Raw genomic sequence first — 1153433 nt, forward strand, 5'->3', positions numbered from 1 at the left:
GAGTCTATGGGTAGTGTTGAATCTATGGGTAGTGTTGGGTCTATGTGACGTGTTAAGTCTATGGGCAGTGTTGAATCTATGGGTAGTGTTGGGTCTATGGGCAGTGTTGGGTCTATGGGCAGTTAAGTCTATGGGCAGTGTTGAGTCTATGGGCAGTGTTGAGTCTATGGGCAGTGCTGAGTCTATGGGCAGTGCTGAGTCTATGGGTATTGTTGAGTCTATGGGCAGTGTTGAGTCTATGGGCAGTGCTGCTTCGTCTCCAAGGGAATTTGATTCGAGTGGAGGGATGCCAGGAGGGAGGACGGAAAACGAATTGGTCACAGGGACAGAGAGAGATAAGATTGGGAACGAAGAGGACGAGAGGAGGGGGCAGGGAAGGAGAATAGAGACAATATCAGGTGGGACAAGGCAACGAAGAGATGCATAGAATCAGAATATGTATTTATTTTGGAGGATTTCGATAAGCTATAAAGCTCTTTTCCACAGATGTCCAGTAGGGGCAGCTCAGAGGTAACTTGCTAACTTGAATTACACCCTGCTTTTCCCTCGCTAGATATTGCCAAAAGCATATTGTTGTATTTCCCAATTTGTTAAAAAAAATGTCATGTTTAACCCAGAAGTATTGAGCTCACTATCTCAAAAAGCCATCATTGACGACTACTGGAGTAGCACGTGGGCATCGACTTGGGCAATCGATTACTCCGTACAGACAACGCACGACTCGAATCGAATTGCGGTGCATGGGAGGGAGGAGGAATCGATCCAGCGCGTGACGTCACGGAGCGTACCACCGGCCGAGCTGGCGGTAGGGGTGCATGCGTGGGAGCCGATGTCCATGAAGAGCTCTCCCCCTTTACACATTGCGTTGTAAGTGCAGGCAACTGCAATGCCTGTGGGTGTGCGACGGCTGCGTTAATTACGCAGGCGAGACAAGCACAACAACAACAACAATGAAACTAACAATCCGCGCGTTGCACAAACGGAACTTTACGTCGCCACACGCAATAAGCGGCCACTCTCGTGAAACACACGCACGCACGCAAAACCCAAAGTACGTTGAGAATAGGCGAGCGGCGTAACAACGTAACGGTGAATAACGTTACAAGGGAGTGAAAAACAAAACATTAACGCGCGCCTACTGAGACAGCTGTGTAAAAGTGTCGCTCTGTGCGGTGTGTGTGTGTGTGTGGGGTGGGGGGGGGTGTTCGTGCACGAATGGTCGCGCCCGGTGACCCGGGGTCAGAGTTGAGCCGCGCCATGTTGGTTGGGTGCGTAATGGTGGCAACCATCTCCTCCTGCCCGCCGCCTCCGCCGCCGTTGTTGTTGTTGTTGTCGTCTCCCTCCCCGCGCCCTCCGCTCTCTCCGCCCTCGCCTTTGTCCGCCGCCTTCCCGGCCGTCAGCAGCAGCAGCAGCAGGAGGAGGAGGGGGGCGAACGACGAGCGGAGAGAGCCATGGAGGCGGAGCCGCGGAGCCGGTACTTGTACCGCGTCCACCGGCACAGCGCCGACATCCTGGAGCGGCTCAACGCTCAGCGCAAGGCGGGCCGCTTCTGCGACGTGGTGGTCAAGGTGGGCGACGAGCGCTTCCCGGCGCACAGGGCGGTGCTCGCGGCCTGCAGCGGGTACTTCGAGGCGAGTCTCAGCGGTTGCGGCCTTGGGGTCGGGGTTGGGATTGGGGTAGCGAACGCGGCCGCGGCCGGGACAGGGGGCGGGATCGCCACTGGCACCGGAGTTGAGACTGAGCCGGTGTCGGAGACGGCGATTGCGGACGCGCCCCCTGACCCTCAGGAGAACGAGCAGCAGAACGAGCAGCCGAACGAGCAGCCGCAGTCTCAACAGAGCCAACAGCCTCAATTGGATCAGCAGGCTCAGAGCCAGCACAAGACGCAGGGTCAGCAGTATCATCAACAACAACAACAGCAGCAGCAGCAGCACTACCAGGCCTCGCCGACAGAAGAGCCTCCGCCGTCCGAGGTTGAGATGCACACGATCAGCTCCGTGGTGTTCCGCGACATCCTCGACTTCGCCTACACGTCGCAGCTCACCGTGCGCCTCGAGATCTTCCCCGAGCTCATGACGGCCGCGCGCTTCCTCGTCATGGGCTCGGTGATTGACATCTGCCAGGAGATGATCCGCCAGGCCAACGTGCAGATTCGAGTGCCGCGCGCTCGCGAAAGCTACTTCAGGGCGCTGGGCTTCCTGCCGGACATGGTGCTGCGCCAGGCGCTGGATGGGGCCCGCGCGACGGCGTCAGCCAAGGATAAGGATGACGATGACAGCGTCGAGCTAGCCAAGCGAGACGGTGAGATTCAAGGATCTGGGGCCACTGCTGCTCCCTCCTCCTTGCAAAGCCAAGATGGAAGTGGGGATCAACCCGGCAGCCGGCAGGACGTGCTCTCGTCGTCGCCCCCTTCCAAGGACGCGGCCACGGTGCTAAATTCGTGCGCACGCGATCAGACCGACGCGCTCGATCTGAGGGGAGATGGGGATGTTTCGACGCCGCAGACTGCCGCGGCAACGTGGCCGGGCAACGGCGAGGGGGGTGACCGGGCCGACGAGCGTGCGGCTGGCGTCCCGTCGCCGTACGAACAGAGCCCCGAGGACGCGGCATCTTCGCAGGCCCGGGAACAGCAGGGTGTGGTGGCCACGCGCGGCAAGGGCAAGGGGAAGGGAAAAGTGAGGTGCAGAACTCGTGGAAGGAGTCTGCTGCCGTCCATGGTACCGCTGACGCAACCAATGCCCAACGAGATGATCAAAAGGGGCCGTGGCCGCCCGCGCAAGCGCGCCTTCTTAGAGGTGCATGGCCAGCCCGTGGTGAGCACGCACGGCAGGGAGACCTCGGAGGAGATTCTGACAGAGAACCCCGAGCTGAGCCTCTCGCTTATCCGCATCAAGAGCAAGAGCCAGTTTGTGTGCTCGCACTGTGGCAAGGAGTTCCGCGACGGCTACCACCTGCGGCGGCACGAGATGCGCCACACGAGGAGCAACGCTCCGCTGCCGCCCTCTTCGCCGCGCCACGTCTACGGTGTGCCCACCATGGTGGACATGGTGAGCCCGCTCGGCGTGCTCTACTCCTCTTTCGCCATGAGCGGGGCCGACCCGCCCGATGCGCCGCCCTACTCGGACGACCCCATGGACCTGTCGTCGTTCCACGCGAGCGGCACGCTTCGCTCGGCAAAGGGCGCAGATGGCGGCGAGGACCCCGAGGAGGGCGAGGTGGAGCGGCGGCGAAGCCTTGGCGAGGCCGCCCTGGCCGCGTTGGGCGGTCGGGCGCAGGCGTTCGCCACCTCGGCCGCCCTTACTGCTGCAGCCGCGTCAGCGGCCGGCGGGACTATGTTGGACGGAGACCAGGGCCTGCAGTCTCCGGGGAACGAGAGGAAAGACAAGAAGGCGATCATCAACAACCGAGGCCTCAAAAAGAAGCCGGGCAGTCCAGTGGCCGAGGGAGGCACGTCCCAGCAGGGGCCCGTGTTTGGGTTGTTCCACGAGACTTGGCCGCCGGCCAGGTATGGAAATGCCTCTGTTTGGCTCAGTGGTGCCGCAGTGTCTTAGCACCTGCGTCAAGTTTGAATCACTGCGCCTGAGGAATGGTCAGACACCAGGCACCCAGTTGTTGACCATGCCTGGGCGGCTGACCATCGTTAAGGATTGCCAGTGGCTACGTTCCCCATTGACTTCCAGTGGGCCTTATTTTGGGGCTAATAATATTTTACAGCCCTTGGTTAAGCCACTGCTGGAAAAGGGCCTTTCCACGTGTCAGTCACGAGGGTTGTATTTGGTCTAAGTATCATAAAAGCATGCTTTTTGGTGGTATGCACTGTTATTTTGCGTTGGCTGAATTCCAGAATTCACCTACATTCAATAAATTGACTATCTATGTTTAAACACTCCAGACATCATCTTGAAGAGATTCATCTGGAGTAAAACAAAAACTGCTTATCATATGATAATTACAATAACTAACGATGTTAGTTTCTGGGCTTTATAACAAATGTGGGTTCTGCAGTCAAATATATTTTGCTCACTTAATAAGTATCACATAATGGAGATTAAAATACTTAGTATTTTTCCTTTATAGGTCTTTCGATATAAGTTTACACTGAACAGATTTTTTTTTCGTTTTAATTTTGGACCACCAGCAAAGCACACTAGGATCTGAAATTCACAGTAGCATGCAACTGCATATGTTTTTTGTATTCAATAATTTTAGGTCCAAGGTGTGCTTTCTCATTCTATGATGTACACAAGTGAAATATTGTTTCACGATTGATTTGGCATGGCGTTATTCTCTACACACCAACTGAAAGGTACATTTCAAGGAATTACGTTGCCATCGTTGGCAACAAATCAAAATAAATAATTCTTCTAATCTCAGATTAATTTGTAAACGCAGTAAATCACACGACACTTTACTTATCTATTTATGTCTCTGTTTCTGTGTGTCTTTGTCTATCTGCCTGTCGTTTTATGTCATTCCCAGGATGCATAATTGAGATAGTGTCTTGTATGATCCCGTGTGTGATGGTCCACATTCATAGTTTGGGTAGAGCTTCAGACTGAAAAGATGCAGCAGCTTAATCACTCCGTGCAGTATGAGACACTTTGAGAGATATATTCTTGGTTCTTTCTGTAAAGTCACGTAGAAGGGAAACAATAAAATAATAAAAAGATATATTGTTTCCCTTCTACGTGACTTTACCGAAAGAACCAAGAATATGAATCCCTGCAGTCACGCAAGCTTTAAATCAAAATGTACACTTTGAGATGTTCAGCGTTTTAAATGGACGACCTGGCAATCTGTTTCTCACTCAATATCTTGAATGTTAACTCCCATCTATGCCATACAGCTGTTGAGATGCATAAATTATGGGGGGGGGGCGGTGGTTCTGGGAAATGCTACACCATTTGGTACACCATTTTCCATCTGTCAGAAACAAAGGCTTATCCAAGTGCAGACTTTGTTTGGCCTTGGCATGGAATCACATCATCACATTTTCTTTGAAAAAACTTGCGCATTCTGGTGACAAAATGGAGCCTTGACGTGTGTTCACGTCTGATGGCGTTTTGGTTAATTAGACAAATGCGGGTGGTTAATTAGACAAATGCGGGTTATGCCATTGGCACTGATTCCATAGACGTTATGAATTTACCTCCAATGATTAGCAGAATGAGAGAGCACAGTGTTTCTAGACAACTCGGCAAACAGAGGCAGGGAGTCGAATCGGCCACCTTAAAAAGGCATGCGCTGGACTTGAGGTTCACAGGGGAATTTAAAGTGTGCATTTAAAACTGTCGCTGGAGGTGGGAAATTTTAATGTGTCAAGTAACCATGATGTACCACAAACCATGCATAATTGCTGCTTTGAAAAGCTGTTGTAAATATATAAGGCTAAAGTTATTGCTGAATATAGGAATACCAGATCTAGAGAAGTTTGGGTACCTGGTGGTGTTGAACATGGTCATGGGTGGTGCGTCGCGACTCACAGACCTTAAAAAATATTTTAACCTGCCAGCATGTGGAGTTTATACAGCTCTTTTTTGTCCCTATTAAGTTAGCGCTAGAAATGTGCAATGTTCCCTTTTTCCATGGGAAAGTCTAAGACCTGGGCCTCAGAAGAATACTTACGTATAAACCGAGTTGCACTTGCCATGGCAGTAACAAGTCTTGACTGTAAATAAGCGGACAAGCACAGTGGGGACGACGTTATTGTGTGACTCTCACCTCGCCATAAGCAAGTTCATCGACTGGGCACAATTGTTACGCGAGGCATCAACGGACGCTGAAGGCTCAGTGAACACTTGTGTCGGAATCAGAGACATTTATGGCTCTTATTTCCTGAATGCAGATACGGGGTCAACCAGCCTGGCCTTGGATCAGCTTTACGCTGTTGCTATGGCTAAGTTGACAAGTGCGTTGTACGTCTTGGGATTGATCCATACACAGTTGCTCTGAGCTTGCCGAGAAAAGCCACAGGGCACGGAATGTACTTGCAATGATGTGTGTGGTTCATCGAGCAAGTTGGGTCCTCTGCTAGGTTAGGTTTCATCGTTGTACGTGTTGTTTTTGTGTGCATTCATTGTATTTGTCTTTGGGCTTTCGTCATAGCTCTTTGTAAACTATCTTTTCTTCACACTTTTGACCAGGTATCTCACTTGGTTTTACTTTCATAATTTAAACTGCTTTTTTTTAATTGTAGATACTTAATAATTGAAAAAAAACAATCTTCAATTAACACGCATTGTATTTTTATCTTATTTTTCTGTGTTTTTACGTGAATCGCGCACATTTTTTGGATGCGTAGTGTTTTTAATACAGCAGAACCCTTTTGCCAACCAGAGACGGTAGTAGTTGGGTAACAATATATGACACTTTGTATAGATAATCTTCAAGCTGGCAGTAGAAGCAAGCATATCTACAAAAAAAACTTAAATGTGGGGGGGCTACTGGTTATGGTACAAGATTCCATTTTGCACATACATTTTTGCTTCAGTAAGCAATAGGGAAAACACATTCGAATGGGGAGGAAAGGTTTGCACTAATAGGTCATCGTTAAAGGGCCCTCAGCATGCTGGGTTATATCATGAACCTTGTGGCAGTGTTTATGGTGCACGGCCATTCTTAATGAATGCAACCTTACCAGGTGACCTGCTAGGCCTCTCTTGACAGTGCTGCGATTCCGAAAAGAATGCAGGCATCCTGGCCTTCTGATCAGAACGTTTGCCAGTGGCCTGTTGAACTTAAGTTGGACTTGCCACTGCCTAATGCAATCTGTGGAGTGCACCAATGAACTCATATCTGTTAAGCATCATCTCTCTGTTCTGAAGAAGGGCCAATGCCCAACATTTTTTGCCAACCATCTATTTTCTTTACGTAGTAAGGCAGTGTTAATGAAAACTGTTGACAGTTTTCGTTTGTACACCTTTGCACTGGTCAGGACTCATTTCCATTGATATTTCTGTTGTAAAATTGTATGGTGGCGGGGGCGGTGTCGGCATAAGATGATCATTGTTATCTTACTCATTGTTCCTCATTTTGATCAACCTCGGAGAAATTATTGGTTTAGTTGACCCCCAACCACGATTTGAACTAATGAGCTTCGGACAGTGAGTGTTGTGCTTTAAGCATGGTGCCACCTGTGGCGTACACGATAACTGGTGACAGCTGATCAACCAAGTTAAATAATGGTGCCTTGCACAATTGCAGTGGTGCATAACTAAGGCTAAAATTGTATCACGGAGGTCATGGAAATCGTGAATATGAACAAAGTCCATGAAATATTGAAAATGGCTGTATAAACACAATTGGTTCGGCGCTTTATTTCATTTCAAAGATACCGTATGCTCGTGATGTTTCCGTACATTTTTTTATCCTGCGTATCAGCTGTGAAATGTACTAAAAGTTCGCATGTAAAAATCTCAGGATTATTCATATTGGGGAGGGGGGGGGGGGTCCTTGCCTCACCTCTGTGTGCGGCCGTGAGCACTGTAACGCAGGGGTAATAGAACGGGAGCGGTGGATGACAGCCTCCCTCCCTTCCTCGTCTTTCTGCTGCCGCCCGATAACCGCGCGCTGTGTGCTGTGTGTGCAGGACGACGCGCAGGGAGGGGAGGATGACGCACGCGTGCGACGTGTGCGGCAAGGTCTTCCGTGACTTCTACCACCTGAAGCGGCATAAGCTATCGCACTCGGATGAACGGCCGTACGAGTGCCCTGTGTGCAAGCAACGCTTCAAACGCAAGGACCGCATGAGCTACCACCTGCGTACGCACGAGGATGGCGACGGCAAGGTCTGCTCCTGCCTGTGGTGTGGGAAGGGCTTCTCCAGGTGTGACCACGCACGCACGTACGCACCCACACCCAGCCACACAGCCACTCATCCATACAGCCACCCAGCCACCCACACAGCCACTCATCCATACTGCCACTCACCCAGCCACCCTCAGCTACCCACTCACACCCAAATTATTTTAAACTATTTTTTATTTCACCAAGTAAGGCCCACTGAGCTATATAGTTATTTTTCAGGAGCGACCTGGCCCCAAATAATAACTTAAAAAAGTTGCTATCATGTGGACATTTATAGCAGCCAAATACTCTAAACGCATGTTTCTAAATGTGGAGGAAAAAACCGAAGGACCCGGAGAAAAATCCACATGACCACACGGAGAACGTGCAAACTTCAAATATACAGGCGTCGGGGTCAGGATCGAACCCACAACCTCTTGTATACCACCCAGCCACCCACTCACCCACATCCAGCCACCCACCCACCCACATCCAGCCACCTACCCACACCCAGCCACCCACCCACCCACACCCACCCACCCACACCCAGCCACCCACCCACACCCAGCCACCCACCCACACCCAGCCACCCAGCCACACTCAGCCACCCATCCATACAGCCACACAGCCACCTACCCACACCCAGCCACCTACCCACACCCACCCACAACCAGCTACCCACCCACACTATCAAACCTCCATTGCCAAAATCGTGATCACTGCATGCTTGTATAACCCCTTGTGTCCCTTGTGTCCCATACGTGACCACGAAGTCGTATAATAGTTCTCCGACGTGTTTTCGGGTTGCGCCGCGTGACGTTCGGCGTGCTCCCCGACGTTTCTCTGCACGTACTGGGAGCTTTTTGAATCTTCTCGAAGCAAGTTCTCTGGCACGCGGGGCGGGACGTTGGACATCGTAGCGAACAACATGAAAAGACATGGGAAATCTATACGGCTCAACCGCGAAAGCCTCCATTACAGTAGGAGTCGTGCAATGAATCGCATTGCCTCTTTAGCAGGACTTCGTGTTGTGATGTAAGGGAACAGCCTTGGAAGATGATACCACAGAAGCAGTTCTGATGTCGCTTTGACAGGCATCACTTACGCAGCTCTAGATAGTGCTTCTTCATGACCTGTAAAGAATGATTTGCTTCACAACGAGGTTTTCAACATGATTATGATTTTAGGCTGTAGATTGAAAGCACCGCACCAACATCTCCAATAACACTATCTTGAAGATAGTTGTAATTACTGGCAAAACGTCGTACTCAGACTGTAAATGTTGTGGCTTGGCTCTCCAACACACCGGTGTTGCTGTACTAGTGACGAATTGGCCACGTTCTGTTTACGTGACAACCCTTACTAGTTGGCTGTGTTGGGTGGTGGCGGGTTTTAACGACACATTTATATATTTGCGCGATCTAACCCAAAAACCTCTATTATGGATGATATTGGTCACGAAAGCCTACGTGTTAAACATTATCTTACTTTAAATAAATGTCTACTAGGGCAATACATAGGGCAATGGCTCTTCATCCAAAGGCACAAGATAGTTTTGTTAAAGGCTTTATTGTAGTGTTATTGTCTCTGACTATACTGTATTGCCTCTGCAGTCGCTAATATATATCGCAGTTGCCCTGAATCAAAAAAAATTTGTACATTTTTTTTGTACACCTGGTGTCTATGTTGTGACCATGTATTGAGATCACATATAGGCTCTCGGCACTGTTGGCTCAGACCCTTGACATGAGCTTCACATCATCATGCTCCTGGGTAGCTGAACCCTCTGAGTTTATAGTCAACATCCTAATATTTTGTCGTGTAGTGAGGCCCTTAGGCACACTCTCTCTGTTGCCTTGTTGATGAAGTAGTCTTGGTGTCGTGCATTGTTTGGGTAATTGTCATGTTGTCAAAAAAGTTTAAAACGTTTGAGTCCTTTCGTCAAATTTGATAAAAAGTGCAGTACATGGAGTAGCCATGAATACTCTTGACATTCAAAGTGTGAATTTGAACAGTGAAGTTGCAAATTTAGGTTTTAATTAAGCTTTGTAAAAGCACTTAATTTTAACATGCTATTACAATCAACACATACGTTTATAAATATATAACTGCACCAATAGGTCTTCGAGCAATCAGTGGGTGTGTATTTTAATTATATAATTTTTCAGTTAGGCACTCGTGTTAATTGTAGCGGTGCAGTATTTAAATGTATTGTAAAATTTATTATTGAAGTCCCATCAATATGTTCCCAATATCAAAATGATTACTAGGCTGTGCTCATTTACAATGGCATTCAGTGGAAACTCTACCAGTTTATATGACGGGAAAAAAAACAACTGTTTACTTCTCACGAAGTGCTAATTTATTAATGAACCCCAGAGGGATGATGGGTTTCTAGTTGACTGTGGGCCGAGATTTATATTTACGGCTTCCCAATGGAGTTGATAGCTGCCCACAGTGCCACCCAGTAGGACAGAGTGACAATAGATAAACGTTTTAAGCTCATATGAAAACTTTACTCTTATACAAAATGTAAAACAACAGTATGTATTCTATACCTTAAATAACACCTCCAAGTTACCTGGCAAGTCAACAGATATTGTGCCTTTTTCTCGGTAGGTCAACATCGAGTTTTTCGGAAAAGGTGCAGCCCTGTAATTACTTGCTCATGCCATTGATATTGGAAGGGCCTCCACTCGAGAGAGCTATAGGGTGGCTTTTAAATGGTCATTGGCCTACTCTTTCACACTAGGCAGACGTCTAGGAGGAGGTGAAAGTACTCGCACGTTGCCTCGGCACACGCGCGACCTGCTGATCGACAAACTGCGTTTGCACAAAAGGGAAAACTGATCGCAAGTGTACCATCAGATAATCCAGGATGTTGGCATTGTTTCAAGGCTACTTTAACACATCATGTTCAACCAGTGGAATGGTACTGTAAGTGAAAGAAAAAAATTGGTCAAAAACAAACTTTGAATGCACCCAGTTTTATTTGCACTCAAAAGTTGAAAATACATTATTTTGACCCCGGAATTAATCAAAATTGATGTGCTCAATGAAAGTGAGTGGCTTGCATTAAGAAAATTAAACATATCGAAAGGAAGCCACCCACTTTTATTGAGCACATCAAATTGGATAAATTCCAGGGTCAAAATAATGTATTTTCTACTTTTGAATGCAAATAAAAGTGTGTGCATTGATAAACTTGTGTTTTTTTTTTGTTACCAACAATTTTGTGTACTTGTTGGTTGGTCTCGCGTTAAGGAAGAAGGAAGCACAGCGGCCGCTCCGACGCCATGACGAGCGGCGATAGAAGCGCTCCCTTCATTGGTTATTGGCTGGCCAGCAACAGCCGCTGTCATTGGACCATATGTTTCCCGTCGTAGGTGGGCGTGACCATTCGTGATTTAAAAAGGGGGAGTAAAAAGTACGATGATTAAATATTCCCATTTTAGTTAAAAATACGAATAGGACTACGATGAGCAGGACCTGGACCGTTTTTTTTTTATGAAATCTTGAATTATCACGTGAGGCGAGTCTGTAGAAAATTTCAGCTCGTTGGGCTTCGTAGATCCGAAGATATTAAGCGTCAAAGATTCCAAAGAGTATAAACAGACAACACGGCGAGTTCAATGAAAGTGTGCAAAAATAAACTCTTATAATAGCAAAAAAAGTGTGTTGGGTTGGAAGTGGTACACAAACTCAAACAATTGTCAATCACATTGCCCTGAAGAGGAAACAACATATATAAATCTTGATTTGAAGCTTTCGTGACTGCAGGAATCCATACTACGTGACTTTACCGAAAGAACCAAATAGTAATATATATATAAAATAAGTGACGTTTCGGGTAATTATTCTGCTTCATTTAGCGATATCATACCCGAGAGATAATAGCTCTGCTATAAACAAAGGGCCATCACCTATTACTGTATATGTTTATTTAAATATATGTTGTACTCGGGGCAGTGTTTATTGATGATTGTGGATTCAAAGCTCATCACACGTGAGCATTGCTGACAATGTCGCTGCTCGTGTTTCCATTGTCTTTCTTCTGTTCATCTATATTGCAGGTGACGCAAATGTATATAACTCTGTTGCATGTGGACATTTCTTTGTAGCTTTCCACCCTTTGGAAACAGACTTTCAATTAATGGTTCTAATGACAGTAGAGCAATTAAAATTATTATAGTCTGTGGAAGAGCACAGCTTAATTAAAATGCACCTTTAAATGAGATGTGCGGGTGACTCAGAGGTCAGAGGTCACAGCGCTGTGCTGGCACTGCTAACATCCCGGGTTCTAATCCAGGTTTCAGCCGCCTGTCATTACACCGGGTTTTCAAGTGGACTGAGTTAATGGTTTATCGTGTATTCCCGTCGACCAGTGACTACAAATAGTCATCACGTTACATTTGGTTTCTCCATTTAATTTTGCAGAATTACAGCTCTGAGAATGAAATATCGATTTGACTGTTACACAACAAACATTACTATAACATACAAAAAGATTGGTGGAAAAGGTTTGCCCCCATACTGTGTGGACAGTTCACTTAAAGGGAGCTCAGTTGCTCTGCGATGTCTGCCTCTTAACACAAATAATTGCAATTGGAAAAACAGCAGAATGTGTCCCTAGAATAGCGATTGAAGGCAGATCATGAAATGAATAATGATGAAATAAAAAAGGCAAAAAAGAGAGGAGCTGTGAAGTGCTTTTGGAAAACCGAACTTGACGTTGAAAAGCGGCATACCAATTTATAGAGCCATTCCCTCATGCAAAGGGTTGCACTGCATTGCGAGCGATCCAAATGGGATGCTTCGTCTTGTGACGCTAAGCCGATATCACGGTCGGGATAAAACTGTGAGTGAAAAAATATACACCTCTAAAAGCACGCTTGGGAGCTGCGTCATTATGACCGCTCTTGGTTCCTCGCGTTCTTGTGTGGGAGTGCGAATGGGCGCGCACTCCGGTTGCTGCATGCTTTGGTCATGTGGGTGTGGGGGCAGGTGTGGCAGTGTCGCGGTTAGCGTGCGCTGCGCTTGGAACCTGGAAACCCTTGTACCGTTCTGGCCTTCATAGGTGCTCGCTAACAGCACTTGCCCCAACAGTGTGTCAGGCTATATGGGGGATCTTTGTCTTTGTGGCATGGGTGTGTGGTGTTATTGCACAAATTGTTCCAGTTCATTGCTTACCCAATGCATCCCATTGCCTGTCCATCCTCCAACTCTGTTCCGGGGATCCTGCTACTAAATTGTGAAAGCGGGATATTGAAAGTATGTAACGACAGGCACTCATTCTTGTTATGTAGTTATTGACGTTTTGTTGTGCCATCTTATTTAATTGATATTTTATAATTTGACATAATTACATCCAAGTTGGTTTGAATTTAATTTGTATGTCTCATTCTGAAACCTTTTGACATCACATGCACATCCTGCATATGCCACCTGCAAATATTCTGCGCAGTTTATTTTAGGTAAGGCTCATTGAGCGAAGAAGCTCTTTTTTTTATGGCGACCCAGCCAAAGTGGCAAGCATGTTACATGGGATGGGACGATTTAAAGGGATTGCATAGAACATGATATATGGTGATTGTTGGATATTTGTGAGACATTTTTTCGTATTTGAAAACACATTTATATGGTATTTTGAGCACTAAGTGCTGAGCACTCTATTTTATGAAATCACACTACTGGGATATGATTTACATGCTGTCATAATTATGGCATGCAAATGTGCTGTGGGGCTGTGGGGCTGCGTGGCTGAGTGTGTTTTGTGTCAGTAAATCATTCACGTCTTTTATTGATAACTAGGTGAGAGCACAGGGAGATCTAGTGCCATCTTCACACGGGAAAACTTGACTAACTAAATTTGCAGCTGTGCATTTGTGTAAGTCCACGTTGATAGCAAATGTTGGTACAGTGAGGGAAAAAAGTATTTGATCTCCTGCTGATTTTGTACGTTTGCCCACTGACAAAGAAATGATCAGTCTATAATTTTAATGGTAGGTTTATTTGAACAGTGAGAGACAGAATAACAACAAAAACATCCAGAAAAACGCATGTCAAAAATGTTATAAATTGATTTGCATTTTAATGAGGGAAATAAGTATTTGACCCCTCTGCAAAACATGACTTAGTACTTGGTGGCAAAACCCTTGTTGGCAATCACAGAGGTCAGACGTTTCTTGTAGTTGGCCACCAGGTTTGCACACATCTCAGGAGAGATTTTGTCCCACTCCTCTTTGCAGATCTTCTCCAAGTCATTAAGGTTTCGAGGCTGACGTTTGGCAACTCGAACCTTCAGCTCCCTCCACAGATTTTTTTTATGGGATTAAGGTCTGGAGACTGGCTAGGCCACTCCAGGACCTTAATGTGCTTATTCTTGAGCCACTCCTTTGTTGCCTTGGCCGTGTGTTTTGGGTCATTGTCATGCTGGAATACCCATCCACGACCCATTTTCAATGCCCTGGCTGAGGGAAGGAGGTTCTCACCCATGATTTGATGGTACATGGCCCCGTCCATCGTCCCTTTGATGCGGTGAAGTTGTCCCGTCCCCTTAGCAGAAAAACACCCCCACAGCATAATGTTTCCACCTCCATGTTTGACGGTGGGGATGGTGTTCTTGGGGTCATAGGCAGCATTCCTCCTACTCCAAACACGGCGAGTTGATTTGAGGCCAAAGAGCCCCATTTTGGTCTCATCTGACCACAACACTTTCACCCAGTTGTCCTCTGAATCATTCAGATGTTCATTGGCAAACTTCAGACGGGCATGTATATGTGCTTTCTTGAGCAGGGGGACCTTGCGGGCGCTGCAGGATTTCAGTCCTTCACGGCGTAGTGTGTAACCAATTGTTTTCTTGGTGACTATGGTCCCAGCTACCTTGAGATCTTTGACAAGATCCTCCCGTGTAGTTCTGGGCTGATTCCTCACCGTTCTCATGAATCATTGCAACTCCACGAGGTGAGATCTTGCATGGAGCCCCAGGCCGAGGGAGATTGGCAGTTCTTTTGTGTTTCTTCCATTTGCGAATAATCGCACCAACTGTTGTCACCTTCTCACCAAGCTGCTTGGCAATGGTCTTGTAGCCCATTCCAGCCTTGTGTAGGTCTACAATCTTGTCCCTGACATCCTTGGAGAGCTCTTTGGTTTTGGCCATGGTGGAGAGTTTGGAATCTGATTGATTGATTGCTTCTGTGGACAGGTGTCTTTTATACAGGTAACAAGCTGAGATTAGGAGCACTCCCTTTAAGAGTGTGCTCCTAATCTCAGCTTGTTACCTGTATAAAAGACACCTGGGAGCCAGAAATCTTTCTGATTGTGAGGGGGTCAAATACTTATTTCCCTCATAAAAATGCCAATCAATTTATAACATTTTTGACATGCGTTTTTCTGGCTTTTGTTGTTATTCTGTCTCTCACTGTTCAAATAAACCTACCATTAAAATTATAGACTGATCATTTCTTTGTCAGTGGGCAAACGTACAAAATCAGCAGGGGATCAAATACTTTTTTCCCTCACTGTGTGCGTAGTTAAAAAAAAATTGTCGTTTATCGTGTAGTGATGTATCTTAACGCATGACTTTTTCTTCTGACCCCTGACCTCCCACACCTCCTAGGCCTGACCACTTGACAAGCCATGTGCGGCAGGTTCACCTGCGAGAGAGGCCCTTTATTTGCCAGGTGAGTGAATTTTAATGCTCTGGAATCGTGATGACTTGCCACTACCATCTGCTTTCGTCCATACAGTAGTCCCTCGGTTAACATTTTTAATCCGTTCCACGAAAACTACTGTTAACCGAAATAACTGTTAATCAAAATCACTTATAAGTTAAAAAATAAGTAAAAATCACTGAGTCTATAAGAGAGCTGTTTCCACTGCCAAAACAGAAAACAATGTAAACGAATCCAGGCGAGGTCTAAACGTGCATACATGGGTGTCGCTGATTGGTTGAGGACATGCATCAGCCCACTTTCGAGTGCTCGGATTGGCCGAAATTGGCACCCGCGTGCATAACATAAACATACCGTTGATTGAAATTTGAACGTTCATCTAAACCATGGGGTCCTATGGGAGGCGAAAACGTTCACCGAAAAACCATTAACCGATGCCACTGTTAACCGAGGGACTACTGTATTTATGTATGAATGTATGTTGAATGCACCGTGCGTAGCCAGCCGTGCTCATCGGGGGTGTCTGTGGCCACCAGCGATTCTCGTCATCTTTTGTGTAGCCAGTCCTCTTTGTCACCCTCGGAAGATGTCAACATCGTTATCATCTATTTTACCAGACATCTGTCATATCTTATCACGGGCGTCTAGCACCATCATCGTCGGTGTTAAATATTGCACATTGTCATCAGGCTTCATAATCGTCGTCAACTATGTCGTCTTCTGAAACTTGTCAGGCTCCTTTTAACCAAGGCATTGCTTCTGTAGCTTCTATGGTATAATTTTTATGGGCGAACGGAACAAAATAACGCAGTTTCCAAATAAGCCCCGAAGCATTTAATTTCAAGGGATGGCAAGGAAAGGTACTTAGTTAAAAAATGTCTGCCTAAATATTAGTCGGCGGTTATCTCGTAGAAAAGGGAAATAAATAAATAAAGGGAGGGGCATGCCAATTAAATAATGAGTACACAAAATCAACTCCGTTACCTACCTGAACCCCCATTCTGTTACCCAGGTAAAACAATGCATCTTTAAGATAGCTATCTTATGAGGTGGTGGTGGTGGTACTGTCCCAAGTGGTATACAAAAAAGAATCGGCTATCAGCTTTTTTGTGTGAGTGGCAAATAAATCGTGAGCGGCTAATGGTGCTTCCAGAACCATGAATTGTGACGTATGGCTGGGTTAAAATCGCACTCACATGGCTTGCGGGCGATTCAGAATGAACAATTTGACCAAGTGCTTGTGTGTGTGTGTGTGCGAGTGATATCTGAAGTGGTTGCTGAGCTTCGGCTAGTTCGACTCAGCCTTAAACGAGTACCTGGTGTGGTGTGTGAAACATCAGCACTGGGGGAGACAAAAGTGGATGGGCGTGGTGCTGGCCTCACCGCCCCCTCTTGACACCGTACCGGCCTTAAGAGGCGCTCACCTAGAGCACCTGCCCCTACAGTCTATGTAGGCTATACTGGGGGGGGGAATCTTTTACTTCTTTTCCACTGCACAACTGAGCTGTGCCCAGGGCCAAGGTGGCACCAGATTGTTTTCCAACTGCAGAAGCCGAGCCGTGGCATGGACTTCGTGCGCATTGAACGGAGTCTAGACGCACCTAGATGATGCAGCGACGCTGTGCCTCGCGGTGTTACCGACTGACGTCACGGGCAATGGATTCTGTCATTAGCCCTGGTCATGCTGCTTGGCCCAGGGTCGGATGCAGGCAAAGTGTTACACGGTTTGATTCCGGCTCGGCACAGGAAAATAAGCCAGTGGGAGACCACCTTGTTAGCGCGAGGGCCCCAGGCTGGCTCGGCTCGGATGTGCCAGTGGAAAAGGGGTATTTGTGACTGTGTGTGTGTGTACGTAGACGTGCGGGATGAGCTTTGCCACACACGAGCGGCTGCGTGCACATGTGACGCGCCACCAGCAGAAGGTGCCCTGCGGAGTGTGCGGGAAGCAGCTGACGGCGGGGTACGTCGCCAGCCACATGAAGCTGCACGCCAAGGCCGGCAAGACGTCGCCCAAAGGTGAGGCAGCCAGTCAGTGGCCCAGGACCGCAGACACCGATTGGTGAAGCCGTTTGAATTGCTTATGACTCCCCTAATGCGCATCCTCTGCTGCAGCGACCAAGCCTTTGCCATGGAACCCCGCGGTTAACCATTGATCAGTGGGAGGCCACTCATTCTCTTCTGCTGCCCCCATCGTCTGCCACTCACTGTCCCCCAGCCGTTATTGCTGCCGAATCTGCCTCTGTTCAAGTCCACGATCAAGACCTTTACGTTGTTGCATTTAAGACACTATATAAGTCCAAATTGTGTTGTATTACTCTGTTGTAATGAATATCCTCCCTGCAAACTGATGTTGACAGCATACCAGGTACTAAATTGAGTCTAAATCTTTCCAGGCAAGACCAAGAACAGGTTTGTGTATAGCTAACAGTGAAGGGCACGAGAATAGGTTTTCCCCTTTTTCCTGGCAACAAAACAGGTGTTAAATTGTTAAAACACCAAACTGAAACCTTTTACAAGGAATCATGTCTGCATTAACCACAATACTTGTGTTCAGAATGCAAACAAAAAACATACTCTGACTGATAATATATGCATTGTCTTTGAAATTGATTGGTCCACACCAGAGGCACTTTTCTTTTGAGCCTAGTCTCAAACGGTGTTAGACCTGAGGACGCCAAAAGGCGTACACAGCACAAAGCCAATGCCACTATCAGAGCAATGAGAGCTCGGGGTGAGCAGCTACATCACCTGCCAGTACCAAAATATGAGAATAGGTTTTGCACTTTTTTCTGGCAACAAAACAGGTGTTAAGATGTTAAAACACCAAACTGAAAACTTTTACAAGTTACGTGAAGGGCATTTTATATATATATATTATTATTTTATTGTTTCCCTTCAACGTGACTTTACCGAAAGAGCTAAGAATATGAATTACTGCAGTCACGAAAGCTTTAAATCAAAATTTGAACATTATGCCGTGTGTTGCTCTAACCCGCACAACACGATTCCTTCTTTCAGCAGAGACAGCCAATGGAGGCCCCCCACCGGGCACGGGACACAAGCACGCGTGCAAGCTCTGCGGTGCCAGGTTCAAGTTCAAGTCGCAGATGAAGCGGCACGTGCGTGCCGAACACCGCGATAGGCCGCCTGGCAAAGACCCGGCCGCTATCAACGCAGGCACCTCCTTTCAGGACACCGCCTCCATCAACGCCCCCGCCACCACCGCCGCAGCCATGGCCACGTCCACCGCCGATACCGGCAAGCGCCACAAATCGTCAACCAAGTCGGAGGCGTCGTCCAAGCACAGCAAGCACAAATCACCGTTGGAAAAACGCTCCTCGCATTCGTCGAGTTCGTCGTCGTCTTCTTCGTCGTCGTCGTCGTCGTCGTCGTCATCGTCTTCATCGTCATCGTCGTCATCGTCTTCATCGTCGTCCTCCTCATCCCCACCCTCGTCTTCTCCGGTCTGCGTGGCCGCCAGCGCCAGGCCCGCGGCGCCTGCCAGGCCAGCGCTTGGCAGCCCCGCCAGGGCGTCCATGTCCGTGCTGGAGTCTTTCGGATTCCAGGTGGTGCAGTCGGCGTACCTCAACTCGGAGGCGGAGCTCAACTCGGACGCGTCCTCCGGGTGACTCCGCCGCCAGCCCCCCCCACCCCCCCGACACCCCCCCGACACCCCACCTCCGCTCACTCCTGCCCCGTAGTGCGCGCGCCACACAGAGGAAACCTTAAACGGCAGCGACGTCGCCTCCAGTTGTCGCCACCGTCGTCGCTACCGTCGTCTCGAACAGCGCAACGTTTTTAACACATCCATCGTCAACCATCGTTGTCGATGACACCGCCGCCGCTGCTGCTGCTGCTGCATTCATCGCTGGGCACCAACGTCTGCCGCCGTCGTCACCACTCGTAGCATTCACCACATTGCTATAAGCGTCGTGATAATAAACCGCGTTGCAATCGTCATCCCGGGCGTCGTCTAGTCCACTGCTAGTCATTGTCACCAGCGCTATGTTGCTGATGGTAGGCAGTCGCACCCATTGAAAAAATATCTTCTGAAGATAGTCACCCGATCCGCACTTCTCTACGAGGAGGGTTTGAACACCATGAGCTGCGTGGACCATTTTTTTTTCCCCCCCTAACGTGCTCCTTTCCGACCGCAGCTAATGTGTGGTGAAGGCATGGGCCGCTGCTCACCTGGCCTACACGATCTGTGCAAGTGCACTTTGGCCGTGAGCACATGACCGTCACGTGCTCTGGCCGCACCGCACGCCACACTTTGGAAAAAAACTTGAAACCATTGGACAAGTTTGCTATCGCTGGGACGCGATTAGTACCTAGTGAAAATGTTATCATTGCCAGCTGATATCTTACGTGCATTTCATTTATAATGAAAGTTATTACGAGACTAAATATTGAGGAAATTGCTGGGATTTTTTGGTGACGTTTATGGAAAATGTTTTTTGGACTTGGTAAAAAATTTGCATCGCTTTAACCTGTGATTCAAGACACAGCAACGGCTCTGAAACTCGCAGCAGGACAGAGTAGGTTTCCCAGTATCATTGTTTCTATTATGCACTCCTCGATAGTTATCTTTAAAAAATAAGGACCGTATTTTTTGCCAAGTTGAACTGCAAGCAGTTGTGAACACTGGACCGTATCCAATGTTGGGACAGTGTGGAGTCTGAGCGATCTCTTTTTTGATAGGGGTAAGAAAGAGGAGAACTTCATTCCTGGACAACAAATCCACCATGGTACCGTAGCTCAGGAAAGCAACAGTATATGGCGAAAATGTTGTCAGTACACTCCAGCCTGGATCTAACGCGACACCTTGGTCTAATGGGAGGGCTGCATTACAGGTTTTTTTTTTCCCCTGGCTAACTGTGCAAAGGTAATTTGGCTGATTGAGAAATAAAGTTAGTTTGGTCATTTCCATAGTTTTGATTTACAAATTAGATAACGGCGTTTAAGTAGCCTGCACTGCCGCTGCAGGTATACAATCTCGGGTGATATGGCTTGTTTCAAGTTTCATTTATTAGGCATGGCCCTGCGAGCCATGCGGCTCTTGAGTCGGGTGCAACCGCAACAAACATAATATGAACAGAGAACACTGTTACGTGTGAAACCATTGCAGTGATACCTAATAGCCAATCGTTATGCATCGCAAGTCTTCAGCATTACGAGGTCGGCTGATGAAAGTGAAGAATATAATCGTGAGACGACATTTAGTTGTAAATTATTACATTTCATGTGTTGGGGGGGTGGTGGTGGGCGGGGGCGGCATTTGTGAGTGTGCAACACTGTGAACCATGTCACCCGGGTTTGACTCCTGAGTCGGCCGCCACAGATTAGACCGGCAAGTGATCCAGTCCTGTCCCCCCCCTCGTTATTAATTCAGCAGTAGATTGACAAAGGGCTGTGAAATGTACTTTGAATGTATGATTGTTGCCATGTACTCTTTAACGGTCATGCAAAAGTAGTTTGTTACGCACAGGTCTGGATCTTAAAATTAAGTGCAGCTTCCATTAGCCCAAGGTCTTGGTATGTTTGGCAAAAACACGTGGACGTTATTTTTTTTATTTGTGTTGAGATAAATTCCCTACAACATTGACATTTTCAGGTTAAGTCTCTTTGACCAAAACTGAATGTACAGTACAATTAAAATGTGGATAATTTGGCAAAAAAACCCTACAAACTTGGATATCTGTACGTGAATTCCATTTCCAAGAATTTTGGGAATGTTCTCGAGCCCGTTTCTTTTAAAGTTTCCCACGCAAGCCGGTCCTAATGAGAGGTATAAGTGCTCTCGTTGTGGGCTATGCTGTGTAGGAGTTGGGGATCTTGTTCCTATTGGTGGTGGAAGGAGTGACACAAGTGAAACACCATTTTCAGTTTTAGATGACACGATGTGAGCTGCCTTTACTGTATTTTAGCGCACAATGGAAAGAATTATTGAGTTGAGGTTTAGCTACTCCCGCGTAATTCTAAGGATAATTTATCTCTTTTTATCTGACGTGACTTTGGGTATTAGTCTCCCCATCTCCTATACTTCACTGTGCCCCTGAAATGCAAATCCAACCACGGTTGCATGAGCACCGGAGTGTGCAGAACTGGCATATAAAAAAAACACAAACTCTAAATAAATGTGCAAATTGTCAAGGTGACACATGAGAAGCAAGATTGTGAACGCTGATCCTCCTCTGGATTATTTCGAGGTAGGACTTTGTGATGTCAGCTCGCGTTACGATTGCCTGTAGTCGAGGAAATCTGCTCGCTTAAGTTCCAAGGTTTTAATGTCTGTGCAGCACGCAAGTGGATATTCGGTCTGGGTTTTGCTGTTACACTAATGAAAATCTACACTATGAATTGCTGTTACCGTGCCAGCCTTTAAACGTGAAACAATGCGGATGTTGAAACGTGGTTAAATTTAGTAAGAGGACCGGCTAAGGTATGTAAATATTATTATGCTCCTTGTTTTCTTTTGTAAAAATAAATAAAAAGTGAGAAAAAAATAATCCAACAAGTTCTGTAAATATTGTTTGTGTTAAATTGAACATTCTGGGGCAGCTGTGTGTTTTTTTTATTTCATTTTGTATTTAAAATAAGCAAGGGTGAACTAGAATGCTTAGGGTAAATTACAGTGACAAGTAATTAATTACAATGAACATTCACTGGAATGTAATACAATTTAATATTTTTCACGTATTTTATTCAATACATGATCACTTGTACATAATGTCCTATCCATACGTTATGCTATAATAACTTAGGTGGTATCTTTTATTAAACCAGTTGAGCGCCCAATGATACGTAAATTCATCTGGAAATATTTGTCAGGAAAATTATTATTCTGCTTGTTTACCCAGGAAAGCCTGCCTTGAGTTTCATGACATTTATTGAGGAGGGGGTTGGTCCTGCTAAGTTTTCGCAGGAGGGGGAAAAGAATACTGTGTGTTTCAGTATAGTTAATTGCGAGTAATTTTTCAAATTTGGACCTTGATGCCGGCACACAAATCTTGTCATTGTAAGTGACGTTACAGGATCATTAATTCCCACTGTTTAGCAGACAGCGAGTATTGTTTTATGGTTAACACATCCGCAGTGATGACTCGGGCGGACGCTGGATTAGATCCCTGAACCCCTGCAACATTATAAACGATTCCCAACGTGTACCAACCCTGTAAATCAGTCATTAAAGACTCCTTGATATCAATCGCAAGTGATCATTTTTGTGCCAGTGTCGATACCAATTATTAGTTTATTGTTCATTGTGAAATGTCAAGAGATAACTTATCTTGGTGAGCTCTAACATGGTTTAAATAAAAAAAGATACTGGAATAATTTTAATTTCATTTCACGTTTTCATTGTTTTAGTCTTGTCTGCTAACAAGTCCAATGAGTATTACATTGTCGATTGTTTCAATTCTCTTAATACTGATCAGAAGTAAATATGCACTGCACAGATATGTCGTTTTTGATATAATTGGTTAGAGACTAATTCTGAGTTGGAAACATCCTTTTAACTGCGAGTTCGCATACACCGCTTGATACACCGACTTCCAACTTTTATGCAGAAAAGGGAACATTCTTTCCAATTGTGATTCTAATACATATGAAAGGAATTATCATCGATTTGTTTTAAAGATGTAATTTTTTTACACAACGTGGGTGTTGGGTTCCCCTGTTGTGGACACTACATAGAAAAGCTTTTATCATTACCATGTTATATTTTGCAGTTTCTGTCGTGGGCGGGGGGGGTGGTTGTGAAGCTGGTGCTGCTGCTGCTGTGTACATTTCCAGCCTTATCATTTTGTAGATAACGGCGAAGCTAAAGCATGCGTGTCTGCCCGCACGTGTACGCGTGCCGCCTATGCGTGCGACAACACCATAAGAAACGCACGACTATTCTCCACTATGTACTCGTACAAAGGCAGCAATATGTGTTGCTGTGGTCTCCATAAAACAAAAATCTTGCTACCGAACAGCTACTTACAAAAAGAGTAAAGGTCTTCAAAACAAATGTGACGATGAGCAGCCAGCCTCGCCCTGTATTCACGGAGCAAACATGAGCATATTATAAGCGTTACCAAGTTACAGCAGTGATTTCGTTTAGGCATTGTTTCCTCTGCTAATGATGTTGATTACATAGTCAATCGTACCGTGCTGGGGCCTTGCCAAGCCAAGCTTGGCTCGGGAGGCACGATTTTCTTTTCCACTGCAAAACCCAAGCCGTGTCGCTGATATCCCACACAATAAATGTCATAGATTGCATCCGTATCACGGTATTAATCAGTATTGGCTGATGCAAGGTATGCTGAAAATTATTAATCCTGCTCCCTGGCTCTGCTTGGGTCCCTGAGGCAGATTTTGCTTTTCTTGAGGATTTCAGCTTGGTTCTGGCTCGGCTCGCTGGCGCAGCTTGGATGTGCAAGTTGAAAAGATCTGTGTTGATGTGCGGGAACCTACCAAGGGGTTGTACTGTTTATTGTCCAGTGACCTTATCTTACATGGTCTCACTGTCCGTTTTCTGTTCCTGCGATCATTAAGAATTAATTGAAGGCACGTAGCTGGAGACCTGAACTTATGACGAGTTACATTTTTTTTAATAACACGAAACATCTAGAGCTAAAAGGAATACTGTATGTATATATCTGCTGCAACAATGCACTGATACTCATAATTTTTTTTTAAAGTTCAAATTACTGATGAAAAGTAAGTCTCCAGTATGTGCTATCCCTGTGATTGATGACCTTAGGATTGGCATTTAGCGACATTACAAAAGCTGTTTAAAAAAATTCTTCTCAGAGGTCACATTGGCAGTGAGAGCTAGATGCGTTTAATTTGGGCATTTATCATCCAATAATAATGGCAAGTGCTTGTTCGTTTACAAGACTGAAAACATTTGACATTTATTCCGAAATTGAAATGACGTCTTCTTGCTATAACCATTACCGGAAGCCAGTTGAATAGTGTGGGGTTCCGGATTTTGTTTATTTTTAAGCTTTCTTATTTGTACTTTTACTCTTGGTGTTTTGATACGACACTGATGTATCCCGTTACACACGTACGTGCTTGCACATTTTCCCCGATACTCTTCTTCAGGGGGAAATCCTAGCAAAACATTTTAGCTTGGACTGTGCATGGATAATTTGAAGAGACTTCAACTCGTTGCAGGGTTTGCTGGACATTCGAAGGATTTGAAAAAAAAAAGGACAGTAATTAATGCGCAACATTTTATGGTCACGAGTGTTGCTAAACTGCGATTTTTTTAAAAAAGTGTTTAAGCATTTTTGAACCCCTTTTTTAAAGTTATTAAAATCTACGTTGTGTGCAAAAAAAAACCGATTAGCATGTGTGTAAACATTTTGTGCACCCTTATTGCATATGGCTTTGCATTGCAACTCGGTACATCGACGTTTGGGTCTGACCACCAAAGCACAGCCTCGGGGGAAAAGCTGCATCGATGTTTTCAATGCCTCCGCCGAATTTAACCGAGGTTTATAATTGTGGTCCATGGACTGGTCACGATAACCAGCCGCACAGCCTGGTGCTTCCGTATTTCCCAATTGAATAACTGGGGTGCCCGTATCTGCCATGGATACTGATTCAGTATTTATATTGCATACGTGGATTTATTGGAGTAAAGGTGTTGACTTGCAGTGGGCTGTTTCCTGCCCCCCCCCCCCCCCTCCATGGCAAATACATGTCAATGTGTACAAGGAGTGTGTGTTGCATTGCTAGTGTTTAGTATGGTTGGTTACGTACGGTGTGAAAGAAGATGAACATACATCGTGTGGTGCTATACGGTCATTGTACTGACAAACCAGCAAGTCTGGGTTATGTTTCAGGCCGCATCACCGTCACCAGGAGGTACAACTCGAAATGTAATTGGTATGGAATAGTACGTGGGGAATTGTAAGACACCAGTGGGAATCAGAACGCGAACATACCAGATAGGTGTCATTAAAAAAAAAACTGATGTTCCATGTTGATTTCTAAACATGCATTAAGTTGTCTATAATAGTTTGACCCAAAATGTATTTAAATGTGTTTTTTTAACCTACAAGTGAATACAGTATATGCTTTCCGGGCAAAAAATTACTCATCCAACAGTGGATTGACCATGGGCTGGCTCTTATTTGTACATCCTGTGAAATCTGGCAATGGGTGACTAACGTGCGCACGTTTGAGGAAGACAGGTTACCAAGATCTTGTCGTAGGCACCCATTGTTGACCAAGTCAGCTGGTGGGATGCCACATCAAGCAAAGACTTTTCAGTGATGGTAGAGGAATGGTGGGCTGTGATTACCTTTGCCATCTAATAAACAATGTTCAATGTATATAAAACAATAAATTAGGTTAGATATTTATTATATGTACTGTACACTCTTTTACACGACTGCATGCAACCCTATGTTGCAGAGTTTAACATACATACACACACCTTAAACAGTGCATAGTTCCACTGAAAACAGGTGCTGCATGTACTCTCGGCTTTACAGAATACAGAATCGCGTAACGTTTGTATTCAACATTGGTCCTCTTAGCACCTGCTCCGTAACCTGCCTATGCTCAAATCATGAGTTCATCCAATTAGTATTTTAAACAAAGGTTATGGAAAACCACGAAGTTGCAGTTGAATTACTCGGTGTCCACACAGCCATTTTAGCTGGATAAAGCGAATGCATCAAAAGCAGCAGAGGCCGGAGGGTTATTGGCCAATGTTGTGAAGAAGCGTTAACTTGACGCCAATAGTTTGAATAACTACCAGTGGATGGCAGTGTCAACGACAAAAAAATCCCTGGCATTGGCCGGTAACCACCATGATTATAACCCGTCTCTATGGAGGGGGCTTGTCAACAATGTCACTGGGCAGATGGTAAAAGCCTGCCCACAACAACTGGGGTCCAAGTACGAACATTTTAAAAAAAACACTGCGCAGAGCTGGCCAAGTACGGCCAGTGCTTGGTGAAGGCAATGTCCAGCCTGGAATCTCACAGCACGGCAGTCTCTTCACGTAACCCATAGGTACATGGCCACATTTCAGACAATTTTTGACATTGGAGCGACAGAATGAATGAACCAAGTCTGACACAGGCTGCAGTAAAGTAGAAAATGTGTCGTCCACTAATGATACATTGGATTCGTAATTACAGCATTGTGGTTCAGAACACCAGCACACTCTGGAGTCCTGTAAAGCCCAGAGTGAGAGCACCACCTGCGTGGAATTCAACCAAGTTTGACAGCTGTAATGTACTGTCCTGTGCAGTTAACAGTAATCCAACACTTGCAAGGCACCAAAGCTCAGCTCACCAATACACGGCTCGGTTATTTGCCGAACTCCGCTCAAAAGTCGTATACATCCTTTTCTAAAATATGAAAAAAGGCATGAGAATCTACTGCATTACATTTTGGTCAGGCAGATGACAGTCGCGTGAGACGGCCTCCTGCCCCAATTTTGACAACACCAGAAGGGGGTCACAGAACGCATGGCACCATTCAGTCCATCCGGACGTTCCAGCTCCACTTTCAAATGAATCGACCAACTGTTCAAATGCGATCCTCCTCGCGTATCGGCTTGGATTAACCGCATTGCAGCACACGCACGCGGGCCAGGGTTGCCTGGAACACCCGGACTGGAGGGATGATAGACTGATGCGGCCAGGTTCAGTTATTAGGTTTGAACGGACGCAAAGTAGCGCATTCAGCCGTGCTTTTACATAAACAAATTTTACAACATCGAACAAGCAACAATAAAGTAGATTGTACGGTGGAGTTTTACCGAACCAAAGCCCGAAATTGCCGTTGAGCGATTGGAGGCGTACACGTATAAAAAAAAAATCAAAATTCTTCAACTTATGAAAGCTGTATTATAACAAGGGAAACAAAGCATTATACATGTGCAGGAATCAGTTTGTGTTTTGTGGAAATAGTGTATCGGACATCAACCACCTCCGATGACGAGTGAAGACAACATTCAAATCCTCTGCAGTTACGTCAGCAACATAATGGCTTTACGTTCTTCCACAGGATCGCCTGTATAACGTGGGTCTATGGCATACACGATCCCTTTTGTTTTGGGAAATTAGTCTATTGGTCTTTTGTTCTCATTCTCAATTGCGCTATCGGAATGGCACGTGAATGCATTTGCATATCTCGCAGAACAGTACTCGGACGCGTTAGAGAATCGCTGCTGAAGATAGTTGTCGCAGAACTCCAGTGACCCTTTTTGCATATTTTGCACAGTATTTTCCCCATACACTACGCAATGAGATAGTTGCATGACGCCGAAACCCATATTTACATTATCAGACCATGAATTCAGCCAAATTAAGTGAAAACCAATATATACATTATGTATATTTTATCTCCACTCACTGGTGGCCAGGTTGAGACCATGAACTGGCCTGTCCTTGAGAAATCTGTTTTAATCACAAGTGGCTGGCCCAAATTTTAACCCAATATCTCTGCAATGACCTGAGCCAACCCGACCATGTGGCATAATGATCTTAGCGCAATCCACCAACTGCCTTTCTTATGCTGCTTGCGTTCAGGCGTGTGCTACCACACAGGCAAAGGAAAGGTGCATGCACTGCCTGGGCATCTGTGACATTGCAAGTCAAACCTGCTGAGAATGACTCCATCCAGCCAACAGGGAGAGGGCTGAACTGATGGGCGACTGCCCTGTTGATCACCTTCTTACGTCTTCACTGTGTAACATTGAGACAATTGCAAAAACCTGTGACAATGCGCCTTAGCCTCGTTGCAGATTGGTGCTGGCCGTTACAGCGAGCGGCATGCCTACACTGACTTGGATACGCGGTGCACAATAAACACGATTTACAAAGATTTAACTTGAAACGGTAGACACAACATGTTCCGGCTTTTCCTACCTGGTTCGGTGCAGTGGTGCTCAGGGTATGTCAACACGTGCACCTCTGCATGCTTTTAAAAGAGAAGTGAATCTCAGTAATCTGTCATTACAGTGAATATCCCTTGACTGGTAGTAGCTGTGTGTAATGTTAATCCCTCGCCAAATGCAATGCTTATGGTCAATGCCGAAGACACGTGAAATATATCATCCCAAAGGTGGCTAAATGTGTTCGTTTTAGGGTGTTTCCATGTGCCCTAATGGTGGCGTTGGATGGCCAAACGAGGGACAGGTAGTAGTTACATCACAGCTAACGAAAGAAAAATAAACAGAAATGGTCAATCAAAATGCTTTACATCACCCTGGTTCATCATGATTCTGATCAAAACAGTCTTTTAACAATTGTTTACATTTGCACACATCACCTGCAGTGCACACCTTAAAGCTTATGTTAATCCCTGCTTAGGAGTAGCATTTAAACTATCACAAACATAACCTGTTAACACTACGTAATTAAACAGATGCCGTGATGCTGCGTTGGCAGTGGTGCAAAAACGCAATTAACGAACTCAACACATTTGTCAATAAGTGCCCTTATAAATATACAATAGGCTATGTTTCGGGTAATGGCCCTTCCGCATAGCACTTAGGGAGGCCAGACACAGAGTGGGTCATAAGAGCTGGAGACTGCCCTTTACACCATGGAGCGTTTATGAGAATGATACGTTAAAAATATTTTCCGATTAAGTTACATTTTTTTTGCATATGACACGTAATTGTAGCTATTGAGTAAAAAACAAAATGCCTCATTTAATCTAAAAGTGTTAGTAAATTTACTAATTTACATTGAAAGTGGCACGGTGCCGGCCTTCGTGGGCACGGAATCGGAATAAAAAATAAAGTAATTTTGTTGATGTCTTCAGGCTGGAAGACGTACCGAGGCTACCCACAAGGCTATGCGGGAAGGGTGTGTGGCGCAGTTTGACACCCGGCTATGAAGACTGCAATCGTGTCGCTAAGGTTCTCTGCGGTGAATACAATGTCTTTACAAACGAACAGCGCTATGCCTCTCTAGATACAAATTAACGTCGTGCCGCTTGCACGTTCAGAGGTTCAGTGGTGAAGGGGACACCCACACTCTGCAACTTGCAGACGTCTCAGAAAAACAGGAAAACGTTAACTAGCCCATTTGGGGAGAAAAGGACCACCCAGAGGGACGCGCAAACCTCGCTCGTACGACTTTCATGTGTCCTCTATTGTCATGACCGTTGATTCGGGTTCAATACAAAGTTATATTTAACCGGTAATACTTTCTGATTACTGAAGGGTTTGTCTGATATTCAATAGCTACTATTAGGTAACTATTCATTTTCTATTCTTGGGTCTTTAGGTAAAGTCACGTAGATAGGTGACTTTACCAAAGACCCAAGAATATTAATTCCTGCAGTCACGAAAGCTTTAAGTCAAGATTTATTCATATTCTAATTTTAAAACTGGTCATCAGCAAAGTGCAGTCTCCAACTCTTATTATCCACTGTCTCTCTGGCGTCTCTAATTGGGCAAGGGGCACCATTGCCCAATACGTCACCTATATATATTTTATTTTAAGGCCACTTATTTTTTCTTAACGCTACATAGGTGTTTGTGATCTTTTAAGCATGGGGCCCACTCATTTTATGTATGCTGCTGCAAGACAACATATTACATTGTCAGGGTTTTTTCAGCAAGACCAAATGATCAAAACCATGGAAAATCACGTGTCTATTTAGAGAGTTCACTGTAATGAGTCTCTACAAAGCCTGTGGTCAACTTTACAAAACAAATTACATTAATTGCAAACATCCAGCGCAAATATCAATCAATCCGGTAGGTTTGCATGTGTCTGCATACAACACTGATTTGCAACGAACACTGAAAGTGGTTACATGAAAATAACCACACTCAGGAAATGCATTTCTGATAATGTACTCAAAAGAATGTAACTTTATAGGATTACAGGACTTCATAGAATTTGGGAGATTGTTTCAGCAAGAGGCATTGTGGTATCCAAATGTGAATTAATATGGCAAGAGGTGATTATACAATAGTGGAGAGGATTCTGCATCAGAGCCAAAAATCAGCATGTGACAAATATTTAATGCCACCTTATCCCTGTTTATATGGAATATCTACAACGGATTGACATCGTTCCCATTTTCTGACTGTCTAATAAATCAATCTCTTTAAATTACTTGCGTAAAAAAAGTACAACATGTACCAACCCATGCCCCATTTCCTTGTGCTCACAAAAAACTGCAACAATGATGGATGACCATCAGTGAAGCTTTTTGAGAACACGTTTAAAATTTGAAGATCGGACGGATGACGTTCTTTTCTTTAAATTACACGCAACACATTGTAACGTAATAATTATTTTGTAGTGACCACTGGGGTATCTAGGATGTTCCGAGGGCCTCGCCAAAACGAATTTTTTGTCCAGCGTTGAGGTTGAAGCTGAAGTCCGCTGGAGCTTCAAAGATGAGTACGACGGTAGAGCCCAGATTGAATTCACCCAGGTGCTCTCCTTTCCGGAGTGGGATGCCGCTACGGCTGGGCTCCATAACATAGCTGAAGTCATGGTAGCTGCCCTTCATGTAGCGGGGGCTGTTCGTGTGCAGCTCCTGGATTGGAACACACAAGCCAAGAACGCACACGAGTATATTAGCCGCAGAGTGAAGCCAACAAATAGTGAACTATTAATGTTGTGCATTCGTGCTTACGCATGTGGCGAGTTGTTGGGTTGTACCTTGGGCAGTTTATTAGGCCGGTTTGTTGTATTTTTTTCCGGTCATTGCTATTATGATGGTTTCCATTTTGTCCTAATTTTATACTGAAATATTGTTCAGATCCGTTTCACCGTTATTACTTTTTATTTAATTTGTCAAGTCTCTTGGGATACGATTGCATTTAGGAAAACAATTGCACTATGTTTTCTTGATACGTCAATGGGGGTAAACAACGACAATAATAACGATGGATAACAGGTCAAAAAAACGTAATGCGAGACTTACATTTATAATGCACACAGAGCGTAACAAACATCTCAGAGCAGAGAAATAAAATAGAGGAACATGGCAGGGTCTATTGTAACTTTCTCAGCTGCCCCACTACTGGACATCTGTGAAAAAGCGATTCATAGCTCATTGGATTTCTCGGGGATAAATAAAGATTGTGATTTTGAAGGAATGCAGAGATGCAATTAAGGGGGTGCGAAGGAACTGGACTGAAAAGGCAAGATTGGGGCAGATTTGAAAGCAAGAGAGGAGGGAGCAGGCTGGGACGTGGAGGAGGTTGCAGAGGTAGAGAGGGGCCTTGCAATGGATATATTTGAACTTGAGGGACACATTACAGTCCACGCGCTCATGAATGTGAAAGTGGTGACGTGCGGGCCAGGTTTGTGACAATTGGAGAGTGGGATTTGGTCCTGGAAAAGGACTTGGGGCCGTGACATTTTGGATCAGCTGTAGTTTAAGTATCAAGGGGTTCTGGAGTCAGAAATAAGTTTGTGACCTTCCGAGGCCACCAAGACACCCAGTACTGGGGCAGCACTATGTGTATGCACACACCTTGTCGAAGTAGATTTTGATGGAGCCCACATTTGTGGCGCCGACCGCAGTGAAAGAGAAGAAGCCGTGCTGCCATTCCCCAGTGAGCACCACACGCTCATTGTGGCAGAACAGCTCCTTGATCCAGCGTGCCACTCCAGGACTCACGGACATGAGTGTCCCTGTGCGATACCCAGGAAGACGACCAATGCGCAAGTATTCACACGTGTAGTTGGAATATACGCACAAGTTCATGCGGTACATATACGAGCGTGTGCACGCAAGTGCAAGCCAGGCGATGGCACCTCGACACCTATGGGAAGGGAGTTTCACAACATTTGTGATAGACCAACCCTCACCTCTACAGTGAGGGGTTACAGGCGTGCACCACGACCGCCTAGCATCACAGTCTGTACCTGTCTGCATTACACTTTGGGTTTTCCTAAATGCCACACCTGGCCTCGACCTGCTCAATGACCTTGTCAATTGCAAAAACGGTTCAGTAGAGCCTAGGCGGGAACCTGGTTTTGACCTACAGACAAAGGTAATAAAGAGTCTCCCAATTAAATTTTGATTTAAAGCTTTCGTGAGTGCAGGGATTCATATTCTTGGTTCTTTAGGTACGTAGAAGGGAAACAAAATAAAAAAAAATGTAAAACAATAAAATTCTCACGACGTTTCGACTGCAACACAAGCAATCGTCACTTTTTTCAAATTTTCTTGCTGTGGTTTTCACACCTGATGATGATTGCTTGTGTTGCAGTCGAAACGTCGTGAGAATTTTATTGTTTTATATTTTCATTATTTTATTGTTTCCCTTCTACGTGACTTTACCGAAAGAACCAAGAATATAGATGACAAACCGTTATAAGTTTTTTTCTAAGGCATGCTTTAGACTTGATCCAAGTGGGGAAAGAAAGCTCAACTCTCTTTTGCTAAACAAAAGCCAAAATATTCTTGGTTCTTTCGGTAAAGTCACGTAGAAGGGAAACAAAATAATACAAATGTAAAACAATAAAATTATCACGACGTTTCGACTGCAACACAAGCAATCATCATCAGGTGTGAAAACCACAGCAAGAAAATTTGATTGCTTGTGTTGCAGTCGAAACGTCGTGAGAATTTTATCGTCTTATATTTTTATTATTTTATTATTTCCCTTCTACGTGGTGACTTTACCGAAAGCACCAAGATTAAGTCTCCCAATTACTTAAGGCACAGGAGAATGCTCAGAGTGGCCCAGGGCACCACTGAGATCCTGGGACAGAATCCAGGTTCAGTTCAGTTTCAGTTACTTTTGAAGTACCCTGTGACCTAAGAAGCTCTTGAATCAGGTTACAGTCACCTGTGATTAAAATAAGATTAGCAAGTGTGGTGAAGTGGTCTCCAATCACTGACCAACGATTAGACAAAAACACCATTTTCTTTTCACATAACATGGCAAAATTCCGGCTCTTAAGTATACAAAATATTGTTCTGACAAAAAAATATCTCACAGCATAGTGCTGTGATGTGGTGCAGTAACTACTCAAAAGTGTGGGCAGGTTTTGAACCATGATGATGAACTGAGATGACTGCAAGAGTTGAGCATTGTGTCAAGGCCGTAACACCCATTGGTTTGAGATGCCTGCGCGCGGCAGTCAATTAAGCTCGACTCACACCACACGCACATAGAGCCACACACACATGGATTGACACACACACATGGACTCACACACACACACATCGACTGACACACAGCGACTCACACACACACACATCGACTCGCACACACACAGCGACTCGCACACACACAGCGACTCGCACACACACACAGACAGACACACACAGACACATGGACTAACACACACACACACATCGACCCCCACACACACATCGACGTGCGCGCACACACGCACACACACACATCGACTTGCACACACACATCGACTTGCACACACACACATGGACTTACACACACATGGAATAACACACACACGTGGACTCACACACACACACATATACTTACATACACACATCGACCCACACTCGCACACAGACTCACACACACGTGGATTTACACACACACACGTGGATTTACACACACATGGACTAACACACACACATATTGACTCACACACACATCGACCCACACACACACACATCGACCCACACACACACACACACAGACTGACACACACATGGACTAACACACACACAGACTGACACACACAGACACATGGACTAACACACACACAGACTGACACACACAGACACATGGACTAACACACACACACAGACTGACACACACAGACACATGGACTAACACACACACAGACTGACACACACAGACACATGGACTGACACACACACACACAGACTGACACACACAGACACATGGACTAACACACACACACACAGACTGACACACACAGACACATGGACTAACACACATACACAGACTGACACACACAGACACATGGACTAACACACACACACAGACTGACACACACAGACACATGGACTAACACACACACACAGACTGACACACACAGACACATGGACTGACACACACACACAGACTGACACACACAGACACATGGACTAACACACACACACACACACAGACTGACACACACAGACACATGGACTAACACACACACACAGACTGACACACACAGACACATGGACTAACACACACACACAGACTGACACACACAGACACATGAACTAACACACACACACAGACTAACACACACACACAGACTGACACACACAGACACATGGACTAACACACACAGACTGACACACACAGACACATGGACTAACACACACACAGACTGACACACACAGACACATGGACTAACACACACACACAGACTGACACACACAGACACATAGACTAACACACACACAGACTGACACACACAGACACATGGACTAACACACACACAGACTGACACACACAGACACATGGACTAACACACACACAGACTGACACACACAGACACATGGACTAACACACACACACAGACTGACACACACACACAGACTGACACACACACAGACTGACACACACACACATGGACTTACACACATCGACTCGCACATGGACTTAGACCCATTATTATTTTTCAATGAACTAATATAATTTATAAATATTAGTTGTCTACACACACCACACATTGACGAACACACACACATCGACTGACAGACGCGCAAACACATTGACTTGCCCACACATACATATGGACTTATGCACACACACACGGACGTACCCACACTAAGATCGTCGCAGACATGCACATGGGCACACACAAGGACTTAGACACAATAATAATTATATGAATATGTACCAAGTAAATTTAGAAATATTAGTTGTCAGCACACAAACAAAAATATTTTAATACTTCCAAGGTGATAGTTAAAATAATAGGTTTCTATGTACGTGAGTTTAGCGAAAGAAGCAAGAAAATAGTACTTAACATTGCCGTGGTGAGGCCTAGTCCCGTGCAGAGCCCCCGGCCTCGCCTAGATTGGCCAGCCAGCCAGCCGAGGTGGCACCTTGGCAGGCTGGGCCACTACCCCCCCCCCCCCCACCAGCCACGATCCCCCCGCCCGCTCTACAGTAATATCTACGGCCCATAGTGGTAGCATCTACCGACTGTATAGTAGTAACTGCACGCATCAGCGTTTTGTGTATTTTTATTCAATTTTTTACGCGAAAGTAAATGTCCCCCTCACCCCCACCGAACGCGTGTGCCATGGTAGGGGCCGTCCCCCCCACCGAAGGCGTGTGAGTTGGTATGGCCGAGCGCGAGCAAGTAAATAAATAAAGAAAAATAGCACTAAATCGCTAATTTAACTACTTTAAAGTTGAGGGATGGGAAAAAGGAATAGCGCTTGCTCACCACGGGGCTTAGGGCGTGGTACCTGGCTATTTTTTTAAAAACGTAAACCCCACCGTTTGACAGCCCAATCCTTCTCAAGTGTGCGAACACACACACAGATAGACAAAAAATTACATTTATAAATAAGACACACCAGTCATTGAAGTGATAAAGGACTCCCTGTGTAGACCTATTATGGTCAAGCTCAACGGCAGTTTGTTGTCCTTCCCCCGCACCTCTGATTAGCACAGTTGGCGACGTGCGGTGCGAAAGAAGTTCAACATACATATTGGAACAGGATCGGGCCAGGTGCAAGGAGCAGAAGGCTTCCCCCCTCTATTGCCACCCTGTGGCGAGGAGGAAGCAGGGAAACCGTACATGACCGAACTTACGAAGAGGGACCCTCGTAGGGACCTTGAGTGGACGTAAGGGTGCAGCATGTCAATGATGTAGGCTGGGGCAATATGGTTTACTGCTTTGTAATACAACAATAGGATTTAAAACTGTATTCTATATGAAGCTGCAAGCCAGTGCAGGGAGACTAACACGGGTGAAGTATAATGCGAAGAACGTGTTCTGGTTAACACCCTAGCAGCCACATTTTGAACATGCTGTAAATTGATTAGCACATTCTTAGCCACGCCAGGGAGTACGGCTTTGCAATAGTCTATGCGAGACGAGATGAAGGCATTGACCAGCTTTTCTGCATATGAGGCAAAGAGAAGGGATCTGATATGGGATTTATTCCCAAAGATGGAAAAAGGAAGTCTTTGCGATCTTTTTATTATGAGCCTTGAAGGACAATGTGGGATCACAGATGACCCCTAGATTTGTGACTTCCTGTGCCGAACTGATTACATGACCATCCACCATAATGTTGAAGGACGCAGCTTCATGAAGTTGGTGGTGTGACCCAATGAGCATCACCTCCGTTTTAACACCATTAAATTGGAGGGAGTTTTGTTATATATATTTTATTATTTTATTGTTTCCCTTCAACGTGACTTTACTGAAAGAGCTAAGAATATCCTCCCGTGTAGTTCTGGGCTGATTCCTCACCGTTCTCATGATCATTGCAACTCCATGAGGTGAGATCTTGCATGGAGCCCCATGCCGAGGGAGATTGACAGTTCTTTTGTGTTTCTTCCATTTGCGAATAATCGCACCAACTGTTGTCACCTTCTCACCAAGCTGCTTGGAAATGGTCTTGTAGCCCATTCCAGCCTTGTGTAGGTCTACAATCTTGTCCCTGACATCTTTGGAGAGATCTTTGGTCTTGGCCATGGTAAAGTTTGGAATGTGATTGATTGATTGCTTCTGTGGACAGGTGTCTTTTATACAGGTAACAAGCTGATATTAGGAGCACTCCCTTTAAGAGTGTGCTCCTAATCTCAGCTCGTTACCTGTATAAAAGACACCTGGGAGCCAGAAATCTTTCTGATTGAGAGGGGGTCAAATACTTATTTCCCTCATTAAAATGAAAATCAATTTATAACATTTCTGACATGTGTTTTTCTGGATTTTGTTGTTGTTATTCTGTCTCTCACTGTTCAAATAAACCTACCATTAAAATTATAGACTGATCATTTCTTTGTCAGTGGGCAAACGTACAAAATCAGCAGGGGATCAAATACTTTTTTTCCCTCACTGTATGCAACAAAATATAAACGGCCAACAAGTCGTTATAACGATGCAGAAAGAAAGGATAATTTTTTTTTCTGGCGAGGACAAAATAACGTTCCCCATCACAATAAGCACACTGTGCAATTAATGTTGGGCTTGTAAGTCTGCTTTGCTGCTACAAATGCCATCCCAGTGACACCACCCTGCTCAGGGTAATAATTTCACGCTTCAATGGTAATATCTTATGCAATAAAGGTTGCATGGGATATCACCATCAACCGTACAAGCAGTTAGATGTCACAAAGACATTTTAATGAATGTGATGTTTGGCTGTTCCCTTGCACACACATTATCCAGTGTTCCATCATCAGCTTTTAATGTTAGTGTCGACCTGTTTAACTACACTCGTATAGGAGGAAGTAATGTACAAAACAACTAATGGGTGGTGACCAGGCATAGCTTGTTGCAGAGGTCTACGGTTCTAATTGAGCATCTGTCCCGATGAAATCTGTGGGTGTATTAACCTTGAAAAATATACATGAGCCGCCTGCTTCACGGTGGCCGTTAAGAGATCCTGCGATGTCATTCACAAAATTAGGCCATTGTGTGACGTAGCGTCATGGTCCAAATTTGGGAAATACCCGAATATGACTGGATTAGAATATACATAGAAATAATTATCCCCTGCTGCAAAAAACTTGGCAGGACCCTCCTGAAACAGTCCCCAGAGACTCAGTAAGGCTTTCCTAGATAAACAAATCACATGCAGTTGGCCCGACATATACAGTAAGGGGTTAAGAAGGTTGCATTGTGCTCGCACAGCTTAGTGAGCAGCACATTTAATTCAACAATTTGTTCCACTCATTGTTTTGTTTCTACATTGATATCTAGGGTAATCCGGTTATTGATATATTTATGGCAGCGATTACTGCATTGTAAGAAGGCCTGATGAATGTATATATGGATACAATGAAAAACAATTTCTTTCCCTCTTATACACACACACTTTTAGAGGTGCTTATTATTCTAGGTATACTTGTTTATTCAGAAAGTCTTACCCGAGAATCAAGACTTTTTCAATAAGTTCCTGCTAAGTTTTTGAAGTAGGGGGCAGATGACTGATGTTTCCCGATCAAGCAATTTGTCAGTAATCTTTCCAATTTGGCAAATTTCGACCAAGACGCCAGCATACAGTGACCTACTCTTCTTCGATTGATGTCACAGAATCTTTAACGTCCACCATAAAGCAGACGGCACGTATTTTATGGTTAGTACACTTGCAGTAATAACCAAGGGAGCTCCACAACAAGCGGTAAACACATTAACACTGGACCATTTGACCAAACACCAACTGTAGTTGTGCTGTTGATTGCATAGGTCCTTTAAAAATGTACGACCAACCTCACGAACCGGGGAAACCCCCTACAAGATTTTTTGGGTTGGATCGTAATAATAAACAAAAACCTTTATTATGAATGTATAGGCCAGCTCTACATACCTTTGAGCTGCACTCAATAATAGACTAAAAGCAGGTAGACATGTGAAATGACGAGGAATGTAGGGGTGAATCCAGATTTTACGTAAAATGCACTAACGGAAAGCAAGCATTACACTTGCATGCCATTTTAGTTTTCACCTGGCCAGCAGCTCTAGCTGCGATTGTGGATGTTGAACAGTGGGGGGCAGCAGTTGCCCGCATTCGCGGTGGTAACGCCCCAAACAACTCGTGCCAATGTCTAATCCAGACATGGGCAAAGTACGGCCTGTTGGGCTTTTTAATCCGGCCAGCCAAACTTGTCCAAATATTATTATTATTAAATTAAATTTTACCTTTCTCCTGTAATGCCCCCATTTCCCCATTAGATGGCGGACTTTGACCGTGAGTTACGACATGTTTTTTGTATTTTGATTTAAAGCTTTCGTGACTGCAGTAATTCATATTCTTAGCTCTTTTGGTAAAGTCACGTTGAAGGGAAACAATAAAATAATAAAGAGCTGAGAATATGTTTTTTGTATTGTTCATGTTCGTGCAATTTGTTAAATTGCCTTGCAAATAAATGCTTTGCTACCTGTTAAAGGCCAAATCCTTTCATGTAATGATTTTTACATGTCATTTATATTAGTTCACACAAACACTCCATCCATCTGTTCCTGGCCCGGCCCCTCTGTCAAATTTTAGAACCCACTGTGGCCCGCGAGTCAAAAAAATTGCCCACCCCTGGCTCTAATCCTTGCCACCTTATGTTCTGCGACGGCATTCACTAAGCGCACCTGGGAAGTGCCTCCGGTGGTGCACGGTCCAGTCAGTAGGCGAGTGGAAACGGTGATAGTCCCCGGGCGCCAGGTAGATCACGCAGTGGTACAGGGCATTGCCTGGTCGGCTTACCAGCTGATCCTGGAGCACAGTGCTTTGCACGGGCTCTGTGTGGCACGCAACGCATACACACACTTGTGGAGTCACGAACACTGCTGTGGCAAGTGCTGTTACAGATCACCTATTAAGGCCTGCAAGGCACACAATGCTCAGCTATCTCCGACGTTAACACAGTACACCAGGTATTGAATTAAGGCCAAGTTGATCCACGTGAGGCCTAAAAGCAGGTTTGGATACTACTCCTTGCCACACATGTAATCCATGGCCAGGAAGATAATCCAGAGAATCGAGTTCGCAGTGCAGTGAGCTAACTCCTCGACCATCACACCCCACACAGACACATGCAAGCACTTCACTTAACATGCATGTTGTTATGCTAATGCAGTCAGTATATTTCTAAAACTGTGTCAATTAAATTAACATAACAAGGAGCAGGTTACATTTTACTCCAGAGTATTACAAAGGTGGCTTCAATAAATAACATGGCTTGCTTCTGTGCACGCAAAAACCAGCTGGCCATTTAACATTTAATTTTGTTATTGAATCAATAAAGAGACTATTTATAGAAATGCCCAAAATAATTTACATCTGCCTGTCCTATCCATCCAAGGTCACGTGTTGTATCAATAACTACAAAACCTCTAGACCTATCATTACAACACTTTCTGCACAGCTTACCAATAGAGAGATCTACGATGTTTGGGTAAAATTAGCAACACAATAATCCATACAAAGCATCATGAAGAAGTAATGTTATACTGTGTCCTTAATGAGGGTGCATGAGAAGCCACGTGCATGCGTATCAGTGCGCGTGCCAAACACGAGTGCTTGTTTATGCTGTCAGCTTGTTGCTACGGCTAAGATAGGGGCTATTTTTAGAGTAAAACAACCGATAAGGTCGTATTAGTTAGGATCCCAGCCTACTAGCCACAACCAAATACTGGGCATCTTGGCTATAGAGTTCTGCCACTCGCTGCAATAACTGCTGCATTAATAAAAAAAAACTTTTTTCATTGCAAAGAGTCAAAATAAATCCAGATGAAAGGTAGCCTGCCTATAACGAGCTTTGAAGCTTATTATGGCTTGCATGTTGTCTAGGTCCATGTTGTGATAAATGGCTTGGAAAGAAGCGTGAATGCGCATGGTCAAGAGCGTGCGAATGTGTGAGTCCCGCAAGCAACGTCACTCACCCTTGCTGGGCGTCCTGCCCTGCGGTCCCAGGAAACTCTCCAGTGAGTAGGTGACTCCCTTCACCTGCTCCACCTCATTGTTCCTCACCCGGCCAAAGTGCAGGATTTTGCCATCTGCAGGGCTCACCTGTCGACAAAGAAATTACAATTTATTTCTCACAGTGAGCGGCTCAACTGGCCACTACCCCCATCGTTGCCCCCCCCCCCTCTCCGCCAACTGCAACCCTGTCCAGGCTTCGTCCGTGAAGAACCTAACCACAGCCAAGCCTCATTAATGTCAAACAAGCAAACCACGTGGGAAACATCAGCTGATGCAAACTATCCCCATTGCCAAGTGTTGCTTGAGATTCCCAATGGAGATTCGCCCGCGATTCGTAACCACAGGTTGGCGAGAAATGGCGGCAGCTTGCGATGGCCAATGATGGTTAAAAGTAGTTGGGGAAATCGAATATAAAGCAGTATGAGGAAAGGAACAAGAAGAGTGGTCTTTTGACTTATAATGTGGTGGTTGAACTTAGTGCAGATGAGATGAAACAGACAGTCTGGTAGACCTGAGTCCTCAACATGAGTGGAAGAATCAATAAGCGAAGTTCAGGCGGACGTTATTCACGGTAGTGGCGATTGAACGGCAATAAGGAGATGGATTATCCTGTCGTGGACTGGCAGGACTTGAGCCACTTTAAAGAAATGTTTGGTTCAGTGTCGGTACTAGAAGCGAGATTGGAGAACCTACAATTTGTGATTAACGCAAAATTTGTAACTATTAATTTCGCCAAGAGGCCACGCCGGATCAAGATGAAACATGATTCAGTCTGCTGTGAAGGCATGCAACTGCTGCGAGTGACCGGCTGGGGTGGATGGCACCATGACCCTTAGTTGGTCAAGCGCAATATTAGTATCAGAATTTTTATTTAGACTTGAGGAATCCGATGAGTTATGAAGCTCTTTTTCACAGATGTCCAGTAGTATGTATGTAGAAATTATTTCCCACCATACAAAGCCAACTGTGCTAATTGGAAGTGCAGGACAACAACCCAAACACAAAAAAACAGTTCTAGAGAAATTAGTTTTCAATATAGATTTAAAAGTGAAGAAGTCAGCCTTGCATAATCAATAACGATTAAGTCAGTCAGCATCTAACAATCAATTGGGAGCATTCCAGACGGCCGCAGAAGCGCATTTGAAAGCGTGCGATGCAGTGACCATCTTTGTTGGATGGCCATCAAAAGCTGCCACTGCAAGGGTGACAAAAAGTTCACGTGACAGTTTAGTAGCAGACGCTGCACACACGCATGCTTGCTGGTGTCGTGTGTCTGTGGCCGGGTACCACCGGCAGCCTCACCATGCATTTGGTGCACACGGGTCGGACGCTGGGCTTGAGCTGTCGCCGGAAGAACTCTCCCAGGTTGCGGTAGTGCTGCAGGTCCTCGACGGCCGCCTCCGTCATGTCAACGCTGAAGGCGCGGATGTAAAGCGTGTAGATAGGCCGGCGGAGCCAGCCTGGCAGCTCCAGCTGATTGAGGCGCCCCCAGGCGCGCGACAGCATGCGCGTCGGCACGGACTTGTACACGGCCACCTGCAAGGAGACGAATGCAGGTGGCTTGAGTGAGCACGTGCAGCAGCAGCGGTAGCAACAGCAGCGGCAGCAGCAGCAGCAGCAACAGTCCACGTTGGTTGGCAGCTGGTGGCGGCAGCGCTGGGAAATCAATGTGAAAACTGCAATTGATTGTTAGATGCTAACTGACTAAATCGTTATCGATTATGCAAGGCTGACTTATTCAGGCGTAACCGACAAAGGAACAAAGGAGGCGACTGAAAAGTTGGGTTAAGGAAACAAAACTAATGTGAGCAAAACAGCAAGGTGAGTAAACAAAATAAAACAGCTGTTTGGAGGGACAGAGCTGGAAAGAATGAGAAAGTGTGTAAATGAGGACAATTACTGAAAGTGGACTGAAATCAAATTGAGGCAAGTGAGAGCACTGTGGAGGGTTTTTCGGAAATTTAATTTGACTGGAAAGCCAAAAGCCAAGAAGCACAGTATCTCATATGATGCAGCTTACACACACAAATACTCAGCAACAAAATGCGAACAACAGCTGAAGAGTATGTAAAGAAGGATTAAGGGACGAATCTTCAAAATTACTTTTGTGAGACACAAAGAGGAGCTCACTAATCAGAGAACAAAGGACGAGACTGGATGAGACTGGTGACGGAACGCAAGCGAAAAGGAGGGTACACCCCGGGGAGGAAGTCCGCCGCAGAGACGGAGCGATGAGATCAACACATGAAACTAAAATAATAACAATTTTTTTTTATATTATTCGGTAAGGCCCACTGCTCTTTTTCAGAAGTGACCTGGCCACCAATGATAGATTAACAAAGTGGCTTAACATGTGGACATTTATAGCAACCAAATATTCGATAAAGGCACGTTTCTCAATGTCGAAGCGAAAAACCGGAGGTCCCGGAGAAAAATCTACCTGACCACCAAATATACAGCAGGCGTCAGGGTCGGGATCGAACCCATGACCTCCTGTATAACAGGCGAGGTAGTTAAAATCACATGTGCAGGATCAAGAAGGCATTGTTGAATCACGGAGGCAAAATAATGGGGGGGGGGAGATACAGATCAGACAATGATTAACAAAGTAATTTAATGGTTTTTATGATTGATTTATACAGACCAGCGATAAGGGCAGGGGGTGGACTGACATATCATTGTCATCATCACTACAGCCACAAATATTTTGTGCCTAATCAATCAATGTCAACTAAAGAACTGTGGTAAACTCAAGAATCACTGAAAATATGAGCATCATCGTCATCATTGAGTATTCAGGTTTGGCAGTTCTGATGCGGTTAGCCTACTGTGTTCATTCATAACTTGTCGGACACACTTTAGCACGGGTCTTAGATTGTGAAGCCAACGCATGTAGAAATGTTCATTCCTGCCGCAGGTTGTTGAGTGAATGTATGATTAGATCGTGCATAATACATGGTAAAATAATGAGGATTGTTTTTAGCGTTATACACTCAATGACTTATGGTGGCATGGTGATGCCTCCTCCTCCTCTTTCAATCATGTAAAGGTTACTAAAAATAGACAATGGAACAACATTAATTATGTACCAAGATTCGCATGAAATGGCATGCGCCCACAGGTTGAACCAGTCGCACATCAAGAGCCCGAATTAAACTCACGGACATCAAATTTCAAGTTACCTTAGGTTTAAAAAAGGGCCGTTAACGCGTTTCTGTCCAAATCACTGTGTGAAAAGGCTTGCGATCCAACAGTGCCACTACTATGTAGCTGTTGGCGGTCGTGTTGCACAACTATCTTACGTCTTTTTGGATACAACCTGAAAACACATGAGAGAAACCAACAGTATTGGCCAGGCCTACGCATGTGGCTTCTGTTATTTACACAAACAACATTACGAGGATTTGTATTTCAAAGATGTATACAAGTGACTGTCGTCTATTCGAGAGCTAATAACCACGCTGAACCTTTGCAACGCTGCGTAGGGGTTTGGCATAGAGCCCTGCAGTTTGGGAGAGGCACGCAGGGGATAAAGGAATGGCAAATGAGCCTGCAGGCTAATTGAAACTGTTACGTGACGCAGCCTAGATAGGCCGTTGCAAATCAATTCAATTTAAAAGATAATTTACAGCAAGAGAATGTGAGTGTTAGGTTGATTAGTGGGCTGAGGAGGGAGAGTGTTGGGTGGTGGAAGGATAGATAAAGCAGTGCACACCATGTGTGTGTGTGTATAAACACATCTCAGCTGTTCTTGATAAGGGAAGGGACTGGTGCATAAAGCATCTCAGGACAGCGCATGACCCTGCACCTTCTGGTCAAGACTATAATCTCATCTACATAAGCCATTTGGAGTCAATGAGACAATTAAACATTCACAATGCATGGACACGTAAGCCGAGTTTACATGAGCTGCTAGTATCCGGACCAATCAAACTATAAAAGTAAAGCGCACTGACTCATCCAGCACCTCCTGCCTACATTGGTCATCATCGTCTCCACGAGGCCGTGCACAGGAAGAAATATATGACGTCACTGTCATTATCTGAGTAACAAGATTGTTACTGTTTAATGCTTGTGTTACATTGTGTTGTATTTGCTTTTATTGTATTCAATGTTCTTATTTTATTACATTGGCGTGTGTTTGTACGTGCATTTTCTTGTGTACTGTCTAATTAGTTGAGTTAATTATATATTGGATGATTCCCACACCGCCAACAGCAGCCATAAAATGATCTCCAGCCAGCATATTATTGTGCTTCATCAATAACAGTAAAAAACAATAATCATAAAATAACTGCTATGTGCGATATGCACCATTCTGATAGCGCAAAGCTATCCCGATGTTCCACAGACAGTGTGCAGGGGCGATGTTCATTCGTGCAATCCCAATTGAGTGAGATCTTCGGAAACTTTGGACCATGACACCAGCCTATTACATGGGGGGATCTTTACTGTCCCCCCTGTGATGCAAAGGGGATGCATTTTATGACAATATTTAGCAAAACGGACGATACCATTATCTTGCCGGTTATATTGTGCTAACCACTGCTCTATTGATAATCTAGCGCTGGTCATGGAAACACAGCTCCAGAGACCAGCAAGTCTTTCGCTTATTGGATGTATGAGCCTCATCCAATTAGCCCTGGCCAATGTAAAAAGAGCAATTATTTAGCCACTCGGCTTCGTGGAAGGACTGAGCCACTCCAAGTCAGTATGCTGAGAATTATCACCTGATGCTCCACGCAAATGAATAAGTGGATTCGTTGAATGCGTGTAGGCAAGTCTGCTGTAAAAGACCTGTCTTTAAAGCACTTTGAATGAACGGGTGGCAGCTAAGCTGGGGCAAGCAGGGAGCAAAGGCTTGAGTCTGGAAACGCAATCCTCATTGAGAGAACGGGACATTGTGCGAGACTTTGGCAGGAAGGTATAACTGTCAAAGTCAAAGTGAGTGGCAATTTTGAAACTAAATAAATTGTAAATGTATAAACAACAGCCTATTTGTGCCAAGCCTGACAGCATTTGAAATAAAACACATTTACAATGAAGATTACAGCAAAGATTGATTTCGTCTTGTGTGCTCCAAGGGTTCAATCAGTTTCACATGCAGCATCAATCAGACCTTCTGGGAAGGCAAGCGCAGTCATAGACTTGGCTCTTACGTTCTTTAAATAAAGCCATTCATGGTCAGCCTTAGCCGACTACACTGAAAGCTCACTGTACACAGGTAAAGAGTGGCTGCACTGGGCCTTTCCATGGATGAAAAAGCAATAGGACTTAACAATGACAGCCTGGCTCTTGCTTTCTGATCAAGCACCTTTTATGTGGCATGTTACTTAAATAACCAAAAGTACCCCCACTAACAAAAATCGTCAATAACAATGCCCTATAGAGGAAGAAATACATTTTAGGTGATGGCCCTCCTTCATATCTCTACTATCACCTAAAACATATCTCTGCTATGAAGCAGGGCCATCACAAACATCGTCGCCTATTAGGGCAATGGTATTGACAAATATCTAATTTCCCAGTGTAACACACTGTGGAAACATACTTATACCCTGCCGATTAATGAACAGACCAGTTGTACCTGGAATATAACCAGCTACAACTGGAGGAAGCATGCCCCATTTACTGTTTTAGGCGGTGAGGCATTTATTAAAAAATGTTGGAATGTTTTGCATAGGAGGGTGGGTGACTGTAAAGGAATGGGATGTGGGTATGCAACGATGGGAGGGGAGGTATCGTGGGTTGGCACACCACTCTATGCTTGATTATTGTCAAAGGACAGTTAGGCGTGTACACATGCACAGACACGAACAAATACGTGACCACTGCATGTAGGTTGGATATTTACATCAGGTTAATGTTTGGACATTTTTCATTTATAGCAAACGCTTTATACTTATCTCTCAAGAGCAGAGGTGTAATGTGCATGGCCCAACAAACACACTTTAAATTTTCTAATGTTCCCAGTGTGAAAGATTACCGTCGCTGGGAATGGACAGCAGAGCCTGCCAAGATGCTGCCACCGGAACACTAGCACCGGCACGCACGCACAAGACGTGCCCGACCGACTGACGCTCGACAGACTAACGACAGACTAACACAAGGGGGTGAAAGTTGGGGTGGTGGGGGGGGAGTTCTTACCCTGCTGGACAGGCGCCAAGCGGGCCTGCCAACGCCCGGCAACAGCAGGCGCCACGGCTGCAGCGCCAACCAGGGCAGCCTGCCCAGCCTACGCAAGGGGCCTTTCACAGAGAGCGACGGCAAGCCGAACCTACAAGGGGGCAGAGAGCAGACACCGCAGGCGGGCAGCCGCGGGTATTCGCCCGTCAGCTGCGGGGCCGAACGCGCGCGAGAGCGACCTTTCAACTCCGAACTGCGGCCGTTGCACGAGGGCGGCCGCCTACCGCAGCGCAACACGACTGCTGCCGCTACTGCTGCCTGTGAGTTTGTGCCGTTCTTTTCACAGGGATGCGTCTCCAACAGAGGGTTCTCCTTTGACTGTGCTGCCGCAGGGGGAAGCAGTATTGCAGGTGCACTAAGATAGGTGCCAAAATAATGACCGTGGCAGATAAAACAATGGGCGAGTTTCTTAAAATTCCCCTGCTTGTTCACCGAGCAGGATAAGCGGTACACCAGAGGTAATCAATCGGGAGATCGTATGCGGTGAGATAAGGTACGGGTAACTCCCACCTGTCAATGAGTCTGGCCAGTGTGGAAGAAAAAGCCAAAATACCCTCGAGGCTTTACAGCACCCTCTGGTAGAGGTTCTTCTGCCACAGAGCATAGGCAAGGAATTGCACTACTGCACCGTTACCTCTTAAGGATGGCTTTTAGCGAAACACTCGAGGTTTTGGCACAGCCAAATAAACTATGTGTGGTGAAATAAAAAAGAATTGAAGACAATGACATCACAACATTAACATCCTATGTACATGCTAAATATGTGGTACTTCCACCTGTGATAATGGTTGGCAGTAGAGTACAGATTATTTCTGGATTTTGACGAAAGGGATGCATTCTTCAAAACAAACTTTTGTAAATCGGAATGGCTTTTCCCATTAATTGATATGAAAAATCAGGGATGTGTTTTAGACAGTCATTCCAACTCTACTGTTAACCTAAACATATACACCTGTATCACTATTTCACAATAGAAAAATAATAAGAACATGAATATAAAAACGATTGAATAATAATTAATATAAAAAAACTAAACCAATTAATCTTTTCAGGAAACTCAACAAAAGATCTGCATGTTGGAATGACTGGAAAGGTGATGTGGAGGAGTTACTGTTGCGCCGTATGGATGGATGATGCAGCCTTCCGGGTGCTTTTTGTTTGATCTCAAGGCGCGTGCCATTTGAAATTCTCTGAACGTGGAAATTCTATTTTGTTAATGGAAAATGTCCATAATGTGTCAATTGCGTGAACGCAAAATGGAATAAACCTGACGTTCGTAAATCGAGGAATACCTGTACTAATTTGGCAATTCAAATAATCCGCGGAATACATCACAGCAGATGGCTTTGATTATGATGAAGCTTCGTTTGAAATGCTATTTCTGTGAGGCTTGCTAGAGCCTGGAATATATTTGAACAGGAAATATATTTTTTTTGCCAGAGCATGTTTCCTATTAATTAAATGTAAAATGTTGATACAAATGTAAAAAATAAAAAAACGCAAATGATGTTACTCAATTAGCCTGCATTTCGCATCAATATATCTAGCAAACAAATACTGCATATCTACAATATTGTTGTAATCCAAGCCAAGATGACACAACCACTTACAAATCAACTACACCTAATTATTGTCCAGAATAAACCTTCTAGAGGTGCAAATTCTCATGGGTATTTGGAAGTTCTGTACCCCTCCTTGCCCCCCCCCCCTCTTCCAAGCCCCTCCCCCCTTACAAACCACCCACCACCCCCTCTTGTCTAAAAAGCCTCAAATCTGATCTGAGACCACCAATGAATAGCATGTACCACTTGACGCTGTGAAAGACCAGGCCATTCTTAAAGGACTGTCAACAAACAAAACCTTCAAGGGAAAAGAGTAATCTCTTTTATCCTGTTTGAAAAAAAATATATACCATCACTTGCAATAGAAAGAATTACATCTCACCAAAACCATGTTCATCCATGCACTATTGTATAACATACAGAACCTTATGGAAATACTGCAGCTGGGAGCATGCTTATATATATTATTTCTTGTCAACAAGATCTATGCTCAGTTGCTCAAAGATGGGGGTGGAAATAGAACAGTTTAATGATGTAAAATTTTACAATGACATAAAAGGAAGACTCACTCATGTGATCAATGAACGGGAATATTGTGGGTTCACACATGTATATTATTGACCCTTGACCGAGTTGAAAGTACATTGATCTATTAAAGACCACATACATTATATCACATGGGCTTAATCGATCTGTAAGGGAAAAACTGCAAACCAACACCGTGACCTAAAAATAAGACATCCTGCTTTGCGCCTCTAATCCGTACTTACTGGCACCTTGCCTTGCTGCATGCTCAGTTTCCGTGGTTAATTTTAGCCTACAATGTTTAATTTCTATACCCACTGTGAAGAGAAGTATGCCCTCTTCTGCACACACTATTACAATTAATTATATGCAGAAGGCTCATTGTGAGGTTGCTAAGAGGACCTCGTGTTGATGGAATGTCTCGATGCACTGTTCAGACTTTACATCCCATGACTGGCAAGTCCATGAACTGTGAATGTGGGTGACCAAGAACGATCCTTTCTTGAGGTCGCGGCCAATTATAAAGTTTGGGAATATTTTACTCATGAGTGAATTAATGTGCCGAATAAATGTGCGCATTAAAATAATGTATCGACTAGTGCACTAACTCTAATGGTCAAATTTAGGCCATTTGAGTGGTGGCGAGAAAGTAAACCCTCGAAAAACAAATCATATGCCGCTTCTTTAAGACGTGCCCTCCTGTTGTCCCTGCTGGGACAATGTACTGGCAAGAAAGCAGTTCCATCAACGATAACGGGATGCCAAATTCACACTAAATTTTTGAGGTCACATTGTGTGAACACGGATAGATGGTGTGGATGGGATAGAGCCGAGATGGGCACGGGCAGCTACTCCGTGCGCCAGGCCGCTACTCCGTGCGCCAGGCCTTCTTAGCGGCAGTAAACGTGCCGACTCGTTTTTCATTTTCTCTACCCTCGGCAGGTGGCAGCGCACAATGAGGCCCTTTGTTAACCCCCATAGCGCTAGCGACACTCAGCTCTGCATTAAATCAAATACATTGGTACACATTTACACAATAAAGGGCAGCCACACATCGAGAATTGTTACTGCTGTTGTCACTAACACAATAAATAAAGCCATGTTCCTCAGCCTAGCAGTCACCTTGTCTTGTTCACATGAATCCTTGCTGGCATGCGCAATACATCCCGAGCAAAGCAGTGTCAATTTAATTAAAACAACATAGACATCCCCAGTCACACACACACACGCATACACACACAGATATAACATTCAGTACTGGCTTTCTGATCAATTAAAATACCCATTCGCTGTAATGAAATTGGCTAGAAACATTATCTTTGCAAGAGCAGGCCTTTGCATGGTACTTATATTGTTTAGATTCAGAAACCACTTACTAAAATGATGCCTTTCCTGATCTATGTAGATGGTAATAACCTTCCCACCCCTTCTTCGCAGGCCTCTGGGTGCCACGCTGGGTTATCATGCGAGAAAGTTGACATTCAAATTAAATCCTGCTTGCAGCAAGCAAGCAGGCAGTTTCAATCCGGCTCAACATCGTCGGCAAGCTCGTTTTGCCGTGTATAACCGTAATGGGTTTTGATAACGCGCATTTCATTCAGATACGACCGTTATGCAGTAAATCTTTCTTCTCCCAAACCCTTTCACATCGAAATCTCGGTGATAATGTAACCGACTTATAATTTAAGGCTCACGCGCAAAGTGAAAAATGGCCTTATATGCCCGTGACACTAATGAGTAATGTGTGGAAACCCACTCTCGTTATGTTCTTTGATATTTTCAACTCGGAGGTTACAGTGAAGCTAAAAACAAATCCGTAGTTTGTAGAGTTTAAATGTGAATATTCTAATCTAGAAGGCAAAACAGAGTTGTTGCAATTAAATAGAATAATAAAATGATAACAAAAATTCCTCGACCATACATAACAAAGTCTTACACAAATATGCCGAGCGATTGGCTGATTTCCTATCTACAAGCAAAAGAGGATTTAAGACAACAGCCCCAAAGCGAAAATATTTTTAAAATTCTATTAGTAACTAAGCATCACACAAAATTCATACCTCACTCACACAACCACATGTAGGCATGCATATATAAATAAGCACAGTGAATGGGCCAAGACTCCAACCAGGCACGTTTTCAACTGACAATGCTAAAAAGAAACGCAATCAACATAGACACATTACTTATTTACGACGCATTAGCTCAGCAAAGAATGCTACGGTCCTGTAGTCAGCTGTGGCCTACGGCTGTTTCATTTCATTCAGCGGTCCTGTCTGCCTGTCTGGAGCAGACCCCCTCCCCTTTACCGACCCTTGGTCACGGCGCATTTACCTGAACTTGCGCTGCTTGCGTTTGGACGGACAGCTGGGCGGTGCACAGGCACCGTCGTCGGCATCCGACCTGCCCAAATTACCATGCGCTGTCGGCGAGCGGGCCAAGCCCAGGGGTTTGAAGGCCGCAGGCGGCCGCTGCACCCGGTGAAGGTCGTAGCAGCGAGACTCGTGGATGCACCGCCGGCATTTCATCACCTCCTACCCCCCCGCGAGACGCCGCCTAGGAGGCACCTTCGCGAGGTGGGCGTCGCTGAGGCAACGCGTGATCCGACGGGTCGACTGATGGCCTCAGGCGGAGGGCCTCGCTCGCTCGTGGGGGGCGGAGCGCCTCGCTCGAGAGCTCGAGCTTACGCCTAAACGAGCGTCTCCGCGCGGCTTAACTAATCGACGATCGGGGGGGAGGGAAAAAAAAAAAAAAGCCCCTTTTTTTCAGCATAGACCAGGGAAGGCCCCCTGTCGGCCAGCCGTCCGTCGCGTGACGGGACCGAACAGACGAACGACGCCAGTCTCCGGCAATGAGGCGGTGGGCGAAGCACTCGATTCCCCGCGAGAAATCGGCGAGCGCCGCCGCCGCCGCCTAAAGGCTCGCAGCGTTGCCGCGCCCCTGCCCGAGAGAGAGAGAGCGCGCGTGTGTGTGTGTGTGTGTGCACGGACGGGCGGGGTTTGCCGCTCGTTGCGCTCGTGTGCCCGGGACGGCTCGGCTCGTCCTGCTGTTTATAATCCAGCCAAAAAGGGCCGGCTCGTTTTCGGTGACGCAATTTCCGCTAGCCCGCAGCCAACTCTCCCTTAACCCTTTGCCCTGCTCACAATTCCCCCATGCGTGCTGACAAATTATATCGGATAGGGTGTGACCCAGTTTTGAGCACAGAATAGGGCACTCAATACGGTGTTCACAAATCATTCTGTTGCAAGGAGGGCAGGGGGGGGGGAAACAGGAACTTTCTGTCTAGCACGGAATTAAAAGAGGACAGAAGCAATCGTGGTTCACAAAGCCATTAGATGTCAGGTTCTGCTTACTTTGGGGCTTTCTGCCATAGCCTTTGTAAAAACAGGTACACATTTCAAATACCTACACACAGGATCTGGATGTAACATAATTAACCGTGATTCCATGTGACAATAACTTTACTTGTCTTATCAGAACGTATTAATTTACAGATATTTTGTAACGACGTTATTACAGAGCTTGAAATGTCCACCCGAAAGCAAAGGACGGAGCATGGTTATGCCGCCATCAGAGGCTTCGGGAGAAATGGATCACGAGCGGATTTCCCATAACAATCATTTTTTATGGCCCTTGGCCAATGTGTCCTGTGGGCTCGGTTAGCGTGACCATTCCACTGCATAGTTCAATCAACATGTCTTCAATGCACAAAAGACAAACAAACAGCTCTAAAATGTTCCACACCAGGAGGCCCCTTTGTCCAATTATTGACCAGGCAACTGCCCCCCCCCCCAATTCTCTAACTGCAACACATGACTGACTATTATACATTGATCTGCACAGAACTCTGGAGGCGATGCATGTGTCAAATGTAAGTTTCCGATTTAAATTGCTTTCAAAAGTGCAACTAAATAGCTGGATGTGTTGTAAAGTACACATCTGTAGAGAGATGTGACCACCCCCCCCTAAATCTCTGAAAACTATGTAACTGAATGCAAAAAGAATGTTTAAAATTGTCAAGGTTTTAACAAGCAGGAACATTTAAAATATATCTGTGATGGTTGACCAAACTGAACACAACATTCTAGATGTAAAGCTTTCGTGACTGCAAGGATCCATACTCTTTGGTTCTATTCGGTAAAGTCACGTAGGTAAAAAATAAAACAACAAAAATCACGACGTTTCGGCCACAACACACCTGATGAAGGCCGCTTGTGTTGTGGCCGAAACGTCGTGATTTTTGTTGTTTTATTCTTTACCTACGTGACTTTACCGAATAGAACCAAAGAGTATGAACACAACATATGCGCTACATTTCTTTCAAATTTATTTTTTTAAATACAATAAAAATCACTGATGCCACCAAATACATATAATTCACAAATTTACAGCCCTTTGTCAATCCACTGTTGGATGAACTGCTGTGCACGCAGTGTCGGTAATGGGGTTTATAGACCATACTTCACCACACTGGTCAGTATGGTTTAATGAGATAGTGCCTAGGAGCGATTTGGATATTACTCGCCACTGACATAATTGTGGCCAAGAATCGTACTCGGGTAACAGTGCTCAGAGCTCAGTGTTTACTAATGCTTCACTGTTCTACTTCACGACCATGATAAAGACAGAATGTCCATTTTTGCCGAAAAACACGCGGTACAATCAGAAAACATATCGGAGAGCCATACAGTACAACTGCAAAAAAAACCAACGCAGTACTTTGCAGTCTGCTTCAACAGGATGTTTAGGAATGCAATGTACGAGAATAACAAACATTCCTGGCACATGCATCCACTGCGGTCTATATTGAACAGATGGGAATATAAAAAAATTAAAGAGCTGATGGTTCCAATAGGCTTTTGTCCGTAAAAAGGAAAATATTAATCGTTTCCCAAAAATGAGATTGCTCTTTCCTAAATGTACCTCCGAGTGGAATTATATTATCCAATGCAACATCTCCAAAAGCATCAAGATTTTAGGTATGTCAATAAATAATATTAATCTAATTGCTTAGGGATTTCAATTTTACAGGATTTATCCATTACAGCACGCAGATTTAGTTGAAGCCATACTGTGATTATCCTTCCATTAAATGGCAGTGAACCTGTATTTTTTGTTATAGCTTAAAAAGACTAAAGATAGGTATTTTCAATGCAATACTGTAACGTTGCTTAAAGTAATAATCGTGTTTTTAGCACTCCCCAACATAAAAAAACATTATATCCAGTAATATTTCACCGAACGTGAGGCTTAGGTTCCTGGACAATGCCGTGTTGGGCAAAACAGAGTTCGACAAATAATATACCTTATGAGAATTATTATCCTGTACCTCTTTAATAAACAAATGATTTTACGTGATTTCCACCTTTGTTTTTAAACGAAAAAAGCACACGTAACATACATGGTGAATAAAATACGATGATAGTGACGAAGGTGAGGATGATGTTGGTGGGTGGTGTGAGACGACATGAGAGTGTTGGGGAGGGAATATGGCGATGAGTTATTCATCGGCAGTGTCTACAAGCAGACCGCACATTCCTTGTCAATGCAGAGATGAGAATCTAAGCAGCGTCAAACCGCGTAATGCCCAAACATCACCCCCGTGTTCCGACCTCAATTAGTAAACAGTGTATAGCCAAAGCACGCGTTCGATAAACCAGAAAACACGTACACCATGATGAAATGGGGAAGAGGATGATTTTATGTTTTCAAGGCAATGCAGCAAGTTGGTGAGAGGAGTATGAGAAGAGGTGGACTTCTGTATTGAATAAAACATTTGGATGGACAAAAAGTTCAGTCATGGGCAGAGAATAGGAAAGCATAACACGTAGGCTTTCGCGACCAATATCATCCATAAGAGGTTTTTGGGTTCGAGCGCGTAAATGTGTCGTTAAAACCCGCCTACATAAGCTGTTGGTGTAATTGTCGATAGCAAACACCAATGATAAAGACACACAGAACACTTGCACAAACCCATCCATGCGAGTCTTGTGCTGTGGGGGCTTCTCGTTGGGGCGACTCTATTGAGAGGTGGGGGGAGCGAGTGGGTGCCGTGTGGGAGTCACGCACGAGACAAGCCCACGGAAAGAGCGAAAGGAGCTCGAGTGTGGAGACGGCCTATACCCTGTTTCACGTCCGTTTAAGAAGCCTGATTGCTGAATTTTCAAGTCTGCCGGCTCAGCACCCTGACACGGTACATTAGCACTGCAAGCAATCTCCATCACTAATAAAATAGAACGCGAGTCAGAAATTGCATAGAGGCACGAATACAAATTCATATATTTAATCCCTCTGAATTAGAGCTTTTAAAATATGGATGTGGTACAAAGGCACCGGCTTCAACTTAAACACGGCAACAGCAGTACGCTACGGTTGTTGAATGGCAAATTAATGAGTAATACGAAGAGCAAGTTCGTCAAAATGTTTAAGGTTACAGCAAGAAGGAATGCAGCATCGTTTGAGTATGCAGTGAGACAAAAGGGAATGGCAAAGTTGTACATTACTGATGGCCCGTGGGCTAGATATCAACAAGTTACATAAGGAGGCGAGTATCTGAACAATGCATTTTGGCACGTTACAAGAACAAAGGACAGCAAGAGATGGGGATGACGGGTAGGCGCTTGCATTCTCTACCAGACTGTTCGCCTATGTATATGTAGGAACATTAAAAAGATATATGCCAGTCATATATTAGGAACATGTGAAGGTACAATACACACACTGATCATTGAATTCAATAGAAACACTTGAAGACCGATATGACTGAAATTCATGCTGGTGGAGGATGCAATGATGGGAGAAGAGTTTACCGAGTTTTTAATCAGCAACACTGAGGTCCATGCTGCCTTATTAAATGCCGCATTCATTTCATTTAGTAGCTGTTCAGATACTAGCATTAGCACTAAGATTAGAATAAGTTATACATTTCATTTAACGGTGCGTGTTAATACTGTAATGGCGCAAGCATGACAGTAATGTTTTGATTTAAATCTTTCGTGACTGCAGTAATTCATATTCTTAGCTCTTTCGGTAAAGTCACGTTGAAGGGAAACAATGAAATAATTATATATATTTTATTATTTTATTGTTTCCCTTCAACGTGACTTTACCGAAAGGGTTAAGAATATGATAGTAATGCTTTTGGGTATTGTTGCATTTGGGTTAACATTGAGGTTGGATGGTATTTACATTTGTGGATGAGTTCACATCACATTCCATTCTAGTGTAAGGGTTAGTGTTCATGCCATTCTGTGAACAATGCCATCACATGCAACGATGGAACAGTGATTCTACAAGAGAAACCATGAAGTTGGTATGTCATGATAAACAATGCTTGCTATGCTTAAGATGCATGCATCACATTTTGTGGAAAGTAATATTTATGGCTTATGCAGAAAAATAGGTAAATATTACATTTAAGCTATTTGAACCAATAAGACAGTTCAGCCAAGACAAAAATGTTATTGTGAACCAAGTAAAAACATTATACTAAATTATGAAAATGTATTAATTTGTGGGGGCAGGAGGGATAGAATAATTGCATGCCTAGAATGGATTATGATGACTGCGATAAATGCCAAATTAAGTTTATTAAAGACAACATTAAGTAAACGCTTACCATTTTAATACAGCTACAAGCGATACCAAAAATATATTGTATGCTGGTGATTCCTTTTATTGTAACATGTATTGATTCGTGACAAAGTGCACACGATTGTGCCACTAGGTTATTTATAACATGTATGCCACGATGTGTGGTCCCACTGGCTGAAGAAACACAAGGCCTTGTCACTGCCTCGACAGAAGCAGCACTTCCAAATATGAGCCAAGGGCAGGTGTTTTATATTCAGGAAAATAACCATGTTATTAACTTGACTTGTCTGCCCTTAGGTTGAGATCAAAGGAAAGGTTTTACATGTTCGAAGATTGTTAAATTCAAAACGTCAGTTGGGTCGTGGATTGCGCCTATCTCAACATACTATGTGGAAGCAATGCCCCCTTGTGTCAAGCAATAAGCATGTCATATTCTTGGTTCTTTCGGTGAAGTCACGAAGAAGGGAAACAATAAAACAATATCACGTGTCCCTCAAGCTCACGTAGAAGGGAAAGAATAAAATAATATTATTTTATTCTTTCCCTTCTACATGACTTTACTGAAAGAACCAATAATATGAATTCCTGCAGTCACGAAAGCTTTAAATAAAAAAATAAGCATGTTTTTACATCTGTAGAGGCGTGATTGGAGTCGCCATGGCATTGGCTTCATCTACTGACACAAGCCTGTAACTGCGCGTTTTGTGCCTCTCTCTGGCACCGGCGTAGGCATGGCAGGGAAACGGGCCCTAGAGGGCATAGTCCCATTGACGAGCAGAGAGGGCACGTGAGGGCGTGAGAGTCTGCGTGAACCCGAGAGGGCATGTGACCGGCACGGGGTAGTAAGGGGGCCCAAGAAAGTGCTTAAGGGACACGTGACGCGTGCTCCAGATCCTTCTGAAGAGATCCAGAAGGGGGTGCGGCCGGAGGCAGAGCGAGGCCACGTTCGGCAGCATATAAGGGATGTCCCGAGAGCAATCGAGGCTGTCTTTTGGAATCAACTCGCCGTGCTACGTCTCCTCGTTGTTGGACGTCACGTCAGTCTTCGGTCGTCCAGTCAGTCATCGGTCGTTACGTTCGGCATCGTGGATCAGGCAGACGTTCCTGACCTGACCCAGTTATGTAGTTACCCTGCAAGGGTCCAGTTAACAGTATTGAGTGTTACCCTGTTGAGGGTCTAGCTAACCACGTGTATGTTAGGAAGTCACCCTGTTGGGATTGTTAATAAACGTTGTGCCTCCAAACTCTAGTGTGTGCCTCCGTGGAACCACTAAACATCTGTGTAAAGGACACATTTTAAAAACAGTATTGCACTTTTATAATTCTTTGAAGCTTACTCTTTTAGCAAACACAAAGTAAATGTATTACATTTTGCTGCCTTGGTGTCTTCTGTGCATCTCCAAATTGGTTCCCATCTGAAGTGCTGTAAACCTCAAACATCAGCTTACAATTCAACGTGCATCCGCTATTAAAACAACCGTCTCATGGTCATTACTTACCTGTAACATATTTTTATACTCTCTCTCTGCTCAAGAGAACACTGCAATCTTTGTAAAACTATGATCTTGAAGGGAAGTCTTTGACTTGTACATGTTGTGAAAATGCCTGCTTATTTTTTTCCCCCTATTCTTATGTTAATATATTGGTGACTGGACAGCCATTTAAACAAAGTTGGAAATATGAAGAATTGAAAATGTTTTCTCAGGAAAGCCTCAGTGAGTCAAGACGTTTTGGCAAGCGTCCTGCATTGAACTGTTCGACCAATTTCTTCTCTTCAGTATTTTTACATGGAGGACAAAACTGGAAATTACCAAAGTAAACCGACACAAACGAGCAGTCACTCAAATGCCATTAAGACCAGAATCTACCTAACTGGCCCATTCTGTAGTTGAGTGTTTCGCACACATCATAACTCCATCTTCGTATGATCCACTAACCTTGCCTCCTAGTTGCTGAGCTTCAGGTGTGGGTCCCATCACATCCGGTAAACTTGAAACGTAAACTTGGTGGGCGTTGAAACAAGGCCCAGTGAGAAAAAAAAAACGCGCGGGGGGTGCCTACCTCCCAATCTTCTGCCAACCGAGGCAAAGCCTCCTCTCCAGCACTGATGAGTTGGCGGTCCCTGTAGCCTTGGTACTGGCCGTATCCGGCGTACGCCCCTCCGGCACCGATGGGTACGTAAAGCCAACGCAAGCGGGTGAGTGCCCGGCCCGCCGCCCAGTGCAAGCCACGCCGACCTGATCAAACAATGTCACAAGCAATTCCACTCGCTTAAATCAAACTGGCAAAGTGCTCAATGAGACATAAGGGTATTATTTTTAATCAGCACGTTAATATATAAAAAAGCCATTGTTTTTTTATGACCGATCTGCCTGCATTAAAGAAAACTTCACCCTTTAAAAAGAACGTTTCATGAAATGTATTTGAGTGCAAGATATGCTCTTGTAATGAATTACTGTACAACAATTAAACACGTGCCGTTTTAACTTTCCAAATAATGACTGGATACTTGCCATTAACTCTTTATAAAAACACTCAAAATAAAAATGTAACAGCAGCCTGAAGTGAACATTAATAACATATGAAATTGGTCTAAGCCTGTATGCGTTGTAATGAAAAGCTGGCAAGATGGAATGTGTTATACAATGACATAATTGAGCACAATTTCATTTCATGTGAAGGGTAATATGAACATGAAATGAATTGAATTTAAGACGGGTTGACCCACTGTACAGCAACATTAACTATCAATGATGATAACTAATGGCACAGATTGCCTCTGCTGGAGATGAACTTACTTGGGGGTGTGATGGGAAGTGGCCTCAAGCCCCTGGTGAGTGACCCAAGACAAGGTCTACTTCTTTCCAAGATTCTGAAAACAAGCAACAGGGGGACAATTAAAATGGGCTTTAGCCTCCTTAGCACTAAAACCACCACAAAGTGAGGGCATTAGGTGGCTCTATCCCAACAATACTTAATAAGGCTCTCTTAGATCAATTAACCAATGCTAATGGAGCCAAGACTGTTACCAAGGAATATTGCTTTCACAGTAGCATTACACTGCATGAACCATAAAATGACCACTCTTGCCTCTGTCATTCATATAGCAAGTACTGCCATTATGCAGTTTTGACCCAGAATAAAATTTTTCATACACTTCACTCCGTGATAGATTGAAGTGAGGTCATGTCGCAGGCCACATTCAAAGTGTGATTGGCGCTCCCATAATTATCAATATGTAATGCAGTGACTGTTGTTTTGTGGGGATTTGGCTTGAGCCTCCATTTCCAGGAAATATTCCCCATGGTGTTTAGGTTTCAGTTCAGAGCAGATTCAATGTTGTTGAAAGTGGCTGCTTGCGTTGCCAGGGCAAGGTCATCCGCCAATACAAATTTGCGTGACCCGGTTGGTGGCACGTCGCTTGCATAGACATTGAAGAGCGTTAGTGAGAATAATGAACCTCGCGGCAAGCCATTGCTGAGGAACTGGGATGAGCTGGATTTGTTGCCCATACGGACACGCAGTCGCCTATTGCTCAGCATCGTCCATTCCAGAATTATTTTTTTTCAGGCAGCGAATGGTCCTTGCGATCAGACTGTGTCGTAGATAATATAGGTGACCCCCGACCTACGACGGCTCGGATTACGTCCCCCCCCCCAGCATTTACGATCTTTCTTATCGTGATTAAAACCCCCACAGTAACGCCCGAAACTCTATCTACAACCGGCCAACGACTGCTACCGACGCCGAGTCGGTAGCAGTCTGCAGACTCGTCACCTGATGGCGCTGGCTTTGCTCTTCCTGCCATATGCGTATGTACAATACACCCCGACAGTCTGCAGCTGCGCCGAGAGCGAACGTAGCGTCTCTTTCTCGACGCTCTTTGTACGTGTTCTTCAAATTTTTTAAATGTTTTTCCTTTCGCTACGTCTGAAAAGAGGAAATGTGATGCGCATGCAGAAAGTACTTAGGATTTTCAAATGTGCTTGTTTTTACTTAATACATGTTTGTAAAGGTTATGTTAAGTTACAATGAATGTTTGTTGGGGTCATTTTCACATTTTCGTGGTAAATTTGGGCATTTTTATGGTATGCAATGGGTTTCCAGGAACGGAACCCCCACGTATAACATTGCGCCTATGGTAAATAAGGGTTCGACTTGCGACAGGTCGTCCAGGAACCAATTATGGTAGGTCGTAGGTGCGGGGGTAGCCTGTATACACTTACTAAAGACTCTCCTCTGAACACACATCGGTATGTTGCCAACCTGCTTCTTTATTGCATCATTTTAATCTCGGCCTGCCGACATTAACTCTCCTGAGTACACACATTCTTCTGTTTTCCAGTTTGTCCCTCCGACAGATGCATCTTATTGCGGCGCCGGCCCATGACGCAATCACCCGTAATGCACGCAAAACTATTCACATCTCGGAAGCTGTGCAGAGTTCAACCTGGATTCTGCTATAATAAGTAATATTAAACAATACTTTTTTTTTAAACACGCTTTAATGAAATGTACCGTACTAGTAATGGAAGAACTCCACGACTCCAGGAAGTGGCCCCGAAGCTTGCCACAACGTAAGGGGGCCTTGGTGATTGACAGCCAACGTCAGTTTACCGTGGACAATTAGACCCAAGCCGAAACAAAAGATATAAAAAAAGATTGTTCAAAATATATATTTTATTTTTAATCATAGAATATAGTATTGTCATCAGCATGACATAAGTATACCAAGTTTACAGTCGATACCACATTGGGAAGTGGGTTAAAATTGAGTTACAAGATTTGAGGACACGACAACAGACAGAGCTGAGGATACGACAGGCAGAGCGAGTTAAATAAAAGCGTGTAAATAGCAAGTGTTAGAGGCCGCTGCGGGAATATTGTGGGGAGCACTGGCCAGTTTAGAAAAACATGTTATACGGTACTATGCTTCCCAATAGACGTTATGCTCAGCGCCTTCACAAACCGGCACTGGCCAACGTAACTTCCACGACGCGAGGAGGCACTCGTGTTTAGCAGTAGCTTGAAAAAGACGACTGTACATATGTACACGTTTGCAGGAGCTAGCAGTCCATCGTCTCCTGCCACGTCCAACTTGGCAGGCCAGACACAGACACTAAAGTGACGTTATATTTGGGTCTTTCGGTAAAGGCAGGTAGATAATAAAAATAATAACAATATCACGACGTTTCGATCGCAAAAAGTGACGGTCTAGCTGGTGGGATCTCAACGCAACACAATTACCATTTACTCCCATCACGGCGTATAAAACCAGGTCGCATTTAATGAAATACAGTACAACGTCGCGCATCTGACTCGCTTAGGACTAAGGTATAAACGGGGGTGCGTAGACAAAGACGTGTACGTGAACATCTATATAAAACACAAGTTATACCATTCATTGAGAAAGATCACCGTACAGATATTAAGCGCAAATTGCTTTAAACAGGGGTGAGGGGATGCTTTATACAGTACTAGCTTTACTACCCGGCTTCGTCCGGGACTTGGATTCATCACGCCCGGCCGCCTTTGTCTCCCCAGTGGCGATGTTCACACACCGCACCAGTTACTCGTTTGAGGCTGAGTCGACCTAAACTAATCGTCACCGGCGGTGGCCGTGAGCCGGGTTCGTAGCGTAGCGCGCTAACCACTACACTACCGCTCCCCCCCCCTACACACACGCAGACACACACACAAACACACACAGACAGCGCGCTAACCACTACACTACCGCTCCCCCTACACACACACGCAGACACAACAACAACCGCCATTCACCACTAAGTGGCGGTGACGTCACCATGACGCTTGTGCCAGGCTATGTGCACCCTGATGCCACGTGAAGTGTCGAACGCCCGCTGGCAGGAGGTCACGGGGTAGACCCAGGTGCCACAGGTCGACTGACTGAGATGACTGACTGATGCACCACCTGTGCCCCCTACTGTGCCAACCTGCTGTGCTTTAGCCACCCGGTGCTCCGCTCGTTGTTGTGAGCGTCGCTCTTCCACCCTCCGTTGTTGTTGCAGAGCGACTACCTCCAACTGCCCAGTAGCGTTCTTCACGAGCCTCCTCCACGGAGGCCAATCTTGACACCGCTGGTACCAGTCATCGGCAAGTCCACTCAGCTCCACGTACTCCTGTACCACATCACTCCATCTCTTCTCTAGCCCGTGCCGCGCCCGTTTAGCCCCCTCAATCCGGCCTAACAAAAGCTGTTTCGGCATGCGGTCGCTGGGCATGCGGGCTACATGACCCAGCCATCGCAGCCTTGCCCGCCGGAGGATGGGACCTTGCCCAGATCTTTAAAGGATTTGTGAGCTCCTCACACAATCCAGTCTGGTTAAACCCAGGATGGATCGTAGGCAGGCCAGCCTAAATGTTTCTAACCGGGGAAGATGTTCCATTAGGGGGGTCCACGTTTCGCAAGCGTAGAGAAGGGAGGGAATGACCGTGGCCGAGAAGACCTGAAGCTTAGTGCGGAGCGACAGACCAGGTAGCGTCCACACAGCGTTACGCAACCGATGAAAAGATATTGCCGCTCGATTGATTCGGAGTGAGACCTCTGCTGTTAAACTGGAGCCGGTCATAAGCACACTGCCCAGGTATGGGAAACTCTCCACTCGCTCCACAACTGCCCCATCACCGATTGGGAGTTGTGGGGGTGGAGTGTCCGATGGTACAAAATACCCAGGCAGGTGCTTAGTTTTGGTGGGGCTGATGGTAAGGCCCGACCTCTTAGTGGCACGCTCCAGTCTCAGCAGCAGCGTCTCCAACTCCTCCTCTGACTGAGCAGCTATTACCAAATCATCAGCATACATAATGTGGTTGAGCAATAGGGAGCCATCCCTTGACCGCACCCGGGGGTCGATCAGCCTCCCATTATATCTGTACCATATGGAGATTCCCTCGGTACAGCTATTGAAGGCTTCACGAACTACGTGGTCAAAATAGATGTTAAATAACACACACAGACACACACACAGACACACACAGACAGCGTGCTAACCACTACACTACCGCTCCCCCTACACACACACGCAGACACACACACAGACACACACACACAGACAGCGCGCTAACCACTACACTACCGCTCCCCCTACACACACACGCAGACACACACACAGACACACACAGACAGCGTGCTAACCACTACACTACCGCTCCCCCTACACACACACGCAGACACACACACACAGACACACACACAGACAGCACGCTAACCACTACACTACCGCTCCCCCTACACACACACACAGACAGCACGCTAACCACTACACTACCGCTCCCCCTACACACACACACGCGCGTCCATAGGTACACATAGACGCGTTTGCTGCAGACACACCACGCAACTTTCAGGGTGCGTACGGCAGGAAACGACTGAAATAATAAAGCAATGCTGCGCGAAGAACGCCTTAGACCTGCAACACATTTGTATGGCACTGTACCAGCAGCAGGCACAATGCGTTACGCTTCCGCACGCGGGTCACGTGACAGATGTGACGTCACAGCTCACTTGCCGTGCAAAATACAAAAGTCTATTTTTTTTAAAAATAATAATTTTTGCATGGTGTACAGTCTGGAAAGTACCCACATGGCAAATTGTTGCATGTCGGGAAGCGCGCTAAACATTTTCGAACAGACACACATATCGCACAACTCTGCCTTTTAAATACACGGGAGATAAAAGCTATTCATGCACAGTAGTTTACAAGCAAGCGAAGGTTAATAATGAATTCGTTTTCGGTCACCGGGTCAGATTACTGAACATCTTCAGCAACAAGTAAGAACGGTTACAACCACTGTTCTTTCTGTACAAATGCCGCCACTGGGAGAGAGAGTGTGTGTGTGTGAGAGAGGTTTTTTAGCTGGCGCGGCTCGGGAGACGCGATCAGTGACACTGCCAATTCTCTCTCTCTCTCTCTCCCCCTCGACCTGTGTCGAGATCCACGAAACAAAACGATGATGACCTTCTTCGACGCCCTCGCAAATCGTCCACGCCGGCAATCGGCAGTCGCTGAACCAGGCGACGAGCCTCAAACTCACCTCGCCGCGCCGAACGCCGCCATGGTTCCTCGTGGTGATAGGTATCGATTCCTATTGGGAATCGACGCCGTTGCGGTCGGATAGATTCCCCGCGTCTCCGGCCGGCCGCGGTACAAACGCGGCATCGCTCGCCGATTCCAACGAATTATTCCTGCGGCTTTTCTTTTTCCCCCGGCGGGAATCGATTCCTCTCGAGGAACGCGTTGATGTGATGCTTGTGAGCTTAGAGGTTTCACCACCAGCTTGGGATGGGTGGATGGTTGGGAGGTCAGAGTTTAATATCTTATTATAAACTCTACGCTGTAACCACAATGACAGCTGCGGTGGCATGATTGCGAGTTGGGCCCACCGCGTGGGGTTTTTTATACATCTGTGACGACACACAGGCGTAATGTTTCATTGATTATAATAGTGGGCTATTCCCTACCCCGCTGCTGGATAAATATAATTACAGTGTAATCCGTTAATCGGCGAGCACCGCTGACCGTGACTTGGTTCAGAAACGTGGACATTCGCGAAAACAAAAAAATAATAATACTGAAAAAAGTAACGAAGAAACGAGGAGAGATTCGTGCTTGGAATTATGTTAAGAGACAGAAATACGCGCACATGGTGGCAGGACGATGGTTAACTCCCTCGCCTGGTATACAAGGAGGTCGTGAGTTCGATCCCGACCCTGACGCCTGCTGTGTATTTGGGGTTTGAGTGTTCTCCCAGTGGTCGCGTGGATTTTTCTCCGGGGTCCTCCGGGTTTTCCCTCCACATTCATGAACATGCGTTAACAGAATATTTGGCTGCTGCTGCAAATGTCCACATGATAAGCCACTTCGTTAAGCTATCATTTGTGGCCAGGTCACTTTAAAAAAGGGCTGTAGAGCTCAGTGGGCCTTACATGGTAACAAAAAAAAAAGATTTAGTTTATTTTGGTCAAGAATCATGACGGAGTGACAGAGTCAACAATTGAAAAGCGTCTTTGCCGTTTAGATGGGGCGGTTTCATTCGCTCACATGTAGGTCCTATAGTTGGATTGTTACAGCGCAGATGCATGGGAGATGGCCACGGATTGGAAAAGCCTTTAGCTAATTGTGGATTGATCATATCAATGATGATGATGTCTAATCCATTACTTATCCAGCAACTTGGTCTCCTAACTTTCTTTCAGAGATTCCTGAATTTGGATGTTTGGCCCTTTGACCACTTATCTTCGCGTAAACTTCACTTTGTAGAGAAAACCCACAGCTGTGATGCAGGGGAACTCTCAGACATACACACAAACTTGATAACGAACCCACGTAATCCATGAAATGTGGCTGTCACATTATTGGAAAGACAAAATGGTATTTGTGTGGTTCAAAAGGTCTCCAAAAATGCTATGCCTCCAACTGTTTCTGGTCGTAAAAGCAACAAAACCAGAGAAACAATAAAAAAAAACACTTGGAAGTCTTAGGGCAGGTAACACAACCATTACCATGGCGTGAGTCACGACTCAGTCATGTCACTCAATTTGGACAATTATGACTAATTTGCAGCTGATAATTACAAGAGCCAAAAAGGGATAGTAATGTTCCGATGACATTTTAAACAACAACAATAAAATGCATGAACATTGCCAAAAGCTAGAATGTTTACTGAAGCCAATTACGACTCTTATATGGTCACATTGCGAAAATGTATTTTGTATATATGTAAATAATGTTGATCTTTCATAGATAAAAAAAACATACACTGCAGAATAAGAGTCGGGCAAATAAATATATACGCTCAATGGGGCTATTCACAAAGACATTGTTGCGATTCGATGATGACATACTTTAATGGGGGGGGGGGGTGTGATATGGCCCAGTTCACTCCTTGTTGCAGAGGTTCGCACTTCGAACCGGTAGGCCGCCTTGGTTAGTACTGCAGGGGCATCGACCGTAAAATTAATGCCGTATGCTGCACAGTGGACGTTAAAGATCCCGTAACGTCGTTCGAAAAGAGTAGACCTTTGTTTGTCGGTGTCATGGTCTTAATTTGCCAGATTTGAAAATTGTCTGCAAATTACTCAATTATGATCACTGTACATATAGCAACATCGCCCTCCTGCTGTTAAACTACTGCAAATGATGACTGGAAAAGCGCGCCTCGATAGAATTGCGCTATAAGAATGGCACGAATACGAAATGAACGACATTATTACTTACCGTGTTATTAAATCCATTATGACAACCAATGCAAATGAACCACGTGAAATGATAGAAGTATGGCACACTACTTAATAAAGAAGACTGCAAAGTAAGGGTCAGTTTAAATAAAAACATTCTAAGCAAAGGAAAGTTATAATTGGAGTCACTACTGGAAGATGTAGCAGAATATGTATACCGAGGTCAATAATTTAATGACAGCCAGGATCAAGGGAATGTAAGAAGAAAATGGATGAGCCAAAGCAGAACGGACTTTTAGGAAACTCGATATGTTAATGAAAGGCAACAAACCCATGTGCTTGAAGAGGACATATTTCAATCATTACATATTTTCCTGCTATGAGGTATTGATGGGAAATACGTGTATTGACAAAGAGAATGGAACACAAGACAGAGAATACGCCAATAAGTATGGGGGAGATGCATGCTTGGGATTACAGAGAGAATAAGGAGCACCTGGATCAGATAACTACTGTAATTAGTGGCAGTATATTATCAATATCTAAATGAAAGCAAGTAGATCTGGGAAATATAAATCGTTCGAAGGAAATGTGACCGATGGACGGGACTGGTGATCGGAATGGCAGCGAACTTGATGAACAAGTGTGAGGATGACCATCACAGAGATGGGTCGAGGTGGTTTGTGGGATCACGGGATTGTGAGGGAAGGGGATGTCGTGGGGAGGGAGGCTTCGATGTAGCAGTGGATAGATTACGTGGCCATTAATGTTACCTCTCCTGAAATAAGTAATTGTTATAAATATTACAATTTTAAAGATTTAAGTAGGTGCATATCTGCATTCCCTTTTAAAAAAAAAGCTTATCTTACAACTTGTGCTGTTGCCCTTCTCTCATATGTGTGTGTTTATGTACAGTATCTCCTTATATTTCTGGCACTGTGCCGTGACTTTGTGTTTTGTCCAAAGTGAACTCTTGCGACAGTGGCACCAAGCCAAGCTTATCGCCTCCCGTATCCATCTTCTCGGTTGAAGTTATGTCTGTGTTTATATATCTGGATGGCTTCATGAACAAACCTTTGATAGTTGCCCGAAGGTTTGCAGAGCACCTTGGTCTCGGAAAAAAAAACAATGTCATGCGAGCCCACAGCGTTATAACAATGGTTAGCTACGGCAGAGGTATTGGTTCTGCCGTGTTTCAGATGTGCCTTGTGTTCGCGAACAACGTCCGAGACATGTCGTTTCGTTTCCCCAATGTAACAGCCACCGCAGGTACAACTCGGTTTGTAGACTCCAGGTTATTGCATGTCAGGAATGACCTCCTTCACAGATGGGATGAGATCACGGATTTTGTGTACTGTATTGAATCAGACCTGGATCTTGTATTTGTTTAAGATTTTGGAAATATTTTTGGTAACACCTGCTATGTATGGTAAAGTGATGGTTTTGATTGGCTTCTCAGGGGGTTGTTTCTCGATGGTTGGAGAAACAGATTTGCGAATAATGTGGTCTGAGTACCCATTAATCTTGAGGGCCTGGTGTACGTGTTCCAGTTCACTGACTAGGTGGTGTTGGTCAGAAATGCAGTGGGCCCTATGGTGTAGTGTTTTGATGAGGGAATTCTTCTGTGCCGGATGGTGGTGGGAATCAGTATGTCTGTCTGAGACCTTGTTTCCATTTGCGGGCAAGACTACCTCAGCAGCACGTAACTCAGCTGACTTGGTCTCTCTAATCAAGGGCATCTCACTGTCTCCAGATGATTTGCTTGTCAGCTTTGTAGTCTCTCTGTTCACCAAGGTTCCTGTACCTGACACCTTAGCAATAACTGAAGACTTGGTTCAACATGGACTGAATCCTGATGTGCCAACTTTGGTTGGGCACTGCCTTACCAACACTTACTTTACCTGGAATGGTACTTTTGTACAAACAAAATGACAATCATTGGAAGGATGTTATTAACCAGGCAATGCCTTAACTGGTTGTGGTCGTTTCCATCGTACCTGCCGTTTACACACACAGCCCCCCCCCCTTACCCTACCCCCCCTTCTCTCTCTCTCCCCCCTTGCCTCCCCCCTCTCTTACCTATATAACCTCTTGCCACAGCAGCTCTCTCGCCTACTTCAGCATTTCCTTGCTGTGGTTGTTCCATCTGATGAAGATTGCTTGTGTTGCGATCGAAACGTCGTGATTTGTTTTATTTTATTTTAATTTCTACCCACGTGACTTTACCGAAAGAACCAAAGAGTATGGATTCCTGCAGTCACGGAGGCTTCAAATCAAGAGTGATCATTATCAGTTAAGTATTCGATTACTCTACTGATTATAATTCTCTACTGATTATAATCAGATAATTATCATCAGTAGAGTAATCGAATTGATTATAATCCGTAGAGTAATCGAATACTTAACTAATCGGGTACCTCAGCTAATTGATGCTCAGCTTACTTGCACATGTACCTAACTTATATTCTTACCTCTTATTGTTTCCCTTCAACGTGACTTTACCGAAAGAGCTAAGAATATGAATTGCTGCAGTCACGAAAGCTTTAAATCATGTACCTAACTTGTTGTTTTTTTCTTCTAGCGCCTCTTGCCGTCACGTATGTTTCGCGTGCGTTTCGCTTATGACCGTCAAACACATCGTGTCGTTGAACGCAAAAAGCAGCTCGACAGCAATGGGTTTTCAATCTAGGTTTTAAGCGTGCAAAGCTCCAGTGGCTTCTTGATATCGGAAGGAAAAAGCCGCGCCAGACGTCCCGAGAAGCGCATCTGAAAACACGCGACCCCAGCGCACGCCTTTGCTCGATGGCCAGCCAAAAGCCGCTGCGAGTATTCTTAAATTGACCCAGCACTCGTTGTCTGCAGTTTTGATATTTTTTGTTGTTGCTGAGCCGGAAAACCGTCTAGACGTGATCATCCGTGTAAAAAATGAAATAAAGTAAAAAAAAAAAACAACTAATTGATGTACAGGCTGGTCTAGATGTCTTGTGACCCACAATTAATTGACCCCGAACGTTTTTTTTGTCTTGTTATGTTATTACTTTTGTAACTTTTGTGATCCGGGTCACTCTTATAAATGAGACTCATCCTGGTGTCTTGCGTTCCCTCAAAATAAAGCTGAAACTACACGCGTGCCGTAAATACGTTTGGGAGCCACCCGCCTGAAGGACAACCGCAAAGCACCACATTTAACTGGGATCAGCTCTGCAATGTGCAAAATGTACACTAGATGGGGACACAACACCTGACTTTGTACCCTCAGCAGCCCGCAAATGGGAGACGCGTCTCGCATTGAGAGGCAGTCGTCGCCACCCGGTATTTAATTTGTCAGAGTTGGTGTAATTCCTACGTAAAAAAAACAACATATCCTGTTATGACGAGTCTCTTCCAATGGCCGTTATATCTAGCAGCATGATGTAACTTATCACCAGCTCAACATTGGTGCAATAGTTTAGGGATCGGACAAATATAAAATGTTTACGCTCCAAATTCAGTCGATTGGGGTGAATTGCAGCTACTTCCTCCTCTTCGAAGACATCTGGCCAGTGTGGAAAAAGTTGGCCAAATACCTTCTAAAGTGGATTTCGAGAGCTCCCTCTTTTGGAAGCCCTTCCGCCAGAATTGGTGTGAGCAAGCAATTGTAGAGTTGTACATTTACCATAAACCCGACATATATTGGATACTATGGCTTTCCAAAATACCCATTCGTTCGTTAGTAGGACGAGAGAGTAGTAACAGTAGAGATAACTGAATACATTTGTTTCATTAAACTATTCGAGAGACCATTGAGATAGATGCCATTCTTATAATGTTTTGTACCGATGTCTCAGGTATAGATTCCCCTTCAGGTTACACGTTTCTCCAGTGTCACACGTTTGATGATCTCTGCCCATTCAAAGCTGTCTTCTGAGTAGAGCGGATGCATGCAGTCCGGTACCAAAGTAAGTCACAGTCTCTGGAAGAGTGTTTAAGAGAGACAATGTGTCCTCCAGTCTAAATAAAGATTCTGATTCTGAGTTAGAGTGCAATACATTGTCTTTATTAATAATATATTCCCTGATTTCTTATCTACAGCCCATTTTATATTCTTGGTTCTTTCGGTAAAGTCACGTAGAAGGGAAACATTATTATTTTATTGTTTCCTTTCTACGTGACTTTACCGAAATAACCAAGAATATGAATTCCTGCAGTCACGAAAGCTTTAAATAAAAAAAGCCACTTTATGTTATGACGCTGAGATATCTGGTAAAAGTCTGAACCACACATGGCATGTGTTTCTATTTCAGAAGATGCTTCAGAGGTTCAAATGTGATCAATACCTTTGGTACCAGCGTTTACATTGTAAGCCATACATACTTTCATTATGACGTGCTTCCTACCGCTCTGCTTTTTTGACCACCTATCATACTTAATCCAGCTTTCAAGGACAGTTCTGGAGACTGCTCTTTGTTCTTTTCTTTCATTTGGAATGAAATACATCGTTTTATTAGTCATGCATTTCCAGATGTGGCTTTTTCATGGCTATGGCCGCTCTGCTCCTTCATAATAAGAAATTATTAATTGCACTTATTCCATCAGTACCTAGCTCGGTGAGTGCAAAAAAGTCAGGGAGAGAACAGAACGTATGCTCGGTTCAAAGGTACCCAGTCTTGTGCTGGATGATAAAAGAGGCCAATTAAATAATATATTGGCAGAAGTCACGTGATGTTGCTTTCCATGCCTGTGGGTTGTTAAAGATTAGTCACTGCCAGCTGTAGAACATTCTATGAGGAATTGAGCTTTGCTGCGTAAATGATGGCCAAAACACAAATAAGATATTAAGTGTACAAATTAGAAAACTGTCATTTTATTTCCACAAATTATATTATCTGAGCCTACAAATATAAATAAATCGATCTCTGTTCTGCATTTCTGCATTAAAAAAAATAGTGCCTCTGCCTATTTGCCATCTATACTTATTTTTTACAGCGATGGATAACCACAAACTCTGGAGCATTTTTGACCATCTGGGCTTCAACAGCAGTTAAGCGATACTGATGCTTTCATTTTGATCAGCAATGGTCTTCATTGTATTTGACCATTGATCATTATCCCATTGAACACCGTGTCCTGCCCAGGCCCACTTATTTCTCGTAAGAATTTGAATTGTCATTAATCTGCACATTTTTTCTCATCGATGTTTCAGGTTCCGTTATTCAATGTAAAATTCCAAGCGTGCGACTGCTGCTTTACCGGATGTTATGTATAAGAGTACTCCTTCTCAACAGCACAAAGTACAATATTGTAAAAAACAAAAACAAATTGCTGTTGTGCATCATTCTGAGTCTAATCTGTGTCTGACGATAAAAAAACCCAGTATAACAGAAAATATTTAGGGTCACAAAAACGACATGTTTATGCTTTGTATAGCACCAATTTGGGTCGAGGCTCAAAAGAAAGCCGTCCCTTGGTGTGGACCAATCAGTTTCAAGGACAATGCATATATTATCATAGTATGTTTTTTTGTTTGCATTTCGACTGCAGGTATTGTGGTTAATGCAGACATGAATCCTTGCAAAAAAAGGTTTCAGTTTTGTTGCCAGAAAAAAAAGGGGAAAACCCCTATTATTATGCTAATTGTTATTATCATAAACATTGCATCCAGTATGCAGTTGCATTACCAACCAAGCCAATACAACAGAGCACTCTGCCGCATCAAGTTATATTTAATTTATATTTATTTCCTTTTTGAGATTTGTGTTTGAGCTAAAGGTAAGACATTTTTTTGTCAGCAAGCCTAATTACATATCCTGCAACGATCACACGGGGAAAGGCGGTGGGATCAAAGGGACAGTGAGCCCCATGCTTCAGAAGCTTCCCTTGCCTAAAAGGCAGCCCAAGGGACGGTAGGAAGGACAGAGGGTCCGCTTTAACTGTTTCATTGTATGTTTTTAAGCTATTTAAACCAGATGTGTAACGGTGGCCCTGATTAAGGTTATATTTTTTTTTTACAGCAGCTTCGTGAGCAAGGTATCAGAGCTGCCCCCGTGGTTAGCACACATGCCGCATGCAGCTTACACATTATGGCATCTGTTGTTAAGAGGATGTTAAATATCCTTGAACATTTGTTCACGGGATGGGGCATTCGTGTGCCCAGTTTTTACTACGTTTTGAAAAAAAGACTCGGGCAGTCCTTGTACAAACGTGAACAGGTAATAAGTCAGTTCTCTGCATGCTTAATATGGAAAGCTAAGCTCAGAGGTGTGTACCATTTTCATACTTAAGCAGACATTCAACTAACTCCTGAATTTTGACATTAACTTTCGTGACTGCAGGAATTTATATTCTATGGTTCTTTCGGTAAAGTCACTTAGATAGAAAAAATATAATAACAATAAAATAATAATACAAATAAAGTGGATAAAAAAAATCACGACGTTTCGATCGCAACACAAGCGGTCGTCATCAGGAACAGGGAGGTTAGCCTCTGAGGGCAGGCTGTTTATAAAGGTTTAGAGATGGGCGAGGCAGCTAATGTTAATGTAGGAGAGGGCTCCATCACTGGCAGTCGGTCTACACCAATCAAAGCATTTCACCTCGCTCCACGCACCCACACTGCTGACGGTGAGGTTGACAAGAAAACACAAATCAAGTCATGACCCAAAGTGGTTGATGACATCTTTCCAATGATTGCTGAGTTTAAAACCGTCGTCTCGGTTGAAATTGTGCCATCTGAAGATCCAATCAAAACCATCACCTTACGTTACATAGCAGGGATAACCAAAAAGATTTCCAAAATCTTGAACAAACACAAGATCCAGGTCCGATTTAACACAGTGCATAAAATTCGTGACTGATCCCATCTGTGAAGGACAAGATTCCTGACATGCAATATCCCAGCGTCTACAAACTAAGCTGTATCTGCAGCAGCAGTTACATTGGGGAAACCAAACGAAATGTCTCGGACCGTGTTCGTGAACATAGGGCAGATCTGAAACACGGCAGGACCAATACTTCTGCCATGGCTGATCATTACTTTAATGCGGCTGGTTCACATGAAATTGATTTGTCTAAGACGATGGTACTTTGCAAGCCGACTGGCTATCAACAAAGATTCGTTCATGAAGCCATCCATATATACAGACATAGACACAATTTCAACCGAGACGACGGTTTTAAACTCAGCAATCAAACTCAAATGTATCGTGTCATTGTTAATTTTAATATAAAAAAACTCAGGTCCATAGGCTCTCGATGTAGTGTGTGAACCCCCTGCACTATAGCTATACTATGACTTAGTTGAAACATAAAACAAAAATAAAGAATGGTTTGAGGTCTACAACCAGCAACGCTGATTGGTATTAAAAGAGTACATTTTTGTGCACGGTATGCCAGTGTTATTTTGGACAGGAGTCGACTGAAATACCCAAGAAGCATAATCAGGGAATTTCTTAAAGCTTTCATACTGGCAATGGAACACCACTGCCTGCAGTTGACAGTTGATTTATCTTAAATTTGGGATGTGGGTGCAACTTTCTGGCCAAGGGCATCACCAGTATTCCATTCTAAGCACTGAAATCCCTTCCCAGAGTTCCAAGTCACACGCCGACCATTTCATGAAAAAAGACGCGTTGTGCATATGTGTTCTGTATTAAAATATGATTTACGGTGCAACGGTGCAAAAACACGTCGCTCAACTCGTGGGAGCATATGGCAACAACGCCGTTCCCAGTAGGCTCTGTTCTTACAATTTTACATTTCTGTGTCTTAAAAAAAGATACTAGGAATGTATTGGGATTCATGGTTTGTTTTAACATTCCAGTAACAATCTAGGTGGACATTTTGCACTGACAAACCCCTTTTTAAACAAACTGCAGGTGACAAAACTCCCCATTGTCGTACCCCATTATATGTTTCGGCATACGCATTGAGGCAGTAGTTTGTACACAGAGGTGCGTGTTATGCTCACAGAAAAAAAACCCCATTAGGCTGCACACAACGTTAGTCATGCAGTTGTTCCATATTCTCATTATACCCTATTATTAATATTATGAACGCTTTTCATGACAATTCATTTAAACAACAAATGATAAACCTAATGAATGGATTAAAATCGTTTTTTCTTTGTACTGATGGAGTTGACCGAGTGGTAGCGCATGCGCACCTTGTTTGCAGAGGTTCACGGTTAACGGAGTCCCGCGGCCACCCTGGTTAATACTGCGCGTGCGTCAACCATAAACGATGCCACCGTCTGCTTCACGAGAATCGATGTTAATCTGTGAATCACACCTCACTACAAATGAGATCCACTGAAGACTGTGCAGCAACCCAGCGCTTCCTCCACTTTGCCTCTCATGGGAATTAGCCACTGAGCCAGCTGGTCACGAAGAGACGCGGTGATTTTAGACTTGCGTTAATCGGCAGGTAAGATGCTGTGTCAAAGCAGCAACATCGCCTTTGTGATATGACCTAATCCTTTGATAATGAAAAGGACATTGTTATTTTCGTGTATATGTTTTACAAAGTTTCAGTGACATAATACCCTTGGGCTGCCATACCAACGCATATCAACAGGGTGCTTATACATGTGCTGAACACAAACATTGTGCTTGGCATGAGAATACTACGTTCGAAGTCAAAATGACTGCATAGGTGTTTTATTTCCTCTGCTGAAAGTGTGATTTTTGCACTTGTAAAACCGTTCAACAGCAGGTGGTGTGACTGCATAAGCATATACATGAGTCCTCGTCTTGGAACTTAACTGGGTCATCTGCCTGCGTTATGCGTTGCTATAAGCAGTTCCTTAGTTCTTTTGGTCTTTAACCTGAAAGATGGGCAACATGGTGGAAAGTAGGATGTTGCTTAACTCTAAGCCAATGGCAGCGATATATACCCATTTATTGTTAACATTATTTGCATCTTTATGTCCTACAGTTGACCAGGGCCTTGTGGTTTGGACTGAGAGCTCTTGCCAATAACCATCTGGTATCCCAGCAGTATTTGTTTAACAAGCCGGGCTCTGCTGATGAAACTCAGAAGGTCAAAACGGTCCAGTGTCTGCTTGCTTAAACACATTATGTTGGATAATATTAGTCTGGAGAGCCCATAGGCTGACGGTATATAATGTTTAACTTTTCACGGTAGTATGGTACGGAGATCTTTATTTCATTGCTTTACATGGAATAATGGACTGGTAGATAATGAGGGTTGGGACTCCAATGGTCTCATATGACTGGAGGTTCAAAAGCTGCGGTTTAAAAGAGACTTAGAACAGAGCGTGTTCTCTGTATGGGAGTTGGCCAGAGAGCTCCATCGCAGCAAGTGAAGGGATGCTGCAGGTGATGAAATCAAATGAAAAAGGAAGGCTCTGATTCATGACTGGAAAATGCCTGCACATTTATATTTAAAACTCACTGCAGCCTGACAAATTGGCAGAGATGATGCCAGAGGTGACCAGGCTAAACAGAACACCATGCACCCTCCGAACATTTGATTGTGTACGTAGGTTTTCCAGGCTGTGCTGTTTGATGTACAGTAACGCGTGTTGAATGGCATATTTGGTTATTCGATTCACGTGCTCGGAGCTTCTTTAGCTCTCAGTATATTGAGTGAAACGTCAGACATCGTGCCGGACAACACATAGTACAACCCGAAAACACAGCCGAGCGCCATATGAACGTTTGCCTTGAAGTTCACATGGCAAGACTCGGACGTGCATTTAGATCTAGAGAAATAAGCAAGGGCCTTTAATGATCGCATTGCGAAATTTGTAAAAAAAAATAATAATCCTCATTCACCATACAACAAATGTAGCCAGCGCACATCTTTCTCAAACTATGCAGCTGCCAATCATGTAAACTTATTCCAGTGATAAATTCAAGCCACTGACTGACATGCTCAGTCTCCTTATGAATACTGCCTGAATTGAAAATTTATTGCTGATGTATGATAGAAGGGTGCCAAGCGATGAAGTATGGACATGATTATAGGAATACAGCTGTGTAATGAGATGTGCAAATCTCAGGCTGAAAGCATTCTCTTGGATGGACTGACACATCGCTCTTTTATAAAAGCACAAGCCAACAACCACAACTGTAACGTGTGCATGGTTGTACAAAAAGGTGAATTGTTAGAATAAAGATCAAGTGCCAAGCTAATACAATTGAGAACCTATCTGCCTCTGCCCGGTGGCATTTAGCTCATCCTGGCATGCCAGACAGACACATTTAAATGGGTGGCAGTTAATTCACATTCTGTCCCATTATACAATGACAAACTGCATTGTATCCATACTCTTTGGTTCTATTCGGTAAAGAGTATGGATCCTTGCAGTCACGAAAGCTTCAAATCTAGAATTGCATTGTATCCATTTTAAAACTCTGTGCAAGGAGGTATTTGTTGGGGGGAATTAATGGAATAAAATACTTGGGAGCTGTTAAATAAGTGGAGTAAGGACAGCAGTAATGCACGCGTGATTAATAAGAATAGCACGTAGAGTGGAGCGGTGGCAGAGTAGTTATTTCATTTTGCTATCAACTTGACAGCCTGACTTCGATTCTTGACCATGGTTAACATAGTGCCGAGTGATATTTGAACTGGGTCCCTTCACCATGCTGAAGTGAGGGCAAACAATGACTGACCACAAGGTGTGGATATATGAAGGGTTCTCAGCTAGCAATGTTATAAATAAGGATGCTGCTTTCACGCAATGATAGCGCATTGAACTTGCAATCCAGTGTCCGCCGGTTCGGTTTCCCAACGTGGCTAGGCCCTTTCGCCAGCAGTGGCATGAGCAAGACAGTGCACAGGGATGCACCTTTACCAATGATAATATTGATAATCGAGGAGAAAAAGCTTTTTATTAAGGGGGGGGGGGGGGTGGACAGCTGATACCCGTGGGGTACCCTCCGCACTGGATATGCCAATACATGACAGCAGGCATGTCTACACATCAAACGCAGAGCATAAGGACGTACGGTCGTTGAGGTGAAGAGTGTTTAATACTCGATCTGGCGAAATGCAGCCTTAACACCAGGTGATAAAGCCAAGGTAATCCTGCAAACTCAAAACATCTGGTGGCGTCAGACAGTTGGATGATGTCTTCATACCGCTATGATCCCTTGTTTTAGCTCAGAGATTTTTGGTACCTTTAATTGACATTTTTTTTTATATATCGGAAAATATTTGTACTCTCTGGGTGTTGTTAAGTATTCTTTTACATTCTTAAGATTCTACATATTTCTTTGGAATGTTTAAGGCTTATGTGTGAGACGAATAACTGAGCTATGACTTGATGCTAGCATATACTATGGCCATGTAACATTTCTAGAATTTGTGCTCTTTATAACCTCGTAAAATAAAACAACTACCAGGGGATGCTGCTGTAGTGTAATGGATAGCACACTGGACTTGTGATCCGGAGGTTTACGGTTCATTGCAAGGCTCAAGTTTCTTAAATCTTCCCAGCTCTATCCAACCAGCAGTATTAATGGGTGCACAACAGCTCGTTCATTGGTAGGTGGCGTGTGGTGTCGCAAAGTACCACTTCTAAGACGTCTGGCAAGCTTGAAAAAGTATGCCCAAATACCCTCGAGAGAGGTTCTCTAGAGGTTTCTTCAGTGGCAGCCCTTCCACCAGCAGTCGTATGAACAGGACATTGCAGGGCTGCAGTTTTACATTTCGCGGTTAGGACCACAAAAGCTAAAGAGGTTTGTGATTTGAATCCAGCAGGACACCCTGGTTACTACTGCAGGTGTATTATTAAATACGTCAGCTTCACAGTGGGCACTAGCGATCCTTCGACAGCATTCGAAGAAGAGCAGGCCATTCTCTGCTATGGTCCAAATTTGTAAAATCACTTGCCATTTACTTGACTCGAAAACACATAACAATAGTCACTCTAGATTTGAAGCTTTCGTGACTGCAAGGATCCATACTCTTTGGTTCTATTCGGTAAAGTCACGTAGGTAAAAAATTAAAACAACAAAAATCACGACGTTTCGGCCACAACACAAGCGGCCTTCATCAAGTGAAAGAACCAACCTGTCCAGCGGACAGCGTTGGACATCTTCACCTGATGAAGGCCGCTTGTGTTGTGGCCGAAACGTCGTGATTTTTGTTGTTTTAATTTTTTACCTACGTGACTTTACCGAATAGAACCAAAGAGTAATAGTCGCTCCCCTGACCCTTACTTAGCAAGACCCTCTTGACAAAATAGTCTTGAGACTCGGTGAGGCTTCTTGGGTACACAAGCGTAATACATAATTACTTTTACCTCTGCTGCCATTGGAAAGTAACAGAATCAATGCTTTTCTTTTACACTGGTTATACATGTTGCGGTTGCGCGGGAGAAGTGTGGATTCTCAACTCTTCTTTTTTGATAGATAAAATATTAACAAAAACTTTTTTTAAAAAAAACCTTGGCTCCTTGCCTGCTGGTGGTCTTGGTGGGAAACAAACAGTCAACGGGATAAATGCAATTACCCCATTTCTAAATGATGCGCGACCTACGGTTTTACTCGTCACAGTCAAAGCACAGATAAGGATGGACTCAACTCAGCCACACAAACCCACAAAGGCTCTTCTTGGGCCAGGAGATCAAACGACAAGCAAACAAAGGGGGCTCGAGGAAAGGGTGGAATAACAATGACGCTGGTATTTCCTGCGAATGAGCAAGAAAGGACATGCAGATGCAGCAATGTAATTTATAGCCCATTCAATGGCACTGGCCTCTGTCCGACCGCAGAAAAAAATATATTCCGTCACGTGCACAGATACCCAGGTCCAATTCAGACTGTGGACACAATCAAATGAATAAAGCTCAATAAAAAAAGAGAGTCTACATTTAATTATTTTGCACATTTTATGGATTAAGAAATAAGACAACGTACAGTATACATGTTTTACTGTTCAATTAAAACACTCATAATTTAAATTGTAAGTATATTTATGTTTTATTTATGCATTATGTAACCGTGCGTATACATTTTGCCCATGCAAATACAGCACACATTATGTAAGAGAAACTTGGTGAACAAAAAAAATATGAAGATTAAATGGAAGAATTGCCAAAAAACCAAAATAGCTGCCCTTCAAGATCAAACAAATTATTTGGTGTAACCGCATGATTGACAGTGGTGCATAAGCACAAATAACAAAATAACTCAACATATTCATCTATATCACCGTCGCCTTAAAAGGAAAATAAAATATATATCTGCACAATGTGCTGTGAAGAAGGGTCATTGCCCTAAACGTTGCCTATGACAATTTTTTTCAAGGCCACAGTGTTACTGCTGAACGTGTTGACGTTTTTTTTGCTGTTATTTATCCTTTTAGGATGAAAGGCTTCACAACTCAAATGTATCGTGTCATTGTTAATTTTAATACATTAAGGTCTTTACAATTAAATGTCATTTATACCCAACAAATAAACCACCTCGAGCGCACATATATGCAGACTGGCATTTCAATATCAAAAACCATGATTAATCTACTGCTGGATGAACACCTCCCTCTCATGGTTTTGCGATGTAACAATCCACCTAACATTTTCGCACACCAGCTGATTTCGCCACTCTACATCTCCACGGTGGATATTCTTACAGACGCATTTCATTCTTTGGCTGCCGCTCTGCCATTCTCCTTGACCATCGTCCATCAATCCTCCTAGCAACGTGTCCTGCCGAAGCCCACTTACTTTCCTCAACAGTTTCAAAGTGCGTCACTGCATCACGCACTTTCAGATGCGATTCTGCGGCCGTCTGGAACGCTCTTTCTTCCGATATTGGGAAGGCACTGGAGCTATGCACTTTTAAACCTGGATTAAAAATGCATTTCTTTAGAACTTATTTTTGTGTTTAGTTTGTTGTTCTTCCCCCCGCACCTCCGATTATAATGGTTGGCTATGTACGGTGTCTCTTTCTGCCTCACCATGTAACTGTGCACTTTTCAATTTTTTGTTCCGTTATTTTCGTCAATGACCACGTTCTTTAACGAAATGTTCTAACAAATATCTAAAAACTGCCCTCATCCAGCTAATACATTTTTTTATTTAAAAAAATGTACGTATTGTACGTATTGATCTAGAGCCCATTACAAAGCACGAGCGATAGGGAAAAGGGGTATCATTTTTGCATGGTGCACAGTCTGGAAAGTACAGACACATATTCACAACTTTGCCTTTTATATATATGGAGATATACGAACTGCAATTTACAATTCTTTATAAAAATGATTTGGACAATGTGGATACTGTATTGTAAATACCCTGTAGGTACTTTATTATCACTTGATGTTATTTTGCTGAGAAAAAAACTATATATCTAAAAACACAGAGCACCAACTGCATAATTTGCATGCCAGCTCGTATGCTTATATAATCATCCAATGACGTCACCTTGCAAGTCGAGGAGAAGTGCTCTCTTTGAAAATCTAACAAATTTTGAGGGAGGGACTGCATTGACAGGGGTGCACATGAACCAATGTACAAATAATTTCACGAAATCGCCTTCTTTAGGAAAGACTACGAGTCTGAAGAAGGACCAATGCAAGAATTGTCCGCAATTTATACAGCAAAAGAATTCGTTTCATCGGGCATTGTTAATGACGAATGTGGCGGGGTTTCAATGTTTTTTTTTTAACCGCACGTGAAGCCATGAATTAGGTTCGTAATCGTTACGGTATTTATTGAGAATAATTTTCAAAGGGTGTTACCTGTAGCAGAGGTCAACTCAATTCATCACCTTTCATTTTAACCAAATTACAGTCGCTTGAAATTAATTGTCTTTTTTTTTAAAAGGAAGTATGTTGCGCTGACCTGAGCGTGTAGAGTAACTTGATCTTGATCAGCATTGCATTGCAGGATTGGTTCAGATGACACCCACATTGGCCACAGCAAAAAAAAAAAATCCTCGTATTACCACAATTGTTTAGCATTTGGCATTGATAAAAAAAAATGTAGTTTAGATCTCTCAAGATTACTTACATATATAATTATTTACAGTATTTTTGTAAACATTTCAGCGTGCTGATTATATATTTTTTTACTCCACATTTCAATTGCGATGTCAGGAACACGTCAGGAGATGACGAAATGTCCATTCAGAAATCTGCTTGTCACAAGTCAAACAAAACATTGTAGGTTACAAAGCTGGAATGATTGTAATTCAGTGAAAAATCATGCGTAATGTCTCGGGTATCTTTTTTGCACTCATTAGTGACCATACTGGGACCATCTACTTACTTACCCTTAAGAACCTGGTTCAATCAGATGGCCGCCCAGATTCACACGCAGGATCACTAAAAGGTGCTGGCTCAGTTCACTGCCGTCTGAGCCACCTGGCCACCTTCCACATGTATTGTGTTGGATCTGCAAGCACTGCCGTAGCGATAGGGTGCATACAATATGTGCTGCACGGCAATCCCAGAGGCCTCCTCCTGCCGTATCGGGCTGTCCAAGCGGGTTGTGTGACCATAATTCAGCACACTGGCCAGTGCTGGGTGATGAAGGGGGTGTCCAGGACCAATTCCAACATCACTCGTCCGTAATATGAGCCGTGGTCAATAATCCGACTTATATCACCGAGTTCATAGCACAGCGCAACCCGTCAACTGCACCCCTGCTCCACCCACTGTATGGTGTACAGACATGTAACTAAACTATGCATTCAGCTAGAACATGGCAAATATTGACACTGCACAGCAATATGGGAGCACCAATAGGATACAGGCCAACAGAAGGCACTTGCAATGCAATGCACTACAGCACAATAGGGGCAGAATGTTGCCGTGGTGTAATGGTTAGCACACTTGACTTTGTAATCCAAAGGTCGATGGGTCAACCTTCCAACAGATACGTTGAAACAATCCGCAAATGTCTTGATTCTCCCTGCCTCTGTCCACCAAGCAGTATGATTTGGTATGCCACAGTTAGTCAATTGGCAGATTGTGTGTGGTAGGGTAAAGTGGGGGTACTTCCATTTATATATTCTTGGTTCTTTCGGTAAAGTCACGTAGAAGGGAAACAATAAAATAATAAAAACATAAAACAATAAAATTATCACGACGTTTCGACTGCAACACAAGCAATCATCATCAGGTGTGAAAACCACAGCAAGAAAATTAGAAAAAAAGTGGCGGTTTTTAAAATATATTTTTTATTAACGTTCGCACCACGGATAGAGATTTGACAGTTTGTTCAGATGGACGAGTCCATCTATGTTCGGAAAAGAGGAGGGGGGAGACGAAAAATAATGGATGCGGTCTGAAAGCCACCGTAAGCGTGTTCAATCAATTAAGACCCGAAATGGTTTATCAACTCCTTCCAATGTTTGCTCAGCCAGAATCCATCTTCTCGGTTGAAATTGTCTCTGTGTTTGTATATGTATATGTGGATAGCCTCATGAACGAATCTCTCGTGGTAGCCATTATTTTTCGTCTCCCCCCTCCTCTTTTCCGAACATAGATGGACTCGTCCATCTGAATAACTGTCAAATCGCTATCTGTGGTGCTAACGTAAAAAAAACGCCACTTTTTTTCAAATTTTCTTGTTGTGGTTTTCACACCTGATTATGATTGCTTGTGTTGCAGTCGAAACGTCGTGAGAATTTTATTGTTTTATATTTTTATTATTTTATTGTTTCCCTTCTACGTGACTTTACCGAAAGAACCAAGAATATGAATCCCTGCAGTCACGAAAGCTTTAAATAAAAATTTGTACTTCCATATCTTTAAATATGTCTGGCTAGTATGGAAGAGTAGACCAAATACCCTCCATAGGGGCTCTTTAGAGCTTTCACTAGTGGGGGCCCTTCTCACAGCAGTGTGAGGAGCAAGTAATGCCAGGGTTGCACCTTTGCCTTTTATAATAGGGGTGAAATGATTCATACGCATACCTAAGCTTACAATGCATGCATTGGGAAGCTTTTGAAGGAAGCAATATGTTTTTTTAAAATTATGTGCTCTTTGTAATAGTTATACAGTAATAGTTGCTAATTACTCCTGCAGGGTATAGACTCACTACCATTTATCACAGCATTTAAAAAGAATAGATAATTTTTTTTTTATCAAATCGTGACTCACAATTAATCAAATAACAAATTAATCAAGGTGAATTGTCCCTCTCCTACAGCATATGCAAAGCTACATGTATCCGCCAATGTATGTGACAATTACATTGAAGAACCCATTTGTCATTTCATAGCTGGATGAAGGGCTCTGCATACTTCATGCGGATCAGTGACGGTTGGTGAGGGAGGGGCCGAGGACCGGTTCAGATCTCACTCATCACTGATGTTTAGCCGTGGTCGGGAATCAAACTCAGGTTGCCGGGCGCATAGCGCAGTGCGCTAACCATCGCGCCGCCGCTCAACCCCCCGACGATTGAGCCATCAGCATTACATGAGCTGACGATGTTACCTGTTAAAACATTGTCAGCAACAAAGCAACCTTTCAGGGGTGCACAGGTTTTACCGTGAGGGATTCAACGTGTATTGTGTAAAATATACGGGTGCAAAACAAGACTAAAGTGCGTCTCATTGTTCATAGTTTATATAACTACTTAAAAAGAAATCTGCACGGTGGGGTTTCTTTTTTTGTTTAAAGATGAGCATACCATTGATCCCACAGAGGCAGCAAAAGAATCGGTCTCTTAAAACCGGACGGTAAGTCATGCTAATTCCAGGCAGCTGGGAAAGTGGCGTCAGCCAGACAGTTTCCAAAAAGCCCTCAAGCGGCCTCATGACCCAATGCCACACCTACAACACCAACCTCCTGCTGGCCAGCGGGAGGTTCTGGCGGGAGTCGTGGGTGTTGTGCAGAAGCTGCGTGAGATGTATTGTACGCACGCGCCGTGGCGTTGTAAAGGCTCTTCCGCATGGGGGAAGGTTTCCTGGAGGGAAACGTGGGAGCAAAGGGCTCGTCTCAGCAGTAAGAGGTAAAGGTGCAGCCCTGCAATGTATTGCTTATGCCACTGCTGGCAGATGCGCCTTCACTAGAAGGAGCTCTAGAAATGTTTGGCCTACTCTTCCACATTGAGGTGGAAGTTCCCACCCTTTACTGATATACAGAGTGATAGAGATTTCGAAACTCACGTGTTATTTCTGAATTGTACCCAACCAGGTCTTGCTTCAATGCCCCTTCATCGAGTCTGCCTATGTGTACTGTTGGTCCCTTCTTGATAAACACTTCAGTACAGGGCTGATGCAAACAAAGAAATGTGCACACACACACATCCCTACGCGCATGGTGCATAATTTATGCCATCAAACGAGTTACACCGGATAAAGGGCAATTGAGCTGCTGGTCAAAAGAACAAACCGTGATTGGCCAGGGTTGTGGTTGTTGCCAGTGGACAGGGCCATAAAGTGCCTGCAGCCTAAAACTCTGGAATCAGATTAAGTGACCCCACGTGCAGGTTTGTATGCAATTGGATCATCGCGATACGGCGAAACTTCGATATATCGTACGATGTAAGATCCACGATTATCGTCTCGTCTGTTTTGCAAAATATTGTCATATCATAATTATCCTTGCTCATTAAAATGTATGTAATAAATATATATTAAAACATAGCCTTTGTTCAACGAATGCTTTGACGAAACTGACTGTACTTTCACTGCATGTCGATTAAGTGACGTCATATTTTATTTTACTGTCAGCAAGTGCGTCATAAGCATTACAGATTGTAAAGCTGAAACATTTGACCACGTTTCACCAGGCTGGTCAGTGCGGCTTGGTGAAGGTGGCAGGAGAAAAGAACAACAATTCCCTCTACTGCCCACAATGCCGACTGCATCTGTGCTGTACATTGGCGGTGGCCCAGTCAAGCAATGTCCAGGCTGTGTAATTTTGTCATCTGACCATCAGCCATGTATAATTCGCAATCCAAAATGTCACGTGCATTTATATTAATGTCGCGTGTGAAGAAAATATATATGAGTGCACCTTTTATCTTCATGTACAAACATACTGCACCGATTCCCCCTAATTACAGTGCATACCGAATCCACATGCTGCTTTAGCGGCTGACATGCAGACGTGCACCCTCACATGCAGACACGCACATACCGCAACATGAAAAGATGCTCTTAAATCAGCCTCGGAATCTAAGATCGCATTACCCGAGCAAAAAAAAAGGGGACACGGGCCCGCATTTGATGTGGAGCGCTGCGAGATTTTATTTCAACCTCAAAAGTTTACTGCAGGTGTGCGTAACACGAACGTTTCGGTGCTTTTGAAAGTAAAGTCAAAAGGGTAGAAGGGGGTGCAGCCCTGCAATTGAATCGATTGGCGGTAGCCCGGGTCACCGCAAAATATTGGTAGGCCGGGCATAGTTTAAGTTTTTATTTTTTCTGGGAGCATCGCTGGTACCACCGCCCTGTCCTGCCGGAGGGCGACGCTGGGAGCGATGATGAGGACGACGATGTCGATCCCGCCAGCACGACCGTGACCGCCGGCCGTACCGAGAGAGTGCCTGGTGCGCCCTTGCCTCCAAGTGGTCTCGCTCCCAAAGACAAGGAGGGTGGCCACCCCCTTAAGAAGCAGAACGTGCTGGGGAATGACCAGACCAGCAGCATCCTAATGTACTTTCAAAACAAGCAATAAACAGCCGTTGCCACGCACAAATCCCCAGCAGCCCCCCTTTTTTACGGGTGTTTTGCGTGTGTTTTTTATTTTCATATTTGGCGTGCGTATCGGGCTCAGTGACATCTCCCGTCTTCATAGGCCTTCTGGTTTCGGAGTTATGGAGGTTTTGGCACTCCCCGGGTCACCGCCAATGGATTAAATTGCTCGCTCGTGCCACCGCTGGCGGGGAAGGGCCTCCACTGGAAGGTAACTCTGTGATTTCAGTTTCAGTTTTCAGTTTATGTATTTTGGTATATCCCTGTGAGCCATTCGGCTCTTGAATACATCCCCTCGGGCGGATATTTTGGCCTCGACTTCCACGCTGGCCAAACGACTTAAAAGACATGGGGAGTACCCAGCACTGTAGCCGACCTGCCATACGTCTTACCGTGGTGTAGCAACATTGGATTCTCAGTCCAGTGTGCCAATCGTTATAAGACAGCAGCAGCAGCAACAGCAGCATCCCTGGTGGCTACGGTTTGGCCTCAAAATAGCGAAGGTGGTGTTCTTTGGAGAGGCTGACCCTTGCGATAGGAATGTGGAATTTCCATCACCAACGAGGATAGTGGGAGCCGCGGTTTACAAACTGTGTTGAGAGCCTGGCGACCTGAATGTTATTCCTGGCCACGGCTAACCTTGGGTGTATAATATCATAATTTATATACATTATAAAAAAAAATTCCGGGAGGGTCATGCATTGGGATGTTTGGGTCCTGCAGCAATCACATTGCACTGTGTCCTTAGCTATGGGAGACTAGACAACCCGAAGGAAACCCATGCAGAAACAGGGGAGCATATATAAACTCCACACAGAATGAGCCACATTAAACAGTCACCTTCGCTCACTAGTTTACGCTCCTCACTCAAAACTCACTTATTTTTCCTAGCTCACTCCACGATCCCTTAATCCCCCCCTCATAACCACCACCCTTACAGTTCCCTCTCAGTGCCTGATTAAGCTTGTGCAAGGCGACTATAGCATATGTTATAAAGGGGCCCTAAATCAAACAAAACACATACATATTAAAACACAGATTTTTTTTTTACTTGCATCGTGACGTAATTGTATTTTTTCATTTGCTATACAGCCAGATAATACGACAAATCGCTAGCCTTAAACACCCAGTCGTTCATAAAAGTTGAAGGCGGTATAGTACTATAGTAATAGAGCAAGTGCAGAATCACTGAAGCGGAATTGATAGCTTGAAAACATTTAGCGCGGGGCCCTTGAAAGTGCGGGGCCCGCAGCACGTGTAGCTACTTTTGCTACGAGGATCATCCGGCACTATTCCCTCTTTAAATTCTCATTATATGGCTATCACTAATTCCACATTCCTTCAATCCATTCATCATCATCATCATTTATGTCATACATTTCACTTTCACCGAATTCACGCATCACAGATTCGCCCATTGCTTCCTCTCATCTATTTCTTTCACCTCATCTCCACCATTACATTCATATGTAGCATTCTTAATTCTGTGTAAAACGCCTTCGTTAAGGCGGCATATAAATTACGTTAAGATCGGATAAGGTATTTTCATGCTATGAGGCATGGTGTTACCACTGCCCCACCCTGCATCAGTGGCAAGTAATATTTGAACATATCCGACGTATACATGTATATCCGTACACACAAAGTATATATATAGAGTACAGTAATTGTTTATATAAAATTGTGTCATTGTGGAATCTCTGATTCTCATTTTTAGTGCCCGTGGATCAAAGAGGCATTCTTACCCATTGCCAAACTCCTCCGGGTCATGCAGAATTCCCCCCCCCCCAATGTATTTGTTGGATGTTCTTTAGTTTATAAACATTTACATGCTACGGGATATATCGCACCGTGCATAGCACCGCATACAGAGGAGTGAAGCAGTGGTGTAGTGTATGCACGGTATGTATGTTGAACTTCTTCTGTTTCGTGATTCGTGCTGAGCACACTGCAGCATGAACCCGCTGGTGATCTGCGTCATATTCTATTCTATCCTGACACCCCGTTCATGAACCCCAGTGTGGTGAAGTACGATCAAGCAAACCTCATGACCGACGCGGCATGGGGAGGCCTACGCTCAGCAGTGGATTGAGAAGAACTGTACATTATTCAATTCGTTCATATTTCTAACGGATATCTGCACTGTCCTGGCCTCTTCTGTGCAGGGAGGCAGTTTGTTTGTGTGTCTCTCTCTGCTTCCAGTGTGAAATCCAATTAGATTGTTGTTGTTTTTGTTGCAAAAGAGGTTGCCAGGTCTGAATTTTGAACCGAACGATGCCTCCTCCATCATCAGGGGAGCTGCGAGAAGCTTCACTCGGGTGGGGCACATAAACATTCCAGGGTGGAGGCATTTGAGAGGCTCGCATAGCAAGATCAAGGCCATAAGCAGAGGGAGCGGTAGAGGGGGCAAGCAGGCATAGGCTACTCCAAATATTTTAATAGTAGGGGGTGCACCACCTGATGGCTATAATTTATGGGACTTCAGAGAATACCATATAAAGGGGGCGTATTGAAGGAGCGGGTTGCCAATCATACGCAAGTGATTGCAGTCACGTGGCTTTCTCAAATGAATCTTGCCCTGCCGAAGTGCAAATGCTCAAGTGTTGCGCCGACAACTTTCCGTCGAAATGAAATCGATTGGTTTATTAAGCAGCATTGTGTCTGTAAGCGCATTGCGTTGTTGGCTGGGTGATCTTCGAAAAAAAGTTTAGGCTGCATAGCTTCCATTGCCACTGTTTTAAATCAAAAACAGACGCTCCTGTTGAAGAAAAAAAAAAGCCTCCCTCCACAAAAACTACTGATTTACTGCCAAACGATCAGGATTCCAGCATGGACGCAGCCATGGTGTAAAATCGCACGTGTGGCTGCCCCGAATGCAGCTTTGGAATATCTTACTTTTGTCTAAAATATGTGTGATTTATACGGCACCTGGTCGTGCTTTGTGCCCACACACAAGGGGAGTGCTCCCATATGTCGGCATTCTATGACAGCTCTATGTACAATGCTAAATGGTCCCGTGCTCTGTATGGTCCGCAATACTATACGATGTGGATTTACATATGTAGCGTCTAAATGTGACCGCATATCTCTCTCGCGTTGTGTCTGCACCGAATGCAGTCTATGCAGAGCCGACGTTTTGGCTCCTGCAGCCGTGCGGCACATTTTTTTATGGAATTGCCAAACTGCCATCTGCGAAATGATGCAAAAAGTAGGCCATTTTGTGCCTGCATCATTGCCTAAATCCCAAGCGGTGCAGCTTGAAGTGTGACGAAATTAAGTGCCCCCATAAATGGCCGTGCACTCTTTCAAGTCATTCTCGAATAACAGGTTGTTATATCATCATAATAACAACCAAGGAAAATGTATAACATTATTACTTCCCTTTATTTACCCATTAAATCCTCATTGGTTCTTAAGCTTCTCTTTCAAGAGTGTAATGCAATGGAATGTTTTTCAGATTCCATTAATGGATATTTCACATAAAAAGCTGACAAACTTTCGGTTGGTAAAATAAAGGCTGCTGAATTTGAATTGGTATCGGAATTCCTGCTTCAAAGAGGGAACAGTTTTTGTGGTACATATATCTCTTTGCAGGAAGATCCTGTGCTCTGTCTATGCGACACATTTGGTAAATGGTCCATTTGTCAGTTTCTTAACAATATCATTTAGATTCATGAGGCAGGTAGAGAGCTGCTTCCATAGAGTCTCCACGATCCCATAGCACTTCACCATGGGGGAGGCCAACACAGCACCTGCAAATAGGTCACTGACGATCATAATTCTTGGACAGACATTTTAGCAGAGCGTGCCAAAACTATAATCGTTCCAGCCAACCTGTGATATATTCGCAGTCAATTTTCCACTGTATTAGCATACAGTTTATGTAATAAAACTCCATAGGAGCCAGATTTTTGTTGGCAGGCAGGTTAAAAAAAAAGGCAAATCGTAACAGAGGTTCTCTTTAAGTTCCGCGAGTGGTGTTCACGCCTCCAAAACCCACTTCAAACGAGCAGAATAAATGCAAATTTTAAAAAATCAGTTCTGCGGTGTGAACATCAGGCGAGGCGACACCATGAGTCGGTGACCACACGTCTTTTCTGGAGCCCCTGCCAGCTGGTCTCAGGCAGGGGTGTTTGGGAGCATCCTTTTAAATCCCAGTTGGAGTGTTCACATTGACACTCGAGTAGAGTGATAGTCTGGGTTTAAGTGAGAAGGACAACACCTGCGTGGCTTTGCTGCCCTGCCAACATGGCCAGATTCCACACGGTTAACAAACCGATTGTTGTTTTGTTTTTAAGGGAGGGATGGATTTTTTTCTGCTGCTGCTGCTGCTGCGTATGTTGAAAACACCATAGGGTGGAAGCAACAGCGTTCAGGCTCTGATTTTCCTTGAAAAATAGATGAGGCCGAGCTTTTAAGGTTCCGCGATTAGGCAAAAGGCAGAGAGAGAGAGGGAATAGAAGGTCAAGCTGGGGTCACGGATTAAATGGATAAGTACCTTTTTTTCTCCCTTTTTGTGGAGCTTATGGGAATGAAAACTCCCTCTAAGCCATGGGGAATCCTTTAGATTCCTAGGGCCCGTGGAAAGACAGACCGGAGATTAACTATTGCAAATTATAGCACACACCCTTTATTGTAAAACACTAGGCACATGGCTGTCTGTGCTCGTAGGAAACATACTAAGTTGGGAGTTCAGTAGTTCTCATAACGTTTTCATTATTTTGCCATTTCATGTAGACTGTTGAAATGAAGTTGGCTGGATAGGCCTGTGGTTAGACCACTTAACTTCAAATTGGAAGGTTGTGATTTTAAATCCCGAGCAGAGATTGACTTGGCCCATCAAACTGCGACGGCTGGTAGAACGAGCACTACTTTGTTCTTTCGGTAAAGTGACTTTACCGAAAGTACCACGAATATGAATCCCTGCAGTCACGAAAGCATTAAATCAAAAATTGAGTACTACTTTGTAATAGGTCAACAGCAGTCATCTATCCCACGGATCATCTGGCCCCTGTCATAGAAATGTGGATTTCTTTTAAAGACTGGATTAAGGAGGGCAGCCAAAAGAGATGAGCAATGCAAACCATAAGAGTATTTCTTAAAAGAAGCATCCGACACCAAACTCTTGCCTAATAAATGAAACAAAAAATTTAAGGTAACCGTTGACCACTAAGCACCCTGCCTTATCATTGCCTATGCCACGTAGAATAATAAAAATACAAATCTAGCAAAGCAGGCCATTAAAGAAACCTACACTGCAACTTGTAGACACACACAAACCTGGCAACACGCATGCATGAAGCTCTTAATGCACGCGCAGCCTCCATCTGTTGCTCACCTTCACGCCTGCTGCCAATGATGCAAGGCTGTAGCGTGATTTTGTTAAAAGAAGTGGGGGGGAGGCGTATTAGATGTTAAACAAACATTAAACACATATTGTTGAACAATATGACTTGGTTTCGCCTATTGTGCACTGCGTCCTAACTACTCAGCTCATAACTTTCTGACGGCGCCCCTTCTGAACATCTGTGAAAAAGAGCTTGATAGCTTATCCGATTCCTCCAGTGTAAATTAAAGATTCTGATTCAGAAAAAAAGGATGCGCCAACATTTTCTTAGATGGGGGGCGGGGTGAGAGTTCTGCGGTGAAGGGGGGGGGGGGTCTTAGCCCATCCAGAGCCCCCCTGCTCTCTACACGCATGACCAAGGCTGTTTCCCATGTTGAGATACACGTTTATCATTTATATTTGAACGAGCAGCATCCTCGTACCAGCGGCTTTTGGCTAAACGTCGAACAAACACGGTCGCCGCATTGCGCGCACTTTCAGATGCGCTTCTGCGGCCGTCTGGAACCCTCTTTCTTTTGTTATTAGGAAGCCACTGGATATGAGCACTTTTAAATCCAGTTTGAAAAGAATTTCTTCACAACTGCTTTTTGTGTTTAGTTTGCTGTCTTTCTCTCCCTCACCTCCGATGAGCACGGTTGGTTACGTACGGTTGCGAAATTAGTTCAACATACAATTTCGCGCAAAAATCTCAACCAAGCGCCGCCCCCCATCCCCCCCCAATAAATTTCAAGGCGTCAAAACTGGAGGCGCCATCGCGAGTTTTGGCATTGTCGAGTTTGAAGGCTTTTGTTTAGTTTCCGTGGAATGCCTGCAAAAAAAAAGTGTTTACGGACACAGGAACGCGCATCAGGCTAATGTCAACAACGCCGTCTCCCTTTACGAGCAAGATCCGTTCAAACGTCGCGTTGGCAGGACCAGTGGCTTCGACACCTGTGTGAAACACCAGGCGTAGATAGGTGGTGACACACTAAGACAAAGATCCCAGCCGTGTGGCGTTAACAGACTGTTGGGGCAAAGTGCTGTTCGCGAGTAGCACCTAATGAAGGCCCGTGTGTGGCCAGCACCACGCCCGGCCGACTTTGTCTCCCCAGTGGCGATGTTTCCACACCACACCAGGTTACTCATTTGTGGACGGGATGCCCGGGACCGGTTCAGAGAATCGTCACCGACGTTGGCCGTGAGCGCGAACCGAACTCGGGTCGCCGAGCACGATGCGCAGTGCGCTAACCCACTTGCGCTACGACTCCCCCCCACGAGCTAGGTGACACACAGACGCAGTAGCAACCGCTCAAAGTAATGCTGCCCATTTGGCTCGCAGAGACTCCAGCTGTCATTCAGAGTCCCTTCAGTCCCCCTCCCCCTCCCTCGCCTTTCATCGTCACGAGGACCACTCAGATCTGCCCCGGCGTGCATCGCCACTCCGCTGCGCGCCGAGGCACTTTGCTCAGCTGGGAGAGCCACGGAGAGGCGCATTATTATTTTTGTTAGTTTTTTTTATTTGGTAGAGCCCTGTGAGCCATTCGGCTCTTGAATTTACGGGCTGATTGTGCGCCGCACATACGCGCAGCATTCAGTCGTGCGGGCAGGACCACCTCGGTGTTTGCATACGCCTCTCCCAGCCACCGCCACCCTCCCCACCGCCTGTTCACTCACTATCCTTCAGCCAGCGTTCTCCACCACAGTTGCTGCATTCCATGCACTTGTTTGGGGGTCGGCTGTGCTACCGACGAAGTGATTTATTGGGCCCCCGTTGCTGTAAAAAAAAAGTGAGAATTGTTTGGATACCGTGTGCGTAAATGTTTACTAGAGCATTGTTACAGCCTTTACACGTGTACACAGTTGAATATACGATCTTCTTCTGTCTGTCTGTCCGATGATAAATAATAAATGCCATTGTTTATGCAGGAAAGTCTCAACTGAGTCTCAAGACTCCTTTTCAGGAGGATCCCGTATTGCGATGACTGGCTTCATGTGGGAGGGAAACCAGAGTGCCTGGAGAATAACCCGCTTGTAAAAGTGGGAAACACTCAAAGCTCCACACAGATGGGTCTAATAATCCATCACGGTGCTGCCATTTTTGAGCCACCAACCAGTGCAGGCCTACACCAACGAGTGTGGATTTCGCAGGCAGTCTCTCATTCAAGTACTGGACTGACCAGGCTCACACCTGCTTGGCTTCCAATATCTGACGACATCAGGGACAGTCAAATATGTTGCATTCTGAGGCAATATGGAAATTTTAAACATGTCTATTGCATGCATTGAAGCGGATTTTGCCTCAAGCATATGGACTATTTTTGAACGAACTTGATCAAAGACAGGTGCCATCTAGTAAGAAATAATAATAGTGCCTACACAGCAATGGTCTAATACAGTAATAGAGTGTGGGGCTCTCATCCAACAGTGGATTGGCCAGAGTTGTAAATGCACATCACAGAATAATATCTCTATCTCATGCGAGAGACAGTGTAATCGTTCACCTATATACAGTACACTGCCCGTGCATTGCAGTTATGGAGAGCCTCATTCTCATCAAGAAGCATTTTGTCAACTCTTCTGCAATGTGCATGTGTATCTGGGCAAGTGCTCTTTTCCCACATTTTACTCTTTCTGCACAAGTAGTCAATCAATTGGTAGGGTATCGCGTACATCCAGTTTAGAGCGCGATCTCGTGAGATCACCAATGCTAAGCTAAGCAGGTTTGAGTCTGGCTAGCGATTGTTTGGATGATCACTATGTACAAAGCAGGTGCTGTAGACTGTTTTTTTTTGGGGGGGGGTGATTATGTTATCAGCAGAGGGCAGCTCCAACGTCCATATTCCCTGCCTTTTACCAACCTGCACTGATCAGTGTGGTAAAGCATTATTTAATAACCTCCACAAACTACATGGCTTGCGGAGGCCCTTATCCAGCAGTGAACAAAAGGAATCTACACGTACACCTGCTTTACTGCTCGATGACAGAGGCAACAGTGGCCAATTTATATTAAAGTGGCAAGTACCCCCTATCTTCTGGTTATTCGTAAAAGGGCATTACCAATAACATCTTATAAGACGTCAGTATTTTTGTAGCATGCTTGACGACTCCCAACAAGGTGAAACCAGCCCAGGCCTTTCTCACTCTTTGGTTCTTTCGGTAAAGTCACGTAGGTATACAATAAAATAAAGATCAGACCTTTCTTGTTTAAACGAATTCTGCTGGTTAATGTAAGTCGGAAAGGTCAATAGGCTGATAGACTAACTATATATAGTGTATGATTCCTTGGAGATACAGAACAGATGATTTACTTTAGTGGTTCAATTAATGTGTTTAGGTTCTCAACCATCTTGACTTAGAATCAAACCCAGGTATCTGTGGGTGCTGAGTGTAATCATAGAGCATCAGAGTCAGTACCCTACTAGATGACACGAGTTTAACTCCTCCTGCACAACACCGTCCAGGCTACGTGGATTTGTGCCAAACCTGGTGGCTCTAAACATACAACATTTTTTGGGGACCACCTACTCAATGATTTTCAAACGACGTGCAAATGTGTGTAAATAGCACACATCATATGTGCATGTGAAAAACACTTCAGAATTTCCTGAAGAAGGACATTGTGGTCTTCTTGTCATAGATCACCATCGAACATTAACATTTGAGCGAATGTGACATTTCAATGGATAAACTCCTGGTGAGAAATACGTTGAGAATAAAGACACAGTATAACGATATGGCAGAATATACGTAGGCAACAGAGGCGCAGTGAGAATAGATGCAGAAAAGAGATATAGATGTATAGACGAAACGTGCTTACAATATATATAAATGCCAGTGAGATTGCGAGAGATGCAAACGGGAGATGCATACAGATGGGAGAAGAGCAATGTGGAGAGCATCGATATACGTCGTGAGATCTATTTATAAAATGGAGATGTAGTGGTCGTAGACAATGAGATAACACGAACGTCGAAGATGTACTCAGCGAATGCAAGCATGTGTTGCTCATCGGTTTCTTTTTCATCTTCTCTCCCCAAAAAATATGAGGCCATTGAGCCTTTGCCGACTCGACTTACACCTTGCACCCACCACTGCAATAACGCCACCGTTGATCAGAGTCCGTGAGGTAACGCGGGGCTGCCGGTCTCTCTAATCGTCATATAAACAGGTGTAGATGTGTGCATTCGCAGTGCTGGTTCCACTGTGAACTCGCGAGATACTTCAAATATGCGTAAAACTAAACACGGCGACGCGTGACTTCAAAGCGCTGTATTGGAATGCTGTTTTACCAAGCGGCGGGGCACCAATTGCGTTTAAAACAAAACACGGTTCTACATGGCTTAGCAGTGCTGCTTTTTGAGCAAAAATAAGCAAACGAAGGTACAGATCTAAACATAGCGCGACCATCGATGTTTCAAACAGCACCGGATTGGAACGACGTTCGGCGCTTCAGAACAGTTTACTTCAAAATATGATTTTATTATAAATATAGCAATTTATCCAACAAGGCATTTGAAGCAATGTACAATACAGTATTTTAATACCAACATACATTTTTTTTTTTTAGTTTGAAGGTTTTTTAAAGGAGCAAAAACATGTTAAATGAGCTATTATACAAGGCCCTATAATAACACCAGCTTAGGGAGAGAACTCGGGACTGAGTCAGCTCAACCTCGAGCTCTTTATGCACTTCCTAAGCAGAGCGGTTAAACAAAAAAAAAACACCCCACCAACAAGAAATGTTGGGATAATATATCCATAACATTTCCCAAAAGGGGAAAATATTCATAATAGATGAAGTTTCTGTCGATTGCCCTTCTTTATAGCAGAGAGAGGGCCATTGCGTGAAATGTCACTTAAAATGTTGTTTCCTCTTCGGTGCAGTGTGATTGACGGCTGCATTGGAGTTTGCATCGTTTGTTGCTTCGTGCACGGTTGTCGAAGCGATAACACCATTTGGTGTTTAATATTTTAAAAAAAAAAATGTACACACTTGTCATTGGTGAATGGAGCAAGCTCGGCGTTGGCTACTAATCTGCCAAGTGTTCACTGCAAGGCAGCACTGTTGCAGACCCTTAATGTCCTAAATAAATACGAAGTGGCTCAAAACAAAGCCCATGGCATCATATGGCCGCAGGGCCATCTATTCTATAGGCATCATACTCAATTTGCCAGTTTCTCCAGGCAAAAAAAATGCCCGTGAGCACAAAGGCTACCTTTTACAGACCAGCCGTCATCGGATGATGCACTTAAGCAAAATATCCAAGTAAAATTTAAACATGTGAGAACTGAATTAAAAGCATATGCGTTTCATATGCAAAGGCTGTGTGTTTGAACTGTGATCTGAATGCGACTCACATTTGACGCTTCTGCTTAATGAAAATCGTATACATCAGCTCACCTTTAATGAATGTGGACGCACACACTGTCAAGCAGCGGACAGGCCAAGCTTGTGACCACATTTTCTGAGACCAAAGAGTTTTGGGGCATGAACGGTTTTTCAGTCTCACGCGATGTGCGCAAGTGATACCACTGACTGTAATGTGACGTCAATGTGCAATCTACTTATTCAGCAGTCCATTCTGCAATCTTCCTCTGAACCTTACAAATAAAACACTATCCCTGTTCTGATGAAATCAAGATACTTTGGCCATTTCTTGGCGTAACAAAAAACAGATCTCTTTATCGATATTTGTAGCTCTTTAAGGACCCCCCCCCCCCCCCCCCACACAACATTTGTATACTAAGTTAAAGTTAGTGTTGAGATGAGCGTAATGTATGAGAACATCAAAAGCAGCTACCAGCAGTTGCCTTTTGAGAGATGCCATGTTTAACATGTTATGAGTGTCGATCCTTCAAGTGGTGTGTGTGTGCGTGTGTGCCCTTCGATCTCCTGGATAGAAAGTAATTTAATGTGCACCTATATCCACAGGCAGTACCTGTCTTCTTGTATCCACTCGCATAGAGGGAAACGCAACATAACCTTGTATTGTAAAAATATTACATGTCATTTGCTTATGAAATTTCCACAGGAACAAACAATCGTTACTGGAAGGCCATGCTGAATTACACGAAATTCACATGATGTGTTATCGTGCAATGCGATCTCTTTTTACGGAGTTTTTGCAAATATATTTAAATACTATGTGTGTACTGGAAATAGTAATGGATGTCAATAACCCATTTTTAAACCAAATAAGAGGTAACAGTGCAGCTCTGCAATGACATGCCCACGCCACTGTTAGTGGAAGCACCTCAATGAGAGATATTAATTGACCTACTCTTCCACGCTCCCTAGACGTCTTGGAAGCAGTGCGAGAACCCACACATCATCCCAATACACATGACCTGCCATCGACTCACTGTGGTGTAATCATGTATACTGCTGGGTGGACAGAGGCAAGGGCCGGATTCAAGAAACTTGACCATTGTTTCAACAAGGTATTTCCCCTGCAAGGTATCATATGACCGAATGGGAAATGTTTTCATATTCAATGCCATAGCAATGTCACTGTTTCATATCAAAACAAGCATATGCGCCGTCAATTACATTTCTGAATATCTTAGATCATGTGGCACTTTTTTTTTTACGAATGACAAGGCTACAACAGAGTACTAATAGCAGTGCTCCAGCTGTAGACTTTCTCCACTCTAGGTCTTCAAGTGGTGCCGACTGCAGCAATCCTGATCATATAATTGCATGTTTTCAAAGCGTACATCAAACATCAAAGCATCATGTTCCCAAATCTCAACGTATAGAAGATCAAGGTGTATTTGGTCAAACCACTAGGGTTACAAATTTCAGTTATAAAAACCTTAAAAATGGTCCGAATGTGCGCACACCCTATCGTAAGTGGTGTTGAGTGACTTAATAAGTGGGAGCATTAAAATGTTGCCTGCGGAGACGATACTCGTCGTCGTCCGTGGTATGTGGTGCCGCACCACTTAGTACCCTTGACATGGCATGTCACAATCGTACAACGAACTGAGGCCACAATTTGACATGCAAATAGAGAGCGAGGAACTGAACAAATCTCGATGTACGGCCAACAGTTTTTTCTGTGGCCTAATTTTTGGAGCCTCAGCGATATGAGATGAATGGATGCTTTGCATAAAAAAAACTTGGCATTTAGTGAGGCACTTTTTCTGGCGTAAGTTTCAAGCTGTACATTCAGAGTGGGCTACATTTTTTGACAACCGTGACTTGCTATGCGCCAAAAGTGCAGGGTGTGCCATCAGTCTGGACTTCGAAGGTGACTTTAAAAAAAAAGAGCAATCTCATGTGAAATAAAACATGCGAAATAAGGATGTGATACCAGTAATTTGTTTAAAAATATAATTTAAAAAGTGTTTTGCTTCTTTTTTGAACAAGAGTAATCACTCGTTGGCAAAGACAGTAATAATTGTTTGAAACTGATGATTTTCCAGCTTGCACCGATTCTTCAGCTACAGATCGGTTTTTGATTTAACATATGGATCAGAAACATGGTCATGAATAACAAGAGATCAGGATCAAGATACAAATGTCATCACGTCCAGGGCTGTTTATGCTAGCAACAAAAATGAAATAAAACCTCAATAGTTTTGATGATGACGATGATGGCGACGACGATTCGTTACCACGAGCACACATTCTACTGCCAATAAGCCGTGAGTCAAAGCTGAAAGACTCACAGTATTGCACAACAGAAGACGTCATTTGGTGTAACATGAGTTGAGTCAAGGGAACAATTTCTAAAGGCATCCGCTGTGTGAGTGCACGAGAGAACTGTGACTAGTACTGTGACTGTGACTGTCGACAGACGGGCAAAATGCACACCAGCACATACAGGACATTACTTGCGCACCACCCACGCATTCTGTAATGTCTGTGGAAACACCACCTGTGATCTCGACGCAGCTTTAACCAGTTGCAGTCAGCGTGTGGGGTTTTAAATGAGAGATGAGTGAGACGTAAAAAGAGCTGCTTGTTGATTCGGTGGTCTTGACATGCCGAGCGTTAAACGAAAGAGAGGAAGCCAAGGCAAAGGAGCTGCCTCATCCACGTATATCCCAATGCCACGTTTGCAGTCAATTAAAATCAAATTTTCCAACTTCCGTGACATGAGTCGTGAGGAGTAATTTCCTGCGGATAATTGGTATAAGTAACAACAAAATGGCAAATTATCACTATTTTCTGTCAGTTTTGCCAATTTTCATCCGATAATTCGACAGAAAATCAGTTTATGCTAACACCTCAATCGGCTCCTATACCCTGAGCACATTGCTGCTTAATCACTGTACTGTACTTGCACACATGATTGGCAAACTCAAACTTGGATAGCTGGAGTGATTAACGCCGTGTTAGATTTCACAGATGATCAGCGTCTCATGCATCACCTCTATCCAGCGACAGCACGTTCATGTAAACTTAATCAGTCACAACTTGTAGAACCACTCACAAAGGGGAGGACGTTGATCACTAAATTGTGATTACGTTTCTTCCAATTCAAAGTGGAGTACTTACACATCTGTTATCGACATCTGGCCAGCATAGAAGAGGAGCCTACCCCAGAGGAGCTATCTCTCGTGTGACACCTTCCATAAGCAGTGGTATGCATAAGAAATTGCAAGAATGCACCTTGATCTATTTTACACTGCCATTGTTTTGTTTACGATCCGATTTAGCAGTGAGAAGTAATGTTCTAAATGATCGTTTTACATCACAGTACTCCAGGGGACATTAGCAATCCCATTGATGTGCAGCTGTGTTGGAGCTGAACTGCCTTTCAGCGTCAAGAGACGAAAGGTCTTTGGGTTCACAACACCTTGATCATCATCATCATCACCACCACCACCACGGGCCGTGTACATTTGTACACAAGCTGAGTTGCACGATCTCCATCAAATAACACATAGTTTACATACCGAACAGTTATGCATGACAAGGCACGATGATACTTGGCAAGATGCACGTGAACATCCCCTTGTCAATACACTGCTTAGTGAGGGCCTCCCCAGGCTATGAGGCAGACATGACAGAACTTTACCACTCTCGTAAGTGTGGGTTAGGGAAGTCGGGGAGCATAGACGTGGTAGTACAGTACAGTATAGAGTACAGTACGATACTGCACACCCCTGTGCCGCCCACCACAGCCTATGACACCTGTTTTGCATGTTCGTCCACGCAAACACTATCCAGGCCAAACTCTGAAGAGTTTGGGCACCATTTCTCTGGTGATTAGGTTCATAGGCGCACGGTAATATGTATTAAGTTATATATTTCGTTTTAGCCTGCATATATTCGTTGATGGGTTATTCACTTTTACTTGTTAGAATATTAGTTTGTCTGACCTTGATGCACGTTCAGAGCCTTCGTTTAATATTAAATTACTTCCTTATACGAGTGTTAGTTGCGCATGCGCTCATTGCCAGTGAGACATTCTGAGTGGTAGGTGGCCAAACGAGAAAAACATAATGATATTGTTTTATCTTTTTACGACAAAAGTTCGGCTGTGGTTTGCAAAGAATGGTCACGTTGGGTTATTTGCAATGACTCGGCGCATTTAAAACGGCATTGGTGATGTTTGTGTGGTCTCGTAACCGTCCCGCAAAGCAAGATTTCCGATTCACCCACTGCCGCAATTCTGTTGCTACGGCAAATGTCAGCGAACGCACCTCCATTTAGCACGGTTGGCTACGCACGGTGCGAAAGAAGTTCAAAATACATACAAAAGTTTCAGGCTAATACCACATCGCTGCCTTGTATTATGGCGCACTTCATGACAACTGTTAAGAAAACACTGTGTCTGTAAAAAAACGTCGTCCGCAATCCTAAACTTGTAACCTTTTTTTGCGAATGTAATGGGTTTGTCCAACCCACTCATCGTAAATGTAAAAACTTACGAAACAAAGTATCTTAAATCTTGTCCAAATTGTTTGGACAAAAGCAATACAAAATGTCTGGTCTCTAAAAGGCACAATCTGGAATATATAATTTACCTCCAAGTTCCTGATGATAAATTGTACCTTTAAGCCTTGAGGTCACGTCCAAACTGTAAATATGGTACACATTTTAAATGCCCCTGGAAGATACACTGTGTGTAGTTTCCAAAACAGGAGATTATTTACTCATTCACTAAATGTCTACCAGATTCTGGAGTTCAGTACAAACCAGATGTGTCTTTTACCTTAGGGTTGTGGTATTGCATTACTTTTAAATACACGCATGAATACAATTTAGGCTGGTTTTCTTTGTAAAAGGTTCAGCATATTATACAGACGCACTATATAAATGTGGTACAGGCCAAACATTTTCAGAATTGTATTGCCTATACCACATTTATCATCCGATGTTTAAGCTACACATGGGCTCGCACTTTTAATAATATTTTCCAATATAACGATCTCTACCATAAATTCTATTACTCTGTATCGTTTGTACATACATATGGGGGCATCACAATACGCATCATGTTAATTGTTGTGTCGTTCCTCTCCCACCCCCCCCACACATTTCTCATTCTGGATACCTTACAAAAACAATCGTAACACATAACACTTGTTTGTATAAATTTGTAAAAAAAAAATGATGCGGCATTCGGTGGATACACCATTTAGAGCCCTGTTTTCATCGAGACGCCTGTGCTGGTGCTAAAGAGAAGAGCCCGACCGAGCGGGGCATCTTGAGCACACGACATCCCCAAGACAATCGGACCAAAGGAAAACAAAATCTCAATTTGCACAATCAATATGCACAACTGTGCGTTGTTTTTTTTGCACCCATCGCACGCAGTGCACGGCTGCAAATTGCTGTGTCAGTCTTCCAGAAATGCATGTACACATGCTTGTCACTTCAAAGCGTTTGCACGTATAAGCTACACGTATGGTCCGCTGGTACGTTTATATGCCCTGTAGTGTAGTGGTTTCAGTTTCAATTTTACATGCAGTAGGGCACACGCATATATATTTACGTATATTGTATAGCAATCTACAGAAGTGGCAGACACGAGACGACACGAGCTTGTTAGACAAATGCCGGCTGTTCGGCTATGGTCTCTGGGTGACCGGGAGGCGCATGTACGGCAAGCGAGGGAGACTTGTAATGCACTCCCCCCTTGCGCCCGGTCTGCCGAGACAACTTCTTGTTCCAGAGCATCTGCCACGACTGCAGCGTCTTAGAGCTCCAGATCCACATGCCGCTGGTGATGCCCACCACCAGCGACATGAACACCTTGAGCAGGTAGACCTCGATGGAGGGGATGGACTGGACAGCCGTGCAGTCGGGCGTCTGGTTGCCCTGCGCAGCCCTGCACTTGGAGGCCACTGCGAGGGTCCTCCAGCTATCAGCGTTGTACCACTCGTAGAAGTAGCAGGCGATGACGCAGGTCGCCGGCACGGAATAGAGAACGGAGAAGACGCCGATCTTCACCATGAGTTTCTCGAGTTTCTCCGTGTCCGTGCCGCCCGTGCGCATCACGCGGCGGATGTCGAAGAGTGCGACGAGCCCGGCCAGGATGAACGACGTGCCCAGGATGAGGTAGCAGGTGAGGGGGACGATCACGAACCCCGCCAGCGCGTTGGGGCTCATGAGTCCGCCCACGTAGCACAGGCCCGTGAGCTCCTCGCCTGCAACCTTGATGCGACACGGTGGCAACATTGGTTGGGTGTTACACATGTCGACGAGTTGTAGACACGTATCACCAGACACGTGTGTGTGTGTGTGTGTGGTAAAGATGAGAGCACAGCAGATGCGTGACGTCTCTAATCTGCAGATTTTAGGCATGTATGGAAAATGAAAGTGACATTCTGAAACCAAAACGTTGTACATGATCTTCAAGCTTCTATACATGTCACAAAAATAAATTGTCCTCCATAACTATTTTAACTCCATTATAAAGTGACAACCCTATAACCAGATGACGGCCCAGTGAGAACAAATATCTTGTTCAAGGAAGAGCTGGGACAAACAAACAAATACTGTACAAGTATTAATACACAGCATATATACACGTAGAGTGCACCCCCAAGTAATGAATATCATCAGATAGATAATGCACACTACCGCAATGGGCAAGACATTTACTGTACAGTACTTGGATTTGATACTTCATAGGCCAATCATCACATGTATATAAAGAAAAACCTTATTTTTCACCACTGATCTTGACACCCAGTGCAGGACAGCATACAACATTTGACAAGAAGCAAACTGCCAGGGCAGGGGAGGGACATATAACATCAGCAATTCCCACGAAACATCACGCGGAATACACCTTCACTAAAACCAGAGGATGGAATTGGGGAGAGCGCGGACCTTGCGTAGGCCCAGGATCACGATGGTCTGCACGGCTGGAAGCGCCCAGGCGGCCAGGTGGAAGTAGCTGCTCTTGGCCTCGATCGCCTCGTGCCCCCACTTGATGCCGGCAGCCAGGAACCACGTGAAAGTGAGCACGACCCACCAAACGGACGCAGCCATGCCGAAGTAGTAGAGCAGCAGGAAGACGAGCGTGCAGCCCGTGCTCTCGAGGCCCGCCTGGATGATGTAGGCACTGCCGCTGTCATGGTCGCACGCGATGCTGGACGCGCCGGCGAACAGGCGCACGAGGAACGCCACCGAGTGCAGGCAGTAGCACATGGAGAGGAAGATGATGGGCCTCTCCGGGTACTGGAAACGCGACGAGTCGATGGCGAAGGTGAGCACGGTGAAGGCGCTGGAGGCGAAGCAGAGCGCGGACCATACGGCGAGCCACACTGACGCGAACCGCTTGTCGGCGCCGCTCCAGTACACGTCCATGTCGGGCCCGCAGCGCGGCGCGCACGACTTGCTGCGCTCCACGTAGTGGAACTTGCTCGGGTTCTCGCACGACGTCGGGGAGCCGCTCCTGGGGGGAGGCGGATGAGGCTGCACGCCCTTGCTGTCGTCGCCGCGACCCAGGTTCATGGTGGGCTTGTACGAAGACGGCACGGACGCCCTGCCGCCGGGCGGCTGCGCGCCCTGGTTCGGAGACCCCGTGTGCTGCGGGTGGCTGCTGCTGCTGCTACCGCCGCCGCCGCCGCCGTGGAGCGGAGGTGCCAGCGGCGCCAGTGGGAGTCGGTCGTGAGGTTCACCTCCACCTGCCGCACCGGTTCCTCCTCCTCCTCCACCTCCTCCTCCGCCACCGGTCCCTCCTCCTCCACCTCCTTCATCGTCGTCCGCCGCCGGCGCCTCCATGCACAAGGCGCTGGGGTCGTGGCGCGTTGGCAGGCGGGCGCAGTCGAGCGCGTCGGGCCAAGCGAAGTTGAACTGCTCGAGGACGGGCGCGCATCGCTGACGCACGGCGCGGCACATGGGCCGGCACGCCGGGATGGGCTGCGACACCTGCTCGCTGCACATGGGCGCGTACACGGAGCACAGGAAGAATCGCAGGTGCACGTGGCAGCCGTATTCGACGAGCGGCGCGAACTCGTGCAGCTTGATGGCGGCCTCCTGCTGCTCCTCGTGTCCCAGCGAGTTGGGCAGCCGCGTGGTGTTGTAGCCGATGCCCAGGCACATGGGGATCACGATTGGCTGACACCTGCCCTGTTGGAATTGCTGCTGCTGTTGCTGCTGCAGGTGTGCGTGCTGTGGGAGCTGTTGTTGTTGTTGCTGCTGCTGCTCTTGCTCTCGGCCCAAAGAGGTCCGCTCGGTGTCTGACAACGCCGCGTTGAGTCGCGCGCAGTGGATGAGGAGCAGAGCCAGAGGCACGGGCGCCCAGGGGCCACGGAGATTTCGCAGCATTTTCCGTGCCGTGTGCCGTCCTCTCTGGGCGTGAACGCGCGCGCACGCGCGCGCCTCTCTCAACTGTTGTAGCCTCGTGCACCCCCGCGTGTGTGTGGCAGTGTCTGACCAACGCTCTCAACTAGTTGGGGTTCAGCACTGAGTACACAAAGTGCGCGCAGGCAGTGCGTAAAAGTTAGCGCGCATGGTGGGTTCGAGTGCGCGACTCCCTCCCCCTCCTCCAAGCCGCGGCTGTCCCCAACCCTGCCTTTCTGCCTCCTCCTCCTCCCCCCAGCAACAATAAATAGTGCTTCTTCTATGGCCACAACGTTAGCGGTGGAAGCGGAGGGCGCTTTAAAAGGTCGGGCTGCATTCACACCCGACAAATGGTGCGCAAAGCGTCTCGGTCGCTAATAGCCGGCGATCAATGCGCGCACAAAGCCGTCTCGGCGTGACCAATTTCAATTTCAGTCCCTTTTTCTATTCCCTCTCGCAGTCCCCAGCCCAGTGGAGTTCTCCTCCCCGTGCTCCGCCTGCACCACCACCACTACCCTCCCCACTCCCCCTGGGCGCACACCAAGCCAGCTAACCAACCCCCGTCATCACCATCACCCACCCAACCCCACTCACCCTCACTCACTTCCATCTCTTCCTTGTCTTCTCTTTTGCTGATACTTTACGCTCTTCTGAAAATGCCCCACCCACCCCCTCCACCACCAAAAACGTCTCCGCCTAGACCCCCCCACCGCCCTCGTCACCTCCTCCTCCTCCCCCATCGCGGACAAAGAAAAACACACAAGTTTCACAGCGCGGCGTAGGTGTGCGTGTTGCGTGCGATTTCCAACCACTCCATCATCGTTCCTCTCCGCGCGAACGTCGAACATGTCATGCGAAGTTCTCGCGCGTGTCCACCGCCTAGGTAGACTCGGCCTGACATGGGGTGAATCCTACCTGGTGAAAACGGCGTTGCGAACGACAGCAACCGTGCGGATCTACAAAGACATGCGGAGGGCGTTGCGCGCGAGCGCGAGTTTGGAAGTTGTTGGCTTCGGATCAGCCGCAGCCTTTTTAAACGTGGGTGGCTCGCTAACAGTAACGGAACTTGTCTCTGCGCGTAAGTGCGTGCGGAGCAGTGACTGCGAAACCGGCGACCCGAATTCGTTTCCATCTCACGGCCAACACCGGAGACGATCATCTGAATCGCGCCCTGGACTTACCCCGAGGTCGACTCAGCCTCAAAGGAGTACCTGGCGTGTTAACGTCGCCACTAGGGAGACAAAGGAGTACCTGGCGTGTTAACGTCGCCACTAGGGAGACAAAGGAGTACCTGGCGTGTTAACGTCGCCACTAGGGAGACAAAGGAGTACCTGGCGTGTTAACGTCGCCACTAGGGAGACAAAGGAGTACCTGGCGTGTTAACGTCGCCACTAGGGAGACAAAGGAGTACCTGGCGTGTTAACGTCGCCACTAGGGAGACAAAGGAGTACCTGGCGTGTTAACGTCGCCACTAGGGAGACAAAGGAGTACCTGGCGTGTTAACGTCGCCACTAGGGAGACAAAGGAGTACCTGGCGTGTTAACGTCGCCACTAGGGAGACAAAGGAGTACCTGGCGTGTTAACGTCGCCACTAGGGAGACAAAGGAGACCGGGCGTGGTGCTGGCCACCCACCCACCCCCTCGTGTACCGTGGCGGGATTCGTAGGGTGCTCGCTGACAGCACTTGCCCCAACAGTCTGTTAAGCCTTTGCGGGGGATCTTTGTATTTGTGTGCAGACGGGCCCGAGAGGCGATCTCGACGGGGTATGTCTTTTGGAAGGGGGGGGGGGGTGTGGAGTCTAGTGATCTAAAGGGGCGCACAATGAGCCTTTATGCGCTTATAAAGGCGGCGAACAGTCACTGTTCCACCCAGCTCTGGCTGTTTAACAGAAGACTTTACTTTTCATCCTTATTATTTTAAGTTTTATACTTTTACTTTTTTTCGATAACTCTTCAATAGTTCGTTGTGACCGTCAGTTGTTCCGCTTCATTGATAAGGCCACTTTTAAAGAATGCACGTGCTCCATATGTTGATCCACCGTTTGGTGAATCACGTGGACGGCATTCGTCGTATGTTTTGTATAAATATCATGGAACTGCGGCAGATACAGATGCGCCCTTCTCACAATATTTACACAAGTTTGTTTATGCAATAACTTTGCGCGCGCGTGTGCGCATAATTACTGCCGACACGGATTTGTAATTTATGGATTAATAGTCAAGCAAACGTTGACCACACGTCACGCGGAATAACTTCCAAACACCGTGTATTTACAAAACCACTGTATGTGTTTAGATTTGGACCCCCGAAAGCGATACGCATTTTTTTTCAACCATTGTATGGCAGAACAATAGGGTGTCCATGTACAGCAGTGTACAGACCTTGCCTACACAGCCTGGTGTGAGTTCCCAGCTGCCCGTGTCTATTGACACTGGGATTACCTAAAGGTCCATTGTCCTGCTGTTGCCATTTGGGCTCCCATCGGCTACTCTGGGCTGGCTTTTGATGAGCGTTTTCTTGGCATTTACGTGCATTGTACTGGCGTTAAAAAGCAGCCCGTTCTCGTACCCCCATGTCGTCATACAACCCCATAGCTGCACCTTCCCACAGTATTGTCATGAACATGCTGAATTCTAGCCTTTAATTGTGTGACGCACATTCATCTTAGACGCGCTGGCCAGATGCCAGAAGAGACGAAGCAGTGTGAGCCTCCAGTTTATGACTACGCCAACGTTGTGGTAGTTACTCGTAATAGGCAGCAAGGAATTCCTATTGTTGATATTCGTTTCAAAGTCTGAGCAATGGAACATAAACGATAGTCGGAGGTATCGTGGTTATAATAATGGAGGTATATGTCTACTTTTCGTAGCCCATTGTTCGAAGATCTCTTTTCTGTACGTATGTAACCGTCATCACCCATCTTCTATCCACTGCTGGATAAAAGCCTCCCCCCATGCCGCTCATGGCCATGCGATGTTACGATCCAGCTCACTTCTGAACATTCACTTAATAACGCGGTTGCTCCATCTCCACGGTATGCAAATCTTCTTTTTGGCTTCCACTCTGTCAACACTCTCATCCGTTGTCATCCACGCCATACCTGGCGATATGCGCTATGTGTCGAATTAAACAAAAAAAGTCATTCCGTACGCACAATGGTATTGAAGGACGACAAACTGAACGCAAAAAAGCAGTTCTCGAGAAAATCGTTTTCAATCTCAATTTAAAAGCGCATCGCTCCAATGGCTTTTTAAATCGGAAGGAAACGCGTTCAAGACGCATTCGAAAGTTCACGCTGCAGTGACCGTCTTTGTCTGATGGTGAGCCGAGGTTAGCGCACTGCACTATGGACCCAGAGACCCGAGTTCGAATACGGGACATTTGAACTGCTCCTGGAACTGCTCCTCCCTCCACGGCACCAACCCGCATTGACGAGCATTGGTGAAGCGCGGTCAAGCAATCCTCACGACCGACACGGTGTGTGGGCGGGGGCGGGGAGACCTTCATCCAGCAGTGGATACATCTCTCCCCAAGGAGCATAATCCATCGTGTGAGCTCTGCTCATCCTCGCGGCGGCTTTTGGCGTCCCATCAAAGACGGCCACTGCACTATGCATTGTGCAGTGGCCGTCTTTGATGGGACGCTCTTCCTTCCGGTATTAGGAAGCTACTGGAGCTATGCACTTTTAATTCCAGGTTGAGGCTGATTCCTATAGAAGTGCTTTTTGTGTTTAGTTTGTTGTCCTTCCCCCGCACCTCCGACGAGCACGCTTGGGGATTGTACAGTGCGAAAGAAGTTCAACATGCATAAATCTTGTCAGATTGTAAAAAAAAACATGCATTCTAAAATAGGAAACATTTTATGATACTTTACGAACATCATATTGTGCTCGTATACAACATTTGCCAAAAATGTCCCTAGTGAGCCTCAAGGTTTTGTCAGGGAGGGGGTCCTGCATTGTGGTGTTTATTCAATTCCAATTTTGAGCATTGCCACAAGAAATCCCACCACGTTTACGCACAGACAGATTCAATAATCCACCACTGTCATGCCATCTCCTCGCCGCCTCGCAATGATGCACTTCACAACAATCGTCCTGTTTCTGAGTCTCTCAAGCGCCTTCCACGCAGAATGGTGAAAGGTGAACGTTATCAGGAAGTCACGACTGAACCCGCAGATTTGTATCCAAGCAGAGAACACGTTTCATTCAATAACAAACTTTTCTTTGGTTTCAGTTCATGAAACATTTGGGGGCGAGCAAGGGGTGCCACTTCTTTAGTTGTGTATGGTTATGAGTTAGACGGTTAGGGTCACTGTTAATAGTTTAGGTGTTAGGGTTAAGGGGTTAGCGTTTTGGGGTTATGGGCAGGGTTAGGGTTTGTGGTTAAGGCGGTAGGGTTTAAGGTTCGGGTGTGTAGGTGATAAGGCCAGCAGCAGCTAAGACCGCTGCTACGACTGCCTTTCCTGCTGCACATCCTCCACGGCACAGCCTTCTTCTCCTCAGCCTCACTATTCCTATTATTCTTATTGATGCACGCGTGTGGCGGCTTGCTTAGAGGCACGAGATCGCCCGTGCGTCTTCACTGCCTCGCGCACACGCTGTTGTTGCGTTTGCGGGACCCCAGGTGCATGGGGTGAGGTGTTAGCGGTGCCATGCGGAGCGTTATTGGCGACAAACAACAAACGGGGTCCCCATGCCCCCCGCCCCTCATCAATTGCGCCTCTGTGCACTCCAAACTTGTCCGCTCTCTCTCTCTCTCTTACTCTCCCCTCCCTTCCTCTCGCTTGCCGCTTCCCAGCCCGGGTTCACTGAAGCCAGCGGGGAGCCGGCACTCACGCACAGCAGCACCTCTCTACGGATGGCTGCTCCTTTTGGAAAGACACAGAGAGCCACGGAAGCAGAGAGAAGGGGAGAGAGAGAGCAATCTCGCTCAACTCCAAAAAACACACACTCTCTCTCTCTCTCTACCTACCTACCATCAATCTCTGCACGATGAGAGGTCACTCTTTTTATTTTGCTGCTCCTCACATTCCACAGCGGTCTCACGTGCGATTGCCGTAGGTCTGTAGGAGACACAACTCTCGATTGAACCGATCCATTCTTTTTGTTTGATAAAATGTAACTGTTGTATTGGGCATGTTTTTTTTTTCTCTTTGCTTATTTATCCAAAGTAAGTTTGGCACGCTTAATGTACACGTGTAATATGTGTGTGTGTGTGTCTGAGCGGCGACTCTGTCAGTGTAAGTGTTCGATTAAAACTTTTGAAGTTCGGTGAAAAATACACACCCCATGTGTCAGACGGTTTGCCCTCTAGCATGTGGAAATGTGTGCTCGCAGGCACTTATTCTCTAACCAAACCGCCGTAATGCTTTACAAAGTAGCGCACACTTTTCCACGAAGAAACTTTAATTGAACTTCGGAGCCACCCTGCCAGCGTGACGCCTATGAAGTTTGCACATAATCGCCAATGCGTAGGTGTTTGTAGAAAGTTATCGGCGTTCCGGTATCCGTGCACGACCGTTCAAACCCGTGTATTTTTTGGACATGCCGGCATTTTTGCACAAGGAAGAAGGCGTTCCGCGAAACTTGAGCATGGTTTGCGAGTGCTGTTGGTTCGTCCCCAGGCCACTCGTTAAGCTTGTATCTCTGCGCTAGACGACTCCATAACCTGAAAAACATTTTGCACCCTCCCACACCCCCCCCCCCCCCTCTAAAACCTCGCTCACTTTGTATTCAGGCCATGGCCTCGCATTCGTGTGGCGCTTCCTCCGTGGAAATTGTGATAAATGCGCTCGGTGGGGGGCTCTGACACTTGAAATGCAGTCCCCTAGTGGGAATTGTGATGGAGCATATGAGAATGTTCAAGCTGGCCTTTAGCCACATTTATCCCACGCGCTAAAAAGAGAGACTCACACACAGACACACACACACACACGCGTAAACACACACACACACGAGAACTTGCACAAAGAGTACAAAACACGTATATGTGCACACACACACACACGCGCGTGTATATTCATGCGATAGAGCACACACAGGGGAATATGTGTAAGAGCACACAGCAGAGATCTCCCTTCGGCCATTTCGACTCTGCTGAGGAGTCCTAAGAACAATAAAGCTGGTACACAATTGCGTTGTTGTCTTTCTGCTGTCCAAATTTAAAATGTTAATCTTTGTTCTTTTTATCTGTTTTGGCCAATCGCAGGGGCAGTGTGTGGGGGGGGGGGGGGGGAAATCTGCGCAAAATGGCGATGTCATCTCGAAATGCACATCATGCTGAGATTCCTGTTATGTTTCGCTCGTTTTTTTTTTAGGGTGGTGGGGGGAAGTTTTGGGTGTACAGCTTTATGTCCTTTTGCAGAAAAATGTTGCTAGCGAGCACCTATTCATGCCGGCGCGGCGTACGAGGAGGGGGGTTGGTGTCGCTAGTACCCCACGTCTGGCCGCCTTTGTTTCCCACAGTACTGATATAATTTCCCATCGCATCAGGTATTCATTTAAGGCGCGAGTTAACCCAGGAGAGGCCCAGACCCAGGATGAAATATCCGCCATTGACACAAACGCACACAGCCAACACAGAAGCCGCTCAGAGGCACAGGAGAGACCACACAACAAAAGCTCGTGGTTGAAGCACAGCCCCAGGCAAAAAGGACAAATTCGGCTCCACAAACAGAGCCGGGGTGTCTTCTTGTTGGCGTTTGTTTACAATATTTACATTGTAAATAAACACTTGTAAAAAAAAAAAGAACCCGTTCTCGCATTTGTTTAACTCGGGTGCTCACAGCGTGCTGCATCTGTTACCAGTTCTTTGAGAATACTTGAGCAACTTTGTGTGTGTGTGTGCACGTGTGCCAGTGAGTGGCCTCCACATTGGAGCCTACCCTCGGTGCACCGCAGTGACAGTGCAGCGATTAAACAGCCAGTGCTGTGCACGGACAGGTTTCATGGAACAGATTAAAGAGGGATCTGAGATTTTAATGGGTTTTTATTGTTGTTGTTGTTGTTGTTGTTTTGTTTTACCACTACTATTGTGAGGGGCATGTGAAGAACGCGCTGCTTCGGAGGGCATTTATGTCTTGTGGGACTTGGGAAGTGGGAATACTTGCTGTGTAAAATCATTTATGAGCAGAGCTCCATTCTGTCTCCACATACAAGTATATACAGTGAGGGAAAAACGTATTTGATCCCTTGCTGATTTTGTACGTTTGCCCACTGACAAAGAAATGATCAGTCTATAATTTTGATTGCAGGTTTATTTGAACAGTGAGAGACAGAATAAGAACAAAAACATCCAAAAACGCATGTCAAAAATGTTATAAATTGATTGGCATTTTAAAGAGGTAAATGAGTATTTGACCCCTCTGCAAAACATGACTTAGAACTTGGTGGCAAAACCCTTGTTGGCAATCACAGAGGTCAGACGTTTCTTGTAGTTGGCCACCAGGTTTGCACACATCTCAGGAGGGATTTTGTCCCACTCCTCTTTGCAGATCTTCTCCAAGTCATTAAAGTTTCGAGGCTGACGTTTGGCAACTCGAACCTTCAGCTCCCTCCACAGATTTTCTATGGGATTAAGGTCTGGAGACTGGCTAGGCCACTCCAGGACCTTAATGTGCTTCTTCTTGAGCCACTCCTTTGTTGCATTGGCCGTGTGTTTTGGGTCATTGTCATGCTGGAATACCCATCCACGACCCATTTTCAATGCCCTGGCTGAGGGAAGGAGGTTCTCACCCAAGATTTGACGGTACATGGCCCCGTCCATCGTCCCTTTGTCCTGTCACCTTAGCAGAAAAAACACCCCCAAAGCATAATGTTTCCACCTCCATGTTTGACGGTGGGGATGGTGTTCTTGGGGTCATAGGCAGCATTCCTCCTCCTCCAAACACGGCGAGTAGAGTTGATGCCAAAGAGTTCCATTTTGGTCTCATCTGACCACAACACTTTCACCCAGTTGTCCTCTGAATCATTAAGATGTTCATTGGCAAACTTCAGACGGGCATGTGTATGTGCTTTCTTGAGCAGGGGGACCTTGCGGGCGCTGTAGGATTTCAGTCCTTCACGGCGTTGTGTGTTACCAATTGTTTTCTTTGTGACTATGATCCCAGCTGCCTTGAGATCATTGACAAGATCCTCCCGTGTAGTTCTGGGCTGATTCCTCACCGTTCTCATGATCATTGCAACTCCACGAGGTGAGATCTTGCATGGAGCCCCAGGCCGAGGGAGATTGACAGTTCTTTTGTGTTTCTTCCATTTGCGAATAATCGCACCAACTGTTGTCACCTTCTCACCAAGCTGCTTGGCAATGGTCTTGTAGCCCATTCCAGCCTTGTGTAGGTCTACAATCTTGTCCCTGACATCCTTGGGGAGCTCTTTGGTCTTGGCCATGGTGGAGAGTTTGGAATCTGATTGATTGATTGCTTCTGTGGACAGGTGCCTTTTATACAGGTAACAAGCTGATATTAGGAGCACTCCCTTTAAGAGTGTGCTCCTAATCTCAGCTCGTTACCTGTATAAAAGACACCTAGTAGCCAGAAATCTTTCTGATTGAGAGGGGGTCAAATACTTATTTCCCTCACTAAAATGCAAATCAATTTATAACATTTTTGACATGCGTTTTTCTGGATTTTTGTTGTTGTTATTCTGTTTCTCACTGTTCAAATAAACCTACCATTAAAATTATAGACTGATAATTTCTTTGTCCGTGGGCAAACGTACAAAATCAGCAGGGGATCAAATACTTTTTTCCCTCACTGTATATAAATAAATGTTTAGTCCACACCTCTTGGGCTTTTGAAACCAATATTATCCAGCAGCGTTTGTTTAAGCACGAAAACTCGGTTCGGAGTTTGACTTTCTGGGTACAATGAGTTTGTACACAATATCAAAACCGGCATGTGTATAGCCCATTAGTCAATCCATTGCTGGATGACAGCAACCTCACCATACAAGCAGTGAGGGCTATTTGACCATACTTCACCATGCTGGTCAGTGTGGGTTGAAGGTGGGAACACAAAAAAAGTGGATTTGGCAGCACTGCCCTCTGCTGCCCACAACGCCGACGAGGCTACTACACCTGCTTGTTGTTATTGGTGGTAGTCCTTTTAAACGCTACGCAGGCTCAAAGCTGCTTAGCTTCTGAGCTCTGACTCGAGAGATCGGGTGCATTCTGGGTGGTTTTGGTTATAGGTGGCTCTGGGCCTCACACGTTCACAAACCCGCCACTGTTCAGTACGGACCATGGATAACAAAGCATTGAACTCATTCGTCAATAACAGCCTGGCCTTGAAAGGAAGACTATAGAGTAGGCGACCTTTTTGGCGGTGTCCATTGTTTCAAAACGTTGCCTATCTTATATATATGTGCAACGGTGAAGCCAGCGTAATTAGCCAATGTGTTTGTGCTTGTGCACCACTGTCAAGGCAGGATAAACAAAATGACGTGTTCAATGGAGCTAGATACATAGTGGGGAGGCCTTCATCCAGCAATATATTATCAAAGGGCTTTACATTATCATTATTGTCATTTTTACTCTGTGCTAGCTTCGTTTTCGTATGCATGCTATAAACAGTAATTGTTGTACACTGTCGACTGTGAAGATAACCTTAAATTAAAAGCGTTAGGCTAAAATTGAAATCTACTTCGGGTTAGGGGCGTTGCATAAATGACGTCACGCGATTTTGGACGATTTTTGACCCCCCCCTCCCTTCGTCACACGGCGTCACAAAAAGTCAGGCCCCCCCTCAAATATGACGTCACAAAGCTCTGCCCCACCCCCCCCAAATAAAACATGCTTCAAATCTCTTTAAACTATTGTCATTGTAGTGCGTGTTTAATGTGGTGCTGCACTCTGATGTTGTAGGAGAAAACATTTATTAAAAAGTCTATTTAATTAAGTAGAACGTGTTGTGTATATTTATTTAAACTGGCGCATTTTGATGTGACGTCACATTTCTCAACCCCCCTCCTCGTCCCACATCGTCACAAATGCCTGACCACCCCCCCCCCCCAGGTGCGTGACGTCATTTATGGACGGCCCCTTACTGCCCTGGTGTAGGATCGTGGTATCCAATTCATTCAATTGATACTGTGCCATTTTATCATTACACCTTTTTAAATATGAATGCGCTACTATGATAGTGGAATATTACTGCAGTCTACTTTGAACTAAGAAAGGAATTGCAAGTGGACTAGTGCTCCATGACAATGCCGCTTCTTAGTTTTTGCGGTTGTGGATTGTGAGAGGTTGAGGGCACTGTTCAACGCTCTGCCTTGTGTGACGAGGTGTGAAACTTTTACCACTCAGTAGCCTCACAGTGAGGCGAGGTGGTGGTATGTATGTTGAACTTCCTTTGCACCGTACGTGCGGTGGTTAACAATAGCACAGTGTGCTACGATCCCAACTCCTTTGCTATTCTGCGTTGATCCACAGCAGTGAAGTATGGCCAAACAACCCCCGTGATTGCCACGGCATGGAGCGGCCTTCAAAAAAGTAAGCATCCCCTTTTATAAAACTTTGCATGAGGCAGGGCTCATCGCCTTTGCTGGAATTGAGCCAGTGGTGGAAATTCCACATTTCTAGGGTGTCCATCTGGAATTCACTCCCAACCTCTCGCCGATGAATTATTACTCATCACGCAAATTTTTTTTTCCGGTTTTGATTTGGCCTTTGCAATATAGGATTTATTGTAAAACATGAAACTATTTTGTGGATATATATAAAAATGAAAAAATGTGCATATTTTTTCTACTTTGTAATGCATTTGGTTGGATATTATGCAGCACAATGAGCTATTTACCCCATAGACCTGACTTCAATAGTGGCCTCTGAAGCCAACATTTTTAACAATTTATGATCATGTCACCCGCACACAATGCTCCCCTCCCGCCTCAGTGTCGTGGGATCTCTGTAGCGGGCAAAGCCAGGAGACGGAAGACAGGATGCTTTATGTGCCTGTGAAGGACAGCTCACTTTTTTTGATAAAAGAAGATAAAAGACCGCCGTATTGAAAGTCGCAAAGAACCGTGGAGGCAAGTGCTGCTAGGGTGCACTTGTGTCTTGGCCTGGCATGTGAGTGAGTGGGAGGGTGGGTGGCCAGCCACCACGCATGGCCGCCTTCAATTCGAGCGCAGGACCTCACAACACACAGCGCAACCCCTCGCACGCAATTATAATGGAGTCGATCCACAATCGGAAGGTTGCAAGTTCAAATCCCCCATTGGGGGGTCGGCTGGGCCCATCGCCGTGACGCAATCGACAAACCGAGCAACGCAGCTTCCGTGGGAAATTAACAGCGGTTGTCTTATGGAGAGAATGGCCACGTGGGAAGAATGCCAAACGTTTCCACCTCTGCGGCGGGACCACCGCAGTGCTTATTTACGCCGGGGAGAGTGTGAACACCGGCGACTTATTGGAGACGAGTGGGGGGAGATGGCATGGGGAGACGGAGGGGGTGATGGCAGGGGGCAGGGAGGAACACAGCACAAGGATGAAGTTTGGTGTGTGTGGCACGCCGAGTTTGAGTCAATAGTTCAGGTCAAGTACGAGTGGGAATTTAGAAGCGCAGCATAGGCAAGGCCGTTCTCCAAACAGGTCCTTCTCAAGAGCAAGAACCAACACTTTTTAGCTCTGGAACGATTCATGGTGGAAAATGGACAGGAATTCCATTGGTGTCAAACGGCAATGTGGAATACAGGTGATTGATAGACAAAATTCATGCAGTTTCTTGCTTTAAAAGGAAGCCTAAATATTATCTGCACTTGAACTCTTGGCTCAACGTTAGCGCACCCCGCGCCGTACTTGAGAAGCACTGCATGCACAGATGAAGAGGGCTGAACCTCTGTTTGGGGAGACAGTGAAGGCATGTCTTTGTTATTTTATGTTTATGTTGGGGTTCTGAAAGGGTAAAGTTTGCAGTCGTATTCACAAAGCTGTCACAACTGCAGTGACGTTGCAGCTAATTAACTAGCCTTTGCGTGTGGGTGCATGTCAAGATAAAATCGGCACTCGCCAAAGCCACCCGCAACACAACAAACACTCCATGGAATGATTGAGAGTCTCAATTACCTCAACTACAGGATAATTGTGTGACAAATTTGTGATGAAATGAAGAAGCGATTAAAACAATATGAAACATTTTTAATATCATAAGGCGCAGAATCGCCGATACGTTGCCACACAACGATGCACACCGCAGCGAGGAGCAGTGATGAAGACGGAGATCACGAAGGCGCATTCTGTAAAACTAAACTTTGAAACTAAACTATTTTTTTAATATTACCAGGTAAGGCCCACTGAGCTAGATAGATATTTTTAAGAAGCGATCTGGCCACAAATGATAGCTTCACGCAGTGGCTTATGGTGTTAAAATGTATAGCAGCCAGACACTCTAAACCCACGTTGATTCTAAATGTGGATGGAAAAACCGGAGGAGCGGGAGAAAAAAACACGAGGAGAACACGCAAACTCCAAATATACAGCAGCAGGCATCAGGGTTAGTATTGAACCCACGACCTCCTCCTGTATACTTGGCGAGGTAGTTAACATCTCGCCACAGGGAGAGAGAGAGAGACACGCAAACTCCAAATATACAGCAGCAGGCATCAGGGTTAGGATTGAACCCACGACCTCCTCCTGTATACCTGGCGAGGTAGTTAACATCTCGCCACAGGGAGAGAGAGAGAGAGAGACACGCAAACTCCAAATATACAGCAGCAGGCATCAGGGTTAGGATTGAACCCACGATCTCCTCATGTATACTTGGCGAGGTAGTTAACATCTCGCCACAGGGAGAGAGAGAGAGACACGCAAACTTCAAATATACAGCAGCAGGCATCAGGGTCGGGATTAAACCCACGACCTCCTGTATACCTGGCGAGGTAGTTAACATCTCGCCACAGGGAGAGAGAGAGAGACACGCAAACTCCAAATATACAGCAGCAGGCATCAGGGTCGGGATTGAACCCACGACCTCCTGCATACCTAGCGAGGTAGTTAACATCTCGCCACCGTGACGCCACTATAGCGACAGCAGTCTTGCTCTTTTTCCCGCCTCGTCGTCTACTTTCGTGCTGTCAGCAAAGCAAACCGCTCGTTGAAAAGGTGTCAGCCAGGAAAAAAAAAGAGAGAGGAGAGAAGATTCGGATTTCCATAGCCAGGTGCGAATGTTGTTTTGTTCCACTATTTAGCGGGTGTGGCAAAGCCACCCCTTTTATGTGGAAGCCCAAAGACCTGTCCCAGCCTGTAACATATCATTACCATTCAAGGGTATCACCCACAGGTTTGCTGGTTAGTACAAATGCAGCACGTATACACCTCTGGCATTTGCGTGAGCAATGCCTGTATTGTTAGACACAGCAGCGATGTTCATTGGTCATCGTGCACACACACGGAGTTATTTTTTTGCGGAGTGGCTGGAAGAGCACGATTTCAAAAGGCCAGTGCTGACCTATAACCCGGCTTTTGTAGGCAGGAGGTAAGTATTTTGTAAATAGCTTTTTAGCTTTATGTACTTTTTTTCTTCGAAGAAATGTTTACCAATGGTAGTGGGGGATTAAATATGTTTTGTTCTGAGCATGTTTTTTTTGTTATTGTCCTTTAGTTTCTCACATTCATTTAGCAAGCGTGGCTTACGTTTGCTGGAGAGATCCGTCTTTTGTGAATGGGTGAAAGAGTTCCGGATTTTCTTTAAAGGTGGGGAGACGAGGAAAGAAGTGAACGATGCTTTGCCCCATTTACTCTTTTTTTCTCAGTTAAGGCCATAATGTTTTCCATCTCTTTTTACAGTTTTAATATGAAATGAGATCAATTGTAAACAAGTCTCCAAGTGAAGCTGTGGCTATTGTAGTTCCTGTCATAAGAGGAACAATGTACGGCTTGTTTGTAAATTCTCTTTCCGTACAAAGGGCTCGCCGCATTATGTTGGTTACGTTGGTTATGGGGTTGTTTGGAGGCACAGCTACTCTTCTACTTACGAACGAGCTAGGTTCCAGCGGTCTGTGCACAAGTCGATATGTTCGTAAGTTCAAATTTACTCCTCTCGATTCCAAACATAATGTAAGGCATGTACAGTAAACACGGGGAATGGCTTTAAAAAGTTGTATAATTTCCTGTAGATGTAGATGCCACTGGTTCTTCATGTTCTGCAGATGCAGATGGCACGGTTGAACTTACGACTCTCGGTCCAAACAAGAAAATGGACATACTGACTGTTTTCTCTGTATCTCTGAAAGTTCGTAAGTAGAGGAGCCCCTGTACTTAGTCACATTGGGTCAGTGCGGGTTTGTGAAGCGGAGGGGAAGGAAGGCAGGAGGCAGGTGTGGATAGAACCGGCTCAACCATCACTTGCCACTGATGTTAGCCGTGGTCAGGAATCGAACTTAGGTAACAAAGGTTACAAAGTACAGAGTGCAGTGCACTGTCCACTGTTCCACCACCCCACTTCCCTCCCAAGTGTTCTTGTACTTTAGAGAAATAGTTGTTTGCCATGGTGAAACTACGATGTTACGATTATCATATTTGAAAATTACATGTTTAGATTACTGTATATACACGAATGCTGTACAATAATTACATTTCCTCAATGTAGACTATGTATTGGACTGTAAACATCTACAGATGGTGGTTGTTGCTGATATATAAGTGAATTAGTTAATCAATATCCACATTCAAATTCAGCCTTGTTGACAATGTGCTTGTGTCCCCCCCCTCCCCCATTAAACAGTAATGACTTACAGTAAGTACACTAGTTTCTTTAAATGCTCATTCGCATTATTAAAAAGCACCCACTTCCTATACATGTACATATGTTGAAACTTCTTTCGCGCTGTACACAGCCAACCGTGCTTATTGGAGATGCGGGGGGAAGGACAACAAACCGAATTCAAAAAGCAGTTCCAGTTCTAAAGAAATGAGTTTTCAAATTCGACTTCAAAGCGTATAGCTCCAGCGGTTTCCTAACATCGGAAGGAAGGGCGTTCCAGACGGCCGCAGAAGCGCACACAAAAGCGTGGCGATGCAGCGACTGTCTTTGTTCGATGATGGCGAGCCAAAACTTTTTCTTGAGCACATGCTCTGGTAACTATGACAAGGCTGGGAGGGCGCCCAACTTGGCAGCCTCTTGAGAATAAGTGTCTGCTACTCACCAAGAATATCACGGATTCAATATTCATCCATTTACAAACACACGGAGGAAACTGGCAATTTTAAACAACGAATGCGTTCTTTCAACTCGACAATGAAGCCTTCACTCAGCGTCTTGCACCGTGAGTGATGCTGGGCGTCGTCGCTGTTAGAAAATTCCTCTTTGGGGAGGTGGGGGTTGCAGCACCCTCATGTCAAGTGTGTGCGCGACCTCCCTACTAGAGGTGCACTGATTCATCGATTAACATTGAGGCTCACGCTAGAACACATTGAAGCATGTGTGTGATGGGCAAGAATCACTAACCTTTCCACTTATGCAAATGATAAGCCAATATCCTTAATTGAGGGTTTTTTGGGTGAGATCACGTAAATATAAATGTGTCGCTAAATATGCCACCACCCGACACAGCCAATTCGTAAGGTGTGTCACGTAAACAAAACATGCCAATTTCTTTACTAGTGTTGGAGAGCAAATCCACAACAATTACAATAGCTCCAACACACAACCGGTGCGCTGTACTAGGAACGAATTGGCACGTTCTGCTTACGTGACAGACCTTACTCGTTGGCTCCGTCGGGTGGTGGCGGGTTTAACGACACATTTTGTGTTTACGCGATCTATCCCAACAAACAGCCTCTATCATGGACAATATTGATCGCGAAAGCCGAATGCTATGTGTTAAACTGATAAGCCAATAGCTCTCGGGTGTGTTTGCGGGCTGCACTGTCTTGTTCGGCACGATGTCCGACAATTTGCTCCATGTGCTGGACATCGCGCCTAAATCAGACTGCGGAGCTATGCAGGATGAGACGCCAACGAAGTGACCAAGAATTGTAGAAAAAGCGAGAGCAAAAAAAAAATTGGGAACACTGCAAACGAGATGGTGACATTTTTTTAAAAGTAACTGATTGGTGGAAAGTGCAGCCCTGATTCACGACAATTCACTGTCATTATTGGGGGTAGGAGGGCGAACGGCCAAACGGGGTTGTTGTTTTTTAGTTTCCCCGCACCTCCGATTATCACGGTTGACTACGTATGGTGCAAAAGAAGTTCAACTAGCACGCATACGTTACTGTCTGCGGTAGCAAACGCCTCCAGACGGAGAGTGTGTGAAGGAAACAAGCCTTCTCCAACAAGGGGTACCTGTCCCCATATCCATCGCTACGATCGTGTCTGCTGCTGGTCATGGTTTATGCAATGAGGCCAAATGGCAGGCAGTGATATAGGTCAGTTAGAGCAACAGTTGTGTTGTGATTTTTACGGGGGTTAGGGTTCCACAAATCGTGCCTCAATTGTACCGCCTGTGTCTGAGACACAAAGCACACCGGTTGTCCATCATGAAGTCCCCTGTGGATAGCGGAGGATTGCATTACAGCGCATTGGGCATGCCCTGTGAAAGGCACCACACAGATCTACCTCCAGTGCGCGCATCTCTCCAATGGGAACTCTACTGCAGCAATCACAAGTTGAAATACCTTCAGCTGTGTCGATGGGTGGTTAATGAAACAAACTCGATTGGACGCTTTCGTGACTGCAGGAATTACTCTTTGTTTTTTTTCGGTAAAGTCACGTAGAAATAAGAAAAAAATAAAATTACATAATAGCATACGACGTTTCGATTGCAACACAAGCAATCATCATCAGGTAGAGGAAACACATAACCGCAGATATATATACAGACCCTAAGTAGAGGGAATTAACACAGATACACCAGGGGATACAGAGAGAGACGGAGGAGCACACTAATGCTCATCCCTCTACTTAGGGTCTGTATATATCTCCTCTATTTCCTCTACCTGATGATGATTGCTTGTGTTGCAATCGAAACGTCGTATGCTATTATGTAATTTTATTTTTTTCTTATTTCTACGTGACTTTACCGAAAAAAACACAAAGAGTGGTTAATGATGCGTCGATTTTTACGGCGCATAAGTCAAATACGCTGCTGGATGAACGGCCTAATATTGCCATACATGCCGTGCTAGTCGTGGGGAATTGACCACACTTCACCTATTTGGTTTCTGTGCATGTTGGTGAAAGGGGTCCCCAGGTGGTGGTTTCAGAATTCAGATATCACTCGCCACTGATGCTGTCGGCACGGCTGGGAATCGAATCGAACTCAGATGACAGTGGCCAGAGCACGGAGTGCTAAATAAGTGTGTGACCTAAATTAATATCTCGGGCAGGGTCAACTACATTCGGTACCAAATCAACTTCATTCGGTAGGCTTTTAAAATGGAAATGTTTAGTGGGACGATGCACACGAAGACCTCTTAGTTATCTTGGCTGTTCAGCCAATGCTCAAACCCAGGATCTTAGCTCTGGAGCATGAACTTGTTTAAAAGTCGGGCGTACAATAGCCCAGGGAAGGCAGGATACAGTCAGTGGGAAACAAACTTTAAGCCTAATGAATTAAAAGGAGGACTCAGCCCCCTCCAGCACACTGCCGCCCCTCCCCCACCATGCTACTGGGTTGTTACTGGTTGAGCGCTGTGATATGACATAAGCAATAATCTTCTGTGCCACTCAGCCCACGTATATATATATTTTTTCTTTCAGACGTATTCCAAACTTTAGTATGCTTGTTTAAAAAAACCAAACAATTAGGCACGTTTAAAACAACGCTCGGGCACCGCATTCCATCGCAGCCTTCCCTCAAGTGGAGGAGGAAAATGAGAAGTGACCTTGGAACGTCACCTTCAAAATATTGCCCGAAACGAGAGAGGGTGCGATAAAAAAAAGTATTGGGGAAGTTATTTGCACGTGTTTGAAGGGTGGCGTGCAAGAATGATAACTCATAAGCGAGGCCCACACAACGAGTGCGTGGGGTGAAGGTTTTGTTTTGAAAAGGCTGTCACGGCCGTAAGGCGCCCGATGCCCCCCCCCCTGTATTCAATGAAGCAGAAGGGGTCTGGACTGCCGCTTGAAATAGCACTCCCTCCTTGGGAGAACGCTCAGCCCAGGAGAGTTCTTCACTTCTCTAGTGTTTAAAACGGTCCTCCCCACGGGCAGAGGCCCGCCTTAGATTTCAATGGCTTTTTTTACAGGATGAGAGTGGGGTGGGGGGGGGGTGGTGTGTTTGTGTGCGTGTACATGTATGAGAATTACGTGACCCTCATCAGACTATGAGATTTTATTTTTTTCTTGGCCCGTCTTGCGAATGATCAGAACGCATTCAGGCAACAAAAAAAACAATAAGGCTAGGAAAAAAAATAGAACATGGTGCGCGCATTTCACTGAACATGATTTACTTGTGCACAGGTGAACCTGTAGTCTTACTGCGCTGTTTGGCGACCAAATGCGCACACTCTTTTATTCTGCTCTCCGTACGTACGCCCTGGATTCCCCACAGGGGAGGTGGGTGGTGGTGGGGGGGGTGGAGGTTGAGAGGTTGAAGAGTGTTGGGAGTTAAATACGGGGCACGCGAGGCCACGCTGTGAGTGGTAACTGAGGTGTGAACAAGCCGGTTTGGGGAGGCAGTGTGTTCTACCCCGTGATTTGTTTTTTACCTGTGCCAGGCGCGTACATTGGGGCTCAACTTGGACACTGTTGTGAGTTATAGGTGGTGACTCTATTACCTGTTTTCCCACCTGCACATCTAGGCTGTGTGAGCCAGGGGTCAGAATCAAAAGATTTATACTGGAGGAATCCGATGAGGTATAAAGCTCATTTTTTACAGATGTCCACGGTATGGGTGGTTTCCCACTGGCTATATGTCGAGCCGAGCCAGAAAGAAATCGTGAAAGTCTGGTCTCACAAGACATCTGAATCTTGCTCAGGGTCAAGCAGGGCCAAGAGTGGAATTCATTATTATTTTGGTCACAAGTTCATTGCGTGTGACGTCAGCGCCACGGGTCAGGTTCTGCAGTGGAAAAAAAAACAACCGGCCGGCTCCTGATGTGTGCCGGGCTGGCTCGGCAAGGTCTCAGCATGGTTCAGTTGTGCATTGGGATTTGTTTTTATATCATACCACAGCACACCTAACAAAGGTGGTTAATAAAGCAATGAGCAAGCAGCAGCTGAATTTGAGTCTCACCATGTAGGACTGGTGTAGTGTTTCTACCCTTATAATTATACGTTCTGCATACGAGGTTCAACATACATACAACATACATATATAACATGAAGCTTGGGTCAGAGAGGTAAAGGAAATCAATCAAACTGAATGACATATCTTTTATTATTTAAACTTTGAAAGTGCAGTATACACATTACTTCAAACACCTACTCCTGTAATTAAATCAAGTAATCAATATACAGTATCTATAACGGTATAAAATATGTATGAGGGTATATTACATTCTATGACATGTACATCACAACGTGAAAATTACAAAGAACATGGAACAACAGAGCTGAAAATGTGAAAATAAGCACGGAGGCAGACGCATTCTGGGAATTACTTTTAGAGGCGGAAAGATGAACACACGGATCAGACAACAACCATAAATTACAAATGTAACAATGACTCTTATGGAAAGTAAGGGAGGGCTTTAATGAACGGATGATGACCAATAGGATGGCAGTCGAGGTAGGGGTTGTGCTCACGAGGATGACCACTGTAGAGAGAGAGAGAGTGATGAGATCAGTGGCTATGTACGGTGCGAAATAAATCCAAAATAGATACATAACCACTCCGACACGACCCCAAAATCGGTATGGATAAGCAACAATTAATTGCAGAATGAGGTTTGTTGCACATATAAACACCCGATGGTAATATTATATTTGTTATGAAAAGCGTGGTATTTTAATAATGTTATATGTAACCCATCTGTCAATGATGAGTGCATGTAAGCTTCATCAAAATGGGAAAATCGATAGGTAGCAATATGTTTCAGTTTATTGTTCAAGACATATCTTAAATGAAACGTTCCGATCGTACTACTACTTTGTTCTTTTCATGCATTTATATACTCGCATGAGAACTTTTTCAGTGCGCCTGTTGTCCTGACAGAGAGCAGGACGGCAATGCAACTTGCAAATGCGACGCGACCGCATTGTATCGCAAGACCCACTGATAATGACCTGTGTCATCTGAGAGACGGCAGTGGGATATCATCACAAGAGCTGTGTGAACCGGACCTGTGACGAGGGATCCTTACCCGCTTGGATTGCTAACTTCCCACGTCTGTGCTCAATCTGTCACGTAAAACAATGAGCATAGAAATGCAGGCAGCACCAAAATGCCACAATGCAATGGTACTTCTTTTCCTGGCCATTCCTACTAGTTTTCATCGCCTATTGTATTTATATGTGACCCTCCTTCCATCGGTATTTGCGATTAAAAGCTAAATAAATAAATACAAGTGCCACTCTGCTCTGTTTAATCTGTGTGCACATTTGCACCGTTCAAAGGGAATGCTATACACGTGTATAGCATAAGGGAGTTTACAGTAAATTCGTAACAATAATAATGCTCATGGTCGATCTGAAAAAAACCTCAGTGATGGTTTTATGGCCTTTTTTTTCTCACAAAGGTCATTCGTGAGGAAGTTTGGCCAGTGTCATTAATGTTGGCTTTATGTGGGAGAACATTCGAAAATCAACACCTATGAGAGGATAACCCTCTGAGCACTGCACATCAATATTCAATCCATTCTCATGCTGCAAAGTATATATGTACGTGCGTTGAACTTCTTTCGCACCGTACTATCCAACCGTGCTAATCAGAGGTGCGGGCGAAGGACAACAAACTAACACGCAAAAAGTCTGGACAACTTGCCACAGCTCGTGCCGACAACTAATGGTATCCTCAGGCAGTCGACCATCTGAGTACTGATGCGTCTCACATCGCTTAACTTTTTAGGTATGATGAGGTAAGGCACATTCAGGACGATTTGGTTTCAGGCAAATGCTTAACTCTATTGTCACTAATCTCAACAAATTGTTTGTAAATTTTTTTTTTAATATTCATGTTCTTTCTTGTAGCTTGTCTGAAATGAAAATAATTTTCCAATAAACTTACCCGCCAACTTTCCAACATATTAACCAATGAACTTAGACATATTCGGTGCCTAGCACATATGAGGAATGCAGGCGCACAGGGACTTCCAGTAGCGCTGTCTATTGCCATGTTTAGAGACGTGTTATATCTGCACGTGTTTTTTTTATTTCTTATACCATAATTTTTTAATTTAATATGCACAAATGTACACCCAAACTGCAGGCCCGCACGTGATACCAATCAGGTGTGAACCGTGCCTGAATATGAATATCCTTCCTTACAAAAAAACATGAGTGAAAGTATGGAAGAGTTAAATGCTTCCTGTTAATTTAACAAGCCCAAGAAGGAGGGTTAGAGATTCAGTGTTCAATCCAGTGGACAGGCTTCATCTGTGTTTCCATGAGATTGCCACGGCAAGTCACCACTCTCCATATGCATGCTTACCTACACATTTCATAGCCTGCGTGACCGCTTTGTCATCTTGCAGCACGTTGCTTTTTACGTTTGGTTGTGATGCATCTGAAAACACTTCTGTTTTGTTCGCGAAGAAGGAATCCTTGCACCGACATGAAATTCAGCTCGTGCGGTGCAATTTGTTTTTTTATTTTATTGAAAATGTAATGGTTGTTGAGTTTAAAGTGACTCACTCTTCTCTGCTCTGCTGATAAGTGTGGCAACTTCGTAAAGTAACTGCCTCGGGACATAAACTATACACCGCTGATCAGAATCACTCACGACACCGCTACGCGGTTATTTCGGCCAACTCTTGTACGGTGACCAGATGTTTTGGAAGAGGTCGGAGTACCCGCACTTTACCACATCACCAATAGACTGTGGGGAAGCCATTTACACTGCTACATGAAAAGAGGCGGAGGGGGTGGGTGGGGGGGGACTTAAGAAACTTGTGCATTATTTCAACTTAATTATAATTGGATATCAAAATTGGAAATATCTGGATTGCAAGTCCAGAGCACTAAAAATGACACCATAATCAGAATATGTATTTATACTGGAGGAATCCAATGAGCTGTAAAGCTCTCTTTCACAGATGTCCAATAGTGGCGGGCTAGAACGTTGCAACAACGAACAATACAAACACATGACAGGAGTGCAAAGTGTAGGAAATGCAAGTAAATCACTAATATAAATATACAAATGAAACGAAACTATTTTTTTATTTCAGCAGGAAAAGCCCACTGAGCTATTAGCTTCTTTTTCAGAAGCCACTTGGCCACAAATGATAGCTCAATGAAGTGACTTATCACGTGGGCATTTCTATTCGCCAAATAATCTAAATAATCTACCCCTATGTGGCATATCTTTCCACAGTCATTGTTTAGCGTGTCCTGTTACTAAACCAGAATTTCTATGAGTTCCTTGTAAACATGTTTTATTTGAAAAGAGGCTTCATGCAAACTAATTTTAGCACCCAGTCTAAAATTACATAGACACACATAACACAACATGCACAGGTGTAGATTATTGTATGCACATAGTACATATGCCCTAAACATTCACGTAGTTAAATGTGCAATGCTTACATAGATGTCCGGCATCGACGATGGAAAAAGTGTAATTTAAAATTTGCCCCTGGTTACATTTTCAAATTTGGCAAGTATGTGTCATGACACATTGTCCTACACTAGCAACGTTTAATAAAACATGATCTAATGCTGGCACCAGGATTCTTGGCTGCAGAACAGAGCACACGGGTTCCGCTAACGCGAGCTGGGCTATCTGATATGCTGAAGTAATCGATGATTAGTTAGATAACTCGACTAACCAGACAACACAAAAATAGTTGTGAAAAAAAAGCCTAATCTCCGTTGCCACTTGTGCCGCTGGACGGGAGGTGATGGGTGGGGTGTGTTGTGGAAAAAAAAAGCCAAATCTCCGTTGCCACTTGTGCCGCTGGACGGGAGGTGATGGGTGGGGTGTGTTGTGGAAAAAAAAGCCTAATCTCCGTTGCCACTTGTGCCGCTGGACGGAAGGTGATGGGTGGGGTGTGTTTTGAAAAAAAAAAGCCTAATCTCCGTTGCCACTTGTGCCGCTGGACGGGAGGTGATGGGTGGTTTGTGTTGTGGAAAAAAAGCCTAATCTCCGTTGCCACTTGTGCCGCTGGACGGGAGGTGTCGGATGGGGTGTGTTGACATCATCGGCGCCGTCAGCCGTGTCACACTGGGCCATGGCCTGTCGGGAGGTTTCTGCCTTCGGGATGTCGGCACCGTCGCTGTTGGGCTCGAGCAATCGATCACAAAAAAGCAGTGGCTCATGATTTTTCTGGCGACTAATGAATTTTATTGAGGCATCGTTATAGCTTTATTAAAAGCCCAATAGATAAAGATTTTACACGAACATATGCCCTTTAAATAATCGGTCTTGGTGAGTATATGTTAGAATTCTATTTTTTTTTATATAGCACTTGTGGATTCCAGTGTGGTGTCTGTTAGCTAATGTGCTGCAGACACGTGGTGTAGTTACGCAAGAGTTAATGTCGCGTATTAAACTCATGATACATGCACGGAACTGTGTGTAAGAAGTTATTTATATTTATATAGTTGGTGAATAGTACTGAATACTGTTGTGGTGTAATGGTGAAAATACTGAGCTTGCAAATCCAGAGGTGACCGGTTCAATCTCTCGGCTCGGCAGTTGAAACCATGTGGGACGTTTCATAAAGCCTCTCCACCTCTGTCCGGCTAGCAGTGTGGGTGGGATACATCAAAGTGAGTCTATCGGTAGGTCGAGTGTGGTGGGGTAAAGTGTGGCTTACTCCCACCACTTTGAGGATGTTTGGCCAATGTGGAAGAGTAGGCCAAAACACATTCTCAAGTGGAGGCTCTTCCGCCAGCGGTGGCGTGAGCTTTCCATTGCAATGATTCACACGACCTGGGAACTGTTGAATGGCTGCATTCATCATCATCATCATCACGATCCATGAGAAGATGGCCCATACGTGTCCACTGCACATTTCCTAATTTGTTTAAACTTTTCTCTGTCTTGTGCCAATATACTCAAGTAGTGCCACATCTTCATGGAACAATCTCTTATGTCGTCGCAAAAGCCATTCCCTGTTAGGTCTTCCTCTATTTTCGGCTCCTTCAAATTTTCTGAACAACACACATTACGTTTTCCTGTTGTCTATCCTACAAACGTGTCCAAATAGTGTCAGTTTCCTTCCTATCACTGACTGTTTGAGGTGTTCTTCTATGTGCAACCTTTTTCTTACTTCTTCGTTGGTGACTCTTTGGGTCCAGTTTAGATGCAGTATCCTTTTGTAGCAGTACATTTCGAATGCCAATATCTTATCTCTGTCAGTCTTTTTCAGTGGATAAGTCTCGCAGACATGCATGTTCTTAAGATGTTCAGTTCACCAAAATGTAAAAAAACGAATCTGGAATGCTGAATTTAATCGTAACGATTAATCGACGACTGTCGAGCCTGTAATGGATACACCTCCTGCAAGGGGAGAGGAGCCATGCTGATGGTATGTATGTCAGTTACTATATCACCAATTAATTTACGATTCACAGCTTAGAGCTCAGCATGTAAATGTCTCGTAGTTCATTACGGCTCTCGTTTAATGAGTACTTTTCAAAGTGAAGTGGGAATGGGCAAAATCAAAAGGACATTGGTGTTTTTTTGTCGTGCATAATGCAACACGTGACGATAGCTGCCTTGTGAACAGCCTGGCCTTGTGGTGTTTGTGTAAGATTACAGCAGGAAACCGAAGGGTGAAGCTTAACATCCCCAGCGGAGGAAGGCACACCTAGCGTCTCTTTATTCGTAAAATAGTTCTTGGTAGAGATGATTTGAACAAGTGATCTTTGGACTTAGAGGCAAGCCACCTTAACACCCAATACATCAACACTGTCAATGAGAGTTTATAACGTGGTGCAATATTAGACTTGTAAAAAAAAACACCATTTCCTTTTTTCGCACTCTGTGAAGGTCAGCGCTTACCCCTTCAACTGTGATGTATGTGTGTGTGACATCTGGAACGTCCTCCTCTTCATCAGAGAAAATAGTCTGAGCCGTGGTGCATATGAACATTCTATTTGTTTTAGAGAACTGCAAGAAATCCGTCTGCTAATTTAAACAAAAGGGAAACCAGATAGTATAACTGTGGATACAATAAAACAGAAGCAAAGATTACTTTTTTGTTACACATTTAGTGGACCCTAATGACCAAATTCATAATTTACAGAATCATTCCTCAATTTGTCTTCTTTTTAACAAAAGGACGGAAAAAAACTGACTTGAACAATTACAAATGCGTCTTATCACACATATATATGTATATAGGTCAATAAGATCACTGGGAACCGGATAAGGAAAATTGTAGAGGGAAACCAAGCATAGTCGATGCAAGTCATGTTTTCGGAAAGGTTTTCTACCATCGATAACGTACACACATGCTATCGATCAGATCCTGTAAAAGACAAATGAACATCAACTGATCCAAATGATCCCCAGGCTCTGTGGTCTTTGGAAATGCACTGGTCTCAGTTGAATATGTGCATTCATCTCACAAAACCGAGGCCAAAATAAATCTCCTGGACTTCCTCTGCTCACCTGTTTGACTTTCAGACCCGTGCCCCTTATCTCTTGCCACGAGATCTCCGGACATTCTTTCCTTTCTTCCATCTCATGAGTTACCCAAAACCTGCGTTCCTCCATCCCATGAGTCACTGCACCATCCTGCTTTGCCTCCGCCTAATAGATCGTTTCCCCGTGTACTTAAATTGCAAAATGGGAGCTTTGATATGTGTTTCAAACCACTCTAGAGCAGGTGCAGCTAATGGGGGTAATTGGCCTTATTGTGAACATGATACAGTACTCGGATCAGTGCCGCTTTGCCCCAGTTGGTGGTGTTTGAAGACCTGTAAGATACAGAACATCTCTCTTCCTTGCTGCGAATGGCACAAAGGGCCAGCACTGTTTCCATAATTAGTGGGCGAAATGTAGCCACGTAACCTCTGTGTGAACATGCCGAAGGTGGCCAGGTGTGACGTTGGTCGCGCTGCGCTACGAACCCTGCTCGCCACTCACGGCCAACGCCAGTGACGATTATCTGAACTGGTCGTGCTCCTCCCCTAGGTCGACTCAGCCTTAAAATGAGTGCCTGGCGCAGTGTGTAAACATCGCCACGAGGGAGACAAAGGCCGGCCGGGCGTGGTGCTGGCCACCCACCCCGTCGTGTGCTGTGCCGGCCTTCATAGGTGCTCGCTTCTAGCACTTGCCCCAAAAATATGTTAAGGCTTTACGGGTGATCTTTGTCTTTATTGGTCCTGCTATTCCCCTCCCTGTTTCCAAATCAAATGAAATATCTCTCGTGTTTTTGGGTTCTACTGGGTTCATAGTACGGTGTCCTGAGCGATAATACACTGCACCACTGTCCACCTCCCTATATAGATGGGCACTATATGTACCTTATATTGTATGGTAAGATATATATTTACAAACGAAATAACCTCTTACAGTGAGGGAAAAAGTATTTGATCCCCTGCTGATTTTGTACGTTTGCCCACTGACAAAGAAATTATCAGTCTATAATTTTAATCGTAGGTTTATTTGAACAGTGAGAGACAGAATAACAACAAGAAAATCCAGAAAAACGCATGTCAAAAATGTTATAAATTGATTTGCATTTTAATGAGGGAAATAAGTATTTGACCCCCCCTCAATCAGAAAGATTTCTGGTTCCCAGGCATCTTTTATACAGGTAACGAGCTGAGATTAGGAGCACACTCTTTAAAGACACCTGTCCACAGAAGCAATCAATCAATCAGATTCCAAACTCTCCACCATGGCCAAGACCAAAGAGCTCTCCAAGGATGTCAGGGACAAGATTGTAGACCTACACAAGGCTGGAATGGGCTACAAGACCATTGACAAGTAGCTTGGTGAGAAGGTGACAACAGTTGGTGCAATTATTCGCAAATGGAAGCAACACAAAAGAACTGTCAATCTCCCTCGGCCTGGGGCTCCATGCAAGATCTCAACTCGTGGAGTTGCAATGATCATGAGAACGGTGAGGAATCAGCCCAGAACTACACGGGAGGATCTTGGGTATTCCATCATGACAATGACCCAAAACACACGGCCAAGGCAACAAAGGAGTGGCTCAAGAAGAAGCACATTAAGGTCCTGGAGTGGCATAGCCAGTCTTCAGACCTTAATCCCATAGAAAATCTGTGGAGGGAGTTGAAGGTTCGAGTTGCCAAACGTCAGCCTCGAAACCTTAATGACTTGGAGAAGATCTGCAAAGAGGAGTGGGACAAAATCCCCCCTGAGATGTGTGCAAACCTGGTGGCCAACTACAAGAAACGTTTGACCTCTGTGATTGCCAACAAGGGTTTTGCCACCAAGTATTAAGTCATGTTTTGCAGAGGGGTCAAATACTTATTTCCCTCATTAAAATGCAAATCAATTTATAAGATTTTTGACATGCGTTTTTCTGGATTTTGTTGTTGTTATTCTGTCTCTCACTGTTCAAATAAACCTACCATTAAAATTATAGACTGATCATTTCTCTGTCAGTGGGCAAACGTACAAAATCAGCAGGGGATCAAATACTTTTTTCCCTCACTGTAGTTAATTGGAGGAGTTCCCCACCATACTGAGCAGATAGCAATTAGTCAGACTGCTTATTTGAACCACAGGCACTAAAAAGCTAATTCCAAGCTTCCACAATTAATATGAAGGCTTACATTGGGATTTAGGAATCATGCTTGCTCCTGAGGCCGAGCTGTTTCAACAGTGCACAATAATTACCTGGTTTCAAAGTACTACACGCAGCATGCGGGAGATTGAGAGGGGGCAATACAATAGATTCCATTCTTTTTTTGTATATTTTGGGATTTGTAATGGCATCGTTACATTGGAAGTATTTAATTATGCAGTACTGCACGAATAAGTCCACGTTTGCCAAGCCAGTTAAGAAAAAGGGGGCAAGAGAGGTGCTCAGAGGCAATTCTTTTTCGTGCCAAAGATCATTAGAGTGGTCTGCCAACAACTGCTGCATACACGGTATACACCGAGTCATTTAATAAACTATGCAAACCAATTCGATATAGAGGTTATGCAAGCCAATTCGGTAAGCGTCTCTGTGCTTTCTTTGGAACGAGGTTTGTACGTAAATGCTGCAAACGCCCGACATTTACAAAAATAAGTGGGGATTTAATTCACAGTTTCATGACCTTGAAAAATGCGGGCTATTTAATGGAAGCCATTTGGACTGAGTCAACCTGAAGGACTATATCACATTAAAATGGCACTTCGCACCAGTGTTAATTCAGTAGGAATGTTAGTCTTCGGCCGAGTTGATGACAACTTGCAAAATATTGGCAGAATATTTGACTAAAATTCCATAGGCTCCTGTCAACTCGACGAAGGATAAAATTCCGACGAAATTAACATTGCTTGGAAACTTTCCTTACCATCGTGCAATTATCAAACAAACTCTGAGCAATTGGAAGTGGTGTGCACATCAGCAATTAATCCCAATATCCGCCATTCGCTACTAAGTGACGGTGACGTCACTACGACGCATGTGCCAGGCCAGGTGCACGTTGAGGCCACGTAAAATGTCGAAGGCTCACGGGACAGACCCAGGTGCCACAGGATGGCTTACTGGGATGACTGGCAAATACATCAGCTGTAGCCCCTACTGTGCTAATTTTCTTCATTTTATCCACCTGGCACTCTACTCGTTGTTGAGAGCGTAAATCTTCTGCCCTCCGTTGTTTCAGGAGGGCGACTGCCTCCAACTGCCCAGTAGCGTTCTGCACGAGCCTCTTACATAGAGGCTGATATTGATCCCGCCGGTCCCAGTCTTCAGCAAGTCCACTCAGCTCCACATCCTCCCGTACCGCATTAGTCCATTTCTTCTCCAGCCCGTGTCACACAGACAAGAAAAATAATTGGATAACGATCCCGTGTAAGGCCTTATACACCGTTAGGGAAAGTGATGTTAGTAAGCGCCTATTAAGGCCAGCATGGCACATGAGGGGGTGGTGTAGCTATCAGCCGTGGCTGGTCATATTTTTTATGGCCAGTGCTGATGTTTTGCTTACCGCACCAAGTACTCATTTTATTAGACCTAGTAGGAGACCCCGGACTGGACTGCTTCAGATATTCTCCACTGGTGTTCACCCGTGGCTGGGAATATTAACTCATGGCACAGTGTCCTAACCACTCCTACATAACAACTCCCCACAAAAATACAAACACACACACACACATCAAAGCCCCTCGAGATTTCAAATTCTCTGCAGAGATTTGCATTAAAGGAACACTCCAACTGTTTAAAGGGTATGGCGCAGACATTTAACCTGCTCTGCTCAAAACCCCTAAAATAAAAAGAACTGCAGGTGCCGCTAAGAGATGATCCAGAATGTTTTTTTTCTTTCCCGTAAGTGAAAGAAAAAAACAAACCCCTTTTTGCAATCTCATTATTTTTGTGCCATTGGCTCGGGAGTCGAGGGCTTGGCTTCTCGCTGCCCCTGCACTGCCACTTCTAGTAGAAGTACAATCTTCCCTGGAGCCATGCACACTCCCTTTCTTTCCCAGGGCTTGCTCGTGCATACTTTGGCACGTGGGGGCCACATGTCAAAGGCAGGCATTTGATTTAGGGGCAGATAGTTTTTTTTTAATAGATGAAAGTTCCTCCTACCTGTTTACCCCCCCCCCCGCCCCCCTCCCCCAATTCATTGTAAATTTAAAAGCCATTCAGACTCCTGCGCCATTTTCCCTATCGTTCAACAAATCTTGCCAAGAAAGCCGTCGTACGCGATGCTATGTGTTTCACGGAACAATGTAGCCTCCCCCCCCCAAGATAGGGCTCACCCAAACTGTTATTCGTATTTAAATTCGGGCCTCTCATTCACCTTCTCCTATTCCACGGAAGATTTCTACAATTTACCCTTCTGCTGAAATAGGTTCCCTGTGATCAGTCTATGGCCCAACATTAAATTTCAGTGTTGTGTGCATTATTACTCTATTTTTCGACGGCAGGCATATTTCCTTACGGCGATGCTCTTATTTTTCAGGTGTTTGGAGAAGTGATAATAATTCCACGTATCAATCTTGATTTGAAGCCTTCGTGACTGCAGGAATTGCTCTTTGTTTTTTTTCGGTAAAGTCACGTAGAAATAAATCAATAAAATACTGCGACGTTTCGATTGCAACACAAGCAACCGCCATCAGGTGAGAGCTGTATGTAAATGCAAGCTCGGAGAGAGAGACACATGCACAGAGAGAAAGAGAGACAAACACAGACAGGGCCACATACACAGAGAACGACACATAGAGAGAGAGAGACACATACACAGATCCCCCGTATAGCCTTAACAGACTGTAGGGGCAGGTGCTGTTAGCGAGCACCTATGAAGGCCGGTAACGGTACACGAAGGGGTGGGTGGCCAGCACCACGCCCGACCGCCTTTGTCTCCCTAGTGGCAATGTTTACACACCGCACCAGGTACTCATTTGAGGCTGAGTCGACCTAGGGGATGCCCGGGACCGGTTCAGATAATCGTCACTGGTGTTGGTCGTGAGCGGGAATCGAACCCGTGTCGCCGGGTTCATAGCGCAGCGCGCTAACCGCTACACTATCGCTCCCCACGCAGAGAGAGACACACATAGAGGAGAGAGACACACATAGAGAGACACACATAGAGGAGAGAGACACACAGAGGAGATACACATAGAGAGACACACACGCAGAGAGAGACACACATAGAGGAGAGAGACACACATAGAGAGACACACACGCAGAGAGAGAGACGTACACAGAGGAGAGACACATAGAGAGACACACACGCAGAGAGAGACACACATAGAGGAGCGAGACACACATAGAGAGACACACACGTAGAGAGAGACACACATAGAGGAGAGACACATAGAGAGACACACACGCAGAGAGAGACGCACATGTATGTATCCTCTGAGTTTCGAGACTCGTTTTTATGAGGGCCGCCATGAAATTGGAATGTTTGGCCAATTGGTGTGAATAAGTGTTACTGATGAAGTCATTATTATTACTAAATAAAAAAAAGTAATTTACATTCCATTGTCAATCCACTGCTGATTAAAACATCCCATGTTGTGTCAAAAATGAGGGTGGGGGGTCGACCATACTTCATTATGCTTGTTAGAGCAGCAAATTACCAATAATATGCTTAATTATTTACAAACTAGTGACGAAACTTAGAGTGCACAAACGTGTTTTTTCACATTCAAATACAGTTCTCCACTGCACACTCATTTTGCAGTTCGTAGATTTCCTTTGAACAAAAACAGAGACATCGCATTTGAAATGGTGGGTCCGCGGTACCTTTAAATAACGCGATTTGATTGATTTATTAGCAATTCTCCAGCCAGTCATGTCTGTCCTGCAGCACTCACACGAGCCCAGAGGCAGCCACTTGCTCGGCCTAATCGACTGCTTAGCAATGCGACCTCAACACGAGTAAAAAAGGGCAATGGAAGGTCACACAGACAATCACAACAACAGAGCACTGGTGACTGCTGTATATCTGACTGTAGTAACTACAGTATAATACTCTCTGCAGTGCTTTGCGCATTTTCACTCCATTGCTTCGACAGCGTTGACATTCCCTCATGCTGATGCTCGTTTTTCTTCGCGTGCTTTTATTTTTCTTGAAGCAATTATAATTTCAGTGATGTACCCACTGAGTGTCAAGGGATCTTTATTGTCACGAGGGTCTTGCATCATGATGTTTGGCTAATTGCATTGCTGCATATCACTGATGAAAGTCACTTTGAATAATACATTGCAAATTTTACAGCTGCAAACCTAGTATTGATGCAGCCTTGAACAGTGTTGGGTGGATCACAAAGTAACAATGCTTGCTATTGGAAAGGTAAATTTTGATTTAAAGCTTTCGTGACTGCAGTAATTCATATTTTTAGTTTTTTCGGTAAAGTCACGTTGAAGAGAAACAACAAAATAATAAAATATATATAACAATAAAAAAAATTCTCACGACGTTTGTTGTTTCTCTTCAACGTGACTTTACCAAAAAAACTAAGAATATTGGAAAGGTACTTGTGACGTTGGAGTAAACGGGAGTTTGAGTGGCGTTGATTCCGGTGGTTGGAATCCAGGCGATGGCTAACATGAGTGGTGAGTTATCTGAACAGGTGTTGAGATGCGAATTCAACCCCGATGAATCTTGGAAAGCTGAATGGAGTTGAAACGAACTTACAAACAAACACATTGTGAAAGACCAAACGCAGAATATCCCCTGGTTTTTGATCTTCCACGAAGCTCATGGTCCACCCTAAAACCACATCTGCACACACCCTGGCAGATGCGGATACCTGATGCACAAATGGAACATTAAAAAAAAACCCTCCAGTGTGCTTGCGACTGTGGTCATCCGGAAAAGACCTTACAATGTATGACGGTGCAATTCCCGATCCACAAATACGAAGGAGACATCACGGCGATACACTACTCCGCTGATCCTGATGCAGTTGCCTTGCTTGTCCACCAGAATGTGAAATTGTGGTTATTGCTCTGCATCTACATCAGCAGCCATACGCAAGAAGAAGATATTAAGACTTCCACCTGACCCCAAATCCACTAACCCTCACTGATCAGTGCGAGGAAGTATGGCGTTCCCTTGTTATTCGCGAGCTTGCTATTTGCGATTTTGGCTATCCGTGAATCGCATCCGGAACTCCACACGACTGCGTCGAGAGAGAAAGAAAGTGACAAGATAAAATAGATAAAGGTACATTCATTTATAAACTATTATTTATACTTTAATATGTATGTGTATTTACTTTATGTTTATTATAACCAATGTTTTTTTGTGTCATGACAATGTTCACGTATTTGATAGCTTATTCGCGTGTTTATTTAAGGTAAGTCATCAAAAATATTTTCATATGATAAAATTATTATCTGCGAAATTTGCTATTCACGAGCATCTGCGGAACGTATCTCTCGCGAATAACAAGGGCATCATGTACTGTATGGTCAAACGACCGACGTGATAAGGGGAGGCCTTCATCCAACATCATCGCTGATTATTTAGACCACGTCTCCCACGCAGTACATTTCTAAGTGCCAGAATGAAGTGCTATTCGGAATAATTGCTCAGTAAGGAAATAAGCACAGACCAAATACGATGTTCAAAACCAATAAAGTAGACACAAAAAACTCCATAAGTGAGAATGGACAAAATTGGATTGATAACGGTCTGAATTTCATTTCACTTACAAATCAAAGTATAAACTGTGCCAGTGTTGGTAAGCTGCACAATTGCTGCCCAAACATTTAAGGACTCAACATAAGTTGTCCAACATTGGTCGCCTACTCATTTGTAACCAACACAGGATCACCTGCGTAAATAAAGCAGAGTTTTATTGACTTACAGGTGAGTCTGCAAAGTGAACGTTGCATAAACTTAGGAAAGCACTACCGCGCATAGTGTGGCGATACCTGTTTATTTAAATGCATTCCATCCCAGAGTTTGTTGAACGTTAATGAATGGGTGACAGACAAAAATCCTGCGGTTGTCCGGGTAACTGGGATACCTTAAGCCCAGCCGATATTCCAGCTTGACTTATCTATACGCTCGATCCCCTAAAAACACTGCCTCCCCCCTGTGCCAGGGTTGTTTGGAATTCTGGAAACTGGGTGAGGGGAGCCCGCTAAATTGTCACGATATAAGCAAATATAAGCAGAACTCGATTCTGGATATTGACGCATAAATAAAACACGTTAGTCCATCAACCTATTGGCTTTTGCAGACCGATATAATGAAGCAGAATTTGTTTAAGCAAGCAAGCAAGCCTTTGGGGTCTCATATGCGGAGTCAGACTTGTTAAACAAGCTTGTGTATTATCAATAAGGGTTGAATCTGAACACAAGGCCAGGTGTTGCGAGATGGTGTGCTTTTTGCACACTGCCTTGCTGTGCGCATGTATTCTCGGACGATAATTGCTGCAAGCTGGCCTGTCTTACAATCGTAAGGCAGATCTACATTGGCACGCGTGAATTCTACACCACCGTGTGCAATACCTTAATCTGTCTCACAGGATTCCTCCTCAATACCGATGCTCGCAAGGCACGCATTCACTCACTCACTCTGAATACGCCATGTGCCCACAGAGAATATGAACAAACATTAAACTCAAGTAAATGTAATTAATCATGAAGACTGCGTGCAAATATTATAGTGTTCCATTGTTGAGCAAAGCTTGGGGAAGCTGATAGAATATGAAAACAATTGAAGTTTTAACGTGAACTACAGATACCGCACATGTATATGTTTTAACATTGAGACATTGTGTTTATCGGTTTGTCTTCATCGTATGGGATAATTGTACACCGGACAATTATTTTTTTGTGAGTTAAAACCTCTTTCGTGCAATTGCGTTGCATTTACACACACGTGAAGCAGACAACACACGACTGTATTCGCTAGAGATTTCACTTTTAGTCGCAGTACTCTTTAAGGTACAGTCACGCGCAGTGGTTAGCGCACTGCCCTTTGAACCTGGCGACCTGAGTCCAATTCCCAGCCACGGCCAACATCAATAGGTGAGGGACTTTCAAACCAGTCCTGGGGGACCACTTACACCCACCCCGCCAACACATACCAGCACGGCGAAGGGTATACAGTCAAACAAGCATCTTTGAATGACACGGCAAAGGAGCGGGCCTTTATGCAGCAGCGGATTTACAAAAGGGCCCGGAAACACATTTAAAGTTAAGAGTGCAAAAAACAAAGCGATGGCACTGCGGAAGGGCATTAGTCCCTGGAAGAGGGCGACGTAGCAACGTGTACACAGCGGAGCGCACATAAAAGCCACAACAAAGGCAAGCGCTGCCATTTGGACTGTGAACATTTTCCCATGGGATCTCCCGAGACGTGTCGGATTTCGCACAAAAGTGGGGACAAATGTTACCCCGAACACCCCTCCTTCTCTCTATCTCTCTCTCATGTTCTCTCTCTCTCTCGTACTTTTTAAAGTCATTTATTACGAGGAGAAGATAAAAAAAACCGATTGCCAATTGTCATGTCCTTGAGCATAGAGTTAGCGAGCACCTATTAAGGCCAAGGGTGGTGCTGCAAAGCACCAGGTCCCCGGCCGCATTTACGTCTCCCCGAGTGGCGATGTTTATACTACACCGCGCCAATGATCTCATTTAAGGTTGAGCCGACCTGGAGGAGGAGGAGGAGGAGGAGGCCAAAGGACCGGTTAGGATAATCGTCACGGATGTTGGCCCCCTGAGTGGGAATCCAACTCGGGTGGCCGGATTCGTAGCGCAGCGCGCGCTAACCGCCACGCCCTGCGCATTCGCACGCCCGTTGCGAAAATTTTCACAATCGACGGCGGCGGCGGCGGTCGGGAGGAAAGGCGCCGTTTATCGGTGGCATTCCATTGCACATTGTGTCTCAAATTCAGACGCAACTTTCCTTCCACCCGCAATTATGGGGGGGGGGGGGGGGGTGGTCTCTTTCGCCGCGCTCGGCGAAACGCTCAGAAAGAAATTACCTTTGCCCATTGACCTTTTTTTTAAATCCCCGATCGTCCTGACTTGACAGTGCCCGGCAACAAAGAAGAATGAGTATGGCATGCACCCCAGCAGGTGTGTGTGGGGGGGGGTGGGGGAGACGTACACACCCATAATTACAGGGCGCATTACATAACCTGTTTGTGTGACCGCATGTTTAGTGGTGGACACCCACACAGATCGTATTTCACTTGTCTTGTCGGAAGGAGTTGGGGGGGGGGGGGAAAAATTAGATTTCAAGCGAGCAGATACAACAGAAAAAAAATGTATGCATTGGCAGTGACGCGACAGTGTATATTACGTTAATGACGTATTGTATTATATTATATTGTTGGTTCGTCTCACTTGTGCAGGATAATTGACATTGTAAACGGTCCCAAAGCTAAAGGTATATAAAAAAAAAGATGCAGCCCTGCGTTTGGTTCTGAACCTTTTTCTGCAGCCTTGCACCTCTTTGATTCTCAATCGTAAGTAAATAAATAAATGCGATGTTAATACATACACAGAGGGTTTTATGAAACAAAAGTAGTTGTTCTAGAATTGAAGCTTTCGTGACTGCAAGGATTCATACTCTTTGTGTTTTTTTCGGTAAAGTCACTTAGGTAGAATAAAATAAAATAAAACAATTAAATTAAATCACGACGTTTTGGAGGCAACACAAGCTTCCGTCTTCAGGTGGGACAGTCACAGCATATACAGCTATTCTGTATTCAGGTGGGACAGTCAGAGCAAATACAGCTATTCTGTATTCAGGTGGGACAGTCACAGCAGATATAGTTATTCTGCTGTGACTGTTCCACCTGAAGACGGAAGCTTGTGTTGCCTCCGAAACGTCGTGATTTAATTCAGTTGTTTTATTTTATTTTAATTCTACCTACGTGACTTTACCGAAAAAAAACAAAGAGTATAAAAGTAGTTGTACTCACGTGCCCGTGCTTAATTTGTGTTTCCATGATTCACCTTACAAAATAAATCTGGCCACGTCTCGCACCCCCATAAAGGGCATCTCGCACCTCCAGGGGATGTGTGCACCCCAGGTTAAGAACTTCCGCGATAGAGGTATCCCTGGACATCAACACGAAAGGGTCTTTAGCCGACCCTTCTTTTGACTTTGCATATTGGAGAGGGTGGAGTGGTGCTGCGATGGATAGCCCACCGCATTCTGTTCCGGGCAATCTGAGTTCCATTCCTGGCCATGGTTCGCGAGTGATGATTCAGTAGTGAGTGATGTCTGAACCGGTCCTGTTCCCCCCAGCTTCATTAGTCTACACTGACCAGCACGGTGAAGTATGGTCAAACAACGCATTTGACCGGCATGGTGTGGAGGAGGATTTCATCCGGCAGTGGCTGAAATGAAGAAAAAATTCGTATCGGATCTCATGTCCAATATTCTAAAGGGGTTTCCATTAATGGTGGTTTCATCATGACCATTAGCCATGATCTGTCTACTGCTGGATGAAGGCCTCGCCTAGATGTTCTCAACGCTCACGGTATTGCAACAAAACAATCCATCCATCTCGTGCATGTGCTAATTTAATCGCTGCATCTCAATGTTGGATCGACTCTCGCGCATGTTGCCACCTTTGGCTGCCACTCATTCCATTGTTAGTCTTGACCAACGACCATTGTGTCCTGTCCAAGCCAAGAAACTTGTCTTAACAGTCCATATGATTGCTAACTGGCATATGTACTCTTTTGTTCCTCTGTCTGCATCTCAGTGTAATACCCAGCATGCATACATCGCCATGCCTTTTTGCGTACGGTTTGTCTTGTGCTGCATTTTATTCATTTATGTCCGTGGTTCTGATCTATGCCTCAGCTGACAATATGTACTGATTGAGAATGTTCTTCTAATAGGCACATGCTGATTTTATCAAGAAAAGCTTTCCAAAATAACTGTATTCAGCTATTCTTCACTATACACCAATGAAAACGAAGGACAGCAAGTTATTGAGGTGACAGACTTGGACTGTAGCCGATCAGAAGACATTCAAACGATAATGTGTAACTGTCATACATCATTAAAACCGTTAAAAGAAGTAAGTGGCCTTGGGCAGGACACATTTCCAGAAGGGTTGATGGCTGTCGATAAAGAATAGTGATGAAGTGGTAGCCAATGATTAGATTTATAACGATTCGATTGAGAAGAGGATGTTCCACGAGGAGATGGAGCGATGAAATTAGTTCGTGTGCAGGCGTTAGGCGGCCTTCATCAAGAAGCGGATTGAGCACACCTTAAATGTTGATGGTAATCCGTTATTGTAAATGCGTTGAAAACTAAATGTGCATGCCAACAGGCTTCCACTTTGTCGAGAGGTCCCCAGATTTGCGAACAAGGCAAATGGAGGTGTGTGCAGAGACGCAGACAAGCAGCTTGGCTAATTTGTCAAATCCCCTGTGAAGTCAAGCTGGGGCCGAGCAGCATCACCACGTGGGACGAGGGTGTAAATTATTTGTTGAGTGTAGCTCAGCGTTTATGTGTGCGTGTGAAGCTCTTCATCAAAGGATGCGTATTACATCATTTTCGTGATTCACAGTGTGGTCCGTACGTCCCGTGACCTCCAATTAATTGACCCATACGTTTTCCCCTTTGCTTATTCATTTTTGTTTTCGCACCCATTGGTATACAGCGGTGTTAGGTTTCTCGAAAATTAAATGGAGATCACAAGACATCTACACCGACCCCGTAGAACAGCTTACATGCCGTAGTGCATCTTGCACATCTATCTGCATACACACACTCTGTGCTGTTGCTTAAAACTACATATGATGTCTGAAAATCGTTTTGCAGTGGATTAACTAATATTGCAAAATATCAGAATATGTAGAAAGGCACAAGAAATATGTTTGGTTATTCAAGATGAAAACATATAGGAAATACAATTTCAGGTGAATGTATATACAGTACCATATTACTTATGTATCGGACAATTAAATAAATAAACACACCACTGATTGTCTATCTACATATAAATACAATGTTTTGAAGTCATCACCCGCTTGGCTTTTCAAACCAACATTGTGGAGACGCATGCTATGAAATAGACAAACTCTGGACTAGTTTCAAGCTTTTGGATCTCATCAGCAGAGTCAAGCTTCTTAAGCAAATGCTGGGTTGCCAGAAGCGAGGCTGCGATGTGGGGATACCACGCTACATCGTATGATATAAGGTCCACAACAATTGTATTGTACAATATGTAAATATCATAAAAAAATGTTTTACTCCATTATTTCCTGACAGATTCTATGTTTGATCACACGCCCAAAAATAAAGTCCTATTCTGCATTATGCTTGTTGTCTTGCATGACAACTTATTGGAAGTCTAGACTGTTGTATCTACTCATTTGATTTTTTACGTAGTGTGTAACTTGACAGCATATATGTTACAAATTCTAAACTTGCAATAGCTATAGAAGACGTATGGCAGGCCCATGTTGTGCGAACTGCATTTGAAGAACTTTGAATTAATTTATATCTGTACTGGAATAATTGTACAGCATAAAAGCAAGAGAATAAAAATGGATATTAAGAAAGTTATTGGAAACTACTATCACGATAATCTTCATATAGTGAAAATGGATATCTTTTCAAATGGTGTCATGAAAACATCTGAAATAGTCTTGGACATTCCCCCTTCACCAACCCTTCCTAACCAGCATGGTGAAGTATGGGGCACCACCGTAGAAAAAATGTTAACTACCTAACCTGGTATACAGGAGGTCGTGGATTTGATCTCGACCCTGACGCCTGCTGTACATTTGGAGTTAGCATGTTCTCCGCCGTGGTCGTGTAGATTTTCTCCGGGTTCTCCGGTTTTTCCCTCCAACATGTGTTTACATTATTTGGCCGCTCTAAATTTCCACGTGATATGCCACTTTGTTGAGCTATCATTTGTGGCCAGGTGGCTTCTGAATAATAACTATATATCTCACCTGATAAAATAAAAAAATATATTTTAGTTTCATGGGAAAAGAACCCACATGAATAACATAGCATGGGGAGGCATCCATTCAGTAATGGATTTAGTATCAGAATCTTTATTTATCCTGGAGAAATCCGATGAGCTATGAAGCTCTTTTTCGCAGATGTAGGTTCACAGATGTCCAGAAGGATTGACAACGGGCTCCACAATTCATGAATTATGATAACATTACTTACATGCAAACTATCGTTACTAAAATAAATTAATAAACATTCATGTGTAAGCTGTCATGTCATGGCCATGGTTATCCATCCAGGCCACAACCCCACAACTAAGGTTGCCAACTCTGAGAGGCAACAAACTGGGGAAAATCACGGGGATATTAGAAGAGATCAGAACTACATGTAAATACTTTGTGGTGTCACATCATCGTTATTCTTATGCAACTGACAAAAAAACCGGGCCTGTTAACCTCCCAGCAGGAATGACAACTTTACCACTAGAAAAAGAGGAGGATCCTAGGGAGGGGGGGGGAAATACGACAGGTCTGCAACCCCACACACGACCCCACGTAAATAACGAATATTTCTCACTATCAGGTGGACTATGCGTGAGGATGGACACGCAGAGATGTACGTGAACGACTGGGACATGCTGGCGGTGGAGCGGGAGGATGACTCGGACTGTGCGGAGCGTCGTACATCCGAGGGAGTAAAAAGAAGTTCGTCTCGTCCCCCAAATGATGAAAGTGTCGACTCTCGTGGAGCAGTGCATCGCCCGCAAAATTAGATACCACAGAACTGCTTCTGAGAGCCCTCCAAAGTCGCGCTACGCTCCTCCAAATCAAGTGGCGAATACGCATCACAAGCAGAGCCACACGCCGCCCTTCGACGCCTCCTCCCCACAGCAGACACCACCCCTCGTACTCGTGAGCCCCCCTACTGTTTCACGGTCTCCGGATACACCACTCGGTCTGGCACCTCAGATAGAGGGGGCCCACAAGCAGCTGCCGCGAGGCAGAAGCCGTGCGGAATTTTCATCGAGCGCACGCAGCTGTTAAAACAGTTTATGTTTCCTTGATCGTCAAACACCACGGAGCAGATTGCGCTCGGAGGTGAAATTGAATAATTGTCATTAGCGGCGCGCCGGGCTGAATTAAAACAAAAGTGACTATTCGCGTGCGTGTCGCGGTCCCCCCCCCCCCCTGAGGCCCATGCGTAACAAGAAATCCGCACTGCCTAGCGACGTGGCTGCGTGTCATCTTCGTCCCGTCCAAGCTACTCGACTCGCGGCTTCGGTGCTTTAAGCAAACGAGGTGGGCTCGTGACGCCTCGATTAGAAATCCGCGGCTCGTTCCGCGAAGATCGTTAATCTCCAAGATGCCCCCAGTACCAGCAGTTACAATGGCTGTCGTGAGCAGACAAAACATTTCAAATGCCGCGGTGCGCTCCGATGAGAGCGATAGGGCGACGCACGTTGCCACATTCACATGAAAGAAACTTTTTTTTACGTGCGTTGGAGCCGTCCACCGCAGCAGCGGCAGCGATGTTATCGTTTGTGCGCGCCGAGGTGTGGTCATTTGCTCACGCAAGTGCGTGGTCATTGCCCGTTTCTTATTTATGTGTAAACAACACAAAAAATCGCGTGGAAAGTGAGCCTTCATCCAGCGGTGGATGTAGGCTACTCGTTTCGTTCGAACTGCTTTTTTTTGTGTGTGTGTTTAGTTTGTTGTCGATCCGGCGCACCTCCGATTAACGAGGTTTGGTTACGTACGGTGTGAAAGAAGTTCAATATGCGTACGGCGTGGTCCAGATTGTCCTGTGACCTCCATATAATTATCAGAAATTTTATATATTTTTGAGTAAGGTTTATTTAAAACGAAAATGAATATGCAAAGGGTCAATTAATTGGGGGGGGGGGGGGTCACAAGACATCTGGACCACGCTGAACAGTGTATTGATTATGCTGCTTTTGCTGATGATGATGAAAGTGAATACTCTTGCTGTATACACAAACAATGTGTAGATTGGAATTCGCCCAGCAGTGGATTGTCCATGCCTGACGACGATAAAAGTGAATACTGTGCCGAATACATACACCATCACCGCACTTCTGCGTCAGCATCGTGATTTATTCCGCTCTTGGATTCGTATTGGCTGATATCAATGGACGCATTGTGTTTTTGTTGCGTTTGGACTGGGGCTGCAGTGGTTGAGCGGTGGTGAGCGTACTGCGCTATGAACCCGGCGACCTGAGTTTGGTATTCCGCCAACGGCTGAGCGACACCGATCAGCATGGTGAAGTATAGTCAAACAACCTCCACGACCAACACGCAGGCTTATGTCTCCCAAGTGGATTCACTGTACACTTATTTTTGGACTGGCTATGCTTTTGCAAACTTGCACATTTCCATTGCTGTGTTATGGTCGTGTACACATGAACACACAGTGGGGCGAGGAACCAATGTGCCATGTAGAAGATGTATTACCGATAAACGATTACAATAACTGATATGGGCATGGTGATGATAATGGTTCTTTTTTTGTTTTTAGCATTCAACTGAAAAGAAATAAGTGAATTGGGATGATACGCATGAAAGACGCCGGCACACGCGTAACTTGCCCGCGTGCAAACAAGAGCAGCCGTGTTCGTCTCAATATAATCACAAGGCCGCGTTCACGACGTTGCCTGCGTTTTGTAGCACGGTAGTGTTGCATCTGATAACCTGGATTTTCACTGCAGCCCTCAGCCCCCAGCCGCTGAGCCTCTCTGATCCGAGCATGCGCTCTGCAACCAATGATTATGTGCACCTGCAGACACACGCACTGCACGCACACGCTGTTATTATGAAGCCGAGCAGCTGTTTTCCAATGAGCATGGGTGCTTTGCCATCTCAGCGGGGGGGGGGATGCTTTAAATTGATTCTGTCCCCGTAGTTACTTCTGCCGCTAATTACCCGCAGCCCTGAGACGCTGGATCGTTTTCCGTGCTGCCTTTCAGGGAAGTAAATCAATATAAATCCTGATAATTTTTGGTTCTATTGGGTAAAGTCACGTAGGTGAAAATAAAATAACAAAAAATCACGACGTTTCGGCCACAACACAAGCGGCCTTCATCAGGTGAAGGGACGAGACTGTCTGGAGGACAGCGCTGTCCTACGCGACTTTACCCAATAGAACCAAAGAGTATGGATCCTAGCAGTCACGAAAGCTTTAAATCTAGAATAAATCCTGATGTTTCATATCCAGGAGAACTAACCCCTTATCCGCAACCCTAACACCCGTGACTCCTTTTATCTGCCAGAACTGTAGTGGTCCGCTGGATAATCTTACGACCCATGACCCTATTATTGCTATCATCTACGATTTTTTTTACCGTTAATAAGTTGAGTAAATTCGAGGATAACATCGCGGAGAACAGGATCTGAGATATTTGTCCCACACATCACCGCAGATAAGAGGGCGTTTCCTGTGTATGATGCTTATATTGTACAGACACACACAGAGACAGTTGGTCTGATCCGCTAAAGTGCAATGATGCATGTCAAAAAAACACAAGCCTCTTAGTGTAACAAAAGCAGAAATTGCCAGTTTCAGACCACAGTTGTTTCATCTGCTGGGTGCTTTACACTACCTCAATGCAGCTTTCGATGCGGGAAGATTCATGCACATGCGTGGAGGTTGATACTCGGGAAAAGTTTTCGATTTGTTTTAAGATATCAGATATGCAGTCCCAATTTCTGATTTATTTTGTCTAAAAATGCATCAAAGTAGGCTCGACTATCATTGTTTATCAAGTAAATAAAATAGTTTAAAAATGTATTTAAATATTCATATATATTTCCCAGAGATCCATCAATGAAAAAATAATTTTAATGCAAAATACGTTTATAAATTACACACTCTTCGGTAAATTTACGTCACTATTCGTGGGAAAACATGTAAGTGAAGCAAGGGAATCACTTTCTGTGATGTCACATTTTCGGATCATGGAAATTTTTGTTAACGGATCATTCCAAATTTCGTAAATCTAGGCCAGATTTTCACATTTTTCATTTCATTCCGAAAATTGGGAACATCTCCAGTAGATGCCTTTCCTTTGCACCACATACGAGTTTTACTGAGTCAATGACTGAATTTTGTAAGGGTGTGACCTGGAAGATTTAAAGTTTATTTCATTTGTTACATGGATGATCCTGTTTAGCCAATTCCCTGGCTATTTTACACGAGAGATCTGTTGTTCGTGAGTAAAGCAATAACAAAGCGAAGACAAAAAAAACAGAACTAATGCAGAGAACGAGCACAGGGTCCTTAAGGAATATTGCACAACTAACAAACGAGGTAGTTAATGGTCGTAAACGTAACACACGCAAATCAAAAGAGCGCAAATGTAATATGGAAACATTAGGTACAGGTGCAAGTAAGCCGCATATTTTAGTCTAAGAGCGACATAAACACATGCCAATCGAGAAAGACAGTGCAAACATGTGCGAGCAAGAAGCGCCAGAAAAAAGTTAGGTACAGGTGCTAGTAAACTCTGTATTCTAACCGAACAGAGACATGTTTCAGCAGTGACGGCAGCTGCCCAGGGCGCAAAGCTGTGAGGGGCACTGCAAACGAGTTTTTTTTAATCAAATGTAATGCATTTACATATATGTGGTGGTTAACACTTCGAGTCACGTGACGGGTAACAAATGACACTAAATGACATGGTTATTACCAGATAATTATTTTCAAGGGGCGTTAAATTCCTCCTTTGACCAGGGTGCCATTTATGTTAAAGCTGGCTCTGAGTACCGGTGCCAATTGTGAATAATTGAGTCCGGGCGATAACTGTAGTTTTATATCCAACCTCTTGGTAACGAAATCTTCGCATTATGCGGCGGGGTATTAGACATGAAGCGGATAATTGAGATGACATCATCCATTTCAATGAGTTCTCAAGCCTCACAACAGTTTCGCTGCATGGACATCAGCGGCGTCTGTTTATGAACATCGCCAGGATCATATATTCTGATCGAGCCAGCAATTGGCGGGTTCTGATCTCCATTGGTGGCTCTGAGTCAGTAGTTGAATTCCAACATGCAACTGGCAGGGCACAGTCTCTGCATAGGTTGACTTTACGCAAAGTGGTACTTGTTTTTTTAATCGAGCCCAGAGGGATGATAGGTTGAGTTGACTTGAGAGTCGTGCCCTCTAGTGACAAGTGCCCCAATCGGTTCAGATCAATTCCGAGTCTCAGTCTGCTTCGCAAATCACCAAATGTAGAGCATCAATCTCCAACACAACTGCTGCACGAGGCATTTCTTTACCCTCTAACACTTCCGTTCGGTTATAAAGAAGGATTTAGAAAGTCAATAGCGCGATTGTTTCTTTTAATTATTTCCCAAACCCCCCACCCTCCAGATCGTACGATTTGAAAAATTTGTCTTGACTTGTTGCCCCATGACTTCACTCAATTCACGTTAAGCAAACATTTAATATGCTCAACTGGGCTCCGTGTAACGAGAGACACACTCATAAGTGTGAGCACTCGAGCACCCGATCTCCTTCGCCCCGTTCAGCTTACGCACCCACAACCCAATCGCCCTCTCCATCACCTCTCCACTCCGGCCCTCCTCTCTATAATCTACATTTAGTTCCACCACCTCTGATTATTTTCTCTGCTCTCCATTACATCTTGATTACAATTTATCAGGATCAGTGTAGCGTTACTGGACAAAATCGGAGCACATGGCGGTATTGCTGTTGCGTCTCATGGTGCTGCCTTTAGAATAGCGGCCGCCAAACGTTGGTGTCCTTGACAAGAGCTGCTTTATTCGTGCAGGGCACACTACGGAGTAAGTGACAGCTTCGTGTAAGCGAGCGGGTGGGAATACACCAGCCCCATAGCGTGACGGAGGGCGAGCCCCCCTGTACCGAAGACTGAAACCACCCCCCCGCCCCGATTCTGAATTCGTATAGTGCGGCCAAGCGATGGTGCGTCGCAGCCTCCACTCAGCTCGAGCAGAACGCACGATCGACACAGGTCGCATCGTTACCGATTCCGTGTAGTGTTGAACATTCGTTCAAACTTTTTTGTTGTGTATATATTCTCGAATTTAATTTTAACAAGAGCCCGGTACAGAGCGCGGACGATGGAAAGGGGGGCTGGTTGGCACAGAAATTCCGTGGCCAAAATCCCATGAGCACCACGCTTATGGGGGCAAGGGGCAGGGAGAAAGGTGGGGCTTGCTACCTTACTAGCCTAGGGACAACGGACAGGAGCATGGATTTATTATTTTAAATGGAATGGAAGGGAACAAGATAAGGAGAAGAGTGGTTTTAAAGTATGTTTCACATTCTGTCATGCCCCCCCCCAGCCACCCCTATTTACCCCCCACCCCTCTTCCCGAGTATTTAATACTCCCCTTTTTAAAACAAAGGTCACACTTCAGAATGAGATGACAATAGGTCAACTTAGTTCAAATTGAGTACCCCGTGCTTGTGTCAATGTCAGCCCTGGAGAGTCAAAGATACACATCTGCGCGTGTGTGTGTGTGTGGTGTAGCCGGTTCTGGGCCTCCCCGAGGTTGACTCAGTCTCAAATGAGTACCTGGTGCGGTGTGTAGTAAACATCGCTACTCGGGAGAAAAATCCGGCCGGGCGTGGTGCTGGCCACCCACCCACAGCACTTGCCTCAACAGTCTGCTGAAGCTAAGCGGGGGGGATCTTTATCCTAGTAGCCACAACAATCGCTTCATATGCTGAGCGGAACCCAATTAGGTGCTTGCTTAGAGTCTGCATAAGTGAATATGGAGGGGGCGAATATTTGTTTCTTGAGCGTGCATCCTGAACATGTGCAACGGTTGTTTCCGCGCGTGGATTCGGAACATCGCGCTTGAACAACGCGAGACGCAACCCCGGAAAGCCCATCACGAAAACCGTACGGCAGGTTGATGGTGTCAGTTCGTTGGGGTTGGTATATCTGTTGCAGCAGCAGCAGCAACAGCAGCAGCATTCCGAGTTGACACCTAGAAGTGGCGGGCGACCGATATTCAAGGATGGATTTTCATCGAGGCACTGCGGTCCCGCTCCGCACTTTTAGGAAACGTCCTAATTTGTTTTCGCCATGCCTCATTGGGAATTGCGCATCAAAGGCAGCGGACTGTACAGTGTAAAGGATAAGGTTACGCTGCGCTAACAAAAACAAAATATATATGTTTTCACGTGACATTTTGGCAGCCGCCTTGTTTTTCTCGTTTCGCTTGAGCACTGACGTTCCCATACGCCTGGCTGCCCGGCCATACGGCATGAATCACACGTTTTTTTTTGTTGTTGTTGAGAATCTATAAACAAGCAAATATATTAATAGTTTGCGACTGCGTTCGTTGCGGTGCAGGGCCGAGACGAAAAAAAAAACAATTGGCATCTTCGCGCTCAAACGAGCGGTAGGGCAGTTCCCATTTTCGCTGGCAGCCCAGAGGCAGTGCCGCAGCAAATTGAACGCTCCTACGGCAAGGGTGCCACAGGATTCTATCGATGGCCAAGATGAATGATTGTAGCCGATGGATCTAACGTGTCCGAGAGGGCGTCCCACCAAGGAGATGGAGTGGCGAAATCAACTCGCGTTCAGGTGCTTTGGTGGAGTATTACCACCACAGGATCATGCGAAATGGCGGTGGTTTTGGGGAGGTCCCTTCATCTAGCAGTGGATCGATCACGGTTGATGATGGTGGCAGGTTCAAGTCTCTCTATGGGACAAAGAGTGGTTGACATCCTGAACATTGGTATTGATTTTATTAACCGTGGAAAAATGATGGGCTGAGTTGACTTACTGACCAGAATTTGAACTCACACTCTTCCATTTGTGAGTCAGGTGCTCTGCGAGTGCCCACCTGGTTAGATATTACAAAGTACGATTTGTTAACGAATAGGAGTTTAAAAAACACCAACGCACAATACTGTACTCGTTGCCAAGTTGTACTTAAATATTATTATGCTTTACACTTTGCATAACAGACTAAGTGTTTGGATTTCATGTGGAAAATGTACATATTCAGGAATACTAGACTAGAAAAATTCAGTATCATTTAGCATTACAATAAGATGCAATGTCACACAGTATTAACTTTCGTACAAAATCATACAGAATTTGCAATTGCAATTCCTCAATGTACGGGAATCACTCACACCAGGCTTGTGCATGACAGTGGAGGACACCACATTGATGCGATTAAATAATAAAATAATCAACCTCGATTCATTTCTCTCATGTGTGTAATGAAATAAACTTCAGTCCATCAGCAGAATGGGGCTTCCAGAGAAATATTATTCAGCAGTATTCGTCTAAGCAAGCAAACTCTGGATCGGTTCCAATATTAAGGGTCTCATCGGCAGAGTACAGCTTGCAAAACAAATACTGCTGGGTTGCCAGATGTTACAAACGACCATAATGATTCACAAATGATTATGCATTATTGCGTAGCATTGTAGGTAATGAAATAATAAACTAACGTCAATTTGCCTCTCCGCATGAACATAAGTGGCTGGTCAAGCAAACATATTTCACGTGGAGAGACAAATGGAGGTTTGCGTGTTTATTTATGTATTTACCCACAACACTCCATAAACAATGCATGAGTTTGCATATCTTCATATAACAGGTGAGTTTTTTTTTAAAGTCTGACGAAGATATCATGTAGAAATACTTTCTTCAAATTCAGACCAAACTTGCATAACTTCCCAAATGTCATGTATGCGAATGCACTGCCATGCGTTGGTATTTTCAAAAACACACCTCCCCGGATTATGGTATGTGCTATGCTGCTCTGTGCATTTGCTGTCAACATATATATGTAGGATCGAAGAAAAGGTGCAGCCCTGCAATTGCTTGCTCACGCCACTGCTGTCATAATGGCCTCCACTAAAGAGAGCTTTAGAGAGCCTCTCAGTGATTACTTGGGCTACTCTACCACACGGGCCAGACTTCTTGTACAAGGCGGCCCGTGTGGTAGAGCTGTGCCCCACCAAACGCAACCAACCTGCCGATCGACTGACTATGGTGTACCCATGTATCTTGTTGGGTGGACAAAGGTTGGAAGGATTGAAGAAACTTGCCCCCTATTTTGTCAACCGCTGCATGGCGAAACTGAACCAGTGGCCTGTGAATTGCAACATGTGCACAGTGTTCGAGTAATATTGTGGAAAATCCGTACTTTCAACCATTACAGCAATTGGCTGTTATCCGTTAGGACCATTTTTATGAAATTAGATCAGGACCTGTCTCCAGATTAAGTGGCTGCTGTACATTTCTACGTGATAATCCACTTCGTTGAGCTATCATTTTGTGGCCAGGTCGCTTCTGAAAAAGAGCTAATAACTCAGTGGGCTTCACCTGGTAAAATAAAAATATGTTTGTGAGTGGCTTTCCTTTCCTATACTTTGCACTTCTATCTTGTTTTGTATTGTTTTCTGTTGCATATTTCTGACCTGCCCCTACTGGACATTTCTGAAAAAAAGAGCGTTATAGCTCATCGGATTCCTCCAGTCTAAATAAATATTTGCATAGGATATGCTCAAAACGTCCCCCCAAAAAACACATACATGTATTATTTGAGAAGGGTGTTTGTCACCATGCCAATTATATACGGCATCATCGAACTGTAGCGAACAGTAGTATGTTGCTTTGTGTTTTTAGACAAACACGTGGTCCTGGGCAGGACACTTCGCTTGAAGGGTGATGGCCGAATGAATGTCAAGAATAATGACGGGGCCGGCACGAAGAGATGACGTCCACCGACGAGATGGAGCGATGAAATCAGCTCATGTGCAGGTATTCGGTGGATCACTGCATCTCAAAACCATGAGAGGTGGCGCAGGCTTGGAGAGGCCTTCATCCAGCAGTGGATTGATTATAATAGCTGAGAGTGATGATACTAGATTTGAAGCTTTCGTGACTGCAATGATTCATACTCTTTGGGTTTTTTCGGTAAAGTCACGTAGGTAAAATAAAATAAATATTTTACCTACGTGACTTTACCGATAGTGATGATAACCTAGACATATGGTGTTAGGCTTCTTTCACAGGAACAATTCGTCTATTGTTGCTTTGCCCTTTCTCTCCAGTGAATGTTGTTCCTACTTTGTTAATGGAGCATGTTTAAAGATGTAATATGTTCACCTAATTCAGTATCTGTAAGCCACATTTTTTTTCTGACTGTTTGGCAATAATAGCCAACGGAACGTCATTCCTTTCCACCTGATCTCACTAAATGGGTCATTTTCATCCTGTTTGGAGGACTTTGTTTGGTAAACAATGCGTTTCCTAATTTACTATCAACGTAATCATTTTAAAAGAAAAAAAAACCTGTTGGGAATAGGAGCAACGCTGCAATTTCTTGCTCTCGCCACTGCTGGTGAAAGGACTTCCAAAATACATGGAGCTCGAGAGGTCCCGTCTTCCAGACTGGCCAGACCTCTCGGAAGACGTGCGAGTGCCTCCCACACTTTACCCCGCCACATGGACGAACCGTGGGTATACCCAACCAGACATAGCTGGACAGAGGCGTGGGGATATGGGCAACGTGCACCATTGTTTCAACTGTCACGCAGGGTGAAGAGTGTCTTATCACGTTATTATACTTTTTGGGAATTCGCTCTGTACGTAGCCCAGCCGTGCTAATCGGAGGTGCGGAATAAGGGACCGTCCATAAGTGATGTCACGCAGCTAGGGGGGTGGGAAGGGGATCAGACATTTGTGACGATGTGTGACGAGGGGAGGGGGGGGTTGAGAAATGTGACGTCACATCAAAATGCGCAACTTTAAATAAATATAGACAACACGTTCTACTTAATTAAATAGACTTTTTAATAAATGTTTTCTCCTACAACATCAGAGTGCAGCGCCACATTAAATACGCACTACAATGACAATATTTTAAAGCGATTTGAAGCATGTTTAACTTTTTTTGTGGGGGGGGGGGGGGCAGAGCTTTGTGACGTCATAATTTAGGGGGGGGGGGTCTGACTTTTTGTGACGCCGTGTGACGAGGAGGGGGGGTAAAAAAATCGTCCAAAACCGCGTGACGTCATTTATGGACGGCCCGTAAGGTTGTTGTATCAATGTTTTTTTTTATTTAAAGCTTTCGTGACTGCAGTAATTCATATTCTTAGCTCTTTCGGTAAAGTCACGTTGAAGGGAAACAATAAAATAATGAAATATATATAAAACAATAAAAATTATCACGACGTTTCGACCATAACATTGCATTTCTATGGCAATCCTGTCACACCTGATGACGACCGTTTGTGTTATGGTCGAAACGTCGTGAGAATTTTCTTATTGTTTTATATTTATTTTATTATTTTATTGTTTCCCTTCAACGTGACTTTACCGAAAGAGCTAAGAATAATGTTTATTTTGTTGTCTTTCTTTTCTCCCCGTGATCGCCGTGAAGTAGCCGCCGGGCCGGAGCGTTCGGGGCACGCGAGCGGGCTTGAAAGCGACAGCCACGTGGACGTCCCTTCGGCCCGCTCGCACGGCAACGGCCGGACAGCAGCCGCAGCGTGAGCCGCGGAGATCGAAAGGCCCACAGACGGTGGCCGCGAGAAAGCACCGCGGTCCCGTGTGTTGCCGCCCGCTGAGCAGGGAACAAGCGGCGTGTTCTGCATCGATGTGTGCGTGTACGTTGAACTTCTTTCGCACCGCACGTGAGCCAACTGCGCTAATCGGAGGTGAAGGAGAAGAAACTAAACGCAGAAAAAAAAAACCCAGCTCTGGCACGTAAACCGCACACTCTCGTGGAGTGTCGAGAATGGCGCTCTGTGCATGACCGGGGCAGATGATGACATCAGACGCCAATAAGTTGTAATTTTTTTTCGAGAAAACAAAACCAAAACTTTAGACTGCCCCCTCTGCAGAAAAAAAATCTCATAAGCTGTTAATCTTCAACATCTGTGACTTCCTCCCCAACTGATAGCCAATCGTATGGCTGTGGAATTCGGGTGTAATTACAGGCAATGGCTGTGCCGGGTACATCCCACGCCCATATCCACGCCATGGGCAAGAGGTCATGGTTGTATTGCCTGGAATTTGCTGCTCACAAGAGTGAATTTTCTTGGTAAAACCACAAATAACTTTTCTGGAAGCCGTTATACTTTGTGAAAGACAACGAGAGCTTTGTACAAACTTGGAGGTCACGTGTTGTATTGATCTTTTTACTGCGTACAATTTTTTGACAAAACACACTAAAAATAAAACTTTGATCACTTCCTCAGATCAAGTGCTCTCTGCAACTGCAATTGCCAAGTGCACTGATGACAGTCTTGGTGACACCATAACATAACACAGAGCGTTTCAGGCATCGTATTCTTCAGACTGTTATTTTTAAGAGTCCACAGTTTACATTCTCACTTGAGTTATCAAAACTATAATTCTATGTTTGTGAACGATGGATTTTATGTTCTAGATTTGAAGCTTTCGTGACTGCAAGGATTCATACTCTTTGGGTTTTTTCCACTTGATGCAGCGATCTTGCTGTGACTGTTCCACCTGAAGACGGAAGCTTGTGTTGCCTCCGAAACGTCGTGATTTAATTGTTTTATTTTATTTTTATTTTACCTACGTGACTTTACAAAAATAAACCAAAGAGTATAGAGGATTTTATGTTGTTATTAGCAGCCAATGTGGTTATATTTCTCATTTGAGTTATCAAAAACAAATTGTTTTGGGATTTTGTGGAATTAAATTCTTCTGTTTTTTGTTTTGTTTTAAACTAAACCTGCTTACTTACTTAGATTAGAAAATAAATCACTTGTCCACTTTTACTTTGCAGGTTTAAAACAATATTAGCATCTTATATAGATTATAAGGCACTCCGAAAAGTAAGATGCATGCAAAACGTGTGCCTGGTGTCAATAAGGCTATACAAATCTGGCCACAGTCCTGAGATAGTCGTGGGAATTCCACATTCCTATGGCGGGGGTTAGTCTATCCATAAGAAAATTACCGTTGACTTACCCACAAAATGGCACCAATTTGATCTATCTGGGAAGGATGATCGGCTAAGTCGACTTCCAATCACGTTTGAACTTGCAACCTTGCGATTGCGAGCCATTTACTCCACCACTAAGCCACCTGACATTGTCTCGGCCTCGCTGTGCGCTGCGTTGCACCATTCTCCCGAGTAGTTAACCTCGCATTCAATAAACCTTCAGAGCCAGGGTGAACACCTGACTCCAACGTATTTAATGAATAGAACGAGGAAAAAATGATGGAAAAACAAAACAAATACAGCATCTGTTAATACTTGCAATATCCATACAATGAATGAACACAAGGAGCATCATAACATTGTCTTAGATAACATGAATCTCAACAATAGGTCCTGGATGGATCAGGCACCTACATTAGCACTGAATAGCCATACAACAAGAGAATAAGCTACTGTGTTAAATAAGGTCACTTTGTGTAATCACCATACTGCAGCCTAAATGTACAGTGCTGCATATAACACTGAACTGTGGATGAGATACTTTTTCATCCTTGCTCTCAAGATCGCATTAAAGTTACATGGACACAAGTCTGGCTCGACTTATCCAACTACAATAACATTATATTCTTAGTTTTTTCGGTAAAGTCACGTTGAAGAGAAACAACAAAATAACAAAATATATATAAAACAATAAAAAATTATCACGACGTTTCGACCATAACTCAAACGGTCATCATCAGGTGTGTCGGTTTGCATAAATTTATTTTTAAAACGGCACATTTATTTATTTATAAAAAAACGTTGGCGTCACGCGCAGCGATTGGCAGTTTGCCCAGGACTAGTCCATCTATTTTTTTTTAAAAGAGGAGGGGGGAGACGAAATTTTTTATAATGTATGCTGTCTGAAAGCCACTGTAAGCGTGAACAATCAATCAAGAACTGAAATGATTTATCAAATCTTTCCAATGATTGCTAAGATAGAATCCATCTTCTCGGTTGAAATTGTCTCTGTGCTTGTATATGTGGATAGCCTCATGAACGAATCTCTCATGGAAGCCAGATGGCTTACAAAGAACCTCCGTCTTGGAAAAGTCAATGGCATGTGAGCCTACTGAATTAGAACAATGATCTGCTACGGCCGAGGTGTTGGTCCTACCGTGTTTAAGGTCTGCTTTATGTTCACGAATGCGGTCCGAGATATGGCGTTTGGTTTCTCCAATGTAACTACTACCACAGAGGCAACTTAGTTTGTAGACACCAGGGTATTGTATGTCCGGAATCACATCTTTTACAGACGGAACCAGATCACGGATTTTATGTAATGTGTTGAAACGGACCTGGATCTTGTGTTTATTCAAGATTTTGGAGATCTTTTTTGTGATCCCAGCAATGTAGGGTAAAGTGATGGTTTTGAAAGGCTCCTCAAGAGGGTTCTTCTTCATGGTTTGAGTGATAGCTTTGCGGATTGTATAGTCGGAGTAACCATTAGCCCTAAGAGCTTGGTGTACGTGCTTGAGTTCACTGCTTATGTGTTCCTGGTCGGATATGCATTGGGCTCTATGATACAGAGTCTTGATGAGAGAATTCTTCTGTGATGGATGGTGGTGGGAATCCGGTTTCAGATAAGCATCCGTATGGGTAGCTTTCCTGTAGACAAGAAACCGGATTCCCACCACCATCCATCACAGAAGAATTATCTCATCAAGACTCTGTATCATAGAGCCCAATGCATATCCGACCAGGAACACATAAGCAGTGAACTCAAGCACGTACACCAAGCTCTTAGGGCTAATGGTTACTCCGACTATACAATCCGCAAAGCTATCACTCAAACCATGAAGAAGAACCCTCTTGAGGAGCCTTTCAAAACCATCACTTTACCCTACATTGCTGGGATCACAAAAAAGATCTCCAAAATCTTGAATAAACACAAGATCCAGGTCCGTTTCAACACATTACATAAAATCCGTGATCTGGTTCCGTCTGTAAAAGATGTGATTCCGGACATACAATACCCTGGTGTCTACAAACTAAGTTGCCTCTGTGGTAGTAGTTACATTGGAGAAACCAAACGCCATGTCTCGGACCGCATTCGTGAACATAAAGCAGACCTTAAACACGGTAGGACCAACACCTCGGCCGTAGCAGATCATTGTTCTAATTCAGTAGGCTCACATGCCATTGACTTTTCCAAGACGGAGGTTCTTTGTAAGCCATCTGGCTTCCATGAGAGATTCGTTCATGAGGCTATCCACATATACAAGCACAGAGACAATTTCAACCGAGAAGATGGATTCTATCTTAGCAATCATTGGAAAGATTTGATAAATCATTTCAGTTCTTGATTGATTGTTCACGCTTACAGTGGCTTTCAGACAGCATACATTATAAAAAATTTCGTCTCCCCCCTCCTCTTTTAAAAAAAAATAGATGGACTAGTCCTGGGCAAACTGCCAATTGCTGCGCGTGACGCCAACGTTTTTTTATAAATAAATAAATGTGCCGTTTTAAAAATAAATTTATGCAAACCGACACACCTGATGATGACCGTTTGAGTTATGGTCGAAACGTCGTGAGAATTTTTTATTGTTTTATATATATTTTGTTATTTTGTTGTTTCTCTTCAACGTGACTTTACCGAAAAAACTAAGAATATGAATTACTGCAGTCACGAAAGCTTTAAATCAAAATTTAAATACAATAACATTCACAATAATGCAAGTGGCAGGATTCGTTGTTAACTAGGCCTCATATTCATCATAACAATTTAACAGCATCATAAAGGCATTTACAGCATTATAACGGCAATCCTAACATTCTAACAGCATTCCCAGTAGTATAAGAACATAAACCCTATTATTATATTTTGGTACTGGCAAAGGAGGTCTAATGATGTAGATGCTCACCCCGAGCCCTCATTACTTTGAGAGTGCATTGTCTTTGAGCTGTATGCCTTTTGGCGTCGTCTGGTCGAGCACCAATTGGGTCGAGGCTCAAAAGAAAGCCGTCCCTTGGTGTGGACCAATCCGTTTCAAGGACAATGCATATATTATCATAGTGTGTTTTTTGTTTGCATTTGACTGCAGGTATTGTGGTTAATTCAGACATGAATCCTCGTAAAAAGGTTTCAGTTTTGTTGCCAGAAAAAAGGGGAAAGACCCTATTATAACATAAACGAACTTACAGACAATGCGTCTTAAAGTCCCACAATGAACAGATCCACCTGTTTTGATTTAAAGCTTTCGTGACTGCAGGGATTCTTATTCTTGGTTCTTTTGGTAAAGTCACGTCGAAGGAAAACAATAAAATGATAAAAATATTGTTTTATATTTTTATTATTTTATTGTTTCCCTTCTACGTGACTTTATCGAAAGAACCAAGAATATATATAGGTGCACCTGTCTTCACTGAGACGCTATTTGTGCCTCCATTTTGTACTCTGTGTAATGGCTGACACCCTGCCTCATGGCTTAGAGAACCTTCAATCGTAACTTTCTGGTCATGTGACCAAACTCAACACCATATCAGGAAATTCCTGTGTACGCACACCCCCATATCTGCCGTGAGGCAGAACAGGCACACACCAACTGCATTTTAAGAAGCACGCTGAACGTTCTTGAACTTTTTTTCTTCAGGCCTTCTGATGGCTCTCATAATTGTGTCAACGAACAAACGGAGCGCCGGCTTTTATCATAGATATGGTAATCCTGTCTTGTTGCATGCAAGCACCAACTGAATAAGCCTCACCACAAATTTCCTTTTCACTCTGCCCTGAAGAAGGACCATTGCCCAACACCTTGCATTTCTAGACCGAACAACGTCCCGTATTTGACCGTCACATGTCCACCGTGACCAGCTGCCCGCAGCCAGTGCACCCAGTGCGGGCGGCTGTGATGCAACCATCGTTTTCTATAGCCGTTCACAAATCCGACCTTTCACACACAGATTATGTATTCCCAATATTGTGTAGAGTTTTATTATTGTTCTCAAAATACAGTGAAGAAGGTTGCACTGTATTTTTGTCCAGTAACCTATTTGGACGCAGTGCAACTGTGATTTCCTAAATAGGCGTTCAAATATATCTGACCATTTCACATACCCGCCTATAACTCAGTTCCCAGCAAGTTGGATATGCAAATTGCACTGTACATTTTACTATTAAGGTGAAGTCAGTGGTGATGTTTGCAAAGGGGTTTTAGAGTTCCATATCAATTTTACCTATTTTGTTTACAAAGGTGCTCGCTTTTCAGAGCGTTAGGCACATTCTGGCTCCATTCAACAAATTGACTGATTCTGCACGGCAATAGTTCTTGAGAAATATTTTTGGTTAAATTAGAGACGCCTTGACACTTTTTCAAATCCACAAAATACATCACAGAATACATCACAAGCACGCGCAGTGCCTTGAGCTGGACTTTAATTATCCCCAGGACCCTTATACAATTTTCCCTTCATATGCCAGTTAAAGCATGTACAAGCAGCAATTTGATAATTATATGTATATGAACCAGCAACCAGGCTGATACTGTAAGACGTATGACATCTGAAAACAGACATCCTTTCACCTTTATAATCTCGTGCATATTTTTGTCCTGTCCCACCCAAGGTTGAAACCCAAGATCTCAGCGGTGCTGACGCAGTAGTACCCTGGCACCAACGTTTCTTACCTTTATAATGAATGTACACCGGGTGTTACTGTGTCCATGCCAAGTGAGTGCAGCCACACACACAAAAAAAATAGAAAACATTTTCTCGAGCACGGCCACTCATCCTTGACCTTCAACGCTTTCAAACTTTTTGACACCCGAAAAGACACCGTCACAGCGCAATGTTGATGCAAACTATGCAGCCGTGGCATCTGTCATGCACCTTAAAGAAGGCATTCACACCGAAATTTCACCACGTGAGACAATTCTATAAAATAAAAAAATGACTTCATTTCACGTTACTGCTTTTATGTATTGTCAGTACACCTAAATCCTCATATTGTAAGATATATCGTAGTGTCGCCATATCGCGGTGACATGAGTACAGTACTTGCTCATAGGCAGCGTGCACAGGAAGGTGAGGGGTGATATTGCCCTCTTTGCCAGGCAGACTTGGGGTGGCATTCAATAAAATGTAGACCCCTCGAACTAAAAATCCATTTGGGTGATAACCAGTGCCGGATTATCCTAGTAGCAGCTATATATGTAGTATATGTAGTATATGTAGTAGCTACTACATATGTAGTAGCTACATATGTAGTAGCTACTATATATGTAGTAGCTACTACATATGTAGTAGCTGCTACATATGTAGTAGCTACATATGTAGCTACTACATATGTAGCAGCTATATATGTAGTAGTAGCTACTATATATGTAGTAGCTACATATGTAGTAGCTACTACATATACTACATATGTAGTAGCTACATATGTAGTAGCTACTACATATACTACATATGTAGTAGCTACATATGTAGTAGCTACATATGTAGTAGCTACATATGCTATGGGCCAGCACTTCCAAGGGCCCCGCGCTAAATGCTTTCAAGCTATCAATTCCGGCTCAGTGATTCTGCACTTGCTCTATTACTATAGTACTATACTGTCTTCAACTTTTATGAACGACTGGATGTTTAAGGTTAGCGATTTGTCATATTATCTGGTTCATATTCTTAGCTCTTTCGGTAAAGTCACGTTGAAGGGAAACAATAAAATTATAAAATATAAAACAAAATGTTTTATATATATTTTATTATTTTATTGTTTCCCTTCAACGTGACTTTACCGAAAGAGCTAAGAATATGAATTACTGCAGTCACGAAAGCTTTAAATCAAAATATTATCTGGTTGTATAGCAAATGAAACAATACAATTACTTTACTATGCTTATGAAAAATGTATGTGTTTGAATATTTACGTGTTTTTTATTTTAATGTATTTTTTTTATTTAGGGCTCCTTTATAATATACTAGCGGGAAGTACCCGGCGTTGCCCGGGCGAAAAAGACACACACACACACATCGACCCACACACACAAACACATCGACTTACACACACACACATATGGACTCACACACACAGACATCGACTTTAGATACACACACATGGAGTTACACACACATATCGACATACACACATACAACGACTCGCTCACACACACATCGACCTACACACACATATGGACTTACACGCACACATGGGACAAAGTGGGGAAGACCCTGCTGAGGCTGCGGTGCCTCAAATATTGGAAGAGGAAGTCACCCCCTGTGAGTGGCTGTCTGAGGTGCCATCTGTTGAGGAAGTACTGAAGGATATCCAGAGTCTGAAACCAGGAAAGGCACCGGGCAGAGATGATTTCCCAAGTGAAATGCTGAGGGAGGGTGGCGTTTGTGCACAGGTTGCCCTACATGACATCATATCAACAGTCTGGACCACTGGACGGGTTCCGCAGGATTGGAAGGATGCCCTCGTGGTCCCTATTCTTAAGAAGGGAGACCGCACAGACTGTAACAACTACAGGGGCATCTCACTCATCAGTGTGTCGGGAAAGGTCCTGGCAAGGATTATTCAACACCGCCTTGCCAGGCACGCTGAGGAGAGGCTTGCAGAGCCCCAGTGTGGTTCAGGAAAGGGCGGTTCTGCACAAATGCCATATTTTCTGTCCGTTTGCAACAGCAGAGATGTAGGGAATTCCAACAAGACCTACATCTCTGCTTTATTGACCCAGTAAAGGCCTATGATACCATCAGTAGGCCTGGGCTCTGGGTTGTTCTTCGTGCTTTCGGAGTCCCTGACCCGCTGCTCATGATCATTAAGGACCTGCATGATGGTGAGCGGGCCCGGGTAAAACTACGTGGCCGGGAGTCAGAGCCATTCCCTGTTCACCTTGGGGTGCGACAGGGATGTCCTCTGGCTCCAACATTATTTAACATCTATTTGACCACGTAGTTCGTGAAGCCTTCAGTAGCTGTACCGGAGGAATTTACATCTGGTACAGATACAATGGGAGGCTGTTCGATGCCCGGGTTGCGTCAAGGGATGGCTCCCTAATGGTCAACCACGTTATGTATGCGGCTCACTCAGAGGAGGAGTTGGAGGCGCTGCTGCTGAAACTGAAGTGTGCCACTAAGAGGTGGAGCCTTACCATCAGCCCCATCAAAACGAAGCACCTGCCTGGGTATTTTGTACCATCGGGCACTCCACTCCCACAACTCCCAATCAGTGGGGCAGTTGTGGAGAGAGTTGAGAGTTTTCCATACCCGGGCAGTGTGCTCATGACCGGCTCCGGTTTAACAGCAGAGGTCTCACTCCGAATCAGTCGAGTGGCATTATATTTTCATCGGTTGCGTAATGCTGTGTGGAAGCTACCTGGTCTGTCGCTCCGCACTAAGCTTTGGGTCTTCTCGGCCACAGTCATTTCCCTCCTTTCTCTACGCTTGCGAAACGTGGACCCCCTAATGGAACATCTTCGCCGGTTAGAAACATTTAGGTTGGCCTGCCTGCGATCCATCCTGGGTTTAAGCAGGCTGGATTGTGTGAGGAGCTCACAAATCCTTGAAAGATCTGGGCACGGTCCCATCGGTGAGCTCCTCCGGCAGGCAAGGCTGCATTGGCTGGGCCATGTAGCCCGCATGCCCAATCACCGCATGCCCAAACAGCTTTTTTTCGGCCGGATTGAGGGGGCTAAACGGGCATGGCACGGGCTAGAGAAGAGATGGAGTGATGTGGTACAGGAGGACGTGGAGCTGAGTGGAATTGCCGATGACTGGTACCAGCAGTGTCAAGATCGGCCTCTGTGGAGGAGGCTCGTGAAGGACGCTACTGGGCAGTTGAAGGCAGTCGCCCTCCAACAAAAACGGAGGGCGGAGGAGCGACGCTCACAACAACGAGCGGAGCGCCGGGTGGCTAAAGCACAGCAAGTTGGCACAGTAGGGGGCACAGGTGGTGCATCAGCCTGTCATCTCAGTCAGTCGACCCGTGGCACCTGCTGGGTCTGCCCCGTGACCTCTTGCCAGCGGGCGTTCGACACTTCACGTGGCCTCAGGGTGCACATCGCCTGGCACATGCGTCGTGGTGACGTCACCGCCACTTCGTGGCGAATGGCGGTTGTTGTGTGCAAGTGCATGTACATGTTTGGTTAGTCCACGTGTGTGCAAGTGTGTGTGTGTGCGCAATACCTTCCAATACAGCTGGTGGATGCATGAGAATGTTGTGCCTGAGCCAGCATTGGCAGATTTACTTTGGAATATTTCCCTATATTAAGAATAAAAAATAAATGAAACTCCCTTTGCCCGTAAAAATCCCTAGGCTGAGGGTAAAAATTGCTCGTCTTTAAAGTTCTGCCAGGCACCAATTCTGTGCAGGGATTTGCATGCATTTCATAAATGCTGCCAGTCCTTACAATTGGAAAAGCTCGCATGGCACATCATTGGTGTAACGCGAACAAATGTGTTATTTTTTTCCCTGTAAATAGAATCTACGTATCCTAAACGTGTTTTGACGTACGATCAAAAGTTACATCGCTTTTTACCAATTTTGTTTAAATCACTATTTCAAACGTATAAGACTATGATTATGATCGCTCCATTTAGACAGACACAAAAACATTGCGAATCATTTAAAATGCTCCTGCCTACTCGCAGAAAAATAATGAATCGTAGAACATTTGAGTGAATTGGCATTTTGTGTGCTCACCTCAAGCAACTGTTGACCAAAGCATATTCACTTACTCGGTAAACTTAAAAATGCCCCTAAAACAATATTGGGAAAACTAAATCATGAAATCAATGTCAAGTTTCGGTTCACCCAACCAACATTTTTTTTCTCTCTCCCACCCACAGCACAGTACTCATGGGAAGAGAGTTGAATGCAAGCGGCTGTTATGCAATTATTGGTATTGGCATTTCCTTCAAAGTTTATCAAAACCGTGCCATCTACTTTCTTCACAATGTCACCATTTTAACGTCTTGGATATTGCCAGAGGAATAAAAAAAATAAAACATTTGGTCACAATGTGTGCTGCATTTTCTAGGCGAGGCGCACGCCACGCCACGCAAGCACGCGTGCAGACATTCAAGAACACGCGTGCACACATTGAAGAACATGCACAGGCCAATGTAGATCCACACACACGCTGCACACGCTTAGTGGCCATCAACACGTCTTTTTTTATTTATGCACAGTAATTACGGTTATACATATATAAAGCCATGCTAACTTCTCTTTTTTCTTGGGTTCTCTGCCCAAGGGGTAGATTATCGGATCAAGTTTCTCGCATCTTGTCTGATCTTGCAATTTCCTCCCCGTTATAACGGCTGGCTGTCCCTTCAGGTGGATCAAGCATCTCCTTCCTTTTTATACCTCGTGGCCTTTCCCCCAGCATCCTTCAAGAGCAACTCGGCCTGCAGTTGGGGGTAACTGGTGGGTGGCGGGGGAAGGTGGGCTGAGGGGGTCACCCAGGGACGCCAGGTAGGGATGCTAGGGGAATGGGGGTTGGGTACCGTTGTCCTAAAAGAGATCCTTCCTCTATTAACACAGCTCGCTAATTGATATGCTCTCGACTTGTACCGGCGTATTGTTCTGGCACGATGTCCGACATTTCGTTCCACGTGCTGGGAGCTTATTCAGTTGGAACGTGAAAATTTTACTTCAAAAGCAGAGAGATTCTTTCAGAAAGAAGCTCCCAGCGCTCTGGAACAAAACGTCGGACATCGTTCCGAAAAACACGCGGCCCACAGCCCCCAAAACACAGCCACACGTCTCAACCGTTAAAACCTACGTAGGTGCTCATACTAATGTACGAATGATTTTTTTTCTTTTTCAGGAACATACATAATTATACAGTACGCATTATATGCAAAAGGCAAATTTTTATTTGAATTGCTTCGTGAAGGGTAACATGATAATACACTTGATCTTTCGAAATTGCAGCGTATGAAATTACGCCACAACATTTAGAATGCGCGTATGCAATTCAACAACACAATCGCTCCTTATCAGAGGATTCATCTTCGTGACATAATAACATGGAGATGCTGCCATAGTGAAATGGTTCGCACACTGGAATTGCAACCCAGAGGTCGTCGGTTTAATCTCCAAGCGTGGCAGCTGAAACAATGGGGGCAAGTTTCTTAAATCCTCCCACTCCTGTCCACTCAGCAGTATGGACATAGTTACTCGATTGGCAGGTTCCCGTGTGGTGGGGTAGAGTGTAGGTAACCCCACTTCTTCCAAGACGTTTGACAAACTATCCTTCCGAGGGACTCTATCTCGATCTTCCTTCAGTGGAGGCCCTTCTGCCAGCAGTTGCATGAGAAAATAATTTGCAGAACCTGCACCTTAACGAAATAACGTGAGTGACGTCATTTATCGTGGAATAATTTCTAAAAGCAATGCATTCTTTGTTGACGACCTATAAAAGCTTAAACTCCAAATACGATCGTGAAAGATAAGAAAAAATGTCAAACAAAACGCATGAATGTACTAGGTGTTGCTAGTTGCTAGGCGTTTCTGTTGTCAAATGTTATTTGACAAGTGCCTTTTGTCAATTTATCAGTATTATCTTTAAACAACAGAAAAGTTGGCATAATGTTGCTTTCTCATGGATATTGTGAGTAATTATGTCTTTAAAACGTTTCCATTTTTTTATACAACAAAGCCCTCTTTGATAGAACATCACTTTTCATAGCATCTTGTATGAAGGAGATGTATTGATACCATGTCATTTGTGGGCTGGATTATGTGCAGCAAGAGCCAAGAGTGATCTCACACAAGTGGCACTAAATACTCATTTAAGCATTTTAACACCCAGTGAGTCATGAGCCTGTATGTGATGATTAAATCAGGATCACACTTGACCGTGTAGTTTCAAAATATTCGTAGATGTATAACTTTTGAACGGGTGATGTCGTGGTGAAATGGTTTACATGCTGGACTTGAAATCCAGAGGATGCCGGTTTGATCTCCCAATAGTAGTCACTGTTTAAATTCCTGGATTTTTATATGGGGAGTTAAATAAACATATCCCGTACATCTGTAGAGGTGTTAACTACGTGCTGTTGCGTAACCTGCATTTCCACCAGGGCAGTGCAGCATTACCCCTGGGTACAACGGTTGGGGTCAGTCGAGGTGAAACGGATCGTAGCCAGGGTTTGGTACGAACCAATCAGACGGTTCCGCGTGGGAATGTATGATAGGTTCTACCTGGCCACGAAGGAGTATAAGACGGGTGACCCAACGGACCTCGGGGAGTTCTCTCCCTGCACGAAGACAGAAGACTGGGCTGAAGCCTAGCTAGGACCCTGGACCAGCCTTTCAGCCCTTCTAAGGGCTAAGGCTCGGCATTCCCAGTGGTCAGGACCCACCGGGCCAGCGGTGGGTCAGATAGCCTCCCCTAGGTCCTAGCTGGAGAACTAGGTTAGCGGTAGACGTGTGAGTCCCGCCAAGTCCGGAGGTTGTACCTCCTTAGGTATCAAGGAGGTTAGCGGTAGACGTGCGAGTCCCGCCAAGTCCGGAGGCTGTACCTCCCTAGGGTATCAGGCGAGGGGACCGAATATCCCTCTGTGTGTGCTAAGCATTGTATAAGGAAATAATACAATAAACAGAGTGTGCCTCCTAAAGAAGTCTGCTCGTCCTTACAACACTACACATCTACTTTAAACCAATGCGGATATTGCTAATCAACTGCGTGCAGGACCTTGTCACATCACAGCTCACACGATGATACCAATAATTTACTCCGGAAAGCCTCGGTCAGCCTGAGGATTCTTTTCAGGAGAATCCTGCATAAGGATGCTTGACCAAAACCATTCATCAGTGTTTGGCACGTGGGAGGGAACCAGAGTAGCCAGAGAAGACATCGGCACGTGAGGAGGTTAACACTCAAATCACTTAACAGGGAGACTCCATCCAGTGAGTGGACATACAGTGAGTGGACATACAGTGAGTGGACATAATCTATCTCTGAACCTCACCTCAGCCCTCGATGTGACTTCACGACAAATCGGCAGATATTATTCGAATGTTTCACTTTTATGACTTTCACATTTTTTATTCATAGGCACTGTGCCATTGCTCATAGCACCCTGTGCATTAAATCTGCCCCCACGTGAATTTGCCTCCCGGCAACGGCTTACACCAGTGGCGGGCGATATCTCAACAAATCCTGAACTCACTTTCTTCACCAAACAAGCGCTGGACTAGCTTGTTGACGTAAGCTCAAACAACCCCTCTCTGACCAAAATGGCGTGGGGAGGGCCTTAATTCAGCAGCTGATTGATTGAGCGCTATAAATGTATTTTTATTACGTTTATGTAGATTCTATCTATAAATGAGTAAGTGGACATGGGCAGTCAACTTCAGATATATAAATACTGTGTATATGAACATCAAATGATGTAAAAGTGCATATAGAGCCAGACTAAAACACTTTATGATCCAATGCTGAGAAGGTGATTGCCTGCAATCTACCAACCCTCGAGGACCTGCTCACCACGAGGACCATGAGGTGAGCGAGGAAGATTGTGGCCGATTACTCCCACCCTGGACACTCTCTGTTCCAGCTACTCCCCTCCGGCAGAAGGCTGCGGTCCATCAGGACCAAAACCTCACGCCACAAAAACAGTTTCTTCCCGTCCGCTGCTGGCCTCTTAAATAAGGCTAAGGGCTTACACTGATCTTCTTTGGTTCTTTCGGTAAAGTCACGTAGAATGAGAATAAAATAATAAATTGATAAAATAAAATAACACAATAATATTCTCACGACGTTTCGGCCACAACACAAGCAGCCTTCATCAGGTGAAGGGGACGAGACTGTCTGGAGGACAGCGCTGGAGTGAGAGAGCCACGCTGAGATCACGACCTTTAAGCCTCAACTTTAGCACCACGGATAGCTACGGGTCCCGTTCAGACGGACGAGTTCATCCATGGTCGGAACAGAGGAGGGGGAGAGAGACAGCTGCGAGGCGCTGTTATACTCCATGTTGTAAACCATACCTTTAACCGTGGTGTGAGAGGCTTAAAGTTCGTGATCTCAGCGTGGCTCTCTCACTCCAACGCTGTCCTCCAGACAGTCTCGTCCCCTTCACCTGATGAAGGCCGCTTGTGTTGTGGCCGAAACGTCGTGAGAATATGATTGTGTTATTTTATTTTATCAATTTATTATTTTATTCTCATTCTACGTGACTTTACCGAAAGAACCAAAGAAGATGAATCCTTGCAGTCACGAAAGCTTTAAATCGAGGCTTACACTGACTTTAACATTTTATCTACAAAATGACACCTTGCCAATATTAACTATGTTACCCTATTGGTATATTTTTTAATTTTTAGATTGTATCTTATAGCTATTTTATATTCGATATTTATTCAATTTTATATACTTTAGCCCCTTGGTGTTAGTTAGACTTTGAACCCTTATTATAGTAAGACTTAAATTTTGATTTAAAGCTTTCGTGACTGCAGTAATTCATATTCTTAGTGTTTTTCGGTAAAGTCACGTTGAAGGGAAACAACAAAATAATAATATATATAAAACAATAAAAAAATTCTCACGACGTTTCAACCATAACTCAAACGGTCGTCTTCAGGTGTGTGAAGACGACCGTTTGAGTTATGGTCGAAACGTCGTGAGAATTTTTTATTGTTTTATATATATATTTTATTATTTTGTTGTTTCCCTTCAACGTGACTGTACCGAAAAAAACACTAAGATTATAGTAAGACTTGTTTACCACTTATTTAAGATTTTAGATTCCTATATGTTGAATGTATGCACCATCCTGCCAAAGTAAATTCCGTATCTGTGTGAACTTTCATGGTGAATAAAACCCTTTCTGATGTTAATGCCCTAGGCGCAGGAAGCAGGATAATGCACCTTTAAGTGTTTTTTTCTGGTTCAATGTTAATGCCTGAGGCTCACAGAGCCAGACTAAGGCATCTTTTGGATTCTTATGGTTTAATGTTAATGCCTGCGGGTTTAAGAAGGCCAGTTTCAGAAACCACAGTATCATACAATATACTCTTTGGTTCTTTCGGTAAAGTCACGTAGGTAGAAAAATAATAGATCACGACATTTCGATCTTAACATAAGCAATCGTCATCAGGTGGGATAACCACAGCAAGAACTGCTGAAGTAGGCGAGAAATCTGCCGTGGCACGAGGTTATATAGTAGGCCTCGGCGGTAGGGAGGGGAGGAGAAGAGGGGGGGGGGGGCGTGGCACGATGTTATATAGTAGGCCTCGGCAGTAGGGGGGGGGGAGAGAAGGGGAGGAGGCGGGGCAGAAAGTGGACCCCACGGCAGCCCCCAGGTCACTGGAGTGAAGTGGACCCCACGGCAGACCCCAGGTCACTGGAGTGAAGTGGACCCCACGGCAGACCCCAGGTCACTGGAGTGAAGTGGACCACCACGGCAGCACTGGCAGATCTCTCACCTACATCAGCAGTTTCTTCTTGCTGTGGCTTTCCCACCTGATGACGATTGCTTGTGTTGCGATCGAAACGTTGTGATCTATTATTTTGTCTACCCACGTGACTTTACCGAAAGAACCAAAGAGTGTGGATTCCTGCAGTCACGAAAGCTTCAAATCAATATCATATCGTATTGTACGCAGTTCTTCATGCGCTGTCCTTTCAAAGAGCATATAAACAATACTTAGAGTTTCGAGCATACAAAACAACTACTCGAAACATCCGAACTTTATTTAAATATGGAACGCGAAGTAGTGAAATGAACGTTTGTACTCAACACTCGTTCAGAAAATGCGGTGTTAATACTGTATTGGAGCACAGTGTGCTCACGAGCAATATAAAGGATTCGTTTTTACTTTGACAAAATAATTTTCAAATGTGTTTCCTTGTTTGCACATGCTGTTTGGCATTGATATCCGATGTTTTTCGAAATGTTGAGACTTTAGTTTAAACAAATAAGGAATGGCAAAAAAACATTCCCACCATAAGGCACAATGTGCATGAACATTCATCAGAAAATCTAAGATTGTTTCCCTCTCGTCGAGTGTGTGATATTCAAAATTACGCCCAGTCACCCATATTGCTCCATTGTAATTTGCAAAGTAGCAATATAGGTTTGCCTCACTTTAAGCGGGTTCATTTTGTGCGATTCCGCGAATATACGGCTAACCTATTTCTACCCCAAAAAAACCGCTATATTGGGTTTAAATTCACTCATATGCTGCTATGCGGTCAGACGTGGCACACCATTGTATGTGTTTCTGTATACGCTACTCGTGAGGCAGCTGTCTCGTGCAGTGCATTGTGCGTTGGGTGACTGTGTGGTCCAAAATTTAGCATTGTGCACCTTTTTTTTTGGAACGCATCAACCTCATAAAGCGAGGGAAACATGTACTCAGCATTCAGGCTATGCGAGTGTATTAATGCAAGGGTTAAAAAAAACCGGGCTCAGTAGGTCGGTTTAACGTTCCATTGTGTGTGCATGTCTTGTTCTCACAAATGTTCACCTCTCCTTCCACAACAAACAAGAATCTGCTCCACGTAAAACTCTGCACATCCTGGAAGCAGTGATGCATTCTCTTGTTCTTTTTAAATTTGTTTTGCACGGCCTTATGCTGTGGGCATTACAGCTACTAAAACTAAATGCATGTCAATACGAGAATGGATCCATTCTTTCAAACTTTCAACAGTTGTGTACCGCTCTCTTTTGTGGTGCTTTCTACTAAGAAAGCTGAAAGTGTGGATTTTTTGTGTGTTCTCAAAGTGAAAGGAGTAAATAGCAGAGCGTAATCTTGAGATATTCTTGTTTCAACAACCACAAAACTTAGCCCATATCTGGACTCCCACAAATTATTTGGTAAGTATGTCTAATAGGCGCCTGCCTCCAAATAACCGCCCATTAATCCTCATGTCGCTTGGCACTTTAAGAAACATTGAGATAAGTGGAGGCTTATTTGAGGGCAAATGGCATGTGTTTCAGTGAGGCTCACTGCAGAAAAAGAAGAAAAACCAAACCAAATTGAAAGTTCCAACTTCATTTTAACACGCATTACTTCCGGCACATTGGAGGCACTAAAAGCAAGTGTGATGGATCCACGAGGTCACTTGCATGAGTACCCGTCTGGAATTTGAATAGTAATAAAAAGTTATAATTACAACCGATGAATGAATGAATAAAGAAATACATGCACACAATGAATGATGGAAAAGCAAACAAGACTTATAGCTTATATGCAAAGAAAATTGCGGATTTTTCCATCGTATAATATTGTGTATGAACTGCATATATATGGTAATTGAGACGATTAATGGAGTGGCAGACACAGGAGAAACAGGCCTCAGAGAATCGCCCACCACGGAGATAGAGCGATGAAATTACCAAGCTGTAGCGTGTAACAAAGCTTTTGGCACGTGTCGTGACGGGCACTGCAAAAATCCGAGAATGTCCGTGCAGTGCTCGCTGAGCTACGTTGGCTTCCGGATGCCGAACGAATCCGTTCTAAGGTGACACTCATTGCGCACAAAGTTCTTGCCACAAATGAATCACAATACCTTGCTGATCTCGTCAAAGAGCATAAGCCATCAGGCAAACTCCGGTCATCCTGGAAGCGGTTTTTGGCTAACCGTCGAAAAAAGATGGTCACTGCATTGTGCGCTTTCAGATGCGCTTCTGTGGCCGTTTGGAACGCTCTTCCTTCTGATATTAAGAAGTCACCGGAGCGATGCACTTTCAAATTTAGATTGAAAACTAATTTCTTTAGAACTGCTTTTTTGTGTTGAGTTTGTTGTCCTTCCTTAGCATGCTTGGCTATGTGCGAAAGAAGTTCAACATACACACAAATTAGCTTGTGTTCAGGAGCAAGATGGTCCATGCATCGCGGAGGCCTTTGTGGAGGCCTTCATCCAGCAGTGGATAGATCAGGGCTTTGATTATAATGTATTATTCAAACATACATGACTGTCTAACAGGAACACTGGGAATAATACAGCAGGAATAGGCTGTGGAAGTTTAATTAAACACTTATGCTGTCACCAAAAACCTACACATTAACTAGTTCTTCCAGTTCAGGAAAGACGGATGATCCATTGTTATTTTAATGCATCAAGTGAAGGTGAATGAGGGTACATAGGCACAATATCTGAGTACTCTATTCAGTAATGAAAACACTCGCAATATGACCGAGAATCCATGTCCCACGACAGTTCCTCGTACAACAGCTCTCAGCTGAAGGACAGAATAAAAACAAAATCTGCACCAGCCATCCAGAGCTGGATAAAGACACTTTGTTGGTTTAGCAGGCTAAGGACATGTGGCCCATGTGCATAACAGATTTGGTTCATATGGACTCCATTTACATCGGGAAGATGGCTGTGGACAGCGTTAAATTAACTTTTCCATGATGCAAGGCTGTGGTCAGAAGGAAAATGAACCCCTCGGGCACATTCTATGAAGGATGTAGTCATACTGCTCTCATTCTGCGGCTGTTTTTGTTTGTCTGTCACTCTCTTTCAACCTCTGTCACACAATTCACAAGTTCAATATCCATATTCTTTTTACATGTAAATTCTATTCATGCGAATGGCAATATGTTCAGGAGCTAAATGCCAATGTCTAGGTCTGCTAGCCACGACAAAGAGGGCTTCAGGAGAGATTTTGTGTGGTTTTTGCTATTCCTCCCTTGAAGGAGCACAGACTGCAGTGCTTTACAATATGGTACTTTACATGCATACATCTCTTCCCTTCCTCATTTTCTTCATTACATAACTTAAACACAAGACCGAAACATATTTTATTCCTTGACATAGTTTGAACCAAAGTAAGGCCACGAACATGTATCGAAGCTCCCTTACTTAATTCTTAAATGGTCTAGTTGTCATTTAGCATGTTATGGCTGCGCTGCATTTAAATACCATTAATCACATCCTTTGTTCAACCCGTGCTATTGTGTGTCATATCCATGCGAAGAAAAAAAGCAGATTAGGCATAGCATTGAAGCAGCACTTCATTTGTTTTGGGTGTACAATAATATGATAATAGTATTATTATTAGATTGGACAATCCATTGCTGCGTTCGTGTGGGTTGTTTGAGTTTGGAGTCATGGTGGCGAGATGTTAACCACCTCACCTGGTATACAGGAGGTCGTGGCTTCGATCCAGACGTTCACCGCCTCTATATTTGAGGTTTGCATGTTTTTCCCGTGGTCGTGTGGCTTTTTCTCCAGGTCCTCCGGTTCTTCCCTCCACATTTAGAAACACGTCTTTAGTGTATTCGGCTGCTATAAATTCCCACGTAATGAACCACTTAGTTAAGCTACCATTTGTGGCTGTCGCTTTTGAAAAAGAGCTAGATAGCTAAGTGGGCCTTACCTGGTGAAATTTAAATAGTTTAGTTTGAATAGTTTAGTTTATATTGGCATGCTTCATGATGTTGGCCAGTGTAGGATGGTGAAGGAAAAGTAATTCGAGACCACTTCAGATATTACTCACGACTAATGCTTGTCATGGCTTGTAACTATTGAACGCGGGGCCACGGGGTTAATAATGCAATGCCAAAACCACTGTGCCACCACTCCCCTTGGTTCGATATGATTGATCATTTTTATCCCGACCCCACCTTCAATAATTGCCCGTGGTGTACAGTGCATATTCTGCTGTGTCTTCCAGTTGTCTCCTCCCCAACAACTTCCATTTAATGCACTCAACGGAGGTGGCTGGGAATATGAACGCTCGCGACAGCTGAACTGGCCCTGGGCTGGTGAGCACAAAGTTGACGTGGATATTTCCTCTTGTTCCATTTATTTGGCTGCCGCTCCTTCATCAGTCTCAACCATCTGCAATGTGCCCCGCTCAAGTCCACCTTCTTTTCTCAACATCGACCCTCGATTGCTATCCGATTTGTGGTCATCCTCGCGCCAGACAGCGTTTGGCTGGCCATCTAACAAAGACAGTCACTGTATCGTCGCGCGCTTTCAGATGCGCTTCTGCGGCCATCTGGAATGCTTTCCTTCCGCTATTAGGACGCCACTGGAGTTATGCATTTTTAGATGAAAATTTAAAACGAATTTCTTTAGAATGGCTTTTAATTGTTTAGTTTGTTGTCCTTCCCCGCGCCTCCGATTAGCACGGTTGGCTACGTACGGTGCAAAAGAAGTTCAACATACACGCAAAGATGGTCCGTGCAGCGGATAGCTCATGGTTTGGATTATAATATATTTCGATTTAAAGCTTTCGTGACTGCAAGGATTCATCTTCTTTGGTTCTTTCGGTAAAGTCACGTAGAATGAGAATAAAATAATAAATTGATAAAATAAAATAACACAATAATATTCTCACGACGTTTCGGCCACAACACAAGCGGCCTTCATCAGGTGAAGGGACGAGACTGTCTGGTAGGACAGTGCTGTCTGGTAGGACTGTCTGGTAGGACAGCGCTGTCCTACTAGACAGTCTCGTCCCTTCACCTGATGAAGGCCGCTTGTGTTGTGGCCGAAACGTCGTGAGAATATTATTGTGTTATTTTATTTTATAAATTTATTATTTTATTCTCAGTCTACGTGACTTATAATATATTATTCAAATATACACGACTGTTGAACAGGAACACTGGGAATTACACAGCAGGAATAGGCTCTGGAAGTTAATTAAACACTTATACAATGACTTGAGACGGTGTGCGTATGATATGTACAGTATCCAATAGTACATGTGTAATAAAAGACTTCCACGAAAATGCTTGTCAGAGTGCTTCTTTTATTAAAAGGTAACATGGCACAGCTCCGCTGCCTCCCCCTCCGGGTGACCTCCCTCTTCTCAACACCGTAGACGAGGCGTCCCTCTCCGAGCACCCCCGTGGCTCACTCCACTCTCCCGGCCTCGCCGCTGACTGACGGCAAGCCGGAAGGAGGAGCGAGCTCCGTTGGAGGATCCGCTACGTTGCCCGTGGCGAGGAGGGGATGAGCAGCAATACGGTCCGGAACCCAGGCTTCCCACACTGACCCCGAGTCGTCCCTCCCTCTCCTTATATTCACCCCGGCGGAGCTAGGCTCCGCCTCTAGCCACGCCCCCTCGTGGAACCTTCCCGATGGTTCCAGAACCTCTCTGTGCGACTCTGCCCGTCCTCCCTGGCCCAGATATTATCCCCCCCCCCCTCCGGATTGGATGCTGATTACATAATGATGCCTGTCCCCGTTACCCTCTGGCACCCCCCGGATGGCGCTCTGTCATTACACATGTGTTAAGGGAAGTGTGCTAGTTGAGTTAGTGCACTTGCCTCTCAGCATCCCTTACAAATGGATTAATCGATCCATCATTGTCTTCTCGCAGACACAACAAATGGAAACTCATTTCTTTAGAATAGTTTTTTGTGTTAAGTTTGTTGTCTTTCCCCTGCACCTCCGATTTGTATGGTTGGCTACGTACGGTGGAAAAGAAGTTCAACATACATGTATTTTTCAGTGGAATTCCAAGCATGCGCTTCTCAATACGTATATATGGTGCACTTGAACCTTATGCCGGTACCCCGGGGTACCACAGTACCCCGGCTCTTGCATAATGTCCATGATGCAGTCATTTTTAGTCTGTGTTGATGGTCGGCGATGCGGCAATCGACTCATCTCGACGAGCTGTACACGATGCACCACCACGGTGCGTGCCGCGGGCGTTCAGGGTTTCAGCCCAATCGTCCTCGCTGCGTTTCGACATCGCGGAGTAGCACTGATTTCGGATTGATTGGTACCCCCAGTCGCGGAGTTAAGTAAACCCCTGGAAAAAAAATAGCGTCCCAGAAATACAATATCTAATTGCCTCGGCCAGTTTGTGTTAATTGGTAGCCCGGGGTACCACCATGAGGATCACTTTTCAGAATTTATTAAATTTTAGGCAGGCACATGTTTCCAACCTATGACATCGTGTAACCGTTGCGCACGATGTATTCTCCGAACATAATTGCACCTGTTACACGAGCAGAGTTTCAAAACGCTCTTCTTCAAGCAAACTGGTTTCCCCAGTCTGCCATCGATAATTGCCCGACATATATTTACTCTGAAAGATTTTCAGTTGCGCCCCTCCAAATTTATCATCAGGGACTTTGTTTTGCTGATAATTTATCGCTAACTGAACTTTTACGGCCCTCTTTTCTTTTAGAAAACTGAATATGAACATTGATCAGCAGAGTAGCAATGTGCCTGCAGAGGGAAATTACAATCAATGAATATTGCTCGCTATATCATATGGATCAGAAACATGCACACTGACAAATACAGTGGAATAAATGCTGAAAAGCACACGAAGAAATATGACGAGAAACACACACTTGGGATTACTCTTTGGTTCTTTCGGTAAAGTCGTGTAGAAAGAAAATACATTAAATAATAATATAATACGACGTTTCAATTGCAACACAAGCAACCATCATCAGGTAAGAATGAATGAGAAAACAAACATGGTAAACTTATAAATATAATCTTCTTTGGTTCTTTCGGTAAAGTCACGTAGAATGAGAATAAAATAATAAATTGATAAAATAAAATAACACAATAATATTCTCACGACGTTTCGGCCACAACACAAGCGGCCTTCATCAGGTGAAGGGACGAGACTGTCTGGTAGGACAGCGCTGGAGTGAAAGAGCCACGTTCAGATCACGGCCTTTAAGCTGTGTGAGAGGAACAAAGCGCCTTAGAGTCGCCGAAACGTCGTGAGAATATTATTGTGTTATTTTATTTTATCAATTTATTATTTTATTCTCATTCTACGTGACTTTACCGAAAGCACCAAAGAAGATGAATCATTGCAGTCACGAAAGCTTTAAATCGAAATTATAAATATAATGCAATACAACACAACACAGAGAGGCGGCTAACACAACAGTCAATGTATTTTCTCTCTACGTGACTTTACCCAAAGAACCAAAGAGTAATTCCTGCAGTCACGAAAGCTTCAAATCTAGTTTGAACCACCTCTACGGGGGAGGATTTCCTCACAACTCACACTTAACTTCTAATTTAGCCATCTTTGGGAGAACGTAATCAACCAGGCTATGCGTTAACTGTGTGTTAACCGACTCTCTGTGTTGCATTGCATTACACTTCCTAATTTTACTAAATTTGTCTTCTCAAACTTCCTATTTCTCTCTCTAAATGTTGCCGTGCTTGTTAGTTTATAAGTCCATTGTCTCTCATAAGTCCAGTGTCTCTTATAAGTCCATTGTCTCTCCTCCGGCCGCTATGGGCAGGAATTCCACGCGACTCTCTCATTATTCTCTACCCCAATCGCACCCCCCTCCCTCTCTCTCTCTCTGCCCCCCCTCTCTATTTAAGGCCTCGACACAGAGGCGTTATCTTTATGTTTGTCTATGTGTGTGTCTCTCTCTGTGTGTCTCTGTGTGTGTCTCTCTCTGCTTGTGTGTCTGTCTATGTGTCCCCGTGTCTGTGTTTTGTCTCTCTCTCTCAAATTTAGCAATCTTTGTAAGAACGTAATCAACCAGGTAGGGTGTTGACTGTTGCGTTAGCCGACTCTCTGTGCTGTATTGTATTGTATTTCTAAGTTTACCAGGTTTGTTTTCTCATTCATTCTTACCTGATGATGGTTGCTTGTGTTGCAATCGAAACGTCGTAGTCTATTATTATTATTATTTACTTAATTTCCTTTCTACGTGACTTTACCGAAAGAACCTGCAGTCACGAAAGCTTCGAATCTGCACTTGGGATTATTACACTGACTGACAGAAATAAAAACACGTGCATCCGGGGAAGAACCACAGATGAGTACCATCATATTGACAGTTGTTGAAAGTGGGCTTAGGCGGCACACATCGCGAGAAGGAATGACGGCCGATGATGAGACTGACGATGACATGGCAGACGAAGCAGAGAATGCGCACGAGAGTTTCGACCGCCATAGAGGTGGAGCAATGGGATCAGTTCATGTGCAGGAACGAGATGGATGATGACAATGGGGAAAGAACACGATGCAACAGTGGGTAAAACATGGATGAGGATGATGATCATGAACACATTATATCGTGACTGAAGGGGGTGTTTAAAATCACAATTAGACACGGGGGGGGGGGGGGGTATCATCATTGTTACACAACGCAGTGTGTGAGCAAAGGGTGAGAGAAGTGAATGAGTATTATTATTATTGCAATTTGTATTTCATACACACCCATGTGCTCATAAGTCCTCATGTGAGCCACATAAGTGTAGGGGGCTATACGTGAGAAATAGGGACATCCCAGCCAGCATTCCATATTGATATCACGAGCCAGAAAGTCAACGCTAATTCCTAAATAAAATCTCACATTAGCGTTAGATTTAAAGTCGCTAGAATTGAAGTATGGCGCTAGTATGGTGACGACATACGTCCAAGTGTTTATCCATTCAAAAGAGTGCGGGGAGGTGCTCATCGCCATTTACAGCCCTGATACAATAGTGGGAATTCCACATTCCTATGGTGAGGCCCAATCAATCCATAGAACAACCACTATTGACTTCTCAAAACGTGGTACTTATTTTCCAAACCGCAGAGGCATGAAAGGTTGAGTCTACCCAAAACTGGGATTTCAACTTAAGACCTTATGAATTATATTATATTTTTGGGTATGGCAATATGTTTAGGAGCTAAATGCTAATCATAGCTGGATTCGAATGAACGGCGTAAATTTCAGCAAGATGACGGTACTAGTTGTGTTCAAGGTAACACAAAAAATACCCTCCTTCCGAATGCAACATGTTTCAGCACAGTGCCATCCAATCATTGAGTGCTGATTTAAAAATAAGATAAGGATTAGCTAGTTTGGGTCGCCTTTGATTAACCAGTCAAGAACATTTTAATTAAGGTCCGATGCAGGTTCCATGGCACACTTCAGCTCAAACTGAGGAAACTTGGACTTGAGAAGCTTGTTACATACATGTCCCCCAGCCACCACAGACAAGCGCAATGCTGTGTATGTAATTCAATATGTCAAGTGTCAGCAGCAGCGCTGGAGGACAGAGTGTTTCCCCTGAAACGCGGTGCCGAATTTCACAGCGTGCCGACGCCGCTCGTAATTGGTGTGTGTACGTGCCTGAAAAATGACTTTCTCTCTGTCAAGAGCGGTATTAATTATTAAGCTCCAGAGTCATGCTTTTCACACACGAAAAAATGTTCTTCCAGTTGTGCCACTGGCATGTGTCACAGAAGAGAGCTGCATATCATCAGCAGATCCCCCCCTCCACCAAACACCGTCACAGAAACTCATCTTGGCAGCGGAGCCGCACAGGAATGAGATGAGACGGGATGCCACTGCACAGTCCCTATTGTCTATTCCCAGGGCGTTTCTCTCTCTCACACACACACACCGCTTGTAGGTGTACTCTTGCTGCACAAGTAAATTGCGTGCCCTACTCCGTCCTTGATCGCATTTTCATACCCTTTGATATAACTGTGACCGAATAAAATGGACAATTTTTTTTAAGTCTCAGTATCTCAAATAGATTTTGGGTGATTCTAACGACCCCCTATCCTCGAATCCCAATTCTACCTTTAGAATTTCTAGCGAGATTGGCAGAATTGCCGGAATCATGATGATGCCAAGTTGTGTGAAAATCGGCACGGCCCAGACGGCCTCGTAGCCTCGCCATTCAAATGTATTGACCATGCCTATGTCATATCTATCAGTCGTGATGTTACATAGACATCGGCCATACATTTAAATGGCGAATCTTGTCAGGGTTTTGATTGAGCCGGCTGATATTCTGGTCAATGCTGGCTGGTATCGAGGTCAACCACTGGGACTGCCATCTGGATCACCGGATGCTTAACTCAGCTAAGCATTTTCAAAGTTTGTCTAAGTTAGATTCACAGAAGGGTCGCAAAAGAATCCCATTCGAGTGACTCTTGCACGGCAGAATTCCTGTTAAAATTACACTTCAATTCAGTTGAGATTTGAAACATGACATCCGTCCGTAGAAGTGTCGAAATCCCAATGGGAATCCTCCAGAATGGAATCGCGAGTGTTGGGTGGTGCTTATTGGCATTGGTGCTCGACCAGATGACGCCAAAATTGGGTCGTGGACCAATCAGTCTCAAGGACAATGCATATATTATCATAGTATGTTTTTTGTTTACATTTTGACTGCAGGTATTGTGGTTAATGCAGACATGAATCCTTGGAAAAAAATGATTCAGTTTTGTTGCCAGAAAAAAAGGGGAAAACCCCTATTATTATATGTAAATAACTGTTCTATTATTCTGCCTTTTACGATCATTCAGATTGCATTAGTAACAATCGGAATCCCTGGTCTATGAATTACAATCGCTTCCAAAGTGCCACCTTGGCCTCCCACCTCTCATTTATTTTGAAGGGAGCCACAAAATTGCTTTGGGTCCGCCCTGTCTGGTTACAACTCACCCAGCCGGGGCCAACCATCTTTGTTACCCCGCAATGCAGAGACATTCCCAGCCATTACTCTTTTAAAAGCTCCAGGGCCAGGGGCAACGTTGCGTGGGAAGTTATCATTATGTGCCCGAGCAGATATAATTTGACGTTGCAGAGAGCGTACGAGAAGCTCTGTGGTAGCGCGCGTGGGCTGAGTTGCAGAAGTGCTCTGACTTAGTGGTCCGACGTGGAGGTTTGGAGGCTTAAGAATGACAGTGCCAAGTGATGTGACAGAGATAGAATCCCACACGCTACAGCAGAAGCTTGACAAAAGCAAACCCCTTGGAAGCAAGGCCAATTGCGCTTACAAACTTACACATTTATAACGCGCTGCACTGTTTCCATGAGATTCAAAAGGTGCGGGATAGCACAAACAAGCTTTGAAAGCAGCCAGAATTGATGGCAACAGTTTGCCAAGGTTTGTGATCCTATAATCAAATGTTTGGCCAAATCCCAATGTTTGAAGTGTTCGTGTATCCGAAGCGGCTCTTTGCATTACCCCCGACAGTCGAATGCAAGCATGTGTTGCATATTAAAGAACTGTGTGTTATACACAGTATATGCTTATACTCATATTATACCCTACAGTGAATACGTCATGATCCATCGATTAACATTTGTCGTTAAGCTAAACTATACACACGTCAATTGTGTACATAGTAATCAATGTGTTTTGATTTGTAATCAATTTGTGACCTGTTGCAGTTACCAGTGGCCTCTGCATTCACTACAAATAGTAATTTATCAGTTAAACTACTTAAATCTCGATTGAATTTAGATAGTTCTCGCACAGTGGTTTCACTCTGCTATGCTTTAAATTTGACGAGTTAAGTGTGATTCCCAACCAGGGTTATCATCGGTGGCAATTGAGATCTGAGCCAGTCCAAAGTACCTACCCGTCAAACAACCTGCTCTTATAAGTGCGTTGCAGTATAGCCAAACAACAACCACAATCCACAAAGCGTCAACTGTCATCCGGTAGATTAAATATATATATAAAATCTGTATATACAGATTGAAGTGACTTGGCAACAAATGACAACCCAATGAAGTGGCTTGTCGCGTGGAAATGTATAGCAGTCAAGTCTCTAGACGCGTGACGTTGATTCTCAATGCGGAGGGAAACAGCGAAGGACCCGGAGAAAAATCCACGCAACCACGGGGAGAACATGTAAACTCTAAATACACAGGGTTGGGATCAAAGTCACGACCTCCTGCATGCCAGGCAAAAGTAGTTAACATCTCGCTACCGTGGTGCCCTGAAAATAAAGGGCTGTAAATGAATACTATTATAAAATGCACATACGCATTTTTTATATATGTACAGCATTGTATATGAGTACTGTAAAGAAAAGCTTTATACATAATTACAGTAGTTTATCTGTAAAAGACACATTCCTTTTCGACATAACAAACCATCTATGGGTGTGCACTGCCGGTGCGAATAGCTTTAAAGAAAAAAAAACAAACATTCGAAAAAAAAGATCCTTTTTGGTATTTATGGGTATGACTTCTAATACTGACCGGGCCATGAGACTTTCAATGTCTGCTGCGTCTGTGAGTGATGAACGCACTGAAGCGCAGCGAGCGTGGCTCAGCACGCGACCTGCAGCTGTCGATGAGCGCCGATGACTGCCAGGGGGGGGGGGGGGGGGGTGAGGGAGGGAGATGATTCACCAGGGAGACGTGGGGACTCCTGGGTCTTCTTCATCCATTGCTTTGATTACCTCTGTAACATGTACAGCTCTCTACGATGTGTTTTCGGCTTGTAACCGCGTGTTGTTCTGCATGTCCGACGTTTTGCCGCACCTGCTGTGAGATTGTATGTATGCATGTTGAACTTCTTTCGCACCGGACGTAGCCAACCGTGCTAATCAAACGTGCGGAGGAAGGACAATACACTAAAAACAAAAATGCAGCTCTAAAGAAATTAGTTTTAAATCTAGATTTAAAAGTACATAGCTCCAGCGGTCTCCTCATAGCACTCTCCCGACGTTTCGCTCCATGTGCTAGCAACTTCTTCTGCAACTGTTTAGGTGTTACCACCTTTTCCACAGACCCAGATGCAATTTCTTAGTCGGCCTTGGTGTATCAGAACAGTTGAGTATATTGTCATGAAGTTTAACACAACGATACCGGTACCAAATCTCGGTACGAATCAATTCCTGCCAGACGGACACAGATGCCAATTCCCGAACTACCGGGGTAAAACCCAGGCAGGTGGCAAGCCTAACACAGAGTGAAACATTATAGTTTTTGTAATTTCCCACATTTTGGAGTGGCTGCGAATTTCAAACGGGCCTATGTCATTGACCACAAAAAAGTTGATTAATCGACTAATTCTCCCAGCTTTACTTCAAATTGAAACTCAGACTTTATTTATTTACACAGGAATGCCTCCAGACTATATCAATAGGGTCCTGATTGTGATTATAATTTTAACCAATTTCTTGAGTAACCATTGCCTCTGGCTGACCACTCCGGCTGTCTTGTGCAACTCGCATTCTATGAGCGTGCACTGTATCCTTATCACCATAAACCCAGGGCTTAGCTAGTTTTGAGTTCTCTTTCTTGTCCCTCTTTCCTCCCTTTAGAATGTCGCGCGCACACTCCGATGCTACGCTGCAATCTGATTCCAAGATGCAATCTGACCCGGAGACTTCAGTGCGGAGCTGGTTTCTTGCTGTGGGCCGGACTCACGGGAGCGCTGGCAGAGGATGTTATCTTGAAGCCGTCACCTGCAAGGTAACCTGCACGGAGGAGTGTTGATTTACGATAAGATTTGGGGACTGCGCATTGTTGGAAACAATCGTATTTGCTATCATATCCTTGGATCCCGCTCTAAGTCACACAATATCTTTGGGAATTCTCAGAAGCAGAGAAAACACAAACAGAAAACATAGCATGACACCACTTTCATCACCACACTTTTTTTTGGTTAGGTCTTAGATACTTTCATTTTGTTTGTTTTTTTAAAGGAAGGAAATGATTTTATCCATCTGTGTGGCATACTTGAGCTTTTATTTATAAGCCCTGTCTATTCCTGTGCTTTGTACAGAGATATCAGATTGATGAGCATCATCGTCGTCATGTTCGTGCGCTGCACATCCCACTTCTTAAATGAGTCTCAAATCTCAGTACCAACGCAAGATTCGTTTACGCAATACTGTATTAGTATGGAGATGTATAATATTTATATGTAACATTTATTTTCGGGTAATGCGCCCAATGTAGTCATAAGCTGAAGCGATTGTGAGCCTGGTTAACATTCAGTTTGAAAAACCACTAAGCGCCTGTGGAAGATGTTTAGCGCTGGGCAAGGTTCTGGCGGAGAGAGCATTACTGACACAAGCAGCCTCGCTGACCCATGCCACCTTGTCCATAATATCTTCCTTATATTATTAGCTTTAATTCTGCGTTTGACTTGTTAACAATGACTAAACAAAACAAAAAGCTACGTGCAAAAAGCAAACAACATTCGCTATTTCAAATTACCGCGTTGCCCTCCCTATTTCCTCCACAGTACACGTAGATTTGCTGGTTTCATTGCAGGCTTCTGTAGGCGAGTGAAAGTAGCCATGCCCGGGGCTACGGTCGGGTAAATTACCGAGCACGGATTGGCAGACAGACCCTGATTACAGCTGTTCTACAGACAGGAAGAGATTAAAAAAAACTAAAAAATGCTTAAAATTAGTTTAAGATGTTTTGAGGTTATTTTATGTTTGACTGACCCGATTAAGAAGGAAATTGGTTATATAAAGTTTTGCTGTGCACTGTCATCATCATCAGCAGCCATGGTCAATCCACTGTTGGATGGAGACCTCTCCAAGATGTCGCCATTTCTCATGGAACTGTGATGCAGAATCAGAATATTTCATTACACTGGAGGAATACGATGAGCCACAGAACTCTTTTTCACAGATGTCCAGTCGGGGCCGGTCGTGAAGTTACAACAACAAACAATACCCAAAAAAAAACCCGACAGGAGTGCAACGTATAGGAAAGGTAAAGCCCTCTGAGCTGTGAGCTTCTATTTTGAGAAGCGACCTGGCCACAAATGACAGCTCAATGAAGTGGCTCCGTCGCCCCGCGGATGTTTCACCTCCCTAGGTTTCCACTCCGTCGGTGATGTCGCCCACTGGCCATCATTTCTACGAGTGACACGTCCTGCTCGAGCAACCTTACTTTTCTTCACAGTCAAAGTGATATACGCATTTGGCCTGCGTGTTGGCCTTTAATACACGTGGTCCTCTTGTACCGCCGAGCGTAATCCAAACGACGCACCTCTCTATGTTTTCTTTGTTGACCTTTGTTCATTCCTCCATGTGGAAATTTCTGATCTCTGCTGCAGCAGTACGTGTGTTGAACTGTTGTCGCACCATACGTAGCCAACCCTGCTAATCGGAGCTGTGGGGGCAGGACAAGCTAAACACAAGCATCCCACCTCCTCACAAGGAACTCACTTCATCACCAGGATCCCACCTCCTCACCAAGAACCTACCTCCTCACCAGGAACACACCTCCTCACCAGGATCCCACCTCATCACCAGGAACCCACCTCCTCAAAAGGATCCCACCTCATCACCAGAAACCCACCTCATCACCAGGAATCCACCTCCTCACAAGGATCCCACCTCATCACCGGGATCCCACCTCATCACCAGAAACCCACCTCCTCACCAGGATCCCACCTTCTCACCAGGAACCCACCTCCTCACCGGGAACCCACCTCCTCACCAAAAACCCACCTCCTCACCAGGATCCCACCTCATCACCAGAAACCCACCTCATCACCAGGATCACACCTCATCACCAGGAACCCACCTCCTCACCAGGATCCCACCTCCTCACCAGGAACCCACCTCCTCACCAGGAACCCACCTCCTCACCAGCATCCCACCTCCTCACCAGGAATCCACCTCCTCACCAGGAACGCACCTCATCATCAGGAACCCACCATCTCACCAGGATCCCACCTCCTCACCAGGAACCCACCTCATCACCAGGATCCCACCTCCTCACCAGGAACCCACCTCCTCACCAAGAACCCACCTCCTCACCAGGAACCCACCTCCTCACCAGGAACCCACCTCCTCACCAGCATCCCACCTCCTCACCAGCATCCCACCTCCTCACCAGGAACCCACCTCCTCACCAGGAACCCACCTCCTCACCAAGAACCCACCTCATCACCAGGAACCCACCTCATCACCAGGAACCCACCTCCTCACCAACAACCCACCTCCTCACCAGGAACCCACCTCATCACCAGGATCCCACCTCATCACCAGAAACTCACCTCATCACCAGGATCCCACCTCATCACCAGAAACCCACCTCATCACCAGGATCCCACCTAATCACCAGAAACCCATCTCCTCACCAGAATCCCACCTCATCACCAGGAACCCACCTCCTCACCAGGATCCCACCTCATCACCAGTAACCCACCTCATCACCAGGATCCCACCTCATCACCAGGAACCCACCTCCTCACCAGGATCCCACCTCATCACCAGGAACCCACCTCATCACCAGGAACCCACCACCTCACCAAGAACCCACCTCCTCACCAGCATCCCACCTCCTCACCAGGAACCCACCTCCTCACCAGGAACCCACTTCTTCACCAAGAACCCACCTCCTCACCAGGAACCCACCTCCTCACCAAGAACCCACCTCCTCACCAGGATCCCACCTCATCACCAGGAACCCACCTCCTCACCAGGAACCCACCTCCTCACCAAAAACCCACCTCCTCACCAGGAACCCACCTCCTCACCAGGAACCCACCTCCTCACCAGGAACCCACCTCCTCACTAGCATCCCACCTCCTCACTATAGCAGATAACAATCCTTGATTAAGCATGTCCTCCTATGGCCGTTATTGCAGACGGACCGAGATCAAAATGATGAAATAAATAGGCGGAAGTGAGTGGAATTAAGGGCTTTTAGAAAGCTGAACTGTATGTTTAAAAAATGCACGTGTTCTTGCCAATTGGGATTATTTTATATAATATTTTTAATTAACATCAATAAACGTGCAGTGTGCAAAGCCTCTTACATATGTTCATTGTATTCGGCTTTGTTTAATATTCAACAAGTCATTAAGCATGTTCCGTGTGCCTAATATATCACAATGAGAGACTGAACACAGCAACGCACTTCAAGTGAAGAGGGAGGGTCATTAATACATTTTTACATGAAAGTAGACTCTTTCATATATATTGTAACTATAATGATTATATAATGCCTTGTATTACCATATTCTACAACTGCCTGAATAATTAACTTGAATGATTCTTACTCCTGGATGTTTCATTAAAACAAATAACACTGTATATTCCAACACCTATAAGTTGGCACTAAAGTCAAACATCCGATTGTAAATGAAGTCGATTAGTCCACGATATGGTAATCAAGAAAGTTAAATTACCGTACGGGATTAATCGTGATTCGCCCCGCTGGCAATTGGATGAGTTATCACGATTCAGGGGCCACGACTGCATGTAACAACGGATTTTTTTTCTTCTATTTATTTCGCCCTCTCGTTTGCATTTTTGCCGCAACGCCTGTAATCCAGCACGACGGAGGGGCAGCGGCAGGGGTGGGGGGGATCACACAAATGTCGTGAAACTCCCTTCCCGTTGTTGTCAAGGAGGCACCGTACTCTGGCTTAACCAGGAGACGGCGGTAGAGCAAAAAATGTGGACCCCACCCATTATGTCTGTTTGGGATTGAGTGTTTCCCCCTTGCACGCGTGTAATTTACCCACGTGCCCCGGTTTCCTCTCGCATGCACGCACTCACAAAAATTGGCCGATAACACCTTCATATTCAGAGTGCCACAGAGCTTGGGCGATTGTCTAACGCCGGCTCATAGTGTGGCTGCCTTCCCGTCTTTCGCCTCTGAGTCGTTCTCTCTCTCGACGAGGGTGAGCGAATACTGTGTGCATTGCAAGTTTAAATTCTTATTTTGTGTTTTCCGTCTCTTTAGAACAATGTTGTGCTCCTCATTAGTCTACATTTATTATGAGCGTATCACGTGTTATTTTCATGAATTTAAAACAGAATTACAATTCAAGGAATGTTACGTGAGTTTTAAAAATCGATTTTATAATTCCATACTTCACGACACCCTTATTATATACCCACCCGCACAACAGCGGTAAGAATCACTTTCCAGAGTTGCCTGCTTAAACAAACGCTGCTGGATAGCAATACTCTGTAGAGGCCCATAAACAATGTAAAGCATTTTTTTTTATGTAGAGATACGAATGGAAGGCTGTTTGTTTATTCTGATCACAGAATAAATAAATGAGGGGTGGTTCAGAGGTCACAGTGCTGATCTGGCACCAACTGGTATCCTGGGTTAAAATTCCGGCAGCCATCTGTGATTAACCCAGGTTCGCAAGTGTAGCGAGTTAACAGTGTCAGCCTCATCACCAATGGTTGCGGGAAAGCCTCTCCGCACTTCATTTTGTGAACAAATTCAGGCTTTTAAAGAATTGAAACATCGGTTAGACTAACGTGAGACGAGTATCACTCTCATGGGCAGAGTGCGTGAAGAAAGTGCTGCCCTCTACTGGGAAGACCAAGGGTCACTTTAAATGAAATGTGATATCCGCTTCCGTAGGGCCGTTCTCCAACATGACGGATTGCATTGCTCTTTGAGATATATGAATGGATGCTTTGGCTCATCGCATGATGCCGATAGCAATCTCATGATAACATCAGGTAAAAAATAATTTTAAAAACCCGAGAATAAATGAATACTCTGAGAGAGTGGATTCATCATAAATTAGGAGATGGATGTCTATTTTCAGTTCTCTGCAACTGCATTGCTGCTGTGCTATGAACGTGCAATGCAGTTATACGTGTGTAGTGAGTCATTCAGAGACACTATTTAGGAGGCAACAACGTTTATTCAACACTTTATGCAACACCTTTACACGCGGGACTAAATACACCTATTCTCACTCGTGTTACGCATAGGACCACAATACACCTATTTCTCTTGCATACGGGATAACTATAATCGCGTCAGAGCAGCTACATACTGCCTGACCCACGATGTCGAAGACGGGGACGAAGACGCGGCACTTGGGTTCCACTTCACCTGCAGACAGCCCGAATCTGTGCTCAGGGCTTCCCTTTAATCTCTCTCGGCGCGGCGGCCTGGCTCCACCCTCGGCCGTGCCCTACGTCCAGAATATTCCCGACGGCTCCAGGCTACACCGCACCTGTTCCCTCTCTGGCTCCGCCCTTAACCACGCCTCTTTCGGGAACTCTCCAGGCATTCCCAGCTGCTCCCCCCGTGCCCCCTCGTTCGCCTTTGGCCCACATTACTCACCCCGGCCCATCACGTGCTTAACCCTGTGCCGGGGTGACTCGCCCTCACATGGCCCCTACCATCAGCCGCCCCCCCCACCGCACTCTCCCAGTGGCCCGCTCTGTGGTGATTCCCTACGGCGTTGGTGGAGGCTGCAGTCCCCCACTCTGTCGGTACGACTCATCAGGCTTCCTCCTGCTCGCACCCAGTACCATGCCCCTAGTGGCCCACTGGGTGGTACTGCGCTGTGTGTTAGCCCCCTGCGCCTGTTTCAACGGCACTTGGCGCTACGCGCCGTAGTGATCCATTTAACATCACTACACACGTATACCTGATCAAGATGTTTAGCTTTGGGGGCATTTCTTCACCAAACGTTAATTCCAAGGTTCTGTCTGATCGTGGAAATAAAGTTTCGGCTAAGTCAACCTATGGGAGTCATAGGGAAGGTTCATATATCGACGATCAATGATGTGCACATTCAGCCATTTTGTCAATCAACTTCTGGATGAGGACCTCCTCATGCACTCAGGTTATGGGGGTTTTTTTTGGAGGAGCATCGAGCATTGAAGTACAATACAACAATGGCTTTTGGCATAAAATCATCGACCCTGTATCACTGAAATTGGAACGCAGTGTGCTAACCACAGAAACATAACACCCCGCATAAAGGTACACTGACACTGCAATGAAACGATGATTAATTGCCTTTTCATCAATCCACACCTCTGGCTCACTCACCCAGTGACAGGACTTGCTGTGGCTACATGTTTATTATTGTTGTTGAGCTAAACAGCCTTTCAAGTCCACAAGAAACCACCCAGGCAGCCTTCCGTATTGCCACATTAGAATTGTGTCATGTTTGTGATGGCAATGGTTAAAGCCTCATTGACAGAAGACTTTCCGGGCCAATGTTCATGTGAAGCATTGTCTTATTTATGGAAGAGAAAGTCCTTATCTGACATTTTAAGTGCCGCTAAGGTATGCGTTTGTACGTCATGCGACGTTCTGTTGAAACATAATTGGCAACGGGAAATAATCTACAGCCCAAAAATATTAACAAGCACAGAGGGCTGTTGTGCGTGGTTCACAGCTGGGTTTTCATCATTTGGCAATTTCATGCACTTGCCTGATATTTCTTACCAATTCTGAAGACACTTTGTTTCAACACAATTCAAAGTATGTTCAGAATGTCCTAACACTAATACAGATGCCGTGTGTCAGGGATGCTGCTGTCATGCTGTAACGGTCAGCACACTGTGGACTTGCACTCCAGAGGTTGCCGGATTGATTCGATTTCCTGGCACGGCAGGTAGGGCGATTTAAGTGTCCTTAAATCGCCCTACCCATGTCCACCCTGCAGTATAAACGGGTACACCCACCACACTTAGTCGACCAGCAGATTGCGTGTGATAGGGTAGAAGGTGTGGGTATCCCCCACCTCTTCCAAAAGACAATCTGGGCAGCGTGGAAGAGTAGGCCAAAACAGCCTAGAGCTCCCTCGAATGGAGGCACATGAAGTGTTTGTGTTGCCAATATGCAAAATGTACCTTGTGAAGGATATACCGAGGGGTGTGGCTAAAAGTGACATGGGCAAGAAATTGCAGGGCTGCACCTTTACCTTCAGATTTATTTACGTGTTTTATCCCTAAAATCCAACGTTTAGAAATCACTCTATAATTACGCAGGGGAAATTTTAGCAATGCTGTCGACATCACGAATTAAAAAAATATATAGCTAACCATAATTGTTATCAAGAACCGCCTCATAGTGACCAGAAGCATTGTGTTTTTTTAAAGCATTAAGTATTTTTGTTTTATGAAAGCAGCGTGCACGCACGATGATTGTGGTATGGTATTCTGTTTTGCTTAAAAAGTGACGGTGCTTGGAGTAAATAATGAACAACAATATTTTAAATATAAAAATGTCTATGGTGTTTTGCAGTGATTTTGTTTGTGAATGTGCAAAAGAAGCCAAATGCATATAATAAAGATTCGAGACGAGACAAAGTGGTCATGCGCGGTGTTGGAAAGCACTTCTATTTGTGTGGGCTCAAGAAGCTGGGACTCAATAACAAACACATGCCCCTTATTATTTTGCGAACACATTTGAGTGTATTGCCCCCCTGGTCTTCTTTGTGAGAGAACTGCTGTACCCAGAAGGGCCCCTTTATGAGAAGTGGTGGAAGCTTGGGGAGGCTTTCATCTAACAGTTGATTAACCATGGTTGATGATGGATAAGGGCTATTATTTGTTTTAAAGGCAACTTATTTGAATTAGAACAAAGTACATCTTCTTTGGTTCTTTCGGTAAAGTCACGTAGAATGAGAATAAAATAATAAAATAAAATAAGACAATACAATTCTCACGACGTTTCGGCCACAACACAAGCAGCAATCATCAGGTGAAAGAACAGAACTGTCGGGACGACAGTGCTCCAATGAGCAGTCACGAAAGCTTTAAATCGAAAAAAATAGAACAGAGTACTATTTGGTTTTTTCGGTAAAGTCACGTAGGTAAAATAAAATTTAAAATGAAAGAAAACAACTAAATTAAATCATGACGTTTCGGAGGCAACACAAGCTTCCATCACAGCAAGATAGCTGCAGATAGCTGCAGCTATCTTGCTGTGACTGTTCCACCTGAAGACGGAAGCTTGTGTTACCTCCGAAACGTCGTGATTTAATTTAGTTGTTTTCTTTCATTTTAAATTTTATTTTACCTACGTGACTTTACCGAAAAAACCAAAGAGCATGAATCCTTGCAGTCACGAAAGCTTCAAATCTAGAATTAGAACAGAGTATTCTTGGTTCTTTCGGTAAAGTCACGTAGAAGGGAAACAATAAAATATTTTTTTTATTTTTATTTTAAATAAAAGATTTTTTTATTTTATTGTTTCCCTTCTACCGTATTCTCTTGGATTAGGAGATGCTGCATGAAGATGAACCCGGAATTTGTGCCCGGTGTCAATAAAGTTATACACACATGCACACCTATGGGAATACACTACGCACCCACAACTTTTGCTTTAAAATACAGGGGGAGGGAGTGCATGTTATAATCTTGAGAATACGGTATTAGTGGCGTAATCATTCGTGCCCCCGTGGGATGTGATGAACTGTCACTATTCGGGGTCGTGATTTTTGTCTTAACACTCCTGGTGAACGTAGCAGCCTCGAGTAGTTGCATGGGACACATGAACGCATACAGTATAACATAATTAATTGCAGGCCTTTGTCAATCCGCTGCTGGATAAAGGCCTCCTCACCGAGTGTCGGTCATGCCAGTTGTTTGACCATACTTCACCATGCTGGTCGGTACAGCTTTATTAAACGGTGGGCAACTCTGGACCAGTTCAGATATCAACACTGATATTTTTCGAGGTCAGGAATCAAAGTCAGGTCGCTGGGTTCAGAGCGCGCGCATCACTGCACCACAAAAAGAAAATCATACCAAAGAGTATGGATTCGTGCAGTCACGAGAGCTTCAAATCTAGAATTAGAACAGAGTATTCTTGGTTCTTTCAGTAAAGTCACGTAGAAGGGAAACAATAAAATATTTTTTTTATTTTTATTTTAAATAAAATATTTTATTTTATTTTATTGTTTCCCTTCTACGTGGTGACTTTACCTAAAGAACCAAGACTATGAATCCCTGCAGTCACGAAAGCTTTAAATAAAAACATAGAACAGAGTAATTAAGAACAGCAATATATATGTGTAGGGGTGCTATGGGGAATAAACACATGACACGGGAAGGTGTGGTTCACCCACACCTTGGTGGCTACAACAACGTCCGCTAAGGCTCCAGTGGGTATAAAGTGCGGGGAGCCAGGGAGCTGGGGGCAGAGTGTGGGGCCCGAGGCTGAAGCAACCAGTGAAGAAAGAAGGCCAGCTAGGTGAGACCCTGGAACTCCTGTGACCGCTGCCCTTTTCAGGGCCGGCACAGCAAGCCAGTGGTGCGGCCCCAGAGCCCCAGAGTCAGAGTCCTTCTAAGGGCCGGTCTGGTCGGCGGGGTGCCGAGATCTGTGCCTAACCAGGGCCGGATCTGATAGCCTCCCTTAGAGCCCTACCAGGAGGAACTGGGAGCCTAGAGCTTAGGCTAGAGAGCCTGGGGTGTGTTCCTGAGTTATACGGGTGGAGGGGCCGCTACCCCTTCTAGTGTAACCCTTGTTAAGGTTTAAATAAATAGTGCTGCTTCTATTCTGCCGTCTCCGTGTCCTGGAACCCACTACATATGTTTTACACAACAAATGTATGCAGCGTTTAAGGTGTTTTAATTGTTGATATGTAAAGTATGCCAAACACTAAAAAAAACAGATTGCAGAGTAGAAAATGTAGTCATGTGTGGTGTTGGTAGGCACTTCTATGTGTGCTCACCCAAGAAGCAAGGGTCCACTATGAACACTTGCCTCTTTTAGAGACGCGAGTCCCTTCTACTTATAATATTCTCATGTTCTTTGAAAAAATATTCGAACATCTGAAAGAAGGATGCAAAGAAAACTCCACTCAAACAAAACAAACCAAATTAAAGCGTGCTACTGTATTGTACGTGCATTTATGTCGGCAACCCCCCCCCCCCCCCCCCAAAACAAAACGATTTTGGTTAGGCACACACTAAATGAGCACAGAAGAGGCGGATAAGGTTTAAGGCATGACTTTTAAGAGGAGTTGGGAAGAAACACAGGGAAACAAAACCCACAAAAGAGAATCACTGATGCAAAACAATCTTGTTTAAACACCAGCCAATCCTGGGCTTAAGGGGAGGCTTTCCTTTTAGCAGCGAGACCGAGATCGTGAGTGAAGCCTCTCTCAGTGAGGCATTCATCTGCAGCGCCTCTTGCCATCTTGCTATTCTTGTTGGCTTTAGTGATCCTTCACTTCTCAAAGCACACTTTTAATCTCCCTGAGATTCCTCCCTGCCAGGTATTTCCAATAGCAGATCCTGTTCGTAAGAGTGTGCGTGCATGTTGAACTTCTTTCGCACCGTACATAGCCAACCCTGCTAATCGGAGAGTGCGGGGGAAGGACAACAAACTAAACACAAAAAGCGGCGCTCAAGAGATTCGTTTTCAATCTAGATTTAAAAGTGCATATCGCCAGTGGCTTCCTCAATATAGCGGCCATCTTTGTTCAATGGCCAGCCGAAAGCCGCTGATGCGAGGATGACCGGAGTTTCTGTGATGGTTCATGCTTCTTGACGAGAACGGCAAGGTATTGCGGTTCATTTGTGGCAAGCGCTTTGAGTGCAATGAGTGCGACTTTGTAATGTAGGAGTGTTCCATATGCCAACTGCCCACGGCTCTCTCATCTCGCTCTGTCATTTCCACCAATTTAACATGGCATAAAGAAGTATGGGCAGATGGAATTACATTGAGAGACAGAAAGAGGACCGCATGCATGGCAGAACATGCGCAAGTTAAGAACATCATTGGGAACTGTCATGCAAATTAAAGTTGGCTTTGGAGGGACACGTTGCTGGAAGGGTTGATGGCCGATGGTCGACAAGAGTGATGAAACTGCAGCTAAGGGGTGAAATAGAATCAGATTCTGTATATATACTGGATGAATCCGGTGAGCTATAAAGTTATTTTATACATACGTCCAGTAGAGGCGGGTCAGAAAGTTACAACAACAACAATACAACACACAATATGAGTGCAAGTATAGGAAAGGTAAGTAAGTCATATATTTTTTACTAGGTAAAATTGTGTATTTAGTGACCAGACATATGGTGTAAAAGAAGCTCAACATACATACATTTTTCTAAAAGAGGTTAAAGTCCACGGAGTTATTAGCTTCTTTTTCAGAAGCGACACGGTAACAAATGCTATCTCAAGCAAGTGGCTTATCATGTGAACATTTATAGCAGCCAAATAATCTAAACGCATATTTCTTAATGTGGAGAGAAAAAATCCACGCGACCACGGGGAGAACAAGCAAACTCCAAATATATAGGCGTCAGGGTCGGGATCGAACCCCCAACCTCCTGCATAGCAGGCAAGGATATTAACATCTCGCCACCGTGGAAAGGACGTCCAGTAGAACGTCTGCCGGATAGTGGGACGTGGGGGGGGGGGGGATGACGTCTTGAGGAGACCTTCATCCAGCGGTGGATTCATCGTGGCTAATGGTGACGATGAAACATGATACAGCCCATGTCTATCTATTGGCCTTCTTGGAAAGTCAATGCGTTGTGGGAGAGGACGCGAATCTGAAGATTTTGGAGTAAATTGTTCAAAAGTATTTTTGTTCAAAGGTGGGGTTAAATTTACGAGTTTGGCAATTCAAATCCCTCTTCATAATTTATAACAAAGTTATTATTTGTTTATAACATTGTTATAATGTTTCAACACGAGAAATGTGACAGTGCACATGGTAAGCATGCAATGATTCATCAGTTGATTTAACATCGATTTTTTTACACTTACAATACAAGTGTTGGCTTTAGCAAATAAAATTAGCTATTAATAAAAATGGTATGCAAATGAAATGAAAATGTGTATCATCCGCAGCCATGATCAATCCACTGTTAGATTAAAGCCTCCCCGAGCCTTTGCCATCTCCCACAATCGAGAGGCGTTAATAATCCACAAAAGCCTGCACATGAGCTGGTTTCATCATCCCTCTCCTCGGCGGATGTCATATTTTAGGAGATGGCTCGTTACTTTCTAAAATGTTAGGGACGATATGAAACATTGAGACACACATAACAACATAAACGAGGTAGACGGGGCAGACAAGACAGTACAAATGAGGTAGTGCCAAAACAGAGAGTGTAAATGAAACTATCAATGAGAGAGACATAAAAAACACAACACACTCGAGACAAACAAAATTATTCTTGATTCAAATGGGAAACTCGATTTAGGATAATTCATTGAATCGTGGTGGTGGAATCATTAAATGCCCGTATACTTCTAAAAGGCTCCATTTGTAATCCTGTCTGTATAAAAGCAAATTTATTTATATATTCACGTGCATTGTGGTGAATACATAAAGCGTCACTGCAGCCAAAATTCCCCATGAATTGACAATTTAAATTCTAGATTTGAAGCTTTCGTGACTGCAAGGATCCATACTCTTTGGTTCTATTCGGTAAAGTCACGTAGGTAAAAATAAAATAACAAAATATCACGACGTTTCGGCCACAACACAAGTGGCCTACATCAGGTGAAGGGACTGGACTGTCCAGAGGACAGCGTTGGAGTGAAGACAGGAAGCCCAGGTCGCGTCCTTTAAGCTTGCTGTCGCGGCATCTTTTGAGGAAGGTCAGCGTCTCGATGAGCTTTGACTTCTGTTTTTTTAATTTTTACCTACGTGACTTTACCGAATAAAACCAAAGAGTATGACAATTTAAAGTTCTTGATGCATCCTAAAGGGGCAGAATGATTGTCAGGCAGACACAGGGAAGACCAACGTTGAGCCAAAAGAAATATGAACCAGCACCATAAACGTCTATTCTGTTTAAAAGAAGAATCTCACCTCTCTGTGCTGGTTTCAACTTAAGATAAACTTCCCTTAAATCTTATTTGTGCCCATCTCTGTCAAACACCCAAACATTAAACGATGTTTGAGTCGAACCCTTTCGTGAAAATATTCATATCAGCGCTGTATTTCTCCGGATTTTAGTCCAGTGTGAATCTGAATTAAAAATTCAGCTCTGCACCGTTACCAAAGAACAGAGTTTAATGTAACAGCAATGCATTTAGTATCTGCATTTAAATACACGGATACACACGCAGAATAAGCGTTCATGCAAATAAGTATTCGCAAACACGTGTGGTTTCAATCTGCAATACTGTATATACAAATGTTACGAGACATGCAGAGTGTCTTGTCATCTTTCAAAATGTTTTAGAGACAACCATCCTCCATGAACTGTAAACAACAAAATGGAATGTTTCCACCCATTCATTATTGTGTGGCCAAGATGGTTTTTGGTGGAAGAGAATATTTTAAGGTTTGCTCACGAGAAATATGCCCGTTTGAAATTGCTGTGCTGAAAGAAAAAACAATAAGGCATCCACGTAATAATGAGAGGAAAAACTTGAATCAGACACCACCGCAGCATCGTCATAATAAAACAAAATGTGGTCATGAATTCTCAACTAATAACAACAGCGAGAGAATGGTAACCAAAGGGATAAAAAAAGAGCAAATGACTAACGTGAAGATGGAATTGACTCAGTTAACTCAGCCGGGTATCGATGGCTACGCACGCCTGTAATCCAGCATTGTGGAGACAGCGAGGGTTGGTGGACCGCACGAATGTTGTGCGACTCTCGTGGGCGTCGAGGTGCCATACACTGGCTCGCCAGGAGAAGGCAGTACAGCAAGTGGACTAATCACCATCAATGTTCACATGTACCAGGGATAGAGTGTCGCCCCTTCGCATGTGCGGGTTTTCTTCGGGTACTCTGGTTTCCTCCCACATCTATAGACGCTCATTAATTGACAGAAAAAAATCTTAAAGTAAAAAGCCAATGCAGGACCGTCTGTAAAATAGTCATGTGACTCAGTGTGATCCTCTTGGATAAAAAAAAGTAAAGTAACTAACTCGTGAGCATCGATTGTAGTTGTCATGAGAATATTAACATGTGCATATCGCAAACTTTAAGTCAGGCAACGCATTTTTTTCCTTCCCTTTCAAGTTCCATCTCTGTCCAATCTCCGTTCACAGTGACGAGATGTGAAAACATGTGGGTTTTGTCTTGGCTGCTCTGCATGTGATGCCGTGGGATATTTTTGTTCATGCCATCATCAGAGTTTGGGGCGCGTTGCGTAGAAGATGTTGCATCTCAGCCCTAGATGTTGTCTGTGTATCTGGAAAAAAAGAAATATATGTGAAAAATAATCAAATCTGTCGGTTACGTCCTTAAAGAACTCCTATTTTTTATGCATCGTGTGTATGCTTATACACAGGGGCGGAGCCAGGATTTTTACTTTGGGGGGTCTGACTTCAATATTCTGAGATATCCAGTGTTTATGTTTTCCAATGGGCGTCACAAATGTATAAAACAAATTTTATTGGATTTAAACGTGGAGTTTATTAATAGGTCGGAGCCGCTGATGTGGCTAATAAGTTCGATAAGTTTGAAAGGCTGCCGCTCAAGCAGCCTGCAGGGCAGCACGAGGTGGCAGCACAAGGTGGCAGCCTACAGGGCAGCACAAGGTGGCAGCCTGCAGGGCAGTACACAAGGTGGCAGCCTACAGGGCAGCACAAGGGGACAGCCTGCAGGGCAGCACAAGGTGGCAGCCTGCAGGGCAGCACAAGGTGGCAGCCTGCAGGGCAGCACAAGGTGGCAGCCTGCAGGGCAGCACAAGGTGGCAGCCTGCAGGGCAGCACGAGGGGACAGCCTGCAGGGCAGCACGAGGGGACAGCCTGCAGGGCAGCACACAAGGTGGCAGCCTGCAGGGCAGCACAAGGTGGCAGCCTGCAGGGCAGCACGAGGGGACGGCCTGCAGGGCAGCACACAAGGTGGCAGCCTGCAGGGCAGCACACAAGGTGGCAGCCTGCAGGGCAGCACACGAGGTGGCAGCCTGCAGAGCAGCACACAAGGTGGCAGCCTGCAGGGCAGCACACGAGGTGGCAGCACAAGGTGGCAGCCTGCAGGGCAGCACAAGGTGGCAGCACAAGGTGGCAGCCTGCAGGGCAGCTCACAAGGTGGCAGCCTGCAGGGCAGCACAAGGTGGCAGCCTGCAGGGCAGCACAAGGTGGCAGCCTGCAGGGCAGCACACGAGGTGGCAGCCTGCAGGGCAACACACAAGGTGGCAGCCTGCAGGGCAGCACACAAGGTGGCAGCCTGCAGGGCAGCACAAGGTGGCAGCCTGCAGGGCAGCACAAGGTGGCAGCCTGCAGGGCAGCACACGAGGTGGCAGCCTGCAGGGCAACACACAAGGTGGCAGCCTGCAGGGCAGCACAAGGTGGCAGCCTGCAGGGCAGCACAAGGTGGCAGCACAAGGTGGCAGCCTGCAGGGCAGCTCACAAGGTGGCAGCCTGCAGGGCAGCACAAGGTGGCAGCCTGCAGGGCAGCACAAGGTGGCAGCCTGCAGGGCAACACACAAGGTGGCAGCCTGCAGGGCAGCACACAAGGTGGCAGCCTGCAGGGCAGCACAAGGTGGCAGCCTGCAGGGCAGCACAAGGTGGCAGCCTGCAGGGCAGCACACGAGGTGGCAGCCTGCAGGGCAACACACAAGGTGGCAGCCTGCAGGGCAGCACACGAGGTGGCAGCCTGCAGGGCAACACACAAGGTGGCAGCCTACAGGGCAACACACAAGGTGGCAGCCTGCAGGGCAGCACACAAGGTGGCAGCCTGCAGGGCAGCACAAGGTGGCAGCCTGCAGGGCAGCACACAAGGTGGCAGCCTGCAGGGCAGCACAAGGTGGCAGCCTGCAGGGCAGCACACGAGGTGGCAGCCTGCAGGGCAGCACACAAGGTGGCAGCACAAGGTAGCAGCACAAGGTGGCAGCCTGCAGGGCAGCACACAAGGTGGCAGCCTGCAGGGCAGCACACGAGGTGGCAGCCTGCAGGGCAGCACACAAGGTGGCAGCCTGCAGGGCAGCACAAGGTGGCAGCCTGCAGGGCAGTACAAGGTGACAGCACGAGGTGGCAGCCTGCAGGGCAGCACAAGGTGGCAGCCTGCAGGGCAGCACAAGGTGGCAGCCTACAGGGCAGCACACAAGGTGGCAGCCTACAGGGCAGCACACAAGGTGGCAGCCTGCAGGGCAGCACACAAGGTGGCAGCCTGCAGGGCAGCACAAGGTGGCAGCCTACAGGGCAGCACAAGGTGGCAGCCTGCAGGGCAGCACAAGGTGGCAGCCTGCAGGGCAGCACACAAGGTGGCAGCCTGCATCATTTTGCAGCAGGCAGATATCCGGTTATCCCGATTACCGACTTTCCCAAATTTTTAGGAGGGGCTGAGCCCCCCCAGCCCCCCCCCCCCCCCCCTGTGGCTTCGCCTCTGCTTGTACCGTATACACGTGTAGCATGTATGTAAAAAAAACATAATAGCGAATAGATAAGTGCACTCTTTTACATATATTGCATACAAATGATAGGTAAGTTAATAAAATGTGCACCTGCCTGTTTTGTCCATGTGTCCATTTGCTACGCAGATGACTGAATGTGAACAAATGCGCTTCTATTGTGAAAATAATGGCAAACTTGAAGGCCAAGGCCTTTTCACACCCTCTCTTCCTCTCATCATGGACCCTTTTCACTCCCCAGTCCTCCAGACCTGACCCCTTCCCTCTACACCATTGACCATTACAGCCAACTTGAACGCCTCCACAATGGTGTAGGTGTCTATTGCACGTATCTCTTCTGGTTCTGCTCTGAACCATCAAAGGCAATTGTTTCGCTCAACCACCCAGAACCTTCTCCCTTCCTCCACCTTAATCATCCCTCGCACCACTGCCTTCCTCTATCTGCTGCCGAGACGCTCGCCCGTGCGTTCATCACCACTTTCCAGTTATTCCTGCAACTCTCTCCTCCTCTGCAGCCTCCCCACATCTCCTACCTCCAACCTCTGAATAATTCAAAATACTGCTTGCAAAACCTCCTGCATGTACCCGTCAACCCGACCCACATCACCCCTATCCGCAGATTTCTCAAGCCGGCTCTCAGTGCGCTGCTGAATCAAGGACAATATTGACCTCACCGTCTTCAGCATCCTGCTCTTACATCTCGGCTCGCCTCCATGCACCCCAGGTTACAGCAAACAACGTCTCTACTCTTTGGTTCTATTGGGTAAAGTCACGTAGGTGAAAATAAAATAACAAAAAAAATCACGACGTTTCGGCCACAACACAAGCGGCCTTCATCAGGTGAAGGGACGAGACTGTCTGGAGGACAGCGCTGGAGTGGAAGAAGCCACGCTTAGATCACGACCTTTAAGCTGTGTGAGAAGAAAAAGACCACGCGCCTTGACAAAGGAATTAGCATATAATTTAGCATTGAAAAGGCTTATTGAAATAGCTAAGTTAAAGTATACACATCCGCAGAGGTACCCCTTGACAAAGGAATTAGCATCGAATTTAGCATTGAAATAGCTGAGTGATTAGCTTGTAACTGGTCACAGAAATAGCTATGTTAAAGTTAGAGCATATACATTCACCGAGGCACCTAGTACTCATCAAACAGGAGAATTTAGCGAAACACAACCACGCTCAGACATCGGACCTGTGTGCGAGCAAACAAGGTGTGTTGTGGCCGAAACGTCGTGATTTTTTTTGTTATTTTATTTTCACCTACGTGACTTTACCCAATAGAACCAAAGAGTATGGATCCTAGCAGTCACGAAAGCTTTAAATCTAGAATAAACAACGTCTCACCTGCTCAAAATCTCAACCTCCTCTTCAATGCGAGGTCTGTTGATGAGGACTAAAAACCATCAACCAATTTACAATATCAGTGACTTGAATCTAGTGGATTAACAAGACTTGGTTACACTGTTAACTCTTATTATGATTTTAATCACAGCTCTATAACGGAATTTACAATTTGCAGCATTTTGTCAATACACTGCTGGATGATGAGAGGGCCTTTCCCCACGCCATGTAAGCTAGCCACAACATTAGCACGCTGGTCAGTGGTGGAGCGGGAGGGCCAGGACAAGTCGAGCTTTCACTCGCCACTGATGTTCGCCGTGGCTGAGGAATAAAATTCAGACCACTGGGTGGTTCACACGGCAGCGCTCCCTTACAGACAAGTACATAGAACAATGCATAACTTTGTCCTGTAAATGTGTCGGCTTCTAAACAAGACACACACGCATTGCTAACGCTCTACAGCGTTGCTGAAGCGCTGCAATTATCTTTCGTGGAAATTGCCCCTCAAATATAATTTATTTGATTGCTCTCATTTATTCCCGCTAAGTCGTGTAACACCAAACGAACGCGCTGCAAGAATGCCCGGATTAGCCGCATGCTGCCAACCACACACACACTGACACCTGCTGGCGATATTGGGCAAACTGATGCCTTGACAATGATGCTTTGTGACAGGGTAATTTACAGCACGTTGCCAATCCGTTGCTGAATAAAGGCCTCTCTCCACGCCAGCCACTGGTGTTGATTGGCCATACTTCACCACGGGTTTGTGAAGGTTGGTGGTGGTGGTGGGGTCACAGGACGTCGGTCGAGGCATCACTCGCCCACTGATGTTGTAGACATGGAAGCTGCTGCGAAACAAGAAAAATGTGGCTTTGAAGCTGTGGCACATGGGAAATTAACAAACAATGGGTTTTATTGCTTTTTTTCAGTCTAATTGGCGTTAGACTACATTATGGGAAAGGGGCCTTGCAGTTTGGAATGCTTGCTTAACAGCATGACTTAATTACTGCAAATGGGGTATTGTTATTTTAATCCGCACAATGTGTGAATCATTTATGTCCTCTGAAATAAAACATCTGAAGTGCTTTTGTAAAATAATAGTCGCTTTAATGGTCAATACTGCACGTAAAAATCTCATTCATGTTGATTGCATAACCCAAAGCACAGTGATAATTTTTTTGGTGTCAGAAGAGACTTAGTGTAAACATCGATGTCTGTTGATAGCTTGTGTATTGCAAGGTCGGATGAGGGCACATTTTCTGCAATGGGAAGCACAATAGACGACTTTCTTGCAGATATTTTCCTTGGATGTCTCACGTCTGAAAACAATCACAGTGGGAAGGCCAGTGTGTGTCTGTTTTGTGTTTTGTTAGACACATTGGCATGAATGAGACAACAGTTTCAACTGACCTTCATTACAGAGCCAAGGATACTAAACTCGTTTAAAAAAAAAAAAACTGCTCAACTCATATACTATTATTACTTTAAAAAAATCACACGTTCTGCATATAAAATCCACTTTCAAATTCCCTCAAAGCAGTAGCCACGTTATTGGCAAGAGAGGGAAGTGCTGAATTGATCCCTGGTTGAGATTTGGATTTGACAATCTCTGAACGAAAATCAAGTTTGTTAACAGCATCACCAAGGTCAATAATAAATTGAGACAAGGAAATAATTGTGGCTGACTATAGCATAATAACTGACAGAAAATGCAGTCCTAGGCAACGAATAAATTAATCGGTTGCATGCCTTCATATGCCATTCGTCATCATCATCAGTCATGGTCAATCCACTGCTTATAGAAGGCCTCACCAAAGCAGCTACTCTCAGAGAGAATAAGATTGCTCATATTTGAACTTGATAATTTAGACACGACTCTCTTACAATCACACTTAAAATTAACAGATAAAATGTCCACTTCGGATTGGGACCATGTTGATAACATGACAGTCTCTTCTGCTACTTCAATGTCAACCAAGTGTAAAGTTAACTTGATCGCTACATTCAACCTCCTGTCAAAAAAGAAGCCAGAGCCACACGTTAAAAAGTTAGATGTTAACAAGATTGTCATCAATCAGAGTAACATCCCGATTTCCGACAGCCTAAAATCGGTACTAGCTAAAGGGTTGAATTTTGCAGTCACCCCTAAACATATCCCAGTGGATGATATAATTGCCCAGGTCGACGTAGCCCTCAAAGGCTTGGGACACATCCCGCCAGACGTTGCTAGATCTGAAATCGCTGCTAGCCTCAAAAACGCTAAGAACCCCATTAGCATCATCAGCAAGGACGAGCGTTTTGAACTCTCTAATTTAAAAAAAAACAGAGATGACATTATCATCCTCTCAGTCGACAAGGGCACTGCCACTGTCATCATGGATACAACCACTTACAACAACAAAAATTCAGGACCTTCTTAATGATGGCAGCTATACCAAAATCAACAGAGATCCCACTAACCACCTAAACACATAAACCAACAGTATCGTCACTAATTCGACTTCTCTAATCGATCAGTCCAAGTAACACTCCCTAAAACCTTCGGCTGCTAGACCACCCAGATTGTATGGCCTTCCAAAAATCCATAAAATAGGTACCCCGCTCCGTCCTATCGTCTCCACCATTAACTCACCCACCTACAAACTGGCACGATTTCTGTCTGAGACCCTGCTTCCTTTCACGGGCAAGTCCACCTCAGCTGTATTTAACTCAGCTCACTTGGTTGCTCTAATCAAGGACATCTCACTGTCTCCAGATTATTTGCTTGTCAGTTTCGATGTATTCTCTCTGTTCACCAATGTACCTGTACTTGACACCATTGCAATAATTGAAGACTTGGTCCAACAAGGACTGAATCCAGATGTACCAACTTTGGTAAGACACTGTTTTACCAACACATACTTCACCTGGAATTGTACATTCTACAAACAAAATGAAGGGTACCCCAATGGGTTCTCACTTATCGCCAGTGGTAGCGAATGTTTTCATGGGGAAATTTGAGACAGATGCCATCCAGACATCCACCCTACGTCCTTCCTTGTGGAAGAGATACGTACTGTAGATGACACGTTCATCATCTGGCTACATGGCCTGCCAGCACTGAAACAATTTCTCAACCACATCAATTCATTCCTGAATGTTTTGATCGAGAAGAGACCTGATGGCTCGTTGGGACATTCGGTCTACAGGAAAGCCACCCACACGGATGCCTATCTAAAGCCTGACTCCCACCACCGTCCAGCCCAGGAGAATTCCCTCATCAAAACACTACACCATAGGGCCCGTTGCATCTCCGACCTTGCACCACCTAGCTAGTAAGTTGGAGCACGTACACCAAGCCCTCAGGATGAACGGATACTCGGACCGTACAATCCGCAAAGCTGCCTCCCCAGCCATGGGGAGACAACCTTCTGAGGATCCAACCAAAACCATCATTTTACCATACATAGCAAGGGTTACCAAAAAGATTTCCAAAATCTTCAACAAACACAAGATCCAGGTTCGTTTCAACACAGTACACAAAATCCGTGATTTAATCCCATCTGTAAAGGATGTGATTCCTGACATGCAATACCCTGGTGTCTACAAACTGAGTTGTGGTTGTGGCAGCAGTTACATTGGGGAAACGAAACGACATGTCTCGGACCGCGGTCGTGAACACAAGGCAGATCTGAAACACGGTAGGACCAATACCTCTCCCGTTGGTGATCATTGTTTTAACGCTGTGGGCTCACACGAAATAGATTTTTCCAAGACGGAGGTACTCTGCAAAGCTACCGGCTACCTTCAGAGATTTGTTCATGAATCCATCCATATATATATAAACACAGACACAACTTCAACCGAGAAGATAGGTACAAACTAGCAATCATTGGAAGGACGTTATTAACCAGGTTATAGTCTTAACTGACTGTGATGTTTCCATCCTACCTGCCTATGTCAGCTGTTATTTCCAACTCTCTGTGTGTGTCTCTCTCTCTATGCCTCTCTCTTAGATCTCTCATGCTCACATGTCCTTTGGATTGCACTCTCATGCTCACATATCCTTTGGATTGCACTTTCATGGTGCTTAATCTCTCATTAACACTGCTGCTGTGTTCATATTCGGACATGACACTCTTATGCGCCGACGGAAGCTCATTCATGCTAATCTCTCTCCCTAATTCCTCTCCCCCTAATCTCCCCCATTAACACAACTGACGTGCTTGCGTCCGTGGATGGAATTCCTTTCCAGCTCAGACCCCGCTTGCTTGCCCATCGCCACATCTATAACCTCTTGTTGTAACAGCTCTCTCGCTGATTCAGCAGTTCCACTGCTGGATTATATTTTCTCCGCCTGAGGACGACCGCTTGTGTTGCTGATAGAAACGTCGTGATTTATTTTATTTTATACCTACGTGACTTTATCGAAAGAACCAAAGAGTATGGATTCCTGCAGTCACGAAAGCTTCAAATTAAGATCAAAATCACACAAGCTGATTTCGTTGCGCCAAAACCATTATCTTGCTGGCAGTAAGTGCAGTGATATACCATCGTTGTGTATTTATTGTGATAGTTCGTGCTTATGTTTTGTTTTTACTCGGGGCAAGACTGGTGGTGTTGCTTTCTTTACACAAATCCTGATAATCTGACATTCCGTTTAGTGATTTCTTCGTCTACTGTATACATCCTCTTAACAGTTACAGCAACTCGCAAATGGGGTTTCTAGCAGTTAGACTATCATTGGTGTGTATGAAATATGTATACAATATGTCCATTTACATAAGATCGTTGGGTGATTTATTTAGCTGTTTTTCAACAAAGTCTGCCAAACCATCATTGAAAATGGTAAAAAAAACCCCACAAAAATACACCACTTGGCTTCCTCACGCTGTGTCGCTTGAGATGGTTTGTGTGACCATACATAACTATGATAGTAGTCACGACATTGTCATATACCTCTCATTACCGATGTGATGCTAGCCGTGGTTAAGAATCGAAGTCAGGTAACTGAGTGAATAGCTCAGTGTGTGAACCGCTGAACCACCACTTCCCCAATTAAAGACAAAATATGCAAATCTCCAATTAAAAAATAAAAACATGTTTTTAAGGTCTTAAATTATATATGTAAAACAAATACGTGACTCTTGTGATCTACCGGGTGCCTAATTGGGCTCACTTCATTGGCATGCAACAGCAGTTACTGTATATCTAATTTCCATTGAAACTCCACGTCACAATTCTATATTACGATTGTAATATTGCACTTTTTGTGGTAGCAGTGGTGTTGCCGTACTGGTATTGGTTATAATGTAATTGTTGTAGATTATGTGGATGCGATAGCACATCATCAATCTCAAAATGAATGTTTCTCCGCATCCTGAAGGTTCTGTTTGTGCAAAAAATGTGAATCCTCAGCAGTCACAGATTATAGTGTTGCATAAAATAATGCTGTTTTGTTCATCAGATAGACAGATATATCCTTTATTGTCATCGTCACCAGTACAACGAAATTTAAAGTGCTCACCAGTCAGTGCATCATTCATAAATTTTAATAAATAAAACAAGAAATACAAATAAAATAAAATAAAAAATGATAAATAAATTATACATATATAAAAACTGCCCAAGTATACCCACATAAAGGTACATTTTGTCATTGCACATCCCTATTTTACAGTCAATTGTAAACTGTATTACTTAATAATTAATTAGCAGTATTGAGTGTGGTAATTGACGTAGGATAAAAGCTGTGTTTGAATCTGTTTGTCCTTGTTTTGACTGATCTGAATCGTCTGCCTGATGGCAACAGCTCAAACAGAGAGTGTTCAGGGTGAGAAGAGTCCTTTATAATGTTCTGCGCTTTTTTGATGCATCGGGAGCTGTGTAGTTCTTCCAGTGTGGGGAGCGGGCAGCCGTCGATTTTTTGGGCCGTGTTGATGACCCTCTGCAACGCTTTCTTCTGAGCCACTGTGCAGCTGGTGTACCATACACAGATGCAGTATGTAAGAATGCTCTCCATGGAGGCTCGGTAGAAGGACACCAGTAGTTTCTGTGTGATGTTATTCTTTCTGAGTATTCTCAGGAAGTAAAGTCTCCGCTGGGCCTTTTTCAGTAGCTCAGAGGAGTTGGCGCTCCAGGTCAGGCCCTCCCCAATGTGGACTCCCAGGAAGTGGAAGTCTGCCACCCTTTCCACACAGTCCCCGCTGATGATTAGTGGTTGAGTGTCCGTTTTCTTTCTCCTGTAGTCTATTATGAGCTCCTTGGTCTTTGCGGTTAAGGAGTCCTGAGAGGTAGAAAGACTGACAGCAAGTGGAGTGGAAACTGCTTGTTATTTCAATACGGGCTGCCCTCTGGAGAGACATACTATGGGTCACTATATCTGGCATTGCAAATACTGCATTACTGTGTTTTGAGCTCGTGCATTTTCTGTTGATGATAATTCCATATTATTACATTTATTGGAAGTTCTAAGCAAGATGTCACATCACCATCATTATCATAATCATCATCAGCATGAATGGTAGCCCTTCGGGAGAAAGATGGAACCATAACTGATGATAGAGATCAATGTTAACATGAGCAGAGGAAGTTTATGCAGATCTTTACAGCAAAAGAAAATGTCTATTTCCCAGGAATCAGACCCGTCTCTACGATAAAGAGGAGACCGTTCCAGATGTCACACCACCATCATCACCATCATATAAACAGTACTCTATGACAGTATTGTACAACCGATGTTACTTTAATCACGAAATTACATTTTGTATTTTGTGTTCATAACAATTCCAAAAACATGAAGGGAATGCAAACACGATAACAGTTCCAAATAATGAGCAAAAATTAATTAATTAATTGATAAAATATAGCAAGGTATCAAAAAACAATGTTTTGTTCTCCAACTGTCACTGCATGCCTACACTGATTTGTGTTCACACTACTACATATTACAACAAGAAATAATTAAATATGAAAAATAAGAATAGATTTTACCATTTCTGGCAATTAAACAGGTGTTAAAATATTCTTGGTTCTTTCAGTAAAGTCACGTAGAAGGGAAACAATAAAATAAGAAAAATATAAAACAATAAAATTCTCACGACGTTTCTACTGCAACACAAGCAATAAAAAAAATTGAAAAAAGTGGCGGTTTTTATTTTCAGACGAAAATAAAAATCGCCACTTTTTTCAAATTTTCTTGCTGTGGTTTTCACACCTGATGATGATTGCTTGTGTTGCAGTCGAAACGTCGTGAGAATTTTATTGTTTTATATTTTTATTATTTTATTGCTTCCCTTCTACGTGACTTTACCGAAAGAACCAAGAATATGAATCCCTGCAGTCACGAAAGCTTTAAATCAGGTGTTAAAATGTTCAAACACCAATTATATAACTTTGGCAAGGAATCAAGTCTGCAAAGAGCACACGTACGTGTGCTGAAAATGCAAACAAAACATGCCCTGATAATGAATGCATTGTCTTTGAAACTGATTGGCCTACACTAGAGACAGTCTTCTCTATGGACTAGTCTCACCAGTGCCAGACCAGAGAACGCCAAAAGGCGAACAGACAGACACAATTCACTAACACGAAACACGACACCTAAATTGCGACATTGGAATGAAAAATAGAGCTTTGAAAAAAGAATTGCAATTATGATTAAATGTAAAAATCAGACATGTTTGAAGGAGAAACATTCAATGGCGCTGTAGAAATTAAACTCAACAATAAAAAAAACTCTGTAATCAAGCAACTGTTTGATATAAAAAAAAATAGAACTGTGATGCCTGTTTCGACTTCAAACAATGTTGACAGATGATAATACAAAATATCCTGGTGTGTTATTAACCAGAACACCCCCAGATGTTTTCCATTTCCAAAAGTGATTTTCATGAACCTATAATTATCACACAAAGCCACTTGATGTGGATGTGTGGGGAATTGGCTTTAATTGCGCGCTGAACAGGATGGAGGACAGAATGCACACATGTATGCTTTGTCATGTTTTTCGGCAGCCTTGAACTTTCAGCCCTTTTTAAAAAAAATCCACTGATGAATGAAGAACTCCTCTCAAAACTCTCTCACTGTGGGGAAGAGGCTCTGCGCTAAATCCACCTGGTCAGACAGATGGGCACAGTATTCACCCTGAACATTTGCAAGCCACCCATACAGTGAGGGAAAAAAAGTATTTGATCCCCTGTTGATTTTGTACGTTTGGCCACTGACAAAGAAATGATCAGTCTATAATTTTAATGGTAGATTTATTTGAACAGTGAGAGACAGAATAACAACCAAAAAAATCCAGAAAAACGCATGTCAAAAATGTTATAAATTGATTTGCATTTTAATGAAGGAAATACGTATTTGACCCCTCTGCAAAACATGACTTAGTACTTGGTGGCAAAACCCTTGTTGGCAATCACATAGGTCAGACGTTTCTTGTAGTTGGCCACCAGGTTTGCACACATTTCAGGAGGGATTTTGTCCCACTCCTCTTTGCAGATCTCCAAGTCATTAAGGTTTCGAGGCTGACGTTTGGCAACTCGAACCTTCAGCTCCCTCCACAGATTTTCTATGGGATTAAGGTCTGGAGACTGGCTAGGCCACTCTAGGACCTTAATGTGCTTTTTCTTGAGCCACTCCTTTGTTGTCTTGGCCGTGTGTTTTGGGTCATTGTCATGCTGGAATACCCATCCACGACCCATTTTCAATGCCCTGGCTGAGGGAAGGAGGTTCTCACCCAAGATTTGACGATACATTGCCCCGTCCATCGTCCCTTTGATGCGGTGAAGTTGTCCTGTCCCCTTAACAGAAAAACACCCCCAAAGCATAATGTTTCCACCTCCATGTTTGACGGCGGGGATGGTGTTCTTGGGGTCATAGGCAGCATTCCTCCTCCTCCAAACATGGCGAGTTAAGTTGATGCCAAAGAGCTCCATTTTGGTCTCAACTGACCACAACACTTTCACCCAGTTTTCCCTGAATCATTCAGATGTTCATTGGCAAACTTCAGACGGGCATGTATATGTGCTTTCTTGAGCAGGGGGACCTTGCGGGCGCTGCAGGATTTCAGTCCTTCACGGCGTAGTGTGTTACCAATTGTTTTATTGGTGACTATGGTCCCAGCTGCCTTGAGATCATTGACAAGATCCTCCCGTGTAGTTCTGGGCTGATTCCTCACCGTTCTCATGATCCCTGCAACTCCACGAGGTGAGCCCCAGGCCGAGGGAGATTGACAGTTCTTTTGTGTTTTTTTCCATTTGCGAATAATCGCACCAACTGTTGTCACCTTCTCACCAAGCTGCTTGGCAATGGTCTTATAGCCCATTCAAGCCTTGTGTAGGTCTACAATCTTGTCCCTGACATCCTTGGAGAGCTCTTTGGTCTTGGCCATGGTGGAGAGTTTGGAATATGATTGATTGATTGCTTCTGTGGACAGGTGTCTTTTATACAGGTAACAAGCTGAGATTAGGTGCACTCCCTTTAAGAGTGTGCTCCTAATCTCAGCTCGTTACCTATATAAAAGACACCTGGGAGCCAGAAATCTTTCTGATTGAGAGGGGGTCAAATACTTATTTCTCTCATTAAAATTAAAATCAATTTATAACATTTTTGATATCTGTTTTTCCGGATTTTGTTGTTGTTATTCTGTCTCTCACTTTTCAAATAAACCTACCATTAAAATTATAGACTGTTCATTTCTTTGTCAGTGGGCAAACGTACAAAATCAGCAGGGGATCAAATACTTGTTTCCCTCACTGTATACTTAGCCACAATAACCAATACATGCTTTTCATCCCTTTTTCAATCTTGTGGTGGATGAAGGCCTCGCCATGTGGTGTCAGTCATGGCCATTGTTTGCTGGTTGGTGTCGGCGAGTAATTTGGATTTAGGAGGGGAGGGGAGCGATGAGCCAATTAAATATCACTTGAAATTGATGTTAGCCGTGACCAGTGATTGAATTCGGTTGATGCAACTCGCTGACCCGTCCCTACTGGACATCTGTGATAAATAGCTTCATAACTCACCGGATTATTTCAGGACGAATAAAGATTCTTCTTCTGACCTTGGGTCGAGCGCTAACCACTTGCACCACTGATCCACCCCTTCTAATACAGTAATAGAGTTCCAATGAATGTGTAGTTCAGTTCAGGGCCACAATGATAAAATTGTGCAGACACTTTCACTGGTCATCTCACAAAAGGCATCATTAATAGAAGTGTATAAAGGTGTATGAATGTATTCATGTTTTCCTGCTCCTGCTTGGCGAAGCACGTGATACAAACACACATCATTGTAATCTCGTATCAGACGTACGGTGGCTTGCGCTATAGTACCCTCGAGACTGGAAGATCGTTGTTTGATGTTCTGCCATCGGGTTGATGGCATTCGTCGTGGCTTCTCACTCAACCGAGCAGACCACATGAAGACTGCCATCTTCCGCTCCAAAACAAGGGTAACAACGTTGTGCTCACTTTAACAAAGCACAACATTTGTCCGAAGTTGAAATACTGCCGTGACGTCTGCGGGTGGAGCATCCAGTGAGTACCTCGCTGCATGACAGATATTCAACACGAATCAGTCAGGTCGATGGGTGTTCAAGCACTCGATGATTCAATCCAGCCCCATGCCGGCAAAGTCAGTCGCCTCATTATCACTCTTCCAATCGCTCTCACCATAGTTACTATTCCTGTGAACTTCACTCATTTATTCCCTCACGCATGTGGTGACTGTCTATCAAGAATGACTGTTTTGTCCATAATGCCATGTAGGCAGGCATTATGGGCAATGAAGGGCAGTGCAGCAAAATCCAATGTTGCCTTACACTCCCTCACCTTCAACCCACTCTAACCAACGTGGCGATTGATGTATGGCCAATTATTATGAACTGCCTGCAGAGTAGGGAAGGTCCGAGTGAATTGACAAACTGGCTGTACAATGCACGTCTACAAAATTCACCACCATTCTTTGGATAGTGGTGAACATGGAAATCTAACCAATGAAAGACAGGTAGGTTTCTTCTCTCCTTTTCAAGAATGAATAGGGTTAACAATGAGTTCATGTTTAAGGAAGCATCATAAATTAAATATGAAAGGCATGTGGCGTTTACAACAACAGCTCAGTGTTCAGTATTGTGTCAATGTTTCTTTTAACCACTCCACCTCCTTCCCCCCCCCCCCCCCCCCCCGTCACTGTTGGAGTACCCCAAGGGTTATGCTATTCTCCCTCTATATCTCACCTCTGGAAGCTGTTTTTTTATTAATTGAACTTTCCCCGTCACTTCTTCGCCGACGACACCCATATTTCCCTTTCTCTCCTATACCCCTGACCTCGCCCCCCCCGCATTCTCGACTGCTTGGTCACATCTTATCTCTCACTCCCCTGTCCCATTCCATCTTCTACGCTCCCAGTCTCTGCCGTCCCTCTCTGTGCCTCTCTCGCCCTGCACCCATTCTAGCTTTGGGGCCGTCCATAAATGACGTCACGCACGGGGGGGGGTGGGTGGTCAGACATTTGTGACGATGTGTGACGAGGGGGGTGGGGGGGGTTGAGAAATGTGACGTCACATCAAAATGCGCAACTTTAAATAAATATAGGCAACACGTTCTACTTAATTAAATATACTTTTTTTTATAAATGTTTTCTCCTACAACATCAGAGTGCAGCGCCACATTAAATACGCACTACAATGACAAGAGTTTAAAGCGATTTGAAGCATATTCTTGGTTCTTTCGGTAAAGTCACGTGACCTTACCGAAAGAACCAAAAATATGACTCCCTGCAGTCACGAAAGCTTTAAATCAAAGATTTGAAGCATGTTTTATATATTTTTTTTTTTTGGGGGGGGGGGGGTGGGCGGGGGCAGAGCTTTGTGACGTCATATTTGAGGGGGATCTGACTTTTTGTGACGCCGTGTGACGAGGGGGGGTTAACAATCGTCTAAAATCGCGTGACGTCATTTATGGACAGCCATTTTCACCCTTTCCCTTCTCGCTCCCCTCCACTGAAACAAACTCCCACTGCACGTAAAACAATCATCTTCGCCATAACCTCCTTCCATCCCTCCCTTAAAACCCATCTCATATCCCTGGCCTATCCGATAACTACTCCCTGCCCCGCCTAAGACCATGCGTGCCTCAACCCCTATCACTACCCTAACCCCTAAACCTACCCCAACCCGTCCTTAACCACTCCCACCTGTTCTCCTGGCGGTCACCATAACTACACCACCACTTTTAATAACCGCACTCTTCATCTCAACCACTCTCATTTTATGCACAATTTTATAATTGCCGTAATGCGCCTCGGAATAAGGAGCTAAAAACATCTAAACAAGATTAAGCGACTGGTAAACGTAAAACTTCACGTCAAATTTTACAAGGCTGTTGATCGAAAGGCAGCAAAGGCAGGAAAACACAACCAAGAGGATGACATCGGCAGAGATGGAGTGACGTGATGAGCTCATATGCAGCAGGAGCTGGATGAATTGGTGCATCACGAGATGATGAGGGATGGGATGGGCACCTTGGGGAGGGTCTTCATGCAGGGAGTGAATAGATCATGGCCAAACAATGATGATTAAGCTGGAAGTTTTTGACAATTAATACTGTTGAGGCGTTATAAAATTTTTAGAATAGGTACCGCGGTTCCGTATTTACTTGCTCACGCCACTTCTGGCGATCAGCACGGTTGGTTACACACGGTGCGAAAGAAGTTCAACATACAAACATACATGCGTACCGAAAGGCCTCTAAGAGAGAGCCCCTCGAGAGGGTTGTTTTTGATCTATTTTTTGCACACTGACCAGACGTCTTGGAAGAGATGAGAGCACTCCCCACACTTTACCCTGCAACACGCGAGCTGCCCGTCTACTTGCTGCCTCTAGTGTACCCATGTATACTGCTGAGTGAATGGAGGCGGGATTATTAATTTAAACTTACCCCATTGTTTCAACTGCCATGCCGGGGTGGGGGGGGGGGGGGAGATTGAACCTGCGAACCTCCGGATTGTAAGTCCAGTGCGTTCGGATTCAGAATGAGAATATTTGTTTGGACTGGAGGAATCCGATTAACGGTGAAGCTCTTTTTCACAGATGTCCAGTAGTTGTGGGTCAGAAAGTTACAATGCAAAAAAAAAACCGATAGGAGTGCAAAGGTAAGCAAGTAAAAGCAAATATACAAATTGTGAAAGTATTTTAATTCCTGCCGAATTTTCAATAATAAATACAAGCTTGAGGAAGGCAGCAAAACAACAACAATGGTCCCAGACCACAGCAAGACAACACAAAGTTTCTCAATAAAAATGCACATTAAAACCAGTACATCGCTGCAGCATGAAGGTCCTATAGTAGGGAAAAATAGGTACTTACATTTCATATTGGCGACGGCATTGTCACATATGAAGGGCAGTCTGCATACATTGGAGCTCTTGCATCTTATTCATCATTGTCATCGGTTATATCACGAGTGTACCTACCATTTGGATAACTCTTTGCACACAAAGGAGAGATTGGGTCAGGTTATGTCGAGACTTTATCGGACAATAGTGCTTTTTTTTGCTGCAACACCAAGGTTAACATCCACTTGGTTTGTTTTTCTACAATCTCTTTTTTATTTTCCACAGTTTGGAAAAGGACCTTGGCTTTAAATTGTCTTGCTCAAAAGATGAACAATTCCATTCGTCACATTATAATATAGAATATACAAAGTGCCATGTATGTTGGAAAATTCATATATACCGGTCTTGTCAGAAATGATCATTTAAATGCGTTCTGATGCATAAAAGCACAATTTAGAACGTGATGATATCATGACAGCCATTCACTGCACAATGCATCAGTAAAAAATATTTTCTGTTTAAACCCTTTTTTATCTAAAAGATTAACCAAAGCCCAAAAATACAACTCAATTTAAATAATTCCAACGCCTCATAAGAAAGTCGGGAAATTTTGTATCAGATTCCCTCAATACCGCCGGTAATGCCATTAAGGAGGCGAGTCTGGGTTTCGTGAAATAAAAAGACCCGCAATAAAAATCAAGTCAGTGTCCGATTAACAGTTCAGTTCCATTTATTTTGGTATAGCCCTGTGAGCCATTCGGCTCTTGAATCGGGTGCAACCACAACAAACTTAAAAAAAAACAAAAACACGAACAGGAAAAGAAGGCGAACAAAGCAGGGATACAAGGTTTCCTGCTTTTAAAATAAATCGTATGTCAGATTCAAAGAAGACCACAAAAATAACTTATATTGTTGTTTGTAGTGCTATTTTTTTCTTCCTCTACCAATGCTACATGCAGTTTCAAGTACAACGGCCTTTAATCCCACAAAACATCCCGCTGACAGCGGAGCGACAATGCATAGCAGGGTGTTGTGCCAGAAGGACATTACAAGGCTCCGTTCATTGTTTGATTGAATATATTTATTTTGTGAAACACAGTGGGGGCTATATAACTCTAGGCATGGCTCTGTGTCTTTGTACCTCGAAGTTGGGTAGGGGTTTATAAGTTTAGTGCGGCGATGTTTGTCGTGAGCGACTAAGCTCGTGGCATCAAGGCCATCGCATGTGAAAGCGTGCTCCCTTTTTCACTCTATGTGGTAGCCTGTGTCTTGAACTCATGATCTGAGGGGAACTAGTTCAGTGCCCCAGTATAGATATGAACACAGAGACTGCCAGTTGCCTCGGGCTGCTTTCATTTCAAATCTATCAGAGATTTGCGCCAAACCACTGGTTTTCAAACCCAAGTGAAAGAACTGTACAGTATTATGACCTGGGTGGCCATCTTGTAGCCTAGACGTTATTATGTGTGTGTTATAAATGTGTTACTGACAATTCTCAGTAGAGAACACGTCCAAGAGAATGTGCATAAAGGATAGAGAATGATGCGATCAGATCGTGTGCTCGGTTGCTAGGTGGATGATTAAATCATGGGACCATGAGAGGCGGTTGCTGCTTGGGGAGGCCTTCATTCAGCAGTTGCTTGACCATGGCTGAAGATTATGTATTTCTGACATCTGAACTTCAACTTTTTACTAACAGACACACATTGGCTTATGTAGGGATTGGCTATATAGGGAACATTTAGCATTTATTAAAAGTTTTTTTTTATGTGATTGGTATTCTTACATAAGTATTTAAAAGGGCAGTTATACATTTGAAATGTAACACGGAAGTGCATTGTTATAATTGTGACATTAAAGAGTAGAACACATACAATGAACAAGTCCTCAAATTAATCGTTTAGAATTTGCATAGTTTTTATAATTTTGCAAATAATTATGTAACGGAATGATCTCCAAATGTGAGTGACCTGCGTTGTATTTATTCATTTAGGATGTACTGTATTGTTTCAACTCAACTATTTTATGTAGCAGGTAAAGCCCACTGAGTTACTGGCTCTTTTTCAGGAGTGACCTGTATGTTTAACTTTTTTTCACAACGTACGTAGCCAACCGTGATTATCGGAGGTGCGGGGGAAGGTCAACAAAGTAAACACAAACAGCAGATGATGACCGTTTGAGTTATGGTCGAAACGTCGTGAGAATTTTTTTTTATTGTTTTATATATATTTTGTTATTTTGTTGTTTCTCTTCAACGTGACTTTACGGAAAAAAATAAGAATACAAACAGCAGAGTTAATAAAAAGGTCAGACCTAGCCACACATGATAGCTCATTGAAGTGGCTCATTATATGTGGGACTTTATAGTAAAAGCCAAATAATCTAAACGCATGTTTCTAAATGTCGAAGGCAAAACCGGAGAACCTGGAGAAAAATCCATGCAATCACGGGGAAAGAGAACAAGTGGAACTCTAAAGATACAGGCGTCAGGTTCGGGATTTAATCCAGGTAAGGGAGATAACATCTCGCTGAGATAACATCTCAGGGAGGCCTCCCTGAATAAGCGCTATTGGATCTCTTCTGTAACAGGGACCTGTGAATTGTATTTTACAGACATTTTATGGAATGTATTGTATTTGAGTATGCCATTACACACATCTGATGCTGCCGTGTTGCAATGATTAGGCCTTGAACTTGCAATTCAGATGTTGCTGGTTTTAATGTTCTGGCGCGGCAGCATAAATGTGCAGAGATCAGTTCATTGTCAGGCAAGTAATATGTTACGGGGTAAAATGTGGGCACTCCCATATCTTTTGAATCGTTTAAAATATTACATCAAAATACCCACTAGATGAGCTGTCTAGAGCGTCCTCTAGTGGAGACCCTTTTGCCAGCAGTGGCAAGGGGGACTTGCACCGGTATCCTTTAAAAATACCAACAACTGGCCCCAGATAGGGCATTTCACAGAAGGACAAAAGACAAGGCTGTACTACGACAGCCAAGGCAAAGAATACATACAATGAAGATATAAAATCAGGATGTGTGTGAATGACAAGGGTTTGCATTGCATTTTATGGCAGGAAGTGGCATGAGACTATGGTGTCGGCTTTGAATGCAACTCCTGAACCCTGCCAAGTAATCCATCTCGGCAGTGCCTTACGCACCTCTATTCGATGCGGTGTGCAGATCCGGTGGAGAATTAGCCTGACGTCCTTTTTGCTGCACCTTTATCAACACCTGGCGCCGAGGCAGACTCGGCCTCTAAACAAAACTACACATCTACAAATACTTGCATCCTACCAATTGCGCTCTAATTCTACAGAGACCTGGACACTGTTCGCATCCGACACTGGGCATCTCAACGCCTTTTCGTATGCGCTGTCAATGGCGTATCTCTGAGATCAAGTGGTCTGTCTTCGTGACACACGTCAGCGTGACATTCTGCACTTGCCTCAACCGCCACAGGGGATCTCAACCGACACCACCCATCTGGGCCTGTTCGGGTATGTGGCTTGTCTTCAAGAAGATGTTCCGGCTGGTACGTGGTGCGCTATCCCAAGGAGACGCCAACGCTCAACCATGCCATCGCAGATGGCACTCGATGATGCGGACCGTGCCTATCCAGGAGACCATTGGCTGACGGGTGATGAATCGCGACACCTGGGGGAATATTAAAAAAATGTCCCATTACTCGGTGGTGCTGTAAACAGCCAATTGGACAGGGGGGGGGGGACATTTTTTTAAAAATTAAACAAGGGCAGAAGTGGGTGCCAGAGGGTGGCAAAAAAACGTTATTGCTGATGCTGCAGGGAAGATAGAGTTTGGGGTTTTTCTCTCTTAGGGCAATACAGTATTGAGTTGAATTGGATAAAAAAAAAGAGTTTGCACTGAACTCAAGTCACTCCTGTCATTCCTGGTAATATACGCAGCTACTGTATATAGTACTCAGATTTGAATGTCCTTGGGTGAATGTTCAGTCCATGTAAAGAGTAGCTGGCATGTTGCTGTGCTTAGAGTTATGTGGGCAGAGGATTCAGGTGTTGAAAGGCAAAGCAAACAGTGCAGTCACATTCTTGTATTTCTCTGTATTCTAGCCAGGTTTTGCGTTGTTTTTGGTAAAATATTTGTATGTAGGTATGTTGCACTTCTTTCATACCGTATGTCGCCAACCGTGCTTTCGTACCATAAACTAAAAATAGTGCCATAAAATCTAGAAGTGCCATCGTGTTCTAGGTGTTCTTGCATACTAATTCCCTTAGCGGGAACAGCTTCTCATGGTACATTTTCCCGCCAGCTTTGCCGCTCGAGAGGGAACCTATCGGTGACTAACGCTGGTCAGTCCTCGAACCACCAAGAACAGGGCCCATTTTGTGGCAGACCCACGGCACCTAGACCCCACCTCTGAGCAGGAGCCTCTTGGACCCATCTTGTGTCATCCCCTTTAGGCACATTTCATCTCAGTCCCACACCTCGGATTATCACGGTTGGCTACGTACAGTGCAAAAGAAGTTCAACATACGTACAGTTCCTCTATCTTGAGCAGAGCTCCCTCCTTCAGATCAGCTGGTAGCTTGGCCAACCTTACAGGAATTTCATCCCAAATTGTTTTGAGGATGCAAAATGGTTAATGGTAATAATTATAACAATATGTATGAAATTGATGAGATAATTTCCGTAAGCGCTTGGTCATGAAGGGTCGTTAATTGTTTCATGAGATATAGGATGTGCTATCGATTTTTCCGCAAAAAACGCACTTATATAAGCAATGCGGATTTTACACTTAAGGGCACGCCACACTGGTAACACAGATCTTGTCATTCATAGTTTGGGCCTTAGAGAAATGTATATCTATAGCTGAGCAAAAATAATAATCAGCGATTAAAAACACACTTCACATATGGACTTTTAGTTTAAAAAATTTAGTCCATGCTCCATACAAATTTGGTCTTTTACAGCACTTTTGTTAATTATGTAAAAAAAAATTGAGTCAACATCTGTATATATTAATGAATGGTAAAGGTGCAGCCCTGAAATTACTTGTTCATGCCTTTGCTGGCAGAAGGGCCTCCAGTAGAGGGAACTCAAGAGAGCGCCTTTAGATGGTGGTTGGCTTACTCTTCCATCATTGGCCAGATATCTTTGAGGTGTGAGTACCGACATTTTACCCCCACCACACGTGGCCTGCCGATCTGCTGGATGAACAGAGGTGGGCGACAATTGAGAGGGTGGGGGATTTAAGAGACGTGCCCACTGTTTGAACTGCCAAACTGTGAGATTGATTCGAAGTGGCGATCTCTGGATTGAAAGTCAATTGTGCTAACAATTCCACCACAGCAGAGCAGCAGCATCTCAGAGCACAGCATAAATACATGGGCAGTTGATAAATGAGAAGAAAAGAGTGGAAGAGTGGAATTTGTATCAAACCACAGCTGAGTGAAAAATATAAAAAAAACTAATGTGGCTGGGTGAGCTGCTGATGAGAAGTCTAATGGTATGGGTGTAACGATGCATCAAATAACCGATTATTTAGGCATATGATTATTAAATAACCGATTATTTAATAATCATATGCATAAGAATGAATGTGTTAATTTACATAACATGTATGCAAACGACCCATTAATAACACCACAACAACACACTACAAATGAGACTGACACGTGATGTTCACTTAAACAGAATAATGCCCCAACGTGACAATGTATCGACTCACCAGAGGGTGGTTGAGACGACCATCGTGACAACCCTATACCAAGGTATTACACTGAGCCACACCGTGCTGAAATTCTTGTCGTACTCAGATTGTAAATGTTGTAGATTTGCTCTCCAACACACCGGTGTCCTGTACTAGTAACGAATTGGCATGTTCTGTTTACGTGACAAACGTTTAGAGCAGTGGTTCTTAACCTGGGTTCGATCGAACACCAGGGGTTCGGTGAGTCGATCTCAGGGGTTCGGCAGAGCCCCCGCCACGGAGGTCCGGACACACTTAAATTATTGTGTAAATTTGTGATGACACACACGGCCCGCTTGGCCATCACTGGCTGCAGATGATCATGCTACACTGCTTGGCCAATCAGCGCTGCGGGGAATTTAGTGCGTACTCAGTAGTCAACGTGTGACTGTTGTTGTCGTACGTCGTGTGATTTCTTTAATATTTTATCCATACTAACTATGTCGGGCAAAAGAAGAAAGTGGTCGGACGAATATGTACAACATGGATTCTCATGTATCACGGAACGTGATGGGAGTGAGCGTCCTATCTGCATGATTTGCAACGCCAAGTTGAGCAACTCTAGTCTTGCACCGGCAAAACTAAAGGAACACTTCTTGAAGCTGCATGGAGACGGGGAATACAAGAACACAACACTTGCTGAATTCAGAGTGAAGAGAGCCAGATTCGATGAAAGGGCCACTCTGCCTGCTCTTGGATTTGTACCTGTTAACAAACCGATCCTGACAGCATCGTACGAAGTTGCTTACCTGATCGCAAAGCAGGGCAAGCCACACACCATTGGTGAAACACTTGTGAAACCAGCTGCATTAAAGATGGCGAATCTGATACTCGGAACAGCGGCCGAAGGTAAATTATCCCAAATTCCCCTTTCAAATGACACCGTCAGTGACAGAATAGAAGACATGAGTAAAGACATCTTGGCTCAAGTAGTCGCGGATCTGATTTCAAGCCCGGCAAAATTCAGCCTTCAACTCGACGAAACCACAGACGTTTCTGATCTAAGCCAGCTTGCTGTTTTTGTACGCTATGTGAAAGACGACATGATAAAAGAAGAGTTTTTATTTTGTAAGCCTCTTACAACAACAACGAAGGCAGCCGATGTGAAGAAGCTTGTGGATGACTTCTTCAGAGACAACAATCTTTCATGGGATATGGTTTCTGCAGTTTGTACGGACGGAGCTCCAGTCATGCTGGGAAGAAAGTCTGGTTTTGGTGCGCTAGTAAAGGCCGATGCACCACACATCATTGTGACGCATTGTATTCTGCACAGGCATGCGTTGGCAACAAAAACCTTACCTCCAAAAATGGCAGAAGTATTAAAAACTGTGGTGGAATGTGTGAACTATGTGCGAAAAAGTGCTCTGAGGCACCGCATCTTCAGTGAGCTGTGTAAAGAAATGGGCTCTGAATTTGAGGTACTTCTGCTCCATTCTAATATTCGGTGGTTATCCCGGGGACAGGTGCTGAATCGTGTTTTTGCCATGCGTGTGGAATTAGCCCTGTTTTTGCAAGAGCACCAACACTGCCATGCAGATTGCTTCAAAAATCCTGAGTTCATTCTCATTTTAGCGTACATGGCTGATATATTCGCAGCTCTCAATCATCTCAATCAGCAGATGCAGGGTGGTGGAGTCAATATCATGGAAGCGGAAGAACACCTGAAGGCTTTTCAAAAAAAGCTACCGTTATGGAAACGACGAACAGAGAACAATAACTTCGCAAACTTCCCGCTTCTGGACGACTGTGCAAGTAAGATCGAAGATGTGTCTGGAATCGGAGATATTTCTGTATCCACGGAACTGAAGCAAACAATTGCCACGCACTTAGATGAGCTTGCAAAGTCTCTCGACGGATATTTCCCTACAAGAGAGTCATATCCAGCATGGGTGAGACAGCCGTTCACGTTTGCTGTTGAAACAGCAGATGTCAATGATGAATTCCTCGACGAAATCATTGAAATTCAGCAGAGCCAGGTTCAACAGCAACTCTTCAGAACAACAACGCTCTCAATGTTTTGGTGTCGACAAATGAACAAGTATCCAGTTATTGCTAAGAAAGCCCTGGATTTTTTTATACCATTTGTTACAACATATCTTTGTGAGCAATCCTTTTCGAGGATGCTGGACATAAAAACGAAGAAAAGGAACAGACTTTGCTGTGAAAATGACATGAGAGTGGCACTTGCCAAGGTGAAGCCACGCATATCTGAACTGATCTCTCAAAGGCAACAGCAGAAGTCACATTGATTTCCAGGTATGTAATTTGTTGTGAGTTTATGCATTGTGTTGGTTTTATTCTTTGAACAAGGTAATGTTCATGCACGGCTCATTTTGTGTACCAGTAAAAAACATATCTATGTCTTGAATTTGAAAAAAATCACATTTTATTTTTCACTAAAGAGGGGTTCGGTGAATGCGCATATGAAACTGGTGGGGTTCGGTACCTCCAACAAGGTTAAGAACCACTGGTTTAGAGTTTCTATTTATTTATTTATATATGCTTGTGCGACTGCCAATTCAGCAGTATGACCCAATAATTTGATTAAACTAAGCGCTTAAGTTAAGGCGGTTGATGGTTTCAGCCGAGTCTCTATTTCTTGAACAAAATAACCCATCCTTTGGCACATTCGAACTCTTAGGACCATCAGGCATCCGATAATTGGATTAAAAAAAGGTTTGCATGAGTGGGTGATAATACACTCTTGCCTCTCCAGAACATAATATGTGTTTCGACGCATGGTGGCACTGGTTGCCTGCTGAGTGATCCTGCTGTGAGCAAGGCCCTTGGCTGGACTTGGTTCCTGAGTACGACACGTTTTTTTTAAGGTTCATAACTAAACTAAAGCAACGTTTTGACTTCGCAAGAGATTAAATACAGAATCACTCAAAATCGAGAGCTCTCATGGAAGGGCTTTGCGCACGGACACGTGTAATTTCAAGCGGGAGATACGAAAGGCATTGTGCTGCCACACTCATTTGTATGCCGTACCCCACTTTCTCCATATCCTTATCCAATCCCTCCTGCTAAGGCCAGATAATTTCAAGCCAATAAAACACTTTTTGTGAGGAAAATTAGCGATTTGTTGCCAAACCACCAGCATTCTCACACAAATGCATCCCTCGTGCAATTATATGTATGCAAGTCTGGTTCTTTACTTTGTGAGAAGGATGGGTCATGGGGGCGGGTTGGGCACTATGCGTGATAGGGTAGGTGGAAGGTAATGGTTATGCTTTCTGTGTGTTGGGATGCCTCTATGATATAAAAGTGCATGTCACTGCCCCGAGAGGGCCATCCTAGTTATATATTACGAACGTTCTCAATGAATGGTTGGTGGAAACGAAATTAAAGATCATGTCACAATAGTTTTTTTTTATTGAGCAAGAGAGAAATTGTGGGAAAAAAATGGCTCCAACGTGAAATTTCATATAAGCCTCCCATTGCGTGAACATCAAGTTTAAAGTGTATCCCTGTTAAAACAAGCATAGGGTTATGCCCATTCCATTTTTGACCCTGATCCAGGAGTGTAAATTCCACATTCGTGTGGCGGAGATGATTCTCTTTATACAACAACCACTCTTGACCTAGCACAAAAAATATTTTATGAACCTTAGCCTATTTTAAAGTTATTTCAGCAAGTAGCCATAGGGAACCATATTTAGTAGTGAAGGTGACTTATGAAGGATATTGAAGGGGCCTCATGGTGTAAACGTGAGCTCACCAGACTTGCAATCCAGAGGTCGCCAGTTCTATCTCCTGATGCGGCAGTTAATGCAATGGTCAATTGTCTTAAGTCATTCCGCCTCTGTTCACACAACCATCCAAATGTGTCCATCACAGTGAGTCACTTGGCAGGTCGTGAGTAAGTTTTGTGGGGAAAGTGTGGGTATTCGGTAAAGTCACGTAGGTAAAAAAATAAAACAACAAAAATCAAGACGTTTCGGCCACAACTCAAGTGGCCTTCTTCACCTGAAGAATGAACTTGGGACCTAAAATATGAATACACTAATCCACCCAATAAACGTTAAAGCGAGAATCATTGTATTATACTGATCGATAATACGAGGGGAGACAACGAAGCCGAGGTGACACTAGCATAACTGCACACGATTGATTGCATTATCCCGATTGATAACCCCACCTCGTCTACGAGGCAGGGCCTGATTATCATAAAGGCTATCATTAACAGAACCACACCCACTCGTATAATTAATACGATTACCTATCGAATTAGCATAATTTATACGCATAATTACACGAATTAACATAATTTAGGATAAATTATGCAAACTTCATATTTCATTAAATTTTCATTATTTTCATCAATTTTCACACACCCAGATATACAACAAATTGTATATGTGAAGAAGGCCACTTGTGTTGTGGCCGAAACGTCGTGATTTTTGTTGTTTTATTTTTTACCTACGTGACTTTACCGAATAGAACCAAAGAGTATGGATCCTTGCAGTCACGAAAGCTTAAAATCTAGAAAAGTGTGGGTACTTCCAATATGTCTGGTCGGCATGGAAGAGTAAGCCAAAACACCATGTAGAGGGGCTTTCTAGAGCTCCATCTAGTGGAAGCCCTTCCACCAGCAATGATGTAAGCAAGACATTGCAGGGCTGCCCCTTTACCATTATATCGGATTAAATCCGGGCTACTACCTCAACCCATGCCTGAAGGATTTGAAAATGCTCCTGGTATTGGAAGTTGTGGTGTGATATTGGTGCAGGTGGTGGTTGTATAAGTGATGCTGTTGGTAAAAGGTGTTGGCGGTTTTATTCCGCGGATATTGTGGTAGAGGAGTTGGTGGCTGTGATAGTTGTATTGTGGAGGTGCTATTGGTAGAAAAGTGGTGGTGCTGCTGTGTGGTATTGGTGGGTTTTTTGGAAATAGTTATGTGGTGGTAGTGGTGGCAGTGGTTCTGAAGTTGCTAATGGTTGTGTTGTTGACAAAGCTGGAATTATTTAAAAGTTGGAGGTAAGTAACCATGGGGAGACCCATTGAACGATAGTCTTAGGCGGTACAGGTTATTGCTTTTTCCCCATCCCGTACAACATTTGGGGGGACGTCTGCCCCTAACGCCCCCCCTAAGTCAAAACTACCATCTATAATCCCACACCCCTAGTCACTAGCCACACAGAAATAGTGGTTTGCGTTGACCCTTGAGTGGGATTTTAACTCGTAATGTTCAGCCTTTGAATTGAGTGGCAATGTCACAGCGCCACTTGGGTTGATATTTAAACACTGCTGCTTTATAGATTCTGTGGATCTGTAAAGCTCAAAAAGCCAACTCACACACATATGATGTTTAAGCTGGGAGATAAAAACTAAAGGCCTTGTTTTTTCTGGTGGCAGAGTATCTGCTCAGTAGCCATGGCATGAGGAAATGTGCGTTAAAACATGAAACATTAAGTCGCTTATCCACGCAATGTGATTCTTGCAATACATTCACAGCATGCGCTTAACATCAGTCAATTAAACCCGATAAAATGTAGAATAAAAAGACTATGTCATGTAACAGCGTTGTTAAGTGATAACTGATTAACTTTCAGAATCGTGAAAAGCGACTGGTGTCATCTCGTGAAACATGGGTATTAGGCATTGAAGAGAAAGGCGATTATAAAATAATATTTCATTTACCCAAAATAAATGGGGTACAAACCATTCTCTCTTCAAATGAGAGAATGAGGTTGGGCGAAACTGAATGGGAGGAGCAGCATCTGAGATGTGGGAGATAATTGGACAGTTTTATTATATTTTTGTTTGTTTACAATGTGCACTCTATTTTAGGTGTTTGAAGACGTTTTATACCACAATGAAATCGAAACTAAATAGTGTTCTCAGATAAATGTTGTCTGTGAAGTCGTGACAAAACTATAACAATTCTGGAATAGGACAAATGAGAGCTCCCTTTTTCCAATGCTGTGGGTGCTTGGGCGCCCGTCTTGGATTTGACAACTGGTACATTTGCACGTATTTCATACTCCCCACCGGTATACAGATGCACGCGAAAACTTTGGGGAAAATAAACACTCAGTTCGTGCCCACATTTGCTTTGAGTAAGTTTGGACGGTGCAGGGCCTTTACAAAAAAGAGAAAAAAAACCGGAGGATAAATTAGGGTTTCAACAAAGTTAGCAATACATGTTTGTAGGTCACAAGTTCATATTCCTTGATGTTCAGACGTATTTCCTGAAATGAGAAGGTATTGTGAATACAGTAGTTAATTCACTCCCTATACAGGCAGAAATTGCTCAGCGCTCAAGATGCGTTCCTGGAGAAGGGAGCGCGAATCGAATTAGCGCTCAAAGGGGTAATTATTCCATTGCATATATGGGGATGCGTTCCAGACGGTGCTATTTCTTCTGTATGAGGAATATACGAAAGCTTCATTTGCGTATTTGTAATAGCAGTAGTAATAATACAGATTGTAAAGATTATTTCATAAATAAAGAATAAGAATTGATCATAACATCATTCAGTTTACTTTCACTATGCTCATGAGTGCATTCGACTGTACAGGCAGAGGTGGGGGAGCAGCTGCACTCCCAATCCGGATCATTCTCAAAGAACAGATGCAGGACCTCTGGTGATCTTCGTGATACCCTCAGTCTAAATGTCTGTGGTGAGGTTTATTTCAGCTAGTCTTATGTGTTCTCACCTGGGTAAACAAATCGATAAAAAAAATGTAATCGTTGCCATGAATTCTGATCATTGAATCGGGGGTGGGGGGAAGGGGGGGTCTGCTTGGCTCGGCATCCGCCGCTCTCATTATCCGAGCAAATGATGGGGACGGGTACGGTTCGTCGCACAGCACTGCTGTGCGTTCCCACTCTCTTCAGTGCTTTGCAGATATTTTGATAGATTTTTGTTTGTAAAGCATTTCTTCAGGGACATAGAGCGCGATAATGAATCAGCGTTCTCCCAGAGTTGCGCTAAGTGAGGTCTGCCTGTATTGTGCTTCATAGGAGCAAAACATGTATTGTCATAGATGGCTGTTAAAGTGATTAACCGAACACGTTATTATGTACATGTGCGGCCCTTTAGTCAGTCCACTGCTGGATAAGGACCTCCCCACACCATGCTGGTCATGGGGGGTTATTTATTCGGCTATATTACACCATACTAGTTCGTCCGGGTTGGTGAAGGCAGGGAGTATGTACAGGGTTTCGGAGCATAGCCCAGTACAGTAAATCCTCCACGAGAGTATTTTTTCGCTATGAAGTGGTTCCTCCACGAGGGAACACTCTTCGCAAAAAAAAAAACGCGGAACGCACACGTCAGAACGCGCGAACAAAACTGATTTCTTGAGCTGTGCGGCTGGGTGGCATGATGTAGTACACGGAAAGGTATCGTGCGTGCGCGTACATCGTACCTGGCCGAACATTACCGTTGCATTATGTATTTGTGGCGAAATTGTTTTCACTTAACGCAGCCTTCGAGGACTTTCCGTATAGCGATGGAATTTGCTCAACCGCTCTCTGTTGGCAGCCGCAAAAGCCCTGCAGCCTCGGGATGCAAATATTTTTTCATGCACGGCGACCACCCATCCGAGCGGTGTCCAGGCACAAAATCTGCTTAGCTTCTGAGATTTGATTAGATTTGGGCGCTTTCCACATGATTTGGTAACATGGTTTGTTCCGTAAAGTTTATTCAAATGTTTTCGTAAAATTGTGTTGAATGTGTGATATTCTTCTTATGCTGGTATTTTAGAAGCATTTTAGAAAGGGAATTCAAAATTCCTCGTTGTTATTGCAATTGTATGCTTGTTATTTAAAGTGTATAAATGAATCATCCTCAGTTCCTCCGTTGTTATCGTCTGGAATACCCTTTGAATAATTTGTAACTTCCCTCAGGAAAAGAACAATAAGTAGTGTCTCCAAGTACCTAAAGAATATAGGTTCAATGTGTAAGATAATTATCGTCCACTTTAGCTGCACTAACTAGGATGCAGTATAGAAGGCAAAAGTTAAAGGTGCAGCCTGAAATGACACTCATGGTACTGCTGGCAGACGGACCTTATTTAGAGGAAGCTAAAGAGAGCCCCCTTCTAGAGTCGATTTGGCCGACAATCATTTTACACTTCGGACCGCCTGAAAGAGGTGAGCGTATCCACACTTTATACAACTACACACGGGTGAGTAGAGAGAAGACGAAACCTGCCAATCGACTAACTGTGGTGTGCCCATTTTTACTGCTGCACGGACAGAGTTGGGGGCATTGAATAAACTTGCCCACATAATTTCAACTCCTTTTTTTGACAGATCAAATTGAATGGGCGACCTCTGGATCGCAAGTCTCGTGCGCTAACCGTTACGCCATGAACATGTCGTACATATATATTTAAAAAAAACCCATTGTGGCTCTCAATGAGAATTGATTAAAAGTAAGTGGTTGTATGTCTATGCGTGAATATATATCACGCCTTTATATGTTTCCATGCCAATGCTAAGTCCGTTTGCTGTCTTCTTCAACTACACAACGCCAGAGACACATACGAGCTCAAAGTGCACCTGAATGGTCAGTTATTTAAACATGACCCAAACTCGGTGTTCCTTGGAGTGACGATGTCAAAGGGATTCTGACGTCCCGTGCACACCTCGTGAAGACAGCCGGCAAGTTGCGCTCGCGCTAAATGTCTGCTGGCCCGGCCAGCTACCTCAACGTGATGCGTTGGCGCCTGGTCACGACGTGCGGCGGGCCTCTCTCCCTGTGCCACTTTGTTATCAGAATACTGCGCACCCATGAGGACTCAATCGCCCCACACCAAATTGGGTGGACACGTAGCTAAATGTCACCACGAGAACCATCTCCCGTGCAATCGGGACCGCCCCCGCTAGCACGGCTACCGGTACTCTGCTGCCAAGCTGCGGTGGCCAAGATGCTGGGCAAAGTCCATGCGGCACCGGAGTCGCCCGTTCACCTCGACATCTTCAAGCCTCCACCCATGCGTTTGAAGCCCCGACACCACAGTTGTGGTCATTACCCTAGCCCCGAAGCCTCGAGAACTGCCTGGGGCGAGGAATGGAGATGCGTGTTTGTTTCTAACAAGGACCTCATCAGAGATCCGCCTGTCCAGATGCCTGTATTCGACCTCCCAAGGCGCCAGTGGGTTCAGTTGAACCGCTGCCGGTGTGACCAGGGGCTGTGTGCGTGCGCTTCTGAACATCGACGGGGCGTACTGCGTGACAGCCCCGATGTGTGAATGAGGGGAGCAGGAGACCAATGGCGTGCATCGTCTCCGGCTGTGAAGTCCGTCAGAGCGTGCCTGGCGGACTGGTTTTCCTGCACGTGTTGGAGGAGGAGGCTGTCACATGGCTCTGTGGCTACGTGGTCTGATGTCCACTCGTATGCAATATTGACAAACATTTATTTATTTGTGTTACATATTTGGCGCTCTAACTGCATGATAGTCACGTGTTAAAAGCGTTCACGAAATAAAAAAAAATGCCAATGATGAGAAGTTTGACTTTGAACTTTTTTTTCGATTTTCACAAGTATAAACAATAATAATAAGATGATTAATGCGTAGGATGAGTAATTGTAATAGTGACTGATGTTTTTGGCAAGATAATGTTTTTATTTATTTATTATGGATGGTGACATGACCGATTCGTAGCATATTCACCGCTTCAGGTGCAGTGGGTAATACTTCAGGTGCAGTCGGTAATACTTCAGGTGCAGTGGGTAATACTTCAGGTGCATCAACTGCAAACTTCGCGCCATCTGCTTCATGGTGGATGTTAAACATCGCATGACATTACTCAAAAAAGAGTATGCCATTTTGTGCTCGCATCTTTGTCCAAAATGTTCCAATTTACTAAAGTTTGCCAATTGGCAAAAAAACATCGTGACATTGTCCCCGACTGCAAAACTTAGTGGGAGCCACTTGAACATGAGTCTTGAGACCCACAGAGGTATTACTTCCCGAAACAATATTTTATAAGATCCCTGTTTCTCTCCGAATTGTGCCACTCATTCACGTTAGGCACTGAGTGGACAATGTTGGTTGTTCCAATTCCCCATTTCCCAACATTATGTTGGGTATTGACCTAGAGATGACATCATAGGCGTTTTGCGTGACATCATTCCAGGATTTATTGACCTGGAGATGACATCATAGGCTTTTTGCGTGACATCATTCCAGGATTTATCTAAATACACATTTCCAGATGATGGCCGTGCAGATTAAGGTGTGGTTTACTATGTTCCCATTTTAAAAATTGGCAAAGGCTATATAAAGTGAAAAACCAACTTAAAGCATTTGTTGTTTTTTGCGTGGTCATTCAGAAATAGGACCTCAAAGATGATTGTGCAGTACTCTGACATGCCTATCAGCCCCATGCCACTACTGATGCATTTCGTAAACTATTACTAGTAAACACATCTGTGCCACTTGAAAGTGTGCCACTTTCAAAATATCACAGCGCAGTGAAATTACAAATTGTGAATATAATTACAACGATGTCTAGGTCCTGCACTCAGTCTGGAGACTCCATCAACTCAAAGCCTATCCTTGTGTGCATGTGAATTCCATATTTTTTTGCATATATATAAGCTGACCTGAAACTGTCATCGTGCAGTTTCGGTAACCAAAAACATTTCATCACGTGAAACCTGCCAACATTTAACGCATGATAAATATTCGTTCAAGTTTTTGCCTGTGTGACAAAATTGTTCGGCATGCACACATGTGCATACGCCTATACATTTGAAACTTTTTTTTTGTCGCGACATGGGATGACTGTAGAGCAGTGGGAACGGCTGCCTTGTTAAATATTTGACGTTCAGTAGTGGTAGCAAATGTACATCGCTGTATGGAACGATTACTACTGAAAAATAATGGTAATGACAAAGAGTGAAATACTAATTGGTAATTAGTATTGATGTGTGCGCATGTCAGAAAAGTCATACCACGTGAAAAATATATAAGTTAATTTAATATTCATGAACATGTTAAGAGAAACGATGACCAAAGTTTGTGATGCTCTCGCGAGATTGCTGCACAGCAAGTGAGTTTCTGACATGTCTGCACACTTTTGAGTAGTATCCCCTTCATATATTGTGATTTCTCCATGCAAAACACTCATGAAAGAGGATTTGGCCAAACATCTCATTGTAGGAAACAAACCAAAAACATATTGAGGCTCAGAGAGATTTTCATAGATCAATAAATGACATTACAAGTACTGGTTCATAATTAGTTTATTTTGGCTGAGATGCTCGTGTGGGTATAATGTCAGTGCTTTAACTATAACTCCACCATCCAACATAGCAACGTTTTTACAACTTTATATGTTTCTCTGGAGATTACACCCAGCATCATCGGGTGTTAACGAAAGATCAGCTCTTGCAAGAACTGAACTTCTGGATGTAATCTCCAGAGAAGGTTTGTGTAAAACTGTCAAAGTTTCGCTTGCTTTTCAACGTTCCGGTTTTTTGCTGAAAAAACTAAGTCAATTGGCACGTTTTCTCACGTGGCAACTTGTTTTGTCTCCATCTGCTCCTGGAGGGTTTCAGTTACCTACGTGATCTCTCCCAAAATAAACTAATAATGACTCATAACACTGGTCCTGAAAGCCTTTGCATATATAAACTATTATTATGCAATCTAACATACAAATGCCTATGCGGCTACCACTAAAGTGGGCACTTTACCAAAGCTCATATTTTAAACTGTGAACCTAGTCATTGCCAGAGCAGGATTTGTTGCTCAGTGAAGGATATAAGATTGATAAGAGGGCTAATCAATCAAAAGTGGAAATAACTTAATAAAAGCAGTACAATGACCAGCTTGTATATTGTTTGTCAAGTTTTCCTATTTAATGTATATTCTGACCAACTACACTGAAAAAAATGGCCGAAGACATCCAAAATTAACTCGTGATTTTCTCAAGTGTGCAATAAAAAAAACCCCCAAATCATAGCGGAGGGCTCTAAATTGGGGTTCTTGAGCAAAAAAGGTCCCAATTGCAGTACCCACAGCAGGCAATCTTCGTGACAATGAGTAAATATGAATGCATCTCTGAAGCCATCTCTCACTCGGCTCAGATGAAAACATGAGCCCACGACCTCACTCTGACATGGTGAAAGAGTGAGGCACCACATTCCCTTGGCATCAGATGAATGGCTCAGAACAATAGATTTTTACACTCTCGCTTTTCCACATTGCTCCGTTTCACACGCACGTTTGGGAAGCATCTTCTCCAGGCTTTGGGATGTGCAGGAGTATGATAACACGGTCATGCAAACACGAATAAAGATTCAAGGTGATTTAGCTTAGCCATCTGAGATTGTATTTCTAAAATAAATTTTGGGAGCTTTCTTGCATCCCAGACGCAGACGACTGCCCAAAAATAACCATTGCATTTACAGTAGTTTGGCGTTACACTTTGTTTGGCCTTTGCCAATTCTACGAGCTATTTTATTTAAATGGGAATACAGTTAACCATTCATACTCTTTGGGTCTTTCGGTAAAGTCACGTAGAAAGAAAAATAATCAATTATTTATTATTATAAGGTCCCGAAAGACCCAAAGAGTATGAATTCCTGCAGTCACGAAAGCTTTAAGTCAAGAGTTAACCATTCTTTAATTTGCACAGCAATCATCCATAGAGTTGGGATGTTAAAAAAATGGTGGCTGCATCGACATCCTGCCACCCAAAGGTGGGAAACCTCCAATAAGCAACACTTAATTCAGCGCGACTGATGATGTGATGACCATTACTTCTCCCAATCTATATTAGCACGGTTGGCTTTGTACGGTGCGAAAGAAGTTCAAATACGTATGCATGTCATCTGGTTATTTTAGTGAACAGAGGTTCCAGCATACGGAGAGAAGTATTGAACAGGCCTTTTTTTTTTCAAAGCCTTGAACCACCCTGGGGAGTTAAAGTCAATGGCCAAAGGTCCCAAGTTACTCTACACATCCCCACATAGACTTCGACACTAACCGTCGCTCTTGTTGACCAAGTTGTAAAACCCCATTTAAAATGTGCCACTCTAAAAAAATAGGCAATTCTGAGTTGTTTTATCACAACGGCCACGTGCTCTACGTTAAACTGATAGGAGGCCTGATGGCAAAGCCATTTTGATTCATGTGTCTGGCTCTCGACCAACAGGAGGCTTGCACCGCTGCAACACAGAGACGCTGCATAACCACGTGAGTGGGTTTAGGCAATGGAGGCCTCCCGTGTCGACACTTTAGAGTTGCTACGCTTGTCTTGTTTTTAGGCAACCCAAAAACATTGTTTCATAATGATCGCCTTTAGCGTCTTTACACGGGTAAACAACAACTGGTAATTGGTGGAGAAATGGATTACTTACATAATCGAACGACACAGCTCTAATTTCATGTTCTATTAATAATAGCCATGGATTTTAAAGTGCAAAAAAATGCAACTGTCACGAATACACCTGCACATGGCAGTCTGCTGCAGTATAATGGCGCTTTACGAGTCTTCAGTAGCGCTGGTGGTTTTTAGGTGATAGGTAAGCAATCTCCAAGTAAATCGTCCAATTTTCTTGTTCAATTAGCAAAGCACACACTGCTTTAGTGCGGGCTGTTACATAAGTGTCACTTAACACCCACTGTGTGTGCCATTTTGTTTGCTGTAAAGTTCACTGCTGCTGGGAAAAAAACCCTAAGGTATAACTGCTTATGAACAAGTCCAATTAAGGCACTTGTAATACATTCTGTGGAACTTTGCATGCAAAGTGAACTATAGAGTTTGTTTAGTTCCAGTGTTTTTCAGAACGCCTTCTTTAGCACGTTGCAGTAAAGGTGCAGACCCTGTAATTACCTACTCATGCCACTGCTTCCACCACAGCGAGCACTCGGGAGCCCCTCTTGAGGATATTTTGGCCTCCTCTTCTACACTGGCCAGTCATCTTGGAAGAGGTGGGAGCTATCATCAGCCAAGCTAAATACACTGCACATCACACACATTTCATGTCCACAGAAAAGCTTACTGAATATAAACACCCATTGCTTTACTTAGGTTCTGCATGAGAGTTGTGGCCAATTTCACATTTGTATGTGGAATAAAACTGGAATGCTTAAACAAACTCCCCACACATTTTGGGGATAACACTCTAAACACAGTGCATACATAGGTCAGCGATCTACTTGCTCTACTGCATCTACAGACAACCTTACAGCTCTGCAGGTGGGTAGCTCTCACACATGATCTTTACACAATTCACCAACCCTTCGTGTGCCTCCAGGAATCAGAAAATAATACCGGTAGTAATTAGATATTTTAATTAATTCAGCAAAAAAGTAGAATTCGGCAGTGTGATAATACTGTAATTAAACACCGATACTAATGAATTTTCTTCCGGTCCAATTAAATGTTTGCCCTCCAGTAGGTGTGACATTATTTTACTGAAATGTTACGATTCTCAATCAGTTCACATCTCCCTGAAATCTACTCATTGCCCTTGGCTGATGCCGACATTTTCGACCACGTTATTTGGGATAGAATTAGGCTATTTGTGCCAGTGTCTGACACGAGCTTTTTTTCAATAGTTTAGAAAAATGATTAAATCACCTGGAATGTGCCAGATCTCATGAGAATCTGGATAACTATCAGGGTTTGAGCCTAGATAAGGCTGGCATGGGCTACCACAATGCACACACGGGTGTTGCAGGCTGTGGAGCTACATCGTGGGCAGCTGTGTATTGCAGAAAAAAAATTTGAACTGAACTTCTATGCTCCCATGTCTGTTACCACCTCCAACCCCCATTGATTAGCATGGTTAAGTATGGGCAGCCAACCCCCATGACCTGCAGGGCATGGGAAGGCCCTCATCCAGAAGTGGATTGCGAAGGCTGTATATGTACAATCTTACAGATATTAGTTGAGCTTGTAATTCAAATAATACAATTATGGCGTTTGATGTGCAGACGCAATTTGTGGAGGTAAGGACACCTAGATGTATAATGCACACCTCAAACGTTAAGAGGTCACAGTTCAAGAGGCCATCTCAGCCTCATATCACTTGCTTGCTTCTATAAATGTCATCTCTTGCATAACTGATACCCAACTTCCAATGTATTCCGCAATATGGCTTTGACTCAGGTCGCCCCTGCAAAAGAGGCTTTGCTATTTCAGGTGTCTCAATGGGCGTATTTAATCTGGTTAAATAAAGGTTGCTGCTCTTTGGGTGCCACTCAAATAGCTGTCTGAATAAATTGCCCTCCATCCTGCACACGTACGTATCCCATCCATTGCCACCTAATTGACTAGATCGTTTATGTTCCATGTTCTGTTGTCAAATCAGCAAGGAGCTAATTTATACGTGAGAATGGTTTTGGTTATGTAAAATAATACAGCATACATCTGTAAAGTGGCTGAAGGTAGATTTTACAGGATTCACACAGCCAACAGTCTGCACCATCCCTTATATAACTCTATCTGCCTTCCGTTCTCCAGAACTTTCTCCCAGTCTCTTACAATCCCTTTAGAACATTCCCTTTCAAACTCCCCAGCCAATCCTATGCTTTCTGATCAAACGAACGATTGTGAGTGGCTGCCCCACTTGACCAATTCAGCATCATCCCGGCACAGGGAACAGCCATTGGGCGACTTGCTTTGCCGAATTCAAACTGTCAAGCCTGTACCCTTGCCTCGCGTGACGACTTGAATTCATAATCAATAAGGATCGCCCCCTGACGTCATATACAAATCCTGTGGATTACACGTACTCCAAAATGCCTTGCAAAATTCGGCGTAAATAAATAAACTATTATAAACTTATTGGCTTAAAATTCGGCTCGAGTGAATAGACTTTGTGAAATTTGTGTGGATTTAGTGGCACATGATGTGGTGGGTGAAGGGATATGCTAAGCTCCACCAGTTTGAAAGCCATTTAAATTGTTGCTGAAACGATTTAAAATGGCACGGCGAAAACTACCCTCATCTATATAAGTACAAATAAATATGCTCTATGCATTACTCTCCGATTTGCATTTGTTCCCTGGTTCGTGTGCTGTTTCCGATGTGGTGTTCAAAGCATGTATCTATTTTCCTTTGCTTTTTCACACTTTACAGAAATTATTTCATTTTTCTTGTCAACATCCATATTTCTGATACATTTTTCACAGCTGACAGCATATGCACAGATTGAAATTTATTTTTTTACAGGCACATCAGTATACCGCTTTCATTATCAAGTTCAACTTTGCAAAAGTTCCCTTTCCTGCTCTTTGTTCGTCTTATTATTGAATCAGGTTGATGCTGTTCTGACTTCAGTATGTTTTCCTAAATATCCAGACGGTATTCTGATGCTGTATTTTCAATGTTGTCCCTCCCACAATTATTTTAAGTAAATTTGTGCTCAAGACGTTTGTTTTTGTTCATGTTAATCTTGAGTCTAACTTTCTTTGTCAGTTGAATCTATTTTAACTGGCATAGTAGTTATAATGATTTCAACTCCTTGAGGTGGTTTTTGTTTTTGATCAAGAAAGCTGAATACTTGCCTTTATTTCTCCAAACCATTTCAGAACTAAAACTTCTAATATTGCTGTGAATAATGTTCCTCACAGCATATCTGCATGGCTGTCTTCCATCTGATTTGGTTTTTACCGCTATCTTTATGCAAACCTGGATGTGATCATTAATATTGATAAGAAAAGTAAGTGGGCTTGGGCAGGATGCATATCCAATAGGGAAGATGGACAATGGAATCAACTGGTGACAATGGCAGCCAACGTACAGAATATTCCTGAGAGGACGACCACCACAGAGGTGGAGCGATGAGATCAGTGCATGTGCATACATTTGATGTATTGCAAAATCATAGGGTCGTGAGTAATGCTGATGATGTGGGGAAGTCTTTATCCAGTACTAGATAGACCATGGCTGATGATGAGCCTGTTATCAGTTGATGGAATATTGAAACTAATGGTTCTCAACGCTTTTATGACAAATACTCACTTAACATTGCTCATTTAATTGTGCAGACTTTGTTGTACTGTAGGGAGCGGTGTATTTTAAATGATAATTGTGAATGCAGGCGGGTGCGGATGGGTGATGGATGGTAAGCGGGCAATGGTTGTAAGTGGTTTACAGAGGTCTATATCTCAATGGGATTTAAATGAAGCCGAACATGAAGTGAATGGTAATGATAATGCTGATTAAGTATGTTTTTTAAGAAACACTGTCTACTATTTTACTTGCATAGACGTACAGCCAAACAAAAAGCACTCTCTATAAAAAAGAATAACTTGTTTATTTTACCATTGTACAAACAATTGCCCATTGCTAGTGAATATACATCTCATATTTCTAATGAGGACAAAAACAAGAACATCATGAAATTATATGCGAGAGGCAGGAAAAACGTGATGGTAGCTGTTTATAAGATGGTATACATGTGTAGTGACTCACTCCGAGACGGGGTTCTCAAGACACCTTCTTTATTCCTATATGTCAGGGGACTACAGACGCCCTACGTGCTTACACGCCAGTCACACACCCGCCTATTGACGGCACTGCCTAGCTAGTACAGTTGACAGGCTGGTTAGCTAGCGGTGTCTTCAGGTGGTCGAGACGGCGGTGACGAAGGTGACGAACAGCGAGACGGCGAGGGGGGTTCACTCCCAACAACAGCCCCGAGCTCCCATCCCGGGCACCGTCTTATTCTCTTGGCGTGGCCTCACCCCGCCCGAGCCACGCCCCCCTTCTGGAACCTACTAGCGACTTCTTGGCTTCCAGATGGACCCCTGTCCTGGGCTTCCCTTTTGATCTCCTCCCGCTGACGTGTGTACTGCCCCCTGCTGTCAGAACCCCTTCCTGTCAGCAGCCCGCGCTATTACACTACACATGTAATAACATTATTTATATTATACTCCATAGAGTAGTTTTTGTCCTTCATTATGGTTGGGGTAGAGTAGTGGTATAGGGATTCACACGATGCCCTCTTTGCTCGGCAAGCTATGTTAGATTCCTGGCCACGGCTGCTTAACAGATTCTTCGCTTCCTCATTTCACCAACCTGCACTGACCAGGGTGATCCATTCATGGTTAAAGGACTACAATAATTTCTATTACATCAGCGTTAAGGCTTCAAAACGTTGTGCGGAATGACGAGTCGCTTAAATGAGTCATACACGGTGTGGTACATGCTGCCCCTCCAACTCCTGTCCACCGTATATTCCGGCAATGATGTGTGCCCCAGTGACGTGCGGTGAGGTCAATGGCTGGGGAGGCACTGGCTAGTGTCAGAGGAGCCAGACTCACACACTGAGGGGGGCGTGGCTTCACGGAGGGGGGCGTGGCCTCATGGAGGGCTTTCATCAGAGATTTGTTCACGAGGCAATTCAGATCTACAAACACAGACACAATTTCAACCGAGAAGATGGTTTCAAATTAAGCAACCATTGGAAAGATGTTCTAAATCGAACCAAACATTAAACTAATTTTTCAATGGTACAGTATATTTTTCAAGTAGTGGTACCCCAAACTTCTTAAAATCCCCTTTTCACACCACCGGCATGTGGACGCTGCCGTGCCCCCTCGCCAGCCTGCACAGGTCGACCCCCTCCCTATCTTTCATCATGCTAAGTCCGCCTATTAAAATGCAAATTTACATGCTAATTCCTTTGTCAAGGCACCTTAATTACTCTCACACAGCTTAAAGGTCGCGGTCTGAGCTTGACTGTGTTTCACTCCAGCGCAGTCTTCGAGACAGGCTGGTCCCTTCACCTGATGAAGGCCGCTTGTGTTGTGGCCGAAACGTCGTGATATTTGTTGTTTTATTTTTTACCTACGTCACTTTACCGAGTAGAACCAAAGAGTATGGATCCTTGCAGTCACGAAAGCTTTAAATCTAGAATAGCTGCCTCCCCTGGTGCTTTTTCATTGCAGTGTCATGACGAGACCAGCGAGCCTAAATATCTTTATACACATACGCGAAATAAGTTACCTGGAGTATGGAAGGCGAGGACATGAAATGAAGGGGTCTACAAACATTACATTGGTGACACACTGAGATAGTAACAGGCACGTGCTTATTGCCCGCGCTCCATCCAGTTACTGAGGGGTTGCGCAATCAGAGGGGAGGCTGAGCTCGTCGCTGCCTCACCTCTCGTCTCTCCCTGTATTTGTAGCGGAGCTCCGCAAATTTGGAGATTTTGACGAAAAAATAAATGGAATCGTACAGAAATGACATTTATAACACAGATCAGTGGAAAAATCTTAATATTAATTTCATTTGATTATTCTTTTATTTTCGTAACAGCTATTTTCATAGGAGTATGACAGGCGAGGCTCTGCATCCCCTGCCTCCCCTGACCGCACGTCCCTGGTGTGCGCATTAGCGCCACCTAAGATTTAGCCGGAAATTGACGAGGTTTGCAGAACGCACATTTCACTTGCAGCGATTAACACCAAAATTAGTTTTGCGCTGTGGATCAATGTCAGACTTCCAAAAAAAGCCACGGGGCCTCAGGATCCATGCTCACTCACCCTAATACCATCCACAACTTCTCAGTCCACTGAATGGTTGTTTTCTTTTGTTAAAAGTCCATCAACCCGGCGGGAACATAACTGGTATAAATCTGTTGTTTAGGTGCTAAATTATTTGAAACTGGTGCCAATATATTGTACAGTTCCAGAAGTAATGGAGCAAAACAGGAGATGGCAAAGAAGTGCAATATGGTAAATAACATCTCCCAGCATTCAAACTAATTGAAGGATTATTCTGTTTTTGTTGATGTTATACATTAAAAGATTACTACAGCACCATAAATTCTGATATGGTTTTTTTTTCATGGCTGGCTTGATTTCCTAGTTTTGGAAAAAAAATTTATGTTGCTGTGATTAACATTGGCAAAAGTGTATCTCCTTGCCTGACTCCTGCTGATATGTAATCTGCTACTCTATACCCATCTAGACATAACACTGGAACTCATTATTGAAGGTGAAACTATGAATGAAAATGATGCCACAAAGGCATGAGCGAGATCAGATTGGAGTTATTTTGGAAAAATGAACTTGATGGGAAATAATATACCGTATCTGAAGAATAAAAAAAATAATTCCTATGACATGCATTAGATGCGTGGACACTGAGAAATTCAATGTAACAAAAGTTGAAAAGTAGAGAAATGCATGCTTTCAGTGACATACATCACATTGTCTGTTTATAAAAGTAAGTGGGTTGACTCGTTACTAAAAGGTATACTAGCCGATGGTTAAGACTGATAATGGAGTGGCAGCCAAAGGAGGGGAATACACAATGAGATCAGATTATGTCGAGAAGATAGATACATTTTTGCATCACAAGGCCTAACGTCTTTGTGATGCAACAGCAGGCCTCGTGGTGATGAATTTAGGAGTTCTTCATTCAGCAGTGGATGAATCAAATCTAACAATGGAGATGATGTGTACAGTCATTGAGTAATAATGGACTGAGAGAATGTTATTTTGGTTTGCCTACTTTGGGCATGGGCTATTCTTCGCCGAGTAATGAGTAAGAGTATACGATGCAGTGAAAATGTGACTTTGTCATAGGTACAGGCCATCAGTGCTAAAGGTAGCTTTAGAGTAATTGCCATGGCATAACTTTGAAATACACAGCAACAGGCACACATCCTTGCAGGCACGACCTCATCATGCTTTGCCAATGCAGACCTGTCCGGTTAGAAATGTAAAACACTCACATCTTAAAACAAACCATTCTCACACTTCTACCATAACCTACGAAATTAGGTAAAAACAAGTGAATGTGAACCGCTCTTAAAGAACAACAACAGATCTGTCTTCATTTAACCTTTGTTTATAGGTGGGAATCGAATCAAACATTCACATTGACTGATGTCTCGAGATATATGCTCCTGGTGCTGCTTAAAATTGATTCCAGCTCACAAGTGCACAGGGAATATAAGTTGTGATTGTTGCCTAAAGTGCAATGATCCAAGACAATGTTTTTAGAACTTTTTCCACTTGTCACAGCACCATCACGACAATAACCTTGCTGAAACGTTGTGATGTGCATGTATGCATGTTTACCCAAAGTATTTGCATACGTACACGTACTATAAGTTCCCAACAGTAATTTTAAATGCAGAGTAGGATAAAACTACACAATGTACGTGATATATTATTTCAGACGTATTGTTATTTATAGCCCTTTGTCAATCCCATGCTGGATGGAGGCTTCCCCCTTTTGACCATGGGGGCTATTCGACCACACTTCATCGTGCTTGTCAGTGCGAGTTGGTGAAGGATCCAGGGCCAAAGCAGATATCACTCGTCACTGATGTGAGACATGACCAGCAATCCAACAGGTAACTCAGTTCAAAGTCACTGCGCATCTGCTCCTCTGCTCCCTGACAACATAGTGAATGTCTTTTAATTTTAACTACCAAACTATAGCCAACTTGTGTAAACTTTTTTGTACACAATGTTAAGAAGAAAATGTATTGCTTTCAATTAAAAAAAAAGTTATATTTAAATTGGCAAATAAATAATTCACAACGTAGATATTGTGCGATAGATGGCTACAGCATTGTTTATTTTTCATCCTTATTTTGTTAAACGTAAAACATGTATTGGTTATGTCTCTTACTTAGGGCGCGATCATAACGATCTAATATATTCACCCATTAATTCAGTGCGCATTTAGGGTAAAGGAAATGGAATTGGAAAAAAAATAAGCATTTAATTTAAATATACACACGTTAACGAACTTATTTAATCTCCCTTCAACACGAATACCATTTTTGCATTGGTATGCACATACAAGTTGCAATGTGTGCAGGATTCAGGTTGCGTGCGCTGACTGATAATACTACAATTATTCCATGAGCAGGGTGATATATAGCAGCATCACACAACTAATACACACTTTTAAAAAAAATTGCTGTACTTTTTTTGTACGGGCATCAATCAAAAGCATAAAATGAAGAGGCAGGTCACCTCTGCAAAGGTAAGGAGACCGATGTGTAAGATTTTTAGATGGAACTTTTTTTTTACTAGTTTTACAGTGTATGCCAGGTACACAAAAAATATATTTAATTTCATGCTCTTGCGGGAATAAACAAAATGGTATGAACATTTTGCCACGTTATGCATTATATTTCGTGCGTCTGAATATTATGGTTCATCTGAGTATCTCTGCTTAGTGTGTACATGGTACGATGAAACATTCATTGACGTGAAGGCTTTTTGGTTAAGAAGCACGGTGTAAAACCAACATCAATCTACAAGGTAAGGGTGTACCTATGCAATTGCTTGTTCAAGCCACTGCTGGAGGAAGGGCTTCCATTGAAGTGAACTGTTGAGGGTATTTGGCCTACTCTTCCCCGTTGACCATACATCTTGGAAGAGGTCGGCGTGCCCCCACCTGACCCCACTATACACGTGACCTGCCGATCCATTAACTGCGGTGAACCCATTTACCAAATCAACCAATCCAAGAATTTTAACACACCACCTTCAGAAAATAGCTGAGAAAGAAGTGCAGATGGCACTGATAAAAATTTGAAACGAAACAAGATAGAAACAAATGTTTTTAGTCCGGCATTAAAAGCACCGGACTTCAATTGGCACACTGTTTTTTTTGTTAAATGCTTTTTGGATGGGCAAATGCGGAGGAATTTGAAAATCTGGCGTGATTTTTTCGACTGCTGTGTCACAAAGGCATAAACCGGTCACCACTGGATTGCAAGTTCCGTGTGCTAACCATTATACCACAAAGCCCCCAACATTTTCTGAGTGGCATGAATCATATGTTTTTTTTTCCTATATTGATGAAACCAAACGTACAAATAGCATAACAAATAATCCAAAGAGGTTTGTTAAATTCTCTGGGCAATGAAGCTTTTTCAATAGTGTTTATTTAATGTATAGTCCGATTGCCATGTTTGTCTGGTAGTATTGTGGGGCATTACCAGAGGACATCATGAATAATCTTCGAAATCTGTTTCACTCGCAAGTCATATTGCAGTATTATCAAAGCCCAAGAGCCATATTTGAAAAATGCTCCTACCATCAAATTACAATAGTTACACAAAGCACTGTGAATATCGTTATCCATGTTATCCTAAAGACACCTTTTGATGTACTTTAAAGGGCTCTGACCGGACTAATACAATGATCAGTATCTGTTTTTAGATTGGAAGGATCCGATGAGCCTTGAAGCTCTTTTCATATAAGTCTGCTATTCTGAAACAAACCGTGCAACAGAAGAAGACAAACGCGAATAATCAAATTAAATTAAGCTCAATGTAATTCATGTGATATAACTCTTAAGTGCAGATCTAACATTTATTGTGATGGTACCAGGCTGAGACCATCCACCCGCTACATTTGAGAAACAGGTTTAATCACAAGCGCCTACCTGAATTCGAACTCGGGATCTCAGCACTGACAGCTCAGCGGTCTGACCTCTGAGCCATCACGTGCCAATTATGCTCTTGGTATCATGTTGCGAGATGAAGACATTTTCATTCAAATTTCTCGCAGCCAGCAGTGCATCATCTTGTGTCAGAGAATGGTCCTGGAAGATGATGTTGCAAATATATATTTTGAAGTCACTTATACAGCAGGGGTTTTACTTTATATACATCAGGGACACACAATGCCCATCACATGTTCTTCAAACTGGCATTGTATTAATCCTAGAGCTGTAATAATCTGAATTCGTTGAAAAAAATAAAACGTGATAAAAAGATATAATTCTGTAGGCATTGATGTCTGGGCTGAGAATAGTTACGAATTACACTTTGGAACCCAATTCAGTTGGATATTGTGTTCTGGATTTGAACCCAGGATCTCTGTGGTGTAGTCTCAGTGTAAAATCTCCGAGACACGTGGCCATCTCTGAGATTAAACACGTAAGTGCTCCCACAATGGACTAGGGGCGTAGTTGTCATAAACACCCCCTGCGTTTTCGCAGGACATTTGATGGACATCTGAGAAACCAAATTGGGTCTGACAAATGTTTTTAACAATTTACACAAGCTTTTGCCTCTCAGAATACCGCAACCATTACACGTTATTTTCAGCACCTCAAAACGCGGATGACAAGTCTGCGTCACTTTTATCCCAGCAGGTCCATTTGAAGTAACAATTTATTTGACTACAATTGAAGGGCCAATCTTCAGAAACTATCTGGGAAATGCGCAGTACTCAAATGTGCACAGGAATATGCACTAGGGCGCCCAGGAACCTTAAGAACAAGAACCATTATCGCAGGTGCCATTTCGAAGGCTGTGTATTAAGGTTATTATCTACTGTATATAAATACCATAATCTGTATGTCTCAAAAACCCTAGGGTACTTCCCGACAAGATAGAAAGCTCAAATGTGGTACACATGTAGCTTTTAGTACACAAACAACAGGGAAATCATAAAATCCAAGATTTTTCATTTTAAGGCCCCCCCCCAAATTTCGATTTTAATTGCCCCATAAATATGTTTGTGCGTGTCATTCATAAACCTTTTATAGAGCATTAAACATCAAATAAAAGTAAAGTAAGAACCATTGTTCTATCTTTTATTGTTTTTGAGATATTTCCGATTCAAGTGGTTTTGAACAAAAAAATATGCATTTTATGATATTTAAATCTGAATCATTCTAAAACAGTAAAATATAGGAGCTTCCTCTCATAGAGTATTAAGTTAATTAATTTGAATTATTTCTTTAAAAAAAAGAATGGAATCTTTACAATGGGCGGTTTTCGATGGGTACGTCTTTACACATTTTTGGAGAAGTTGTTAAGTGTCTGATCGTAGATATATAAAAAATGTAACAAATCGTATCAAGTTAATTCTTTAATTCATTGAAAACTTTTGCCCAGCAAAGACAAGCTTCATGAACTAGTAAGGAAATATGGTAGCAATGCAAATAATACAGGGGCTACGTGGTAATCATTAGACTACGGTAGCATCCATCTAGTGTAATGGTTTGCACACTGTCCTTGCAATACAGACATTTGCCGGTTGCTCAATTTATTTGATTTTCTCGCTGCTGGAGTTGAAATAATGGGATCGTTTCTTGAGCATTCGCCCGTTACCCCACCCACCCAATGGGTAAATCACAGTTGATCGGCATGTTGTTTTCCCGTCCGACCATCAGTTTGAAGCCATTTACCTAAGTGTAGAGACTAACTCGGAGACGATAAGACTTGGAGGCACTTATCTATTAACAAGCACTATCGGGATTAACACACCTAATATTTAGTCCGTTCATTATCGGCGACGCTACTCAGCCAGGAAAGTTGGCAGGCCGTCTGGCTAGCGGCGACCCGAGGCGTAGAGACGGAGACGGAAACGACGGGAAGAATGGTGAAGATGACGAGAAGAATGGCGACGATGGACTTCAACAGCACGATGGGGATCCCACTCCAACAACAGCCCGGAGGTCTCTCACAGGGGCCCTTCTTATACTGTCCGCGTGGCCTCGCTCTGCCCCGGCCAAGCCCCCTTTCTGGAACCTACTAGCAGGTTCCTGGTGGGCCCCTTTCTGTGACCTTTCCCCTAGATCCCCCTCTCTTGTATATCCTGGCCTGCTGACGTCAGGACCGCCGTATCCCATTTTCTGCCAGCAGCCAACGCTATGCCACTACACTAGTATGGAACAGTAGGCCAAAGACCCTCGAGAGGGGTCCTATCGAGCTCTCTCGTGGAGGCCCTACTACCAACTTGGAATGAGGAAACAATTTCAGGGCTGCACCTTTGCCTTTTTTTAACAGGGGGTTGAAGGGTAAATATTGAGAGAGGGGGAGTATCTGTATCAGTGTATGGGTCTGAGTGCTGAACTAATCAGAGAAGAAGCCTCTGACCCTTGTATAAAAGGTACTTGCAGAAGATGATAGCTTTATTCGAAGCATGGTAGCAGTGTAGGCAACATGTATGTTTTGGAATAAGATGTGGCAGGAAAATCGTATAGATGTAATTGGGGGGGGGGGGGGGGGAAGGAGGTTGTGATGGGTGGGGCACGTGTGCAAGATCGAGAAGGGGCAGCGCTCCGCAGAAAGGAATTGGGAGTGATGCCTAGTGGTTGACGACCAAGGGGAATTTCTGAAGCCAGATAGTGGGGTACTGAAAAAGTGGAAGTTTGAGTTTGAGTGTTTAGCCATAAACCCACTACTACATCAAGCAAAAGGAAGGAAGTTGAAGGGAGGTGTGGTGGCATCAACCGCATTGACTGTAACGAACTTATGACTTTAACATGTGTTCATATCTTGCCACCATCTACTCTGGAAGGGAATTCTTAGAAATGCAGCTTAGGACATTATAGTCTTATGCAATTGTATTGCAGGCCATTATATTTTCCGAGTCCGTGACATATAATGGTTTACTTTTCATAAAAGCTATGCGAGTGCTCATTGGTTTTTTTCGGTAAAGTCACGTATGTAGAAATACAATAAAATTATATTAAAACAAAACAATCACGACGTTTCGATCACAACACAAGCGATCTTCATCAGGTGTCAAGAACAAATCATGGAGGTAAATACAACAAAAAAAGATGAGAGACGAGAATTTAACAAACCTAAAAAAACATTATGTGAAGCACAACTAGTCAGGCCAACAACACAGTTAGACACTTCCTGGCGGACCACGAGTTTCAGAAGCGTGTTAAATTTCGTGTTCAACATCTGGATTGCACATACCAGTATAGACAGAATAAAAAAATACGAGGTACAAGGTCAGTAGAAACACATATACAAGTCCACCAAGAGGTAAGGAGGGAGGAAAGACGGACAGAGAGGCAAGAAGAGAGAGGGGGGCCGGAGAGATGAACAGAAGCTTAAATAGGAAATAAGGTTGGGGGGGGTGAGGGACCAGAGAGAGAGAGCGGCAGCTCACAAAAGCACAACTTACACATACACAGAAGCGGGGGGGGGGGGGGGGGTGGGAACAGGCTTGGGGTGCACATTTAGGACGGAATTGCAACGGTAACTTCCCCGTAGAAGTGCTATAATAAAGTATTAAAGCTTTCGTGACTGCTTAAAATTACTCATTGTTTTTTTTTCGGTAAAGTCACGTATGTAGAAATACAATAAAATTATATTAAAACATAACAATCACGACGTTTTGATCAGAACACAAACGATCTTCATCAGGTGTCAAGAACAAATCATGGAGGTAAATACAACAAAAAAGATGAGAGACGAGAATTAAACAAACCTAAAAAACATTATGTGAAGCACAACCAGTCAGGCCAACAACACAGTTGTTAGGCCCCCCTCTCTCTCTCTCCTTGCCTCTCTGTCCGTCTTTCCTCCCTCCTTACCTCTTGGTGGACTTGTATATGTATTTCTACTGACCTTGTACCTCGTATTTTTTTTATTCTGTCTATACTGGTATGTGCAATCCAGAGGTTGAACACGAAATTTAACACTCTTCTGAAACTCGTGGTCCGCCAGGAAGTGTCTAACTGTGTTGTTGGCCTGACTGGTTGTGCTTCACATAATGTTTCTTAGGTTTGTTGAATTCTCATCTCTCATCTTCTTTGTTGTATTTACCTCCATGATTTGTTCTTGACACCTGATGAAGATCGCTTGTGTTGTGATCAAAACGTCGTGATTGTTTTGTTTTGATATAATTTTATTGTATTTCTACATACGTGACTTTACCGAAAAAAAAAACAAAGAGTAATTTTATGCAGTCACGAAAGCTTAATGCTATGCGAGTGCTTTAACAGTCAAGAAAACAACAAGACCGCTGACTTAATATTCCCTTTGAAGCACACTGCACTCTTTCACATTACGCTCACTTCCAGGTCTAAAAGTCTTGGAATGGGCCAATTAAGGAAGGACTTGATGTCTCAAATATATAAAAACAACATTTCACATTGAAAAGGTGTCACTTATATTGCGCAACGTGTCATCAGTCACACACTCAAAATTGTTACCATCTGCATAATGGTAAGCCCTTTTTAATCCGCTATACGATGAAGGCCTCATTAGACGCATGCCATTGCCCTGGTTTCTTTGCATGATAAATTAATCGCGTTTTCACATGTGCTCGAATGTCATTACTTCACTGTCTATCGTTAAACGTTTCCTCACAATGGAGGCTAAGAATGTTCTTTGTCTCCGGTTTAGCTTTATTTCACACCAGTTTACATCATAGCGTTGCACTCGGCAGAAAGCAAATAAGTAACTATACTACATTGTATAATCACTGTGATGAAAATAACTTCAACATGATTTTATCATAGCCCACCACAATGACAGCGTTCACTATTTCTCTGTACAAAAACTTGGACTGACATTATTTTACCACTATTGTCATCAACAAACACTGGGTTATAATTGAAATCATATAAACTAAGAAGCCTACAATTATGGGCAATGGTCATGATTTTAAATCACATTTGTACAAAAAATAGTATTCTCGACTGCTCATCCTTCATCTCATTCAGGTTTTGCAGCTTATCAAGGTCAGGCATGAACAACATTCTTATCGTATTTAAATGATTGATAGTTTGGCAATGGGTGTACATTAATTACACTGGACAGAATTGACCTTGGCACTCTGCAAAACCTGGCTGGGATGGAGGATGGGTGGAGCTGCTAGCATTTCTCAATCCCTGCTACAGTGACTTTTAAATCAAGGTCCGCTGCACAAGACAGACCCCGAATTGTAGTGTAATATAGAATATTCCAGCCTCAGACATTTAATAATGGGAAAGGAGATGAGATTAACTCTGGTATATTTCATGGAGAGAACCCTGTTGAAACCTGAGTCAGAAAATATGATGGGCAGTCAAACAGATCTGAGAGTGTGGTGTGTGTGAGAATTTTTTGACACCACTACCATTTGTGAAAAAAAAAAAACAATTCACAAGTAACTGTACAGTTTGGAAATGCTACAAAAATATTACGCAGAATATTAAACGTGCATCGCTTTTTAAATAAAATGTTTTTTTTTAATATCTTTTGAATATTTCATACTTTAGCGCATCATTTTTTTAGGAAACTATTTTACGACTAAACAAAAACATTGATTTTGTTGAAAGACAAAAAAATAACTTCAGCAATTCACATTTGCCATGCAAGCTTAAATATATATATTTTTAACGAATATAAAAATGGTCAATAAGCCTGATTTGTTGAATTTAAACTATAATTTTAACGCTTGATTATTAAAATGAAACAAAACATAATTACAAAGTATGATACATGCATTATGCACGCATTAACATTACCGTATTCTCCCGCATATAGCCCGCATACGCATATAACCCGCAAATGCATATACCCCGCAAAAATAGCGTTTTGTGTAAAACAAATTTCAGATAGCCCGCACCTCCACATACCCCGTATGCATTCATGTATCTAACGTTGTTACCGCAGCTGAATTCCATCATATTAATACGAAGTTTACATTTGTAATACATTCCACTATCAATTGTTAACATTAAAATCATAACGTGCACAAAGAAACAATCTAACCGGAAACGAGTGAACTTTAAACAGTGAATAAGTAACAAAAGTAAATATCCAATAAATAAATAACACATAACTTGTAGATAAGTAGTTTTAGCACTGGTAGAGTGCGCACTGCCAGATAATAGCGGCACTAATAGCGGCACTACGGTAACGCCATTGCCTCCCCCCCAACCCCCCCACCTCTCTCCTTTCCAGCTGCCCCACCCCCCAACCCCCACCTCTCTCTCCCCCCAGCTGCCCCAACCCCCACCTCCCACCTCTCTCTCCCTCCAGCTGCCCCACCCCCCAACCCCCACCTCTCTCTCCCCCCAGCTCTCCCGTCGCTGGTAAACAGTGCGCACACTTAAAACATTGTCGTTTAATTGTACAAACAATTAATTTAAAACGTGATAACGCGTGCAATGTGAATGTGAGTGGTTTATTCAGCAGTGCTTTAGTCAACGCTAAGTGTTGCATAGTGGATAGTCCCACCATGAAAACATTAAACAAGTTATGACATGTCACACGTGTAAAGTATTTTTGGGACAGTCTGCACCTCCATATACCCCGCAGGGTCTTGTTTTGCTCGTAAAAAGTGGTATACCCAGCGGGGAAAATACGGTAATGTGAAAATAGACGTACAACTTTGCTCATTTGTATTTGCTGTTCTGTAAATGACAGAAAAACCTGCTTGCGTAAACGAACAACATTTGCTGCTTCAAGTTTAATCCCAGGTGTGCGGTAACCACAGCGAATACGGCAAGTGAAATGCGTGCAACATTGTAAAAACTGTTTTCTCATTTGCATGCGTTGCAGATGGACGTTTACAGGAGGCATAACAATCATCAATGTATTTAAAACTCCCCAAACAAAAAAAACTTAATAAGCCATTCGACATTTCCACGTGGCCTGTTATGTTTACACAGGGATTCCGTTATCGACACGCCATCGTGAAAGTATATCCGGCATGGTTACAAACTTGATTAACTTGGAGCACAATGGTGCTTTGTAGTAGGACATTATATTTTATAGTGTATTGCAGCAGAAGCACCACGATTGTTACCCTGTGCTATAATAAACTTGCGCTCGGGAACCTATAACAAATACATTGTGAATGCATGTGCGCTGTTCACCAAACATTGCCAAATTGCGTTTCAATTGTATAACTGGGCTGGTAAGCAGCACGCTGCCTGAATTGTTAATGTACTCAACTTCTGATGGAGCTGTCGGGGCTGGGAACACTGTGTTGCCTGTTAAGAACCTTCAAGGCACGCCTCGAAAACAATGATGTACAGAGGTGAACGTGAGAGCCGGTTGGGGTGCTCTTGGAAAGTTGAAGTTGATTATGAAAATAAAAATACCGATGTGAATAGGGAAGGAAGTTTACTATCGGTGCCATATGGATCAGAAACAAGGACATTGTAATTATAATGGAACAAAAGGTGAAGCATGTGCAAAGAAGCAAGAAGAGAGACATCCTTTAAATACAAAAAAAACTCATTTTATTTCAGTGTGTTTAATGATTAAAAAACACTACTATGGTCAAAACATCATTTGATACAGGCATAGGTATGGCTGTGACAAAAACAATATTTTTTTAAAAATAAAATTTTTATTTTATGTATCATCGGAGTAATCAACTGACATCTCAAAACACGTAAAAATGGCATAAAACGTTTATTTGACATGAATATTAAGATTCGGAGGATGTTTTTCATAATATTTGACACAGCAGGGCTTGGATAGCGTGAGCACACCTTGGTCATGATTGAAAACTCATTTCTTTATAACTGGTCTGCGTGTTTAGTTTGCTGTCCTTCCCTCCCACCTCCGATTAGCACGGTTGCACATCGACTTTCTACATTTGAGAACCCAGTCGTATGTCTCGTATGTATGTTGAACGTCTTTCACACCGTACGTAGCCAACCGTGCTAATCGGAGGTACGGGGGAAGGACAAGATAAACACAAAGAGCAGTTCTAAAGAAATTCGTTTTTAATCTAGATTTAAAATTATATATCTCCATTGGCGTTCTAATATTGGAAGGAAGAGCGTTACAGACGGCCGCAGATGCGCAAAAATCCGTGATACAACTTCAACTGCCACCCAGCTGAATCATGGGCGGCAGTTTTGCCATTCAAGTCTCAGGTGTACTGATCAATGAGTCACCCGGCCACCTCACCCACCCAGAGTATTGTTTAAAACACATTGAAAGTTTAATCACTCAGTGACCATTCCACCTCCTCTTAAGATTATTTCTAATCTTAACGCTGTTTACCAACGTCCACTCGTTCACACCAACACGTGTAATTAATCACATACAATAGAGCCATTGTTTTGTTACACGCAGGCACAGCGGTTAGTGCATTTGGCTATGAATCCAGTAGAAATAAGTTCGATTCCCAGCCACGGCTAAAATCATTGGCTAGTGATATCAGAACTATTCCTGCGGTGTGTTGAGAAGCAATGTTGACAATTTTTATATGACGTTTCGCTTGAGATTACATCCACCAGCGGGTTGACAAAGAGCTGTCATATGAAGTACATGATATGAAGACAAACTATTAGTTGAGCAAATGCAGACCACATGTAAAATCGTAGCAAGTGATTATTTTTCACATTGGAAATGCTCAGCATGTTTGCGAAGTACTTTTGTTTGGGAAAATGTGATTGCACTTGGAGTCAGTATCTGTCTAATGCATTATCTGATAAATCCAGAAGATGCTTGACAATGTAAATCACACAAAATATTTAGATGTCATAAAGATTGTAAAATCATCATCGGATATAATGAAAATGCAAAGCAAGACATTTATTGGAGAATGCAACTCGCAATCTGAAGGTTTGCGGGTTCAAGTCTAGATTGGGGGGGGTCGACTCAGCCCATTACCCCTTCTGAGTCAATAAAATTAGTACCAATTTGTGTGGCAAGTCAACGGTAGCTGTCCTATGGATAGACTGGCGTCCACCATAGAAATGTGGAATTTATTTCGGTAGCTTGAGCAGCAGATATAAGCTCATCATTGCAAAAAATTGCTCAAAATATAGCGTTTATGCCAGCATAAGTTTGGCAAAAAAAATGCACCATATAATCTCTATGCGCTCGTGTTTTGCTTTATGCATCATGCACGGGTGAGTCTTGTTTTATTGCCTCATTCTTTAAAGTAAAACTTGCAGATCTTTGATAAATGCCACACATTCTTGTTTAATTATTTTGAATTCTTGTTTATTTACAATGTAAACTTATGGCAGAGTATATATCTTCCAAGTACTGTATATGGCAACATTTTATTTTTAATAATACACGCCCGACAATAAATCACATGATAGAAAAGCAGAGAAAGCGTGAACTGATAAACAACTATATTATTGTTGCTATAAATCTAATGCGCCAGCATATTACTTCACTGCAAGCATTTCCCGTGTTAATGCGAAAAGCAAAGGTACTTGCATATTCAATTTGACGTGGGAATTTGTGGCCATATAAAATATAAAGAATCATCTGTGGCTTGCACATCACCACAAAACTATATCTTTACCATCAATACTACTGGTGCTCCTTATTTTACAATTATGTTAGCTCATGGATAGCTATTTTTATTATTCAGTTCATAATTAAACTCTGCGGCAGTAGTGTGTAAGAATGCATGGCTACTTTAATGTACTTTCTTCCATAATTATACCATGCAAAGTTATTTCACGGGTTCAATGGCAAAATCTATCAGTGATGGAAATATATGCAGTATTAACAATTTCTGAAAGTAATATTAATTTAAGTGTCCTACATTTCTTTGGTTCTTTCGGTAAAGTCACGTAGAATGAGAATAAATTAATAAATTAATAAAATAAAATAACGCAATAAAATTCTCACAACGTTTCGGCCACAACACAAGCGGCCTTCATCAGGTGAAGGGATGAGACTGTCTGGAGGACAGCGCTGTGAGAAGAAACAGAGCGCCTTGACAAAGGAATTAGCATAAAAAAATTAGCATTTAATTGGCGGACTTAGCATGATGAACGGTGTAGACGGGGTGAACATGTGCAGACAGGCGAGGGGGGGAGGGGGAGTTTACATATTGATGGTGTGAAAAGGGAATTTAAGCTGCTGCAAAAGTTTGGGATACCACTACTTGAAAAAATATACTGTAACATTGAAAATTAGTTTAATGTTTGGTTCGGAAAATTTAGCATTGAAATAGCTGCGTGATTAGCTTGTAGATGTGTAGGCTTTGACTTTAACATATCTATTTCTATGACCAGTCACAAGCTAATCCCTCAGTTATTTCAATGCTAAATTCTCCTGTTTGATTTGTACTAGGTGCCTCTGTGGATGTGTAGGCGTTGACTTTAACATAGCTATTTCTATGACCAGTCACAAGCTAATCACTCAGCTATTTCAATGCTAAATTCTCCTGTTTGATTTGTACTAGGTGCCTCTGTGGATGTGTAGGCTTTGACTTTAACATAGCTATTTCTGACCAGTCACAAGCTAATCACTCAGTTATTTCAATGCTAAATTCTCCTGTTTGATTTGTACTAGGTGCCTCTGTGGATGTGTAGGCTTTGACTTTAACATAGCCATTTCTGTGACCAGTCACAAGCTAATCACGCAGCTATTTCAATGCTAAATTTTCCGAACCAAACATTAAACTAATTTTCAATGTTACAGTATATTTTTTCAAGTAGTGGTATCCCAAACTTTCGCAGCAGCTTAAATTCCCTTTTCACACCATCAATATGTAAACTCCCCCTCCCCCCCTCGCCAGTCTGCACATGTTCACCCCCTCTAGACCGTTCATCATGCTAAGTCCGCCAATTAAATGCTAATTTTTAATGCTAATTCCTTTGTCAAGGCGCTCTGTTTCTTCTCACACAGCTTAAAGGTCGCGGTCTGAGCTTGGCTGTGTTCGCTCTAGCGCTGTCCTCCAGACAGTCTGGTCCCTTCACCTGATGAAGGCCACTTGTGTTGAGGCCGAAACGTTGTGAGAATTTTATTGCGTTATTTTATTTGTATTAATTTATTATTTTATTCTCATTCTACGTGGTGACTTTACCAAAAGAACCAAAGAAGATGAATCCTTCCAGTCACGAAAGCTTTATAGTGTCCTACATTTGTTTTGCACTATGAAAACATCTTGACTGCAATATTTGTATTGTCAATCGTGCCTTGCCTCTCCGCTTGCTTGGCCTTTAACACTCGGTTGCCTTCAAATAAGCCAAGCCATAGCTCAGCCATGGCTTGGCTCAGATTCAACTCATGGAAATCTTGAGCATGTGTTTGGGACCATGCTCAGAGCTGGCTCAAGTTGAGCATGACTTTGAGGCAGCTGACTTGAGTCAGGGCCAAGTCTGAGTTAAGCAGGGACAAAGAATACAGGAAATAAGAGGCAGGCAAGAGTCAGTCTAATAATACTGAGCCTTTCCAAATAGAATACTGCTTACTTGACCTGTAACATTCATCCAATCATGATTAGATAATTTTCCATAATTTGGGGGTTGCAATGTGATTCAAGAAATGTTGTTAACCTTAGTGGCACATTCTAATCCCACGAATGGCTGCAGAGGTCATGTGAACTAATAACATACAACAGATGTGAATAAAAAATAATCAGTTCTTATACACACAGTTCAATGCATACATCATGACTGTAAGAATGTATTTCAATCGTTGGATTGCTGCATTTATACACCCCTGACTGCTTGCCAAGTTTATAGGAGTGTAACAATCTTCCATAATTTTTCCCCACAACATCGGCATTCCCTACTCTCGACACTCTGCTGTCAATCCCTGCACCTAGTTAACTGGGAGTAACCGCGAGGTATGAAGAGAGGGGATTGGTGGATGGAGATGAGGAGACAGGTATGAGTAGGGAATGGGAGATGGGGCTATGGGGATAAGAGTGGACCGTTGGCAGGAGTGAAGGGAGGAGAGAGCTGTGGATGAAGAGGGGAGAGCTGTGTATGAAGGAGGGAGCTGTGTGTGTGATGGAGATAGAAATAGACTGGAACCCTGATCTGTCTCCACATTTTGGTGAGGAGTGTCTGCTACAGGAGTATGATAGAAGGTGCTGTAAATATATTACATTAATGAAAGGTACATGTGGAGCCCTGCAATTACTTCCTCACACTGATGGCAGATGGGGTTTCCACTTGGGAAAGCTCTCGATCCCCTCAACCATATTTTGGGCTACTCTTCAAGCCAGACATCTTTTCAGAAGTGGGAGAATCCACACTTTACCCCACTACACAGGACCTACTGATAGACTGTGGTGAACCAAGTTACACCGTTGGGTGGACAGTGTAGGAATTAAAGAAACTTGCACCATCGTTTAAACTGCTGAAAATCGAACCGCCAACCTCAAGTCCCATGTGGTAACCATTAGCACTGCTGCAGTCCCCGGATATATAATGAAAGCATACATTGTGTGTGCAACCAAACTGGATAAAAAACTGTTCAACCAATTACAATGAGCAAATTTCTAATGATGTATTTCACATGTAACTATATTTTGGAAGACATTCAAATGACAGTGCAGTGGAATGGCGGGAACAAGCTCATATATATACACATAGACGTGAAAACATCTAAATCCGATTGCAATAATAGAAACACCAGCTATTACAAGGGAAGTTAATGGAGGAGGTACGACCATTTGAAGGGCATGACCACAAATCACTCAAGACGGCAGGCGTAGGCTGGAGGCCAGAGGAAGGATCAGAATGGCGAAGGTGGCCTTTCTTTTTTAAAATTGTTTTTTTTATTGCAACTCAATGCGAACCCGGTACAAATCACCGATCACGGATTGGGGGGGGGGGGGACAAAAAATCCGCAAACAAAAACAACTTAATGAAGGTGGGGGGGGGGGGGGAGAATTGGGCTCACTGCCCCATCTAGGTGGGGGCCACTGGCGAGAGGCAGGAACGTTTTTTTTACGGGGAGGGGAAAGGGGGTAAGATGACTTAACACAAGTGAAGGTGGCTTTTAAAATGATAAATGGCACAATAACAAGTTGAACAATACACCGCAATTTGAGAAAGATGTAATTGAAAGCCCAGTTTGGAGTGGAGTGGGATATGCTTGTGAAACGGGGACATATGAAAATATTGCACGGGCGTTATAGAAGAAAGGAAATAGTGAGTCTGAGCTACTGTGATGGTTTAACAACAATGTACAAATGTTGCAAAAGAACAGATACTTGGAAGTATTTCTGGGAATTCCGATGTGAAGGAAGGTGGCATATGCAAGACATATCACGAGAGCGTCGTATCAAGTAAGTATTACAATGATTCTGCAGGGTGAAAATGAAAGGATCAAAAACAAGGTGGATGAAATGATAAATCGATGTGACAACGTGAGCCGTTGAATGGGGTTTTCTATGAGAAACGATATCACAAGCAGTGCAAAGCATCTGTCATGGGCATCTACCCTCCATTATGAGTATGATCTAGATATAATAATAGGTCCCAAATATGAAAGGCGTGTCAAAAATGATTAAAATTTGTCTTCAAGATGAAGGTGGCTAGATTTGAAGCTTTCGTGACTGCAAGGATTCATACTCTTTGTTTTTTTCGGTAAAGTCACGTAGGTAAAATAAAATTTAAAATAAAAGAAAACAACTAAATTCAATCACCTGAAGACGGAAGCTTGTGTTGCCTCCGAAACGTCTTGCTGTGACTCTTCCACCTGAAGACGGAAGCTTGTGTTGCCTCCGAAACGTCGTGATTTAATTTAGTTGTTTTCTTTTATTTCAAATTTTATTTTACCTACGTGACTTTACCGAAAAAACCAAAGAGTATGAAGGTGGCTGAATAGCTCAGGCGATTGAATACAATGTTTTATCACTGAACTGGCACTGCCGAGATCATAGATTTACATCAAGATAGCCGCTCATGATTAAAAATGTTATGTTGGTGTGGCGAGTTGATGGTTTCAGCCAATTCACCAATGACTCGACGCTGCGGTGGCGAGATGTCAAAACCTTCACCTGGTATGGAGGAAGTTGTGAGTTCGATCCCGACCCTGACGCCTGCTGTATATTTGGAGTTTGCATGTTCTCCCTGTGGTCGCATGGATTTTCTCCGGGTCCTCTGGTTTTCCCCTCCACATTAAAAAAAAATGTGTTTCGAGTATTTGGCTGTGATATATTTCCACATGATAAGCCACTTTGTTGAGCTCTCATTTGTGGCCAGGTCGCTTCTGAAAAAGAGCTAATAACTCAGTGGGCCTTACCTGGTAAAATACTAAGTTTAGTTTAGACTCCCCAACATTGCTATCGTTGGTTTTTAACTATAATCAGTGTATTCTAACTCTGAGGATTAAACATTGGCAACAGTAATCGGGCCAATTCGAAGTGTGCCACTTAGTTTGGAAAAAGGGACTTATTGAAGATTCTGCAAAATAAGTTTAATGATGTTATCTTCTGGAAACCATTCTCCGACACAATATGTTGATGCATTGTTAATTGAAAAGTGGTGAATACAAATGTCTCATAACATGATGCCAATAGCACAAATGCAATATAATAGGAAAATATTCGGATATTGGTCTTGAACATATTAACACTCACGAACCTTAGTAAATATTTTCAAGACAAACATCAAATGTAAGGTAAGCACAAACTGTTCTGAATAAAATCCATCAATTTACTTTCCAATATGTTAAACCCCGTGTTTTAATTATCTCCTGAAATACTAAAGCCACAGCAAGCTCAAGAATAGACTCATACATTAATATAACGATCAACATTAATGTTTCTATTGGTACCTTTTAAACAGAATGTGTCGTCATCTACAGATCAAACAGATGGAGTAAGGTGCCCAGCTAAGAACATTTGATGCTCAAAATGTTGCTTGTGACATGCTCAAATGGCGAGTAGTATTTTTAGAAGCAGCATTTTCTAGGACTGCACTTAGGGGCAATTTTAAAACTGTGAACTGTGCATACAATGGTCTACTGTTGTAATGGAGGTTACCAGGGCATTTTTACTTTTTAGTTAATTTCGTAGTGGCGTGCTTTGTTAATGTTCACCATCATTGATGGCAGAAAGCAGCAGATTTACCAGTACTCCATGAGAGACTTAATGAGCAGGGTGTAATGTTTTCAACCCATCACGTAAACAAATTAAAACATGTTTTTACATCCCTTTATCAATCCAGTGCTTGGTATTGATTTTTTTTATGTTTCTGCATTGCCAGTGGTGCACAAGCACAATAAACAATAAACAAAACCCATTTGTCAACACCGTCTTACATTAAAAAAATAAATGTGATCTTTTAAGGAATAAGCCTTCTTCATGGCACATAAATAAATGTGAATTCATGTACAAACACGTACATACATGTCAATGCACATACATGTGTAGTAACGGTGCATGTCACTGTATGGTGCCGGGGCTTGCGAAGCCAAGGCCGGTAATGTGTTGTTATTACGGGCAGCCCGGGTTACGGGATGTAGTACCAGCCCTAGCGGGGCTTGGGTGAGCGCTGGTTAGCGCGGAGGCATCGCGAGCAGTGTGCGGTGCGGGCTTCCAGTGAGGGAGAGAGAGGGAGCGTCATCCAGCCAGGGTTACCTTGGAGCATGATAATCTGGTTGACCTGCTGTCACGTGACTGGGTGATATTGGAGGGAGGCCACTTGTGGACGGGGGCCGTGGGGTGGTCCCGTGGTCCAAAGGAGCTCTTGGGAACCTTCAAGAAGGAGCTCGAAAGACCTGGAAGGTGGGCGGGGCGAAGGGCAGAACCAGCCCCGACTTGCATATATTCTGCTAACGCTACGGTACAGGCACTTGCATGCCGCACAGTGCGGATTCTGCCCGGCACGCAAATGCTGGTGCCTCTTCGATTGCGTAAACTGCTCAAAGCCTGCACTGTGGGGGACGGTATTGTACTGGGTCCCTCGAATAAGCTTAGTCAGGGGATGTCGCTCATTGTGGCGCAGACGCTGGTCTCCTGGGACCAGCCACCATTTATTCAAGTCCTTAATGCCGGGTTCGACACTATGGTTATTCATGCGTGTCCAAAAGCGGATGCCGTGGGCAATGTCGGGGTCGGCGTTGGGTCTCACGGACCTCCGGTTGTTGATGAGGCATGGATAGATAAACTGTGCTCGGAATACGACGATTTGTCCGTGGGGCAAATGGGGAAGCTGAGAGCGCTTCTACGGGAGTTTTCTGACATTTTTAGTAAATCTAAATTTGATATTGGTCGGACGTCTTTGTTGAGCCACCATGTTGACACGGGAAATGCCGCCCCCATTCAGCAGAATCCTTACCGCCTGAGTCCGGCCGATTAAATGTTGGCCGCAGATATCATTTCACCGTCCACCAGTCCATGGGGTGCTCCAATCGTCCTTGTTAAGAAGCATAATGGCAGTCTGCGTTTCTGTGTCGATTTCCAAAGTTTAGGTAGTGGATGCCTATCCCCTGCCTCGCATGGACGATTCGTTGGACGCTCTGGCAGGCGAGCGCTTTTTTTAAACCCTGCACCTTTTGTTGGGGTTGTGGCAGTTGCCGCTAGACGAGGCCTCAAGGCCCAAGACGGCTTTTCGGACATCTCAAGGGTTGTTCGAGTTTAACCGGCTTCCGATGGGGCTCCATTCCGCGACAGCCACTTTTCAGAGGCTAATGGAATTGGTTTTGGCGGGCCTCCAGTGGGATTCGTGCATAATCTACTTGGATGACGTCATCGTTTTTGGCAGCACATTTGATGAGCATTTGGATCGCCTGCGGGCTGTTTTCGTTAAGATCCGTGCGCCGACTTGAAATTCAAGCCCTAAAAATGTCATCTGCTCTAAAAATCTGTTTGATACTTGGGCCACATAGCGAATCGGGTATCGTGACAGACCCTGAGAAAACTGCTTGCGTTCGGACGTGACCGACCCACACCTCGGCCAGCGAGGTGCGCAGTTTTATCAGCTTCGCCTCTTATTATCACCAATTAGTTGCGGGGTTTCCATCCATTGCTAAACCTCTCCATGCCCTGACAGCAAAGGGCCAACATTTTTATTGGGGGGAGGTGGAGAAGGCTTAGTTCGGCTCTATTTGCGATGAGCTTGTTAACGCCCCTCCCGACTTTTCGTTGCCATTCATTTTGGACACGAACGCCAGTAATACCGGCATTGGTGCCATGTTATCCCAAGTCGTAAATGGCGTGGAGCACGTGGTTGCGTATGGCAGCAGGCTGCTGTCTCCGGCGGAGCAGCGGTACTGCGTTACACGCCGGGAACTGTTGGCCATTGTGGTTTTTGTGCAGCAATATTGGCCATACTTGTACGGGCGACACTTTGAAGTGTGTTCCGATCACGCAGCACTCCAATACGCGCTGCGTGTGGACCAGCCCTCCGGTCAATTGTCACGCTGGCTCGAAATCCGGCGTGATTTTTTATTCAATGTGACGTATCGTAAGGGTTCTCGGCATACGAACGCCGATGCCCTATCGCGATTGCCAGCGCCCGGAGAGTGTGCGTGTTTTTCTGGTTTGGGTCGTTGTCAAGTGAACGGCTCGACCTCCCCCTCCCCTCTCGTTGCGTCTGCCGCGAACGCGGTGGGGGGGGGGGGGGGGGGGGGACGGGCGACGTCCTCGTTGCGCAGGATGCAACATTGGGTCTGGACTATGAGGTATGGGGACACCGGCAGGCAGAGGACGCGTCCCTCCTTAAGTTGCGCCGGTGTTTCAAGGAGACCGCCGATGGTATGGCTCCGCGGGTTGTTAACTCGTTTTGTGCTGCAAGGAGGATTACTCATTTATTGGGATGGAGGATTGCGCCATTATGCTATTGTTGTCCCTACTACCCTGTGGGGCGAGGTTGTGTGGGCTGTGCATGAACGGCTGTTGCACCTCGGAGTGCAGAAGATGCTGGCCACGCTTAAATTGGATTTTTAATGGCCGGCCATGGCCTCTGACGTTGAGGATCTGCTGAAAGGCTGCGTGCAATGTGCCCGGCAGAAGCCGCCGGCGAGATCCTGTTGTGCTCCACTGCAATCCATCCAGGTGTCACGGGCAAATGAAATTGTTGCCCTCAATATTCTCAGGCCGTTTCCCGCTTCTGCGTGTGGCATCACATATTTACTTGTGGGCGTTGAGTATTTCTCATGCTGGCCTTTGGCTTGGTCACTCCCTAATCAATCGGCTGTGGCTATCACCGAGGCGTTCCTTAATGGCTATGTTCCGGATAAGGGGGCTCCTGAGCTCCTCTTGACGGATCAGTGCAAAGATTTTTCCTCCAAGCTGCTGCGTGAGGTTTGCGACCTGCTGGGGGCAACGCGGTCTGGGACCACGTTTGTGGTCCGGACCGGGATAGCGAACCGTGTCTAGTTCTGCCGTAGCGTGGTTAGATGGCATTCCAGACTCGAGTGTAAATCGTGTTGTGTTACATGTTAATGTGTAAGTGTTGCTCCCAAGATAACGTCTGCGACTCAGTTGGACTCACTACACATGTTAACATATGTGTAGTGACGAAGGACTATTGCCTGAAATATAGGGCTTCATATTTTTATTTTGTATTATATGAAGTACTAGATGAAGCTCCCCACGCAAAAATGTCGGTTGTGTAGTGTGGAACTCACTCTGAGGCAAGGCAACGTAACACCTGCTCATTCTTTATTAATCTCCATACACGCCAGTAGTGAGCACACACTACACTTCACGCATAACACTACGCGTGGTACACCTTAATCCCTAATAACTACCCCTACTCTGTCCTACACCACCCACACCTGCTCAGGGCAAAGAATAAGAAACCATGTGCGTTCCCGCACGTCGGCTTTTATTCCCCTAGCTAGACTCCGCCCACCTTCCAGGATCTGCCCAACAGCCAACCCGCAGCCCACACACAGATGCTTCTCCTCAGCTATGCATGCGCCACTCCATTACACGTGCCTCTCTGTGCATTACTACACTACAGTTGTTTGACCATACTTCACCACGTTGATCAGTGCGGGTTCGTGAAGGGCGTCCACCAGGACAATTTCAGCTATCACTAACCCCTGATGTTAGCCATGGCGGGGAGTCAAATTCAGGTCACCGGGTTCATAACGCAGCCTGTTGTACTGAACATGTAATTTACCGTTTACTTATTAGATTGCATTGGAGAATTCACATGTTGGCCTTACAAATATCATGTGTAATGAGTTAAGTGGTGAATAGTTAATTTTGTTCCAATAAGAGTTCAGCATTATGCATACACATTCATCGTAATCTCCAAAATAAACATGGCTTTAAAGGAAATATGAAATGTAATTCACAGGCCTTTGTCAATTTCTTGCCGGATGATGGCCACTGCACTCTGTGTGGTCGTATGAGGAAGTCTAGCTCACGTGCAAGTTCATCTGACTTTGTCTACCTCTACATCTACATTGATGCTGTGTACACTCTCAGTTCAGGCTGAGTCACTCTGTGAGAGGCCTATAGCATGTTTAGAAACCAAATGTCAATCAATGGTGTACATTTTCAGCAATTTTGTAAATCCACTGCTGGATGAGGGCCTCCTTGCTATGCATGTCATGGGAGTCGTTTGATTTATTGGGGCGTCACGGTGGCGAGATGTGAACTACCTCACCTGGTATACAGGAGGGCATGGTTTCGATCCCGACTGTGACGCCAGTATATTTGGAGTTTGCATGTTCTCCTTGTGGTCTCTGGGTCCTCCGGTTTTTCCCTCTACATTTAGAATCAACGTACATTTAGAGTATTTGGCTGCTGTAAATTTCCACATGATAAGCCAGTTCATCGGGCTATCATTTGTGGCCAGGTCGCTTATGAAAAATAACTATATAGCTCAGTGGACGTTTCATGCTAAAATTAAACATAGTTTAGTTTTGGTTTAGCTTATTATACTTCACCACACTGGTCAGTGTGGATTGATGAAGGGGGTACCCACGACTAATTCGGACGTCGCTCACTGCTGACGTTAGCCATGGCTAGGAATCAAACCAAAGCGTTGTCATGTTTATTGCATAGTTCATTAACAGCTGCACCACTGCTCCCCCCTTTGTTGGCTTAAAGCTTCAAGTAATTATTCTAATTACCCTTTTCACCCAATAATCACATACAACCACTGTTAAATAGAATTATGGCTGCAGAGTTTATTGGTTTTGTTAACAATAGGTGCATTACCACTTTTAAGTAGGCTGTAAAATACCTTCTAATCTACCCCTTGGCTAATATACAGCTTCAGCAACTTGAAAATGCCACACTTTAATAGCCCAACTGTCTGATGAAGTAATTAGATCAACTCCAAGAAGGCAATGATATTATTTAACTTGAGGCATAATATAAATAATATTTTTTATTATTCCAAAGATAATAGTCAATTAACTGATTAGATGGTTTCCCTACACCATGTCAATTCATGGGAGGTTGTTTAGCCATACTTCACCACGATGGTGAGTGTTGTGTTTTTTTTCCCTCCACATTTAAAATCAACATGAGCATTAGGCTGCAATAAATTTTCCCTTGATAATCCGCTCTGTTGAGCTATCATTTGTGGTCAGGTCGCTTCTGAAAAAGAGCTACACAGTCCAGTGGGCTTTACCTGGTAAAATAAAACAGAGTTTAGTCTTGTGAAGGTCTGAATGGGGTAATGGGATAGGGGGGGGAGTGAGGGAGGGGGGCGGTTGGGACCCAGGACCAGTTGTGATATTACTCACCACTGATCTAAGACACAAAGGGGAATGAAACTCAGGTGGCCGGGTTTCATTGCACAGCATGCTAACTACCGCATCATTGCTGCACCCGGTACAATATAAGGCAACGTATAACACTTTTATAAAGCTTTTCATGGACCCTATTTGAAAAATAATGAACATTTCATAAGCGTTGTCTCAGGATGTTATGAAAAAAAAGCATACTCAGGTAATCTTAAATTAAGATTGGGGAAAACTGCATCAAGCATGATTGTATGAATACTTTCTTGTTTATCTTATATTTAATTGCGATGTCTAGCCACCAACGATGAATACTTTATTTTAAATTAGCCAGAGAGAAAGCAATTTTAATTATTACACATGGACTCATGTTTACAGCAGTGATTTTTCATGACGCTTTGATTATTCACTGTGGCGTTACTGGTGAATCCCTGCAATACACGACTACAGTGGGAAAAAGTATAATCCCAAATGGTACCGACAAATAGTTAGTTGTCATATGAATCGATTGGCGGTAGCCCAGGTCACCGCAAAATATTGGTGGGCCAGGCATAGTTTAAGGTTTTTTCTGGGAGCATTGCTGGTACTACCACCCTGTCCTGCCGGAGGGCGATGCTGGGAGCGATGATGAGGACGACGATGTCGATCCCGCCGGCACGACCGTCACCGCCGGCCGTACCGAGAGAGCGCCTGGTGCGCCATTGCCTCCAAGTGGTCTCGCTCCCAAAGACAAGGAGGTGGCCGCCCCCGTAAGAAGCAGAACGTGCCGGGGAACGACCAGACCAGCATCCTGATGTACTTTCAAAACAAGCAATAAACAGCCGTTGCCACGCACAAATCCCCAGCAGCCCCACTTTTTTACGGGTGTTTTCCGTGTGTTTTTTATTTACATATTTGGCGTGCGTATCGGGCTCAGTGACATCTCCCGTCTTCATAGGACTTCTGGTTTCGGAGTTATGGCGGTTTTGGCACCCCCGGGTCACAATGGTGACCCGGTTCACCGCAAATCGATTCAGTTGTATCGACATAATTAATAATTAGCTGATATATATTTTAGGCATAGAAACAATACTTTGTTGGTCATATCTATGATATACTCTACATTTCATATATTTTAGGAAGCCACTGGAGCAATGCACTCTTAAATCTAGATTGAAAACTGATTTCTTTTAAATTTCGATTTAAAGCATTAGTGACTGCAATGATTCATCTTCTTTGGTTCTTTCGGTAAAGTCACGTAGAATGAGAATAAAATAATAAATTGATAAAATAAAATAACACAATAATATTCTCACGACGTTTCGGCCACAACACAAGCGGCCTTCATCAGGTGAAGGGAGCGAGACTGTCTGGTAGGACAGCGCTGGAGTGAGAGAGCCACGTTCAGATCACGGCTTTTAAGCTGTGTGAGAGGAACAAAGAGCCTTAGAGTCGCGGCATCTCTTCAGAAAGGTGAGAGACTCGATTAGTTGAGCCTTCTTATCCCGAAGTCTGTTGAATGATCTTAAGTATGTGTGGAATCCCTCCCCGTAGAGGCGGTTAAATTTCGATTTAAAGCTTTCGTGACTGCAATGATTCATCTTCTTTGGTTCTTTCGGTAAAGTCACGTAGAATGAGAATAAAATAATAAATTGATAAAATAAAATAACACAATAATATTCTCACGACGTTTCGGCCACAACACAAGCGGCCTTCATCAGGTGAAGGGAGCGAGACTGTCTGGTAGGACAGGCTCTTTGTTCCTCTCACACAGCTTAAAAGCCGTGATCTGAACGTGGCTCTCTCACTCCAGCGCTGTCCTACCAGACAGTCTCGCTCCCTTCACCTGATGAAGGCCGCTTGTGTTGTGGCCGAAACGTCGTGAGAATATTATTGTGTTATTTTATTTTATCAATTTATTATTTTATTCTCATTCTACGTGACTTTACCGAAATAACCAAAGAAGATGATTTCTTTTAGTTTGTTCACATTCCTCTGCACCTCTGATAAGCATGGTTGGCTATGTACGGTGCGAAAAAAGTTAAACATACACAAATACACGCTGTCATATAGATTTTAGATAGGCCGGAGCAGTTTGTGCAATCGTTCACACGCTGTGCCATGAACCTGACGACTTGAATTCAATTCCCGGTCACCACTAATATAAATGGGCAGAGTGATGTCATCAGGAACTCCCTTTCCCTTTACCACCCCACACTGACCGTTGTGGTGAGGTATGATCAAAGAACGCCCACAACCAAAATGACGTGTGGAGGGTCATAATCCAGCAGTGGATTGACGAAGGGAATCGAGAAGCTATTATTTTTACGACACTCATTTGATGCCTGTGAACATGTCCACGTCTACGTGCTTATTTAGTTTGTTCGATGTTTACAGATAAAAATGTATTTTATAGTGTATATCCAAAAATGCAGCCTAGATATCCATATCATATTTTGGATGATCAAACGTTTTGGGGGGGTTTTATCCAAAAATGTGATTTCACAGGAAGAAATGTCACTCACGTATAGTGTCACATCCTTGCTTTTCAAACCAACAGTGCCCCATCACATAAATTCACTTGATTCACTTATGAGTACAGTATTTAGTTTTACGTTAAAAAAAAAACAATTTTACTACGTAAAATCCGTGACATGGTTCCGTCTGTAAAAGATGTGATTCCGGACATACAGTACCCTGGCGTCTACAAACTAAGTTGCCTCTGTGGTAGTAGTTACATTGGAGAAACCAAACGACATGTCTCGGACCGCATTCGTGAACACAAAGCAGACCTAAAACACGGTAGGACCAACACCTCGGCCGTGGCAGATCACTATTATAATTCAGTAGGCTCACAAGACATTGACTTCTCCAAGACAGAGGTTCTTTGCAAGCCATCTGGCTACCATGAGAGATCCGTTCATGAGGCTATCCACATATACAAACACAGAGACAATTTCAACCGAGAAGATGGATTCTGGCTTAGCAATCATTGGAAGGATTTGATCAACCATTTCGGGTCTTAATTGATTGTTTATGCTTACGGTGGCTTTCAGACAGCATCCATTATTTTCGTCTCCCCCCTCCTCTTTTCCGAACATAGATGGACTCGTCCATCTGAATAACTGCCAAATCGCTCTCCGTGGTGCTAACGTTTAAAAAAAAAGCCACTTTTTAAAAAAATTCTTGCTGTGGTTTTTCACACCTGATGATGATTGCTTGTGTTGCAGTCGAAACGTCGTGATAATTGTATTGTTTTATATATTTTTATTATTTTATTGTTTCCCTTCTACGTGACTTTACCGAAAGAACCAAGAATATGAAACTGTTCATGTTTACAATTATGAAAATGGCTACATTTAGCGAATGAAAAACGAAAGTTGTTAAAATGTAATGCGTTTTAATCTGAAAGTACTAAATACGAAATTGAGTCTAAACTTTCGAAATCTGAAAATCTAATGTGAAACGCATCCTTATTACATAGAGTGCTCAGAATGTCCTGCATTTGGGTCACGGTGACACCTTTAAGAAGCTTGTAATGATTTTTTCACAATGAGATCTTTCTACGGCCACAATAATATTATTTAGGGCAAGCACAGGCAATGCTCCTCGTAGACAGCTAATGTCTGGTTCTGCACAATGACCTTGTCCGATCACTGTTAGATAAATTGATCAATTATATAGACACGACAGTCGAAGTTGTCAAGTATATAATATGCGTAGCATGGGCTACATATATATTTTTATTAGAACACTTGCAGGATGTGAAAATCTAAAAGGCACACTTGCATTGGGCTGCCGAGACCTGACAGGAAACCTCGCGAGACACGATAATTGGTGGTAATTGAGTCATTAAGCACCTTCATGTTTTGGAGCGCATCGTCAACGCGGGCGAGTTTATTTACTTCATCATAAGACAGGTAAAGTTACGGCCCTGCAACTGCAAAAGGGCGTCCACCAGAGGGAGCTCTAGAGAGCCCCCTACAAATGGTTGTTTTGGTCTCTTGATGCACACTGGCAAAGCGTCTTGGAAGAGCAGGGAGTGCCCACACTTTGTCTCCTTTGCTAATTCATGTATTGACCTTTCATTTGAATTTATTGATCTGAAAAAAACAACTGTTGATTCTCGGTTGCCGGAGATAAATGTGAACTATCTCACAGAACACGCTACATTGTCAAAACAATCCTGACGATGATAAAACGTTAAATGCCACCCCAGATGTTGTTTATTGTGAAAATGTCTGCCTGCACTGTCTTAAGGGGCTGTCCATAAATTACGTCACGCGATTTTAGCCGATTTTTGACCCCCCTGTCCATACATGACATGTAACGTCATGTATGGACGGTCCCTAACTGCATGTCAACTTTTGTTAGATGTGTAGGCTTTGACTTTAACATAGCTATTTCTGCGACCAGTCACAAGCTAATCACTCAGCTATTTCAATGCTAAATTCTCCTGTTTGATATGTAAACCCCCTTTGTCAAGGTGCCTCACTTCTCTCAACCAGCTTAAAAGACGCTACGATTCTTAGCAGCGTTCATTGTAGCTCTGTCGTCCCGACAGGTTTGTTCCTTTCACCTGAAGAAGGCCACTTGTGTTGTGGCCGAAACGTCGTGAGAATTTTATTGTTTTATTTTATTATTTTATTCTCGTTCTACGTGACTTTACCGAAAGAACCAAAGAAGATGAAAACTTTTGTTAGCTTTGGTACCTCAACACTTGGGCGTGCCGTTCAGACTGCAACACTTTAAGTTTGCCTTTTAACAGAAATAACTTTTGTCTGAGTGGTCACATAGGAGCTGTGGCCAACACTTTACCCGTGTAATCACTTTCTTTAGTTCCAGGAAGTAAATGACCAATGTTTCCAACTGCTCCAAAAGTGTAAAATTGCATCAATTTTACCCCTTTGTTCCTACCATCACCTTCCATGTGTAGAGATGTAAATAGCGTCTCTATGGCATATAAGCCGACTACAACTGGTAAATAAGTGTGCGCGTACCTCTCGATGGGGCCGACGGAGACGTGGAGGGGAAGCAGGCCCTCCAGAGCAGGGTCCCGTTGCAGGGAGAGAGAGAGGGGACGTGCTGACACGAAGTAGTGAAGGGGGCCCGGAAACGGGGGCCCGGAGGACATGTGACGCTGGCTCCAGTTTTGTCGCGAGAGACAGAGGGAGGGGCGTGGCCAGAAGCGGAGCGAGAACACCTTCGAGAGAAAAAGAGGGACGGAGGCGGAGTGATCGTGGTTTGTCTGGTGGGAAGAGCTTCCCGTGCAGCGTTGCTTCGGGGGTCTTGGAGCGTCGGTTTATATCGAGACCCCTTTGGGGATCTAGAATAACCCCGAGTATTGTTAACCCCTAGCCCTGTTCAGTTGTTAATGAATAGTGGTGCCTTCAGACTTCGGTGTGTGCCTCGTGAGACCCACACTACATCTGGTGCCAGAAGTTAAAATACTTCATAGCTAGGTGATAGTGTAGGCTTAAAATGTACATGAGAAGAAGACAACTTACCAGGGCTTCTTCGGAGGAAGAAGACGAAGAGGGGGTGATCCCCCAGACACCCCTGGGAGAGTCGGCCCCGGAGATGGACCGCGAGGGGTTTTGGTCTGCGGAGCAGCGCCAGGAATGCGACCGCGCCACACCGCCAGCAGTGGGGAGAGACAGGCGGGCAAATGGCCAGCGCTTGGCCGACCTACTCTCTGCTGCGGCAGTACTCATCGAGGAGATGGACCTGGGCGAGCCGGCTGAGCGAGTCGGAGGACCGGAGCCGCGAGGTGAAGACTCCGCTGCTGCTACGTCCCACGCAAAGGGAAACACGGGAAGTGCGGGAAACGTAGCCCATGCAAGCGGATGCCATTTTGAGAGGTGCGCGGGACGGGGTTCCGCCATCACGAGCGCCCCGCAAAAAATGCAAATGGAACCTTCCCTTTGTAAAGGAATTTGTCGTGGCAGGCGGAGATTGGGTGGCCTTCAGCCGCCGCTTCACTGCTACTTGCGAACTGGTGGGATGGACAGAGGGGAAAGCGCTGCATGCACTCCCAACGGTGTTAGATGAAGCCACCTTGGGAGCATTCTACTCCATTTCAGCTGAGAATCAGGTGACGTTGGCACAAGCTCTTCAACAGATGGTGGGTATTTTCGACCCGCCATCTAACATGCGCCATAAGTTGGCTGCGCGGAGACGATTGGAGGCCGAGACGCCTCTTGTCTTCCACAGCATGCTTATCTCACTGGCCCAGGCGGCGTACCCAAAAATGGACAGGGATGGCCTTGACGCACTGGTCTTGGATCGCATGCTGGGGCTGGCCCAGGAGCTCAACGTTGTGCTGCCTGCCTCCAACAACGACGACTTAACGTCGCTGAGAGGCGCGAGGTGCCTCCAGGCCCACCTCAACATCAAGCGCCACTCGAAGGTGGTGGTGTGAGCGGGTCCTGCTGAATATGCAGCAGCTTCTGACAGAGTCGAGTCTTCCCAGGCCTTCTTGTCACTCAACAATAGCGGGTGGAGGAAGGCCCAGATGGGGTGGAGGGATGACCGTGATTGATGGACAAGGGCCTCCTACAGCCCGGGATCATCGCCCATGGTGTGTTTCAAGTGTGGCCTTCTGGGCCACATCTCTAAATGGTGCCGCACTGACCGTGGAAAAACCTCCAGGATGCCGTCATCCTTCGGCTGACCCCCTTCCACTCTGCAGGGTCCCCAGGCGAGTCATGCTGCACCACACACCCGGCCCTCACACTCACCTTATTCATCTGGTTCGTGCGTCGGCCTTGATTTGCGTGTGGGGCTGTCCGCTCGGGGTGCGGGGCAGGTAGTTCGGAAATTGGTGGTTAACGGATGGCCACGGCGACCTGGTCAGTGGTCAGCATTGGGCCGACGCATCGTAGCTGCGGCCGCGACATCTTCGGCCGTCATTGGCACTGTGCAAGTGATAGAGGTGTGGATCTTAATTAACACGGGAGCATCTGCTACCATCATATTTGAAATGATTTTTGACTGCTTACCTGCTAAATCGGCTACCCTCCGTCCGATTTACGTCCCGTTTTTTGCGGCAATGGCGATTCTTTGGGCATTATGGGGCAAATGTCGGCTACCATGGCCATTGGCGATATTCAAATAACCGGCCCGGTATTAGTTTCAAAATCGTTGGCCGTGCCTTGCCTGCTCGGAATGGATTTTCTAGGTAAAATGCCCCTCAAGATCCTCATTGACCAGGAATTGCCGTCCGGCCGTAGAATGGCCTTTTTACCCTCCCCCACTCGACTGTGTAAAGTAAACGCCGCAATCCCAGCACTCGTGCGGGAAACGGTTAAAATTCCCCCTGGAGCGCAAATGCTGGTGCCTTTTCGCCTCAGGAGGCAACTCGATGGGGATTCCACCAAGGGAGGTGTTCTTCTAACACCATCCAACAAAGTGAGCCATGGCCTTACGTTGGTAGGGGCCCAAACTATCATCAGAAATGACCAGCAGCCTTTCATTCAAATTTTAAATGCTGGTCTTGGGCCCACTGTCATATAGGCGGGCACGGTCCTAGCTCACGCATCGCCAGCAGATGGTGATGTAGTAATGACGGACCCCATCAAGATGGTCGCAGATGCGGAGCGGGGGGAGAGTTGCAACAACGCGAGGGTGTACGCACTCTGTGCCGAAAGCCCCGACTTGACGAAGGTGCAGAGATCCCCATTGCATGCGCTCATTAAAATAATTTTCGAACATCTTCAGCAAATCCAAATATAACATTGGCCGCACGTCGTTGGTACACCATCATATCGACACAGGCATTGCGGCCCCCATTCGCCAGAACCTGCGCAGGCTGAGCCCGACTGAGAAGGAGCATGTTTTCGCCATGCAGGCGGGGAGATGCTAGCCGCATATATTACCGCCCCTTCCAACAGTCCGTGGGGGGCTCCAATTGTCCTTGTCAAAAGCAGGATGGCACCTTGAGGTTTTTTGTGGATTTCCGAAAGTTAAACAAGGTATCTGTTGCCGACGCATACCCACTTCCGCAAATGGATCATTCCCTGGATGCCCTAACAGGGGCGTGGTTCTTTTCTACCCTTGACTTGCTTTCTGGCTTTTGGCAGTTGCCCTTAGACGATATTTCCAAGCCTAAAACGGCATTTTGAACTCCCCAGGGCTTGTTTGAGTTTAATCGCCTTCCCATGGGACTTCATTCCAGCCCAGCCACATTCCAATGGATTATGGAATTGGTTTTGGCAGGGGTTCAGTGGAACTCGTGCCTCATCTATCTCGATGACGTCATCGTCTCTGCACGTACATTCTAGGAGCACCTACAATGGTTGTGATCCGTCTTTCTCAAAATGCGTGCAGCCAATTTAAAATTCAAGCTGCAAAACTGCCATTTTCTGCAGAGGTCGGTCCGATATCTGGGCCACATTGTGAGTGAATCCGGAATAGCGACGGACCCCGACAAAACGGCGTGTGTGCGTATGTGGCCGATCCCCAAGACGGTGGGAAAAGTTAAAAGTTTTGTCGGGTTCGCCTCCTATTACCATTGATTTGTGCCTGGTTTGTGACTATCGCAAAACCCCTACATGTCCTTACTGCCAAAGGCCAGAAATTTCGTTGGGGGATGGAGGAGGAGGTGGCGTTTGTCGCGCTGCGGGAGGGTTTGGTAAAAGCACCTCTCCGCTATCCTGACTTCTCTCGACCTTTTCTCCTTGACACGGATGCCAGCGACACTGGGATTGGCGCATAGCTGTCCCAGGTTGTTAACAGGGTTGAAAAGGTCGTGGCTTATGGGAGTCAGGTGTTATTTCCTGTGGAACAGCGGTATTGCATAACACGGCTAGAATTGTTGGCCATTGTCTCTTTTATCTTAGTGTATTGCCCGTACCTCTATGGGAGGGCGTTTGAGGTATGGTCGGATCACGCGGCCCTTCAGTATCCGCTGCTGGTTGAACAAACGTTCTGGCAGCTCTCGCAGTGGCTAGAGGTCCTTCTGCACTATACTTTTAAAGTATTATACAGAAAGGGCATTAGCCATAGTAATGAGAACGCTCTCTCGAGACTGCCACCTCGAGACTCATGTGTGTGCCTCATGGGTGGGGGACGCTGGAAATCCCTGCTGGGGAGTTGCCTCAGGTTATGGCAGCATCTGTGGACGTTCTGCCTCCGGACAGTCCAGATGCATGATAGAACGCTCGGCCTCATGCATAACGAATGGGGACGACTCCAGATGGAGGATGCCTCCCTGCTCAAACTGCGGTGCCGTGTCGGTAAGACAGAGGGTCAGGGTAACAGACGAGGAGTATCACCGGTGATCCTTGACGGGGGCTTACTGATGAGATGAGGAATCCCATCGATATGCCATTGTGGTGCCATTTGTTCTGCAGGGGAAGGTTATACGTGTGGAGCACGAGCTGTAAATGGACCTTGGTGTCTAAAAAACATTGGTTACTTTAAAAATTCAATTTTATGGCTGGGCATGGCCGATGACGTTTATAACGTGCTGCAGGGTTGCACAGAATTCGCTCGCCACAAACCTCCGACAAGAGCGGATCGCCCACCGCTGAAATCCATCTGCGTTTCCCGGGTGACCGAGAACATCGCGCTCGATGTTCTCGGTCCGTTCCCCACCACTTCGCGGGGGAATAAATATATATTGGTGGGGGTGGAGTATTTGTCGCGTTGGCCAATGGCCTGGCCGCTACCAAACCAGTCAGCTGAAACCATCACGGACGTATTCCTTCATGGCTATGTATTGGATAAAGGCGCCCCTGAACGTCTCTTGACGGACCAGGGCAAAACATTTTCGTCCAAGCTGTTGAAAGAGATTTGCGAGCAATTGGGTACCAAAAAGGTGCGCACGTCGCCTTATCACCCCCAGACGGATGGTATGGTGGAGAGTTTACACAGAACCCTGACTTTGATGTTGTGCCAACGTGTCAATGAAGCCCAGTCAGACTGGGACTTACATGTTCTGGGCATGCTCACCGCATATAGTTCCGCCCCGCACACTTCTACTAGGTTTTCTCCGTTCTTTTTAATGTATGGAAGGGAGCGTGACCCACCGATTGATGTGCAGCTTAAACCACTGAAAAATTGTACGAAGATTTAGAAACCCATGCGCCTTACCCTACAGAGATTGACAGACGCTAGGGAGGCGTCTCAGGTCAACTCGGCATTGCAGCAGGCGGCCAACGAATACCTCGTCAAGCTTCGCCAGTCCACAACTCTATGGAAGCCAGGGGACAAGGCGTGGCTCCACTGCCCCCATGTCGCGATGGGTTACTCCCCGAAATTACACAAACCATGGCAGGGTCCGGTCGAAATGGTGGAGGTGAGGAGTCGAATTTGCATGCGGATTCAGTGTGGTCGCCGCCGCTGGTTTGTGTACCCGTCGTGGCTAAAAGTTTTTTCCACCTACTGTTAGTCTTTCATCTCTACTTTCCGAGGGATGGGTGTCTGGTCAGTCCGATGAGCTGGGGCGCGCGTCGGCTGACGTCCTTCCTCAGGACAGTTCTATTGTTCCGCCCACAGGGTCCAAGCGCCTAACGCCACCAACGCGTTAGGCGGTAGTGCCGGCCCGTTCTGGATTGGGGAGTCCGGAGCCGCCATTGCCCGACCCCCCACAGCTTGGCGGTTCTTCGCTTCGGGAGGTGCCGTGCTCATCGAGTCATCTTCCGGCTGTTCCCGAAACCTCCAGTGGGCCCGCACCCTCCTAGCTTGGTGGCCCTGCATCAAGGACTCGGGCAAAGACTGCTCAATTTAAATGACTATCCTCCGGCGTCAAAGTGCACCTACACCCGTGGTCCACGGGCACCGCTCGAGCCAGATGGGTCAATGGCTGACCCGGGCTCATCTTGTACTCGTGTGTGGTGTTACATATGCGGGGTGTAGTTGTGGGCTGTCCGGGGGCTGGGTCGGCCATTGTAAATAGTTGCAACTTTTCTTTTTTTCTTCCCTTCCCTCCCACTCTTCTTCTCCCTGGTCCTGTAAATAGTGTAAATATCATATTCTTGGTTCTTTCAGTACAGTCACATAGAATGGAAATAATAAAATAATACAAATAAAACTATAAAATTCTTACAACGTTTTGATTGCAACACAAGCAATCATCATCAGGTGTAAAAACGACAGCAAGAAAATTTTCTTGCTGTGGTTTGCTGTGGTTTTGACACCTGATGATGATTGCTTGTGTTGCAATCGAAACGTCGTGAGACATAAATAGCGTCTCGACGGCGTATAAGCGACTACAACCACAACTGGTAAATAAGTGTGCACGTACCTCTCAATGGGGCCGACGGAGACGTGGAGGGGAAGCAGGCCCTCCAGAGCAGGATCCCGTCCCAAAGAGAGAGAGAAAGGGGACGTGCTGACATGGAGTAGTGAATGGGGCCCCGGAAACAGGGGCCAGGAGGACATGTGACGCTGGCTCTGGTTCCGTCGCGAGAGACAGAGGGAGGATATCAGATCACTGGCCTAATGCACCATCAAAAAAGTAAGTCGCTTGATATAACCCTGTAACATCAGTGAGATGTTTTTCATTGAAATTTTAAATGTAGGCCTTGGTCAATTCTGTTTAAACGTGGGATTTTTTTACATTTTCATAATTTATCATTATTGTCATCCATCACCAGTATCATCCCATAATTACTCAAAAACATGTGGATCCTTTTCATCATCATCATCATCATCATGCCAACATCCCCCACGACACATATAACTACCAATCGATTTCAGATGGACGCTTATACGAGGGTTGATAAAAAAAATACAGGGACTACTTTAATTTAGACGAAGATAAAGGATGACCTAACTAATAAAATGCATTTCCGTCTAAGTAGTATCCTCCTGATTGAACACTGTGATTTCAGCGGTCTTTCCATTTGTCAAGGCATCTCTGGTACTCTTCTTTCGGGATAGCCAGTTCACCAATGACATGTAATTAAATGGACTAATCACGTACAATGTACAGGCTTTATATGAGGAATAACATCTTGATGAATTGGAAACAAACACGATAGAAACAAATTGGGACATAGGTGGCATCAGTGAGGCGAGAAGGAAAGGAGATAACTCTAAACCTCTGAAGAGTGTCAGCCATTTTCTTTCATAGAGAGATCAATCAAATCTCTAATTGACCATACGCTTCACAACAGAAACAAACCAATCGTCATTTACAGATGTTAATTATTTTTTCACGAGACAAGCTAATGGGTCCTCTTCTTGTAGAAGTTGGGTCTTTACACATAGGAGGTTCCCAGAGGCAGACTTGGCAGTGAACATTGGTGACTGTACTTCACTGACAAAACCGGTCTACAATTGTCCCTTTGTGACTGAAGACAATCTGACCACATTTTTGTTCTTCAGGAAGTGGTGGTTTTTAGTCATGCTTAAGGCTGAGAGTATACATTTTACATAAAGTGAACATTTTTGCATTTTTTTAAATACTTTTTATACGTGGAAAGTTGAAAGTAATTGAAGAGGTGTGGGATTCTTAATCTCCCTGGGAATCAGACAGAGTTTCAGGGTTCAAGAGTTCATCAAATAGATCTGCTCAGCTCACACTAAGGTTCTAGAAACATGACATGTTAAAGATCATTCAAGAATATGTAGACCGCTGTGTTACCACTCCCAACACGCATACACACATGAAACACAAAATAAAAGTCATGCAAGATAAAGATCCCCTTTATAGCATTAAAATACTTTTGGGCAAGTGGTGTTAGTCAGCACATTTGAACGCCGGCATGGAACATGAGGGAGTTGGGAGGCTAGCACCACATTTGGTCGTCTTTGTCCGCCTAGTAGCAATGTTTACACACCGCACCAGGTACTTATTTTACACACACAATACAAAGTCAAAGATCCTCCGTATAGCCTTAACACACTGTTGGGGAAAGTGCTGTTAGTGAGAATTTATTATATCCAGCAAGGCCTATGAGAGAGGGTTGTTTCCCCAGCGATGATGTATATGAACTGAATCAGGTACTCATTTAAGGCTGGGTCAACCTACGGGAGGCCCAGGACCAATTATGATAATGCTTGCCACTGATACCAGTCATGGTTAGAAGTTTAACTCAGATCCAATCACTAGATTCGTAGTGCAGTGTGCTCATCACTACTTCACTACCCCCCACAAACAAATATCCCACGTATAGCCTTAACAGAATGTTGGGGCAAGTGCTGTTAGTGAGCGTGTAATATTGATGCTTTAAATGACATCTTCTGCAGGGAGAATGTAATGTTTAATTGAGTGTTTACAGTATAAATCTCACATTATGTAACTGCACATCTCTCAGGCGAGGGGAATGCCATTCATCAGGGATAACTAGACTTTCGTCAAATCCTTTAATGATTGATGCGTTCATATTGATTCCACGTTCAGCGAAATTTACGATTTCCAACCTACCAAACTGTAATTACTTCGCCTAAAGTTGGTGAATTTAAATAGTGAGCCCCCCCCCACCCCCCGCTCGATACTACACAACAAACTAAAAGTAATTTCAGCATAGGAATGGAAACACACTATTAACAGTATCCTGAAAATGTAAGCAGGTGGTGAGAAAGTAATACTGAGATTCCAAACATAAATCAAAATAATTGTTTTCGTGAAAAGCAATGTTCTGAAAAGTTTAAATAGTTTTTCGCAATATGTAAAGTAAATGTCGGAAACACATTTAATTTATATAATTTCAGTCCATAGCAGATCCTAATACTGCAGAATAGATTCGTTGTAACCCTTTAACTATTACTGCATCAATTGATGCCAAGTTCAGTTAGGTGCGGGATGGCAACAATTGATAATTGACGATTTGATACGTACTGATTCTGAATGCATCGACTGACGCACATACACACACACATCTAATTTCAGAGATGCCCTGCCCCAGCAGAGTAACAATTAAGTTTATGAATTAGCCATTTGGGGGTTACTGCAATTATTTTTCTCCAAAAATTACATCTTATTGAATTGCAGTGGGACCTTATCCAAGATGCCTGAGTTAATTACCCTGCTTTCACTTAAGAGCTCCATGGGATTAATTTTCACTGTCTTAATGGAGTCACAGTTTAAATGTGTGTCATCCTCAAGATGCAATGTCTCATAATATGGTGGTCCCTAAGACTCTGTGCATCTTTGAGTTCAACCCTGTTCCAGAAGAGATAGTGCTCCTGCCTAGCAGTTTATGCCACTCAATAAGAAGATGGAGACTAACAATATCCTTGTGGTCAACTTTCCAAGCACGACATCGTCTTTTGAAACAATTACTATAAACAACTATTTATTTTATTTTACCAGTAGGGCCCACTGAGCTAAATAGCTATTTTTCAGAAGCGACCTGGCCATAAATGATAGCTCAACGCAATGGCTTATCATGTGGACATTTATAGCACCAAAACACTCTAAAACGAATGTTTGTAAATGTGGAGGGAAAAACATGCAACAACGGGAAGAACATGCAAACTCCAAATGTACAGGCGTCAGGGTCGGGATCGAACCCATGACCTCTTGTATACCAGGTGAAGTAGTTGACAAATCGCCACCAAGGCACCCTTAACCGTGCCTAGCTTCTGAAACCTAATGAGATGAGGCTGCATGGTGGTCTTGCAAGACAATACACAAGTGTGGTTAGATTGTTAAAACCTTATCAGGGAATCCATGTGTAGTGTAATAATTCAGATACACTAGTAGGAGGCACTCTCTTGTTTATTCCGGCCTTCACAGCCATAGAGGATAACATCGGTTCAGGACAGCCAACATGCTTCCAGACCCACAGCTGGAAGAGGCGAAGACCACGACGACGTCAGCACGACGAGTTTCACTCCAGATGGCAGCAGCCCCGACTGTGAGTCGGAGCTCGCCTTTCATCCTCCCCAGCGTGGCCAGGCTCCGCCCTCGGCCTGCACCCCTCTGGATCCCCCAAAAGGCTCCGTGCTTCGCCCACAGGTCTAACTGGGAGAACGGACTGCTACCCCCAATCCCATTGTCTACTAATCTCCCAGCACCACGCGCTGCAGTGACTTATTCAATGTCACTACACATTTAATGGACAGCCTTTTGTCAATTCACTGCTGAATGAAGGCCTGCTCCAGCTGTCTTGGTCATGAGGTTGTTTGACCATTCTTCACCATGTTGGTCAGTGCAGGTTGGTGAAGAGAGGCCCAGGACTGTTTTTTTTATTTATTTTATTCGCCATTGATGTTAGCCATGGCCAGGAATTAAATTTTAATGGACAGCTTCCTAGTGCAATGCACTAACCACTGTGACACTGTTTATCAGGACATGTTTGTCTGCGTACTATTGGATGGATTGGTTCTATCATATTCATTGTCATCATTAATAACTTCTGCGCATTTGGAAAAGTTTTCACACCTTTGTGTAATATAATGAAATCACACCAGCTCCCGTTTCACAATCCCTTCTTTTCCTTTCATCTCTTCCATGCCCGGGTAGCATGGAAGAGATGCCCGGGTGGCTCAGAGGTCAGATCGCTAAACTGGCACTGCTGAGATTCTGTAGTCAGTTTACCATCTCAGCCCGATCACCAACAAACGCATCACATTAAGTTTAGTTCTGCGCTCAATTTGTCTAAATTCCAGCTCTGAGAATTGAAAATATTAGTTTGAGTCCACTTGAAGGGATCTCAGCGGTAGCTCTGCACTATCCACTTCTGTGGGGCATTCTCTAACATGGGATGTTGCATTGCTGTGGAAGAGATCCAAATCGACAGTTTGTCTCGTGACATGGTAGCACCATCAGGATAACATTGGGGGAATTTTTTTCTCTAAATCCCACATTTGTTCTTCCTCAGATGGCAAACGTGTCAAGCTAAACATGTTAATAATAGTAAATATGAAAACAAATATGACATAAAAATATATAATAATCATAGTACTTTATATTAATTTCTGTAATGTAGTAAATATTGGGGTGGAATGATGCATTAATTAGTCGATTCATAAAATCACAGAATACAACAACGAACCTCATGTACGTATACGTACCATACATTATGTATTTTTAATCGATTACTGTATTGAACCGTAAATCAATGGGATGAGGGAGGGTAGATCATTACACCCCCTCCATAGTAAAGATTCTGACCATTTGGTGGTACTGCTTTGGTAGTGATGCAAAAGCACAAGGCCTCTTAATCATAAATAAAATAAGGTCCATTACCTGAAAAGTTTATTATTTAAGTTTCCTTTTAAGGCGGTGTTACTGATTTGATTATGTTTTGTAAATCTGCTGGATGTTACAACAGTCTATTGCCCCACTTTTTCCAATGGCACATCGGAGCCGAGACTGCACGGGCCCTCAATTGAGGCATTTTTTTCTATCCCTCTTTAATATGGTTTTACTTAACACACACCCTTCTTTCGCGCCATACGTAGCCAACCGTGCTTATCAGATGTGTGGGGGAAGGACAACAAAGCTCTATTCACCTCACCACAAACAATACTCTGCATAATTCACTCCTCGACATCTCAGTCGTTGACTCTGTGACCCTTCAGTTGTTGGCATTGACTCTGCCTCAGAGGACGACTGAATATTTTCAAACAAATCGACGAAGGATTTCTCTCTCCAGCTGTGTCCTTGCCTACGACTGCACGTCACAGTGGTCAACTTATGCATGGCACATGGTCTACAAAGCAATGCATTGTTGGTAATCAGTATTTTTTTGGTACTGTAATAAGCATATATGTTTTATTAGCATCATTATTTACACTGGAGGAATCCGATGAGTTATGACGCTGCTGTGATGCATTGTTTATCACACTGCAATCTAGAGATTACTGGTTTGATCTCTTGCCGTGGCAGCTGAAACAAAACCTCCCTGACTCTGTCCACCAAGCAGTACGAATGTGTACACCACAGTCGAGCAACACACAACATAAATGGAGGAGTAAAATGCGGGTGGTCAAACTTTGTTCAGCATGGAAGAGTAGGCCCTTGTGCCAGCAAGTTTGGGTGAAAGTAATTTGAGGTCCTCCACCCTTTACCTTTTACCATCATTCGCAAACCTTCAGGGGTGGACCATTAAACGACACGAAAATGCAAGGAACAAGAGAGAGAGAGAGGCAGACAGACGATGTAAATGCAGCCTCACCAATTTGGGAAGGATATGTAGCTCGAAGTGTCAAGACTAACGATGGAGCCACGGTCAAAGTTGGCAACGCACCCGAGTCTATGCTTGTTGCAAGACATTGATCCATGAAAACAGTTTGCGAGCAAGAGTTAGATGGATCGTTGCATCACAGGACCTGGAGCGATTGCATCAGCAGTGGATAGATCATGGTTGTTGATGATGGTGATGATTAGAATTGTGAGTACTTCTCTTGATATGGATTTTTTTACGTTTATTTTTTGACAGGTTCTGAAAAGTTAACAATTTGCTGATAAAGAAACCAAATAGATGGTGATTAAATGCACAGTTAGGACTTTGTGTGTTCCAGGACTGAGTAACCTTAGAATATTAGTCTATAATGGCCTCACAAATCGTTAAGTGAGTTTTCTTAACAACTACAACAAATGAGCACTTCGTTAAGCACATAAGTCATACCCTAAATTATGTTTATTGCTTTTTGTTCGAGTATATTTTGGGATATATATTTTCCACTGGAGATAAACTTGAAGTAATTACTTTATTTTTTATTTGCAGACATTAACCAAGTACCAAAATTGACCCATAAGCGATTATGATTTATTCCACTGTGGCCAACGTGGAAATGGGATTTTAATGTGTGGTTACATGGAAGAATTGCATACTCCAAAGAGCAGCACATAACTCTCCATCAGATCTTAAAACATATGCACGCCGGATGATAGCCAATTCAAATCGGCCAAACAATGTTTAATAATAATAATAAAGGGCAAATCACTAATGCCCCTACTGGCAAAAGGACATTCACTAGAGGGAGCTCTGGAGAGGCCCTCTAGTGGGTGTGTTGGCCTACTCTTCCAGCTCGACAGACTTCTTGGAAGAGGTGGGTATACCCACACTCTTTCCCACCACATGCAGACTACCTATCAACAAACTGTGGCGGATCCATTTGTAGTGTTGGGTCAAGAGAGGCAGTGAGGGGGATTTAACATCTTTCTAGCGTAGATGTTGGCAGTAATAATTACCATGTCCATCTAGTGCAGTGTTAACTATCCTATACCGGTAAAAAACTCACTCAGTATAGAGCATTTATATAATTTGCATCTTCTGAGGAAAAAGTTTGTTATTCTCAATTACATTCCTTTATTTTTTACATTCACCCCGAAATTCTGTCAATAAAGATGTAACACAAAACATGCCTTGAGAATATGTTGGATGAGGGGCACTATCCCATCGAGGTTTTATTGGCCACCATCCTATCTTATGTCCGAAGAAATCGGAAAGGTTTGAACTTCAAATCCTGCTCAGAGGTTGACTCATCGTTTCCACTGGGGATAAATACATTGTGAAAATTCATCAGTTGTGGGTCCGCTATGGATAGACTCATGTCCGTCATAGGAATGTAAATGTTTTACCGCTGGCTCAGGGCTGTAAACAGGACGTACAACAACTTGCTCGTTTGAGCAAGTGGTGATACTCACGTCGTTTGAGCGAGTGCTAGTTTGAGCAAGTAACAGTTATGATTTGGCTTTTTGGGTTCCCATGATACTTGTGGATAATATTTCAGTTATATCGTAAAAAAGTAATATATTTAGTGTTGGCTATAAAACACTCTTTGGAAAATCATTTTTAAAACGTTAGTTGAGCCAGAAAAATATAATCAAGTCGCTTTTAGGGAGATTGCTAAATTCATAGGTATATGACATTATATCAAGCATTTATAAAAGCGGTACACTGTTAAGTAGGTCAACTGAAAACATAATTTACTGTGACATTACCTGACGGAAATACTATTCAAACAACATTGAATAGCTTAGAAAGTAAATCATAATACTAGCGAGATATAAAGAAGACATTATTAAAGGTTATAAGTTATATTATAAAAGTTCCATTTATATGTATGAAAAATGATACTTTACTTTTAATTGACCTTTCATTTCAAATATATTCCATGATTAGAGGTATTAAAATAGCATGTGACCCAAGTGGCAGATTGTAGATTACAGACGATACTCGATAGTTCATATAATATTCATATTCTTAGCTCTTTCGGTAAAGTCACGTTACCGAAAGAGCTAAGAATATGAATTACTGCAGTCATGAAAGCTTTAAATACAAATTTAGTTCATATGTTCCAGTAAGAGACATCTAATTAAAATGGACATTCCACACAACTCACATATTCCAGGTACGAGAGGCACAAAATCACATCTTGCAAAGCATACCCAGAAATATATGAGTTTGTAGATGACAAGAGTGCAACAACGATGGATTTCAGAAAGCTTGACTTAAAATGATGTGACCTTCAGGGAGACTCGGTAAATAATAACAACCGGTAAAAGTTTAACTGGAATCTGTTGGTGGTGTGTGCAGTATACAATTCATGGTGAAGCTGCTGATGATGGTGTTCATTGTGATGAAAGCGTTTAAATAGTACTGTAGTCAAATAAATTACGTTAACAGTAATGCTAACTCTAAATGAAAAACGTTCTAAAAAGTAACCTATGGGGGATTACACCGAGAGGCAGAAAGAGGAACACATGGACCAAAGAAAATCCGATACTGCATTCACCATGAAGAAAAGTAATTGGTCTTGGGCAGGGCAATAACAAGAAACACACACAACTCAATTTGTTAGGAGAATTAAAAAATACTACGAAAGCTTACAAACTCGTAGAATGAATACCAAATATTATTCATATGTATTATATATATATTTTCGGATATATTATATCCTGAGGACCAGTTTTGTCGAGGCCTCGAGGGGATGTTCTTTTCCCTCTTCAAATTACAACATAATTAGCTACAAGCTGCCTCCAAAGACTGCATCTATCAACTACACTTGGGCACATACAAGTTAATTAGAAAATGAACTTTAGTCAGTTTCACATTAATTAATGCCCCAGAATGCTGCAATGGGTCTACTGAGATTGTGATTGATATGTATGCTTGGCCCCATTGTGCTAACACTACTTGTAATTGGCTACTTAACAGAAGAAGCTGGGTAGTCCGTTTCAAACTTTTCATTCTGCAGGAGCACTGCTAAAAGTCCGTTGTTTTTTCCTCTAAAATAACCCCATGAATTATTTCTAGACGGTAACGCAATGCAACAGACTAGATTCCTAATTTTTTTTACGTGTGCATTTCAAAATATTTGTTTGCTTTGGAACTGAAAAGGCAGGCAAAAAAACGCAAAAATGTACACTTGGACAATGTAGAGTTATAATGTTTCGATAGTTTGCATTCGAAATATGTTGTCTTTGCGTTGATTACCACTTTGTGGGGAAGTCAATGGTGGTTGTCTGATGGATACACCTGACTTCTGCCATAGGAACTAAATATTGTTTCATGATATATATTCATTGCATTATTTAATAACAGACACAGTACTGTATTAAATAAATATAAAAGTATGCTTTCTACCTAATAAGAACCTACATTTGCTAAGACACTTTGCATCTTTGCCTGTATGCTGGTGCTAACATCATCCACCAGCGGTTAATTGTACTGTAGTGCAGGTGGTTAAGTGCCCCAGTTTAAGTACAACGGTTCCAGGTTAATTGTTATAGCATTTTGTAAGTTAGTTTCAGGGTAATTTGGAATTTGTCCCAAGGAACTGGCACAGCAATGGCCCACTGCTGTGGATACCCCAAAAGGGTGTAATTTCAACGAAATGTGGTTTGTAATTCCTATTCTTTTGGTCTTTCGGTCAAGTCACGTACATAGGTTGAAACAAAATAACAAAAAACTACGACGTTTCGATCACAACACAAGCGATCGTCATCAGGAGGAAAAAAAGAGTATAGCTCAAGGGTAATAAACAAAGTGGGCGAGGCTAGTGATGTTAATGTGAGAGATTAGCATGTTCATGTAAGATCGGAGGACGACGTCCATGACCGGAGGAGCAGAGGTGGTTATGTTAATGTGAGAGATTAGCATGTTAATGTGAGTAGATTTTGTTATTTTATTTCAATCTACCTACGTGACTTGCCCGAAAGACCCAAAGAATATGAATTCCTGCAGTCACGAAAGCTTAAAGTCATGATTTAACCGCCTCTACAAGGAGGGTTTCCACACACCTATTAGATCTTTACACTGACATCTGCTGCTGTCACTTCTCCAAATGCTAAACAGATCTTGTTCTGATCTCAGAGAGAATAATATTCATCCGATTTGAACTAGACAATTTAGACAAGACTCTCCTTGTCTAAACTGAGCAATCATTGAAAGGACGTTATTAATCAGTTTAAGTCAAAACTGGCTGTGATGTTTCCACCCTACCTTCCGATGTTAGTTGTTATTTTCGGCTCTTATTCTACATTAACAGGTTAAATTTATGACACTAACACAGCCATCTTGCGCGCCGAAGCAGCTGGGCTCTGCGAACTTACAATAACATGCTAATTTCTCACATTAACATAGCCACCTCCACGTCTTCCGTCGTGGACGTCGTCCTCCAATCCACATTAACATGCTAATTTCTTACATTAGCATAACTAGCCCTGCCCACTTTGTTTATGACCCTTGGGCTACACTCATTCCAAACCTTTAAAACAGTCTGCCTCAGCATCTTTACTCTTTTTTCCTCCTGATGACGATCACTTGTGTTGTGATCGAAACGTCGTAGTTTTTTTTGTTAGTTTCTTTCAACCTATCTAGGTGACTTGACCAAAAGACCCAAAGAATAGGAATTATCTCACTCAAAGGCGGCTTATCGCCAACGCAGACCGATAATGTGATACAATTCAATTATATTTAGATTCGTAATTATTAAAGGTAAAATAAATCGAAAAGAAACAAAAAACATGTTTTAATATTGAGGTTTGTAAAATTAATACATATACATCTCAAATATATACATTTTCAATCCTGTGTGTTATTTCAAGATTGTAACTATTAAAACATACACATACACAATAATTTAACATGATTCCGATGTATATATACGGATAATGAAATATTCACAATGTATTTGATTAAATATCTATATTCTTATATTTATTGACGAAATATGATTCTTTTCCCAATGTGATTCAAATATAGCCTTCGCATTTGAGGTACAGGAAATTTATTTATTCCGAAATGTGATTAAGACTTATGCAATGAATTGAAAAATATATATTTTTTCAATTAATGCAATGAATTCGGGATGAGTATTCATTATATTCATGAATAATTATCTACGCTTACCAATCGCATGCGTCATTGGCAGCTTTATTAAATGCAAGAAGACAGAGCATTATAAAAAAAAACAATTTAAAACTTATTTTGAAACTAGAAGAGCAACCTTCTTTAGGATTATAAGTTATTTCCGCTAATGTGGATTTGTATTCATTATTTTGAGTGGGGTTCTTTCTTGCTCAGTTTTACTCTTAAGTGTTGTAAACATTTTTTTTGTAATCTGCGACACCAATATTTGTTAATTTGCACTGCCTTAAGGTCCTTATAGATCTGAGTAGCAATCCTGGACAGAGGCACTCAATATCAGTCAAGTACTCAAGAAGAGGTGAGACACCACCCTGCACTGATCAATGTGGTGATGTATGGCCAAACAAACTCGCCCAGGTATGGTCAGACAACTATCTCAGGCGTACGTGAGAATGAGGCAACAATATGCCACCTTTATGGCAAACAACAAATTGTTTTGCTATAAACTCCGCACCTCTTTTGTCCATACCTCCATGTCCTTTATATACAACGCTGAGTGAATACATTGGAGAAGTGGTACAAATCGTAGAGGCTGTAGGGTTGACGTAGCCTACGTATCATCAGGTGTAAAGGATTCATACTGAACTTGCTTAATTGAGTTATCTGATAGCATTTACATTGCTATGGCAATGATGAAACGATGAAAACAAATGGGTGCTGGGCAATGATCACAATGCTCATTCTTGCTGGGTAAGGTTACTTACGACATTCCAAAGAGCATGGTCACGCGCTGAGCAATGCCATCACACCAATGACAGGAAGCCCAATTATATTTTACATAAAAAGAAAACAAAAACAATGGGGCAATTCCTTTACGCTTAGTATAAGAACAATAAAATGTTTGTCTCATGATAAATAAATGCACATTAATGCGATCAATACAATAATAAGAAAAATATAGTTCATTGTAATATTTCCGACTATCCCGCGTCTGTTTTCATTTATGCACCACCTCGCCTGGGCCCTTTATTTGTTCGTAAACACTATTTTTCTGCATATATATATTCTCAATGACAAGGACACGAAGCAAGAGAGACGGAAGCATTCATTTACAATGACACTACTCGAATGCCCACTAGCATAGACTACACCCCCTCCCTCCCCTTTTTCGCATTTACAGAAAAGCCTGCATAGCAAGATGCCTCTGTGAACATCAACACTCTCGAACAAGCAGCAATGCCTATGGTGAAAATAACAGGTCGATGGACTATTGTACGCTTCGCCAATGGACGTGGTTCCTTATTCCAAGCGCAACTCAGCACTTTCAGCAACCACGCTGGCACTTGATAAATGGAAACTTTAGCCCCGTGGCAGGTCATAACAGACAGATTGAATAAACTAAATGGACCCGGTGTTGTATGGGCAATTATCAGCTGCCATGTGCAATTCGGAAGTGAACAAAGTCAGTCAAAAAACATTATTTTAATGTATTACCGTTTTTTATTATTATCGTTGCTTTAAATGTGCGGGTTTCCACTGCTTCCACTCCTGGTTGTCACTGTTAGGGACAGTTTCGAGCAATAAAGTGCCATAGTATTAAACACAATGGGTTAGAGAAATGCTGACGAGAGTGAATATGCAAAGAAGTGCTATTTGTTCTGCTTGGAAAATCCGGGATAACATCATGAGTTATCTGTAGTTTAAACTTGCAAAAGGTTCACGGTATTATCATAAGTTTGGTCAGCATTCACTTTACCTATTTAATGGGGCCTTTATCTATTTATTTATTTAATAAGCTGGCATTTTTTTTGTTCAGCAAATAAATGTTCAAATGAATCTTATACTTCATAAGTTGTGTCATCTAAATTTGTTGTGCTCATTGTATATTCAAATCATATGTACACACACGTACAAAAATACATATTGTGTATAAAAGTGTAATGTAGCTCTCAGAGACACTGTTTTGTTCAGTTATATGGATATTTATTATGAATAAAGTCCGCTGACTCACTGGTAACTTAACAAGTAACCGCGAGCGACTATATACACTTGGGTAACTTAGATAACTCTATTCTGAGACAACATAACTCTAGCCTTCCAAGACTACAAGGTGCCCACTCCAGGATGATGAAGATGACCTGCTCCAAGGTGACGACCGCGACGGCAGTTCCCCCACAACAGCAGCCCAGAGCCCCGGTTAGCACCGGCTCTTATCCCCCTCACGACCCGGCCAATAATATATTCCCGAACCCTCTCTCACCGCACCTGGCCCTGTCTGTCTCTGCCCTTATTACAAATTACGACCATTAGGTCCTGCGCTTCCCCTCACGCGACCCTGTCAAAGCTTGTTGCATCAACCATTTTTAGCAACCACTTAGGTCCCACATTACCCTAACGTGACCTTGTCTGTTCCTGTTACGTTAATTAGTAACCATGGCCAGAGGGAGCCGTACTGTCCCTACATCACCCCGTACTTTCCTTACATCAACCCCCCCTCTTTTAAAAACATAGCCGTCCCGGCTAACACAATTTAAAAAATAACCTATTTTAAGCCGAACCGTACGCTTAACGCAATGCAACGCATGAACAATATTTTAAGACCGAAGAGCAGGAAAATAAATAAATCTTACTCATCAGAAGAACAATGAAAAGAACAACAACGCCAAAAATCCGTACAACTAATGCGATGCGAACACGCGCGATCGTCACAACAAGCAATGGACATTTCCAACATGCGATCACCATTCAACACACAACCAAAAACACAATTTCACAGGCGATCCGTCATCGAAATGTCAAACCCCTCGACCCAGTTCTTGATGTCGGTCCTTCTCCCCGGGCAGATATGTGGCCTTCTCTGGCAAAGAGGGCTTGCACTCAAGCTCGGGGGTGGATTTGAGGTCATCGGAGGCCTTCACGGGAGAGGGTGACAGGTCCTCTTCCGGTGGCCCCTCGTATGTAGTGGGCCTTTGGGGCACCCCTGACGTCAGGGATTCGGAACTGCGGGTGGTACAACACATTTCCCTCAGCGTCCGATTACTCCAGCCAACCGTCTTGGCCCGTCCAACACCCCAGACCCCGACCGCACATACACTAGGGATGAATAACCCATTTCGGGGAAGAACATACGGTCCTACTTTTGGACAACCCAGTGGCAACATCTCACTCGCTCTCACATACACCACGGCCATTGAATTTCTAATACCTCCACTGGCCATCTCCCTGGCCGGTGCAATTTCGGGGACGTATGCAATGGCATCCATAAAAAGTTTAGCCATGCTCTATCCCTTACTACCCCATCGGACATCAATAGGGGTGTACTTCCATGGCCATACTTCACTCAACAGGGATTGCACTCAACCCATTGCGCCTTGGACAACTTAGGTTTCACCTCACACAACTCATCCTTCCATGCTTTGTCAGCTTTCACAGCATGCATCACCTCTCCCATACCCATCTCCGCGGTGGAGCCGACCGTGTTGCTCCCCGCTACCATCGCATAGGCTAACACCATTCTCGCCTGAACCACCGGCAATTCCATATCCCTAATAGAGATGTGCAGGAACGGTTCCTAATCTCCCCTTAACAGTGTCAGCACGCCGAGCGGTGTGAGCTCACGGCCCTTCCGCTCCAGACGGGTCTAGGAGGACCTCAAACTCCGGGCCGTCAGGTAAAACCATGTGCGGAAATGCAACAGGACCACTACCCCCCCAGTTGTATGGGCCCACAGCCCACCGCTCTAGACGGGCCAAGGAGGATCTTTGTTTCCAGGCCCGCCAGGTCAAACCGTCTGCTGCAACATGACAGGACCACTAGCTGTGTGTCAGGCGGGATCTCCAAAGATTCCTTGAACATAACCTGAACCGAAGTACTCTACTCGCTGATGCGGGGAGTCCACATAACATTCGTGGCCCTGACGGCATCTGACCACAACCCTGGTCGACAACAATTTGCAGGGGCATCCTGCTCAGAAATCCATGCTCCAAGAGATAGGCCACAGCCAGCGTCTTAAACCCAACACTGGCTCCATATCTCAATCTCCCCTTAAGCTGGAACGGGCTACAATTCCCAACTCCCCGCATTCGCCACTACGCATGCAATCCCCATAGGCGAACTCCAACGATTCCTTATTTTAAAAGCAAAGTAAAAAAAAGCTTCAGAATCAAACGTAGCCAAGGAACCCGTGTCCCCTAACACACAAAATTCCACACCTCACACAAAACCCGACTATTCCCGATGAACCAGCCACCGCTGCTACTACTCGGCTTGTCAGCTTTCGCTACTGTGTGCCCAAGTTTGGCCTCTATGACACCCTATGACCCTGATGCGTGAGGTGGTTTTTAGCGGTTGCGTGTCTGGTGTATCGCGACTCGCCTGGGCCGTGGCTGTCGACGAGGCGGTAGATGTGAGGGGCTCCACGATGTAACCACGAATCTTGGCATCCCGGCGCGAATTGTCGAAGCTGGCCACAGCGGAAGCAGGCGAGCTTGGGTGCCCGTGGTGAAGGTGCTGATTCTGGCTGGGATCGCTACTCCTGGTGCCATCCCGGCATCCCTCCTCGCCACCGGTCCCCTCCGTGATCCGTTTCTGTCTACTCCCCCGTAGACTCCGTTTCTTCCTCCGACGGCTCCAAGACAATCTTTGATGGTCGGCTGGTCCACCCGTCCCCAGTCCAAGACTTTCCGGTCCATGCAGCCACCCAAGTACGATTTTGCAAGGTTTCGTATGCTTGCAGGCACCACGTGGGGCCGACGGTGGGTTATATACTGCAGACATCTCCCTGTAGGAATCCTGAAGCATAGCCCTCTTCTCCTCAGGGATGGCCCAGAATGCTGCGAAGCTATCATTGTCAAGAGCCTTAGGTCGACGGATCGGTATGCTATCCAAACCGGGGGGGGGGGGCGGGGGAAGGCATTCCAATCCCCCACCGCCATGAATTATTTAATCAAAGGCAATCTTCGTGGTGGATTGGTGGCACCTCGCCTCGCCGAGGGAGTTTACACCGCCTCTGCTGCTTCACGCGCAGGACCCCAAATGGCGGCCGTCTAAATGGTGGCCCCCGACCGTGTGGTCCCCAACGCGGGAACCCCGACCGCAGGCGGCCGCTCCACCATCCCTGCGCGACTTTGCGGCTTGTCCCCGGCCATGCCAGCCCTCGGAGCAGATCCGCCTCCGCCACAAGTTCTTGCCATTCCTCCGTCACCGGCGCCGTTTTCACTGTGCCCGCGGGGTTCGTCACTGGGACCCTGGCTCCCGGGGCTGCTGAGAGGACCCCTTGGTCGTGTTCCTTCTCCTCTTCTGAAGATGCTACAGATGGGTTCTTACTCTTTCCTTTCATCAGAATTTTACAAGCCACTTCTGACACCACTGTAATGTAGCTCTCAGAGACACCGTCTTGTTCAATTAGATGTACATTTATTGTGAATGAAGTCCACTGACTCACTGATAACTTAACGAGTAACCGCGGGTGAATATATACACTTGGGTAACTTAGATAACTCCATTCTGAGACAATATAACTCTAGCCTTCCAAGACTACAAGGTGCCCACTCCAGGATGATGAAGACGACCCGCTCCATAGTGATGACCGCGACGGCAGTTCCCGCGCAATAGCAGCCCAGAGCCCCGGTTCCCGACGGCTCTTATCCCCCTCACGACCCGGCCACGCCCCTATTCCCGAACCCTCCCTCACCGCACCTGGCCCTGTCCGTCTCTGTCCTTATTACAATTTACGACCGTTAGGTCCCATGCTTCCCCTCACGCGACCCTGTCAAGCTTGTTGCACTAATCATTATTAGCAACCACTTAGGTCCCACATTACCCTAACGTGACCCTGTCTGTTCCCGTTATGTTAATTAGTAACCATGGCCACGGGGAGCCGTACTGTCCCTGTATCACCCTGTACTGTCCTTGCAAAAGTGCTGTGTTCAGTGTAAGCTACAATGTCTGCCTTTCCATTTATCTGTGGTTCCTTCCACCTCTAAGTCGTTTTTGGTCTGTGAGAGTGAGTGAATATTGTGTGGTGTGTTACAAATTGAAATGATCATATCAGACTCGACATGCTGGGAGCTTCTTCAGGAGTGTAATTGTTGAGAGCTGTGTTTTTGAGAGCTGTGTTTTTTTAACCTGCGTTTCAACATCACTGCCACCAACGTTCATTCATATTTCCTTGAGTATAGACATTTTGGTGAAATTTAATATGAAATGTATTAATTATTTTTGACAGCATATGATACTTTCAAACATAAGTATACATATATTTAAAAATTAACAGAATGAAAAAAGGTACCGAAGGATTATTTTTTATCCTTCACAAATGCTATTTATTTTAAAGTACATGTGTTCCTTTAAAATAAAAAGACAATCCTTTAAATCTATGTTAGCTTCGCTGATGAGTTGTCTCCTTGTGTTGTGAGTATTGAACAGTGCCCTCATTTACTCTGAGATGGGAAAATATAGATTTTGCTATCATTGATTTTGGCTGTTCTTCTTACTCCTTCATCTGCCTTTCTTTTGCTTTCAGATCCAGCCCTTTCTCCTCTCCAGCCTTTTTGAGAACAACAATTCTGCAGTAGTTGTTTTGAATGCCAACCCTATCATTTTGAGAAATTCCATACTTTCCAGATGCTTGCATGTGCTTCTTTTAAAGTTGCAAACTCACTATTTTTTGTTGTTTTCAGGAACAATTGCAGCATCAATATCCACTGAGTAAAATTACATTTAAAAACTCTCAAGATGATAGTCATATTGTTTGATTTTCTTTTTACTCCAGAATCTAAATGATAGTGTATGTGCTCTCACAAACCAAGGCCTAATTAAACAAAACAAACATTAATCAATAATGAAAACAAATTCATTAAGAAAGTAACAAAACACATATTTGAAGTGAAATCAGACAAAGAAACATGCTTTCGCCAAAGATATAGGATTGGATAAAGGTAACATTGGAGTGGAAAAATACAGTGATAAATATATTTAGGGAACATATACATTATTTCATATATGCTTTTGACATCGTCATTATAACAACGAATTAAAATGAACTGCAGGAATTTATATATATAAAAAAACTGAATAATAAAGATGGTTATAAAATGGGGCTCGAGATTAATGAGCAAAACAAACGCCCTGTACAACAAGTTTACTCAATAAATATCTGTCAAGAGGGTCACAACTAGAAAACACACACAGAGTATGTGTGCCTTGCACACATACTCTGTGTGTGTGCATAGTCGTTCAAGACAGACCGGGATCGAACATTTAAAAAATAAAGAGGTGGATGAGAGCAGCTCGGAGTACTTTTGAAACTTGACATGATAATAAAAAGTAACATACTGTATATATATATGTGTTTCATGAAAAAAAGTATTACTGTACACAGTACATATCACCTATCATGGCATATGGTACAGAAACATGGACATTGACAAAAATCTAATCTGAAAAATGCGCACAAAAGCATGGAGAGGTGCATGTTTGGTATATTGGAATAGACAATAACATGGATCTCACTGTGGTGTTGGCTATGCACGCCTGTAATCCAGTACTGTGGAAGGTTGATAGATCAAACAAAAAATGTTAAACTCCTTTCCCGTGGGCATTGAGGTGCTCGCTGGAATAATACAGTACAGCAGTAAGGTGGACTTCACCTGTTTCGTCTGTACGGGATTGAGTGTTGCCTTCTCACATGTGTGGGTTTCATCCGGGTGCTCCAGTTTCCTCTCACATGTAAACATATTAATTTGCCTTTAACACATTAACATATAGAGGACCACAGAGCTTGGGCATTTGTTGTTGCCGAATGACCGGGTGACTGCCTTCCTGCTTGCCTTTGGTTCCTCACGCGTCCGAGTCGTTCTTTCCCTTCGAGAGTGAGCCAATACTGTGTGCATTAGACTTTGAAATTATCGTGAAAGCAATAATTATAATTGGGGAAAATATGTAAGTTTATAGACGTAACTTTGAGTGTCAAGAAACTTAAGTTGGCTTGGGGCAACACACGGCTGGAAGGATTTATGGCTGGTGGTCGGGTTGCAGGCGAAGGAGAGAGAACGCCGATAATATTTTCACTTCAGAAATCGATTATTTAAATCAGCCGGTGCAGAAGAGTTAGATGATCGTTGCATCGCAAGACGACGAGGGATGGCAACGGCTTGGGGAATGCCTTCATTCAGCAGTAGATGGATCATGGCTGATGATGACAGGAGAAGATGTGGCTGCCCGTAAATGTGTAGAAGACCGCATTGCACAACCATATCGTAAATTCAATATAAAATATATTTCGACGAGACTAATTTTTTTCATATTTGTTCGACTATACATATTTTGACACGTAAGCAAATTTATGATTTCAATAAAAGTGACTCTTAAGGGTGTATTTTATTGTATCTAAATGTAATAACTCCTGAATGGTGTTTTTTTTAAGCTTTGGAATGTCTCAACCCTTAAGGGTACGTTTCATTGCATTTGTATTATTACTATTACTATGTGCTTCCAAATACTGCCTTCTGTTTTGTTCATGAAACACAGCATTAAATTATAAATGTTCTGTGGTGCACTGCAAAGACTGCATAATATGCACTTCTAGACAGAACTGAATTATCTTGGCAGAAATGCAATGTTATTCAATAATAAAATATAAGCATTCTCTTCGTGAGCACTCGTGCCTGTGATAAACATAGTATATTATATTATTTAAAAAAAAATGGATACTACATTGGTGTATTGTTCAGCACGCGTGACTTGCAACCCTGAGGTTACCGTTCAGTAGAAAACAATGACCAGGTTTCTTGAACCTACCACCCCTCCCCCCTGGCCTCTGTCCCCCCGGCAGTATAAATGGGTTACACCAGAGTTGGTCAATTGGTGGGTCGCTTGAGGTGGGATAAAGTGTGGATATTTCTACGGTTTTGTCAAACGTCTGGCCAATGCAGAAGAGTAGGCCAACATAGCGGGAGACTCATCCACCAGAAGTGGCGTGAGGACAACTTTGCAGGGCTGCGCCTTTGCCTATATGAGAAAAAAAGGAAGAAAAAAATAGACCATTTTTAAGTTAATATTTGGAATTATAAAATGCTTTTTATTTCACCTCCTGCATATTAAAACATCGCCATCAGTCACGATCTGTCCACTGCTGAGGGAAGGCCTCCCCACAACGTCACAATCCCTCAGAACTATGTGATGCCACAAACCATCTCCTGCACACAAGCTGATCTCGTCACTCCATCTCCACAGTGCTCTTCCTGTCCGATGTGTTCCCTTTTGAAGCTGCAATTCCATCACCATTGCTGTCCATCGGCCATCTCCTCCTCTAATCTCTAACCTCATCCACATGGTCCTCGTTCTGCTTCTCTGTGTAATTCCAAGCATACATCTTTCCTGGCTCTTTGGGATACTTTTCAGATTTTGTTATAATGTCTTTGTCAGTGTCCATACTCCTGATCCATGTGTCATAGCAGGCTATATGCAATCATTGAAACTTTTCCTCATTAGGCACATGTTATACGGACGAGTAGGAAAATAAATAATGGCGTTTATGTGCAAGTGATATGCATAACACACATCACTCACTCAATTTGCGTCATTGGAAAAATAAAACAATTTACTTGAGAATATTTCATATGTAATACTTAAAAAACATCATCCCATGCATAATACACATCCCGTTTTTTTTATTGGATGAAATGGGACAATGGACACCAGCACTGTGACACCAACGACACATTTACTCATATGCAAGGAATAACGTTTTAAAATTGTGCTTTATGAATTCGATACTGCATCACCCAAATTATTGTAAAAGGCATTGGAATGGATCTCATTGCATTTTTACTGTCGTCTATACAGCAATTAACCTTTGCTTATTTATATTTGTATTGGGGGAAAATACCAATACTGCATCAGGTTCACAATCCATAAATCGTAAAAGTTCTCTGTGCAGTATTTCAACGGCTTGTAAAAGTGTTCTTCTCTTGCTGTGAAGATAAAAATACACCATTCAGTGACAGCCTAAATTTTTTTCACGGGTATCCCCAAGAGCTTTAATTAAAACATTTAGCATTATAATCACACACTTGCTATGCGTTAGTGTCATGTGCTCAACCTAAATGTGTCTCCATTCCAAATAGCTGAGCCGCGGCAGCTAGAAGACAGTCAAGAAAGACAAGAGAGGATGGAGCAGTTGTGCTAATGAGATCCATGCTCCGTGATCCATTATTAGCTGTCACCAAGGATTTGCAGAACCCAAACGCCCACCAGGCATATCCGCTGCCTATGGAAGGGGCTGTCTGTATTCAGATTAATTATGTTTTAATTCTAGGGCATATTGCAAGTCTGCTCGGCCATTGAACTGTATTCTTTAGTATTGTAGAAAGTAAGTTTTGCTTTAATAATAATTATCAACAATTTTCAATCCATCACTAGAGGAAAGTATCTCAATGCTGTGTCCGTCATGGGAGTCGTTTGACCATACTTGCCTGCACTGGTTAGTGCGAGTTCGTGAAGGAGGGAGGCAAACTGGATCATAATACAAACTCAGCAACCTCGGTTAATAACTACTGTGTCACTGCTCCACCTCAAGCTTTTGCTGATGAGATGATTTTTCTTAAAGTACTACACATTAAATATTCTCAAGTAAATGGTTTTATTCTTCTAATGACGAAAATTGAGTGAGTGACGAATCAAATACTAAAAGGGGCAAAGAATGTATCCATGAATTTACTAAATTATGTCATATGGTCAGCCAGTGTATTTTTCAGACTACACCTTCGGCTGGGCAAGACATTCATTTGATTTTTGCTTTTTCAATGAATGAGGAAAGTTGACCGTCAATAGCATACATTTGTAGGGGCTGTATTGTTCACAGTGGCTAGATTGACGGATGGTGGGCTGAACCGTATTTGAAAATAGGAACTGTTAAAGATAATCCTGATATGGATATTTAAATGGGCGAGCTAAACCACCGCTTAATATTTATGATTTTCATAATATTAAATTAGGAGCATTTATTACAATCTCGGGGCAGAGCGATGGAAACAGTGGTTGGTGCACTGCGCTATCAAAAACAGGCAACCTGAGTTCGATTCCCAGACAAGGCAAACATTTGCAGCAAGTGATGTCTGAAACAGTTATAACCCTTTACCTCTTCACCAATCCGCATTGACCAGTGGGGTTTACAGTAGTAACTCTCCCTCATGATGAATGCCGCATGGGGATGCCTCCATCCAGCAGAGGGGTTGTAAATATAATTTATATAATACAAAAAGTACATTGAATAATTGCCCAGTGAGCATAATGAACGTTAAAGTGGCATCAAATAGGGCATTGCTTTCCTTCCCATTGCACATTTATACAGGCAATCGTAATTTTGCCATTGTTTAGTTTTATGGAAATAAAGCGCGTAAATGCAAAACCCTTAATTTGTCTAAGATTATCACGTTTGTAATTGGAGCCACATTGAAGAAATTGTTCTGACATTTTTTTTTTGTCAGAAAAGGAGTTCTTAAAAACGTCAATCTGACAAAATGTTACATTCACCACAAGTGAACCCATGGACACCTATGGCAGGATTATGCACTAAAGTTCAGGCTCCCTTAATTTTAAAAGGGCACCAACGTTGAAAGGCAGGTTCCAACTTCCAAAACTTATATATATATTAATAAGCAATGGGCATGATTGAGTATTTGATTGAGATTTATAAACCAGACCAAATGTCATTGCTGCTATATTTGAACAAAACACAACATATTTTTTTTCCATGAAAAACAGTGTTATATGAATATATTTTTTAATCAAATTGTTTCCACCATGAACCAGTATTTTTTATAATTCAAAAAAGTTGCGGTAGCATGCAGGTGTATATGGTACTTGAGACATTCATGGCATTTCTATAGCATAAATCATCAGCAAAACAAGCATTTAAACACAACAAATGAGGATTGTTTCTGTTAATTAAGTGAATAGGATGGACGTGGGTAGGATGTCCTGGCATACTGGACTATGAACCCTGTTATCTGGACACAGCTAGCACCAGTGATGTGTGATATCTTAACCAGTCCTGAGCCCCATTCCTGCTTGCATAGAATGTATATAGTATTATATGACAGACTGGAATGTTTTATGTAAATGGCATAGGATGGAATGGTGTCGCAGTGAATATTGCACTGTGCTATTAGCCTGAAAAAGCAAGTTTTATTATCAGTCATGGCTAACATCTGTGGCGATGTGACATCTGAGCCAGAACTAGGTCCCCTCCATCACCAACCCACACTCACCAGCATGGTAAAGTATGGCCTAACAACCCCCAACGACATGGCTCGTGGAGGACTAAGTCCAGCAGTGAATTGACCCAGGGCTGTAAATTATTATTCAATTTAAAGTTAAAGCTCTATCAAATTTACAAATTCCTATTATCATTAAACATAGTAATTTTTTTTTTTTTACAAAAAAACAAGTAATCACTGTATTTCAATTAAATATGAGTGTACCTAGAATATTATCTGTATGGAAGGCAATCTGAGCATCTACTTTTTCAGATGGAGTATAGTTTTTTCCTTTCTTTCCTAAAACTATTGCTATGCAACGTGATTTGTCTCTGGTATTAAAGCATATGGTCATTACAGTAAAAATGAATTATGCTGCAGATATGATTATCTTTCTATAAATATTTGACTTCATTTCGAGTCCCTCAATTTTGTTTTTACTCAGGAATATGGGGAATTTAAAACAGTAATTTTAGATGTAGTATTAATCTAAAACACTAAATGAGAATTCATATCTTGAAATTGTATGGCCACATTTTCTTTTTTTTAAAGAATATGTTGGGTTAGATTCCCAGTTGCCTCATTTTAGACTAAACCATTGGCAATGCCTAATCCATGATTTTTTTTATGCGTTCACATTTTATTCTTTTGGGATTCAAGAATTCATATTTCTCGGATCACATATGTTTTACTCTATACCTCGTTGTGCAGAGGAATTCCAATATTATATGTACACAGCTGTAGCATTGGTTAAATATGAAAATAATATTTGAGCCAAAATATGATGATTAAACAATTGCCCTAATGCTTTTCTAGATTTAAAGCTTTCGTGACTGCAAGGATCCATACTCTTTGGTTCTATTCGGTAAAGTCACGTAGGTAAAAAATGAAACAACAAAAATCACGACGTTTTGGCCACAACACAAGTGGCCTTCATCAGGTGAAGGGACCGTGCTGTCATGAAGACAGCGTAGGAATTAAGAAAGTCAAGCCAGGTCGCGTCCTTTAAGCTGTGTGGGAGGAAACCAAACGCTTTGAACAAAGGAATTAGCATAAAGTTCTGATAGAGCACCTAACACGGGGGGGAGGGGGAGGGGAGTTCACAGGCTGCTGTGAAAGTTTGGTATGTCACCACTTGGATAAATATACTGTACCATTGAAAATTCGTTTAATGTTTGGTATGATTTAGAACATCTTTCCAATGATTGCTTAATTTGAAACCATCTTCTCGGTTGAAATTGTGTCTGTGTTTGTAAATCTGAATTGCCTCGTGGACAAATCTCTCATGATAACCTAAAGGTTTGCAAAGGACCTTGGTATCGGAGAACACTATATCATGATCACTCACAGCGTTGTAACAGGTTTTTGGTGCCCTGGGTTTACTCTGTTACCATTGACTTCAACAATCATGGGCTTTATCTACTGAGCAGGGTTTGTCACATCATCTGCTTTTCAAGGCCCCCTTCGCTATCTTGGAACTCATCTGTCCCAGCTGCCCTGAACCTAGGGTTGGCGCTGTCTTGGTTTGCCCAGGATTTTCTTTTCGTTTGGACAGCTGTCCTATAAAACCCATAAGTTTCCCTAGGACGTTAAAAGCCCCGTTTTTTGTTAATTGCATACAATCCACCACTTGAGACAATGTATCTCCACATAGTTCTCCCCTATTCTGGTTTTGTGAGATATTCTTCTTTCCATAATATGTCCTGCTTGTTTTTATATACCTCAGAGATGATAACTCTGCCCTGGGTCTTGTCTTTTCTGGCTGCCCCTGAACCTGGGGCGAGTAGGTGCTGGTGCTGGACCACGGCCACCCCCAGGTTATGTTGTAGCGTCATGTCACCCTATGTCTCAGCTACCATGTATCCCCTCCTCTCTGTTCCCGCGAGGTAAAGCCCATACCTGTCAACCCCTTATCAGTGCCTACCGTATCATCCTACAAAGTCCCATCGTAAGGGAGAAACACAAACAAATAGACACAACTTTTTTTGCCCATACTGAAACAGCTGTATGCTGTATGGACCTGATAACTCAATTTCCCTGTACAAGAATACGGGTAAACTGTATGGGTTGACAGCTATGAAAGTCTCCCCATCCTCCCTACTCTTTCTGGCACCGTGAACTCACCGGCCCAGGACTTGATTGTGGTGGCCCCGGTCCGTGGTGGTGCAAGGCATAAACCAGCTACGGCTGCTCAGCAAATGTTTAAAGCTCCAAGCATTTTCGAGGGGCTCTGAATTCTTGAAAACATATGGATGCACCAAAAATTAGCTTGAAACTCAGACGTTTATTAAAATCAAAAGCTCAGTAGCCGAATAACATTATTAAACTTACTTCTAATTAGTCTCGTAATGTGTTTTGTTCATATAACGGTGTGTATAATTACGTTATGAAGCTTGTTTATTACGTTCAAGATGTTTCAAGTTACAATTCGTTTAACCAAATGAGCACTCTAGAGATCAGAATTAGTCTAATTTGCAAGAACGACCTGGGTTTCCAAAATTACAAAGGCAAAACAAAGAAAATAGTCACGTTACACTGCTCGAATTCTCCGATGAGACTAACACTACCACGTGACCCAACCTCCCTGGGACTGTCACGAGCCTCGTTGGGCCCTGGTTACTTCGTCTTCCTGTGTCGCTGACCCTCACTCCCACCTTCTCATTGCACATTCTTCTTCCCTCATGCTCTCTCTCACATAAAGTGTCTTGAGAGTTGACTGACTGTGTTCGGACGTTACATACGTTTAAATTGTTTTTGTTATTCACCCTTAACTCCATTCTTTAAGATGTTTTTGTTTTTCATTGGGATGTAGTCTATATCCTCTATTTAATTTGATTTTTGTTCGTTGCTTTTTTTAAAATCATGTCTCCCTTGAAAAAAAAAGACTTCTAGTCTCAGCACACGCTCACCTCGTTATAAATAATGACAAGTGCGCTGACACTACTGCTCCACAGCTACTGGGCCTGCCACACATGCAAGACTGTCACTTAGGAGAAAATAATTGCATTTTATATATATAAAAAAATAATCATGAAATTCCGTTATGCCAATATGGTGGCATTTCTGAACGTCTCAACATAAAAAGTACCTGAAGTTTTAAAAATTCCCCCACCTCAATCTACTTAGCAGTTTACACACTTACATCACAATTTTTTTTTATATATATTGGCAGTTCCCAGTTGCAGGGTTGGCTTCGTCTGGTGCGAAAAAAGTTCAACATTCCTTACGAGGTAGAAGGTGAATACTCTCTGTTCTTCAAAGATGACTGTGGTCAGCGTGGAAGAGTCAAAATGCCCACTGTAGAGAGAGCTCTCTAGAGCTCTCTCTATTGGTAGCCCTTCCATCAACAGTGGCACGAGAAGGGCATTGCAGCGCTGCACCTTTACCTTTTTATTTCAAGCCTCATGGATAACATTTACTAGGATTCATTTTTGTATTTTTCTATCGGATGAAAATCTCGCCATTTTCACAGAGTTTGCATCACACTTACATCTCTTGAGAACTGCCAATATAAATGACTGCATGGCACAGTGGCAACAACAGTACTACACCATGAATCCGGGGACCTGAGTTTTTATTCTCGTGCAAGATGGCTAACGTCAACGGAGAGTGATGTTTCAACTGGTATTGCCCTCCCCTCCCAATTCACAAACTTGCACTGACTAGCGTGATGAATCAGCCCCCGTGACTGACACTGCACGGAGAACCTTCATCCAGCACTGAATTGGTAAACGGCTGTATATTATGACACATTTAAATGAATCACAATTGTTATTAATTGAAGAGCACATCTACAGGCAGGAACGATTTTAAATCTGAAAATTACACGATGTACTTTATTTATGTACGAACAGTTAAAATAACTATTCCATCATTGAGGGTGCCAGCTTTATATGGCTGAATTGTGCGAACACCTTAAAAAATATAATAAATCAATAATTGCCCATAAATGTGGTTTAATTTACATTCATTGAATTACAAGGTACTTTTGAGTGGCGTAATTTCTCGAGCAATTTCTCATGTTAACACACCGGCAGTACATACGTGTACATCAATTCCATCCCCTGTTTGTTCTCGAATGTAATGAGTGTTAAACCAAGGGGTCATTACCTTGACCAGGTGCGCAGGATTTAGGCTAAAGCTGACTCAATAAGGCATTATACATTGCCTTTAACATCAACCACGAGGCCTGATAAATCACCTAATTCCCTTGCTTTCTTCCTACCCCTGAAATAGGAATGACCGTTTGCTCGAAGGACATAGCAGACCTTTGTCATTCTTTCCCAAAGCTTACAGGAGTTGACAGCCTATGTACAGAATACACAGCCACCTCAACATAGCTCTGCAGATAAAGCACAATTCTAATCACGGCTAAGCGGTTTTGGAATCCCACCATTCTCATTGATGTGATTCGTTGATGCCTACTGTGTTGTTTGAGCTATCGTTGCAGTTTTCCGAAATGTTTGGTTTGAGTTTAATCTACCAAAACAATAAATAATGAAAATAAAACCCACACACACCGTTGACAATATACCGGGGGGGGGGGGGTGCGGATTGTGATGTGACATGCTTTGCAGCAGAAAGGCCTAGGTTTAAAGGGGTTAGACAAAAGGCATGGGGAGAAATACATTGACAGTAAATAAACCTTTCAATTCATCTTCTTGGTTCTTTCGGTAAAGTCACGTAGGATGGGAATAAAATAATAAAATAAAATAAGACAAGAAAATTATCACTTGTGTTGTGGCGGAAACGTCGTGAGAATTGTATTGTCTTATTTTATTTTATTATGTTATTCCCATTCTACGTGACTTTACCGAAAGAACCAAGAAGATGAATCCTTGCAGTCACGAAAGCTTTAAATCGAAAATTAAACCTAGCAAATGCCAATGCAGAACAGACACTGCTATAAATGGGAGAAGGGGTTTGCAATGTTTTACAGAGTTGCCTGAATACGTTTTATCATTTTGCAAAAACAACACATTTTTAGGTGCTTCCTTAAGATATATGTCACCATCTTGACTTCAAGCTTTCGTGACTGCAGGAATTAATTTTCTTTGGGTCTTTCGGTAAAGTCCCAAATAATTTGTGTCACCATTTTAAGACATTTCGGTCATGAAATCAATATATCTGATTGTGGGTGCCTATTTCTATTTATTCAAATCTTGTTGAGAACTGTGTTTGGCTGTAGGTTAATTTAATAATATATTAAATATTATATTAAGTTATACTTTAACGTGTTTCGTGTTATGAAATATAAGACTGTGAGGTAAAAGAATAATAATTCAGATACATATCAAATAAAAATAATAATTATCGTGGCGATGCTGGATCCAATTTATGGTATATCTCACACACACATATATACATATACACACAATATAGGGGCAATACCTACACACCCTGTGGCCACTAATGGAAACACTATTTAACACAAAGGTAGAAATAAAATAAAACAAATCACCACGTTTCTGTCGCAACACAAGCAATCTACATCAGGTGGAACAACTACAGCAAGAAAATGCTGAAGTAGGGGAGAGAGCTGCCGTGGCAAGAGGTTATATAGGTAAGAGAGGGGGGAGGCAAAGGGGGAAAGAGAGAGGCGGGGAAGGGCTGCGTGAGGCGCGAGAAGAAGTGAGGCTGGGGGGGGAAGTGGGCGGATCTAGAAGTGGGAAGCTGAGTGTGGGACACGGGGGAAAAAAAATCTACTAGTAAACGGCAGGTACGATGGAAACAACCACAACCAGTTAAGGCATTACCTGATTAATAACATCCTTCCAATGATTGTTCAATTTGTATCCATCTTCTCAGTTGAAGCTATGTCTATGTTTATATATCTGGATGGTTTCATGAACATACCTTTGATAGTTGCCCGAAGGTTTGCAGAGTACCTTGGTCTCGGAAAAAAAACAATATAATGCGAGCCCCCTCTTTGAGGTGCACCGAGTGAGCCAGGGGAAGAGACGGGTACTTATTACCATTATTGAGCAGCACGGCTTTGAGGCCCCTGGATGAGCTGTCAATGAAGAGGCGCCACTTATTCTGGTTACAGGCGATTCCAATTGCCTCGAACAGACTGGTCACATTGTGGCAGAAGCAGAGCCCATCTTGACGGGTGAAGAAGCTGCAAAAGGTTGTTGATGCTTCCTCTGATCTGCAACTTGCACACTTTTATCCAACAAGTTCCACTGCGTGAGCATAGACATCAACAGCTCGGCATTGGACTTGGTGAGACCAAGATCTCTGATCAAGTCGTTGAGGTCTTTTTGGTTGGGGTAGTATGGGTTTGTCTCCTCAGCTCCACCTCTGAAATTGTCATCTGGAATTACGTCTTCCTTGCTCTTTGACTTGCTGCTCTGTTCTAAAGACGGCTGCTCTCTCTCCGGAGGAGTGGGTACGGAGACTCATGGCAGTGTGGCACCGCGGCGATGGATGAAGGAAGGTCCGGATACGTGATAGCAGGTGCATTCTTGCCAGTCCGTCGTTTGGAAGGGTCCACCAATGCAGAAGCAGTAGTTGCTTGAGTGGTCAGTGGGTTCTCGACAAATTCTTGGGATAGCGAACTTCATGGCTCGCTTTTCCCCTCTGTACCATCCTACAAAATATATGTATTTCACCCATGACTAATGCGTAAGAGATTATCACAACATTTTTAATATATGATATATTGTTTCAATAACATAAAAAATTGTGAAACATTTTTAAATTTAAAGCTTTTACAATAAAACATTTTTAAACAAATTTTATAACATAAAATTCCGAGCAACAATTGTCCATCTTACCTTCCAGAGGTTTTTTGCATTCCTTGCAGGTGAAATGAGGTGCCCAGGGTTTGTCTTTTGATCCCCGACAGACATGCTGGAATATGCCTTGTAGCTGTAGGCCTCACGCATCTTAGCAGATGCTTCCACAGAGTACTGTTTCGCTCTTGTCTTGATAAATTGGCCGCAGACAGAGCAAAATGCGTCTGCCGGATACTTGCAGCCTCTCGATGCCATCTCAGAAAAATGCAGATATGTATCCACTTAGGCAGCTGGAACTAAACTGAACTGGTGGGCTTAAGGCCCCGTGTTTATACTACTATTTATATTACTGGGAAGTTTTAGAATGTTCTAGAAGTTACTCCAAGTTTACTGAGCACTGAATCTATCTGGAATGTTCTGGAAAATAGGGAAATTACAAAATATCACTGTCCTGGTCACAAAATCAAAGTTTGTGGGGAATAATAGCCATTTTCCGTACCTTTGACGCATAAGCAATTAGGAAATAACACTTACTTCTCAGGAACATAAAAAAATGTTACACAGTAAAATCAAATGCATTTTTGTCACCGACATCCGTGTTATCTAATCCAAATGGGTGTATGCTTCATTGGAAACATTTGAGAGCCTGAATTTTCACATACGTGCTGTGTTCATTTTTTTCTGTAAAAGGTAAAGTTGTAGCCCTGCTATTGTTGATAGTAGGACCCCCACTATAAGGAACTTTATAGAGTCCGTCGACGGCAGGGGTTGACAACATGTGGCTCCGGAGCCGCATGCAGCTCTTTAAGGACTGCTGCTTCGTCGCGCTATTTATTAAGGACCACTGTCTCGTATGAACATGCGATATTGGGTTCCTTGAGATAGAGTTTTCCACCGAATTCGAAAAATATGACACCTCTTGTTATTTTGGTTTGCTGACCCGTGTTTTAGAGGGTATTATATCGCCTACTCTTCCACACTGGCCAGACAATTTGAGAAGAGATGGAAGTACCCACACTTAACCCCATCACACACAATCTACCTTTCGACAAAGTGTGGTGTTCTCATGTATACTACCGCGCCACGAGATCCAACCTGGGTTTGTGTGTGTGTGAGAATACAGCCTTTGCATATTTTATGCACTGCAGATTTTGCACCTCAGATTCGCACGGTTGACTACGTACGGTGCGAAAGAAGTTCAACATACATACATACAGTGTGTTAACCATAACACCGCTGATTTAAAGCTTTCGTGACTACAGGGATTCATATTCTTGGTTCTTTCGGTAAAGTCACTGTGGTTTTGACACCTGATGATGATTGCTTGTGTTGCAGTCGAAACGTCGTGAGAATTTTATTGTTTTATATTTTTATTATTTCATTGTTTCCCTTCGACGTGACTTTACCGAGAGAACCAAGAATACATAACACCACTGTTGTGGCAGCATTCCCCATTGTATCTTTATGCAATTTAAATATTTCAAATCATGTCCATAAAAAGTCGTAGTGCAATTAGATTACAAACCTTCACAGTTCACACCTATTAATTTGTTTCTGAGCTGCATCTTTGCTTGCCAGTTAATGAATGTATGCCACATAATCTGTCTCCACCCTCTGGATTGTTTTTTATTGAAACCGTCTCTCTTTCCAGGCTTTTCATCATCGCTCTGCCTGGGAGTATCACGCAATAGGGATGTACAGCCACCCTGAACATGAGTTATCTCGGGATGCAGCCCACACATTTTACAAAACATAGCGTGTGTGTATGTGGGGATGCATAGTGATTTTTGCATTGTGATGATCTTGGCATTGTTTTGCTTCTCTTTTGTTTTTCCACATCAAAGCGCTGCAATATATGGTAATACTTCTTCAATGTGTGTACAGTTTATGCATTCATAATACCATTAATCAATTACAGCGCTTTGTTACATGTCGGTTATAGAGGTTTCTTTGATCATTATTTTCCAAACCGATTAGTTTGGGCCTGTGATATAATGGGAACCAATGATCAGTTTTGGTAATGACGTAAGCTGTGGCCAGGAATCAATTTCAAGAAGCTGGTTTGACAACAAATGTACAGCCCTTTGTCATTTCATTGATGGATTGAGGCTTCTCCCATGCCTTGCGGTTCATTTGTGATTGTTTGACCATACTTTACCATGCTGGTCAACGAAAGGGGTTTCCTCGCACCGTCTCAGATGTAACCCACCACTCACTTTGGCTACGTGGCTGGGAATTAATTTCAGGCTGCTGTGTTCGAAGTGAAGTGCGCCAACCACCGTGGAAAGCAGAGCCACGTGGACGCATAAACTGAAGCGTCTTATCCCTGACTTTGTCATTGCAACACGTGGCAGTACTTGGACAGGTAGCACCGACACTATTTGCATAACATGGAATGATTACAAGAAAGCTTTTTTCACATTATTTAACATCACATTGCCCATTACGAGTTGCTTACATTGTATATAGTAAGGTATGACAGACTGTAAATGGAATGGCATGAAGTGGTGACGCGGTGATTAGAGCACTGTGCTATGAGCCTGGGAGACCGCGTTTGATTCCTGGCCACAGCTAAAATCAGTGGCAATGTGAGATCTGAACTGGATCCCCTCTATCACCAACCCTCACTGACCAGTTTGGTCAAGCAATCCACATGGCTGACGTGACATGGCAAGGCCTTCATCCAACAGTAGATTCAATTATGTTATCCCTTATGTAGCATGAAACATACATTTATTTTGAGGCCAATGAAGGCATTCAAGTGCAAAACGTATTTGCATGCTATATTGTTGAGCCTTTCGCTTTGAATCGCAGATACCAACGCAGTATGCATTTCAGTATAGACATATTAGGTGCCGCGTAAGGCAGTGTGTGTGAGGAATGGAACTATCGTAATTATTTATTCGTTTTCACTGTCAGCCAAGTCTCCTAGACATGTTTCAACGGAGGCTTGCATCATCATTAGTAAAACCCCTGACTGAGCTGCCCACGATCCAGAAATGCCCCTAATGAGCACACGGATAATTTATTTATTTTGCAACGCTCTGACTTTGGATGTGTTGCTGCCGGGTTCACTAAAGAGCAAACCTTGTCCGGTGGGTGTTAGCCTTTAAATTTTGTTCGTTTGGCAAGCTGCCTTAGGTCTTCGACACTGGGCGGCACTGCGTGCATGCGCAGAGCACCATTGTGGTTCAGCTTACGTGCACTGGTTGTCTCAATAGATTATAGCGAGACCCCAACTAATACACGCTAAAGGTTTTGACTACACCGCTGCGTGTATGTGCGCGTTCGAGAGCCTTTTTTTTCCATTGCACACTGTACGCACGGCACACGAAAAAAAAACATAATGGAGAAAATGATATTCTATGAAAAAGAAATATTGTATGAAAAGTAAAATAGATTTAAACAATTATTGCAATTCTCAATTCACCAATGGGTGAAGGCATCCTTACAATCATGTCGATGATGGGTTATTGTTTTAGCATACCTGATTAAACTGGTCTGTGCAGGTTGATTATACGGAGAGAGGACCGGACTTGGTTTTGACATCGCCACTGATGTTCGCCGTTACCAGACATTAATCTGGGTTCGCCAAGTCCATAGAGCACACTGCGCTAACCACTGTGCAGCACATGATACAGACAATGTGGCTCTGGGGCGTTCTTGTATGTATGACAGATCAGTGACACAGTGGTTCGTACCGTATATTGTAAATAAACTGTTAATAAACCACATACGTACAAGACCAGGGGTCGGCAACCCGAGGCTACTGAGAGCCACATGCGCGGCTCTTTGGCTTCATCCTTGCTGGCGGCAGTTTAAAAATAAAACGCTTTAAATGTTAAAACATAATTTAAAGTAAAAATAATTAATTAAATATGGCAGGGAAGGGGTCATTATTTGTGACGACAAAATATACAACAGTCCAAATGTATTGTTAAAAAAATAATTTAAAGGGGGGGGGGAACTAAATATACTCAATGTATTCCATCACCTCTTTTTTATAAGTCAGAATGTGTTTCATCTTCTTTGGTTCTTTCGGTAAAGTCACGTAGAATGAGAATAAAATAATAAAATGAAACAATAAAATTCTCACGACGTTTCGGCCACAACACAAGTGGCCTTCTTCAGGTGAAAGGAACAAACCTGTCGGGACGACAGAGCTACAATGAACGCTGCTAAGATTCGCAGCGTCTTTTAAGCTGGTTGAGAGAAGTGAGGCACCTTGACAAAGGGGGTTTACATATCAAACAGGAGAATTTAGCATTGAAACAGTTGAGGGATTAGCTTGTGACTGGTCACAGAAATGGCTATGTTAAAGTCAAAGCCTACACATCCACAGAGGCACCTAGTACAAATCAAACAGGAGAATTTAGCATTGAAATAACTGAGGGATTAGCTTGTGACTGGTCACAGAAATAGCTATGTTAAAGTCAAAGCCTACACATCCACAGAGGCACCTAGTGCATGGACGCCAAAGGGGCTGCAACAACTCAACTATCATACAGTAAATCGATGTGAAAAAAACCCAAGTCTAAATTACATCGAAACAGAATGTGTTTGTCAACTGCTGTATGGCCACTGCTGTGTTTGTGTACATGTACACAAGGTGGTCTGCGCGTGATGCAGCTCTCGAACTATTTTGGTAAAAGAAAAAAAACAGTCTTCTTTTTACATTATGAGACCTCCTTTGCCAGTAACAAGATATAGGAATAGGTTTTACCCTTTTAACTGGCACAAAAACTGACACCTTTATTCAAGGCATCATGTTTGCAATAACCACAACACAAGCAGTCAAAATGCAAACAAAAAGAAACAACTCTGATAATGAAATGCACTGTCCTTGAAATTGATTGGTCCACACCAGAGACGACTTTTCTTAGAGCCTAGTCTCCACTGGTGTTGGACCAGAAGATGCCAAAAGGCGTACAACTCAAAAACAGCGCACTATCAGAGTATTGAGGGCTCGGGGTGAGCATTTACATTATGAGACCTCCTTTGCCAGTAACAAGATATAGGAATAGGTTTTACCTTTTTAACTGGCACAAAAACTGACACCTTTATTTAAGGCATCATGTTTGCAATAACCACAACACAAGCAGTCAAAATGCAAACAAAAAAGACAAGTCTGATAATAATATGCACTGTCCTTGAATTTGATTGGTCCACACCCGAGACAGCTTTTCTTAGAGCCTAGTCTCCACTGGTGTTGGACCAGAAGACGCCAAAAGGCGTACAACTCAAAAACAGCGCACTACCAGAGTATTGAGGGCTCGGGGTGAGCATTTACATTATGAGACCTCCTTTGCCAGTAACAAGATATAGGAATAGGTTTTACCCTTTTAACTGGCACAAAAACTGACACCCTGAGCCCTCAATACTCTGATAGTGCGCTGTTTTTGAGTTTTACGCCTTTTGGCGTCTTCTGGTCCAACACCAATGGAGACTAGGCTCTAAGAAAAGCTGTCTCGGGTGTGGACCAATCAAATTCAAGGACAGTGCATATTATTATCAGAGTTGTCTTTTTTGTTTGCATTTTGACTGCTTGTGTTGTGGTTATTGCAAACATGATGCCTTGAATAAAGGTGTCAGTTTTTGTGCCAGTTAAAAGGGTAAAACCTATTCCTAAACACTCTTCTTCTTAGAAAGGTTGATGACGCCTGTACCAGACAAACAACCGACATTACCAAATCACGTGCGTGAGGCTCTTATCAAGAATGGCGTTGACGAAGGGCTGTACTTTATGTTGTATTGAGATCAAATCTGTAATGAAAATGTAATTTAGACACGTACAAAAAAAATTCAGGATGAAAATAAATTCCCTTCACCTAATTGTATTGCTAATGTTTAAGGCTCGGAATTTGCAATACCACAGCAACATTTTCTGGTTGGAAAACAGCTCCATCATAATCCAGGGCTTAAATCATTGGCCAGACAGAAAGAAGTGAGCGGTGCCTCTTAAGTTTGTTATTAATGCAATATGTAATTGTATATGTACTGTATGTATATGTGTGCAATGTACCGTATATATAGCACAGTACACACACAAAGACAAAGATCGCCCACAACTGCTGTTAGCGTGCACATATTAAGACTGGTAAGACATCGGAGAGGGTAGTGTGGTCAGCACCATGTCTTGTTATCCACAGTGCCGATGTTTACACACCATGCCTAGAACTCACTGAAGGCTGAATTGACCAAGGGTAGGCTCAGAATGGGTTCAGACACCACTTTCCCACACCCTTCCGCTTACCATGGTTGGCTACATACGGCACAAAAAAGTTCAACATACATACTTGGCACTCTAGCCAGAGTTCAAACTGGAGATCACAGCACCACCGAGTTTAAAGATTAGTGCACACACCACTTGCATACACACCAAGACAAACAAAGACAATCATTCCCCGTATAGCCTTATGAGACTTTTGGGGCAAGGGTTGTTAGTGAGCACCTATGAAGGTCGGCATGGTACTTGGGTGGCCATAACCACGCCTGACTGGCTTTGTATCCCCAGTGGCGATGATTTCACATCGCACCAGGTACTCATTTGAGGCTGAGTCGACCTAGCAGAGGCCCAGGACCGGTTGAGATCATTGTCATTGGCGTTGGACTTGAGCGGGAATCGAACTCGGATCGCCAGGTGCATAGCGGAGCGCACTAACTGCTACACTGCCGCTTTCCAAACCAGACAGCAACTTTCCATACATCATGTCTCGTTTAAACTCACTATGTTTAAACTACAGCAGCAATATTCTTGGTTCTTTCTGTGAAGTCACGTAGAAGGGAAACAATAAAATAATAAGTCTGCTGACTTTATTGTTTCCCTTCTACGTGACTTTACCGAAAGAACCAAGAATATGAATCCCTGCAGATCACAATTATTATTTGTTTGGTTCTCTTTCGAAATGTACATCTGAATGAGGGATTGCAACTGAATGTAATGCTCATTCGAGAATAAGCAAAGACACTGTTAAAATGCATACAAATTCAGCTTTCAATTTTCAGGGGGCCTATAGTTTTGTTTTACTTTTTTTTATTTTATATCTAGGTCAACAGAAGTTTTAATCAGGAGATTTTGAAGGTAGCTGAATCAAAACATTGTATGGCACGTTTTTGAAAACTCTTATTTTGGGTACCGTTTGAAATGGTGTGACGTAAACGCCAAAAGAAAGCAGGGAAAGTCTGCTGACAATTACTGGTAAATCAATGTGTTTGATACTACTGCTGCAAGAAAATTTACAAAAGCTATGCATAGTACGTTTGTACAATTTTTTAAACCATGCTGTCAAAATTTTCACTTAAATGAGAACAACAAAATAAAAGTATGTGTAGTTGATACCACAAGTATGTGTGGTTAATGCAGACTTAATGCCTTGTAATAAGTGTCTATTTAGTGTTTGAAAATCTTAACACCTCCTGTAGTATTCTTACCGGAAAGAGGAAAGGCTTTTTTTTTCATCATCTTGAAGAAATTATTAAATAAGACAAATGTGGTTGGTTACAGGTGTGGCACAATAGAAATGGGCACACCCCCAATGATTAATTTTAGAAGCAATCGTGTAAGTGGGATTTGTTCATGAAGTCCGTATGTAGAACTTCTTTCGCACCGTATGTAGCCAACTGTGCTAATCGGAGGTGCGGAAATAGGGACCTGTATCATAGGGGTCTATATCAAAAAAGGACTTATATTAAATAGGTCCCGAGGTCCCTATTTGATGTAGGTTTCGACAACACGTGTATGTAGATGGACGATCAATGTTTAGTCTGGTAAGTAGGTGGCTGGTGGGGCTCTTGAGTAGTAACCTTTAATGTACATCAGCCACTTGGATCAATGAAGCCTGATGCAGACCTGTCCAGTGTCGTACATATTTTGTTGCATTTTACAGGTAATGGGCATAATTTCGTTTAGGATAAACTCAGACAGCTTTATAAACTTCAATAATAAAACGCATGGGGGATTAGTTTCAACGCAGATTTGCATTGGCATGAACTCAGTATGTGTATTTAGCAGTGAAAATTTCACCTATTAGTGTCTATTTTTTACTTTTAGGGCAGTGGTATTCACAAATGTGTTCTAGCATCTATTTATAATGAACGACTGAACTTCTCTAGTATACACGGTCATTAATGGCGTTGGCCAAACATCCCCATTTAAATCGAACCTTTTAGCGTGTGCTATCGTTTGCATCTTTTATGGCTGCCGTCTTACTCGTCTGGTTTCCTGTGGCCTCTGAATCATCCGCTCTCTTTCTTTAGTAGTTGATGCAAACTGTACGCGTTCTAATTATAGATAATTATTATCGCTCTTATCACTGACGTTGGGGTCAAGACTGCAGTGTGTTGTCACATTTTATCCCAGGTAACCCCTGCGATAGAGACATAACATCTTATTTACATTTTACCTGGTGAAATAAAGCCAACGTAATTCTATTTCGGAGCAGTGGGTGTGAAAAATACAGTTTCAACGTTTTGCTGCCCTTCTTTTTAGATATCTTTGGAAAACATGGCACCAAGTGTTCCCAAGTTTGGTGCGTAAATGTCCTCTGAGTTAAGCAAAAAGCATCTTCCCATTTAATTGCAAATCAATAGCGAGGTGGCCATGCAGGCTCAAGAGCCAGACATAATCCATATTTCCATTTCCAGCCATATTCACGGGTTCACGTGTTTTTACGAATCTGGCAATTGGTAAGTTCGAACCGATTCTTAACCTAAATTATATATGTAATAAATTATACCACACACTTATCAAATTTCGTCGCACACGCACAACGTGGGGTTGAGCAATATCAAAATGCGATGCAAAAAATCTGAATGCCATGCTTAAGTTATTAAATCCTCATTTTGATGTTGGAAGGATCTGTATTGGAAAATAAATAAATGTTGATTGGTACAAATGCCTACACCAATGTAATGCATACCGTGTCACATTGACCATTGTGGAGAGTTTCAGAATAGGTTTTCCCCTTTTTTCTAGCAACAAAACAGGTGTTGAGATATTAAAACACCAAACTGAAACCTTTTACAAGGAATCATGTCTGCATTAACCACAATACTTGTGGTCAGAATGCAAACCAAAAAATACTCTGATAATATATGCATAGTCTTTGAAACTGATTGGTACGCCTTTTGGCATCCTCTGGTCTAACACCGTTTTGAGACTAGGCTCAAAAGAAAGCTGTCTCTGGTGTGGACCAATCAGTTTCAAAGACAATCCATATATTATCAGAGTATGTTTTAGTTTACATTCTGACCACAAGTATTGTGGTTAATGCAGATGTGATTCCTTGTAAAAGGTTTCAGTTTGGTGTTTTAACATCTCAACACATGTTTTGTTGCCAAAAAAAGGGGAAAACCTATTCTCATATTTTGGTACTGGCAAAGGAGGTCCCATGACATTGTGGAGACTGCCACATTTTACGTCTGTCGTAAAATATACCCGCAGAATGATTTGCAGAGCCTACTTCCTTAACATCCAGAACTGAACTGTTACCCATGGGGGACTTACCGAGTAGCGCACATCCCATTTGTTAATAACCATAATCTTGTTTCCCACTGCTCACAAAAGTCGTATCAAATTTTGTAAACCAATCACATGCTTGATCGAGTGTTAAATAAGAAGCAATGAAATTGTACTTAGCTGACATTTTTTGTGTTCATTGGCTTCATCCAGTCCAGCTTGTACCTCTTCATCTGCATTAAGGGCACCCTTACTCATGACTGGCCAGGACATAATCACATAACAGCAATGGGTAAAATGTAGAGTAGATGGTGCACATTGTAGTTAATGTTTAAAATGTATTATTTTAAGAATAAGGCAATGCCCCATGAAATATAAGCATCAATGATAGGGCTATTCAGATAAGCGTTTAAGCTGCAACATAATCACACTTTGATTATATATATTTCCCATGACCGATTTTTTAAGTTGCATAGCAAAACTATTAAGCTTGCATTAAAATGTACACATTTTTATCATTAGACCTCCTTTGCCAGTACCAAAATATAATAATATGGGTTTTCCCCCTTTTTTTGGCAACAATACTAAAACCTCTTTACAAGGAATCATGTGTGCATTAACCACAATACTTGTGGTCAATATGCTAACAAAAACACACTGAGTGTGTTGCCAGAAAAAAGGGGAAAAACCCTATTATTATATGTTGGTACTGGCAAAGGAGGTCTAATGATGTAGATGCTTACCCCGAGCCCTCATTACTTTGAGCTGTACGCCTTTTGGCACCCTCTGGTCTACCACCAATTGAGACGAGGCTAAAAAGAAAGCCGTCTCTGGTGTGGACCAATAAGTTTCAAAGGATAATGCATATATTATCAGAATGTGTTTTTTGTTTGCATTTTGATCACAAGTATTGTGGTTAATGCAGACATTATTCCTTGTAAAAAGGTTTCAGTATTGTTGCCAGAAAAAAGGGGGAAAACCCCTATTAGTACACATTTCAATTCTTTATATCCCCCGTAGTGTTTTCCAGTTGTATCTCTTCAACATATATCTTTAATGAAGTTGTGAATGTCCTGTACATGATATTTGCTTTGCTATTATTTATCTTGAGCCCTCATTTCCTGTAGATCATTATCCATTGTTCATAATGATATCTATGTCATCGTCAAGTTTGAGATGGTCAGAATTTAAACAATTCATTTCCAATCCAATATCAGGAAGACATTATATGTTGCTCGAAATGGCTTTGGCGAAAGTATGTCTCGATTTATTACTCTTTTATTCAAATACGCATTTAGTCCTTTCTGAATGTAATCTCTGGAGCTGTTTCATTGCTGTAAATGGCTTTTGTAATGCGTACATAATATATTTTTTATTTTGGCCTTGATTTGTAAGTTCGAGGATGACTGCATCAATTTACACTCAGTGAAATGCGTTTTCATAGTCTATAATTGATTGGAATTAACCGTGGGACAGAAAGATGAACACGTGGATTGGAGAACATATGCAAGTTTGAGACGTCATATTGGCTGTCAAAGAAGGGTAAGTGTGCTTGGGTAGGATAGCATCGTTTTAAAGGACGATGGTAGGTGGTCAAGACTAATGCCGCCGGTATGGCAGCCAAAGGAGCGAAAACACCCGTGAAGATGCGCGGAGGCGGAGTTGTGAAATTAGCTAGCCGGAGATGAATAATGGTTGTCATGGCAGGACCCTGAAAGATGGTGACAGCTTGGAGAGGCCTTTATCTAGCAGTGGATTGATCAAGGTTAATTTTGGTAATAGTTATAACCCTTGGGTTAGGTGAGCGATATTCTATTTGACCTTTTGAATCTTGTATTCAGGCAACTGAACAATAGCAGCAGGGTATATATATAGGCCTGTGATTCTGATCCAGCCAATCAGAAATGTGGGATTGTATCTTTTTACTAAGGTTTCACGTAAAAAAAAACATTTCTCATGGCTTACCAATTTGAGTCCCTTCTACATTACACGAAATCCCGTCTGAGGCTGCAATTACTATCTAAATTGAACTGTCGGTGGGGGTAAAAGGGGCCAGGGGAAGTGGCATGGCTATCGAGTGTGCAGGCAGTGCAACTGCATCCCAATGATCAGACAGTGCATTTATTTCCTTGCTCCCAGGGCCTACGCAGACCATGCTACGCTAATTACTGTACAGAGTATTTAGAGGCAGTGCAACGTATGTACCAGAAGGGTTAAGGGGGAAAAAAAGTTGTATCTCATGAAGGGTACATGCTGTGGTTGATGGGGCGTAACACTAGGCAGCCTGTCAGAAAGCAAAGGCCATGGGTTTGAGCCCCTCACCCCTGTTTAGGTTCTTTACTTGAACAGTTAAAAACTAAATTTACTTCTTCAATGAATGCGGAGTAGTGAATGCAAAAGTATTATTCATATATTTTTCTTACGATTAGCACGGTTGGCAACTTATGGTGCGAAAGAAGTTTAACATACATACGTAAATAAACTGACATTGCTTACCCTAACCACATACCAAACACACACCCTCCGTATTTTCTGAGGCCATACAGCATTAATTGAATGATTGACGCTGGTTATAATTTCATCTTTGTTACGAATTGCAATCAACTATACAATTGTAGTGGGTACAGATGGAGACAGATACTTCTTCTTGGAGGCAACACGTTTATTTAATAACAGCCCTAGCACACAGGGGTAACTGCCCCTTCCACCAGATAACCTGTGGAGGTATATTCTCCGGGCTAGCTGCTCTGAACACACGGGGTGGCTATCGCGGACCGGACCCCAGCTCGGGTCCGGGTCCCGCAGTTGGAGCTCCTCTCGCAGGCGACGGACGTGGAGATCTTCACTCGGACAACAGCATCCGGTGGCGCTCAGGGCCCAGGCTTATATCTCCTGTCCCGGGGCTCGCCCCGCCCATTGCCACGCCCACCTTCTCGAAGCCTCGAGAAGGACCTGTCCCGGGACACGTGGTCCCCCCAGCCCCCATCTTTGGGGGTCCCCGTGTCGGTACCTCCGGTCACAAGACCTCCAGGTTCAACCAGAGTGTCATGGCCCCCTCTGAACCGCGTACCGTACCTGGTGAGATGTGCGTGGTGGAGTAAAGTGGGGGGTGGTGGAGTAAAGTGGGGGGGGGGGGGCCCTCCCACCTCTGCTCAGACATCTCTGGCCAGCGTGTAAGAGCAAGCCGGAAGAGTAGGCCGAAAACACCCTCTAGAGTCTAGAGGGTGTTTAAAACACCCTCTAGAGTCTAGAGGGTCTCTCTAGAGGGGGGGGGGGGGTATTTAAATCACCTTCTAGAGGGTCTCTGTAGAGGGAGGGGGGGTATTTAAAACTCCCTCTAGAGGGTCTCTGTAGGGGGGGGTATTTAAAACTCCCTCTAGAGGGTCTCTGTAGGGGGGGGGGGGTATTTAAAACTCCCTCTAGAGGGTCTCTGTAGAGGGAGGGGGGGTATTTAAAACACCCCCCCTACAGGGTCTCTGTAGGGGGGATATTTAAAACTCCCTCTAGAGGGTCTCTGTAGAGGGGGGGGGGTATTTAAAACTCCCCCTACAGGGTCTCTGTAGGGGGGGTATTTAAAACTCCCTCTAGAGGGTCTCTGTAGAGGGAGGGGGGGTATTTAAAACACCCCCCCTACAGGGTCTCTGTAGGGGGGGTATTTAAAACTCCCTCTAGAGGGTCTCTGTAGGGGGGGGGGTATTTAAAACTCCCTCTAGGGGGTCTCTGTAGGGGGGGTATTTAAAACTCCCTCTAGAGGGTCTCTGTAAGGGGGGGGGTATTTAAAACTCCCTCTAGGGGGTCTCTGTAGAGGGGGGGTATTTAAATCACCCTCTAGAGGGTCTCTGTAGGGGGGGGTATTTAAAACTCCCTCTAGGGGGTCTCTGTAGGGGGGGGGTATTTAAAACTCCCTCTAGGGGGTCTCTGTAGGGGGGGGGTATTTAAAACTCCCTCTAGGGGGTCTCTGTAGGGGGGGGGTATTTAAAACTCCCTCTAGAGGGTCTCTGTAGAGGGGGGGTATTTAAAACTCCCTCTAGGGGGTCTCTGTAGGGTGGGGGTATTTAAAACTCCCTCTAGGGGGTCTCTGTAGAGGGGGGGTATTTAAAACTCCCTCTAGAGGGTCTCTGTAGAGGGGGGGGTATTTAAAACTCCCTCTAGAGGGTCTCTGTAGAGGGGGGGTATTTAAAACTCCCTCTAGGGGGTCTCTGTAGAGGGGGGGTATTTAAAACTCCCTCTAGAGGGTCTCTTTAGGGGGGGTATTTAAAACTCCCTCTAGGGGGTCTCTGTAGGGGGGGGTATTTAAAACGCCCTGTAGAGTCTAGAGAGGGGGGGGGTATTTAGAGCTCGCTTTAGTGGAGGCCCTTCTGCCAGCAGCGGAGCGAGCAGGGAATTTCACGGCTGCACCTTTGCCTCTTCACCTTCATCTTTGCTCACCAACACCATCATCACCAGAAACACATGTATTTATTGTGGCAGCGAGGTGGGGATCTAAGTTCCTTTGTTCGCCCCCTCCCAACCCGTGAAATGGGTGATTGCGTGAGAGTCCCCCCCCCACCCCGAGTGCTGTCTTTGGCTGTGAGTTTGCTGCCCACAATTTTCGACAGAGGGGACAAGCCATATGCTGCCCCCCCCCCCCCCTCGATTAGTATCGTTCACTGCCCCCCTAGGCTACTTGCCATAGGGCTCTATGGCTACTTGTTCTCCCAACTTCAAAATGATTCCCATGCACCTGCTGTGAGTGCACTACAGATGCCGCAAATTATTTTTAAGCAGCATGACAAGCTAGACGTGATTCATTCCCAGGACATTATGCAGCCTCTCGGTTACAGTAAAAGATGTAGCCTTGTTTTCTCATAAGAGGCACTATAGATTCCTCAATTGTGAGCTCTACTGGTTTGCACCTGAATGGTCATTATTGCATTATATGTATCAATACCATACCATTTACGGCATATGCATACTGCACGGTTACTTTTTTCCAAATGCATTTTGCACTTAATATGAAATAAATGTCCGTCTGTCACATCATCAACTATGATCAAGCCACTTCTGGATAAACGCCTCCCAACGCTGTCACCTTCATTTGCAAATAGCATCACGTGAAATGTTTCACCTTTTGTAAGAGTAAGGAATCAGTGTTATAACTGTATTTAGGTAATGTTGCATACACGTTAATTATGTGGTGAATATGTTCAGTTAAACGAAACTGCTATGTCACAATTGCCTATTTAATGCGATGCAAAATAGGTTACGGCTTCAACCGATGGTCTCTCTTCGAAGGCAAGTGAGTTGGGAGAAAGTGTGTGCTTTGAGTGACTGCACAAACAGAAGATAGAAAAATCCAAGAAATTGATGGAATAATAAAATTGAGAAATACACAATAAGGGTCTTTCAGGTTACGGTTCACTTCACTAATTAACTGCTTGTAACTTCCACTTCCATGCACACACTCCTTGTTTTTTTAATATCAAAAGTACCCATTGGAAAGTAATTCTGAATTTTGGGTTAGGTAGGGCGAATTTTGTCTCAGAACAAGGAGTTTATTGACCTTATCGAGCCAATGGCATAACACACACCTGCTGTTTATCAAGGAATGCTGCGATTGTTAATATCCAAATTGTAGGTATCTACTTCATGCTTCATTCAAGAGATATCAGATCCCTGAGAATAGCCCAACTACTGAGAATATTACGATTAAAATATAACCTAGCATAAACACGACGGTGTTACTGACCTCAAAATTTCTATTCATTATATATATAAATATAATTCAATTATAATGGGAAATTTTTCATAATAATTCATAAGAATTTTTTTGTTAGATCGCGTCAATGTAAATGAGTCGTTAACCCACCACCACCCGACACAGCCAATTAGTAAAGTTTGTCACGTGCACAAAACCTGCTAATTAGGTATTACTTCAGCACATCGGTGTGATAAGCAAGTAAACCCACAAGATTTACAGCTGAGTATGACGTTTCGCTGGTGAATACAACACTCTTTTGTATAACATAACCTATAAAAACATGTATATAACACATTGTTCTAAATGTCCTTGCAAATTAAAGAATATTCAAGCATCATTGATATACAGACTGGCAAATACATGTATACTGTTCATCTATTGCTTTCAAGTGTTCTTCAGATATTCAAAGGCAAAGACAATTAGTATTTATCTGTGTACTTCTGCCTGTGTCCATAAACATCTATCCATATGTCTACTCGTTATTCTCCCTTACGCTCCCTGTCTTACATTTGCTTAATTGTCTACGATGTGTTGGTTGGTTTGTGTCCGTCTGTCTTTGCTTGCCTTGCTTGTCAGTTTGATTGTCGGAATCTACAATAGCTCCCCGCATTGCGCAACGTTTCTTGAAATGGTGCAAGATCATATTTCCTGAGATTGGTTTTCAGGGGGGAAAATAAATAAATAAATCACAGGTCAAGGTCACTGTTTTCCCAAGTCTGTTCATCCTATCCAGTCATCTGCACCCAACGCATCACTTGTTCCATTTCAACAATTTTGACAAAGTAATGATTGACGGCTCCTGGCCAATGACTAACATCCGATTTCAATAAGCTTAAAATGTTAAAGCTAAATCCCGGACATTGTTACCAAATACATTCTTATGGCATGCAGCATGTGCAGCGTTTTAAAGTGAGCATCAATGCACATGTGTCATATATTTTAATAAGCAATCAAGACACATTGAGAGTTTTTTTTAAATACTTTTTATTAAGTCTTTCAAAGAAAGAAGAAAATGACCAAAGTGGACATTACTAAGATCCAGATTGTATATGACAATTTTTTTTAAATATATATTTGTAGCATAAAGGACATGAAAAGGTAGAGCCCAGTAGCGCCAACTATGTTGTACTGTATACCGAACCGCTACGCAGGTTTCCTTAATTATGTCAAAATAACTGACAGATATTAATTGTATTATGCAGTTATTTCTTTCCTTTTTTAAGACATTGCATGTTTTTTGGTACTTTGGTATAGCACTGAAAGGCTATTTTTGCAAAATATAATCCAAAACCATCACAAAAAACATTATGACTATTTGCTCCATTTGTGCTGCATTCCATATAAGTATTGGTGTTAGCTACTCCGCGGGCTTCGCTCAATCCACAGCGTTATATTATTAAAGCACATCACGTGGAAAGTATAATTTGTTGAATTGATAACTGTAAGAAAATCTGATATTTTGTTCCACGAGTATAATTGTGTTAGGTATGCTAACCTATCGATCAGCTTCTAGATATTCAGTTTGAGCTGTACAGCTCGGCCAGCGGAACAAGTGACAAAATTATATCCATATTTTGAAAATCTAATTTTGGCACTAGAACTAATTCAACTGAGGTCCAGAGTCAAAGACTTAGTTGCAATTGTCAAAACATCTCCAACAACAGACCAAGCAATTCACTCGTTGGAACATGGCTAAATAAATTATGCGATTGCTACAATTATAATTATGAAAAAAATATAAGCAAAAGCTTGTATTTAAAATATTTTATATCATTGCGATAAGCAGCTGATAAAAGACCCTGTTATATATGTAAAAATGCCCAAGAGACAAACTTAGGTTTATTTTGTAAAGTGACACTTTTGTAAAGTGACATTTCCACATTAATGGTAAAATGCATATGTGCTATTGATAAAGGGCATCAAATTGGACATGCTTGCAGATTGATGCAGTATTTTGCTGATGTCATCATTGCATAAGCAATTTGTTTAATCCTTCCAATAAGTTAGATTTAATTTCATAGCATTTTTTTTATTCGGAAAGAGATGTGTAAGCCAAACTGGATGAGAGACGCAGGGTATAGGTTTTGAACACCTGAATACGTCTGCATCCTGTCCTTCCATGCGTTGGAATACGTAAGTTTCAAAGTCCTAATTAAAAAAAAAATCAGTAATGGGATGTGGCCGAGTAGCTTAGTTTATTGAACTAGTGTTTCTGAGATCTTGGGTTCAAGCCCTGAGTGACAAATAAATACATAATTTGGCACTGCACCTTGAGGGTAAAAATGTGTTCCAATTATGTCATGCAATCAAGTTCAGACCCCTCACCTCCAATGCCTGCTCAGAAACGCTGTTCCAAATCGTTATGTGTACAGGATTGCACTATAGCCACCACCGAAGCCACGAAAACTGACAAAAAGAGAAATACTTTCTTCTGTCGTCTGGGAGCACCTGGTATTGGGTCGACAAAAACATAAATTGGTAGTCATTTGGAGTAGTCTAACAATACTCCTTTGGCAAAGTGTTCCTAGCACTGTGAATTCATTTTTGTTATATAAAGACGGAAAAGACCACCGACTAGCAGCAAAATGGCAAATATGAAATTATATATAAAGACATTTTACAATTTATCACTTTCAAACATTCCCAGAAGGCCTACAAACCTTCAAGTTGGCTAAAGTGTACAAAAAGAAACGTGTTTGTTAGGTTTGGAATTAATGTCCCCAGTGAGTACAGAAGCCCAAACTTTAGTTATAACACTGACAAAATTCTGCACAAGTGCAGGCCTTTTATCCTGGCTTTATACTGCAACAGTGTTCACCATTTTAAAAATAAAATCAATTGGACAATTTTCCATAAACCCTTTCAAATATTCCCTCACCAAGTTTCCTCTTGAAACCAATGAGTACCAAAAACACATGCATACGCCGTGCCACGCAGTGACGCCACCGAGCAACAACTCTGCGAAGCGCCAATGGGAATATTACGAGCAGTGGTTACCCCTTGTTGGTTCTTTGCAAGAATCACCGGGAACGTTACACCTATTTACAGTTTGTAAAATAAATAATGAACTTTACATTTGTATTTAATAATCAACTTTTTTTTGTAAAACACAATTAATCAATTATGTACACTCCTATATACAGTCGTATACACAGCATCGTAATAAATTACAGATGTATATTCACAATGCAAAGTCACTTAGTAGCACGCGCACACGAACAACTGCAAACATCTATTTTGAAAAATATTTTTTTTATGCAAGAACATGCGTCACATTAACTCCAGACTACAAAATTATTGAAGCTTAGATGTACAAATGTAGGTATTCGTTTGTGTGTGTTACCAATGTGAAAGGCATGGCTTGTCGTGCATGAATTGGCAACAAAGCCAATTGCTATTAACAACCTGGACCCCATTTTCCACAGCACAGACTGGAAACACTCGTGTGTCAGTTTCCTTACTGCAATCCAATGCTCTGTATATCCCGAATATTGTTATATATAAATAAAACGTTGCCACTATGTTTTTCTGCCGTCAATAAATAGAGGAATTTTTACATGTGGACAAAAACCGGCGTCGAGCATCTTGTGGTATGAACTATAGAATGCAATGATCATTTTCCACAACAGCTAGAAGACGAAACTCAGTTGCAATAGAAATGAAATACATTTCAGCAACAGAGAATACACATTTTATTTGGCCACTATACAGTTGCGATGCATGTTGACCAGACAGTGGACACAAATATGTATTATTATAATTGTATAGATATAAAACATTTAAAACATTTCAAAAATTCTGTAGGTAGCCACTTTAAAGCACGGTCAGTGTGCAGGTATTACCAGCTTTCATTAAGCAGCAATTAGCATTAGGTGCTCTGTTGGTCAGGCATGAGTAGAATAACAATTTGATGCGTAATTGGAATAGACATCTCCATTACTTCTGGACCTCATTCTCGTTAGTGTCCCCATCAAAAGAGACTAATCTAAGCCATGCTTGCCTTCGTACGTATTTGTGTAAAAGCAAATAAAACACATTTGCATCGGCTGCGGACATAAGCACTTTCAAAGTTCTAACAATCACAATCATTTCAACTTGTAACGTGCAGCACCACGACACTGTTTGTTCAGATGTATGCCACCTTTTTAGAGCAATGTGGAAAATTGGGCCATGTGTAGTTAAATAAACCACAACGGTTTCCAGGAAACGTTTTTTAGCATACAGGTTCAAAACCTCGACTGATTTTTTCTCCAATGAGAAAACTATTACATTTTTATTCCACTAAAACTAACGATAGAGGTCAAATACATTTTGCACGATATAAAGAATGTAAATTAATGCAAGGATGACTGGTTAAACTGTAAATAGTGTCCTTTTATCACGAGTCATTGAATTGTACTCCTATTCTTGGTTCTTTCGGTAAAGTCACGTAGAAGGGAAACAATCAAATAATAAAAAGAAAACAAGAAAACAATTTATTTTATTTTTTATTTTATTGTTTCCCTTCTACGTGACTTTACCGAAAGAACCAAGAATATGAATCCCTGCAGTCACGAAAGCTTTAAATCAAAATAGTTACTCCTGCCAAGTTGTAGGGCTTTTTTTAATTGATCAGTGACTTAAAACACTGTCAACGAATGGTTTGCGGGTGACTTTTACCGCTGTGAGGTTGGTTTGCAACTTTTAGCAACCTTGACATTGACTGCAACATCTACTTCTTGCATCCATTGAAAACCTTTCATCTAAATTCTGTTTTTTATGAATAAAATGTTCGTAATTAGTTGGCCAGGTTGCTATTTTGGTGTAATTAACATTTCACATCGTATGCCTATTCAATAATGGAAAATAGATGCAAAGTTAAATTTTAAGGTCAATATTTTCTTGGAAATACATTCGTATGATATATCTTAAGGAACATAAATTGCTGTGAAAGGTCAAACTTTTTCTGCTCACCCTTGAGTATTATTTTTTGCTCGTTGAAGGAGTACCATTTTGCCACAGTATGAAAATGTTGACCAATACATTAGAAAAACACATGATTGATTCAAGGTACTACATCTGAATGTAGAATTGTGTCAAGGCAGCTTGACCTGGGAATTGCTATGTCAACTACAACCTGACAAGCATATGCACTTCCTCCATTTAAAACGTAGAATGTGTTAGTATGCCATAATATTCTTAATACAGTGGCTGATTTTTTTGTAAAAGAGCAATAAACACTGATACAAAGACAAAGATCCACCGTGTAGCCTTTAACAGACTGTTAGGGCAAGTGCTGTTAGCTAGCATCTTTTTATGCCAACATATGAGCGGGTTGTTGGTCAGCACGACGCCTGGCCACCTTTGTCTCCCCAATGCTGATGTTCAAAAAATGCACCAGGTACTCATTTGAGACTGAGTTGACCTAGGTGAGACCCAGGACCGGTTCAGATATTCGCCACTGTTATTGGTCGTGAGCAGGAATTGAACCCAGATCACTGGATTTATAGCACAGCACACTGACCACTGCACCGCCATTCACTTTTACATTCACTAGGTCACATACAGGACAGAGATAGCACTACTGTGTCTAGTTATCCAAACAAATATATGGATTTATTCACGGAACATGTTAGAAGCTGAAATAAACGTGAGGTATTTTTAAAATTATGCAATCGAAATAATCTAGAAATTATATCCCTAAAGTCATTGTTTTAACATGTCGTTTGAAGGTGACGAATAAATCACAAGTAACAGTGTAATATATTTCTAGATTTGAAGCTTTCGTGACTGCAAGGATTCATACTTTTAGTTTTTTTCGGTAAAGTCACGTAGGTAAAATAAAATAATAGAGAACAATTAAATCACGACGTTTCGGAGGCAACACAAGCTTCCGTCTTCAGGTGGAACAGTCACAGCAGAATATGTGTCAAGCGCTTGACACATATTTGTGTCAAGTGCTTGTCAAGCACTTGACACAGATATTCTGCTGTGACTGTTCCACCTGAAGACGGAAGCTTGTGTTGCCTCCGAAACGTCGTGATTTAATTGTCAAGCACTTGACACAGATATTCTGCTGTGACTGTTCCACCTGAAGACGGAAGCTTGTGTTGCCTCCGAAACGTCGTGATTTAATTGTCAAGCACTTGACACAGATATTCTGCTGTGACTGTTCCACCTGAAGACGGAAGCTTGTGTTGCCTCCGAAATGTCGTGATTTAATTGTCAAGCACTTGACACAGATATTCTGCTGTGACTGTTCCACCTGAAGACGGAAGCTTGTGTTGCCTCCGAAACGTCGTTATTTAATTGTTCTCTATTATTTTATTTTACCTACGTGACTTTACCGAAAGAAAACAAAAAGTATGTAATATATTTGTTTTGTTTCTGGATAGTAAGTGTTATTTCCTAATTGGTTATGCCTCAAAAGTACAGAAAATGGCTATTATTCCCCACAAACTTTGCTTTTGTGACCAGAACAGGGATATTTTAAAATTTACCTTTTTTCCAGAACATTCCAGATATATTCAGTGCTAGGAAACTTGGGAGTAACTTCTACAACATTATAGAATTTTACAGTAATATAAATAGTAGTATAAATACGGGGGCCTTAAGCCCACCCGTTCAGTTTAGTTACAGCTGCCTAAGTGGATACATATCTGAATTTTTCTGAGATGGCATCGAGAGGCTTCAAGCATCCGGCAGACGCATGTTGCTATGTCTGCGGCCAATTTATCAAGACAAGAACGAAACAGTACTCTGTGGAAGCATCTGCTAAGATGTGTGAGGCGTACATGGCATATTTCGGCATGCCTGTCGGGGATGGAGACAAACCCTAGGCACCTCATTTCACCTGCGAGCAATGCAAAAATACTCTGGAAGGTAAGATGGACAATTGTTGCACAGAATTTTAAGTTTTAAAATTTGTTACAATTTTTTAAATTGTAATTTTTTTTAAAACTGTTTTACAATTTTCAATGTTATTGAAAACATATATATGAATGAAAAATGTTGCGAAAATCTCTTACACATTAGTCATGGGTGAAATTAATATATTTTTGTAGGATGGTACAGAGGGGAAAAGAGAGCCATGAAGTTCGCTATCCTAAGAATTTGGCAGGAACCCACTGACCACTCAAGCAACTGCTACTTCTGCATGGTGGACCCTTCCAAACGACGGACTGGCAAGAATACACCTGCTATCACGTATCCGGACCTTCCTTCATCCCAGGTGCCACGCTGCCATGACCTCCCCGTACCCACTCCTCCTCAGAGAGAGCAGCCGTCTTTAGAAGAGAGCAGCAAGTCAAAGAGCGAGGAAGACGTTGTAGATCCAGATACCAATTTCAGAGGGGGAGCTGAGTAGAGAAACCCATTCTACCCCAACCAAAAAGACCTCAACGATTTGATCAGAGATATTCGTTTTATCAAGTCCAATTGCGAGCTTTTGACGTCTAGGCTTAAGCAGTGGAACTTGTTGGATGAAAGTGCAAGTTGCAGATTAGAGGAAGCGTCACCAACCTTTTTACAGCTTCTTCACCCGTCAAGATGGGCTCTGCTTCTGCCACAATGTGACCAAGTCTGTTCGAGGCAATCGGAATCGCCTGTAACCAGAATGAGTGGCGCCTCTTCATTGACAGCTCTTCCAGGAACCTCAAATCCGTTCTGCTGCATAATGGTAACAAGTACCCGTCTCTTCCCCTGGCTCACTTGGTGCACCTCAAAGAGGATTACAACAGCATCAAGACCTTGCTGGACACCTTGCAGTATGATGCATATGGCTAGGAAGTCATCGGGGACTTCATAATGGTGGCATTCCTAATGGGTCTCCAAGGCAGTTTTACCAAGTTTCCCTGCTATATTTGCCTTTGGGACAGCAGGGACACCAAGGCACACTACCACAGGCGGCACTGGACACAGCGGGCCGAGTTCTCTGTGGGGAGGAACAACGTCAAGTGGGAGCCACTGGTGGACCACCGGAAGGTGCTGATGCCACCACTGCACATCAAATTGGGCCTTATGAAACAATTTGTTCGAGCTGTAGATAAGGAGTCGGCAGCCTTCAAGTACCTTCAAGACTTCTTCCCTAAGCTGTCGGAGGCAAAGGTCAAAGCCAGTGTCTTCGTCGGACCACAGATGAAGAAGATCCTGGAGTGCAATTACTTCCTCAAGAAGCACTCGTAAGGAGATAGCGGCTTGGAACAGCTTTGTCGCAGTGGTTCGTGGCTTCCTGGGCAATCACAAGGTTTAAAACTATGTGCAGCTGGTTGAGACTTTGGTGAAGAACTACGGCACAATGGGCTGTTTGATGTACCTCAAACTCCATATCCTGGATGCTCATCTTGATAAATTAAAGGAGAACATGGGAGCATACTCGGAGGAGGAAGGCAAGCGCTTCCACCAGGATATACTGGACTTTGAACGCCGCTACCAAGGACATGATGGGAGACTATATTTGGGGGCTGATTCGTGAAAGTGATTTACAGTTTATTCGTAAATCTCGAAAAACTACTCACTTCTAAATCTTTTGTAGTAATTTTTGTATTACTTAAGTATAACTGAATGTGCATTTGTATTCATGTTGTTTTTTTCTGACTTTATGTGAACGAAAAGACACAAATTCGCCCGTTTTCTCATTGAAAATAGGTACATTTCAAAATATCACTGTCCTGGTCACAAAAGCAAAGTTTGTGGGGCATAATAGCCATTTTCTATACTTTTCAGGCATAAGCAATTACGAAATAACCTACTACACAGGAACAAAAATTGCATTACATAGTGTTATTTTTCACTTAGTCATTGTAGACTATGGCAACAGGGCTGGCCCTGCCATTGGATATTGATAATATTACATTGATTACATGCACCTTGTGACATCATATAATATGATCAAAAGTGCCCATGAATGGCTCTATTATTATTATTATTACTTTTTTGATCGATGCTCATAATTGGATACAGAACACCTTGTGGAGCAGCATTCTTGTGTTGCAATGTTCTGACATGTTAAATTATACAGCACTCACGTGACCCATGGATGAAGGCCCAAATGTATGACTGCAAGCCTTAATAGTTGAAAAGCCAAGAATGTAACATATTTACATTTAATTATATAATATACTTTTAGCAATAAAACTAAATGTATTAATTATATTTACATAACAGATATTTTTTAATATAAATAACCAGTCAATAATTTCGTGTTAATTGGTTTGTGTATGTGCAATATGGTTTTTACTTTGACCAGTGAGGCTTGCGGAAAAGACATCCTATATATTTTTTCTAGAGGATCAACATTATTTATTAACAATTATATCACACGCATATGTTGGAATATTGCTCTGTGAAGAAGGAGGTACTGGGGATAAGCCCACTCTCTGAAGAGAGGACATATTTGTCAATTGCAGGTACATTATGTAAAACATTTTTTTTTTATTAAACCTTTCACTTTATATTTTGTTCGAATAACTGACACAAGTTAAATCTGATAATTTTCCTCTGTGTTTAAAAAAAAGAAAACCAAATACACAACAATCTTAGTTATGGACTCCACCTAGATGTGACCACAAACACAAGCACATCCACACAGTGTTTATGTACGTACGCACACTCAATCACATTTAAACATGCATCCCTTCAAACTATATCTGCCTATCTTAACAAGGTTCTCTGTAAGTGTTTGACACCTTTGTACATGAAGCCTAAATTAGATATTTTATTTTGATCTCATTTTTATTTCGTGTTTTTTTAATAATATCTTGTAATGTTCAGAACGCAACACTGGCAAAAAAAGAATTGCTTTTGCTGTTCTATAAATTGTTATTGACTCGGCTACATATTCCAGAGCAACTTACATGGCTGAAGCACATTGAATAAGTGCTACAATGTATTTTTGAACAAAAAAATTATAAATGTTTTCCCTCAGACATGCCTACATCACATGAACTACTTGCAAGGTTAACAAATCCATGCCTAGGACAATTCACAATGTCGATAATTGCAATGCTCATGTAACACTAACTTGTAAATTTCTCCTCTGTATTTTAACGTGAGACTTTGCAGGGACACAAGATTACACATGTAATATTATCTGCTACAAAACACCTCACTCAGTGCTTGGCCAAGCCTTGCATTTTGCCTTGTCGAGGTAAAATTAATTATCACGCATTTTTAAAGCTGCTATGAAAATTAATGTACACTTGTAAACGTGCCTCTGTTAAAATAAAGGCAATTAATAAAACATAGTAATTACAATGCTCATTTGCATATTTCCTTCCATGCACAAAATAACAACAACACAACATACATACTTGTTAAAGTGTTTATTTTACCAACTATTTATGCTTTCATTTCTAATTTTTTAATTATGTAGCATGCACTTTTTTCACAGTAAACATGCTGTAACCATTTAAATAAAGGGTGTTTTAGAGTTAAAATTAAAAGTCAGCAAATGGTTCTGGCCTGGAAAAGTAATGATCCATTATTGCCTAGGGCTGAATGAACACGTCCCGTTTTGTGCTGAATGCTCATTACCGGTAATAAGTGTCAGCAGATTAGAATTGGCAGCCTTCTCACTGCACTCAGATTGCAGTCTTTGGCACTTATCCACTTTCTTTGATTCTGTGGATATCAGTGTGTGGTTCTTCAGAGTCCCTTAAGCCTGGGTCAAGGCACAGCCATTCAATGTCTTGTTCCTTCCCAACAGGGATTGTCTGGCTTATTTCGGCCATTTTGTCCGGACTGTGCACGGTGGTGAAGGCCGAAAACGTCACCCTCTTTTTCTGCAGTGAGGGGGGATGAACAGAGGAGTCACTCGCTTTGGACTTGGGGCTCCCTTCTCGGATGGCATCATCGATCCCCTGCAGCGTGATCACGAGCTCGTTCTTCGGATGGCTTCGGCTGATGTGATTGCACGCCGTCTTCCTGTCGGCAGCTGCCTCACCCGATTGCTTTGACGTGGAAGCAAAGGCCCCCTGGCTCCCGCGCTCGTCGCCAACGTTCCGCAACTGGATCCAGTCGTGTGAGTGCGTGCCAATCTCGTCCTGCGCCTGCGGCACGAGCTGCTTCCGCTTGTAGCGAATGACGAACGCCGTGCAATTGATGAGGAAAACGAGGATAGCCAGGCAGAAGACGCTGAGCAACGTGTACATCCCAATTTGAAGGTCGCTCAAGCCGGAAGGTCTCTGGGCTTGGTCACCAGCACTTCTGACACCGGTGCCCTTATGCGGAAATTTGGGGTCCACGGGTGGGCTGTCGGAGCTCCCCCGCTTCTGAAGGACCTCCTGCAGAGACTCACCTTGGTCGCCCACGCCATGATTCCGCCACTCGCCTGGCTGGGGCCCAGACGTCGTGCCACCCCGCTTAATGCCCACTTCCTCTCGCTCTGTGTAGATGTGGCCCCGGAGCGAGCCATTGTGCAGGTGTCTCTGATCCCACTGAACATTGGGAGTTGTGCCCATGAAAGCATTTCCAAAGCTGACGCTCACGTTGAGGTTAACCGTCGCCAGCGAGCCCCTGCGCTTGGACTTCTGGCAGCCATTGCAGACGAGCAGCTCCACCTTGAGGAGGCCCCCCGGCTCGTTGCCCTCGCCCTCGGCCAGGATGGAGGGCCATCCGTCTGCCGAGGAGAAGCGCACGGATAGTGCGCTCTCGTCCAGAGAGCTCACGGAGAGGACGTAGTCCCGAGGGTTGTAGGCGTCCATCGGTGTCACCGTGCCATCGCTAAACTGCAGCCAGAGGACAAGCGTGGCCTCCTGTGAAATCAGAAGAAAGTATAATTTTTCAAAAGCTTTACACCGTTTTTCAATTTAATGGAGCTGGAACGCGGTGAGAAGGAATCAATTGTGTTTTCTCGTCGCACATTGACATTATCACGAGCAAATTTGTGTGAGCGTATTATTTTGGCGATTTTTTTTTAAAACATTAGAATCACCTCTGAAATACATTTTGTGGGAATGTAAAAAAAAAGTTTAACAAATACTTTGTAGAATATGCGTGTTTTATGAAACAGGTGTTTAAATTTCAATAATACATCCATCTTAAACAACTATTTACATCTGTGACAAACACAAAAGCATAACATTTTAGTAATACCCTTGTTTTTTTATATACCGTATGTTGTTGTCAATAAAATTCCCACTGCTACCCAAATGAAATATATTGACCAACAAATGTAATCAAAACAGTTGAACAACTTTACCCCAAGTGCAATCCCTTTACTACCAGAGCTTTATACGTTGCTGTTGTTTACATAAGACCGAGGTAATCTGCACAGAGTTACACTATAAGTGCACAAGCCTTCATCGACAGAATTAAAATAACTTAACAGATATTTCAGAGTGAATGATGTTTAACGAGGTTTACTTACACTGTTGGATTTTGGATATTTTGCCTTTCAAATTTGTCGCAAACGTCACGTGTCTGTTTTTAAATTTGTAATGTATTTTGAATAGAAATAAAGCGCTTAAAAGATTGTTCCATTTATTACACTGGTCTACATACAAAATGCTTCCGAAATAAATGTAGTCCAACTTTACTCATTCTGGGTCACTGAGAATAAAAATGCTTGCAATTGTTGATTGGTTCTAATTTTGAAGATATGCTACTGGTCAGGATATACGACCCTTGACTTGGGAATGGGGGAGGATAAGTGATCTAAATTTAAACCAGAAATTACTAAAATACATATTTGACTGGATATATTAATAAATCTATGACTGGCTTTGGACAGTACTTGCTATTTGTACAAAACAATGAATGATGATGCAATATGAATCTGATATGAATTGCATCGTGTTATTCCTAGAAGTCATAGATGATGCAATAATAACTAGACTTACATCCCTCTGCTGAACAAATTGCCCTATATCAGCTCTAGAATAATGCGGTGTTGTGCTCTCTTATTTGTTAGTGTTTGATTTTGCAAAGGGACGACTTTTTGGTTTTGCCCAAGTGAGCAAAGATGCCTCGTACATGTGAACAAAGTAGATAACTTCTGGTATGTTTGTGGTGATGTGACTTTTGCATCACAAAAGCGCAGTATAACCACTATGATTAATAAAGCCTATAACCGTTATTTTGGCTGCAAAATTGGAGATCAGGACAAGATCTAGGCCCCACACATATGCTGCAACACTTGTGCAACAAATCTTCGCCAGTAGTTGAACAGGAAATCTATGCTTTTTGCAGTGGCAATGAGTTGGAGAGAGCCAACAGATCATATCAGCAATTATTACTTCTGCATGACGCCTCCAATTGGTAAAGGTGTGTCAAAGAATAAATAGTGGACTGTGCATTATTCAATGGAGAAGGACTCCCGGTTCCTGATGCACCATAATTATTCTCACTTGAGTCAGACGAGGAAGAGGATTAAATTTCTGGTCCTGCACCATCAAGGTTCCAGATTTTCTCCCATCCTCCTACTCTGAACCACACTTCATAACACAAGGTGAACTAAAGACCTTGTCAGGGATTTGGAACTACCCAATAGTAAGGCAGAGCTGTTGGGCTCCAGAATGCAGCAGTGGAATCTCCTGGCAGGTGATGTTAGGGTTTCCATGTTCCGTGGCCGTCAAAAGGATCTTGTCCTATTCTTCTTCATGAAAGGTGATCTTGTAGCCTGCAACAATATCGATGATGTGATGGCAGCCCTCAACAGCGTTCATGATTCAGATGAGTGGAGACTGTTCATCGATTAATCGAAGATGAGTCTTAAAACTGTTTTGCTGCATAATGGCAATGTTTTGCCATCAATTCCAGTTCGTCGTACAGTCCATATGAAGGAAACCTATGACAACAAGAAACAACTTTTGAGGTGCATAAACTATGACCAACATCAGTGGCAGCTTTGTGGCGATTTGAAGATTGTAGCTCTCTTGCTTGGTCTGCAGACTGGATACACAAAGTACTGCTGTTTTCTCTGCGAATGGGATAGTCGTGTGAGAGATAGATTGGCATCTCCGACAGTTATTGGAGCTTGGGAGGAAAAGTGTTCAGCATCCACCACTTGTTGAATCAAGGAAGACTTTGTTACCACCCTTACACTGAAAAGCTGGGTCTGATGAAGAACAAAACACAAACAACTTTCAAGTACCTCCGTGAAAAATTTTCCAAGTGAAGCTAAGATAAAGGAAGGTGTTTTTGTTGGTCCTCAGATGCGTGAACTTCTTCGAGATGATGCATTTGAAAGTGCACTGCGTGGCAAGGAAGAGAAGGCATGGAAAGCCTTCCAGTTAGTGGCAACACATTTTCTCGTAAACAACAAGGCAGACAACTATTGGGAGTTGGTGGAAAACCTCCTCAAGGCATACAAAAGCCTTGGTTGCAACATGTCACTAGAGATACATTTTTTTTTCACTCTCATCTAGATTTTTCCCACCGAACTGCGCAGCAGTGAGCGACGAGCATGGCGAGCGATTTCACCAGGACATTGCAACAATGGAAAAACGCTGTCACGGCAAACGGAGCCCATCAAAGCTTGCAGGCTATTGCTGGAGAGTGACAACAGAAGCTCAATTTAATGAATACAAGAGACAAGCCAAGAGGCGCCGAGTAGACACTGAGTAAGGACTACACCATGTACTTATATATACATAAGTTTTTATACTTTTGTTTCATAATATAAATATTATTTATATAACCCATTTTACATGAACAGGACAGGTGACACGTTATCATGTAAAGCGACCGACCATAAACATATGAAAATACCTAGGTTTACAATTTATGAGTAAAACTCTACTATCTACACAATATACATAGACGTAAATTGTAACTCAATCAGTTGTTTCTATTGTCATATTTGAATTCAGCACATCAAAATCCATTATAAACAGCACATTTCATCTCTGAAGCAGACGTCTAAAAAATTGTAGACCAGTGTTATCTGTGGCTATAGAAGTTAATGCGAATGCTGTCGCAAAAGGTCACACGTTTGGTACAACGGTCCTTCACTGATGATGCGTGATGAATGAATTAATATAGCTAAACACCAATACATTTTTAATCTAATGGGCAGACAAATATAGTACATGAATGCACAAATAAACATATAAATGTTTGGAATTTCATTCATCCTTTCCACAATTAAAAACAATGACATGCACGACAACCTACATTCATTGCACAATACTCATTATTCAACTTAAAACACTCATAACCAGCATTCAGAAATGTAAGCAATTTGAAGTTCCAAATTTATTTTTTTGTCTTTGACATCTCTCCTCTTGAGACGCATATTTCTGTCACCTTGCAAGCTGTAACAAACTTTGTTGCATGGAACTTGTATTCTGCATTACATCAGGTGTACAGTGATGGATTGCAATAGAGGTACATTTGCATGAGTCTGGCTACTTTTGCTATGGAAAGTTGTTATGGATAAAACATACGAATAAGATATGGTATACATACACACACTCTATATGGTGTATATACACACGATAACCTTGACTAAAATAACATGGTAAATAAGCGTGAATTTGAAAAAAGTAATAATGGTGTAAACATAAATTGCACATTAATGATAAAAAAAACATTCACACGAATGCCTATCTTAGAACGCACATGTAAACAGTCTTGAGTAATATTACAAACCCCGAACAAAGTTTATGAGATCAAAGTCATTGGGGGGAAGTGGTGGTGCAATGGTAGGAATGCTACACTATGAATCTGGCGACCTGATAATTATATACAAGTATATATATAGACGTATATAATTAGTTTCGTTCCCAGCGATGGCATGGATTAGTGGTGAATGATATATAATATCTGAACCGAAACTGGACTTCCTTGTCTCCACCAAAATGCACTCGCCGGTGGTGAAGTATGGTAAAAATAAACCCCAATATCTGACACATCGTGTGGAGGCCTTTATTGAGGAGTGGGTTGACAATGGGCTGTACATTCTATTTTTTACTTGCTGAATACACACAAAAACTATACATTTCCACAAACAATATAATTGTTTTGTGATACGTAATTATGCATTCGACATAGCAGTGTTTTTTTTCCATATGCCTTCCCAATTATTTTAATGTACACTTTTATTCTCCCCTGGAGTAGAAAGGTGAAAGGGTTGATGCCCACATTGAAGAATTGCTTCCAAAATTCCTTATTTTGATATATGGAGTTTTGAGAATGGAAGAGTTATAGGTTCCCACATGTTATTTTCCACAGCATACACTGTCATACTCTGGTACTTAGCAACATCTATGAGAATCACTGATACCCCTGTGGAATTACTTTGGATTGTAAAGCGACCAAATATACATGCACTCTAAAGAAAGTTATTTTCTCTCTGTGTGACTTGATATGAACTATAAAAGGTAATGGTGCAGCCCCGCATTTACTTTCTCATGCCAATGCCCTTGTCGAGGAAATGTAGCTGAACTTTCAAACGCTAAACCACACACTTCTGAAGAGGTGGGAGTACCCACTGCAACTCAATCCCATCACATACGACCTTGCCGAGTAGACAGGCGGCAGGGAGAAACACCGTTGTTTCAACTCCCGCATAGTATCTAGTTAAACAATAAGACAGCCCTTTCAACCCACTGGTGGATGAAGGCCTCCATACTCCATACCATGGCCAAACCAAAAAACTTTTCGAAATCACCAAAATAACGCCATAAATGCAATGTAACAGTGATCATAGGGACTGTGACCGAATTTTTAATAATAAACTACATAAATAACATGTAACACCAAACCCTAGAGCCATAGCTGGCTGAATGAGTCACTCCACAACAACAGGAGCATCAGTCGGAGTATCACATTTTTCAATGCACCTTTAAGATCAGCACACTAAATCAAAATACAGAATAATACTTTGCAGTGGTCATGCCACGCAAGTAGCGATGACACGAAGACAGCGACGGCCCCAAGACAGCTATGGTGTGAAGACAGTCGACCTCGAACCCACGGCAGTTCCGAACCTTGCCTCTCACCTCCTTTTATTTCTGGTGTGGCCCTCAATATTCCCCCGGCCATGCCCCCTTTCTCGAATTCTCTAGCCCGTTCCCGAACTTCACAGATGGTTCCCCTTCCGTAATTACCCCTCGTGACCACTGGGCCACGTACTTTTCCTGCACTCGCACTGTCGCCACCCACGCACTGTCTCTACACCCGCACTGTCTCGACATCACCCCCCACACCTTCTAAAAAAAAAAGCCGTCTCAGCTCATAATTTAATGACAGTGTACCGCGTCAGGGCCGAAGAAGCGCATATGTAAATAAGAAATGTTTTAACCCGACGTCCGATGAACATTAGGGCAGGTGAACTGCATAAATAAAATAACCCGACGCCTGACTCTCATTAGGGCGGAAAAAAAACCCGTATCTAAAAAAACAACCCGCTATGACCATGGGAGATCTGCTTAGTGGAATCATAAACACTTTGACCGGGTCCTTGATGCCGGTCTATCGCTCTGGGCGGATTTCTGTGCCTCTCCGGGCAATGGCGGCTTGCACAAAAGCCTTGAAGGGGTTGGCTCATCCCTGGACTCTGAGAAATTTGACTGAGCTCCAGGCGGTGGTCCTTTGCACTTGGCGGCTTCTTAATGTTCCCCGGACTTGAGGGATTTGGAAACTGTTGGGGCTGGGAAGCGGTCGTCGGTGGGGCAGGGGATGTCGGTGAGGTCGTCGATGGCCGGGCGCCGTCCCGGCATCCCCACGCGATGTGTCCCGGTCATCCACACCAGAAGCAGGAGATGGAGGGTCTGTCTGGTGGAGGGATCGCCACTCCCCTCGGACCACAACCTCGAGGCCATCGCGAGATGTCCACTCACCATCGAGGCCACCCCTGTGCCGCCACTGCCATCTCCCTCCCCAGCTCCCAATCCTCCTCCGTCGGCCGTGCGGCGCTTCTTGTTGCTCGGGCGGTCAACGTGTAGCCCGACTCAGGCTCACCTGACCACGCCACCACCCGGGTCCACCTGTTTATGTTCTCGTGGGCCTGCCGGCATCTGGCCACCCACATGGACGTCCGTGTCTCCTCCTCGATAACGGGCAGCATGATCCCCATCTCCTGTGCTAGCACCAACAACTTTTCCATCATCAGGGAGTCTATCGCCGCTTGATCCATGCGCAGGTACACCGCCTGCCCAAGCGCCATCAGTGCGCTGCGGTAAGCAAGGGGCACCTCTGCGCGTTGGATGGAGGATCAAAGATGGCTGCCATCTCTTCGTACACCTGTCGAAAAGTGGCCTGCTTTTCTGGCTGGATGGCTCAAAATGCTGCAAGAGAATCGTCATCGAGGACCATTGGCAAGGCCCGCAGAGCCTTGTCTTCCGTCCACGCGACGGACGAGTATGCAACCTCGAAACGGCAGATGAAGGCAACCCAATCGCCTCCCGCTGGCATGAACTATCTGACGGGAGGCAGCCGCCTTGGCCGGCCCTCTGCTCCTTCGTGCGCCGTCGGGGATGGAGTCGACTCCGGAGCCACCTGCGTCGGTGGCAAAATGGCGGCCGTCGATCTCGCCCCCTCCCCCGTGGGGGAAATGGCAACCATCGATCGCGCGGGCTCCACCGCGTGGAAGGTGGTGGGCGGCGATCGCGCGGGCTCTGCTGCATGGGAAATGGCGGCCATCGATCGCGTGGGCTCTGCCACGCAAACGATTGGGCGCTGCTGCGTGTTCTACGTGGCCCCTCCACTCGCCGCCGCTGCGCCCAGCAGCAGGGAGAGCTGTGCGATGGCCACGAGGAGCAGGTCGAGCCATCCTGCCATCTCACGCCACCCTTCCGCGGCCCGTGGCTGCTATCCAGCAGCCCCTTCTCCCTCGACCTCCGCCGCTGCTCCTGCTGCACCCAGGGGGTTCGGTCACCGGGACGCCTACTTCCGGGACTGCCGGGAGGGGGGTCTCCTAATCGTCTTCACCCTTGTCCGAGCTCGATGCAGGTGGGTTTTTCCTTTCTTGAATATCTTGACATGCTTCTGACACCAGTTGTAGTGACTATCGGACAACTTGAACTGTAGAGGTTTCTTTATTTACTTTTTAGGGCGCTTCGCGCAAATAACTTAGTCAGGGATGACACGCTGATAACTTGGACAGGGATAACGTACAGATAACTTGGGCCAGGGATGATGCACAGATAACTTGGGCCAGGGATGGCACGCAAATAGCGACGACATGAAGACAGCAGCGGTAGCGACACACACTGTCTCTACACCCGCACTGTCTCTACACATGGATACACCCAATTTTAAAGGCAATAAAAGTTTAATTTGTTTTCTACCAAATTCAGGTTTGCTTTGCCTTATAGGTTTTCTATTCTGACACCAGATTTTATTCTGACCTAAAAATAACTTATTAAATCAGTCCAGGTGTCGCTTTCAGTGTGTACCACTTAACCAACACAATGCAATTACACTCTCACTATGATTCTCAATTGAGAAACGGAAATATTACAATGAGAATATGTGCAAAAGTTATTGTCTTTGTTCAAGGCTATCTCTGCTGCGTGCATTTCACAGGTTGTCACATTTCACACATTTCTCAAATGTGCTGCATAGGACGTAACAGTAACTGGTACCCTCACTGAAGTTATTAGTGATATACAGTGAGGGAAAAAAAGTATTTGATCCCCTGCTGATTTTTTACGTTTGCCCACTGACAAATAAATTATCAGTAGGTTTATTTGAACAGTGAGAGACAGAATAACTACAACAAAATCCATAAAAACGCATGTCAAAAATGTTATAAATTGATTTGCATTTTAATGAGGGAAGTAAGTATTTGACCCCTCTGCAAAACATGACTTAGTACTTGGTGGCAAAACCCTTGTTGGCAATCACAGAGGTCAGACGTTTCTTGTAGTTGGCCACCAGGTTTGCACACATCTCAGGAGGGATTTTGTCCCACTCCTCTTTGCAGATCTTCTCCAAGTCATTAAGGTTTCGAGGCTGACGTTTGGCAACTCGAACCTTCAGCACCCTCCACAGATTTTCTATGGGATTAAGGTCTGGAGGCTGGCTAGGCCACTCCAGGACCTTAATGTGCTTCTTCTTGAGCCACTCCTTTGTTACCTTGGCCGTGTGTTTTGGGTCATTGTCATGCTGGAATACCCATCCACGACCCATTTTCAATGCCCTGGCTGAGGGAAGGAGGTCCTCACCAAAGATTTGATGGTACTAGGCCTCGTCCATCGTCCCTTTGATGCGGTGAAGTTGTCCTGTCCCCTTAACAGAAAAACACCCCTAAAGCATAATGTTTCCACCTCCATGTTTGACGGTGGGGATGGTGTTCTTGGGGTCAGAGGCAGCATTCCTCCTCCTCCAAACACGGCGAGTTGAGTTGATGCCAAAGAGCTCCATTTTGGTCTCATCTGACCACAACACTTTCACCCAGTTGTCCTCTGAATCATTGAGCTGTTCATTGGCAAACTTCAGACGGGCATGTATATGTGCTTTCTTGAGCAGGGGGACCTTGTGGGCGCTGCAGGATTTCAGTCCTTCACGGCGTAGTGTGTTACCAATTGTTTTCTTGCTATGGTCCCAACTGCCTTAAGATCATTTACAAGATCTTCCCGTGTAGTTCTGGGCTGATTCCTCACCGTTCTCATGATCATTGCAACTCCACGAGGCGAGATCTTGCATGGAGCCCCAGGCCGAGGGAGATTGACAGTTCTTTTGTGTTTCTTCCATTTGCGAATAATCACACCAACTGTTGTCACCTTTTCACCAAGCTGCTTGGCAATGGTCTTGTAGCCCATTCCAGCCTTGTGTAGGTCTACACTCTTATCCCTGACGTCCTTGGAGAGCTCTTTTGTCTTGGCCATGGTGCAGAATTTGGAATGTGATTGATTGATTGCTTCTGTGGACAGGTGTCTTTTATACAGGTAACAAGCTGAGATTAGGAGCACTCCCTTTAAGAGTGTGCTCCTAATCTCAGCTCGTTACCTGTATAAAAGGCACCTGGGAGCCAGAAATCTTTCAGATTGAGAGGGGGTCAAATACTTATTTCCCTCATTAAAAGGCAAATCAATTTATAACATTTTTGACATGCGTTTTTCTGGATTTTGTTGCTGTTATTCTGTCTCTCAATGTTCAAATAAACCTACCATTAAAATTATAGACTGATCATATCTTTGTCAGTGGGCAAACGTACAAAATCAGCAGGGGATCAAACGTTTTTTCCCTCACTGTAAATCCTATATATTCATGAGAGTGGTGTTGGGTGCGACTCGTTAAAGTGTAATGGATATTGCTATTAGCCTGGATGGCTGCTATGAACTAGTACGATTGCTGGCTGGTATAGCACATAGTAGAGTGGTATAAACTACTCCAAAGATACCTTAAATAATTATAATTTAACGTCATTCTTAAAGCACAAGGCTGTCATAAGGTGCCATGTTTTGAAGGCTTGTATAGTCTGCCAGTCAAAGAAATTTCACTTGATGATTTTACCCAATTGAGGAATGTGCGAGTCATATTTCAAGTTTGGACTGAGACGCTGTGCAAACATGGCCTAAACTGTATATTTATAACGTCAGAAGATCTTTGATGTACATCATGAAGCAGACAGTGCACAATCTTTCGATTAATACACTCACAGTATTATTCCGGGGAGCTCCAACTGTGAACCTCTGCAATAATAATAATAATCAAATATTACCATTAGCAATGCATATTCAGCACTGTCTTTTTTAACAGACTACAATGGACAGCCATTTTAGCACATGTGCAAATAACAAGTTACACTGATTCACACAGAAATATGCCAATTATTGCTAGTGTTAAGTGTACTAAGCACCTCCGAATACATATCACGTGTATGATACACTCACCTATATGCCTAATAGAAGGCCAGCGCATAACAACACAGCAACTGCGTTGCTGTCCTGCGTACATGTACAGTCCATTTCTGTCAATCTACTGCTGAACGACAGCCTTCTCATGGCCTGTGGGCTGTAATATTTGACCATACTTCAGTGTGGGTTGAAGGCAGTAGGATTGGAGAACATCGAAACACGTTTCTGTACTCCCCTCTTCTACCCACAATGCATACCACACATGTCTTTTTATAGCCAGTATTAGTCAGAATCGCTATTTCATATATTCATACCATGTGATGTGATGAAAACTGTAGGATGTTCAAGGGGGGAAATAATAAATGAATTTCAAAAGTGAATTTGGCCTGCAGGTGACTGGGCACCACTGAGATCCAGAGTTCAAATCCATGTTTCAGCTGTCTGTAGTGATGGTCTTAGCACCGTCACCAATATATTAATACAAATAATTATGTTGAATCTTGATTTTCCACTTGATTTGGCCTAATCCAGCACTGAAAATTTAAATATATACATCAGTTTGACTGTCATGCATGCTGTATGGGAAAGCACATTCCCAATTGTGCAAAAAATATAAAAGGATCACTTGAAGGATTTTTCAGAAATCTTGTGAAAAAGCTCTTCTTCCACAGCCGTTTTCTGACACAGGATCACACTGCTCTGATAGGTTTCAGAATAGATTTTTATCTCATGACATGATTCCAAAAGCACAATTGGAATAAATTGGGGAAACAGAGACACAAAAGTTTACTTGGTCTGAAGCTGCACGGAGAACTTCCGTTTCAGTGGGGAGTGTGAGGGCATGTAGATTATTTTCTTCTCCAGACATGAGCATCTGAGATAATGAGGTGAGGGGGTGAACTGAAAAGACACTCTCATTACAGCCCCAAAGCTTGAGATGCAGTGTTTTGTCAAGAATTTTTTTTTGGGATTTGTGTAGATGGAAGTATTTTTAGAACATTAATGACATGCTGAGGGATGTCAAGGTGAGAATTAATGGCATATATGAAAGTGAATATACAGAAAAGTAACAAGTTGAGCTTGCAACGTAGGCAGTTTAAATTTCTGATAATCTTGATATTTAGTAAATTCACACTTTAGAAGCTTTTCACCTACATCAATTGCAATTACAGAAAACAATCTAAAGATAAAGTTGAAAGAAAAATAAAAACCAAACACGTATATTACGTAGGACATGAAAATAATAATGACCATATATTAGAACATATATAGTGTGATAAAATATGTCAAATGTTTTCATACAACATGTAATTACATAATGATAAATATTTAAATCAAAATTTCAGAACATTAATGGAACGTATCCATAACTCGCAAAATGAAATTCACATACAAGATAATATATTGATTATTTTATATTTAAAGCTTTCGTGACTGCAGGGATTCATATTCTTGGTTCTTTCAGTAAAGTCACGTAGAAGGGAAACAATAAAATAATAAAAATATAAAACAATAAAATTCTCACGACGTTTCGACTGCAACACAAGCAATCATCATCAGGTGTGAAAACCACAGCAATTTTCTTGCGAGAGAATGTTATTGTTTTATATTTTTATTATTCTGTTTCCCTTCTACATGACTTTACCGAAAGAACCAATAATATATTGATTATTAATACAGATTATATAACTAATTTACAATGATTATACTATTCTTTGGGTCTTTCGGTAAAGTTACGTAAATAGGTTAAAATAAAAACAAATAAACAAAAAACTACGACGTTTCGATCACAACACAAGTGATGACGATCGCTTGTGTTGTGATCGAAACGTCGCAGTTTTTATCTTATTTATTTTTTATAATTTGAACCGATCTACGTGACTTTACCGAAAGATCCAAATAATATGAATTCCTGCAGTCACGAAAGCTTTAAGTCAATTTTTAATGATTATACTCTTTCAAAGTTTATATATTCCACGTTATTTTTAATATAATAAACAAATATCATCAGCCATGATCAGTCCACTTTCAGGATGAAGGCTTCCCCAATAAAATATAATAACTGTATATCTTTTACATTTGTGTTCACCTTGAAATGATTACATTTAGCATTGGTAGCCCATTTGTTATGTACGTAAAGCTCCAATAATGATATAGTTTGGAGGAAAAGTTTTATGAACAATTTGATTGAACGGTGTTTCATTAAGTAACTCCATTTCGTGATTTAAATTGTTTTAATTGTGCAAAGTGAAATCACTTTGAAATCAAATGCAAAATGGTCTTGTTATGAATTACAATTATCAATTATATCACATTTGCAATATGAAGCTGGCAGCAACATCAATTATCCCCAATTATCATATGCAGACTAATTCAACGCATACTGCCAAGTCACTTAAACACGTTGTTTGCTGCTGAAAAATGAATAATTGCATTACCTTCAAAACATCACGTACATATTGAGATAAAAAATCAGTCAGAGAAATAAAATCGTGTATTCTTGACTTTCAAAAAATTATGCATATGGTGAAAACAAGCTTAGAAATATACAACAACCTCATCACCGTCATGTCGACACACATTCTCACAGCAACAATTTCATTTGTATGAATTGTGTTCACCTTGTTCAGGAAGACAAATACATATTTTGGCTCAATTAAAACAAGCTAATGTCTGCAACCCCCATTTACTATGCATTGCAGATATAATTTTGCAGAATGTGTTTTCTGAAACTGTGCCCATATATAATGTATATAGTAAAGTCCTATGACATCAACCATGGGGCCGTCCATAAATGACGTTACGCGATTTTGGACGATTTTGGACCCCCCCCCCTCGTCACACGGCGTCACAAAAAGTCAGACCCCCCCCTCAAATATGACGTCATAAGGCTCTGCCCCCCCCCAAACCATATTTCCATTTTGAAAATAAAACATGCTTCAAATCGCTTTAAACTATTGTCATTGTAGTGCATATTTAATGTGGCGCTGCATTCTGATGTTGTAGGAGAAAATTAAATATACCTTTTAATAAATGTTAAGTAGAACGTGTTGTCTATATTTATTTAAAGTTGCGCATTTTGATGTGACGTCACATTTCTCAACCCCCCCCCCCCCCACCTCGTCACACATCGTCACAAATGTCTGACCCCCCCCCCCCCCCCCGCTAGGTGCGTGACGTCACTTATGAACGGCCCCTATGTGTAGTGGGTACAGATGGAGACCGAGACTTCTTCTTGGAGGCAACACGTTTATTTAACAACAGCCTTAACACGAGGGGTAGCTGCCCCTTCCACCAGGTAACGTGTGGAGGTATATTCTCCAGGTTAGCGACTCTGAACAAACGGGGCGGCGATCGCGGACCGGACCCTAGCTCAGGTCCGGGTCCCGTAGTTGGAGTTCTTCTCTCGGGCGACGACGTGGAGATCTTCATTCGGAGAACAGCAGCCGGTGCCGCTCAGGGCCCAGGCTTATATTCCTGGTCCCGGGCTCGCACCGCCCCGGGACACGCCCACCTTCTCGAAGACTCGAGAAGGACCTGTCCCTGGACACGTGGTCCCCCCAGCCCCCCTCTTTGGGGGCACCGGGGTCTGTACCTCTGGTCACGAGACCTCCGTGTTCAACCGGAGTGCCATGGCCCCTCTCAACCACGTACCGCCCCTGGCACTCTTCCGCCTCCTATCCTCCCGGGGCTGGCACTACACTCAGAGTGCAGTGCCATTCGTTCAGCCACTCGCAGGGATGTCTGCCACGTCAACATTGCGCCACCCACTTCAACAAGTGTCGTGTAGTGACATCCAGCAATGTCACTACATCTGCACTAAAATATATAATAAAATCCACACGAATGTGATGGTGCAATGATTTTCCAAATTGTTTACCAGTCAAAGTCTGAATGTCAAGACTTTCTTAAGGAGAGTCCTGCATTGGATTATTTTACCAATACCATAAATGAGTGGTTGGCATATAGGAAGAAGCTAGAGTACCCAGAATAAACCAATTCATACGAGTAGTGCTGTAACACTCAGCACTGCCATCTCCCGGCCATCTTGCAGACCTAAGCTTCGCAATCCCGAGTGGTCACTCATTCAAGCACTAATCATACAGCTGGAAATTGTGAAACTTAAAACTCAAAGTTGATGGATCATGCAAGCGACATTAGTGTGGTCTCCCCCCGACTCCGCATCACGAATTTCCACCGCGCGTTGGACGGCGGGTAAAAAAAAAAAATCGCCGCCAATTGGGCATATGCTTGCTGCAGCGTCGTCCTGTCTGCCTGGGGAATGGCAAAAAATGCCACCAAGGTGGGAAGAGCACGTAGCATCTCCGCGTCGGACCACCCCGCGAGCTCGCAAGTGGCAGCGAAATGCCGCCGGAAGGCCGCCCAATCACCCCCCACAGCCGGAAACTCCTTAATAAATGGCAGTCGTTGCGCGAGGGAAGGCACCCCCAGATGAGCTGTCGGCGGTAGGTTACATTCGGCGGGACTCGATTCCCACCCTTGGTTGGCAGTGACGGTGGAGTCGCCCGCTTACTGCCTCCGAGTCGTAGCCCCCTCCTCCGGCTCTTCCTTATCTAGCTGCCCCACCAGCGCCGTCACCACGGAGAGCAGCTCCACAATGCACGCACTGAGTGCCCGCAGCCTTTCATCAGCCGGCGGCGGTGTGGGATCATCGTCTTTCGCCCGCTGCCCCGCCGGGACCGCCTCTCCGGGACCCCCCACCAGGGTTCCGGCTGCCGGAGCTGCCCGGGAACCCTCCTCGCCATCGTCCTCTTTGCTCGAGGACGTGCCAATGAGAACCATCCTCTTCGCGGATTTCGACATAGCTTATTTCCGCCCACAAGGATTCTAAAGGAATTTTGTTTCTTAACCCCACAATATATATATAAAAAAAAATTCGTTAACACTCCTGGCACCAAATGTAGTGTAATAATTCAGAGACACTAGTAGGAAGCATTCTCTCTTGTTTATTCGGCCTTCACAGCCAAAGAGGATAACTATATACCGGGTCAGGACAGCCAACATGCTCCCTGACCCACAGCTTCAAGAGGTGAAGGCGAAGACCACAACGACTATTTAAAAGTTTTATTATCTCAACTTTGAACAGTCCACTGTCCCGGACAGTCGAAAAACTCCGTGACAGCAACCACAACCCGTACAAGGGACCTTTCCGCGATACCACACACCCACACATCGAGTGCACCGATAACTAAAAATGGAGAAAACTTCGCCGGCCCATCCACTACATACTGAAACAAGTGCCCGTGATTGTCGAAGAAACAAAACACTCGTTCCCCTATTCCCAGCGCCGTGGCAGAGAACTTTCCCGAGCACCGCTTACTTCATCCCATGCCACTTGGAGGTGGAGGCCACCACCACTTCTCTTTTGCAGCTTTGCTGCCTATTTTTACTCTGTAAACCTCCACCACCCTGTCGAACAGCCTCCAGACTAGGTGGTACACCTTGGAGGGTGTCATATAGGCACCCTTGATCAACCGTCCATGTGCCTTCCACAGGGCTTCTTTTATGGCCCCTACGACGACCCATGTCTGAGCCCAAGCCCCTCCTGCCTTCTGTCAGAAGACTCCAAATAATATTTGGCTTTGTAGCCTTGACCGGATAAAAACGGTGCAGGAGAGGCTGGCATAGCGCCCACACTTCCTGCGCAATGGGGCATTGCACAAGGACGCGAGTCGTACACTCATCCGAATCGCAGCCTCTCGGGCATTTAGGGGTGCGGGCCATACGGCGGGAATACATGAACTTCCTGCATGCGAACCTGTCCCAGGCTGCCAGCCAGGATAGATCTCTTTGCCTTTTTGTTAAGGCTTCAGATGCCACGTTCTCCCATATCTGTTGGTGCATGGCACTTTGTGCACCTGGCACCTTTGCACAGGCTCCCTCTTGCCCATCTCGGCAAGCACACCTCGTGGGCACCACGGCTCTCTTACCCGGGCCGGCAATGGAGCCATCCCTAGTCTCCGCAGGAGCCATGCCAGTCTGTACCATGACTAATATGGGGCTTTCACCTGGGACTCATCGGAAAAACCAAGCGCAAGGTATTACAGACAAAGATCGTGGCGAGGGCACGCACGACATTAGGGGCGCCCCTCCCACCCTTCGCAGAGTTTTTGTACATAGTCTCCCTTTTCACCAGGTCCATCCCACTTCCCCAGATGAACTTGAAGAAGTGTCTATTTTTTGCGCCATTTGCGCGCCTGGCGGGAAAATGCATGCCAAATAATTGAGTGCGGGTATTATTTTCACCTTCAAAACCAGGATCCTTCCTTCCATGGTAAAGCTCCTGTTCGTCCACCTGGCCAGTCTGCCCTTCACCACCTTTATCTTTTCTCTCCAATCCCTCTTTCCTGAGTCCTCCCAGTAGAAGGTGACCCCCAGGCCCGTAATCCCTTTTGCCTGCACTCTTATTTCTGGTGGGCGGCCCTCAAATAGCCTGGGGTCGCCAAATATCATCATCTCGCTCTTGTCCCCATTAATCTTGGATCCTGAGGCCAAAAGAAAACGTTTTGCGAGCTCTAGTACCTCCCACACTGAGGACACGTCCCTGCAGAAAACCACGACTTTTTCCTGTTCTCTGCACCCCGGGATGTGCACCCCTCTGATCCTCTAGTTATTTCTGACCGCTTGGGCAAAGGACTCCATGCACATGACGAATAAAACCGGCGACATGGGGCATCACTGTCTCACTCCCAACCCAACTGGTATCACCTCCGAAAGGACACCATTTATCAATAGTCTGCGAGAGAGTTTATAATATAGTTTTCGTACCCAACCTACCAATAGCTCCCCTAACCCCATGTGTACCAGCACTGAAAACAAAAAAATAATGCGAAATGCGATCAAAGGCTTTCTCCTGGTCTAAGCTAAGGAGCCCCAGGGCCCCTCCCACCTCTAGCATGGATTCCAGGACCTCCCTTAGGAGGACAAGCATGTCTGAAATTCGCCTGCCCGGGACTGCACGTCTGGTCTGTTCTTACTACCTCCCCTACCACTCGGACTACAAGCTAAGATCTTGTAGAGTTTAACAGGGTGATCGGGCGCCAGCTCCCGAGGTCACTGCGGGCCCCCTTCCCCTTATATAAAAGGGTTATCACCCCTCCCCTCATGGGTTCTGGCACTGAGCCCTCCTCCAAGATTTATCTATACAAACGTAGCATGTCGTGTTTGATGGTGTCCCAGAATGTAATATAGAATTCAGCCGGTATTCCGTCCTGCCCTGGAGATTAGTGCCAATGTAGTCATCTTACTGCCTCGTCCAGCTCCTCCATCTGAACTTGCCTATCCGTTTCCTCTGGAGCCTTGATCTTCTGCTTAACCTCCATCAGTAAGAAGTCTCGGGCTTCCACCTCTGACGTCTTACTTCCATATAGTTCAGCATAGTATTCCCATGCTGCTTCTACAATTCCCTCTGTCTGTGTCAGTCTGCCCAGGCTTGAGCTGACTGGCTCTTGGATTGTGTTTTCTGTCTTCCTGCACTATAAAAAAAAGAATCGTGTGCACTTTCACCATCTTCCACTGCCCTAACCCGTGCCCTAAATACCAGCTGCACAGCTCGTTTCTCCAGCATCAAGGAGTTTTTATTATTTTCCTGCCTCACCTCGTTCATCACTGGGAACCCTAATTCCAGCAATCTATGCGCTTCTTTCAACTGATCATTCAGACCCCTCAACTAATTCCTGACACTCTTTCTCTTACAGTGTGCCTGAAAAAAAACCTTCGAATCCAGCTCTTAACCATTTCCAACCACTCTGTCATAGTGCCAAAGCAGCACTGCAGGTTTTACCATTCCTCATACCGTTTGATAAAAACCCTCGTCACCTTCGCATCTGCTAAGAGACTCGTGTTCATCCGCCAAATCCCTTTCCCCAACCTCAGTCCACCTGGAATTCGAAACCTCGTGGCAATCAGCTTGTGGTCCAAAAAAGAAAACGGTTCCATCTCCACACATTCTGCTTTAACTTTAGTGGGGACAAAAAGCAAATCTATTCTTGAATGCAATGATCCCAAACTACTTGTCCAAGTAAAACCCGGGCACGTTGGGTGCAACAACCAAAAAGTGTAAATTAATTGGAAGTCCTTAACCAGTCTACCTAGTTTCCTTGAAGAGGGGTCTATCTTCTAACTCCCGAAGGCAAGCAGCACATCAAATAGGCATAGCGGGCAATTGAAATCCACCCTTAGATAACGTGCTTCCGTGTAACCAGCAGGTACGCCACATTATCCCATAGTTCTTCTCGCACAGTATACCGTGTGGGGGCGTAAATCTTGATTAGATGAAACGCTGTTCCATCATATGTGGAGTCTACATATGGAAGTCGACCAGGGACTACTTCTTAGGTCTCCTGTACCTCGATGCTTCTACTGCTTAGAAGAATGACTACCCCTGTGTTCTTATTGGCATTGCTCCCCAACCAGGAGCAGTGCCCGTCCCAGGACTCGATCAGCTTTGCCCGACCGAGTGAGTATGGTAGGTGGCACTCCTGCAAGAAGTATATGTCTTTTTGCAAGGTTTGCAAATAATGTACCATTACTCCTCGTCTGGCCTTACCCCGGATTCCCCTCACATTTACTGATACTACGGAGAGTTCCATGCTCAAAAGTGTCTAGTCTGGCTCAGAAATGTCCTCCAGCAGTAGGTAACAGCTTTTGTCGACGAGGTCCAGTAGGCGTTCCGCACTCCTGGGTTTTGGGGTTAACCCCCTCTCTTGGCCCATCTTTGCTGATATTTCTTCTTCAGACGTCACCGGGTCTGTCGAAGAGCCTGACGGCTGAGGACCACGCAAGGGGGCAGATCTCGATGGGGCACTCAGTGTCCTCCGTTTTCTCTTTGTTTGCCTCTCGAATGTCCCCCTCCTGTCGCCATTCTTCTGATGTTCCTCTTCGTCCTCTCTCGCCTCCACCTCCTCCGCCCAGTTGGCCACGGTTGGCTCAGGGGCCGTCTCCTCCGTCTCATTGGCTTTGGGGTTTTCCTCCCGCCGGCTCACAGATGTTTCCCCTTCCTCTGACGACGCTTCCCCCTCCTCCCTCTCATCCAGCAGTGGTATTCCCTGTCCGGCCATCTCTCCACTCACGTCATCCATAGCCCGGCTGTTCGGTGCGTGCTGTGACTTGGCCTCGGTCGTCCCTCTATCGCCTCCCTCAGTCGTCCGACTCTTGTGTGCCCCGACCATATTCGCGAATGATTCCAGGCAATTCCAAATACAAATGATCCCCGCTTTTGCAAATATTACACTGTGCTGAGACTTTACACTCTTCCACTACGTGGTACAGTGCTTTGCAATGGTAGCACATCCGCGCCTTGCACGCTGCTGCCAGATGGGCTCTTCCCCCACATCTCCTGCAGAGTTTGGATTGCCCCGCGTACACTACGTAGCCCCTACTACCGCCAATATTAAGGGCGTTCGGGAAATGCTGCAGGGCCCCGTCCGCCACTCTCTCACCCACCACTGTTTGGCACCCATCCAGATGCCTAACGAGTCTTGTATCCGCTTGCAACTCGACAACAGCAGGCAGTGCTGTCGCGACCATACTTCTACATCATGATCCGTCAGTGCCTCGTTATACAGGAAAACAGCCACTATTTTGGTGTCCAGTTCTGACAATAGCTGCAGTGTAAGCAGCGACAGAGACCTCTCTGCTGCCTTTTCCTCAAAACGAGTCAGGAAACGCTGCAATAGGTTACTAATCCTAAAGCTTACGTTGAATGCCCTGCTCGGCAAGGCTTTCAAACAAATCAGGTCCATTGGTTCGACTTGTAGCATCCCCACCACTACTGTGTCGCCCCCACAGGTCCAGCATATACCTTAAGTGGCCTCACTCAGATCGCCTTGCACCCGCTGACCAGCAGAGGCCTCAGTTTCCGCAGCATTCTCGCTCAGCCTGTCAGAGCCCACCCTCCTCCGCACCAGTGCCTCTGTTCTCTCTGGCCGCTGCCTCCAGGTCCCACACCACCCCCCCCCCCTCCCCCCCCCCCCCCCGGTCTGTCACCTCCTGGTCAGGGTTGCCACCTGGGCTGCATCGCCCTCCTCCACTGACCTCCGTCCTCCAGGTAGTCATGTCGCAGCCGTTTCCGCCTCGGCTGCAGTCGACCCGGCCCGGTCATCTTGGCTCATGCCGACAGCACGGTCGGTCTCCATACCCCCCGGAATTGGCGAGGCAACCTCTGGCCCGACGCCAGGGTCCCTCGCAGGTACTCAGGCAGGTACGCAGAAAGGCTCGGCTGGCAAGATGAGATCACGACGACGACGGCACGGCGAGTTCCACTCCAGCTCGCAGCAGCCCCAACTGTGAGTCGGAGCTCGCTTTTTATCCTGCCCAGCGTGGCCAGGCCTCCGCCCTCAGCCCCGCACCCCTCTGGATCCCCCAGAAGGCTCCGTGCTTCGCCCACAGGTCCAACTGGTAGAACGGGCTGCTACCCCCAATCCTATTGTCTATCAATCTCCCAGCACCACACGCTAAAGTGACTCCAGTGCTTTGCAATGGTAGCACATCCGCAACATACAGGCATATAGTGAGCAACTTCACTATTACCTGTATGCTGCATTTCATGCCCTCTCAAATTGAGATGCCGTTTTAACAAATTTAGTACAAAATGAGCACGAACATTATTACTAGTGCAACTTCCGTGTCGGATCACTGCTGACTGAGTAGAAGTCATTGCACTCATTGCACATTGAATGCTAATTTGGCCAAGGAAGCAATGTTTAATTTTTTACTTGTCTGTCTTAGGGCATGAACCGAAGTGAAATCAGCAATGCTGGCTCGGTATCTTGACAGAACAGTGGACTGTCTCCTCCACCTGAATACCTCGTAAGAATAATTTTATTTATTTTACTCTCATTTAAACAAAATAACCATGCAGAATTTTTGTGGGCCATTTGTTTCATTTAAATAATGTCAATGATTAAGGTGCCATTAATCATAATGCTTAAAATATAAAAATGCACTTGTTTTGCATTATTATTCGTGTTACAATTAAAATAAATTCTGAGCGGTTGCCACAATACTAATAATTATGGGGTAAAAATCTCCCAGCTCACACTGTTATTCAATTATTTTTTTTTAAAGATGTGTTCGTTTAAATAAAAATAGAGACGCAAACAATGCACGTGTTTAACGAGGAACTTGTAGCATTGGGTTATAACGTTTCCACACGTAAGCACTGCCTTTGCTTCCATTACATTAATTAATAAAGCACACGTGTTTTTTGTTGTTGTTGTTGCAGAAAACCCTGGTAAAGCTCAAATGTGAACTATACATGTAACGACGGTAATTACAGCCACAAAACGTGACATAATGCACGAAAAATTGCACAGCATTTCACAAGTGTGCTGTGCGGCACTGCTCTCTGTCCTCGGGCTGTGTCGCGTGTTGGGACATTGCCGAACAACCCGAAAACAAACCTGAGAGCTGTTATGCGTCGCCTATTATATATATATATTTCTTACTTTTAAGGGCCACAATTCTGGCACATCGCCTAATAAAGTTGGTCGTAATCACCAGTGAAATGTCAAACTCAAATTGTAAATGGTGTGTGGGTTTACTCTCCATCACCGGTGTGCTATAGTAGTAACTGATTGGCACGTCTTGTTTACGTGACAAAACTTACTAATTGGCTGTGTCGGGTGGTGGTGGGATAACGACACATTTATATTTATGCGATCTAACCCAAACATGTTCTTATTATCAATAATATTAGTTAAAAAAACCGTTGAGTTAACTGAATGTAAACGTGGTGCACCACTGCCAAAGCAGCATGACCAAATGCCTTGTTTACATGCAGGTGCTTTAAAAGCTTGTTCGTTATATGCTAGCATGCCACTAATTCATTGAGGCAAAACCTGTGACAGTATCCACAACATGAAATTTTATTTTTAATTACTCCTTCACAGGGACTAGACGTCCATATAAAAATTTTCTGGAAATTTAATTTGCATCTTCCTGATATAGATATAATATATGGATTAATGAGTTTGGCGACTATGTCGTAACAAAAATATATTATTTTCTAAGCACATATGCCGAAGAATCTTCATTGATTATTTTAAAGATACTACCTCTACAAAAATAACAATGTATACTGTTTTAACCAAAGAAAGCCTCGAGGGATGTTATTAAAAACTTGTACTCTTTAAGTTTGTTTTTCTCTCCTTGAGTCCGTATGCATTTTTACAGTTTTTTTTATATATTATAAAGTTTCCAACTATGCCAAGGGTAGAGTGCCTTCAGCATGGAGCAGGTGGCCACTACGAGCTATGCGGTGATGGAGCACATGCGTGTTCACCAACAGAGTCTGATGGTTATATGACAGCATGCCACTAATTCGTGTTTACCAACACACGCATGTTCACCAACACACGCATGCTCATCAACACACGCAACACAAATATTCGTAAACCAAAAAAAGTGTTAAGTAGCAAAAAAAAAACATCATTGTAGCACATTTGCAATGAGCAATCAATTCATTTTTGAAAACTAAATAAGGTGGAAAAAAGACTACTGTAACCAAAAATATAGGAATTTAATTATCCGAGGCCAAGCGCATACAGGCAATGTTATATATTATGTATTTAAATTACATTCTCTTGAAAGTGGCTTTGGTGGGGAAAAAAGACGCAAGACAATTTTTGGCAAATTATACTAATGCCCATTAGAAAAATGTTACTTCGATGATTGCAAGTGTTACAAATTCACTTTTAAACATTATAATAATTTCGTTTCCTGCCATTCCTTTAACTATAAATTTATTCCAATCATTTAAAAATATTTGCATTCCTTTGCCTTCTGCGTAGATGGTTCCATTTGTAGAACATTATATCTCCAACAATGTCAGAGTGAAAATGGAATTTGTTTTTTGACTTTGGCAAAATAAAAATCTAATCAAATTAAAATGTATGAATTTTAATCGTGGAATGCTGTTCGGGCAGATCTTGAAGGTCGCATGTCTTCTGCACAGCATTTGCAGTATCTGGCAGTCGGTAGAAAACGCCAGCTAAGTTTGGTGACATCAACGGTTTTGGCCATGATGATGTTCAAGAGTGACAAGCCTCCACTCTCGCTCTTAGGGCAAGTCCGCTGAGATGGAGGATCTGCCACCGACATACAGTGAGGGAAAAAAGTATTTGATCCCCTGCTGATTTTGTACGTTTGCCCACTGACAAAGAAATGGTCAGTCTATAATTTTAATGGTAGGTTTATTTGAACAGTGAGAGACAGAAGAACAACAAAAAAATCCAGAAAAACGCATGTCAAAAATGTTATAAATTGATTTGCATTTTAATGAGGGAAATAAGTATTTGAGCCCCTCTCAATCAGAAAGATTTCTGGCTCCCAGGTGTCTTTTATACAGGTAACGAGCTGAGATTAGGAGCGCACTCTTAAAGGGAGTGCTCCTAATCTCAGCTTGCTACCTGTATAAAAGACACCTGTCCACAGAAGCAATCAATCAATCAGATTCCAAACTCTTCACCATGGCCAAAACCAAAGATCTCTCCAAGGATGTCAGGAACAAGATTGTAGACCTACACAAGGCTGGAATGGGCTACCAGACCATTGCCAAGCAGCTTGGTGAAAAGGTGACAACAGTTGGTGCGATTATTCGCAAATGGAAGAAAAAACTAAATAACTGTCAATCTCCCTGGCCTGGGGATCCATGCAAGATCTCACCTCGTGGAGTTGCAATGATCATGAAAACGGTGAGGAATCAGCCCAGAACTACACGGGAAGATATTGTCAATGATCTCAAGGCAGCTGGGACCATAGTCACCAAGAAAACAATTGGTAACACACTACGCCGTTAAGGACTGAAATCCTGCAGCGCCTACAAGGTCCCCCTGCTCAAGAAAGCACATATACATGCCCGTCTGAGGTTTGCCAATGAACATCTGAATGATTCAGAGGACAACTGGGTGAAAGTGTTGTGGTCAGATGAGACCAAAATGGAGCTCTTTGGCATCAACTCAACTCGCCGTGTTTGGAGAAGGAGGAATGCTGCCTCTGACCCCAAGAACACCATCCCCACCGTCAAACATGGAAGTGGAAACATTATGCTTTGGGGGTGTTTTTCTGCTAAGGGGACAGGACAACTTCACCGCATCAAAGGGACGGTGGACGGGGCCATGTACCGTCAAATCTTGGGTGAGAACCTCCTTCCCTCAGCCAGGGCAATGAAAATGGGTCGTGGATGGGTATTCCAGCATGACAATGACACAAAACACACGGCCAAGGCAACAAAGGAGTGGCTCAAGAAGAAGCACATTAAGGTCCTGGAGTGGCTTAGCCAGTCTCCAGACCTTAATCCCATAAAAAATCTGTGGAGGGAGCTGAAGGTTCGAGTTGCCATACGTCAGCCTCGAAACCTTAATGACTTGGAGAAGATCTGCAAAGAGGAGTGGGACAAAATCCCTCCTGAGATGTGTGCAAACCTGGTGGCCAACTACAAGAAACGTCTGACCTCTGTGATTGCCAATAAGGGTTTTGCCACCAAATACTAAGTTATGTTTTGCAGAGGGGTCAAATACGTATTTCCCTCATTAAAATGCAAATCAATTTATATCATTTTTGACATGCGTTTTTTCTGGATTTTTGTTGTTGTTATTCTGTCTCTCACTGTTCAAATAAACCTACCATTAAAATTATAGACTGATAATTTATTTGTCAGTGGGCAAACGTACAAAATCAGCAGGGGCTCAAATACCTTTTTCCCTCACTGTACCAGGTCTCTCCGCTTTCAATACGAATTGATGAAAACGCTGCCCTTCTGTGAGATATCAACAGGGGCTGAAGCTGAGTAGTAGTACACGCTGTTAGACAGAAGACATAAGTTAATTTACTCATCATTATTAAATTATCTGTTATTACGTATGCATGTATGTTGAACTTCTTTCGCACCGTACATAGCCAACCATGCTAATCAGAGGTACGGAGGAAGGACAAAATAATAAACACAAAAAGCAGTTCCAAAGAAATGTTTTAATTTAGATTTAAATGTGCATAGCTCCAATGGCCTCCTTGTATCGGAAGGAAGAGCGTTCCAGATGGCCGCAGAAGTCCATTCTGAGTATAATCACCTTAAAGTACTTAATTAGTATGGTGCTGAGGAATATTAAAAATAGACAACAAAATAAGGCTGCAAGAAACTTGGAAGAAACCGCACAGTTATCTGAGGTGCACACCTGGTTTTAATTAGTTCTGGGCTGACCTGGACCTTGAACTCCAAGTCACATAGAACACTATCTGTGATCGATTATTGTGTGGAGGTCGTAATAGCTCAAGACAATTGCTCAAAAGATCAAATTCTTACTCAATTGTCGCTTGAAGAGACCCTAGATTTACTCATCAGCTTGTTCAGACACCTGTGTACTCTGGTAATATTGATACACTCCGCTGCTCCGAACATGGTTACCTGGCTTGACCACCTGAATGTGAAATTGTAGTTGTTGCTCTGCATCTACATCAGCCACATTAAAGAAGATTTCTGACATGTAAATAATGTAGCATAAGGCTCATGCAGTCACACGTGGCCTTATGGATATAATGCTATCGGAAGCCTGCACCTTATGTGTGTCAGGCTCATCTCTCTCTACCTGTTCACTTTTGGCACAGTGGCACATACTACAATGGTAGCATTTCAGAAGAAAGTGTTGGTGGAACATGTAAATTCGTGAAACATATGCACATGCTAGACAGAGAAGTGGCCAGGGAAAGCAGCAAATGGGATCACGAACCTGTCCTTGTAGACTATTGTTGTCTATCGTTCCCTGGAAGCCTGGTTTTCCTCGAGACACTCTGGTTTCCTCCATGAGCAAAAACACTCAATAAATCAACCAAATTTCTCAATGAAGAACCCTCGTAAAAAAGAGTTGTGAAACTTAATGAACCTTGGCGAAATAATGGCAATATTATTACCTTTGTCTCTATGCAATTTTTACAGTTATCTAGCCTCATAGCATCTGAGGGAGTGCTCAAGGTTCAGCCCCCCTTTCTAAAGTCCTTTCCTTAATTCAAAATATTTTGATACAAGATTAAATACTCGTGGTGGGTGTTTTTTTTTTTATTTGACCAGCAAACACTCATGATAATAAAAACAAGGTTTATCATTTAACTTTTTTTTTATTAACTCACTGCTGTGCAACAGTGGGGAGATGTTAACTCTCTCGCCTGGTATACAGGAGGTCATGGGTTCAATCCAGACCTTGACACTTGTATATTTGGAGTTTGCATGTTTTCCCTGTGGTCGCGGGTGTTTCTCCGGGTCCTCCGGGTTTTCCCTCTAAATTTAGAAACATGACCGATATACATTTCCACGTGATAAGCCACTTCGTTGAGATATGATTTGTGGCAAAGTCACCTCTGAAAATTAGCTATATAGCTCTGTGGGCCTTACCTGGTAAGACAAAAATACATATGCCTCGCTTATAGGCAAGGTCACATGACAGGGTTGCGGTTATCTCGATATGTTGGTACAGTACATGAGAATACACTGAATATTGTGCAAAATTAAAAGTGTGTAAAAGCTTCGATTAACATTTAGTGACGCTCATATCAATTACTGAGTGATGGGAGTGTTTGCGACAACCCCTATCAACATTCAGGCCATTTACATTTTTACATACAGAAAATAAAACCTTACACCGAATACTCTATTATTTCCTATGTTCGAGAGCTAAATGCCAATGGCGAGGTCTGCCGGCCACGATGAAAGGGCTTCAGGAAATAGTATGTGCCGTTTTGATATTTCTCCATTGATGGAGCGACGACTACAGTGTTTTACAATGTTCCATACTTTCAGTTGCATGACCACAGTTGCACTCCTGTGTCCTGCAATACATTTTCCATTTTATGCAGGAGATGTGCGCATCGGCCTTACTCTTATTCCACACATGACGTCATATTCAACTCTGCAACGCTCACATGGGACACACACTCTTGGAGTCGCGATGACCATTTCATTAATATCAGCCATAGTCACCTCACCGGGGCAATTCTCACATTTTCCAAAGGCTCGTGTTGCTTTGAGGTCCCAATTATCACCTGTTTGAGCACCTGCAGAGTGTGCTGTGCCGTGGTGGTGGAGATGACCACGTTTGACTCCGAGGGACTGGGTCGCAGCGTAAGGGACAGCTCTGAGACCAGCGTCACGTGCAGCCGGCTGATGGACACCTTCTCCTTGCTCACCGTGACCGCGCGTTCCCCCAGAATCAGATCCGACACCGGCGATAGAACCTAGTGTGAGAAATTAGAAAAATAAAATTAACGGTTTCCCCCCATCGGTTAAATTCAGGGCTCGAAATAAAATTGGGGATGCATTGTGGTGTTTATATTTTGGGGAAGGTGAATTTGATTCTGATTGAATGCTTAATCTTGGTTTTCACTTGAACAATTAAATGCATTACACTGCACCACTTTCACAGTGTTAACATTCTCATCATCACCATAAGCCACTCCAGGATGAAGGCCTCTCCATGTTGTCACCATTCCTCACAATCCTATTCTGCCACAATACATCTCACTCCCACATGTGAGCTAAACTTATTGTTCCTTATCTGTGGTGTTTATTCTCGTGGGCACTTTATTTCCTTGGCCTGCAACCTCCATCACAAGTCTGGACCATCGGCCATAATTTCTTCAGACAATGTATCCTGTCTAAACAAGCTTACTCTCTCAAGAGTCAAGATTATTTCTCTGCTTTGCATTTATTCTCCAATCCACGTGCTCCTATTTAATTCCCAGCATGTATCTCTCCATGCTTCTTCGCATATGTTTAATCTTTTGTTAAACATGTTTAGGATGCATAGTTAAACACGTTTTGCAGGCACAAATGCACACACCTATGAAAGGATATGCTCACAGAGACAATCTGCGAGAGGCTCCACAGGTCGAATTTCTCTGTCACCCAGCAACACTGTTATAAATTCATGATATCTAAGTACATCGAGTGCTATAAAGTAAAAGGAAAAAAGGCAGACATCATTCATGAAAGGTTAAAAGGTAAGCCATTGTTGTGTGCTGAGGTCATTCCTCAAATCCCAGGTGTCTATCGATCGGCATGAAAATGTGGCCTATTGGTTGGATTAACCCATGGTGCCATCCAATTGAAGGCCTTAAGCCAAAACACTTTTTTGTGTATAACAAAAAACATGCTGTACAAGCCACATAATTTAGTTTATATCACAGTCATGTGAAATTTATTGAGCAAATAGATCCCATCTGTGAAGGATGTGATCCCTGAAATGCAATACCTCGGTGTCTACAAACTAAGCTGTGTCTGCGGCAGTAGTTACATTGGGGAAAATACGAGACATGTCTTGAACCGTGTTCGTGAACATACGACAGATCTGAAACATGGTAGGACCAATACCTCGGCTGTGGCTGATCATTGTTTTAATGCGGTGGGCTCACACGAAATTCATTTCTCTAAGACGAAGGCACTATGCAAACCCACAGGCTATCAACAACGATTCGTTCATGAAGCATATATAGACACAGACACAATTTCAACCGAGAAGATGGGTACAAACTCAGTAATCATTGGAAAGACGTGATTAACCAGTTTAAGTCATAACTGACTGTGATGTTCCCATCCGACCACCTTCCGATATTAGTTGTTATTTTCGGCTCTCTGATTTTTACATTAACAGATTACATTTCTCACACTAACACAGCCACCTCGCACGCCATCCTCGAGGTTGCTGCTCGGTGATCTCCCATTAACATCTCTCACATTAACATGATAATCTCTTACATTAACATTATAATCTCTCACATTAACATAGCCACCTTGGCGCGTTCGCCGTGGAGGATGCTGGGTGATCTGCCATTAACATGCCAATCTCTCACATTAACCTATCCACCTTGGCCCGCTCGCCATGGAGGATGCTCGGCGATCTTACATTAACATGCTAATTTTTACCTGGCAGCCCTTTGATTGGAGGAAAACCCACCACCGCCGCAAGTCACTGCCCACCACTTACATTAACACTGGCTGCTGACATTTGGGCTATGCCCATTTCAAACCCTTATAAACAGTTGTCTTTAGAAGCTCAACCCCCTTTTCCTGATGACGACTGCTTGTGTTGCGATCGAAATGTCGTAGTTTTTTGCTATTTATTTGAACCTATCTACGTGACTTTACTGAAATGTTTTGTAGTAATGGTATTCAAATGATGTGCCTTTGTTTTATCATGATGATCTAAATTCGAGTTCACTTGTGGTGCACCTCTATTTTCCCATTAATCTGGAAACCCCTTGATCAGCTTGCAGCGCTACACTCTTGCTGATGTTGTTTATTGCTTGTGCCACCACTAGTAGGATGCGAGTCTTACACTTTAAAACGTTTGTTCATGTCGGCATCCCGAGCTGGCCATGCAACCACAATGCAATGCTTGCCACGTGATGCTGAACATGAGTGCCACTAGTTATTGGATGCCAACATATATCTTTACTCGATTAGACCATGCACACACTCAGTAGCTGTATTTACTTGCCAATAGGTAATGTAAAGAGGTTTAAGACACGCAGGGGAAAAAAACTTGTTTAACCATTAATAAAGGACATGTTAATTATACAGACACCCTTCGCAGACAAGTCAAATCAACAATGACCCCGACAAGTGTGTGTAAATGATGTGACCCACAAGAGATAAAGCATCCAATTCGCATAACTTGCGCACCTCTTGCATAGTGGGACCTCTTTATGATGTTTCACTTGAATAGTTGGACACAAGACATTGCCATAATTTCTATTGGTGAAATATATTTTTTAAAAAAGGTAAAGGTGCAGCCCTATGATTGGCTGCTCATGCCATTGCAGGCAGAAGGGCCTACGCTCGAGGCAGCACTGATAAATCCCTCTGGAGGGTGTTTTGCCTTACGCTTCCAGGTGGAAGTACCCACACTTTACCCCATCAAACACAACCTCCTGATCGACTCACCGTGGCGTATCCATTTGCATTGCTCGGTGGACAGAGACGGAGGGATTTTAGAAACACCCCCATTGTTTCAACTGCCGTGCCAGCAGAATGAACCGGCCGACCCTCTGGATTACAATTCCAAGTGTGCTCACAATTGTACACCACGGCGCGCATTGTAATGATGTCTTACTTAAACATAACCTACAGGTCAGCCTGCATTGTTGCTATCTAATATTCTTTCCCCTTCACCTGGATAGCCGTCATCCCTGGCACAAGCCCCACAACGACCTTGCCCCCCACCAACTGGGCGGTCCTGGTGTCTTCCACCACCATGTAGTCCAGCACCAGCTCCGTGACGTCCACCAGCCACTCGGGACTCAGCATTGGCGACTCGTGAGGACCTCTGCCCTCTGCCGGCTCATCGCTGGAGGTGCAGAACATGGTCCAGATGCTCACCAGCGCATGCTGGGACTGCAACATGCAGCCACGGCCCTTGGGCTCATCCTCTTCGTCGCTGCTCTCCTCGGTGCTGAGAGCACATCAGCAAGCGATACATTGTATGCAACTCAAGCGCACATAATGCATTGCCATGAAACTCCAAAGTGGTCTTTAGCGAGTAATGCAATGTTGCAAAATTGTTAGTCGTCTGCCACGTCTCCCTCAAGCTTGATTTTTTTTTTTATATAAATGAGAGCTAAGCAAATGCCATCACGATGTTGCCAACACTTAAGGGGTCTGTTCTGCCCCGCGGCAGATATGGGGGTGTGCTTACACAGGAACGTCCTGATATGATGGTGTTGAGTTTGGTCACGTGACCAGGAAGTTACGCGTTAAGGGTCTCGAAGCCACGAGGCCAGGCAGGGGTGTCAGCCATGACATAGATTACACGATGGAGGCGCAATTAGCGTCTCGGTGAAGACGGGTGCATCTGTTCATTGCGGGACTTTAATCAGCATTGTCCGTAAATTCGTTTGTGTTAAATCTTTACTTACAGCTTTCGTGACTGCAATAATTCATATTCTTTGGGTCTTTTGGTAAAGTCACGTAGATAGGTTGAAAGAAAATAACAAAAAAAACGACGACGTTTCGATCACAACACAAGCGATTGTCATCTCCTGAAGATCGAAACGTCATAGTTTTTTTGTTATTTTCTTTCAACCTATCTATGTGACTTTTCCGAAAGACCTAAAGAATATTCGTTTATGTTCTTATAATACTGGGAATGCTGTCATAATGTTAGGATTGCCGTTATAATGCTGTAAATGCCTTTATAATGCTGTTAAATTGTTACGATGAATATGAGGCTTAGTTCACAACGAAGCTTGCCACTTGCAGTAGTTGGATAAGTCGAGCCAGACTTGTGCCCATGTAACTTTAATGCAATTTTGTGCAGCACTGCACATTTAGGCTGCAGTATGGCGATTACAGTGACCTTATTTAACACAGCTTATTCTCTTGTATGGCTATTCAGTGCTAATGTAGGTGCCTGGTCCATCCAGGACCTATTGTTGAGATTCATGTTATCTAAGACAATCCTATGATGCTCCAGTGTTCATTGTATTGATATTGCAAGTAATAACAGATGTATTTTGTTATGTATTTTTCCATCAATTTTACCTCGTTTCATTCATTAAATACGTTGGAGTCAGATGTTCACCCTGGCTCTGAAGGTTTATTGAATGTGAGGTTAACTACACGGATAGTGGTGCAACGCAGCGCACAGAGAGGCCGAGACGGTCAGCATGAAAATGCAATTCTGCACGTGGTGCTTTCGGTACTGTGATAAATCCTGCTTCACTGTTCAACCTTTAAAGCAAGATGGATACATATCTAAGTTTGTAAATAAATTCCACACGTATTTTGCCTATTCAGAGGACGGATAAAATACATAAAAAATATACGTAAATATACCAATTGATTTACCTTTTCTCGTGAAAAATAGGCACCCTCCAGCCTTTAATAACACTGAGATGAGAGTCAGATAGTTGAATCTGCAGGGGCAGCTGAGGCATCCAGACCGTCATATCCAGGGAGACACGCAGGTGTTCATTGGTGATGATGAGACGTGCCCTGGCTGAGCCTCTGCTCTCCTTGCCATTGACAAATGCCCAGCCACAGTTTTCTGACACCTGCACAGAGAAGATAAGGACCAGGTAAAACAGGTGTGTATATAGGCAGGGTCAGTCAGTAACATGTCTTTCATATTAGAAGGTACCGGTTGCAGGCCCTGTAATTTCTTGTTCACACCACTGTTGGTTAAAACGTGTTTCCGTCAGAGGGTGCTCCCCTCTAAACAGTATCTGGGCTTCCTCTTCCACACTGGCTATATATCTTGAAAGAGTTGGAAGTACTTACACTTTACCCCACCACATGCAACCTGCAGATCAATGAACCGTGGTGTACCAATTTATACTAAAACTGATCAGGCACACTGTGCTATATAGCTCTTTTGCAGATGACCACACATAAATAATTGCAGCGGCTTATATGTGGAAATGTATAGCAGCCAAATACGAGTAACGATGTTCATTCTAAATGTGAAGAAAAAAAACAGGACCCAGAGAAAAATCACGCGACCACGGGGAGAGAGACACGCAAACTCCAAATATACAGGCATCAGGGTCGGGATTGAACTGACAACCTCCCTGTATACCAGGCGAGGTAGTTAACATATCGCCACCATGGCACTCCCACGGTGGGTGGACATACTGGTGGGTGGACAGAGGAGGGAGGAATTAAGAATTGGCGAAATCTGCTGACAATGACACCGCCGCAGCATTGACCTGAATATATATAAAAGAGTAATTTGTGAATGTGTCTGTTCAAAATGTTTAGTATACTTCCCCAACATGCAACAAACTTGAAATTTGGCATGTGGGTAGCTTCCAGACTGTACACAATGTAAAAAGTCTAAAAATAGACTTTTGTATTTTTGGGGGGGGGGGGGGGGCGGCGCAATAATGGATATATTTTGCACGGCAAGTGAGCGGTGACGTCACATCTGTGATGTCACCCGCATGCGGCAGCGTCACGCAGTGTACCTGTTGACGTCACGCACCCCCCCCCCAACCCTCCGCGTAGGCCGTGTATTAATCCAAGACAAGAATCCAAGTCCCGGGCGAAGCCGGGTAGGAAAGCTCGTATATAATAAACTCTAGCTAATATGCTTATAGGCTGACTGTTTATCATTACACACGCTGCCTATAGGCTTATACGCTCTGGTCGAGGAAGAGGTATTATGCACATTTCCTACGTCTCAATATTTTGTGGAAAATGTTGCCAAAGGGACTGCTAAAAACCTGAGCAATGGAAATAAACTTAATGCATGTCTCAATATTGATGGAAAAAAAATGTCAAAGGTACTTGGCTTAAAACCTGAGGAATGGAACGTTACATCATCCGATTTTTGTACGTGATATATTTTTTTCAGTTATAAGCAAGCCTTTGTCAATGAGTATGGTAATAGTCACTGCCAACATAGAAATTAAGCAGTTGTGTTACTGCTTTTGAAACCATTATGTAAGGAGATACGCAACTATTTCAATAAAACTGGAATTAGTTTAATTCCAAGGATGCATTTGTTTTGATAGAGTGATCATGAAGTGAACATGGAAGGTTTGGATTTGATTGCCTTCCCCTCACATTTGACTTTTGCTTTCTCCCATCACTTTCCTCTCTTAAACCCACATTTTTACTTTGTTCTCTCGATCACTCTACAGTCATCATACAATGAACTCTAAGTTATCTGTAGATATATTATTTCGGTTTCTGGATAAACCATGCTTGAGAGAAAAAAAAGGATAGAAGCAGAAAATATGGTGTTCCACGCAAATTAGCGAAGTGCAAATATTAGTTGCGTTTAACTTGTGACTTAAGTGACCAATTACTCCAAAAAACAATAAATACAGATGAGACGCTATCTCTTTCCAGCCCCATTATTCTATGTATGTGAAAAATAACTACGTTTTAATCACTGAACCTATGTGTTTTGCATTGTCGATGTCAGGGTTTCTGAAACTCAGGGTTTCTGAAACTCCAGTCATCGCGACTCAGCAAGCTACGTCTTTCCGCGTCCACCAATTAATTTTTTATTCAAATGCAAATTAACTAATTCCACGCAGCACGTGCCCGATGATTACTAAACACGTGCCGCATGCCTAAGCAATTAATGCAGTTTTGGAAGTGGAAATTCAACATTAATCACTCCAGAGGCGTTTTTACCTAAGTGTTGTCGATGGAAGACACCTTTCTTGTTATATAAAAAAAACTAAAAATTCCCCCTAAATATTGAATTTACAAGTTTTTTTCCAAGACGCCAAAAAGCAATGACTTAATTATATATAGGCATGAGGAATCGTTGTGTCTTTACCATCAATTTTAAATCAGCTGGTGAATTTTAATAATGGCCTGCAGCTTCAGTGGTCTGCTATAAGGTTCTTTGATGTCTAAAACTACTCTAATATGTAGCACGCTTTCTGCAACTATAGCAATCTGCGCGGATATTGCATGTGAAAAGATGCCCACAGTATTTACGCGTATACAGTATGTATAGACAACATCAGAGCTATGTTTTCTGAACTTGCTATTTATATTACTGCAATTATTCAAACGTCTTATGTAAAATGAAAAAAAAAACATTAATTGTCCTTTCCAAATATACGCATCGGTCGGATAACCACTTTGAGCAATGTTTTCTCCGTAACTTATCGATGCCTGTTGGGGGTTAGCAGCTAGAGATACATTTCACCCGAAACCTGAAAGAATTGACTGGCAACAACGCTACGCCACGCAGGGCTGTTCCCCATCACGAGTGGAACGGACGCAGGGACACGACGGGAAGATCACCAGTGACGCGTGCCGACTGTCCTGCGGGTTAACGCGCCGACTGGGCGTGCAATACGGTAGGTAGAAGGCATCACAGCAGGTACATCAAACACGAGTAAAGCACACGAAGTGGCAACGTGTGCAGAAACAGTGAACACTGCTTAGCGAAACATTGAATTATGGTTGGAGAGATAGAGGCACCTTGAGGGTGTAGTGTCAGTTAAATAAACAGAGGTCAAGAGGGATGCATGCAGGTGGATCTGAGACCAACACGCGTCAAGGCACGTGGGAGCAGGGAGCGTCACGAAGTGTTGGTGCAGAGGAGGGGAGAACGGTACAATGGGCAGTGGGGCGGTTGGTAGGCGTGTAACGATGCGTTGTTGCATCTGCAACAATCAATTCTTATGCTCACCGATACGGAACGTGCATAGAATCGCGCTTGTGAATTATATTCTATCTTTACACATGGCAATATGGTCAGGTGCTAAAAGCCATTGCCGAGGTATGGGGGAGGGTAACCTCGCGATGACCCATCTATTTCACGTCTTTTGTGTTACCTTAAACACAATTAATACTGTCATCGAGGTGAAATGGACGTCGTTAATTTGAATCGTGTTTGTGAAGATTAATTAAGATGTATGTATGTTGAACTTCTTTCGCACCGTACGTAGCCAATCATGCTAATCGGAGGTGCGGGATGTGTAGGCAAAGGATATGCTCACGTGAAAATTAAGTGAACAAAACCGCACAAAGTGAAAAGCCAGAAATGTAATTCTTGAATGATATTACAACCTTCAATTGTAACAATTTATCACGGTCCTTCCAGCATAATATCCTTCCATATTCTCTCAGGTCACATCCCATCTAATTATTAATTCCAATTGGCTTGTCCAATATAATCACACAAATACATGCGGAACATTTTTTGAAATAAAAAAGCACTTTAATCAATCCCTTGATAAGTACAAACTTTATCATGACCTGTGGGTGTAAATTGTCTACTAATATACGTTTCTATTGTAATTCATTTTCAAATAAGATTAGAAAATTACGTGCATTTTAATTGACAAAGGAGCATTCAACATTTCAACAAAATGTGACGTGCGTTTATTATAAAGAATGTTCATATTAATTTTGTATGTTTAATATCCAATGTTTACTAAGGGGGCGGAGGAGCATTGGTGCAGTCGATAGTGCATGGGACCATGAACCTTGGCAACTTCCGTTTGATTCCAGGTTACAGATAAACACAAGTGGCAATTGCTATCTGAAGCAGTCCTGTCCCTCCCAACTGACCAGTGTGTTCAAGTATTGTATAACAACTTTCATGCCTGACACGGCACAGGGAGACCTTCATCCACCAGTGGATTGACACAACGATGGTAATTATTCACAGTAAAAAGGTTTATGCCTGCGTAACAATTATGTTGTGGTCATGTGAGTAGCAAATATGACGCATAACCACGTCTCTTGGGAAAGACTGGCTGAGGTAAATGGGGTAGAGGATAATATATCATTCTCGCAGTGCCATTCCGTTAAACCGTTATTGTGCAATTTCTCGACACCATGTTTATTTGTAGTCGTTTATTATGTTTATTTTTTGTTTCAGTTGATGTAATTAATTTTGTATGTTTAATATCCAAAAGACAGTGACTTTACCGAAAGAGCTAAGAATATAAGTTGATGTATGTTTAACATTTCGCCCATTTTGTGCTGAAAATATACCAATACTAGATACCTCTCAAGGATGTTGAACTGATTATATATGAAAGAAAACAAATACACAAATATAATTAGTTTAGAAAATTTCCCAAAAAGTAATTTTAATGCCCTCTTTAAAAAGTGTGTTGTTTGGTTGAGAAAGTATGAAAAGAGTTATATTTTCACAAAACAATGTACTTCATCTCACATTCTTCTGTTCAAATGTCCATAAAATATTTAAAGAAAAAAATCCGCACCCACATTTGCTACTGTTTTACTCTCTGAGCCTAGGGCATTTATAACTGAATTCCACACTTTCTTTGTGTTGAACAAAAAAAAAACCCAACTGCCAGCTGGAATTCAATATTATCATGGTCAAAGGGTCACAGTTTTGTAAGAAGATGGGGCTTCAAAGACAGTGACACAAACTGGCAGGGACTTCACATACATCCTCTAAACTTCCCATTCAAATTTTCTAAGCCAAACTGCATGCCAAATGTGTGCAAGACGCATTTAAACACATTTCTACAATCACAACTACACACTTTAAAAAGCAGACATTCATTCTGGCAGGGACTTCACATACATCCTCTAAACTTCCCATTCAAATTTTCTTAGCCAAACTGCATGCCAAATGTGTGCAAGACGTATGTAAACACATTTCTACAATCACAACTACACACTTTAAAAAGCAGACATTCATTCTAACGCGGAGATTGAATGACTTGCATCACAACAACAATAATCGCCATTCGCCACTTTGTGGCGAATGGCGATTATTGTTGTGGCGAATGGTGATTGTGCCAGGCCATGTGCAATTTAAGTATAATCACATACAGTGACACACCCTAACGCCAAACAAGGGCCTCACTGAGTCCCGAGACACTTTCTCAAAGAGAATTCTGCTTTGAGATATTGAGCAAATTATTGTTTTCCCCATTCAAGAACCCAGAACACGGACATCACAGAGCTAGATACACATTGCAAACATGAAGTCGAACCCGGAACAATGCATCCTAAAATCAGGGGGGTGGGAGGGGGGCATCTGGAGGCCCTTGGGCTCATTGCCCTACCACAGTAGGGGGCAACGATCGGGAGTATCAGATTAACGGTGAAGGGGGAGAAGAGGGGAAGGAAGGTGATTATTGTAACCAAACAAAACAGGACGTAAAGTAACATAAGCGCGACGTCTGGGTGTATCCTTATTGTTTTCTACCAGGAGCAGCAGTCGTCAGGTGCTCACTACCATGCTTTAGTGTCAGGAGTCCATCCCCTTGCCCCGGCCCCCACTGTTCTGGTTATTCACGCTGGGTTCAGTCGAAGCAGGGACCACATGGCCTCATATTTTCCATTCAGCTTATCGCTGAGGTGCTCTATGCCCGCCAAGGCAAGGCGAGTTCTGTGCCAGAGTCCCCAAGAGGGGAGTTCATGATCTTTCCAATTCGCCAGTATAGTGTTTCTTGCTACAATATAGAAGGTATTGAGTAAGACCCTTTTGGTGTATCGATATCCCTCTAGGTTTCAAGACCCACAAGGTTGATTCCCCTGAGGGCCTCAGCTGTGTGCCACATCTGATCAAAGTAATCTGTCATATCCTGGTAAAATGTTTAAATATCTGGGCACGTCCAGAAGCCATGTAGGTATGTCTGTACCATGCCGTGCGGGCATCTTGGGCAATTCGAGGAGGAATTGGTGAATGTGGCTCTCCTGTCATTGGTCAGGGAGGTCCCACGCATGAATTTGAATTGGGTCGTTGGGGCAGTTATTTTAATGATGAGTGTTTTGGCATTTTACAGAAAAATAAGTACTTTACTTTGTGAAACACCCACTCATGAGAAGGTTGACATGCGATACTGCTATCTCCTGGACAGACCGCTGCCTACAACACCTGGCAAGCCCTGGTGGTTACCCATCCAAATATCAACCAAGCTCAAGCTACATAGTTGAGCTATTATTGGTCACCAGGTCGTTTCTGAAAAATATCTATGAAGCTCAGTGGGGCTTACCTGGTAAATTTTAAATAGTTTAATGTATAGTGTTTTAGTTTCAAGCTTGTGTAGCTTCTCAGATCTGACAATATTTGGGTGCATTTAGTGTGGCTTGGACTGTAGATAAAGTATGTGCAGTTAGATTTCAATACAGGGATGCAACTCTAATAAATACACGAATTATAATTAATTTAATAACACGTTTAACATTTTGTACAAACACTTCAGTGGCAAGCCAAGTCGTTTGTTGATACCAGGGGGGATAAAATAATATTTACTCTTCAAACTATTTTATTTTTAGCAGGTAAGGCCCACTGAGCTCCATCGGTGTCTTTCAGAAGCAACCTGGCCATACATGGGTTACAGTGAGGGAAAAAAGTATTTGATCCCCTGCTGATTTTGTACGTTTGCCCACTGACAAAGAAATGATCAGTCTATAATTTTAATGTTAGGTTTATTTGAATAGTGAGAGACAGAATAACAACAACAAAATCCAGAAAAACGCATGTAAAAAATGTTATAAATTGATTTGTATTTTAATGAGGGAAATAAGTATTTGACCCCTCTGCAAAACATGACTTAGTACTTGGTGGCAAAACCCTTGTTGGCAATCACAGAGGTCAGACGTTTCTTGTAGTTGGCTACCAGGTTTGCAAGCATCTCAGGAGGGATTTTGTCCCACTTCTCTTTGCAGATCTTCTCCAAGTCATTAAGGTTTCGAGGCTGACGTTTGGCAACTCGAACTTTCAGCTCCCTCCACAGATTTTCTATGAGATTAAGGTCTGGAGACTGGCTAGGCCACTCCAGGACCTTAATGTGCTTCTTCTTGAGCCACTCCTTTGTTGCCTTGGCCGTGTGTTTTGGGTCATTGTCATGCTGGAATACCCATCCACGACCTATTTTCAATGCCCTGGCTGAGGGAAGGAGGTTCTCACCCAAGATTTGGCGGTACATGGCCCCGTCCATTGTCCCTTTGATGCGGTGAAGTTGTCCTGTCCCCTTAGCAGAAAAACACCCCCAAAGCATAATGTTTCCACCTCCATGTTTGACGGTGGGATGGTGTTATTGGGGTCATAGGCAGCATTCCTCCTCCTCCAAACATGGCGAGTTGAGTTGATGCCAAAGAACTCCATTTTGATCTCATCTGACCACAACACTTTCACCCGGTTGTCCTCTGAATCATTCAGATGTTCATTGGCAAACTTCAGACGAGCATGTATTTGTGCTTCCTTGAGCAGGGGGACCTTGCGGGCGCTGCAGGATTTCAGTCCTTCACGGCATAGTGTGTTACCAATTGTTTTCTTGGTGACTATGATCCCAGCTGCCTTGAGATCATTGACAAGATCCTCCCGTGTAGTTCTGGGCTGATTCCTCACCGTTCTCATGATCATTGCAACTCCACGAGGTGAGATCTTGCATGGAGCCCCAGGCCGAGAGAGATTGACAGTTCTTTTGTGTTTCTTCCATTTGCGAAAAATCGCACCAACTGTTGTCACCTTTTCACCAAGCTGCTTGGCAATGGTCTTGTAGCCCATTCCAGCCTTGTGTAGGTCTACAATCTTGTCCCTGACATCCTTGGAGAGCTCTTTGGTCTTGGCCATGGTGGAGAGTTTGGAATCTGATTGATTGCTTCTGTGGACAGGTGCCTTTTATACTCCCTTTAAGAGTGTGCTCCTAATCTCAGCTCATTACCCGTATAAAAGACACCTGGGAGCCAGAAATCTTTCTGATTGAGAGGGGGTCAAATACTTATTTCCCTCATTAAAATGCAAATCAATATATAACATTTTTGACATGCGTTTTTCAGGATTTTTTGTTGTTGTTATTCTGTCTCTCACTGTTCAAATAAACCTACCATTAAAATTATAGACTGATCATTTCTTTGTCAGTGGGCAAACGTACAAAATCAGCAGGGGATCAAAGACTTTTTCCCTCACTGTATGTGGAAAGTTATATCAGCCAAATACTCTCTAAACACATGTTTATAAATTTGGAGGGATAAACTGGAGGACCCGAAGAAAAATCCATGCGACCACAGGGAGAACATGCGAACTCCAAATATACAGACATCAGTTGGGATTGAACCCACGACCCTCCTGTATACCAGGCGAGGTAGTCATCATCTCTCCACAAGACACCACAAAATAAGACACAAATCTACCGAGAGCATGTGCTCTCTGCTATCACCACACATAAGCCATATAGCATTGGTAGCTCCTAACCCAGGGGTTCTAATACTCTCTCACACTTGAGACCCTCTATGTATTCCGATTATAAGCTCGACCTTGCTGTCAATCCCATTCTCCATGACCTCATGAATTTTACTTCCAATATTGAGCTGTAATCTAATAAAAATTGTGTTTGCTTTCTCAGATGTAGGAATCTCAATTTACTTTTTTATAAGTTGGTGAAATTAAAACCATTAATATATATTTTCTTCCATGCAAAAAATACGTGACAATGGCAATCTACAGCCGTCTGGTGCCCTCCTCAATCCCCAAATGATGCATGTTTTGCATCCCCTGGTGGCCCTATGCCTCCCACCACAGTCAGTCAAAACTGGCATGACTCATCATTTGTTTTCTGCAAGCTGGTGTTATTGATCCCAGGTCGCTTTGCATTAAAGATTTTTTTTTTTTTGCACAAAATGGGCCTTATTCATTTCTTGGCAGAAAGGTAGTTGTTGCCACCAGTATTTGGTAAACGAAATTGAGGCAAAAAAGTGGACTGGTATTTTCTCCACATCTTGACTTTTTCCCCACTATAAATTACATTTTCTACGTTTACATGCAGCAGACAGTCTAAATACAGCAAACTGAACATTCCCTGCAGTACATATAATGCGGTTGTTTTTAGGACTTTGAACCTAAAATTTTAGGAGCTAAAACAATATATTATAATTCTTGGTTCTTTCGGTAAAGTCACGTAGAAGGGAAACAATAAAAGAATATTTTGTATTATTATATGAATATGAATCCCTGCAGTCACGAAAGCTTTAAATCCAAATATATTATAATAGAAGGTGCGATAATCATACGATACTTTAGCTTGAAAAATAATCATTTCATTGACTTATCTGCACGGATGTATATACAGTACTGTCTCGCTATGAAAGCAGACAGCAAACTAAGCTACCAAACTGCAAGAATAATGTTTTTAACTACATATGATTACACTTGTAGACTGCAGTAAATTCTGAACCACATATATACAGTACATATAAGTTATGTACGACATGGCTGATACTATATCATACAGGCAAGAACTTGTGGGATACATTTCTACATTGTGTCACTATAAAATCATTCAGAAAATGTAACCTACCAAAATAGTATGATGTTATACTTAAAAAAAACATATGATTATGAATTCACTTTTAGATTGCTGTAAATTTGTATATTGCCTCTTTACATCTTTGCTCATACAAGTTATGTATCGTTGACAGTGTACCATACATAGGCTGGAGCCTGTGGATGAATGCATCAGCTGCAACATGGTAATACATGTGTGCAGAATACCAAAGGTTTACGGAATTACACGGCATAGCTCAATCCCCCCTCCCCTTAGACGTACGATGTACAATGTCACCATCAAACTGAGTACCAAGCCGCCCACTGCAGGTCACGTGCAAAATAAATGTTTCCCTTTGAGCAGAAGAAGCCGATGAGATACACAGCGGGCGTGTACACGACACACAATACGTAAAAAATACCAATGACCTGGGCCACCAGCAATGATGTTCAATACCGTACAGACAGGGGTTCAAGTCTCATCATAAGAGATCCGAGAATGTGAGCATGGCACAAGCCTGCCGGTGCTTCTGAGGACACATTTTGAGAGACATTTTGTAAGTTAATGTGCACTTTAATTGATGGCGATGTTGCAATAGCACTAAGGAGCGTGCACCTTTTATTTTACAGATCTCGAGCGCTAACGTGCTGTTGCGTTATGAACTCGAGGAACTACTTTAAAGCTATACAACACCCAAGGAGCAACTGAGGTAAAAAAAAACATTATAACCAAAATCTTTCACCAACAATAACGGACACGTGTTAATGGTGTATAGATACTACATCACCAATTCATGTTGACAGTTTCATGTTTGAATAAATTTAAATTAAGTGTTAACTGAGGAGCACTTTCCAAACGCTTTGACAAATTAGTTTTTTTAAGTCTATAAATCAATGCCTTTATAATGGGCCATGCACCATAGGCTCCCTGCTGAATATTTTACTGAAACAAATGAGGTATATTTGGCTGACTGCCCCGGTGGGGACTGTCTGTGTGTTTACATTTCAATGGTGCGGGCTAACCTCCGTACATTTTTGCTAAGTGATAGAGCAAGAGCTAGGATACAAATGCAGCAGTTGTTGCACTCATGAACCAAAACGAGCTTTTGCCCAATATAAATGCCACCTCTGTGGCCTGGTTACATCCAACGATGTCCATTGCACTCCACTCATACCCTGTGAAGACATGCGCACAATTACCACCAATTCTATCACCATTTTGCCTGCCCCATTTATAATTCAAAAATGCAATGCTGTATTTCGGGTAAACCTCAGTATGATAAAATAATGCTGCAAATAAAATGACACATTTTCACAATAATTATTATTGTATTATTAAAAATAATGATGGCTTAAAATTTTTAAACCAGGTTTGTAGAATTTTGACTTAAAACTTTCGTGACTGCAGGAATTCATATTATTTGGTTCTTCTGGTAAAGTCACATAGATAGAAAATAATAATAATAATATATACAAATAATAAATAAAACTAACGTGGTTTATTTTTTTCTACGTGACTTTACCGAAAGAACCCAAGGAAACAGATTTGTAGAATTTCTCATTGAAAGTTGCGTAAAGTCAGTGCCGCTTATTTATTATATTTGGATGAACAAGACACGATGTTGACAAGCACAGGAATCGTATAAACATCATTAAAAATCTAACATGATGGAAATTAAAATTAATTTATAAAGAAAATGCACTCAGAGTGTTTTGGAAGTTAACACGACAAAGCAATCTGTATATGTAAAATAATAAACTACTTCAATTCAACTTCAGCTGTGCGATTGGATTAAATGTACACACAGTTCCAACAGCAGAAGCCAAGTAATGATGAATGAAAGTGAGCTGTTCAACCCTGATGGTCACTGATTTCATGAAAATAATGCCTTTAAAATGTGAAACACGCACCTGACTTTATTCTTAACAGTCTATGTCCGACCCGATCCTAAAGTAACAATAATGGAGCATTGTTTTTACGTAACCCAGAAAATGTTTTCTCTGTAAATACGTTTCACTTGCTCTCCAACGTTCTCGGGTTATACCACGCAATGTACAGGCCTGGTGTCTGAAGTTTCGCTTCACGTGCGTTGGGGCTTCTTCAGAAAATTCATTCCTGAAGGAGCTCTCTCAGCACGTGGAGTATAAACTCACTCCACGTGGATTCTCCATTTTCTAAAGAAGCTCTCGGCAAGTGGAGCAAATTTTGGGAGCAAACATGCGCTAATACTCAAATACACGCCGGAGAGCTGTACAGCACAGCGCAAAAATCTATGCGCTCGGAATGATATATTTATCGGTTAATTTTCAGCAAAAACAATTCACAAGCTCTGCGGTCTTCTAAGTATTGAGACGTGGGTGGTGGCACAGGCTTATAACCTAGCACCGTGGAGGTACAGGTAGGTGATGGATCAGATAAATGTTGTGAAATTCGCCTCCTGTGGGCATCGAGGTGCAATACCCTGACTTTCGAGCAGAATGCAGTGTAGCGAAGTGTGGGATAGAGTGTTGCCCCCTCACATGCGTGGGTTTTCTCCGGGTGCTACAGTTGCCTCCCACACATATAAACACTCACTAATTGGCTGAAAACATCTGAATATATAGAGAACTATAAAGCACTTGTTAGTACCGGTTCACCACCTGGCAAGCATTCCAGCTTTTCTGTGGTTCCTCAGAAATTTGCATGACTGACACCATATACAACTAATCTCATGATTTAGTTTGTTAGATTACGTTTACAGCTGATTAATGTGTTTATATACGTGTGTACACACAATTGTTCTTTGCGATTTGAGTTTAATAACATATGTGGCAGCCTTCATCTAGTAGTGGATTAATCATGGCTGATGACAATGATGATGACTCATTTCAACACCATAACATAACAATGGGAAATGTAAGTATATGTCCCAATTTTAAATCTTGACTCTATTCAAATACCACCCAATCACTGGCAAACAGTGGAACCCGTGTGTAGATTGTTGAAATTATGGTTGTGTAGCTAGGTGGTGACAACCTACCAGTCGCGTGTTCGCTGCTTGTTGCGTTGCAGAGGTTCACGGTTGAAATTTAGAGGCCACCCCAATAAATACTGCGAGTGTATTAACTGTTCAAAATATTGTGACGTCATTCGCCAGAATATGCCATTGTGTGCTGGCGTCATGGTCCAAATTTGTCTTATTTGGAAGAATTCCCGCAAATGATTGAATTGGAATTAAACAGCAATAACTACCTCCTATATTGTCAAAAAATTGGCAAGAGCCTTCTGAAACAGTCGCGAGACTACGTAATAATTTCATGGTTAAACAAGTGTAATAATTAACAAAACTATAGAATAAGTCTCTGATGTGTTTCTGGGATGTACCAGTTCGCGAAGAAGCTCGCAGAGCATGCGGGGTCAACCTGAAGAGCTGTTTACCCAATGTCACCATTTCTGTTGCAAATGACATCGTACGGAATCATGGTCGAAAAGTCTTAAACGATAATAGAAAAGTAACTGAGACTATATAACGCATTGCAATATTTTGACAGTTTTTAGCCAAAAACTAGTGGCGGCTTATTCAAGCAAAAATAATGTTTCATTTACTTGCTCTTGAGCATAATCTGTGACTGGCATTAATGAGCACTTTTTCTCGTGTTTTTTAACCAAGTAAGATAGACTTATTTAATAAAAAAAATCTTCATAGGGTATATTGGTTTGAGCAATATCATGGGACTTTATATGCAGGTAGCAGCTCATTAAACATGCTGTCTGGAGTGAGGTGGATTTGACAGCATTGCAGGTCGTCCATTGTGAAGGCTGTTGGGATAAAACCTGGTATAATATTAGAGGGTCATGTGTGATAGATGCACTCAATTTGCAGGCCTCCACCAAATACTTGCTGCTGTATCAATATAGTGAAGTATATGATTGATATATAAGATGTTGTGTTTGTAGAAACAGGGGAGACTATTATGGCAAAAAAGGGTGAGGAAAATATTGCTTTCGCCGTAGGTTTTTTATGAACGCGTTCTTGGAAGAAATTGCATATGCTGGCCTTTGGAATGGAAGGAATTCTTCAGCTATGTGAGATTTAAAAGGGTTACTATTTACTTATCCCAGCCCCAACGAGGCAATTTCAAAATATGATGAATGTACCCCCCCCCCCTCCTTAGTTAAATGAAAGATGCGGAAACATTGTCAAAGGGAAGTTTCCAGAAGCATTATTTATTCATTAAACCTTATGATTTGAGTATATAAATCATTACACCACCATATTCCTCGGACAAGATATTACTCTTTGCAGCAGTAGCAGAAGTATAATTAAGATCCTGTGTGACAAACAGGGAGTTCAAAAGCACACATCACAAACGGAGTGACCACAGATATACCGATTAATCAAGTTTCTCTTTTACACAACCATATCGTGAATTCCCCCACTTAAATATAGAGGTTATATTGTAAATACTCGATACTTAACAGTGTCACTGCATTCATAGATAGGTATAAGGTAACGGTGCAGCTCTGCAATTATTTCCTCACACTACTGCTGGTGGGAGGACCTCCATTACAGGGCACTCCACATGAGGGAGTTTGGCCAACTCTTCCATAATAGCCAGACAACTTGGAATGGCTGGAAGTACCCACACTTTACCCCACCACATGCCTCCTGCCAATACACTAACTGTGGTGTACTAATTTATACTTCTTGGTGGACATAGATGGGGCAATTTAAACAAAAAACGTGCTAATTGCCAGAAAGATTGAACCGATGACTTCAGGTTTGCAAGTCCAGAGGCTAATCTTAAACCACGGCTGTCTCCAAGCTGGTGGTAATTGTTGTTTGTAAGGCGAGGTTTTTAACAAACGTGCACCATTGTTTCAACAGCCTTCTTTTGGGCGATCTAATTGAATCAGTGACCTCTGGATTGCAAGTTCCGAACTAAGAAATTACACAATGAGAGCATAGGACGTTTGGAGATATTTCTACAAATGTGTCCGTTTATACCAAGTATTGATGGCATTATTTTTACAAATTACAAAAGACAAAAAATACTACCTCCCACACTTAATGTGTCTCATTTGGTTGAAATATTTTTTAAAAGAATCACATTAAATTGCACCACAATGTGAACCTTAAGATGGACAGACAGAAATCTATTCATTATTAGGTGAAGTACGGATTAAGAATGTCTCTCTTTCAAGTCAAAGTCAGGTAACAGTGATTTTTGTGCTCTAATGAGCATTGAGACGTTGTTGATCTCCTTTCACAGACCAGTGGTGGAAATTCCACGATTCTATGGTGTGGGCAGGTTTCTAAACAAGATAACCACTGTTGACTTCCCCACAAAGTGTTCTATAGTTTGTTGACCTTGGTGGGCTTAGTGAAGTAAAAAACAGAATTTGAACTCAGAACTTTACGATTGCATTGCTGGTTGCTTTACCACTGAGGCACTTTGCCAGTTTTTTTTCAAGGGACAGCTGGATTATGAAAGCAAATAAGATGCAATTAAGTTGTAAACGGGTTTCAGATTAAAAATTTTGACGATAGAAACCATTATCACTCGTCAATGATATAAACAAGACTGAGACTACATGAGGTAGAATCATTAGCATTATTTATATTCAGACTGTACAAGCAATGAATCTTGTTGATTGTAGAAATTCAGTTTGGAGGAAGCAGTCATTAAATGTAAAGGAGATGCAATATATAGTTCAAGCCTCACAAAGCATAGTGGATGAAGAAACATTCTCTAAATATAGTATTAACTCTTAGCATGAAAGGACATATTAAGGAACGATCTTTGGTATAAGAGAGGTGAGGCAGTGGCACAGTGGATAGCGCACTGCACTCTGAATCCAACAATCCGAGTTGGATTCCTGGGTGCGGCTTACATTGGTGAAGATTGATATCTAAACTGATCTCTGATCTTGAGCACTCCCCCCCCCCCATCCTTCACCATCCCGCACTGACCAGCATGGTGAAGTACGGTCAATCAAGCCCACATGAATGACATGCCATGGGGACACCTTCATCCAGCAGTGAATTGACAAAGGGTTATATATTTGTTTTTGTTATAAGTAAACCAGATAAACGTGAACTTAAATGTCTTTTTAAATTGCTTTAAAGAACAACATAGATCGATGAATGCCCCTCTATATTGATAGTGGAAGGCAGACAGTTTTAATATAGAGGTCACAATGATGAACACATCGGCTCTTCTAAGGCTGACTGAAAAACTGGGTTTCGAATCAGTGTAACAAAACAAAAATAATGTTTTTATTCCCGGGTAGTACGTGTTATTTTCCAATTGCTTATTCCTCAAAAGTACAGAAAATGGCTATTATTCCCCACAAACTTTGCTTTTGTGAGCAGGACATTGATATTCTGAAATTTACCTATTTTCAATGAGAAAATGTGTGCATTTGTGTCATTCCTTCACGTAAAGTCCTGGTAACAAAAGCAATGTTTGTGAGGAATAATAGCCATTTTTTATATTTTGAGGCATAAGAAATTAGAAAATAACACTTACTACCCAGGAACAAAAATCGTGTTGCATAGTTATTATTTAAAGCTGTGACTTGTGTGCATTGAAAACTCGTGCCTAAATTGAAAACTAGTTTATTTTAGAACTGCTTTTTGTGTTTAGCTTGTTGTCCTTCCCAAGCACCTCTGATTACAACGGTTGGTTACGTACTGTGCAAACAAAGTTAAGCATATATACATTTACAAATCGCATCACTTTGTATGGCAGCTGATGTTGATGTAGAGCAACAACTATAATTTATATTGCCGTGGTTGATCCAGAGAGTTGCGTTAGGAGTAGCAGAGTGCAGCGCTGTGATGGTGCCTTCATATTTGTGAAACGGGCAGAGTCGTTATATATTCCACGGTTTGTTGTGGGGATGGCCATAGTTGCATACCAGAGATTTTTAAAATAGTATTTTCCATAATATAGGTTTTTGAGGTTTTTCCATTTGTGCATCAAGTGTCCACATCAGCTGCTGCTGTGATTTGTGTGTGGATGAGGTTTAGGGGTTGTGGCCTATAAGCTTTGTGGAAGATTGAAGCCAGGGATCTTCTATGCCCGTATTTGTTTGTGACTTCTCCTGAACCCCATTTGGCTTTCCAAGCATCACCACAATCAGCGACCAGGCATGAAATTGGATGAAACAAGCTGTGGGCAAGTGGATAATAAGGAACATGATTTGTTTTTAAAAATAAATCTTAACTTAATTTTGAATGTTTTTGTGTGTGATAGAAATTCAGGCAATAAGCCAATTCTCACATGAAATGAGGAAGCTCTAAATAACTGTCACACATAATGTTCTAAATGCACAAGAAAGATAAACGAAATGTTATACACATGTAGTTAAAGGTGCAGCACTGCAATTTCTTTCTCACGTCACTGCTGCTGGTAGCAGGGCCTCCACTCATCTCATCTAGCAGAGGGTATTTTGTCTGACTCTACTATGCTGGCTGGATATAGTCTCAGGCTGTAGTCTCTGGCTATAGTATCTGGCTATAGTATCTGGCTATAGTATCTAGCTATATTGAGTAAGGTAAGTGTACCCATACTTTACCACACAACATGCGACCTACTGATCGACTCTGGCAAAGCATTATACTGATAGGAGGACACAGAGGTGGGGGGATAAAAAAAAAACTCACATTGCTTCAACTGCCACGCTGGGGGATTAAATCATCGACCTCTGGATTGCAATTCTAGTGTTGCTAATCAGTACACACTGGCATACGCAAGTGTATATCCCATTTAGTATACAATACAACGCAAAGTCAAAGTGACCCGATGCTCATACAAGCACGAGTGTCCTCATATTGCTTCCGGCATACATTAAGTATGAGTGCACTGTTCAAAGTAAACAATTATAGGAATACAGAGGAGTATTTAAAATAAATTAAAGACCGTCTGAAAAATGAATAACTGCTGAACATTAACTTTACTGCACTCCTTTTCACACAAGGTTTGGTTCTGTTGATACTGCTGATGTGAGAGTTTTGGAAGCTATTCGGAGCATTTTCATTCGCGTAAACATTTGTTTGAATAAGCGTGTTGTTACACATTTTGAAACCTAACAACGTGTCTCTCTTCCCGTATCTTCTGTTCAAGGAGGTGACGAAAGCCATAAGATGCCATGCCATGTGTGCAGACTATAAAACAGGGGGGGGGGGGGGGGGGGGCATTGAACAATCAGGCAGGAACAATCATCGAGGCAGGGGAGCAATAAGGCAGGTTAGCAATTGAAGAGGAGTGATTGGATAAACGGGCATCGTTGCGTGGACGTGTCACGCAGGTGGTGTGGAGGATGGAGCGTTCACGTGGGACAGGCACTACACACGTTCCATCTACACAGGTCCTCCCACTCTAATCGGGATTAGCGCAGTCACTCCTTATGAAATGTAGCAGTATTCTCGCGGGATTTGTAATAAGGTTAGACATCGCGTGTTGCATTCTCACATTCCCACATCATGATTATCATCGTGAACTATGGGCAATCCCCTGTTGGATGGAGGCCTCCCAAATCCACCACCGTCTCTCATGATCAAAGGGAGCATAAGCCATCACGCGAACTCTTGGTCATCCTCGCAGCGGTGGCTTTTTGCTAGCCATCGAACAAAGGCGGTCACTACATCGCGCGCATTCAGATGTGCTTCTGCGGCCGTCTGGATTGCTCTTCTTTCCTGTATTACTGGAGCTTTTTCTTTTTCCACGCGTTTGTCCCACTCATGTGGGATCCGCTGTCCTTGCCAACCTTCTCCACACTGCTCTGTCCTGCGCCATCTGTCTTTCCACTCCTCGGGTCGGTCACCATATCCGATCGCACCACATCGCCCACCTCTTTTTCTGCCTTCCTCTTGATCTCTTTCCTTCCACTTGCATGACTTGCACCTTCTGACCCCGCATAATTTTCCTGCTGTATATCCACATGACCAAACCACACCAGCCCTTTCTACCTCATCTTCTCTGTGATTTCTATCACCTTGAGTCTTCCTCTCACTTCTTCATTTCTCACCCTGTCGTTCCTTGTTAAACCCAACATCCACCGCAACATCATCATCATCTCTGTGACTGACGTAGCTTGGTCCTCCCTCTTTCTTGTGCCCCAGCACTCGGCCCCATACAACAGCTCCGGCCTCACCACTGTCTTGTACACTTTTCCCTTCAACCAAACTGGGACCCTCTTATCGCACACCACACCGGCCATTTCTCGTCATTTCAGCCAACCAGCCCTTGTTACTGTTCTCATCTCTCCTCCTAGTGATCCATCAGCACCACATCGTTGCACCCAGGCACTTAAACTCGTTCGTCTTCTGTTAACTGGTCACTTCCAATTTGCAATCCTCCCTCTGCATTATTTCCACTGAAAATTTTCCACCATATACTTAGTCTCTGTCCAACTGATCCTCAACCCATTCCCTTCAATCAGTTTGCACCCAAATCTTCAAATCATCTTCCACTACCCCTCTGCTTTCACCGCATGTGACAATGTCATCTGCAAACAGCATACATGCTCTGAATATCTCTCGTAAGTGTGTCTAGCACCAGGATGAAAAGGAAGGGTCTCGGGATGGAACTTTTCTTCACTTCCGCTTTGACTTGAAAGCTCGCTGACACTCCACATCTGCTTCACACGTACATTTTCCCTCCTTCATACATATCCTGGATCAGCTGGACATATACAATGGCGGAGCCAGGATTTTCAGACAAGGGGGGCAACCCCTCCAGCAATTAAAAATGATAGTTGTTAGTAAGTAAGGACTTGTCCCTTGCTTTTTATTCGACGCGTGTGCAGCGATGGCGCAGCCATTGATCGAGGGTCGAATTCGAACCGTGTGTGATTGGCATCGCGATCGCTGAAGGTGAATGCCTTCAGGGAAGTCGTGTACTGCATACACGACTGCGCACAATTCTGTGAATCACTTATAACTGCTGTGCCATTACTTATTGCCAATTATTGACTAAAAAAATTGTCCTATCATCTCATAGAATCCCTGGCACGTAATAATATGCTACACAGTGGCAGTGGGGGTAGCAAAATGCCCATTTATTACTAATAAACCCCAATGATCCGATAGAAATTAGGGATTTCGATCGGATCATTGGGGGAGCACGTGCCAACCCCCCCCTCACTGGCTCCGCCAGTGGACATATACCTCAGGAATAGCTCTTATTCTCATACACCACCAGATGAGCTCTCTTTTGGCACCCTGTCATACACTTTCTCTAGATCAATAAACACCATTTGCATCCATTGTTGACCTTCCCTGTCTGAATCCAAACTGACTCCCGCCAATATCCACCAGCTTCCTCGGTCTCTTTTCTATTATCCTTTCCCAGAGTTTCATGGTGTGATTCATCAACGCTATTCCTCTATAGTTCCCGCATTCCTGCACATCACCTTTAAAGATGGGAACCAATGTACTCTCTCCCCACGCATCCGGCATTTACTTCTCAATCTAGATTTTCCCAAACAGCCCCATCAGTATTCCAACACCCTTTTCTCCCATTAATTGAAAGACAAAAATTGGAATCTCATTTGGCCCCACTGCCTTTTGATGTTTCATGCTCCCCAGAGCCTCCGCCACCTCTTCTCTGGTTATAGTATCTGGATATAGTCTCTGGCTATAGTCTCTGGTTATAGTATCTGGTAATAGTATCTGGCTATAGTATCTGGTTATAGTATCTGGTAATAGTATCTGGTTATAGTATCTGGTAATAGTGTCTGGATATAGTCTCTGGCTATAGTCTCTGGTTATAGTATCTGGTTATAGTATCTGGTAATAGTATCTGGCTATAGTATCTGGTTATAGTATCTGGCTAAAATCTCTTGTTATAGTCTCTGGCTATCGTATCTGGTTATAGTCTCTGGTTACAGTATCTGGCTATAGTATCTGGTTATAGTATCTGGCTAAAATCTCTTGTTATAGTCTCTGGCTATCGTATCTGGTTATAGTCTCTGGTTACAGTATCTGGCTATAGTATCTGGTTATAGTATCTGGTTATAGTATTTGGCTATAGTATCTGGCTATAGTATCTGGCTATAGTATCTGGCTATGGTATCCGACTATAGTCTCTGGCTATAGTCTCTGGCTATAGTCTCTGGCTATAGTCTCTGGCTATAGTATCTGGTTATAGTATCTGGTTATAGTATCTGGATATAGTCTCTGGCTATAGTATCTGGTAATAGTATCTGGCTAAAGTCTCTGGTTATAGTATCTGGTAATAGTATCTGGTTATAGTCTCTAGATATAGTATCTGGTTATAGTATCTGGTTATAGTATCTGGCTATAGTATCTGGTTATAGTATCTGGTTATAGTATTTGGCTATTGTATCTTGCTATAGTATCTGGTTATAGTATCTGGTTATAGTCTCTGGCTATAGTATCTGGCTATAGTATCTGGCTATAGTCTCTGGCTATAATCTCTGGCTATAGTATCTGGCTATAGTCTCTGGCTATAGTCTCTGGCTATAGTCTCTGGTTATAGTATCTGGTTATAGTATCTGGTTATAGTATCTGGCTGTAGTATCTGGTTATAGTCTCTGGCTATAGTATCTGGTTATAGTCTCTGGTTATAGTATCTGGCTATAGTATCTGGTTATAGTATCTGGCTATAGTCTCTAGCTATAGTCTCTGGCTATAGTATCATCTGGTTATAGTCTCTGGTTATAGTATTTGGTTATAGTATCTGGTTATAGTCTCTGGTTATAGTATCTGGATATAGTATCTGGTTATAGTATCTGGTTATAGTATCTGGTTATAGTTTCTGGCTATAGTCTCTGGTTATAGTCTCTGGTTATAGTATCTGGTTATAGTCTCTGGCTATAGTCTCTGGTTATAGTATCTGGTAATAGTATCTGGCTATAGTATCTGGTTATAGTATCTGGTAATAGTATCTGGTTATAGTATCTGGTAATAGTGTCTGGATATAGTCTCTGGCTATAGTCTCTGGTTATAGTATCTGGTTATAGTATCTGGTAATAGTATCTGGCTATAATATCTGGTTATAGTATCTGGTAATAGTATCTGGCTAAAATCTCTTGTTATAGTCTCTGGCTATCGTATCTGGTTATAGTCTCTGGTTACAGTATCTGGCTATAGTATCTGGTTATAGTATCTGGTTATAGTATTTGGCTATAGTATCTGGCTATAGTATCTGGCTATAGTATCTGGCTATGGTATCCGACTATAGCATCTGGTTATAGTCTCTGGCTATAGTCTCTGGCTATAGTCTCTGGCTATAGTCTCTGGCTATAGTATCTGGTTATAGTATCTGGTTATAGTATCTGGATATATTCTCTGGCTATAGTATCTGGTAATAGTATCTGGTAATAGTATCTGGCTAAAGTCTCTGTTTATAGTATCTGGTAATAGTATCTGGTTATAGTCTCTAGATATAGTATCTGGTTATAGTATCTGGTTATAGTATCTGGCTATAGTCTCTGGCTATAGTATCTGGCTATGGTATCCGACTATAGTATCTGGTTATAGTATCTGGTTATAGTATTTGGCTATAGTATCTTGCTATAGTATCTGGCTATAGTATCTGGCTATAGTCTCTGGCTATAATCTCTGGCTATAGTATCTGGCTATAGTCTCTGGCTATAGTCTCTGGCTATAGTCTCTGGTTATAGTATATTGTTATAGTATCTGGTTATAGTATCTGGCTATAGTATCTGGTTATAGTCTCTGGCTATAGTATCTGGTTATAGTCTCTGGTTATAGTATCTGGCTATAGTATCTGGTTATAGTATCTGGCTATAGTCTCTGGCTATAGCCTCTGGCTATAGTATCATCTGGTTATAGTCTCTGGTTATAGTATTTGGTTATAGTATCTGGTTATAGTCTCTGGTTATAGTATCTGGATATAGTATCTGGTTATAGTATCTGGTTATAGTATCTGGTTATAGTTTCTGGCTATAGTCTCTGGTTATAGTATCTGGTTATAGTATCTGGTTATAGTTTCTGGATATAGTCTCTGGTTATAGTATCTGGTTATAGTATCTGGTTATAGTCTCTGGATATAGTCTCTGGTTATAGTATCTGGTTATAATCTCTCGCTATAGTATCTGGTTATAGTATCTGGCTATAGTCTCTGGTTATAGTCTCTGGTTATAGTATCTGGATATAGTATCTGGCTATAGTCTCTGGTTATAGTATCTGGATATAGTATCGGGCTATAGTATCTGGTTATAGTCTCTGGCTATAGTCTCTGGTTATAGTATCTGGTTATAGTATCTGGTCATAGTATCTGGTTATAGTATCTGGCTATAGTCTCTGGCTATAGTATCTGGCTGTAGTCTCTGCAACTACTTCAATTATTTGATGTTCCTCAATCATTTCACGTGTTGGCTTTTCCACATTCAGCAACTTTTCAAAGTACTCTTTCCATCTCTCTCTAACCTTTATCTCATCCAAGATTGTCTGTCCTTCACTGTTCTTAATGAGATTCACATGATCGATGTCCCTGGTCATTCTCTCTCTGGCTCTCGGCAAATGGTATACCATCTTCTCACCTTCTTTGCTGTCAAGCTTCTTGTAGAGTTGTGCAAGTGCTTTTGCTTTTGCCATTGCCACCACTCGCTTTGCCTCTCTTCTTGCTGCCAGGTATTCATCCAGATGGTCCTTCTCTATCGTGTTCTGCCAGTTCTTAAACGTGGCCTTTTTCTCTCTTGTTGCCTTTTGCACTTCATCACTCCACCACCATGTTTCCTTCTCTGCATCTGTCTTCCTTTGATAACTCCCACTTTACTACCTGCTGCTTTCAGTATTCCACTCGCCAGTTGTTCCCACATTTCATTCATGCTCCTCCTAGGCCTTACGCGTTTTATGTTCTTCATAGCTTGCCTGCAGAAGTTTTTTTTTTATTCGCCACCACTTCACCCTACTACAGTTATTTTGTCTCACCTTCCTCTTCCTAACTCCTTTCACTATACAATCTGCCACAAGTAGGCTATATTGTCAAGTCACACACTCTCCAGGGATTACTTTGCAGTTCTTCACTCCCTTCAGGTGCTTCCTCCTCACCAAAATAAAATATATCTGGGTTTTCACCTCTCCACTCTGGTAGGTCATCAGATGTCCCTCCTGCTTCTGGAAGGAGGTAGTCACCACTGCAAGATCATTTGCCTGGGCCATTCGAAGAATGTCCTCTCAATGCCCTCTCCTCCTGCATTCCTACTGCCATATCCGCATCCTCCATGGTTCATTTAATATCCGTCCTTACCTCTTCCCACTCTTCCATTTAAGTCTGTGCTCATCACTACTGCTTCATCTACCGGTAAGCTCTAAAACTCCTCGTCTAATCTCTCCCAAAATGCGTCCTTCTCTTGCCCACTGCAGCCCATCTGCGGGGCATACGCACACATCACGTTTACAACCCCACTGTCCAGTATTTGTCTGACTATGATCAGTCTGTCATTCATTCTTCTGACTTGTCTTAATCTCCACACTCAGCACAACTCCAACCCCATTTCGCCTTGCTGTGGTTCCATGGTATAACAATTTACAACCACAGCCAATCTCTTTTGCTTTGCTGCCTTTCCATTATGCATGTGATGTCGACTTTCCTTCTTCTCAAGCAGCCCGCTTATTCCTGACCGTTTCCCTGTCATTATTCCAATATTCCATGTGGCCAATCTTATCTTCCTCTCGAACAACCATCTGCTCTTTCTGTTTTGTTTTTCCATCTTGATATGTGCAGACAACATACACCATCCTGTCAAAGTAAATTCCGTGTCGGTGTGAACTTACATGGCGAATAAAACCCTTTCTGATTCTGATTCTGATACTACCACCGCCCGGGTCTGCACTCTCTGCAGCGGCAGAGTCATTAGGAAGCCACTGGAGCTGTGCACTTTTCAATCTAGATTTAGAACTAATTTCCTTACAACTGCTTTTTGTGTTTAGTTTGTTGTTCTTTCCTCGCACCTCCGATTAGCATGGTTGACTATGTACGGTGCAAAAGAAGTCCAACATACATACATACAATCTACCAAACACCTGCACATGGGCAGATTTCATCGCTCCGCCTCTTCAGTGGATGGTACCCCTTGGACATGTTTTTTCATTCCTTGGCCATCATTCCTCCAAATGTGAATCTTATTTTAGAAGTTGGTATAGACAAGACTCCCGAGTTGCTTCTATAACATGCATTAGAAATGTGGTTATCTCAGATTCGGCAAACTATTTGCACACTATGCTGTGCTGATGATTCTTAACAAGGCAAAAAAAACGCTCCTCTGGGAATTACCTTGTACCAGTGTGGTGAAGTATGGATAATTCTCTTAACTAACATGTCATTGAGAGGCCTTCATCCTGTGAATTGGTATTTTATTTTACACCAGTAATTTGTAGTTTTAATCCTTTGAAAGAGGAGTAATGCAGAGCTGATAATTTAAGTTCCATGACTGACCCATGTGTGAGTCTGTGCCCCACAAATATATTTAAGTTGGTATGATGGATACGAAATTAATGAATTCATGGCATGATTGGATTGCAACGTAGCATTCTAACTGTGTACTCTCGCTCAACACTCTTTAACCTCTCACTTTAGTCATCGCAAATACTGGGAACTGTTTATGCACCATGGCATGGGAAATAAATCTTCTTCTACAAGTAGATTGACAAAGAGCATAATGTTATTAAAAAAAAGCATTATTGAAAAACCAACGGTTGGCCAAAGGGCAAAATTCCAAATTACCATATTTGACAAACGTTAGCAAACAATTCGCAAAAGTCTATACAGCCAAATTCAATATATCAACGTAATACAAAATAACAAAAATCTGACCATGTGGGTGTTAAAAAAAATGATAGAATTAAATATTCATTCATTTTTCATTTGCAAACAAAAAAGCCTTTTGGCAGCATGGCATATGTACTGAGCCTTACACTTACCCCATTTCCTTATCACTTCATTGAAGGTGTTTCACTCATGTTGACAACTTAAATTACTGAACGCTGAAATTTAATTCGCCCGTGCTTGTTTTTCCCCCAAAGAGGCAAACTGGCAGCATCTTCCACGTTAATGTCTACACTATTGAGGTTATTTTTCATGGAAACAAGCTATCCAAATCTATGTCCACCTCTGCCTATTTACTTCCCTCCATGTGAGAAAAAAAAAAAACCTCTCTCCTGAAGAATATTAGTAAATGTAATAATATGGTCATTGCACCTTGGTCCAGTTTGTATGACAAATGCCTCAATTATATTTCTAGCATGTCTCTTATGTTACCACCAGTATAAACTGTCACAGAATCTCCCCGCTGTGACCCTAATAATTGCTAATCCTTTCATATATAACAAATATACTCGGCACACTGATAACTTATGATCTGTTCACCTTTCAGAGCCATATATTAATACTGACCTGTGCATGCCTTTGTGCCAAATGCCAATATCTAGAGTAACATTTGATTTGTTCCTTCGGGATTCACACATTTTATCAAATTGTATATTTCCCTCATTTTGAACAGTTTTTTTTCTACCAATTATTGGTATAGCCTTACTTGTAGATTAGCACTGATTCATGTACATTTGAGCTATTGCTATTCATTTTGTGTGTTAGTTTGTTAATTTCCACTTTTTAAAAGTGTAAAAATACATACACGTTTGGCTGCGCTCTTCAATTAAGACCATACAACACTGCACATAAATGTGATGAGTGTTATTTGTTATTAATTTCCTCTCAAACAATCTTTGCTAATTCATGTGAACATTGTGGCATATTCTCAAATGCAGATGCCTTTCATTTTGTTTTCATTATCAACATGAAGGACAAAAGACAAGTATTTTGTGCATGCGACTTAAGTGAAAAAAATGTATTTTACAGCTTTTCAAAAACTCTCACCAACGTACGCAGATTTTTGCTATTGTGGCTCAATCTACATTGATGCAGATTTAATGCATATCAAGGAATCAACAAAGCAATTGCCAAGAATTGAATTTTGATTTAAAGCTTTCGTGACTGCAGGGATTCATATTATTGGTTCTTTCGGTAAAGTCACGTAGAAGGGAAAAAATAAAATAATAAAAATATAAAACAATTAAATTATCACGACGTTTCGACTGCAACACAAGCAATCATCATCAGGTGTGAAAACCACAGCAAGAAATTTTGAAAAAAGTGGCGGTTATTTTGAACGTTAGCACCACCGAGAGAGATTTGACAGTTTGTTCAGATGGACGAGTCCATCTATGTTCGTAAAAGAGGAGGGGGGAGACGAAAAATAATGGATGCGGTCTGAAAGCCACCTTAAGCGTGGTCAATCAATTAAGACCCGAAATGGTTTATCAAATCCTTCCAATGATTGCTGAGCCAGAATCCATCTTCTCAGTTGAAATTGTCTCTGTGTTTGTATATGTGGATAGCCTCATGAACGAATCTCTCATGGTAGCCAGATGGCTTGCAAAGAACTTCTGTCTTGGAGAAGTCAATGTCATGTGAACCTACTGAATTATAACAGTGATCTGCCATGGCCGAGGTGTTGGTCCTACTGTGTTTCAGGTCTGCTTTGTGTTCACGAATGCGGTCCGAGACATGTCGTTTGGTTTCTCCAATGTAACTACTACCACAGAGGCAACTTAGTTTGTAGACGCCAGGGTACTGTATGTCCGGAATCACATCTTTTACAGACGGAACCAGATCACGGATTTTATGTAATGTGTTGAATCGGACCTGGATCTTGTGTTTATTCAAGAATTTGGAGATATTTTTTGTGATCCCCGCAATGTAGGGTAAAGTGATGGTTTTGAAAGGCTCCTCAAGAGGGTCTTTCTTCATGGTTGTAGTGATAGCTTTGTGGATTGTGTAGTCGGAATAACCATTAGCCTTAAGAGCTTGGTGTACGTGCTTAAGTTCACTGGCTATACGTTCCTGGTCGGATATGCATTGGGCTCTATGGTGCAGAGTCTTGATGAGGGAATTCTTCTGGGATGGATGGTGGTGGGAATCCGGTTTCAGGTAAACAACCGTATGGGTAGCTTTCCTGTAGACAGGTCCGATTCAACACATTACATAAAATCCGTGATCTGGTTCCGTCTGTAAAAGATGTGATTCCGGACATACAGTACCCTGGCATTTTCAAACGAATTGCCTCTGTGGTAGTAGTTACATTGGAGAAACCAAACGACATGTCTCGGACCGCATTCGTGAACACAAAGCAGACCTGAAACACGGTAGGACCAACACCTCGGCCGTGGCAGCTCACTGTTATAATTCAGTAGGTTCACATGACATTGACTTCTCTAAGACAGAAGTTCTTTGCAAGCCATCTGGCTACCATGAGAGATTCGTTCATGAGGCTATCCACATATACAAACACAGAGACAATTTCAACTGAGAAGATGGATTCTGGCTTAGCAATCATTGCAAGTATTTGATAAACCATTTCGGGTCTTAATTGATTGATCACGCTTAAGGTGGTTTCAGACCGCAACCATTATTTTTCGTTTCCCCCCTCCTCTTTTCCGAACATAGATGGACTCGTCCATCTGAATAAACTGTCAAATCTCTCTCGGTGGTGCTAACGTTAAAAATAACCGCCACTTTTTTCAAATTTTCTTGCTGTGGTTTTCACACCTGATGATGATCGCTTGTGTTGCAGTCGAAACGTTGTGAGAATTTTATTGTTTTATATTTTTATTATTTTATTGTTTCCCTTCTACGTGACTTTACCGAAAGAACCAAGAATGCCAAGAATTGATTTCTGTGGAAACTGGAATTGGTTGCTTTTGGTTTAAAGATAATTAATCTGGACATTACTGACATTCAGATTAGTTTTTATATTAAAATTAGAGTTACATGAAACACTGTACACGTGTGTGTGTTTGTTATCGGTACGTATATACTTATATGACAGAGACGATCGAACCATTTTTGGAAAACACAAATAAAATGTAATCTTAATTTGAAACCTGATATTTATGTACTGCTTCCATTATAATCGAACACAATGACCATTTTATCTGACAACATTGTAACAAATGAATACCTGCTTCAATGCACATATTTGATATCCTATTCCCATAGCCTTTTACATTACTCACGAACACGTGTACAGTTTTTAGATATTAATTGTTTGGTGACCTTGTTAATTAAACTTATTATTCATTTCGAATAGATTGCGCACAGAGGTTAAACATAACACTAAGCCTAGATTAGTGAGTTGATTCGACGTAACATTTATATTGTGCAAAACCAACGAGAAATTTATTTGGCAATTACCTCATTAAAATTCATTGGGCAATTACTCTATTTAATAAAAAAAAACTGTCTTGTAGTAAAATGCAGAATATTAACACCAGATAATTCTGTGCCCACGTTTAATTTAATGTTCCCTTCACGAAAAATGTTGTGGATACAGTGCGTCTGACGATAAATTATTAAAAAATACTATTTAGTACTAAATAAATATAAACATTAGTCACATTGAATTCAAATATGAAATCCATTATGGATCACACGGTAAATGGGATTCAATCTCAGAGGAATTTACATTCAGTAATGCAATATTAGACAAGGTCATCTGTCACCCCTTAGTCAAGACATGTTTTTGTAACAGAAGGCAAAGGAATACGGTCGGAAATACGCTCTCAGTACATAAGCAGCCTACATTACATTACACTCTGTGCACCTTGGAAAGTGTACCCCTGCTGGCGTGTTATATTTATTTTAACTCTTTAATTTTAGACTCATACTCTTGGTTTTAAACCAAGACATTTTCTCGCATTATATCTCGCGTAAAATACCACACATTTTACAAGCAACACTGCATTCAAACGTTATGTTATAAGCACCTCAAACAATGCATGTGCACGTTGCGATGAATATACAACAGAGAAGCAATACCCAGAGCATGCGCTACGTCCATTTTGATAATAGACATGCACCTAGAGAAACGTACACGTACTAATATTAATGTATGAAAGTTACTGGGAAAAAAACTGCAGAGTTCTACTGCATTATTGAGCATAAAGGCCGACATGCAATATTTCTTGCAATGTCGACCAGATTTGAAAAAGAATAATACTGCACAAAATGAGATGCCCGTAAGCATCCAAAAATGCTGGGAACTGCATCAAAGCGTTTTGTTATTTATATTTCAGATAAGAGTTGATTGAGATATTTGAACCAAAATTGGGTGTATACTTCACAATTGAAAGTTTCACGATATTTTCACGGAAGCCCTTTACGTCTGCTACATATTATACTAAATACAGAATGTTACATTTTAGGCAATCATAACTTTTGTTATTTTAGAAATTGTCATCCGTGTAAAATTGGTTGGGATCGGGTTTAGATTCATTACAATTTTCGTGTGAAAACTTTGAATTGGATTGTATTGTTTGGATTGACCCTTCATGGATCAGGATGTAACCTAATCAACCTTCGGGATTACACCCTGATCAGCTGATTGAACCGTGTCTGATCAGCTGATCTGTTCAGCTAACCGTGTCTAAATGATCTTGTCAATGGGACGTAAAATTATTCTTCTTTTATTTGTAACGTTTTAATCAAATCAACAATGCACAAAAAAAACAGTGACATTAAATAGGCATGTGCCAATGCATTGATTGCACCTCCGATTAGCACGGTGGTCTACCCATGGTGCGAAATAAGTTCAACATGCATACAAAAGATATACGTACAATAAATTGAAATTGTGCGCACAATTTTTCATTTTTTCTCGTAGGCACTATAATTACCATGTGCAGCATGCAAAAGATGTGATTCTTAAATATATGTGTGGCTACAAATCGCGACCATTCTTCTAATCACCTTAACATGTAACATATATTGTAAGAATCGTGTATATAAAGGGTTAGACGCTCCTTTGTGGAGGAATACAAATCCCAGGTCACAATCCAGTATAGGAAAATGTCATGCAACTGTCATTCTGTAGTAAAATAATTATTGTATTGTAAATACATATATATATTTTACGTATTCAAATGTCTTGCAGTAAGTATAATCGTAAACACTCATATACTTAGAAGAACCCCAGTCAACCACTTGTTTCATGATTATGTAGACCTTCAATTATCCTAGAAAGAGACATGTAATATAAACACATTGCGTGTCTAATTTTTGACTTAAAACTTTCGTGACTGCAGAAATTCATATTCTCGGTTCTTTCGGTAAAGTCACTGACTTTTCCGAAAGAACCAATAATACATTGCGTGTCTATTTCTGCTAATTTTGTATGGAGGAATGGCACCGTGTTACAGTGCGATGTTGAGTTTTGGTATCCAGTCAGGAGCTCTGGGAGGTGCAGAGTGCATCTCAGAGATGTTTCAGGAGAATGAGTACAGTTGACAATTGTTCATTCGACTTCTATGTTTGTTTTAAAGGCACCTTTTATTACCATTTAATATACGCGAGTAACTACATGTTTCATTAAATGGTGTTTCATTAAGTAGTGTCAAAAATAACACTCCTCCTTCAATTAACCATTTAGTGTGGCTCTTACGAGGCAATGCGGGATTCAAAATGTGAACTCTACATTGTCTCCGGTCTAGTTCAATTTTTTTTTGCTGCTGCTAGACTCAAGCCCAGATTTTATTTGGTGCTGTCTTCCTCTCAAACCTCTCCCCATGGCACTTCCCTTGCGTCATTATCTTTTCTAGGCTATTGCTACTCCTCCCCATAACATCCACAATGTATTTCAGATATTTTTCTTGCTGTATTTCAAATCTATAATACATCACTACTTCCACTGACAAAACTGGCACATGTTTCCTGGGACACTTCTTCACGTATCAGAGTTTGGAACTGAATGGACCCATTCACGTGCATATAATCAGACCTGAATCATATTGTGAGTTCATCATATCCAATCAATGTTTTTAATCTATTTATCTCTCTCCCTTTACTATTTTATAATCAATGTACTTTTAGTTTGTCATGAGATTAAGAAATAGCAATATACTCCATGTGTCAGAAAACAGCTGTGGAAGACTTGTCCCAAAAAAACATCCTTTAAGTGCCATTTTTTGCCGTTACACAGTGGGGGTCGCATTTTCCCATGCACACTGCTTTGAGATTATTAACGTGTACGACGAAAAATTTTCTTCCGATTCCATTCCAATTGTGTACATTTACGTCATCGGAAAGGACTCGATTCTGATTGGATTTTAACCGATTCCAAACAGAATCGGAAGTAAAATACTGTGCAGGAGGGCGTGTGGCACAGTTTGGTGTCAGCTATCATAGAGTGTGGTCGTGTCGCTAGAGTTCTCCTGTGGTGAGTACAGTAGAATGTCTTTAAAAACAGCAGCGCTGCGCCTCTCTAAATACAATTTCCGCTGAACCGCTTGTGCAATCCAGGGAGTTTCAATGGTAAACGGGACCTACCCTGCAACTTGCAGACTTCTCGCAATGGGAAAGGGTTAAAAATAAACCTAATACATATATTAGTTTTCAGAGTGGGAATTTAGCCAAATGAAGTGTAAAACCGAATTCATTATGGTAGGGGTTTTTTTCGTGTGTGCAGTCATTGGTGATTGGGCTGGGAGAAACAGACGACACTTGAGAACCTAGTTTAATCACGAGTGACTGACTTGATTCCAAACCAGCATCTCGACAGCACCTGTCCATTGCTTATAACCCTGAGCCACCCGGCCACCTCAACATTTTTTGGATATGACTGCTTATGAGCAAACCAATTCCAAATAGCTTATCGGGGTTAGTTTTAAATTACTGACATGGCAAGTAACATTGCAATTACTTAAACATTTTGTTCGAAAATGTATGCATCGATGTATTCGGTCCAACTTTGAAACGTTTTCGTGGTCGTTATATAATTACTATTTTCTCAGGACAATCTGAACTGAATATTACTTTCTTAATTCATATCTATGCCTTTATGAATTCTTATCGATGCTTTTATTTTTTTACATTTATTATTTTATATGTTTTAAAATATATCACATAATGTATTCTTTGTGAGTAGAACATGCAGTAAACTCCATTGTTGTAGTGTATTTCTACACTCCTCACCTTTACCAACCTGCACTGGCCAGCAAGGTAAAGTATTGTCAAATGACCCCAACAACTGGCAGGGTTGGTCCTCGTGTGACTTATTTTCCGATTTTTATTTTGCTGCTCTCTTCATACAACCTCGATGTTACCATTCCCTCTTTCCAATTTATTTAGATAATTCATCATTTTGAATTGAGGCTTTGGTATGTGTGTGTGTGTTTGGATGACTGCATCAGTTTACATTGAATCAAATATCCTTTTGTATATTGATTAAAGCCAGGCATAAGGGTATTTGATTCTCATTTGTCTTTCAGAATATCGTTGATAGGTTGTATCAAAAGCTTTTATGAATTTAAATTTGCTTTCATGTTTGGATGGCTTTCAAATTGACCATCTATCAGTTCTCTGTGATCTTCCTGGCCAGCTTATATACGTGTGATAATATACTAATGGGCCTATAATTCTTCAAATCAGCTTTTGTCTCTCTTTTGAAATAGAAATATGTTTGAGGAAATCATTGAGCAATTTAGGCATTTCCTTTGCATGTAAGCATTTTATAAGTAGGTCTGCTAAATTTGTTTCAAATATTGTTTCAATGGACTATAATGATGTCATCATTGTTCTATCTTGGTCAGGAGCTTTCCTTCTTTCATACTGCAAAAAAGGTGTGATTATGTCTTCAGAAGTGACATCAGAAACATAACCCTCCTTATCTGATAAACATTTTTTTCTCCAGTGGTCTATCAATCTCTTGGTATAAAGACGTGTGTTAAATGGCTCCAGCAGTTTTATGATTCGTCTGCATCATGCATCGTGGCTTAATTTTCCACCTTAAGGTTTACCAACCATCGACTTTCTTTTTACCGCTTTCCTGCTCTTATTGTTCATTATAACATTTGACCTACTTTGGTGTTGTGTTCTCATGTGCACACTTTTATCCGTATATGTTTACCGAGGTCTGTTATATTGTATTGTTTGTTTGCCATTTTCAGCCCTTCCATATCTCTTTTTTTGTACTTTCATATAGCGCTGTTAGTTTATCTTTTAATTATTTACCAATGACCAAATAACCCGGGATGCACTCGATCTCGTCATATCTCAGAGGCTAAGCAGCGTTGGAGCCTGGCTAGTGCTTGAATGGCCAACCAACAAATGCTGTAGGTTGCTGCTGTGGGGCTAAGTTGTCAGCAAAGGGCAGTGCAGCAAAATCCATCGTTGTTTTTAACTATGGTCCAATGCCTATGCACTCCACCTTCACCAGTCGGCACTGACCAGCACGGTGAAATATGGTCTAATAACCCCCACCACAAATATGGCATTGGGAGATCCTAATTCCAGCAGTGGATTGATGAGGGTTGTAGATGCACAGGTTTTGATGTTGCCCTGACTTTTAGAACACAGTTAAATGTTACGCTAAACCCTTAATTATTTAAAGTACTGGCCTCTTATTCATGATGTGATTTCTCGAGAGAATATACTCTATCCAGCTAGTCTACATTCTCCAATCATTTTCTTAACTGTTATAATTGGTGTGTCCTCTCTTGGACGATGCTGAAGTGTCACCGGCATAGTCCCAGCCTATCATCGCTTCCTGTGTGAAACTTGTTTTTAACGGGCAGTGGCATCCTTGACTTACGCTAACTGACCTGACTTTGGGGCTCTTATCCTGGATAGTTTCCCCAGGTCTGCAAGACAGTGTGGTCCCCTTGAAGAAGAATAGTCGAAGGTTAAACGGCGAAGGTGCGGCCCTGCAACTCCTTGCTCATGCTACGCCACCTACCGATTGACGCACTACAGTGACCCCATTTATATTGCTGGGTGGACGGAGGCAGAGGAATTCAAGAAACTTGTCCTCCCCCTCCTTACCCTCTCCCTCATCTTTCTCCCCACTCCCTCTATTCCCTTACTTAAGTCCTTTCTCCCTCATCTTCCCCTTCCCACGTAAAAGTACAATACATGCCCCACTCGCGGTCCGCACTTGGGTGGGGCAGTGAGCCCAATCTCCTCCCTCCTCGAAACAATGCAAATAAAATACACTTGTACCAAGATTTCAACTGCCGCAATTAACCATAATAATGGTTACCTAATGTCACATATTAAACCCATAGCCTCCGCACGTTAAACAAGAGGCTGTAGTGTTCTACCCACCCACTCACATGATCTTTCACAAGACAGGCGCTGTTCTTCAACCACGACAGCACTCACTTTATTGGACACAGCGTTTACGAGTATTTTAATGTCGAAAGACAATTGGAGGTGACCAATCAGCTGATCTGTGTCCGATGCACCGTTCTGCCAATCAGCATTTCACTCGAATCACACGGTTCGCTTTGTAAGAATGGGACCGGATCCGAACTTAACCAAGCACGCACTGCTAAGCCATCACCTTATACTCTTTTTAAGTAATAATGCCCTTTGTTTTTATATATTAAAAAGCTCCCTAAAGCTAAATACACTTTTTAAGTAGCTTCCTGCATTGGGATGTGTGCCCAATTCCATTATAAGGAATGTTTTATATTGGGGGAGAAAACTAGAAACCTTGAGAAAATCCACATGTGTGAGGAGCTAATGCAGACGGTGTTTTCATAAAGCTCACCTCCTTGTGCCATCATCTACGAGCCACCTCGCAGCCCCAGTGCGATTGGGATTTGTTTTTACAAATCCTGCACAACCAATGCTTGAATATGAAGAGCTGAGTCAGTGTATGACGCCATACCCATGCCCAAACTAAACCAATCATACACTCATCCACCTGTCAGTTCACTCTTACCATGTCTATATATGCATACGAACAATTTGATATGAATCTTTACATTTAATTTTCCACGTCATTTAATTATATTTAGCGTTCTTGCCCTCCCGTTTCTGGACATTGTTTTATAACATCAATGACAATAATAAATAATATTATATTTGTAGATGCTATACAAATAAAATAAAAAACATTACATTTTCTTGTAAAATATTTAAAATAGAATAATAAATATACCAACATGAAATATCATTTTAAGTTTAAAATAGGACAAAGTAAGATAAAGTAGTAGGATGGTTAAAAAAAAGACAACTTGACAATAATATACATTGAGCTATGATTGCTTGTTCGTATTATATCAGAAAAGTCACTCTGACAGTGAGGCTAAATGGTTGCTTTCTATTTTGAAATGTCAAGGTGGATGGTGGTGTTCGCACTTCAAGGCTGGTTTGACGTGGCCACCACGGACTTTAATTAAACCTGAACCGTTTTCTCGTGGGTGGTGTAGACGGTGAGCCGAGACGTAGGCATGTTCAGCAAATGCAAATTTACGATAGCCACTGGGATAGCAAGAAGATGATTCCATCACCCATGTGCCCAAGCCAAAAGTCATTTCGACACGTGGTGCTGTTAGCACAGCTTTATGATGTTGGGAAATCGCATTGGGAAACTGAAAGTTTTACAAATCTACAACTTTTTTATACTATATATAAGAGCCCAATGTGGGATCCTTCGTTGAAATTCACAACAGCACCGAGAGTTATTCAAGCATTTTGAAAAAATTGTTATAAAGGGATCAACATAATTATTTATTTTTAAAAAATGACCATGTCCTCCATGCAGATCAAAATCTAAGTAATATTTAAATGTCGCACTAGCAAAATAAAATGAGCAGCTTTGAAATGTGACATATTCCATGAAGATTTTTTAAAAAAATTAATCCCACAAATTGTGTGAAATTTCCCATCAAAGGTTTTGGCATTTAGATTTCATCAGATTCTACATCCACAGCAAAAAAATATAAGAAGCCAAAAGATGATGTTCATTGGCTGAGGGAACTTGGGCTGCTTGTGAGAAAACAAACAAACTTGACATTTATTATTTTTCTTCCTTTCATATGGTACAGTGCCCTTCGCATTGTTTTTAAACAGATAGAAATAAAATAGACTATATGGAACACAACCTTCATTAACCTTGCCAGGATTTTGTTTTGTAGCTTGCACATACTAATAATAATCAAATTAAAATAAATGTTCCATGGGAACAATACATATGAAATACAAATAGTAGGTAATGCTCATTATATGACCAATGTCATATACTATATACTTTCAAAATAAAATGTATATATTTAAACAAAAAATCCAATATTATGAAGCCAGTCGATGTAACTGTAGTAAAACCAACTGAAATGTGGACATTTTCCGGATCTTGTGATATCTAACTATATCTATTTATAAGCAGAACTGAACCCGGTTAGTACAAAGATGGGAGAATGTTTGAGAATATCAGGTGTTGTGGTCTTGTGCTGTGAGGGTGACTCGGATATTACAGTGCAGCAATGGATTATTGAATCTAACTGTGCAAAGCTTTGAGTTTTACCGATCGTATGTGTACATTTTTTCTGAGTACTGCGGTATTCTTATGGAAATATTATAGGAGACTGATAAAGGTTTTCCGGGGTAATTCAATGCCATTGTTATTATTCTTATTATTATCTCACTTCATACCTGATTGGTATGATTGAAGTGCATGGCAACATGAATCAATTGCATAGAAAATATACAAAATCTACGCGTGCATCATGAGGCCAAAAATCAATTTCAAACAATTCATGGATTAATTGCAAAATGCCTATTTGTAACCATGCTAAATCAAAACAGATTAGATGTTAAAAAAAAACATAGGAAACAATACACAGGTCGTTACAATTAACCATCAATTCAACATTCATGCCAGACGCTCACAAAACTTGTGCTCAATGAGACTTTTCAAAGTCAGTGTGATGTATATTGCTCGTTAAGCGCAATTACGTTTAACCCAAGCCTTGGGTTGCATGTGTACATGTACACAACCATTCTAAAGACACTACTAGACGAGGGCTTCATAACACCACACCGGTCATAGGAGGTTATTTCACCATACCTTACGATGCTGATCAGTGGCACGTTGATGACGGTAAGGAACATTCACTCGGAAACATAGAAGCACAGTACAGCAATGGCTGCACTACCCATAGCTGTCCACCACACAGGAGCCTTTGGGGTCAAATCATAAAGTGTGCATCCGTCGCTGGATATAACCGTCAAGTGTACTGGACAGGACAAATCCGTGGGTAGGACAACCATTATTGTCAGGCCCAAGGGACCAAGAGGGCATAATGACTCACGAGTGAAACGTAAGGAAGTTTTTTTTTGCTAGGATTCGTGCAGCGTCTCATGTCAGCTTTCAACAGGTGACATATACAGTACATGAAATGCGATCTCAGATTACAATTAAATTATAAATGTCATGCTATCGTGTGTCTATATGGTTTAAATTGAGATAATTCACACTAAACAACATTCCTGTGTAATATATTGAGATGAATAGAACATGTATGCTGGCATTAATCCATATGCTATTCCGAGGAATACATTCACATACACAAACACAAGCATTCCTTCTGTCATGCTACATGTTGTACAGCATTTATACTAAACACGGGGAATAGCTTTCAAAGTTGTATAATCTGGTTCTTCATGTTCTGCAGATGTAGATGCCACCACCATCTATTGCGCGGCGGTTTAACTTACGGCTCTCGGTCCGAACAGGCAACTTTGTTTGTTGTGGTTGCACCCGATTCAAGAGCCGAATGGCTCACAGGGCTATACCAAAATAAATAAACTGAAAAACTGAAAAAAACTGAACTGGACATACGGACAGGTTCGTATCTCTGAAAGTTCGTAAGTCGAGTGTTCGTAAGTAGAGGAGTCCCTGTGCGATGAATAATAATCGATGCTGGCTGGCTGCTGGCTGGGCTTCTCTCCATCCCAACACTAACTCTCTTGTTCGTGGCTGTGGGCCCTTGTCATCGGAAGTAGCCGGATGACTGGCGAAACTGGATTTTTCATGTAACAAATAAACACTGCATTGAAACGGCTGAAGAAGTAACATCTTGACTTAAAACTTTCGTGCAGGAATTCATATTATTTGGGTCTTTCGGTAAAGTCACGTAGACAGGTTGAAGAAGTTTGGAGGTAATAATAATAGATAGCAACACCGAGGAGGTGGGAGTAACGAATACAGAAGACTGACCACACGGTTAATTTAAAATTGCTCTCATTTTTCATCAATTTGTTCTCCTGTTAATGTAATTATTTCGACTGAATATTCTTTAAATTTGGAAGAACATAAAAAATTACGTATCACAATACATATTTTTTTGCATTTTATCACGTAAAAAGCAGATTACTTTTAGTGCTCCGATCGCTGGATTATGATAATATTTTCTCATCTTATGGTCATTTATATAGCGCATTGACCAAGGCGTTTTACAGAGAATTAAGAATGCTACATATGAATGTAATGGTGAAGATGAGGTCAATAAAATAGATGAGAGGAAGTAATGGGCGAACCTGTGATGCGTGAATTAGGTAAAATCTAAATTGACGAGAGCAAATGATGATGAATGGATTGGATGGATGGATTGGGAATGAGTGGTAGCCACAGAGAGACATTATGAAGAAGGGACAGAGATGGTCGTGGTTAGAAGGGGAATATTAAAGGGAACGTGGGATAAGCTAAAGAAAAAAAGTGTTTTTTGAGGGAAGAGCATAAACTAGTTAGCGAAGATGCCTGCTTAATGTTCCAGTGAAGATGACAGCTGTCTCTTATTATGTAAATGACAGCTGTCTCTGATTATGTAAATTACAGCTGTCTCTTATTTTACATTTTAATAAAATGTATATGTGAAAACACAAAAATACTCGCTGTATAGCCTTTAACAGAATGTTGGGGCAAGTGCTGTTAGCGGGCAGCTATGAAGACCGGCATGGCACACGAGGGAGTCGGTGGCCAGCACTACGCCGGGCCACCTTTGTTTCCTCAATGACGATGTTTACACACCGCACCAAGTACACAATTGAGGCTGAGTCGACCTAGGGGAATCACTCGCACTCCTGCCCCCCACACCCCACCCACCCACCTTATATACACAACATGCAAAACTACGGATTATACTCTTCAGAATTATTTCCATAAAATAAGACAGCTAAGATAAATATTTTACAATTCATTGCACAAAAATTGTCAGTCTGCTTGCCTGATTAAGTTTTCATTTTCCGAATCTTTTTTTTATTCATTCTTCAAAATTTATTTTACAATTCAAAAAAAATTCACAGCCCTTTTCCAATGTACTACTGGCCTCCCCGACACAACGTTAGTAGTTATTTTATTATTATACTTCACTGTGCTGGTCAATGTGAGTTGGTGAAGTTGCGTCAGGACTGGTGAAAATATCACTCGCTACTGATGTTATTCGTGGCTGGCAATTGGACTCAGGTTGCGAGGTTCACAGTTCAGCACACTGAACCACGACACCAATTTCCCTATTTACTACAAAGTGTTGAATCCCCTAAGAGCCTCAGACTTATGTTATTGACTCGATGCGTGAATCTTGTGCGTGTTATAAATTGGAATCATTTTTATTCTTAAGGTCTTGGGCCCAATTTATGCAGAATATATTATCACACTTTTCTTGAATTCTAATGTGATCTGACAATTCTGCAAAAAAGTGACTTCACCAAATTAATGTGAAAGTTTTTCGCCCAGTTTGCCATATGTAATAGCTGTATGGGTCCCCATTCTTCAAAAACCCTTATCATCAACAGCATCATCATACTCAACACTATCGCCATTATCGTCATCAGCATGATCGCTATCCGCATTAGCGCTATCAGTCTTCCATTTTTGGAACATATTATTCTCATGCTTGGTACTTTTGGCCGTGTTTAGAGCAACAAACGCTCACTATAAATTTTGCGTGAACATTCCGCGATAATACCTTTAGAATGGAGGCAATAAGCACGCACATGAATCATGGCGGAATGGGTCACCATGCCATCTCAGCCCTCTCTGTACTCGCTGTGCCCCAAGCATGATATCGCACATTGCGGAAGGTTTCCACAAATTGGTCAAAAAACCTTTCGCCGTTCAATGCGCAGGTCAAACCCTAACCCCCCCCCCCCCCCCCACACACACTGTGCATAAATGTAGAATGTGAAGCAGCGGAATGGGTGCATTTTTGCGTGGAATTGGCCACACATGAAGAGCAAAATTTTTTAAACAGGGATGATTTTACGTGAAAAGGCCATCATTCCACCAATGTGTGCTGGAATGAAGGTCACGTTTAATAAACGGATAGCGCTTCAATTCAACAAGGCATGTTTTTTTTTAAATCCAAGAATTGTTTACCATACAGTGTGTGTTATTTTGGCAATATTTGATTTTAACAAGTATGAGTATGAAAGTTGGGCTGTCATGAATGAGTAATTGTCCTACTTATCTCAATGAACCTCTCTATGATAAGAATTCAAAATGGTGTTATTTGTTGTGTTGCAGGAATCATTATTGACCACGGGCTCCCAAATGAGTCAAGTAACTTGAGAGCCTCTTACTCATTGATAACACCCCCCCCCCCCCCCCCCTAATATCCAATCTCCATCAAGCAAAAGTACAGGAACATTTAGTTTTCGGTTTTTATTGAACCAAGGTATCCGGGGATGCTCGGAATTTAACTGTGATAGAATGGATTTAACAGCATGAGATCAGAAAGTTGCCTGTGCAATTGTAAGGCCATGAGCATGTTTTCTCAATGGTATTCTCCAAAACAAAGGTTGAGCGATATATACTCATTTAGCGAAAGGAAACCATCACATGGAATCGGACAATTACCTATACTACTGGGTGGACAGAGGTGGGAGCATTTAAGAACAGTACCCATTGTTTCAACTACCACGCTGGTTGATTCAATCGAACTGGCAACCTCTATATTGCCAAGTGGGCCTCTGGTAACTCAGTATACTCACCATCACACCACAGCAGTATCCCTCATGCATACTACATATATGTAGGGAAAAACCAACGTGTGAATGGACTCACTTTGTGTCTGCAAAACAGATTAAGTGCCAAAAATCGAATGTGAGCTTTAAATGGCAAACCACACCCACCTACAATGTTCTTCCAGTAAAATAAAAAAGATGGTTAGTTCTCCTAAATACAGCTAACTGAATGTGATATGTTTTAGTTATCATACATATTGGCCGTTAATTATTTACCAATTGAAATGCAAGGATTTTTCATTACCGAGAGCAGGTTTAGTGAGTTCAACAGAGCACGCTTGCGTTTGACTAAAACCCAACTATACGCACATGATGCAGCAGTACATGTAAGCGATATCGACATCAGCAGTGGTCACCTGTAATGCTCATCATTACCATTAGTCACGATCTATTCAATGGAGGGTAGAGGCTCTCACTGCAGACAGACCCCAGTCACATTTAAATTGGCTCTTGCATTGCTTTATTGATAGCAAATACGACTGTGGTTTAATGATGAGCACACTGTGCTTACAATCCAGAGGCTGTCGGCTCAATTTGACGTCCCAGCAAGGAGGTTGATACTATTAATATTATGAATCATATTGCATTATTTTACCTGTCTAATCTTCATTTGCAAGAGTGCCTGGTGATTCAAGGCATCATCTCTTGACACTGTTGGACACAATGAGGGAGTTGATTAAATTCCTCCACCTCTGTCTACCCAACTATATAATTAATGTATATCCCACAGTTAGTGGATCGGCAGGCTGTGTGCGGTGGGATAAAGTGTGGGTATTCTCATTCCTTTCACAGACATCTGTCCAGTGTGGACGTGTAGGTTAAATACCCCCAAGAGGCTCTATAGAGCTCCTTCGACTGGAGACCCTTTTGCCAGCAGTGACATGAATGCAGGGTTGCACCTCTATCTTCAGCTAAGTAAAAAAAACAACATAAGATGTTTTCTTTTATTTTGTTTTATTTTATCTACGTGACTTTACCGAATAAAACCAAAGAGTATAACATAAGATGCGTAGAATAATCCTCCAGTTCCATGTAGGCAGGCCGAGAACAAATATAAATCAACACATGACCAAATAAATATGGATGTGCCATCATCTCTCCCAGCCTGATGCTGACAAATGACCGCATCCTCATGCAATGTTTAAAATCGTCCTCCACGTAACATTTACAGTGTGTTTTTGTAACTGCAGTATGCATCATCCCACCACCTTTTAAGATATTGTTGATGCATGCCCATACACGGTGGATAAATGTGTACAAAAGCAACTGCACAAAGGCAGCATCTTCAGAGCAGAGGGAAACGAGCAAAAAAAAATGCCAGCCAATTTCACGACCTTACAACATTTGGAGGATTTTTATTCTCTAAAATTATAACCGTTATTATTTGGTGCTTGCATAACAAACAATTACTATAACTAGCTGAAGTGTCCATAAAAGAGTTTTTTTTGGGGTTAGATTACATAAATGTGTCGTTAAATCCGCCACCACCCGACACAGCTAATAAAAAAAAAATTCACGTAAACAAAACATGCCAATTCTGAACGAGTAACAAATGATTAACTAGTAACGAATTGGCGTGTTTTGGTTACGTGACAAAACCTTAATAATTGGCTGTGTCGGGAGCTGGCGGGTTTAACGACACACTTATATTTACACCATCTAATTCAAAAACCTCTATAATGGATACTATTGGTGGAGAAAACACGTGTTAAACGAGCCAAAGTGTGTGAAATATAGCAGTTTCATATCATATAGCCAGAAGGTAGTTGAGTAAAAAATAAAAATCTATTTTGATTCAAGAAATCGAAAACGATTGTATGTTATACCGTTATTATCACCATAAATATACGGATTGCGGTAGTATATTTGCGACGCTTTATTTTTCCATTCAAGAGAAGTACACAAAACATACATTGGGTGACTTTAAACGTGTGTAAACGCATCAACGCAGTTGTGCATCTATAGTAGGAAGGAGGTCAAGGAGGGCAGGCTTTTATTTCAAGGTGAATTTGTTCAAAGCACAGTGGCCTCCACTGACCCCTAAAGCCTGGGACATGATTAATCAAACACACCCTCTAATGTAGATAACCCACTCTTATCATGTTTTGGGGGTTAACTGGAAGATTTATGCTAACCACTGTGTGACATGTTGATATTAATCACCGATGTCGTTTTAAGAACGTATTTATAACGGACGCTTCACATGTTTGTAATCAGATAGAGAAAGAGAGAGCAGAATTTACATTCAAATTACTAATTGAAGATTAATATTGGGTTCATACTTGAGGAGGTTAGGTTAATAATGGCCTTTAATGTTTCATGATGAGGATCATTATTTTGACATGAATCGATGAAGCGTTCACATTCAGTTGCAACATTTGGAAGTGACTGCAGATGCACCTTTGTTGCACAGAGATATTGAGAGAACGACAAATGAGAATGTTTACTCATGGTTTAGATGAGGATCCAATCATCATCAAGAGTAAGCTTATTTTTTGTTTTCTAACAATGCAAATGTCACGTCCCTCAATATCTAGAACATTTTAAACATATAGCATTAACAAAGTATATACTATTGCATCTGAAGCCCCGTATTATGGTACTTGCAATGAGGTGACAACATGAATACATTTTGATTTAAAGCTTTCGTGACTGCAGTAATTAATATTCTTAGCTCTTTCGGTAAAGTCACGTTGAAGGGAAACAATAAAATAATAATATATATAAAACAATAAAAAATTCTCACGACGTTTCGACCATAATACAAACGGTCGTCATGTTTTATTGTTTATATATATTTTATTATTTTATTGTTTCCCTTCAACGTGACTTTACCGAAAGAGCTAAGAATATAACATGAATACAATTATCGGTATTTGATAACCTAGAGCTTTATCATTATAAAAAAACTGTAGGAATTGCTAACATCTGTCCAACTGTTCTGCTAAATATGGCAGAGGCTTGTGAAGGACATGAAATGGCCTTACATGCTCATTTTCCATTAGACATGCACTTTGACAATGCAATGTTACTGGGTGAAGGCAATATTTGATAACAAAAAGTCTTGCAATCTGCCAAATCAATGCAATGTGGTTGAGCTACATAACTGAACGCTACAAACAATCATTGATTCATCATGGCACGTATGATTTGTTTAGACATCCATTGTGGGGTTTTTTTCCATGACATACTATTGCGACTGGGGGTTCTATAAAAACGAAATAAGATCGAACAAGGTAATACAAAACAGCCTGCAAAACACAGCGTGTCAAAATTAATCATGAACAATGAGCATATGTTTTGGCCTTCCTCAAAAGGCCCACCGTAATTTTTGCAGATCAGCTCTCCTCACTTCATTGCGCTTCAATTTTGCCACAACGTTGATGGAACTGCAGGCGACCTCCTCAGCTCGTGAAATATGAACGGAGATTTCATATTTCTCTTTTGCAATGATTTTTTTGCCAAAACACAATTTAAAAAAAAGGTATCTACTGCTAAACTTTTCAGCAATTCGCATATGCAAAATGGTTGTCCACTGGCAAACACTGTACCTGCGTATTGTGCCTAAATGTATTTTTTTATGCACACGACACACATACAGTACATATTCTACCCAATGACTGGGCGGACAAATTGTTGTATCATGCTTGTACGTTCAAGGTTTACCGATATGATGTCATGTCAGTAGACTTGTGATATTTTGCGGGGACGCGATCAAACAATTACATCTGCCAAAATATGTGGATGTTAATACATCAGTTAAGTAGTTCACAAGAGCAGGTCATCGCGTTCTAATACCATAGATTAAATAAAAAATGCTGCACTATTCTTCTCTGAATAATTGGCAGGGTAGCACTGAAATGGATTCATCCCTCTGGACCAAAATTGCTGCGAGGCACGAGGCAATGCCTGGCATATGAATGACTATGATGATGATAATTGTTGCTGCTGCTTCAGTCGCTGTATATTGGTTAATTGCATTTGTAAATAAAAATGCACTCATGACAACGCTTACAGGGGCACGTGAGGTTACATTTGTTTAATTTCAAGGAATGTTTTGACCACAACAGCGATCACAGACATCGATCTGAGAGACCTATATATATTTTTTTTGGAAAGCTTAGTATTTGAGCAGCAAATGTTGGTTGGTTAACCAAGTCGGCGTGGTGGATCAGGAAACACATTCTGTTGAGAAGGATCCATGCTAATGGTAAATCTGCTACTTCTGTACCACCTTCATTTTACACATTTGTGGAAAATGACTGCGAGCGAAACTCTTGTGACTGTTCCACACAAATTGTCACACGTATAGATGTGGCGTGTAATGGTGTAGATGGCAGTTTGCAATCCTAAAAACAAAAACCCTTAACCTATGAATTGACTGCAGCCCCTTCAATCGTTTAGAGGAATTAAGATGGCACTGTTGGTGTATGGAGGTAAAGAAGAGGGCTCAGCGATTAAAATGTTTTGCCGCTGGGCCAGGTGACCCATCTATACACCATTACCATCTCGTTCTTCAGCTTTAGTTTAACTGAGTCCTATTGGGAGGAATGTGTGCTCCGGTATCATGAACATATACAATATATGGCAAGTGACGAATGGAGTATGGCCTTCCCTGTGCTGTGCTTGACGTGGCAGTCACAGTGAAGTAAAAAAAAAACCGTAGTATTCTGAATATGTATCATCACATGCATAAATAAATGACAGAGAAAATGATTGCGAATATATGCCTGCAACAGACTTGGGGAAAGTGCTGTTAGTAAGCACCTATTGTATGTATGTACTGTATGTTGAACTTCTTTCACACAGGACGTAACCGAACGTGGTGATCGCCCAACATGGTGCATAAGGAGGGTGGTGAGGCCAGCATTATGCCCAGCTGGTCATGCTCTACACCAGCTATTAATGTAATGCTACCACTTGCAAATGATGCTAGCCGTGGCCAGGAATTTAACTCCGGTCCCTAGGTTTGTCGTGCTATTCACGCTTCTCATAAATAACACACACGTCATGCAGATACAACATGCATTTCTAATTGAGTTTTAAATGTGTTGTTGGGTGGCGATTGTCAGCAATGTATTTACGTAACACATGAAGGCTCTCAATGTGCATTGGTACTGTATACGGATAAAACTAATCACCTAGGAACTAGATACAGCCGTGTAGGTGTTTCGTTTACTTTTAAAGAGTGCTATCACCCTCGTATGAATGGTGGTGATCTTTCTTATGTTACTTCAGCCTCCGCCATCCTATGCATGAGTGGACAGCTTTCTCAGGGGACAAAATAAGTAGGCAGTCAATATGTCTGCTTCATATATCTGTCAATCCACGTAAAAAAAGTATTTCTTACACAACCCATCAGCCGCACGGTCTTCTAGGAGTGCATCATTTCAGCAGTGTTGATTCAAATTCAAACAAACTCTGGACCGGTATTTCAGTCTTTGCCCTCATATGGAAAGCTTTCTCTGCATATGACTGGTTTTCTCGCAGACAAAGAAACACATGAATAAGACTGAACTAAACTATAAAAACATTTTTAAGGCCCACTGAGCTATATAGCTTTTTTTCAGAAGCGAACTGGCCACAAATGATAGCTCAACAAAGTGGTTTATCACGTGTAAATGTATATCAGCCAAATACTCTTAAACGCATCTTTCTAAATATGGAGGGAACCGGAGGACCCGGAGAAAAATCAACGTGACCACAGGGATAACACGCAAACTCCAAATTTCCAGACATCAGGGTCGGGATCGACCCCACGACCTCCTGTATACCAGGCAAGGTAGTTAACATCTCGCCAACCGTGGCACCCTGACCACATTGGCCAGCCAATGTCAGGAAGTCGAGCCTATCGGCATCAAGAATTGGAAAGACCAACAGCAGCTGGCAACACTATATAATTGAGGGAGAAAGTGAGTTGCTTAAACCATCAGGATGCGGTGCGATACGTTGGACATCATGTCAAACAACACGCAGTATGAACTGAATAAATGCGTGGCTAGGTTACGTAACAGTTCCGGCAAACGCTACAGCAGTTTTTTTTTACTGTTCTGAAAACAGGCCAAAGAGCTATATTCTTAATTCTTTCGGTAAAGTCACGTTGAAGGGAAACAATAAAATAATAAAATATATATAAAACAATGAAAATTCTCACGACGTTTCGACCATAACACAAACGGTCGTCATCAGGTGTGTCGGTTTGCATAAATTTATTTATTTTTAAACGTTTGCATAAATTTATTTATTTGTAAACGTTGTTTCATATATATTTTATTATTTTATTGTTTCCCTTCAACGTGACTTTACCGAAAGAACTAAGAATATGAATTACTGCAGTCACGAAAGCTTTAAATCAAAATTTAGGCCAAAGAGCTGTATGAGTGGTAACATATTCTTTGGTTCTTTCGGTAAAGTCACGTGGGTATAAAATATTTAATACGTCTAATCACGACGTTTCGGGCGCAACACAACCGTCCGTCATCAAGTGGGACAACCACACCGAGAAATAATTGCTGAAGTGGGTTTATCAGGTGCTTATCCCACCTGATGACGGACGCTTATGTTGCGCCCGAAACGTCGTGATTACATTTTTTTTTATACCTACGTGACTTTACCGAAATAACCAAAGAGTATGGATCCCTGCAGTCACGAAAACTTCAAATCTAGAATGGGTGGGAACATCTGTTAAATTGGTGCCACATTCTGAATGTAATATTAATTACATCAATTTCAACTGAATGGGCCACAGAGATTCAAAACAAGGCAAATGGGATGTGACTTTATAATGCTGTATCACTGCATCAAAGTAATTTGCTAAAAATAATTATACAATTCGTTTCCCAAAACAATAAAAATATGTACTTACTAAAAATGCAATAAAGGATAACAATGGGTGTGTGTATATATCAATCAGAACAGGATTGTATTCAGATCAGATCTAATTTTTGGAAGAAAATAAATAAAATGAAAATTGGATCAGGCGATTGATGGGCTGTGCATAAATCGGAAGTGATCCATGCACGGCTGGGTCGCATTCTGATTAGCTATTGGACAGTGTACAATCAGCCCAATGGATTTAGAAAGCATTTTTGTTACATTGAATGAAATCCATAGTGTATTGTCGATCTGAGCAACAATGTTTCTTATTACGTCCAAGTTAGCTTCCAACAGTCACTGATGATGTAGCATTGGGGATTGGATGGCTCTTTGTTGAATTACAAAGGCACGATGTTTGATTAGCCTTAGGAGTGTCGTATATTTTTTTGTTTCATCAGTAATAAGTTTGCTTTTAAAAACATCATTAATACATATTAATATCCAGGGGCGGAGTGGTGGTGCAGTGGTTAGCACACTACACTCGCTATGGCTAGCGTCACGGGCGAACGATATCTGAATCGGGGCTGGGCCTCCACTAACTAGCACTGACAACCGTGGTGAAGAATGATCAATCAAAGCTGACTTAGCATGCGGAGGCTTTCTTCCAGCAGTGGATAGAACATTGCTGACAATGATGGACATAGGTATAAACACTGTAAATGAGCATAATTTAATTGTTGTAGTTAACACATTTTTTTTTCTCATTGGAGGTGGGAATTTTTTGTAGTCTATTCAACAAGGGTGTACACATGAAGAAAATTACAATACTGTATTACTTATATAAATGTTTTGATTTAAAGCTTTCGTGACTGCAGGGATTTATATTTTTGGGTATTTCGGTAATTTAAAAAAAGTTTTATATTTTATTGTTTCCCTTCTACGTGACTTTACCGAAAGAGCCAATAATATATATAAATGTTCTTCTTGAATACTGAAATTATCTGTAAATATAGGCACCGACATTCAAACAAAAAGTTAAATGTGCATTAAAGAGGCTTTCAAAACAAATAATTGAGCCTACGCCATATTGTCCTTTTATATAACATCGATGATAAAATGAAAATTACGTAAAAAAATTGAAACGCAACTATTAATACAAAAATTTAACGACCAAAAATACCAAAGCAAATTAAAAAATATATATACATTTTCCTGCGTTCTTTAATCATGTTTTTTTTTTATTAAATGTGGGTTTCGTGTCCTTGATGACTGATGTTGCTGTGGTGTGAAATGTGAAAAATGTCACCCTGCTATTGATTATGTGTTTAGCATAACTCCGGCGTCAACGTGAAGAATTATGCAGTCTGATAGGAAGGTGAGAGAAAATTACAAATGCTTCAACTCTTTCTGATTACCAGAGCCTGTCCTAGATAAACGTCCACACAACTTTATACGTGTAGCTTTTTTGCCCGTCCAAGGACGGGTGTATATTGCAGTAAATCTGCAATATTCAATAGAAAAATTGTTCAGCTCATGATTATTAATGAGGGGGGGTTGGGGGGATGGGGTGCCCCATGTGGAGTGACGTCACCCGCTAATGGTTATTGTGGAGGGGTGCGGCATGTGGAGTGACGTCACCCGCTCATGATTATTGAGGGAAGGGGTGCGGCATGTGGGGTGCGTGCCCTTGTGCGTTAGTGGAAATTTCCACACGGGCATGAATATTAATGAAGGGGGGGGGTTCTTTTGCAGTGGCGTCACGCACGGATGTAGCACTGTGCTGCGTATATTTATTATTTACCGTCACTTTCTGTATAGAAACGGCATATTTGAAGCTACTTTGCGTTATACATTCTTTAATTCAGCTCGACCTGCGTTCGTGTAAAAATCCACCCACTCATGAATATGAATTAGGGGGGTGGGCCTCATGGGAGTGACGTCACGCGCGGGACACACACATTCTTGGCTCATAGTAGTAATTTGATTAACTTTTAAAATAAAGAAACGTCAAATTTCAAGCGAAATACCAAAGGGTCTTCTCGTATCATTGTTTTGTGTATTGTGGTAAATCGTGCTTCTGCAGGTGATTAAACAGCTGAAGCCAACATTCTGTGTATGACTGTCATTCGTTATATAATATATCAATATATTCTGGGCACTGCAGGTGAAAATGGGTTCATGGATACACGGCTAATTCGATATGCATCAATCCTCAGAGACACAAACACATTCTCATAACAAACATTATCAGATCACATTTTCAATTCTGCTGCCTACAAAGAGGGGATTAGTGAAGGAAAAAAACATTCAACGCATGTCAAAGCCACGTCCAAGAACATTAATTGAGGACAATCAATAATGAGTAAGTTTACATTGGTTTCTGAGCAAGGATATAGCCTACCCACCAACCCCCCCACCACCACCCCTTTTTACGTGGACAAATTGGATATTTGAACGATGGGAGAGGGGTGTACAATATGTACACATGATAAATATGAGGTATACCCTAAGGCCCATCCATCTTGCAATGGCACCACATCGGACCGATTGCACAACAATTAGCACCAAACACGGATGCGGCCGTGGTGTAATGGTTAGCACGCCGGTTTGATCTCCCAGCAGTGGTGCAAGTTTATTACACCTCCCCGCCCCACCTCTATCCACCCAGCAGTATAGATAGGTACACCACCGTCGATCAGCCGGTCGCGTATGGTGGAGTAAAGTGTAGGTACCTCCTCTCTTCAAAGACGCCTGACCAGTGTGAAATAGAGTAGGCCAATTAGACACTGAAGTGAGGTTTTAAAGCTCTCTCTCGTTGATGCCCTTCCACCAGCAGTGGTATGGGCAAGCAATTGCAGGGCTGCAACGTTACGTTTAAACCATCACGCATTATACAAATGGCTCTCTTAGGAAGCAGACATAACATGACATGTCTCATGGCTTGAGATAGATAAATTATTTATATACTTGCCTTTCACTTACACCTAGATAAAATATTTATTTAATACATACGTTATCTCTTTGTATCTATTTTATGTATTTATTTTTAGTGATTTGCTTGCCTTTCCTATACTTTGTGCTCCAATCATGTATTGTATTGTTTGTTCTTGTAACTTTCTGACCCACCGCTACTAGACATATGTGAAAAAGAGCTTCATAACTCATCGGATTTCTCCAGCAAAAATAAGGATTCTGATTTTGATGAAGATAGGAAAACATTTGGCCTAGAAGGAGCACATTGACTCGAAACACGTTTTAAAATGGCAGCCTCAGATATATATACATTTTTAAAAAATAACTTTTTACATATTCATCTTCTTTGGTTCTTTCGGTAAAGTCACGTAGAATGATAAAATAATAAATTGATAAAATAAAATAACACAATAATATTCTCACGACGTTTCGGCCACAACACAAGCGGCCTTCATCAGGTGAAGGGGGCGAGACTGTCTGGTAGGACAGAGCTGGAGTGAAAGAGCCACGTTCAGATACGGCCTTTAAGCTGTGTGAGAGGAACAAAGCGCCTTGACAAAAGAATTAGCATAGAATTTAGCATTGAAATGGCTGATTGATTAGCTTGTGACTGGTCACAGAAATAGCTATGTTAAAAGTTAAAGCATACACACCCGCAGAGGCACCCATTGTTAAAGGCATTAGCATAGAATTTAGCATTGAAATAGCTAAGTTAAGGCATACACATCCGCAGAGGCACCCCTTGACAATGGAATTAGCATAGAATTTAGCATTGAGATAGCTGAGTGGTTAGCTTGTACCTGCTGCAGAAATAGAGCTTGTACCTGCTGCAGAAATAGCTACGTTAAAGTCAGAGCATACACATTCACCGAGGCCCTTAGTACAAATCAAACAGGAGAATTTAGCATTGAAATAACTAGGCGAATCCAGCATTGAAACAACTGAGTGATTAGCTAGTGACTGGTCACAGAAATGACTACACATCTGAGCTATTCACAGTACTATATAGTGAACCAATAAAAACTAATATAAATTACCTTCATGTTATCAATAAACTCTATATTCTCCAATCAGCTAAGCTACCAACAATAAGTCGTTATATATCACAATGCTATATGGCGAAAAAATGGGTGGATTCTTACCCTCAAATTTAGCACCACGGATAGCTACGAGCACCATTCAGACGGACGAGTTCGTCCATGGTCGGAACAGAGGAGGGGGAGAGAGACAGCTGCGAGGCCCTAGTATGCTCCATGTTATAAAACTATACCATTAACCGTGGTGTGAGAGGTATTAAGAGGCAATGCTGGCGAAAGAGCTGCGGTCTGAAGGTCATCGTAAAGATACAATTAATTAAGAACAGAAATGATTTAAAACATCTTTCCAGTGGTTACTAAGCCTGAATCCATCTTCTCGGTTGAAATTGTCTCTGTGCTTGTATATGTGAATGGCCTCATGAACGAATCTCTCATGGTAGCCGGTTGGTTTGCAAAGAACCTCCGTCTTGGAGAAGTCAATGTCATGTGAGCCCACTGAATTATAACAGTGATCTGCCACGGCAGAGGAGTTCGTCCTACCGTGTTTCAAGTCTGCTTTGTGTTCGCGGATGCGGTCCGAGTTATGTCTTTTGGTTTCTCCAATGTAGCTACTACCACAGAGGCACTTTAGTTTGTAAACGCCTGGGTACTGTATGTCTGGAACAGCATCTTTTACAGATGGAACTAAATCACGGATTTAACTAAATCATGGATTTTATGTACTGTGTTGGTGTCCTTGTTCACCAAAGTCCCGGTACCTGACACCATCGCTATCATTGAAGACCTGGTTCATCAAGGACTGCATACTGATGTACCCCCCCTGGTGAGACATTGCTTAACCAACACTTACTTCACCTGGAATGGAACTTTCTACAAACAAACTGAGGGCACCCCAATGGGCTCCCCCCTATCTCCGGTTGTAGCCAACGTATTCATGGAAAAATTTGAAACTGACGCCATCCAGACTGCCACTCTACGCCCGACCTTATGGAAGAGGTACGTTGATGACACCTCTGTCATCTGGCCACATGGCCAGCCTGCTCTAGACCAATTCCGCGACCACATCAATTCCATACACCCAGCCATCAGATTTACCATGGAGGTCGAAAAAGATGCTGTTCCAGACATACAGTACCCGGGCGTTTACAAACTAAAGTGCCTCTGTGGTAGTAGCTACATTGGAGAAACCAAAAGACATATCTCGGACCGCATCCGCGAACACAAAGCAGACTTGAAACACGGTAGGACGAACTCCTCTGCCGTGGCAGATCACTGTTATAATTCAGTGGGCTCACATGACATTGACTTCTCCAAGACGGAGGTTCTTTGCAAACCAACTGGCTACCATGAGAGATTCGTTCATGAGGCCATTCACATATACAAGCACAGAGACAATTTCAACCGAGAAGATGGATTCAGGCTTAGTAACCACTGGAAAGATGTTTTAAATCATTTCTGTTCTTAATTAATTGTATTTTTACAATGACCTTCAGACCGCAGCTCTTTCGCCAGCATTGCCTCTTAATACCTCTCACACCACGGTTAATGGTATAGTTTTATAAAATGGAGCATACTAGGGCCTCGCAGCTGTCTCTCTCCCCCTCCTCTGTTCCGACCATGGACGAACTCGTCCGTCTGAACGGGGCCCGTAGCTATCCGTGGTGCTAAATTTGAGGGTAAGAATCCACCCATTTTTTCGCCATATAGCATTGTGATATATAACGACTTATTGTTGGTAGCTTAGCTGATTGGAGAATATAGAGTTTATTGATAACATGAAGGTAATTTATATTTTAGTTTTTATTGGTTCACTATATAGTACTGTGAATAGCTCAGATGTGTAGTCATTTCTGTGACCAGTCACTAGCTAATCACTCAGTTGTTTCAATGCTGGATTCGCCTAGTTATTTCAATGCTAAATTCTCCTGTTTGATTTGTACTAAGGGCCTCGGTGAATGTGTATGCTCTGACTTTAACGTAGCTATTTCTGCAGCAGGTACAAGCTCTATTTCTGCAGCAGGTACAAGCTAACCACTCAGCTATCTCAATGCTAAATTCTATGCTAATTCCATTGTCAAGGGGTGCCTCTGCGGATGTGTATGCCTTAACTTAGCTATTTCAATGCTAAATTCTATGCTAATGCCTTTAACAATGGGTGCCTCTGCGGGTGTGTATGCTTTAACTTTTAACATAGCTATTTCTGTGACCAGTCACAAGCTAATCATTCAGCCATTTCAATGCTAAATTCTATGCTAATTCCTTTGTCAAGGCGCTTTGTTCCTCTCACACAGCTTAAAGGCCGTATCTGAACGTGGCTTTTTCACTCCAGCTCTGTCCTACCAGACAGTCTCGCCCCCTTCACCTGATGAAGGCCGCTTGTGTTGTGGCCGAAACGTCGTGAGAATATTATTGTGTTATTTTATTTTATCAATTTATTATTTTATTATCATTCTACGTGACTTTACCGAAAGAACCAAAGAAGATGAATCATTGCAGTCACGAAAGCTTTAAATCGAAATTTTTACATATTCTTGGTTCTTTCGGTAAAGTCACGTAGAAGGGAAATAATAAAATAATACAATACATTTTTCTTGTTTTATTTGTATTATTTTATTATTTCCCTTCTACGTGACTTTACCGAAATAACCAAGAATATGAATTCCTGCAGTCACGAAAGCTTTAAATCGAAATTTAACTTTTTACATTGAACTGTTTTCGTCAATTACTGCATACCCTCAATTCATGTATAGCATTAACCAAATCTGTAAAATGCATCTTGATCAGTCAAAATCAACTTATAATCAAACATACAAATTTTAGCCAGATGCCAATGAATGAGAAAAATAAAACAGCTCTCTTCCTTGCGAGTGTTAAAAGAGGGCTTGAACCCGGCTTCTCAGAGGTGCTACATCGGTCTTTGGGGAATGAACCCAAGAGCCACCTTTGCAAGCTCTCACCTCGCATGTCTTTTAGAGTATCCTGGACACAAGTTCAACAACAAATAGCACCAAGGATGGTACGACGATAACAGATACAGAGAGAGAGAGAGGATAACTGTGCTGGCAAGTTCAAGGTCAACAGCAAGGCTGCTATTTCCACGGGACCCCAATACCAAAACCACAAACACACAGCCATCCCGAGAGGCAACACGCTCCGCTCACCTGAGCAAACAGCAGACGAGTGATAACCATACTTTTTAGGTGTAAGTGTAAGGCATAACTTTTATGTTTCTGTTTGCTGTATTGTATTCTCAATAATTTGTTTTTTTTACATTTTCCAAGTCTAAATTACCGAGGTCAGACAGGGCCTTATTATCCAATAGGTACAGTGCCGACTGTGCCGTGGGCCAACAATAACAAAATGTGTCCAATATACCTTCATGAATAAATATATTTATATGGCTGCGCGTTGCCATTTCTTTGCAGTGGTAACAAGTCGTTGACTCGTTTAAAGTGAGGCATGTTACAACTAACATTACAGTGAAACAAATCTTAAGCGAAAATAATATGGCGCTTGCCATGCCGTTGTCCTGTCAGAACATTGAATTTGTCATCAATGAAAATGGACGGCATACTTTTAAATCTGCTCCATCCGATATGATAATCATAGTAAAAAATAGTTGAAGACATTTTCGCCTATAATATATTTAGGTTTGCCTTTTTTTTATAATTTCAAATTAAATGTGCTTATCTACAATAAATACATGCAATTCTTTTGCTGTATTTTGTCTCCAAAAAAGCGATCTCCTTTCAAGATAAAGTATTGGGTGCATATTTAAAACAAATTGTACGAGGTTGCACTTAATCTACGCAAGCCATCAATTACAACGTTATTTATTTGCATACTTTTTAGGGACGCAAATTTTTGTTCAGTTGCCCAAGAAGTTTGTTACAATGTTCATGAATTATTCTGATAGTGATGTGATTGTAGGTTCCAACGTCTGCAGGATTGGAGCACAATGGCCACCGGCACACCTATTTAAAACTATTTTTCTTCCAGAGGGCCATTAACTTGCATAAAGCATTATTTGAAATCTATACTTTCTTGCCAAATAATTTGTGCTAATAACTTGGATTTATGGAAGGCAGTTTTGTAAATTATGCATAAGGAGCCGTCCATAAATGACGTCACGCACCTGGGGGGGGGGGGGGTCAGACATTTGTGACGATGTGTGACGGGGGGGGGGTTTGAGAAATGTGACGTCACATCAAAATGCGCAACTTTAAATTAATATAGACAACACGTTCTACTTAATTAATAAGACGTTTTAATAAATGTTTTCTCCTACAATATCAGAGTGCAATGACAATTGTTTAAAGCGATTTGAAGCGTGTTAAACAAATTTGGGGGGGGGGGGCAGAGCTTTGTGACGTCATATTTGAGGGGGGGGGGGTCTGACTTTTTGTGACGCTGTGTGACGAGAGGGGGGGGGGTCAAAAATCGTCCAAAATCGCGTGACGTAATTTATTGAAGGCCCCTTAGCTGTGCTTATCATTCATAACGTTGGGTTTTTGAAGCCAACGTTATAAACCAAGGAACAGAACTCATCTGAGAGTACACCAACCAAGCACATGAAGCGATTCAATAATTGAATTCGCAGGTGCGACTCTTTGGATTGTTACACCACAGGATTGTGGGAGGTGGCGGCTTGGATAGGCTTGCATCCACACATTGGATTAAATTCGTGGCTCATGGTGGTGATGATGATGATGATAATAGCTCAGTATAATATTCATGACTGATTAGATACAAATTGATTGGGACGTAAAAACCTGAACACTGCCACCGATTAGCACTATTGGCTACATAACGCGCGAGAGAACTTCAACATACATACAGTACATGCGTATTTCGATATATTTGTCACAAACGTGGCTCTTTGGAGAGTGAAACGCAAAAAAACATTTTGGGTAAACGTGGAAATAACAACCTAAAAGGTATATAATGTTACATCTTATACCATGTCTCTTTATCCGTCTATCTGCCCATGCATTCATCCATCCAAAACAGCATATGCAAGGATACAAATGAGGTCACACAAGTTTCAAAAACTTATGTCATTGTGAAGGGAAAGTGTGATCCAGAAGGATTTTATGTGTAAAAAAACATCCGAACATTGAATACTCAATACGTTAAATCAAAGATGAGTGATTAATATATTAATTACAGAACTCCATTCATCCACAATCATGTGGAAACTATCACTGACAATTGTTTTTTGTTTGTTAATAAAGAGTGTTTTACTTCTAATACCTGCAGAAAACGTACCTCATCCATGATCATAATCTGCAAAAAATACTGCTAATTATATGCATGCTATGTAGGATAGTGAAATGTTACATAGCATACTCTATTTAATGAGTGCAAAGCTGACATCATTTTTATTCTAATGAAAATAATCACATTCTTGGTTCTTTCGGTAAAGCCACGTAGAAGGGAAACAATAAAATAAAAATTATTGTTTAATATTTTTATTATTTTATTATTTCCCTTCTACGTGACTTTACCGAAAGAACCAAGAATATGAATCCCTGCAGTCACGAAAATCAAAAATAAAATAATCACCTTTGTAATTGTTTTCATTATCATGATTATCATCCAGCATTATCACCTGAATACATCATCATCATCGTTATCCCACAGCTATCGGGATTCGCATGAATGTGTTTGCTCTAATTACTATTGTCTTCATTGCTGTACTTTAATTAATTCTGCTATTGTCATTTTAATGATCTAGGTCACTCTTGACAATGAGACTTATTATCTTGGTATCTTAATTTATCGCCTGGTCAAATAGAATAAACCTAACTTGTTGCAAAGGCACCAGTCCTCCGAGACGTTCTCACACTGTATCACACCCAAATGGACAATGTATTGTTGAACTCTTGCACGTGTGTTAACCTTTACGAGTGTCCGCTCCAGTGTCTGACCCATTGCCAATCTCGGCGACAGTGATTGCGAATGGCGATGACAACAATTTAACACCATTATCTTCATCTTCATCAAACAATGGCAGCTGAAATGGTAGTGGCGATGGAAGTGGCGATGGAAGTGCCTCCGGTCGTGAGGAAGGAAGCAATGGCTTTCACCCGTAACAAATTCGTAATCTTTATCATCTTATATTCTTGGTTCTTTCGGTAAAGTCACGTAGAAGGGAAACAATAAAATAATAAAAATATAAAACAATAATCAAAACTTTATCATCTTGTTCTTCTTCATCGCCATCATCATCATCAGCTCTCTTAAGATGATGGTGCAGCTCTGTAAATACTTGCTCATCAGAATCAGAATCTTTATTTAGACTGGAGGAATCAAATGAGCTATTAAGCTCTTTTTTCGCAGATGTCAGGTATGGGCAGGTCAGCAAGAGCATGCTATTGCGGGCAGAAGGGCATCAACTGGAGAGACGATAAAACTAGTCTAGAGAGTACGATAGCCAGACATTGTGGAAGAGGTTGAGTGCCAACACTATCCCACCACATGCGATCTGTTTCTGCATTTTTGGATAAAGTCATGTTTTATACTATTACATAAGAAGGATGTTACATGACATTGTGGTAACACTCGATGAATATGTTTATTGAGCATCCCAGGAAAGGTCAGAATCATCGTCTTTATTTCGACTGGAGGAATCCGATGGAGAAATCCGAATGAGCTATGAAGCTCTTTTTCCCAGTTGTTCGGAAGGACATCTGCTCGCGTTTATCAGAAGCGTGTTTCAGGCAGAGCAGGTGTCCGTTTGGATATATTACAAGAAGCGGTTCTAGCGATAACATTTTTACAATCAGGCAGAAAATAGATAACAGCTGAGAATTCACCAAGGATATATGGATTTTTCTAGAGACTTTAGATAAGCATGTACAGTATTCTCTCATTATTCACAAACTTGCTATCCGCGATTTGGATATCCGCGAATCGCTTCTGGAACTGTAAACGACTGCATTGAGAGAGATAAAAAGAAAGTGATGAGATAAAGTGATACAAGAAAATGTGATGCGAGAAAGTGATGAGATAAAGTGCTGAGATAAGGCGATGATAGATAAAGTGATGAGACAAGGCGATGATAGATAAAGTGATGAGATAAGGCGATGACAGATAAAGTGATGAGATAAGGCGATGATAGATAAAGTGATGAGATAAGGTGATGACAGATAAAGTGATGAGATAAGGCGATGATAGATAAAGTGATGAGATAAGGCGATGACAGATAAAGTGATGAGATAAGGCGATGACAGATAAAGTGATGAGATAAGGCGATGACAGATAAAGTGATGAGATAAGGCGATGATAGATAAAGTGATGAGATAAGGTGATGACAGATAAAGTGATGAGATAAGGCGATGACAGATAAAGTGATGAGATAAGGCGATGACAGATACAATGATGAGATAAGGCGATGATAGATAAAGTGATGAGATAAGGCGATGACAGATAAAGTGATGAGATAAGGCGATGACAGATAAAGTGATGAGATAAGGCGATGACAGATAAAGTGATGAAATAAGGCGATGAAAGATAAAGTGATGAGATAAGGCGATGACAGATAAAGTGATGAGACAAGGCGATGACAGATAAAGTGATGAGATAAGGCGATGACAGATAAAGTTACGAGATAAGGTGATGACAGATAAAGTGATGAGATAAGGCGATGACAGATAAAATGATGAGATAAGGTTATGACAGATAAAATGATGAGATGAAGTGATAAGAGAGAATGTGATGCGAGAAAGTGATGAGATGAAGTGATGAGATGTATTATTATAATTTCCGTATATTAGCTTATTTACATGGTTATTTAATGTAAATTCATTCCAAAGATAGGTTTTCGTTGGCCAATATCATTATCCACGAAATTAGCTTTTCACGAGCATCTCCGGAACGGATCACTCACGAATACCGAGGGAATACTGTAATCTAACTTAATTTGAAGCTTTCGTGACTGCAGGAATTACTCTTTGGTTCTTTCGGGTAAAGTCACGTAGAAAGAAAATAAATTAAATAATAGAATACGACGTTTCGATTGCAACACAAGCAACCGTCATCAGGTAGAACTGAATTTGAGAGAGAGACAAAACACAGGCACGGAGACACACAAGCAGAGAGAGAGAGAGACAACACAGAGACACACAGAGAGAGACACACACTGTGCTGTCTCTCTCTCTCTGCCTGTGTGTCTGTCTGTGTTGTCTCCGTGTCTGTGTTTTGTCTCTCTCTCAAATGTAGTTCTACCTGATGACGGTTGCTTGTGTTTCAATCGTAACGTCGTCTTCTATAGTTTAATTTATTTTCTTTATACGTGACTCTACCGAAAGAACCAAAGAGTAATACTGTAATCTGTTTGGAGAGTCGAGCTATGCACATTTTCAAATGGCATGTGCTGGTCGCAACGTGTGGATCCTCCCAGTCCTTCCACTGTCACCTCTCCTCCCACCTTGTGAACGCCACTGGCAAGGCAGTATCGCCAAATAATTAGTTTGAATTTATCCACAAATTGTAGGTGGTTACAGTATCCCAGGTGAGCTAAGCACACCTGAATGAAGGCTTGCATGATGAAACGCACACCTTTGTTTGGTGAGAAGGATAAGGTAAGAGTGCTTTGAGGTGGGGACCGTCAATATTGCTTTCATGCGTTTCCCACTTTGTTCAGTGCTGCGCTCTTACAATGTGTTTGCTAAAACTTTTGATGGGGGTGAAGACAGAAAAAACACGGCGAGATCCGCTCAGATGCTGAGGATTCAGGCTTGTTAGTTATGACCTTGGCATGGGGAACTGCGGCAGATGGAAGTTTTTGGCATCGCGGCAGAAAACTTCGTGGTCTTATCGTGAACTTTCCAAACATGAAATTGATGGCAGTGGTCAAGGGTGGAACTTATGTCCCTTTATCGCGGAAGTTAGTAGGATATAAAAATCTGGAGGTAGTAGAGAACGTTCTTTATTGAGGAATTAATTTGCATAATACAGGGGGTGGTGGAAGCGGGTAGATTCTGAGAAGGCTGTCAAAGATTTTCGATGGACTACATAAATCACTTTGGAAGAGAAGAGAGGAGAACTTTTGTATTAAAACTCTGACGTTTGAGGCAGGAATGGTGGTTGTGTTACTGAATGAATAACAGAAATAGAATTTCAATCAGCAACTACAAAAACATATGCTTCTGACCTTTGTATACGCCGTGCACGTGGCAGATGCTCGTGATTTCACGAAAGAATAGGGTAAGCAACCTAAAAGTTTGGAATAGAACATGGAAATAATGTGTTGTAGATGCAATCAGAGAAAAAGTGGTTGCGATGGGTGGGACACGTGCACAGATTAAAGAAGGGAAGGCACATGAGACAGGCATTGCAGTGGTACCCAGAGGTCAGTAACCAAAGGGGAAGACTCAAAGCCAGACCACGGCTATACGGTACGAGCAACCTTTGGAGATTGGTAATTATCAACTAAGAAAGCGATGGTGAGGTGTGGTGACACTTTAGGGAATAGTTATGATATAAATAATTGGGCTGCAAATAGGGGAAGTCCTATCATATATTCACAGGATTTGTGTTAATCCACTGATGAATGAGAGTCTCCCAAAGCTGAACGGGTTGTGGGTGAGATTTGACTTTATTTTACAGTACTGGTCAGTGTGGGTAGGTGCAGATAGAGCATATATGTGAAGGCAAAGTACTGTACTACAATGGCTTTTGCTGCAGTGCCCTATATTACCCACCACATATTGTAGTTTAAACCAATTCTTCCCCAATTTTTTTTAATCCAATCAATTTATCTCGTATTTTTCAATGCCTTCCCAGCACCACAAATCAAAACTCCTTTCCCACGCACATCCAAATTGCACCATTGGGTAAGTACGGTGCGAAAGAAGTTAAACATATATACAAACATACGAAGCCAAAATTTGCCCAAACGGGGTAGAAATCCTCACTTTAGTTTTCTTATTTTGTTTGCATAAGCTTCTCTACGTTTGGGTACGCAGAGCAAGAGGGGTTGCGGCAGAGAAAGTGAACACCGCGCTGAATGATTAAAGCTTTTTTTTTATTCATCCTTTATCCACCTCTAGAGGGAGAGACTAAAACCAGCGGACATCGTTTATGTTCACAATATTGGGTGTGATTCACATGTTGGAGGGCCATTTAAGTCCAGCAGAGCGCACTAGGTGTTTTTCCATTAGTTCCGCCAAGCCGGACGGACCCCTTCCGCCAGGCTTAAACGGTTTCTCAGCCAGTATGTGAATCGCACACATGGAGTCTAAGATTTAGTGCCTCGAGTCCTGGGAATCATGCTGCTGGCACTGACAAAGAAAGATTCTTGTCCCTCACCGAAAATGTGCACAAATGTACTCATTCAAAACGATATCAACACTGACATGCACGCTGCATATTGAAAACTCATCAACTGTATGCAACACGTTCATAGGAGTAATTAAAATTGCTAAATAGATGGCACAAAGAAGGGTAGCAACTTTCCATAAAGTGCATTGAGGCATTAGTAAAATAAATTACATTTAGTTTGAAAAAGCGCAATTCATTTATTCATATCCCAATTCGGTGAATCCTAACCAATTATTAACAAAAAAAATCTTAGTAAAAAAAATATATTATTTTAATGTTCCAAAAAATGCATAATTTCTGTTCCTGCTAATTCAGAAATATGAAAGTATATGCATGCTCATTACATTCGGGTCACGGGTAGGTGTCTTAGAATTACGATTCTTATACATGTTGTGCTTTCGTACATTGTGGTATTCATGTGAGTAGAATATGAAGAGGAGTCTATTATTTCATGGTGGAAGAACAATTTGCACTTGAAAAGTTGCAAAATTCCACCTTCCGAGTTTAGACCACCAGTTTTCACTCACAATCTTCACAGCCAACAGCCACGACGTACCGATGACCAGATTTCACATTGTGTCATGTTGTTACCTAAGTTGAACATCTGTTGGCAAATTACAGTCTACCAATTGGTACATTGACAGTGCACATATATAAAACACATACACAAGGTCAATATTATGGGGCAAGTTGTTGATGCCAACACACTCTTTGGTTCTATTCGGTAAAGTCACGTAGGTAAAAAATAAAACAACAAAAATCACGACGTTTCGGCCACAACACAAGCGGCCTTCATCAGGTGAAGGGATCAGGCTGTATCGAGGACAGCGCTGGAGTGAAACACAGCCACGCTCAGACCGCGGACCTTTAAGCTGTGTGCGAGGAAACAAGGTGCCTTGACAAAATAATTAGCATAAAAAATAGCATTTGATTGGCCGACTTAGCATAGAGGTGGTGTACGTGCGGGTGGACTTGCCGTTTGGCGCGGGGGGGGGGGGAGTTTACCTATTGATGGTGTGAAAAGGGAATTTTTAAGAGCTGCGAAAGTTTGGGGTACCACTACTTGAAAAATATACTGTACCATTGAAAATTAGTTTAATGTTTAGTTCGATTTAGAACATCTTTCCAATGGTTGCTTAATTTGAAACCATCTTCTCGGTTGAAATTGTGTCTGTGTTTGTAGATCTGAATTGCCTCGTGAACAAATCTCTAATAAAAACCCGTGGGTTTGCAAAGAACCTTGGTATCGGAGAAAATTATATCGTGGTCACCCACAGCGTTGTAACAGTGATCAGCCGCGGCAGAAGAATTCGTTTTGCCGTGTTTCAAATCTGATTTGTGCTCTCGAATTCGGTCAGAGACATGTCGCTTTGTCTCCACGATATAGCAATCACCGCAGGTACAACTCAATTTGTAAACCCCGGGGTACTGTAAGTCAGGAATGACATCCTTCACGGATGGGATCAGATCACGAATTTTATGTACTGTATTGAACCGGACCTGGATCTTGTGTTTGTTTAGAATTTTGGAAATCTTTTTAGTAATGCCTGCTATATATTGTAGTGTTATGGTTTTGACCGGAGTATCAAGTGGTTGTTTCTGTATGGAGGAAGAAACAGCTTGGCGGATGGTACGGTCAGAGTATCCATTCCTTTTGAGGGCCAGGTGTACATGTTTTAATTCACTGGTCAGGTGGTGTTGGTCCGAAATGCAATGAGTCCTATGGTATAAAGTTTTGATGAGAGAATTATTTTGGGCTGGGTGGTGGGAATCAGGTTTCAAGTAGGAATCTGTGTGGGTAGACAGAATGCCCCAATGAGCCATCAGGTCTCCTCTCAAACAGAACATCTAAGAATGGTAGCTTGCCATCTCTCTCTACTTCCATGGTGAATTTGATGGCGGGATGTCTGGAATTGATGTGGTGTAGGAAAAGGTTCAGAGCTGGGAGGCCATGTGGCCAAATGACGAAAGTGTCATCCACATATCTCTTCCACAGGGAACGTCTGAGGGTGGAAGTCTGGATGGCGTCTGATTCAAATTTCTCCATGAAAATATTGGCTATCACTGGTGACAAGGGGGATCCCATGGGGGTACCCTCATTTTGTTTGTAGAAGGAGCCATTCCAAGTAAAGTAGGTATTGTTGAGGCAGTGCCTAACCAGTGCAGGTGTGTCGGGGTCTAGTCCATGTTGGACCAAATTTTCAATTATTTCAATGGTATCAGGTACTGGGACCTTGGTGAACAAAGAGACCACATCGAAGCTGACAAGGATATCGTCAGGGGACAGTACAACGTCTTTGACCATAGAGACCAATTGGGCTGAGTTAAGTACTGCTGAGGCGGTCTTGCCAGTGAAAGGCAGCAAGGTATCTGACAGAAAACGGGCTAGTCTATAGGTAGGGAAGTTGATCGTGGATATGATGGGTCGTAGTGGGGTGCCTTCTTTATGAATCTTGGGAAGACCATAGAATCTAGGGGGTCTTGCAGCAGAAGGTTTTAGGGAGGGCCGTTAAGTTGGGTCGATTAGGGAGGTCGAACTTGTGATGATCTTGTTGGTTTTTATCGCTAGGCTATTGGAAGGGTCATTTTTAATTTTTGAGTAACTTCCATCGTTGAGTAACTTCCATCGTTGATGCCAACACAACCTGTAACTGCCGCACAGTAGACACCTAACCTTCAAGATCTGCACTAACAGTAGTCCACTATCTGCTATTACATCTTCACATATTTTATTCCACTAGTGCATGACTTAATTGCGGAATAATAACGCATTTGACAAAACTGTTCTCGTAGCTTTGAGAAGAAACTGAAAAGCCATCTTTAATCTTTTTGTTTTACATTCAAATCAGAAGTTATTTGAAGTCCATAGCAAAGTGGAGTAAAAATAACTTCAAATTTATGAGTTTCACAACTTTGATGCTCTTAGAAATTGTGATTGTAATTTTTACTGCCTCAAGTATGTGCACAGTTATGTCTGGCTTGACTTATTTAAAAAGGTGTACATAACTGTGAATTTACATAATCATATTTATTGGTGTGAAATCCATTGTAAATGTGAATCCCACTTCATGAACATGCATAATTCCCACCCTCTGCAAAAAGCACAATGTAGTTAAGCTTATTAGTTATTTTTTCACGTTAATGGTACAGCTTAGGGGCTTGAAATATCATCCGTAACAAGTGTAAAACAAATAGTGATATCAATCTTGATTTGAAGCTTTCGTGACTGCAGAAATCCATACTCTTTGGTTCTTTCGGTAAAGTCACGTAGGTAGAAAAAATATAATAGATCACAACGTTTCGATCGCAACACAAGCCACCGTCATCAAATAGTGATATGTTTGACTTTCTATGTGCGGCATAGTGCTTTGTGCTAAATACTGTAGATCAAATTACATATTCTTGATTCTTTCGGTAAAGTCACATAGAAGGGAAACAATAAAATAAAACAAATATAAAACAATACAATTCTCACGTTTCGACTGCAACACAAGCAATGATCATCAGGTGTGAAAACCACAGCAAGAAAATTTGAAAAAAGTGGCGGGTTTTTTTTACGTTAGCACCACGGAGAGCGATTTGGCAGTTATTCAGATGGACGAGTCCATCTATGTTCGGAAAAGAGGAGGGGGGGAGACTAAAATAATGGATGCGGTCTGAAAGCCACCGTAAGCGTGAACAATCAATTAAGACCCGAAATGGTTGATCAAATCCTTCCAATGATTGCTAAGCCAGAATCCATCTTCTCGGTTGAAATTGTCTCTGTGTTTGTATATGTGGATAGCCTCATGAACGAATCTCTCATGGTAGCCAGATGGCTTGCAAAGAACCTCTGTCTTGGAGAAGTCAATGTCATGTGAACCTACTGAATTATAACAGTGATCTGCCACGGCCGAGGTGTTGGTCCTACCGTGTTTTAGGTCTGCTTTGTGTTCACGAATGCGGTCCGAGACAATCAGGTACAAATCAACTTGTTCCACGCTGTACACTCCTGATGATTGTTAAACACGTCCCACAATCAACGCCCTCTGCATTTACAGAGGGAATTCGAATGGAGATTGAGATCTGTGCGCGCGTGCTCCACGTGACACAGACAGCGGGACGTTGTTTACCAATCAGCGTGGGGACCAGTCAACTTGTGTTTGAACAGGGAGTAAATAGATACAGGCGGAAAGATGTAGCGTCATGTACGTGTGTATGTAGAACTTCATTCGCACTGTACATTGGCAACCGTGCCAGTTGGAGGTGCGTGAGGACTTGAGTTTGTCTCTGTATGTATCTCCTGAGAACACCTCCTAGACCACTCTGCTAATTTAAATGAACGAGGTGTACTTTGAAAGTTCATGACACGCCCTCTATGTAAATGAGTTATAAATTATGAAGAAGAAGAAAAACAATCTTTCAACCCAACATATCTGTTAACTCTGCTAAACGTCCCTGGTACTGCTTATCCAATCTGCCATTTACAATCGTCAGGTGCGTGACGCGGCAGCAGTCACACCAACATGCAAATCAACGAACTGCCCACTCGAACATCCGCACATTGTGTAGCAGGTGATGCAACTATAAACCCAGCGAAACGAGTATGTATTGTGAACATATTAATTGAATGTATCGATACAATAATGAAACGTTACATGCCTGATAAAAATAAATAAATCCCACCACAGCGTCGTTTCTCGGAACATTTTTGGTTTAGCAAAATTCACGAAAATTGTGAAATGTATAAAATATGTATGTCCATGTCAGTGTTGGCAATCCCTGCAGATGTACATTTTCTGCATTCCACTGGGTGGTAGACAGCACAACTATGCTCCACCCAAAGGAGTTTCCACTCACTCCTTTCACTAACCCTCATACGTCAAGTGATGACGTTCGTAAAGCAATATCAATAACCTTCATTCGATACATAAGGTTTCAGCCTGTATTTATTGGGATGAGAAAGGAATCATACGTCAATCTAGACTAAATCTGTCAGCCAAAGCCTTGACCACTGAACACCCACTCACACAATCGCTCACCCACTCATCACCCACCCACCCACTCACCCACTCTCAATCCTACTGTTTTGGAACCCAAGTGCACAAGAGATGTGGTGAAATGAATGGGCAGCCACCAAGGTGATGAACGAGTGACTAGCTGAGCAAACGGTCAAGCCTCCTGGCTTCTTCGCACTCTCTTGGCGACAGATGATAGCGGTCATGAACAAACCGCACGAGGACATGACAGAGATGCGGTGGACAGCTTAAGGACACATGGGGAGACTCAAGGACACTCCACAGTGCGAATGTGGTGAACAACTTCAAACAATGGAACATATTGTGAATGACTGTTCACTGTTATTAATCGGAACACATCTGAGATTCACTCAGCATCTCCTGAAGATCTTTACCGGAAAACAAATCTTTACAATATAGCCTACAATTTTGCCATTCCTCCATAAGATACAATCATCAGTTAATGTCATCAGTTTAAATTATTTCAAGCCATAACTTGTGACAATAAACCTGCATAAATTAAAAAAAGAAAATCCAACTTTTTTTTACATTCCTTTATCCCTAAAATAAATTTTAACGATTTTTCTATTTCGATGAACACGTGACATTTAGTTTTTGTTATATACATTTTTTTTAATCTCAGAAGTGAATAAAGCTGCCTGAAGGAACTGTGTTTGCTTGACGGATTCCTGGCAGTCTCCAACGTGCCAGGCTTATGAAAACCTTTGTAAAATTTGCTGCACTTCTTAGCACAGAGATAAGGCTTAAACTAATCAATAAAGAATTGATGTAGGAAGGTGGGCTGAGTCAGCGAGACTTCAAACTCACTTCCACTCATCTTCTGGATACTTCCACCCAGCACAAAATAACTGTGCCAACACTCCTGGGCTCTTGGGTTTAAATAACATTTTGGGAGGAAACAATGTTCACGCTTTCTAAACTATTGGCTCTTGAAAGACTCGATAGGGAGGGAACTTTGACAGCCTTGGACGAGACCCACGTGGACGTTAGTTTATAGAACCACCCGTCCAGAATTTGTGCTATAACCGTTTGATTTTCCTTATTCTCAGAGGCTTTGGAAGCAACACAGTGAGGTTTTGGATTCGCCACTGGCGCAACTGATCAAAATTCTCAAACGCCAGTCATGTTGATGGCGCAGCAGAAAAGACGACGTGTCATGCTTATATAATACCTCGATTCTGATAGAAGCATGCTCTGTTCAGTGCTTTCACAATTGCTGGCATGTGGAGGTTTTCGTAGAAGAAGTTTGAAAGGCTGCTTTTTTGTTTACATAATAGGCTTACAGTGTCAGATAGGGTGGGAGGGGGTAGCTTTCTCACCACCAATCTGTTACGCGTGTTCATGTTATCTTAAACGCCACGGTGGTGAGATGTTAACTACCTCGCCTTGTATGCAGGAGGTCGTGTTTTCGATCCCGATCCTGACACCTGTATGTTTGTAATTTGCATATCCTTCCTGTGGTCGCGTGGATTTTTCTCCGGGTCCTCTGTTTTTTCCCTCCACATTTAGAATTATTGCGTTTAGAGTATTTGGCTGCTATACATGTCCACATGATAATAAACTTCGTTATATCGTTTAGTTTAGTTTGAACTAAGACTACCATTTAGGTGAAGTGGAGATCGTTAATTCAAAACCATAAATGAATTATCAGTTCAGCTAAATTCCGACAAAAAGGCCATTTTAAGGGCCGAGACTGATTGGACAAAGTCTTGGGAGTGTACCAATGAAGTACTAAAGGACTCTCAAGACTTAAACGTCACTACCTAGCCAGAAATCTAAGGGGAAATAACATTGACACAATCGCCTCACAGGAGTTACACTTTGAGGACAGTCCACGGATGCCAAGTTGCTGCCTGTCTACCACCCTAAACATAGCCTCGCCACCTTCCTCACTCAACGTCAAAAGGGCAACGTTTTCAAGTCCACCACCGCCAGAGATGGCATTTGCTGGTAATGTGACGGGTTACCACTGTATATAAGCCCCCAAATAAGGAATGGCCATCCCCACCTCTGCCAGAAGCCACTCACTTGGTGATATACGTGGGTGATTTCAGCCATCACATACGATATAGCTACTCAGAAAATCATGAAGCCAGAGCGAAACTCCAGGAATGGTCGTTGGCATAAGACACATTCCTTATATACGACAATAATCTAAGGCATATTTCATTCAGCCTGATGGAAAATAGTGAGAGTGTAGAAAAATAAAGCGCATGGTGGTTACCCATCCAAGTACTATACAGGGTCAAGTTTGCTTACCTTCTAATATTTGATAGGATTGGTCACATTCTTGATTGACAGAATATATGCGGTGGATGAAAGACTACGTTGTTATGATAAAAAAAGGAAAATGCACAGCAACCTAAGTTTGTTTGTATTTGAAAAGGGCAGATCTTAACACAATTAGTGTTTATTACTTGTTTGATGCTGAAAGTTACTTGATTTATCTTGTGATAAAAATATTCAAATCGTATGAAGGCTAATTAATGTCTATTTTGAAACCATCTACAAACAGAACGTAATATTGCACTTAAATAAATAAATACATATTACATTTGTGGTTTGGAATACAATTATATTGGTATTTCTATGTATACCATCATCATTGTGACAAGAAATATCTACATATTTGTTTTGTTAGAAGTAATGTACCATGAGCACAGACACATTGAAGCTGCCACTCGCTTCTTCGTGAATCCCAGAATAAACCCAACAACAGTCGAAGCAAACAAGGACAATGAGCCGTTGGCAGTGTTCATTTTGTTTATGAAAGTTGTTCAGAAACTAAGTGTTTATTTTATTCTAGGCAAGAATGATTGTGCGTGAACACAAATGATCTAGGCTTAGTGCGGCCTGGAAGCGTATTATTAAATAATACACATTACAATTCCTTATAGGGGAAACACATACTAATTAACGGATTATTAACATAGCATATAATCACTAACACACATTACAACTAATTACTAATCTACAACTCATTACTAATCATAACCATTGACTGATTACTAATCGATTATATAATTACAATACCCCCCTCCGCCTCAAATCACTGCATCTGAAATGAGTTAAATGATGACGTCACCCTGCTGCTTTATTTAAGACCGGGAGCAAGTGAGGGCTTTACCATTCTGGCAAATTGCCCGATGATGCTGGATGTAATTACCAGCGAAACGTCGTACTCAAACTGTAAATGTTGTGGATTCACTCTTCAACACACCGGTGGGCTAAAGTAGTGAATTATTTGTCTTTTGTCAACGTGACACTTTTTTTGCTGATTGGCCGTGTCGGGTAGTGGAAGGTTACGACACATTTATAAATAACGCGATCTAACCCAAAAACCTTTATTATGAATATTGGTCGCGAAAGCCTACGTGTTAAACTGACAAATGATCAATTAAGCATGAAAATGAATACCCATCAAAGAACAAAGCATGTCCTAAGGTATGGCAAATTCAACTAGTCTGAATGAAGACGCACACTCAGCGAATGTAACAATGTTTTTAGAGGCTGCAGTGCACTGAGGATTTGATGAGTTCACTTGTTGGCTAATATGCTAATATCGATAAGTGATTGGCGAATTGCATGCCCCTCACAGCAACATTTAAAACTTACTTTGGTCCACATTTTTGACTGCTTCGTTAAAATAGACGATAAGATATCCACAGACTGACTCAACTAGAATTCCCCAGGTTGTCATCGACGACGCTGAGATGTTAACTGAAATAAATAAATAAATAAAACATGCTGAATGAATTATTGTGCACCAATGGGTGTCCTGAAAAACATCTGGGTCTCTAATTATTTTAAAGTAGACACACTTGCACACAAGACGTTCCACCTCAAGGGTTCTTTCAAGGCACATTATATTCTTTCCAGCATTTAGGGTGAATTCCATCTTAAAGTGTCCTCTCTTGTCTTAATTTGCCCTCAGGAAAAATAGTTAATAGGTGCATGCCCTGTAAAAAAAACATCTTTGTTGTCCGATAAGGGAAGTTACATATCTCATCTCATCCCATGAGACATGCTAACAATCATATTCACCCACTTGTGAATCGTCTTTCAGCAACGTCTTAAATATCCACCTGAGAATGCATTCACTACTTAAGTGGCAAGATGACTCAGATGTTGAACATGTTGTTGTCAAGAAGATCACCCAACCCATTCACGCTTGTGGGGCGAGTGGAAAATAGGAAATACTCCAATTTTGCCACTGTTTGGAAGGGTTATTGTGTGTGGTGAACTTAATGACCTGAGCCCATTCACACATAATTGGAAAATACAAAAAAAACAGGAGCAAGAATTAAGATTTAACACATTTCCATGGTGCTTGCCTTCAGATTTGTGATTACCAACATATGAGTGAAAGCTACAAATGATTTGCAAAATGAGGAAAACTGATTGTGTGATCATATTATGACTATGCACTGCCCAACAACAATGCTTAGGACACGTTTACGATGCATTTTTTTTAGTTAGAGGGGTTTTGTATAAAATTAATAAGGTAGTTTAAAAATATGTTGGGGATTGGATGCATATTTGAAATAAGTTATTTTGCCATTTTAGTTTGAGTAGTAGTAATTTTCATACTTTGCAAAATCAGTTACATTGTTCATATAAACCTGATTCGTAGTTGCAATCCAGAGGTCGCTGGTTTAATCTCCCGGTGTGGAAATAGAAACAATGAGCGCATTTATAAAATCCCAACTCTACCTCTGTCCACCTGGCAGCATAAATGTGCATACCAAAGTTAGTCTATCAGCAGGTCCAATGTGGTGGGGTAAACTGCGGGTGTTCCTACCTCTTCCAAGATGTCTGACCAGCCCCGAAGAGTAGGCCAACACATCCTCCAGAAAGGCTATCTAGATGTCTCTAAAATGGAAGGCCCTTCTGCCGGTAATGGCATAAGCAAGTAATTGCAGGGTTGCACCTTTAACATTACCGAGTCAAAGACAAAGAGACAGATCCACCATATAGCCTGAACAGACTGTTGGGGCAAGTGCTGATAGCGAGCACCTATGAAGGCCAGTACGGCACACGAGAGGGTAGGTGGCCAATACCATGCCCAGCTACCTTTGTCTCCCGAGTAGCGATGTTTTACACACCACACCAGGTACTCATTTGAGGCTGAGTCGATCTAAGGGAGGCCCATGGCTAGTCCAAGTAGTCAGGGTGACAAAAGCATGTCCTCCTGGCAGTTGACAGAAATACTTCTTTTCTCAGAGAACAATATTTAGGATCAATATCCCAGACTCTTCCTCCACACAGCCAACCTTTTACGAAAAAAATAACACTCATCACTGTGACCCATAGGTTCTTATAGCCAGCAGTATAGAAGTCTCTTGAGTCCTCCTTAAGCTGTGACTACTGAAGGCAAATGAGCCCCAAGTAGACACATGCTAGAGGGCTGGTTAAAGCCAGGTATCTTGCTGAGACCACCAGCCACCAGATGGCATCAACAGCTTTGGTCACGATGACATCTTGATCTTGAGGATTTCCAACAATTTCACTGGAGCAGACGCAGACTGTGGGTATGCATGATCGTGCTGCAACAGCGCTACTATAGCAACAGCCCATGGCATTTCTAACAAATGTCAGGCTTCAATTTGGTTTTCAACAAGTGACAATATGACATACTGGTGACAGTCTGTCAATTTTCCTGGATGACAACTGTTATCGGAACCTGCATGCCCCAAAAACCTGTCATCACTACCTTTTCAACAAAAGGTTGAGACTTAATTATTATTTTCTTTAAGGGAGAACCTGGGCATTTCCGTTCAGTGCTCAGATGCTTACTCTCTGGCTCTTAATGCTACTTGCACGTTTATGCAGTAACGATGCATCACTTTCACATAGGAATCTGACCGATGTGGCACAACAAATATGAATCCGGTTTGCTTCATACCGTTATGTTTTGAGCACTCAAAAGGCATGCACTTTTCGTAAATTCAACTTGTCATGGATTAGTGAATGAACTATTTCCACACTTATCCGCAATAATGGTGATATATTCTTATTGCCTACTCACTTGTCATCCAAACGCAACCTCTCAGCATAAGCAGAAGTTCAAGCTTACACTGGCTACTAGATCTGTCATCATCGTGCCTGTGTCCTGATTGCATCTCATCCACGAATTTTCGAAACTTGTCACAATACTTATAGTTGTCACAATATCGTAGGTTTATTCCTCAATCAATTTAATTTGTTTCTACGCCATCAGAGGACAAAACAATAACAGCTCACTGCTCTTTTAACTTGCAGTTGTGCAAGGGCATTTTAGGTCACGCGATATGTTTAACATCTTACAGAATAAATTTTGGTGAAAAATATTTATTTTGAGTACCAGGGTCATGCACCATCATTACAGAAGCAGGAAAATGTGTATATATATATATAAAAAAGGGATGCAATACCGATTTCATACATTAAACACTCATTAGTCGCTTATCATACACATATTCCAGCTTTATAACGATTATTAGAAGTGGATAATGGTCAATTTAGAGGCCAACCACGAGATCAATCTTGTTTTAGAAACCATTAACCACATAACACTATCAATCTGATTATATACAATATACTCTTTGGTTCTTTCGGTAAAGTCACGTAGGTAAAAAAATATAACAAAATAAAAAATAAAGTGATATATTATGATTTTTTATTTAATTTATTTTTTATACCTACGTGACTTTACCGAAAGAACCAAAGAGTATGGATTCCTGCAGTCACGAAAGCTTCAAATAAAGATTACAGTATATAAAAGATAAATAAAATCTAAATACCATCGTGTCAGGGTTTTAGACCATGAAAAGGAAATTTTCACTGGAAACTCATTTAGCCTATTCACAATGATTTATATAAGACGTGGGTACTTTGCAAGCCCACTGGCTATCAACAAATATTATTTCATGAAGCCATCCATATATATAGACACAGACACAATTCCAACCGCGAATATGGGTACAAACTGAGCAATCATTGGAAGGACGTTATCAACCAGTTTAAGTCATAACTGGCTGTGATTTTTCCATCCTACCTTCCGATGTTAGTAGTTATTTTCGACTCTGGTTTTACAATAACAGGTTAAACGTCTTTACACTAACAGGTTAAATGTCTCACTAACACAGCCACCGTTGCTCATTTTCCTTGATGTGGTGGCTCTCCGATCTTACATTGACATGCTCATCTCTCACAATACAATTGCCACCTCCGCAGCATCATCGTCGTCGTAGAGGTAGCTCTCCGATCTTACATTGACATGCAAATTTCTCACTTTAACATCACTAGCCCTGCCCACTTCGCTAATGATCCTTGGGCTACACCCATTTCAAACCTTTAAAACAGCCTGCCTCAGCAGCTTTCCCGATATTTCTCTCCTGATGACGATTGCTTGTCTTGCGATCGAAACGTCGTAGTTTTTGTTATTTTTTGTTATTTTCTTTGAACCTATCTACGCGACTTTACCGACAGACCCAAGAATATTCACACTAACACAAGATACATGGTGAGAGTATTAACCATCTCCAACTTCCTAACGTAAGTCATAAAAAAACAATATGAATTAACTACATGAAATGAATGTAGAACTTAACATGAGTGCAAGTGCGGATAGAGATTAATATTAGGAAAACTAAATTAATATTTCACAAAACAAATAGGCAGATAATGCATATGTCTCTCCGCATACAAAATAAAAGCATTTCTTACACAACCTACCGGCTCCACAGCCTTCTGGGAGTGCATAATTCCGGTAGAATTGATTTTGTAAAAGCACACCCCGGACCAGTTTCAACATACAGTGTCTCACCAGCACGGGCAAGGCTTGCTTGAATCAATGCTGGTGAAAGCCACATTTCATGAGATATGGGTGCTAGTTCGACACGAAGTTATATAATACGTAACGCAAAATAATTTTGAGCGTTGTTGTGGAGAAGTAATCAAAAACACTTCTCCACAATAACGCTAATGATTATTTAGTGTAATGTATAATACTAGCTTGACTACCCGGCTTCACCCGGGACTTCGATTCACCACGCCAGGCCGCCTTTATCCCCCCAGTGGCGATGTTCACACACCGCACCAGTTACTGGTTTGAGGCTGAGTCGACCTAGGGGAGGCCAAGGACCGGTTCAAATAATCGTCACCGGTGGTGGCCGTGAGCAGGAATCAAACTCGGGGTGCCGGGTTCGTAGCGCAGCGCGCTAACCACTACACTACCGCTCCCCCCACACACAGACGCGTGCATCCATAGGTACACATACACACGCTTGATGCAGACACACACAACTTTCAGGGTGCGTACGGCAGTAAACGACTGAAATAATAAAGCAATGCTGCGCGAAGAACGCCTTAGACCTGCAACACATTTGTATGGCACTGTACCCGCGGAGGGTTGGGGGGGGTGGGTGCGTGACATCAGCAGGCACACTGCGCGACGCTTCCGCATGCGGGTGACATCACAGATGTGACGTCACAGCTCGCTTGCGGTGCAAAATATATGCATAATTGCGCCACCACCCCCCCACACACACAAAAAGTATAATTTTAAAATGTTTGCATGGTGTACAGTCTGTAAAGTACCCACATGGCAAATTTCAAGTTTGTTGCATGTCGGGAAATATGCTAAACATTTTTAACAGACGCACATATTCACAAATTTCCTTATATATAGATAATTGGATTCCACAACAGCACATACAGTGAGGGAAAAAAAACGTATTTGATCCCCTGCTGATTTTGTACGTTTGCCCACTGACAAAAAAATGATCAGTCCATAATTTTAATCTGACCACAACACTTTCACCCAGTTGTCCTCTGAATCATTCAGATGTTCATTGGCAAACTTCAGACGGGCATGTATATGTGCTTTCTTGAGCAGGGGGACCTTGCGGGCACTGCAGGATTTCAGTCCTTCACGGCATAGTGTGTTACCAATTGTTTTCTTGGTCACTATGGTCCCAGCTGCCTTGAGATCATTGACAAGATCCTCCCGTGTAGTTCTGGATTGATTCCTTACCGTTCTCATGATCATTGCAACTCCATGAGGTGAGATCTTGCATGGAGCCCCAGGCCGAGGGAGATTGACAGTTATTTTGTGTTTCTTTCATTTGCGAGTAATCGCACCAACTGTTGTCACCTTCTCACCAAGCTGCTTGGCAATGGTCTTGTAGCCCATTCCAGCCTTATGTAGGTCTACAATCTTGTCCCTGACATCCTTGGAGAGCTCTTTGGTCTTGGCCATGGTGGAGAGTTTGGAATCTGATTGATTGATTGCTTCTGTGGACAGGTGTCTTTTATACAGGTAACAAGCTGAGATTAGGAGCACTCCCTTTAAGAGTGTGCTCCTAATCTCAACTCGTTACCTGTATAAAAGACACCTGGGAGCCAGAAATCTATGTGATTGAGAGGGGGTCAAATACTTATTTCTCTCATTAAAATGCAAATCAATTTATAATATTTTTGACATGTGTTTTTCTGGATTTTGTTGTTGTTATTCTGTCTCTCACTGTTCAAATAAACCTACCATTAAAATTATAGACTAATCATTTCTTTGTCAGTGGGCAAACGTACAAAAGCAGCAGGGGATCAAATACTTTTTTTTCCCTCACTGTAGATAAATGGAAATTATTTGGAGGCAAATCGTTATCAATCTTAAGAATAGAGGTGAGTGAGAGCACAATTAAGTTATGTTTAACTTTAAATACGATCATAAAAAGCAACATACAAATGTTATGGCATATAGATTACATTGATCAATAATAAATAAATATCAAAGCTGAAAGTATGCCAAGGGTAATTAAGTAAGGATGTTGGGAATTATATTGAGAGACAAAAAGGAACAGACTGATCAGAGACTAAGCACAAATTTGGGACAAATTTATTTGTAAGAAAAATAAGGCAGGACACATAGGAGATGAATGAAACTGGTAACAGAATGGGAGTCAAATTAGAGAACATGACTGAGAGGATGACCCCCACAGAGATTGAGCGGTGAGATTAGCTCTTCTTCAACAGCAAAATGGATTGTGGAATTACAGGACTGTGAGGGATGGCAATGGTGCAAGGGGGTCTTCATCCAGCAGCGGACAGAATAAGGCCAGATGATTACCAACAAATATACATTGTATAAATGGCGCAATATTTTCATGAAAAACGTTAAATTGTTGTATGATTTAGTTTATTCAGTATTTCCTGATATCACGATGTCAAATTATGTAGGTAATTATTGTTGTCCTAGTGTCATAGGAAATAGAAAAGCATTTAAATTTTATGACTAGCACTGATACTTGCACAAACATAATCCTACCCTTAACGAAATCCTATATCAAGGCATATGATGATATGCATTGAAGATAAATTGGCTACCGAACCACGGTTTTCAGGATTCATTCAGAGTTTGTGATAGATTTTAAAGTATTTTTGATAAGCATATGTGTGGCAAAAGTAAAACTTTATAAGGCCACAACAATAACAAAAGCATTAATAAAACCAATATTAATAAAACCAATATTCAAGTGAAAGGTTTTCAGATTCTAATCCACATTTCTCATTTTGTTCCACCAACAGTTCTTGAACACAACTGGCTGTGCCCTGTGGTGTCTTGTTGAGACGATTATAGAAAGGTCCAGTAGGTTTAACATTGATCTTGTCTGCAGCGCATGTTCGAAAGTGTGGCCACTTTACCGTGCTGAGAAATGCGTTTGCGACAAGTTCACTCATGCTGCAGCGACCACAACATGTTTTACCAGTGCTAAGGATTTACAATCTGGAACGTTTACCACCGCCACCACAAAAAAAAACAAGACAGGATCACTCCACTATGCTTTTAAAGTGGCCTTGGGACTACTTAAATTGTGGAGAACGCCATTATTTTGCGCAGGGGGAGTTATAACAATGGTACATGCTCTTCAATCATTTTCGAAGAGGGAAACAAAACCATTCTGACTGCAAATGGTAGCGTTGTTTCGGGTCTACTTATGGAGGTGGAGCACAAGGCTTTTATTTCCCCCCCCCCCAAAATAGACAGTGTCATCGAAGAGTAGGAGACATAGTACCGAGTCAATAGTGAACTCCAAGTAAGGTTGGTTTAACACGTAGGCTTTCGAAAACCAATATTATCCATGAAATAGTTTTTTTTTGGGTTAGATCGCATAAATATAAATGTGTAATTAAACCTGCTGCCACCTGACACAGTCAATTAGTAAGGGCTTGTCACTTAAACAAACATGCCAATTAGTTACTAGTTCAGCACACCGGTGAGTTGGAGAGTAAACCCACAACATTTACAATGACTACGGCGTTTTGCCGGAAATTACAACCAGCCTCATCAGGCGATAGCCAGAATTGTGGAGAAATCCTCCTGTTTCGGTCTTAAATCGAGGGATAAATGTGATGTCATCACTTGTGAGCCAATTAGGTGCGAAGACTAGATTGGGTGGGGGGAGGGTTAATGTATTCATTTGAATTACATTGCCATCGTGATAATCAGCATTGCTGAGATTGCTAAAAAAATAATACAGTAATTTTAGCTATGGTTTAGAAAAAAAAACTGAACGGGCACTCCATTAAAAGTTTTCCAAATGCACTCCAAGGACAAACATCTCATCCGATCGTAGAGTTAAATATTAATTCACAGAAGTGTATTTTTTTTGCAAGGCAATATCTTGTTGAAAATGTTTAATTCATGTACATATGTGACATAATTTATTTCCTTCAGTAACCATATTCTCCGGCAATATTTTAAACTACTTCATTATATTATTAAAAGCAACTTTTTTCCAAGGAGTAGTGTCCTCATTTTAATAACCTGTAAAGAAGGTCCAAAACAATCAACTCAGACTATCTAATTGGCAATTTTTTCAACATGTGCATCAACCTAAATTAGGTATCACAGAGCTACCACTGTGGTAGACTTTTAAGTACGTTGCATAAAGCGCAGATAAATATCCTGGAACTAAATAGTATTTTATTCTCTCTGGGCACTATGGCACTTTGAGATCAACACTAAGTGCTCAAAACATGCAGATGAATGCTACCTTTCCACAACTATTAGAAGACAATTCGTGCTGTGGCTTTCGTGGACCTTTCTTGGATGGCACAGCGTGACTCGATTCTTGTGGGACCAATTCAAGAGTGGTGCAGCGCTGTGCATGTCGCCATTTCTGCTCCACTCCCCCTGCCCTCCCTCCAAGGTGAAGAAAAGTTCTAGAAATTGTATTTATTTTTACATGGCCCCAAAGCTAATTTGACCTAAGTGGAGAGCAGCCATTGACTTCGCGTCTCTCTCTTCCTACGTTGACCCTGTGACGGTGACGACTGTTTCCAACAGCGGGACAGATGAAAGTGGGGCAACTTCTTGCAAGAGAAACCATGCGGCTCAATTAAAACACATCTCCTTGTCTTGGCCAGATAAGACGAATGTGGCATCTTGACTTAAAGCTTTCGTGACTGCAGGAATTCATATTTCTTTGGGTCTTTCGGTAAAGTCACGTAGATAGGTATGCAAACTGTAACGCACACGAAGTGCTGCCCATTATTATTATTATGTTGTTAGAAAACACGCAATGTTCCTTTCTTTAAAGCATGTAACGCAGTGTCATCTATGTGACTTTACCGAAAGACCCAAAGAAATACGACTGTGGCAATCCAGATGGAGCACACTTGCCTGATAAATGAACTGGGAAAGCTGACTTCACACTGACCATGGGAACTTGGCATAAAGTAACCCCAATTATATAATGCTGCCATCCAGTTTCGTAGTGATATGGTCAGAGCACATGTTACACATTCATAAGCTCGCGAGTTCAAATTTCAGACAGGGATCTATTCAGCTCAACATCCTTCTGCCAGTTATTCGAATGAGTGTACCACTTTCTGGGAAGTCAACAGTGGCTGTCTTATTGAGTGCTTGGTTACTTCTCAGGAATATGTAATTTCCACCACTCTCTCAAGGCCTTCAATAGATATGAGTACCATCTCCCATATGTTTTTGAGTATGGAAATACTTGGACTTGAACATATTAACACGGAGGCTTTCGTGACCAATATTCTCCATTATAGTTGTTTTGGGGTTAAATTGCACAAATATACATGTATCGTTAAAACCCGCCACCACCACCTGACACAGCCAATTAGTAAGGTTTGTCACGTAAACATAACATTCAAATTAGTTACTAGTTCTGCACATTGATATGTTGGAGAGTAAAAATTCATTTACAACATTTACAAGCACTCGAATTATAAATGTAGTGGATTACTCTCCAACACATCGTGTGCTGAAATAGTAACTAATTGCCATGTTTTGTTTACGTGGCAAACCTTATCAATTGGCTGTGTTGGGTGGTGATGGGTTTAACGACACATTTTTATTGGACTTGAATGTAATCCAATGAAATGCTTTATCAATTGGCTGTGTTGGGTGGTGATGGGTTTAATGACACATTTATATTGGACTTGAATGTAATCCAATTAAATGCTTTAACTTTATTAGGCCACAAAGTGGAAGTGCTATATCGCGTCTATATTTGCAAACCACAATATAAAATAAGAAAAACTGTATGCAAACAGTAATGCACACGAAGTGCTGCCCATTATTATTATGTTGTTAGAAAACACGCATTGTTCCTTTCTTTAACGCATGTAATGCGATATATGGCCGCAAAAGAACTGTAAAAAAAATCTGTTCGAGGATTTGTGAAAGATGAAATGAATGTAGTTATGGCTGAGTTTATGTGTAGAGTGTGAGTAAAAGCTAATCGCATGTGGTAAAAATTGTACACCAGCTGCTATGTGCTGATGACTTTATTTACAAGATTGCACATTCTCATGCGATGGATAACATTCAATTCTAAATCCCCACTCAGCTGTTTGTACGTATGTAAATTCAACCGCTATATTACAATATGGTACAACAAACAAACTACATAGAATATTGAAGTAGTCTTTACTTGATCCGCACCCGTTCTGTTATTGCAGAGTATCATTCATAATCACGTCAGAAGTCACATTTCCCTACCTAAAAATAACATCTCATAATACTACGGATTAAGACAGTTTAACAGTTTTTTCCACAAAAAGTTTTGAGAGGGGTAACACATTTTTAATTCACATATTTTCATCCAGATTCGTAGTTTGTATAACAGTTTAATGTATTTTACATTTTTTTATTTGATTGTAGATTCAGAATGTTGTGACTTGGTCCAGAAAAGCTCTGAGAACATTTGAAACTTCAAATTTGTTCTGGCCCAAAATATTTGTTTTGCTCTTCAAGGAACCGAATTCAGAGATCTATAGTGAAATTTCATCTTAACGGTTGTTATAACTTCACTGGCTCATCCGTAATCTTAAAAAGACAAAAGCAAATATATATAACAAAAAAGATTCCCCACAACTTACAGACTTTCAATTATAATAAAACAGAGACTGTATATGGCTTGGTCAATATTTTTTTGTGTGGAATATTTGCCATCATGCCCAAGTGCTAAAAAAAGAAAGACACTTTCAGATGATTGGATGGACATTATCTCAGCTGAGTCAGCAATAATCATCAGAGTCAGTCAGCGAGTCAACCCGAGAAGCGAGAGCTCAAATATCAGGGGTTATCACCCTGTGCAGTCTCAGTGACCTCAATGATTCATCAGCGAGAGGGAGTGTGTGCACCTCAATTACTCAACACCACCGCAGTCCAGCACGGTTACTGACTGGCTCCTACCCCAAGCAATGGTATACTTGTATTTGTGAATTACACCCCAAGACTGCAATTGGCACAATGTACACACAGTGAAGTGATTTCAACTGTGGCACTCTCTATTAATGGCAGAGCAGCAATGTCACACGGGGGGGGGGGGGAGGGGGGGCAGCACAAAATTTGGCCTGCTTTTTGAAAGGGCTGCTGTGATATGACAATACTACGACATAGTGAATGATACAACATTCACGACAGCTGTCCAGTCAGTTTTGATAAATGATTAAATATTGTGATCATTGGTTTTTTTTGTCTAAAGGATTGAATTATTTCCTGATGGAATATTTCAGATGCGGTAATAATGAAGTTTATATTCACAATTTAAATATTTTTTTGTATTCTAATTACCCATTAAATTGGTGCTCTTTTAAAAACGTTTCCGGAGTAAGTTGTGGTGTGGAGTTTATATCACAGCATTCATTTCTGACCGCAGAAGCCTTGTGAGATAAGGTGTAAAGTTGCAATGATTGGAAGACTTACGGCAGGCTTATGTTGAGTGAACTGAAGTTGAATAATACTTAAACAATCTTTATTAGTACTGGAAATACGGCAAGGCACAACAAAGTTGTGAGAAACTGTTATCGTATAATTGTTACATTGTGAAATTGAATATCATATTGCGTCAAATCCTAGCTCTTTCCATGTAAACTTACTGTGCTCGCTCAAATAATTCCGATTAAGCACATAACAAATTATATGATGGCTTTGCAGTCAGAATGTAGCGATTCGCCACTTCAAGATGTCATGAATTGTCACAACATAGGGTCATGATTTCATTCAATATAATCATTTGTTTTCTTTCATTGTGAATACAGGTGAACTGATGGAGTTGAAGGGTCAATAGAGCAGGGGAATGGCATGGAAACATGAGCAAGAGATGAGCTATGATGATCGTAACAGAAATCCATGGACCCAACGGCCTCTGTAAAGGGCCTCGATGGAAATAATTATTGAATGTCCACCACTTCCAGTGACTGTAGGATTTAGGTAGACCCAATGCAACATATACATGTTGATGCATGTACCATGAGCGTGAGAAGCAGTTTCAAGTGAATCTAAACCACGTGCCTCTTGAGCATACATTGCCCTTGCAGACATCAAGTTGAGACGATCAAATTTGCTACACTTAAGGTTCTTATTTTATCTTGATCCTTAAACCCAGGCTGTAATAAATGCTGGCTCAGCCCTCTTAACAATGGCATTAGTTTCCCGAATCACCAATCAACATTGGCATTATAGTATAGACGTGTGTTAACGCAGCAAAAATACAATTCGGATTTATTTGGGAACTAAATGCTACGGGATCTCAAAATGTCGTACAGAAACAAGTGAGCATATTTATTTTATGTAACTGAAGAGGCAGTCGGTGATAGGCAGAGGGGAAAAATAGGAAGACCTTGAGCCGGTAGCAGAAAATCGACATTACTGCAGAGTAAATCCTCGATATTAGCGGGCTTTCTAATTGCGGTGTTGTGTATTCACTTCGAATTTGTCGTGCTATTTCAAATTCTGCAGGGGTTTGTGTTTTAAATATTCGCAGCTGTAGCAAACTCCTACCATATCCTACAATAAGTACTTACAGGGTGGTCGAGATATCTTGTGACCCCCACTTAATTCTCTAAATCTATACATATTTCAAAGTAAGGTTTAATTAAAACAGAAGTTAATGTTTCAAAGAAAATCCAAATATGTTACGGGGTCAATTAATTTGGCAGGTCACAAGACATCTGGACCCTATCCTGTCTTGCAGTGAAGCGTGGTAGCGGCGTAGACGGTAAAAGGGCAAAAGTAGCCCCCGGGTGACGCCGCACTCCATCTCACTCCGCCTTTGTCTGCGGAACTTCTTTTTTTTACATGCGAATGCTTTCCTTTATAATTTTTGTGGAATGATGTACTGCATACTATTTATGGATTTACTGATTTATTCGCTGATATTTTTCACCTTTAAATATGTGCTCGTTCATCATTATTAAAAGTGAAATAATACAATACGATAGAATGTATGTATTCATTTATACATACTTGAAGTTTATGTTTTATGTTGAAACATAACATACATTTTTGCCCGCTAACCCTATTTTCACTTATTGAGCTTTAAGTATTAATATTTGCTGATGTAATATTCGCGCCATTCTCAAGTGTTTACCGTACATATTCTACGTACAGGCAGACCTCGCATAGCGCGACCCCCATAGAACGCTGATTCGTTTTGCGCTACTTTGTCCTGGAGACAATGAGAAAAACATGGGTAAATCAAAATATCTACAAAGCGCTCGGGAGAGTGAGAACGCGCAGCAGTGCTGGTCGAGGAACGGTACCGCCCCCATCATTCGCTCAGCCAATGGGAACGCCGAGCCAATCAGTACCCCACTACTCGATTTGATTGTCATGAATTGTGGTAACGATTACAAAAACAACAACAACAAAAACTTACATATTTTTTTCTCTCTCTCTCAATGGTAGACAAGTGAGAATTCACCAGACCAGGATAGGGTCTTAGGCTCCACCTAAATGTTCAAAACAACCTCACCACAGAAATGTTGACTGATGGGCATCACTAAGACCCCGGGTTGAGAGCTCAGACGCTCCAACCTCGTTTCCCACCACTGCTTTGGATTCACTCGTGAATACAGTACATACAACTAATCGATGTTATTTATTATTATTGCCATCTATGAAATGATATTTACCATATTTATAATCTGTAATATTATTTGCGCTCTTGCTGATATCCTAACGAAGCCCTCATATATTGCCCATACGTAATAAATAATGCTGTGCGGAATGCATCTCCTTTCAGCGACCCCTTCCAGTGATTTATTCAATTAGCGCTCACTTCTCCAGGAACGCATCTTGAGCGCTCAGCGAGGTGTGCCTGTACTGCAACGTGTACAGAAATAGTGCTGCCCCCTCCCCCATCCTTATGATCTCGGAGTGCTGCAGCGACGAGAATGGACTCATAAACAGTGACGATGTGCATTGGCGAGAGCTGCTTTACACCACAACGTTGTACACCATTGTTAATGCCAATAAAATGCAGTTAAAGTGTTACCTCTGTTACAGGATTCGTTGTTTTCGCAGGGTTTGCCGAGGCTTGAAATGCTAAAGTGGAGCGCTGATGCCAAATAATAAAATTGGTTTTCATAATGTGATATAAATCCCACATTTTTGCAGTAATTCCTGTAAGGCAGACTATCGTAAAAAGTAACACCTAGTTGTTGAAATATGGCATCCACAACCAGAAAAATAAAGACATTGCCACTGCATTAGATACTAAAATGCAATACAAATGCCATCTCAAGGCATTGGAGGTTTATTATCCATAAACGGCATTATAAAAGTCAATGAATGTGCATAAACTAAAATGCACACAGACCAAAAAAGCAAGTTTTGCCATTTCCTGCTGGCACAATGCAGGAATGTGCAATGGCTTCAGTTCTGAAGGATGCAAATATCACGTCGAATGCCACCTCGGGTTTTCGAGCCAAATCCCTGCAGCTTCCCAGGAGAACATGCCTGGGCAAGACCCCACATCACCTTCTGTCTGGTGCATTGAGCATTGCCTTCCCCTTATGATCTATTCCAATTAATTAATTGCTTCATCACTCCTTCGTGTCACCTGCAACTATTCAAACCCAAAGGCAGAGCTTTTGCCGGATCTGAACTGCAGCCAACGCCCAGTTGATGGTACAATATCAATGCACTCTAGTGATGTTATAACGATACACTTAGCAATATCCACACCAGTTACAGCTGTAATCGCCGCTCGTATATAAGCAGATTGCACACACACACACAAAAGGTCCATCGTGCAATTTTAGAATTTATGGCAATACATGTACGAGGCGTAACATGCACTTCTAGGTATTTCGTGAGGCTGACATTAGTGCCCTCTTGTTTTTTTTCTTCTTCAAGTACTGAGAGTATACCTGACAGTGGTTTGGCTGATTAGCCTATTCTACTAACAGCTCTTGGTGCAAGCCACGACTGTTGCCGTGCAGTGCCGCATGCCGGTCGCATTATGCCGAGTGCATTATCTTGCCAGGACATTCTTGGTGCCCTGGCCCCTTTTGTGCACTCCAGTGACACCACCTTTAATGCGTGTACGTTTTTTTTTTGGCAGCACCATTTGTTCTTGGCATTTATCCGAGTGACATTGTCCTGGCCATCTCCGATGGCCTGACCTAGATCGGTTTTTACAATGTTATCCTTTGGATGCAGTATTTCCCTTACATGTTGGTGATAGGACAGCGTCTCTCCACACAAATGTGCCAATCGAACAAAAGTGCCTTCATTTCTAATGTTAATGGAGTGCTCCTCTTTATAGCTGTGACACATCGCTGCATTTGGAAGATGCGCGTGGAATGGCAAAAACATCAAATAATTCCCCTGAATATTGTGCATAACGCATCATGCTTGAGCTACCTTGCATGACATAGCATCTTTTCATATTCGGTAGTAGTGACAATAAGAGTTTGTGAGCAATACTAACAGTTGTAATTCATCCAGTAATCAAAATAATTGTTTTTATTCATGCCTCAGTGAATACAGGTGCTACATATTTGTCAATACCTCAGCCGTTGATTCACAATACCATAAATGCATTTCAATTTGCTTTGTACCTCCATGAAGTCACTTGACATCAGTCTATAATGTATATTTTTCAATTCTAGCTTTCAAATATCTGATTTTATGAAAGGACATGTAAATGAGTGAACAGTAATACCCCGATTAACGTCTCACCATTTTACGTCGTTTCGCAAATACGTCATCACTTTATTGATGTCGCTGACAGCATCATCTGTCATTTCTCTTATCCATCACCTCGGCCTTCTCCTCCACCTACCCTGTACACGAACTACTTTGTATTGTGTACAATGTATTATTTATGTACAGTATTTGGTGTACAGTGTACTTTATCTTATGGTACCCTGTATAATTTGTGTTAAATTGAAGTTGCTGGATGTAATTTCCAGCGATTTGCCAAATCGCCCGAAGATGCTGGATGTAATTTCCAGGGAAACGTCGTACTCAAACTGTAAATGTTGTGGATTCACTCTTCAACACACCGGTGGGCTAAAGTAGTGAACTATTTGTCTTTTACATTATAAGACCTCCTTTGCCAGTAGCAAGATATAGTAATAGGTTTTTACCCTTTTATCTGGCACCAAAACTGACACCTTTATACAAGGGATCATGTTTGCAATAACCACAACACAAGCAGTCAAAATACAAACAAAAAGAGACAACTCTGATAATGATATTGTCACTGTCCTTGAAATTGATTGGTCCACACCCGAGACGGCTTTTCTTAGAGCCTTTTGGCGTCATCTGGTCCAACACCAGTCGAGACTAGGCTCTAAGAAAAGCCGTCTGGGGTGTGGACCAAACAATTTCAAGGACAGTGCCAATATCATTATCAGAGTTGTCTCTTTTTGTTTGCATTTGACTGCTTGTGTTGTGGTTATTGCAAACATGACCCCTTGTATAAAGGTGTCAGTTTTGGTGCCAGATAAAAGGGTAAAACCCTATTACTATATTTGTCTTTTGTCAACGTGACGCATTTTTCACTGATTGACCGTGTCGGGTGGTGGAGGGTTGCGACACATTTATAAATAATGCGATCTAACCAAACAACCTTTATTATGAATACGTTTGTTTTGATTGACGACGTTTCGATATCCGTTGTCACAGCTTTAAGGAACGCATCCCCTACGTAAACCAATCAATTAAATGTGCTTAATAATTTAGCAAATCAAGGCAATTTTATTTTGCTAATAACAATGTAGTAAGTGGGGCATTCTACTTGTATTCATATCAAAAAGATGACATCCACCCTTGCATGACTGCAATTAGAACAGCAGTGAGCCGTTATTTGTGTGATGTGAGGCTATAAAGATAAGTGAATCGTATTGAAGGATGAAGGTTTCAATATGGTGACAGATGTATGAATCATGAAAATAGTTTAAAACTATTGGAATACCTACAATCAGGATGCGAACATGTTAGTGATAAGACAATTTAAACTTCAACACCACAGATTGATTTCAAATGACACCTGAGTAGAGGAATCACACATATCAGCGGTCATAAGGATAGTGTGGGAAATGTTCATTTAATAACCCATGGCGATTTGAAATGACAAAAAGTGTGTATCCATTGGGTGTCAACATTTTAACAGAAGACCATGAAGAAAACATAACTCACATTTGTCTTTACCTATCATCCAGAGTCCTCCATGGTAACAATTCATTCTTTTTCAATAGTCATTTTCTCATGTGAAATATTGTTCATAGTTCATACATTTGTCACCATATTGCAGCTTCATTTTCCAATACATTTCACTTGTCGTTACACACTCAGAAGACCAAAAGAATCCACCCAAATATCAGCTCACTGCTCTTCTAATCTACAGTTGTGCAAGAAGGTAAGCATCTTTTTTTATCACTCGATTAGGTGTACAATCTAAGTAGCAAAGTCTGGGAAAAATCCTGTTGCAAATAAGTAGTCATGCCCCTTTTCAATATACAGATTTCATTCGTTTTATGCAGTGGATGCATTCCATAAAAAGTGTGCACAACGTGAAACTGCACAGGACAGCTGACTGCCGATTAGTGCATACTACACACAAATATTGTCCAACGTCCGACCACATAGCCTCACATGAGTGAATTCAACCGCATATAGCGAATTTTGCTTAAAAATAGGTTAGCTGCATTCATACAAAATTGCAAAAACCGAAACCGTATAAAGAAAAGAAAACCTGTATATATTTATTTATGCAAATCACACTGAAATACGTTAGCGAATTATCCATACTAAAGTATTTATACTTACTGAAATATCCTCCATACATGTGTTTATATACAACTCTACTGCTGGATGAGGGCCACCTTACACCTTGCGGGGCATAAAATATGTTTAACCATACTTCACCACACTGGTAAATGCGGGTTGAAAGGTTGGGGGAGTACAGACGATGGGTTTTGCTGCACAGCTCTCTCCTGCTCGCAACTCTAATTTAGTTTATGCACATACCTATACTGAACAGTTCCATAAATGTTAATGTGTATACTTTCAGTATACTATTTTTAAGCTCATTGAATCCGAATTGCACGCATATATTATCGTATACTGATATACTAATTATCACATGATAGAATAATTGCCAAGGTAAAACCCTCTTGGCTTAGAAGAGGGAATTCCTATCGCAGCAGGAGCGTAAATAATGGACCATTATTACCAATTTTGCTCAATTAGGAAGAGCTAACAGCAACAGGATGGGCTTTAATTCCAAGTTATTTAAACTCTATAATTATAACGGATGTTCATTTAGAGTCCAGAACACAGGAGAAGATATGTTTGATAATGGCTGGAAGCTTATAAAAAGTCCCACAGAATTATATGGGCAGATGTGAGATTCAAATAACTGAATCCATGCAATCTGCCACAAAAAAGTGTCTCCTTTACTGTGGGATTTTCGCAAAAACGGAAGAAATTTAGTACTCACCTATGACTAATGCATTTTAGTTGAAGTAACTTAGGACAGAACCATTCAGTACACTTTTTGAGCACAATATGATATTGGCAAAGATATACTTCGGAGTTGATTAAGAGTAGTTACAATTCGTTTCTTAAAATGTATGATTCCAATATAAATACGTAATTTTATGTAAATATGACTATCACAAGTATATATTACTTGCTAATCATAGGATGACTAAGCATCACATTTTGCTGGATAAAGTGTCTCGTAAAAATGTTGTTTACTTTTAAATTCTCAAAGGTCCTATTAAAATTAAATATGAATATGAAGGGGGATTTAATATTCTTGTAAACTCATAAAGGTACTCATGAGTTATACTTTTTTCTATCTTTGTAGCTTAAAAAGGCCCCCAAATACTTATGTAGATTTTAAATGAGCTCATAATTAAAATTTAAAATACTGAAACCAGAGTGGGGCACATGAAGGACAAAACATTAAATTAAATCGAAAAAAAATTACCAAACGTTTACTTTTAAAATAATTTGGATAAAAAATATGAATGAATAATGTTAGTATATCATGCACCACATCTTGTGTACACAATCAAAATCACTGCTCTATTATAACAATCATAGTTAAACTAAGAAGCAAAATATTATTGCATTCAACACGCATGCACATATATAACATGGGTGCAGACAGACACGTCGTATACAAATGTACTTTGTTGTTTTCATACTTTATAGATTATCAACACGTTTAATTTTTTTCCACAAGGACTCTACTCTTGCTCTTGCCTGTTTATTTACATTTTAATTCTGGTCTCCCCAAATTGTACCCCTCCAATCTCTTATTATACCGCTGCTCTGGGGGGGATTTTGACCATTGCCGTGAAATCGCCCCACCTCTACCCCCCCCACAACCCCCATCACTACCCCAATTCAACTCAACCTCGTGTGCAGAGGAAGAGATGGGGCATATACAGAAAGATGCTGGGTCTAAAGAAGATGGGACGGGGTCCTAAAAAAGGAAAGGCGCTGCTGGGGGTGGTGGAGGGGGGAGTCTAAAAAGGAATGGACAATGGAGCTTAATCACGAAAAGGATGAGGCCTAAGATATAAGGAGGCAGGGCATAATGAGAAAGAATCGGCTCCTAAAGAGGAAGAGGTTGGAGTCTACCAAGCAGAAGGAAGCATATATTTATTTAGTTTCGCGGATGCAGCCACAGGCCAACTAAGTTATTATTATATTTGTTCATTGGACTTGTTGTGCATGATTATAGCATTCTTTGTTAAGTTCTTAAACCATATCTGACAGTTTGCTCGTTTTGGCGACTATTAGCAAATTTGAGAATGTTGTTACTTTCACCATTGAAATTAATGTGACATTGTTATTATGTTTATTATTTTTATTTGTTCTAGCTACGTGGCTTTACCGAAACACCCAAATAATATTTAAATTCATGTTTTTATTTCTCCAATCCAATTTTCATAAAATATCTGCTAGTGTCGGTGTGAATAGCCTTGGAGAGAACATATCTCCTTGCCTGACTTCTTCTGATTGTTACTCTATGCAATCTTGATGGAGCCGTTTCATCAATATTAATGGTTTTGATAATGTCTATATATAATGTCTTGATTTGTGAGAATTTCTCCTGTGTCAAATGCATTTTTTATCGTCAATAAAATATCGGCAGAATGGCATGTCATAATTCATTTGCCTTTCATAGAGTATTATTAATAGTATGTATGTTGTCAATTCTATGAACTCCTTGTGGCTGCTTGGCCTGTAATTAACCATTACAATAATTAACCATTACAGGTTTATCTCACTTTATACGGTTCGGTTTGTGCCATTTCTAAGCACATTTTGCTTTGTGCGGTTTGAATTCACTCATATGCTGCAATGCGGTCAGATGTGAGAAAGCATTGTGTGTACTGCATACGTTACTTGGCAGGCAGCTGTCTCGTGTGGATTCACTTTGTGTGCCCTTCTTTTGAAAAGCATCTACCACGTAAAGTGAGGGAAAACTGTCTTCAAATCTCCGTGATCTTGGTGAACAGATTACCTTATTCAGGAAAACCTCGCCGAACATGGGGGTTACATTTCTGGAAAATGCAATGATTGGCAAAATTGGGTTTGACAAATTATAGACCTTATGGAAAAAAAAGTGTGTTTACGTAATTTCTCCCCACTTGTAATCACGTAAAAATTTAAACAGACACATAATACATCTATTATGTACCTCCGATTAGCACGGTTGGCTTCGTATGGTGCGACAGATGTTCAACATACATACATGTAAATAGAATAAAAAAATAAAACATATTAAGACAGAATACATTTAAAATGTAAACCGATGTTTTACTTGCGATGAATGATGGTGAAAATGTAACCCGATGCGCTCACGCACAATGCAAACGTTCACGCACATCGCCGCATGCATCTAGCCGTTCAAATCGTTGTGAGATTCAGCATATGAGGCGTCGGGCTGGCAATTCGGTGTCAAGGGCAAGCGTTGAGCGCGAGTGCGTTGGCAGGAAAAGTGATGGAGACAGGGATTTTTCTGTTGAGGTGAAATTGAAAAATAAAGAGTGTATACATACAATAAATTGAGAGAAACTCAGCATCCCTTCATTACCCAGGTGGGGGATGTTGGAGGAGGCTCATAGGGTCGAGGGGCCCTCTCCTGGGTCAGTTGGAGACCCCCATGCGAGCATTCAGGAGAGGACTGAAAAGGCGCTTGAAAAGGGGGGGAGTGGGCCAGAGAGCTAAACAGGAGTCGTATGTGAGACTGAGGGTTGCAGCGATGGTGTTGGCGGTGGGGACTGACTAGCGTACCGGTGCTGGGGTCTGCCTTGGAAAAATACCTGATTGGACCTTTGGCTGCAGCATATACAGCACTGAACAGTACAAACGGGTCACGCACGGCTTTTCCACATGGAGATGAGAATCTAAGCAGTGTCAAACCGTGTATAGCCTAAACATCACCCCTATGTTCCGGAAAGCAGACCACGTTAGGTAAACTGCGTGTGGTCAAAACACCACATCCAGCAAGGCTTTCTGTGTATATACACATAGGTTACGAGTCTGAAATTATTTAAATAATTTAGTCTTTGTTTTTTAACTATAGAATGATTGAGGCATCTTTTCACAATTGTCTTTTTGTTTCCATTGAAACATTTAGTAAATAGGTCCGCTGATTTTGATACAACTGCTGGTCCTGCTTGTGTGATGATTTCCAAAGTTTTTCCATTTGGTCCAGAAGGTTTTGCCTGTTTCATACTGCGAATGGCAGTTGTTACCTCTGCACATTTTACATCTGGAACATCCCTCGCCTCAGCTGAAATATTACTTCATAATAAAGGTTTTTGGGTTAGATCGCGATCTAACCCAAAAACCTTTATTATGAATAATATTGGTCGCGAAGGCCTACGTGTTAAACTGAAATATTACTTGTTTCCTGAGAAATTTGCATGTTTTGCTGGAACGATGCATATAAGAATTCCTCCACTAGTTGTATGATTATGTTTCCGCAATGCATTAAGTGTTTCCTCTATTCAAGTCCAGGCTCAAGATCTTCTTCCTCTCCACTTCTGCCTATGGTTCTCTCTATGTATGAATTGTCTGCATTTGCATTTTTACCATAATGGTAATTTATTTCCTTCTTTGCCCTGTAGATTTCTACTCACTATTTCTTTATTATGAAAAAAACCCTTTTCTTCAAAACATCTTGACATGCCTGCTTGTCCTATGCTGTACTTCATTATTCTCTTGAAATGTTGTATTTCCACAAATAAATCAAGACAATCATTGCACATACCCGATAATTATGAGAAAATATTTATGAACGTTAATTTAACACAACAAAAATGCCTTATCCTTTGGTTGTTATTCTAATGAAAAATAACATTAATTTTGAGCACCTGCCAAACAAACATTTGGGGCAGTACTCATCCCTAATGGTAGCCCTGAGCTAGTTGTGGTAATGACTCATTCCCACGATAGGAGCAGTATTTCCAGATAATCACTGTTGACTTTCCACAATGTGCTGTTTATTTAATTATTAATTTACTTGTTTTATGTTGACTGTGCTTGCTTTATTAAATTACATTATCTTCCCTTCTTTTATATTTTAAAAATAATAATTTATTAATGCTTTGTCTGTTTTTTTACATTTCCAACCAGTTCCCTCTTCCTGTTATATATAAAGCACATGTATCATTACTTGCTGTTTGTATCACAACTTATATAACCATGATTCTAACTAAGATCTGTGCTCTATAACATCTATACTGTCGCAGGGCTTTCATAAAATAGAACCTAACAGCTTATTGGAACCTTCCTGCTGAAATAAATAAGTAAATAACCGGTTTCCTGACCGAGATGACTCATGAGTCGAACCGACCACCAACGTGGATATGAACGCGTACCCTTCTGATCTCGTGCAAACACCACAGTGGACACATTTGCAGGTGTGCATCTCAGATTATCTAAACATGACACTATATTTATTATTGCTCTTTTATGATCATTTGCAGTTGTTTTTCTTTTGTGTGTTTTCGTGTGCCTTTTTCTGAGATATTGGAATTGCAGGGTCGCTGCATGAGTCGTTATCTAAAGTGTAGCACTCCCTCCCACCTCTTCCAATGAGGTCAAATCATCCTGAAGAGGTACTCGATAGAGCTCCCTCTAGAGGAGGCCATTCTTCCAGCTGTATAGGCAATTGCCAGGCTCCACTTTTATCAGGCCAAAGTGTTCAGACTTGGTGCGGTTCACATTTGGAATCCCCTAACATGGTCCTTTTTATTTATATACAATTGTCCTATACTATTTGGTTCTTTCGGTAAAGTCACGAAGGTGGAAAGATAATGAATCACGACGTTTCGATCGCAACACAAGCAACCGTCATCAGGTGAGACCAACACAGCAGTGGAATTGCTTACGAACGAGAAAGGGCTGCAACAAGAGGTGATATAAGGTAGGAGGAAAGCTGCTGATGCAGGCTGCTTCTAAAGGGTAGAAATGGGCGTACCCTAAGAGTAAGAAAGGGTTTGCGAGTGGGACAAGGGGGAGATCGAAGGAAGGAGGAGAGAGAGGGGGGGGGGCATAGATAATCGGTGGCAGGGGGGAGAGAGAAGCTGTGTTAGTGAATGTGACTCAGAGAGTCAAGAATAGCTGCTAACATTGGCAGGAAGGAAGGGGGGCTTCATAGCCAGTTATGACCTAAACCGGTTAATGACGTCCTTCCAATGCTTGCTCAGTTTGTACCCATCTTCTCGGTTGAAATTGAGTCTGTGTTTATATACCTGGATGGCTTCATGGACACATCTTTGATGGTAGCCCGAAGATTTGCAGAGGTACCTTGGTCTCGGAAAAAAACAATATCGTGTGAACCCACCGCGTTAAAACAGTGATCTGCCACAATTGTCCTCTCTATCCAGTGTCTGTCCATCATCACTGGTCAATCACAACGTTCTCTGGTGTCGTTCCATCATCACTGAAGGTCCCGTGACTCGCACCACGCTCACCCAAATAGTCAGATTATAATTTGCTGCCAAACACTGGAACAATCGACATGCTCAGCTCAGGAGTGCAGGGTGGGAGGCAGGAAGGACACTTAGGCAAAGTGTGAAACGTAATGTTTCGAATAAGCAGATACTTACAGGCAGTAGATAATACGAGTTGATCTGACATTCCCTGATGTCAATTAGGGTTGCCACATGTGCAGGTTTGACCTGGGGTTGACTAGGACAATCTGGGAATTGGCATCCATGTTTGGATGGCAGGAGTTGATTTGTACTGAGATCTGATGGCATTGCGTTTACCTTTATTGCAATAAAATGCACACTTTTAATAGACCTAGGCTGACTGAGAAATCGGTCATGGTTTGGTCGATGGAGAATGTGGAAACGCTGGTGTCAATATATCATTGTGTGGTGCATAGTGAATGGTAAGTGTCTTGTGGGTGGTGAGTATTAGGAAAGTGGTAAATGGAAGAAGTTAAGTGTCCCGTTTGGAGCGTTACAAAGACGGTCACTGCATTATGTGCTTTCAGATGCGCTTCTGTGGCCGTCTGGAATGCTCTTCTCATATTAGAAAACCACTGGAGCTATGTACTTTTAAATCTAGGTTGAAAACTCATTTCTTAACAGCTGCATTTTGTATTTAATTTGCTGTCCTTCCCCCGCACCTCCAACATGGTGAGTGCCTGATGAGTAGTGAGTGTAATACGGAGTAGCGGCGGTAGTTAATGAGTGTGCAGCCAATGCAACCGCACTGGGGCCCACAGGGTGGAGAGAATGTGACACCGGGCTACGAAGAGGAGACACATTAGACAGGCCCCCCCAGTTCATTCCCTGCACCAGTGAGCCAGATCGACCACACTGCAACCGAGACCGAAGCGTGTAGCGATGCAAGCAAAGCTGACGATTTATGACATCCATAATATAGGTTTTTTTTCAGGTTAGGTCGCGATCTAACCCAAAAAAAACTATTATGGATATTGGTCGCGAAAGTCGACGTGTTAAACTGATTTATGACATCTTACAACGTTTGTTAACAATCCATTGCTGGATGAAGGCCTCCCAATGCCGCATCATTAATGGGGATTGGTTGATCATATTCACCATGCTGGGCAGAATAGGTTTAGTGAAAGGTGATCGGTGGGGTTGGACTGGATCAGATATCACCAAGTCACTGGTGCTAGCCATGGCCGGAATCAAACTCAGGCCATGGGCTCTCATTGTGCAGTGCACTAACTGCTACGGTCGCCACTCCACCCCAGAAAGATTGATTTAACCTTGATTCAAATCTCCTATCGTGACAGATGTCTTTGTAAGATGGTTATCTTTGGAGTTCAAGTTTTACGATGTGAGATTTATGGTGTGGATAGTAGCATTTCTACTTTCTGCCTTTTACTATTTGTATGTTGAAGCTATTTATAAGCTATGTATTTATAAGTATTTATAAGCTATGTATTTATAAGCTATGTATTTATAAGCTATGTTTTTATAAGGTATTTATAAGCTATGTATTTATTAGTATTTATAAGCTATGTATTTATTAGTATTTATTAGCTATGTATTTATAAGCTATGTATTTATAAGCTATGTATTTATAAGCTATGTATTTATAAGAGTGCGTAATATTTATCGGAGCAATTTGGAACAATGGTATAATTTCGATCTTTCACTAATCATTGTGGCATTCTCCACATTTTATTTCAAATGGAAGAATACACTTTCCTGCTAAGGGTGTCATGGATAAAGAAGTGCAACTTTTATGTTTCAGGAGGAAGGAAATACTGTATGGATTGAGTATTAAATTATGCATTCTGCTAGGATTGTTAGTATATATGCTTTTTGCTGCTAGAGAGTTATTTTTCTATAATTAATTTGGAATCTCAGTCTCAGGGCTTAACCAAATCGTTCTACTTTAATGCATATCGTTATTTAGTCATAAATTGAGTTTTGTAACTACGTTTATGCAGATATGCTCATTATTTTGAAATACTCCGTATTCATGAACAACTTTTTAGCAAAGTGATGAATTTATAAAAAAAAGTGCATGGTTCAGGAATGTACGGGTTTAACAATTAATTGCACAAGGAAAGGAATGTAGAATAGAAATATAAAAAAGAGGGGAATGATGGCAAAGTGTTTTGTGCACAGCATCTGGAACCGGCGACATTCCTGACCACAGACTTAAAATGATCCACCACAGCCGATTTAAACTACAGGGAATGTATGATTTAACAGTGATTTGATGCGTTTGCAATTTTTTCGATTTCTCATGTAACTTCGGTGTTTTCATGTTCTGAATACTATCTGCATATTAGAGGGGTTTTTTTGGGTCAGATCACGTAAATATAAATGTGTCGTTAAACCCACTACCACCCGACACAGAAAAATTAGTAAGGTTTGTTACGTAAACAAAACATGCCAATTCATTACTAGTTCAGCCCACTGGTGTGTTGGAGAGTAAAACCCACAACATTTACAATTATAGTACGACGTTTTGCCAGTAATTACAACTACCATCATCAGGCGGACAGCTAGAGTTGTGAAATCCTACGTGTTAAACTGACTACATGCATCGATGCTGTACTCATTTATTTATTTTGGTAACCCAGATCACGTTGGCAAATGAGACTAATAATCCTGGTCTTTTGAGTTCTCACCTGGCTAAACAAAATAATATTTAAACTTGAACTTCAGGGGAAAGTGATATCACAACCCATCCAGGGCACACACCCTTTTACCAACCCACACTGACCAGCGTGGTGAAGTATGGCCAAACGACCCCACCACCAACTGCGCAAGGGGAGGCCTTCAACGAGCAGTTGCACTGACACATAGTTATGAATAACTATAATTATTATTATTTACAAATATATGTAAATGTGGATTTTGAACATAACAATAAGAATTTGAATTGAGCTATAATTGTTTGAAATTACATTTGGTCAAACCCAGCTCTTAGCGTGATACCCATAGCAAAGTGTTGCAATCACTGTAAAAGGAGGCATTATACATTAAAAATAACAAACACCTCCTGAAAGTTTCCAATTTAGAAAACACGACCAAATTGTACTTAATTGCTTTTCATGTCTTCAAAACCAAGGGATTTTAATTGGTAGCATACCTTTTGCATCTGCATTGCCAAAAAGAACAATAAATGCATGAACAGTTTTTTGCTATGCTGAATAATCTGTCTCATCTAGCATTTACAGGAAAAACTAGAAAAAAAGTATACATCAGAGGAGTAATAACAATAACATGTCCCTGATAATTTCCATAGAAAACACAATTTATATAACGATCCCGCAACTTTCCGCACACTATGCCTAGAGAAAATATTATATTTAACCCATAGACATGCAGTCATCTCATACCTTGCCAGGGTATGGTGCAATGACTGTGAAACCACGGTATTCCTCCAACTGGTTTGTAAATGGCTCAACCACTTCAGTGGGCATGAATCCCAAATTATGCAGCTGAATCGTTTATCGATACCCGCTGACAAATGTATAAGGACTGAAAAAGGATCAACTGACAGTCATTATAATAAGTCCACCAGTTATAAGGGCACCAGATATGCGCGGGCACACCTGTCCTCGTGGATCACGAAAAGCTGATAAAAGCTGATTCAAGCTGGTGTTCCCAATGCTGGCTTTCAGATGATTGTGATGATGGAGTGAACTCACATGAGGACTGATGCAATCACACATACACCCCGCAGCATTCGTATGTTGCTGCCATTTTTAGTTTCTTTTTAATATTATTATTGCTTTCTCGCTCTCTTTAACAACTATTGCATGTTTATGTCACCTTTGAATGAAAAGACAAAATGGAAAGTGGAACGTAACCTCAGTTTCTCGTCAATAACACTGCCTTAAAATAAAATATACAATTGGCAACGTTTCAGGCAATTAACCTTTTGCATAGCACACAGGCCATGAAGAAGGGTCCTTACTCGAAACGTCGCTGATTAAATGTGGTTTATTTTTATTTTAAGGTGGTGTTGTCGATGAGTGTGTTGAGATTTTCCAATAACTATCAGGTCTTCAAATCACTATTCCGTGTTAACCAGGCTCAGTGCATTCATCAGTATTGACAAAAGCGCCAAATACTTCAAAAATATTTTTATTCTTCTAATTTGAAAACTGAATAAATCTACATTTACCACTATAATGAGCAAATAATGTCTGTATGTCCCGCGCGTGACGTCACTCCACGTCGGCCAGCCCCCCTTATTAATACTCATGAACAGGTGACATCCTCCACATGGACCCCCCCCCCACCTCATTAATAATCATGAGCGGGTGATGTTACTCCACATGTATCAATTTATTATTTTATTCTCATTCTACGTGACTTTACCGAAAGAACCAAAGAAGAAAAATGGCAGAACCCTCACGTCACGTGATCTCCGTGACGCTGTTGAGACATAGAAGTAAAAAGGACGTCATGATGAACAAGGGATTATAACCTTTAAATTAAATAGGTCTGTGTCACCGCGCCCTTACAAATTGCACACGAATTGATGCAATGAATATCACGTCGCGGTCTGCTTTTCGCTTGCAAGTTTCAGATTTACTGAAATACACCCGTCCTTGCACGGGCAAAAGGCTAGTATAAAATAATTGTCCTCATTATCTCTGCCAAATGTGTTTAGATTTTCCATTTGGTAGAGTTTAATGCTTGCTAAAAAAAAATACGATAGAAAACCTGACAACAGTAGAGGCGGGAGTCAATATAACAATTCCACTCGAAAGATCGATACCTACTCCATTCTTTTCAAAGCCTGACATGGACCACTGCTAATGAAACTCAGCGGCTAGATACAGGGAAACGACTCGTAGGTGTAATGAAGTGTGGGGGGCTGTGGACCCAATTGCTAACAAGACTATTCTCAGATCAAATGATTTTTCTGTTAACCATGAACTTTACTCCTCTTATCTACAATGCAAACTAGGTATCATCATGGATAATAGGATGCACGTAGTACAGTACAACCACTTGTTTGCGATAACAGTGGCAGTGTAAGCCATTAGCAAACCAAGATAAAGCGCATGGCTCCCAAGCAAGTGAAGGGGGAAATTATTCATATAAATCGGGGTGCATGAAATGTCATCTCAAATTCAAATCCTCATATGGCAGGAGTCCTAATTCTCAAATAGAAAACATCACAGGTCGGTCAAACTCCTCAGATATGAACATCATAGCTAAGTGGTGTATGAGAAAAAATATAAAAATAGGTTTTACCGTTTCTGGCAAAAAAAATAGGAACTGTGGTAAGATGTGCAAACACCAAATATAAACCTTTTGCAAGGAATCAAGTTCGCATTAACCACACGTACTTGTGGTGAACATGCAAATAAACATGCTCTGACAATATATGCATTGTCTTTGAAAATTATTGGCCTACGCCAGAGACAGATTTCTCTGGGGCCTAATCTCACCAGTGTCAGACCAGGGAACGCCAAAAGGCGAACTGTATGGTGTTTAAAACCGCTTAAAGCTATCCGATATATTACATTCACCACCAAGACATTGACGTGGATGTTCATTTTTATGACCATTATGATTAGGAAATTGAAAGCACATGCAAGGTATCGTATGCTTTTATTTTTCAGCAACAAGGCTGTTAAATATTGTAAAAGATATATGGCATTTATCAAAGCTTTTGACAGCAGAAACACACCTGACAAAGAATAATTAGACCATGGTACCGTCACTCCTCTGTGTAACCTCTAGCAAGCTTGACGTATTACTCCCACCACAGAATCATCTTGATAACACAATACAGCACCATCACGGTAGAACTGTTCTCCTGCACCACCATCTACGAATGTATTTGGTGATTACACTGCATTGGCAGTGGTGCACAAAGAACAAAAACAACCCCCAATGCATTCGTATATAACAGTTTAGCCTTAAAAAGGAAACGTATATAATAGGTGACGTTTGGGGAAATATTCACAGCACGTAGAGAGATAGTGTATTAAGAGTTGGAAACTGCACTCCACCACAATGGCACCTGATGAGAATTTTAAAAAAATGCTTCCCGATGAACAGTTATTAATTTGGCATTTGAACAGGTATCTACAGTGTAAGTGAATGAGTTAACAGACACCACTCATAATTAATCAAGCAAGTATAGCTAAATATATGAATTTGTAATAAAAGTAAAATAATATGATGTTGCTGGCACATTGCATTATGGGTTGAACTAATGTAGGGACTTCAATGAAACCATAATAAGCATAATCCACACAGCGATGCATTCCTGGGCCTGATTCTCATTTCAAGACAGGTTAGGGAAGCTATCAGGATTATCATAAACCACTTAGTGATGCATCTACAGACGGGTGAGCTTGTGAATACATGTCATCATCTCGGGGACCTGTCATGCACATACGTCAAGCTTTTACAATTCAGACATTTTCTGCACACCATGTTCTCCAATCTGCAATGCACCAACAATGTCCCCAGCCCTAACCCGTCAGTCGCCTTTAATCATTTGCTCCCTTCTCCGCTCATTTGTTGGGGGTCGCTGCCATATTTGGTCCGTTGCTCATAGGATTATCAGCAATGTCTGTTTCTCTGTCCTTGAATCGCTTGACCCACTTTCTGACAGGTGTCCCCGCACACAGTCGACGATCCGTCAAATCTCGGTCGCCTTAACGCTTTCTTTCACCAAAAAAAAAAACATTCGATCACGGTTCCCAGCCCCGCATGGCGTTTTTACACCAGCCAGCTTTGTTTACACCGACTGTGTCACCTCTGCGTGACCACAGAAACACTCCGTGGTTTGGTCCTCCAACAAACAATTGAGTGACGTGCTGCTACAAGGCCAGTTGCACTTCACGCACCCACGTGTCCATTAACGCACAGTACTTTGATTTAAAAAATATACCACTTGTGATATGCGCCTTTTGCCTTAGCAATGGTATTCACATTTTAAAAGAACGCTGTGAGGCAAATGTGTTTTGACAGTTTGTTGCAACTAACTCAGAACATTTGACTCAAGCTATTGTTCATTGATTGATCGATGCTCTAAAAAAAACACTCAACTGAAACAAAGTTAGAGGATCAAAGTGACAATGTCCATGATAATAAAGCGAAAATGTACGTTGTATAATTGACATAATGTGTCGAAAGTTTTATTATACGGTATCCATAGGCTGACAATCCGGGTTGGAGCCAAATACATGGAGAAGTCAACATTTAAAGAATGACAGTCTATAGTTTTTGACGGAGTCATATTAAGCGGACTGTACGTGAGGCTTTGTTCTTGAACAATGCAGCCACATCCTTCTCATCGTGTCCTCCCACGAGTAATCTGGCTTCAGTCTGAAAAAAAAAACTGGAAGCCTAATTCTGATCTCGACAAACATATGACTTGACCTACAGTCCCGTACAGTGCTGGTATTTGCTCAGACATCAAGCTCGCGAGCCGTGGGGAATGTGCTGTGTGTTCCAACTCAATGTTGCAAGGGACATCGGCAGCGAAGCGTGACGTCAAGCACTAGTTGGCTACTTAGACACAGCATCGACATCATCGGGCCTACAGAATCCCCATGTGGTGGCTGGCATATGCTTTCAGATACAGGATAAACTTTTCTTACGTGTCACCTAATAACCCAGAACTCCCTTTACCCACGGGAGCTGTCTGGTGATTGATAGCTTATATTGTCTGCGGTCCCATTCTTACAATTTCACGCAATGATTTCCGAATTTTCCCATCCTGATTTGCTGAATGGATTCCTATTCGCAATCGTTTTGGTGTGTAAGTGCAGTTAATCTGCAGACAACCTCGCCGATAATAGGATCCACAAATTTAAACCCCATATCACCACGGACAAGAGGAGTGCTGTAGTTGGATACAACCTTGTCTGCTACGCTCCCCACCAACAAACATAGCTGTGACCGGAATGTGAAATGTGAGCTGGTGGATGTCGTCCCATTGTGATCCTCTGAGGTTTGTTATGCCGTGCTGTATGCATCTGAGCATATACTGTTGCCAGTGTGTATAAATCACCAAACGAGGCCTGGGGCCAGCCAGTCAACCTTCCAATGTTTCAACATCGAGAAAAAAATACAACTGCTTCGGTTTTTCCAATGTGACTTCAGGTTGTACCAATTATTGTTTAATATTTCACTCCATGTACTAATAGCTTCTTCAATTCAGCTCCTGAAGAAGCTGCCAGCACGTGGAGCAAAACGTTGGACATCATGCCGAACAACGATGGAGAGGTATTCAGCACAGTGCAGAAAACGGTCGCAGTAATAACCCTTTCCCGCTCCGATCACATACTTGTACATCATACGTTTTCTTCTGATACCGTTCCAATAACGTAAACGCGTGTACACGCACGTCATCGGAATGGAACCGGAATAAAAACTAAACACAAGGCCGTGCGGGAGGGTGTGTGGCACAGTTTAACACCAGCTATAATAGAATGCGGTCCTGTCACTACAGTTCTCTGCGGCGAGTACAATGTCTTTAAAAACAAAGGCGCATGCCTCTCTAAATGAAATAAACGCCGAACCACTTGCGTGTTCCGAGATTCAGCAGTGAACGGGACCCACCCTGCAACTTGCAGTCGTCTCGGAATGGGAAAGGGATAATATGATGTATTTATAACCAGGTGAAGCCCATTGAGACTAACGGTTTCCTTTTCAAAAAAGACCAAGTGCAAATATAGGAAGTGTACTTTATATCAATTAATTCAAAAACACCGTGGGGATATGTAAATCCTGATGAAAATTGCGAGTTGCTTGTGGAGTGGATATCCCAGTGTTACTTTGATTTGCTGCATGACACCAAACAGGAAGGGACTCTGTTGAACTGCGCGGTAATCGTAATACCAACCATACCTATGCAGGGTCAGTCTGGTATATGGCCATTAAATACAAGTGTCAAGTGCTGTCCTAAACAACGCTCCTCGGAGCCAATACGGCCCAACACTAACCCACATTGTTCTACAGCCATCCATCATTGTGAGTGCTCTGAAACAACACTGGAACTTCTCCAAGGGACATCAGTCACACTACACAACAGCGGTCAAGCATAGCATTGTTTGCATCCTGGACACAATCCCAGTGGATGAGGCACTCTCAGAGATCCAGGACGAATTATTCAAAACAGCAACAAAGACCATTCCACATAGATGACAATGCCAACTCATGACAGGTGCGACGTTGCTTGAACTCACAGCGGTATACGACTCATTCTAGCACGCACGCCTATGCTTGGAAGCAGATGCATATACCTTCTCGAAGATAATTGTTGTCCGAGTATACATGTATGATAATGCCATCTCTACACAGATGGAAAATAATGGATTGCGTCGGGGTTCAGTGACATGAACTGAAGCGTGACCCTTCACCCTGTCCTATTGGAGTGGTTCCTGTATGTATGTTGAACTTCTTTCGCACCGTACGTAGCCAACTGTGGTAATTGGAGCTGCGGATTTAAAGCGACCACCATCCAGAGCACGGCTAGTAACGTGTACTCATAGAACTGAACTACTTGCTTGGCTAGCTCGATGCGGAGTGCCGGTACCCAAACACCACTCCGAGTTTTTTTTTTTGCTGACAACTGTAGCGGTAGACGTGCATGCAAGACTGTCTCATACACTGCTGTGAGGTCAAAGAACACAGCAGAGGACTGTGCGCCTGTGTGGGCACATTCAGGCAGGACTCGACGGGTGCACGGAAGCCAACGCCACTGTGGTGGCATCCTGAAGATTTGCTCCTTCTTGAAGTTTCAAAGCACAAGACATAGCATGGAAATAAGACTGCAACATGGGGAAAATACATGTAAATGCGTTGTCTTGAGTGCTGCATGTTTAGTCAACTGACCAAAAACATTGTATTGTTTAATGTCCTGGGAAGACTTACAGATTTTCCCATGCCTGACATTCCGAGAACCCGTGTGGGTGCCGCTGTCGTCTCTAGACCTTGATGCTGCGGGACATCTGCAAAACTAATACCTCATCAGCAACTCGTCCACACAAATACCAGCTTTGATCTCCCTCATGCGTCAGTAGATGAAAATCAACCGTTTATGCTCTGGCTAGGTGGTCCGATTCATCATTATGATGATGGTCATTATTATTTTCACCAGACCTTGTTTACCCAGTAGAGCCTCACTGAGTCTTCAGACTATATTGCAGGAGGATGATGCTAAGTTTTCACAGCAGGGAGTGATGATTGCTATATGTTTCCTAATTAAGCATTTTGAGTAAGTTTGGGACCATGACCCCAGCACTCGGCTGGCTTGCCACGGGATCTCCTCACGTCCGTTCAACGTGACGTGCACGGCCGCAGATTTTAAGGGCAACACCAACAAGCGATGTCGCCACCCTTGGATGGCAGGGCAGCGATGCTGGGGCCTGAGTGGCGACTCGCCGTGCGACCGCGTGCGAGGAGGAATCCATGACCCTACATCGTCTCCGCCTGCGCAGTGCTACCGGGCATACTTGGGAGGCTTTAATCGGTACATGTACCAGATGTCGAAACACTGCCACGTGCCAATTTAATGATGATAAAAAAAACAATGATAATAATAAAAATAATAATAATAAAAAACATTCACGTATTAATGCGTTTTTTTTTTACATTTCCACTCGTGTGTTGATTTACGCATTATTTAATGGTTTCATTATGCGTTTGCATTTGAGCTTTCACCTTCATGTCACATCTAAAGCATTCACTCAAGAGAAATTAAATGAATCAAATGTTAAGCATATGCTATCAGAGAATGGCTACACCTTTACATGTCATTTTTTCTGTGAAGCTAATGAGTATGTGGAGGCTAAAGTGAAGAGAGATGGATATTTGTGCCTTAGTATGGCTTCTGGTGACGGTATATTGTTGCTGAAAAATTGCTAACATAGACCAGTAAGTAGCCTTTCTACGTGTTCTTCATCATTTGAAAGAAAGCGAAATAAAAAAATAAAAATGGGAAAAATAGCAAAATTTCCGGAACTGCATTATGCATGAAACACATGTCCCTGTGTTTGCATGCATGTGTACATACTGAATATTTTATGGTAAATTTGTAAAAAAAAAATTGTGTGTGTGTTTGAGTATTGCGCCAAACAAAGCTCCGTGTTTTCTCAACCACTGTTGTGGTCCTCCCTTTTCGATGCTTGCGAAACATGGAAACATCTGTGCTGGTTTGAAACATTCAGGCTGGCCTGCCAGCCTGCCTGCAATCCATCCTGAATTTAACCAGCCTGAATTTTGTGAGGAGCTCACAGATCCTTGAAATATCTGGTCACAGTCCCATAAGTGAACTCCTCTGGCAGACAAGGCTGCGTTGGCTGGGTCTTATAGCCCACATACCCAGCTACTGCATGCCCAAGCAGCTTCTGCTCAGCCGGATAGAGAGGGCTAAATGCGCATGGCACAGACTGATGTGGTCTAGAAGGATGTGGAGCCAGTCAGACTAGCTGATGACATATAGGCTTTTGCGACCAATATTATTCATAATATAGCACATAAATATAAATGTGTCGTTAACCCACCACCACCCAACACAGCCAAAAACCTTCATTATGAATAGCCGATGACTCGTACTAACGATGTCAAGATCGGCCTCTGTGGAGGAGGTTCGTTAAGGACGCTACTGAGTAGTTAGAGGCAGTTTCCCTTCAACAACAATGGACAGCAAAGGAGCAACGCTTAAAACAACGGGCGGAGCGCCGGTCAGCTAAAACGAAGCAAGTTGGACAATGGGGACTACAGGTGGTGTATCTGCCAATCATCTCAGTCAGCCATCCTTCACACCTGGGTCTGTTCTGTCACCCCCTGCCAGCGAGCGTTCGACACTTCACGTGGCCTCAAGTTGCACCTAGCCTGATGCAAGCTACATGGTGATGTCACCGCCACTTATTGGCAAATGTCTCTTGTATCCACGAACATGGCTGGGGTGGAGCAATTTTGTAGGGGTCAGCGTGCTGCACTATGAACCCAGGAAACCGAGTTCGATTACCGCTCACAGCCAACATTCGGTGACATATCTGAACCAGTCCTGGGCCTCCCCAAGGTAGACTCAGGTTTAAATGAGTACATGATGTGGCGTGTAAACAGCATTGGGGATACAAAGGCACCCGGGCTTGGTCCTGGCCAACCACCCACGTATGTGTTGTTCTGCCATTAATCAGTGCTTGCTAACAGTACATGATCCTAGAGTATTTTAAAGCCTATACCGGGGATCTCTGCCTTTCTATACACACACTACCAAAACCTTGGATAAAACCGGGGAACCTTAAATGTCTGAGACGCTCCCTACTGAGGGGAGCGTTAATGCAGCGGTTAGTTCACTGCATGACAAACCTGGCGACCGGTATTAAATTCCCGGCCATGGCTAACATCAGTGGTGATTAACATGACCGGACCTGGGCCTCCCCTTGGTTGAATCAGCCTTAAAATGGTACTTGGTGCAGTGTGTAAACCACACGTGCTGGGGACACAAGGGTGGCTTTGTGTCCTGGGGGCGACCGCCGTGCATGCCGTGCTGCTACCTTACGAGGTGCTATCTAATAGGACTAGCCACGACAGAGCAAAAATAAACTCACTTTTCATCTCCAGCAAGTGTGGAAAAGGTTTTTCGATGGCCTGTTCTGCACCATGCCCAAGGTGATCTAATCTATCAGTGTCCAACAAGAGTGCGCTGCAAGATTAGCATCGTCTTAACAACCACTGTGGACAGTTAAACCAGCAGTCACGGGTCTGCACAGATCCTTCCAACTGAAACACCGCAACGAATGAAGAATCAAGTTAAGGCAATTCAGCTAGAAATTGGATTACACATTGTATTGATTAGCGCATTTTTCCTATTGAGTAGGTGGGTCCTCCCTATATTTTTGTGCTGGCTATTTCACGGGGAAAATCAGTTTCAGGCCCTGGATTACTTTGAAATTGGTTCTTACTGTGATTGTCAGAGAAACATTGCAAACATTACCATGTGAGTGTATTTTCTATAGCAAAGCCTAAAGACCAGTATTTGTTGATAAATGATGCGGAGCCAAGACATAAATAGAAATACATTAAAGGCAATAGTTCAAAATAGCCCATTGCAATGTAGGAATTTGGTCTGCAGATACATAGCTCAGAGGTGCCAGAATAGAATTGTATTGTGGGATACTTCCTTACCAATAATATGCGTATTATGATATGTCCAATATTTATCACACAAAACAATGTTGTTGCCTGGGATATTTAATAAAATAATATTACTTGCTGTACCAAGATGCAATGATGAATCACCAGAAATGTATCACAAAACCGATGTGTTGTATTTGTCATATGCTCCACTCCAAAATAATCATATCCAATCCTGGTATGTACATGTAGGTTCAACTTCTTCCTCACCATACGTATCCAACCATGCTAATCGCATTTGTGACGTGAAAACACCAACCATTTGAGAATTATAGTAAAATGTTTTATCCATAGCCTTCTCATCCACAACTATTTACAGTGTATAGCTGAGCCACAATTCCTCCAAATTACTCGCAGATTGACCTTCCTCTTGTCTGAAATTTCCCAGATCGGAAGATCAGGTCATTTTGTTACCGATGATTGTTTATTATTGTTATTATGCTTGTTTATCCAGGAATGCCTCATTGAGTTTCACGACATTTTCTTGAGTATCTCAGCAAGTTTTTTTTTCAGTACAGGGAAATGTTTCCATGTGTAATCCTTGTAATTTGCAACACATTTTCAGCATTGGAATGTTTGTACGATACCAGTAAATGCGTACGTTTTTCTGCTACAACCAGAAAACCCAAAGGAAACCTATGCATAAAAAAGGGAATAAAGTACAGCCTCTACACAGCAAGGGACCCGTGTCGCGAATTAACCCCAGCCCCTTCTTGCTTTGAGGCACAAGTGTTACCATTGCACCACCCTGTGCCACCCTACCGATACCTCAAAGATCAGAAATGGTGAATGTGATGATGGACGACTATGCTTAAAATGATGGTTGATTGCAGCCCACCGTAAATAATGGATAATTAAGATGGTAATTATTTCCTGCTTCTGCCATCGGCAGTCCTTGCCAGTGAGATGGCTGGCTCGCTAGCATAGACAGTGGCGTGACACTCAAGAGAGGTTGGAAACCACGTGTGAGGTGAACAACGTTTAGCACACACGAGAATGTATGTATGTTGAACTTTTTTTCACATCGTACATACTGTAGCCAACCATGCTAATCCGAGGTGCGAGAAGAACTGGAAGGAAGGTCATGGATATGCCAATAACTGATGATGGACGCTGAAGATAATGCAACAATGGCTCAATATAGTTTTCCGATACGTTTGTGGGTTGTACCATGTGTTGTTCGGCATTATTTTACTTGTTTACCCAGGGCATTCTTACTGAGTGTCAACCATTTTTCAAGAGGGTCCTAAGTATTATCAGTCGGGGGAGATGATTGCTGATGTTTAGTGTGTTGTCCTTCCTCCACACTTAATTAGCATGCTCGGCTACGTACGGTGCGAAATAAGTTTTCATAATGTGTTACCCAAATAAGCGATCTGTGAGTAAATCTTCAAATCGATCATATTTTGACCATGATGTCGTCACACGATGGCCTACTCTTTTGGAATAACGTCACGGGATCTTTATTGTCCGCTGTGAAGCAGACGGAAAGATGTGAAACTTTTAACTGCCAGATGGCGGATGATGATGACGAAGTCATGGCATTTAGGATGTAACTTTTCAAAGCATTCACCAGTCGTTCAACAATGGGACTGCGAGGTACAGCCTACTGCACTACACTGCGCTAAACCACAGGGGCCGTCCATAAATGACGTCACGCGATTTTGGACGATTGTTTGAAAAGTCAGACCCCCCTAAAATATGACGTCACAAAGCTATGTCCCCCCCCCAAAAAAAAATAAAACATGCTTCAAATCGTTTTAAACTATTGTCATTGTAGTGCGTATTTAATGTGCCGCTGCACTCTGATGTTGTAGGAGAAAACATTGATACAAAAGTCTATTTAAGAAATAGACTAAGTAGAACGTGTTGTCTATTTTTATTTAAAGTTACGCATTTTTTAAGGGACGTCACATTTCTCAACCCCCCCCCCCCCCTCGTCACACATCGTCACAAATGTCTGACCTCCCCCCCACCCCCTAGGTGCGTGACGTAATTTATGGACGGCCCCACACTGCATCGCATGCTACATTCATCCTGTTATCCACACATATAATGCTAAGTTGGCACAGAGAGGAGAAGAATTGTATATATATAATAGTATAACCATGTCCATCCGGTACTCGATGAGTTGGATTGGCTTCCCGTTTCTGAATTCATACATTTTAAGGTCGCACTAATTACTAACAAAGTGCTCGCCACAAATGAACCACAATACCTTGCTGAGCATAAACCATCAAGCAAACTCTGGTCATCCTCGGTCACTGCATCGCGCACTTTCAGATGCGCTTCTGGGGCCGTCTGGAATGCTCTTCCTTCTGATATTAGGATGCCACTGGAGCTATGCACTTTTAAATCTAGACTTAAAACTAATTTCTTTAGACCTGCTTTTTTGTATTTACTTTGTTCTCCTTCCCGCGCACCTATGATTAGCACGGTTGGCTTACATACGGTGCAAAAGAAGTTCAACATGCATACATACGAGTGAAACTTCGAAGGTTAAGAACAATGATGGAGTGGCAGCCAAGAAACTAAACATGTCCAAGAGTGCTTCCACCAGGGGGATGGAGCGATGAAATCAGCCTGTGTGCCGGTGCTAGGTGGGTTGTTACATTACAGTATCGTGAGAGACGATGGTTGATTAGAGAGACCTTCATCCAGCAGTGGATTGACCACAGCTGGTGATGATGTTGAAAGTAATTTTAAGTAATAACCAATACTGGATTAGCACAATGCATAAAATGAATAGGTCCATTTTCATAATTCATTTTAAAAGGTACATAAACTTGATTCGTTTTTAGAGTGGCATTATTTTTTACATTTGTCAAGATGTGATATTGTGTGCAAAAGAAATAACCATGGTAATTTAGGATACAATAAATTATTTCCCTAATGTGAACAATAATTTTAATTACTTCTAAAAACATATGTATTCTCATTGTAAAGTGGACAAAAGTATATATTAAACTAACAAACATGCATAATTTCCATATCAATATGACCACCACATGACATTGAAGCATTATCATACCTTAATAATGTCCTCATCCTCCGACTGGCAGTGGGCATGCTGGGATACATCTGACAAATGGCCGTCTGTTCCCATGGTGACAACTCTCAAAGGCACAATCACAGGCCTGCCTGTCAGCACTGCTGTGTTCACCAACTCTGGTTTCTGCAAAGAACAGAGGCCAGGGTGAATGGTTGCATACATTATAATATAAACAAAACACACGTTAATTTTCACACGGTTGCGCCATAGAAACGTAATAAATTCGAAATACGCAAACACGATTCGACTATTAAAACACCTTCGTGATTAATAATTTAAAACAGCAATGTCAACATCGACCTTATTTGGTTGACTAATTCGATTTCTGTAAATGCACTGATCAATTGGTATTGAACATGATGCTGCCGTGGCATCATGGTTAACACACTGGACTTGCAATCCAGAGGTCCTTGATTCATGTGTGGTGCCACCGCGGCGGAGTAGCTCCGTCGAGGACCGTACCCACCGCCGCGTCGCCCCCCCTTCCCCCCCCCCGCACGAACGCACACACCCCCCACGTAGAGCCGGAAGGGGAGATCACCTGGCCGATAGGTTTTTTTTCCAGAAGCCCCTAATGGGATTAAGTTTCATGGTTTCCTGCAGCCGGGAAATTGGGCGATCTCCCCCCCGTAGCTGACGTGCACCGCAGCGCCATGACCTGATATCAAAGTTACATGGCCACGGTGGAGGCCGCATAGCCGGGCGGATGCAATCACACACACACGGCACGGAGTGTGAGAACGGCGGTACGCCTTTGTCATAGGTAGCATCAGAAACCCCAATAACAATGCGACAGGAGCATTCCGACATCTGAATGGACAGGGCCACCTGGGGTGTGAGAACCGCGGTGCACCTTTATTACAGATGGGATTAGGGACCCGCATAACAACGAGACCAGAGCATTCCGAAATCTGAATGGACAAGGCAACACGAGGCGTGGAACCGGCGGAACGCTTTTGTTGCAGGTAAAGGTCACGGATCAGCATGCGAAAGAGACGAAAATAACTCAGCCTCTGAATGGACAGGGCAGGCACGGGTGCGGAAGCATCTGAATGCCTATTGTTCCAGGTAAGGTCACGGACCTGAAAATGAAGGAGCACGGGTAGGCAGGCGCGAAAACAACGGAATGCCTTTAGGGTGGATAAAAACGCGGAGGCTTAGGGTAGCAGGAGATCTTCTTCTTCAAAATCATCACGGTCCACGGAGCAGGGGAGTCAGCCGTTCGGGACGTCCGCGTGACGAGCCCCAGCGCAGCCAAGCTCAACCCTCTACGGAGACGACCCACAGCCTCGTCCTTCTACAGCGTTCAGCGCAGTAGAGTGGAAGTAAGCGTGAGTAAGAGAGAGAGGTAAGTCTGGGCTAGTTAAGCGAGGGTAGAGAGCGCAGCGGTAGGCAGGATAAATCGAAGCTGGGATCCTCGAAGGATTAGCGTTAGCGTTTACTGACTCACACAATCACGCGTAGTTTAACGGGTTGCTCACGGTTAATAAAATCACTAGTAAGGGGGATAAAACTGTGTCGCGTGGTCTCTGGGAGTGTGCAGAGGAGGGTAGAGAGTGTTTTTGTGTTCGCGCGCATACGCGGCTGTTTGCGGCGAATAAGGGAGTAGCGCTTTGCCCTCGCGTGCGTGCGTGCGAGGTTGTTTACAACGAGGCGGAGCGCTTAGCGTGCGTGTGCCTATGCGGCTGTGTACGGTGGTGGTTAGTGCTGGCGTAACCGTGCGACTGTTCACGACGGTGCTTAGCGCGCTGGGTGTTCGCGTGCAGATGCGGTTGCCTTCCACGAAGCGGAGTGTTCAGTGTGCGCGTGCCTACGCGTCTGGTTTCAGTGGCGTTTAGCGCTCACGTGCCTGTACGATTGTTTACAGTAGTGCTTAACGCTCGCGCGCCGGTGAGACGGTGTTGCGGTCGCGTGCCTGCGCGGTTGTCTCTAGCGAAGTAGCGAACTAAGCGCCTGGCGTGCGCGTTTTCGCCCGGCTGTGTAAACGGCCCCTTAAAATCGGCGCGAAGTGATCGCGGCGTGTTTGTTTTTGCTTGCGCACGTGGAGCATGGGTGGGAGGGAATAATGGGTGAGTATTTTAAATCCCTCCACCTCTGTCCACCCAGCAGTATATATGGGTTCACCACAGTTCGTCCATCAGAAGGTCACGGTTTGCGAGATGTTAACTACCTCGGCTGGTATACAGGAGGTGATGCGTTCAATCCTGACCCTGTCACCTGTATATTTGGAGTTTGCATATCCTCCCCGTGGTCGCATGGATTGTTCTTCAGGTTCTCTGGTTTTTCCCTCCACATTTAGAAATATGCATCTAGAGTATTTGGCTGCTGTACATTTCGACGTAGTAACCCACTCCGTTGAGCTATCATTTGTGGCCAGTTGACTTCTGAAAAATAACTATATAGTTCAGTGGACCTTACCTGGTAAAATACAAATAGTTTAGTTTTAGTTTAGTTTTTAGACATGTAGTGCAATAAAGTATGGGTGCTCCCACCACCTCCAAAACGTCTGGCAAGCATGGAAGATTAGGCCAAAGTCTATTCTCGAGGCGTTCTCTTGAGCTTGTCTAGTGTAGGCCCTTTTACCAGAAGTGGTGTGAAGAAGACAATGTAGAGCTCCACCTTTACCATTTACTTACTCTTCAATTCACATCTAAAGTTTCAAACCATATTGTAATTCTGTAAATACCTGTTTTTAAGCTACTTCGCAAGATGTGAAAGGCTGCCTTTTTTGGAATAATCCACACACGTGATGTGATGTGCACATAGAATGCAGCTGGAAAATGAAACGTTGTCCTAGCTGCGAGGGAAGGTTATAATGTGTATAGGACAGACACACCGGTTTCTTATCCGACATTTGGAACAGTATTTTGGGAAAGAGGCGTTTTGCATTCCTTTCCACACTGTTTATCTGACAATACAACGAAGTCCAATATCCAAGTCATCATAAAACAGTCATGAGTATGAGTAAATGGTGCACAGGAACGTCCTCCAACATTAACGCTGTTAAATTATTAATCTAAGTTTACATGAATCCAACGTCTTTCAGGCATTCTTATTTACAGCTGATGTGACTGCAATTAAGAATAAAAATTAAATTACCTATGAATTTATCATTTTATATTAAATAAAAATGCTAAAACCTTTTCGCGGAGTTATTGTTCCCCTCCAATGTCGATCGGCGGGCGTGTTGTACCGGACTCAGTTTTTGTCACAATTTTTTTAAATGCTACAACGTTGCTAGGTTCGCAATTCCATTCATATATATGGCAATATGCTCAGGAGTTGAATGCCAATGTCAAGGTCTGCTAGCCACGAGAAGGTTGCTGGAGAGAGTGTGTGTAGTTTCGCTATTCCTCCATTGATGGACCACAGACTACAGTGGTTTACTATATGGTCCATAGGTTGAGTTGCATGGTCACAATAACACCGTGGCTGTCTTTAATTTTTCATTGAAGTCAATGCATTTGAGCTGCTTACAGTCAGAAGCAGGGGTGTATAAAACAGAGCACCTGAAATGAATACAATGAAAAGCCTCTCTGGATTCACGAAATGCATAAACATTTTTTGGTGATTTTTGTTTATCAAATTTTGGGAATGTTTTGTCACTAAATATTCAACATTTTCAGATGTTAGTAATTGATAGAATTATGTATTTTTGCATGCGTGGATGTGTATTTTCCGTTTCTGAAGAAGCTAAAGGCACGTGGGGCAAAACGTCGGACATCACTCCAAACAGCACGTGGTACAACTCGATAACACATTGGAGTACTAATACGTACGATTCACTCTTGAAAGTCCTTGGTGTGTGTATATATGTGTACTTAAAGTGCAATAGATTTCTTAACTGTAATTAACTTCAGAAAAGTGCAAGTGTAGTATTTGTTGTATAATAAAATCAATACAATATTTGTTATTAAGTAGTGATTAAAGCGTCTCGATTACCGTTCTACCTCCCCCCCATTTAAACATTCACTTTTCCTGCTAACCCCAACCTGAGTGGTGCAGTGAGCCCAATCCACCCTCTCTTCACCAAGCCCTGCCCCGGTGTCGATCTCGGGACTTTTTATGTCCACCACCAACGCCCCTTTCTTGTCTTGTTCTATGATCAGTGCTCTGTACCGGGCTTGTGTTGAGTTGAAATAAAAAAACATAAAAAAACTATAATAAATATTAATAATGATTAACATCCAATTATAATTACCTGATGATGGATTGGGTTTTCTATCTGAGTGATTGGATCAAACAAAATGTGTAATTAATCCAATCAGCTCCAATATGGATTCAGGGTCCGATCATACCCGATGTGATCATGGCCCATTTGATCAAAAGTGTTATTTCTTAAATGCTTATGCCTAAAAAGTATAGAAAATGGCTATTATTCCCCACAAACTTTGATTTTGTGACCAGGACAGTGATATTTTGAAATGTACCTATTTTAAATAAGAAAACGGGCGAATGTGTGTCTTTTCGTTCATGTAAAGTCAGAAAAAACAACATATGAATCAAAATGAACTTGTATTTATACTAAAGAAATGCAAAAATTACTACAAAAGATGTAGAAGTTAGTAGTTTTTCGAGATTTACGATTATACTGTAAATCACTTTCACAAATCAGCCCCCAAATGTAGCCTCCATTAATTTTCTCGTTATATTGTCCTTGGTAGCAGCATTCAAAGTCCAGTGTATCCTAGTGGAAGCGCTCGCCTTGCTCCACCGAGTCCGCTCCCATGTTCTCCTTGAATGTATCAAGATGAGCATCAAGGATATGGACTTTGAGGGACATCCTACAGCCCATTGTGCCGTAGTTCTTCACGAGTCTCAACCAGCTCCACATAGTTTTCGACCTTGTGATTGCCCAGGAAGCCACGAACCACTGCGACAAAGCTGTTTCAAGCCGCTTTCTCCTTACTAGTGAGCTTCTTGGGGAATTCATTGCACTCCAGGATTTTCTTTATCTGTGGTCCGACGAAGACACTGACTTTGACTTTTGCCTCAGACAGCTTAGGGAAGAATTATTGAAGGTACTTGAAGGCTGCCAACTCCTTATCTACAGCTCTGACAAATTGTTTCATGAGGCCCAATTTGATGTGCAATGGTGGCATAAGCACCTTCCGGGGGTCCACCAGTGGCTCCTACTTGACGTTTTTCCTCCCCACAGAGAACTTGGTCCGCTGTGGCCAGTCCCGCCTGTGGTATTGCGCCTTGTTGTCCCTGCTGTCCCAAAGGCAAAGATAGCAGGGTAACTTGTTAGAACCGCCTTGGAGACCAATCAGGAATGCCACCATTTTGAAGTTTCCGATGACCTCCCAGCTGTACTCATCATACTTCAAGGCGTCCAGCAAGGTCTTGATGCTCTTGTAATCCTCTTTGAGATACACCGAGTGAGCCAGGGGAAGAGATGGGTACTTGCTAACATTATGGAGCAGCATGGCTTTGAGGCTCCTGGATGAGCTATGAATGAAAAGGCGCCACTCATTCTGGTTACAGGCAAATCCGATTGTCTCGAACACTGGTCACATTGTGGCAGAAGCAGAGCCCATCTTGACGGGTGAAGAAGCTGCAAAATGGTTGGTGACGCTTCCTCTGATCTGCAACTTGCACACTTTCATCCAACAAGTTCCACTTCTTGAGCCTAGACGTCAAAAGCTCGGCATTGGACTTGGTGGGACCAAGATCTCTGATGAAGTCGTTGAGGTCTTTGTGGTTGGGGTAGTATGGGTTTCTCTCCTCAGCTCCACCTCTGAAATTGTCATCTGGATCTACAACGTCTTCCTCGCTCTCTGACTTGCTGCTCTCTTCTAAAGACGGCTGCTCTCTCTCCAGAGGAGTGGGTACGGGGAGGTCATGGCAGTGTGGCACCAGGGCGATGGATGAAGGAAGGTCCGGATACGTGATAGCAGGTGCATTCATCTTCTTTGGTTCTTTCGGTAAAGTCACGTAGAATGATAATAAAATAATAAATTGATAAAATAACATAACACAATAATATTCTCACGACGTTTCAGCCACAACACAAGCGGCCTTCATCAGGTGAAGGCCGCTTGTGTTGTGGCCGAAACGTCGTGAGAATATTATTTTATCAATTTATTATTTTATTATCATTCTACATGACTTTACCGAAAGAACCAAAGAAGATGAATCATTGAGGTGCATTCATGCCAGTCCGACGTTTGGAAGGGTCCACCAATGCAGAAGTAGCAGTTGCTTGAGTGGTCAGTGGGATCCAAATTCTTGGAATAGCGAACTTCATGCATTCTTTTCTCCTCTGTACCATCCTACAAAAATACATTTATTTAACTCATGACTAATGTGATATATTTTTTTATTAACATTGAAAATTGTAAAACATTTTTAAATTAAAAACTTTTACAATTTTTTTAATTATAACAAATTTCATAACATAAAATTCCGAGCAAGGTTTATCCATCTTACCTTCCAGAGTTTTTTTTGCATTGCTCACAGGTGAAATTAGGTGCCCAGGGTTTGTCTTGATCCCCGACAGGCATGCCGAAAATATGCCTTGTAGGCCTCACACATCTTAGCAGATGCTTCCACAGAGTACTGTTTCGCTCTTGTCTTGATAAATTTGCAGCAGACATAGCAAAATGCGTCTGCCGGATGCTTATAGCCTCTTGATGCCATCTCAGAAAAATGCAGGTATGTATCCACTTAGGCTGCTGGAATTAAACTGAACTGATGGGCTTACTATAAGGCCCCTGTATTTATACTACTATTTATATTACTGGAAAGTTCTAGAATGTTCTAGAAGTTACTCCAAGTTTATTCAGCACTGAATCTATCTGTAATGTTCTGGAAAATAGGTCAATTTCAAAATATCAATGTCCTGGTTACAAAAGCACAGTTTGTGGGGAATAATAGCCATTTATGTTCTTTTGACGCATAAGCAATTAGGAAATAACACTTACTACCCAGGACAAAAAAAAAACGTGTGACACAGTGTTATCCCTGATATTCTAATTTTAAAGGTGAGCGTTTATAGGAGATCCAGTATTTTTAGAAATCAATTTCATAACCTGTGAATTTGATGGATTTTTTTATATATATACAACTGAGACTATGAGCGTGTTTCAACGGTGTTGTCATTATGCAACTCATGTTTGTGCAAGTTTGGTAATAATTACACAGTGGATGGGGCACGACTGGTAAGTCAAGTCAAGGAAGTTTTATTTTAGCCTACACACGCGGCCACCTTCTTGCACAATTTTGCCACTCAAAGCGCCATCGTCGCGTGAATACTCAAACATCAAAATAGAAAATTATATACACTGAGAAAAATAAGTAATAGGTCAAGATAATATATAGTAGGTAATAGGTAAGGATGCGGCCGTGCAAAGTGCATTTGTGCAAGGGCACCAGCAACTTTGATCAAATGATACATCTGCCATATAGCAGAAAAAAAATCTGGGAAAATGTGTTGTAAATGAGTATCAGGAGGATCATGCCTCAATCAATGAGAAAGGATACCAATGATTCAAATTCGTTTTACTTATTGAAATAAGATTCACATATGAACAATAGTCAACACGTATTATGGACAATGTATTTTTTTAAAACTGGATAAATTAATCGAAACAAATAATTAGCTTTATTTTCAAATAAAATACATAATTGACTTTTCAGCTACAATGTTAGATAAGCATTTCATAAAGTGTGATGACAATTCACTTAAGATTATATATTTTTGTATCGTTCAAATGTATTGTATTTGGTAAAAACGAAAAAAAAAACTACTACCAGTCTCTTGTACAATAAGATGTGGTCAACGAGGATGATTTTGCCGTTTTTTAAATTAAAGTAAAACATACATTTTGGAAATGCATTGGCAAGATGAAAGCTATCCACTCGTGAACATCTTCTTAGATCTGTAAAATATATTTCGTTTAATTAGTAAGTAAATCTTGCTCGGGTGCATGAGCTCCAGCAACGGTCATAATGCCGGGGTGACCACTGAGCCTGAGACGACTGCGCCCGAGTGGCTCCCTTTGATTTCTGTTATTAACAACTGACTGATCTGACCTATATATAAATTATAAGTGTTCAACAAAGTTGATATTGCAAGGATTATCAATGTGATGCATGTCTACATTTCGTGGTGGCTCACTAAATCTCACAGGTTAAGGATCCACTTGGTCCCAATAAATATTTTTTTTTACAACCATGAGATTATATAATGTGTGTGGCTCCATAACTCTAAATGGCAATTTTTCACCGAGTGTAAAAAAGGGCAGTTTGCAAAAATTCAAAGGTCATCCTCACCATCGAATTATCATTAAACATTTGTGTTTTAAAATAAAAAAAACTTTTTTTAAATGTTTCATTTAAAATGATAGCACACTAAACAAACATGAACTTATTTTTTTTTAAATTACCCACTGTTTTATCCTTTGAAAGGCGACAGTTTTACTCTTGCAATGTTAACTATTTAACCATTCATTCATTCTGAATGTAATCCACACATTAATTATATATTTATAATGGAAAATATTGTACTTTGAAGGTTGATATATCTACACATATCTTACGGACAGCACGTCCATGATGGAATTCGGCTTTTTTTTTACTCCATTAATTAAACACATGCACTAAGCAAACACAATTATAGAATATAAAATGAGTTAACCGCTCACTAGGAACAGGTTAAGAATGTTAATTAGAGACCCTGAGTTTTTTTAAAAAATGTCATCAAATTCTAGAGGGAGGAGGCAAGGAGCTGGTGATTGGGATGGTGCAGGGGCAATACATTGCAAAAGTGCTGACTGGTCTGCACGTTGTTATGGTGCTGCAGATAATGTGACTCTAAAGTCCCATCAATGATCATCAGTCATAATCAATCAACTTCTGGATCAAAGCTTCTCCAAGTCATCGCCATCATCTGCTTTTGGCTGCTACTCCGTTTGCATTGGCATCCACCAAGCCATAATCCCTGACAGCGACATGTCCTACACAAGACCATATCCTGTTCTTAACAGTCAAAGTTACGTATTTAATGCTGTATATGTTCTCTGATCCATGTGTTCCCCTTATTGTTTCTCAGTATAATCCCAAGTGAGCATCACTCTATGCTTCTGTTGCGCAGAATCGATGTAACGTGTTTAAACGTGAGCATACACACGACATTTAAATGTGGACAGACAGCCAATGTGAAGCACGTGGAAGTGAGTTGTGCTACACAGTGTAACAAGCGCAGAACCGAGATGATCCTTGACATAAGATCCGATGTTGCATATGCACCTCAGCTGCACAGCCTCAAGCTCTCCCCACTGACTAATATGACGAGTTCAGGGCCAGACCAAGACCCTGGTGTACCGAGTCCACGAGGGCACACTTAACCAAGACAGAGCAGCCAGTCGCCTCTGGCTCTGAGGGAAGAAGGTGTCTCGTAAAATTCAAGCCGACAGGCATAGATAGTGAAACAACGTGTTGTTCTGGGTTCGCTCATCACATTATTACTACAGGGACCTTTAATTTTAATCGATCAATAGCAATGGTTTGAGAAGTATGTTTACAAATATCCAGATGGGTGAGGATGCGAAATCACATGTTTGACAGAGAGTTAATATTCTGGAACAAACATCATTGTGCAGTAAGCTATAGTATGCTACAGTGAATAATTGCATTACTTTATTTGTAAATGAAATATACACTTAATGAAATATTGAGTGTAGAGAGTTATTGAATAAAATGACTGCTAACTTAGAAATGCAAATAAACCATACTAATGAAAGGTGCGGAAGTTTAAACGTAACATTTACATTTGAACTTCAAATACAAATGCACTTAGTTAAAAGTAATTGATGCCACTGAACAAAACACGCAGTCCTACTTATGAGTAGTATTTAGGTAACACGCAGATATTTTTTGGAAGACCAATGGCCTTTTTTTACCCGAGAGTAGTGTCTTTTCAAGTGATTTGTTTTTATCCATTAGAGGCATACATGCGACTTCGTAATTGCATTGCCCCATCCATACATTGGAGGAATTAGCCACAGTTGGTGGAGCCAGAGATCAAGTCAAGATTGGGCCAGAATACTGAAATGTATCGCACAATTAGAGAGCGGAATTACTTAATTAAAGTGCAAAAATGTGTCAATTGGAAGTGAGGTGTGAAACGTAATGTAGGAGAGAGGAGGGGCATGGTAGCTCAATTCATGGTGTTCTTCAGGTGGTCTGGCTCATGAATTTTTGTAAATAAAAATATCCAGGAAATGTGTCTAAAAATTATCGCTTGCCTGACCCTTCGAGAAAGTGGTCTGCCATCGCAGATTAACTCAATTTAATCCCTTTGTCAGAAACATTCCTGCAACATGATAATGTATCAGACTCATTTTAACAAATATATACAGGTGCTGAACACTTGTATGGAGCGGGTAAGCTTTGGAAACACTCTGGTTATGACAGTGGTTTTGGATGTGGCGCTTACACCTTAACACAGGTCTCACTAGGACACAATGACATGGACGTAGCAATAAGCTTTGTGTTGGAGAATGATCCAAACAAACCACTCTCGAAGTGAAGATAAACCAAATTGTATTTATTTTTAAAATAAGTGAGCCTGCAGTCATGTTTGTTTTACTGAAAGGATCAGAGGACTGCAATTTAAGAATGCGGATTAAATATAATCTTTATGCCTCTGGACTATAGTGGCATGTGGCAGATGGGGAGGAATTTCATGGCAGCTTAAATGCTGTAAAACCTTGTAAGTTTGGAATAATATGTGACAAGAAAACATTTTTACATCATTTAGGAAGAGGAGGCGATTGATGTGTATGTATGCAGCATGGTTGACTATGTACGCTGAGAAAAAAAGTTGAACATACATACAGAACATATATGCAGGCTGGAGGTCAGGTTACCAACAATTCCATTTAATTAGGCACCCAGAGCTCAGTGACCAAGGGGAAGACCTAGATGACCAATCGGGTCATACTAGAGCTACCTATAGTATCTAGAGATAGTATCTAGAGCTACCTATAGTATCTCCCCATATCTTACCTCCAACAGACTGGAGGAAACACGTTGACTGTGCAAGACTTTCAGGGCCTTGTAGAAGGATGGGAGTGATAAGCGAGTTTATCTGGAGTGCAAAGGCTTTGCTCGCATCACTCGCTCACTTTGGTTGATCGAGTTCCCTCCAGCATTTGTAGGAGAGCTTCAGCACTGTGTCAGGTCATCCTACAGGTCAGTTTGTACTTTCTGAATTCATCTTGCACTTCGAGAAATAACGCCACAATTTGACGAATGGCTCTGCACTTCTCATAACGAGTTCACCTTTTTTTTTTAAATGGTTCCACGAACCGCAAGCGTACAAATGCACCCACACGCGTGCGCGCGAGCACAAGCGTTTTCCATTGCCCCTCCACAAAGTGTGGGATTCGTCGATGCTTACAGCACATACGTTGCTTTTTATCCAGGGTTTGAAATCCTCAATCGGTATTTTTCGTTGTGCTTCTACGCCGGCTTGGAGTAGGGATTTTTAGCGCAAAGCACTGCCAACTATATTACGAGGTACCCCTAACCGTAACCATCATACGTGTGATTGCACCTTTCTGTCTTTAAGGACACCTGGTAACCCTTATTCACGGGCGTGTTTTGCACATCACGCGAACTCCGGCCACCCTGGCAGTGGCTTTGGGCAGCTGCGAACAAAGATGGTCACTGCATAGTGCGCTTTTCTTTAAAACTGCCTTTTGTGTTCAGTTTGTTTTCCTTCCCCCGTACCTCCGATTAGCGTGGTTGGCTATATACCGTGCGAAAGAAGTTCAACATGCATACGGACCATGCATCATCACACACACCACCGCATAATCATGGGGAAAAAAATATGGCGAGATGGATGTCGTGTGTGCCGAAACAATTCCCGGAGCAGTTTGTTAGACTGCTCTGGCTGAGATTAAATACTGGCTCTGCTCATTCCATAGAAAGAAATGAAGCTTTAAACTGACCTCGCATTACACCTTCTGTCCTATTCATAAATCAGACCCTTGATGTTAAATTAATTGATCGTTTAAAAGCATTGCACATACATACCAAAATATCTTTACGTGAATAGCTCCACAACAAACGATTGTACTCGCAGTAATTAAAGCAATAAACATATAGAATACTCACAGCCATTTATTTAGAATTTCTGTGAAAGCCTCACAACGTTATTAGAAAAATGTGATAATTATCTCATTGCCATTTGGCCTTGCTATCTAAGGGAAATTGAACATGACAATTCCTCTTCCATTAAAATGCTGCAGTTTTCAAGGTCATCATTCGAGCATAGAAGTTGTAATTTTCCATTTCCACACCCTACTTTTTAAATCAGTGGAGTAATTAGCGTAGCGACGAGGCTGTAACAATAATAGAGCTGCAGCCGACAATGACAATTTGAGATGATGTTGCTCATCACCTCAGAGGTGTCGTGCCTCCTCCAACTGTTTCCTATCAGGGGTAAAATAACACATTAGTGACTGCAGGGGGTCCCTGTGCATAGGTGACGATTTACATCACGGTCAGGTTATCTTCATGATAAAGGTTATTGGGTTAGATCGCGTTATTTATAAATGTGTCGCAACCCTCCACCACCCGACACGGCCAATCAGCAAAAAAGTGTCACGTTGACAAAAGACAAATAGTTCACTACTTTAGCCCACCGGTGTGTTGAAGAGTGAATCCACAACATTTACAGTTTGAGTACGACGTTTTGCTGGTAATTACATCCAGCATCATCGGGCAATTCGCCAGAATGGTAAAGCCCTCACTTGCTCCCGGTCTTAAATAAAGCAGCAGGGTGACGTCATCATTTAACTCATTTCAGATGCAGTGATTTGAGGCGGAGGGGGGGGGTATTGTAATTATATAATCGATTGGTAATCAGTCAATGGTTATGATTAGTAATGAGTTGTAGATTAGTAATTAGTTGTAATGTGTGTTATTGCGATTATATGCTACGTTAGTAATCCGTTAATTAGTATGTGTTTCCCCTATAAGGAATTGTAATATGTATTATTTAATAATACGCTTCCAAGCCGCACCAAGCCTGTAGCTGCTAGAGCGATTAAAGTTATTTCTATTCCTCTCAATTTCAATGGATTCTCTAATTAGTCTTTGCCAGTAATAATTAGTTTTACACAACACTTCAACGTTATCAAAACCAATTGAGTGTCCTTGTTGACAAGCATGTTCTGCCAATGCCGACAGTTGTGTTTGAGATAATTTAATATTTCTTTGATGTTCTTTTAGTCTTATGCTGATGTTACGTCCCGTCTGTCTAATATAGCATCTGCCACATAAACAATTAATCCGATATACACCTTCCGTTGATAATTTAGCTAATGCATCTTTAGTGCAAGATACTAGTTTTTGAATTTTGTGTACTGTACCAAATCTTACTGTAATGTTTTGATTTTGCAAAACACGGGCTAATTTGTCAGTTACTCCTGAGATATATGGAATTTGTATTGTTTTAACAATCTGATCGCTTTCAGCAGTATTGCTTTGCGATCGTGATTTGGCATTCAGTGCTCTGTTAATTTGAGCATTATTGTAGCCATTCTGTCATAGTGCTTCTTTAACGTGTTTGATCTCTCTCACTAGACTTTCACCATTTGACACTGTTTTAGCCCGATGTATGAGCGTCTTGATAAGAGAGGATTTCTGTGCTGGTTGATGATGCGAATCTGCATTCAGATAGGCATCAGTGTGCGTTTGCTTTCTGTAAACGCTGTGTGTTATTTTACCGTTTAGGCCATGCGCAAGCAAAATATCTAGGAATGGGAGTGTGTTATTCACCTCCATTTCCATGGTGAACTGGATGGCCGGGTTTTGTGCATTGACATGAATTAGAAAATCATTGTGTATCTTTACCATGTGGCCAGACAACCAAAGTGTCATCCACATATCTAAACCAAAAAGATGGTTTTAATGTGCTCGAGGCAAGTGCTCTTATTTCAAAGTTTTCCACATACAAATTTGCTATAGCAGGGGATAAAGGAGAGCCCATTGCTGCTCCTTCCTTTTGTTTAAAGAAAATCCCCTCTCCATAAGAAGTAAGTGTTATTTAAACAATGGTCAGCAAGTTTCGGAATATCTTTTGGTAAACCTGTATTCTTTACTAGTGTATCCAGTAATTTAAGCGATTCGTTCACTGGAACCTTAGCATGTATTTTATGTATTGACATTTGTGTATGAAGCAGAGCCTATTTCATATCTGGGGAGACAACGATCATATGATGTTTTATTTTCCAACGAATGCAATTTGGTCCCCTTTTATTACTCAACGTGTTGAGTCCTGTACTAGAATAAAGGAGTGTATTTTCCTTTTGTGAAGTGGTCAAATAATTGTATTTGTGCACTTCAGATTTGCACAGATGGCTACGTATAGTGTGAAAGAAGTTCAACACGCAGATATACATTCACTAAAGGTTGTGCTGCAACTATATTTATGTGCACCAAATCGTTGCATGTGTAGTGACATAGAATGCGTTACTGGAGCGCATAGCGCTGGGGACTGGTAGAGGATGCGAGTGGGAGTAGCAGCCTGTTCTACCAGCTGGACCCATGGGCAAAGCCTGGAGCCTTCTGGGGGATCCAGAAGGATGCGTGGCCAAGGGTGGAGCCTAGCCACACTGGGGAGGATAAAATGCAAGCGCCGACACACAGTCAGGGCTGCTGCCATCTGTAGTGGAACTTGTCATGCTGCCATCGTCGTGGTCTTCGCTCCTTCAAGCTGTGGGTCTGGAAGCATGCTGTCTGTCCTGACCCGGTATGTAGTTATCCCCTATTGCTGTAAAGACCAGAATAAACGAAAGAGAGAGAGTGTCTCTGAATTAGTACACTACATTTGGTGTCAGGAGTGTTAACGTGAACTATCTTTTTGTATAGAGAAATTGTAGGGTTTTTAGGAATTTTATTTTTTCCTTTAAAATCCTTGTGGGGGGAATTAGGCTATGTTGAAATCCGCGAAGAGGAAGGGTCTCATCCGCATATCCTCAAGTGATGAGGGTTCCTGGGCAGCCCCGGCAGTCGGGACCCCGGTGAGGGGTCCCGAAGAGGCGGTTCCGGCAGGGCAGTGGGCAAATGACGACGATCCCACGCCACCCGCCGGCTGAAGCAAGGCTGTGGGCACTCAGCGCATGCATCGTGGAGCTGAGCTCCGCGGTGATGGCGCTGGTGCGGCAGCTGGATAAGGAAGAGCCGAAGGAGGGGGCTGCGACTCGGGGGCAGCAAGCGGGCGACTCTGCCGTGACTGCCGACCAGGGGCGGGAATCGAGTCCCGCCGAATTTAACCTGCAGCCGACAGCTCATCCAGGGGCGCCTTCCCTCACACAGTGGCTGCCTTCCGGTAGCGTTTTACCGCGACTTGCGGGCTCACTGCGTGGTCCGATGCAGAGGCACAACGTGCTCTTCCCACAGCGCTGGACGATGATGCCTTGGCGGCGTTTTGTTCCATTCCCCAGGCGGACAGGGTGATGCTGCGGCAAGCATATGCTGTCCAACGCGGGGCAGAAATTTGTGATGAGGAGTCGGGGAGAGTCTGAGATGCCCCTCGTCTTCCGCAGCGCACTAATGTCGCTGGCCCAGGCGGCGTACCCCAAGATGGAGCAGGCGGGACTGGATTCTCTGGTGCTGGAGAAATTGGTGGCGCTGGCTCAGGAAATGAGCATTTTTTTGCCGGCCACGGAGGAAGACGACCTGTCCTCAATTCAGGAAGCCTGATGCATCTAGGCCCACTGTAACCTGCGACGGCATGCCAGGGTGTCAGCCTGGGCTGGATTCCCGGGAGAAGACGACAACCAGGAGCATCAAGGGTCTTCTTGGGTCTGCACATCCGGGAGTTGGAGCCTGCGAGGGAGAGTCGGCGCGGGATGACAACAAGACCAGCGGGGGGGACCTTCCCTCCGCCATTACCACTCCAATGGGCCCAAAGGCAGGTCACGATACATTACACAACTGACCGATGCAGCCACCTCATGTATCTCCATTGCAGTTGGTGTCAGGTGCACACGCCATCGCCCCTCAGATCAGGGTGCGAAGATGGTACTTCGGTGCGTGATAATTGGTCATGGGGACCCGGGCAATGGACCGCATTGGTCACGGCGGGAGCAGGATCCTCCATGGCAAGTGGATTTTTGCAGGGTATTGAGGTGCGGGTGCTCATTGTACTTTTCCATCGACGGTGGGTTGCCTTAGTCCTGTGGGAAGTTCGTTTGTTGCCGTTAATGGTGGGAATTTAGGTATTGTGGGCCAAATTGTGGCATTGATACGGGTTGGTGAAATTGAAAGGACAGGCCCGATGTTGGTTTCAAGTTCATTGGTGGTGGCGTGTTTGTAGGGGACTGATTTTTTTGAAGAGGATGCCCCTCTGGATTTTGATTGACCAGGGTTGTGTTGAGTTACCGTCGGGGCATCGGTTGAGATTTTTGGATTCCCCTACTGGGTTGTGTATGGCTAACTCTGTGATTCAGGCCCTGGTGCGTGAAACTGGTAGGGTTCCCCTGTGTGCATAGATGCTCATACCCATGAGGCTGCGGAAGTGGCTCGAACGGAAAACCACTGGGGGTCGGGTTCTTTTAACCCCTGCCTCCTCCCCCCCCCCTTCTCTTTCCCCCCCTGCAGCTGACCTCTCCAGTGCTGCCGCGGTGGACTACTTTACTCCAGTGACCCAGGTGTTGCTGCGGGGTCCACTTTCTGCCCCGCTTACCCCCCCCCCCTTCCTCCTACTGCCGAGGCCTATATAACCTCGTGCCATGGCAGATCTCTCACTTACTTCAGCAGTTTTTCTTGCTGTGGTTGTCCCACCTCATGACGATTGCTTGTGTTGCGATTGAAACGTCGTGATCTATTATTTTTCTACCTCCGTGACTTTACCGAAAGAAACAAAGAGTATGGATTCCTGCAGTCACGAAAGATTCAAATCAAGATTATTTTAACCGCTTTGAATAGAGCGGTTCGTGGTCTCACTTTGATAGGGGTCCAGACGATAGTGAGGGGAGATCAGTAGCCCTTCCTGCAAGTATTAAATGCTGGGCTAGGTACCGCAGTCATACAGGTGGGTACGGTGTTGGCCCACACGACAGCTGCGTGTTGATGAAACCACTCGGGTCGTGGCCGCGGTTGAATGGGAAGCGGTGTCGGATGACTCGTGGATGGATCCGTTGTGTGGGGGTACACCAGATTTGTCGTGGGAGCAGAGAGGCAAGTTGCGGGCATTGCTTCGGGAATTCTCTGATGTATTTAGTAAAGGTAAATTCTATGTTGGCCGCACGTCCATGATGCATCACCATATTGATACAGGTGGCGTGACTCCCATTTGTCAGAACTCATTTCGGTTTAGTCCGAAGGAGACGGACCATGTTCGGTCGATGAGATGTTGGCCGCCAATATAATCTCCGTGTTAACCAGTCCGTGGGGTGCTCCCATTGTTCTGGTTAAAAATAATTGATTTGAATTTGCATTTTTGTGCGGATTTTCGGAAGTTAAATAAAGTCTCCGTGGAAGGTGCGTATCCGCTCCCACGGATGGAGGATTCGTCAGATGCCCTGTCGGGACGGCGGTTTTTCTCCACCTTAGATCTTTTGTCAGAGTTTTCCCAGTTGGCCCTGGATTAAAGTTCCAAACCTAAAACTGCGTTCCGGACACCGTAAGGGCTATTTTAATTTAACTACCTTCCGATGGGGCTTCACTCAGCTCTGGCCACCTTCCAGCGACTTATGGAGTTGATACTGTCGGGGCCCCAATGCGAGTCATGTCTGATTTATTTGCATGACGTGATTGTCTTTGGATGCACATTCCAGGAACATCTGCAGCGGTTGCGTATGGTATTTGTTAAAATGCGGGCGGCTAATTTGAAATTCAAGCCACATATATGTTACCTTTAGCAAAGTCGGTTAACTTCCGGGGTCACATTGTTAGCGAGTCCGGGGTTGCCATGGACCCTGACAAAACTGCGTGCGTGCTTGAGTGGCCGACCCCCACGTCAGTGGGTGAGGTTCGCAGTTTTGTTGGGGTCGTGTTGTATTACCGCCGCTTCGTGCCTGGGTTTGCGACGATCGTAAAGTCGCTCAATGCTCTCACGGTGAAAGGCCAGAGGTTTCGGTGGGGGAAGGAGGAGGCCGCAGCTGTAACACTGCGCGATAGCCTTGTGAACGCACCGCCACCCCCCCCCCCCCCCCGCCTTCGGTACCCCAATTTCTCCTTGTCTCAGGTGGAGAACGGGGTGGAGAGTGTGGTCACTTACGGTAGCTGATTACTGTCCCCCGCAGAGCAGCGTTATTGTGTTACACACCACGAGTTGTTGGGTATCGTGCACTTTGTACAGCATTACCGCCCGTACCTCTACGGTAGGCAATTCGTGGTACGTGCAGATCACGTGGCTTTGCAATACGCGGTATGCATTTACCAGCCATCCGCGCAACTCTCGTGATGGTTATAAATTCTGCAAGATTATTCGTTCATAGTCACCTATCGGAAAGGGTTGCGCCACTATAATGCGGATGCTCTGTCAAGGATATTGCTGAAGAGCCAGTACGCGTGTTTGGTGGGTGCCGGCCATTGTAGCATTGGTGGATGCTCCGACACCCATACCGTAGGATGCACCTTCACTGAAAATATGGCGCCAAGCGATAGGAATGGTCCAGGGGGTATGTCCCCCATGGTCCTCCGAGATGTGCTAGGATATGGAGTTACGGCTGTACTATATTGTGGTGCCAACTGCTCTGTGGGGTAGAATAATGAGAGCTGCCCATGTGTGATTGATGCACCTAGGGGTGCAGAAAACGTTATCTATGTTGAAGCGTGACTTCCTTTAGCCCGGGATGTTGGAAAACGTTCACAACGTGCTTAAGGGTTGTGTGGAATGTGCTCGCCGGAAGCCCCGCCGAGACTGACCCGACCACCGCTGCTGTCTATTGGGGTGTCCCGTGTAAATGAGCTTTTTGCCCTCGACATCCTTGGGCCATTTCCCACCACTCCGAGGGGAAATTAATTATTGCTGGTAGGGGTAGAGTACCAGTCGCGGTGGCCGGTGGCATGGCCCCTGCCGGATCAGTCGGCGGCGTCCATTACGGAAGCGTTCCTGCATGGTTGTGTATTAGATAAAGGGGCCCCAGAACGTCCCCTTATGGATCAGGGTCGAAATTTTTCTTCGAAATTGTTGCAAGAGGTATGTGATATGTTGGGTACAAAGAAAATTCGAACTTCGCCCTATCATCCCCAGACTGACGGAATGGTAGAGCGTTTATATAGGACTCATGTCCATGTTGTGCCAACAAGTCAACGAGGCACAGTTCGATTGGGACCTACACATTTTGGGTGTTCTTGCGGCCTATAGGATGGCCCCTCATGCCTCTACCGGATTCTGCCCGTTTATTTTATGTACAGGAGAGAATGTGACCCCCCCCCCATTGAAGTCCAGTTAAATATTCAGCCAAGCAAGAAGAGAGTCACTTTGCTGTGAGTTATGAGCCTCACCCTTCAGCGGTTGACAGAGGCATGGGAGGCATCCCGTGGCAATTCAGCCAAGCGGCAGGCTGCGAATGAAAAACTGGCTGGGCTTAATGAACCCGAAAAACCGTCGAAACCTGGGGAGAGGGCATGGCTGCATTAGCCCCCAGGTGCCTATGGGCACGTCTCTTAAATTACATTGGCCATGGCAGGGCCCGGTGGAGGTAATTGAGATGAGGAGGCCCCGATGTATGTAGATCCAGGTTGGTCGCAGGCATTGGTATGTTCACCCGTCATGACTGAAACCATATTTTCCACCTTATGAGGTCGTTTCATCTCCACCATCTGATGGCCGAGTGTTTGATGTGTCCGACGGAGCTGGATGTACGATTATGGAGGTTGCGCCTCAGAGAGACTCTGTTCCTTCCTCTGCAGGATCCCAGGGCCGAGTGCCCATGGAACTGCGATGGTGCCGCCCACACGTGGACCGGGGTGGATGGTACGACCGCCGCCTGCTTCTTATTTCCCTTAATCTTCCTCTCGGGAGGGACCGCACTCGTTGGGCCATCTTCAAGTCACCCCCGGGTTCCCCGGGGGACCCGTTCTGGGGCCATGTGAGGGGCCGGCGACAAGAACCTATTCCAAGATGGTTCGGTTCAGATGACCGCCCCTGCTCATCGTTCGGTTGCTGTATATTTGGGGGCTGGATTGTTGCCATGCGTTTCGAATGTTACGTGGCTATTGTTGCGTTTGTCGTCCCACTGCGCGACTTATGAAAGTCAGCCGGGATGGCTGATTTTTTCACGGGGGGGGGGGGGTAATTGTTGATGTGCTAACAATTACATACACCATTCCATGGCAGCATCCAACATCACATCATTCAGTCGTAAAATGTATTGAAAAACTAAAGTAATGAACATAAAATTCTAATCTGTTTTTCTCCAAACCCTTTGAGAACGCTTAAGCCTGTTAACAGTCAATATCTTTTCTTTTCACGAACCTTAAAATATTCAAGTTGTTTATGTGCAACTTCACACGTACTAAAGAGTTTTGAGTGCCGGTTAGAGATACTCGCACAGCGGTTATTTATTCTAGGATTTCTGTGCACAGATGAACATGAGCTACCACACAACTTCAACGAATGACAAAACTTTAAAATATGCTTCAGCAATAGTGTCAACACCGCAGGCTACTGACACAACTCCAACAAATAATGAGACACATTACACACTACAACTTGAGATCTGAATGTGCATAGTTCCATTCCTGACTGTGTATGTCCACGACTGTGCTATATGCATGAAAGGTTTGTCAATATTCCACTGACATCATATGTTGCTATTGCCACTTTGAAATCCCTTCCATCCACTGATGTAAGAGAGCATTAGTCCACATCATTGGTGAAAAATTATCTGGTAAAATTCACGATAGATAAAACAATCCCAGCAATGCACATAAGCCAAGCAGGAGCCGAGCTTTCTTATGTGCTTTTTTGGTTTACCGCGTGTTGTTCGACATGATTTATAACATTTCCCTACATTTGCTGGGATATTCTTCAATAACTAAACTAAATTCCTCAAGAAGCTTCAAGTGAAGTCAGTTCTTCTTTCTGTCGTATGGCTGACGTAGATGCAGACCAACAACGACAATATCACATTCGGGTGGTCAAGTCAGATAACCGTGTCTTGAGGAGCGGAGTGTTTCGCTGAAATGTCTCCTTTATATTTGTGAAAACCGAGAATTGTATTGTTATATTGTTATATTTCATGGTCTGTTCTGGATTACCACAGTGACACATTGGATAGTATTTTTTTAAATTTCCCATTTGTGCATCAGGTATCCGCATTTGCAATGGTTTGTGCAGATGTGATTAGAGTAAACCATGAGCTTCGTGGAAGATCACACGCAGATATATTCTGCGTTGAGTTCTTCACAAGGTGTTCATTATGAGTTATTCTGAACTCCATTCAGCTCTCTAAGCTTCATCCGGGTTGAATTCGCATTGTTTAAGGTTTAGGGCATAGGTTCAAAAGGGCTTGTGTGACTTCAAGCGATGACGAGAGACGTTATTGAGGTCCTGATAAATGCGAAGGCGACTGTTTTCCTCGATTTGCGGACTTCCCAGAGTGTTACAGCGTTACAGCGGATGGGGGGGTTGGGGAGATTTGTGACAGCGCAGGCAGCCAGGGTGTTGGGGTCGACTCGAGGGCTCCAGTGATACACCGCATTGCAGTGTTCAGTGGGACATCAACAAGTCGAGTGTGACTACTTCTAGTCCATACTGGTGCACAGTACTCGACTACAGAGTACACAAGGACTATCGCTGATGTCCGTAGCACAGGTGCTGATGTTCCCCAGTGTGAAGTCAGTTTATCAGGAGTTACTGAATTGGTGTTGCTAATATCTATACAGCATCTACTGCCTCCTTGGAATGGTTGAAAAAAACGTATTGTTCCAACTCTAGCATGTTTCAAAACTGATTTTACATCCTGACAAATGAAAGAAGAAAGGAGAAGGAGACTAGACTTGATTTGACTGAGATCCTTACGCATGGGATCATCTAATTTAAAGGTGGGAAGCAGAGCACTGAGGCATCCCAGTGATACTGGACATCTGTGAAAAAAGAGCTTAATAGCTCATCGGATTTCTCCAGGATAAATAAAGATTCCGATTCTCACAGTGTTAAAGCACGTTACAGTACACATTACAAAAACACGTATACATTTGTATTAACTGGGCTGGGTGACAGTGGTAAAGTGCCCAGTTTATAATGAAAAGATCACGAGTTCAAATCCAGGTCCGGGGTCGACTGACCCCTTTCCCCCTCTAGAGTTGATAAAAATGAGCACCGCCTTGTGGGAAATCAGTAGACATTGTCTTATGGATGGAGCCCCCTTACCATATGAATATGGAATATTCTTCACTGGCTTAGGGCTGTAATTTGAAAGATGAATGCCATCCATTGCTTAAACAATTGAGCAGGAAACAAGTGTAGTTGTATTAAGTAATTGCTGTTGCAATGGATTTGTATGGCCGAATACAGTATATTAGTATAGGTATAGGTATACGCTAAGTCTCTACCATAACATTTATTCAAGTGCACTGATTTAAAAACACATAGACATTAATGTGTTCACGTCCACAATATTCTTACCCAATTTTCGTTTCCAAACACATATTATGTGATAGAAAAAACAACAACAAATGAAATATATTTTCGGGTAAAATAATTCAAGCTAATGTTTCGAACTGTATTTAACATACTTGCTTGAAAATCATAGTTCCATGGCATGGCACAGATGAGCCTAAGAGCAATGAATAAAATACAACGCAGAGTAAATGATTTACTGTATGCTAATAGTCAAAAGTTGTAATCTATGGGGCAATAAATAAAGTTGTAACTCACACGAAAATAATACGCTTGAACATGCTTGTAATTTGTTAATTAAATTAGCATATTTAATTACGTATAATCTCATGAAAGGAATGGTTAAATTAAGTTGAGCAAGAATATAATGTAACTTGAAGTATTGGGTTCGATTGAAATAATTAATTGCTACGTTTCATTGTAACATCACATGGTATGTACGTATTAATCTGTTACTCGTCACTTGTCATTTTTTTTTTAAATCTCTGAATTCGACACTATCACAAGTCCATTTGTTTGCCCTGATGGGTTTCTTTACATCGGCTCCGTCAAGCTAGATATGGCTCTCCGAAAAAAATGTCCATGTCAAAGAAACAACTGGCTTGTTGAGGTTATTCCGTTATTCTTTATCCCTCATGTTGGCACAAACAACCCCGTCTGAATAAAATACTTCTGGGGGTTAAAACAAGATGTCAGTTGCTTAGTGACAGTCTACGCCTCAAAATGCAACTTGAAGATGTAAGATTTTAGCCCATTTAGGAATGCACACATATTTATTTATTAAAATTCACTTTTATTAATTTCACCATCATTTCATGAACAGCCCTGGTTTTAGCAATGTAATCCAACAAATTTGCAATGCACAACAACAATTGGCTGATTCTTTCAGAGGAGGCTCCCATCTACGTTGGTAATGTTTACCACGCACAAGAGATTTTGACTTGATTGCAGTCTGCATGATTTTTTATTGCCAAATCGGGAACATAAATTGTTCGACAGACTGAGTATTCAGTCTTATAGTGCATGTTTGTGTGCACTATAAGTGGGGACCGATAGTGCAACGAGCGGTGAGTGTGCTGCGCCACGAACCCGACTGTTCGAGTTTATCGCTCATGGCCAACAACAGTGACGATTATCTTAGCCGGTCCTGGATCTCCCCTAGGTCGACTCAGCCTCAAATGAGTACCTGGTGTGATGTGTAAACATCGTCACGACGGAGACAAAGGCGGCCAGGCGTGGTGCTGGCCAACCCCCCCCCCCCCCTCGTCATGCTGCATTAAGTGCAACAAATATTGTTTGTAATATATTTTACACAAACCAAAGTAATTTGAAACTAATGAAATGCAATGCGATCTGTTTTATTAGCACAACACGTATTAAAATGGAATTTAACCAGCAACGCTATGCACTGATATATGGCTTGCTATATTATTTAGACTTAATAAAAAAAAACAGTACCTTTACTTTATGAAAGTAAAACTTCATGTGAAAAAGAACAGACTAGAAATTGAACTGCCTACATAGATCAGTGCTAACTAATAACTGCTTTGTTGGAAAATCAATACCTTGTTTTGTATGTGTGCAGCACAGCTAATGTTAAACTCAAATGTTTGTATTTTATAAAGTCCTGTAGCTCCAAAGTCTATCAGCAACATGCTAGATTTGCAATAGTTGTTTGCAATAGCTGATTAATTAGTATGATACCTAAACACTTCCATATTTGGAAATTCATATAGCCAATAAATGTTTAATGAAACTATGTTTGTACATGTGATATTATATAATTACAAAAAACCTCAAATGTTGGATTTAAATTGATTGCTCCCTCATATTATTAGTATTTCTGACATTGGCAAACGACAAAATAATCTTGCAGATAAGGTTAATGATCTATACACTGTACAGATGTGACACGTGTTAATAATGTATCACAGCAATATTTAGAAGATGCAGGGATCAATACTAATCATCGTTCATAATGATAAGGAAGCATCTATATCCTTCCATGTATTTACTTGCATCTATACAGTCTGTCCACAGCGAATTGTGGTAAAATAATTTTGGACTTTTATGAACATCTGATGTCAACATAAATAAAACAACTACAATTTCAACATAAACCTGACCAACTGTTATCAACAGCCGAGGGCTGTATACAATAACAACACACACACACATAACTCAGCCAACATGCACCACCATTATATGTACTTTTTGTTCATATAAAAAACGAGGTTAATATAGGCCATTAAAATTTTTCATTTTTTATAAAAGTTAAAGTGATTTTGGAGACTTATAAAATAGAATCACTTGCATAAATCAGTTGAAACTTCTTTCATAAACACCCATTATTGTTACCCCAAAAATAAAAAATAAACGTATGGAAAACTAAAATAATATGCTGGAGATTATAGAAGCTGTGCTGGCATGACGATTCTTTGTTTTTAAAATGTATTTACCTTAACATTGATTTTGGTGAATATAGTAATAGGTTTTTACCCTTTTAGCTGGCACAAAAACTGACACCTTTATACAAGGGGTCATGTTTGCAATAACCACAACACAAGCAGTCAAAAATGCAAACACAAAGAAACAACTCTGATAATGATATGCACTGTCCTTGAATTTGATTGGTCCACACCCGAGACAGCTTTTCTTAGAGCCTAGTCTCCACTGGTGTTGGACCAGATGACACCATAAGGCGCACAACTCAAAAAAGCGCACTATCAGAGTATTGAGAGCTCAGGGTAAGCCTTTACATTATAAGACCTCCTTTGCGAGTAACAAGATATAGTAATAGGTTTTTACCCTTTTAGCTGGCACAGCTAAAAGGGTAAAAAGGGTAGAGTTGTTTCTTTTTGTTTGCATTTTTGACTGCTTGTGTTGTGGTTATTGCAAACATGATCCTATGTATAAAGGTGTCAGTTTTTGTGCCAGTTAAAAGGGTAAAACCTATTGCTATATCTTGTTACTGGCAAAGGAGGTCTCATAATGTAAAGGCTTACCCCGAGCTCTCAATACTCTGATAGTGCGCTTTTTTGAGTTGTGCACCTTATGGTGTCATCTGGTCCAACACCAGTGGAGACTAGGCTCTAAGAAAAGCTGTCTCGGGTGTGGACCAATCAAATTCAAGGACAGTGCATATCATTATCAGAGTTGTTTCTTTTTGTTTGCATTTTTGACTGCTTGTGTTGTGGTTATTGCAAACATGATCCCTTGTATAAAGGTGTCAGTTTTTGTGCCAGCTAAAAGGGTAAAAACCTATTACTATATCTTGTTACTGGCAAAGGAAGTCTCATAATGTTTTGGGAATATGTTTCTAATAAACTTTACAAATCATCACAATGTATATTCACATAACAACCCCGATTTACTGACCACTAAAACTAAATGTTAAAACATTAAATAAATGCAACTATGTAAAAAATACTTTCCATGAAATCCTATCAAAATATGTTTCTTAGTAGATTATAGCCTTAGTAGATTATAGCCTCTTGGCACTGAGGCTGGACTGACCAATATATTAAGAGTTGTGGGCCACTAATGTGTCATAAATAGAGCTATAGGAGTGAGATGCATTCATAAGAGATATACGAGACAGGACCCAGAGGTTGTCATCAAGGTGATGCTCCTCCGTATGCATCACCTAGAGAGCCTTACTGGACATCTGTTAAAAAGAGTTTCATAGGTCATTCCAGTATAAAGGAATTTCTGATATTCTTGTTCTGTGCTAATTCCTGCACGGACCTCCATTGAAAACTAGCTAGGTAACTGGCTTAACGGGATTTTCCTGACTTAGTTTTATTAAATACTAGCTTTACTACCCGGCTTCACCCGAGACTTGGATTCTTGTCTTGGATTAATAGACGGTCTACGCTGAGGGTGGGGGGGGTGGATGCGTGACGTCAGCAGGCACACTGCGTGACGCTGCCGCATGCGGGTGACATCACAGATGGGACGTCACCGCTCACTTGCCGTGCAAAGTATATCCATTAATGCGCACCCCCCCCCCCCCCCCCAAAATACTAAATTAAATTTGTATACTTTTTGCAATGTGTACAGTCTGGAAGCTACCCACATGCCAAATTTCAAGTTTGTTGCATGTCGGGAAGTATGCTGAACAGGGTGTTTTAAAAACACGGACCCAATTTCAAAGCAGTATATTTCACGATGGCAACATGTTACAATTACGCAAAAAGTTACAAACGGTTTAATGAGTTATCAAATTTTACTAACGATTTTATAAATGCTCTATGTGCCCTCCACCTGCTGTATGGACAACATCGAGTCTATAGTTGAATTCGTCCCAAACGCCTCTCTTCTCACGTTTTCCTCTGAGGTGCGTGGTCGCCCCGTGCTCTTCCCCTTACATAAACAGCAGCCCGTTTCCTCAAACTGTCGGTACCAACGACGAATGCTCTTTGACATTGGCGGATCAATGCCAAAACGCCGTTGAAACGCACGCTGCACCGCAATTACGGATTCAGTCTTGCTGAACTGCAGAACGCAAAACGCCCCTTGTGTTGCGTTGTCACCATCTTGCGAATGACTGAGGCTAGGGGCTGTTTGTGCGCTGGGAGAGGCATATAGCGGTAATAATTTGAAACTCTATGCCCCGCCCTCTCTATGCCCCGCCCTCTCTATGCTCCGCCCTCACTATGCCCCGCCCTCTCTTTGCCCCGCCCTCTCTATGCCCCGCCCTTTCAAGTGGTAAGAGTTTCATTCATGGGCGGTTCGTGGTTGCAGAGCTTTTGCTATTTCAAATCGGGTCCATCTGTTTCATATACCCTGTATATACAGTAGATACTATACATTTATTTATGATTTTAAATATAATTTAACCTTTATTACTTTTCCTTTGTTCACATTTTCCTGTATTAATGCATTTTGTTAAGTTGACTTCCACATTTATAAAATTTTAAGGTTTAAATAAAATTGGGTTCGTAAATTGTTCCTGATGTAATCCAGGTCACCCCTTCCAAAATAGGCCATGTTTTTTTTCTGCATTTCAATCTCCAGGTTCAATAAAGGAGACAACAAACAACAACATCCCCGGCCTCTGGCCACCTATGAGTATAAATGAGCATCCTACAATGAGTCGATCAGAAGGTCGGTGTGGTCGGATAAAGTGTGGGTACACAAACCTCTTCCAACACTCTTGGTCAACGTTGAGGAGTAGACCAAATGACCTGTATAGTTTGTTATGTAGGCCTTTCTGCCAGAGCAAATGCACAGCCGCACCTCTTTCATATGAGACAGGAGATGTGTTCAGAAGACAGCTTTGAAAGGAGTTATATTTTGAATAGAGACATGCGAGTTAGATGCATGTGTAAGTGAGCAATCAAGAGAGAGTGACAGGAGATTAATTCAGAATAGATATATAAGAGAAATAGGAGAAAGATGCAAACTAAATACACGAGAGATCTGTATCTTGTATCTCTTATATCGCCCTTCTGGATTCATAAAGAAAATATGCCAAAATGCACTCTTCACTTCCCAGTCCCCTACTCCCCCTGACCACCAGCTGCACGCATCACGTACCTACAGAGCCTTACATGCTTATCTAAATAATTTTACGCACTGGTGTAAAACAATTAATTTCATGAGTTTTATTTCAAACGTGAGTTTGAGTGACGTTGCTGGCTGGATAAATTGAGTTTGCAGGCTGGATGTGACCTTCCCGCCAGAATTTGGACAGCTTCATGATAATATAAAGAGTTAAGTAATATTTTGTTTCTTTACCATTTCTATTAAGTATTTTTAAGTTTTCTATATAAGGAACACTCAAACATTGGTTCACAAAACCATTAATAATGATCATTCTGAATGTCATTTTGGGGTAATTAAGGATTTTAACTTTTCCCAAGTGTTATCATTGTGATTTTTATATTCCAGAAGTTACCGTAGCAAGATGACTTATGAGCTATATCTGAGCAGGGATAATGTTCCAAGACTTAAGTTTTTTGTTGATGGAATGTAAACATTTATTTGTAAAACATTCCGCAGAACTGTTACTGTTGATATGAAATAAATGTATTAAAAAATCACATTGCCTTGTTATCTCTTGCAGCCTTTGCCTTATTAATTTGTGCTCCAGCACAATGGAAGCAAATGTTAAAATTTGTGTTAAAGTAACTGCAATGATGCTCTTGACCATTTTGTCAGTTTCTACTACATTCACCCAAGTAAAACTAAACAACCTGTGCGTGTTAAAAAAAGTTGTATATTTCGGTCGTAATTGGCTAGGTTTATTGAATACTTTTGGAGTATTTTACTCAACTTATTATATTTGAAAAAAAATAGGAGTGCTTGGTACAGGTCTGATGGAACCGTCCATGCCAGGTCCCATTCCAATATGAAAACGATTCTGAGCTGATCAATTTGATCCAAGTTTTCTCACATCCAGTCACTTGACATTTAGGTTAATACATAAAAATTGCACCCTAATTATTAGTATTATACTTATATACCCAGGAAAGCGTGAGTCTCAAGGCTCTTTTTCAGGAAGGTTCTGCCAAGCTCTCACAGTTGGAGGTGGTGTATACTATGTGTAATCCCAAATTTAGCAATTTGCAAATATATATATATTTTTGGCATTCAGATGTTTGACCAACAAACGTTGTTTTTGCATGGGATTTTTTGGTAGCTCAGATCAATGGGCAGCACCACTCTAGTGTAGGCACACCACCCCCCCCCCCCCCTTTTTAGGTACAAGGTCCTGGGTTCGATTGCCAGTGACATGATCAGGCAATCAAGATGAAATCTGGTGAAGACCATTTTGATCTATACACAGTAAGTTCAATCATTTTATCAGATTCAAATATTTTCCAAAATAAAGACTGGTTCTAATTCTGCTTTGCACCAAAAGTGCTTCTTGATGACATTCTATAAATAGATACAATGTAACAACATAGGGGCAATTAAACTATACATTAAGGGAATTACAAGAGCAATGCAGACATATGAGACATGCTGTTTAAACGGGTTAATGCACTGCACCCAACCTGCTGTGGAAATAACCTCATGGTTAGTGAGGCTTGACTTGTGGATTGTTATAAAGTTAATGTTTTTATTTTACAGTTATTTTCATGGTGGTTAAGACTTGGCTAACATTTATTTTAATTACATGTAGTTAGGTATCGGTTTATACGAAGAATGTAATTATAAAAATAGTTTACAATTACTTTCAAGATACTTTACAATGAATCTCAAGGTGACAGTTACGACCTCACTGTTATGAATACACCTACCATTGGATCTCAGAAACTAAGGACGGCTAAGCTTGATTCGTGCTTGGATGGGTGACCTCTGGTGCATAACAGGTGTTATAGGCATATGACTACTAGGACTATGAGGAGCTAGGGGATGGCAGTACAGCAAAGGGTGTGATCCACAAATGGGTTTTGGTCCATTCACTTGAAACAGTCTGCGGATAGAACGATCAGTGTGAGGCTTTGAGCGCTATCCCCTCAGGTACATGGGCTTTCTCCGGGTACGTCATTACCCTCCCACATATTAAACAATCATTGATGGTACCGGTGAACATCCAAATAAAAAAAAACCTCTTGAAAACGTCTATATACTCAATAAAGCTCACGTGGATTTTAATCAAACAATAATAAATTACTGAAATGCATTGGGTAACTGATTTGAGCATTAAAAAAAATAGCTTGTGTACTGTACGTTGACCTTATTTCGCACCTATGTAGTCAACCGTGCTAATTGAATGTGCATCTTAGATGCTGAATATATCTAATCATGGGGAACTCAAGACATGAAACTAAACATGAGTAAATGCATTTTACACTTAAATGTGGAAAATAGCTATCGTTTGCGTTATATATGTGTGGACATAATATACCTACAAATTGTATGTAGTGATACAATGTAATTTTCGTCGAATGTATGCACGATTAGGCATTTGAGCGTTGTCACACTGGTTCACACACTGCACTATTAACTCAGGGACCTGAGTTCCTGGCCATGGCTAACATCAGTGGTGAGTGGTTCTAGTTCCCCCCCCCCCACTCTTCACCAACCCGCACTAACCGGCATGGTGACGTAGGAAAAACACAGCCAGCATTGTAATGACAAAGGGCTGTAAGTAACTAGTGTATGCAGGATATCTGTAAATGCAACATCACGTAGGAGGATTGTGCAGTAAAATGCTTAGATATTCAAATCTGAGTTTCAACATCGTAATACCGAGGCGTTATACAATAACGTGTCGCAGACACAAATACGAAACCGTGCTCGACTGTGGCATTTCAAAGATCTAATTAAACACTTTCCAATCCTCAAGCCATTGTATACATGCTTTTGCCAAGGCCAAATTAATTACCTGCAGCAAATGGATAACATTACGTGGCAAAGGGCTTATTGAAGAAATAAAAAAGACAAACAGCAACATATTATAAAATGTTTGCCTGCTGTAAATTACAACACTGCTATTAGTAGTACGAATATTCAATTTAATAGCAGCAACCAAGGAGCCACTGTAAGGTGCAGCTGGCTTCTTTGGTTATTTAAAACATTGAGAATGTATATTATCTACACAATATCTTTTGCTGGTTTACATCATCACAACACAAAACTATACATTGTAAATAATAAACGTGCTTTACAGTTAACACTATTATACGATCGTTGATAAGTAATTAACTCGATTTAACTAATATAGAAAAATGACTCAGTAAATCAATAAACAATTATGATGTGTTTATAAAAAAAAGTCTATATATATTTTTTACTCTCAAGAGATGCCTATCTGAGTAATGAGTTTATTTTTGAAATGCCATTCTGGTTGTAAGGCACTCCTCCCAAGTGTTCGCTCCAAGGAACACAAGAGGTCATGGAAAGTCTCCACTTTCCGAGTGCTGCATCTACACAGCTCTGTATTATTAAACCAACTTATAACTTGGCAATCTACTCCTCGACCACTCACGTAGAATGGGTGCCCCAAAAACATGATTGTTTCAATTTAGACCAAAATCCATGCCCTCTTCTATATCTGATTAATCTCCGCTGGGCATCACAAAGTGCTGGCTTAGCACTGGACCTCAGTGCCCTTGACACCCCCAAATAAGTAGGCTATGCTGTCAGCACTGGCGGTGCCAGTGGGAGGTGGGGTGGCACGTGCTCCCCCAATGATCCGATCGAAATCCCTAATTTCGATCGGATCATCGGGGTTTATTAGTAATAAATCGGCATTTTGCGACCCCCACTGCCACTGTGTAGCATATTATTACGTGCCAGGGACTCTATGAGATGATAGGACAATAGTCTGAGTCCATAATTGGCAATAAGTAACGGCAAAGCAGTTATAAGTGACTCACAGAATTGTGCGCAGTTGCGTATACAGGACACGACTTCCCTGAAGGCATCAACACCTTCAGCGAGCGCGACGCCGATCACACAACGCGGTTCGAATTCGACCCTCGATCGATGGCTGTGCCATCGCCGCACATACGTCGAATAAAAAGCAAGGGACAAGTCCTCACTAACAACTCCTCTATCATTGTTCATTGCTGGAGGGGTTGCCCCCCCTACCTGAAAATCCTGGCTCCGCCATTGGCTGTCAGTAAAGGATATTTCCATTCCTCTAGGCACCTCCGGGCAATAGCTGGAAACTGTAAGACGGGCAGTCTGGGGTAGTAATATCGGCCAGAGGGTGGCACTCGGCACTGATGTCTATTTTGAAGGAAAGCTTCCGCTTTCTGAGCAATTTCCTAAATTCAAGCGTTGCACAGTCTATCACATAGCACGCAATGTTCCTCGATATGAAATAGGCCCATTTATGCAGATTATTAATAAGCATGTATGTAAATAGTTTTAGTTTAGGTTATATCGCTCATCTATCAAAGTGGAAACTGTAGTGATGACGCGAAATTACATAAATACACAATTCAAAGCCATTGGCGATGATGCTGTGACTAAAACAAGTTGTTACTAGGATCGCAATGCACAGAGAAAATCCTCAGTTCTGTATGTATCGAAATATGTAAAACAAAAAAGTGATCTGCAATTAATTCAAAATAATTGCATGTGCTGGTTAACCGTGTAATATGCCGGTATAATCACTGTTTTGCATTACGTGTAAATCATGTCCAGTGGGTTTACATGACCCCTGAAACAAATAGGGGCTGCAGTATTCACCATAATTTAAACATTTATTTTTATTCCTGACTAAAGACATTTGCTGAATCGCAATTATTCATCACAGGGATGGATGGGTTAATCGTTAATACAATGCACTGCTCAAGGAAGTCACCTCGAATGATGATGGGCTATAAATTAATAGTTTAATGCCGTTGACATCTTTGGCAGTAGTGGCATCATCATTATTATTATAGCACAATCGTGATCAATCATCACGTCACTAAAAGTAATCAAATATATAGAGAGCAGCCTCACAGTGTCAGGGGGTGACAGAAGGGGCCCCCTTCCCCTACTCCCCCACCCCCCTCCACCCAGAGTTTGTATGAACCCTCCTTGCAAGCAAAGTGAGTCACGCTCTCAGGGTTAACACAGAGCAATGTGCAGCGAGCCCCGACGTTGAGTCCAGTTTGAGACCACAGAGTAGGAGCACCGCTGCCCACTTCGACCATTCACTGGCAGCATTTCAGATATTCACCATGCGGCTTCCCCTGAAGCCATCCCTACTGGCTCACTTACCAACCACAGCATGAACATCTTTACGTTGTGTATTTGAAATTGGCATTACGTATCTCCCATGAATGTGTCGCTTGGCACTTGGTTGCATATAAGATGATCCACGCAAGTGGATTATCCAGATAATATATTTTGACAAGTAAATATATATTTATTTTAACAGGTAAGGACCACTGAGCTAAATAGTTATTTTTCAGAATGGACCTTGCCCAAAATTATAGCTCAATTAAGTGGATTATGTGGAAATGTATAGCAGCTCTAAATACTCTAAATGCATGTTTCTATATGTGCAAGGAAACACCTGAGGAACCGGAGAAAAATCCACGTGACCACGGGGAGAACATGCAAACTCCAAATATACATACGTCAGGGTTGGAATCGAACCCATGACCTCCTGTATACCAGGCAAGGAAGTTAACATCTCTCCAAAACACATGAACATTGCTGAACCACTTACACCGTACAAAAGAAGGTCACTCTGCCAACAATTCCTGCAACCAATGCTCACCATTGCGAGGGGGATGAGTGCCTGTGCATCGCTCTGCTTGACGACAATTTCCGTGTTGATGCGGTCCAAGGAAGGGGCAGGTCCTCCCTGCGGGTACTCGAGATGCCAGAGTAAACGACGAAACGCAGGGGCGAGGCTGAAGCTCTCCACCACCATCTCAATACGAGCCATTTCCAGCGAGCCGGAGTTGTCACTGAAGGATGAATAAAAGAAAGCATTCAAAGAATTAGAACAAAACTGCTTTTCAGAAGCCTGGTCCATGCTCGTATCTCTCATAAGGAGAGTAGTAAAAAAACACGATTAATTAATTCAATGACAAATGGCTAAGAGGACACTCAAAATGCTATTTTAATTTAAAGTCTAAATGGATAATATATCCAGGTGGTAATAAGCCCAGGTTGGTAATGATATCTGTCTGTAGCCTTGAGCCAATAACAACGATTCAACATTCCTACAGGCAAATGAACATTGAGTTTCCACAATGTAGTCGACATTTTCATCAACATCCATGACCAATCCACTGCAGGATGAAGGCCTTCCCATTTCATAGCAATCTCTAATGCTGCTGCACATGAGCTAAATTCACCACTACATCTACGTCGAGGGTGTCCACTTGGGTATTCTCTCCTTTGACTTATTTAACTGACCTACAAATTGTAACGGACTGAGTCAATCCCAAAGCAGTATTTAAACCCCAAACATCCACCTGTGAGATGAGCTCTCTTGCCATGTAACTCATTGTAAGCCACGCTACACTTGTGCACTGATGTCCTCATTACATTTTGGAAATATTTGCAGTTTTAAATATGTTCAAGTCATACGCATCAATTCAACATTGAATATATTGCATGGCGAACAGTATTTCCTGGGGTCTTGCGAATACTTTATGATGCTGGTGGTAATCTAAAGTGAAACGTCGTACAATATTGTCAAACCAAAATCAATTGGCACATTTGTCCACGTGGCAACTTGATTTGTTTGGCTGTGTAGGGCGGTGGCCGGGTATAGTTCTAATTGAAATTACAACCACACAGCCTAACCCAAACAATTAATTATTAATCGTGTTCTGTTCAATATATGTGAGTTACACACTAACACACACACTACAGCGACAAATGTATTCAAGCAAAAGCTGTACTCCGAGAGCACATCAGACTAATAGCATGCACACGGCATTGCACACTTTGTATTTAAATGTATTTATGAATGCCAATATACATTATTTAACAATTAATGTCATCAGTTTCACAAATTTTGTGAATTTGCATCAAATGTTTGAACTTCAGTTGAACACTCCGAGATTGATACCGTTAATGAATACTAATAATTATTATATTAAAGTGTGAATGTTATGTTGTTTTATATGCATGTTATAAACTTATATAACCATAATGATTCAATCGTATAATTTAATTAGTGTCCAGGTAGTACTTTAATATGGGCACTCTCACTGTGTGCCTGATGTGATCATATTTCATTATCTTTTATTATGCTCATTGGGGATGGTGAACAGGTAACTATATTTTAATTTTAATACACTCAACAAAGCAATGACAATAACAAGCATGAATTATACATAACCTAACGCTCCATCAGAGCGCAAATACTTTTCGCGTCTGTGAAAGTGGCAACTTATTCACGTGTAACTTTCGTGACGAGTATCATAAAACACATTTATATCAGCATTAATTGATGTATAGATAAGTACGTATATTTAGATGTGCTTTTGCACCACTGCCAACCCGGGTGTCACCAAATAATTTGTTAATTTTGAAGACCACAACTGCGAAACCTCCTATTTTTAAGACGAATTCGCTATTTCCTGTCTCTTTTCTCTGCTAAGTTCTCTTGTATGAAGGAGGACTATTTTCCTAAACGTAACCCATTATATATTTTTCTCCTTTCAAGGCCACAGTGTTATTGATGGACGTGTTTAGGCTTTTTGATGGAGAGCTAAAGGCAGCTGCACAGTGTATTTCATAAGGAGTGCATTATAAAGTTTTTTTTTATCAATCACTGACATAATTTTAATAACCATATGAATATTTGAACTCCTAACAAATATTATTCATATCAGTGTTTTCATACAGAGATAAGTACCAACCTCAATTATTAATGTTTTTTTTATGCACGGACACTTGCAGTATTTAAACGGAAATTATCTAAAACCCATACAGTATTGCCTCACCTTACTCCAGCCCTAACGAAAAGCTTAATTAATAAACTGAGATGTTATGTAATGCAGCGTGCAATATAACTAGGGGGCAGGGGGGGGGGTAATGTAATCATTGACATAATACAATACTCTAGAGGATTTACTTGTAACTGTTAGGCAGATGTTCATTTCCCTGGTTAAGGCTACAAACATTATATCAATCGTAACTTCGCCATCAAAAAGAAACTGATGTATACACGCCCCTGGGATGGTGTACAAAGTAATAATTCAATGTTTCAAGTTTTATTCTGCTCTGAAAACGACACAGAATGATGAACATGTTTCACAATCAAAATATGCAATGCATATAACACTTTCTCTAGACATTTTTTTAACTGAGTAAAATGTAAAAAAAAAATTGCCATGGCGAATATTAATAACTAGATCAAGAAATGTTCCGCCCTTCCCAGATGATGACTGCAGTTATTCGTGAAAAATTAGCATAAATTCAATAAAAGTGTGATTAAGTCACATATTGATGTATTTCCCTTTCAAAAGGTTGTCAAACCTCCCAACCAATAACTTAATTTTGGAACCCCCAGGAGCTTTGGCAGTGTGCTATATAAATATATAGCTCTTTGGTTTAAATCGTTGTGTCACGTGTGTGACTCTACTATTACATAGATGACTAATTGGTGCGTGATTCATTCAAAACTTTGTGATATGGATTATTGCTAAATCTGGGGCGAAGTCATTCCAGTGAAATTTGTTAAATCATTCAACAAGTAAAATCACGATATTTTACTCAGTTTTACCTTTTGAAATTGTTTATGTCAATAGAATACGTGTGCTGCAGTTAATTATTCCAAGCATATGAAGTGTATGATACAATATTGTGAAAAATAATATGAGAACTTTGCAAAAGAAGCATAAAGACGCATGTTTGGAATCAGATTGAGAAAAAAAACGTGAATTAATTACACCATATGAGACTATCAACAAGAGTTGGCTTGGGCAAGCCACATCGCTAGAAGGCAACAATTGACTGATGAATAAACATGTTAACAGAACGTCAGCCAAAGGAGGCAACATGCCTGAGAGAGGAAGACAACCACGGGGCAAGGAGATTGTCTCAACTGGTGTAACAAGATGGACTTGTGGCACCGTGGGATCATGAAGCAAAGTAAAGTCATGAGGAGACCATAGTCCGGTCATGGTTAGATCATGGCAAATGATGATTAAAATTTGAATACCCCCCCAAAAAAAAAAGTATTTCATTATTTCAAACATATGAAGTGCATCTTGCAAAAATATACACAAATGTCATACTCCGGAAAATGAACTAAATGCATGTAACGCTTATAGTGGTTACAGAAATGCACCATGACCCTGGCAATGCGAGTTTGATTGCAGTCCATGGTTGCATTACACCTAATGCCAGTGCATTGTGAAATTAGAACTTTCATGAAAATACAAAGGCTATTTATCGTCCGGTCCATTCCATCGTATACTTTTACCCTTCAACCAAGCCCATTTTTTTTGTTGCTCTCCATTTTGTTTAGTCAGTGGACTGAAAACATATAACAAATTGCAAATGCTGCAACCTTCACGTAAACTTTGACCTAATTGGTGTTATTATCAGGTAATACGATTTTAAATACAATTGCACCACAAGTCGTGCTCATATTCAAGGTCGTTTTCTATCAGACATAATATATCTTGTCTGCTTTCTCAGCAGAAAATAGTACATTCCAATTCCCATGTATGTCTAGAGGTAGCCCAAGCTGATTGGTGGAAGTTCGGAACAAAAAAAATGCCGATTCGCTATCCTTGGGCAATAAATAAAAATGCATGCAAGATACTCGGCATTACCTAAAACAATATCTTCATTCGTATTCCCATTCAAGGCTAGCAACTGTGGCGAGATGTTAGCTACCTCGCCAGGTTTGCAGGAGGTCATAGGTGCGATCCTGACCCTCACACTTGTATATTTGGAGTTTGCACGGTCTAGTTTATTTTCGTTTTTATATATATATACATATTTAAATTTCATATGTCATCAACAGCAGCCTTGGTCAATTCACTGCTGGATGAAGGCCTCCCTAAGCTGTTGCCATCTCTACCAATCCTGCAATGTAATAATCCACACAAGCACCTACACACGAGCTGACTTTATCACTCTACCTCCTCCTCCTCGGTGTGCATCCTCTTGGGAATGTGCTCCGTTCCTCGGCTGCTACTCCGTCATCATTGTTGACCATCTGCTAGTATCCCTTCTAGCAACGCGTGCTGCCCAGTTGCGTGTGCTTTGCATCCCAAAGGCCAGCACGCATTGCAGGATTTTTTTTTTTACACTCGCTTTCGGCTCTTGCTTGGTTTATTTGCACAAGGCAATATAAATAAATTAGTGAAAAGGTTATAGAGTACTTTTGTGCAATCGAGCACTTTGTGCTGACGAAAATTGTATCTTAGCATTACAACTAATGGCATGCTTTTCCACATAATTGCATTCTGAGAATGCAACTTTCCCAAAAAAGCACCAAGGCCATGTATAGTTTGATCGATTCCAATGTACAATGTAATCTGTGTAAAAAAAAGCATACCACACTTGATGTACACTAAAAGGTAAAGCTGCAGCACTACAAATGTCTTGCTCACACTGCTGCTGGTGGAAAGGCCTCCACCAGAGGGAACACTCTAGTGGGTATTTGGCCTACTCTTCCACACTTTACTCCACCACACGCAACTTGCCGAGCAACTAAATAAGGTGTATCCAATGACAATTGCTGGGTGTACAGGGGAGGGGAGTTTTAAGAAACTTAACCCTTCGTTCCAATGGCGATGCTGGGAGATCGAACCGCTCAATTTCAGCGCCAGCGTGCAAGCCATCTCCTACAGAGTATTACTAAATATACATGATATGCAGTACAGAACATGTTTCAAACCCCTCCATGAAATACATTCTTTGTTATCTCTAGCTTTGAAGTTTAAAGTGTTTACTATTGTAAACTAAATGTTGCCATATCATATTTTTTTGTATAGTTTATATGAACAAAAACTGTCCTGTCCTTTTGCAGAAGAGGGATAAAAGAAAGAAACGGAATCAGACTTATTTAATATGCAATGCATGCCCGTGACATTTAGCGGGCCCTTTTGGGCAATTTGAAAATAAAGCCAATCAGCCAACTTTATCAATTTTAACACTGCCTCATTGCTGCTGCGCCCAGGACTGCCTGAGCTGTTCTTGCTCTACCCTCTGACAAAAGTCAAATCACTTGAAAGTTCTCTTTGAAGGTTATCGTTATATATTTTTGAAATAACACAGATGACTGTGAGGCCCCGGCCTACTAATTCCTCAAGACTGAGCAAGCAGTTCATATCTCTATGCGCAAGACATCGTGTACTGTAGATGTACATGCGCGTGCATATGTACGGTACTTACATTGGAGTAAAATGCAATTTCTAGCTAACACAAAAGGTCTACACTAGAGAGCGCTCTAGAATTCACCTCTAGAAGGTAGGTTTTTGGCCAACCTTTTCACATGCCGGCCAGACATCTTGGAAAGAGAGGTACTTTACCGCACCACACAAGACTTGCTGATCGACATTGTTGTGGACTGATTTATACCCGCTGGGTGGACACTGGCCATTGGGGATTTATGAAACTTAACCGTGGGTTCAATTGTCGTGCCAAGACATTGACTGCAAGTCCAGTGTACCACCCATTATACCACAACAGCATCCCTTTGTATCTATGTATTTGTATGCAAATGCAGTTGCAGATATACCAGAACGCTGAGATGCTGAATACATACATCATGTAAACTGCGAAATTTGTATTGCATTCCAATTCAACTAAACACATTATGTAGCTGAGAAGCTATGCAGTAAAATATAACATTTTGTAGAACATAACTTCCAAAATGTTGTTTATACCTGCAGTTTACATTTATATATACAGTGATACTTACTGCTTACTATACACGCACTGATGACACATGGTCATGGAGTATGTGCTGCAGAAAATTACAAATAAGACGTTGTTTTCAACCATTTGATTCGCAGCATGAACCGTAATTAAGGAGTTAGCTAACCACGCTCATCAAAACAGTAACAAAGTCACGACCTTTAGATAAATGCACTTATAACACTACGGTGAAAGCTGGTTGCGTGAGAGCAATGGCACAGAGTTACCCGTTTGAAGAATAGTCCCCGTGGAAGAATTAAGCTTACCGCTGAAGAACCGAGCATGCTAATAAACTACAACCAACCGTGACAGTTTAGCTCGCCAAGCGGCTGCACAGATCCATTACGTATACGGTGAATGACATCAACCATTGTGGAAAGTTATATGCAATTTGCCCCAGCATAGAAGAGGTGTGCACTCGCAAAGATACATTTTTATTCATGTAGAGAGGACTGTCACTTGTGTAATCACATTTTTGCAAGCTTTATTGATAAGAGTAAAACATTGATTGTATCAGATGATGGTGTGTCCAAATGGGTAAAGACACTGCATGGTACTGTGATGTAAACAGACAGGTGCATTTGCTCGATTATTACATGACAGGGCAGTGAATATCACTGGAAAATGTCAGATAGTGGTGTTTTGTTGCTATGCTTAAATCGCAATCGTGAGGCGGTTGCGAGTACAAAGCCTGGTTGGGGCCGACAGTGAGGGAAAAAAAAAGTATTTGATCCCCTGCTGATTTTGTACGTTTGCCCACTGACAAAGAAATGATCAGTCTATAATTTTAATGGTAGGTTTATTTGAACAGTGAGAGACAGAATAACAACAAAAAAATCCAGAAAAACGCATGTCAAAAATGTTATAAATTGGTTTATAAATTGATTTGTATTTTAATGAGGGAAATAAGTATTTGACCCCCTATCAATCAGAAAGATTTCTGGCTCCCAGGTGTCTTTTATACAGGTAACGAGCTGAGATTAGGAGCACACTCTTAAAGGGAGTGCTCCTAATCTCAGCTTGTTACCGTATAAAAGACACCTGTCCACAGAAGCAATCAATCAATCAGATTCCAAACTCTCCACCATGGCCAAAACCAAAGAGCTCTCCAAGGATGTGAGGGACAAGATTGTAGACCTACACAAGGCTGGAATGGGCTACAAGACCATTGCCAAGCAGCTTGGTGAGAAGGTGACAACAGTTGGTGCAATTATTCGCAAATGGAAGAAACACAAAAGAACTGTCAATCTCCCTCGGCCTGGGGCTCCATGCAAGATCTCACCTCGTGGAGTTGCAATGATCATGAGAACGGTGAGGAATCAGCCGAGAACTACACGGGAGGATCTTGTCAATGATCTCAAGGCAGCTGGGACCATAGTCACCAAGAAAACAATTGGTAACACACTACGCCGGGAAAGACTGAAATCCTGCAGCGCTCGCAAGGTCCCCCTGCTCAAGAAAGCACATATCCATGTCCGTCTGAAGTTTGCCAATGAACATCTGAATGATTCAGAGGACAACTGGGTGAAAGTGTTGTGGTCAGATGAGACCAAAATGGAGCTCTTTGGCATCAACTCAACTCGCCGTGTTTGGAGGAGGAGGAATGCTGCCTATGACCCCAAGAATACCATCCCCACCGTCAAACATGGAGGTGGAAACATTATGCTTTGGGGGTGTTTTTCTGCTAAGGGGACAGGACAACTTCACCGCATCAAAGGACGATGGACGGGACCATATTCCGTCAAATATTGGGTGAGAACCTCCTTCCCTCAGCCAGGGCATTGAAAATGGGTCGTGGATGGGTATTCCAGCATGACAATGACCCAAAACACACGGCCAAGGCAACAAAGGAGTGGCACAAGAAGAAGCACATTAAAGTTCTGGAGTGGCCTAGCCAGTCTCCAGACCTTAATCCCATAGAAAATCTGTGGAGGGAGCTGAAGGTTCGAGTTGCCAAACGTCAGCCTCGAAACCTTAATGACTTGGAGAAGATCTGCAAAGAGGAGTGGGACAAAATCCCTCCTGAGATGTGTGCAAACCTGGTGGCCAACTACAAGAAACGTCTGACCTCTGTGATTGCCAACAAGGGTTTTGCCACCAAGTACTAAGTCATGTTTTGCAGCGGGTTCAAATACTTATTTCCCTCATTCAAATGCAAATCAATTTATAAAATTTTTGATATGCGTTTTTCTGGATTTTTTTGTTGTTATTCTGTCTCTCACTGTTCAAATAAACCTACCATTAAAATAATAGACTAATCATTTCTTTGTCAGTGGGCAAACGTACAAAATCAGCAGGGGATCAAATACTTTTTTCCCTCACTGTACCTTACCTTTCAGGGCCAATAAAATTAATACCGCTTCGTGAGACGTCAACAGCAGTCAATCTATGGCTAGAGAGGAGGGGCACTGGCATGGGAGTGTTGAATGTTTTGCCAATTGTTCAAGGGCTGCTGGCATTATGTTTTGAGATGGAAGATGTCGAGAAAGTTTGAGTGATTACTGTAAACCTCACAGGGAGCAACAGCTATTTCCCTCTTGCACAAGTTGCACGAGCGATTTTGAGTAGCGCATCCTCCTTTTCACAAGCAAGTCCTCAAATTTGCAACACTGCGCACTTCAAATAATCGGTCGCTTTACAAAGATAACACGATTTCGGATTTGTTTTGCGTGTGCATCTCTTCAATAGGAAAGGTTGAACGGGACATCAAAGCTCGAACGACATGCTAATTCAGCTGTGGAATATAAAAAAAAATCGGGGATAAACTTGAGATATGTTTTTTTTTTTTAAAAGAGCATGTGATTTACCACAAAGCCAATACAAATAAGTGAATTTTCTGATGGTGTTCATTGAAATGTTTATGCCTGACAACACTACCTCCAGCAGCCAACGTTCAATTTGTGCGGATTGATATGCAGAGCGAGGTTCGTTACTGACTAAACATTTGGAAGCATATAATATACTACAAGGTAGGGAATTGACCATGGAGGTGGCACATGAAATGAAACAAAAACCGCAATACAATCTGATTCGTTCATTTCCACGAGCTGTTCTTTATGACGACAATAGTCGAGGGCAAAACTATATGTAAAACACATTTCCTACAAACAGCTTGGACTTGTGAAATAATATCACGCCACCCACTTGGCGACATTAAATGTGGATCGCAGCGATCTGCTTGCGTGCTGAAATGATTCGTTGTACTTGTGCTCCCCTCCATTAAATGTCAGTGTCAAGCATAGCGAGGTTATTGATTGATGGATCGGTCTTGCAAGTTACACATTGTTTGTACGCGCACCGGTGGTTTTGTATTGCAGGCCTATTGCGAATACGAATTGTCTTGCTCCTGCGAGGCATTCTCTGGCAGATACCGTGGCTATGTTTAAGATGACGTTGAAATACTGAGCCCAGAAATGCTGTCCTTGAATCAAGAAATACAATAAATTGCACACATATTGTGCGAAAATGACAGAATCATTACGTTGTTATTTTCACGAAGTAGAAGGGAAAAAAAATTACTTTTAACAACATCTTTAATTAATTCTCTTTTTATAGCCCTTTAACAATCCACTGCTATATTAAGGACTCCCCACACGGTATGTTAGTCATGAGGAATACTGACCATACTTTACCACGTGATTCGGTACAGGTTGATAAAGGGAGGACCAAGGTCCGGTTCAGATATCACTCGCCCCGAATGTTAGCCGCAGCTGGGAATTGAAATCAGGTGGCTGGGTTCACAACTGATTGCCCTAAACGAGGCACCACCATTCCACCCCAATACAGACGCAAGATTTACAATCGTCCAAACACATTTGTGAGGACGCATCATTTGATATCAACTCCTGCGAATAAAACATTTGCCAATGCATGCCTCTAATCCCAGTTCGCCGCTGCGGAATGGTGCACTGCCACGACCGCTGTAAAATTCCCCTCCGCGCAAAAATGAAGCGTGGATTTCGCCATGTACGCACGTAATGACGTGGGTGGGCATCAGTGCCCCGCCTCGCCTCGTGAATACGAACACAGGGGAAAGGACTCCAGCATGGCCACGGCACGAGTCGAGGATGCCATGTCAATGAGCCTAAACCTACGTGGCTGCCACTTTAGCTTTTTTTTTTGTAGTTCCATAACACACAGCCTCGACATTAGGCTGTGTATTACGTAAACCATCAGTCATCATTATCGTCAGCTACTTTCTATCCACTGCTGGATGAAAGCCTCTCCATGCTATCAACATTCCTCATGGTCCTGCAATGCCAAAATCTGTCTTACTCCTGCAAATTAACAATGCCATCAGTTTCTCCATGGTAGTCTGCTGGGCAGTCGTGGGGGTGCACGCCTGTAATCCACCACTGTGGAGGGAGCATGCGTTGGTGGATCGCACAGTGATTTAAAAACACCTTTCTTATAGGTGTGGAGGTGCCATACTCTGGCTTAGCAGGAGACGGCTGTACAGCAGAGTGTGGACTATTCTCCTTATCTTCCAGCTGTATTGGATAGACTGTTACCCCCTCGCATGCAGCGGATTTCTCTGGGAGCTTGTTTCCTCACACATGTATAAACATCTTAATAGACGGAAGGCTGCAGAGCTTGTGGCAATTGTTGTAATTTGTTCACCACTTGGCTGCCTTCCTGCTCGTATGTGGTTCATCGTACCTCTGCGTAATCCCTCCTCTTCGAGAGTGACCCAATACTGTGCAGTGCATTACAAGTATTTTTTTTCCCTTTGCTTGGCATTCCATAAGATTGGTATGTTGTGCTTCATTATTCAATAGCATTTTTCAAAAAGTACCCCATCCTACATTTATTGCCTTTAATTATTTTTGCTCCGAATCTGGCCTCAGTAATTAATTAAGTATCTAACATTACGACGGATGTTGAATTAACAAGAAAAATAGGTTACGAACAAAATGCGTAAGGATTTCAATATTTTAGACTGATTATTTTAATTTCCCACAAACATTTTTGTAATAATGTGGTCGCAAGGTGGTTAGTGTTCAATAACTGGAAAAATGCAGAAGCGATAAATTACATCCCTATACCTGTTATAGATTTTGACCAGGTGCTGAGCGCAATTGGTCAACACTGATGCTGAGCAGACACATGTCCTCATCACTTCGCATTCCATGTTGTCCATAATGAGCAGTTTGCAATATTCAAAGAGAGCTTAATGAAAAAAAAAACAAGATATATTGGGGTTTCATTCGATAACCATTGAAATCCCATTAGCAGTCACCCCATATCTGAGAGGCGGCCTCATTTATTCCACAAAACAATCACCACTCTGAACCTATAGCTGTTCATACTCCCTAAGACCCAACTACAGCCAAATCAAATGTGAACACCAATTTTCAGACAGTTTTTATTTGTGTGGTCATCCGTGAATTGGGCTGAGGCCGTCAAACTCGGTGCACATGAGAACCCTTCCACAGCAAAGAGCCAAAGCTCATTTTTCGCTTGTTTACTTTGAGGCTTGAACCCAGAATCTCAAGGGGCCCAGCTTAGTACATTGACATGGGCATTATCCACCTGGAGCCACCTAGCCACTGCCATAATGTATATCCTGATAAAAAAGAGATACATATTTTTCTCAACAATATAAAATTGCTACCCTAATAAACATCTAATGTTTATTAGGGTAGCACCGCCATCGATTCACTGCTGGATGAAGGCCTCCTCAAGACAATGCTATATCTCAGTCATAAGATGTAAAAATGCAATTGACACGAGCACACGAGGTAATTTTATCGTTCCATTTCCAAGGTGGATGTCCTCTCAGGTACGTCCCCTGCTTTGGCTACCATTCCATGATTAGTTTATGGGCCTCTTCCATTCAAGCAACGTGTCCTTCCCAAACAACTTCCTTTTCCCAATGGTCAATCCAATGTCTGGAAAGTGCATCATTTTTTCTAAATCCACATGTTTTGCTTTCTGTCTCTGAGTGTAATTCTAAACATGTTTCATTCCAAGTTTTGTTATAATGACCATATTGTCGAAAAGCTATGCAATGGTTGCTAACTTTCTCCATTTGCATTTACATCTCTCTCTAATCAAATGATCGGAATATGACTTCTAATGTCACTGTGAATCATTCTGCTGTGAGCGCATCACCTTGTTCGACCCCCCTTGTAAGATGTATTTGAAAAAAAATTCACGTAATTTTAGCATAGGTGTTCCATCTTCACAACTTCATTAGTTTTAATATTTATTTACGGCTTACTTTGTGAGGGGTTTGAACGACTCTATAATTTTTAACCCAGTATAATGCCTTCAAATTCTGTCTACACAGTGGCTAGGCACATTGGTAATTGAAATTCACCAGTACTTTCCAGAATGTGAATGACAGTTCTTACGTGGACAATGGTAGAGAAATCTTTCTTAAACCTTGCTTGCTCATGTGGTCAGTTGGTCTCTACATTTTCCATTATTGTGTACACATTGGGATTCGTGAACAATTGATATATGTGTGATAGCAGGTCTGTACTTTTTCAAGACAGTTTTTTTATACCCTTTTTAAACAGTGACTGAGGCAAAATTTCATGATTGATAATTTTGTTATCCCAATTTTTTTCATGATGTCCAGTTATTCCATCAGAGTTTATATCATCAGTGCGACATCTGGAACTTCATTTGATTAATGGTTTGACTCCTGGTATACATACATATGTCTACACAAATCCGTATAAACTTTATCTACTAATTTTAATTTAAAGCTTTCGTGACTGCAGGGATTCATATTGTTGGTTCTTTCGGTAAAGTCACGTAGAAGGGAAACAATAAAATAATAAAAATATAAAACAATACAATTATCACGACGTTTCGACTGCAACACAAGCAATCATCATCAGGTGTGAAAACCACAGCGAGAAAATTTGAAAAAAGTGGTGGTTTTTTATATCACATGACATTGACTTCTCCAAGACAGAGGTTCGTTGCAAGCCATCTGGCTACCATGAGAGATTCGTTCATGAGGCTATCCACATATACAAACACAGAGACAATTTCAACCGAGAAGATGGATTCTGGCTTAGCAATCATTGGAAGTATTTGATAAACCATTTCGGGTCTTAATTGATTGTTCACGCTTACGGTGGCTTTCAGACTGCATCCATTATTTTCGTCTCCCCCCTCCTCTTTTCCGAACATAGATGGACTCGTCCAACTGAATAACTGTCAAATCGCTCTCCGTGGTGCTAACGTTAAAAAACCGCCACTTTTTTCAAATCTTCTTGCTGTGGTTGTCACACCTGATGATGATTGCTTGTGTTTCAGTCGAAAAGTCGTGAGAATTTTATTGTTTTATATTTTCTTCTACGTGACTTTACCGAAAGAACCAATAATATGTATCTACTAATGCTAGGATGTTATCTCTATCCTGAGTTAAGGTTGTATCCTTATCCTTAAGGACAACCGTTTGTGAAATTCACATTCATCAGCCCTCTTTTGATGCTGAAACAGCATCTGTCGCTCGCAACTTTGGCTTCATTGGACATGACAGTGACAGGGTATCTGTAGGAGGAAGCTATGTTAAGAATCACTGGGAAATAACAGGGTGTCTCCTTGTATCGATCATTGCTACATAACATGTGTGGACTCTGTTTGAAGCATCATACCTTGCCAAACTTGAGGGAAGGACAACAAACCAAACACAAAAAGCAGTTGTCAGGTAATGAGTTTTCAATCTATATTTTAACTTGTATAGCTCTAGTGGCTTCCCAACATTTGAAGGAAGAACGTTCCAGACGTCCACAGAAGCACATTTGAAAGCACACGATGCAGTGACCATCTGTGTTCGAAGGTTAGCCAAAAGCCGCTGCGAGGATGATTGGAGTTTGACTGATGATGTATGCTCCTTGACGAGATCAGCAAGGTATTGTGGTTCATTTGTGGCAATCACTTTGTGCGTAATTACCATGCAGGTCAGTGTGGCTTGGTGAAGTGGGGGGCGCAGAACCAGTTTCAAACCTCCATTTCGCTTTGTAGCTCATTGGATTCCTCCAGCATAAATAAAGATTATGATTCTGCTTCTAATATTATTCGCCACTGACATGAGCCAAGGTAAGAACTCTAGGTTCACACAATTTAGATTTTTTGATTTATATAGCATTTAAATGTGACCCGGTCTCAATAAGCTGCATATAAACATTTGGCATATCCATTCTAGAGAGATAGAGTCAGTCAGGGGCAGAGTTAAAAGAATGGTCTTGAGCCTAGGCCTAATCAACATGGTAGAGAGTAATTGGCATGGATTGGTGGGGTAAGGAAATTCCAGACTGAGAGAAGCATAGCATAACAAGCGACCTTCCACTGAGTGAAAATTGACTGGAGGGCTTGAATAAAACGCCTTAGTTGCATGGGCAGACAGTCCGTGGAGGAGAGTAGGGTGAGATGAGTGAGGAATGTTATTTAGTGGTGAGTTCATGAAGGATCTTGAAAACAGCAAGTGCATTCTGAAATGAATTCAGGATTGCATTGAGAGGGAGGGAAGTATTTGGGTCATGTCATCTTATTTTTGAGTTCTGTCCTGCAGAGTTGAGATATGTTGGAAGAGAGAGAGGGGTATGAATTAATAGCAACGGATCTAATAGCTACACTACCACTCTTCAAAAGTTCATTAAAACAGTGTTTTGAATAGTGTGCTTTACCAGCAAAGTGCACATTGACCCAAAGAGAGAATTAAACATGCAATATATGTTTCCTCATATCTGCTGGATGTAAAAACATGCATATTTGTCTAAGTCAATCTTATGCTATGAGTACAGAAGACACATTTACCAAGGATGTTTACATAACAAACAGGTCCCTGCAGGGTGGGCTGGTAGGAACATTGGAATTTTGCGCAATTTTATTTTTAGACCCCAACAGCACGAGATTTCACTTCGTTAAAGTATTGAAAGGGGACGGACGGACGGACACATTAATCTATTGCAGGCTGGTACACTCAGTTTACAACTTCGTTCCTACCAGTAAAATGTTTCCTATAATTTTTTTGGCAATGCAACAATCATATTATTTCTATAACTTCATGAAATTTTATTATATTGTATTTAATCCTGTAAGGTCTAACTTTTGATTCTGCCCAGCTATGTGTAACCTGCAATATCTCAGAATGCTCATTTTAACAACATGTTGAAGGGTTGATGCTCAACCACAATATTTTCACCGATATTGGTTTTCAGATCGACAGGTCAAAGCTCGTGGTGACACTGCTCCAAAAATCTTTTATGCTCATATTTTTATCTGAACCACTTCAGTTCTTGACCGCCAACACAGAACTGTTTGAACAAGCCTGAAATTGTATTGCAAGAACGGTTCATGACCATACCTCCATGCCAAGGATTACTGGAAATTCAGGTCGAAAGATCAAAGTTCAAGACTTCTCTTCTCCTCTGAATCGTCAGAGGAAAGTAGGTATTATGGGCCAGATAATTATTCTGCAGTGAACACCAGCTTTATTATTGCATCAGATTTTACTACAATATGCAAAAACACAGGTCCCCATGTCTCTCTAAATGTTGGACTAAAATAAGAAGTTAATGAATACCCAATTTCATTAATTTACAGTCGTGTTTAAGTGTAGTGACACCCAAACCAGCGGTAATAATAATGTGACTAACACCAAACAGACCACATTCGTTGAAATGTGTGAATTAAATTCACATTTAACGCAATATTGACCACTCATAAAAGTGTTATATAATCTCACAGGGAAATAATACAAAGCATTGTACTATTATTTACCAATAAGGCATTTTAATCGATAAGTAACATCACACTGCATAAATAACACACTTCCTTAGTGTTTCAAGTTATTCTGAATCGGAATCTGTGCATAGTTAAAACCTCCAGATAATTCCTTCCGAGAGGGCCAGATATTAAAGGCAGGATTGTAGGATCATTTAAATGGTATTTTCCTTTTACTTCTTATGAAAGATATGTAAAGCAAAACTAACTCACATTTTAGAATAAACCGGTTTCTAATGCAGCTCCCTAAAGCATATAATGTAAAATAATAAGCTAATTAGTGTTTTTTAACAAGAAAAAATATTAAAAATGTTTTTTTATGGATGTATCACGAAGTATATGTGAGTGTGTTCAACTGTGAGCCGTACAGCTTTTAGTACTCATGTGTGTGCTAAATTACTGTAAAATACCAATTGCCACTGAAATTAACTTTATCTTTCTGCCACCCTTAAAGTTAACTTATGAGAATAAAAAGAAATCCGTTTTAGCTAAAGGTCTAAACTTTGCTGCCACACCGAGACACATACTGGTTAATGATATCATTGCCCATGTCGACATTGCGCTCAAGGGCTTGAGTCACATCTCTGCAGACGTAGCAAGATCTGAAATCGCTGCAACCCTCAAAAGCGCTAAGTTGCCACCTAGCAACATCAGCAAAGATGAACGCTTTTAATTATCTCAATTGAAAAAGAGAGATGATATTGTCGTCCTCTCAGCAGACAAGGGCAATGCCACTGTCATCATGGACAAAACAGAATATAACAACAAAATTCAAGAACTACTCAACGATGGCAGCTATACAAAAATAAAAAGAGATCTCACCAACAGCCTGGTTACCAAATCGAACAAAATCATCTCTGATTCAACAGCATTAATTGATCAGACCAAACAGTTCTCGTTGAAACCCTCTGCTGCCAGACCACCAAGATTATATGGCCTATACTGTTTGGTTCTATTCGGTAAAGTCACGTAGGTAAAAAACAAAACAACAAAAATCACGACGTTTCGGCCACAACACAAGCGGCCTTCATCAGGTGAAGGGATCAGGCTGTCTCGAGGACAGCGCTGGAGTGAAACACAGCCACGCTCAGACCGCGACCTTTAAGCTGTGTGCGAGGAAACAAAGTGCCTTGACAAAGGAATGAGCATAAAAATTAGCATTTGATTGGCCGACTTAGCATAGAGGTGTTGTACATGCGGGTGCACATGCCGGTTGGCGCGTGGGGGGGGGGGAGGGGGAGTTTACCTATTGATGGTATGAAAAGGGAATTTAAGAGCTGCCAAAGTTTGGGGTACCACTACTTGAAAAATATACTGTACCATTGAAAATTAGTTTAATGTTTGGTTCGATTTAGAACATATTTCCAATGGTTGCTTAATTTGAAACCATCTTCTCGGTTGAAATTGTGTCTGTGTTTGTAGATCTGAATTGCCTCGTGAACAAATCTCTGATAAAAACCCGTGGGTTTGCAAAGAACCTTGGTATCGGAGAAAATTATATCGTGATCACCCACAGCGTTGTAACAATGATCAGCTACGGCAGAAGAATTCGTTTTGCCGTGTTTCAAATCTGATTTGTGCTCGCGAATTCGGTCAGAGACATGTCGCTTTGTCTCTCCGATATAGCAATCACCGCAGGTACAACGCAATTTGTAAACCCCGGGGTACTGTAAGTCAGGAATGACATCCTTCACGGATGGGATTAGATCACGAATTTTGTGTACTGTATTGAACCGGACCTGGATCTTGTGTTTGTTTAGAATTTTGGAAATATTTTTAGTAACGCCTGCTATATATGGTAGTGTGATGGTTTTGACCGGAGTATCAAGTGGTTGTTTCTGTATGGAGGGAGAAACAGCTTGGCGGATGGTACGGTCAGAGTATCCATTCCTTTTGAGGGCCAGGTGTACATGTTTTAATTCACTGGTCAGGTGGTGTTGGTCCGAAATGCAATGAGCCCTATGGTATAAAGTTTTGATGAGAGCATTCTTTTGGGCTGAGTGGTGGTGGGAATCAGGTTTCAAGTAGGAATCTGTGTGGGTTGGTTTCCTGTAGACAGAATGCCCCAATGAGCCATCAGGTCTCCTCTCAAACAGAACATCTAAGAATGGTAGCTTGCCATCTTTCTCCACTTCCATGGTGAATTTGATGGCGGGATGTCTGGAATTGATGTGGTGTAGGAAAAGGTTCAGAGCTGGGAGGCCATGTGGCCAAATGATGAAAGTGTCATCCACATATCTCTTCCACAGGGAAAGTCTGAGGGTGGAAGTCCGGATGGCGTCTGATTCAAATTTCTCCATGGAAATATTGGCTATCACTGGTGACAAGGGGGATTCCATGGGGGTACCCTCATTTTGTTTGTAGAAGGAGCCATTCCAAGTAAAGTAGGTATTGTTGAGGCAGTGCCTAACCAGTGCAGGTGTATCGGGGTCTAGTCCATGTTGGACCAAATTTTAAATTATTTCAATGGTATCAGGTACTGGGACCTTGGTGAACAAAGAGACCACATCGAAGCTGACAAGGATATCGTCAGGGGACAGTACAACATCTTTGACCATAGAGACCAATTGGGCTGAGTTAAGTACTGCTGAGGAGGTCTTGCCAGTGAAAGGCAGCAAGGTATCTGACAGAAAACGGGCTAGTCTATAGGTAGGGGAGTTGATCGTGGATACGATGGGTCGTAGTGGGGTGCCTTCTTTATGAATCTTGGGAAGACCATAGAATCTAAGGGATCTTGCAGCAGAAGGTTTTAGGGAGGGACGTTTATTTGGGTCGATTAGGGAGGTCGAACTTGTGATGATCTTGTTAGAATTATATGGCCTTCCAAAGATACACAAAGAAGATACACCCCTTCGTCCCATCGTCTCTACTATCAACTCCCCCACCTATAAACTGGCACGTTTTCTTGCTGATATACTGCGACCTTTCACTGGAAAAACCACCTCTGCGGTACTAAATTCTACTCACCTAGTATCGACAATCAAAGGCATTTCCCTGTCCCCAGACGACCTGCTTGTCAGTTTTGATGTGGTGTCCTTGTTCACAAAAGTCCCGGTACCTGACACCATCGCTATCATTGAAGACCTGGTTCATCAAGGACTGCATACTGATGTACCCCCGCTGGTGAGACATTGCTTAATAAATACATACTTCACCTGGAATGGAACTTTCTACAAACAAACTGAGGGCACCCCAATGGGCTCCCCCCCTATCTCCGGTTGTAGCCAACGTATTCATGGAAAAATTTGAAACTGACGCCATCCAGACTGCCACTCTACGCCCGACCTTATGGAAGAGGTACGTGGATGACACTTTTGTCATCTGGCCACATGGCCAGCCTGCTCTAGACCAATTCCGCGACCACATCAATTCCATACACCCAGCCATCAGATTTACCATGGAGGTCGAATAAGATGGCAAACTACCCTTTTTGGATGTCTTAATTAAAAGGAGACATGATGGTTTAATGAGAGACAATTTCAACCGAGAAGATGGATTCTGGCTTAATAACCATTGGAAAGATTTTGATTTAAAGCTTTCGTGACTGCAGTAATTCATATTCTTAGCTCTTTCGGTAAAGTCACGTTGTTTTACATATATTTTATTGTGTTATTGTTTCCCTTCAACCTGACTTTACCGAAAGAGCTAAGAACATTGGAAAGATGTTTTAAACCATTTCGGTTCTTAATTAATTGTATTTTACGATGACCTTCAGACCGCAGCTCTTTCGCTGGCATTGACTCTTAATACCTCTCACACCACGGTTAATGGTATGGTTTACACCATGGAGTATAACAGCGCCTCGCAGCTGTCTCTCTCCCCCTCCTCCGTTCCGACCATGGATGAACTCGTCCGTCTGAACGGGGCTCGTAGCTATCCGTAGTGCTAAAGTTGAGGGTAAGAATCCACCCATTTTTTCGCCATATAGCATTGTGATATATAACGACTTATTGTTGGTAGCTTAGCTGATTGGAGAATATAATGAGTTTATTGATAACATGGAGGTAGTTTATATTTTAGTTTGTATTGGTTTACTATATGGTATTCATTATATAGTGTAGTGTATACCAAGTTACTGTTAATAGCTTAGCTTATTGAAGAATATATTGAGTACATGTATTATATTGATGTAATTTAGACTTAGGTTTTTTTCACATCGGTTTAATATATGATAGTCGAGTTGTTGCAGCCCATTTGGCGTCCATGTACTAGGTGCCTCTGTAGATGTGTAGGCTTTGACTTTAACATAGCTATTTCTATGACCAGTCATAAGCTAATCCCTCAGTTATTTAAATGCTAAATTCTCCTGTTTGATTTATACTAAGTGCCTCTGTGGATGTGTAGGCTTTGACTTTAACATAGCCATTTCTGTGACCAGTCACAAGCTAATCACTCAGCTATTTCAATGCTAAATTCTCCTGTTTGATTTGTACTAGGTGCCTCTGTGGATGTGTAGGCTTTGACTTTAACAAAGCCATTTCTGTGACCAGTCACAAGCTAATCACTCAGCTATTTCAATGCTAAATTATCCTGTTTGATATGTAAACCCCTTTGTCAAGGTGCCTCACTTCTCTAAACCAGCTTAAAAGACGCTACGATTCTTAACAACGTTCATTGAAGCTCTGTCGTCCCGACAGGTCTGTTCCTTTCACCTGAAGAAGGCCACTTGTGTTGTGGCCGAAACGTCGTGAGAATTTTATCGTGTTATTTTATTATATTAATTTATAATTTTATTCTCATTCTACGTGACTTTACCGAAAGAACCAAAGAAGAGGTGTGCAAATATTTAACGTGACAATTATTTTTTGTTTCAGCTCATCGTTAAGCTGAAGCATTGTTCGTGCGGATTCCCACGACCAGAAAATCGGAATAACTACTTGTTTTTTATTCGGACTCCCTGAATCTAATCCTGAAGATGCTTGGTGTAGTTTCAAGACAAATTTAATTTACAAATTTGGTTGTGAGAATAGTTCAACTTCCTGGTGAGCTTAATAATTTATGCATCAGACACGTGACAACAAATATGTCTGGTAGTGAGGATCTTTTATGAAAATTTGGCCAAATCATTACGTGCCTTAACCCAAAGTTTTATATTGAGCCAAGCCAACAAGGGGTAATCATGGCCCCATTGGTTTTCCACTGGAAATTAGCTCGGCCGAGCTGGAACCAAACAGTCCTATGGTGGCCTGACAGACATCCAAATCTAGCTGAGGGACAAGCTAGAACAAGCGTGGGGATAATGACATTCAATACACCTGAAATCATCCCATCTGAAGAAGATCAATAAAGTAGCATCTGAAGCTTGAGGCACTGAAGAAGCATGTGTGTGTGTGTGAGAGTGTGTATATCAGTTTGTGTGCCAGTGTGTGCATCACCACATCATAGACATGTGTCTTGACTCATTCATTACACGTGATGTCAGTGGCATGGCTCAGCTTCTGCAGTAGAAAAACAAGCCCTGTTTCTTGAGCCATGCAAGGCTGGCTTGGCATGGCCTCGGCACAGCTCTGTTGTGCCAATGGAAACAAAGTCGAATTATGATGAGTGCAGTCGTCTATGTACGGTGCTAAACAAGTTCAACATACATACATACATGATGTCCTGTAAAGTATGTCACAGATGTGCCCTAAATTTCCGTACCTTTCAAAACAGTGTTTCAGATTAAATGTATGTGTCTAATAGAGGTGACAGAACAAATTGTTGTGTGAATGGAAGGCATGGCATGAGGGCTGGAGAGAGTGGGAGATATTGCCACGGCGGTGTCACTCTGCAGATTGCGAGTTGCTGTATTGGTATTCCACTGCACACCACATCTCTGTCGTCCACATGCTGTCATCTCATAGTTTATATGCTGGCATTTCTCTCCAGGCTGCAAGACCCGTGCTGAAGATAACACGGCTTTGTAACATGCACGCTGGTTAGTGATTAATAATGTACTGTGAATAAAACAATATATGGTAGTTATGTCATAGCCGGCAACATAAACTCATTAAAACTTTCTTCTTTAGGCACATTGGTGTATTGTTTTCATTATTAAGTTCAGTTTTCTGAAAGCAATCCAATATGCTCCTATCTACCTCGTGATTTCAGCATTTCTATCATCTGCCTTAAATAAATGCCCTAGGTACAGACACTCTGATGTTTTTCCATTGTGTCCCTCCAAAAGACTTGCGTAACTTTAGTTTTTCTCATATTTATCTTGAGCCCAACTTTACAGCTTTCTTTATTAATGTGATCTATCAATTCCTGTTGTTATTTTGACCATGAGTTGTTATAATGTCTATTTCATCAGCATTTTCGAGATGATTAAAAAATATATATCTATAAGTGCGGCTTTATTTCTCCAATGAAATGCTTGGGAAACTTTTGATCATGTATTGGTGAGTAACTTTAGTGAAAACATATCACCTTGGCTGACTCTAATATGTATTTGGTTACATTCGCAACCGTGTAATGTGAGTGTAGGTGCTCTGCCATATGGTTCAGAAAGAGGAGCACTGAGAAATAAAATTGAACAATAGCTATACTCTTTGGTTCTTTCAGTAAAGTCGCGTAGGTAGAAAATATAAAATAAATTAAATCACAAATCTATTTTATATTTTATACCTACGTGACTTTACCGAAAGAACCAAAGAATATGGATCCCAGCAGTCACGAAAACTTCAAATCTAGAATGAACAATAGCTGATAATTGCAAAAAAAAAACTATCATGGAAAAATGTATGCTTGGAATGAAATTACAAAGAGAGGAGAGGACAAAATAGATGAGTGAACACAATGACTTCAAATTGACTATTAATAAAGGTGAGCTTAGGCCATACACTTTGCTGAAAGGGATAATGGCCGATGGTCGAGACTAGGTTGGAATGGCGCCTAAAGGAGGGAATACTACTGAAAGTGACAAAGTCAGCCAATCTGCAGCAGCTGGACGACTTCTTGTATTGCAAGAACGTGAGAGATAGCGACGCCTGTGGAAGGCCTTCAGCCAGTAGTGTATCGATAATGACGATGATAATTACTCGGCTATTCTATCGGATTTACTCGAATATGACGGAGAGTGCAGTGCCTTGACTGAATACAATTCATGGAAGGTATCAGCCAGGAATAAAGTTCAGGCCCTGCTACCCTGGTATGGCACATACTGTGTGTCAAAAGGTCAGTAGGCCTTTGCCATATGTTAGTCCGGAAAATATGTACTATCTTCTATATATATAAAAGTCAAAATTTCTCTGTGGGTTTGTGGCAGGGTTTGTGTGCGAGTTTGTATGTGTTCACGCGCTTGCCAAAGATTTTGCTCTCCAACCGTGGGGCTTACGTTAAATAAAAATAGCCAGGTAGCATGCCGTAAGCCCTGCCGTGAGAAAGTGATATTCCTTTTTCACATCCGTCAAATTTTAAATTGGTTTAATTGGCGATTTAGTGTGATTTTTTGTGCGCTTCCTTTTTCTTTCTGTACTTATTTATGACGCGTGCAAGACTATACCAACTCACGCGCCTTTGGTGGGGGAGACGGCCCGTGCCAATTTGCACGCCTTCAGTGGGAGTGAGGGGGACATTTTCTTTCACGTTAAAAATGCTATAAAAATACACAAAAAGCTCAGGTAAATTCTTCAATTTCATTTCCCCCCACCCCGATGCATGCAGTTATTACTGCTTTACAGTCGGTAGATGCTACCACTATAGACCATAGATATTACTGCAGAGCGGTCAGGGAGATCGTGCCTTGGGAGGGGGGGGGGTCAGGGGTAGCAGCCCAGCCCCAGCCTGCCAAAGTGCCACCTCGGCCGTCTGGACAATCTAGGCGAGGACGGAGACTCTGCATGGGACTAGGCCTCACCACGCCACTCTGTCAGGTGAGTACTTTGTGCTATAGAGTACTTTGTGCTATAGAGTCGATAAATACTGCTATAGAGTCAGCATGTACTACTGTAGTGATAGCAGGTACCACCAGAGTATGCACTGCTGTAATCATAGCAGGTATCACCACAGTCAGTACGCACTGCTGTTAGATTTTTAAGAGTAGTTTTGAATATTTTTTTGGCCCGGGCAATGCCAGGTATATAAGCGAGTATATTATAAAGCTTACATAATGCATACTAACATAAGTGCACATAACACATTTATGGATAATGATATACTGAGACATATATGCATACTGGTGCTGTCACTAAACATTTTAAAACCCCACATGTTGCAAAGCAGAAATCATGCAGCACTGCATTATCACAATATCTGAATTGTTAAACAAATGAATAATGACGAACGACCGAGATGTACAACATATACAATTTGTAATTTTACTGTGACCTGCTGAGTCATATACACCTGTTCACCTCTTTGTAGCATGCAACAATACGCAATGTGCTTCAATGTTGTTATAAACGCAGCCTCTCCTTTACGAGCAGTGATTTATAAGGTATGAGGCAATGATTCTAGTCTCCATGCATTTTTTTCCATACATACCTCATTTAATGCACATGCTAATCAACAATTGCATAATTTCCGAGAAAAAATAAAGTTGATAACTATAAAATGGCAAACTATATCTCTCCGGTGTGTTTTTGGATTGTGCCGCATGCTGTTCAGCACGATGTCCCAACGTTTCACTCCACTGAAGAAACTCCAAGCACACGGAGTAAAACGCCGGACATCGCACCAAACAATACACGGTGCAATCCAGAAGCGCATTGAAGAGCTGCACAGGACAAGTGCGGACACCTACACAATGTGGCAAATGGCTATTCTGTGCTCACGAGCACAAAACGACAGAATATTTTTTTCAGCGATGACTGGTGTGCCAGACAAATAGAAATGTTGCAATTAAAAAAAAAGTATTTGGCAATCTAAGTGACCTTTCACAACGGGTAGGTTTTTCGTTGTTGTTTACGATCAGGGGATATAAGAATGGCACTTGTCTGCAAATGTCATCATGTCATCATCCGAATGGACCCACATAAAAGGTCCTTGTCAATAGCATACGCACACTTGCTCACAGTCTGAAAAAGCCTGCAGAATAATCCTATTTGGAGACTGCCTTTTGTACATTTGTCATACTATATCCCCTTGCTAGCCTGCCTTACCCAGCAGGAGTGGCCTAATGGCTTAGGGAGCCGCAAATGGGACTGCTAATGGGGAATTATTGCATCATCTATGAATTGTGTTAATGGAAGCTCCTATTATAAAGTGTGGGCCTGCCACAAATAGAAGAACCTTTTTGGCTGTAGGTTTCGAAGATCATTCAGACTGCATGTGCGTACCGGGTCCTCGTGCGAGTTAGCTTGCTTGTGAAGGCCACAGCTGGCCTATTAATGGTGCAATCCCTGGCACGGTCATCTCGTTGCTGCTTGGTGCCCAGCTGTCCACTTCTATACCAGCTCATGCACAGCTGCAGTCGCTACTTGTGATTAGTACACACAACTGCACACGTCTCAGCTTGAGCTCATTGCACAAATGTCTTCGTGCATTTAATGCACAAATCACCGCATGTGGTCAATGCCACCGCATCCATCTACCGGTGATCAATGTGAATATCTCCACTCCCGCTCAATGTTTGCATTCCTCCTTGGTTCAGAGTGCCCATCTCTTGCTGTGACTCATTGTGGGTACCTATCAGTGTATTGAATGCACCATTTTCACCTTATGCCAAGCTCATGAATTCAACAGAAGGCTCAGCAGGTATTGAGTACATTTATTTTTTTATAAATATACAACACAGCCAAAGAAACACTCTCAAAGTATCACTGGCAATTTAGTTTTGCCATGTGCCACATATGTTTTTTACGTCTTTAAATATACATATTGGTCCAAATTATTATAGAGTATATCTTCACTTGCTTTGGTGCTATCTAAAAACAATGATTTGGAGGAGTGGATCCAGAATGGCACTCAATGCAGACTAATTACATGACTATCCGTAACACTGACTCTGGGCTTTATATGTTTGTGTAGCTGAGTAAAATAGAATACTTTGGACTAGATATTATGTTTGCTATTAAACAAATGGTGGTGTTGGGAACTACCAGTATAGTACGGTATATTGTCATATAACCAAATGTCACATATTTGCCCTGATCAATTAACCTCCCAAACCCAGTGCATAATCTGCAGTGTTACTTTCATTTTCTAAATATTATCACAAATTTGACCTTTTCACACAAGAGTATATTGTTAATCTCCCGTGGATTAACGTACTTCTACGACACAGTAAAGTATCCCCCCCTCCCCCATTTTTTTTGCAATTTGTGTTAAAAAAAATTCCAACAACCTACGGTGTGTCAATTGCTATATATGTTCACAAATCCGACCTTTTACACATATGTCCATATCTCAGTTCCCAGTGAGCCAGATATGTACCATTCTATTATACTTGGCTCGAGGACCACAGAAGAAAAAGTTATTTCACATATGGAGTTTAACTGCTCGCAAAAATACATTAAATACATAAATTACCTGCTATGCTGAACCAAAAACAAAACATCTTAATGAATTGACCTGGCACAGAGATATATGCTTCCCAATCGTTGATGCAGTTAATTTAGTCAAAGTGATTTTCTCATTAAATGAGCATTGATGTCGTGCTCATCTACTTTTTACAGCCCAGTTGTGGAAATTCCACATTCATATGACAGGGACAAGTATACCGCAAGAAAATTATCGTGGGCTTCCCTGAAAAGTGGTAACTATTTTATCGACTGCAGAGGGATGATGATAAATTTCTCACCTCCCCATACTGGACATCTGTGAAAAAAGAGCTTCATAGCTCATTGGATTCCTCCAGTCGAAAAAAAGATTCTGATTCTGATAACTTTCATAGAATAGGTCAATAATGAAAGAATAATACCAAAGGCAATTAAGAGCCCTTGTACTTACGAAATGCACTGCATTTAACAATTAGAAGTGAACGGAAATGTTTATACCTCTAAATACTGTAAATAGGATGAATAGCCATGGCTTATAAAGCATGATTGTAAGATCTATTGCGCACATATGTGCACAACTGCTCCCAAGGGATTCGTATCATGCGTCTTATTTATACGCATTTGAAGTCAAATAATTTACATTTCTTAAGATGTGCGTTATATGTCCAATATTATCTCCAATTAGAAATTATATTTTACTATGAAGTGTACTGTCGTTGTTAAATTAATTGTAGTTTAACAAAATTCAAATAACTATGGAGTGCCCATTGGTTTTTCGGTAAAGTCACGTATGTAGAAATACCATAAAATTATATTAAAATAAATCAATCACGACGTTTCGACCGCAACACAAGCGATCTTCATCAGGTGTAAAAAAACAAATCACGGAGGTAAATGCAACAAGAAGATGAGAGACGAGAATTCAACAAACTTAAGAAAAAATGTGTGATGCACAACCAGTCAGGCCAACAACACAGTTAAACACTTACCTGGTGGACCACGAATTTCAGAAGAGTGTTTTTTTTTCATTGCTTCTCTGTCCATCTTTCCTCTCCTTGCCTCTTGGTGTCTCTGTATACGTATTTCTGCTGACTTGTACCTCGTATTTGTTCACTCTGTCTATGCTGGTATGTTCAATCCAGAGGTTGAACACGAAATTTAACACTCTTCTGAAATTCGTGGTCCACCAGGTAAGTGTCTAACTGTGTTGTTGGCCTGACTGGTTGTGCATCACATATTTTTTCTAAGGTTTGTTGAATTCTCGTCTCTCATCTTCTTGTTGTATTTACCTCCGTGATTTGTTTTTTACACCTGATGAAGATCGCTTGCGTTGCAGTCGAAACGTCGTGATTGATTTATTTTAATATAATTTTACGGTATTTCTACATACGTGACTTTACTAAAAAAACCAATGAGTAATTTATGCAGTCACGAAAGCTTTAATTCTTTATTAACTATGGAGTGCTCAGAGGTTTTGATGTTCCCAGAATTTACAAGCATTAGCATATTTTCTAGATAATTCTTCTGTTCTTACAATTCTATAATATATTTGTTAAGGGTTTTTAAAATCCAATATTGTGTGTGAATGCATTTCACATTTGACAGTTTATGGAAAAACTAAAACAAGGTGATAACGACCGCATATTAAGATTTTCAAATGTTCGTTCGTTTGTTTCTCAATCCGCTTGTCCTGGTGAGGGTCGCGGCGGCATCATGTTGAGTAGGGTCAGAGCTCCCTTTCCCTGGCGACTGACTCTAGCTCTTCCTGGGGAATTCCCAGGCGTTCCCAGTCTAGCCAAGCGACAGTCCCACCAGCGTGTCCTGGGCCGGCCCCGAGGTCTTCGCCCAATGGGACGTGCTCGGTAGAGTTCCAGGGGGAGTCTACCAGGGGGCATCCTTACCTGGTGCCCGAACCACCTCAACTAGCTCCTCTAGATGTGGAGGAGCAGCAGATTGAGCAAGGCTGGCAACATCGGGTTTTTTTCTATCGGGTTTTCATGGTATTAATAAATAACCCGATCATCTCAGATGGTGAAAAATCCGGTTTTATTCGGTTTATTGCCAGTTAATCTCTATAATTATAGCCCCCACCAAAGAGAGACAAACAACACGTCCCGCTACAAGATTATGGTCAAAGGTCACAAGACGCCGATGGCTGTCCAATGTCAGTGAGTGGCCTGAGCTGCAAAAAATCGCCGTCAAGCTGTACAGCATTGTCACGTCCAGTGCCGCATCCGAGAGGAGCTTCTCCACCACGGCCTTTGTTCACTCTGAGCTGAGGAACAACCTGAGTGTGAAGTCGGTGGAGAAGCTCGTCTTCATTAAAGAGCAACATTCCCGCCTTCTTGGACGGTGCGGTTGAGATGATCGAAGAGGACAGCGAATCCGATGACTCTGGCGCCAATTGACGACAACTTGACTTGCCAGATTAAAACCATGCTTTTTTTTTACAAAATCGTTTTTTTTCAATAAAACGAATAACCCAATAAAATTTGCAAAAAAATAGTCGGGCTTTTTCCACCCTTGAGATTGACTCTGATGCTCTCCCGGATTACCGAGTTCCTCACCCAATCACGGAGAGTGAGCACAGCAACCCTGTGGAGAATCCTTATTTCGGCCCCTTGTACCCAGGATCTCATCCTTTCGGTCATTGCCCAAAGCTCATGATCATAGGTGAGGGTGGGAACCTAGATCGACCTGTAAACTGAGAGCTTTGTTCGAGAGCTCATCTCCCGCTTCACTACCAAGGAATGATACGGTGCCCGCAAGACTGCGGACACTTTACTGATCCGCCGGCCGATCTCCCACTCCAACATACCATCACTGGCGAAAGAGATCCCGAGGTACTTAAACTCCTCCACTAAGGGCAGCTGTTCCTCCCTCACCAGGAGAGCATAATCCTACAGAAGTGAACCATGACCTTTATGAAAATGTTGTGTGTGTCATGAAGGAAATATGAATACGAATGCAAGAAATGTAAATATAATTATTATACAATATTAAAAACAATGTATTGCTATTAAAATATAATGAAAGAATACGTGTTTTTAAATAGTAAAATGGGTTTTTATCATTGAATGTTTCTTTGTTGTGTATTAGTCACTGTATATGTAAAATAAATGTATGCGCTAAATTTGCTTCACTTTGGAATGTGCAGTTTTGTTTAACAAATCCAGGGCTTCCTTTAAAGTAACAGTCTGTAGGTAGGCTCTTAATTAGTTACACAAAATTCACGACTACACTACAACAGTAATTGTAGTGAAGGAAAGCAAAGGTAAAGGTACAGCATTGAATTAACTTTTTCAAGCCACTGCTGGTATATCAAATAGAGGGAGCTCTAGAGACCTTATCTACAAGGTATTCTCGCCCACTTCTCCAGGCTGACGAGTTGAAGAGGTGGGAGTACCCGCCCTTTATCCCCAACACACGTTGCCTGCCGATCGACTAAGTGTCGTCTACCTCCTATGTGCTCTGCTGGGTGGATAAACGCGGGGAAATAAATAAAAAAAACTCACCCATTGTTTCAACTGCTGCACCAGTAGATTGAACCGGAGTGACAGTGTGCTAACCATTACAGCAGTGGTTCTCAAACTTTTTGGGCTATTTCACCCCCGTGTTGAATTTTATTTCAACCGAGTGCCCCCTTGCCTGACCTGACAAGGTTCTGAGAAATAAACGTTATGACTAATGAATATCAATATTTTAACCAATTGTCCATTTTGTGAGGAATCATAACTAGCAAGAAACTGCAAGCGAAAACAAAACACAATCAACGGACGCTCTGCATGCATGCACGAAGTAATTTGTTTGTGCTCGCTGGTTACTATTATCCATACGTATGTAAAATAGTATCAATTGACATGATAATTTCATCGAGTAGTTATCTAAGGAGGCCTAGTATTCAGGGTTTAATGTATCTGTGACTTTGAGGTTGTTTTCAATCCATCCAGATAATATATGGTGTGGATGTTGTCATAGAAATGCATTACCTTTATTAGATGGCAGTTGCATGCAGCAACCAGAAATTAGAGGATTTCTCTTTAAACTCTGACAAAACTTGCCTCAATATTATTTGATCGTAAAATAAATTCCTTATTATGTTAACTAAATACTTCTGTGATCTAAAAAAAACCCGACGAATACCCTGCTGGAGATGCAGCCTCAATTGGCGTGACAATGTTTCGCTCGCTCAGCAAAAAAAAAAGGATTTAACCAGGGATTGACTCCACTCTGATTAAACAAATGTGCAAACCGAGCTCTTTTGACTTGTCATATCATTCATGGCAACACACATTAAGTGGGATATTTATTAATAATACAGTCAACTGTATTTATGGTTTCAATGTTACAATTCTTTACTCGTTGGTTAAAAATAAACACTGCAGTAATATTTAGAGAAAATATACAATAATTCAGATTACTGGGTGCTTTCATGTGCTCAATTACTCTACAAAATAGCAATGGGAACAGGTATAATTTGAACAATAGCAATATTCAGCTTGGACTTGATTTGAAGCTTTCGTGACTGCAGGGATTACTCTTTGGTTTTTTCGGTAAAGTCGCGTATAAATAAGAAATAATAAAATAACATAATAGCGAACGACGTTTCGGTTGCAACACAAGCAGCCATCATCAGGTACAGAAGAGCTAAATTATGAGAGAGGGGAGACACATAACCTCAGATGTATATACAGACACCCAAGTAGGGGGAACTGACACAGATACAACAGGGGACACAGAGAGAGAAGCATACCAGACAAACAGGGTTTAGCAAAGCGAGTCAAAAAGCCAAATCGAACTGTTGTGTGCTCAAACGAACTTTGGGGCGGTGCTAGTTTTTGTAGGTGGAAATTCCACAACCCCAAGAGCTAACTAAGTTTCTTCACAGCGTAACCACCATTGACTTTCCCTACAGAAAAATATGTAATTTTATTCATAGGATATTAACATTCCTCCTTGGGATTGCGTGTCATGTGCTTCATCTACAGCACTAAATGGTAAAATGTTAAGTCCCAAGCAAGTAAATGTGTGTGTATATAATTGTACAAAATGTTCACTTAAGTCAATTATAGAAGTTTCTTAAAGGCAGATAATGTAAAGCACTCCACCTTGTGTGGTATTGAGGAAACATTTAAGATTGCGAAATTAATAAAGGGAAGTTTCAAATGAATTGGAAAGGCATAACGGCAAATTGTGCATGGAAAAAGTAACCACTTTACTAATGCCCGAGTTATTGTTCTTGAGTAAAAAGAAGAATCATCAAGAAGAGACCATTACAATTGATTTTTGTAGTTTCCTTCAGTTACAATAATTTACTCGAATAAAGGGCACGCATCTTAACACAAAAACATCATTATAAATGTTTTAATGTCCCGCATACAATATGAATAATGGATAACAATTGCAATAATATTAGTGGGATGAAAGGGATACAATAATTGTTAATATTAGAAGAGATAGTGTTTTTCATTTCATTGTCATTCATGGTAATGAACTCATAACCACCCAGAAGCGTAAATCATGAAAGAACCTGCTTGATAAATGGGATATTAATAAACTGCATTTCTTATAGCCGAAATACAGAGTTGTCCATACGGTTTACATTCATTCACGTGGTTGATTAATTCCGATTGGAAACACTCACCCGTCTCGTGTAGCTCCACTTTTCAGGGTGATCTGCAGTGTGGCAGTCGAAAACTTCTCTCCATTGTTGATTTCAGTGTTAATGTCAAAAACATTGGTTTCGCTGGGCAGGACACCAATGAACGATATGCCTCTCTTGCATTTTACCCTGCGACAAAAATATTTAAAGCGTTACGCTTATAGAATCACAAAGACGCAAAAAGATGGCAAGCATAACAACATCTGCAATTTGCCAAGAAGATGCGGTGATATCACCACAGATCTTACATCAAGGAAGGTCCACCTTGACTCATGACTGTATGTAACAACAACAGTCACCATTTGCCACTAAGCGGTGATGACGTGCAAGGCTATGTGCAATTTGAGGCCACGTGAAACATCAAAGGCTCGCTGACAGGAGATCACGGGACATATCCAGGTGTTATGGGTTGACTGACTCAGATCACTAACATGCACCACCTGTTTTCCCCACTGTGCCACTTCCATGTGTTTTAGCTGCTCGGCGCTCTGCTCGTTGTGTGAGCGTTACTCCTCTGCTCTCCATTGTTGTTGGAGGGCAACTGACTCCAACTGTCCAGTAGCCTCCTCCACAGAAATCGATGTTGACACCGCTGGTATCAGTTATCGGCAAGTCAATTCAATTTCACACCCTCATGTACTACATCAGCCCATTCCTTCTCTAACCTATGCAATTCCCATTTATCCCCCTCTATCCAGCCAACAAAAAACTGCTTGGTATTGTGGTGGCTGGGCATGTGGGCTACGTGACCCAGACAAAATAGCCTCGCCTGCTGGAGGAGCTCTGGAACTCACAGCTTCCCAGACCTCACCACCACGCTCCCACACTCCTTTAATTATTTTGCTCAGATTGGAGCCACTCTCTGTTGGTTGGCAGTGTCCTACCCTTAGTGGAGAACCGTCCATTCCTCAGCGTAACTGTAGCCAAAACCAGCCCAATTGACCTCCTGTATTCTACAGAGGTTGAGGCGGTACTGGTCAAGCCGCTAACATAGGAGCATAGGAGGAATGGCAGCCTCTCCTCTGCAGTGAGCGTTCAAACATTCCACGTGGACCATCTGCAGTGGTTTCCTGCTGTTTCTGGATTAACCCTGGGTGGGGTTGGGGGTGGTCATTTTGAAGGTGTGAGGTGTTAGCAGCCCCCTCACACCCGTCCATGGCCCCCATTGACCGCTGTCGTGGCTGCGTGCACGCCACGAGGGGAACAGCTGATTAATATAGGCCTCCCTCGAATGGCATTGCCTACAGCACACCACATTGGTACTGACTGGTAACCAGCAAGGAAACTGTGGTTGTTTGTCCAGCCACACAAATACATGCACAGATACATGCACATACATGCTGAATAAATAAATTCCATTAAAAACGATAAGGATATGCCATTATGTGGCTAAATGTACAATAATGGCAGCTACAATCTAAATGACGATGGGTTATTTGCAATCAAGCTATTCATTTACAAGCATAGCTTTTCTAAACTTTTGAAAAATAAAAAAGTTACAGTTAGGGAAAAAAGTATTTGATCCCCTGCTGATTTTGAACGTTTGCCCACTGATAAAGAAATGATCAGTCTATAATTTTAATGGTAGGTCTATTTGAACAGTGAGAGACAGAATAACAACAAAAGAAATCCAGAAAAACGCATGTCAAAAATGTTATAAATTGATTTGCATTTTAATGAGGGAAATAAGTATTTGACCCCCTCTCAATCAAAAATATTTCTGGCTCCCAGGTGTCTTTTATACAGGCAACGAGCTGAGATTAGGAGCACACTCTTAATGGGAGTGCTCCGAATCTCAGCTTGTTACCTGTATAAAAGACACCTGTTCACAGAAGCAATCAATCAATCAGATTCCAAACTCTCCACCATGGCCAAGACCAAAGAGCTCTCCAAGGATGTCAGGGACAAGATTGTAGACCTACACAAGGCTGGAATGGGCTACAAGACCATTGCCAAGCAGCTTGGTGAGAAGGTGACAACAGTTCGTGCGATTATTCGCAAATGGAAGAAACACAAAAGAACTGTCACTCTCCCTCGGCCTGGGGCTCCATGCAAGATCTCACCTCGTGGAATTGCAATGATCATGAGAAGGGTGAGGAATCAGCCCAGAACTACACGGCAGGATCTTGTCAATGATCTCAAGGCAGCTGGAACCATAGTCACCAAAAAAACAATTGGTAACACACTACGCCGTGAAAGACTGAAACCCTGCAGCGCCCGCAAGGTCCCCCTGCTCAAGAAAGCACATATACATGCCCGTCTGAAGTTTGCCAATGCACATCTGAATGATTCAGAGGACAACTGGGTGAAAGTGTTGTGGTCAGATGAGACCAAAATGGAGCTCTTTGGCATCAGCTCAACTCGCCGTGTTTGGAGGAGGAGGAATGCTGCCTATGACCCCAAGAACACCATCCCCACTGTCAAACATGGAGGTGGAAACATTATGCTTTGGAAGTGTTTTTCTGCTAAGGGGACAGAACAACTTCACCGCATCAAAGGGACGATGGACGGGGCCATGTACCGTCAAATCTTGGGTGAGAACCTCCTTCCCTCAGCCAGGGCATTGAAAATGGGTCGTGGATGGGTATTCCAGCATGACAATGACCCAAAACACACGGCCAAGGCAACAAAGGAGTGGCTCAAGAAGAAGCACATTAAGGTCCTGGAGTGGCCTAGCCAGTCTCCAGACCTTAATCCCATAGAAAATCTGTGGAGGGAGCTGAAGGTTCGAGTTGCCAAACGTCAGCCTCGAAACCTTAATGACTTGGAGAAGATCTGCAAAGAGGAGTGGGACAATATCCCTCCTGAGATGTGTGCAAACCTGGTGGCCAACTACAAGAAACGTCTGACCTCTGTGATTGCCAACAAGGGTTTTGCCACCAAGTACTAAGTCATGTTTTGCAGAGGGGTCAAATACTTATTTCCCTCATTAAAATGCAAATCAATTTATAACATTTTTGACATGCATTTATCTGGATTTTTTTGTTGTTATTCTGTCTCTCACTGTTCAAATAAACCTACCATCAAAATTATAAACTGATCATTTCTTTGTCAGTGGGCAAACGTACAAAATCAGCAGGGGATCAAATACTTTTTTTCCCTCACTGTACATCATAGAGCACTCAATTTGTTTTAAAAATGCTTGTGCAACATGGAAATAAGATTATGTCTGGGGTATTGATCTGATGGAGTACGCTTAAGAGGCACAAAACTGCTGCGACATTTAGCACAGGACCCTTGAGTGCTCTTGTGAGACAAGGGTTGAGCTCTGGACTCACTAATTCTGCCACAGTTAATAAAAGGGAACATATTTGTTTATTTTCCAAGATTACACAAAGAGTGGGTTCCTGGCAGAGCAAATTTGCACAATGCTTTGTTTAGGTGTCATATCCTTGACCTCAATCCAGTTGAAGGGTTTAAAAAATCTAGCCAGGGTTGCAGTGATCATTTATTTATGATTATATATACAAATATGATTAAATGGCAAAGTACAGGAAAACCTTGCCCAACACGGCTTTATTGAACGCGTGTTTCGGATCCGCAAAGTTTACCTAATCAGGTCTGTTTTCCAGAACATGGGGGTGATGTTTTGGCCATACGCGGTTTTACGCTGCTATGATTCTCATATCCGCGTGGAAAAGTAGTGCCGTGGGAGTGCTGCATCCGTTGCAAGGTGTGAATGAATCGACTGTGAGAACGATTTATCTACCATGCATGTTTTTGATGTTTGTTGCTTTTAGTGTGTTATTTTTGTGTGATAATGTTACATACTCAACACTCAGAATGGCACAGCATAAATGTTCACACATTGCTGCATGCATCTAGCCAGGACTTTAAGTCATACTGATGCCGCCTAGTTGGCGAACCATGAAGGTTCAAGTGACAGTGTTAGGGGAGAGCATGGGGCTAGCAATTCAGAGTCAGGGGCGAGCGTTGGCCATGAGTACAGAAGTGCGGGAAGGGTAATGGAGATGTGGGTTTTGAATTCAGATTAAATTGAAACATAGAGAGTGTGTGTATACACACACAAGTAATGGAGAGTGACTTAGCCTCCTACATTATAGACTGCCAGTACACTCACCAAACTTAATAACTAGGCTACAGTCTACATTATAGACTGTCAGTACACTCACTCTGATCAAAAACAAGGCTACAGTCTACAATAATGGTTATTTGTTTTATTATTTCTATTTTTTTTATATTTTTTATCACTTTATTTTTCTTATTATTTTTCAATCTACGTGACTATCGAAAGAACCAAAGATTACTATTGTAGTGACATCGCGGATGTCACTGTATGGTGCCTGCCCTAGAGGGGCACGGCGTGCGATGTACTCACATCGCGGACATCACGTATGCAGCAGCATCGTGCATGTCACCGAGTAATGCCGGCTCTAGCAATGCATGGCGTGCGATGAACCGTCATCGTTGACACCCCGTAGGTGGGTGTACTACCAGCCCTAGTGAGGGCTTGGTGAGTGGCACCACGCATGGCATGCAGTGCTGTCTCCTAACGGAGGGAGTGGGAAAGTGTCAACACAGGGACAGGGTTACCCTGGGCCATGGCACTTTGGTTGACCCCGAAGGCACGTGACTGGTAAAGTCTACAGGGGGCCCCCAGATGGGGGCTCAGGGGTGGTCACGTGTCCAGGGGAAAGTTGTCTCAAGAATAGTCGAGAGCCAGAGCTCTCTCAAAGGTGGGCGGGGCCAAGGGCGGAGCCGGCTCCGACCTGGGAGCATATAAGCCGGGTCTCTGCAGTTCCGGGGTCGGCGTTGCTACCGCCATCTGAAGATCTACGGTCTACGTCAAGAAGAGTCTCCAACACGTCGGTCTGGAATCCGAGGCGGGGTCTGGTCCATTGTAGCTAACTCCCAGTGTGTTAGTATAGTTAGCCGTGTGATCCACCACCCTTGGCTGTTAACTGGTAAAGGGGCAGCTACCCCTTTGTGTATTCGTGTTGGTGTAATAAATGTGTTGCCTCTAACAAGTACGTTTGCGACTCAGTTGGGCCCACTACACTATTATAGAGTTAGTATAGCTATGACTACAGCCAATACACACTGCTATAGAGTTAATATAGCTACTACTACAGCCAGTACAAACTGCTATAGAGTTAGTATAGCTACTACTACAGCCAGTACAAACTGCTATAGAGTTAGTATAGCTACTACTACAGCCAGTATGTCCTGCTATAGAGTTAGTATAGCTACTACTACAGCCAGTACAAACTGCTATAGAGTTAGTATAGCTACTACTACAGCCAGTATGTCCTGCTATAGAGTTAGTATAGCTACTACTACAGCCAGTATGCACTGCTATAGAGTTAGTATAGCGACTACAGCCAGTACACACTGCTATAGAGTTAGCATAGCTACTACTACAGCCAGTACGTCCTGCTATAGAGTTAGTATAGCTACTACTACAGCCAGTATGTATTGCTATAGAGTTCGTATAGCTACTACTACAGCCAGTACGTCCTGCTATAGAGTTAGGATAGCTATTAGTACAGCCAGTTCAGTTCAGTTCATTTAATAGGTATTGCCCTGTGAGCCATGCGGCTGTTGACTCAGGTGCAACCGTAACAAACAAAAACATGAACAAAAAACATCTTAAAGTGACTACACGCAACAGAAAAATCCATGAAAAAACAGCAAAGTCTTCCAGAAAAAACACCGTATATTAACGTTGTGTGCAAAAATCCCAGTGGGATGCGAGTCAAACAATAACAACCATAAGACAATTTAGATTAAAGTTATCAGGTTAACTCTGTACTTCAACGAACAAACATGGCTAAACCATATGTTTTCGAAATCACCAAAATAAAGATATAAAAAACAATGTAACAGTGATCATAGGAACTGTGATTCAAATTTAACAACAAACGATATACATAACATGTACGACCAAACGTTGCAGCCATAGTTGGCAGCATGAGTCACTCCATAACAGCAGGAGTATCCGCAGGAGTATCAAAAATTTTCAATACAGATTTAAAGGTCAGCACACTATAATCAAAACTCAAGATCATACTTTGGAGTGGTCATCCTGAGCGATACATTTGGTTTAAGGCCACTGCATAGCAGTGGCAGCTAGGGGTGTACAGCTGCTCAAGAGCAGTTTTGAGTGAAGATCTCACAGGTAATGATCCAAGTTGCAGTTTATTGGCGATAGAATTCTAGACCCTGGGGGCATCAACAGCAAAGGCCCTTCCTCTGGTATTTGTATGGAAATAAGGAATGTGAAGCTGGTAAATGAGCGAGGACCTTAGGTCACATTTGTTCTTCGAAACAGTGAGGAGATCCAGCAGGTAGTCTGCTGATTTTTTGTAAGTACATCATGAATAAATGAGATCTGATGCACAAGCCGTCGATCATTAAGATATTTTAAGTTTGACCCAATGGAGAGATTGCAGTGGTGGGTCCTATATAGGCAGTTCAATGCAAATCTTCAGGTCGAGTGATAAATTGAGTCAAGCTTCTTCAGTACAGTACTGTGGGCTGATTTATATACGATGTCACAGTAATCAAGTAGAGGAAGTATGGTAGCTTTTCGATTTTAAGCTTTCGTGACTGCAAGGATTCATCTTCTTGGTTCTTTCGGTAAAATCACGTAGAATGATAATAAAACAATTTTGTTTTATTGTTTTATTCTCATTCTACGTGATATTACCGAAAGAACCAAGAAGATATGGTAGCTTTGATCAATTCCAAACGGAACATAGGGGGGAAGAAGTGCTTGTGTCGATACAGAAAACCAATTTTTAATTTTGTCTTTTTACCAATTTAATCAATGTGATCTTGAAAATTCAGTTTTGAATCAAAAATTACCCCAAGATACTTATAGATCTTGACTCACTCTATTTGATAATTTTTTAAGGAATTTAATTGGAGAAAAATAACGTCCTGCTTTAGGCCTGGTGAGAAGCATAGCATCTTGGTTTTGGAAGTATTCAGGACTAGTTTAAGAGCAACTAGCTGATGTTGTAGTTTGTTGAAATCACCCTGGAGCTTAGTACTCATGTCATCCGGAGAGCGGCCAGCAGTAATCAGTATCGTGTCATCTGCAAACAGATTTACCCTGAAATAATGCAGGTCAGTGCCCAAGTCATTTACATAAAGAAAGAACAAGAGGCGGCCAAGGATGGAACCCTGTGGAACCCCTTTTGTTATCTTAACACTGTTTGACCTCCAACCATCTATGAATACACTTTGGGTGCGAGAAGAGAGGTATTTTTTAACCATTCACTGCGTGTTTGGAGGAACGGAGGCAACTTAAGCTAAGCAGGGTGTTGTGGTCGACTGTATCAAAGGCTTTGGACAAGTCAAGAAAAAGACTGGCACAGTAATGCTTATCAATGCTACTGTATATGTGATTCAGAGAGTCTAATGCAGCAGATGTGGTGCTGTATTTTTTTGGAAACCCAGATTGGTTTCGATGTAAAAGATTGTTGTCGGACAGGAAACTGCTAATTTGGTAGTTCAATAATTTTTCAAACATTTTCATCAACGGGGACAAAATTGAGATAGGTCAGTAGTTATTTGGATCATCTTTAGGGCCCCCTTCGTGAAGTGGACGAACATAGGAATGTTTCCATTCTAGAGGTACTGATGCTTCTTTGATGGACAGGTTGAAAATATGGGCTATAGGTTTGTATTTTAGGTGACCAACAGTTATCAGAGCAAAGACGGGAATACTATGTGCTCCAGTACAGGAGGACCCTTTGAGGTAGGACAGTTGTTTCAGAACATTACTTTCGTGGATAGGCTTGAAACTAAATTCGTTAAATATTTAGACAAGGGTGTAGGAAATTGCATGAGCAGGGATGACTCCCAATATATTAACAAAAAGGTTCAGAAATATGAAGGTTAAAATTGTCGACAATTTTTTGGGGATCTGAAAAAGTCCCCATTTCCGTTAAGCACAACGGGAAGATTATCTGTGTTAGATGCCTTTTCGATACATTTTACTGTTTTCCAGAAGATCCTGGCGTTGCCATGTGATTCCAGGAGAGTGGAGGAAAAATAAGCATTTTTTGCATGCCGTATTTTTTTGATACATCTATTCCTTAAAATCCTGTACTCTAGCCAGTCATTGACCAAATTACTTTCCTGAGCACATGCCCAAGCCTTGTCCCTAGTTTTCATGAGGTTAGTAATCAAAGGATCAAACCATGGTGGGCGGTTGCCTTTAATTTTAAATCTAACCAATGGAGCATGTTTGTCAAAAATTTGGAGATACGTGTAACTGAAGGTCTCCCAAGCCGTAGTCAGGTTGGGGATATCACAAACCTTGTCAATATCAGAGTGAAGCACATCATTTGTAAATGCCTGTATGCTGAAGTGATTCATGGAGTGCTTATCAACCAATTTAGGGGGGTCTTTGGGTCTGGCTGACGATCTCATCCCAAATATGAAGGAGTGATCACTAAGGTTATTACCCAGAACACCAGTAAGTGAGAAATTGTGAGGGGCATTAGCCAACAGGACGTCAAGCAGAGATGACTGTCCCAGATTTTTTAGGTTGGGAGTTGTGGGGACATTTATTAATTGAAATAGGTTAAATTCATTTGCAAAATGTGTGGCCACGGCCGGCGGATTTAACTAATTCCAATTCAGATCACCCACTAAAACTTTCACCTTTAGGGAGGGCCCCAAGAAGCTCCCTCAGTGCAGTCCCAGCTTCAACATCCTTAACACTAGGCGGTCTCAGCACACTCCCAATATCTGTTGATTTTTAGGGAGAGTGATTCTGAGAGCCAGACCTTCAAAGCAACATGTTTTTAACAAGGAATGAGCTGGTGAACATGAAATAGTACTACGAACATAGATGGCAATTCCACCTTCTTTAGACCCTTGGTCAAACCGAAAAAGGTTGTCGTTGTCAATTGTAATCTGCAAGTCATTGGCGGCCAGAGTGAGAAATGTTTCTGTTAGGCAAAAAATGTCCAGGTCCAGGTTTGCCACTTCTAGTTTTAGTTGACTTAATTTAATCACGAGCCCTCTGATGTTGACGTGTAGAACACCAACACCTTTTCTGCCAGAAAAATCTACAGAATTACATGAGTTATTTACATTTGGACCAGGGTGAAGCTCAATATCTCCCAGAAATAAGAAAAGTAGAATTAATAGTTTGCATAGGTATTTTCTGTGAAAGGATGATGAAGTAATGGGACAGAAAAGATGGAGTATAGAAGAAGCTGTTTCATTAGCAGGTGTAGTGGCAAATGTAGCATCAAGTATGGATGAGAAATAACAAGGTTCGCTGGTGGTAGAGTTGAGTTTGACATTAGATATGGCTGGGAGGGACAGCAGTAGGATACACAGCAGAACTGCCATCTTGGGCATGATGAAGAAGGACTGGCCGGTGTGCGTGCTGCAAGCTGCATCCACCATGCTGTCAAACACTCGCCGCTCGTTTTGTGGGGTCTATGCCACCCGCTCTGGTGGTGAGCCGTGAGCTTGTGGAGAGACGACTCAGAGCGGAACTTGATCCTGACTGTCAAGCCGTGTGTGTGAGTCGATGTGTGTGTGAGTCGATGTGTGTGTGTGAGTCGATGTGTATGTGTAAATCCATTTGTGTGTGTGTAAGTCCATGTGTGTGTGAGTCGATGTATGTAGGTGTGTAAGTCGATGTATGTGTGTGAGTCGATACGTGTGTAAGTTGATGTGTCTGTGTGTGTAAGTCGATGTATGTGTGTGAGTCGAAGTGTATATGTAAGTCGATGTGTGTGCGAGTCGACAAGTCGATGTGTGTGTGCGTAAGTCGATGTTTGTGTGTGAGTCGATATGTGTGTGTGAGTCGATGTGTGTGTGTAAATCGATGTGTGTGTGTGGGTCCGTGTGTGTGTGTGTAAATCCATTTGTGTGTGTAAGTCCATGTGTGTGTGTGTGAGTCGATGTGTGTGTTTAAGTAAAAATATTTTTTATGTGTGTGCATGTAAGTCGATGTGTGTATGTGTAGGTCGATACGTGTGTAAGTTGATGTGCCTGTGTGTGTAAGTCGATGTATGTGTGTGAGTCGATGTGTATATGTAAGTCGATGTATGTGTGAGTCGATAAGTTGATGTGTGTGTGCGTAAGTCGATGTGTGTGTGAGTCGATATGTGTGTGTAAGTCGATGTGTGTGTGTAAGTCGATGTGTGTGTGTGTGGGTCCATGTGTGTGTGTACGTCCATTTGTTTGTGTGTGTAAGTCCATGTGTGTGTGAGAGTCAATGTGTGTGTGTGAGTCGATCTGTGTGTTAGTAAAAAGAAAACAAATCTTGTGTGTGCATGTAAGTCGATGTGTGTGTGTGTTCGTTGATGTGTGTAAGTCGATGTCTATGTGTGTGAGTCGATGTGTGTTTGTAAGTCGATGTGTGTGTGTCGGTCGATGTGTGTGTGTATGTCCATGTGCGTGTGTGTAAGTCGATGTGTGTGACTCGATGTGTGTCAGTCGATGTGTGTGTGTGTGCGTCGATCTGTGTGTTTCGAGTCGATGTGTGTGTAAGTCGATGTGTGTGTAAGTCCATGTGTGTGTATGTGGGTCCATGTGTGTGTGTGAGTCAATGTGTGTGTGTGGCTCTATGTGCGTGTGTGAGTCGATAAGTGTGTGCGTGAGTCCATGTGTGTGTTAGTCGATATGTGTGTGTAAGTCCATATGTGTGTGTGTGTAGTTCGATGTGTGTGTTTGAGTCCATATGTGTGTGTGTAAGTCAATGTGTATGTGTGTGTGAGTCGATGTGTCTTTTTTGCCCAGGCTATGCCGGGTACTTCCCGCAAGTATGTAATAATTACGTTTCATCCAGAATAAACACACAAAAACACAAACATCATGCATGGTATAACACATTCAAAGCATAGCTCAAGTGTTTCTTAATTTTTGGTGACTGTTACTTTTAAATGTGTATCCTATTATTTGCACAGTCCCGTTTTGTCAAATGAAATGTCGTGTTGAATTGTCCTTATTAAAATTTTAGATTTCTGTCTATGAAGACACATGGTTTCAATGTGTTCAGTTTGATAAATGTATTCAGCTTTGAAATTGAAAAGTAAAATGTAATGTTCAAATACAGGTGTCTATTTTCCTCCATAGATAAAATCGTGTTAATTGAGCTGTTTGACAGAATATATTGATGCGACGGCACTGACAGGGTCGCGTAAGGGTAGCGCGTGACCTAAGTGGTCGTAAATAATAATTAAGACAGGGACAGACAGGCCCAGATGAGGTGAGAGAGTGTTCGGGAAAAGGGGCGTGGCCGGGTCGAGGAGTGGATAAAAGCCGGCGTGGAACAGGGCTCTGGGCTGTTGCTGTGGTGGGAACCAAGGGAGAGTCGTCGTCGTCTTGGAGTGGGTCGTCTTCATCATCTTGGATCGGGCACCTTGTGGTCTTGCAAGGCTAGAGTTACATATTGTCTCCGTGACTACTACGCGTCCGCTCCTGTGCAGTCAGCCAACTACATGGGGGGCGTTGCATAAGTCAGAGCAGTTACCCAGCTGTATATAGTCCAATCGTGCTTACTCGTTAAATTATCAATGAGTCGGCGAACTTTATTCACAATAAATATACATATAACTGAACAAGATGGTGTCTCTGAGAGCCAAATTACACCTGCAATTATACACATTTTGGTAGCAAACTCATTAGACCTATGCAATATGTACAACGGATATAATGATGCCACAAAGTCTCTAGTATCAACGTTACAGTTGTCAACCTGCTTTGCCTAGCTTGTAACTGTAACTCTCACAGAATTAGGTAATGCTCGTACCAAACGCCTGATTCCGTAAAGAGCAATGAACTCCCAGACATTTGGTCGCGAGTTTCATGTTCAAGTCAGACGTCCACGGGGATATAAATAAACTGGCACCTACCATAGTCATGTGGAGTTACCACCACAGATTCAGACCTGTGCGAATGAGCACTGTTTGAGTAGCAAGACATCTTGACATTTGACTCGACTGTACAGCTGTCACGTGTCAATTTTGACACATGATAAAAGCAGTCAATCACATGACTGAACCAAAATAATAATCAGAGCTCTGAGATAACTGTAATGTTTCATAATTTTAGCTTGAGGTGGCATTGGATGCCTGCCATATAAACACATACTCCTACGTTTGGATTATTAAACGCGAGATTGATCAAATGTGTGCATCCTCACAATATTTAAATGCGTTCACAACTCTCCTTGTGTTAATGCTACCCTTCTAACTGCTGATTTAATTTATGCCACCGAAAAGCTGTTGTCTTAGGCAGAGTTGGTCTCGGGAGAAATTGTGCAAGAAAACAGCAGAGTTGGACGAGGTGGAGTGAGGAAAATAATTGTTTTGGAGGAGTAGTTGGCTAAGGTACTTGGTTGATATCTAATGTGTACATACTTTTGAAGATATTTTGGAAACGTGAAAACCGTTCTAGGATCAAGGTTAAATGACTGCATCATAGGTAACAGCTCTTGTGTATTGTCATTACACATTTGTATATTGTATATTTACACAAATAAAGGTAGTTAACTCATCAGATGCTATTGTATGTATGTAAGTTGAACCTATTTCGTACATAACCAACCATGCTAATCGGAGGTTCGGGGGAAGGAGAACAAACAAAACACACAAAAAAACTGTTCTAAAGAACGAAGCTTTCAATCTAGATTAAAAAGTCCATAGCTCCAGCACCTTTTTAATATCGGAAGGAAGAGCGTTCCAGATGGCTTCAGAAGTGCATATGAAAGCACGCGATGTAGTGACAGTTATTTGTTCGATGGCCAGCCAAAAGCCTAGGATGACCAGAGTTTGCGTGATAGTTTTTGCTCCTTGACGAGATGAGCAAGGTGTTGTGATTCATTTGTGGCAAGCACTTTGTGTGTAATGAGTGCGACCATATAATGCATGCGTTTGGCAACTGGAAAACCATTGCATTGCTGTATTTATTTAGCTTGGTAAACCATTTACATTTAAGCGAGCATGCACATAACTGTGCTTGCTTGCATAGTTTTACTAAATTGTATCATCTTTTAAAACTATGCCCTTTCTCTGCTTGCTCAACCCAGCACTTCCTTGCAAAGCTAACGCGATCCAATGGAATGTTACCTTCTCTAAGTACTGCAATGGATCTACGGCTAACATTCATTGCAAACACATAACACATACCACTGCATCCATAATAACGGCACCATATAATTTTAGCTATAAAGCCGTTAAACTGCTTGCTCACGGAACTGCTGCTGGAAGAGCCTCCATTTGAGGGAGCTTTGCAGACGGTATTTTGGCCTATTCTTCGATGCTGGCCAAGTTTATTGGAAGAGGTGGGAGTATCCACACTTTACCAACCACACAACGAACTGGAGTGTACCCATTTATGTCCAATGGATTGAACATAGTTTAGGGTAATCCCCCCATGGTCTTGTCACACCCTATCTTGCTTCTCTCGTATCTTACTCCTCTGTCCCATCTCATCCTCTACGCTCCCAGTCTCTACCATCCCTCTCTGTTCCTCTCTCGCCCTGCCCCCAGTCGCGTTTTTGTTAATTTTCCCTTCTTGCTCCCCTTCACTGAAACAAACTCCCACTGCACGAAGACAATCATCTTCGCCATAACCTGCTTCTGATTCTTCCTTAAAACAACCCCCGTCTCTTCTCCCTTGCCCATCCTGCTACTGCTACTCCCTGCCCCCCGCCCAACTACGACCAGGCCTTCCCCAACCCCTTTACCCCTATCACTATCACGAAACCTATCACTACCCCTAACCCTACACCAACCCCTAACCTACGCCAACCCCTATCATCACCCCTACTCCTATCATTAACCCTATCACTACGCCTAACCATATCACTACCCCTAACCTACCCCAACCCCTATAATCACCCATACTCCTATCACTAACCCTGTCACTACCCCTAACCCTACCTCAACCCCGAACCTACCCCTACCCCTTTCATCACCCCTACCCCTGTCACTACACCTAACAATATCCCTACCCCTAACCCAACCCCTATTATCACCCCTACTCCTATCACTACCCCTATCACTACCCCAAACCCTCCTTAACCACTCCCACCATTATCTTACGTACAATTTTATAATTGGTGCAAAGCACATTGGATTAAGGTACTACATACATCTATTTGAGATAAAGTGATTAAGAAACGTACTCATTATTTAAACTCCAGTGCCTCGATATTGTGACCTCTGGATTGCAATTCCAGTGTGCTTAACAATTTACACCACAACATACCCCGAATTAGTTATATACTGTATTTAAAGAGTTTTGTAAAAATAGAAGCGAATGATACTAATCAATACAATTGGGAAAGTAACGTAGCCTAGATATTTTCCCCTGAATGAGAAAAGAAAGACATGCGATAAGCACTCACAAGTAAGATGAGTGAGTATATTGCCAAGCAACTTCTCTATTGACCAACATCGAAGTACAACTTTCGTAAGTACGCCTGTCCTTCTGTTCTATAGAACGGCAATTCCTCACTCAAGGATTAGGTACAGTCCATGGATGATGGATGTGGGAGTTAGTGACATTTCAAGCAGTGTTTTCTCTGCCTAGAGCTAAATAAAAATGCAGATACAGTCCTCTGTTTATCTTGCCACTCGCCTGTGAATTCCTCCTTGATTCTATTACCTGCACATTATGCTGCTGATTTGAGCATTGCCCATTCAGACGGCTCTTTATTTCTCCAACCGAGTTAATGAGATATGCTGACTTTTTTTTTCTCCCAAGCTGCAGTGTGTTTAAATGAATATCACTACTACTACGATACCATTTTTTTCTCACGTCAGGGCATTTAAACGCAGCCTGGATCTAGCAAAGGGCTCACCACTATCACCCCATGTGAATGGTAACAACTTAATATCGCCTACTAAGTGTTGTTTAACATATGGAAATACTGTACTCAACAAGAAACTTTCAGAAAAGCCAGGACCTGTAGATGCACTAGGCCTACAACTGTTTGAGTAGCAATTAACATAGGATGCTAATTGATATATCATAAATACGTTGCCTGCATCAATTTTCATCATTAGACCTCCTTTGCCAGTACCAAAATGTAATAATAGGGTTTTTCCCCTTTTTTCTGGCAACAAAACTGAAACCTTTTTACGAGGATTCATTTTGGTACTGGCAAAGGTCTAATGATGTAGATGCTCACCCCGAGCCCTCATTACTTTGATAGTGCATTGTCTTTGAGCTGTATGCCTTCTCGCGTCATCTGGTCGAGCACCAATTGGGTCGAGGCTCAAAAAAAAAAAAGCCGTCCCTTGGTGTGGACCAATCATTTTCAAGGACAATGCATATATTATCATAGTATGTTTTTGTTTGCATTTTGACTGCAGGTATTGTGGTTAATGCAGACATGAATCCTCGTAAAAAGGTTTCAGTTTTGTTGCCAGAAAAAGGGCAAAAACCCTATTATTACATTTTGGTACTGGCAAAGGAGGTCTAATGATGTAGATGCTCATCCCGAGCCCTCATTACTTTGATAGTGCATTGTCTTTGAGCTATACGCCTTCTGGCGTTATCTGGTCGAGCACCAATTGGGTCGAGGCTCAAAAGAAAGCCGTACCTTGGTGTGGACCAATTAGTTTCAAGGACAATGCATATATTATCATAGTATATTTTTTGTTTGCATTTTGACTGCAGGTATTGTGGTTAATGCATGGTGCTGGTAGACTGTCCAGGCTTCGCACCCATACAGAAGAGTTGGTAAGACAAGAGCCTGGTAGACCTTCAGGTTTGTCTCCCGCTTAATGCCAGTCCTTTCCCATACCGAGTTATGTAGACGTACAAAGGCTGCACTGGCCTTGACAATCCTGATGTTAACTTCATCATCTATGTGTACAGCGTGAGACAGAGTCCTACCAAGGTAAGTAAACTTGTCAACGGCTGAAAGCTTTTGCCCATTCACAAAGATGGTGGGCTCAGTTTCGGGTTTCCCAGGAGCAGGTTGGTACAGGACTTCAGTCTTCTTTGTGCTGATTGTTAGGCCGAAGTTGTTGCAAGCTGAGGAGAAGTGGTCCATATTGTCCTGTGGATCTTTATATGAGCCAGCAGCCAGAGCACAGTCATCAGCAAACAAAAGTTCTCGAACAGTGACTTCCTCCACTCTAGTTTTGGCTTGCATCCTCCGCAGATTGAATAGCCCACCGTCAAAACGGTAGATGAAGCTAATCCCAGTGTTGTGGTTCTGAAATGAGTCTTGCAGCATGGCAGAAAAGACCATGCTGAAGAGCACTAGAACACAGCCTTGCTTCACCCCATTTGTGATTGGGAACGGATCAGATAGTGCTTGCTGGTCTCTGATGCTGGCCATCATGCCATCATGGAGTTTGCGCACGATGCCAATGAACTTGTCTGGACACCCATACTTGGCCATGATCTTCCATAGGCCCTGCCGGCTGACTGTGTCGAATGATTTTGTTAGATCAACGAAAGCCATATATAGATCAGCATTTTGTTCTTGGCATTTCTCCTGTAACTGCCGGGCAGTAAATACCATGTCAGTGGTTCCACGGTCTTTTCTGAAATCATACTGACTCTCAGGTAGCAGACCCTGGTCTAGGTGGACAATTAGGCAGTTCAGAAGGATTTTTGCCAAGATTTTGCCAGCGATTGATAGTATGGATTGCCTCTATGTTTGTCGCAGGCCTGCCGATTGCCTTTCCTCTTATAGAGATGGATTATAGATACATTCTTGAACTCCTGGGGAACAGCTTCTAATTTCCACAGAGACTGGAAGAGGTCAGTCAGTTTCTCAACTAAGTGAGGCCCTCCAGCCTTGTAGATTTCCGCTGGAAAGGCATTGGACCCTGGAGCTTTCCCTGATGAGAGGAGGCTTATGGCTTTGCTGGCTTCAATGGATGGTAGAACAGCAAGGGACTGGTTTTATTTCAACTTGAGGCAGTCTCGCAATTGCCTCCTCATTTATGTATGTTGGCTGGTTGAGTACTGCGCTGAAGTGTTCAGCCCACCTTACAAGTCTTTTGTCCTTCTCTGTGAGGAGTGTTGTTCCATCTGCATTTAGGAGAGGTGAAGTTCCTGAGTGTTGCATTACCACCAGGGTAAGAATGTTACAACAACAAACAGTACAAAAACATGATAGTTGTGCAAAGTATAAGTAAGGTAAACAAATCATCCAAACACATTAAATTGAAAGTAGATCATCCCCATCCTACCAAGCAATCCCACTGAGGTATTAACTCATTTTTCAGAAGTGACCTGGCCACAAGTGACAGCTCAACACAGTGGCCCATCAATTGAAAATTGATAGCACAAAAATAAGATGAAGGCCCACAGAAAACCTGACGATGACAACTCATGCGAACGAGGTTTATTTTAATTAATTTATTATTACTCCATAAAGGTGTAACCATGCAATTACTTGGTCACGCCACTGCTGGTAGAGCAGCCTGCAGAAGAGGGAGCTCAAGCACAGCCCTCGAAAAAGTATTTGGCCTCTTGTTCCATGCTGGCCAGACATTGGGAGAAGTGGGAGTAGGCACGCTTTTCCCCACCACACGCGACCTGCCATTCGAATGACTGTGGTGAACCTAATGGATGCTGTTTGGTGGGCAGAAGCCAGGGGGGAGGATTAAAAAATCTTGCCCATTGTTTCAACGGCCGCGTGAAGCATCGAATCGAACCCGGTGACCTCTGGCTCGTAAGTCCAGTGTGTTAACTCTTATTACATCACTGCAGCAAAAAAGTCACGAATGGGATGCGAACTAAAAATGTGTAGGCACCCAACCTCCACAACACACAAAGACAAAGATCTCCTCCATAGCCTTAACATACTGTTGGGGCCAGTGCTGTTAGCGAGTACCTATGAAGGCCGGAATGGTACACGATGGGATGGGTGGCCAGCACCACGCCCGACCACCTTTGTCTCCCCAGTGGCGATGTTTACACACTGCACCAGGTACACATTTGAGACTAAGTCAACCTCGGGGAGGCCCAGGACCGAATCAAATATTCGCCACCGTGAGCATAAATCGAACACACACCACACCCTCACACCCTCATTCGCCTCCCGCACAACACTCCTCAAAGTATCGCCCCTCCATGATGTATCTTCCATTGATAACGTTTACTCCCTGTATGGGAACCTAACTCGCTTGTTGATGTTACCCCATTAAGCTTTACCTCTGGCGTCACCCCCACCGAACCCCACCTAACCATACGCTGTACCCAGGGCCGGATTCAGGCATGGGCTTTAGGGCCTGCAGCCCAGGGGCATCCGCCAGCTAGAGGGCCTCCAGAGATTAAGTGAAAACTTATTTCATTTGTGAATGCTGAATTTTATTTGTTGTTCGCCTTGTAAAAAAAATATTTTTCTTTAACTTTGCTTTCCTTTTGCAAATATTACTGGGGGCCTCACAGTACCTGAAGCCCAGGGGCCTACATAATATTAATCCGGCCCTGGCTGTACCTGCCCATGTTTTCTTTTTCATCAATGAAATACTTGTGGTAATAATTGTTCAGGCACAACCGCAGAATACTAAGCGATTTTTTTTGTTTTTTTGCAATGTTTTTAAACACAGGATGCCTTGCCTTCTTCGATACGTTTAATAACCGACACCACCACCTCAATCAATCATAATATAAGGGAAGCGTGCATTGATTACTTACTACGTGATCACTTGATTGTGTGTTGATTTATTACGGGTGTTGCTTGACTGATGTGGTGAAAAGGAAATTTAGAAAATAAAAAAAATAAACTGCATTGAATGATTTTCTTAGCTTCCCAGTTAAAATATTGGCTCATTTATGGTAATAAATCCACACAAAGATCCCCCATATAGCCTTAACAGACTGTAGGGACAAGTGCTGTTAGCTAGCACCTTTAAAAGCTGGCACGGCACACGGGGGGGTGGGTGGCCAACACCACGCCCGGCCGCCTTTGTCTCCCTAGCGGCGATGTTTAACATCGCACCAGGTACTCATTTGAGGCTGAGTCGACCTAGGCGAGGCCCAGGACCGGTTCAGAAAATCGTCACTGGTGTTGGCCGTGAGCGGAAATCGAACCCGGAGCGCCAGGCTCGTAGTGCAGCGCGCTAACTGCTATACCATCGCTCCCCACACACGCACATGTGCACACACACTCACGCGCACAGGTATTACATAAAATGTGTTCATTGGACACAACACTATGTCCTCTGACCTGTTTCAGACTTGAAAATTAGTTCATTAAGTTCAGGAAGACAAACTCTCTTACAGCTCACAAAACAATGGCCAGATGTATTTGCGAATTATATATTGGGGTATCCTGAAGCAAAAACTAACTGAAATTGAGAGACACTGAATGTAAAATGTAAAACTAAATTATTAATCTAAACTAAAAGAAAACAAGTACAAATTAAGATGAATATAATAATCAAACTACCATTATAAATTATCTATGGCTCGAATGTCCTGGCTGGCTGCTGATTGGGCTCCTCTCATTGCCCAGAAACTAGCTCTGTGTCTTGCTCAACGGGATTTTCTGTGCAACAAATAAACATTTAATTGAAATGGCGCAAATAAGTTGGGAAGATATAGAATCGATACCAACACTGTTGATGTGGGAATAACGTATACAGAGGACTGGCACGGTCCGTTCATAATTGCCCCAATGTGTCAATTTGTGCTCCCCTCAAAGCAATTACTTTGCTAGAATATTCTTTAAATCCTAGAGAATGCATTAAAATAAGAACCTCGCAATACCTATTATCTAAGAATTGTATTATTGTTATTGCATGTATAATAATGCAGATTATTATTTGGTGCTCTTGTTAAAGTTTGTGAGAGGAGTATGCAAATCCAAGTTGTCTCTGTTTTTTCCACTGCACGGCAACGACTTTTCGACACGTAATAGTCGTAATTTAAAAGTCGACACACACGTGTGTGTGTGTGAACATTTTGGTTGTGTTACATAAGGTGGAAGTGATTGTAACCATTATTCTTCTTAGAATAAATCTTTCTTGGACATATCTTGCCAATGGGAAACAGAATATCTAGGTCAGCCAACTTTGTCATTCTATCCTCTAAAATAAAACAGAAATTTGAAAATAAAAGTGGATATTTTAGCACAATTCTATTTTTTTGACAAGTGTTTGAAAGGAAAGATTAGCATAAAAGGAGTGATTAATTATAATGTAATAAAAAAAAATTTGATGGAATAAATGAAACATGATTTAGTTTAGCAAAACACTCTCTCCCCATGTACAAGTGCAAAGAAAATGCCAGCAATATATATTTGAAAAATCTAATTACAGACTGAACGCACCGAATTTTAACAACAAATGCATACAGTCATGCTGCATCTTTTTTCTATAAAAATATACATTAAAACATAATAAAGTCGTCGTAAAAATCATGAACAAAAAAAACTGCGCAAAAATAACACAATTAGTCCCAAAATATATGCAACGTATTGGAGTGTCATATAGGACAAACACAAAGCAAATAATGTTGAAATATACTCAATACTCTTTGGTTCTTTCCGTAAAATCACGTAGAAAGAAAATAAAATAAATAATAGAATACGCCGTTTCGATTGCGACACAAGCAATCGTCATCAGGTAGAAAACAAACCTAGTGAACTTCTAAACTTGAGAGAGAGAACAAAACACAGACATGGAGACACACAGACAGACACACAAAGCAGAGAGAGACACACAGAGAGAGACACACAACATAGAGACACAGAGACCCAATGCCTCTGTGTCGAGGCCTTAAATAGAGAGAGGGGGGGGGGATGTGGGGCAGAGAGAGAGAGAGGTGGGTCTGCTGGAGCAGAGAAATTAGCATGCCAATGAGAGAGCTGAATTGAAATCCATCCAGCGGCGGCCGGGGGAAGAGAGAAAGACCCAGCAAGACTGGTAAATTTTCGAGAGAGTTGTGTGGAAATCCATCCAGCGGCGGCCGGGGGAAGAGAGAAAGACCCAGCAAGACTGGTACATTTTAGAGAGAGTTGTGTGGAAATCCATCCAGCGGCGCCAGGGGAAGAGAGAAAGACCCAGCAAGACTGGTAAATTTTAGAGAGAGTTGTGTGGAAATCCACCCCGAAGCGTCCGGGGGAGAGAAAGAGCGAATGGACCTATGAGAGCCTGGTACATTTTAAAAAGAGAAATTGGCACTTTGAGAAAACAAACTTAGCAATTTTTTTTAAATGTAATGCAATGCAACACAGAGAGTCGGCTAACACGCAGTTAACGCATAGCCTGGTTGATTACATTCTCCAAAGATTGCTAAACGTCGTATTCTATTATTTAATTTATTTTCTTTCTCCGTGACTTTACCGAAAGAACCAAAGAGTAATTCCTGCAGTCACGAAAGCTTCAAATCAAATATACTCAATAGGTATATATTGAATAAAAGATACATTTAGCTGCCATTACATGTATAATGCCTTTGCATATTTGGTGTTCATGAGCTAGTATTTTCATGGACTGCAAAACAGTAGCAGTAGACCATGTTCTAGTAGAGTCTAACACAGCCAACAGATGCCGCAATCAGTTATCCTCTTCCACCTTGGGCTTCTCGATTTACCAAAACCAGATGTTACCAACAAAAGTAGAATAACAAGAAACGTAAAACATTACATGGTACATATCACGATACAAAAAATAATTAACCCTTGTACTTGCTATTCCCTGCATCACGGAGATGAAATTTAATTCACGTTTAGTATGATGATGCCGGATTGCGTTTCGTATCCCAATGCAGCACTTCTGTATTCTGCAGTTGCAAGAGGGCAGACTGCTTCTGAACTTGCAGAGATAATTACAGCGATGATTATGTAAACACTAACTGAAAATTCATGTTCAAAGTCCTTTGGTATGCACAGATGGCAGTTGACAAAATAAGGATGGGCGAGAGGTTAAAAAGGTGGCCATTGCCAGCATGGGGATTTGGGGAGCTGTAGTGTGATAATTAATCTGAGCTGCAATTCACTCTTCTGGCAGGTGGTATGGCCACATTATTGTTTAACGTAGGAGTGCAATGATAATTCAAGTGTTGTAATTTGAATAATTGTGAATGCATTTTATGATTGGAATAGCTTGTGTCTTGGCAGGAGCACATACAGGTGTGTAAGGCCGTGTTTGCAATTAGTTTAAGGAGTGGCGTACCAAGCGAAACATATAATAGTAAAATACAAACTTTATGGGGAAGAAACACCCCCCCCCCCCCCTTTGCCCACCACCCCCTACTCCAGTGTTTAAGAGTGGTTCTGCTTCAGCGTCATAATTAACTCGAGGAATGCTTGCTAAAACGTTTAAATGGTTTTACTCATTCGCATAACAACACAAAACAAAATTGGCCACATAATCCCAGTGCATTTGTATCTTGCTTTTTTGTTATTACCAACGTACGAATCCTCACGCAGATATTACACATCGGTGATATTTATGTTACACATATTGCAATTGCTATGTTGTACATAATTAAAACATTAATTGCACTTACATTACATTCGTACAAAAAAAATAAGACGCTACTTTATCTTTCGTGATGCTGCACGATGATTTGCAAACAAGAGTGGCACAGGTATGGGGTTCAAAATGCCTGCTTCGCAGTAACAAAAGAATCTCGCTTCATTTCATAAAATATTCATGAGCTTCCATCCTTCACTGCTCCCCGTACATCTTGTAAATTACACCAGCGTTTCAAGGCTATAATCGAGGCCCCATAATGAACCACCAGACGAGTATGTAACTGCCTGTTTTGCTAACTCCCTTGGAGCAAATAGAGCGGCTATTCAGTTTTCTGAGCGACAAGGTGCATGTACCTTGCTTAATTACGAGAATGCTGTCGTTTTGAATGGTAACATATTATTATTTTGTGTATTAAATAGCCATTGCCAATAATGTGACTTAAAAGATGTTAAATATATGGTAGGGCAATTGTTGCTCGTTGGCTTCACGCCTGTATACATTTGCTAAGTGCAAAGTCAAAGATGTGAAGGAAAATCGCTTGTCTCAATATGTAAATGGACAGTGATTACAAATGTTCATGAATGCAGCGATGCATGTTTTCAGAAAGCACATGCAATGTAATATTGAACTACAATACATTGTCGCATAAATAATATTAATTATTAATATTAACATGCGTATTCATACATACACACCCGGGACGAATACCCCTACTGTCCTGATGAGGGTATGCAATTGTATTTATTAAGTAAAACATTTGGATGTGAACATGCACCAACCCAAGCTCATATCTATCTCGAACACACTGCATATACCATTCAGTGTCAAACATTGTACTTCGTGAGGTAGTTATAGTTTTATATTCTTTTCTTTTAAATGATACCTCGTGCAATGTTTGTTTGTTATTATTTATTTCATAATTAGATTAACTTCTATCGAGTGGTATTCTCAATTCCTAACAGTACATGCCTCAGCACTGCACCACTTTTATATACCTCGTTTTATTCGTGAAAATATGTTTTTTTTTTACTTTTAGTCCATGGCCTAAATAAGCCTACCACTCACCTCCCAATAGGACTCTATCTCTTCAGATGCTATATCTGCTGGCCGAATATCTAAGGGAATCCAAGGCAGCCTGTTTTGGGTAATCAATGAAAAGCTTCAGATCTAGAATAAGACAGTTGTGGGATGTGGTGACATTGCCTTCATTGGGATCCTTTTTTGTTGAAGCCAGTGGCAGGTCGTCTGTCCATAACAAAGAGTATCCAAATATATCAACCCATTTGGCCAGAGGAATGTTTTAAAAATAGACAGTAAATGTTATTTTACCCAAAAATCTATTTTGTTTTCAAATTCACACCCTTTATGGATTGTGTTTGCGATGTATTGCATTAAACTCCGAGAGAGAAGTCTCTTGGAATTTTTGTAAGTCTCTGGGGCTGTTGGTGATGCAAACTGCAATGGAGTTTACACTTTTCTGACTCATCTATCCCACATACTATTTCATTCACATATAGTACCTCTATTTTAAAAATCTAAAATTAACATTCACAATTGAGAAAAAAAAATCCACGCCCAGCCATTAGACTAGCAACGGGGTGACTTCAGCATCAGGCATTCACTCCAGGAATCCCAGATTATTTGCAGTTCCAATGCAATATATTCTGCATTCAGCTGTAAAATTATTTAGTTTATAAGGTCATACAACCCGATTGGGTCCTCGTGCCATAGAATGCGAGTATTCCTTCGCTTAAAAATCAATTGTTTTCAGGAGGATGATAAGAGTGAAATATAGAAACATTTCTCTCATTTACATTGGCGCAGAGAGTGGAACGCATCATTCACATTTATTCATGAAATAATGCCTTTTGCCAGTGTACTCGTTCGTGTATATATGAATACTGTACTGTGATACTTGCTTGCATTATGTGTCTTTCCTGCGAATAAACACAGATACTAGGATGCATATGCTGAATGACTCCTCTTATCTGTGAAAAAAGCAGCCGCGAGAATAAATGTAGTGCTTCCAGGAGAAGACTTTTAGATTCGCCTCTTAACAGCAAAAAGAGAGCAATAGAATGCATCTGTAGTGGAATAAATAGGCGCATGGGGGTAATTGGTGAGATTGCGCGTGAGCAGGATAGTAGGGGTCATATTGGGACGATGAGGTAACGATTGGGCCAATTAAGCTGGTGGAGCCAATGACGGCTGTGATTGGCTGGTGTTGTTGTCAGGGCTGGAGTGTGATTGGCTGGTGTTGTTTTCAGGGCTGGGGTGGCGTCTAGAAGTCTGGCGAGTTGACAGGCGCACGGGCACGCGGAGCGTCGTTGGGACTGCGGGTTAATTAATTGGGGTGTAATGAGAGCGGGGATAAATTGGGGAGACGTGAGGAGAAACGGGGAGTTGGAGTCGGGGGCTGGACGAGGCAAGACGTGGAGCAGCTGAAGAGAGAAGTAGCCAGCAGTGGAGAGTGGAGAGAGCACAGTGATAGCGGAGAGCGGCGAGCAGAGACGAAGCAGTTAGCAGTGGAGAGAGCATGGTAATAGTGGAGAGCGGAGAGCAGAGACGAAGCAGTTAGCAGTGGAGAGAGCACAGTGATGGCGGAGAGCAGACACGAAGCAGTTAGCAATGGAGAGAGAACAGTGATAGCGGAGAGCGGAGAGCAGAGACGAAGCAGTTAGCAGTAGAGAGAGCACGGTGATAGCGGAGAGCAGACACGAAGCAGTTAGCAATGGAGAGAGAACGGTGATAGCGGGGAGCGGAGAGCAGAGATGAAGCAGTTAGCAGTAGAGAGAGCACGGTGATAGCGGAGAGCAGAGACGAAGCAGTTAGCAGTAGAGAGAGCACGGTGATAGCGGGGAGCGGAGAGCAGAGATGAAGCAGTTAGCAGTGGAGAGAGCATGGTAATAGTGGAGAGCGGAGAGCAGAGACGAAGCAGCTAGCAGTGGAGAGAGCACAGTGATAGCGGGGAGCGGAGACGAAGCAGCCAGCAGTGGGGGAAGCACAGAGACAACATCGGAGCTGACGGAGAAGCGGAGATTGGAGAGACAAAGACGGCGAGCGAGTCGAGTGGAGCAAGGCGAGCGAGCTGTGGCAACAAGGGAAGTTGTGGAGCATTGAGGACACGTGGAGAACTGTAAATAAAGTGGTGTTGGAAGAAAGACGAAAGTTGTCCGAGGGAAGTCAACCACTACACATCTGTTGCGTGCCGCCTCTTTATCTGTGAAAAACCACGGATGACAGGATTGTATGCAGGTCGATTAGGGGCCACGAGCAAGAGGATTCGCAAATAATTAAATCGCAGCCAAGAGTATAATTATACCATACACAGTGCACTTATGAGCACATAGTCAACATGAATGAGCAAATATCCACACTCCGAATAATGCATTGTCCTCATGTTTTACCATTGGTTCTAGCTGACATTTTTTTTTCTTTTCCGCTGTATTGAGCAAGCAATTTATTTGACATAAAGTATATAGGTCGAGTACATTTACCCAGCCAACTGTAACTTGGTTACCGTGAGGAAACAAAGGAATACCATTCCAACCGGTCCTAGTGCATCTATACTGAAGTACAGTATAGATGCACTGTATAGTAAAGGTCTCATGACCTAAAGAGATCTATGAAACAAGGTACACAAATAAATCATTAAAATACCAATTGCCTCCAGAGAGCATGATCTTGAATCAAACCCAGGCTATCAGCATCATCGGCACCATTGCACACACATACTTTGTGTTTTAAAAGACAAAAATTAAAACTGCAGGTTTTGTTTTAGGTGGCCGTATTATTTTGTGCCTACGCAAAAGTGACGTTATGCAAGCTGACACACACTAAATAAAATAATACCTTGAGAAGGGAAAAGATACATTTTTATTCAAAGCTTTCCTGACTGCAGGGATTCATATTCTTGGTTATTTCGGTAAAGTCACGTAGAAGGGAAACAATTATTGTTTTATTTTGGTTATTATTTTATTGCTTCCCTTCTACGTGACTTTACCGAAAGAACCAAGAATAAGGGAAAAGATAATTTTGCAAACCCTGATAAATACGGACACTGACAAATGAAACGGAAGACAGGAGCTACATTAACAACACATCAATAATTAAAGACACTGTCACTGAATAGGTCACAACATGTTTGATACGTACAAATTAAACCTCAAATGGATTTGTAAAGAAACTGGAAAAAATGTAATGAATAAGAGCATCATCGAAACAATAAATAAAATGATGAAATTAATGTACGAATGAATACGTAAATCGAGAATATATGTAAACAAATAAGTGAAAGGTTGAAGAATGAATTCGCGATATGAATAGCCATGAGTCAATGTTGTTACATTTGCTATTGTATCTGGATGTGGTAAGGTGTTAATGAAGAAGTGTTTTTCACACTTAGAATTCACATGGGTTACCATTAATGAGGGCCATATAGTCAACTTCAGAAAGCTTGCTGGTGTTGCATGCCCTAGTGTGGGATAGAATCTTCCTTTGATTTACCACAGTTCTTGACATTGCTGAATATTGCCAGATGTCAATCGCACGCATGCGTGCGTGCATTTATACAAATTCATAGTCACACGTGCAGGAATAGATTACATGCATTTTTCAAAACTTAGACATGTTTTATTTATATACGAATGGGTCTTAATTTCTGAAGGTAAAACAAGTACAATATATACTGCAACATATTAAGATATTAAAATTGTATAGAAATAATTACTTTCCTAAATGCAGTAAAATAGTTCTTTAAATAAACACTCGTAACATGTTTCAGCCCGTTGTTAAATTAAGACTTTGTGAAGGCCTCCCCACACAATGTCAGTCGGGGGAATTTGTTTTTAGATCATACTTCACCATGCTGGTCAAGGACCCATGATTGGAATTTAACTTGGGTTAAAAGGTTCATAGTGCAGTGTGATAACCTGAACATAGTGTAAAAATGAACGTATAAAATCTTATACTCCAGTATTTATAATGGAACACATTTACATAAAAAACATTTTGTTATACTTTGAAAATTGACAGATAATGCTACTAATCATTCGAGTCACCTTTTTCACATAATGCATCTGTATATGACAGAATTGCAAAAAACTAAACTATGTACTCGAGCTCATTATTATTATGACATTAGTGGTTACAGTACTAAAATAAACACTTAAACATTGTAAACAACAAAGTACCAACATTGCCAAAATTCTCCTTACTTTGAGTTACACTACAATAACTTGCACATAACATGTTCTGAAATTAATTTTTAGTTCTAATGAGATTTTGCTTATACAGAATAATATAGCTGATTTAAGGATATCACCCTCGTCCACTTTTCTTTTCAAACCTGACCTCTAATAGCTCTGCATGGCCATTTATTCTATGTTGTGGACACTTAAAATAAAGTACAGCAACTAATTGTGTTGTTATTGCTTGGCAAGAATACAAAAAGCAATTACCCATTGCATATTGAAGATTAGCCCAGGCAGCTATTTTAAGTCACCTTTACAATTAACATTATGCAATACTACTGCATAGGTTTTCGTGATTGTGCTGTATAGCTCTCCCATGTGTTTCAGGTTACAATGCATGATCTGAACTCATATTGGAGAGCAGCGTTATGACATACTGCACCATTACTGTATTAAGTATTGCAATTACTTCATGCAAAAAAGACAACAGTGAACATATGTAAAAAAAAAAGTAAAGATGCAATGAGCAGTTACAATAAAGTGGTTATCTAACAACTACATTGCTGTGAGTAAAACAGTTGTAAACGTATGACTGCTATGAATGTTTTATACACGTAGACTGCATTAACTTGGATTACAAGCAGAACTGAATAACAAGTCGGCACATTAGTGCATAGGTTTTTGCATTTTAGATGTTATCTCCCTCGCCTGGTATACAGGAGGTAATGGGATCGATCCCGATCCTGACGCCTGTATATTTGGAGTTTGCAAGTTCTTGTGGTGCCACGACCACGGAGCAACTCCACAAGCGCCGCGATTCCCTCCTGGCCCCCGCACTAAACACACACCCGCACGCAGCGCACCCACGCAGTGTCCTGGCGGGGGATTGCCTGGCACATCGGGTTTTAATCCGAAGGGCCCCTAGAGGGAAAGTCCCACGGTTTCCCGGTAAGCCAGGAGATTGGCCGACCCTCGCAGGGCAGGTTACATTGCGGTGCCCCTAAAATTGGTTCAAATTGTACGGGCGCAGAAAGAAAAGGTTCCCTTGGCCAACCGCAACTCGGGGGGGGGGGGGGAGGGGGGGGGAAACGGAGGACGAAACCCTGAGCGAGAAGGGCGCACGACAAAGGGACCATGGGTGGCCGCTGCCACCCGCCGGTCACGGAGGGGGGGGGTTGGACGGCGGTAACTGCAGGTAAGCGCACGATTGGCCGCACAGTACAATGCCACCCTGGGCCTTTGAAGTGAGGGGATTAGGCCACGGTGGAGAGGGACGACGGCACGGGTAAGCGCATGATTGGCTGCGTGGTACGACGTCACCCTGGGCCTTGGAAGTTAAGAGAATAAACAGAGCAGCCCGGGATGATTTTAGGGTAGTTGTCTTCAACCTCCTGGCCGTCAAGACCCACTCCCTGCCATCCTGCCTTCTCGAGCTGCTCGCAGCATCCGTGTGATGCCCGCGAGTGCTGTTGCGAGGCAGTGATAGGTGATGTTTTTGCTCGTCCTTCTCCCTCCGACTCTCACGGCATCCTTGCAACGCCATGAATCCAGATTCGAGGTATGTGGTAGGATGCTTGAGTGACTGGGTTCTAAGGCAGAGTCAGACTAAGCACTTCTTGCAAAATATTCCCCCTCCAGGTAGTGTGTATTTGCGCCATTAATAAACCTTAGTACAGAGTATCGGTGCAGAGTGAGTTCTGTGTGTGTGGGTAGAACGTCGGCGGGGTGTCTGCGATTTGTGTGTGGGGCGACTGCGCGGGGGGACGGAGTGCACGAGAGAGCGAGCGCAGGGCTGCAGCTTCGGTGTGGTGTTGGTAATCTGGGTGTGTGTGTGAGGCGCGTGTGTATTAAACCATAAACGGCCACCGACGCTCAGGCGCCCATGCAGTTGTGCCGCGCGAATCTTAGGGTGGGGGAGGGGGGAGTTAAAACCCGTTCCCCGATGCTCGCGCGTGTTTACGCGCGTGTGTGTGTGCAAAAGTGCAAAATAAGCGCCTGTAGGGGCGCGCATGTTTACACGCGCGTGTGGGGGAAATATGCGTCTGCAGGGGTGCGTGTGTGCACGCCACCGCGTTCGCTTTTGTGGTGGTGTACGTGTGCGTGTGCGGGATAACCCCGGGCGGTGGTGAGCCAGCCAATTAGCTTATGTTGTGGCCGAAACGTCGTGATTTTTGTTGTTTTAATTTTTTTACCTGCGTGACTTTCCCGAATAGAACCAAAGAGTATGGATCCTTGCAGTCACGAAAGCTTCAAATCTAGAAAAGTTTAGCTTTAGTAGTTTGTGTTTCGATGTCGCGCATGTCGTTCAGCTCGGTGTCTGACATTTTGCTCCATATGCTGCGAGCTTATGAAGGGGTCGAATTCAAATTGACGTCCAATCGAGCACTGAAATCACGTACATCCGTGGCCAACATCTCACATTTACATGAAGGCAAAACATCCTCCTTATAGCTTTAACAGACTTTTTGGGGCCAGTTCTGTTAGCGAACACCCATAAAGGCTGGCATGCACACAAGGGGGTAGATGGCTTGCACCACACCTGGCCGCCTTTGTGAGCGGGAGTTGAACTCGAGTCACCGGGTTTGAAGCGCAGCGCACTAAGCACTGCATCACCGTTCCTCACATTTACATGCATACACATACACTCTTGGCAAAGAAGCTAAGCCAAGTACTTTAACCTAATGCAAAACCCCATCAATGTACAGTGGCATTAAATTGTCAGTGGCTACATTATGAATGGAAGCACGTATTAACAGCTGCATTCAGCACGATTGTATTGTGCCTGGTATCACATTCATGTATTTCAGGTGGAAGCTTGGTTTTAAAGGCCATATTATGAATTCCAATACCAACCATACTTTCCCAAGAATTTGCAGATTATACTTTGTGGCTTGGGTGGGGAAATTTTTTTTTGCTGTGGTTTCACACCTGATGATGATTGCTTGTGTTGCAGTCGAAACGTCGTGAGAATTTTATTGTTTTATATTTTTATTATTTTATTGTTTCTCTTCTACGTGACTTTACCGAAAGAACCAAGAATATGAATCCCTGCAGTCAGGAAAGCTTTAAATCAAAATTTGGTTTCCATTTATTCTCCCCCCTCGCATCCAGTCTCACTTGAGAGATAATCACTTCAAATTATACGTAGATTCCTTCAAATAAATAAATCAAGTCAGAGTCGAGAACTTACAAAATTCACGGAGAGACATTATTTTGAAAATCCACAAAACACAACTCGGCAGGAAAATGTCAAATCAACACTGTGTGCCACTCAAGAGACTCAAAGCGGTATTGAAACATTTATGCTCAAGAGAAAATATGAAAATATAACTGTATTTGTTTGGTAGATGAATAATTTTTAAAGCAATGGAAACCAAATAGCATTTTAATATCATAGATAACCATTGTCTTGGAATATATACTGTATTGCTAGCAATGATTAAATGCACATATTTATATTTTTTGTACTACACATTTAGTATTTTAGTGATTTTCTTACGATTCCTATACTTTGTACTCCTATCATCTTTTTGTGTTGTTTGTTGTTGTAACTTTCTGACCCACTCCTACTGGACATCTGTGAAGTATGGTCTAACAACCCGCATGACCGACATAGCATGGGGAGGCCTGCATCCAGCAACGTATTAAGGTCTCTGTATTTAAATGTACAATCTAGGAACTGTGTGGCTCTCACTGGGCTGTGTGTGCCTATATAAATAAAATAAAAACATATGTATGCCGGTGCCAATTAGAATATCTGTCCATCATCCTCAGGCAACTGCAAGATGTTACGCGAGTTTTACGGTTTAATTTATTGCAGCGAACTCACTGGGGGTTCATGGCATTTTGAAGTGAAACATAAAATGGTGTGAAAAAATAATATCTGGTGCCCGTTTTTTTTACGTCACGAAGGCATGCAGAAATGTAATGCAAGTACAATGTCGCACAACCGACGGCCTCATACCCACCCTGACCAATTAACCACCCACACTCAGCGAAGTCGTTGTGCATATTGTGACTGCCACTTTATATATATACACGTTTAACAGTACGACCTTTTTCAAAAAAACTACCTATACATCAGTCCTCGTTGAGTCGGATATGCGATGTTGTACTGTAATCACGGGAGCTTTTGATAAAGTTAATTTACATAGGTTGCTTAGTTTTATTAATGCAGTTTCCATGTATTGAGCCCAGCCACCAATCACTCTACAAATAATCAATCATATTAAATGTTTCGTTTTGCACTTATTTAAAATTCTAGCAATGAGAATCAAAATATGTGCCTTGTTGTGTGACTTACATTTTTCTTTATAGTCGTAGCATGGGTGTGAAAGTGCTGCACCCGATTCCACAAGAAGTCAGTTGAAGAGATTGTAGAAGTAATTCTATGATATCTCCTGCGAACATTTCTCAAACACGGTGGATACACTTCTCTGAGTTCTGAATGCATTATTTATCTCATGCCATGACATTGACAGCACAATCAGGATCAAAAAGACAAAAACAAAAGGAGTCAAAGTTTTACTATGCCTCAATATATTTCTTGGATTTATAGCTAGGCTTAAACAGGATATGCAGTTACTAACCATTCAGCTCTCTGGGATGTGGCATTGATATGAGAATGACCGCAGAGCGAAGGGTTAGGCTCTTTGCCCTCTTTGAAAGAGAATACACTTAAATATTCCACAGTTTGGGATCTGAACCTGCCAGATTTAAGTGAGCTCTTTGGGCTTGGGCATATAGCTGTGAGGTGAGGGGAATTCGAGTAGGCAGGCTCTGAAGCTGATCCTAGCCAGACCTGAGGTTTGCTACTGTGGAAGTAGCATCTCGGTTAACGATGGCAGATGGACCGTAACATTTAATGGCTAACATTCAATGCACACACTCACACTATGTTCCATCTACGACAGCTTGTTACTCATTCATTTCACTCACCCACTTGCACAAGTCACTGGCCCTCTCCTTTATGATATGTCTTAATTCAGGCTCATAATGCAATTCACTATTTAGAACACTATTGTGAATGTTAGTGCCTCTAGTTGCTGCAGAGGGGTGAAATTATCACTTTGTATTCATCAGTCATTGAGTTTATTTCAGTCAAGGTCTATTGCGCTAGAAGATGTTTTTTAATTATTTACAAGGGGATGGCATAGACCAAGAGCAGGGAATTTTATAAACGTGACTAATACATACTAATTAAATAATAGTTTCGCATTTTATCTAGTAAGCAATCCAAAATAGCATCATGCATGATACAAGTGAGTGGAACTTACATATGGGATTTGTAATAGTAATAATCACATCTGAAACATATATGGTTTGCTCAAGGAGCCCGCAACCTCAAGATATTTTGAACTAATTGAGATTGCACAATTAAAAATAATAAATGAAGCCCAATTATTATTTCTACACGCCTCCAAAGAGTTCAAATCGAGCTGCGAGATATAGATCACAGAGGTGGGTCCTAGAGCGGGCGCTCAGGGCAAATCGCAATGCAGAGTGGGATAAAGGATTCAGCTTGATGATGACAGTTTCAGATGCCGATCTGTAAACTACATCACACTCATGAAAGAGTGGAAGGATGGAAGTAGTTATAATCGGATCCAAACGAATTTGTATTGGCAAACCATTTTTGTTTCTCGTAGAGATAACCAATTTTGCATGACATTTTTGTGGGTCATTTTGTCAAAATGTGATCTGCAAGAGAGAACCAAATCGTATATCATTATTAAGCAAAGGTATTTGTATCTCTCTTCTTGCTCTATAATATGACAATTCGGTGCCAAAATGATTTTTGCCAAAGATACGGTGTATTTTTTAAGACAAAAGAGCATTATTTTTTGTTTTACCAGCATTTAGAACCATTTTAAGGAAAATTATTTGATCAAGAATTATTTCCAACTCAGACTAAAGTGTTTGATGTACTTGATGTACAGATTTTCCCTTGACGATTATAGCTGTGTCATCTGCAAATAAGTTTACCCTGAGTGTTTGAGTCTATCACCAAGCTTAATCCCTGAGAGACTCCACTTTTAATTTAGTTTTTTAAAAATCTAATTTGACATTGTCCATGTAAAAAAGCTGGTGCATTCTTTAGCAGAGTGTGGTTCATCATTAGCCATGATCTGTCCTTTCCTGGATGAAGGCCTCCTTCTCCGAGCCACCAGCATCTTTCACAGTCGTGCAATGCAACACTCAACCCAACAACTGCACACGATCTGGCTTCATCACTCTCTCCACGGCAGGCATCAGTCTCGCAGGTGTTCCCTACTTTGGCTAGCACTCTGTCGTTAATCTCAACCACCGCCTGTCATCTGTCAAGTGACACGTTTAGCCCAAGCCCACTTTACTTTCTGAGCGGTCATTACGATGTCTCCGAGTTACCGATATTCTCTTATCCATGTGTTTCTTCCTTCAGTCTCTCAGTGTAATTCCCAGGATGCATCTCTCAATGCTTTACTTACATATACACGAATAAACAAAAACGTTACACGTAAAATTTGGTGTATATGTCATGAGGTTAAGAATCAAGGTTAATCAATGAATCGATGCAATGTTCATCCAATGCTTTACTGACACAACACAGAATTCGGTGGTGTGGGCAGCACCATGCTCAGCCGTTTTTGTCTCACCAGAATGCAGAATGCTGTGTCTTGCTCAGTTATCTTGTCATGTGTAAATTTTATAATGGAATTACTTATTAATTAAAGCCTTCAGTTACCAGCAGTATGACAAAACTGACCACGGAATTTGTCCACGTGCTCTATAATGAAGTGTCATAATAGAGTACTTATTTTTTTAGTTTGAATCTTCATGCTTTGAAGAACCCTTTCAAGATAGACTGGTAAAAAATGCTCTTACATAACTTTGCATGCAACCACAATGCAGCATTGTCAATTTGGATATTAATTATAGCTACTAATTCCATGAAACTCCACCAACAAGAATATATTTTTTGCAGAAACGAACACATTGTACTACATGCGAGTTGATAATAAAACAGCACAAACAGTTAATTAAAATATTACACTGATAAGACTTGCAATCATTAATGGTGTGTGCAAATGTAGTTACTGGAGATCACTTTAATAAAGTTTTCACTTTCTGTCTTCTGCAAGGACGTCCTTTCTAGCAGACACAAGACTATGTATGTTTGTTCAATCACGGTACATGGCAATGGAATTTCATGAAAAAAAATTGTAATAAAAGCTCAAATATATTTACGTTCACAATGAAGCACATTGTGTGCCATTCTGTACACCGCTCACAGTGCAGTTAAACTTTGGCTCGCCATCCTTTATTTTAATGCTCTTTCACAGTCCACTGCTGGATGAAGGCCTCCATATTTCAATGCACTTGACAGGGTGTGTTCGGGAAGAGGGGAAGCGTTTGGGGAGAGGTTGGGAGGGAAGGGAGTGAGGGTGGGGTGCGGGAGGGAGGCAGTACTAGTTCAAATATCATGCATCACTGACGTTAGCCAATAGCCATTACTAAAAATGTAACTCCCCAAGGCCTTAAATACTTATATCCATGAAGAAATATTTTTGTCAGCTAACACGTCAATGAATGGTGCCACCTGGAATACCAAACGTGTATTTCCCTTTGCTGTCGTTTAAAATACGGTATAGTAGTGGTGGTTAGGAAGGCATATCGCTTTGTATTTTGGTGAGAACAAGTTTTTGGACTCGACCATTGTACAATATGTACTGTATGTTGTGTATTTAATTAGAGCTAATTTACATCTTAACAATATGTCTATAGAGTTATGTACACAACCTAGGATACCCAAAAAATATACAAAAACGGATTTACATGATGATCTATTCAGTATAATACTTTAGTTACTACTAGTTTACAGCCCTTTGTCAATCCACTTCGAGATGGAGGCCTCCAGACACTGGGTTAAACGTGGGATTTGTTTGCCATACTTCACTATGCTAGTTAGTGTAGGTAAGAGAACGGGGATACCCAGAACCGGTTCAAATATTTCTCACCACTGATGTTAGCCATGGCCAGTAATTGAACTCCGGTTGCCATATTCATGGTTCAGTGTGATAACCACTGAGCCAACACTCCAACCCAATATACAGAATATTACTGATGCTATGATCTCGAGAGAGGCTCTCTAGATCTCCTAGAACCATCTAGTAGAGGCCTATCTACCAGCAATGGCATGAGCAAGCAATTGCAGGGCTGGACCTTTACATTACCCTTTACTTATGCATTCATCCTGTATGTATTTGGAATGGTAAAGTGTGGAGACTCCACTAATTTCAACATCTGTGAACTATGTGTGAAAGGAGAGCTTAAATACTCCTGGTAAGAAAGACATCCTCTACCAAATGGGCATGACCAACTTTGCCTTGACCATAGATTTATCCTATCTCTACATGTTCGTACATAGGACAACAACTTATAAGATTGCACTATACAAATCTGTGCTTTTTGGAAGGATAGTTAGAAGGGCTAGACCTCTGCCAGAGAGTTTCGTGTTGAAAACAGCCAGACTTGCAGGAATGTATGGGAAGGTCAGCGACACACACTCAGCCGTAAGATTGTGGGAGAAGAGATCGATAGCGCGAGCGCAATTGAATGCCAGGAAAATAGGCCGCCAAAGTTGAATTGGGACCAGCACTTCGCTTGTTAGGCATGCTACAATGTCCCAAACTGTTTTATCTTCTGAAAGAATATCACATTGTGTTCTCCATCAGTGTAATACCAAATTCTTTTGCAACATCTAATTGTACAGGAATAACACTCTTCAGGGCTACCGTGTACAAATTATCCCACGGATTGTACAATATTATTGTTTAAAAGGGTAATCGTATAAAAAGGCAATTATTACTGGCTTACATCACTGCTAGTGGAAAGGACTCCACAGTGGGAGCTCTGGAGAGCCCCAATGAAGGGTATTTAGCCAACTCTGCAACACTGGCCAGATGTCTTGGAAGGTGTAAGAGTACACATACATTACCACATCACATGTAACCTGACAATCAACTGTCCGTGGTGTACCATTTTATACTTTTAGGTTAACAGAGGTGGAGGTTTTAAGAAACTTGGCCATTATTTCAACTGTGTGAATTGGGAGATCGATTTGGCAACACCTGGATGGCAACTCCAGTGTGGCATTAAATCAAACTTTCACTCTCAACGTAATGTCTCTGGGATTGACAACATCATTTGGAAGTCAGCAGTGTTTGCCTAATGGATAGACTTGCCCCTGTTATAAGAATAAACTATAAACTATTTGAATTTTACCAGGTAAGGCCCACTGAGCTATATATCTCTTTTTCAGAAGTGATCTGTCCACAAATGATAGCTCAACTTAGTGCCTTATCATGTGGACATTTATTGCAGCCAAACTACTCTAAACATATTTTTCTAAATGTGGAGTGATAAATCGGAGGACCTGGGGAAAAATACACATGACCACGGGGAAAACATGCAAGCTCCAAATATATACAGGTGTCAGGTTCATGATCAAAACTACGACCTCCTGCATACTAGGCAAGATAGTTTATATCTCGGCACCATGGCGCCCGCTACACGCGGCAGCATCATCTCTTTCTGACAAATATATTGGGGTGTTTAATCATTGCATGATATTGACAACAAGTTTGTATGTGCTATATATTGAATTGTTCCATTTGTCACTATATACAATAGCTGCCATTTTTTTTACTGCGGTAAAACACACGTACCTCAAAGACTGCATCAAAAATGGAAATAATATTCGTGTGAAACCCTGAATGTGGAGGGTTGTCACTGAATCTTAAAAATGACAGATGAACAGCACTGTTGCATATAAATAAGTGAACATGCCAATCACGGGCACCTTTATTCAAATAACCAAGCAAAAATAAGGCATGTGTGAAAGTGTATTTTAATTTACTGAATCACCTCTTGTTTCAAATTATTATTGCAAAACGTACGTGCGAAGTGTAAACAAGCACACATGCTTCAAATTCAGTGGTGCAGCTTCTTAAACATTAATTTAATTGCAAATCTGTGTTGAATAGGGTTATTGAAAGCTGTACGCCAGAGCCATGGTTGAGATCATGAGGTCCACACCAGATTAAAGCGCACAGCAACTTTGTGGTATCATTCAAAATGAGCGGTTTTGTTGGGTTGGTATGGTCATGATTCCAGCACAAAGGCTAATAGCCTGACGAACTCAGCATGAGTACACCACAATTTAACAAGAATTAAACGCGCTGCGTTGTGGATCGCTAACAATGGATTTGAAATAACTTAATTTTCATAATGGAAAGAGGAGATTTAAAACGCAACCTAAAATAAAAGCCAGAAAAAATGTATATTATGATTAACGCTCGTACAATATTGGTGTAATTATGATATAGCGTAACAGTGGTTAACTAATTTATGACTTACAACACACACTATGGAGAAATTTCGGTTTAAGTAAGATTGACTTGCAACTTATTGTAATACTTCTCCTTCCTATGAGCATATATCATGTATGCCAAGCAATAGCGTGCACACTTTATATTCACCACCAATGCTGCTTTGAATGTATACGAATAAAAGTTATTTTGCATTCTGCTCCGTTTGTGCAAAGATGTTTTTTTTATTTAAAGACGTATTCATATGAACTACACAAAGGTAAATTTTGTACTTAAAACTTTCGTGACTGCAGGAATTCATATTCTTTGGTATTTTCGGTAAAGTCACAAATTATGAAAATAAAGTGAATAAAAATATCACGACGTTTCGATCGCAACACAAATGGTCATCATCAAGAAAAGGGGTTAGCCTCTAAAGGAAAACTGTTTATAAAGGTTTGGAGATGGGCGTAGCCCAAGTGTATCAGCAGCACCATCAGCATGGGCGGGGCAGGAATGTCAATGCAGCAACAATGCCAATGCAGTAGCAATGTCAATGCAGCAAAGGGTCGCAAATAAATCACTGCACCCCACTCCACACACCACACTGCTGATGGTGGAAGTTGATTGACATGAAAACACAAGCAAAATAATGACCCAGTGGTTGATGACATATTTCCAATGATTGCTGGGTCTCTAACCTTCCTCTCGGTTGAAATTGTGTCTATGTCTGTATATATGGATGGCTTCATGAACGAATCTTTGTTGATAGCCAGTAGGCTTGCAAAGTACCATCGTCTTAGAGAAATCAATTTCGTGTGAGCCAGCCGCATTAAAATAATGATCAGCCACGGCAGAAGTATTGGTCCTACCGTGTTTCAGATCTGCCTTATGTTCAAGAACATGGTCTGAGACATGTCGCTTAGTTTCCCCAATGTATCTGCTGCCGCAGATACAGTACAGCTCAGTTTGTAGACGCCGGAATATTGCATGTCAGGAATCTTGTCCTTCACAGATGGAATCAGATCACGAATTTTCTGTACTGTGTTAAATCGGACCTGGATCTTGTGTTTTTCATGATTTTGGAAAAAAAAATTGTTACCCCTGCTATGTATGGCAGGGTCCTCAGATGGCTCCTTCCTCACGGTTGGGGTGATGGCTTTGTGGATTGTGTAGTCAGAATATCCATTCGCCTTGAGAGCTTGGTGTACGTGTTTGAGTTCACTGGTTAGGTGTTCATGGTCGGAGAAATATTGAGCTCTATGGTGTAGCGTTTTGATGAGGGAATTCTTCTGGGATGGATGGTGGTGGGAATCAGGTTTTAGGTAGGTGTCAGTATGGATTACTTTCTTGTAGAAAGAATGGCTCATTGAGCAATCTGGTCTCTTTTTGATTAGGATCTCCAAAAAGGTAGCATGCCATCCTTTTCTACGTCTATGGTGAATTTGATGACTGGGTGTATGGAATTAATGTGGTTCAGGAATTGGTTTAGAGCCGGTGGGCCATGTGGCCAGATGACAAACGTGTCATCCACGTACCTCTTCCACAAGGACGGGTGTAGAATGGATGCCTGGATGGCGTCTGTCTCAAAATTTCCATTAAAATATTGGCTACAACCGGAGATAAGGGTGATCTACTCGTCAGTTTCAATGTAGTTTCTTTGTTCACCAAAGTTCCTGTGCCCGATACCATTGCAATCATTGAATATTTGGTCCAACAAGGATTGAATGCTGATGTACCAGCCCTGGTGAGACACTGCCTCACCAATACATACTTCACCTGGAATGGAACATTCTACAAACAAACTGAAGGCACCCCAATGACTACCTGTAATCTATACAATGAGGATTGTAACTTTGTGTATAGATTACAAAAAAAACAAGCACACCTGCATGTACCCACAAAGTAGTGTGAGACTGCATGAAAAAAATCATTACATGAACATATTTGGCACTAAAATGTCTATTACAAATCCCCGAACCAAACACAATGCTAAAGTCTGAATTGAAAATCACTGAGGATGATCTTGTGCACAAACACTGCAGGATCGCTTACAGATAAATGCACATTTATAAACCCTCATATAAAAGTAGGTTACACAAACCTTACACTGTCAATAACACCACCTCGAAGGCAACAGAAATATATATAAATAAAGACCTTAATATGTATGTATGTACGTCTCAAAAACCTCGAGGGTACTTCCCGACAAGGTAGAAAGCTGAAATGTGGTACGTAGGTAGCTTTTAGGACACAAACAACAAAAGCAAAATCTGAAAATCTGAGATTTTCATTTTAAGATAATCAGTACATGCTCCGTAAAAATGTTTGTGCATGTCATTGAGAAGCCGTTCAAATGATAACCTTGGGTTTTTTTGCGTTTGATTGAGTGTTAAACAGCAAATAAAATTCAAGCGAGAACCATTTTTCTATATTTGTTTTTTCCAGATATTTCAGATTAAAGCGGGTTTTAACGAAAATATACGCATTTTATGATGTTCAAATTTGAATAATTCGAAAAAGGTTCAAAATAGGAGCTTCCCCTCGTAGAGTATTAAATTCATTAATTTTGGTTCTCTCTAATTAGAAAGACAACTTTTAAATTGAGCAGTCTCAGATGGGTACATCTTAAATATAACACCTTGAATCAAGTCGTCAACAATTTTTGTCTTATTTTTGCAGACAAATACAAATCTTTGAAGTAGTTGTTAGTGCCTGATCATAGATTAAAACTAGAAAAAACATATCAGGTTAATTATTATATTCATTAAAAGCTTTTTTCGTGGCGAAGATAGGCTTTATGAACTAGTATATCTAACAGGCAAGGTTCAGACAATGCCCCTTTGCTATGGCCCTTCCTCAAATCTCTGCGATTAATAATGGCCATTTCTCAAAGCGTTCCCTATTTTTCTTCCTTCTAGGGCAGTGTTATTGATTAATGTGTTGAGTTTTTGTCTTCGATGCTTGTGCAGCACTGCCAACGCAGTATCACATATATATAAATATTTATTTGTTCAAAGGAAGCTACAGATCTCTGCCTAAAACAAAAATAGCATTGATCTCTCCATTACTAGACAGGCTTTTCCCCGCTAGGTCTATTTACACTGTCAGAGGAGATTTAGAAATGTTTCTCAAGATAAATTATTTTACTATAGGGTGTCCAGATGGCCTAGGAGCTAATATCATGTCAGGGAGCTGAGCTGGCACCTGTGTTCAAATGTGTAACAAGTTGTTGTTCTAAGCCTGGTTAATAATAACTAAAAAAAGCCACCATATTAAATGTAATATTTCACAATTCAGAATACTCTACCACTGGGGATTAAAAAATGTGTTTGATTATTATGCGACACATTCATGTTCAGGACACTGGCCAGGCATCTTGACATTGGAGTACTCAAATGTTACCCCACCACATGAAACTTGCAATCGACTAATTGTGATGTACCCATTTATACTGCTGGGTGAACAATTTTAAAAATGTGTGCTGCTGTTTTAGATCAAGTCAAACCATTGACCTCTGTATTACAAGTACAGTGGGCAAACCAGTTTGCGAACCATTACACCAAGGCTGCATCGCTTTTAGTGTAGCTCATAAAGTATCTTTCCATACCATTTTGCATTTAACACACAATTACATAATAGCATACCATATGTGCTATTATGTTTTTACATGGGCGAAGATAATCAGTACATGTATTCAACATGAATCTGCTATAATGAAACAAATTGCATTCAAAATTTCATAGCCTATCCAAAACATTTCGATCCAATTCAATGAGATCGGTCTTTGAAATTATTAATTGCATTTTACCTAAATATTCCACATTGCAGCTCTCATGAATGAGATTAATTAAGCTTAATTACGATTGTATACATGCTTTATCACCATTATTCACGCGAATGAATATGGTATTATCATTTACGCAGTCTAAATTAAGAAAATGACACCTGGGCAAATGATGGGATTCTCACTCGAAACTTTCCGACACCATGTGCAATCTTCACAGTTATACTTGTTGCTATGAAATGTAAAACAACACAATTGATGTTGTTCTATGCATAAAGCATCACCGCACACTCCCATTCAAAATTAAAGGTATTTACATTTGTAAATAACCATTTATTGTTTCAGTTATGCATGCAAGAGCAATTTAGGTAAATCTGTCATATAGAATGGCATGACACGAGTACTCATTTGTAATATAAAAAAAATCCAGATGTTATCAGTGGATGGCAAATCTACATTAAGTAATCAAAGAAAGAAAACATCCTGACACAAGTGAACATTACAAGAGCAGTGAGCTGTTCATAATATGTTGTACTCTGAGTGTGTAAAGGCCATTGACATTCAATGAATAATTCAATTACAATATAGTAGCAACTATATGAATTGTGGTGATATTTACAAATGGATGAAATAGCTGCATTGGGACAAAACTGTGTTCCCTTGAAATTGCAATTTGGCCAAAAGGACATGATAAAAGTGAATCCTTCTTGCTTCATAGACTTCCATTAATATTATTTGAATGGATTTTTGTAAAGTATAATTTAAACAAGAATCACTTCATCTTCTGATATGTAGTTAATTGATATTTACCTGACATCCAGAATCAACCACTCAACATGAATAATGTCGACTAGAATTGAAGCATCAACGGTCTTATCACTGCTGTCACCATCACACATATCAATTTGTAAATGCTGATGTCGTTTCTTTAGTTGTCAACATATTGCAGCTTAATTATTTTATAATTTCACTTGTCTTCATACTCTCAGAGCTGTTCTTCAAGTATAAACTAGGACTGTTCTACGTCTTCGAACACCTCATTGTTATTAGAATGTGCATTTGTGCAAGGGTTTCACCATCTTTGAATTTGCCAAATTTCTCCATCTAGTGGCGAGCTCTGAAGAAAAACAATTGTGCATTTATAGTCAGGTCATGCCTCATTTACTGCACTGATATCGGTTACATGACAATTTAAAATATCCATACTTAGAAACATCCCATGAATTGGCCAGGAATTCCCCCTAATGAACACATAAGACATTGAAATATTTCTGTAATATATTATCATTTTTAAAGTGTTGTATTAATAAGTGTATTTCAGATAAGGGAATACAGTGAGTTGTAAGCAGTATTCACATCCAACTTCAAATATCATATCACATTTAAAATGCGTGCAAATATAATTTCCAATATCCTATCAAATATAATGGTATGAAGATGCAGTGCATTTTTTAAAAATAATCTGAAACCAAGACTGTGCAAATAATTATTTAAAATATCACATTTCTTTTCTCTCTGCTATGTGTAAAATTAGAAAATCAATGGCAAGGCACAGATTCCACTTATGAGCCAGCAAAATAAAATCAATGCTTATAATTTGCAATATAATCAGGTAGTCAGCCCAATACATGGTATTTACATCAGCCTTATCTCACAGCACTTCCAAGATTTTGTACAGCCTGTACCCAATTAACATGAGAAATAGAGCTAATACTACACTGAAAAAATCCTTTTTCATTAATAGTTTGAAACATGGCACTATGCAATTATAGTAGTTTAAACATTATTTCACATGTATAAGGTATCACTACCAGTAAAGAAAAAAACATTGGTAAGTTAAAACATTAAATAAATGTAATTCCTATCTAAAACCAGAAATTCAGGCATAATTGCTTTTCGGATGCAAGATTTTTGCATTACATTTCAATTCTTATAGTTAAATACAGCAACTGTTATGAGGGTATTCAGATTTTTCTGATGGCCAATAAAACAATCAATTAAAATTAACTACAGGACATTTTTTACAAAAAAGAATAATAAAGAAGCCTGCAAGATACACACGTGCAAAATCAATGACGCAATAAAGAAGTTTAGTAATGAAATAAAATAATTATTAGATGAACTCCACTAGGAAATACAGCAGAATATGTATTGCAAGGACAATTTTTCTAGGCGGGTTAATTTATGAACAAAAGAGGAAAGCGAGAGCAGGTTGGAGTGTTTTTTTCAAAATAGAGTTTCTAAATGACCAGCAAAAATGAACTATGTAATGCAAAGCAACACACCTAAGGAAGCAAGGTTTTTATTAATTCCATGTCACCTGGTATGACACATGGATCTTTCAGAAACATGGACTCTGACACATTTTTTTAATTAAATCTAACAAGTACATGAAGAAGCAAGGGAGGATGCATACTTATACTGAGAAACAAAAAATATACATGAATTAGAGAACAAAAAAGCTAGATATATAATCTAAACTGTCAAGTAAGTATGCAGGCTTGCTAAGGCACGTCACTGGAAGAGATGATGGCCGATGAATGAGGCTGGTGATGGATTGAAAGCGAAAGGAGGGAGCCAGCTCTTTCAGGTGACCAACATTTTGAGATATATGGATAAGATAAATTAATGAGATCAGCTCACGTGCAGGAACAACATAGATTGTGGTATTCAAAGACCATGAGATATCACAGCAATGTGGGGGAGGCCTTCACCCAGCAGTGGATAGACCTTGATTGCTGCAAATTATGATGGTGAGTTATAGTGCACACACAGATTTTAAAGTACTGATATTTTTCATTGACGTTGAAGGTAGCAACAACTTGGACAATATTTAAGTAATGATTTATAACACTATGTAACACGATTTTTGTTCCTGAGTAGTAAGTGTTATTTTCTAATTGCTTATGCCTCAAAAGTATAGAAAATGGCTATCATTCCCCACAAACTTTGCTTTTATGATAACTTTACGTGAACGAAAGACACAATGCACACGTTTTCTGATTGAAAATAGGTAAATTTCAAAATATCACTGTCCTGGTCACAAAAGCAAAGTTTGTGGGGAATAATAGCCATTTTCTGTACTTTTGAGGCATAAGCAACTGAAAAATAACACTTACTACCCAGGAACAAAAATATATATTTTTTGTTACACTGTCATTATTGGACGCATTAGTTTGCAATTTTGCAGGGGTTTTGTTGGTCTATCGTTTATTGTATATTTTTAAAGTTATAAATCTATCTCCCAATTGTATTACGACTGTGATGTTCAATTTGTGTAACAAAATATGCATTCAAAAAGCTTGCAGAGCAGTGCAAACCTTTGCATTGTTAGACAATAGCGTCCAGAACGGCTCACAGAATTGCTTGTAAAATCCCACCAAGTGATTTTTTTTCATTCCACACATTGTAGGGCACACTCGTCCCCACACACTGTGAGTAGTGGACCCTTTGTCATATATGGCAGTCAAAGCAATATTTTTTAATTCTCAGCTAAGATTTACCCAAGGCAAATATAATACTTAATATGATATATCGTTTTCAATGTGTACAGTTATTGGTGACCAGGCTGACACGATCAACTCACTGCACTTTGGAATCCAGTTTAATTAAAGGTAGCTCCCTGGATTTTGTCAGGATGAAAAAATAGCACACACTTGCATTTGAGAGGTCATCAGTTCATTCTCCTGGTGTGGCATTTGAAAGAATGGTGCCAGTTTCTTAAATCCCCCTTGCCTGTCCACCCAGCAGTATAAATGTGTTCACCGCAATTCGTCAATCGGCAAGTCACAGTATGGTGGGGTAAAGCGTGGTATCTTTTACCTCTCACCGTATTTCTGGCCTGCGTGGAAGAGTCGGCCAAATTCCCTCTGGAGGGGTGGTACCTCCTGAGTGCCCTAAAAATTGAGGCCCTTCCATCAGCGGTGGGGTAAACAAACAAATAAAGGGCTGTACCTTTACATTCAACGTTTACCTGGATTTGATGCCACATTTTTAGTTGTGCAATATCGTTACTGGCACACACATCTACAATTTGTCGTGCATTTTTTAATATTGAGGTTCCTTTATCAAGTCCGTGTATATATAATACAGGACCCTTATTATCAAGAGGCATGTCTATATGAGGTGTGCTCAAATGTGGCGACAATGTATTTCGTGTGGCCAAATTGCATTCCATCATTAGTTTTATGTGTTTAAATAAAAATTTATTTGATATGTCAAAATAAGATTACATATAAAAACCAATTCACTTATTGTTGTTAGTGGATGCATTTTGGTTGGCTACGTACGGTGCAAAATAAGTTCAACATACATTTGTGGAGCTAACAATTTTAACATAACAACAGTGGTTACAGACTTATTTGGTATGGCTCGTATCAAAGTCTTACAACCACCATGATCTAAGGTTCCCTTCATCATGGATGTGGCAACCAAAATAAATACATTAGCAGATGAGGTCGACACGTGTACGATTATAGTATATATTACATTATCTTTAAAACTGTGTGCATCTCATTCTTTAAAGCCATCTACTGTCTAGAATACTAGTGGTTCCAAACATCTCCTCCACATGCGAGTTAGGGCTTGACTCAATATCCCATTCTGATCTGTGACACACCTGTTGCTAAAAAAAAAGAATATTTTTTTTCTATTCTCTCATTTGAACCTAGCCTGTTAGTCTGCTGTGTTTCCACCTATCTCTATATTGCATACTTGAACAATACGATTTATCCTTTATTCTGACCTTGAAAATGCATTATTGTTGATGGATAGGAGGTTGATTGCACTGGGGAGTTTTTCCAATGGATTTCACTTCAGGGTATGCCTACCTTGTGTATTGAATCTAAAGCCACCATTGAAATCAATGTTAAGAATGGCATCTCATAAAAAAACAATCTGGAGGAATTTTGATCGTTTGAGCGATACATTTATAAAAATGTAATTTTCGAAAATCGTTACTTTCCCAATAAATATAAACATGATATTGTATGGTATAAAATATTATACATCAACACCAATCGCACCATTATGAAAAATCTGATTATTTTTCCATTCCTGACTCTTCCTGCATCACATTCACAAATCCTATCCATATCAACGCATTATAACCAATTGGACCGTCTGGAATGTAGTTGTCATATTTTATTAGAAATATAGCACTTTGAAAGGCCAAACCCATTATATTCGCATACAGGTTTTCAAACTTCAGTTTTTGCACCTACCCCACAGGTCATGTTTTATTTGACAGTATTCCATTACTCAAAGGTAAAGGTGCAACACTGCAATTGATTGCTCTACGCCACTGCTGGTGGAATAGCATCCACTAGAGGGAGCGCTAGAGAGACCCTAACACTTACCCCACTACGCGTGACCTGTTAATCGACTGTTGTGAACATATTTGTCGTGACATTGGGGATGTCACTGTATGGTGCCGGCCCGGAAGGGCCGTGGCGTGCGATGCATTGTCATCGCGTACACCCTGTGGTGGGTGTAGTACCAGCCCTAGCGGGGCTTGGAGAGCGCTGGGATAGCGCAGGCACGATGCATGGCGTGCAGTGCGGTCTCCCACGAGGGGGAGAGTGTCAGCCCAAGGACAGGGTTACCCCGGGCCATGGCACTCTGGTTGACGCTGCAGAAACGTGATCTAAAGTGTCCACAGAGAGGCCCCCAGGTAGGGGGACTAGGGAGTGATCACGTGTCCAGGGAGAGCTCTCGGGAGAGACCGAGGGGAAGCTATAAGGCTCCAGAAGGTGGGTGGGGCCAGGGGCGTAGCGGCCCTGACCCGTGGGGGGATATAAGGCGGGTCCCTGAGAGGGACCAGCGTCACTGCATTCTACAAGCTGGAAGCTCTACGTCCTAGGAGGCAAACACGTGGTCGTGGTCCCGAGTGAGCCCCAACCCTTCATAGCAGTAACTTCTCTGTATAGTGTAGTTAGCTGGGTGGTCATCACCCTAGGCTGTATCTGGTGAAGGGGCAGTCACCCCTTTGTATTACGTGTTACAAATACATGTGTTGCCTCTAAAAGGAACAACGTCTGCTACTCAGTTGAACTCACTACATATTTATACTGCTGGGTGGACAGAGGCGGGGGGGAGGGAATTTAAGAAACTTTCCCATTGGTCACAATTACCATAATTGGATATCGAACTAGCGACTTCTGGGTGTGAGACACATTACACCATGGTAGTATTCTCAACGAATGATAGTTCAAAGGCAAATTAGGCGATTAATCATTGTATCAAATGTACTGCTCTTTGCAGAAGGAGGCATGTGAGAATGCAGTATCTCTCCTTGTTTAAAACAAATATATTCCAAAATGAAATTACCAAGTTTACTTTGGCACCATCTAAATCACACAACAGGCTGAAGTTAACTAAAATCTGAATTACCATGAGATCTTAATTTACATTGGAGCCATGCTGTATTATTACTGGGTTACAGTTGCCAAACATGGGAGAAAATTCAATCATGTTTGATTATAAATCAATGCAAAACTTTCGGAAAATAAAAATAGTAATATTCATTGATATTTCTTGACATAACCTAGGGCACAGATCATCCCAAGCATGATAGGACATTAAAGATTAATATGTACTTGTGATATTTTATCACATTTGGCATTTAAATAGTGAAAAGGTGGGTGCCACTGACTTTTGATCCCATCTGGTCAGTGTAGAAGGGTAGCGTAAATGTTTAATGACAGGTGGACAGGATCATCCAGCAGTTATGTTAGAAATATATGCAAGAACGTGGTTTCTTCTCATCTGCTGTCCCCACAATCTGGAACTCATTTCCTCGGGGTATCAATGCTGTGGATTCCCTGCTCTTGTTCAAGTTCTGGCTCAAAACTTTCGTCTTTTCCTCCCCGCACTTCCGTTTAGTGCAGTTGGCTACATACGGTGTGAAAAATTGTCAACATATACATATTGTGGCTATGACTGTCTCCTTTAACTCTCATATGGGTTTTTGGGTTGTGCCCAGTGTTTTTAATGATGATATCCGACGTTTTACTCAATGTGCTCGGGAGCTTCTTCAGGAACTGTACTGGAGAAAATCGTCGGATATCATCACGCTGAACAACACGGAGTACAACTTGAACACATATCAGAGCTATGCAGGAATAGTCTTACATTTTGATTTAAAGCTTTCGTGACTGCAGGGATTCATATTCTTGGTTCTTTCGGTAAAGTCACGTAGAAGGGAAACAAGAAAATATATTTGTATTATTTTATTGTTTCCCTTCTACGTGACTTTACCGAAATAACCAAGAATAGCAATAGTCTTGTTCATGTAAAAATATAATATATAGTATATATGTGCCTCATGTTTCCTCGTTATGTATACATATTGAACTTCTTTCGCACCATATGTAGCCAAACGTGCTAATCGGATTGTGCTAATTGGAGGTGTCCCATGATGCATAGGACATGTACAACGTCTTGCATTTAAGTTTTTCTTATATAACGATAAATTACAGCCCTGAATCCATCCACTGTTGGATGAAGGCCTCCCCACACCACGTTAGTCATGGGCATTGTTTGACCATGTTTCACCATGCTGCTCAGTATATTGATGAATAATGGGGGCTTAGGACCAGTATAGATATCAACAGCCGCCATTCACCATGAAGGGACGAGGACATCACTACGGCGCCTGCGCCAGGCCAGGTGCACTTTGAGGCCACGTGAGGTGTTGTGAAAGCTCACTGACAGGAGGTCACGGGACAGACCAAGGTGCCTTGTGTGGGGGTGTCTTATTGTGTATCTGGGGGGGGGGGGGCGGTGCTGTGTGTGTGTGTGGGGGGGGGGGGTCTGTGTGTGGGGGGGGGGGGTCCGGCAAAAACAACCCCCTACCTCCTCGTTGGTACCTGACGGTAACGCTGTGGTGGGCAGTGCCGTGGGGGGAGGGCCTATTTAGATTGGCCATTCCAGTCATGGCGTTTGTAACCACCACAGCGGCCAAATGGGGGCTCTGGATGGGTGCGAGGGGCTGATAATCCCTCCACCTTCAATGAATTACTACCAAACCACGACTGAAAATGTAACTAATAAACTTGTGCCGTAGGCCCTGGGGGGACAGGCGTCTATGATGCCTCCTGGCCAAACCCCTCCAGAAACAACAACAAAAAAAACACTACGGGTGGCCAAGTGGAATGTTCGAACGCTCACTGCGGAGGAGAGACTGCCACTCCTCTGTCGGGACCTGGACCAGTACCACCTGGATCTCTGTGGTATTCAGTATAATACAAATTTAAATAAATAAATACAGTAGGAGGAGGGAAACGGACTTGGAGTTACAGTATAGCATACTAGTTATCGTACCGCACTGGCTGCTGACAACGCCATTGGGTTACGGTGCCAGGCTTGGGGTGGCGTGTTTCGCGTTGCGGATGACGTCATTCTAAAAATTTCCTTCGCGTATGTCAATAGAAGGTCGAAATACAAAGCGTGTGTTATTCCAAAAATTGCGTACCACAAAAGCAGGTACACCGAGGATTGCCTGAAGATAGTACACGCCACTCATTTTAGCCATGGCTGGGGATTGAGCTTAGGTCAATGGGTTCATTGTGTTGTGCACACACTTAGCTACTGCTCCACCCTGGTTGAATGTATATGAAATTTGTATGCAATAAAAAAAAGTTGTATTGCACTAACTATATAAATACATCTGTTTAAAATGAATTAGCATTTGCACAGCCATGAATGGTCATTTGGTGTGGGGGAAATGGGTCATTAAATGTCAACAGAATTTATACATTTGTAATTGAGATATTTGTTCTAACATGGAAAGCAATCATTGCAGTCCATAAGATGCATTGTACATGGGGAAAAGGAATGCTGCTTTATCGTGCTAGTTATAATTCTGATTTAATTTGCTTCAAACATGTTCCATCAAATTAAAAAAAGCCAAGTCAATCGGTTTTCAATAAGTTACGATGACTTGGAAGATGTTGGCAGTTCTTCTGTCAATGAGATTGAAGAAAAATAGAACAAAACTAAAGTTATGCACAGCATAATCCTTACTACATGCGTCAAAGGCGTTGTTGTACGTTTATTGAATCACTTTGCTTCATTATACAACCACACTTAACTGAGTAAGATGGACTGCAAGTTAGGTTGTACTATATCATGGGACTTTTTTTGCGAGTATCAAAGTATGAAAAATAAGAATAGGTTTTACCATTTCTGGCATTAAAACAGGTGTTAACATGTTCAAACACGAAATAGATACATTTTTCAAGGAATCAAGTCTGCATTAACCACACGTACTGTACTTGTGCTGAACATGTAAACAAAACATGCTCTGATAATATATACACTCTCTTTGAAACTGATTGGCTTGCACCAGAGACAGCCTTCTTTCATGTGAAAGCTATACCTGCTGAACATAATGTGTGAATCCAGATCAACTTTGCACAAGAGGGGCAAATTAACCCTGTGAGTCGAGCAATAACTGCTTTCAGAGCTGGGCTCTAGCTTTTTGCTTTCGTGAGAATTCTGATTTGAAGGATACACTATGCTGACCTTAGCAGCCTTCCCAACCAAACCAAATCAATGTCTGGATCAATGCATCCATCTCAATAAAACTTGGTGTTAAGGGTCTTGGGACCTTGTTACAAAGGGCTGTGAAGTCACTTTTCTGGAGCCTTGATGTCACGAGCAAAAATTTCAGCTACTGCTTTTTCCCTATGAAAAATCTAAACGGCTTAACAACTGCAAACATATTAAAGCAAAAAGACTATACAAAGTCAAATCGCCAGAATCTCATTGCAGACAATAGGTTGGTCTCCACTTTACCATCAAAAAATCCTCTTGCAATTACTTCTTAAATACTGGACTGTTTTGTAGTGGCATTGTTTGCCTATTCCTTTAACAAGGGTGCCACACAGAATGGCTAAAGATGTTCATCACTCAATTTTTAGGATACTAATGAGGATGCTTTCGTTTGACCATTGCAGCCCTTAATATTTACACTCAATATTTGGAATCCTAAACATGGTCTGGTGTAATCTGGGAAAATTGCAGTTTATTGTGACTTTATCGCAACAAGTAATTATTAAATGTATTTTCTTCATTTCCATCAACTAATTATTGTTAATCATGTTATCATACGTATGCTCGTGTATTAGCAAGTGCATGCGCAGGCTTTCTGCTTGATGTGTCTTGTGACAATCGCCTCTTGAGTGCCAGTCGTATATGGCACTGTTGTGTCAGTCTCCCCTTTTTTCAAGCGTGTAAAATGGGATATTTTAAATCGTACTTTGTTTTTTAAACAATGTGCCAGCAATTTGAATTTGAATCACAACAGGAGCTGCTGTTATACGTCAACTTTGTAGAAGGCCGGAATAGGATCCATAGCCAAATGTAACTGTTATCCCCTGATCATGGGACCTCCTTTGCCAGTACCAAAATATGAGAATAGTTTTTCCCATTTTTTCTGGCAACAAAACAGGTGTTAAGATGTTAAAACACCAAACTGAAACCTCCACAAGGAATCATGTCTACATTAACCACATATACTTGTGGTCAGAATGCAAAAAAATACTCTGATAATATATGCATTGTCTTTGAAACTGATTGATCCACACCAGAGACAGCTTTCTTTCGAGCCTAGTCTCAAACGGTGTTAGACGCCAAAAGGCATTTTTGGCGTCCTCTGGTCGAACACCATTTGAGACTAGGCTTGAACGAAATCTGTCTCTGGTGTGGACCAATCAGTTTCAAAGACAATGCATATACTATCAGAGTATGTTTTTTTGTTTGCATTCTGACCATAAGCATACGTGGTTAATGCAAACATGATTCCTTGTAAAAGGTTTCAGTTTGGTGTTTTAACATCTTAACACCTGTTTTGTTGCCAGAAAAAAGGGGAAAAACTATTCTCATGTTATCTCCTGACTCACCATTCTGTGTTGCTAAATAATGGAGAACGTTCAGGCATATGGGAAAGGCATGCAATCTTATTAGCTGGGAGGTCAAATGTACAAACTATATAGTCGAACCAAACCTCCATGCATTGAGTGTCAAGTTAGTGTACATTATTACAACATGCCTCGCTGTACCGTTCAGCGAGCCTTGGCAAGGTCGTATAACAACTGTTACAAGCAATATAACCAAAAATAACCAAACGGAACGTATACCAATGCAATGCATTATATTGAGAGTTATTTATACTCTAATTGTTAATAAAACCTATTTGGTTTCTTTTTGTGTATTTTGGCACGACATTTTTTATCAATTACAAATTCTATGTGGCACGCATCATCTTGCATGAAAGATGACACTATTATGGTACAATATTTCCTGAGATAAAAATGCTGAATGGATTTAAAAGTATAATGTTTGTAAATACACTGCATCATCTGATCTTTCATTTAAATATAGCACTGTATTTCAGTCAACAAATCACGTGCACTGTTAGAAGGTGGTTATGATCTTTAATGATTTATGAATGTTATGTTTATAAACATATTTTAACATTGGAAAATATGTACAACAGTTTGCAATTTTAGATGAACAGGCATACTTTTTTCATAATCGACATTAGACGTTGAACATCTGCAAACATGACAAATATGATCGCCCAAAACTCACTCCCAATGAGTAGAAGCCCAACAAATTGTTCATGAAAGCAGTGTGCATACCAAAACATATGCCAACGGTGTGCACATGCTTGCAACATGATAAGGCATTTGAGAAGAGTGCATGCTTTCCCCCCAGTTCATTAGGATATGGAATTGACAGTAGATATATTTATGGCTACCACATCAAAAATGCAGCTAGGGTCCTGATGCTCAATTTGTATAGGTGCTTTGTACTTCTCACAGACGTATGTGCTATTATGTATTTTTAAACAACAAAAATGACAGAAGCCACAACACCAATGGTGATAAAAAGACTGAACATAGCCACTGATAGTGTATAGAATGATGACATCTATATAAAGCAAATAATAAAAATCCCAACGCTATTTAAATATCAATGACATTTATTATCATGATAATAGCTGTGACAATTAAAGGTATTATTGCAATTCCATGAAGTGATTGTAGTTCTTATATTGCAACCCACGGAAATAAAATCTTCATTACCAACACCCAATTCTGCCAACAGTGAATAAAAAGACCTCTGCTCTGCTGTACTATGCAGCTTGTGATAAAATAACCGAGTCGATTGTTCGCACTTATGCCTCTGCTTTATTGCAATAAATGGAGGAGGTGGAAGGCAGGCGTTCCTGAAATGTTAAGCTTTTTAAATAGGACCTTACATGAATAAAACATTACTCCGTGTATATATTTTTTTCTGGTAAATATCAACGAACACCATTTTTTTGTCATCTCAAGAGGTGGGTGAGGTGGACTATCCTTATCCATTGGATCTGCCAATATTCCAACGTTACTCAGTATTTTAAACATTAAAAAAACAATCTTACTTAAAACAATATATTTCAAATGCCCCCCCCCCCCCCCCATTACAATACCACGTTGCCTCATTATTTCCATTGATGCATTTGTAGATGTTGGTATGTGTTGTATTACAAATGTACACTATTTACATATATGTAGATGACCATGAACAAACCCTTTAACCTCCCCATGGCATAACGATTCATAATTATACCTCACTTCATAATTTGTTTACAATTGCGAGGCAGTGTTGTTTTTGCATACGTAATAATGATCAGTGTACTATATATGTTTCTACACAAAGTACTGAAAAAACCCCATTATCCATTGATTTTTTTTCATAATATCAGTAGGCTACTATCAGTGAAGAATAATAGCTGTGTTGCATGGGTTATAGAATGTATTCATGAAGAGCACACACATTCTAAGGTATACATCATGCACTAATGCACATACCAGTATAATATCATCAGAAAGAAATACCTGTGGGTTAGAGTTCATAACGTTACTTATTTATGCCACATACAGCTAAGGAAAATTATTTATTGTCCAACACCTTTCAAAAATGCATTTAGTTATGACATTTATTTCAATGTATTTCATATTTTCACGGTATGACTAATTGGGGTTTTTTAAAGCAAAGGGCCCCCACCAAATCATATTGACAGAACTTTGCATTTCATGATTATGGTTGCCACCGGGATGACACGTGAACGTATTGTTCACTTTGTACTACTTCGTCATTGTGATCACTGTTGCTCAATTTGTCATTTTCATTTAATTCCTGATACAATATGTATGATATGCTAATCATGAAACTTCACAACCATAATTAGTTGTAACATTTTTTTTTAAATAGCTGTTAGCCATTAAATGAATTCTTTGTCCGGATAAATTGAAAACACATTGATTGTATGACATCATTACTTTCTGCTAGCATGCACGTTATACGCATTATAGATTGTAAAGTTGTAACGATTAGAAATATGACAATAATTTATGGAACAAGCTGCGATCGAATAACTTTTAAGGAATCTATATTCGTACTTGAAGTACATGAAAGTGCAAAATCATGGTGTAAATTACGTAACATGCAAGTACAACGTTAAGAGAAACCAACATCGTCATAATTGATATATTGTGAAATGTAATATTGATTGAGAGGCAATGTGCACATGGGGTGATGGAGGAATGGAGAGTTGGGGAGAAACAGAGACATACATAGAGAGACAAGATGATAAAAAGAGGCACCATAGTGAGACAAGGACAGGGTTACACAACGAGAGACACACAAGCACATATAATTACATGAAGAGAGATGGGGAATAGACAGGGAAGTGCTTGGGTTAGCAAAAGGATACCTGTTTGGGTGTAAGTATAGACCCTGTCACCTGAGCCCATAAATTATCCCACTGCTGAAAGAACACTTACAGCAGGTGTTCCATTTTACTCCTGGTTAAACAGAGTTGAATTAAGTTGTCTAAGAGTTGCAATTTGGCTGCACGTTCAATTAAACCTGCTACTTCTCAATTGTTAGCCCAGCGTGCTAGTCTATATGCTGTAGAAAAATAACATACAGTACAGTATTTAGTTTCCTTGCATCGTACTAGGAGTACAAGAACAAATGTTGTATATAATACCTACGACAAAGCCAATATACAAAAATACCAATTCGTGTACTTCGCTCTGCATCAAATATCCTGAGTTTGATTTTTGGCCATGGCCAATATGTCAGTCATTTGCGAGTGATATCGGAACCAGTCTTAAGTTACACCATTCATCAACCCACACGAGCCAGAGTGTGAAGTACAGTCAAACAACTCTTCTCAGAATTTGTATTTAAACTGGAGGAATCCGATGAGCTTTGAAGCTCTTTTTCACCGATGTATAGTAAGTGGTAAAGTATCGTCTCATGGCTCCATGCCTGACTAACTAAAATGACAAACCTGAGTCCCCAGCTATGGTGTTGGCCGGGAAGGTGAACTAGCAGGGAGTGCTGAGAATCACGGGGAACACAAAGGACTTAACCATTGCTGTATACAGCACATAGACCATGTCTGTCAATCAAACCACGGTCAAATTGGAGACATACATACATTGGAAGAGAAGATAGACTCAGTAAGGTAAATATAAAAACAGATAATTTCATACATGCAGTGGTCGAAATGGAGATTTAGAAGTCCCGATATGAAACCTATTTGTCCTGCAGCCTGTGTTCACTGCAGTTTCCCCTCCGTGGAAACATCACAGGATACGAATAGCAACCGTTCAAAATAGTGGCAGTATAACATGATTTGGTGTTCTCAGAGGTGCTGATATTGCCTACCGTTGTAGACTGGCACACATCGAGCACTTCATGCATGCAGAGAGTGGCGACATGTGCTATTTGTGGCGAGATGTTAAATACCTTGCCTGATCTACAGGAGGATGTGGGTTCGATCACGACCCTGACACCTGTATAGTTCGACCCTTACGCCTATTTTTTTTATTTGCATGTTCTCCAGGTCCTGCGGTTTTCTCCTCCACATTTAGAAATACGCGTTTAGAACAATTGGCTGCTATACATTTGCACATGATAAGCCAATTCGCTGAGCTATCATTTTGTGGCCAGGTTGCTTTTGAGAAATATCTGTATAGCTCACTGGGCCTTACCTGGTAAAATAAAACATTTACATTGAGACCTCCTTTGCCAGTAACAAGATATAGTAATAGGTTTTTACCTTTTAAGCTGGCACAAAAACTGACACCTTTATACAAGGGATCATGTTTGCAATAACCACAACACAAGCAGTCAAAAATGCAAACAAAAAGAAACAACTCTGATAATGATATGCACTGTCCTTGAATTTGAGAAAAGCCGTCTCGGGTGTGGACCAATCAAATTCAAGGACAGTGCATATCATTATCAGAGTTCATATTCTTCGCTCTTTCAGTAAAGTCACGTTGAAGGGAAACAATAAAATAATGTTTTATATATTTTATTATTTTATTGTTTCCCTTCAACGTGACTTTACCGAAAGAGCTAAGAATATGAATTACTGCAGTCACGAAAGCTTTAAATCAAAAATTATCAAGTTGTTTCTTTTTGTTTGCATTTTTGACTGCTTGTGTTGTGGTTATTGCAAACATGATCCGTTGTATAAAGGTGTCAGTTTTTGTGCCAGCTAAAAGGGTAAAAACCTATTACTATAAAATAAAACATTGTTTAGTTTATTACAGAGGGAGAGTTTACCGTAATTACAGAGCAGTTGCATTTCTATTCTATTCAGAAATCAGCAATAGATTATTAGTATTCAAGTGTAGTTCAGACAGAGCTGCTAAGCTAACATTAAGACTCTCAAAACAAAGCACGCTAAAGGTATTAAAAAAATATGCCCAAACAAGCCATTAAAACTAAGAAGTGCAAAGTGTACTAAGAAATTAACAAATGTTGCAATGAGAGCAACACACACAGGAACATCGTAATGAGTGAGAATACAAATAAGAGATTAGGTTATGATTGTACTAATCTACGCGAATATAACAAACACCCTTTTTTAAAGGGCCCATAACATGGACATACCGTAGAGGAGTCCAAACAGAGACATTAGAAAGGCAATGGTCTTGGTTAACATGGACAAACCTTAGTCGGTTAGAAATCTCTGTCCTCAACAGATGTGATATAGGAAGTGATCACTGGCTTGTGCAATTAAACATTGCTAAAGAGAGGACAATTAATGAACATACATGCCAATGAAAAGGTGGGAGAATGCTTTCGCGATATTTCACCATTATAGAAATACTTTATAGCAAAAGGTTTCGTGTGAAATATAACTGCACTCATATTGCGTACCCATGATACAGAATGGGCACATTTGCCAGGCTGACTCCTGTAATATTTCAAGCAGAGGAATTAATCCTCGAGATATTATACCGAAAATACGCAATCACAATAAAAGTGCAGGTGTAATCGTAATGTATAAAATAAGTGGCAATAATTTCCTTTGAATTGTAACGAAGAGGCATAAAAGAATCACCAAGTAGTTTTCTTCACAGTTTAAAGTTTTATATATATAGAAGTATATATATTCTTTGGGTCTTTTGGTAAAGCCACATAGATAGAAAAAATAATAAAAAATATATAAAAGTATATATGAATGTGTGTCTTCATTATATGCCTCAGCGTGCACAGTAGTTTAGCATTTATTCCACAATTCACCCATTAACTGGATAATGTATTGAATATCAAATCTAAATTGTGATGTTAAAATGAAAATTATTACTTGCAGCCCTTTGTCAATCTACAGCTGGGTGAGGGCTGGATGAGTGCTGGGTGAGGGCCTTCCCCTGTCGCGTCAGTCGTGAGGGTTGTTTGACCATTCTGCACCACGATGGTCAGTGCAGTTTGCTGAAGGAGATGTGGATAGGACCGGTACAGAAATGTATTTCCACTAATATTAGCCATGGCTTGATATGAACGCAGGTCATCAAATTCCAACGACAGTGCACGAATCACTATTACACATATGCTCACTACATCGCGCGCTTTCAGATGCGCTTCTGAAGCCGTTTGGAACGTTCTTCCTTCCGATATTAGGAAGCCACTGGAGCTATGCAATTTTAAATCTAGATGGAAAGCTGATTGATTTTGAAATGATGTTGTGTTTAGTTAGTTGTCCTCCCCTTACACCTCCGATTACTACAGTTGACTACGTACGGTGTGAAGGAAATTTAACATACATACACTCCTACACATCCTTCGGTAAACTCAATGCCAGTTGATCACACGTACCCACATACATTTTCAGAGGTAAACAATATTAATTTACAAGAAACCTAGCAGAAACAATTACCGCAGCAACCTCAGGTCCCTATGCTGCAGTGATAGTACATTATTGATTGAACAGCCACACCCCAGCAACCCGCATTGCATTAATCAGGGTAATGTATGGATGACATCCATCAGCACCTCAACAAACTACGTATAAAGCCTGCGCTCCACTGTCGCACCTGTTATATCATCATCAGCCATTCTCAATCCACTGCTTGGATGAAGTCCTCCCCAGGCTGTCGTCATCTCTCCTGATCTTGCATGGGAATAGTCTACACAGCGCCTACACACGAGCATCTCCTCGGCAGACGTCTTTGGAAGGCGTTTCATTCCTTACTTACTTGGGGCCTCCACTCCGTGATTATCCACGAGCATTAGTCATCCCTTCCAATGACGTTTCCTGCCCAAACGGATTTCCCACCTGTTACATACGGATGAATATAAATTGAAAAATAAATACCAGGATGGAAGAATATGTTTTTTATCATATTCTCAAGTTTATAGTCTTCCAAGTGAGGCTGACATTAATTGTAAATATATGCACGCAGATCCATAAAAAAAAACCCTCTCTCTCCTTCTCTGTCCCATGTGTCAGTCACCTTGGGCTGTCTTTAATGAACCACACCATAATGCGCACACAGCAGCTCCGATGTCGTTATAAGCTCCTAGTTATACATGCTCGCCGCTGGTTACCCTCAATGAAGTGTACGTCACTGCATAACTCACTGACTACACTCTACAGATTTCGTTCACGATGGGTTTAAACGTAGCTCCCAAAACAACTACACGTCAAATAGAGGGTACTCGTACTTCTAGAGCTCCCTCAAGGGAAGGTCCTTCCGACAGCAGTGGCGTGAACAAGCAATTGCAGGGCTGCACCTTGACACAGTTGTAATTTCTATTGCATCCATATGCAGCTCCAGATGCTTCACAATAAAATAACATTGAGAGAATAATGCCTTGTTTACCTTTTATTATACAACGTGTTATAGTATTAGAGTAAGAGGTGCATTCTTTGAACAATATGAATTGTGTCGTTGCTGGGATATGTTTGGACTGTGAATTCGAACCCAAAGAATAAGACAGTTCAATCTTGATTTACACAAGATTGCATTGTTTGGTGCAATACTTCACGTGCTATATTCATGCTCTCACATATACTTTGCATATATACGGTGTCTACATTATACATGTAATCAATCACAATCACAGTATGAGGACATTATGTCTTGGATTCAATTTTAAAACTTCAAGGAGTATGAAATGAACCCAAAAAAAATGTTTATTGAAGATACCAAATGTAATTATTAAAATGAAGATACACAAACATATATCATAAAAATTGAAAGTATCAAAACTATTACCATTAAAACTCATCACAGCAACACAACAGAATATTACGAGAGATACATTTTTTGGATAAAGTGCAGGTACAATGGATACAATGGGAATGAGGACAAGTGTATGAACAAAACATTTACGGTCTTTTTTTTTTAAAAAAAACTGCTGGATGAAGGCATCCCCATGCAGAATCATCATGGGGTTGCTTGACCATACTTCACCACAATGGTTAGTGGTGAAGGGGGCAATGCCTTGGACTGGTTCAGATATCAAGCCACCCACGTCAGTCGTGCTCGTGAATCAAACTCAAGGGGCCAGGTTCATAGTGCAGCAGACGAACCATTGCGCCACCATTCCCCCCAAGAGTACAATAAAACATAAATAAATCACGGCAAATAACGTCATGACAGGACCATGAAATGCCATTGAGTATTATTTCAAATACCTACCTACCTATTGCATAATTACTATTAATTTGTCGGCAGCTATATTAAAATATGCGAATACAGCAAGCGTACGCATTTGCTCTCTTGAGCTGAGGATGATTAATAGCAAAGCCAAGAGGACATATTGCATCTCTCACAGATGCAATGAACTCTGCGTTACATAAACCTGTTCACATGTCTAGTCCATATGTCTGGCAGATTCATAACTTATAGCAGTGTGAATTGCACTGCGCATCGTAAAACATCAGAATGTGCGAACAAGTGCGAAGGAATGAAACAGATGCCGGACCAGGAGCATAGTCAGGGATAAGTTGAGAGCACCTTTGAGCACAATGTCAACTGGTGGCGTTTCAGTCACGTCATTTTTTTTTTATGCGCAAAGTAGCTTCGCAATTGCATTGTTTACTTGTGCTGAAACATGAAGTAAAGTTGTTTACACATTAACTTCCAAATACCATGTACATTAATGAAAACATATGCATTTTCCAACAACAGCCATTCAACTGTGATGAACTGATATTGGTTCTTACATGCATGACTTATTTGACAATAAATGACAGCTTGAGAAAAAAATCATACCCTTAAGGGCTAATTTGCAAAACCAACATTATGCTTTATTGGAGAGGTGCAGTATTTTTATGATGCTTTTTAGAGGTTTTTTTGGTGTTTTAGTTTTTCTCTTTGAATGCTTTTCAACTGCGGAAAGGAGGCTCCAGAGAATCGTGATTTAAGACCATTGAGCACGAATACAGACTTACGTTTGCACAAATAAGTGTGTGTGTGTGTGCACATCGTATTTGTCCAAGCACTTAGGAAAGCTTGTCGTCTTCAGGGGGCACCCATAACATGGTGGACCAGCTTTCATTTGCATACATTAATAGAGGTAATAAAATCCCTTCCACAGATGCTACACTGCCCCACCAACATCCTAACGTATGCATCTTTGTTAATCCTGCATGCATGCGATCCATAAGTCTGTTGTTCTTCCTAACGATTGTCATCCGTACCAGCATGAAATGGGTGTACATATTTTTTGCAGAATTAGGTAGCCCCATTGAGGGTAGTGACAAAGGGATGAGTTTCGGATTGAAAACATTCCGATATTCAGATTTGTGGAGGATAATTTGTGATCTCTTTTTGGATGTTATGTTTTACAGAGAGTGTACATCATTCAATCATTAAATGCATCTCCCTGCTAAGATAATTGATGTCACCAATGTGATGCCAGTTTTGTGGAGACAAACACACAGAAGTGATCTAATATGGGTGACATAAATTCTTGTGATGTCATACTGTCTGATTCATCACCAGGATCAGCGGATTGAGAAACGAATGAACGAACAGAAACAAAAACACAGATTTCGGGATCATGCAAAATATTGGAACTATGCCTATTTTTCAGATTGTCTGAATTTTATCTGAAAATCGGACATATCTAGTCGCCATCAATATCCCACATATTCCGCTTTCTTTTTAACGTGTGAATAATTTTCCTGACACTAAACTTCATTCGGCTGATATAATGTGTGCAAAACACAACACAAGTGCTATTATATGTTTGAAAGATTTCATAGCAATTTTACACTGGAGAAATTATAAAACTTTAATTTATCTTCTATATCCCACAGATATTGCATGCTATATTTTCCACACTTTAAACAAATAATTTCAGCACATATGTCTGTAAAAAAAACCCGTCTTCTATAACAAAAAGGCAGTAGTGCAAAAACAACGAAAATAGCAGATCATTTGAAATGTGAATTCTAATCATAAAATGCACGTATTACTAAGACAAGTTGAATATTCCCCCAATACAGACAAAAAAATGCTAATTCAAAGCTGTATTGACCGGCAATAGCGTACTCAATTCTGACAACGGTTACAGATGAAAAAGATACATTCGAATTGTTAATGGATTGTAACTATTACTGTGTGAAAAATATATGTAATAGAATACTGGGAAAACTGGAAGCTTCGATGCAGGAAATGCAAGTTTGATTCGACACAGTGATGCCATTATGAGTTAGGCTTTGAAGTCTTCACCAATTCTCCATAAATCCTTTTTTTGGTGTGCCCTCTGACTTTCCCCCTGAAACGGGCACTCATGGTCTGCTATCAGGCAGGGGGCACTGGTAGGGGAGGAGCCCTCTAACAGGCAGGATGTAACGTTGGCGTTCCAGCCATTGGATCTATCATATGTCAAAATCGGACTACCATCTATGGAACCTTCTTGCCAGTATCCTAAATGATGAAAATAAGAATAGGTGTTACCCTTTATGGCAAGGAAACAGGTGTGAAGATGATCAAAAACCAACTAGATGCTTTTTTGCAAGGCATCAAATCTGAATTAACCACACATACTTGTGGCAAAATATGCAAACAAAACATGCTCTGATAACATTTGCATTGTCTTTGAAACTGATTGGCCCACACCAGAGACAGCCTTCTTCATGGCCTTGTCTCACCAGTGAACGCAACAAAGGTGAACCATACAAAGACAACACAAGTATCAGAACACTTATAAAAGGGGTCGACCAGTTGTATCTATGGGACCTTCTTGGCAATATCCAAAATGATGAAAAATTAGAATAGGTTTTACCCTTTCTGGCAATTAAACAGGTGTTAAGATGTTCAAACACCAAATAGGGTATCTGCCTCATAACAAACCTCATGGCGAGAAAGTGTTCACGGAGGAGTCACAGGCTTTCCTTGCAAGATGGCTAGGAGATGACAGTACAGACATTGATTGAATATGTGCAGATATTTGAGTGTCATCCCCAAATATCTACGTGTTTTCGCCGAGTACTCCAGTTTCATCACCACGCATCAAATATTAATGGGATTGGACGAAAATCCTCATGCAAGACGAGCCTAGAAATGAGTCCTAAGACTCGGTGAGGCTTTCCTGAATGAAGTGCGCTCTTGTTATTTTTCATGAGCGTGCAACTTTGCATTGCACATAGGGAGGCAAGATATTTGTAGAAAGGCTTAGAAAAAGCATCCACATTGTTCATTACACTCATCGCATCCGTTAAAATGGCAACATCCCAAAGTTTTGATCTAATACAGTTTGCAATAGATTGAGATGCAAAGTTGAATCGGCGCCTCTATTTATTTTAGCAATCAGTGGGATGACGAGTATTAAATGTACACTTGTGAAATCGTCTATAAATAAGGACACAGGCAGTGGCAGAGGCAGGGAAACGCTTTGAAAGGAGCAGATAAAATCGGATACACAGTTACTGTGGTGACACTTCCGCGAGCCTGGAGGCAGTGTAAGAGTAAGGGGAGGACAGTATTCCTCTGTACACCACACATTGCTATATAGTCTAAAGGCTCGCTGCTGCATAATAGCAGGCTGTACATTGTGATGGATGCTTTCAGATGCGCTTCTTCGGCCGTCTGGAACGCTATTCCTTCGGATATGAGGAAGCCACTGGAGAAGTGCACTTTTACATTTCGATTGAAAACTAATTTCTTGAGAACAGTGTTTGTGTTTAGTTTGGTGTCATTCCCCCGCACCTCCGATAAGCACAGTTGACTATGTGTGGTACGAAAGAAGTTCAACATACATACATACATATACATGAATAAGCATATTACTTAAGTGCTGGAGATCATGCATAATGCCAAGAATGTCAATTATTTTACCAAGAAAGCTTCATTGAGTTGCATGACAATTTCAAGAGGGCCCTCCTGTATTGGGATGTTTCACCAATGCTATAAGTGTCTAGCATGTGCAGAGGAAATTGTGGAGCACCAGGGATAAGACCCACTCATATGGGGAGGTGACACTCAGCACTTCCATCTCATGGCTACCTTGCAGCCCCATGCCCAAAACATAACTAGCAATTTTCGATTTAAAGCTTTCGTGACTGCAATGATTCATCTTCTTTGGTTCTTTCGGTAAAGTCACGTAGAATGATAATAAAAAAATATTATTGTGTTATTTTATTTTATCAATTTATTATTTTATTATCATTCTACGTGACTTTACCGAAAGAACCAAAGAAGATAACTAGCAATCCCTTATGATGAGACATTTACATAATATCAGGGCCCAAACCCTGTTCACTTTATGAGATGTGGCAATATCAGGTGCGCTTCAGTGCGATTTGGCCTTTGAAACAATGAATTGTCTTGACAAGATGTAGCTCTTTAATATTTTAAGGGGGTAGGGAACTACTTGGGCTTAAGAATATGTTCCAGTACCCCTGCTACAGGTGGGCATCTACACATACACGCTGGACACAATGCACAGGCAAACTGTGCTCAACTGAGCATTTAGCAGTGTTTATTTCCATCGCTAATCTCGCACCTCAAAGGAGGAAATCCCAAATTCGTATGGTAAGGATCTGTCTCTTCATTATAGAGGTTTTTTTGGGTTCGATCATGTAAATATAAATGTGTCGTTAAACCTGCCACCACCCGACACAGCCAATTAGTAAGGTTTGTCACGAAAACAAAACGTTAAATTTCGTTACTAGTTCAGCAGACCGGTGTGTTGGAGAGTTAACCCACAACATTTACAAAAAGCCTCTCCGTCGGACGAGACGTGTTCATTTTCTCCCAGTTGTGATTCATGATAGAAGCTGTGGCTATTGATATTCTACTCTATGAAAGGTAAATCAGCTTCACCTGCTATTGTTGTACTTATGCAGCAAAATGATGTGTAACATGTATCATAGCTAAATATAAAAGCAGTTTGCCTGCCAAGAGACACTAACAGTGAAACAAAACATATCCTTTGTTGTGGTGAGCTAAGTCAATTATTGCATTTCCTGGCACGAAAAAAGTCACCCGTAAAGGGTTTTAACTCATAAAAGCTGGCTATACTACTGGGGTAGCAGCCACCCAAGAGCCCCAACCAAGCTCGCAATAGCTATAATTGTCAGGTCTACGTTGGAAGTTATGCAAAGCCCTGGATGCCTGACTGCCTTGTATACTCTGGGCTTACATACCATCCATCAAGCAGGGTTGGGGTGGAATTAAGTAACCTTTCATCCAATGGGACTAAACTGGCCATAAATGATTCACTGATTTGGTAAAGTGGGCTACAGCCTTCAACACCTTACCATCATTTCTTGCCACTTTAGGGCCCCAGAGGCATCTTATGGCTTTACTGGACAAAACTGTGTTTTGGGAACCTACATTGTAGATTGAGCTCTATAAATATGTATTAGGGGGAGCATGGCTTGTGTCTGATTGGGTCCTGGCCGTGTTGATCCGATCACAACCCCAATCCAATTCCAAGCTCATTAGTTCTGGTCCACATTTTCTGGGATCCATTCGCTCAGCACCAACATTTAATCAGAGTCAGATTTTACTCATTGCTCAGAAACAAATCAGGCCATGCCATATTATAAGCTCCTGACGCGGTTACCTGGCTTGACCACCTGAATGTGAAATTGTAGTTGTTGCTCTGCATCTAATTCAGCCATACGGAAGAAGAAGATAAAGAATATAATAATTTACAGCCCTTTGTGATTTCAGTGCTGGAAGAAGAGCTCCCCAAGCTGTGTCAATCAATTGCATTGTTTGTACATACTTCACCATCCTGGTCAGCACAGGTTGGTTAAGGAGGGGCCCAGGACGAGTTCAGATGTCACTCACCTTGGTCAGGAATTGACCTCAGGTCACGCGGTCTAAAGCACTGCATGCTAACAACTAAGCCACTGTTCCACCTCAATACTGTACTGCCGTTAGAAAATAATAGTGATGTTACTTTTAATCAATTTGAAATTATTCTAAAGCTCAGAATACACGCAATGAATTGTGTATTAACAAATCTACTATGTTAGATTGATAAACGTGTGATTGTTTCATGAAAACCCTGCAGCCATTATAGATTGTACGAACAGCACAATGGAAAAAATAATCAATTTGTGAATCAAGTTGTGACCTTGAATCATGGCAATTCACTTAATCGAGCACAGGGTGAATTATTATAGTCCTATCAAATATCAATTACAAAGTGTGGCTGTGTGAGGCTATTTTTACACACTCATGAGTGTAATGATCCAACAATTCATCAATTAAAATGTATTTTGATTCTCACAGTGTATGCATGGAATTGTGAATGTAAGAATCGATCAATTCTGGTTGGTAATTGTTTATAGTTTTATGCAGTGAGGGAAAAAATATTTAATCCCCTGCTGATTTTGTACGTTTGTCCACTGACAAAGAAATGATCAGTCTATAATTTTAATGGTAGGTTTATTTGAACAGTGAGAGACAGAGTAACAACAACAAAATCCAGAAAAAACGCATGTCAAAAATGTTATAAATTGATTTGCATTTTAATGAGGGAAATATGTATTTGACCCCTTCTCAATCAGAAAGATTTATTTAATCCCAGGTGTCTTTTATACAGGTAACAAGCGGAGATTAGAAGCACTCCCTTTAAGAGTGTGCTCCTAATCTCAGCTTGTTACCTGTATAAAACACCTGTCCACAGAAGCAATCAATCAATCAGATTCCAAACTCTCCACCATGGCCAAGACCAAAGAGCTCTCCAAGAATGTCAGGGACAAGATTGTAGACCTACACAAGGCTGGAATGGGCTACAAGACCATTGCCAAGCAGCTTGGTGAGAAGGTGATAATAGTTGATGCGATTATTCGCAAATGGAAGAAACACAAAACTGACAATCTCCCTCGGCCTGGAGCTCCATGCAAGATCTCATCTCGTGGAGTTGCAATGATAATGAGAACGGTGAGGAATCAGCCCATAACTACACAGGAGGATCTTGTCAATGATCTCAAAGCAGCTGGGACCATAGTCACCAAGAAAACAATTGGTCAGTTTTTGTGCCAGTTAAAAGGGTAAAACCTATTACTATATCTTGTTACTGGCAAAGGAGGTCTCATAATGTAAATGCTCACCCCGAGCCCTCAATACTCTGATAGTGCGCTGTTTTTGAGTTGTACGCATTTTGGCGTCTTCTGGTCCAACACCAGTGGAGACTAGGCTCTAAGAAAAGCTGTCTCGGGTGTGGACCAATCAAATTCAAGGACAGTGCATATTATTATCAGAGTTGTCTCTTTTGTTTGCATTTTGACTGCTTGTGTTGTGGTTATTGCAAACATGATGCCTTGAATAAAGGTGTCAGTTTTGTGCCAGTTAAAAGGGTAAAACCTATTACTATATCTTGTTACTGGCAAAGGAGGTCTCATAATGTAAATGCTGACCCCGAGCCCTCAATACTCTGATCGTGCGCTGTTTTTGAGTTGTATGCCTTTTGGCGTCTTCTGGTCCAACACCAGTGGAGACTAGGCTCTAAGAAAAGCTGTCTCGGGTGTGGACCAATCAAATTCAAGGACAGTTCATATTATTATCAGAGTTGTCTCTTTTGTTTGCATTTTGACTACTTGTGTTGTGGTTATTGCAAACATGATGCCTTGAATAAAGGTGTCAGTTTTTGTGCCAGTTAAAAGGGTAAAACCTATTACTATATCTTGTTACTGGCAAAGGAGGTATCATAATGTAAATGCTCACCCCGAGCCCTCAATACTCTGAGAGTGCGCTGTTTTTGAGTTGTATGCCTTTTGGCGTCTTCTGGTCCAACACCAGTGGAGACTAGGCTCTAAGAAAAGCTGTCTCGGGTGTGGACCAATCAAATTCAAGGACAGTGCATATTATCAGAGTTATCTCTTTTGTTTGCATTTTGACTGCTTGTGTTGTGGTTATTGCAAACATGATGCCTTGAATAAAGGTGTCAGTTTTTGTGCCAGTTAAAAGGGTAAAATCTATTACTATAAGGTGACAACAGTTGGTGCGATTATTCGCAAATGGAAGAACACAAAAGAACTGTCAATCTCCCTCGGCCTGGGGCTCCATGCAAGATAACATCTCGTGGAGTTGCAATGATCATGAGAACGGTGAGGAATCAGCCCAGAACTACACGGGAGGATCTTGTCAATGATCTCAAAGCAGCTGGGACCATAGTCACCAAGAAAACAATTGGTAACACACTATGCCATGAAGGACTGAAATCCTGCAGCGCCCGCAAGGTCCCCCTGCTCAAGAAAGCACATATACATGCCCGTCTGAAGTTGCCAATGAACATCTGAATGATTCAGAGGACAACTGGGTGAAAGTGTTGTGGTCAGATGAGACCAAAATGGAGATCTTTGGCATCAACTCAACTCGCCGTGTTTGGAGGAGGAGGAATGCTGCCTATGACCCCAAGAACACCATCCCCACCGTCAAACATGGATGTGGAAACATTATGCTTTGGGGGTGTTTTTCTGCTAAGGGGAAAGGACAACTTCACCGCATCAAAGGGACGATGGACGGGGCCATGTACTGTCAAATCTTGGGTGAGAACCTACTTCCCTCAGCCAGGGCATTGAAAATGGGTCGTGGATGGGTAGTCCAGCATGACAATGACCCAAAACACACGGCCAAGGCAACAAAGGAGTGGCTCAAGAAGAAGCACATTAAGGTCCTGGAGTGGCCTAGCCAGTCTCTAGACCTTAATGCCATAGACAATCTGTGGAGGGAGCTGAAGGTTCGAGTTGCCAAACCTCAGCCTCGAAACCTTAATGACTTGGAGAAGATCTGCAAAGAGGAGTGGGACAAAATCCCTCCTGAGATGTGTGCAAACCTGGTGGCAAACTACAAGAAACGTCTGACCTCTGTGATTGCCAACAAGGGTTTTGCCACCAAGTACTAAGTCACGTTTTGCAGGGGGGTCAAATACTTACTTCCAAATCAATTTTAAAAAAAAATTGACATGCGTTTTTCTGGATTTTTTTGTTGTTATTCTGTCTCTCACTGTTCAAATAAACCTACCATTAAAATTATAGATTGATCATTTCTTTGTCAGTGAGCAAACGTATAAAATCAGCAGGGGATCAAATACTTTTTCCCCTCACTGTATAAGTTTACATTCTGAAATTTGTTTGAGTACAGATTCACAACATCTAATACACCAAAATCATTGCTGTATTATTTTGTAGATTGACTCCAGTACACATTCTAAAATATGTACAATAACCTGAAAATCATCAGGGATATTGAATCATTACAAATCACTGAGTTATGGAGGGGGTGAATAGTTACGTCTGTAATAATTTTTGTACCATTGTGTATTAATACAGATCTTACCAGTACAAAGATATTAGTACTTGCATTACATCTGCTTTTCATGGTCAGTCACCGACACGCTCCAAATCTGTATCTTAGCCGGAGCGTGCCAGTGACCACCATATGAGTACATGTATTATTATACAAAATGTAACTAGACCAATTGATACATTTTTAACACTTTAAAGATATGGTTAACAAAGTGTACATGTCAAATTTCATCTGGCACATCAAGGTCAAGATAGAGATATCATTACAGCTGATGCCATTGATGCCACAACATCCCCTGCTGTGATTACAGGCTCTCCATTTCCACCGAATTCATTAATCTTATTCACGACTCACGCCCCACTTTCTGCCCACTTGATCCCTTTCCTACCAGACTCCTCAGAGAAAATTTCCTGCCAGTAATCCCCTTCGCCCTCAGCCTTTAAAACTAGTCTCTTAACGCAGCCATCATTCTAAGCAGTTTCACAACATCTGCTCTCATACCCCTTCCAAAAAAAATACTGGCTTAGATCCGGCTAATCTCTCCACCCTAACTTCAATCTCACATTCCTTTAGAAGGGCCTTGAACGTTCTGTAGCGCATCACGTAAACACTCATATGACATCCAACGACCTTCTAGACTCTTTACAATCAGGCTTCTGAGTGGTCCACAGTACGGACACATGATTTGTTCGGGTAGTCAATGACCTCCTTCAGTTGGCTGACAGGGGACTCACTGGTGTACTAGTCCTTCTTGATCTTAGTGCTGCATTCACCTCCATCGATCATTAAATTCCTCTCCATTTTCTTGAGACCTTGATGGTAATTGCTGGTTTGGCTTCACTCATTTTTTAATCACTAGAACCCAATATGTATCGCAAAGTGGCTTCATATCAACCGTCGAACTGGTCCTGTATGGTGTCCCGCAGGGCTCTGTCTTTGGACCCCTGCTTTTTTATATTTATCTAACACCTCTGGGTTCACTTCTTAAGCACCTTGGACTGATGTATCATGGCTAAGCAGATGATACGCAGATATATCTCCATCTCTCCCCCCAATCCACTAAAAGTGACTCACAGCTCATCACTTCAATATCATTAATAAAGACTTGGCTAAATCAGAACTACCTGCAACTCAATGTATCCAAAACCAATATTTTATTAATCAGATCTCCAAAACAGCTGCTTTTCTGTAAGTCATTCAAAATGAAAATTGATATTGTACCCATTTGTCCCATGAAAGTGGTTAATAACTCAACTCTGCACCTGGAGTGACCGAGCCTGTGGATGTTGCTGCGCAAAGACTATGGAATGTCCTATCACCAGTGGTTAGAGAGGCGTGCTCACTCGCCCTGTTTAGTTCTTCTCTAAAGACTCACACCTGTTTTGCCTGCAGGCCTACACTTTCCATGTACGACCAGCAGACTCTGGACTTTGTAGTATTTATGTTTCCTTACTTCATGCATGGCGCCCTGAGATCCATGGATGAATTGCGCCTTATAAATGCAAATTATGTTTAACATTTTGCCATCACATCCTCATTTTGACAGATCTCGTAGTAATTGAAAAATTGGAACCCAACTTCAAAGGTGCACTCTCGCATCATCACACCGTATGATTTGTCTTGCCTTAAGTCCTCATCCTCTGGGTACCAGTTTCGTGGCCTGAATCGGTAACCTGCCCTCCCCCATCCTCCTCTACCCTGCTCACGTCCCGCCCATTACAACTGTCTCTTCCTCAAAACATTTGCAATATTTTAATGCCGTGTTTTATTCCAAATAGCCAAGCTGTTTATACGATCATTCCACAAAACACCCACGTGCATTCAAAGGTGAGGGGCTTCTTTTATCGTTGCTTTGCGAAAATTCAACTGTCTGACCCATAGAGTAACACAGACATTATTCCTTTCTTAAACATCTGCCTTTAACCACTAATCTTGACCTCTTTACTCCATTGTGGTTTTCTGCACTCCAAAACCCACCTTTCTAACAGAGATATTTTGTTCGCATAACCTTAACCTCATGCTTACAGCCCTCGATAATGTACACATTACAATCCCCTACGCTCTCCATATTCTCACTATATACTGACACCTCTGAAAAAGGTGAAGGTGACCCATATCTATCTCCTACTAGTAACTTAGCTTTTTTTTTCAAAATATCATCTGAGGGCCCCATTTTCCAGCATCATTACCGAAACTGCCAACAGCTGCAATAATTGAGCTCAAAAGGTACTAGATAACAAACTGCAACATTTGCAAACTGCACAGGCCTGATTCATGCAAAATTCATCTTAGCTAGAGGTTCTGCAGTAGTCATTTTGCCTAAGTCATGCAAAATGGTGAATGTTCTTGATTTTTTACACAAAGTGGCCATCATTGTGGTAAAAAAAAACTGTCGAACGAGGGCCAAAATAGCTAAATGAATATCATCCCAAGTCCTTCTGATGCAAATGATAAATGTTTTGAAATCGTAAGGCTCTTGCATGGTAATAACCAGAGGTTGTTGTTTAAGAACCTCATTTGAGCGAGATCTTGCATTGTAATAACTCTCACATCGTAATAACTAGGGTTGTTGTTGTTGTTGTTTCACAACCCTAGTTATTTCAATGTAAAAGCCTTTTGAGATTAAAATATGAATATAAAAGAGTAGCAACGCATGGAAGCGAATCATCAAATAATACATTGTTTAAATGCATGCCTTTACAGGTCACCATACTTCAATAGGGATAACCGTTGGTACAGCTATTTTAGTACACACAATCGACAGGGAGTATAAGAACAATGGGCTCGCATAATGTACATGCATAATGTACGTTGATTACCATATAATTTACCCAAACGGCAATGGATACCCATAGTCATTTATATGCAATCATTAATCCCCCCCCCCCACTTCGCACAAGAAGAGCACACAAGTGATGTCATCACATCTACGCCTCTATTTAAGGAACGAAACAGGTGGACTTCTTCACAAATCTGGCTGTCGCCTGATGAAGCTGGTTGTAATTACCGGCGAAACCTCGTACTCAGATTGTAAATGTTGTGGTTTGGCTCTCAAACACACCGATTTGCTGTAATAGTAATGAATTGGCATGTTCTGTTTACATAACAAACCTTACTAATTGTCTGTGTCGGGTGGTGACAGGTTTAACTACACATTTATATATTTACACGATCTAACCCAAAAAAACGGTAGTGTGAATGATATTATTCATGCCTGGAAAGTCGAACTTGGGCCACTAGGTTCATAGTGCACTCACCCACCGCACCACCACTGCACGCCTAGCATAAAATACTTCGAGATAAATTGCTTAATCTAATCTGGTCACATGGCTCAGTGGTAGAGGGAGCATCTCGTAATCAGAAGCTTGCGAGTTCAAATCCTAGTTGGGGGTTAACTCGGCCCATCATCCCTCTGAGGATGATATAATGTGTACAACTTTGTTGGGTTAGTCACCAGGGGCTGTCCTATGCATAGACCTTTTGGTGCTCTAGGAATGTGGAATTTACCCCACTGGGTCAAGGCTGTAAGCAGGAAATGAGGAACTATATAGATGCTCATTTGAGCAGAAAATAACTTTGGTTTGACTTTTCCGTCTATAAATACAATTTAGGCATTGTGATCCCAGGGTATTTTATTGTCGCCATACCATTCATGTTTAGTGGACACACTGTCAAGCACCACACTGAACAAAGTGTGTAATAATGCTTCCCTGCCATTACCACAATGTACTCTAATGTCTATTCCTTCAGCTGTTCTCTCCAAACAGAAACATATGCATGCTTAGAGTACGTCCAAGATAATTTGTCTATTGTCAGACCGTATCCTTTACCTGTCGGTCTGTGGATACTTTAGTAAAAAAACTGCTAAAACCCCATCCCACACTGTTTTTCTCTTAAGCATTACTTAAACAAACGAGTAAAAAAAGCTTTCCCTACATGCTCAGTAAGTCTACCCCTCTGCCACGCCAATACCATATTTGTCTATCCACACGCTATCGAATAGAATTATAATGACTTTTTTTTAGTAAAAATACACTCCCCAATCCTTTTAGCTCCTTACTCCATGTCCTCCATCATTTAGAGGCCACCAGCATTCAGCATTCTGACTTTACCACATTACAGCCATATTACTTTGATAGAATGTTCTACTATGGCTACTTCTTTCTCCAGCTCTTAATTACTATCCTCCTTTGCCATATTACGTATCCCCTGCTGCCTAATGTTGAGTTACATGGTTCCTCCATATTTAAAATTTGGCAAAAAAACTTTGCCAAATGTCCAGGACTTCCTTCTTTTCCTAAAATTATTTGTCGCTGCTATTCTTAGCTGTTTCTAAACCTATAATTTTGAAACCCCTCCTTGTTGCAAAGTCTGCTGAGAATAAAGAATACTTTTTGACCGACCCAATTTTTGTTATCAGTTTCCAATTTCTATGGCCAGTTTTTGCCCATACCAATCCTATACTGAGCCAGGTTATATCTAATTTATTGCCTTTGCTCTTTCAACTTAATCTGATCCTCTCCTGCCCTTCCTCAATACCTTCCTCTTGCATTGTTTATTCAAGTTTCTAGCCTTATCTATGGATTCGTCAGTTTAGACCCATACATTCTGTTAGGTTTTTTTTTACTCTCAGCACTTCCACAGCTAAAATACACACATTTTGAGACTACAACTGCACGTATCTAATAAACCCAATGTATTATATCACCATGAAAACTGACACAATGGGATAATTCAAGGATTAATGGGTGATAGAGGGATATTTAATTTAGCCAAGATTGCCAATTGCAAGTTTTCAACTTTGTGAAGTAGATTTAGAAGCAATCTCCAGCGAATATTATTTACAAAGGTGTTCTCCTTTCTTGGTAAATACACTGCCCACATTTAACAAGGAACCTTGCTGGCCACCGCACTAACAGTGTACTATGTCTGTACAGCATTCAATACATTTCAGGATGTAAAACTCACAAAGGCAAACCATTAAACACAATTAGAATGCATTAAACCTAACTGCCAAACATTAAACACAAATAAATCCATGAAATGGTAAACAGAACAAAAGGATAAAACGGAAACTACCGAGGCTATAAACTTGGATTGGAGCTCACAGTTGATGTGTGCTTTTAGATAAAAATCCAAAACTTTATAAATCTACATGAAAGCAATGTTACAATCACATATTTTGTAGCATTCGTCATTTATTTTCTTGTTGCGGCTCATAATATTTTAACAATTAAAACATATTATTCCAGATTAGACACACAACTTTGAATAAAACAGGAGTATTACTATGCGTTGATATATGTGCACAGAAACTCAAGTACATTTAACTGTAAAGATTCACATCTTGAGAAAACTATCAAAACACTGAGAGTGTTGTCGATTTTAACCATTGTTGGTAGCGGAGATAATACAAAACTGTACACAAACATTCCTAAAAAAATGTTGTTTTCAGGCACTACAGTATAAGTTGTGATCTCCAACTTTATAAAGGTAAAAGTGCAGCCCTGATATTGCTATCTCACATCACCACTGGCAGAAACGCCTTCACTCGAGGGAGCTCTAGAAAGCACTGGGTATCTGGCCAACTCTCCCACACTGAGCAGACGTTTTTTAAGAGGTGGGAGAACCCACACTTTGTCCCACCACACGCAACCTTCTGATTCACGAATTGTGGCGTACCCATTCATACTGCATGGGTGGACAGTGGTGGGGGTTTTAATAAACCAGCGCCATTAGTTCCAACTGCCGTGTCAGGATATAAAACTGGTAAACCTCTGGATATCAAGTCTAGTGTGACAGCCAGTATAATACGGCAGCATTCTTCCAACTACAGGTATGCCAATGCATCTGATCTGTCTTTAATCTGAAGTAGGACAATTGCGCAAACATTAGTGTATTGTGTAGGCGTTAATGATTAACTTGGTTAAAAAATAAGTGTTTCTGCTCAGTGCAACACAGACCCGTAATATTTGATTTAATTTAATTAGCATAATTTGTATTTCTTATCCATGCATACATCTATTGTATTGTGTTGCATCATTAATTTCTAAGAATTCTTGCAAAACTATTTAAAAACAACTCAACACACGACCACTGGCAGTAAAACCTGGTGATAGCGACTGCCCATTGAACTATAACTGGGACTCGTTGGACTAAATGGGATCTGCTTTTTAACACGACTACAAAGATGCCCCGTATAGACATACAGATTATTGGGGCAAGTGCTGTTACCAAGCATCAATTTAGGGCAGTATGGGGGCATGATGTCACCAAAACTATGCCTGGTCAACTTTGTCTCTCCAATGCTTTACATATCACACTTGGTGCTCATTTAAGGCTGCATACATTGATGGAACAGCCAGTAGCAGTAGCAGTTTAGATATCCGTTACTGCTGCTATTAGATTTCACTGGGAATGGAACCGAAGTCACTGGATTTGTAGTGCATTACCCTAACATACTGCAGATGATCTTTGGATTTGTTTTGTAGACGTCAAGCAAGCGTATGATTCTGTTTGAAGAGAAAGGCTGTGGGAATACACACACATTTGTGGGTTCCAAACCAAGGACATCAGCATATTTGTACAGAGCTTAGCACATGACACCAACAACTATACACAGCAGCAGGACAACATAACAGCCGGAGTTTGAGTTTCAAATAGTTTACACTTACCACTGATCTAACGGAAACGAAAATTTATACTGCATCTCTAAACTGCTCCTGTATTTCTGATATAACAAAAAGAAAAGTAAATATACTGTGTATACAATCGAATGCGCAATCATGAATTGACGTATTTTTATTTAATAAGTATTTCATCATTGGAAGGGAGGTGTCATCCAGTTGATAATTGTCAGCTTCATTATGATTACACTTTAACAAATTTCGCACTTCAAAGAGAGAGGGGTTTTGAATCGATTTTTTTTACTTATGAGTTGGCATTATGCAATTCCGCGGAGCACGTTTTGGGGAGATTATTTTTAGAAAAGCAAAGTGCGAAGGAGCCTCAGTGGTTGTTGCTGTCACGTTAAATAGCTGCACAGCCTTTTTATTCCCTTGCATGCATGTACTGTAAAATATGTGGGGTATATTTAAACGTTTTAAGACACGATATTCTATCCAAAATTTGCCCCACAACAATGTGACATATCAAAGTCGCTGGACAAAACACATATACATAAAGCATGGTTTATGAAAGAGCATTATAAGTATCGTCTGTCCAGTGTTTGCAACAACTCTATCCATGTCCAAAGCAATTTCGATTTGTAAAGTGCACAGTACTCGCTCACTCTCGAGTAGAGAGAGAGTAACTCAGGGGTGCAATGAACCATAGACAAGCTGGAAAGGCGGCCAAGCGGTTAGCGAGGATCAAACCACCTCCCGCCGCCCCTCAAGCTCTGCGGTACTCATGCGAGTTGGTAACATTCTATCCCATAAGATGGAACAGGCGGGTGTCCACGCTTGTTGTACCACCTTTTCTTGGCCAGCCAGCTTATGGCACCTCAATGCTCATGGGAAAGAAGCTACACAACATTTGATCCTTATGGCGGTACCCCGGGGTACCAAATAACACAAAAATGGCGGGGGCAATTCGATATTTTGTTTCTGGGACGCTATTTTTTTGCAGGGGTGTACTTAACTCCGCGACTGGGGGTACCAATCAATCCGAAATCAGTGCTACTCCCCGATGTCGAAACGCAGCGAGGACGATTGGGCTGAAACCCTGAACGCTCGCGGCACGCACCGTGGTGGTGCATCGTGTAGAGCTCGTCGAGATGAGTCGATTGCCGCATCGCTGACCATCAACAGACTAAAAATGACTGCATCATGGACATCGTGCGAGAGCCGGGGTACTGTGGTACCCCGGGGTACCGGCATGAGGTTCATTTGTGCGATCCACCAACGCTTGCCTCGAAAGTGCTGGGTCATAGGTGTGCATCACCACCACCCAGCGAAAATATATTTTACACATACAGTGTTTCATAGATACTGTAACTGTGCTCAAAATCATTCAATTAGTATTCGTCCCAAAACTGGGTTACATGCATAATATTAACATTTCAACTTCATTTTATGCTCTAAGAGAATATATTTAAACTTTTCAGAATCGCATGCACATAGTCAAGGTCAAAAGGTCAGTGTGGCCAAGGCTTTCTATGCCACAATACCTCACACCATCGTTTCCTTGGCTACGTACAACTTGTAATAATAATTAATAATTTACAGCACTTTGTCAATTAACTGATGGACCATATGCCTTTCAGTTATGGTGGTTGTTTCACCATACCTCACCGAATTTGTAAACGTCAGTTCGTAAATGACAGCCACTCACGTTAGCAATAGCTGAGAATCAGACTCAGGTCGCCAGGTTCGTAGTTTAGTGCACTAACCACTGCGACACTGCTCCAGCCCCTGTAAAATTGCACAAAGGGCGAAGTCTAGGTCTAAAAAAATACCACTAGTTTCTCCATAATCCCACTTATTAATTGTAATATGGTTTGCTATTTCCAATTTTTCCCCAAAAAAAGGTTAAATATATATATCTATAGGTTCAAATAAAAAATGCGATTTATTTGATTTCATTATAGTAAATAATTCCTCCCGGCATTCGACAAATGATTGTGATTCAAGGCTGCATAGTTTTGTTAAAAAGATCAGCATGGCATTCCTCCGCTAAATTTAAAATTAAAACTCTTTTCTGTGTTATGTTATGGTTCCATATTTCTCTGTATCATTTGTGAGTTGTCAATCATCAACTTCATACCTACTTCCATACTTTAATTTGCTCACTATGTGTTGAACCATTGTTGTTCTATGATCTCTAATTTTTTTTGTTACAAAATAGAAATTCCACATTTCGTGTGTTTTTTAAATCAAACTTCATGTACTCTTTGGTTCTTTCGGCAAAGTCACGTAGAAAAATAAATAAATAATACAAAATGACGTTTTAATTGCAACACAAGCAACCATCATCAGGTAAGAATGAATGAGAAAACAAACATTTTCTTGGTTCTTTCAGTAAAGTCACGTAGAAGGGAAACAATAAAATATTAAAAATATAAAACAATAAATGGTGGTTGTTTAACCATACCTATATTTTTTTATTATTTTATTGTTTCCCTTCTATGTACGTGACTTTACCGAAAGAACCAAGAATATGAATCCCTGCAGTCACGAAAGCTTTAAATCAAAACAAACATAGTAAACGTAGAAATATAATGCAATACAACACATAAAGTCGGCTAACACAACAGTCAACACCCTACCTGGTTTATTACGTTCTTCCAAAGATTGCTAAATTTGAGAGAGAGACAAAACACAGACAAGGAGACGCATAAATAGACACACAAGCAGAGAGAGACACACACAGAGACACACACATAGACAAACATAAAGACAACGCCTCTGTGTCGAGGTCTTAAATAGAGAGAGAGGGGGGGGGCGCAGAGAGAGAGCGGGGGGGGGGGGTAGAGAACAATGAGAGAGTTGTGTGAAATTTCTGCCCATAGCGAGCGGATGAGAGACAATGGACTTACAAACAAACAAGCACGGCAAGATTTAGAGAGAGAAATAGGAAGTTTGAGAAGACAAATTTAGTAAAATTAGGTAGTGTAATGCAATGCAACACAGAGAGTCGGTTAACACACAGTTCATGCATAGCCTGGTTGATTACGTTCTTCCAAAGATTGTTAAATTAGAAGTTAAGTGTGAAACAGACAAGCACGGCAAAATTTAGAGAGGAAAATAGGAAGATTTTTTTCACATTTCACGTCTTTTGTGGCTTAACAAAACAAGTCCTATGATTTATTTCGAACCTTTCCCCCCCACTTCCATTGCACTATCCATTGCTATGCCAGTAAATTCATTATTTAAAGTGGTGACATCCATTTTAATCATTCTGCTTTGAGGTATTTTAATCTGTCGGTTTTAGTTAGGCTTAAATTGGCCTAGATTTGTAATGTTAACTCTCTTGCTTTCCTGTAATTTAGCTCTCTCCTTGGCTATGTTGAAAATAATTGACACTTTTTTTTTTCTAAAATAGAGAATCTAGGAAATATCCATGAAATGGTGAAATTAAGAGCGATATTTACTTTATTCTCATTAAAATACTCTAGTTTGCAAGAAACGTCTGTCCTAAAAAAAAATCAACACATGAAGTGATCACAGGCTCGTCCAATGCAAGTAACACCAGCAAAAGTCTACAACATATGTGTATTCATGTGTAATTGGCCAAACTTGTCAATTGCTTTAAGTAACATGCCACCAATTAGCATGCAGATGGCATTATAAATTAAAGTTACTGATACACATTGGATATTTGAAGTAAATTATAGATAATAATTATAATTTACAGCCCATTATGAATCCACTACTGGATGAAGGCTTGTCCATGCAATGTCACTCATGGGTGTATTTGAGACATCCGTCACCACACTGGTCAGTGCAGTTTGGTAACCAATGGGGATGCCCAGGAGCAGTTCAGATGTCACTCACCACTGACATGAGCTACTGCCTTGCCCCTTGCCTTAATTTTCTTGCAATTAACGTTAAGCTGGTAGTTTAAGAAATAAAGACTATTGGTCTGCTTGAGAGAATGTAAATGTTCTATCAAAGCTACACAATTAATTTCAATTCTATGAATGCTTTTAATCTACTCGCTAATGTCAGCCTGTATCCATTCATTCGACCTGGGAAGTATGGAATAATGTCTATATAATAATATCCATGCAGCATGGACAGCAGTATAATTGTGGCTGGAAGGGAAACAAGAGCATTTAGCCCCACACTAAAAATATTTCTGGACTGAGCAGTAAAAGGCAACTGACTTAATTTTAGTTAATAAGGCATATATTATTAATACTTACTCAAATTGCAAAAATAATATCTACGGTACATATTTCGTCTTTACAAAATTCAAGACCAAATTGGTCAGTGGGGAGACACTGCAGTTAAAAAAAATACACCACACCCGAGGCTGCAATTCAAGCCTGCATTGCTCAAGTATTAAACGAAGCTGCGTCATGTCGCATCCTCCCGGCTACAGTGCTTGTACGCAATAGACACCGTTCTATTCTTGCTGCTAAAAGTCAGGGTGACGACTCTGCTCCACCACCTGGCCTTCTCTCCCCACCGCCCTGATGAATGATAGCGTCTCCGGTGGCTGCAAGGGTCACATCAACCCATTACACACAATACATACACATTTATCGGTGGTGTAGTGCGCTATGAACCCAGCTACCTATGTCCAATTCCCAAAACTACCCCGTCCCCTCCCCTTTCAGCAGCCTCCACTTACCAATGGGGATTTACAAATAACTCTGGAATATATTACATGTTAGCTGAATAGTACCAGTAGTAGTAAACGAGTAGTGAATGCCAAATTAATGAAGACAAACCTAACATCAAATACAGTCTGTATGACGGGTGTTTTCATAACACGAATTGTATATAACACGATTAATGTATTAAGGAACACATTTTTTTTAATCACGCGGATGCAAATTCGATGGAACGTGATTGAGTGAACAGAACTATATCACGCGAGTAGGAATAAGCTGTTGTACGGCTGCCCTGGTGTAAAATTACACAATAAGGCGGGATACTGCTGGATGCTTCTCGATGCTACCCACGCGCCTCAGTCTTTGTTCAGCCTGCGTACGCATCTCACTTGTCATCGCGGTCTATGCTTTACGCGATATCATCTTATTTATTTTCACGCGATTTTCCCCATAATGCGGTGTTCTTCAGGAACGGAACTACTGTTAATAACAATCTTCGATTCTTAACGGCACATATTGATGCGTGCATCACGTGCTTAAGAATCGCTACGCACCAATGCATCAATTGCATTGTTCAATCCCAGTGACTTGGGTTTACCTCGTGGGATCTTGCCTCAGTGGCACGCGGTGATACGCAGCTGGAAGGGAAACTAGAGCATCTAGCAGCCCGAAAAAGAAAAAAAACACAGCCTGGAAAATATTGACAATAAAAAAAGCTTCCAAGTATAATTTCTGTCATGTGTTACGATGATTACCTTTTGCTTTGGATATGCATGCCAATCATGCACGTTATATTTACAAGTGTGACATCTATGAAATATATATGGTAACAGAATGGTAACGATGGGATGTTTTGTGACTCGTTGCAATTATGGTGCAGAGCAGAAATGCCTCCATGAACACCACGTTGCTTCTGAAGAAGACTTAATGCTTCTTCATTATTATGCATGTCTGCTGGGCGGTGGGTGTATGCATGCTATGTGTTATATATATGCAACGTGGATGTGATTTATGCAGCATATGCAAATAATAGCAAAATTGCAGAAAATTTGTCATGTTAAGGATACACATTGTCTAATCAAAAGGTATGTGTACAGCATATTACTGGTTAAAAAATAAATAAACGTTGAAGCATGATAAGGACTGAAAATCCTATACAAAAGTGAAAATATATACTGTGAGTGTAAAATTAAATCTAAATATAGAAGAGCAATAATTTATAATGGTGCAACAATTCACCTGCTGGAAATCCCACGAATTTGTACTATTCAGCTTTGTGATTCTATTCAAGATTAGATTTGTGTATCACTTACTGTCTTGTTTGCATTGTTTCTCATTATTCTATTTCCTTTGTACAATTTAGTTTTCTCGATTGGCATACATTTAGCAACAAATAATTTGCATTCAATTTCCACAGTTCTAAAACCACTGATTCTTACATGTGCAATTGTATTATTTCTCATAAGCCTTAAGAATCAGTATGGATCGACGATTGGATGCATTGATCTCCCCTTAATAATTTACATATGCGGTATAGCTGTGCATGCCATAGACCCATATATAATGTATATGTACCTCATATGCGTATAATGGGAAGAATATGCAATGCATACTAATGTGTGCGAATATAAATGGCCAATAACATACATTGCAATGTTTACAGTCACTGGTGAAGTTGTTAGCAAGGCTGCAGAAGGCAGGAAATATATTAAAAAAAAATTCTCAATGTAAAAAAAAAATCAGCGTTTTGTGTTTAGTTCGTTGTCCTTCTCCCGTACCTCCGATCAGCACGATCGGCTACGTACGGCGCGAAAGAAGTTCAACATGCATACACAATGTCTCCTTTAACTCTCACATGTTTGTAAGTTCAACATACGCACACGCGCACACACACACCGGCAATTACACCTGCGTAGGTGAACACCACGAAGGTGAAATGTAACGGCGAAGTGCACCCCCGAAATGTATTGCTCGCGCCGCTGCCCGACGCGAAGGGCCTCCGACTAGAGGGAGCTCTGGAGAGGCCCCCCACTCGAGAGGACACTTTGGCCTACTCTCCAATGCTGGCCCCACGTCGTGGAAAGAGGAGGGAGAGACCACGCCGCACTCGGACACAACAGAGCGGGAGATTGAACCGGCGACGTCTGAATTGGCCGAGTTGCAGAGAGGGTTGGGTTGACCATTATCGTGCGAGTTGATTTGTGAGCGCGCCACTGCCAAACGCTGATTTAACGCTGTTCGTCGGCATTTGAAAGGAACAAAAAAATATACACACGCGCGCGCCTTGAGGGGGATCTCATATAGTGTTAATTACTCAAAACTCTTCGGTATCTGAGGGCATCTGATATAATCTGTTCAACGATGACACTCACCCAGATATATTCAGACAAGGCTGGCAGGTGAGCTATATGCATTCGTATAGGCAGCTAATGACACACAGGCGTGTCTACCAAGGTATCAGCCATTTATTAAAGAATTATAATTTGACAGAAATTCGAGCTCGGTGGATAAAACCACACACATACATACACATACACTCGGTCGTGTAAAATTTTTATCTTGCGAGTTTCATTCTTCAAACCTGCAGTGGCATCGGTGACAAGAGTCGTATCACGATTTGAGAGAATTGCGCCACAGCGCTCTGCCCATTGAACGGACAGCTAGTGTTTGTTCACACCGTGGGTGGGATGTTTTGGAATGCTTGCATTGTGCAGGCCCGGTTCAATATAGCGATAGTATGGTATATCTGCCGGTCTACGGTCCACGATTTGCAAAACATTGTTATATCGTTGCCAATTTTATTACTTTTAAACGGCTTATTTCTTTGGCAAATGCAGCATATATGAAACGACAAATGCAACCATAACAGTTGTAAAGAAATGGCTATGCTTTGTTACCTGTTAAATGTGATGTTTTTCGACATCACTACTTCAAGTAAGCCTAGCATATTGTATAATTTGTATTCACTTATTCATAATTAGCCTAATTTCTTGTTTAGCTGAAAGCATGTGTGTTGCAGATGGATGTATTGTGTCAATGATACAGTAATATGACATAGGGTAGACTTCGGTTGAGGGAAATACATTTGATTGCAATTTACGTAAACTTTATATGTACTGGAATTACAGCAAAGCAAATAAAAATGCAATAAAAATGTGAAATACAATGACAAAGTTATGGGCAACTGATTTTGTGGTAATCGTTATATCATGACAATTTATATCATACTGTATTATCTATTTTGGCACAATATACAGTATCAGCAATTTCGATTTAAAGCTTTCATGACTGCAAGGATTCATCTTCTTTGATTCTTTCGGTAAAGTCACGTAGAATGAGAATAAAATAATAAATTGATCAAATAAAATAACACAATAATATTCTCACGACGTTTCGGCCACAACACAAGCGGCCTTCATAATAAAGGTTTTTTTTGGGTTAGATCGCGTTTATTTATAAATGTGTCGTAACCCTCCACCACCCGACACGGCCAATCAGCAAAAAAAGTGTCACGTTGACAAAAGACAAATAATTCACTACTTTAGCCCACCGGTGTGTTGAAGAGTTAATCCACATTTACAGTTTGAGTACGACGTTTCGCTGGTAAATACATCCAGCATCATCCAGCATCATCGGGCAATTCGCCAGAATTGCCCGATTGCCAAATTCGCTAGAATTGCCCGATGATGCTGGATGTATTTACCAGCGAAACGTCGTACTTAAACTGTAAATGTGGATTAACTCTTCAACACACCGGTGGGCTGAAGTAGTGAATTATTTGTCTTTTGTCAACGTGACACTTTTTTTTGCTGATTGGCCGTGTCGGGTGGTGGAGGGTTACGACACATTTATAAATAAACGCGATCTAACCCAAAAAAACCTTTATTATGAATAATATTGGTCGCGAAAGCCTACGTGTTAAACTGACAAGCGGCCTTCATCAGGTGAAGGGACGAGACTGTCTGGTAGGACATATATTATTGTGTTATTTTATTTGATCAATTTATTATTTTATTCTCATTCTACGTGACTTTACCGAAAGAACCAAAGAAGAAGTATCAGCAATGCTAGGTATATGCTCTGCTGAACATCACTAAAGATTTTCGTTCATTTAAATATATAAATATATTATGTTGTATATATGTTGTAACATTTCAATTTTGTAATTCAAACTGCTGTGGAATCATAATGCATTGATAAAAGACGATACTATTATGAATCGCCGGTATATTATTTAGAATGTTTGTATAAGCATTGTGCCGATAGAGGCTATATTGGTGGATGGGAGCTGTCATGGGTCTCCCCTCCGTCTCCTGTCCATTGTACCATGGTGATGAGATGTTAACTACCTTGCCTGGTATACAGAAGTGCGTGGGTTCAATCCTGACCCTGACGCCTGTATTTTTATAGTTTGCATGTTCTCTCCATGGTCGCGTGGATTTTTCTCCGAGTCCTCTGGTTTTTTTTCCCTCCAGGTTTAGAAACATGTGTTACATTCCACAAGATAAGCCACTTTGTTGAGCTATCATTTGTGGCTCGGTCGTTTCTGAAAAAAAAAACGTTATAGCTCAGTGGGCCATACCTGAGAAAATTAAATAGTAGTAGTAGATATCTTCTTAACAACGCTGTCATGCCCACAGCTGGCCAAGGTGCAGGGCTACTATGGGACATGGGGCTGCAGATAACCCCAACATTCATCCCGTAGCCCAGACTCGGCACCCAGTGCGTCTCATTTCTTTCATACTGTGAAGAAACATCTACTGGTATGTCATATTTTGATAGATGAGGAGGTAATGATGGCTGTTAATGATTGGAGTTGGGACCATGAAAAATCATTGTTTTATACAGGGATGGGCAAGATTGAATTTAAAATGGAAGAGGTGTGTTGAGATAGAGGCGGATTATGTGCAATAAGCGTCCATAAAAACACACAATTGTTCTGTCCCATCTATCATTTATATGTATGCATACACATAAACTGTTATGCAAATTGGCCAATGTGAAAATAACACATTTTACAACTACATCTTAACAGACACCATTTTCACATATGGTTTTTACAACATTTCATGTTTAGATATCAGGGGCAGACTACTCAAGGGTTTAGGGTCTAAAGTATTTCTTCTTTTTAATATCATCCAGTATTCGTACTATCAATATGCAAATGTTAACTACGCATTGAATACATTTGCTAATTTTATAGATAAGGAAAGGTGAGCTATGTTTGGCCCTTGAGTCTTAGAGTAGTGGATCCCTGGTCTACAACAATGGCCTTTTCCAAGTCTCCAGCCTCAGCTTTTCCTCTTGGGCGCATTTAACGAATCTGACCTTTTCTGTGTTAGGCGCGCAGACTAACAAGAATGTGGCCATGAACTGTGGGTGCCAAAAATAAATGGCTATATTTAATGGGAAATATAACATCCTTCTTTGCATATAGGACTCAGAGGAAGGCTTATAAATAAATTCAATCCAGATATTATCCATGAAAATATGCCCGCTCTATAAAAGTATTCAAGGCTTAGGGGGTAAAAATATCCATATAAAATCATGTGATTCGAATATTAATTTTCAATGCTCAGTCTAGTGAGGCCACGTTAATGAATTAAAAATGGAAAGAAGACGACGAGGTCACCGTGGGCTTAAATATTATAGATATTACTAATCTCGTATAATGATTAATGTGTACACAGAATGGCATGAGCATAATCCTGGTGTCAAAACAATTATCACCATTAATAATCATCATCGTCATCATCAACTATTACCAAATATTTCGATCAGCTTTATTTGTTTTGGTTTTTTTTCAATGTAAGACAACACTACAATATTTCCCCGATTTCGTTTACCGTGCAATTTGTGGATGATTGTAGTGACAACACTGAATGTGCACCCAAGTACAAATCTAGTTCCCTGCGTGTGTTCGTGTACAAATTCAGCGTATATACAAGCAGTGTTATGATTGGCATCAGTGAAGATTGTTCACAAACGATGGCACCGGACAGCTCGTGGTAACTTCTTTAAAAAATCAAGGTCAAGTGGAAGATTGAGCTGAGCATTGCGCAGCTGAACTACACAAAGGTTGCTGTGGTGAATGATACAATTAAACATTGTTATCGTCTACTGCCATAATGTAATGGTTAGCACACTGGACTTGTAATTCAGAGGTCATCGGCTCGACTCAATATCCTGTTATAAAGGTTGAAACAGTGACACATTTCTTACATATCCCAACCTGTCCACCCAGCTGTATAAATACTTCACAGTTATTCAGTCAGCAGGCCAAGTGTGGGTACTCCCACCTATTCCAAGACGTTTAACCAGCACGGAAGAAATTGCCAATCACCCTCTTTGAGGGGCTCTTTCCAGCTCCCTCGAGAGGAGTCACTTCTTCCAGCAAGTGGTGTCAGCAACACATTGCAGGGCTGCCCCTTTACGTTTACATCAACTCGGCAACCTCCGGTCTGTCCCATGAACCCCTCAGACGAGCATCACGTGGTTATGTTATGCCCCACACACATCACGGGTACTTTGATAACGCTGTGTAACAAAAACAATATTTTTTGGTTCCTGGGTAGTAAGTGTCATTTCCTAATTGCTTATGCCTCAAAAGTACAGAAAATGGCTATTATTCCCCACAAACTTTGCTTTTATGACCAGGACAGTGATATTTTGAAATTTACCTATTTTCAATGAGAAAAGGTGTGCATTTGTGTCTTTCGTTCACATAAAGTCCTGGTCACAAAAGCAAAGTTTGTATAAAAATACGTCTTCAAAATAAACCCAATACAGTGCTGTTTTGCCATATTTTATCTTTACTTCAAAGCCAAATCACTGATATTTATTTATCAATTGCCTTCTGTTACACTGGCAAGCATCCCTGTGGACAGTGTAACGATGCAACACAGTACTTAACATATGGCTGGTGGTGATGATGACAGAGATGATATACAATGCACGAGAGACATATTTTTGTAGTTATAGTTTCAATATTTTAAATGTATTGACAATCACGAAAAAAAAGTGAACGCACTCGGCAATAACACTGCTCAAATAAGATAAATATAAATAACTAGCAGCCCACACTCCTTTGGACTTGGCTGTCTGTCCATCCCTCTCTACAGTCAGCCGGCAAAACTTTGTCGGAGATGACAGCATATCCCGTGAATATGCGAGGGATATATAATCAGGGTGTAGGGTGGGTGGATTGAGGAGGTGTGGCGTCAGCATGACGCATGTACACGGCTCAACGCTGTGGGATGCAGGTGACGTCACCATGCAGACGTGCGTGTTGACGTCACTATCGCACACTCCCACTTGCGCGCCAGCCAGGCAGACAGGAATCCAGGCAGAAAGCTAGCCAGCAATACTTTCTTTTCTTTCTAAGAACACATGGCAGGTTTCGGTTTGGGCAATAGTCCTTTGTAACGGAAATAAGTAGAAGGGCTATTGTTTAAAAGCTATGGAGAAGACCCATTGCCTGAAACGTTGCCAATTACCCTACAGTCACATAATCACTTTAAGATGCTTTCTTGTTCATGTTTTTGTTTGTTGCGGGTTGCACCCGATTCAAGAGCCGAATGGCTCACAGGGCTATACCAAATAAATGAACTATGGAAATGAACTATGGAACTATATGTTACTTCTTTTGAGGGCAGTGTTGTTGACAAATGTTTTGAGTTTTTGTTCTTTGTCCTTGTGCACTAGAGCCAATGCAGTATTATATTGAAAAAATATATCTTGTTTCAACATTTCTTACATTAATGATACACATTTTTACAAATGTTTTCATGCTGGGCATGAAGTGTTAATTAAAATCCAAAGATGGCCATCGTGGATCGTGCAATCCCATGGTACCTTGCTTGTTTACAATTTACATTTGTGACTGGCCCTATAATTAAACTGTAATGTTAATGAATTCAATAATCTTACAATAGATTTCGTCGTGGAAATGTTATATATGTCTTCGCTTGTAATGTAGGTATAATTTATTTGAAATCTTCAACCTTCGAGTTGAAACAAGGCAATTATCTACTTTTCCACTTCACTGCTAAAAAATGCCATCTTATACAAAGCCATTCTAGCACTCACATTAAAACAAAGGGACAGTTTGCAGTGCCTGTGGCATGCGATGAAGGAATATACCATTACATGCAACATGGTACACCATGTAATTACTATAACCATCCATAACTAGTCCCGAGACTTAAAAATGTAAAGCTAATTTTTCTCTAATAATAATATCTCACAATCAAATGCATTAACACTGAAATTCACTTTAAGCTCTCATTTTTTTTGGTCCGAATTGTCATTTCAAACATGAACCACAGCTACTTCCGTGTTTAAATTATCTTTACGGTGCCGTGTTTTGTTTAATAAGCTTAAAATATTTGTTTTAATTAATATATTCAATACACTTTGATCATAATGAAGGAATGCCTGTAATTATAGAAACTATAATTATTGTATTACCTAAGTATGCCTGCAATGTATAGTTGTAGTTAATAGCCACTTTCAACAATAATTAAAAATATGTTTATCGTGCTGAATACATTTTAATTTGTAGAATATTTTTGAGAACGTCAAAATGTTAATAAACTTCAGCACAAAGAAAACATCTCTTTTTCAACGCCCTGCAATGTTAGATTCACGAGAGTATATATTTAGCATAGGATACGAGTGGTTCTTGATAACAGGTGATGTTTACAGTAGAATAACTGATTTTAAATAAACTAATGTACGCTTGGATGTGTCATTAAGATTTAATATTCTTCTGTTAACTGGTAGATGAAAGCTTCTCCTCTATCATTGCCAGTGGCAACGTTCCTGCGATACCATAATCCATCTCGCTCCTGTGAATGGACTGATCTATCCCTCCCTCCGTCTCCGCAGTGGTCATTCACTTGGGTATATTCGTGTGTATGTATGTGTAATAAAGCACTTCCACGACGAATTGAGACTTGCGTCTTTTCTTTTATTAATAACTAGTGCTCGGCTCCACACCCCCTTTCCGGATGGTCTCACTCTCTCTCTCCGCTGCCGTAATGCCCGTGCTCCCTCGTCCTCCATCCCAGCGCAGCTCCGCTCGCTCTCTCGCTCGCCGCTGGCTGGCGGCGCGCGGGGTGTAGAGCGGGCTTCGCCGACAAATGTTGCCCAGTTGGGCGGTGGCGTGATGAGGTGGCCGAGATGCAGTCCGGACTCCAGGTTCCCACACCGACCCCCGAGTCTTCTCACTGCCTCTCCCTATATCGCTCCCGGCGGAGCCATGCTCCGCCTCTAGCCACGCCCCTCCTAGAACCTTCTGGACGCTTCCCGAACATACCCACGAGCTCCGCCCATTACCTTTGGCCCAGACGGAACTCTTAGCTCTGATTGGATATGAATAACCCAGCAGTGCCTATGCAGCCCTTCGTCGTTCCTCGGTGGCGCTCTCTCATTACATCACACCCCCCCTCCCCCCATGATGGAAAGACTAGACGTCCAGGCTAGGAATAAAGGCAGCACAGATAATGGGGAAGCGACACCGTAGGAACCGACGAGCATGAGGGAAAAAGCACAACAACTGCATGCATAAAAAATAAACGGAACGAATGCAACAAGGAAGAACAATCATGGAGCAAGAACAATCAACGAAATCGGCTCGACTTCCAATGGGTCCGTGACGCCGGACCATCCCCTGTGTCAAAATGCAGCTCCAAAGGCTCCGATCCAGCAGGAGGCAGAACGGTAGACAGTACGGTGGCGGACTCAGCCAATGCAGAGCTGTCTCGAGCGGGGTCGTCGTCAGCGGGAGCCATCAAGGCTTCGGCAGCTGTGGGCAGCAAAACAGAGTCCCTCGGGGGATCAACCCGCAACTGGCCTGGCACGTCAGACACATCAGACCCCGACAAGCCAACTTTTGGAGATGATGAAATGAGGCGCAGAGGAAAGAATGGTTTCAATCGAGACGAGTGGACGAACCAACAACGGGATCAAGCCCGAATGCGCACACACTGTGGATTCCGAACCTCAATCACCTCCACAGGCCCGTGCCACGGTCTGTGCAATTTGGGAGAGGTGCCAACAGGCACCTGAGGGCAATGAAGCCAGGCCCGGTTACTGGCAGACCACGGCGTCACATGGCCAGATCTGCGTGCACAACGCTCATTGCGAGCTTGTGTCTTGGCCGTGCTAATCCTCGCTGCCTTCCGCGCATCAGCAATCCGGCGTAAGGAGTCCCGGACGTGATCAGGTAGGGTCTGTTTAACAAATCCTCACAGCCATCCCTAATTGTGTATCAATGGTAGGCACATTCTCTCTCCCATACCCCGTGGCAGCGTGTGGGGCCATCCTATAGGCGGAGAGCACGCTGGGAAAAAGCAAATCCCAATCGGCCTGTTTTTCGCAGACAGTGTGGCAAAGCATGGTGGTCAAGGTGCGATTCATCCCATCGGTCTGAGGATGGTCGGGCGACGTTCTGATCTTTTTAGTGCCCAAAGCGTCGCAAACGTCGCGTAATAATTTGGAAGAGAAATTCCGGCCCTGATCAGTAAGCAATTGTTCCGGGGCACCCTTGTCCATAACGTATCCATTAAAAAATGCGTCGGTGATGGAGGACGCCGATTGATCAGGCAATGGCATTGGCCATATAGAGAGAAATATTCCACCCCCACCAAAAGGAATTTGTTGCCGGGGGAGTGAGTGTAAATGGGCCCAGGATATCAAGGGCCACCATGCTTGTAAAGGCGGAAGATATCTTTGCCGCGGTGGCTTTTGTCGAGTGCAGTCGGGGCAGGAACGAATAATCTTAGTGATTTCGGCCATCATGCTGGGCCAAAAGTAATCCCGTTGCAGTGTAAGTAGGGTTTTCTGCAAACCCAGGTGCAACAACTTCTCTGCATGCAACACACGAACCAATTCGTCCCGGAGGGCAACGGGCACCAGAATCCACCATCGGTCAACCATATCCTCCCTCCACATCAAAAGACCATCATGCAAAGCCAATTGACCAGCATCGTCCGACGCCGAGGATCCGAGCAAGCGGCCAGCGTGATTCCGCAGGGAAATCAAGGAATCATCCATCAGCTATTCACGCACCCACACGGAGCGTGGAAGGTGCAAGATGCTATCAGCCATCACATGACTGGCATGCACCATGGGATCAGCCACGGCGGACATGACAGGTCGGGGAGGCGAAGGGACAAGAGTGCAACGATTCATACCGGACGAGCATGCGCAGTGGGAACTGTGTGGCAATCTAGATAGTGCATCTGCGTTACTATGCCGAGAGCCCTTACGGTAAATGACATCGAAGGAGAATTCCTGTAAAGTCTCAAGCCAACGAGATAACTGACCTGCCGGCTGCTCAATTTTCAAGGAGTATTGGAGAGCCATACAGGTAGGGTCTATACTGACACACAAAATAGACAATAGTTCTCTCCTCGTCAAACAGTCGCGGCTCTCAGCCGGAGAAAGGACGCGGCTGCCATATGCAAAAACTTTTTCTACACTGTTTTTGGACTGAGATAAGACAGCGACAATTCCCGTATCGCTGGCGTCAGTGTCCAATATAAACGGCAGAGAAAAATCTGGGTAGTCGAGTGTCGGTGCAGCAGACAAGCGATTGTGAAGGGCTACGAACGTCGCCTCCTCTTCGGGACCCCATTTAAATCTTTGATTCTTAGCAGTTAACACGTACAGAGGTTTAGCGAGTGTAGCAAACTGTGGGACAAACCGACGGTAATAGGACGCGAACCCGACAAAACTCCACACATCCCCAACGCACGTAGGGGTCGGCCAGCCGCGGACACAAGCCGTTTTATCCGGATCCGTGGCGATACTGTCGGAGCTCACAATGTGACCCAAGTACCGCACCAAACGTTGCAATAGATGACATTTCTTAGGTTTAAACTTGAGGTTAGCGGAGTTTATTCTGTCAAAAGCAGCGCGCAAGCGTCGAAGGTGTTCCTCGAACGTATGACTGAACACAATGACATCATCCAAATAAATGAGGCAAGCGTCCCATTGCAACCCAGCCAAAACGAGCTCCATCAAGCATTGGAACGTGGCGGGAGCGGGATTGAATCGCATCGGAAGACAATTAAATTGAAAGAGTCCCTGAAGTGTGCTGAATACAGTCTTCGGCTTCGAAGAGTCATCCAGGGGCAGCTGCCAAAACCCGGAAGACAAATCAAGAGTAGAGAAGTACCACGCTCCAGACAGCGCATCGAGGGAGTCATCCATACACGGTATAGGATACGCGTCAGCCACTCACACCTTATTAAGTTTGCGGAAATCAACAAGAACGTCCGGTGCACCCCACGGGCTGTTAGACGGGGAAATTATATCAGCGGCCAGCATATCGTTCATCGCACTCTGTACTCGTTCCTTTTCTGTAGGGCTCAAGCAATGCAACATTTGTCGAATAGGGCTGGCTTCCCCAGTATCAATGTGGTGGGATAAAAGTGATGTACGACCCAAATCGAAATAATCTTTACTAAAAACATCCGCGAGCTCAGTATGCAGCGCGCGCATTGCTACACGTTGGTCGGCGGACAACGACAAATTATCATGGCATAGCTCGGCGATCCAACGATTGTCCGATGATGAACCAGGACGAGTCGCACCTACCAATCGGCAGGACGCGTCCTTGTCGTGGTTCGTAAATGCGGTAGTGGCATGAGTCAGTGCCGTACCAGCAGTAACCAGAACTCCGTCCCGTCCCCCATTCAGAACTTGCAAAAATGGGGCCTGCCTGGAATGAACAATCGTCTGAGCGGCAACCAGAGAAAGACCCTTGATAGCGGTGTTAGACAGAGCTAAAAGGATCCCAGCCGTTGCATCTTCACCACGGAACCCTTTCCGATAACGCAATGGCACGAGCATCTGGGACCCCGGGGGAATTTCTAATGTAACATCCGCCAGTGTCTGGACGGCAGCGCACGGCGGTGAACGCAAGAGCGGGGACGGCAGAAAAAACTATTCGCGACCTGAAAGCATCTCCAGACACCCTTGATCGACGAGAATTTTAACAGGCATCTTCCTGAGAAAATCAGTGCCAAACAAGCACGGCACAGCCAAGGACCTTGAAATCAAGACCGGCCCTGAGGCAGCGATATCACCAATAGCAATATGGGCATCCACTTGACCGACGATGCCCATGCTTCCCCCGTTGGCAGCAACGCAAGCGTCAAAAGCCGGGCGGACTCCTGAGACAGGAATAGACAGGAGTTGAAAAATTACATTGGAAATGATAGTTGCGGACGCCCCTACATCTACCAAGACATGCACATCAATACCCTGAATGGAGCCGGGCACCATCGAAGACCCCGCTGCTGCCGCAATGACGCGGGGTGCCAGGTTCCTCCATTGCGTTATCGAGAGAGGCCAATCCCCAGCAACAGCACCCGAATCATGATGCGAACGAACCCGACCCGTGACATAAGATGTCTGAGGTGACAAATGAAGCCGGGTGTCCGACACATACTGACTTGCCTGCATGGAAGGGTTCCAGGCCGTCGACTTTGGAGCTGGAGCCGGAGCAGCAGGCGGAGTCGGAGAACGAGGGCGAAGTGGCCCAAGCTGACGCACTTGAAGCATGTGACAGTCGGCCATCGAGCAGCCCCCTCGTCACCTCGGCGTGGACCGTCGGACCCCCGGCAATGTTGGACGTGGCCCTGATGTGGATCCCAATGAGGAACAGCAGCCGCCAGATCCTGCCCCTCCAGCACATTGTCTGGAACGCGGACAACTTTGGATGGCGACCACTCCTTGGGCTCACCATCGCGAGTCGGATCCCCCATCCATGCAGCCATCTGAGACCAATGTTGCAGGTTGTCATGCACGTTCAGTTATCTGGCAGCCTACCGCGATGTCAGCGGCTCATGGCCGCACACAGGCAGAACCACCCCCATGTCCTTTGCCAAAGCCAAGATCAGCGGGTCGAGTATTTCTTGCTTGACGTCGGGGTAAGCAGCCACCGCCAGCGCAATCAAAGCACTGCGGTAGGCTAGGGGAGATTCGGAACTCTCCCGCCTACAGTGCATAAACTTGCGTTGAGTATCTGCCATTTCAACGTTTTAAAGCTTTCGTGACTGCAAGGATTCATCTTCTTGGTGCTTTCGGTAAAGTCACGTAGAATGAGAATAAAACAACAAAACAAAATAAGACAATAAAATTCTCATGACGTTAGGCCACAACACAAGTAGCCTTCTTCAGGTGAAGGAACAGAACTGTCGGGACGACAGCGCTTCAATGAATGCTGCTAAGATTTGCAGCGTCTTTTAAGCTAGGTGGGAGAAGTAAAGCGCCCTGACAAAGGAGTTTACATATCAAACAGGAGAATTTAGCATTGAAATAACTGTGTTAAAGTGTTGGATCAGCAGGGTGCTAAAGTCAGAAATTAGCATGTAACTGGGAGATTAGCATGATGTTAATGTGAGGGATTAGCATGTGACTGGTCACGGAAATAGCTATGTTAAAGTCAAAGTTTACATATCAACAGAGGCGTTTAGTATATGGACGCTAAAGGACTGCAACTACCCAACTATCATACAATAAACTGACGTGAAAAAAATAAGTATAAACTACATCAATATAATAAATGTACTCAATATATTCTTCAATAAGTTGAGCTATAAACATAAAGTAACTGGGTATACACTACACTATATAATGAATACCATATAGTAAACTAATAAAAAACTAAAATATAAACTACATCAATGTTTTGATTTAAAGCTTTCGTGACTGCAGTAATTCATATTCTTAGTTTTTTCGGTAAAGTCACGTTGAAGAGAAACAACAAAATAACAAAATATATATAAAACAATAAAAAATTCTCACGACGTTTCGACCATAACTCAAACGGTCATCATCAGGTGTGTCGGTTTGCATAAATTTATTTTGAAAACGGCATATTTATTTATATATATAAAAATAACGTTTGCGTCACGCGCAACGATGGCAGTTTGCCAGGACTAGTCCATCTATTTTTTGAAAAGAGGAGGGGGGAGACGAAATTTGTTTTTATGTATGCTGTCTGAAAGGCACTGTAAGCGTGAACAATCAATCAATAACTGAAATGATTTATCAAATCTTTCCAATGATTGCTAAGATAGAATCCATCTTCTCGGTTGAAATTGTCTCTGTGCTTGTATATGTGGATGGCCTCATGAACGAATCTCTCATGGTAGCCGGTTGGCTTGCAAAGAACCTCCGTCTTGGAGAAGTCAATGTCATGTGAGCCCACTGAATTATAACAGTGATCTGCCACGTGTTGTGGCTGAAACGTCGTGAGAATTGTATCGTCTTATTTTGTTTTATTCTCATTCTACGTGACTTTACCGAAAGAACCAAGAAGATGAATCTTTCAGTGTCTGCTTTTTTCTAGAGGAATCGAGCAGAACACCACCAGCGCATCATCATCAAGCACGGTAGGTAAAGCGACCAAAGCCTCTTCCTCTGACCAGTGCACAGAACGGAATGCCACCTTGACACGCCACGTGAAAGCACTCCAATCACCGCCTGCCATGACAAATTCATTGACGTGAGGAAGACGGTGGCTGTGCCCAACTCCGCTGCTTCCGGCAGCAGCAGCCTCGCATGGCGTCGCACCATGAGGCTCCACTGAAATGGCGGGCTCTGACCGCGCCCCAACAGCATCGCCCAAGATGGCGGCCTCCTGCTGCGTGGCGTCCGTAGCGTGCGTAATGGCGGACAGTTCTCCTGCGACCGCAATGGCGGCCACCAATTCCGCAGGGGGACCCTCCGAAGTTCCCTGTAGAAGCCTCTGCTCGTCACCCCTCGGCAACTCTTCTTGTGGGCGCCCCGTCACCGCAGACGATGCGACCAGCGACACCAGCTGGAGAAGCACCATCCGAAGCGAGTCCAGCTGCGCTTCCAGCCATCGTCCGCTCATTGAGACGAAGATGCCGCCGCTACGCCGTCCGCTTCTGGCGCGATGACTGCACCAGCCGCGGCTTCAGTAACCGGGTCCACGGAACCCGGGGTCGGCAGGTCCTGGGTGACTGCGTCGTTGGAAGATGCCACAGGTGGGTTCTTTTTCTTGAGATGCTTGGACATCTTCGCTTTCCATTGTCTTTCCTTGTCTCAAAGAAGCACTTCTGATTCCAGTTGTAATAAAGCACTTCTACTGCTCGGCTCCACATCTCTCTCTCCTCTGCCGTAATGCCCACGCTCCCTTGTCTTCCATCCCAGCGCGGCTCCGCTCACTCTCTCTCACTCGCCGCTGGCTGGCGGCACGCGGGGCATAGAGCTGACTTCGCCGACAGGGGTTGCCACGTGGCCGGTGGCGTGATGAGGTGGCGGTGATGCAGTCCGGACTCCAGGTTCCCACACCGACCCCCGAGTCCTGTCACTGCCTCTCAAGTTATCGCTCCCGGTGGAGCTATGCTCCGCCTCTAGCCACGCCCCTCCTAGAACCTTCTGGATGCTTCCCAAACGTACCCACGAGCTCCGCCCATTACCTTTGGCCCAGATGGAACCCTTAGCTCTGATTGGCTATGAATAACCCAGCAATGCCTATGCAGCCCTTCGTCGTTTCTCGGTGGCGCTATCTCATTACATATGTATGTTGAACTTCTTTTGCACCGTATGTAGCCAACCGCGCTGACTGAAGGTGTTGGGGAAGGACAACAAACTAAACACAAAAATAAATTATAAAGAAGTAATGTTTCAATTTAGATTTTAAAGTGCATAGCTCCATTGGCTTCCTAATAGAGGAAGACAAATAATTCCCGACGGCCATAGAAGCGCATCTGAAGGCATTCATCACTTGAGAATGTACAGTCTGGTATTGTTCAGCAGCCAGTCTTTAGACTATGGAGCAATGTGTGGTGTACAGTGCAACACTGACCTCCCCCTAATTCTCGCATGGCCTCCAGGCTCGCGGCAGTTAAGAAACTGACGTTATTACATCTTAAGTTACGTTTCTTAAGAATCACTTTAACTGTGATTTGAATGTTTTATCTGATACATGAGCAATTTTTTTCCTCAGTGCAATTCCCAGTACACATCTCTTAATGTTTCTTCGCAAACCTTTCAGTATTTTGCTCCACATTCCTTGTCAGAGTTTATATTTCCTATTCAATTCACAGGAGGTAATATGCACTGATTTAATATTTTGTTTTTAGGCATATTGGTATGTTGATTTTATATTCAAATAACACTTTTTAAAAGCATTCTATCCTGCTCTATTCCATAATATTCATCTTGGTTCACCTTCAATAATTGCCTAAGATATGCACACTGCTGTGTTTTCCAGCTGTGTCCCTCGAACAATAATTTGAAAACTTGTAAGTGATTTTCTTTTTACTTATTTTTATTCTTAGTACCACTTTCAAATACCTATGTTCTTCGAAACGACATATATATTTTTTAATATTTTACCATGTAAGGCCCACTGAGGGAAAAATCGGAGGACCCGTAGAAAAATCCATACGACCATGGGGAGAACATGCAAACTCCAAATATATAGGTGTCAGGGTCGGGATTGAACCCACGACCTTCTGTATACCAGGTTAGGTAGTTCAGAGCTCGCTACCACAGCGAGATGTTAACTAATTTACCAATATATCATCAACAAATCCAAGATGGTTAACACTTTCACCACTTATTAGGATGCATTTTTTTATATCTTGGAAAACGAAAAATATATTTTAATCATTACTGTGTACAATTAATTCTTTTTTTTTATTTTGAGCAATATCGAAAAACGCCAAAGTGGTGTTCCTGCTCAAGCAATGAAGTGGTGTTCATCTCTGTTTACAGCCCTGAGCCAGTGGTGGAAATTCTACACTCCTATGGCGGGGATGAGTTTATTCATAGGACAACCACGGTTGACTTCCCCACAAATTGGGACTCATTTTACAGAACCTCAGAGGAATGATAGGCAACACCCAACCAGGATTTGTACTCACAACCTTCCGATTGCAAGCTGGTCACCCTACCGCTGAGCCACCTGGCCGGTTAATATCGAAAATAAATAATGTTTTGAAATATAAATCAAAGTAATAAATTAAAATTAAACAAATGTGTTGCTTAAATATCTATGTCTTAGCAAATTGCACGTGAAAAACACAAATGCAAAGAATCATGTCTAGAACGATAATAAAACGTAGAATCATGTTCATGTCATTTGTGAGATGAACTACTACGAATCTGCACTAAGACGTGTGACAAGATTTAATCATAGCATGAGCAGAAAAAAAGTACTTACACTCTTTCATATCAAGGCAAAAGGTAAAGGTACAGCCCTGCAATTGTTTCCTCATTTCACTGCTGGTAGAAGGGCTTTCCTCTAGAGCAGGGGACACCAAACTACGGCCCGCGGGCCTAATCCGGCCCGCGACGTCAGTCCATCAGGCCCGCCGATGATACTTGAATTTGGTTGATAAAACGTATGGAACACGAGACGATGTGATACAATTTAAATTTAAATATGTTTAGAACACTAGGAGATCTTCACGCGTGCGGAGACCTCCTGACTATGTTCCTTAAATTTACTATTTAAAATTTAAAATTATTGTATCTAGATTTTCTTGTTTATTGTAATATTTGCTTATTTCGCGCCGCCATCCCCGGCTCGTGGTAGCTCCGCCTACGCTCTGACGTTACCATGGTTTCCATGGCAACACACACACAAACACGCATCTTTCCCGCCCCCAGATTTTCCAGCTGTCAACACAGGTCCGACGCTCCAGAAATATTTATTTATTATGCGGCCTGCGCTCGTCATTCTTTCAGTTATCCGGCCCACTGTGAAAAAAGTTTGGTGACCTCTAGACTCTAGAGGGAGCTATGGAGAGCCCTTCTAGAGGTTGTCTTGGCCCACTCTCCCACGCTGGCCATATGAGAAGAGGTTGGAGTAGCCACGCTTCACCCGACCACACGCAAGCTGCCAATTGACTAAATGTGGTGGTAATCCATGGTGTAACCCATTTATACGGCTGGGTGGACAGAAGTGTAGAAATGTAAGAAGCGCGCCCCATTGTTTCCACTCTCCATAGTTCATGTATAGTTCATGTATTTGGTATAGCCCTGTGAGCCATTCGACTCTTGAATCGGGTGCAACCGCAACAAACAAAAACATGAACAAGAAAACATCTTAAAGTGATTATGTGACTGTGCAAACAGAAAATCCAGGAAAAAAACATCAAAATATTCCTGAAATAGCACCGTACACCAACGCTGTGTGCAAAAAATCCCAGTGGGATGCAAGTCAAATAACAACAACAACAACCACAAGACAGCTAAGATTAAGGCCATCAGTCTAACTCCGTACTACAATAAACAAAAACATGGCCAAAACCAAAAAAACACGTTTTCGAAATCACCAAAATAAAAGCCATAAATGCAATGTAACAGTGATCATAGGGACTGTGACCGAATTTTTAACAATAAACTACATAAATAAATTATAACACCAAAATCTAGAGCCATATTTTAGGCCACTGAATAGCAGTGGCAGCTAGGGGTGTACAACTCCTCTAGAGCAGTTTTGAGTGAAGATCTCATAGGTAGTGATTCAAGTTGCAGTTTATTGGCAATAGCATTCCAGACCCTGGGGGCATCAATAGCAAAGGCCCTTCCTCCAGTTTTTGTACGGCAATAGGGAATGTGAAGCTGGTAAATGAGCGAAGGCCTGAGGTCAAATTTGTTCTTTGAGATCCAGTAGGTAGTCTGCGGATTTTTTTGTAAGTACATCGTGAATAAATAAGATCTGGTGCACAAGCCGTCGAACATTAAGAGATGTTAAGTTTGACCCAATGTAGAGATCACAGTGGTGAGTCCTATATGGGCAATTCAATGCAAATCTTAAGGCCGAGTGATAGATGGAATCAAGCTTCTTCAGTACAGTACTTGGGGCTGATTTATACACGATGTCACAGTAGTCAAGTAGAGGCAGTATGGTAGCTTTTATCAATTCCAAACGGAACATTGGGGGGAAGCAGTGCTTGTGTCGATACAGAAAACCAATTTTTATTTTTGTATTTTTACCAATATAATCAATGTGATCTTCAAAACTAAGTTTTGAATCCAGGATGACACTAAGATACTTATAGATCTTGACTTGCTCTATTTGATAATTATTCAAGGAATGTAATTGGGGAAAAATAACTTCCTGCTTTAGTCCCGGTGAGAAGCATAGCACCTTGGTTTTGGAGGTATTCAGGACTAGTTTAAGAGAAACTAGCTGATGTTGTAGTTTGTTGAAATCACCCTGGAGCTTAGCAATCACGTCATCCGGAGAGCGGCCAGCAGTAATCATTATCGTGTCATCTGCAAAAGATTTACCCTGGAATGATCCAGGTCAGTGCCCAAGTCATTGACATAAAGAGAGAACAAGAGGGGGCCGAGGATGGAACCCTGTGGAACCCCTTTTGTTATCTTAACACTGTTTGACCTCCAACCATCCAACCATCTGTGAATACAGTTTGGGAGATACTTCTGGATTGCGCGTTGATTGTATGTTAGTAGGATATTTGCAGTTCTTAAGAAACACATTTTTTGTTCTCCACATAATGCACTAGCTTGATATACAGTTCTTTATTATTCAAATTTCCCTCCCTTCATTACTGCTATTCCTACTAATACACTAGCATAATATAACTTTGAGACCCCCACCGCCTACACATTCCACAAGGAGTAACTAACCCCATATCTGCATTTGTCATCAATATGCTAAATTCCTCTGTTGATATGTAAACTCCTTTGTCAAGGCGCTCTCCTCCTCCCACCCAGCTTAAATACGCTGCCAAGCTTAGCAGTGTTTATTAGGACGCTGCCTTTCCGACTGCTCTGTTCTTCACCTGAGGACGGCTGCTTGCGTTGTGGTCGAAACGTCGTGAGAATTTTATTTTATTATGTTTTATTTTTATTATTTTATTATTTCCCTTCTACATGACTTTACCGAAAGAACCAAGAATATGAACTTAACACCTGTTTTGTTGCCAGATAAAAGGGGAAAAACCTATTCTCATATTTTGGTACTTGCAAAGGAGGTCCCATTATGTGATGCTCAAACCGAACTCTCATTACACTGATAGTGGCATTGTCTTTGTGCTGTACGCCTTTTGGCGTCCTCTGGTCTAATACCATTTGGCTCGAAAGCTGTTTCTGGTGTGGACCAATCAGTTTCAAAGACAATGCATACATTATCAGAGTATGTTTTTGTTTGCATTCTGACCACAAGTATTGCGGTTAATGCAGCTATGATTCCTTGTTAAAAGGTTTCAGTTTGGTATTTTAACAACTTAACACCTAAATTTTGATTTAAAGCTTTCGTGACTGCAGTAATTCATATTCTTAGTTTTTTCGGTAAAGTCACGTTGAAGAGAAACAACAAAATAATAAAATAATAATAAATAATAATAATAATAATTAAAAAAATATCGCATATATGCGAACCAACACACCTGAAGACGACCGTTTGAGTTATGGTCGAAACGTCGTGAGAATTTTTTATTGTTTTATATATATTTTATTATTTTGTTGTTTCTCTTCAACGTGACTTTACCGAAAAAACTAAGAATATAACTTAACACCTGTTTTGTTGCCAGATAAAAGGGGTGAAAAACCTATTCCCAATAAAGTGGAAACCAAAAAAATAATCATGAGTGATCATCAACAGCGTGTTCTATAACTGCTGCCAATAGCCTTGGGCTGATCATCCTTGTGTAGCGTCGGAAATGCACATCTTATATCATTAGCATATATACTTACCTGCAGTTGCGGGCAAAGGCCCATAGGGGGTGCCACCCTGAGCTGGGGATGGTCAGAGAGAGCCGGCCGTTGAGCGGCCGGGTTCTCCCCCGCCAGACCCCAGGTGAGGGGTTGGGGGGTTCTTCCAGAGCCCCCTGGAAGGTTCCAGAAAGGGGGCGGTACCGGGGGCGGAGAGTCCCCAGGAGGTGTATAAAAGGGGCACCTCAAGCACAGCTCAGGGCAGTGTTCCGAAGACGAAGAGAGAAGACCAGCCTAGCTAGGACCCTGAGACCCTGGGACCCGACGTCCTTGTTAGGGCTGGGGCCGAACGCGGACCAGTGGTCAGGACCCATGCCTTGGCTGGGTCGGGTCAGTTAGCCTCCCCTAGGGCACAAATAGCCGGAGGGCCAAGAGCCAGGTTGACGAAGTGTGAGGGGACGCTAGCCCAGAGGCTGTACCTCCCTAGATAGTGGGAGTTAAGAGGAGTCTTGTGTTACCTCTAAAGACAACGTCTCCAGTCTCCGTGGAACCCACTATACTTGTAAAACAGCAGTGTAGCTGTTTTAACAGAAGCATTTAGTAACACCATATATATTGTTAGACACCAAGAACTCACAGCTCGATGCTTTGGTGGACACGCGGAGATTTAACGGGATGCAACTCATGTAATATAATCTTCATACCACCACGTTTGTGTGTGGGTGCAAGTTTTATGGAGAGCGGTGTTAGCGCCCTGTGCTGCCAACCCGGCAACCCAAGTTTGTTTTCCGGTCATTGCTCACATCAGTGATCATTATCTAAACCATAATTATCTGAACTTGTTCTGGGCCTCCTCTAGACTCAACTCTGCTTTAAAATGAGTACCTGGTATGCTGCATCGGCCTTGAAGGGATGCTCGCTAACAGCCCTTTCCCCAACCACATTAAACCACACTGAGGGTCTAAGTATACTTTTTTTTACCTAGCTGAAACTACTGTCAAATAATATTATCACTATAAGTGATATCCTCATGGACACCCTGTATATCATCAACTGCCTTTTTTAAAAAAAAGTCGCAATAGCATCTGTATACATGTTAAACACAGACACAATGATTATACAAATATAATATAACCTCTATGGGGAGGATACTTTTCTTGAAACCATAATAATGAACGTATAACAACATAAGCAAAACAATTGCTGATCGCTATAAAATATTACGAGTAAGAAATACGTGGTAAAAGTCTCAGCTACACCATTCATTAACCCCCCACCCACCCACATTCCTTGGTGTATGCTCACATGAGTAGAGTTGGTCACAATGTGTGAAAATAATCAATTATAATCAACACTGTGAAGCAAGCGGTCATCACTTTCGCTAAAGTAAATCTCTGTTTCGCTACTTACAGAACTCCATATCATTTCCCACACTAATGATCGTTATACCAAATTGATCCCCCGAGTAAATCATTATAGGCAGGACAATTCTCAATTAAAATATAAAGGGGTGAACCCATCCTTACAAAAGTGATCGCATCAAATAGCTTCACACTGTCGCCAGCGATCACTGATAATATAATTATGCAGCATATCCGTGATGTTCGGCTTATTACTCTTTTCAACACTAAGAGCGACTGTGTTGTAATTAACCTCACAATGTATAAATGGATTTTGGCTTCAGACACAAAAAAGAGCATCAGCTGAAAATGCGTGACTTGGTCGTGTCTATAAAAATAGAAGATTTTCGTCAATTGTATTTTTTTCACGGTGTCAGTATTGCCTAATTAATGCACACTTAATGCTTGCGTAGAATTTTTACATTCTTCATTGGAGCACTCCTTTGATGTGACAAAAATAAGCTTGAAAGCTTTGGGCAGCTGAGTAGCTCCACCGGATACCGGCAAACACCGACAAGCGAGAGCAGGGACAAAGCCCAGATACTCAGCGTGAGAGAGAGAGAAAGAGTTCGCTCCCGTCAATATACACTGACTAGCGTGGTGAGGTACAGCCAAACAACAGCCTCCATTACTGTCTCCAGCAGCCCTGGATTCATCATTCACGGTGTCGGTAGGGAATGTGTCGAAGCAGCGGGGGGGTGCGGGCAATCCCTGGGTATGGGACAGGATATTCCTCTTGACTTGACCATTGCTACGTATAGCACGCAGACTTTGCCTATTTGGTGGTTCAAACTTTCGCAAGCTCAACGCAGTACAGGGAGAAATTAATTTGGACATTGACATGAGGAGAAAGGGAGAGAACTCTGCACATCCCCAATAATGAAAACAATATATAAAGTATTTAGAGAGGAGTGGTGTTCTTAATTTCTACAGGAATCAAAACTGATCATTTTCATATTAAGTGTTTCAGATAGAATTACCTAACTAACATTAAGGGTCTCAAACCACAAGTGAAAAGTACACTAAATGTATTCTCCAACAACAATTTGCGAAGGAGTAGACCAAATGTACAAATGGACCAACTTTTGATTGAGGGGCAAAACACACTTCAACATCCACACAAGGTAAGTAGGAGGAGCCTACACAAATGGAAAGCACATGAGAATGCGTTTACCTATGACAATTATCGCAGGCGAACTGGATCCAAATGATGAAATTAAGGAGTGAATGAGTGCAAGATTGAGTACTTTGGGAAAACTGATTTTGATAACTTTTGAAGAAGAAGGTTTTCAATCAGTGCTTGTTATCAACCATTAAATATGGACCAGATACCATGGAAAACCTCAAATTAAATGGTGCAAAAGTTGAAAATTATTAAAAATAAAAAGCATGGAAAGGTGCCAACTTGGATATACACTTTGTATGCATGTATATTGCACTTTTGTCGCACCGTACGTAGCCAACCGTACGTAGCCAACCGTGCTAATTGGAGGTGCGCTAATCTTTAAGGCGGAACACACAAAAGAGACAACACATATGAATTGAAGACATCTGATGTAAATAAAAGTGGCCTTGAGTAGCATACAGCAGCAGAAGTTATATGGCTGATGGAATAGCAACCAAAGGAGGGAACATGACCAACATTGCAATGCATGTATATTGGACTTATTTTGCATCGTACGAAGCCAACCATGCTAATCGGAGGTGCAAATCCAAAATTACTCAACTGAGACGATGGAGTAATGAGATTAACTCATATGCAAGAGGGAAATGAATTGTGGTTTTGTAGTACTCGAAGGGATCACGAGAACTTCATACACCAGTGGAAAGAGCATGGATGTTGGTTATTATACTAAATCACACACAAGTGTTGAACGTCATGAATACCAGGTAAACTTCACACGTGTAAGCTATATATGTCACAAGTAGTTAATATGGCTACAAAAGCTACGAATGGTGTGGTATATGTTTGCAATTGCTTAAAATTCAACATAATTTCGTCTGCAAATAATTAAAGTATAAAATATGGATATGAAGCATTTTCAGCTATGCAGCTACCAGCATTTGCTTTTAACTTTTTATAGTCTAAAGTGGGATAATATCACATGTAAAGTCATACTTACAGCGTTACCACTGACCCGTGTGGAACACCGGGTCACACCAAAGTAGTTTTTCACCATTAATACGGAATAAAATACAACCACAAATGTCTATTTTTAATTTCCTTTTTAAGGTGACATTTAAAATATTACCCAATTAGAGCATTTTCCGGAGGCTATTCATGAAACCTTCAAAAGGTCAATGACATTGTTGTCCTCTTGGTTTAATGATTAATCTTCTCTGGCTTATTAGTGAAGTTAAACATAACATTGTCCTTTACTGTGACATTAAACAAAGTGCTCAACACTTCTATGACTTATTACAGCCGATTGCTTAAACTAATACTAGCTAAAAGTACAATAAACAGTTTCACTTAAGTGGAAGTATGGTACCATGTGTTCTCACTTAACAGAGAGGCAATCCTTTACTTGCAAACCATCAAGTCTGTGGACATTAAGCATCATACTATAAACAAAATACAGTTCTGGGCGTTCCAATAGCACTGCCAAATTAACAATCTAAAGTAAGTAATTTAGTTTCCAGCAGCGACACACCACGAAGCTCCCTACTCGTTCACTGTTGCAGTGCATGGCAGTGTAAATAAATTCATGGTGTCACTGCTTTAGGTGTTAAATTAAACACACTTAGTTGGGATTCCTTCAAGTGCAGAGCGTTAATTATATGTATATAGCTCACCTGATGGTAAGATGATCAATTGTCGAGTTGTGGAGGAGGCACACAGGAATACTTAGAATGTCATCGAGCTTTGCTGGGTTTGTCGGGAGGTAAATCACGACATTATCATCAAGCCTTGCCTCCTGCTGCTCTGGAGGCTTGCGGGAAGGCGCGTGCATGATGACTCTCCCAATTGGCCGAAGGAGTTGCTTTAAGCGCCTTGAATCTGCCTCATTTTGTGTACGGAAATCATTCATGGTTTTAGACATGCCAGAGCCACACTTGCCTTCTTCATCGGGAGGAAAAATTTCAGAATACAATTCAATGAGTCCATACGTCACTGCGCCATCCTTGGGGAGCTTTGCGTTTGGCTTGCTGGCGGTTTGTTCAAACCACGTCGATGGTATGGCCAGGTCCACCAAGCACATCCCAAGTTCTCCTGCCAGTCGGCAAGATGTCTTCAACTCCTGTACTTTTGAGAGAGCTTGTAGTTTCACGCATGGCAGGTCATCTGCTTGTTCCTTTTTACTCCAATCCCTTCCAGAAATGTAAAACACAACTTGGAGCTTTGGGTTAGAAGAGAAGACTTCTTGTTGTAAAATGTGGGATTGAAGATTCCAGTTGGTCGTCAAGCCCGCTGACTTTTGTGGGAAAATGTTCTCAAAACCCAACGGCTTTTTGGGCAGTGGTTGCCACGTGGAAAATGATCCCAGGCTCACTTTGATGCCAGAGTGCTCTTTGGTACTGTTCAGGATTAAAATTGGCTGTGTGAGAGCATGAAGGCTTGTGTTTAATGGTTCAGCGTCCTGTTTTGCATTCTTCAGCAAGAAGAAAGACTCTTCATCTTGAAGTTCATATTTGAGTGGCAGGTATGGTATTGTTAAAGGTGCATGGTCATTCCCAAGCATGAGAGGCATGGCACTAAGAAAAGGCATACCTAGAAGAAAAACACAAACAAAAAACAACAATTTACAGCTGATATTTAAAGGCAATGTAAGTTGTTACAGTTTTTAAAGCATTCACAACACACATTGAACCGAAATGCTGCAACAAAAAACACCCACATACCTTTTTGAATTGCATTAAAATAATGTTAAACATTTTAGATATGTAGTTAGTCATGACATTCATTTGCAAATAATGTATATTCAACCGATAAAATAAAATGTTCAAAATGATTTAGTCTATGAGTTAGAATGGTAGATGTTTCTTTTTTGCAAATATGACTAAATGTGGACATTTTTAATTTGGTAGTCTTATGGGCAGAGATCATAATACATTTTATTTCCAAATTATACATCTTTTACTGTCCATATTTTAAATATCATGCATTATGCAGGAGAAAACCTCATCCACTCTTGACATTTTAATAACATTGAGAGCACAATGATGAATCTTGAAAGGTTTTAGGGCCACATGACAGTCATTTTTATTTTTTAAATTCATGGGCGATTGACACACTGTATTACTGTCACATTTGGTATAACTGACACATATATAAATGCCAGAGACAAGAATATGTCACAAATTTGACAAGTGACAGACATTATGAATTCACCATCTTCTATGTCTCGAAGCAAGCATTGCAAGCGCTACCCGTACCGTTTCTCGGAACAACATATACCACCCATATAGGCTTGTCTACATTCTGATACTGTTTTTTTTCTTAAACCAGCATCATTTATGACAATTTCTCAAATAGGCATCGGCGTTTACAGTTAGGTTCAGGTCAGATTAGGACACGCAGGAAGCTGTGGTTGAGTGTTTATACATGCATATATTATATAAAGGTTGGCTGAGGTTTACCGGTAAGGCCACATTAAAAGCTTTGGTTGAGTGTGTTTTTATACGTATAAAGGTCAGCTCTGCATGCAGTGCTTTACTCTTCTACTGCAGGCAGAAAGCTTCCACTTTTAATTAAGTACATACATTTCAAGTATTTAAGCATAAAGCACTCATTCTCATTGTAGAGAGCGAACACTTAACTTTATTGTAAAACAGACCCATTCTGTGTATGTGGTGTATTTCACGAATATGAAGATACAAAGTTGTATCTTTACAATTTGCAGCCACTTTGCGGTCCAACATGTTTGTTGTTTTCTACGGGGATCTATCGACGACCGAGGCCCTTTTACGAGGGCTCCACTGGTTGTTTCATGGGGAAGGAGGCTCTGGCAATTGGCGAGTACAGCCCCTTGTGGGATAACCGCCCCTCATGGTGGGCACAAGGACAAAGTCATGTCTAGAAGGTTGACTTTCAGTCTATCGCAGCAAAGGACCGGCTCTCTATTGTTGCAACAGTGATTTTGTGATATAAATAAAAATGTACATACAGGGTGCTTCAAATGTTTTTTTAACACTTTTGAGAATTTGCAACAACACCACGTGACATGTGCTGCTGCCTCCGGGCTCTGGAGGCCACCTGGAGAAGATTCCAGGTCACGTGTTGACAATGATGGCGAACGAGTGGAGACTCTTTTGACTTGTTGAGGCTATGCACATAGATTTGTTATCATGTTACAGTGTATTATCCATTCTTTTCCCATTGAAAACGATACTCCGATACAAGTGTAAAAAAAAATCTAAGCACCCTGTATATATTTAATAATATATTTTCTTACTGGGTAAGAAAAAGAGCTGAACAATATCAAATGTATAATACTGTACATTAAAGAGTGTACTGTGTGAGCCAAAGTCAGCTCGTCTCACCATAAAAAAAATGTCTACACTAAAACGTTCAAGGTGCTGCAAATTTTTAATTAAACAAAATCATAATGATATACAGGATGCTTCAAAATGCATTTAACATTTGTGTGGGACTATCGTTTTTAAAGGAAAAATACACTGTAACATGATAATAAGTGTATGTTAATAGCTTCAAAAAGTCAAAGAGTCTCCACTTGTTCGCTACCATTGTCAACACGTGCCTGGAATCTACTCCAGGTGGTCTCCAAAGCCCAGAGGCACATATATTATGGTATTATTGCAAATTATCGGAAGTGTTCACATTTTTTTTGAAGCACCCTATACATAAATGATCGATCATACAATGTCCCGTGAGCATTTGGCAGCTTATAAGCACAATACCCTCAGTTGAGTGTTTTGTCTGAGCAATCTTACCTCCTACACAGTGAATAATGTAGCCCATGCTGAAAAAACAGTTGTAATCTAGATTTGAAGTTTTCGTGACTGCAGGGATCCATACTCTTTGTTGTAATGCAGCCCAGAGGGGAGCATGTGTACTGCCTAACCGCTGTGCTCTTTAGTATTTCTTAATTCCCAGTGACATTCTTTGGAAATGGTGGGTGGCCCTCACAGATGCACCCGTAATCAGAGTTGTGTTCAAGAGACCAGTGGCAGAGTGAGGCAAAAAAAAAAACCCAGCAAAAGCTTCAGGCTCCATGCAGCTCATGAGGCTCTAGACTCATGAAAATATATGAGTGCCTCAAATATCAGACCAATCGCAAACGTAGTAAACACAAGCTAATTAATTACCATTAAAAAAAGCAAATTAACCACTCCCCTCTCATTTCTATATTATCCGTATCTCACCGCTGCATCTATATTTTCTCATCTCACTATAACTATACATCTTGTCTACATCTCTTCTGGCATCTCGCTAAGATTTTAGAGTTTGAAAAGGGGTCACTCCCCACCTAATGGGCTCACACTCCACTGAAGGAGACCAACTTCTCATGTTAGTGGATCAGATTTCGTATTAGATTATGCTCATCTTACATTGGCATACTAATTTTAGATGTAAGTATCTTTTTTGTAAACACATACAACCGTACGGTACTGTTGAATACAATTGACACGAACATGTAGTTAAAAATGTACGTATTGAATTGTTACACCCACGGCACATAGAGAAACCCCACTCCCCCCATAAATAAAAACAAATAATACAACCATATTGTTTTCGTTGTGATACATTTTATAACGCATACATGTTGCGTTACTTACAAAGGCACTGTCACGTTAATTTTAAATGCTTAGAATCCTGCTAAATATTCGTTGGGTTTTGTATCTTCTTACACACTTGTAACACACCGCCACACCCATGTATGATGTATTCTCCATGTATTTCCACCTGGTGTCCTTTTTAAAACCAACACAGATGCCTCATTGGCCATTCCCTTGCTTATGAATAAAGCATCTGAACTGTGTACTGGAATGTAACTTTTTCGTATAATTATTTTCACAAGATCCCCAATACATTCACAAAAAGTACCCATTGTAGAGGTGACCTCCTCACCAGATGCCACGGAGCAAGACACAAACGAATGTAAAAACGGACCATAAAGGCGATCAGGCGACCCATCGACTTTGTTTAAAATGCATCTCCCCACTGAAATCCCGACAGGCATATTTTATTTTTGTAAAGTTATTTCACTTACAGTATACTGATGTTAAAATACAATTTTTGTTGCCACAATTTGCTGTTCAAGCAATTTGTGCAGAGTGTACTCGTCAGTGGCTCAAGATCAACGTGCTGGCAGATTCAGAACCAGGAAAAGCATGCACAATTAAAATTGGTCTCTCTGTTAGGCGCTGGGAGGCTTTGCTTCTTTAAGTAGTTGTTACACTGTTCATGCTGGTGCCATAGCTAGGGTTGTCCATCTGAGGATATATCACGGGTGGAAAAATATCTCACAATAACGGAAGAGGAGATAACTATGTGTAAATGTAACAGCTATCGTCTCTGATAATTGTATGAGTGAACAAAATTGCAGAAATGAGATGTTAAAAAAAAAACATGCAACAATCAAACGAGATAACAGACTCCTTTCGTACTGAGAAGGGCAGTGATTTACTTATCTAAGTATGACATTTGGAACTTCATCCTCTTCATAACGCGATCCAGACGATCCTTGGCTACGATCTTCCACGAAGCTAACGGGCCACAACTCTAAACCTCATCTGCACAAACCGTGTGGACACTCGATGCACAAATGGAAGAAGAAAAAAACTCTCCAGTGTGCAACTGTGTTCACCCAGACAAGACCATGGAAGATAGAGTGACTCAATGGCCGATTGACAAATACGAAGGAGGCAGCTGTGTTGCTCAAACATCTCAATGTAAAATTCGAGTTGTTGCTTTATATCAACATCATCCATACGAAAAACAAGATCTGCAAAATTGTTTCATGCATCATCGCATGATATTTTTTTGCTATAGAGACCCGAAAAATCAAACCATTTTTCAGGAAGCATAATAGAGATTGGTATAACACGTGTGCCTGATTTGACCAAATGTTACCAAATCAGGCATTCAGTTTTACCTGAGTCAATATATATGGGGATGCTAAGGTCTGTTGAAAATATAAATTACATGGCCAGGAATCAAACTCAATTTGATGGCATCATAATGCAGTGCAATCAACACTGTGCATCATCTCCAATATTGATTCAACATCTGCAATTATTAATTAAATAATATTGCAATTGTATGCATTATATCGTCTGCAAAAAAAGACGCGCCAAATATGGATTATGATTTGCGAACAGTTTCTGTTATTCCGAATACAACCTTGCATACTTTGTGAAATGTAGCAAATTTTTTATTATTTTGTATGCGCTGCTGTAGTACAGAGTAATTAAAAACACATATTAGTTCCCTGCTGTGCCAACTTAAAAAAAAAAGTTAATAATACTTGAATAAATTACAACATTCTATATGAAAAGGGAAAATTGCAATTTCATGCAAAATACAGTTTTCCTACAAATTACTTTCTGTATTTTTTTTGTTATTTTATATATTAACCCAGCGGGAGACCGGTAATGCGGCTGACACAGCACAAGAACCACTAAGACATTTATTCTTGTAAATTTATCAAGGGGCAGGGATTGTACCGATGCAACTGGTTTTGCATATTTAATGTAATTTTACAGCGTGTGAGAAGAGTACAAAGCACTCACCTTGCGGGCCTCATCATTGCCCTCACAAGGAATGATGACCGAGTCACATTCATGCCAAATCTCTCATCTATTATCAATTACAATGACCGCGTATGATATATTTGCTGGATGAATACTGTTTAACACGTATAGTTTTTTTGGTATTAGATCGCGTCAATATGTGTCGTCAAACTCGCCACCACCCGGGTTTACTCTCCAACCCACAACCGGTGTGCTGTACTCGTAACGAATTAGCGTGTTCTGTTTACGTGAAAAACCTTACTAATTGGCTGTGTCGGGCAGTGGCGAGTTTAACAACACATTTATATTTACGCGATCTAACCCAAAAGAAAACCTATATGCACAGTATTTACACATGAACGGGATGCATTTGTTTAATATTAAACAGGAATCTTTATTGTGACATTTACATATATACTTATATAAAGCACCAAATCTAGTATTCAGATGCATGTCTACTCAGGGTAACCTAGCTGACCAATTGCTCTTTGGTTTTGAATACGTGTGGGAGAGTTCCATATCATTCATATCCCCACTGAGCAACAAAAAGCTAACCTTGCTCATCCAGTAACCCCTTGGAGTAGGCAGAACGCTGTCATTGGAATGCCTGTCAGTGAACTGAATAAAAAACAAATCTTCGAGATGAACTGCTCTGTATGCAGTGAAGGTTGGAGTGATTTTAATTTAAATCTTGAGTCACGTGAGGTCTTACCTATATCACTGTATAAACAGAAAAATAAATGCAACGCACCAGGGAAATTGAGCAATTCATTAAAACCTTTTGAAATTCGCATTCCAAATGGCAGGTAAAAGGCAGTTAAGAAATGCAGGCCGGCCATGATATAACCTAGAAATATATAAATGGAAGAATAAGAATCAATAATAGTACATAAAAATCATATGACACATGATCCTCAATGCTGACCTTTACACTCCATTTTATGTTGAGTATTCCAATAAGTTATACTACTCAAAAACTAAGTTAATTTTTATTGTATTTCCTACAACCACGTCATCTTTTCTTTTTCCTGTAGTCAACAATGTTTATGGTCAAAGAATAATATAGGTTGACTGCCTTCTCAGCAGTATTTTGTAGGGAAGCCGATCTCATCATGCAATGGATCACTTTTTTGACATCTGTAAAATAATATCTCGGTACAATGTTCAAAGCTGCAAACTCTATATTTTTTTCTGGTCCACATATGGTAGTGGCGTTCATATTGAACAACACGCTGTGGGAAATTTCTGTTGGTTCATATCAGACATACTTTGTCTGACAGATGTCTTCATGTCAATATCATATTGCCACTCCCACGTGTTCATATCAACATTTTTTTGAACAAGGCGATGGTGCCATGAGGTCACCATGTGTCTTGGGACGTTTATGTTAAAACTTCCAAGTTTCACTCCTGAGATGTTGCATTGTAGTAAATGAAGCATAATTACTTCATGCTGTTTCTATTATTGTTAAGGGTGGTGGAGAGTGGTGGGGGTGAATTTAAATGTGCTTATCATTGTAATAAATTGCTCATGCAGGTTACACATTTAATATGCAAATCTTGAATATAAAATGGGTTGTCATTTGGCAAAAAAATACATTTAGATAACCCTGCGTACATTTTTATGAATCAATAAACTATTTGTAATGCGTCTTATTCAGAAAAAAACCTGAGACAGAAGGGCGAATGGTACAATGAAAATGTTTAACTAAATTAAACTAAACAGATAAGAATTTACATGATTTATAGTCTGCTCTTAAAGTCCCTGATTGTCACAGCTGAACATACCGCAGGTGGCAGAGACTGCTCTAATCCACCGTGGTTGCAAGTGAAAAACTGTGTTCTGCCATCCTAAACTGAGTGGATTTCACAGTGAGCAGCAGCAGGTCCAGGTCCATACCAGATGTGTAGCTTTTTGTAATGGTACGGATGGGTGGATGGCATCGCTCAGGTAGGTTGGCTGATCTACCTGAGCTATGAAAGCGAGTGGTGCGACCTTGAACTGGTATCTCGTATGCGTTGGCCACCAGGGCAGCTCCTGAACACGATTTAAATATCTCGTGAGAGGTGGGGCTAGACTCTGGCGAGGAGGGTGTTTATGTGCAGCTCTCTAATTTTTCTTCTGGGTTGTGCCACATGTTGTTCGACATGGTGTCCAACGTTTTCCTCCGAGTGCTGGGAGCTGATTGAGCAACCGATTGGGACACTAAACCAAACAACACACAGTACAATCTAAAACATATCTAAGGGAGCTTTCTAAAAATAAAAATCTCTATTTGATTAAGCTAATTTTGCATGCAAATATATCGAAGCTCTGTGCGTAAAATAAACTACACTCCCAAGTATAGATGAAAATGTATGCAAAATACAATAATGACTGATAATACAGATTGCACTATGAGTATACAGTGAGGGAAAAAAGTATTTGATCCCCTGCTGATTTTGTACGTTTTGCCACTGACAAAGAAATGATCAGTCTATAATTTTAATTGTAGGTTTATTTGAATAGTGAGAGACAGAATAGCAGCAAAAAAATCCAGAAAAACGCATGTCAAAAATGTTATAAATTGATTTGCATTTTAATGAGGGAAATAAGTATTTGACCCCCTCTCAATCAGAAAGATTTCTGGCTCCCAGGTGTCTTTATACAGGTAACGAGCTGAGATTAGGAGCACACTCTTAAAGGGAGTGCTCCTAATCTCAGCTTGTTACCTGTATAAAAGGCACCTGTCCACAGAAGCAATCAATCAATGAGATCCAAACTCTCCACCATGGCCAAGACCAAAGAGCTCTCCAAGGATGTCAGGGACAAGATTGTAGACCTACACAAGGCTGGAATGGGCTACAAGACCATTGCCAAGCAGCTTGGTGAGAAGTGACAACAGTTGGTGTGATTATTCGCAAATGGAAAAAATACAAAAGAACTGTCAATCTCCCTCGGCCTGGGGCTCCATGCAAGATCTCACCTCGTGGAGTTGCAATGATCATGAGAACGGTGAGGAATCAGCCCAGAACTACACGAGAGGATCTTGTCAATGATCTCAAGGCAGCAGGGACCATAGTCACCAAGAAAACAATTGGTAACACACTACGCCATGAAGGACTGAAATCCTGCAGCGCCCGCAAGGTCCCCCTTCTCAAGAAAGCACATATACATGCCCGTCTGAAGTTTGCCAATGAACATCTGAATGATTCAGAGGACAACTGGGTGAAAGTGTTGTAGTCAGATGAGACCAAAATGGAGCTCTTTGGCATCAACTCAACTCGCCGTGTTTGGAGGAGGAGGAATGCTGCCGTCAACATGGAGGTGGAAAAATTATGCTTTGGGGGTGTTTTTCTGCAAAGGGGACAAGACAACTTCACCGCATCAAAGGGACGATGGACGGGGCCATGTACCGTCAAATCGTGGGTGAGAACCTCCTTCCCTCAGCCATTGGGCATTGAAAATGGGTCGTGGATGGGTATTCCAGCATGACAATGACCCAAAATACACGGCCAAGGCAACAAAGGAGTGGCTCAAGAAGAAGCACATTAAGGTCCTGGAGTGGCCTAGCCAGTCTCCAGACCTTAATCCCATGGAAAATCTGTGGAGGGAGCTGAAAGTTCGAGTTGCAAAACATCAGCCTCGAAACCTTAATGACTTGGAGAAGATCTGCAAAGAGGAGTGGGACAAAATCCCTCCTGAGATGCGTCCAAACCTGGTGGCCAACTACAAGAAACGTCTGACCTCTGTGATTGCCAACAAGGGTTGTGCCACCAAGTACTAAGTCATGTTTTGAGAGGGGTCAAATACTTATTTCCCTCATTAAAATGCAAATAAATTTATACAAATTGACATGCCTTTTTCTATATTTTGTTGTTATTCTGTCTCTCATTGTTCAAATAAACCTACCATTAAAATTATAGACTGATCATTTCATGTCAGTGGGCAAATGTACAAAATCAGCAGGGGATCAAATACTTTTTTACCTCACTGTATGTCAAATCAACTGCAGGGAAATCCAACGATCAAATGAAGCTTTTCAAGCTATATAGCTTTTCAAGCTATATTTAAGTGCAAATAGTCACAGCGTTGCAAACGTTTACTGCCCATCCTCTTAAATTGCCGATATTTTCCATGCAATCGTGTAATGTACAGCTGAGATACATTACTTTTCCTTCTAAAACATGAGTATTAGCAGTAGCATTGACCAATAGGCACATGTTATATGAAGGAATTGTCAGGAACAAGCATGCCTCGATTGGGTTAGAGAATCGATAAAGGGGAAGTCAGGATTACAGAGAGAGCACTTTTAAAAATGCAGCCATTGCAAAAAAACGCTGGTTAGCTGTAATTGGCCTGTGCTGCAGATGGTTCATTTTACAAAATTCATGTCACATAGTAACACTTGCTTCAGCTTGCTGAAATGGCTGAGTAATCTGGTTTACAGCACAACCAGTGCGAATTAATTTACTTTTCTCGTATTATTTGCATGTTTTATATTTGTTCATTATTTTAAGCATTGCTAGGAAATGGCAGCACATATTTCACTTGCATTGGACCGCCAAATGTAAGACGAAAGGGGATACCAACGTACCAATGACATTTCATTTCCATCAGATGATGATTGTGAGGATCAGATATTTTCATGCACAATCATCATTTGAGATAAACCATCATTGTTATGTGCAAAATATATATATATATATCAAAAGGAAGGTTAATCTGACAGTACAAGGGTCATTTGTAGAGCAAGATTAGGGTGAAAACCACAACCCTGAAAAAACCCTTGGCCCCTCCAATGGAGCCTTCATGTGCAGTGTTTTTCTATTGCTAAGAGAGCAGTTTTGATCTCACCCCATTATAAAATTATACCTCCCCTAACAGCTTCTGGGCCATTCCGTTGTCCTCGAGTCTTTAAACATTGCTGGAATACAACAGGCGTGGGCAAATGCAGGTACATCACATGAGAGATAGTACATCTATTCAGGTCATCCAATATGTATCCATTCACGAGCCTGACAGTAAAGTAATCTTTGTTTATTCACTTTCATCCCACTCATCTGTCGAGTAGTCGATATGGAAAGTTGATCTTTGGCTCACAATGTATGGCATTGTCTATGCCTTTTATGAATAACCTTCCAATGTATTCATTAAAACAGCTTATTAGAGATGATAAATACATTTTAAATAACATTTAGCAAACTATTTACATGTTTGTCCAAAAAAAACGCATGGTGTGAAACGTTTTTTCATCGGCCTTGAAGAATAATTGTGGTTAAGGACGTTCAAATTCCAAAAATGCAAAATGTATTCAAAGCCATATAACAATGTCGATAGAGTAAGCACCAGTCGACAAGAAATTTTTAATCTCACAATTAATCCAATAAACATCTTTTTTTCTCATCATGTTTGGGATAAATTCATGAAGGTATTCTGCAATGGCTGCTCGTCATGTAATTATGTTGAAGTGGAGGTACATGAAAGAATGGCATACAATTAGAGAAATCGCCTCCATCTACCAAATCGCGCTGATAAAATCCGAGTCATTTAAAACTTGAAAAAGATGCGATATCTGTGTTTTGCCTCTATTTAGCACCTGACACCTGCATAACATATCACACATTTAGTTATACACAATCAAATGCACATTCAAACATTATATTATTGTACTCAGATATCCCTTCACCACATTTAAAAAATAAGATTCAATCAGAATTTTACATAAATTATTTACGTGACAATTTTGAAGACGAGATTGATTTAAAAAAAATTGACTTTACCATACACAGGGTGGTCTCTGAAGGGGTCTGTTTGCTAGTTTACCGTTAGCTGCACGCTCGCTTATCTTTTCAAAATTACCTCTCTGTCTCTATTTGAGTCCCTGTGAAAAGACACATGGTTATGCAGGTGTGATGGAAGGCGCGCCCAATGAGCTTAATCATGAGGTGGGGAAATAAAGCTTTGCATATGTTTTCCCTGATACCGTGGAGTCTAATTAACTTTCAACTTAGCGTATATCATTTGACATTTTGAACGGTTCAACACATGCTTCTTTTTTGCTGATGGGAATTCTTATTGGCTAGACAGGATTTTAGCTTGTTAAAATCCATGACACTATTGTGCAACAAAGAAGCCACAATAACATGTAATTTTCGTACATTTTAAATGAATGAACACACTATATTTGATGGTGTACACCAGTTGCATTTCAACATGTTCTGTATTACAATTTGGCGGATTTTTTTTACCATGTGTTGAATCATGGTAAACGAATAATGTTTCACAAGTGATGATCAGATATAAATACAGTACTTGCTCTCGCGACAATACTAAAAAAAAGTGTGTCCATCCTCTTGCTCTCAAACAAGCTGGAGTGAAGATCTTTGCTTCTTCAGAGGCTGAGCAACAATGCTATCAGTGACAGTAGCGAGGCAGAGTGAAAGGGTTGATTCCTATCACAAAGCATCACCTGAACTGTAGAATAGACAGAAAACAGTTACATCCTCGGCCCGCATAAACTTTTCGCTGTGCAAACACACGCAGCTACAAACAGAGAGAAGCCGAGAGGACACTGCAAGGAGATGGCAGTAAAGGAAACGGTGTGTGTCTCTCCGGCACCAAAAGAAAAAATACTCAAGGAAGAAGGAACACAATGGATGATCACTCCATAACTTGATTTCTATATTTGTTGCTTGTGTCACTATTTTAAAATAGCTCAAATATTTTCGATTGTTTATGGTGCATTGTTTAAAAGGCAAAAGATGAGCCACAAAAGCAAAGTTACATTCTCAAGAAACAATTATAACAGAAGGTTTAAATAATGTATGGTATCATTTGTGAATGCCGTGGATTTCCCTGTGCTGAAGAGTCTCGTCACCAGGAATTATCTGATACGGATATATGTAACCTTTATACAAACTTTATTTTCAACACGTTTGCCAATAATCTTGTCTGGGTTACATCCTTAAAGTTTTATCTCGTTCGTTATTTTCCTACATTTTATCGATGCGTTACGAGGATGTGAACTTAGCGCTCTGGTTATTTTTTGCTGTTCGTGACTGGTTGAACCCACTGCATTCAGTCTCCTGGCACAGCAGCCAAGACAATGATGCAACTTTCTTAAATCCCTCCCGCTTGGTCTACCCAGCAGGATAAATGGGTGCATGACATCGTTCAGCACAGGTCACATTTAGTTGGCTGAAGTTTGGGATACTCCCATCTCTTTCAAGATGTTTGCCAAGTGTGGAAGCGTAGGCCACATAACCTTCAAAGGGAGCATTTTCCAAAGCTCCTCTTGTAGAGGGCCTTTCGCTAGCAGCGACGTGAACAATTAAGCAACTGCCTGGCTCCACCTTTACCAAGAACACTTCGGAGTGCAATCCTGGCCTGTGGAATGGGTGGAGCGCAAGGCATGCACCACTTCCCACAAATATTCCTACTTTGGGGGTGGGGGGCACTTGAACCGCCTGGTAGCCGCATGCTCATGAGCTGCAGTTTGGCTACCCCTGATTTAGATAATGGTTACAATTATACACCACCTATTGCAAAGACCTACACAAGACCATTAAGCGATGTACCTGTGTTGTGCATCACAGAAGCATGTATGGTGTACTGTTCATATAAACATGCAATCGACAGCTTGATAGTGTATGGTTCATGTCGGATCCGATAAAGAACCACATTTCTGATTCATATTTTCTCAGATCTGATTACTTGCCACCCAAATCTGACGAGGAATGGATTTTAATTAAAGAGAATACTACATTATGTGGTACTGTGTTACTTGAACAACAACACACGTTCCTGGTGGGTTTTTTTCCTTGATTAAACATAACCTGGGGCACATTTTATAATTATTTTTTTACCAGTAAAAAATGTTCTTTTAATGATACATTAACCTTTAAATTAATTGTTATTAATTACAATATTTTAATGTTGTTTTGACAGTTGATACGTACATCAGACATCCCCCAGGCTGAACTTCAGCTTGGAACCATTATACTCAACATCAGGCCTGGCACGATGGCAATGATGGCTATCACGTGCTATTTTAATACACTTACATACCCATAGTGGGGATGAATTTCGAATGAATTTAAAAAATGTGAATGTTATATTTTCAAGGTCGTTGTCAGATTTGTTTTGGGTCGGCGAGGGGAGGGTGAGGTTGGGCCATTGTGATAAAAAAAATCTAGGCATTTAAAAAAAATTAAGAGCCCAGAATACATCGGGAACATCAAAGGGAGGGCGAAACAACATGTACCAAATAACAGACCTGATTTCATGCACCCTCATAATTAGGGGACGAACGAGGGCATCTGGACTCATCGCCCTCGCCGTAGTAGGGGTAACGATGGAGGAAAATGGGGAAACAGGGGAGGGAATGGGGAGGGAAATAATGTCACCGAACAGAACCCAAAATAAAATAACATGAACGCGATGTCCAAGTTTGTCAGTTTCGTTATCTCCCAGGAGCAATGGTCACCATTTGATAAGGATGGTTGCCGTATTGTCCCAGAGTCTACTCAAACTCCCTTCTCGGCCCCCAATTCCACGGTGAGTCATGATGGGTTCAGTAAGAATGGGGAACCATTACGTGATAAGTTAATGTGTCTTCTTGCTAACAACAGTGATTTCACCCAATGCCACGAGAGAGCAATTTTGGTGGAAAAAGCATCGCAGTGGCGCAACATGTGATGTCATTTCCTGTGATGTCATATTTTGGGATAAAACTGAAATAAAATATCCAGATCATCAAACATTTTGCATCTAGGGACCAACATTTTGTTTGGTAACTTCAAAACTAAGGAACAAATACCAAATCCATAGTACACTGTATTTTGTTTTGTAAAAACAAAGGCGAACGTTTCCTGTTGGATCAGCCAAATAGCTTATCAGGATCATTAAAATATGACCTAACCTTAATCGGGTCAGTTTCGTATCCATCCATGGTTAGTCTGATTATCGTCTCCTAGCAATCATGTGTAATGGAGTAGGAAGGTGCGTAGTACAAACAGCGTGATTACATGAGAACACAGACAGTACGGGTTATCTTGGGTCAGCCTGTAGTGAAGGCGAATACAGTGCAGGTTATGTTAGGGCAATTAAGCTGGGAGAGCCGTGGACAGCTGTGATTGGTTGGAGCTGTTGCCAAAGCTAGAGTGGCGCCTAAAGGTCTGGAGGAGAAACAGGTGTACGGTCACAGGGAGTGCCGTTGGGACGCGGACTAATTAATTGGGGCGTAATGAGAGCGGGGATAAATTGGGGGGTCGGCAATTGGAGCGGGAGAGTTGGAGTTTGGAGAGCTTGGAGACGGAGGTGGTTGAAGTTGGGGAGCTGAAGACGAGAATAGCCAGCAGTGGAGTGAGCATAGTGACGGTTATAGCGGTGAACAAAGACGAAGTAGTTAGCAGTGGAGAGAACACAGCGACGGTGATAGCGGAGAGCGGAGACATAGAAGTTAGCAGTGGAGAGAGCATAGCGACGGTGATAGCGGAGAGCGGAGACGAAGTAGTTAGCGGTGGAGTAAGCGAAGTAATCGTGGGGAGTGGAGAGACAAAGGTGGCGAGCGACTCGAGTGAAGCATGGTGAGCGAGCTGTGGCGACCAGGATACTGTGGAATGTGGAGGACATGCTGAGAGTTGTAAATAAAGCGGTATTCGGAGAAAGACAGAAGTTGTCCGAGTGAAATCGAACACTACACATGCACCCTTACTGAGCATAGTCTGCAGGCGACTTGAAATATTTGCAAATTAATTAAAAGGCTAGAAGAGTCACTTTATAATGGAATAAGGTGCAAAGTTAATAGCGTCAAATAAAAGCCTGGGCCATTACTTCAATCCCATTAAACTCTCTACACAATCATTCCCTTTCATCTTTACATTTATATTATGCACCACGTCGAATATATGGTGAGTTTTTTTGGTTACTCAGCTTCTTCATCATGAAATCATAGAAAAAAATAGTTCATTATATCAATATTCAAAAATCCTCCTTTTTGAAGGTATAAAATTGAAAAAGTAGTAAATCTCTTTTTTACATTTGAATCCAAGCAGAATGTGTGTTTTTGATGCTCACTATTAAAATAAATCACAGGAGCATTTCAGAGGTGAAGGGTTTGTGATAATGCCAGATTTTTTTGTCCATGTACCCTGGCACAAGTGATGTGTGTAATGGCCAGTTAAATTCAACCCAGAGCACCACTGTCAAACCAAATCAGCACTTTCTCCGCAACGTTAACCTCTCATCACTCACTTCCCCGGGCATGAACTAGTCATACTGCAGCATTAGAAAAAAAGTGTGATGCAAAGGTTGGTTGCCACTTTGCCAGCACTTTGCTAGTCAATAATATATACACATATTCCACGTTCAAAATTTGAATTAAAATAAACAAAAAACTATTAAAAGGTATAACATGTGTATCATATTCAGTGATAATGCTGCTATTTCAAAGTTCGGTTAAATTCGAAAACTTTACCATCATATTGATTTCAAACACATTTATGTGCATGCATTTGTATGTCTGAATATTAAGTGTTGGTGCATACATATTTTTTCTTATTGTCAGCAGGGGTAAACCTCGTTGTATTTTTGATAAGATTTTATCTGCCCTCTTGACACATATTTGTCCAACTTTCTGGCGATAGTCCTCCGGATAGTTGTCAACAACTCCATCTCCGTTTTAGACTCACAACGTTGACTTCAGCTGTGCCAAACCATGTTTCACATGAGGTCCTGTTTAATGTTGATGTAAGATGTACAACTGGTTATTAATAAAATAACAATCTATTATATTGCATGACATTTCAACAAAACTGTTAATTTTCACTTGAAGTTTGATGTACACGTGATTTTAGTTCATGTTATCTATTTATTTTATGGTAAATCAACCATGCTGACAGCAACATAAGTAAAATTCTGATTTGCTATGGGGTTTTTTTGTCATCACAGTATGAATACATATAAAATAAATTTACATTGAGGAGTCGGTCGTTAATAAACCAATTCTTTTTCTTCCAATTTTGCAATCAACATCTCATGAGACAAACCCTCCATTTGGAAGTCTTACATAGTTGTGCAACTGTGTGTTGGAGAATAGCCTGTGGAAGGATAGATCAAATAACGTCCTATGACATTCTTTTAAGTGACATTATTCATCCACACACGACAGGAAACTCTGATAAAGAGAAATGATTGTCGCATGGAAATGAAACAAACATTGTTGTTATCCTCAGAACTGTATTTTGTCAAATGAATGGAAATGCCACGTTTAATATAATGTCCTTTTGAGCATATTCATTAATGACTAGGAAGAGACCATCAGCCTGTGACACTGAGAGCCAAGTTTAAATGGAAGTAGCCATCTGGGTATTAGCCCAGAATTTCATCGGGGCAAACTCAGTGCCCTGACCCCTGGGTCATTAGGACACCCTAAAATAAAACGAATGATACTGACCTACTGCCTGGTACACATGCATAATAGATAATGACTTTACTTCACCGAAAAAAATAAAGAGTATGAATCCTTGCAGTCACGAAAGCTTCAAATCTAGGGATAATGATTTATTTGTGATATAGTGCCCTATGCACCGGGGCATATCAGAGTGCTATTTAATCTAATGACATCTAATCTCAGACATTTGAAAGGGCACCCTCAGTGGCAGCTGTCCCCGTGGGCACATGGTGATTCAGCACCTAACCTGCAAACAAGCATTAGTCTTCCAGTAGGGGGTAATAATTTCTATGCATAATCCAAATTTAATAATTTGACACATTTTTTGTATATATATACATACCAATAAGTTATTAGGATAGGATGGTATAGGAACTGTGTCGAAGTGGTACATGCACTGTGCTATGAACTCAGTGACCAGAGTTTTATTCCTGGTCATTGCTGACTTCAATGGGGTGTGATATCTGGACTGCTGCTGTACTAACCCCCACAACCTCCTGACAACCTTCCACAATACTTCACTAAATCCGCACTGACCAGAGTAGTGAAGCATGATCAAATAACCCCCCCACCCCCATCTGACAGTGGATATGGAGACTTTCATCCAGCAGTGGAATGTCAAGGGGCATGAGTTACCAAAAATTGGTGTTGACACGTTTCACCGAATTATCCTGAACTGATGTAAGTGAATCCAATGTAAGTGAAAATAGATATTGGCAGCAAGTATAGTTCTTGATAATTGCGGTTTTGGGATAAAAGAGCAGTTTTCGTTCCAAGCAAACACACTACGTTTGTCATCTAAATATTTTAGTTTTTAACATGGTGCACACATCATACCAAACTGATGAGACGGCTCAGTGGTAAAAGGAGTGGCTCACAATCGGAAGGTGGAGCTTTCGAATCATGGCTGGGGTTTGACTCAGCCAATCATCCCTCCTAGGTATATAAAATAAATACCACTTAGTGGGGAAGTCGATAGTAGTTGTTTTATGGATAGAATTGCCCCTGCCCCATGATTGTGGATTTTCCACCACTGCTTCAGAGCTGTAAACAGGATATGAGCACTGCCTCAATGCTCATTCCAGCTGGAAATCATTTCAACTTTTTAGGATCAGCAAATTATAATTCTATTATTTCCTCTCCACAACAATCAAAGTCTTTCAAATGTTTAAATCCTACATACCTAATTTTAACCCATTCATTGCATATATTAATTGGTTTAACACCTATAGTATCCAAAGGGGATCTTAATTGGAATTAAATTGGACCCATGGCATCAATGCTCTCAGAATGGAACATTTAATAAATCCACGTACATTCTCAGCTCCACCTGGGGTCTTTTTAATTTTTGACGCCAAACAATAGCTAGCTGTGAATAAGAGAGTGAAGCTCAGTATGAAAACTAGTATAAACTATTTTTAGATGAAGTTGCATAATAATGTATGTGTGAGTGGTTTAGTGTGTGGATTACCTGCATGTCTATTAAATGACTCCAAATCATCCACCAGCAACCAAAATGAGTAAGCTAAATGAGCAAATAATACGTGTACTACACATGGTTCACATATCATTTTAAATAAGTCAAAGTGGTCCCCATAAAACTGAGTGTGGAGCAGTGCTCATATCCTTACAGCCATGATCCAGCAGAGGAAATTCAACATTCCTATGGTGGTTACGAGTATTTCCAGAGGACAACCACTGTCGACCTTTCCACAAAGTGGAAATCATTTTCATGAACTGGAGAGATGAAGAGTTAAGTCGGGATTTGAATTCACAACCTTCTACCCGGCTGGACACAAATCACGAGTGTAATAATAGTTGAAATGCATACAATTTCGAGCGAAAAGGTGAATAGTGTAGGGTTCAAATGAATTATTATTATTTGATGATAAATTGGAGCTGGGAATAAAAAAGTAAAATGACCTTCATAGCCGTCAGTTTTGAGTAAAGGTAAATGTGCAACCCTGATTTGAGTATGACCATTGCTGAGGGAAGGGCATCCATTAGGGGGAGCTCTAGAGAACATCTCTAGTTTAACAGGTAGGCTTTCGCAACCAATATCATCCATTTAACAGGTAGGCTTTCGCAACCAATATCATCCATAACGGTTTTTTGGGGGTTATATCGCGTAAGTATAAGATCGAAACAGGAAGACTTCTTCACAGTTCTGCCATATCGCCTGATGAAGCTGGTTGTAATCGCCAGCGAAACGTTGTACTCAAATTGCAAATGTTGAGTTAATTCTCAAACACACAGGTGTGCTGCACTAGTAATTAATTGGCACGTTTGTTTACGTGACAAACCCTTACTAATATGCTGCGTCGGGTGGTGGCAGGTTAACGACAGAACCTCTCAAAATTTTTATTTAAAGCTTTCGTGACCGCAGGGATTCATATTCTTGGTTCTTTCGGTAAAGTCACGTAGAAGGGAAACAATCAAATAATACAAATATGAAACAATAAAATTTTCACGACGTTTCGACTGCAACACAAGCAATCATCATCAGGTGTGAAAACCACACCACACCTGATGATGATTGCTTGTGTTGCAGTCGAAACGTCGTGAGAATTTTATTGTTTTATATTTTTTATTATTTTATTGTTTCCCTTCTACGTGGTGACTTTACCGAAAGAACCAAGAATAAGAACCTCTCTAGTTTAGCGAGTATTTTGGCCGACTCTTCAATGTTGGCCAGACATCTCGGAAGAGGTGGGAGTACCCACACTATACCTCACCAAGCCACGTGCGCCCTGCCCATCGACTTAACGTGGGATACCAATTTATATCGCTGGGTGGGCAGAGGCCGGGGAGATTAAATGAACTTGTGCTATTGTATTAACTCTGCGTTGGAAGCTCGAAGCTGTGACGTCTTAATTGCACGTCCAGTGAGCTAACCATTTACATCACGACTGCACAATTGCAGTGTGCTAGCTAGCTGCGTTATAAAACTCAAAACATGAGCACAGCTGGGAGTAGAAATGAAAAAAAAGCTCTTGAAAATATTATATTCGATAGAATTTAAGGATTAAATAGCCAAATTTATATTACAGATGCAAAATAAATGATAAGCTTAAGGATGTGGTCAATATAGACACATTGATGAGTGCAGAATTACAAGTGCTATGCAGAAACATTTCTAACATATATTAAAAATCGTCAGGTTGTTTTTTTTTTATCAGGTAAACGTTGAGACGTTTATTATAGCATTTAATAGCAAATTTTAAATAGATTCTACATTTCTAATACAATTCAATGATATATTAACTAAACTGATTGAAGTGCATAATAACTGAATGGTACTTGTTACAGACATTTATATTAAATGCAATGCAGGTAATAATTGATAATCGTCACTTAAAGTTGTCACATGAGCATCTCATTATTCGGCATATCACAAAACGACGTATTTTTTACACCGGTGATAACTCATATTGCGTTCATCATCAGCCTAATACTATTATCTAACGACCTCGCATAATAATATGCACATCTGTTTCTATTTCGATTTAAAGCTTCCGTGACTGCAGGGATTCATTTTCTTGGTTCTTTCGGTAAAGTCACGTAGAATGGAAATAAAATAATAAGAATATTTTATTTTTTTATTTATTATGTTTTATATTTATTATTTCATTTACATTCTACGTGACTTTACCGAAAGAACCAAGAAGATCTGTTTCTATGTTACATTCAGCATTAAGGTAATTGTAAGGCTTTTCTATTCCTTTAACTTCTTGGCATGCTGTAGCAGCATCACCATCCATCTGTTAGGGTTTATAGCCCTTTTAGGGTTTATATGGCTATGGACCAGACTGACCCAGCAGAGGTATTGTTGGTATTCTGATTACCGCACAGCTCAACTGTCCCTTGCTGTTTGGTGTCGTGCGACAGATCAACGTCACACTGGGATATCTACTCCACAAGCAACTCGCAATTTGCATGAGGCTTACAGTACATATTCCCATTGTGTTCCTTAAATAATTAATATCATTTACTATTCGTTACGTTGGCACTTGGCATTCTTTGAAAAAGAGACCTTCAGTCCGAATGGGCTTCACCTCGTGAAAAAAACGTACGATTTTGAAAAATTCTGCGATGAAAACAATTTAAAAAAAAACACAAAGTGAACATTGCAACATGGAATGATCCGAAATACCAAATCGTGGACTTACTGATTAAAAGGCATATAAGATGCGATTCCAACGTAGCATTGCATATACACGTTACACACCATTAAATTAATGTTGCGTTTCATGCAATGCTTCGCTAATTGAACAGAAGACTCATATTTAAATAATGGAGTAAGAATGGTAGTACCTCGAACGTGTACGAAACAAATATAAATATATTGTTTCAGCAATCTGTACTTCAAAAGAAGGGTTAGAGTAGTGGGGCAGTAGTTCACGCACTGCATGATCACCACAGGTACCTAACGTTGATTCCGATCATGAGCACAAACATCAGCAGTGAGAGTATTATCCGAATGGTTTCCTGGGCACCCGATCCCAAACAGCATGGTGAAGTATGGTCAAACAACTCCACATGGCCAACACGGAAAGGAGAGTATTTCATACAGCAGCTGATTGAAATGGGGTTTAAATTAAGTCAATATGAACAGCCTTCAATGATCAATAATAATAATCTAAAATTGTAAATTGTCTTAGACAAATCCAAATCTTAACAGTGTTAATTGGTTTTCTTTCTAACCTTTGTCTATACTTGTATGCAGGGCATGTCTACATTAAGAGGTGATGTAAATGGCAGTGAGCTTAGGATGATTCAATTTGTCAAGGGATGTGCATACAAAAAGTAAGTTACGTGCCTTAGCTAGGCTCAAAAGAGGGCAGTGGCCAATTAGAGTGAACAAATTAGGAACGCTGCTGACCTCCCAATTCTCATTAACCATCCTTCCAGGTCGTGTTTGTTTTGGTCTTGACCAATCCACAAAAGTGCGAAACCAAGTAGAGAATGGAATATTGCTCTATGAGCTTATTTTTCCAGAAGAGGGACTATGTTGTCATATATTTTCCCAAATACTTATTACGAGTGGTATTAGATGATGGAGAGGGAATGCTTTATATATACTGTACATGTTTCTGTATCTACTTTAGTTCTCTGATATGAATGCGACAAAAAAAATGTTGTAAGATTTAGGTTCTAAGTACAGCAGATGTATATGGTAACACGATACATTTTGAGCAATATCGATAAGCAAATCGATGCACTTAAAAAACTGAACAGATACGATAGAACAAGGACATCAATGAGAGAAGAAAAATAATGAACGAAATAACACTTTTTAAAGTATTTTTTTTCTGATTTGAAAAAGATGTGTGTATAAAAAATACTTCACAAATGCACATGTTACATTGCTTTGAATCCGATTAGAATCAGATATGTTGTGTGTGGCGTTCTGTCATTTCAATTCAACTCTCAACTGAGGTGTAGCAATGCAGTACAGTTCTTTAGAATTACCATTTAAACTTTGAATAAGTAGCTGTGTAGCCAAATTTACTTATATATGTTCAGTAAAATGTTTAAAGGGTCAATTTCAATTTCAAACCACACTTTAACATTTCCAAAGTGTAAAGTTTCAACTTGTACAAGATAAATTATTCACATTTTCACTAATAACTTATAGGAATAAAAGTTTGAGCGTACCTCAAGTACTGTAGCTGTCATCGAATATCTGTTTTATGTTTAAAAGTGAGGAATCTTGGATGTCAAAATATTATTAAGTTATTCGAGTTGAACATTGTGATAAGAATAACTCTGCGACACAAGATAAATATGTAGCGCAGGATAAGATCCAGAAAATTACCGAAGGGTCATTTACAAACGTGAGCGATTCTCAAGAGGCGTTTTTATTTTATGAAGGACATTAACATTCGTTGCATTGAATTTGTTTTAAAATATTTCAATGTGTCAGATGACAATGTAATTATTACGAAAGCATTATTTTCCAATTGTTGTACACAACGTGAAAAGGAAACAAGTTAATTCAATAGTTTACAGCAATGAGCTAAGCTATCGGCCTTGCAGGTGACCATACCGCATTTGAGCACGAAACTAAGAGGGAAGGAGGCACCACGGTGGCGACATGTTAACTACCTCGCCCGGTATACAGAAGGTCGTGGGTGCGATCCTACGTGTGTATACTTGGAGTTTACATGTTAACTACCTCGCCCGGTATACAGAAGGTCGTGGGTGCGATCCTACACGTGTATACTTGGAGTTTACATGTTAACTACCTCGCCCGGTATACAGAAGGTCGTGGGTGCGATCCTACACGTGTATACTTGGAGTTTACATGTTAACTACCTCGCCCGGTATACAGAAGGTCGTGGGTGCGATCCTACACGTGTATACTTGGAGTTTACATGTTAACTACCTCGCCCGGTATACAGAAGGTCGTGGGTGCGATCCTACACGTGTATACTTGGAGTTTACATGTTAACTACCTCGCCCGGTATACAGAAGGTCGTGGGTGCGATCCTACACGTGTATACTTGGAGTTTACATGTTAACTACCTCGCCCGGTATACAGAAGGTCGTGGGTGCGATCCTACACGTGTATACTTGGAGTTTACATGTTAACTACCGCTCCCGGTATACAGAAGGTCGTGGGTGCGATCCTACACGTGTATACTTGGAGTTTACATGTTAACTACCTCGCCCTGTATACAGAAGGTCGTGGGTGCGATCCTACGCGTGTATACTTGGAGTTTACATCTTAACTACCTCGCCCGGTATACAGAAGGTCGTGGGTGCGATCCTACACGTGTATACTTGGAGTTTACATGTTCACTACCTCGCCCGGTATACAGAAGGTCGTGGGTGCGATCCTACACGTGTATACTTGGAGTTTACATGTTCACTACCTCGCCCGGTATACAGAAGGTCGTGGGTGCGATCCTACACGAGTATACTTGGAGTTTACATGTTCACTACCTCGCCCGGTATACAGAAGGTCGTGGGTGCGATCCTACGCGTTTATACTTGGAGTTTACATGTTCACTACCTCGCCCGGTATACAGAAGGTCGTGGGTGCGATCCTACGCGTGTATACTTGGAGTTTACATGTTCACTACCTCGCCCGGTATACAGAAGGTCGTGGGTGCGATCCTACGCGTGTATACTTGGAGTTTACATGTTCACTACCTCGCCCGGTATACAGAAGGTCGTGGGTGCGATCCTACACGTGTATACTTGGAGTTTACATGTTAACTACCTCGCCCGGTATACAGAAGGTCGTGGGTGCGATCCTACACGTGTATACTTGGAGTTTACATGTTAACTACCTCGCCCGGTATACAGAAGGTCGTGGGTGCGATCCTACACGTGTATACTTGGAGTTTACATGTTAACTACCTCGCCCGGTATACAGAAGGTCGTGGGTGCGATCCTACACGTGTATACTTGGAGTTTACATGTTAACTACCTCGCCCGGTATACAGAAGGTCGTGGGTGCGATCCTACACGTGTATACTTGGAGTTTACATGTTAACTACCTCGCCCGGTATACAAAAGGTCGTGGGTGCGATCCTACACGCGTATACTTGGAGTTTACATGTTAACTACCTCGCCCGGTATACAGAAGGTCGTGGGTGCGATCCTACACGTGTATACTTGGAGTTTACATGTTAACTACCGCTCCCGGTATACAGAAGGTCGTGGGTGCGATCCTACACGTGTATACTTGGAGTTTACATGTTAACTACCTCGCCCTGTATACAGAAGGTCGTGGGTGCGATCCTACGCGTGTATACTTGGAGTTTACATCTTAACTACCTCGCCCGGTATACAGAAGGTCGTGGGTGCGATCCTACACGTGTATACTTGGAGTTTACATGTTCACTACCTCGCCCGGTATACAGAAGGTCGTGGGTGCGATCCTACACGTGTATACTTGGAGTTTACATGTTCACTACCTCGCCCGGTATACAGAAGGTCGTGGGTGCGATCCTACACGAGTATACTTGGAGTTTACATGTTCACTACCTCGCCCGGTATACAGAAGGTCGTGGGTGCGATCCTACGCGTTTATACTTGGAGTTTACATGTTAACTACCTCGCCCGGTATACAGAAGGTCGTGGGTGCGATCCTACACGTGTATACTTGGAGTTTACATGTTAACTACCTCGCCCGGTATACAGAAGGTCGTGGGTGCGATCCTACACGTGTATACTTGGAGTTTACATGTTCACTACCTCGCCCGGTATACAGAAGGTCGTGGGTGCGATCCTACGCGTGTATACTTGGAGTTTACATGTTCACTACCTCGCCCGGTATACAGAAGGTCGTGGGTGCGATCCTACGCGTGTATACTTGGAGTTTACATGTTAACTACCTCGCCCGGCATACAGAAGGTCGTGGGTGCGATCCTACACGTGTATACTTGGAGTTTGCATGTTAACTACCTCGCCCGGTATACAGAAGGTCGTGGGTGCGATCCTACACGTGTATACTTGGAGTTTACATGTTCACTACCTCGCCCGGTATACAGAAGGTCGTGGGTGCGATCCTACGCGTGTATACTTGGAGTTTACATGTTCTCCCCTTTGTCACTGGATTTTTCTCCGGGGCCTCCGTTTTTTTCCCCCTCCACATTTGGAATAAACATGCGTTTGGAGTATTTATACCTGCTGTATTTCGTTGAGCTATCATTCGCGTCCAGATCGCTTCTAAAAAAAGAGCTATATAACTCAGTGGGCCTTACCTGGCAAAATAAAAAAATGGCTAGTTTATAGTATGGAAGCCTTACCTTAGATCCCCTTCTGGAGGAATCGCAGAGCAACTTTCCCAGATGTTTTCTGGCAGCCACAAACCTCCCCCCCCCCTCAACCTCAACCCCCTTTTTACCCCTTTCCCTGCCAAGTTAATAATAGTTCAAATATATAATAATGTAACGACAGGTTAAATATTCAAATGTAATAAATGTGTTTGCCTCACGATAATGTTATTTTATCAACTTGCTCCATTTCCTTCGTACCGTTTACGATGGACATGCTCCCCTTACCACACCAACATCACACAGTCATGTACTCTCTATCTACTTTCCTATCTTACACACAATTTTTTTTGAATGAATTTATTTCCATCTTTCTCCAGTTGTGCCCTTCGAGTGTGCTTTGCATTTGAATGTTTCATCAGCGATTGGTCTGGAAAGAATTGTTTTCTTAAACATGAACAAAAAACTGACATTATCCAACAATTGCCATGGTTACATCAGTCAATTTAATGGGACTATTTTAAAATAGTGCACAGCAGTTGTACCCAGTGCAGCATCATACACGTTTCGCAAAAAAATGTCAAGGACAAAAAATGTTACATTTTCAACAAACAAAGACAAAGACCCCCCTTATAGCCTGAACATACTATTGGGGCAACTGCTGTTAGCAAGCACCTATGAAGGCCGGCACAGCTCATGAGGGGTTGGGTGGCCAGCACCACGCACAGGCCGCCTTTGTGTCTCTGGTGGTGATATTTTACACACCACACCAAGTACTCATTGGAGGCTGAGTCGACCTAGGGGAGGCCCAGGACCGAATCAGAAAATCGCCACTGGTGTTGGCCGTGAGCAGGAATCGAACTCGGGTAGCCAGATTCGTAGTGCAGCGTGCTAACCGATGCACTACCGCGTGCTAACCGATGCACTACCGCGTGCTAACCGATGCACTACCGCGTGCTAACCGATGCACTACCGCTGCCCACGCTTTCAACAACACACACACACACATCTTTATTGTGTGTATATCACACAACGAACTGCAGTATTATTTTATTACAGTATTACTCTACATAGTACTATTTACTTTGATGATATTAAATAACCAAGTCAAGTGGAAAAATCTAAGTGAAGCCTGATCGATGAAAGCTGAGTGCTTACTCAACTTTCCATAAGAGAATAAAAACATAGAATAAAAAAAATGTTGGCGAAAAGACCATGATGCAGATAAAATGTCGCAAGCTTTGTACGTGACACTGCTCTTCCAAAAATATAATGAACATATGTAAAATATATAGACCGCTAAGGTGAACCGCACCTCTGTGGTTAAAAGACGCAATTGAATAAAACGACATTAAGAGCAATCATGCAAGCTAAGTCCTCCCCTTCCCGACCGTTGCGGCCCAGTTAGGTTGTACATAACGCACTGGTTCGAACTAAAAACTTGGGAACGATGAATCGCTGTGCTCGAAGTCCAATTTCTGTGCACAACGTAAATCCTCATCATCCAATAAATCCATTGTTGTGATTTGAATTGAATTAATTAGAATTACTCTATAATTAATTGTAATTCCTTGAAACCAATGCTCTTATAATGCTCTAAACTGATTGGAATGGATACAATGGTTTCAATATATGGTTCACTTCTGCCAGTGGGGAGCCATGGCGCAGCGATGGCTAAGAACCTTGTCACCCGAGTTTGATTCTCGGCCCGGGATAACACCAGTGGCACGTGATATCTGCACTGGTCACCACATCGACCAGTATAGTAATATAATATGAACTAATAACAATGGAATACTCGCTTATTCCTCGTTAATATACGTCCAGTTTGTCTGCCATCTGCACGTGCACACTTACATTGTATTTATTTAGAAAATGATTGCTGAATTAAGTAAATAATATACATTTTATATACATTTGCAATAAATCAAAACAAAGCAGAATGTTCTTATTAAAACCATGGATCATCTTAAATCTTAATCATGTTTTGCATTGGGTTCCAACTGAAGAGATCACCTTCATTTGATTACTATACAAGGCGTTACTGACAGCTTTAAAATGTTTTATTACGTAGTTATGTTTCTTGAACTTCTTTCGCACCGTACAGAGCCAAGTATGCTAATCAGAGATGTGGGGGAAGGACAACAAACTAAACACAAAAAGCAGTTCTCAAGAAGGGAGTTTTCAATCTGTTGAAATTGTGTTCACAGCGACGTGTGTAGCGTACGACTGAGGCTGTGTTCCATATTACTCAATTGGCTGTAATATTGCAGTGCAGAATTAGGGTCACTACACAGTTAGGTACATTGCAGATTCATTGTCGTGTATTGCAGATTACCAAACTGTGTTCTGCAAGACATGCCTACATTGGCATGTATACCTGCATACAGCACACTCCAGTATTGTGTAGCCTTAACACAATCTTTCAACGGAAATTTAATCACAGCGTTATGCTTTAACGACATATTCACTCCAGTACATGCCTTCATGCGGACATGAGTGATACGACACGGCCCTGCGGTATCGCGACCGATTGAAAAACACGATGCACGCAAAGGTGACTGCACTCTATGTATTTGCGTGTCAGCATAATGGACTTTGATAAATACCATTGGTACATCCTTCATAGAGGATTGCTTCAAAATATGGACCAAAAAAGATTGGCGTTTTTTCCTCACTTTATTGATGTTGGCGGAAGGCCATACAGATTGTTTAAAATGTAGAATAAAATAGATTTAATCGTGTGCCTACAGCACAACAGATTAGATGGTGTCAGGCTCTGGTGGGATTTTTACATCAATGTGTGCATGTGTGTTTACATGAATAAATTGGCTACTCCACAGGATTAGATAGAAAGCTTGGAGACTTTTCATTGGCACACCTGACATGTCACTGGAATGAGATTGTTCAATTAATTAGAAGAGCCTGACATTTATTGTTTTGAGACTGCTTAATGGAATACTTGTCAAAGTTGAGTGATAAAGAGTCAAATCTGACCAGGCATCTGGTAAGACGTATCAACAATGATTGGGCTTTATTTTCATGTATACACCATTTGCTATTGCAGAACAGGTCACAGATACGTAGGCAAGGTTAGACTTCAACAATACCATTGGACAGATGGTGAGCGGTCAGATTTAGAGCTGGAGATGGCTATACCATCAGTGTATATCACTCACAAACTGTTTCCTGGAGATTTGGAGAGATCATTGGCATTAAATAGAAACCAAAAGAGGTCCCCTGATAGTGGCCCATGGGACTCCACTATAGACAGGCTTGGGCCTGAGACATATGATAAAATAATACCAAGTCTAGTAAAAAACAAAATATAAACAAGTCCAGTAAAAATAATATAAAATAATTAATTTAGAGCCCTTTGCCAATCCAGTGTCACTCATAGAGGTTGTTTGACCATACTTCTCCATGCCGGTCAATATGAGTTGGTGGGTCGGGGGGGGGGGGGGTGTGGCACAGTGGGAAATATCAGTTTAGATGTCACTCCACACTAATGTTAGCCATGGCTAGGAATAATTGACCTAAGTTTACCAAGTTCATAGCACAGTCCAATAAACCGCTGTAATATTTGTTTTAGTTTGCTATGTTAAAATATGAAACAGAACACAAAATAAAGATCCCGGGGAGGAGAGGCATCCCCAGTACTGCTGCGTACAGTTCGTGTGAAACGAAACCCCCCCTTGCCCCCCCCCCAATAGATTTGTTTTACTTCTGATTGTGGTCCCCCAATAAGTCCGGTAATCGTGTCAAATACAATGTATATTGCGTAATCAGACAGAGGAGTGTGTGTCGTGTGATTGGGTGGCACGGGTTTGTCTGGTGGGTGAAGGTAAGGTATTTTTGATGTGTTGTTTGTGTTGGGGCTCCGAAGCAGCTGTGCCAGATATGGCCCTGGGAAAGGCCAGCACAGCTGGACGGCAGGAATGCAAATGTAAACTCATATCAGCAGAGTGAACCCTCTCTCACACTGCCATGAAAGTATTTTTGTTTAAAAGACAGACGAACATCCCTATACTCTTTATATATATCAATGAATAAAATGGTTTACTGTTCATGCACATAATGTAATATGTCATATATACGTTTTCATGTAAACAATTGGTATAGTTAAACATTGTATATAGTATATGCACGTCTCAGTCAAATGTGCAAAATTGGGTTACGCAGATTCCGATAGTCAAGTACTTTTGACGGTTAAACAAGTACGTGGACTCCCAGATGCTCTGTGGATGATTTTCTAAAGTATATGTAACACCAAGCGAAGATAAATTTGAATTCATCAGAAAATGTATCTCTCCGATGCGTCTTATGGTTATGCCATAGTATTACGTCCAACGTTTTGCTTAACATGCCTGGAGCTTCTTCAGGAGTTTCTCTGGGTAGCTCTTGCTCTCTATGACACCCAACAGCAGAAGCATTGCCGGCCGCTGCTACTGTCACTGCTGCTCGTGTTGCCGGTTGTTGATGCTAATTATCGCAGCACCTTGACACAGGCCGGCCAATGTGAGTTTATTTGTAGTTGCATTATCTGGGTAGAAACTGGACTACCTGGAAAAAAAGCTAACCATGCGTTCATACACAGTGGGGGGGGGGGGGGCGATAGCCCTCTCGAAAAGTATGCTGAGAAGGCATGTGCAGCATCAATAACACTGGTCTACAATTTTTTAGACGTCGTCTGTTTCAGAGATGAAATGTGCTGTTCATTTTGGATTTTGATGTGCTGAATTCAAACATGACAATTAAAACAATTGATTGGCTACTGTTCTCAAGATATTTACTCTTTACATTTTACGTCTATGTATACTGTGAAGATAGTAGAGTTTTACTCATAAATAGTAAGCATAGCTCTTTTCGTGTGTTTACGGTTGCTTTACATGATAACGTGTCACCTGTCCTGTTTATGTAACACTTTAATAATCAGCAAAAGGGTCATATGAATCAAATGTATCATGAAACAAAAGGCAAAGAACTATTATGTATTTGAAGTACATAGTTTAGTCCTTACTCAGTGTCTACTCGGCGCCTCTTGGCTTGTCTCTTGTATTCATTAAATGGAGCATCCCAGCAATAATTATGCAAACATTGATGGGCTTCATTTGCCCTGATAGCGTTTCTCCATTGTTGCGATGTCCTGGTGAAATCGCTCGCTAGGCTCGTCGCTCACTGCTCCGCAGTTCGGTGGGAAAAAAATCTAGATGAGAGTGAAAAAAATGTATCTTTAGTGACTTGTTGCAACCAAGGCTTTTGTATGCCTTGAAGTTTTCCACCAACTCCTCGTAGTTGTCTGCCTCGTTGTGTCCTAGAAAATTAGTTGCCACTAACCGGAAGGCGTTCCATGCCGTCTTTTTCTTGCCATGCAGTGCACTGTCAAATGCATACTCTCAAAGAAGTTCACGAATCTGAGGACTAACAAAAACACCTTCCTTTATCTTAGCTTCACTTAACTTTGGAAATTTTCCACGGAGGTACTTGAAAGCTGCTTGTGTTTTGTCCATATCTTTGACAAAGTTCTTCATCAGACCCAGCTTGGTGTGTAAGTGTGGTAACACAATCTTCCTTGATTCAACAAGTGGTGGATGCTGAACACTTTTCCTTCCAGGTTCAAATGACTGTTGGAGTGGCCAATCTATATTGATATAGTGGGAATCTCTTGCACGACTATCCCATTCGCAGAGAAAACAGCAGTACTTTGTGTATCCAGTCTGTAGACCAAGCAAGAGAGCAACAACCTTCAAATCGCCACAAAACTGCCACTGATGTTTGTCATAGTTTATGCACCTCAAAAGTTGTTTCATGTTGTCATAGGTTTCCTTCATATGGAATGCATGACCAACTGGAATTGATGGCAAAACATTGCCATTATGTAGCAAAACAGCTTTAAGACTCGTCTTTGATGAATCAATGAACAGTCTCCACTCATCTGGATCGTGAACGATGTTGAGGGCTGCCAACACACCATCGATGTTGTTGCAGACTACAAGATCGCCTTTCATGAAGAAGAATGGGACAAGATCCTTTTGATGGTGACAGAACATGGAAACCCCAACATCACCTGCCAGGAGATTCCACTGCTGCAGTCTGGAACCCAGCAGCTTTCCATTACTCTTGGGTAGTTCCAAATCCCTGACAAGGTATTTTATAATTCATAATAACGGTTTTTTGGGTTAGATCGCGTTTATTTATAAATGTGTCGTAACCCTCCACCACCCGACACGGCCAATCAGCAAAAAAAGTGTCACGTTGACAAAAGACAAATAATTCACTACTTTAGCCCACCGGTGTGTTGAAGAGTGAATCCAGAACATTTACAGTTTGAGTACGACGTTTCGCTGGTAAATACATCCAGCATCATCGGGCAATTCGCCAGAATGGTAAAGCCCTCGCTTGCTCCCGGTTTTATATAGAGCAGCAGGGCGACGTCATCACTTAACTCATATCAGGTGCAGTGATTAGAGGCGGAGGGGGGGTGGTATTGTAATTATATAATCGATTAGTAATCAGTCATTGGTTATGATTAGTAATGAGTTGTAGATTAGTAATTCTTTAAATCAAAATGTAATGTGTATTATTTAATAATACGCTTCCAGGCCGCACTAAGCCGGTAGCTGCCTACGTGTTAAACTGAAGGTATTTTAGAATCTAGATTTGAAGCATTCGTGACTGCAAGGATTCATACTTTTTGTTTTTTTTCTTCGGTAAAGTCACGTAGGTAAAATAAAAATAATTGTTTTCTTTTATTTTTATTTTACCTACGTGACTTTTCCGAAAAAAAACAGAGTAAGGTCTTTTAGTTCACCTTGTGCTATGAGGTGTGGTTCAGAGGAGGAGGATGGGAGAAAATCTGGGTCATGTGACCTTGATGGTTCAGGAGTTTCATCCTCTTCCTCGTCTGACTCAAGTTGAGAATGATTCTGGTGCATCAGGAACTGTCAGTACTTATCCGTGGGGTACTGGGCATATAGCTGATGGAATATTTGAATAATGCACTGTCCACTTTTTATTCTTTGACACACCTTTACCAACTGGAGGCACCATGCAGAAGTAATAATTGCTGATATGATCTGTTGGCTCTCTCCAAATCATTGGCACTGCAAAAGGCATAGATTTCCTGTTCAACCACTGGAGAAGATTTGTTGCACAAGTGTTGCAGCATATGTGTGGGGCCTAGATCTTGTCCTGATCTCCAATTTTGCAGCCAAAATAACGGTTATAGGCTTTCTTAACCATAGTGGTTATACTGCGCTTTTGTGATGCAAAAGTCACCTCACCACAAACATAACAGAAGTTATCTGCTTTGTTCACAGGTACGAGGCATCTCTGCTCACTTTGGATAAACAAAAATGTGTCTCTTTGCAAAATCAACACTGACAAATAAGAAAGCACAACACTGCATGATTTCTAGAGCTGATATAGGGAAATTTGTTCAACAGAGGGATGTAAGTCTAGTTATTATTGCATCATCCATGACTTCTACGAATAACACGATGCAATTCATTTCAGATTCAGATTGCATCATTCATTGTTTTGTACAAAAAGCAAGTACTGTCCAAACCCAGTCATAGATTTATTCATAGATCCACTGTCTGTAGAGCAGTGTAACTAGCAACACCAGCAGCAGCAGAATGAGAATGTGAGCTGCTCATTTCAGTTCCTGAAGAATCTCACAGCACGTGGTGGAGCGGAACGTCAGACTTCATGCCAAACAAAACGCAGCACAACCCAAATAAAGCAAAGAGCTTCTGGTAATGGGCCTTTGCTACAAAGGCTGCGATGCAGCATGCATTCAAGTGTCCATTATGAATGCAAAATTATAAGCCCATAGGCACCGATGTAATATTTTTTAGCTGTAACAGATTTTCGAATAAAAAATAATAACGAAACTTTGTAGACTGAGGAGCAGTCACCTCGATAAACCCACAGACTGTGAAGTGAAAATAATCATATTTTCATATCTAAACATATCAATTGTCTATGTTAGAAAAGTAATATTCACTATTTTCAAATACTATGTTCCTTGACACAAGTTTTCATCTATTGAACGTGGTGAGAGCTCAAGGTGAAGAGCGGTGTAGTCTGATACACATTCCAGTTTTAGGATAAAAAAACCATACCCCATTTAGCTAATTGTGCTGCATGCTATTTTCATACTAATTGATTTTTTTTTAAAGAATATATTGAAAATAAATGTTTAATTTGCAAATGACACACACTGGCTCACAAAGTTGAAATTCATCAAAATTAATTCCTAACACTTCTGACAACTCTACTTTTGTAACGGCGTTAATTCGCATAACACACACTGTGCATATTGCAGTTAGGCTCACGGCCGTTGACGTCACATCACAATAGAGCAATAAGGTAAAAAAAATGTCTTGACTACGAGTTGGCACCTGAGGTGGTCGTCGTTATACTCTCAGGGCACAGACGGGTCACAGCTGGGGATGAGAAATTAATTTGTCAGTCCAGTCGGGGGAGTGGCCATGGTGAGTCAAAACTAAAGATACCACCGATGGATCAATGGTCACTTTGAAATGTGTCTCGTACTTTACATCAGCTCATGCTGGGTGTGTATTACAAAAAAAAACGCAAGGTCACATCTTTGCCAATGACAAACACAAAACTATTTCAATACGTGTAATGTTATTTATATAATGCTAGAAGGATCTCATGGCACGTTTGCTAGGAGAACGTGTTGCAGCCTATTTTATGGTCTTTTAAAACGGCAGCTGTTCAATGCAATTGTGTGATACCCTTGAGAGTTTTTATATATATTTACACACACACACAAAAGACACACAGAAGAAAAAAAACATTTTCTCTTTGATGGGTCGAGGTTCTGATTGCAGTTTCATTGGGTTTTAGTATACTATACGATGGATATAATTTCCGAGAAAATATTGCAAAGAGGCCAGAACTAGTTCAATAATTGAGTAAAAAAATAATTGAGTATGATTATTTCAAATGATCCTACACCAAATAGCATGTCTTACCGCACTACTGCCTTTTCCTCTCAATCTTATAACCTATATTAATATACAATAATGGAAACCACTGGAATGGGACCGGATTGATCACTCATATCTTGCCAAATATTTTCACTGGGCATATATATGTGGCTCTGAATTAATTTTAAATAAATAAAAACTATCACAGCTCATTCCCCCTATCCGTATTACTGACTCACGCCATTACCATTAATATAACCTTCCCAGTGCCTCTCATTACGGCATTTCTTCACACCTACATGCAAATGATGACAAGGAGTAGGTTACGTAAAACAATATCTCTATTGCGGTGATGGGCTTCACGGCAATGACCAAGGCATCGCATGTACACAATGCTCGTAGAAACAATACGCTTGCTATTTCATCTATGCATTCTGTCTACTTAGCCGGTTTGACAAAATAAATAACTGTAAAGTGAGCTAACTGCCACTTGATTTGGGCATTTATATCTCGAGAAGGGCTAAATGAACAACAGACAAAGAGCCTGAGATTGTTGGCGTATTCATGAGCACGTAAACACTGGGCTTCCAGTTATCCTGAATTGACCTTTGAAAAGATTTATTTATTGGCTAGTGTTGTCCATTGTTAAGCTTTTTCTTCGTAGCTAAGGCTATAGTTTTGGCTTTCGCAATTGCTAAGGCCCATCTCCTAGTACTCCAAGATCCAGCCAGTCAAGTAATCACCTTCAACATTATAACCATGCCTGAAGCACAGTGCGAAGTCGTTTCAGGAATGGTTCAGAAGGAGGTGATTACATATTGATTGAGTCATTGGTATTGATTGGAATCAGACTTACACCTAGATTAGTAGCTTAAAATGAGTTTGCACAGTTCACTAATTAGGATATACTATTCACTAGAATACTTCCTACTGAGACAAATGTCAAGCTTTTTTTTATTTAGCGGCCCTTATTTATTAAGGGCTATAAATCATTGTAATATTTCTGATAGTTTATACGCCTGTGCTAATCCACTGCTGGATGACGGCCTCCCCTTACTTTGTCGGTCATGGGAGTTGTTTAACCATGCTTCGCCATTCACCACTGATGTTAGCTGTGGCAGGGTATCAAACTCATTTAACCAGATTCAATTACCTCTTTGCCACCATCCAACCCTCTCCACACAATGTTTTAAAATAATAATAAAACGTACAAAATCAAGCTCATATATTAATTTTCACACGTGGTTGTTCCAAGGTGGCCTAAATAAAGTTATCTTCATAACGCAGCAGTTGGCTGCCGACTCTTGGCGCGTTGGAACTTTAACAATGAGTAAACCGCCCTGGGCACGATGAGTATATTACTGCAGTGCCGGTGGGGGCAAAACAGTCTACTTGCTTACGAGTCGACCGGCAGGTCACGTGTAGTGGGGTAAAGTATTTTGGGGACTGCCGTAGCTTCCAAGACGTCTGGCAAGCGTGGAAAAGTAGGCCAAAAACACCTTCCAGAGGGGCTTTCTAGAGTCTAGGGGCGTGAGCAGGAAATTGCAGGGCTGAACCTTTATTGATCACTGGAGAGATGAGTTGGGAGAGGTCAATTATAAAACACGTCCAGATTTGCTTTCCCTTGAACTTTTGTTTTACGCATACACTTTAAACATATCCTGTAACGCAAAACAGTTTTTTTTTATTCCATGAAACTACCACGCTGTCTCGGACTGTTAAATACATAACTTGACAAAACACGACATACAAAAAATGGCATTTTGGCTGTTCCGCAATGTTTAATTGAGCTAATGTTTTGGAGCCTAACACTTGGTAAATAAATTGACTGTCCATAGTGGCTGCGACTTTGATTAGGCTGATTAAAGAACTGTAAAATAGTAATGTGCCACGCAGAGGATACATTTACATATAACATTCTGATAGAGCAAAATCATATCATTTCTGCATTGCAAATTTGCTTTTATGACACATTTGTAAAGCCTCGGGAGATTATACACAATTATTGTGGGTTGGAATATAAAATATGCAATGATTTAACCTTGTTGCTTTTTTTATATTGAATACGATGAATGACAAAATAAACAAAGGTCTCGGTGGTAGAATGCAAATACTGTGTGGGGCATGTGGCCTCAGAATTAGAATATCAGTTAAGTAGATTTGATATCCCCACCGTATCGCACAAGTCGCTGCTGGGTTTCACACGATCTTCGGGAGCTGTACATCTCGGGGCGATGTTTCTATATGGAATCCCAATCGACTAACTTTGTGGGTAATGTGTACAAATAATTTAAGAAATCAGTACTGTCCATGCAGCACAGAAATAAACGGGTTTTTTTTTGCAGGGCAGTACCACAAAGGGCTGCCAATGTTGTCTCATTTCAGAAGGCACAAACATGAAGTGTTCACAGTTGTCTATCATGCACATAGTCAGGTGATACATTATGTATTGTGGGTATTGTAGTTTAATGCAACTCAAAACTACAACCACACACCGACACTCAATAGTGATATTTGAGAGTTTGAACTGGGCATGTTTTTTTTTTAGTCGAATGGACATGTGAATGTCAAACTATGTTAGAAAAAAAAATTCTGACTGGATTCCTGCCTGGATTCCTGACTGGCGGGCGGCCAAGTGCGTGGTGGTGACGTCACCACGTACATATGCGTGATTACGTCAGTCGCTTCCCACAACATTGAGCCTGGTTCGTGCGTGCTGACGTCACGCCGCACCAACCAACCCTCCACCCCGGCTGTGGATTCCACTCAAATGTGACAGAGAGAGAAGGAGAGAGGGGAGGGAGAGAGATGGAGATGAACAGAGAGGATAGGGGTGGGGAGAGAGTGACATTGTGTGACACAGAGAAGAAAGAGAGAGAGTAAAATGGAATGAGGAGAGCGAGCGAAATCGACAAGCAGTGGAAGGGAGGAATTGGGAGAGGCAAGAGACGGTAAAGGGAGAGGTGGGAATTAAGGAGAGCCGGGGTGAGAGGTGAGAGAGAGAGAAACTGGGAGAGAGATACGGGGAGGGAAGTGGGTGAGATGCAGTGGAGGGAGGACAGGAATATGGAAGGAGGGAGAGATAGAAGAGGGGACAGATGAATACAGAAACAGAAAGAAACGGGAGACAAAATGAGGCATCGAGATAAACTTCGATATACAGCGCAAAGAAGGAAAGAGAAAGGTGGATAGAGTCAGGGCTCAATATGAGATTTAAAAAAGTTGTTTTTTCTGGTTGGAGGGACGGACGGACTGTCACGTCCAAAGGACGTGCGGGTTGCTAGTTTATTACAACAATAAAAAAAACTATACGATGATAAAACTACGAACTATAAACTATTTTTTTTTATTTCACCAGGTAAGGCCCACTGAGCTATGCAGCTCTTTTTTTCAGAAGCGACCTGGGCCCAATACAGAGCTCAAGGAAGTGGCTTATCATGTGGAAATGTAGAGGGAAAATACCGGAGGACCCGGAGAAAGATCCACGCGAACCCCAAATATATGGGTGTCAGTGCCGGGATCGAACCCACGACCTCCTGAATACCAGGCGAGGGAGTTAACATCTCGCTACTGAAAAAATACGACTGTACTTATACTAAGCATAGATGACGTGACCAAAACAAAACGGAGTCCTAACCAGGTTGCCTCAAGTCCCTCTCCGAAATGCAAATAAACTGGCATTCAGTTACTTATGTGGCATTCGGCTTTTGTAATACAACGCAAAAAAAAATTACATGTTGGCAATAGAATGGTAACGGTAGATTGGAGCTGCTGGTGTGTGTCCAATGTGATCATAAAACTTGGCATCGGCACGGTGCGGGGATACAACAGTTCAACGCTTGATGAAATTTGCATTTGTGCAAAGGCTTATTAATACCATTAAACACAATAATGCAAAACCCTTTGCTGGTATGGGGTTAAGAGGTATCAGGCTTGCTCCACAGCGATTTACGAGGACAATGGCCAATTGCTGATATATTTAATGCAGATTTTGGTTCCATTTATTACGGTCACTCGTATGCATGGTTGTAGTGCATGGCAATAAAAATCACGTGATTTTGTTTCTTCTTTTAGATAACAGAAGGGTATGTTTACTTGTTATATGGCAGTACACAGAGATGTATGAACCTCATCAAATTCTTTTTTTTTTCAACGTAACCTTTTGTTGTTGCAATTTTCAACACATTGAGGAGAGGCCCTGTTACAACATTTGTGATTCAATAGCGCAATTATTTGATCCTCAGCTTTAAAACCGCGCTATACAAATTGTAGATATTCTGTATAGGATGTGTGTTCCCTCATTCATTTTATAACAGTGTCTAAAGCTGGCATTTGTGTTTTTGTTGTACCCATGTCACTTTTGAGGACATTTTTCATGAAGATCTGTTTTAGCTGTCTGGGAAGCCATGTTTCAGGGAATGTGTTATTCCTTTCAGCTATTGATGCCTGTCATATTCTATCCCATTCCTGCCACACATACTAGAATTGAGGTTGCAAACCATGCAGGATAGTCTGAGATCAAGATTTGCCGGCCAAGTTCGCTTCTCCTGCACCTTGGTAATATATGGCGTGCCCATTATTCATAACCACATTCTCTTTTGTAGTGGATGCTAAGCGTGATTTTTCCAGAGTTTTATTTTTTTACACGGAAGTACTTTAAGAGTACCACTAAGTGAGACAACAAATTCCAAGAGTTTCACAATATAGATCAGTTCCGGCTTGCAGACATGCTGGAAACAGCTGAACCCTTCCCCATTCAGAGACGTCTGCAAGTTGCAGGGTGGGGCCCGTTCACTGCTGAATATATGAAATAAGATTGGAAAATATATGAAATAAGATTGGAAAATAGATACATATTTTATAATTGTATAAATAATTCAATGGCCAAATTTTTATTATCTCCACCATTAATTAAAATACAAATCAAAAAGGATCAAAAATAGTGGTGAAATCACGTAAGAATACAAGCAGACCGTAGAGAACTATAGTGACACGACCACACTCTATGATAGCTGGCGCCAACTGAGCGACACGGCCTCCCGCATGTCCTTGCGGGAGCCTCGGTACATCTGCCAACCAGATGACATACTGATATAGATATATTATATTTTAAATTAATATTTTAGGTTAATGACGCACATGCACGATTATGCACACATGTACACGTACGTAATCGGAATGGAAAAGGGTTAATACACTTTTTTTTAATGGCAGGAATACTGCTGAAATGGTTACCACACTGGACATGCAATCCAGAGGTCACCAGTTCGATTCAATCTACTTGCACGGCAGTTAAAACAATGGTGCAGTTTCTTAATTCCCATCGCCTCTGTTCACTCAGCAATATAAATTGATGCATTGCAGTTAGTCGACCGACAGGCCACATGTGGTGAAGGTAAAGTGTAGGTGCTTCCACCTCTTTCCAGACATCTAACTAGTTCGGACGAATAGTACTAATACCCTCGAGCGCTCTCTACCACCCATTAGATGATCACACTCTCTACAAAGCACTGAATCAACATAGCATTGACAAACTAAAAAAAAACTGTTTTGGCAAGCTCTTGCACGTCTGCTAATATAAATTGCCACTGACAATAACAGCAATGCAGAACTATTTAAAATGCCATATTAATTTGAGTGCAATGCTAATTGGATGACGGGGTGATCACAGGGGTGTTACAGTATTTTCACTTCCTATTTTCTCGTGTATACAGGTGTTAATCTCGATCCAAGTCCTGATACATATGTGGGGCACAGTATCGCAAAGTACATATTTGCTGCTAAGGCATATTCAACTGGATTTCCACTCTTCTTTTGTTAAACAATCCCTTGACATCTTACACAAGTAGGTCACCATGTGCCTGCTACAGAATCACATTTACCAATTTCGCCACGGGAAATTATACATTTAAATAAAGCTGCATACAGCTTGATATAGTTATGCTGTTTGTAAATATTCACACCGTGATTTTTTTTTAAAGAAGCAACCTTTTATTTCAGATTTTTGATATGCATTATTAAACAAATGCATGTGTGCGTGTGTGTATAAGTAAACTACTTGAATAACCAGAATATGTAATAAAGATAAACATAATTGATGGATGTATGTATTTGCTATTGTATGTGGGGGAAAAAGCCAATTGCTAACCTATGGCACCCATGTGCATGGTTATACATTATCAGTGTATTGCACAATGCCCCGTCTGATCAAACAGCACAAACTATCCAAGTGCAGGCATGGCCAGTAAACAGAATGCACCATGGAGCTTTGTTATTGTAGGCCACTGTATAGTAACTTGGAGTTCAAATGCAGTGCACTTGGCATTCACGAAAAGTGCTCATGTCAGTGAAAACATTGAGTCGAGGAGACTCTAGGTTGTGCTACATATTTGTGGATTCCCACTGAGAAAACTGGCCAAATTAATCAATCAGGTTTACAAAAAAATGCGATACAAAAAACTGACGTCATTGGTCGTGACGTTATATCGCAAAGTCATGTCTCACGCGCCATGTGACATCACAGGCCAACCGTACATCACATAAATACAACAAATCACGTACGATTACTTAATTGCTTGCAACAAATGTTTTCCATTAACATTAATGCACATATGAATTATCTTTTGAAATTAATTTAGGACTTTTTTTAAGATTACATACATGGAAACTAATTGAACACATTCGTCTTCAGTTAATTGTCTTTTAATTATTAAATGTCATCTGAAAAGGAATAAGAGAAATATATATTCATAACGATGGTAGATAAAATATTAACTTAAAGAATAAACAATATAATTTTTTGATTCAAAAAAATTACATAACCCAATCGGTCCCTGACTTTTGGGCCACCCTGTATATATTAATATAATCGTTAACCTACCCATTCCCATACAGTGAAGAAAATTATTCATATGATAACCAAGACGGCAAGTTTCTGTACTGAAAGTCAGCTTGGTGTTCTACGTGAGAGAGGAGCAGTGGTGAAGTGCCTTGCACGCTGCGCGATGAGCCCAGCCACTTGAGTTTGAATCCTGACCATGGCTAACATTATACATTTATACATTTTATTTGTGAGCGCTTTTCTGAATACTCAAAGACACTTCACATAAAATCATTAAAGCAGCAAAAACAACATCAAATGGTAAAAACACTAAAACCACATCAAACTTAGCTAAACATTAAAAGCAATTTTAAAAAGGTGAGTTTTAGTCAATGATTTGAACGCTGGAAGGTCGGTGCAGTCACGGATTTGTTTTGGGAGAGAGTTCCAAAGTGAGGGTGCAGCTATAGAGAAGGCTCTGTCGCCCCAGGTTCGATGCTTGGTCCTGAGAGTTGGAGTCAGGAGGTTGGCGTCAGATGAGCGAAGGCTACGGGATGGGTTGTGGCGGTGGAGCAGGTCAGTGAGGTAGGAAGGGGCCTGATTATGAAGGGCTTTATGTGTGAGGAGGAGGATTTTTAATTGAATTCGTTGTGGGATCGGGAGCCAATGGAGGTTCTGGAGGACAGGGGTAATGTGGTCACCGGTGCAGGTGTGAGTGAGCAGACGAGCAGCAGAGTTCTGGATGTACTGGAGTTTATTTAATGTTTTGGTTGAGGTGCCGTATAGGATGCTGTTGCAGTAATCGATTCTGGAGGCGATGAAGGTGTGGATGAGGGTTTCTGCAGCGGAGAAAGAGAGTGATGGGCGAAGTCTGGAGATGTTTTTGAGGTGAAAAAAGGCAGTTCTGGTGATTTGTTTTATAGAGGCAAGGGTTGGTCTGAACCAGTTATTATCTTGAGAACTGCTTAATTGTTTAGTTTGTTGTCCTTTCCCCGCACCTCCGATTAGCATGGTTGGCTACGTACGGTGTGAAAGAAGTTCAACACACATACATACATACATTCGACATGAATCAAACATTAGTGGCAGGTTATAACCTGCCTCCTGGGCCCTCCTTCCCACTCACCTGTCGCTGAACTGGTTCAGCCCCACCCCCCAGCCCCCAGCCCCCACCCCCATTTCACAAACCTGCACGAACCAGTCGGAGGAAGTCTGGTCAAACAACCCCATAACTGGCATGGCATTGGTGGCAGCCTCTATTGAGCAGTGGATTGACAAATGGGTGTAAATTTGCGATGATTAAATATACATATATAGACAATCCCATTATGGTTACTTCGCCACATAGCATGTTAAATCACTATTTTTCTCCATGTTTCAATGCATAAGAATTTTTATACGGCTGTTTTCCATCTGGCACAGATGTATAGCCATGAGACACCAATTATTTCCGGCTGCGGGCTTTGTAGCTTTTGTCCAAATAGTAATTTGCATTCCAAAAAAAAGCTGCGTTTGATTACAGTTTCGAAAAAAAATTTAACGGAAAAAGAGACATATGGAGCAAATTTAAAAGAAATGCCACTTAGATGCCTAATGGGGATATTTTTTTAAACGGTGCATTTACGGCATTTTTTACTTCTTGGATTTATACATCACTCTGGCATGACTGAACTTAATTTATACAAATTTACTGCAGTCACACATTAACCTACCATGTATTAAACCCACCAATGGCCAAATCACCTGGATTGTGCCCGATCTTGTCAGATCCCAAAACCTGATCAGGGTTAAACCCTGATTTTGTACATAAAGCAGGAGCTCCTGCCGGGCGAGGTCGTGATCCTATTGCAATGGAGAAAATTGCATTGTTTTACTGTACTATGCTCTTAAAATTCACCAACCTGCACTGATCAACTTGGTAAAGTATAGTCAAAAAACACCCACGAAGCCACACGGAGTAAAGGAGGCCTTCATCTAGAAATTTCTTTGACAGCAGAGCTGTACATGCACGTTCATTTAAACCCACACGACTTATGAATATATGTATAGTATTTTTGATTATTAAAATCTATTGCAACTGTTGTCATTGCAATCATAATCATGTGCTGCAGAATATCTAGTGGCATTAAAATATTTGATCCCAGGTAGGTGATGTTCCCTTACATTTCTAAAACTAAGGCATTGCTTCCCCTTGTAAATTCTGCCTCCATTTAGAAGGCCATCAAAATCACTCGTTAAAATGTGGGTGTAATAATCCATAAATTCATCAATAAAAATGCATGCGTATGCTCAAGATACTTCCATTAAATCGGACATGTAGGAATCAATTTATATTTAGCTTATCCAAATAATATGTAACGTTTATTCCAATTGAGTGATAGTGAAAAAAAATGTTAATAAATAAGGACAATCAGGAGTAATATTAATAAGATGTTAAACAGCAGACAAAATTATTTTCTTTAATTGAATCTCAACTCCAAATCGTGACAATTCATCAAATTTCTGGGGGTGGGGGTGAATCTACTGGACATCTGATTCCTCCAGTAGAAACAAATATTCTCATTCCGATTAAAACGTTTACAGCTCAAAGCAAATGCAATAAGAGAGGTAAAAAGTGCAGCCCTGAAATGACTCATCTTCATGTAGTTGTTGATGGAAGGGCCTCCATTAGAGAGAGCTCAAGTATGACCATCCAGAGGGTACTTTGGTCTACTCTACCACTCTGTCCAGACACATTGGAAGCGGTGGGAGTACCCACACTTTACTCCACCACACGCGACCTGCCGATTGACTAACCTTGGTGTATCCATGTATACTGCTAGAAGAAAATACTATACTCAGACAGCCTATAGATTACGAAGTTACGTGGTTTGCAAGCATGACACCACCTGTCCTTCTCTAACCCCAGCCTCGTGTCACCACTCTTCAATTTTAAGCAGCGCACAGGTGTAGGGCAGCTGCTGCAGTGACCGCAAAACCCGTCCAATATATCTCCTTCCACTGCCACTGAGCTGGATTTAATAATAAATAAGAATAATTCACAGCCCTATGTCAATACACTGCTGAATTAAGGTTTCCCTTCACCGTATCATCCATTGGGGGTTGTTGAACCATACCTCGCCGCACTGGTCAGTGCAAGGTGGTGAAGGGAGGGAAGGAGGGTGCTCAGAATACAAGACCGATTCAGATATCACTCGCCACTGATATTAACCATTGTTCGGAATCAAATTCAGGATGCCTGCTTCCATACAGCTGTGCGCTAACGACTCTGTCACCGCTCACCCTGGAATAATCGGTCAAATATGCTGATGTCATTAAATAACACCAGCTACCAACTCTCTAAAATGTCAAACAAACTGTAACTCACCTCTGAGATCCCGGGTTTGAATCAGGTAACCATCTGCTTTTCATGTGTAGTGAGTTACAGATTTATACTGGTCACCAATGAAACCAATCTTCATGTTTTAACTGAGTGTTGCAAAATGCGAGACCTTAGAATTGAAAATATTGGTTCGAAGGCCATTCACTGAAGAATTCGCTATAACAGAGCCAGTGGAAAAGTTTAGCACCCACCCGCATATATTAAAGAGATCGCTTAAAGGGATTTCAGAAGTAGGTCTGTGATATTTCTTTCTGGGGGCTATTCTATAATATAGGGTGATGCATGACTCTGCAAGTGTTCCACTTTGCCTAATTACATGATGCCGATAGCACAATTGGAAAAACGTAGGGAAATTTTGTATTAATCAAAAACTCTGCATTATTCACACCAGCGCTGGCCACTCGTGTCTTCCAGACATTGATAATCACACATCACAAAGTGCAATAATTTTAGGTTGAGTTTGGCGAATAACAAATGCTCCTGATGAACATGGCCAATAAATGAACCCTGGTAATTTTGATGAGAGTGTGATGCACTCCTCTCCAAGCAATGAATGGGCCATTGGGGCAGCGCCATTCCTAAAAAAACACTTGAAAAATAACTAAAGCAATTATTTTATTTAGATTTTTTTGATAAAACAAGCATTTACAACATAAACACAAATCCCAAAACTTGTAACAAGTCGCTAATTAAAGTGATAAAAAAAAAATATTTTAAAAGTTGTGGCATTTTGAGTCATGTTGGACACAATTAATAAAAAAAAAATCAAAATATGGACCACCTAGTTTGACCATCAATGAGTTGCTTTTTTCAGCATCTCATCATCCGAGAACCCACGCAAGCAAGGGGGCAATACTCTATCCCACACAGAATGGACAAGTGACATCAGTCCACACCTTGCTGTACTGCCTACGGGACAGGAGTTTCACAACATTTGTGCGATCCACCAATGCTCGCTGCCTCCACGGTGATAGATTACCGGCCACGTGCGTAGCCACCACCTCCACGTGCGTAGACGGCGCTGCCCCACTAAAACTTAAATTCACCTTCCCTGCCACTGACTCCAATATTTGGAGTTTGCATGTTCTCCCTGTGGTCGCGTGGATTTTTCTCTGGGTCCTCCGGTTTTCCCCTCCACATTTAGAACCATTCATTTAGAGTATTCGGACAGCTATACATTTCCACATGATACGCCACTTTGTTGAGCTATCATTTGTGACCAGGTCGCTTCTGAAAATGAGCTATATTCCTCAGTGGGCCTTACCTGGTAAAAAGTAAAAAAAAACCTCAAACTAAAATTAACACTTCCCAATGCAAATATGCCACCATTCGCTAAAAAAAAAATTGACAGTCAAGACACTGAATATTCCTTTTCATGCAAAGTATACATACATATTTATAAATGATGGCATCTATAAATGTGCGCTGCCACTAAGAGTGCACAGATAACAAGGTCTCACAGAATAACCGTGGAAAATCCATATCGCAGAGATGATGCCACACATTGCTTGCTGTCGGCATTAACAGCGCACAGAAAGGCGTGCTTCAGGACAGCCCCTTGACATTTTTTATTGGATGTGAAGGCTCCCAGTGCTTTCTTCTCATGGCCAGTGTACAGGAGAGAGTGATTTGTCACATTTTGTGTCACTGCTGTGAGAAGCATTTGACCAATTAAGTGGTTAAATTGTCGCTATTTTCAATTTCCGAAAGCTCTGTTTAAACGTATGCTAAAACCTGCGCTCATGTATACGATGTCTATTTGTGTTTGTATATGCACAAATACACCATTTCTCAATTTCCCATTTACTTCATCAGTATATCGGTGTTCTAAATCAAGAAAAATTATTTTACATAAAAACACTACTACCTGGGGCATACTTAGACTCACAAATCTATTCCACACATGACCGTGCGTTCCTAGTAATAACGAATATTGTGATTATGCAATACAGTTATCACAAGTTGAGTGAATTGGTGCCGTGGTGTTGTGGCGATGGTAGTGGTGGTGGTGGTGATGGTAGTCGTGCTGTTGGTGGTGTTAGTGATGCTGATAGTCGTGGTGGTGATGGGAATAGCAGTGGTGGTGGTAATAGTCCTTGTGTGGTTGTGGCAGTGGAGGCAGTTGGGTAAAGTTTGTGGCCCACCATGTGTCCATGTATCGTGTGTTAGATATGCCCTGACTGTGATTGCATTGCCTTCCGTGGTAATCACATATTCACACGTTTGTATTACAACTACATTTAAAATATAATTAACTGTGCAGGTTATTCTATATCCACACAAGCAGCAACATTGGCCTTTTGGCTACCTAACGTGGCAATGCTTGTTATACTATAATTATCCTTTTGCCCGTCGAAAGACGGGTGTATTGCAGTAAATCTGAAACTTGCAAGCGAACAGCAGACCGCGACGTGATATATTCATTGCATCAATGCGTGTGCAATTTGTAAGGGCGCGGTGACACAGACCAATTTCATTTTAAGGTTATAATCCCTTGTTCAACATGACGTCCTTTTTACTTTGATGTCTCAACAGCGTTACGGAGATCTCGTGACGTGAGGGTTCTGCCTTTGTAGTGAGGGTTATAAGTTGACGCTGAGGAGGGGGGAGGAGGCGCCTCGCCCCCCCATGTGGAGTGACGTCAGCCGCTAATTATTATGAATTGGGGGGGGGGGGTGTCCATTTGGAGCACATCACCAGTTAATGATTATTAATGAGGGGAGCTGGTCGACGTGGAGTGACGTCAAGAGCGTTACGGACAGACATTCCTGGGTGATTATAGTAGGAATATCTTATCTGCGGAGCAATTTCGGTGTTGTAAATCCACTGTTCACTTTACGATCCCTAGTGCAATTGCGGCCATGCAATCCAAACTATGTACCATCGAGTGAACCACTGCAGTCTGTGCTCCTTCAATGGAAACACAGCAAAACAAATGCTCTCATGATGGCCTCTCGTGCCTAGCAAACCTCGACATTGGCATTTACCGTAGTTCATGAATATATTGCCATATGCAAGACTATAACAGAATGTCTGATCACACCATCAAAAGCGTCTTTTTTCACGTTTATATAAACATACGCACATTGGTGGAAATCAGTGGACATGATATAATCCTTTTTTTTTAAATCAACGTTTATACGGTGAATAAATAATTGCAAAGAACATCATTGTCATCGACCATAAATAAAATGACTGCAGTCTGACAAATGCAAGAAGATATGTATGTTAGGCTGCATATGTAGGTGAAGCACGTGACAAACAAAGCTGTGGAAAATAGTGCACCAACGTGATGATGTCAACTGTATGACACTCTCCTGCTGCTATGACATCCACGGATGGTGGTCATAAAATGTACAAGGCATAACCCATAAGGAGCGTCATCATGTGTGTCTTGTGGCCATGTGTAGACTGAGACGGCTCTCATTAGTGGTCATTATTACTGCCTGAGCTCTGATGGTGGGGGGTATTATAATTATATGCAAGTAGAATAGGCATTGACAAAGATAGTTGCTCATCGCTATTGTTGATTAATGGGTATTAAAACAAATATTGTTTTAAGGAAATGCTGAAAATTATGTTTTTTTTTTAATTGGCATTTGTAGCCGTTGCTATGTTTAGGGGTTTCGTGAAGGTGTCTAAGTGTAATTGGTAACATTTCCACTTCAGCCTTTATCTACACACATCTAGAGCTTATTACATTTCTTTAGTGACTTTAGAAGAATATTGTTACGCACGAAATTGACATAATAATGATTGCATGCTTACATATGAATTTTTTTCCATTAAAAAAAACCGTTCCTTTCCTACATTTACAAATTAGCTTCAGGCTATATATATTTACAGAAGAAATACAAGTAGAAGTGATTTAAAGGTGATAATTATATAAAGTGAACGTACTTCATAACAGCGAGAGTCAAAGGGTTATAAGATAAATGGTTGCAGTGTATGATGTATGACGGTGCTAAATTTGTCATATACTTGGAGCTTATTTAAATGCAGCACACGACATGATGGAATCTAATATTTAATGCACAAATCTTTTATCACTCCTAAGTTAGAGCATTTATTAAAGTATAGCTTTGCTTACTTAAAAGTATATTTGTATACCCTGTCTGGGTTGCTGATATTACTGAATTTGCAAAATGCGTAAATGATTTGCTTGAATAAAAAAATATATATACTGTATATCTGATTTCCATGGAATTGTTATTCCACTGATAGATGAAGCCCTTCCCACACCACTTTGATCATGCTGGTTTGTTTGATCATAATTGGTCAGTGTTAGTTGATGAAGGCAATGCCCCCAAGTGCCAGTTCACCCTTACTCGCCACTAATATGTTCTTGCATATGCCGATATGTTGAGGTCTGACAGGCACGAGAGGCCTTCCGGAGAGAATCAAGGTAGTTTACTTTTCCTTCGTTGAAGGAGTGCAGACCACGGTGGTTTGCTGTATGAGCTCAGGCACCCAGGTTCATAACACAGTGCTTTAACTACCATGCCCCCACTGCCTTAACAAAACACAATATATAAGAAATCATGTTATCCGAATTGTTGTAGGGGGCAATCGGGGGCCAGTCCCATTATATGTTGATCTGTGACAAAAATTTTTTTATATTATCTGCGCAGAAAAGAGGTGGCGAACGTGGTTATTGGGATATATTCCCCATTATTTTAGGGCCACTCCTTTTATCTATGTCAATGCTCAGATAAGATGAATGTAGTCTTTCTGAGAGACCACTTTTGGTGACTTTTCCACACTAAAGACTTGCGATTATCATAAGGATGTTGCCACCACTTCTGGGTAACTTCTCTTACCCATGTAGGAATTACTGAAGAAATAATATAACTTTGCATTCATCGATTTTAGGAGTGTGGACAATAGGAAATTCGGATAATAGGCATATAGATAAGAACATTCTCATTGTATTTCGCAATACATTTGGATATTTGAAATTACTCCCAAATTACCTAATTGAGGAGAGCCATGGAGCAACATCAACCCTGACCGTGACGCTACAGCAGTCTATACCCATCTGTGAAACATAGCGCCGTCGTAAATAGCCATTCGCTATAAGATGCTGCCAAAATGTACTCATAATTTGTATCTATAAAATGTCTGCACGTGGCCACATTTCAAAACACTGCACAAAAAAGAAAGACCTGCCATACATATCACAAGGTCATGGGAAAAAAGGTAGATTTTTTTGAGAGGGGAATCAGAGCATAAAATAAGACTATGGTATTGAGTGGGCAGGAATACAATGCAAAACATTGTAAGCAAAGTGGAAGATGTGGGAGGTTATGAAGCACGGGGCAACATATGATGGTAGTGGCGTAATTGTAAATGAGTTGGTGAAGAAGTTTACACGATGATGCAGGTAGTAATACAGTATAAACAAACAGCAGATATAGAGGAATGCATTGGAAGTGTTGGAGTAGGAGGCAGCAGATGGTTATGGGCTGGATACAATTATTTCCAGGAATCCACACATTTATATGCATTGCTTGCACTTCCTACTGCCACCCTCGAAAATATATACTCTGCTATAAATCACATTGAAGGACAGGCATTGCATGTTACGGATATTCTTGTAATCTGGCTTCTGGTCTTGGTAAAATATCCCCTGTGAAAGGTTATATAATACATAGTTTCATTTTAAAATGCCATTCAGTGGCGATGCTTTGCATAAACAAACCAAGCAAAGCTTAGGACTCCAAGAGGCTCAAGGGACCACAGGTTAATAAAACGCATATTAGTGCATCAAATATAAACTCAGGTGCAAACCCTAATCAACATCAGATATTTAACATAAAATGCCATAAAATGCTCTGAATGTATATTAAAACTTGACTGAGTCTGTCTTCTCTCATCTCAGTACACAACTATTTTGTCTACATGTCTCTTATCTAACTATATCTTTATTATGTTCTGTCATGTTAATTGGATTTGAGGGATTGAAAGGTAGAGCAGCAAATTCAATTTCTGCTTGGGGCTACCCAATTATCAGTAAAAGTATAATTCCAAAATATATGTGGGTATGCAACCAGTGATGAATAATAAAACAGCAACAACAACAATCCCAACAACGTTGTACCGAACTACACATACACGTAATTCCATGTTAATACTTGAGCACACACACAGTTTGTATACGTCACGTGTTAAAATGTATTAAAGTGTGAGAAGGCATACACCAGCCAACAATTATAGGAGACGGGTAGAAGCAGCTAGGATTGTTAAATCACATCAATTTCCAAAACTTTCTGCAAAAACATTTCATAATTTAGTTTCCAATTTTAAAATGATAACACCCACATCACTCAATGGCATACTCGTTATAGATAATACCAGTGTACTTAATATCTACTTGACAGTAATATACATTGCTTTAGTAATGGCATATAAGAATTACCAGACGGCAGTGGGAAATGAAGTGACGCAACCTATGCTAACCGGTTAAGTGGAAAACAAAACTAATAATAACAAATGAAGTTACATATGTGAACCTTCCTACTTATGAAGACAAAGGTTCAGTTCTGAAATCCGCTTGTTCCAGACCACTGCTGGTGGAAAGGCCTCCATTAGAGGGAGCTCTAGAGAGCGATCCTACAGGAAATGTCCAACTCGTCCATCCTGGCCAGACGTCTTGGAAGAGGTGGGAGTACCCACACTTTTCCCCACCACACGCAACCAGCCGATCGACGTTGGTGTGTCCATTTATGCCACTGGGTGGGCAGTTCTAGAATTTAAGACATTTGTACTGCTGTTTCAACTTCTGAGAGATTGAATCGAACTGGAGATTTCTGAATATCAAGTCCAGTGTGCAAAGCAGGTCAGCTGCCTTCTTATAAAGAGCTACATTTATCTGCGTGTGTGTTCAAGGTGACACAACGTGCATAATTGTGTCCTGGTTCTTGAGTGAAACAAAACAGAAGATACCTGACTGCCATTTTCCTTGACATGGATTGTTAACTGTGATCTCTATATTGGGTCAAACTTAACATCTTTTAATGTTCGACGGCTTGTTCACCAGATCTTATTTATTCACGATGTACTTACAAATAAATCAACAGACTACCTGCTGGATCTCCTCTCTGGTTCAAAGAACAAATTTGACATCAGGTCTTCGCTCATTTACCAGCTGCACATTCCCTATTGCCGTACAAAAACCGGAGGAAGGGCCTTTGCTATTGATGCCCCCAGGGTCTGGAATGCTATTGCCAATAAACTGCAACTTGAATCACTACCTATGAGATCTTCACTCAAAACTGCTCTAGAGGAGTTGTACACCCCTAGCTGCCACTGCTATTCAGTGGCCTAAAATAAAATAAAATGTTTCGCTCCGGATGACCGCTGCATAGTATTATCTGTATTTTGATTTAGTGTGCTGATCTTAAAGGTGCATTGAAAAATGTGATACTCCGACTGATGCTCCTGTTGTTGTGGAGTGACTCATGCAGCCAGCTATGGCTCTAGGGTTTGGTGTTACATGTTATTTATGTAGTTTATTGTTAAAAATTCGGTCACAGTCCCTATGATCCCTGTTACATTGCATTTATGGCTTTATTTTGGTGATTTCTAAAAGTTTTTTTGTTTGGCCATGTTTTTGGTTATTGTAGTACGGAGTTAGACTGATGGCCTTAATCTTAGTTGTTTTGTGGTTGTTGTTGTTTGACTTGCATCCCACTGGGATTTTTGCACACAGCGTTGGTGTACGGTGCTATTTCAGGAATATTTTGATGTATTTTTCCTGGATTTTCTGTTTGCACAGTCATATAGTCACTTTAAGATGTTTTCTTGTTCATGTTTTTGTTTTTTGTTGCGGTTGCACCCAATTCAAGAGCCGAATGGCTCACAGGGCTATACCAAATAAATGGAACTAAAATGGAACTATGTTATGATTAGGGTCCAAATTCTTGCTGCTGATAAACTGTTGTGATGCCCCTTGAGGATTACGATAATAAAATCAAAGATTTACTCGATGAAGGTACCTACCTTGAAATTAAAAGAGACCCAACCAACACATTGGAACGTAAAACAACGGCAATCATTGCCAAGTCATTAATTCCCAAGGAAGAGCAATACCTGATCAAACCAAGGGCATCAAAACCACCCAGACTTTATGGGCTACCAAAGACTCACAAACCTGATGTCCCATTAAAACCCATTGTTAGTGCAATAGGCTCTGCCACATACAAATTAGCACAATAAGTAACAAAACAAATACAGCCCTACATCGGTGGGACCTCTTTGTTCATCGAAAACTTTGAACATCTCGTAAATATTATTAAAGATATTAAGCTTAACCCTAATGATATTATCTTAAGTTTTGATGTGACTTCTCTGTTCACGTGGGCTCCAGTCAACGAGTCAATTAAATTACTCGATACTCCGGTAACGAACACAGGTTTAGCCACAGATATCCCACGACTAGCTGAACACTGTCAAAAGAACACCTATTTCTTGTGGAAAGGTGACTTCTGTAAACAAAAGGAGCAGCAATGGGCTCTCACTTGTCTCTTGTGAAAGCGAATGTGTACGTGGTAGATTTCGAAACAAAAGCCATAGCTTCAAGCACACTAAAACCCTCAGCTTGGTTTAGATATGTGGATGACACATTGGTGGTCTGGTTACACTGCAAAGATACACTTAACGAATTTCATCTCACAAAACCCATCAATCCAGTTCACCATGGAAGTGGAAGCTGGCAGATCTCTACCATTTCTGGATATTCTCCTCGGACTGGGTCGAAATGGTAAAATAACACACAGCGTTATCCAAAAGAAAACGCACACAAACGCCTATCTGAATGCAGTCACACCATCACCCCGCACAGAAATCCGCTCTCATCAAGATGCTCATTCATCGGGCTGAGAAAGTGTCTGTAGATGATAGTCTAAAAAGTGAAATAAAACATGTTAAAGAAGCGCTGGAATTGAACGGTTACAATGATGCACAAAAATCAACAGGGCAAACCCAAATCAAATAGCACGAGCGTTGAAACTGTCCAAGTAATTAAATCTATTAAAATACCGTACATTGCGGGAGTAACTAATAAACTAGCCAGATGTTTGGAAAAACAAAACATCCGAATCAGATTTGGCATGGTACATAAAATACAGACATTAATATCTGGTATAAAATATGTATTTCCGAAGCTATCACCAGAAGGTGTGTACTGGATTAATTGCACAAAATTCTATGTTGGGCAAACAGGACGAATGATCAGCACGAAACTAACAGAACATCAAAGAAATATTTAATACTCCAAAATACAACTGTCAGCAGTATCAGAACATGCGTGTCAACAAGGACACTCAATTGATTTTGACAATGTTGAAGTTCTGTGCAAAACAAGTTACTACTGACCAAGGCTAATTAGAGAATCTATCGAAATTTAAATAAAAAAAACGTTTGGATAGCGATCCACTTAGTGCTGCTTGGAAGCGAATAATCAAATAATACATTGTGAAATGCATTGCCTATACAGGCCACCATACTTCAATAGGGATTACCATTGGTACGGATATTTTATTACACACATGCATGGCCAGGAAGTACATGATAAATGGTCTCGCATAATGCACATGCATAATGTACGTTGATTCATTAATTCTCCCCCCCCCACTTCACGCAAGAAGAGTGCATAAGCGTTGTCATCACATTTACGCCTCTATATAAGGAACTAAACTTCTCCACAAATCTGGCTGTCGCCTGAAGAAGCTAGTTGTAATTACTGGCGAAACGTCGTACTCAGATGGTAAATGTTGCGGCTTGGCTCTTCAACACACCGATGTGTTGTACTAGTGACGAATTGGCACGTTCTGTTTACGTGACAAACCTTACCAGTTCGCTGTGTCAGGTGGCGGCAGGTTTTAATGGCACATTTATATATTTAAGAGATCTTACCCAAAAAGATTGTATTATGGATTAGGGTCTTTATTAAAATATATCTTGCGGCTACATTTGTATTCAACCCAAAGGTGAAGTACAGCAGAGAGGACGATGATAATAATTTTTACCCTGTTAAATGTGCTCATCATAAAGCGTGCAGTGATGTAGCTATACTTTTGGCACAGGAAAGTGAGGATTACTAAATACGTTTTCTAATTTTTCAGCCTCAAGAGATAAAAACAAAACCCATCATAAATTATACGTAATTACATGCATAATATGCATGTCATTTTCACTTTTTAGCATTTGGAATCGTGATTTCGTTTTTTTGCCCATTACTTTTGACGAGTACTTGTGTGTCAATCGCGTTCCATTCCTGAGAGGCCACCCACCGGGGAGATGGAGCGATAAAATAAGTTTGCGTGTAAGGGCTGGGTGGATTGTTCCATTGCAGGATCATGAGAGGTGACAGTTTTTGAGGGGAGGCCTTCATCCAGCAGTGGACTGACCATCGCTGCTGATGACGATGACAGGTGATATGTATAAATCAGGCCCTTTTAGAACCCCACAGGATCTCGTTGTACAGCTTAAGGCACATTTTCTCGACAGGTGCAACCCACTATGAATGAGAGTTCCTGCAGTGCGGGAACTCTTGCTATGTCTGATCAATACAGCCTCACCCCCACTCTCTAAAGGGGACCCCCCACAGGACCAGCTAGCAATTTCCTTCCCTGCCCTTGTTGATTTTTTTCTCTCTCACTCTGCCAGTGGAATCATGTGAAAAAAAATCCCAATTTGGGGACTGCTTTTTGTTGCTAGCGCAGCCATCAATGACCAGGGCTGGAGCTGTCATTTAAAAAAAAACAGAATTACAACGCTGCCTTATTCATTAGCATGTCTAATGGTTTGATGCTAAAAAAAAGTCGAACGTGGTGGCCCAGTAATGATGCTGCGCATCGGAGCGCCAAGTCAAGGGGCTAGACTTTTAATTGCGTGCCTAATACATTTTACATTTTGAATTAAGACGTGTAGAGTATAACGTCTATTAAAAGTGAAGGAGCTCGGCTGTTTCAAGAGGCAATTATTTGCTGGAGGTTGCATTATCTAAATCATACCGCAATAGCACATTTGCATTTTTGTCAACTTGACAAAGCTAATGTTCATTATTTGAAAGTCACCGCTTGAGCCAAAAACAATGATGCCATGAAACAAATGAAACTACCTTCGTTTTAAGCTTGAAGCTGAGGGTGGTGAGCTAAAGTATGTCCACATAAACTACCATTTGAAAGCACCAATCCTGTCACATCCGGTGATGGTATTTTAGTCCCTACTAAAACAAGAGATGGGTGTCAGCATCATCAACCATGATCGATCTACTGCTGGATTATAAACCCTCTACATCTTCACTATCCCTCAATGTCCTACTATGCCATGATCCATCTCACTCGTGCACATCGGATAACTTCATCGCCACATCCCCACCAAGGTTATCCTTTCAGACGTTTTCTCTTCCCTCTCACTGCCACTCCATCACCAGTCTTTACATTACCACTTCTAGTATATACGTCCTGCTCAAGTGCACTTATTAGTTTTGAATGGTCAAAATGGCATCAATCGTTTGTGTTTGTTCTCCAATCTAGATATTCATATTGTCTCTCAGTGAAATTCTAACCATGCAATTATCTTTGCAATGTTGTGCACGATTCAGTTTTCATTCCAATTTTTTGGCAGTCCACATTTTTGACATAGCAGGAAATATGAACAGATTAAAAAATTTCTTCTTCATGCATATTGGCATATTTGCTTTTGCACAATCAAATTCGACTTCCCAAAAGCAACTCAATATGATCTCACTCGCCTATTCATTTAATCAATTTGAACCAGGTTACCATTCAACAATTTCCCTAGTTTTGTATATTCTGTTGTGTTTACCAGTTGTGCTCATCAGTTGTTTATTTTAGTTTAATGCACTTGTTTATGACTTAAGTTTTACTCACGTATATTGTGTGACCAACAGTTCAATCACCTCCTGCAGTTAATTTCCATTCATTGTTATCATGACAATGTCACCAGCAAATCTGAGATGGTTAATACATTCTACTTTTGTGCTTATTCCTTTGTATGTCTCATGCAATTTGAGACATTTCTTATAATCTGTTTGAGCAGTTAGGATTAAAACAAATAAAAAATGTTAAGAATTTAAACAATCTAAAGAACACATTAAAATATCTAAGAGACTCAAAAGTAACATCGATGCCACCACTTTGTACACTGAAAATGAGGACAAAGTAAAACAGCAAAAAATACTGTACCAGTTAACTGCAACGATCAATGGAATTATCTGAAGTCACCAATGTAATACCAATTGTGTAAAATGACCAATGGAATACCAGTTTACTGACTGCCAATGGAATACCTGTTATCTGAAACCACCAATGGAATACCAGTTGTCTAAAATGACTAATGGAATACCAGTTTACTGACACTACCATTTGAATACCTGTTATGTGAAATTACCAATATCAAACCACCAAAATATGAGCAGTAATCTGAAACGACCAATGGAATGAAATGTATCCGAAACCGCCAATGGAATGTCAATAGTCTACAACCAACAATGGCAGACTGAAAAGAGTAGAGATATACTGTTTAAAGGGATGAACATGCCAAACAAATATAGAATAGATAGAATCCTTTCAAATATAATGAAAATAATGACATAAAGTACATAACATAAAAAATATTCAAAGGTGTCATGACAAGTGATGGGAGCATGTAAGCAACACAAAGGAAGCCGTTGATTGTTAAATCACAAATAGTAGTTCAAAATGGGACAATAATCCATGAACAGGATGATAAAACCAGTAGATCAATTATACGCAGATCTGTATATTTGGTAAACACTGTTAACAGATCATACCACATATTTTATGGCAATGACATGAATGTGTGCAAAGACAGGACCAAATTTGATCAAATGTATATATTTATCTCAAGCTTTCACGAAACCCATTCTGGTACCTTGCAGAAACATGGATAAATGTTCCATGTGTGTCAAAACTGTCACCAACAAGCTTCCAGCTGTGGGTATTTGTGAAATAACCAACAATGTTGTATGCATAAAGTACTTCTGTGTTCACCTCCAAAAAAAGTCGTGCTGAGCCAAGCCCTCATGTCAGTACTGACTCGAAACATGGGTTATGTTCACACGTCTGTCCATTATCAACTTATGCAGCATTCAAATGCCTCGTCTCAAAGTGGAGTGATAGAAAGGTGCATTAGCATCGCACAGGGACTCCTTGAACTGCGACAGCGAGCAATTTTGGAAACATTTCATATTTATTTTCTGGTGAGAAGGGCTCAGCTGTGGACGATGAGAGAAACAGGAAGTGTTGTATTTAAAGTAGACGATGGCTGGAGTGCTGGGGAAGAAGGAATTCGTGCTGGTGTCCTGGTGAGGTTCATAATGTTTAAATACACTTTTTTCCCCTCAATGATGAACCCAAACCCCTACAGAGACATCAAAAATGACTTGGCTGAATGCCCTCTACATCCTACCCCCTACCAGCATAACCACTCAACCCCTGTTGTTAACTCTTACGCCAATGGCAGGACTATTTTTAACTTCATCCCCATAGGTTTTCTATTCAAAATCCTGTTAGGTTTAGATGGGGAATTTGAGGACAAGGGTCAAAGGTCAAACCACCATTCACACAATACTACACTGTAAAACAACAATGAACGCAAGTAGCAATCGTAATAGGAATTTTATTAGAGTTAATTATCATAATACAGAACATTACATTAAAAAAACAAGTCTACACTCGTCCCCAGCCTTCTCGATCCGGTTCCCGCCAATTCTCTCATATCTCCTCACCTACTCCTCCCCCTTCCACTGTCACCGTCCCACTCCCCCTTCCTTTTGGTGGGAATCCTTCCCCTGACATCCCTTACACGTGTATACAGACTCATTATGTGTTGCCAGTGGAGCACTATGGGTGAAAACATATACCATATAATCAGAGAAAAAGCATACCTAATGAATCAGCAGACCTCTCGTAACTTTATTTCATTACCCTAAAACGGAACATTACGCTTAACAGTATAACATATTAACAGTATAACATATTAACAGTATAACATATTCAAAGCTTCTCCTGCACATAAAGTTCAAACCACATTATGTGCAGGAACAGGGTATCCCTCTGTTGCAATTAATTTAATATTTTCCTCAGTGGTAGCCTAATGGTGGATGCTTACACTTTGTCCCACGTGCGATCCATGGTCGTGGCAAAGTGGAATATGTAGTATCACCACTCCTTTATTAAACAAGATGAGAGACCAAATTGCAAGGCATACTACGTAGGTGATGTGGTGTACTCATATTAACATACCATCTTGTAAATATGAATTTTAATGAGGCTACCATGTACAAACTTATGATAAGAGGACAAATAAAATTCGTGATGTGAATTAGATATGCAACATTTCACAGAGTTGTTGAAATGTGGAGCACGTTAAACCCTTCAGCAGCCAGTACACACAATCCAGGTATTTCTGTGAGATTTATTCACTGAGGGTAATTGAGATTTCATTTTATATCTATCCTTTTTAGATATTAATTTTAGATTAACTCAAACTATGAGTGCAAGTCATTTTCAGTTCAATTTTGATCCACGTTGCAGAGAATTTCATGAGAAGAATTGGTTTTGCAAATGTATATGCTTTATTTCCATATTTCATGGAATATAAATATTTACAACATATAAAATGTATTTATACATACATAAACTTCATTTAAACCCAGGTGAGAGTCTCATGACACAGAAGTATATCTTTGCGAGAGAGAGCGAGAGATCTGGGCCAGCAAAACATTAATATATATCAAAAAAATATTTACTACAGAAATCAAGCACGACAATTGTAGAAATCAGAAACTAAAAACTCTTCACAAAATGAATGGAGGCAATATATGGAAGATAGGTCTCTGACGCCTGTATATTTTGAATTAGCATGTTCTTCCTGTGGTCGCATGGATTTTTTTCTCCGGGTCCTCCAGTTGTTTCCTAGCAACATTTAGCAACATGCATTTAGATTATTTTGCTGCTAACATTTTCCACATGGTAAGTCACTTTGTTGAGCTGTTATTTTGTGGCCAGGTCACTTCTGAAAAATAAGTTAATATAGGTCAGCGGGCTTTGCCTCGTAGGATAATAATAGGTTTGTTTTCTCAAACTTCATATTTCTCTCTTTACAATTTTTTTACCAGGTTTGTCAAGGTCAAATTTCTCTCCTCCGGCCGCACTCACTGACATGCTAATTTCTCTGCCTCCCCCCCCTCTATATAATGCCCCATCACAGAGTCGTTGTTTCTCTGTGTGTCTCTCTCTGTGTCTCTGTGTGTGTGTCTCTCTCTCTCTGTTTATGTGCGTTTCTATGTGTCTCCATGTCTGTGTTTTTTCTCTTTCTTAAATTTAGCAATCTTTGGAAGAACGCAATCAACCAGGTAAAGTGTTAACTCTTGTGTTATCCGACTCTCTGTGTTGCATTGCATTACATTTCTAAGTTGACCAGGTTTGTTTTCTCATTCATTCATATCTGATGACGGTTGCTTGTGTTGCAATCAAAACGTCGTATTCTATTATTTATTTAAGTTCATTTATACGTGACTTTACCGAAAGAACCAAAGTAGGATAATAAAAGTTCTGTTTATTTGCATGTTTTTTTTAAGTGATTTGTTTACCTACATCGCATTCCTGTCGCGTTTTGTATTGTTTATTATTGTAACGTTCTGACCCACCTCTACTGGACATCTGTGAAAAGAGCTTCATAGCTCATCGAATGTCTCCAATACAGATAATTATTCTGATTCTATGTCCTGGGAGATTATTTTCTGCACGTGGAGGGAAATATTGGACATAATGATGAACAACACGTGCCACATATAACACGAAGGCTTTCGGGAGAAATGTTATTATTTATGATTGATTTGCGGGGTCAGATCGCGTGAGTAAAAAGTGTCTCGTACACCCTCCTCCACCGGACATGGTCACTCAATAAAGTTGTAACATGAGTTGTACGCCTTTTGGCGTCTTCTGGTCCAACACCAATGGAGACTAGGCTCTAAGAAAAGCTGTCTCGGGTGGAGACCAATCAAATTCAACGACAGTGCATATTATTATCAGAGTTGTCTTTTTTGTTTGCATTTTGACTGCTTGTGTTGTGGTCATTGCAAACATGATGCCTTGAATAAAGGTGTCAGTTTTTGTGCCAGTTAAAAGGGTAAAACCTATTCCTATGAACAAAATGTGCCGATATAATAAGAAATCAAAATAGCTTTAACCGTTCGGATAGCTACCGTCTTAGTGTTTCGTGGAAGCGAATCATCAAATAATACATTATTTAAATGCATGCCTACAAAGGGCAGCGTACTACAATAGGGAATACCGTTGGTAGGCCTATTTTAATAAACACAATAGACAGGAAGGACAAGTTCAAAGGGCTCGCATAATGCACATGCATAATGTACGTTCCCTCAGTAATCCCCCCCCCCCCAATCATTGTGCAAGAGTGCAGAAGGGTGGTCAACACATCTACCCCTCAATATAAAGAACGAAACAGTAAGACTTCTAAACAAATATGGCTGTCGCCTGATGAAGCTAGTTGTAATTACTGGTGAAACGTCGTACTCAGTTTGTAAATGTTGTGGCTTGGCTCTCCAACACACCGGTGTGCTGTACTAGTGACGAATTGGCATGCTCTGTTTACGTGGCAACTCTTACTAATTAGCTGTGTCGGGTGGTGGCGGGTTTTAACGACGCATTTATATATTTACGCGATCTAACCCAAAAACCTCTATTATGGATAATATTGCTTCAGCACACCAGTGTGTCGGAGAGCAATCTGCAACGTTTAACAACTGAGTTCTGAACATGTGCTCCAACCTAAAACGCATCAGAAAAGCTAGTTCAAATTTGAACATTTATTTTGTTTTGTTTAACACTTGAGAACTCAAAATACCATGCTAGTCTCATTTCCGGGAGGGATCTATGGACATATTATAGAGATTATACGAAATTTCACAACATTTGTATGAACATTTTTACATATATTTATATTCTTTAGCACTATTGCCTCTTTCAAAATCCTTGCAATTGAGCAGGAATATTAGGGGCTGTCCATAAATGACGTCACGCGATTTTGGCCGATTTTTGACCCCCTCCCTCCCCCCCTCATCATACGGCGTCACAAAAAGTCAGATCCCCCTCAAATATGACGTCACAAAGCTCTGCCCCCCCCCCTCCAACCATATTTCCATTTTGAAAAAAAAAAACATGCTTCAAATCATACTCTTTGGTTCTTTCGGTAAAGTCACGTAGGTAGAAAAATGATAAATCACGACGTTTAGATCGCAACACAAGCAATCGTCATCAGGTGGGACAACCACAGCAAGAAACAAACTGCTGAATGCTGACAGCACGCCGAGTGCAATCCAAAGGACATGTAAGGGGAGAGATCGGCCGATCTCTCCCCCAGTGACTCAAGTGCTGCAGAATGAAAAGCCCTGGTAGAATAATTTTAAAAAAATGTTTAATAATAATTTAAAAAAATTTACAAAATGTATGCTTCTCCATTATCCCATGGAGAAGCAAAATGCTCCTTCATGGAATAAATAAAAGGTGACCTTAGTAAATAATCAAATAGTTAACAATGAAAATTTTAATCAAAATTAGTATTCATATTCTTGGTTCTTTCGGTAAAGTCACGTAGAAGGGAAACAATAAAAGAATAAAAAAATAAAATTAATGTTTTATATTTTTATTTTTATATATATTTATTATTTTATTGTTTCCCTTCTACGTGACTTTACCGAAAGAACCAAGAATATGAATCCCTGCAGTCACGAAAGGTTTAAATTAAAAAAATAGTATTGTTATAACAATTATATTTAATTTAGTAGAACGTGTTGTTTATATTGATTTAAAGTTGCACATTTTGATGTGACGTCACATTTCTCAAACACCCCCCTCCCCCCCTCGTCACACATGGTCACAAATGTCTGACCCCCCCCCTAGGTGCGTGACGTCATTTATGGACGGCCCCTTAGGAGTGGATGCAGGACTAAGCAGTGGACGTTGTAGTAGTGAGTTACAAGCATGCTCGGCTGTACTCCAGGCGCATGCACAATGTATGTTTTAATTCTCAATAATATCTGGGTCAGTGAAATCATGAACCGGAATGTTAACATGGGTGATGGAGCTCCACAGCAGGTGGCCGGCCTCGCATACACAGATTTAATTTGTTGCATTCGAACATTCACATATACTCAGCGTGTGTGTGTGTGTGTGTGAGCTTTTTTCTGCAACATTTCACAACTGAAGTGCCGTTTATGTCAATATCAATTAGGGTTTTTTTTGTTGTAAAGGTCAATATAAAGCACGTAGACATCCTATGGCTCTCTTCATTAAACTCTGTGGGTAAGTGTTGCTAGTGATGCTTATAATTTTATGGTCTAGTGTAAGAGGGTAATGAGTGGGGTGACTAACATTACACCCTTACCGCCTCCCTTGCTCATACATGCATGCACTCTCGTACGTTCGTTCAGGTTATACCGTGTGTTTAGCATTTTGTCTGCCGTTTCACTAATAATCTTGGCAGCATTTTCAGAAAGATTTCCTAAAGAAGCTCCAAGCACGTCGGGTGAAACGACGGACAGCATGCCGATACAATAACATGAGGTACAACCTGAACACACATCGGAGAGCTATCCAGCACAACCGCGAACCCCTACTGAGTAGTAAAAAAACACAGATCTCCTTATAGCCTTAGGAGCCGTCCATAAATGACGTCACGCACCTAGGAGGGGGTCAGACATTTGTGACGATGTTTGACGATGCGGCGGGGGGGGGGGGTGAGAAATGTGACGTCACATCAAAATGCGCAACTTTAAATAAATATATAGACAACACGTTCTACTTCATATTCTTGGTTCTTTCGGTAAAGTCACGTTGAAGGGAATACAATAAAATATAATAAAATATATAATATATTGTATTATTATTTATTGTTTTCTCTTCAACGTAAAGTCACGTTGAAGGGAAAACAATAAAATATAATAAAATATATAATATATTTTATTATAATTTATTGTTTTCCCTTCAACGTGACTTTACCGAACCAAGAATATGAATCACTGCATTCACGAAAGCTTTAAATAAACGTTCTACTTCATTAAATATACTTTTTAATAAATGTTTTCCCCTACAACATCAGAGTGCAGCGCCAACTTAAATACGCAACTACAATGACAATAGTTTAAAGCGATTTGAAGCATGTTTTATTTATTTTTGTAGGGGGGCAGAGCTTTCTGACGTCATATTTGAGGGGGGTCTGACTTTTTGCGACGCCGTGTGACGAAGGGGGGGGGGGAGGGGGGGCGTCAAAAATCGTCCAAAATCGCGTGACATCATTTATGGACGGCCCCAAGTGCTGTTAGCGAGCACCTGTATCAAGACCGGCGCGGGGCACGAGGGATTGGGCGGCCAGCAGCATGCACGGCCTTTGTCTCCGGAGTGGCGATGTTTACACGCTGCACCAGGAACTGATTTGAGGTTGAGTGGTCCGAGGGAAGACCCTGGACTGGATCAGATATCCATCACTGATGTTGGCCGTGGAGACATAGAATGGATTTTTTTTTTTAAATTTTGATCATTAACTCTGATAAAATCCCTATCACGATTACTAGTGCATTCATTTGTTTTTTGTTTTACAGTGTAGTATGTGAATGGTCGTTTGACCTTTGACCCTTATCCTCAAATTCCCCATCCAAACCTAAGAGGATTTTAAATAGAAACTCCACGGGGATGCATCTAACTCGGGCTGCCAGTTTCGTCGTGCAATGCGCTAGCTGCAGAGGCCACCGCTCCTCGCATACACGCTCACGTGCACACTTACATGTATGTGCCGACGCAGAGGTGTGTACAAATGCGTTGCAGGCATGCATTTACAGCACTCCCCCCCCCTCTCCAAGCCCGTAGATATTATGCACATTGTAGAGCCACATGTCAGCCTCCATTAGCAATCCCTTAAATTAAGACAACCACATTGCTTCAAAAAGCCTTGAGAGACCAAGCAGCACGTCAAGCCATGTGTCTCCTCAAGCTCTAATAAATGCACGCGCAAACACAGAACACCAACTGGACGTGCATTAAGAAGTCAATATCAGAAACAATATTAGTACCTATTGGCAATGAACAATTCATACAGCCTTTATAGATTCAATTACGCGCACAGATGAATGTGTCCACTCTGGTAGTGATTTGTGTATGCAGAGGTTAGTTAAAACAGTTGAGCTTGCATGAATTCCTACTTTTTCCAGGATAATGGGTGTTTTTTTTTAAATCCAAACGTGAGTCAATGAATTGTCACAATTTGGTGTTGCAATTCCATTCAAGAGTCGATTACTTTTTTTACGAACTTTTCTTTTACCATCTTATTCCCATATTTGTGTTTTGTTCTGTCTTGTTTATGCATTGTAATCGTATGCAAATACAACATTACCATACCATGTTTTATAGAATGTGCATAATTTGTAAATCGTTAATTAGCATGCACAATTATATGCATGTATAATAAACATTTTATGGTTCAATCCATTGTTACATCCCTAACTCTATGCATTCAAACATTTTTAAATCCACACACACACACAAATGCAGGCAAGTAAAATTATACGAATAATACTGTCCACATTATTAAATACTACCCAAAAGTCGACATTCCCAGTCATATTTTATTTCAGTGGTACAACTAATTAAGTGTCATAAGATTTCAGTTTCTCTTCATAGGGAACGTGCTACTGTTAATGATTGCAAACCAAGGAATGAATCTGCTGTCTGAAAATGTACTTAAAAAAATGTACTAGAGCTATTATTACACAGCGGGTCAGAATTATTCTCGAAAAGTCCTGCGGTTTCTTATGCTGCACTTCCATTGCAATATCATCACCACTGCCTGATAACTGAGGACACCAGCAGTGGCAAGCTGCCAGATACACAGGCCACCCAGGAGGTGGTTTAGAGTGAGGAAGGTGAAAAGTTGGCTAACTCGAGCAGCATCATTGCTATGTGTCAATGTTACTGTGTATTATACACGCAAGTCAAAGAGTAAATCAGAGGGGACATTTTTTCTTTCGATTTTGTGCTTTTGATATGCAATGCGGTTCTCTATCGGCCCAGCTATGGCCATTACTGCTGCCCTCTGTACATGCTGCTCTGAAGGTATTTCTATAGGGAAGCGATTCAATATCAAATATTGCACGAGATCTCAACAAGCGGCGGCAAACCGGTCATGGCATTGGCCATTAACGTTTAAATTTGCATCTTGCAGTCAAGTGCAAATTCGTGGAAAGCAGCTCATTCATTCCGTGAAATTATGCAATTAACGCAGAGTCTGCAACCGGATGCATTAACATTCATGAGCTTTTACCTAAACTGTACAATGATTATCATCACGATGTATAGGCCATAGGTGTTCACTGCACATTTCGTCATTCGTTTACACTTTCCTCTGTCTTGTGCCAATATGATCAAGTAGTGGCCACCAATTCTCTTATTTCATCAAGACATTCTTTGTTAGACCTTTCTATATTTTTCCGGTTGCTTCCATTTTTTCCGAACAACACACTTTTAACGTTCCTGTGGTTGTCACTCCTACATAATATATCTTGTAAAACTCTAATTAGTGTTTAAAATAAATAAATTAAAATATTTTCGGTTGAGCTTATTTCACGCATATAGATGTACAGCAAGGTGGCCCAGTGATAGAGTGAGCAGCTCGCAATTAGAAGACTGCAAGTAAAAATACTGTTTGGGAGTTGAGTCAGCCCATCATTCCCCCAGGTTACATAAAATGGCTACCACTTTGCAGATAATTTAACAGCGGTTGTCCTATGGACAAACTTGATCCCCACCATCGGAACGTGGACTTCACAATACTGTCTGAGGGCTGTAAACTAAAGATAAGCACCACCTCTGGTCTATTTGAGCAATAAATCACTTTAACTTGACATTGACGTCCATATTCGTTTCTGTGACATCACGTCTAGGCACGCATACAACATGGATGTTTGCTCATATGTATTGCTGATTATGTAACTATGACGCTATAAACAATAACGGATTATAACATTCAGTCACTCATTGTGAAACAAACAATTGCATCTCTTCTGCCTCCTCCAAAAGTCTTAAACATATGTTTGTAATATACAGTGTATGTTTAAGTGTATACATCACTTTGTGTATATATGTATCGATAAGGCTTGGGTATCTCGAAACTACAAGTTATGTCTTCATTAAATCCATCTAAATGTAGCTCGTCTGCCCTGCAGACTCTGCTTAAGTTGGGTGTCCTGGATTACGGTTCTTTAATTGGAAAAAATCCAGGGAGTGCATGCTACCTCCGTGTGCAAGCCTTCTGCCATGCAGCTTCTGAGTCATGGCCTGAACCATAGTTTAATTTGACCTAGGTCGACAGTCTGGAATTCAATATCCACCGTCAACACAGATATAACCTAAGCTAATTTCAGAACGGCAGCACCTTCTTTTTTGAGAATAAGGAGAATCCTGGACTTTATTATTTTCATTGCTCACCACTCCGTGCACTATGTGTACCTACAGCCCTTTGTCATTCTACTGCTGGATGAAGGCCTCCCTGTTGCCGTGGAGGTTGTTTGACTATTATTCACTATGCTAGTTGGTTACGGGGTTAATTAAGGCAGGGGGAATGTACTTGGGATCACAGAAGTAGAGTACAACAATACATTTTGCTGCAGTGCCCTCTGCTGCTCACAGCACGCTGTTATGCACGAAGGTTACCCTTTTGCAAGCACTAACTCTGGCTCAACGCTTGCTTCGCGTCCGAGATCTGATGAGATGAGGGCGCATTCACAGTGGGTCTGTTTGTAGGCCAAGGGCCAACTATGGCGTGCTTGTATACAATTATTTGTTCGAGCAACAAAGAACATGTGATGATGATCTCTAAAGTGTTTAGCCAATGGGTATGGATGTAGTAACACATTGGTAACACATGATCTCGCAGGATTCCATTATTTAAAAAATGACACATTGCGTCTAATTGTAGGCAATAGAAAATATATACTGAAAAACACAACGGTACATATACGAACAATACATTGTATTTTACATACTGAAGGCAAGACATTATTTTAGATGGTACATTGATTTTTTTTTCGAAAATACTCTTATGATGGCAAAATGTGCATTTGTCATACTCTGAAGCAAATACATGGAGGGTTCACTTCCTCTAATCATTACCCCTTGCTTTGAACTCATGTCAATTATTCAAATCTGTATCAATCAATGACAAGAAAATAACAGTAGTTTTTCATTACTATTTGCTTCGATTTTTCCACCCTACATAAACAGTGTGCAGAATTCAGAATCTATTCAATAACATGACTCATCGCAGCTCATAATTTGTTTTCCTGTCAAGCATTCAAGTTCATCTTAAAGCCGATTGATGCTGATGCATTGGCAGTATACTTTACACATAATACACACCAATAACAAGTATTGTAAACGTAGATGCCAGGACACATTTTAACGTGTAATAATTGTAAAATAGACATTACAATATTTCGTCAATCCACTGCTGGAGGAAGCCCCTCCCCCCGCTCACCCTGTACACACACACGTTGTTGGCCAAGGGGATTGTTTGACCGCACTTTGGCAGGCTTGTATCCGTGATTTGAGGATGGGGTGGGAAGGTCTCAAGAGCATGTCAGAAAGCCACACGGCACCAATGTTAGCCGCGGCTGTGAATTTAACTTGGGGTTTATGAGTTCATGGTGAAGTGGATTTACTTCAACCCTGAGTTGATATATTAAATCTCCAATTTAACTGCATTTAACATCAATTGTATTATTGTTATACTTAAATACTGTAATACCACCAATGTCGGGTATCATCCCGATTGAGAACAAAAGAAAACCAGTCCTTTTAGTCCAAATACGCGTATATTTGTAATTCCCTACTGGAATTTAAAGTCATGACTAAATGGGAGCGAAAATAAGATTTTTCCGAAATTTTTATGTCATTTTTTTTAACCACGCCTTTCTCTGTAGTTTGAAAGGTCTTAATTTTCCAAATAGGGCCAGATTTTTCTTTACCGCACGAGACGACCAAATTAATTGTTTTATTTATTGTAAGCACAGCAATCAGATAAGGGACTCACTTCGTTAAACAAAGAACAGTCACCTTCATTTCCTCAAAGGATGAACACACAAAACACAGTGCAGAAAAAGGCACTTAAAGCTCACCAAATGCCAGTGTGCCATCGGATGTATGAAACAACTCAAAAGCGTACAAAAATGATCTCGAATGAAGATACGCATTACATTTTTTTGTTTCAATATGTTTGATAGCTTTGCTAATAATTGATCAGAGATGCTACATCCATACAGACACACACGATCATCTACTTAGTAGCACACTCTAAGGATTTAACCAGGCTCCCCAGTCTTGTATATTGATCTCATCATTTGAGAAGATTGATCCACAAGCTATGTTTTGTTTGAACTATAAAAAAAAAATCTTCGCATGGAGGTCAATAAGGTTGTGTGAGATCATCTTCAGAAAATAGGTCAAACTTTTGGTTAATTTAGCAAAATTACGAGTTTTGTGGATTTTTTTGCTACACAAGAAGGAAAAATGCTGGAAATAATTAAAAGTTTACGAATATTACAGCTTCCACATATTTCCAGTATACACACTTCGACATTCCCACTTTCATACGATTCAACGAAAATATGGGCTCTCAAAAATGCCTATAGATATTTTTTAAGGTGATACATATTTCACTGTTAAATATCCGAAGTAGTACAATCTTTACTGAATGAAACAGGCACATTTTTGACAAGTGAGTAAAAATCATGCAAGTAACATGTAAGATTTTTTTTTTAAATGGCAATATCTCCTGCTGTGTTTAAAATATTCCTGGTGTACTATACATACTTCACAAAAGCAAAAATACTAATGAGACCCCATTACATCACAGATGCTGTATCTCATACAAAATATACATTGATAATCTAATGCTTACCACCTTGATAATTGTTATTTCTTTTTTGCTTCCCCTCTCCAGGGAGCAAACACTCAATTAGCATCAATTTACTCATGATTAGTACTCAGTTATGGGAGTTGTGTGTGGTCAGTTGGATTGTTTAGAAGGTAGGAACAGAGCAAGGGCACCACGGTGGTGAGATGTTATTTCCCTCGCCTGGTATGCAGGAGGTCATGGGTTCGATTCTGCCCTAACATCTGTATATTTGGAGTTTGCATGTTCTCCCCGTGGTCGCGTGGATTTTTCTCCAGGTCCTCCACATTTTGAAACATGCGTTTAGATTATCCGGGCTGCAATAGACTTGCACATGATAAGGAACTTCGTTGAGCTATTGTTTGTGGCCAGGTCGCTTCAGAAACAGCGTTATATAGCTCGTACGTGGTAAAATAAAGCAATTGTTTCGTTTTTTTTTATTAAAAAAATAGATTGGTCAATCTGGGTGCGCTAATGAGCCTTGCTTTGTGATAATGATTAGTTGATGACTCTAAATTACCTTGTGTGTAATTTGTGCCAAGTTTTGCCATCCCTGGGGCTAGTATTTTTTGGGGGGTGCCCTAATGATTATGAACCCATTCATAGCAGAACAGCCTTGCTCCTATGACAAGCAAGGTTAAGGGATATGTAAACCGTCTGCTAAGTGACAAATAAAGCTGGATGTTCAATGTGCAAATTTTATCACTTCATTGTTAAAAGCTTTGTATATTTCCATTGGTGTAATGTGGTAAGGATCCTGGCAATTAATGACAGCACAACTAATTGCATAGTTTATCAGGGGTCATCTATGAATGCAAATGTAAAATATGCTCTAACTACAAAATTTTGGTAAGGGACAATATATATTTTAGAATGCACGAGTTCTGCATTATACAGGAATATAATTGTTGATTGTATCTGTATCTAAGGCGTATTAAATAGGCTGTGTTTGTTATGCTCGTTAAATTGAAGTAATTTCCGTTTGTACAGAATTCTTCGCTTTTAGAATCATACTGAGTGACAGAGTGGTGAGTAGACAATTACTTTGAGCAGTAGACAACTGTCTCTTTAGAATTAAGGCATGATAAATGAGTATTCTGAAAAGCCTTTCACTGGCTTGCCATATTTTTTTTCACCTGAATGATGAACTACAATTTATTATCCTGTTTCCATAAATTACAATAATTATACATGGTAAAATTCCAAGCTCACATAATTTCAGCGTGGGACACGGAACTTGGTAATCAGAACATTTAATGCAATCATCATTCGGGCTTTTATAGTTTCTAAAATGTTCTCACATGGCAGGTTAGTGCAATACAAAAAAGAGCCCATAACCTGCATTGTTCTTTGAATCCTGTTTTCCATGGAATCACTCTATCCAGAGATTTGCAAACCATACATACTAAATACATTAATAATGTGCAAACCATACATACTCAATGCATTAATGAGTAGTACATTATCTCAAAAGAAAATTATTGCATTGTTGTTTGGTAAAATAAAGTTTGCAAGATATTGGTAAACGAATTGAGACCAGAGACCTGATTTTTTAAAAGCATGTTTAGCCATCAATCTTGATTTGAAGCTTTCGTGACTACATGAATTCATACTCTTTGGTTCTTTCGGTAAAGTCACGTAGATAAAAAAAAAATGACGAATAAATCTCGACGTTTCGATAGCAACACAAGCCATCGTCTTCAGGTGAAAAAAAATGATATACAGCAGGCGGACTGCTGAGGAAGAAATGTAGTGAGAGAGCTACTACAACCAAGGGTTATATACGTTTGTGGTGCGTACAACCTAAGGGTAAGTGGGCGGGACTAGGGATGGAATTTGCAAGTAAATGTAATCGCAGAGAGGTTTGATAAGTTTGATATATTTTTATTTTCTCTCTACAGGCATCACCTTTTTCCCCTCTGTAAATTTCACCCCCACCCTCTTGCCCGTTGCGACAGCTCCCCCTCCTCGGATTCGCCGACACTCACCCCTGTCCTCTCTGCGATTACATTTACTTGCAAATTCCATCCCTAGTCCCGCCCACTGACCCTTGTGTTTTCAGACATGACTTAAACCAAGAAGATGGATGCAAAATTTTGCAATCTTTGGAAGGACGTTGATCAACCAGGTATAGTGTTGACTGTTGTGTTCGCCAACTCTCTGAGTTGCATTACATTTCTATTTTTTCGTACATTGATTATATTGATGTAGTTTATATTTAGTTCGTTCACATCGGTTTATTGTATGACAGGTGGGTAGTTGCAGTTCTTTAGCGTTAATATACTAAATGCCTCTGTTGATATGTAAACTCTGACTTTAACATAGCCACTTCCGTGACCATTTACATGCTAAATCCTCACATTAACATCATGCTAATCTCCAAGTTACATGCTAATTTCTCACTTTAACATCCTGTTAATCTATCACATTAACTTAGCTACTTCAATGCTAAATTATTCTGTTGATATGTAAACTCCTTTGTCAAGACGCTCTGCTCCTCCCACCCAGCTTAAAAGACGCTGCCAAACTTAGCAGTGTTCATTGCAATGCTGTCTTCCCGACAGTTCTGTTTCTTCACCTGAAGAAGGCTGCTTGTGTTGTGGCCGAAACGTAGTGATAATTTTATTATATTATGTTTTATTTTTATTATTTTATTATTTCCCTTCTACGTGACTTTACCGAAATAACCAAGAAGATGAATCCGTGCAGTCATGAAAGCTTTAAATAAAAAAATTAAGTGTTTTAAGTTTAATATATTTTTCTTTTCTTCCTATCACCTTTTCCCCTCTGTAAAATTCACCCCAACCCTCTCGCCCGTTGCGACAGCTCCCCCCTCCTCGGATTCGCCGACACTCACCCCTGCCCTCTCTGCGATATATAATTTCATTTCACCTGAAGACGATGGCTTGTGTTGCTATCGAAACGTCGTGATATTAGTAATGTTTTCTATCTATGTGACTTTACCGAAAGAACCAAAGAGTATGTTTAGCCATCATTACATTCCTTTTCGTGGAATGCTATTTTTTCTTGCAGAGATCTTTGTCCCATAAATACAAATTTGCAATTCATGGAGAAGCAATTGTGCCACTTGTGGACCTGTGTTCCACTTTACTTCGATTAGCATGACATAATGGGCAATTGGGGTGGAGCTGGGGTAGAGTTAGGGTGGTGTGTATCATTTCACAGCTCCCCCACAATTCAAGAACCACTACTTCGCATGTGGAATCATAGTATTTTCCCGCCTGGGGGCGTCAAGGATCAAGTGACTGAGTAGTTGAAGTGGTAACCCACTTCCCCACATATTCTCTGCTGTCCTGATACATTCCATAAAAATATGCCTGATATTACAACAAAGATTCCCTTAGCTGACCCCTCCCAGAACGTGGTCTGCTGCAGGAAAATCTGTCCGTTGTGATGTTTGAATTTTTACCAACCATGCCAGAATGCTTCTAATGCTGTCAGAATGTGGCATGCAATATCTGATACATTCTGACACATTTTTACAAACACTGATCATTGGGGTGTTAAAAGGTGAGTTTTCCACACATAGAGTTTATAATAGGAGTAAAGGATGTAGCTCTAGTATCTGCGTTACATGTGTCAGTAGGAGATGGAAATGCACAGGTTATGCACAGGTGTGTAAGTGGGTAGAAATATGCATAATGCAGTGGGTTGTGAAAAGAACATGAAGAAATCTATTGCATTATTGATAGCCTTCATAAACCACTTAGGAAGAGAAAAAAGGGTCAACTCCAGTGTTGAGAGAGAGGTGTTTGGGGCATAAGCAATGTCTATCATTGTACAGGTCAGAGCACTTCACTTTATTATGGTACATCAACTAGAAGGGGAGATTATTGCCTTTGAATACATTGTCATGAGAAGTTAGTTCATGTGATAGGCCAGATGGCAAAATGTAGTAAAGAACATTTGATGTAATAGACAAGAAGAGGTTGCATGGATGACAATATGTGCAGAGTAAAGGTGGTTAGGCTGCCAAAACAAGCAATTAAGTGAGCACCCAGTTTGCCGACCAAGAGGCGTTATCTACTCCACATGGTGGGGTCCAGACCTATGAGGTTATAGTTTGTTGACTTTGCAACATTATAAGATCAGGTGTCAAATATGCAACAGTTGTGGGTTCGATTCCCGTTCTCGGCCAACACCGGTAACGATTATCGGAACCATTCCAGGGCCTCCACTAGGTCGACTCAGCCTCAAATAGGTATCTGGCGCAGTGTGGAAACAAAGGTGGCCGGTCGAGGTACTGGCCCTCCACCCCATCGTGTGCCATGCTGGCCTTCATACGTGTTTGCTAATAGCGCTTGCCAAAAAAGTCTGTGTGGAAGCTACCTGGTCAATCATTGCATGTGAAGCTCCAAGCCTTCCCAGTTGCAGTTATGCCCTCCCTTCTCTACGCTTGTGAAATGTGGAGTCTTGTATTGGTTTGAAACATTCAGGCTGGCTTGCCTACGATCCATCCTGGGTTTAACCGGGCTGGAATGTGTCAGGAATTCACAGACCCTTGAAAGATCTACACAGAGTCTCATCAGTGAGCTTCTCCAGCAGGAAAGGCTGCGTTGGCTTGGTCAAGTAGCCCATATGCCCAGTCACCACATGGCCAAGCAGTTATTGATTGGCTGGATATAGGGAGATAAATGGGCGTGCCATTGTCGAGGGAAGAGATGGACTGATGCAATACAGGATGTGGAGCTGATTGGATTTGCTGAAGACTGGTACCAGTGGTGTCAAGATCAGCCTCTGTGGAGAAGGCTTGTGAAGCACTCTACTGAGTAGTTGGGGGCAATCGCCCTTGAGCAACAATAGAGTGACATTCACGTCAATGAGCAGGGCAGCAGGCAGCTAAAACGCAGAAAGTTGGCACATTGGGGAGCTCAAGTGGTGTATCTGCCCGTCATCTCGGTCAGTTAAGGGGCCATCCATTTAGTACGTACGCAAAAAATGTGTCAAAACGTGACCCCCCCTCCCTGTACGTACGCGTACTGTTTACACCCCCCCCCCCCCCCCACCTGCGTACGTACGCTTGATGCACCCCCACCCCCTCCCCCGAATGTTATCGAACGGCCGATATTTAATCCACGCAAAAACGATCAAGGTTTAATAATATTAACGTGTTTAAGCAAACAGATAGTCCACCGCTGGACTATCTAACTCATTTGAAGGCCAATGTAAACAAATTATTATCGAGGTTTCACCACCCCCCCCCCCCGTTTCCTATGCGTACGTACATTGTCAGTAGACCTCCCATACGCAAGAATACGCATTTGTGCTAACCCCCCTCCATGCGTACGTACTAAAAGGATGGCCCCTAACCCATAGCACCTGGGTCTGTCCCGTGGCCATTGGCCAGCGAACCTTCAAGACTCAATGTTGCCTCAATGTGTACCTGGCCTGCACAAGCTCCATGACAACGATACCACCCATTAGTGGTATGCCTGCGATTCATGTTGTATAATGGGGAGTAGAGGCACCGTGGTTTGCCATCTGTGCTGTGAACTTGCTGAATTAAGTTTTATTCCTGGTCATGGCTAACATTAGTGACCGGTGATATCTGAACCAATTTTGGGCCTCCCTTATGTCAAATCAACCTTAACTGAGTATCTGGTAAAGTGATTAAACATCAGCACTGAGAAGGCAGTGCTGATGCGTGTTGGTGGCCATGACAACACTACCTTTCCATGTACTGTGCCAACCTTACTAGGTGCTCGCTAACAGCTGCCCCAACCTGCTGTTTAAAGCCTATGGGGATTTGTGCTTTGCTTCTATGGGAGGAACATAGCTTTGTTCACACGATCATGGTTCATGCAACTCCCTCTGCATATTTGGAAATTATGTTCGGTATCTTAGATTATTTAGATTATTTGGCTGCTATAAATCTCCACATGATATGCCACTTCGCCATCATTTGTGGCCAGGTCGTTTCTGAAAAATAAGCTAATAGCTCAGTGGGCTTTACCTGGTATAAAAAAAGTAGTTTAATTTTTACGTACATAAAAAAAGTTATATGCCTACTTGTCCTATACTTTGCACTCATATCGTGTTTTTGTATCGTTTGTTGTAAATTTCTGACCTACCCCTACTGGACATCTGTGAAAAAGAGCTTCATAGGTAATCGGATTCCTCCAGTATAATTAAAGATTCCGATTCTGAACTTGTGGAGGCATGATTCAGTTTTCAGCATATCTCCTCCACATTGTACAGACTGATGGCATCTTCTTTGGTTCTTTCGGTAAAGTCATGTAGAATGAGAATAAAATAATAAATTGATAAAATAAAATAACACAATAATATTCTCACGACGTTTCGGCCACAACACAAGCGGCCTTCATCAGATGAAGGGACGAGACTGTCTGGAGGACAGCGCTGGAGTGAAAAATCCACGCTCAGATCGCGACCTTTAAGCTGTGTGAGAAGAAACAAAGCGCCTTGACAAAGGAATTAGCATAGAATTTAGTATTGAAATGGCTGAGTGATTAGCTTGTGACTGGTCACAGAAATGGCTATGTTAAAGTTAAAGCATACACATCCGCAGAGGCACCCCTTGACAAAGGCTGATGGCACTTTGTACAACAATTATGCAAGGCACAAAAATGTTCTACAAAGTGCACACACATACATTTAGTGTATTTACAAAATGACCTTATTTCAATAAAAGTATTTACATTAAAAGTAAGAGCTATGACAATTTAATTATAAGCTGTCATTAAAAAGGCAAAAACATCACATTTAACAAAGCACAATAGATAATTTGTCATTTTAGATTTCTACTTTCGGATGCGATTTTTTTACAATGTTATAAACAAAAAGTGTTATTAATTATTTGTTAAATGTGTAAAATGCAGTAACACTCCCCGCGAGTGTGCGTTGTTTTGGGAACATTAATCAAGCCACTTTGAAACACCATTAGGCAATAGTAATTAAAACATCGTAAACAGTGTCTTAGTTTGCTTTGCATATTTATATACATATGGGTGAGGCTGTGGTGAGGGCATTTGATGAAAAATCAGAAATCTGCCATTACAGGCCAGTGGTCCACGTAGCAGATGATATTTCGAGATATCAAGGGAATACGTCATTTCCATACTGCCTGAGGGCCACCGAGAGTGATGAGTGCCACCCTGTTTCCGATTTGAGAAATGGTCACTTTAAAATTCCAAGCCTATAATTATAATAATCGTATGCAATAAACTCATAAATCTACAGCTCTTTGTCAATCCTTTGCCAGATGAAGGCATCCCGCATGCAGTTTCACTCACTGTGGTGTGTGACCATTGAAACCATGTTCGGTTTAAATGGGGGCAGAGAGTGTGGTATCCAGGTGGCAGGAACTCCTTACACAGGACACGCACCTCTGTACCTGTGATGCCACAGCAACGAAGCCGCTCAGTTGGCGCCGCGCCTGCGAGGCCACCACAACAAAGCAGCCTGGCCGACGCTGCTTTTCCCCCACCACCCCCCACATGAGCCCCCACACACACACCCCCACGTAGGACCTCGTGGCGAAGTCACCTGGCCTCCAGGTTTTCACTCAGGAGCCCAGCCATAGTGGGAACATCCTCCACGGTTTCCTGGGGCCAGGGAATTGGCCGACTTCCCCCAGGTTGAATTACACTACGGCGCCGTGAATTGACGTGCAATTGCATGGTCACGATGAGGCCACTCCGCCACCGGGGTTAGGACACGCACAGCGCGGCAGGTAGAGGGGGGGACGGGGCCACGCACGCTGGGCGCGGGCACCCAGGAGGCAGGATCAGCCGAGAAAGCGCCTGTTTGGCAGAACAATTGTGCTCGTACGCCCCGGCCAATGCAACAGCCCAGCGGCGGCCCCTTTGATGGGTAAAGAGGGATGTGGACGGCGCTGAGAGCACCAATGCGGGGCATCGATCCGATTGGTCGTGAGGGCCGCCAGATCAGCCGAGGGGGTTCCTTTGATGTAGAGAGGATATAATGGGAGAGGAAAACGCGACGGTCAGTTCGTGTTCTCCTCAAGCCAGCGATTGGGGCCGTCGACTTCCCAGCCACTCGAACGTCCGTGTGACGAGTCGAAGTGCAGCGAGGATCTGCCCCAGCAGCTCCGTACGAGTCGAACCGTGAGTACCCGAGTGTGAGATATTGAGACCAGTGTGAGAATTCCTAAAGAGAGTAATTCGAAATAGGTGGGACAGATTGGGTCTTAGACCATCGGGAATAGGTTAGTTTTTCTACTAATATTGACTCCGGGATACGTAATATTTAGCCTCAGACTCGCCGAGAATAAACTGTCAGTGATCGATAACCTTGTCGTGTGGTTTCTGCGAGTGTGGGAAAAGCGCATGGTGGTGTGAGTCCGCTCGTCGTAACATGGAGGCGGTCAGTGTGTGCGCACCCGACCGAAGTTCCGGCGTCATTGTGCCCTGTATTTGTGGCGAGTGTGTATTTACCCACGTGTTTGCGCTCGCCCATGCGTGTAGCTCGTGGTTAGCGTGTGCGTGTGGTGAGCAGCGGCGGACTCGCACAGAGGCACGTGAGATTATTCATACGGCCTTTGTTTGGCGTGTGCGTGTGTACCGCAATACTCGTTCTAAAACCGAATACCCGCCCCGCCACCCTTCAAATAATCCCCATTACACACTTGAGGCAGCAACGCGTGTGCGAGTGACGTCACTGCCCTTTGACCCCTGCCCTGCCGTCCCGCGCGTGTGATTGGTGCACGGCGCTGTGAGAGCAGCGGTGCCGGATTTTGGTGGCTGCGTGTATGTGAGTGTGCGTGACTGCGTGTGGGGAGCCTCCTACAAACGTTTGTAGGAGTGAACGCGGGGAGACGAGGAAATTAATCCTAGGTGGCCGAGCGCCAGTCCCGAGCTATGCCTCACAGGGACGACATGGAGGGGGTGGGGTCGCGGACTCGAGGAGCCATGGCATGAGAGGGGCAGTCGGGGAGCAGTAGCCCTGACCCGAACCAGGAGATGGGGAGCAGCGACTCTCAAGGGACGGAGGGGTCGGGAGGCAGCAGCTCCCCCGGAATCAACCCTCTACCGAGGGAGGAGCCGGAGGCCAGCAGCCTCCATATACCACTGCCCCATCTGCTGTTAAGCTACATTTATATTTATTTTGTAGTGCATTTATACTTGCTAAAATGCTGGTATAACATTAAGAATTATTATAAAGTAGCAAAAGGCAAACTAATATATTAGCTCTGGTATAAGTGAGTATACATAAGCATACGGTCCAGCAAACAAACTGGCATAAAAAGCTATGATGTGAAATTGGGTTATTTTAGTTCGAAATTTTCTGTTTGTGGGTTTGTGGGTTTTGTGTGTGTTCACGCTCTTGCAAACGATTTGCCTCTCCAACGGTGGGGTTTACATAAAAAAAAATATCTAGGTACCACGCCGTAAGCCCCGCGGTGAGCAAGCGTTATTCCTTTTTCACATCCGACAACTTTAAATTAGTTTAATTAGCGATATAGTGCGATTTTTGTGCGCTTCCCTTTTGTTTATTTATTTATGACGCGTGCACGACCATACCAACTCACGCGCCTTTGGTGGGGGGGGGACAGCCCATGCCAAGTCGCACGCCTTCGGTGGGGGTGAGGGGGACATTTTCTTTCGCGTTAAAAATGCTTTAAATTACACTAAACGCTGACGTTAATTCTTCACTGTGTGATGTCCCCCCCCCACCCCGATGCATGCAGTTATTGCTACTATAAAGTCGCTAGATGCTACCACGAAAGGCCGTAGATATTACTGCAGAGCGGCCTGGGAGATCGTGGCTGGGGGGGGGGGGGGGTCAGGGGTAGCAGCCCAGCCCCAGCCTGCCAAGGTGCCACCTCGGCCGGCTGGACAATCTAGGCGAGGCCGGAGGCTGTGCACGGGACTAGGCCTCACAACGCCACTCTGTCAGGGTGAGTACTTTGTGCTATAGAGTACTTTGTGCTATACAGTCCATAAATACTGCTATAGAGTCAGCATGTACTACTGTAGTGATAGCAGGTACCACCACAGTCAGTACGCACTGCTGTAATCATAGCAGGTACCACCACAGTCGGTATGCACTGCTATAATCATAGCAGGTACCACCACAGTCAGTATGCACTACTGTGATCATAGCGGTGACCACCACAGTACGCACTGCTGTTAGATTTTTAAGAGTAGTTTTTAAATATTTTTAAGACCCGGACAACACCGGGTACTTCCCACTAGTAGTATGATAAAATGTAGTACCGTCACACCTCGGTATACGACCACTTTGGAATATGTCGAATTTGGTACACGTCGTGTTTTGACGAGAAAAAAATGTCTTGGGATACGACGTCTTGCTTGGGATACGACGTGCTTGCTAGAACTTGTATGGGTCGGGATGAGTCACCGCGTACCCGCGAAGACCCCGCTCACGACTGAAACAAAGCGCCGCTCCTCAGTCTGCCTGTATAGTAGATCTCGTTCAGTGCACAACCCTTGCTATAACTCTCTGTGAATTTTCACGTGTTTTTTGTCATTATAACGTGAATGTTTTGCGAATTCACTCAACTCCTCTCAGCAAGGTAAAGTGATGTTATTTTTCGATTTAAAGCTTTCTTGACTGCAAGGATTCATCTTCTTTGGTTCTTTCAGTAAAGTCACGTAGAATGAGAAACGTCGTGAGAATATTATTGTGTTATTTTATTTTATCAATTTATTATTTTATTCTCATTCTACGTAACTTTACCGAAAGAACCAAAGAAGATGATGTTATTTTTTTCAATTTATTTATGCATTCATTTTAATTTATGTATGCATTGTAGTAATACGTAGTGTTTAAATTATTTTATACAACCCCATTAATGTATAATATGCCATATAAAACATTATTTCTTATACTCTGGAACGGATTATTTACTTTCCCTTGATTTCTTATGGGAAAATTCGTTTGGTATACGCCATTTTCGGTATAAGTCCTCCTACCTTCTGGAACGAATTAACGACGTATACCGAAGTACCACTGTATTATAAGATTTATGTGGCCAATAGAAAAAACAAATTTAGATCAAAATGTAATATCATTTGCTTTAGTGTGTTAAGCATGGAGCTGTTGTCTTCATGCAATCTCAGCAGACCTACAATTACAAAGCAAATAAAATTGTTCAAATATGTAAATGCCCATTTGAAATGTTAATGAAGCAATATTAAATGAAGAATTCCCTCTTTTTTTTAATTGCAACTTTAACACTAATGTAATGTTCTAAATGACATGCTGAACAGCCCAGAGAGCGAATTGCTATAGCAACTACTGCTGATTGTGCGAAAACAATTTAGTTAGTCTTTCACTGACTGAACACAAAAGCATGGCTGTAATGAATGGTGAGTCGTAATATGCTCACATGTGTCAATCAAATATATGAAACAGATAATGGGGCCAGTCTAATATGGGTATTTAAAAATTGCACATTATAGCCATTTATTTTCATAAGGCGTTAACTTATTGTAATGTTCAATATGACATAATATGATATAATCTGTCACAAAAAATAATCCTCGATGATGGTGTGTATTTTTAAAATATGTAATAGTCATTAGTTCATTAAAATCTCGTGTGGGACTCTGACACACATTGAGTATACTTCAAATTCAAAAAGACGTATGTCATTTGCTTTTAGCCAATACGGGCAATTGTTATTGTGCGACATGCCTTTTTTAATTAACTATAGCTGTGTAAATTGTTAGAATTAATGAAAGTAGCAAGTTATCATGGTGATAAAACATATAATATCAATGTATTTTATATAAACATTGCATATGGTTTTCAAAGTAAGTGTGGAGGCTTTATGAAGCCAGGACATTGAAATATCTACATGAGCCACTCACAATGTCTCACGTTTCCTTTCAGTTTTCACAAAGAAGTTAGCAAACCCCAGAAAATGCAAACAATTATTGAATTTAACAGTCAGATTTTTTTTCTGCACTGCATTATTTTTCTTATCATTTTAAATCATGAAACTTTATGGGTGGTATTCTAACAAACACATGATTTATAGCAATGATACATCTACTCCAATCCATTAATGGGTTAGAATTCAGCTTTTGGATTTTTCAGTAGAAACTTTATGCCACAGCCATTCCCACTCAATGCATGAGCACATGTTGGTGCTATTCTGCCCTGGGAAATTGGCAAAGAAAACACTAATAATAGGGGTTTTCCCCTTTTTTTCTGGCAACAAAACTGAAACCTTTTTACAAGGATTCATGTCTGCATTAACCACAATACCTGCAGTAAAAATGCAAACAAAAAACATACTATGATAATATATGCATTGTCCTTGAAACTGATTGGTCCACACCAAGGGACGGCTTTCTTTTGAGCCTCGACCCAATTGGTGCTTGACCAGATGACGCCAGAAGGCACTGTTACTAATGCCAACCATTCACATGTTACAGTAGAGTTGATGCAAGGGAAATTCACTAGCATGCAGACTTCACACCATACATTGCACCAACGATAAAAGAGGAAATACATTCATAATAACACATTACTTTCCAAGCAAAAGTCTATTAAAAGCTATTTCTATTTTTATTCGAATGTGTCAACACAGAACACTGTTGCCTGACTCGTTTCAAGGTATGAGTCTATATGCTCTTCATAAAAAAGAAGGCAGTAGGTGCGAAACAATTAGGCCAACGTATAATTGTTGTGAATATGATGGGTCTGCCGTTAGCCTTGTCACAGTTTTTTACATTGCACCGAGACAGTGTTGCTATTACTTTGCTCATTGTAGCAGAACGTGTGGCACTATGTCCCACAGTTTATCCTCTAAGTATTTCTCGACTAATACAATACACGTTCATAGACTACCAATCTGTTTGGATAACACTATAATATGCTCAACCACAATAGGGGACTCTTCATTAAAGCTACAAGATTGATACAGCTTGATAAGCTGCAAAAAAAAAAGATTCCCTAATTCGTGTAATTTAGACTGTAGCCAATGTAAGAGCATGAAATTCAATAGGGGTTAAATACAATTTCTGGAGCAATTATTTATTTTAATATTTTTTATGAAACATACAGTACCTTTAATATCATGAGACAAAATTTGTTATTTTAAACCCATCGTATTGAAATGTAGATGAATGAAATGTACTGTTGAAGTAGCAACATTCTCAGAATTGTTTTGATACCCCCAGATTAATATTTTTTTGTAAAATCAAGCCAAAATAGGTATGACTTACAGCATGAAACATTTCTAAACACCATGACATCCATTCAGTGAGGAAGAGTAGGCCACACGCCCCCTAAAGGGATTCTTTAGAGCTCCCTTTGGAGGAGGTCCTTCTGTCAACAATGGTGGTCAAGTCATTGCAGGCTTGCACCTTTTCCTTTTTTAATCACTTCCCAGATATTAACATTTCACATGGCTTGAACGAATCCTTAATTATCCCTGAGCAATTCCTTGCTCTACATTTTGACTTGTGTGATTGAATGTTCACGTGCTGGTGTGCATACGCATTTGTGCGCACATTGCATGTATGAAGAAATGTATGGGGAGGAAATATGGAAAATTATTAAGTAAATTTAGTGCAAACAATTCTTATTTCTAAATGCTTAAGGGCTCAGCGAACTGCTAGCTACACAATCTACATTCATGAGCATAATAGACCCAACATTTATATATTACAATTTGTTCATGACCAAAGGGGCATATGCTCCAGAAAAACAAGCCCTCACTGGCTTGGCACAAGAAGGGCAAGATAAAAATCACTGTGTTAGAGCCAAGCTCCCTTACGCCTCTTTCACTGCAAATGCCACAGCTAATATGCACTCTTACAGGCCAATTAAAGAGTTGTGGGTAGAATTTAATATATAGAAGAGCCAATTGAAATTCTGAGAAATATTATCCTCAGAGGCTAATTTGAACTTAGATTGCTGAACCGGATTGCTTGTTGAAGTGTAAACGTGACAAGAGAAAAGTAGACACTGAATTCGTCAAGCTAGTTTCACAACACATCAAAACACACCCACATGCCTCACGCTGTCTCCACAAGTCAGTTTTATATAACGTCCGAATAGAATAAATATACAGTCAGTCCCCGAGATACGAACATCCGACTTACGAACATCCACAATTACGAACGAACTGTCATAATGTCAGTGCTTTAACCAACCGACTTGCTAACGTTCGTTTATGTTTACAAACAGAACCGTGGGACTATTTTATTCGGCGGAGCAAACCTCTGCGATATGTACTCAGTCTCAGAATTCCACGTGAAATACCCCTTCTGACAAGTACATCAGGACTTTAAGGTAAGTGAACATAAAACAGATTTTGTTTCTTTTCACGTTACTTCATGTTATGTTTGATTTACAATATTGTATTTATTACAGTATTACATGCAAATATATACAATGTCTTCTTATTTATGAGTTTAACAATGCTTCCCTTTTTGAAAACCATAACAGTGAGCGTATGTACAATTAAATATTAAATTCCGAGATATGCACAAATCGACTTACAAACGGGTTTCAGGAACGTAATCCATTTCGTAAATCGGGGACTCCCCTATGTTGTTTTTCCAATGCTCCGAACCCAAACACTCTCATTTGAAAGCTATGGTGATGCTATCAACTCAGGAAACCGCATGCGCAGCAGTGCACAAACCACTGCACTACTGTTCTTACCAAAATGGAAGTGAGCTATCTATTGTCATATCTTCTCAGCTGCAGTGTCTCAATGAAAAGGTGTGGCTTTTAACATAAGATAACACAAATGACAACAGCAATGCAATGAAACGCACATTTTGTTGGTATTTTAGAGTTATAATATTCGGGACAGTACTTGGCGATACACATCGACTTATGATATGCTGCACCAGGATCTTAAAGTATCCCAGAAAATACCGATTGGATACATTTTGTTGGTAATTTATTTGTATCGAATCCGACACGAATAATGGGGTCCCTTGAGACCTATATTGCTGAGTATTTCACATGATGGCAGAGAATATGATCTGCTTGGCAATGTACTGAAGCATATCCATTAAAAAAACAACATTTGAATTATTGATCCTTTATTAAATATATAAAACACAATAGAATGTGTTCCCTATGAAGTGCACAAACCACACACCTCTTTAGTAGGTCATGTTTGATGACTATATTATCATGCATATGTGGTAAAAAGACAAAACTTGTCTTTGTAATCCCTAAAAAAACACATTCTTCGTCAACTATTTTTAAATAGCACGAGAATACATTTTTTTGGCATTTACATGATGATGAAGAACACCCACGGTAATCATCAAAAGTGCCAATTGAGCACTATTTAACTTTTTTTTACGTGCTGTAAAAAGAATAATTAAATACATCAATAATTGATTCAAACTATTATGAAATCAAAATAAATTGAGGCATGAATAATGGCAAGCCATCACAAAGTGAACTAATGATTTAAGCTCCAACAGCTATTCATAACAAAGGGGGCAGATTGCCTGCGTTAGCAGGTAAATAGCTTTGCATATTTTCACTCATAAATAAATTAGCAAGCACATGTTTAATTTGTCTAAACAACTGAAAAAACAACACCCATGTTGTTTTGAATAGATTTATTTGATACATTTTAATGAACCTTGGTATTTCAACTTCGTGGCAATTTGTTTTATACAATCTTGACATTTTTATATTATTTCAGGAGGTGATTGAGTGGCTCACACTGCCCTGTCACTGCTGAGAATCTAATTTGAAACTCAAGTTTCGCTGCGTGTAATTAAAAGAGAATGGCCTCTTTTGATCAACGTCAAGCCTACTTTTTTCAGCACGTTGAAATAACAATTCTAAATTAAACCATTATGATGCTCGAAGCATATTGGTAATGATTATAAACTAGCTACATATTATTATCATCACATTTATCAATAGTATGAACTTCTGGTATTCCCTAACTTCAAGATATATTTTGTTATACCTCAGACAATACAAGATTACTCTTATTTGTGCCCTTATTACCTGTGTGACTCCTGTTATCCAAACTGGATAAAGGGTCCGTGAAAATTCCTATTGTCTGTGGACCTATTTCTTCCTATTATCGGTGGTTCTCTTATACGTCGAGCAGGACATTAATTCTATTTTGCTCGGGGTTATTTTTTAAATTAATATCCAGCGAATGAGAGGGGACAAACCGGAGATAACTACACGAATAATGGAGACATCTTAATTATATTATCATTATGCTTATATGGTTTCTATAATGACATTGCCATACAGTACAACACCATATTATTGGGCCTTTTGGTGAAGTCACATAGATAGGTTCAGAGAAAATAACAAATAATGACAAAAAAACTACAACGTTTCGATTGCAACACAAGCAATCGTCATCAGGAGAAAAAAACAGCGGGAAAACTGCGGAGGCAGGCTGTTTTAAAGGTTTGAAATGGGTGTAGCCCAAGGATCATATGCGAAGTGGACGGGGCTAGTGATGTTAAAGTGAGAAATTTGCATGCGGAGGTGGCCATTGTGTTGTGAGAGATGAGCATGTCAATGTAAGATCGCAGAGCCACCGCCACATCGAGGGAAACGAGGAATGGTGGCTGTGTTAGTGAGAAATCTAACCTCTTAATGTAAAGACGTTTAACCTGTTAATGTAAAACCGAGAGTCGAAAATAACTACTAACATCGGAAGGTAGGATGGAGACATCACAGCCAGTTATGACTTAAACTGGTTAATAACGTCCAATGATTGCGTGGGTGGGGCTAGTGATATTAAAGTGAGAAATTTGCGTGTAAATGTAACATCGGAGAGCTACCGCCACGATGACGAAGCTGCGGAGGTGGCCATGGCTTGTGTTTCGATCGAAACGTCGTAGATTTTTGTTAATTTTTGTTATTTTCTTTGAACCTATCTACGTGACTTTACCGAAAGACCCAAGAATATGAATTCCTGCAGTCACGAAAGCTTTAAGTTAGTACAACACCACATTCAATTAACTGTTCACACTTTATCAGCAGTTTATTATTGTTGTTGATTAAGTTAACAGAATAGTATTTTATAAGGGGGACATTTTATACACAAACTAAATTGACCAATTGTAAATGTATAGGGCACATGGACATACAATCACATACAACACTATAAATTGACAGTCGGTAAGCAGCTATTTAAGTTTGTAAAGTAAAAAATACATGCTGTACAGTATGCTATAACTCCCCACATATTTAAGTAGGCACTATTGTTACAATAATTATAAAACATTAAATGTGTACAATATTTACATTTTGATTTAAAGCTTTCATGACTGCAGTGATTCATATCCTTGGTTCTTTCAGTAAAGTCACGTTGAAGGGAAACAATAAAATATATATAAATAAAACAATAAAATTCTCACGACGTTTCCAATGCAACACAAGCAATCGAAACGTCGTGAGAAAATTATTGTTTTATATATATTTTATTATTTTATTGTTTCCCTTCAACGTGACTTTACCGAAAGAACCAAGAATATAATATTTACCTTATTCGCAATCGGCTTTAAAGTGTCAAAAATTGTCAAGAAAAAGTATGAAATGTGAATAGATGTGGCAAAAGATTGACATTCATTGTTCTGAAATGTAGAGGAAAAAAAGAAGTTAAACAGTAGTTTTTATAGATGTCACAATTATTAATGAAAACGTAATGTTCAGAAACTTATATAGTGAGCATCAGGCCACTGTCCAATAACAAGATCATAATTTTTAAGGGAAAGGGTGAGAAGGTTGGTCTTGAATTGGCAGCAAATTAAATCCTTGCTCTGGAAATTTATGAACAAAAGTGTAATGAAGCCAGTTCGAAATTCAGAAAATTAGGGAGTACTTGTTCCTCAGTTAGCAGAGGTGCTACACACATGAAATATGATGGTCATTAAAGCTCAAAGAAAAACGTTAGCGGAAATCCAAACCCAGCCAGACCCAGCTAGATCCAACCAAATGAGGAAAGCAAACTGTGGTACAGAGGAATCCGAAATTTGCATGTGTAAAATTACGGGCAACATTGTGTAGTAGTTTTCTGAAACAATAATTGCTTGCACACTCATCATTACATTTATCCAATTGCCCTTTTACTTTTTAATAAAATAAGAAAAAGAACTGCAACATCGACTAGATATTTCCCACAAAGGGATGCTGACGTTACCACGATGCTTATGCCAGGATAAATGCACTTTGAGGTCACGGGTAACGTCGAAGGTTCTAAGGCAAGGATGTCACGGGACAGACCCGGGTGTTATGGGTTAACTGACTACAATGACATGCAGGTGCGACCCTCTATGCTCCCAACTATGCCACCCTTTCAATAAATGCCTTTTTCCCACATCCCTCTATTCTTAGATTAATTTGCATTGCTCCATGAAACACTGCTTGTACCCTGAACTCTCAGTACATGCATGTTGAGAGGTAAATGTGTCTGCAATAATATTCCAATTTGCTTGTCTATGCGCCCTATTTCTAGCAACATTAAACAAGCAGACTAAAGGTATACTTGTTTTCTACAAGCTTGAATTACTAAAAAAATAATTTGAAGTGTTGCAATCACCTGTATTAATATCAATAGTTTACAGTTCACTGGTAATTAAAGGCCTCCTCACGGCATATCGGTCATGGGGGTGATTTTATCCTACTTCATCACAATGGTTAGTATGGGTTTGATGAAGAGGAGGCTCAAGCCTGGATGAAATACCGCTCTCTGCTGATGCTAGCCACAGGCTGGAATCCAACTGAGGGAGTTAGGTTTAAAGTGCAGTGCACAAACAAGTGCACTGTGTAAATCAATAGACAGACTCATTCTGTCCGACCACAGCACCACCGTTCCACTCCATCGCATGTACGCTAGATGTTAATTATTTAAAAAAATATCCCTATACTTCCACATTTTGGAGGATGAAGTATAGCTGGAGGCCTGAACAGGTAAATCACTAATTCTGCGGAGCAGCATCAAGTTTACTTAAGCTACATCAGCCATATTAAAATTGCATGCAGGAAGAGTGCAAAATCCTTGCACTAATCCCGAATCTTTTTTTTTCTGAGTAGAAAATTATTTTTAAGCTAGATTACCTACCACATTTTAGCTGTGTAGTCATCGTCCTGTGCATATATTTTTTGCTCACACCCTCTACATTCTGTTTACAAACAAATGCATGGCCTGAGGCAGAAGTTAATACAGGGCCACAGGACTGTTTACATGGAGCCACACTATTGATGAATGCGACATATCTGCAGTATCTGCACAATTAGGAATTCATGTGTATAAAACAAATTGCATTGGATTATAGCACTGCCAGTGGCTTTGTTTCCTTTACAGCATATAATATGCTTCACATATGACCTAAATTAAATTAACAGCAAAATCAAGGTTCCCTTCACAGTGTTTTGTCCATGTACTGTTTAATGAAGAATAACCCACAGTCTGTGCTTCACTGCCAATTATTTCCGACAATCAGCCTTGTTAAAATGTTTACTGAATCTGCCAATTATTATTATGTCCATTAACATTTCCAAACCACCATACTGTGTATGCAGTTCCACTCAAAGGCTCCCTTTCTGGAAGCACCCTACCTCCTGCCCATTGCTGAAAGTCTGACACCTACCCAACGTTACTGCTCAAAAATATTTATATTCAAACTTTTCCCTACTGCCCTAATTAGGCCAGAGACTTTGTATTCGGAATGTTGTCCCAGGGGATTGGGTTGACATAGTGTTGGGCTAGGCAGGCAGACATGTGCTGTGTACCGTATAATTGGTCCAAACTGAGTAAGTCAGTGTCTTTTTCACACACCTTCCTTGTATTCGTCTTTAAAAAGTCAACCCTCTAATTGCCACATAAGTATGGGGAGGTGGATAACCTGGTGTTTTGTATGCTGGCCACAGAGCCAGTGTGCTTGATGGTGCTAATCGCAGAGGCAGAGAACCTGCAACATTACAGCGCATTGACAGGCCATGTGGTCTGCCCTACAGTGGCTGTCTGACATCATTCACTTGCGCTGGTCATTGTGATAATTTATTAGTCCCATTGCATGTGCACGCTCACACAATACGCATTGTTTATTCATTATCAAGATAAAATGAAGTTGCCTCATTCATAATGATCCCATACATTTTAAATTACTCCATATTGTAAGGGATGAATTTTATTCTGCATTGCTTTGTTTTCCTGTGACTGAGGTGAAAGATTAAATACGATTAATTTGTGTTGAAGTTGTGAAGCACACTGATGGCCCGGGTTGAGACAATCAACGCACTGGCCTTGCAAACGCAAGTCTAATTACATGTGGCATCCCAGATTTCAGACTTCATGCTTTTATATGCTGTTACCCCCCTCAACCACCCAGCCAGGTTTTGTGACGAGTATATTGTGATGTACAACACATTACACTTACTCTTCCCAAAACCCTATTTTTTCGTTAAACTGACCACGTTCCAATATAAAATGCACACCGTTAAAAAGAAAAACTAGGTTAGGGGTGACACGTGGGGAACAACTGAACTGCAGATGTAACCAAAAGAGAAAATAAAATGAATTCACCTTCATGGGCAAGACCCATCTGACTTCATGGTCTATGGGCTGGTGTCCAGGTTGCACAAACAGCCTGAGCCACGTTAATCTTTAGATTAGGCATCCAGCAACAACATGCCCTCAATAGGGCCTTTGTCGTGATGTCACTATAAATCCCGATAAAATCGAATGTGGATGTTAATGACTTTGCATTTGTTAACATTAGGACATGCGATGTAGGTGGAGAATGGGGACAGATTTGAAAAAAAAAAGCAATAAAGACGCAGCTGTTGACTTTTAGGTCGTATAATCCGAATATAACACTATCACCTCTTTGCACAGTATGCACAGTACTTTCTCCATCCCAGCCTGACAGCATTTCTATATAAATAAATAAAACTGCATTGGAAGAACCAAGAATAAGAAAATGGATACCTATTTAAATTATAGGTAAGATTAATATGTAAGAAGAGTTCAAGCTAAAATATTATTTCCTTTCCTGAAATTAACGTCAATACTTCTTTGGTTCTTTCGGTAAAGTCACGTAGAATGAGAATAAAATAATAAATTGATAAAATAAAATAACACAATAATATTCTCACGACGTTTCGGCCACAACACAAGCGGCCTTCATCAGGTGAAGGGAGCGAGACTGTCTGGTAGGACAGCGCTGGAGTGAGAGAGCCACGTTCAGATCACGGCTTTTAAGCTGTGTGAGAGGAACAAAGAGCCTTGACGAAGGAATTAGCATAAAATTTAGCATTGAAAAGGCTGAATGATTAGCTTGTGACTGGTCACAGAAATAGCTATGTTAAAAGTTAAAGCATACACCTCCGCAGAGGCACCCATTGTTAAAAGGAATTAGCATAGAATTTAGCATTGAAATAGCTAAATTAAGGCATTCGCTTGTAACTGCTACAGAAATAGTTACGTTGAAGTCAGAGCATACACATTCACCGAGGCACTTAGTACAAATCAAAACAGGAGAATTTAGCATTTAAATAACTAGGCGAATTTAGCATTGAAATAACTGGGTGATTTGCTGGTGACTGGTCACAGAAATGACTACATATCTGAGCTATTCACAGTACTATATAGTGAACCAATAAAAACTAAAATATAAATTACCTTCATGTTATCAATAAACTCTATATTCTCCAATCAGCTAAGCTACCAACCATAAGTCGTTATATATCACAATGCTATATGGCGAAAAAATGGGTGGATTCTTACCCTCAAATTTCCGTACCACGGATAGCTACGGGCCCCGTTCAGACGGACGAGTTCGTCCATGGTCGGAACAGAGGAGGGGGAGAGAGACAGCTGCGAAGCCCTAGTATACTCCATGTTGTAAACCATACCATTAACCGTGGTGTGAGAGGTATTAAGAGGCAATGCTGGCGAAAGAGCTGCGGTCTGAAGGTCATCGTAAAATTACAATTAATTAAGAACAGAAATGATTTAACACATCTTTCCAGTGGTTACTAAGCCTGAATCCATCTTCTCGGTTGAAATTGTCTCTGTGCTTGTATATGTGAATGGCCTCATGAACGAATCTCTCATGGTAGCCAGTTGGTTTGCAAAGAACCTCCGTCTTGGAGAAGTCAATGTCATGTGAGCCCACTGAATTGTAACAGTGATCTGCCACGGCAGAGGAGTTCGTCTTACCGTGTTTCAAGTCTGCTTTATGTTCGCGGATGCGGTCCGAGATATGTCTTTTGGTTTCTCCAATGTAGCTACTACCACAGAGGCACTTTAGTTTGTAAACGCCCGGGTACTGTATGTCTGGAAGAGCATCTTTTACAGATGGAACTAAATCACGGATTTTGTGTACTGTGTTGAATCGGACCTGGATCTTGTGTTTATTCAGGATTTTGGAGATCTTTTTAGTGACCCCTGCAATGTAGGGTAAGGTGATGGTTTTGAGTGGCTCCACAAGAGGATCCTTCTTCATGACTGGAGTGATGGCTTTGCGGATTGTGTAGTCGGAGTAGCCATTAGCCCTGAGAGCCTGGTGTACGTGCTTGAGTTCACTGGTAATGTGTTCCTGGTCGGAAATGCATTGGGCTCTATGGTATAGAGTCTTGATGAGGCAGTTCTTCTGGGATGGATGGTGGTGGGAATCCGGTTTCAAGTAAGCATCTGTATGGGTAGCTTTCCTGTAGACAGAGTGGCTCATTGAACCATCATGTCTCCTTTTAATTAAGACATCCAGAAAGGGTAGTTTGCCATCTTTTTCGACCTCCATGGTAAATCTGATGGCTGGGTGTATGGAATTGATGTGGTCGCGGAATTGGTCTAGAGCAGGCTGGCCATGTGGCCAGATGACAAAGGTGTCATCAACGTACCTCTTCCATAAGGTCGGGCGTAGAGTGGCAGTCTGGATGGCGTCAGTTTCAAATTTTTTTCCATGAATACGTTGGCTACAACCGGAGATAGGGGGGAGCCCATTGGGGTGCCCTCAGTTTGTTTGTAGAAAGTTCCATTCCAGGTGAAGTATGTGTTGGTTAAGCAATGTCTCACCAGGGGGGGTACATCAGTATGCAGTCCTTGATGAACCAGGTCTTCAATGATAGCGATGGTGTCAGGTACCGGGACTTTGGTGAACAAGGACACCACATCAAAACTGACAAGCAGGTCGTTTGGGGACAGGGAAATGTCTTTGATTGTCGATACCAGGTGAGTAGAATTTAGTACCGCAGAGGTGGTTTTTCCAGTGAAAGGTCGCAGTATATCAGCCAGAAAACGTCAAGGCTCTTTGTTCCTCTCACACAGCTTAAAAGCCGTGATCTGAACGTGGCTCTCTCACTCCAGCGCTGTCCTACCAGACAGTCTCGCTCCCTTCACCTGATGAAGGCCGCTTGTGTTGTGGCCGAAACGTCGTGAGAATATTATTGTGTTATTTTATTTTATCAATTTATTATTTTATTCTCATTCTACATGACTTTACCGAAAGAACCAAAGAAGATGAATCATTGCAGTCACGAAAGCTTTAAATCGAAATTTAACGTCAATACGTTTTGTTTTCATTTTATAACTGAACATGTGAATAGATATGGTGAAATATAATCACCACTGAACGAGAGTGTGTGTTTCGCCCATTTGTGAGCCCCGTATTAAGGTCGGCACAGAACGGCGCCCTTAAAGTTTAAACTAAAATCAGCAGATTCATAGCAGAGTGCGCCAACCGCTGTGCCACCAGCTATCCATGGGATACTCACCAATCGCAGTTGCCTTAACAGTCTGATTGGAGGTATGCTGGGCCATGGTAGTGCATTCCTGTAATCCAGCACTGTGGAGGCAATGGTTGTTTGATAACACAAATATTTGTGAAGCTCCCTTTTCACGGGTGTCGGAGTTGCTATACCTTGACTTGCACGAAGGCGATACAGGGAAATGTGGGCTACATCTGTTCCATCTTTACGATATAGATTTTCCCCCCTTGCACACGTGGGGTTTCGTTGGCCACTCCAGGTTATTTATAATATATACTCATTGTTAATACACACGTGTAGATCAACGCCATGGATAAAATTGTATTCATATTGAAGTTACTATCAAGGTCTAATAAATGTCTGGAAGTATAGGGACATATTATTTGGAATAGTTTTAACCCATTACCTCTTAAATTCCAGAAGTCAGCTTTCATGTAACTACATCACATTTAAGTTGACAACCTACCGAGACTAGCATAGCATGTGTCGTGACTAATTTAAACTGCTTAAAAAATGAACATTTTAACATGTAGGCTTTCGCAACCAATATCATCCATAACGGAGGTTAGATCACGTAAATATATAAATATGTCGTTAAACCCACCACCACCCGACACAGCCAATTGGTAAGGTTTGTCACGTAAACAGAAAATGCCAATTCGTTACCAGTACATCACACCGGTGTGTTTGAGAGCAAAGCCACAACATTTACAAAAATAAACCCCTGCACTATGGAAAAAGGAATATGTTCACTCGCCGGGCTGCTTTAAGACCCATCTAGTTGCGTTCACCCTCACACACATTGGGTAATATTTCGTGCATTGCTGCAGTAATGTGATACAAAAATGTGCGTCCTATTAAAAGATCAACGGAGAGTAACATGATGAGTGGCAGACTCGATTACATTCTCTATGTCGATGAAAGCTGAGTATTGCTTACCGATTTCACACTGAAAGGGACTCAACATTTCTCGATTAAAAGTTATTTAGTGTTACCTTCAAAGCTAATAACAATCGAACAGGAGCTACGGAGAGCTTACCTGATATTAGACAGACACCTAGTCACGTGCTTACAAATCACATTTTAACTTCCCACACTTTATAACGTAGCTCAAAAGAACACAGCTAAGTGAGATACTGATTCTAGGTTTTTCAATTATAAATCAATAACTTCCATGCAAATGCTTATTAAAAAAATTTAATCAGCATAATAAAATTATACAATTACAAAACATTCTGGGGGTGGTAAACATCTCTAGTTATTATAAAGGAAACAGCATATGCAGCAATCATCAATAAATGCAACCAACTTAACCTCTATTCAAACACATTACACTCATTTCTAGGCGCCCTTGACGAAACAAGAGTTTGTAATTTAACCTCATTAATGTGGGTGTCCAATTAAAAATCACAATGTGGCACAACAATTCTGCCTGGGCGTCTCAAAAGTGCCCTTGTCAAGTGAACAAAACATCTAATCAACATTTTAACGGAACACCATCGAACGATTAAATTAACAGTTTCAAACCCGGTTGCACTGTTGCTCACATTGCGTCTATAGACATGGATGGGGCTGCAGTCTGTGCTGGTAATCCAGTCCAGTTTACATCGATTTAATGGTCTCTCCATTAACATCTGCAATGATGTATTACAGTATTTATCTTCGTGAAAAGAGCACGTGTAACATTATAACTCGACTAATGCAACGGTGCAATCTACATGAATATGGATTATGTTAATCTATTACGACGAGCACCACCTACTGAAGTTAAGCCATATTTTTCCCCACATTGCCATACTTAAGTATTCATAAAACATCATATATTTGCGCTACATGAATGGTATAAAGAAGTTATATAGGTGTCTGAGTTAACAGATAATTCAATATGTATGCAGGTTTCTCAGAAACCCCTGTGCTATGGTGTCCCACAAGGTTCCATTCGTGGTCCCCCTCTGCTCGAATAAAGCTATCCCTTTTAAACTTGGCAACATTATCTCATTTTTTTTAGTCTGCGATGATGACACCAAGAGCTACATTTGTGAGAGTCCCAGTTATTTACGAAACTTCTCGTGTGTGATAGTTTGAAAGATTACTGCAGCTTTTCATTCGAAATAAAATACATGACACACTGTATAAGGACTATGTTGACAACAGTTTCAACCATGGAATTCAAACTGCTGTCTCATGATGATGCTCGATTAACAGATTATCAATTTATAGAAATGTTTGCGTTATAATTTCCTCCATTGTTGAAGGAAACACAATTCCTAAAGCCTTTCCCCAATAAATAATCAGAGTACAACCCTTACACAAACTAGACCAGGGGGTAGGAAACCAAAACAACAACAAGAAGAGGCATTTACAGTGAGGGAAAAAAGTATTTGATCCCCTGCTGATTTTGTAAGTTTACCCACTGACGAAGAAATTAAAATTATCAGTCTATAATTTTAATGGTAGGTTTATTTGAACAGTGAAAGACATAATAGCAACAAAATCCAGAAAAAACGCATGTCAAAAATGTTATAAATTGATTGGCATTTGAAACAGGTCCCTGCAGGGTGGGCTGGTAGAACAAGTCTCTGCGCTGTCTATTGCTGATTTTACACCCAACAGCACGAGATTTCACTTCGTTAAAGTATTGAAAGGGGACGGACGGACGGACACATTAATCTATTGCAGGCTGGTACACTCAGTTTACAACTTCGTTCCTACCAGTATGAGGGAAATAAGTATTTGACCCCCTCTCAATCAGAAAGATTTCTGGCTCCCAGGTGTCTTTTATACAGGTAACAAGCTGAGATTAGGAGCACACTCTTAAAGGGAGTGCTCCTAATCTCAGCTTGTTACCTGTATAAAAAGACACCTGTCCACAGAAGCAATCAATCAATCAGATTCCAAACTCTCCACCATGGCTAAGACCAAAGAGCTCTCAGGGACAAGATTATAGACCTACACAAGGCTGGAATGGGCTACAAGACCATTGCTAAGCAGCTTGGTGAGAAGGTAACAACAGTTGGTGCGATTATTCACAACTGAAAGAAACACAAAAGAACTGTCAATCTCCCTCGGCCTGGGGCTCCATGCAAGATCTCACCTCGTGGAGTTGCAATGATCATGAGAACGGTGAGGAATCAATCCAGAACTACACGGGAGGATCTTGTTAATGATTTCAAGGCAGCTGGGACCATAGTCACCAAGAAAACAATTGGTAATACACTACGCCGTGAAGGACTGAAATCCTGCAGCGCCCGCAAGGTCCCCCTGCTCAAGAAAGCACATATACATGCCCGTCTGAAGTTTGCCAATAAACATCTGAATGATTCAGAGGACAACTGGGTGAAAGAGTTGTGGTCAGATGAGACCAAAATGGAGGAGGAAAAATGCTGCCTATGACCCCAAGAACACCATCCCCACCGTCAAACATGGAAGTGGAAACATTATGCTTTGGGCGTGTTTTTCTGCTAAGGGGACAGGACAACTTCACCGCATCAAAGGGACGATGGACGGGGCCATGTACCGTCAAATCTTGGGTGAGAACCTCCTTCCCTCAGCCAGGGCATTGAAAATGGGTCGTGAATGGGTATTCCAGAATGAAAATGACCCAATAACACACGGCCAAGGCAACAAAGGAGTGGCTCAAGAAGAAGCACATTAAGGTCCTGGAGTGGCATAGCCAGTCTCCAGACCTTAATCCCATAGAAAATCTGTGGAGAAAGCTGAAGGTTCGAGTTGCCAAACGTCAGCCTCGAAACCTTAATGACTTTGAGAAGATCTGCAAAGAGGAGTGGGACAAAATCCCTCCTGAGATGTATGCAAACCTGGTGGCCAACTACAAGAAACGTCTGACCTCTGTGATTGCCAACAAGGGTTTTTGCCACCAAGTACTAAGTCATGTTTTGCAGAGGGGTCAAATACTTATTTCCCTCATTAAAATGCAAATCAATTTATAACATTTTTGACATGCGTTTTTCTGGATTTTTTTGTTGTCATTCTGTCTCTCACTCTTCAAATAAACCTACCATTAAAATAATAGACTGATAATTTCTTCGTCAGTGGGCAAACGTACAAAATCAGCAGGGGATCAATTACTTTTTTCCCTCACTGTATTTCGAATTCAGCAATGCACGTGAATTCATACATACATTATGTCACAAAGCAGCCGGTAAAGAGTTCCATGCGACTCCGAAGCCGCAAGTTGTCGACCCCTGAACTAGATGAACAAAAAAAAGCTGCATATAGATTAAATTCTCAAATTGAATCATTGCAGTCTTGTTTCACCACCAGATAGGTGTGATGATTCAATAGGCAGATCCATTGCAATGTGTTGCTAATATGACTCTAGAATATGACTCCAGGAGTTTACAGTTGTGTGTAAGTTGAATGCCTCAAGACATTTCTAACAAGAAGCACGTCCATGGCAGGCAAATCATAGGTTAACTCATTGACATGTTGGTAAACAGTGTTCACTTGGAGAATGGATATTCGTGAGTGTAACGAATGAGTAAATCTGTCATGGTGTAAAGTGGCAAGGGATTTCCAGTCTTCTATATTACTTCAGGGGGATACCATAATACACATGATGGTAATACACACGGAAAAGTCGTATTAACACAATAGTGAGTCGACATTGGAACCAGCACTTGTAATAATAACGATAAACACAATTTATTCCGCGTACTTATTTCACAAATCAGATCCAATGTGCACCTTGCTCTTGGAAGGGGAGTAACACAAACAACTGAACAATTGAAAGGAAATACTACTGTTTGGACATGAGGATGATTTGAAATCCATACACGCATTGACACCGAAAATAACTCAAAATAGAGAACTTGGCAAATACTACAAACGTCGACGACTACTCTCATCGTATAGTTTGTGTTCCATTCCCTCTAAAGTGAGTATGAGGTGATTCACTGAATTCAGGCAATGCTGCTGACGACAAGTACAGGAGATTCCACGGATACTTTCCTTCGTGTTGAGAAAAGTTCGTTCAGTAAAGATGTGTTTTGTAATCTCCCAGGCAATTTAAATAAAATGTGCCATTTAATTGGCTAAGCTGTGAACGACATGGGCCACAGTGCATATGATTATCAGAGCTAAAAGGGTAAAAACCTATTACTATGGCGTCCTCTAGTCCTCTAGTCTAACACCGTTTTTAGACGAGGCTCAAAAGAATGCTGTCTCTGGTGTGGACCAATCAGTTTCAAAGACAATGCATCATATTATCAGTGTGTTTTTAACTTGCATTCTGACCACAAGCATTGTAATTAATGCAGGCATGATTCCTTGTAAAAGGTTTCAGTTTGGTGTTTTAACATCTTAACACCTGTTTTGTTGCCAGAAAAAAAAAGGAAAAACCTATTCTCACGTAAATTTAATTTGAAGGTTAATTCAGCAAGCTTTTTCTTGGTCAGGAAAGCTTTGAAACCCCGGAATAAAAATAACATCAATAATGTTAATACGAGAGGTTTGACTTTGCAGTCATTAATTACATGAGGAATTCCCATAACCCTGTATTAAGGTCATGCGAATGCGACTTTTTAATGCCATTGTATGCATTTTGTACGGTGATGCAGCCTTTACTTAAGCCTGGTCAGGTCCCTGCCTTCTCCAACGTGTTTTTGTTGTTGCAAACTTTATTAACAACACATTCCAACATATAGTATTAGGTTTTTACCCTTTTAGCTGGCACAAAAACTGACACCTTTATACAAGGGATCATGTTTGCAATAACCACAACACAAGCAGTCAAAAATACAAACAAAAGAAACAACTCTGATAATGATATGCACTGTCCTTGAATTTGATTGGTCCACACCCGAGACGGCTTTTCTTTGAGCCTAGTGTCCACTGGTGTTGGACCAGATGACACCATAATGCGTACTTATGGTGTCATCTAAGGCGTATTTATGGTGTCATCCGGTCCAACACCAGTGGACACTAGGCTCTAAGAAAAGCTGTCTCGGGTGTGGACCAATCAAATTCAAGGACAGTGCATATCATTATCAGAGTTGTTTCTTTTTGTTTGCATTTTTGACTGCTTGTGTTGTGGTTATTGCAAACATGATCCCTTGTATAAAGATGTCAGTTTTTGTGCCAGCTAAAAGGGTAAAAACCTATAATATATCTTGTTACTGGCAAAGTAGGTCTCATAATGTAAAGACATTCCAACATATTTAACAAATGCATCAATACTTCTGTGAGGGTTGTATAATTCAAGTTAATTTGTTATATTCTTTGGTTCTTTTTTCCCTGATGATGACCGCTTGTGTTGCGATCGAAATTTCGTGGTATTTTTATTCACTTCATTTTTAATAAACAAATTTCTATCTACGTGTCTTTACCGAAAGAACCAAAGAATATGAATTGCTGCAGTCACGAAATCTTTAAGTCAAAATTTAATTTGTTATGCCCACAACTTATTGCTGTGAAGTGTTGTGAGGATGTCACCTCGGGGGGGGGGGGGTGGGGGTAGAGATGTGGCTAGGGCAAGGTTGCAGCTCCTGAGCCTCAGGAGCATGTTGGGGGAACCATTGCAATAAGCTTGAGAGGGTCATCCATAAATTGGCACCAGATAAGATGTTTTGGGACGCTGCATCTTTCCCTTTCAGTTTGTACCAGAGGTGTTCCAGGGAGGGGAGGTGGAATACATTATTTTACCAGAGATGGGGATGGGGTGGGGGGAGCATCTCATGTGGCCTCCGTGTATTTAAGGAAAGCTTTTCAGGCCCAAATGTTGACGATATTAGAATAAGGCATTCTGGTGCCACGCCAGGCCTCCCTATTTGATCCTCCACAATTGTGCCTTTCCTGTTGGGTAAAAAGGGTCGCTGCGTCTATTCTGTGAAAAGTTTCTCGTGATCGTCAGGTACAATACACGAGACTTCTGGGCAGGTACAACACGTGTGTTCGTAGCATTGGATTTGCCAGGGGAGCATCAGCGGAAGTCTGTCGAGATCCTATTGTCAAATTTTTGATGAGTAATATATAGCCCATTGAAGATCTTGAATTAAACAGCCCAAAAGGGGGGTGGAGTGGGTGCCTTTACCCCCTCTCCAACACTTTTACGCCTAGGCACTGCCTCCCGTGGAACTAAAGAATTATTCAATCATGACAGCGTGCAGCACATTTCAGTGAACAGGCAAGCTGTTTCTCTGCGTGACTTGCCATGTCTTTTTTCTCGTCTCCCCCCCATGTCACACCTGTCTCTCTGTTTATATTTTTGTCTATCTGTGTCTTTGTCTCTTTCTGTGTCTCTCTGTCTCCACGTCTTCGTGTGTGTTGGTATCCATGTCCCTTTTTATTTCTGAGTCTTTATCGATGTCTCCTTGTGTCTGTGTCTCTCTGTGTCGTCTGTCTCTCTCCATCTTTTCCTCTACCTTTGTACCTCTGCATTGCGTCTGCCGTAAAAAAATATAAATGACTTTGAAGACAGATACAGACACGCCACGTTATTGTAATGCCCACGAATTGCAGTTCAAAACATGAATTACTGTATGTATATTATTTGGGGACGTATTAAAAAATATATAATTCTGAGAACTTATATTTACATTAACTTTTCTTACTGCTACATTTTATTTATTTGAATATTTTCTGATCGCTGAAAAGGTCACTGTAAATCATAATTGAAAATAGAATGATTCAAAATTATCTTACATATACATGCTCATTAAATATTCCATGGAAGAAAAAACTGAAATATACAGCGGTGTATATTTGAATGTTTAAATGATGACGTCACCCTGCTGCTCTATTTAAGACCGGGAGCAAGTGGAGGGCTTCACTATTCTGGCAAATCGCCCGATGATCATGGATGTAATTACCAGCGAAACGTCGTACTCAAAATTGTAAATGTTGTGGATTCGCTCTTCAACACACCAGTGGGCTAAAGTAGTGAACTATTTGTCTTTTGTCAACGTGACACATTTTTTACTGATTGGTCGTGTCGGGTGGTGGAAGGTTGCAACATTTATAAATAATACGATCTAACCCAAAAATCTTTATTATGAAACAAAGGCATGTAAATAAAATGTAGTGTGGAAGTTAAAGCCCAGCTGTTTGCCTTTACCAATAGACAATTTATCAAATTAGTACATTTGAAAAAGTTGCATATGAATATGGAAAATTCTGAAACTGCATGTGCTATGTGCTGTACTGTAATTTACAGCAGTTGCTCATCTCGCGAGTAAACATGCAAATTATTCGCTCGAAAGGCAAAGCATTTCCTTGCTATGGCTAAACAACACATTGCTTAAAAAAACACGCATCTTTTTTTTAAGTGAGCTGAATTTTGCGAGCGATTGCATTTGAGAAGATTTGAACAGAGTAACAGCAGCAACAAATACCGTCTATAATTGCATACAAGGGAAATAAATATATGATTGTGTAAATCAACATCTTCATCAATGTACTTGCCGTACAGAATATTAAAGTTATTGCAACATCTAGACAACGCTTCACCGGAGCTGGCAGCCAAAAATCAACCCCATTTGTTAATGCAGCTCAAATAAACAATTGGCCAAATGTTAAGTGACAATACTCCACCACACACACATGCAATCATCCAATCCCAGTTTGCTTACTCAATAACCATTGAACTGCCATCTGTTTTCTGGCACATTCACTTAGTTGCAGTCAGTGAAAATAACTTTTCCAGTCAAATGTTTAAATGTTGCAGGATATTGTTACGGCTTAAAAGTCGTGCATTCTGAATGTTTAAGAACCACAAAAATAAATAATTCGCAAAGCCTCCAGACACCTAAATGTATGTATATACATAATTTTTGAGAGTGGAAGTGTAATAGTTAGCGCGCTGCACTACAAACCCATCGACCCGAGTTCGATTCCTGCTCACGGCCAACACCCGTGACCATTATCTGAGCCGGTCCTGGGCCTCCCCTAGGTCGACTCAGCCTCAAATGAGTACCTGGTGCGGTGTGTAGACATCGCCACCAGGGAGACAAGGGGCGTGGTGCTGGCCATCCACCCCCTCGTGTGGCCGGCCTTCATATGTGCTCCCTAACAACACTTGCTCCTACAGTGTGTTAAGGCTATACGTGGGATATGTCTTTGTTTTTGTAGGAGAGCCACCACATCATGAAGACAATACAACCGACCCTCAATGCTTACCAAACTATAAATCAATGACTGGGAAGAAGCCACATTTTTCTATACCAAATGCAATCCACGATTTAGCTAATACGTCACCATTAAAACGTGCAAAATTAATCCAAATTCCCATATTACTGCGTAATATTAATGCACATTCATATCGAGCTGTACCATTCCTTTCTCGTTCACATTTCAATGGGGTTTGTTGCCACAGATATGCAAACATTTAGTCGAATACTGAACGCTGATTTAAATACTGTACTTGGCAGAACTTGGCCAGAGGCAATAGACTCAGTAGGCCATGTCTGCTCAAAAAGAACGTCAATGTAAGTTAGATATTAAAAAGGGAAAAACAGCAGCTTTAGATGTGGCAAGAAAAAACAAGTGTTTTTTCAGTAGAGTTATAACTGTGCAGACATACCAGATAAGAACACCGTGTCTATAACAGCTACAGACAAAAAGAATTACTTTCAGTTGCTACAAACCAGCTCTAGTAATATAATCAGCCCCCAGGAAACTCAGTGATGCAATGGCGGCCACAGTGACAGCTCTAAGATCATCCCAGCCGAAAATAATCATAATTGAGATTAAACTCAATGTGTCACTCTAACAAGTATGGTAAATTAAATGGTCCTGAAGGCAGCGCTGTTGACAACAATGTTCCAACACAAACTTAGCACCTGATTTTTTATTGAGTTTATTTTTTTGATCTTGTGGCATTCCGGCATTTGCTGGAATGTTCCACAAATGTGACTCCACCGAGCTTACACAGAAGTTTTTGCCCCAATTTACCATGCGGAATTGGTGGAGGCCCATTCCACAAAAAAGCATCCTGTTGCTAATTATTAGCCGGGGCAGTGCTGACTCGGGTTGCCAACTAAAAAAAACCGAACATGTCAAGGAGAAGAAACATTTTACATTACCAGAAGAGGGAAGTGCTACATTGTAAATACATTGTTTTGAGTGGTATATATTGTCAGGAAAACTGACAAAAATCTAGGCTTTTATTGTCTTAACGATTTCCTATGACAACATCTCATTCCAAAACGATTGTGCGTGCTGACATCAGCACGCTCGCCCTACCAATTGGCCAAGCCAACCAATCAGGCTCCGTCTGGCTCGCACGAGAACACACACACATACACATGCCAGCGTTGACCACAATTCTGCCGCTCTTGGAAGAATGACGGCCACATAGCTACATGAATCGGGCTCAAGTGTTGCATTCGTCAAGAACATTGCAGCAAACAGTATTGTTCTGTGGTTACGGTCAAGTTACTCACATATATTTGGAGTGTGCATGTTCTCCTACCATAGTCGCAAGGTATTTTTTATCTGCAGGTTCTTCGTTTTTATTAGGAACATCCGTTTAGATCATTTGGCGACGATACATTTCCAGATAATACGCCACTTCGTTGAGTTATCATTTGTGGCCTGGTCGCTTCTGAAAAAAAATCCTCATAGCTCAGTGGGCTTTAACTGATACAATAAAAAAGGTTTGGTTTTAGGAAATGCATCTATTTTTAGTGACATGCTTACCCTTCCTATACTTTGCATTCTTATCATTGTTTTGTTGTTGTTATTGTAACTTTCTGACCCGCGCCTACTGGACGTGTGAAAAAGAGCTCCATAACTTATCGGATTTCTCCAGGATAATTCGAGATTCTGATTCTGACTAATACCAAAGTGAAATAAATATTGCTTGGCTTTTTAAGCAGATACTCAATTACATGCTTTAAACAGCTCAAAGCAAATGCCCTTAAACTAACGTGGATCTTTGCTTGATCCAGAACAATCCCTCGCAAAAATCTAACAATGGAGTACAGAATTACATTCTTATTCAGGAACTTGCTCTCCGTGATTTTGGCTATCTGCGAATCACAACTGGAAATCTACACCACTGCATCGAGAGAGAACGAAATTGATGTGAGAGAATGTGATGCGAGAAAGTGCTGAGATAAAATGATGAGAGAGAGAAAGTGATGAGATAGTAACGGCATCACAACGATCATCATTGTCAGCATCAGCGTCACTGCATCCTTCTACTGCAAAGCATCATCGTAATTGAAGGTAAGATCATTTATAAACTATTATTTAATACTTTATTTTTTTTATTTTTACATTGATTATTACCACTTTCTATTTTGCTGTGTCATTATGATAACGTTCATGTATTTAATAGTTTATTATCTACATGAATATCTGCGAAATTTGCTATTGACGAGCATCTCCGGAACATATCCCTCATGAATAACGAGGGAATAATGTACAGGCGTGAAGCTGTGGGATATGTTAGTTTCAGAATCATATTACCTGAGTATGATACATATTGGATGGTTAATGTTGTTGAGAGGTAGGTATATAAAAGTGTGCTGTTTGATGATTAATACAGTAGTATACACACATGGCATAATATAATTGGATTTTAGGTTACTTGAAAATGTAAATTGTGTAGTTTTACAATAACCAAGTCACACTGGTTTAGCCAGTGTGACTACAAAACATAACTCTAAAATATGCTGTGAATAAGGATGCATGTATTACCATTAATGCATAAATAACCACATTTCACAATATTTATAAAGTATAACGTTGCATTGTCTCAGAGTAAAGTCAAGGTCATATGCCAATTCACGATGGAATTCTATGAAATATATGCATCACAGCTGTAGCAGTTTTGAATAACTACTGCAGATCGGTTTAAACAACTGTAGTCCCACAACAATGTTGTTTTTTCCAAAAAATGTGTTACTTTCACTATGAATTTGGACTTGAAACTTTAATGACTGCAGGAATTCATATTCTTGGTTCTATTGGTAAAGTCACGTAGATAGAAAATAAAAATGAAATAAAATTAAAAATAAATAAACTTTAAAAATGAAAGCAAAAAACCCACGACGTTTCGATCGCAACATAAGCGTTCTTCATCAAGCGGAGATAAAAGAGGGGGCAAGCCTCCAAATGCAACTGCTTCTAAGGGCTGTCAGAGTGAGCAAAGCTGTGCGGCGTGAACAGCATGGGCGGGGCAGCCGGTGCCAATGTACGAGCCTGATGAAGACCGCTTGTGTTGCAATTGAAACGTCGTGGTTTTTGGCTTTTATTTTAAATTTTAATTTATTTTTAATTTAAATTTTATTACAATTTTATTTTCTATCTACGAAAAAACTAAGAATATACTTTCATTATAATTTTACATGCAAAATTAATTGTGTCTCAGTGCTTTGTAACTTGAAAGTTTGTTTTTCTTGAGAATGGTGCTTCTAGTCTTAATGACTATTATCATGGATTTTTTTGTTAATAATTTTGTTATGCTAAAATATACTCCCAGGCTCAATTAAAGTTATCTTCAAAATTATACCTTCAGAAAATTTGCTAATAATAACTCAGCATCGAGTTAACACATTCAATACGCAGTGACATTTCCTGCTCAAAAAAGCATTGAGGTGGCGCTCATGTCTCGTTTACAGCCCTTAGCCAGTGGTGGAAATTCCACATTCCTATGGGAGGGAGTGTGTCTCTCTTCATAGGACAACCAATGTTGACTTCCCCCATACAAAAGTGGGACTGCTTTTATAGGCTCCACACCAGGATTTGAACTTGCAACATTATCATTGCGAGCCACTCGCACGACCACCGAGACACTTGACCAGCTTCATATATAGGCACAAATACAAAGCGTCGCATTAAGAAAAGTTGGACTGAGTTAAAATATTTTTTCCCTGATGTTCTGCATTACTTGCATCAATAAACTAGACCCAAAGGAGTGACCAACCTAGAAGTAAGAAAAATATTGCACATAGAAGAACACCTGATGCAGGCAGTGATGAGAAGGAAATTGACACATACAGTGAGGGAAAAAAGTATTTAATCCCCTGCTGATTTTGTACGTTTACCCACTGACGAAGAAATGATCAGTCTATAATTTTAATGGTAGGTTTATTTGAACAGAGAGAAACAGAATAACAACAAAAAAATCCAGAAAACACATGTCAAAAATGTTATACATTGATTTGCATTTTAATGAGGGAAATAAGTATTTGACCCCCTCTCAATCAGAAAGATTTCTGGCTCCCAGATGTCTTTTATACAGGTAACGAGCTGAGATTACGAGCACACTCTTAAAGGGAGTGCTCCTAATCTCAGCTTGTTACCTGTGTAGTGGAGTACGAAGGTGCGTTGTGGAAACAGCGTGATTACATGATCACACAGACAGTACGGGTTATCTTCTTTGGTTCTTTCGGTAAAGTCACGTAGAATGAGAATAAAATAATAAATTGATAAAATAAAATAACACAATAATATTCTCACGACGTTTCGGCCACAACACAAGCGGCCTTCATCGCTTGTGTTGTGGCCGAAACGTCGTGAGAATATTATTGTGTTATTTTATTTTATCAATTTATTATTTTATTCTCATTCTACGTGACTTTACCGAAAGAACCAAAGAAGATGAATCATTGCAGTCACGAAAGCTTTAAATCGAAATTTAGTACGGGTTATCTTGGGTCAGCCTGTAGCAAAGGCGAATACAGTGCAGGTTATGTTGGGGCAATTAAGCTGAGTGAGCCTTGGACGGCTGTGATTGGTTGGTGCTGTTGCCAGGGCCGGAGGGGCGTCTGGAAGTCTGGCGAGAAACAGGTGACGGTCACGAGGAGAGCCGTTGGGACGCGGATTAATTAATTGGGGGTGTAATGAGAGCGGGTATAAGAGCGGGAGTCGGAGTCAACAGGGGGGGTTGATTGGTGGGGAGCTTGGAGAGAGGTTGAAGAGCGGAGAGCTTGGAGATGGGTTGAAGCTGGAGAGCTTGGGGGAGTTGAAGTGTGGAGACTTTGGAAGACAGAGTTTGAGAGACAGAGTTTGGAAGACAGAGTTGGAGTTAAGAGTTGAAGGGTGGAGTTGCTGAGTGCAAAGACACTGTGTGTGAAGTCGCTGTGTGCGAAGAGGCTGTGTGCGAAGTCGCTGTGTGTGAAGACGCTGTGTGTGAAGACGCTGTGTGCGGAGTCGCTGAGTGCGAAGACGCTGTGTGCGGAGTCGCTGAGTGCAAAGACGCTGTGTGCGAAGTCACTGTGTGTGAAGACGCTGTGTGCGGAGTCGCTGAGTGCGGAGTCGCTGAGTGCGGAGTAAGCGAAGTAATCGTGGGGAGTGGAGAGACAAAGGTGGCGAGCGAGTCGAGTGAAGCACGGCGAGCGAGCCGTGGCGACCTGGATACTGTGGAATGTGGATGACATGCTGAGAGTTGTAAATAAAGCGGTGTTCGGAGAAAGACAGAAGTTGTCCGAGTGAAATCGAACACTACACCTGTATAAAAGATACCTGTCCACTGAAGCAATCAATCAATCAGATTCCAAACTCTCCACCATGGCCAAGACCAAAGAGCTCTCCAAGAATGTCAGGGACAAGATTGTAGACCTACACAAGGCTGGAATGGGCTACAAGACCATTGCTAAGCATCTTGGTGAGGTGACAACAGTTGGTGCGATTATTCGCAAATGGAAGAAACACAAAAGAACTGTCAATCTCCCTCGGCCTGGGACTCCATGCAAGATCTCATCTCGTGGAGTTACAATGATCATGAGAACGGTGAGGAATCAGCCCAGAACTACACGGGAGGATCTTGTCAATGATCTCAAGGCAGCTGGGACCCTAGTCACCAAGAAAACAATTGGTAACACACTACGCCGTGAAGGACTGAAATCCTGCAGCGCTCGCAATGTCCCCCTGCTCAAGAAAGCACATATACATGCCCGTCTGAAGTTTGCCAATGAACATCTGAATGATTCAGAGGACAATTGGGTGAAAGTGTTGTGGTCAGATGAGACCAAAATGGAGGAGGAATGCTGCCTATGACCCCAAGAGCACCATCCCCATCGTCAAACATGGAGGTGGAAACATTATGCTTTGGGGGTGTTTTTCTGCTAAGGGGACAGGACAACTTCACCGCATCAAAGGGACGATGGACGGGGCCATGTACCGTCAAATCTTGGGTGAGAACCTCCTTCCCTCAGCCAGGGCATTGAAAATGGGTCGTGGATGGGTATTCCAGCATGAAAATGACCCAATAACACACGGCCAAGGCAACAACGGAGTGGCTCAAGAAGAAGCACATTGAGGTCCTGGAGTGGCCTAGCCAGTCTCCAGACCTTAATCCCATAGAAAATCTGTGGAGGGAGCTGAAGGTTCGAGTTGCCAAACGTCAGCCTCGAAACCTTAATGACTTGGAGAAGATCTACAAAAAGGAGTGGGACAAAATCCCTCCTGAGATGTGTGCAAACCTGGTGGCCAACTACAGGAAATGTCTGACCTCTGTGATTGCCAACACGGGTTTTGCCACCAAGTACTAAGTCATGTTTTGCAGAGGGGTCAAATACCTATTTCCCTCATTAAAATGAAAATCAATTTATAACATTTTTGACATGCATTTTTCTGGATTTTTTTGTTTTCATTCTGTCTCTCACTCTTCAAATAAACCTACCATTAAAATAATTAACTGATCATTTCTTTGTCAGTGGGCAAACGTACAAGATCAGCAGGGAATCAAATACTTTTTTCCCTCACGGTATGTAGGATGGCCAATAACAGTAAAAATGTGTTGTTTGGAAAAATGAGAAAGAACCGAAAAAGAGGAGGACCTAACAGAGAATGGATTGATGAAATAAGAGATTTGTGCCAGAAAGATGTCGCACTACTTGAGCATATTGGCACAAGACAGTGGGAAGTGGAAACAAATGACGAAATGTGCAGCGGACACCTACGGACTATCTGGATTGCGAATGATATTGATGATTGCATTAATTTGACCTTGAATTGAGCATATATTCAAGGGTATTTTTGCTAAAAAAATTAGAATCATGTTTGACAAGGCAGTGTTCATCTGCTCGAACATTTTGGGCCAAACGAAATGTAAAAAAAAAACAAGCCTATGAAGTACAATAGAACTCCAACTCCTAAATATCACCATCTGGCTTTTCATTAACGTGCAATGCTGAATAATTTATAAACTTTAAAAAAATATCATAAAAAAACACATTAACATTATAGCAATTAAAATATATTACTGTTTAATGTGTTCTTAATATCTTTAGAGCTTCAGTGGGAGGTTTTTATTTAATTTAATAGTTTATAACTTGTTTGCATCTAATTAATGTATCTGAAGTATTTCGAAAAAAATATATTACTCTTTTTTTCTGAAGAAGTTTTCTTTCATGCCACGGTTGCTTATTTAAAGCAAGCCTTTGGCTAGGAATGCCCGGACATGCAAAATCTGTAGGAATTTAGCAGAGACAAATCAGCATTCATTATTTATGGTGGTTGGGAGCAATTCCCATTCACTGCAATAGTCAATGGGAACTTTGGGGGTTCAGATGCCCCATCAAGTTTTCCTTCAAACTGGTGACATTCGTGTGCATTCATGCAAAACCTCCGCACATTCCGACGACTTGTGCGTGAGCGGTTACGAGCATTAAGATGTGAAAGTCTTGTATCCTTGAAGTCAGCAGGTTATGTGAAGGTAACATATCTAGATTTAATGTTCTTCAAGATAATGTAAGAACAAGCAGTGCTGAAAAGCAATGTTATTCCACTCTTTTAATGTCATACGAACAGCACGCACTGTGCAGCATATGTACTTAAACAAAATAGCTATGCTTTCCCATAGATACATAAGTGAATGCATGTGACGTGTAAATACATATAGCAAACGTGGAATCCCTTGGCTAGAAATACAAATTTAATTAAGTACGACTGGAATATTCACTCAAACAGACATTTAATCTGAGAAGTAAAAAAAGAAAGAAATGCATTTTTTTTGCATTCACTACCTTTGTTCAACAACAACCAGAAACAAAACATGTTTCGCAAAGCACCAATTGTTATTTCCATGCATTTCTCCGAGTCCTGCATATGACCTGAACTCGCTCCAATCACGTACATCGATGCATGTGTGTGTGCGCGTGCGCGTTTTTGTGCAGCGCGTGTGCATGTATTTGTAAAGGAAACGGCTCGTTCTGTATGCAGAACACGTCGGGACTCACAACCAATGAGTATATACACACACACATCCTGCTCATGCCCCCCCTCCCACCCCCCTCTCCATTTCGTTTCGCCGACGAATCAATTCTGAAGCAGCCTCTGTTTCTGGTCAAAGAACGATGGTCTAACTATAGGATGGCGTGGACAAAACTCACAAAGGACAAAACATTTGGGTGTAGTCGTCGTTGGTGTCTCGAGTCAATCTTGGTTTGGCTAACGCGTTGCATATTCGAGCCAATGCAGGCATGCGGCAGAGGTACCGTATTCATTTCAAACTGGGCTGGGATGGCAATGGGGTTGTATTGGAGAGATGGGGTGAGTGTGTGTTTGGGGGGGGTCTTTGGGTGAGTGGCATCCATGAATCGGACGGCTATTCGTATGCCTCCCCCTGACACCCACTCCCAAATACCCTTCACCTAATAGTGTAAACAAAAGAACGAAGGATGCCCCCATAGGAATGGGAGTTCTTTAACAAACACCCCTTAAGAGTGTTGAAAAGCCTCACAAGCAAGCACACGTCGCAGCATTGTGGATGCACGACGAGGAAAATCAGTCGCAAACTGCGACCTCTTTAAAATATAGTGTGTACAACCGTGTTGGATTAAAAAAAAACCCATCAATCGTCGAGCTATACAGGTCTGCTTTATAATTTAAACTAGTTTTTGCATTCTCTAAACATGTCTTTCAATGTAGGTTTTGCACAGTTTGATGCAATACATTTCCACCACCACAAAGAAGGAAATATCAGTGTTGCAGTATGATCATTGGTTCTGAAGTGTTGCATTTTCAATGAAGAAAGAAGAATGCTGTATAAATATCCAGCTACCGAACAAGTCACGTTGCCAAACGGATACATTATTAAGTCGTATTCATTACACACAAAGTTCTTGGCACAAATGCACCACAGTACGGTGCTGATCTCGTCAAGGAACAAAGAACCATCATGCAAACTATGGTCATCCTTGCAGCGGCTTTTGGCTAACCATCGAACAGAGTATTGCATCACGCGCTTTCAGATGCACTTCTGAGGCCGTCTGGAACGCTCTTCCTTCCGATATGCAGAAGGCACTGGAGCTAAGCAATGAAATATAGATTGAAAACTAATTTGTTTTCGAACTGCGTTTTCTGTTTGCTTTATTGTCCTTCCCCCGCACCTCCGGTTAGCACGGTTGGCTACGTACGGTGCGAAAGAAGGGAAGGTCAATATATACACATACATCTTAAGTACTTAGCATCGGGTATTTAACAAGAATGTTAGAAACTCTGCATATTGTTCTTCCACGTATTCATATACCACGCATGTGTGTTGTTTACTTTTAAACTTACCATTAGTAAACAGAAAAAATACATTGAAATATCATGAAATTTTAAAAATGAAGTTACATTCAATAATTTATCTGATACATTATACAATAAACACAGGAAAAGGAAAAAAACAAAGTGTACTGATTTAATTTTTCATAGCATATAGAACATCTGTTGCAATTCAAATGCATTGGAACAGAGAGGCAACATGAACGTTTGTGTGACAATGCGAGCCTCTTCTTTGAGTGAACTCATATTGGCTTTTCAGGATAACGGTCCTGATTATATGCTCAATGGCAGTATTAAACTGGACTTTGGGAAACAGGCTGAGAAGTAAGTGCTTTCTGAAGAGAAAATGAGTAAAGGTTAGGCTCACTCAATGAATTATAAAATTAAGACAATATTTCATGACATAAATGTATCATTAGTGAGAAATTCGGATGCATGGCTTCTGTTACACGTAGTCTATTTTTCGACTAATGTCCGTGGATCTCATATGAGCACGTCGGATATTCAATGTCATGGCGTGAACATAATATATTATTTTTTTTGGGGTGAAGAAATAGCTTTTGCCATAGGTTACAAAAACATATTCGCATGACATAGGGCAAAGGGGCTTGCAATCGGAAGGTTCCGAGTTGAAATCCTCTTGTGGATTTGACTCAGTCCATCATCTCTCTGGGGGTCGATAAAAGTGTACCACTTTGTGGAATGTGGGATTTACACCACTGGCTCAGGGTTGTAAACAGAAAATGAGCACTGGCTCAATGCCCATATACAGTAAAGGAAGAAATCACTTTGATGGTTTAACCCACGATCCAATTATAGACACATGATTTAAATCACATGGAGTCGTATTTGGTGATTTCCCTTTGTTAACATATAGACATGCAAATATATTACGTAATGCAGATAATATGAAAATCAAAAATACGTCCGAAATTGTCCTTAAAATCATAAGTAAAAATTTATCTCCAATAACTCAACCCTAATCGGGGGGGGGGGTTAAAAGTGAAGATGAGATTGTACTTCAAAGCCTGTACATGATTCCCACTAAAATAGACATTCAGTCTTTAAACGCCCTCCTCTGTAAGATATGGAGCCGTCGCGTCACAATATTCAACCAGCTGTTGAGAATAAAATAAGAGTAATTGGAAATCAATGGGACATCTACAAATTGATCTGGATCTCCCTGTACACGAGCGCTTGAATTCACGTGGCCATTGCATTGTGTATATTGGCTGAGCAATACATCTTCAGTCCAAAGCATCAGACAAGACATTATGGCTAAATTGATCAATTTAGTGGACATCGAAAATACAATAGTTTCTGCTTTTGGCTTTATTATCAATAATCTCATTTTAATAAGTGTTATTGTGGAGAACCTAAACGGTTTTATGGCACTGAGATTAACAACAGGGAACTTTTATCCACTTAAAAGACTGCATGCGAAATGTTGCCATTTTTTGTTATTCTAAACTGTGTATCGTTAACCCTCCACCACCCAACAAGATTGTCATGTTTGTACATATTTTAGTTCTACGTGCCAATGCGTTTATCAAAATTCTGACCAATAGAGCTCTGCCAGTGGCTTCATCACTTTCATGGCCGAATTGAACATGATTCATATGAAGACAATTCAATGAAACTCCTGAGTTTCATCAGATAGTGAGCTCATAAATCGAGTGAAGCTGCTTCATCTCACTCTGTGCTTAATTATACTGTGACATCACCAACTCCCAAAGCAATGGGTCATTCCCGTTTTCTTTGTAAGTTAGGTCTGGTTGTTTTTAATACATATGTAATAAACGACTTCCACGACACGTTGAGACTTGCGTCCTTTCTTTATTAGTTATGACTGCTCGGCTCTGTACTCTATTTAGATGGTCAACCTCTCTCTCTTGCCGCATGCACGTGGCTCTCTGCCTCCGTTCCCGCGCGGCTTCCCTCGCTCTCGCTTCCCCGCGCACCGCTGGTCGACGGCGCGCCGGGAATCGGGAGAGCTTCGCTCGCGGCTGCCACGTGGTCGGTGGCTGACGAGATGGCCGAGATGCAGTCCGGACCCAAGCTTCCACACCGAACCCCGAGTCCTCCTCTTGCCTCTCCTTATATCCTCCTTGGTGGAGCGAAGCCCCGCCTCTAACCACGCCCCCTTCAGAACCTTCTCGATGGTTCCCGCACATACCCCTGAGCTCCGCCCATGAACTTTGGCCCAGATCGAACCCATAGCCCTGATTGGCTATGACCGATGCGGCAAGGCCTATGCAGCCCTCCATATGTCGGTGTGCTCTCTCATTACACGTACATTATGTCACATATTTTCCTCAAAGAAGTACATTTTCAGAGGGCTTCATTGAATTTGATTCCTGGTGTGCAGTTATTGAGTTGTATTATTTTTACTATTTACTTGTCAAATTACATATATATTAGCTGTGTTGGCTCTGCTAGTTTGTAAATGAGTTTATGTAGTGGTATAGTTTGTATTTTGTTTGTTATTAATAATATAGCACCAAGCAACAATTAGTTCATAACTATCTGTACTATTTAAGTTGTTTTTGTTTTTCTTTATCATTGGTATCACATTAGATATCCAATGTATCTAAGTCTACCGTGTGTCCCTGTTGGACCCATCCTCTTAACATGCAACGATGAAACTTCAAATCTGATGATACATGGAAAGCCGAATGGCGTTCACAAGAAGGCACAAATGAACATCTTGTGAAAGACGCAATGCAGAAAATCCTTGGCTTCGATCTTCCACAAAGCTTATGGGCCACAACCCTAATCCTCATCTGCACAAGCCATGAGGACACTTAATGCACACAAACAACTCTCCGGTGTGTGCCTGTGGTCACCCAGAACAGACTGTGGAACAATTATGAAGGAGGAATCGCAGCGATACACTCTGCTACTGCTGATGCAATTATCTTGCTCGAGAACCTCAATGTCAAATTATCGTTGTTGCTGTACCTTAACAACAACCATACGAAGATGAATCTCTTGACATGATGCTAATAACACGATTGTAATAAAATTGGCCAGAAAAGGAATTTAAATTAAAAAGTCAACAATACATTACAGTTTTGTCGAGTGTGTGCACCCACGCGATACTCAACACATACATTTTGCTGGCTGGCCTCCATCACCAAATCGTATTCATGTAAGCTGCCTTGCAACGAGCCACTACACATTGATGCAGCCTCAGGAAAGTATGGTAATAATTTGGTTCAGCTCTTTTCCAGAATTAATTTCTCATTATTTAAAGCCTTGCACATTTATTCGAAAAAAGCCACATCTGCACTTATGTGCGTACCTACAGATTGTTTATCGTGTTTTTTTTTGTAACAATGCAACTAGTGGTAACATTGCATGACTGTTTCAACCACCATGCAACATACATTCGTCAAATATGTAATAATAAATGGCAAGTGCTTATCCATATACATGCCAGTTGCTGGTATTGTTGAGATTGTGAGACTTTTAAGATAATAAAGGTCAATATGAAATAGTCATTACAGCACAGGATTTTTTTTATATCCAATAAGCAATAAAATAATGATTTTCTGAAAACTGTTGAATAATTATAATTATTTTGTGACTAGATACCGATGCACTGTCAGGCCAAATGAATGTAAGGTGTGGAGATGGAAAAATGCTTCTAATTTATGACGAATTTTATCGCTAACAAATGTTTTTCCACTAAGAAATGAATAACTATTCAGAAACTGTGCGCAGCGTATCTTTTTAAAATTATATCGGAGGGAGCTCTCGAAGTGCCCCTCTCGAGGGTATACTGTATAGCCTACTCTTCCACCGTTAGTCAGTTGTTTTCTTGGAAGAGGTGGGAGTTCCCACACTTCACCCACAAAACATAAAATCAACTCACGTGGGTGTACACATTTACACTGCTGGGTGGACAGATATGGGGGTGGGAGGGATTTAATAAACGTGCTAATCGGTCACACCAAAATATTTGGTACTGACGTGTGCTAAAATTGAAAGTATATATCTGCCGTTTATAAAACAAATTTCCAACTTAACCATGACATTCAAAATGTTTGCCTCAAAAATCCCAAAAGTTGACTGTACAAATTTGGGAATATATCGTTATTAATTTCTGAGCGGAATAATAAATCAGTAATAATATTGCGTAAAATTTGAAACATATCTTTATACAAGTCTATTGTTCAAATAAAGCATTTGTAGGGTACTTTACATGGAAAAGGGTTATAGTGGGGTCAGTGGAGATGGGTGGAAACAGGTTCAGGGTACTGTATGAGGGAAGGTTCGAGAAGGAAAGTAGCAGGCAGTAGAGTCTGCTGGAAGAATTTACCGGGGGAAAGTGCTGGAAGTTACCGGGGCATGGCCGAGCAGGTATATAAGGGGGAGTGAGGCCCGCGATCGGGGCGATGGCTCAGGGACTGAAGGACGACTGCAGGTGGACGATATCAGGGCTGACTGTTGGAGATTGACATCGTGGAAACCATTGGGTCAACTGTTCGAGATCTACATGGAGGAAACCATCAAGAAGGACTATTCGAGATTAATCTAGTGGGAACCACTGGGGCTGCAGATAGTCATAGCTTTGTGAACATGTTAGCCGTACTCTTGCCTTGTAAATACGTTACTGTAAATTAAATCGTCTCTGAAATGGAACCTGCGAAGGAGCTTATTTACACATCGATGCTACTCATAGCTTGGATATCACCATGCTGAATGTCCATATAATTATTATGGGGAAAAATTCCTGTGAGCGTTATGTCCTTAAGGTCAGTCTGATAATGATGCAAACTGATAAATTCTTGTAAATCTTGAATGAGCATAATAAATGATCATTAGATTGATATAAATCATGATTCCCTGTACCTTGAATCTATTGCAAACAAGATTTGCATTCAATCTTGATTTGAAGCTTTCATGACTGTAGGAATCCATACTCTTTGATTCTTTCGGTATAGTCACGTAGGTATAAAATAAAATAAATCACGACGTTTCGGGTGCAACACAAGCGTCCGTCATCAGGTGGGCAAGCATAGTAGTCTGCTGCTGAGGCATATTGATTTGCATTCCCTAAATCAATTACTGTAAGTCACATAAACACGAAGCTAATTGAAGTATTTTTTTATTTATATATATGTTTAGTTTTTCCCAATTGACAAATGAGTGCTCTAAGACAAATTAAATGGGTGTTGAACAAAAATATATAAATAGTGTAAGGCAGTTGTGCAAAATGTACTTGCGATGACTGCTATAAGATGTGCCTTTGCAAGTGGATGTTCACATGTGTGTGTCCTGCTTATAGTCTTTACATGTCTTCTTTCTCAAACAAGACTGGGACAGCACTCATCTCCAATGGTGGTCATGAGCCAGTGGTCTCAATTTTACGTAATTTTGTCAGGGAGTAATACATTTTTTAGTATGACCACCAAATGGTTCCCCTCAAAATGGTACTGACTGTAGTAACGCCGGAGAGATAAGTAGACTCTGATCAGGGTTTTGATTACTATCTTTTAACTATGTATAAGCCGTAATTATGAGGGAGTTGCAATGAAGTAATCGTTCTAAAATCTATGCCAGTTTATTTTGGTAGAATCGTGAAACTAATGGGGCACTACTTCGATATGCATATTTTTTTTTGTTACAGGTTTTGCAGATATATGGAAATAATGTTTGAAACGTATGGTTTTCCAACTTACGTGATTGTTCCGTCATGATGGGTTTTTGATTCATTATTTGCATATTTGACACATCACATGTTCAACGACGGTGGTACCCTTGTACTAATGCACGTTAGAAGTGCAGTCAGCTGCTATGTGTATTTTGTCCAGGAGGTGTCATGTATAAGAAGTGCTCTTAAATAGAGATGAAGTCTGCAATGTGGACTTTAAAGATCATCAACTCTCCTCAATGAGGAAGGTTACACACCTGTTTTATTGGCTAGCATTCTGGATGTAGGTCAGTAGTAATTTTAGTCTTGTCTAGTTCTGAAATATCAAATATCATGCTTAGTGCGGACAGTAAGCTACTGTATCTAAAATAAACCCATCGGGCAACCATTATATCATGGACAAATAATTAATAAGCGAAGCAGCAATAGTTACAATTGGCAAGGCCACTTCAAATGGCAGGTGGATCATGTCGAAAACCACAAATGCTAACACTAGCAAAATTCATTTCTCAATATAAGACATAAATACAAGTGGAAATATCAATCATTTGACTTATGGTTTACAGGATCAATGCAATGGGTGCAAAACATCGTAATTAATGTGAACAAAATTAACGTAAGCACACTGTTATGATAAATGCAACCTGATACAAAAACATCAGTAGATCGTCAACAGTGAGCACCATTAACATTCTAAAATGTCTTTAAATTAGCATAGACCCATTTAATTGTACCAAAATATAAGACCTCGCAATTATTATTACACATATCGAAATGACTACTGTAATAGCTTAATGAGAGTTTAAGGAAAGGAGTGTATAACAAGGTTGTATGCTGCTCAGGTTGCCATAGCATGATCATGAATAATGTTGCGTAGCCCTTTCTCAACACAATACTGGTGTAGTGGGTTCCACGGAGGCACACACTTTACTTTGGAGGCAACACCTTTATTCTAACACCCAACAGGGTTACTACATAAACGTACACAGTTACTGGACCCCAACAGGGCAACTACATAAACGGGTCAGGTCAGCGACACACTGCCTAATCCACGATGCCAAGCGTAACGAACGCAGACCGAAGAGACGTAGCACTGAGGGTTCCATTCCAGCAGCCAGCCGCGATTGCTCTCAGGACCTCTACTTTATGCTGCCGAGCATGGTTCTGGCTCTGCCCTCGGTCACGCCCCCTCTGGATCTCACCAGAAGGTTCTCGGCCACTCATCACGTGTCCCTCAAGCTCCCCTTTGGGCCCCCTCATTACCCTGTCCCGGTCACGCGCCCTCTCGGGTTCACCCAGACTGTCACGTTCTCACTTGCCCTCCCTCTGACCGTCACCAGAACTATGCCCCCTAGGGCCCGCTCCCATGCCATACCAACTCTGGTGCCAGAGAAAGGCTCACGACACACAGTTCCACTCTTGTGACGGTAGCTAGCGCTGAATGCCCTAGTGACTCTATTAACGTCACTACACTGGTGTTCTCACACTTTGTCAGTCATAGGGGTTGTTTGAGCATACTTCACCATTCCGGTGAGTGCAGCTTGGTCCAAGGAAAGCCTAATACTTTTTCAGATGTTACTCGCCACCGGTGTTAGCCACGACTGGGAATAAAACTCAGTTTGCAGGACTCATAGCACAGTGAGCTAACCACTTGACATATATGCTTACAGTTCCCAATGAAGATGATAAATATCAAGATACCTTTATTACATTTATTTCGCAGCACATACTAAACATGTAAGCTATTGCTTAGTTAATAATTAATTGTGAATGCAACTAATATCCATTACATACATGGGATGCTTAAAAAAAACTATGATGAGCATTGCGGAATAAAAAAAATGAAATCAAGTCGATTAAAATAAGTTAAATTATTATCAGTACCAGCATGCTGCATTGTGATGCCTGAGAAATAACAAAATTATGTTTACTACCTGTGCCAAATTTTCAGACGGAATATAAAAGTGAAGACGTCAACAAAAAGGTACATTTTACACTTTGGCAGAGGGCCAATGAAATCTTGCAGAGCGCTCTGTTTTGACACAACTAAGCCACACACAGGCATGCTACACATGTCTAAAGCTCTTTATCAGTGCACTGCTGGATGAAGATCTCACCAGACTGTCTCAGTCGTGGGGTTATTTCGCCATACCTCACTATGTTGGTTGGCGAGGTGGACAGCCCAGGCACTGGTTCAGATATCACTTACCACTGATGTTAGCCACGGATTATAATGGACCTCGGATTGCAGGGCTCATAGTGCATGGCGCTAACCACTGCACCACCACTCTCCCTTGGGTTTATGTCCACAAGGTGGTCCAATATACATATTTTACGGACCTGGCAGGAGAGGCTGACGGAGCATTTCCTGTGATCCACCTGCCTTTGGGGTTATGGCTTGGGGTGTTTTCATTGCTATTCAGGATTCACTTATCCTAGATTAAGCATGACATAATGCTTGGTTCCACTGATCCAGTGGCCCGGGCATGAATGTTGGTAGAGTAAAGTAGGATATGAGACGCTGTTTTTATGTAATGGTTCGCACCCTGGATTTGCAATGCAGAGTTCGCCAGTTCAATTCGATCTCCTGGCACAGCGGTGGAAACGAGAGTGCAATTTTATTCAAATCCCCCCACCTGTCCACCCTGCAGTGTAAATGGGTGTTCAACAGTTAGTCATTCGGCAGGTCACGTTTGGTGGGGCAGAGTTTGGGTCTTCCCACTTCTTCCAAAACGTCTGGTCAGCAGAGAACGGTGGGCCACTTATCCCGAACAAAGGTTCTTTCGAGCTTCTCGAGTGGAAATGTTTTTTTTGCTGCCAGTGATGTGAGCAAGTAATTGCAGGGCTGCACCTTCACCTTTCACTTTGCTCACACCAACAGAGTTAGATTAGCGGTGTGAGAACATCTGCAGATAATAGAATGTGAGTGGGAGTGAGAGAGAACAGAGAGTGAGTGTAGCGAAGAGAGCACAGCAAGAGTGCCGAAAGGACAGGCAGGGAGCAGACAATAACTGAACAAGAAGAAAGTAAAATAGACGAGAGAAAGCTATAGGAAAAGAAAAACAAAAGGCAACAGCAATAACAAACAAAAACGCAACCTCAGCTATCATAATTGTGATAATGACCTCTCACCTTATTTTTCTGTGCCTAAATGAACCAGCCTATGGAACCGTTCGAATTAATTGGGTATTACGTAAATGTATAAATGTTCTATAAACTACAGTAGGTAAAGGTGCATCCGTGCAATGTCTTGCTCATGCCACTGCTGACAGAAGGGTTTCCACTAGAGGGGGCTTTCCAGAACTCACTCGAGAACGTTTCCACTCTCCCACGCTGGTCAGCAGGTAGAAGTTCCCACACTTTACCCGAACAGACGCAATCTGGCGATTGACGAACTGCACTGCTGGGTGGACAAGGGCTAGGGGATTTAAGAAGCTTGCCCCATTGTTTCAACCAGCTATTAAGAGTGGTGCAGTGGTTAAAGTTCCTTATTAGGCACGTGCAGCTCCCGAATGGACATGCCGTACCCCACCACCACGGAGGGATGCCGATGCTCAGACATGCCGACGTCATGATGCCAAAGTTACGCGGACCACAGCTCCCGATTGATCGGAGCTACCGTGACATATCCCTGGCAATGTTTGGTTATTTTGTGCAAAAATCCAATATGTGAATACGACAGCAGCCTTTGTGGAATGCAGCCGACTTACAATAGCGTTTTTTTTAGTCTGCCAGAGTTCCACCAAAATATGTGAATTGTGCCCTCGGTCTTTTGTGTGTACAAAATAATACAGCGATGGTTTCACCTGTTTGAATATTAATGAATAAAAGATCTTGCACATACAGTAAGTCCCCAGGTTGCGGAAGACCCGATTTATGAAAATCCGAATTTACAGAAATGCTCCCAAAAATCATATGAAAAAACATGTCAATATGCAGAAATGTTTGCGTTAGTTACGTAAGCTCAAATAGTGCAATGTGATGAGGTTGCATATGACTACCGCAGAGTGCTGCCTTCACCAAGCCCGAGCTTCACTAGGATTTAAGGTAAATTTAATGTTTTGTAGAGTTACGTAATGCTTTTCCTTTTGTAGCATCATGTAATTGTTTGTTTTCTATGCTTAGAACTATCTTTTTTCCACAAGTTTCTATTGATAGATTTCTTCATTTCAAGTTTATTTCATCAGTTATTTTTTGTATATACTTTATTTAATACCATTAAACTTCAAATGCTCGTGGTCTCAGCCAATGGCGATCGGAGAAGTCTAAGCCTAGCCTAATGCATGGTATACGGACATTCGGAAGTGACTGCTTTATGTTAACAATTAATATTAAAATGTTTCGTGGTACATATTCTTAGCTCTCGGTAAAGTCACGTTGAAGGGAGACAATACAATATATATAAAAATTCTCACGACGTTTCGACCATAACACAAACGGTCGTCATCAGGTGTGTCGGTTTGCATCAATTTATTTATTTTTAAATGGTGTATTTATTAAAAAAAACGTTAGCGCCACGCGCAGCGATTTGGCAGTTTATTTAGAAGGACGAGTCCATCTATGTTCTGAAAAGAGGAGGGGGGAGACGAAAAATTAATGTATTCTGTCTGAAAGCCACTGTAAGTGTGAACAATCAATTAAGACCTGAAATGGTTAATCAAATCTTTCCAATGATTGCTAAGCCAGAATCCATCTTCTCGGTTGAAATTGTCTCTGTGCTTGTATATGTGGATAGCCTCATGAACGAATCTCTCATGGTAGCCAGATGGCTTACAAAGAACCTCTGTCTTGGAAAAGTCATGTCATGTGAGCCTACTGAATTATAACAATGATCTGCCACGGCCGAGGTGTTAGTCCTACCGTGTTGAAGGTCTGCTTTGTGTTCACGAATACGGTCCGAGACATGGCGTTTGTTTTCTCCAATGTAACTACTACCACAGAGGCAACTTAGTTTGTAGACACCAGGGTACTGTATGTCCGGAATCACATCTTTTACAGACGGAACCAGATCACGGATTTTATGTAATGTGTTGAAACGGACCTGGATCTTGTGTTTATTCAAGATTTTGGAGATCTTTTTTGTGATCCCCGCAATGTAGGGTAAAGTGATGGTTTTGAAAGGCTCCTCAAGAGGGTCCTTCTTCATGCTTTGAGTGATAGCTTTACGGATTGTATAGTCGGAGTAACCATTAGCCTTAAGAGCTTGGTGTACGTGCTTGAGTTCACTGCCTTCTCTCACCTAGCCTAAAAGACGCTACGAATCTTAGCAGCGTTCATTGGAGCGCTGTCACCCCGACAGTTCTGTTCCTTCACCTGAAGAAGGCTACTTGTGTTGTGGCCGAAACGTCGTGAAAATTTTATTTTATTTTATTATGTTTTATTTGTATTGCTTTGTTTCCATTCTACGTGACTTTACCGAAAGAACCAAGAAGATGAATCCCTGCAGTCACGAAAGCTTTAAATCGAAATAAGGCGATATACACGCACAGTTGATTTTACCTGGCTACATATATCATGTAGAATATATTTTCATTCATTGAAATATATATACACACTGTTGCATATCAAATAACACATTGTTAAATGTGTAAGCTCTTTCTCTACATCGTGGTCCTCATGACCATACATTAATATAAATTATCAACATAATTGAATACAATATTACATTCTAAGCAGCGCTTAGATTATAAAATAATATAAGCTATGAGTCATGATGTGTGCTTATGCTGTCTTCAGTCAGATGCCTGCAGCCATAGAACATTTATTGACATAGTCTATGCTGACATTTTGATTACATCAGGAACATTTTTAGCATGCTGCTGACATCACAACAGATGGAAAGACTCCACATTCCTCTCACACTTAACCAAACCAGTGGTATTTGAATCTCACCTCACCTGTACACGTGTAATCGTGAGGAACACATATGCACGATAATACTTTAGTGTATACCCACAGAGAGCATGCGTTCTACATTGAAAAACTATAGATAGAAACATTTGGCAATTATCATATTTTAAAACATGTCACGTAGCTCCTCCAACACGTACATTTTACATTCGGTTCGCTTTTATTTTACTCTCTTTCTGTGTTCCAGTGATTGCACCAATATGCTCACTGCATATGGATGGCCAAAAAAACGTTCCCAATGAAGACATGCAAGATATGACTTGGGTTAAAATCCTAAACAATAATATAGGTCAACGAATACATTTCACTTCTCAACAAATGCACGTTAATTATAAGAATCAAAACAAATTAGCAACAACAAAAATAACCCATAATTGTCTAATCTTACGCATTATCCTTGAGACCCACTGATTCTCCATGATTCTGAGCATCTCATGGCCGTAGAATAGATTACATTTTTTGTGTTGTTTACCTGGAAATAATAAATGACATGGGAGAAATAAAGGGCACAAAAACCAATGGAAAAAGTAATAGCCATATTAGATGTGCTGGCAACAGTCACGATAAAACAAACAAATAACATTGTAATAGAAGTATAATACGTTATTGCAGAAGTACATCAAGAAGGACACAACGTTGGACTCAAGTAGATAATGTAAGTCGAGGGTAATTAATGAATACAAAACAGGCAACGTTCCAGATAAACATTTGTAAACAAAAAACATCAACACTGACATAGGGAATGGCACAAATGTTGAAAGTACATTTAGAAGGGTATGAAGCTGCATGTTTTGTATTACAGTCCGGGACAGCATGAAGGGTATGTTGTTCGACGAATAATCACAAATCACAGACATCACATTGACGACACAAAAGTTGGTGGGCTTAAGCGGTCGACATTGGAAGGGATGTTGTCCAGGTGACAGACAAGATTTGGCGATCGAATGGTTGCCAAATGAGGAAACATGCCTGGGAGTACACCTGGCAAGGAGACGGAGTGATGAGGCCAGATATAGTGCAGGGGTGAGAGATAGATGGATTGTGACATCACAGGGGCCATGAGGGATGGCGAAAAAATGAAGATGCCTTTATCTAACAGTGGATAGACATTGACAAATCATATTTCCACTCTGATAGCAAGCAAAGCACACCTTTTTATATATATAAACTGCATCGGAAAATATTACTTCAACCTTACAACTCATGGTACTATAAATTTATAATGGATGCTATACTAAGTCACAATTTCATCTCACAGCTATAACTGCTTAACACATAGGCTTTCGCGACCAATATCATCCATAATAGAGGCGTTTGGGTTAGATCGCGTAAATATATAAATGTGTCGTTAAAACCCGCCACCACCTGACACAGCCAACTAGTAAGGGTTGTCACGTAATCAGAACATGCCAATTCGTCACTCGTACAGCACACCGGTGTGTTGGAGAGCCAAGCCACAACATTTACAATCTGAGTACGACGTTTCGCCAGTAATTACAACTAGCTTCATCAGCCGACGGCCAGATTTGTGGAGAAGTCTTACTGTTTCGTTCCTTATATAGAGGCTTAGATGTGTTGACCACGCAGCTGCGCTCTTGCACAATGTGGGGGGGGGGGATTACTTAGGCAACGTACATTATGCATGTGCATTATGCGAGCCCTTTAAACTTGTCCTTCCTATCTATTGTGTTTATAAAAGAAAAGATGCAGAGATTCAAAGGTAATTCCACACGCAGTTAAAGTAACTCATCACATTGTCACTTACAGCTCACCAAATGCTACATGAAGCTAGTGAGTTGTTGCTAAAATAGAGAATACAGCACAACAGAATTGAACTAAGTCACACTTCTAAATCACTAATGTCCTTTACACATAAAAATGAGTAACAGTGTCTCTACAGATCACTGGAATATAATCGACACAATTAGACAGCAATCAGCTGATAATGTATTGAACAAAACTAACACTACCCAAATTAACAAATTTGCTTGACTAACAAACAACTCTCAACTAAAAATGAACATTTTATAAACAAAACGGTTATCAACATGACTTACGTTGAATTATCCAGCAATATGATTTCAGTCCTGTCTAAAGGTCTTAACTTTGCTGTTACCCCACGTACAATCCCTGTCGATCAGATCATTGCTGAAGTGGAATTAGCAGTTAGACATCTCCCCCATAATCAAGCTCAGATGACTAGGCATGAGGTTGCAAAAATTATTGAGAACAGCCAAAAACAAATATTAACTTCAGTGAAGCAAAAGCCTTAAGAGAATTGAGAGCAAATACAGATATCCAAATTCTTGCTGCTGATAAGGGCCGATCGACTGTTGTGTTGCCCCGTGAGGACTACGATAAGAAAATAAAAGATCTACTCGATGAAGGTACCTACCTTAAAATGAAACGATACCCAACCAGCACCTTGGAACGTAAAACAACGGCAATCATTGCCAAGTCATCGATTCCCAAGGAAGAATAATACCTGGTCAAACGAAGGGCATTAAAAATACCAAGACTTTATGGGCTACAAAAAAAACACAAACCTGATGTCCCATTAAGAACCACAGTTAGTACAATAGGCTCTGTCACGTACAAATTAGCACAATACATAACGGAACAAATACTGCCCTACATCGTAGGACCTCTTCGTTCATGAAAAAACTATGAAACATATCGTAGATATAATTAAATATATTAAGCTTAACCCTAATGATATTCTCGTAAGTTTTGATGTGACCTCTGTGTTCACGAGGGTTCCGGTCAACAAGTCAATTAAATTACTCGACACTCTGGTAACGAACACAGGTTTAGCAAAAGATATCCCAAGACTAGCTGAACACTGTCTAAATAACACTTCTTGTGGCAAGGAAAATTCTACAAACAAAAGGAAGGAGCAGCAATGGGCTCTCCATTGCCTCCTGTGATAGCGAATTTATACATGGAAGATTTTGAAACAAAAGCAATAGCTTCAAGCACACTAAAACCCTCAGCTTGGTTTAGATATGTGGATGACACATTGGTTGTCTGGCCACACGGCAAAGATCCACTGAACGCATTTCTAAATCATCTCAACTCGCAAAACCCATCCATCCAGTTCACCATGGAAGTGGAAGCTGACAGAAGTCTACCATTTCTGGATATTCTGTTCGGATGGGGTAGAAATAGTAAAATAACACACAGTGTTTACCGAAAGAAAACGCATACAGATGCCTATCTGAATGCAGAGTCACACGATCACCCCGCACAGAAATCTGCTCTTATCAAGACGCTCATTCATCAAGCTAAGAAAGTGTCAGATGGTGACAGTCTGAGAAGTGAAATTCAACATGTTAAAGAAGCGCTACAAATGAATGGTTACAATAATGCACAAATCAACAATGCATTGAATACCAAAACAAATTCAAATAACAAGAGCATTGCAATTGCCCAAGTACCGTAATTAAAACGATCAAAATACCGTATATTGTAGGAGTAACTGATAAACTAGCCAGATGTTTGGAAAAACATACATCCGAGTCAGATTTGGCACGGTACATAAAATACAGAAATATCTGGTACAAAAGATGTATTACCGAAGCTATCAACAGAAGATGTTTACAGGATTAACTGCACGTGTGGTAAATGTTATGTTGGGCAAACAGGACGAATGAGTAGCACGAGACTAAAAGAACATCAGAGAAATATAAAATTATCCCAAATACAACTGTCAGCAGTAGCAGAACACGCTTGCCAACAAGGACACTCAATTGATTCTGGTAATGTTGAAATTTTGTGCAAAACTAGCTACTACTGGCCAAGACTAATTAGAGAATCTATCGAAATTTAAAGAAATAAAAATAACTTTAACCATACGGATAGCTACCACCTTAGTGCTGCGTGGAAGCGAATAATCAAATAATACATTATTTAAATACATGCCTACAAAGGGCAATTTACTGCAATAGGGCTATTTTAATAAACACAATATACAGGAAGGACACATTGTGCAAGTGCGCAGCTGCGTGGTCAACACATCTAAGCCTCTATATAAGGAACAAAACAGGTGGACTTCTCCACAAATCTGGCTGTCGCCTGATGAAGCTAGTTGTAATTACTGGCGAAACATCATACTCAGATTGTAAATGTTGTGGCTTGGCTCTCCAACACACCGGTGTGATTTACTAGTGACAGATTGGCATGTTCTATTTACGTGACAACCCTTACTAGTTGGCTGTGTTGGGTGGTGGCGGGTTTTAACGACACATATATTTACGCGATCTAACCCAAAAACCTCGATTATGAGCTCTAACTGCATTGCATATTATCATGATCAGATATACGCATTGTAAAATCCCTGTATGCTATGATTTATACATACATATATATTAATCAATCGTGGCTTCCTATTGATCTGGAGTGACTTCCTCCCGTCATACAAATATGTAGTTTTAACTATTGTCTCGGGAATGGCAACAAAGATGAGCACCACCACACGACTCTCATTAGTGCAGGGGAGTGCCATTCACTCACTGCAGGACATGAGAAGAAGCGAGTTGCGTTCATGTAATAATGGTTTTCTATATGTAGGTACAAAAGCTCATGAGCATCACCAGGATGCTTCTTACTGCATCAGTCCACTGGGAAAATCAAGGATGTCTGTGGTATGTTTGGAAATTATTAAGTCCTATGCTATTATAATGCTTTACTGGATTTCTGGGTTGTAATATGAAACATTCCCTGGGGAATAATGACAGTGGAATTTTTTTTTAAAAATCAATTTTTATGCACTGATTGCGTAGCACTGTCATTCGCGTTATATATGTAATTTGAGCAAATATGAGCTCACAATGAAGATACATATTTAAATTGCTGTGCATATTTATACTGTATAAACCAAATACAGATGTCATCTAGTTAGCATCAGAAATGGGCATCCAATTGCTCCCCACTCAACCCCTGTTTTTTTTCAGCAAATAGAGTAGACAAACAGCTTTAGATAACATGTTTAAAAGCTTCATTCTCATTATTCCACAGCGTGATGGTAAAACAAGTGAATTATCAGGGACGACGCTGTCCACGGGCAACCGTTTGCCTTACATTTGTGTGTGTGGAGGATTCCAATCTATAAAAAGGTCATCTTCTTTACAGATAATAGATTTATCACTGGCAAGGGCTAACGCTGTTATCAGAATTAAAATGCGTGACACGATCTGCCCAGCCACAGTTGCTTGGAAGCTGTCACAGTGCCCCACCAATAAGCGGCCTTATTTGTTCGATACATGCGAGGCTTAAAAAAGCATGTGCCTTTCACAAACTTTCGAGACGCAAACTTTGTGGCATTTGCAGAGAGCTCTGTGATTTAGTATGCGAGAGAATAAGAGAGCGACGTTTTATTTTTATTTCCCATATGCTAAGTTGCTTGCATTGTCAGCATTCACTTAATTCCAAAAGGGTATACAGCGTGAATGTTAATGTATTTCTTCCGATGGAATTTTTTTTAAATCGAAGCCACTTGTACATCCTCGATAAATTAGCTTTTCACTCTTTTGACAGACATATAAAGAATGCAGATACTGTATGATCAGCCTATTGCATTTCCAAGATGCAAACATTAACGGAAAGTGTGACAGGGGGTTGTTTCCAAGCCAGCAACTAAGGCACTATACTGTAGGTTGAAGGATGAAAAATGCACACTGTCATCCTGCTGACTGTTATGTAAATACAAGAATAATTTTATGAGACCTCCTTTGCCAGAAACAAGATATAGGAATAGGTTTTACCCTTTTAACTGGCACAAAAACTGACACCTTTATTCAAGGCATCATGTTTGCAATGACCACAACACAAGCAGTCAAAATGCAAACAAAAAAGACAACTCTGATAATAATATGCACTGTCCTTGAATTTGATTGGTCCACACCCGAGACAGCTTTTCTTAGAGCCTAGTCTCCATTGGTATTATTATCAGAGTTGTCTTTTTTTGTTTGCATTTTGACTGCTTGTGTTGTGGTCATTGCAAACATGATGCCTTGAATAAAGGTGTCAGTTTTTGTGCCAGTTAAAAGGGTAAAACCTATTCCTATACAAGAATAATTCTCAATGTTATTGCCCAATACATAGGCTACAGTTATGCCACCCATCTTTAGCACTGGATGATTAACATTTTTGTTATTTGATAAGTAAGTAAACCCAACTTTATAATGGTTCAAATACCATTGCTCTGCTAATTTACTGAAAAAAATAGTGTGTAAGTGAACAGCCATGCAACTATGTTACCAATAATATATCCAAAAAATATATGAAGAATTGGTGTAGCGTGTCTGACCTATCCAAGTGCAGCATTCATTAATTTTCAAATGAATCTTCCTTTTCATACCAGCGTTATAAATTATATGGCTTCAGTTTGAGTTATAAAAATGCAATTTGTAGGCTTTTCTTTGATGAGCTGTATTATTTTTACTACTGAAAACATATCTGTATTAAATTGGATGCAATATTTCATCAGATTGAGGTTATTTGTTGATGCAGTGAACCTTAGCTTAATGTATTTTGTAAAAAAAAAATCATTATTTTACCCACAACAACCAGCAACATTGGAATTGCAGTCAAATCAGCTACTTTGAAATGTTGTATGAACAACATGTGTAAATGGTGTGAAGTATTGACTACATGCAAAAGCTTCCTCATTTCAGGACTACAGTGAGGGAAAAAAGTATTTGATCCCTGCTGATTTTGTACGTTTGCCCACTGACAAAGAAATGATAAGTCTATAATTTTAATGTTAGGTATATTTGAACAGTGAGAGACAGAATAACAACAAAAAAATCCAGAAAAACGCATGTCAAAATGTTATAAATTGATTTGCATTTTAATGAGGGAAATAAGTATTTGACCCCTCTGCAAAACATGACTTAGTAATTGGTGGCAAAACCCTTGTTGGCAATCACAGAAGTCAGACGTTTCTTGTAGTTGGCCACCAGGTTTGCACACATCTCAGGAGGGATTTTGTGCCACTCCTTTTTGCAGATCTTCTCGAAGTCATTAAGGTTTCGAGACTGACGTTTGGCAACTCGAACCTTCAGCTCCCTCCACAGATTTTCTATGGGATTAAGGTCTGGAGACTGGCTAGGCCAATCCGGGACCTTAATGTGCTTCTTCTTGAGCCACTCCTTTGTTGCCTTGGCCGTGTGTTTTGGGTCATTGTCATGCTGGAATACCCATCCACGACCCATTTTCAATGCCCTGGCTGAGGGAAGGAGGTTCTCACCCAAGATTTGAAGGTACATGGCCCCGTCCATCATCCCTTTGATGCGGTGAAGTTGTCCTGTCCCCATAGCAGAAAACACCCCCAAAGCATAATGTTTCCACCTCCATGTTTGACGGTGGGGATGGTGTTCTTGGGGTCATAGGCAGCATTCCTCCTCCAAACACGGCGAGTTGAGTTGATGCCAAAGAGCTCCATTTTGGTATCATCTGACCACAACACTTTCACCCAGTTGTCCTCTGAATCATTCAGATGTTCATTGGCAAACTTCAGACGGGCATGTATGTGCTTTCTTGAGCAGGGGGACCTTGCGGGCGCTGCAGGATTTCAGTCCTTCACGGCGTAGTGTGTTACCAATTGTTTTCTTGGTGACTATGGTCCCAGCTGCCTTGGGATCATTGACAAGATCCTCCCGTGTAGTTCTGGGCTGATTCCTCACCGTTCTCATGATCATTGCAACTCTACGAGGTGAGATCTTGCATGGTGCCCCAGGCCGAGGGAGATTGACAGTTCTTTTGTGTTTCTTCCATTTGCGAATAATCGCACCAACTGTTGTCACCTTCTCACCAAGCTGCTTGGCAATGGTCTTGTAGCCCATTCCAGCCTTGTGTAGGTCTACAATCTTGTCCCTGACACCCTTGGAGAGCTCTTTGGTCTTGGCCATGGTGGAGAGTTTGGAATCTGATTGATTGATTGCTTCTGTGAACAGGTGTCTTTTATACAGGTAACAAGCTGAGATTAGGAGCACTCCCTTTAAGAGTGTGCTCCTAATCTCAACTCGTTACCTGTATAATAGACACCTGGGAGCCAGACATCTTTCTGATTGAGAGGGGGTCAAATACTTATTTCCCTCATTAAAATGCAAATCAATTTATAACATTTTTGACATGCGTTTTTCTGGATTTTTTTGTTGTTATTCTGTCTCTCACTGTTCAAATAAACCTACCATTAAAATTATAGACTGATCATTTCTTTGTCAGTGGGCAAACGTACAAAATCAGCAGGGGATCAAATACTTTTTCCCTCACTGTATATCAAACAAACACTGACAACATCACAATGCATTTTCTTTCTATTTTACCCCTTCAAAAAAAGAGTATTGGTTTCTTTGCAATGACAATAAATAACAATTTCCTACAAATAAACCCACTGTAATGGGCCATTTTTGTACCTTAATAATCAATTTGAGGCTCCCTAGAAATTACAGAAAATTGATATTGACCTTGCAACTTAATAATCCATCAGATGCTCTCATTTTATAAACATGAATGTTGTTGTAACTTTCAGACCCGCCCCTACTGAACATCTCTGAAAAAAGCTGTATAGCTCATCGGATAATGCAGTTTCTGATTTTGATGCTGCATTACTGCTAGCAAAAACAATGTCAAGGAAATCAGCAAAAAGTGACGGCCTCTCCGTTGTTTAATGCTCATCCCATGTACTAGCACCCTCTGTCATTGGTATTGAGTCAGAAGATGAACATATGAGCATTCACACAAGTTTTATCTCTCAGAGCTGGGCTCAGACAACCTAAATGAGAAATACAATGTATCGAATAGTTTGTATTGGGCATTTAGGCTGATACCATCAATAACAATACTTGAGGACTGTGTTTAATCTCTAGTCACCATGGACATCATCAGCCATGTTCTATCTACTGTTGGATGAATGCCTCCCTACACTGTTGCCACCCCATATGGTCCCATGATGCCACAATCCATTTTCCTCCAGCACGACAAAAACTCGCCCGCTCCATCGTCCCAGCAGCCGTCCTTTTGAGACAACACCCTTTGTTCAGCAGTGGAAAAAAGGGCTGTAAATTAGTACTCATAATTACGAGATTTTTCCTCGTGACAACGTACTATTAAATTATATACTGAAACGAAATTTAATATTGAAGTACACATACGTAAATTTTGATTTAAAGCTTTCGTGACTGCAGGGGTTCATATTATTGGTTCTTTCGGTAAAGTCACCACGTAGAAGGGAAGCAATAAAGTAATACATATTTTTATATTTAAAATAAATATTTTTATTATTTTATTGTTTCCCTTCTACGTGACTTTACTGAAAGAACCAAGAATACACACATGTATATTAAGAACTTTATCGCGAGTTTTTGACCGCTTCTATGACAAATGAATCAGAAACATGAACACTTACAAAGAAAACCAAACCTAAGACGCAGAACACAACTTGGAGACGGGCATGCTTGGAGTAAAAATGATAGACATTCAAAATAACACAATAATCAGAGAACATATGCCAGTTAATGACGTTATTAAACATCAGAGACATCCTATTGATGATTGAGAAAAGTAAGTTAGTTTGGACAGGATACCATACTCTGAGGGATGATAGCTGATAGATGTGATAGCCAAATGAGATACAAAAAGCCCAAGAGTATGACCACCATGGAGATGGAGTGATAAAAGTATGAGGCAGATTATTTAATGACTTGGGCAGGCCTTTTTACAGCAGTGGGTAGTTATAGCATGTCTTCTGATGATGTTTGATGTATATACAATGTGCACTTATCAAGAGTAAAATTTCCTGAATCGGCCTGCAACAACAATTTTCTATATTTGTAAATGACACTCACTTTTGTAGGAGAGAAGCTACTTCATATTTTATGCTAATAGCTGTTGAGTGTATTCACATGGAAGTGTAGTTTTTATTTAATATTTCTTGTCCTGTAATAATGGGTGTTTTGGTCTACATTGGTTTAAAATAATACTCGTGCAATCTTTCTTGCATTGGTCATGAAAGCACATGACAAAATACCCCGTATATATCATACCACTATCAATAAGCTTATGAAGACCCTAACCATCACTATAAACAGCTGAGCATGGTCTTATATTTAAAATTCATAAATACAGACCAAATGTTCAATGAGAATCCACCGTGGAATTTAATTTTAAAATGTAATGTTTACTGCCCTATTTAGAATATAAATATTCTATCAGTCACCCCACCGTATAATCACCTCATTATACTTTTAGAAAAGGTATTTATGTGGGTCAACCAATCGTCTGCCCTGGTTCATGTTCACAAGCAAATGTATACCCACGCATATATGTTAGGAATTTAGCATTGGTTCCTGCTTAAAAGTAATAGGCTATATTTAATCTTGTTCTGAAGAGTGTAGGACCCTCTGTCTAATGATATGGTAAAAGACTGATGATGCTATTAAGGGGTGACGACTTGACTGCTCTAGTGCTCCTATATGCTCACCAACACACCCACACAAAATCATTGCCATCCCCACTCATCACCGACCTCACCAAGGTAGCAAGGCTTAAATTAAGTTCCGGGGGCAGTAAGAAATGTTGTGTTTTTGCAGAATTTGAGGGCAGAGGCCGGCTCTACAACCCAGGGGTATTACCTGAGGTGACAGTCAGGAATATATATTAATTCCGGCACAAACGGCCGACGAATGTGCAACATTGTGGTCGCTAGGTCAGAAACATTAAAAAATTTTAATGTTAGGTTTTTTTCAGCTCGGCTATAAGAAGGGCTCCATGTCTACCAATTAGCATACATTCACAACATACATTTCTACATTCTCGTATCAATTGAAACATTGACTGCATGTATATGGACGACAGTGGCGGATGTAAAACAAAATGGGTTATACTGAATGACGGTAAGAAACCACAGGGCCCACAAATCAATAAAATCTTTAAGTCCATCTGAGAAATACAACACCCTCTCCTCTATACATGGCATGTTTTCTAGAGGCAATTTGTCCTTAGGAATCTTAGTGGTTCTACTGTCTTGATAGCACGTTCGAAATGACGTTGAGGATGACTAAAGTATTTAATTCCTTTGATTAAAATGTTTAAATCAGCTACATGGCAAATGAGAACACATTTTATCAAAACCTTGTATGTAACTTCAACAATATGTTGATTCAGATCGCAATATAACTAGCTGCAATAATATAGCGTTAATATTTGGGGCAAGGTAACATTTGAACAACATATTTGAATAATCACAAAGACACCGTTAATCGTGATGAAAAAAAACATGACAAGCAAAATATGTTTTTTTCCCCAAATAAAAATCTGAGATAATCAACCAACAGTCCTCGACTTACAGATGGGTTACGTTCTTGAGACCCATTTGTAAGTAGATTTGTTCGTATCTCAGAAGTCAATATTTAATTGTACATACAGTCAGTGTTATGAAATGTGTTTTTGGTAAAAAAGGGAAGCATTTTTAAACTCATATATAAGAATAAATTTGCAGGTAATACTGTAACCTGCATCTAGTCTCCGACTGTGTGTTCCGCTTTCCCGTCACTCAATTTTATTCCAAAACTGCATCTCTCAATTCTTTTGCACATTACTACAATTTCTCAGTTAATATCCAATGCATCTAATCCATATGTCATAACAGAATGTACACATTGATTAAAACCTTTCTTTTTTCGGCAATTTTTATTTCAAATTTAAAGTAAGATAATTACAGATGAACCAATGATATATATATACATTTTTATTTGATTAAAATATAATTGTCATAATTATGTTCTTTGGGATTTTTGGTAAAGTCATGTAGATAGGTTTAAAGAAAATAACAAAAAAACTACGACGTTTCGATCACAACACAAGCGGTCGTCATCAGGAAAAGGGGGTTAGCCTCTAAAGGCAAACTGTTTATGAAGGTAAAAAATGGGACGTAGTCCAAGTGTCAGCAGCATGGGTGCGGTACCTAATGTTTATGTAAGGGTAGTTGCTGCTACAGGTGATGGTAGTTGTGGGTAGTGGGCTTCCACCAATAAAGGGAGTGGGCAGTAATGGTCCTGGTGGTTGGCTTCCACCAATTAAAGGACTGCTAGAGGTGATGGTAGTAGTGGGTAGTGATGGTGCTGGGCTTCCACGAATGAAGGGAGTGGTCAATAATGGTCCTGGTGGTGGGCTTCTACCAATTAAAGGGCTGCCAGGTCTAAAATGGAGACATTACAGCCAGTTATGACTTAAACTGGTTGATAATGTCCTTCCGTGTGGGTGGTCCAACTAGGACTGAATGCTGATGTATCGGCCCTGGTTAGACACTGCTTCTCCAACACTTACTTCACCTGGAATGGAACATTCTATAAACAAGTTTAAGGTACCCCAATGGGCTCTCCCTTATCTCCAGTTTTAGCCAATGTTTTCATGGAGAAATTTGAGACAGATGCTATCCAGGCATCCACCCTACGTCCTTCCTTATGGAAGAGATACATTGATGATACGTTCGTTATCTGGCCAAATGGCCTACCAGATCCGGACCAATTTTTCAACGACATCAATTACATACACCCAGCCATTAAATTCACCATGGAGGTGGAAAAAAGATGGCAAGTTACCATTCTTGGATGCTTTAATTGAAAAAAGACCTGATGGCTCAATGGGACACTGTCTACAGGAAAGTCACCCACATGGATGCCCACCTACCGACCGTCACCACCTAGCCAGTGAACTGGAGCACGTACACCAAGCCCTCAAGATTAATGGATATTCAGACTACACAATCCATAAAGCTATCACCCCAACCGTTGGAAAAGAACCATCTGAGGAACCAATCAAAACGATCACCTTGCCATACATAGCAGGGGTCACCAAAAATATTTCCAAAATCATGAGCAAACACAATATCCAGGTACGGTTCAACACAGTACATAAAATTCGTGATTTTATCCCATCTGTGAAGGATGTGATCCATGACATGAAATACCCCGGTGTCTACAAACTAAGCTGTGTCTGCGGCAGCAGTTACATTGGGGAAACTAAGCGGCATGTCTCGGACCGGGTTCATGAACATAAGGCAGATCTGAAACACGGTAGGACCAATACCTCAGCTGTGGCTGATCATTATTTTAACACGGTGGGCACACATTAAATTGATTTTGCCAAGACGAAGGTACTCTCCAAACCCACTGGCTATCAGTAAAGATTCGTTCATGAAGCCATCCAGATATATTAACACAGACACAATTTCAACCGAGAAGATGGGTACAAACTGAGCAATCATTGGAAGGACGTTATTAACCAGTTTATGTCATAACTAGCTGTGATGTTCCTATCCTACCTACCTATGTTAGCTGTTATTTTGGACTCTCTGAGTTCCATTCACTAGCACAGCCAACCTTTAGGTGTGTTAGTAAATGGCAGCTTGCCACTGCGTCGTCCGGGCCCTAGCCGAGCTTGGCCCCCGCCGAGCTTACATTTACATGCAAATTTCCGGGCCCTAGCCGAGCTTGGCCCTCGCTGAGCTTATATTTACATTTACAAGCAAATTTCTCTCTCCTACTCGTTCTCTCCTACTCACTCCTACATTAACATTAGCTGTCCCACCCATCTCTAAACCTTTATAAACAGCCTGCCTCAGCAGATTTCCCTCTTTTCACCTGAAGACGATTGCTTTTGTTGCGATCGAAACGTCGTGATTTTGATTTTTGTTATTTTTTTCTATCTACGTGGCTTTATCGAAAGACCAAGAGAAAATGACTTCCTGCAGTCACGAAAGCCTTGAGTCAAGATTCATGGGCACATTCTGTTCTTTGGCTGCCATGCCATCATTCATTGGTCATTATCTTTTCTTGTAATGTGTCCTGCCCAAACACTTATTTTCCTTATAACTAACTATAAACTAACTATTTTTATCCACTAACTATTTTTATTTTACCAAGTAAAGCCCGCTGAGCTATAAAGTTATTTTTCAGAAGGGACCTTGCCACAAATAATAGCCCAATTAAGCAGTGTATCATGTGGAAATGTACAGCAGCCACATACTCTAAACATATTTCTAAATGTGGAGGGAAAATCTGGAAGATCTGGGGAAGAATCCATGCAACCACAGGGATAACATGCAAACTCCAAATATATAGGCATCAGCGTTGGGATCGAACCCACGACCTCCTGTATGCCTGGCGAGGTAGTTAACATCACGGCACCATGCGGTGGTGAGATGTTAACTACCTCGCCTTAGAAGTCAAAATAATATTAATATGATGTGAATACGATGCATTTATTTATATGTTTTCCCTCTGACCGTTATGTTCATATATCTCTCACTGCAATTAGACTACACTTTCAGATTCTGTTCCATATTCCTTGAAAGTGTCCATGTTTACATTATGATACCTCCTTTGCCAGTAACAAGATATAGAAATAGGTTTTACCCTTTTAACTGGCACAAAAAACTGACACCTTTATTCAAGGCATCATGTCTGCAATAACCACAACACAAGCAGTCAAAATGCAAACAAAAAGACGCCTTTTGGCGTCTTCTGGTCCAACACCAATAGAGACTATGCTCTAAAGAAAGCCGTCTCGGGTGTGGACCAATCAAATTCACGGACAGTGCATATTATTATCAGAGTTGTCTTTTTGTTTGCATTTTGACTGCTTGTGTTGTGGTTATTGCAAACATGATGCCTTGAATAAAGGTGTCAGTTTTTTGTGCCAGTTAAAAGGGTAAAACCTATTTCTATAGTGTCCATGTTTTTCGATCTGTATATCATAGTTCACAATGTGCAATGGACTTTAAAAACGCAATTTCTGCATACCATCTAAAAATGTTAATATTACATGTATTATAAAATGGTATGGAAATTAAAAATAAAACAATTTTCAAAAAAAAATCCCTCTCACAATTGGGATAACATTTTTGTTCCATTTTCTTGATAATTCGCCTGTGAGCAACTTATATGACGGGCTTTTTTGTAATATGACAGGATTACATTCAATGTCAGAATGTGTGGAGGAAGATAACCACATTGTTGACATATTCTGACCTCCTCTTCCCTTTGCCCTCACGTGGACAACAGCAATACCAAGAATATATCAATCTCTGGGCAGATAACATTACATGTATATTTCATCACAACCATCACATTTGTATACGCTTGTGGATAAATATGCCATTGACATCTCTTTAATTCAAATTGTATTCAATAGGATTTTATGCCAACACAATTTATGAGAAGTCAACATTCCCCCTTCTCCCATGTGTAAAAATGATCTGTCAATAAATCCTCAGTTTATGGGTTCATTTTTAATTTATTTACTTACGCTGTTTTATTCAACTAACTGCTGGTTTCTGTGGGAATATATTTGACAACAAAGCGTTAATCACATTTTCACCGTGAAATATTTAGGCTGGATTTATTCAGGCACTGCAGCCATTTTCTTGAAAGTACGGAGCAGCAGGAGGGTGGATACTCAAGTCGGTTTCAATGAAAAAATAATGTTTTATTGACAAGCGTTAAACCTCTTATATTAAAACACATTACAGGTATCTAGTAAAAAAAATCAACAAACGTGTAATTAAACGAATTATTTGGTGATATGCCATTGGCAGTCGTGTGTACAAACACAGCTAACACGAAAAAAAACCCAACGCAATTGTCAATAACACTGCCCTAAATACGAAAAATATTTCGTTGGTGACTTTTCTGGAATACGAATAATTACACATATAAGTAACATCAGAAGATATTTTACTTAAATATTATAGAGAAACAAAGGCATAAATATATGTGAGGAAAGCAATAACTACGTTACATTTTCTGACATTGTCATTATAATGTCCGATGGGAATGGACTACAGTAAATGTCAGACGCACTTCATAAAGAAGGTTGGAAAGTTTAGCTCGATATAAATACGAGCAATACAGAATTCGCATTCAGCAACGATCAGAGATATCTGTCAGAGGAAGACAACTTAAAAAACACAGCACACCATGTGTATATATGGTAGTTATTTAAGTTAGACAGAGATCAAAGTGATGAAAGCAAATGCGAATGAGAGTGGGTTGCAGCACTTTTAGAAGTCTAATCTTGACAATAAAAAGCAACATAACCAATGTGTCTAAAGAAGAACGTCTTTAGTAGGCGTTTACTACCTGCTATGACATATAGACCAGATACATGGACACCGACGGAGAGGTTGGAGAAAAAGCTTAGACATGCACAAAGATGCATACTTGGGAATTACACTTAAAGACGGACAGATGAACATATGGAAATACACTGTTTAAAGACAACCATTTAACTGTTAACGAAAAGTAAATGGAATTGAGGCCTTCCCATGCCACATGTTGTTTGACCATACTTCACCATGCAGGTAGTGTAAGTCAGTGAAGGGGGGATGCCGGTATGGTTCAGACATTGTTTGCCACCGATGTAAAGTATGGCGAGGAATCAAACGTTGGTTCTCATTGCAGTATTCGAACCACTGAGCCACTGCTCCTCTCATTGTTACAGTAATATTTATGCTGTCAAGACAGTATACATATAATGATACAATCCATACTAAAGGTTTCATGGGTTAGATCGCGTAAATATGAATGTCATTAAACCCACCACCACCCGACACAGCCAATTAGTAAGGTTTCACTGGTGATTACAACCAGCTTCAACAGCCAATAGCCAGAATTGTGAAGAAATCCTCTTGTTTCAATCTTAAATAGGGGAGTCTTAAATAGCAAAACATCGAACTCGAATTGTAAATGGTGTGGGTTTACTCTCCAACATTCTGGTGTGCTGAAGTAGTAACTAATTGGCACGTTTTGTTTACGTGGAATGCTTTACTAATTGACTGTGCTGGGTGGTGACAGGTTTAACAAAACAGATTCATATTTATGCGATCCAAACCCAAAAACCTCCGGTATGGAAAATATTGATTGCAAAAGTCTACGTGTTATAATGATGTATCACCAAGGTTTACCAAAATATTATCCAGTCATAAATATGAACACATTACTCTAAAATACAGCTAAATGCATATTTATGCGTTGAATATAACACGTAACCCCTAATTACTCCTCAAAATTTTCCTCTGATGCTGGGAATACGTTTTCCCCTTTCATCTGGCAACAAAACAGGTGGTAAGATGTTAATACACCAAACTGAAACCTTTTACAAGGAATCATAGCTGCATTAACCACAAAACTTGGGGTAAAAAAAAACATACAAAGACAATGCGTGTATTATCAGAGCATGTTTTTTTTAGTATTTTGACCACAAGTTTCGTGGTTAATGCAGACATGATTCCTTGTAAAAGGTTTCAGTTTGGTGTTTTAACAACTTAACACCTAATCTTGATTTGAAGCTTTCGTGACTGCAGGAATCCATACTATTTGGTTATTTCGGTAAAGTCACGCAGGTAGAAAGTAATAGATCACGACGTTTCGATCGCAACACAAGCGACCGTCATCAGGTGAGACAATCGCAGCAGGAAAAAGCGTGCTTCAGCAACTTAACACCTGCTTTGTTGCCAGATGAAAGGGGAAAAACTTATTCTCTTATTTTGGTACTGGCAAAGGAGGTCCTCTGATACTTTTTTTTATTACCTTCGCTCCTGTCAATAAAACTCATCCAATACAACGAATCTGTTTGACAAGACTGCACTCAACGTCAGTGCAATAATTAATTGCATCCTGTCAGTTTGTTATGAGGTTTCTTTCAGCAGGCATTTTTTTTCTTTTACGCAGTTAGACACTGTTGTACACAATGAGTGCGGTGCTTTTGTGCTGACATCTTTATATTGAACGCCATCTACTTTTGTACGGAGCTGGGATACTGACTGCCCAGAGTGGAGCTCAAAATGAACTGAGCAGCTAATCGAGCACGGTTTTAGAAACGTTTTCTTCTCCACAGAGTCATTGCATTATTATCAAACTAACAGAGTAGGGATATTTTTCTAACGTGGAATTTTCTAAGTGCAGTAGCAGAAGGTTAAAGGTGCAGCTCTGCAATTTATCTTGCTCTCGTCACTGTTGGTGGAAGGGGCCTTCACCCAGATGGAGCTCTAGAAAATCCCTGTCGGGTGTATTTGGCCTGCAGTTCCATGCTGGGCTAACCTCTTGCAAGAGATGGGAGTAGCCACACTTTACTGCGTGATCAAGGAACTGTCGAATAGCTAACACTACAGTACTTGTTGGGTGAACAGAAGCGAAGAGATATAAGCAAATTGTCCATTGTTACAACTGCTGTACCGGGGAGATCAAATTAAACTGGCGACCTCTGAATTGCAAGTCCATGTATTTGTAATCTAGTTATATGTATCACCCATGTAACAATTATTGCTGCTCGATGTTTGTTTCCCCCACTATTACGTCTGCTGTAAATATAAATCTCTAATATGCCCCTGTTTATGTACAATACACGATAATTTAAGCTATTTGTGAATCTACTGCTGGATGAATGCCGTCCCATGTCATGGGGGGAGAGGGGGGAACAAACTCATCAAATTCAGTATGCTGGGTTCACAGTGCAGTGCTCTACCTACTGTGCTTCTACATAAATACTACATATTTATGTTATTATAACTTTTAATTGGATTTTACCAGGTAAGGCCCACTGAGTTATAGAGCTCTTTTTCAGACGCGACCTGGCTCCAAATGATAGTTCAACAAAGTGGCTTATCACGTGGACATTTATAACAGCCAAATACTCTAAACGCACGTTTCTAAATGTGGAGGGAAAAACCGGAGGAACCGGATAAAAATCTACATAGCCACGGGTAGAATATGCAAATTCCAAATATACAGGTGTCAGAATCGAACCCACAACCTCCCGTATACCAGGCGAGGAAGTTAACATCTCACCACCATGGCACCCCTCTTAAATTGAAAACTGGCACGTACGAGGAGCAATTCTGATACAGATAAAGCTCCTCACAAAAATTGCATAATATTCATAATGTGCAGTTACACCCAAATCAATGTACATTTCTATGTTATTTTCCATTGATACAACAAAGGCTTTCACGTATATTATGAGACGTGATATATTTTGCATCGCTAAATGGGTTACATCACTGCATGCAATTGCTTTCACTTCATTACCCATCTCGTGGGACCTTTAATCCTGGTCATTGGAAGGATAATCATCCCAGCATCCCCTCTGATGGTACAATCGGTTTTTGTCATGCTGCAGTGCCTGCACAGAGTAAAAGGAGTTGGCATGCCCTTCTTGCACGTAAACTGGAAACTCCAAGGCCGGGCTGTAACAAGCAAAGGTCTGAGATTTCACTTAACTACAAGAAGGAACACAGTTAATATAAGGGGTACAATAAGCCACAAAATTTCCCTTTATGATTTGTTTTCCTCTCCGGGACCTTCACTGAGAGAATGCTATAAGAAGCTGCTCTAAACGCAAATCAAAAAAGCATGCGATGTTTGAATCTAATACACTAAGCTGGGCTGTTCCACAACACTTTCGTGACTCCATTTTCAATTTAAAATTACTTTATTAAGAGCCTGGTGTTATCCAAAATGCAATATGGCAAGGAAACTGTAAGTAGCTATGCATACCACACAAGAGAATAATATTATGCGAAAGTTGTATTTTCTATTTGTGAGTTACTCTTCAGGCCCCCCATTCAAATCATTATACCGGCAACCCTGTTTGCAAATAATGGCACAGTGTATCGAAGACCAACCTTAGAATAGATGCCACACTTTGGGAATGGCTTTTAACAATAAGGACGATAACTTCAGGGTTTGAACAGGTGTGCCCGTGCAAATGAGTGCAGCAGCACCAGCTGTGATGCCCTCAAAATAATGAAGCCACCAGTTATGTTCACGTGGAACATGAAGCTGCAGTGGCACAGTTTCCTGGCGTACTATGAACCAGGAAACCTGAATTTGATCCCCAGCCATAGAAAACGTCAGCGCAGAGTGATATCTGAACTGGCCCCCCCTCCCCATATCACCAACCCACTTTGACAAGCGTGGTGATGTATGCTATATAAAAAAAACGAATGACCAACAGGACACGAGGAGGTCTTCAGCCAGCTGCAGTGGATTGACCTGTGGCTGTACATACCTTTAGTTATTATGTCATCCTGCAGTAGATTGTCTTTTACATTTTGATCTACATTTCCATCATATTTGTTCTTGTTTCCAAACTTTATTATACAAATTTCAGCACTGTGATAAACCTGTCTTCATCTATAAACGACACAGGTGTGAGCCTTACAACACTGTCATGCACGTACAGCACACGGAAGAATGAACTATGTTGAATACAATTTACTTTTTTTTTCAGAATGAAAATTAGGTTATAGATAATTTTTAAAAATAAGTACGAACAGACTGTAAAATTAGAGGATTAAAGTCCACAATATTACTTTCACAAATAATAGGTGCTATCTAGAGGTCTAGAGTGTTTCCCACTGAGGAAAGGGTTCAGTGCCTTGATGATGTCTTGCTGGCACTGTGTCAAAAATCACATTGAGAAGATGCAAGCAATATTATTGCAATTACTGAGAACGCTAAAGATCCACTTCTAATATTTCTTGCTGGGTTTGTAACGATGTATTAAGGCATTCGATCTTGTGCGACTATGTCAAAAAGGTGTGACTACAGTATACATAATTTTAATCTTTGAAAGATAACGTTAATTTTGAAAGATCGGTAAAAAAATAAGACCAATAAATCCAGCGTGTGTGATGTTGTTTTATTTTTTTACCTACGTGACTTTACCGAATAGAACCAAAGAGTATTACTGCGTTGACAAAAGATTGTCTGGGAGTCCTGCACACAAGCAGATCACAGCATCAAGCATGCATGGGGTCATGACCCTGGATTGGAATGATACATACATAAAGAGGTTTTCTGCATCAGTGCATTAGCACCAAGACAAAAAAATGTTTATCAGTGCAAGAGTGAAAAATGAAAATTAAGATATGCAGCAGTAGCCATTACTCAAAAACACATGCACCATACGTTATAGAGAATGATTTAACTCTTCCTATATTTTAGAAGCTCATGGTTATTGATTGATTTATTTCGTTTGTTATTTTCCAGAACTTTAGTTCCCAGTGTGCTATCGGAATCGTGTCAGGAGATGAAGTATCCATGTGGAACTTGCAAAGCAGTGTATCACCTCGTGTGTTTGAGAACGACCAGCAGAAGCGAATATGATTTCTGAGACCCCTACAAATGACTTTTTGTCCACACACTGTGGAGTGCACTTGGCCGCATGCTTCACTACAGACAAATTCTCATCCTGGCGCAATCACACCAATATCTGATCAATCTCAGAGCTGGAATTTAGCTGAGTAAAATAGTTGTTGGTGCTGTCATAGATACCTCGGTTGAGACCATTAACTCACAACCCCTGGGTAGTTACCTGGATTCAAACCCAGGATCTCAGCAGAGCTGGTTCAGTGGTCTAACTCCTCTCATCTGTATACAAAAAAAATCACATAGATGCTATAATTGTGATGCACTTTTCCCCCTGGATTGAAAGCAAAAGTTGGGGGTGCATCTTACAATACAGTACGTGTGTGTATGTATGTATGACAATATTTGTGTAGTGTTCGATTTCACTTGGAAAACTTTTGTCTTTCTTCGAACACCGCTTTATTTACAACTCTCCGCATGTCCTCAATATTTCACAGTATCCATATCGCCACGGCTCGCTCGCCATGCTTCACTCGGCTCACTCGCCACCTTTGTCTCTCCACTCCCCACTATTACTGCGCTTACTCCACCGCTAACTTCTCCGTCTCCGCTCTCCGCTATCACCGTCGTTATGCTCTCTCCACTGCTAACTACTTCGTCTCTGCTCTCCGCTATCACCGTCACTATGCTCTCTCCACTGCTAACCACTTCGTCTCTGCTCTCCGCTATCACCGAGGCTATGCTCTCTCCACTGCTAGCTGCTTCTCTTCCTCAGCTCCGCTATCGTTACGCTCTCTCTACTGCTAGTTGCTTCTCTTCTTCAGCTCCGCTATCGTTATGCTCTCTCTACTGCTAGCTGCTTCTCTTCTTCAGCTCCGCTCCACACTCTGTTTCCAAACTCCGTCTCCAACTCTGTCTCCAAACTCTGTCCCCAACTCTGTCTCCAAACTCTCCTCCAAACTCCACGTCTTGCCTCGTCCAGGTCCCAACTCCAACTCTCCACTCTAATTCCCGACTCCCCAATTTATCCACGCTCTCATCACACCCAATTAATCAACCGGCGTCCCAACTGCGCTTCGCGTGCCCTCTGCACCTGTTACCTCGCCAGACTTCAAGACGCCACTCCAGCCTTGACAACAACACCAACCAATCACAGCCGTCCTTGGCTCCCCCAGCTTAATTGCCCTAACGTAACCTGTACTGTATTTGCCTTCGCTACAGGCTGACCCAACATGACCCGTACTGTCTTTGTTACCATGCAATCACACTCTTTGCACTACGCACCTTCCTACTCTACTACATTTGTATAACTTTAGTTTGGAGTGAATCTTACTTTCAAGAGCATCATCTTGTTATGTGGAGATTGTGCCATGTAATAATGGTCGAATTGAACAATGTAGGTAATATCACCTATATGAATGCTCATGATTTTCTTAGCAGCTGATGTGGTCAATACCAGTCGTGGGATACATCCTTATGCTGCGCTATTTTTTTACAAAAACGGAGCAATATATAACCTTTTCATTGACAGTGGTTTCTGCACAATAGCACATAATCCCTGATCATCCCAAGGAAAATGGTTGCTCTGCCAAACTAGAATGAATGTATTGTTCAATTAACTGCAGCCATTAACAGCCTATTCCAAAAAGAATTTTGCTGCATTAAATGTACACACAAATACTCCTATATAAATATATATTGCGTACCGTAATCTGAAATGTCATTTAAAGATAATGATGTAAAAATAGATGGCTGTACAAGCGGCCTTCATCAGGTGAAGGGACGAGACTGTCCGGACAATCTCGTCCCTTCACCTGATGAAGGCCGCTTGTGTTGTGGCCGTAACGTCGTGAGAATATTATCGTGTTATTTTATTTTATCAATTTATTATTTTATTCTCATTCTACGTGACTTTACCGAAAGAACCAAAGAAGATACACAAGGCTGTGTAGAAAACTTGATCGAGGTTGTTTGATCTGTGATTGGTTCCGAATTATGCACCACATCACTGCAGCGGTTAAGCTACAGCAAACCAAGCAAACAATGTCGACATCAGTGAAGACACTTCACTTGTAATTTATTAACAACAACACCGTTGTAGAACTTTGTGATGTTAGAAAACTCTTTCCATGACTCCCATCGCAGCCTCTATCTGGGTGTGTCCATCACCATATTTCCAGAGCACTCACACGACTCTCCAATATCTCCCTCTTCACACGCCCTGACCCCACTTCTCTGTTTTCCTCCGACAGAGCTTGCCAAGCACTTTTAAGATTATTTCTTCCGAGCGACAGTGTATCCAGTGTGCGGCGCTGAACACCAAATACTCGCACCGCCATCATCAACCATGATCTATTCACTGCTGGATGAAGGCCTCCAACAGCTGTTGCCATCTTGCGGTTCATAGTGTATATCTGCTTACCTCCTACACACATGCTGATTTAATCGCTCCATCTCTGCTGTTGACTTCCTCTCGGGCGTGCCCCCCCCCTTTGTTTAAGCAATAATACAAATAAGACTAATAATATTGGTCTGGAAAGCCAACGGGCTGATGCACTAAATCATATTGTTGTATATATAAATGTGAAAACGGACCATATGCGTTTACCCTTAACGCTTCATGGCAATGCATAATGGGCCGATATTGTGTGTTGCATTTATCAGGACCCTATTATAGTTTGAATGGAGAGTTTTTGCCAATAACCTATGGTAGTCCAGAAGCATTTGCTTAAGAAGCTTTAATGCTGATGAGAACCAACCCATTCCAAATGTTTCTTGATAATATTGGTCTGGATAAATGACGTCTGATTTATACACAGAAATTAGTTTTGTTTATATTCTTAGTTTTTTCGGTAAAGTCACGTTGAAGAGAAACAACAAAATAACAAAATATATATAAAACAATAAAAAATTCTCACGACGTTTCGACCATAACTCAAACGGTCATCATCAGGTGTGTCGGTTTGCATAAATTTATTTTGAAAACGGCATATTTATTTATATATATAAAAATAACGTTTGCGTCACGCGCAACGATTGGCTGTTTGCCAGGACTAGTCCATCTATTTTTTGAAAAGAGGAGGGGGGAGACGAAATTTGTTTTTATGTATGCTGTCTGAAAGCCACTGTAAGCGTGAACAATCAATCAAGAACTGAAATGATTTATCAAATCTTTCCAATGATTGCTAAGATAGAATCCATCTTCTCGGTTGAAATTGTCTCTGTGTTTGTATATGTGGATAGCCTCATGAACGAATCTCTCATGGAAGCCAGATGGCTTACAAAGAACCTTCGTCTTGGAAAAGTCAATGGCATGTGAGCCTACTGAATTAGAACAATGATCTGCTACGGCCGAGGTGTTGGTCCTACCGTGTTTAAGATCTGCTTTATGTTCACGAATGCGGTCCGAGATATGGCGTTTGGTTTCTCCAATGTAACTACTACCACAGAGGCAACTTAGTTTGTAGACACCAGGGTATTGTATGTCCGGAATCACATCTTTTACAGACGGAACCAGATCACGGATTTTATGTAATGTGTTGAAACGGACCTGGATCTTGTGTTTATTCAAGATTTTGGAGATCTTTTTTGTGATCCCAGCAATGTAGGGTAAAGTGATGGTTTTGAAAGGCTCCTCAAGAGGCTTCTTCTTCATGGTTTGAGTGATAGCTTTGCGGATTGTATAGTCGGAGTAACCATTAGCCCTAAGAGCTTGGTGTACGTGCTTGAGTTCACTGCTTATGTGTTCCTGGTCGGATATGCATTGGGCTCTATGATACAGAGTCTTGATGAGAGAATTCTTCTGTGATGGATGGTGGTGGGAATCCGGTTTCAGATAAGCATCCGTATGGGTAGCTTTCCTGTAGACAGAGTGGCTCATTGAACCATCAGGTCTCTTTTTAATTAGGACATCCAAAAAAGGTATCTTGCCATCTATTTCGACTTCCATGGTAAATCTGATGGCTGGGTGTATGGAATTGATGTGGTCGAAGAATTGGTCTAGAGCAGGCCGGCCATGTGGCCAGATGACAAAAGTGTCATCCACGTACCTCTTCCATAAGGTTGGGCGCAGAGTGGCAGTCTGGATGGCGTCAGTCTCAAATTTCTCCATGAAAATGTTAGCTATAACTGGAGAAAGGGGGGAGCCCATTGGGTGATCTGGTTCCGTCTGTAAAAGATGTGATTCCGGACATACAATACCCTGGTGTCTACAAACTAAGCTGCCTCTGTGGTAGTAGTTACATTGGAGAAACCAAACGCCATATCTCGGACCGCATTCGTGAACATAAAGCAGATCTTAAACACGGTAGGACCAACACCTCGGCCGTAGCAGATCATTGTTCTAATTCAGTAGGCTCACATGCCATTGACTTTTCCAAGACGGAGGTTCTTTGTAAGCCATCTGGCTTCCATGAGAGATTCGTTCATGAGGCTATCCACATATACAAACACAGAGACAATTTCAACCGAGAAGATGGATTCTATCTTAGCAATCATTGGAAAGATTTGATAAATCATTTCAGTTCTTGATTGATTGTTCACGCTTACAGTGGCTTTCAGACAGCATACATAAAAACAAATTTCGTCTCCCCCCTCCTCTTTTCAAAAAATAGATGGACTAGTCCTGGCAAACAGCCAATCGTTGCGCGTGACGCAAACGTTATTTTTATATATATAAATAAATATGCCGTTTTCAAAATAAATTTATGCAAACCGACACACCTGATGATGACCGTTTGAGTTATGGTCGAAACGTCGTGAGAATTTTTTATTGTTTTATATATATTTTGTTATTTTGTTGTTTCTCTTCAACGTGACTTTACCGAAAAAACTAAGAATATGAATTACTGCAGTCACGAAAGCTTTAAATCAAAATTTAGTTTTGTTTACATATGCATATAGTCCCTGATTAATCCTATGCTTCCATCATTCCATATTCATATACGTTTATTATTCCCGAATACAATTTTGATTTAAAGCTTTCGTGACTGCAGTGATTCATATTCTTGGTTCTTTTGGTAAAGTCACGTTGGTTTTCACACCTGATGATGACTGTGTTGCAGTCGAAACGTCGTGAGAATTTCATTGTTTTATATATTTTATTATTTTATTGTTTTCCCTTCAACGTGACTTTACCAAAATAACCAAGAATATAATATTCCCGAATACACAAATTTCTCGAGCCTCACTATCTCGTTTGTCCACCACGAATCATACACCTGTGCTGGTGAATCTCAACACCACATCGCCATAAAAAAATAACTGGAAACAAGTAGCGGTGACAAGTTAAAACGTATCGTTTATATTTTGTATCAAGATAAAGGTGCAATCTCACTATTACTTGATGATGCCACTGCTGGCAGGACATCCACTGGAGGAAACTCTAAAGAGCCTCTCTAGAGGTTATTTCGCCTACTTTTCTACACTGTTACCCGATGTCTTGGAATAGGTGGGGGAACCTACACTTTACCCCACCAAATGTGACGTGCCGATCCACTAACTGTGGCCCACCTATCTATGCCACTGTTTGGACAGAGGCTGGGGAGATTTAAGAGACTCGTCCAATAGTTTCAACTGCCGCTCCGGGAGATCGAATTGAACTGGTCACCTCTGGATTGCAAGTCCAATGTGCTGACCATCATAACCATCACACCACGGCAAGATCCCTGATAGTTTGGCTATCTATTTTAGATGTTTGAGAAGGAAATACTGTAGCCACGTGCCTTCGTGTTTTAAAATTCTACGTGTTAGATATTGGAGCCACGTAAAGTGTAAAATGCTATTTTACAGGGATTCAATTTCAAGAAGCAAGTCGGTCTCGTGAAAGTGAAATATTCTGTTTTTGTAAGCATTCGATAAGAGTCTCCATGGTATATATCTTATTCGATATCATTAAAATCTACTTGCAATTTATAAATAACTTTTTTAACAGTAAACACGGGAGTACAATCGTGTAAATGTATCTCCCAATGACTCGAATTGAGTCAACAAATTTGAGTATAAAAATAAAATAATCGGTGGCCACGTGTCAAACCTTGGGGAGAAAGTCCTCGAAAAATCTGGAGAGGAAGCTGACGAGTAGCTCCTAGATGTGGTAAAAGAAAATCTCTCCAAATAATTTGAGGACCAGCCCACTTGCTCTGCTGCTAAAAACACAGATTTATCACCTTGAAACTAAAATGTCATACCATGTGGAATGTTTTAGGTCATAAAAAAACATCTGTACACTGTTTTTTTGTATTCAATTAATCATGAATGTCATCAAACATTATGTTTGGCTGTTAGTTTGATGCCACATTATAAACCCGGATTCTTTTAAGTTGAAAATCTGATTTGCCTTGAAATATGACACTTGTTTTTTGTTGCTGTGTTTATTTTTTAGGAAATTACCAATAACGTGCAGATTCGATATCAGCCTAAAGTTATATTTGTTACATGACCACCTTCATGTACAGGATGCACGTACCAAAATTCCAGTTCTTGGGCAATACATTTGATTAAATGGGGAGATTTAAAATGTGTATAATTGGACTTGCAAGTGAGCTTGAGGCTAACTTAAAAAATAATAGTGGGATGCCATCAGGACCAGCTAATTAGGGGAATTTAATGAGGCAAGCGTATTTTATACTTCTTGATAACTGAAAGACTTAACGAAAATGGGAGCTGGCAATTCATATGAAGTCGGTTCATTGTGACTTGGCACAGTGAGGGCTATGCAAGTTGGGCTGTTATAAAAAAAAAAAATCCCAGCTATTAAAAACTGACAAATTCAGGCATGTAATGCAGTTCTTTTTGATCGACAATATCATAAATGTATAACAAAATTCCACCCAGAAGTGAACTTTGCAAATTGTTATTTTGATTAAAACCTTTTGGATTATCTTTCCTAATAATGATCAGTTTCCACCTTAAATGAAATACGTTTGACAGATATAAATATATCTGTACGTTTCTAAATCTGATTGTTTAAGCAGATTGCAGAGGGGTTTCAGCTGACTGTGGAGATATATTTTTTTTCCAGCTAGAACACAGGATTAATTTCTCAGATGGATCAATTACCTAAAAGATGAGTAAACCAAGGAATATTCCCATCCTTTGTTGTCTGTTTGTATGGGTGCATGTATATGAACAATTACAGGTGTAAGGATGCATGCATTTATCGACTGGAATTGATTTTCATACTCACAACACATGCATCAAATCATGTGTGTAAGAATCAATAGTTTTTCCTTATATGTAATGGGGTCATGTAACCCCTGTTGCCACAAGAGGTCACTACATTCACCACAATAAACAAGGAATCGTTTCTTTAATAACATCGCGACATCAAATCGTGATAATTCATCGAATCACTGAGAGGGGTGAATCACTGCAGGCCTATTAATAACGCTTACTAAGTAGCTATTACAAAGAGACCAGACAAGATCCATATCTAGACTCTCTCAAACCTTTGGCCAAATTGTGCTTTCAATAAACGTTACTTGATCATATTTTCAAGGACATTGTTACGAGGGAGGTTAAAGGCATTTGGAGGATATGATGAAAGCCACCGTGTAACGATTGTTCATGTTATTTCCTAAAATACCCACGTATGATATTTTAAGTGGACAGGAAATAAGTAGTGTGTAAAACTTATGTTAGGAAGTTTCTTTACAATTAGGCAGGTTGGTTTGGCTATTAGTTGGGTTCGTGGTAACATAGGTATTTGTAAAAGGAACCCGTTTTTATGTCCACTGAAATATGTTGTCTAACCTACAAAAATGGTTAGCTTTCACTTAGATACTGTGAAATAAATATATATAAACGCATAAATATCTTCAGTCAATGTTTGATTTTTTTAATACCCGATGCACAATTGCAAAAATAAATGCTAGTTGTGCAATGATTGCAATACCTAAAATGAAATTAAATACTAGCCGTAAAAAATTGTGCATATCTGCCCAGTGAATTGTAAGTGAAATAGCTAACCATGCTGATGTAATATTCTTGAGAGTTGCTGATGCGTTCATCCGCACTGTACATAGCTGATGCAGCTGCTGGGCTGGACTTCTAAAACTCTCCACAACACATGGCAAGCAACTTTGGATGAAGCAATCCGTGACTTGGAGGCAATCACTCGCACATGCAAGCATCTAAAAATTCTGCCTGTCATCACCAGACATGCTAAACGTTGTGTATGCTTATCAGTGTTAAACATTCCATCATGCAGCATGCACTTTTTCTCTTTTTCCCCCCTAATACATCTGCAGTGATATGTTTTCTTGGAAATGCACTTTTAATACAGTGCTCAACTTACATTCTGAAGGTTGTCTTTTCAAATCCTGTTGGAGATTAACTCAGCACATCATCCTTCCAGAGATAAATAAAGTGAGTAGCATGTAATTTATTAATGCGCAATTTTTATCCAAAGGATGGACGAGCACCTACCATGGGAATGTCAAATTTCTGCCACTGACTCATAGTCAAAAATTATAGTAAACACCACTCCAATAATAATTTGAAGAGACACTTTGATTTGATGTTATCCAAAGGGATAGATTTCTTTGCACACAAAAATAACGTAACTAGAACTATTTTATAGGAAGCTGATTTTATAGATAGCCACTTAACACACAATGTGTGTCATTTTCCCAACCTCCTCTCAGCCCTATAGACCAAATCTGAGAAATCACAGTATCTCTATGAAAAGGTTCCATTGTATAAAACAAATAAATAATGGAAGCAAGTAATCAGTGGTGACGCTAGCCTATTGGGGGCTCTAAGCAGACATTATTTTTGCACCCTGACCCCACATATTAATCTATAAAATCCTCGTCAGATGACAACAGAGATATAGACCAGAGATAGTGATGTCGTGTGACAACGATAATAGAGATGTAGTGAGGTGAGATACGATAGATGCAGGCAAGATATAGATAAGATAAGCATATATACTTTAGGATTATTTAGTTTATTAGGAATTGAGCTTGAGCCGATATTTGATGTGCTTGTGTTGTATTATGAAGCTAATGACCCTAAAGCTACATGGGGCCCGCTGCTTGTGCTTGTTTTGAATCTGTCTCGCACCCCGATTGGCAGCAATGATTGTGAATAAATGTACAAAAATAACAATATGATACAGGCTTTTTTTTTGGGGGGGGGGGGGGTAGATTGCGTAAATATATCAATGTGTCGTTACAACCCGCCACCACCCGACACAGCCAACTAGTAAGGGTTGTCACGTAAACAGAGCATGCCATGATAGAGGGTTTTTTTTTGTGTTAGATCGCGCCTGATTAAGCTAGTTGTAATTACTGGCGAAACGTCGTAATGTTGTGGCTTGACTCTTCAACAGCGATGTGCTGTACTAGTGACGAATTGGGATTATATTGGTCGCGAAAGCCTACGTGTTAAACAGAACAATATGATGTTTAAACTTAAAATGTTCTATCGGGTGCACAAGTCTTGGAGTTGGCCATATCTGTTACGCATTCCGTGCACATACTGCATTTAATTCTGCTTATTTCTAACACATATATCTTAACACTCGGAAAAGATTCGTTATGATGGTAAGAATGCTAATGTGATTTTCTAAAATAGTGTTCCAAATTATAGAGTGCAATAAATACTCCAGTTGTGAGCAACCCTTACAAGAAATCCAATTATACCAAAGGCGAGCAGAACACACTAATGCATTACATAGCATCGTCATAAAGGGCCATCTACAAATAAATTTGGATAAATAATAAAACATAATAACGTTTGCCACAAAATATATATCGACACGAGAACAAATATATATTCCCTTTGCAAGAGAACGTACAGAGGTTTCTGGGAAGGAGCTACTGAAAGCAATGCAAATGCAGCAAACGAAACACAATTCGCATTCTCCGATCCAAACTGATGAATTATAATAAAGGCGACATATCAGCCCTATTTCCCAAGCCATGCCCACTAGATGAACACAAATGTAATTCACTGACTAGGTTATATTTGACATACAAACATTTTGAGAATAGGAGACTGATTTTAAAAAAATGTAAAAGATTTCATTATTGAATAATGTATTATAGTGCATTCACATCAGATGTTATCACATAGAAAATAATGTAATGTTGGCAAATATCTGCATATCCTGCTTTCCCTGCTTTTCAATGCTGTTTTTCAATACCACCTCTCAGATGTACATAATGATACGCATATGAGACCCAATTGTAATACTTAGTTTTTTCTTCATTTTCATATTTTGATTTAGTTAAAGCTCAAATGTTTACTTACAGACTTGTATTGCCTCTAAAAATAATCCAACAAAAACAATCTGCAGCCCTTTTTCAATCCCCTACTGGAAAAATGCCATTCCGTACCATGTTGGTCATGGGGTTTTTTTGACCATACTTTACTGATCCGGTGAGGCTTCTTCTTATTCATATGGCTGATGTTGATGTCGAGCAACAATTCTAATTTTAAATTTAGGTAGTTGAGCAGGATAATTATACCAGGAGTAGCGGATTGGTGTTTCACTGTGATGATGCCTCCTTCATATTTGTGAATCAGGCATTGAGTCGTTATATGTTCCATCGTCTGTTGTGGGTGACCACAGTTGCACACTGGAGATATTTTAATACTCCATTTATGCATCAAGTGTCTGCATGGTTTGTGCGGATGTGGTTCAGGGTTATGCCCATAACCTTCGTGGAAGATCGAAGCCAAGGATGTTCTACTTAGTGTGGCGTTTGTTTGTGATTTCTTGTGAACTCTATTCGACTTTCCGGTGTAGGTTAGTGAAGGAAATGGGAGGTAGGGTGGCAGAACCGTTTCAAATATCACTTACCACTGATGAAGTCAGGTCACCGGGAGTTCGTGGTGGAGCACACTAGCTGCTGCGTCATTGCTCCCTCATCTGCCTCTTTAGCAAAGCAACATTCTGTAGCAAAACTGGATGCACTTGTGAGTCTTAAATCAATGATGAATCTACAGGACATCTCATTGTAACTGATACCAAATATGCCTGACAATGTTCCTTTGCACCTCTAGAAATATTTTACCGTTCGTGCTGAAATGGTTGCTCTCAGCACAGATGTGTTTACAATTTATGAATAAAAGCATAAAAACACGCATTATTAAAAAAAAAACAGCCTTGTCTAGTGATAGAGTCTGTCACTTATTTAAAAATGGAAAAATACACTAATCTTGTTATTTTCCCAGAATAGTCAGTTTAGCCCCGATACTTTTCCATAACAGTCCAGCATTGGGATGTTTGTCTAATTCAATTTTAATGAGTATTTTACATATGGCAGAAAAACAAACTGAACAGAGAAAGCCTAAGAGCATTTGGAATAACACTAAAAAGTTTATGCCAATACGTAAACAATTAAATGTTTGTGTTGACATATTCTCACCAGCTCTTAACCCTGCAAATTTAGAGTCACATGTGCATAATCGATATGTGATCCACCAACCCCACCATCAACCCACTGTATTGCAGGGCATGTGTCATCATGTCCTGGAAATTTTTATTTGAAAAATATCCGTTGTTTTAGTTTCACACCTTGATTTACTTTCACACTATAAGCCCACAGCTTGGGGTTTTCATTTATTCCCTTAAATAGCGTAAGATTTTATTTATAAATCAAGCCATGCCACCTGACGCCGTTGTGTTTGACATGCACATGCAGCACACGTGCTATAAGCAGCCACCTGTCAAACGTCTTTGTGGGTTCGTCCATGCGTGTCATTATTTTCTAAAGCTGTGTCGATAAACTATAATATATAGCTACTGATGTACAGAAGCCAGCACCTCATGGCTGTTAATTCGTTTTATTGCATTACTCCCAGGGTCTGAGAGGTTAGCACACTGGACTTGCAATCCAGAGGTAACCGGTTCAATCACCGAGCGTGGCTGTTGAAAGGTTCTTAAATTATCCTCCGCCGTTGTCCACCCAGCAGTATAAATGGGCACACCACAGTTAGTTTATCGGTAGGTCATGTGTGGTGGTAAAGTGTGGAAGAGTAGACCCAAAGACTGTTTTAGATAGGCTCTCTAAAGCTTCTTTGACTGAAGGGTATTCTGCCAGAAATGGCTTGAGCAATAGAATTGCAGGGCCGCACCTTTATCTTTTACCCACAGGTCTCCCTTGCAAAGAGGACGTTCTGTTTGTGAAGCGCTGTAAGTCGTTTTAAAGCCCTTTTTGCCAATGCCGCTTCTCTACAGCATCTTTGATATGCAGTTGCATTTTAACGCTAAATGCATTTAAATTATTCCTCTTAAGTGTTTAGTGTATGGTAATAATGTGTAAATAAATGCTAGCATTCATTTGTACAAACATGGTTCAATATTAGCTAACCATCACTGAATTCAATCTTAACAAAAATTCTGGGATCACATACCTTAAACCTGTTAACAATTCCTCATGCATAATAAATATACACATGCATACATGCAGTGGGAAAGTTATATTTGTTAAAGGGATATATTTTAAAAAAACTGTTATTTGTTTGAATGTATTTATCTTAGATATACCCTAAAACAAGCTAAAACAAAAATCAAACATACAACATATGCATTAGCATATTTACAATCATGAAAATAGTTTTTTTACCTATTATATGCAATTACATTGGGTCATAAATCAGGATGTGAAAAGGGTCATGGCATTGTTTCCCATGACCCTTTTCATGCCCTGACTGGCCCAATGCTGAGATTCAGCTTTGATGAGTATGTCGTCGAGACAACGGTATGGATATACACCCTCTCTTCTCTTTGCGACGCCACCAGCATGTACAAATTATTTGCAAAGACCCTAGCGACCGAAGCCAATCCAAACGTAAGGGACGTGTACTGATAGTGCCTTCCCAGCACCATGAATCTCAAGAACTTCTGGTGCTGCTCAGAAATTGGAAGATACTGTACAAGTATTCATCCTGTAGGTTTCATGGATGGTCACCTGGCTACAGGATGCTCTTAAAATATCACAGAAACTGCATTTTTAATTCCTTGATCCCTGATAATCTGTTCAGCTTCTGTACGTCCATGACCGATTTGACACCACTGGCACCACCACGTGTTTTGTTTAAATGGCCCTTTCTCTGCTCTATTAGTGGAACGTTCAAACGGCTTGAAGGTCCCCGCAGGCACCACAACTCCTTGCGGAGAGTGCTCAACTGTGCTAAGTTGATCAACGTTGGGCAGCAAGGACGCATATTGGTGAAGTCCAACAATGTACCCTTACAGTAAACACACATCTTTTCATATAGTTGGAAACAGATGGCGATTAGTCTATCTGCTGTAATGCCTTCCCCTGGCGAGCCAGGGTATGGCACCTCGACACCCGATTAACACGGTTGGCTATGTACGGTGCAAAATAAGTTCAGCATTCATACATATAAATACCAGAACAGAGTACACAACATATGTGTAATCCACCAACCCTGGCCTCCATAGTGCTGGATTACAGACGTGCATAGCCAGCACCACCCGGTATGTGACCACCACCACCACTGCATGGGCCTTCTTAAACTCCTCACCAATTACCTCGCCAAACTAGGCCGGTAATGATTGTAAACTACAACTGCAGAGCTGAATTTCTGAGTTATATATTTTATACTCAAGCCACATCCAACCACGGGAATATGGCAAAGAGCTTGGCACCCTACTCATGAAGCACATGCCTTCTCCATTGGGGACTTCGCTGGTTGCAACTGTTTATCGCGCACTTGCAACTTATTATTTTAATCTGTTTCCAGTTTGTCCCTCATAGGCAAGTCAATTTTAGGTTTTCTTCAACCTGCCACTAAAAGTGCGATCAGTTAATTTTCATGAATATTAAAACGTCAATAGTGAGAAAAAAAGAGTATCTTCTATTGCATATTATCATCCGAGTCCTCATCTGGTCTCCCAACAGCCATTTCAAATAAGCGTTGAGGCCCAGCTAGTGCTGTATTTTCACCTGACCTGACACCTGGAGTGGCAGTGTCCTTCGCCTTCAGTAGATGGGGGGCAGGCGTTGAGTGGATAGTCAGGCTCCGGACCCCTCTAAAGCTCACTTTTGCTGCTTGGATAGCATCACTGGTTGGGCTGACTCCACTATCACTGGAAACAGGGGCCTTAATACTGCTGACCCACAATATAACATTTTGAATTTGCACCCCATCAGCGCCAACCCAGCATGCGTAAGCACCAATGACATAGGCCAGGGTAATGGCATCACGCAATCCACAAGCGGGTCCCGTGTCACAAGATTGGCTGAGAATGGATGACAAGGGTCATGATATCCATGTGGATTCCACTTCCGGTTATCAATTGGTGTAAAAAAAACATCTCCTCTGATGCCATTACCTCATGGCTATTGGTGGCAGACAGTGATGTGGTGTGAGGCGTCCATCTTATGGGCGACGTTGGCTTGGGTTTCCTTAGGTTCCGTCGGGCTCCTGGACTGGGCGTCCATGGCAACAGTGGTAACATCGCAGGGTGGCAGGGCATTTGTCGGTGGTTGCAGAGGTTACTCTGGTTAACACTGCAGGGGTATTAAACAAAAATGTGCACCGTACGCTTCACAGTGTATGTTGCATATCTCATGACATGTATCAAAGAATAGGCCATGTGTATCGGTGTCGTGGTCCAAACTTTCCAAATTAGAAAATTACTTGCAATTTACCTAAATGGTTATAAACGCATAATAACATCACTCCCAACCTTTGAAGCTGATGCAGACTGTAATTGTTTGAAGCATATCACCTTCACGAAAGCCATGTGCTCTATGGATGGTGGGTATACCAAATGTACTCGTGATTTGATGATGTGAGCTCCCCGGGCTTGCACAGCACTGATCGGCAATTATATGAGGCGGGCCCTTTTGTCCACTGTAATTTTAGAGTTGCTATCTCTTGCACTAGCCATCTTTATATGCTGGAGAGTTTAGCGCATGTCTAGCAGGCTGGAGTAATATCCGCTGCCCCACAGGCACACAGGACACCGGGTTTGTTCTTTGCGAGTTCCACGCTGCAGTTAGAATTCTGAGGCGTAAATCAAGGTGACATTCCCTACGTAATAATGCGCTAATTTAATAACACTGTCAAGCCTTATGGTGGGGGAAAGCAAACAAACCAATACAACGTTTGGCTCTGCCTATATACGAAATGACTGGTTCGATTAATAATGTGATCATATTTACACGATTTTACTCCAATTCATCTTCTGAACCCAACAGTATGCCATGCAGATCAGTTGCAAAGAAATGCATTCGGGTGGGAGGGACAGGGGGGAAAAGTACTCTAAGTACCGTACTCTCTGCAGAACAGCACATGGAGCTCAGGAAAACTGCTAACAGTAGAGGAATGTAAGGCTGTGCAGGCACCCACATTTACAGGGAAAAAAAAACTAACATTTCGCAGTAAAATTATTTTGTATACAGCTTTAGCAAATGCAACTCTACAAAGTTATGCAATATAAGTTAGGTGTTTTCCCATATGATCTACTATTCAATATTTTCCTAAAACCCTCGGGCATGCTAAGTAGATTTTAAATAAAACAAATTCTGCATGTTTTTTTTTTACATTACCCCTCTCCAAAAAAACAAACGATACATGCGTGCCATATAAATGCTCAGTTTAAAATACTGATTGCTTTACGATGCCAACTCCAAATAGTAATTTCAAGGATATAAACAATCAAAATTGCACTTACACTTCCAAATTACATTTCATATATTTGTCTATCATTTCTATTAAATGTCAAAATACGAAAACCAATATTTGGTTGGTTGCATATTTGTGTGAACAGTCTGTAATGGAGGTAAATTTATTGCTGAAGTACTTCTTTCAGTCAAGCTAATTTGACAGGTAAGCTCCAGAATTAATCAACCAAGAGAGATATCAAATAGCACTTATTCACAACATTCATTTGGTAACATCACACGAGTTGAATAATGTACATGTGTAATCTACAAGTATCCTAGTATCCTTAAAGTTAGGATTAGTTGCAATTGAAACTGGTTTAATTACAAATTCACACTATAGAGTATGTGGAAACAGCATTCTTACTCATTTAATCATTTGTTTTTATGCAGATAATTTTATGTCATGACCATGTGTCTTAGAGTTAGCGATAATATAGTGAAGTGACGATAACGAGTTCATTCATTTATTCATATGTACACATAATTAGCATGCATGTTCCTGCACACATAAATAGATGTTAATTTGTTTTATAAGGACCAAGTACACACTAGGAGCGAACCGCCATCACTCTGATAGAACGAGTTAAAGGCTGCTTTAGCAGTCTGTTAAAGAGGAAGAGCCAGCACTGAATTAAACAAACCATACTCATTGGGTTAAACATCAGAAGAGGACATATATTAATGAAGAGGGAAAGTTTAATTTAGAAGAGATCGACAGCATAGGTGAATGGGGTTTTCTTTTAGCTAAAAAGGGGAGGTTGGAATTGTGTAGGCGTGACCTCTGGGCAGACATTCGAGCAAGCCGTGGTGACAGTCTCTGCTAAGGTCTGTGCCAGGGATAGAGATCCAGGCTCTGAGGACGTGGAGTGGTGGCTGTTGTCAAAAGCTGTGCTGTCAAGTTGGGTAAGACTACTGCAAAATGGGGGTGGACAAATCTCGGCAGAGAATGATGAAAGCCATGGCAAGGGATTCTTCACGTCACAAAGTTGTACAACACAATCAATGTTAATCAAAAACAAATCTCCACGGCTACGTTTCCTCCATTTTTGTTATTATGTAAGCTTTGATGAGGCTTCAATTATTGCACACGAAATGACCTCAACAGTTGACTTGACACTGCAATCCCAGAAACCTGGGCTCAATAGCCGGTTATGCCTACTACAGTATGAAAGAAATTGGAATATGTAACTGGCATGGGTCTTTCAAAGGTCAGCTTGAACTAAAGCGAATACCCAGTGCTTAATGTCAATATCAGCACAGGGGAGATGTGGGTGACTAATCATGATGCGGCTAATACATTTCCCTCTTGTGCCATGGCTCTCAAAATAGGTTAATTCTTTGTGCATTGATCCCCGCAGTATGTTAAATAACAACTCATGTTACATATTCGTTTAATCGTATTTGTTTTGTGTTGTGTGGGCATATATTAAATTAAGAAATGTATCGATCAGCAAATGTTTGGACCAATATTTCCCAGTAACCTTTGTTTAAGAAGGTAAACTACGGACCAATTTTTACCCAATGCTGGCACAATGCAGCACTTATTAACATATTTTTAAAAGCCAACATATAGTTATTGCATACTTGTTTAGAAGCAGAATTGATGGCACAGTGGTTAGTATATTGCACTGTGCACCTCGTGGCCTTTGTTTGATATCTACGTAGCCATGTCTAACATTAATGTCGAGTGAAATCTGAACTCATCCTGGACACTGGCTTCACCAGCCCAGATCGACCAAAAATAGGTCAAGTGTGGTCAAATAACCCCCATGACCGACACAATTTTGCAAGGTATTCGTCCAGCAGTGGAGTTACAAAACACTGTAAAATGCAAATAACTGGTTTGTGTTTGAAATAGCAATGAATAGAACATATCAGATTCGGTCAGTGAGTGCGAATAGTTAACCTTTTCAATAAAAGTTTATATATAAATAAATAAATTAGGATGCATCTGAGGTGATGCCTACGGAGGATATCGAGCCATAAAACAGCTAAAATGCAGGTGTGCTAGGCTTATTATTACATCGCAGGATTATGCAAAGGTGGACAGGCCTTTATCCAGCAGTGGGTTGACCTTGGCAGATGATTATCAAAATGTTGGCCACTTCCCTTAAGTATATCGGAACCCATGCAAGTACACACATCGCATATATATCCTTACAGACATGTCTCTGCACTTTAGATATATTGTTAAGAACCATGCATAACATCCTTGAAAGCAGTTTGAGGAGCAGGGATACATACGTAGAAAGGTACTGATTTGACAGCAAGGTTGATGGGTGTAAACTAAGTACATCTTGCAAGGGCCTGTATTTACTATTCTAAGTCTCATCATAGGCGAACGACTAAAGAACAAATCTCAATGCCATTTTATAAATTGGCTATTAAAATATAATTTAAATCCTTGGAAACAAATTCCATTATATTGTACGCTTAGAATATCTATCATGTGAATATCGTTTAAATGAATTGCAATACTGTGTATGTAGTTTCAAAAATTAAGGTCAAAGCCACCTCTATATAATTAGGTCATATTTACATGAGCCAAACCATATTTTTATTTATGATTTCGAATTTAACTAATTTCTCTTTGGCGATAAACTTTTTATTACATGCTTTCTATTAACTCACTCTGTCTGTTGTCGTTGTTGTATCCTAAAATTTTGTAACTCAATTTGAACCCACTTCCCAATGTGGTATCGACTGCAAACTTGGTATACTTATGTCATACTGATGACAATACTATATTCTATAATAAAAAATAAAATCTAAATATTTTTAAACATTATTTTTTTGTATTTTCAGTTTCGGCTTGGGTCTTATTGTCTATGGTAAACTGACGTTGGCTGTAAATCACCACGGCCCCCTTACATTATGGTAAGCTTCGGGGCCACTTCCTGGAGTCGTGGAGTTCTGCCATTACTCGTACGGTACATTTCATTAAAGTGTGTTTAAAAAAAAAGTTAATAAAAATATTACTTATTTGTTTGGACTATATAAATACAATTGTTTATTCTAACCAAGCGAAAATTAATAGCGTATTTAATGCACCGAGTAGTGGCATTTACGCATCCATCTCTACAATACCAACACATTTAATTTAAACATATTACCACCCCATGCATGTTTTGCTAAAACAAACAGCCTACATAGGTATCAAACAGTGTTATTAAATGTACTCTTAATGGACTAAAAATATTAGCGACTGATCACATTAACCAGGTACTGCTACTTTTGTTGGTATTTCATAATTCTTAGCTGGTGTGTTTAAGTCTATATTCTAAAGAAGAGCAGATGATTATTATGGGAATGCGAGTGTGTGCATATATACTGCTCAAAAGATATGACGAGAGCGCACCACATTTCATATCGAGTGTGAATCAATTGCAAACATTTCTATATGGGTTTTAAATTATGTCAATCAAAGCCATGTATTTTTGCAAATACAGTACATAATTAATTAGTATTGGTTTCATTAAACATTCATACATTTTAAAGAATGTTTTTACATTATGTTTTTAAATGGAAATCACATGGAATGTATTGTAACAGAAAATAGTTGCTAAGAAAATAAATTAGGTAATTCAAAAGATAGACAAAGAAAATATGTTGTACATTACATTGTCCTTCTCCGGCACCTCCGATTAGCACGGTTGGCTACGCACGGTACGAAAGAAGTTCAACATACATTGAGGGAAAAAGTATTTGATCCCCTGCTGATTTTGTACGTTTGCCCACTAACAAAGAAATGATCAGTCTATCATTTGAATGGTAGGTTTATTTGAACAGTGAGAGACAGAATAACAACAACAAATCCAGAAAAACGCATGTCAAAAATGTTATAAATTGATTTGCATTTTAATGAGGGAAATAAGTATTTGACCCCTCTGCAAAACATGACTTAGTACTTGGTGGCAAAACCCTTGTTGGCAATCACAGAGGTCAGACGTTTCTTGTAGTTGGCCACCAGGTTTGCACACATCTCAGGAGGGATTTTGTCCCACTCCTCTTTGCAGATCTTCTCCAAGTCATTAAGGTTTCGAGGCTGACGTTTGGCAACTCGAACCTTCAGCTCCCTCCACAGATTTTCTATGGCATTAAGGTCTAGGGACTGGCTAGGCCACTCCAGGACTTTAATGTGCTTCTTCTTGAGCCACTCCTTTGTTGCCTTGGCCGTGTGTTTTGGGTCATTGTCATGCTGGAATACCCATCCACGACCCATTTTCAATGCCCTGGCTGAGGGAAGGAGGTTCTCACCCAAGATTTGACGGTACATGGCCCCGTCCATCGTCCCTTTGATGCGGTGAAGTTGTCCTGTCCCCTGAGCAGAAAAACACCCCCAAAGCATGATGTTTCCACCTCCATGTTTGACGGTGGGGATGGTGTTCTTGGGGTCATAGGCAGCATTTCTCCTCCTCCAAACACGGCGAGTTGAGTTGATGCCAAATAGCTCCATTTTGGTCTCATCTGACCACAACACTTTCACCCAGTTGTCCTCTGAATCATTCAGATGTTCATTGGCAAACTTCAGACGGGCATGCATGTGTGCTTTCTTGAGCAGGGGGACCTTGCGGGCGCTGCAGGATTTCAGTCCTTCACGGCATAGTGGGTTACCAATTGTTTTCTTGGTGACTATGGTCCCAGCTGCCTTGAGATCATTGACAAGATCCTCCCGTGTATTTCTGGGTTGATTCCTCTCCGTTCTCATGATCATTACAACTCAACGAGGTGAGATCTTGCATGGAGCCCCAGGCCGAGGGAGATTGACAGTTCTTTTGTGTTTCTTCCATTTGCGAACAATCGCACCAACTGTTGTCACCTTCTCACCAAGCTGCTTGGCAATGGTCTTGTAGCCCATTCCAGCCTTGTGTAGGTCGACAATCTTGTCCCTGACATCCTTGGAGAGCTCTTTGGTCTTGGCCATGGTGGAAAGTTTGGAATCTGATTGCTTGCTTCTGTGGACAGGTGTCTTTTATACAGGTAACAAGCTGAGATTAGGAGCACTCCCACCGTCATAGAGGAGAAATCTTTCTTATTGAGAGGGGGTCAAATACTTATTTCCCTCATTAAAATGCAAATCAACTTATACCATTTTTGACATGCGTTTGTCTGGATTTTCTTGTTGTTATTATGTCTTTCACTGTTCAAATAAACCTAACATTAAAATTACAGACTGATCGTTTCTTCGTCAGTGGGCAAACGTACAAAATTAGCAGGGGATCAAATACTTTTTTCCCTCAGTGTACTTACTTTGTGATAAAGACATTGTAACAGTTGGCTAAAATAAATTGCATAAAATTAAGGAGAAACTATTCAAAGGTGACTTCCAATTTAATGATTGAAGCACAATTTGAATACCTTAGGCAATTATTTAAGGCAGACCTTTATTAAATGCATTAAATAGAGAGATGAGCAAGAGCAGGATGGGGCACTTTCCTGAAAAGGACATTGATAATGAATAGAAGACACTCATATACCTGAAGAAGATGTTTTAATTAATGAGTACTGCAGCACAAGACTACAAGATACAGGTAGTAAAAATGAAACATTTTAAATCAGTGTATATTACCTGCTGTGAAATAGGGATCAGAAACATTGATAAAGCAAATGGAACCAATGCAGACAAGTATGCAAAGAAGCACGACGAGGTGCATGCTTGGAATTTCACTGGGAAACAGAGAGCAGCAAATAGCAGCATATGGATTAGAGAACAAATGTAACTCATGGACATCATATTTACTTTGATATAAGTGAGATTTGGCAGGATACGTATGCATGTATAATGAACGTATTTCACATTGTACGTAGCCAACCGTATGGAAGGGATGACAAGTCGATGGACAAGATTCATGATAAAATGACAGTGAAAGGAGATCATTAACTTTAGGGGATGGCCACTGTAGAGACATAGCAGTGAGATCATCATCAGGGCATGTACAGGAATGAGATGTAGTGAAGTCATGCAGCCGGTATGGAGAAGTCTGCATCCAGCAAAGAATGGGAAATGTTTGATGGTGTTGGTGATGCTTAATAATGAACAGAGCTGTACACATTTGGACAAATGAGAGGTACGTGGTCGAGTTCCAAATGTATTCCATGAAGCAAACTGCTGCTCGAAATGGCTTGCTTTAGGAATTAAGCTTTGCCAAAGGATCACTTACGATGATACCAAGCAAGACAGCCATACAGAATTGGCGATATGGTATTCAGTGCCATTTCTCAACACAGACATTAATTTAGAATTCCAGAATGTTTTGTATAATGCACATTGTGTGCGTGAAATTCTAGCAATAACACCCTGAAAAGAGTGTACGCTATATTTATACTCGAACAACAGCAGCGAGGCAATGACATATATGGCAATATGAAGCAATACTCGCGATATTTGATAGAAAACACTCGAGCTTGCGGTTTAAAGAGTTTGGTTATACATTCAGTTTTAGTAAATACATAGTTTTCTTGTGTATGCAATCCTTAGCAATTCAATTGCTATATTAGGGGAAGAGTACAATTTTACAGTAATGATAAAAGTGGCTTCATATTAACTGCAATATATTTTGTGCTGCTGTTTCATGCGTTTGATAGTAGTGCGTATCTCATACAATTCTGTACTGAGATTGACTTTAAAAAGGCATTGCTATTTTTACAACTTTGCACAGATTTACCCTCTAGTCTATGGGACAATTACAGTAATAGTTAATCATTTCCTTCTGCAGAAGCAAGATTTTAGCTCCAACCTGTGCTTATTAAACATTCCTGGAGATATAATTTGTTTGATAGCAGTACTGTATAAACAATGGACATGCTGCAGGTACATATCGCCATTGCATACGCAGAAGGCAAAGAGATGATGTCTCGCCATTGAGCACTATTTATGAAGGTATACATGTAGAATGACCTCGCACTAGTTACTGTATATATGTATGTTTAACTTCTTTCGCACCGTACGTAGCCAACTGTGCCAATCGGAGCACAATATGAAACTCCAGTCGAGTAAAAGTTGGTGTTCAAGTGTGGAGAAGCCATGATATCCGATGTTATTTAAAACCTCACTACTGCAAATGTAAATTACAAAACAATTGTGTCCATTCGTTTTTTTTTATATTGTAGAAGTCAGGATCCATTGCAGTGTAGCATTGAATATCACAAGATAAAAACAGGTAATGTTCCTTATAACTAAAGAGAGTATGTATTGATCAAATCACCATGTCATTTAACGTAGCTGTATTTAACAAGCCTGACCTCAGACGAGACTGAAGGTCAAACGCTGTCCAAATTGAATTTGTTTGAACTGATACTGCTTGAAAATATTGGTCGAGAGAGCCAATAGACTAATGGGGCTAAAACATCGTTTTATTTATATGTGGAGAAACAGGATGGGGTTATGCTTATACATGATTATATCCATGGTACCCACAGCAATACATGAGTTTGTATACATATAATTTCATCTAGAATGGTATGCAAATGGTGTTAGGTTTTTTTTGTACATAGTCTATGCATGGAGGAACATGAAACCTTGAGTGCAATTTCTGGTGTTGTATTAGTCAAAAATGGGTCCGGCAGTGCTGAGATGTTATCTCCCTCACCTGACCCTGACTATCTCTGTATATTTGAAGGTTGCGTGTTCTCTCTCCCCGTGGTAACACGGCTTTTTCTCTGAGTACTCCAGTTTTGCCCTCCACGTTTAGATTATTTTAGATGATATGGCTGCGATTATACATTCCCACATGTAACGATATAAGCCGCTTCGATGAGCAATAATGTGTGTGCCCAGGTCGGCTCTGAAAAAGAGCTAATAACTCAGTGAGCTTTACCTAGTCAAATTAAAGAGTTGGTTAAATAGGGGTCTCAAACACTGGCAGTACAGCAAAAATGGTTATTAAATAGAGAGGTGCAATCCACACTTAAACTGACAATGTTCGAACAAACATTGCTCATCCTATCATCGGTAAATGTACGCAATTCATGTTTTGTTTCCAGCACGAACCCGTTTGTTTTGACGCTATGACTCCATCATAGTCATTGTCTCAGTCTTTTTTGCGTTGTGATTTTCTGTGCGCCATTTATTCTAGGACTATTATTATCTTAATTTGCTTACTGTTGTTTTTATTGGCGGAATGTTGTTTTACTTGGTTGTGTGTCAACTCACCTGGATCCAATACCGGCATCTGTAAACGAATGCATTATCATAATTCGGGGTCAAAATTTCATTCACCAATCTAGTTTTTTACCTCTTGTTTTACCTTGTTGTTTTGTATTGTTTGTTGCTTTATGATTGCATTTGCTCCATGAGTGTAATTGTTAACTTTGCGATGTAAGTTTCTCTTAATTTGCATACAAAAATAGTCCACTGATATACTGGCATGATGCAATTGTTAACACTCTGTAATTGCATCCCAGAGGTCACCAGTTCGACCTCATGGTACGGCAGTTGAAACAATCGTCAAGTTTCTTTAATCCCACAGCAGTTAGTAATTCGGCATATTGCATGCGGTGGGGTTAAGTTTGGGTACTTCCGCCTCTTCAAAGATGCCTCGCCAGGATGGAGGAGTAGATGGACATACTCTCTCGAGGGGCTTTCGAGGGCTGGCCATTCATTCACCTTCGTACACATGTATCGTGAACACAACAATCGATTGTATTTGATGACTCATTACATGCCTATTGTTTACATTTATTTTACTTAAGTCTACTACAGTTTTTGTGCACTCCTTAACAACAACAAAATAATATGATCGCAATTGATATTAAATCAGAGTTTTGTTTGAATGTTTGCTCAATTGTGAATTATAAAATGAACCTAAGCTGTCTTTATGGATATACCCAGTAAAAATAAGATATATATATAAACACCCAGGTCTGTCATTCTGTGACTCTGTCATTGTGTGATTAACGCGGCACGGATTGATTGAAGTGCGTCACGTGGCCGCGAGCAAGCAGCCAACCAGAGGTGCGCCCCTCACAAACATGTACGCCCCCCAGGGGTGGGGGCTGAGGGGGAGGGGGACCCCCCCCCCACCATTTCCTAAGACCCCTTAAGATAATCCTAACAGTTATTTCAGTGATTAATACGTCATAGCTCTTAGAAGTGAATGCAAATATCACAACTAAAGTTTAAATACATTTTCATTCATTCACATGAAAGTTACATCGCGGGATCGTCAAAAAAGGTATGTAGAGTGAAAGTTTTAAGTGAAAGCCGCGTAAAGCCACTCTTATGGGACTTATTGAAAGTCCTCAAGTACAGCAAATCCTATATACTTAGTTCTTTCGGTAAAGTCACGTTGAAGGGAAACAACAAAATAATAAAATATATATAAAACAATAAAAATTCTCACGACGTTTCGACCATAACATAAACGGTCGTCTTCAGGTGTTTGTGTTATGGTCGAAACGTTGTGAGAATTTTTGTATTGTTTTATATATATTTTATTATTTTGTTGTTTCTCTTCAACGTGACTTTACCGAAAGAACTAAGAATTTACAGCAAAGCCGTTCGCGGTCTTTTTACAGTACTCTACAATAATACTTTTCAATAATACTTTTGACGGTAAAACACACGTGCACTACACACACACACATCTATTACGTACCGACATACAGACACGGTTCAAATGACATTAGTACTGTGGTTTTTTTGGTGCTTAAATGCACTGCTGGATGAAGGCTCACCGCACGCTCTGTGTGAGTGGATCGTAAAGATTGACTTGACCAGTCTGTTGGGGGCCGTCGCAGGCTGTGGTTGTTGGGGGGTGCCGCAGGCTGTGGTTGTTGGGGGGTGCCGCAGGCTGTGGTTGTTGGGGGGGGGGGTGCCGCAAGCGCCCCCCCCAACAACCTAGTTGATAAATAAAGAGCTAGCAGTGGCGTGTTGAGAGAAGAGAGCGTTCAATTCTTGAGCTTAGCAGTCACATTTGAATGGTCTTCAGTGTTGTAATTACAGTATTCATGAAGACAATCCTTCCAGGCTGCCCTGCAGCTGAGGTTTGGAGGGACGATTGTGGAGAAAATGCTGTTCTCTGGATTTTTATGACGATGGTGAAATTAAGTAGGCGTGCCCCAAACTTGTGCATGGTATAAAGGAAGTTGTATAAAGCTGGTCTCGCACACATGTCTACAGGAGTATAAAATACACGCCAAACTTTTGCCTTAAACTTCGGAGGAAGAAAGGCAACTTATAATAAAGATCATAATGCAATTAAGGGAGTATGGAATATAAATTGGCCCCTCTTTGCAAAACTCCTGAGTTGGGGAAGGGGTTGGGGGGGAAGCTGCACATTTGTCTGCTATGCTCGTAATCCAACTACGTGGTAGAACACCCACCTCGATTGTAATCTCTGTTTGGGTCAACTCGGCAATCAATCCACCAGTGTTATAACAACGTATACTGCTTTGTTTAGATATTCAATGACAGCTTGCATTGAATAGTCCTATCGATATGATTATTGTGACAGCTTGCATTGTGTAGTCACACTGAATTGTTGAATTGAAAAGGTAGCCATTGCTACTTTACTCAAATTTATACATTTTTACATTTTGGTACTTATTGTCTGTCGAAAATAATTTCACTGAAGTTCATTTTTCCGAATGTGTTGTTAAAATTACTGGAATTGTTCGTATAATAAACCAGCGTTTACCGAAATAAAACGCACACTGACACCTATCTGAATACAGAGTCACACCATCACCGTGCATAGAAATCCCCTGTCATCAAGACGCTCATACATCGGGCGAAGAAAGTGTCAGATGAAACTGACCAAGTCATTAAAACTATTAAAATACCGTATATTGCGGGAGTAACTGATAAACGAGCCAGATTTTTGGAAAAACAAAACATCTGAGTCCGATTTGGCACAGTACATAAAATACAGAAACTAATATCTGGTACTAAAGATGTATAACCGAAGCTATCAACAGAAGGTGTGTATCGGATTAATTGCATTTGTGGCAAATGCGATGTTGGGGCGACAGGGCGAATGATCAACACGGGACTAAAAGAACACCAAATAAATATTAAATACTCCCAAATAAAACTGTCCATAGTGGCAAAACACGTGTGCCAACAAGGACACTCAATTGATTTTGATAATGTTGAAGTTCTGTGCAAAACTAGTTACTACTGGCCAAGACGAATTAGATAATCTCTCGAAATTGAGAAAAAAGAAATATTATTGTAACCGTTCAGATAGCTACAGGCTTCGTGCTGCTTGGACGCGAATAATTAATCAAAGAGCTACAGTAAAACCTTGGATTGCGAGCATAATTCGTTCCGGGAACGTGTCTGTAATCCAAAGCACTCGTATATCAAAGCACTCGTATATGAGTTGTGATCACGTGACGCTTGGCAGACAAAGCCTATACGTACTACTCGTATTTAAAGACCTCGCTCGTTTATCAAATTAATATTTATTTTACAAATGTTCTCGTCTTGCAAAACACTCGCAGACACAAGTTACTCGCAATCGGAGGTTTTACTGAACATTGTTTAAATGCATGCCGAAACAGATCACCGTACATCAATGGGGAGTACCTGTACGCAGACAATAAGAGGTACTGCTATTTTATTGCACACAAACGACAGGAGGTACAAGAACAATGTGGATGAACAATGTACGTTGATTACCATATAAATAACCCATTGTCATTTATATGCATTCATTAACCCCCGCCCCCCCCCCCCCCGTTCACATAACAAGGGCTCACAAGTGACGTCATCACATCTATCCCTCTATTTAAGGAACGTAACAGGAGGATTTCTCCACAAATCTGGCTGTCACCAGATGAAGCTAGTTGTAATTACTGGCGAAAAGTCGTACTCAGATTGTCAATGTTGTGGCTTTGCTCTCTAACACAACCGGTGTGCTGTACTAGTGACGAATTGGCATGTTCTGTTTACGTGACAAACCTTACTCGTTGGCTGTGTCGGGTGGTGGCGGGTTTAAGGACACATTTCTATTTACGCGATCTAACCCAAAACAAAACTTTATCATGGATGATATTGGTCTCGAAAGACTACTGTTACATCGTAATAAGGAGACTTTAACATAATTTGCATTCATAGTACATGGATGTATATCCACCAATCAGGTGAAAAAAGTAATCTGCATAATTAAATGTGCAATGATGTTTTAGGATCAGTGAAGTTGTTAAATCTAGTGACAATCAACACTCGCCAATACAACCTGCAATTTTGCTCATACCAGACAGTCAGTGCCCAATTATCTGGCAAACTCCCATTATGCAAATGCATCACTCAAGCCTTAAGGCTATGTGTAGACAGCATTTTCCAATCACCACCTCTCACTTTTGTACGACATTTCATAATAAACAAGTGAGCTGCATAGCTGAGGGGCTGATGGTCTCAAAATAATATTATTTTACTTATTTAAAAGCCAGAAATGTTATAATTAAATCAAATTTTCGTTTTCAGCACCAAGGGCTTGACTCAGAAGCTCGCTACATTTTTGGTTCCAATTTTAAACGAATTAGGCAAACAGAAAGTGATACTTATTCAATCAGCTGCCCTTTAATCCCTGCAAAAGCAATTAATTGGACATACGTTTGTGGTCAATTAGTGTGAAAATATAAACCAGTAGTTTATTCAGAAGTATGATTATTATCATTCAGGAATGAAACTACTGTTTATAATTGAGTTTTAACTTAACTTATATATTGGCAGTGCTTAATTTCAGCCAGAAAATCCTGGAACGCTGGTGTGGGAATTATTTGAAACATCACATCCATATCAGCACATGTTCCCTCGTTGTTACCCTATATTCCTATAACCCTATTCATAGGATTATAGGCTACAGAAATATCAGATTATGATGGATTGTCGTAATTTGTACTTTAGTGGTAGTGCCTTATGCGGATATACCCCACCCCATGCCAGCCGAGCAACGTTTTGTAAAATATCGAGTGAGAAATTAAGCCCTGTATATTGGTATGCTTTGGAGAGGCTTCATGATTGCTGTTCTATACATGTGTTGTAGGTATACGGCAAGCATTTAATACCAGTGAAAATAAAACAAAGCTATAACACTATGCATTTGGATTTATCAGTGCGAGTACACTGTGTACCTGTTGAATGTTCAGAACTGAGTAATACATAAACACTGGATAGGATTCAAGTGTCATAATGACATGCACAGCAGAGTGGTGGTTTGCTTACGAATAGGGAACAAAGTTTAAAAAGGAGATGCAATCATGGCAATCTATGCACTGTGGAATTTTAATGACACACACGTGATAGGTGGAAATAGGAGGTATGTACGTGTGAACTACACGCTCAGAAAAATTGCTTTGCAATTTTAAAATGGCATATTGGAAACACAGGTAAATTATGTATTTAGATGTATTTTTTGCACCATACGTAGCCATGTTTTGAGGGAAAATAAACAAGCTGTGGAAGTTGTAAAAATCTTATAACACAAAGGCTGGCGATAAAAAAAGACTGTGCTACTACATAGTAGCAACCCATCACAGATACCCCTCTGGCAAACTGTTTGCACTGCTCTAAAATAGGGGGGGAAAAAAAGCACGTAAACAAGAAATACGTTCATTGGATGGTAAAATTGAAACCTTACAAAAAAACACTTTAACTGGAATCATTGTTCGTGTTTCTCTGCTGATATCAGGGAAGAGGCAGTATTGTTTGTTCGTGGGCCCTAAGAAAATTAGAAGTATTCCACATGGCAGAAGCCATTCTGCACAGTGCCCCTAATGACTTCCCACAAAGTATTATTATTTAACCATCCCTGGAGGGATAGATGGTCTGAGTTAACAACCCAAACCAAGATATTAATTCACAACTTTAAACATTACAAGTCGAGCGTGATATCTCTAATTATTGTGTTTTGATATTTCATGAATATTTTGCCAGGAAATAAGTTATTTCATTATAATAAAATGAGTAGAACATGTTCACGATATGACAATATTCAGAAAATCAAATAATACGATTATCATTGATCTTGTATTGCACGACACAGTATATTGAAGTATCCCAATAACATGGCAACCATACTGACAAGAAAGGAAATGTAGCACTAGAGCCACGACAATCCTGAAATGAGTCATCATATCACGGCGTTAATTATAAGTTCCCAATGATATCGCTCACTTAAATTTCCCAAGGGTGTGTGTGTGAGTGCTGAAAATGCATGGAAGGATTTTTTTCTTCTTCAATATTTTCTTTAAATGCATTTCCGATCCGTGGTACATTCCAACAATAAACACAGTCTGACGTTACAGGTCATGCACGTCTGTATTCACGGAGAATATTGATGGGATTTTGCAGGGTTGGCTGAACTTTTGTTAAAATAAACATGCGATGGGTGGGAAAAGAGGAGGGAGGGGTTATGGCTAACATAGGATGCCGGGTTGGTGAGATCTTACAGTGAGGGAAAAAAAGTATTTGATCCCCTGCTGATTTTGTACGTTTGCCCACTGACAAAGAAATGATCAGTCTATAATTTTAATGGTAGGTTTATTTGAACAGTGAGAGACAGAATAACAACAACAAAATCCAGAAAAACGCATGTCAAAAATGTTATAAATTGATTTGCATTTTAATGAGGGAAATAAGTATTTGACCCCCTCTCAATCAGAAAGATTTCTGGCTCCCAGGTGTCTTTTATACAGGTAACGAGCTGAGATTAGGAGCACATTCTTAAAGGGAGTGCTCCTAATCTCAGCTTGTTACCTGTATAAAAGACACCTGTCCACAGAAGCAATCAATCAATCAGATTCCAAACTCTCCACCATGGCCAAGACCAATGAGCTCTCCAAGGGTGTCAGGGACAAGATTGTAGACCTACACAAGGCTGAAATGGGCTACAAGACCATTGTCAAGCAGCTTGGTGAGAAGGTGACAACAGTTGGTGCGATTATTCGCAAATGGAAGAAACACAAAAGAACTGTCAATCTCCCTCGGCCTGGGGCACCATGCAAGATCTCACCTCGTAGAGTTGCAATGATCATGAGAACGGTGAGGAATCAGCCCAGAACTACACGGGAGGATCTTGTCAATGATCTCAAGGCAGCTGGGACCATAGTCACCAAGAAAACAATTGGTAACACACTACGCCGTGAAGGACTGAAATCCTGCAACGCCCACCCGCAAGGTCCCCCTGCTCAAGAAAGCACATATACATGCCCGTCTGTAGTTTGCCAATGAACATCTGATTCAGAGGACAACTGGGTGAAAGTGTTGTGGTCAGATGAGACCAAAATGGAGCTATTTGGCATCAACTCAACTCGCCGTGTTTGGAGGAGGAGAAATGCTGCCTATGACCCCAAGAACACCATCCCCACCGCCAAACATGGGGGTGGAAACATTATGCTTTGGGGGTGTTTTTCTGCTAACGGGACAGGACAACTTAACCGCATCAGAGGGACGATGGACGGGGACATGTACCGTCAAATCTTGGGTGAGAACCTCCTTCCCTCAGCCAGGGCATTGAAAATGGGTCGTGGATGGGTATTCCAGCATGACAATGACCCAAAATACACGGCCAAAGCAACAAAGGAGTGGCTCAAGAAGAAGCACATTAAGGTCCTGGAGTGGCCTAGACAGTCTCCAGACCTTAATCCCATAGAAAATCTGTGGAGGGAGCTGAAGGTTCGAGTTGCCAAACGTCAGCCTCGAAGCCTTAATGACTTGGAGAAGATCTGCAAAGAGGAGTGGGACAAAATCCCTCCTGAGTTGTGTGCAAACCTGGTGGCCAACTACAAGAAACGTCTGATCTCTGTGATTGCCAACAAGGGTTTTTGCCACCAAGTACTAAGTCATGTTTTGCAGAGGGGTCAAATACTTATTTCCCTCATTAAAATGCAAATCAATTTAGAACAATTTTTGACATGCGTTTTTCTGGATTTTTTGTTCTTGTTAGTCTGTCTCTCACTGTTCAAATAAATTATAGACTGATCATTTCTTTGTCAGTGGCCAAACGTACAAAATCAGCAGGGGATCAAATACTTTTTTTCCCGCACTGTATATGCACGTGCTTTTATAACTCATGGAGTAAGCGAACGGTCAGGCTCCGGGGCTATTGCTGGACTCGCACTGGACTCGCGGAGGCCAGCTAACAGTGGTCATAGAAACGAGGCAATGTCATCACTTTTGTGTGATTTCTGACACTTACGTCTGTACAATGACACGGCAAATGTGGCCGTTTGATCATTTGCATGCATTTGTACATCAGTGCAATCACAATGTCGCTTTCTAAATTGTGCAAAAGCAAATTAGGATATTTACATAAGACAATTTTCAAGGTAAATTAACCTGTTGAGATTTTTCGAGCTTGCTATCCGATCGTTATCCGAATTGCATTGCTCGTGTAAATGACGGTGAGGAATAAAATAGAACATCTTGTAATGAGGTTGGGAAAAGAACCCATCATCATAAAATCACGCGTAATAAACAAACAGCATGATTTAACCGGTAATAGAGAAGACATCGGCAAATTCACACACGCGACTTTCGTGTAAGGTAAAAGATGCGACCATTCAATTTCTGCAGCAATGTTTTGGTCTACTCTTCCACGTTGACCAGACGTGTTGTTGATATTCATGACATATTTTAGATTCTTTACGTTTTATGGAAATGTTCTAAACCTGGAAAAAGCATTAAATGTTAATAGATTATTCGATGCAATTGTACACTGCCCACATTATTACTAATAAACTAACCGTATCTAGCAAGCTCTTACAGCACACCAGGACGTAATTTTACAGTAAGCATTGCCATGTCATGAGTATGTATAACATCTCAATAAAGTGTCGTGTTGTGAAATGAAACCAGATTATTCGATAGTTGCAGTGTATGTATGTATAAATGTATTAAATGTTGATTTGATGCACAAGGTAATACACTACTGTATACTGTAGTTGTAGCTTTACAACCCATGCTGATAAAGAATGAAAATGTGTTTATGTGTAGCAAGCAAGTCCGTTTGATTGCCAGATTTATGAGGGCGTAACTATGGTCAGCATTTCTGTACATCAAAATATCCCATTTTACAATGGGCTACATGCCAACTGGCTGCTTTATAGGGTAGAATTCACTCACACAGATTGGGTTACCACAAATTTGCTCAGCAGGAAATTAACTCTATAAATTACTCCTCGTGTAAAGTCAGTGTGCATTTTGCGCTGGTGTGCATGCATGCTGTTTTGTGTGGATTTATATGTCTAAATCATTTGCATTTTCACCCTGGTGACTATGTACCATGTGACGATGTACCATGTGCGACTGTGTACATGCCAACGTGTAATCGCTTGGGTGAACTTGTATGCCCTTGTGTGCGAGGATTCGGGGACAGTTACACCATCACAGTCAAATAAATGTATATTTTTCATGGAAATAATCAAGGTACACATGATTTAACTATAATGACTGGTTAGTCATATAAAATGTTGAATTTAATAATACATTCATGTATTGTATGACGTTTAATTATGTTTTTCTAATATTAAATTTATTACAATGTTTCACTGAATACGTAGCACATGGAACAGTGTTGTATAACTGCACTCTACAAGTTTAACAATTGCGGAAGGCACATACTTACTTTCTGAGTGGTGCAAACATGACAATTGCGTGAAATAAACATCACAAAATCTTACCCATATTTTTTTCAGAAAACTCTTCTATGGTTATTGAAATCACCAATGAAAGACAGCATGCAATAATTGGTATTCATATGTTAAAACACTAATTCAATTATCTCATGATCATTGCAACTCCACCAGGTGAGATCTTGCACGGAGCCCCAGGCCGAGGGAGATTGACTTCATTTGTGTTTCTTCCATTTGCGAACAATCGCACCAACTGTTGTCACCTTCTCACCAAGCTGCTTGGCAATGGTCTTGTAGCCCATTCCAGCCTTATGTAGGTCTACAATCTTGTCCCTGACATCCGTGGAGAGCTCTTTGGTCTTGGCCATGGTGGAGAGTTTGGAATCTGATTGATTGCTTCTGTGGACAGGTGTCTTTTATACAGGTAACGAGCTGAGATTAGGAGCACACTCTTAAAGGGAGTGCTCCTAATATCAGCTTGTTACCTGTATAAAAGACACCTGGGAGCCAGAAATCTTTCTTATTGAGAGGGGGTCAAATACTTATTTCCCTCATTAAAATGCAAATCAATTTATAACATTTTTGACATGCGTTTTTCTGGATTTTTTGTTGTTGTTATTCTGTCTCTCACTGTTCAAATAAACCTACCATTAAAATTATAGACTGATCATTTCTTTGTCAGTGGGCATACGTACAAAATCAGCAGGGGATCAAATACTTGTTTCCCTCACTGTACATTATCGGCTGACAGTTTCCAACACAGATTCACATATCGACTCTGAACAAATCATGCCAAAAAGTTCCTTTGAAACTGTTCGTGCTGCAATGTTTGCTGTCATGACTCATACAAAGTCACAAATAAAATGCACTTCGTGTATTATGGAACATCATTTCTCAAGATAGTATCAGGGCATCTTTGCTTAATTACTCTGCAGGAGATTTTAGTGCTAAGCTTAATAGCTTAATTGTTATACGTACACGTTTAAATCTGCATCTCAAACACAAATAATTTGCACACGCACATGCTCATCTATTATGCATTCAAACTTTTTTTTTAATGAAATATCCCTGCCACACAATAACTGATTAGCAATGTTGTCTGAACAAACTATTACCGATTCAATCCGTAATGCAAGTAATGCTTAACACCCATATCTCACAACAACTTACATATACAGTCACTAACAATGCGCTGATTATTTTTCTGCCACATACTGAGCAGCAATGAAGCATCCAAGTGTTCTACACAGCATGTGATATTTTATTAAATGCAATTTTCTTTTTTACTCATATGCAAATTATAAATAATGTCCTGCTCAAATTAGTATTGAGCCAGTGGAGAAACTTCCACATTCCTATGGTGGGGGATCCGTAGGACAACCAATTTTGACTTTCGCAGAAAGTGGTAAAGATGCGGAAAATCGTTGACGATTCTAGATTTTTAATCTTTGGTGGCATTTGATTTGACTGCCTACACAACAACAGTGCATAATCATGGCATACATAGAGCACTGTATGCACAACATTTGCAGCAACAACTTATCTACCCAATTAATTCAACACAATTAGCTACAGGATACCCGATGAGACATAAGTAAACTCGTGCTGCCCACATTTAGTCAATGTAAAACATTTTTTTGTAAGTTGAGATTAACCACTACATCATGTTATCTCCATATAATCACATGCATGCACAGACCCACACACACACAGATGCACAAAACAGAAACAGACATTCAGATATACATATGCATGTGAGATCCCACTAGAGCCACATCTTTGGCAGGATCTCCTTATTATGTGATAGTTTCTACTATCACAAAAGGATTTGCATTTATTAAGAGATTACATACAAGTGCATCTCAAAGCACCGATGCATGTCCGTGTGTATGTGAATTTGAGCATGCGTGAATATGTGCATAAGCACAGGTTTTAATATTTTGAACTTCCAGGGATGAGATAGATCCTGTCTCTGGTACATTATCTTTAGTACGCCACAGCCAACCCCCTTTCTGGGAAGATTAGGTTGGCATATTTTTTGTCGTGTTTTTCTACCAAATAGTGTAAAATATGTGGCATAAACAGTGATTCTCGACCTAGGGTATGTGTAGATGGTACGCGTATGCCTGGGGCTATGCATATCTCCAAGGGGGGAGTGAGACAATTAATGCAATGGCATAGCATGGAGTGTGGTTTATAAGTAGAGTGACTTTGCGCACTACTCCTACATTCTCTTGTTTATCACATTTATTTAACTTTTATTTTACAAATAAATTATTTCTTCAGCGTCAGCATTTCACATCCATTGAATATCAGCTTTCATGATGATGGAAAATGACTTGGTACAATCTGTACAGCAGTGATTATGAAGTACTATAAATTTCTACTTAATTTATCATTAGGTTAACATGTCTACCAACATATCGTGTTCACTATGCGCAAATGTAATAAAAATGTAGTGCATTTTCAATTATTTCATTATTTGAAGTACGTAACAAATTACTATAATTTCCCAAATTACAAAAATACCTAGAAAGAACGATGCACCAAACCTTGGTCATACACACCCTTTCCAGGGTGTGAGATGCACCCCGATCATTTGATTTGAAACTCAGGGCTAAATGTACAACTTATAATCTGGAAAAATATGGAAATTTAAATGAAATCCCACGTGTAAAAAAAGAGGTCATATTCTCTTCAGCACATGTGCTGTGCCCTAGCCCCGCCTGCTGCCCTGTCACCTGAGGCGAAGTGGAATGCAGTCAGATGGCGGTGGGAATTGGACATGGCAGATTTGGGCCAACGTAGGCAGTGAATCCGCCGCCGAAGGAGCACAAGAGCCCGGTGTAAGCATCTCGTAAAACTGCACCTCTTTTTCAACTGCATCTAGGGCCGGGCCCCCAGGGGTGCGAGCGACGTGAACGACCGCATGGGGCGCCACTGCGATCACGGGGTGAGCGCCAAATGCTGACTCTTATTTTGCCTCCCTAATCCAAAGGAGGTTCTGTGACCCCACATGACACGTTTAGTTATGTTTATTCGGGATGGGCGTGATCAATTACCTCGATTACCTTAAGCGCATTCCCTTAGAATTCGATTACTTTCTCACGAGTCGATTGAGGTTGTGGGACCGTGTTTGGAGGAGATTCTGGGTGAACCTCCTCCAAAGACAAAGATCCCCCGTATAGCCTGAACAGACTGTTGGGGGACGTGCTGTAAGCGAGCACGATCCCACACCCAAGGGTGAACCTCCTCCATACATGGTCCCACACCCAGTGGTGAACCTCCTCCATACATGGTCCCACACCCATCGGTGAATCTCTTCCATACATGGTCCCACACCCAAGGGTGAACCTCCTCCTTACATGGTCCCACACCCAGTGGTGAATCTCCTCCATACATGGTCCCACACCCAGCAGTGAACCACCTCCATACATGGTCTCACTCACAGCGGTGAACCTCCTCCTTACATGGTCCCACACCCAGTGGTGAACCTCCTCCATACATGGTCCCACACCCTGTTGTGAACCTCCTCCAACAACAACAACCACCATTCACCACTAAATGGTGGTGACGTCACCACGATGCTTATACCAGGATATGTGCATCTTGAGGCCACGTGAAGTGTCGAACGCCCACTGGCAGGAGGTCACGGGGCAGACCCAGATGCCACAGGTCGACCGACTGAGATGACTGAGATGATTGGCTGATGCACCACCTGTGCCTCCTACTGTGCCAACTTGCTGTGCTTTAGCCACCTGGCGCTCCGCTCGTTGTGAGCATCGCTCCTCCGCCCTCCGTTGTTGTTGGAGGGCGACTGCCTCCAACTGCCCAGAAGCGTCCTTCATGAGCCTCCTCCGCAGAGGCTGATCTTGACACCGCTGGTACCATTCATTGGAAAGTCCACACAGCTCCACATCCTCCTGAGAGGATGGGTACAAACTGGGCAATCATTGGAAGTAGGTTATTAACCAGGTGAAGTCTTAACTGACTGTGATGTTTCCATCCTACCTGCCTATATCAGCTGTTATTTCCGACTCGCTGTGTCTCTCTCTGCCTCTCTCTTAGATCTCTCATGCTCACATGTCCTTTGCATTGCACTGGCATGCCTTTGTATTGCACTCTGATGCTCACATGTCCTTTGGATTGCACTCTCATACTCACATGCCCTTTGGATTGCACCCGTTGGGTTGCACTCATGCCTTTGGATTGCACCACTCTTCCATCTTACATTAACATGCTAATCTCTCACACTAACATAGCCACTTCCGTGCCCTCGTCGAGGAGGCCACTCTCCTATCTTACAGTTACATGCTAATTTCTCACATTGACATCACGAGCCCCGGCCATTTCAAACCTTTTAAAACAGTCTGCCTCAGCAGCAGACCATGCTTTCCCACCTGATGACGGACGCTTGTGTTGCGCCCGAAACGTCGTGATTTATTTTATTTTATACCTACGTGACTTTACTGAAAGAACCAAAGAGTATGGATTCCTGCAGTCACGAAAGCTTCAAATCAAGATATCATTACAATGTTCATTATCATCATCATGAATACTCAATCTATTGCTGGATTAAGGCTCTCTCAACCCACAACGCACACCTCTCAAGATCTTGCAATACAATCTCCCCAGCAAATGTGCACGACCAGATTTAATCGCTGCACTCATTTGTTGACGTCCTGTCAAATACATTACAATATCAGTATTTAAAATGAAAAACGTAAGAAAAAAGTAGCATCTTTGAAAAGATTCTAACAAAAAAGGACAGCTGTGAGACCTCTAAATAATTAAATTTCAGGTTTTCGAATTAACCTATCTTAAGTCACATTTCTAGTCAGCGTTAAAGCTCACAAAAAAAGTCAGGGTGATAGAACCTAGCGTGCTTAAAAATCTGACTGGAAAAGGGGCTCGCTCACTAAGTGGCTCGCGAGTAAAACTCACTCGGCAGGGGCGGTGTTAATTTAATCTCGACAGCAGTGCCGACCTGGCACTGGAAAAATGTGTCGAGCGAGACAGCAGACCTGCCAAGCGAAACGACGGGACGCGTGCTGTGCATGCTCCCAGCCTCCTCCCTCCTCTGCTGCATAATGCTCCCACCTGTAACCCCAACAGCCGTCCCCATTGTCAACCCCTACCTCCTATGCTTTCCCACTCGCTTCTACGACCTCCTTACCACATCATTCTCTCTCCTTGATTTCCCTACCACCCCTACGCACGGCTGGTGTATATTTAGTAATGCATGTTATAGAGTAACATGGGTACAGAAATTTGATATTTAAAAGTTATTAAACGTAAATGTCGTTTCCCCTTTCCACTTATCTCAGGGTGATTGCTCCTATGTGTGTACCATGTTGTTTGGATAAATATTCAAATCAATCTTTAGTATAATACTTGACTTCCTGCATGGGACAAATTCCAATTTTGCTCTTGCTTTTTTAGTTTCTTCCACAGGGAAATACAACTAAATCTGCTCAGCGGCATAAGCTGTGACGGTTTCCGCAATAAAAGGGCCTACTGCTGTAATGTTGTTCTCAAATAAAAGCTATGCATTTTTAATCAACTATTAATCTCAAGTAATCTGCTCATGTCGTAGTGGTTCAAAAAGAACAGTCTCAGCGGAGCAGGTAAATAATCACTTCTCGTGTGCTCACATGCTTGACATTCACTGTTCTGGGCAGCACAGACAATGGTGCTAATGCGTTAGGTGATTTTTACCTGTCGTGTTTAAGATATGGCTGGGTATTTTTTATATTTATCCTGCGAGCACACGAGCAGTTGCGCATTTGCCACTTGTTCCAGAGATCATGGTTCGAGCTCAGCGGCCGTTCTAGTAAATAATGTGGTTGTATTTAACAACAAGTATGCATCTTCATCGCCGCAATCACAGCACCATCATTCAAACAAGAGTCGGCCATGTGTTGTATTGTCACAGTCCCAATTTGTAGATCTGCAAGTCAAGTACATTTTTATTTTTAATTAATCTGTGGTGCCTTTGGCAGAGATTTGTCATCCGAATACTTAATTAGATAAACCCGCATACAATGAGAGAAAAAAAGTATTGGATCCCCTGCTGATTTTGTACGTTTGCCCACTGACAAAGAAGTGATCAGTCTATAATTTTAATGGTAGGTTTTTTTGAACAGTGAGAGACAGAATAACAACAACAAAATCCAAAAAAACGCATGTCAAAAATGTTATAACTTGATTTGCATTTTAATGAGGGAAATAATTATTTGACCCCTCTGCAAAACATGACTTAGTACTTGGTGGCAAAACCCTTGTTGGCAATCACAGAGGTCAAACGTTTCTCGTAGTTGGCCACCAGGTTTGCACACATCTCAGGAGGGATTTTGTCCCACTCCTCTTTGCAGATCTTCTCCAAGTCATTAAGGCTTCGAGGCTGACGTTTGGCAACTCGAACCTTCAGCTCCCTCCACAGATTTTCAATGGGATTAAGGTCTGGAGACTGGCTAGGCCACTCCAGGACCTTAATGTGCTTCTTCTTGAGCCACTCCTTTGTTGCCTTGGCCGTGTGTTTTGGGTCATTGTCATGCTGGAATACCCATCCATGACTCATTTTCAATGCCCTGGCTGAGGGAAGGAGGTTCTCACCCAAGATTTGACGGTACATGGCCCCGTCCATCGTCCCTTTGATGCGGTGAAGTTGTCCTGTCCCCTGAGCAGAAAAACACCCCCAAAGCATAATGTTTCCACCTCCATGTTTGACGGTGGGGATGGTGTTCTTGGGGTCATAGGCAGCATTCCTCCTCCTCCAAACACGGTGAGTTGAGTTGATGCCAAAGAGCTCCGTTTTGGTCTCATCTGACCACAACACTTTCACCCAGTTGTCCTCTGAATCATTCAGATGTTCATTGGCAAACTTCAGACGGCCATGTATATGTGCTTTCTTGAGCAGGGGGACCTTGCGGGCACTGCAGGATTTCAGTCCTTCACGGCGTAGTGTGTTACCAATTGTTTTCTTGGTGACTATGGTCCCAGCTGCCTTGAGATCATTGACAAGATCCTCCCGTGTAGTTCTGGGCTGATTCCTCACCGTTCTCATGATCATTGCAACTCCATGAGGTGAGATCTTGCATGGAGCCCCAGGCCGAGGGAGATTGACAGTTCTTTTGTGTTTCTTCCATTTGCGAATAATCACACCAACTGTTGTCACCTTCTCACCAAGCTGCTTGGCAATGGTCTTGTAGCCCATTCCAGCCTTGTGTCGGTCTACAATCTTGTCCCTGACATCCTTTGGTCTTGGGCCATGGTGGAGAGTTTGGAATCTGATTGATTGATTGCTTCTGTGGACAGGTGTCTTTTATACAGGTAACAAGCTGAGATATAAAGACACCTGGGAGCCAGAATTCTTTTTGATTGAGAGGGGGTCAAATACTTATTTCCCTCATTAAAATACAAATCAATTTATAACATTTTTGAACATGCGTTTTTCGGGATTTTTTTGTTGTTATTCTGTCTCTCACTGTTCAAATAAACCTACCATTAAAATTATAGACTGATCATTTCTTTGTCAGTGGGCAAACGTACACAATCAGCAGGGGATCAAATACTTTTTTTCCCTCACTGTATCAACATCGCTCCTACTGGCACACTATATCCGCCTGTGAGACAAAGCACCTTCGTGATAGCCTTATGCTTTAAAAAATGGTCAAAATCAAATGTCATTTTTGTTTTATTATTTGAATGAAAATGTTTGTTGTTGTTCATAAAATGCATAAAAAATTACAGGAGAAATGTACCGTGCTTGACAGCACACCTGTCCTCTATTAATATGTACATTATATCGATGTGTGAACAAGACGTGTTAATAAATAAAGTGTGAAAAATAAAAATTTCACTTGATATTTAAAATAAATTGTAGAATGTCATAATCAACATCTCTGCATAGAACTACTAAAACCACTGTTAACACCTCACAAGGCAATTGTGTCAGTTCTAGGATTAATAAAATACACGCTTAAAAAAAAACCTTACCAAAAAATATCGAAACACTATACAGCAAAACATTACACAAGTTCAGATCAAGGAGATGGTTTGTGGTGATCACAATTTAATTCAAATGTATGTTCATGACAAGGTAAAAAAAACACAAATAAGTTAATTCAAAGAGTGCAAGGCCAACTTATTCAGGTTTTAGAATTTAGGACACTTTCACATTTGCACAAAGGAAATGCACCAGCGAATGTTCCCAAATCACAGAGTTTGTATTAAATGAATATAACCGCACTTTCCCATACATAATTCACTTGAAGAACGTGTTGTTATTCATGAGTGGACTTAAATGAATGAGTGCATTTTCATTTGGATTAGTTAATCACTTAAATGAAACGAAAACAGTAGCCGATACAATTGATATGTTCGAATTCTAGCTGTAATCTGTAACATACTAAGAGCATTAACATTTTAATAGGATGGCTTTTTGGCACATAAAAGCTGGCCAGCATTGGCGTTAACGTAGTCTTCTTGGCCCAGGCAAAAATAAGTCACAAGAGAATAGCTTTTTGGAAGAAAAAAACCCCGTTCATAATTAATACTAATATTCTACAATTCGTTGATCCATGAATGGAGCCAAATTAATTTGGCATTCGTTTTATTAGAATATAACTTCTTTCTCACCAGACGTAGCAAATCCTGATAATTGGAGGTGTGGGGGAATGACAAGAAACTAAACACAAAAAGCAGTTCTAAAGAAATGCGTTTTCAATTTAGATTTTAAAAAATGCATAGCTCCAGTGGCATGCTAATATTGGAAGGAAGAGCGTTCCAGATGGCCACAGGAGCACATATGAAAGTGTGCAATGCAGTGATCGTCTTTGTTCAATGGTTATCCAAAAGCCGATGTGAGGTTGTGTGATGGCTTCTGCTCGGCATTTTTTCGTGAAATGTAAATTGTGCGATCCATAAGAGGATTGGTGGAGCGCACAAATGTTGTGAAACTCTCTTTCCATGGGCATCGAAGTGCCTTAGAGGACAGATAGTGGACGAGAAGACAGAGTGGACAAGAAGGCAGAAAGTGGACGAATCAAGATCTTTTTTCCATCTCTATGGAAAGTGTTGTTGAATATCATGAGTGGGTTTTCTCCGGGTGCTCTGGTTTTATCCCACATGTATAAACACTCATCATTAAATTGCTAAAAGCATCTTAAAATAAAAAGCCAATGTAGCAGGACCCTGCTGCAAAAAAGAGAAAAACGACTAAGTGTAGTTTTCCTGGATACATAAGTTATTATATATTAGTAAATATAATAATATTTTTTAGTTTTTTTTTATTCTAAACATTCTCAAATGACATTAAAAATAATAGAATTAAACTGAACGTTAGGTTGTTATGTAATATCCATATGAATCTTGACTTAAAGCTTTCGTGACTGCAGGAATTCATATTCTTTGGGTCTTTCGGTAAAGTCACGTAGATAGGTTCAAAGAAAATAATAACTAAAAACTACGACGTTTCGATCGCAACACAAGCGTCATAGTTTTTTCGTTATTTTCTTTGAACCTATCTACGTGACTTACCGAAAGACCCAAATGATATTGATATGCATATATTAATAATATATAATACATGGATATATATTACATACTAGCTTTAGTACCCGGCTTCGCCGGGGACTTGGATTCGCTTGTCTTGGATTAATACACGGCTTAAGCGGAGGGTTTGGGGGGGGGATGTGTGACGTCAGCAGGCACACTTCGTAACGCTGCCGCATGCGGGTGACATGACAGATGTGACGTCACCGCTCACTTGCCGTGCAAAATATATGCATTATTGCCCCCCCCAAAATATATATACAAAAGTCTGTTTTTATAATTTTTGCATAGTGTGCAGTCTGGAAAGTACCCACATGGCAAATTTAAAGTTTGTTGCATGTCGGGAAGTATGCTAAACATTTTGAACAGACACATTCACAAATTCCCCTTTTATAGATGTAGAGGTGTTACGGGAGGGTGACACGCGGTTGTAGGGCGGTGGCCACAAACACGTCCGCTACGGCCACCACCCTGGGGGGCTGTGGGGTTGCTGTGATCCCTCCCAGCCCCACCCCTCAGAGAGGGACAGTATAAAAGGTGGGACCCGGAGAGCTGAGGGGCAGTTCGACTCAAGCAAGATGAAGAGCCAGTGAAGAGAGAAGATCGACTAGCTAGACCCTGGAACTCCTTTGGCCCGCTGTCCTTTTGAGGGCCGGGCAAAGCAAGACGGGTGCGACACCAGAGCCGCGAGGCCCGATGTCCTTCTGAGGGCCGGACTCGTGTGGCTGGTGATCGGGACCTGCGCCGAAGCTAGGCCAGGTCAGATAGCCTCCTGAGAGAGGAACAGGATAGCGGGAACCAGGGAGCTAGCGTGGGCTAAAGCTCGGTGAACTTTCCCTCTATAGAGTACGGGTGAAGAGGCCGCTACCTCTTCAAGTATCAGATTCGCCACTGTAATTGAAGCTTCTGAAATAAATACGTGTTGCCTCCAATGAACAGTCTTCGACGTCAATAAGGCCACTACATATTTATAGATTAAGGGTTAATGATGAGTTAGAGACAAGTAAGTGGGCTTGAGCAAGACATGTCACTCTCAGGATTGATGATGGTCAAGCATAATATTGGTGTTGCAGCCAAGGAATGGAACATCTGAGAGAAAGTCCTCTGGGAAGGTGGCGCGTTGAAATAAGCACTTGTGTGGGGGCTTGGTGGAATTTACGTTTCAAGATCAGGAGAAATGGAGTCAGCTTGCGAAGGCCTTCCTCCAGCAGTGGATGGACCATGGCTAATGATGATGTATATTAACAGGCGTGACATTGATAAATGTGTAACACAATGTTTGCTTGAAATGTGCTCTTAATAACCTTGTCTCAAAATAACCTGGCTTATATAACCTGTACAAGAAAATGCCATCGTTGAGTGTGAAACTATCCCAGTAAATATCCGTTCTTATCAATAATGTTAAAGGCAAGTAGAGGAAAAGCATGTTAATTTGAGGAGACAGGCCATACTTCAAATGAGTGTCTACTGCCACTAGTGTTGACTGTTGAGCTTTATTCCCTCACAAACTTTTTAACTGTTGCACTCTCTGTATTAAATTGACGCTGGCATGAATGTGGTCACACGACTGAGCATTATTTTAAGGATAATTTTCATTAACTTCTCACGCTTTCTCCTATGCAGGAAAATACACGTGCAGCCATTTCTGTGGTTTTGAAAAATTTTTGCTAGATTTTGTTGCCTCCCAATAATTCTATAGCAGTGAATTTATATTAAAATTTAGCTTAATTTGTTGCAATTCATGATTTCCATATATATTAATTTTGATCTTCATATTTACCTGCCAACTTACCTGAAAAAAATTGAAAACCATTTCACGTTTCACAATTCATTAATTCTTTATATGTTAAATGCACCAACTTATTTAACTGTAGGATATTTACAATGATAATTGCTAAAAGGTGAAATGTTTTATGAACAATGCATGATGGTAAGTTGCAGCACCTCATATGTTTAGGCTTTTCAGCCACCGTAAAGGCGAGGCTATAACCGAGGGTACAAATACATGTACTCATATAAGAGTTCCTTTTATATTCCTCAAGTGTCCTTCTTCATACATCATGCCCTGTCGAGATTGGTCACTCTGCAGAGAACACAATTTATTTTGCACAACACTGACATGATTCACTACAAAAAATAATAATGGATAGTGCATTTGAACAACACTATGAGGACTTGCATAATTTGTGTAGAGACACACAACGTCACAGCCGTAATGCTCTCCCCTACTGCTAACCATGAGCCCAACGCTAGAGCGAGGCTGTAGTGAACCCTACCCTGTCAGAGCCTAAGTTGCAGCCAAAGCAGGCAGCTGTGTAGGCTAACAGGGCTCAGAAAGGTGGTGGGTGATAGCGAACCCAAACACATGGAATTACACCAACATTTTAGTTTTGGCTGTAGTTGAAGAATTACTTTAATCCAGGTATTTTCATAGCACATATGTGAACACTGACTGCTCACAACCTGTGTGTCGGCAAGACAGCTGCAATATACCTTTTAGCTGCCAGCATTAATTTCTAATTTCATTTTTGGCTCAATACCTCAGCCCAAATGTTTTCTTGCATTTTTAATTTCAACACTGAGCAATTTTTGCTCGTCTCTCCAGAGCGGCATAGATTACAATGTATATATTTAAAAAAATGTGTTCCTGGGCAGTAGTAAGTGTTATTTACAAATTGCCTATGCCTCAAAAGTACAGAAAATGGCTATTATTCCCCAAAAACTTTGCTTTTGTGACTAGGACAGTGATATTTTGAAATTTGCCTATTTTTCAGAACATTCCAGATAGATTCAGTACTGAGTAAACTTGGAGTAACTTCTAGAACATTCTAGAACTTTCCAGTAAGATAAATAGTCGTATAAATACAGGGGCCTTAAGCCCACCAGTTCAGTTTAGTTCCAGCTGCCTAAGTGGATACATATCTGCATTTTTCTGAGATGGAATCAAGAGGCTGCAAGCATCCGGCAGATGCATTTTGCTTTGTCTTCGGCCACTTTATCAAGACAAGAGCGAAACAGTACTCTGTGGAAGCATCTGCTAAGATGTGTGAGGCCTAAAAGGCATATTTTGGCATGCCTGTTTGGGATCAAGACAAAACCTGGGCACCTCATTTCACCTGCGAGCAATTCAAAAACACCCCGGAAGGTAAGATGTACAATTGTTGTTCGGAATTTTATGTTATAAAATTTGTTACAATTTGTAAAAATGTAAGTGTTAATTTTTTTTTTTACAATTTTCAATACTATTGAAAATATATATCTCGATTTAAAGCTTTCGTGACTGCAAGGATTCATCTTCTTTGGTTCTTTCGGTAAAGTCACGTAGAATGAGAATAAAATAATAAATTGATAAAATAAAATAACACAGAATTTTATTGTGTAAAATAACACAGAATTTTATTGTGTTATTTTATTTTATCAATTTATTATTTTATTGTCATTCTACGTGACTTTACCGAAAGAACCAAAGAAGAATATATATCATATATGCAAAATGTTGCGATAATCTCTTACACATTAGTCATGGGTGAAATAAAAATATTTTGTAAGCTGGCACAGAGGGGAAAGAGAGCAATGAAGTTCGCTATCCCATGAATTTGCTGGGAACCCACTGACCACTCAAGCAACTGCTACTTCTGCATGGGGGATCCTTCCAAACGTCGGACTGGCAAGAATGCACCTGCTATCACGTATCCGGACCTTCCTTCATCCATCGCCCCGGTGCCACGCTGCCATGAGCTCGCCGTGCCCACTCCTCCGGAGAGAAAGCAGCTGTCTTTAGAAGAGAACAGCAAGCCAGAGAGCGAGGAAGACGTAGATCCAGATGACAATTTCAGAGGTGGGGCTGAGGAGAGAAACCCATACTACCCCAACCAAAAAGACCTCAACGACTTGATCAGAGATCTTCATCTCACCAAGTCCAATGCCGAGCTTTTGACGTCTAGGCTCAAGCAGTGGAACTTGTCGGATAAAAGTGTGCAAGTCGGAGATCAGAGGAAGCGTCACCAACCTTTTTACAGCGTCTTCACCCATCAAGATGGGCTCCGCTTTTGCCACAATGTAACCAGTCTGTTCGCGGCAATTATAATCGCATGTAACTAAAATGAGTGGCGCCTCTTCATTGACAGCTCATCCAGGAGCCTCAAAGCCATGTTGATCCATAATGGTAACAAGTACCCGTCTCTTCCCTTGGCTCACTCGGTGCACCTCAAGGAGGCTTACAACCTTGCTGGACGCCTTGAAGTATGATGAGTACGGCTGGGAGGTCATCGGAGACTTTAAAATGGTGGCATTCTTGATGGGTCTCCAAGGCGTTTTTGCCAAGTTTCTCTGCTATCTTTACTTTGGGACAGCAGGAACACCAAGGCACACTACCACAGGCGGGACTGGTCACAGCGGACCGAGTTCTCTGTGGGGAAGAACAACGTCAAGTGGGAGCCTCTGGTGGACCCCCGGAAGGTGCTGATGCCACCACTGCACATCAAATGGTGCCTTATGAAACAATTTATCAGAGCTGTAGATAAGGCGTCGGCAGCCTTCAAGTACCTTCGAGATTTCTTCCCTAAGGTGTCTGAGGCAAAGGTCAAAGCCGGTGTCTTCGTCGGACCACAGATAAAGAAGATCCTGGAGTGCAATGAATTCCCCAAGAAGCACTCGTAAGGAGATAGCGGCATAGAACAGCTTTGTCGCAGTGGTTCGTGGCTTCCTGGGCAATCACAAGGTCGAAAACTATGTGGAGCTGGTTGAGACTCGTGAAGAACTACGGCACAATGGGCTGAAGGATGTCCCTCAACGTCCATGTCCTTGATGCTCATCTTGATAAATTCAAGGAGCGTACTCGGAGGAACGAGGCGAGCTCTTCCACCAGGAAACGCTGGACTTTGAACGCGGCTACCAAGGGCAGTATAACGAGAACATGGTGGGAGACTACATTTGGGGGCTGAATCATGAAAGTGATTTACAGTATAATCGTAAATCTAGAAAAACTAATCGTTTCTAAATCTTTTGTAGTCATTTTTGTATTACTTTAGTATAAATACATGTTGATTTTTATTCATATGTTGTTTTTTCTGACTTTATGTGAACGGAAAGATACAAATTTGCCCGTTTTCTCATTGAAAATAGGTACATTTCAAAATATCACTGTCCTGGTCACAAAAGCAACGTTTGTGGGGAATAAGTCATTTTATATACTTTTTAGGCATAAGCAATTACGAAATAACACTACCCAGGAACAAAATTTGTGTTACATAGTGTTATTTAGTTCCCGTTACAGCCAGATATTAAATTTTGACTTAAAACTGATATTAATTCTCGTAGCTATATACCCATGTGCAACAGCTATGGGTATAGGGGCGCGCACATTTCCAGGATTGCTGACCTATTTGTAATGGCCTGTTTCACAAAAAAAATTACGTGGATAAACATTGCTCATGCCACAGTCGCCCTCGGTTCTTTTTTTTATTTTGCAGGCAGTTGCTACAGCAGCTGCTGTGACAATTAATTTCTTCTGTCTCATCCTCTCTCAATGTGCTGTGCTCAATGGTATTTTGTACACGTTTTTAATGCTGTCAATAATCACGCAATACATATATGTGGGGCCACATCTGTTTGTTAATTCCCTCTACACTTAAACGTAATTAAACATTCATGGCTGTTTTAGCATTACTTAAATATGACGCCTTAATTATGTGCTATTTACTGGGAGATAGCTCGGTAGCCCATGGTATGAAAATGTGTCTAATAAATGTGTTTAATAAAATTCCACACGAAAGCCAATGCTGAAATTTTGTCATCTTCATGGCCTTCAAAAAGGATGCTATGATAAGGAGAAATATTAATATAAGATTATGTTATCCGGGTGGATACATCAACTAATATTTGTACAATTATATGGATAACAATGTTATATATTTATTCAGGAAAGTCTCACTAAATCTCAATTCTTTTTCTTGGAAGAGTGCTGCATTGGAAATGATGTTTGACCTTTTTTTGTTTACATATTGCTGTATTTTTAACTGGAAGAAAGCTATAATACCGAGAGAGCATACACAAATTGGATAACACTCAAAATTCCTGTACAGTCGAGGAGACAAAACCATGATATGCATTGCCATTCTCCTGGCCACATCACAGGGAAATTAATTAACAATCCAGGCACATTTGCCTCAGCAGTGCTAGGTTATAAGTATATTCCCACCATGCCTGGCATGATGTAAAACTTCCATGAGACGAGTCGACTGTGAAATGTAAGAATTTTTGCTGGACCTCAACTTCAATAACATCATTGTGCAGAACACTACCCATGTAGTTCTTTCTGTTGTCTGGATGCACTACCCATGGTTTAGAGATCTTGACCTTGAGTTGTCTGGTATAGTAAACCAAAGGGGGAAAAAATAACTGTCATTCACCTCTAAGTAACCGTGACATCACAGTGTGGCATGTGTGGTGCACACTCTGAGGATGTGCAGAGTAGTGATAGCTTTTTCTTTGGGTCTTTCGGTAAAGTCACGTAGATAGGGTCAAAGACAAGAACAAAAAATAATAACAAAAAACTACGACGTTTCGATCGCAGCACAAGCGTTCGTCATCATTCAGCAGGAAGATGACGACCGCTTGTGTTGCGATCGAAACGTCGTAGTTTTGTTGTTATTTTTTGTTATTTCCTGCAGTCACGAAAGCTTAAAGTCAAGTTTTAGTGATAGCTTCCTGACAGGAGCTCACGGGCCAGACAGGGTAGAGCGGTTGGCAATTGTTCTAACTGCACTTCCACAGTACTGTGCATTGCCTATTAAATGCAAGGCATGACGTTGTTCGCATCACATTATGTTGCAACTACTGGGCGCTGCAGTGCTGAGATGTTATCTCCCTCACCTGGTATGCAGGAGGTCGTGGGTTCGATCAAGATCCTGACTATCCCTGTATATTTTGAGTTTGTTCTCCCCGTGGTCGCTTGGATTTTTCTCTGGATGCTCCGATTTTTCCCTCCACATTTAGAAACATGCGTTTTGAGCATTGGGATACTATACATTTTCACATGATAAGCCATTTCGTTTAGCTATCATTTGTGGCCAGGTTGCTTCTGAAAAAGAGTTATATCCCTCAGTGGGCCTTACATGATAAAATAAAGTAAGTTGATGGCCACTAGTTACTCAACACCATTTTTACAACTCTAAACTCGTTTGTGCAAAAGGCCAGTCCTGACACTACTGGAACCAGATATTAATAAGTATAGGTCTTACTACACTCAGACCATACTAACCTTAATGAATGCAAGTTGGTTTGGCATGTGATAGGTTGGCATACACGTTACATGACGTATTCTACTGTGGGAGCACGGTCATGGAATGTTGCCAATATCTGTCTAGTATCTGTGAGCTCTTGATGAAGTAAAGTCTGCATAAAAACACAATCGAGTGTAGGCAGGGTCAGATTGCATGCTTTAAGCCACTTTGGGTAGATGTGTAAGGCAGATCCATATCTCAACATATAAGTGTAGCCAAAAATAAAAATCCATGGAGATGTGTATAAAAAAAAACACGTAAAACGCTGTCTTCCAAATAAATATAACACGCAATGAGTTTGGATTTTTTGTTGTTTTTAAATATAGTGATATGTGATGAGTGACAGGCCAGACAGCCTCCACCTTCGTGTTATGTAGCTAATTAAATCGTGTCACTGCTCATCTGATTCAGAGGGAGATCTTTGGCGACAACCTAGACTTGGCCGTGAGCATTCTGTCTTGGGAGGAACTATTTCACCCTCTCAATAGCTTATGCATACAAGCACATATTTGATATCTAAAGAGACACCAGTGGATGCATACGTTGAACTTCATGTCCAGTTACAAAGGTGATGTCTTGCTGAATGAACATCAGGGAGGTACTTGGTGTCCTGTTTTTTTTTTAAACTTTGTACATTCCTATTGTGTTGGTGAGTCTATCAATAGGACAACCACTGTTCAGTTTCTGTAAATCGTATAAATGTACTGAGTATGTTGATGTTATGCATGTATATATTTTGTGACGCACATTTTTAGTTATTTATATGACAGCATTACATTTGAAACTGCAATCCTTATTCTGTCTCATTGTGATAATGTATAACTTTTAATGCTATCAACATCCATGAAATATTTTTGTGAAATGTCACAGGTAATTCCACCTATGGCCAATACCTTCCTCAGCCTCGCCTCATGGCACCAAACATCATCATCTCCCCTCATGCCTCCATGAGCCCCAAACCTCAATACTCCACATATTCGACCTTGTCAGCTTTCCGTTGTATTCACTAGAATATCCTGCAATAGAACATTTAGCCTTGGGAACATATGCAGATATTTGCTCAAAATGTTCTTTAATAAGTTTTGTGACTCAATGCGAAGTGTAAATTTGGCTGTTGAAAATATTATCCATTCAGTTATTTTCAGCATAATGTTCCTTCATCATAATTATCAATCATTGTCTATTGACTGCAAGATGATGACGTCTCCATGCCATCACCATTGCGAATGGTTCGATAATGGCCCGATAAATGTCACTCCTGAAAATGAACTGAGTTCATCACTCCATTTCCACAGTGTTTGGGCATGTTCAATCCTTTAGCTGCCATTCTGTCACCAGTATCAACCATTGACAATCATCCAATCTAGCAAGGTGTCCAGCCATCATATCGAGAAATAGTTACTTGTCTTAATTCTCAATATGACTCCAAATCCGTTTACATCTCTTATTCACATGTTCCATATTTCTGTCTCACAGTCAAATTTCAAGCATACACCTCCCCATGGTTCTTTGTGCACTTGAAACGTTTTGTTACATTTCTTAGTTTGTGTCCAGGTTTCTGAACCTAGATTTTAGGTTAGGGCACCAATGCACATAGTGTGATTACTATTCTCTATTCGCGAATATATTTACTGATTTAAATATAAATAGTCGAGAACCTGTTGCTCTGTAATGGCCAATAAAAGACAGTTATTATTTTCATACTATTCTCACAAGCCTATGGTTTGATAACTGAAGGTAATCCGCTATTTTACGTACTGGAATGTCAAGATAAAACCATGTTGAGGGTTTTTCATATTCTTACAAATTTTAAGAATATTACGGTGAAATTATTACATAAATAGGTGCACAAACTGAAAAGTTAGAGACATAAATTATCCATCTCAGTCTTCTGTTTTCATTACTCCCAACTCGTCAGTGTCACCATTATATGTCCTCCTAACTTATGCCGTTTCAAATCAATTTTTATTTGTTCCATGGATAATCCCATTTAGCCGATTACCCAGCTTTTTTGGTGGCAATGGCCTCCAGCCACTTAAAAACAGACATGTTGCTGGGGTGGAGAGGTGCCCAGTCAGTAGACGGCAAGTAAACTCGAGGCATAGATGGATTTAAATTGTTGTTTGACAATCAACAAATCAAAATATTTCTCAAACTTACGTTTAAGCATCAGTCAGCGTAATAATGCCATTCTGCTACAGGCTCGAATATTCATGAGTAATTATAAGGAATAATGTATAAATGCTACTCATTGGTACAGATACAATTTTTTTTATAAAATTAGAATACATAAGTTTGCAATGGTTAAAATCTAGTTTAAATCTAATCGGTCGTTATCTGAATCAGGTAGCACAGTTATTCTGACCTCCTGCATTGTTATTCTGCCTCTCTGGATCTCGTCCTGATGATTTGTAACGCATTTCCAGACAAAACATCTCAACTCAGAGCGAATGTTGTTTGTGAAAATTGTTCTTCAACTTCATGGTGAGCTGAACGATAACAATTTTAACACGTAGGCTTTCGCGACCAATATCATCTATCATACATATTCTATGGTTATTTCGGTAAAGTCACGTAGATAGAAAAAATAATAACAATAAAATAATAAAAATGAATAAAAAATAAAATAAGCGGTCACCATCAGGATGACGACATCAGGATGACGACTGCTTGTGTTGCGATCGAAACGCCGTGATATTTATTATTATTTTTATTCACTTTTTCATTTTTATTATGTTATTGTTATTATTTGTTCTATCTACGTGACTTTAACGAAATAACCATAGAATATGAATTCCTGCAGTCACGAAAGTTTTAAGTCAAAATCCATAATAGTTTTTTGGATATCGTGTAAATTGCGTTAAAATTAATTTGATTGCGTAAATATAAATGCGTCAATCTTGATTTGAAGCTTTCGTGACTGCAGGAATCCATACTCTTTGGTTCTTTCGGTAAAGTCACGTACCCGCCACCACCCGATATGATTGTACATGTTGTGGGTTTACTCTCCAACACACCGGTGTGCTGAGCTAGTAACTAATTAGCATGTTTTGTTTACGTGACAAATCTTACTAATTGGTTGTGTCGGGTGGTGGTGGGTTTAACGACACGTTTATATTTACACGATCTAACCCCAAAAACCTCTACTATGGTTTGCAGCCTTTTTTTACACTTTTTTTTAATCATGTCTAGCAATCCGTTTTAAAAGGTTATTACAATGACTATGACATCAGCAAATCTGAAATGGTTATTACATTTTCAATTTATATTCATGTATTTATTGCTCCAATTTAATTTCTGAAAATATGTTCTCACATTGCTGTAAACACACTTGGTGTGTATCTCGTTGCATCTCCTTGTCTTAGTCCTCTTGTAGTTTTGCATTTTTCTGATATCTTTTTGTAATATTAATGGGAGCAGTTCTTTATTTTTTTATTGTTTTGATTATTTCTATGTTTGATTATGGCTTTGGCATTTGAGAGATTGGATGACTGCATCGGTGTCTCACTCCCCACCACCCCCCGGGATGGAATCATTAGAAAGGCAATTTATTGGTATATAGTTTGCACTTTGTGAACATGACTTGAATATGGCCCGGAGTCCTGAAGAGTGTTTTATATTTAATGCTGTAATAATTTATGAGCCTAAGCCAATTTCAGAATATCATTCGTAAACTAGTGAGAATAGCCTTTCCTTTGGACACATAATCATATTGACTCTTAATTTACTATTTAAAAAAAATATACGAATAATGAGTTTCAACAGAAATATTTTGACCTTATGAAAAAAACTGGTATTTGACTATCATGTGACATTTTTGCACGTTTTTGTCAACATCATCTTCATATATACATGTTTTACCCACAAATCTAGACTGGTTTAAATCGTTTCTATCGTAATAATATTGTGCGTTTATTTCAAGAATTGCTCTTATTATAGAACATATTTACATTCGGACCTGAGAAGTACGTGCATACACACGATTTGTTTTTGGTTCCGTGGCTTAAAACAAGTAAAAGTTGACAAATGTATTCCTTATTAAAGTTGCTTATTCGCGGCAATACATTAGCACCAAATGCTGTACGCTTTGCTGATAGGTAAGCTTGCCAGTGAAATGGAATCCAACTTTTTTGTCAAACAAGGCTGCATGGCACGATTTTTAAGGAAGGTTTTGTTTCTACTCATCATTGAGTTGCTCCAGGTTAAATTCAGCAAGTTTTTGTTTGTGTGTGTATGCTAGCTGGCCTCATTTTATTCAAGTTCAGTGGATGAATTCGTTATATAAGTTATATTAGTTATATAAATAATAATGGATAGTGGCACAGTGGTTCGCACACTGTGCTATAAACCTGGTGGTAACATCAGTTCGATTCCCTACCACAGGTAACATCAGTGGTAAGTGATATGTGAACTGGTTGTGGAACTCGTTTTTACCAGCCTGCACTGACCAGGTTGGTGAAGTATGGCCAAACAACCCCCATACCTGACCTGGTGTGGGGAAGGCTTCAGACAGCAGTGTAGTGATAATGGGCTTCAAATTATTATATTAATATGTAGTCAACAGAGGTTACTGACAGTAGTTCACTTGTGAGTCTTTTTTTCTATGAATGTCCTACATTTGGCTCTTTGACTAGTTCCTGTTAAATAACTGAAATGCATGTTGGGGGAAACCAGCGTACCCAGGGAAACCCCATTCTTACAAGGAGAGAGCACTGCAGAGATGGGTTCCTGAACCCACTGGCTTTACTGCCATCTCCTGGCCACCTTTTATCCTAGAGGACTTATGAGTTTCACAAATCTGTGATCCACCAACTTTTGCTACCAAAATCGTGGATTTCAAGCATGTTTCACTGGAGACCACACTGTTGTCTGTGGACCACAGAGCTGCCACAAATAATTAGCATTGTCTTTGGCCATTTGATTAAGTGGCCGATTACTTATATTCAGAAATTGTGTATTATTTGCACTGCTTGTGTCTACACTAACATACTCCATTTTATCTCAGTAATATTACCATGAAATTAAATTAAAGACATTGTCACAAAGTGTTAATGAACACCTGGAGGTACTCCACTTAATGGTCCAATATTAGATGTGGTATAGCACATTCCTCTTGCAAGGACCAGTTTTTATGTAGCACAACCACCATTGACTTCATATCCAGGGAACTGTACCATCCAATGTTCATATACCATACTCAAATCAATGGTAGACTTAGTAAGCCCCGAGCTGATTTTTATTTTTTTACCATGCAATAATGAGACACTATACATCAGCAATGCAATAATAACAGTAATGCATTAGGTATATTCCACGAAATAACACCGGATTGTTTAAAATACATTACTTGTTATTTTGCCTCTGCCAATTATCATAAGCCATGATTCCTCTGCTGCTGTTTGAAGGCCTCCCGATGTCACCAAAATCTCTCGACGTCCTGCAGTATAAGGATCCATCTAGTACCTGCACACGAGCTCAATTCATTGCTCCATCTCTCCAGTGGACGTGTTGGGCAGGCTCTCTCCTTTGGCTGCAACCACCGTTATTACTGTTATCCCTTCTAGCAAAGTATCATGCCCAGTCCCACTTAATGTTCTTAACAATCAATATGATATTCTTGGTTCTATCAGTAAAGTCACATAGAAGGGAAACATGACTTTACCGAAAGAACCAAGAATATTAATCCCTGCAGTCACGAAAGCTTTAAATAAAAAATCAATATGATGTATCTAACTTACACATGTTCCATAATCCACGTGTGTCCCATCTGTCTCTAAATTAAATTCGAAACGTGCATTTATCCACGTGTCCTTGAGCACTTGTGAAAATATGCTATTCAAATTAGTACTGAGTGTTAATAGCCATCTCAATGGGTTTACGTGTTTTTAGGTAAATAAAGAAGTAAAAAAAGCTGGTAAGGAATGCTATTTTAAGCCTTTTAGCTAATGCGAGCAGTTTCAATAGTTTTTTTCTGTTCCAAAATAAAGAATAACTGTGAATGTACCCAAATGCTGAATTAGTATCCATCCACCGTAATGAAAAGGATTGCTTTATGATTATGCGTAATGCTCTTAGATGTATTGATTTACCTCAACACACTTATACACGTACATGTCATCGAGAGCTACATTCCGTGTTAATGCGACATTCATGTTGAAGCTGAAAAATGCTATGAATACCAGGTTGTAATGACTAATACGGGAATAGACTTCTTTAGCAATAATCTAGCATTGGCATCGTAAGCATGAGCATGCTGAATATAAAATGTAATCAAGTTTAAAGGTGCTACAGATGCTTGAACAGATGGTGCTGGAGGCACAGCCCCACAATAAGTGTGATCTTCACAAGCCATGAACTAAACTTTTTAAAGTGGTGTGCATATATCTCATTGTATCTACAATGTGGTTGGGTTCATATGGCTTATATTTGGCATACATTGACAGTTGACAATTACATCTAAAAAAACTAGATCATCATTACGTGACAGAAGATACATATTTATAATTGGACGATATCATTGGTAGTAGACCGGTATCAGTAATTTTATTATTATTTGATCACTTTCATTAAATTTCCTAAATGTATACATTTGTAACGTGAAAATAATGATATAAACACTTTTTTATATTTTACATAGTATCTATTGAGTGGGGAAGGGGTGGGGGCATGGTGTCAGTGGTTAGTGCACTGCGTTATGAACTCGGCAAATTCAGTCCGATTTTCGATCACGGCTAACATCATTGGCGAGTGATATCTGATTGTGCGACTTCCTACTTCACGAATGCCCACTGACCAATATGGTGACATATGTTCAAACAACCCCGATGATCCACATGGCATGGGGAGGCCTTCATTGAGCAGTGGATTAACAATAACAATAATATTTAATATATAGAGTCGTTAATGCGAAACTGCCTCTCGCAAAACTATGCAAGACAACAGCAATAAAATAAACGAGTACAAAATATTGCACCTCGCAAGATATAGCACACCCACACGAAGGTAAACTCAATTCAAGTCTGAAGTAAACAATAAGGTTTTTACATGGGACTTAAATAGTGCAAGGGACTTCAAAAGTAGTGAATTATTTGTCTTTTGTCAACGTGACACTTTTTTTGCTGATTTGCCGTGTCGGGTGGTGGAGGGTTACGACACATTTATAAATAAACGCGATCTAACCCAAAAACCTTTATTATGAAATATAGGAGCTGCAGATATGGAGGCACGCCCACCCACTGGCTTGCATTTAATTGTATGAATGAGCAGCTCAATACTGGATTCACAACAACCAGATTTGAATCGTTTTAATATTTGCCCAGTCATATCTGAAAACCGTGTTGAATAAAAATTGTGTGATACTGCATTGACAGTGATACACCAGCACAAATAACAAAACACAACATATTTGTCAATAACACTGCCATAAGAAAAATATATATAATATGCATATTTTCAGACCATGGCTCTTCTTCATAGCAAGGCCATTCACACAAATGTGACTTATTACAGTAGATATATGTTCCTCTTTAGTGAAGAGTTATTGATGAATGTGCTGAATTCTCTATATTTGTAATCGTGTTTAAAACATTTACACACAGTATAAACTGTATCTTGAACACAGATGATTTATGGGGAAAAATCAACAATATATCCACTGGAATGCTTTTGAAATGCACTTCAATATCTGCACATCGCAATCATCACAAGTGCCACACGCTAGGCATACTGTGTACTCCACACACAACGTTATGCATCTGCTCCAGCAGCAACAAGGTCATGGCAGTATCTATCTGGAAAATGTGTTACAAGTCCTGTCATACGGTTACCAAAATAATGCAGTTTAGAAATGGGCAGCTATGTGAGGTGAATCCATCATTTTCCCCATAAAGCTTCAGTAAAATTGCACTGTTTTTTTTTTACCGGAGAGTAGGAAAATGTTCATATATGAATACGACCTGTATGATACTAAGTCACAGGGTACAAATTCAAACAAAAGCACACTTTGAGTTTCAATCTGTTTCCCCCTGCGCAGTCTGAGCATGCCTATTTGTTTAAAGGCAGAAGGGTAAAACTAACTAGACACCGATTTAAAGCTTTCGTGACTGCAATGACGAGACTGTCTGGTAGGACAGCGCTGGAGTCCACTCCAGCGCTGTCCTACCAGACAGTCTCGTCCCTTCACCTGATGAAGGCCGCTTGTGTTGTGGCCGAAACGTCGTGAGAATATTATTGTGTTATTTTATTTTATCAATTTATTATTTTATTCTCATTCTACGTGACTTTACCGAAAGAACCAAAGAAGATAACTAGACACCCTTTTGTATATCATGTGTATGTGTGAGTGATATGGGCAGGTGACAGTTAATTGTGTATTCCACCTTGAGGTTATGCCTCATACTATGCTTAACAATAATAATACTAAATAATTATGCATTTTCAAGTAATTGATATTTATATTGTTGGCACTTGAAATGTATTGCTACAGAAGGATACTGCATCTAAGCTGGACCCAAAGAGTGATCAACGTAGTAGTAAGAAGAAGGTTGCACATAGAAGAAGACCTGATGCAGGCAGCGATGAGAAGAAACCTGACCACCTTTGGACATGTAGGATGGACAACAACATAAAAACTAAATTAAGCACTGTATGTTGCTCAGAAAAATGAAGGAACCTGAAAGAGAAGAAGACCTAACAGACAATGGCTTGATGACGACATAAGAAATTGGTGCCAGAAAGATGTGCTCTACTTGAGCATATTGGTACAAGACAGAGGAAAGTGGAAACAAATGAAGAAATGTACAGTGGACACCTACGGCCTATCTGCCATGGATCGTGATGATGATGAATTGTAAACATTAAATAAAAGTCTTTATCATCGTTAGGTTCAAAACTATTCATTACACACACTGATCCATGTGATTTATCCCAACACATATGTATTAAAAAAACACATTTATAGAAAAGCATAATTTCTATATTCAGCAGTTGCAGTTGTGACCAACCTTTAAAGTATATGAGAATCCACTTTTTTAACTGCTTTTTTACAAAGCAGTTAAAGTTTAAGGTAATCTTATGGAACACATTATTTTCCTCTCCTCATTCTCTAAAGCAGCTAGACATCAAACATGCAAGTGTACATTATTCTATGTGAGTGTGGTAGCTAATATGGCAATACAATTTAAAATGCACATTTGAATAAAGAAACTCTTATTCTCACACCGAATAATGGTACTATCAAGAAATTGTTCCTTTAGGCTGGGGCGCAGTATCAGAAACCACTGCCTTTACGTTTTGAATCTAAAACCCGAAAAAGAGAATGCGATAGTTGTAAGGAAAATACATTTAGTATGGAGTGCAGCACTCTTTGCTACAAAGGTGCCCCAAAATAATATGCTTATTTAAACAGCGTAATTTCATTGTATTAGTCAATGGCGGTCTCGAAACTAACAGAACTGCTGTTACACACAAACATAAAAAAGCAGCATTACTACATTTTAATGGTACAGTCAGATGGAAAACATTTTTTTATATAGAGTATGTTAAGAATACCACGAGAGTGTCCAACATAACACAATATAGCAAGCCTTGTTATGGGCACATACGTATAAAAGGGATTGGATAGGAGAGCTATTCCCAACAGACATCCAGCCACAGTCCTATAGACCATCAGATTTATTGTCATTTGGCCATCCCAGTCGATTTCACCGTAGCCCAGTCTCTCGCATGGGCAATAAATCCTACCCTCATTGGGAGAATGCGCAAAAGCGGCCAACAGTCGGTTTAATGCAATGTTGTGTGTGTGCATATATATTGCACTCCAGAAACGGGGTCTTTATAATTGCCAATGCCATGGTGCATTAATTAAGAATAATAATAAAAATAAGCGCATGAAACCTAGTGCATCTTGAAAAACTCAAAAGCTTATCATGTGAACATTATACCTGAAGACATCAGCAGCTTTAAATACACTTTTAAAAATATTCACATTCAAACAAGCAGCATTGATTGCTGGTAACTTCCAGGTTTAAGCATATGATGAATATTTCAATGTCCCACTTTTATGAAATAAATAGTAATTTAAAATCGCTTCAACAGTACATTGAAGCACTTTTAACCCGGTTGTGCACAAAAAGTATCATTAAACGGTGGCAGGTGTAAACTTAGTAAATTAATATTTCTATTTCAGATATATATGATCTCCCATAATGTGAAGAGTTGTTTGTTCATGTGAGCTGCAGTGCTTGGTGAGATGTAGCGATATCACCAATAACTCTGTTCGATTTCAGTGACCGCTGCCCATTGGAGCTACAGCCATTCTGTGGCCTATATACTCTATATGTTCACTACACATGTGTTGCTATATGAAACTTTAGTGGTGTGAACTGTATAGAGCAGTTGGCAATAAGTCGCGAGCTGTCTTGTGAGCTGTGGTCAACAGTGAATTCCATGCTGTCACACGTTAACTGTTTTGTGCAAGCCACCATTCTTGTTCTCTGCATTTGTCATTGTACGCAACCTATAGAGCTGCGGCCGTGTGACACCCTGCTGTGTGATCTTCACACCAGTAGCATTGACCACGTGCATACTAAACCATTTTTTTAATAAGCCGGGTTAGCCACAAACATCCCCACAAGGCATGCATTTGAGTGACAACCTGGCATGTGGATACTGAAAGAGAGTAGCGCATGGGCAAAAGCATCAGCAGGAAAGGAGAGCCTTATGAATGTGCATTACAGTAAACATTGTGCCGATTTAATCAAACAACTGTAAAGTTGTATCAAAAGTTTATGGAGAAAAAAAAAGTCTTAAAATGAAACCTTATTAGACAATATCGCCTGTTGGGTCATTTAAAAAATATTTTGGCAGAAATTAACGGCAATATTTTGGCACGGTCCCAACTTCATGGTACACAGCCCACAAGTTAAAGTAGCTTTTGAAAACCTTGCATTACAACCTGCCAACCTTGTATTTGTGTTATGTACGTTGCAGTCAGTAGGAAAAATAGTGTATATCATTGGTAAAAATGATCAAATATAGTAATTTTTCAGGAATGATGATCAAATCCCCTTCTTAGAACGAAATGTTTACTGATCAACAACAAAAACAAATAAGATGATTTTGTATCACATTCATAAAACTGTGCTACTTACATTACAAACATGAACAATAAATTGTAGATTATATTTACAATATGTATGAGAATTGACAACATGCAACAATTAAAATCAACATGCAGCAATGCTAGAATGAACCGACAGCTATTATTTTGTATTCGTGATGTAGCTTGTTTCCAAATGCAACTATCTGCAATTGGATGAAATCCATCACGCGTAACTCGTTTCAAATGAAATGGAAGTGCTGGATCAAAAATGCATACATTCAACAAATCCCAGAGTTTGTGTACATTTTCTTACTCTTCACAAGTTGGAGACGTGTTTCGAAAGAACATACACATTTTAACACATTCTATCAATTTCCCCCCCCCCCCCAAAAAAAAATAGTTTGAATGAACGGCACTTATTCAAACAAAAAAAAGTAAGTTAGACACCCATTACTTATGATTTTAGCGTACTGAGAAGAAAATATGCAGAAGCTGTTTGCCTAACAGTCAGTCAATCGAGAATTTTGCATTTTCTCAAATGTTAAAATAACCCCTCCATAGAATGCATTCTCCGAGAGCCTTTGTCGGTATATTTACAGCTTGTGGTTATCTCCTCTTACAAGTAATGATGTGTGGCGAAAGAGGTAGGGCATCACTCGCTGGACTGATGCCCTCTGCTTGCAGTGTGTAGAGCAGTACAACTTAATGTGACAAATGTGTGGCAAACCTGTCAGTATGTCACACGCCTTGTGTAAACAACACACATTTCCATTTCTTGTTTTGTTTAAACGATGGCAGTATTCTACGAATACAAGCTCAACTCCATGACAGTCGGCAAATAAACGGTAAAGCTAAATTGATTTTGTTCAAATATTGTCTATGTAAAAAAATCTGTTATTTTTTTAAACAATACGAAATCAGCCAAACTCATTGTATTGATATCCCAAGTGAATATCAAAGATATACCATATTTCAATTCGAAACTATGAGATGAAACTTCAACATTATAGTATTTTGAGGTGACCAGGTGGCCTAGAGATCAGATGGCATTGAAGTGGCTCCGTACGGTCCTGGGTTCAAATCAGGACAGTCGCCCCATGATTAAACTGGGTGCTCAAGTGAAGCAAGTTGACGGCATCAGCTCATTGAACAATGACTGAATACAAATAAAACGTAACTTAATTCCATCTCTCAGAATTATTATAAAAGGTTGGCTGCCATGAGCTGAATATCTTCAGAGCAGGTCACGTGGGACAGTGTTGTACCCCCTCACGTGACTAAGAGACAATTTGAGACATCTCAGAAGTACCTCTGTGATATCACCTTCCCAGAGCAGTGGTGGGCCGCATGCGGCCCGTGGATCCCCTCGCGGTTGGCCTGTTTGAATTGTACCGAGGGTTATTGCTTGAGGGTGTGAATAGTGCCCAGGCACGACGTCAAGCCTACGGCCCACTGTGGTGAAGCAGGGGCCACTTTTGTGGTACAACAAACTCGTCGAGGCTGTCCATCACCGTTCCAGAGGCTGATCTATATAATATACGAGATGTTACCTAACTGGGGCAATTTTTAATATACTGTACATTACTCGGTTTCATTGCATGATGTCAATAAAAAAAATGACCAAATACAAATATATAGTGTTCTATGTTCTCCAAAATATAGATTTTTGGGGTTAGATGGTGTAAACATGTGTCGTTAAACCCGCCACCACCCGACACAGCCAATTAGTAAGGTTTGTCACAGAAACAAAACATGCCAATTCGTTACTAGTTCAGCACACCGGTGTGTTGGAGTAAAACCCAAAACATTTATATTTTTACCCGATCTAACCCAAAAACCTATATTATGGATAATATTGGTCACAAAAACCTACTTGGTAAATATTGTTCTAAAAGATAAATATTTCATTTTACATTGGTAAACTTTGTACTAAATATGACTCAACAGTCTATCAAACTTATTCTGGCCACTATTCATGAAAAATCTCCATTCATCATTTTGCTCCATTTTGGCAGGATAGTATCTTATTTAAACTTTGTTATTTCTAAACTGTATCCTTCATATTCTTAGTTTTTTCGGTAAAGTCACGTTGAAGAGAAACAACAAAATAACAAAATATATATAAAACAATAAAAAATTCTCACGACGTTTCGACCATAACTCAAACGGTCATCATCAGGTGTGTCGGTTTGCATAAATTTATTTTGAAAACGGCATATTTATTTATTTATATAAAAATAACGTTTGCGTCACGCGCAACGATTGGCTGTTTGCCAGGACTAGTCCATCTATTTTTTGAAAAGAGGAGGGGGGAGACGAAATTTGTTTTTATGTATGCTGTCTGAAAGCCACTGTAAGCGTGAACAATCAATCAAGAACTGAAATGATTTATCAAATCTTTCCAATGATTGCTAAGATAGAATCCATCTTCTCGGTTGAAATTGTCTCTGTGTTTGTATATGTGGATAGCCTCATGAACGAATCTCTCATGGAAGCCAGATGGCTTACAAAGAACCTCCGTCTTGGAAAAGTCAATGGCATGTGAGCCTACTGAATTAGAACAATGATCTGCTACGGCCGAGGTGTTGGTCCTACCGTGTTTAAGGTCTGCTTTATGTTCACGAATGCGGTCCGAGATATGGCGTTTGGTTTCTCCAATGTAACTACTACCACAGAGGCAACTTAGTTTGTAGACACCAGGGTATTGTATGTCCGGAATCACATCTTTTACAGACGGAACCAGATCACGGATTTTATGTAATGTGTTGAAACGGACCTGGATCTTGTGTTTATTCAAGATTTTGGAGATCTTTTTTGTGATCCCAGCAATGTAGGGTAAAGTGATGGTTTTGAAAGGCTCCTCAAGAGGGTTCTTCTTCATGGTTTGAGTGATAGCTTTGCGGATTGTATAGTCGGAGTAACCATTAGCCCTAAGAGCTTGGTGTACGTGCTTGAGTTCACTGCTTATGTGTTCCTGGTCGGATATGCATTGGGCTCTATGATACAGAGTCTTGATGAGAGAATTCTTCTGTGATGGATGGTGGTGGGAATCCGGTTTCAGATAAGCATCCGTATGGGTAGCTTTCCTGTAGACAGAGTGGCTCATTGAACCATCAGGTCTCTTTTTAATTAGGACATCCAAAAAAGGTATCTTGCCATCTATTTCGACTTCCATGGTAAATCTGATGGCTGGGTGTATGGAATTGATGTGGTCGAAGAATTGGTCTAGAGCAGGCCGGCCATGTGGCCAGATGACAAAAGTGTCATCCACGTACCTCTTCCATAAGGTTGGGCGCAGAGTGGCAGTCTGGATGGCGTCAGTCTCAAATTTCTCCATGAAAATGTTAGCTATAACTGAAGAAAGGGGGGAGCCCATTGGGGTGCCCTCAGTTTGTTTGTAGAAAGTTCCATTCCAAGTGAAGTATGTATTGGTTAAACAGTGTCTCACCAGGGGGGGTACCTCAGTGTTTAGTCCTTGATGAACCAAGTCTTCAATGATTGCAATGGTGTCAGGTACAGGAACCTTGGTGAATAAGGAAACTACATCAAAACTGACAAGCAGGTCGTCTGGGGACAGGGAAATACCCTTGATTGTTGATACCAGGTGAGTAGAATTTTGTACCGCAGAGGTGGTCTTTCCAGTGAAAGGACGCAGGATTTCAGACAAAAAACGAGCTAGTTTGTAGGTGGGGGAGCTGATAGTAGAGACTATGGGACGAAGAGGTGTATCAACTTCATGTATTTTTGGTAAGCCGTATAATCTTGGTGGCCTGGCAGCAGAAGGTTTCAATGAAAACTGTTTAGATTGATCAATTAATGCGGTTGAATCAGAAATTATTTTGTTGGTTTGTGTGACGAGGCTGTTGGTGGGATCTCTTTTTATTTTTGTATAACTACCATCGTCGAGTAATTCTTTAATTTTGTTGTTGTATTCTATTTTATCCATGATAACAGTAGCATTGCCTTTGTCAGCTGAGAGAACTACAATATCATTCCTCTTTTTTAATTTATATAATTCAAAACGCTCATTTTTGCTGAGGTTGCTAGCTGGCATCTTAGCGTTTTGCATCCTTCATGTTATGTCAACATTATTTAGAATTCATGGAGGTCTCCGACATCGCTAGGAGACCACATTGTACCACGTCTGCATTCAGTTCCTAAAAAAGCTCCCCGTACGTGGAGTGAAACGTCGGACATCATGCAGAACAAAATGCGATGCAATCCAAAAACACATCAGAGAGCAATGCAGCACAACCAGTAGTGCAGCAAAGTACATCAGAGAGCAACGCAGCATAGCCTCGACAACCTACGGCAGCGTTGAGCCTTAATCATGTTATTGGCTAGACCACTCCAGTGAATATACAAGACCCAGTTCTAAACACAAAAAAACCCATTCCACTCCCATACTCACAGTAGATTAGGGTGGGAAAAAGTCACAGTTGGGGGCATGGCCCCGAGTGCCTGTGCCGTGGGCGTGCCAGCACATATGAGTGCTATTCAGGAGGCACATACAAGCATGTCCACTGCACCATAATGTGATGGGAATTCCACCACCACAAATATGCATGCCTGACCATGCTGAAAAGGGGGCCCGCTGCAGAAGATTAAGTTCCATCCCTGGTGTATTTGTCCCATTACAGGCAGATTTGTCCTCCCAATGGCAGGTGTATCACACGTCATAGAATAATCTATCACAGATCCGCACACATACACTTTCGTGGTGTGTGTATGTTTGCACACGTGGGGAGCGGTGGCATAGTGGTTAGCGCACTGCGCTATCACCTCGGAGACACGAGTTCCATTCCCGCTCACGGCCAACAATTCAAAACAAAATTCATTCGTTAAATGCGCAGAGTACAGCTAAGTGTACACAGTACAATGGTATGCTTACTTTGCAAGTTCTCCTCTCAAACAGTGCGGCAGCTATTAAAAACAATTCAATAAAGGCAATAAGTAGTCCAAAAAAATGTCAACAAAAAGAAGTAATAAATGCATTGATTACATAATCACTGATGGCGATGATATGAACCCATCCTGTCCCCTCCCACCTTCATAGGTGCTCGCTAATTCTACTTTGGCTATGTCTTTATATACACACACACCAATAGAGGCCCACATAAACACACCAATAGAGGCCCACATAATACGTAGAACTGCTACACAACGTATCCACACAAAACATACAGTCGCAGATACATGAAAACAGACACACGTTAAAATATATATATGAACAAAGGTCCCACATTGTTTGGGCAAATACTAATGAAGGCTGGAATCATGCACGAGGGGGTGGGGTGGCCGAGACTGTGCTCGGACGCCTTTGTCTCCCAAAACGCGGAATCGAACTCAGGTTGCCGGGTTATTCGTGCAGCACACCAACCACTGCATCGCCGCTACCCATATAAACGAGAGACACGCGACATTACAAACAATATGAATGCAGTTAACGTGCGCATCTAGTCACTGGCATAGGACGTTTTTTTTTTTAGGATGGTGGTGGAGCTTAACGTACGAGTCCAGGGATTGGGACAGGGTGAGGGGAGGTTATATACAACACACGGCGAAGGTGTGAGACACATGCCAGAGGTGCGTGGCCAGTTGCTCAGCTACCCAGCCGGACGATGCTGTGGTTACAGTGATCGATTCACATGTAGTTTTGAGCGCAATTCCCAACTAGGGGGTTGACTCGGCCCAATCATCAATCATCATCATGCTCTTCCTTAGGGGGTCAATATGAGCGGTACTATTTAGTGGAAATCTAACAGTGGCTGTTATATGCAGAGACTGGCTGCTACCAGAGAAATGTGGAATGTGCACCACTAGCTTAGAGGCCACCGATGGAATTGAGCGCTAAAAAGTCACTCTGACCTTTTATAGGGATCTTATGTTCTCAGCAGTTCCCATCCTTTTAGTGTCAAAGACATAAAACAACCCTTACAGCTTTGAATAGTCTGTTGGATCAAGTGCTATAAGGGAGCACCTATTAAAGCTGGTACAGCGCATAAAGGGGTGGTGTGGTCAGAACTATGGCCAACAGACTCCTTTCTCTCCCCGGTGCTGATGTTTCCACACCAGGTACTCTCATTTGAAGGTTGCGTCGACCTAGGAGAGGCCCGAGGGTGGTTAAAATATCAGCCACTGATTTTAACTATGTCTAGAAATCTATCTTGGACCTATGATTCATAGCAAATGTGCTAATCACTGTATCACCATTGCCCACCCACCTCGCGAAGCAGACACTAAAAACAAAGATCCCTCGTCCTGCTTTTTTTGACTGTTTTGGAAAGTGCTCAGCACTCATAAAGAGTTGCACAATATATTAAGGTGTCGTGTGGCCAGGGCCATACAGGGCGAAGGGGGAGGCAGAATGTGGAATTTGCCTGCACCTCACACAAAAATAGGGTGCCAAAATGGGCCAGTTTTCTTTGTCACTAAATATTAAGATGATATATTAATAATAAAGGTTTTTGCATTAGATTGCATAAATATGTGTATTCGTCACGAAAGCGTGCGTTTTAAGATGATAAGACTTCCACTTGTGGCATTTCCCTGCACCTCCAGCCTTAGGCCTCCAGGAACCTTTGTGATGCCCTTGATGTGGTCAGCGTTGCTCATGTTTATAACCACAACACTAAAACCAGCTACTCAACTAAGGTAGATATATGGGAGGCCCTGGATTGGTTCAGGTATTCACATGCTCACCACTGATGTTTACAGTGGCCAGGAATCGAACTTGTTATTCGGGTACATAACACAGTGTGGTAACAGTTGTGCTACTACTCCCAGTAGCACGATCACACCCAACTGGTAATGGTCAAATCTTCTCACCGCATCCATAATTTAAGATAGGTTAGCTTTTTTCTGGAGTCTCGAAATGCACTCCACTCATTCCGTGGTCGAGGAGAGTACTCCAGTAGGCTCAGGAAAAGCAAAACAAACCTGAGTGGTATTTCCAGAAAGTGAACTTTCTGCCACAGCAAATATTGCCATGTACATGGAAATCGCTCCTTGATGTTTGTCATTGTCTTTAAAAGTAAGTGAATGTTGAAACAAACACAGCAGGAGAACTGCTGACGTACGTCAGCAGTTCTCCTGCTGTGTTTCACCTGATGACGGCTACTTGTGTTGCGATCGAAACATCGTGATCTATTAATTTTGAATCTACGTGACTTTACCAAAAGAACCAAAGATTATGGATTTCTGCAGTCATGAAAGCTTCAAATCAAGATTAAGTGAATGTCTTCAAGATTAGCAATGCATTACTGAATATGAAAAGGGTTGGATTAGTGAACATCTTTCGATAATAACAGCAGATAAACAAAGTACAAATACAGTACTGGATGTGCCTAGTGAATATGTGATGAAATACCATGACATTTAGTTGATATAAATTATTTACAAATTGTTTTCCAATAAACAGTCTCTGACAGATATTAAGGAATTCCTCTATTCCTGCATATTTTTTTTTACACTGTCATGTAACTGAAAGAACCAAACACTAAGCAGAATTACTTGGAAAAAGAATGCAGCATTGAATACTGATGCAAACAGCAGAGAATACTGAAGCTTTGGAGGCAGAAATAACTCAAAAGGGGGACCTGCAACATTATTAACAAAACTGAAACCTGGTAAGGCAGCAGGAGCGTGTGGAATTCCATCTGAGACGTTGGAACGAAGATGGCCAAGAGATATTGGAGGAACTGCAGAAGATAATCAGACCCGCGTAGAGTAAGGAATAATTGCCACAGGATTGAAAAAGGTCACCCTATCATTATATAAGAAGGGGGGGGGGGGATACAAAACCATGGTAACTCTCAAGGGATAGGGTCTATTGCCTGGATAATGCCGAATATGCCAAACAGCCAACAGAAATGGTCTTCAGGGAAACATCTTGTGAGTTTAGTGCAAGGATCAGTTGTAGCAATAAAACATTTACGAGGTAAGCGCTCGGAATATGTAGTGGATCTTTGTATTTGTTTTAATGACTTTAGGAACACATGTCAATCTGTGTGGAAAGAAAAGAAGCTGCTTAAAAAAACTTGTACAATGGGACTCGTGGTTGTATACATCAGAATGTTTGTTCATGCTACTCTACATTTTCATGAAAACCATATATTCACAACCACTGCAAGAACGAAGAAGGGATAAACATAATCCAGATGCATTCTGCTTTGATTTGCAACGTGTTTGTTGTAGGAATTATTTACAGTAGTTAGCAATAGCATTCAGTGTGACATCTCAAGATGATGCTACATGCAATGATGTCATTGGTAGGAGAGGGAAAGTATGCAATTTCCTTTAGCGCTGGTTTTGTAAATATTTTTAGTGTTGGTTTTCACCTCCAATTTCAGGCTACCCTTTGATCAACTATCTCGTTTCCTATGCAGCATGCTCAATAGAGAAATACAACTTTAAAGTAAAGTTTTGTGCTTATTGGATCATCTTTTTGATAGTCAGATAAAGAAAGATGGATGCACTTAATATAGCAATTTGTATACATTAATGTAGTTAGAAACCATAAACAATGGGTGAGGCAAAAAGTAATTCCTATTCCTGCATGATTTAGAAAGCTGAACAAATCAACTGGAAAATTTGCTTTTTTGCATTTGAATACAAGTTCCGGATAGTATGCGAGAAAGTCAAGGAAAGATAGAGAAAGCACCTTGAAAGTTCAGAATAAAACTACACAAGAAGGCAATGGAGATGTAATATAGAAGTTTAAATGGGTGGGGTACAGTTTCTGTGCAGGATGGAAAATTTCCGATTACCGAGATGGGAATTTGGTGTGGGCACCCAATGGTTAACAATCAAATGAAGGCCTAAGCCAGATGGTGGGCTCCTTTAAGTGCAGGCTTTGGAGGACAGTTGACAACTTTGCAACAGCTGTGGGATCTTGCAAACAGAATAAAGTGACAGTGAGGTGTGGTGTCATTGGTGGTAATGCCCATGATTCCATCTTGACTTTGACCTATTTTCTTAACAAAAATTCATTTCTGGCACTCCTATGTTACTCTAGTTTATATGTTGGGGTGTTCTCAACATCAGTAACATTTTTCCCAATGTGTTGTAGCAACACATTAGGCTTAATGAGCATACAAGTCATGTTAGGTATACTGCCAGTAGAATTATCAATGCCCCACTACTATTTTCAAGTATTTACAGGAGGGAAATGTAAATTATTCTCCAAGTCACCTAAGAAGTAATTTCAGTGAATATAATGTAAACACCACTGTTTTTAAATAACATCCTCTATCTTCTGAGTCCATGTACTATTTTATTTAGCATATATTTTTTTTATATTAAAATAAAAATTGACAGTCAACATTCAGCTGAAGAGTATGATAATCCAGTTTTGCATTTCATGTCTCTTTAAGAGGTTTTAAAATATAAATGAAAACGCATTATATCAATGCCAGTCACCTCTGTGGGTCTCTGCAGCTCCAATATTTGAGTGTCATACAATTTTCTCATTTTTCTCTTCTTTCAGTTACCTTGAGATAATGGAGCTTATTGTTTGACCATGGAATAATGAGAGACATACACACATATCTAAGTAACCTTAAATTGTACACAGCAAATCAAAATAATTAAACAAATTCGAAATCCTGCCGTTATGTTTAAGTGATTTTGTTTATTGTGTAAGCAGTGATTTCATTATATATCAAATTGGATTTCAAATGTTTGTCCTTCACAAATGTACGTAATGTACTGTCCTCAGTACTCCAAGAAAGAATCACACATTTTATGCGAGCATCATTCTGAATACTTACTTCTGTTTTACTAAAGCTTTAATGATCTGTCCATACCTTAAAATATTTATATACACTACATGTCAACACACTGGACTTGCAATCCAGAGGGCACTGGTTATATCTCCCAGCGTGGCAGTATAAACAATGGGCAAGTGCTTTTTTTTAAATCCCACCCTTACCTCTCTCCACCCATCAGCATAAACGGGTATACCACAGTTCGTCGATTGATGAGTGGTGTTTGGTGGCGCAAGGTGTGGGTACTCCGACCTCGAAGATGGCTTCCAGCGTGGAAGAGGAGGCCAAAATAACTCTCTAGAGCTCCCTGTAGTGGGGGCAACTTCCGGCAGCAGTGGTGTGAACAAGACACGGCAGGGATGCACCTTGCTTTACTTTAATGTTCATATAAATATATAATATGTTTTATATTTATATATTTACCTTTTTTTCCCCTCAAAATGTGTTTTAGCATGCTATGACTGCCACATCGTTACATTTCAAAGTAGAACTCTCCCAGCTAGAATTGTTTAATTCAGTATTGTGTCAGAGAATGACTTCCATAATATGAAATGATAGCACGACTTCTGAGTCCCTTCAGTTGCCTCTTAATCACACCAGGGTTTCCTCTTATCCATACTACATGGAACAGTATTTTTAATACTCTGCAAATGATGTTCACTGTAGAGCAATTAAACTCAAAAGTTTAATCCTCTGGTCTGGGGTTTGCCAAACCAAGTAACTTCTGCATAGGTTTGTATAGCTCTCAGGAGTGTTTTTGGGATGTGCCACCAAACAACACATGGTACATCCAAAAGTACATTGCAGAGCTAAATCAAGTGAGTCATCTAAATTTAACAAGATATCTCCTCGTACAGTCATTGGTGTACAAGCTGAGACCAATGACTCACTCCCCTTGAGAACACAGTTTCATCACGGGTGGCTATCTGGTCTCAAACACAGTATTCTCAGTGGTGCCAACACAATACATGGCAATACATGCCACTGGCCACTTTGAATACATGTTGGTGGCCCTAAGCCAGCAGTATAAATGTCATATTTATATGGCAGGGTCCAATCAATACATTGAATAACCAGTCGAACTTCTACGGAGGATGATCCGCATAGTCAACCCTTGACCGGGATTTGAACTCACAACTATTCCATCACAAGTCAAGTGTGTTAATGATATAGCATTTTATAGCAATCAATAACATATTGGCTGTTCGTTTGTCAATTATTACCTTCAGGCAGTTTGGCTTATGGGAACATTCCCAGTTTAGGAAAAAGTGATTTTTACTTTTTTCAGAATATATAATTTTTACTATCTGTTTTTTTTTACGTATCAATTACAATTTTGCCAAAGTAATGTATAATAATGGTAATAGTATCATGTAATATTGTCATGTAAATGTTGTAGATTCACTCTTCAACACACCGGTGGGCTAAAGTAGTGAACTATTTGTGTTTTGCCAACGTGACACTTTTTTTTTACTGATTGGCCATGTCGGGTGGTGGAGGGTTACGACACATTTATAAATAACGCGATCTAACCCAAAAACGTTTATTATGAATGTCTATGCTGTTGGATTTGCTCTAAAATATCCATGTAAGAGCATTCTATGTTATTAATTTCAGTTCGATAAATAAGAACATTTCATACCATCATATCTAATTAAACCTGTGCATCTATTTCCGCACTACAAAATACTATTTTAGAGGCAATTGAGACAAGCGTAACGTGTTTAAATACATAGAAGTATATGTTTGAAGCGCCCACGTTGTCAAGCAATAGTTATTACAATTAGCTCCATTAAATAATGCTATAAGAATTGTCAGAATTAAACTTTACTCAAACCTACACCTTAGTTTAGTGCCATCGGAGTCATATTTGATGGTTTAATTACTATTGGTTTACATTACTCGTAAGTTATTAAAACATATGAGAGCAAGACAATATGTTTTATTTTTGTTTTATTAATTTGACTGCATTAGCCTGTAACAGTTAATTGCATAAACTGTATATTGCAAAAAAAGGTCTTAACTTTTGCAAGCATTTATGTGCATTTATTTATTTTTTCAGTTTACCACCCCATCACAGTTACAATTGTGCTATCGGTGTCATTCATGTGATGAAAACATCAATTTCACAATTCTGCAGCTAGCAGTGCACCACCCTGTGTTGGAGAACAACCTCAGCAGGCAATTTCACAGGGAAACTGCTGAAATCACTTAAAGAAGGTCTCCTCATCAACACTAGAGGCATGCTGTTTCGTTTAATACCCTGCAAATATTGTTTGTCAAATGTCAACCAAACCGAGATTTTTTAAAATTAATTATCAGCGCTGCAATAAGCCAATTGAATTGAAAAACTAAATGTTTGTTTGTTCTGTTCAGTTATTGGTGTCTTGAGCCAAGCATTCAGCTCACTGCACCTCCAATCAGCATGGTTGGCTACGTACGGCGCAAAAGGAGTTCAACATGCATACATACTGCACTTGAGAACCCAGTTAAATCGCAGGTGACTGCTTTGAAATCGAACCCAGGATCTCTGCGATGCTGGCTCAATTTTCTGACCCCTGAGCCAACCGGCCACCTCTGTTGCAACCATTTGAGTGTGCAATATGTTATGCTAATCCCTTTCCCTTGAGTTGAATATAAAAAACACTGAAAAATAATATACAGTGAATTAATTATATAGAAGGGGGGAAATTATAATTGAAATTGACATGTGAAATTATTGTTGTGATGGCTAATATTGGAAATGTCTAATTATTTGATAATTTTTTTACGACATGAGCTACAAATGATGGATCATTCTGAGCACTGAAAAATAAATGCAGTCACAATCTTGCATTAAATTTAGGTGAGAACCATTGTATCACATCCTTATATTTTAACTCATGTCTGGTGCTTTGGCCAAGAACACAGCAAACAATGGTTCACTTGCAATATTTAATTCCCACATGACAGCAAGCAGTGACACTTTGATAATGATCACAGCAATGACCTGATGCAAGTTGACTCAAGGAACCTGTACAAACTGACCCAAAGCTGGCTGAGAGAGTGGATGCACACTGCATTAAGCAGAAGTGTACTGAGATTGTAAATGTTGTGGATTTGCTCTCCAACACACCGGTGTGCTGTACTAGTAACGAATTGGCATGTTCTGTTTACGTGACAAACCTTACTAAATTGGCTGTGTCGGGTGGTGGCGGGTTTAACGACAATCATATTTACGCGATATAACCCAAAAAAAACTATATTATTATAGGTCGCGAAAGCCTACGTGTTAAACAGAAGTGTACTGAGGCAGCATTCAAAGGGGGGGGGGGGGCAGACGAAAAGAGAGAGGGGGGGGTGATGGTCACATTAAAGAATAATGGTCACATTGGTGATGGAGATGATGGATAGTAATGAATTGTGGTGATAATAATTTGATGGATTGATGATTGTCGACTAGCGTAATGATGGCAATGATAGTGATGGATTAATGATGGCGGATTATGGTTACAATTAATTGTAATGAATGATGGTGATGTTGGTCGTGATATTGGTGATGGATATGTTGGATAGATGATGATGAATTATGGTAAAGATGATGATGATAATGACAATGATGATTGAGTACTGTGGCTGATGGTACAGATGGTGATTTTGATAGTGGATGTGTTTTATGATGATGGTGGATGTGTTTTATGATGATGATGGGTGATGATGGATCATGATGATCGTTACACATACTTAATTAACAGTGGCAGTCACAGAAAGACACAGGGAGACACAGAGAGATGATGATGCTGGATGAGAGCGAGGGCAGAGACAGTGACATACACAGGGACACACATACACATGGAGAAACATAAAGACTGGGAGAGACAGGGAGACGACACTGTGATCGAAGCCCCACCATCGAGCTTCGACACAGCAGGGGACATTGGAAGCAGGCGCAGCCATGATGCAGAAATCACTTTGTGTGGGTTTTTATTATAATAATGTTGGTGACCAAATGGCCAAAACGATGTTTTGCAGCTCAATTTTTCAAAGGGGGAGGAGGACCTGCTTTACGGTGGAGGGGGTCCCTTGGTTATCACTATGAACCTGCACGCACACGAGCTCAAAGACAGCGTTGTAAGCACTGTAACAGGCCATCAAGCTACCGAATACAAACATTTTATTACAGTAGCAGTGCTGCAAATTCACGAGGGAATGTACAAAGGGCAGTTTCAAAACTATGTTTTACTTTACGATATAAACTATGAATGAGATGGATTATTGTGGCACTCCATTTCCCATGTGATTGTCTTTATTCTGCAATCACTGTCACAAATTATTGCTGCAATATATGCAATATAGTAGTCAATGTGACAGAAATATACAAAGGCGTCTTATTAAAGTGGGTGTTTTTTTTTAAGCATACGTTTAAATGAGTAAGCAGCGACTGTTGCTGCACATCTTCAAGTGCATTCACTGTTGCTGAATGGGTGAAGCCGCTATGAACTGCTTGACTGGATATTAGGATGCGATATTTTGCGATTGGCATGGAAAGTATATCTGAAGTTCAGACTTCAGCGTTTACATGTAGTATATCAACAGTTTGTGTGTGATTAATGCAATGTCGTATGTGCAAAGATAAAGATGTTATTTTTATTTTACCAGGTAAGACCCACTGAGCTATATGCAGCTCTTTTTCAGAAGTGACCTGACCACAAATGATAGCTCACCGAAGTGGCTTATCATGTGGAAATGTATAGCAACTAAATATTGTAAACGCATGTTTCTAAATTTACTATTGGTATGCATGTGCATATCATCTGTCTATACATGCCTCTTGCTAGTGACTGGGTCTAGATGCCACTGATGAGCTAGTATAAACCCATTTAGGCCATGCTGATACAATTATGGAAAAGTATGATGCCATGCCAAAGCAATACACCACATAGACATACGATTATACAAATAACTGCCGGAAATGTTTTTTTTCCACTTAGACATGTGTATCGGATATTGACAGGTGTAACCTAGTTTGATGTGCAACAACAGTTGTTTAATTCATAAAATCCTTTAACTCAAATTCCCACCTGCCTACTGACCTATTACACGAGAACGCTTGTATAGTTTTGCGATGGTCCAGTTCATCTTCGTAAATTAAGTGGATTATATATAGACGTTGTTAAATTTCAACACTAAAAAATGGAAACCGTCATCAATTAAAATTTGCTTTACTTTTTTATTACCGCTGTGACAGATTAGAGAAACATTTGTGATTTAACATAAATAATATATCAAATTATGCTTCCATGAATGATAACAACTTTCTGAAAGCATACTATTAACGTTTTTCTTTTTCTCAAAAATGCTGTCTGTGTGCATCTGGGTGTTAATTGGGGTAGTTTCACCCATCAGCAAATCCAGAAGCTTTATAGGCCTCCCTGTGGCTGTGGGGGCCCATTCAGCATTTGCATGGATGGCATAAAAGTAATTTCCTGCCCAAATGAGCATTGAGACAGGGCTCATCTCCTTTATACAGGCCTGATCCAGTGGTCGAAATGCCACATTCCTGTGGTGCCACAAGTCTATAGGACACACACTGTGTACCTTTCCGCAGAGCGGTTCTTCTTTTGATTGATTCCAGAGGGGGGGGGGGGGGGTATGATGGGCTGAGCCAACCCCTCACCAGGATCTGAACTCGCAACCTTTTGATTCGGTGCTACTCGCTCTGCCGCTGAGCCACCTGGCTGAAGCTATGCGGTTTCTATGACTATGAAATTGTTGGTGACTTGTATTCTCAGCAGTTGCTATTCCTGAGGTATAAAACAATCTGAAACCACAAATCCGAGATATTTTTCCAATTGCGGATTTAAACACAATCGATACCTTTCTCAACCACAATCGTGTACGGTATTCAAAACATTACTATTTAGTGGTAAAGCCTTGGTCTAGTACATGTGCGAGACACCCACAAAGTGTGAATTCTGGCAACCGTACACCCACCAGCAGGTGAGTTGGCGTGGTGCTCTTATAACCAAGGATTTTTATTTGAACAGCGTGCACATGCTGTGCCTACATAACAAGCACAATCTTTCCAGACTCATGCTCTCTCCACCTCTAACTCCCTCTGCTGCCTGGCACTGCTTTCCCCATCCACCAAGGAACTGCTTGCTCCATCCATTCAAAAGCGGTGAAGTGCTTGCATGACATAAGCATTATACACTCAAACACACAACATAAACACGTCACAATATTAATAGTAACCAGACGACATACTGTGACTACAGCATGTTTGTAAATGCTATTTAGGGAACAAAATAAATTAACAGTAGTGGTGAAATGCTAAAGATGTGGTTATGAATGTATTCACGACAGCACCTCCACTTCAATGTGCATGAATCCAGAGCTTTCATAATGATATATCCACAAACTCTGCGCGATAATGTGCAACTATTTCAGCCTTTAATACATTCCCCAAGCCATTAATGCCTAAGTGACCTGCTGTCAGCTGCAAAAAGGATTACAAAAGTTTAACGACCTAATTTTAGTCGATTAGCTAAAACATGAGACATCACAGCAAAGACTCGGTTCTCCGAAGGATTGTTTGGATTTAGTGAAAGAGTCCAAAAGGTGAAGGCAAAAACTATTTTGAAAATATAGCCCCTTTGTGAGACAACATGACTGAAACATAAACAACATGTATCCCGGGATAATTGTTTAAACATTATGGAGATATACAATGTTTATGTTCAAATAAAGAAACAAGATTATTGTCCGTGAGTAAATTCATACTTCTTTCAATGACACGAAAAAAAATCTACCAAATACAACAATTAAACTTAACGAAAAAAAATGTGCTGGATGATGCAAGATTTACAACTATCCATATGATTTTATCAATTACAACACAGGAGCTGTTGAAAGCCTTTGAAATTAAACAGGAATTATTTACAGGAATTAACCATTTAACGTGACAGCCTCTACTCATTCGTACGTAAGAGTCTAATGAATAATTGAACAAAATAAAAAGACAGGACGCTGTTCTTTGTAATGAAACAGTCAGAGCTGTAGCTTAAAACTGATTTTCTGGTATATTACTGGTATAGCTCAACGATGCTTCAGGAATATGGGTGTAATATTGATGACTGTGCTCAGTTGCATTCAAAAAACACATTTCCACATCAATAGCACTCACTATTACAAAGGTATACGCAGTATAAGTTGCTCAGCGCAGTATACACTCAAATGTTAGTGGATGCACACTTACCTTTCATAAGTAAGATAACAAGGGTCAGCGACTGGTGACGGGCGCCTAATATCCGACACGAAGCCTGCATCTTCTTGTTGATTGCCATGGTAAAGTTTTCTGGATGCCCAGTCACATTCATCTGGTGGATTAGTACGACGGCGTCAAGAGGCACAGAGTCTCTGTCCGACCAAGAATGTGTGGCCGATTTTACTCTGCACTGCTGACCGGTGATTGAAGAAGACACATACGCGACAGTTCGCCGGCCGCTCTTGGCACGTCTTGTTCGATGACCGTGTAATTAACGTCGACACATTGACTATAAGGACGGGAAAGATGTCACGAGAACAAACCCCCCCCCTCACCCCAAAACAAAAAAAATCCACTTTTCGAAGAAGGCTCAACAAGCTTCGCCTTGACTGTCCGACGCTACGTCCATTTACTTATAGAGACTGTGGGACAGCCCCGAGTGTTAAGCCCGCCGCGATTGCTTGCTTGCCCTCTCTCTCTCTCTCTCCCCCACGGTCTGGTTGCCTGGACGTCCAGCCAGCGGAATAATCTTCTGCTTAAGTCCAATGACCGAGTTGGAGAAAAAATAAGGCATGGAATGCGCGCACACGAGCTTAAAAGGGCACCTTCATTAATTCACCGGCTGTTTTTTTCTTGTTATTGTTGCCTCCCAGTGGCGGTACAGCTGCGTGCAGATCTATATACGCTGAAGCGCCCTGCGAATTCCGCCAGTGCATGTCTCGGCACATGATGATGATGATGAGGTTGCCGCTTGCGTTCGTTTTGGAAGGCAGGCAGGCGCACTGTGGCGCTGTTAAGGATGCATTCCGAGGCGGGTGGAGCGAGGCGGGAGCAGCGCGAACACACGCGAGAAACGCGATGCAAGTCAGCGCAGTCGCCGCGCGCGCTGCCGTGCCACGCAGCCGCCCCCGTCGTCATCTTCACGGGGACGTGTGCATAGATTACAGAGCTCCGCGCGGTATTAACACAGGAGGGATCGCATTACGGGTCGAGGCAGAAACCAAACATTAATTCGATTTGCTCCCATTCGTGGGAGTTGACCTTCTGGTGATTTTGCAGTTCGGAAGCGAATAGATGAGCGCCTCTCCCCTCTCTCTCTCTCTCTCGCTTGCCCGTATCGCCAACCGCTTGTGTGCGTCCGTGCACATTTTGCAGTCACTCTCTCTATCGCACTCACGGCTTGCTGTCCCCTCCCTCCCTCGCCCACTCTCGCACTCTTGCTGCTGTTCGGGCAGCTAGCATTGGTTTAAAGGCGAATAATAACAATCCTATTGCGTTCACATCGATGGCTGCAAGAACAGATTTTCGTGTTGCACTGCTCGATTAGTTGGTTTGTGTTTGTTACAGACGTAGGCATTGAACGTGGGACGTCCATGCACACATACACATCGTATTAAGACAATTTTTAACAATAATAAAACATAAAAAAAGAAAACATATGGCGAAATCGCAAAGCCACACTTGCTTAACTCCAGCACAGTCTGCTCAAAGCTCACCGTATGTAAAGCTATTAATTGAAATTTAAATCGATTTTTATTGTACGTCATATATTTTTATTTTTTTTATTTCATACTACCTGTTAATTAATCATTTACATCAAAGTATGAATTAAGCATTACCTAACAATGCAAATTAAACATGGACCAATCAACGTGTATTTTAAAAGTTCTGCAATTGAATTATTTTTTGTTGTTGTTCAGTCCGCCCACTCGTGACCCCGACAGCAACGCGCCGCCAGCAGCAGCAGGCAGGCGGCGACCGACACGACGGGCGCCACCCCACCGGCCAAACGCGAGCCCCGGGGGGCGTCCGCCGCAGTCGCGCGCGGCGACGACGACGCCCTCCTGGTCAGCCGTCGATCCTCAGCTTCTTTGCCAAGGCGAGCCCCCCCCCCCCCGACCAAACCTCCCCCCCCCCCCCCCCCCGCAGGCAGTGAATTTAACGTGTTTTGTGTAATTTTTCAACTTTTCACGAAACTTAGTGCCTCGACGAGGCCAATCGATTGACCACTTAGCTTTGTTGTTGTCGGTAAGGCAACAAGACTCGTGTCGCTACTCGTTTTTTTTTCCCACCCCGGGGGAGACAGTGATGGGACCCCGGGGTCCAGCCAATTGCTTCAATTAACGAACAGTTGCTTTTCAGCAAATGTGATGGCTTTATTACGGTTTGAGACATTTTAAGCACGAGTGCTTAGAATCTGAGCCGGACATGCAGAACCGTTGTAAACCCTCACTTGCATTCACGTCTAACTGTCTTAACAAGCAAGCATCCATACATACATACATGTAATGTGCTTCCATAAACGTGCCACATGCCTATGTACATGAGCAATTGTCTCTGCATACTTTATTGTATTCCATCATGAATTAACCAAGGGACAAGTGGCTGATTGCATGACAATCTTGCATATTGATATCAACAATATTCTCATATGTATGAAACGAAGAGTACAAAACATAATACATTGTACATTGTTGGAACAAAAATATTAAGCAGCAACTATGTATCTAGTACATGGAATCGTTAGCATTGCATTTAGTGAAGAAAAGCAAAACGCACAATTATTCAGTGATGTTTTAAACGTCTTAAGTTAATACCAATAGATACTTTTTTTTGTTATGCTTAAACACGTTTCGTAAAGGAAATGTCATTTGGCTTGACTAGCTCTAACATAATGAAAGCCTTGTAAGTGTGGACATTACCAGTCGATCCAGCAGAGGGTGCTTATTTTAAAGAAACATACGGTTCGACAATCACAGCGGTTACTTCAACAATAACGGTCCAACAAACATGCTCCAATTTAGTGCATCGTTTGCCCAGCTGCATTTAAAGCGTCGTCAGAGATGGCACCCACTTTATGGAGATCATATTATCCATGTATATATGTATGTTGAACTTCTTTCGCATCGTACGTAAGGCAACCGTGCAAATCGGAGTGTGCCTGCTGATCGCGGGTAAAGTTTAAATACAAATGTGTTGCAGGTCTAAGGCGTTCTTCGCACAGCATTGCTTTATTATTTCAGTCGTTTACTGCCGTACGCACCCTGAAAGTTGTGTGTGTCTGCATCAAGCGCGTCTATGTGTCACGGCCACCACCGTCAGTGACGCTTATTTTAACAGGTCCTGGGCCTCCCCTAGGTCGACACAGCCTCAAACGAGTAACTGGTGTGGTGTGGGAACATCGTCACTGGGGAGACAAAGGCGGCCGTGCGTGGTGAATCCAAGTCCCGGGCGAAGCCGGGTAGCAAACCTAGTAAATAATATACATCCATGCCACAACTTCAAGCAAATAAAACAGCTCTGGCAGGAAATAAGTTGCCCACTAAATCGCACCATGTCCGATGCTTGAGTTGACTTGCATGAGTTACTTTCAAAATGCAGCCAACATTGTGAGTCTTTGATAGACTTCTACATGGTCAATTTATTTATATTTCATAAGGCTTTAATTAAATGCAATGGACAACTGGATAGGTTGGTGATTAGCGTGCTCACCGTTGAGGCACTTTACACAGAGATGGAAAGCAACGTCTGTGCAGAATTGCCAAAGCGCTCCGTCATTGACAAAGTCGACTAAAGGTCACCAATCATCAACTTGCAAATGTGTATCGTAGCCCATATCCCCACACCGAATATTATATGCAACATAGATAAGTAACTGTCCCTGCACGCTATAACTGTAGTTTTCCATATCTGGCTAAACAAATAATGTATACGTGCAATAAACATTCATGCATATGTTTAAGTTGATATTTTAAGAATGTATTGCTATCTCAATTGTATGTATTTAATTTCATATTGATCTGATAAGCTTTGGGCCAAGTACTATGAAGGACGTTTAAGGCCTGATCCATATATAAAAGTTAACATTAATTGTATTGTCATCCGTCGCAAAGCAGCAGACATAATTCAAATCAGTATGTAATGTAAAGGAATGACATTTTCACTGATTAGTTTTGATAACGTTTGTAATTTTTTTAGACTAACAATCTGGGATGCTGGCTTGCTTACATGAATTCTAATTTGCAGCACTGTAATCCTTTATGGCTTCCATTAGTGAGTCTTGTATAAGGGTGTTCAAATTAGTTGAGTGGTATATTCAGACTGCCAAGTGGGGATAGCTGTGATGATGGCAAAGGGGTAAGTGTGATTGGAAGGTGGTAAGTACAGTGTCTTAGAAAGAAATATATTATATACTAGCGGGAAGTACCCGGCGTTGCCCGGGGAAAAATATATATTTCAAAACTTTTCTTAAAAACATAACATATACATACACAAGTACTAATCTATTGTTAAAGACCGGCGTGACGTTTGTCTGTCCATTTGTCCGTCAATAAAATTATAAGAGGCTTGCAGAAGTCCAAAAAGTTATAGAAAGTGGGGGGTAAATGGTTGATCTAAAAGGCATATACTGTATCCCTACACACCCTACATATAATAGAATGAGTAGTATCTAGTGACTCTATAGTAGTATCTGGCTCTACAGTAGTATCTTGCTCTACAGTAATATGTACTGACTATATAGTAGTATCCATTGACTGTACAGTAATTATCTACTGAGCACGATAGTAGCGAATGACTGTATAGTAGTTACCACTGACTGTAGTAGTAATTACTGATCATAGTAGTATCTACTGACCCTACAGTAGTATCTACTGACTTTACAGTAGTGTTTACCAACTCTTTAATAGTAACTACTAACGCTATAGTAGTATCTGCTGACTATAGCAGTATCTGATAACTCTATAGCAGTATCTACTGACTATAGCAGTCTATACTGACTCTATAGTCGTATCTACTGACTATGCAGCAGTATATACTGAATGTAGTGGAATCTGACTGTAGTATTAGCGAACTGACTATAGTAGTATCTATCGACTCTATGGTAGTATCTACCGACTCTATAGTAGTATCTACTGACTCTATAGTAGTAACTACTGACTCTGCAATAGTATCAAATGACTATTGTAGTGCCTACTGAATCTATAGTAGTATATATTGACTCTATAGTAGTATCTACTGACTATAGTAGTAACTGCTAACTCCATCGTAGTATCTGCTGACTCTATAGCAGTATCTGCTGACTATAGCAGTATCTACTGACTATAGTATAGACCAACTCTGTAGCAGTATATACTGACCATAATGGTATCTACTGACTGTAGTATTACCTACTGACTCTATAGTATCTGCCGAATCTATAGTAGTATATACCGTCTCTAAAGTAGTAACTACTCACTAAAGTAGTATCCACTGACTATAGTAGTATCTAATAAATCTACAGTAGTATCTACTGACTCTATAGTTGTATCTACTGACCATAGTATCTACTGACTGGAGTAATATTGTCTGACTGTAGTGGTATTTACTGACTGTAGTAGTATCTACTGACTCAATAGTAGTATGTGCCAACTCTATAGTAGTATCAACCAACTCTATAGGACTATATACTGACTGTGCAGTAGTATCTAATGCATATAGTCGTATCTACTGAATCTATAGTCATATATATTGACTCTAAAGTAGTATAAACTACTATAGTAGTGACTATTAACTTTTAAGTAGTATCTGTTAACTATAGCAGTATTTGCGAATCCTATAGCAGTATCTGCTGACTATAGCAGTATCTACTGACTCTATAGTCGTATCTACCGACTCTATATCAGTATATACTAACTCTATAGCAGTATCTACTGACTCTATAGTAGTATCCACTGACTATAGTATTAACTAACTCTATAGTAGTATCTACTGACTTGTAGCAGTATCTGCAGACTCCATAGTAGTATCTGCAGACTAAATTCTGGTATCTGCAGACTCTGTAGCAGTATCTGCTGATTATAGCAGTCTACAGACTTGCTAGTCATATATACTGACTCTGCAGGAGTTTACACTGACTATAGTGGTATCTACAGACTGTAGTAGTATCTACTGACTATAGTAGTATCTACCGACTATAGTAGTAACTGCTGATTCTAAGGTGGTATCTGCTGACTCTATAATAGTATCTGCTTACGCTATAGCAGTATCTGCCGACTCTACAGTAGCATCTACTCACTCTACAGTAGCATCTACCTACTCCATAATCTAACCTATAAAAGTAATTTTTTGTCTGTCCGTCCATCTGTCTGTCCGTCCGTCTATCTGTCTGTCTGCGCACGTGCGCTTGCGAGGGATTTGGCTCTCAAACGGAGGGGTTTACGTCGAAAAAAAATTGCGAGGCAGCACGCCGTAAGCTCCGCGGTGGGCAAGCGCTATGCCGTTTTCCCATCACTCACCTTCAAAATAGTTAAAATAGCATTTTTGTTGGCGATTTTTATTTATATATTTAGTTTTGCCGCCCGCCGTCGGACAAAGCACGCAATGGCGCACGCACGAAACGCTGACAGGAGTTGCCCCTAGCAACGCACACACGATCGCTACAAAATTTTTCATTCGCGTTAACAATGCTTAAAAAATATACACATAACGCAGAGGTTAATTCTTCATAGTCTTGTGTCCTCACCCACCCCAATGCGTGCAGTTACTGATATAAAGTCCATAGATTTTCATATTAGAGCGCTTACATAGCATTATTGCGGCGCGGGTGGGGAGAGCGGCACAGCCCCCAGCCTGGCAATGTGTCACCTCCTCCGGCTGGGCAATCTAGGCGTGGCCGCAGGCTCTGCACGGGACTAGGCCTCACCACGGCAATGTAAAGTACAATTTTATTGAATCTTTCGCTAAGGACGCAGGTTCATTGTTTACTATTATGAAACAAATAAGTTGCCAGACATAACAACAGTAAAGTTTGTGTGCAGAAAACTAATTTTTGCATTATTAAGTTGCTAAATATTTCCTTTTTTAGGTGTGTTTGTATGACGCTGATTAATTAACTTCAGTGCACTGGCACTCTATTATCTACACTGCTAATTTTGCTTTTGGCCATTATGAGTGTATGCCAGTTTATAATCTGCTGCCTGCTTCTTTACCTCACTCAGTGTACTGCCAGCCTTTCATGTTGACTGTATCCTGCTTTTTCAGCTGCTGACCGTATTGCCAGCTTTTTATGTCGACTGTAGCAACGCTTATGTCATTGAGTCAGCGTACTGGCAGTCTATAATCTAGACTGTAGCCTGCTTCTCAACATACCTGTACATACTGCTGCTCTTTAATGTACACTTATTTCAGCTTATTTCTTCAATGCATTTCTATTGGTTTGATTACTCTCGTCACGCTATTTACTGATACGTATTACTGCAATGCTGAATGATATGTTATACTGCTAATACGTTGGACTTTCTTAGCTAGATCCCATTGCATTTCGTCTATCGTGTTGTTACATTCGTGGGAACATCACCTATTAAAATTTTGCTGTACCGCACCTTTACTTTCCACCAAAGCGGGGAGCACGCAGGGAGGTTAAATGCCCCAAATATTGTTGACTTTGCCTTCTTACGGTGGGTGAGGAACATTGTGAGAGAGACATTGTTCTTCCATACCAAGACAACACCATCACACAATTTCCTGACACTAACAGAGCATACGATGCCCTACAATAACACATTTCCTGTTGCAAGGCCAAGATGGGTACTACGTCAAGATTCCTCCAATTACAAAGCTGCAGGACAAAGACACCCTCACAAAACTGTCTCCTCTAAAAAAAACTTCTATTCCTTCGTGATCATGGACAGAGGAGGAAACCACATATTGTAGTGCGCCAACCTCTTTCACCAGTATGTTGTCGATGAGTATCCCAACATGGAGAGTGAGCGCCTTCTTTACATTCAACTGAATCTAAACCGCCTGTGTGTGAACAGTATGCTCATCTCTGGGACGCCATCAATGCCGATGCAAACGGTCACAATGTGGGCTGATTAGTTATTTTTACTTCATCCTTCACAGCTTCACCAAGATACATGCATGAGAAGACTCAGGATGCTATGACGTACATGAGCCAATATGGCACGCCCCATCTCTTCATCACCTTCACTTGCAATCCCAAATTAAAGGAGATCCAGGTTTACCTTTATCCAAACCAAATGCCACCAGACAGACATGACATCTTAGCGAGGGTCTTCAAACTCAAAGTTTATTACCTCATGATGCTTATTAGAACCAAGGAATGTGGCGTCTTTGCATAGACAAGCAGTAACTTGGGTATTTTGTACCATTGAACACTCCACCCCCACAACTCCCAATCGGTGATGGGGCAGTTGTGGAGAGAGTGGGGAGTTTCCCATACCTGGGCAGTGTGCTTATGACCAGCTCCAGTTTAACAGCAGAGGTCTCACTCCGAATCAGTCGAGCGGCAATATATTTTCATCGGTTGCATAACGCTGTGTGGAAGCTACCTGGTCTGTCACTCTGCACTAAGCTTCAGGTCTTCTCGGCCACGGTCATTCCCTCCATTCTCTACGCTAGCCTGCCTACGATCCATCCTGGGTTTAACCAGGCTGGATTGTGTGAGCTCACAAATCCTTGAAAGATCTGGGCAAGTTTCCATCAGTGAGCTCCGGCAGGCAAGGCTGCGTTGGCTGGATCATGTAGCCCGCATGCCCAGCCACCGCATGCCGAAACAGCTCTTGTTCGGCCGGATCGAGAGGGCTAAGCGGGCATGGCACGGGCTAGAGAAGAGATGGAGTGATGTGGTACGGGAGGACGTGGAGCTAAGTGTGTGGAAGCTACCTGGTCTGTCACTCTGCACTAAGCTTCAGGTCTTCTCGGCCACGGTCATTCCCTCCATTCTCTACGCTAGCCTGCCTACGATCCATCCTGGGTTTAACCAGGCTGGATTGTGTGAGCTCACAAATCCTTGAAAGATCTGGGCAAGTTTCCATCAGTGAGCTCCGGCAGGCAAGGCTGCGTTGGCTGGATCATGTAGCCCGCATGCCCAGCCACCGCATGCCGAAACAGCTCTTGTTCGGCCGGATCGAGAGGGCTAAGCGGGCATGGCACGGGCTAGAGAAGAGATGGAGTGATGTGGTACGGGAGGACGTGGAGCTAAGTGGACTTGCCAATGACTGGTACCAGCGGTGTCAAGATCGGCCTCTGTGGAGGAGGCTCGTGAAGGATGCTACTGGGCAGTTTGAGGCAGTCGCCCTCCAACTACAACGGAGGGCAGAGGAGCGACGCTCACAACAACGAGCAGAGCGCCGGGTGGCTAAAGCACATCAGGTTGGCACAGTAGGGGGCACAGGTGGTGCATCAGCCAGTCATCTCAGTCTTCTCCGTCAGTCGACCCATGGCACCTGGGTCTGCCCCGTGACCTCCTGCCAGCGGGCGTTCGACACTTCACGTGGCCTCAAGGTGCACATGGCCTGGCACAAGCGTCGTGGTGACGTCACCGCTACTTCGTGGCGAATGGCGGTTGTTGTTGCTTTTTTTGCCCGGGCAACGCCGGGTCCTTCCTGCTAGTAATATATTGACTCTATAGTAGTATCTACCGACTATATAGTCGTAACTACTAACTATATAGTAGTAACTCTAGACTCTATGGTAGAATCTGCTTACTCTATAGCGATATCTACTGACCCTACAGTAGCATCTCCGACTCTGCAGTAGCATCTACAGACTCTAAAGTAGCATCTATTGATTCTATAGCAGTTAACTACTAACTTAGAGTGCCGTGGTGAGGCCTAGTCCCGTGTAGAGCCCCCGGCCTCGCCTAGCCCGCCCAGCCGGTCGAGGTGGCGCCTTGGCCAGTTGGGGCTAGGCTGCTACCCCCCCCCCCACACCATCTCCCAACCTGCACTACAGTAGTAGTATCTACAGACTATAGTAGAAGTATCTGCAGACTCTCTAGCAGTATCTACTAACTCTACTGGCTGTAGTAGTAGCTATACTAACTCTATAGCCATATGTACTGGCTGTAGTTGTAGCTATACTAACTCTATAGCAGTATGGACTGGCTGTAGTAGCTATGCTAACTCTATAGCCATGTGCACTGGCTGTAGTAGTAGCTAAACTAACTCGATAGCAGTGCGTATTGGCCTAGTAGTATCTGTACTAACTCTATAACAGTGCATAGTGGCCATAGTAGTAGTAGCTATACTAACTCTATTGCAGTACGTACTGGCTGTAGTCGTAGCTACTATTACTAAAGTGGTGTGTACTGGCTGTAGTAGTAGCTACTATCACTACAATAGTATATACTGGCTGTAGAAATAGCTATACTAACTCTATAGCAATGTGTACTGGCTGTAGTAGTAGCTATACTAACTCTATTGCAGTTTTTACTGGCTGTAGCAGTAGCTATACTATCTCTATAGCAGTGTGTACTGCCCTGTAGTAGTACCTATACTAACTCGATAGCAGTGTGTACTGCACTGTAGTAGTACCTATACTAACTCTATAACAGTGCATACTAGCCATAGTAGCTATACTAACTCTATAGCAGTACGTACTAGCTGTAGTCGTAGCTATATGGACTCTAAAGCAGTGTGTATTGGCTGTAGTAGTAGCTATACTAACGCTATAGCAGTGTGTACTGGTCGTAGTAGTAGCTACTATCACTACAGTAGAAAGTACTGGCCCTAGTAGTAGCTACTATCACTACAATAGTATGTATTGGCTGTAGTAGTAGCTATACTAACTCTGTAGCAGTACGTACTAGCTGTAGTCGTAGCTATATGGACTCTAAAGCAGTGTGTATTGGCTGTAGTAGTAGCTATACTAACCCTATAGCAGTGTGTACTGGCTGTTCGTAGTAGCTACTATCACTACAGTAGTATGTACTGGCTATAGTAGTAGGTACTATCACTACAGTTGTATGTACTGGCTGTAGTAGTAGCTACTATCACTACAGTAGTATGTACTGGCTGTAGTAGTAGCTATCCTAACTCTATAGCAGTGTGTACTGGCAATAGTTGTAGCTATACTAACTCTACAGAAATATGTACTGGCTGTAGTAGTAGCTACTATCACTACAGTAGAATGTACTGGATGTAGTAGTAGCTATACTAACTCTATAGCAGTACGTACTGGCTGTCGTAGTAGCTATACTAACTCTATAGCAGTACGTCCTGGCTGTATTAGTAGCTAAACTAACTCTATAGCAGTAAGTAGTGGCTGTAGTAGTAGCTATACTAACTCTATAGCAGTATGTACTGGCTGTTGTAGTAGCTATACTAACGTTATAGCATAATGTACTGGCTGTAGTGGTAGCTATACTAATTCTATAGCAGTATGTACTGGCTGTAGTAATCAAGACAAGAGTGAAAAAATTACTTGTGGAAACATCTGCTAAGATGTGTGAGGTCTACAAGGCATATTTCGGAATCCCTGTCGGGGATGAAGACAAACCCAGTGCTCCTTGGTTCTTTTCGGTAAAGTCACGTAGGTAAAAAAAATAAAACAACAAAAATCACGACGTTTCGGCCACAACACAAGCGGCCTTCATCAGGTGAAGGGACCAGACTGTCTCGAGGACAGCGCTGGAGTGAACACAGCTAAGCTCAGACCGCGACTTTTAAGCTGTGTGAGAGGAATCAAGGTGCCTTGACAAAGGAATTAGCATAAACAATAGCATTTAATTGGCAGACTTGAACAGTGTAGAGGGGGTGAACATGTGCAGGTCGGCGAGGGGGGGAGGTGTGAAAAGGGAAGAAAAGGGAAGCTGCAAAAGTTTGGGGTACCACTACTTGAAAAAATATACTGTACCATTGAAAATTAGTTTAATGTTTGCTTAGATTTAGAACATCTTTCCAATGGTTGCTTAATTTGAAACCATCTTCTCGGTTGAAATTGTGTCTGTGTTTGTAAATCTGAATTGCCTCGTGAACAAATCTCTGATAAAAACCCGTGGGTTTGCAAAGAACCTTAGTATTGGAGAAAATTATATCGTGATCACCCACAGCGTTATAACAGTGATCAGCTACGGCAGAAGAATTCGTTCTGCCGTGTTTCAAATCTGATTTGTGCTCGTGAATTCGGTCAGAGACATGTCGCTTCGTCTCCCCGATATAGCAATCACTGCAGGTACAACTCAATTTGTAAACCCCGGGGTACTGTAAGTCTGGAATGACATCCTTCACGGATGGGATCAGATCACGAATTTTGTGTACTGTATTGAACCGGACCTGGATCTTGTGTTTGTTTGAATTTTGGAAATCTTTTTAGTAACGCCTGCTATATATGGTAGTGTGATGGTTTTGACCGGAGTATCAAGTGGTTGTTTCTGTATGGAGGGAGAGACAGCTTGGCGGATGGTACGGTCAGAGTATCCATTCCTTTTGGTCTGGTGTTGTTGGTCCGAAATGCAATGAGCCCTATGGTATAAAGTTTTGATGAGATAATTATTTTGAGCTGGGTGGTGGTGGGAATCAGGTTTCAAGTAGGAATCTGTGTGGGTGGGTTTCCTGTCGACAGAATGCCCCAATGAGCCATCAGGTCTCCTCTCAAACAGAACATCCAAGAATGGTAGCTTGTCATCTTTCTCCACTTCCATGGTGAATTTGATGGCGGGATGTCTGGAATTGATGTGGTGTAGGAAAATGTTCAGAACTGGGAGGCCATGTGGCCAAATGACGAAAGTGTCATCCACATATCTCTTCCACAGGGAAAGTCTGAGGGTGGAAGTCTGGATGGCGTCCGATTCAAATTTCTCCATGAAAACATGGGAAAACAAACCCAGTGCGCCTCATTTCACCTGCGAGCAAAGCAAAAAAACTCTGGAAGGTAAGATGGACAATTATTGCTCTGAATTTTGTTATAAAATTTGTTCGAAATCTTTTTAATTGTACAAGTTTTTAATTTTAAAATGTTTTACAATTTTAAATGTTATTGAAAAAATATTTCATTCATGAAAAATGTTGCGAGAATCTCTTACACGTTAGTCATGGGTGAAATAAATTTATTTTTGTAGGATGGTACAGAGGGGAAAAGAGTTCCATGAAGTTTGCTATCCCAAGAATTTCGTGGGAACTCACTGACCCCTCAACCAATTGCTACTTCTGCATGGTGGACCCTTCCAACCATTATACTGGCAAGAATGCACCTTCTATCACGTAATTGGACCGTCCTTCATTCATCACCACGAGCTCCCCGTACCCACTCCTCCGGAGAGAGAGCAGCCGTTTTTTGAAGAAAGCAGCAAGTCAGAGAGCAAGGAAGATGTAGATCCAAATGACAATTTCAGAGGAGGAGCTGAGGAGAAAACCTCATACTACTCCAACCAAAAAGACATCAACGACTTGATCAGAGATCCTGGTCTCACCAACCCCAATGCCGAGATTTTGACGTCTACGCTCAAGCAGTGGAACTTGTTGGATGAAAGTGTGCAAGTCACAGATCAGAGGAAGCGTCACCAACCTTTTTACAGCTTCTTCACCCATCAAGATGGGCTCTGCTTCTGCCACAATGTGACCAAGTCTGTTCGAGGCAATCGGAATCGCCTGTAACCATAATGAGTGGCGCCTCTTCATTGACAGCTCATGCAGGAGCCTCAAAGCCATGCTGCTCCATAATGGTAACAAGTACCCGTCTCTTCCCCTGGCTCACTCGGTGCACCTCAAAGAGAATTACAACAGCATCAAGACCTTGCTGGACGCCTTGAAATATGATGAGTATGGCTGTGAGGTCATCGGAGACTTCAAAATGGTGGCATTCCTGATGGGTCTCTAAGGCGGTTTTAGCAAGTTTTCCTGCTATCTTTGCTTTTGGGACAGCAGGGACAACAAGGCGCACTACCGCAGGCGGGACTGGCCACAGCGGACCGAGTTTTCTGTGGGGAGGAACAATGTCAAGTGAGAGCAACTGGTGGACCCCCGAAAGGTGCTGATGCCACCACTGCACATAAAATTGGGCCTCATGAAAATTTGTAAGAGCTGTAGATAAGGAGTCGGCAGCCTTCAAGTACCATCAAGACTGTCTGAGGCAAAGGTCAAAGCCGGTGTCTTTGTCGGACCATAGATAAAGAAGATCCTGGAGTGCAATGAATTCCCCAAGAAGCTCACTAGTAAGGAGAAAGCGGCTTGAAACAGCTTTGTCGCAGTGGTTCATGGCTTCCTGGCCAATCACATGGTCGAAAACTACGTGGAGCTGGTTGAGACTGGTGGAGAACTGCAGCACAATGGGCTATAGGATGTCTTCAAAGTCCATATCCTTGATGCTCATCTTGATAAACTGAAGGAGAACATGGGAGCGTACTTGGAGGAGCAAGGCGAGCGCTTCTACCAGGATATACTGGACTTTGAACGCTGCTACCAAGGACAGTATAATGAGAATATGATGGGAGACTACATTTGTGGGCTGATCCGTGAAATTGATTTACAGTATAATCGTAAATCTCGAAAAACTACTCATTTCTAAATATTTTGTAGTCATTTTTGTATTACTTTAGTATAAATACACGTTCATTTTGAGTCACATGTTTTTTCTCACTTTATGTGAACGGAAATACAAAATTCGTCTGTTTTCTCATTGAAAATAGGCAAATTTCAAAATATCACTGTTCTGGTCACAAAAGCAAAACTTGTGGGGAATAATAGCCATTTTCTATACTTTTTAGGCATAAGCAATTAGGAAATAAAACTTACTCCCCAGGAACAAAAATTGTGTTACATATTGAAATTATTGAAGTAATACTTGCTTGTGTTTTGTTTGCATACATTCGCCCATTTTGTCCCAAATTTATCATAAAGCGTAAGAATAAATCTCCCCATGAGGTGAATTACAACTTTATGCTGATATTTAAGGTTTTTACAGTAAATTAATAAAGTTGTTGCGTGAATAAACATCGCAATTTATTACTGCTTTGGCACACCTGTTGCAGGACAATTCTGGCAATTCTGACAACTGCCTGATGATGCTGGTTGCATCTACCAGCGAAACGGTCATACCCAATTGTTAAATGTTGTGGAATTTTATCCGGCACACTGGTGTGCTACATCAGTAATACACTGGCGCACTGGTTCACGTGACAACTTTATTTATCGGCTATGTCGGGTGGAGGAGGGTGTACCACACACATGTTACTTACACAATCTGACCCAATCATCAATTGTGAATCTTAATAATTGTCACGAATGCCTGCGTGTTAAAAGCACTGAGAGTTGCAATGGGTACGTGTTAATGTCATTATTAATTGAGAAAAGTTATGCAAACTTGGGGAATTAAGTGATAGGAGGACATTCTAAAGTAGATCAATTTAAGAAAAGAAGGCGGCCGAGAAGTGTTTTGACCTGCAGTGTGGTGGTTGAATGTAGTGTGGATGATATAAACAATCAGTAACCATGGTAGTAGCGATAGAAAAGTGATACATAGACAGTTAATTGCTAGTGAGCATGTGACTGATACAAATCAGTGAGTGCTGGATGATCAGTTTTATTGTTTAATTCTATCAAGTACAGTGAGGTGGGAACTAAGTGCCCTACCCCAGAGGAAACATTTATTCATATTTTATTTTTAATTAGAAATTGCCTTTGGTTACATCTACAATTTCGTTGAACACAACTTTTCTGTAATTTGTAATCCTATAGCTATAGTTTGTTTTAAGCATGTATTTTTGTTGTATGCATGTGTAATGACATGGTGACACCTGCTGGCTGGGAAAGGGAAGCACAGGTACGGGCACAGTTAAGGGAACATGCAATTGGAGAGGGAGAGGTATCTGGGGCAAAGGTAACAGGTGGGGTTATCCGAGATACTCCGGGAACCTGCTCGAAGGTTCCACGAGAGGGCGTGGCCGGAGGCGGGGCCTAGCCATGCCTGGGGGGATATAAGGGGGAGCGCACCCGGGGCTCGGGGTTCGTGTGTAAATTCTGTGTCCTGGCTGCATCGCTGCTTCGCGACATCTTTCTCCGTCATCCGACCACATGGAAGATCTCCTGCGGGGTTTCCATCGCCATCATCATCACACCACGAGCCAGCGGCGTAGCCGAGTGAGGGCAGTGAGACCACATTGAGTGATTGGCTGTGTGTAGGGGCGTAGGTTTACATGGCCAGAAGCAGTGAGCAGTCTCATGAGCAGAATCCGCTCATAGCTGGGGATTTTGCGAATAATATTGTGAAGCTCTTCATAGAACTGATCATGAATCTCCGTAGATGAGTAGAGTGTAGGGGCGTAGGTTTACATGGCCAGAAGCAGTGAGCAGTCTCATGAGCAGAATCCGCTCGGAGCCTGCAGTCGGTGGTTCTATCATGCCAAGGAGTGTGTTTTTGATGGCGAACCCAACACAGTGTTGCCTTGGTTCATTCTGCTGTTTTCCTTGCCAGTAGAAAGTGTAGTCACTCTCTTGTAGTGAGCCACTGCCAGCAAGTCGGGTCTCCTGCAGTGCTGCAATATCCACATGGAGTCTCGCCAGCTCCTTGTCGATAACTGCAGTCTTGCGGATGTCTCCAATCTGCAATAGATCTTCAGAGAGTCCAGAACACATTGCACGTACATTCCAGCTTGCAAAATGAAGGGCTGGAACCTTATTTCGTTTTGTTTTGCTTTTGTCTGGTGCAGGTGTTGCAGCCCACTTGTCTGGTGATGAACCATAAGCTCAAAGCACCCATTGGAGCAGGTGAGCTGTGGCGGGAAAGCACCTTATTGGCAGGGGGCTGCCCAGCTTGAGGCGGGCGGTAGCTATCCATTGGGGTGCAATGACCCCTCCCACCGACGATGGCAACCCGTGGCACCCATTTTTTACGCCAATCTAAAATGAGCTTATAACCCGTGACTGCTGCCATTTGTGTTTCTTGGCCACGATTAGGTGGCCGAGGAGTGTCCTCTCCCTATTTTTGCACCTCTTGTTGGCGCAAAGCCTGGGCAGGTTATTTTGGAAATCCTGGGTTGCCCATGCGTCAGGATCCCCCCTTCGGCCTTGCTGGTGATGTCCAAAAGAGTGCGTAGCACGACGTTTGGTACCAGTTTGGCTGCAGGGGCTGCCGGGAATGTGCCGCAGTGCATTACAAAACCACCTGAGGGGCCCTACTCCTGATTTTCTGTAGGAGTTTACTCCCTTAGCCATTGACTCTCCCGAGACACAAACAAGGCAGTGAGAAAACCACGTAACCCTGGGATGGGCCCTTACCAGGTACTGACAGCCGGGCCAGCTGTGCCTGGGAATCGTGTAAGGCAGGGTTGTCACGCCCTGAGGTAGTTTATCACAAACTACATTGGACGGAAGATGAGGCACTAATTGCTCTGCCGACTGTTTTGGACGACAACGCTCTTGCTGTCTTCAGGGCTATTCCCGCAGCTAAGAAGGCTACAGTTAAAAGTGCTTGTGCTGAGATAGCGGACGTGTATGAGCCGCCTTCCTACACACGCAGGAAGTTTCTTCAGAGGAGGCGAGGGGAGGCCGAGACGCCTACTGCAGCGTGCTGTTTGGCGCTGGCGGGAGCAGCTTACCGCGGAGTGGATACTGAAGCCCTCGACTCGCTCGTCATGGAAAGGATGTTGGGACTGGCATGAGAAATTGGTGTGTTTTTACCTGTGTGTGACAAAGACGTACAGACGTCCCTGTGGGCCACCAGGTGTCTTCAGGCCCACGAGAATCTGCAGCGATGGGCTCAAATAGCGGTGTGGACAGGGGACCACAGCCAAGATGGGGAACCGAAGGGGTGGTCGCCATGGAAAGTCGTGGTGCCTCCGCCTGATGATGCGACTTCGGAGGTGGATGTCGCTGCTGCGTTCCTGGTGTGGAATCAGAGTAGAGGGGATGCTGCACGGCGTAAGTGGAGCTGGAGACCGCGTTAGCAAGAATATTGGATGGCGCGGAGGCCCTCACTTACCGGCTTTCGCTGCGGCCAGCCGGGGCACTTCGCACGAGGATGTCAGAACCGTCCTTGGGCAGCGACCACAACTTCAGCACCCACTGCTCTACAGACGGCTACATCTCAACCCCAACAGGCGAATCGAGACACATCAGACACCCGGCCCATTTTTCAATCTCAGACATCTAAGGATTCAGGGGTCATCTCCACTCAGCATGACGCACACATTGACACCGGACAGTGAAATCCTGTTGCGCATGGGTGGCCTAGCTAGGGGATGGAGTGGAGGAAATTGTCGCGTTGGGTGGTCGCGGCAGCTGCAGGTTCCTCGGCGGTATCTGGTTCTATTCAGGGTGTTAAGGTTCATGTCTTGGTGGACACCGGAGCCTCAGCCACCATTATTTCCGATGTCGTAAATGCTTGTGTCGCGGTGAACGGTGGGAGCATGGGCATCGTTGGACAAGTGGAGGCCCGTACCAAATTGGCGAGGTCGCTTTGGTCAAGCCCATACGAATCTCAAGAACGCTGGCAGTGCCCTGCCTTTTGGGTACCGATAAAAAAAAATGCCTGTTAAGATCCTGGTCGATCAGGGTTGTGTGGAAATGCTATTGGGTCGCAAGTTGTTTTTTTTGGCGTCTTCCCATGTGAATACGGCTACGTGTGTCAAGGTCCAAGCACTTGTTACGGACTCGGTGGAGATCCCGCCAGGCTCACAGATGCTTGTACCGTTATGCTATCGCAAACAGTTGGGAAAGGTTGATCCGAAGGTGGGTGTCCTGACTCCGTCGAATACGGCGACCCATGGATTGCCGCTAGTAGACGCCTAGACGGTCCTTTGCCCCAACCAAGCGCCATTCTTACAAGTGCTTAATGTGTGTCCGGGTATGGTTGTGGTCCAGGCAGGTACAGTATTGGCTCACGCTACTACCACATTTTGTGAGAATAATGCCAATGCCGAAGCTGGCGTTACCTTGGTTTAGTAAGTTGCTAGGCTTTGAGATATCTACAAATTCGAATGTTCACAAACGTATACAAAAAGCTATGGTAATATCATTAAAAGCTAATTTCAACCCTTGGCATGTCCATCAAGACACATGATACTGTAAATAGAACATATCCAGAGCAATATAAATATTAAAAAAAACTATAGCATCTAATGAAGCAGCCAAAATCATACCAGAGCATTGTTTGTCTTGAGAGACTATATTTCTCAGTGAGTAAAAATATAATAACCTATTCACTAGGGAAAGAGCTGTTGTTATTGCTCGTGGACATCCAGTGCATAAGAGAACATAGTGTGTAATTACTGCCATTTTAAGTGCTATGTTTGAGAAGGACTTGGGGGGTTTGATTGACGACCATGCAAACGAGGGTTGATTGCCTTCTTGAAGATGGAAAATTATGAAAACATGGATAATTTGCAGAGTTTATCCCGCTGGAAGAGAATAAACGAGATTTCAGCAGGAATATGTAAAGATATTGTCACATCATTGAGACAGCGATGGAAGTGACAAGCAAGAAATGCTAACTACCTCATAGGATGTCGTGGGTTCGAATCTGACCCTGACGCCAGTATATTTGGAGTTTACAATTTCTCCTCGTGGGTGCGTAGATATTTATCCGGGTCCCCTGATTTTTCCCTCCACATTTCGATGCATGTGTTAAGAGTATTTGGCTGCTATATACTTCCACATTGTAAGCCACTTTGGTGAGCCATCTTTTGTAGCCAGGTTGCTTCTGAAAAATATATATATATTGCTCAGTGGGCCTTACCTGGTAAAATAAATTAAAAATAGTTAATTTTAATAGTTTAAAATAGAAATGCATCCGTGTGCACGTCCATCTAACAAATGAAGCAATCGAATCAGCATGTATGTAGGTGCTAAGGCTAAATCAGATTGTTAAATCGCAGGATCGTTAGACATGGTGACAGCTTGGGAAGGTTATCATTGAGCAGTGGATTTATCATGGCTGATGATGCATTTGAAAAGGATTAAGGTTGAGAAGCCGAGCCGAGTGACAGAACACAACATAAAAATAAAGACTGTGTACCATCTACCCAATGCATTTTACCTATGCCACTTCTTTGTTGACATTCATCACGATAAACTATGTCAAAGTATATGTTTTTTACGTTTAAGTTGTATAACTTAACAGTTGGATCAATATCATGCATTCATGGTGCTCATTTTGCATTCCTGCTATATTCCAGTGTATTACATATCCGATAACATTATGACATAGGTATATTTAATATAAGAAAGTGAATTACAAGTGAAATACTTTTAAACAAATCAGGATAAGAAACGGAGTTATTGGTTGAAAATGTGGCATGGTGACAACATAAAGGAATACAATCTTGCAAAACAAATGCATGCAAAAGTATTTCTGAAAAAAATAGAGTTTACTCTTGATTTGAAGCTTTCGTGACTGCTGTGGTTGTCCCACCTGATGAAGATTGCTTGTGTTGCGATCGAAACGTCGTGATTTGTTTTATTTTATTTTATTTATATCTACGTGACTTTACCGAAAGAACCAAAGAGTAATATAGAGTTTATTATGCAATTACAAAGTGTGAGAAATACCACAATTATGCTCAGGGATCTGCACTTCAAATATGTAATGGAATAAACCTCGGCAAAATGGTAAATGAACCCTCAACAGTGTGATAATATGCCACCATTCCACATTCTTCAGTTTATGAATGTTTTGCAGCAATGCCATTTGAGCACATAATTATTTCAGTACCATATTTTTAGGTTGATCACATATCGTATTGTTCTGTACTTTTAAGCTCTTGAACATCCCATATTACTCATTTTAAAGTTTCATCACCAGCTGTTTGTATTGTATCGACCCTAAAAATAATTACTTTTCTTTTAATGAGGAATCCATTTAATTGCCATCTTGCATATGCAGACTCAGGGAATACAGATAGATGTTGTCACCACCAAAGAGTACATGTATCTACCAAATAAAAACGGGTAAAAGTGAAACTTTGAAAATAATTAAAGTAGTTTGTCATTGTTGAACAGGTATTCTTGCAAAATTGATTTTTATTAAGATACTGTTACATACAAAGGAGGACATTAAATCATACAGCATTGCACATAATCTGTATGCAAGTAATGTTTGTTTTTTGCTATTGGTCAAAGCTGCCCCTGGTGCATTTCCCAACGCCTAACGCTGAAAACGCGTGTTTAAAGTATCCACAAAATATCACCAACATATTTTTTTGCAGGTGGATACACAGTGGAGTGCTAAAACCCAAAAACGGCTCTCGTGTAGAAAATGTCTGCCATCAAAACGCTGGAGTCCAGTCACGCAGTTTGTGAGGGCACGTGCATAACCTTGTTTTTTTTTTTAAATCACGCCCAACGAATGCCTCCTAGTGCCACACTGTACGTGGAAAAAACTCTAAATCACTTATAGTAAGGCCAAAGAACAGCACATCCGCTGCCAGCTGTAGGTTAATACATTACTTTATTGACCGTTGGATTATCTTTCATTATATTGTGGCACCTTTTAAGCCAAACCTGCTGTGGGGCCCGACGTCCACCCCCCCGCCCTCGCTAGGCAGGTGGGGCGCGACGTCCGCCCGTTCCGCTCCCTCCTCCACCGCGTCGGTTGGTTCCAGCCGGACCCCCGCCGACCGAGTGATGGGCCCCCCCCTCCATGCTAGCGCACTCTCTGAGGGACATACTCATGCCGCTGGCTCGTAGCCGCACGCAGTTAAACCACACACCTGTGCACCCCGCAGCTATCGCTAACACAGGGGCATGCACGCGCTCACACCTTCATGTGCACGCTGCGGTCCCATGTTCACTCTTAACGCACGTTCCCCCACGCAGTCGCTCCACACAGAAATCACAGACACCACAACTATGGTCTGTGCTCACTTTTATTCTCAGCGCAAACCCCGCACTACCCGGGGGGGAATATTTAGCGAGAAGAACCTAGCCTACTGCTGCCTCAGTCCCCAGATACTCAAACGCCCTACCACGTACCTCGTAGCTGTACTCACGGCGTCGCACGGATGCTGTGAGAGTCGGATGGAAGAGGACGAAAAAACTTTGCCTATCACTGCCTCGTGGCGGCACTCGCTGGCGCCACACGGATGCTGCGAGTGGCTCGAGAAGGCAGGACGGCAGGGGGGGGTGGGTCTTGGCAGCCCAGATGTTGAAGAAAAGATCTCCCTTGAACAGCCCCAGGCTCCCCTTTTATCCCCCTGACTTCAAAAGCCCGGGGTCGTGTTGTGCCACGCGGCCAATCGTACGCCTACCTGTGATTACCACAGTTTTTTTTTGTCTTTACATGGAGCATTGCTGCTGCTGCTTCTGCGACTCATTGTCTGGCCGTCCGTATTCATAAATTATTACTCACCCTTGTTAATCCGGAATGATGCCCGACTAGCGAATACACACCTTGTGAGTGTGTATTTGGTATGGGGGTCAGGGTAGGTCGTGGCACTGCGATCCCATGATCTTATGATCTGCCCTTCTCACTTTCCTCCTAAGGACTTTTCGGATTAAATGCCGTTGTGCCAGACAATCCCCTGCCAGGACAATACGTGTGAGCGCTGCGTGTGTGTGCTCAGTGTGGGGGCCAGTTGGGGTCGCTGGGCTTGCAGAGTTGCTTCAAGGCCGTGGCACCACATAGCCCCCCAAGGTGCCCGTCCCCGTCCCGGGCTGACTGGAGCACGTCGCCTGGGTCGCTCCAACCAGGTAGCGCCGCGGAGTCCACGGGACCTGCCCGGCTCTCATCGCTGGTTTCGTGGGTGGTGGCTCAGCTTTTCGAGGCCCCAGTGGTGGTCTCCGTTTCCATTCCAGAGGCTCCTCCTGCCCTCCGGCGTCAGCTGGCTGGGGAACAAAATCAGGGGCAGAGGGGTTTAGGTGCCGCTGCACTCATCGCCTCCTTGCTGGGCTGGGGTCTGCTGGGAACTCGGGCCCAGCAGGTCCCATGTATGGCGTGAGGCCATCGGGTATGGGGGGAATGGGTTGTGTGGGGGTTTCGGGGTTTCAGGGCACCCGAGAGGCGGGTGCCTGCCCAGCTGGGTCTGCTTTCATGCATTTCAATCGGCGGACGTTAACCACCCCTCTCCCCGCCTTAGATCAGCACCGTCCAGGGTCCTCGCCAGTAGGTGGACAGCTTCCCCACCTGTCAAGCCCCTAAGGCAGGGTATGCAGCCATACCTTAGAGCCTGCCGATTAGAAGGGGCGCCCTGCGGCCTCCCCCTGGTGGTCGGCCTGACCACGGGCTACTTGCAGGGTCCCCATCAGGTGCTCCACGGGCTGGCTTTCCTCCTACGGTTGTGGCAGGAGAATGCCGAACAACAGATCTGCCAGTAGGCGAGACTCATGACCAAACATCATGAGGAACGGGATCTGTCCAGTAGACCTGTGTACTGTGGTGGTGTAGGCAAACAGGGCATAGGGGAGGTGTTCGTCCCAATCCTGCTGATTGGCAGACGCCATATGTTTGAACTTTCCGGCCAAGGTCTGGTTCACGCGTTCCACCATACTATTTGCTTGGGGGTGGTACGCCGTGGTTCGGTCCTTCTGGATCCTGAACACCTGGAAAATAGCTCTGCCTTGAACTCACTACCCTGGTCGGTAATGACTCCTTCGGGGGTTTTCCATGTTTGAGCACGTAATGCTCAACAAACGCCCGGGTGACCACAAGGGCCATCTTATCGGGGATGCCCACTGCCACTGGATAGCGCGTAAAATACTCCATAGCCACGAATATGTACCGGTTGCCACGGTGGGACCGTGGGAATGGCCCCTGTATGTCGACCCCAACCAACTGGTTCGCCCGGCTGATGTGATACGGCCTCAGGGGCAGCTGATACTGCTCCAGTTTCTGCCCACACTGTTGACAAGCGTGGCAGCCCTGTACCCAGGCCCCCACATTTCGGATCAGTTTGGGCCAGAGATACTGGTGACGCAGGGTCTCCCGAGTTCGCTGTTCCCCATCATGGCCCCCGAGCAGGTGTTCATGCACCAGCTGCAGCAGCTGGGGCCACACCCGGGCAGGAACACAGATGCACCCTGGCTGCCTTGCCTCAGATAGTTCCCACACCACTCCATCCTTCACACACAACCGGGAGTACAACCCACTCCAGGCTCCGTGTACGGTGACCTTTTCCTCCTGTAGGGCCGCCTCCACCACCGCCAGGTCCGGGTCCCGCCACTGTGCCTGTCGCAGCTGTTCATTGTCCAGGCCAGGGAACACACAGCCGACATCTTCTTGGATCCCGCCGGGTTGGTCAGAGCATCCCATCGGGCCCATGGGTGCAGGATCCGTGCCTGCCCGGCAGCCCCACTGGCCCCCGGGTCCTTCAGCAGGGACCTCTGTGACACATACGGTGATCTCTCTGAACAGAGGGGGGTTAGTCTCAGGGCCCCCCAGGGGGGCCGCCACCTGTTGGTAGCGCCCCCCCCCCCCCCCCGTAAAACATGGGCAGGCCTCCTCAGCCTGTGTCTCGGGGCACACCGCGGGTTGCCTGGACAAAGCGTATGCGTTTGCGTGCGTCCATCCAGCCCTGTAATCGATCTGTAGCTTATTTTCCTGCAGCTGCGTCAGCCAACGGGCCATCTGCCCCCGTGGTTCCTTGAAAGTGAGGAGGAACTGCAGAGCATAATAGTCAGTGCGCACGCAACATCTCTGGCCATACAGATACGGCTGGAACTGCTTGCAAGCAAAAATCACGGCATACAGTTCCTGACGGGTCACGCAATAGTTCATTTCGGCCCTGCTCAAGGTCCGGCTGGCGTATGTGATGACCCGCTCTGCCCCATCCTGCACCTGTGACAACACGGTGCCCAACCCACTGCTGCAGGCGTCAGTGTCCAAGATAAAATCTGCAAAAAAGTCAGGGAAAGCCAGGGTGGGGGTATGGGTGAGGTGGTCCTTGAGGGTGGTGACGGTCGTCTGCCAGGCCTCTGTCCAATGCTAAGGGTTCTTAGGGGAAGTGAGTTGGATTAGGGGACGTGCAATCTCACTGAATCCCTTCCCAAATCGACTGTAATAAGTGGCTAGCTGCAGAAATAACCGTATCTCCATCAGGTTCCTCGGCTGCAGCCATTACACTATGGCACGTACCTTTTCCGGGTTGGTACGCACCCCTGCCTCACTGACATGGTGTCCGGGGTATGCCACCTTGCGCTGCGCAGTATAACACTTATACGGTTTGAGCTTGAGATGAGCTGCTCGCAGTCGTTGGAACACCTCCCGCAACCTGGACCAGTGTTCAGACAGTGACCTACTGAATACTATCATGTCATCCAGATAAATCACGCACTGTTCTCTCTGCAAGCTCGGCATCACCAACTCCATCAACCGCTGGAACGTCGTAGGTGCGTTAGTGAGTCCGAACAGAAGTACTCGGAACTCAAACGTGGTCTTTGACCGATCCTCCTCCGCCATCTCCACCTGCCAGTACCTGGATGCCAGATCTCAGGTGGGGAAATAACGTGCCCCCGCGAGGCTTTCAAAGGTGTCATTGATGCGAGAGTAACTGCATTCAGCTTCCGAAAATCAACACAGAATCGTGTCGACCCATTCTTTTTTATCACCAGCACAACCGGGGCAGACCAGGGCTCGATGAGGGCTGGATTATGTTATCGCGGAGCATATCCGTGACCGCCTCATTGATCTGGGGCCGTTCGGGTGCGCTCCCTTGGTATGCAGGGAGTTTAATGGGTCGGGCTGCACCTTTGTCAATTTAGTGCTTGACGAGGTCCGTCCAGCCAACATCCGAATCGTGCTCACTAAACACGTTGGCGTACTCATGTCGTAACCCTCACAGCTGATTGGCCTCCACCTCGGCTAAATCTGCCCAGGGTACCCATAGCGCGTCATGCAGGGGCACACCAGGATAGCGGCCGCGGGCTTGAAATGGAGGCGATCTGGCTCCTGTCCCAAGAACGGAATCCGCTCCCCGCTGCCCTCCATGGTGGCACATTGCTGGCAGGGCCGCACGTTGAGCCGCAACTTTTCCAGGAGGTCGGTCCCTGCAATACACTCGTGGCATAATATGCTCGACAAATATAACTTCTGGTTACGCACCTGATGTCTGAGGCAGACCTCACGGGTGACCCTCCCCAGCAGGCCCATCCCAGCTCCACTCGCATTGTGCAGCACGCGGTCCGTGGCCTGTTAGTGGCCCACGTCAACCCCGACCAAGCTGCAGTGTGTTGCGCTCAGTGTGGAGGCCGGGGGGGGGGGGGGTCGCGGCGCTTGCAGAGTTGCTTTGAGACTGTGGCACCACACTGCCCACCGCTGAATAGTTGACCAAGTAATATATCACAAAATGATACTGTGTGCGTGCATGTCTGTGGTGAGTGTTTATTTGGAGTGGTTATGAGGCAGTTGTTAAACTGTGCATAATACAGATGAACATATACAAATTCAGTGGGAAGTGGTATCTGAAAATGGCTGAGGCCTCTAACTAAATCTGATTGAGCCCTGGAGAGACAAAGCTGTTGCAAATATAATACAGAGATGAACACTTAAATGTGTGCATACCAGCCTTAAAAACCTCTCGAGAATAACTACCTTTACCAAACAATCTATACACTTTAAAGGCTTGTCTTTATAATGTATTATGCAGTGGGATGATTAGCAGTATGGGAAATGCTCCATTCAGAAAAAAAGCATATGGACTTAATCATTTGCAATCTGCTCTGGTCGTTTATAAAACTTGTCTACGACCCTGATATCAGAAGACCCTGATATCAGAATATCATAATCCTTGCATGTACATTAAATGCATATATTGTGTAGTAATTACATTGCTTGGGCTGTGGTAATAGCCGCACATACATTTCAATCTATTGTCTTGGTTTATGACTAGTTTAAAGAAAGCGTCAATGTGGACTCAAGTTACATCAATGTTAGTTTATTTCAATGCAATATAAAATTCACTTTGTATAATGAACTTACATTATTTTCATTTTCCTAATTATGGTAATAATATTCTTGGTTCTTTCGGTAAAGTCACGTAGAAGGGAAACAATAAAATAATAAAAATGTAAAACAATAAAATTCTCACGACGTTTCGACTGAAACACAAGCAATCATCATCAGGTGTGAAAACCACAACAAGAAAATTTGAAAAAAGTGGCGTTTTTTTAACGTTAGCACCACGGAGAGCAGTCACGAAAGCTTTAAGTCAAAAGTTATGGCAATAACATTACATCAGTTATCTGGGCAATATAGTACTTTTTAAAGCATTCATGAAATCTCTCGACTCACATTTATTGTTGTTATCAGCATCTGCTAAGGCTGACATTTAGCACTTCAAGTCTTCAACAACTTAGTATGTCAAAACAGCCTCTCCTGATGCCTCCAACGATCATGCATTTTTTTCCATTTGGGTACTCGATGGTCGTCACAAGGAGACCCCCATAGCTGTAGAGTACCAGTGAGAAGGATTGGTCAATGTGTCACGCTGTCAAGACTGACACTGCTCCAAATGCTGCTCATCATTGCTAGTCGCTATACAGTATGTAAAGTGTCTCCTGATGTTGTAACAAGCTCGTGGTTATTACTGGATGTCCCCATGTGTTGGGTTTCTGAGATATTGAACGTCATCTTACCATTTGTCCAAAGCCAACTTAACGTCCGACATGTCACCTACAATTTGTTTTCTCACATGATCCTTCATGCTGGCATGTTGGCTCCACAGCGAATGATGTCGAAAGTCAATCACTCAATTTTAATGCACACATTTTTCCCCCATGATTCATAATTTAATGATTAAGCCCAGTCTGTAATTCAATTACTGTAATGCGTGTGGAAAAGCAGTGTTAAAATAATTTTCACCACAAATGGGGTCATTGCACCACTGAAATAGATAATTGATATGTAATGGAATTCGATCAACGACAAGAACTATCTGTTTCTATTGAGCAATGCCGCATCTTTAATATTTTAAAGATAGATAGCACCCCGGTTTAACGTCTCATGGTATTGCTAGCACCTTCTAGAGCACAGTACATTTTGTATGATGTTAGAATCATGTATTGTCTTGCAAGAAATGTGCCAACACTAAGTCTGCTAAGTCAGATCCTATATCAGACAACACAATCAAATAGCTTGAGTAATAGCGATAATATGCAAGCTTTTACATTAATGACATTACATCGTCATTTAGATACATTAGCGTCTTTGTAAACTATGAGAAACCCATAAAAATGATTTTTGCTTGTATTAAGTAATTTCCAGACATCTTTGCTGGACTAGTTTCTGGTTCATTAATTAAATCACACACATGAAACTTATTTTCTGGCACTTCACAAAGATATGTCTTTGATCAGCATTGTCTTTTGGGCTTAGCTTGGTAATATAAGTGGGTGGCTGATGTAATTAAGTTTTTTTTCATATATATAAAGTATTTATCTTTTCTATGATATTACTTTTTAAACGTTTAAGTCATACTTGCCAAACATTAACATCACAAAATAACAAAATGATTGCAAATCTTCATTATAATTATTTTTCAACGTGAAATTTGCCAAACACCATTCACAACATAACTCCACCACCTCTTAGCACAATTATTTAGCGATGATATATATACATTTTTAGTGGTGTAACATTTGTGAGGTGATTGGTAGTTAAAGGATGAGATGTATTTTTTTATTTGTTGGGTGTTTAAATGAACGATGCGGTATAAAACTGATCATTAATCTAATTAAAATTTTAATAATGTGGAATGTAAGTGCTTTACATGACAAAGTGTTTTACATAATAACACACAGATCACACACACTCACCGGGGCTAAATGAAGGAAAAAGAGAGAAAGAAGGGACAACAACAAACATGTGAAGAACCATCTGAAACAGGGACACAACGATAATTCATCAAAACACGCACACCGCAACAGGCGTTGAAAATCTGAGCATTAGCGAGTCCAAAGAGGAGTCCAGCAAACTCTATTAAAAAATGGCTGGCCCGGTCCACCATCCCGGAACACCAAAAAATCACCACTATCCAAAATCACTTAAACGTATTTGCCAACCCTGCCGATTTAGGTGATTGGCTGCCGATATTTAAACTTTTCTACTCTACTGATTTCAGAGAAAACCATTCCACGGCAAAAAAAACTTTGAAAAATAAACGTAGGTGCGTTTTTTTGCGGAAATATTGTTTTGATACATATTTTGGCACTGGCTTCTTCAGCACCGTTGCCGTGGGGTTACATTAACAGATTGACATGCTAATCTCTAGCAACACAATGGCCGAGATATACCTAGCTCTGCGATCTTACATTTACTTGCAAATTTCATCTCTAGCCCCGCCCACTTTCCCTTTGGTTGTACCCATCTCAAACCTATATAACCTTTGGCTGCGGTCGCTCTCTCGCTGTATTTCTTCCTGCCTCAGCAGTCCGCCTGCTGTATTTTTTTCAACTGAAGATGGTTACTTGTGTTGCGATCGAAACGTCGTGATTTTTTTATATTTCATTATTTTTCTATCTACGTGACTTCACCAAAACACCCAAAGAGTATGAATTCCTGCAGTCACGAAAGCTTTAAGTCAGGATTCATAATTTAACATTTGATCTTTTTAATTCACAGATTATATCCATTTAGCTTTTTGTATCATTGGTTTTCTAAATAATCCAGAAATGCACACCATCCCATCAATATTTTGTTCATAATAAATTCAGGTTTGCCAACAACCACCGATTTTGTCCTTCCCCCGCACTTCTGTTATCCTTTCCCGGCACCTCTGATTAGCACTTTTGGCAATATACGGTGGCGAAAGAAGTTGAACATGCATACACCATACATACACCCACATTCACCATTATTGTAGTTGAGGTAGGCCACGGGAGAGACCCTGTGCCACAACAGCAATACGGGAGGAGGTAAGTGGAAAGGAGGTCAAGCAAGGGTCAGTAGGCAGTGATATGGGAATTAGAGTTGCCACCTGTTCTGATTTTCCCAAGATCGTCCTATGTCTATGAGGTGGCTGTCCTGGGAAATCTGAAAGTCTTCTTGAGAAGTTAAAAGTGCCGTTTTCTTGTCAGGTGCATAATGATGCACCACACAAGACAATGCATATACATGTAGTTCTACCCTCTTCCAGGATAATGATATATTCTTATTTCCCTGACAGACTGGTTTTTGTACCTCAGAGATGGCATAATCAATGACATTGCAATGAATGGTAATGCATACAAACTCAAGGTCGTTTTGGTGTTAGTGACAGTGAATTGAGCTGCAATGTCTGTAAAGTGGTTTTGCTGAAAGCTAACAGCTGGCCAATCAGCATGCAGGGGGGTTTGATAGCCAGCCAATGCGAATATGGCATTTCAAGGACGTCTGCGTTTGTACATTTTCATGATGTGACGATTCATCTTCTTGGTTCTTTCGGTAAAGTCACGTAGAATGGAAATAAATATAAAACGTAATAAAATTCTCACGACGTTTCGGCCACAACACAAGTAGCCTTCTTCAGGTGAAGGCACAGAACTGTCGGGACGACAGTGCTTCAATGAACACTGCTAAGCTTGGCAGCATCTTTTAAGAGGAGCAGAGCGCCTTGACAAAGGAGTTTACATATCAACAGAAGAATTTAGCATTGAAGTAGCTGTGTTAATGTGTTGGATTAGCAGGGTGTTAAAGTCAGATATTAACATGTAACTGGGAGATTAGCATGATGTTTGTGTGAGGGATTAGCATGTAACTGGTCACGGAAGTAGCTATGTTAAAGTCAGACTTTACATATCAACAGAGGCATTTAGTATATTGACGCTAAAGAACTGCAACTATCCAACTATCATACAATAAGCCGATGTGAAAGAACTAAGTATAAACTACATCAATATAATAAATGTACTCAATATATTCTTCAATAAGTTGAGCTATTAACATAGAGTAACTGGGTATACACTACACTATAATGAATACCATATAGTAAACTGATAAAAAACTAAAATATAAACTATGTTATCAAACTAAATATACTCTCCAATCAGCTGAGCTACTAACAATAAGTCGTTATACATTACAATTCTACGTCGAAAAAAGTGGCGGTTTCTTTTTTCTTTTCAACGTTAGCACCACGGAAAGCGACGAGCTTTGTTCAGACGGACGAGTCCATCTATGCTCGGAACGGAGGAGGGGGGAGAGAGAGAAACAGCCACGATGCGCTGCTCTGTCCTGTGTTGCGTTACAACTATGCTATAAACTAGACTACTATGCATTACAATGGTATACCTTCCAATCTAAACTACATTTTATAATATCGTATACACAGCCCAATGTAAGCTCTAACATTATGCATTATATTGATGTCTCCAACTAAACTTTTTTCTACATTACACGACTATACACCGTAATATACACTGCCATAGACAAACCCCACCCTTGAATTATACAATGCGTTACTATACACTACCCTATACAGTGAGGGAAAAAGTATTTGATCCCCTGCTGATTTTGTACGTTTGCCCACTGACAAAGAAATTATCAGTCTTTAATTTTAATGGTAGGTTTATTTGAACAGTGAGAGAGAATAACACCAACAAAATCCAGAAAAACACATGTCAAAAATGTTATAAATTGAATTGCATTTTAATGAGGGAAATATGTATTTGACCCCTTCTCAATCATAAAGAATTCTGGCTCCCAGGTGTCTTTTATACAGGTAACGAGCTGAGATTAGGAGCACACTCTTAAAGGGAGTGCTCCTAATCGCAGCTTGTTACCTGTATAAAAGACACCTGTCCACAGAAGCAATCAATCAATCAGATTCCAAACTCTGCACCATGGCCAAGACCAAAGAGCTCTCCAAGGATGTCAGGGACAAGATTGTAGACCTACACAAGGCTGGAATGGGCTACAAGACCATTGCCAAGCAGCATAGTGAGAAGGTGACAACAGTTGGTGCGATTATTCGCAAATGGAAGAAACACAAAAGAACTGTCAATCTCCCTCGGCCTGGGGCTCCATGCAAGATCTCACCTCGTGGAGTTGCAATGATCATGATAACAGTGAGGAATCAGCCCAGAACTACACGGGAGGATCTTGTCAATGCTCTCAAGGCAGCTGGGACCATAGTCACCAAGAAAACAATTGGTAACACACTACGCCGTGAAGGACTGAAATCCTGCAGTGCCCACGAGGTCCCCCTGCTCAAGAAAGCACATATACATGCCCGTCTGAAGTTTGCCAATGAACATCTGAATGATTCAGAGGACAGCTGGGTGAAAGTGTTGTGGTCAGATGAGACCAAAATGGAGCTCTTTTGCATCAACTCAACTCGCCGTGTTTGGAGGAGGAGGAATGCTGCCTATGACCCCAAGAACACCATCCCCACCGTCAAACATGGAGGTGGAAACATTATGCTTTGGGGGTGTTTTTCTGCTAAGGGGACAGGACAACTTCACCGAATCAAAGGGACGATGGATTGGGCCATGTACCGTGAAATCTTGGGTGAGAACTTCCTTCCCTCAGCCAGGGCGTTGAAAATGGGTCGTGGATGGGTATTCCAGCATGGCAATGACCCCAAAACACATGGCCAAGGCAACAAAAGAGTGGCTCAAGGAGAAGCACATTAAGGTCCTGGAGTGGCCTAGCCAGTCTCCAGACCTTAATCCCATAGAAAATCTGTGGAGGGAGCTGAAGGTTCGAGTTTGCCAAACGTCAGCCTCGAAACCTTAATGACTTGGAAAAGATCTGCAAAGAGGAGTGGGACAAAATCCTTCCTGAGATGTGTGCAAACCTGGTGGCCGACTACTAGAAATGTCTGACCTCTATGATTGCCAACAAGGGTTTTGCCACCAATACTAAGTAATGTTTTGCAGAGGGGTCAAATACTTATTTCCCTCATTAAAATGCAAATCAATTTATAACATTTTTGACATGCGTTTTTCTGGATTTTTTTGTTTGTCTTCTGTCTCTCACTGTTCAAATAAACCTACCATTAAAATTATAGACTGATCATTTCTTTGTCAGTGGGCAAACGTACAAAATCAGCAGGGGATCAAATACTTTTTTCCCTCACTGTACTTTATACTATAAAATATTAGACTTGTAATATTACACTATGTATTATTCTACCAACCCTACTGTATACCAGACTGCTGTATATTCACTATACAATTACGATACTATATATTGCCTTATGAATTATGTTCAACATTACATGTTATAAACCATACCATTGACCGTCGTTTGAAAGGTATTAAGAGGCAGTGCCAGCGAATGGACTGCGGTCTGAAAGTCATCGTAAAATACAATCAATCAAGAACCGAAATGGTTTACAAACAAACTGAGGGCACCCCAATGGGCTCCCCCCTATCTCCGGTTGTAGCCAACGTTTTCATGGAAAAATTTGAGACTGACGCCATCCAGACTGCCACTCGTCCGTCTGAACACAAGCTTGTCCCTCACACTAACATGCTAATTTATATGTTAACTCCTTTGTCAAGGCGCTCTGTTCCTCCCTCACAGCTTAAAAGACGCTGTCCATGCTTGGCAGTGTTCACTCAAGCGCTGTCTTCTGGACAGTCCTGTTTCTTCACCTGAGGAAGGCTACTTGTGTTGTGGCCGAAACGTCGTGATAATTTTGTTTGATTATGTTTTATTATTATTTTATTTCCATTCTACGTGACTTTACCGAAAGTACCAAGAAGATGAATCCATGCAGTCACGAAAGCTTTAAATCGAAATTTAGGTTTCTATTGACGTCAGAACCCTTCAAATTGCAATTTAAAAAGTAACCTTGTGGCTAGAGGGCTAATACCGTACTTCTGATTAAGATCGATGGTTCACATTTGGGTCTCACACCCACTTGTTATTTAATTGGGATCTCAAGAGTAGCAAGTAGATATTCTCAGCACATTTGCGACTACCTACACACACAAAGGAAATACCACGATATTTTGTTTAATGTAATAATCTAAAATTCCACAGTTGAGGCTTAACATGTTTAGTTTTCCATGCAACAAAAACTTTTCCAGGGTATATGAAAAAGTACACTCAGCGAGATGTGTTTTCAAAACAGCTTTGGTAAAACAATATCATGACGTGAGCATGGTAAGATGTGTGGAGCACTCACCCTTTACCCCGCTACACAGAATCAGCCAATCAATTAACTGTGGTGCACCCATTTTTACTTCTGGATAGCCAGCGACCTCTGGGTTGCGAGCCCAGTGCGCTTCCCATTATACTGCACAATGAATATAATTCGTTTGTAAAGATAATCTTGATCATTCCTTAAGATTTTCAAATTGATTTTAGTAAATGTATCACTGCATGAGATACAGCCTCCTTTTAATCATGCAATAATACCACAAGTAATTGCCTACATTTAAGAAGACGAAGAAAAAAAAACACCATGAAATTCATTGCAAACAGTATGCACTTAAATGGTAAGCTCATGAAACATGTGTAAAGTGAGATATAGATCAAAGTTTGCAGCCTTTCTTTCATTTAGATGTTTCATTTAGGAGAGATGTACCGTACGGCTGAATTTTGCTGCTGTGGCAGTTTCCAACCTGCCGACTTATTGCAGCAATTTCTCACAACATCACAATAGCAAGGACAGCCATAAATAAAGAACTTCTGTTCTCTACAGGGGACAACAATTATTTATATTTTTAAAACCCACACATATGAAAGCAAGAAAAAGAAAATGAACTGTTATGTTTTTAATGCGCTTGAATGAACATCATGAATGAGATGTGTTTATTTAAATTGCAATTTGTTTATACTGTATTTAATAGAAAAAAAGGAGTATTTAACGGCACGTATATATATGTCACGTTACATTATTTTTTAAAAGATACAATTCACTTTCAATGTTGATTTGCACAACGTTACCAGCCACAAATTTTAACATCCAGCTGGACGTAACATTACTCTCAATATGGACATTACTATATGGAACCAAGGGCACATCTGAGTCAGGTGATGGCATGATACCCAGCAACCCGGAAACACTTCAGATGAATATTGATCACTGTACAGATGTATTAACATACGGCATTCGTATTGCACATATATTCAGAAAGTATAAATACAATGTGTATTCTAACAATCTGTGCTGCATGTGTCTTAAGTAGACAGACAAAGAGAAAGACCCCTGTATACCATTAACATACTTGGGGCAAGTGCTGTTCATGGGCACATACGAAGGCCGACATGGCACACGAGGGGGTAGGTGGCCAGCACCATGCCTGGCCGCCTTTGTCTCCCGAGTGGCGATGTTGACACATGGCACCAGGTACTCATCTGAGGGTGAGTCGAACTAGTGCAGGCCCATGACCGGTTCAGATAATCGGCACTGATGTTGGCCGTGAGCGGGAATCAAACTGGGGTCGCCTAGTTGATAGCACGACGCGCTAACTGCTACACCACCGCTTCCCACGAAGTAGACAATGCAATCACAGTGTTAATTACTGCTGCCAGATTATATGAATTCATATGTTTGTGTAGCAGTGAATCTCCTCTTATCTACAATGAAGTGGTGGGTAACTTTAATACATTTTAAAAAATTGTTAATAAAGAGGTGTTATTCATCCCATTACCAATGAAGATTACTTTTATCCACGCTGATGCACGATAAGCCATGATAATCGTGGATAGTGTGATGAATTGCCACGCACCTTATCTTATCTGAAAGGGAACATTTTAGATAATATGATGAGGTGCAGTGGTGTAGTGTTATAATATATTGCTGTGTGCCTCATAGTTTTAGTGTAAATTTCATCGACTGGAAATAACTAAAAGTAGTGGAAACTGGCATTCTCAAAGTTCATTATTTTATTCATTGTACGCCATCTTCATTCATCACTATTATCATAATATTTTTTGCCAAGGTGCACAAAATACCATTATGGCTGAAGAACAGCAGTTAAAAGAAACAATGTGAGTTCAACCGACAGGAAGATAATTAAACATTCCGTTTTGGATCATATCCTGAATACAGTGCATATATATCCTTACCTTCTATACTGCACGGATTTATATTAAATTGAATCTCCTGACCTCTCGTCATGATATGTATAAAATACAATCACAGGTACATGTAGTTTCTTTAAAAAAAGATTGAGATTTAAAAAATCCTATTTTATGCAAAAGCAAAAGTAAAGGTACGAGCCACACTGCCCCCTCTGAATTTCTGTCACATGATAACCTCTCCAGAGTGGAAGAACACGAGTGCCTGGAATCAACACCTCAGTCGAGACCCAGCCATCGCACCTGCTGGCTTTGCCATTCCTCAAAGACCCTGGTATAACCAACAACCACATCATAACATCATCAGGCCAATGCGCACATCTCCTTCATGAATACCAAATTAAAGACAAGGCAGAGTAGTGCGATAATGGTCATGCAACCCAGACTATGAACCACATAGTAAACCACTGCAGTCTGCGTTACTTCAACGGAGGAGGAATAGCAACACTACACGAACCCCTGAAGCCCTCTCGTGGCTAGCAGACTTTAACATTTTCATTTAGCGTGTTAACATATAGCCATATACAAGAATAGAAGAACAACCTCCCCATCAGCAACCTCATGAACGACCGCCACTAATCCTCAGACCCTCACGGTAAGAAATTGGTGGCTTCATAGTAGGCATTCAACAATTCACCTCACCAGTGATTTGATTAATTTTAACAATTCAGGATCACAATTATATTCAACATTATCTGTTTTTTGCCGTCTAGTTTTTTTATTGTTTATATTTTGGTCTGTTTCGTCTGTGCAGCTTTGTTTCCCTTATTAGTCTAGGAAGACACAGAAAAGTAATAACTTCACAACAAGTGTATTTATTAACTTTAATAGCGGCCATACAATCCAAACCATTAACCAGATTGTAAACCATTATAGTCTGTGCTTCTTTAACGGGGAAATTAGCAAAACTATATTAAGTATCTCCTGAAGCACCCTCGTGGTGAGCAGACCGACATTTGCATTTAGCTCTTGAACATATTTCCATACGGAAGAGAAAATAGAATATGCAAATCACCCTAGGCTGTGGTTAGAATTCGTACAATTCAGTGTAAATGCTAAAGCCACGTAGAGCAAAACTGAAACTAAACAAAAAGCATAATCGGAGCAGGGAAATATTATTTTGCAACGGCTACCTTACTTGGTTATCAGCATAATGCTCATTAACTCTCACAGCTGGGAACAATGTTCAACTTATCTACAATCACTGCATGCCTACATTCAGCCACCAGTCTCATCTTGTATGGTTGATATATTCTATGTTATTACGATACTGTGAAATGCAAACAAAAAACAATAAAAGCTGTGAAATGACTTCAAACCCTCTTTGTTTCACGTGTACATACAATCACAATGGAGTTCACAATTGGAATCATATTGGTTTCAAGAAAACAACCTGTGGTGCTGACATATTTACATCAGAGGTGGCAGTAATAACGTCTGTCATACATATATATGTACGTATACACGCACAATATATAAATTGCACACGTAGCAGATGTAGATATATTCTGTAAATGGGCAAACTTGTTTTCGTAACTATTTTTCACATGTTTATGAGTAGAAGACCAAGAGATAACACAGTGGTTATCACACTGTGCTATGAACTGTCTCACTTCAGTGTTAAGTTAAAACAAACCCGATTATGGGCCCATTCCTTCAACAATCGGCACTGACCAGTGTGGTGAAGTATGGTTAAACAACCCTCATGACCAGCATTGTGTAGGGGCAGTCATCTTACAATTGACTGATAAAGGGCTGTTAATTTGTATTGTTTAATTTATAAGTAAAGTGTATTTCAAGTACAGCATTATATACACATATCTATAAACACTGGCAGTTCAATCCTTATTCACCCTGGATGAAACAAGAACTTGTTTTTTACATCACAACACTGCAAAGCCTCTCCAATTAATAAAACAAGAAGAACAAATTACCTGTGTGGGGTAGCTGGCATACCGGGCAGAGAACACTTCAATCCTGAAAACGTTGAACAAGCACAGATTCGGTGATGATCGTTTGCGATTAAAATAGTGAGCCATTGAAGCCTGCATTTTCTGCTTGGAGAATCTATGTAAGGGCTAGATCAATAGATCGTCATCATGAGCCATGGTTAATCCACTGCTGAATGAAGGCCTCCCCAAGCCGCCATAACCTCTCACGATCCTGAAATCTAACAATCCACCTAGCACCAGCACGTGATCAGCACGTGATCATTCAATATTCTCTATGGTGATCCTCTCAGGTGCCTTTTATTCCCCGGCTTCCACTCCATCACTATTCTCAACCACTGTCCACCATCCCTTCGAGAAGACGTATCCTACCAAAGCCCACTTGAATTAACCGTTACATTGTCATCAATCTGTGTATGTTATCAAATACAAAATGTTCTTCTTTCTCTCAATGCAATTTAAAGCATACATTTCTTCGTAGTGTTATGCACTTTTCAGTGATTAATCATACAATGCGCAAAAAATATATACAGGAAACTTTCTAAAGGACTTTTTTCTATGTACAGTGGTCAAGTTCAAATGTTACAGTACTGCATTTTAAACACATGGAGCAGTACACGTCTCTGCTGGTGGCCTTAAGCTTCTAGTTTGCAGTGTTGGGTATAAGTATATTCAAAGAACAATGATTTAGGGTTTTCAGAAAATATATACAATACTTGGGACTGTATCGCTAGCTTTCTAATTGGGGAAATAAATTAACCAACCCACTTTGTATTTCAGATTACCCAGTAATGTAAAATGCAAAGTAATGCATTATAATTTTTCTCATAAAAGATCATTAAACGTTCATTAAAATGACTGTCAGCAGAATTCTTTATAAATTGCTTAAGTGCTTTTTTTCTATCCATATGTTACACACACGCATACAACAATATAGTACTTAGTAGTCAGTCATGGTTGCCGACAATCTGAGTACAATATTTACGAATAAGCAGTAAACAATAATGATACTTTGACTACGTTGAAATACTTTTACATTTCTTGTGAATTTATGTGAATGCAATAAATTATGGGTGTTCAAAAAATGTACTGAATAATGCAAATTAGTTACCGAATTATTTACATATTTAGTAGGGTTTGGCATTGGGAAGCCTGGATGATGCCATTAATGAGTGTTAGACATGTACATACAAAGAAGAAAACCCCACCACACATCCGAGGGATGACACTCAATACTGCCATTTCCTGGTCATTAAAGAACCTCCACACGTACAACACCATCCAAGTACTGATCGGCTCAACCTAGATAATAATTTACACTTATACAGCACATTTCACCCGGAGATCACAAGGCACTGTACAAAACACACACACACACCATAGGCAGGCTCACACCAATAAAATCCTACCCTAAAACAAACATTAAAGAAATAGTAAAAGCCCTTCAAATATTGAGTCTCAAGACGCGATTTGAATAAAGTGATGGGAGAGTCAGAAAAGTTAATGTCCAGTGGACATGTAAGAAAAGGCCCGATCACCCATCCTACAGAGATATGACCTCGGCACACACAATCGGCCAGGATCAGATGACCAAAGTACAATTCTGAGATCCAAGACGGTGGGGTGAATTTAAGATTATTGATTGCAATCTACCTTAACAACAAAAAGGTATTAACAAATGTGGCCCAAATTGAATTTATGTTATGCCAGCCCCCAAAATGGCCTCTTGGTTGATTCATCTGTAATGTCATCGTTCAAGCGTGTGTGACTGAATGTTCGAAACAGTTTCAGTAAAATAATGTTACTCTATTTCACTCTGTCAACAAGCCTATCACAAGAAGGCAACATCTTCATGGTATCTTCATCTTCATGGTATTGCCCCTATAAACTATTAATCACTGCAACGTGATACCATATAAAAAAAGGTTCCATGGAAGTTTAGACCTTGCTTCCCAGATATAAAAGGATGGCAACCTTACAATCCTTTTTGTAACGTCCATTTACACTTGCATGTGAGCAAGGACAGTTAATTTCAAAACCAAAATAAAATTAAAACCAGAACAATACACTGTGGTTGGCACTGCCTGTGCGGGTTTACAGGCATAGGTTTGGCCATGTGCAGGTCAGACAGGTGCAAAGTCATTAAATTTGAAATAATACTCGCGATAAAATACGTGACAAAAAAACTAGGTATGTATGTTTCCGGTTTGCTAGGGCCCTGTGATGTTGAGACCCCTTGTTCACAACACGAATCTGGTTCCAAGCTGATCAAATACCATTTTTCTCAGAATGATTGCTCCTCAGGAAAATGCAATTTCAGTCACATTTTTATTACTGATGAACATTTATTGCACAGGATTGAGTAACTGAAGCAGAAGAGAAAGTACTCTTGATAATTTTGTGCAGCACTGCAGAGAGGAGACGGAGTGGTGACATAATGGCGAGTGCAGTGCACTATGAACCTGGCAACCAAAGTTTGATTCCCGACCACAGCTAACAGCAGTGGCAAGTGATATCCGAACCAGTGCTGCCCAGCCAACCTCCTTTCACCAACCCGCACTGACAAGTCTAGTGAAGTATGATTAAAAAAACCTCCATAACTGACAAGGCTTGGCGAGACTTTCATCCTTTGGCGGATTGAGAACGGCTGGAATTAATAATGCTGAGAAACATTTACTGAGAAATTGGGTATGTTACTCCGTTTTACGCGTTAAACGTTTCCTTCATGAACCAATACCGCGACAGTAGTTTTTCGAGATTTATAATCATAATAATAAATCTCGAAAAACTACTTACTTATAAGTCTTTTGTATTCATTTTTAATTATTTAGTATAAATACATGTAAATTTTGATTCATATGTTATTTTTTTCTGACTTTATGTGAACGAAAATACACAAATTTGCCCGTTTTCTCATTGAAAATAGGTACATTTCTAAATATCAATGTCCTGGTCACAAAAGCAAAGATTGTGGGGAATAATAGTCATTTTCTATACGTTTCAGGCATAAGAAATTAGGAAATAACACTTACTACCAAGGAACAAAAACAATAAAAAAAATTGTTACACAGTGTTTATTTCTTTTATTAATTTAAACCTATCTACATGACTTTACCGAAAGACCTAAAGAATAGTGTTATCAGTCTATATAGTTATTTTTTAGGATATGATGAGGTTTAAAGTGTTTAGTGTATTGCTGATTATTTTAATGGTAAAACAATATAAAATAAACAAATCCATTCGTTAATATATTTTGTTTTGTTTTAAAACAACCAAAGAAGACACTTCACATCTGGTCATATACTAAGACAACAGTCCAAAGTCTAGTTGAAGCGCAGCTGGTCCTCAGAGTATGACGAATATTAAATGCATTTGAGAGGTTAATAATGAACAGATTTTCTCACTGACGTAAAACAAGTTTTGGGAGCGTGATTAATTCTCAAGGCGATCAGGAGGTTAACAATGGGGAGAACGTGATGGTTTAATTCAATTTGTTGCAGTGAGTAGAACTGTGAATATGAAGCAGCATATTACAAACAAAAGACAATAGGCACGCATGGTCGGTGCTGCTTGCAATTTGATGATGTATACCATGGATTTTTTTAAAGTAAGGTCATATGTGTAGATGCATATATCACGATATTTCTTGCATGTTTTGACTCGAGTATGTAATGCAATTTAATTTTAATCTGTCGGTTAAACACGGTGCTTAGTTTCATCTGGAACAGTCCGCAATGCTGTTCCAGGAATTGTTTTGAAATAACACTTTAATCTCAGTGTATTTAGTCATCATGATACTGTGGTGGTGTGTGTGATGCTAAACAATCTGCTTGAATAGTAGTTTTGGATGGCAGATGTCGTCAAAGACTGTTGAGTACAATAATAAAGGATTTTTATACATATGTGTGCTTGTAGCCTAGTGGTAGTGCCATACGCCAATAATCCCTTACTCTAAGACAGCCCTCACAGCGTTGAGGAAAATATTGAGTGATAAATGAAGCCCTTACTACATGCACATGCATAGACTATAGACTCCCATTAAGCCTTCTCGAGTATTATCTGAAACGATGGAAAAAAATTTAGGCAGATTGGTGGAGATTGCTTCACACTAAGACCAGAAGGCATGATAAATCTCAGCCTCAAGATGAATATTGCTGTAGTTCATAATCGATTTGTAGTTCATAATCGATTTGTAGGTCAAATCGCACGAGCACAATGGCAATGTGTGTCTTACACCCTCCTCCACCTGACACAGTCAAATAAATTTGTCACGCAAACGACTCCAATTTTAATTGCTTCAGCACACCGGCATGTTTAAGAGAAATCCACAACATTTAATGACAAATTAAACATTGTTTTGGTTCACTCTTCAGCATACTGGTGAGCTAAAGCAAAAACAAAACATTTGTGCCTTTGTCCACGTGACAACTTGATTTATTTGCCTGTGCCTTGTGGAAAAGGGTGCACAACACATATTGACATTGTGCTCAAGCGATCTCACCCAAAACATACATTTTTTTTATTATGACATTGGTCATGAAAGCCAACAAATTGAAAATAAATATTGCTCGCAACTTGTTGGGATAATTCATCTTTGAAGATGGATAATAATCCACATGCCATAATGTCAAGTGGCATCCTGCAAAACATTTCGGTGACTTCACGTAGAATGAGAATAAAATAATAAATTGATCAAATAAAATAACACAATAAAATTCTCACGTTGTTTCGGCCACAACACAAGCGGCCTTCATCAGGTGAAGGGACGAGACTGTCTGGAGGACAGTGCTGTCCTTCACCTGATGAAGGCCGCTTGTGTTGTGGCCGAAACGTCGTGAGAATTTTATTGTGTGATTTTATTTTATCAATTTATTATTTTATTCTCATTCTACGTGACTTTACCGAAAGCACCAAAGAAGATGAATCCTTGCAGTCACGAAAGCTTTAAATCGAAATTTCGGTGACTGGTTCATTGAAGTCGCCAATGATGACTTATCAAATCAAGAATGGCTTATGTCATCTCTGACAATATCTACCAGTCTTCTGCTGGTTTCACCAATGTACAGAGCAGCATGTTTTGTGCACGAATTGCAGCAGGCCGCAGTTTCGCTGTGACACACGCAACCTCGTGTGACAAGGTTCGCTTGGCCTCCAGTCACAGCTGGGACTTATGATGAAGAGGAGTCGGAGACTGTTTAAGCACTTCTTTATTCTTCAACCCACAGCAACACTCGTTCCAAAACCAACCCCGAACACGCGTCTCACAGCCCCTTTTAACCCCTCCATCTCCGCCCTCGTTTCCAATACACATCCTCGTCCCGCACGCCTGGTCCGGGTGACGTCAGTGCCCTTTAACACTTGACCCCCGTCTAGTGTATTCCCGTGCATGTGATTGGTGCGTGTTATACTGAGTGTATAGATTTCATGTCTGCGTGGTGCATGTGCGTGAGGGTGGCTCACAGAACCCTTACACCCTTCCTTGAGACAAAGCCGTCCTCGGCTCAACAACTGTATGCCTCGGCCGTTCAAAGCCAACTGTGGCCGGGCACATGTAATTTCAACAACAACAACAAAAGTGCTCCAGCTCAACTTCGTGACCTGGAGCTGACCGCCACCACAAACTCAAGCACACGGGCGAGAAGCCATACATGTGCGACGAGTGCGGCAAGACATTTCTCGTGCTCGTCCTACCTGTACGTGTGTTTTGAACTGTTGTGGACCTTTGCTATTTTAAAGATGGCAGTTCTGCTGTGTATCCTACTGCTGTCCCTCCTGGCCATATCTCGTGCCAAACTCAACTCTACCACTAGCAGCCCTAGTTATTTCTCGTCCGTACTTGATGCTCCATTTGCACTACACCTGCTAGTGAAACAGCTTAAAGCCACTTCTACACTCTGTCATTGCATCCTTTTAAACCCTATCTCTGTCCCATTACTTCACCAGCACTCCTTCTGAACTTCATTCCGCTCTTAAAAATGTCGCCATCTGTAAGCTGCTGCTATTCGTCCAAAGTTCGCCGCTCTTCATCCATTCACAGAAAATACCTGTGCAAACTATTAATTATACTTTTCTTATTTCTGGGAGATATTGAGCTTCACCCTGGTCCAAATGTAAAGAACTCATTTTATTCTGTAGATATTTCTGGCAGAAAAGGTGTTGGTGTTCTACACGTCAACATCAGGAGGCTTGTGATTAAATTAAGTCAACTAAAACTAGAAGTGGCAAATCTGGACCCAGACATTTTCTGCCTTACAGAAACATTTCTCACTCCGGTCATCAATGACTTGCAGTTTACGATTGACAACTACAAGGATCCATACTCTTTGGTTTTATTCGGTAAAGTCACGTAGGTAAAAAATAAAACAACAAAAATCACGACGTTTCGGCCACAACACAAGTGGCCTTCATCAGGTGAAGGGACGTGCTGTCATGAGGACAGCGTATTTCAAGTAGTGGTATCCCAAACTTGAGTGGAGTGAGTGAGTGGAGTGAGTGAGTGGAGTGAGTGGAGTGAGTGAGTGGAGTGAGTGAGTGGAGTGAGTGAGTGGAGTGAGTGAGTGGAGTGAGTGAGTGAGTGGAGTGAGTGAGTGGAGTGAGTGAGTGAGTGGAGTGAGTGAGTGAGTGGGGTGAGTGAGTGAGTGGAGTGAGTGAGTGGGGTGAGTGGAGTGAGTGAGTGGAGTGAGTGAGTGGAGTGAGTGGAGTGAGTGAGTGAGTGGAGAGAAATAAGCAGCTGTGAAAGTTTGGGATACCACTAGGTGAAGGGACCGTGCTGTCATGAGGACAGCGTTGGAGTGACAACAGCCAAGCCCAGGTCACGTCCTTTAAGCTGTGTGGGATGAAGCAAAACGCTTGACAAAGGAATTAGCATAAAAATTAGCACGATGTACGTAGGAGGTGCATGGGCCATGATGGACCAGGGGCAGGTGGGGACCATGACGGACAGCGGGGGGGGGGGGGGGGGGAGTAGAGTGAGTGAGTGGAGTGAGTGAGGGGAGTGAGTGAAGTGAGTGAGTGAGTGGAGTGAGTGAGTGGAGTGAGTGAGTGGAGTGAGTGAGTGGAGTGAGTGGGTGGAGTGAGTGAGTGGAGTGAGTGAGTGGAGTGAGTGAGTGGAGTGAGTGAGTGGGGTGAGTGGAGTGAGTGAATGGAGTGAGTGAGTGGAGAGAAATAAGCAGCTGTGAAAGTTTGGGATACCACTACTTGAAAAACGCTGTCCTCATGACAGCACGGTCCCTTCACCTGATGAAGGCCACTTGTGTTGTGGCCGAAACGTCGTGATTTTTGTTGTTTTATTTTTTACCTACGTGACTTTACCGAATAACTACAACCTGTTTCGGCTTGACCGAGGGTCTAAATGAGGTGGAATTGCCATATATGTTCGTAGTACTATTGCATGTTCATCAGCTCATTCCTTTTTAAAAAAAAAATATTGCTTTAAAGGTCTGGCTCTCAGAATCAATCTCCCTAAAAATCTACAGATATTGTTAGTGTGCTGCTATAGACCACTTAGTGGTAAGGATGTCGAAGCTGGGATTGCACTGAGGGAGCTTCTTGGGGGCCTCCCTAAAGGTGAAATAATTTGAATGGGTGATCTGAATTGGAATTGGCTAAACCCGCTGGCCGTGGCCACAAATTTTGCAGATTAATTTAACCTATTTTAATTAATAAATGTCCCCACAAAACCCAACCTAAAAAATCCGGGACAGTCATCTCTGCTTGAAATCCTATTGACTAATGCCCCTCACAATTTCCCACTCACTGGTTTTCTGGGTAATAACCTTAGTGATCACTCCCTCATATTTGGGGTGAGATCGTTAGCCAGACCCAAAGCCCCCCCTAAATTGGTTGATAAGCACTCCATGAGACACTTCAGCATACAGACATTTACTAATGATGTGCTTCATTCGGATATTGACAAGGTCTGTGATATCCCCAACTGACTACGGCTTGGGAGACCTTCAGGTATACGTTTCTCCAAATTCTTAACAAACACGCTCCGTTGGTTAGATTTAAAATTAAAGGCAACCGCCCACCATGGTTTGATCCTTTGATTACTAACCTCATGAAAACTAGGAACAAGGCTTGGGCATGTGCTCAGAAAAGAAATTTGGTCAAAGACTGGCTATAATACAAGATTTTAAGGAATAGATGTTTCAATAAAATACGGCATGCAAAAAATTCTTACTTTTCCTCCACTCTCCTGGAATCACATGGCAACGCCAGGATCTTCTGGAAAACAGTCAAATGTATCGAAAAGGCATCTAACACAGGTAATCTTCACATTTCACTTAACCGAAATCGGGACTATTTTTCAGAGCCACAAAAAGTAGTCGACAATTTTAACTTTCATTTTTCTGAAGCTGGTGACCTTTGTGATAATGTATTGGGGGTCATCTCTGCTCATGCAATTTCCTACACCCCTGTCGAAACATTAAACGAATTTAGTTTCAAGCCTATCCACGAAAGTAATATTCTGAAACAAATTTCCTACCTCAAAGGGTCCTCCTCTACTGGAGCAGATAGCATTCTCGTCTTTACTCTGCTAACTATTGGTCACCTAATTTACAAACCTATAGCCCATATTTTCAACCTGTCCATCAAAGAAGCATCAGTACCCCTAGAATGGAAACATTCTTATGTTCGTCCACTTCACAAAGGGGGTCCTAAAGATGATCCAAATACCTACCGACCTATTCTTAGCTCTTTCGGTAAAGTCACGTTGAAGGGAAACAATAAAATAATAATATATATAAAACAATAAAAATTCTCACGACGTTTCGACCATAACACAAACGGTCGTCATCAGGTGTGTCGGTTTGCATTAATTAATTTATTTTTAAACGGTGTATTTATTTATAAAAACGTCAGCACCACGCGCAGCGATTTGGCAGTTTATTTAGAAGGACTAGTCCATCTATGTTCTGAAAAGAGGAGGGGGGAGAAGAAAAATTAATGTATGCTGTCTGAAAGCCACTGTAAGCATGAACAATCAATTAAGACCTGAAATGGTTAATCAAATCTTTCCAATGATTGCTAAGCCAGAATCCATCTTCTCAGTTGAAATTGTCTCTATGCTTGTATATGTGGATAGCCTCATGAACAAATCTCTCATTGTAGCCAGATGGCTTACAAAGAACCTCTGTCTTGGAAAAGTCAAGGTCATGTGAGCCTACTGAATTATAACAATGATCTGCCACGGCCGAGGTGTTGGTCCTACCATGTTTAAGGTCTGCTTTGTGTTCACGAATGCGGTCCGAGACATGGCGTTTGGTTTCTACAAAGTAACTACTACCACAGAGGCAACTTAGTTTGTAGACACCAGGGTACTGTATGTCCGGAATCACATTTTTTACAGACAGAACCAGATCACGGATTTTATGTAATGTGTTGAAACGGACCTGGATCTTGTGTTCATTCAAGATTTTGGAGATCTTTTTTGTGATCCCCGCAATGTAGGGTAAAGTGATGGTTTTGAAAGGCTCCTCAAGAGGGTCCTTCTTCATGGTTTGAGTGATAGCTTTGCGGATTGTATAGTCGGAGTAACCATTAGCCTTAAGAGCTTGGTGTACGTGCTTGAGTTCACTGCCTATGTGTTCCTGGTCGGATATGCATTGGGCTCTATGATACAGAGTCTTGATGAGAGAATTCTTCTGTGATGGATGGTGGTGGGAATCCGGTTTCAGATAAGCATCCGTATGGGTAGCTTTCCTGTAGACAGAGTGGCTCATTGAACCATCAGGTCTCTTTTTAATTAGGACATCCAAAAAAGGTAGCTTGCCATCTTTTTCGACTTCCATGGTAAATCTGATGGCTGGGTGTATGGAATTGATGTGGTCGAAGAATTGGTCTAGAGCAGGCCGGCCATGTGGCCAGATGACAAAAGTGTCATCCACGTACCTCTTCCATAAGGTTGGGCGCAGAGTGGCAGTCTGGATGGCGTCAGTCTCAAATTTCTCCATGAAAATGTTAGCTATAACTGGAGATAGGGGGGAGCCCATTGGGGTGCCCTCAGTTTGTTTGTAGAAAGTTCCATTCCAAGTGAAGTATGTATTGGTTAAAGTGTCTCACCAGGGGGGGTACCTCAGTGTTTAGTCCTTGATGAACCTTGTCTTCAATGATTGCGAAGAGACCTGATGGTTCAATGAGCCACTCTGTCTACAGGAAAGCTACCCATACGGATGCTTATCTGAAACCGGATTCCCACCACCATCCATCACAGAAGATTCTCTCATCAAGACTCTGTATCATAGAGCCCAATGCATATCCGACCAGGAACACATAGGCAGTGAACTCAAGCACGTACACCAAGCTCTTAAGGCTAATGGTTACTCTGACTATACAATCCGCAAAGCTATCACTCAAACCATGAAGAAGGATCCTCTTGAGGAGCCTTTCAAAACCATCACTTTACCCTACATTGCGGGGATCACAAAAATATCTCCAAAATCTTGAATAAACACAAGATCCAGGTCCGTTTCAACACATTACATAAAATCCGTGATCTGGTTCCATCTGTAAAAGATGTGATTCCGGACATACAGTACCCTGGTGTCTACAAACTAAGTTGCCTCTGTGGTAGTAGTTACATTGGAGAAACCAAACGCCATGTCTCGGACCGCATTCGTGAACACAAAGCAGACCTTAATCATGGTAGGACCAACACCTTGGCCGTGGCAGATCATTGTTATAATTCAGTAGGCTCACATGACATTGACTTTTCCAAGACAGAGGTTCTTTGTAAGCCATCTGGCTACCATGAGAGATTCGTTCATGGGGCTATCCACATATACAAGCATAGAGACAATTTCAACCGAGAAGATGGATTCTGGCTTAGCAATCATTGGAAAGATTTGATTAACCATTTCAGGTCTTAATTGATTGTTCATGCTTAAAGTGGCTTTCAGGCAGCATACATTAATTTTTCGTCTCCCCCCTCCTCTTTTCAGAACATAGATGGACTAGTCCTTCTAAATAAACTGCCAAATCGCTGCGCGTGGTGCTGACGTTTTTTATAAATAAATACACTGTTTAAAAATAAATAAAGTAATGCAAACCGACACACCTGATGACGACGGTTTGTGTTATGGTCGAAACGTCGTGAGAATTTTTATTGTTTTATATATATATTATTATTTTATTGTTTCCCTTCAACGTGACTTTACCGAAAGAGCTAAGAATATGAATTACTGCAGTCACCAAAGCTTTAAATCAAAAACTACCGACCTATCTCAATTTTGTCCCCGTTGATGAAAATTTTTGAAAAATTATTGAACTACCAAATGAGCAGTTTCCTGTCCGAAAACAATCGTTTACATCGAAACCAATCTGGGTTCCAAAAAAAATACAGCACCACATCTGCTGCATTAGACTCTCTGAATCACATTTACAGGAGCCTTGATAATAGGCAGTACTGCGCCAGTCTTTTTCTTGACTTGTCCAAAGCCTTTGATACAGTCGACCACAACACCCTGCTTAGCTTAAGTTGCCTCCGTTTCTCCAAACACGCAATGGAATGGTTAAAAAAATTACCTCTCTGCTCGCACCCAAACTGTATTCATAGATGGCTGGAGGTCAAACAGTGTTAAGATAACAAAAGGGGTTCAACAGGGTTCCATCCTCGGCCCCCTCTTGTTCTCTCTTCATGTCAATGACTTGGGCAATGACCTGGATCATTCCAGGTTAAATCTTTTTTGCAGATGACACGATACTGATTACTGCTGGCCGCTCTCCGGATTACGTGATTGCTAAGCTCCAGGATGATTTCAACAAACTACAACATCAGCTAGTTGCTCTTAAACTAGTCCTGAATACCTCCAAAACCAAGGTGCTATGTTTCTCACCAGGAATAAAACAGGAAGTTATTTTTCCCCAATTACATTCCTTAAATAATTATCAAATAGAGCAAGTCAAGTATCTTGGGGTCATCCTTGATTCAAAACTTAATTTTCAAGATCACATTGATTATATTTGTAAAAAGACAAAAATAAAAATAGGTTTTCTGTATCGACACAAGCACTGCTTCCCCCCTATGTTCCGTTTGGAATTGATAAAAGCTACCATACTGCCTCTACTTGATTACTGTGACATCGTATATAAAGCAGCCCCCAGTACTATATTGAAGAAGCTTGACTCAATTTATCACTCGGCCTTAAGATTTGCATTGAACTGCCCATATAGGACCCACCACTGTGATCTCTACATTGGGTCAAACTTAACATCTCTTAATGATCGACGGCTTGTGCATCATATCTTATTTATTCACGATGTACTTACAAAAAAATCAGCAGATTACCTGCTGGATTTCCTCACTGGCCGATGCGCTTTGTCAGCCGTCAATTCCGGTGTGCCTGGAAGTGGAACAGTCAGTGGCATGTGAGGATCAGGCGACGGTACCACATTCCCCGAGTCGACGGACACATCACATGCTCGACCCCTGGGACATCTATGGTAGGTATGCGGTGAAATTAATGGTTTCAGTCGTGAGGGGTGAACATACCATAGCCGTTTCCCCCACATAATCCGAACACATTGTGGCCGTGCGACCTGCACAACCTCAACCGGCCCTCTCCATGGCTTCAGCAGTTTAGGGGATGTTGCCAGCGGTACCTGCAGACAGTGTAGCCAGGCCTTATTGCCAGGCTTCCACTCGTGGGTGTGTGTGCGGTGTGCACGCAACCGCTCGTTCGCCACTTGGCGAGAGCTTGAATGCTGTGCCACAGCCTCCCGTGCCTCTGCCAATTTCAAAAGGTTTAATTTGACATGATCGGCCAACTTGGATTTAGGGTGGGGCACCGACATCCCCGACTGGGCATCCACGGGTGGATCAGCATCCCTGCCGTACATCAGGAAGAAGGGGAAATACCCAGTTGCCGCGTGCGGAGCCATCCTATAGGCAGCAAGAACATCTGGGATTTGGAGCTCCCAATCCACCTGAGACTCGCACACCATCCTGTCTGTCTGCGGGTGGAGGTACGCACTTTCTTTGTACCTAACAGGTTGCACACCTCACGCAGTAGGGAGCTCGAGAAATGTTTTCCTTGATCTGTCAGCAGCCGCTCCGGTGCGCCTTTGTCCAGGACATAGCCCTGGACAAAGGCCTCGGCGACGGCCGCTGCCGACTGGTTAGCGAGTGGCCAGGCCATGGGCCATCAAGTGAAATATTTGACGCCAACCAGCAGGTACTTATTATCCCTAGGTGTTGCCGGGAATAGCCCCAAAATGTCGAGCGCAACAAGCTCATTGACGCGGGAGACTCTAATGGATTGTAACGGTGGACAGGTCGCTTTGGCTGGTGGTTTTCGCTGGGCGAACTGCACACATCCTTTGAGTCAAGGCGGAGCATAGCTAGGGTCTTGTGAAACCCTAAATGCAACAGCCGCTCGTGAGCGGCCAGAATGACCCTACCCCGTAAGGTGGACGGCACGACGATTCTGTAACGGAGGGCTTTTCCGTCCCAATTCATAAGGAGACCCTCCCGCATTATCCAAGAATCGACCCCTCTCCAACCATCCGTGGAGCCGCCAGCCTTACGACGTAGTGTAAGCAGGGATGCGTCCCCCATTTGGAGCCGGCCCCAGTCAGCGAGGGTCAAATTAAGTAACGAATCCCCACCCATTTCAAAGAGGGATCTACTCAGAGCCAGTGCGTCAGCGGCGGCAGTCAAAACAGTGGACGGGACAACACATTACGGTTTGCAACGTCCCGATCCAAGGAAACATGCACATTCCCCGCCGACGGGCAGTCGCGACAGGGCATCAGCGTTTGTATGGCGAATACCCTTCTGGCAAGTGGTCGTGAATTGGTAGTCCTGCAGGACTTCCAACCATCGAGACAGTTGTCCCAATGGCTGGTCAACACGGAGTATGTATTGTAATGCCGCGGGGTCCGTACGGACAGTGAAGTGCCACCCGTAGAGATACGGCCGATACTGTTGGATTAAAAAAACGATAGCCAATAGTTCACGATGGGTAACGGAATACCGCTGTTCTGCTGACGATAAAACCCTGCTACCGTAGGCGATGACGCGTTCGACTTTTCCAACGACCTGCGAGAGCACTCCATCAATGCCCGTGTTACTGGCATCCGTGTCGAGCAGAGAGTGCAGTGAAATCAGGGTAACACATGGGCAGAGCACTCATGAGGGCGTCCCTGAGGGAGTGGAAGGCGGCCTCCTCCTCAGGACCTCAGCAAAATTTTACACCCTTTACCGTCAGAGCGTGGAGGGGCTTGGCTATGGTGGCAAAATGTGCGACGAACCACCGATAGTATGAGGCAAACCCTATGAAGCTACGGACCTCACTGACCGAAGTGGGCATGGGCCAGGAGCTGACACACTGAGTTTTAGTGGGATCAGTGGAGATACCTGAACGACTCACTATGTGCCCCAAATACCGCACAGATTCCCGGAGGAGGTGGCACTTCTGTGGCTTAAACTTTAATTTAGCGGACCGCATTTTCAGGAATACTTCCCGTAGATGTTCGAGGTGTTCCTCGAACGTCCGGCTGAACACAATGACATCGTCCAGATAAATTAAACAGGTATCCCATTGGAGACCGGCCAAAACCAATTCCATTAAGCGTTGGAATGTTGGGGGAGCTGAGTGGAGTCCCATGGGCAACCGATTAAACTGGAATAGGCCCACGGGTTTTCTAAAAGCAGTCTTGGGTTTTGACTCCTCGTCCAGGGGAAGTTGCCAAAATCCCGATAGCAGGTCTAATGTGGAGAAATATTATGCCCCTGCCAAGGCGTCCAATGATTCGTCCATTCTTGGGAGTGGATATGCGTCGGCCATAGACATCTTATTCAGGCGACGAAAATCTACGCAAACCTCAGAGACCCATCGTGCTTTTTGACGCGCACGATGGGGGCCCCCCATGGACTAGTGGAAGGGGAAATGATGTCCGACGACAGCATGTCATTAACAGCCAATTTGACATGCTCCTTCTCGGTGGGGCTTAGCCAGAATGGATTTTGCCGGATGGGGGCGGCGTCACCCATGTCAATATGAACTGCCTCTCAGCTCCCCGGGTCCCACCTTTTATACTGTCCTTCACTGAGGGGTGGGGCTGGGAGGGATCACAGCATCCCCCACAGCCCCCCAGGGTGGTGGCTGTAGCGGACGTGTTTGTGGCCACCATTTTACAACCGCGTGTCACCATCCCGTAACACCTCTACACATATAACTGGGGTCAAAAATGCACAGCTGTGACTCAAAAGAAGTAAGATTTCTGTGTAGAAACACACACAGGGGACGAGCAATTTAAATAGGGTCTGAATTGAGACCAAAGTGGATTTTATATAGGCATATTTCAAAGTTTAGATTATTGTGAAACCACGTCCTATACTTACTAATCATATTAAATGGCGGCTGAGAGAATAGCGGTTTGTGCATTTGCCTCTAAAGCCATTTTGTATGGAGATAGTGTTAATTTTAGATATCCAATCAGTAATTTATGTGAGAAAATACGAAAGCATGCCATCTTTCAAGTCAAATTTCAAGCCACCAACATGACTTACGTAAATCATCTCTTGGAAAGTTACAGGCAAAATATAGAAATATTGTAAAAGTAAAACGAACCCCTATTACACAGAAATACAGCAACCCATGCAAGTTGATTTTAGTTTAACGAGGTGAGAACTCAAGAGCCCAGGGTTGAGTCTAATTTGCAAGAGTGACCCGGGTCACAAACAAGCAAAAGTAAAACGCACAACATAGAGTGGAGCAGTGATGCAAACAAATCACGACAAAATGTACTTCTAGAGCTCTCACCTGATTATGTAAAATATACTGCTTTACATTGTGAAAGAAATTATGTAAAAATTGATAACTGACATATTAAATGTTGTGTGTAAGACTGTGCTGAATTAAATGTCATCTCTGTAAATTGGTTTTATATTTTAATCAATCATGCACGTGGATATGTATTCATGAATATATATCCCTACTTTGATATACAATAAAATATGGTGCATATGTGTAGTGGGTTCACGGGACACGGAGACGGTGGAGTAGAGGCAGCACTGTTTATTCAACCTTGGCAAGGGTTACACTGGAAGGGGTAGTGGTCCCTTCACCCGTATACATGCTGGGACACCCCCTAGGCTATCTAGCCTAATTCCTGTGCTCCCAGTTCCTCCACTACAGGCGCTAGAGGAGGCTATATGACCTGGCCCTGGTCATGGCACAGATCGCGGCTCCCCACCAACCAGACCGACCCTTAAAAAGGCTCCGGCTCTGAGTCTCTGGGGCCGCACCACTGGCTTACCCTGCCGGCCCTCAAAAGGACAGCGGTCAGGGAAGTCCCAGGGTCTATCTAGCCGGCCTTCCTTCTTCACTGGTTCTTCACTCTTGGCCCCAACACACTGCCCCGAAATTTCTGGCTCCCCGCCCTTTATACCCATACACCACTGAGGGTCGGGGCTGTGTATTACACCCCTACATATGTATGCAGCATAATGGTTCATAATGCTTCAATATCCATCGGATCATTACCGTGAAATGTCATAGGTTAGATCATATGTATCCTCATTGTGCAACGTGGCTCAGCAGCTTGGGATAATGACCAGTTGGAGCATTCAACGAGCACATTATACAGACCTGGGATAATGACGTGGATTGCTCATGTGCTTTAGATTGTATGCCTCAACTTAGATCCTCATGATCAACAAACATCCTAATGACACTCTCAGCTGGGATATACCCAGCCCTGGGATATAAATAAAGTCATCAGAGACTAAACGGAGCATGCAATCTTCCATACAGCTAGAGCTACATGTTCTATCCTCGTGGTTCCTCATTCTCTGCCAGGTGGCTCAGTGTCACTGCTTATAGCAAACTGTCCAGTTGGTTGAGTGATTAAACAGAGCTGATTTGTAATTAAAAGTCAGTTGTACAATTACCGAAGTTATGGGAAAGTGGGGGAATGCCAAGACGAGAATACTAGTTATTATAAATTATAAATAAATTACGTATTTAGTTTTTCCACGATATTTATTTTTCGGTTGTGTTGTTACATCACTAAACAACTGAATTGGGTTTCAACTAAAAAAAGGTACAAGTCAAAGCAATTTCTTGCTCAAATGAGCATTGAGATAATGCTCATCGTATACTTACAACCCTGAGCCAGTAGTGTAAATTCCAAATTTCAATGGCAAGGGGTAGTCCATCCATAGGACAACTCTTTTTGACTTCCAAAAAAGCGGTACCAATTTTTACAATCCCGGAGGCATAATGCCCTAAGTTAACCCCCAACCAGGATATTGTGAGCAACTCACAATCTTCTGATTGTGAGTTGCTCGCTCCACTACTAAGCAAACTTGCCATCTGTAAAAAGGCTACTTACTTACTCCTTCTTGATTTGAAGCTTTCGTGACTGCAGGAATCCATACTATTTGGTTCTTTCGGTAAAGTCACGTAGGTAGAAATAATGCAAAATAAATTACGACGTTTTGAACGCAGCACAGGTGAAAACCGCGGTAGCTGTGATATCTGCTGCGAGCAGCACGATAACTGCTCCCTTACTCTTTGGTTCTATTCGGTAAAGTCAAGAAAGGTAAAAGATTAAATTAACAAAAATCACGACGTTTCGGCCACAACACAAGTGGCCTTCATCAGGTGAAGGGACCTTGCTGTCATGAGGACAGCGTTGGAGTGAAAACAGCCAAGACCAGGTCGCGTCCTTTAAGCTGTGTGGGAGGAAGCAAAACGCTTGACAAAGGAATTAGCATAAAAATGAGCACGATGTACGTAGGAGGTGCATGGGCCATGATGGACCAGGAGCGGGTGGGGACCATGACGGACCAGCAGCAGGGGGGGAGTAGAGTGAGTGAATGGAGTGAGTGAGTGGAGTGAGTGAGTGGAGTGAGTGAGTGGAGTGAGTGAGTGAGTGGAGTGAGTGGAGTGAGTGGAGTGAGTGGAGTGAGTGAGTGGAGTGAGTGAGTGGAGTGGGTGGAGTGAGTGGAGTGAGTGAGTGGAGTGAGTGAGTGGAGTGAGTGGAGTGAATGAGTGAGTGAGTGGAGTGAGTGAGTGGAGTGAGTGGAGTGAGTGAGTGGAGTCAGTGAGTGGAGTGAGTGGAGAGAAATAGGCAGCTGTGAAAGTTTGGGATACCACTAGGTGAAGGGTCCGTGCTGTCATGAGGACAACGTTGGAGTGAAAACAGCCAAGCCCAGGTCGCGTCCTTTAAGCTGTGTGGGAGGAAGCAAAACGCTTGACAAAGGAATTAGCATAAAAATGAGCACGATGTACGTAGGAGGTGCATGGGCCATGATGGACCAGGGGCGGGTGGGGACCATGACGGACCAGCAGCGGGGGGGGGGGGGGGAGTAGAGTGAGTGAGTGGAGTGAGTGAGTGGAGTGAGTGGAGTGAGTGAGTGGAGTGAGTGAGTGAGTGGAGTGAGTGGAGTGAGTGGAGTGAGTGAGTGGAGTGAGTGAGTGAGTGGAGTGAGTGAGTGGAGTGAGTGGAGTGAGTGGGGTGAGTGAGTGAGTGGAGTGAGTGAGTGGAGTGAGTGAGTGGAGTGAGTGAGTGAGTGGAGTGAGTGGAGTGAGTGAGTGGAGTGAGTGGAGTGAGTGAGTGGAGTGAGTGAGTGAGTGGAGTGAGTGGATGGAGTGAGTGAGTGGAGTGAGTGGAGTGAGTGGAGTGAGTGGAGTGAGTGAGTGGAGTGAGTGAGTGGAGTGAGTGAGTGAGTGGAGTGAGTGAGTGGAGTGAGTGAGTGAGTGGAGTGAGTGGGGTGAGTGAGTGAGTGAGTGGAGTGAGTGGAGTGAGTCAGTGGAGTGAGTGAGTGAGTGGAGTGAGTGAGTGGAGTGAGTGAGTGAGTGGAGTGAGTGAGTGAGTGGAGTGAGTGAGTGAGTGGAGTGAGTGGGTGGAGTGAGTGAGTGGAGTGAGTGAGTGGAGTGAGTGGAGTGAGTGAGTGGGGTGAGTGGAGTGAGTGAGTGGAGTGGAGTGAGTGAGTGGAGAGAAATAAGCAGCTGTGAAAGTTGGGATACCACTAGGTGAAGGGACCGTGCTGTCATGAGGACAGCGTTGGAGTGACAACAGCGAAGCCCAGGTCGCGTCCTTTAAGCTGTGTGGGATGAAGCTAAACTCTTGACAAAGGAATTAGCATAAAAATGAGCACGATGTACGTAGGAGGTGCATGGGCCATGATGGACCAGGGGCGGGTGGGGACCATGACAGACCAGCAGCGGGGGCGGGGGGAGTAGAGTGAGTGAGTGGAGTGAGTGAGGGGAGTGAGTGGAGTGAATGAGTGGAGTGAGTGAGTGGAGTGAGTGGAGTGAGTGAGTGGAGTGAGTGGAGTGAGTGAGTGGAGTGAGTGAGTGGAGTGAGTGAGTGGGGTGAGTGGAGTGAGTGAATGGAGTGAGTGGAGAGAAATAAGCAGCTGTGAAAGTTTGGGATACCACTACTTGAAAAACGCTGTCCTCATGACAGCACGGTCCCTTCACCTGATGAAGGCCATTTGTGTTGTGGCCGAAACGTCGTGATTTTTGTTATTTTATTTTTGACCTACGTGACTTTACCGAATAGAACCAAAGAGTATGGATCCTTGCAGTCACGAAAGCTTCAAATCTAGGACTGCTCCCTTATTCCATTTGAAGCATAAGGCTGCAACAAGCCCACGCCATGCTAGCAACATTTTCTGCTTCACCCCAAGACAGGCACATGGTCTTTAGTTTGTCTTGAATGGTGCATTGCCAGGTGGTCTCCGGTTTGCCCCATGGTGTGTGATGTCCACCGTAGGGCAGTTTTTACTATGTCCCGGCCACCTGAGTCTTCTCTCTGTTATGTCCCACATTATGCATCTTGAATCGGTCTTGATATACAGGTCCCGGTTTGAAATCTTGTTTGACCAAAAGATGCAACAGATTTTCCTCAGGCAGTTGTTGTGGAAGGTTCATAGTAAGTTAATGTCTATCTTGGTGGTTCTCAAACTTTCACTATTATATAGCAGCACTGGTTTTACGTTGCTGTTATAGATTCGTACCTTAGTATTTAAACTGTATTGGCCAGACTTCCAGATATTTCTCAGTTGGAAGAAGGTGTATCTTGCCTTGTTCAGTCTGAACTTGATGTAATTTGAGGTGGCGTTTTCTTTGCTTATTATAGCGCCAAGGTATGTAAACGTTCAACTTCTTCCAGTGGTTTTCCCATGATTGCTGTATTTGTTGTTGCTGATGTGTAGATTTTAATCTCTTGGGTCTTTTCTACATTTATCTGAAGGCCCAGTTGATCAGCAAACTGGCTCAAACGAGTTGTTTTCTCCTGCATATGGATTTTTTTGAGAATAGAGCAGAGCTATGTCATCTGCGAAATCAATATCCACGAGCACTGAGAAGGGGGGCCACTGGAATCCCCTTGGGAAGTATGTTGTGCTACATCTCATAACACAGTCAATGGAAACTAGGAAGATAATTGGTGAAAGGATGCATCCTTGGCGTACCCCTGACATTACGGGGAACCAGTCTGAGATAGTGTTATTCACTAGGATGGCACATTTTAATTTTTTATAGAAGCTCTTCATCAGCTCAATGAGTTTTAGTGGGATGCCATATGTCGGTAGAAGTTGGTTGAGGTATATTTAAGGCAGTTTTAAAATGCTTAACCAATTTTCCTGCTGGGCTTTCTTTGTAGTGATAGTCTTGCCTTCCTTGTCTTTGAAAGGCGGAGTTTTACTTCTTGTTCCGCTAAGTGATTTTGTGATTTTGTAGACTGTGCTCATTTCCACTGCAGCTGCTGCCTCTTCAGCAAGTTTAGCTTTGCTTTTAAGGTAAACTATTTTATTGGCTCTTGCTTTCTTTTTGACTTTGTCCAGTAATTAGTATTAAATTTTCCTCTTTTCCTTGAACCGATCAGATTGAGTGTTGAGCAGGTTTCCTTTTGCATTAGCTCTTTCTTAGATTGAATACCAGGTGGAGTCAGTCAACCATAGCTTTGAGTACTTATTTTTGTAACCTATAATATTCTCACTTGCCTCTTTGTAGGCTTTCACGATGATCTCCCATTTATCCTGTGGTGTTAAGGTTTTGAAGTGCTTTGAACCAGTTTCTGAGTTCTGACTTGAACTTTTGTTTTTGTTCTGGGGTTTTGATTCTTTCGATTTACAGTTTATTTCATGCTGGTTTTTGGTCGTGTGTTTTATTCAGCTTAAATCTGATCCTTGTGATGATGAGATAGTGGTCGCTATACACGTTTGCCCTTCTATGTGCTCTCATATCCCAAAGTGACCTCCTCCACTTGCCATTTATGATAATTTGATCGATTTAATTTGTATCTCTTCCATTCAGAGATATCCATGTTAATTTGTGTATGTTTTATGTGGAACAAGAGTCCAATCACCAGGCCGTTTAATGAGCATTAGTTGGCAAGGTTTGACGTTTTTATTCATTTCTCTCTATACCCGTGTTTGCCCATGCTCTGTTTGTGGATTGATTTGTCATTCCCCACTTTGGCATTTTCGTTTCCAATAATAAGTAGCATGTTATGTTGTGGTGTCCAGGAGAGCAGTGAAGGCTTCATAAATATGCGTCCTTTGTTTCTTCTTCTGCGTCATTTGTTGGTAGATAGCACTGAATGATTGTTAGTTTGCAGAATTTAGAGTTGAAGCGTGCTCGGGATGAGTCTCTCACAAACTGGTTCCCATTCTACGAGTGATTTTGCGTGTTTCTTGGATATGACAATGGCCACCTCATCTGTGTGTTTGTCGTGCTTCCTGCCAGAGTGAAAGATGATGTATCCCTCTGATGAAATTGTCCTACCTGTCTGTCCTCTACCCTTTGACCAGTCCGGCATGGTTGGACCTACTGAGAGTCTAATGCTCCTGTCGACTTTTCTCTCTGGGTCATGGAGGCACACACGTCTCTATACCACAGCCCATAAGATAAGTAAAAAGGCTACAGATAACTCAAAATGATTAATACTACCGTGTGAACAAGCCACGACAATGGTGCCACCAGAGAATGTTTTGAGACTACACTCAACAAACCGCAATTGTAATTCCTGAAAAATGTATTTCACAGCTGTACACAAAATGTATCGTCATTCATCAGCCATCCCCCGGCCACGTGCTTTCATGCAAGACATTCTATACCACCGCCACCACCCGTCATCATATGTAGCTGTATTACATCTTATTTCTGCGTGCGCTTTCATTTCATTACCTTGCCCCCACTAGAATCATCTCCATACCGGTATACTTTGTGTTGGTCAACGTATTAATAATGTAAGTTCTTCAGGCCACTTCTATGCAAAGGTATAATTGTTACTACATCGGACTTGCATTATCAATCGGTACACAACAGTTACTAATTGACAGATCGGAAATGGTGGGATAAAGTGTGAGTACTTCCACCTGGTCCAATATGTATTAAAAGATAGGCTAAACACCCTCTAGAGGGGCTCTCTAGAGCTCCCTCTAGTGGAGGCCCTTCTACCAGCAGTGGTATAAGCAAGTTATTGCACGGCTGCTCCTTTTCCTTTTGACTTCTATTCATCGATGTTAGCACGTACATTTTTTATCATTTACAGTTACCTTTGCTTTTCTGCAATATAACAGTCAAACTAACTGAACTCAGTGGAATTGTTCTTATCTACAAAGTATCCATGGATAAATGGGGTGAATTTCAGTATGACTCCTGTTATCTGTAAACAAGAAAATGCACAAAGGATGAATGTACCATCCATAGCACCTTCTTCCAAGTGATTCCTGTTATCCGTGAAAGAATGTAGATAATAGGAAGGTGTGGAAGAGGTCTAAGTGCCGTGATATAATGCAGTGTGCAGTGTAGTGCAGTGATCAGTAAATGCCATCACTACGCCACACTTCGCTATGTACGGTACTTAAAAAGTTCAACATACATATGGCAGCAATGGTGAAAATGACACCATCATCATATTAAACGTTAGAATCATCACCATGATCTTTTTAGCATGCCACAGCATCACCATCAGTCATTGCCTATCCACTACTGGAATTGGCATTACTTGCAAATTTATTGTAGACCAGTGGTTCTACAACCCATCTCACTCCTGCACATGAACTAATCTCATTGCTCCAGCTCCATGGTGGTTATCCTCTCAGGCCAATTGTCTTCTCTGGCTGCTATCCTCGTCCCAACCACGTGCACTGGAGGCAACTACCTAAGCCGCACACCATGGGACCGTGAACAGCAGGCGACCACTCACTCCACACAGCAGGCGACTGTGCACAGCATGCAAGAAGAAGGTGTCCAAGCACAGTAGTTTATCAAGTGCGATGACAGTTCAGCAAAATAATGGGAATATGCCCTCTGAGTATCTCTCCGATGTGTTTTTTTCTGGTTGTATTGTGGGTTGTTGGGCTGGATGTCTAACGTTTCACTCCATGAGGCTGAGAGCTTGTTCAGTTAAGTTTCTGAAGAAGCACTCAACAAGTGGAGCAGAACGTCGGACATCATACCTAATAACCTGAACACAACATAATTCGGATAGCTTTACAGCACAACTGTGAAAACCTACGTGGTATTATGACCTCTTGAGTGTTATTGTGTCATTTGTGTTTGTTTTCTAAGGCTACTCTTGTTTCCTTCATGTCAAACACGCATTAATGAAAGTGGCCAACACCCCAATGTAGCAGAGAACCATTCCCAGACAATAAATCATTCCATCATCAGCATCAATATGAGCCGCAGGAAAAACATAACAATGGGCATCTGAATTGTCAAACTTATATCCAATGATATGCATGTATAATAGGATATATTTCTTGCCACTTCCGGGTGATTTAACCCCAGAAGACTGTGAGTCTTGAAAAGGCTTGTGGATAAGAGGAATGTCACTGTATATAGCTCGTCAGTTATAGTCGCTTGAAATCTGTTTCAGATATACAGTGAAACCTTGGATTGCGAGCATAATTCGTTCCGGAAACGTGCTCGTAATCCAAAGCACTCGTATATTAAAGCGAATTTCCCCATAAGAAATAATGGAAACTCAGATGATTCGTTCCACAACCCAAAAATACTGTATGCATATAAAAATGATTAATACAAATTACCTTTTTATATTTGTATTATTTAAAGTTAATGTAAAGTAATCAAATGTATGAATTACATTTAATCGTGGCTGGTGTGAGGGAGACGAGAGAGAGGAGAGTATGAGGAGGGTTATTGTGTAGGACGACTTTCACTTGCAGTACAGTTACTAAAGAACAGTCACTACACTTGGACACAAAATAAAACAAATGCTTTACGCACACACACGTGGTCACAACACTATACTGTAGTAAACAGTATACACGTGGTCACAACATTATAGTACTGTAGTAAACAGTATACACGTGGTCACAACACTATAGTACTATAGTAAACAGTATACACGTGGTCACAACACTATAGTACTGTAGTAAACAGTATACACGTGGTCACAACACTATACTATAGTAAACAGTATACACGTGGTCACAACACTAGTACTATAGTAAACAGTATACACGTGGTCACAACATTATAGTACTGTAGTAAACAGCATACACGTGGTCACAACACTATAGTACTATAGTAAACAGTATACACGTGGTCACAACACTATACTGTAGTAAACAGTATACACGTGGTCACAACACTATAGTACTATAGTAAACAGTATACGCTCGCACGGTTGTTGACTATACGAGTGAGGCACGCCGACTGAGACCGAGCATGGGGGATGATTACCCACAATCCCGCAGCGAGAGAGAGAGAAGAACCATTGGCTCAGTTGTGATCACGTGACGCTCGGCAGACAAAGCGTATACTGTGTACGTACTGCTCGTATTGCAAGACATCGCTCGTTTATCAAATTATTTATTTAAAAATTTTGCTCGTCTTGCAAAACACTCGCAGACCAAGTTACTCGCAATCCAAGGTTTCACTGTACACACAATTATTTTGCTTTTCCACTAGATTACAGTGTACGCATAGGGTCTTATTTTTGGGTGGGAATTGAGGAACAAAACAAATGGGATGAGGATCGTGTTATTAGTACGGAATTATATCTGATATTCATTTGTAATAAAGCGAAACGTATTGCTGCCATAAAAAAACACACTGATTTAAATTGCCTGTTGCATGTTCATGTTAATTTCCATGAAAAATATTGTTTTTTTTGTAAAATCAATTAATGTTTTTTCAAACGAAAACAAGACTGAAATAGATGCAGTCAATGGTGCGGATGTGTAAACGTGTGTGTGTGTGACAATACGTTGTGCCTTTAAGAAAATGCATCATGTGGTTGTGATAAGGTGTGACGAGCTGTTTGAGAATTAATTAAGGAATGTGGTCATTTAAACCATGGCCTAGATAAACACATTAGTGCCTATATGGGAAAATTGGGATATCTTAGTGTATGGAAGTAAACTATGGTATGCACAGCGAATAGGTCAGCGGGTAGAACACAGTTAATTGGATGGGGATTAAGAAGAAATGACAACACGAAGGCAAGATTACAGAGGGGGTAGGTAGGAAAATGACAGGTAATTGTAAAGAGATAATAAGCAGACTCCCAGTGATGGTAATGAGAGAGAGGTTAATAGTTGAGGCAGGTGGAGGCGTCGGTTATGTACAGAGAGACAAGGCACTTCCATTGTCTATGCAAGGAACATTTGTGCTGACACCGCAGGAAGTGGGGGAACAATGATGAATGACACAACTGTGTGCATGAAGGGTACACCTGAGGGAGGGGGAAGTGGTAATGTGAGGGAGGGGTGAGTGGGGATTTCAATGTATCAGGACAAGTATGAGTGTTGACATTAACATATAACCTTTGTTGATCACCCCTTCGCCTCGCTCACCCCTCCCCCTCCTTATACAATATAAGAAGTGTTGAAGCTCAGGGGAAAGACTTGAAAGGGCTGGCAAGCTTTGTGTGAGGCAGAAAGGTTGGGCATGTGGAGGCTTGGGTTGTGAGGGCGTGTTATAGAGTGGTACGTGTGAGAACGCTGGGGAGGTGGGATTGAACACACATGGGTCTGAGACTGATGGGAGACGTGACAACCTTTTCCTAACATCAAAAAGTTTGTACAGCGTTGTCTTTTTTAATACATCCGGTTAATGTTTCTCAATTTGGAATGGACACTTTTTTTCAAGGTTTTCCATGGCATGAAACGTTAGAAAGTTACTTTAAGGTATGCTCGCAAAAGTAGCCTTACAGCAAGTTATTTGTTTATCAAAGTTTGAGTTTCAAGGTGGGTGGACCCTCATTTGGGATCTACGTTCACTTTGAGCATTCTCTGTAGGTGCGAGTTGTTATTCACTCATTTTCTTCTGATGCCCGTAGTTGGATATACAAATTTGATGTCGATTTACAGTTGCATGTAACTCAATGTATATTTATACGGAAGAAATTGGGATATAATATATTTTTTACCAGTTTGCATGTGGGTAGATACCAAATCAACCTGTAAAAACTCACAGATACAGTGAGGGAAAAAAGTATTTGATCCACTGCTGATATTGTACGTTTGCCCACTGACAAAGAAATGATCAGTCTATAATTTTAATGGTAGCTTTATTTGAACAGTGAGAGACAGAATAACAACAAAAAAATCCAGAAAAACGCATGTTAAAAAGTGTTATAAAATCATTGGCATTTTAATTAGGGAAATAAGTATTTGATCCCTCTGCAAAACATGACTTAGTACTTAGTGGCAAAACCCTTGTTGGCAATCACAGAGGTCAGACGTTTCTTGTAGTTGGCCACCAGGTTTGCATACATTTCAGGAGGGATTTTGTCCCACTCCTCTTTGCAGATCTTCTCAAAGTCATTAAGGTTTCGAGACTGACGTTTGGCAACTCGAACCTTCAGCTCCCTCCACAGATTTTCTATGGGATTAAGGTCTGGAGACTGGCTAGGCCACTCCAGGACCTTAATGTGCTTCTTCTTGAGCCACTCCTTTGTTGCCTTGGCCGTGTGTTTTGGGTCATTGTCATGCTGGAATACCCATCCACGACCCATTTTCAATGCCCTGGCTGAGGGAAGGAGGTTCTCACCCAAAATTTGACGGTACATGGCCCCGTCCTTAGTCCCTTTGATGCAGTGAAGTTGTCCTGTCCCCTTAGCATAAAAACACCCCCAAAGCATAATGTTTCCACCTCCATGTTTGACAGTGGGGATGGTGTTCTTGGGGTCATAGGCAGCATTCCTCCTCCAAATACGGCGAGTTGAGTTGATGCCAAAGAGCTCCATTTTGGTCTCATCTGACCACAACACTTTCACCCAGTTGTCCTCTGAATCATTCAGATGTTCATTGTCAAACTTCAGACGGGCATGTATATGTGCTTTCTTGAGCAGGGGGACCTTGTGGGCGCTGCAATATTTCAGTCCTTCACGGTATTGTGTGTTACCAATTGTTTTCTTGGTGACTATGGTCCCAGCTGCCTTGAGATCATTGACAAGATCCTCCCGTGGAGTTCTGGGCTGATTCCTCACCGTTCTCATGATCATTGCAACTCCACGAGGTGAGATCTTGCATGGAGCCCCAGGCCGAGGGAGATTGACAGTTCTTTTGTGTTACTTCCATTTGCGAATAATCGCACCAACTGTTGTCACCTTCTGAACAAGCTGCTTGGCAATGGTCTTGTAGCCCATTCCAGCCTTGTGGAGGTCTACAATCTTGTCCCTGACATCCTTGGAGAGCTCTTTGGTCTTGGCCATGGTGGAGAGTTTGCAATCTCATTGATTGATTACTTCTGTGGACAGGTGTCTTTATACAGGTAACAAGCTGAGATTAGGAGCACTCCCTTTAAGAGTGTGCTCCTAAACTCAGCTCGTTACCTGTATAAAAGACATCTGGGAGCCAGAAATCTTTCTGATTGAGAGGGGGTCAAATACGTACTTCCCTCATTAAAATGCAAATCAATTTATAACATTTTTGACATGCTTTTTTCCGGATTTTTTTGTTGTTATTCTGTCTCTCACTGTTCAAATAAACCTACCATTAAAATTATCGACTGATGATTTCTTTGTCAGTGGGCAAACGTACAAAATCAGCAGGGGATTAAATACTTTTTCCCTCACTGTATGAGGGAATACCCTCCCAAAGGTTCACGCAAACAGGTCAGGAGCCCACGTGCAGTATTTTCATCCCAGTGGTAGTGTTGTTGGCCTACTGGAGGCCTTTCAGCAGAAATACAAAATTGGGAGACCGCTTTCAATCAAAAAAATGAGATGACAAGAAAGATCGACATAAATAAACAAAAAATAGGTGTAGTGAGATAAGAGAAGATACAGATGGGATAGATATTTGAGATATCGATTGGCTTGTGCTGTTAATTATCATGTTATATCTTAATAGGATTTGAATTTTACCGAAATGTGACACATTCCTATATATTTGTTTTACGAATCTTCGGCCTCTTGTGCTCATTTGGGCCCGAAGCTTTGCTTGGGCCTAATGTTGCCATTGGTCATACCCTGGCGACATGGCAGCTTAGTGGGTTTTGGAGTCTCACAGTGCAAGGTTAAATCTGGATTACAGGCATGCGCCACAATGCCTGGCTATTTTCGTTGTATTATGCGATGCGTGCCTGAGTCCTGCAGTTGGATACAAAGCCAGCCTATTCTTTCCCCAATCGCCACTTCAGTAACTACTATCTCTTCTTGAATCTGAGTATTAACCTATGCTCAGTGGGTGGCCATCTTCGCTATCTGGTACTCTCAAGCTCTGCACTGCTGAATTTCTCTCCTGTTATAAACCACACTCAAGACCCACCTTACGTACCTTTCTCAATGTTAATTTCCTTTTTATATGTAATATCGAAATGCATTCAATCTCTCCCTTTGTAAATTGTAATCAACTCCTAACGGTTATGTGTTTATTTCACGTATTAAACCACCGTGTGCATATTTTTATTTATTTAAATATTACACCTACCCTTCTCAACGTTGATTTTTCTTGCCGTTGTAATGCCTCGGTAAACTCTAGAGAGCCCGTCTAGAGACTATTTTGGCCGACTTATCCACTGACATTTCTTAAAATGGAAAATTAATAAACTGCAAATTTGATCAGTTAAAAATGTTAAAATAGGTAATGCTCAAACTTAAATATTAAAGACACCATAATAACAATTCTGACATTGTATTACATATACTTATAAAGTTACGTACTATTGCAGCAAATAATTTAGTTCAGTGATGTTTGTGAAATTGTCATCAGTGAACAACGTTCATGCTTCTAATTGCATACCTTTTGTCATGGAGCAAAAAAACTATCGCAATTTTATACTGCAAGTTCCAGAGTTTGTAATTATAAAGGTAGATGTTTCTGAGCATCTGGATTTTGATAATGCAGTCAAGGGAATGAAGCAAACTGAAAATGTGTGGGCACTTTAGTGACTAAGCTTAGCCACTTGAGAGAATGAGCTGGGCTATGGTGATGCAAGCCTGTAATTTAGCACTGTGGAGGAGAGAAGGGGCTTCGTCTCACATGTGGTTGAAACTCCCTTCCCCTTGGTGTTAAGATGCCAAACCCTGCCTGGCCTTTTGTGCAGGGAAAAATAGTTTACCCCTCGGATGCTGCGTAGGTTTGTCTGTTAGTTATCTGGTTTTCCTACTGTGAGATACAATTTGCAATGAACGATGCTGTATACAAACTTAACATTCTTATTGTCATTTATTGGGAAAGAACCCCCAAGACTTTATAACTAAAAGTAAAAAACGTGATTTTAAAAGGGGCAAGGGGTGGGGAGATATCACGTGAATATTGTACATTCACAATGCAGCTTTGGATATTTCCTGATATTAACACTTTTAAGCAATAACACAACGTACAACCTCATTCTCGATACCAGTCATGGGGGTTGTCTGTATTTTGGTGGAGGGGGCCCCCCAAGATAAGCTCAGATATCACCACTTATTTTAGTCACAGCAGGGAATCAGGCTCGGATACCGGGTTCATTGCCCAGTGAGTTAACCACTATGCCACTGCTCCCAAATTGAGGCTGCACGATGACAAAAAGTTAATGTGCATAATTAGGATAAAAAATGCACGGATGTCCATGAAAAATGTGTTTAAAAAAATATGGTCACTGACGAAATGCTACATTACCATAGTTAGAGGTGCACTCACATGAATGTTGTTGGCATTTAAGCACAGGTATGTGAAACATTATTGGAATTTCATGGAAAAATGGATAAGCAATGCAGAAGATTGTAATACAATATAGCAGATAAGTGTTGTAAATATGATTAACCAAAAAAAAGATTATACTCGCTCAGACATGCGTGTAGGATGGACGGAGGTCAATTACCGAAACAGGCTTTGGAGTAGTCTCCACAAGTCTAGTAAGAATTGAGAATACATGACACCAGATTGTGGGATGCTGTTAAGGCAAATGTTGGAGGTCGCACAATCTATCGTGCAGCTTAGGGATCTGGCAGAAGGTTGAGAAAATTAGTGATCTGTGTTGACATCAACGGCTTAGGCTATAATGACATCTTGAACATGAAGAATGCAACAAATGTACGTCATAGATGCAACCGATTCTGTTCAGTGTTTCTGTCGTGTGAATTTGTTTTGCACAAGGAGCAAGAAGTGGGATTTACCCTGGAAACTCTGGAGACCAGCGAGTTTGGTGGCATTCAGTTAGCATCACATAATACTTCGTCAGCTTACTAAAACAACACAACAATGCACAAATAATATTTTACTGCACAACATTGTGTGCCCATGAGCAATAAAATATATATTGCTGACAATCAAAAAGCCCATGAGTGCTTTTCCCATATTAAACATTAATCATGAAAAAAGCCAAAAGTAATCAGTTTTGATATATTTCTTCATTAATGTTTGTAAATGTTGACTCTAGATATACCAAAAGTAAAACAAACTCCAGCTGGCAGGAAACTAATGCTTGCTCATAGATTAAATCATGTTCAACATTGGTATTCTATTTTCATGATAACATATACAAATAAAGGCTCATTTATGAACAATGCAATTGAAGCAAAGGCTACTTTAGGAGCCCAATTAATGTAAAAATAGTTTTCACACGTTTGCAGAATTCTGGCAAAATCTGTAAATTGTCAGATTGTGTAGAGATTCATGAAACTCCAATACTCGCTGGGCTGCAAGCTAGCCAGGAGATGACCAAACAGAAAGTGCACTTTTAAATTGATCCATTTGGGAATTTTATTATTATTATCCCCTCTAAGCGTGAGTTTCTTCTGGTGACTGCAGTTTCTTCCAGCATGAAAAATACTTTTGTCACGATTATATTATTTTGGTCTTTCGGTAAAGTCATGTAGATAGGTTCAAATAAAAAAAATAACGAAAAAACTATGACGTTTCGATCATAACACAAGCAGTCATCATCAGGAAAAGGGGGGTTAGCTTCTATAGGCAACTGTTTATAAAGGTTTGAAATGGGCATAGCCCAAATGTCAACAGCCAATGTTAATGGAAGTGGTGGGCTGCGACTGTGGCAGTGGTGGGTTTTCCACCAATCTAAAGGCTGCCAGGGAAAAATTAGCATGTTAATGTAAAATAGCCAAGCATCCTCCACGGCGAGCGCGCTGAGGATGAGCGCTTTGAGCTTTCTCAATTAAAAAAGAAAGATGACATCGTCATCTTCTCAGCCGACAAGGGCAATGCCACAGTTATCATGGACAAAACCACATACAATAAGAAAATTCAGGATCTACTTAATGATGGTAGCTATCCCAAAATTTAAAGACATCCGACCAACCGCCTCGTTACGAAAACCAACAATATCATCACTAATTCGACATCTTTAATCGAACCAACCAAGCGGTTTTCCTTAAAACCCTCTGCTGCTAAACCACCCAGATTGTGTGGCTTCCCAAAATACATAAAGAAGGTACGCCCCTTCGTCCTATCGTCTTCACCATTGACTCACCCACCTACAAACGAGCCCGATTTCTGTCTGAGACCTTGCAACCATTCACTGGTAAGACCACCTCAGCTGTGCTTAACTTAGCTCACTTGGTATTGTTAATTAAGGACACTTGACTACCTCCAGGTGATTTGCTTGTTAGTTTCGATGTCTTTTTGTTTACCAAAGTTTCTGTGCCTGACACCATTGCAATTATTGAAGATTTGGTCCAACAAGGACTGAATGCTGATGTACCGGCCCTGGGAGACACTGCCTCACTAACACTTACTTCATCTGGAATGTAACATTCTACAAACAAGTTTAAGGTACCGCAATAGGTTCTCCCTTATCTCCAGTTATAACCAATCTTTTCATGGAAATTTTTGAGACAGATGCCATCCAGGCATGCACTCTACGTCCGTCCTTGTAGAAGAGGTACGTAGGTGACACGTTCATCATCTGGCCACATGGCCAAACAGCTCTGAACCAATTTATTAACAACATAAAATTCCATACACCCAGCCATCAAATTCACCATGGAGGTGGAAAAGGATGGCAAGTTACCATTCTTGGATGTTTTAATCGAAAAGAGACCAGATGGCTCAATGGCACACTCTGTCTACAGGAAAGCCACCAATATGGATGCCTACCTAAAACCTGACTCCTACCACCATTCATCCCAGAAGAATTCTCTCATCAAAACGCCACACCATAGAGCGTGATTATTTCCGACCATCATCACCTAGCCAGTGAAATGGAACACGTACACCAAGCTCTTAAGATGAATGGATATTCAGACTACACAATCCGTAAAGCTATCACCCCAACCGTTGGAAAAGAACCATCTGAGGATCCAATCAAAACCATCACTTTGCTATACATAGCAGGTGTCACCAAAAAGATTTCCAAAATCATGAGCAAACACAAGATCCAGGTTCGATTTAACAAAGTACATAAAATTCGTAATCTGATTCCATCTGTAAAGGATGTGATCCCTGACATGCAATACCCTGGCGTCTACAAACTAAGCTGTTTCTGCAGCAGTAGTTACATTGGGGAAACTAAGCGACATGTCTCGGATCGTGTTTGTGAACATAAGGCAGATCTAAAACATGGTAGGACCAATATCTCAGCTGTGGCTGATCATTGTTTTAATGCGGTGGGCTCACGCGAAATTGATTTCTCTAAGACGAACGTACTTTGCAAACCCACTGGCTATCAACAAAGATCCGTCATGAAGCCATCTTTATATATAGAGACACAAACACAATTTCAACCGAGAAGATGGGTACAAACTGAGCAATCATTAGAAGGACGGTATTAACCAGTTTAAGTCATAACTGGCTGTAAAGTTCCCATACTACCACCTTCCAATGTTAGTTGTTATTTTCGGCTCTGATTTTTTTTACATTAACAGATTACATTTGTCACACTAACACTGCCACCTTGCACGCCATCCTCGAGGTTGCTGCTCGGCGATCTTCCATTAACATCTCTCACATTAACATGATAATCTCTTACATTGACATGCTAATCTCTCACATTAACATAGCCACCTCGGCGCGCTCGCCATGGAGGATGCTCTGGAGATCTTACATTAACATGCTAATTTTTCCCTGGGAGCCCTTTGATTGGTGTAAAACTCACCACCGCCGCAGTCGCTGCCCACCACTTACACATTAACATTGGCTGCTGACATTTGGGCTACGCCCATTTCAAACCCTTATAAACAGTTTTCCTATAGAAGCTAACCACCCTTTTCCTGATGATGACTGCTTGTGTTGCGATCGAAACGTCTTAGCTTTTTGTTATGCTACTTTTATTTTCGTTGAACCTATCTACATTACTTTACCGAAAGACCCAAAGAATATGAATTCCTGCAGTCACGAAAGCTTGTCACAATCATCAACATTGCAAACATTATCATCATCATCATCTTGATGTTTACTATAACAATCATCGTTGTCATCGGATGGTGGCAACAAGCACACAGGAATCAGAGCAAGAATAGGTCACACCTCCCAAACCAGCACTCCCCACAAAAGCTACGTTCTCCAAGTGTTATTGACATTCCACACGATGACGGAACATTTTTGTGATTGGGTGGAAACCTTCGGTCATTGTTTTTTTTGTTTAGAACCCTAACCTTGGCCCTAACCCCGTCCACTGCGCTATTCTGCCCGCATGAAATAAGTAGCAAGAGGATGGTTTTTTGCGCAAAATCGTCTCCAAATGAATTGCAAAATTGGGAAATGATAATGATTTCATGACAAAAGTAAAAAAACGCACTTATTTGGAACGTTTCACAATGTCTCGAGGCGTCATGCATGAAAAGGTCAAAGGTAACGACGAATCAGGTGGAAAAATAAGAGCCAGAGAGGAAGACGCACTAATTAGAAGAATACAAAAATCCGTTTAAAAAAATCTGTATTGTTAGTTCGGACTTAAAAATATTAACAATGTCAGAGAGCCTGATTTCAAACGGTCGGGACTTCCACAACTGAGGGAGTGGGGGTGGCGGGGGTAGTAATCAGGGGGCAGTTCCACAACCGTGGGGGCGGGGGAGGTGTGCGATAGACCACAGTAAACAACCGATCACCCCAAGGATGCAGCCGAGGTTGAGGTACAGTATATGTGCAATAGCACGATCGACATATCCTAAAGCCCCAAAGGGCCAGAAGATTGAATTAGCTCGTGAATAGAGTGGACCAAGTCCTGGCAAGGCCTTAAATATGAGCAACATGATCTTAAATTTTACTCGTTTAGAGAGAGGAAGCTAATGCAATGATGCAAGAACAGGAGAGATCTGTCTCTCGCATGAAGTACGAGTAAGCACCCTGGCTGCCTCATTCTGCAGTCTGCAACCTGGCAAGGACTTTACTCAGGCTCCCAAAAACGAGTTATTGCTATAATCAATCCATGAGAAAATAAATGAATGGGCCAGCTGCTCTTTATTTGTAGTTTATGATTATCATGCAGTCAAACAGTGTTTCGAAGATGGAAAAAGGTCTTCACTGACCTTATTATCATGAGCCGCAAAGGAAAGAGACTGGTAAAATAACACCCAGAGATTTATAATTTCATGTGTCGAGTATACCTTCTGGGCATTGATCACCAGTTGGAATAACCCAATTTTGGTCAACTCGTGGAGAGAACCAACAAGTGTGTGGATCTTATAATAATAGGGTTTCCCCCCTTTTTTGGCAACCAAACTGAAACCTTTTTACAAGGATTCATGTCTGCATTAACCACAATACCTGCAGTAAACAAATGCTAACAAAAAACATACTATGATAATATATGCATTTTCCTTGAAACTGATTGGTCCACACCAAGGGACGGCTTTCCTTTGAGCCTCGACACAATTGGTGCTCGACGAGATGACGTCAAAAGGTGTCAGCTGTACGCCTTTTGGCGTCATCTGGTCGAGCACCAATTGTGTCGAGACTCAAAAGAAAGCCATCCCTTGGTGTGGACCAATCAGTTTCAAGGACAATGCATATATGATCACAGTATGTTTTTCGTTTGCATTTTGACTGCAGGTATTGTGGTTAATGCAGATATGAATCCTTGTAAAAAGGTTTCAGTTTTGTTGCCAGAAAAAAGGGGGAAAACCCTATTATTACATTTTGGTACTGGCAAAGGAGGTCTAATGATGCGTGGATCTTGTTGCCATTCAGCTGAAAAAAATTATGCTGCATCTAACAGTAAAACGTGAAGGAATGAAAAATACGACTAATGAGATAAAGTGTAAGAAAAGTTATTTAAATAGAAGTTACAGTAAGCGAATGGAAAAAATAAAGCCAGAAATAGCAGAAAGGAGAGACAAAACGCAAACGTTCCCTGCCAACTCGGAAGCTGTCATCTTTCTGTCAAAAAGAGGCGGAAGGGGTGATATCAAATAGATACAAGAATCTCAACCTCATGTGTCAGAAATAAGATTAATAATTTACAGATATTTGTCAATCGACTGATGGATGAATGATCCCTTACACTGTGTTGGCAATTGATGAAGTGGGGCCCAAGACCATGTCAGATATCACATCCCCGCTCATGTTAGCCTTGGCCACAATGGACTAACTGCTATGCCACCACATACTACCCCCATGACCCCATGCTTCAACAGTCGATTGAAATGTATGTATGTCAAGTAAACAACAACAAAAACTATACAGGCAGACCTCGCTTTGCTCTCAAGATTTGTTCCTGCAGAAGTGAGCGCTAATCGAATCAGCGCTAAAAGGGGTCATTATATCACTGTATGTATGGGAATGCATTCCGAACAGGGTTTTATTTTTATTTTGTGTGCGCAACATATGAGGGTTTCATTGGGGTATCGGTAATAGCGCTGCTAATAATAATTATACTGATGGTAAATATTATTTTACGAATGAAAATTATAATCTATTCTAACAATGGGTATTATGTACTGTACTCATGAGTGTTTTCTTACTGTACTCCTACAAGGCAGTGGTGGGAGACCGAGGTTAGAGCTACTTCGGTTTCCTATCCGGGCCTTAGTGATGCACTCAGTCAACATTTCTGTGGTGAGATTGTTTTTTTTCGGTGGAACCTGATACTCTATCCTGGTCTCGTCAGTTCTCACCTGGCAAAACTCACTGTGATAACGTAACATTTTTTAAATTAAATTATCACGAATCGAAATTAGGACATACTGTACAGTACAGAGAAGGCAAGAGAGAGGTGGAGAGAGACAGGGCTCTACATAGGATTAAACGTTTTGCTGGCTGGCTGGCAGGCTGGCTGGCTGACAGGGATGGACGACCACGTCCAAAGTACGTACGGATTGCTAGTGTATGATATGTATTTATTATTACTAAAACATATTTGCTAGCATCTACAGAAACAATTTTTTCAAGTTGTAAATGCTAAATCCATTAATTGCTCTATTATTTTGCAATTAGTTGCTTACCCGTTTGAAAAATAACTTCACTTTTTCTTACTCTTCAAGCAAAAGTCATTCTCACTACACGAACACGCATTACATTTTTATTGTCATATTCTAATTTAAAAACCATTATAATTTTCCAGAGCACCAATGTATTTCTTAATGTATCATTAGATGTTTCTTTAGATTGTATATTCAATATATTTGTCATGCAAGTGTATTTGGTATACATTTTTCACATTTGTCGTTATGCATTACATAGTACAAAATATGTTTTTAAATGTTATTTGTTCATCATTACACAGATTCAGTCTGACGTTCACTGTCTTGTCAAGGGACAGAGCAGCAGGAAGAATGACATCTGAAAATTTAAGGAAATTTCAATATCTGACCTTGATAGTTGGAGAGTGCATCTTCCATTTGTTGAAGGGGCTTAACCACAAGGGTGTGGTGCATGTGGGAATGTATGTCACGCGCCAGAATAATGTGGCCTTGGAAGTGTTGGTAGTTATCAAACATTAGACCCCATATTTAATTAAATATCATCTACTTTAGCAAATAAAACCCACTATTAAAGTAATGCACATGTTAAAAATCAACAAATATATTTTTCGACTGAAAAAATGCAAATGTTGTCATGTACTGTGTTATGCTTGAAGTAGAATTAATGAATAAAAGCAGATCGTAAATCAACATCTAAACTTTTACATTTACCCTTGACTTCACACCGGTAAATTGGTAGTCATTGCTGCTCGATCATGAATTGTATCATGCTACAGTATAAAACTAAGTTTTCCTGGCTGGAATGCGCGTGGGTGGGCAATTGCACGGTGGTGACGTCACCGCGCACACTTGCCCAACGACTTAACCCGCATACCACAGCGGTGAGCAAGACTCGTGCGTGCTGACTTCACGTCTACCCCCCACCCACCGGCCGTGTATCCCGTGCAAATGCGCCAGCAGTGCTAGTTCTGTATACAGGTGTAGTGGATTCAACTGAGTCGCAGAAGTACTTCTTGGAGGCAACACATTTATTTGTACCAACACATTAACACAAAAGGGTAACTGCCCATTCTAGATTTGAAGCTTTCGTGACTGCAAGGATCCATACTCTTTGGTTCTATTCGGTAAAGTCACGTAGGTAAAAAATAAAACAACAAACATCACGACGTTTCGGCCACACCACAAGTAGCCTTCTTCAGGTGAAGGAACAGAACTGTCGGGACGACCGAGCTTCAATGAACGCTGCTAAGATTCGTAGCGTCTTTTAAGCTGGGTGAGAGAAGTTAGGCACCTTCACAAAGGAGTTTACATATCAAACAGGAGAATTTAGCATTGAAATAGCTGAGGGATTAGCTTGTGACTGGTCACAGAAATAGCTATGTTAAAGTCAAAGTTTACACATCCACAGAGGCACCTAATACATGGACACCAAAGGGGCTGCACTACCCAACTATCATTCAGTAAACCGATGTGAAAAACGAAGTCTAAAAAGACTCTACGCATCTTAGCAGCGTTCATTGAAGCTCTGTCGTCCCGACAGTTCTGTTCCTTCACCTGAAGAAGGCTACTTGTGTTGTGGCCGAAACGTCGTGATTTTTGTTGTTTTATTTTTTACCTACGTGATTAACTGAATAGAACCAAAGGGTAACTGCCCCTTTACCAGATAACAGCCAATGGTGGTGGACCACCAGGCTAAACTACACTAACACACTGGGAGTTAGCTACAACGAACCGGTCCCCAGCTTGGGTCCTGGTCCACATGTTGGTGACTCTTCTTGGATCTAGAACGTAGATTTTCAGATGATGGTAACAACGCTGAACCCCTGTCCCTGTGGGGTCCCGGTTTATATGCTCCCAGGTCGTGACTGGCCCCGCCCTTGGCCACGACCACCTACGAGAAACCTCTTGTCGTTTCTTGACCCTTCCCATATGATCTTTCCCCCAACGCGTGACCACCCCCTAGCCCCCACCTGGGGGCCCCATGTAGACTTTATTGGTCACGTGTCCTTCGGGGTCAGCCAAAGTGCAATGGTCCACAGTAACCTCGTTCCTGTGGCCTGCACTCTCACACCCTACCCTGTAGGGGTTAGCACTACACGCGGAGCGTGGTGCCACTCAGCGCTGTCACTCAGCGCTCACCGAGCCCCCTCCAGGGCTGGTACTAAACCCACATATACGGGGTGTCCGTGATGGCAATACATCCCACGCCGTGCTTCACTAGAGCTGGCATTACCCAGTGACATCCACGATGTCGCTACATACGTCTATGATGTGAGTACATCGCATGCCATGCCTCTCTCGGGCCGGCACCACTCAGTGACATCCGAGGTGTCACTACATTACCCCCCCCCCCCCTTTGTAGCATCCAGCCATACCGGCTGTGGAAATAAAATAATTAAAATGAAACATAATAAAATAAAATTCTCACGACGTTTCGGCCACAACATAAGTACCCTTCCTCAGGTGAAGAAACAGAACGGTCAGGAAGACAGCACTTTAGTGAACACTGCCAAGCTTGGCAGCATCTTTTAAGCTGGGTGGGAGGAGCAGAGTGCCTTGACGAAGGAGTTTACATATCAACAGAAGGATTTAGCATTGAAATAGCTGTGTTAATGTGTTGGATTAGCAGGATGTTAAAGTCAGAAATTAGCATGTAACTGGGAGATTAGCACCACGGAAAGCAACGAGCTTTGTTCAGACGTACGAGTCCATCTGAAATTCGGAACGGAGGAGGGGGGAGAGAATTTAGCATTGAAATAGCTGTGTTAATGTGTTGGATTAGCAGGACTACTAGCTTTGTTCAGACGGACGAGTCCATCTATGTTCGGAACGGAGGAGGGGGGAGAGGGAGAAACAGCCACGATGTGCTGCTCTGTCCTGTGTTGCGTTACAACTATGCTATAAACTAGACTACTATAAATTACAATGTTATACCTTCACAATCTAAACTACATTGTATAATATCGTATACACAGCCAAATGTAAGCTCTAACATTATGGGGTGTCCGTGATGGCAAATACATCGCACGCTGTGCTTCACTAGAGCTGGCATTACCCAAGCTTGACAGTGTTCACTAAAGTGCTGTCTTCCCGACAGTTCTGTTTCTTCACCTGAGGAAGGCTACTTTTGTTGTGGCCGAAACGTCGTGAGAATTTTATTTTATTACGTTTTATTTGTATTATTTTATTTCCATTCTACGTGACTTTACCGAAAGAACCAAGAAGATGAATCCCTGCAGTCACGAAAGCTTTAAAGTGAGTAAAAAGTGAATAACGCTGTGTGCCTCAACAATGACAGTAACAAACACCCATTAAATACCCAAGCCCACCTATACAATATATACACTATTTACAAATGTACATAACCAACGGGGAAAAAGGGCGTAAGCCCAGAACAACAACATGAGAAAAAAACAATAACTTGCGAATGCTCGTAATCCCCTCCAAAACCAAAACCTCGCACCTTCACCGTGTAACAACACCCGCGAGCACAATCAAGGCTAGGTTCAGCCAATAGCCGATACGGCCCACCAAGCGCAACAACCAACTGACAGTGTGGGAGAGTGTGTACATGGGGATCATGAAAACTGACTATTTGATCGAGTCCTTGTGACCGTGCTCCCAGGGGAGCTGGGCTCGCTCGCCCTGGAGGTCCCGGGGGGAATATGCAAATGTCCCATCGAACCTGGCTCCTCACGAAGAGCAGTATGCCGGGTTGATGGGTTTTCCTCTCCCGAATCCAGCGGAGATGACGCAGGCGGTGGCTTGGGGGACGTTAGGCGCACGGCACCTGAGGACGGAATCAGATCACTCCGCTGAGGACCAACCACAGTCGGCACACACCTCGGCTTGTTGGACACATCTGACACTTGGCCCCTGCGGTGTGGAGATGGCACGAATTCGTGCTGAGCAATTAAGGGCTTTATACGACAGGGATTGTACAAACCAACTCCGCCGCCCCAAGTGGATCTGGACACACTGTGGCTGAACGCCCCCAATGACATCAACCGGCCCTCTCCAGGGTTTGAACAATTTGTGCGACGTACCCACCGGTACCTGTGGACAGTGCAACCAGGCCCTGTCCCCAGGTGCCCACTCATGTGTAGAAGCACGGTACCCCCTCAGCCACTCATTGGCCAATTGGCACGATTTGGAATTTACCATTGAAGCTTCCTGTACCTCGGAAAGCTTTTGAAGGGTGAAGCGCACAGAGTCAGAAATGTTAGATTTATCCTTGTTAGACGCGGCTTGTAACTGAACATCAATCGGGGGATCGTGTTCTCTCCCATACGTAAAACACGGTGAGTAGATGCGTGCGGGGCCATCCTATATGCAGCCACGACTCAGGGAATGTGCAAGTCCCAATCGAGTTGGGACTTGCTGATCTGATGGCTCAACATGGAGGGCAGAGTCCTATGCAGCCGCTCAACCATGCCATCCGTCTGCGGGTGGTACGGTTACATGCGTACTTTTTTCGTTCCCAACAAATTGCAGACTTCGCACAACAATTTTGAAGAAAAATGATTCCCCTGATCACTCAAAAAACTTCGGGAGCACCCTTGTCCATTACATAACCATTGAGGAATGCCTCAGTGATCGTTGCTGCTGACTGGTTGGGGAGCGGCCAAGCCACAGGCCACCATGAAAAATAATTGACTCCCACAAGCAAATACTTATTCCCCCGAGGGGTAGTGGGAAACGGACCAAGGATGTCCAGAGCAACTAGTTCGTTTATGCGGGAAACCTGAATCGATTGTAATGGTGGACAACAGGGTTTCGCCGGCGGCTTCCGCCGCGCACACTGCACACATCCTTTGAGCAAATTAGCGACATCCTCAGCCATGCCAGGCCAGAATAAGTCTAACTTGAGTGTGCCCAGTGTCTTCTGCATGCCTAGGTGCAAGAGTGCTCATGTACCGCCCAAATAACCTTGCCTCACAGGGCAGTGGGCACAACAATGTTATAACGGCGCAACCCACCATCCCAATGGATGAGTAAGCCACCTCTAACAATGACAGCGGCGACATCCCATAGATCTGCTCCCACATCAGTCTCTCTGACATGGCGTCGTAATTTAAGCAGGGAAGCATCCTCGACCTGGAGGCACCCTCATTCCTCGTGGTCCAACCCAATGACAGCATCCCACGCCCCCGGACCGCCAGCTGCCTCAGATGTTACGGCCTCGGTGAGGGCACGTTGGCTGGTTTACAGCGCCCGGAGCCCGAAAAGCATGCGCACCCATCGCTCGTTGGCAATCGCGACAGGGCATCAGTGTTCATGTGACGGGAGCACTTGTGATAGGTAACTTTAAAGGAGTAGTCCTGGCGGACCTCCAACCAGCATGAAAGGTGGTCCGATGGTTGATCAACACACAGCGGATAATGTAGCGCTGCGAGCTCAGAGTGCACCTCAAAGTGTCTCCCGTACAAATAGGGGCGATACTGTTGCACAAAAACAGCAATAGCCAACAGTTCCCGGCGTGTGACCAGAGACAGCACTCTGCTTCTGTATGCGACAACACTCTCGACACAATTAACAACCTGGGACAGAACAGCTCCGATTCTGGTGTTACTAGCATCTGTATTAAAGATGAACAGCAAGGAGAAGTCGGGGTAGCGCAGGAGATGGGTGTTCACCAAGCTATCCCAGATCACAATAAATGCGGCCTCCTCCTCCCCCCAATGGAACTTATGACCCTTAGCTGTAAAGGTGTAGAGAGGTTTAGCGATGGAAGCGAACCCGGTGACAAAACGGTGGAAATAAGACGCAAATCCTATGAAACTGCATGCCTCCCCCACTTATGTGGGGGTCGGCCAAGTTCGAACACTCACAGTTTTGTCTGGGTCGGTCGCAATACCTGATTCGATAACTATATGGCCAAGATTCTGAACTGATTTCTGCAAGAAGTGACATTTCTGCAGCTTAAATTTTAGGTTAGCCGCACGCATTTTTTGAAAGACAGCCCGTAGTCGTTATCGGTGTTTATCGAACGTACGGCTTAAAAAATAACATCGTCAAGATATATCAAGCACGAGTCCTACTGGACGCGAGCCAGAACCAGTTCCATTAATCGCTGGAATGTGGCCGGCGCGGAATGAAGACCCATTGGAAGCCAATTGAATTGGAACAGAAACGTAAGCTACCATTGTGCTTTTTAACAAGTACAATTGGGGCTCCTCACGGGCTGGTGGATGGTGAAATAATGTCCGTGGCTAACATTTTGTAAACTGCCAGCCGAACGTGTTCTTATTCCGTAGGGCTGTGCCACAGAGGTTCCCGCCTGGCGGGAAATGGCGGCGGAAACGTCGTCCACGCGCAGATTTGCTGATCTCTCTGCCACTGCCGACTCGACTGAGGGAAGCTCCGCAAGGATGGACGCCGCGGCGTGGAGGAGCTCTGCGAGGCGACCGTGTGCAGCCTGAAGCTCCGTCCCCGCCAGCAGTGAACTTTCGCGTGCAGGGACGGTGCTCTGCTCCGCCAGCATCATGTCGCCTCCATCCTCTGGGGCTGTTTGCGGGCTGAGATCTTCCTCCTCGTCATCCGATATCCTGGTACGTAGTCTACGGCGAGTAGACATGGTTTAACAGCTAGCTAAGTAAAATAGCATATTGGCTACTTCCGACACTAGTTGTAGTGGATTTAACTGGATCGCAGACGTACTCCTTGGAGGCAACACATTTATTTGTACCAACACATTAACACAAAGGGGTAACTGCCCCTTTACCATATAACAGCCTATGGTGGTGGACCACCAGGCTAAACTACACTAACACACTGGGAGTTAGCTACAACGGACCGGACCCCGGCTTGGCTCCAGGTCCACGTGTTGGTGACTCCTCTTGAACGTGGATCGTAGATCTTGAGATGATGGTAACAACGCTGAACCCTGGTCCCTGTGGGGAACCGGTTTATATGCTCCCGGGTCGTGGCTGGCCCTGCCCTTGGCCATGACCACCTTCGAGAAACCTCTTGTCGTTTCTCGACCCTTCGCATAGGATCTATCCCCTGACATGTGACCACCCCCTAGCCCCCACCTGGGGGCCCCATGTAGACTTTACTGGTTACGTGTCCTCAGGGACAACCAGAGTGCTATGGCCCACAATCTCCTCGTTCCCGTGTCCTGCACTCTCACACTCTACCCTGTAGGGGTCAGAACTACATGCGGAGCGTGGTTCCACTCAGCGCTGCTACTCAGCGCTCACCGAGCCCCCTCCAGGGCTGGTACTACACCCACATATACGGGGCGTCCGTGATGGCAATACATCGCACGCCGTGCTTCACTAGAGCTGGCATTACCCAGTGACATCCACGATGTCACTACATACGTGATGTCTGCGATGTGAATACATTGCATGCCATTCCTGCACCACTTAGTGACATCCGAGATGTCACAGCACAGGGACTCTTTTAAAGCCATTCCCCGTGTTTAGTGTACAGGTAGTCCCCGACTTACGATGGTCCGACTTACGATATATTTCGATCTTACGATGGCAATAGCGATATGACAAAATTGTAAAATATTTTTAATTTCGCGCGGCAGGCAAACACAGCAGCGTACGAGGTATGGTACTGTACGTTATCATCGCCATCCTCCTCTTCCAACAGCTAAGTTAATGTAGCCATCAACAACCTAACATTGTCTTCTTTGGTTCTTTCGGTAAAGTCACGTAGAATGAGAATAAAATAATAAATTGATAAAATAAAATAACAATAATATTCTCACGACGTTTCGGCCACAACACAAGCGGCCTTCATCAGGTGAAGGGGGCTCAACTAATCGAGTCTCCCACCTCTCTGAAGAGATGCCGCGACTCCAAGGCAACACCAACCGCACCCACACCAACCTCCGCCGTTGCAACTCCCCTCAATGCAAAACGAACTCCAGCCAGAACCAGCCCCGCTCCCATCTCAGAAAAAATCAGACCCACACGCACCGAACTCGATCAGCCAGACAAGACACTCCACAAATCACACTCAAAATTGACAGCAACAATGTCCACATCGGATTGGGAACATGCAGACAACATGACCACCTCCTCGGCTGCCACCATGTCGAACAAATGCAGGGACAACCCGACCTCCAAACTCAATCACCTCTCCAGCAAAAAATCGGAGGTTGGTGTGGGTGCGGTTGGTGTTGCCTTGGAGTCGCGGCATCTCTTCAGAGAGGTGGGAGACTCGATTAGTTGAGCCCCCTTCACCTGATGAAGGCCGCTTGTGTTGTGGCCGAAACGTCGTGAGAATATTATTGTGTTATTTTATTTTATCAATTTATTATTTTATTCTCATTCTACGTGACTTTACCGAAAGAACCAAAGAAGATGAATCATTGCAGTCACGAAAGCTTTAAATCGAAATTTAACCTAACATTGTTCAAGTATGCAGACGACGGACAGAATCTTGGTGAGTACAGTAGAATATGATATGTTACAATACGTTCAATGCATGTATGATACATAGCTTTAGCGATTTCATTTTAGGGTTACCACAATACGATACATACGTTCAATGCATGTTAAAAGTTTTTTTTTAATAGCAGATAGGATTGTTTCCTGAAAAAAACTTTTAATGAAATTGCAGTTCATATAGGTATTCTAAGAATTGACCTTGTTTTTTTACTTTTAATTTTACTGTGCAATACAGTATTGTAATTATTAAATACATACAGTATATAGTTTACACAGTACGGTACTGTAAATTGCTCTGTTTTGCTAAATTATCACCATTCTTTAAGACTACTGGGTAGGCTAGTCTATTTTCGACTTACGATATTTTCGATTTACGATGGGGTCGTTGTAACGCATCTCGATCGTAAGTCGGGGACTACCTGTACATGCCATACAACATGTTTAGAATTGACAGGTGTACAGTTGGACTTGCGAACAAATCGACTCACAAACAGACATTGTTGTAATTAGAGGAGTCCCTGTGTAATGAAAGCAATTATATATATAGCATAACATCTGCATATTGTTACATCTTTGCAATTGAAAATAATAATTCAAGGCTGAGCATCAGGCTGACATTTAAAAATGCAATATTTGCAAGCGTGCAATGTTTAATATTAAACCAACTTTTTTGTGCCTATTTACAGTACTCCACAGGTACATCTCTTAAATCTTGACTTAAAGCTTTCGTCACTGCAGGAATTCATACTCTTTGGGTCTTTGGGTAAAGTTACGCAGATAGAAAAATAATAAAATAATAAAAATCACGACATTTCGATCGCAACAAAAGCAATCGTTTTCAGGTGAAAATTTGCAGCAGGCGGACTGCTGAAGCAGGAAGAAATATAGCGAGAGAGCTACTGCAGCCATAGGTTTTAAAGGTTTGAGATGGGTACAACCCAAGGGTAAGTGGGCAGGGTTAGAGATGGAATTTGCAAGTAAATGTAAGACTTTTCCGAAAGACCCAAAGAGTATACATCTCTTAAAATAGCACTTTCAGTACAAATAAACCCGTTGAACCTCAACATAAATTCTGGGTTGCCAATATCACTCTTACTAGTACAGTTTTGCCATGAACCATTGACTGACTCAAACTAAACAACTTGAGAGATTGCCAGTATTGGCATCATGGACAAAACCGAATAACAAAAAAATGTTACACTACAACTAGTGAACATTTCATTTTGTACAGCAAGATCATACATTAACCATAACATCAATTTTTCCATTTGGCCACACCCAAGGGAGTAAATCATTCTCTATGGGGATATGTTGATGTTGAAGGGAAAAGGTGTATAGAGCAGGGGACAACAGATCATGTAAAGTTCACTTATTGCAAGCCAAAGGTGTGAGCGAAACAAAATTGGGAATAGCCCTTGGGAACAAATTGTAGAGGACTTGCATACATCTGTTATTTTCCATCAAACAAATTCTCACCAGGCTTCACAAAGATGACACTATTATATACACATTGATTTTTGTGAGAATTTGTTTTAACTACAATCACACTATGCCCTTTCGTATGTCCTAGTAGTTAAGCTAAAATAATTTATATCAAAGTAATTACTTCATTTTAATGGATCGGTTAAGTAAAACACCTGCAACAATAGCACATTAGCTAATTGATGCATGATAAAAATAAGAGCCATTCATCAATTTTTTACACATGCAGGCCTGTAATGATGATTACTGTCTCGTTTAGAAGCAGAACCATGGCAATTTTAAGCCTAATCGACAAAATGATAAATGCTTCTATGCCCTGACTCATAACTTCCGTGTTTCTGGGCACTCCGATTTCCAATCCAATGTTTCTTCATCTTTCCATATGCGAGTGAATTAGCATGGTGTGTAGGTTTTAATACATTTTTAAAGTTCAAACATAACCCGACAGAGTCATTTCATTTTGAAATACCAATTGTAAAAGGATGCTGATACCATTCTATGCTAAGGATATAAAATCGTTATTTTATTTAGATTGCCCGTCCTCTTGGGTAAAGGTCCCAGGTGCCCCTTATATGAAAACATAAAATAATCTGTCAGGCATCTTCGTTACATTTTTGCCACAACGTTATACATCACACCAGACTTCCATGGTTATGACTGAATACAACAGCTGCCATGCCAACCATTTATCAAACAGCATGGGAAACTACACAAAAAATATGTAAGACCCATTCACTCTGGCTTTGTGTTTAATACTTACGGGGAATGCCATATATTTGATTAGTTTTAATAGAGTCTTGTATTCTTTTGAGTCCCCTTATAAGTTGTTTACACCACATTAACTGTATTGATATTTTGGTTTTAATAAAAGTCTAATTAATTGATGGTACAATGCTCTATAGTCAGGAGAAGTTTACCAATAAATGGATTGCATAATTTAATTTCACCATCTTCATTGTAAAAATTACCATTATCAATAATTATCATCATCATCATGAATTTAGCAAAAATATATTGCCAGATCTCAAACGTGAACAGTAAAAAAAAAATTTCTAAATGTATTTTTGCAAAATAGGATATGGTATAGTTTGCTTTTTGATGTTTTTGTAATTGCAGCAATCAACAGCAATTAGTGGTGGATGATGTGAGATTCAGTGGTTTTAGTGATGGACTTATTGAAGTTCAATAAGTTCTCAACACATGTAATTGTACATGCATTCCAAAAGTTAACTTTGTGATCTGTATTTTTAAAGCATTATCAGTTTTCGGAGTTTGAGGGATTAGAATGACATTCAGGATTTCAAACAGTAGGTCAAATATGATGGTTTATAATATTTGTTATACTGACTAGAGCTGTGAATGAATCCCATGTGGTAATGTCAGAAAGGCCGTGTCTTATGGATATTACATGTTTAGTGACTGGATTAGTGAGGTCCACAATGATGACACCACTCGTATGTACCCTGGACCAGTTTTTGCAGCCTCTTTTACCAATAAGCATAGTTGGGCATCTTAAAAAACACCGTGCATGACTTTGCATGTGCCTCCTGTGAACTCATGCCTCATTTGGTACCTGCACTAAGTTGGCACGAGCATGTATGTCGCTGACCTATCCCTGTACATTGTTAATGTTAGTCTCAGATATGCAAGGTGTTTTTTTCTCTATTTGGTACCCAGATTTAATGTAAGATAACAAAAAAATGCTCAATAGTGTAATTGACCAACCATCCAAAGCAAATCTCTCCAGAAAATACTGAGGTTCATTTGATGTATGTTATTATATTGTCTACTTTCATGTCACTTTGCGATTCATAATAAAATATATTTGGTCTCTAAAAGGTGTGAAGATTGTTCTTAATCCTGATAAACAGCCATGATTTCCAAATCACAAATATACTCTCATGATTCTTGACATTTGTTACATTATGTATCTGAGTAAACATCGTCACATTGCAATGGTATACAATTATTTAATTTTGAATAGATTGAGTATATATTTGATGAATTTCCGCAGTGCCACCTGCTTTCTATTCCCATAATAAGATCTTGTAATTTCATCAGTAGTGAGTGAAATCCGAATCAGACCCGGGCAACCCCATTCAGCATGGTGAAGTGGTGAAACGTTTGCCACCGGCAGAACATCGGGGTGGGGTGGGGGGGAGAATTTCATCCAGCATTTGAATTACAAGGGCTGATCATTTGCTTTGGGGCATTACACAAGAAGCAATATGCGTATACGTGTGCTCACATCCATGCACTTACAAATTTGCAAACTAGCAACTATCACGTGAAAGATGCAAACCATTTTTGGTATTACAGAATAAATTTAAAAAGCCTGCGCCATAAATATATCTGACTGAAGCTATCACTTTTCTCGGTAACATATGCCAAAACATCTACATCTAAATTGAGAGCTAGCAACAATTACAAAACCAATCTTGCATCAGCTGACAGGAGGCAATAGCAATTTCGTGTCGTGTTATACCAATCTATGGAACACCATTAGTACAGAAAAAGGATGTTTTATAATAGTGAGTATTTTTTACAGCACTAAACAAAAGCAGATGTTAAACATTTCCCACGACAATGCAAAATGTATAAATCTTTATGGTATTGTTTTTTTTTACAGATCAAAGGGAAATTAAATATGTATATTGTGGAAAATGTGCTAAACGTGATTATGAATTAATGTCGCACTGCACATAACATAGACAGGTTACTAATTAAGCAAAGACAACATCAATATAAAATACAGTCAATCTTGGATACAGCCAGGTAACAGACATCAAACATCAAACATTATGGCAGGATCACACTGACTAAGATGAACAGTTAATACAATGAACGATCTATAGTATACATATTTAACCACTGCTTTCATAAACTTGCAATTGGGTTGCCATTGTGAAGCGGTTCGCACACGGAACCTGTAATCCAAAGGGTCGCCAGTTCAGTCCCTCACCGCGGCAGTTGAAACTGGTGCAAGTGTCTTACCCCCCCACCCCTGCACTCTCTATCCGCCCAGCAACATAAATGGGTAGATCGTAGTTGGTCAATTGGCAGATCGCTCGTAGTAGGGTACAGTGTGGGTACTCCCACTTCTTCGAAGACATCTGGCTGTCCAGCAATGAAGAGTAGACCAAATGAACACCTCCACCAAGGGCTCTCTCGACCTTACTGTGGTGCGGCCCTTGTGCCAGCATAGGCATGAGCAAGCAATTGTAGGGATTCACATTTACCTGTATATTTAGAAATTAACAATGTGTGTATGTATGTATGTTGAACTTCCTTTGCATCATACGTAGCCAACCATGCTAATCGGAGGTGCAGAGGAACGACAGCAAACTAAACAGAAAAAAATCAGTTTTAAATAAATACGTTTTCAATCTTGATTTAAAAGTGCATTGCTCCAATGGATTCCTAATATCGGAAGGAAGAGCGTACTAGATGGGCACAGAAGCATACCTGAAAGCACGCTTTAAATATCTTAATGCATGGAATTTCAACTGCAATAATAAACAGCCATGTTAAGTGAAAATATATGCATTGTACATGAATACATAGGATCCAGGTTGTATGACAAACATCCACTTGTACTTCTGTACAAGAACCCAGGCCCATAAGAGGTTTTTTTTGGGTTAGATCGTGTAAATATATAAATGTGTCGTTAAAACCCACCACCACCCAACACAGCCAACTAGTAAGGGTTGTCACGTAAACAGAACGTGCCAATATGTCACTAGTACAGCACACCGGTGTGTTGGAGAGCCAAGCCACAACATTTACAATCTGAGTACGACGTTTTGCCAGTAATTACAACTAGCTTTATCAGGTGACAGCCAGATCTGTGGAGAAGTCGAACTGTTTCATTACTTATATAGAGGCGTAGATGTGGTGACCACACTTCTGCGCTCTTGTGCCAAGTGGGGGGGGGGGGGGGGGGGGATTACTGAGTCAACGTGCATTATGCATGTGCATTATGTCAGTCCTTCCTGTCTATTGTTTGTATTAAAATAGCCGTACCAACGGTAATCCCTATTGTAGTACGCTGCCCTTTATAGCCATGCATTTAAACAATGCATTATTTGATGATTCGCTTCCATGTAGCACTAAGGCGATAGTGTTGTATATGTCCGTTATGAAAATTTTGATGAAAATAAAAAAAGGTAAATTAATTTTGGAATAATGCGTAATTATCCGAAAGTAGGTAAATTTGACGTAATTATGCGCATAAATTATGCTAATTCGAGAGATGTGAGGGTTTGTGTATCATCCGGACAGCTTGGCACTCCCTCTTTCACACGGGCGGCCACAATTTCTGTCCACAGCTGGCTGGAAGAGTCGGCATGATGCTCGCCGTCGGTGCACGATGATCCGTCGTCAGATAGCGCCCGCAGCCCGTCCGCTGGTCGCCGTTCCTCACTCTTGTCTTGGTTACCAGCTGGTGCTGGTCGGTGTGAGTTTAGGTCGAATCCACAGCGCTCTCGCTGGCGCTGACACTCTTGCTCGCGGGCGGCTGGTCAGGCTCTTTCCGCTGCTGGATGAGCCATGTCGCACGCGCTCTTCGCTGGTTCGCTGACCCTTTTGCTCACGGGCAGCTGGTCAGGCTCTTTCTGCTGTTGGATGAGCCAAGTCGGCACACGCTTGGCCGCTGGCAGCAGACACTCGATGTAGAAATAAAAGTCTTTGAGCGATACTTTGTCTTTCAGCTCTGAACTCACGCTCGTTGATACAGGCTACTCGGCGAGCCTCGCAATTCTCAGTTGATCGCGGGGCCACCCCGGGCCTGCCGCTTGCCGCCCTCTTCTGTAGCTCCTGAGCTGATGAGCTGAAAGTGTGTGTCGTGCTGCTGTTACATCTGGAAATCTCCGCTCTGCGTTGGTGGGGGTGGGGGTGTGTCCGTGTGTGCGTTTGTGTGTTTGTTTATTATGTCATCGCTCTTCCGTGAGTGCAGATGGCCACTGCGATAATTCCTTGGCTCTGGTGTTATTTCTGCTCTCCTGCGCTGTGGGAAGACAAAGGCGGCCGGGGTCTCTCTGGAACACAGTTTATCCTAGTTTCATCAGCTTGAACCGTTTGATTCATCCCTTCTGGATAACCCTGGATTTAACACTGTATCATCATTATTGTTAATGTTCCCCAAGATTTGTGATTTAACATTGTATTAACTTTCTCTCTGTCTGTAACCGGTTGGGTCTGTGCTATTATGTCCGAGTTATCATTTACTTTATTCTATTCTTGATGTCCTGAGGTTAGAGAATTCGCTTTGACTTAGGCATAACTCGGTCTGCCAGGATTATTCTTGACGCTTCGGTCAGGTCGTGTAGAAAATTATTAAAGGTGAAAATTACATTTAGTATCGAATTAATAAATGGGTAATGATTCACTGATGTGGATGGTGGCCTGGTTTTTAATTGGAGTGAGTTTGAGGATCGATAATGTTAGCTTATTCTTGTTGTTGAATTTTGAACTTTAACCGTTGTTTAAATAGAAAATAAGCGGAAAACTGTTTAACTCGCTTGTATGCGTCGGTTGGTCTGCGCTGACGGAAGGGGGGGGGCGAACTCACTAGCTTGGAATTCCCCCTTACCTCTTGGTGACCCCGGAGGCCGTGTTACGTCAAATAGGTTTGTTTGTGAAATCGTCCTTTGGCAATCTGGCAATTCTACCAATAGTCGCTAACCCCTCTTAGCCCCGGAGTGTATTATTTATTTATTTTAATTGGTCTTTTATGATCTCCATCTGCTGTTTGCTGTGAGTCTGGGTTTGCGTGTTTTCATTTATTATTTCGGTTGCTATAAAAAATATATATCGGCATATATTCTTATTGATATTAATTGTGGAAAAATGGCCGTATACAACAATAGCTATCCGAAAGGTTAAAATATTTTAATTTATTTCAACTTCGATAGATGATCTAAGTAGTCTTGACCAGTAGTAGCGAGTTTTGCACAGAACTTCATCATTCCACAAATCTGGCTGTCGCCTGATGAAGCTAGTTGTAATTACTGGCGACATGTCATACTCAGATTATAAATGTTGTGGCTTGGCTCTCCAACACACCGGTGTGCTGTACTAGTGTAGTGGGTTCCAGGGAGACCGGAGATGGAGCGCTTGAGGCACACGTTTATTCAATATAATGGGTCCCTAACACAGAGGGGTAGCGGCCCCTCTACCCGATACCCAAGGAGGTATAGCCTCCGGGCTAGTGTTTCCTAATCACTCGGACTACACTCACGTTCCTCTGGCTAAGGGGACCTAGGGGGAGGCTATCTGACCCGACCCAGCTAAGGTCCTCGGGTCCCGACCACTGGCCCACTCGGTCCCGGCTCTGAGAAGGACGTCGGGTCCCAGGGGTTCCCAGGATTGACCACTGGCCCACTACAGCCCCGGCCCTTAGAAGGACGGCAGGTCTGGGGGTTCCCAGGGTCCTAGCCTAGCTGGTCTTCGTTCTCCAGCTTGGCGAAGCATGCCAGACTCATCCAGAGGTCCGGCTTTTATACCCGTGGCCGGGTCTCTCCGCCCCTGGCCACGCCCCCCTTCTGGAACTCTCCAAGGGGCTCTGGAATATCCCCCCCAACCCCTCTCTTGGGGTTGGGAGAGCCTAGTGTCCCAAAGGCCTGGCTCATCCTGCCTATCCCGGGTTACCACTCCCTATGGACACGTGTGCTACTACAGGTAAGTGTGCATTACAATGCTATACACAATGAATGACACCGACGCTATATCACCCCCCCCCCCCCCCCCATGTAGCATCCAGCCATCTCAGCTGTCAAACCAACAATACACACTGTGAATAAACCAGAACAGAGTACGTGTGCCTCATTAAACGAGAACGGTAACAATAACACGAACGGCCCCACATAAATACCCAAACCCACCTGTACAATTGTTACACTATTTACAAAAATGCATAAAACCGCACGCACACCCGCACCCCCCGCAACACAGACGATGCGAACCAAATCGACGATGGGCAAGACGCAGCCAGGACAAGCAGCGGTCGATGACCAACCGGCAGAAGGTAAGTTAGCGTTGTGGAGGCCGAGTGAATGTGGGTGGGATTTAAGAGAAAGTTATATTATTTGGAGCGAGTTCTTGTGGCTGGCCCGTCCGGAGCGGCGGGGGGAAGTCGTGGCCATAGGTCAGCAGGGACAGGAGCATCTTCGCCACTCTGTGGTTGGCGGATGGTTCAGTAGGAGCGGCTCGCAGGGTCCGCTGTGGCGACGTTATTCCTGCAGCATCTGAGGGCGTAACAACATGTCTGGGCTGAAGGTTAGGCTCCGTACATGGACGACTCGGCTCGTCGGACACGTCACGCTCTCAGCCCCTGTGCAGTGTAGGTGGAGTGTGAGGAGGGATGAAGGGTTTGAGACGTGATGGGTGCACGTACCAGCACCGCTTACCGTGCTGGACTTTCACCTACTGAGGCCGGACGACCCGCACAATGTCCACCGGACCCCTCCAGGGTTTCACCAATTTGGGCGATGTTGCTAAGGGCACCTGGGGGCAATGGAACCAAGCCCTGTCACCTTCAGCCTATTTATGGCTGGACACGCGGAGGCCTCGCAGTCGCTCGTTAGCCAACTGCCAAGCCTCAAAGTTGTGCTTAGTAACCTCTCACGCCTCGACCAACCTCTGAACATTGGATCGAATATGTTCGTCGATCTTGAAATTATGAATTATGAAGGGCTGCTTAGTGCGCAATTGAATGTCCACGGGGGGGGGGGGGGGGGGGGGGTTGACCTCCCTGCCGTACATCAGATAGAATGGGGAAAACCCTGTAGCCACATGGGGTGCCATTCTGTAGGCGGCCAATACACCAGGGATATGAAGATCCCAATCGACCTGCGACTCGCACACTTGGTGGCTCAACATAGAGGTAAGTGTTCTGTGGAGCCGCTCGACCATACCGCCAGTTTGTGGGTGGTATGGCGATGTGCGAATTTTATGTGTGCCTAGCAGGTTGCACACATCCCGTAGCAAAGTGGAATAAAATATTTTCTCTTGATCGGTCAGCAGCCATTCCGGAGCACCCTTATCCAGGACATAGCCCTGGAGAATGGCCTCCGTGATGGCTGCTGCCGATTGGATGGGGAGCGGCCAGGCCATAGGCCAACGGGTGAAGTATTCAACCCCAACCAACAGGTACTTATTACCCCGGGGAGTGGCAGGGAAGGGCCCCAAGATGTCAAGCGCAACAAGTTAATTTACGCGAGACATGTGAATGGATTGTAGGGGCGGACACGACGGTCTAGAAGGAGGTTTACGTTGAGCGTACTGGGTACAACCTTTGAGCAATTTGCGAATGTCCCTTGCCATGCCCGGCCAGAAGAAATCCAGCTGGAGCATGGCAAGGGTCTTTTGTGTCCCCAGATGCAGGAGGTGCTCATGAGCGGCCCACACAGCCTTCCCCCGTAGGGAAGTGGGTACCACCAGCCTCTACCTCAGTGCACAGCTGTCCCATTTCATGAGGAGACCGTCCTGCATGACAAAGGAAATCAGGCTCCCGTGACCTCTACCCTCATGTGCCTCATTGGCACGATGGCGCAATTCAAGTAGGGAAGCGTATTCCACCTGGAGACATCCCCAATCGTCCAGGTAGAGGCCCAACAGTGCATCCCGTGCGGTGGGTGCGTCTGACGCTTTAGGGGAATCCACCCCAGAATTCGCTGCTGCAGCGAGAGAAGGGGGCAGGCTGTCAGCAGGTTTTTTGCAGCGGCCCGATCCCATGAACAACACACATCTCCCAGAGTTAGCCAGTCGTGACAATGCGTCAGCGCTGCTATGCCAGACACCCTTACGATAGATGACTGTGAAAGAATAGTCCTGGAGAACCTCGAGCCAGCAGGACAATTGGCCTGATGGTTGGTTAACTCTCAGGGCATATTGGAGTGCTGATGGTCGGAACATATGGTAAAGTGTCTACCGTACAGGTAACGCCTGTACTGCTGAACAAAGAAGACAATGGCCAGCAATTCGCGATGGGTAACACAATAGCATTGCTCCGATTGCTGTATGTGACCACGCGTTCCACACCATCAACAACCTGTGACAGTACTCCCCCTATGCTGGTGTTGCTGGCGTCCATATCCAAGAGGAACGGTACGGAGAAATTTGGGTAACACAATGGAGAGTCATTGACCAGTCCATCACGAATAGCGTCAAACACGGTTTGCTCCACCTCCCCCCAGTGGAATTTAGCACCCTTAGCCGTCAGTGCATGAAGGGGCTTCGCAATGGACGCAAATCCTGCCACGAACCGCCGATAATAAGAGGCGAAGCCGATAATACTCCGCACATCACTGACAGAAGTGGGGGTCGGCCATGAGCGGACGCAACTTGTCTTCTCGACGTCTGTAGCGATACCCGACTGGCTAACGATGTGTCCGAGATAGCGAACGGAGTTTCACAGGAGGTGGCACTTCTGTGGCTTGAATTTGAGGTGTGCCACCCGCATTTTACCACAAACGGCCCTTAATTGATCGAGGTGCTCATCGAAAGTCCGGCTTAAGATGATAATATCGTCTGGATAGATCAGGCAAGCATCCCACTGGAGCCCAGCGAGGACAAGCTCCATCAGGCACTGGAACATTGCTGGGGCCGAGTGAAGACCCCTAGGCAGCCGGTTAAATTCGAAGAGGCCCTGCGGTGTGTGGAAGGCCGTCTTAGGTTTGGACACTTTGTCAAGAGGCAATTGCCAGAATCCTGACAAAAGGTCCAGTATTGAAAATTAACGTGCACTTGCCAGGGCATCGAGCGACTCGCCAATCCTGGGGAGTGGATATGCAGTGGCCATGGAGATTTTATTTAGCCGCCGAAACCCACGCAAAATCGGAGGCTGCCGTCGTGTTTTTTAACGAGGACAATCGGTTCTCCCCATGGGCTGGTGGATGGAGAAATTATATCCCCCGCCAGCATGTCATTAACAGCAACTCTGACATGCTCTTTTTCAGCAGGGCTGAGGCGGAATGGGTTTTGTTGAATAGGGGTGGTGTCACTTGTATCGATGTGGTGACTTAGCAAATCTGTACAACCGATGTCAAATTTGCTTTTACTAAAACCATCTGAAAATTCGCATAGCAATGCGTGCAGTTTCCCCCGCTGGGAGTCAGTCAAGTCAGCACTGTCCGAACAAACGGAGACAATCCAACATTCATCGAGGACCGAATGCAGTTGGGGTGCGGGAGCGTCCGCTACGTGGCCCACCACCGAGTCCCGCAGGGGTGCTGGTGTCGCATGAGCGAGCACAGTACCCTGGGGGGATGACGGTGGTATGCAACCCTGCATTCAGGACCTGGATGAACGGATCTTTATCACCAGTAATGAGAGTCTGTGCAGCAACCAGATCCCACCCACATACCACCGTGTTCGAGGGTCCTAACAAAACCCCTGCAGCTATCGCGTCCGAGTCAAGGGGTTTCCGAAGGCGAAAGGGAACGAACATTTGAGACCACGGCTGAATACAAACAGTGTGCTATGCCAACGCCTGGACGGTACAGCAGGCCGTACGCAACCGAGAGGGTGAGGGCAAGAAGGACATGCTTCGGCCAGAGGGGAGCTCGATACAACCCTGATTGATAAAACATTTAATGGGCATCTTCCCCAAGAAGTCCGTGCCAAGCAGACAAGGAACGGCTATGGTTGAAGAAATCAGAATGGGACCATTCAATTAGACGTCGCCAATACGGTTCTGGGCGTCGATCCGGAAAATTATGCCCAACGAACCCCTTTTAGTGGCGAAATACGGTACATCAACTGGCCGCAATGAATGACAGTTTCTGGGTAGAATGTTAAAAATGAGGTCTGAGATGATGGTCGCCGATGCGCCGGTGTCGACCAGCATCCGGACCTCGCGAACCTTTCTATGAAACCCACGATTGCGGAAGAACCTGCAGCCGCAGCAATAACTCTCTGGGCCAACTCGGACCACTGACCTGGTCCGAGTGCCCGATCGATGTTACAATTACCCTGTTCCCCACCGACCGACACATGACAATCATGAGGAAAGTGATGGTGTGTGCGGGCGGTGAGTGGGGGCCGAGAGTGTAAGGTGCCGCGACTTGCCTGAGGCCATGGAGCAGAGGGCGAGCACGGTGCAGAGGATTGTGGTTCTGGGATGCGGCGACGCGGGGCCCGTAGGCCACAATTGTAGCAGGTGATTGACGACACATCCGGCCACGGAGTTGTCTATCCCTGCTGGTGGGAGTCCCGCCGAGGCTGCCTGGGTTGACGCGAAGGCCCAATCGTGCGTCGGCTCCTCCTCGGAGCTGCTGGTGTCAGCTGGAGCAGTGCAGGCGGCGTGGCTGATGTCCCGCTGGAGCAGGAGGTGCACCTGGATGCATCTTGCGCCGCGCAGGGAGCAGAAATTGTCGTCGTCCAATGCGGGCATGACGATACGCAGCTCCCATGCCAAACTTATCAGCTTCTCCAACACCAACGCGCCTATGGCCTCGTGATCCATATGCAGGAAAGCGGCCCTGACCAGGGCCAGCAGTGCGATATGGAAATCTAACGGAGTCTCCGACTCACCCTTCCTCCTGTTGTTGAAGCGATGGCGGGAGTCCGACGGCGGTCCATAAATCACCTGCATCTGCCGAAGAACTTGTTGCAGCGTGGACCGGTCCGCTTGTGGAATTGTGATGAGGCGGCGAGGGCATAGTCATCCAGCCTTAGCCGTGAGAGCTCGGAGTGCCTCTGCCTCCGACCAGTCGACCATATCTGCATGGCCACTCCTGGCACCAAATGTAGTGGGTTCCAGGGAGACCAGAGACGGAGAGCTTGAGGCACACGTTTATTGAATATACTTGTGGGATACACGGGTCCCTAACACAGAAGGGTAGTGGCCCCTCTACCAGATACCCAAGGGCCTGGATGCACCTTGCGGCACGCAGGGAGCAGAAATTGTCATCTTCCAATGCAGGCATAATGATATTCTGCTCCCGTGCCAAACTCAGCAGCTTCTCCAACACCATCCCGTCTATAGCCTCGTGATCCACACGCGGGAAAGCAGCCCTGGCCAGGGCCAGCAACGTGCTATGGAAAGCTAATGGAGTCTCTGACTCACCCTTCCTCCGGTTGTTGAAGTGATGGCGGGAGTCCGACGGCGGTCCATAAATCACCTGCATCTGCCGAAGAGCTTGCTGCAGCGTGGACCGGTCTGCTTGTGGAATTGTGATGAGGCGGCGAGGGCATAGTCATCCAACGCGGCCGAGAGAGCTCAGAGTGCCTCTGCCTCCGACCAGTCGACCATCTCCCGGTGGGACATGAAACGGCACTGGAAAGCCACCCAGTCGCCACACACAGCCAAAAATCCTTTTAGTGCCGGCAGAGACGGAACGCTTGAGGCACACGTTTATTCCTCGGGTCCCGACCACTGGCCCACTCGGTCCCGGCCCTGAGAAGCACGTCGGGTCCCGGGAATTCCCAGGGTCGACCACTGGCCCACTACAGCCCCGGCCCAGAAGAACGGCGGGTCTGGGGTTTCCCAGGGTCGTAGCCAAGTTGGTCTTCTTTCTTCAGCTTGACGAAGACTGCCGGACTCTTCCAGAGGTCCAGCTTTTATACCCGTGGCCGAGTCTCTCCACCCCTGGCCACGCCCCCCTTCTGGAACTCTCTAGGGGGCTCTGGAATATATACAATGCCTGACACGGACGATACACAAGTGACGAATTGGCATGTTCTGTGTACGTGACAACCCTTACTAGTTGGCTGTGTCAGGTGTTGACGGGTTTTAATGATACATTTATATATTTACGTGATGTAACCCAAAACACTTCTACGATGGATGATATTGGTCTTGAAAGCCTGCGTGTTTAAAGTAACCTAGGTGTTAAATTAATGTTGCATATAGCATTACAAAATGTATTTTAGTTGAATTAAATTGAAACATGTTTATCCATGTTTTTGTCGCTAAATTACCCCAAAAAAAAATTAAGTACATTTTCATGGTATTTGGTGCAATATGTAGTAATAATTTGGATTGACCATCAACGGACAAGCATACGAATGAAAATAATTCGGCCATATGACAAGTATATAAAATCTTACTTTGCACTTGAAAAAAGTAAACACATTTGTGTTGCACGAAGTGAGAAAGTAGTTTTATACCAAACAATCGCATACCATTAAAAATGTGTTTATTGCTTTGTTGATACAAACTAGATTCGAAGCTTTTATGACTGCAGGAATTTCTCTTTGGTTCATTCGGTAAAGTCACGTTTGTTTTGATGTTTTGTCCTTTGTTGTTTGATTTATTGTGCTTCGAAAAATCAAACCATTTTAATGGCAAACTGCAGCGAGTAAAATAAAGTGTAATATATTGTGACAATTTCCATCCTCAAGTGATCCCATTAAAATAAAGTAAAACCTAAAAGTGGCGATATCAACCCTGCTTGGCAACCAATTGTTATTTTCTAGCTCGTGCAGGACACATGACAGCGCTGTCACTTCCCGCCACAAACAACATTTTTAGAAAGCTGACATTACACCAACTGCTGTGAATAAACGTGTTCGGGAAATTCTGTGGAAGTTTCACACATACCGTAAGTCAGCGTGCAATCAAAAGTAGTCTGGAGCAATGCTTATCGCCTGCCTGTCCATAAATTCACATATCACCAACATCATAACATCATATAGTTCACGTCTGCATAAAAATTGGCATTTCGGCAAGCCTGTCACTTTTGCCTGTTCGCTGCATATAAACATAGTGTGAGTGCTGTCAATATAACATGCCTTGCCATTACATCAGTGTCTGGTGAGGCAGAAAATGTTTCAATGCTTGATGAATTTTTTATTTGGTCATTTATTTATTTGCATGCAGACATATTTGAATAACAGCCCTTGAAAAGAGACCTGTATTGCAGATATTGAGAGCACTCTTATCATAACCGATATGTTGCTGCAATATATAAAGCGTTTAGAGAGAGTATACAGTATGTTTGCCATGACAATAATCATAATATATATTATTTACCATGGAAAGTTTGTTTCGCAAGGATGCGAGTACCCAGCTAGGTAAACTAAACATTGTATTATATTCCGAACGCCAAAATTGTATTTTAAACACGAACTTGCATCAGCAACCAACAGATTTATATGGAAAAGAAATACATGAGGTAGATATCTGTGTTGTGTCCGTTTGGACCTGTTGGTGAATGGAAGTATAATGGGGAGCGGTAGTGTAGCGGTTAGCGCACTGCGCTATGAAGCTGGCGACCTGGGTTCGATTCCCGCTCACGGTCAACACCAGTGACTATTATCTGAACCGGTCCTGGGCCTCCCCTAGGTCGACTCAGACTCAAATGAGTACCTGGTGCAGTGTGCAAACATCGCCACTGGAGAGACAAATATGGTCGGGCGTGGTGCTGGCCACCCACCTTCTCGTGTACCATTCCGGCCTTCATAGGTACCCGCTAACAGCACGTGCCCCTACTGTCTGTCTTTATTATTGGTCAAGAAAAAAGCTAAGTTGGCCAAAAACATACTTGGAAATATCATTGCGTATGGAAATTGGATTAAAATCAAAATGGGTTTCGAGCAGAAACCGTGATATTATTGTCAAAAGGTTAAAGGTAGAGGTGCAGCCATGAAATGTCTTGCTCACACCACTGCTCGTTAAAATAGCGCCACTAGGGGAAGCGCTTGAGAGTCCTGTCGGGTATTTTGCCTACTCTTTCACGCTGGCCAGACGTCTGGTTTGAAATGTCAGTGTTCCAACCATTATACCATGGTGGCATGGAACACTCTTTTATACGTTTTATTCGATTATATTTTATGTTCTTGCACTTAGAGAAGAATGCTATTTTCTTTTCCAATTTAAAAGTAACGTGGCAATATTGTAAAAATTGCCAGATGCTTACGCGAATTTTCATCATTTTATTTCCTAACAGATGTAGCAAATCCCTTTGCCTTTATTTTGAGTGTCTGAAAGAACTCCAAAATAACGTGTCAGAAGCATTTCCTTGTTTTCCATGCACACCTCAAAATTATATATTTAAATAAATAAATTTATGCAAACCGACACACCTGATGACGACCGTTTGTGTTATGGTCGAAACGTCGTGAGAATTTTTATTGTTTAATATATATTTTATTATTTTATTGTTTCCCTTCAACGTGACTTTACCGAAAGAGCTAAGAATATATATCTGACCCAATTTTCACATTCAAAGGCTCCAAAATGAAAATAACTTTGAATACACCTGCCATCTCAGCTTAGTGAAGATGAACACGTGATTGGCTCCACCATGTTCAATGTTAGATACAATCTGGCCTCAGTTTTTTTTTTTCTCGGTGGTATGTTACTGCCAGTTACTAGCCTTAAATGTCTAACAAGGCTACACGGAGTATGTATTTGTGACTAAAGTTGAGACTATAAATAACAAAAAAAAATGTGGAAATAAGATAGATTTGATCCTAGAACATTTAAATTGACTCTGGCTTTACTGGAAATATGTGCAGTCATAGAAGAACATTGCAAATTGTCAAGTACACTTCAAACAGTAGAACATTTATGCACGTTTAATAGTATTGTCATTTAAACTATTTTACATAATGAGGAACTATTAAGCAAAGTAAGTTTTCCAACGCATTTTACTCCTCTCAATTTGTTGTGATCAAATATGACCGCATCAACACGTTTAGATATGCGACATAATTTGAATTACTGTATCATACAAAGGCAAAATAAATAAAACCTTGTTCATTAGTTTTAAACACAATTATTGATTTACATCAATGTTATATTTCCTCTCTAAGACTTTTAAACGGAACACCATTTTAACAGTCACAACAGAGGACACATATCCCAGTAGAATAGGCAGGTTTGGAGATTGCGCCTTCTAGGCCACTATATCACTTTAAATGTCATCATTTGAAGTCCTGCAGCTGAAAAAACACATCACCTCCGATAAAATGTAGAACGGTAAAGGTGCAGCCCTGCAATTATTTGCCTATTTCATACACTTTACCCTACAACCCAATGCCTGTTGGACAGAGGTGAGGGCAGGACTTAATACATTTGGCGATTGTTTCAATTGCCACGCCAGGAGATTGAATCATTCACCTCTGAATTGTAAGTCTAGCATGTTAACCATGAAACCTCGGCATCATCCTACCAACTAACATAAAATTGACATTAAATCTCAAGTGAATTCACAGATTACTACGACAAATCAATATATGTCAATCATGAGTAAAATTTCATATATGAAAATAATGTGGATTTTTTTTACCTTAATAAATTGTAGTTTCAAAAAGAAAAAAATCTGTCTATTTGTAATCATGTTCCACTATTTTTACAGCATTTTGACACTAAATAAATCCAAATTGTATTATAGATTTCGACATTTCTAATAAAAAAGAACATTTATCTCAAGATCCTTACACCTGCTCAAATAATGAATCAAAAATGAAAATCCAACCACAATTCTAATCATAGGAGATGGGCGACATCGTGACCTTGAGTCATCTGAATGTGGTGACCATAGGAGATCTGGTCGAGGGTTGTGGCCAGGACAAGCAATACAGCGCACCATATTCAGTAAACATTTCACTTTGGCTGAGGCTACTCTTCGTGCACCTGCTCCAGTCTACCAGCGACCCAGAAAATATACCCTGCAACTCAAATAATGTACAAACCAATTACCAACAGCAGATACGTCTCTTAAAAACCAGTGACACCCATAACAGTGACCTGGGACCCTGGGTAATGATAGCATGAGCAAAGGCAGATGGGCTTCCAGTTAGCCAAAAGCATCCACCAGCTAATGCTCACAATTCTAAAACGATGAATCCATGACATGCCGTCAGAGCATAGAGGGGCTGGAGTAGTAACATCATCATCATCATCATCGCGATCCATTGGCAAATAGCCCGTAGGTGTCCACTGCACATTTCGTCATTTGTTTCCACTGTCCTCTGTTCGTTCATTCATTCTTTCGTTTCTCAGTCTGCTTGTCCTGGTGAGGGTCGTGGCGGTAGCATGTTGAGTAGGGCAGTCCAGACTTCCATTTTTCCTCGCGACTCTAGCTCTTGCTGGGGAATTCCCAGGCGTTCCCAGGCTAACTAAGCGACATAGTCCCACCAGCGTGTCCTGGGCCGGCCCCGGGGTTTTCGCCCAGTGGGACGTGCTCGGCAGAGTTCCAGGGGGAGTCTACCGGTGGGCATCTTTACCAGGTGCCCGAACCACCCCAACTGGCTCCTCTCAATCCGGAGGAGTAGTGGTTCGCCTCTGAGGGTCTTCTGGATTACCTAGCTCCTCACCCAATCACGGAAAATTAGCCCGGCAACCCTGCAGAGAAAACTAATTTTGGCCGCTTGTACTGGCAATCTCATTTTATCGATCATTACCCAAAGCTCATGAGCATAGGTGAGGGTGGGAATGTAGATCGACCTGTAATCCATGAGTTTTGTTCAAGAACTCAGCTCCCGCTTCACTACCATGGAACGGTACAGAGTTCAAAACACTGCGGACACTGCACTGATCCGCCGACTGATCTCCCGCTCCCACTTTCCATCACTTGCCAAAAAGACCCCAACGTACTTAAACTCCTCCACTACGGGCAGCTGTTTCCCCCTCACCTGGAGAGAACAATCCACCGTCTCCTAGGAGTGAACCATTACCTCAGATTTCGAGGTGCTGAGCCTCATCGCAGCCACTTCACACTCAGCATAAAACCGTTCAAGTGCATGCTGGAGATCACAGACTAACGAGACAAAGAGGACAACGTCTTTATGCAAAATGCAGCGGCACCACCTCCATGTCTTGTGCCAATCTGGTCAAGTGGTGCACATCTTTCAGGCACCAATTTCTTATGTTGTCAAGCCATTATATGCTCGGTCTTCCTGTATTTTCGGTTCATCCCATTTTTCTGAACAACACACTATACATTTTCCCTGTTGTTTTCTATCCCACATATGTGTCCAGATAGTGCCAGTTTCCTTCTCTTCACTGCATCATCAGGTTGTCTTCTTCTTTGTGCAACCTTTTTTACTACTTTCATGTTGATCACTCTTTGGGTCTAGTTTAGATGTAGTATTTATCTTCTATCACAATACATTTCCCACACTGTGAGCAATATAGACAAGAGCTGATAATATATGGAGGATCATTAGATGTATTTTGTAGACTGAGTAATACTGTTTTTCTGTTTGTAGAAAGGGAGGATGCACACTTTTAGGTTGCTATGGCGTGACGAGTAAGATAAGCGAAATGAATAACACCTTGTGTGATATGGCTAAGGCTTGTGTGTGAGAGACAAAGTTATCAGAAGTGGGGATTTGTGTTTTGCCAGAGGTGTGTTTTGTAACGCACTTTGTTCAATGTTATGCTTAACATTGTGTACTAAACATATTGATAGACATGCAGATGGGTACAAACTGAGCAATCATTGGAAGGACGTTATCAACCAGTTTAAGTCATAATTGGCTATGATGTTCCCATCCTACCACCTTCCAATGTTAGTTGTGCTTTACGCCCATACAGTATCAAACTTGCGCTGTCACAGGGTTCACACTAACACAGCTTCTTCGCACGCCGACCTCTTGGTTGCAGCTCTGCCATCTCCTATTAACATGATAATCTCTCATTAACATGCTAATTTTCACCTGGCAGCGCTTTGATTGGTGGAAAACCAACCACCGTCGGGTTAGCTGCCCACCACTTACATTATCATTGGCTGCTGAAATTTGGGCTATGCCCATTTCAAACCCTTATAACAGTTTGCCTGGGAAGCTAACCCCCCTTTTCCTGAAAATTACCGCTTGTGTTGCGATCGAAACGTCGTAGTTTTTTGTTATTTTCTTTGAACCCATCTACATGACTTTAACGAAAGACCCCGGAATACATATTGATAGAGGCAAATAGCAAGCAACCCACGGAATGCAGTGTATAATTTGCAACTGGGATCATTTGCGTTTGCTAATCGCATAGCTTTGTTATCTAGGACTTTAGCTGGAACATTGAAGCTTTTCATTAGCATTTGAAAATGAATATCGATGGTTGTAGTTAGGGATGGGTCCCATGCGCCTCTTGTCATAGGTATCACCAAGAAGTCGGAATGGGAAGCAGAAGAATATTCCATAAAACAGGTTTTTTTGGGTTAGATTGCATAAATATCTCATGTGTCATTAAACCAGCCACCACCCAACACAGCCAACTAGTAAGGGTCGTCACGTAAACAGAACATGCCAATTGGTTACTAGTACAGCACACTGGTGTGTTGGAGAGCAAAGCCACAACATTTGCAATCTGAGTACAACTCAGTAGTGTGTATGTGTTTTACTGTTTGGGTCTGAAACACTATAACAAAGCAACTCGACAACAAACCTCTGGTAGAGTGCTATTCATTTCACGGAAGGGATTGGGTAAAAACGTCGACATTCAATGCAGAGAGTGGCACATTCGTGTCGTGGAAGTAATCAGGGAGAATATGGTACCGAAAGGCAATGTGTCAATTAACTATTTATATTTATTTGTGCAGACTGAACAGAGTTACGTTTTCCAAATGCTCTAGCCATAATGCCCCACAAAACATGAGTTTTTTAATAGAATATTGCTTTTTTCATGGAACAGGGCACCATGGGGTATATGGAGTACTCTTGCCAATAACATCCAGTGACCCATCAGCATTTTCTTAACAAAACTGCTTACTGATGAGATCCAAAAGGTCAAAACCAGTTCAGATTTCGCTTGCTGAAACAAATGCTTCGAAGTAATATTGGTCTGGGAATCGTTGAACATTGTTTTCTTCAATAGTCTATCCAGACCAATGTTGAGTTCTGCTACGATATATATTTTATCAAGAAGGAGAGGTTGCAATGGGTGAGGCAAGTCTGGAGAGTGGCAGATTCCTGAGACATGGAACTGAGTAACACCGAGTGATTAGTGACCAGGTTTAAGAGTTGGTGGGATATTGATAGTGGACTTTGGAGGTCAGTTTTCAGCTTTGAAACCACAACAGGATGTATCATTAGGAAGTGATGGAAAGGTGTGATCGCATCAGTAGCATTGGTCGTGATGACCTCTTGACCTTAACTTCTGAATGAATAATCACATGTTCGGTGCATTTATTTATGTTTTACGAAAAAGGAAGAAAAAAAATACAAAGCATAGAGTATTGCAGCTTCATTATATGGACAGACCATTTCAATAGTGAGCAATACATTGCTGCTTCGACTAAATGTGCCATGACCCTCACACCAAATGACATTCTATTGCATAAAGTGCTTTTGGATATTAAAGAGCCACTAGCAGATCAGAGAGCAGAACTAATATCATATCTGAATGGCGGCACACCAAGAAGCTCCCCCCCTAATCTGTTACACACTGACATATTCCAAAATTGTATGCAGTGTTAGAAAAATCATGGAGTGAAAAAGGTGACTGTGATTCATTTATCTGTCCATCATGAAGAGAATGGGTGATAAGTAGAAGAGAAGGGAGAGAGTGTGTGGGATCAAAACCAAAACATGTGAATAAAGAGGTCCTGCATATATTAGCACCCGTTACACAATAGTGGGTAAATGTGCATTGAGCCTTCTGAATGTTTAACACGTAGGCTTTCGCGACCAATATCATCCATAACACAGGTTTCTGTTTGGGTTACATCGCGTAAATATGTCATTAAAACCGCCACCACCTGACACAGCCAATGATTAAGGTTTGTCACGTAAACAGAACATGCCAATTCGTTACGAGTACAACACACCAGTGTGTTGGAGAGCCAAGCCACAACATTTACAATTTGAGTACGACGTTTCGTCAGTAATTACAACTAGCTTCATCAGGAGACAACCAGATTTGTGGAGAAGTCCACCTGTTTCGTTCATTAAATAGAGGTGTAGATGTGATGACAACACTTGTGTGCTCTTCTTGCGCGAAGTTGGGCGGGGGATTCATGAATCAACACACATTATGCATGCGCATTATGCGAGCCCATTGATCTTGTACTTCCTGTCGATTGTGTGTACTAAAATAGCCATACCAAAGGTAATCTCTATTGAAGTATGATGGCCTGTAAAGGCATGCATCTAAACAATATATTATTTGGAAGGATGTGATAAACCGCGTCAAGTTTTAACTGCTATGATTTTCACTCACCCACCGTGTGTCTTGTTGTCCGATTACTACAAGTCCATTTACTTGCTAATTTCTCCAGCCCCACCCGTCCATGCACGCCACAAACCCTACCCCCTCTCCCCCCCGGTGCCAGTCCCCACCCGTCCCTGCACGCCACAAACCCTCCCCTCCTCTCCCCTGTGAACTTCTACAGCCAAACTCCTCCTACAGCCAAACTCCCCCCCCTTCCCTCTCCCCTCCTGTGCCTATATAAAGCCACAACAGCAGATAATTTTTTCTCACATGAAGACGGACGCTTGTGTTGCGACCAAAACTTCGTGTTTTCTTTTATGATTTTTTCTATCTACGTGACTTTGCCGAAAGAACCAGAGAGAATACATTATTTGATGATTCGCTTCCAAGCAGCACTAAGTCTGTCGCTATCCGAACGGTTAAAATAAGTTTTAGTTATCTCAATTTCGATAGATTATATAATTAGTCTTGGTCAGTAGTAACCAATTTTTCACAGAACTTCAACATTATTAAAATAAATTGAGTGTCCTTGTTGGCACGCATCTTCTGCTACTGCTGACAGTTCAAATGAGTGGCAGACATAGACTTTGGAGGCAACACATTTATTCAGTTCCAACACACAGGGTAACTTCCCCTTAAGAGAATAACAACCTAAGGTGGTGACCACTTGGCTAACTACACTAGTTACAACGTAACTGTTACTATGGACCCGGGACTACAACATCTGCCCGGTTCCACGTGCTGGAAGACTTCTTGAACGGAGATCGTAGACGAAGGGTTTCTTTCCTGGGATTAACAACCCTGGTCCCTCTCAGGACCCGGCTTATATTCTCTGTGGCGTGGCCGGCTCCGCACTTGGCCACGTCCACCTTCCAGAGTCCTCAGGAAGGATCTGGGTTCCAATCACGTGACCCCCCTAGCCCGATTTTGGGGCCCCTCTGTCAACTTAACCGGTCACGTGTAATACAAAAATAACTACAAACGATTTAGAAGTGAGTAGTTTTTCGAGATTTACGATTATACTGTAAATCACTTTCACGAATCAGCCCCCAAATGTAGTCTCCCATCATTTTCTTGTTATACTGTCCTTGGTAGCGGTGTTCAAAGTCCAGTATATCCTGGTGGAAGCGCTCGCCTTGCTCCTCTGAGTAAACGTCGGGATTTTGTATGGAAATCCTAAATCATGAACAAACACAAGATCCAAAAAGACAAGATCCAGGTCCGATTTAACAGAGTACATAAAATTTGTGATCTGATCCCATCTGTGAAGGACAAGATCCCTGACATGCAATATCCCAGCATCTACAAACTAAGCTGTGTCTGCAGCAGTAGTTACTTTGGGGAAACTAAGCGACATGTTTTGGACCGAGTTCGTGAACATAAGGTGTGGCTGATCATTGTTTTACTGCGGTGGGCTCACGTGAAATTGATTTCTATAAAAGGGTTATTGATAGTGGAAAATATATGTTCAAAGAATGCTAAACTCAAATAATAAATGTGAGCACCCGAAAAATCTCAATGTAATGGACAATCTTTGACTCATACATCAGCAGATTAAATTAACTGGAATTCAATGTTGATGTGGCGGCGGCTCTGCGATCTTACATTAACATGCTATCTATCACATTAACATAGCCATCTCAGCTTGCTCGCCATGGAGGCCGCTCTCAAATTCTTACATTAACATGCAAATTTTTACCCGGCAGCCATCGTTGCCCATCACTTACATTAACATTAGCTGCCCCACCCATGCTGCTGACACTTGGGCTACGCCCATTTTAAACCTTTATAAACAGTTTGCCTTTAGAGTCTAACCGCCCTTTTCCTGATGACGACCTCTTGTGTTACGAACGTACCGTCATGGTTTTTTATTTGTATTATTATTTTTTCTATCTACGTGACTTTACCGAAAGAACCAAAGAATATGAATTCCTACAGTCATTAAAGTTTTAAGTCATAATAAGACTGGTCACATTGTGGCAGAAGCAGAGCCCATCTTGACGGGTGAAGAAGCTGCAAAATGGTTGGTGTCGCTTCCTCTGATCTGCGACTTGCACACTTTCATCCATCAAGTTCCACTGCTTGAGCCTAGACGTCAAAAGCTTAGCATTGGACTTGGTGAGACTGAGATCTCTGATCAAGTCTTTGAGGTCTTTTCGGTTGGGGTAGTATGGGTTTCTCTCCTCAGCTCCACGTATGAATTTGTCATCTGGATCTACAACGTCTTCCTCGTTCTCTCACTTGCTGGTCTCTTGTAAAGACGGCTGCTCTCTCTCTGGAGGAGTGGGTACGGGGAGCTCATGGCAGTGTGGCACCGGGCGATGGATGAAGGAACGTCCGGATACATGATAGCAGGTGCATTCATGCCAGTCCGACGTTTGGAAGGGTCCATCATGCAGAAGTAGCAGTTGCTTGAGTGGTCAGTGGGTTCCCGCCAAATTCTTGGGATAGCGAACTTCATGGCTCTCTTTTTCCCTCTGTACCATCCTACAAAAATACATTTATTTCACCCATGACTAATGTGTAATAGATTATCGCAACATTTTTCATACATGATATATATTTTCAATAACATTGAAAATTGTAAAACATTTAAAAATTTTAAACTTTTACAATTTTTTTAATGAAATAACACTTACTACCCAGGAACAAAAGTTGTGTTCCGTAGTGGTATTCACAAAGTTCAACCCCCCACTTCATCATGAACAAGAGGAGCTCCGCTGCACTCTAACTTAATTAAATATACGCCACAACTTGCTACTGACTCAGGACTGGGCCTACTGTTTTAGCACTTCTGTGTATTTAAAGGTTCCATTATTATCAGCATGATAGCATTCATGGCACCGTGTTGAAGGGATAAAAACACAAGATCTCTCTTCCTCCCTTAGCCATATCTGGGCACTCATGACACCCACACGTTTACGTTCCTGGTGACAACTGGGGTTGCACAATGCGGAAGCTGGTCCTTGAAGGGAAAAAAAAAAGATTGAATTGACCAATGCAGTTCTTCTAATAATGTCAAAAGCATTGCATATTGGATAATTTTGTAATGTGGGTTTTTGTAGTTTGTACAAAGTGTCACCAAACATCATTTTCTGCAAGACAATTGATGACAGTTAAAATAAAAACCCGATATAGCCAATAAATTATTGCAGCACACTCCTGGCTGTGTTTCTGTACCAAGTTGTTCGAGTCGAGAATAAATAATAATAAACACCTTAAGAACATAAAATGAATGACCCATTTGTGCACCAAATGAAAAGTTCAATCAAAGCTGTGAATTATAGCCAATCAATGTATTACGCCTGCTGTAAAATACACTGAAAGGTAGTTTTGAACTTCCATAACAGGGCAGCCCAAGAGTTGACAAGCAATGAAATCCCAGTTCTCAAGGCTAAAAAAAACATAATTGATCACAAAATGTCAAAATCCATCACGAAACCAAGGATGCCAATCAAGATTTCTATCATGACGCAGACCAACACATAAACTGTACCGTATAAAAGGGTTATTCATAGTGGGAAATATATGTTCAAAGAATGCTAAACTCAAACAATAAATGTGAGCACCCGAAAAACCTCAATGTAATGGACAATGTTTGACTTAAACATCAGCAGATTCAATTCAATATCATGTTTTGAATATGCATTGTTTATCTTGAACCAGGTGATGCTGCCATGGTGTTATGGTTTACAAAACTGAACTTGCAATCCAGAGGTTACCATTCAATCCCCCGGCATAGCACATGAAGCAATGGGCAATTTTCTTAAATCTCGCCGCCTCTATCCAAACAGCAGTATAAATGGGTAGAAGAGTAGGCCAACATATCCTCGATACGGACCCTCTAAAGCGTTTTCGAGTAGAGGCTCTTCTGCCAGCAGTGGTGTGAGCATGAAGTTGCAGCGCTGCACTTCTACCTTTACAAATCTTGAACTGTTATAATAATAAAATGTATCACTGAAAGATGTCCTTCATCTGTTTATGGTTTTACTAGCTACTGTTGGTCATAGCATGAAATATATTAGCCATCCGTAATGTATTTTAGAAATATAAGTTTATGTCCTGTAGAAGAGAGCGTACGTAACTATATTGCTGTAATTTCTGATGTCTTTAAAATGTACAACTGCAATCTCTGTCTGTCTTTAACATTTAAAGCATATACTTTTAAAGTAATTCAAACAATCTAGATATACAGAAATTGTAGTGTTATAATGCATACAAAATATAATTTCTACAACAAGTCACAATCTGAGTCGTAAGTCAGATGAAGGCTTATTGGCAATTCAATGCTCTTCTGCATGCATATGAATCCAAAGTCAATAGGCTCTCACCTTGTTTGAATTAAAAGTTTGAATAATTTAACTAACAACTAACAATCAATGTTTGTCTGAATGAATGCTTTGATCATCATTAGATCAGCTGTTTTCATATCCTAAATTATAATGGAGTGGTAACAGTAAAACAAAATCCTTGTTTCTACATTATTTAATTGACAGTATGGTAATCACATTATTATACTTTAAGCAGTCAGAATGTTCAACAATGCAATCTAAATATATTTGTGATTTTGAAATAGATTAAAATTAGATTCATACAACAAAAACCCAAACTGAAATGGAGTGGGAGTTTCGGTCCAGTGGTCAACACATGTATTGTTTCGTAGTTTGAAATCCGAAGGCTACCCTGGTTATTACTGCGGGTGTACTGTATTACCATGCAAATATACGACGTCTCCTTCACAATGGACGTTAACTATACGCAGATGTACATATATTGGAATGAGTAGGCCATTGTGTCCAAATTTTGCGACGATGGAAATATTACCAGCAAATCATGCAATTAACTGGCAGACTGTATCTGTCTGTGAAACACCTTCACGATTGCCCTGCGCTATAAACATTGCACACGTAGAAATGTACTAAATTATTCAGTATTATAATTCGTAAAATACAGAAATAATAGATGTTGTTAGCAGTGGTACACGAGCACAGTGACAATCATTTTCTTTGTAAGTTTTAACTTGAGTGAAATTGCAAATGTGAATGAAATTTGACGCGGTGGTTAAAGGTAGTAGAGTAATTGATGGACACGTGAACTGAACATATTTTTGGTTTGTTTGCAACTGATGACTCACGGCTGACGCATAATCTGATAGATGTACGAAATTAGAGCATCTCCAGAGTAGTTTGCATAAAAAAATGGCATTGACTAACGGCACCATAAAAAAATTAATACAGTATTTAATAGCAATACTAATGATTATACAAGCATGTAAAATTATCAATTAAATTACGGAAAGGGAGGGAAAACTATGTTTTGTTCTTTTATGTTATTGGTGTAATTTTTTGGGTACATTACATTTAAAGTACAGAACAATTAATGTGTACTACTGCATTTGCAGTTTCGTTAATGCACGAATAATAATTAATAAACCCTCAACAAACAGTCTGCCTCAGCAGCAGACCATGCTTTCCCACCTGATGATGGACGCTTGTGTTGCGCCCGAAACGTCGTGATTTATTTTATTTTATACCTACGTGACTTTACCGAAAGAACCAAAGAGTATGTATTCCTGCAGCCACGAAAGCTTCAAATCAAGATTATTAATCATTAACACTGCCTTAAAAGAGAGAAAAAAACATCCATCGTAATAGGCAACGTTTCAGCCAAAATGGTCCATCTTCAAAGCAGAGTTGTTTTGTTTCCTTCAGAGCATAGTTCTATGGTATAGTATATTTACGACTATATGCATTGTACTTGAAAATTAAGCTTCCCTTTACACCTGCTACTTTGGGAAGCGAATATGGATGGCGCATAGACCCCTGCTCATTACTATTGAGTGAACCAGATGCTCTTGTTATAAAAGATGTGACAAACTGTGAAGCTGCAGACAAATTATGTTCAGGAAAAAAATCAATTAACGCACCTCATTGTGAATAAGTCTTTGTTTTATTTTATAGATTTGCTTAATTTTGAACATTTTAATTCACAAGTCAGCAGGAGCACATCAGCCATAATGACTAGATTCAATCAAAACGTTTTATTTTACCAGGTAAAGACCAGCGGTTTTTTCAGAAGCGACCTGGCCACAAATGATAACCCAAAGAAGTGACTTATCAAGGGGAAATTTACAGCAGCCACATACTCTTAACGAATATTTCTAAATGTGGAGGGAAAAACTGGAGGATCCGGAGAAAAATCAACGTAGCCACAGGGAGAACATGCAAACTCCAAATATGCAGGCGTCAGGGTCAGGATCGAACCCCATGAATGCCTGCATACCAGGTGAGGAATTTAACATCTCACTAAATGATGACCCAAGGCACAAGTGATAGTTATTGTAAATGTAACGTTTGACAGAGAAATCGAGTTCTAAAATAAAATGAAAGAGGGGGAAATAGTGATACAATTGTGAAAGGTAACACATTGTGAAAATACAATTGCTGATTTCAGATGCATTTTAGAGAAATCTATTTCCTGTGAGCCAGCCGCATTAAAATAATGATCAGCCACGGCCATGTTTCAAATCTGCCTTAGGTGCGTGCCTTACATTCAAGGACATAAGGCAGATTTTATACATGGTAGGACCAATACTTCTGCCGTGGCTAATCATTATTGTAATGCGGCTGACTCACACGAAATGTATTTCTCTAAGACGATGGTACTTTGCAAGCCTACTGGTTATCAACGAAGATTCGTTCATGAAGCCATCCATATATGCAGACAGAGACAATTTCAACCGAGAGGAAGGATATAGACTCAGCAGTCATTGGAAAGATGTCATCAGCAGTGTGGGCGTTTGGAGCGAGGTACAATGCTTTGATTGGTATAGACCTACTGCCGGTGTCGGAGTCCTGTCCTAAATTAATATTAGCTGTCCCACCTATCTCTAAACCTTGATAAACAGCTTGCCCTCAGAGGCAAACCTTACTGTTCCTGATGACGACTGCTTGTGTTGCGATCTAAACGTCGTGACATTTTATTCACTTTATTTGTATTATTTTATTGTTATAATTTTTTCGATCTACGTGACGTCACTGAAAGAACCATAGAATAATATTAATGGTGATTGCGTTACCTTCTTTATCCAAGCTGGTCAGTGTGGGTTGTAGAATGTGTGTGCGGGGAGATCACTCATCAACGATTGTGGCTTTGGCCAATAAGCAAACTGTATATGCATTATTTGCATTTCTTTTCAAAATCTACTGCACACGTTGCCAGTTTAGAAAGAGTGCACAACCTACATAGCATAATTAAGTAATTGTTAAAAAAGTTACACAAATGGACGTTCACCCACATTGCATCATATTTAGTGCAAAGGTTTATATCAATATGAACAATTGAAAGTCTTATGTCTTATTCAATGAAAGTAGTGCCGTAAGCATCAAGGATTAATAAATTTAAACAAAGCCATTAAAAGTTTTAAAAGAAAAAATCTTGTGATGCCTCCAGGCAACCAAAACTTGCTCATTATCGGCTCTCACATTTTGGAATTAATAATTTTCAAAAAAATGTGTTCTGCTTATGCAAATGTAAACGAATATGTACTGTTTTGATTTAAAGCTTTCGTGACTGCAGTGCTTCATATTCTTGGTTCTTTCGGTAAAGTCACGTTGAAGGGAAACAATAAAATAACTAAATACATATAATTGTTTTATGAATTTGTTAATGATGCTTTTTGTCGACCTATGATTTGGCAGGGCCACGAACAGGTCAAGTTAACTGGCTCACGGAATGGTCTGCTGACCATGACAGACCACGCTTGATGCCTCCACTTTGGTTTTACTTCAACCAATAAGACAATTGTGTTTTGTTAATTGTAACTTTCATCACTGTCACAACACCATAATCACATGTACAGTATGACCTCACCACTCGTATCAATAATAGTCAAATAAGTCTAAGGTTTCACATGCCTGCAGATACAAAACGACACCAGTGATTGCCTGCGAAAACAAATCCAATCATCAGTGCGTTTGGTATTCATGCCATTCTTATAGAGCACGGCTATCGAGGGCACCGTGTGTCGTGAATTATGATGATCTGCGGTAGTTTCGCAGTCGGGGGTGAATGCTACAATGGCTTTACCCAAATTAGGTAATTTGCGAGTAATTAAAACAATTAGCAAATTTTGACTGTAACACCAGAGCACATGGCCTACTCACTTTCATACAACGTCACAGGATCTGTAACATCCACTGTGAAGCAGACGGTGCATATTTATTTTGTTAACACACCCGGCAGTATTCATCAGGGTGGCTGAAGGAAAAAAAACGCTCTACCACTCGGCTACGTCACTGCCCCACAAATATTGCCCGACCACTTTGTTTCCAGAAAGCTCGTTGACCAATGACCATACATTATTTGTTGCTTTGTATTATTGTTGTTGGTGAAACAGAACTATGTATATTTATTAATGTTTAAGAATACATTCAGATAGCACATGATGCCATTTAATGTATGTTTTTTTTTACTGTGGTGATCAGACAGGAATAATTTAGAATGGGAATAATACGTGTCAAAACACATTTCTCTTCTTGTTACAGCGGTCTTGCTCAGTATACAGCAAACATTTGGTCGATATTTCTTTGCATACTTAATCATGGTGTGAACAAAACAGCAATGAAAAACGGCTTGTGTTTTCTGTTGACTCCCCATCAGCCCCATAACGTAATTACTGAGGGTCATGGTGTACCTGAGCAAATAATCAAGATTTTTTTTATGGATCCAAGCACCTTCAGTATGGGGCAAGGTTAATGTATTTGGAATCATGCAAGCTATACAATAAATCCTTTAGACATAAACACATTTAGAATCAAGCTGACCATTTAAACACAGAAATAATACACTGAGTTCTGACTACCTTTCGCCATACTGTGCACAAAAAAATCGGTTCTGTCATGAACAATACAACATATTTTTTCTATTAAAAACACAGCATCGTACGTTATTTAAAAAAACAATACCCTTGAAACTATTTACACTGATTTATAATTAAGACACCACGGCTGCTATTCATGCACATGGCTGGCTTGCCTGGCAATGGAGATCCCACTGCCAGAACATTATTGCCCAGGGCCTTTTCCACTGGCACATCACAGCCGAGCCAGCTCAGCACCCTCCCAATACAGGTGGTGTGCCATCAGCATCCGATCTGCAGGCCTCACACGACAAGCAGGACCAGAGGCAAGGCTAACAAAACAATAATTGCATGATGTCAGTCAGTACACTGTGAAGACAAAGTGTCGCTGCATCATCTGGATGCGTGTCGACTCATCAATTGTGCATGACGTTTGTGGCACGGCTCAACTACTGCAGTAGGGAAAACAACCTAGTACATTCTGAGCCGCGGCTGGGACCGTGCTGGACGGAAAAGTGGTGCATAAGGACAGCAGGAATCATTGCCTGCCCGCAGGGTGGGCAAGGCACACTCATGCTCTCATGATCTGAATCAGTGACAGAAATTACACTCTCCTCTGGCACGGACCAGTTTTTCCCACATTAGTACCACTGCTGATGATGACTTATAGTGATGAAGATGAGGACGGTGGTGTTAAAGATGCTACTATTGTTGTGTGTTTGCGTATCCATGTGAATATAGGTGGGTGCGCATATGTACGTAATGTATACATTCGTGTGTGTGCGTATCTTCATCATCATGAATCACGGTCCATTCACTGTCAGATGAAGACCACTCCACACTATCAACATTTTTCACAGTCCTATGATGCCACAATCCATTTTACTTTGATGCATGAGCTGATCTCATTGCCTTATCTCTATGGGAGGCACCCTCTCGGGCAAATTCTATCCTTTGGGTGTCAATTTGCTCGTCTCATCTATAGGTGTGGAACAGGCTATAGAAGATATGGATTGATGTGGTTTAGAAGGGTAGTGTACTAATTCAGAGACACGAGTAGGAGGCACTCTCTCTCTCGTTTATTCTGGCCTTTACAGCCATAGGAGATAACTACATACCTGGTCAGGACAGCCAACATGCTTCCAGACCTACAGCTCGAAGAGGTAAAGACCACGACAACGGCAGCATGACGAGTTACACTCCCAACGACAGCAGCCCCGACTGTGAGTCGGAGCTCGCCTTTTATCCTCCCCGGCATGGTCAGGCTCCGCCCTCATCCACGCCCCCTTCTGGATCCCCCAGAAGGCTCCGGGCTTCGCCCACGTGTCCCACTGGTAGACCAGGCTGCTACCCATAATCCCATTTTATTCCAGTCCCCAGCGCTATGTGCTCCAGTGCCTCCTTCTATGTCACTACAGAAGGATGTGGAGCTGATTGGACTTGCCGACGACTGGTAACAGCGATGTCAAGATTGGCAGTTAGAGGCAATCACCCTCAAACAGCACTGGATGGTGGAGGGGCGACATTCACAACGAGCAAAGCGCTGGGTGGCTAAAATGTATCAAGTTGGCACAGTGGGGAGCACAGTTGGAGCATCTGCCAGTCAGCTTAGCCAGTCAACCCATGGCACCTGGGTTTGTTCCTGTCAGCAAGCCTTCAACAGTTCACGTAGTCTCAAAATGCACCGAGCCTGGAAAAAATGCCGTAGTGACGTTACCGCCACTTAGTGGCGAACGTCGGTTGTTGAATAAGTGTGAATGTATGTATGTCCATGTATAAGTGTGTGTGTATTTATGTGTATTTATGTAAGCACACTGCACTCATGAGTGTTTTTGTGTAGAATTCGCCACGCATGAATAGCAAAAGGGGAAAAATGGGGTCTGATTTTAACGCAAAAAAAAATCATTATGCCAAAGCAATTGGTCAAATTATACACAATGAGCTACAACATGATTCACGCCCAAAGAAATGTGTGAATATGCATATCATATGAGCTATTTTTTTAATTTTATTACATTTTTTGTTGCTCGTTTGTCTTGTTCACTTTGGCTAACATGCACGAATAAAATGTCGATAGTAAAGTACTATACGCAAGACACACCAAGGCATATATTTATTTAATGGCTATATATTTATCACGGAATGAACCAGAGCCATTGCCAACAGTGGCCGCCAACGGCTGGAAATTGATTCAATGTATGTATTTAATGTTTAAGAGCATAATGAATATCGTAGAAGCTTGCATCTGTAACGTAAAAAACCCTTGCATTTCCAAGGTCATGACTCAGTTATAGCATAGGGAGGTCAGACAGCCGCATACAGCAGTGTAAGGCATTGCAATTGATGTGAAAGAAGATATTATATTTGTGTGACCACTAAGATTACCTTCCCTTAACTCATAGCAGTTGACAGAACATACCCGACAAACCAATTTTGAAGGATGACAAAAAACGCGAACAGCTTCTACACAATATATAAACAGCTGTCATTTCATTAAAAAAAACATACACAAAGTGTGCATCGACTTACATATTCTGTTTACTTTATTCTTCACTACAGAAATGCCCAACATTAATTATTTAATTATATTACTATATGAGATAGAGCCATTGTTCTAACATTGTTGTCTAATTCATGGGTTTATCCACATATGACGATGTTTAACACACAATCTAGAGCTTATTTCCACATGTGCCTCAATTTTTCTGGCGCCCCTTATCGTCATCTTTTTATTTGCCCTCTTTTATTTGCATTGGTTTTGTTTACAACCGTCAAATACCTCGTTTGTTACAAATGCAAAATTCCTTTAGGACCTGGATTTCTGATTAGCATGGTTGGCCGCATACGGTGCAAAAGAACTTCTACATGCATACATACATTCGTTTTTTTAATACTGATTGCACTTGAGCTCACTCACCATGTATATTCCGTGTAAAATAGTCAGGAAACTGAATAAATAGGATTATCTGTGTAACAAATAAAATAAACTCAAACTCAAGTATATAGATCTAAAGCCAGCATTAGTGCTCGACTTCAATGAGGTAAAGTGGGGTTTCATGACTTATAACACTATGTAACCCAATTTTTGTTCCTGGGTAGTAAGTGTTATTTCGTAATTGCCTTTGCCTAAAAGTATAGAAAATGGCTATTATTTCCCACAAACTTTGCTTTTGTGACCAGGACAGTAATATTTTAAATCTACCTATTTTCAATGAGAAAACAGGTGAATTTGTTTCTTTTCAGTCACATAACGTCAGAAAAAACAACATATGAATCAAGATTAACATGTATTTATAATAAAGTAATGCAAAAAAAATCGAAATTTACGATTATACTGTAAATCACTTTCACGAATCAGCCCCCAATGTAGTTTCCATTCATTTTCTCGTTTTACTGTCCTTAGTAGCGGCATTCGAAGTCCAGTATATCCTGGTGGAAGTGCTCGCCTTGCTCCTCTCTGTACGCTCCCATGTTCTCCTTGAATTTATCAAGACGAGCATCAAGGATATGGACTTTGAGGGACATCCTACAGCCCATTGTGTTGTAGTTTTTCACCAGAGTCTCAACTAGCTCCACATAGTTTTCGACCTTGTGATTGCCCAGGAAGCTACAAACCACTGCGACAAAGCTGTCCCGAGCCGCTTTCTCCTTATTAGTGAGCTTCTTGGGGAATTCATTGCACTCCAGGATCTTCTTTATCAGGTGGTCTGACGAAGACACTGGTTTTGACCTTTGCCTCAGACAGCTTAGGGAAGAAGCCTTGAAGGTACTTAAAGGCTGCCGACTCCTTATCTACAGCTATAACAAATTGTTTCATAAGGCCCAATATGATGTGCAGTGGTGGAATTAGCACCGTCCACCAGTAGCTCCCACTTGATGTTGTTCCTCCCCACAGAGAACTCGGTCCTCTGTAGCCAGTCCCGCCTGTGGTAGTGCGCCTTGGTGACCCTGCTGTCCCAAAGGCAAAGATAGTAGGGAAGCTTGGTAAAACCATCTTGGAGACCCATCAGGAATGCCACCATTTTTAAGTCTCCGATGACCTTCCAGCCATACTCATCATACTTCAAGGCATCCAGCAAGGTCTTGATGCTGTTGTAATCCTCTTTGAGGTGCACCGAGTGAGCCAGGGGAAGAGATGAGTACTTTTACCATTATGGAGCAGCATGGCTTTGAGGCTCCTGGATGAGCTGTCAATGAAGAGGCGTCACTCATTCTGGTTACAGGTGATTCCGATTGCCTCGAACAGACTGGTCACATTGTGGCAGAAGCAGAGCCCATCTTGACGGGTGAAGAAGCTGAGCAAAGGTTGTTGACGCTTCCTCTGATCTGCAACTTGCATACTTTCATCCAACAAGTTCCACTGCTTGAGCCTAGACGTCAAAAGCCCGGCATTGGACTTGGTGAGACCAAGATCTCTGATGAAGTCGTTGAGGTCTCTTTGGTTGGGGTAGTATGGGTTTCTCTCCTCAGCTCCACCTCTGAATTTGTCATCTGGATCTACAACATCTTCCTCACTCTCTGACTTGCTGCTCTCTTCTAAAGACTGCTCTCTCTCCGGAGGAGTGGGTACGGGGAGCTCATGGCAGTGTGGCACCTGGGCGATGGATGAAGGAAGGTCCGGATACGTGATAGCAGGTGCATTCTTGCCAGTCCGACGTTTGCAAGGTCCACCATGCAGAAGTAGCAATTGCTTGAGTGGTCAGTGGGTTTCCACCAAATTCTTGGGATAGCGAACTTCATGGCTCTCTTTTTCCCTCTGTACCATCCTACAAAAATACATTTATTTCACCCATGACTAATGTGTAAGAGATTATCGCAACATTTTTCATATATGATATGTATATTTTTTCAATAACATTGAAAATTGTAAAAAATGTAAAAATTAAAAACTTTTAGATTTTTTTATAACATAAAATTCTGATCAACAATTGCCCATCTTACCTTCCAGAGTGTGTTTTTACATTGCTTACAGGTGAAATTAGGTGCCCAGGGTGTCTTGATCCCTGACAGGCATGCCAAAATATGCCTTGTAGGCCTCACACATTTTAGCAGATGCTTCCACAGAGTACTGTTTCGCTCTTGTCTTGATAAATTGGCCAGAGACATAGCAAAATGCGTCTGCCGGATACTTGCAGCCTCTTGATGCTGTCTCAGAAAAATTCAGATATGTTTCCACTTAGGCAGCTGGAACTAAACATAACTGGTGGGCTTAAGGCCCCTGTATTTATACTACTATTTATATTATTGGAAAGTTCTAGAATGTTATAGAAGTTACTCCAAGTTTACTCAGCACTGAATCTATCTGGAATGTTCTGGAAAATAGGTAAATTTCAAAATATCAATGTCCTGGTCACAAAAGCAAAGTTTGTGGGGAATAATAGCCATTTTTCGTACTATTGATGCATAAGCAATTATGAAATATCACGTACTATCCAGGAACTAAAATATTTAAATACAATTTTACACTGTAATCATTCACATTCTGATGGAGAATAAACGCAGCAAAATAGATAGCAGACAAAATATCTCTGCGTATCTGTCTCTCCCCATAAAAAGAGTATTTTTACGCAAGCCATCAGCCTCACAGCTTTCTGGGAGTGCATCATTTTCAGCAGCATTGACTCTGCTGATGAGACACTGTATGTTGAAACTAAATATTTTTTTAACGTAGAGAGACACAGATGAAGAAGACAGTGTTTACTTACGTATTTTATTTTAAAATAACATGATGCTGCGTTGGCAGTGGTGCACAAACAACAAGAAAATCACCACATTCGTCAATAACATTTCCTTGAAAGGAAATATATGTATAAGAGACAACATTTCGGGCAATGCCCCTTCTTCACAGCACAGCTCGTGATATTGTTTCCTTTTAAGGCAGTGTTTTTTTACATGTTTACACTGGTAAAAGTAGTATTTTTACTTGACATTTGTGGAAAAGGATTAAATAATGGACTTTTTTTCTTGATTTCTTATCAATATGCATAACACATATACATGTAACTTACTTTTTATTGTTTTGTTCCTTTCTGTGGTATACTTTCTCTTAGTTTTTTTTCACAGCAAGGCCGTAACCGCTTGCCTATCTCCTGCTCATTGTGGTTATGTGGGTGGTGGGAACTGTGGCTCACGATCGTATCAGTAAGAGTATGTTAAGAGTAAGGTGGAACTTTTTTGCCTGGCTTTCCTGCCTGGTTTGAGCGATGTGTTTGGGTTGGTGATACAGAAAAGATGGACGGATAAGGGGGTAGACTTTATCCTACCCGGGGTGGTGATCTGGCCGATCGTTGATACATTTGCTGTTCATTATAGAGATGCTTGGTTTGAGCCCAGCAGCAGCCTTGGTTCATACCGGGGGTGTATTAACCAAAAAAATACGTGACGTCTGCTTCACAGTGGATATGAAAAAAACACCGTGATGTCATTTGGCATCATGGTCCAAACTTGAAAATTTTACCCACAAATTACTGCCACCTCTTGCGAAACTGGTGGGACCCTCCTGACAAAAGAGTCTCAAGACTCAGTGAGGTTTTCCTGGGTAAATGAATTGATGTTGTTTTTGCTGTTGTAACCGAACCATCATTTCACCACTGTCAATGTAGGGTTTGAGCAGAGTGAGAGGATGAGGCATAGCAGTGGTTGTGCCTTCAATTTCCATAGACATTGCATACAAATGAATGGTAATGAAAATCAACCTCATGTCCAGCATATTGCAAATTTTATTACTGAAACAATTGTGAAACTAGCAGTTACCGCCATCCCACAATAACACTCAGATTTTTCATAGTAAATTAACATTGATTAAAGGCCCAATTTTCTTAGACATGTAGAGTGAAAATCATTGCAGTATATCATATGCCTTTCAAGCCAAGGGATGTGAAATGTCTGTTCAATGACAAGTGCTGCAGTTGTTTGTGCTGTCGTTTCATCTAGCCCACTATTTATGACATTGCAGGCTAAATGTAATGATATTTTTAATTGATTATTTGTCCAATGACTTTTTTCTCCATTAATCTATTTTCATACATACATTGTATTGTCATCTATATTTTACTTTCTGTTCGCATTGAACTTTTAACCAAAAGTTAATGCCGTCCAATGCAATTTCGTTTTTGTCATTTGCAATAGGAATCCTACGTACAAAATGTTGTTGTATATGAGCATCAACATCAGCCATGATCTACCAACAAGCTGTTGCAAACTCCGATGTTCTTCCGTGACAATACAACAATCCATTTAGGTCTGGCACAAGGGCTGATATTATCACTCCATCTCCAAGCTCATTCTTAGCCACGTTTCCTTCTTTCGCTGACACTCTTATTAATCTGAACCACCAGCTATCATGATGTGGCCTGCCCAAGCCCACCTACTTCTCTCAAAATTCAATGTTTTGTTTCTAACTTGCATATGCTCTCTGATTTACGTGTTTCTTTCCATTTCTCAGTGTAATTCCAAGCATGCACCTCTCAATGTTATTTTGCGAGCTTTTTAACTTTTGCTCCATTATTGTTGTTCGTGTCAATATCTTTGTTAGTGTCATTGTCATATGAGGTTACATTTAGATTCCAAGCAACCATACGATCAAGCTGGATTTAGTAAAGGGTTCACTACCATCAAACACATTTATACTAACAATCATCTTCGAGAAAATACGAATAAATGTCAAGTAACATTATGGCCGGGCTCGCTATACTATGAAAAGCCATTTGATTGTTTCCAAAAATGAAACGGCTTTACTGAGATTACATCAAGAAAGGACCAACGAGCACATTAGAAAGAGATTCGGACAACTAGACACGATTTCACCAGAGTTATTCAGAGAGGCATGAATTAATATATTAGAGAAATAAAGATGTAAACACAAACAGCAACAATATTAATAATCTCAGACTTGCTGATAACATACAGTGAGGGAAAAAAGTATTTTATCCCCTGCTGATTGTGTACGTTTGCCCACTGACAAAGAAATGATCAGTCTATAATTTTAATAGTAGGTTTATTTGACCAGTGAGAGACAGAACAACAACAAAAAAATCCAGAAAAACGCATGTCAAAAATGTTATAAATTGATTTGCATTTTAATGAGGGAAATAAGTATTTGACCCCTCTGCAAAATATGACTTAGTACTTGGTGGAAAAACCCTTGTTGGCAATCACAGAGGTCAGACGTTTCTTGTAGTTGGCCACCAGGTTTGCACACATCTCACGAGGGATTTTGTCCCACTCCTCTTTGCAGATCTTCTCCAAGTCATTAAGGTTTCGAGGCTGACGTTTGGCAACTCGAACCTTCAGCTCCCTCCACAGATTTTCTATGGGATTAAGGTCTGGGGACTGGCTAGGCCACTCCAGGACCTTAATGTGCTTCTTTTTGAGCCACTCCTTTGTTGCCTTGGCCATGTGTTTTGGGTCATTATCATGCTGGAATACCAATCCACGACCCATTTTCAATGCCCTGGCTGAGGGAAGGAGGTTCTTACCCAAGATTTGAAGGTACATGGCCCCGTCCATCGTCCCTTTGATGCGGTGAAGTTGTCCTGTCCCCTTAGCAGAAAAACACCCCCAAAGCATAATGTTTCCACCTCCATGTTTGACGGTGGGGATGGTGTTCTTGAGGTCATAGGCAGCATTCCTCCTCCTCCAAACACGGCGAGTTGAGTTGATGCCAAAGAGCTCCATTTTGGTCCCATCTGACCACAACACTTTCACCCAGTTGTCCTCTGAATCATTCAGATGTTCATTGGCAAACTTCAGACGGGAATGTATATGTGCTTTCTTGAGCAGGGGGACCTTGCGGGCGCTGCAGGATTTGTCCTTCACGGCGTAGTGCGTTACCAATTGTTTTCTTGGTGACTATGGTTCCAGCTGCCTTGAGATCATTGACAAGATCCTCCCGTATAGTTCTGGGCTGATTCCTCACCGTTCTCATGATCATTGAAACTCCACGAGGTGAGATCTTGCATGGAGCCCCAGGCCGACGGGGAGATTGACAGTTCTTTTGTGTTTCTTCCATTTGTGAATAATCGCACCAACTGTTGTCACCTTCTCATCAAGCTGCTTGGCAATGTTCTTGTAGCCCATTCCAGCCTTGTGTAGGTCTACAATCTTGTTCCTGACATCCTTGGAGAGCTCTTTGGTCTTTGCCATGGTGGACAGTTTGAAATCTGATTGATTGATTGCTTCTATGGACAGGTGTCCTTTATACAGGTAACAAGCTGAGATTAGGAGCACTCCCTTTAAGAGTGTGCTCCTAATCTCAGCTCGTTACCTTCATAATAGACCCCTGGGAGCCAGAAATCTATCTGATTGAGAGGGGGTCAAATACTTATTTCCCTCATTAAAATGCAAATCAATTTATAACATTGTTGACATGCGTTTTTCTGGATTTTGTTGTTGTTGTTATTCTGTCTCTCACTGTTCAAATAAACCTACCATTAAAATTATAGACTGATCATTTCTTTGTCAGTGGGCAAACGTACAAAATCAGCAGGGGATCAAATACTTGTTTCCCTCACTGTACATTATATCATCCAATGGAAATTACAGTAAATGATTGAAAACCCTAATAAATAAATAAAAATATTGCAATGTTTGTCTCAATATTAATACGAGAAAAATAAAAGTGACATATGTGCATATATAAATTCAAAATCTTGGTCAAAATTCATATTTATTTAATTTTATAATGAATGGATTAAGAAGTGATCTTTTCCTGGTGATGATTTGCTATGATGTTTTATGAAAGAAAAAAAACGGCAAACAAATTTGGAAATGTGTGAATACATATTACATGGCAAATCAATGACACATTTACCCAATGAAATTGCTGTGCATTAACCTATAATGAAAGCTATATATGTTTTGTCATATCCAAAATGGACAAAAAAAACGATCCCATGGCTGCAATTACAGGTTCAGCATAAAATTGCATAAAACATTCTTGTTACTGATATCATTGCTATGATACACAAAAAAAAATTGTTACGCACCCATGTAGCCGACCAAAATTCACTTACAAAAAATAAAAGAAGCTCGAATAAAGTATTTAATTTCTTACAAACACGCTCATAAACAATTGATGAACAACAAAGTTTTTTAGGTGCTTATATTACAGGAGAGAAACTGTATAGGAAAGGTGTTAGCTATTGGAAGCCTCCTCCCATAGAATTCGTAGCACTGAAGGGGCACCCCCAGAGACTATAGACTTCAGAGGTGATAAGTCGTTTTGCCTCTGTTATCATTTCTTATTATGGGTCGGTTGCCAATATTGAAGGGCAGTACCATTATTTGTTTTAACACGTACAGTAGGCTTTCGCGACCAATATTATTCATAATAAAAAATGTTGGGTTAGATCGCGATCTAACCCAAAAACTTTTATTATGGACCATTATTTATCTTTTTTATATATATATCTGCGGGCATGCCATAACTATCTACAAGTAAAATGTAAAGATGCATTTGGAGTTGCACATTAACCCGAGTGATGTTGCTGCTGATAGGACAGTGTTAACTCATCTAGCGAGCTTAAATTTTGAAAGCCGGCCACCGGAAACGATTTGATGGTTACTCCGTCCGTTAAAGAAAGTCACTGGTGTTTAGGGGACCCATTCCACAGGCCTGGAGTTTGAAATGTACGATTAATTAATTGCCAATGTCCTCATTAATAATGCACATGTTTTATTTTATGCACTGTGCAAACACTTAAACTGTGTTGGATTTTGACACTGCACTAACTGTGTATTAAAAATGTTTTAAATGTTAAATGCGAATGCAATGTTGTTCACACGAGTCAAAATACAACCAATTCCATGCATATCGATATGATCAATGTCGCATCCTCAATAAATGCAACATTACAAATGGTCAAAGAGGAAATGTATTGACTTCCCAAACTCGTATTTTTCTGGAAAGATAAATGCCAGTTTTACTAAATTATTCTGCACATGCTCCATGTGCTCTATGGATCACAAAGACAAACTGTCATGAAGGCCGATTTAAAGCGTTCGTGACTGCAGGGATTCATATTCTTGGTTCTTTCGGTAAAGTCACGTAGAAGGGAAATAATAAAATGATAAAAATAAAACATAATAATATAAAATTCTCACGACGTTTCGGCCACAACGCAAGCAGCCGTCCTCAGGTGAAGAACAGAGCTGTCAGAAAGAAAGCATCCTAATGAACACTGCTAAGCTTGTCAGTGTATTTTAAGCTGGGTGCAGTTCTTTAGAAACTCATTTTTTGTTTTCCACATAATGCACAAGCTTGATATTCAGATCTTTATCATAAAAATTTCCCTCACTTTATACACTAGCATAATATGACTTTGAGACCCCCCCACCGCCTACACATTCCACAAGGAGTGACTAACCCCATATCTGCATTTGTCATCAATGTACTAAATTCCTCTGTTGATATGTAAACTCCTTTGTCAAGGCGCTCTCCTCCTCCCACCCAGCTTAAAATACGCTGACAAGCTTAGCAGTAAATTTTGATTTTAAGCTTTCGTGACTGCAGTAATTCATATTCTTAGTTTTTTCGGTAAAGTCACGTTGAAGAGAAACAACAACGTGACTTTACCGAAAAAACTAAGAATAAGCTTAGCAGTGTTCATTAGGACGCTGTCTTTCTGACAGCTCTGTTCTTCACCCGAGGACGGCTGCTTGCGTTGTGGCCGAAACGTCGTGATGATTTTATTTTATGTTGAATTTTTATTATTTTATTATTTCCCTTCTACGTGACTTTACCGAAAGAACCAATAATATGCCATGAAGGCCTTTGGGTCTGATATACTTTTGTATGACCACAGTGTAAACTTTGACAGCTTATTCAGCCTCACTGCAACCATATTTGAGTCTTCACTTTTCATGGTTACAGTCCTGTATTCAAAGTATCTTAACTTTTAAGGCTGATGGCAAACAATTTGCATATTTGTTTGGGGATGCTGCCTTGACATAAGGGTAACCACACTGGACTTTCAATCCAAAAGTGACCGGTTTGACCTTCTGGTAAGGCACAGAAATGGAGGACATGTTTTCTTTAAATCTTTCCATCTCTGTCCACCCAGCAGTGTATATAGGTACTTCATGGGTAGTCTATCGGCAGGTCAGATGTGGCGAGGTGAAGTGTGGGTATTCCCACATCTTACAAGATGTCTGGTGAAAGTGGAAGAGCATGCCATAATACCCTCTGAAGATTCTGCCAGCAGTAGCAGGAGCATTCATTTTCAGTGCTGCACCTTTACTTGTAATTCTTGTTATGTATAGTGGACAAAACGGAGCTAGTCAAAGTACTGCATGAAGGACAAAATAGAAATACATTCAGACTCACACCACTGTAGCAAATAGTGTAAATGTTCACTTTTGCACTCTATTATGCTTACGATTTTAAAACAAAGCAAATATAAGTCCGTTGAGCATTCACCAAAGTGTTCACAATACTCTTTGGTTCTTTCGGTAAAGTCACATAGGTAGAAATGAAGTAAAAATAATGTATCACTATGTTTCGATCGCAACACAAGCGGTAGTCCTCAGGCGGAAAAAATAATCCAGCAGTGGAACTGCTGAACCAGGAAGAATACAGCGAGAGAGCTGTTACAACAAGAGGTTATTTACGTGGCAAAAGGCAAGCAGGCGGGGTCTGAACTGGAAAGGAATTCCATCCCCGCACACAAGCACGTCAGTTGTGTTAATGGGGGAGGTCAGGGAGAGAGAGATTAGGGAGAGAGATTAGCATGAAATGAGCTTCCGTCATCGCATAAGAGTATCGTCCCCGCATATGCGCACAACTGCAGTGTTAATGGGAGATTAGCACTATGTTGATGGGAGAGATTAGGCAGAGAGTTTAGGGGGATTAGCAAGTTCATGTCATGTCTATGTGTAACACAAGCTACGGCGCTGCCAACTGCGCTCTGAGAGGCAAGCGCGTCAACGCAAGAGAACCACCGCAACGGTGGTCGCGTCAGTGAGATACACAGCCCATCACACAGCCAGAACCATTGATACATCGAGGCTAAGCGAGCAGACGTGGCCATGTTAGTGAGACCCCAGCCCGTTAATGCAGAGGCACCCAGCAGAACAATTCAACTCAGAGAGTCGGAGATAACAGCCAAACGGCAGGGAAGAATGGAAGCACCACAACAAGTTACAACTTTGAACGTTTGCAGAGTATTTTTTTCCGAGACCAAGGTACTCTGCAAGACTTCGGGCTACCATCAAATAATTTTCCATGAAGCCATCCAGATATATAAAGACAGAGACAATTTCAACCGAAAAGATGGGTATTATCTGAGCAATCATTGGAAGGACGTTATTAACCAAACAAAGTTGTAACTTGCTGTGGTGCTTCCACATAACGCTGTGTAGAAGCTACTTGGTCTGTCACTCCAAACAAAGCTTCAGGTCTTCTCGGTCACAGTCATACCCTCCGTTTTCTATGCTTACGAAACATAGACCCCCCCTAATGGAACATCTTTGTCGGTTACAAACATTTAGGCTGGCCTGCCTACGATCCATTCTGGGTTTAACCAGGCTGGATTGTGTGAGGAGCTCACAAATCCTTGAAAGATTTGGACAAAGTCCCATCGGTGAGCACCTCCAGCACGCAAGGCTGTGTTTGCTGGGTCATGTACCCACATGCCCAGCTACTGCATGCCTAAACAGCTTTTGGTCGGCCGGATAGAGGGGGCTAGATGGGCGTGGCATGGGCTATAAAAGATATGGAGTGATGTGGTACAAGAGGATGTGGAACTGAGTGGACTTGCCGATGACTGGTACAAGCATTGTCAAGATCGGCCTCTGTGGAGGAGGCCCGTGAAGGACGCTTCTAGGCAGTTGGAGGTAGTCGCCCTCCAACAACAATGGAGGGCAGAGGATCAATGCTCACAATAATGAACGGAGCACCGGGTGGTTAAAACACAGCAAGTTGGCACAGTAGGGGGCACAGGTGGTGCATCGGCCAGTCATCTTAATCAGTCGACCCATGGCACCTGGGTCTGCCCCGTGACCTCCTTCCAGCGGGCGTTGGACACTTCACGTGGCCTCAATGGACATAGCCTGGCACACGCACCATGGTGATATCACCGCCACTTAGTGGTGAATGGCGGTTGTTGTTGTGTGCGTGTATTTTCGAAGCATAGCTTGTATACTTCAATGATATCAAGGCCATACTTAGTAAATATGTCAGAGAGTCCCCGAGGGGAGGCCTTTCACTGGAATATCTTTGCCCGAGGTCAAATGTCAAGAACACAAAGCTAAAATCCAAATTCGATATGTCTGATAAGCTTAGCTCGGCCATTCAAAAAAATGATAATAACCACAACAGATAGGTTTAAAATTATTAATCCTACATTTCTGAATTTTCCAACACATTGTGTATTCATATTTACAGCATACCGTACATGTTATAGTTTGTACAATGTGAAGCATAGAACATAGACGGAAACATACACCCAAACTGAGAGCAATGTTGTTATTTTCTCCACTTTGCCACATTGTGATAAAACAGTAGTGGTGTAATGGTTTGCAGACTGAACTTTCAATATCGAAGTTTCCAGTTTGATTCCACCTTCTGGCACGGTAGTTGAAAAAATGATGAAAATGTATCTTCTCAAATCCGCTCTGCCTCTACTCACCCAGTAGTATAAATGGGTACACCATATTTGCACATGTATGTATGTTGAACTTCTTTGACACTGTACGTAGCCAACCGTGATAATTTGAGTAAGTCGATAGTCAAGTCAAATGTGGTGGGGAAAAGTATGGGTACACCCACCTCTTAGAATACGTCTGGTCAAGGTGTGCGATTAGACAAAATAAAGTTTACTCGAGTGGAGGACCTTCTGCCAGCAGTGAAATGAGCAAGTATTCGCAGGGCCGCACCTTTACCTTAATGGCTGCTTTACAATTGGATTTAACATGTATACAGCGAGCCAGATTAGGTCAGCTTCAGGAGGTTATCGACAGGGTTAATTAAAAAAAAATTCAAGGTGAAGGGGTCACCATGATCAATGCTGTTGATGCCACCAGACATTACAATCGCTTCCCACCTTCCACACAATCCCACAGATTATAATTTCATTTCATCTCACAATGAAAGGGAAAAGAGCTACTTTCTCGTTGACTCTCCATCATCATCAGCCATAATCAATCCAATGCTGGACAAAGGCTTTCTCTCAAAGCCAATGTCATTTATCATGGTCTTCTATTAAGCGCCGTGGTGGCGAGATGATATCTACCTCACGTGGTATGCAGGAGAGATCGTGGGTTCGATCCCAATCCCAACCCTGACAGCTACATATTTTGAATTTGCATATTTCTCTCTCCGAGTTCGTGTGGATCTTTCTACGGGTCCTCCCCTTCCACGTTTAGAAACATGTGTTTGGCTGCTATACATTTCCACATGATAAGCCACTTCGACGAGCTATCATTTATGGCTAGGTCGCTTCTGAAAAATATACAGTGAGAGAAAAATGTATTTGATCCCTTGCTGATTTTGTACGTTTTCCCACTGACAAAGAAATGATCAGTCTATAATTTTAATGGTAGGTTTATTTGAACAGTGAGAGACAGAATAACAACAAAAAAATCTAGAAAAACGCATGTCTAAAATGTTAAAATTGATTTGCATTTTAATGAGGGAAATACGTATTTGACCCCTCTGCAAAACATGACTTAGTACTTGGTGGCAAAACCCTTGTTGGCAATCACAGAGGTCAGACGTTTCTTGTAGTTGGCCACCAGGTTTGCACAATTCTCAGGAGGGATTCTGTCCCACTCCTCTTTGTAGATCGTCTCCAAGTCATTAAGGTTTCGAGGCTGACGTTTGGCAGCTCGAACCTTCAGCTCCCTCCACAGATTTTCTATGGGATTAAGATCTGGAGACTGGCTAGGCCATTCCAGGACCTTAATGTGCTTCTTCTTGAGCCACTCATTTGTTGCCTTGGCTGTGTGTTTTGGGTCATTGTCATGCTGGAATACCCATCCACGACCCATTTTCAATGCCCTGGCTGAGGGAACGAGGTTCTCACCCAAGATTTGACGGTACATGACCTCGTCCATCGTCTCTTTGATGCGGTGAGATTGTTCTGTCCCCTTAGCAGAAAAACACCCCAAAGCATAATGTTTTCAACTCCATGATTGACGGTGGGAATGGTGTTCTTGGGGTCATAGGCAGCATTCCTCCTCCAAATACGGCGAATTGAGTTGATGCCAAAGAGCTCCATTTTGGTCTCATCTGACCACAACACTTTCACCCAGTTGTCCTCTGAATCATTCAGATGTTCATTGGAAAACTTCAGACGGGCATGTATATGTGCTTTCTTGAGCAGGGGGACCTTGCGGGCGCTGCAGGATTTCAGTCCTTCACGGCGTAGTGTGTTACCAATTGTTTTCTTGGTAAATATGGTCCCAGCTGCCTTGAGATCATTGACAAGATTCTCCCGTGTAGTTTTGGCCTGATTCGTCACCGTTCTCATGATCATTACAACTCCACGAGGTGAGATCTTGCATGGAGCCCCAGGCCGAGGGAGATTGACAGTTCTTTTGTGTTTCTTCCATTTGCGAATAATCGCACCAACTGTTGTCACTTTCTCACCAAGCTGCTTGGCAATGGTCTTGTAGCCCATTCCAGCCTTGTGTAGGTCTACAATCAAGTCCCTGACATCCTTGAAGAGCTCTTTGGTCTTGGCCATGGTGGAGAGTTTGGAATTTGATTGATTGATTGCTTCTGTGGACAGGTGTCTTTTATACAGGTAACAAGCTGAGATTAGGAGAACTCCCTTTAAGAGTGTGCTCCTAATCTCAGCTCGTTACCTGTATAAAAGACACCTGGGAGCCAGAAATCTTTCTGATTGAGAGGGGGTCAAATACGTATTTCCCTCATTAAAATGCAAATCAATTTATAACATTTTTGACATGCGTTTTTCTGGATTTTTCTGCTGTTATTCTGTCTGTCACTGTTCAAATAAACCTACCATTAAAATTATAGACTGATCATTTCTTTGTCAGTGAGCAAACGTACAAAATCAGCAGGGGATCAAATACTTTTTTCCCTCACTGTATAATTGTAATTGTTTAGCGCACTCTTCGTACATTTTCTTGCTTTTTTTAAATAGACCTTAACTGTGTGCCCTTCTTCATTAGGTTATTGTAACATTTCCTGTGGTTAATTTCCATTTGACGTTGTAATGCCAGCCTTCAGCAACTCTTGAGACGTTAATGTTTTCTCCATTAGTACGAGAAAATAATCAGGAAAGGCAACACTCTTTAAGCAGCTACTCAAAGCAATATTGAATTACGCGGGTTTTTTCATTCGATTGTGAAACAAAGGCTGTCTCTTTTACCTAAACGTACTGTCCTTTGTAAAATATATAATTAAGCAGTACTATTTATCCAATTGTGTTCGTGTCGGACTCATTATGTTGTGCTTAAATGTAGTTGTTTAGCTTCGGCAAATAGTTAAAATGCTTTAAAAAAAATCCCACGAGAGAAGTTGGAACTCTAAGCTGTGTTGTAGACGTGAAGAAAAAGCCACCATGGAGTTGTGTATGCAAGCTCGTATTTATTAAATAACCCTCTCAGACATGCTCAATATGTTCTCCGAGTTCCCGATGAGATAATACAGCGCAGTCTTCACACGTCACTGGAGCCGTGTAGCGGCTTGTTTCTCGATTAAACGTCACCTTTTTTTTGACAACTACCAGAGAAGTGCGAGGGCACCTTCACGATAAAATGTCATTGACCACTGTAAAGATTTAATCACTTAAGGTCAATGCACAATTCCAAGCCCAAGGTTTCATTTTTACCCAACGTATTACAAAAACGATCCAACCTACATTTTAAAGCTTTCCCATTATATGTAACGGTTAAATGTTCAATTTGGTGTTTCACTTTAATTCACATTAAGATGAATGGACACACCTTACATACGCTCGCGTCTGAGTTTTTTGTGAAACGCACATTCAGACTAACATGCCAGCCGTCCAACCAACAGCGACCCCCTTAGTTGCAGTGATGGATTTTGCAAAGCTCGTGACAACCACCAACAGTAATTTATAAAATGGGTATTTTTATTTAACGTATGATACTATAGAAAATAAATCAATAGATCAACATGGAGTGACATTGTCAGGTGTACCAGAAAAATGGAAATAACATGAAAGTGCCCAACACCGAAGGACCTTAATCTCCGTGTGATCCCCATCAAAGCAATAACGCATAATGTAAAAGTCAGATATCTCCTACCATCAGCGGCGTTAATGCCACTGCAATTTAAAGAGCATCTCAGTGAATGACATTTAGTTCAGTGTTCTACACATATGAATAAAATTGTAAATTTGTGGTGTACCCACCCTTTACCCCACCAAAAATGCAATTGACCAATGCAACTTATAGCAGTGTAAGAATCAAAATAAATGACTAAAATATATTCTTATAGAGGCAATTCGATACAAGGATGTGGTCTTAAATATGAACATGAATCGACCAATCGTACCACCCTTACAATCAATGCTTAGAATGTGTTTCACGAGTCTACCATGTATGCCTGCTTATAAAGAACTCTTCTTATCCACAACCCTCATACCCTTGACTGCTGTAATATGTGCCAGCAATAGGGTCAACGAAAACTCCTAGCACCTACAGCCCTATTTTTTTCAAATATCCACCATCGACTGCGAATTTCCCCAAGAATCATTGCGGAACGTCGTCCAACAGCCCACACATGTTTCAGAGTTAACCGGAGTCGTGTGGTAAAGGACTCTAATTCACAATTATTTCCTGCGGCTAAGTGGAATAAATTATTTTTGGATAATAGGATATTGCGAAAACATTTGGTCCCCCGCGCATTGCCAGGAAAGAGAGGATTCTGTTGATTACATCAACGATAGAAAGTTACATTGTGTTGCATTTGTTTGATCACATTGCTCAAGGCACGCTAGCCAGATGCTTTGTAGTAAATCTATCAGAGGTACGTTAAATTATTCTGTTAATATTATTGCCAACACCTGTGATAAGAGACGTGCATTTATTTTATCCGATCACGTTGATGCACGGGTCTGCATGGCCATGAGCTAGATTTGAAGTTCTGAGCTCTGTTAACCATTCGTGGAGAACAAATCCTTGAGAGCATACAAGTGAATTTTGATTTAAAGCTTTCGTGACTGCAGGGATACATATTCCTGGTTCCTTCAGTAAAGTCACGTATAAGGGAAACCATAAAATAATAAAAATATAAAACAATAAAATTCTCACGACGTTTCGACTGCAACACAAGCAATCATCATCAGGTGTGAAAACCATAGCAAGAAAATTTGAAAAAAGTGGCGTTTTTTTTTAAACGTTAGCACCACGGAGAGCGATTTGGCAGTTATTCAGATGGACAAGTCCATCTATGTTCGGAAAAGAGGAGGGGGAGACGAAAATAATGGATGCGGTCTGAAAGCCACCGTAGGCATGAACAATCAATTAAGACCCAGAATGGTTTATCAAATCCTTCCAATGATTGCTAAGCCAGAATCCATCTTCTCGGTTAAAATTGTCTCTGTGTTTGTATATGTGTATAGCCTCATGAACGAATCTCTCATGGTAGCCAGATGGCTTGCAAAGAACCTCTGTCTTGGAGAAGTCAATGTCATGTGAGCCTACTGAATTATGACAGTGATCTACCACCGCCGAGGTGTTGGTCCTACCGTGTTTTAGGTCTGCTTTGTGTTCACGAATGCGGTCCGAGACATGTCGGTTTGGTTTCTCCAATGTAACTACTACCACAGAGGCAACTTAGTTTGTAGACGCCAGGGTACGTGGATTATACTTTTGTCATCTGTCCACATGGTCGGCCTGCTCTAGACCAATTCCTCGACCACATTAATTCCATACACCCAGCCATCAGATTTACCATGGAAGTCGAAAAAGATGGCAAGCTACCTTTTTTGGATGTCCTAATAAAAAAGAGACCTGATGGTTCAATGAGCCACTCTGTCTACAGGAAAGCTACCCATACGGATGCTTACCTGAAACCGGATTCCCACCACCATCCATCCCAGAAGAATTCCCTCATCAAGACTCTGCACCATAGAGCCCAATGCATATCCGACCAGGAACACATAGCCAGTGAACTCAAGCACGTACTCCAAGCTCTTAAGGCTAATTGTTACTCTGACTACACAATCCGCAAAGCTATCACTCTAACCATGAAGAAGGACCCTCTTGAGGAGCCTTTCAAAACCATCACTTTACCCTACATTGCGGGGATCACAAAAAAGATCTCCAAAACCTTGAATAAACACAAGATCCAGGTCCGATTCAACACATTACATAAAATCCGTGATCTGGTTCTGTCTGTAAAAGATGTGATTCTGGACATACAGTACCCTGGCGTCTACAAACTAAGTTGCCTCTGTGGTAGTAGTTACATTGGAGAAACCAAACGCCATGTCTCGGACCGCATTCGTGAACACAAAGCAGACCTAAAATACGGTAGGACCAACACCTCGGCCGTGGCAGATCACTGTCATAATTCAGTAGGCTCACATGACATTGACTTCTCCAAGACAGAGGTTCTTTGCAAGCCATCTGGCTACCATGAGCGATTCGTTCATAAGGCTATCCACATATACAAACACAGAGACAATTTTAACCGAGAAGATGGATTCTGGCTTAGCAATCATTGGAGGGATTTAATAAACCATTTCGGGTCTTAATTGATTGTTCACGCTTACGGTGGCTTTCAGACCGCATCCTTTATTTTCGTCTCCCCCCTCCTCTTTTCCGAACATATATGGACTCGTCCATCTGAATAACTGCCAAATCGCTCTCCGTGATGCTAACGTTAAAAAAACCGCCACTTTTTTCTAATTTTCTTGCCGTGGTTTTCACACCTGATGATGATTGCTTGTGTTGCAGTCGAAACGTCGTGAAAATTTTATTGTTTTATATTTTTTATCATTTTATTGTTTCCCTTCTATGTGACTTTACCGAAGGAACCAAGAATATAGCATACAAATGCTTAAAATGTACGCACTGTGTATTGCAAGTATTATTGTGTACAGTATGCTTCTGATTTTACCGATCAAACACAATAAGCTCCTTCAGATCATGTAACATTCACCTCCATAATTTTTTAAACATTACAGCACATTTCTGTATAATGCCCATAGACATTATAATTGTATCACACTAGTGGCTGCATGATATATACTTTTATGTTGCCAAAATAACAAAAAAAAGACTTGTAATAATTTCAGGTGTGGTTAATAGATGTAATTAAAGTATAAGCAATTTTGAATTTCCTTTTTGTCACATACTGCATAGCAACTGACATTACACTGCTTGATTTTGCCTACCAGGCATATGAAAGTCAGGTTCGTTTTGGCCTCTGTATGTGACATAGTGAATTTTAGTAATGCGTGAACTTCTTTCTTTTCAAATTTTCTTTTTTTATTCCCCAGTTATCATTTTATTTGATCACGGAGCAGAGTAACCCTTAATTTTAGAGAATTGCCCACACAAGTATATATCACAGAACTCTCTACCTCTGACAATCCTTCAAATGACACAATAGAGGGCAGCACTTTCTCACTCGCTCTTCATAAGAGAGTAGTATTCATCGCATGGCAATGAAAATAAATTTGAATTCTACGAGCTGCAATTTGGGCAAATAAAGTACAGGCATTGGTGACTGCACACTTGGAGAATTAAGTTTAACCACAGGCAGCTGCTTAGATTTCAACCCAGGATCTCAGCATTGTCAGCTCGGCACTCAGATCTCCAAGCCACTGGCCACCCTGAGTCCTGTAATTCAATATTAGCCCTATTTTTCACTGATGTAAACTTGGCGGTAAATTTGTAGCTTAGCACCAAGTTTCTGACCACAATTTATTAGATGTTTGTGTTGCTAGTACTGACCCATCGAATGTATTAAACATTTTACGTGCACATAATTAAACAAGCAATACCACTAAAAGCAGCCATTATTCAATAGGCTTGTTTATGTGCTCCTCATATAATTGCATTTCATACACATGGTAATAATGTGAACTCAGTGAAATTCATCTGAAAAAAGGAAGTTATAACATGCATATCAGTTGACAAACACTTAACTGTATACGATAGCTACAATATTTATCTGCTACCCTAATTGATCTTATTATGTTTGAAGTCTTCAAAGAAAAACAAATCAAGGCAATCTGAATGTCTACCTAAAATATTGTTTCAAATATAAACACAACATATGCCATTTTATACAAGGTCATTCAATTAATAAATTATTTCTTTAGCAAGCATTGCATTGGAAAAAAATCCCGCACACTTCAAATTACATTAACATCATGCTCATCCGAGATACATGGGAAACATAGTACATAACAGAAAACGAAGTTGTCTTTGTTAGCCATTGGGCAAGTTATATGGTTAGGCCTCCAGTGTAATGTATGGCTGAATTAATAAAGAACAGATATGTGATGTGCTTTACCGCATCGCACTACCCTCAGTTGAAGAGACATTTCCTTCGGCTTCGCAAATGTTTTGTAGGAGTCGTATGTGAAGAAAAAGGCAAGTAAAACAAATGAATCAGCACAGTCGGTTTAATACGACACAAAGCAGGAATATCTCATGTTTCTCTCCCCTGCTGGTACTAAAAATAACAGAAGCCGACTTATTTGATATTTCTGGTACAGTTCACACTCAGAACCCTGTTGAAGGCTAAAAGGCTCCTGTTAAAGCAGGCATGTAAAGATGCATTTCTAGTTTCATTTTGTTGAACACACAATGACTGGATGGGTAATATGGGTCCTCATGATGACTGCAGACAAGCATTTACTGCTGTCGTTTTGAAGATCTTGTTTTATAAAACTGCACTAATCTGTCTTTACCAAGGTATGAAATGTGATTAACATAGTTATTTTGTATTCTTTGGGTCTTTTGCTAAAGTCATGAAGATAGGTTCAAATAAAATTACAAAAAAGAACAAAAAACAACTACGTTTCGATCTCAACACAAGCGTTCGTCATTACGATGATGAAAGGGCTCCCATCAGGATGATGACAAAAACTTGTGTTGCGATCGAAATGTGGTAGTTTTGTGTTATTGTTTGTACTTTTTTTCACCAATCTATGTGACTTTACCGAAAGACCCAAAGAATATGAATTCCTGCAGTCACGAAAGATTTAAGTCATAGTTGTTTTACTTATATATTCCATATTTGTTTTTTTGAGGCCAAGCAGGTATATATGTTTCTGCTTTTATTTCTGCTAAATTCAAATTATGCTTGGGTTGTCATCTCTGAGGTACAGACATAAAACAGGATATTATGAGAATAATAATAATCACTCACGATACTAGAAGAGAGGAGAGCTACATGTCAATGCGTTATCTTCACCCGTAAATTATTACACAACTGAAAACAATTCCTGGTGGCAAGACTGACAGATTTCCCAGGACAATAACCTCAAAAATAGGACGATCATGGGAAAGCCAGAACAGTTGGAAATCCTACATGAGTGCCCCCAGGACCAGAGCATTGAGGCAAGTGAGGAATTGGGCATCATGACTTTTGCGCTACATTCCCATGACCACTGTGAACCTAGTGAGACTGCAGGATTGACCTATCAGCAGGCCCCATATCCTTGGTTCACATCCCCATGCACACTCCTTGAGGCCACAGAATGGTCTGTCGGCTCAGCCCCTCCTGCTCCCTCCATATTGTCAACTCCTAAAAGTGCAACATTTACCAAACATTTTTTTCTAATAGTTACTACATTTAACGTGATTGACCTTTGAAAGTCGTGAAATATGTCAGCCAGACATTTTAACATATTAAATACAGTAAACTGATGCAGAACTGTCAATGCATACCATTAATCACTCCTAAAGCAGCATATCATCCTCAACATTTGTCACGAACTGCTTTTTGCTAAACTTTATCACTCGGCAAAGCTAAACCGTCGCTAGATTTAGTGACAAAATGGCTGAGTTGGCAATGCCGTGCTACATTCCCCCTGCCCCCTCTTCTCCCCCCCCCACCCCCCAGTAAATATATAGGGCTTAGAAAGTGAACTTTGACAAAAACATTATTTTTTACAAAATGTTTATTGCAGGAATAGGTAATATTAGACTAGTTCACGTAAAAATACATTGCTTTCTTTACAACCTTATTATCGATGCTGCATGAGGAGGCCTTTAAAGCCAAAGCCATTGATGCTGTGCATGCCTACCCTGCTACCCTGCCAGGTTGCATAAAAGATAAAATTTGAAGACTTAAGTAAAAGGCAATTTCCACATGCCCAGGATGCACCTGCAGATTTTTTTGCAATCGTCATATGCAGCACTGCTTGAGAAAAAAATAATCATAGACCAACTTTTAGATTTCATACCAAGCTCGTAAAATTATTGCATTCAGTAATTAACTGTAAAATGTTGAAGTCATTTAAATGGTTGGAATCAATATGCGTTTAAAGTATTTGGCTGCTATAAATGTCGCACGTGATAAGCCACACCGTTGAGCAATCATTTGTGATAGCCAGGTCGCTTCTGTAAAAGAACTATATAGCTCAGTGGGCCTTATCTGGTAAAAACAAAGAGTAGTCGGCAGAATTGGGTTAGGGCCAGGAGCATCGGAGGGCACCAAATGATAGTAGTAGAACTCGGGATTAAGGAGTTCATTCAGTTCTCTAGCATACAGGAGGGAAACAGTATGCTGAAAGTGCAGCCCCCTCCTGCTAAGTTCTTGGAATCATATAAAAAATAATGTTGGTACAATATTTAACACCACTGAAAAATGAGCAATGTACATTGCAGCCCCTCCTCATATGCACAGGGGGTGAGTATTATTAGGAAGCCACCAGAGCTATGTACTTTCACATTTAGATTAAACACTCATTTCTTTAGAACTGCTTTTTGTGTTGAGTTTGTTGTCCTTCCCCACCGCCTGTGATTAGCGCGGCTGGTTATGTACGGTGCGAAAGAAGTTCAACATACATACAAACAACATCAGATCCTTTCGACATTCATTCTGTTTAGGGTTTTAACATTTGTTAACTGTGTCATGCCCCCCTACTCAAGGGACACCCCCCCCCACCCATGTTTCCCCCTTCACTTTACACAAGGTAATGCTTCAGAGGTGACCTGGCCATACATGACAGCTCATCGAAGTGTCTTATTTTCATATGTGGGAACTTATGGTTGCCAAATAATCTAAACGCTTGTTTCTATATGTGGAGGGAAACCGGAGGAACTCGAAAAAAATCCATGCAACCATGATGAAAGAGAGACATGCAAACTCCAAATGTACAGGCATTGTCAGGGTTGGGATTAAAGCCATAACCTCTTGCATAGCAGGTGAGGGAGATAACATCTCGTCACCATGGCTAAAGTGAGCGTGAGACACTTGAGAAAGAATGCTCTGCATGACCTGGTTTGCATCCTGGAAGACATCAAAGATTAATGTGGCTTAAACTAAAAACCAAAATGAAACAATTAATATTTTACCAGGTAAGACCCACTGAGCAATATGGCTCTTTTTCAGAAGTGACCTGGCCATAAATGATAGCTCAACGAAGCAGCTTATCACGTGAAAATTCACAGCAGTTGAATACTTGAAACGCATGTTGATTCTAACCATTTAAATGAGGTCTACATGTTACAGTTAATGACTGCATGCAATTATTCTACCAGCTTGGTATGAAATGTAAAAGTTGCCCTTTGATTCATACTCTTTGGTTCTCTTCGGTAAAGTCACGTAGGTAAAAAATAAAACAACAAAAATCACAACGTTTCGGCCACAACACAAGCGGCCTTCATCAGGTGAAAGGACCTGACTGTCTCGAAGACTGCGCTTTTTCACTCCAGCGCAGTCTTCGAGACAGTCTGGTCCCTTCACCTGATGAAGGCCGCTTGTGTTGTGGCCGAAACGTCGTGATTTTTGTTGTTTTATTTTTTACCTACGTGACTTTACCGAATAGAACCAAAGAGTATGGATCCTTGCAGTCACGAAAGCTTCAAATCTAGAATTGCCCTTTGATTGTTTTCTCAAGCAAATAAAATTTGGTTTATCAATTACCTAGAGGTGCAACCAATAAATTATTTACAGCTGTATTACTGCGGCAAACACATAGGTCATAACTATCACTAAAAGGGTGTCACAATCTGCATGAAATTTAAAAACTGAAGGGCAATACCTGGAAAAGCACGTGTAAATCTGTAGTTTGGCCAGAAACGTGGAAGGAGCCGCATGGATGAAAATTTTGTCTAGACTGCATTCAGCGTGATCACGATAACTGCCATCATCGTTCAGTGCTCATGCATAAACCTATACTGTAAGACGCATGCTGTAACCTAACTATATGTTTTAATTAATAAGCAAATAAATAAATAATTGCGTTGAGTTAAGTAACCAGCTCTTAAAATTCACGTGACGTAATATATTCACAGTAATATATATCACACATTTAATGTCAGAACAATTTGGACACTAGAATTTGGTATTAGTGCTGCCCACCATCGGCATCATTATAAACCTATAATTATTTTGACTGTAGAAAGCAGTGGATGACAGATGATTGTGGAGAACAAAGTTGTGCCTTGAAGCTGTCTATGGAGAGAAGATTGAATGAAGAGAGTGTAAAATTGTTTTTACTAATTATTTGGTGCTGCAGCGTTGGCAGTGGTGCATGAGCACAAATAACTAAAAACCCTCATCGCCTTCGTCAAAAAGAGTGTCCTAGATGTAATATATATAATGAAATATCTTTGGAAATGGACCTTTCTCATAACACATATGATTGTCCATTTAAGGTAGTTTTATTGCAAACGTGTTGAGGTGTAAAGTAATTTTGGTTATATGATAATGACGATGACAAATATGGCAACGATGACAGTGATAATAATGAAACGTGTCAGTTGCTTCAGCATTTGAAAGTTTCCCACACCAGATGTGTCCAATAATTAAAAAAAGTTAACTAGCATACTGTTGTATTAACAATAAAACACAATGTTATGCTTGATGGAGCAGAACACTTGTATTACCTCTTTTGCAGCATCACAGGCATATACTGTACAGAACCTATGCATGTACATCACTCAACTTCGACAGATGCAGAGACCAATATTTGTTTCTTACTAATGAAAGATCGCCACGAGTTCTTTTGAAACTTTACCTTGGAGACCGAATCAAGATTCTCTGCATGCTGTGCTGCTGCTGCTGTGTGTGAGCATCTAACCAGCACACTGCAGCTCAGTCACTTTCACTTCACTGAGCAATTTCTTCATTGCATAATGACTTTGTTGGACGACGGGTACAATCAGGGTAAGGATATTCATGCAAACAAGTGATGGTGTGACTAAAGTAATAAAATATACCATGATATCTTCATACCATAGTCCTCCTTTTCTCTCATTGCATTGAGACTACTTCTTCATGCACAGCAGGTATGTTTCACAAGAAGCATTTATAATTTCATATATTTTGTCCCACATCGAAAATGACCTTCAGGACAACTATTGTCTGTGGGTCTGTGCTTCACAAGACAGCTGAAACTGTTGCTGGAATACTAATGTTTGGAGTTTGCTTTTTGCATAAAAAAGCAAAAGGCAGCAGCAGACCAAAATGACATGCCTGGTTTGTTCCGGGAGATCTAATTGAGTTACCATTTTATAACTTATTCTAAAAATTATAATTAAGAAGAATAATTGAATCATGTATTGTATGTATTTTAAATTACAGGAGCTTATCGTAAAAAAAAAACGTAGTGCACGACAAGATTACCTAACGGCATGTGTTTCACAGCAGGTTAATGTTTTCAATGTGCATTTCACAGGACGTGCATTGGTAAGTAAAACAAGTTATAATGAGTTTGTTTTTTAGGAGCCAAAATGCCCTGGGAGCTAATGCCCATATCAGAGGACCTAACAAGTACTCATTCACTTATTTAGCAGATGACCTGTGGAACTTTGGGGCACCCACAATGAACGCCTCCACTTCCTCCACTCTCATGCCATTATTTCCTTTCCTGCTGCTGCTACATTCATTTACATGTTCTCATTAACACTGTCTCCCAATTATGTTCATTGTTTTCCTCAATTCCTGCTTTCTGGGCATGCGGTCGCTATTCAGGCGCTGTATAAATCCGAAATGTACTGTATTATATCGTTTCCTTGTGTTGGATTTCCATCACACAATCATGGCATGATTATCCTTTATTGGTTACCTGCTGCATTTTATCATTATATTCCCAAAGTAATTCATATTTTCATGGTGTGCTACCTTGAGTAGTCTATTTTATACTTGTAATTATTTCAATAATGGCTCACTTTTTACTCTTAGAATCGAGGGCATGTGAAGAGCATTTTCCTGTATCATTGCATTTCAAAGTATTATCTTGTTGCTTCACATTGTTTCTACACTCGCCAATAATTACATCGGTACACCGTAATTGGGAAAACCTTTGTGCTTAGAACTTTCAGTTTTCATTTGTTTGCACTCGTTGGTGAGATTAATTTCAACAGGTGCAACCGGAATCAAATGTTCACATCAGCACTGAAAAAAAAAGTTGTATGAGCAAACAGTTATTACCCCAAGTGAGAAAGACAATCTGCTAAGCAGAGGGTTACAAATGGACTCTTCAACGCGTTTATTTGACTAATGGAACATGAAAAAGAATTCAAAGAAATATTTCAAAGCAAAACTTTTTTTTATGGGCAACATGTACGTGTAAATACATAAACAATATATTCAGAGATCACTTTAAGTTGACACAATATACAACAAAAATATCACCCATTCTATAGGTAAAGTGGTCAATTTAGTTGCACATAAACACTTTTAATAATTAACTTTCATTTCAAGACTGTAAAATGTATGTATATCTTATTGAACCTTTCAACTATAACCTTCACAAATGAGGTACAAATATGATCTGCATAAATAAAACAAAGTGAGTACAATATCGGGGAGGTCTGATTTTGAAAAAAAATCTAAAATCATGCTTTCATTATATATGATTAATTTACTTCGCACCGTACCTAACCAACTGTTCTCATCGGAGGTGCAGGGGAAGGACAAGAAACTAAAAATTAAAAGCAGTTCCAAAGAAAAAAGGTTTTTAATTTCGATTTTAAATTGCAAAGCTCCAGTGGCTTCCTAATATTGGAAGGAAGAGCATTCCAGACGGTCAGAGAAATGCATATGAAAGTGGGCGATGCAGTGACCGTCTTTGTTCGATGGCTAGCCAAAAAGCCACAGCGAGGATGATCAGAGTTTTGCCTGATGGTTTATGCTCCTTGACAAGATAAGCAAGGTATTGTGGTTCATTTGTGGCAAGCACTTTGTGTGTAATGAGTGCGACCTTATAATGTATTCATTCGGCAACCAGAAGCCACCCGGAATATAAAACATGCTGGAGACTAAACCATTTTCTCACTGTCCAGGAGAGTCAGCAAAACCTCCCACAGCAAGTTTTAACGCAAGCCGCCATTGTGTTCTCTACATGTGTACAAGGTGAGATGACAAAGAGTATATTATTTTGTAGTGTGAAAGATAATTGCATTAACATGAGTCAGCAGAAGAAACGGAACAGATGTCCAGAAAGCTGTGCTACATCTGTCATCGGGACTGGGGACCACTGCACGAGGCATTGGAGATAAACTAAAGCACCCACTTCTTTACCCAGAATGCACTTGATGGAATAAATGTTGTTATAAACCACGTTATATTAATTAAGCATGTGCCGATGCATCTATTCCTCAATTAAAAATTACTGGTACTATATGCAACTGTTATATAGATAACTTACTATTTTGCTATTATATTGTATTATCAATATTAAATGCTTCAGTAATATAAGTAATACTGCAGTAATAATATTGTACTATGAAATTGTACTATTTTACTACGTGCACTATTATACTATTGTATACTATGATACTCATGTTACTATTCTGCTCTTATTATAATCATTTTATGTTAATAACAATATGCTATTCTTAGATGATCAATACATTGATACTATTTCATGATCCTTTCATTTTAGCATGACATTCATTCTGTTAATGTTGGCTGTGTGCTGTGTGCCTGGTTACCTGTCACGTGGCTGGGTCACCTGAATATGAGAAGTGTGTTCCTCATGTCAACTCAGCATCTCCACAAACCTGCACCGACTGATGTGGTGAAGTATAGTCACATATGTTCCCCCCAGTGGTGGTGTAGCCTGAAACTCAAGTCTTAAATCACTTACAGCTCCGATTCGTTAGGAATAACAGAGCAAGAACAGGGCATCTGCTTTATTTGACTATTGCTTCATAAAATATGCCTTAAGAAGGTTTTAAATCAGTGTGTACTTGCAGCGATGACATATGTTGCATAAATGTTGGCATTTATTAATACATTGTAACAAAGCACTGAAATGTGCTCAAAGAATTGCACGCTTGGAAATGCATTGAAGGATTAGATGACATACACAGGTTAAAGACAACCAATCTCCCAACTGCAAAGAAACGTTTGTGTGCTTGGGGAGGATATGTCGCTGGAAGGTATGGCAGCTGATGATCAGGAAAAATAACCGAGTGGCAGCCAAGGAAGATGGCCCAATGAAAGAATTGCGGGAGCACGTACAAGGTGGATTATTAATCCCGGGATTGTGAGAGATGGCGATGGGTTGTGAACATATTCATCCAGCAGTGGATTGTATGTACGTACGTATGTTGAACTTGCTAATCGGAGGTGATCGTTGATCACGATGATGATGAGGGCGATAACGAATTATTGTAATGTGTTCCACTAGATTCACCAATGCAGAAAACAATCTTGAATTTAATGTCGATTCTGAATCATCACAATCCTTCAAATCACAACACGGGTAATTTATTACGTAAGGCTTCAAATATTTCTATTGCATGTAATCATTAAACAACCCTGCCTTTTCATACACGTTCGGAAAACGTTAGCGTATTGGATAATTGTACTTAATAAGGACTTTCATTATATTATTGTATTTGCAGTACTGATATAAAAGCTTAAAAATATGTTTTTTATGAAGTTTGGTTGTATAATAAGTGGATAATGCATACAGGAATGCAAAATTCGAAATAACTAACAAGAAAATCTGGAGTTGTTGTGTAAGCTCTAAAGAGTTTACAACTACAGTATACTATCGAGTAACTTTTTAATTTCCTTCTTACGATGTATAACAGAAGCAGTACCTCATTTGTTATCTGGTCCAGATGGCAAGGTATAAGCCCATGCCATTACGCAATGAGTGGCAGTAAATATTCAATTATTCATTACATAAAATAGGATGTAACATTGTATATAACATACATCATTATGAATTACTTATTATAAATGCAGAACATTGCGGGTCGTTAAATTATATGTGCAGACAGGCATACTACAATTCTACTTTAACGATGTGAAATGTTCCACAATCTATGATGGATTAAGGTGGCTCCCCAATAAACACACACCAGCGTTATTCGGCAAATTTTGGTAACTATCAACTTTACAAGGGAGTGCCCAATGCTTATGTGCAATATTCAGGAATTATGTGACTAAAATACATCTGGCTGCCAACACATTAAGGACTCCAAGAGTTGAATGTCATTCAGGTCTTTCATTACATCAGTGGATGCAGAGGTTTAAAATTAATTAAAATGATGCAGTTTCCAAAGTCATTCAAACTGTTAAAAGTCTAGTGTCACATAAAATTGATGCATTACTCATCAGAACGTGAATTCAGATTTTTTTCAAAAGCACATAACTGGTGATTTTACAATTTAAAGCTAAGAGTCAAAAGTTGACGAGACTTGTTAGAAATAAGTTGCACCACAGGCGAGGGAATCAAATGTGCACCCCCCAAAACCCTTAACTGGCAGCTTAAATGAGACAAATTAATGTAATCCCCCCTACCCCACACGAAAAAAGTGTGCATGTGACAGCAGGGTTCATAGAGCGAAACTATTTATTTATTTTCCAAGTTAAGCCTACTGAGCAATTAGTTATTTTTCAGAAGCGACACAAGCCACAAATCGTAGCTCAACGACGTGGCTTATCATGTGCAAATGCAAAGCAGCCACATACTCTAAACGCACGTTTGCATGGAGAAGAGATGATAATACATGGAGGATATTTATCATTGTATTGTAGACTGAGTAACAATACTATTCAGGTGGCAGAAAGGAACAAGGTCAACTTTAAGGTTGCTATGGCATTACAGGTAAGATGAGCACAAATTGTGTGAAATGGCTCAATTTTGTGTGTGAGAAACAGAGTTATCAGAGGTGAGGACTAATGTTTTATCAGTGGTGTATTTTTCCACCCACTTTCTTCAAATAACGTAAATGTAAGTGTTTTTTAATGTGAAGGGAAAATCCAGAGGACCCAGAGAAAAATCCACACGACCACGTAGGAGAAAAAGCACACTACAAATATACAGGTGTCAGGGTTGGGATCGAACCCACGGCCTCCTGCATACCAGGCGAAGGAGATAACATCTCACCACCGTGGCACCCCTGGGCACGAGACAAGGATTGGTAGACAACTTCATTTTAAATATGAAAATATGTACAGAATTCCCTCGTTCTTCACGAACTTCCTATCCGCGATGTTGGCTATCTGCGAATCACATCTGGAACTCGACACACCTGCACTAAAAGAGAAAGAAAGTGATGAGATAAAGTGATGAGATTAAGTGATAATGCACATCATAATCATGTGAGGTAAGCTCATTTATTAAATTTGGTGCTGCCCAGCTCCTCTTTTGACTAAAAATGTGGTAAAATGTCTCATGCACATTAAACGGAATGTTACAGATAGTGGGTTCCACGGAGGCACACACTTGACTTTGGAGGCAACACGTTTATTATAACACCCCAACAGGGTATCTACATAAACGTACACAGTTACTAGACCCCAACAGGGTAACTACATAAACGGGTCAGGTTAGCAACACACTGCCTGATCTACGATGCCGAGCGTAACGACCTTTGACCGAAGACCGATGACCGAAGAGACGTAGCACCGAGAGTTCCATTCCAGCAGACAGCCGCGATTGCTCTCGGGACCTCCTCTTTATGCTCCCGAGCGTGGTGGCATCGCTCCAACCTCGGCCGCGCCCCCCTTCTGGATCTCGCCAGAAGGTTCTCGACCTAGCACCACGTATCCCTCAAGCCACCCTTTGGGCCCCCTCGCTACCCTGTCATGTGCCCTCTCGGGTTCACCCAGACTGTCACGTTCTTACTTGCCCTCTCTCTGACCGTCACCAGAACCATGCCCCCAGGGCCCGCTTCCATGCCATACCTACTCTAGTGCCAGAGAGAGGCTCAAGACGCACAGTTCCACCGTTGTGACAGTAGCTAGCACTAAACGCCATTGTGACTCCATTTACGTCACTACAATAGGCTTTACCTGGTAAATAAATAGTTTAGTTCCATGAACCCTGCTGCCACTACCATTATCTGCAAAATGTTCTACTCACGAGCATCTCTGGAACATTTCCCTCGCAAATAACCAGTAAATGCTGTAAAGTAAGACATTTTATATGATCCTATTATCTGTGTCTTTCCGTTTCATGTGCATGAGGCGTTTACCACGTTGTTTTTTTTAAAAAGAGGAGCTAGGCAGGCACCAAATTTAATGACACATGACTGATGGTGATGATAATGAGAAGCATAATACAATGATGAAAATGATGATGGTGATGAAGATGCTACTACTGTCGATTGTGATGATGTTGATTTGGAGGAAGACACTTCTGATGACACTGATGACGATGACAATTATGCATCTGCTGTCTCTGCTGCTGCTATTGTTTTGTGTGTGTACATATATGCATGTGAACGTGTGTTGGTGCATGCATGTATGTACTGCACAGTATGTATGTATGCTTGTTTGTACCACAAGTGTCGTCATCATTTCTGACTTTCTCGCCATACTGCAGCCCCCTACACTGTCAGTGATGAAGCTGAACATAATGATGGTCAATTGTTGTTGTCACTACCATCAGTCACTGCTACCAACATGAGTTAATGGGCTGTGTGTGCAAATGACATCAAAGGCAATACCGTTATTGATGATTAAAATATGTCATGACCACCAGGAAAACTTAGCGGGATATCCATTTGAATTGGTCACTGTAAGTTGGCTTATCACCGTTCCAGGACGATCCTGATTAGGTAGGTGGAACAGCCACTGATGATCGATGGTTCGACAACGCGAGCATTGGATTTGCTGGGGAATTTAATTGGCAATTCGCAGGAGTTTGTCAAGTTGTGCATGGCCGAAAGAAGGTTCAAATAGAATGAGGGGTCTGGACAGGATGTAAGAGATGGACGAGCAGAGCTTGTGGTTCGTTAAAGCTCTTTCTTTGGGTAGACTGATGATGGTAAAAGCTGTGAACAAGCGTAAATAAATCCGACCTTTAATCAACTCGAGAATAATTAAAAAATAAAAAGAGGTTTTACCCTTTCGGCCCGAGCTATAAGTGTTCTGATACTTGCATTGTCTTTGTACTGTTCGCCTTTGGCATTCTCTGGTCTAACACTGGCGAGGCAAGGCCATCAAGAAGGTTGTCTTTGGTGTAGTCAAATCCGTTTAAAAGACAAAACATATATTATCAGAGCATGTTTGTTTTCATGTTTTGCCGCAAGTATGTGCCTTGTAAAAGGTATCTATTTTGTGTTTGAACATCTTAACGCCTGTTTTATTGCCAGAAAGTGTGAAACCTAGTTTTATCTTTCATCATGTTGGATACTGGCAAAAAGTTCCATATATATAATCATCTACGCTTGGAAAATAATGATGTACAATTATGTTGCATGATGAGAATGACGATGAATTGTGATGCTGTCCGTTTTTGATGGTATTGAGCAAATTGTCTTCACTGCTGCTTATGCATCCACGGCCGTAAGGCGCAGTGGGAGTACATTACACAATGCTGGGGAACTTTTATCTGCGGTAATGTGGAGGACTGATTTTTTGTGGATTCTATTATCCGCAATCTTACATCACTTCGCCTTATATATTTTTTCTGATTGTGGATAATAGGATTCATGTTCTGTTTAACTCCTCTTATCCATGAGAAATTCGTCAATTGGAAGCCGTTTCTGCAAAAACCGTGGATAATTGCGGAAAATTGGAAGAAGGAGAGCATGGATAAAAGTTATTTGCAGACCCTGCAGCATTCACAGATAATAGCAACTCTTAGTTTATCTAATAAATACTATATTTACTCCAACACTCCAACAGGAAATGATAAAATACTGCATACATTACGTTGTGTAACGCTTCCATAATTCTACAGAGCTGTGTAATTCACGCATTTATGACTGATATTCACCATGTACAGTATTTGAGCATCATGTTTGAATATAATGGAAGGGCCTGAGCAGAGTGGTGAAGTATGACCACACAACACCCATGACTGATAAGGTGTGGAGACAGTATAGCCCTTCACTTAATGCATGGACAAATCGTTGATGTGTATGCATGTGTAATGACAGGGTGACACCTGCCGACCTGTAAGGGTCATTACTGTTATAGCTGCTATTACATAATGCCTTATTGTGAAAGGGCGCATCTGGGGTAAAGGTTAAGGGTGGTGTCAGTCGAGAAGCTCCGGGCACCATCCAGGAGGGTCTAGTAGGTTCTAGAAAGGGGACGTGGCCAGAGGTGGAGCCAGGCAGATATAAGGAGCACCGACCCCGAGCTTTGGGGCTGTTAGTGTGGGGTCTGGGTCCTGGCTGCGTCGCTGCCGTCGTCATCTCTTCGTCTTCGACCACGTGGCTGTTCTTCTGCCAAGACCAGCTCCGTCGCCGCCGCTACGCTCGTCGACCAGCCAGCTTAGCGCAGGACGGAGATGGGCTGCGTGTTTGGACAGCCTATTTGTAGCCGCGTTACGAAGTGTATCGCCCTGTGTGCTCTTAATAAATAAGAAGCCTTATACTAAGACATGTGTTGGAAGTCGCTCACTACACATGTATGTTGAACTTCTTGTATACTTAAATTAGCAAAATATCAGCATCATTATTAATGGAAATATAACAGTTGTTTGTTATCCTGAAAAATGCCAAATTTTGTCAATATAATGTTCTTTATCAAGAATTAACAACATCAATCAAGGCATCCATTGGGCCATAAAAGGAGGCCTTGATCCATCATTGGGTGCCAAAGGGCTGTACATTGATATATTATGCAGTATATGTACTATGGATGTGCTGAGTGTATGTCGTTTATTTTTCTAACAAGGTTCAAGCAGAGTGAATTGCAAGTGCAGTGCTGTCATTAGCAATGTGGTTATTACTGCTAATGCTGGGGCATGAATAAGTGTGAAGGGCATGGTATGCCACTGTCAAAACAATTTCCGTCAGGTTGAACTGTGGAGAGAATTAATGGAATGTGCTACACAAACAATCAAGGTGCAAGTTTGCATCTAGGCATATCAAAGTGAGCTACCACTTTCACCGATCATTCACCCTCACCGGAGGAATGTTCGAGCAGGCGAAGAATCACAGCTGCACTCTAGAGTTCTGGCAGGCAACATATATGTTTATAGCTGTCAACATGAATGACCACACAACAAACTTATGATGACCATATTCAAGAATGGAACAATACGCATTTATCTGTGATGTGAAGTTATTATGTTGTTGTTGCCAATTGCAGGCTCCAGCCTTGCCTAAATTCGGAAAATCAGCAGTTTTTTTGGAACACCTGAGAAACGTCACTCAAAATCAGCTACACCTGATACAAGAATGGTTTCAAATTGGACGATGTGTCAGTAGTTATGAATTGGCAAGCAATATTTATTCTCTCACTGCTATTTCAATTTATATATATGGAATGTGTTCCTAATTTAAATCTGAATAATTGGAAAATCTGAATAATTGGATCATCCAAAGAACAATGTTTTGTATTGAGCTCAAATTATTGTTACAGGAAATGAAGTCATGTTTGTTTGCACTAAAACATGATATATTAATAATAATGGAACCTTTATATCCTACGAAAATATGGAAAAATAACAATTATTTTAAAAATGTCAATACAAAAAACATCCTATGTATAATAGATTGGGACAATCAGTGTTAAGACGACAAACATAGCAAGGACAAACGGTCCAAGGGTTAAGTATTATCCTATCAATAGTCTGAGCGAGCAATGACCAGCCATATATGAACAGTTTGTCAGTGTAAGATAAGAAAATATTTTCTCGAAGGAGAATTGTGCCACAAGGGAGCAGTGAATGAAATCGAGGCCAGGCTAAAAAAAATATGTTTTTTTTTACCCATTTTTAACTGAATAATAATGATGTGGCCCAGGTAAGTTAATTGGTCAGTGCACTGAGCTAGCACCTCTCGAATTATGGATTTGAATCCATGAAGATGCCCACGATTAAACCAGGTTGTCACGACTAGCAAATCGATGGCCTAAGCTCGGTCACCAATGACTTCAAAATCCATAATTAAATTATGTTTTTCACGAATTTTATTACTTTCAGCTCGGATCTAAAAAGAATAATATGTCTGCATGCAACCAATTTATTTACAGGGCATTAAAACGTTTTACCCTGGAGTGGTTAAAGATGTCTATTTGTGCAAGTTCAAAAGTATTTCTGTAATTTTGATTTAAAGCTTTCGTGACTGCAGGGATTCATATTATTGGTAGTAGTTACATTGGAGAAACCAAACGACATATCTCGGACCACATCCGTGAACACAAAGCAGACCTAAAAGACGGTAGGACCAACACCCCGGCCGTGGCAGTTCACTGTTATAATTCAGTAGGCTCACATGACATTGATTTCTCCAAGACAGAGGTTCTCTGCAAGCCATCTGGCTACCATGATAGATTCGTTCATGAGGCTATCCACATATACAAACGCAGAGACAATTTCAACCGAGAAGATGGATTCTGGCCTAGCAATCATTGGAAGGATTTGATAAACCATTTCGGGTCTTAATTGATTGTGTTCACGCTTACGGTGACTTTCAGACCGCATTCCATTCTCTTCCTCTCCCCCCTCCTCTATTCTGAACATAGATGGACTCGTCCATCTGAACAACTGCCAAATCGCTGTCCGTGGTGCGAACGTTAAGAAAAAAACGCCACTTTTTTCAAATTTTCTTGCTGTGGTTTTCACACCTGATGATGATTGCTTGTGTTGCAGTTGAAATGTAGTGAGAATTTTATTGTTTTATATTTTTATTATTTTATTGTTCCCCTTCTACGTGACTTTACCAAAGAATCAAGAATATAGTTCCGTAATGTCATCTTCTCAGACCATTGTTTGACAAATGTGGAAGCACCTCTAGCTGCATAATTTAGATTCTTAATCGCATGACATGAAACAGAGAGCACAATTTCAATATATTTGACGTTTTTATTTTATTTCTAAAGCAACAGTACTGCATGTAGTGCAATTCATACAACAGCACCTTCTGTTTCCCTATGGAGTAAAACAACTACAGGATAATATTTGGTCTGGATTTTTTGACATTTATATATCACATAACTGACTCCCACTAAGAGTCCAAAATACATCCCAATTGCCCTTTACCACTGAGAAGCTAATGCACACTTTTTGTTGGCTACCACAAAGTGGGTGACAGTGTGGGTTGTCAACATAACCGGCAATGGAATCCAGGTAAACACGTGACAGATGGAAATTTTCACATTAAAAAAAATGTCAAGTTTTAGACAGGCCTGCATTGATTAAAGGGCATGGAACATTTATAGCATTCCTTTGGATTATATTTCAAACATGCCTCAATAACCAAAGTGGACTTTATTGATATTTTCATATTAAAAGTAGGAAAAGCCACAGGGAGGCGTTTAATAGCAACCACAGATAACTTTGCTACATGAAGTAAATTCAAATTATTGTTTTGATTTCCACATTTACTAAATCGTAATGTGTAAAAAATATCAACATTATACACAGTGTTAAAAGCTTACACATTTTAAGGTACAGTTTATAAATATATTATGCACAGCCTTTAAAAATTGTGCATTTACACACTTGAACGGCAATAGAGATTAGCACAGCGCTGTAAAGACAAAGACAACTTTCCCAAATCCTAGAACTTTATCAGGGTCAGATAACCCTCCACAGCCTGCATCGTTTAAGTAATAAAAATGGAGGTGCAGCCCCGAAATTACTTGCTCATGCTACTACTGGCAGAAGGACGTAGAATAATATGAAGCTCGAGATAGTCCCTCGACGGGGTTCTCGGTTTACTCTTACACATTTCTCAGAATGGTTTGAGGAGGATGGAGTACTGACACTTCACCCCACCACATACCAACCTGCCATGAACTAACTGTAATTGTACTCATTTATATTGCTGGGTGGAAAAGAGGCGGCGGTCTATGCAGGGGAGGGCAGATGTGGATTGTGGATTTAAGAACATTTCTCATCATTTTACCTAGCAACAACCACGGCTGGTGACCTCTGTTCCAACAGGCGACCTAACCATGCAAACCATTACACCATGGTGTGCTCAGCATTGCACCGTGGCAGCATACATCTAATATTTCTCATGAGAGATTTGGATTGGTTCAATTTGTATATGACTTTGTCTCGAGGTCAATTTGCCATAAGTACATCACGTATCAAATGGTCAGTTGCCGAGAGGACAGCATATGAGCAGAGGTTGAGCCACAGTATATAATAATCAAAGGGAGTGTAAAACCACATTGACATGCCTTCACTGGCATCAACCGTTTTACTCTCCATCTGCTCCACGTAACATTGCATGTGATTATACAATGCTTGTTGGACGAGCAGCAGAAGTGTATGCCAAAAGTGTGACTCAAAGCCATTAAATGACAAAGTGACAAAGTGTTTTCTCATGGCTGTGTAATGTTTTTTTTAATATAAATGACAGACATCAATATGAATGAGGCCAGATGTTTTTTTAGTACTAACAAAACCAAATGCAAGCACTACCTCTAGCTGAATAGTCAACTTAAGATTCATAAAAAAAATCGAATTATGTCTGTACGCCCCTTAAGGGTCCTAATGAGGATTAACCCTGGTATGCATGTGCCGTGTTGTCATTTTGCTACCTAAATAAAGGATACGCCAATGTTCGCTCCTTTGAGCTGACAGCCATCACAGGTATGTATCTAGATAATGTAAATGAATTGTGATGTCACATTCATATACAGAATCTGCTGCGATTACTGACATATTTCAATATTGAAGACACATCGTGAATGTGTGTGTGAGAGAGTATATCACTAACGTTAGTGTCTCATAGCAGCATCTCCTGCGGCTCCTGAAAGACATTGTCTATATTTTTTGTGAATACGGGTCCACATCAGAGCGATCAGTTCTGTCAAACTTTTTTGCAGGCAACCAATTCCCTTATATTTTCAACCAGCGATATTGGCATATGTATAAGCTGAATATTAATATGCACGACTTGGTTGAGCAATTTGCTGCTAAGGTGTGGATCCACTCCTTGCAACTGTTGCAGTTGTAAGGAGTGTATCACAAGAACACACGAGCCAAGTTTGTACTGAAATTGTGGACAACTGAAAGTGCGTGAGCACTTTGCACTGTAGATTCACAAAGGCTACCAACCATGTAGGGACGCCCAGTATGTAAGACCAAACAATCTATCTTCTTTGGATCTTTCGGTAAAGTCACGTAGAATGAGAATAAAATAATAAATTGATAAAATAAAATAACACAATAAAATTCTCACAACGTTTTGGCCACAACACAAGCGGCCTTCATCAGGTGAAGGGACGAGACTGTCTGGAGGACAGCGCTGTCCTACCAGACAGTCTCGTCCCTGTCCTCCAGACAGTCTCGTTCCTTCACCTGATGAAGGCCGCTTGTGTTGTGGCCGAAACGTCATGAGAATTTTATTGTGTTATTTTATTTTATCAATTTATTATTTTATTCTTCATCAGGTGAAGGGACGAGACTGTCCGGAGGACAGCGCTGTCCTCCAGACAGTCTCGTCCCTTCACCTGATGAAGGCCGCTTGTGTTGTGGCCGAAACGTCGTGAGAATTTTATTGTGTTATTTTATTTTATCAATTTATTATTTTATTCTCATTCTACGTGACTTTACCGAAAGAACCAAAGAAGATGAATCCTTGCAGTCACAAAAGCTTTAAATCGAAACCTAACTATCTAGATTTGAAGTTTTCGTGATTGTAGGGATCCATACTCTTTGGTTCTTTCGGTAAAGTCACGTCAGTATATAAAATAAAATAAATTAAATCACGACGTTTCGGGTGCAACACAAGCGTCCGTCATCAGGTGGGACAATCCACCGCAATAAACAATTGATTAAGTGGGCAAAAGGGCTACCGTGACAAGAGGCTGTAAAGGTAAGAGAGGGGGGAGGAGCAAGGGAGGAGAGATAGAGAGGGGGGGGGTAGGGGCAGGGGAAGTGGAGCGCTGCGAGAGTATTTAGAGGATGAGCAGACAAAATGCCGGGGGGGGGGGGGGGGGGTGGGGGGAGTGGAGGGAAGTGGAAGGCTGAAGAAACTGGAGATGCGGATATGAAGGCAACACCATAAAGCAGTTTAGGTTTTACCTGGTTAATAACATCCGTCCAATGATTGCTCAATTTGTATCCATCTTCTCGGTTGAAGTTATGTCTATGCTTATATATCTGGATGGCTTCATGAACAAACCTTTGATAGTAGCCCGAAGGTTTTCAGAGTACGTTGGTCTCGGAAAAAACAATATCATGAGAGCCCACAGCGTTATAACAATGGTCAGCTACGGCAAAGGAATTGGTTCTGCCGTGTTCCAGATCTGCCTTGTGTTCGCGAACACGGTCCGAGATATGTCGTTTCGTTTCCCCAATGTAACAGCCACCACAGGTGCAACTTATTTTGTAGACTCCAGGATATTGCATGCCAGGAATGACATCCTTCACAGATGGGATTAGATCACGGATTTTGTGTACTGTATTAAATCGGACCTGGATCTTGTGTTTGTTTAAGATTTTGAAAATCTTTTTGGTAACACCTGCTATGTATGGTAACGTGATAGTTTTGATCGGCATCTCAGGGGGTTGTTTCTCCATGGTTGGTTGTTTCTCCATGGTTGGAGAAACAGCTTTGCGAATAATGTGGTCTGAGTACCCATTAATCTTGAGGGCCTGGTGTACGTGTTCCAGTTCACTGGCTAGGTGGTGTTGGTCAGAAATGCAGTGGGCCCTATGGTATAGTGTTTTGATGAGGGAATTATTCTGTGCCGGATGGTGGTGGGAATCAGTATGTAAGACCTAATTAGTTTAAATGAAGGCTGAGAAGTAAACCGATCGTTTAGAATTCTGCACGATGTTGTTTTGTGGTGGGAATAGTCGACTAGACATGGACCCCCTTACCTTACGATGTGAGACCCTGACGTGAAAGTACAGCAGCTTAAGGGGAGCAGAGTGTACAGCAAAGGCTGTCTCATGCACTCAGGAGTCAACAAGCTGCAAGCACCGCACCACTGCTAATTCACTTCACAATAACCGGGGGCACTGGATATCTTGATTAGATTACACCGGCAGGGCCTCTAATGGGGCATATTGAGGGATAAAGTTGCCACCTCTGAGTTACACAACACAAGGACTTATCATGGGAATAAGAACATCTCACTAAATCAGAAGAGGGGATAATTACATGTAAATGTATTGTCTGAACTTTGTAAATAAAGTCACATGATAGCTTCCGATCCATCTGTTTTATGGGAAATTAAATATAAATATATTTTTGGGGATGGGAAAATAAAATCAGAGATTGAAGCAAATCTGAAATGTCTAAAGCAAAAAGAAAATCGTAAAGTTAAACGTAAACATATTAACACAAATATGCTCATATTTTCATAAAAAACCCCATTTAATTTGTACATCAACAAGCTGTTTCCAAAGTCAATTCCCATGATCAATGTGAACATGAAATTAAGTTGTATTGCATTGTATTTAAATACTGGTAGCCAATATCTGTATCACTATCAGGCATGATCTATCCTCTTCTGGATAAAGAGCTCCACAAGCTCGTCACTATCCCCGATAGTCTCGCAATGCAACAATCCATCTAGGTCCTGCACACCAGTCAATCGTGTGCCTCTATGCTGAATGTAACTCTCAGTTGTATTTCCCCCTTTGGCTGCCACTGTCAGAACGTGTTGCAGTGTCACTTATTGCCACATTGAACTACCGCTGTGTTAAAAAATATGGTTGAAGTGGAAGTGTCAATCTGTGATCACATGTTTAGTGAGAGAAGGTGTTAAGGTTACTGCATTTATCTTAGATCATATGCTGTTCATGGGGACACCAGCGCGTGTGAAATCAATGCCAGTTGATGGGTCAAGCTATTTAGAGATGGCAAAATATATTGCTGATGAGTATAGGAGTGACAGACTTCTAAAGGTGATGCCCCCAGGAAATGCATATCAACAGGACCTTTTTTACACTATCAAAAATGATGAAAGATAATAATAGGTTTGACCATTTTAGGTAATAAAACAGGTGTTAAGATGTTCAAACACCAAATAGATACTTTTTTTACGAAACATCAGGTCTGCATTAACCACACATACTTGTGGCAAAACATGCAAACAAAATAATCTCATAATATATGCATTGTATTAAAACTGATTGGCCTACACCAGCGACAGCCTTCTTTATGGGCTTGTCACACCAGTGCTCCTCTAACCGAGCTATAAGTGTTCTGATACTTGCATGGTCTTTGTACTGTCCACACTTTGACATTCTCTGGTCTGATGTGACAAGGGCATAAAAAAGACAATGCATACATTATGAGAGCATTTATGGTTGCATGTTTTTGCCACAAGTTTAGTAACGCGCCGGGGTTGCAAAGAGCGGGTGCATTTGAGGGCGAGCAGGTGCAAGCGTCAAGACATGGAGTAGCTGCCAGAGAGGTGCCATAAATTATGGGGAGAAACAGTAATTAAGCAGGTGCATTTGAGGGCAGGCAGGTGCGAGCATAGGAACACGGTGTAGACGTCGGAGAGGCGGGATATGGAGATGATAAGAGAAAGAGAGAGCACGTGCAGGAAGCGCCGCTGAGGCGCCAGCTTATGGGGGGTAACTGAGGACCCTTAATGAGGAGGGGGGTATAAGAGTGTGCGGAGCAACACGGGGTTGTTGGTTGGAGTTGAAGGGATGAAGAGGACAAGAGTCGGGGGAGAAGCAGCCTAAGACCTCGCCCTCCACACCTCGTCTTCCCCAGCGGTGTTGGCTGATCCCCTGCTGGGGGGCAAGGACGGGGGTGGTGGTGTGAGAGAAGAGTTATAGGCTAACGGAGTATAGAGTGACAGGCTAGCGGAGTATAGAGCAATAGGCTAGCGGAGTATAGAGTGACAGGCTATCAGAGTATAGAGAGAGGGAGTTCGGAGCAAGAGTGCGTTATGTTCGTGTGAGCAGCATCCACACGGGATGGGAGGTAATATAGTGACACAGGAGACGAGCTAAACGTGTACGTGTGAATACACCACTACACAAGTATGTGTGGTTAATGCAGCTTGATGCTTTGCAAATGGTATTTATTTGAAGTTTGAACATATTAACACCTATTTTATTCCCAAAAAGGGTCAAACCTATTCTTAGTTTTCATCAAATGCATATAATTTGGCTGCAATTACTTAGGCCCAATGGAAAACTAAATAGGTACTTTGTACATGCATTACAGATCGCAGTGCTTTACAGGAAATGTCTAAATGATAATTTATAGACAATGGCTACACAAAGTTCAACCTAAGGTACTTATAATTGCAATGTGCCAAACTGGATTGTTAGCACGATGGAATTTCAAGTTGGTTTCACAATGACAAGAGGGAATAAATCCTGTTGGGACATTACATGGATATTTTGTATTACCATGGCCAAATTATGATTTGCCAGGTATGTGTCAACCTTTCATAGGCTGTGAATAAAGATACTTTGATAGGAAATTCACTTTTAATGTATGTCCCATTAACATAAACATAATTTATAGTGTTTCTCTAACAGTACATCACTGGTACATGAATACAGTACCGGTATTTACAACAATGCATATTTCATCTTCGTAGATCTAGCTTATTGGACGTGTGTAATCTATGACATTATTAAAATGCTTTGGAATTTTTTAAAATTAAACCTGACAAAGCTAATTTAAGACGAGACAAGTATACGAATGTTACAATCCTTTATCAATCCATCCGCTTGATTAAAATCCTTCCCTCACATGACAGTTACGGAGGGTCGCTTATTCATACTTCGCAAAGCTGATCAGTGCGGGTTAATGGTAGGTGGAGATTGGGGGGAGGACTCAGGACTGGTTCAGACGAGACTGGGCCACTGATATTAGCCATCCATGGTCAGGAGTCAATCTTAAGCACGAGATTCACAGTTGAATCCGCTGACCACTGTTCCATCACGTTTCACTCCCGCCTACTGTAACACATCGTCCTCAGACCCTATTGACAGCTCGTGTGCAGATTGAATAATGCACAAATCGCTTTCATGCCAAAAAATACCACATTTGCCATTTTATCCTTTCAATTAAATGCAAAAAAATTGTCAAAGGCCAGAAATTTCGAGCAAAATTTGCCCATGGTTTCTTGGAATTTTGTCAGGAAGCCTTTATTTAGTTCTCTACAATACGACTTGCACAACCACAAGAATATTCTGTGGTCTGTTTTTTAATGATATAGAAACAGCCGCAGAGTCATACAAATAATGGACCAAAATGTGTATTTATACACAGGCGTGTGGTTATCTGTGACCTGTTTTCTAAAATGGCTCTATGTTAAATATGCGTTTTCATTTAACGTCGTATAGTATTTGCTGCTAGTGCAACAGTAAATGCAGTTCCATCCCTAACACAGTTTAAATTCTTAACAAAATGTAATTGTCCTGTTTATATTCAACAGGCATGGTGAAATATGTTAATGCAATTGAAGAACATTCATCCATACATTTTCATGTTCTGGAAATGATGCTCGACCTTGCATGAGCAACGTTTATTAACAGCACCTTCCTGCCCTAGTGCTTGCATCCATGTATACTTCCATACGATATATATTCTCAAATGTGAGTAAATATGCAGTGCACCATTTTGAGTAGTGTGACCTACATTTAAGGACAGGAACACAACTGCATTGCCACGGAGATGGCAGCTGGCAGCTGCCCTAGCTTGTCATGCTACCCAGAGACCATTCACCTGTCATGGGCAGGGGGCTTGTACTTTGCATGCGATGATAAGACGGAGTGACAGACGTATGAACGGGAGGTAATGTGGTCCGGTGGGATCTGCGCTGCATAGCAGGACACTTTGCAGTATCATGCCCGAAGTAGCGAGCCCAATGTTCTCAAGAAAAATGTAAAAAGACCATTGCCAGCTGAACCCATTCAGCTGGTGCACTGCCCTACACTGCGTGACTGCAGCCTATTTGCATGAACCAATTGGCTCTCATTTTGTTGTTGTTGTTATTATTGTTGTTGTTGTGTCTTGCTTAAAATTAAGGAATACAGTATTTAACATTATTAAAATATATTTAAACATAACGGTTTTAAAAACATCTTCACGTAATTTGCATCTGGGTGAAGTCGTCCATACGTTTTAAATGATAATCTTTGACAAAAAAAAAATACCTCCAATATCTGTATATTTAGTTTATCGCGTGATTTATAAATGCAACGTTGCTAACTTAATATTTCTGCTAATGTTTTGCATCACAGGCTAGTTTTATTTATCCAACATTTTACTCCCCACCCTATATATTCGTGAAATAAAAATAACGATAAGTTAAAATTTAACATGGATATGTATATATGTATATATTGATCCAACAGTCAGTTATAACAGGAAGTCAAATGTAAAATTTGTTTTGCTGTGGTAGCTGCTGCATCAGAGTGATCCATTTATATAAGATGCACTAAATAATGGAGAGAAAACACATTGAAAACAACATTGTATTCCAAAGCCTCTACATGTCTCCCACTAATCACAATGCACACATTACACCATTTAAACCTCTCCTCTGTTACATATGGAACCATTTATTTTACAATAGGGTATCTGTCACAGTTGAAAATCAACTCAGTGAGTCATTAGAAATATGTAGAATCTATAAATGGATGATCCTTTTTACAGTATATCCTTTCTATAGATAACGTAAGCATGCTGGCCATATAACAAACGCCTCCAATGTTACAGTTGATGTTAACATTAAACGCAAAAATGCTTGTCTCGGGACCAAAACACAATAATGTTCAAAGCATTCATTAACATTCATTTAAAAATAAATAAACAAAAAGGACCCCTTATGTCAACATTCATTAGAGACTACTGTATACGTGCACCATTGCAGTCAGTGCACAGCTTGGGACTGAAATTACTCTCCATGAAATGAAGAAGCATGTCATGTGCCATATGGCTCAGAGGCAGCAAACTTTTCAACAGATTCAAGGTACACTGGTTGAAATTCATTTTAGCAGCGCAGTGGGTACAGAATTCCTGAGCACACCAAATACATTTCTACAGTGGGCCATTGTGCCAACCCATAAATATCTGTATCCATTTTCACATGTGCAGTGTTTCCATCATTCAATTAAAACGCCAGTGCGCTAGATTTATAATTCTCCTATACAAAATCTTCCATCTGCAGAAGTAGCAATATACAACAACCATAATGGGTGCCATATGCACAAAATTAAGAATAACACAGTAATAAACATAAATAAATTATCATTGTGATTTATGAACCAGAGGAATTGTAACAAAACGATATTGTTTGTTTACTTTCATTTAACATTTTAATATAAAAGTTTAGGAAATCAATATATTACATACAAAATCATCTTTACAACCTGGCAAACACCATCTGGATAGTTGCTGTGGGAATAAAAAAATATATTTTAATGACACATTCCATCAATGTCATTTACACTTGCCATGTACAGTATTCGTTGTTACCCCTCTCTATTTTTGTGCTAATTAAACGACATTGTAAATGTTTACAACACTCAAGCAGCTTTCTTAAATTAGAATGTTGGTTTCCTGCAAACATTTTGGGATTCATCACCCAGATATGCAAAAAACAAGCCGTCGAATTAAGATGCAACAAAAGTCATCAGCTGTTATTAAAATAATTTAACGTGTCGCGTTGTAATCCCGATAATCCGGGTACCCTGTCGAATGAGATGTTTAATCTCAAGGGATTTTACAAGTAAAATTATTTGTTGTTATTGTTCCACGTCAACTTTGCACAATGGCACACTGGCTACAGCACACCTCAAAGGTTCACTTTGACCACACTAAGCAAAATATAGGAACACATTACAATTAGAACCATCAGAGGTGATCTTTCCCCCCCAGCCTCTAGCAAACTGGCAGCTTAGTGTCATTTAAGCCTTTGAGATTACTTGGAAGAACAAACCACTGTATACTAAGCACTGTGCATGACTGCTCACTCTTGCTTCGAAGCCCTTGAGCCTTACAAGTGTCCAAATGAGACCGTAAGGCATTGACGCTTGTGATATAAAACACTCTAATCTGATTTAAAATGCTTAAACAATTTTCCTATTTGAAACTGGGTCTCGTTTGGGACACTGTATCAACTTACTGTATCCATACATATTGTCATGAGCAAAATTGATTGGGATTGTGGGTATGGCCAGTTGGAACATTAACTTTTTAGAGATAAAGATAATGGTCATGTGTATTTGTACATGCCAGTACATGCGGGTACACTAATTGTTCTCAATGGGCACTGCTTGATGATACCAATAAGCATGCAAACTATGATTAAGTACAGGATTGAGTACATTGTAGACCTAGAAAATGCATAATGGGAAAATCAAATGAACATTGCACAATGACATGTTTACAATTTGTGTATGGAGCATTAGCAAATTCCAACATAAGGAGGCCGTTATCGCTTTGTTTTGGAGTATGTCACATGGCAGCGGATATCACAGGGCTGAATCGGAGATCTCTTCAAGTCACCTCTGGTCCACACAGCAGAGGTAGCACTTTACCACCCACCCTGCAACATTAGGGAAAAAATTGTAGCAATGTCTTTTAACAGATACTTTTTTTTCCGCAGAGCTGATATTTAAACAATGAAAGTATATAACCCATTGAATCTGATTAATATTGGTGTGTGCGTGCAGTTATTGGTGAGCAGGCCAAGATCGTCCATCCCATCTTCGATGCTCTCCATCCCGCCCTTTACGCTCCAAATATCTACTCTCCCTCTCCATGGCTCTATCGGCCTGCGACCAATCACGTTGTCATTCCATTTCCCTTCTTGCTCCCCTTCACTGGAACAAATTCCCACTGCATATAAGACAATCATCTTCACCATAACCTCCTTCCATCCTTCCCTTAAAACAACCCCCATTCTTCCTCCCTTGCCCATCCTGCTACTGCTACTCCCTTCCCCCCAGCTACGACCAGGCCTACCCCATCCCCTATCATCACCTTTACCCCTATCACTACTCCATCACTACCTCTCACCATACCCAAACCCCTACCCCAACCCCTATCATTACCCCTAACCCTATAACTAGCCCTATCACTGTCTCTAACCATACCCAACCACTCCCACCTGCCATCCTGTCATCATAACTACACCACCTTTAATAACCAAAGGCTTTATTTCCACCACTATCATCTTATAAATGAAAATAGTGCAATTGTTTAATTTTGTAATTTACAATTTTATAATTGTTGTAGAGCACCTTGGAATAAGGAGCTATATAAATCTATATAAGATAAGATCATCAACTCTCTACACTTAAGAACTTTTGATGACAGGCAGCTGCCTGAATTTGAACAAAGCTTTTTGAGCGTTTGGCAACTTGGTGCTTTTACATCTGAACTATTTAACTACCTCATATAATTTGCGACCTCAAGTGAGCACATAAAAAAATTACATGAAAGCTTAAAAGAGGGGCTTTACAATGTCAGTAAGCAAAGCAAAGGCACCTTCAAGGTTTATAAGATATTTTCTACAATTCACTGCTGTGAAAACATTCAAGTATATTATCGTGCTTTACGAGCGGATGACGGCCATGTTGAACACCGGTCTACAGGGCGCGCTTCACGCCGCTGTCAGGTCCGAGGCGTCGGGAGTCCCGGACCCGGCCGCCATTTTGGTGGATGCAGCGGGGCTCCGCACGTCCGCCATTTTGCGCGATCGGCTCACGCGGCAGCAGAAGCTGCAGTCTCTTAAGCTGGAGGATGCCTCCAGGCTTCGACGACTGCCACCATTGTGCCAGTTCGTAGTTGCGGAGGGCGATTGGACGGCCTTCCGTCGTTGGTTCGAGGCTGCCTACATTTCGGTGGGATGGACTCCCGGTGAAGCGCTCTGAGCTCTTCCCACGGCCCTCGACGATGACTCGTTTGCTGCTATCTTCGACATCCCTGAGGAAGATAGGGCGACCCTCACGCGCGCCTACACCGAGATGGCCACTATCTACTACCCCCCATCGAATGTGCGTCGAAGATTCCGCCTGCGACGATGGGGTGAGAACGAGACGCCGTTGGCGTTTCGCAGTGCTCTCCTCGCCCTGGGGCACACAGCTTTTTTGAAAATTGACAGCCAAGCGCTGGACTCTCTCACCTTGGAGCGACTTCTCTCCATGGCTCGTGAGTTGGGGGTCACCCTCGTGGTGACAGAGGACGAAAACATCACCTCCCTGGAAGTGGCCTGCGGCATCCAGACACAACTCGACCTCAACGACTGGCTGGCGGTGGCGGCCAGTACATCGTGGCCAGAAGCAGATGTGCTCGGGGGTGCCTCCTTCGACTGTGGGTTGGAGGAGAGGGGTGCCGCACAGCACCCGGTGCCCTACGCTGCGCCAACCGACCAGTCAGGAATACCGTGGCAAGTGGGGGACAAGACTTGGCTACATTGCCTTCAGGTGCCTGTGGGCACGTCCCCGAAACTGTACCGTCCCTGGCACGGACCCGTCGAGGTCATTGAGTTTCGGCGGCCACAGTGTGTGTGTATCCGATTGGGCCGGCAGCGCTGGTTTGTGCATCATTTGTGCTTATAAACATATGCTCCGTCCGGTCTGGTCGATTCATCCCCACATCCCTGCCGGCGGGTGTCTGATGCGTCCGGTATGCCGACCGCCATGCCTAAAGTAACAGGCCGTGTACCGCCTGCAGGACCAGAGGACCTTAGGATCACAGACGGAACGTTGCGGACCCCCTCATCGGACCACTCATCACACTCAAGTGGACCCGTCTCTACCCGTGGGGACGGGCCTGCTGGACATACCCGTTCGTGAACATGTCGTTATTCATTAATTCCCCATTCCCTTGTTCTTGTTTTCGTCCATGGTCACTGCTTATAATTGCCTTGTAGTTAGGGGTCGGTCACTGGTCGCTATAGAGTTGTGTTAGGGGTTGTCACGTTGCGTGCGCACGAGGGATGTATATTACAGCCGGGACGGCTGAGTATTTTTTCGTGGGGGGGGGGGGATGATGTAGTGTGGTAAAATACATGGTGTGGACTGCTGCCCGAGGATAACCGAGGGCAGGCAGGTGCGCGTGTGCAATGTAAGGTTGCACGTGCAAACCACCACCTCTTTAATGGGAGTTCGTGAACATAAGGCAGATCTGAAACACGGTAGGACCAATACCTCGGTCGTGGCTGATCGAAATTGATTTCTCTAAGACGAAGGTATTTTGCAAGCCCAATGGCTATCAACAAAGATTTGTTCATGAAGCCATCCATATATATAGACACCGACACAATTTCCACCGAGAAGATGGGTATAAATTGAGCAATCATTGGAAGCACGTTATCACCCAGTTTAAGTCATAATTGTCTATGATGTTCCCATTCTACCACTGTCCGATGTTAGTTGTGCTTTACACCCATTTCAAACTTGCTCTTTCACAGTCACTTTGTGCGCCGACCCCTAGGCTGTGGTGCTGGGATCTGCCATTAACATGCTCATTTCTCTTTAGCATGCTAATTTTTACCTGGAAGCTCTTTGATTGGTGGAAAACCAACCACCGTCAGGTTGGCTGGTCCACCACTTACATTATCATTGGCTGCTGATATTTGGGCTACGCCCTTTTCAAACCCTTAGAAACATTTTACCTTGGAAGCTAACTCCCTTTTTCCTAAAGATGCCCGCTTGTGTTGCTATTGAAACGTCGTAGTTTTGTGTTATTTTTAGTTATTTTCTTTTAACCTATCTACGTCACTTTACCAAAAGACCCAAGAATATAAATTCCTGCAGGCACGAAAGCTTTAAGTCAAGATTTAACCATTATGTGTGATAATATTTGATAACGCTGAGGATTTTGACTTATAACTTTCGTGACTGCAGGAATTCATTTTCTTTGGTTCTTTCGGTAAAGTCACATATATAGAAAAATAATAATAAAGTAAATAAAATGGAAAAAAATACACTAATATAGACTGTAGCCTGGTTCTTAATCGGAGTGAGTGTACTGGCAATCTATAATGTAGACTGTTGCCTGGTTATTAAGTTTGGTGAGTGTACTGGTAGTCTATAATTTAGACTGTAGCAATAGTTATTAATCTGGGTGAGTGTACTGGTAATCTTTAATGTAGACTGTCGCCTGGTTCTTAACCTCGATGAGTGTACTGGCAGTCATAATGTAGAATGTAGCCTGGTTCTTAACCTGAGTGAGCGTACTGGCAGTCTATAATGTAGACTTATTATTGGTTATTTCAGTAAAATTATATATCTTTTATTTGTATTAAATATAAAACAAATATATATTTTTATTACTGAAATAACCAATAATAATTCTACATTATAGACTACCAGCATGCTCACTCACGATAAAAACCAAGCTACAGTCTACATTATAGATTGCCAGTATGCTCACCGAGGTTAAGAGCCAGACTACAGTCTACATTATAGACTGCCATTATAGATGCAAATGTGGATAATTGAACCTGTTGTAATGACAATAGAGTCTACCTGCTGTGTGAGTGGACTAGTGGCCACGAGGTACTTGCAGTATGAAGGGACTGTGGCTACAGGAATGATCGAGAATAGGAGCGTGGCCAGGTGATGGAAAAGGACGGAAGAGTCTGCTGGTGGAGCGAGCGTCCAGAGCCAGCAAGAAGGTTTAGGAAGGGGGGAGTGGCCTCGGTCTGTATATAAGGGAGAGACATGGGAGACTCGAGGCTGTTGCAGTAGGGTTTGCCTGTTCGTGTGAACGTGTCTCATCCAATAATGATACCATCTCAAGAAAAGTGTATCAAGTCTTCTTTACAACTGGTGGTAGAAGTGTGGTGTCATTATGCCACGGCATAGCCACAAGGAGAACTCCCTGACAACGACTTCCAATGGGGAGGAGGGAGCTTCGGCAGCAATGAGGATAGAAGAGGCCAGCCGACAGAAACAAATTATTGAAGAATTGGACAAGGTGACGGGATGGCTGGAGTGGCTGTTGGCAGCAGTCTTGTAGCTCACCGAGCAGCTTGTCACAGCTGTGGCGAGAGGAGGAACAGCAGAGAGCACAGTGGGAGTCCCCACGGTAGAAACCACTCAACCAATGGCCACCCTTTGGTTCACTTGCGAAATGGCGGACGAAGCAACTATAGCTCCGGCAGCATGGGAGGGAGCAACTGACCACCTGCGGCAGATTACTCCTGTAAAACCATTTGTTCGAGATGGCATATCAAGCTATTGGATGGACGGAGAAGGAGGCGCTCAGAATCATGCCTACCACCCTTGATGACGGCTCCCTTGCGGTGTTCCGGGCTGTGCCGGAGGAGCGAAGGGCTACACTACAAGGGCATATGGTGAGATGGCAGCTGTGTTCGATCCCCCATCAAGTGTGTGCAGAGGGTTCCTGCAGGGAAAGTGGGGGGAGGCTGAGATTCCCCTCTCTTGTTGCGATGCAATGATGGTGCTGGGCCAAGTAGCGTGCCCGCGGCTGAACGCGATGGTGCGGGACTCTCTGGCAATGGAAAAAATGCTGGTGTTGGCACAGGAGATGGGGGTCATGCTGCCAATTGTGGAGGAGGAGGTGCAGACCTCCCTGTGGGTGGCCCGATGCCTGCAGGTGCATGAGGGGATGAACCGGCGGCCTTGTGTGGTGGCATGGACAAGTAATCCCATGTCCGGTGAGGCCTTGACAGCCCGGTCAGGGGGAAGTGCAGGGAAGCCAATGGAGGAGGATCCAGAACTGGGGGAGAAGGTAGCATCGTCGGTACACGGGTGGGCTCGACACCGGGGGGAGACTTCATGACGGCCTCAAGGATGGGGACTAAGGGGGGAGGTGACCGCTCCGCAACGAGGGCCCGCCATCATCTGCTTTAGGTACGGTCAACCGAGGCACATCACGCGGGGATGTCGGAGCGACACGCAACCGACGGCATCGCCAGCCTCCATCTTCTCGCTAACGAACACTCCACATCTTCGTCAGAATGCGACCCTCTGAGTCTCAAAAAGTCCACAAGACTCCACCACGTGCGATGGACCGGCATCAAGGACCCAGTCAATAACTTTATGGCTGCGATAGCGGCTCTCCAAACCACGAAGTGGGCTTTAAATTCCCAAGGCCAAACTTTTTTTGTGTGTACCCCAGTGCGGTTGTTGTTGTTCGTGTGAGGTGGCTTGCACCACTCACTTGTTATATTGTATTGTTGTTGTTGGATTATATAGTTGAGTGGCAGGTTCTATTCGATGCGGATGTGTTTTGTCATTCTGCTCTAATTGTTGTTTTGTCATTCTGCCCTAATTAGACGGGATGGCGACATTTTTAAGAAGGGGGGGGGAGTGATCTAATTACAGTAGAGTCTGCCTGCGGTGTGAGTGGACGAGTGGCCACAGAAGGTAATGACAGGAAAGTCAGCCTACAGTGCGAAGGGACTAGTGGCCATGGGAGGTAACGATGCGTATCAACTTGCAGTACAAAGGAACTGTGGATAAAGGAATGATCGAGAATGGGAGCATGGCCAGGTGACGGAAGAGGACAGTAGAGTCTGCTGGTGGAGCGAATGTCCAGAGCCAGAGAGCAGTTTCAGGAAGGGGGTGTGGCCTCGGTTTGTATATAAGGGAAATGCGCGGGAGACTCTGGGCTGTTGCAGTGGGGTCTCTGCCTGTTCCAGTGAATGCGTCTCATCCAATAAAGTCGTATTTACACTGTCAAGTCGTATTTACACTGTTATCTGCAATTTTTCCTTGATAATTGCAGATAACAGTGTATCAAGGATAATTGCAGATAACAGTGTAAATACGACTTGACACTTTATCCTTGATATCTGCAATTATCAAGGCTAATTGCAGATAACAGTGTATTTACACTGTCATCGAACTGTGCTGCATGCAAAATGCATCTTCTCTGATGTGTTTTTGGGTTGTACCAAATATTAGTGGGCATTATGTCAGAAGTTTCTCTCCACACAATGGGTCACTTCTTTTGGAGAAAAACACACATTGCAACTGCCAATAAACCTACGGAATTCCTGACTGAAGAAGATCCCAGCACGTGGAGCGAAACGTCGGACCTTGTGGAGAACATAACGCGGTACAACTGAAAATCACATTAGAGAACCACACCAAAACAGCCACAACAAACCTACATGGTGATAAATGCATCCTATTTAGTGACTATCATGAATAGCCGTTGTGGGAAAAGGAGTTTTAATTTGGAGTGTAAAATGCATCGGTTCATCCAATGACATGATATTTTAACTCACAATCCACGCATGAAGCCACGTACTTACATTTTAAGTCACTCCAGCCATCACCATTCAATGCATTTTTGAAATGTAATTTTGTTTCCAGGAAGCAGGGGTTATGGAACACATCCGTCAGTTCAGAATTTGGCTTTGATTATATTTAATTGAAATAGTTATTATTTTTTGCCAAAACCTAAAAAGGTAAAAGTGCAGCCCTCCAATGGCCTGCTCATGCCACTATTGCTGAAAGGGTATCTAATGGAATCAGCTTTGGAGAGCACCTTTGGGAGGCATTTGGCCTACTCTTCCACACTGGCCACATGTCTTGAAAAAGGTGGGAGTACTCTAATTTTACATGACCTACTAATCAACAAAATTTGGTGTACCCAATTATACTGCTAGGTGGACAAAGGCAGGAGGATTTAATAATTGTGCCCATTGGTTTAACAACCACTTACAGGACATGAAACCAGTGACCTCTGGATTGCGGTACATTTCCCATTGAACTACAGGAGCATCTTGAACTACGTAACCGACAAAATGAACGACCATCTTTAAATAACTGCTAAACTATTATTTTTATATATTACCAGGAAAGGCCCACTGAGCTGTATCGGTCTTTTTTTTAGAAGCGATCTGACAACAAATGATAGCTCAACGAAGTGGCTTATCACATGGAAATTTATAGCAGCTAAATACTCTAAAAGCGTGTTTATAAATATGGAAGGAAAACCCAGAGGACCCAGGGAAAAATCCACACGACCAAAGAGAGAACATGAAAACTCCAAATATATAGGCGTCAGGGTCAGGATCGAACCCAGAAGCACAGGATCAGTCTACAGAATCATCGGTAATAGTGCATGGTTCTAAGAGTATACATTGATGAAAGCAAATATTCGCACCCTCAGGAGAGTAGCTTATCGAACATGCTACTCATTGTACATGCCTTAACCTCGCGTGGTGCGCTATTTTTACATCTTTCAATGCATGCCCTTTCCAAAGAATGAGAGAAAAAAACTGTGGATGTAAGGTTATATAAGGTCACATACCCATACACCAGCTCCTTCTCGGTGTTCTGCCAGACTACCTTATATTTGTTGTACAATTTCTGTTTGCTTGTGGAGATTGACCTGGCGTTTCTGTAGCTTTACTTCGATTTTCTCAATGTGGGTGAGCAGAGGTGGTGTTGGAAACAATTTCACTTGCACAAAGAAAAAATGCAACTCCCGGATTCTGAGTGACTGAGGATACCTAAGTGCATGAGACATGGACGAAGTTGAACAAGCTGTGCAAAGGATTTTTTTTCCATAGCTCTTTTCGCCAAACAGTGCAGAATAATACGGTCTTCAATAGTTTATTCATTGGAAAACAAAATGTTGCCAAATGCATTTGTTTTCATATAATAGGCTAGATATTAAATGCATGTGTTTTTCTGAGTGTCCTTCAATGTTGCAGAAGCATTTCATGAAATGCATTGTATGTGCAAATTACATATATATGTGTCAGATCTTCAAATCCAAAATGTTGACAAGCATGACAAGCTGAAAGGACATACTCTTTGGTTATTTCTGTAAAGTCACGTAGATAATAAAATAATTGTAGAATACGACGTTTCGATTGCAACACAAGCAACCAATCATCAGGTAAGAATGAATGATGAAAAACACAGACACGGAAACAACATAGGCAGACACACATGCAGAGAGAGACACACACAAAGACACACCGAGAAAGACACACACCAGGACAAACAGAAGGACAATGACTCTGTGCCGAGGCATTAAATAGTGAGAGGGGGGAGCGGGGCCGGGGCAGAGAGAGGACTGCGGAGGCGGACCAACGAAGGGACCAGCAGACAAATGAGGGGAGCAGTGTGGAATTCCGGACCACAGTGGCCGGAGGAGAGAATGGTTTAAAGCAAGAACATCGAAAGTTTGAGAAAGCACATGTAGTAAAATTAATGTGTAATGCAATGCAACACAGAGGGTCAGTTAACACACAGTTAAAGCATTGCCTGGTTGATTAACGTTCTTCCAAAGATTGCTAAATTAGAAGTTAAGTGTGGAACAGACAAGCAAGGATAAATGTAGAGAGAGAAATAGGAAGTTTGACAACAAATTTAGTAAAATTAGAGAGTGTGATGTAATGCAACGCAGAGAGTCGGCTAACACACAGTTAACGCATAGCCTGGTTGATTAACGTTCTCCAAAAGATTGCTAAATTAGACGTAAAGTGTGAGTTGTGAGTAAATCCTCCCCGTAGAGGCGGTTCAAACTAGATTCTAAGCTTTCGTGACTTGTTCTTCTTAAAGGACATGTGAGAGAATAATTTAGTATTATAACACAGTGTGTTTTTTTATATTCATATTTGATCCCGTATAAAACAATTGCATTTTATTCATAACAATTTTATTTTAGATTTACAGTGCGTGTACTTCATCACTATGGCAAGTTTCGATAATATTTGGCGTCTTCACATTATTTGATTTAATTATTCATTCATGTACAGCATCTAGAGATAATTATGCTTTCAAGACGCTACATGAATCACAATTATTCTATCCTGAAGATCTCCGGAAAATATTCTAACAACAAAATGATTACATTCTCATCAAGATATCATCATGGATGCCATACCTCGACAATGCTAATGATACACCACCACATTACAGAGGGGAAAATGATACTCAATGTAACATGTTGAGACTCGCTCCAAGAGAGATTGATAGCTGCCATATCGTTGTTCACTATCTTGCACCAGGTGGTCTTGGTCTCTTAGGTTTCCTTTTGCCCGGTGGTGTCCATCTTAGGACAATTTTTGCCATGCGGTCCTGGTCCATTCTAAGTACATGTTCGAGACATCTGAGTCATCGTCTCTTGATGTCTTACGTGATATTAGGACAACCAGTCTTCTTGTACAGTTCGGTGTTGTGGATTTTGTTGGGTCAAAAGATGCAGCAGATTCTCCTGAGGCACCTGTTATGAGAGGACTCCCATACTCCTAATGTCGGTCTTAACAACACGCCAACTCTCTGAGCCATGCAACAGCACTGATTTAACATTGCTGTTATACAGCTGGATCTTGGTCTTGAGGCTGTACTGTTTAGACCTCCAGATGAGACGGAATTGGGCAAATGCACCCTGAGATTTTTCCAGGCTTGCCCTGATGTCTCTGGAGACCCCGTAGTCTTTGCTGATGAGACTGCCCAGGTTTGGGAAATTATACACAAACTCAAGTGAATCACTAATTATAGGTGTGTGTGTGGGGGGGGGGTTATTGATGTACATCGCTTGGATTAGGAATGGGTTGATGTTGATGCCTGTCTGTTTGGCAAAGTTAACTAATCTGTTAGTTTTCTTCTGCAGGTGGGAGTGATTGTTTGAGAGGACATCGAGGTCGTCAGCAAAGTTTAGATCTTCCAGCTGGAAGAACAGCATCCACGGGATGCCTCTGGATTTGTCTGATTTGGGTTTGGTCATGGATCCAGTCCATGGTGATAAGGAAGAGGATGGGTGAAATGATGCACCCCTGTGTCACTCCAGAATGCACAGGAAACCACTCAGAGAGTGTATTTTCCATAATGACACTGCATTCAATTTGGTCGTAGACTTTCTTGATGATTATGATCTCTGTTGGTAATCTATAGTATCCCAGAATCTTCTAGAGAGTGTCACAATGTACACAATGGAAATTCTTCTTGAAATATATGAAGTTGATAAACAGGGTACTGTTCCATTCCAGACACTGTTCAATCTTACGCAGTGCAACTATTTGGTCCATGCATCCTCTTCCTGTTCTGAATCCTATTGTTCTAGCCTAAGCTTAGTGTGGATAGCTGACTCCATCATTTTGAGGAGGATTCTGCAGAAGACCTTGCTTGGGATAGAGAGTAGGGGAATCCCTCACCAGTTGTAACAATTTGAAAGGTGACCTAACGTGGGGATTTTGACAATGAGGCCCTTAGACCAATCCTCAGATAAGGTGTCTTTGATCCAGATGTTTTGGAAAAGGTCAATCAGAACTTTAGTAGCAGTTGTGATATCTGCCTTCAACATCTAAGGATAGATGAAGTCTATGATAGATGTCGTGCCATTATTCAGTTCTTTGATGGCGGTTCTGACCTCATCCATGTCAAGAGGGTTGATGTTGAAGACATTGTTGTTGTAGGGTTAGCCAGCTGTTCTGGGTCAGGTTGGTTGGCTACCTCTTGGAAATATTGGACCCAATTTGCTGCATGTCCATGCTCAGCAGTGATATTATTTCCATTTTGGTCCTTGACACTGGCTAATTGGTTTGTGTTTTTGCTGCATAGACGTTTAGTGATCTTGTATATGGTTACCCATGTTGCCCATGGCAATGGATCTATCAGCTTTGTTTGCCATATCCTCAACAAAAGCCATTTTGTCTTTCCTGGCCCTCCTCTTTACCTCCTTGTCTTTGCTATTGTAGGCCAACCAGACCTGTTCCTGGAGCTTCTGTGACTTGGTGTTCAGTAGCTTAGTTTTCAGATGTTTCCTTTCATATATCCGTTGCCATGTGTCTGAAGTAATCTAATCTTCGTTCTCTTTCTGTTGAAAAACAGGGTAGTTTTTTTTTGTTTAGGGTACGTGGTTTTGATTGTATCCCACTTGTTTATACCCATGTCCTTTTTCAGAGGGAGCGCTCAATGAATTAAAGTGGTTGTTCAGCTCCACAACAAACTCCCTGTTTTTCTTTGGACATTTTAGTTTGGCAATGTCCAGATATTTCCGGTGGTCACCTTGTGGGATCACCCTCTTGATCTTGATGGAAGCAGCAATGAGGTAGTGATCATTGTAGGCGTATCCACCACGGTAAGCTCTCACACCCTGTAGGGACATGTGCCATTTACCATGACCTCCAGGTGAGTTTGTATGTGGTCTTGTGTGGGAAGATGGTGTTATGCCACGCCCTCCCCACCCTCGACACACGTCAACCTCCTCCCCTCCACTCCCCCCCACGATGGAATACACCCCCACACATGCAGTGTTCTGATTGGGATCGCCTGGTCTAACAGTCGGGTTTTACTCCGAGGATTCCTCTAAGGAATGTCCAATGGTTTCCCGGCACCAGGAGTTTGGCTCGGCCCAACAGGGCAGTCTACAATGAAGCGCCCTTGAATTGGCTTAATAGTGTATTGGTGCAACAAAAATTACCGAGTCAGGTGCAATGAGTTATAATTCCTGAGGACAGCGTCAGGGCGGGCCATAGTGAAAAGTGCGGGAGAAGCAGACAATGGATCGGGGGGAAATCAAAGGCCCCGTATGTCGCCACAGGTAGGCAGACGATGGGCCGCGCGGTATCACATGACCCAGGTCCTTTGAAGTTGAAAAATAAATGTGAGACCCGGGAACGAGGGGGCCCATCTTGTCACCTAAGTCTTCGCCGTGGGTCTCTCGGTGAGTTCTCCTCTCTTTGCCGCTCAGAGTGTCCGTGCGACGCCAGTGACTGAAATATGAGGCAGAAGGGAAGACGCTTGGTCGACTGTGTGGGTGGCCAGCGTTAGAGAAGGCTTTTCTCGCTCTAATCTCTCGGGTCATACCGACTAGACTGCATAGCTTTAAGGGTTTGTTTGCACCTGAAATAAAGGTATTAGCAAGACTGTATATGACGTGGTATTCCTGGTTTCTGTGTAAATCGTGGGGCTAGTTGTGTGCGCGTGCGAATAGTCAGGAGAGGGCAGCGCGGCACAATGCCCAGAGTTCGCGCATTGGCCCCCGGGTGATGTGCGCCGAGTCGTGAGTGATAGTGGGGAACGAGCGAGGACCCATGCGGGGGATGGGCGACAAAGGTCCGCATTTGTGGCGCGTCTCGCGCCAACTTTTCGTGTTATTTGCAGCGCGTTTGTGCTGAGCCTTTGTGCTGGTTGTAGCACATCTGTCACCGTGCGTTAGTATTATTTGTCTCGCGTTTCACCCGTGCCTGTGTAATATCTTTGGGTGAATCCACATCAGTGTGTGGGTGCACCACTAGGGAATTAACCCGATGGTCGAGTCGGACATGGAGCCCAACAATGGTACCACCAATGATACAGTTATTGTTCATGCAGAAGTCAACCAGGCGTTCAACATTGTTATTGATTTCACCACAGCCGTGGGCCCTCATTACTCTCTCAAATGTTTTATTGTCAGATCCCACTTTGACATTCATGTCACCAATAATGAGGAGCATGCCATGCTGGGATACCATGGACACAGCTAGTTGTAGCTGTTCGAGCCAATCGTCTTTCTCTTCCTCTTCCGCATTATTTGTTGGTGCAGAATGGAAAGTTTGCAGTACTTTGAGTTGAGACGTACTCTGATCAAACTTTAATCCACTGGTTCCCATTCCAGCAACGTTCTTGCTTTCTCCTTAGACAGCATGATAGCTACACCGTGTGTGTGGCCGTTTAAGTGGCCCGAATAGAGGATTACTGATCCATCACCTGCCATTTGGCATCCAAAGCCAGGCTTGAGCCTACTGTCGCCCTAGTGTTGTCTATCTTTCTCATTGTGGTTTCTGTAACAATCATTTTTTTCCAGAGTAGTGTTGTTAGCGCTACGCCCAACCCCCAACCTGAAGGGCCAGTATGCTGTCGTTTGTCAGGCCCCTTGCCTGAGACCAGCCCGGTATGGTTAAACCTGCCAGGAGCCCGAAAGGCTCACCGGCATAGCTATCAAGGTATTTGAAGCAGTTTAACACGTAGGCTTTCGCGACCAATATGATTCATAATAAAGGTTTTTGGGTTAGATCGCGTTATTTATAAATGTGTCGTAACCTTCCACCACCCGACACGGCCAATCAGCAAAAAAGTGTCACGTTGACAAAAGACAAATAATTCACTACTTTAGCCCACGGGTGTGTTGAAGAGTGAATCCACAACATTTACAGTTTGAGTATGACGTTTTAAATAACACTTACTTCTTATGGAGAGGGGATTTCTTTAAACAAAAGGAAGGAGCAGCAATGGGTTCTCCTTTATCCCCTGCTATAGCAAATTTGTACATGGAAAACTTTGAAATAAGAGCACTTGCCTCGAGCACATTAAAACCATCCTTTTGGTTTAGATATGTGGATGACACTTTGGTTGTCTGGCCACATGGTAAAGATACACTTAATGATTTTCTAAATCATCTCAATGCACAAAACCCGGCCATCCAGTTCACCATGGAAATGGAGGTGAATAACACACTCCCATTCCTAGATATTTTGCTTGGACATGGCCTAAACGGTAAAATAACACACAGCATTTACAGAAAGCAAACGCACACTGATGCCTATCTGAATGCAGAATCACATCATCATCCAGCTCAGAAATCCTCTCTTATCAAGACGCTCATACATCGGGCTAAAACAGTGTCTGATGGTGAGAGTCTAGTGAGAGAGATTAAACACGTTAAAGACGCACTACGACAGAATGGCTACAATAATGCTCAAATTAACAGAGCACTGAATGCCAAATCACGATCGCAAAGCAATACTGCTGAAAGCGACCAGATTGTTAAAACAATAAAAAATTCCATATATCTCAGGAGTAACTGACAAATTAGCCCGTGTTTTGCAAAAGCAAAACATTACAGTAAGATTTGGTACAGTACACAAAATTCAAAAACTAGTATCTTGCACTAAAGACGCATTACCTAAATTATCAACAGAAGGTGTATATCGGATTAATTGTTTATGTGGCAGATGCTACATTGGACAGATGGGACGTAACATCAGCGTAAGACTAAAAGAACATCAGAGAAATATTAAATTATCTCAAACACAACTGTCGGCAGTGGCAGAACATGCTTGTCAACAAGGACACTCAATTGATTTTGACAATGTTGCAGTGTTGTGTAAAACTAATTATTACTGGCAAAGACTAATTAGAGAATCCATTGAAATTGAGAGGAATAAGAATAACTTTAATCGCTCTGACAGCTACAGGCTTAGTGCGGCCTGGAAGCGTATTATAAAATAATAGACATTACATTTTGATTTAAAGCTTTCGTGACTGCAGTGATTCATGTTCTTGGCTCTTTCGGTGGAGTCGCGTTGGGGGGGAAGCAATAAAATGATAGAATATCTATGTTTGTTGTTTTGTTGTTTCCCTTCGGCGTGGCTTTGCCGAGGAAGCTAAGAATATGAATGCACATTACAATTCCTTATAGGGGAAACACATACTAATTAACGGATTACTAACATAGCATATAATCACTAACACACATTACAACTAATTACTAATCTACAACTCATTACTAATCATAACCAATGACTGATTACTAATCGATTATATAATTACAATACCCCCCCCTCCGCCTCTAATCACTGGACCTCATATGAGTTAAGTGATGACGTCACACTGCTGCTCTATATAAAACCGGGAGCAAGCGAGGGCTTTACCATTCTGGTGAAATGCCCGATGATGCTGGATGTATTTACCAGCGAAACGTCGTACTCAAACTGTAAATGTTGTGGATTCACTCTTCAACACACCGGTGGGCTAAAGTAGTGAATTATTTGTCTTTTGTTCAACGTGACACTTTTTTTACTGATTGGCCGTGTCGGGTGGTGGAGGGTTACGACACATTTATAAATAACGCGATCTAACCCAAAAACCTTTATTATGTATTTGAAGCACACAAACCTCACCACCACAACAATGTCACAGCAAGAGGGTGAAGATAATTCCACCTGGTTATAACTCTATGTCCCAAGTCTTGCCAATATGTAGAGTGTGATATAAATTGTACAATTCACAAGTATGAATTGTGTGCCGTAATATCATGGTGTCCTATCATCTGATAGCAAAGAAGGGATCTAATTGCCAAATTTAAGGAAAACAAATCGTATTATAACATGATTTATTATGCAGTGCATCAACCATTTTCCTTTAAATTAGGCCATTCTCTAAACGTAAAAAATATATAAATTTTGGGTCATGTATTTTCGTATCATACAGACATTGTTTTGTTTGACAGTGACAAATATTTATTGAATGACAGACTTCTGCTTTATCAGGCAAAGTTAGTTTGAGCATTTTTTGTCAATACATTAATTATAATTTAAGGTCACTAATAATTATTTATGACTTTATCAGTATTGACCTTTGCTGTTAAGACCATTAAAGCATATAGATTGTTCATATTTTAATTCTCATTTAAAAAAACCTCAATTCAATTAATTGCTTCGCCATCTGGCTTGCAAAAGTCATAGAAGATATGAGTGGAAAACGGATATATGTTAGTTGAGTTCCACACGATACTGTAAACGAAACTGCCATACATTTTATGTTAATTGGCCATAATGGTTACTCAAAATTACGTGAAATATATATTTTTATTACATTTCTTGAGCGAACTAAAGCACAACTTTGCTTACTCCAATTTGCTGTGAGATTGTCCCAAAATAGTGTTGACGTCAATGTGTTATAGGCCATAAATAAGACAACAATGTTCGGAATGACATATTTATTTCCTTGGAAAATAAGCAATTGCAGCTTAAAATACGTTACAGACATAAACTATTATAAGAATGTAAGAGATGTATAGGAGGTGGGGCAGTAATCTGAAAATTGTAATTCTGGGTAAGTGCTACAGATGTGGAGCACATGGGGGAATCAAGGATGTGTGAAGGAATCAGGACCCATGTGAATCCTGCAACCACCCTTAATATTTCACCAAACCCCATATATCTACTTCCCACTTCATCTTTCCCTGTACCGAATATGCATGGATTACATATAAAGGTGCAACATACAACACAGGTCAAACTGAGTTTACCCGTTGTTTCTACTGTGTATTAGAGCCTTATCACAAAAGCAATCATATATAGCAATAAAGCTGTCATGCACTGCTTACGCATCGACGATAACATTATTTTACATAATAAATTAATCCTTCACTTTGTGGCTATAAATCACGCGCTTTTTGTTGTTGTTACAAATTTTTGAATATACTGCAATGATCTGAATACAATAAATGACAGTGAATTATACACAATTGTCACTTTTGAGTAAAGAGCAAGTACTTTACCATAATTGTGCCAATACAAAATATAGTGCACTGGATGTTTGTGTTAAAAACTTTCCCTTGCCATAACCGAGATGCTACATATTGCTCATCACATCCCATTTGGGCCGCTGGAATGTGGGGTGTTTTTGTGGGGTTTGTGAGAATGCTTGATGCAGCATCCTGAAATTGGCAATAAGGCATCGGACAGTTAACTTTCACAACTTCCCAATCTACTTAAGCCAATGATGCACTGATTGTGTAATAAAATACGTTTAAGCTAATGGTTGAAACATGAAAGAATACTGAGCAATGTATGACTTGACTGAAGTTCTATATAAATAAAAAATAATATTCTGCTTTCCAATTACCTCCTCTTCCAAAAATGGTGTAGGCAATTTAAACAATATGAAAATGTTGCAATCTGAATGTAAGCATTGCCTTCAGAACCATTACATATTCGGTTATTATGCTTGTGTAGTGTTTATAAAGACGAATAAACTTATATTCTTAGTTTTTTCGGTAAAGTCACGTTGAAGGGAAGCAACAAAATAATAAAATATATATAAAACAATAAAAAATTCTCACGACGTTTCGACCATAACTCAAACGGTCGTCTTCAGGTGTGTTGGTTTGCATAAATGTATTTTTAAACGGCGCATTTATTTATTTATAAAAACGTTAGCGCCACGCGCAACGATTTTGCAGTTTATTTAGGACTAGTCCATCTATATTCTGAAAAGAGGAGGGGGGAGACTAAATTTTTTAAAATGTATGCTGTCTGAAAGCCACTGTAAGCGTGAACAATCAATTAAGACCTGAAATGGTTTATCAAATCTTTCCAATGATTGCTAAGATAAAATCCATCTTCTCGGTTGAAATTGTCTCTGTGCTTGTATATGTGGATAGCCTCATGAACGAATCTCTCATGGAAGCCAGATGGCTTACAAAGAACCTCTGTCTTGGAAAAGTCAATGGCATGTGAGCCTACTGAATTAGAACAATGATCTGCCACGGCCGAGGTGTTGGTCCTACCGTGTTTAAGGTCTGCTTTGTGTTCACGAATGCCGTCCGAGACATGGCGTTTGGTTTCTCCAATGCACACTCTGTTTATTGTAATTCTTTCCTCATACAGTCCTCAACACACAGAGGGGTATCTGGTCCCCTCACCCGATACCCTAAGGAAGTACAGCCTCCGGACTCAGCGTAACTTACACACAGGTCTCCTTGATACCTAAGGAGGTACAGCCTCTTATCTTGGCGGGACTTACACGTCTACCGCTATCCTAGCCTAAGCAGGTACAGCCTCCTATCTTGGCGGGACTTACACGTCTAAAGCTATTCTAGAGTCCTCCGGCTGGGACCTAGGGGAGGCTATCTGACCCACCGCTGGCCCGGTGGGTCCTGACCACTGGATGCCCGAGCCTTAGCCCTCAGAAGGGCTGGAAGGCTGGTCCAGGGTCCTAGCTAGTCTTCAGCCCGGGCTTCGGTCTTCGTGTAGGGAGAGAACTCCCCGAGCTCTGCGTGGTTACCCTTCTTATACTCGTTTGTGGCCAGGTACAACCAATCCCACATTCCCATGTGGAACAGTCTGATTGGTTCTTACCAAACCGTGGCTACGATCCACTTCACCTCGTCTGACCCCAACCGTTATATACCCAGAGGTAACGCTGCACCGCCCCTTTTATATCTGGTGGCAATGCAGGTTATCAAACTCCTCTACATCTGTAGTGCGTTTTCAGTGAAGGGCAATTGGAATGGTGGAGGTAATGTTCGATTTGTAAAATAGCAGTGCAAACTGGATTGAACTAGGAGTTCAGGTGCATGTGACAGAGCAGGGGTGTTCACTATAAATAAAAATAAAGGTGTCCACTGTGAATTAACAACATGTTATTCAATATTAATAACAAATAAGATGTTTACTATGAATTAAACACATTTTTTGTTGTGATGCAGATTAGCATTTTGATTTGATTTTAATAGTTCTTTCCATATATAGAGTACATGAATTATACATTAATTGAAAAAGCATGTCTCGCATTAAGTTGGTGCTATCTTTCATTCTATAAATGTTTTGGCTACCCCTGCATATAAACACAAACAGGTCAAAATGGCAATTTGTTCACATGTAGCATATATAATATATACAATAATGAAGCATATGCACCCAATTATCCCAATCGGTTTTCATAGTTTGTTTCTACATTTGGTAGATTCACATTAGTACAAACTCTGAAATGTATCTCATTTATGTGGCATGTGCCACTAAATCTAACAAATATATTTTTTGTATGTTTGTGTTTAAATCATAAAACGGTCAAACAATATATCATATTTGTATTGTTAATAAACAATAGAATTACATAGTTACACGTTGTAATTACTTTCCTATATTAGATGCACTGCTATTGTCAAGATCAAGATATCATCATGGACAACGCCATTTATACCACTACACCTTGCTTATGTTTTATATTCTCTCTGCTAGATCCAACAGCTGCTGCACAGCAGACATGCGACCTTCAAGATATGCCTTAACAGCATCTACCCTTTGATCACGGGACTCAGTAAATGACCCTCCTCCTTCCTGGCAACACGTCCCATCCAATGCAATTTTGTTTTGCCTAATCGAAACTATTTTATTTTACCAGGTAAGGCCCACTGAGCTACACAACTATTTTTAAGAAGTGACCTGGCCACAAATGATAGCTCAACGTAGTGGTTTATCACGTGGAAATTTAAAGTAGCCAAATAATCTAAACGCATTTTTCTCAATATGAAGGGAAAAACTGAAGGACCCGGAGAATAATCCGTGCGATCACAGGGAGAAACATACAAACTCCAAATATACAAGCATCAGGATTGAGAACGAAACCCACGGCCTCCTGCAAGGGAGTTAACATATCGTCATATACACAACACTTGCCTGCAATGTTTTCTTTCAGACTTCTTCATTGGTTGTCCTGTCTTGCCATGAAATTCCTAGCCTCCATCTAAAACACCGGCACTGAAATACCAACAACCTATTTTCCAACTACTATAGGATCCAAACTTATTCTGACTAATTTTACTCGATACTAATTTCCACCATGTGAAATTCTTGCAGTTTTGGCATCTTGAGTACAAAGTATTGGAAGTACATTTTTAAAATTAAGTATTAAATGGGGTTTATACTGTGTAAGAATACGTTAGTTTACATGTTTAGCTGATCTCTTGTCACAGTTATCAGTTTGAGTTATTGAAATATCTGAACATATTATGCAGTAATTACACAATTCATATACAGTGAGGGAAAAAAGTATTTGATCCCCTGGTGATTTTGTACATTTGCCTACTGACAAAGAAATTATCAGTCTATAATTTTAATGGTAGGTATATTTGAACAGTGAGAGACAGAATAACAACCAAAAAATCCAGAAAAACGCATGTCAAAAATGTTATAAATTGATTTGCATTTTAATGAGGGAAATAAGTATTTGACCCCCTCTCAAACAGAAAGATTTCTGGCTCCCAGGTATCTTTTATACAGGTAACAAGCTGAGATTAGGAGCACACTCTTAAAGGGAGTGCTCGTAATCTCAGCTTGTTACCTGTATAAAAGACACCTCTCCACAGAAGCAATCAATCAGATTCCAAACTCTCCACCATGGCCAAAACCAAAGAGCTCTCCAAGGATGTCAGGGACAAGATTGTAGACCTACACAAGGCTGGAATGGGCTACAAGACCATTGCCAAGCAGCTTGGTGAGAAGGTGACAACAGTTGGTGCGAATATTCGCAATGGAAGAAACACAAAAGAACTATCAATCTCCCTCGGCCTGGGGCTCCATGCAAGATCTCACCTTGTGGAGTTGCAATGATCATGAGAACGGTGATGAATCAGCCCAGAACTACACGGGAGGATCTTGTCAATGATCTCAAGGCAGCTGGGACTATAGTTACCGAGAAAACAATTGGTAACACACTACGCCGTGAAGGACTGAAATCCTGCAGCGCCCGCAAGGTCCTCCTGCTCAAGTAAGCACATATACATGCCCGTCTGAAGTTTGCCAATTAACATCTGAATGATTCAGAGGACAACTGGGTGAAAGTGTTGTGGTCAGATGAGACCAAAATGGAGCTCTTTGGCATCAACTCAACTCCCCATGTTTGAAGGAGGAGGAATGCTGCCTATGACCCCAAGAACACCATCTCCACCGTCAAACATGAAGGTGGAAACATTGTGCTATGGGGGTGTTTTTCTGCTAAGGGGACAGGACAACGTCACACATCAATGGGTCGATGGACTGGGCCATATACCATCAATTCTTGGGTGAGAACCTCCTTCCGTCAGCCAGGGCATTGAAAATGGGTCGTGGATGGGTATTCCAGCATGACAATGACCCAAAAAACACGGCCATGGCAACAAAGGAACTGCTCAAGAAGAAGCACATTAAGGTCCTTGAGTGGTCTAGCCGGTCTCCAGACCTTAATCCCATAGAAAATCTGTGGAGGGAGCTGAAGGTTCGAGTTGCCAAACGTCAGCCTCGAAACCTTAATGACTTGGAGAAGATCTGCAAAAAGGAGTGGCACAAAATCCCTCCTGAGATGTGTGCAAACCTGGTGGCCATCTACAAGAAACGTGTGACCTCTGTGATTGCCAACAAGGGTTTTGCCACCAAGTACTAAGTCATGTTTTGCAGAGGGGTCAAATACTTATTTCCCTCATTAAAATGAAATTCAATTTATAACATTTTTGACATGCGTTTTTCTGGATTTTGTTGTTGTTATTCTGTCTCTCACTGTTCAAATAAACGTACCATTAAAATTATACTCTTTGGTTTTTTCGGATAAGTCACGTAGGTAAAATAAAATAAAAGAAAACAACTAAATTAAATCACGACGTTTCAGAGGCAACACAAGTTTCCGTCTTCAGGTGGAACAGTCACAGCAGAATAGCTGTACTAAGTGGGGAGCTCTTGAGACGACCGGGATTATATACAGGTTAAGAGGGGGGGAGGAGCCAGAAAGGGACGTGGGTGGGGGGGAGGGTTGAGTTAAGCCGCCTTTGGTTATGCTGCAGGGGGTTTTTGGGGGGAGCGATGGCATGCTGCACGAAAGCAATTACAACCCCATTTTTGTTAAAAAGCAATGGAAATGGCTGTACAATTATAAGGCAGCTAAAGTTTGACATACAACCCACTGAGAGTAATGGAAATGACTGTACAATTATAAGGCAGCTAACGTTTGACTTGGTTTATAACATATTTCCAATGGTTGATCAATTTGAAACCATCCTCTCGGGTGAAGTTGTGTCTATGTTTGTATATCTGGATGGATTCATGGACAAATCTTTGGTAATAACCGGGAGGTTTGCAGATAACTTTGGTATCAGAGAAAACAATGTCATGAGAACCCGCTGTGTTGAAACAAGTACAGCTATTCTGCTGTGACTGTTCCACCTGAAGACGGAAGCTTGTGTTGCCTCCGAAACGTCGTGATTTACTTTAGTTGTTTTATTTCATTTTACCTACGTGACTTTACCGAAAAAACAAAGAGTATGAATCCTTGCAGTCATGAAAGCTTCAAATCTAGAATTAAAATTATAGACTGATCATTTATTTGTCAGTGGGCAAACGTATAAAATCAGCAGGGGATCAAATACTGTTTTCCCTCACTGTAGGGTAGTTCATTTATCTGTTTAATATATTTAAGTGTTTCATGTATATGTAGCAATTACGTATTGATTATGTGTTTCTTTTGAAAAAAAGCTTAATCAATGATACCAACATGTCAATAATCAAGACAGGTCCTGAGCCATTATCAGTGCAGAGTAATTACATTTAGTAATATTCACTATCTGACAGAATGTTGTTCCCATTTTTTTAATGAAAAGTAAATCATTTCTAATTACATATAAAACTCTTTAGAATGTAGTCACTCACACACAAACACAACATTTGAGTGCCATTTAATATATATATTAATCTAATACTGTATTACCATGAATACTTATCGGTTTAGTGTGGTCAGTCAAAGACGCGGTCAAGCTTTGTGTATTTGTAAATTCTCCATGTAAATCAGCATTACTCTGGAATGGGATACCCAATGATGTGTAAGCTTCCCACAAAGACGTTCCAGAGGCCCGTGATCAAATGTTTGAGTTGGATAGCTGACATTGGAATACATTCCAACTAACTATTTGGATGCACCGTACGCAAAAAATATTATTAATACTCGCAATATATTGATAGTTGTATTGTAGCAAAGCTTAGTTAACAAGAGGAAAAGAGGCAAAACTAAATATAGCATCTCCTCAAAAACAGACCTCAGGTCAATCATCGGATGGCGCCGATGATGGCAGCCTCGGCCGGTTGGTGCGCCCTGTTTTGTCCAGTTTTGTCTTGAGAGGGGCCTGCTGTTCAACACACCCGTGCTGGTGAGAGAGACCTGCTGTTCAACACACCCGTGCTGGTGAGAGGGGCCTGCTATTCAGCACACCCGTGCTGGTGAGAGAGGCCTGCTGTTCAGCACACCCGAGCTGGTGAGAGGGGCCTGCTGTTCAACACACCCGTGCTGGTGAGAGAGGCCTGCTGTTCATCACACCCGTGCTGGTGAGAGGGGCCTGCTGTTCAACACACCGGTGCTGGTGAGAGAGGCCTGCTGTTCATCACACCCGTGCTGGTGAGTGAGGCCTGCTGTTGAGGGGCCTGCTGTTCAGCACACCCGTGCTGGTGAGAGAGGCCTGCTGTTCAGCACACCCGTGTTGAGGGGCCTGCTGTTCAGCACACCCGTGCTGGTGAGAGGGGCCTGCTGTTCAGCACACCCGTGCTGGTGAGAGGGGCCTGCTGTTCATCACACCCGTGTTGGTGAGAGAGGCCTGCTGTTCAGCACACCCGTGCTGGTGAGAGGGGCCTGCTGTTCAGCACACCTGTGCTGGTGAGAGAGGCCTGCTGTTCAGCACACCCGTGCTGATGAGAGGGGCCTGCTGTTCAGCACACCTGTGCTGGTGAGAGAGGCCTGCTGTTCAGCACACCCGTGCTGGTGAGAGGGGCCTGCTGTTGAGGGGCCTGCTGTTCAGCACAGCCTGCTGTTCAGCACAGCCGTGCTGGTGAGAGAGGCCTGCTGTTGAGGGGCCTGCTGTTCAGCACACCCGTGCTGGTGAGAGAGGCCTGCAGTTCAGCACACCCGTGTTGAGGGGCCTACTGTTCAGCACACCCGTGCTGGTGAGAGGGGCCTGCTGTTCAGCACACCCGTGCTGGTGAGAGGGGCCTGCTGTTCATCACACCCATGTAGGTGAGAGAGGCCTGCTGTTCAGCACACCCGTGCTGGTGAGAGGGGCCTGCTGTTCAGCACACCCGTGCTGGTGAGAGGGGCCTGCTGTTCAGCACACCTGTGCTGGTGAGAGGGGCCTGCTGTTCAACACACCCGTGCTGGTGAGAGGGGCCTGCTGTTCATCACACCCGTGTTGGTGAGAGGGGCCTGCTGTTCAGCACACCCGTGCTGGTGAGAGGGGCCTGCTGTTCAACACACCCGTGCTGGTGAGAGAGGCCTACTGTTCATCACACCCGTGCTGGTGAGAGGGGCCTGCTGTTCATCACACCCGTGTTGGTGAGAGGGGCCTGCTGTTCAACACACCCGTGCTGGTGAGAGAGGCCTACTGTTCATCACACCCGTGCTGGTGAGAGGGGCCTACTGTTCATCACACCAGTGCTGGTGAGAGAGTCCTGCTGTTCTGCACACCCGTGTTGGTGCGAAGATGGCGCCAATGATGGTAGCCTCAGCCGGTCGGTGCACCCTGTTTTGTCTTGTTTTGTCTGTCAAATCAGAGTTTTGCCAAGATTTTCGGAGTTCTCTAACAAGAGACGAACTTTTATATATCAGGGAAACAACTCCTGTGGATTTAATTCCTACTTTTCTGCTTCCAGCGGCAGAATTAGTAGGCATTCTAGTTCAATGCCGCGCTAGGCTTTGCTCAAGCAGCGAGACGCCGCCCAAGGGGTAAACGGTCGGGGGCTCTAGTACGGCTACGCAGACGCGGGATCCGAACAGTGCTTCCGAGCTTTTTCCTCTCCAATGTACGTTCACTGTACAACAAAATGGATGAACTTCAGCTACATATGGTAAAAAACAAAGACTTTCTTTCATCATCTGTTTTGTGCTTCACGGAGACATGGCTGTGTGATTTGATTCCGGACACTTCGCTAAAACTAGCAGGATTCCATCTTGTAAGATTGGATCGTGACATAGCACTCTCCGGCAAGACGAAAGGCGGTGGTATTTGTTTTTACATTAATAGTGGCTGGTGTGTAGATGTCACAGTGATTCTGCAACATTTTTCTCCACTCCTTGAATCAATTTTTATAACCTGTAAACCGTTTTACTCGCCTCGCGAGTTCGCGTTGCTTATTTTGGTTGGAGTTTATTTGCCGCCTTGTCCTCAGGTTAAAGAGGCCCAACGCATGCTCGCCGATCAGATTCTGAGTGTGGAGCGAGCAAATCCAGATTCGTTGGTTATCGTACTTGGCGACTTTAACAAAGGTAATCTCAGCCACGAACTCCCCAAATACATACAATTCATTAAATGCCCAACCAGAGAAGGGAACACTCTGGATCACTGCTACACTACAGTCAGTAGAGCATACCACGCCGTCCCCCGAGCAGCACTAGGACACTCTGACCATGCCATGGTCCACCTGATTCCTGCATACAGGCAGAAACTAAAACTCTGTAAACCTGCTGTAAGGACATCTAAACAGTGGACCAGTGAGGCTGTGGAAGATTTGCGGGCGTGCTTAGACTGTACTGACTGGGATATGTTCACGACTGCTACCAATAGTCTGGATGAACTCACAGAGGCTGTGACGTCCTACATCAGCTTCTGTGAGGACTGCTGTATCCCAACACGTACCAGGGTGAACTTTAACAACAACAAGCCCTGGTTCTCAGCAAAGCTCAGAAGGTTGAGGTTGGAGAAGGAGGAAGCGTTTAGGAGTGGGGATAGAGACAGATTCAAGGAGTCGAAGAACAGGTTTAGCAAAGCGGTGAGAGAGGCTAAACGACTGTACTCAGAGAGACTAAAACACCAGTTCTCTACTAACGATGCTGCTTCTGTCTGGAGAGGGCTCAGGCAGATCACCAACTACAAACCCAGAGCCCCCCACACCACTAACGACTCCCGCCTAGCCAACGACCTGAACGAGTTCTACTGTAGATTTGAAAGACAATTGGACTGTCCTGAACCACCCCTTCCCACCCAAGAGGCCCCATCCCCCACCCATACTACAGAGACGACTCTCTCCTTTCAGGAGGGAGAAGTTAATAGACTTTTCAAGAGGTAGAATCCACGCAAAGCAGCCAGGCCGGACTCTGTCTCTCCAGCCACCCTCAGGCACTGCGCTGACCAGCTGTCTCCGGTGTTCACCAACATCTTTAACACCTCCCTGGAGACATGCCATGTACCAGCCTGTCTCAAGTCCTCCACCATCATCCCTGTGCCCAAAAAGCTAAGGCCAACAGGACTAAATGATTACAGACCGGTCGCCCTTACATCTGTGGTAATGAAGTCTTTTGAGCGCCTGGTCCTGGCACACCTCAAAGCCATCACAGACCCTCTCCTGGACCCCCTTCAGTTTTCCTACAGAGCCAACAGGTCTGTGGACGACGCAGTTAACATGGCCCTCCAGTTCACCCTACAGCATCTGGATGCCCCAGCATCCTATGCCAGGATCCTGTTTGTGGACTTCAGCTCTGCCTTCAACAGCATCATCCCTGCCCTGCTTCAGGACAAGCTATTCCAGCTGAACGTGCCCTACTCCACCTGCAGGTGGATCACAGACTTCCTGTCTGACAGGAAGCAGTGCGTTAAGCTGGGACAAAGGTCTCTGACTCCAGGTCCATCAGCACCAGAACTCCTCAGGGCTGCGTCCTTTCCCCACTGTTCTTCTCCCTGTATACCAACAGCTGCACCTCCAATCATCTGTCCGTCAAGCTCTTGAAGTTTGCGGACGACACCACCTTCATTGGGCTGATCTCTGGTGGGGATGAGTCTGACTATAGGTGGGAAGCTGACAACCTGGTGACCTGGCGTAGCCAGAACAACTTAGAGCTAAATGCTCTAAAGACGGTTGAGATGGTTGTGGACTTCAGGAAGAATACAGCCCCACTCACCCCCATCACCCTGTTAGACTCCCCAGTCAAAATTGTAGAGTCCTTCCGCTGCCTGGGCACTATTCTCTCCCGGGACCTCAAGTGGGAACTGAACATCAGCTCCCTCACCAAGAGAGCTCAACAGAAGATGTACTTTCTACGGCAGCTGAAGAAATTCAACCTGCCAAAGACAATAATGGTGCAATTCTATACAGCGATCATTGAATCCATCCTCACCTCCTCCATAACCATCTGGTACGCTGCTGCCACTGCCAAGGACAAGAGCAGACTGCAGCGTATCATCCACACTGCTGAGAAGGTAATTGCCTGCAATCTACCAACCCTCGAGGACCTGCACACGACAAGGACCATGAGGCGAGCGAGGAAGATTGTGGCCGATTCCTCCCACCCTGGACACTCTCTGTTTCAGCTACTCCCCTCCGGCAGAAGGCTTCGGTCCATCAGGACCAAAACCTCATGCCATAAAAACAGTTTCTTCCCATCTGCTGCTGGCCTGTTAAACAAGGCCAAGGGCTAACACTGATATTAACATTTTATCTACATAATGACACCTTACCGATATTAACTATGTTAACCTATTTGTATTTTTTATTTTTTAATTATATCTTAAAGCTATTTTATATTCGATGTTTATTCAATTTTATATACTTCAGCCCCTTGGTGTTAGTTAGACTTTTAACCCTTATTATTATAGTAAGACTTGTTTAAAACTTATTTAAAATTTTAGATTCCTATATGTTGAATGTATGCACCATCCTGCCAAAGTAAATTCCGTGTCGGTGTGAACTTTCATGGCAAATAAAACCCTTTCTGATTAATATGTAAATAGATACCGCAATGTGTGCATAACAAAGATATGTATTCTTTTATCTTCCACAATAATTGGATTCAATTCCGCAACAGTTACAATAATTAGTTTGCTTTTACTATTACATTATTTGAGTGTTTTGTTCTTTATATAGGACCTCTAGAATTCAGACGACTCATGTCAAGTTGTCTGCTAAAGATACAGGTCACCATACTTCAATGGGGAGTACCTGTACGCAGACAATAACGGGTATTGCTATTTTAGTGCACTCAAACGACAGGAGGTACACGAACAATGTGCATGCACAATGAACAAGGACGTCGATTACCATCTGAATAACCCAACCGCAATGGGTACCCATTGTAATATATATATCCATTCATGAATCCCTCCCCCCCTTCCCACGTGGCGGGCTTACGTGACGTCATCACATCTATCCCCCTATTTAAGAAGCGAAACAGGAGGATTTCTCCACGAATACGGTTGTCTGCCAGATGATGCTTGTTGTAATTACTGGTGAAACATGGTACTCAGATTGTAAATGTTGTGGATTTGCTCTCCAACAAACCGGTGTGCTGTGCTAGTAACGATTTGGCATGTTCTGTTTACGTGACATACCTTTCTGATTGGCTCTGTCGGGTGGCGGTGGGTTTAACAACACATTTATATTCACGCAATCTAACCAATAAAACGTATACTAAAGAGCCTGAGGATCTCCACTGTGTTATGTGGCAAAAATAATCCTCATATTTATATGTGACTAAAAACATGAATCATATTTTGTATGAAGAAAATAACATACATCTTAAGTGATTTTTTTCTCATTAAAAGTTTGTGTCCATTGACAAAATGTGTTTGAATTTGAGATTAAATATGCGTTGAGAGTATTTGGCTGCTATAAATGTCCACATAATATGCCACTTCGTTGAGCTATCATTTGTGGTCACGATGCTTCTGAATACGAGCTATATAGCTCAATGGCCCTTACCTGGTATAGTACAAATAATTTAGTTTAGTTTAATAATATCATTTGGGTGGTGGAGGTTATGGTCGTGTCATATGTTGCAGAACATTAGAGCAAATAGATATTTGAGCAATCATTGCCAACATCCTAAACAGGGCCAGGAGACATTTCACTTTGTGTAATTGTAATTCTGAGGAGAATGACGTTTGGGTCAAATTACACAAGATGATTCCAACCAATGTGTCGATTGGTCCATTGTGTTTCCCACCATTACTATATCACCTGACAAGACTTGTGATTGGCTATTCATTTCCCACTTGATAGGATTGTGCCCCAGGTGCTGAGGTATAGAATTCATCTCTGTGGCAACGAGCACCTATCAGTGACCCATCTCAGTTAATGCGTAATGGGCTGAGCACAATAGGTCAATCAGTATGGTCAATATTCATCAATATTCACTGTTACCTCGTCAAGTTCCCTGAGATTAGCATCAGTCTACTTTGAGAGAAAAAAATAGTAAAGTTGAAGCCTGTGCATCACTTTACGAGCAGGCAGGCTTGCTGGTGTTAATTTTCAAAGGCATTTAGTTTGCCCTTTAAAAAAAGGACTGCAGTTAGTATGCCATACATATAGCGCAATGATAATCAAAAGATGCTATTTGGCTGTCCGTGACATGCATCTGCCACGAGTAACACAATGTTTTAAAGCAAATTATCTCTAGATGTTAATGGGCTGATGTGTATCCCATTCCAACTTATATGTATTTGGTAATTTTGTAAAAAAATAAATCCTCCCTGGCATAACTATTTTTTGTTTATATTGCGGTTAATCGTAGCTGCTGTAGTGACTTGAATTTTACACACGCCGTTCGATGCATGCATCACGAGCTTAAACATTAATGTTACTGGAAAAATATATGCATTGTACCACCCACAATTAAAACTACTTTCCACAACGATCATTCACGGTAGTCACTAAATCGAATGCATTCACCACAGGTGTAAGTTTTCGCGGTTGTTCTGTACAACTCTCCGATGTGTTTTTGGGTTGTACTGTATGTTCCTCGGCAAAATATGTAATTCTTCTTTGGTTCTTTCGGTAAAGTCACGTAGAATGAGAATAAAATAATAAATTGATAAAATAAAATAACACAATAATATGCTCACGACGTTTCGGCCACAACACAAGCGGCCTTCATCAGGTGAAGGGGACGAGACTGTCTGGAGGACAGCGCTGTCCTTGCAGTCACGAAAGCTTTAAATCGAAAAATATGTAATTGTAGAAAAATATATTCAAGCTTATTTGGGAGTGTTTCACTTATTCCCAGCAAAAAAACTGTTGAGTATAAGTTGTATTCTATTGCTGACTTAACATTAGCTAATGTTAGATCATTATTTGGAAATAAGACATTCGTATGCCCGCAAGTGCAGCCTTTAATTTTTCGTTCTTGAAAAATTCTTCTAACATTCCAAAACGCATTGTGGCATGTAGCAAATTGAGTGCGCATATCCATATCACCATTAACATATGATTATAATTATTAATGAGGGATATAGTGGCACAGTGGTTCGAGTCACGAGGCTATAAGCCTCGATACCTGAGTTTGAATCCCGGCCATGGCTACGATCAGCGGTGAGAGATGTCTGAATTGGAATTAGTCCTTGAGTCCTCATTTACTAAACTACACAGGGCAGAATGGTGAAGTGTGGTCATACACCCCCCCCCCCCCCCATTAATAACTGTGTAACAAAAACAAATTTTGTTCCTGGGTCGTAAGTGTATTTCCTAATTGCGTATGCCTCAAAGTACAGAAAATGGTCACAAAAGCAAAGTATGTGGGGAATAATAGCCATTTTCTATACTTATTAGGCATAAGCAATACAAAAAAAATATAACACTTAGTACCCAGGAACAAAAATTGTGTTACATTGTGTAATTACAGGACATTGGGAGGTCTTCATCCAACAAGTGCCTTCACAAAAGGACTGTAAATAATTATTCGACATAAACTAACTATAATAACCGTACTCTTTGGGTATTTCGGTTAAAGTCACGTAAATAGAAAAATAAAATAAAAAAATCATGACGTTTCGATCGCAACACAAGCAATCGTCTTCAGGTGAAAAAATACAGCAGGCGAACTGCTGAGGCAGGAGAAATACAGCGAGAGAACTACTGCAGCAAGAAGTTATATAGGTTTGAGATGGGTACAACCCAAGGGTAAGTGGAGGGGGTTAGAGATGGAATTTACAAGAAAATGTAAGATCGCAGAGCTAGGTATACCTCGGCCATTGTATTGCTAGAGATTAGCATGTCAATCTGTGAATGTAACCCCACGGTTACGGTGCTGAATAAGCCATTGTATTGCTCGAGATTAGAGATTAGCATGTCAATGTGAGACGGCTCCCGCAGCAGCGGCTGTGTTAATAAGACACATTCCACCTATTAAACAACGAGAGCCACCGCCACATCGAGGAAAAGAGAAGCAGCGGCTATGTTAGTGACGCATTTAGCCTGTTAATGTAAATACATTTAACAAGGTAATGTAACTCAGAGAGTCGGAAATAACTGTTAACATCGGCAGGTAGACCCAAAGAGTACGAATTCCTGCAGTCACGAAAGCTTTAAGTTATAATAACCTCATTTAAGTATATGGAATTGTGCACTAAATTAACCGTTTACACTATCTTAATGCATAGGCATGCATGTGTTCTTTACATGCAACTTATACCCCCTCAACAATAAAAAAAATATTAAGGAAACACTTAAAGAATGAAGTGCTTTTTTGGCAGTCTTACAATCAAAACAAAGCTTCATTTACATAATTTTATTCACAGTGTACTATGTACATTTCAACAACAGATACACTTTGTGCAAGTGCAGTCTATTCAAACAAGACTGGGTATTGGAGTCATTGAATCTGGTTTGTGGGTTCACTATTAAAATCCAACATGTGCCTCATGCTATTGTGCTTTTAGAATGTTGTTATCTATCAATTTGTGTGGATATAAAATATCAAATAAACTCGTTTCTTATGAGCAACACTATACTACCTTGATGTTGTTTAGTTATTATTGTGTCTTCTATTAAGGCAGCTATCGTTTTTAAATGCCTCACGATATTCCTTATTCATGCTCTATAAATATGTTCGAATAAAATGCGACTTCATACATCACGAATATACATGAAAAATATAATGTGCAGTGGAAACATGGCTGATTGAGATGCAGTGTGAACACACATTTGCACGCTTGCTTGGCAAGTAGGCATGTGCAAGGTATGTATGTATTTTTGGGAAAGGTAAACAAACTGTATTAATGCAACAAAACTGACACCTTTTTACAAGGAGTCATGTTTGCATTGACCACAATACCTGCGGTCGAAAGGCAAACAAAAAACACAACTCTGATAATGTATGCAATGTCCTTGAAATTGATTGGTCCACACCCGAGACAGCTTTCCTTAGAGCCTAGTCTCACATGGTGTTGGACCAGATGACGCTACTGGCAAAGGAGGTTTCAATGGTATATTAATGCATTAAGAGTTCCGATTTAATTAATTGTACATGTGCATATGGAAGCAATATGAATGCAACCGACCTCTCCTTACCCTGTAGCCTATTTTACAGTAAAATTAAGCACACTGATTTTGCATTAAAATATTTCTGAACATTTATGCCTATCCTTTGGAATAAACCAGAACTATTGAATTGTGGAGATTCCAATTTCTATATTTTATTACCCTCCCAATTGACAATTATTTATATTGTACAAAAAATCCTTAGGTTCACCGATCTGTCCACCCATCCGTCCATCTATCCATTCCTCCCTCTGATGAAATAAAGATTTGTAAATTTGGCTACTGTCAAAGCATTGTCATCAACAATGCATTGTGAACGTCAGTGTTGGAAATCTAGGGGCAGTAAATGTCAATATAGCAGCTGCACCATCTCTTTTCATCTAGGTAAAACGTTTATTTTTGTTTTTATAAATGGCCTTGGACACATTTAAGCAGGGCATGGGGTTCACTCGACAAGAAAGGGAGGGTTCTTGGGGACGGGAGACAGGGGTAACAGTGATGTTACAATAGCAATGACATGTTGAATTGATATAGGGTGATGTAGAGGGCATGTGCATTTTTGTGGAAGGCTAAACTGAAATTTGGCTGTCACCGTTTTTTTTAAATATACAACTATCACTTTTGTGTATACAATTTCGATAATATATGTATTTGGATATTGCTGTCTATTTAACGTGTATTTTTTTAAAAAAAAATTTCATTAGCTAACGATGGTAAAAAAGCCATGTTGTTTTGCAGAATGGGAACACGTTTGGAGTATACAATGAGCTATGCTTCTCCAGACCTATGATGTTATGTTATCCTTGTCAATTCTGAATAATATCTGCAAAAATGTGCTTGCATTATGTTAATATTTTTTAACGCCTTTCATCTGCCGGTATTAACTTAAATTAAAGGACCCTTTGGTTTGGGCATTTATTCGTGTTTCATTTGGAGACGTTATTATTTTCTGCGACTTCAAAGAGCTATGCAGTTGATGCACAATTAACCCCCCCCCCCCAACCCGCCTCCGCCCCATCTAAAATGTAAAATAAAGCAGGGTGTGTTTTCAAATGAAAAGTTAAAAAACATTGTATTTTATGCAAATCCTAGGGATTGAAGAATACTTTAGGGAATCTCAATGGCGTTTAAGTAAATGCTCCTCAGCAGGAATACTCTTCCAGTAAAGGCAACAGCTGTGCTTCTGTTCCTAATTGTACTGCCGGTTTTTGGAGGACGCCAGTATTCAACCTTCAAAAAAATCACAAGAATTGAACAGTTGGCATTGCACTTGCTGCTAATTTTATGTTCCCTTTCATAATTAAACAACCTAATACAATAATAGTAAGTAACGTTCATGTGCAATGCAAACGTTACAAGTCGAGGATGATGCACGTGTCAAAATGCGTGCACAGAATTGTGGTGCCAGCCTGCCTGCGGAAACGGTTAGCTCAGCAGGAAACGCAAAGCAACACAAATCGGTTTGTCCATTGTTCGATTCCCATCCATGGGCTAACGTGAGTGGAGGGTGATGTCTGAACAGGTCCTAACATAGTATGAAAAAGAATACGTTTTTACCCTTTCTGGCAATAAAACAGGTGCTAAGATGTTCAAACACCAAATATAAACCTTTTGCAAGGAATCATGGCGGCATTAACCACACGCAGTACTTGTGGTGAACATGCAAATAAAATCATGCTCTGATAATATATGCATTGTCTTTGAAACTGATTGGTCTACACCAGAGACAGCCATCTTTAGGACCTAGTCTCGCCAGTGTCACCACAAGCACCACGTGTTGTTAATGCGTACATGATTCCTTGGAAAAGGTTTCTAATTGGTGTTTGAACATCTTAACACCTTTGTTATTGCCAGAAAGGATAAAACCTATTCTTATTAGGTCCTAACATAGTTGTGCACTGTTTATAAATCGACCCCTTTGGTACAGCAGATTGTTCAGACATCTAACTAATGCATACGCAGCACTTGTATGAGTGCAGTCGTTAGGGCACTGTTATCAGTGGCAAACAGAGTTCGATTACTGACAACATCCATAACACTGGTCTACAATTGTTTAGTTTCTGTATATATGGATGGTCTGTATATATGGATGGCTTCATGAACGAATCTTTGTTAATAGCCAGCGGGTTTGCAAATAACCTTCGTCTTATAGAAATCATATTCGCGTGAGCCCACCCCATTAAAACAATGATCAGCCACGGCCGAGGTATTGGTCCTACCGTGTTTCAGATCTGCCTTATGTTCATGAACACGGTCTGAGCCATGTTGCTTAGTTTCCCCAATGTAACAACTGCCGCAGACACAGCTTAGTTTGTAGACGCCGGGGTATTGCATGTCAGGGATCACATCCTTCACAGATGGGATCAGATCACAAATGTTACGTACTGTACTCTTTGTTTTTTTCGGTAAAGTCATGTAGGTAGAAAACATAATAGATCACGACGTTTTTATCGCCACACAAGCAATTGTCTTCAGGTGAGAGAGAGAAAGAGGCTGCTGAAACAAGTCCTTATATATAGAGCGGAGGGGGGGGGGGGGTAAGAAGGTGGAGGCTAGAGATTGTGTTAGTGTTAGGAGAAGTGACAGCAACAGGTGTGAGTGTAAAGGCGATCAGTATTACCTTGGTGTCGCAGCATCTCTTCAGAAAGGTGAGCAACTCGATAAGGTGAGCCTTCTTGTCTCGCAGTCTCACATCTCCTGCTGTCACTCTTTCTCATTTATTCTGGCCTTCACAGCCATAGGGGATAACTACAAACTGGGTCAGGACAGCCAACATGCTTCCTGACCTACAGCTCGAAGAGGCGAAGACCACGACGACAGCAACACGACGAGTTCCACTCCAGACCACGGCAGCCCCGACTGTGAGTCGGAGCTCGCCTTTTATCCTCCCTAGCGTGGCCAGGCTCCACGCTTGGCCATGCCCCCTTCTGGATTCCCCCAGAAGGCAACGGGCTTCGCACACGTGTCCCACTGGTAGACCGGGCTGCTACCCATAATCCCACTCTCTACCAGTCCCCAGCGCTACACGTTCCAGTTACTCATTCTATGCCACTACACATGATAATTTGTAGATGATATCCTCTTTGCTTTTGACTATTGTGGATTGGTATAATATGGAACTATTATATCGACTTCACATAATTATAATCCGAACTTAATGCCATTTTATTCATCTGGGCATACACTGATGAATAGGAAATCATATTTTAGACATTTGACTGATTGATATTAATTAGGCATAACCTTTTGGCACTTCACTGCCCCTCCTGCGAAGGTTTCCTGGCTTGTGAGAAGTTGGGATTGTGGTCTGGGATGTGTAGACATAATGGACTAATTTCTCTCTTGTGATAACTTTATTTGGTTTGTGCCATTTGTTTTTGTGCAATTTCTTAATGTTTATTATATGAGTTTTTCATTAGCTTTGTAGTTGCTATAAATATAATTTTTCCCTTATATATAATTAATGCAAAAAAATGTGGGATGCCATTTGCATGAATGACGATATATAAAATGAAATTATAATTAACAAAAATAATCATATATATGGAGATAGCTCTTAAGATTATGATGTAATTTATATATTCTAAATATAAACAAATGTATTTAATCATTTTAACAGGACTCATATTATTCAAATAACAGCAGACGTAACAAGTATGTTTTCACACTAATTTGGTGAATATGTAATTTTGATATAAAATAATTCCTCTGATTAATTAAATACACGAAACTAGGTTATTATAAATTGACCCTCAATTAATGTTACAATTTAACATGTAAATATATGATTTGTTACCACCAGCTAATTATGCAAAATGCTGGATAGAAAGACATTTCGAGCTAAAGTTCCTATTTAAATCGACAACCAATCGCACTTTGGGGGTGGGGGGGGGGGACAGGCCACCGAGAGAGTTGGGAGAAGAAATGAGGAGGGGTGGTTAGGCGACCATGAAAGCAGGCCTGGCATAGAGGGTTGGATGGTCGTAGCGGTTGTCAAGATCACAACGCTGTAAGGGGCGGGGGGGGGCGACTAAAATACGAAGGACACCTCAAATGTTCAAGTGAAATTTAGGGAGATGTGGAGAAATAGAGAAACATTGAGAGACACCACACAGAGGTGGCACAGAAAGACACGTGCAGAGGCATGCAGCGAGGGGACAGACATTGTGACCGCCACAGATCCTCGCAGCTGATGACCCCTAGGGGTGCAGATATTTTTTGTTCGCTAAGGATGCTGCTAATATACGTGAAGGGCAGCGTTGGGGCCCAGGTGTGGTGGCAGGAGAGGCAGTCGAGCTCGATTTAGAGATATATACCTTCAAGTCGTAAATCTTCCTTAAACAAAAAAAATCCTGAAAAAGAGTAGTGCTTTTTTTACTTTGAACCTTACCCGTGTATCGATAGTTCAAAGTTAATTTGCCATTTTATTTAGGGACTACTGCGTGTTAGCTCGGTGTAGTCTGAGACGGTTTTGTTGTTGTTTTGCTGCATTTCCCAATCTTGATAAATAGACTTGTAAAATGAATGATTTTATAATTGATTTATTCTTAGTGACTTGCTTACCATGTTCTCTATTTTGCACTCCTATCGTTTTTTGTATTGTTTGCTGTTGTAACGTGTTAGCCTGCCCATACTGATCATCTGTGAAAATGAGCTTCATAGCTGCTCGGATTCCTCCAGTCTAAATAAAGATTCTGATTTATCGGAACCCATTGCAGATTTCCAGAAGACAATGCCTCAAAGACAGAGAGAGACAGAGAGAGGGGGAAAACCAAGAAACAGTGAGCGAAAGAGATACATACTCGAAGAGAGACACTTAGAGATAAAGAGAGACAGGCACAGTGAGAGATAAGGAGACAATCAGTGAACAATGAAAAGAAAGAGACAGTCATACAGCACATCCAGACAAAAGAGAGACAGACTCGGAAAGAGACAGACAAGGAGATAAATAGGCCTGTCCATAAAGAACTGTTTATTTTAATAATTTTCATTTTAATTGTGGCAGTGCCCAAGCTAAACCAAATTACAAAGGGCACCTGAGCATGCTAAAGTATAGGCTGAATTGTCTAGAGTTCCTACAAATAAAGTATACGTCTAAAACTTTCAAATTTTGAAGATTGCTTTAAAGGGCATGACTCCTGGAATATGTTTGCCAGCTTTTTCACCCATACAACCAAAGTTTCTGCCCAGGGGATTCTATTTTCATTGCTTTCCATCCTACTCTCTTGGAACATGCTGGAAACGAAAGCAATTGCTAAATTTCCTCTGCCCCTGTGTCTCTTCAATCATGTATTTCACTGTCATGTTTCAAACATGACCCGAAAACAATCCCTTTTCATTGTGATATGTCTAAATAAACTCACACATTAAATGTGTGCTCTTTACGTTTAGTCTGAATATATGTAAGTATGAAACAATTGTAAAGAGACGCTATTAATGTATTTATTTATTCACAGTGTATTGAAGTATATATAGTATATATACAACTAATTATTACATTTTATGCACAACACATAGCAGCTCACACAACACTGCATATGGGAGGGAGCCCAACCATTCATGCATGTATCATGCTGACCAAATCAGATTTAAACAATGGGGGACATTAACTTTATTACCAACTTAAAAAATACCCTGCTAGGAAACCACCATCTGAAAATGGTTTATAGCTCTCCCTTTAGTCCATGGGCCAGAGCACCACGTAAACTGGAACCACACAGCATTTAGTAGTACAGATATATTTACATGGCTAATGAGTGAATTAATTTATAACCCACTAATTTCAAATGGTTATCATATAATTCACTTCATTTCACCACATTAAGACAATGGAACCACTACAATTATGCCATCTCAGGTGGTGCTGACTCATTGAAGTATCCGGTCTGGGTTCATGGACTACTTCAAAACGAAATACATTATACAGAATTTATATAATACCACCATCACCATCGTCCTCTTGGATGATAGCTTCCCCAAGCCATCCCCATATTCTAGATCCTGCAATATACAAATTCACGCATTACCTATGTAGTGGGTTCAATTGAGGCGCACACTTGAATCTGGAGGCAACACGTTTTATTCACTAACACCACAGGTAAGTCTACACTTAACGGGATAACGACTAAGGGTGGTGACCACCGCAGAGAGCTACATAACTACACACGGGAACACTATATAATCGGCCGGGTCAGCTAACATGCTGCCCGGCTCTTGACAGCTTGTCCGATGCCCGAAAACCGAAGACCGAGGACCTGGCTGGCGGATTCCATTCTTTGGGACAGCAACAACGACAACCCCGCCTACTTCTCCGCACCGGGCTTTTATCCCCCCCCCCCCCCCCAGATTCTTCTCGAGGGTTCTGGTTCCCCATCACGTGTCCCTATCACCCCCCTTGGGGGGTAGCCTCTTCCACCTCGTCAGATCACGTGTCCTCCATGGGTTCACCCAAAGGCCATGTCCTCACCCGCCTCTCTCTCACCGTTGCCAGGGCTATGCCCCGACAGTACCCTTCGTTACTTGATACAGTGAGCAAACGAAGCGTTCCACATTATAATACATGAACGTGTAGTTTATATTTAGTTTTTATATATGTGTGTTTCACATATCTAAGCAAATATACTTTTATGCTTTAATATTTCTCTTTCACGATTTAAAAAAAAAACACCTTTCATATGCAGCTTGTAATACATGTGTTGTCCTCCTTACAAAAAGAAAAAAAGTATTTCTGTCACTATATACAATGCAACCGCCTCTTTGCAAATGGAAGAAGCTAACATGTAAAATTGCATGTTAGTTTTAAAAGGTTGGCTATTGTTTTGTTCAGCAACTTCAATGTGTAATCAGTGGGATAGAAAACTCTGCCAAAATGTAGCAATACTACATGACATCTCTGCCAATATTTTCACGTTCCAAATACTTTGGATCATTGAGCATTAGCTCAAGGGAGGCTGTGACCTTCACAACACATGCAAACCCACAACATGACACGGATTTGGCATGGCACGATTACCGGTCATGCTTTCTGAAGGCTACATCCTTGAAAATGTAGCTGCAGTGACTTTCCCATAAACCATGTATTTATTTCTTTGTACAATTTGTACGTAATGGATTTTGGCCATAGAACATAAAGTAGACTAGCTTTAGAAGCGTTTGCATCTTTGCACAGCAAAGTCATTAAAGCAGCAATGACCTATGCCACTCAACAACTTTGCTTACAAGAAAATAATTTCCAAAATGAATTGGTACAGCTGAGAAACCTAAAACAGAGAAAGAAAATAAATATCCACATCTTTTTTTCTTTTTTAAATGTGTAGTGACATAAATGTGGTCACTATGGTGGTTAGCGCCAGCTACCTTCACAGGAGTGGAACTGTGGGTCTTGGGCCTCTCTCGGGCACCAGAGTGGGTATGCCATGGAAGCAGGCCCTTGGGGGCATAGTTCTGGTGACAGTGATAGAGAGGTCAAGTGAGAACATGAAAATCTGGGTGACCTCAAGAGGGCACGTGACCGGACGAGGTGGCAAGGGGGGCCCAAAAGGGGGAGAGAGGGACACGTGATATAGGGGCCAGAGTGTTCGGGAAGGATCTGGAAGGGGGCGTGGCCAAGGACAGAGCCCGGCCACGCTGCGTCCGATAAAGGCCGAGTCCCAAGCCCCAATCGGCGCTGTTCTCTGGAATAAACCCTCAGTGCTACGTCTCTCTGATCTTCAGTCTTCGCTCGGCATCGTGGGTCAGTCAGAATGTTACTGACTGACCCGGTTATGTAGTTGCCCCGTTGTGGCTTAGTTAATTCTCAAAGTAGCTATCACCTATGTTGTTATTCAGTACGTTTATGTTGTTACCCGGTTGGGGTGTTGGAATAAACGTGTTGTCTCCAAGTCAAGTGTGTGCCTCAGTGAAGAACACTGTAAATATGTTGCAGTCATTTACTACACATACAGCCAGTGTAAGCAATCACTGGACATCCTACAATCCTACTTGTTAGGCTACAAGTTAAGACTACTTACCTTCCTCCAGACAATTGCACCTATATACATATCTGTACAGAAGACATATCTGTATGCTTTTTCAATGCTTTTCAATCCACTGCTAGAAGATTGCCTCGACATACCATGACAGTTCTGGAGGTTGTTTGAAAGTACTTAATCACGCTGGTCAGTGTGGGTAGCGACCGGACTCATTGAAGTTAGCCATGTCCAAGAACAAAACGTAGGTGGCCAGGTTCAGACAACCATGAGTGAATCCCTGTGCCAATTTAGACTGGCGGTCCAAATTATGCAGATATTTTTCACCATATTTTAAAATTGTATCAAATTAAAAAGTAAACTTTTATTTTTATTAGCCATGTGAGAACTCAAGAGGCCAGGATAGAGTCTCATTTTCAAAAGTGACCTGGGTATCCAAAATGACAAAAGCAAAACAAATAAAATCAAGAACAGCAATGCAGCAAATAAAAATCAGGGAAACTGAAAATATCGCCAAAACAAATCAACGTAAAATAATAATTCTCTATTGTGCAAAGTTGCCTCCGGCAGATTATTTTTAGACTGATCATCATATAATTACAAAATTAAGAGACTATTTTACTGGCATGTTAACAGATATATGTCAAACGCAATCTACATAATAAAAATGTGAGTGTGGCGAGTGCAGGAAGCACTGATCCAGTAAACGTGCCAAATTGGGCCAAAATTGACATCTGGTTGCAACCTTTGGACCAATGTTCCATGTTTAATGGGGGCAGGTGTGGTTGCTCATTCCGCACAAATTCCGCATTCATGTACAGAATGTGTGCTTCCCTTCCAAAAACTTTTTTCTCCATTTTCATAACTAAAATTCGGAGCCAGGTTTTTGGTATTCTACACATGTTGAAATGTAATGGAATGGTGTCTCAATCACACACACGAATGTGACAATGACAATAACGACAAAGGGAAACAATGATTAAGTGTTTTTCTTCTGGTTCAGGCCACACGTTGAGCATTTATTCTCTCAAACTTCTACTACAAACTACTGAGGGCATCTTCAGGAGATGAAGCAAGACACCTCCATTGGTCTACTCCACTATATATGATCTGGTTTATCCTAATTATCATGTTGGCCCTCAAGTCTTATGTGATTGGATAGTAATTGTAAGATCATTAACCCCAACTCTGATTGGTTGTTTTGCCTGTCTTTGCCAGTCCACACTCATTCACTGTACAGTGTAACTATGCCGTATACTATTAAACATATTTAGATGCATGACATTACGTGTTTGCTATGTACATGTCAATCAACACCCTGGACACCCTTGCACATGAAATGTTCTAAGTCAAATTATTTTTCAGGTGAAATATGTCAATTAATAAATAATACAAGTTGCATGTCTGGCAATGGTTCTGGATGGAAAAGCTATTTGTATGCACCTCAGTTTGTATCCATCTTCCCTGGTCTGAGCAGAGGAAATCGCCAACATTTAAAATGCACCACAACATTTCAATAGGCAATATTTAGACAGAGTTTCTGACTAACATTGGAAATCCTGCATCAGGCACTTTTTTTTCTGCAATCATTGTTGAAGGAGCCGAAAAAAAGTTCTGGTTGAATTAAATTCTTCAGAAGGATCCATTCCCCAAAAGGTCAACCAGCATACATGTTTTTCGAATTAAGACTGTTATTGACAAATGTGTTGGGTTTTTTTGTTAATTGTGATTGTACACCATTGTCACCGCAACATCGCCCAATGATTTGTTGAAGGAGTTGAGTATTGCTTTATACTTAGCCTTGGGACATCTCTACTTTGAGTGGTAATTTGTAACCTGACCCAGGAATTCTAAGATATTGATTTAGTACCAATGCTGCTTCTGAAGAAAAAAACAGAGCTTCATCCTTGCCCATATCATAACTCACTTTAAATGTCAAATTTATTGTCACCTTCAAGTGCATCCATTTTAAACATGTAAGCACGTATATTTAAGTCAAAATATAGCAGTTTTTATTTCATGCAACTCCATTAACACAACTGACGTGCTTGCGTGCGGGGATGGAATTCCTTTCCAGCTCAGACCCCGCCTGCTTGCCCTTCGCCACATATATAACCTCTTGTTGTAACAGCTCTCTCGCTGTGTTCTTCCTGGTTCAGCAGTTCCACGGCTTCTTTGCAGCATGCCCCCTCTCCCAGTTTCATTGTAGACTTCTCAGCCTTTATTCCATTATCTTTCTCAGAAAGAGGAACACATGTACGGATTAGAAAAACAAGGAAGATATTTAGGCGGAATGACGGCCGACAGTCAAAACTGATGAGGGAGTACACGTCTGAGCAGACAACCACTGGGGTGATCAAGCGATGAGATCAGCTCATGTGGGAGCAATATGGATTGTTGCATCATGAGACCATGAGCAATTGTAGCAACTTGGGGAGGCATTTATCCAACAGCAGATAGATCACCACTAATGATGGTAATTGCTGAGGAAGATTGGTTATAGAAATCAATGAAACGCTGCACAGCATCGCCGACTTTGAGTTAAACTATGCACTGTGCATTTATTCTAGACTCACAGGAGGTATCGGGGGCAGGCTCAAGTTGAAATTGCAGTGAGGCGCCTGGAGAGCTTGGCTTTCTGCCACAGAGCATTTGCTGTAATGGCTAATTCAGGCTTGTATGTAAGCCATATTTCCAAACAGCAGAACAAGTTGCTTCACACCCTGTTTACAGAAAAATGCCATGGAATGTTCGGACACGGATCAGGCCACTCATTATTCCATATGCCCTTTAAAATTGTTTCAGTGAATACACTTTAGAAAATAATAAATCAATGTTAGATCTTTTCAAACTTTATCCCATGACTGTTGTAGAAATCCAGGAGGCTCATTGCGTCTCTTTTGTTACAGAGCTTAAATAAATGCAAGGCTCTATCACCTCAGAGCCAGAACGAATAACAAGCAGAACATGCCAATTGTCATACCACACATACTGCATCCTAGCAAACCATCCAGACAAAAGCCAATATTTAAACTAAGAAAAGATTTCATATTTATTTCAATACTTGTAAATGGAAGATACATTTACAATAACGAAACATTGATCATTTATAAATGTCTTTTAGTTCTTTAAATGGAAAACCGGTGAGTACATCCTAGCATATATTCCATATCTGGCAACACTTTGCAAATTTAGGAAAAGCATATCGATATATTTAAGAGAGCTTGTTAACAAACATGCAGCCAAATATTCGATTGCCCCTAAACCAAATATTTTACTCGTTGGTACCACCTGAGATGGCAAAAATCATTGTACCAACATCGTTAACATATAAAAGTTACTTTCCAGGAACCTTATGTACTAAATATATTATCACACAATCCATGTTCATTTTTGCCTGACACAGACTGGTATCTCTAAATATTTAACACCACCCATGGTTTCACAATACACAAGGATGTGCACGGCAAATACAAATCTCTAAGTTGTATCCATACCACCAGCAGACAAAAATTGAATGTGTGGCAATGTCATTTAGACAACTAACTCACAATAGTTGATAAATGTGGCAATCCCAACAGACAGCAGCATAAACAAAGACACAAAAGTAGACTGGTTTCATCCTCATTAGGACTCATCAGCACAGTAGTCTAAACGACAACTCAGTCAGTTCCTTTGAGCTAGTGGTCTTGACATGCAATTCACACATTTGCAGGTTGTTGAATCTATTTGTTTTGAACTCGCATTGTTTTTCCCGTTTTGATGGGTATCCTCATCATATACAGATTTGAACCACCGTATTCTGCTCATGTCCATATAGTAAAATTAATACTTCTAGAAGCACTTAAACAGCAAAACAATAAATGGAGAGTTTAAAAGTATAAAATATTATTAATATCATATGCTGGAAAGAGCGTCACCGATGTATCTAAAGCACTAGCACTGCCCACGCATGAGTGGGATATAACTTAAGTACATTGCAAGCGATATGTACTTCTTGATATTCGTTTCCCAACGACACTTGTTAGCATACTTTGAATCAACGTAAACGAAAATAGATTAACATATGAACATTAACACCGACAACGATTTGATATTAACAACAATTTTAACAATGTGACATTTCAACATCGATGTTAATATCAACACCACGTGTATAAATCGTACCAAAGACTGCCCTATAACTGTGGCCGAAACGTCGTGATTTTTTGTTATTTTATTTTCACCTACGTGACTTTACCCAATAGAACCAAAGAGTATGGATCCTAGCAGTCACGAAAGCTTTAAATCTAGAATGCCCTATAACTATTTTATAACCACGACTGAAGCCAAAATATACCCACAACTATTATGACAACGTCAACCACATTATAATACCAGAATACTGAAGCATGTCCATAGTAAATGTAAATTAATGATAAAGCATGACTGAGACAACACACATTCCTCGTAAATGCAAGATAAATATATCTACATACCTCGTTGCGAAAGTCACTATCATAACCCCAGAACCAAGATATTAAATTATCTTTCTCTCATGAGGTTTCGTACTCCCTGGCAGATTAAATTATTAACTGGGGATATGTCAATATTTAGTTGCGTCCCATCAAGATCTATTAATAATGGAAATAACTTAAGTAACTGCATTTAAAGCCATTTAAAATTACAAATCCATCATCAACATTTACAGTTTGGCGGTGCATGCTCAATATTGCGACAGCTTCCTATAATTACACATCTGTTCGAACGCAAGCTGAACAACACCTTAAGGTCTTACAAAACTGATTAAATTCTCAATACAGAGAATCCCATTATATTTTAGTATGGTATTTTCAATCATTCAATTTGCAATGCTTTAAGTGATCCACTTCATTAACAATAACGCCATCTTTAATATTTTGTCAATTTAATTTGTATTAAAATTAAACTATATATTTAGTAATGACCTAATAAAGATACAAGAACAGCTATGCTGGGTAGATGACAACTTACTATCATTCTCAGCAGAATATTTAAACCAGGTGGCAGTATATGAAGGCTGTATCATTATTTACCCACGACTGTAGTCACGATGCACTACATTAATCCATCGATATATTGTTATAATTAGATACTTCTTAAAATTTCACTGTAAGTCATTAGGGCTACATGATGTTAATAATAAGAAAGACATTCTAAAATGTATTAACTGGACAAAACTCGCACCAAAAAGGCGAGACACAACACAGGAGGCAATGATTATTAATCTAGGAATTTGTGATATAGATATAACATCATTTAATTATTTTAGAAGCAAACAGCTCTACAGAATGCTCTTCTTAATGATGGTTCATGACGCGTGTAAATAGTGACATGTGTGAATACATGAGGGTCGGAGTGAACTAGGTTGCATTGTCGATAGCAACACTACACTGGATGCTACAAGCAAACGTTATGACAACGTGCTAAGTTCTGGAAGCCCCGTCTTTGGAGGAAAAGCTTTACAGCTGAAAAATGCAAGCACTTCCACCACAGCCCATGCTTGCTTTGAATGCACTAGCCAAGAAACCGCCACACAACCATAAACCTTCGTGACACATCCACTTACTTTTGTTTCACAAAGAGACAGTGCAATAACGGGTTAATGCCCATGAGTAAGGACAATAACAGTGCTCACGTCACTGAGACAAGAACAAATAACACGGAACAAAATATTTTGCAAACCTCTCAACAAAAATGTGAATACATGTGAATACATTTTTTTCCGAAAGAATTTGCTTTCCATTATTGCATGCGTATTGTATGAGGTGTATATATAATAAGTAATGCAATGCATAATTCTGAGCAGAACACTTTCTCTAAGAATTATACAGTATTATGATTGCTTCTGGCACGATGCGATTCAAGAGTTCCCCCTACAGCTCATTCACACCAAGTTGTATTTATAAACATGCAATATTAACCAGCATGGTCGTATGTAATGTAGAAACCTTTAATTTAAAGCTTTCATACGTCGGGGTTTACATAGATTTTAAACAGCCAAATAATAGTCTCCGTATGCTCAATAGTACCCAGGTTGATTCACATCTATAGGAAGCCATAAACTGTACGCAAATAAATGTTGCTGCTCAAATGTTTTTTTCATCGGAACTGTCAATATTTTTTTTCACACAAAGAAGTTGGGCAAACTGCCTTTTGACACTTATAGTGCTTATTGCCTATATATTACCAATTTGGGAAATCAAATAAAAACATGTGGAGAGGAACATTTAAAAGAATAGAACATTCACATCTCCGAGCGGCCTGTGGAGAGCTGCCTCAAGATAGCAACGTGCTGACAAAACGCGAGGCAGATGGATAACTTTACAACCAGGCAGAGCGACAGAGCATCAAGACCATAGGATTATGAGCAAAGAGAGCCACCGATACCCGCTTGCCATAAGCCACGAAACTTGAGCTGCCATCCTTAGCAGGATGTTTCCATATTTTTTTGTTCACTCGAAATGGCCACGAATGTGGGCTGAAATTCAAAATTCTCTGTGTCTGATTTCACGTCACGTCCTGGCACAATTCCTAACATCAGTTGTCAGGCCAAGCGAATAGACCTCAGCAAATATGGAATAAAGGTGTTTTAAGTGGTGGTATAATGTAATTTTATGTTGAATTTAATACTAAGCATTTTGTCAGCAACAGTGTTAATCTATATACAGTGAGGGAAAAATGTATTTGAGCCCCTGCTGATTTTGTACGTTTGTCCACTGACAAATAAATGATCAGTCTATAATTTTAATGGTAGGTTTATTTGAACAGTGAGAGACAGAATAACAAAAAAAATCCAGAAAAACGCATGTCGAAAATGTTATAAATTGATTTACATTTTAATGAGGGAAATAAGTATTTGACCCCTCTGCAAAACATGACTTAGTACTTGGTGGCAAAACCCTTGTTGGCAATCACAGAGGTCAGACGTTTCTTGTAGTTGGCCACCAGGTTTGCACATATCTCACGAGGGATTCTGTCCCACTCCTCTTTGTAGATCTTCTCCAAGTCATTAAGGTTTCGAGGCTGACGTTTGGCAACTCAAACCTTCAGCTCCCTCTACAGATTTTCTATGGGATTAAGGTCTGGAGACTGGCTAGGCCACTCCAGGACCTTAATGTGCTTCTTCTTGAGCCACTCCTTTGTTGCCTTGGCCGTGTGTTTTGGGTCATTGTCATGCTGGAATACCCATCCACGACCCATTTTCAATGCCCTGGCTGAGGGAAGGAGGTTCTCACCCAAGATTTGACGGTACATGGCCCCGTCCATCGCCCCTTTGATGCCGTGAAGTTGTCCTGTCCCCTTAGCAGAAAAACACCCCCAAAGTATAATGTTTCCACCTCCATGTTTGACGGTGGGGATGGTGTTCTTGGGGTCATAGGCAGCGTTTCTCCTCCTCCAAACATGGCGAGTTGAGTTGATGCCAAAGAGCTCCATTTTGGTCTCATCTGACCACAACACTTTCACCCAGTTGTCCTCTGAATCATTCAGATGTTCATTGGCAAACTTCAGACGGGCATGTAAATGTGCTTTCTTGAGCAGGGGTATCTTGCGGGCGCTGCAGGATTTCAGTCCTTCACGGCGTAGTGTGTTACCAATTATTTTCTTGGTGACTATGGTCCCAGCTGCCTTGAGATCATTGACAAGATCCTCCCGTGTAGTTCTGGGCTGATTCCTTACCGTTCTCATGATCATTGCAACTCCACGAGGTGAGATCTTGCATGGAGCCCCAGGCCGAGGGAGATTGACAGTTTTTTTGTGTTTCTTCCATTTGCGAATAATCGCACCAACTGTTGTCACCTTCTCACCAAGCTGCTTGGCAATGGTCTTGTAGCCCATTCCAGCCTTGTGTAGGTCTACAATCTTGTCCCTGACATCCTTGGAGAGCTCTTTGGTCTTGGCCATGGTGGAGAGTTTGAAATCTGATTGAGTGATTGCTTCTGTGGACAGGTGTCTTTTATACAGGTAACAAGCTGATATTAGACACACTCCCTTTAAGAGTGTGCTCCTAATCTTAGCTCGTTACCTGTATAAAATACACCTGGGAGCCATAAATCTTTCTGATTGAGAGGGGGGTCAAATACTTATTTCCCTCATTAAAATGCAAATCAATTTATAACATTTTTGACATGCGTTTTTCTGGATTTTTTTGTTGTTATTCTGTCTCTCACTGTTCAAATAAACCTCCCATTAAAATTATAGACTGATCATTTCTTTGTCAGTGGGCAAACGTACAAAATCAGCAGGGGATCAAATACTTTTTCCCTCACTGTATACAATAAAGGGAAATTTGTGAATGTGTCTAAACTTGAAATTTGCCACGTGGGTAATTTCCAGACTCTCAACCATGCAAAATTTATAAGAAGACTTTTGTATTATTATTATTTTTTTTTGGGGGGGGGGCGCAATTATGCATATATTTTGCACGGCAAGTGAGCTGTGACGTCACATCTGTGATGTCACCCGCATGCGGAAGCGTCACGCAGTGTGCCTGCTGATGTCACGCACTCCCCAACCCTCCACGGGTACAGTGCCATACAAATGTGTTGCAGGTCTAAGGCGTTCTTCGCTCAGCATTGCTTTATTATTTCAGTCGTTTACTGCCGTACGCACCCTGAAAGTTGCGTGTGTCTGCAGCAAGCGCGTGTATGTGTACCTATGGACGCGCGCGCGTGTGTGCGGGGGGAGCGGTGCTGTTAGCTACACGGGGGAGACAAAGGCGGCCGGGCGTGGTCAATCCAAGTCCCGGGCGAAGCCAGGTAGTAAAGCTAGTATTTTATATAGTTTTAAGCTGTTTATCAAGGCACTACTGGACGAAGGTCTCCCCATTTCTGTTGGTCTTGAGCATCGCTTCGACCATACTTCACCATGCTGATCAATGTGGGTTGGTGAAGGGGGGTACCCTGCAGAACTGGCTCAGGTATCACTCGCTACTGTTAGCAGTGGCTGGGATTCAACGTCAGGAAACTGTTTTTTTTAGTCACAGGAGTATTTCTGCGAAAGTCTTACTTGGGATTTTTGGAAAGACTCGTCCCTACTCATTCGATAACTTAATAAACTCAACCCCATCTCTATATGCTCCGTCTTCCAGGCTCCGTTCATAGTAAATCAAGAACTTTTCATTAGATACATCCAGTTGCATATAATTTTCAAAATTGCTTACGGAACTTCATGTTCTGTATTCCCCACATTATAGTACCTCTAATTTTCCCAGTCAGAACGTTAGATTGAGTCTTATTTTCTCATTACATGTCCAAGAAATCTAACATTCCTTCCTGGAATTATTCTTGTTATCTTTTTGACATAATACTCATCTTGTCTGTCTATTAATTTTGTATGTCCTTTAAATAAGTAATATTAAAAAATACTTTAAAAAAACGCTTTAATTAAATGTACCGTAAGAGTAATGGCAAAACTCCAGGAAGTGGCCCTGAAGCTTGCCATAACGTAAGAGGACCGTGGTGATTTACAGCCAACGTCACTTGAGCGTGGACAATTAAACCCAAGCTGAAACATAACATATAAAAAAGATGGTTTAAAAATATATTTTTTTAATGATAGAATATCGTATTGTCATCAGTATGACATAAGTATACCAAGTTTGCAGTCGATACCACGTTGGAAAGTGGGTTAAAATTGAGTTACAAGATTTGAGGATACGGTAACAACAACAGACAGTGAGTTAAATAAAAGCGTGTAATAAAAACACATTTTCAGCCAACTCAAAATGCAGACTTGAGTCAGCTCGAGTTGGTTGTTGCATGGGAACCTGGCGTAAGAGGCCATCAACTGTATACTGTACACTGTCGATTGTCTAGAATGTATAGAAGAACACATGTAACTACTGAACATCTGTGAACCTGCTGGACGTCTGTGAACAAGAGCTTTATAGCTCATCGGATTCCTCCAGTATAAATAAATATTCTGCTTCTGTAACTATTCTATTCTCGTACATTCAACTAATAGTATGATAAAAAAGTTAAACAATGAACTGTCAATTGAGCCTCATGCACCACTTTATTTGCATGAAAGCTAAAAAAGCCAAATGAGAATATTTGAATAACAATTTTATATTCTATGCTCAAGTACATTTTAACAAGCTGCCTATGCCATCAGTCACGTCTCCTACAAAACACACAGGCCTGCTGCTGCATCTGATCAAATAACGAGCTGTTGACCTGCTATTGCTGAGCTTGCAAGCTATTCGAGTAAAACCTCTCAAAGCCAGACTCCAGTAAGCCGGAATTTGGCACAAGTCGGAAAGGTCACAGAAGTAAATGTCTACGAGATATTTTTTTGTCAATATCAAATGTGTCTTTGTGCTCTTCGCCTTTTTGCCATTCTTTGGTCTAACACTGGTGATACAAGGCCATGAAAGGATGCTCTCTGGTGTAGGCCAATCAGTTTCAAGGACAATGCATGCATTATCAAAGCCTGTTGTGTATTTTACCACAAGCATGTGTGGTTAATGCAGACTTGATGCCTTTGTGATAGGTGTCTATTTGGTATTTAAACATCTTAACACCTGCATTATTGCGGGAAAGGGCAAAGCATATACACTTTTTTTCATCATTGAGGTACACTTTTAAACATTGGCAAAGTAAGATGCTATCCCCCCGTTCATTATAATACACACTGTAAAATGTGTTTGCACACTCACAATTCTAAAGCTGTGTACCTCTGTTGTATGGCATTTTAGTGAATATCTTCCCTTTGACGCCACGTGCTCTGGCAAGTACTCTCTCATTACAAATGCATTTTAAATTGATTTAGCAAACAACCAAAGTGCATCCTTCAAACCCATTAGAGAGATTATTCAACTCCATTTTCATTTATCTGCTTTCCGTCATATTTTTGCAGTTTCTGGTAGCTTGTTTTATGAATATTTTACCTTACCTTCCAATTATGGTACATTGGCCATTATTAAGCGAGTGGTTTCATCTTGTAGTTATAGTTTTTGCATTGTTTCTTTATCCTCTTTGACAAAGTTAAAGTATCGCTTGCATAGCATCAGCATGTGATTCATTTGATTTGCTGAGGATAAGACGTTATTGGCAATCTGTGTTTTTTCCATGAAAATCAAGTAAATTCAATTTTCATTTCTCAATCTGGCCTCGTCCGTGTCCCTTTTATAGGCTTCTTATTTCCAATAAACATTTCCATTATCTTCATATCACTGTTGGCTGCAAACTTGAAGATTTTCTCTTCTCTCATGTGTCTCTCTAATGACACATGTGCCAATCATCGTTTCATCTCTGCTCAACGTTACCTACCGTTGCATTGCAGTCAGCCATAATGATTTATTTGGCTGTGTTTTAGTCCTCAAAAAAAAAACACCACGAATGATCACATTGAAACATTTTTCATCAGTTGTCCAGTGGAATGACGAGAGCATGATGCTAGTTGTAATTGGTGGAGGTTCAAAAGGTAAAGAAAGGCAGCCTTTGCAAAATGTGAATCCATGAATGTCAAATGCAAAAATACCAAGTGTCACTGAAAGTTATTCAACCATTTCCGAAACACCTGATATAAAACAAAACATGTATTGCCGTACTTCTCTAAGAAAGTGTTTCTCATTTATACATACATCCACAGCAATGTGACATGACCATCCAATTATGAAACCTTTGTCTAATTTTCATTGATGAAAATAATGACATGCATCAGTTATGGCAAAACAAAATGCAAGGGTTAATCATAAAAAAGTGTGCTGCAGAGAAATTAATTTCAACAACGTATGTTTATCATTGTACATCAAGGGTTTAGAGCCGTACTCTCAATTAAATGAATAATAAACAAACAAAAAGTACCTTACCATGATAACCTGTGACTCCGCACCAGCAATGGAATGGCTGAATGCTCGCGAAGCATATACGCACGATGTTGAACTGTACACTGTTTCCAAGTGACATTGCAAACAGCAGCTCTCTAAATGGCACAATATGGCTCAGCGCATTGGATTAAAAGGAAGATAATTCAACCAAGTAATCCTTGAAGAAATCGGTTTCACATCTGCACATCATCTCGGTCCATGCTATTGTAAAGGAGAGCCGACACAAGGGTTGCAGGGGGTTCGGTGTTTATTCCTCTTCTGGCATCCACACCTCTCTCCAGCCGTCTCTCAATCTCTTTCCCGCCCAAGGCCCCCTCTTCCCGCCAGCTCTCTCCTTATATCTCCTCGATTACCCCTCCCCCTTCTCCTGTCACCGTCCCACCAACCCTCCTATTGGTGGGAATCCTTCCCCTGACACCCCTACACTATGTTTAATCTATGTTGCCATGCCCCTTTAAGGGTAGCACCAGCATGTACAGAACTAGTTTTCACACCCGAGGTGTTTTCATTTCTTCGGCTTTGAGAAGAGGTATTGTAACCAAACAAATAAACTTAAACTTCACAAATGTTATCCCTGTGTTGCATCTCCTGAGACACCTCTTTATGTGTTATTCACGTGTTGAGGCGTAAATGATGACTCGGAGGCAGATCTTCATGTAGGGGCTTGCGCCAGTTGGTTTTTTAAAGACTTTTCTTCACACACGACTCCGTGTACTGCACACTCACTGCCTACACTCCACACCAGGGGAAAGGTACTGGGGATTCCCAAGCACACTCACAGGCTACCCTAGCCTGGTGCTAATTTCCCCCTACCCTGGGTCCCATCGCTCCCCCAGGGGAATGGTACTGGGGAGGTCCCTAGCACACCCGCAGGCTACCCTAGCCTGGTGCTCATTACCACTACCCTGGGTCCCATCGCTCCCCCGGGGAAGGGTTCTGGGGAAGGTCACTAGCACACCCACAGGCTACCCTAGCCTGGTGCCAATTTCCCCCTACCCTGGGTCCCATCGCTCCCCCAGGGGAATGGTACTGGGGAGGTCCCTAGCACACCCACAGGCTACCCTAGCCTGGTGCCAATTTCCCCCTACCCTGGGTCCCATCGCTCCCCCGGGAGAAGGGTTCTGGGGAAGGTCACTAGCACACCCACAGGCTACCCTAGCCTGGTGCCAATTTCCCCCTACGCTGGGTCTCATCGCTCCCCCAGGGGAAGGGTACTGGGGAGGTCCCTAGCACACCCACAGGCTACCCGAGCCTGTTGCTAATTTCCCCCTACCCTGGGTCCCAACTTCCAACTACACCCATTCCTGGCTCCTCGCAACGACCTCGAACACGTCACGGGTCCCAACCTAAATATCCCAGGGGGACATGATGTCACCGTCCCGCCCCTTGTGCATGACGTCATCCAGAAGTGACGTCATTGTACCAGAGGGCGAGCGTGACATGACATTACTAACTTTGACTTTACACATGTATACATTCAAGAACACATTATCTAGAGAAAAGCAAGGGGAAAAAAACATTGCAAGCAATTATAATTAAGAGCAATCGTGTAACACGAGAAAACTTGGAAAAAATATTAATTTGGAGTGTGTTGTAGGTGGAGAATGTTGACATATAGAACTTGTTTTCACATTGAATGTGTTTACAGAGAAACACAGATATTCTAAACGTCTAAATGTGTAGAATAAAATCGTAGTGAAGCAATATTTTTCCAAGGATTAATTATAACTACAAATGTGTTTCCTTCATGTATATGTGGCACTTGAAAACTTGTATTATAATAAATGTTTTATGTTATTTGTGTATGTTATTGACATACATGCATGCACACACATACCATAAATTCGGCTCCATATTCGACAGGTTATGCATGCATATATACTTGTACGGGGTGCAATGGTGGCGAAATGTTAACTACCTCGCCTGGTATTAGGGGCTCATGGTCCATAAGAGGTCTTTGGGTTAGATTACGTAAATATAAATGTGTCGCTAAATCCGCCACCACCCGACAGTCAATTAGTAAGGTTTGTCATGTAAACAAAACATGCCAATTCGTCACAAGTCCAGCACACCGGTGTGTTGGAGAGTAAACCCACAACATTTACCATTCGAGTACGACGTTTCACCAATAATTACAACTAGCATCATTAGGCAACAGCCGGAATTGTAGAGAAATCCTTATGTTTCGGTCTTAAATAGAGGGGGTAAATGTGATGTTGTCACTTGTGAGCCAATCAAGTATTGTCTACTGACAGTTAATCACCATCGACGTATGGTGACCTGTATAGGCATGCAGTTAAACAGTGTATTACTTAATTCGCTGATAGTTGTATTTGGGAGTATTTAATAGTCATTTGGTGTTCTTTAGTCTCATGCTGATCATTTGTCCTGTCTGGCCAACATAGCATTTGCCACAGGAGCAATTAATCCTGCACACACCTTCTGTTGATAGCTTATTTTAGCCCTCTATTTAATCCATTGTATTACCGAAGAACAATGTATTACTGATGGTATGATGTTGATTACCCTATGAATAACCGAACCGGTAATGGATATCCATTGTAAATCATGCACAAATACCCCCCCCCCCCAGCCCCTGGCCTTCACATCTGATTATTGGTGAATTTCACCATGACCTATACATTTTCTTTGTTTCGAATTTGAAGGGTAGTCAAGATGTTACAAGAAGAAAAGAAAAACATATCACCAATGAAACTAGTTATTTATATTTTTTAAGTAAAACAAATAATTGGAAATCTGTCAAGAAAGCAACCAGAGACAGTGGAACAATTACAATGCACATCGAATGACAAAGTAGCCGATCAAGTTTGCGCATTGCATTTCTTGCACTGATTTTACCTTATTTTGACTGTTCAGAGCCTTGGATACACCCAGTAAAACCTAAGAAAAAGGAATGTCATATGTGGGCTTTTCATTAATTTTCACGATAACGTGTATTTTTTTTTTATCACATATAGGAATAAGCACGTGGGCGGTGACTCATGCGCTATACTTCACTTGGGGTGAGCAAGCATGCACTCATATGGGCGCTACTGTAGCGAGATGTTAACTACCTCACCTGGTATACAGGAGCTCGTGGGTTCCATCCCGTCCCTGATGCCTGTATGTTTGGAATTTGCATGTTCTCCCCGTGGTCACATGGGTTTTTATATGCAATATGTAATTACGACATGTGTTCAGATATCCCAATGACAACTCATACTGATGGCTGTGATAACAGATCCGCTAAAACATGTACACGTATTCTTACACAGTATAAAACACACTTAATACTTTATTATCAATAGTTACTTCCAATACTTTGTACATAATATGGCAAAACTGCAAGTATTTCACATGGTGGAAAATAGTATCTAGTAGACTTACCCAGAATAAGTTTGGTTCCTATAGCAGTTAGAAAAGAAGTTGTTTGTATTTCAGTGCAGGTGTTTGAGATGGATGCTGGGAATTTCATGGCAAGACAGGATAACCAATGAAGAAGTCTGAAAGAGAACATTGCAGGCAAGTGTTGTAGATATGTTAACTCCATCGCAGAAGGCTGTGGGTTCGATCCCAACCTTGACGCCTGTACTGTATATTTGGAGTCTGTATGTTCTCCATGTGGTCGCATAGATTTTTCTCCGGGTCCTCCAGTTTTTCCCTCCACATTTAGAACATGAATTAGTCTGGTATAAATTTACACATAAGCCACTTCGTCGAGCTATCATTAGTGGCCACGTCGAATCTGAAAAAGAGCTATGTAGCTCAATGGGCTTTACCTGGTAAAATAATAATGGTTTAGTACGAAAAAAAATGTGCGTTGTTAAGGTAAGGTGTGGCCCGCAATTCCGTGCTCACGCCACTGCTGGAAAAAAGGTCTCCACTCGTGCAAACTTCGAGAGTGTGGTTTAATCTTCTATATTGACCAAATGTGTTGAAAGATGTGGAAGTACCCACACTTAATCCAAGCACACGTGACCTGCCAATGTACTTACTGTGGTCGCACCCAGAGGTGGGTGCGGGGGTGGCGGATTTGAGAAATATTCCCAGTTGTTTCGAATCAATCCTGTAATCTTTGGATTGCAAGTCCAGTGTACTAACCATTATACAATGGCAGCTCGCCTTATACAATTAACACAATATATTGACACATATATTAACCACTGGTATTACAGATATATACATGTCTTTGCTGAAGTGTGGTGCAGTGGTGAGTGCAGTGCTATGAATCTGGAAACCTACGTTGCATTCCTGGCCACTGGTAACATCAATGCCAAACGATATCTGAACCAGCCCCTGGTTCTGGCATTCCTCCAGCACGGTGAAGTCTGGTCAAACGTCTCAATGACCCAGAGGGATCTTCATACAACAGAGATTGACAAAGGCATGGACATTATCCATATATAATTACATGTATTTTTATTTGACATTCTGACAATACAGTACTGTTCAGCTCAATAGTTATAAGAAAGCGATTTATAATATTCTGCTACGAATGTTTCATTTTTATTTACGTGGAGAAAAAAATGCGGAAATGCTATGTAATTTTAAAATAAAATATCAATACGGAATTGAAAATTCAAGGTTATGGGGAAATAACGTTGGCAAAGCTATGAAAACAAAGAGCATAACATTGTGCCTTATAGCAATGTATGCACAAATCACAAGCATCCACTTGTAATTAATTCAGTCACTTTTCGACATATTCATTGAGCCTGGTATTCTTTGAATTGACACAACCACTTGTATCAGATATATTAACGTGTCATTAAACAGCCATTTTAGATGAGCTGGCCTAAATTGTTGACATGTTGCTGCGAGGCATGTGCAGCACATGGACATGTGGATTTTTGCTTGCAAGCCGCTGCGGTTCTAAGAACGTTCACTTCGTAAATGGCTCATTACTCCCCCAAGGCAGAGCTCAGTTACCCAATGATTAAGGTGATGTTCTTTGTGAACATAACCTCAGATCCAGTGGGTTATAGGTCTATGTGGAATACAACTATTATTTGTTTCCCCTTTTTATATCTGCTACAAAGCACTTGTGTCAATGGCTATATTGTAAAAGTCACCGTGATGTACTGCCACAGAAGGGTCTACATTTACAAAGACTCCATGGTATAAGACATACTCCCACAAAACGTCTGAGACATTTTTCAGAGCACCTGCATCTCTCAGCAAACCAACTGTGATGTTTTATTTACAAAGTGAGCTAGGTCACTGCATTAACTATTTAATGATGACGTGACAACTTAAATGCTGCACTAACGTTTTGATATCATACGAGCACATTTTGCAGAATAATTAGCCACAATGCCCATATCTCATACTGTAGATTCCAAGCAAAAAATAAGGCAAACTCTTAATAATTGTGGAATCAAGGTCACACATATTCTTGTGCACTATAGTGGAGCACATTATAAAATGCCATGTGGCCTTGACAAGTTTTGTTGACCATTCACCCTTAGAGTGTCGCGCACATTTGTGTACAAAAGGAACACAACTCATTGTACCCTTTACGTTCGTTTGCATGGAGGCTACAATGAGTTTGACAAATGTAGACGCTGATCTACAACCGGATCTCTACAAAGACGCCAAAATATCTCTAGCAGATGGAAAGCAATCTTGGCAGCTTGCCATCAGCACCCAGGCTGAAATGGACGTGCATTTTTTTCGCATTTCGTCCATCTGTTCATTCATTAGCCAGCTGGAAGAAAAAAATAACTGAATCGCATAAACGCTCAGGAAAAGTGGTCTCACGAATCTGGTCGTTCACGTTTGAGATGGCATCATGTTATGATCGATAAATATAACTAATGCTTGCTGGATAACACATGTCTTGAAAGCCCAATGGCTGATGAACTAAAATATTAAATTTGTACGTGGCTAAACGGGCAGAAGCATTTTTTTGTATAGCCATAATGCTCCACAGCAGTTGGGTAAATTAATCATACACCTGGATAGACATACAGAGTGATCATTGTTCATGGCGGTGAATTATTAAATAATGATAAAAACAACTCTCAACAGCAATATGACCACAGAGCAACAAAGTAAAACAAACAAGGAAAGTATGCAAATGTACAACGGATATCCGAAGCCTGCTTTCCATGTTCCATGAATGTGTTCTACTCATGACCATTATTAAAAATGAAATACAGACAAGCAAAAAAATAGGAAAACAGCCAAGGGGAAATGCAGTGATCTATTCATGTTTTTTTTTTGTTGGGAATCAACCGCCGACAGTCCTCGTGCAAGGACACGATGCCATGTCTCATGCTGACAAGGAAGCAGTGCCGGATTATATCATAGCAGCAAAAGTAGCATATGCAAAGCATTTGGCTTTTAAGCTATAAATTCCGGTTCACTGATTCTGCACTTGCTCTATCACTATAGTGCAATACTGCCTTAAACTTTAATGAACAACTGGGTGTTTAAGGGTAGCGATTTGTCGTATTATCTGGCTGTATAGCAAATGAAAATATACAATTACTTTAGTATGCAAGTGAAACATTTGTGTTTTAATATTTACGTTTTTTTTTTATTTAGGGCCCCTTTATAACATATGCTACAGGCCACGCACAAGCTTAATCATGCACTGCAAGGAAGGGCAAGGTGGTCCTTTGCCTTCAAGAGATACCCTCAGAGGGGAGATGAGTATTAAACAGTGTTCTGAAGGACAGCCATTATTCTAAGGCTCTGTTTTTCCGCTTAACAGAAGAGGTTAGTGGTGCTTTTACAACTGGTAAATTCGAGGAAGTTTTGCGAGCACAGACACGATCATCAACCTAAAGCCGAAACGGATTCACTCACACGAACATAACAGTGTGCAATGGATGTTGGAACACACGCGTCACAGCAGGTATGGGGGTGTGCGTACACAGGAATATCCTGATATGGTGTTGTGTTTGGTCACGTGACCAGAAAGTGACGATTTAAGATTCTCTAAGCCATGAGGCAGGGTGTCAGCCAATACACAGAGTACAACATGGAGGCACAAATAGCATCTTAGTGAAGACAGGTGCATCTGTTCATTGTGGGACTTTAAGAAGCATTGTCTGTAAATTCGTTTATGTTCTTATAATACTGGAAATGCTGTAATGATGTTAGGATTGCCGTTATAATGCTATAAAAGCCTTTATAATGCTGTTACATTGTTATGATAAATATGAGGCCTAGTTAACAACGAAGCCTACCACTTGCATTATTGTGAATGTTACTTGTGATTGAATAAATCGAGTCAGATTTGTACCCATGCAACTGTAATGCGATCTTGAGAGCAAGGATGAAGAAGTATCTCATCCACAGTTCGGTGTTATGTGCAGTGCTGTACATTTAGGCTGCAGTATGGTGATTACACGAAGTGACCTTGTTTAACACAGTAGCTTATTCTCTTGTTGTATGGCTATTCAGTGCTAATGTAGGTGCCTGGTCCATCCAGCACCTATTGTTGAGTTTCATGTTATCTAAGACAATGTTATGATGCTCCTTGTGTTCATTCATTGTATCGATATTGCAAGGATTAACAGATGCTTTTTTGTGCTGTTTTTTCATCAGTTTTACCTCGTTCAATTTATTAAATACGTCGGATGTTCACCCTGGCTCTAAAAGTGTATTGAATGCGAGGTTAACTACTCGGATAGTGGTGCAACGCAGCGCACAGCGAGGCCAAGACATTCCATATACTGTTTTGTTATTCACTATTAATAGCAAAAAAACTAAACTTAATATATGTATTGAACTATGTTAATACAGGTTTGTTTTATACTATGTGATATATATATTATGTTATTAAATATTTATATCATTGACTATGTTACTTAACAAAAAAGTTTTGCTGGCTGACTTGCAGTGACATCACCGAGCGTATCTGCTTGATAACGTCACCCGCATCCCACAGCATTTTGGGCCATGCTTCGTGAATGCTTGACATCATGACGCCTCCCCCACACCCACACTCCATCCCGTGGCAGTGTGTCCCGGGCAAATGCCGTGGCCAGTGCTCATATACCTTTCAACTAAATAGCAGGTGTCCACTGCAAACACTAGAGATTTGGAATAATGCAAACGTGGCGTGAGGCAGTACCGGTTGTATCTGTACACACAGATCTGCCATGAAAAGGAACACCATGATGTTGCCAATTTGTCATTAAAATATTAAATATTAGTTTTTAACTTTTTGAGATTATCATCCATTACAATAATACTCCGTCTTGTGAAACTAATCCCCTTCTTTACTCTCTGCTAATAATACATTCCAGCTTAAAGCTCGTAGCAGCTAATGCTGCACAAAAATCACTGATAAAGATGTGATTGATATACATTCAAATGCAAACTAAAATCAGCGTATACGAGGTGTCATGAGATATGGTTCAGAAACACGGGCATTCATCGACAAAATAGAAAACAGAAATTGCCAAATGTGCAGAGAAACATGGAGATAAGTATGCATGTTTTACTTGTTTTGCACCATATGTAGCCAACCATGCTAATCGGAGGTGCGGGGGAAGGTCTTGGGAGTACTTTATGAAGAATAATGGAGGGGGGTGGGTGGGGCCGGGGGAGTAACGGGATCGCTTATGAACATAAGGCAAATAGTTTTTGTACAATTTTACACCACGTACGCAGACATAGGTAGTTGGGGTTCAATCGCCACTTAAAAAAAAAAAACATTTAACGCGGAAAAGAAAAATCCATGAAGCACGACTGCATTTTTGCTTTCAACTCGGGTGACATCACCGCGGCCACATGGTTTCGCGGCAGGCTCGAATTCAGAAGTTCGCGGTTCGAATCCAGCAGCTGCCCCAATTATTACTGCAGTGAGCGAAAGTCCACAGCAACAATACGACTACGACGCGCCGTCTGCTTCAATCACGGTGGGCGTCGAAGATCCCCCGGCGTCATTGGAAAGAGTTGGCAATTGTGTGCCAGTGACAGGGTCCGTCCACAATTGCCAAATTCGAAGAAAATGACGCCGAAAATGACCCCACTGGGACAATGCACAGCCATCACACCCCCCTTCCCCAAAGCTGGCAGACTTAATGCCCAAGGTCACTCTTGTAAACAAGCAGTTTTCAATCTAGATTTAAAAGTGTATATATCAGGAATCTACCAGAGGATTCCTGATATCGTAAGAAAGTGTTCCAGACGGCCGCAGAAGCGCTTGTTTGGAATTTCACTGAGACTACATAAATGCTGTTTCCCTTTTACGTGACTTTACCGAAAGAACCAAGAATATGAGACAAAGCAGTTACATAATTCGACTAAGTGGGCATGGGGAGGGCACGTCACGAGAATGAATGATGGTCGAAAATAATGACAGTGGCAGGCAAGGGATAGAACGCGTCAGAGTACGTTCACGGATGAGATGGAGCGATGGAATCAGTTTGTGCAGTTGTCAAGAAGATAGTTAGATTGTTGCATCACATGATCATAAGGGGTGGCAACAGCTTGTGGAGGCCTTCATCCAGCAGTGGATTAAACATGGCTGAATAATGACAACTAAAATAATACTACATAAATGCTGTCGTTATTGATTTTACATTGTAGCACCCACATGTGAACACTCATAACGCTTGTTTTCGTGACACATTAACTTGGTATTAAATAGATACACCATTGGAATTACCAGCCTGACAGATAGGGTCACGTGTATGTGAGCTTTTCCAAATATATATTTTAAATCCTGATAAAAGTAGCATTTCAAGACGCCTGTGGTGCGAAACCCCTGCTGGTGGTGAGAAAAGATGGTAACAATTGCTCGTGACGAAAAACAGATAAGCCTGTGTTTGCCATGTTTCTCCAGTGTATCTTAAAATGTTTTCTCAAATTAAAAACATATCCATTCAAAACGGTGTATTATTAGGGGATACCTTGAAAGGCGCGTTTTCTTGTACTCGTATTCATTTTTGAAATTCCAACATGATTTCCTGATCATAACCTGTTCTATCTCGACTGAGTGTTGTACCATAGATTCTCCAGCAAGAGGCAGTATTACACTGTGGTTAGCCGTAAGATTTACACTACGGTGACATTTCAAAATAATGCCCTCTAGTGTTAAAATATTACGTTTTATAATAATATGATAATTGTTTTACCCTTTTATCTGGCAACAAAACTGACACCTTTTTTTACAAGGAGTCATGTTTGCATTGACCACAATACCTGCGGTCGGAATGCAAACAAAAAACATAACTCTGATAATGTATGCACTGTCCTTGAAATTGATTGGTCCACATCCGAGACAGCTTTCCTTAGAAGCCTAGTCGTTTGGCGTCATCTGGTACAACATCATGTGAGACTAGGCTTCTAAGGAAAGCTGTCTCGGATGTGGACCAATCAATTTCAAGGACAGTACATACATTATCAGAGTTGTGTTTTTTTGTTTGCATTCCGACCGCAGGTATTGTGGTCAATGCAAACATGACTCCTTGTAAAAAAGGTGTCAGTTTTGTTGCCAGATAAAAGGGTAAAAAACAATTATCATATTTTGCTACTGGCAAAGCAGGTTCCAATGGGGTATATCACGTTTTACTTTAAATGGTCGTGTAGAACCACAGAAGCTTTCCATGTGGATGCATTCGGAGCATTGTATGGTCAAGCTTCTGATGATTATATTATTATCGACAAGGCGAAACCTTGCAAGATGGACAATGGACGAATGTAAATCGGGTGGTCTTGGCATTGATTGGTGACCAGTCAAGGACTGGCCCTTCCCCCGTACCCCGGATTATCACGGTTGGCCACGTACGGTGTGAAATAAGTTCAACATCCATATAGTGAGTGGAGGTGAGGGAGCTCAAGATGTGTTTTGGTGAGTCATGTTGGAGGATGACATTTAAACCAGGTGAAGCATTTTAACCCACGTGCTTTTTTTTTCAATTAGCTCCTCCAAGATCGACAGTTGTGTCGATCTTGGTTTTTTTTAGTTCGTATTACTGGCATTCGTACGATGCCAGCGCAGAACAATAGGAGCTGTTCATAATAAAGGTTTTTGGGTTAGATCGCGTAAAAACACCTTTATTATGAATAATATTGGTCGCGAAAGCCTACGTGTTAAACTGAATAGGAGCTGTATAAATAATACCGCTTCTGACGCACCGAGACATTCTTCAGATCGGCAGCTGCCCCCCGTGACAAGCGAGCGTGAGACGCCCGCCAAAATCGCGAGATTTCATCAGAAGTCGGCAACGCTCAGTGGATGATTAGTGGTTATTTTTATCAACGGGAAATGTTGCAGTCGTGCACTCACAAGGTGCGCGGCTGGTCACCATGCCGTCTTCTCCTTCCTTTTCACCTATATGTAATTTTAAAAAAGGATGCAGCAGCACACACACGTACAGTATAAACATACCACAGTAAATCGGAATTACAGTACGTATGTAGAACATCACTTCTGTTTATTTTTTAAGAGTAAACAACAATATGGTATTTTTCAATCAGAGTTCAGATACAACTGTTACAGCACAGCGTACTGAGCCGAACTGCTTTTTGTGTTTAGTTTTTGTCCTTCCCCCGCACCTTGAATTAGCACGGTTGGCTATGTACGGTGCGAAAGAAGTTCAACATACATATACTTAGCTTCCACAAGACTCTCTTTGGGGATATTGCATGTATAAATTATAATAATTAATATACTGTCACATTTAATGGAATCATTCTTTCAAGTATGCTAGTTATTTAACACAATGGTTTCAAATTAATTTCCTTAAAATCATTCGCGATTCAATATAAAGTACCGCTTTACCATAACTACAACACATTTACTGGCAAGAAATAAAATAAGATGAGACATGAGATCAGTGATGTATTTTGATTCTAAAGTGACCACTTTGAGTGTGACACTTTCAATACTACATCAGTCACAATTAAGCATTCCTGACAAGAGGAAATTGGAAGTAACTATACTTAAACCAGCAAAATTTAATATATGTCATTCATTAATGACGGACTAAATACAGAGGCCAAAGGTTATAAACGGTATTGTTATGAAACTGTAATGAAACTATATTTAAGTAATAATAGGCTTGCATCGCTATTTACATATATACACACTACACAGTAAATACTGTAAACACAGAATTTGAAAAATATGAATATGTAAATGTGTAATGCAATGCATCAACTGAGAGATGTATCTGCTGGTTTTGCTATAATGTGAATCCACACAAAAGCAGGTCATGCCATATTCGCTCAGCCCAATGTCCTCGTCGAACACAGAGTAATCTCGGTAAATGGTGTCTCCTAAATTACCTCCTGCGTGGCTAGTCACCGACAACTGCATATTGCCAGTCAACGTGACGGATAAAAATAATGACACACTGCTTTCACCTGTCCGAAAATGAGATTGAAAATAATAATGCCTTCAAGCTGGGGACCGGAGAGCACCATGGTGCAATTCCAAAGGTGTCACTGTGTGGAAAAACAACCAATGCATTGTTGCATGTGGAGTAGTAATCATCATTACTGTATTGTATTTTAATATAATGCATAACATGCTGAGATTAATTCCCAACTATAGCGAACAGCAGTGATGAAAGTTATCGGAGCCGGTCTTCACAAAACCACACTGACCAGCTTAGTGAAGTATGATCAAACAGTGCTCGTTACTTGCACAACATAGGGAGGCTGTAATACCAATACTGTGTATACAAAACCTCAAAGTACAGTTAGTTCTTTATTATCCATCGGCTTATTATCTCGATTGTGGATTAACCATTCTTGCGAAAAACAAATCAAACATGTTACGCGAGTGCTTGTTTAATTATGAGCTGCTCCTCACCTGTCGAGGTTCAGTGACTCAATCAGTGCCCACGTGACCACAAAAATAACTATTACCTTAAGCAACAATAACCCTGAGGGCATTCATCTTCACTCCTAGTCTACATCGGAAAACTAAATGTTGTTAATCTAATTTACGTGTGTTTTGCATTATCTGTGATTTTGTTAAACCCAGACCACCCCTTTCCTAGAAAAAAAGAGAGTTGGCTGTTCAAGATATATCACGCAAAAAATCATACACATCATGGAGAGCTCTTTGGTCTTGGCCATGGTGGAGAGTTTGGAATCTGATTGATTGATTGATTGTTTCTGTGGACAGGTGTCTTTTATACAGGTAACAAGCTGAGATTAGGAGCACTCCCTTTAAGAGTGTGCTCCTAATGTCAGCTCGTTACCTGTGTAGTGGAGTATGAAGGTGTGTTGTGGAAACTGCGCGATTGCATGATCACACGGACAGTGTGGGTTTATCTGGGGTCAGCCTATGGAGAAGGCGTAAACAGTGTGGGTCGTCTTAGGACAGCCAGGTGCAAAGGCTGAAATGATGAGGTAACGGTTGGGCCAATTAAGACAGAGGATCAGCAACGGCGGTGATTGGCTGTGTCTGTTGTCAAGGGCGAGGAGGCGTCGGGATGTCTGGAGAAGGACAGGTGTTTGAGGACGCGAAGCGTGGGGAGGTTCGCGGGCCAATTAATTAGCGATAATGAGAAAGGGGATAAATTGAGGGAGACAGAGAGACAGAGGTTGGTTGGAGTTGGGAGCTGGACGATGAAGACGCAGAGTTAGGAACGGAGTAGAAGCAGAGTCTAGAAACAGAGTTTGGAAACAGAGTAGAAACAAAGTTTGGAACAGAGTTGGAGACAGAGTGAGAAACGGAGTTGGAATAGCATTATCGGAGCTGAAGCAAGACGAAGTAGTTATCAGTGGAGTGAGCGTAGCGTTAGCGGAGCTGAAGCAAGACGAAGTAGTTATCAGTGGAGTGAGCGTAGCGTTAGCGGAGCTGAAGCAAGACGAAGTAGTTAGCAGTGGAGAGAGCGTAGCGATAGCGGAGCGAAGACGCTGTGTGCGAGTTGCTGAACGGAGACTCGCTGTGTGCCAAGACACTGTGTGCGGAGGAGCTGAGGAGAATAGTTAACAGTGGAGAGAGCGTAGCGATAGCGGAGCGAAGACGCTGTGTGCGAGTTGCTGAACGGAGACTTGCTGTGTGCGAAGACGCTGTGTGCGGAGGAGCTGAGGAGAATAGCCAGCAGTGGAGAGAGCATAGCAATGGCGGAGCTGAAGACGCTGTGTGCGGAGTTGCTGAACGGGGACTTGCTGTGTGCGAAGACGCTGTGTGCGGAGAAGTGAAGTGATAGTGGGGAGACAAAGGTGGTGAGCGAGACGGGCGGAGCACGGCGAGCGAGCCGTGGTGACCAGGATACTGTGGAGCGTGGAGGACATGTTGAATGATGTAAATAAAGCGGTGTTTGAAGAAAGACGGCTGTTGTCCGCGTAAAGTCAAACACTACACCTGTATAAAAGACACCTGGGAGCCAGAAATCTTTCTGATTGAGAGGGGGTCAAATACTTATTTCCCTCATTAAAATGCAAATCAATTTATAATATTTTTGACATGCGTTTTACTGGATTTTTGTTTGTTATTCTGTCTCTCACTGTTCAAATAAACCTACTATTAAAATTATAGACTGATCATTTCTTCGTCAGTGGGCAAACGTTCAAAATCAGTAGGGGATCAAATACTTTTTTTCTCACTGTATGTGTGATTAAAATGTTGAAGACAATGCAAATGATTGAATCTCCTTAGTTTTTATTATACTGTTGCTTTGCCACACTGTTTGGGATGCAATCCTTGAAAGGACACACTGACCTGAATGCTTTATATATTCATCTTTTGTATCAATTTGCAGGATTACCTCGTGCTTATGAGTAATTTGCAGGGTGCCACTGCACTCCAAAAATCAATAAAAAGTGTCGTGAGCAACTTCCAACACACTTCTAGTCGAAGGCTTCTTATTAAGAGCACACAGGGTAAAACACTTCGTAACGCGGTTACACCTAGGCTGTTCTAAACACGCAGCCCATCTCTGTCCTGCGCTAAGCTGGCTGGTTGACCACGTGGTCGGAGACGAAGAGATGACGATGGCAGCGACATAACCAGGACCCAGACCCCACGCTAACAGCCCCGAAACAGAGGTTCGGTGCTCCTTATATCTGCCTGGTGCGGCCAAGCTCCACCTCTGGCCACGATCCCTTTCCAGAACCTTCGGGTGAGTTCCCGGAGCTTCTTGACTGACTTCTCCCTTGACCTTTACCCCAGATACGCCTCTTCATAATAAGAAATGATGTAATGCAGCTATAACTGTAATTACCCTTACAGGCCGGCAGGTGTCACCGTGTCATTACACAAGGATCAAAAACCCAACAGTGGCCATGGCCTCAACATGGCAACTGCACATTTTTACGTAGTGTTATGCGCATACCTGACTTAAAGTAAAACGTGATATTTTAAATACAATTGTAACTTATATGTAGAGGGTGACTTGAAAATGTAGCATCCGTGACTGAAGACTTAATTAGACAGCACTGGGTGGTTTAAATATTCACAACATCTGTTCTGCCTTATCGACTTGTGTGAGTCATCTCTTCAATGGCACACATGCATTGGTGCCACCTGAGATGTTGCATTGCCAGCACCATGGCAGACACATAAAAGTTTAGGGGGAACCAAGTGTCACGTTACTTTATTTGCTTAACCCTCTAAGAACTTAATAGACTAGGACACATACATTTCAAGTGCGATATAAACACATGTTAACACTGCCTAGCGTGTGTACGTATAGTTTTGTCTTCTTCGCTCAAACTGCTGCTTATAATAATTATTTAATAAGAGATGATACCTTTATGGACACTATCTATTAAACAAAGCTATAGCATATATCGAAGCTATTGGAGAGGTAAAGCAATAACGTGGCCCTACAGTGCAAGTGTGTGTGTGTGGCAGGATGTTTTAATCCATCTTACGGTGTGGCCATTCGTTCTTAGCGACTCTGCTGGGCTTGCACACACATCCCGGCTCCTACAGTATAATTCACATTTTATCACGTCTATTTGTCGCGCCTGACCCAAAAGGTCATTCTCAATCCACACAATCAAGTCTTTCTCACCAAGATAGCACAATTCTAGTTGACATTTGAGCTGCCTATCAACATCTTTAACAGCGCAACATAATCAATACAGAGAATAAAAACTATATTTATAAAGAAACCCCTGCATTTTTTATTGTAAGTTCATTCTGTTGGAATGAGTCAACGGTTTATTTTTTACCTGAACAATTATGTAGTGTAATGAAGTTCCATTTTGAAAATAATCGCAATTAATTAGCTTTTAAGTGTAAAAAATCAGCTTTGATTGGCTAGGAATGGTCCTTTGTTCCAAAAATGGACACGGCAAATGATTGTCATACAAAATGAAAGTAGTTATTCATGGTGTACAAAAGAAAATACATTTTGTAGACTCAAGTAATAAATATATTGTAAAGCTTACAACGCACAAACAGTGACTTCGTGATAGCCTTCATGCTATAAGAACGAGGCAAATACAAAATGCACTTAACATAAGGGTACTCACAACGTGTATGCATGAGGTGTTGAATAATATCATTATAATAATGTTGCCACTTAAACCATTCAGTCCTGTTTGTAAAATCCTCGTCTGGAAGAAATGATGCACAATTACAAACAGAGGAGAAGAGAATGCTCTCTAATAAATATGTGCTACATTATGCAAGCAACTAAGGGCCAAACAAATACCATACGATTGTTACTCTTTGTTTTTTTGGTAAAGTCACGTAGGTTAAACAAAATTAAAATAAAAGAAAACAACTAAAGCAAATCACGACGTTTCGGAGGCAACAAGCGTTCGTCTTCAGCAAGATAGCTGTGACTGTTTCACCTGAAGACGGAAGCTTGTATTGCCTCTGAAACGTCGTGATTTGATTTAGTTTTATTTTATTTTAATTTTGTTTTACCTACGTGACTTTACCGAAAAAAACAAAGAGTATGAATCCTTGCAGTCACGAAAGCTTCAAATCTAGAACCATACGATTGTATTAAGTATATTGTGCTCTCAGTTTAACACGTAGGCTTTCGCGACCAATATTATTCATAATAAAGGTTTTTGGGTTAGATCGCGTTTATTTATAAATGTGTCGTAACCCTCCACCACCCGACACGGCCAATCAGCAAAGAAAAGTGTCACGTTGACAAAAGACAAATAATTCACTACTTCAGCCCACCAAAGAAAAGTGTCACGTTGAAAAAAGACAAATAATTCACTACTTCAGCCCACCGGTGTGTTGAAGAGTTAATCCACATTTACAAGTGAATTATTTGTCTTTTGTCAACGTGACACTTTTCTTTGCTGATTGGCCGTGTCGGGTGGTGGAGGGTTACGACACATTTATAAATAAACGCGATCTAACCCAAAAACCTTTATTATGTATATTGTGCTCTGCTGTCATGGTGAGCAATTTTAGATGCCTCTGGCATATTGAACTAAAGTACCATATTTTCCCGCATGTAACCCGCGGGGTATACCACTTTTTTACAAACAAAAGAAGACTCTGCGGGGTATATGGAGTTGCGGACTATCCCAAAAATATTTTACATGTGTGACTCGTAAACAAAATCATGGTAGGACTATCCACTATGCAACACTTACCTTTGACTAAAGGACTGCTGAATAAACCACTCACACTAAAATTGCACGTGTTATCACGTTTTAATTATTCGAATTGTTTGTACAATGAAACGACAATGTTTGAAGTGGGCGCACTTTATTTACTGGCGACGGGAGAGCTGGGTGGAGAGAGAGGTGGGGGGTTGGGGGCAAGGTAACGGCGATACCGTAGTGCCGCTATTGTCTGCGCAGTGCACAATCTACCAGTGCTAAAACTGTACTTACTTATCTACCAGTTATGTGTTATTTATTTATTGTATATTTACTTTTGTTACTTATTCACTGTTTTAAGTTCACTCGTTTCCGGTTAGTTTGTTTTCTTTGTGCACGTTATGATTTTAATGTTAACATTGATAATGGAATTATTACAAATGTAAACTTCGTATTAATATGATGGAATTAAGCTGTGGTAACAACGTTAAAGATACTAATTCATGCAGGGTATATGGAGGTGCGGGCTATCTTAAATTTGTTTTACACAAAACGCTATTTTTGCGGGGTATATGCGTCTGCGGGTTATATGTGTATACGGGCTATATGCGGGAAAATACGGTAATAAACCTGTGCAGGGGTATCGCGTGTTGTATTGGCGTGGCCACAACGTGATCAGATGGGTGGGCATATCTATTGCGAGTGCATACACCTGTGATACAGCGGTAGTGTAGCAGTTAAAGCGCTGCACAAAGAACCCGGCATCCCGAGTTCGATTCCCGCTCACCGCCAACCCTGGTGACGAATATCTGAACCGCGGTCCTGGGTGTCCCCTATGAGGACTCAGCGTCAAATGAGTACCTGGTGCAGTGTGTAAACATTGCCACTGGAAAGACAAAGGCGGTCAGGCGTAGTGCTGGCCACCCACCCCCTCGTGCCTCGTCCCAGCCTTCATATGTGCTCGCTTAACAGAACCACCAGTCTGTTAAGACTATTCGGGCGATCTTTGTGTTTGGTACAGTAGTTTGTCAACTTGACCAGAAATTTATTTAATAAATACACAGTAAATCAATTACTGCCACACAAAAGACACCCAAGGCATTAATTAGGAGTCCTTGATTAAGCCAATTAAAAATGCGACCATATGCGGTGCCCTCATTGGTCTAAACTCGAAAAGATACAAATGCTTTTCATGATGGGTAATTGGAAACTATTAATTTATCATATTTTTTAAAATTAGGTCTATTATTACCAACACATCTCAATTGTTACATGCTTCATATGCATTAAACCCTTCAATGGTAATAACATTCCAATATTAAAATGCAATTATATGTTTTGTTCCTTCCATTAAAAGCTATATAAAATATGTACTAAAATTTGTCACGAAAATAGAATATTTGTGTTTCTGCATGAATGTATATCTCCATGACATGAACCTGCAAAAGGGACAAAGAAACACGTGGTATCAGTAATTAGAGACGACATCTCCATATATATAAAAGGCAAAGTTGTGAATGTGTGTCTGTTCAAAATGTTTAGCGTACTTCCCGACATGCAACAAACTTGAAACTTGCCATGTAGGTACTTTCCAGACTGTACACCATGAAAAAATTAGAAAAATACATTTTTTGGGGGGGAGCTCAATAATGCATAATTTTTTTCACGGCAAGTGAGCTGTGACGTCAAATATGTCATGTGACCCGCGCATGTGGAAGCGTAATGCATTGTAGTGTAGCGGTTAGCGCATCGCGCTATGAACCCGACGCCCCGAGTTCGGTTCCTACTCACGGCTACCAGTGACGATTATTTACAACCCCTCCTGGACCTCCCCTAGGTCGACTCAGCCTCAAACGAGTAATTGCTGTGGTATGTGAAGGCGGCCAGGCGTGGTGGATCCAAGTCTAGGATAAAGCTGGGTAGTACAGCTAATACAATATAATTGTTACTTATTATAGAACATGTTAAAATAATAACGTGTTCTATTAAGCTGTGTTTTTTTGCTACAGCATGTGTGGCACATTAGGAATGGTCAACTCTTTTAATTATTTCCTCGTGCAGCAAGGGAGTAAAGTGTGGTTTTGTGAAAGTCCTTATGTGATGTGCAGTACATCAATGCACGTGTGTTCACCAGCATGCAATAACTGAGTTGGGCCTGTGGGTGGCTGGCAGGGTTATTGATTAACCAGACTTGTACATCAGTCACGTGGTTAATGGCGACTCGGTTGAGGATTGCAGTGTGTGACACACGCGCTGTTGCATTTCACAGATTTACCACAATAAATGTATTTCCCCTCGATTTGGAGCACCTGCCCACGTCCTTCATTTCGAGTGTGCGACACATGCATAATTTATAAATGTACTCGATTGTTGTCTGTCATCAGTATGATGAGAGGAATGACACATTTTGAGTCAAAATATTCAGATTATCCCCCAATAATAAGCCAATCTGTTACTAATATACACAAAGCCGTTTGATATCAATTGAGCTTTGAAAAGGTCTTGCAGAATTCCGAAGCATACTGTGTAAAATAAGGCAACTGCATCAGTTCATATACGAAATCCAATTAAGTGCTTTCACAGCAGGTCGCAAGCCTGATAATCTACAGTGTTAATCCCCAGGGACGATCATTAACATTTTGAGGAAACGTTTTATGATTTTATCACACCTGTTCACCAAGCTGAGAGGTAGATCGCATGCAGCAAAGTTTTAATTAAAACATTTAACACGTCTTCCAAATATTCTATTAGTTATATGACATACTATATCTGTGAGTGGTGGTGCAGGGGTTAGTGCCACTGCACTAAAACTATTAACTTGGCGAACAGAGTTTTATTCCCGTCATCAGTGGTGAGTTATAGCTGAACTCGGCCTCTGATACTGACACTCCACCAGTGCCAGTATCAAAGTATGGTAAAACAAAACATAGGTATTCAGACACTATGCTATTTATCTGGCCGCCTTAGATTTCCGACCATGATTAAGGTTCGTGGTAATGTATGTTGAACTTAACTTAAAGCTTTCGTGACTGTAGGAATTCATATTATTTGGGTCTTTCATAAAGTCACGTAGATAGGTTCAAAGAAAAAAACAATAACTACGACATTTCAATCACAGCACAAGCGGTCGTCATCAGGAAAAGGGGGTTAGCTTCTAAACGCAAACTGTTTCTAAAGGTTTGAAATGAGCTTAGCCCAAATGTCAGCAACATGGGCAGGGCAGCTAATGTTAATGTAAGTGGTGGGCAGCGACTGCGACAGTGGTAAGTTTTCCACCAATTGAAGGACTGCCAGGTAAAAATTTGCATGTTAATGTAAAATCGGTGAGCGGCCTCCATTGCAATCACGCTGAGGTGGCTATGTTAATGTGAGAGATTAAAATGTTAATGAAAGATCTCCGAGTCACAAGCTCTAGGTCGGCGCATGAAGATGGCTGTGTAAGTATGAGAAATTTTACCTGTTAATGTAAAATCGGAGAGCCTAAAATAACAACTAACATTGGTAGGTGATAGGATGGGAACATCACAGCCAGTTAAGACTTAAACTGGTTGATAACAATCTGCCAATGATTGCTCAGTTTGTACCCATCTTCTTTTGTTTAAATTGTCTGTGTCTGTATACATGGATGGCTTCATGAACGAATCTTTGTTTATAGCCAGTGGGTTTGCAAAGTACCTTGGTCTTAGAGAAATCAATTTTGCGTGAGCCCACCGCATTATAAAAATGATCAGCCATGGCCGAGGTATTGGTCCTACCGTGTTTCAGACCTGCCTTATGTGCACTAACACCGTCCGAGACATGTTGCTTAGTTTCCCCAATGTAACTACTGATGCAGACATAGCTTAGTTTGTAGACGCTGGGGTATTGCATGTCAGGGATCACATCCTTCACAGATGGGATCAGATCACGAATTTTATGTACTGTATTAAATCGAACCTGGATCTTGTGTTTGCTCATGATTTTGGCAATATTTTTGGTGACCCCTGCTATGTATGGCAAGGTGATGGTTGTGATTGGGTCCTCAGATGGTTCTTTCCTAACGGTTGGGGTGATAGTTTTACGGATTGTGTAGTCTGAATATCCATTCATCTTGAGAGTTTGGTGTACATGTTCCAGTTCACTGGCTAGGTGATCATGGTCAGAAATACATATAGCTCTATGGTTTACAGTTTTGTTGAGGGAATTCTTCTGGGATGGGTGGTGGTGGGAATCAGGTTTTAGATAGACATCCATATGGGTGTCTTTCCTGTAGACACAGTGTCCCATTGAGCCAACTGGTCTCTTTTCAATTAAAACATCCAAGAATAGTAGCTTGCTATCCTTTTCCACCTCCATGGTGAATTTGATGGCTGGGTGTATAGAATTGATGTGGTTGAGAAATTGGTCCAGAGCTGATCAGCCATGTGGCCAGATGACGAACATGTCATCTACATACCTCTTCCACAAGGATGGACGTAGAGTGGATGGCATCTGTCTCAAAATTGTCCATAAAAAATATTGACTACAACTGGAGATAAGGGGGAACCCATTAAGGTACCTTCAACCTATTTGTAGAATGTTCCATTCCAGGTGAAGTAAGTGTTGGTGAGGCAGTGTCTCACCAGGGCCAGTACAACATCATTCAGTCCTTGTTGGACCAAATCTTAAATTATTGCAATGATGTCGGGCACATGAACTTTGGTAAACAAAGAGACTACATCGAAACTAACGAACAAATCACCTGGAGATAGTGAGATGTCCTTAATTAACGAACCAATTAGGCTTCAGGAAATGTTCATGAGTACTGGACACAACTAAAGACGGCAGTTATAACCAAATGAGAGGATGACTATTAATAGGTGTCTATTAGCAACATCAGTAAGGATGAGCGCTTTGAGCTTTCTCAACTAAAAAAGAGAGATGACATAGTAATTCTCTCAGCCGACAAGGGCAATGCCACTGTCATCATGGACAAAACTACATGCAACAATAACATTCAGGACCGACTTAATGATGGTAGCTATACCAAAATCAATAGATATCCCACCTACAGCCTTGTTACGAAAACCAACGGTATTATCACCGATTCGACATATTTAATCAAACCAACCAAGCGGTTTTCCTTAAAACCCTCTGTAGCTAGACCACCCAGATTGTATGGCTTACCAAAAATCCATAAAGAAGGTACACCCCTTCGTACTAACATCTCCACCATTGACTCACCCACCTACAAACTGGTCCGTTTTCTGTCTGAGACCTTACAACCTCAGCTGTACTTAACTCAGCTCACTTGGTATCACTGTTTGGTTCTTTCGGTAAAGTCACGTAGAAAGAAAAGAGAATAAATAATATAATATTACGTTTCGATTGCTATACAAGCAACTGTCATCAGGTGTGAATGCAAGCTCGGAGAGAGACAGATATACAGAGAAAGACAAACACAGACACTGAGAGAGAGACATACACAGAGAGACAGAGAGAGAGACACAGAGGAGAGATACATAGAGAGAGACATGCACAGAGAGAGACACACAGAGACACAGAGAAATAACGCCACTGTGACGAGGAATTATATATGGAGAGAGGGGGGGGGGCAGAGAAATTAGCATGTCAATGAGATTGGGAGGGGAAGAGAAATTGGAAGTTTGAGAAAACAAACCTAGTAAACTTAGAGAGCAGCAGGTGGAGAGAAATTTGAAGTGTGAGAAAACAAACCTAGTAAACTTAGAAATGTAATGCAACACAGAGGGTCAGATAACACAACAGTTAACACTTTACCTGGTGGATTGCGTTCTTCCAAAAATGGCTGGTTGATTGCATTCTTCAAAATATTGCTAAATTTGAAGTTAAGTATGAGTTGTGTGAAAATCCTCCTCATAGAGGTGGTTCAAACTTGATTTGGTTTTTTTTCACTTGGCATCGTTAATTAAGGAATCTCTAGGTAATTTGCTCATTAGTTTAGATGTAGTCTCTTTGTTTACCAAAGTTCTTGTGCCTGACACCATTGCAATCATTGAAGATTTCGTCCAACAAGGACTGAATGCTTATCCTGGCCCTGGTGAGACACTGCCTCACCAACACTTACTTGTTGGTGAGGCAGTGGAAGTTGAAGGTACCCCAATGGGTTCTCCCTTATCTCCAGTTCTAGCCAATGTTTTCATGGAAAAAATTGAGACAGATGCCATCCAGGCATCTACTCTATGTCTGTCCTTGTGCAAGTGGTATTTAGATGACACGTTCGTCATCTTGCCACATGGCCGACCAGCTCTGAACCAATTTCTCAACCACATCAATTCTATACACCCAGCCATCAGATTCACCATGGAGGTGGAAAAGAATAGCAAGCTACCATTCCTGGATGTCTTGATCGAGAAGAGACCTGATGGCTCGTTGTGACATTCGGTCTACAGGAAAGCCACCCATACGGATGCCTATCTAAAACCTGACTCCCACCACCATCCATCCTAGAAGAATTCCTTCATCAAAACTCTACACCATAGAGCTCGTGAACTGGAACACGTACACCAAGCTCTCAAGATCAATGGCTATTCAGACTACACAATCCATAAAGCTATCACCCCAACCATTGGGAAAGAACCATCTGAGGACCCAATCAAAACTATCACCTTGCCATACATAGCAGGGGTCACCAAATAGATTTCCAAAATCATGAGCAAACACAAGATCCAGGTTTGATTTAACACTACGTAAAATTCGTGATCTGATCTAATTTGTGAAGGATGTGATCCCTGACATCCAATATCCTGGCATCTACAAACTAAGCTGTGGCTGCGGAAGTAGTTACATTGAGGAAACTAAGCGAGATGTCTCGGACCGTGTTCATGAACATAAGGCAGATCTGAAACACGGTAGGACCAATACCTCGGCTGTGGCTGATCATTGTCTTAATGCGGTGGGCTCACACGAGATGTATTTCTCTAAGACGAAGGCACTTTGCAAACCCACTGGCTATCAAAAAAGATTCGTTCATGAAGCCATCCATATATACAGACATAATTTCAACCAAGAAGATGGATACAAACAAACTGAGCAATCACTGGAAGGACGTTATCAACCAGTTTAAGTCATAACTGGCTGTGATGTTCCCATCCTACCACCTTCCGATGTTAGTTGTTATTTTCTGCTCTCCGATTTTACACTAACAGGTAAAATTTCTCACACTTCCACAGCCACCTTGGCGCGCCGACCGAGAGCTTGCGGCTCTGCGATCTTCCATTAACATGCTAATCTTTCACATTAACATAGCCACCTCAGCGAGCTCGCCATGGAGGCCGCTCACCAATTTTACATTGACATGCTAATTTTTAACTGTCAGCCCTTCAATTGGTGGAAAACCGACTGCGGTCGTCGCCCACCACTTACATTAACATTAGCTGCCCCGCCCATGCAGCTGACATTTGGGCTATGCCCATTTCAAACCTTTATAAACAGTTTGCCTTTAGAAGCTAACCCCCTTTTCCTGATCACGACTGCTTGTGTTGCGATCGAAACATCGTAATTTTTTGTTATTTTATTTTAGCTTTTCCGAAAGACCCGACAAATATGTTGAACTTCTTTCGCACTGTACGTAACCAACCATGCTGATATCTGAACCAGCTCTGCACCCCAAACAACCCCAACGTCTTGTGCAATTGACACACGTAATGTTGAATGACAGTGAAGGTGCGTGGGCTTGGGCAGGACACGTCACATAAATTCATGATGTCAGTGGTTGAGACCAATGACAGAGTGGCATCCAGAGGAGTAAACATGCACCGAGAGGACGTCCACCATAGTGATAGAGCAAAGGAAGCATTTCATGCGTGGTCCGAGATGTACATTGGTTACATCGCAGGACCATGGGACATGACGATACCTCGGTGAGGCCTTCATCCAAAAGTGGATTGATCATGGCTGATGATTGTCTTCAAAATAATGCGCTTTCACTCAATAACGAAAAACATCGGCGTTAACATCAATTGATATCAACACTAACAAGCTATTATACATCGCAGATCATGATACTATGATACCGAACTCAAATTGTGGTTGTGTATGCAAGAAAGCATGTACAATTTTAATACAGAGGATAAAATTGTGAATTTCACTAAATTGGGCAGCATTTGACAGCACTGATCAATCCATCTCCAGCCCAACGTGAAGAACTGCATGCACTGTCTTTTCACTGTCAATGAAAATAAATAGTAACTTTTTTTTCTACATAACATTCATCACAATATGGCTCTTTCCCAAATGCATGATGTTTTTAATAAAGAAAAAACAATATATACCCATGTAAAAACATATTTCAAACAAAATCTACACTTGAAATGTTTCACTCATTAAAGGATATGCTATGCGATCACACTCCTGTAATAGAGATATAGGAAAGACGACTCCGGAAGCACTTCATCTTATTACCTATTAATATAATTCTAAAGTTGATATGACAAGTAATTTCACTAATATGTAGTTCGATGAATGCTTGTCAATATATTTCTCTGGGGACTTAAAAACTAGGTCGTGCATTACAGTAGAACTAATATTTTTCGGTAGGGCATTATTCATCTTGTGCTTGAGAGCATGGAAAGAGTGCAATGGTGAAAAAAGCCCAAATGATTTGTAGACGACCTGCTAATGTGCTTTCCTACCAGATGTGGAAAAGCGACAGTGAAAAAAGTACCACAAAATGTGGGTTATGCTGATCTGCAGGATTGTCCGCGGCGCTATGTTTACACCTCTCATGCAAATTGTGCTCTAGTATAAAGGCCATGTGTTTATTTACATGCATTGAATGTTAAAATGTCATCTCTATCAACATTCCTAAAACAAGAATTACATATATATTGTATGTAAAACCATATGTGTATTTAAACACACACAAAAACCTCAGCAGTTTAAAATAGGACATGCCATATTTGCTTAAGATTGCTAATATTCATACCACTTTCTTTGTTTATTGCATGCCAATCAATCGTTCAAGTGTAATATATTACAAGCATATCCATACACACTTGTTGAAAATATGAAGTGACAAAATGCATGAACCAGAACAATTCTCCAGGTTATCTTACCTGGTTGTGGAGCAACACATTTATACAGGACAAAAATCACCGCTGGATAATGTTTCTTTCCATTGCTTTGAAAATTCTGCCTTGCCACCTTTGGAATCGTCAATGTATACTGGGAAAATTTCATTTCCACTCCCAAGTCTGAAGGTTGATGCCACTGTACATCAGTCATTGATGGCTCCTGGGAGACATTTTTGGCAGTTCATCACAGCTTAGCAGCACTCAACACCGAGTAGACAGCGTAATACAACTGATCGTTGCCCACTCTCCATACTACAGTGAGGGAAAAAAGTATTTGATCCCCTGCTGATTTTGTACGTTTGCCCACTGACAAGTAAATGATCAGTCTATTATTTTAATGGTGGGTTTATTAGGACAGTGAGAGAGAATAACAACAAAAAAATCCAGAAAAACGCATGTCAAAAATGTTATAAATTGATTTGCATTTTAATGAGGGAAATAAGTATTTGACCCCCTCTAAATCAGACATATTTCTGGCTCCCAGGTGTCTTTTATACAGGTAACAAGCTGAGATTAGGTGCACTCCCTCAGCTCGTTACTTGTATAAAAGACACCTGTCCACAGAAGCTATCAATCAATCAGATTCCAAACTCTCCACCATGGCCAAAACCAAAGAGCTCTCCAAGGATGTCAGGGATAAAATTGTAGACCTACACAAGGCTGGAATGGACTACAAGTCCATTGCCAAGCAGTTTGGTGAAAAGGTGACAACAGTTGGTGCGATTATTCGCAAATGGAAGAAACACAAAAGAACTGTCAATCTCCCTCAGCCTGGGGCTCCATGCAAGATCTCACCTCGTGGAGTTGCAATGATCATGAGAACAGTGAGGAATCAGCCCAGAACTACACGGGAGGATCTTGTCAATGATCTCAAGGCAGCTGATACCATAGGCACCAAGAAAACAATTGGTAACACACTACGCCATGAAGGACTGAAATCCTCCAAAAACTCGCCGTGTTGGGAGGAGGAATGCTGCCTATGACCCCAAGAACACCATCCCCACTGTCAAACATGGAGGTGGAAACATTATACTTTGGGGGTGTTTTTCTGCTAAGGGGACAGGACAACTTCACCGCATCAAAGGGACGATGGACGGGGCCATGTACCGTCAAATCTTGGGTGAGAACCTCCTTCCCTCAGCCAGGGCATTGAAAATGGGTCGTGGATGGGTATTCCAGCATGACAATGACCCAAAACACACAGCTAAGGCAACAAATGAGTGGCTCAAGAAGAAGCACATTAAGGTCCTGGAATGGCCTAGTCAATCTCCAGACCTTAATCCCATAGAAAATCTGTGGAGGGAGCTGAAGGTTCGAGTTGCCAAACGTCAGCCTCGAAACCTTAATGACTTGGAGAAGATCTGCAAAGAGGAGTGGAACAAAATCCCTCCTGAGATGTGTGCAAACCTGGTGGCCAACTACAAGAAACGTCTGACCTCTGTGATTGCCAACAAGGGATTTGCCATCAAGTACTAAGTCATGTTGTGCAGAGGGGTCAAAAACTTATGTCCCTCATTAAAAATGCTAATCAATTTATAACATTTTTTACTTCTGATTTAAAGCTTTCGTGACTGCAGTGATTCATATTCTTGGTTCATTCGGTAAAGTCACGTTGAAGGGAAACAATAAAATAATAAAATATATATAACAATAAAATTATCACGACGTTTCGACTGCAACACAAGCAGTCATCATCAGGTGTGAAAACCAACGACAAGAACATTTGAAAGAAGTGGCGGTTTGTATTTAATTATAAACGTTAGCACCACAGATAGCGATTTGACAGTTTGTTTAGATGGACGAGTCCATCTATGTTTGGAAAAGAGGAGGGGGGAGATGAAAAATTAATGTATGCTGTCTAAAAGCCACCGTAAGCATGAACAATCAATTAAGACCCGAAATGGTTTATCAAATCTTTCCAATGATTGCTAAGCCAGAATCCATCTTCTTCTTTGGTTCTTTCAGTAAAGTCACATAGAATGAGAATAAAATAATAAAATAAAATAAGACAATAAAATTCTCACGACGTTTTGGCCACAACACAAGTAGCCTTCTTCAGGTAAAAGAACAGAACTGTCGGGACAACAGAGCTTGAATGAACGCTGTTAAGATTCGTAGCGTCTTTTAAGCTCGGTGAGAGGCGTAGAGAGCCTTGAAAAAGGAGTTTACCTATCAAAGCAGGATAATTTAGCATTGAAATAGCTGAGGGATTAGCTTGTGACAGAAATAGCTGTGTTAAAGTCAAAGTTTACATATCAATAGAGGCATTTAGTACATGGACGCTAAAGGCCTCCAACTACCAACTATCATAAAGTAAATCGGTGTGAAAAAACTAAATTTATTTTACATCAATATAATAAATGTACTTAATATATTCTTCAATAATATGAGCTATTAATCACAAAGCAACTGGGTATACACCACACTATATAATGAATACCATATAGTAAACCAATAAAAAAACAAAATATAAGCTCCCTCAATGTTATCAATAAACTCTATATACTCTCCAATCAGCTGAGCCACCAACAAAAAGTCGTTATATATCAATGCCATATGGTGAAAAATGGTGTTTTTTTCTCCCTTCTCAATGCCAGCACCACGGACAGCGGCGTTCAGGCGGACGAGTCAATCCATGCTCGGAACGGAGGAGGGGGGAGAGGGAAACAACTACAATGCGCTTTTATACTCCGCGTTATGAACCATACCATTAACCGTGGTGTGAGAGGTATTAAGAGGCAATGCCAGCGAAAGAGCTGCGGTCTGACGGTCACCGTAAAATACAATTAATTTAGAACCGAAATGGTTTAAAACATCTTTCCAATGGTTACTAAGCCAGAATCCATCTTCTTGGTTTGAAATTGTCTCTGTGCTTGTAAATGTGGATGGCCTCATGAACGAATCTCTCATGGTAGCCGGTTGGCTTGCAAAGAACCTCCGTCTTGGAGAAGTCAATGTCATGTGAACCCACTGAATTATAACAGTGATCTGCCACGGCAGAAGAATTCGTCCTACCATGTTTCAAATCTGCTTTATGTTCGCGGATGCGGTCCGAGATATGTCGTTTGGTTTCCCCAATGTAGTTGCTACCACAGAGGCACTTTAGTTTGTAAACGCCCGGGTACTGTATGTCTGGAACAGCATCTTTTACCGATGGAACCAGATCACGGATTTTATGTACTGTGTTGAATTCGACCTGGATCTTGTATTTATTCAAGATTTTGGAGATCTTTTTTGTGATCCCCGCAATGTAGGGTAAAGTGATGGTTTTGAAAGGCTCCTCAAGAGGGTCCTTCTTCATGGTTTGAGTGATAGCTTGGCGGATTGTATAGTCGGAGTAACCATTAGCTTTAAGAGCTTGGTGTACGTGCTTGAGCTCACTGCCTATGGGTTCCTGGTCGGATATGCATTGGGTTCTATTGTTTTACGTATATATATTATATTTATTTTTATTGTATTGTTTCCCTTCAACGTGACTTTACCGAAAGAACCAAGAATATAACATTTCTGACATGTGTTTTTTCTGGATTTTTTGTTGTTATTCTGTCTCTCACTGTTCAAATACACCTACCATTAAAATTATAGACTGATCATTTCTTTGTCAGTGGGCAAACGTACAAAATCAGCAGGGGATCTAATACTTTTTTCCCTCTGTATAATTGATAGTTTCTGACAATTGTCGTTCCTCCATGAACAGAATCCTTACGATAATACAATAATATATTTTATAATTTACAGAAGTATTTTCTACAACGTTGATCTCTGTTTCAAACTTAATGTATACAGTACTTTGTTGTCAGAACATAAGTTTGAAATTATTGTTTTGATCAAGAGGTCAGTGCAGCCAGTGTCACTGATGCCTTCTCTTCCTTCCTGCGAGATCCCACAGCTGTTGGACAATTGACCTCCTCACTTCAAATGGCCGCATTTGCAACCTTTGCAATTAACATTCCACAAAAGACAGTGTGACATATTACTGAACCTGGAGTGAATTTCATACGTAACCGCCATTGACAACAATTTGCATAATGACTGTGCAGATAGTAAGACTCATTATATTGGGGTCTCAGTGGGCTCCAAGAGGTCAAGAAATGTAGGACTATGTTGGCATTGATGGATTCTGTTGTTAGGAGGAGACTGATGTGTAGTGTTGGAAAAGTGAAATGGGCAGTCCTATCTTTCCCAAGGAAGAATTGGTGAGACTTTAAAATCAAATGATGTTAATGGCGACATGGGAAAAGATTTAAAAAAAAAATTATCGACACGAGGAAACCTTTTAATATAGCACAATATATTTTTTATATTTCTGCTGTCCTTCCCCGCACCTCTGATTAGCACGGTTGGATACGTACGGTGCGAAATAAGTTCAACATATGTACATACAAACACAGCATAATTGTAAAACAAAATTAAATATATTCGTTTCAATATTCATCCTCAACATATTTGTAGGCTGTATAAAGAAAATGTCTAAATAGGACAGGTCTATATCTTACAACGCAATATTTCGTTGTATCTAGCACAAATTCAGCAATTGAATTGAATTGGTGTTCTTAATTCCATGTTCTTCCATTTAAAGCAATTGCAACATGATTAACAATTATACATTACAACTCTGGCATTCAGTATGTTGCGGATGATATTTCCTACTTGAAATTGTATGGTAAAAAAACACATCTGAAAACTCACGAAGGAATGAGATGATCAACATTTTAGATATACCATATGCTTCCCTCATAATCTCCCAATAAATGTCATTATGCCCCAATATATCATGAAATTAACAACTGTAATGTGTAATATACTCTTTAGCAATCATCTCTCACATAAATGTGCTGTGCAGGTAACTCTGGCTTTATTATGATGTTTTTGGTATTTTTTTAAATCATGCAATTGTATAGATAACAGTTACAGAATGTTACCACCCCACTATTATTTGTCCAAGCATTAGTAAACATAAATACATCTAAAAACGATCTGTAGCAGGCTTATATGTATTAACATTGGCGTTAAAGTAAATGATGTACAGTACTAAATGTGTATGCAAATAATGTATACACGTATATACCATGATTAGGGCATTTATTATGCTGTTGGAATATTGCACGATTGACCTTTGCCTTTTGTTAAAAAATCCAGCTTTTTTGTTAAGTGATCCACATTTTCACACATACCAATGAACAGTTCTGCATGGGGAATATGTATGAATACACATCTAAATTATACCCCATCTAATACATGTTATACATATGATTAAGCAGCTGTAGGGTCGCGAAAGCCTACGTGTTAAACTGAGCTGTAGGGTATGACAATTAAAATATGAATTAGCACGACTCTAATAAAAAATAATAATATATGTTTACAAAAATCATATTTTAAGCAACCACCATCTGGAACAATGAATCCTCAAATATGATATGAGTATGAGTCTAACCCATATGATGAGTAATTACATCCTTCTTAGGCCAATTACAGTGACAACATTCGTAATGTCCCTTACATCTCTGTGGGGACATTTCACCAAATTCTCTACCAGATATCCTGGTGACTCTCACCAGCTGCTACAACAACACCATATTTAACATCCTCAAAACACAAGCCATCAGAGCTCAGTTCCCATCATTAATCACCAAACACTCAATACATGTGTAATGGCATAAATGGGCCATTATATGGCGACCGTGGGTGTACTATACACAAGAGCTCACTAGAGGGCAGATTCCAGATGTCACGGAGGTCGGGTCAGGACATGACACTCTGGGTGAACCCACGAAAGCACGTGACCGGACGAGGGGGCACGGGGGGGCCCAGAAAGGGGCGAGTGGGCTACGTGATGTGAACACAGACTCTTCGCGAAGGATCGAGAAGGAGGGCATGACCAGAGGCGGAGCCCAGTCACGCCACAGGAAATATGAGCCGAGCCCCGAGGGGGAGCGTGGCTGTTCAACCTGGGAAGAAGTCATCTTCTCCGATCTTCGCTCTTCAGTACGCAATGACACGATGGCATGTTGGCAGTTCTCGTTTAACCATATAGAGAATCCATTCAAGTGGTTGGGTGGTTAGGAACGGTGGCCACCACCTTACGTAGTTAATCTGTAATGTACATAGTCACTCGGAATGTACATAGTTAACCTTGGAACGTTGAATAGTGTTGGTTGTGTTTAAGAATAAACGTGTTGCCTCCCAGTCTTGGTGTGCGCCTGATTAGAACTCACTACACATGTGTAGTGACATAAAATGGATCACGATGGTGTGTAGCTCTAGGTATAATATAATAAGGAAATATGGGTGTAGCAGCCAGCACAGCAATGGGTCACTAGGGTGCGTGGTGCTGGCTGCTGGCAGAGAGGGGCATATGACAGAGCATGGTATAGCAGCTATCCCGCCAGCACAGCAGGTAATGCCACGTAGTGGATCACTATGGGGCATGCTACTGGCTGCTGGTGGAGAGGGGCATGTGGGGACATGTCACCTCGGCTGGCTGGCAAAGCACGTGATGGACCGGGGTGAAGGATGTAGGACAAAGGCGACCGAGGGCACAAGGGGAGCATGGCCCAAGACCTTCGGGAGGGTTCCAGGAGGGGGCGTGGTTAAGGGCGGAGCCAGGCAGGTGGCACATGGAGGTCGGCCCAGGGCCTCCTAGAAGGTTCTAGAAGGGGGCGTGGCCGAGGGCGGAGCCAGGCCACACTGAAGAGCATAAAAGGGAAGCCCCGAGGCTGAATAAGGGCTGTCTACAGGTGGGATGGAACCCGAGGTGCTACGTCTTTGTCTTCATCTCTGGCGTCGTGGGTCAAGCAGCATGTTGGCTGCTCTCATCCGTAATTAGTTATTCCGTGTGTGAACAGTGTGTAAGATATATAGTGTAGAATACACGTTGCCTCATACAGAAGTGACTCACGACGCATGTGTAGTGTCGGTGCGTCTCTTCTGCTTGGTCTCTCTTCTCCTGGACGCTCGAGGCTTGTGTGTGTGTGCAGGTGGCATGCGTCGCACACACACTCAGTTGGAGACGAGGTGGTCGCAGGAGGCACTGTCCTCCCCTTTTATTGTTGTTGAGTTCAGGTCACCACTTGGACTCCCTCTCTCTCACGAATACGCTGCCGCATAACCCGTCCCAGACACGACCCTGTCCGTGTTGCACCGACGGCGTTGAGCGGGACAGCCAACTACTGTCTCGCCGTGCAATGATCGGGCGAAAGCAGCGGCAACAAGGGCGGCCACGACGACAGCGACGACGAGACAAATCCAATCCCAGAACCGGCTGCCCGGAGCTCTCGCTCTCCGCTGCTAATATTCCCTTTGGCATGGCTTGGCTCCGCCCTAGCCACGCCTCCCTTTTCTAACCCTCCAGAGGGTTCTAGGGGCATCCCCAAGAAGTCTACCATGACCCTTGCCCCAGTTGATCTGCCCTGCCGGCACACCAAACATATATGCTCAGCGGCGTGTGTGCTATGTGCTCACCTGGAGTTGCAGCTCCTGCACAACAGTCATCGCTATGTCACTACATCACCCTTCCTCCGTTAAAAAAACAGCCGTCCCAGCAGTTAACACAGCAGCAGCAACTGGGAGGGAGGCAGGGCAACCCCTTTAACTCAAGGAACCTCAACGAGAAAAAAAATCTCTCACAATCCCGCAACAACAACGATATCCTCCGAAATCAACAACATGTTCCACTGCTACCCAGTGTCAACCCGATAATGAACCAACACTCCCTTACGTGGCGTCCCCGAACTCGCGAATCGGCACTTTCTTACAGCCCCCCATCCTTGAATCGGCGACCCCCCCACACACAATGCGGCACCTCGAGCTTGATAATCGGCACATCACCTCCATCACCCTTTAACCCAGGCCTTTAGCCCCAACACCCCTTCACCCCTGGATCCCCTCTCTCAATGCAAGGGAGAGTCCTCCCAATTGGGGACATAGCTCACATGTTCCGGTCCAAGGCGCCTGTCACCCCTGTCCCAGCGGGGTCCTGCACCTCCGGAACCCGGAGGGCCAAGAGATGATGGAGACGGAGTCTTCGGCTCAAGGGCGTGGCCCCTCGCTGTTCGGCATCGCCTGCCCGGGTCCGGTCCCCAAGGCCTTGCATTTGGCAGTCTCGGTAGGCCTCAGAGACCTGGTCTGATGGGGCTTGAGTTGACTTTTCTGGTGGCCCAATGAGCACGGGTGACTCCACCGATGTCACTCGTCACCCTGACACTCCGCAGCAGTGTGGCCCGACTGACCACACATGAAGCATCTAGGCGCGGGTCTCCAAGGCAGAGGGAGCTGTTCCTGCCGCCGGTCCTCCTGTGGGGGTGTTGACTCTTGAGCCCCCCTACTCTCTATCGCTGCCACCATATGTTGCAGGCTCCACGCTGCGGCCTCCCACCTGCCTGCTGCTGTTGCTCCTCGAAGACCTGGATGGTTCTGTCCACTGTTGAGTAAGAAATATCTGTGCTGATAGTGGAGGGTAACCCTCAATCTCCTTGCCAACCACCACAACCTCTCTGCCACACGAAGGTCGAGCGCCCCCTCACCCACGAATGGGTATGCCTCACGTCCCAGCCCCAGCAGCACTTCCCGGAAGGCCTAGGGCGTCCAATCCTCCATCCGCTTACTCTGGAGGAATCGTGTGCGATCCTCCCGTGCCAGATCAGGAACGGCCTTCTGCAGCTCCGTCACTCACCACGCCTCCTCCAAGCGCTCACCTCAAAATGGCGCTCCTTGGCCACGGGAGGTCCTCCGATAACAAAATGGCGCCCACCATGTGCGTGGTCCCCAGTCCGGAGCCCCCTGCTCCCGCTCCAATGGAAGCCCCCGCTCCATTTTCCATGCTCTCCTCCACGTCGACCCCTGTGATCCGCGTCTCATGCCAGCCCGCGCCCCTCTCCACATGGTGGCCTTCCGCCACAGGAAAATCTCGTCCATTCTCCCCATTAACGTGCAGCTCCCACTCTTTCTCAGTCGATGTGCAGCCCCTGTTCTCTCTCTCTCCGTTGCCGTGCAGTCGCTCTCTCTCCATTGTCGCGCAGCATCTCTCTCCTGCCACCTGACATCGCTGCTCTTGACGTCGATGCTCGGCGGCTCTCTCTCTCCGCCACGGTGCAGCTTCTCTCTCCGTTGATACCAATAAGTTATCTCTCAGTCGATGCATAGCTGCTCCCACAGTCGACACCCAGCCAATCTCTCTCTCCGTCGACGTGCAGCTTCTCTCTCTGTCGACGCCTAGCAGCTCTCTATCATTCGATGCGTAGCTGCTCCTGGCTCTTGGCATAGCTGCTCCCGCCGTCGACTCCCAGCCGCCCTCTCTCTGTCAACGTGTAGCTGCTCCCGCCTCCTTGCATAACCATTCCCGCCATCAATGCCCAGCTGCTCTCTCCTCGGCGGATGTGTATCTGTTCACTCCGCAAACTTTGCATAGCAGCTGTCCTGCCAATCCACGGCAGCTACTCCGCTGCCCAGCAGCCACGGGCTTCGTAACCAGGTTTCCGGATTCCGGGGCTGTCGGAGGGTCGACCATCTCGCCGTCCTCATCCTGACGACATTACAGGTGCATTTTTTTTGTATACACCACTTCTGACACCACACGTAATGTTGGTGCATCTCTTCTGCTCATTCTCTCCTCTTCTGCTCGATTTTCGAGGCTTGTGTGTGTGTGTGTGGCGTGCGTCGCACACACACTCAGTCGGAGACGAGGTGTTCGCAGGAGGTACTGTCTTCCCCTTTTATTGTTGTTGAGTTCACGCCACCACTTGAGCCCCCTATTTCTCAAGACCACACTGCCGCACGACCCGTCCCAGACACGACCTTGTCCGCGTTGCACTGACAGCATCGACCGGGACAGCCAACTACTGTCTGGCTGCGCAATGATTGGGCGAAGGTGGCAGCGATGAGGGCGGTGACGATGACAGTGACGACAAGACGAGTCCAATCCCAGATCGACAGCCCAGAGCTCTCGCCCTCCGCTGCTTATATTCCCCTCAGCGCGGCTTGGCCACGCCCTAGCCGCGCCTCGCTTCTCGAACCCTCCAGAGGGTTCCAGGGGCTTCCCCACGAGGTCTATCATGACCCTCGCCCCAGTTCCTCTGCCCTGCCGACACACCCGTGTATATGCTCAACGGCTTGTGCACAAAGTGCCCACCTGCAGTTGCAGCTGCTGTACAAGAGTCAACGCTATGTCACTACACATGCATACTGATGCCACAATGACACTGAGGTCAATGCTGCATGCACCTAGACAGAACAGAAATATATTTTTTAAAGTTTTACTCCACTGTACTTAACGATCCTTGTAGTTTCCATTGCGGTTTCTTGTCCATATACAAGCAGGCAACCTATCGGCATTTTTTTAAATGGACACACACTGCTGATGACATTCAGAAAGTTGGAACAAGTCCAGGATTAGCCTGCCTGAATTAAATCTGTTGACAAATGGTGGTCCAATAGTCATTTTTGCTCATGGACCAAACAATGATTGTATTCTTTGGTGATTAAACTGACTATTGATTTTTTGAAATCTATAATTTAACATAAGGCAGTTAAATTAGAATCCACCGTTGAGTGCTGGAAAGGCCAATTATTTGACCATTGTTTTACACACTGTATTTAGTCGTGGTTTTAAACGATCATCTTACAAGTACTTGGAGACAATAATAAAATGGATGGGAGTGCAAATAGCATGGGGTGGGAGACATTTATCGATGGAATTTAGATGCATGCATTGGTTAGGTATGTAAATGACAAATGGTTTTCCGCAATGAAATGTACAGCATTTTGCGTCCTCGTGTGGGCACAATTAAACATGACTAAGCGACCTTGGGGTCAAGTGCACACAAATGGTATTGCACAATAATAATTAAATAAAATAGTGCCATATTGTCAACCTAAATTAAATGATCTAGTATCTACACACACAATAATGTAAAAATCCTGTGTAAACTCAATATACAGCTAAATAACATTTAACTATGTCTTCATATAAATATTAAGTAATCCTAGTACTGTCAGCTGAAAGTAACAATGATTTTGTATTCTAGATTTGAAGCTTTCGTGACTGCAAGGATCCATACTCTTTGGTTCTATTCGGTAAAGTCACGTAGGTAAAAAATAAAACAACAAAAATCACGACGTTTCGGCCACAACACAAGCGGCCTTCATCAGGTGAAGGGACCAGACTGTCTCGAGGACAGCGCTGGAGTGAAACACAGCCAAGCTCAGACCGCGACCTTTAAGCTGTGTGAGAGTAATTAAGGTACCTTGACAAAGGAATTAGCATAAAAATTTGCATCCGCCTATTAAATGCAAGGTCGCGGTCTGAGCTTGGCTGTGTTTCACTCCAGCGCTGTCCTCGAGACAGTCTGGTCCCTTCACCTGATGAAGGCCGCTTGTGTTGTGGCCGAAACGTCGTTATTTTTGTTTAATTTTTTTACCTACGTGACTTTACCGAATAGAACCAAAGAGTAATGATTTTGTAGGTGTATTCCTACTAAACAAAATAAAACATCACAGCAAAAAACTTGATCTGCAACCATCCGCAGAAAAAATACAATATTTGCCAGGGACTGAGCACCCATTACTCAAGATATGAACAGGATGTCATGCATAATCAAAATAACAGATGAAACAGGTCAAAACTTTACAGACATAGAAAAACTATTTCTTATGAAAACTGTTTCCCTTTGGAAGTAATCGACTTCATTTTCTCCCTTGCCAAATATTTAGATTTTTGCCATATTTTGTTACATTTCTGGACATAATCAATTTTGCAATAGCGACCTGACCTAAGTGGCTGGAATTGTATGAACGTACGTATTTTGGAATTCTTTCGCACCATACGTAGCCAACCGTGTTAATCATAGGTATGGGGAAGGACAACAAACTAAGCACAACCAGCAGTTCTAAAGCAATTAGTTTTGAATCAATATTTGAAAGTGCATAGCTCCAGTAGCTTTCTAATATCGGAAGGAAAGAGCAATCCAGACGGCCGCAGAAGTGCATCTGAACGTGTGCGATGCAGTGACTGTCTTTGTTCGATGGCTCACCAAAGGCGACTGTAAGGATGACGAGTTCGCGCAATCGTTTATGTTTATTGACTAGATCAGCAAGGTATTGCGATGACGATAATTGGATTGCTGTAATGTCTGTCACTTTGTTTTAAAATTGTATATGCAGAGCTGCCCAAGTGGCTCAGAGGTAAAACTGCTGAGCTGACACTGCTGAGATCCTAGGTTAAATTCTAGGGAGCCAACTGGGACTGCACATGAAAAAGCATGACATTTACAATTGTTTTACAATTACATTTGCCTAAATGCTAGCTCTGATAAATAAAATATCTGTTTGATTGGCACATGATTGGTACACCTTGACTCTCAAATGCAGAGTAGGTAAAAATAATGTAGCCCTCTACTGTATGGACTAGATATTACGTGAAGGGATCTCAGAGGTAGCTCTGTGATATCCGCTTCTGTGGGCCAATCTCTAACATGATTGGTACACCTTGACTCTCAAATGCAGAGTAGGTAAAAATAATGTAGCCCTCTACTGTATGGACTAGATATTACGTGAAGGGATCTCAGAGGTAACTCTGTGATATCCGCTTCTGTGGGCCAATCTCTAACATGCAGAGGTCAAATATCCTGACATGATGAAGCTAGCACAGTCAGAATAACATGAGGGTAAAATGACAAAAATATATAATGAGGAATGTAATATTACAATGCGGGATATGGGTTGTGACACATGAATTCATGACAGGTTTCCAATAACATTGCACGTCCATAACACCCCCCAGAAACAATTGCGCGGAAACAGGAATGGAACCACTGACTCAATGCAAACTCGCAAAGCAGCAAACAACAATGAACACCAGGTAATAGACGCGTAAAGATTTGTTTGCAATCAATTAAGTATCAAAGACAGAGTGAAAAGTAATGAGCAATAAAGTGTTGAGTTCTATTGGTGCATTCTTTCCACGACCTATACATTTCCTTAGTTACGATTTGAGGGGTGGTCATCATGTTGAAAAAAAAATAAAAATACATCACAAATAACACTACAATTATTTATATTGTTTAAAAGTGTTTTTTTATTGCAAATTTGTCAATCAAGCAACCATAGCCAGTGGAACTATTCCAAAGCACATGTAATGACAACGTAGTTGATAAAGTTGCTGCATTGCATTTCTTGCATTGATTCTACCTTATTTTAACTCTGGCCAGATCCTTGGATACTGCCACTCAAACCTAAGGTAAAGCAACATCGTATGTGGGGTTTCCATTAAGTTTCATGATGAAGTGCATTCAATTACAAATATGAATAAGCAAGTGGGCGGTGATTCATGCGCTTGTCCCTCACTCGGCGTGAGCAAGTATGCACTCATTCATATGGGTGCCACTGTGGCGAGATATTAACTACCTCGCCTGGTATACAGGAGGTCGTGGGTTCCATCCCGTCCCTGACGCCTGTATATTTGGAGTTTGCATGTTCTCCCCGTGGTCGTGTGGATTTTTCTCAGAAATATGCATTGAGTATTTGACTGATATAAATGTCCACATGATAAGCCACTTCGTTGAGTAATCATTTGTGGCCACGTCGTTTCTGAAAAAGAGCTATACAGCTCAGTGGGCCTTACCTGGTAAAATAAAATAAAAAGTTTAATTTATAGTTGAGTTTATATTAACGAGTTCACTGGTGGGGTCTGTTGGTTAATAATACTACCTCACGCATTTCCTACCCCACCTGCTACCAGTTCCCTGCCCCACCCCATCCCCCACGTCCTTTGCCTGCTTGTACGATACAAATTAAAACCAGGGAGCCCTCAATACGCTCACCAATGAAAAAACGATGATGTGCCAAACTGTGAACTAGTTTTTAGTAGGAATAGGCCTGTTGACATGTACGACCTCAGTTTCTTGGGATTTTCCCATGATTTTATCAGTCGGGAGTCTCCCTGATTGAACCCTTTGGAGTTGACATGGATGCGTGCAATTAGATATAGCAATAAGTATATTCACCCAGTGAGAAAATTTGCAATAGAATTAAGAAAGTTCAATGTGACAAGGGAAACATAGATTTGGCTTTCCATAATAACGTGATGTGTTTATCTAATCTTTCCCTATCCCAACATTGCATGAGAACAACGGCGTTTCCTGTACCAAAACCTCTTTTACACGCTTTCTATTAACTCACTCTGTTGTTGTCGTATCCTTAAAATGTTGTAACTCAATTTTAACCAACTTCCCAATGTGGTATCGACTGCAAACTTGGTATACTTATGTCATACTGATGACATTATTATATTCTATGATTAAAATAAAAATATGTTTAAACATTTTTTATATGTTATGTTTCGGCTTGGGTCTAATTGTCCAAGGTAAACTGACGTCTGTAATTGACCACGGTACCTTACGTTATGGCAAGCTTCGGGGCCACTTCCTGGAGTCGTGGAGTTCTTCCATTACTAGTACGGTACATTTCATTAAAGCGTGTTTAAAAAAAAGTATTTTTAATTGCAGCGTTCTTCATAAAGTCTCAGAGTGTAAAGACAACGACTGTGGCACTAAGATGCTGAATAATCTATGGCACCATGCAGCACACCAAGTCAACCATGAACCACACACAGAGCTAGAAAAGTTAAATCAGCAAAGTAAATGGAAGGTGGTCAAGCGTGCTATATATATACACAGTACGTTACTGTTCTCAAAAGGAAAATGGAAAAACGTACCAAAAAATGAACTTAAGAGAAATGGATGAAGGCCACCCACTCAGTCCACTCTCCACGGTTGTTGGGTCACAGTGAGGTTGTAGAAATTAATAACGTGCTTGGGTTTTATGCTGACAAAACCAAACTAAGGATGAAATATGCTAAGTGAGCAAAATGCAAATTAATCAAAACTCCATCGGAAGAAAAGAAACAAATAAAGGCATTGTTACGTAATTTTCATCTGTATTTTAATGAAATCCAATGCCGTTATTGCCGTCTTTAAATATGAATCCATATTATATACCAACTGATAAGGGTTTTTTTTTTCCTCGCTCTCTAAATAGAAGCTTCATCCTTCTTATTTACATTAAAATATTATCCAATGTTCAGCCGCACTATTTATCAAAGCAAAACAATGAAATTTGCTGTGTAGTCAAATCACTGTAGTTATAACTGTGTCATCAGGAAACAACGTTATTTATTACGAGGTTCAGGCACAGTCAAAAGTGAATGTATTAACTGAGCTGAATCCTAATCCATATTGAGCTAAAAACTTGTGATCCAAAAAATAATAACATGAATCGCTAACTTAATTAAATCCAAGTCATGGTAATACTATTCACAATGGACAAATACTTTTCGTACAAAAAAATGTACATTTCCTTCCATTGAAATTAGGTATCCTAAGCGTGTACCGCTTGGCCATTTTCTTCAACTGTACAATTTTAATATGTGTTGCCTACAACTTTTATGGCTCCTCTGCCCCTGTCCTGCGAGACCCTGTGAGTGTGATTTACATATTTTCATGGATCTCTGGAATCCTAATCATCCCGCTTGCACCTTGGATCTAGAGCAGACTTTAAAGACATTTCAGAGATCTGCCAAAGTAGCTCTAAAAAATCAGCAGCTGTGGGCTGGATAGCATTGGGGATAGCATTGGTGTCATAACGTCATCACGTACCAGTGCCAAGAGTGCATCAAGGTGAGCATGTCACTCCCAGTCTGGTGGTGCATGTGCATAATAAGGCATGTATCAGCCCACAACTTTATTTTAACTTCGGTGATGTGTCTACTTATTATCGTTTGAAACATACTAGTGCCTTCATCTGGCTCTCAAAAACAATGGCAACAGACTGCATTTGCTTTCCTTTTTACTGCTTTTGTTTCTGATGTTAATTGTTTTAAATGCTGTCCTCATATCTGTTGGCTGCCACCTATCGCACTCTATCGTGGTCTGTCCTAGTCTTTCTGCTGTCAATATGTGTGTCTCTTTCCTTGCTCCCTCTGTCTCTGATATGTTCAATTATCTTGGATGTCTTCTTCCCCTCTCTGTTTATCCGACAGTTTATATCTGTTACTACTGGATAGCAAGTTACACTTTACTATTTAAGCCGGATTCCTGTACCTATTACCTAATGGAGTGAATCTCCAAGAATTGAATTTTGACTGAACTGAAGTTCCGCTCTATGCTAGGAAACACCCATATCGATTTTATTTACAATTTTAACAGCTCAATCACCCATAACTCCAAAGATACGAATTGCTTATAGGAAGGAAACACTATTTGCCACGTTCATCACGGCTGGTGGATGCGAAAAAAATTTCCATCAGACATCCACCTAGTAATATAAACCAAATGTGTCCTTTCACCTATGTTTTGGCTTCGTCACGCCAAAACAGGGCTCTCTGCCAGGTCTCAATGGCACCTTGCCAACATGTGAATCACATCCAACATTTCAGTGAACATGGAAAAGTTTACCAAAATATCAGTGCAATAAGCTAGATCTATACATAAGAGAGAAAGGAATCTCGATGCAAACTGCCCAATTTATAGCACAAGCTGTGCAGTAAAGGTAGGACATGATTTATTCAATATTTGTAATGAAGGGTGAAATGTATTTTATCATTAAAATACATCATTGGCATATTTTATAGGGTAATTGAGAGGATCAAAAGCCACCAGTTGGCAACATTTCATATTATTACAATTACAGCTGGGCCGAGAGAGGGTTTCTCAAAGATAAATGTGAATATTTCTGCTTGCTTAAAGCACATTACCTTCAAAAAAAGGTTTATAATCTCATGTAATCCTTATTTGACCCTGATAATCATCTTCTGAAAGCCACAGATTATGCCTATGCATGCCAATTGAGGGCACAAATTTTAAGAATTGTATCCACTACTATAATTTCACACATATACAGTATATAGTTCATGAAGATTATAAGAAATCAAATAATTGACATTTGTAATGTCACCCAATCACTTGAGCAAGCTGGATTCAGACAAGGCAAATTCCATTATATCACATAGTGGGCATGCATACGATAACCCCGTTTGTAGCTGTGATCTTTAAATTGCTGTACTTAAAATGTATCCTTTTTAAAGTCTGAAACGGTGGTGTTTTAAGTAATAATTTGTATGTATTCACCAAACAGGAGTTGAAACGGATATTCCTCCAATTATGGGGGATGTCGTTTTTGTTATGACGGTATGGAGGCAAACGTTGTGTGCAAAGGTTATATACAGTCCATAACAAGGAGCACCTACGTGAAGAAATACTCCTGTCGAAAATGACAACCTCAGTTACAGTTTTTTTTTATTTCCAACACTGAGATTGAGTAAAAATCGCGAGAACTTTTCAGGAGAATATGTGCACAGGACTAATCAGAGCAAAACACAAATTACTTCATTTTAGCATGCCACAGATGACAAGCACATGGAACGCTGAATTATTGCAGACAAGAATGTAATGTGTATTCAGATAATTGGTTACAGAGAGTCCATGATGCTATCACACAGGACCATGTGAAGAGTTGAGTTGCCATCTCATTTATTAATGCAAAAGTCAGTGCTTTTGCTCAATCTTCATCCATATTTTAAGATCTCAATTATTTCTGTTGAAATTGTTTTTTTGCTCTTCTTTGACAAGTGTGTATATTCGGGGGGAACAGTTCGGGTAGTTTTAGGTGTATTACATTTTAATGGTCACGTGGCTTGGTTCATATCTGATTCTCCAGATCGGATTTCAAAGTATTTTGGACGTTCTGCAGTGCCTAGATGAACCCCACAAATGAGAGGGAATTACACTCTAATGTCTACACGAAACGGCTTTTTTAAAACCTACTTTGCTATGCTGTCGTCTCCTGGCCAACTCGCATCTTATTCAGCTTTGGAGTCTCACAAATTTATGCATGATCCACCAACCCTGTTTGGAAAGCACTTAATTACACAGCCCGCACCATGGCATTACACCAATTTTAAGAAGTGATTCGTAAATTGACTCATTGCACCTGCCACGCCTATTGAATTCCTGATTCTCCACTACAAAAACTACTGATTCGCAAATTGAATCACGATTTCTACAGTGACGCTTGTCCCAAGACATGTAATGATTCCTCCGAAGTACAATTCGAATTGCAATTTAATTCAGGATTGCATTTTACTTTTGCCAGACTACATGTACCATGAGCATAAATAAACCGTACATCTCGTTTTGTCAATAAATTGCTGGATGAGGGGCTCTGCATGCCATTTGGGTCTCAGGGGTTATTTGACCATATTTAACCACACTGGCCATTTTGGGTCTGTGAAGGTGACGTGAGTGCATAACCGTGGCTTTTCCTGCACTATACTGTCCACGATGCCTATTGTACTTGTATTATACGCATGTTCATCACTTCATTCCAGCACTATCCAACCTCAAATATGCTTAGCTTCCAAGATCTGATTAGATTGGGCATATTCTTGCATTTGCATACAATTTGGTATAATTTACATACATATTCTTTGGGTCTCTCCGTAAAGTCACATAGATAAAGAAAATAGTAACAATAAAATAAGAAGAATAAAAAATAAAAAAATATCACGACGTTTCGATCGCAACACAAGCAATCGTCTTTTTTCTCTGGATGACAATTGCTTGTGTTGTGATCGAAACGTCGTGATATTTTATTATTCTTTTTATTTTTATTATTTTATTGTTACTATTTTCTTTATCTATGTGACTTAACGGAAAGACCCAAAGAATATGAATTTCTGCAGTCACGAAAGCTTTAAGTAATTTTCATACATTTTAAAGCACGTTTCGCATGCACAATTTTATGTTTGACATCGAAAGTGTAAAAATCTATTTAATTTGAATCCATGCATTTAATTGTACAATGAAGAAAATTGTACATGCGCAATGTAGAGTGATTATATCTATAAGTACTCTACAGCAAAATGTATCTCAAATAATGGACTCTGTGTTGCCCATCAGAGATGTTTCTAAGCAACACTTTATGTAGTTTCAGCAAAGCACAGGGCACGATTCACCACCCAACGTAAACAAGAATGTTACCCTAATATTAGTGCTGGGCCATCCAAATTTTTAAGTAATTAATAACGCTGTTGATTATCCAATCAATTACTTGACTAATCGCAGCACTGAGACGACCTTGCTGAAAATCTACAATGATCTATTGATGGCCACCGACAACAGCAAGCTATCTCCTCGATCTTACCAAAGCATTTGATGGAGTCGACCATGTTCTGCTGCTGCAGCGTCTTGAGAGAATCATCGATATTTTTGGAACTTCACTGTCATGGTTTCATTCATACTTAACGGGCAGAACCTACAGTGTGTCACAATAGCCAGTTGTCAATCATTGTTCAGTGCCACAAAGCCGAATAAGAGGATAGGTTTCTGATGATCTGATGGGTACTGAAAGCATCACCTCTGCAATCGAAAGTGAGATCAAATCACACTGATTTTATTTGATTGCATTGCATCAAAACTGAGATTAACCTAAATAAATAGGCATGATCGAAATACAAATCCTAAGATTGTGAAGTATGTAAATGTATTGTATACATTACAAATTTAATAAACTAGTACTGGGTGATTAGTCTGACTGTATACAAGTGCCTATAGCACGGTATGGCACCTCCGCTATTTGTCGGATTAATGCACGCCTGTCGCCAATGATACGGAATCGACGACACGTTAGGTCTCGCTGCACGTGGTGATCTCGTCGTTGTTACACGAACCCCGCCTCGGGAAAGCATGGCGACCACCCTTTATCAGCAGGCATGGAATTATCTACCTGGAAAACTGAAGAACAAAAAACCTTGAGTTTAACCACTTCAAGAGAGGTGACCTTAAATTGAATTTGGTGAACACAGCTTAACGAAACAGCAATGCACATTCGATATGCTATTAGCATTATTTTGCGTTTCTTAATTGACTATTTACACTACATTATAATTGGGGGGAAGGGTCTCACCTCTGTTTGCATATGTGCCGCTGGACGGGAAGTTATGAGCGGTGGTGACATCATCGAAATCATCAGCCGTATTGCTTTTTCTTTGGCTGGTGGGGGGGTTTCCCACCTTCAGGAGGAATAAGTCGGGCGGCAGCTATTTTCAAAGGGGTTCGGCGTAATCGACCAGAAAAAAAAGTAAATTAACCGTTTAAGTCGATCAAGGAACTTAGTCAACGAATTGTCCAGAAGTAGTTTATCTAATGTGTCATTTATACACTTATTTTCTGTACCTTCACATACTTCACAATCTTATTTGTTTTGTATTCATGCCTATTTATTTAGGTTAATCTTAGTTTGGATGTGTTGCAATAAAAAAATCGATGTGATCTGATCTCACTTCCGTTTGCCGAGGGGATGCTTTTAGTGCCCATCAAAAACTAATTCGGTCATCAGGACAGATTTGGGGTAAATTCCAATATTGTACAGAACCAAAAGTTCACCCCTAGTGTTTACATATTGAAAGGATCCCATAACTTGGTTAAATACACGACAACTTCGATTAAATTGCAACTGTGCACATTGCTGTATTTCAATGAGTTTGAACAAGGACGTCAAACAGCCACAGTTTGGCACGGAGTCATCATCACAGTGCCCTCTGCCAGGGATACTTGCAGTGTGTACGGCTTGCTACGAGGAGCTGATGGGACAGACCCAGGTATTGTAGATTAACTGACTGAGATGATTGGTAGATGCCTCTTTCCCTTCTCCCTCTTTTTCTATTATGTTCAATTATCTTGGATGTCTTCTCCCCCTCTGTTTATCCCACAGTTTATATCTGTTACATTTTATATCACCTGATGACGGACGCTTGTGTTGCGACCGAAATGACGTGTTGTTTTATTAGTTTATATCTTGATTTGAAGCTTTCGTGACTGCAGGAATTCATACTTAATGGTTCTTTCGGTAAAGTCACGTCATTAGAAATAAAATTAAAGAACCAAAGCGTGTAGTTTATATCTGTTTATTTCTGTACATAAATCGACAACGATCTCCGGAGTATGCATTATTATGGGCGCTCTTAAGTGCTCGACTTTGTGTTGAATCTTTAAAAGGATAATTTCAAAGTAAATTCTACAAACCATTTACATCTCAAATACCTGGAAAAAAGAGCACAATAATGCATCTGAGAATAGCATAACAATAGACAGGATGGATGCTTGTTTAATTGCGAAAACATCATCACAATCACTGCTGGGTACTCATGGCAATGCACGCCTCCAATCCAGCTTTGTGGAGGTGAACGTCGGTGGATCAAACACAATTAATCTCCTGGCTTGCGAGGACATGGAAGTACGCCATGTGGCTTTTAAAAGCATGGGGTTTTTTTCCGGTTGCTCCGGTTTCCTCCCACATGTGTAACACCCATGAATGGAGTTGACAAAAACATATCCCAATATAGGACCACAGATTGGCCAATTGTTGGCGCCATTCCTAGCTGTTTCTCCACTTGTCTGTGGTTTCCTGTTCCTTTTATTATAAACCATATTTATCGTCGTCAAAATGTATTAATTACCTGCAGTTATGATGACAACGTTGTTGTTCAGACCTGCTGTTAAATATTGCTCGGTTGAGGTCTTTCTAGGCATCTTTTTCGGGCATACTATAGCAATTGTGTTCAATTAAGACATCCTGTTGTAAATGAGTAAAGATACATTTTTATGCTATACTCAATCTATCCTATACACACACACACTATGTATGCATGCGGTGTTGGTATCACTGCGCACATCTTTAAAATTGCACCTTAAATGGACCTTAATAAGTGCTTGTATCAGTGGCTAAATTATATTACCATATTCCTGCCTAACCCTTTCATCAGCTTCTGTGACGATGGGGCCCAATGAAGTCACAACACTTACGTCTGTTCTACACTAATTTTCTTTGACTGTTCATTTCTAAACGTTTCTGCTCCATGTCCTTCGTCCGTTTGTCTATCCAGAACATTCTTGGTCTTAATCTGCCTCTTATTTCTTATACTCCTGTATGCAAAGTGTATGGTTGTCTTTCTAGGTCCATTGTAAAACAGCTTGGATAATAATTTACTCTTTGCAAAAGTATCAGCTTACTTGTTTTTATTATCACTTAAATTGTGCTGACCACACTGAACCTAATTCCATAATAAAACAACATTGTGAAAAATGTGGTGCTTGGTGTTTCAATATGCAATGCAATACATATTCAATTTCCATAGGTTTGTAATTCTGCACGAATTCTATTTCAAATGTCAAAGAAACGATGCACTATAATAAGTGACTCAATAAACGTGCATAGCCCAAAGGTGACAGTGGCATTCACAACGGTATGTAAAATGTCGTTTTTTTAACAGGAAAAGGTCACAGCTAAAAAACAAATGTGTGCACTCAACTCAATTATCTTTTGGCTCACCTTTTTACTCGGGCATCCGAATTTCATCACAAACTCAATTGCGTGAAATGGCTTTGGGAGTAAAACGCTCCCACAGGAGGGAGCAAACTGCACACATTTACACTCACTGCAAAATGCACGCAAACGGGAAATAACGCTTAGCTTCAACCCCCTCCCAAATATGTCGAATATCATTGTATAAGACATATATTTAATTCATCAGTTGCTTTACAGTGTTGTGGGTGGTGATATTCCATGCGTTTGTTTTTGTGCATAATTTTCAAAATATATATGACTTAAATAAGTGGTCATATGTGCTGTGTGTCGGAGGTAAAGCGTGAAACATCGAGGTGGTGCAAGATTACCGTGCTATAAATAAGACTTACATGACAGCCTCAGACAAGGGTCAGCAGGTCACATACACTCTATATGCTTCAAACGAAAGTAATTCAAGCACTCACAATGACTTATGGAGTAAATTGTTTCATGTCAACCAAACAAGACGTAGGTCTAACATTTTTAAAGCTCTTCCTGGGAATAAAAAAATCGTATTTTTATATACAGTATAGGTAGATTTTCATTGTCCTATTGTTTACACTTCTGGTTATTTTTGCGGTTGCTCTCACCTAGCTCTATATTGTCTATTCAGGTTGTGCCGCTGTATTTTGTTCGGTATGATGTACTATGTTCACTTCAGGAACGGAGTCTGAACGCATCAGAGAATTATACAGCTCATCCATGATAACCTACCCAATAGTTACTCTCACCTATTCGACTAATCTGATTCTGCATATTCTTGAATTATTGAAGGATTCAGTATATATGTGATTGCTGATTAACTTTTTTTAAATGTACTGCACTTTGTGCAAACGTCAAGACATTCTATCTGCTCAACCACCTGAGTTTGATTCCTGGCCATGGCTAACATCATTGGTAAGCCCTTGCCACCCACTAACATCACCAACCCACACTGACCAGCATGGTGAAGCAATGCCATAAAATCTCAATGGTCATGACAAAAGGCTGTACAATTGTACTGATTTGGAAGTCGCAGTGGGCTTTCTGGTTAAGTTAATTTAACGTGTTCCATTTTTACATGGCACCGGGAGACAGGGCATGGCTCCACTGCCCCCAGGTGCCGGTGTCCACGTCGGCCAAACTCCTCAGACCATGGCGAGGCCCGGTTGAGGTAGTGGAAGTCCTGCGTCCCCAATGCGTTAAAATTCGCTGGGGACGGCGTCGCTGGTGCATTCACCCCTCTCGGTTGAAACCCTTCGTCACGCCACGTGTCCCTCCACAACACACACGACACGGGGGCCGAGTGTGCGACGCGTCCGACGAGCCAGATGTTGCCCCGTTGGTGCCTAACCCACAGCGCAGGCATGTCATTCCTCCAGCAGATGACGCGGGAGTGATGGCTCCATGCAGGCCACGTTCGGCCTCAATGGACCATGGAGTAGCAGGTGTCCCCGTGGAGATGCCTAAAGGCCCACCGGATGCTCTGGCTCATCCTCCTCCTTCCCTTGTGCCGCCGACAAAGCCTGCCATCCCCTACGATGGTCCCGCGAAACACACGCGCGCGAAATCTCGCCGGTTGTTATAATGTTTTTTTGGCATGTCTAGTGCCTTGTACATACGTTATGTTGTTAAGGAGGGTATTTATAGGGGTTTTATTGTTCTTGTTCTTGATGTTCGTGAGGCACACTCACAATTCTTCTACCGTTGGTAATTTCGGAGTTTCCCATTGTTGCAGCCAGGACGGCTGGAGCTTCCGAAGGAGGGGGTGATGTAGAGGTGTTAACTACGCGCTGTTGCGTAACCTGCATTGCCACCAGGGCAGTGCAGCATTACCCCTGGGTACAACGGTTGGGGTCAGTCGAGGTGAAACAGATCGTAGCCAGGGTTTGGTACGAACCAATCAGACGGTTCCACGTGGGAATGTATGATTGGTTCTACCTGGCCACGAAGGAGTATAAGACGGGTGACCCAACGGACCTCGGGGAGTTTTCTCCCTGCACGAAGACAGAAGACTGGGCTGAAGCCTAGCTAGGACCCTGGACCAGCCTCCCAGCCCTTCTAAGGGCTAAGGCTCGGCATACCCAGCGGTCAGGACCCACCGGGCCAGCGGTGGGTCAGATAGCCTCCCCTAGGTCCTAGCCGGAGGACTAGGATAGCGGTAGACGTGTGAGTCCCGCCAAGTCCGGAGGCTCTACCTCCCTAGGGTATCGGGTGAGGGGACCGAATATCCCTCTGTGTGTGTTAAGCGTTGTATAAGGAATAATACAATAAACAGAGTGTGCCTCCTAAAGAAGTCTGCTCGTCCTTACAACACTACACATCCATTCAAATGCCAGTGAAATAACATTGCACTGTTTATACAGTATTTCATATCTGCAAATCGACAATTTGTTATTAAGAATTAACTGGTTTCTAAAATGGTTCCTTCTCTTTAACTAAACTTTACTAACCTAATGCAGTACACATGAATAATTCATGTTACTTTCGAGAGTGTGTAGATTGCAAACCTTTAACCACAAAAGACTTCACAGTAGCCCTTAATTTTAACATTGTAATGGACATATGGTGGGGTGATATAGCGTAGTGGTTAGCACATTGTGCTTGATAAACCAGCAAGCCAAGTTCGATTCCTGGCCAAAGCAAACATAATTTGGCGAAGGACATATGAACGTGTTCCACAGTTGCGATCCCCCAACCACACCTCCAACCCCCAACCCCTTGCTTTCACCAAACAACAGTGGTTGAGTAGAGTACAGGCAAACAACTCCCACAACAGACGGGCATAGGGAGGACTCTATCCAGCAGGGGATGGGCAAAGGGATATAAATAATTACTGTTATGAGTGGAGATGTCAGTAGAAAAAATAAAATTGAACTCAGACATATGCAAACATAAATCAGCGCCAAACAATAGCCAAAATTGAATTTTAATGCATTTCAAGTCGAAATTAAATGGTACTTTATTGTTACATAAACACGTTTTGTGCGCATTAACCCCCCGGACCCTTTACAAATGAGCGTACATGCGTTGCAACTTAATTTTTAGTTATACATCATCATCTTTGCGACAGCAATCTTCACCGTTTTTTTTAAAGTAAATATTTAGACTCTTGATCATCTTCCATTAATTCCTTTAACTCCAATGGAACTTTACATATAAATAATAAGCCAAAAATCCACTTGTCAAAATTACAAATAAGATGGCACAAATATGATTTGAGGCCATGCCTTGTTTTTGCTCTTTGTGGAATTTGCTGCATGACTACACAGATGTGCATAAATGTATACACACACGAATGTGTAGTTGCACTTACGTATGTCCACAAATAATTAATTTATGAAACAGATGATCCTGAGCCATTTATGTTCATTGAAATTGCAGTGGATGTTTTCAATTAATCAGGGAATATCAAGTGGCAGCAAGTCCACTTTTAATTTAGTGAAATAATAATTATGTTTACAGCATTTATTACTGTGTAAAACAATTACTTTTGATATACTAATTAAGCGGGCATTCATATTTCTATATATTGTCAATGTTAGGACATTCAGATTAGGACACTTAATTCATGACTGCTGAAGGTTGACTCAGCCCATAATCTTTCTGAGTTGATAAAATAGGTACTACGTTGTTGGTAATAAAGCAGTGTTCTCCTCTGGATAAATTCGACCCCGCCATATTTTAAATGGCATTTCCACCACTCAAAGCTGTGAACAGGAAATGAGCACTGCCCCAAAATGCTCTTTTGAGAAGGATATTACTTTGACTTTTGACTTGATTTAACTCTCTTATTCAACTACACGAAAGGGTTACGTGAGTGTATTGCTTTGGTAAATTAACAATGAAAGCACAAAATTCGGTGACCAGTAAGGAAGGCACTCAGAACTGGAAAGGAATATTAAATGCAATACTTCACATGTCTTGTGTCATGTCTGACATGCCCATCACGTTTATAGGATCAATATAATTTTAATTTTCAATTTAAAGCTTTCGTGACTGCAAGGATTCATCTTCTTTGGTTCTTTCGGTAAAGTCACGTAGAACGAGAATAAAATAATAAAATAACACAATTAAATTATCACGACGTTTCGGCCACAACACAAGTGGCCTTCTTCAGGTGAAAAAAACAAACCTGCCGGGACGACAGAGTTTCAATGAACGCTGTTAAGATTCGCAGCGTCTTTTAAGCTGGTTGAGTGAAGTGAGGCACCTTGACAAAGGGGTTTACATATCAAACAGGATAATTTAGCATTGAAATTGCTGAGGGATTAACTTGTAACTGGTCACAGAAGTAGCTATGTTAAAGTCAAAGCCTACACATCCACAGAGGCACCTCGTACATGGATGCCAAAGGGGCTGCAACAACTCAACTATCATACAGTAAACCGATGTGGTATATGGTATTTATTATATAGTGTAATGTATACCCAGTTGCTGTTAATAGCTCAGCTTATTGAAGAATATATTGAGTACATTTATTATATTGATGTAATTTAGACTTGGGTTTTTTCACATCGGTTTACTGTATAATAGTTGAGTTGTTGCAGCCCATTTGGCGTCAATGTATGAGGTGCCTCTGTGGATGTGTAGGCTTTGACTTTAACATCTATTTCTGTGACCAGTCACAAGCTAATCCCTCAGCTATTTCAATGCTAAATTCTCCTGTTTGATTCGTACTAGGTGCCTCTGTGGATGTGTAGGCTTTGACTTTAACATAGCTATTTCTGTGACCAGTCACAAGCTAATCCCTCAGCTATTTCAATGCTAAATTCTCCTGTTTGATATGTAAACCCCTTTGTCAAGGTGCCTCACTTCTCTCAACCAGCTTAAAAGACGCTGCGAATCTTAACAGCTCTGTCGTCCCGACAGGTTTGTTCCTTTCACCTGAAGAAGGCCACTTGTGTTGTGGCCGAAACGTCATGAGAATTTTATTGTTATTTTATTTTATTATTTTATTCTCATTCTACGTGACTTTACCGAAAGAACCAAAGAAGATAATTTTAATTATTAAGCACACATCCTTTTACTGATGGTTAACTAATATATTTATGAGATTATGAACACTTGTGCCTCATTACAAATGAAAACATAACATTTATTTAAGGTTTAGCAATGTAGCTTTAAAACAAGTTTTATCCTAACAATAAATGTAACATTAAGTGAAATCAGTTAAGACTAAAAATTATAAAATGTATTAAGAAATTGCACCTCTTTTGAATATCAGGCTTCACGATATTATTATTTTACTTTTCACATGTAACATTTTTTTTTATCATTAAGGCATTTTCAAGTTTCATTTATTAGCTATAGCCGTGTGAGCCATGTGGCTCTTAAGTCGGGTGCAACCGCAACAAACAAAATATGAATCTACATTCCAGAAAACTATTTCACCACAACCAGACCAAAATAAAGCTACAAAACAATGTAACAATAGTAATCATAGGAACTGTGATTTTAAATTTAACAATAAACGATATACATAACACGTTTGACAAAACCTGCAGCCATAGCTGGCAGCACGACACTCCCAGTGTATGATGTGTGAGCGAGTCAGCAGCAGCGTGAGTGAGTGTATGATGTGTGAGTCAGCGTATGATGAGTGAGTCAGTGTATGATGTGTGAGCGAGTCAGCGGCAGTGTGAGTCAGCGTATGATGTGTGAGTCAGCACGCGATTTGTTAGTCAGCGCATGATTAGTGAGTCAGTGTATGATGTGTGAGCGAGTCAGCGGCAGTGTGAGTGAGTGTATGATGTGTGAGTCAGCGCATGATGTGCGAGTCAGTGTATGATGTGTGAGCGAGTCAGCGGCAGTGTGAGTCAGCGTATGATGTGTGAGTCAGCGCGCGATTTGTTAGTCAGCGCATGATTAGTGAGTCAGTGTATGGTGTTTGAGCGAGTCAGCGGCAGTGTGAGTGTATGATGTGCGAGTGAGCCAGCACACGATGAGTGAACCTGTGTATGATGAGTGAATGGGTCAGTGGTTGTGCGAGTGTATGATGTGTGAGTAAGCGCATGATGTGTGAGTGAGTCAGTGCATGATGTGTGAGTGAGACAGTGTATGATGTGCGAGAAAGTCAGTGTCTGCTCCCTCTGCTCACGCCGTCGCCCCCCCCCCCGGCTCCGTCGCCCCCCCCCCCCCCCTGGCTCTGTCGCCCCCCCGGCTCTGTCGCCCCCCCTGGCTCCGTCGGCCCCCTCGGCTCCATCGGCTCCCTCCATCGGCTCCCTCGGCCCCCTCACAAACGGCCCCGCCAGCCGCTGCTGGGAGCGCGGCCCGGGAGCGCCCTGGGAGATCACGCGCCTCAGGCGGCAATCTTACAATACCAGCTACTTGGCTGTATTCAACATTTGGATTAACATATACTTCAAAATATTGCAGGTGAGATATGCAGTATGATTATTTAGTAGAATTCGTGGTAGTGAAGTTCGTTGTCTTAAATAATGATACGTACAAACATTACCACAGTTTACAAAACATCGTGAGATTACTTTTTAAAATAATGCTACTGTGAATATATAGTTTTTAAAGTTGTGAACTTACACTTTAGCATCAGTGGTTAACTTTTTTAAATCCGTAACACATTAACAAAATGAGTACGATATGCACTGTATTACACTCATGCCCAATGCAGGCGTGCCAAATGTAGTTAATTAAAGGATAATTTTTGTGAACTTCACTTTCAATATATTGGTAATGCACTGACTGGGGCTAAGTTATATTTTTTTTACAAAATAGTTTCTCTAGAAAGCACTCAATTAGATCATTTGCAGTGTAGTATGTATTACTTCTGAAGACCAATTTAAGTAAGAAACAATCAGTGGCAAAATCCATTCCCCTTAAATATTGATTCACTTTACCACTTGAAAGGAATTATCAAAAGAATAATTTTATATGTCGAGTAGTTTCACCACTTTAGATTTACTAATGGTATGAATAAGGTTAATTCGTCCAAGCAGATGAGTTATTTTTCACAGGTTAACCCAATTAAGTATTACTAATATCGCCATGAGCTAAATTATATGATAATTTTAAAGCCAAATTATTAAAAACACATTATAAAAGTATCATAATCCTCCTGCAATAATTACGTATGACTCCAAAGCAGTGGACCCTTTTTAACAGCATTAAGATGATAAAAAGAAGAGGCTTTACCCTTTGACAATTATGCTGGAGATGTTAAGATTTTCAAACACCACATATTACAAGGTATTAAGTCTGCATTAACCACACACTCGTGGTAAAACATGCAAACAAATATACTTTAATAATGCATGCATTGTCCTTAACGTTTTTATTTTACCAGGTAAGGCTCACTGAACTATATAGTTATTTTTCAGAAGCCACTTGGCCACACATTATAGCTCAACGAAGTGGCTTACGTGGAAATTTATAACAGCCAAATAGTCTAATCATGATATTGTAAAAATAATGGCATAGTGTAATCAATAACTATTGTTTTACGATCTTGAGTATGCATTTAAATCATTATATCACATTGCCTTCAACAATTGTGCTCATAATTGCAGTGCAATTGTTAGAAATCCATAAAGGTCCAGCCATCTTTAAAATTTTTGTAAAATAAACCACTCAGGGACAATTATATGTTTAATTGATGACTATAGCCATATGAAAGACTATAATTTGAACTGCCTAAATATATAAGCATCGAGTGATGCGGTCTCCTCAACATTTTTAGTTTAGTTTCTTGCAGATTCTTTCTGTTTTATTCAGCTGAGAGGAAATTGCTTGAAATATGTGTGACAAAAATCATCCATAATGCCAAGACACATTTTTGCTCTCCTGCTTAGTTATGCATAGTTCTACCAGCAAATGATGATATCCATACATATTACAGCACTCTCATTCTTTGACATCCAATTTGCTCCAAATATTAAACTGGCTGCAATTTCCTCATCCCACATAACACATTCAGCATTGAGATTGTGCGCTACATGTTTGTGGTAATGAAGGTGCACCTCCAAAAGACATTGAATCAGGAATAAATTGCTGCAATACTGGCAAAAGGGAACCAATTGATTATATTAAATATATATAGAATATATAGAGCTACAGTTGTAATATGCAGGAGTGTAACAATGCATTAATTCATTGATTAAATCAAGTACCGGTATAACTCGATTTACGAACGTTAGATTTACAAAATTTTGTGCGAAAGAAATTGACACATTATGGACACTTTTTGATTCACGAAATCGAATTTCTGCGTTAACGAAGTTTCACTACAGCACGTCCGATGAGATCAGCAAACAAGAAGCCACTGAGGAGGCTGCATCGTCCATCCACGACAGCGTCATGGTGTCCCTCCAGTGCAACAGTAGAGTCTCCACATGACCTTTCCAATCTTGATTTGAAGCTTTCGTGAATGGAAGCATCCACACTCTTTGGTTCTTTCGGTAAAGTCACGTAGGTAGAAAAATTAATAGATCACGACGTTTCGATCGCAACACAAGCAACCGTCTTCAGGTGAAAAAGAGGGGGAATCTGCTGAGGAAGGCTGTTTATAAAGGTTTAGAGATGGGTGGGACAGCTAATGTTAATGTAGGAGCGAGCAGGAGAGAGCGAGTGGGAGAGAGAAATTTGCTTGTAAATATAAGCTCGGCGAGGGCCGAGCTCAGCCAGGGCCCGTAAATTTGCTTGTAAATGTAACACAAGATCCAGGTTCGATTCAACACAGTACACAAATTCCGTGATTTGATCCCATCTGTGAAAGATGTGATTCCTGACATGGAATACCCTGGTGTCTACAAACTAAGTTGTGTCCGCGGTAGCAGTTACATTGGGGAAACAAAACGACATGTCTCGGACCGTGTTTGTGAACACAAGGCAGATTTGAAACACGGCAGAACCAATACCTCTGCCGTGGCTGATCACTGTTTGAACGCGGTGGGCTCACACGATATTGTCTTTTCCGAGACCAAGGTACTCTGCAAACCTTCGGGCTACCATCAAAGATTTGTCCATGAAGCCATCCAGATTTATAAACACAGACATAACTTCAACCGAGAAGATGCATACAAATTAAGCAATCATTGGAAGGACGTGATCAACCAGGTAAAGTTTTAACTGCTTTGATGTTCCCTTCCTACCTGCCAATATTTGCCAACTCTCAAATTTCCAGGCCCTAGCCGAGCTCAGCTCTCGCCGAGATTACATTTACATTTACAAGCAAATTTCTCTCCCCCACTCGCTCTCTCCTACTCGTTCCTACATGAACATTAACTGCCACCGCCCATCTCTAAACCTTTATAAACAGCCTGCCTCAGCAGCTTGTGTTGCGATTGCAACGTCGTGATCTTATTATTTTTTCTACCTATGTGACTTTACCGAAATAACCAAAGAGTACGACCTTTCCAGTCATTCCAACATGCAGATGTTTTGATCAGTACCCTGTCAAGGTACATTGTTATTTAATTATTATTCAATCGTTTTCATATTTACGTTCTCTATTATATATTTTTTGTATTTTAGGTTTAAGAGTAGAGTTGGAATGACCGTCTGTAATGCTCCCTAATGTTTTCTATTAAATTAATGGGAAAAGCCATTCCCATTTACGGAATTTCGCTTTACTTGTGTTTGTTGAAGAATGCATCCCTTCACAAATGGAGGAATACTTGTATTATGCACATAATAAGCACTTCAAATCATGAGTGTAATTTTAAGTGTGGGTGTGTACCCTCTATGTCATGGTTTCATGTGAACACTGCTGCCACTACAGGCAGCTGTATTCATACCAATACAAATGCATTTCATTCCGGTATCGAATCAAAACCTCACATCATGACAATTCGTCAAGGGATGGCAGGGGACAAATCGTTACAGAACTCATTGGAGGAAATATAAAAGAGTGAAAGCAATAAATAGTTACGGGTTAAAGACGACAGTGTTCACACAAAAATAAAATTTACCTATGTGCAGTGAGCTATAAGATAAAAGGTATGTTGTTTAGTGTTGGGAAGTATACAACTCCATTGGCAATCCTGAGTAAATGGTGAAAATTCCACATTCATATGGCAGAGCTCATGCTTTTGTCATATGAAAACCACTCTTGTAAAGTGAATTGTATTTTCTCTTTGAATAACAGCAACTTAGCTGCTACATTGGATTTTTTCCCCGAAGGTATGACCTAGTTTGTTAATTTGGGGGCTGATTCGTGAAAGTTATTTACAGTATAATCGTAAATCTCGAAAAACTACTCACTTCTAAACCTTTTATAGTAATTTTGTATTACTTTAGTAGAAATAAATGTTCATTTTGATTCATATGTTGTTATCTTCTTACTTATGTGATCGAAAAGACACAAATTTGCCCGTTTTTATCATTGAAAATAGGTACATTTCAAAACATCACTGTCCTGGTCACAAAAGCAAAGTTTGTGGGGAATAATAGCCATTTTCTGTACTTTTGAGGCATAATAAATTAGGAAATAACACACTACATAGGAACAAAAAATGTTACACAGTGTAATCGTATCTTGTATTTACCATTTTGGTTAACATTAAATGAATATATTCACCTCCATTAAATATTACACTTTAAACCAATTCTCAAGCTTTACAACACCAATCGATCTTCTACAGCATGTCACAACCTGTCTGTGTGGCAAAGTGTTGTTCAACAATGAGGACTTTAATATGATTTTCATTGGCATGCAGGTAATACCTTGCACATGTTCATGGGTTTGTAATAACGTGTGAATTTGGACATCTGTATATAGCCATAACATTGGTCGTGAAAGCCTACGTGTTAAACTGATCTGTATATAGCGTTGTCTATGTAGAGCTATAGTATTAAAACATGAATGCAGTCAGAATTAATATGTAAGATGCGTCTTCCGTTTTTCTCTGCAGGTTTTAAAGCTCAAGCCGTTTTTGTTCCACTGTGAGAGAATGCGACAATGCTGTCCTGCTTGCACACATGAATCAGACAAACAAACTCATGGACAGACGCCAGAGTGACAGATGAACATACAGATCAATATATGGACAGAAAGATCAGATTTATGAGCAAGTTGGTATATGGGCACACATGGGCACAGGAGAAGATGGACAAAGAGACAGACAGCCATTAGACAATGAACCAGACAATAGGGTAATCAAATAGTGCATTAACATATATCCAATGAACACGTTTTTCGACTTAAGCTGATCTTAAGTTCACTTTCATGAGTCACCCACTGTAAAATGGTGAAACAACAGAAACGAAAAATGGCATTTGGCGTAAAAATTACAAGAAAGTAACTTTTAAATATATGAGCAATTTCCTCCCTGAAATTGAAATTGATTTCAGATTCACTGCATGCAATTTGTCCAATGGCCTGGCTAATCACATGTGCTGCTTGAGTGCCATGCACTAGTTTATGTGCGTTGTAAAATCAAGGTACGATTATCCATACAGTGCTAGAATTAGTTTTTTTTTACGTACAGTATTCATAACCGATAAATTAATAATAATAATAAAAACCAAGTATGCTATAGTGGGTAGGTTTCCTTTATACATCTACCAGACAGTAAGCTAGCACGGATATCATGTTAAGTAGATGTGTGCTTGCCAGAAACACCTCCCCACAAAGTAAGCGTACGCTATAAAACATTCGTGTTTTATTTGTCCCATTTTTTGTGGAATTGCTTTCTAATTTGCCGCTTTGATCTACTGCCATTCTAACCTGGCCATAAAATGTTAATGTTATTATGAGCAGGCAAATTAGATTCATATGGTAGCATTAAAATTATCTTAGTTGAGCACCCCTGAAAGCATAATTCAAATAGCATGACATCCGCATGTGATGAAGATCACTTAGATCGCAGTCCTTCATGAATGTGCAAGCAGTGTTATCAATGAATACTCATGAAACCAGTTTATCCCCCCCCAAAATTGCTCACACCGTATAACAAAATAAAAAAGGCTCTTTGCTCATAGCTGCATGTCATTGTCGTATTTTGGCTGAAATACTTGGTATTCAAGTCGTGGGGTTCTTTGTAAATGTCTCACAGATTAAACGTGCCATCTTATCTCACACTTTACGCTGAGTTCAAAAGCTGTCCTTCGGCGGTGTTCTTTTGGACCATCCTTAATTTTCTGTTCATGCTTGATCCAATGTGACGATGATTCACAGCCCTGTCAATCCACTGCTGGATGAAGGCCTCTCCATGCTGTGTTGTCATGGGGGTTGCTGGACCATTCTTCACCATACTGGTTAGTGATGATTGGTTAATATATCACTAGCCATTGATATTAGCCATGTCCAAGATTCAAATTCAGGTCACTGTGCTCATAGTACAGTGCCATGACCATTATGCCACCACTCCCACAATCTAATTTGCACTAAATCACACTTTGCCGCTCATATATTGCTTCATATGTCAGAAAGATCTTTCAAAAAGTCAAACAAACATTTTTCATTTTGACAAATGGCCATTCTGAAGTTCTCTTTATTTACATGTAAAATTGTTCGATCGATGTGTGCAATATTTTTCGATACACTTCCCCTTACAACGAATAAAATCGCTTCAAATTCCTGCTCATGAAATATACAAAAAAATGTCATAACCTTTTTTTGAGCTTTACAAAAAAAAAGACATCTTGGATAAGAATATTATTCTGTGCATTTGCCTAGTTCTTTTTTTTTTAAACAAAGAGGTAGTTTCTGGTCTTCCCAATAAACTGGAAGATACACAGTATTATACTCTATGGTTCTTTCGGTAAAGTCACGTAGGTAGAAAAATAATAATAGATCACGACGTTTCGATCGCCACACAAGCAACCGTGGTTGATATTTTGGTTGCTTGTGTGGCGATCGAAACGTCGTGATCTATTATTATTTTTCTACCTACGTGACTTTACCGAGAGAACCAAAGAGTATGGATTCCTGCAGTCACGAAAGCTTCAAATCAAAATATACAGTATAGTCTAATATTCTGAGATACCCACAACAACGTGTTGATGAAGAATGTATAATCAGAGGTCAAACTCGTTCCATTTCACGTTTATATGACAATTATCTCTTCTTTTTATTCTCCTTGGGTCAGATACAGGCACGATACATTGGATATTGGCAGAAATTAAACAAAGCCTGCTTGCGTGCCATAAAAATGTCACGAGGCTCACCGTGCCATAAAAAAATATGAAAATAAATACACGATAAAATATATTTTTAAAATCGTTATTTAATTGAAGGAAGCGGTTTTGCAAGATAGCTCTCGCAAAGATGCTCGGGTCACACCACGGCAGACTGGGACATGGCAGGCAAAACATTTTGAGAGAAAGGGACCATTTTACACTGGCTCTCGATACGGTGTTCTCAGCAAGGAATGTGCTACTGAAGCCTTTATAACTGCCGCAAAAGCAGATGGGCTGTCAGGCTCAACGTCCCCTCTAAGGACAGCGTGCTTATTGATAACGCAGCTGTAGGACATTATCAGGGCAGCCGAGGTGGTAGTTGAAATCAAGAGACCTCAGTCTCGAAGGCAATCTATGACCAGGAAATGAATCAGTTTTGCTGAATACCTCAGGACGAATGTATTTTCCAGTATCATTTCATGTCCACTCATTGAAAATAGTTTTTTTTTGTGCTCAAGCCTCTTTATCTGATAACAAACAAATTGACTAGTCACAATGTGTTCACGCAAATAGTAACCATAATACAAGTGATTTTTATAAACACATTTTACCGTTGATATATGGATATTTCGGTTGAGAAGATATATTATAACTTGATTTGAAGATTTCGTGACAGCAGGAATTACTCTTTGGTTCTTTCGGTAAAGTCATGTAGAAACAAAATAAATTAAATAGAATACGACGTTTCGATTGCAACACAAGCAGTCGTCATCAGGTAGAACTAAATTTTAGGGAGAGACAAAACACAGACACGGAGACACAGACAAACACACAAGCAGAGAGAGACAACACAGACACAGAGAGAGACACGCAACATAGACACACAGAGACCAAATGCCTCTGTGTCGTGGCCTTAAATAGAGAGAGGGCGGGGGGGGCAAAGAGAGAGGTGGGTCTGCTGGAGCAAAGAAATTAGCATGTCAATGAGAGAGTTGTGTGGAAATCTACCCCGCGGCGGCAGGGGGAGAGAAAGACCCCAACCAGGCTATGCGTTAACTATGTGTTAGACGACTCTCTGCGTTGCATTGC

General features: G+C 41.9%; 4 protein-coding genes and 2 long non-coding RNA genes across 12 annotated transcripts; 3 read left to right on the top strand and 3 right to left on the bottom strand.

Annotated features, from left to right (window-relative positions):
• The first annotated feature begins 893 nt into the window (after window positions 1–893).
• On the top strand, window positions 894–25822 carry LOC116939047 (uncharacterized). Of its 4 annotated transcripts, none has more exons than XM_032946928.2 (5): window positions 894–3505; window positions 7589–7825; window positions 15404–15467; window positions 17315–17474; window positions 18480–25822. In XM_032946928.2, the coding sequence occupies exons 1-5, from the start codon at window positions 1452–1454 to the stop codon at window positions 19085–19087; spliced, it is 3123 nt and encodes a 1040-aa protein (XP_032802819.1). In that variant the 5' UTR covers window positions 894–1451; the 3' UTR covers window positions 19088–25822. The 4 variants fall into 4 exon arrangements, with proteins under 4 accessions (XP_032802819.1, XP_032802818.1, XP_032802820.1 ...); XM_032946927.2 differs by having other exon boundaries at window positions 895–3505; window positions 18477–25822; XM_032946929.2 differs by having other exon boundaries at window positions 895–3505; window positions 17375–17474; window positions 18477–25822.
• LOC116939049 (phosphatidylserine decarboxylase proenzyme, mitochondrial-like) lies at window positions 25807–65030 on the bottom strand. 3 transcript variants are annotated; one of them, XM_032946931.2, is made up of 8 exons: window positions 64922–65030; window positions 59668–59741; window positions 58931–59106; window positions 42306–42539; window positions 40964–41090; window positions 39671–39820; window positions 31929–32089; window positions 25807–30983 (listed from the first exon to the last, which is right to left on the bottom strand). In XM_032946931.2, exons 1-8 carry the CDS (start codon window positions 64942–64944, stop codon window positions 30759–30761), a joined length of 1170 nt encoding a protein of 389 aa, XP_032802822.1. In that variant the 5' UTR covers window positions 64945–65030; the 3' UTR covers window positions 25807–30758. The 3 variants fall into 3 exon arrangements, with proteins under 3 accessions (XP_032802822.1, XP_032802825.1, XP_032802824.2); XM_032946934.2 differs by lacking the exon at window positions 39671–39820; XM_032946933.2 differs by lacking the exons at window positions 58931–59106; window positions 59668–59741; window positions 64922–65030 and adding exons at window positions 47151–47280; window positions 51611–53424.
• On the top strand, window positions 47278–170376 carry LOC116939051 (uncharacterized). Its single transcript, XR_004402362.2, has 7 exons — window positions 47278–47449; window positions 145919–146634; window positions 147528–147616; window positions 154998–155132; window positions 156757–156982; window positions 162899–163002; window positions 167122–170376. It is a non-coding gene; the product is annotated as an uncharacterized LOC116939051 (long non-coding RNA).
• Window positions 96968–106257, bottom strand: LOC116939050 (frizzled-9-like). Its single transcript, XM_032946935.2, has 2 exons — window positions 104284–106257; window positions 96968–103602 (listed from the first exon to the last, which is right to left on the bottom strand). The coding sequence occupies exons 1-2, from the start codon at window positions 105724–105726 to the stop codon at window positions 102994–102996; spliced, it is 2052 nt and encodes a 683-aa protein (XP_032802826.2). The 5' UTR covers window positions 105727–106257; the 3' UTR covers window positions 96968–102993.
• A 156262-nt stretch (window positions 170377–326638) lies between the features above and the next one.
• LOC116939052 (transmembrane protein 132D-like) lies at window positions 326639–913628 on the bottom strand. Of its 2 annotated transcripts, none has more exons than XM_076061542.1 (9): window positions 912833–913628; window positions 651933–652848; window positions 544947–545093; window positions 513016–513208; window positions 479219–479362; window positions 367388–367593; window positions 365714–365993; window positions 362587–362778; window positions 326639–335541 (listed from the first exon to the last, which is right to left on the bottom strand). In XM_076061542.1, the coding sequence occupies exons 2-9, from the start codon at window positions 652844–652846 to the stop codon at window positions 334390–334392; spliced, it is 3228 nt and encodes a 1075-aa protein (XP_075917657.1). In that variant the 5' UTR covers window positions 652847–652848; window positions 912833–913628; the 3' UTR covers window positions 326639–334389. The 2 variants fall into 2 exon arrangements, with proteins under 2 accessions (XP_075917657.1, XP_032802827.1); XM_032946936.2 differs by lacking the exon at window positions 912833–913628 and adding an exon at window positions 875232–876414.
• LOC116939053 (uncharacterized) lies at window positions 887311–957372 on the top strand. The gene is made up of 3 exons (XR_012936161.1): window positions 887311–887894; window positions 891667–891724; window positions 955849–957372. It is a non-coding gene; the product is annotated as an uncharacterized LOC116939053 (long non-coding RNA).
• Window positions 957373–1153433: the final 196061 nt, after the last annotated feature.

The sequence above is a fragment of the Petromyzon marinus genome, chromosome 5 (genome assembly GCF_048934315.1).
Source record: "Petromyzon marinus isolate PM22_M1 ecotype Great Lakes invasive population chromosome 5, UKy_Petmar_22M1.pri1.0, whole genome shotgun sequence".
NCBI classification, from domain to species: domain Eukaryota; kingdom Metazoa; phylum Chordata; class Hyperoartia; order Petromyzontiformes; family Petromyzontidae; genus Petromyzon; species Petromyzon marinus.

Bases quoted from the DNA above. Each gene is read 5' to 3' on its own strand.
- LOC116939052 (XM_032946936.2), bottom strand. From the start codon at position 875,352: ATGAATGTGACTGGGCATCCAGAAAACTTTACCATGGCAATCAACAAG. The intron at 545,094-651,932 runs GTGAGCTATATA...TTTTTGTCGCAG, and splicing joins ATTGATCATCTTACCATCAG to GGTAAAATGCAAGAGAGGCA. The intron at 362,779-365,713 runs GTGAAGGGGAAA...TTCTCACACTAG, and splicing joins CAGGGATGACGGCTATCCAG to GTTCTATCGCCGGTGTCGGA.
- LOC116939050 (XM_032946935.2), bottom strand. From the start codon at position 105,726: ATGCTGCGAAATCTCCGTGGCCCCTGGGCGCCCGTGCCTCTGGCTCTG. The intron at 103,603-104,283 runs GTCCGCGCTCTC...TGTCGCATCAAG, and splicing joins TGATCCTGGGCCTACGCAAG to GTTGCAGGCGAGGAGCTCAC.
- LOC116939047 (XM_032946927.2), top strand. From the start codon at position 1,452: ATGGAGGCGGAGCCGCGGAGCCGGTACTTGTACCGCGTCCACCGGCAC. The intron at 7,826-15,403 runs GTGTGACCACGC...CACACCTCCTAG, and splicing joins TGTGGGAAGGGCTTCTCCAG to GCCTGACCACTTGACAAGCC. The intron at 15,468-17,314 runs GTGAGTGAATTT...GTGTGTACGTAG, and splicing joins AGAGGCCCTTTATTTGCCAG to ACGTGCGGGATGAGCTTTGC.
- LOC116939049 (XM_032946933.2), bottom strand. From the start codon at position 51,804: ATGAAATGCCGGCGGTGCATCCACGAGTCTCGCTGCTACGACCTTCAC. The intron at 47,281-51,610 runs GTAAATGCGCCG...GCCCCCTTGTAG, and splicing joins CGCAAGCAGCGCAAGTTCAG to GTTCGGCTTGCCGTCGCTCT. The intron at 30,984-31,928 runs GTGTGTGCATAC...GTTCCAATCCAG, and splicing joins TCAAAATCTACTTCGACAAG to GAGCTGCACACGAACAGCCC.